The sequence below is a fragment of the Nomascus leucogenys genome, chromosome 1a (genome assembly GCF_006542625.1).
Source record: "Nomascus leucogenys isolate Asia chromosome 1a, Asia_NLE_v1, whole genome shotgun sequence".
Classification (NCBI taxonomy): domain Eukaryota; kingdom Metazoa; phylum Chordata; class Mammalia; order Primates; family Hylobatidae; genus Nomascus; species Nomascus leucogenys.
Genome location: NC_044381.1, coordinates 88,895,270 through 89,972,692, shown reverse-complemented (window position 1 = coordinate 89,972,692; position 1,077,423 = coordinate 88,895,270). Strand labels below are relative to the sequence as shown.

The window sequence follows — 1,077,423 nt, the reverse complement described above, 5'->3', positions numbered from 1 at the left end:
ATTTTGAATAAGTTAAGGTTAGATTGTGGCACAATTTAAAGCACACTTCCTAAGGGGGTCACAATTTGAGCAATGCCTTATTAAGGAACAAGCTAAGCTCTGAGCTGGTTTCTTTGTCAGTGATTGTATTCTCTGATGCTCACTAAATATGCATTGTAGGTGCCGTGGATTGGCCGAGCCATCAGGGAGATCTTCAGAATGAATAGGGTCCGTCAGAGTGCAACATGCACAGAATATATATTGTGGCAAAATACACTGGCCCCTTAACTCTGAGACCAAACCAGTCCCTGCAAGCACACCGAGACTGTGCACAGCTAGTTGCTTGGCAGAGAATACTGAATTTACTTATTTATTTTAATTTTTTATTTTTTTGGGACAAAGTCATGCTCTGTCACCCAGGCTGGAGTGCAGTGAAGTGCAATCATGGTTCATTGCAGCCTCAACCTCGCAGGCTCAGGCGATCCTCCCACCTCAGCCTTTTGAATAGCTGAGACTCCAGGTATGTGCCACCATGCCCAGCTAATTTTTTTTTATTTTTCATGGAGATGAGGGTCTCACTATAAGTTGCCTAGGCTGGTTTTGAACTCCTGGGCCCAAGTGATCCTTCTGCCTCAGCCTCCCAAAGCACTGGGATTATAGGTAAGAGCCACTGTGTCAGGCTGAATTTATATAGATAATGAGATTGCTACAGAAAGAGGCACTTCTCAGAACCTGCTTAAGGCAGGCTGACGATCACAAAATATTTGTTGGTGCTGGTTTTAGACGAGGTTGCTTTTGGCTGGATGGATCGGTATTAGTTTGAAAGGACTGCCATAATAAAACACCACAGACTGGGTGGCTTTACGCAACAGAAATTTACTTTCTCAAAGTCTGGGAAGCTAGAAGTCCAAGATCAAGGTGTTGGCAGGTTTGGTTTCTTCGGAGGCCTCTCACCTTGGCTTGTAGATGGCCTGTGTGTGTGAGCATCCTTGGTATTTCTCTGTGCCCACATTTCCTCTTCCTTATAAGGACACCAGTCAAATTGGATTAGGGCCCAGCCTAATGCCCTCCTTTTAACTGAATCATATCTTTCTTTATTTACTTTTTGAGACAGAGTCTCTCTCTGTTGCCCAGGCTGGAGTGCAGTGGCATGATCTCGGTTCGTTGAAGCCACCCCGGTTCAAGCAATTCTCATGCCTCAACCTCCTGAGTATCTGGGACTACAGAGGTGTGCCACCATGCCCAGCTAATTTTTGTATTTTTAGTAGAGACAGGGTTTTGCATGTTGGCCAGGCTGGTCTCAAACTCCTGATCTCAAGTGATCTGCCCGCCTTGGCCTCCCAAAGTGCTGAGATTACAGGTGTGAGCAACCGTGCCCAGCCCGAATCACTCCTTTAAAGGCCGTATCTCCAGATACATTCATATTATGAGATAGTGGGGATTAGGGCTTCCCTGAATTTTGGAGGGAGGCATGATTCAGCCCATAACATGATCCAGTGAGTAAATGTATTGAGAACAATGGGAGATGGGATTCTCACTATTGGAAAAGAGAGCTATAAATGTGGAAACATTGAAAACCAGATTGGGATTGAAGTACTAAAGTGCAATCATGGACACACACACACACACACACACACACAGATATAAATATGTACATGTACATATGCAGATGTTCCTTGCCTCTGGCTACTGAGAGGGCTCAGGAGCAGCAAGACCCTGACAGCAGTAAGTACAACCAGTGTTCAAATCTTGGTTCCTAAAAATAATTTTTTACTAACAGGAACCAGGTTTGTTGTTGTTTGAGAAATGGCTGTTTCCAGGGATAGAGCAGGGAAGTTCTAAAATGAGACTGGGATATTTAATTTGAAGGGGCTCCTACTGGCCAAATCTGGGACTGTTTAAGCATCAAAATGAATGATGAGGCCGGGCGTGGTGGCTCACGCCTGTAATCCCAGCACTTTGGGAGGCCGAGGCGGGCGGATCACAAGGTCAGAAGATCGAGAGCATCCTGGCTAACATAGTGAAACCCTGTCTCCACTAAAAATACAAAAAAATTAGCCGGGCGTGGTGGTGGGCACCTGTAGTCCCAACTACTTGAGAGGCTGAGGCAGGAGAATGGCGTGAACCCGAGAGGCGGAGTTTGCAGGGAGCTGAGATCGCACCACTGCACTCCAGCCTGGGCGACAGAGCAAGACTCTGTCTCAAAAAAAAAAAAAAAAAAGATGACGGTAATGAATTATAACCTATTGAATTAGTAGGAATCGTTGAATCTACACTGATATAATTAACTAAATGAATAAATAGGCTGGGTGATGTGGCTCACACCTGTAATCCCAGCACTTTGGAGGACAAGGTGGGTGGATCACTTGAGGTCAGGACTTTGAGACCAGCCTGGCCAATATGGTGAAGCCCCATCTCTACTAAAAATATAAAAAATTAGCCGGGCGTGGTGGCTACTCAGGAGGCTGAGGCAGGAGAATCGCTTGAACCTGGGAGGTGGAGGTTGAGGTTGCAGTAAGCCTAGATTGCACCACTGCATTCCAGCCTGGGTGACAGAGCGAGACTCTGTCTCAAAAAAAAAAAAAAAAAAAAAAAGGAGAAAACATTTTCTTGCAGCAGAGTGTCAATGAATAAATGGAGAAGGAACGATGGAGTTAGAAAATCACTATTTAGCCTGGGCGTGGTAGCTCACGCCTGTAATCCCACCACTTTGGAGGCTGAGGTGGGAGGATTGCTTGAGGGGGATCAAGACCAGCTTGGGCAACATGGTGAGGCCCCGTTTCTCCAAAAAAAAAAAAAGAATAAATTAGCCAGGTGTAGCACATGCCTGTAGTCCCAGCTACTTGGGAGGCTGAGGTGGGAGGATTGCTTGAGCCTGGGAGATCAAGGCTGCAGTGAGCCCTGATTGCACCAGTGCACTCCAGCCTGAGTGACAGAGTAAGACCCTGTCTCGAAAATAAATAAATAAGTAAATAAAATCATGATTTGGCAATCATTATCATCATAATTAATTCAGAACTAAGAAACATCAACGGACGCTGAGGCTAGATAGCAAAAGTCTGACAAGGTAAGGGTATCTACATAATTTCAAAATATCTCCTAAAAATGCTTATTAATTACAAAGGTTAAAAGAGTAACATACACTGGAGAAAGCTGGCAGATACCACCTTAATCAGGTGATCAAAGTTAATATCACCAGTAATGACACAAATCTAGATTGCATGCCATCTGATGGGAGGCAATGAGAAGAACACAGTGTCATTTTTTGTGTTATTTCTGCCAGAAACACATATCCTGAATCTAACCACGAGGAAACATCAGACACACACAAAAAACTGTCCTGTACTCTTCAAAAATGTGAAGGTCACGAAGACAAGGGAAGTAAAGAACTATTCCAGATTGAAGGAGACAAAAGAGACATGACAATGCAACAGGTCATCTGGATTGGTTTATTTTGTTTTCTTTTTATTTTTTATTATTTTTATTTTTTTTGAGACAGAGTCTCGCTGTCACCCAGGCTGGAGTGCAGTGGCGCGATCTCGGCTCACTGCAGGCTCTGCCCCCGGGGGTTCACGCCATTCTCCTGCCTCAGCCTCCCGAGTAGCTGGGACTACAGGCACCCGTCATCTCGCCCGGCTAATTTTTTGTATTTTTAGTAGAGACGGGGTTTCACTGTGTTAGCCAGGATGGTCTCGATCTCCTGACTTCGTGATCCGCCCGCCTCGGCCTCCCAAAGTGCTGGGATTACAGGCGTGAGCCACCGCGCCCGGCCGGTTTATTTTGTTTTCTAGAGGATATTATTGGAACAATTTGCAAAACTTGAATGAAGTTCTAGATTAGATGGTCATAATGTATAGTGTTAATTTCCTGATTTTGGTGTTTTTATTTTGGTTATATAGGAGGATGTCCTTGTTTAAAAGAATTATAGACTAAAGTGTTTAAGTGTGATGGGGCATCATGTTGGCAATTTGTTTCCAAATGGTTCAGGAAAGCAAGGGGTTCTTTGTTCTAGTCTTGAAAATTAATGTTTAAAATTATTCCAAATTTATAAAATTATCTAGACAAGAAGAACGTAACATAAACGTATTTTACACAACAAAACGGACAAACAAAAACTGAGTATTCATTACCAGCAAACCCACTGAAGGAAATTCTAACGCACATTTTTTTTTCAGGCAGAGTGAAAATAATCTCAGACGGAAGGTTGGAGAGAAATGAAGGAACAAATAAACAAACGGAGAACAAAGAAAAGGGTAAATGAATGGGTAATGTACAAGAACATCAACTGTAGAGTTTTAAAATACATGACAGAAAATAAGTTGGGAAGGAGATATGTAAAGTTAAATATTCTTTTTTATTTTTGAGATGGAGTCTTGCTCTGTCGCCCAGGCTGGAGTGCAATGGTGTGATCTCCACTCACTGCAACCTCCACCTCCTGGGTTCAAGCAATTTTTCTGCCTCAGCCTCCTGAGGAGCTGGGATTATAGGTGCCTGCCACCATGCCTGGCTAATTTTTGTATTTTTAGTAGAGATGGGGTTTCATCATGTTGGCCAGACTAGTCTCGAACTCCTGACCTCATGTGATCCGTCTGCCTCGGCCTCCCAAAGTGCTGGGATTACAGCCATGAGCCACCGTGCCCAGCCTAAAGTTAAATACGCTAAAAATTGTTTGCATTTTCTGGGAGGAAGGTAAATGTACTGATTGCACTATATTTTGATAGCCAAAGATGCATATTATAATGGAGTTTCGCGCTTGTTGCCCAGGCTAGAGTGCATGGCAGGATCTCAGCTCACTCCATCCCAAAAAAAAAGAAAAAGAAAATACAGGTAGTCTCCTAAATTATCTTATTAAATATTTATGTACATATATATATATATATATATATATATATTTTTTTTTTTTTTTTTTTTTTTTTTTTTTTTGAGACAGAGTCTCGCTCTGTCCTCCAGGCTAGAGTGAAGTGGCACAATCTCGGCTCACTGCAACCTCTACCTCCCAGGTTCGAGCAGTTGTCCTGCCTCAGCCTCCTGAGTAGCTGGGGCTACAGGTGCCCACCACCATGCCCAGCTAATTTTGTATTTTTAGTACAAAATGATGGGGTTTCACTATGTTGGCCAGGCTGGTCTCGAACTCCTGAGCTCAGGTGATTTACACACCTCAGCCTCCCAAAATGCTGGGATTACAAGGGTGAGCCATTACACCCAGCCTGTATTTTCTAGAGATCAAGGAGATGGTTTTAACCAAGACTGGATGCCAAAAGTTATAAAAGAAAAGATAAACATATTTGACTAAAACATTAAAAATATTTTGTAAGTGATACTATAAAAAAGTTATTGGGCAAATGATAGTAACTGTAATGCAGATGGTAGTCAGATTTAATTTCTGTAAAGTTAATCTTGCAAATTTCAGCTCCTATACATTGACAATATTAATATTAAATGATACAAGTAGATGTTTTCAATTGCTTCCCAACAGAAAAATGGGCAACAGATATGGGGAGAAAATTCACAGAAGTCCAAATACATCCAACAGCCATATAAAAAGGTGTTCAAATTTCTTGGTGGTCAGGACGGGGCCACTGGCATTACCTTCATATAAACAAGAAAAGGTTGGGGCCCCTTCCTCTGCGTTGAACACCATCAGGATGCTTGTTTTTGCAAACCATTTATGGGCCAGATTTCTGCCCCATCACCCTATGCACAGACTGCACAGTGTATGCAGTGGCCCAGATTCAGAGAAATGCAAATGCCTAATGAAATATTCCTTTTTATCCATTAAACTGGCAAAAAATTAAGAAGAGTCATGATACCTGTTGCCAGCAGGACTGTGGGGTGACATGTGCTCCATCCATTGCTAGTGTTGTTGTAGAGCATTCTGGCCTTTTTGTTTTGGAAGGCAGTCTGGAAATATCTATTAAAATTAAAAATACATATTTCCCTTGACCCCAGAATCCTACTCCTAGGAATCTATTCCATAAAATAAGTGCTAATTTGTATGAACATGTGTGCAAGAATGTTTATTGCAGCCTTGTTTGTAGTTGCCAAGAACCAGAAACCTAGTGAATGGCCATTAATCAGGGAATGGCTGAAAAATTAAAATATATTACCCCATAGAATATTATATGGCCATTCAATGGGATGAATGATAGCCTTACCAGATGTCTGAGAGAGATTTCCAAGAGATACTGGTGAGTGGGAAAAGTAAGATGCAGAATGAGTGTAATGTGATTCCATCATTGTAAAAAAAGAACAGAAAACCTCCCTGTATGTGTCAGCGTATATGAAAACGTATACTGGTGTGTGTATGGTTACAAAGGAAAATATGTATGGACACACCCTATGTTCTTGTTAATGTTGGAGGAGGAGAGAAAAAGAGAACAGTTGTTCCTAATAAAAACAGCAAGTATGATATGATCCTATCCATGTAAAACTGTGGCGTGTGTGTGCATGTGTGTGTACATAAATGCACTGCAAGAAGTCTACCTCATTTTTACTGGTTAGGATGGTGAGATTTTAAGAGACTTTCATTTTCATGATTGTATCTTTATGTATTGTTCCAATTTTTTGTTTTTGTTTTTGAGACAGTCTCAGTCTGTCACCCAGGCTGGAGTGCAGTGGCACTATTTTGGCTCACCACAAGCTCCTCCTCCTGGGTTCAAGTATTCTCATGCCTCAGCCTCCCAAGTAGCTGGGATTACAGGCACATGGCACCACACCTAGCTAATTTTTTATATTTTTAGTAGAGATGGGGTTTTGCCATGTTGGCCAGGCTGGTCTTGAACTCCTGACCTCAGGCGATACGCCCACCTCAGCCTCCCAAAGTGCTGCAGTTACAGGCGTGAGCCACCGTGCCCGGCCATATTGTTCCAATTCTTCATAATAGATGTGCATTGTTTTTATGTCCAGGAAAAAGATGAAATTATTTTCACATTGAGAATAAAATAAAAACAAAAACCAAATAAACCTCAAACTCCTAATACCAATAGGCCTCAGTAATGTATACATTCTTATTTATCATTGGCTTGAGGGGGCTCAACTGGAGAAAGGGATGAAAAAGAATGAACGAAGGGAACACCTATGGCTCTGAAGTACTACCTCCATTGAGGATTGTGGGGCAGTTGGGAAAAGGTTTAAAGTCACTCATATATTTGTCACTGCCAATCTGTTTGATGGCTTTACTGTGTCGGCAGAATCATTTGCTGCTTTGGGTAAACTTACTTTTTTTGTTTGTTTGTGTTTTGAAACAGAATCTTGCCCTATCACCTAGGCTGAAGTGCAGTGGTGCGATCTCGGCTCACTGCAGCCTCTGCCTCCCAGGCTCAAGCAATTCTCCTGCCTCAGCCTCCCTAGTAGCTGGGGTTACAAGCATGAGCCACCACGCCAGGCTAATTTTTGTATTTTTAGTACAGAGGGGTTTCATCATGTTGGCCAGGTTGGTCTCGAACACCTGACCTCAAGTGACCCGCCCACCTCGGCCTCCCAAAATGCTGGGATTACAGGTGTGAGCCATCGTGCTTGGCCTTAGGTAAACTTTTAAAAACTTTTAGTAGAAGTTTGATATTTTGGTATTTGTTTTTTTCCTTGCGGAGTATGCACCATGGTAAACTGGTTTTGAAATTCCCCACCTTCCCCAGAGGGAAATGTCAAGGTGGTGGGAATGCCAAGAGAGGAAAAAAGAACAGTGTAAAGGAAAAGGAGGAGCTGGGAGGGGTGGCTCACACCTGTAATACCAGCAAGTTGGGAGGCTGAGGTGGGAGGATCCCTTGAGTCCAGGAGTTTGAGACCAGCCTGGGCAACATAGTGAGATTTTGTCTCTACAAAAAAATGAACAAAATTAGACAGGTATGGTGGTGCATCCTAGCTACATGGGAGACTGAAGTGGGCGGATCACTTGGGCCTGGGAGAATGAGGCTGCGGCCTGGGTGACAGAGTGAGACCCTCTGTCTCAAAAAAAAAAAAAAAAAAAATCAAATAAAAGCAGTGCAGGCTTCTCCAATAGTAGGGGCACTGATAGTTGCCTGCTGCTTCAAAGGTGTGTGTGGTTTTATTCGACTGAGAAAAAGGATTTTTCCCTGCTTTTCAGATAGCTAATGAAAATAGCTTTGTGTGATATGACAAACCTGGCGTTGCAAATTTTAGATTTGAGAGTAAAATTCATTTTTGTGTTTTGAACTTGAAAGAAGAGCTATTTGAATCCTTTTGTAGTTCATAAGCGTGATGATTGGGTTTTCACGCGCATGTGTGAGCTGTGCCTCCCTCAAACTTTGTTATGATGTTGGCATATCACTCGTCTGACGTGAAAAAAAAAAGTTATATGGACTGGAGTTTAGAGATTGGCAAACTTGTTGACCTAGTTTTAAGTGGAGGCTGCTAGTTACTCTAAGTTTGCTTCTACAGTCATCCTTTTATTTCCTGCCAGTAAAATGAGGATCCTGAGAGTATGTCTAAGGAGCTGTTGAGAGGCTTACACAGGCTCGTTCGGATAAAGCGATTTAGAACAGTGCCTGCACTTGGGAAGCAGTATTCAGTGTGACTCTTATTGTTATGATGAATCCTTCCTCATTGGTTGGGCTCAGTTGTCTGCTTGAACAGTAAGCACTTTACCAAAAGTTTTTTGGAAATGGTTTATAATGTAATATAGGGTATTGATATAGTTTAAGATTCTGAGATAATTGTCTGAATTACTTTGTGTGTAATACTTCACCCAGTGCTGTGAACTTGAGGGCACTAAATTCTATTTGATGGCAAAATTCAATCAATGGTTACTTATAGTCAACTTATAATGAGATTTAGGGATTTAATAGGATGTGGAAAAAACTTTTGATTTCTTCAAATAAATGTGTTTTACAATAAAATCAGGCACTATGGATTTTCTATTTGGGATAGGACAAATAGAAAGTTTAGCTCCATGGATGTCTAGCAGGTTCCATCAGGAATGCCTTTTTATTTTTCATTTCTTTCTTTTTTTTTGAGATGAGTTCTCACTGTGTTGCCCAGGCTGGAGTGCATGTCACAATCATAGCTCACTGCAGCCTTGACCTCCTGGGCTCAAGTGATCCTCCTGCCTCAGCCCACTGAATAGCTGGGATTACAGGTGCACACCACCACACCTGGCTAATTTTTGTATTTTTTGTAGAGACACGGTTTCGCCATATTATCCAGGATGGTCTCATACTTCTGAGTTCAAGTGATTATGCTGCCTCGGCCTCCCAAAGTGCTGGGATTATAGATGTGTGCCACCATGCCTGGTCAAGAATGTCTTTTTCTAAGAATTAATAAAAGGGCCTTTTATGATATCATGTTGTTAGGATGAATTAAGAGGTTTTGCTATTGGATTTGAAGTATTGTTTCATGTTACGATGTCCCACCACCTATATAACCTCTTCAGTTCTGCCATCAGAATGTTGGAGTGCCATTACCAACTCTCTGTACCTCCTCCTCTCTTCCTCCTGGAGTTCTGGGTAAGCTATTTTGACCCACCCCCTGGGAGAGCACTCTGGGTGTTGGAAGGTTAGGAGCCCTGAAAAGAAGGCAGGAGAAGAGAAGCCCTCATTCTTCTACATTAGCTGTGAGCCTGCAAAGGAAACCCCCTGCAGGGCTCCCAGATTTTAAAAGCACCCTGGTGAGTAATGACCTGGTGAGTAATGCTCCTGCAGAGCACATGCGGGGCTCTGCCCTGTCTCCCACCTCTTTCCTTGTAGTCCTTACTTAAAATAGAAACCAGTTAAATATGGTAGCCAGCTGGGAGCCTGACTTTCTACTCCTAATGCTTGCCTACCTGCCTCACGTTTAGAAATTTGTTTTTTTTTTTGCAAAGTGAAAGCAAGTTTATTAAGAAAGTAAAAGAATAAAAGAATGGCTACTCCATAGACAGAGCAGCCCTGAGGGCTGCTGGTTGCCCATTTTTATGGTTATTTCTTGATGATATGCTAAACAAGGGGTTGATTATTCATGCCTCCCCTTTTTAGACCATATAGGGTAACTTCCTGATGTTGCCATGGCATTCGTACACTGTCATGGCGCTGGTGGGAGTGTAGCAGTGAGGACGACCAGAGGTCACTCTTTTTTTTTTTTGAGACGGAGTCTTTCTCTGTCCCCTAGGCTGGAGTGCAGTGGCGCGATCTCGGCTCACTGCAACCTCCACCTCCTGGGTTCACGCCATTCTCCTGCCTCAGCCTCCCAAGTAGCTGGGACTACAGGCGCCCGCCAACACGCCCGGCTAATTTTTTGTATTTTTAGTAGAGACAGGGTTTCACCGTGTTAGCCAGGATGGTCTCGATCTCCTGACCTCGTGATCCGCCCGCCTCGGCCTCCCAAAGTGCTGGGATTACAGGCTTGAGCCACCGCGCCCGGCGACCAGAGGTCACTCTTATCGCCATTTTGGTTTTGGCTGACTCCTTTACTGCAGCCTGTTTTATCAGCAAGGTCTTTATGACCTGTATTTTATGCTGACCTCCTATCTCATCCTGTGACTTAGAATACCTTAGCTTACTGGAAACGCAGCCCAGTAGGTTTCAGCCTCATTTTACCCAGCTCCTATTTAATATGGAGTTGCTGTGGTTCACACGCCTCTGACAGCAGGAGTTCAAGACCAGCCTGGTCAACAGAGCAAGACCCTGACTCTCTTGGGAGACCAGGTCCTGCTCTAGTGGCTGTTCTGCGTGCACAAGCGCCCCCAGGCTTGGCCCGACCCCTTGGGATTCACCCCACTTTTAGAAATGTAGAGTAAGTTCCAGGGTGCTTGGACATCCTCTCCTAAAGGGCTTTGTGTGGGGGACAGATTTGCACCCCTTTTCCAGCAGCACCATGTGCCCTTGATGCATTTAAGGCATTTGCTCTCCATTTATTCTCCTGATCCCAGAAAGAAGATTGGGAATAATTATTTGAGTTTTCAGTCTGTGCTCTGGGTACCTCTTTGCAGAGTGTCTGAGGCATAAATCTGTCTGTGACTTCCGGGACAAATGAATAGCCATTTAAAACATCAGCCATGGGTAGGTGTGGCCTCTGGGGCTTTTCCACAAGGCAGGGCAGGGCTAGTCTGTAAAATAACATTTGAGGCCATTCTGCCAGATGTTCAAGTTCAGGTACTTGACCATTCAGGGGACATAGATATAGGCTACAAGTACAACATGGCATTCACAAAGGAAGAAGCAGAAGTTGTTGTAGGTTTCATGAGCAAAGAAAGTAGTGTGGTTTGAAGTTGTGTTACAGGTGTAAGCAACAAAAAGAAAAAAAGATAAAAGAAAAAATAAAAGAAACAAAACCAAAATGGCATGGTGCATGTTTTATATTTGCACAGGGGTTGCACAGGGACTGTCTCTCCAAGTTCTTGCAGCAGGGAGAAGGCAGGTTCCAAAGCATTGCTGGCTACCCAGCAATCGGGGCACTATGAACAAAGTGGATCACTGCATACTAAGGCTGTTTTTTTTTTTTTAATTTTTTCCTTCTCAAGCCTTGCATTCCTTCTGGGCAAAACTGGAATAGCTTGGGAATTCTTGCTTCATGTGCTGTTGAGTCTACCGAATCTAAGTTTCTGGCAACAAAAGAACTAGACGGGCAAACAATTTGAGGTAAGCATGTGAGGTTAATTTTTTCTTCTGCTCTCAATGAATAACAGATCTGATGCAAAAACAGCTCTGGCTATGGAAGTGGGCATTTTTTTCTCCCCCACCTGACTCAGCATAGGTGAGAAATAACTCGAACGTGTTTTACTGCTCTAATGGTATGCAGGATCACAGGTCATCTTTTCTTAGAGGAAACTCTCTGCCCCCCTCGACTTTGCAGATGGACTTACCAAAGCTCAGCAAGGAAAAGAGGACTTATACAGAGGACTTAATTACTTAATTCATTAATTTTTTTTTTGAGACACAGTCTCACTCTGTCATCCAAGCTGGAGTGCAGTGGTGCAATCTCCACTCACTGCAACCTCCGCCTTCCGGGTTCAAGCCATTCTCCCACCTCAGTCTCCTGAGTAGCTGGGACTACAGGCATGTGCCACCACACCTGGCTAATTTTTGTATTTTTAGTAGAGACAGGGTTTCGCCATGTTGGCCAGGATGGCCTCGAACTCCTGACCTCAGGTGATGCGCCCACCTTGGCCTCCCAAAGTGCCAGGATTACAGATGTGAGCCACTGCACCTGGCCAAGAGGATTTACTTTTGTTACAGCATGTATATTTTGGTTGATCCAGTGGAGTAATTTCTTTAATTTCAGCTAGGTGATCTAGCCATGGTTCTTACTCAACTATATCACTCAGAAAGTATCCTAAGATCTGGCTGGGCACAGTGGCTCACGCCTGTAATCCCAGCAGTTTGGGAGGCCGAGGTGGGCGGATCACATGAGGCCAGGAGTTGGAAAGCAGTCTGGGCAAATGGTGAAACCCTGTCTCTACTAAAAATACAAAAATTAGATGGGCGTGGTGGCCCCCCTGTAGTCCCAGCTACTCGGAAGCCTGAGACAGGAGAATCACTTGAACCCGGGAGGCGGAGGTTGCAGTGAGCTGAGATCGCACCACTGCACTCCAGCCTGGGTGACTGAGTGAGATTCTGTCTCAAAAAAAAAAAAAAAATGTATCCTAAGATCTGAGCAGTCAAGTTTTTCATTGCTGCAATGGTTTGACAGGTGGTGTATTCTTTACATGTCAATATCCTGATGGGGCATTAATGCAGGACTGTCTGCCATGGACCTAATTGTCTTTCACTTTCAACACACATCTCATGAATACTTACTATGTTCCAGAACTTCTTAACAGAAGGACTCGTTTGTGTCATGGTGGTGCTTCTTCAACCTTTTCCTGCCTTCCAGGTATCCATGTAAATATTGCTGTTTGGCAGTTCCTGCTAGAGCTGGAACCCAACAGGATTTCCCAACTTTACTACTTTCAAAGGGTGGCATCCCTGCTCACTGACACCAGAGGGCGCCCAATTGCCAGTAACAAATTTGGGCACTGGGCTTTAGGGCACTGTTTGAAAACTGGTTTTACTCATTTCAGCAAAAAACAGTTGCACAACTCCATCCTCGTCCCAATGAGGCATCAAAGAAGGAGACACTCTAATGTGGACTAGACGTTGGTTATTTCCATTAAGGCTTGCTTTCTTAAAACCCAGGCTTTTGGACTATCCCTGAGAACAGCGAGTAACTTGTTAGTAACTGCATATCCTGGTTGTTACATTTAATTCCATCTTGCTGTCATCCACCACATCCCTATCTAATTCCATAATATCTCAGCATGAAGCTCTCGAAAGGACTGGCTCCTTTCTAAACCTCGAAGAGCTTACGGACAGACCAATCCAGCTCTCATTTTGCTCTCTGTTTTGTCTAATGCCCCTTTTCCTTGAACACAGGCAAGCCTTATCTCCCATTTTGGTCCAGGACTATCTGGCTACAATGAATTTGTTTGGTCTCATTCTGTTAACTCAGACTCCCTCTAACTGCACCATTCCTTGTCATCTGTTCTTTCCCTTGTTTGTTCCTGTTCAGCATCAACGAGTTCTCAATTTTGCATTTTCTATCCGGGAAGAAGGGAGAAGTATTTCTCAAGTGTTGACTATGTGTCATTTACTCTTCTTTATGTCACTTACACTATCACATGCAGAAGCTGGTATGAATAGCCCCGTTTTACAGATGAGTACACTGAGGTTCAGGGTCAAGTCACTTGCCAGAGGTTGTGTACCTTGGAAGTAGTCAAGCTGGGATTCAGTTCTAGGGTTTTTGGATTTCCCTTTCTCCTCTACCGCCCTCCTTCCTTAGACTTTTATACTATTTAATATTGTCATCAGTGCTTCCAGTCATATTCCTTGTTTTTGTTCCTTGGTTTTGTCACATGAAAGTTTATCCAAAATTCATAATTCATCATCAAAACTAGCTAAAGACATTATAAAACTGAAAAAGGAACTCAATTCAGATGGAATTGTCCCTCCTACCCTCACTATATCTCAGAACTTAAAAGAAACCCAAATTTGAGATAGGAGTAGCTTTGGTCATTAAGTAAAACAGGTTCTCAGTTCAGCTTGCATTATGAGACTTCACTTGAGGAGTCACTCCAAAGTAGCTAATATACAAGATTTTTTTTTTTTCTGTCTTGCTTTGTAGCTCAGGCTTGAGTACAGTGGTGTAATCATGGCTCACTGCAGCCTTGACCTCTGGACTTAAGCAATCCTCCCACCTCAGCCTTCAGGCTTCATATAAATATAGAAGCACCAAATTGAAAATTGAATCTCTTCTAATAGTCTCCATTTTCTACCTGTCTAACACAGTTCTAAAGGAGAAAATAGCCATAGAAATTTCTGGTATTTATTGTGAGCAGAGAATTTTTAAAAACAGCTTAATTGAGATATAATTCATATACCATAAAATTTACCCACTTATAGTGTACAAAGCTGGGGATTATAGTGTACAAAGCTGGTTCCATGGCTTCCATCCATCTCTCCTGCTGTGGTCACTTGAGGTGAGAGGATCCTTTAGCCCAGGAGTCCAGCCTGGGCAACATAGTGAGATACTGCCTCTAAAAACAAACAAACAAACAAAGTACACAGTTCAATAGTGTTTAGTATATCCAGAGATATGTGCAGCCATCACCACAGTCAATTTGAGAACATTTTCATCACCTCGAGAAGAAACCCTGTATCGTTCAGCTGTCCCCCTCCTATTCCCTTCTCACACTTGCCATCTCCAGCCCTGAGTAACCACTAATCTCCTTCCTGGCCATGTGGATTTCCATAGTCTGGAACTTCATGAGAATGGAATCATAGAGTGTGAGGTCTTTCGTGACTGGCTTCTTTCACTTAGCACAATGTTTTCATGATTCATCCATGTTGTAGCATGTAACAGTACTTTTATTCTTTTTTTTATGGCGAAATAATGTTCTCTTGTATGGATACACCACCTTTGGTTTATCTATTTGTCTGTTGATGGACATTTGGGTTGTTTCCACCTTTTGGATATTGTGAATAATGCTGCCATAAACATTCACGTCCTGTTTCTTTGTGGACATATGTTTTCATTTCTCTTGGAGATATACCTAGGAGTGGAATAGCTGGGTCACATGGTAACTCTATGTGTAATCATTTGTGGAACTGCTGGACTGCTTTTCAAAACAGCTGGACCATTTTACAATTACACCATCAGCATATTAGGGTTCTGATTTCTCCATTTCTCTGTTCTTAATAACAATTGTTATTTTTGACTTTTTGATTTTAGCCATCTAGTAGGTATGGAGTAGTTTTTTTTTTTTTTCTTTTGTAAATAGAGACAGAGTCTCACTATGTTGTGCAGGCTGGTTTTGAACTCCTGGCCTCAAGCCATCCTCCCTGTCTTGGTCTCCCAAACCGTTGGAATTATAGGTGTGAGCCACCTGGCTGGGCCTACCTTTTTTTTTTTTTTTTTTTTTAATGGGGAGGGATTTATATCACCAGATTTAGTAATTTGTGCTTTTACTTGTTCTTTCAACTACCAATTATTAACCATCTGCTAGGCCTTGGGCCAGACTCTGGAGATTTAAGGTGTCCTATCTGGCCTCTACACCTTGTGGGATAGGAAAACAGAAAATGAGATGTACTAAAATATAAGTATTTTAATAGAGCTATTCATAAAACTGTGCAAAAACCCAAAGCAGCAAGTGCCTAACTTGAGATCTATTTAATCCAAATTGGTTTAGATTTAAGCTGCTGAATGGCTACGATTAAAATGTTTACCATCAGCTTTATCAAAAGCCTTTCTAGAAACATGGTGGCTTTCAGAGTCGCTGTTAATGAGCCCACTTGTGTCTAGAAAATAGCCCTCACTTTCAGAATTGTCACTGAGTTCCAACTATTACAATATGGTGACGATGCAAATGTGTGTCTGTTGTACATGGACACAATAAGTTGTGTTATCCTTTGATTGGTGAGAACAAAGAGCATCTGATGACTTTGGGATTCCAGGTACGAAAAATAAATTTCCTTTGCTGCTTAGGTCTTTAATAGTCCCATTTTATTAGATTTTTTGCCTTTCCCCTTACCAGAACTAATTACTTCCATTTTTTCCCTTCTCTCAGCAGTCCCACCTCGCTGATTTTCCCTGCTCCATTTCCTCTATCTTTATTTTCTTCGGGGTTCTCTGGGCTGCGCCTCTGTCCCAGAACCCATTGCTGCATTGGAGAAGTTGTCCTCAGCCTGGCTGCCCTGTTGGCTTAGATGCATTTAAAATGCACGGGGCCCTCTGTGGGCTTTAGGAACATTTGCTCGGCTTCTTCTCTTTTCCTCTGGAGTAGCATAAACATGGAGTTGAGGTCCTTTTGCGACTATGCAGGCCAGAGTTCATTGCCCAAGGCTGTCTGAGAACAGAAAACACCTGCTTTAATTCAGCAGGCCTCTGTCTCCCTCTTTGCCAGAGTGGCGGACGTTTTAGGTTCCGTGGCTTCCATCCATCTCTCCTGCTGTGGTCACCTATTTTTATATGGTGGTGTAAATATCTGCAGGACAACAAGACTTAATATGCCCTCCTATGCTTGGCTTGTAGACTTCTCCTGGATGATTCCTGACTAATGACAGAGTAGAAGCCTGAGGTCATGTAAATGTTGTGAGTGAGGGAAACAGGTGCCTGGGAGTGTCACCACACTTAAAGCAACACCCTGTAGAAAGCCCTCTTTGGGGGCCTTTGAGGCATCCACCTTTGCAGATGAAAAAAAGCTTCTCTATCCAAGAAATGGCCAAGGGGGTGAATTTTCTTTCTTCACATGTATGTATAGTTTTAGGGAATTTTGTTCATGCATGTCCTGGTCACTCCCAATGGTGGTAATAAGGGACAGTTTTTTTCTCCTGTCCCATTCTGTCCCTGTCTGCAGGAGGCCTTGCCAGTTGCTTTGACTTAGGACAGAAGAACTACCAGGATTTCAGTTATGGTGTCCATGTGGGTGGGCTGAGGGAGGACTTGGAAAATGTGGACTTGGCAGGTAGAGGAGGGTGGAAGAGAGAGAGGAGAGTTAGCCATCTTAAATAGACCCCATAGAGCTCTGCAACCAGTGGCTTTATCAGGAAGAAGACCCGAGGCCCACTTGAGATGGTCTGGTGTTAGTGAGGGAGAAGGGGGCTGGGGCTGGTCTTTAGAGTAGACTGTGATTACTCTGTGTGATTTGAGTGGAGAAAGCTCCTGTGTAAAAATATTCCATCTGCTGGCTTTCCTGGTGCCTGAGGTTCTAATCAAGCCACTACTTTGCACGTGTGTGTGTGTGTGTGTGAGAGAGAGAGACAGTGTGTGTGTACTGTGTATCTTATGAAGTCTTAATCCCTTCCTTGTGTAGGTTTTGAGGTGTCCTAGAATTCCGTCTTAAAATGCAACCTCCCAGGAGGGAAACTCCTTTAAATCAATTCAGAGCAGGTCGTAAGGGAAAGGATGGGGATTAGAAGAAGGGAATTTGGAAGAGGCTCCCACTGAAGGTGGAGTCCATAGAGAAAGGAAAGCTGGCACTGTTGTGTGGAGGGGGATATTCAAGAGAATCTCAGCCTCTCACAGCCTCTCAGCTTAGGTTACCCACCATTGCCCAAGGGGATAAATTAATACCAACATTAGGGAAGGGTTGGGGATGGAGGATTAAGGTCTTCTAGTAAGGCAAACCCCTACCCCACGACAGAAAATCTCAGTGCTTCATTGGCCTCCAGCCCTCAGGCCTTGGCCTTGACTGTGTGTTTCTCCAGTCAAGACCAAGCTGACCAATGTCCATTCCCAGGTGCATCATCCTGGGCCCCTCCTGTGTCCCTCAAACCCACAGCATGCCAGTCACCAAGTCCTGCAGATTCTACTTCCTTAGAAGCCACTGATTCTGCCCTGTATACCTCATCCTGGGCTGCCACAGCCGCTTAACAGGTTCCCAGGCCTGCAGCTCACCTTTCAATCCATGGTCATGCTGGGGCTGAAATGAACTTCTAAAAAAAGGCAGATCTCTTCATTTTCACTCCTAGCTTAAAATCTTTTGGTGTTGCCTGATGGCCTCCCAGATGAAACACATTTTTTAGCAATAGCACCCGCTCCTTGCTTCTGCTTTCTCTGTCTCACTCATCCCTCTGCATAAACTACCTTCCTACCAGAGGGATCCCTTGAAATCACAGTGCCGTCTCCCACTTCCCTAAAGGTGCTGCCATTTCTGTAGGGACACCCTGTCCTCCTCCAGGTCATTTGGGACTTAGCTCAGGCATCAGCTCTTCTAGGAAGATGATCCTGACCTTCTGTGTTCTGGCAGGTGCTACTCATCCAGCCCCACAGTGCCCTGAGCCCCGTGGCTTCCTGTTTCTGCCTTGTAACTACCTTCTCCTCCCACCCCATCTCTCAAATATGGTCCCTTTAAAGTGGGGGTACGGGGGTTTTCTTAGGTCTTTCTGTACTCCAAGGCCCAGCAGTAGTAACCTACAAATATTTGCTATATGAATTAGCTGTTGCTAGGTTATGGTTTTGGTGTGGAAGGCCTTTCACCCCTTGGCTTATTTCTAAGAGCTCCCCAAGCAAGGCTCAATTTAAATATGACCTTCTCCTTGAAGCCTTTCCCTCGCTCAGCGTTAGAAATGCTCAAGAACTACTCCCTCCCTCCACTGATGTTCTTTGACATGTATCACTTCTCCTTCTTCTCCTTTGTTTTGTACAAGTCCGTGAAAATCTCAATACCTTGAAACCTTGAAAACCCAAAGGAGTGAATGCATTCAACAAACACTCAAGGATGAACCCTTTGGATTACGGGCACCAGGCCAGGAAAAGAAGACCGGCTGGGCAGGCTGCTGCTTCCTTTTAAGTCACATCAAGTAATTGCTCTACTTGCTCACAGGGTTGGGCCTACTGTCTTTATTCTGTCTCCAGATGGATGGAAATTGCTTTTTGAGAATTGTTTCCACGTCTGGTTTATTTTTATTTTGCCACCTGTGCCTAGCGCAATGCCTCCCTTAGAGAAAGCCTCCAGTGAATGAATGAATGAATGAATGAATGAACTAAGTTATTGAGCAGCAGTAAACATTGATTCTATTTGACTCTGCCCTGAATTATGAAGTTTCAAAGGACTACCCCAGGAGCATCTCGCATCCTGAGAAATTGATTGTGTGTGTGTTTGTATGCACTGAGATACTGTGAAGGGCCTAAAAACTCCTCCGCCAACATTCCCCCAGGAAGAGAGAAAATTAGATTGCAGTTTTGATGCTGCCTTTTCTTCCAAAGGATTCCTCTTCCTCTTCAGCTCAGTGCCTGGAGGAACATATCAGAGCTGGTTCTGGATCTCAGGGAACCAGCACAGCCAACCAGTCGCTGAGGCCATGGCTGGTTGCTCTGTGGATGAACGGAGGGATTGAGGGTGAGCTTGTTCTTGTTTTTAATTCCCATGGGACTTAAAACTCCTTCAGCTCTTGGAGCCCATTAGGAACTGCATTTGTTGTGGATGGCTTTTGTGGCACACTTCCTCTTTCAAATGAACTCTTTGGCTGTTTGGAAAGTATGTGTCTCCTTCCCTTACTTCTCTCATGTTTACATGTGCCTTCAAAAAGTCAGCTGGAAAGGTTGGCACTTACTACAGAAATGCCATTCTTTCCTGCTTCTGGATGGGTTTCTTATAGCTTTGCGTTGTCTGCTGAAACAGTCCTCAAACTTTTTATGAGTAAAGAGGGATGGGGGCCGGGTGTGGTGGCTCATGCCTGTAATCCCAGCACTTTGGGAGGCCGAGGCGGGTGGATCACCTGAGGTCAGGAGTTTGACACCAGCCTGGCCAACATGGTGAAACCCTGTCTCTACTAAAAATACAAAAATTAGCTGGGCGTGGTGGCAGGTGCCTGTAATCCCAGCTACTTGGGAGGCTGAGACAGGAGAATTGCTTGAACCCGGGAGGCAAAGGTTGTGGTGAGCCGAGATCGCATCACTGCACTCCAGCCTCAAAAAATAAAATAAATAATTAAGAAAAAGAGAGATGGGTGTCCTTTTGGCTTAGGTTCTTGGGTCCTTGGTTGTGCCCAGTGTTCCTTCAAATGGATGGCATTCAACAAATACTTGAGCTGGGCCAGGGAGTTTCACTCACTGACATCAAGGGTGAGTTAACATGGTTGAGAATGGTCCCCACACTTCTTTCCCTGGTGACACACACTTCTTATATGTCTTTATTGTACAGTGCAAAAAGGCAGATCTCTTCATTTTATTGTACTGTGCAACACTGTACAATAAATATACAATGCCAGCCACATGTACAATTTAAAATTTCCTAGTGGCCACATTAAAAAAAGTAAAAAGAAATAGGTGAAATTAGTCTTCATAACATATTTTCTTTAATCCAGAAAATCCAAAATATCATTTCAACATATGATCAATGTAAAAATTATAATGAGATATTTTACCTTCTATTTGTCCTGTCTTTGAAATCAGGTGCATTGTTTTATACTTACAGCGCATCTCAATTGGGAGTAGCCACATTTCAAGTGCTCAGTAGTCACCTGTGGCCCATGGCGCCTATATTGGATAGTGAAGCTCAACATTCTCCAGGTGAGATATGGAGGTAATTATTCTGGGGCCACTCTGCTCTCCAAATTAAGCTGTCCAACTAGCTAAATCAAGATAAAAGGGATGGAGTACAATGAAGTGTATTCAAATATATGAATAGCTATGGAGCTTTAGAAATGGGATTTTAGGCTATGGGTGTGGTAGCTCATGCCTGTAATCCCAGAACTTTTGGAGGCTAAGGTAGGAGGATCATATGAGTCCAGGAGTTTGAGATCAGTCTGGGCAACATAGTGTGACCTGGTCTCTACAAAAAATTAAAAAATGAACTGAGTATGGTGGTTTGTCCTGTGGTCTCAGCTACTTGGGAGGCTGAGGTGGGAGGATCGCTTGACCCCAAGAGTTTGAGGCTGCAGTGAGTTATGTTGAGCTGTGTTTCCACCACTGCACTCCAGCCTGAGCAACAGAGCAAGACCCTGTCTGAAAACAATAACAACAATGACAAAAAACCCCAGGGCTTTGGGAGGCTGAGGTGGGTGGATCACCTGAATTCAGAAGTTCGAGACCAGCCTGGCGAGCCTGGCCAACATGGGGAAACTCTGTCTCTACTAAAAATACAAAAAATTCGCTGGACGTGGTGGCGGGCACCAGTAATCCCAGCTACTCCGGAGGCTGAGGCAGGAGAATCGCTTGAACCCGGGAGGTGGAGGTTGCAGTGAGTTGAGATCACACCACTGCACTCCAGCCTGGGCAACAAGAGTGAAACTCCGTCTCAGAAAAAAAAAAAAAAAAAAAAAAATTAGAAAGTGTTTTGGTATCACAATCAGCAAGAAGCCTTTTTTAGGGTTATGTAGTTATGTGACCCCTCATTGAAACATCATTCCTATTTATTATTTTATTCTAATCCAAGTTGTCCATTTGCTCATTTTTCTTGGATTAATGAGTTTAGAAAACTAAATGTGATGGCTAATTTCACTTTCTGTTGTGCCTTGTTTTTTGGATTCCCTACATTCCATATGCCATAAGGAAATAATTAATTATCTCTGTAAGAAATAATAACATGGATTGAAAGCTTGCTGTGTGTCAGACACTTGACATGTATTACCTCATTTAATCCTGGCAAGTAAATATGCCCACGGTAACCCAGCTGGTAAATAGTGGACTCAGGCTGGTAGATTCCAGAGCTCACACTTCTGCCATGTACAGCACTATGAAATTGCCCCAAAACTGCTAAACTTCTCCAAAACTCTGTTTAAGGATACTGTCCTCTTTAAACATGCCTAATGCCTACTCTTTGCTTTTGAACCTTCTGGTAAAAAAAAAAAAAAAAAAGAAATCTTTATATTTTGATCTATAATGTAAACACTAAAGTTAAAATAACTCTTGTTAAATATAACTGTTTCTTTAAAAGTCATAACTGTATTGATAGAGTTAAAATGACATTCCACTGGGTTACAAAAAGCAAGGCTATCCTTTTTTTTTTTTAAAGTACTGTCTTTAATTCACTATTTTCCAATCCAATCAATAAATCTGATCTGACATTTTCAAGTTCGTTAGGTAGTTAGAGATTATGATGGTTTCTGCATCCAGGCCTTAACATGGGAAATGATATGTACATACTTAGAGTATGTGTTTTCTTTAATATGTAATATACATTTGTTTTTTCTCTCTTCCCCCATTAAATTGTAAATCTTGTTCAGGACAGGCTCTACATTTCCTACTTTATCAGGCTGCATGTAAGAAAATACGTTGTCGTCTACTAATCTGGATTGTTGTGTCTTTGATACCTCAAAGAGGTTAGTGGGAGTTCTGACTGATATTTCAAACTCATACTTCTTGGGTCAGAATATAGCGCTTGCTTTTCAATGATGTCCAGGCCCACCTCAGGCAAAGTATAGGCTTTTGAACCAATTCCTTGTCAAATTAGTAAAGAAGGGATTTTTCAAACTTTAATTTTGGAAAAATAGATAACTTTTTCAAACTGTAATCTCTGCCGAGATGCTATGCAAAGAATTTGCAAAGGAATCTATAGAACTTGATTCTGCTTCTTAAATAGGCAGAGAGGAGTTAAAGATTTCAAATCTATTACAAACATAGTGATTCAGCCACGTTCTGTTTATCTGTAAATCTAATAGTGTATGTAGTTGAAATCTTAGAATTCTGGAATGTTTATTTTATTTTATTCATTGTCTTGAGAGGAGCAAAAGGAAGCAAGAGGGCATAGCTTTGAAGAACTGGCAATTTGGCAACTTCTCTCCCCTTGCCACCCCTCCCCCACTATCTTAGCTATTTGACCTGATTAAACAGCTTTGGAATGGTAGCCAGACTTCTGTATGCTAACGAGGCCCCTACCCTATTCGCGATTTAATGCGATTTCATCCACCCAGAGCTTCCCGATGCCCAGTGGAAGCCTGACTTCGCAGAAGTCTCCCAATTTTGTCAGGGGCTCGCCAGTGAAGAGTTCACACTGACTTGAAGCAGACACAGACTCATTGGACGCCTCGGGTCACATCGGATTATTCATTAGCAAATTCTTTCTAAGTAGTGAAAGGTGACGCCAGAATCGCGTGTGCCACTCCTCTAAAGGGACCCTGACAACACCCAGTCCAGGCTCTACAACTTTTGCCTAGGCACTTGCTTCCTAGTAGTAGAAAGTTTCCAAAGGTTGCCTTAAGTCCTCCCTACCCCTAAGCCTAAAGATCAGAGCTCCAGGTCCCACCACCGAGCAGGAATCTGAGCATTTTGGAAGTTTCTGGTGTAGGGGGGAGAACAGAAGGGGTGGTAGCGGGGGACCGCGCAGAGTAACCCTCCTGCACTACGTAAGGAAAGCCCTGGCTGCAGGAGGGAGCGAGCCTGACATTGAGACATTCCAGGGGGAGGGTGAGTTGCTGTCCTGGAGTCGCCAGGAACAGCAGCGGCAGTTCCAAGAAGCGAGAGAGGAAGGTGGCCGAGATAGAGAACACTTCGGGAATAAGAATATTAAAAAGCGGTAGGACCCAGAGCATTAGCAAACGGCAGAGCACACGTAGTAATTTGTTACACGAAAAGGCAGCCTTCCAACTTTTGCACTGGAACACGGGGATTTACCCTTTGGGGGATTAAAAATGTTGATACGCAAAGCCAAAAGCTAATGAATAGGATTCAGTGGCTTGCTGGCAATATTTAAATATTTCTGTCCAGGAGCGCAAACTCTCTGCAGTTATTTAGAAAAGTAGGGAGTTAAACCAAACTATAATACTCTCCCGTGCGTCTCCACTTTCCCCAGCCCGAAAAGGAGCTGCCAGCGCGGTACTGCCCCTTTAAGACCTGCTGGCTCTCGGGCTCTACAAAAGGGAGTGACCTCTGGGCTTTGACAGCTCCCCTAATAACTACCACCGCGCAGGCCCCGCCCACCTAGCGACCAGCCGCGCCGATTGGCCGGCGGGCCGGTATCCCGCGCTGTGATTGGCCCGTCGCTTCCCCTGAGCGAACCTTTAGAACTCTGAGACAGACAATATTCTGTTACATTGTAGCAAAATGGCGACTGTCATTCACAACCCCCTGAAAGCGTAAGTAAGACTAAAAAATGTACATATTCCGCGTGGTTTCAATACGAAAAAAAAGGCGCCTTCTGCGTGGCGAGCGCTGCCAGTGCATTGCGCTTGCAGGCGCCTCCAGCCGCGGCGGGGCTTCTCTCTTCTTTCAGCTCTTACTTCTTTATCTTCTTTTTTTTCCCCCAACGCGCAGAAATGTCAGGAGATGCAATTAACAAGAAGAAAATTGTTACATTTGTGTTCTGCTAAATTGCAGAGAGAACCAGAGATAGGGGTTGCAGGCGGAGAAGCCCGGCGCTCGAGCGCTCTACAGCAGGGGGATCGCGGGAGCTCGGGGACGGCGCGGTCCCCGGAGTCCTCCGCCTCGCGGGCAGGGAGCGCGGCTCTGGGGGCGGCTGGGCGGGGGGCGAGCGTCGGGCAGGGGCCGCCTCGGTGCACTTGGCCGAGCCTTGCGCCCCCGAGCCCGCGGCCCCAGCCCCGCTGCTGGGTCCGCTGGGTCCAGCGGACGGACCGCGGAGGCTCCGGAGTTTGCAGGGCACTCTTCGCCTTCCGATCGCTCGCGGGGAGTTTGTGCAAACCTTCCGGAGTTGGGAGCACCGCGGGGGAAGCAGCGGGTCCCGGGCGTGCTGGGGCCCAGGTGGTCGCCCCGGGCTTTCCCTGGCAGCCCCCGGATCTCGGAGGCGCTCCGGGCGATCGCGCGTGTGTCTGCTCGTGTGTTTGCGAGCGAGCTGGCTTTAGTGGATTAACGACTCGGGTTAACTTGGGGTGGATTTGGAGGCAGGCAAGCCGCAGGTCTTATGAATGGTGTTCTCGCCACCTCTGGGTGAGGCGCTGAGGCAGGCGGAGAGGCGGTTTTGGGGCTCCTGGCCCGAGGGGGCAGCGTCTGCTCCCGGCCGGGCGAGGGGCAGGTGCCTCTGGCCGCCTCGGGGAGACTTTGAGCGCTTGCCCAGATCCTGGACAGAGTGGGGCGGGCCGGGCGAGGACTCGCGGGGGCCAGCCCCGGGTCCAACAGCCAATTTCTGCCTGCCTGCCTTCCTCCTCCTTTTCATCCTGGTTTCCTTCCTTCCTTCCTTCCTTCCAGTCGGTGGAACTGTTAAGCCGCCAAGTCCGCTCGCGATCGCGGAGCCAGGGGTGGCCTCGGAAAACTAGTGTCGCTCTGAAAGGGGTGCTATTGGGTGATGTCGGCAGAGGGTGGCTCCCTCTGTATCCGAGGTGGGCTGGGGGTCCGCACCCCTTCGACCGGGACTTCCCCGCCCGGACGAAGCCGCAGGCGAAGCGGGAGAGGGAGGTGCGGGGCGGGTGGGGGGCGGTTCGTGCCGAATTCTCCCTGGTGCGTGGCCACTGTCGACCCTGGTTCTTTTAATTCAGCTCATTCTCGTCTTCAGCCCTTGGCCACTCCTGGAGTTGAAAACCAGGTTCGCTCCCGGGGACGGTAGGGGGGTTCCTAACGCAAAGGAATGCACGGGGAGAATCGGACGTGTTTGCGCCGGCTCGTCGCCCACCAGAAATAGGGAAAGGGGTAGGAAGGCCCCAGGTTTCAAATATATTTATATGAAAGCTGCCGTTAAGAGGACATTGGAAGCTGAGGCTGATCAGATAGGAGGTCCCGGCTTCAGTTCTGGCTCGGAAGCTCGGATACACTGCGCTTGAACGCCACAGCGTTTCACCCAAGAAAGAAAATGTTTTATGGTAGAATAAATGGGCGTAACTTCGCCGCATCCTCGCTGCCGGTTGCTTTCGCTGCAACACCGCTGATGCTGTTTCTACCGAACCCACAACTGATTTGCAGTTTCCCCATTTCCAGCTGAAATCACATAACCGGGCTGATGCCACCTGGTAAACTCAAGTTAGAGAATCTATTTCACATGTGCACCAGGTTTGTTTCCTACTGGGAAAGCCGTACCCTAGTTACCCGGGAGCCCGCTTTCGCGCGGGCGGGCGCAGTATCTCTAAGCTTGTGTTCCCCTACTCGCTCCAGGGTTTTTTGGATCACAGTAGGGTGCGTGTTTGGGGCGGGAGTCTGTGTAGGGTGGGGTTACGGGTGGAGGAAGGGACAGACGCGGGAAAGAAGGTGGCGGAATCCTGGCTGGTTAGCGGAATTAGTTCTGAATTGTACTTTGTATAATTAGAAACAGTTGCAATGTGATGTATTTGTAATTGTGTCGCCACACACATGCACACACTAGCATACACACAACGCCCCTGCTTGCTTTTTCTAGGTGGGAGTTGCGTGGTCATTTATAATTAGCCATTCCTTTCTGCTTCCCAGACCCTTTCCCTGGGGGTAAAGGGGTGTAAACAATACCACTGACCAGCCCAGCCTTTCACACCCTGGACAGTTTTTGACAACTCCTAACGCAGGAGCACACACGTTGTTATTGGGAGAGGGACACCATCTGCCTTTATTTTTTTAAAAATAACTTGTTTAATAAAACATCTTATATATTTCATTTGTTTTTAAAAGTTGCTGATCAGGAAACAATACACACGTGAATAAATTATGCATGGGATAAATTAGAACAAAGTGCAGAGACACATCCAGCCGAAGGGATGGTGGTGGTGCAGGGAGGAGGGGTAGCGGGGAGAATGGTTTGGAGAGCTATGTTTTTATCCTCATGTGTCCCTCCTGACAATGAAACAGAGCTGAACGACATTAGCATTTTCTCTGTGTGCGTTCTGAGTCTCTCTCTTCCCTCCAAAAAAAAAAAAAAAAAAAAAAAAGCCAACACCACGGACGTCCCCTACAGAAAATGGTCACACAAAGCTTTCCTCAGGATGGGGGGATAAAGTGGTGGTAGTTAATGTGTTGGGAAGAAACGAGCTCAGATTTCCAGCAGCACCTATGCAGGGCTCTGCCTACACTGAGTGTGGGCTATTTTTCACTGTACTAGCTTTTTCCACGTGGGACATTCAATAATTCAATTAGCTGGGGTGATGGGATGGCACAATTTTGAATCTCATTGCTTTGGGGTTTTCCTTAGGGTCCCAAGCTCCTGAAGCCACATCTCCTCTCTTAGCAATTTGGCTTTCTTCCTGCCTGTCTTTGATCTCCCCTCAACTCCCTTTCTTTTTCTTCCTTGTTGTACCCTTCACCCGCTTCCTCTCTGAAGCTGACAGCCCAGCCTCTCTCTCTGTTGTCGCCTTTAACATCTTATTACTGCCCAACAGGGTGTTAGAGGCAGAAATAGGAGCCGCCTGCACTGATCAGATCACAAAGGGGACATGGCAGGTGGCCCCCACAACCAAGCAGTCACATCTGGACAAATAGAATTCAAAAGCACTGGTGGACATGTATGATGTGTAAATGTGTATTACATATTATTTAATTTAGCAGCTACATTGTCTGAGCAAAGATGTGTGAGAGTTACCCTCATTTCTTACATATACAAGCAAGATAACGCCCAGGCAGTGAAGTAAACACATGCAGGTAACATACATATGGATTTGATAAAGGCCTGCATGTAGGTTAGTCACATTCTGGTTGATTTCTGCATACCTGGGAAACATAATGCTTTTGTTATTATTATTATTATCATTATTTTTTGGGACAGGGTGTTGCTCTGTTGCCCAGGCTGGAGTGCAGTGGCAGGATCTTGGCTCACTGCAACCTCTGCCTCCTGGGTTCAGGTGATTCTTGTGCCTTAGCCTCCAGAGTAGCTGGGATTACAGGCACGCACCACTACACCTGGCTAATTTTTGTGTTTTTTAGTGGAGATGGGGTTTCTCCATTTTGGCCAGCTGGTCTCAAACTCGTGGGCTCAAGTGATCTGCCTGCCTTGGCCTCCCAAAGTGCTGGGATTATAGGCGTGAGCCACTGTGTCTGGCCACATAATGCTTTTAATATAAATTTGAATCTTAATATTCTACTTCAGATAAACCACCTTCCCCCAAATCTGCAATCAGTACTTTAAACAACTTACTCTTGTATTACCAAAATCCTGGTTGGTATGCATTTAACTGAGAATGTCTGCCACCTTCTGCCAGACTTGATTATACACATATATGTCTATTATTATAATTGCCTACTTAGAAAAAAAATTATTATTATTCCATATAAACCAACAGGGCTTTACCTTAAGTAATTATTTATAAAGAGACCAATAAACTATTTTGTCATGCTTATAACTGTGAACACACACATACACGTGATTGTATTGAAACTTTCTTTTGTAAAGAGTTAACCTTGCTTGGAGGTATATGTTTATGTCCCTGTTTTGTTGTTAAGAACACTACCCTGGGAGAAGAAAATAAACTTACTTAGCCAAGTCAAACAGCAGGTCATGTGTGTAGATGAACCTCAAATCTAGGTCTCTTTGTGCATTCTATGACCTGTATTAGTGTATTCTAATCTAAAGTGGTTTTGCGCATGTGAAAGTTAGAAGCCAGACCTCACTCTTGCTGTGGCACTCAGTTTAGATATCAGAGGGGAAGGGGTGGGGGTCACATTCCTGGTTCTAATCTGCTCTTAGCTCTTTCTGTTGGGGTTGGGGGATGTGGGTAGGTACTAAGTAGACAGCATTGAGGCCGGGACTTTGTGAACTTGCTGCCTTTTATGGACATTGTTTTAGCTTCTTATGAAAAAGGACCCTCGGACATTGTAAGCCAACAGATTCCCAAGAAACTGTTCTCCATCTGCTTCTCGTTGCCACTATAAAAAAGCCCTAAATTCTCCAAACTTCATTAGCACACATTATTTTTCAATGGGTAAATGTCTGCTTTTGATGAGACACCTATGATGGAGATTAATGTCTGCGAGAACCCAAGTGGAGGCATTGTCACAGGGTAAACCTCTGAAAATAGCCTGGCCTGCAGGCCTCCCGGGAGACATTGAAGACTGCCAGTTGAATGGGAGCTGCTCAGTCACATAAGGTGGGCTTGAATTCAGAGACAGCTGAGTTGGAGACCTCTCATCTTCCTCTTTTTGGAATCATGCAGGTAGCTGGAATTTGGATACATCTGAGAAAGACCATATTGTCTAAAGCTCTTTCAGAGCCATCTGTTCAGATCAATGCAAAAAATAAAATGCCATGGTCAGCATGTTTTTTTTTGAGCATGCACCAGAAAAAGAATGGAAACTGAGGCTGATGTTTCAGTTTTCTAAGGCAGCTATGCTGACAGTAGTGGCGATGGGGGCTGGGTCATAAAAAGGCACCAGAATCCAGGCCTGTTTATTATCCCAACCTCTGCAAAGTAACTTTTGTGGTTTTTGAGTATTTTGAAAGTCACTAGAAAACAGAAATGTAGCCAAATGTGGCAAACCTCTGGCCAAAAAAATCCCACAACCACTGAAATATTTTTTGCCCAGCTACGACCGAACAGGGATATTTTGTAAGCACGGCCCTAATTTTAAATAGTCTTTAAATATGAAGGTATTTAACAAGGAAAGATAGAGAGTGGCCTTGGGTAGGGGGAGGATGGAGGAGTGGGTAAAACCACTGTGTGGTCTGGAACTCTGCAAAGAGTATTGTTGAACTGCAAGAGAGACTGATATTGTGATCCATTGCAAATTCCAAAGTTTTCTAGTTGTTTGAGTGACTGGGGAGAGATGAGGTGTTGTAGTGTTTTTGTAATTTGTTTTTCTTATTGGTCCGGTTACTGGTGTTTCACAGTCTGTCAAACCATATGGATGAATGGAGCTAGCATCGTAAAACTGTCACTGAGGGAAGGTTTTTGAAGCCTGTGATTTGCATTAGAGTTTTAAAAGCAGTGGTTAGGAGGTGTTGGTGGGGCAGGGGGAAGAGGAGCAGACTGGAGAATTTCTAGGCTGTGTGTTTGTGAATATTAGTGTGGCAGGCAGTGACAAGGGAAGGGAGAGAATCCCTGAGGAGGTTACAATTTAGGGGCAATGTGTGGAAGCAGGGAGGGGGAGAGGATTAGGCTCAGAGCTCCTAATAATGGGGTTCAAATAGCCCACATTGAGTCCTCACCAGCCAGGCCTCAGTTCTGAGCCTGGGGAACAATGCTGGCACATGTCTAATCCCCCGTTTGCACCCTCTCCTCCCTCTCTGAATCTGGGGACTGTGATCATCTCAGGTTGCTGATAAAAGGTTTTTTTTTAGTTGTTGTTATTCACCTTGAAAATCTGCTGTTTGAATGATCTGCAATTGGAAGCTCTACCAGAAAGTTTTTCCCATCCTCACACTTTCGCCTGCTATTGATGAAACCTGTCTCAACCTCTTTTCCTCTTCCATGTTCATTTCTCACCAGTGGCTGATTTTTTGTAGCCTTAGTGACTTCAGAGTAATGGAGGAGAAAAAGCCCTGGGAGAGGAATCCCAAGCCTTGAGCTCCGCTTCCAGAGCTACAGGCAACTAGCTTGTGATCTGGGACACAGAACTTCTTTGAGCCGCATATTCCTTGTCTTTATGATGGTGATGTACTTTGATTCCCCAAATTCCTTTCAAGCCAGCAACTTTCTGGCTCTTATTATGGTGGATTAGGACAGAGAGGACAGTTAGGGGCCAGAGTTCTGATTTTTTCTTATTTTTAAAGTGTGGCTCTAAAGAGAACATTTAAGACTGGAGATTTCCACGGTTTCTTATTCTCTGGTTCAGTCTTGCTACATGGTGCTCCCTTCTTGGAGTTCTAACCTGGGTGGAACTTCCTATTCCTTCTCAAGGTCTGAGGCTGAGGACCAGGTGGTGGGCCATTTAGAATGTGGGCTTTTCCTCTGGCTCTTCCTTTTCAGTGCTTTTCTTCTTACTAGCATCCCATCCAGAAGCTGATGAGAACGAGGAACTTGAAGACCAATTGGCCTATTTTGTTGTGGATAAGCACTCAGTTTTTGGGGGTTAAAAGACTGGAATCACTGAGAACATCTGTATTTTGCTTCCTTTTTTTTTTTTTTTTTTTTTTAATGTGTGTGTGTGTGTGTGTGTGTGTGTGTGTGTGTTTGGAGGCAGAAGGGTAATCAATTTTCCAGCCAGTCCTCTGGTCTGGATTTTATTTGCCCATGATCTCTCTGGCCTTCTCCTCTACTATGGCACCTATCCCAATTAATCTGAAAATAAAGTGCTTATTTTATTTTAATTTGGGCAGCCATAGGTACCTGGATATTTAATGAGCTGAAGTAAGTGGACCTGTACTGATGTCTCACTGAGCTTCGTCTAGCGTACCTGTATTACTGCTGAGGAAATGGAGGTGCCTAGCAGTTGTATGGAACTAGCCACTACCTGAGTGGGTATTAGACAAGACTAGACTGGACTTCATGCCACCCCTTCAGTGACATATCTCCAGAACATCTCAGATTTCAGTGGGGACATTATTATCAGGCTTTTCTTTGGTGGAAAGCTTCCATGGCAGTTTTTTTGCAAGCATAAAGAGAAGGGGGAGGAGGTTGCAGAACCCATCAGAGTCTACACAGGAGCTGGTGTGTAAATTCTGAGACTTTAAAGAGAAAACAAAATGGTCACCCTGAACTCCAGCAGAGAGAGGCTTTCCCTCAATTTTTCTTCATTGTGCTAAAATATACATAACATACAGTGTACCATTTTAGCCATTTTAAAGTGTGCAATTCAGTGGCATTAAGTACATTTATTTTTAATCTTTAGTAGAGATGGAGGTCTTGCTATGTTGCCCAGACTGGTCTTGAAATCCTGGCCTCAAGCGATCCTCCCACCTTGTGCAACCATCATCACCATCAGTTTCCAGACCCTTTTCTTTCTTTCTTTTTTTAGATGGAGTCTCGCTCTGTCACCCAGGCTGGAGTGCAGTGACGCGATTTTGGCTCACTGCAACCTCTGCCTCCCAGGTTCAAGTGATTCTCTTGTCTCAGTCTGCCGAGTAGCTGGGACTACAGGCATGCACCATCACACCTGGCTAATTTTTGTATTTTTAGTAGAGACAGGGTTTCACCATGTTGGCCAGGCTGGTCTTGAACTCCTGACCTCAGATGATCCACCCGCCTCACCTTCCCAAAGTGCTGGGATTATAGGCATGAGCCACCGCGCCCAGCTGCCCAGACCCTTTTCATCATCCCAGACAGAAACTTTGTATGCATTAAACAATACTTTTCCATCCCCTGCTTCCTACCATCCCTGGGAACCACCATTCTGCATTCTTAGCACCCCATATAAGGGGAAACATACAATATTTGTTCTTCTGTGTCTGGCTTATTTCACTTAGCATAATGTCTTCAATGTTTGTTCATCCGTGCTGTAGCATAGTCAGAACTTGATTCCTTTCTATGGCCATTGTATGGATAGCCCACATTTTGTTTACCCATTTAACTGCTGATGGGCATTTGAGTTGTTTCACCTTTTGGCTGTTTGAATAATGCTGCCATGAACATTGGCATACAAGTATCTGTTTGAGTCCCCATTTTCATTTCTTTTGGGTTTTCACCATGCCTAGATCTCCTTCATTTTTGGACTGTAAAATCTAGGGACTAGGCTAGGCTCACGCCTGTAATCTTAGCGCTTTGGGAAGCTGAGGCAGGAGGATCCCTTGAGCTTAGGCATTCAAGACCAGCCTGGGCATATCATGAGACCCTGTTGCTACAAAAAAAAAAAAAAAAAAAAAAGCCGGGTGTGGTGGTATACACCTGTGGTCCTAGCTACTCGGGAGGCTGAGGCAGGAAGATGGCTTGAGCCCAGGAGGTTGAGGCTGCAGTGAGCTGTGATCCCGCTACTGTACTTCAGCCTGGGTGACAGAGCAAGACCTTATCTCAAAAAACCAAAACAAAAACAAAAAAACCCCCCAAAAATTAGTGGCTACATTTCTAGATAATATAGGCATTCTCCACCTTATAAACTAAACAAACAAACAAGAAAACCAAACCTAATACTATTACAGAATTCAACCTCTCTGCCTCTCCCTCCATTGGCAGTCCATTACGTTTTGGGATAAACACACTGGGAACTAGGAACCCAGAGACTCACTTCTCCCATCCCCAGCCACAGGGATTGCCTTCCCCTCATATCCCCCTTCCTGTTTTTTTTTTTTTTTTTTTTTTTTGAGACGGAGTCTTGCTCTGTTGCCCAGGCTGGAGTGCAGTGGTGTGATCTCGGCTCACTGCAAGCTCCGCCTCCCAGGTTCACGCCATTCCGCCTTCCCCATTCCCCAGCCTCAGCCTCCTGAGTAGCTGGGATTACAGGCGCCCGCCATCACGCCCAGTTAATATATGTATTTTTTGTATTTTTAGTAGAGACAGGGTTTCACTGTGTTAGCCAGGACGGTCTCGATCTCCTGACCTCGTGATCCGCCCTCCTTGGCCTCCCGAAGTGCTGGGATTACAGGTGTGAGCCACCGCCAGCCTATATCCCCCTTCCTTTGAGGGCAGGGACTCCTCGTGGGGGTCAGGGTTTGGGTTTGAGGCAGTTCCAGGGACTGTAGCACTAGCAGTTACCTGGTGAGGCTTGGAGTGAAGGCTTCCTGGGTGGATGGAGATGTGATGTCTGACAACAGGAGGTGGGTGGAAGCACGGTGATGACAGGATAGGTTGGGGGACAGGAGTTAGCAAGTCAGGCCTGTCCTTCCAAACAGCCAGGAGAGCTTGTGTCTCCCTTCTCCTCCCTTCCGCTGCCCCCAGCCTGGCTTCCCCGCAGCAGCCCACATGAAATAATGGATGTGGAAACATTTCAGAAGGTGGAAAGTGCAAATGTGAGGTGTTACTATGAGAACTAAAAAGTTTCCTGTAGCTGACCATGGCCTCCTCAGAAAGTCAATAATACCTATATATTAAACATTATTTTAAATATTAAAACAAAAATAAATGTTTCTGGCATACCCATCACATCTAATCATTGTTTCTCAGGAAATGCAAGGTCTACTCATCCAGGCGTGTGTAAACAGCCCTGGGATCGCAGTGGGATTTTCCTATTGTCTGGGTTTGAAGTAAGTGAGAATGTGAGCTCAGGGGAAACCCTCATTTCATTTCCGGTCATAGCCCTGACCTGAGTTCACCCACCAAACCAGAGGAAGCAGAAGCGCAGTGGGTAGAGTGGGGCACTCTTCTGGGAACTTGGGCCTTTGGTCCTTGCCTGGTCTCTGGCTCCTCCTTCAACTGAGATGACTGAGGGAGAGAGAAGAAGTGGAGGCGGGGCGGGGGCTTAGATCCGCTTGTGAATAAGGAGGGTGAGCTGTTGGCATTGGAGGTCAGTGGCAAGAATGGATTCTTTTTCTTTTTCTTTTTTTTTTTTTTTTTTTTGAGACAGAGTCTCGCTCTGTCGCCTAGGCTGGAGTGCAGTGGCGTGATCTTGGCTCACTGCAGCCTCCGCCTCCCAGGTTCAAGTGATCTTGTACTTCAGCCACAGGAGTAGCTGAGATTAAAGGCACATGCCACCACACCCAGCGAATTTTTGTATTTTCAGTAGAGATTGGGTTTTATCATGTTGGCCAGGCTGCTCTCGATCTCCTGACCTCAAGTGATCTGCCCACCTGGGCCTCCCCAAGTGCTGGGATTACAGGTGTAAGCCACCATGCCGGGCCAGATTCTTTATAGAAAAGTAGACCAGAGAGCATTGTGGTGGGGTCAGATCTCAGAGTTACACAAATGTCTTGGTTGCCAGCCTTGGAAATGGTTCAGATTCAATCTTGCTGCAAAGCTACAACTTCATTTTCTTTTCTCTTATATATTTTTTGGAGATAGGGTCTCACTCTGTCACCCAGGCTGGAGTGCAGTAGTGCGATCACTCTGTCACCTAGGCTGGAGTGCAGTGGTGCCATCACAGCTCACTGTGGCCCCAAACTCCTTGACTCAAGTGATCTCCCACCTCAGCTTCCCAAGTAGCTGGGACTACAGGTGCATACTGCCACACTTAATTTTTAAATTGTTATAGAGATGGGGGTCTCACTGTGCTGCCCAGGCTGGTCTTGAACTTCTGGCCTCAAGTGATCCTCTTACTTCAGCCTCCCAAAATGCTGGGATTGCAGGTGAAAACCACTGCACTTGGCCCTGCAACTTTCCTTTACAAGAGCAAATGAAGCAAAAAACGTCATCCCTACTCCTGCTGTCCTCAACCAGCAACTCTCGATACATCTTTGGCTGCCAGTTGAGCACAACGAGAACTGTCTCATCCTCTTTGGAGTTCCTTCATCCCGCAACCAACACGGATTGCCTGCCTGCCCCAAGAACTAATCAGCACAGTCGCCTGCCTCCCTCCCTACATTGAGGAGCTTCCACTCCAACAGAGACTTCTGAACTGTCTGTTTCTTCTCCTAGACCCTTGTTTTTTGGCAGGGCAAAGTAAGTGCTAGCAAACCAGGAGGCTGACTGCTGCCCTCAGCTTTTCCTAGGAAAAACACTATAGGTGAGGGGGGTGGGGAGAAGGGGAGGCAACGTGGTGCTGGTGATAGGGGGAGGGCAGGGTGGATGGGGCAGTGGGAGTGGAGAGAATATATTCTCTCCTGCTAATTATTTTCCCTGAGGACTTAGCCAATGCAGAACCATCTATTATCGTGGGAGCGCTCTATGGTGGTTCTGCCTGTGATGAATGCTAAGTGGAAACAAGCAAAAAAAATTAACAGGCGGCTGCTTCTGTCCACCTAATTAAAATGCATATCCAAATGCATAATTCCTTATGTTTCCCCATGCACACACTCCCCTTCCAATCCCAGTTCTATGGAGGAGAAAAAAACACTTTCCCCCAATCATTTCTCTTGATTATATTTTCATCAAGGAAGAACTGGAGGGTTTCCCCTTAGAATAGAGAAGGGCCTGTTCTTCTAACACTTCTGAAATAGCTGGCTTTTGACTTAGATTGAGCCCCAAAATTTGGAGCTCTTTTTCATTTTAAACACAAAAACTAGCTGCAGAAAAAAGGGAGAAGGAAAGAAGTAAAGAAAGAAAAAAGAGTTCCCACCATTTCTGCTGACCTTTTAGTTTTGTGTTAAAAGTCTGGCTTTGATCAGCAATGACAATTTTGAGGATCTTTTCTGTCTTCTCTTCCTCTTCATTACTTTTCCTGACTCTGCACTGCCTTCCCTGGTCCCCCAGATAAACATAACCCAAGTTTTGTAGAGAGATTTTAGAAGGCGAAGACACAGCTACCTTTGCAGATCAAGGAGAAAGAAAAAAAACCCCAAAGCTTCGGCCTTTGGGGGCGTTATCAGAGGTGCCAACGTCACACTCCTAAGTATGTTTTGAATCAAACAAACCTTTTCATCCTTATCTTCCCCGCCTTCACTTACCCAGCTGATCATTTTCTCCCTCTCCAAAGAATAACTTTATTCAGTGGTCATAAAATATTTAATAAAACATGAAACTTAAGTCACTGCGTTCAATTTGTCATCACAGCCATCTCAGTGGCAGACCCCCTTCCCCCAGCTGGCCCACCCCCTCCTGAAGCCCCTTGCCTGCCCTCCACAGCAGCCCCAGCTGTTGATTTATCAGGGCTGGCCGGCTCAGCAGTGCATGGAGATTGCTTTTAATTAACTCTCTTCATTTTTCCCAATCTTCAGGGAGCAGCAGCCCTTTAATGATTTTAATATTTTATTTGGATTTATATCTGCCTTATTTGTTGTTTGACTTCCGCATTTGTTCTTCCTGAATCGCCTCCAGACTGATAGATTTATTTGTCCCTTTCCTCTTACCCCCAAGACCTTTCAAGAGAAGGGATGGTGGATTCCAAAGAAGGCCGTCTTCCCAGGCTTCCCACTATCGACACAGGGAGAATACCCAGTGTTGGCCTTATGTGATGGTTTGGATTGGAAACTTTGTCTTGGGAAACCCAGTCTCACCTGCGTCTTAGCTTAAGGAGTTTCTGAGCTTTGTGTTAAAAACAACAACAGCAGCAGCAACAACAACAACAACAACAACAGCTCTGAATTTTAGAGAATCAGATCTCTGCCTCTTTCATGCCTCTGTAAGGGAGTGAGTTGCCTTGGAGAGTTGGTTAAAAACTGCTTCCCCAGTTTCACTGTTAGTAGTAGTTTGAGGTCTGTCATCCTGCTCACCCCAGCCTTCCATAGTTCAGTGGGGTTTTTGGAGCTGCAGGAGGATGATGGCTTTAGGGAAGGACTGGATGTAGGTTCAATCAAGTCTTCCTGCTGCTTTATGTGCCTTTAGGTGTGTGTGGCATGTGTTAAGCAACTTCTTGGAAGAGTAACCATAGGTACGATCTGAAAGAGGAAGTGAAGAGGCACCAATTGCCTTCTCTACTAGAGGCTGCCTTCTCCTTTAACCCTCAGTTCCCCTTCTCATGCCTACTCCCCAGAGGTGGGAAAACATACAACCAGCAGAACACCTTCCAGCCGGGTGCAGTGGCTCATGCTTGTAATCCCAGCACTTTGGGAGGCCTAGGTGGGCAGGTCGCTTGAGCCCAGGAGTTCGAGCCAGCCTGGGCAACATGGCAAAATCCCATAGAAAAACTAGTTGGGTGTGGTGGCACGTGCCTTTAGTCACAGTTATTTGGGAGGCTGAGGTGGGAGGATCACCCGAGCCCAAGAGGTTGAGGCTTCAGTGAGCCGTGTTTGTGCCACTGCACTCCAGCCTGGGCAACAGAGTGAGACCGTGTCTGAAAAAACAAAAAACAACGCCTTTCGATCGTTCTCCTCTCAGCCTACCTTTGGCTGCAAAGTCTACTCCTTACCCCAACAGCCCCTGGGAGGCCTGACAGATAGACTTATGAGGGGCTAGTTTCAGAACTAGCTTGTCCACAAAATGCCCTTTTGGCATCTGGGTTTGGTGATGTGTCTTCAGGGTTACTTGTTGCTAGGCAACTGCCAACTAAAGTTTGAGCCTGATCTGGCGATTGCAGTGAATTGCCTGGGTGACTTGAATCCACATTTAGGGACTCCAATTTGCAATATTGGCTCCAGGAACAGGAGGCTGAGAAGACTGTCTTCCATGTGGCTTTATGGAAAGAGATACTGGTTTTCAAAGTCTAGCCCAGAGCCTGGCACACAGTCAGTACACACAGGTATTTGTTTTGGTGATGCCAATGGTGATTTCTTTCCATCTCCTTATACTGGAATGCTCTTCTCATCCCTTTAGTTCTGCCAGTTCTGAAAACTTACTATGTCTGTTACTGAGCCATATGCAGGAGACAGACAGGGAGAAACTGGATTCTACACCACAGTCTAGTGTGCAGGCTACTCGGTCTTGATGGGTGTTTCTTTTTCACCTTTCTTTGGCAATCACAGGCCCTTTCAAGAATCCTATGAAAGTTGTGGATCATCTCCCCAGAAAAAAAGCATAAAGATGTGAAAATCTGCCTATGGTTTTATGGGGTTCACAGACCTGGAAGAGCCCATCTCTGGATGCCCTGGAGGCCCATGGGCTCTAGGGTAAGAACCTCAGCGTGAGAGATATGTGTGAACTTGTTAGTCTGAGAGGATGCTCTGTGTCCCTGCCCAGAGAGACGGCTCCGGTCACACATTCCCCTGGTGTCTGAGCAAACTGCTTGTGGCTCCTCTGGGCAGGTGGTTTGATTGTCCTCCACCTCCACCCTGTCCATGGGTACATTTGATGTACATCTGTCTACTCATCTTCCAGATGGTTTAAGTGGCCCCTCTCCCTGGTGGAGCCCTTGCTGACCCTCAGATGGAATTGGCTACACCTGCCCTGGGCCATGCAGTCCTGAGTGCACTCTTCTCTCTCAGTCACTGAAATAATTGACAGTAGTTAGTTAGCAGTAAGGGCGTGGAAACCAGGGACTGTAGCCACATATGACTTTCTTTTCTTTTTTTTGGGAGATGGAATCTCTGTCTGTCTCACCCAGGCTGGAGTGCAGTGGTGCAGCTCACTGCAACCTCCACTTCCCAGGTTCAAGCAATTCTCCTATCTTGGCCTCCCGAGTAGCTGGGACAACAGGTGCACACCACCATACCCAGCTAATTTTGTATTTTCAGTAGAGATGGGGTTTCACCATGTTGGCCAGGCTGGTCTCGAACTCCTGACCTCCAGTGATCCACCTGCCTCGGCCTCCTAAAGTGCTGGGATTACAGGTGTGAGCCACCAAGACTGGCCACATGTGCCTTTCTATCCCAAGGACCTAGTCTAGCAGGCATGTAGGAAACGTGGGGAATAGTTGAGTGGGTGAAGCCTGCAGGCAGACAACCTACTCTGCTACCCGTGTTTGCTTCTAGCACTCTAGAAAGTTGATATGTTTCTTATTCTCTCCCTTCATGGCAGGAGTCTGAAAAAGGCAGAATTCCTCCCCAAAGAGGCTTCAGTTTCAGGAGTTGGGAAACAGATGCAGGTTTGGCCTTGCTTGCATGTAGGATGTGCATTTATGACATGTGGCAGCCTCGCTCATTCTAGCCTCTTGTTTCTTGGTCACTTTAAAAAGCTTAGCTTTCTCACTTTGGTCTTGAGAAGTAAAGACAAACCTTTTTGCTTTGCTTTCTTTCAGGGGAGTCAGTAACTCCTGGCTTATGGATAGTCACTGATAAATCAACTCCATTTTTATTCAGTGCCTCCTCTATGCTTAGCTGTGTGTGGGATTTCCTTTAGCTTTATTTATACTGGAGGACTCTTTTTTCTTTTGAGTTTTTAAGATAGAGAAGACCAGAAGATGCAAAGCACTGTAATGATTTAAACCCAAGGCTGGGATCTGGTGAACATCTACTGTCTGTTCCATGGAGCTTTAGTCCAGTCACTGTTTTCAGATACACCTTCTTTGAGAGAATGCCTTTTGTATACTTTCACAGTATCAATGCCTAGAGAGAGAATGATTTTTCCTATGACTCTGTGTCCCAAACCAGTATAGCAGATCACTTCATTCAAAAGGATGAACTTCATTCATCCTTCAAAAAGAATGGCCTAGGGCTCACACGAGGGCCTTTCTCTCTGGTATTGAGAGAGATAGAGATACCAGCATATCACTGTAACTTTTGTATGTCCTCCAAATAATTGTGTGTGGGGGGCTTTTTGGAAGAGCGTACCACCATGAAGAGGCCTGAAGGAGGAAGAGGAAGTCCCAAGGTGGACACGGACTCCCAGGGTCAAGTTTCAGTTCAGATCCTGGTCTGAAAGACATCCTTCAACATGGAAAGCCAGAGAAAATGCTGATGGTGTGGCAAATATGGGCTGCAGGAGCCAAATTGTAGAAAAATATTCGTTAACTCAGAGAGGTCATATTACACTAGCAACCTACTCACAAAGGTAAGTCTCCCTCAATCCCAGTTCAGGACAGAGGGTGACACAGGGCTGTCCGGTTCCTGGCACTCATTTTCTTTCTGGGCAGCCATCTGAGTATAACAGATACTTATACATATTCTGTCCTCATTTTATCTAATTACACATGTCTCTGGGGGATGGGAAACAGGTTCGGACCATTCAGTTTTAGGTCACTTATGCACAGGGTAGCAGGGATGAACGCTAATCTATAGAGTTTTATGAGATTTAGGAAGTTCTCATAGTTCCTCCAGAGCATACCAGGGGAACATTGTTTGTCATCTCAGGGGCTGAAGATCCCAGTGAGTGTCGGAGGAGAGGTGGAGGCTGCCTGGCTTGTGAGTCTGAATTCTGAAACATTTTTGAGACCTTGCTAGCTCTTGCTATCCTTGGAGCAATAGGATGCTTGTTTTATTATTTTATAATCTGCTGAATGAAGAGGACCCAATACTATCAGTCCCCATCCTGCTGGTCATTTGTTCTCATCCCTTACCTGCTTGGAATGTGTTCTGTTTCCTGAGAAATACAGAACAAAAGGCGCTCCCACTCCCAACTGATGGAACCATCTTTATTGCTCAATGTTGCCCTGGGTGTGTGCCTCCTTTGCTGCCCAGAGGAGCTGGTCTGGACAGTATAAAAGCTCCACACCATCTCCACCTCTCTCCAAAACCCAGAGCTGGCAGCCCTGGACAGCCCACTCTCCTCCAGGCTCTACTGTAGCTTTTCAAATCCTTGGGAAGAAAAAGCCCGCTGGAAAGCCTTTCCTTTTTCTTTTGCTTTCTGCTGCTTATTTCATTTCTTGACTCAGAGCTAAGCTGCCCCAAGGCCCTCAGAGCCCTGGGTTAGCACCTCCAGCCTAGGTTTCCTTCTGATCCCTGTCCCCTCCTTCATTCACTATTTACATCTTTCTCCTTTCCTCCATGAATTGCACCTTGATCAAAAAGCACTGAAGGGGCACAAAGGAAGGAAAGAATATTCTGGCTTTGTCCCCAAGGAGGGCCCACTCAATCTCATGAATATGGGAGTGGGGAGAGGGAAGAAGGAAAAGGACAAAGCTTACAGGCAGCAGAGCATGCATTCCTGAGAGAAGCTGCCTCACGTGAGGTTCCAGGTGGTGAATAGCTGTGCTAAACGATCAGCCCAGGCCACCAGGGGTCCTTGAAATTGGAAGACAGACAGCAGTTCCTGTGGTTGGGATGACAGAGGATGCTTCAGAGAGGAGCTGAGTTCAGAAGGACAGTGGGGTCTGGTTAGGCTCGGGAGGGTGAGGCTGGGGAACTTTAGTCACGAAAGGGAAGTGAACAAAGACGTGAGGCGTTTGAGCGATTCCTTTGGGGACACCCTTCCTTTCTGAGGGAAGGAAGGCCAGATGGGAAGGACTGCGTGGAGGAGAGCACACAGATCTGTTTGGCTGGTTGGGAGTAGGTGGGGTGTGTCCGTGAACAGAAGGGAAAAATGAGAAATAAGCCTGGGCCAGGTTGGTCTGAGCAGAGTCCCGGTTTGGCAGGCAATGTTTGGGGAGACTCATACTCCTCATGGTCCAAAAGAGAGCCTCCAGGGGGAGAGTGGGGTGGTCATCCTGTATCCTCCAGCAAGGGGGATTGTCTCTCTCCAGTCTTCCCCCTCACTAAGGGGTTGAACTGGACCCCCGTCCTTGGTTTCCTTTGTTATGCATTTTGGATACTTTCCAGGGGACCACCCAGAGGGGTGGGGTGAGGGAGACACCCTGTGGGGCCCACACTGGTGTGAGCCATCAATCTTGTCAGCTACAGGCCAGCTCTGTCCAGCTGCAAGGGCCGATTTGCAACGCTGGGCAGACTCGTGGGTAGAGCCCACCTGAGCAGTGGACCCAAATGTCTTCTTCCCTTTCTGTATTTTAATCCTCCTTCTCCTCCTTCTCTTCCTCCTCCTCTTCTTCTTCTTCTTCAACAACAACCAATAAATGGTAAAATTAAATATATAAATCCAATCCACGGAGGAAAATGTAAATGCCAACCTGTGTAGCTTAAAGCGTGGTGCCCTGAGGATTAGTTTCATGATTCAAATGGGGAAAAGTGAGGCTGCAGGTCTCTAAGACAGTGGGTTTCCCCCTGGGGGGATCGGGGTGGTTTATTCTGATGGTAGTGCTGCCTGATTCCCACCCAGGCATCCTTGCCACTGCTGCAGCTGTCTACCTGCTTGCTGGCCACTTCCTTCCAGAAGTGCCCTGGGCCTAGTTTTCACAGGGAGGCAGGGGGTTACACAAGTCCCTAGGGTTCGTTCCTTGCATGCTTTGTAAGCCTTGCACACTTTGTAAGCTCAGACACTCCATGGAGGGGAGCAGGAGGCTGGGAGCAGTTGCTGTGTGACCCATGGCTTGGGTGCAGGCTCTGGAGCCAGAGAGTTTGGTTTCAAGTCCAAGCCCTATGGCCTTGGGTAGGATTCCTAACCTCTATACCTTAGTTTCCTCATCTGTAAAGTAGGACTAATAGTTTTTGTCTATATGGGGTTTTTGGAAGAATTAAGCAAGTTAATATATGTAAAGTGCTTAGTAGAGTCGGCACACAATATCCTTTTTTTTGAGACAGGGTCTTGCTCTGTTGCCCAGGCTGGAATGCAGTGGTGCAATCATGGCTCACTGCAGCCTCGACCTTCCAGGCTCAAGCAATCCTCCCACCCCAGCTTCCCAAGTGGCTGGGACCACAGGTGTGCACCACCACACCTGGTTAATTTTTGTATTTTTAGTAGTGATATGGTTTGGCTGTGTCCTCACCCAAATCTCAACTTGAATTGTATCTCCCAGAATTCCCATGTGTTGTGGGAGAGACCCAGGGGGAGGTAATTGAACCACGGAGGCCAGTCTTTCCCATGCTATTCTTGTGATAGTGAATAAGTCTCACAAGATCTGGTGGGTTTATCAGGGGTTTCAGCTTTTGCTTCTTCCTCATTTTCTCTTGCTGCTGCCATGTAAGAAGTGCCTTTCGCTTCCTGCCATGATTCCGAGGCCTCCCCAGCCACGTGGAACTGTAAGTCCAATTAAACCTCTTTCTCTTCCCAGTCTCAGGTATGTCTTTATCAGCTGTGTGAAAATGGACTAGTACAGTAATTGGTAACAATAGAGTGGGGCATTGCTGAAAAGATACCCGAAAATGTGGAAGTGACTTTGGAACTGGGCAACAGGCAGAGATTGGAACAGTTTGAAAGGCTCAGACGAAGACAGGAAAATGTGGGAAAGTTTGGAACTTCCTAGAGACTTGTTGAATGGCTTTGCCCAAAATGCTAGTAGCAATATGGATAATAAAATCCAGGCTGAGGTTGTCTCAAATGGAGATGAGGAACTTGTAGAGAACTGGAGCAAAGGTGACTCTTGTTATGTTTTAGCAAAGAGACTGGTGGCATTTTGCCCCTGCCCTAGAGATTTGTGGAACTTTGAACTTGAGAGAGATGATTTAGATTATCTGGTGGAAGAAATTTCTTTCTTTCTTTTTCTTTTTTTTTTTTTGGAGATGGAGTCTCGCTCTGTTGCCCAGGCTGGAGTGCTGTGGCAGGATCTTGGCTCACCACAACCTCCGCCTCCTGGGTTCAAGTGATTCTCCTGCCTTAGCCTTTCGAGTAGCTGGGACTACAGGTGTGCATCACCATGCCTGGCTAATTTTTTTGTATTTTTAGTAGAGACGGGGTTTCACTATGTTGGCCAGGCTGGTCTTGAACTCCTGACCTCGTGATCTGCCCATCGTGGCCTCCCAAAGTGCTGGGATTATAGGTGTGAGTCACTCCACCTGGCCTGGTGGAAGAAATTTCTTTTTTGTTTTTTTCTTATTGATTTCTGCTTTAATCTTTATAATGCTTCCTGTCTCCTGCTTGTTTTAGGTTGAATTTGTACTTCTTTTTCTAGATTCTTTTTTTTTATTATCATACTTAAAGTTTTAGGGTACATATGCACAATGTGCAGGTTTGTTACATATATATACATGTGCCATGTTGGTGTGCTGCACCCATTAACTCATCATTTACATTAGGTATATCTCCTAATGCTATCCCTCCCCCCTCCCCCCACCCCACAACAGGCCCCGGTGTGTGATGTTCCCCTTCCTGTGTCCAAGTGTTCTCATTGTTCAATTCCCACCTATGAGTGAGAACATGTGGCATTTGGTTTTTTGTCCTTGCGATAGTTTGCTGAGAATGATGGTTTCTAGCTTCATCCATGTCCCTACAAAGGACATGAACTCATCCTTTTTTATGGCTGCATAGTAGTCCATGGTGTATATGTGCCACATTTTCTTAATCCAGTCTATCATTGTTGGACATTTGGGTTGGTTCCAAGTCTTTGCTATTGTGAATAGTGCCATAATAAACATATGTGTGCATGTGTCTGTATAGCAGCATGATTTATAATCCTTTGGGTATATACCCAGTAATGGGATGGCTGGGTCAAATGGTATTTCTAGTTCTAGATCCCTGAGGAATCACCACACCGACTTCCACAATGGTTGAACTAGTTTACAGTCCCACCAACAGTGTAAAAGTGTTCCTATTTCTCCACATCCTCTCCAGCACCTGTTGTTTCCTGACTTTTTAAATGATTGCCATTCTAACTGGTGTGAGATGGTATCTCATTGTGGTTTTGATTTGCATTTCTCTGATGACCAGTGATGAGGAGCATTTTTTCATGTGTCTTTTGGCTGCATAAATGTCTTCTTTTGAGAAGTGTTTGTTCATATCCTTCGCCCACTTTTTGATGGGGTTGTTTGTTTTTTTCTTGTAAATTTGTTTGAGTTCATTGTAGATTCTGGATATTAGCCCTTTGTCAGATGAGTAGATTGCAAAAATTTTCTCCCATTCTGTAGGTTGCCTGTTCACTCTGATGGTAGTTTCTTTTGCTGTGCAGAAGCTCTTTAGTTTAATTAGATCCCATTTGTCAATTTTGGCTTTTGTTGCCATTGCTTTTGGTGTTTTAGACATGAAGTCCTTGCCCATGCCTATGTCCTGACTGGTATTGCCTAGGTTTTCTTCTAGGGTTTTTATGGTTTTAGGTCTAACATTTAAATCTTTAATCCATCTTGAATTAATTTTAGTATAAGGTGTAAGGAAGGGTTCCAGTTTCAGCTTTCTACATATGGCTAGCCAGTTTTCCTAGCACCATTTATTAAATAGGGAATCCTTTCCCCATTGCTTGTTTTTGTCAGGTTTGTCAAAGATCACATAGTTGTAGATATGTGGCATTATCTCTCAGGGCTCTGTTCTGTTCCATTGGTCTGTATCTCTGTTTTGGTGCCAGTACCATGCTATTTTGGTTACTGTAGCCTTGTAGTATAGTTTGAAGTCAAGTAGCGTGATGCCTCCAGCTTTGTTCTTTTGGCTTAGGATTGACTTGGCAATGTGGGCTCTTTTTTGGTTCCATATGAACTTTAAAGTAGTTTTTTCCAATTCTGTGAAGAAAGTCATTGGTAGCTTGGTGGAAGAAATTTCTAAGCAGCAAAGCATTCAAGATGTGACTTGGGTGCTGTTAAAGGCAATCAGTTTTATAAGGGAAGCAGAGCATAAAAGTTTGGAAAATTTGCAACCTGACTATGCAATAGAAAAGAAAAACCCATTTTCTGGGGAGAAGTTCAAGCCGGCTGCAGAAATTTGCATAAGTAGCAAGGCTCCTAATGTTAATCCTCAAGACCCTAGGGAAAATGTCTCCAGGCCATGTCAGAGACCTTCACGGCAGCCCCTCCCATCACAGGCCTGGAGGCCCAGGAGGAAAAAGAAATTTCGTGGGTGCCCAGGGTCTCCATGCTGTGTGCAGCCTAGGGACTTGGTGCCCTGTGTCCCAGATGCTCCAGCTGTGGCTGAAAGGGGCCAATATATAGCTTGGGCTGTGACTTCAGGGGGTGGAAGCCCCAAGCGTTGGCAGCTTCTATGTGGTGTTGAGCCTGCGGGTGCACAGTTATCTAGAACTGAGGTTTGGGAATTTCCTCCTAGATTTCAGAAGATGTATGGAAACGCCTGGATGCCCTGGCAAAAGTTTGCTGCAGGGGCGGGGCCCTCACAGGGAACCTCTGCTAGGGCAGTGAAGAAGGGAAATGTGGGGTTGGAGCCTCCATACAGAGTCCCTACTGGGGCACTGCCTAGTGGAGCTGTGAGAAGAGGGCCACCATCCTCCAGATCCCAGAATGGTAGATCTACTAACAGCTTGCACCATGTGCCTGGAAAAGCTGCAGAGACTCAATGCCAGACTGTGAAAGTAGGCAGGAGGGAGGCTGTACCCTGCAAAGTGGAGGTAGGGCCTGCCTCAGCCTCCCAAAGTGCTGGGATTACAGGCATGAGCCACTGTGCCCAGCCTCATTACCATTTTAATGGGTGTTTGCAGGGGCGGAGCTGCCCAAGACCATGGGGACCCAGCTCTTGCATCAGCGTGACCTGGATGGGAGACCTGGAGTCAAAGGAGATCATTTTGAAGCTTTAATATTTGACTGCCGTGCTGGATTTCAGACTTACCTGGGCCCTGTAAACCCTTTGTTGTGGCCAATTTCTCCCATTTGGAATCGCATACCTAGGAAGTAACTAGCTTGCTTTTGATTTTATAGAATATAGGCAGAAGGGACTTGCCTTGTCTCAGATGAGACTTTGGACTGTGGACTTTTGGGTTAATGCTGAAATGAATTAAGACTTTGGGGGACCTTTGGGACGGCATGATTTGTTTTGAAATGTGAGGACATGATATTTGGAAGGGCCAGGGGCAGAATGATATGGTTTGGCTGTGTCCCCACGTAAATCTCAACTTGAATTGTATCTCCCAGAATTCCCACGTTATGAGAGGTACCCAGGGCGAGGTAATTGAATCATGGGGGCCGGTCTTTCCTGGGCTATTCTCGTGATAGTGAATAAGTCTTACAAGATCTGATGGGTTTTTCTGGGGTTTCTGCTTCTGCTTCTTCATCATTTTCTCTTGCTGCCACCATGTAAGAAGTGCCTTTCACCTCCTGCCATGATTCTGAGGCCTCCTCAGCCATGTGGAACTTTAAGTCCAATTAAACCTATTTTTCTTCCCAGTCTTGGGTATGTCTTTATCAGCAGCATAAAAATGGACTAATACAAATAGAGACAGGGTTTTGCCATGTTGCCCAGGATGGTCCTGGACTCCTGGCCTCAAGCCATCCACCTGCCTCAGCCTCCCGAAGTGCTGGGATTACAGGCATGAGCCACTGTGCCCAGCCTCATTACCCTTTTAATGGGTGTTTGCAGTGACCCTATTTTTCCATCTATAAAATGAGGAGACATACTAGCTGATATTTTCCTCACATTGGCATCTTTAAGAAAATGAAATGATAAGTAGGAGAAGCACTGGTTTTCCTAGAAGAAAGAAGTTCTAGAAATCTATAGCATTATTATTTTTATCAATTTATTGTTTTACTCATAGAACAAATGTGTAAAAGAGTCTTCATGAAAGATTTATCTATGGCATGCTTTGTCCAGGAGCCCAGCTTATTGCATACTATTTAATTGGTGCTGATATTGGGTCCTTCTGAGAAAGAACAAGAAGTTCACAAATGTGGAAACACAGCACACAGAGGTGAAGTGTCTCTGTAAGGTGACTGGACTCAGCCCATGATTCCATTCATGGCTGCCTCCTCTAAGGGGAAGGAGACTACTTCTTGCCTGGATGAGCTCTGCCCTTCCCATGGTGAGAAGAGGGCTTGGAAGTCCTTTAGACCAAAGTGGCTGAGGACTGAGAGTTTGTCCTCCAAGTTGGCCCGACACACTGTTGTCAGGGTGGTAGGTAACAGGCACCTTGCTCATCTGTGACCTTCTTGTGCTGGTTGGTGTGTATGTGAGTTCCCAGCACATGCTTTTTGGTAGGCAGGGATCTGTGCTTGACAAGCTGGCATTCCAAACTCCAGATCTTCCAAACACCAGGCCCCTATGTTATTTTTAACTGTCCAAAGTTTTTTCCACGTGGTGTAATTGATGGGACTCAATAGCCGAGTCAGAGAATCTAAACTTCAGCCTGTTTTGCATCCCTTGAATGGGCATGGGTCTGATAACCAAGCAGAAAAACACTGTGTTTTCCGAATTGACTGCTCTGAATCTTCCTGCTCACCCTACCCCCAACTCATCTCTAAGGAAAAAAAAAAACAAGCTTGAAGATAACCTGGGTATGCCTGTTTCTGTGGCTCCAGATAGGAGGGAGGAAGATCGTTTCTGCCTGTGACCTTCTCTTCCCCACCTCTCTCTCTGAGTCCTGATAGTGAGGGATTAAGCTACATTTTCAGGAGATAACAAGAAGGGGATTGAGGAGGTTGGCTCTCTCTCTTTCCCAGCCCTCTTTTTCAGTCCCCACATTCCCCGGGAGGTAAGCACCTTCTCATTGTCCTCTGGGGACAGTCCCAGAGAGATGCTCTTATTGGGGAGAGCCTGAGATCTTGTGGCATCCAGTGACCACCATCCGTGTGACAGTCGAGAAGATTTTCAGTGGCCTTGACCAGAGGAAGCGCACCGTCTCACACTGGCCTGTCATTTGCATTGTGAATTTTTCAAGCATGCATCTCACTTTTCTTCTTCATCCATGTCTCCCCAGACCACAGTGAACTGGGCATTTATGCTGTATTATTGAACACATTCAATGTACTAGCTACTGTGGCCCTGGGTACGTGATGTGAGCCAAACCAACACAGACCTTATCTTTATGAAGCTTGTGGTCCACTTGGGAAGACAGATGTTAATCGTGTAATCACACAAATATATAACTAAATGTGGGATCTGTGTTAGGTTGGAAAGTTCAGGAAGATAGAAGAGTGTAGTATGGGGACCTATTCTGGTCTAGGGCATTGAGGGAAAATTTCCTTGAAGAGGAAACATTTGATTCCAGCAGAGAGAATAGCATGTGCCGAGGTCCTGTGCATGTTGGGGGACCCATGGAAGGCCACTGTGGCTGCAGCACTAGAGAAGGATGAGATGGTAAGAGAGGTCAGGAGAGGCCTGACCATTCAGGGTCTTGATGGAGAAGTTTGAGGGCTGTGTACTTTATCCTAAGGGCAGTGAGCAGCTATGGAAGGACTGAAGTTAGGAAAGGGACTTGATCCAATACACTTTGTAAAAATCTCCCCATGGCGAGATTTAGTGATGAAGCCCGGGAAGGTCAGGATGAGTAGGTTTTGGGGAAGCTTGTCTGGGTAAAATTTAGAAAATAAAAATGAGATAGGAGCATGTGCAGGAAGGATAAGGTATTAGCTGGAGAAGGCTTTGATGATGGTGCTTTCCCTTTAACTGCCTCTCTCCTTCCTGTCATTCTGATGGACCCTCCTTGCCTGCTCCTTGGAGGTTTTCCATGCTATAGGTAGATTGTTTTCCTCCCAAGTAGCACTGAGCAGTTTGCCTCCCTCTGGTTTTCCTTTGGGTTTCTCAAAGTGTCCTCTGAGGACTACCTACAGGAGGGGCACCTGTGTGACTGATGGAAAGGTAGATTCCTGGGCCTCCCCCACTGGAGCCACTGAGTCAAAATCCCTAGGGGTGAGGCCATGCAATCAGATTCTCATGTCCTGGAAAGTTTGAGCACCATTGTTCTTCCCAGCCCTGCATATGCAACAACAAAGGTAATGATGCTTTAAATGTGTGTGGGAGTGGTTATAACCGGAACAAGTGCTTTTGAGGCAAGGTGGTCTCCTTTAGGCCCCTCAAAAATGCAATTTAGGAGACTAGGGCTCTGGGAAGTTGGGCATCCTAGTTGAGACCATTACAAAGTGATGGAGTTGGTGGGAGGAGAGAGATGTCTGACTCCCAGGTACTCTTTGCCCTTCTTCCTTCATACCTCTTTCTCCAATGTGAGAGGTTAAAAAGGCATTGAATCTTACGATGTTCAGATGTAGTTCCTTTAAAAAAAGATCAGTACCTTTTTGAGGACTCAAAAGATCCATATTCAGTTAGTACATGAAAGGGTGGAATCAGGTGGGTTTATTACTGTTATTCTCACTTCTTCTGGTGGGTGTGGTGGCTCAGTAATCCAGCACTTTGGGAGGCCGAGGCAGGCACATTGCTTGAGTCCAGGAGTTCAAGATCAGCCTGGGCAACATGGCAAAACGCCATCTCCAGAAAAAAATACAAAAAAATAGCCAGGCATGGTGGCACACACCTGTGGTCCCAGCTACACAGGAGGCTGAGGTGGGAGGATCCCTTGAGCCCGGGAGGTGGAGGTTGCAGTGAGCCAAGATTGTGCCACTGCACTCCAGCCTGGGTAACAAAGTGAGAATCTCCCAATAAAACAAAAAACAAAAAACAAACTTATTGTGAAAGATATCAAGCTTATACAACAGTAAAAAGAATAGTATAAAGAATAGTATAAAGAGCCCCCAAGTATCCATCCCCCAACTTCGATAGTCATGGAGGGTGGGGCATCGCTTCAATTGTTCAGACTTTGCAGCGTGATGCTCTTGTTTTTATGTTCATTGAATGAAACACCTTAGAGGAGAATGAGCAGAGGGAACAGAGAAGCTTTCAGAGTACCCCAACCGTCTATCGGCCAGAGAGGGAGAAGGTTCTTTTGACCCCTCTGCCGCTCAACAGTACAGCTCATAGGAGAGCTAGTGCTTGGAATAATAGATCTAGGAACCACCTTAGAGACCATGGAGGGGGGGTTCTTCCTCACTATCTAGACGTGGCACCAGAGGCCTGGATGGCCTGGGATAGTCCTCAGGCCTCACAGTTAATAAAAGGTGGGGCCAGGCCTGGAATCAGGTTCTCCATGCAGTGCAACTCATCTCCCTTACTCATCATAGATGTGCTCAACATTTTTTGCTCGTATTTTCAGCATGAAGCCGTAGGAGGCAGAACTCCTATAAAAAGCTGTTACACCTGTAATCCCAGCACTTTGGGAGACTGAGGTGGGACGATTGTTGGAGCCCAAGAGTTTGAGAACAACCCGGACAACACAGTGAGACCTCATCTCTATAAAAATTATTTTATTAAAAATAAAAGCTGTCTTGTTGAAATACCAGTATTTGGGCACCTAGGCCTTTGCTTCCTCCTTGTAAGACCCTTGAGGTAGCCTGGAGATTTCATGGTCTGGTTAGAAAAGAATACACTTAGAAAATGAGTACCAGTGGGCTAGGCGTGATGGCTCACTCCTGTAATCCCAGCACTTTGGGAGGCTGAGTTGGGTGGATCACTAGGTTAGGAGTTCAAGACCAGCCTGACCAACATGGTGAAACCCCGTCTCTACTAAATATACAGAAAAAATTAGCCGACTGTGGTGGTGCATGCCTGTAATCTCAGCTACTCAGGAGGCTGAGGCAGAAGAATCGCTTGAACCGGGGAGGCGGAGGTTGCAGTGAGCTGAGATCACACCACAGTATTCCAGCCTGGGTGACAGAGCAAGACTTCGTCTCAAAAAAAAAAGAAAATGAGTACCAGTGGAAGCAAGATGGGCCACATACCCAATCTCCCTCAGCTTTGCCTGCCCTAAAAGTCTGGAGACTTTAAGGCATCCTGTGACACAATCTGGTTTAGACATGAGTGACATGAAATTTCAGGGAAAGAAGAAATCAATTTCACTGGCTATTTGATGGAGGCAAGGCTTAAGGGGGTCTTGACTGTGGGCAGAAGTTAGAAAGCTAATGAGAGGGGATCCTTACGTCCAGGAGAGGGAAACCAATCTCTCAGCATAGCACACCAGCTAGAAATTGTTTAGCACCTCCTAATGTGGAAGGCTCTGTATTCACACTGTGGGGGCTATTAAGAAGTTGAGGCTACAGTTTCTTTTCTCGAGGAACTTTCTGTCTTGTTGAGGGACAAGACATATGTTGAATGCTAATAGAAGTTGAAGACTATATGACTTTAAGATGGAAGTTGACTTTTAAGATAAGCCCTAGGAGGAGTGCAATGGAAACCGAGACGAATCACAAAGTGGAACATAGGAACAATATTAATGGCTTCGTGTCCAGTGTGTTCTGTATGCGTGGCCACGTGCTGGATGCTGCAATAACTTCATCATTACACAGCAGCCCTTTAAAGTGATGATCGTACTCGTTCTAGCTACTGTCAAGTGAGCACCGATACTTTGCTCAGCAATCCTGTGCCATGTGCTTTACATACATGAACTCATTTAATCTTCCTAACACCCCTACAGGCAGGTAGTATTAACTTTTTTTTTTTTTTTTTTTTTTTTTTTTTTTTTTTGAGATGGAGTTTTGCTCTTGTTGCCCAGGCTGGAGTGCAATGGTGCAAACTTGGCTCACTGCAACATCCACCTCCTGGGTTCAAGCGATTCTCCTGTCTCAGCCTCGCGAGTAGCTGGGATTACAGGCATGCACCACCATGCCTGGCTAATTTTGTATTTTTAGTGGAGATGGAGTTTCTCCGTGTTGGTCAGGCTGGTCTCAAACTCCCAACCTCAGGTGATCTGCCCGCCTCGGCCTCCCAAAGTGCTGGGATTATAGGAGTGAGCCACCGCACCTGGCCATATTAACTTTTTTATTGATGAGAAAACTCCAAGGAGCTGCCCAAGACTTGCCCAAGACTCCATGGCTGGTAGCAATGGAGCAGAGGCGGGGACCTGAGCCTGTGCATTCAAATAGGCTTGGGTTCAGAAAGGAGCAGTGAGAACACCAGCCAGGTCATTGGGAGAGAGAAGCTGGACAGGTCGTGAAGGACCTGATTATAAATACCTGGGCAAAAAGTTTGGCGCCGATCCTGCAGGTGCTGGGGAGTTACTTAAGGTTTGGCAGGATGAATGTTGAGGGTGATTAATTTGCAGGATGGCTTGTGCGTGGAGATTGTGGCAGGAACACAGACTGAGGTGACCTCAGTCTATGGAAGGGGTGGTGGTGGGAATGTGCCTGGTAAAACCAAGTAATGAAAACCCTCATAGCCCATCAAACTAAATTACCATCAAATCAACAAGCTGGCAAACCCATCTCATACAAAGTGGAGATAGAGATTCCACATTGCTGCCAGGGCATTAGTGCTGCTTCCTTTTTAATTTTTTTTTCTGAGACTGAGTCTTGCTCTGTCACCCAGGCTGGAGTGCAATGGAGTGATCTTGGCTCACTGCATCCTCCGACTTCTGGGGTCAAGTGATTCTCCTGCCTCAGCCTCCCAAGTAGCTGGGATTACAGGTGCACACCACCACACCCAGCTAATTTTTGTGTTTTTAGTAGAGACGGGGTTTCATCATGTTGGCCAGGCTGGTCTCAAACTCCTGACCTCAAGTGATCTGCCTGCCTCTGCCTCCCAAAGGGCTGGGATTACAGGCATGAGCCGATGCACCCGGCCTAGTGCTGATGTCAATTCAGTGGCAGGGACATAAAGCTTCATCAATATATGAGACCTGTGAAACACGCACACGCCCTGCATTGATGGGCTCCTTACCCTTCTGTGGTTTCAGCCCTCAGTGAGGTCCTTGGTGCACCATCATGATCTCTTCTCACCCTTTCCATTTCTTCCTATGGCAGGGAATAATCCAATGTTTTTCCATTTACCTGAAAACCCTTTCCATCTCCCTGCTCTCAGCCGATGATTTCACCCCAGATTTGTTCAAGAAAATTGGAGCCATGAAGCAGGAACTTCGTCATCATCCCCATTCTCTGCCTCACTGTGGCAAAAGCCACCTCTTCAGAAGGCCCTTCCTGGCCCAACCCATCTAATATTGTCCCCGCATCATGCTCCCATGGCCTGGTTTTATTTTCTTCACAGTGCATACAATATCAGAAATTATCTCTACGGATCTGTTTGCCCAGGTTTCCTTTGTCTGCCTTTCCTCTTGGAAAGTAAGTTCCATGAGAGCACAGACCTTGCCTGTCTTGGGCACTGCAGCGTCCACAGTCTCTAGCAGAGTAAATGCCTGGGACCTGGCATGGGCTCAGAAAGATAAATGAATGAGTGGATTCCCATGGCTCCAGCCAGCACCCGTGACTCAATCTCCCACTCTCCTCCTGACCATTCTACTGCCTGGATATTCTCCCTCACACTTCCATCCTGAATGAATTGAACTTCTTCCCTTAAAGCTGCTTATTCTCCTTGGAGTTCACTGTCATCTAAGCAAAAATCTGAGCGTCATCTTTGGCTCCTCCCTCCCCTCGTCCCGACTTACACTTGGTCCCGAGAGTCATATTGGCTTAACCTTGGGTGTGTCTCTGGACTCTGTCCCCTACTCTGTTCACCTCCCATTCAGGCCACATTGTGGCTTGTGGGGACACTGGCAGGAGCTTCCTCATTGACCTCCCAGCCTGCAGTGCTTCTCCCCCATCAGGCCACTTTTCCCCACAGGAAAGGCATTGCACAGTTCGGTTTCTTTATACTTTTGATGGCTCCTACTGATTATAGAATGCATCCATCCATCCATCCATCCATCCATCCATCCATCCATCCTCTAATTACTGAGCACCAACCTGGGCAGCACCATGCACAGGGCCGGGGTAGAGATCTGAAAGCTCAAGCTTTGCTTTCATATCCATTTTCAATCTTGTAGGAGGGGAAGAAATAAACAACCCAAGTCACTCAAGTGTTACAGGCATTTTTTATTCATTTGTCAAATATTTATTGAGCTCTAACTAAGTGCAAAGCACTGTAGGTGCTGGGGATATGGCAGTCGATAAAACAAAGTCCCTGCCTTCATGGAGCCCGCAGTCCAGTGGAGGAGGCCGACGCTGACCAAAAACACAAGTGTAAATGCTGTGGCGGAAAATAAAGCAAGGTAGGGACACGTATGTGTGGGTTTGTCCTCTTGTAGGGGGTGCAAGAGGTGGCTTCACTGAGAAGGTGGTGATTGAGCAGAGACCTGCTGGATGGGAGGGAGTGGCATTTGTTGGGGGGAGAAGCAGTCCATGAAGAGGGAGCAGGTGATGCCCTGTGCCCAGGCCCTGGGCTGGGTGTGAGCCCTGGGGAGTGTGTACTACGGGGGTGGGTGGGATGCAAAGGAGGGGAGGGATCAATTCTCTCTGGAGGGACCAGGGCGCACTTACCAGAGGAGGATGCCAGACTCCCTAGACCAACATTCACATTTCAGCTTCCCATTCCACCACCTCTTGGCAGACTCTGAGCTTGAATCACATCCCACCATGGGCTTCCCACCTCCAGGCCTTTGCTTCTGTGACCTTCTCTGCCAGGACTTCTTCCCCGACCCCCAGGTCTCTACTTGATGAGCTCTTCCAGTGTCTATGCACACTTCAAGGCCCGAGACTTCTTTCTAGGCAGAACCAGCTGCCCCTAGTGCTTAATTCCTGCCAGCAGAACATTTGCACAGTGGCACAGTGACTTCTGGTGGGCTGTGTCTATGCTAGCCACTCTCACCTGCTGGAGCTCCTTAAGTAAAGGAATTGAGCCTTAGCTATCTCTGGTCTGCTGGGCACACAGTAGATGGCTCAATGCACATTCAAAACAAATGTACTGGAAAACAGCTTGTTTTCTTACCAGACCACTGTATATAGGCATGTGGGCAGACACACGTGCCCTTTTTTACACATCAGTTGGTTTTTTTTTTTTTTTTAGAATCCCACGTTTCCCAATGAAAGCAACAGCGTCATGAAATTAATTTGTCACTCCGGTACCAGCTTCAGTCAGCTGACTCATGACCTCAGAAGGAGTTTTTAAACATATGTTTCTCATCTATGTGCTAATTTCTCTTCCCTTTCTCGGTAGTCTTCTCTTCCCCTGAAACTTGTGGGTGGTAATTGCCTTCAGGTCGGTGGCACCTGCAACTCCTCCTGAGTCCACTGAGCACACAGTTTCCAGCATTGGGCCAGGGAGGAGAGGAGGTGGTCCCTGACTTGGGAAGGGTGAGAGAAAGTTAAAATGAAATGAGATTTCTTTCTCTTTTGAAATTCATTAGAGCTTATTTGTTGCTTGAGAAAGGCCTGGGGGGATATATATATATATATATACACACACACACACATAGACAGACACACACACGCATATATATACACACACATACACATATATAAAAATGGAATCATATATCTTGAAGGAGATTCTGTAATTTTTCCTCCCTAATGGGGAATATAAGAATATTTCCAGGTGTCCTAGGATTAATTTAATTCAACAAACACTTATTGTTGAATTAATCACACTATTCTGGGTGCTAGACATAGAGCAGTGAACACATTGGGCAAAATCCTTGCCTTCATGGAGCTTGCATTCTAGTGGGGGCACCCAGATGATAATGTAATTAAGTAAAGAAGTGAGATGGTGAGAAGTTTATGGAGGTAACTAAAGTGGGGAGTTGGGGCCAGGAGTGTTGGGGGAAGAGCTCCCTGAGAAGCAACATTTGAGGGTCATCCAGGAGAAGTGGATTCAAGTCAGAGGGAACAGCACATGCAAAGGTCCAGAAGTGGAGGCATGGCTGGTGTTTTGAAGAACAGCAAGGGAAGCCGTGTGGCTGGCGCAGAGTGAGAGGGAGGGGGAGGAATAGGAGCACTTTGGCTTATCCTTGGAGTTGGGACCTACCAGAGGGTTTTACAGCATCACTCTGGCTGCTGAGTTGAGAGTAGATGGAGGAGGCAGTGACTTGGACCACGTGGTAACAGCAAAGGTGGTGAGAGGTGGCTGATTCTGAGGACATTTTGAAGGTACAGATGATGGGATTAAGAAGGAATTGAAAGTAGGATGTGACAACAAGAGAGGCATCCATTTGGCCTGAGCAAGTGGAAGATGAGACGGTGGATTGTTGCGATGGTGAGGACTGTGAGGGCAGCAGATGCCTGTGGGCTCCGCTTCGTCTGGAAGGCTTGAGAGGCCAATTCGACTTCCAGGTGGAAATGGACAAGAGCAGGTGCATTGTTCATAGCATGCAGGGGGGTTAAGGAAATGTCTGGTGGGCCTCACTGGGACCTGGATGCAAACTGGTTGCTATAAAGGCACAGGGAACTAACTCAGGTCATGTGCCACTGAGCTCCCATTCTTAAAGCACATTGGGATTCAATTCAAGAAATGTTTATTAGCCCTAATTACATGTGAGGCATTGTGTTAGGTGATGAGGATATTTCAGAAGAGTAGGGCTGAAGTGGTTTGCCTTCTTAGAGCTTACAGTCTATGGGTGAAAGCTTATAATACATACTTTTTTGTTAGAACAATGGTAAATCCACAAGTAATATAGAACATGCTATATTTTGATGAATGCATTAAAACCTTATGACACCATTTCCATTATTGTGATAAAGTAAGAAAAATTGAAAATGCTGTTTTTCCAAATTCTTTCTTTTTCTTTCTTTCTTTCTTTCTTTCTTTCTTTCTTTCTTTCTTTCTTTCTTTCTTTCTTTTCTTTCTTTCTTTCTTTCTCTTTCTTCTTTCTCTCTCTCTTTTTTTCTTTTCTTTCTCTCTTTCTTTTGCTAAGAAAGGTGATTTGGAAGTTCTTGTGCACCAAATGTAGTCTTTATTAAGATTAGCCAAACATGGCTAAATGTTTTCCATGATCAAGCACTCACATAGGAGGTCACTGGTTGTATTAGCAAGGTGTATAAGTTATCTCTGGCAGGGAAGTTTTGTTTTTTAAAACTGCTACAATCATGTTTGCTAGCAAAATGACCAAATTCATCCTCAAAAGTGGGTGAGAAACATACTCAACATATTGAGAGAGAATATACACAACTTAAGGAGAGCTAGGGGTTTGAATTAGTGGTGAGTACATATAATACTAAGCAAATGAATTAAATAAGACAATTATTAATTCCAGGAATGCAAGTTATCCAGTGGAGGAAATGTAACTAGAGAATACTACATGTCACAACTCTGAATAGAGTTTACATAATCATAGCAATAAAGACAGTAATCATTGGGAAATAAAAATATATATTCACCAGTACATACATACATATACAGAGTGAGTGAGAGAGGGAGGGAGGAAGGAGACAGACAGATAGATGATAGTAAGCAGGCAGGCAGACAGATGGAGCATAGGGGGATGGAGAGAAAGGAAGTGTGTGTGTGTGTGTGTGTGTGTGCGTGTGTGTGTGTAGTGAGAACAGATAAGAAAGCACAGGCTACAAAAAGGGTAAATCCATTCTTTCCTACTTGGGGAAGCCTAAAACTGAAAAATCAAGAAACAACAGTTAAAAACATGTTATTTAGAGATGTGTAGGTAAATATCACAATCTTCAATTAAAAGAATTAAGCTGCCAGGCGTGGTGGCCTATGCCTGTAATCCCAACACTTTGGGAGGCTGAGGTAGGTGGATTACCTGAGGCTAGGAGTTCAAGACCAGCCTGGCCAACATGATGAAACCCAGTCTCTAATAAAAATTCAAAAATTAGCTGTGCAAGGTGGTGCGCGCCTGTAATCTCAGCTACTCAAGAGGCTGAGGCAGGAGAATTGCTTGATCCCAGGAGGCGGAGGATGTGGTGAGCCAAGGTCGTGCCGCTGCACTCCAGCCTTGGCGAGAGAGTGAGACTGTGTCTCAGAAAAAAAGAAAAAGAAAAAGAATTAAGCTGCATTGGACCACTATTTTGTATAACAAGACTTATAACAGGAAATTTAAGATGTTAATAAAGGGCCGGGTGTGGTGGCTCATGACTATAATCCCAGCACTTTGGGAGGCTGAGGTGGGAGGATCGCTTGAGCATAGGAGTTCAAGACTAGCCTCAGCAACATAGTGAGACGTTGTCTCTACAAAAAATAAAACAAAATAAGCCAGGCATGGTGGCTTGTGCCTGTAGTCCTAGCTACTTGGGAGGCTGAGGTGGGAGGATCACTTGAGCCTGGGAGGTGGACATTGTAGTGAGCTATGATTGTGTCACTGCATTCTAGCCTGGGCAACAGGGTGAGACCCTGTCTCAAAAACAAAACAAAACCAGATGTTAATAAAAATAAAAGTGAAATTCAAGCAAATGAAAAAAGTGGGGATAACTTTGGTCAACATTGCAGCAAAGCTTGTAAAAATTCTGAATTTGGTCCCAGGTGGGCCTGACACAGTGAAGTCTGGGTACCCTTTCCTCTGCCACTGTTTACTTATGTTTACTTACATGGTGGGCTTACACCATTTCTGTTTTTTTTTTTTTTTTTGTCAGTGAAATGGGGAACTGGATTGGGGTGGGTAGTTGGGTGGTATTCTAGCTCTTGGCACTAGATCATGTCTTTCAGGTTTAAGTTATCTGGGACAAGATCCCAGGTTATTCAGGGATGTCTTGGAGAATATACCCCTGGCCCTAAATCTGGGAGGGTTGGGAGGTAACATTTATAGTTGGCTCCTTCTCTAGCATGAAAACTCTGTGAAGGTAGCAATTTGGTCTTGTTCACTGCTGAGTCCCCAGCATCTGGCTCCGTATTTGCTGGGGGAATGAGTGAACTGTGACCCTCACCCCCAGTAGTCAAGCTGTTCTACCTCTACAGCAAACAGCTGACTTTGAGTGGAGGTGTGTGGGAGCATTGCTCAGGCCCACCCCCTCTGTCCCCTGGGCCAGGGTAAGGTCAAAGAGGGATGGCCTGGGCACTGGAATGTACAAATAGATATGACACGTGATTCCAGAAGGTTAGGGGGGAATGGTGTGGGGGTGGGAGGAAGCTGCAGAGAACAAATGAAGTTAAACTGTGATAGATAGTCAAAGAAGAGAGGAAGCCAAGGGTGGTAGAAACCCCAGGTAGAAAGGCTGCCAGCTGGGTGCTTAGCTTAGCTTTGGGGAAATGTTGCTTCCCTGTTGGCCTTGAAAGGAGTTCTTTTTTTTTACTGTATAGTATGGAAAATTTCAAACCTATGTAGTATCATGCACGCTCTTATACCCATCACCTAGCACCCAAATTGCTTCCACAATTTGCAACTCAGAGCCAGCGTTGTCTCACCTATAGCCTACTCCTACCCTCTCACACTAGAGATTACTTTGAAATAAATCTCAGACATCATTTTATCTGTAAATTATTTCAGTATGTATCTGCAAAAAATAAAGATTCTTTCTGGAAACCTAGTCACAATCTTATCTGAGTTAACAATAATTCCACAGTATTATTAAATATCCGGTTACTGTTTAAATATATCTGTGTATATAGGTATGTGTGTGCATATATACATATACATATACACCCATATATAGTGTTATTTAGCAGTATTTTAAAAATGCCTTTGTTTTTATAGAAATGATGTATATTTGTTACTAAAAATTCAAGCAACACAAAAGTAAAAAGATGAGAGCAAAAATATCACCCCAAATCCATTGGACGAACATAATTTCAGATACCTCTCCACGCAAATGTCCACACAGAACAAATAGAAGATGAATATGAATGCTGTCAGAAATACTTTGCATGTTCAAAAGGAATCTCTGAGTAGTATTTTAGACCTGAAGGGACACCTAAGGCTCTTTGGCTTTTGCATAAGGCAGGGCTAGACTGTAAACTCCTGGAGGGAAGGACCATGCCTTAGTTTTGTTTATACATTCCCCCACCCCCTATCTTAGTGCCTGGCACTCAGGCAGTCCACCAATAACTGTGGTTTGAATTGAAGGGGTCCCTAAGACATCAATCATCTGATGGAATAGCATGGCCCACAAGTTGAAATCACTTGCTAAGATCCCATAGCTAATCAGGGTGCCTGTAGGGCTGGAGGCAGTTCTCCTGAGTCCTATTTCCCTGCTCTCTCTGTAGCCCATGGGATTTAGCCATATAGCAGAGTGGGTAAGTGCAAAAGCCTGGAGTCGGACACACCTGGGTTTTTTTTTGAGATAGAGTCTTAACTCTGTTACCCAGGCTGGAGTGCAGTGGTGTGATCTCGGCTCATTGCAACCTCCGCCTCCCAGCCTCAAGCAATCCTCCCACCTCAGCCTTCTGAGTAGATGGGACCACAGGTGTGTGCCACCACACCTGGCTAATTTGTTTCATATTTTTGGTAGAGATGGGGTTTCGCCTTGTTGCCCAGGATAGTCTTGAACTCCTGGCCTCAAGTAGTCTGCCTGCCTGAGCCTCCCAAAGTCCTGGGATTGCAGGCATGAGCCACTGTACCCGGCCTACACCTGGGTTTGATTTTGCTCTGAATGTTTTCTATGACTTAGCAGCTATGTGACTTTTCTCACCCACACAGTTTCCCTGCCTCAAAGACATGTTGCAAGGAGTAAATGAAGTCATGCATAAAGAACTCATTGCAGGCCGGACGCGGTGGCTCACGCCTGTAATCCCAGCACTTTGAGAGGCCAAGGTGGGCGGATCACAAGGTTAAGAGATTGAGACCATCCTGGCCAACATAGTGAAACCCCGTCTCTGCTAAAAATACAAAAAAATTAGCTGGGCATGGTGGCACGTGCCTGTAGTCCCAGCTACTCGGGAGGGTGAGGCAGGAGAATTGCTTGAACCCAGCAGGCGGAGGTTGCAGTGAGCCAAGATCGTGCCCCTGCACTCTCCAACCTGGTGACAGTGAGACTCCATCTCAAAAAAAAGAGAAAAAAGAAAAAAAAAAAAAAACAAAAAACCTCATTGCCTACTTCCTAGCATGTACTAGGTGCCAAATAAATGTTAATTGTAGTTATTAGTATTTGTAATAATAGCAGTAGCAGTAGTAATAGTATCACTATTTTCTTAACTTTCGGGGATTATCAATTGAAACTCAAAGAAAGTTCAAACCTCCCTCCCCGACCAGTTCCTAGTTGCAGATGGAACCATGTTTAAACTTTTGCTTTTTAAGTAAGTGTTTGTAAGTCTTTAATAAACTTTTTAATAAGTTTATAATTTTTGCTTATTATTTCATGTGGGAATTCTTTTCCCCCATAAAATCATTTTTCCTCAGTCAGCAGCTGATTGTGTCAGCTTCTGATTGGCTGTTCACGTTTGGTGGTCAAGGTTTGTGTGTCTTCTCTCCATACATGGTTTAGAGGTACTGCCTTGATGAGAGCTTAGCAAATAGTTATTCTAAGCTCTTCAAATAGAAACTCTGAGCAAAGGGCTGGGTGCAAGACGTCTGGCCTTTCTGGTCGCCCCTTCAGTCTGCTGATTCAGCAGCTCTTCCAGGGACCTCCTCCAGGCCCTTGGTCTGTCAGGTCACTAATGGAATCTGCTGGAAGCAAATTAACTCATGAAAAAAGGGCTAACAAATCACTCCAGTTCTTGGTGTCTGCCCCAGGATGGCTGGCACTTCCCGGTGAACTTCTAAGTCCTCGCCCCACATTTCATACCCCTCCTGGGGAGGCCCACTTCCTCTTGCATGGTTACTGAGGGGCACAGGGGCCGCACTGGACTCTCAGCCCCTCTGCACAAAGCTATGGCCTATGCAGGTGAAAAGGCCATCTGCATGTCCTCCTGTGCTTCATGCATTATTCATACTTCTGGATTTGGGTTGGCTTAACCACTTGCTCTAGTCGGGCCTGGGAAAAGGGGGGCAGATGGAGGAGGAAAGAGCTATGCTCTTAAGCCAGGGCATGGGCTCTTCTTCCCTGGTTAAATGCGTGCTCTTTTCAAAATATTATCTCCTGTGGGTGGGATCCATGCTCCAGCGGGTCCTTCTAGCCCCCATGCATTCTCGGAATGCAGTTTCCCTTCCTAGATCTGTGTAGGGTTTGGGGGACCTTCACAGAGCAGGCTGAGAAATGGCTTGTTTCCAGAAGTACTAGCACCCCACTTCCTCTTCCTTTTTTCACCCAACCCCTCTCACCTTCCCAAAGGTGCCTCATGGATCCCTGAGTAAATTGACAATGTTCTGGCTGGGAGTCCTGCTGGCTGCAAGATGGATGATCAGAAAGGAAGGAAAGATGTTCTCCTTCTGTTTTAGGGGAGAGAAGGATTTTGTGGGACTGGGGAACCCACCACAGCATCCTGTGATACCCTCAGAACAGAATTGGAGTAGTGGAATTAAGGTGGGGCTGTGACTGATACTGTGTCTGGGGTGGAAAGAACCACAGACATTGTCCTCCTCCTTCTGTAGTTGGAGTAAGTCCAAAGAAGTGCCCTGCCCAAAACTATTGCATGAAACAGCTCTGGGAAAGCCCAAAGCACAGGCCAGGACACAGAAATGTTTAATGAGGCCACAGTCATTCAACACTTGTTTCTTTCTTTCTTTACAATTCACCCAGCTCCTCTGTAAGCAGTTGTTGATCTAGATTCTACAACCTAAGTTTCCTGATATTCCCTGCCCACTAATACAATTTATATCTGAGTACAGGGATTATGATGTGGGGCTCTGCTGATCGCTCATGCCTCAAGCTAATAAAAGCCTGAAAGGTATGAGTTCCCAGCTAAGAGTACCCTGATGATAACCTTTCTCCTGTCCTGGTGAGCCAGGTTTGGAAGTGTTGCTTTGGATGGAACTTATATGTGGGTTACATACTGCCTCAGTAGAATCCTTTGCCTCCTCCACCGTCCCCTTGGCCAGTGGGACTCTGAGGTTGGCTTGGTTAAAAGTCTCCCTATAAAACTAAGCTGCATAGAAGCAGGCTGGAATGGAGAAGGCATGGCAAGGCGTTCTATGTCTCCCACCAGGTGGTCGAACCTTCTAGACACATTCCAGGAAGGTCTTTACAGACCAATATCTCTGGAATACATTTCAATGCACTAAACAGACCAATGCTTCTTCTACTGACCATGCTGCCCTGGGCAGATCACCACTCTGTGCCTTAGTTACTTTTTCTGTAAATTGGAGCCACTCATAATGGGCTACTATCTCCCCAGGAATACAGATGAGATGGTACACGTGAAATCTCTTTTGAAAAGAAGGTATAGCATGGGCTCAATTCCTAATTCCCTCATTCCTACTGATTTTTAAAAATTGTCATGGCAAATAAACCATTGGAGGTTTCATTTTGTTCATCTCACAGATAAAAATGTAGACAGGTAAACGTAGGTCATCCCTGCTTAGTAAATGGGCGTGATCATTACCGGGCCAGTCAGTGACGGAGCTGTAGAAGCTGGGCCCTAGGCCTCTCAGTTTGGTCTCTCCACCCCTCCTGCCTGTTACTTTTTCATATTCCATATCAAAGTCTCATTCTTTCTTTCAAGTCCTATGTAGTCTGGGCTCTGATCATCCGGGGACTGCACAAGTCTTATTAATATTAAAGGTGAGGGTTTTCTTAGCCTACTTCCCTTCGTTTCTAAATTAGTCTTGGAAAGGAGAGGGCAAAAGTAGAATCAGAAGGACAACTATGCCCCAAAAGGAAAGCATTCTGGTTTGTCGCAAATTTGGGCTCCCTCTGGTGACTTTAAGGATTGTGCTGAGTGAAGTGTGGGCAGTAAGTAACTGATCAGCTGCAGAACTTCTGTGACTGTTAGAGGGTTTTGATTTCAGGGCCAGGCTGAAATTGACCATTTGATCCTGCTGCCTAGCTCTGGCAAACACTAGGGGTTCAAGAGACCCAGGATGTACATTTTCACTCCTTTCGGATTCCAAGTCACTGATTTGCTGATGACAACTATAGCTGTATTCATGAGAAAAACAGCTGTAAGTGAACAATTTTGGAAACAAATTGGATTTTCTTATCAGCTTATCACTTCAACCTGTTTTTATTTTATTTCTAATTACTTTATGACTGGAAAGGGCCCTTTGAGGTCAGGTCTCCATTTCCTGAGTTTCTAACTGAAATATTCTCTAAACAAATACTTAAATGACTGAAGAAGTTGATGGCCCATGAAAAGTTCATTCTTTAAGAGAATAAAAGATGATTTGTTTTTTCTTTTTTTTTTTTGACACAGGATTTCACTCTATCACCCAGGCTGGAGTGCAGTGGTGTGATCTCGGCTCACTGCAACCTCCACCTCCCGGGTTCAAGCAATTCTCCTGCCTCAGCCTCCAGAGTAGCTGGGACTATAGCATGCACTACCTTGCCTGGCTAATTTTTGTATTTTTAGTAGAGACAGGGTTTCACCATGTTGGCCAGGCTGGTCTCGAACTCCTGACCCCAAGTGATCCACCCATCTTGGCCTCCCAAAGTGCTGGGATTACAGGCGTGAGGCACTGTGCCTGGCTAAAAAGATGACTTTAATAACAGGAGAGATTCCAGTCTATTGGTTGGTTTTGTGAGTTTATGTGTTCTGGACTTTCTGGTGCTTCTCAAGTCATCCTTAAGGAAGTCAAGTCAAGGAGCCTGAGTTGTTTCCCAGATCTTGGAGATTTGTATGTCAGTATCCTGCCAAATACAGCTTCAACCTTTTCTTCTGGTAAGTGGATTTGAAGGTAATGTCCTTTCTTGACGTGGTATGTTGTAGATGGTGACCTGAGGTTGGCAGTACTGCAGTGAAAGTTTGCAATTATTTTGTGTATGTAAAAAAGGTAGCAGGCCGGGCACGGTGGCTCACGCCTGTAATCCCAGCACTTTGGGAGCCTAAGGCAGGCGGATCACGAGGTCAGGAGTTCGAGACCATCCTGGCCAACATAGTGAAACTCTGTCTCTACTAAAAATTAGCAAGGCATGGTGGCTCACGCCTATAGTACCAGCTACTTGGGAGGCTGAGGCAGGAGAATCACTTGAATCTGGGAGGCAGAGGTTGTGGTGAGCCAAGATCGTGCCACTGCACTGCAGCCTGGTTAACAGAGCAAGATTCTATCTCAAAAAAAAAAAAAAGGCAGCAAGCTATTTCTAAAATCTACTGGCTTACTTTGCACAGGCATGGGGAAAAAATAGATGATCTTAGAGTAACTTTTTCATTTTGTGATTTGAAACATTTAAAAAGCAACATGGTTGCTAGTCTGAAGGTAGTGAGTTGTCTCAATTGATTGTTCACAGTTACAGATCGAACTCCTTGTTCTTTCCTTCCCCCTTTCTCACTGCTGCTCTTGATTAGTCTTAAAAAAAAAAAGCAACATGCTGATCGTAAACAATGCACAGTAAAGAACATAAAACAAGAAAAAAAGAGGTTTTCTCCCTGTCTACCCATTCTGTTCCCCAAAGCTAAGGAGTTTTTGTAAATCCTTCCAGATATTTTCTATGCCTCAGCAAGCATGCATAAACACACACACACACACACACACACACACACGCAAGGCTATGGCAGAATAGTTGTTGGTAGTTTAATAAAAAAAAATCAGCTGTAGGGTAATTTTCCGTATTTCTTTGACTATTGGTAAATTGAGAGAACTCCCATTCAGATTCTTTAGAAAAGTCCTTTCTATAAACACTTAAATGTCTCCAATAAACCTATAACATTGCATGTGGCACGGGCTCTGTTTGGTGATGCAAACAGTATGTATGTAGTGTGTGGCAAAGAAAGTTGTTCTAAGTATTAAAATGCAGGCTAAAAACATTCCATGTAGAAATCGGTGTGTAAGGCAGTCAACATGGACCATGTGAGTGAGGAAAAAATAGTGGGCTGTTTTTATAACGTTTGACCAATGACATACAAGTTTTCCAGGCATCTCAGAGCAAAATATTAAAGGTCGAATAAATGTGTAACGTGAGAATGTGTGATGTTTATTGCCAATCATGGCGACAGGCTGTGATCACAGAGTGTGAGCCGTAGAAAGTTCTGGATTGGTTCTCCTAAGATGGAAGGAGCAGCCAGGCAGGGCAGTGCCTCTGTTTACACACACCGATCGCACCCCTCTCCCCATTTCAGGCAAGGGGGTGTGAGTGTGTTTGGGGGGTTACCAAAACAGACTCAGTGTGGCAAATTGCATCCAGGCTTCAATTTTTCCTCCTCCCACAGACTCCTACAGGTTGTTGTGCTAAAGAAGGGTTTTTGAGCACAAGTCCAGTTGTCTTAACTCTCTGGTGCCCGGCTTGGTACACACGGCTGTACTCAGGCCTCCAACCTTGTTTCACTCTGTGGCCTCCTAGGGGATGGGGCAGTGGGAAGCCTTGAGGAGCGCACCCAAGAGCAGCTGCTTCTCCGCCACCTCTCCCTGCCCGGCTTCTGCAGGTTCATTCTCCTCCCGCAACTTGACTCTCTCCGGAGAACCAGAACTGGGGCTGAAAGCCCGGTGCTCCACTTTCTCCTCTCCTCTTCAACTTCCTGCCTTCCCGTCACCTACCTGCGGCACCTCTTAGCTTCCGCATCTCCAAAAGGGATAATGTTCTTTTTGAAAGCGTCTTTTGAGGATTAATTGATGTTTGCTTTATGCTTTGAAGAGAGAGAGAATCCTATCAAGTGGCTCTGCTGTCCTCAAAGCTCGCCCTGGTTCCAGCTGGTGGCGGGCCTGGCCAATCGGGAGGCTGGGCGAGCTGTCCTCCCATTGGCCACCTTTCCGGGTGTATTGGTTGCCGGCTCATGGCCCGTGGTAAAAGGGCAATTACCCACACGGGGAGGAACAGATCCTCAAGTGGACATTTTGTACATTGTACATTTTTCACTTGGAGGAGTATCTGCATCAAAATACTCATCCCTCGGGAAGTTAGTTTGTGGCCATCTGTGACATTTTCTCATTTGGAAATTGTTCTTTTCTGTCTTTTAAAAAAAGCTTTATCCATGTAGGAGCAAGAGTAGTTATAATCTGCCACCTCTCAAAGAAGTCCCTTTGCCAGGCCATTTATATGTTAATTGCTTGTGGTTTGGGGAGGAAAAGGATGTTACCTGCTTCATGATAAGCATTTTCATCTCAATGAATTCTTTGTTAGAGTTGTTTAATCAAAGAAATGGAAACGGCAACCTACTTACTGGAAAGATCCAGATAGTGCCGTGTGTGAGTTAAGAACCTGAGGGCTCTATGGAGAAGATGGATAAGAAAAAGAAAAAGAAAAAGTCTTGTTTTGAGGACAGAGCAAACAGGGATTAAGAAAAATATTAGTCAAAGACATTCTTAGGCTGGAAGGCAAAGCCAGCCAAGCACACTGGGGTCCTCTTCAAAGTCCTGGGATAGGCTGATGAGGGATTGAGGACACAATTCTGACCTCACCAATGGGACGTTCAAAGGGGAGCCTTCATTTCCTGGCATTCTCTAGCACCTGATCCTCGTAAAGTCTCCCAAGCACTTAGGAACTTGTTTCTCAGCACAGGTCTTTAGAGACCATTGCTCCCCTCTTCTAAGTTATATTCCTGGCTTCTTGAAAAGTTGAAAGATCTGGCAACCCTGAATCTTCATTCCACCATGGCAACCATCAGCAGCTGCTGCCCCTTTAGATGGCACAGTGGGACTGATACTTTCTGATTCTCTAACTGGGGCAAATGTTGACTTCTCACCCGTCTGGGAAGTTAATGAGAAGAAAGAGTGTTAATCTAGAAGCACATGCATGAGCGAGTTCACATGGGTACACACATGTGTGCACACACACACACACATGCACACACGCCCCACCAGTATTTAGGTCCAGGGGAGATTAGCCTTATTGAGAGGTCACCCCTCAGCAGCTTCAGGGTGTATAATCTGAACCACAGATTTGAAAAGAGTTAATCTTGGAGTGACGTGAGGAGAATCAGCTTGTCATGGCACACAATAAAAGAGATGTTTGTGACCTGTGTGTTGAAAGAATGAGGTGTCTCTCTGGCATGCCCAAGGCATTGGGGCAGCCACATGGATAAGTGCAGTGACTGAACAGAGCAGGGGCGGGGACATCTGGGAGCTGGATAAATATTGTCTAATGATTGCCAGCCCTGGATTTGCTGATGAACTCACTTGGAGATCTGAGGGACTAATTTCTCTTTGCCTTTTCTCAGTTTGCTCATCAGCAAAATGGAGGCACTGCCATGGGCGTGTCAAACTCCAATGCCTCTGGGGGCTAGTCAGGCCATGTAAACCGGTAGGAGACGAAGAATAGGGAGTTGGTGGGAGGTGGGGGTTGGGGGACTGTACTGTGGTCAACTGGGAAGTTTATGCCCTTCCAGGGATGATGTTCACATTCAACCCAAGCCATTTGCCACACGGGAAGGTGAGCCCAGTGTTGTCATGGCTCCTGATTTTCTGAGAGAAGTTTGAAATTTGCATTTTTATATGAACTCTAATGACTTTAAACCTAGCTAATTTTTTTTTTAGATGAAGTTTCTCTCTGTCGCTCAGGCTGGAGTGCAGTGGCATAATCTCGGCTCATTGCAACCTCCGCCTCCTGGGTTCAAGCGATTCTTCTGCCTCAGCCTCCCAAGGAGCTGGGATTACAGGCATGTGCCACCACGCCTGGCTAATTTTGTATTTTTTAAGTAAAGACATAGTTTTACCATGTTGGTCAGGCTGGTCTTGAACTCCTGACCTCAGGTGATCCACCCGGATTGGCCTCCCAAATTGCTGAGATTACAGGCGTGAGCTACCGTGCCCAGCCTAAACCTAGCTAATTCAGTTTTCAAAAAGCATAGTGCACACCCAGAAAGCAATCCCAGGGGCCGTATTTGGCTCATAGCCCTAGATTTATGAGCCCTAGGTTTATCCCAACCTCTGGGATAAAGGCCACCCTGCCTAGCTCCTGACTGCTTTGCTGAGTCTAGGGAACAGGGAGGAAGGAGTTGTTGTGGATAAAGAATGGCCATGAGGATGAAGTTAGGGTGAAGGTGGGAGGTGAAATGTGGACCACACCATTACCAGGCCAGATGGGCAGGTCTGGACCTTGCTGGCTTTAGCTAGGAGAACTGCTGGGCCTGGCAGGAATTGTACACAAAGACAGGCAGGAAGGCGGCCCCGGGGGGGATGCTGTCCAAGATGTGGGCGGCAGCAGCGTGGGCAGAACAGTGCAGAGGTCAGGGAGGCAGCCGGGGCAGCCCAGGGAGAGGAGAGGGCAAAAGAGAGTTGGGTGGACCCTGGGTCTGAGACTGTTTGCCCTCTGCCGTCATGTCTCCTGGTGGGTGTGTGCACGACCTCACCAATCATGCACAGAGAAGAAGTGTCACAGCCACCAGCGGAAGCTCCATGCCTGAGGTGTCTATTGAGATAAGCACAAAACGTGGTCCAGCCCTTGAAACTTATAATCATGGTTGGGAATATTGACTTGTCACACAGGAAGAGAAGCAGAGTGGCAGATTGGTTATGAAGATAATAAGTTTAGGCTCAAACAACTTGGGTTTGAATTTTACTTTTGTCACTAACGAGCCATGCAGCTAGGGCAAGTTATTTAACTTTTTTGGGGGCCCGGTTTGTTCATTTGGGGATATTAATATTTTCTACCTTGTAGGGTTATTGTGAGAATTGAATGAAAATAAATACTATAATGTATGTTAAGTGCTTAGTACAGAACCTGGCACACAGTAAGCGCTCAAATGGAGCCCATTATTGTTATCAGACAAGCAGTAACCTCAGCTAACTTGTGATTAAGCACAAAATCCATTGTCTCAGGAGAGAGCCAACAACAGATGCAGTGAAAGTTTACCCCTTCCCTATTGCAAATGCTTTCCTAAACCTACCCTCTCTGTCCCAAACTCCTGTTTTCCAGGAAAGCAGGAAACATTGTAGTCACCTGGATAAGGGACACCTGCACAGCTTGAGTAAATCAGTTTGTTTAGCCCTGGTACTACCTGCTTTACATAATGGTGTTTTCATTCAGCTAACAAATGTTTACTGAGCAACTACTATGTTCCAAGCCCTAAGAAAGGGTTCTGGAGATGTTGAATAGAATAAGACAAGCTGTGGGACTTTAGGTGCTGAATCCAGCATACAGGCTAAGCTGCTATAACAAAGAGGTCCCCAAATAGAATGGCTGTATAAGGCTAGGTACAGTGGCTCATGCCTGTAATCTCAGCATTTTGGGAGGCCAAGGCGGGCAGATCACATGAGGCCAGGAATTTGAGGCCAGCCTGGGCAACATAGCGAAACCCTGTCTCTACTTAAAAATACAAAAATTAGCCGGGCATGGTGGTGCATGCCTGTAATCCCAGCTACTTGGGAAGCTGAGGCAGGAGAATCGCTTGAACCCAGGAGGCAGAGGTTGCAGTGAGCCGAGATCGCGCCATTGCACTTGCACTCCAGCCTGGGCAACGGAGCCTGGACTCTGTGTCCAAAAAAAAAAAAAAAAGCTAAATAAGACAGAAGTTTATTTATTTGTCAAACAAGTCCTTTGGTGAGCACACCAGGCAGGTAAGGTAGGTCCAGAAAGTCATCATTCATGGACCCAGGTTTTACTCTATTTTGTATCTCTTAAGTCTGTATTTCAGGATGTGAGAGGCAGGAGGTGAAATCCAAGGCAAGTAGCTTGTCATTAAGGAGCTTCCACTCATATCCCATTCTCTTAGCTTAGACCCATGGCCACACCTGGCCACAAGGGATGCTGGGAAATGTAGTTTGAAGCAGATGGCCATAGGCTTGGGTGAAACTCAAGGTAGAGGCTATCATAAAAATAAAGAAAGGAGAATGAGGCTGGGCGGTGGCTCACACCTTTAATCCCAGCACTTTGGGAGGCTGAGGCAGGTGGATCACCTGAGGTCAGGAGTTAAGACTAGCTTGGCCAACATGGTGAAAGCCCGTCTCTATTAAAAATACAAAAATTAGCTGGGCATGGTGGTACATGCCTGTAATCCTAGCTACTTGGGAGAATCACTTGAACCCGGGAGGCAGAGGTTGTAGTGAGCCCAGATTGAGCCACTGCACTCCAGCCTGGGTGACAGAGCAAGATTCTGTCTCCCCCCCACCATCCCCCACCCCCCCCAAAAAAAAAAAAGAAAAAGGAGAATGAAAACTGAGGCACGGTTAGCAGATTATAGCTGATTATGCTTCAGGGAGTTAGAAAAGTAGATCAAGGCTTATAATATAGTGAGGTAAATGCTCCTGTCAAGAGCACCGGTGGAATCCATAAGTAGAGACATATGTCGTGGACCTCATGGTAAGTTGGGCTTTGCAGTCAGACTTCTGGGTTAAAATCCCAGCCCCATCACTTAACTCCAGTACCTACTCCATAGGATGGGTGTGAGGATTGAATGACCACACACGTGAAGCTCTTAGGACACGGTCTGGTCCAGAGTGAATGCTCAGTAAGTGTAAGGTAAGGGTAAGTGTAAAGTAGGGGAAAGACGTGTTCAAGAAAGTCAACCGCCGACTCACGGATATCTGGGGAATCCCTCCTGGATTCACCGCCTCTTCAGTTTTACAGCTTCCCACAGCCCTTGTCTGCATGGATGCAAACTGGGATGTTGAACCCTGGGCCCTTCTTATCACTGAGAAATATGTTAATGAAGATAAACATGTTAATGAAGATAACATGTTAATGAAGATTAACCAGGCCATCTGAAGGGGCTGGTGTTTTGAAAAAATAGAATCAATTTGTGTTTACCTGGACTGGAACTAGGGGAGGAATTTAGAGAGGATGTTCCAAGGTCCTCCTCAGCTTTCTATAGCTTGAGTAGGAGCCAGTGAATTTAGTTGATGGTCTGTAGGCCTCTGTGGGAAGAATAAGAGCCCATCTTCTTGGGTGTGTCTCCAGTAAAGGGCTCTGGAAGTTATTTAAAAACTCTGCTACTGGCCGGGTGCAGTGGCTTATAATCCCAGCACTTAGGGAGGCTGAGGCAGGCAGATTACTTGAGGCCAGGAGTTTAAGACTAGCCTAGCCAGCATGGTGAAACCCCATCTCTACTAAAAATATAAAAATTAGCTGGGCGTGGTGGCGCGTGCCTGTAATCCCAGCTACTCGGGAGGCGGAGACATGAGAATTGCTCGAGCATGGGAGGTAGAGGTTGCAGTGAGCTGAGATCATGCCATTGTATTCCAGCCTGGGCGACAGAAGGACACTGTCTCAAATAAAATAAAATAAAATAAAATAAAATAAAATAAAATAAAATAAACAGTAAAATAAAAACTCTGCTACTTGGCTAAATAAAGGGGTGGTGGGCAGTGAGGCCTCCTAGGGAGCTGGGGAGAATTTTACTCTTGGGGAAAGCCCTGGTGGCCTTTCTGGAGGCCCTTCAGCAAGAGGAGAAAAATGGAAAAATCGCCCTGCTGGGTGCTGCACTGGCAAGGGTTGGGGTATCCTCTTACAGGGAGCTGGTGTCCTCTGATCTGCAGGGGGTATAACATTTCCTATCTTCTGCAGGTGTCATGTGAAAAGAGAACCCTTCTCGCTTCAGAACAGGAATCTTAACTTTCCTTGGCAATTTACACAGTGGATAGATTTTAACAGAAACAGAAACAGATGTTGGAGATGGTTTTCCACCAGCTTTCTGCCCTGTCTCTTCTGGGGTCCCAGGAGCTTTAATACCTTTTATCCTCCAGGTCTCGGAGTTGGACGTCACACTACTCTGGAAAGTGGCACTGGGTGCCGTGTTGCAATGGGCACCATGATTGACTCCTAGGAAATGGGACGGACGTGGGAGAAGGCAGCACACATTAGAAGATTCCTGGTGTTTAGGGCCTCACCTGTGCCTGTGGAGAGGCCAGCAGGAGTGGGCCAGGAGGTGAGCATAGATGCCAGGCCTGGGGAGGACTAGCTTGTGGACAGGTAGGTAGCTGATTGAGTTCCTGCCTGCCTTTCGTAACTTCAGCTGACCTCTTGGACTTGACCTCTCGGTGTCACAGAGGTCTACACCTGGCTAGCTTGGGTCTGTTGGTGGCCATGGTCTAGGGTTTTCATCCACGTTTTCTCCCTGTGTACCTCGTTTCTTCTCTTTCATGGTTTCCTAACTGGAGCTTTCACTGTTCTTTACTTACTACTGGGCTCAATATTTTGTTCTTTTTCCCTTAAGGAAGGCTTAGGAAGGGAGTTGGGGTGGAGTGGAAGCTGATTTAACTTGGGTTTCCCATTCATGGAGGCTTCTTTTTAGAGACAAGGTCTTCCTCTGTCACCCAGGCTGGAGTGCAGTGGCACGATTATAGCTCACTGCAGCCTCCAATTCCTGGGCTCAAGTGATCCTCAAGTAGCTGAAACTACAGACAGGTGCCACCACGCCTGGCTAATTTTGAAATTTGTTGTAGAGTTAGGGACTCACTATGTTGCCCAGGCTGGTCTTGAACTCCTGGTTGTGATCTTCCGGCCTTGACCTCCCAAACTACTGGGATTTACAGGTATGAGCCACCACACCTGGTTCCATGGAGGATTCTAATGAGACTTTGACATTATCTGTGCACTAGATTATATGTGCGCCAAGATATTCATCACAAAGTGTCAAATGCAGTCTGTGCCTTGACCATGCCATTCCTAGGGCATTGTGAGTCAATACTTAAAAATGTAGAGCCTATCATCCTCTTGTGATCATAATTATTTTACATTGTATATTTGACTTTGTATGTGTGTTTGTGTGTGTGTGTGTGGAAATGTAAATTTGTTGTGTGAGGATCTATAATGTGCCAAAAATGTTGTAATCTTGCTTTGCATTTCTTCATTTTTTAATAACCTGAACACCTGGGCTTCTGAGAGACCCTGTATTCAAGAACCTGTTAGATCAGTGGTGAGGAATCCTTTTCACACAAGAGGGTGATTCAGGAAAAAGAAGCAAACATATTTACGAGGAAATATCCCCCCTCCAATCAAAATGAAGAGAGCTTTATTGATTTTCATGACCCAAGGATGGGTGGGGTGTCAAGGAATGCTTAGTCTTAAAACTGACTCTATTGAGTAGAATAATACCAATGAGAAAACAAGCACTGCATTTTAGTCTTAATGTCCAGGTGTTTGGAGGCAGTTTTCTAACGTTTTGTTCTGAAATTAGACCTCAGGATGCCTGGATGATTCTCATCATTGCATGGACTAGAACCTGTCATATGTGTACCCGTCTTTTATACATCTCGGTACTCCTTTTGTCCAGCATGGTGCCCAGCACATAGTACAGGCATAAGAAATGCTTACCAGGAAACAATATGGTATAATGGTTAAGAGCACAGACTCTAGCCAAACTGCCTAGCTTTGTCACTTATTAGCTGTGTGACTTTGGGCAAGTTACTTACTCTCTCTGGGTGTAAAGTAGGGATTATATCAATCCCAACCTCATAGATAGAGATGGAATGAGTTAATATATATAAGCTCATAGAGCAATGCCTAGAGTATGTAAACCTGCATAAGTATTAGCAGATATTGGCCGGGTGTGGTGGCTCATGCCTGTAATCCCAGCACTTTGGGAGGCTGAGGCAGGTGGATCACCTGAGGTTGGGAGTTTGAGACCAGCCTGACCAACATGGAGAAACCCTGTCTCTATTAAAAATACAGAATTAGCCGGGCGTGGTGGAGCATGCCTGTAATCCCAGCTACTCGGGAGGCTGAGGCCAGAGAATCGCTTGAACTTGGGAAGCTGAGGTTGCAGTGAGCCGAGATCATGCCATTACACTCCAGCCTGGGCAACCAGAGTGAAACTCCATCTCAAAAAAGAAAAAAAAAGTGTTAGCAGCTATGATAAATATTATTGAACTGAATGGAAGCCCAAGTTGGCTTCAGTGCCAGAGCCTCACAGTGAATCTTTTCCATCTCTGGCTTCCATTTTGTCACCATTGATCAGATCTCTTTAACAGATTTCTGTATAAAAATTAACTACGCCTTTTCCCCTCATTCAAAACAAGTTTTTTTTTAAGGGGAGCAAAACCCAAAAAACCCCAGATGCTTTTGAAGCAAACCTGGACTCAGCTGTAATGGATAGTGTGTTGGACTAATTACCTGGGGTAGAGGCTGCCCATCTAGGTTTTGGAAACAACTCTTTTCCAAAGAAAGTGCCAGTTTCTCTGTTCCCTTTCATCTGTTCTCACAGAATGCCTTTTCTCCATACTCGACTAGTTAGTCTTGGCATTGACAGGGGAGAGCTCCCTAGAATGATACATGCCAAATAAAATATGGCTCCAAGAGCCTTGTCCACTGGATTGCTTTATCCTTAATCATGTTTATTTATTTATTTATTTTTTTGAGATGGAGTCTCGCATTGTTGCCTGGGTTAGAGTGCAGTGGTGTGATCTCAGCTCACTGCAACCTCTGCCTCCTGGGTTCAGGTGATTCTCTTGCCTCAGCCTCCTGAGTAGCTGGGATAACAAGTGTCTGCCACTACGCCTGGCTAATTTTTTGTATTTTTAGTAGAGACAGGGTTTCGCCATGTTGGCCAGGCTGGTCTTAAACTCCTGATCTCGTGATCCGCCTGCCTTGGCCTCCCGAAGTGCTGGGATTACCGGTGTGAGCCACCATGCCCAGCTCACAATCATGTTTATTTTTGTTCATTGGCTAATTTCTTAAGTTTTAAAAACTGAAGTATAACATACATACTAAAAAGTGCACATATGTTCACCCCCCAAAATTCACAAGTTGAACATGCTTGTGTTACCAACCCCCAGATGAAGAAACATCACAGAAGCCTAGCTGTGCCCCTTCCAGGCACCCCAACACTCCCTACCCCATCCCACCAAGGGTGACTATTCTGATTCTAACCTCATCAAACGGAATCTTCTATCACGTCCACTTCAGTAGCTGGATTTCCCCTTTAACATTGTGTTTGTGAGATTCATCCAGCATTGGCTGTGGTTGTAGATCATTCATTCTCATTGCTGTATAGTGCTCTGTTATGTAAATTCACCATGATTTATTTTCCCATTTTACTTTTGATGATCATGTGGTAGTTTTTGGTCTGGGACTTCCTGTGAGTAGTGGTGCTGGGAACATGCTGGTACTTGTCTTTTGGAGACCTTAAGTATATACACCTTGCAGGGGAGTTACTGGGTCATGGGGCAGGCGTATGTTCAGTAGAGGCTGCCGAATCCTTTTCCAAAGGAGTGCCAATTATCTGCTTGATTCCATTTTGATGAAGAAAATTATTCTATAGTCAGATTTTGAGTTTTTTTTTTTTTTTCTTAGAGACAGGGTCTCACTCTGTCATCCAGGCTGGAGTGCAGTGGTATAATCATAGCTCCTTGCAGCCTTGACTTCCTGGGCTCAAGCAATCCTCCTACCTCAGCCTCCTGAATAGCTGGGATTACAGTGTACCACCACACCCAGCTAATTACAAAAAAATTTCTTTTGTAGAGAGAGGAGTCTCGAGATTTTCCAGGCTGGTCTCGAACTCCCAGCTTCAAGCGGTCTTCCTACCTTGGCCTCCCAAAGTGCTGGGATTATAGGCATAAGTCACTGTGCCTGGCCTTGATTTGGGTTTTAAAGCAGAATATCATGACACGAACTCTGTTGATTTTACCATGTCTTCTCCCCCACTCTCATGCATGTGAACCATATGATAACCAGGTAAATTCATTCAAGTTGCTGTAACTGCTTCTTTTCAGAGAGGCTCTTGAAAGTCTTTTAGAACTGCTACTCGAAATGGAAGTTTTAAGATTGTTTTCCTAAAATTTCTCCTTTTTTTTTTCAAGAATAGAACAAATAATCACTATACCCCCTGCAAAAGAAGTTCTCCATCTCTCCCTTAACCCCAAGTTTTTACTGAATGAAATGTAGAGCTTAGGGAAATTTTGAGTGAAAATCAAACACCGGTGAGATTACAGACTTTCCAAAATTTGCTGATTGGACCATTCTTCTTATAATTTCAATTATAGTTGCCCCTCTTTGGAATCTGACAAAACTGGGCAAGAAGAGATTCCAAAGCTCCCTGTCCAGTTCCTAAGTTCTCCTTGTAAACAACCACAGTACCAGGTGTTTCAGAAATGCAGAAGATAGAAGCGCCTTCCCATCCAGACCCAGGTACCTTATAAATAGGGGCCTTGAGTCTCAGAGGGAACTTAATTGAATCTGTTAGTTCTGGCTTGCCCTCCCTTCCCTGACCCCCAAACAACAAGCTAGAAACAACATCCCACAGAATTACAGCAAAAATATTATTTCACACACTGCTCCCTCATAAAAATCCCTTGCTAAAGCACTCTCAAATCCTGCAGCCTGAGGCAGTTACGATTTTATTTTACAGATGGGAAAATGAAGACCTGCAGAATTGACTTGACGCAGTAAGAACCAGAAGGGCTAGAGTTTGGAAGCCAGACCCATGCCTGGGAATTTGTGTTTCTAGGAGCAGAGGGTCTCTTTTCTAAGGAGAATTTTAAGGATGATGTGGCTGAATCAGGAGTTCATCATGAGGTCCTTTTCATGGGTGACCTTCACATCCTGGGACCTGGCCTTTTGTCTGGTTGGAAAATGGTCTTTGGTTAGGACATACTGTCAAGGAATTTATTGCTTTTTTGTTGGTAGTGGCCAAGAGTTGAAACTGAGTGAATTCCCATCAGTAGGGGAATGGCTGAATAGCTTTGACACCTTTATATCATGAATTATAACAGAACCATTAAAAGGATATTGGCAAATTATGGTAGAATAAAAAAAGAGAGAGAGACTGTGTATGATGTATAATTCCATTTTTGTTAAACAATAACGCCCCCACACTGTCCAAAACTTCACTATTCAGTTCGTGTGTGTGTAAAATTACATGAATATGGGGAGAATTGTGGAAGGACACAAACTAAGATGTTAACACGGGCCGCCTGGAAAGGCAGGGGCTGTGAGTAGCCATGTGGGAGGGTAGGGCATAGGAGAATAGTATCAGTGATATGATGCTATTTGAATAAATTATACACATGCATATATATGTATACATATGCATAAAGGAACGCGCACAATTATGTGTATAAATAAATTAAAAAAATCAAACAAACTAGAGTGGTTCTAGTAAGAACAAGGCTCTGAGCCCCACATGGGTCAGTTACCTTGGCGAGAGCTCGGTTCCACAGCTGCAGGCTTTACCTTCCAGATCAGCTGTGTTACAAGTTAAGGCCATTGGTCAGAAGTGGGCGGCTGAGTCCAGACACTGCTGCGTTTGGCAAAACAATAATTCTAGCTCCCATCTCTGTTGCGTGTATGTCCTGTGTGCTGGCATTTGTATAATTTTTCAAGGTCAGGTATTTTTATCCCTATTTTATGGATGAGGAAAAACAAGGGCAAGTCACTCAAGACCACACAGTGACTGAGTGATGCTGAAATTCAAGCCTGGGTCTGTGAGTCCAGAACTCCAGCTTCTCAGGTCACTTCCTGATCGCACCTGGAGCTGGGCTCTGCTGCTGTCAGTGGAGTGAGCACCCGCCTGCTTTGATCCAAGCTGAGATTCCCATGGGGCCCTCTCTCACAGATGTGGGTCCTACAGTGCAGGTTTTGCTACTTCCACAAACTCAGCCACCACTGAGTGAGCATTCCCTGTGTGTCCTCACCGGCCCCTTTCTTGGTTTTGGGTGGCAAAGCTTCTTATCTGTGTGTAGCGAGAGCAGCCTGTTTGGGCTACTGTCCCTAAGAGAGCAGAACTGCACAGCAAAGTAGGGCATCCGGTTGTCCTACCTCAGGACAGGTGAAAGGCAGACGGGCTTGTGAAAAAGGAGGACACTTTGGCCAAATCTGACATCTATCTGGCCCCTGCGTCATTTCGCCAGTCCCTCGGGGAGTCAGTGCTTAGGTCTTTCACGTGGATCTCACTTCCACGCCTGCCTGCCACATCCCCAGCCCCGCTAACCACGGAAGAACTCATAGTTGTGGCTTATTTGGTGGGCTGGTAATGTGACTTCCACACAAATTGCTGAGTGCCTTTGCTGTTGCCAAAGGTCCCTCAAAGCCAATATTTAAGATAAAAATTCATAGGTTTGCAAGTTGATATTACTTGGGAGTCCCTCTTTTAGGCTTGGTTTTCTTATTCAGAAAATGGGAATACGATTTTGCTGCCACTTGCCATTAAAAGAATATATATGGCCAGGTGCGGTGGCTCACACCTGTAATCCTAGCTCTTTGGGAGGCTGAGGCAGGTAGATCACTTGAGGCCAGGAGTTTGAGAACAGCCTGGCCAACATGGCAAAGCCCTGTCTCTACTAAAAATACAAAAATTAGCTGGGTGTGGTGGCGTGTGCCTGTAATCCCAGCTACTTGGGGGGCTGAGGTGCAAAAATTGCTTGAGCCCCAGAGGCAGAGGTTGCAGTGAGCCGAGATCATGCCGCTGCACTCCAGCCTGGGCAACAGAGAGAGATTCTGTCTCCAAAAAAAAAAAAAAGAATATATATGATAGATAATTTGCAAAGAATAGCAAAAGACATACCATATACTGGAAAGATAAGGCTAGTTCTGTGTCTTAAGTTTTGGCTGAAAACAACCGTGCTGCTGATGCCAACAGTAATTGCCATTTTTTTTTTTTTTTTTGAGACAGTCTCGTTCTGTCATCCAGGGTGGAATGCAGTGGCACGATTTCAGCTCACTGCAACCTTCACCTCCTGGGTTCAAGCAATTCTCCTGCCTCAGCCTCCCGAGTAGCTGGGATTACACCGCCGCCTCGGCCTCCCAAAGAGCTGGAATTACAGGCATGAGTTACTGTGCCTGGCCAGTAATCGCCATTTTTATGTAATAAGTCTGGATGTTTCCAGTGTGAATGGACTGCTACTGCTGTCTTCTCCAGGGTGCTGTTTTTTGGAGACAGGGTCTCACTCTGTCGCCCAGGCAGGAGTGCAGTGGTTCGATCTCGACTCATGGCAACCTTCGCCTCCTGGGTTTAAGTGATTCTCCTGCCTCAGCCTTCTGAACAGCTGAGATTACAGGTGTGTACCACCACGCCCAGCTAATTTTTGTATTTTTAGTAGAGACGAAGTTTCACCATGTTGGCCAGGCTGGTCTCGAACTCCTGACCTCAAGTGATCTGCCTGTCTCGGCCTCCCAAAGTGCTGGGATTAAAGGCGTGAGCCACTGTGCCCGGCCTGGTGCTGTGTTTTAACAATGGCATCAATGACTTCCAGGAGCAGGCCCGTTTTGTGAAAGTGGACTTGACTGGAGGGGTTAGCTGGCTGCAGGGACAGTCTCCCTGGCCCTCACACCCTCTCTGTGTCAGATGGCCCCATTCTCCTGGTGGGGTTGCTGCAGCTGGCACTGGAGCCACTGCTTGCTGCCTTCTTTCACCGCCTGTGGAAGCTGCCACGGATTCCAGGAGGGGAGGAGAGAATGAGGAAAAAGCTTGCAGCAGGCTGGGGTCTTCACTTGAGGATCTGGGGCAAAACCTGTCCATGGCCAGCTCCTTTCCTCTCTGCCTCCTTTCACTTCATGAAGGCCGTAGACAAACTGTCTGGTCTCTCAGCTCATCTTTCTAGAGAGGAAATTCTTTTGAAGGAGGCTGTGTAAATGTTGTGATTGTGAACAGTGATCTTTTTTTTTTTCTTTTCTTTTTTTATTTTTTTGAGATGGAGTCTTGCTCTGTCTCCCAGGCTGGAGTGCAATGGCACAATCTTGGCTCACTGCAACCTCTGCCTCCCAGGTTCAAGCGATTCTCCTGCCTCAGCCTCCCAAGTAGCTGGGATTACGGGTGACTGCCACTGCGCCCAGCTAATTTTTGTATTTTTAGTAGAGATGGGGTTTTCCCATGTTGGCCAGGCTGGTCTCGAACTCCTGACCTCCAGTGATCCACCCACCTCGGCCTCCCAAAGTGCTGGGATTACAGGCGTGAGCCACCACGCCTGGCCGTGATCTTATTATTAGTTCCTTAAGGGCTGGGACTAAGTCTCCAGTACCTGCCACAGTGCCTGATGCGTAGTAGGACCCCAAAGAAATGCTTTTCATTGGCATGAAACTCCCTATGGATCCATGGCTGGAATGGTCAAGATACACCTGCCGGAGATAAGTGATCATTTAGGAAAGAGTTTTCTTTCTTCCTTTGCCTTCCTCTGTGCATGACAAAGTGTGGGATCCATAAACCTTTCCCCCACCCTCATTCTTCTTTGCACTTATTTCACTGAAAAAGTGATTTCTGGCTGGGTGTGGTGGTTCATGCCTGTAATCCCAGCACTTTGGGCGGCCGAGATGGGTGGATCACTTGAGGTCAGGAATTCGAGACCAGTCTAGCCAACATGGTGAAACCCCATCTCTACTAAAAACACAAAAATTAGCCAGGTGTGGTGGTGTGCGCCTGTAATTCCAGCTACTCAGGAGGCTGAGGCAGGAGAATTGCTTGAACCTGGGAGGTGGAGGTTGCAGTGAGCTGAGATTGCGCCAGTGCACTCCAGTCTGGGCCACAGAAGGAAACTCTGTCTTAAAAAAAAAAAAAAGTGATTTTATTCTGACCAATTAAGTAAAGGTGATTGGACCTTTCCACACACCCCTCTCCTGTTTGCATTCTGAGAGGGGATGTTGAAATAGGTTCTGTTTGGTTCTGCTTAAATCTAGGAGTATATTGACCAGCTTGGGGGAGATTTTCTTCATCCTGAGAGCTACTCATACTGTTAGGAATGTGGAGTCTTCTGAGGTCCCAGATCCAGATAAGACAAGGGCGGGAGCTCCCAATGGGCTCTTAAGCACTGAGTAGGAGGTTGTCCTTCAGAGAAAAGGGAAAAGAAATTCATCCAGATAGACTGATAAAAGGAGTGACATCACAGTAGGCGTGGCAACCACAGGGCAATCATAATCTCCCCACGAGGTGGTCAGAACCCCAAGGGAAGACCTAGTTTCATTGCGCTTCTTCTCCCTTCAGGGCAGGCAGGAGGAGGGAGGCATGGAGGAGGGTGCGCTTATCCAGTGGCTGGAGTAGGCCAGGGGTTTGCCCCCTGCTCTGACAGTTTCTCTGGAGTGCTGGTGTGCTACCTGGAAGCATTCACATTCGGTCACTTTATTATCCAGGGTTGCCCTGGGAGTTTGGCAGGAGAGAGGGAGCAAATTGGGAGAGCGAGGGAAGCATATCACTGGAGAGGGAAGTAGAGATGTGATATGATCCGCAGAACGCCGTGCTCTGTCCTCAGTGCCCCCTTCCCAGAGGCTCCAACCCCTTCTGAGAACACAGTTGTCAGCCTCCTGTTCCTCACTGGCTTCTTCTTTGGGCCTGGATTTCCACAGCAGACCTGGAAGCCATGTAAGTTGTGCTAATTTCAAAGCCACTTGTGTCTTCAGCATCTCCCCGAGGCACCCGTGTGGTGACGGCTGGCCCTGGGCATGTCTGGGAACGTGGTCTCTGGCGGGTGTATTTTGAACACGACGCACAGGTTTTAGGTGTCCAAGAGTCAAATAAGGGGGATGAACCATGATGTTGGTTTTTGGTGGCTTCTGGGTGTCCTGGGCCTGGAAATCATTTCTCCTTTCCTGTCCATGTGGGGTAACTATGCCCGGGTCAGATCTGGTTGCTGCCTCACTGCGGGTCAAGTCATAGTTGCATGTATGCCTCGCTGCCACTCTGGCATTTGGGGTTTTACAAGTGGGCGAGGCCACCTGACCACAGAGTGAGCAGCCAAGGGAGGCCGATGCTCCACCTTCTCCTGTTCGTCAGCACCCCCTCCCCCAGCTGTGGATGCGTGAAGACATTTAAGGGTCTCCCAGGAAGCAGGCTGTTTGGCTTCTTTACTCAGAATATCTGGAGCTCCTGCTGTAAGCTGGAGAAGCTGCTTCCCCAGCTCCTTGTGGCTGTGGGTCACTTTGTAAAGGATGATTTAATTTTTCTATTGAGAGAAAATTCACACAACATAAAATTCACCATTCTAACCATTTGAAAGTGCGTAATTCAGTGGTGTTTAGTACATCTGCCATCATCCATATCTGATGCCAGAACATTTTCATCACCCTAAAAAGAAATCCTGGCCTGGCGTGATGGACTCATGCCTGTAATCCCAGCACTTTGGGAGGCTGAGGAGGGAAGATCACGAGATCAGGGGTTTGAGACCAGCCTGGCCAACATGGTGGAACCCCATCTCTACTAAAAATGCAAACATTAACTGGGGCGTGGTGGCACGCACCTGTAATCCCAGCTACTCAGGAGGCTGAGGCAGGAGAATTGCTTGAACCCGGGAGGCAGTGGTTGCAGTGAGCCTAGACTATACCACTGCACTCCAGCTTGGGTGACAGAAAAAGAAAAAAAAAGAAATCCTGCACTCAGGAAGCAGACACTCCCCACTCCCCTGTCCCCTCTACCCCGGTAACCACTAATGTGCTTTTTGTCTCCTTGGATTTCCCTATTCTAGATATTCCATAGAAATGAAATCATATAACACATGTGGCCTTTGTATCTGTCTTCTGTCACCCAGCATAATGTTTTCAGCGTTCAGCCATGTTGTTGCATGTTTGAGTACTCCCTTCCTTTTTATGGCTGAATAATAGTCCTTTGTATGAATATGCCACATTTGATTTACCTGTTCATCTGTTGATGGACATTTGGGTTATCTCTGCTTTTTGGCTGTTATGAAGAATGCTAATATAAACTTTCATGTACAAGTCTTGGCGTGGACATATGTTTTCAATTCTTTTGGGTATATACCTAGGGGAGGAGTTTCTGGGTCATATAATAACTCTGTTTGAAGTTTTGAAGAACTGCCAAGCTGTTTTCCACAGTGACTGCAGCATTTTGTGTTCCAATCAGTGATGTATGGGGGGTCCAGTTCCTCTACTTCTTTGCTGACGTTTGTGATTCTAGCCATCCCACCAGGTGTGAAGTGGTATCTCATTGTTTGTTTGTTTTTTTTGAGACAGTCTCACTCTGTTACCCAGGCTGGAGTACAGTGGCACGATCTCAGCTCACTGCAACCTCCGCCTCCCCAGTTCAAATGATTCTCTTGCCTCAGCCTCCCGAGTAGCTGGGATTACAGATGCCCGCCACCATGCCCAGCTAATTTTTGTATTTTTAGTAGAGATGGGATTTCACCATATTGGCCAGGCTGGTCTCAAACTCCTGACCTCAAGTGATCCACCCATCTTGGCCTCCCAAAGTGTTGGCATTACAGGCATCAGACTACATGCCTGGCCTCACTGTGGGTTTTTTGTTTATTTGTTTGTTTGTTTTGAGACAGAGTCTCACTCTGTCACTCGGGCTGGAGTGCAGTGGCACAATCTCGGCTCACTGCAACCTTCTCCTCCCAGGTTCAATTCTCGTGCCTCAGCCTCTTGAGTAGCTGTGATTACAGGTGCATACCACCACACCTGGCTAATTTTTGTATTTTTAGTAGAGGAGTTTCACCATGTTAGCCAGGCTGGTCTCGAACTCCTGGCCTCAAGTGATCCACCTGCCTCGACCTCCCAAAGTGCTGGGATTATAGGCATGAGCTTCCATGCCCGGCCTCATTGTGGTTTTGATTTGCATTTCCCTGATGACTGAATGATGCTTCCTATCTTTTTATGTGTCTATTGGCCATTTGTATGTTTTCTTTGGAGAAATGTCTATTTGTTATTTGCCCATTTTTAAATTGGGCTGTTTGTCTTTTCATTGAGAAATGAGTTTATTTTAACACATGATTGTTCCTTCCCCAGCCCCAGCATGGTGTGACCAGTCTGTGGAGATGGAGGAGTTTAGTAGGTCACTTAAAAGCAGGCCTAGGTCTTTGCCTCTTTGGCTACTCCTCAACGTTTTTTGGGGTCTCTTCTTCCCTGACTGCCCTTAAGTGTTTTTTACCCCCAGAGTTTCTGTCCTTGACTCAGTCCTTGTTTTGCCCCCAATTCTCTGGCTGATTTCCTCCGCACCCTTGGCATCCATCCCCATACATTAATGTTGGCTACTCCCAATGCACATATTCATCCTGAGCTTCTCTCTGGAGCTCCATATTTGTATATCCAACTGGGACCTCAACATGATTCAAAACTCACCACGCTCCTCCGCCAAGCCTTCGCCTCCTCCCGGATTCCCCGTCAGGATGAGTGTTGTCATCTAGTTGGCCAAGCTAGACGTCATCTGGGATCCCTCCTCTCTCTCTCAGGCACATCTGCCCTCTTCCCACCCAGTTTTGTCCATTTGCTGTGGTCAATAGCTCTTCCTAATGTGTTATCAGTTCATCACTCCCGCTCAGACTGCCTTAGATCAGGTCTTTGTCATTCCGATAGACTTCCTAACTTTGAGTTACTTTCATCCATCTGTAGTCTGCCAGAATGATCCAGTTATATCACCGCCTACTTAAAACCCTTGTTTTCTGAAGGATAAACTTCCAACTCCTTTGTTGGGTGTATGAGCCCTCCTGGATTTAACCTCTACCTTCTCTCCAAGTCATATTCCCCTGCTCATGGTTTCCTCAGATCTTACTTCAGCCATAAGGAATTCCTTGAGGTTTCTTGGATAGGTTGTGTTCCCTCAAATCATCATGCCTTGAGTGCCCTGCTATTGGTATGAGTTATATATGTGGCCCGGGATAGATTTTCAGGGCTCGATTATGGACCCAGTATGGCCCAAATCAAATACTAATATGGATAGAGAACATGGTGAGTGTGGGTTGGATGTGGATTTTGATTCAATGATTTACTTATGTGAAATAATTTGCAAACTGAATAGAAATTAAACTATATTGTATTGCATTTATAAACTACCTGTATTGCAAAGACGATAAAGTCCCCTGGAAAAATTCTGACATTTGCTCTATCTATAGTTCATGGTTACTTTACTTTTTGCACCAAAAACAACAGAGGATACGTGGTGTGACCAGAATCTATGTATTTTAGGAGCTGATGGGACAAAATATCTGAAATCTTATTTGGATTCCAAGATTGCCATAGCTACGGACTGCTATGAATACCGGCGATCTCTTACTTGTTTGGAGTCCCACCCCTTTAACCTCTGGATTTCTTATAACTTTTCCTAAGGATATTAGTCCCTAGCTAGGGAAACTGAATGAAATTGAAGGAGGGATTCCTACTCTTTTCCAAATGATTTTTTTTTAAATTTTATTTATCTTAGATTGCTAGTTAGTGCTTTATCTTTCTCCCTCAAAATTTTTTTTTTAATTTTAATTTTTTTAGAAGAAACATGTTCTTACTCTGTTGCCCAGGCTAGAGTGAAGTGGTGCCATCATAGCTCATTGTAGCCTTGAACTCCTGGGCTCAAGCGATCCTTCTGCTTCAGCCTCCTGAGTAGCTGGGACTACAGGTATGAGCCACCACGCCTGGCAATTTTTAATTTTTTTGTTGAGATGGGGTCTTGTTATGTTGCCCAGGCTGGTCTCAAATTCTTGACCTCAAGCGATCCTCCCACCTTGGCCTCCCAAAGTGCTGGGATTACAGGCTTGAGTCACCACACCTAGCTCTTCCTCAAATTTTTCCTTGGAAAAATGGCAAGCCTTCTGAAAAGTTGTGAAAATAGAGCAATGAACACCAATATCCCCTTTGCTTAGATTCACCATTTACTGACATTTTGCTACATTTGTTTCCTCTTTACCTACCTTTTATGCGCATGTGTGCCTGTGTGAGCACACATCTATATTTTCAGGAAAAGTGAGATTTAGTTCATAGTACACCTTCCTCTTCTTGGTATGTTTTCAAGCCTCTGGCAAAACCCAGTGCCAAAACTGAAGCCTTGAGTTCTTGGCTCAGTGCTGCCACTGACGGGAGCATACTTGGATGATCCTGAACAAGTTCCTTCCCCCTCTTTGAGCCTCAGTTTCCCCATCAATGAAACGAGGGCTTGGATCCCGTGTTCTTGAAGCCTTCTCCTTGTACTCAATATTCTACAGCCCTGTGATGGCCAGAAAAACCCAGCCCTTTGGAAAATTGTCAGAAGATACTTAATGTACTTGTGAGATGAACCCCAGAAATTTATTGTTAGCTGGGCTTTGGCCAGGACTGTGTCTGGTTTGTAACAAGAAGTGTTTTTTTTTTTTCCCTTGAGAGAGCTACCAGTGCTTTGCCTGCCAAGGCGGGGAGGTGGGCTTGGTGGAGTTTCTACTAGAAGGAAGTGGTGGGAACTCTGACCTGCTTGCTTGCTGTCAAGTAAGCAGACAGAGAGGCTCAGAACCCCCTCCCCCGCCACGTTTCCTTGAGGTGCCTGCTTGTTTAATCTGCCGTTTGCCTTGCTTCCCCCAACGCCCTTTTATAGCTCCTTTTGTTCAAGGATCTTGCCACCTCCTTTTTCTGTCCCTGGCCCACCTCCAGGTTAAATATCCAAGAAGGACAGCAGTAGCCTGAAGATGCTGATGACATGGGGGATGTTCATGGCTGGCCCTGAAGAAAGGCTCTCATAGGTGGGGGTGATTGATACGGCTTTCACAGTGTTCCCGCCCACAGAGCCCAGGGCAGAGGCCCGAGGTGCGCCAGGCTTATTTTATGGCTTTAATTCCCATGAGTAGGATTGGAGAAAGGTTTAGTAAAGGAGAAAAGGACTCAGATGTGTCGGGGTTCAGGGAAGGAACTAGTGAGATCTGGGTGACAAGGGGTTCATTTTTCCATTTGGTAAGTGTTTATTGAAAGTCCACTATATTATGTGTAAGGTCCTTTTGACCCAGAAAGTCTGAAATTTGGGTAGCAGTCATTAATTTGTATTAGATACCACATATGTTATAGAAGTGGTAGAAATAATGTTAATAATTTTCATACTTCCGTTCCCGATGATCACATGCTAAGTGCGTCACATCTATTCCATTGAATCCTCCCAACAACTGGGATGGGGTGGTATTGTCCTCACTGTGCAGGGGAGGAAAGGGAGGCTTGGAACAGTGCCTTGCTCAAGGTCAGGGAATGAGGAGAGGTGGAATTGGGATTTGAGTTCAAGTCTGATTTCAAATTCCACACTCTTCACCTCTGAGTCTCTTGTTCCCAAAAGCTGTTTATGGACTGGTGGCAGTCTGTGATAGTTTTCACTGATCCAAAATATAAGGACAGTGTAACTGGATTTTTAATAAAGCTTACTTTAAAAAACTCAGTGGTTCTGAACTGGGGCGATTTTGCCCACAGCTCCCCCTTCTCCTTCCCCTCCACTGCCATAGCAAAGAATTCTTCAGTACAGTGTTAATTGGTCTGAGGTTGAGGAACTCTGATTTAATTTGGAAAATTCATCGTAAAATTATATTATCCTGACTTTGGGGATATGTATTCAATGTTCTTTCTTTTAAGAAACAATGGTGTTAAAACAAAAGCTGGCAAGACCACGTTGGACCCTCCAATTTTGTTGTTGTTGTTAGAAATATCTTGGATTGTGGCCGGGCACAGTGGCTCACGCTTGTAATCCTAACACTTTGGGAAGCCGAGGTGGGCGGATCACTTGAGATCAGGAGTTTGAAACCAGCCGGACCAACATGGCGAAACCCCGTCTCTACTAAAAAATACAAAAAAGTTAGCTGGGTGTGGTGGCAGGCGCCTGTAATCCCAGCTACTTGGGAGGCTGAGGCAGGAGAATCACTTGAACCTGGGAGGTGAGGTTGCAATGAGCAGAGATCACACCACTGCACTCCAGCCTGGGTGACAGAGCGAGACTCTGTCTCAAAAAAATTATCTTGGATTGTGAAATTCAAACATCTAGGAATTACTTGATCTAGGAATTAAATAAAAAATACTGTTGGCTGGGTGCAGTGGCTCACGCCTGTAATCCCAGCACTTTGGGAAGCTGAGGCGGGCGGATCACAAGGTCAGGAGTTCGAGACTAGCTTGGCCAACATGGCGAAACCCTGTGTCTAATAAAAATACAAAAAAGTAGCCGGGCATGGTGGAGGGCACCTGTAATCCCAGCTACTTGGGAGGCTGAGGCAGGAGAATCACTTGAATCTGGGAGGCAGAGATTGTAGTGAGCCGAGACCGTGCCACTGCACTCCAGCCTGGGCAACACAGCAAGACTCCGTCTCAAAAACAAAAAACAAAAAACTGTTTATTAGGGATTAAAGAAGGCAAATATTTCATGTTATAAGTAAGGCAATGCCTGGTGATGGGTTCTTGGGGCTCCTGGAGTTTGATTTAATAACAAATATTTATTGACCACATATTGTCTTGTACTGTGAGAGGCCTTATGGGAGGTCAAAAGGAATTTTGCCCTAATGATCTTAATAATCTCCATAGGACAAAAAGTGAACATGTATAAAGTGGAAAACAAGGAAAGCCTGGCAGATGATGGTTAAATTTATTTGCTGATCGATGTTAATGAGGCAGACTCAGAGGTTTCTACCAGAAGGAACTTCAGGTTCTTGATTCGAGTCAGCCATCAAGTAACTTAAGGTAACCTTGGGCAAGGCTTTCTTACTGGTCTCCTATCTTGGATGAGGGCCCCTCAAGCCCAAGTGAGAAAGCTGTTTCTATTATCTCCTTTTCCTCCTATCTCCAGTGGGATACCCAGTCCTGTGAATTCTATTTTGGGAATGTTTCTAGAGTCTGCCCAGTCTCTTCCTAGTCCAGTGCTTTCTCCAACCCGTGGCCAGGGTAATCTTGCTGAAACACAAATCTGATCACGTCACCCACCTCTGCTTAAAACCTTCAGTGATTTCCTCATTGCCCCCAGGATAAAGTCCAAACTCCTTGGCAAGGCACTCTTGGCTCCGTTGTTTGGGCCCAGCCTCCCTCTTCAGTCTTTCTCAGCCTTTGCCCTTCACTGCTCCTCACCCCATGGTCTGGATGCCCCAGATGGCCCACTCTTCTCTGTGCACAGATTGCTGACCCACTCTCTGGAATCCCCTTTCCTCTCTTTTCTACCTGGTAAAATCATGCTAATTTTTTTTTTTTTTTTTAAGACAGGGTCTCACTCTGTTGCCCAGGCTGGAGTGCAGTGGCACCATCACGGCTCACTGCAGCCTCTACCTCCCAAGCTCAAGCAATCCTCTTGCCTTGGGCTCCCAAAGTGTTGAGATTATAGGTGTGAGCACCGCACCTGGCCCATGCTAGTCTTTTAATGCTTGTCTCAATCTTCTCCTCTAGAAGATGCCCCAGACCCTGGATACAGGGACCATGTCCTCACTTCTCCTCCCCACGGAGGGGAAGGATCTGCTGTTGAAGGCAGGATCTGCTGTTTTTCTGCTATGTTGTGTGACCCTGTACCCAGCACAGTGCTTAGCACATGGCAGGTACTCAACCACTGTTTGTTGAGTAGAAAACAAATGGATAAAGGAGGGAAAATTTAAAGTGGAAATAATGATGTTTAACCTTTGTTATCACCCAAGGTTGCTTGTAGCATGAACATGAGATAATATTTTTTGAAGAACTCTGAAAAAAATGTGAGGCTGAACAAATGCAAAGCAAGGTATTCATTATTGTTTTCAAAAGTAGAGATGATTAACCTTTGAATTATTATATCACCATTACACATCGTATTTTTTTTTTTGAGAGTCAGGGTCTTGCTCTGTTGCCCAGGCTAGAATGCAGTGGTGCGATCTTGGCTTACTACAGCCTAAAGCTCTTGGGCTCAAGTGATCCTCCTGCCTCAGCCTCCTGAGATGCTGGGAGTACAGGCATAAACTACTACAGCTGGTACACACTGTATTTAAGAGTAAAGGGGGGCCAGGTGCAGTGGCTCACACCTGTAATTCCAGCACTTTGGGAGGCCGAGGCAGGCAGATCACCTGAGGTCAGGAGTTTGAGACCAGCCTGGCCAACATGGAGAAGCCTTGTCGCTACTAAAAGTAAAAAAGCAATTAGCTGGGCGTGGCAGTGGGCACCTGTATTCCCAGCTACTTGGGAGGCTGAGGCAGGGAGAATTGCTTGAACTTGGGAGGCGGAGGTTGCAGTGAGCCGAGATTGTGCAGAGTGAGACTCTGTCTCAAAAAAAAAAAAAAAAAAAAAAAAAAAGAGTAAAGGGAATGGTCGTTGAGTACTAGGAGTTGGTATACCAAGTAGAAAAACCCAGGTGGCCAGAATATTGCACAATTCAGAAAAGATATGCCTTGTTGGTGTAGGAAGCAAACACGGCTTGAAATGTGACTCAGTGGCATGGACCTGCCTGGAGGCCTCTAGTGACAACACACCCTTTTCTTTTCCAGAACTAGGGCTGAAGACAGAGAGGGCCATGGCAGGAGGGAGGAGGGCCTTAGTTTTCTTTCTCTTGTGTGTTCCACTTTCTTCTCTTTCTGATTCTTCCATTTTCTGAATATTGTCTGTCGTAACTACCCCAAGCGGAACATGGCACATGAAAGAAGAAATGGAAAAAGAAGCCTGGATTTGTACGGTGGTTTGCAGAGGCTATTGTACTAACTTTTACGATTGATATCTGTGAAAGTGTCCTTTTTTTTTTTTTTTTTTTTTTGAGACAGAGTTTCGCTCTTGTTGCCCAGGCTGGAGTGCAGTGGCAGTCTTGGCTCACTGCAACCTCCACCTTCCAGTTTCAAGCAATTCTCCTGCCTCAGCCTCCCAAGTAGCTGGGACTACAGGCACGTGCCACCATGCCCAGCTAATTTTTTGTATTTTTAGTAGAGACAGGATTTCACCATCTTTGCCAGGATGGTCTTGATCTCTTGACCTCGTGATCTGCCCACGTTGGCCTCCCAAAGTGCTGGGATTACAGGCGTGAGCCACCGCGCCCGGCCATCTGTGAATGTGTCTTATTCCCAGTACCACCACCTCTAGGCTTTAATTCCATCTTGGGCAGGTATTTTCTTTGTATACTTCTGCACCCTCTGCAGATGCCCTGCACATAGTAGGTGTTCATGAATGTTTGCTGAATGAATGAATGAGCTCCTGAATAAGAATGAAGTTTACCTCTTGTGCCAATTCCTTGATGCATCATATCTCCTCTCCTTTTCCCTGAAAAGAGGGATTCTTCCTCCTTTTAGCCAGATCAGGATAGAGACAATTTTCTTTAGCACTTCCTCTGGGCAACTCTTATTGTCACCTACAGGTTTGTGTCTAGGGGCTGGATCCATTGATTTTCAGACCCCTGAAGGTTGCCGCATCACAGAAAGGAGGAGCGGGGAGTAGGCAGAGTGCAGGGAGGAAGCCTAAAGGATTAATTGGTTAAACTTTATTACAAAGGCTGGTCCTATTGTTTACAGGCCATTAAAAACCATTATCATCTTCCCAGGCCAGGCAGACAGCAGCCAGCTGCTTTGATCCGTGTCTTAGAGAGATAAGGAAAATTTATCCCTTGTTTTGACTTCACAATTTCTTCTTGGTTTATTACCTGACGTGCTTTTCAACTTTCTCTCCACATGTCCCTGATCTCAAGACAACTTTTTCAAGTTGTTGGCAGGGGAGGTTCAGGTTAGAATCCTACAATTTTAGACTTGGAAGAGCCCGCCGAGATCAATGACTGTCCCTAACCTGCCCCCTCCCTTTCCCGCCCCCACCCCCATCTGTATTTGTCCTCCATGGCCGAGCAGTTCCTGGACTCTCAAGTAATTTGCACTTATTGATCTCTGAGAAGGGCAGACTTTTCTCATGACCTTCAGTTAATCCTCCCACCTCCATGGCCACATCTACTCTGCAGAGAGGACTTCCTAGAGCTCCCCTGCCTCATTCCGAATGACCAGCTCCTTACTTAGTATCCACAGGGTACTGTGTACGTAGATAGAGTTATCTTAACCGCCATCTCCTGTGATAGGTGTATCTAGGGTTCCCCTGGGTGGGCTGGGCTGGGCTGGGCTGGGCAGAGCCTGTGGGGGCCTTCATCCACATCTCAGACAATCTGTCTTCCCCAGGGGGCTTCTTGAGGGTGTGACTTTCCATCTGGACAGAAACAGGCAATGGGATGTAGGCTGCACCCATCCTGCGGTGTTAAGGTGATCCTGTGAAATTTTCTATGTTCTAGAACTGAAAAGAAGCCCTGAATTGATACTGAACTTACTTTTAGCTGGTTGATGAAACAGTTCGAGTGTGCTCTGTGAGAGAGTGTGAGCCAGGTTGGCAGATATTAGGCAATCACATGGTTTTTGAGCAAATGAATGAATGGATGTAGGAATCAAAAATGTCCGCCAGTACCAGGTTGCTCCTTGTGGGTCCGTGTATTCAATTCAATAAGTATTTACTGAGTGTCTGCTCTGGGGAAGAGCTGGTGCTGGGGGATGGGGTCAGAAAGATGTATAAGATCTAGTTTGTGACATCTCAGAGTTTACATTTAGAAGAGAGGGAGACTAACTATAAGACAAGGCATAGGCTGGGAAGGGTGGCCCATGCCTGTAATCCCAGAACTTTGGGAGGCTGAGGCAGGTGGATCACCTAAGGTCAGGACTTCGAGACCAGCCTGGCCAACATGGTGAAACCCCGTCTCTACTAAAAATACAAAAATTAGTTGGGCATGGTGGCATGCGCCTATAGTCTCAGCTACTTGGGAGGTTGAGGCAAGAGAATCGCTTGAATCTGGGAGGTGGAGGTTTCAGTGAGCCAAGATTGAGCCACTGCACTCCAGCCTGGGCAACAGAGTGAGACTCCATCTCAAAAAAAAAAAAAAAAAAAAAAAGGCATATAGGAAAGCGTAGGCCAGTCGTGGTGGCTCACACCTATAATCCCAGCACTTTGGGAGGCTGAGGTGGGCGGATCACTTGAGCTCGGGAGTTCAAGACCAGCCTGGGCAACATGGTGAAACCCCATCTCTACTAAAAATACAAAAATTAGCCGGGTGTGGTGGCGGGTGCCTGTAATCCCAGCCACTTGGGAGACTGAGGAGGAGGATGGCTTGAACCCGGGAGGCAGAGGTTGCAGTGAGCCGAGATGGCGCTATTGCACTCTAGCCTGGGCGATAGAGTGAGACTCTGTCTCAAAAAAAAAAAAAAAAAAGAAAATGTAAATGGAAAAAGAGATATAAGCAACTTGTTGAAGCGGCATAAAGAGTGGTGGGTTAATTCTGAATGACAGCATCAGGAGAACTTCCCGGAGGAGATGATTTTTAAGGATTTCCATGAACAGGGAGGACAGGGGGGAAAGGAGATACTGGTGAACAGCAAGTACAAAAGTGTGGACACGTGGAAGTGTCCTTAGCTTGCCCCAGACCAGTCCTGGCAGCCCCAGTCCAAACCCACATCCCTTTTTGAGCCAGGGTGGCTCCAGATCCATCTCACACAGCACCAAATAATCCCAGGAATTTTTCCCGGCATCTGACCCTGGGGCTGGGCTCGGGGCAGACATTCCTTTCCTCCACTTTCCTCCATCACTTTGCAGGTGCCCCTTGTTTCTGGACTTTGCTCTTCTTGGTGGATACCCTGGAGTTGGAAAAGGTAGATAAGCTTCCAGTGCCTGATCCCTCAGCTTCTAGAAGATATTTCTTTGCCTCTCCTCACACTTCCTCATTGCTAGACAAGAACCACCCCTTCTTCAGGCTTTGATCATGTGGTCCCCTCTCCTAGAAAGCCTTCCATCCATTCCTGTTTGTCCAAATGCATCCATTCTTCTCCAGTGGCTCAGCTTCCCTACAGCTGGAAGGAAGCATAGCATTTTCTGAACTCCCTAAGCATAGATCGGCCTCTCCCTATTTCTCACAATGATTGCCACTAGGTGCCTGTCCCATAGATGAAGGTAAGAATGGAGTTTCCTACTCTCTGTTTTATTGCAAACAAGTATCCAGGGTAAATGTGATTTTTAACACATTAAAACACTCATACACCTCCCTAGCCCCCAATTTTTCCTTGTTCTCAAATTAACTGCTTAGTTACATTCCAGGGAGTGGGAGGAAGCCAAGAAAGAATTCTTAGTCTTGGGGAGCAGGATCGAGTGCAGAAATGTCTTGGAAATGGAAGATTCCCCTGACTCCTCGCCATGCAGTGCTGCGGCCCATATATAACAGTGGGCGAGCTCCCCCTCACTGCCTTGCTTATCTCTGCTTCACATTCACAGACTCACCAGCCTGGAGTCTCTCTGGATGTTGGCCAAGCCAGTTGGGAATGCATAATAGCTGAGATATGGGACAGGATGTGTCCGCCATGTCCTTGCATGCTGCAGTGAAGGTCTCCTTCTCCCCCTTGTTCCTCCCTCTTAGCCTTTTCTCTGGTATTGGGAAGTAATCTTTCTGGTCTCACATCTCTAATGTTTGAAAGAAGGGAGACCCAGATTCCATGTTGGCAGGTGGCTGTGCTAGTAATTAGGGACATCCCTTGGAGAACTGGAGGGAGGTTTGGGTGAGCAGATTTAGACCAAATGGCGTCCAGCTAGCTGCCATTTTGTAACCTCAGCTACAAGGCCTGGTGAGCTTAAAACCTTCCCTGTAACCACCACCTTCCCTCGCCAGCCCATTTGGTTTTTGTGACTAAAACTTTGGTTTTGCTTTAGTGTCTTTCTGTTTTGCTTTAGTGTCTTTCTGTTTTGCTTTTTGTACTGGTAGCAATAGGGATGAGAAAAGGAAAGACCTCTCAAAAGAAGATTCTAGTCTGATGAGAGCGAGGGCTTCTGGGAAATTGGGTGAGATCTTCATGGGTCATGTTGGTGCTCAAAAAGTTTTGGATTTTGGAGCATTTTGCATTTCAGATTTGTGAATTTGGGATGTTCAACCTGTAGGGGGGTTAGGACTTCAACATATAAAGAGGATATAATTCAGCTTACAACACTCCCCTTCCTTCTAAAAAACTCAACTCATAATACTCTCCTTCCTTCTAAGAAACTCAATCCATAACACTCCCCTTCCTTCTAAAAAAAAATCTGTGTTTTTGTTTTTGGTGGTGTTTTTTGAAAACGAAAAACCTGTATATGGTACAAAATTTAAACACTGCAGAAAGTAATTAAGAGCAAAAAGTAAATCTAAGTCTCTGTCACCTCTGTTCTCACATCCTCAGACCCTAGTCTTTCAGTATAGACTTACCTGTTTTGTTTTTTCTTCTGTATCTTTCTGGTGATGTTATGTGAACATAAATATATATCTGTCCTTTTATTTTTTTCTCTCTTCAAATAGTAGCATTCCAAGTGCTCTGTTCTGCACCTTTAAAAAATTTTTAACAATCTGGGACATAGATTATTTTATTTTATTTTTTTGAGATGGAGTTTCACTCTTGTTGCCCAGGCTGGAATGCAGTGGAGCAATCTTGGCTCACCACAACCTCCACCTTCCAGGTTCAAGTGATCCTCCCACCTCAGCCTCCTGAGTAGCTGGGATTACAGGCATGCGCTACCACGCCCGGCTAATTTTTTTGTATTTTTTAGTAGAGATGGGGTTTCACCATGTTGGCCAGGCTGATCTTGAACTCCTGATCTCAGGTGATCCACCCACCTTGGCCTCCCAAAGTGCTGGGATTACAAGCCACTGCGCCCAGCCTAGGACGTAGATTATATCTGGCCTGTTTTTAACAGATATATAGCATTTCATTGTGTGGACATACCATGATTTATTTAATTTCACCTCTTTTTTTCAATACGAGATCTCACTCTGTCACCCAGGCTGGAGTGCAGTGGCGTGATCATAGCTTACTGCAGCCTTGAACTCCTGGGCTCAAGCAATCCTCTGACTTTAGCCTTCTGAGTAGCTAGGACTACAGGTACACACGACAGTGCCTGGCTAATTAAAAAAAAAATTTTAGTGGAGATGAGCTCTCGCCATGTTACTCAGTCTAGTCTTGAACTCCTGGCCTCAGGCAGTCTTCCTGTCTTGGTCTCCCAAAGCTCTGGGATTACAGGCATGAGCAAGTGCACTCGGCCTAATTTCACCTCTCTTGATGAACATTTAGATGATTTCCAATATTTGCTGCAATGAAACAATTTATTTATGTGTTTCTCTACCCATAAGTGTAAGTCCTCTACACATCTCACTCCTTTCTAAGGTTCTTATATAGTGTATACTTTGAGTATATTTAAGAAATATTTATTAAGTTTGTACCATGGACAATATTCGATAGTTCATCATATTGATGCCAGCGTTTACTCAACCTAGTGGCGTATCCTAGATTGTTTCTTGCTAGAAACAAGGTCAGTAATAAAAATTCTTTTTTGTCTCTTTTGTTGGTGGAGAATGGGGTCTTGCTATGTTGCCCAGGCAGGTCTTGGACTCCTGGGCTTAAGCTATCCTCCTGCCTCTACCTTGTTAAATGCTGGGATTATAGGACTGAGCCGCCATGGCCAGACTTATTTTTTCTTGTTTTGAGACACAGTCCCACTCTGTCGCCCAAGCTGGAGTGCAGTAGTGTGACTGCAGCTCACTGCAGACTCTGCCTCCCAGGCTCTGCCTCCCACCTCAGCCTCCCAAGTAGTGTGCATGCCATCACGCCCGGCTAATTTTTTTTTTTTTTTTTTTTTTGAGATAGAGTTTCACTCTGTTGCCCAGGCTGGAGTACAGTGGCGTGATCACAGCTCACTGCAAACTCTGCCTCCCAGGTTCAAGCGATTTTCATGCCTCAGCCTCCCAAGCAGCTGGGATTACAAACATATGTGCCACCACACTTGGCTGATTTTTGTATTTTTGGTAGAGATGGGGTTTCATCATGTTGTCCAGGCTGGTCTTGAACTCCTGGTCTCAAGTGATCTGTCTGCCTCAGCCTCCCAAAGTGCTGGAATTACAGGCGTAAGCCACTGTGCCTGGCCTAATTATTAAAATTTTTTGTAGAGATGGAGTTTCATCATGTTGCTCAGGTTGGTCTCGAACTCCTGACCTCAAGCGATCCTCCCACCTTGACCTCCCAAAGTGCTGGGATTATAGGTGTGAACCACAGTGCCTGGCTGGAAACTCTTGCCTGTAAATCTCCAATTTTGATCGTTTATCTTTGTTTATTCCTTAGCACAGGTTTCTAGAAGTGGGTCAAATAATCTGAAAATTGTTAAGGTTTTGGGTCTTAACTTTAACCTTCCTGCTCAAGGTTATATAATAGTATTCCAAATTGTGTACTAGAAACGTATCAATTTATATTTTTACCAGCAGAGTGCTCATCTTGTCCTGCAATACTAGTATTATCATTAAAGTAAAAACAAAACAAAAATTATCATCAAAGCAAAAAACAAAAACAAAAAAACTCATTTGATAGGTGAAATTTGCTCATTTGGTTTGTGAAATATGGCATTTCATTGCTTTTATTTTAACCTGTTTATTAGATATTCTTATTTCCTCTTTTGTGGCTCTTCTGTGTCCTTTGGCCATTTGCCTGTTGAGGTCTTAATGCTTTTTATATCAATTTGCAAGACATTTTGTATATTAAGAATATTAATTTGTCATACATGTGGTAAATATTTTCGCCAGTTTGCATCTTGAGTTTTAAAAAGTTCTTTTAAAACTATGGTATAATTTACATTCAATAAAATGTACTCATTCAAAGTATATAGTTCTATGAGTTTTAACAAATGTGTGTACCCATGTAACCACAACAGAATATTATTATTATCCCCAAAAGTTCCTTCGTGCCTCTTTGTACTCACCCCCTCTCTGTAACTATAGATTAATTTTGCTGATTGTAAGAGTTCAAATAAACACAATCATGCACTATCTACCTTTTTTTTTTTTAATAAGACAAGTTCTCACTTTGTCGTCCAGGTTGGAGTGTAGTGGTGCAATCTCAGCTCACTGCAACCTTCGCCTCCTGGGCTCAAGCGATCCTCCCACCTCAGTCTCCCTAGTAGCTGGGGCCACAGGTACATATCACCACACTTGGCTAAATTTTTGTATTTTTAGTAGAGATGGGGTTTTCCCATGTTGCCCAGGCTGGTCTCGAACTCCTGGGCTCAAGCAATCCACTCGCCCCCGGCCTTCCAAAGTGCTGGGACAGATGTGAGCCAGCATACCTGACCACCATCTACTCTTTTGAATCTAGATTATTTCACCTGGCCTTTTAAAAAAAGTCTTATCCACATTGTGTATATTAGCAGCTGATTTTTATTTTTATTTTTTTTCAGTCCTGATACTAATGCAGTAACATCTTTTTTTTGCTGAGTTTTTCATCATATGAATTTTCCAAAATACTGTAATCATTCACCAGTTGATGGACATTTGGGTTGTTTCCAGTTTTTGGCTATTATGAATAAAGTTGCCACGAGCATCTGTGTATGTCTCTTTTTTGACATATCTTTTCCCCCCATTTCTTTTGGATAAATACTTAGTAGTGAAACTTCTCAGTCATATGGTAAATGCATGTTTTTAGAATAAGCAGCTACCATACTGTTTTCCAAAGTGGTTGCACCATTGCACATTCCCATCAGCAGTGGCTGTGCTTTTGGTTGCTGTATGTTCTCAGCAGCAGTTGACATTATCAGTCTTTTGAATTTTAGCCATTTTAGTGGGTGTGAACGGTAGCTTGCTGTAGTTTCAGTGTGCATTTCCCTAATGACCGACGATGCTGAGCATATTTTCACGTGCTTATTGGCTATCTTCTTTTGTGTGGGATCTGTTCAAATCTTTTGTTGTGTTGTTTGCCTTATTACTAAATTGCTAGAGTTCTTTATATATTCTGGATATAGATCCTTTGTCATATATGTATGTATGCACATGTATGTGCTATATATGTACTGTGTATACATGTATCTATATACTATATGGCTATACTATGTACATATATGTACTATGAATCATTTCTCACAATCTGTGGCTTGTCTATTCATCCTCTTAACAGCATCTTTTAAAAAAATTGTAGTAAAATATACGTAACATAAAAGATGCCATTTGAATCATGTTGAGTATTTAGTGGTATGAATTATACTCCCATTGTTGTACAACCATATCCCCTATCTTGAACAATGTCTTTTTAATTTTTAAATTTTTATCTTTTTAGAGACAAGGTCTCTGTTGCCCACACTGGAGTGCAATGGCGTGATCAAAGCTTACTGTAACCTCGAACTCGTGGGCTCAAGCAATCCTCTTGCCTCAGCCTGCGACGTAGCTGGGACTGTGGGCATGAGCCACCACACCTGGTTAATAAACTTCTTTGTAGAGATAGAGTTTTTCTGTGTTTCCCAGGCTGGTCTGGAATTCCTGGTCTCAAATAATCCTCCTGCCTTGATCTCCCAGTGTGCTGGGATTACAGGTATGAGCCACCACACTCAGCATAACAATGTCTTTTGAAGAGCAGAAATTTTTAATTTTGAAGTCCAAGTTATTTTTTCCCTTTTGTGATTCTTGTTTTCTGTGTCCTAAGAATCTTTGCCTACACCAAGGTTATGAAGATTTTCCCCATGTTTTCTTCTGGAAGTTTGTTTTTCTTGAGGCAGTCTTACTCTGTTGCCCAGGCTGGAGTGCAGTGGCTCGATCTCTGCTCACTGCAACTTCTGACTCCCAGGTTCAAGGGATTCTTGTGCCTCAGCCATTTGAATAGCTGGGATTACAGGTGTGTACTACCATGCCCGGCTAATTTTTGTATTTTTAATAGGGGTTTCACCATGTTGGCCAGGTTGGTTTCAAACTCGTGGCCTCAAGTGATCTGCCCACCTCGGCCTCCCAAAGTGCTGGGATTACAGGCCACCGTGCTTGGCCTTCTTCTGGAATTTTTATAATTTTAGCATTTCTTTCATTCTATGATCCATTTCGTTATTTTTTGTGTACAACATGAGGTAAAGGGTATGTTTACTTTTAAAATATGGATATCCAGGTAAAAGAAGTGAAAACAGGTAAATGTTAACTATTATTAATTTTATTCTCCTCTGATTTACTCCATTGCTATGTAGCCTAGAAATTCCAACCCCATTCAGCTATCAGACAGATATTCATCTACATAATCTGGATTTTTTTAACCTCAATTCTTTGTGTGTGTGTGGTTTTTTTTTTTTTTTTTTTTTTTTTTTTGAGGTGGCGTCTTGCTCTGTTGCCCAGGCTGGAGTGCAATGGTGCAATCTTGGCTCACTGAAACCTCCATCTGCTGGGTGGGTTCAAGCAATTCTCCTCCCTTGGCCTCCTAAGTAGCTGGGACTACCGGCTTGTGCCACCATGCCTGGCTAATTTTTGTATTATTATTTTTTTTTTTAGTAGAGACAGGGTTTTGCCGTATTACCCAGCCAGGCTGGTCTCGAACACCTGACCTCAGGTGATCCACCCGCCTCGGCCACTTAAAGTGCTGGGATTACAGGTGTAAGCCACTGCGCCCAGCCATTAACAGCAATTCTTTGATTCACTTGGAGTATATTTAGGTTGATGTAAAAGTTGGGGGTCTAGTTTGATTCCTCCTACCCTTATAGCTAATTAAATAGTGGGAAAGGGAGTTCCAGATATAGTGGGGAGATAAAAGTGGGAAGAGAGTTGAGTTTTGGGAAACAGGGCCATTTAGGCTTACCTGGGTCGTTGAGTCATGGGAGACAAGCTGGAGAGCTTCACTGGGGCAGCCCGTGGAGGACCCCTGGACGCTGTCCCCCTGGGGCTGTGAGCGTCTGAGAGAGGTGATTGGAGTGGTGCCTTTGCATCATATAGGTTGGCTCTGATGGAGGAGAGACCACAGGGATGAGGAATGAAAATGGTTGCTGGTGATTTCTAGCTTTAAAGGGGGGCAGATGGCAAGAGAAACTGAGGATGAGATGGCAGGTGGAGTAGAGAATTGCCTGTTCTTGATTTCAGAAAGGGTGAAGCTGGAAGGAGGAATTAGAGATTGATCTTGAGATTCCAGTTGGAATGTTGGGTAGAACATCTCTGCTTTAACCAGAAATAAAGATGACAGGAGGAGAAACTGGCTTTTCAAGGGGTTGAAGTTGAAAAGTAATGACAATTATTCACTTTTGGAGAAAATTTGTGACATTTCTTGAGAGTATAATCAGAACAGTTCCTTATAATTTGTGTAGCATTTTAACATTTCCAAAGTGCTTTTACATACTACTTCCTTTTTTTTTTTTCATTTATGCCTGATGTATCAGGATAGGCAGGGCAGGTATTATCCTGTTTTCCATCCTGCAGATGAGGGAGGGGAAGCTCAGGTAGGTGGGGGGTTTGCCTGAGTTCTGTTCTGAGTCAATAGGCTCTTGTGGTGTCACGGGGTGGGTTGGGGGTAAGGTTCTGATCTTGGCTTCTACCCACTTGCTGTGTAAGAAAGTACCTCAGCTTTCTGAGTGTTGGAGAATATGGGGTGGAGAATATCTGCACCGTTAGACTCATACGATGGAGAAGGCCAGATAAAGTAATGTAAGTGTAAGAATGCTGATGAATATAAAACAGGATGCAAATGTCAATCTTATTAAGGTTATGATGTTATCCTGCTGGAGCTGGGAATCTGTTGGTCCCAGGGTGGGGAGGTGGGAAGGCCCAGGGTTCTGCCTGGCTCCACAGGCTTAGCTGCTGGCACAGTGTACCGGGGTGGGTGTGCAGGGCTCTGAGACAAGGTGGAAATGACCATCCATGGTCAAGGCAGGGAAGTCTGAGGGCTCACATGGACCCTGAATTTGGATTCAGAGGCCTTAGGGTTGAACATGATTTTCACTGTGTCCTGGACCTTGGGTAAGATACTGGATCTCTCTGAATCTCAGTTTCCTTATCTTTGAAATGTTACATTACACATCCTGGAAATATGGAACTACTTATACGTTTCCCATGCTTGCTGTGGCTCTATGCCTTGATAAAGTCCTGTTCCCTTAAGCAGTTAGACAGAAGATGCAACACAACTGGCTTTGGAGGATGGGGCCACGGGTCAAGGAATGCAGGTGGCTTCTAGGAGCTGAAAAAGATAAGGAAACTGACCTTGATGTTGGCCCAGTGAGACTGATTTTGGATGTTCTGACCTCCAGAACTGTAAGACAGTAAATCTGTGTTGTTTTAAGCTACTGAGTTTGTAGTAATTTGTTAGAGTAGCAATAGGAACTTATACCATGCGTTTAAGACTTATCCATGTTACTGCATATATGGGTGCGTTCCACTGTGTGGCTGCATTGCAACTTGCTTATTCATTTACCAACTGATGAGCACTTGGGTTGTTCCCAAGTTTTGGCCATTATGCAGAAAGCTGCTATGAATATTCCTATTTATAGGTCTTTGTGTAGACGTATGTTTTTATTTCTTTTGGGCAAATCTCTGGAAGAAATGAAAATATAATTGTATATTTAACTTTAAAAGAAATTGCCAAACTGCCTTCCAAAGTGGCTGTACCAGTTAGCATTCCCACCCGCAGTGTATAAGAGTTGTAGTTATTCTATATCCTTGCCAGAGCTTGGCATTGTCAGCCTTTTAAATTTTAGCCATTATAACAGATGTTTAACGGTATCTTGTTGTGATTTTAATTGCACTTCCCTGCTGACTAATAATGTCGAACCTTTTTTTTTCATGTGCTTTTTGGCCATCTGTATCTTTTCTTTTGTGAAATGTCTGTTCAGTTCTTTGACCCTTAAAAAAAAATGGAGTCGTTTGTCCTCTTCTTATTGAGTTTTAGGAGTTCTTTATATATTCTGACTAAACATCCTTTATCAGATATATGTTTTGCAAATATTTTCTCTCAGTCTGTAGCTTGTGTTTTCATTTTCATATTAATGCCTTTCAAAGAGTAGACATTTAAAATGTTGGTGAAGTCCAATGTATCAATTTTTTTCCTTTACGACTCATGCATTTTATGTCCTATTTAAGAAAATTTTTGCTTAACCCAAGGTTAGAAAAATTTTCTTCCAAGTTTTCTGTCTGAAGTTTGAAAGTTTTAGTCTTCTATTTAGCTCTATGATCCATGTCGAGTTAATTTTTTTTTTTTTTTTTTTTTTTGGAGACACAGTCTCACTCTGTCGCCTAGGCTGGAGTACAGCAGCATGACCTCGGCTCACTGCAACATCTGCCTTCCCGGTTAAGCAATTCTCCAGAGCCTCCCAAGTAGCTGGGCTTACAGGTGCCTGCCATCATGCCCAGATAATTTTTATATTTTTAGTAGAGACGGGGTTTCACCTTGTTGGCCAGGCTGGTCTCAAACTCCTGGTCTCAACAGATCTGTCTGCTGCAGCCTCCCAAAGTGCTGGGATTACAGGTGTCAGCAGACACACCCGGCTCAAGTTAATTTTTATCTAGGGTATGAGGTAAGGGTTAAGAATTAAAACATTGAAAAAGTTCTTTTTGGTAACGTCTTTAACTGGTTTTGGTATCAGGGTAATTCTGGCCTCATCAAATGTGTTAGCGTTGTGCCAGGCACTGTAGAGAATATAAAAGTCAGATCTAATCCCTGCTGGACTCTCTCTCTCGTTCTCACACACATCCCCCAAGTATGATGAGGGCAGAGTTTGGTGAGCGTAGAAGAGAAGTGCATATGAACTGCTATGGGCTTTCAAAGAAGGGCGAAGGCCTGGGAAGCCTCAGAATCATCTTCATGAAGGAGGGACACTCAGGAAGAGCTTTAGGAGGGCTGCACCATTGCCTCACTCTGGGGGCACCATTCAAATGACAGTTGAGTGATCCAGGGCCACGTCAACTGAAACATGGAGGGTACCCATCTGGAGTTTTAAAAAAAAGTGGCCCTGCTAAACAAGAAAAGGTCTACTAGCTGAGACACTATCAGCTGGTAGAGATATGGGGAGAGGTGGGTGGGGTGGGCAAGAAACCATGTGCTGGGCGAGAGAGAATTCTATTAAAGTATGCCTTTGCCTCCCCAACCTCCGAATTAAACTCTGCATCCTTCCCACACTGATTATGGTGCCGGAGGGCCCTGGAGAGGAAGGTGGGAAGGAGGAGGACCAGCCCTCATGGAGCCCCTCATCTCTGTGCTCGAGCCCCAGCATCCATCATCTCATTTAGTCCTCTCACCAACTCTATAAGAGCAGCTTCATTATTTGCATTTTTACAGATTGAAAAATGAGTTTCATAAAGGTTAAGTGCCCTGCCTGGGGTCAGCCTCTAGTGAGCAGGGGAACCTGGTTGCAGTCCAGCCCCCTGGCTGCCTTTGGCCCCTGCAACACTATCTCCCACTGCTCTGACAAAATGTCATTTCTGAGGAAGGCAGGCACACAGACCCAAAAGGAATGGGTGCCGGGGCGAGGCCAGGATGACATATTTGTGAGTGGGTTTGTTCTGATGTAGCAAAAACTCTCTCGTTGCTGTGGGCTGAGAAGTGGCTGACTGGCTGCGTGGTCAGGGTTTGCAAAGCTTTTGCAGATCCTTTTGCTAGAGGGGCTTTAAAAGCTGCAAGCGCTCAGCAGTTCCTATCAGCTGGGATTTTTTTCCTCTAGATTGAATCCTGTCAGGGTTTTACTGGCTCATCTGTCCCCAGAATGACACCATGTCCCCTCACCTGAGCAGCACAGCCTTGCCACCCGCGGTACTCCCTGCTACCAGACGGCTCCTGGAAGGAATTCTTCACCAGCCCTATTTTTTGTCCCCTGAACCCCTCTCCTGACTCTCTCAAAACCCTCTGGTTTCTCCCAGAATTTGGAGCTAAGGCCATCAGGGACAAAGGAATGCTGGGACCTTGTTTGGATCTCAGATATGGTGGTTTGCTCCCCTTCCTGGTCTCATGGTTTGAAGCATTTTCGAAGGAGCCCCTGAAAAGTAAGGACAGTGTGGAGATGCTGGTGCCCAGAGGAGATGCGGTGTGTCTGGGAAACCAGAGGGGACCCTGCCTGCAAGTTCCCATTGCCCCCGACCCCATTCCTATCCCTATGAGCCCCTGGCCCTTCCTCGCCAGTGCCTGTATCCTCCCAGCCCTCTCAGGGAGCCTTACCCGCCAGCCTCTGGGCATTTGGCTTCCCATCTTTTGTTTGGTCACCATGGGCCCTGCCGCTGCCAACTCAGGCAAACAGAGCTTGGGCCAGCCCTGGGCTGCCCAGCCTCCCGGACGCATTGCACACTGCTCTGTGTCAGCAGAAAAAGTGTGCATGACAAGTGGCATTCTAGAGCGCCCTTTCCCCACCAGGCCCAGCCGCGAAGCCTCCATGCCCTGCCGAGCCCTGCCCACCGGGCCCAGCATACTCTCCGCTCCTCCAGCAGCGCTTCAGGAATCCTGAGGTGCAGCTCAGGTGGCTCTTGGTGACGTCATGGGAAGTGTTCTGGCTCGGTTCCCTTTGCCTCCCTGCCTCCATCTCGTTCCCAGACTTGCCGAGGATGTTGCCTCCAAGCCCCTCCCAGTTCCCAAAATACCAGCCCTGCCTCCTGGCCCTGCCAGAAAATGCTTAGCACATTAGCGGGTTTAGCTGCCACAGTGGCAGTCAGTTGGGAGGCTGCAGAGGCACATAGATTTCATTCTGGAATTCTTTCCAGCTCCTCGTTATTTTGACAACACTGGGCAATGCTGTTACCAGGAACCTGCCCTGCCTGTGGGGTGGGAGAGGCTGGGGGCCTGGGGTGGGGATGGGAAAAAGGTAAGGGGGGCTGGTGGGAGCAGCCTCAGGGTAAGGGACTGTGAGAGAAGGGGGCACTGCACTGGTATCTCATGGTGCTGCAGCCGCCGTGGTCTTTAACTTGATCTTTAACATGGCTGGCCTCCCTCCTGGCCTCCTGGAGCTCACTTGGGGCAGATCTTAGACACAAGAGACCTCAGTGCAGGGGCTTCTGTTTGAAGGAGGCAAGAAGTTCCAAGACAGCAGGAGAGGCAGCAAGACAGGCTGAAAGAAAACAGCCACACTAATGTTGTCTTGGGCTCAAGACTTTACTGCAGCTCCCTCTCTGCCACTCCAGGGTTGGGTGCCCTGGAGCAAGCCACCAACTCTCCAAAACTCAGTGTTCTCATCTGCAGAATGGGAATAACCTACAGCCTGCCCTTCCCATCTCAATGTGAGATGGGGGGCTCTACAAGAGACAATGTATGTGAAAGTGTTTTGCAAAGTGTAAAGTGACTAACATTTGTATGCCTAGGAGCTCTGGAGGGCAGGGCCTACGTCTTGTTTATATTTGAATTCCTCTATCGTGTCTGGTTTATTGGGTAGAAAAATAAATGTGGAGACTTTTTGGAAATTTCTGACTTGCCTCATTGGTGATCAGTGTGGTGAAGGATAGTAAGGTTCTGGGTGTATTAGTTTGTTAGGGTGGCTGTAAGTGCCACAGACTGGGTGACTTAACAGAAATTTATTTTATCATAGTCTGGAGGCTAAAAGTCCAAGATAAAGGTGTTGGCAAGGTTGCTTCCTTCTGAGGGCTGTGAGGAAGAATCTGTTCCAGGCCTCTCTGCTGGCTTCTGGGGCTTGGCTGGCAGTCTTATCTTTGGCATTCCTTGCTTTATAGACACATCACCCCAATCTCTTCTTTCATGGGGCAAACTTCCCTTTTTTATAAGGACATTAATTGATATGATTTGAATGTTTGTCCCCTGCAAAGCTCATGCTGAAATGTGATTCCCAATGTTGGAGGTGAGGCCTGGTGGGAGATTATTAGATCATGAGGGTGGATCTCTCACGAATGGCTTAGCACCATCCCCTTGGTGATGAGTGAGTTCTCACCCAGTTAGTTCACACAAGATCTGGTTGTTTGAAAATCTGGGACTTCCCACCCTTGCTGTCTTGGTCTTGCTCTCACCATGTGACAGGCCTGCTCTCCTTTTCACCTTCTGCCATGATTGTAGCTTCCTGAAGCCTCACCAGAAGCAGATGCCGGCACCAAGGTTCCTGTACAGCCTGCAGAACTGTGAAATATACCTCTTTTCTTTACAAATTACCAAGTCTTAGGTATTCCTTTATAGTAATACAAATGGGCTAACTCACTAGTCCTGTAAGATTAGGACTCACTCTACTCCAGTATGACTTCATCTTAACTAACTATATCTGCAATGATTCTGTTTCCAGCAATGACAGTCTGGGATCTTCTGAGCCCAGGGCCCAGCTCCAGGATTGGGAAGGTCAAGGCAGTGTGCCAGGCCTGGCTGAGAAGAGAGAGTTCTTCTGATGAAACATGATGTGGGTGCTTGCTGGGTGAGGGACCCTATTTTCTACTGCCATTCTTGGATTTGAGGGCAGATCTTTGTTTCTTAGAGTTAGTTTTTCTTTTCCCTTTCTGAGTAGCTCCTGTGAAGTAGAGTCATGCCATTTGTGTGTGAGACCCAGCTGCTGCACCAGTTCTAACTCTTCACCCCCTTCTTTTTCATGCCCCTCTTTCCCTTCAAGTCACTAACCCCACACACGCCCACTTTCCTCTGCAGCCCGGAAGCTTGGTACACATTTGCTGACATATTAGAACACACCCTGGCATGAATGTGATTCACATTCTCCTCCCCTCTCCTCCTTCCACTTTGTCCTGGACCACAGGCCCTTGCAGTGCATATCTCTGACAGGGGAACCCCAACTATAGGTGTGCTCCCATTTAGCCTGGGTTCAGGCACATCAACGAGCATGTTCTGAGTTGGAGGGATGGGGCGGGTGTGTTGCTGTACCACAGCGTTGGGATGTTGTGAGAGGGCACGGAGGTATCTCAGCACTCCACTGCCCTCTGTATCTGAGGCTTCATTGCCCTTATTTGCATCTTCCCTATGAAATGCTCCAGTTTAGTAAGGGATTGCTATGGAAGAAGGCATTTGTACAAGTCACCCCTGAATAGTAAGAGGGGATCTTCTCTTATAGATTCTCAACATGTACAGGCACAGTGCTAAGTGCTTTCCATCCTTTTTCTCAGGTATTTCTCTAAATAACCCCACGAAGCAGACACTTGCATATCCCCATTTCTCAGATGGACAGTTGAGGGTTTGAAAGGAGATGTAAACTGCCCAGAGTCATTCAGCTATTGAGGAGACTCAAGCACTTGCTTCTAGAACCTCTAGTTGCACTCTGTCATCCACAGGGTGCTTACGGAGTGGTCGGTGGCCGTTTGCATTGCTATTCCCTGGAGAGCTAAGTGAAAAGTTGAGTTACTGGATCTCCTCCTGATCTACGGAATTATAAGAGATTGGGATGGGACCCTGGAACCAGCTCCCAGTGACAAGCAGGGCTGAGAATCACTGCCTGTGGAGCCCAGTGCCCAGGGGACCTTCTCCCCAGTGCTACCTTCCCTTTCTCTTCCACCAGGCTGCCGAGGACCTGCCATCAGCCACATGTAGGGTTCTGAAAGGAAGGGCAGGTGTGACCAGGCCTCCCCATGCCTTTCTTTCCTCCCTGGTGTAGTGGCCCCAGGAGTGCTTGTGGAAGGGGAGCCATCATGCCTGCACATGGGTTGGGAGAAGGTGGCTTGTGTGGCCGTGCTGACCTGCCAACTTCTCACTCTTTCTGGTAATCCCCATGCCCTTCCCCGGTGCCATGTTCCCAAAGTCCTAGATGATGGAGGGACCAGGCCTGGTGTTGGCAGGCAGTGGCCAGGGCCAGGCAGCCCAAGCCCTGTGTGAAGATGATGTGGGAGTGTCTGTCTGTGTTGCTGTAATGGAATACCAGGAACTGGATCATTTATAAAGAAAAGAGGTTTATTTAGCTTATGGTTCTGCAGGCTGAGAAGTTCAAGGGCATGGCCCTGGCCTCTGGCGAGGGCTTTCCTTCTGCATCACAACATGGCAGGGAAGGTCAAAGGGAAAGTAGACACGTGTGAAGACGGGGAAACCCAAGGGGGCCCTGGTGTTTTAACAACCAACTCTCCAGGGAACTAATTCATTCCTGTGAGAACAAATCCAGTCTTATGAGAGTATGAATATTAGAGCTACAAGACACTGCCAAGTTAATCTTGTCTAGAAGGACCAGATGAGCAAACGGGCTCAGAGAGGTAAAATCACTTGCCTGGGTTCGCACAGCAGGTAGGTAGTATGATTGGGGCTAGAACCCAAATTAATAGGATTGCTCCTAGACTCCTAAGAATGCCAAAATCCAAACCATAGCTTCCGAAAACAGATGTCCTTACATGCCCAGAGACCTTTGGCTGGTTTCCTGGTAGAAGAAGCTGTTCAGACCCCTCTCTCTTTCCGGTTCCCTGCTGCTTCGTGCTACTGGAGGGAAGCAACAAGCTGGTTTTTCTCCTCCCGGAATAGGAGGCATCCCTGAAAATGTTGGCCTGGATTTCCAGGCTGACTTTCTAAACACTACCTCATCCTAAGAGTAAATGGCGAACTATTTTCACACACTATTAAAATTTTAATTTGGAAAACTCCTGTCCTTGGAATGCAAAGTTCACCAGGCATTTTACATCCTGCAAGCTGAGCTAGTTACTAGAACCTTCTTGTGAGTCCTGCTTGTAAGTCCCTCTTGTAGTATTACACCAAGGACTGGTGGGATTTGGACAGCATAGTGACCCTTACTATTTGAGTTCGAAATGTCCTGCTTGTTTTAAAATGTTCACTCAGTTAAGGTTTCTTCTTCTTCCCTCTCCCCGCTCCCACTCCTTCAGAGAGCAGGATGTTTGGATGCTGTAGTGGGAGCTGGTGGTGAAAAATTAAAGTTATTAATGTGACCATCCATCAGATGGTCCTAAATTTCACCTCGGTTCTGCTGGTCTCCAGCCCTGAACCTTACTCCATTTCTCTCTTCCTGCTTCCAGACCTCTAGTCCATCTTTGATCCTTCCCTTTCCTAGTTCTCAGTCCGTCCCTGACCTCTACCCCATTCCTAATTCCCACCTCATCCTTACCCCATCTCTGAGCTTATCTTTTCCCATCCATCAGGTCAGGGTGGGGGTGACCCTCAGGGAGGGAGAGAGGGCATTTGTTTCTCACATTACTTCTTGTTGTTGTTGTTGTTGTTTTAGAGACAGGTTCTTGCTCTGTCGCCCAGGCTGGAATGCAGTGGCGTGATCATAACTCACTGCAGCCTCCAACTCCAGGGCTCAAGTGATTTTCCTGCCTCAGCCTCCTGAGTAGCTAGGACTATGTGTGTGCCACCAAGCCTGGCTAATTTTTAAATTTGTTGTAGAGATGGGGTCTTCCTACGTTGACCAGGCTGGTCTTGGTCAGCAAAGCAAAACCCTATCTCTTGGCGGTGCCTTGTAGCTCTAATATTCATACTCTTGTAAGACTGGATTTGTTCTGGCAGGAACGGATTAGTTTGCTGGAGAGCTGGTTTTTAAAAACTGGCCTCAAGAGACCCTCCTCTCATCCTCCAGCCTTGGCCTCCCCAAGTTCTGGGATTACAGGCGTGAGCCAACTGTACCCAGCTTACCTGGTATTTTTTTAAAAACTGAAAGTTTAGTGGTTTGTTTTCTGGTGTTGTCAAAGGGCCCTCTGTCAAAACTAACCAAGTCAAAGGGGCAGTATCAGAGTTATGCTGGAGTCAGTATCATCACAGGCCTTTAACCTGTCAATAACAGTAATAATAATAATAATGTATTTATTGAGCCTCTGCCACATATTAAACAGTGCTAGGCACATTCCCTAGTGTTAATTCATCAAATCCTCACAATAATCCTAAGAAATAGGTGCTTCAATTCTCATTTTATTGATGGGAAAACAGAAACAAATATTTTAAGGAGTTTGCCCAAGGGCATAAGTAAGACATTACAGAATTACTAAGCGACACAAGCTCATTTAGTCTGTGTCCTGAATAGGTGAAATATTTGCTTCAAGGTCCCTAGATATCTACCCTGTGGGCCCGCTTTGAGGTTTCAGGGTGGACTGGTGGTGGGCTCTGCAGTGCCCAAGGTCAGAGAAAACTCACCTCCCTGACCCTGCGGGGTAGGGCAGCCCTCCCCAGGGCCATGCTAGAAATAAACCCAGGAACAGTTTTCAAATGGGCAGACACTCCTGAGGAACGGAGAGGGTAGAGATGAGGTTTCCAGGATCAGGTAAACAATTGGTGCTGAATTACTCCCTGATCTTGCTGCATTTCAACAAATATTTAAGCACCGGGTAATATGGAATCTACAAAGAGATCAGTCCATTGGAAGCCCTCCAGGAGCCCACCACTTAGAAGAGACCGACAAAATGAACTCTGCTATAATGTAGGCAAGCAAAGTGCAAAGGGAGAGTGGGCAGGGAGGGGAGAACTGGGGATGGGAAGGACACAAAAAAGCATGTCGAATTCCAGGAGCACTTGGTTGCACTTCCATTAGAGGTTTTCCACATTTTCAGAATAGTGTCGGTTGCAAGAATAGGTTCTTTCACCCAGTGGGGTGGCGAGGGGAAGGATTACGATATAAAGTGTTTTTGCAAAGTTTGCAGAGTTGAATTTTGTTATTACAAGAGGTAATGAGTGTAGAGGTGCTTTGAGTCTTTGAAAGCCCTTTGCTGATGTAAGATGAGAGTTGGAGCTGTAAGAGCGGAGTGCGGAGAGATGAGCAGAGGACTAAGGACCGGGTCTTATTTATTGCCAAATCCCCACTGCCTAGCAGGGGCTCAGGGAACTTTTGGGGAGGAACTAAATGAATGAGTAGAATCAAGGCTCTGAGTGTTTCAAGGAGCACATGGCTAATACTGTCATACGTTGGTTGAGCAGCAGGACCACCCACAGGTAGCTACTGGATTTGGCAAGAAGGAAGAAATTAGTCCCTATGAAAAGTAGCATCTGAGGAAGGATGGCTAAGAGCTGAGGGGAACGGGTAGAGGGGAGGATCATGTATTTGAGGAGCTTTTCAGTAAACGTTAAGGAATGGAGTTAGATCATTGCTAGATAGGCCCTTTGATGATTTAAAGGAATTGTCTCGAAGACCCTCTGTTATGTTTCACCAGGAAGGTGAAGGGAAAGGAGGCTGAAGAGTGTGGAGGCTGAAGGTGCCTGAGCATGCAGGAGGGAGCCCTGACTGGATCCCAGAAGAGGTGGAACCCATGGGACCACAATTCAAGAGGAGGGTCTCCATTAGAGAGAGCCCTCAGAAACTAGAGATGTGCTAGGAAACACCCATCCTATTTTCACACCTTTGTTATTTTATTTATTTATTTTTGAGACAGAGTCTTGCTCTGTCACCCAGGCTGGAGTGCAGTGGCACGATCTCAACTCACTGCAACTTCCACCTCCCAGGTTCAAGCGATTCTAATACCCAGGCCTCCCAAGTAGCTGAGATTACAGGTGCCCACTACAACGTCCAACTAATTTTTGTATTTTTAGTAGAGATGGGGTTTCACCTTGTTGGCCAGGCTGGTCTTGAACTCCTGATCTCAAGTAATCTGCCTACCTCGGCCTCCCAAAGCGCTGGAATTACAGGTGTGAGCCGCCGTGCCTGGCCATACTCTTGCTCTGACCCTGTGTGTGCATGGCATGCTGTGACTGTTCCATTTGCCCTGGGGGTTTGGGCTTCCATGCAGTTTTTTTTTGGAGGTAGAGTTTCACTCTTGTTGCCCAGGCTGGAGTGCAATGGCGTGATCTCGGATCACCGCAACTTCTGCCTCCTGGGTTCAAGTGATTCTCTTACCTCAGCCTCCTGAGTAGCTGGGATTACAGGTGCCTGCCACCACGCCCGGCTAATTTTGTATTTTTAGTAGAGACAGGGTTTCTCCATGTTGGTCAGGCTGGTCTTGAACTCCCGACCTCAGATGATCTGCCCACCTCACCCTCCCAAAGTGCTGGGATTACAGGCGTGAGCCACTGTACTCAGCCTTCTGTGCAGTTTTAGAAGCTGCAGGTTTCCCCCTTCCTCAGTCATGGCCTGTATAGGCAGGTCCCGTGGGAGGCTGGGGCTGCACCTTGTATTTTGAAGTGTGTGTGTGTGTGTGTGTGTGTGTGTGTGTGTCTGTCCAGGGCTGTGGGGCTCCCTCGTTTTACACAGTAGGAAGCTGAAGCTCCGAGAGGAAAGTGACTACTGCTTTGTTTTTTCCTTCTGTTGCGAGCTTGATGCCTAGCATGTGGCAGATAGGGAACACATACCTCTTGAATAAATCAAGGAAACAGCTAGTTAGTGGCTGTGATATAAGAATTCAGATATTCTCATTTCTTGTCTCTGTCTTCCATGACACCTCCCAGGACTCTGCCTATTTTATACCAACGTCCCTGGAAAGTAGTTTCACAGGAGTAGTGAGAAGGAATCTCTATTAATGGAATGATTTCACTCAGTAGAATCAGATTCAACTACCTTTGAGGGCTCTATGTGTCACACCCTAGCAGTGGCACTTTCTCATGCCCACGACCTCCTCTACTTTCTGCCTCCTTATTGGGAAAAAAAACAAAAACAAAAACAAACCCAACCTCTCAACCCCTTCCCCCAATACTCTATCAATTCCATGAAAGAAGGCCTTGTGCTTAAATAATCATGTGAAAAGAAAAAAATCCCACCCTCATATGAATGTGAAAGGGCACTGGCTTAGGCAGCTTTCAGTCTTTATCTACATTAGAGATTTTGTGGATTGTTGTTTTTGTTGTTGTTTGCTCCTGGTGGGGTGGTATCCAGTATTCCAGTGTTCACATAAAGCCTTGACTTCGCTATCGCTTCTCCTAGGATAATTATAGGTTGGCATAATGTACCTATTGTTCTATTCCACAAAGAAGCACTGTCACAGGATGATGGGATGGGGCTGGCAGGAGGCACGCAGTGTGGATCTGGAAGGGGGGGATCTTTGTCTGCGTATGTGTGAGTGTGTGTGTCCTGGACAGCAATGCTGGATCTTGAATTATTTTTCCTGTTCCATTCTTTGGATTCCTACCCACTCATCCCTTATTTCCCCAGTTGTTTGGTCCTCATTGTCCTCTCCAAGTTCTTGTTTCTTGGTGTCTCTGCACCCTTCCCTTCTGGGGTTATCACCGTGACTGGGCATGGTGGTTTCAACCATAGATGCTAAGCTAGGGTGTTGGAGGTAGTGTTTAAAATTCTTTCAGTGAAGTTATTTGCCTGTGTATGACAGGCTCAAGGGCTCACCACATTGCCAATGACCTCAGAGGCCATCCAGGCCCAGCCCTTTCACTGGACATGTTTGTGTTTCTTATTTGAGTTGTTCAGAGCCTTTTGCATTACAAAGCTCTTGACACTTTCTGGGACATATTGGAGAATGTAGGCATTTATTCATGCGTTCACTCATTCATTCACTCTTTGTAAGATCATCGGATGCTCACTCTGAGGCTAGTCCTGGACTAGATGGACTAGTCCATAGAGATGAGGAAAATGATAGCATTCGTACCCTTGTGGAGCTTCCACTCCAGTTGCCCACCTAGGGGCAGGTCAAAGATCTTCAGGTACTCTTTGGTCCACGTGACCTCTATGGGATCCAGGCTGGGTGACACGCTGGGCTTGTCTCTTGTATCTAAAAATCAGAACTAGGTTTTCATGGCCTATTGCCAGCCATCACCAGGCAAAAACCTCTTTTTTTGTAGTGAGATTTCCCTTGGAGTGTTTTGTGGCAATATCTGTGTCTCATTTCTCCCTCTCCCCAGACTCTTCTGCACTGGGGCTGGTAGTCACGCTTAGACATGTTTTTGACTCTAGCCATAAGCAGCTTTTTTGACTAAGAACCATTGGGCTCTGAACGGGATGACTACCTACATGCCTATTGGCTTTGGAAGCCAGGGTCTTCACACCTTACCCTGAGAGGGAGGCAGTGGCAGGTTTCATTTGAAGCCAGGGGACAGAAAGGCCACTGGATGAGATTCTATGGACACAAACTTAGGAAGAGAGGAGGACTTTTCTATCCTTGGAAGGGGCCTGCTTCAGTTGTGCTGCCTAGGAAGGCACATGTTATACTAAAATATTATTTGTTCTCCATCTGACACTTGCATTTAACTGGGAGTCTTGTATTTTATCTGTCAACGTGACAAGGGGCAGGTAGGTGGAGAGGTGGGCACAGGTGGAGAGGTACGCAGTGGGGCAGGGGCCCTGGACCTCCATGGGGGTGATGATGGCAGGATGTGGTCATTGAAGTGCTGAGGTTCTGAAGGGTGGCGTGATAGCTGCCCATGTCCAGGCTATCACATCGAGACAGGCTAGAAGGGAGATCAAAGATCTCTGCCATTTGTGGTCTTTAGAGAATTCACTGTGAGGAATAGCACTCACAAGAGCTAAGGGAAAAGAACAATCTTTGGCCTTGCTTCCCATCCAGTTTGTATCTGAAAGTATACAAATGTATTCCCTTTGTATATATTTAAAAAAAAATCCAAATTCTTTTCTCCTGGTAAGTTAAAACAAACATTTCCAGGGCTAGAAATCCATGTACTCAGCAACTATCAAAAATGTGTCAGTTCTGGGCTGTTGGGGGCATGTGCCTTGAGGTGTGTGCTCACAAGAGGGGCTGGGGGCTCAGAAGCTTTGCTCCCACTCCCAGGAGCTAATTTTGAGCTTTGATATCTATGTGACTCTCAAGAGCATGCGTGTGGGACCTGGCAGGCCCTTGGAGATTAGCCAGTCTGAGAGACAGGGACTCACAGAACTTAGGAACTGTGTGAAGGGTTCTGTCTCGACAGATGAGCAAACTGGAGCCCAGAACACTTAGCGATGGGCTTCAGGGCCCCCGAGGCAACAGAGCAGGGCAAGAACATGGGTCTCCTGACTCCAAGTTGTGTACAGTTCGCCGTGACTCTGCACTCACTGGTCCTGTGGCCTCTCTCAAATATAAGCATGTTGAGGGCAGAAACCAGGAGTCCCGTTTGTCTCGTAGTGTTCAGGTGGTGGGGGTAGGGGGAGCTGTGACGGCCCTGCACACCCAGCTGTCCCTGTGTGAGCATTTGCTTGCTCTCGTCACTCACATGGTGCCACTTGTTGGTGCCACTCTCTTTGCTACTTAGCAGGAATTTGTTTTCCATGGCTTATCCCATGCCTTTGTTTTCTTGGCTCGGAGTCACCTCAAAGGTGGATGCCTGGCAGGGGCCATATCAGTCCCCAAGGATAAGTCCCTAAGAATCTAGTTCTTCCTACCTCTTGGCAGCTACCCTTCTTTGATGTCCTTGGGGTGTTGTATGCGAAACTCTATTTTCTCCTACTGTCCTACACCTTCAGTCCCTGGCTGTAAAAGACGTGAGATGAGAGGTCCTCCCGTGTTGTGTCTTGTGCCTTGTGTTCAGGACGGCATATCCAAGTGTGTATGGGCCTTGTCCAGGCACCATTTAGTATGGGGCTATTTTCCTGATCTGTCCCCATTGGACACCCATATCCTGAGCAAAGTGAGAGCAAACCCACCCGACTACGGTGTCACTCCTTGGCAGTCCCTGGAAGAATTCTTCCACTCAGAACTTCGTAATGACTTCACAAAGACAACAAAAGGAGGAATGTGATTCATAGGGGTGTGAATGATATGCAGTTTTCTAAGCAATTGCCTGAACTATGAGCATATAAACCATGGTGAAGAGTTCACAGTGTGGTTCTGTATGAATCACCAGTTACCTCCTTGAGGTCATGGTGTTGCCTTCAGCTAGGTGGCTGAGGGACAGGCCTTGTCCTGGCTTGGACTCTGGTCTCTATTGCTGCTATGTTTTTATTTTTTTCTCAGTTCTTTGAGCCACTTAATGTCCCTCACCAGCCATCCTGGGGTCCTCACATCCTTGTTTCAAGACCAGAGCCTCACGGATACATTTGTGGATATTGGCCTGCAATTCTTCCATGTCCAGACACCAAAACCCCATGCCTCCATCCTCTGTAGCTTCTTCTGTTTCTGTGGCTGCCTGCCCAGATCCAAGTAGATGCTGGGGATTGAGCAAGACTGCCTTTTAGGGCCAGCTTTTCACAGCCACCTGTGAATGCCAGGACTGGCTTCTCTTTGTACTGCACTATTGGTAAGGTGGTGTTAACCACTGTGGCTTGAGAGGGAGGAGCACAACTACAGGGTGAGTGCTACCCAGAGAGTCATCTCCCATTATTCCAGACACCCAAAACCATACAGAAGTAAGTCTATGGTTATCTCCTTTCCTATATTATCAGATGGCCCCCTGACTGCAGTGGCCTGCAGTTTTAACTCTTTAGTTGTATCATGCCTATTTGTGTATAGGTTCAACTTGCAACTACATAACTGCTTGCTTGTCTGCCTATCCATCTATGCATCCATCCATGCATCCTCCCATGCATCCACTCATGCATCCACCCATGTATCCACCCATGCACCCATCCATACATCCACCTATGCATCCACCCATGCATCCATCCATCCATTCCTCCATGATCCATCCATTCATGCATCCATCCATGCATCTGTCCATCCATGCATCCATCTGTGCCTCCATGCATCCATCCGTGCATGCATGCATTCGTTCATGCACACATCCATCCATACATCCATCCGTGCATCCATCCTTCCATGCAGCCATCCATCCATCCATCCATGCATGCATCCATGCATCCATCCATCCATCCATGCATCCATCCATGCGTCCATCCATCCATCCATCCATCCATCTATCCATTTATCCACTTATCCATCCAATAAGGGATGGTAAACTTATGTATTTAAAGGGACCAGGCAGGTAAAGTAAATGAGGAAATGGGCTTGGCAAAGACAATAATGAGTGGTGGGGACCCTGGTGAGCTGCAGAAGGCAGCTCACTGAACTGCCATCTGTAGCATTCCCTGGCTAGAATTTCCTCTCAGGTTTGATGTGTGGCATCTGACAGCCACAGTGAACCATCCTTATTTCAGAAGCATTTGAGTTCAAGCAGCCTAGAGGTATTTGGATGGGGCCCCTGGGTTCTTCCTCAGCCTTATTAGAGTCTGTTGGTAACATAAAATGGTGGGATGTGCATCAGGCAGGGCTTTTTAAGGTTGCAAATGGCAAGAAACTCAACTCAGTGCTTAAGCACACAGAGGAATGTGTGGGCTCATGTAACTAACAGCTCGTGAGTGTATCTTCTTCACTCGTGACTCGGTCTAGGGGCTCAGCAAGGTCCTCTTGACTCCCTCCATCTCTCCTTCATCTCTAAACTCCACTTTTCTTTACACTGGCATCCGTTGTAAACAGGCCTGCTTCATGGGTGGCTCCCAGCTGCTTCAGGTATATATTGTTATCTGCCTTTCTATGCTAAGAGAAAGCAAGTGCCTCTTTCCCCCAGAAGTTCCAGGATTGACTCTAATTTGCCTGCCTCAGACCGCATGTCACCCTTGAACTGATCACTCTTGAACTGATCACTCTTGAACTGATCACTAAGGGATGTGGGTTTTTCTCTCTCTCTCTCTCATATATGTGTATATATATATATATATATATATATATATATATATATATATATGATCTTGCTCTGTTGCCCAGGTTGGAGTGCAGTGGCGCGATCTTGGCTCACTGTAGCCTTGACCTCCTGGGCTCAAGCGATCCTCTTACCTCAGCCTCTAGAGTAGCTGGGACTACAGGCGCGCATCACCATGCCTGGCCAATTTTTATAGAGACAAGTTCTCACTATGTTACCTAGGCTGGTCTTGAACTCCTGGCCTCAAATTATCCTCCTTCCTCAGCCTCCCAAAGTGCTGGGATTACAGGTGTGAGTCACCATGGCTGGCTAGAACATGGCCGGTTTTCTTATTGGCCAGGCCTAGTCACAAGCCTGTCTCTGAAGTTGGAGGGTGGAGTGGGGTTGATTTTACACAACTGATAGTGAGGGAGAGGTAGAAAATGGAGGTATTGTTACTAGAAGGAGGTAGAATGGTATCTGGGCAGGCAGACAACCTATGTCCACCATAGGGAGGATGGGTTGATGGAAGGATGGAGCTATTACAATTGCGCTGTCAAGGAAGACCCAGAGCCCTGAGCACGGCCAGTGTTGCCCGTCCATTCAGCCCCACCTGCCCAGTGGTTTGAGTTGCTGTCCCTGATATCTTCTGTCCAGCCCCAGCATCCATGGGATGGGGAGAGTGCACTGCCTCGGGACACAGGCTACCTTCTGCTGCCTCCTGCACACTCCTGAGATGCTTGGGTATGAGGACATCTGATGTTTACTCCAGAACTGTGACTTCCAAAGGTTTCTGGAGTTTTAGGAGAGGGCAGCGAGCCCTGATATGCCTGGAGCACCCTGTGAACTTCCAACCTGGTTCTGTCATTGTGGAAGGAGTTGCCAAGATGAAAGATTTCCATTTAGCAGTGCCAGACCTGGGCTCGGAGCTCAGCTACACATCTCAAGACTTGTCCCAAGGCGCAGGAACTGAGGTTGTGGAAGAGCCATACTTGGAGTATGGAGCTTCTGACTTCCCACATTGGGCAGAAGTCTCTGGAAAGGGAAAGGGATCCTGCTGCATCCTTAGCAGCTGGCAGCCCCTGCTGCAGCCAACTAGGGACCCAGAGTTCTCCATGGGAACTCTGGAGCTAGAGGATAAATCTTGCAGGTATCGTGTCTGAACTTGGTCACATGTAATCCTCAGTGCCAGAAATACCAGCTCTCTTTGGATTGAGCAATAGTTTTCTCCACTATCAAGGATAATTTTAACCGTTTCCTGTCTTGGTTTCATACATGTATGTATGTATGTATGTATGTTGAAAATATGGCTACTGGGATACGGAGATATTAAAAGGAAGACAGCAAAAGGATAAATGGGGCTCTTAACAGGATATATTATAAAAACACTAGAAACCATCAAAAAGTAAAGCTCTGCTTATAGAGGAAGTAGAATCTTTTTTTTTTTTTTTTTGAAATGAAGGCTAGCTCTGTCTTCCCAGGCTGGAGTGCCATGGTGTCATCCTGGCTCACTGCAACCTCCACCTCCCAGTTTCAAGCAATTCTCTTGCCTCAGCCTCCTGAGTAGCTGGGATTATAGGCGCCCGCCACCACACCCAACTAATTTTGTATTTTTGGTAGAGACAGGGTTTCACCATTTTAGCCAGGCTGGTCTCGAACTCCCGACCTCAGTTGATCCGCCCACCTCAGACTCCCAAAGTGCTGGGATTACAGGCATGAACCACTGAGCCTGGCTGGAAGTAGAATCATTGACGGTAAAAAGTGCTCAGAGCCTTCCCATGCTATCTTATTTGCTACAACAACCCTGTGAGGACTTTTTAATATCTATTTTATAGATGCAGAAATGGTAATTAAGAGAATTAGCAAGGTCTCCCAGTTATTGGGAGAGTTGAATCTAGAACCCGGATCTCTAAGCAACCAGTCTAGTTTTCAGTCACTGCATCCTACATTATATGTTCATGTGAAACTTTCTTTTCTATTTGACTAAACTTGGTGTAAAAGGATGTTGGCTAGGAAGAAAAAAGAAAATGGATTTTAAAATTAAGTAACAGGTAACCCCATTTAAAAATATTCTTTAAGCTGAAGTATCTCAATAGAATTATGCGATCTTAAATGATTTCAGTTTTCCAGCATATGACATTTATTTATTCACAGTTGTATTGATTTATCAGTTCAATACTTTATTCATGAAGCATTTACTATGTAACTATTACATGCCAGGACTTTTATTGGCTGTTGAAGATATAAAGATGAAAGAGACATTGACTTCTGCCTCTGTTAGTTTTGCAGCGTACCAAAACACCATAAAGCTTAATGGCTTCAAATAGCAACCATTTATTTTGCTTACTATTCCGTGGGTTGGCAATTCGATTTGGGCTCAGCTAGCTGGTTCTTCTGATTTGGGCTGGTTAACCTATGTGTCTGCAGTCAGCTTGTCCTAGATGAATAACTTCGTCTAGGATAGCTTGTTTCTGTTCTGTGTCTGCTCATTCTCCAGCAGGCTAGCCCAAGTGTATTCACATGCTAAGCAACTAGGCAGGGTTCCCGGAGAGCAGAAGGGAAGCTTGCAAGGCTTCTTGAGGCCTGAGCTTGGAACTGGTGTAATTTAACTTCCACTGTATTCTGTTGGCCAAAGCAAGTCAATGAGTGTATCCTAGTAGACCCCTTTGCCGCAGGAAGGTAGTTTTACTTAGTCTTCTATTCAGGTGAGATGCTTCATCCTGTCTTCTTACGGGCTTGGCTTTTCTTGTTACTTCCTCATGCCTCGCCTTACCCCATTGGGAAGACCTGCCCACTCTCCTTCCTCCTTTTCTCTAAACCTCCCTGCCTCTTGGGATCCATCTTTATAAAATCTTCTGTGGTGATTCCAGACTCGACTGACCTCTCAATTCTTTTTATCAACAATGATAGTTGTAGCTTGCATTTACCACTCACAGGGTATTTCAGTTGGGAGTTGAAGATGAAAAAACTATCCCTGGCCCCAAGAAGTCTACCTTCTAGGAAAATAGAAATAATAAACAGCACCTCAATAACAGTTGTTATTAGGATTCAATGAATTAATGCACATAACAATGTTTATTGTAGTGTCTGAGACGTAGTACGTGCTCTAGAAATCCAACATGCCAAAGGTTTTACATGATATTTAACCCATGCTGTAGTCTTAAGAGGCAGATTTTCCTGTCTCCATTCATTTATTTATTTATTTATTTATTGAGTGATAAATAAATCTCACTCTGTCACCCAGGCTGGAGTGCAGTGGCATGATCTTGGCTCACTGTAACCTCCATCTCCTGGGCTCAAGCCATCCTCCCACCTCAGCCTCCTGAGTATCTGGGACCACAGGCCCATGCCACTATGCCTGGCTAATTTTTTGTATTTTTGGTAGAGATGGGGTTCTGCCATGTTGCCCAGGCTGGTCTCAAACTCCTGAGCTCAAGTGATCTGCCTGCCTCAGCCTCCTGGAATTACAGGCGTGAGCCACTGCACCTGGCCTCTGCCTCCTTTTATAGATGGGGAAAGGGATGCTCAGATAAGTTACATACTTTCTTAAAGTCACCCAGCTAATTAGCAGACCAAATTCAAGTCTCACATATTCTAATATAGACCCAATGTATATATATTTTAACTTCACCTGAGAGATTTCAATAATGGAATCAAATGATCCATGTAAGATAAAGTCCTCGTTTCTTTGGTCCTTGCCTTGGTTTGTACATACAAAGAATTGGAAGGCAGAAAGATTTGTGATAGAAATTGTTGACTGTAAGCTATAGCTCAAATTTATCACAATACAATTAAAAATAAAGTGCAATTGTTTATAAGAGAAAGATGTACAAGGGAATGGAGCCTGAGTTTGTGGAAGAGAGAAGTGTGTGGGCCTCACCTTTTCTTCTTCTTTCTGCGGAAAGTAAACTGAGATCCATGGTTCTGGACCACGTCCTGACAGGGAAATTTTGATCATATCTCTAGATCTTTGAGTGTCTCTGCTGGGGCTCCCTGACCTCAGCATGAAAGGGTCAGTCTGCATTGGCCAAATAGCCCCTCTGATTCCTGGGACTTGACAGGGCCTGGTAGTATTTGCTGATAGCCAAGTACTTCACGTCAAACTGGCTTATTTAGTGACTGGGTCTGATAGAACCAAAGTAATAGAATAACAGTACGGAGCAATTTCTTAGTTGCCATTTACTGAGCATTCACCGTGTGCCAGACATGGTGTGAAAGATTCTGTGTGCATTTTATTCTTTATTCCTTAGGATACATCAACCCTACAATGTTAGTGCTTCTAGTTGGGAAAATGGAAGTTCACACAGATGAGCTTCTGGTCTTGAATAGCTTCAGCTGGGACCAGTGGTGAAGCTTAGATTTGAACCCAGAGCTATGCGGCTCCAAATCCTATGCTCTTAGGCACCATATGCCTTATACTTTTTTTTTTTTTTGGTGAAAAAGAGGACTGCTTCAATATTCCTGGGCTTAGGACATAACTGCGTTTCTTTCAATTCTTCACCATTGCTTTTACGGTATTCAAGGGTACCTTGCAGCAGCAGCAGAACCCGCCTTTGGTAGATAGAAGCGTGACCCTACCCCCAAAGATGTCCACGTCCTAATCCTTGGAACCTATGAATATGTTACCTTACATGGTACGAGGGATTTTGCAGGTGTGATTAAGTTAAGGACTTTGAGATGAGGAGATTATCCTGGCTTATGCGGGTGAGTCCAGTGTAATCACAAGGGTCTTTGCAAGAGGGAGACAGGAGGGTCAGAGTCAGAGCTGGAGATATGACGATGGAAGTGGAGGTAGAAGTGACACATGGGAGGAAGAGGCCATCACCATGAAGTGTAAGCAGCTGCTGGAAACTGGAAAAGCCAAGGAAGAAGCTGCTCCCTTAGAGCTTCCAAAAGGAATATAGCCCTGCTGATGCCTGGATTTTTAGCCTTAGGACTCGTTTTGGATTTCTGACCTCTAGGACTGTAAAATCATACATTTGTGTTTTCATAAACTACAAAGTTTGTAGTAATTTGTCTCAGCAGCAATAGAAAACCAACACAGCACCTTTCTACCTGTCCTATGGAATATCCCAAAGTTCCAACCTGCTAAGGCTCCTCCTCCTCTGTGACCCAGTGCCTTTAAACAAAGGCAATGGATGCCCTCGACCCACTTCTGGGAGGATGTGTGCTGTGAGATAGGTTTCTGCTGCTGGGGATGGTTTGTCACGGAATCATCCCCACACTCTTGGCTGTGCTTCTGACTGCTGACCCCACTGGCTTGAAGCTGACTGGTGAGATGGTGGTGGTGGGGCAATCTGTAGCAATGGCATTGAGCTATTTTATTGTTTAATGCATTCTGCTTCTGCTCATCTGTGTGGACAGAGAGGCCCCTGGAGTGGATAATACTGCCTGGGAGTTAACTCATGAGCTGGCTTTTTCTGGCACTGGTGGAGGCAACGAGTGGAGGATAGGACCCCACATTGTGGTAATAACCGCTAATATTTACTGATCACCCATAGTGAGGTCACCTCATTTGTTCTTGTCCGTGAACCCATGAGAAGGGTCCTATTATCATACCCATTTTGCAGATGAGGATAGTGAAGCTCACAGAGTTCAACAGCTCAGACAGCAAGTAAGCAAGGAGCTGGGACTCAAACCTGGTGTCCTAATGCCAGTGCCTCAGCCTTTCACTGAATCGCTTTGCTGCCTCCCACATGGGGCAGCATAGCATGGAATAGGCACACTCCATGGATGTTGCCTGACTGGATGAATGTTAATGTTTACTGGCCATTTGGATAGGCCAGGAGCAGCTTCACGAACCCCCATCCAGAGGCAGCAAGGTGGGCTGGAGGGTGGCCAGGGAGCCCAGCTGGCCAGCAAGGCATTTTCTCCTGCAGGTGCAAGGATCACATGGAGCTGGCATTGTTACTTGTTATTAGGCTCCCACATCTGGACTGCTGGGCAGGTCCAGCAAAATTCTCATTGAATTTGCCAGCATCCTCTATGCAAGGGAGCTGCAGGCAAGTGAGAGGTGGGGACAGTGATCTGTCAATTTCTCTCTCCCCTTGGGCTTCCCCACCCCATCTTTGGATGCTCTACATGGCCCAGCTGGTGATTCAGGATGGATGTTGGATGCCGGCTTGTTAATTTCCTTTCTTCCTTCCTGGATATGGAAGAGAGATGGAGGTAGAGTGTGAGGATGGAGATAAACTTAGCGTGAAGCTGCAGGGGGAGCCCATATGGCCTTGGCCTGCCTGGAGATTACCAGTGTCCTTATTAGTCTGGCAGCTTGTGTGGATGTTTTTTGCCTTTTACTTTCTTTTATGTCTTGCTTTTGTGAGAAAGAGGAGAATTTACCACCAGTGAGCCTCATGCTGTACAATGAAGAGAAAGCAAGTGACCTCAGCCGTCTCTCCCTTTCCTCTGTCCCCAGGAGTGTCTTGTCAGCTTGAGTGGTCTTCTCCACCCAGCCAGTCCACATGGGGCAATGCTGCCTTGTTAAATGGCCTCATGGCTACGATGTGACACTTTTGGTTTCCTTTCTCTCCAGATCTCCTTCAAATTATTATTTCATTTGCGGTAGTGATCAGAACAAGGCAGTTCTATTGATTTCTCTCCTTTCATTCTGAGTTTCTCCATAAATTAATTGGACCTAATCATGTTTGCAATCCCATCTTTAGGGGGAATTGAACTTTCAGTGTTTAAAGGGAGGATCGGAGAATGATTTTGATTGGAGTGAGAGCATTCAAATTCTATTTGTGCAGAGATATTAAGATAACACCCAGCTCTGTGTTTCAGCAGTGTTTTTTTTTTTTTAATTATTATTTTGAAGAACAGTCTCGGTTCTGGATATTTTCCCTGCAGTCTATAAAATGTTGTGGGAGCCATTCCCCTGGAGAAGCAGCATCAGCAATCTAAGAGTTGGAGGGGTTGAGGGAGAGAGGTTCAGGTTAGCTCTGGAGATTTGGGCCACACTGGGTCATTGGAAGTGGCCTCTGCTAACTGGACCTGGTTCCACCGGGACACAGCAGACAGGACTTCGCTAGGAGGGGTGGAATGGTCTGTAGGAGCAGGCGCTGCTACTGCGGGTCCTTGGAGTACTTTGTTACCCTGGGGACCGAGAGCTGGCCAGCAGTCATGTGGACCAAGGTCAGGAGGCTGTGCTGAGCTGGGTTCTCCAGGAGTACATGGTGTGGACTATTTTGGGCTGTGTGGGGGCAGCACTGTGGGGTGTGTGTGTGAGAGAGTATGTTTACCTCCAAGAATCGCTCCCAGCACTAGAAATGTGGATTTCTTTTTCTTTTCTTTCTTTCTTTTTTTTTTTTTTTTTGCCATTGCTCCCTAAAAAATAAAAAGCGAAAGCCTTTGGATCTTGAGTGGTGTTCACAGGGAATATGCCTTTTGGCTGCAGAAAGGACTTAGGGAAGCACAGTCGGCTCCAGGTCCAGCAGCAGGAGGCCTTCCCCCTCTTTGTGTCACCCTGTCCCTCCCCTCCCCTTCAGAGTTTCCTCGTGACAGTCCTGGGCCTGACTCGGAGGGGTCTATGCTTGCAGGCTTGTTTTGTTGAAATGCTGGTGTGTGCCCAAGGATGAGTGATGGCTCCTGGCTGGCTCTGCAGGAAGGAGCAGTGGGTCGGGGTTGGGGCTGGGGAGGGGGGGCATGTTCCAGCCCCCTGGCTGCTCAGCAGTCGCCATGGCCAAACCGTGCCATGCCCTCTGGACAAAGTGACTCTAGGCAGCACGAAGCCCTCTGTGCTCTTTATCCTAACTGTCATCCTGCTCCACCTGATCTCCCATCCATGGGTGGCTGGCATCTCTGAGCTGCCTGCCTGGACTAGGTTCGAGTCTGTTGCCCACCTGTCATTCGAAGGGATCGGTCATGAGGCAGCATGTACTGGTGGGGGATTAAGGCCTTATAGATTTGGGCTGACCTGGGCTCTAATTCCAGTTCAGCCACTTAGTAGTTTTGAGGTTTTGGTTAAATTCCTTAACCTCTGTGAACCTGTTTTTCTCGTCTTTTAACATGAAAGTGAATGTATGCAAATGGCAACCCAGAACCTGCCACATAGTAGTTGCTCAACAAGTGATATCGTGATTTTGAAGCTGTGATGGCGGCTTTGAGGCACCAGGACATTATCTGAGGGGTCCCCTAACAACACCCTGCACAGGGGGAAGCTCCCAGCATAGGGGACCCCTGCATTGGACCCAATGCTCTCTGCTTTCTCTTAGTCTTGGGAGGACAGGTTGCTGTGGGCTTGCTGGGCTCCCCGGGGCACTGCTCTCCCTGGTGGGGCTGCCAGGGCAAACCTTCAAGCCAGCAAATCAACATTTATTTATAGGTCTTAGAGAGAGAGAACAAACCTTGGCAGCAAAGAAGGGCCTGATGAGGCAGCTGCAGTGACCAGGAGGCAGCAGCAGTGGTGGGGGACCTGGGGGAGGGGCAGAGGCCATGTGGCAGTCACATGTCTGAGAGTCAGGGTTCCAGCAAAGCAGTAGCTTCACACGAAGTAAACTGAGGAGTGTTTAATAACATGTCTAGTTTCAAAACTGTGGGCAGGGACTCACATGGTGGGGGGCTAATGCAGCAGCCTAGGGCTAGGTTGGGGGAATGGGGAAGGTCACCGGATTGCAGAGGTAGCTGTATGAAGAGGGCCGGCCCACAGGAGCTGTGACCTTCAGTGGGCAGATGCAGACGCTCCACAGCAACCCGGCAGGAAGGGGCTGGGAGAGGAAATCCCCTGTCTCTCTTCCCTCTCTCGGCGCCTGCCATTGACCCAGACCACCAAGAGCAGAGGGAAGACGGCAAATGGCTGACCACACAGGACAGACTCCCACAGCACCCACCAGGGAAAAGAATGGCAGAGGGAGAATCTGGAGGGACCGATGGAGGAGAGCCAGCACACAGAGGCCAGAGAAAGAGGCGACGGGGCTCTTGGAGGGGAGAAGTAAGGCTGGGGACATTTTAGAGGTTCAGGGGTAAAGAGAGTCATGTTACTGAGGGGACCTAGCCAGAGGCAATGAGGCAGAATGCTTAATATCATGGACTCGGGGACTGACAGAATGGGGGCTAAGTCTTACCCTATTTCTGTATGGTCTTGGGCAAGCTGTGTAACCTCTGAGTCTCAGTTTCCTCATCTGTAACATGAGAATGATAAAGACAATATTCTCTACCTCATATTAGGGTACCATGAAATCCTAACCTACTCAGCAAGGTGCCTGGTACACTGTAAAGTCTAATAAATAAAGAACAGATAGATGAGTTTGCATAAAATTAAGTGTCCAATTAAGTAGCCATCATGTGTTATGGGAGGCTCAGTGGGGACGTTAGACAATTCGTTCATCCAACTAATATTTATAGAGTGCCTACTATATGCCAGGGACTAGCTTTAGGCACTGGTGATAGAGGGGTGAACAAACTAGACCAGTCTTTCTCCCAGGAAGCTTTTATATCTATTGAGAAAAGCAGGTAGTAAATAAACATATACATTAATTAATTATTTTTTATTTATTATTATTTTTTAAGAGATGGGGTCTCGCTTTGTTGACCAGGCTGGTCTCGAGTTCCTGGTCTCAAGCAGTCCTCCCATCTCGGCCTCCCAAAGTGCTAGGATTACAGGCATGAGCCATTGTGCCTGACCAATTAATTAATTTTAAATAGGGATGAGGTCTCACTATGTTGCCCATGCTGGTCTTGAACTCCTGGCCTCAAGCAATCGGCCTGCCTTGGCCTCCCAAAGTGCTGGATTACAGGCATGAGCCACCTGCACCTAGCCTATAAAATAATTTTTGATAGTTGGCATCGTGCCAGAGTGATGGAAAAAGAATGAGTGCCAGAGCTAAGGAGTTTGGGGGAGGCCCCCTGAGGAGGAAGCAGTGAGTGGAGTCCTAAGGAGCAGGAGCACCAGCCCAGGTGCACCCAGGCTCACGCCTGTAATCCCAGCAGCACTTTGGGAAGCTGAGGCAGGTGGATCACTTGAGTCCAGGGGTTTGAGACCAGGCTGGGCAACAAAGTGAGACACGATCTCTCTTAAAAAAAGAAAAAAATAATTAGCTGGGAGTGGTGACATGTGCCTGTAGTCCTAGCTACTGGGGTAGATAAGGTAGGTGAATTGCTTGAGCTCTGAAGATTGAGGCTGCAGTGAGCCATGCCACTGCACTCCTGAGTGACAGCTCCTGCACAGCCTGAGTGACAGAGCGAGACCATGTCTCAAAAAAAAATTATTATTTTAGAAAAGGATGATGTAAATAAGCGGATAGATACAACACAAAATGTCCGAATCAATCAGCAAACTTCTCCTATAGAGGCAGTGTGGTGTGGAGTGGTTAAGAGCCCGGACTCTGAAACAAGACCACCTGGTTCAAATCCTGACTTGGCCACTGACCAAGTGACCGTGGGCCTGTGACTGAAGCTGTCTAAGCTCCCAGGTCCTCAGCTGTATAATGAGGGGTAGTAGTAGCATCTCCTTCATAGGGTTGTTGTGGAGATGAAATGCGATTCCTGTTTCTAAGCAGGGAGGGCACTGTCCCGCCCACCGTCAGGGCCGTCTGGGTGTTGTTACTGTTGCTCAGGTAGTCCTGATTCAGTACCAATGCAGTACCCATGTTCTCCAGGAGCTCACAGCCAGGACTGCAACATGCGTTTAAAGAGATCACAGCAACCCAAAGCAACATGTGATGGTTTTCAAATAAGTAGCCACGCCATTATTGGAGGGAGGCCTCATTGGAGGGCTGGAGTGGGGATAGGAAGCCTTTGAGGAGGGTTGTGACGACTAGAAGATAAAATTAATCCTAACCAGGTCTGATGGCATCAGGTGAAGACAAAAATAATCATGTCAGTCTGCCCCAAAGCATTGCTTGGCCCTTCACACACTGTCTTTGGCAACAGCCTATACTTCCTCAGGCCTGGCCTCAACTTTGGGATGTTAACTCTCATATCTACTGATAAGGGACAAGCCACCAACCCCTTTGTCGGCCTTTACATCTGTTAAAAGTTGTTGTGACCCTTCCACCATCAACCTCCCCCTAGGCTGGAGAGGCAAAGAAAGATTAGAATTCAGAGGTCAGAAGTCAGGAGGCAGGGAGGTGGGGAGCAGGGCAGAGGGGGAGGGCAGTGTGGATGGAATTGACTAGAACCCTGTGTGTCTGGCAACTGGCAGATTCTTCTGGTGAGATAAGTGGAACCCTCTGCAAGGTAATTATTAGAGAGCATAAATTCCCCAGATAACCTGTCCTCCGAAGAGATATTGATGGCTGTGGGGCATGTGCTGGCGGTGCTCTCCCTCCACCCACAGTGACTCCATGGCCCCCCTCCTCCTCCTCCTCCTCCTCCTCCTCCTCCTCTTCCCCTTCCTTCTTTGTTGCTTCTTCCTCGGATCAGCTGCCCTGCCTGGCCCTCCTCCCCACAGACCACAGCCTCTGCTTTCATGAGTTCTTCTGGATCTTTCTCAGTGCTTACCTCCTGCTCTTGTAATGACGAGATCCGGGACATAGTGTAGTCCTCCTGCATCCTGTGGTCCTGCAGGATTGGTGGTCGAGGTGCAGCTGCCACGGGGAGAAGGAGTTTTCCAAGAACAGAAGGAGGGCTTCAGCTTCGCTTGTTCCAGGTCCCCAGAATGAACACTTACCAAGTGCATGCCTGTCAGGGTCAGGCACTGTGAAGGGCTGGGATCATACTCTGTCCCAGGGCTCAGGTGCTTAGCATGGCCAAGCGGTTGGGCACCTGTTGGCAGGTTTCTTTCCCCTTACAGTACTCTCCAAAGCCCTCTCTTCTCTCCAGCGCCTGTGGGCCTCCTGGGGAGCTCACACTTTGGTGAATATTCTCTAAATATTTGACAAATAAAAGAAGAGGCAAAGGCCGTGTGCATGGCAAATGGAGAAGCCAGGCCACCAGAGGCAGCCTCTCCTCTCTTGTCCTTAGCAACTCAGTTCTGGCCCCAGACCTGCACCCCACCTCTTGACCAAACTGAACCTGTCTTCCTTAGAAGCCCATGTATTGCCATCACTGTCCGTGCCTTGGGCCACGTGTCTCACCTCACTCCCACCACAAACAGCTTATTAGTAGGGTGACTTTATCATTTATCAGCCAAGCAAGGGCGCTTTTGAGAGGGAAAAGTGTAATAATCATTACAGTGGGACCTTGATGCGAACCGGACTATTCTGTGAAAGCCAGGTCCTATTTCTCAAAGTTTTCTGCCTGAGTGACACTAGTAAACCTTTCTATGTTCCTGGTAATGACCTAGTGTGATTAGAGACGGGAGCCTGGGTGCCACGTGGTTGGCCTGCCCCACCCCTTAATTTGGCTCTGCCCATGTTCCATCATTTGGAATATGCGAAGACAATCTCTCCATTTGACATGGGAGGCCTGGGCCCAGAGGGCTTGAGAGATTTGCCAAAAACCCAAAGTGACTAAGTTCCAACTCCAATCTGGAATCCAGGTCTCTTGATTCCCACATCAGCCTAACAGGGACAGACCCGCTTTTCCCTATTCCATGGGATGATAGAATGATGGCATAGCTGTGGGCTGGGCTTCTGTGGGTCGTGTGCATATCCTGATCACTTTCTGGGGAGGAAAGGGGCGTAAGCAGGGCATGGAGGCACAGTAGGGAGAGGAAGCTGTAAAGAGAGCCTCTCCCATGCCTGGCTGTTCCTGAGGGTTCTATCTGGAGTGAGGGGCACAAGGAGGGTTTTGGCACCATCGCCTTTGACAGAGAACATCAGCTCTCTCTGAGGCCACTCTGGAGAGAGGGCAATGCTCTCAAGTCTTCAGCTGTCTCAGCAGCAGCCTTTAACTCAACAGGAGGAAATTAGGGCTGTGCGCCTCTAAGATGCGTCCTTTCGTCCATTGGCCAACAGCATTTCCTAGATGAAACAGGGCTTTCAAGGGAGGCTAGAAAAAAACAAACGAATTTTCAGCTATGAGTTTGGTTTGCTGTAGTTAACAATAATTATTAAATAGGTAGGGTGAGCTAGTGCTTGTTTTCCTTATTATTAACTGTATTTGTGGGTTTTTATTAGGTTGTACCAAGCTGAGATAATTGTAAAACTATCTGCTTAAGCCGTGTGACTCTTAGGTTTCCTATTCTATTATTTTGTATTCTGAGGGTGGAGGCTTTTCATTATTCAAGGCTTATGTTAAAAACCAGTAGTCAGCAAACTTTTTCTGTAAAGGTCCAGATGGTAAATATTTTAGGCTTTTCAGGCCACATGGTCTCTGTTGGAACTACTCAACTCTGTCATTGTAGCACTAAAGCAGCCACAGACAATATGTAAATGGATGGGCATGGCTGGCCTCCAATAAAACTTTATTTACAAAAATAAGTCCTGGGATATGTTTGGCCAAGGGACTGTAGTTTGTTGACCCTTGCCATAAACGATGGAGGAATCTCTGAACTAGGAGTCTGGACTGAGGATCTGATCCCAGCTCTGCCTCAGTTTGTCCCGAGGACATCACCTCACCTCTGTGGTTATTGATTTTCTTTTTCTTTTTTCTTTTTTTTAGATGGAGTCTCGCTCTGTTGCCCAGGTTGGAGTGCAGTGGCACAATCTTGGCTCACTGCAACCTCCACTTCCCGGGTTCAAGCGATTCTCCTGCCTTGGCTTCCGAGTAGCTGGGACTACAGGCGTGCACCACCACGCCCGGCTAATTTTTTGTATTTCTAGTAGAAATGGAGTTTCACCAAGCTGGCCAGGCTACTCTCGAACTCCTGACCTCAGGTGATCTACCCACCTCGGCCTCCCAATGTGTTGGGATTACAGACATGAGCCACTGCACCTGGCCTGGTTATTGATTTCCTTTGCAATAAAACCAGGCACCAGACTAGACAGTGTCTAACATTCTGGGATTCTTTAATCTGACCCTTTAGTTTATGACTTTCTGGCATTTCTCTTTTTCTGCCTTAGTCGATGTTCAGAACCACAGGACCTCTTCAGGTCCATCGCCCCTTGCTCACATTTGGGATGGATTTGGTTTCTAAACTGCATAAAGACATTTTGTATTTCTCTGATGGCATATTTTCAGGAAGCCCCATATTAACTCTTTTTGAGTTACTGAGAGGTGGCTCTGTGATAAGAAGGTTTATTTCTGGGCTATTTGGCAGTTTGGGAAACTGAGGCACAAAGAAAAGAAATAGCTAAGATTAGCTAGCAAGTTGGTGATGCTGATAGAAACCTAGTGCCTCCAAGAAAGGAAGTGTTTAGGTTATTCTAGTTCTGGAGGCAAAACTCATTGTGAGGGGGCAATGGCACCCTTGTAAGAGGCTGACAGTGCAGTGGCCAAGAGTAAGGTTCTGAAAAGACTGTAATGTATTAACAAGGCCACATAGATCCCTAGCAAATCACTTAAGACTCTCTGTGCCTCTGTTTGCCAATCTGTAAAGTGGGGTGTGCATGGGGGTGGGTATAAAATCATGGAGTTGTATGGGAATAATACAATTACAAGTTGTATGGGGATAATACATGTAAAGTGCTTATAACAGTGCCTGGCACACATAGTAAATGCTCAAAAAATATTAGCTATGCCACTATTGCTACTATGACCAGCATCCTGGTATCCTTCTATAAATATGTTGAGGGTGTCTCTTCTTCATTAAAACATTTTTCTATTAATTTTTTTTTTGTAGAGACAGGGATCTCACTATGTTGCCCAGGCTGGTATTCAACTCCTGGCCTCAAGTGATTCTCCTGCCTTGGCCTCTGAAAGTGCTGGGATTCCAGGCATGAGCTGCTGTGCCTGGCCTTTTCTTTATTTTCATACCATATTCATTTTCAACTTTTTAATTTATTTTTTTTTTTGAGACGGTGTTTTGCTCTTGTTGCCCAGGCTGGAGTGGAATGGTGCGATCTCAGCTCACTGCAACCTCCACCTCCTGGGTTCAAGCCATTCTCCTGCCTCAGCCTCCTAAGTAGCTGGAACTACAGGCACCTGCTACCAAGCCTGGCTAATTTTTGTAGTTTTAGTAGAGATGGTTTTTCACCAAGTTGGCCAGGCTGCTTGAACTCCTGGTCTCAAGCAATCTTCCCACCTTGGACTCCCAAAGTGTTAGGATTACAGGCGTGAGCTCCTGTGCCTGGCCCGTTTTCAACTTTTGAATTGGAGACTTAGGCTGACCGCTTTGCTCCTGGCCTGTATGATAAATGACTCTTGATGAGGTGGACAAATTGGGAAAGAAGATGGTAGAGGGGAAAGGCCTGGGAAGCAAGGGAAAATGGGAACCTGGGAAAATAAGTATAGTGGGGGAAGGAAAATCAGATTCTAGATTCAGCCGAGCTCCCCAGTATTTTTTGGGATGAGAAGAAAATGAGATTTCCCTCCGGCAGTACAGAGGTTTTGGTATCCTTTGTCGTTATCCTGGGACGTAGAGGTGTTGAGGGCAGATTTAAGCATTTCTAGGGTGCACTCAAGATTTCAGTTTCAGTCGTCCTGGTTCCCAGTGTATTTTTACTTCCTGCACCAGGCAACTTAAGTTTGGGGACATAACCAGCCTCTCGGTCAGTCTGGCTTTGTTCTATTTACAAGTATGTGCCTCCAAAAACGGCAGGTCTGAGACAGTTTTCCTAGGAGGCTGCCAAGAGAGATTGGGGTGACTTTCAACCTTGTGGTGGGTGAAATGAGACTCAGTGCTTCTTTGTTTGGCTGGATGTCCCTTAGAAGGGCTGCCTGGAGATCATTTGGTGTGCAGGGCATTTGCTTCTGCAGGCTGATTTTAACCAACTCTGACAGGAGGGCAGAGGCCCCCAAGCGAGGTCAGGACCACAAATCCCATGCCAGCAGGTGCATGATGGGGAGACTGCGCCCTCTGGATGACCTTCAGTTCCCATTGATTTCCTGTCAAGCAGCATCCCCACCCCCATCCTGCCGCTGCCCCTGGCACCATCCGTGGGCCCAGGGCTCTGCAGGAGGACACGGATCAGCTCTCTGGGAAAGACCATGCAGAAGAGGTTGGTCCAGAGAGAGGCACTTTGAGGGACATGGGATGGGTATGTTGGAGACCATCTTCTGGCACCGCTAGTTTCCGGTGCCAATATCAGGCCTGGAATGTCCCTTTTGGGCATAGAAAGCAATGTCTGATGTCTTGAATGGCATCGTTTATCCACCTCACCCCAGTCTGTCTCCAGGTTTGGGGTATGTGGATGGCCATGATCAAGATTTGAGTGTGGACTGTGGACTGTGCTACTGACCTGCTGTCATTTATGGTGTGTTGGGCAGAAAGGGCCAGGAATGAGGTGGTGGCAGCTGTATGATTCTTATTCCCTGTGCTGGGGTCCTCCTGCCAGCACTGATTTCCAGCCCCCTACAAGGCCAAGATCCCGTATCATTCAAGCTGTCAGTTGCAGGTGGGCCTAGAGCTTTCATTTTTTTGTTCAGTGATATCTGTTGAGTATTTCCTATGTGCCAAGTCTTGTGTTGGGGGCTGGGAATCTGGTGAGACAAGGACCCTGCTCTCGTGGCGCTTACAATTTAGTTGTATAGAGACGATCAGTTGGCAAAGAGAAAAACTTTGATAGCGGTATTGAAAAAAATAAAGTATATGAGACAGCAAGGGGTAGGGCAGGGTTGGGGTGGGGTGGGCTACTTCCAGATAGGGTGAACCTAGGAAAACATCTCAGAGGGGCAGCCAGCTACAAGAAGATCTGGGAGAAGCATGTTGTGCCAGGTAGAGGAGACGGCATATGCAAAGGTCCTGAGGTGAGATACCCTTAGTATAGAACAGGAACAGAAAGGAGTGCAATGAGGATGGAGCCCAGCAGGGAAGGAGGCAGGGGACGGGATGATGCAGGAAAGGTGAGCCCAGCCAGCCTGGGGACCTGTAGCCATGGGAAGGAGTTTGGATTTTATTCTGAGTGCAGTGAGAAGACATTGGAGGTGTTAGTAGGAGAGAATGCCATGGCCTGATTTCCATTTTTTTTTTTTTTTTTTTTTTTTTGTTTTGAGATGGAGTCTCGCTCTGTCGCCCAGGCTGGAGTGCCATGGTGCAATCTTGGCTCACTGCAACCTCTGTCTTCCAGGTTCAAGTGATTCTCCTGCCTCAGCCTCCCAAGTAGCTGGGACTACAGGTGTCTGCCACCACGCCTGGCTAATTTTTGTATTTTTAGTAGAGATGGGATTTCACTGTGTTGGCCAGGCTGATCTCAAACTCCTGACTTCGTGACCCACCCACCTTGGCCTCCCAGAGTGCTGGGATTACAGGCGTGAGCCACCGTGCCCGGCCCTGATTTCCGTTTTTAAAAGATCACTGGGGCTGGGTGTAGTGGATCACACCTGTAATCCTAGCTGTTTGGGAGACTGAGATGGGCTGACTGCTTGAGCCCCGGAGTTCCAGACCAGGCTGGGCAACATGGCAAAACCCCATCTCTATAAAAAAACACAAAAATTAGCCAAGTATGGTGGCGTGTGTCTGTAGTCCCAGCTACTCTGAAGGCTGAGGTGGGAGGATTGCTTGAACCTGGGAGGTGGAGGCTACACTCCTCCACTGCACCACTGCAATCCAGCCTGGGCAACAGAGTAAAACCTTGTCTCAAAAAAAAAAAAATCACTTGGGCTGCTGTATAGAGAATTGACTATAGAACAACATGTTCTTTGTGGCCATGTTAAATACCAGACGATATTCCCTTTACTGGGGAGGGCAGCACCCTTTGTATTCCAGTGGGAAAGATGAGGGCTGGGGATCTGTTTGTCTAAAATTGTCTCTAATCAATAGTCTGCTTCTATAGGTGATCACATTCAGGAGGCAACATCCGAGTGCCCAGCTCATGGTGAGAGTTTCAGGAAGGACTCGGTCTGTGGACCAGGAAACTAAAAATACTTTCTCAATCAATGAAATTTCTGTGATGGATGTGTGTTTTCTTTCTAGGTATGATACACCCTAGATAAAGCAGGCTTCCCCACCACCTCACTTTTGTTGCATTCTACACATTCTTTAGCCTCCAGAGGAGAGATTTATTTGGTCACGTCTGGATGCCATTTGAAAGGCAAACCTTGGGTACAAGAAAAGCTACAGTCCTCTTCCTCCCCGGAGCATCCCCTTCCCACCTCTCCCGCCACCCCACTATTATTTACTGGAAGGAATCACAATGCTTTTATCCTGCCTCCAGTCTCTGTCCTTGGCAGCCCCTTGACTTCAAACTCGAGATGTGTATGTCATCAGAACACCCAGTGGCAGCTCAGAAATCATGGCCAGGTTCAATATAAATTTTGTCTTGCTTAGGCAGCTTTGCATAATAAGTCCCTGAAAAGTCTTCACCAGGTAGATGCTGGAAAAGGGATTTATTGGGTCTACTGGGCCTGGGCATCAGACTGAGCCACATCGAAGTCATGACGGACATTTTAGGGTTCAAGCTGTTTGTCAGACATAACTTTCCCAAGGGATACCTTTGTCCCCAGGGTGCCCTTCCTGAGATGTTTTGAAGGTCAGAGCCATCCACAGAATGACTAAGGATGTCAGATCTTCATACATTTGCCTTGACCAGGGCTTTTGGCAATTTTGTTAGGGATGAGGACTTCTGTGGGATTAGTCTGCTCTAGGTTAGTGCTGCCAGGGTAATCCATGCCAGCTGCCTGAAAGAAGTTTTCCCACAGAAACAAAACCAGCCGAGTGAAACAAAGTCTGCTAACTGGGCCGTCCAGCTCTGCCATTCAAACATGGTGGCTGAGGAGCAACACAAGGCCCCTCTCATTCATGCCCTTGTTTTAGAGGTTGGGGAGCTATCTTTAGATCAGCTAGTCTCATATTTCTCAGGATCACTGGGGAGCTGATGTCTGGATCACATCCCAAGCCTCTAGAATCAGAATTGCACAGCTTCCCACCCCTTACTGATTCTTTCACAATCCCAAGTTTGAGAGCCATTCTTTTGGAGCATGTGGTGATGGCATTCTCACTAAGCACAAGAACGGCATTTCTACCCGCGCAGAGAAGGAGCTGGTTCTCCTGGCATAGGTCTGATGTCAGCATCATTGAGAATTCAGCGAGCTTCTTGTAAAGTTCAGAGAAGGAGAATGTCAGTTCTATGGCACCTTGCAGGGTGGCATGAATTTGCACATGGAGAAATGGAAATCTCAGGAGCTGAAGTGACCTTTTTTAAGGATATGGGAAAAAACTCAATAGGATTTGAACTTGGAGGATATCTATTTTCAGATGCCTAATCCTGGGCCCTGGAGAAGTAGCCAGATAACTTCAGGCTCACCTCATGTTTCCATGGAGAAAGTTAGAACGTCCCAAGCACCTCTCAACTATGAAGCTTTCATTAGTTTGCTGAGAATGACATGATAGTTCAGTCAAGCAATCTGTCTATCACATGCTTCTACATTCCCAGCTGTGCATGGTTGGGTAGCATGCAAGCACACAGCTCTCAGTTCCTGTCTTTAAGACACTTCCAATCTAATTAAGTGAGCAGAGATAAGGAAGGTGGCAAAGACCAGCGAAAATAAAGTAAGACAGGTAAGGTAGTTCAGAGAAGCCAGAGAGCAAACCCTACTGGTAGAGATAAACTGTGAACCTTCCTGGAAGAAGCAAGTTTTCAGCTAGCCCTTGACTAGGCTAAGATCAGCCAGGACAAGGAGAGAATACAAAAATTCCAGGTGGGAGGAAGGATATAAGTAAAGTATTTTGTTGAGATTCAGGGGTAGGGCTGTCTGTTTCATGTATGCAGGGGGGTCAGAGGAGGATTCATTCATTCATTCATTCATTCACTCATTCACTCATCATTTTCCCAATGTGGCAGGCATGACCCAGCATGTACTAGGCTTTGGGAGAGAGCAGTAAACAAGCCAAATGTGGTCTCTTTGCTTAGGGCAGTCCTTGGGTGGATTGCTGGGGTCACCATGCATCAGCTGCCCTGCTCTCCTGGATGCCTGAAGCTCAGCCTTGGTGACCCAGAGGCCTTCTGTCCTGGGACAGAGGTTTGAGTGGGTCCCCGACAGCCTCAAGGATGCTGTGACAGTGAGTGTTGCATCACATGGCGAGGATCAGCCTGCTCAGGCAGAGGGTCAATCCACAAAGTGGCAGCAAGTACTGCACTTTGGGGAAGGAGAAAGGAATGGCTATTGATTACAGACATTTATGTCTGTGTGCCAGAGGTTCTAGCTTATTAAATTTTCTCAGGTCTGAAGTAGAGATCATGTTACCCATATTGCAAGTAGTAGAATTTAGGCACAGGGAGGGTAAGGACTTGCTGAGGGTTGTGTAGCTATTAAGAGGTGCAGCTGGACTCAGACACGACCAATTCCAAGTCTTTTTTCCACTTTACCCCAATACATAGTTTTTCCGGGAGCATCCCCAGCCCGGCAGAGGAACCTGGGCACCATTGGTCGCCATCTTGGGTTCTACACTGAGGAGTGAAAGACTAAACACTGAGTTTCAGGGAGAATTCCTTTTGCCAGGACGGGTAAGAGTAGGGCTATAGCGCTTGCAGTTAGGCCACCCAGTGCTGCAATGTCCCAGGTGCTGGGTGATGAGGACTGCAGGAGAGTGAATGCAGACATTCTCTCAATGTTTTTCTGAAGCTGCAGGTGGACAGCCATCCAGTTTAAATCGCCAGTCACAGACTCTGCAGACTGTGCACAAGCATGCCACATTTGCCTTCCTGCTCTAATTTAAATGCCTGCCCTAGGTGAGTGGAATGTGAGTTGTCAAATGCTATTCAATGGAGACTTACTGGGCACTTGTTATGTGCTGGGCTCTGTGCTGAACACTGCGGGTAAATCAGCAAGAAGGCCAGGCAGGTATGCAGGAGTGCTGGGCTCCACCACTCCAGGAGGTGGCCTTCACATTGACGCTGATGTGAATGGTACTTGCTGGAGTTGTTCAGCCTGAGTGTCTGTGTGCAGTGGCTCTGCAGATGTGGCCTCTGCCCTCGTGGAGTTTATAGTCTAGTAGAGAAGACAAATACTAAACACTGAATTGAGTTGAAATTGATATTATAGTGTTATTATTGTTGTCTTTGTTAGAAGAAGAAAAAATGAGGAAGGAAAGGGGATTGGAATCTCTCTCACCCATCCTCCTTAGCCCTTTTTTGGGAAACATCCGGAAACACTTCCTCAGTCATGTCCAGCTGCTGTATTAAAATGGCATAGACTGGGTAGCTTAAACCTAAAGTCCCCAACCTTTCTGGCACCAGGGACTTGTTTCATGGAAGATCATTTTTCCACTGACTAGGGTGGGGGAGGTGATGGTTTTGGGATGATTCAAATGCATTACATTTATTGTACACCTTATTTCTGTTATTATTACATTGTAATATGTAATGAAATAATTATACAACTCACTATAATGTAGAATCAGTGGGAGCTCTGAGCTTGTTTTCCTGCAACTAGACAGTCTCGTCTGGGGTTGATGGGAGACAGTGACAGATCATCAAGCATTAGATTCTCATAAGAAGCAGGCAACCTAGATCCCTCACATGTGCAATTCACAGTAGAGTTTGTGCTCCTATGAGAATCTAGTGCTGCCATTGATCTGACAGGAGGCAGAGCTCAGGCAGCAATGCTCACTTGTACCCCACAGCTCACCTCCTGCTGTGCCACCCAGTTCCTAATAGGCCATGGACTGGTACTGCTCTGTGGCCCAGGGGTTCGGGACCCCTGACTTAAATAATAATTATCTGTCACAGTTCTGGAGGCTGGGAAGTTCAAGATGAGGGTGCTAGCAGGGTCAGATTCCAGGTGAGGGTCCTCCTTATAGCTCACATACAGCTGCCTTTTTGTGTCCTCTCATGGCAGAGATTGAGAGAGTGAGAGAGCTTGCTCATGTCTCTTCCTTATATGGGCCCTAATCCCATCATGAGGGCTCCGTCCTCCTGACCTAATTACCTCCTGGATTAGGCCATTCTTGTATTGCTATAAAGAAATACCTGAGATGGGGTAATTTATAAAGAACAGAGGTTTAATTGGCTCATCGTTCTGCAGGCTGTACAGGAAGAACAGTGCTGGCATCTGCCTGGCTTCTGGGGAGCCCTCGGAAACTTACAATTATGGCAGAAGGCAAAGGGAGAGGAGGCATGTCACATGACAAAAACAGGAGCAAGAGAGTCAGCAGGGAGGCACCACACACTTTTAAATGACCAGATCTTGTAAGAACTCACTCGCTATCACAAAGACAGCACCAAGCCATGAGGGATCTGCCCCCATGATCTAAAAACCTCCCACCAGGACCCACCCCCAGAGTTGGGGATTACAATTCAACATGAGATTTGGGCAGGGGTAAATATCAAATGATATCACCTCCCAAAGGCTCCATCTCCAAACACCATCACATTCAGGGTTAGGCCTTCAACATGTGGATTTTTTCTGTGAGGAGGAATGACACAATTCAGTCTGTAACAAACACTAAACTTGGTCTTCTTTCAGGAGATGCATTAGGAACAGGACCACTTCAAGGAAAATAAAAACTTTCCCGCACCTTGCCCGATATTGCCCCGTGCGTGCCAGTTATTCTAAAAGACTAAATGGGAGACGGAGCTTTCCATGAACAGTTTCAGTTAAACATGTTTAAATGCAAATAGCAGGAAGTTAGCATATTGGTGTAGATGAGCTTTCATGTGTGTTTGTGGGCGGCTCTGGCGGTGTGAGCAGCTGAGTGAGACAGCAGGAAAACTTGGTGCCCACAGTGAGGAAGAGGCGCCGCTGGGGGAAGGAGAGCCCCCAAAATCCTGCCACAGGCAAGGGCTTCTCTTCAGCTCTGCTTATCTCTGCTTCTGTGCACAGATAGTAGTGATGGGCCAAGGTCATGTTTACATAGCAAAGAGGACTTGGGGCCACACAGGGGGAGTGGAGAGAAAGGACAACTTCCTGATAAATGAAATAACTCAGTTCCAGATGGTTTGAAGGCAAGGGGAGAGTCAAGGCCAAGTTGCTAGGGAGAGGGAGGGCAGCATAGCCTCGGCCCCCACCCCCACCCCCACCCCCACCCCCACCGCTAGGAGGATTGAGACTTGGGTGGGCAGGAGCAGGCTTCTGGCAGAAGAAGAGAAACTTGCTGTTGGACACACATTTCTGGTACGGCAGGACACCTGTCCTCAGGTCAGAGCACAGAACCAGAGAGATAGTGAAAGGGAGGAGCCCAGGTATCTGGCTGGACCTGAGAGTGATCTGAGAAATCGGAGCAAGCAGGTGTGGTCGTGAGAGCAGGAGGTTGGAGGAAGAGGAGCAGAGGGTCTTAGACGGGGTGTGATTGATAGGCTCTGAAAAATCACATTTGGAGCCTGGTTGGCAGTCACTTTGGAGAAGTCTCATGTTTCCCATTCTGAGTCTTCTTTGGCCCCCTGGAATCCATCTCCACAGATGGGCTCAAGGAGGGTTGCTGGAAGTCTCATGTAGAAACACTCAGCTCTCAGAGCTGGGATGGCTTCTCACTTCAGATGGGATCACAGAGGGACCTCCATCACTCACAAAGCCCCCTAGAACTAGGCATCCAGCACTGCTGCAACCAGAATGCTGTCTGGGGGGCCTGGGGAGCCCAGCAATTTGTTCCCCTTGCCTTTCCTATTTCTGATTGCAGCCTTGAGTAGCCTGAAGTCTGTCGATAAGAACATCATTCTACCCTGCCTTGTGCCAGCTTCCTCCAGCCTAAGACATCAATCATCCCTTGGGGATCCAGCCCCCTCAGTTTGGTGCATGCAGGTGATCGCTGGGACTGTCCCATGTGTGATCCAACCCAGGGTACACTGGTCACCACTCCACAGATGAGTCATTTGCTGCCAGCCTTTCCCTGCTCCATCTGACCCCTTTGACTTTAATGTAAATGTCACTCCTGGGATCCTATCATTGTGGGATTTTTTTTTTTTTTTTTTGGTAGAAATACCATGTTGGAAAGGACATTTGTCCTCTGCTGTTTAAATTGCTTTCTATGGGTTAGGGAGAACTAGTAGTTGATTTTTTCCTAGAGAGCATAGCAAGCCCTGTGAAGATTTTGGCTAACTAACTTTTGGAGAAGTGCTTCTTGAATTTATCAGGGAGGTTGAAGTCTCTTTTCACCTCTTATATCTTGAAAAAGGCTTTAAATTTTGGTTCCAAATCTCTGCCAACACCTGGTCTGTTTAAAAGGACTTCCCTGGAGATGATGGTAGAGGGGCTGTTGAATGTCATGTTTTTGCAGCTTCGACTTTAATACAGTTGTTCCAGTCCACAGAAAGTCTTTTCTGTTTACATAAGAGAGGTATCTTTCACACAAAGATTACATTTAGAAATATACATTTTCCCCCAGCATGCTTGTAACTAATAACATTGCATGTTATGAAAGTAGAAAGTATTTAAGATGAAATTAATTTTCGCCCAGTGTGCCACTTTGTTTGACATTCTCGATCCAGTTGGTGTGGAGCACCAGTGTTGACCAACCTCACTTTGCATTTTTAGCAAGTTCAGTTTCTTGTTCCTCTTGTCTGGATTGACGCTGTTGGAAGTGAGTTACTAGCATATTAGGACAAGTCCAATTTGGAATCCTACTGTGTAGATTTCTTTTGTATTGGTTTCCAGAAATTTATTTTGAAAATGATCATCTCCAGTAGATGAGTTTTGCTATACAATTTTTCATTTTGTTTTTTTGGGGGGCCTGATTTTATGGGTTCTCTTTTCAGCAGAATTTCTGAGGTTGGGATAATTAACATCTTTTTTTTTTTGGCAGTCTGTCAGAAGGTCCTGGGAAAACAGATTGCTGCTCTCACATTGGGCACCTCTCCGTCAAATGTTCTTGTCAGTTCTCATCGATGTAGTGTGGCTGCTTGCTGTTTCATGGGTGGGGGCTGGAGCATCCAGGACACCCTGAACAGCCTGGGTCATCTTGTCTGGGCCAAGCTGCCTGTGAAAGTTCTGTTCCACTGAGCTACATTGCCATAGCAGAAGGAAGCATTTAAGCTGGTGTGACACAAACACTTTGTAAAAAGTGCTTCTTTATTTTTGATCAATCTCATGATCCTTGTTACCAGCTTTGATTACATCAGCTTATCTGCCATTCAGTTTTATAGCATTGTAATGGGCTTTCATCTCCCCTCCCCAATTCATTTCCAGCTGTGTGACCATTACAATTTGATTACAGTTTGGTTTTACAACTGCCAGGACACTTTCTGAGCATATTATGCCTTCCTTGTGAATGTGAAGATGTTCAGAGGTGAAAAAGGAGCAAAGGGGTTTTTTTTTGTTGTTGTTGTTTGTTTTTTTTTTTTTTTGGATGCTTGTCAACAAGTAATTTCCAAATGATGCCTCAGAAACTTCCAGGGTTGTGTTTTTCCATTGTAAGATATTTGCTTTAAGCTCTTTGTTAGAACCTGACCCGTTGACTTTTTAAAAAGAGTATAGAAAAGTGCATTTAAAACTTTGCTTTCTAACAAGTGGTGATGAGAATGTGGAGTAGTTGGAACCCTTGTACACTGTTGGTAGAAATGTAAAATGGTACAGCTGCCATGAAAAACAGTATGGTGGTTCCTCAAAAAATGAAAACTAGAACTACCATATGACTCAGCAATTCTACTCCTGGGTATATACCTAAAAGAATTGAAAGCAGGTTTTTTTTTTTTTTTTTTTTTTTTTTTTGAGACAGAATCTCACTCTTTTGTCCAGGCCGGAGTGCAGTGGTGCTATCTCGGCTCACTGCAAGCTCCGCCTCCCGGGTTCACGCCATTTTCCTGCCTCAGCCTCCTGAGTAGCTGGGACTACAGGTGCCCGCCACCGCGCCTGGCTAATTTTTTGTATTTTTAAGACAGAGTCTCACCTTGTCGCCCAGGCTGGAGTACAGTGGCACAATCCCAACTCACTGCAACGTCTCCTGAGTTCAAGTGATTCTCCTGCCTCAGCTTCTTGAGTAGCTGGGATTACAGGCGTCCGCCACCATGCCCAGCTAATTTTTGTATTTTTAGTAGAGACGGGGTGTCGCCATGTTGGCCAGGCTGGTCTCGAACTCCTGACCTCAGGCGATCCACCCACCTCAGCCTCCCAAAGTGCTGAGATTACAGGCACGAGCCACTGTGCCCAGCCTGAAAGCAAGGTTTTGAAAAGATATTTGTATACTCACGTTCATAGCAGCATTATTCATAATAGCTAAAATGTGGAAGCAACCCAGATGTCCACTGACAGATGAATGGATAAGCAAAATGTGGTATATGCGTACAATGGAATATTATTCTGACTTAAAAAGGAAGGAAATTCTGACATATGCTATAACATAGGTTAACCTTGAGGATATTATGCTAAGTCAAATAAGGCAGTCACAAAAAGACAAATACTGTATGACTCCACTTTTATGAAGTACTTGGAGTAGTCAGAATCATAGAGATAGAAAGCAGAATGGTAGTTGCTGGAGACGGGGGCAGAAGAAGAATGGGGAGTTATTGTTTAATGGGTATAGAGTTTCAGTTTTGCGAGATGAAAAGAGTTCTGGGAATGGATGGTAGTCGTGGTCGTGCAACAGTATGCATGTGCTTAATGCCACTGAACTGTACACTTAAACTGTACATTTAAGATGGGAAATTTTATGTTAAGTGTATTTTACCACAATTAAGAAATTGAGGCCAGGCATGGTGGCTCACGCCTATAATCCCAGCACTCTGGGAGGCCGAGGAGGGTGGATCGCCTGAGGTCAGGAGTTTGAGACCAGCTTGACCAACATAGTGAAACCCCATCTCTACTAAAAATACAAAAAATTAGCCGAGCATGGTGGCAGGTAACTATAATCCCAGCTACTCAGGAGGCTGAGGCAGGAGAATCATTTGAACCCAGGAGGCGGAGGTTGCAGTGAGCTGAGATCGCACTGTTGCACTCCAGCCTGGGCAACGGAGTGAGACTCCATCTCAAAAAAAAAAAAAAAACCCAAAAAAACCAACACCCCAATTTTGCTTTTTTTATTCCTCTAAATATTTTGGTTAAGAAATGTTATTTTTAGAGACTTCCCCTCTCATTTTGGCTTTCTGAAATTTACATCGAACCAAAACAAAAAGACATCATAATGTTGCTTCAGAATAAACTCTTGATTCTCCCTTTTGCCCCTGTGACCTCTGTGCCTCCTTCCCTTCCTACTTCTTCTTCCCACACTCCGCTCCTTTACGCCCACTGCCCCCCGACCCCAGTAAGAGGCTGGAATTTACCTGGCATAAGTTATGTTATTACATTTTTATTTCTTTGAGGCATTTATTAGCCTGTGCCTGTGTTTTATTTGGTAGGTATTTGATCTCATTGATCATTTTAGTGCTTTGCATTTGATCAATTATATCAATGCTCTATTTTTGGTCTTTGAAAAGGACACTACCTTAAAATTGGTAGCATCATCACGTGTCCAAAAATACCAAAGAGTCAGGAACGTGAAATATACTGTGCTTAATCAGATTCTCAGTCTAGCAAACTAGAAAGTCTTTCTATTTGTTTTTTAAACTTCATGAGTTGAATTATTTGGAATCAAAATTGTTGAATTCTGTTTGTTTTCTATCAGAAAGTTATTTTTCTGTAAGTAATATGGTTTTAAAAGATTGGTGCCTGTTCCTCTACACCCCCTTCTTCCTGCAATATCCCTACTTTTATAGAATGTTTTTTCTGTCATAGTTTTTGTTTATATGGAGTGTTTCTATTCTGTTGTAATGGAAACGTTGGTATCTTTGCTGGTGATTTGGGTTCACCTAGAGTGCCTTTGCTGGTGACCTCTGAGAATAAAATGTAGCTAATATGAGTGAGGAGGTTCTAGAAGTGTGATGTCCTCTAGATTCCATGCAGAAGGTTGTTCCAGAGCTACCTCCCTTCTGGAGTGGGACCTCATGCTTCCTAGAACATGGACAGCTCTCTCTTACTGGTGATTCATCCTTGAAAGCCCATACTCTTTGTTAAAGGAGTTTCTAAGTTGCCTGGTGGATTTCGGATAGAAAATAAAATCTGGTCAAGACCTGACACTGAGTTGCATTCTGCTCATTAGCAAGGCTCTTGGTGCTCACTGCCTTGGTCTTCATAACTGGGAGGTCTTCAGGCTTTCCAGGGAAGTGTGTTTCCCTCTGGGCGTGTTTCCTTCTGGGTGTGTTTCTGTCTTCCCTGGCCTCACCCCTTCACTCTCTGACTCTGGCAGGCTCGGGGACCAGTTCTACAAGGAAGCCATTGAGCACTGCCGGAGTTACAACTCACGGCTGTGTGCAGAGCGCAGCGTGCGTCTTCCCTTCCTGGACTCACAGACTGGGGTGGCCCAGAACAACTGCTACATCTGGATGGAGAAGAGGCACCGAGGCCCAGGTGAGCCACGCCACTCCTGGGACATGTACATGTGCGGGCTCCCAGTCTGGAGGGAGGAGGACCAGAGCTTGTCTGGGAAACCAGGCAGCCTGGGTAGGATTGGGGTGGGGCAAGCTGCACATGGGCCTCTGAGATACCTTAAAGAAACTCAGCTACTTTTATGGCTCCTGGCAGGGGTTCCGAGGAATGCGACAAGGATGGCGTGGGGCATTGAAGCCATGTGGCAGGGGTGGGGTGGGGTGGGGAGTGAAAGAGCTAAAGTTGTTTATCCCAAAGAAGGCAAGACTGAGGACATGACAGCAATCTTCATCTTTTACTTTTGGGTGTTGGTTACAAGCCGGAAATCTGCCATTAGATCTGGGTGTGAGGCTTACCTTTGTCACCAAACTTCTGTCCCTCAGGTTCCTCATCTGTAAAATGTGAATAATAATAGTACTTACCACATAAGATTTCGTCTGAATTAAATGAGACAATTCATAAAAACTCGTAAATGAGTTTAGCACATAGTAAGTATGTGCTTCCAAAATGCTGGGTATTATTATTATTATTGTTATTTTATTTTATTTTTTTTGAGATGGACTCTTGCCGTGTTGCCCAGGCTGGAGTGCAGTGGTGCGATCTCGGCTTACTGCCTCCCGGGTTCAAGTGATTCTCATGCCTCAGCCTCCTGAGTCGCTGGGATTACAGGCGTGCGCCACCACACCCAGCTAATTTTTGTATTTTTAGTAGAGACGGGGTTTCGCCATGTTGGTCAGGCTGGTCTCGAACTCCTGATCTCATGATCTGCCCGCCTGGGCCTCCCAAAGTGCTGGGATTACAGGTGTGAGCCACTGTACCTGGCCTATTATTATTGATATTACTGTTATTAATACAGCTACAGTGACACTAGTCTTCTAGGTTGCAAAGAACAGAATAAAGACCTTTTTATTAGGGAGACAGCTACAGGAATGTGATTTTTCTGGCTCTGTCTGGATATGTTTTTAAAAATGTTTCATTTGGAAAAATTTCACCTTCATATAAAACTGAAGACAATAGTAAAACACATCCCCATGTAGCCCTGCTTCAACAATGTTCAACTCATGGTCAATCGTGTTTCATCTATACACACTCCTTACTTTCCTCCCTGACCTCATTTTATTTTGAAGCAAATCCACGAAAGCACGTGATTTCATCAGTAAATATTTTGTTGTGTATCTCTAAATGGTAAAGAACTTAAACAAACAAACAAACCCACAATCACTATCAGAGCTCAAAGAATTAGCAATAAGACTTTAATATCATCAAATATTTGGCCAACATTCATTTTTCCCGCAGTAGTTTAAATCAGGATCCAAATGGGAGCCCTACATTGCAATTGGTTAATGTGTCTTTTAACATCTCTGGATTTCTCTCTGTCTCTGCCTCTCTCTCTTTCCTCCTTGCATGTTACTTGTTGAAGATACTGGGTTGCTTACGCTGTAGGGTTTCCCAGAAGGATTTGGTGGTTGCATTCCCACGGTGTTATTCCTGTGAATTGGTAGTTAGGTCTAGAGATTTATTCAGGTTCCATTTTTTTTTTTGGTAAGAACAACTCCTAAGTGGTAGTGTGTACTTTCATCAAGAGGCTCATACAGTCTGCTTACCTCTTTTACTGATGTTAGCAACCCTTCATGATAATTGCCTAGATTCTTTATCCCATTAAGGGTTGCAAAAAGTTAATATTCAATCCAGGACTATCATTATATCTTCATTTGTTAGCTCTACAACTCCTATAAAGAAAAACATTCCCTCATTAAAATTTTAGTTATTGTGAGATACAGTTCACATACGAAAGGCAGGATAAATGACTTTTTTCCCCTCTATTTACCAGTTTTCAAAATAATGAGTTGGTTTCCTAGCATTCTCCAAAGACGATCAATATAATAATAATTATTTTTTTGAATACCACCAGGAACTCACAGATTTAAACATATTTGATGCATTTTAATCCAGTGTAGCTATTATTCTTATGAGGCTTATATTGCCTCATCTTTGGCCATTCAGGATTCTGGCCAGTGCTGGTGTTTGTCTTTTTTTTTTTTTTGAGATGGAATCTCACTAAGCAGTCAAGCTGGAGTGCAATGGCATGATCTCGGCTCACTGCAACCTCTGCCTCCCGGGTTCAAGCGATTCTCCTGCCTCAGCCTCCCGAGTAGCTGGGACTACAGGCACACACCACCACACCCAGCTAATTTTTGTATTTTTAGTAGAGATGGGGTTTCACCATGTGGGCCAGGATGGTCTTGATCTCTTGACCTCATGATCCACCTGCCTTGGCCTCCCAAAGTGCTGGGATTACAGGCGTGAGCCACCGTGCCCGGCCCAGTGCTGGTGTTTTGAAACAACCCCAGTAGTTTCTGATGGCCTTCTTGCCACCCTAATATTAGGATGAAATATTTCAAGCTCATCCTGTACACTTCCTCCTCTCCAGGCCTGAAATCAGCTATTTCTTGAAGAAATCCTGGCTCCTGTTTGTAGGAAATGTTACTTAAAGACCGCAGTGCTGTTCATTCCTCCTGGCTTGGTCATTGTTTCTAGGCCTTATCAGTGACTAGAACTAAGAAATAGTATTCATTTGTTTTTTTCTTTTTCTTTTTAAGAGAAAATACATTATGAAATTATGTTGATACATCCCATTCAATTCAGTTTTAAACAGTTTTTACTTAAGTATCTTAATTCTGTATCTCCTTTCTCCTACACCAAAAAATCCTAGAAATGATATTGATGTAATTATTTATTTGCTCTATTTTACACACAAACATACACACACACACACACACACAGACACTCACACACAGTATCAGAATAACAAACAATATGACTATTAACAATAAGATTACTGAAAAAGGTTTAAGATATTTTCTTTTTTTTGCAAGTCTTTTTGTCCTTAGGGTATATTCAATTAAACATGTGCAGCCAAATTACTCTCCTTTAAGGTCACTGAAATAGTTCCTCTGTGTGTTTGTGCCACTAACTCAATACACGGTTGGATTTATTTGTTTCATTTTGCTTTCACTTATCAGGGATTGCTTTTTGAGTGGGGAGGGGATTCATATAATTTCTTCTTCATTAAATCAACTTTTCATCTTGAAATAATAATTGCAATTGCAACTATATTTGCAATTTGCAGTTGCAAATATAATAGAGAGAGATCCCCTATCTTCTTCATCCAATTTCCTCCAAGATTAATACATCTTACAGTATCAAAACCAAAAAACTGACATTGGTAAAATGTGTATGTGTAGCTCTATGCCATTTTATCACACGTCTAGATTTGTGTAACCACTTCTACAATCAAGATACAAAACTATTCTATTACCACCCAACACTCTCATTATTTAAATCCTTTTACCCTCCTCCATTTATAATATAGTTGTCTTAAACATTTCCTTTACATACATTGAAAACCGTACCAGTGTTATAATTTTTACTTCAACCATCAAACAATTTAGAAAACATAAGAGAAGCGTTTATTGTATTTACTCATATTTTTACTCCTTCGTTGTTTTTCTTACTTACTGTCATTCCAAGATTCCTTCTTTTAGCATTTACTTTCTGATGTAGTACTTTCTTTAGCCATTCTTTTAGAGTAAATCTGATGGTAACAACTTCTTAGTTTTCCTTCATTGGAGAATGTCTTGATTTCGCCATCATTCCTGGAGGATATTTTTGCTGGATATAAAATTCTGAGTTGATAGTCCTTTTATTTTAGCAGTTGAAAAAGGTTTTGCCACTTCTTTCTGATGGTTAGTGATGAGAAATCTGCTGTCATTCAAATGCTTTTTTCCCTTATAAGTAAGGTGTCATTTCTCTCTCATTGTTTTCAAGTTTTTTCTTTGTTTTTAGTTTCAGAAACGTGATTTTGATGTGTTTTGGCATAGATTTATTTGGGTTTATTCGTTTGAGTTTACTCAGCTTCTTCAACCTGTGGGTTTATGGGTTTTGTTTTTTTTTTGCCAAATTTGGGAATTTTTCAGTCATTATTTCTTTGAATACCTCTTCAGTTCCACACTCTTTCCCCTCTCCTTCTTGGACTTCAACAACACAAATGTTAGATCTTTTGTTATAGTCCCATAAGTCCCTGAGGCTGTGTTTATTTATTTTTAAAATTCTTCTCTCTGTTGCTCAGCTTGGGTGATTTCTATAGTTTTCTCTTCAAGTTCACTGCTTCTTTATTCTGTCCTCTGCCTTCTGCTGTTAAGCCAATCCATTGAGAGCTTTTTTATTTTTTGTTACAATTTTTTTCAGTTTTCAAATTTCTATTTGGTTCTTCATATTTTCTATTTCTTTGCTGAATGTGTTTTATGTGTTCATAATTGCTTGCTGAAACACTTTTAATGTTTTAAAAGTGCTGCTTTAGATCCTTGTCAGATAATTCTAACATTTTTGTTATTTTCTTTTTGGTATCTGTGTCTTTTCTCATTTGAGATTTTCCTGCTTCTTCATAAGATGAGTGGCTTTGACTGAATCTTGGACATTTTGGCTGTTACGTTATGAGACTCTAGATATTATTTAAATCTTCTATGTTAGCAGGTCTCCTTTCAAGCTATGCTAGTAGGGGAGGTGAGGTTCCCCTTATTACTGTCAGATGGGTGTGGAAATCCAGCTTCTCTACTTGGCTTCTGCTGATATCCTCTTTAACAGGGGAAGAACACCTTGTTGTTGCTGAGTGGAGGTGGGAGTTCAGGCTCCCCACTAGGCCTCCACTGGTATTATCCTACTTGGGAGGAGGAGGGCCTCTACTGATACCACAAGGCACCAGCTCTTCCCTTGGCCTTCTCTGACACCAACCCAGCAAAGCTATTGGGATGCCTGCTTGTCTTGCTAGGCTGGTCCTTTCCTGGTTCTCTGGCTAGAGAGAGCAGGATTTTCTTGAGGTCTTTTTTGGTCTTCATTTGTTGGTGTTTCCGGGTTATCAGCTTTTCTAGAATCCAGTCCAGGATATATGAGGCATAAAGGAGACCCAAGACTGGGCTGGACACAGGCTCATGCCTGTAATCCCAGCACTTTGGGAGGCCAAAGGAGGAGGATTGCTTGAGCCCAGGAGTTCGAAACTAGCCTAAGCAACACAGTGAGACCTTGTCTCTATAAAAATTTAAAAAATTATCCAGGTGTGTTGGTGCGTGCCTGTAGTCCCAGCTACTTGGGAGGCTGAGGTGGGAGGATTGCTGGAGCCCAGGAGTTAGCTAGCTAGCTAGATAGTTAGATAGATAGGGAGATAGATAAAATAATACCCAGGGAGCTCACCACCCACCCTGTTGTTTCTCGGGTCCTAAAGTCCCTAGCTGGCCTGACTGGTTCCCTTCATTTTTCAGTTATTTCTTATGTCTGTTCTATGAATAATGTCCAGGATATTTAGTTGTACTTAGTGAGAGGAATATAAAAAAGTGTATCTATTTCATCTTTTCAGAAGCAGAAGTCCCTGAGATTGCTTGTTATTAAAAAAGTTTAACAGCTTTATTGAAGTATAATTACACACAATAAATTGCACATACTTAATGTGTCCAGCTTGATAAGTTTTGATATATATTCACCTGTGGAACCATTACCACAATCAAGATAATGAACATATCCACGACTCACAAAGGTTTCCTGTGTGTTTAGAAATCTATCCTTCCTGTGCTTCTCTGTGCCTCTACCCTTATTCTTTACTCCCTCCCCAGAGAAGCCATTGATTTGCTTTCTATACTGGAAACACACACTGTGTACTCCTTTTTTTTTTTTTTTTTTTGAGATGGAGTCTCACCTTGTCGCCCAGGCTGGAGTGCAGTGGCGCAATCTCGGCTCACCGCAAGCTCTGCCTCCTGGGTTCACGCCATTCTCCTGCCTCAGACTCCCCGGCTAATTTTTTTGTATTTTTAGTAGAGATGGGGTTTCACCGTGTTAGCCAGGATGGTCTCGATCTCCTGACCTCGTGATACGCCCACCTTGGCCTCCAAAAGTGCTGGGATTACAGGCGTGAGCCACCATACCTGGCCTGTGTACTCCCTTTTTTAGGGACAAGGGCATGTCTGGCTTCTTTCACTTAGCATAATTACTAATTAATACTATATCAATAATTCCTTTTTATGCTGAGTAGTAGTCCATTGCATGGCTGTATCACAGTTAATTTATCCATTCACCTGTTGATGGACATTTGGACTTGTTTGCAGTCTTTGACTACTATAAATCAAGCCACTATGAACATTTGTGTACAAGTCTCTGAATGGACATATGCTTTCCTTTCTCCTCAAGAGGTTAACTACCTAGGAGTAGAACAACTAGATCATAAGAGAGATACATGTTTAACTTTTAAAGAAACTGCCAAGCTGTTTTCCAAAGTGGTTGTACCATTTTACATTCACTCCAGCAATCTATGAGAGTTCCACTTCCTTCATATCCTTGCCAACACTTGGTGTGGTCAGTTTGAAAATTTTTTTAGCCATTCTAATAGATATATAGTAGTATTTCATTGCAGTTTTAACTTGCATTCCCCTAGTTAATAATGATTTTGAGCATCTTTACATGGCTTATTTGCCATCTGTAAGGGAAAATAAACTGTTTTATTCTCTATACTTTTACTCAATATTTCTGTCAGCAGATGTGTGGATGTCTTTTCCCCTACACCAAGCAATTCTCCAATTCCCTGCAGACACCAACTGGGTGTTCCACAATTTAACTCAACTTTGATACTATCTACTGTGAGATATCGTCAGATTCCACAGACTAAGGGCTCAGCCCACAGCACTGCCCCAACTTCATATGCCAATTTCAAGTCCAGGTTGTCAGCTGTGCTTCTGACCTATGGGCTATAAATGGAGGTTTCCATGACTGCCCCTCATGTTTGATCATTTGCTAGAACTCAGGGAAACAGGCCGGGCGCGGTGGCTCATGTAATCCCAGCACTTTGGGAGGCCGAGGCCGGCGGATCATGAGGTCAGAAGATTGAGACCACCCTGACTAACACGGTGAAACCCCGTCTCTACTAAAAAATACAACAACAAAAATAAGCCGGGCGTGATGGTGGGCGCCTGTAGTCCCAGCTACTCAGGAGGCTGAGGCAGGAGAATGGCGTGAACCCCGGAGGTGGAGCTTGCAGTGAGCCTAGTTCGCACCACTGCACGCCAGCCTGGGCGACAGAGCGAGATTCCGTCTCAAAAAAAAAAAAAAAGAACTCAGGAAAACAGTTTGCATACTAGACTGCCAGTTTATTATGAAGGACGTGTATCGGAAACAGCCAAATGGAAGAGGTACACAGGGCAATGTAAGGGGAAAAGAGACATGAAGCTTCCATGCCTTCGCCAGGTGAGCCACCCTCCCAGCACCCCCACATGTTCACCAACCCAAAGATCTCTGAATCTAGTCCATTTGGATTTTCATGGAAGCTTCATTATGTAGGAATGGTTGATTAAATCATTGGCCATTAGTGACTAACTCAACTACTAGTGCCTCTTTTGTTCCTGGAGGTCTAGAGGTGGGAAGTTAGAGTTGGGGCTAAAAGGTACAGCCTGCTAATCTTGTGGTTGGCTCCTCTGTTTATAATCCCCTATCCTGAGGCTATCCAGCAGGTCCCAGCCAGGGTCATCTCATTAGCATATAAAAAGACACATCACTTGGAGATGCCAGGGGTTTTAGAAACTGTATGCCAGGAAGTGGGGATTAAGACCAAAATATACATTTCTCATTATATCACAATATTACACCATCCATATATGTTCTTTGGTAAAGTTCAAATCTTTTGTCAATTTTAAAATTCAACTATTTGCTTATTATTGAATTTTGATTGTTATTTATATATTCCAGATACAATAAGTTTATCAGACCTATGCTTTGCAAATTTTTTTTTTTACAATCTGTGGTTTGTATTTTCATTAACTTAGCAGTCTCATTCAAACAGCAAAAGTTTTCAATTTTGGTGAAATCCAGTTTATCAATTTATTCTTTCATGAATTGTGCTTTTGATGTTATGTCTGAGAAATTACTACCTAATGCAAGGTCAGGGTTTCTCTTATTTTTTTTCCTAAAATTTTATAATTTTAGGTTTCACATTTAGGACTATGATTCATTTTGAGTTAATTTTGTATATGGTACAAAGTAGGGATTAGTTTATTTTCTTGCAGATGGATATTCAATTGTTTCAACATAGTTTGTTGAAAAGACTAGTCTTTCTCCACTTAATTGCCTTGTCAAAAATTAGATGTCCACATATATGTGTGTCTATTTCTGGACTCTCAGTTCTGTTTTATTGACCTATTTGTCTATCTTTACACTCTTACCACACTGTCTTGATTATTATAGTTTTATAATGCTTGAAATCAGGTGGTGTTAGCCCTCTAAATTTGTTCTTGTTTTTCTTAGTTATTTTGATTATTCTAGGTCCTTTGCACTTCTATATGGATTTTATAATCAGTCTGTCAATTTCTACAAAAAGCTGGCTAGGAGTTTGGTTGGGATTGTGTTGCATCTATAGATCCATTTGGGGAAAATTGACAATTTTCAGTACTGAGTCTTGCAACCCATGAATATGGCATATCTTTCAATTTATTAATATCTTTTTAAATTTTTCTCATCAATGATTTTTAATTTTTAGTGTGTAGATCTTTCACATTTTTGTCAGATTTATCTCTAAGCACTTAATATTTTTTGATATTATTATAAATAAATTTTTATACATTTTAATTTCTGATGTTTGCTAATATATAGAAAAACAATTAATTTTGTATATTCTTCCTATATCCTGCAACCTTGCTAAACTCATTAGTTCTAATAGCTTTCTATAGATTCTGTAGCATTTTCTATATAGTTGATTATGTGTTAGTTCACTAATAGATAACCTGAATAGTAAATAAAGAAAACTTACTTCTTTCTTTTAATATGGATAACTTTTATTTATTTTATTTGTCTCTTGCACTGGCTAGACTCTCCAATATAATATTAGGTAAAAGTGGTGAGATCGGACACCCTTATGTTGTTCCTGATCTTAAAAAGAAAGCATTTATTTATTTTTTTGTTATTAAGTATGACATTAGCTGTAGAATTTTTTGTAGATATTCTTTATCAGATTGAGGATGCTCCCTTCTATTTCTAGTTTGAGAGTTTTTTTTTTTAATCACAAATGGATATTTGATTTTGTCATCTGATTTTCTGTGTCTACTGAGATGATCATGTGGTTTTTCTTTTGTTCATGGAAGCTTCATTATGTAGGAATGGTTGATTAAATTTAATGTCTTAAATTTACATTTAACATGAATTACATTGATTGATTTCTGAATGTTAAACCAACATTACATTCCTAGGATAAACCCCACTTCGTTATGCTATTTTATCTTTTTAACATATTGTTAGATTCATGTTGCTCAAGTTTTATTAGAGTTTTTGCATCTATGTTTATGAGAGATATTAGTGTATAGTTTTCTTGTAATGTCTGTCTGGTTTGGTTGTCAGGGTGATGCTGGTCTCATATAATGAGTTGGGAAGTATTTCTTCATTTTTAGGTTTCTGAAACTTTATATAGAATTGGTATTATTTCTTCCATAAATATTTTATAACATTTACCAGTGAATCCATTTGGATCTGGCAATTTCCTTGAGGTAATGTTTTTAACTATAAATTTAATTTCTTTTATAGATACAGGGCTATTTAGGTTATCTATTTCATCTGGAGTAAGCTTTGTTAGTATGTGATTTTGTTTCTTTTATCTACATTCTCCTAATTGGTTGCACAAAGTTGTTCATAATATTGCTGCATTACCCTTTTAATATATGTAGAATCTGTAGTGGCATATTATTTTACTCATTATATTATTAATTTGAATGTTATTTTTTACCTCATCATTCTGACTAGAGGTTTATCAATTTTATCGATCTTTTCAAATAAATAGCTTTTGGTAGAATTGTTTTTTCTGCTCTGATCTTTATATTTCCTTCTATTTACTTTGGATTTAATTTGCTCTTCCGTTTCTTATTTCTTTTAATTTTTTAATTTTTATGGTACATAGTAGGTTTATCTATTTCTTAAGGTGTAAACAGGTCATTGATTTGAGATACTTCTTTTCTACTACATCATTTTCTGATATAATTTCCCCATAAATACTATGTTAGCCTCATTTAAAAAATTTGATATAGGGTTTTTATTTTCATTCAGTTCAAAATATTTTCCTGTTTGGTTTCTTCTTTTACTCATGGATTATTTAGAACTGTATTGTTTAGTTTCCAACACTTGGGACATTTCCAAAGATGTGCCCATTGTTTATTTCCATGTTAATTCCAAATGGTCAGAGAATGATTTTTATGGTTCAAATTCTTTTCAATTTATTGCAACTTGTTTTATGGCACCAAATGTGGTCTACCTTGGTAAATATTCTGTTTGCTCAGGAAAAGAATTGTGTTTTGCTGTTGTTGTTTGGAATGTTCTGTAAATATCAATTAGGTCAAATTGGTTGATAATGTTGTTTAAATCTTCTACATCCTTACTTATTTTCTATCTATTCTATGAATTATTGAGAGGTAGGGTATTGAAACTTATGACTATAATTGTGAGTTTGCTTATTTCTTCTTACAATTCTATTACTTTTTGTTTCATGCATATTGAAGCTTTGTTATTAGGTATATAAACATTTAGTATTGTTATATCCTCAATAAATTGATTCCTTTATCATTATAAAATAATCCTCTTAATCTCTATTAATATGATTTTATCTGAAATCTCCTTTGTCTAATTCTAATATAGCCACTCCAGCTCTCTTTTGATTAATATTAACATGAAATACCTTTTTCCATTCTTTTACTTCTTGCCTATTTGCATTTTTATATTAAAAGTAGTTTTTCAATAGGCAGCATATAGTTGTGCTATGCTTTTTACATGTAATCTGACAATCTTTTTTAATTAGGGGTATTTAGACAATTTACACTTAATGTGATTATGTTTTCTCTCTTTTTTGTTGGTTTATTAACTATAACTCTTGTTATTTCAGTGATTGCTTAGTGTTTATAGTGTACATCTTTAATTATAGTTAACCTTCAAATTATATTATTCTACTTCATAAATAGTATAAGGAGTCTACAATAGTACTGTGATTAATAATATAAGGCCCCTCCCCCACCTCAGACATCTACATTTTAATTACTGAAATCTGTGCGTATGTTACCTTACATGGCAAAAGGGACTTCAAAGACAGGATTAAGGATTTTGAGATGGTGCGATAATCTTGAATTATCCAGGTGGGCCTAATGTAATCACAAGGGTTCTTATAAAAGGAAAGCAGGAGGAGTTCAGAGTCAGAGTAGATGTGATGATGGATTACAGGCACGTGCCACCATGCCCAGCTAATTTTTGTATTTTTAGTAGAGACAGGGTTTCTCCATGTTGGTCAGGCTGTTCTCGAACTCCTGAGCTCAGGTGATCTGCCTGCCTTGGCCTCCCAAAGTGTTGGGATTACAGGTGTGAGCCACCATGCCTGGCCATCATTGTATTTTTAAAAATAGTCGATCATCTTTTAATGAGTTTAAAATAATAAGAAAAACAACTCGTATAATTATTCATGTACTAGACCATTTCTGATGCTGTTCATTCCTTTGTGTAGATCCAAATTTAGATCTGGTATTACTTTCCTTCTGCCTAAAGGACTTCTTTTTAACATTTCTTAGAGTATGGGTTTGTTGATGATGAATTATTTCAGCTTTTGTATATCTGAAACTATCTTTAGTTTGCCTTAGTTCTTGAAAGATATTTTAGCTGGGTATAGAATTCTAGTTTGACAAGCTTTTTTTCCCTTTCAATATTGTAGGGATGTTGAACCACTCTTTTCTTGCTTGCATTGCAAAGATAAGAATGTTCCTGTATATGTTAACATGTTTCCTTTCTCTGGTTGCTTTTAATATTTTCTCTTTATCACTATTTTTGAGCAGTTTTGATTATGATATACTTTGCTATAGTTTTCTTAATGTTTCTTGTACCTAGCTTTATTGAGCTTCTTAGACCTATGGGTTTATAGTTTTCATCAAACTTCAGAAATTTCCAGCCCTTATTTCTTTTTAAATTGCTCCTTCCTTCCTTCCTTCCTTCCTTCCTTCCTTCCTTCCTTCCTTCCTTCCTTCCTTCCCTCCCTTTCTCTCTCTCTCTCTCTTTCATCTCTCTCTCTCTCTTTTTCATCTCTCTCTCTCTCTCTCTTTCATGGAGACAGGATCTTACTATGTTGCCCAGGCTGCTCTGAAACTCCCAGGCTTACGCCATCCTCCCACCTTGGCTTCCCAAAGTGTTGGGATTAAAGGCATGAGCCACTGCACCCAGCCTCCAGCCATTATTTCTACAAATATTTTTTCTTCCCTTTCTTCAATTACATATATATTAGGCTGTTTGAAGTTGCCACACAGCTCATTTATGCCATTATTTTTTTCTTTTCTCTTTTTTCCTGTGGGTTTCATTTTGGAATAGTTTCTATTGCTGTGTTTTCAAGTTTATCAGTCTTTTCTTCTGCAGTGTCTAATCTGACATTAACTCCATCTGATATGTTTTTCATCTTGAACATTATAGTTTTCATTTCTAGAAGTTAAATTTGAGTCTTAAATATATATATATCTCTCCCAAATTTTTACTAAACTTGAACACATAGCATACAAATAATGTTTTAATGTTCTTGCTACTAATTCTAATATCAGTTTCAGCTCTGGGTTGGTTTCAATTGATTGATTTTTCTCCTTATTATAAGTCATATTTTCCAGCTTCTTTACATGCCTTGTAATTTTGGGTTGGGTGCCTCACATTGTGAATTTTACCTTGCTGAATGCTGTAGATATATTTTATTCCTATAAATGTTCTTGAACATTGTTTTGGGACATATTTAAGTTATTTGAAAACAGTTTGATGTTTTCTTGTCTTGCTTTTAAGATTTGTTGGGTGGAACCAGAGCAGTACTTAGTCTAGGGCTAAGTATTCCCTATTAGTGAGGCAAGATCTTTCTACTGTACTCTACGCAGTACCCCATGAATCATACAGTTTTCCATATTGGCTGGTGGAAACAGACTATTTCCGCCCCCTTGTGCACACCGAGCGCTGTTACCTCTAATCTTTTTGGGTAGTTCTTTTCCCAGTCCTACCTAGTTTCCTCACAAGCATACACGGATCAATGCTAAGCTGAATACTTGAAGGGGACCCTCTGTGGATCTCCACATTCTCCACGCAGCTGTCTTTTGTTTACTCTTCTGTTCCTTGGGTTCTAGTCACTGTGGTCTCCTCAGACTCTTGGTATTTTCTCTTCAACTCAAACGTGGGCAATCTGCAGGGCTCCAGCTGTATTCCTCCTCCTTGTGTTCCAGTCTGGAGACTCTCTTAAGGCTGTAAGCTGGGGCAATCACAGGGCTTATCTCGCTTGTTTTCAGTGTCTCAGGGATCACTGTCTTTCAATGCCTGATGTTCATTGTCTTCAAAATTGTCGTTGATTTTTTTCTTCCTCTCCTTTGGTTTTAGGTGGGAGCTACATCTGGTCTTTATACTCCATTTTAGTCAGAAACAGATGTATGCTTTTTATTTTAATTTAATTTTGCTTTATAATTGTGTAAAATATTTGCATTGTTCCAATGGTATATTATGAGAAAGTCTAGCTGCATCTTCACTTTTACCCTGTTTCTTCTTCCTATAGGCAATTTCCTCTTCATCCTTCTCTTTTTCTTCTTGCTACTATTATTTTATTTTTGCTCTCTCTCTAGGAAATTTTTTTTAGCTTTTGGCTTATACCCCCATAAAAAAACACATGCAAACACGCCACACATATATATTTGTCTGAATATGTGTGTATCCCCATTTGTTAAATAAATGATAGTGTGTTATATACATAATAGCCATCCTTTAGTATCCACTGGGAATTGGTTCTAGGACCCCAGAAGATACCAAAATCTGTGGGTGCTCAAGTCCCTTGTATAAAATGGTATAGTATTTGCATATAACCTGCACACATTCTCCCATATTCCTTAAATCATTTCTAGATTACTTATAATACCTAATACAATGTAAATGCTGTGTAAATAGGTGTTATATTGTATTTTTTTTTTAATTGTGTTTTAAATTGTTGTACTGTCATTTTCTATTTGGAAACTTTGATCCTGTTACCTGGTTCTGAGCAGGGATAGTCACTAACTCTTTCCTGCAACTCTTGTTCCTCTTTAGTTCCTTGGCTTCTTGGTTAGCTCCCCTTCAAACCCAAGCAGATATATGGGATGCAGGATTGGGATGTAGCTGTTTGCTGTTGGAACAGAGGGTGGACAAATTGGTATAACTTATAGGAAGATAGATTTTGATTCAAAATAAGGTCATGGTGAATCTCTTTATCACAGTAAGAGTTGTCCGACAGTGGGGCACTCTGTCCTGTGACATAATAAATTCTCCATTGAAAGGAAGTTTCAGGGGCAGCTGTGGGTCCACCTCTCTGAGATCCTGTAGAGAGAGAGCCTTTCCCTGGGGGGCTTGAACTGCCACAGTTCAGCTCTGGGTGGGGAAAGATGAAACTACTTCAGTTTTTTTCTTCCCCATTTCAATTGCTGTTCCTGTCCCATATCACTCTTCTCCCCTCCCTCCCTCCCTTTCTGCCTCCCTTCCTCCCTCCCTCCCTCCCTTCCTTCCTCCCTTCCTTCCTCCCTTCCTTCCTCTCCCCCTCTCTCCCACTCTGTCCCTGTCTCCCTCTCTCCCCTCTTCTCTCCTCCTCTCCCCCTCTCTCCCCCTCTCCCCCTCTTTCCCTCTCCCTCTCTTTCTTTTCTTTTCTTTTTTCTTCTCTTTTCTTTCGCTTTCTTTCTTTCTTTCTTTCTTTCTTTCTTTCTTTCTTTCTTTCCTTTCTTTCTTCTTTTTTTGACAGAATCTTGCTCTGTCATATAGGCTGGAGTGCAGTGGTGTGACCTCGGCTCCTATAACCTCCACCTCCTGGGTTCAAGCAATTCTCCTGCCTCAGCCTCCCAAGTAGCTGAGATTACAGGCATGCACCACCATACCGGATAATTTTTGTATTTTTGGTAGAGATGAAGTTTCACCATGGTGGCCAGGCTGGTCATGAACTCCTGGGCTTAAGTGATCTGCCAGCCTTGGCTTCCCAAAGTGCTGGGATTACAGATGTCAGCCACTGTACCCGGCCACTCTTCCCTCTCTTTTCTCTCCCATTTCATCTTCTAAATTCTGAATAGCTCATGCTTTGTCTGAGAGATGCCCAGAACCCTCAGGATCCACCTGCTGAACTTTGTGCAATGTGCATAACCAGCTATATTCGTCTGGAGTCTGCTGACCATAAAGGCATCAAGCCTTTCAATGCCAGATGTTTTTATGGAGCCAGTTCTCCCAGCAAGTGTGTGAGTTTCTGATTGTGTGTGTGTGTCTGTGTGCATCACATTTGTGCTTACACATGGGCAGGAGCGTTGTAGCTGGAGTTGCAGCTCAAAGTAACAGAAAAGTAGTTTGCTCAGTGGGGTATGTGAAGTGAGGGGTAGCAGTGGCCTTGGTTACCAGGGAGGACTGGTTTCCCCTCTTGTCTTCGGCCACTTGTTTCACCTCCTTCATATCCCCTCCCCAGCCCTGGGCTCACTCCCCAAGGTTAATTTCCCTGACAGCAGCTGTGACTCCATCCTCCTTCCCCACCTCCATCTACCACACATGCACACACACGCACACATATGCACACACACATGCTTTGAGTTATGTGCCTCCTGTTCTAATGAGATAAACAACAATAAGTCTCATGGGGCCCTGCTCTTCCCTCTGTAAGTGGAACTCCAGGGCTGAACGTGTTGTTCCTATAAAGGAACACTGGTGCCTGTCAGCCTGTTGAGGAGGGCAAGGAAGGGGCCAAGGAGCCCCAAGAGAGCTCTTGGGACCATTTGCTTGTTGTGATGAGGTGGATTCAAAGCTGACATGAAAAAGAAGCCTGTTTCCACCCTCATGGCTAAAGAACCAAGCAGCAGCATGGCGGATGGGGCAGGGGGTCCGTCATGTTGCATGAGTGTGGAGTCCAAGACTAGGTCAGCTTACTCATGACAATTAACAAGTGACATTTGTCATCTTCGTGGATATAGAGAGCTTTCTCTTGAATATAAGCAAATCCCCATGACAGCCCCTAGGAGGTAGGTATTAATATTATTAATGCCCTTATCTTACAGGTGAGGCAATAGGCTCAGAAAGGTGTTAGGATGCTTCCCAGGACTCACGTGCTCTTCCTTTGCACTGCAGAGCATCTCCAATCCAGCAGAGAAAGAATGAAACGAAAACAGGCCCTTCTTCTGGAGATTCAAACTAGTTGCTAAAATGAATTCTCCCAGAAGAATGGGCCTAAAGCTCCAAGCAGAGTGGCCTGGGGCTTCCCTGGTACTGCTGACCACCAAGCACAGTGACTGCTGTCTCAGGGAGGGTGTAGGACCTGGACAAGTGTGGACACTTTTGCACTCTTGCTATGTAGACCTTTGCAGGGTGCTGGTGGGGCCAGCTCGCTCCTACTTACCTATGTTTGATTAGGTTGGAAGCACTATGAAGCAGCCTCTGGGGCGTGAAGGAAACCTAAGGCCCAGAGACGGCCATGGTGGGAGAGGGGGTGCAGGGAGCTCTGGCCTCAGACCTGAGTCTCCACTTCTGGAGTCCCTCTTGGATGGTTTGGATCTGGGTGGATGAGTCCCCTGGAGCCAGGAACAGCAGGGCCAATGGTCATTCGATTCTGACATTTCTGAGTCCAGGTCAATTCTGGTTTCTAAGAACCAAAGGGGTGGGGTGGTCAGAACCTCCAACTTGCTCACAATCTTGCAACCTGTGGAGCAGCTGTGCGATTAAACATAAAGAGACCTGGATATTGTTGTTCCTTTAATGCTTGGATAATTGACTCCATTTTAGACCCATCCCGATAAATGAGTAGAGTTGACTGGTAAAAATGAAAATGAATGAATGAGTATATAGCAGTGAAAATTACATAGATTTTCTCTACAAAGGTGAAAAATGAAGCTAGTTTCCCTTTTTAACTTTTAAGGGCCCTAAAATGGAAGACAGCAGATGGGAATCAGGTGCTGATGTTTTCTGAATCCATGGTCCTAGGTGTGCACAGTGTCACTTTTGTGGTAGGCCGCCTGCGTCCAGCAGCTGCCATGTGCCACATTTACCTGCAGAAGACAGAGTTGTGATTTTAAAGGGAAGCTGCAACATATTCATTCATTAATTCAATGAGTATTTAGTTTGGTTCTGCTCTGTGTCAGGCACAGTTCTGATTCTGGGGTTTCTGACAAGAACAAGACACGAAAGTCCCTGTCCTCATTAGGCTTTTCTTCCTATTAGGGATTGGTTGGCTTGCTGGTTTATTATGGGGGGTATCAGACACTCTCTTCAGGACTGCAAATCACCTAGCCAGTCAGAAAATTACCTAGCCAGTCTCAAATACCTGCCTCTTCAACCCTCAGCCTCCTCCCCGCCCCGTTTCCCTGTGAATAGTCTGTGACCTGGCATAGAGAAGCCCCTGTTCCTCCAAGGCCTGTGGCTGCCACCAGAGCCACAAAATTGTTATCGGGTGAGCAGGAAGGCTCCTCATGGTGCTTGGCATGACAGCGATGCTGTTGGTGTCAAAGGGCACACACACGGGGTGGCACGTAAGCCCAGCCCCTGGCCTCCTGCCTATTTTTTTTTTTTTTTTTGTAAGGCCCAGGCATGTAGACGGGGATACAGAGGTATGCGGGCTCTGCAGGTCATGTGGCTTGGTCACCAGAGTGGATTTATATTCTCGTGAGGGCTACACAAGGCTCCATTTGCCTACAGTGAGCTGCCAGCAGCTGGGAGTGGGTGGGAGATGCCTTTGAGTAGATCTAGTGTTTTTGGTTCTGTCTCTTTGCGATGCTTCTTAACCCAGGCTGTCCTTACAGTAGGCCAACTGACTGCTGCTCCATTTTGAAGGGAACCTGCTTAACCTGGATCAGGACGGAGGGGCAGTGGATAGAGATCCACTGCTTTGGAAACACTGCAAAGGTCCTTCTTGTCTGAAGGTCCAGTTGGTGATCTCTCCAGGCAGGAGAGGAGAATTGGTTTTGGTGAAGGCAATGGCTCTCGTTGGCATGGGCTTGCTGAACAGCATGGTGGAGCTGACAGAGCCAGCATCCTGGGGTCAGGTGACCTAGATTCAGCCTTGCCACCACTAGCAATCAGCTTTGTGATGTTGACAAGTCACTTCTCTCTGGGCTTCAGCTTCCTCTCCTTGTGAATGACAGGGTTAGTCAGGGTAGCTTCCAAGGCCCCTTCCAGCCTGGAGCCTTTAATCTTTACATTGTCTCTGTCCACAGGCCTTGCCCCAGGCCAGCTGTATACATACCCTGCCCGCTGCTGGCGCAAGAAGAGACGATTGCACCCACCTGAAGATCCAAAACTGCGGCTGCTGGAGATAAAACCTGGTCAGTGCCCTCTGGAGCTTGGCTGGGTCTGTGATGGGAAAGGTGGGAAGACTGGGCTGGGCCCAGGGCAAGGTTGGTTTGCTCCTTTGTCCATAGAGCTAAGTTTTCCGGGAGAGGGAGCATGCCCACATGGTGCTTAAGGGTGCACCTCTGTGTCTGCTGAGTAGAAACGTGACCATGTGTCCACCTGAGCTTTTCTCCCCTCTGGGTGTCTCATGCCTTCCCTTTGCCACCCTGGGGAGGGAAGAAAGCAAGCAGGAGCAGCATGGGACCAGTTGCAGGATGACTTTCCCAACAGAACTGAAGGATGTGCAGCTCTTTCGGGTCATGTGATACATTTCTTGTGGCCTCAAGTAAAGAAATCTTGGCCCAGTTTGTATATTTCTAAGGAGAAGAGAGTACACCATGGACCCTCTACCCCTTACCCCGTATAAGCTTTGGAGCATCTTACACAAAAAGGGGCCAGTTCACTAAAAATTGCACTTACCTTGGATGAGGATGGAAGAGTTTGAGATTACAATTTACCCGAGTAATGCAGATTGCTCTGTGGCCACACAGAAGGAATTGATGGGGTTATGTTTATACTAATCTAATATATATATATGTTTTTGAGACAGAGTCTAGCTTTGTTGCCCAGGCTGGAGTGCAGTTGTGCAATCTCGGCTCACTGCAGACTCCGTCTCCCGAGTTCAAGTGATTCTCCTGCCTCAGCCTCCCGAGTAGCTGGGATTACAAGTGTGCACCACCACTGCCAGCTAATTTTTGTGTTTTTAGTAGAGACAGTGTTTCACCATGTTGGCCAGGCTGGTCTCGAACTCTTGGCCTCAAGCGATCTGCCTGCCTTGGCTTCCCAAAGTGCTGGGATTGTAGGCATGAGCCACCGTGCCTGGCCTATGCTGATCTAATATTACACTTCTGACTATGTGGCTGTCTTCAGACCTGTGTCTGTGTTGCAGCAAGCCAAGTGATTACCCCTTAGCTTTAAAGGCATCTTTGTTTTTGAGGGTGCCAGGCTGGGATGTGACTCAGGGTGGTAGGGACAGTGCTGTTTGGTGGTGCAAATAGAGTTGACATACTTCCTCCCACTGTCACCAAAGCATTGCAGACTGTCAAGGCTGGCTGCCTGGCAATGGTACCTCACTCCTTCCTTTCAACACTGGTCCCTTAGGCTGACTTTGCTGTGCAAAAGCTCTACCTACCTTTCCAGGGTTACAACTGCTTTGATTGTTCGCTTCAATCCACATTTCACTTGAGTAGAAGTTTTTATTTGTTAGGGGTGAGTGGGCCCCAGATTCTTCAGTGTGTTCTCTCCCAGTGCTCTCTCCCAGGTCTCCAGGGTCCTTATACCAATTTACAGACCCTTGCAAATACTCCAGGGTGATGACCGAGGTTGTCCCAACCCCTGCCTTGTTGCAGGTTGTAAGAGATCAGGGTCTCCTAGACCAGCACTATGCAATAGAAATATAATGCAAGCCACATGTGTCATTCTACTTTGTCTAGTAGTTACATTAAAAAAAGGAAAAAGAAACAGGGGAAATGAATTTCAGTAATATATTCCATTTAACCCAACATATCGAAAACATCATTTCAGCATGTCATCGATATAAAATCATTTATGATCTTTTTTGGTACTCTTTTTCAATTCCATTGTGTATTTTACACATCCCCACATCTCTTTTTGGACTAGCCACATTTCAAGCACTCAGTAGCCACATGTGGCTAGTGGTGACTGTATTGATCAGTGTGGTTCTAGACCTACATTCAAAGTGCGGTCCTGGCCTGCAGCGGCAGCATCACCTGGAGCTTGTCAGATGTGCAGAAGCTTGGTCCTGGCTCCAGACCTGCTGCATCAGAACCTGCATTTTATCACGATCTCCTGGAGTGCATCCCCAGAATGCACGATGAAGCGTGAGAAATGCTGGTCTCGAAGACTTACAGGTAGCTAGGCTACACATCACCCCGGCATGACCATAAGCACCAAAAAGCCTTATGTAATTTTTAAATTAAAAACTTTCAAAATTTATTTGACTTTGAGTAGGTAATACAGTTACATGTACAGTTTTTTTTAAATTTTATTTTTTAATTTTTGTTTAGAGGGTAGGGTCATGCTCTGTTGCCCAGTCTGGTGTGCAGTAGTTGCCATGAGCTCACTATAGCCTCCTGCTCCTGAGCTCAAGCACTCCTTCCACCTTGGCCTCCTCAGTATGTGGGGACTACAAGTGCATGCCGCCATGTCTGGCTAATTTTATCTTTTCTGTAGAGGCAGGGTCTCACTATGCTACGCAGGCTAGTCTTAGACTCCTGGCTTCAGTTAATCCTCCTGCCTCAGTCTCCCAGAGTGCTAAGATTACAGGCAGGAGCTACTGTGCCTGGCAGTTACATATTTTGACATTCAGAAGATAAAAGGATATACTGTATCATGAAAAATAAGACCCAGTCTCTCCAAAGGTAACCAATGGTAGCAGTTTTTTTTTTTTTTTTGAGATTCCTTCAAGAGATAATCCGTGCATGCACCAGGAATTAAATCTATCTGACTTTCCCTCCTTTTTTCACACAGCACAACCACTTTGGATTTTGCACTTTTCAATTAAAAATGTGCCTTAGATATTGTCCACAGCAAAATATAAGGAGTTTCTTCATTTCGTTTTTGTAATTACATAATATTCATTGTATGAATGTACCACAATTTGTCTAACCAGGCTGTTCTCAATTTTTGTTTCTAAATTTTCCAATTTAACCAGTGATGCAATGAATATTTTGCATGTATATGAAGATGTCTCATATGCAAGTTGTCAATTTAAAGAGTTTTATTATAAGTGCTTGACACGTTTTAAATTATTAGTCTTTATTCTTAACATTTCTATAAAAAGTCTTGGTTAAGAACAATTTATATCAGACTAATTAGGTCTTTTATAGAAGCAAAGATATTTAGCACTATACAATACCTTAGACATCACTAACTCTGATTCTTTATTTTATTGGAGTCTAGACAGTTTAAGAAACTTGTTCAAAGTCACACAGCAACTTGTGGGTCCAGCAGAGAATCTAGGTTGCCTGATTTCCCTGTTCAATGCTTTTTCTGCTTCCTCATACTATTGATAGGTATACTAACTTAAAGAAACTTTAGCAAGGCTTCTTCTCTTAAAAACTTTATTTTATGATTATAAAACTAATACATAAATTATTAAAATAACCAAGAGATAGTTGGAATTCCTTTAGTCATAAACATTAGAAGCTCAAGTCAAACTATCTTAAGCAGAAAAAGGGGAGTTAGCTCGAGTACCAGTAAATCCCAGGGTTTCTCTGGCTTCAGGCATAGCTGCATCCAGGTGCTCAAGTATAGTGAGCGTACTGAGAGCTACATGTCTCTCTTTACCGCTCTCTCTCTCTCTCTTTCTTTTTTTCTTTTTCTTTTCTTTTTTTTTTTAAACAAGGTCTCACTTTGTCACCCCAGCTGCAGTGGCACAATCACAGCTCACTGCAGCCTCAACTTCCCCAGATGGCAGCAGGCAAAGAGAGAGCCAGGGTAGAGAAACTCTTGTTTTTAAAACCATCAGATCTTGTGAGACCCATTCACTAGAATGAGAACAGCATGGGAAAGACCCACCCCCATGATTCAGTCATCTCCCACCGGGTCCTTCCCACAACGTGGGAATTAGGGGAGCTACAAGATGAGATTTGCCTGGGGACACAGAGCCAAGCCATATCATTCTACCCCTGCCCCCTCCCAAATCTCATATCTTCACATTTCAAAACCAATCATGCCTTCCTAACAGTCTTCCAAAGTCTCAGCTCATTTCAGCATTAACTCAGAAGTCCACAGTCCAAAGTCTCATCCAAGACAAGGCAAGTCCTTTTGCCTGTGAACCTGTAAAATCAGAAGCAAGTTAGTTACTTCCTAGATACAATGAGGGTACAGGCACTGGGTAAATACAGCCATTCCAAGTGGGAGAAATTGGCCAAAACAAAGGGGCTACAGGCCCCATGCAAGTTCAAAATCCAGCAGGGCAGTCAAATCTTAAAACTCCAAAATGATCTCCTTTGACTCCATGTCTCATATCCAGGTCATGCTGATGCAAGAGGTGAGTTCCCATGATCTTGGGCAACTCCGCCCCTGTGGCTTTGCAGGGTATAGCCTTTCTCCTGGCTGCTTTCATGGGCTGCCATTGAGTGTCTGCGGCTTTTCTAGGTGCAAGGTGCAAGCCATCAGTGGATCTACCATTCTGGGATCTGAAAGATGGTGGCCCTTTTCTCACAGCTCCACTAGGTGGTGCCCCAGTAGGGACTCCGTGTGGGGGCTTCCACCCGACATTTCCCTTTCACACTGCCCTAGCAGAGGTTCTCCATGAGGACCTCACCCCTACAGAAAACTTCTGCCTGGGCATGCAGGCATTTCCATACATCTTCTGAAATCTAGCAGAGGTTTCCAAACTTCAGTTCTTGACTTCTGTGTACTCACAGGCTCAACACCACATGGAAGCTGTCAAGGCTTGAGGCTTGCACCCTCTGAAGACACAGCCCAAGCTCTATGTTGGCCCCTTTCAGCCACAGCTGGAGCAGTTGGGACACAAGACACCAAGTCCCTAGGCTGCACATAGCAGATGGACCCTAAGCCTGGCTCACACAACCATTTCTTCCTCCTAAACCTCCAGGCCTGTGATGGGAGGGGCTGCTGTGAAGACCCCTGACATGCCCTGGAGACATTTTCCCCATTGTCTTGGGGATTAATATTGGGCTCCTCATTGTTTATGCAAATTTCTGTAGCCAGCTTGAATTTCTCCTCAGAAAATGGATTTTTTTTTTCTATTTCATTGTCAGGCTGCAAATTTTCCAAACTTTTATGCTCTGCTTCCCTTATAAAACTGAATGCCTTTGACAGCACCCAAGTCACCTCTTGAATGCTTTGCTGCTTAGAAATTTTTTCCACCAGATACCCTAAATCATCTCTCTCAAGTTCAACATTCTGCAAATCTCTAGGGCAGGTGCAAAATGCCCCCAGTCTCTTTGGTAAAACACAACAAGAGTCACCTTTGCTCTAGTTCCCAACAAGTTTCTCATCTCCATCTGAGACCATACTAACCTGGACTTTATTGTCCATATCACTATCAGCATTTGGGGCAAAGCCATTCAACAAGTCTCTAGGAAGTTCCAAACTTTCCCACATTTTGCTGTCTTCTTCTGAGGCCTCCAAACTTTTCCAACCCCTGTCTGTTACCCAGCTGCAAAGTTGCTTCCATATTTTCGGGTATCTTTCCAGCAATGCCCCACTCTACTGGTACCAATTTACTGCATTAGTCTGTTTTCACACTGCTGATACTTGAGACTGGGCAATTTACATACTTGAGACTGGGCAATTTACAAAAGAAAGAGGTTTATTGGACTTACAGTTCCACATGGCTGGGGAGACAAAGAGGAGCAAGCCACATCTTACATGAATGGCAGCAGGCAAAGAGAGAGCTTGCGCAGAGAAATTCTTGTTTTTAAAACCATCAGATCTCGTGATACCCATTCACTATCATGAGAACAGCACGGGAAAGACCCTCCCCCATGATTTGATCATCTCCCACTGGGTCCCTCCTATCTGGGAATTATGGGAGCTACAAGATGAGATTTGGGTGGGGACACAGAGCCAAACCATATCACCCTAGCTATTTTTTTTTTTTTTTTTGTAGAGATGGGGGTCTCACTATGTTGCCCAGCCTGGTTGCAAACTCCTGGCCTCAAGCAATCCTCCTGCCTTGGGCCTCCAAAAGTGCTGGGATTATAGGGATCAGCCACCACACCCAGCCAGTCTCTCTGTACCTTTAACACTCTCTTCTCCTCGTAGGGTAAGTGAGGGGGTTGGCTGCCAGCAGCTCCAGTCTCAGCACATACCACACCCAGCAGAAAGGCAGTCGCCCTCAACAGCTGTGGCAGAGAAGGCCTAGAAAGGACAGATTAGCTGGCTGGGGTTATTTCCTCCCCACAACTAATTGCTGCCACCCAGGGGATGGGACACTCTGGTTAGTCATCATCATCATAACCAGAGTCTGAAGAGCATGCTGTAGTTCATGCAGCATTTTTTTTCATGTCAGGTCCTTGGTCCCTACCATAGCCCTGGAAGGTAGAGAGGGAAGGAAGAGGTAAGAGGGTTGTGAGCCCAGTTTAGAGGTGAGAGAAATCAGACTGTGGACACAGCCAAGGAGAATTTGCTGTGCTGCTCATGTATCTGAGGAGCCCATGTTGGTGGGACTGAGGCAGGCAGCTATTTCTCGAGTGTTTGTGCCTTCTGCCTAAAGACATTTACTTTGGGCACAAGGGCCTGTCAGTGTTTATGCCTGGCCTGTGGGTGAACGTGGAGTAGCAGCTGGCTACTGAGTTCACAGCTGGCTTTGGCCATGCCCCATTGTCGGGCCTGCCGTAACATGCAAGGGGAAGGGAAAGGAAGAACCTAGGGCTAGCAGTTTGCTGTAGCCAAGTCCCCACCTGCACATGGTGTCTTGTATCTGTGATCATTTGAGAGGCTTCTTCAGCCTCTGCCCAAGCATGAGGCAGAAGTGGCTAGACCAGGTTTCCAGTGGTGAAAGTCCACCCCAGGGATGGGCAGGGTCCCGGGGAAGGACCCCATCTGCAGAAACAGGTGCCGGCCTTTGTGATGATCGGCCCTGGGGGAAAAGTTGGGTTCCCCCAAGGCAGGCTTATTCCTCCACACCAGCCCCCAGATGCTGAGAAGCAATGAACAGCCGGGGCTGGAATGAGTGACTGTCACATGGCAGAGCACCTTCTCAGAGGAACTTGTTCTCCTCTTTGGGTAAACAGACCTACTACTAGGCCTACTAAAAACACAAAAACAACCCCCGCAAACCCTAGGGCAGATGCTTGTCATTTCCCAATCCTCCTCTCAGTCTGAACAGCCGGGGCTGCGCCTGGCTCCCAGAATGTACCACCACGCCAGCCTGCAGCTGTGGGTGGTGAATGAAGAGGCCGTCGGAGTGCCCTAGAGTCAGTGGTAACGAGCCTCAGCCTGGTACCTCCAAGCAGCCAGGGCCCATCTAGAGAATGAGAAACAGCGCAGCCAAAGAAATGTACCCACTGTCTTCCCAGAGGTGACGCAAGTTTGCATTTGAATTTTTTGCACAGGCCAAAATTTCAGAAGAGTGACTTCATCCAGGGCCTTGGCTAGCCCATATGGTTTGTGTGTGCAAAAGTGGAGGGCGGTGCCCCCTGGGGGGTGGACCTTTATAAAACGTATGATGCTCTTTCTGGTGGGTTAGTAGAGCACGAGCTAGATCTCAGCCCCTCTTCTGTGCACCTGGTGGGGGTCCCTTTGAGGGCACAACCTGCCCAACTTCCAGAGGCTCTGCCCTCATCATTCATAAAATGCAGTTTCCACTTGAGAGGACACCTCCCTTTTTTTGGGGTATGTCCTCCCTCAGGAGGGTTAACAGGGCTAACTCGGACAGTATTTTAAAATAACTATCTCTTATTTTTATTCCATTTGATTTGGGCTCAAGGAGAGCTCAGTTTTTTGGCTAATACTTTGCGTGTGACTCAGGATAGAGTCACTGGCAAGAGTCTCTGGAGAATTTGCTGCAAATTCCTAGGAGGTGAGGACCATCAGCTGGGTGGACTGAGGCTGACCTTCCCAAGGAGAGGGGAGCAGGTGAAGGAAACAGAGATGGAGATGGAGGGAGAGGCTCTCTTTTACACATTGCAATGGAATTGATATGACCTTTTTGAAGTACAATGAATAGTACCTACCAGTATTTAAAACACACATGCTCTTTAACCTAGACATTCTATTGCTAGGAACTTATTCTGTAAGTAAATATGTGCATATAATATATATTGGATATATATTTTTTATTGTGGCATGGTTTGTAATAACAACAAAGAATGGAAACTTCCAGAAGATCCATTGATAGGGGACTAGTTAAATATATAGTACTTGTATATTCTATGAATGCAATATTATTTTATCCTTTAAAATAATGAGTAAAAAAAAATGGAGAGAGGTTAAAGATATATTGCTAAGTGGCAAAAAAAACAAATTGCACAACAAAAAGCAAATTGTACAACATTGTATATAATGCTCTGGGCAAAACTTGCTGAAGAGTGATAATTTGTCCATCCTGGGCTGCATCTCTTTAAATTTATGGAAACTGGAAGGCTGAGTTTATGTTGGAAGAAACCCAACCAACCAACCCACCCACTCTTGGTACCCCTCCACACCCAGCCCCTGAGGATGCCTGTCTTTTCCTCTTCTTCCCTCCCAGCCTCCTGGTGTGAGCTCCCCTTGACAGACGATGCTCAGGAATCTAATTATGCCTAGGACTCTTGAAGCCCACCTGGGTTCCGCCATCAGCACACCCTGACATGTCCTCATCTCCGCGGGGAAGAGGGAGAATAGTCTGCCTGCTCTTTGAGAGACTGAGGGGCCACTGGCCTGGAGCAGAATTGTCTCAAGGCATGAGTTTCCTTCCATGTCAGACTCTCCTCTCCTATGGGCGGTGAGGAGATGTCACAAAAAATTTATGTCAACACTCAGCTTGTCCCTCCTGTATTCCTTTCTGTCCCTGCCTGAGTCCAGCAGTGATGGGCAGGTTTCAGCAACAAAGTCCAGGGGTAATGAGGGTCAGAGTTGTCTCTGACCTCAGGTCTGCGGAGCTCTGTCAGGAAACCAGGTCAGGGCAAAGAGAGGGGGGTGCACGTTCAAGAATCTTGAGGGCTGTTGAAGAAGATCTGAGGACAGGGCCACAGAACCATCCTTTTCTGATTCAGTCCCCCGAAGCACTTTGCTCATGTGGGATGAGTGGACCTTCCAGGCTGGAAAGTGGGGAGCTGGGCCTGGGTGACATGGCAAGACCCTGTCTCTACAAAAAATACAAAAATTAGCCAGGTGTGGTAGTGGGCACCTGTAGGGTGGCACTACTAGGGAGGCTGAGGTAGGAGGATCAATGAAGTCCACGAGGTTGAGGCTGCAGTGAGCCATGATTGTACCACTGCCCTCCAGCCTGGGTGACAGAGAGAGACCCTGGCTCAAAAAAAGTGGGGAGCTGGGTCTTGGCTGACATCGAGTCATTTGTTCCTGGGTGAAATTATTCCCTCCTGGAGTGACTCCCAGTCCTGCTGTCCTCACCCCTTCAGTGTGGTAAATGCACCATCCCTCTTCTGTTTCTTTATTATTTGTTGAAAATAAAAATCTGTCTGCATGGGGGTAGGAAGGGCCTAAGATCTGGGAAGAGCTCTTTGGAATTTGAAAGTATTATCGGCATCCCTGGACCTATGTGTTTCTCACGCCAAACGTCACCCCTCCAGTCAGTCTTGAATAAACATCTTGCAACCTCCTACTTGCCTGGGCATCTGAAGGACAAAACACACAACATTATTTCTCCCCACTGACTGACAACTGAGTTCAGTGTTCTCTGCAGCTTGCACTTGGCCACAGAGGCGAACGCAAGGTGTTTCATGATGTAGACATCACAATTCTACAACATGAAGACTTGGGCAGGGGCCTGGTGCCAGCAAGGGGCCTCCCCTGGACCATCTACCCAGGAAAAGGGCTCTGTCCTTGTGAAGGGGTAGTGGAGCTGGCAGAAGAGAAAGGTGGAGAGTAAATATCCACCAGAAGGCCTGGGAGCACAGCAGATGTTGGGCAAAAGCCAGCTGATTAAAAAAGAGGCCTTTAACTTCACTTTCTTTCTTTCTTTTTCTTTTCTTTCTTTCTTTTTTTTTTTGAATGAAGAAAAGACAAAGGCTGGGAACAAACTTTTACTTGTGTCCCCTTGAAGTAAATGCCCAGATAGATCAATTTAGCATCTTTCAACCCCAGACCTTCGGTCCCCATGGTCTAGGACAGATATTATCTTCATTTTAGAGGTTGAGAAACTGTGGCACAGAATTAGGAAGCTAATTTCCCAGCGGATCCTGGTGATGCCAAGGACGGAGCCCTCCGGGAAGCCTGCTGGAGCTGGTGCCTTGTTGCTTCAAGGCCCGACACACTCACTTATCCTGGACCTGCAGATGAAAAGGGCTTTACAGTTGACGCTCCTCCTGTACCTGGAATGCACCCGAGGCCTTGTTGATCCCTTCTGCTCCAGGACTCTTGGGGAGCAGGGTGGCTCTTTGCCACCCTTGCCGAATTCCGAGGGTGATGGGAGGGAGGGCAGCCAGGGATAGGGTTCTTTCTCTTGTATTTTTTCTGTTTTTGGCAGTCCTTCAATGACTGGGGGATGAATGACCAGGATGATCGCCCCCATCCCATGTTGTTGGGGGAAACTCAGACAAGAGGGCAGGCGCCCCGAAGATGACAGTGGCTTAAGGTGTCCCAAAGCAGAGAGGGCCATAGGCCGGCCAACAAGCAAGTCATAGGGACCTGCAGAGGGGTATCCCCCAAAGGGGTGGTCCAGGCGGGGGGAGTTGAGTGTCGCCTGCTCGAGCAGGGGTGATGAGGCCTGCTTCACCCGCCCAGGGTGCTGTCCCTGCTACGCCGAACTGCCAGAACTCTACAGATGGGAGCAGGCTGCGGCCAACTTCCCCAGCTTTTGAAAATCCTGCATCTTAATTAGTTCCCTACTGCTTTTGTACATGGCCCACATTTTAATAGTCTCCAGGCTTCTCCACCATTTGCTCTCTGATGTTCGGCGCGATTTCTCTTCTCCTCAAGACAGTGCCCCTGGCTCCTGCGACACCCTCCCAGTTCGGGAACAACTTAAGGAACGCCGAGGTGCCAAGCATGTAACCTGAGATTGATGAGCCTGTCAGCGGCTCCTTCTGCCCCCAGCCTTCCCCCTCTGCTGTGTGCTCTTCAGATGGATGAGCCAGGCGGGGGTGGGCAAGAAGGGGGAGATGGAGGAAGGCACCCGCGGAGCCTCGAGCCAGGTGTGAGCCAATGGACAATGCGACCTTCTCCCGGCCTGCAGAGGAGTCTGGCTGTGTCCTTCCGAGGGGGAAGGACGCTCCGGCTCCCACCCCCATCTGTCAGTGCTTATCTGTCTCTGGGCAGGGGGGGTTGCCTGAGCTTGGTACGGCTGGGAGAATGGATGCCTTCAAGTGCATCAGGGGGAAATGACCAGTCATTTATCTCTTTCCTGCAGTGTCAGAGCCTGCAGCCATCCATCTGGAGGCCTGCACTGGCAGCTTCGTCAGCTCTGGTTGGCCTCATGAGAAGGGGAGCTGGAGCGAGGTGGGCAGGGCGTACAGCTCCCACTCAGGCTGTGGCTATTATGTGCTGGAAGTGACCTGCTCCTTTTGCCTTCCTGTCAGTCTCAGGAAAGGAGCAGGGACTGGGGGATGAAGTCTGGGTGTCCTCAGCTCTGCTCATGTTCCCCAGCTCTGCTGGTGTTCTGCAGGGCTCTGGGAGCTTGGGCTGGCCGAGGAGGTGGGCCGGCAGCAGGCAGCGGGCAGGGCAGTGGCATGGCTGCTGCCGAGTGTCCACAGTCGTGTTTTGCAGTGGGACCTGGCAGAGTCACGTGTAGAGCATGAGTTGTGAGTCTGAGGGATCACCCAGTTATGCCATTGCCTGCTCACCTGTACCTCTGCCCACTGGGAGGTGGACACCTTGATGGCGAGGGCCCATCTGTTTCTTCATCTGTATCCCTAGCACCCAGCATGAGGCTTGGCACATAGTACATGGGCAGTAAAGATTTCTAAAGGGATGAGGGAAAGAGACGTGTCTGGTGTTTGATCTTAACCTTGGAGAACATGACTTAGCTCTCATCATCTCCGCTTCATAGATGAGGGAGGCTCCGCCAGAGAGGAGAGGCCTGGGGCCGCTGAGCCTGGCTTCCCTTGTGCTTCCCAGCCTGGCCTGGGGGGCCCAAGTGTTGCCATCTTGGCTGTTTGGTTTTGGGTTGTAGGGGTCTTCCCTGTCCAAATATCCTTGTTCTGCAGGAGGAGAGGCACCAAACAGGGATCACAGGCCTAGGTTCAAGTCTAGATCCCTCCACCCACTGGCTTTGTGATTTTGGATAATTTCCTAACCACTCCTGCCTCAGTCCTTCATCTGTGAGATGTGGGTCATGGTGGTTTTGTGGGGTTATTCTGAGAGGCATGTGGAGGACTTGGCAAGTGTGAGGAGGCACTGTGATTCCACCTCCACACTGCACTGCTGGGTGGGTCTCCACAACACAGTTCTCGTCCCCAGCACCGACAATGAATTTGCTGCAGACAGCTCGCTGCCCCGCTGGAAAAGTGTGTGCCATCTGGCCCAGAATGGCAACTCATTCTGCCTTAGAGTCTATTCATTTTATTTTATTTATTTTTAGAGACAGGCCTTGCTGTGTTCCTTAGGCTATATTTGAACTCCTGTGTTCAAGTGATCCTCCTCCTGCCAGCCTCCTGAGTAGCTGGGAATTCAGGCATGCGCCACCATGCCCAGCTCTGTCTTATAGCCTTTTAAAAGGCCCCAGTCTATAGATGACCTAGAACTTGGCCGTGGGACCCACCTTTACCAGAACCACAGCTTGCAGGACCTCACTCCTATGTCCCAGAACTCAGCTCCGAGGCACCCGTGGCCCAGGGCACAGAGATGAACTGGGAAGGCCTCCTCTCTGCTTTTACTACACCTGTTAAACTATGGTATGCCAGGCCAGGCCCATGTGGCTGGATCTTTTTCCCTGCCCTTGGCCTAGGCTGGTCCACTTTCTTCTTAAAGAACCATTCCTCCGTGGACTCACCCTGGTATGGCTTCACACCTTTGCCCCCTTTGCATTGACACCAGCCTCTCCACTTGGCCTCCATCCTGGTTCAGCGGTGAGGAAGCCCCCTGCTCAGGGAACTGCTCCCCAGTACTTACTGCCCCTAGGACACATCTGAGAACCACCGTGAAAGTACCATGAGGACAGAGCTCTGTCCATATAGTGCATAGCTCCCTCCCCAAGCACCAGACTCATTAAGAGGCTCCATACATTTTGCAGTAACTCCTCACTGGTCACCCGACATCTGCTCCGACCCCCTTCACTTATTCTCAGAGTGATTCTGTTAACATGTAGGCATCTATATCATGCTTTGCTCAACACCTCCAGCGGCTTGCCATTGCACTTGGGGTGGACGCCAACATTCTTGCAGGTGCCTACATGACCTTCAATGCCCCTGAAGCTCCCCAAGTTGGTCTCCTACCATCCCCCTGGCTCACCCTGCTCCAGGCAGATGGGCTGGCTTCAGAGCTTTTGCACTGAAGGCCCCTTTGCCTGGAACGTCTTTGCCTGGATGTCAGCGTAGCCCCCTCCCTCTCTTCCTTCAGGCTTGCACTTTCCTGGCCACATTTAAAAGTGTAACCCCCCTCCCATCACCCTGACGCTCCAACTTCTCCTCCTTGGCTCTGTTTTTCCTCCAAAGCACTGATTACCATCTGTCACACTGAAGGTTTCACTTGTTTGCTTCATGTATTGTTTCTCTCCTGCTGGAATATAAATTCTATGAGGGCCGGGATTTTTGTCTCTTTTCTTCAGAGTCACTGCCCCAGCACCTAGAACAGAGTCGATACATTGTAGGTGCTTGATAATTACTTGCCAAATGAAGGGATAAAGCAGGGTATCTTCCACTGTGGCTCTGCCATGATTTTTTCCCCCGAAGCTGCAGGAGCAATGGCCACCCTGGACTTGGAGCAGCACCAGCGTCTGCTTTCCAGCTGCGTCTCATTCTCGGCCTCTTCCATCCTCTTACCTGCCTCAGATTCCGTCTGTTTCCATCCTCCCTGGGCTCATGCCCATGGTGGGGTTAGCTGTGCCTCACTCACCACATCTGGTGGTCTTACAGTGTCAGAAAGGTGAGAGGTTTTTGCTGAAAAGCACAAGGAGAGGGAAACTGTAGGAGGTGGAAAGAAGGCAGTCATACTTACCGCATATCTCACCTGTGCCAGACACTTCGTATGTGTTATCTCCTTTGGCCCCATAACAATAGTGGGAAGTGAGTTTTGTTCTCCCAGTTTTACAGATAAGGAGATCAAGGCCAAGTGTGTGCTTTAGGGTAATGGAGCTGAGAGTTCACCCCAGAGCAGCTTTTTGCACTTTCCAGTTGTATTTCTTTGAACTATGCATTTTTTTTTTTTTTTTTTTTTTTTTTTTTTTTTTTTGAGACAGAGTCTTACTCTGTCACCTAGGCTGGAGCGCAGTGGCATGATCTTGGCTCACTGCAACCTCCCCCTTCCAGGTTCAAGTGATTCTCCCACCTCAGCCTCTCGAGTCGCTGGGACGACAGGTGCGTACGATCCCGCGTGGCTGATTTTTGTGTTTTTTGGTAGCAATGGGATTTCACCATGTTGGCCAGGCTGGTCTCAAACTCCTGACCTCAAGTTATCCACCCACCTTGCCTCCCAAAATATTGGGATTATAGGCGTGAACCACTGCGCCCAGCCTGCATTTTTATTTATTATTTACTTTTCTATTCCCTCCAAGCTTTATTAAGGCATAATTGACAAATAAAAGTTATATATATTTATGGCATACAGTGTGATGTTTAAATATATATATACATTGTGAAATGACTAAATGAAGCTAGTTAGTGTATCTATCACTCCACATTCTTGTCATTTTTTGTGTGTGCATGAGAACATTTAAGATCGACTCTCTTAGCAATTTTCATTACTAATAACTGGAGTCACCATGCTGTACAACAGATCTCCAGAACATATTCATCCTGTCTAACTGACACTCTGTACCATCTGACCAGCCTCTCCCGGTTCCCCGATCTTGCCTTTGGAAATGCTGCCCGCACTCTGTCCACTCCCACCACCCTCCCCGTCCTCACCCTCCTGGTAGCTGCATTTACCTGGTCTGCTGACAGCTCAGTGGTGAGCTTCCTTGGGCAGTGTGGGTGTTTTTCTGTATCTTGGGGTGGGGGAATGCTTATCTGTGGTCCTGATATCTGGATGCTGGAACCCATCCTGGCGTGTCTACTTAGGGGTGAGAGGGTAGGTGCAGCAGAGGCCATACGGGGGAGGGATGAGTCCTCCCGTTGTATGGATATCCTGAGATTCTAAAGCAAGTGGTAACAGGGCCTGCAGGGTGCAGCCTGGGTGATGGGTCCTCAATGTGAACCTCATCTATTTTGAGCTTTATGAGTCACAAAACAGGGAGTCAAAGGCAGCCAAGAAAGTGGCACCCCTAGGGAATGAGCAGATGGATCCTTGGGCCTGCCACCATCTTAGGAAATCAGGTCTCTGATCCCCCTCCCCTGCCTCTTCCCCTGTGAGGTGAGAGATAACAATACCTCTCTCCCTTCTCCCTCCTCACGAGTCTGACAGTCTGATAGGGATAAATGAAATAATGATTCTTAAGCTCCTTTCTCCTTCGTGTAAGTTGATGTATAAATCCAAGGAAATATGATGAGCTTAACTCCTCAAAATAATAAGCACCCAGACGAGAAAACTGCACGTTTGTATTTTTAAAGAAAAACTAGAGGCAGCTAAAAAAAAACTGAGCACTCATGATCTAGCAGGAGGATTCTTTGCCATTGTCTGTGGGATTTCTCCCTCCCTTTTGCACCATAACTCTATCTCCAGGCCCCTGCGTCAGAGGGAGCCCATGATGGATGGACGGATGGATGCGCCTTGTCGGGGTGTTTCACCACAATTTCCCTTGGGGCAGTCTGTCTGTTGGCAGAGCACACTGCCTCCCGAAAGATGGTATCTCTTGCAAACTCGACAGCTAACAGACAGCTCCTCTCCTTGTATATTTCCCCAAAGAAGAACTGTCTTAATCCGTTTTCTATATGGCATATTTTATTATAATCCATATATGACTTGCAGGTTTCCAGTCCTCCATCCTGAGCCAAATAACGAAGAAGAAGGAGTCAGAGGCTTGGGGAGCTCATGACATTCGTGGCGTTTGCATTTTTAAATGACCTGGGATTTAATTACTCACTGTGCTCCCATGTTGCACTTTCAAACTCATCTCGCCTGCATCCTGTTAATGAGCTCGGTGGCTCCAACAACACAGTGGAAGCTTTGCTTTCAGTGCGTTGGGTGGCAGGCTTGGGGCACCTGTGTCAAAAGCTTGTGGCTTTGATCTGCACCCAAGAGGATGGCTGCCCTGTCTGTAGCCCTAAAGAGAAGAAGCCATTGCTCTTTGCTGGACATTTCTGTGTTTTTTTTTTTTTTTTTGCTTTTATTTGTGCTTTTTTTGGTTGTTTTTAAAAGACTTTCTATGCTTCAATCCTTGTTTGTCTAGGAGGTTTTTTCTTATTTAGAAACCGATTTGCTTCGGTTTGCACAGAAGCTGTCTCTGGTGTGATGGATCGTGCTGGAAGTCACCCAAGGAGTATCTCTGTTCCCAATTAGAAGTAGAGGCAGAGCTGCTTATGGGGGCCCAGGGAGGCGGCTGGCTTGGGTGACAGCTGCTGCCGCTCTGGAGAGAGTAACGATCCATGGGTTTATATCCATGTGTATAAAATCAGGCTAATTTAAAGATGAATTATGTGTGTGTTTTGGACCATTTTCTTTTAATGTTAAAGGTTCAATGGCTCCTGTCGGGTTATGTGGGCCCCAAATTTGTGTGAGGTTCAAAATGGGTACACTTTCAAAGAATTATTAAATCCTACGTCCAGATGGGCCATATTCAAATAAAATTGGATAAATGAAATCCCTAAGGACTCAATAGAAGTGTGTCTAGGACATACATTGTGCAAGGGCTTGGACCTGTTATCTTTCTTCTCCCTTCACTCTGGGACCTCCTGTGGTCAGGAGGCAGAGTGCACCCTGCGTTTGTTTGTAGGGAGGGATGGCTACCCTTTCACTCTGACCTTGTAGGCCTTACCCATCATGCTTTGCAACCAGGGTTTGCAGTGATCCGCTAGAACTCTGCTCTTGGAATGGCACTCGGCAGCTATTACGTGGGCGACATTAAGAACCACAGTAAAATTCTTTCCATTTTTTTGGAAGCAAAGTCATAGTTAATGTTACTTTTAATGCTGCAAACCTGCACTGTCCATTATGGTAGCTGGTAGCCACCTGTGGCTATGGAGCTCTTGAAATGTGGCTAGTCTGAATTGAGATACGCTCTAAGTGGAAAATACCCACCAGACTTTGAAGACAATGCAGACAAAACAATGTAAAATTTTGCATCCCTATTTTTATATTGATTTCTTGTTGAATGGTAATGTTTTAGAAATACCAGATCAGATAAAATATCTTATTAAAATTAATGACACCTGACTTTCTTCCTTTTTCTACATGTGCCTACTAGTAAGTTAAAAATTACATAAGTGGGCCATATTACATTTCTGTTTGACAGTGCAGCTGTACCATTGAAATCAAAACTATTCAAACTCAGGGAATAACATCTAGCATTTTTAGGATACTTACAATGTTGTAGATTCTTTACATATATGATCTAATTTTGAATCTAAGTTTTGAATAGAATAAAACAAAAGTTGATAAGCCTCATCTTCTACCCTATTTATCACATTATTTTTTTGTGTGTGTGGATTCTTTTAGAGTTTCTTTATGTAGCACATTACCATGTTTGATTCGCCAACACTGTGAAATAGATACTATGACCACACCCATTTAACACATATGGAAATGGAGACTTAGGTTACCTAGCTAGCCCATAGTCCCTTTACTAATACATGGTAAGGCTAGGATTTGACTCCAGGGCTGTCTGAAGGCAGAATCTGTGGGAGCAAATCAACTATTGTGGTAATTAGGGAAGCAAGATGCCACTAAATGTCTCTGTGACCCTGGGAGAACCTCTGTATCTTTCTGTGTTTCACTTTCCTGTTTAAGGGATTGGACTCTCGATGCTATTGGAGATCCCCTTTTGCTTTTTCCATTTCACTTTTGCCATTTGGTTCTGTTTTCCCTCTTGATTCTTCTACTGTGCCTATCTGGTAAAGTTTGGTTAGAGGACCAAGAGAGTAGATTCAATTATGGGAAAGCAGGATGGAGGCATATTTAGCAGAGGAGGAAGGAGGAGCAGGAGAAGGAAGAGGGGAAAGTTCACTATTGATGGAACATTCTACAGTGGGTAGACACTGTTGCAGAATGGTGAACATTGCGTGGGGATGATCATATAGAGCAGAACCCAAAACCATGACACGAACCTGCCCTCATCCTCAGCTAAGGATCTGCCTTTTATCCTGAAATATTAAAACTATGGAGTGAGTCTCAGAATGCAATGAAAATGCATAAAGGTTTGGAAAAAGACTTTTCAAGGAAGGACCACAGAGAGACAAGGTAGAGTCCATGCAGCCTAATTAGGTGACTGGGTCTGGAGGCAGACTGAGTTCAAGGCTGGGCTTTGCCCCTTACCAGCTGTGTGATATCAAGCAAGTCCTCAACCTCTATAAGCTGCACTGCCCTCATCTGTAAAATGGGTTAATAACTGTGCTCTTGGGTGTAGTGGGGATTGATACGTAGCAGTAACAGCTGTTGAGTTTTGAATGTTTGCTGCTTGCCAAGCCCTCTGCATGTACATACACAGATGTACCAAAGCTCAGTCAGGGCTCAGCCTGAGCCTGTCAACCACTAATAAGAATACAATGAGAGGGGGCCCTTGTCATGATTTCAGTGGCAACTCGGAAAGATCATTCAGCTGCATTCTCATCCTGCTGTGTGGCTTTTGGTGGTTACTTAACTTTTCTGGGTCTCAGGTGACTGATCTACAAAATGAGACGATTGAATTAGATGATCTATAAGGTCTTTTCTAGCTCTAAAATGCTGTACCATTCTGGGAAATAACACTAATAAATAGGATTTATTTAGTGCTGCGAAGGCTAAGGGGGATACTAAAATATGAACTTTAACTCTATGTATATATGATTATTATAAGTTTGAGGGATTGTGACCAGCTGTTCTCTTTTGACTGAGGACAGGACATGAGGCAACACATGCTAACTGCTTTAGATTAGACATTTGGAAGACTTTTCTGACTTGGGAGAAAGAGTAATATGTCATCAGAGCAGGCTATGGATACGTATTCCATGAACTCATTAAAGCAGACAGTTGGCTGTTTGTCTGACACTCGCCTTAAATGTAACTTCATCATATAGGCCTTCCCTGACTCCCTGATCTAAGGTAGACCCCCTTACCTATATTCTTTCACATTTCATTCTGTCATTTTCCTCCATAGCACTTATGACAATTCATAATTGCATTTTGATTTTGTATTTAGCATTTAATATCTGTCTCTTTGGACTGTAAGCCTCCTAAAGGCAGGGCCTGTCTTTATTTGGTTCACCTCCTGTGTCCCTAGTCCCAGCACAGTGGTGGTCATATGGCAGGCACTCAGTAAATATTTGTTGAATGGATAGATGGATTCAGAGGTGGCTGATTTCGTGGTAGTGCTCCTCGATGGGAAGTGGATCCTTTGCTCTCTTTTTTTGGTAAGAAAAATCCCAAAGACTTTGTTTCTCAAGAGATTTTAGATGCTGTTTCTCCTTCCCACCTTTTTTTTCTGGGGGCCGGTCACCCACAGGTGTGCATTTGTTCAGTTTTAATAGATGCCCGCTTGCCCCTTCCTCATGGATTGGTCAGACTCCCTCTGTTTCTGGTGGAGGAAGTGGAAAGTGCAGGTAGGGTTCTGTTGGAGTCGGGATAGAGCCCAGTGGAGCAGGCTCGATGGTGCTGCTCTTTCCGTTTGCCCCTCCAGATCCATGCTTTTCCATCTTCACTCTGCTCAGACCTTGGTAGGCTCTGTGAAGGGGGCTCCCTTCCCCTCTCGCTTCTGTTTAAGGTTGGCCCTTGGGAGAGGATGCAGCAGGCTGATGGAGGATGGATGGAGAGAGTGGTTGCACTGTTTCTTCCCTTGGTTCCTGGCCTCTGCAAGCCACAGCTCCTGTCCTGGGGCTCTGCTAATGGTGCTATCTCCAGGTTCTTGTAAGCACTCTCCCTCTGTCCCTCCAAAAATAGCAGCAGCAGTCGTGGCCCCTCCCCACCCTCCGCCCTGCCCCAAACCCACCTGGGATGCTTTAACCTACCTTGTCGGATCCCTTAATCACCTCTCCCCATCTCTGTAAATAGTCCCTACACTAAACTCTCAATACCCCCATAAGAGCAGGTCATTCATCTCTCCTGTTTTCTAGGGCACCACTGCATCATAGTTCCTGCCCACAGCTTACCTAGTGCAATGGTAGGGACCACATATCAAACTGTGGCAGTGTGGGGGTATGAGGTCCAGGATCAGAGGAGAGGTTGAAGAAATATTTTAGTAAATCAGAATGATCACCTGTACCTTAGGTTTGCATCTTTAATTAAAAAAACAGCAGGGGATGGTAGCTCATGCCTGTAACCCCAGTGCTTTGGGAGGCTGAGGCAGATGGATTGCTTAAGGCCAGAAGTTTGAGGCTGCAGTGAGCTATGATAGTGCCACTGCACTCCAGCCTGGGTGATAAAGACCCTGTCTCTAAAACAGAAAGAAAGACAAGAGAGAGAAAGAAAGAAAGAGAAGAGAGAGAAGGAAAGAAAGAAAGAAAGAGACAGAAATAAAGAAAGAGAAAGAAAGAAGGGAGGGAGAAAGAAAGAAAAGAAAGAAAGAAAGAGAATGGAAAGAAAGAAAGGTAGGGAGGGAAAGGAAAGAAAGGAGGGAAGGAAAGAAAGAAAGAAAAGAAAAGAAAGAAACACACCAACCCTCTGTCAGGTCAGGAGTTTCGGACACCTGGAGGAAGGGGTTCAGCTTCTCTCTGGTGTCTCTTCTGGGCAGGGCTGGCTCGGGTTGCCACTTCTCTGCTGGCAACCCCAGGGCTTCTCTTCTCAAGCCCCAGGTAGCTGATCGAAGTCCTGATACCTTCAGAAAAAAAGGTCGTGGTGTGGCCGTGCAGTGGCCACTCTGCTCATCCGGGGCCTGTGAGGCATTCGCCCTCGCTCCTCTTCCCGTGGCTTTTGAGGCTGTCACATCCCCCTGGGTTTTCATGAAGGAAACCAGAGCTGGGCAGCCAGCATGGCCATGAGGAGGTCATGGGGTTGACAGACAAGAGCTGGGATAGGAGGGAATGAGCATACTTGGTTGCCAGCTTTGTGCATTGCTTGAGTTTTCAAAACACTTTAACGCAAATTAACACATTTCCCCTTACAAAACCACCTGTGGGGTTGGGCATTGCTATCCTCACTTTGCGGATGCAGTAAGGGCTCCAGGCTCCCAGATGCCTGCCTTGTCCATTGCATTGTCATGGCTGGAGAGACAGAAGCATGGCCGTGTGAGCCCACATCCACCCCGCACCCTTTCTGCTCTGGCTCAGCTTCCTCTGGGGGTGTGGGCATGGTCGGAATCTGTCTCTGGATTATGAAATGGAGATGGAAAAGCTGGACAGGGCTCCAGTGTTCCTGTGCCTCCAGGAGGAGAGAGCACAGGCCCCGAGTCCTCCTCAGGAGCCCTGGGCCCTGCGTGTCCTCCAGGACTGTCCCTCCTGCCCTGCCTGCTTCTAGTGGCCTGACCTGCCTTTCTATCTTTGTTTTTCAGAAGTGGAGCTTCCCCTGAAGAAGGATGGGTTCACCTCAGAAAGCACCACGCTGGAAGCCTTGCTCCGTGGTGAGGGGGTTGAGAAGAAGGTGGATGCCAGGGAGGAGGAAAGCATCCAGGAAATACAGGTACACCTGCTGGGGACCCCACAGAGTGTCCCTGTAACCATAGCGCTTCCAGAACTCCAGCACCGGCTTGGCTCCAGATCCTCCCCTCAAGGGCCGGGGCTCAGTCTCAGACTGCCTCGTTTCTATGGTGGCCAGGAAGCTCCCAGATTCTTTTCTGACTTAACCTATCTTCCGAAGGAGTCATTATTGCCTTCACCTCGGTTCCCTTCCCTCTCTTCTGTCTGTCTATTCAAAGTGAATTTGTTGAGCCTAGTGAACACAGGGACTGTGTGGGGTCCCAGGGACACAGGGTGGACAAAACAGTCTGAGTCCTTGTCCCCATGGAACCAAGAGTCCATTGTCTAGGCTTGAAATGTGGGAGCGTCTGCTCCAGCTAGGGCCACGTGAGTCCGGCTCGCCCACCCCCGACCCTCACACCCAGCCTCACCGGTCCCCACGACTGCACATTCCCTTTCCCAGCGGTGCCCAGCCATCCCTCAAGCCCATGCAGTCCTCGCCCTTCAGGCGGATGGCTGCTCTGTCCCCACGGGTCCACTACCCTCTATCCATGCCACTTCTAAAGCTCTCACTGAATAGGATTATAATGGTGCACACCTACCATTTCTTTTTCTTTCTTTTTTTTTTTTTTGAGACAGAGTCTTGCTCTGTTGCCCAGGCTGGAGTGCAGTGGCGTGATCTCGATCTCGGCTCACTGCAAACTCTGCCTCCCAGGTTCAAGTGATTCTTGTGTCTCAGCCTCCTGAGTAGCTGGGATTACAGGCATGTGCCACCGTCTGGCTGTTTTTCGTATTTTTAGTAGAGATGGGGTTTCACCATATTGGCCAGGCTGGTCTCGAGCTCCTGACCTCAAGCGATCACCTGCCTCAGCCTCCCAAAGTGCTGGGATTACAGGCATGAGTCACTGCACCTGACTTCACACCTACCATCTCTTATTTGTTATTTGTCTGGAATCCTCATTGTCTAATACAATGTTTGCATTGAGTATTGTAATATGAATTAATCCTATTATGAAATAATAGCATTGGTAGTTAAATATTAAATTATTAAAATTAAATTGTATTTCTATTAAATTTATATTACATATTAAATGTTTATATTTTATGCTCTACCTATTGTGCGTATTTAATATTCAATAAATTATTAATGTATATATTAATTTAAAACTATAATTAATTTAATAATAATGGAATAATACATTGCTGGTTGGCTTGGTAAGTCCCATCCAGCCAGGGCTGATGCGGTCATGCTCACCAGTGTCCCCGGGGGGGCCTTTCCCAAGCTGGGTAGAGTTGAGTCTTGGTAAAAGCATTGAATGAATCACAGAATTTGGCTTTCCTCTCTGCCATTCCTGTGTTAAGATGAATTGTCAAATCTTTTCCACTGAGTTGCCAAAACATGGCTTGTGTTTGTTCCCTCCTCTCCTTTCCACGAGCTGCAGCCCTAGTGAAGATCCTCATTAACTGTAACCTCTATTTGTCTAAGGGATCTTGGGGTCATCTTTGACTCCTGCTTGTCTCTCACACCTGACAAACTGCTCATCAGGAGCCCTGTCGACTGTGCCTTCGACATAAGCCCAGTTCTCCCGCACCCCCTCTCCCCGCACCCACCACTGCTACCCTGGCCTGAGCTGCTCTCATCTTTTGTGTGAACTGCAGTTGCCTTCTCAGTGGTCTCCCTGATAATGCTTGAGAGGCAATCTTTACAAAAAAATTATTTTTTAACAGCAGTTTTAGGTTCACAGCAAAATGAAGAGGACGGTACAGAGATTTCCCATACACCCCTGGTGTAGCCTCCCCCATGATCAGCATCCTCCACTAGAGTGGTGCATTTGCTATAATAGATGAGCTGCACTGACTCATCATTATCACCCAACGTCCAAAGTCTGCATGACGGTTCACTCTTGGTGTTGCGCATTCTATGGGTTTGAACAAATGTGTAATGGCATCTGTCCACTCTTACGGTATCATACAGAAGTTTCACTGCCCTAAAAATCCTCTGAGCTCCACCTGTTAGTCCCTCCCTCCATCCTAATGCCTGGCAACCACTGGCCGTTTCCCCATCTCCATAGTTTTGCCTCTTCCAGGATGTCATATACTTGGACTCACAGTATGTCGCCTGGTTCCTTCATGTTTTTCATGGCCAGATAGCTCATTTCTTTTTAATGCTGAATAATATTCTGTTGTCTAGATACACCACAGGAGAGGGAGCTTTTTAAAATTTAAGTCTATTTCTATCATTCCTGTGCTCAGAACCCGCTACCGCCCCTGCTATCTGAGAGTGAAATTCAGGGCCTTCTCACCCCTCTCTGACTCCACTCTTCCTCTTTTCCTCACCCGCTCCACTCCGGGCACAACGATCTCCTTCTGTTCCTCCCAGAACACGCCAGGCCTGTCCCAGCCCTCAGGCCTTTGCCCTGGCCATTTCCCCAGATGTCCACTTGCCTCTCACCCTCACCTTCTTCATTTTTTAATTTTTATTTTTTATTATTTATTTATTTTTGAGACAGAGTCTCGCTCTGTCACCCAGGCTGGAGTGAAGTGGTGCAGTCTCAGCTCACTGCTCTGCCTCCTGGGTTCAAGTGATTCTCCTGCCTCAGCCTCCTGAGTAGCTGGGATTACAGGTGTGCACCACCACATCTGGCTGATTTTTGTATTTTTAGTAGAGACGGGGATTCACCATGTTGTCCAGGCTGGTCTTGAACTCCTGACTGCAGGTGTTCCACCCACTTAGGCCTCCCAAAGTGCTGGGATTATAGGCATGAGCCACGGTGCCCGGCCTTCCTCTTCTGTCAATGATGTCCCTGACCGTGCCGTACTTCATCCCACACCCTTGCCCTGCCTGCCCCTGCCTCCTGATTCCACTCTGCTTTTCTTGTTCTTTTCCATCACTCTTATCAACATCTAATGTACTTTCTAATTTACCTACTTATTATGTTATTGTTTATTGTCTGTTTTCTTCCAGTAGAATGTAAACTCCTCGAGGGCAGGATCCGTTGCCAATTTTGCTCACTAATATCTCGCAAGCACCCAAACAGTGCTTGGTGCTTACCAGGTGCACCATAAATATTTGTTGAATGGACGCCTGAGGGAACAGATTCCAGGAATCGCCCTCTCCCCAGTTCTTCTCCTCTCTGACGTGTCCTACTTTGCTAGCTGACCTTTTGTTCTAGAGCAAAACTCTGCTAAAAAACTGTTGTTTCCCACTAAATAAATCGAAAAGGATGAGCATGACCTTCCTGGGCCTGTCCTCTCCATTCCTAACCTAGTTTTCAGGCTTATTTTCCAATACTCCTTTCCCCCTCTGTTCTTCAGCCTTCTTCCCTCCATGCCATTGGTCCCGCTGTGCCCTTTATCTGGCATGCCTTTTCTTCCATCTCCATGTGTACAAATCCCACTCATCTTTTAGACTCAGCCCCAGTGCCACCTTCCCCATCAAGCCTTTCTTGATCTTTCCTCCAGCCAGAGGGATCTCTTCTTGCCTTTGGTGTTCAAGCCACCTACTGCTTTCTTCCTTGTGTGTGTGTATGTGACTTTCAGTTTTTGAAGTCAAGGTCTGTCATCTCTGTGTTACTTGCTAGAGTTTTTTTTTTTGCTCAGTTCATGTAATTTGACAGAATCAATGAATGGGGCAGAGCCACTGCCCAGAGCCTTGATGCTCTGGGGATGTGGGTCCCTTTCCCTTTAAAGCTGGTGGTGGGCTTGAGTTCTTCTTATGCAGCACTGGGCTGGTGCTGTATTGTCGTCATCACGTCACCATCATCTCCGATGTAAACTGAAGGTCTGCTGCGTGCAGTGCATGGGTCTGCTGTCTACTGTGCTAGAAGACAAAGCCAGGACCATAAGTCAAATGAGTTTATGTATTTTTATTGACTTTGCATTATTAAAATACACATGTAGCGAATGGATTATGCTTTTTCATTCATTCATTCATTTGATCAAAGTTTCATGAGGGCTTCCTCTGTGCAGGCACTGTGCTGGGTGCTAGGGACACAGAGACCAAGAGAGACCTGTCCTCTCCACTCATATTTTAATGTGACACACAGGCAGGAAACAAGGAATACAAATAAAATAATTGCATTTTAGGATAAAATCCATGAGAACAAACAGTATGAAGATTCAGTATCAGAGTAGAGTTCCTGAGGAAGATGACGGATTTTTTTTTTTTTTTTTTGAGACGGAGTCTCGCCTTGTCACTCAGGCTGGAGTGCAATGGTGCGACCTCGGCTGACTGCAACTTCCACCTCCCAGGTTCAAACGATTCTCCTGCCTCAGCCTCCTGAGTAGCTGGGATTACAGGTGCCCACCACCACGCCCAACTATTTTTGGTGTTTTTAGTAGAGACGGGGTTTCACCATATTGGCCAGGCTGGTCTCGAACTCCTAACCTTGTGATCCGCCTGCCTCGGCCTCCCAGAGTGCTGGGATTACAGGCGTGAGCCACCGCACCTGGTCGAGTTGAGGGATTTAACCTCAACCCTATGGGATGAGAAGAGTCAGGAAAGTGATGGTCCTGGGGAAGAGCTTTCTGGGCAGAGGAGCAGTGGGTGTGATGGCCCCAAGACAGGTCAGAGCTGGTTTTTTTGAGAGAACAGAAGACCTGTGTGGCTGGAGTATTGTGCCAGGGAGAAAAGAGCCCAGGAGTTCGATAGGTGGGCCGAGACCAGATCACTCAGTTCCCACAGGACAGGGAAGTGGCTTTTGGTTCCATGTGATATAAAGAAGGAAGCCATTTGGAAGATTTTGATCAGGGCCGTGAATTTGTATTTCATAAAGATCCTGTTGCTGCAGCATGGAGAGGAGACTGGATGCGGGGCCAGCAATGGAAGGAGGGAAATCAGGAGATTTTTGCAGTATTCTAGGCCAGAGATAATGTGGTCTTTAAAAGGGATTTTTTTTTTTTTTTTTAAACACAACCACAAACCGCTGTTATCACCATAAAGACTGTTTAGAGTAACAGGGAGAAAAGTTATTTTAAAATGTGTTTATTTTCCAGATAATGTCCTTGGACAAGGAATGCATGTCTGTTACAGGGGGGTCAGCTGACTTTGTAGTTGGGCACCCCGCCCCCGTCCGCGACTCCTGATACAGGACTCCCCCTCCGCTTCCTGAGCTCTGAAACAAGCTTTGTTTGTTAGAAACTCCTGGCTCCTCCTGCATTATGTCGAGAGGCTTCTGGTGTCAGGGCCGCATCGCAGGAAATGCAGACACACTGGGTCCGCTGCCATCACATCTGAGGCCTGGGGCATAGACAGAGGCTTTAGAGTCACAGGGAAGCTGATGGGCAGAGGGAGGATGGAGCCTCTGGGAGAAGAGAAGTCAGTTTACTCCCAGACATGGAGGCCATGTGACACTCTGGGGACTAGCCCAGCTGCCTCTACCAGTCTTTCACCTTCCAACCCAGAGTCCATATTGCGGGTAATAAATACCCTTATAATGAAAAATGAGAGTCGGAGTTGTACTGAGATGCCAGAGGCAATGACCTTTAAATTCGAGGCACTTGGAACTTACCATGATTAAGTGACTTCAAGACCTGGAAAGTTTGCAAGATGGTTCTACAAACAGCAACAACAGTCATAACCAGACCTTATATTTATACTAGGTCTTTGCCCCAAAGGCTGCAGAGCATTTGACCTGTCACTGTCTCGGTCGGCTTTTGCTAGTGTTCCCACCTACAGGTCAGGAACTCAAGAGACTTATACTGTGAATGGGGGCTGACGTTTCCTAGTTATGGGCCAGAGGTCATGTCCAGCAGACAATGCTTTTTCTCTGTTAGATGGTTAAGGCTGGCCCAGAGACCTGTTAAGTGCTGTCAGCTGGTGGATTCCCAGATAAACCTAGCAGAGAAGTCAAAGAAGAATTTACTAGACCTGTTTTGAGTTCTTTGGATGGATTGAGTGACTAGAAGTGTCCTGATCCCTGTGATTTAGAGCAGAACATACTAGCCAGGGGGCAGTGGTGGAAGATCACTCCCTGGTGGCTCACCCCTGGGCTCCCTGCTTTGAGGACAGGCCAGAGGTGTCATCCAGGAGGCGGCTTAAGCAGCGATGGTTATCAGACGACGGTGCAGTGTGTGCCGCTGTCTCAGCCTTCTCAACATGTTTGTGATCTTTGATCCATCACCACAAGGAAGAGGAGATGGGGTTACCCTGTGTAATATGGTACTTGTTGTCCTTACTAGCTCCATCTTATGCCATCTCTCCTTGAGCCACTAAGCACTGGTCACACTGGCCTTTCTGTTCCCTGGACAAGCCGTGTTCCTCTCCCTGCCTCAGGGAGTTTGCTTATGCTGTTTCCTCTGCCTAGAACCTTTCCCTCCCTCCCCTCTGTCCTCATTCACAAGGCCAGTCTTTGCTCATCCTCCACATCTCAACTTCTCAGCTCATGTACTCATGTAGGCCTCCTCTGGCCCTCGGATTAGGGAAAACTCTCTCCTAACACCCTCTCATAGCACTTTGAACTTGCCTACCACTGTTTTGAGAAGAGTTGTAATTATATGGTGACATATCACATCGTTTAAATCTGTCCTCCCTTCCCTAGACTGGAAAGTCCATTTGGGGCTGGGACTGTAGCCATTTTGCAGCTTGCCTAGCATGGAGCCTGCCCTGTAGTCAGCACTAGATAAATGTTCCTAGATGGAATGAATGAATTCCTATTGTATAATTGGGGAAACTGAGGCATGAAGAGATGATGACTTGCCCTAGATCACACAGTGAGCCCATAAAGAACCCCCCAGGTGGCCAGGTGTGGTAGCTCATCTGCATGGTATGCCTGTAATCCTAGCACTTCGGGAGGCTGGGGTGGGAGGATCACTTGAGACCGGGTGTTCGAGATCAGCCTGGGCAACATAGTGAGACCCCCCATCTCTACAAAAAATAAATTAGCCAGGCATGGTGGCATGTGCCTGCAGTCCCAGCTACTTGGGAGGCTGAGGTGGGAGGATCGCTTGGGCCTGGGAGGTTGAGGCTGCATTGAGCTGTGATTGTGCCACTGCATTCCAGTCTGGGCAATAGAGTGAGTCCCTGTCTCAGAAAAAAAACAAAAACAAAAACAAAAACAACCCTCTAGGCCCCCTGACATGGAGCCCAGTAAGCTCCATGCCCCTTCCCTCTTTTCCTACTCCCATTGTGGGGCTGGTTCCTCTGCCACAGTCTTTTATCCCTCCCTTAAACCCAGAGGAACACATCCTACCTCCTTCCCTCCTCTAAAGGGAGCGACGTGCTTAGGCCCCTACATGGAGAGTATGCCAGATTACATCTTGGAATTCTCAGCCACCATGCTGAGAAGTGAATGGGGAACCCTGAGCCGATGAACCTGACCTTGCTTTGGTCATGGCTTCACTGGATGATCTGGAGCACTCAGAACTGTTTTCAACCTCAGCGTATTCACCTGCAAAATGGAAATTGGATTCTATGTTGCAATGTGACTGGTGGGCTGCTGGAGAGACATAATTTCAAATTCATGATCTTTAAGCTCCATGACAAGTCCAGTACTAAATGAAAGTCTATTTTTCTTAAAAAAAAAAAGAAAAAGAAGCAGTGGCTTATTATGAACAGCACATTCGTGTTAAATCTGGTCAGATGAACAGGAAGTTACTTGTTTTCATCAGACAGGGCAGGGTTCCAGAATGGCAGGGAAAGGAGAAACATTTTCATATTTCTGAGGTGGCCCTTTGGGAACGAAAAGAAACATTACATTTATAAAAGTAAGTTTTGATAAAACATTTTGGCCCCGCATAGAAAAGGGCCTCTAGCAACATAGTCTCTTGTTAGAAAACTCTTCCTGGGCAAAAAGAATGGAAAACGGTCAGTGTTCTGGGAGGACTTGTCTGGAAGGGGCCCAGGGGCTTAGGAGAGCCTTGGTAGTGCCAACAGTTCAAACTCCAGGCAGCATTTCAGAGGCCCAACTGCCCAAGCAAAGGCAGCGTCTTCACTTTGTTAAAAAATAACAACAAATCAGAACACCCTTAAAATTACCCTCTGATGGTTTTTTCCTGTGCCTTTCGTTTCTCACCTTTTCTATTTTGTTTTCATTTCAGAGGGTTTTGGAAAATGATGAAAATGTAGAAGAAGGGAATGAAGAAGAGGATTTGGAAGAGGATATTCCCAAGCGAAAGAACAGGACTAGAGGACGGGTAAGTTGGGGATGAATGAGCGAGGAAAGAGGTGCGGGAGGCTGGGATGCCTGGCCAACAATTGATCTTCACTGCAGCTAGATGGAGATCGTGGCCGTGGTCTTACATGGAGAACGCTCAAAGAAGAAAACTCCAGAACAGCTGTGATCCCAGGTCATAGCCTGGAAGAGTTTAGAGCTGGCAAGAGGGAGGAGAGGAGGCAGAGGGGGTGCCCTGAGTGGGTGGTGAGGTCTGGGATCAGGGTGAGGGTGGAATATGAGGAGAATGTGCCTGTTGTCACCACTGCTTGGTTACTAAAGAAGGCCGGATGTTTCCTGCCTTGTCCCTGGTGCTGCACCAGAATGACAGAGTCAGGATACCTGCTTTTGGGGTATGCTTCACTAGGCAGAGTAGAAGTTTGCTGGGGTAGCAGGGGGCTGCAGCTGGTGGCTCCCAGTGGGTTTGGCATGAGCTCTGGAGGCTTGAGACCATCCCAGGGGTCCTGGGATGGGACAAGGAAAAAGCCAGAGCCTGGGGAAGGGCAGAGGGGAAACTGAGGTGGAAGGAATAAAAACAAGAGACTGGTCAGGCACTTCCAGGCATTCAGGTTGAATCTAGAGTTCACGCCCGAAGGGGCTTTCTGTGGTGGCCATCAGGGGTCTGCAAGGGCATGTGACAATAACCAGGTGGAGGGGGACCTTCCGAAGTAAACTGCTGCTGTCCACCTGGAGAATTGACTCTCAGGCTTGAGGATCTCACCCCTTCAGTCTCTAGGCGGGACTCTTACCCCTCCCATGGATAAGCACTTAGTCCCGGGCGTTCTGTGGGTTTGCAGCCAACGATAATCATGGCAGGGCTCTCCACCCTCGTGGTTCTCATGCCTCAGCAGACATTAGTATCACTGAGAGAGCTTATTGAATGCAGATTCCCAGGACCCCACTCAGAAATTCTGCTTTAGGAGCTCTGGGGCAGGGCTTTATACTGTATTAGAAGCAAGTGCCCAGGCGGCTGCTGCACATCGGCCAGTGCCGCACACACTGAGCTGAGATGCTCCAGCCTGTCGCAGTGTGGGGCTGTGCAGCCTGTGCAGGGGCCAGGCGGGCAGCTCTCTGATGGTGCACCTCTGGTACAGCTGGGACCAGCCTCGTCACTTAGCAAGATTTTGGCTATCTTCGCTCATCTCTTCTTTTCTCCTACTTTTTGTTGGTTTATGTTTGTTCAATTTTTTTTCTGGAGTATTTGAAAACAAGTTCTAGACATCTTATCATTTAACTGACACATATCTCAGTGTGTGTCTTTAACAAATATCATTATCATACCCAATAATATAATAGTTATAATACCTACTATCTAGTCCCTTATCATTTCCCCCTTTGTCAAAAAATGCCATTTTATAGTCGGTTTGTTTGAAACCGAAGTCTCTTGGATTCCACGGCATACCTCTTCTGTATTCTCTTCTGTATTGCACCCCACCACACACATTTTTTTTTCTCCATGCCATTAATTTGTTGAAGAATTTGGGTTGTTTGTCTTGTGGAACTTCTCACATTCTAGAAGTGGTGGGAGGGTAGTATTTAATGTCTTTCTCCATCCTCTGTGTTTCCTGAAAACTGGTAGTTTGATTAGAAACTTGCTTAGATTCAAGGTGTGTGTGTGTGTGTGTGTGTGTGTGTGTGTGTGTGTGTGTGTTTGTGTACGTGTGTACAAACATTTCTTGGGGGGAGGCAAGAATCCTTCCTAGATGGCGATAGGTTCTTCTTGTATCACATCAGGGGCATATCTTGTCCAGTTCTGCTTTGAGTGGTATTTTAATTGATCAGTAGATTTGAGTGTTGTCAGCCTGATCTCTCCCTTATATAGTTCCTCATCAAGTTTTTACTTAATGATTTTTGCAGCCATTGATAAACTGGCCTAGACCCATTCATGGAGGGGAGAATATTAAAAAGAAAATCAAATTCCATTATTAAGGGAGACTTTTGAGCTTGGACTTCCTGGGCCTTTTGTGAACTCCCAAAGAGCTGTGTATGTCCAGACCCACTTCCTTTCCTTCTCTCCCCCAACCAAAGTGACTCGAGTGTGGGAAATGGTCCTCTTCACACCTTCTCCCCAACCTACATTTAGAAGATTGAGCTTGCGGTCAGTAGATATGAATTGGGTGTCTGTGAAAACATCAGCAGTCACTGCAACCAAGTATACTTACTGTGTACTTCCTGTAAACCAGGCAGTGTGATGGGCTCTGTATAACAAGAGCTACCACATGGAGAGTGATGGCTTTGTGCCAGGTGCTTTAGACTACCATCTCTCTTTCTGCATTGTGCATTATGGCAGCTGCTGGCCACATGTGGCTACTGAGTCCTCAAAACGTGGCTCGTCCTAATGCAAATGTGCTGTCAATGTAAAATACACACGACATTTTGAAGACTTAGTATGAAAAAGGAATGCAGAACATCTCATTCTTAATTTTTATATTGATTAAATGATTATCGTATTTTGGATATATCGTTAAATAAAATATATTATTAAAATTAATTGCACCTATCTCTTTTTTTTAAAAAAAATGTGCTGCTGGAAATTTTAAAATGATGAGTGTGGCTCACATCATTGTATTTCTGTTGGTCCGAACTTCTTTCATTTCCCTAAGTTGGCACTATTGCTCCCAGGGGGGTTAAGCAATTTGTTCAAGGTCACTCAGCCTAGTAAGGAAGAGGCTAAGGTTTGAACACAGGTCTGTGCTTTCTCCTCTGACTTCATGCCTGGCCCAGGGCCCAGCATATAGCCAATGATTAGCTTGTTGAATGAATGATTGAATGATGGAAAAGAGAAAGAAAAGTCATATTTCAGCTGTAGGGGAGATGAGAGAGGCCTGAACACAGTGAGGAGGCGGGATGGAGCCTAGACTGGCTCTGGGCCCACCAGATACTGGCCAAGCAGCAGCTGAATGGCTCCATGTTGTACAGTGATATTGCGGACGTGTTACCCATGTGTGGAGCCATGGAAGGACCCAGAAGGCTGTGAGCAAGCCTCCTGTGCTGGGGTGTGTGAAGCTGCTGCACTCACAGCCTCAGTTCAGCTGTTTTGCCCACGCTTTATTTTTATAATTATTATGTTTTAGAGATGGGGGCCTCACTCTGTTGCTCAGGCTGATCTGGAACTCCTGGCCTCAAGCGATCCTCTTGTCCGGGTCTCCCAAAGTGCTGGGATTACAGGCATGAGCCACCATGCCCAGCTCGTTGCCCACCCTTTAAGTGGTATATTCCAGCTGCTGCTGGCACTGGAGAACAACTATGCCCATTTGTCTTGTCAGAACCTAGAGGCAGTCTAAGTCTTGACACCTCTGTGTGTGGTCTCTGGATGGTGGCATTAATATCATCTGGGAGGTCGTTAGGAATGCAGAAGCCCAGACTCCACACTAGATTAATGAGAATTAGAGTCTGCACTTTGACAAGCCCCCAGGTGCTTTGTGTGCTCACTGAGGAGGCCAGGGCTAAGGTAGGGATTACAGAATAGGCTCTGCTTTATTTGAACTTAGACCCTGCAAGTTCAAATTCCAGCTCTACCACTTACTACACGTTGGATGAATTATGTAACCTCTGTGATGGTGGCCAAATTGTATAAGTACCCTGGGCCTCCGTTTCTTCATCAGTAAGTTTTGAGTGCTTCATACTGCCTAGATATTATCAGGAGGGTGCAAGCAAAGGGAATAACTCTTGGAACTTTGATAATGGGTATTCTCTGAGTGGTGAGGGGAGCCCAACAATTAATAATTGTGTCTATGGTAACTTCAGCCCAGGAAGTCAAAGCTCTTTAAAATTCATGAGATTCTTGTGAGTCATCCATGTGAGTATTATCAATTAATCAACTATCAATCAATCATGAAGTATTTATTTATGTACTATGGTGTTCAGGTGCCTCTCAAACTTTAGGTGCATATGGAGCACCTGAGGATCTTGTTAAAATACAAATTCTGATGCAGTAGGTCCATGGGGTGGGGGCTGAGCTCCTGCCTCGTTAATAAGCTCCCAAGTGATGCTGGAGCTGCTGGTGTCAGGACCACACTTTAAATAGCAAGGGTGTAGGCTGGGTGCGGTGGCTCACAACTGTAATCCCAGCACTTTGGGAAGCCGAGGTGGGAGGATGGTTTGAGCTCAGGAGTTTGAGACCAGCCTGGGGGCAACATGTCGAGAGCTCATCTCTGAAAAAATTAGCCAGGCATAGCAGTGTGCACCTGTGGTTACAGCTACTTGGGAGGCTGAGGTGGGAGGATCACTGGAGCCTGAGTGGTCAAGGCTTCAGTGAGCTGTGATTGTGCTACTGCACTCCAGCCCTAGTGACAGAGTGAGACCCCATCTCAAAAAAACAAAAAGGCCGGGCGTGGTGGCTCACGCCTGTAATCCCAGCACTTTGGGAGGCCAAGGCGGGTGGATCACGAGGTCAGGAGATTGAGACCATCCTGGCTAACAGGGTGAAACCCCGTCTCTACTGAAAATATGAAAAATTAGCTGGGCATGCTGGCATGCACCTGTAATCCCAGCTACTCAGGGGGCTGAGGCAGGAGAATCTCTTGAACCCAGGAGGTGGAGGTTGTAGTGAGCCGAGATTGAGCCACTGCACTCCAGCCTGCACGACACAGTGAGACTCCGTCTCACAAAAAAATAAAATAAAAAAATAAAAAAGCAAGGGTGTAGAGCAGTGGTTCTCAATTTTTTTTGATTTCAGGAATTCCTTACACTGAGAGCCCCCAAAGGCTGTTATTCAGGTTATAGCCAGTGATATTCATATCACTAATGATATTTGCCATTTTAGAAATTAAAAAGGGAGTCTCTCTGAACCTATTGTGGTTTAAGAGGTGGCCCAATAAAAAATATTTAAAAGGAAAATAAAACAAATTTTAAACTAGAGAATACACACGCAGTGACAGCATCATCACATGTCATGTCGCCTCTGGAAGACTCCATTGGATGCCTGTGAGAGTGTGAGAGTGAAAAAGGCAAATCACATTTTAGGACTCTTATGAAAATAGTTCAGACACTGCAGAGTCCCTGAAAGGACACTCAGGGATCCCCCAGGATTCCTGGGCCACACTATTTGAGAACAACTGATATAGAAGATTTAGCTCTGTGCTTGGGACCGAGTCTGTCCTAGTCAAGGGTCTTTCAGCTTCAATAAAAATGGGAAGGATTTGAAAAACTGCCAGGCCACTGCCCCAAATTTGAGCAACCTTTGAAGATCCAAACCACAGGAAGAGCAGGAACGTGGCAGGGACTTAGCATTGGGAAACAGTAAGGAACCCAGGTAGTTTCTGGCCTCTACTTCTCCCTCCTTCATTCTTCCTGCTTCCGTGTGTACATGGCCCCATAAGGCTCCTGAATGTACGGGCCCTCAATTCAAGTGGCCTATACTAACGAGGGTCACTGTTTTCTAATTCTAAACCCCTTGGAGGTAGGATCTGATTGGCCCAGCTTGGATCAGGTGACTACTCCCGAGCCAGCCAATCAACTGTGGCCAGTGGGACAGGGCCATGTGGTACACTCATGGCTGCCATGGCCCAGCAGTGTGGGAATGCGGGTAGGGAGGAGTGAAGTAGGGTGGGCAGCTCTTGGGGAAGGAGGATTGGCTTCCTTTGGCTGGTCACCTTCAAAGCTTTCTGTAACAGAGCCTGGAGACCTAGGTCCTGCTCCTTCTGCTGGCCCTGGGACTGTGGACAGGTGAGAACCTGCTTCATCAAGGGCCAGATAGGAATCATAACACTACTTGGTCTAACTCATAGGGGCATTGTAGGAATTAACTGAGCTACTATATGCAAAAGAGCTTTGCACGCTATGCGCTAAGTGTTAGGGGGTCATAATAAAGTACAGAATGTCATTTTTGCCCTCAAGGACCTTAGAATCAAACTGGGAAGAAGATGCTAATACCCATGATACCATTAGAAACAGCAGGCACCTGACTGTGCACTAACCAAAGGCAACAGGAGTTCAGAGGAGAGAGATCAGCCTAGGCAAGGAGGGGGGAAATGATGTGTTGAGTGCTTCCTGTGGACTTAGTGCTGTCCCCTGTGGTTTCACACACTCCAAGCTCAAACTCTCTCAACAGCTCTGCTATATAGGTGTTGGTGTGCTCATTTTACAGTTGAGAAAACTAAAGCTTAGAGAAGTAACTTGCCCAAGACACATAGCTGGTGTTTCAACCTGTGTCTATTTGACTTTAAGCGGATGCTCTTTTCACTCCTTAGTGTGGCAAGAGGAAGATTCTTGGAGGAGTGGAGGTTAGCAAGGGCAAAGCCTGGATCAGATGTGCATGGGCAGAGGAGAGCACGATCATGGGGTGAACCCGAGGGGATCAGCACTAGGTTGCCACTGGCTGTGTAAGTGGGTTGTAGATGGCAATGAATGAATGAATGTGTGAATGCATGAACCTATGACCATGGGCTCCTGTCTTTCATCCCTTTGTCTAATGGTCTGAAAGTCCTGTGGGTTGGATTAGGGGGGCAGTGTGGAGGTAGATCCCCCGTTAGGGTGGACTGGGGGGCAATGTAGAGGTAGATTCCCCGTTAGGGTGGACTGGGGGGCAATGTGGAGGTAGATCCCCTTTAGTGGGTTCTTTGAACAGCTCAGGGGTCAGTCGATGAGCTCCTGGATTAGGGTGTGCAATGGAGAGGAAATGCAGAGCCTAGATGGCCTTTGGAGGAAGAAACAATAGCATTTGGATACAGAGAGAGGAGGAGAAGAACCAGAGATGACTGAATCGCTGCCTGCCTGATTGATTCATCTATTTGGCAAATGTTTATTAAGTGCTTCTTATGTGGCTGGCCCTGTGCCAGGTTCTGAGGATAGTGGTGGCCAAAATAAACATGGTCTCCACCATGTTTGTCTCTCCATGTAGGGGAGACAAAATCAACTTGTAAACCAACACAGGTATAATCTAATGCCAGACAGTGCTCAGTGCCATGATGAAACGGGAGGGGAAAGAAAACGATGGAGAGGGTGTGAGTGGATCTAAGTTGGTCAGGGAGGGCTTCTCTGAGGAGGTGACATTTGAGCAGGACAAGTAGGATTCTGAGTTTCCAAACCTGAGATCTTCTAAGAGACCCTAAGAGTGCTACTGCCTCAGGAAGAGTCCCTTGCATGTCCCCTGAAGTGCCCTATAGACACGATCCCCATTTTGCAATTGAGGAAACTGAGGCAAAGGGAGTGTGGCACAGAGTCACTCTGCCGGTCAGCCCTGCTGCAGGAGATGAAAACCTGGCTCCCACAGCACCCTCCCTTTCCTGCTGGCAGCTCCCCCAGAAGCCCTCGTACATCCAGTTCTGCTCGACTCCTCCCCTTCCCCTGGAGGTATTTTTAGTCTCCCAGAGCCCCTTCCCCAGTCTGCTGTTGCCTCGTCATTCTGCTTGACTTGCTTTCACCTGCTCAGAGGCGGCTGTGACAGGGCTGCGGGCTGCATGTCAAGCTGTCCCTGGCTTCACAGAGGGGTGTGGAGGGGGAGGGCAGCTGAGGGTGACCACCCTCGGCAGTGCGGGCAGGCAGGAGGCCTGTCAGTGCCCGGGGTGACTGCCAGCACCTACAGATCCCTCTTGGGGTCAACTCTGAGTAATGAGGGCGAGGGGAGGAGGGCTGCTGGCTGTCAGCGCTGCAGGGGTGGGGTGGGGAGGGAGACCGGTGGGAGGGGGGGAGGAAGTGGAATTTGTTTTGGAGAGAGAGAAGCTGAGGAGGTGGCAGAGGTGGTAGCTTGGCAGGTGGTGTTGATTGGGAAGTGGGTGTGTTTTCTGAGTGTGTGTGTTGCAGGCCTAGGGTACAGCCCTTTCCACTGTGAAGTCCCTGATGAGTGTGTGCATGGAGTGTGTGTGTGCACAGTGTGAGTGTGTGTGTGAGAGTATCCCAGGCCTTTCCACCATCAAGTCCCCACGGCCACTTTTCCAAGCCAGGCCCCAGGGGCTGCCCCATTTCCCCTGCACCCCAGGCTGCTGCCAGGTCTTATTCCTCACCTGCTGCCCCTTCCTCTCTGTCCCCAAAGACCCCGACAGGCCCTTTCCTTGGTTGGGAGTTGACTGCTACTCATTACCAAAGAATGACCTGGAGAGGCGAGGGTGCTACACACGTGACCAGTGTGGGACTTACAAAGGTTTAAAAATAAACCTCGCTGTGTTCTTGTCACCACCGCCCTGGGGATGCAGAGCTGCCAGCAACCTCTCTGACTGGGCTCTTTGATTCTTGAAGGTAGAGCTCATTCCACCGCCACCCTGGGAGATTCACACAGGGTGGTGGTATCAGAAGTCCAGCCCAGGAGACCATGGGGGTCAAGGTCTTCGTCACTGGCTGGAGGCCCAAGGCAGACCACACAGGGAGGCCTTAGCCGAAGCCCACCCCTGCTGAGTAGGCCAAGCATGGGGTGGTGGCAGGAGCTCCCCTATATCTACACTCGTGCACTGGGCCTGGATGTCAGGACTGTCTGGCTCTTGGGACACTGGGGAGATGGACACAGAAACCTAGGAAGACAACTACAATTATGCCTCCTTGCCCCCATCAGGCCTTGCTCCTGATACATGCATCAGCTGGTCTGCCGAGGGGCCTGGGGTTGTCATCCTCAGCTGTGTCAGTGAAGCTAGGAGGCTAAGGAGCAGGAGGAAGCGGCCTCAGTGGCACGGTAGTGTGTGGGAATTTGGTAGAGGAGGGCTTTTCAGTACGGCTGCCCTGAGTAGCCGAATGACCTTGGGCAAGCTCCTTGACCTCTCTGTCGCTTCAGTCCTTTGATTTGTAAAACGGGGACCCTAGTAGAAACCATCTCTTGGAGTTGTGAAAATTTAATGAGATGATACAGGTGAGCAACTGAGTGATTTGGGGGCACATCCCCTGACCTCTCTGGGCCTCAGTTTCCTCGCCTGTAAGATGGGACTGGTGTTGGCACAAAAGTTGGGATGAAGATGGTGTAAGGAGCTTGCAGAGCGCATGCTCCAGAGCTGTAGTGATGACCATGGTAACAAGCATCCTGTATCCCAATGTCTCCCCAGGCTCGCGGCTCTGCGGGGGGCAGGAGGAGGCACGACGCCGCCTCTCAGGAAGACCACGACAAACCTTACGTCTGTGACAGTAAGTATGGGCCGGTCCCACCTTCCTTCCTCCTTCTGCCCCTGCCCCCAGGCCCCCCTTCCTTGTGCTTCCTTGGCCGTCCGCCTGCCAGCCTCAGTGTGTGCTCACCTCTTCCTCTCTGTCTGCACCCCAGCTTACCCGCCTGCCGCCTCCACCGCAGTCACCACTTCCTTGGGCCACTGCTGCCCCGGGGGGTTTCTGCAGAGGGGAAGCCAGCTGGGGTGGCCCCCACCCTCAGTTCTGCGCCCCCACCTCCTGCCATGCCTCCTGCGTGGCTCTCCTCCAGCTCTCTCTCTCACGCATTCTGTCTCCTTTAAGATTCATCCTTTATTTCTTTCTGTATTTCAGAGAGTTACAAACAAAAGCATAACTCAAAACCCTCCGACAAAGGTACTTGGCTCGTCATGGCTTTTCATTTGTTTCCCTTTAATTTCCTTTCCCTCTTCCTCTCCTGTCCTAGGTAGGGCAAGTTATGAATCTTTCTATGACGATGACTTACTTTAATAAATGGCCCTCGATCCATCTCCAGCCTTTCTTGCTTGCTTCAGAAACATCTTTTGGACAAGCGACTGCCTGGCTGGCTCCTGAGTTTAGGGTGTGCAGACAGAGCTAGGGAGCCCACAGGAGGGGTGTTGCAGGGAGCCAGGGCAGTGGGTGGACCTCGGGAAACCTGCAGCTTGATGAGGGATGTGGTCAGCTCCAGGCAGCAGAGCACTGGGTGGCAGATTGAAAACCTGTGCCCTAGTCATCTTCTCACTGTACTGGGTACCATTTGCTCATTCTGTGGGAGGGCAGCCCTCGCCACCACCCTCCTAATGATCTTCACTTGCCATCTTCTCCTCTCTGAGGATGCAGAGCTTCGCCATAGGAGGGAAGGGGTTGCAGCGAGGATGGCAGTGAAACAGTCGAGGCTGGACCCTGGCACAGGTCTCCCTCTGGGTGTCCCACCCATCTCGCCAGGGTCTGCAGTCTCCCTGAAGGCAGGGAGAGAGCTGGTGAGGTGGGGTGGGGGGGCCCAGGGAGCACGCTGGGGGTGATATCTTTTGTCTCCCCCTTCACTGCCCTCTTTTGATTTCAAAAAGTTGTTCTGTGTCCAATGGGGTGAAAGCTGGTTGGAGAACATTTTGCTAGAAGAACTCAAACTCCATGACTCCCATTTGGATGCTTAATACTCCATGCAGATGCCATTCCTGAGATGACTCCTGCAGGTAACGTCTCCACCCCAAAGCAGTTCCAGTCCAGGATGAGGAGGGAGCAGGGCATGGGGTCTGATGCCTTTTGGCAGCACCAGGAGGTGCCTGCCTTGGCCTGGGTCTTGCTTCCTACATGGCGTTCAGTTTCGCTCTGATATGTAGAAGCCCCAGCATGCTGACCCTTGAGAGACTGGCCCTAGGCCACGGGCTGGGAAGGGCCCTCAGACCACCTTGGGCTTTCTCGCTGTGTTTGGCCTGACAGCACATCTATCAAGACTGCCAACAACTGCTTTGGAACTGGGGCATTGCTACTACATTCTTCTTTTATTCATTTTTATTTATTTAATTTTTTAAGAGAGGCTCTTGCTCTGTCACCCAGGCTGGAGTACAGTGGTACAATCATAGGATTATAGCTCACTACAGCCTTGACCTCCTGGACTTAAGCAATCCTTCTGCCTCAGCATATGCAGTAGCTAGGACTATAGGCCTGTGCCACTACGCTTGGCTAAGTTTTTAAAATTTTCTGTAGAGATGGGGTCTTGCCCAGGCTGGTCTTGAACTCCTGGTTTCAAGTGATCCTCCTGCCTCGGCCTCCCAAAGTGCTGGGATTACAGGTGTGAGCCACCGCACTGAGCCCTTTGTTCCTCTTTTAAAATGCTTTATCTTCATATGTAATTGTCTGCTACCATAGACAGTGGGATCCCTTTTTGCTCTATCTCTACAGCTTTCATTGGATTCCCAGCCAATCATAATCCCATGGACTCCCAGACACACACACTTGTGTGCCCTTTTCTCCGACTTCACCCCCCTCCCAGTTCCTCTCCTCCCACCTTTGCCTCTGACTTCTGCCTCCTTGTGGATCATCTCCATGAAGTGCCCTTTGTGGGCATCCCTTTCTTACCGGGCACCCCTCTTTCTGCAAAGTGCTTGCATCACACGCTGTCTCCTGAGTCCCTGTGGCTTTGTTTCGGGACTCTCAGTGCTGTTTGCTTCTCTCGATGCACTCCGCGCAAGCTCTCTCCTGCCTTCTGTGTGCCCTGTAGTGCCTGGGAGGCCTGACGGCAGGCTTTCTGGAAGTCTCAGCGGCTGCTTTCTTGGCTCTGTCTGCATGCGTTCTGCCTCCTCTCCCTCCCTTGGTGGAGCAGGGGCCACCGTCGATTGCCCTTCTCTGTTCTGGCTCTCTTAGGAAATTGTGTGGCAGCTCGGTGATTAATAGACTTTATTTTTATCTGGTGCCCTTCAGACATGTGATCCTTTGGGATAGAAATGACCTTTGGAGAGGTCACAAGGCCCAACCCCCCACCCCCAAACTGGGCAAGGAGTGCTTTTAATAATCTCTAATGCATCCTAAGGAGAGAGGTGTCTGGCCGCCTCCTAGATCGTCCCCAGGGATGGTGTTACCATAAGCTGCCCTTTCTTCCATGATGCCAGCTGTGCTTCGAATGAGTGTTTTTCCTTAATAGGAGCTGAAGATTTTCTCTCCTACAGGTCCCCTTGTCGTTTGCGCATCTTTCCCCTACGAATAGGCACATTACGGCTTTGTCCATCTGGGAGACCTTCTGAACATCCCACGTATTCTTGGTTGACTTAGGGCCCCACCACATAGTCTCTGTGGCACCCTGCTTGGAATTCCCTTCCAGGTCTACACTTAAGCATGGCACTCCTAGGAAGTAGCATCAAGTCCACGTGGCTCAAAGAGCAGCAGACGTATCTCCTTATTTATGCCCTGTCCACCCTCTCAACAGTTTACTAGTTGGAGCCCGTCCCAGCCCCAGTGTTGATGCCTCTCCAGGTGCATGCTCTTTTCTACTTATGCATTTGATTATTCCTTCTTCCATAAATCACTCTGCATTTGGTCCCATTGAGTCTCAATAAACAGATCCAATAATATGTGACTTCAATATACAAGATTCAATAAAGGCAAATTTAAAGACATTGCCCAGTAGTTAAATTTCATTCTCCACAGATTTGCCATCCCTGCCATTTTTGTATCATCTATGGTGTGATTTGCATAATTCCCACTCCATCTTTCAAGTTATTTATGAAAATATTAGATCACCTTGGACCCCAACCCCTTTCTGGGTTTATGTGGAGTGGTAATAAGCTATATTCTGATGTGATTTATTTAACCCTTCCTGGAATGCATTCCTGAATATAGTGGTCCTATGTGTTCTTGCTCCAAGCTTCCTTTTCAAAATGGGTGGCTTGAATGTTATTGTAGCTGCTAACTCCAGGTGATAGAGAGTTTGCTTGATGCCTTTTACCCAGTCATTGAATTTCTTCCATCGCAGAGCAATGTTAAATCACCTGAACATGATTTATGTTTTACCCAATCCATGGTGTATGGATGTATGAATGCTTTGTTTTCCAGCAAGTAACCAGTCTCTTTTAATTACCTTGAAAGTTTACCAAGCTTAAGGGTTAAAGTTCTGTTCCTCCCCTTTTAATCTCTTGCTTAAGGAAAAGTGTTTCTTATGCACAAAGAAAGCAACTGAATAGGACATTGTGGAAAAGGCTGTTGGTGTCTGTGAAAGTGTAGGCCTGGACCAGCTGCACAGCAATGCCTAGACGCTTCTTAGAATTCAGACTCCTGGGCTCCACATCAGACCTCCGGTATCAGAATCACTGGAGGGAAGGCCAAGGGGCCTGCATTTTCTGAGAGCTCTTCAGGGGATTCTTGTGTATACTGGCTTTTGACAGTGACAAGCCTACTTCGTTTAAACATGAAGGCTTCTGGCTCCTGACTGCTCAGCTCTTATTATTTTCTGCTTTTTGCATCTGGACATTCTGGAGTCTCCAGGAATTCTCCAGGCAGGTTGCCACTGGCTTGCATCAGTGTTTTAGTTGGTCTCCTTAGAATCTATTCTTTCCATTTATTTCGCATTGATATACAGCTCAGCTATCCAGTGCTTGATTTTTAATTCACTTAATTGCTTTAAATCCTAACAGTATCTTAGCCCCATTTTATAGGCGGGATGATAACCGGGGACAGGCATGTGGAAGGAATCCTTGGGTTTGGGCTGCTAGAAAGTTTAAAAAGTCATTTCAGGAGTTTGCCTCTTCTCTTCCTAATTGCTCCCAAGCCCAAATTTTTCTGTTAGCGTCATTGGAGCAGACTCCTGATGAGAGACCCACTTTTCCATTTTCTTTGTTCAAGAAACATCATAGAAAAGAAGTTGGTGATGACGATGTGATATTCAGGGAGAACATTTTGTCTCTAAGCATTAGCCATGCAGGGAGGAGCAAAGCAGGCATATGCCCTTTTGCTAGACACAAGGGAAGCAGTGTAGGAAGCTTTCTTTTTTCCTCGAAGGGTTTTCTGAATCATGGTCTTAATTCCTGTGAGTAGGTGCTTAGGGTGTGTAGAGTGCTAGGCTAAGTGTTTCACATGGATTATCTCTGTAAACCCCCACACCAACCTGGAGAGGCAGGGACAGTTGACCTCACTTTACTGTGAAGAAACTGAGGCTCAGAGAGATGTAGGGCCTTGTCCATGGTCACACAGCTGGGATCTAGGATGTAAACACTGGGATCTGATCCCAGTGTCCTCAACTCTAGAACCGCCCCACCCTAGGACATCTTCCATACTAACTGCCCCTTACATATGCTCTCCTACCCTGGAGTTTGGTTCTCTTGAGGGCTGCGGAAAAAACGTTTTCAAAGTTAATTAATGAGCACGGACAACTTACTTATGAGGTGAAGCCCTGGCCGCTGTTGATGGGCAATTTCTAGGCATCAGGCTGGCAGGCTGGAGTCAGGTAGTAATTACAACTGAAGTAGGATGGAATGAATTATATGATTTGCAGCCTTTTAAATTTAAATCTATTAAAATCACTCCCCCCAACTAGGGCATTAGGCCAGATTAGTGACGAAAGGCAAATAGACGTGGCTAAAGCCCTCCTAGAAGCATTACTCACTCCTAAGTCACGTCCAGTGTCACACACCAGGAGTGGGTCCTCTCAAGGCAACCTCTGTCTCAGCAAAGTCTTTGTTCTCTACCACCTCCACCCTACAGATGTGCATCTTCAGTTGTGTGGCCACTTCACCCTGTTGCCTCCCTTCTAGAAACCCAGTCGGGGAGTGTGTTGCCACAACCAGCGGGGGTAGTATCAGAATAGGGTCTAGGGTCTCTTCTTGTTCTAAAGTGTCTTGTTTCTTGGCAGTGGTGTACTTCAGAGAAAAGGGTATCAGGCTGATGGGAGGAGCAGGCTGGACATCCAGTCCTGGTTCTACACCTCCATCGCTATGGCACTGGTTTCCTCCTTTGTCCATGAGGGGATGGCTCCTCCTTTGGGCCTCCAGACTGCCCTGATCAGCACTCCTTCCCCTCACAGTGGCGCCTTTCTTCCCAGGCAGCAGCTTAACAATGATGCTCTTTGCTAGGGAGGCAAGATGTCTGGAGGACATGAAGGGAGCAGTGGATTGGGGAATACCATGGGAAACTGTGCCACAGGCCAAGAGGTGCGATGGGATGGGTGGATCTGTGGATTGGACAGACAAAAGCTTGAACCCAAGGCAGTCCCAGAAAATCTGCTTGGCCTCAACATCTTTCAAACTACCCTGGTTTTACCCCTACCGGAGTGCAGCAGGGAGAGTTAGATGACTCTTGCAGTTTTGCTAAAAAAAAAAAAAAAAAAGCTTTTTTTTGAGGGCATTAAGGCCCATATTCTTTAAGGCTCACGTGCTTTTCACTTCAAGCTGCAGTGGAAAAGCCAATAATGTGGCCTTCGGGCTCACTGCCTTTGTCGCGGAAGGGAAGCTGGGCTCATCACTCAGTTGTCTTGCAGGTCCTTGGTTGGGGGTGGGTTGGGGGAGGGTAGGAAAGGTTTGGTGCCCCCAGAAACTTGATTTGTAGAGCGGGGCTTGTGGCATGGGATTGATCCCTAGAGACTGAGTGCGCTGTTCCAGCAAAGCTGGGTCTGTTTAAATATTTAAATGCCATTGTGTCATGGACGCAGGTTGCAGGTGTTCCGGCAGGACTGGCCAGAGGCAGGCCTGCGGAGAGGGTGGAGTTTCTCTTTGCTGTCCCTAGACCCTCCTATCTCCGCCTCCTCTCCTCCAGGGCTCGCATCTTGGCATTTGACCTTCTAACCTACACCTGCCTTCTCTGGGCTGTGACCCACATCCTCTGGAGTTATTTTCTATTCAGTCACAACCTTGTTCTCCACTAACTGTTTCCTGATGCAAACTTCATGACAATTCCTATTTCTATTTAGATGACCCATAATAGGGTAGATATTAACAATTGTAGAGGTGCTTTTTATTATTTTTTTAAAATAACTTTTTCTATGGAAATAGTATTTGTTTATTGCAGAATAATCAGGAATTACAGACATGTGAAGTGGAGGTTGCAGTGAGCTGAGGTCATGCCACTGCACTCCAGCCTGGATGACAGAGCAAAACGCGGTCTCAAAAAAAAAAAAAGAAAAAATAAAAGTCACCCATAATCTCACTTCTTGGAGATAACTTACATTTTGTTTTGCTGTATTCCATTCTAGGATTAATTCTGTCTCTGTCTACACACACACACACACAGATGACGACTAAGAAATGATACGTACCATTTTAATGCCCCTCTGCCACACTCAGTGATACATCGGGAATATCTTTCTGTGTCAATAAATAGATTTTACAACATAGTTTTTAGGGCTGTATAGTGTTCCATTATGCAGATGTGCCACAGCTTATGGACAAGTCTCATAATTTGCTCAATGTTCTACTGTTAGTTGTTTAGACAGTCTAATATCCATTTACTATTAAAAGCACTGTTCCAGCTATACCTTTGCATAATGCTTTATTGTTTCCTAGAAGTACAGCTGTGAGGCTGCAGGGCCTGGTGCATGGCCTTTGATCGCTCTTATTTTGAGTCATGGTGGGGAGTATAGGAAAGCAAGGAGCCTGACGGGTCTGGCAGGTTGCAGAGAGCTGGGTGAAGCAGGATGTGCCCTGACTTTGGAGTGGCTCTGCTGCTTGTTATCTGTGACATGGAGAAAGTCGTCTTGCTGCAGGAGTCTCCGTGTCCTCCGGTGTGTGGTGGGGATGGGGCACGGTGGGAAAGCTGACTGTGATGATGTATATAAAAAGCTTTGCACATGGCATGTGCTTGACAAAGGTTTCCCCCACCTTGGTCTTCTTATTTTCTCTTTCTCCAATATACTTGGAAGGAGAAAGGCTGATATTGCACAGGAGATAGCACACTGCCTGGCAGTATTTAATTGAGGGGACAGTGAGCACTGAAGGAACAGGGCAGGGAGTGGTCACATGAAGAGGGGCTGCTGTGTCAGAGGGTGCAGCCCCAGGATGCCAAGAAGGCCCTTGGGGGACATGGATGGAATTGATATTGGCCCCCAGAGGTGGATGGGTGTGCCCAGGGGTAGGGGGAAGTGGTAATAATGATAATGCTGAAGTTTGTTGACTTATATTATAGACCTGTAATATTCTGTTGGCTTCATCTGTGTTAACTCTTTAAGTCCCACAAAAGTGCTGTGAGATGGATGCTTTGGTCATCTCTATCCTACAGATAAGGAAACTGGGGGGAGGAAGGGTTAATTAACTTTCCTGAGGTCACCACAGTGAATAAATGACAGAGCCAAGATTTGATCCCAGTCATTCATCTCTCTCTCTCTTTTTTTTCTCTCTCATTCTCCTTCCCTCCCCCACCACACACACTATCACTCCCCCTTTCCGAAAGCTGCTGGTACCTTGTGCCTACCTCCTGATAGGCTGCCTCCCACATTGTGTGATGACGATTTGTTTCTCTGCTCCCTCAGGCTGGACTGTGAGCCTTCTGAGGGCAGGGCCCAGGCCAGAATCAACTTGCAGCCCAGCCCCAGCACAGTGGTGCTTCCAAACTGTTGATGAATGTCTGGAGAAGGGAATGTGGGATGTGCATACCAGGGAAGAAGAAGGCTCAGCTTGACTAACCCAGAGCATGTGGGTAGGGAGACTGGGGGCACAGAGTTAGACCAGGGTTGCTGGGAACATCAGGCTGCGGTGCTTAGAGCCACAGTACGCAAGATTTTTGGCACCAGGGACTGGTTTCATGGAAGAAAATTTTTCCATGGACCAGGGGCGGGGGGCAGGTTTTGGGATGATTTGAGCACATTACACTTATTGTGCCCTTTATTTCCATGATTATTACATTGTAATATATAATGAAATAATTATTCAGCTCACCATAATGTAGAGTCAATGGGAGCCCTGAGCTTGTTTTCCTGCAACTAGATGGTCCCATCTGGGGGTGATGGGAGACAGTGACAGATCATCAGGCATTAGATTCTCATAAGGAGTGTGCAACCTAGATCTCTTGCACGTGCAGTTTACAGTAGGGTTTGTGCTCCTGTGAGAATCCAATGTGAGATCTAATCTGATCAGACAGAAGGTGGAGCGCAGGCGATAATGTGAGTGATGAGGAGTGGCTGTAAATACAGATGAAGTTTCGCTTGCCTGCCCGCCACTCACCTCCTGCTGTGCAGCCCAGGTGTCAGTCTGTAGCCCGGGGGGTTGGGGACCCCTGGCTTAGAGGTTGGCCTGCATGGTCAGTGGTAATTCATGACAATCCTAGGGACATCTCTAGGAAGGTTGAGCTGTAGGATTCAGTGTTCAGGGAGGAAAGCCTGAAGTCTGATGACCGAGAAGAGCCTTCTGTAGTCAGCTAGGAGAAGACATGAAATCTGGATGGTGGTGATAGCAGGAGTGAAATAGACGGGGCAGACAAGGAAGACTTAATGAAAGAGAAATTCACAGAACCCGGCAGATGATGGACAGGGTGTGGAGAGCAGGAGAGAGGAGAGAGGGAGGTGGCAATGATGACTCTTGACATCTTGCACTTGGGTCGCTGAGACACAAGGGGTAGCTTAACTGGAATAGCCTAAAAGGGGAAGTAATTTTGGGAGCGTGATGAAACTGACATATGAGTTGGTGGAAATGGCAGGAATCCAGGCAGAAACGTCTAACAGATGCTAATGGACATTTGTTGTTTCCTCAAAGGAACTGAGGAGCTTACACTGATATTGTAGGTAGAAGAAGGCCTACCTCAGGCAGGGGGCGGGGAATCACACTGGATAGCCTGGAACTCACAGGTAAAGCCTGCTCAGCATTTGAGGCTGCACTGATGTCCTGGCATGGGAGGTGTACAGAGATCTTGAGAGGATGCTAGCAAGATTCCCAGAAGCCTGGGGGCTGCCTCAGCTTAGGGTAATCAGGTCCGATTTTTGACCTTTCTCTTTTTACCTTCCCCAGAAATGTTGACAATGACATTTATTATTTAAATTATTTTTATTGTAAAAGTGAAAAGAGAATTTGGTTTCACTCTTAATTTAAGCTCATTAAGGACATGCTAACGCAGGACTCACTAGAATCAAGAATCAAAGACACCAGCCTGCAAGGGATGCCAGTTGGAAGAAAGTGGCTCCGGAGTCAGAAAGCTAGGATTTGAATCTTTACCAGGTCACTTCCTAGCCACGACCTCAGGCAAATCACAAAACCACTTTGAGCCTTGGTTTTCTGGTCTGTTAGGTGAGGACAATAATCTTAACCTTAGCAGGTTTCCAAGAGGGTTCAATGAGACAATGTGTAAAAACAATTAGCTCACTGCTTGGTTCATAGATATTTTCAATAAATGTTTATTTTCTTTATACCGAATCGAGAAAAGGTACTTATTTAACACCTAAGCCAGGGCCCCAGTTGTGTTCTGTGCCCTGGCTGCTGCAGGATCTGGGGGAGTCGTCTGATCAAGTTAAATGAATGATCACAAATAGCTGATGTTTGTTGAACATGTGCTGTGTGCCAGGCACCGGGCTGAGCACTGGAAGAAGATGAACTCCTGCAGTTCCCACACTGCTCCCATGAGCTACAAACTGTTATTGCCCTTGTTTTACAGATGAGGAAACTGAGGCTGAGAGAGATTAAGTCACTTCCCCAAGGTCACATTGCAAATTAGCTGACCCAAGAAGGCAGCCTCCCGAGTTCACCTGCATTCTGTTACCTGGCTTCTCAGCAGGGCAGGAAACATTCCCATAACACATGGAGTGCTTTGGTTTTAGGGGTTTCTGCATTTCCCTGCTGAGGATCCAGAAATCAGGTGATAGAATATTTTGAAACGAGAGTCTGGTTGCTTGTCTCTGTTCTTCCTCACATCTAGTAAATTCCCAAAATAAGCAGGACACTCTCCCTTGATGAAGACACAGGACTTTTGGGTCACTGGAGTTTGATAGATCCTGGGTCACTGCCAGGCCCCAAGGAATGTGGCTGTGAAAAATCAGGGTGTTTTACCCCACCTCTACCCCCAATCCCCTGTGTCTCCATCCAAAGGAATTCAGCTTAAAATAAGCATCAAGGGTGGCCTGAAAGAAGGTATGAAGCCACGGGATGGCAGCTGCCAACCGTGCAGGGTGGGGTGGGGGGAGGTGGGTGTAGCCAGCCCCTGGGAGCCTCATCATTTTCCTATCACAATTGAGGAGATAATAGCTTCAGGACCTACAGAGAGTTGTGAAGTGCTAGAATGCAAAGGACTTAGAGATCATCTGATCCAACCCCCATATTCTGCAGATGAGAAAATCAAGACCCAGAAAGGTGTGAATATGTCCAAGGGTGCATAGCGGGTTAGAATCAGACCCAGGGCCAGATCCCCGGTCTCTAGAAGGCCACTGAGTCTGCTGGCCTCTGAGCTTCAAGGGCAGGGGAGGGAGGAGAAGCCCACCTGGGGGCTGGATCCACTGCTGGCTTTTGAGAAAAGCCTGGCCAGTTGAAGTGGCTGTGGGATGAACAACTGTACCCTGCGTACCCAGTCTGAGCAGGTGGCTTTTGGAAGTATCTCCTGGGCTTTATCCCGATCTGAGTTTGTATCTGGGAGTCACACAGGGCTTTTCTCAGCTGGGGCTTCTCCCTGCTCGGGGGAATTGGTTGTAGGAATTCCTCCATCCCCCAGATGGTTCTGCAGAGGGAAGACGGAGGGTCGTTGGGAGGTGTTGGTGGCCCCAAACTTCTATGAACCGGTCTGGTAGGGTGTGAATATGTGTCAAAATGGTATCTGGCAGGACGTGGGATTCCACTCAGAAAGGCTGGATGGAAGGGAATTTGATGCCAGAGTGATTATGAAGGTGTGGGCAAGATGAAGGTGCTAACAGGGAGAGCGGGAAGCCCTCCCTATCCCCAGCTCCAAGGAGCAGGGGAGACATGGGGTTCCCAGAGCCAGGCAGGACTGGAGTCTTGGAGGTAGGCCCCTATACAGTCCCTGTATAGCACAGTGCCCAAGCAGGGCAGGGCCCAAGTCCCCACATGTTTTTCTTCCCACTCTCTGTTCTCCTGCTGGTGCCTCCTTCTTGCCGAGAGCAAGGGAGCATGGGTGAAGCAGGCCACGCCAGTCAGCCCCAGGCCACTGGGGTGGGTGGGGAGGGAGGCAGTGCCAAGCAGAGACTCACCAGTGCACCTTTCAGTCACATGCTTCAACGGCAGACAGACCTGGGCTCAAACTCTGGCTGTGCCATCCAGAGAATTGCTTAAACTCCCCCAGACTCAGTTTCTTCATCTGTGGAATGGGGATCCTTGCCTCCTGAGCTGTGAGATTCTGCATGGGAATGGGTGCTGCCCGATGGTAGGTGTGTTGCCTTGGAGGCACCGGCAGATGACAGGCACAGTGGGGTCTGGGTGACAGATGAGGGAGTCCAGCTGCAGAGAGAAGGAAGTGGTGTCCTCAGGGTTGTATGTCAGTGCCACAGGGCAGAGCTGGGAATAAGATGTGGCTGGTGACTGGCTGGTGACTCCCAGGGCCCAGGCTTTGTCTCTGGGTTGCTCATCCCGTAATTGCCTTCAGTCACTGCTTTCAGTCTCTCGGAAACCACTGGCTCAGATACCCACTGTGTGCTCCAAGTTGGGCTGATGAAAATGTGCCAGAGTCATTAAGTTATCAGTGGGGAAGGCAGCCGCTTCTCCCCGGCAGGAAGGATTCTGCTGTCTGCTGCAGCGGCTTTGTTCACACAAGCTGCCCCTGATTCCTCCTCCTCCCCGCTCCCCCTGACCCCCGCCCAGACTAGGAGTGAGTAGAGTAGGATTAAAGAGGGTGGGGGGCGTGCAGTAAATATTTTGGAGCAGCACTGAAGGCATCCGTAACTCCAGACAGGAGGTCCTGCATGCAGAATCCAGTTCTGGATTGGGAAGTGGGCAAACACTCCTTCTGCAGCTTGACAGATGGATCCGCTCCAGGGGGAAGGAGAAAGAGAAGGCAAGCTGGACTTCCCTTATTGTCACAGCCACTGCTCTCCATGTGCACCGTGCCAGGAACACAAAATCCAGGTGCACGCCTGCCAAGGTGGAAAGAAGGACCTTAGGTCGTGCACAGGCAGGGCTGACGTCCCAGGAGTGGTGGCTTCAAGGTGCATGATGCAAAAACGCTTGCCTCCGGGGAAGGAGAGTGGGAAGATGGGGCATGGCCCTCTCTGCTGCTTCAGCACTCCTGGGGCTCAGGCTGATTCCGCACGACAGATATTTCCAGAGTGAGAATGCCGACATGATAAAAGGAGAGCAGATGGTTCCAGTACTTTATTTTCAAAATGTTTCTTTTCCCACCCTCTTTTCCTTGCTATTCCACTCCAGACTTCAGAGGAGAAATAACTCCCCACTTTGGGGTTTATTCTCTTTGTTGGGCCACTTTGACAGCAGTGGTGATGAGAGCAGCTGAGAACAGCCACGACTCCCCGTGAGCTGGGCTTTGTTTTAAATGCATTCCCTCATATGGGTCTCTCTGCGGGGAGCAGGTGTGCTGTCATGATCCACCTTGTTTTACAGAGAGGACGCTGAGGCACAGAGAGGATTAGTAACTTGCCCAAGATCACAGAGTCAACAGCGGAGCTGGGACTTGAACCCGGGCAGTTCAGATCCAGCCTGCCCACTTACCTGCTGCAGATTCTGCCTCTCTGAGGGCAGAGCCGATCTAGAAGCCAGGCCTGGGTGGTTGATGGCACTGAGATGATGACTACTGAGCAGCTAATCAGTCTGGCCAGACTTTCAAGATTATTTCAGAAGGGAATTTTATGCCTGACTTAGGGCTGGTTGGGACCTGGGTTCACCTTGGCAGCTCTCAGACTATCAGGTCAGCTATTTGAAGTAACTTAGTCTCAGATCTCCACTCTGAACCCAACAGGCTTCTAGAACTGGCTACGTGATTTGTAGGGTCCAGTGCGAAATGAAAATGCGGGGGCCCTTGTTCAATAAATATTAAGAATTTCAAGATGGCAACAGCAGGGCATTAAACCAAGCATGGGGCCTTTCTGAACTCAGACCCTGTCTGGATGCACAGGTCACAGGCTCACGGAGCTGGCCCATGGTGCTTGCAGTGACAGGAAGACATGATTAAACACAGAAGGAGAAACAGTGTTGGCTTTTCTAAGCCAGTCAAAGCAGGATTTCAAGACGTTTCTTTCCATTGTAATGAAGCAGTTTGATCCTGATGCAATCCAACTAAAATAAATCTTGGAAGTCTTCACTCTTCCTCTTGCCCCTATGATGAAATCATTCCAAGGACTAAGACTTGGGAGTCAGAATAGGCTGGTAAAACACAGGCTCCACCCCAGTCTCCCCTGACCCTAAGCTCCCCTCCACCCACCAACCTCCCTCTTTCCTCCTCCCACAGCTGGCCCCGTCAGCACTTCCTCATTTCTCGGAGCACCCTGCAGTTGTGCTTCTCGACTTTGCGGATTCTCTTCTTGCTAAGGCAGCTTCCCAGTTTCCAGATCCAGTGATCTCTTCTCAGTCTCCAACCTTCTTGACCCTTCTCAGGCATCTGATTAATTTATTACCGTGGCTCTGCCTCGGTGCAGAATCTCCTCATCTTTCTTTAAAATGGGGATGCAGGTTGCTGTGAGTCAATTTACTTGAAGCACTTGGAGTGGGCCTGGTCCATGGTGAACACTCAATAGCTGTTAGCAGGAGCTGTGACTGGTTGTGTCATTGTTACTGTCGTCTTGAAACCCTATTCCTTTGGCTTATGTTGCTCACTCCTGTGTGAGCTTTTCTTAATGATTATTAATTTTTTTTTTTTTTTTTTTTTGAGACAGAATCTCTGTCACCCAGGCTGGAATACAGTGGCACAATCATGGCTCACTGCAGCCTCGATCTCCTGGGCTCAAGTGATCCTCCCACCTCAGCCTCTTAAGTAGCTGTGACTACAGGAGCATGCCACTACACCTGGCTGATTTTGAATTGTCTTTTGCAGAGATGGGGCCTTGCTATGTTGCCCAGGTGGGTGTTGAACTTCTGGCCTCAAGTGATCCTCCTGCCTCAGCCTCCCAAAGTGCTGGGATTATAAGCGTGAGCCACCACACTCAACCCTTTCTAAACAAATTTTTAAAAAATCAGTTTCTCTTTTTTTACCAGTTTCTTAAGATCCTGGTGTTTTCTGAGTTCTATCCTGTGTAGGCACCTCTCTTTTGTCTCTCCACAATCTCTTTTTGACACTTTTCCCCATACTTATAACATCCATTGCCACCCTGCCAGCTCCAAAATCTACGTCTCTTTCTCAAGCTTCAGGTGAACTCAACTCGTTTTCTTCCTTCTTTAAATCTGGTTTTCCTCCTTCATCCCTCTACCCAGTTGCCCACGTCAGAAACATGGGCATCTCTTTGCTTTCTGTAGTTGACATTGAGCGCCTGCCACAAGTGCTGGTCATCGGGACACAGCGCCTGCGGATACACAGGGCCTGCCATGCTTGCTGCTAGTGGGAGAGACGCATACAGATGCTTGTCCACTTATGGTAGTGCTATGTCCTGGCAAACCCATCATAAGTTGAAAATATCCTAAGTCGAAAATGCATGTCATACGCCTAACCTACCAAACCTACTAAACCATAGTGTAGCCTAGCCTACTTTTTTATTTTATTTTTTTGAGACAGGGTCTTGCTCTGTCACCCAGGCTAGAGTGCCATGGTGTGATCTCAGCTCACTACAACCTCTGCTTCCTGGGCTCAAGTGATCTTCCCACTACAGCCTCCTGAGTAGCTGGGACTATAGGTGCACACCACCACACATGGCTAATTTTTGTATTTTTTGTATTTTTGTATTTTTTGTATTTTTTTGTAATTTTTGAATTTTTTGTAGAGACCATGTTGCCTAGGCTGGTCTTCAACTCCTGGGCTCAAGGGATCCTCCCACCTTGGCCCCCCAAAGTGCTGGTATTAGAGGTGTGAGCCACCGCGCCCAGCCCTATCCTACTTTGAAAATGTACATTAGCCTAGAGGTGGGCAACATCATCTAACACAAAGCCTGTTTTAGAATAAAGCATTGAATATCTCATGTAATTTATTGAATACTGTACTGAAAAACAGAACAGTTGTATAGGTCCTTGAAGTATGGTTTCTATTGAATGTGTATTGCTTTCACTCCATTGTAAAGCTGAAAAATCAAAAGTCAAACCATTGTAAATTGTGGACTGTCTGTATTGACACATGATTAGTCCTAGGAAGGCAAAAAACTAAGGTTGTAATTTTGATTGGAAAGACTTCCCTGGGGGAGGACATTTGAACTGAGATCAGGGGGATGATTAGACCTTAATCAGGCAAATTGGGGATGAGGACATTCTAGGCAGAGGAAAGAGCTTGTGTGAAGAGTCTGTGGTGGGAAGAGAAATCTATAATAAACGAAAAGGCCAACGAGCAGGAGGGCTGCGTGGAGGCAGAACGGGGTGTCAGAAGAGGCTGGAGAGGTGGACGGGGCTGGGTGGGACATGGCCAGGAAGGCCATGTTAGTCTTTCTGCGTTCCTCCTTGCTTTCTTACTCACTCCCTCTTCCACCAGGTTCTCTCATTAACCCCTCTCCCACTCCATTTTCCCTCTCCATGCACAAGTCCTCATTGTTGCACAGATAAACAATTGAAATAGCCCCTCGCCACCTTCAAATCCATATTCTGCCCTACAATCTTAAGCAGTATTTCTAACATGTCGATCTGCTTAAGTTGGTCTTCAGGATAGAATCCTCTCCTGGCTGCCCCACTGTCGGGATAAAGCCCTGCTCAGCTTCTTCTGTTATTCTTCCTCACATCCACCCCAACTGCTCCACCTCTTCAACTTTGTTAGACTTCTCGCACCTCGCAGAGGTGATAACTGCACGTGCTTTGAGCCCCCTTTGCCTGCTGAAGTCCTGCTCATGTCAGGGGCTCCTTATCTGGGAAGCTGTACCCCACTCACTCAAGCCAGTTTCCTGTCCCCTCTTTGATGTCCCTCTTTGCCTGGCACGGACTCACCCAGTATCCAACCCACCTCCACCTGGCTTGTTTACATGCAGATCTCTGCTAGACTGCGACCTCCTCCACGGTGGGGTCTGGGGCTTGTTCATTTTTGTCCTTCTTGTGGCACAGGGTGGGGCACATATTAGGTGTCTAATAAATATTTCTTGAATTGAAGACCTGGTGATAGAAGAATGACATGGTACAAATACCCGGTTAAAAATGGAGCTCCATCCAGAGGGCTCTTTGTGAAGAAGTCTGGCTTCTGGGACCTCCATGTATTGTCTGGTCCTGATTCTGCTAATAACTGAACAAAGGTCTCAAGGCTGCCTGTCCTGCCCCTGCCTGCCACAGCCATCCATCAAGAAGGGCATGTGGACATAGGGTGGGTGGAGTCAAGCCTAAATAGATCCAGCCTTCTGGCCCAGTGGTTCTCAAACTTTAGTGTGCATCAGAATCACCTAGAGGGCTTTTAAAAATCTAGATCACTGGGCCCCACCCCCAGAGTTTCTGATTCAGTCAGTCTGGGGTGGAGCCCAAGAGTTTGCATCTCTAACAGGTTGCCAGGAGATGTGGATGGTGCTGGTCTGTGGACCACTGTTTGAGAATCTCTGTTCTAGCAAAAGGATTTGCTCTAAACATTATTACTTTCTACCATGTTGGGGAAGGAGACAGAGGGAGCTTTTTGCTTAGGTTTGGTTTTGTAGATTTTTAAGAACAATTAGTCTGAGCTTAATGTGGTAGAAGGATTAGATTCTACAACTTGCCTCTTCCCCCATCTCCTGGCCTTCCCACAAAGTGGTTCTGTATTCATTCATGAGCCACTCAACAAATATGTTTTGAAGGCGTAGTATGTATATGTCAACATGTAAGGTGGAGTTGTTGATATCAAGATGAAATTGATATGAAATTGTCCTTAAGAGACATAGTGCAGACATAGCCATAATTCAAGGAGTCTAAAGGAGAAATGCCTGTTCTGAATGGTAGTGAATTCCCTATCAGTGGAGTTGTCCAGAACAGCCTTCTAGAGTTAGTGGGAATAAAACACTTCTCTAGACAGACCAAATGACCATTAAGATCCTGAAATTGTGTGATTAAGCAACAGTGATGACTGACATAACAAAATGGCACAAGTGAAATGCTGTGAGTTTATACTGGGGATCTGCAGAGGCGGCTGAGGCCTCTTTGTGTAAATACTGATATCATTATCGTTACTTTTAATAAGCATTTATTCCTTACTAACAGTATGCTTGGCAACTAAATGGATTTATATGCAATGACCCCATAATTTGCTGTGTATTAACTTCAGGTTATCTAAAAAGCTAAATAGAAAAAGCCACAAGCATATCCAGAGTGCACCTCAGGGGCCAATTTGGGTCCAGCTTCCTGAGTCACATGGAATTGAGATGCATAGCACTATTTTATTTTATTTTTTTAATAATATTTATGAGAGAGAGGAAGAGAGAATATATGAATGTAAGTAGCCAATGATAGGCCTATTTATATTAATTTTTTATTTTTTTAGATTCAGGTTTGTTACATACATATATTACATAATGCTAAGGTTTGGGCTTCTATTAAACCCATCAGCCAAATAGTGAACATAGTACCCAACAGGTAGTTTTTCAAGCCTTGCCCTCTTCCTTCCCTTGCCCCTTTTGGAGTCCCCAGCATCTGTTGTTTCCATCTTTATGTCTGTGTGTACCCAGTGTTTCGTATATTCCATGGAATATTACACAGCCATAAAAAAGAACAAAATCACGTCCTTTGCAACATGGATGCAGCTGGAGGCCATTATCCTAAGTGAATTAATGCAGAAACAGGAAACCAAATACCATATGTTCTCACTTATAAGTGGGAGCTAAACATTGGGACTTGAATTTATAGTCACTGGGTCACCAACTTGAATTTCAGACTGTCATCTTGCCTCAACAAAGAAGTCCAACCAATTGCCAGATTTTATAATATGAGGCAAGGGTCAAAGTCCCTCTTTTCAGGAAGATCCAGTACTTAAGATGCAGCAAAAAATGCTGACAGTCCTTGTCCCTCATTTACCATTTATTGAGCATCTATTATGTGCTGGGTACTGAGAGAGCTGCTTGCGAATGCTATTTATAATCCCTTTACCCATCCTTCAAGATAAGTACTGTTGTCCTCATTTTCAGATAAAAGAAAAGGCACAGAGCTACAGCTTGTCCAATTTCGTGCAGCAAAACTCTTCAATTAATTTTTAGAAATCAACATGACCATAAAATTGAAACCTAATAAAAGATAGTCCAAAAATTATAGATCGAGCTCAAGTCTTAGTACAGGTTCAAGATGCAATATTAGAAAGCAGAATGCAGCAGTATATCAAATAAATAATATACTCTGACCAAATGGAGTGCATTCTAGGAATGCAAGAATGGTTCAATAATAGGAAATATTAGGAAATCAATGTAATTTACCTTATCAACAAAGTAAAGGAGAATCATATTATAGTAGCTGCTGAAAGGGTAGTTGATAAAATTCTCCTATAATAAAACTCTATAACAGGAACAAGAAGAACTACTTAAATTTGGTAAAGACTAAAAATTAGCCAGATACATCATTCTAAACAGTGAAACACTAAATCCGCCTTCATTAACATTGGAAATGCTTGCTTTTGCCATTTTAAAATATTGCTTTGGTGGTTCTTACAAATGATCTAAGCTAAGATAAAATAGTTTATGTAAATATGGGGAAGAAGAGGTGACATTATCTTGGCCAATGTTTGTCTACTGAAAAAACCCCAAGAGAATCTGGTAGGAAGAGAAACTCTATCAGAAGTAATAAGGGTATTGGATAAGATGACTGGATAACAGCACTTCTCTATACTCTCAGGACCACCCATCCAGTGAACCTCAGCAGCTGGAACTGGGATTTGAACCCAGGCCTGATGCTAAAGTTGTGCTCTTCCCACCTTGTGAAGCATTTATGCTTCCTTGTATGACTCGGTCATGTCAGCACAAGGGAGAAGTCTTTTAGCATTTGTAACTTTCAGGCACTCCAGCAGAGCAGGTTGGTTTGCTCTGATGGGGACCCAGGCTGGGGGGCAAGCATAGAAGGTTGGCATGGACATTTCACTGGGAAGACTCTTGAGGTTTCTGCTACCAGCAATGCCATCCCCCTAGGGGCTGAGATAATGAACTCTATGTGGGGAGGTTGAGGGTGGTAGTGTGACCTTGAGCCATTTAGCCAGACTTCTGCTTCCCAGGAACTGAGCATCTAACCAACAGAACTGCTGCCCTTTCTTCTTGGCTCCAAGAAGGCACATTTCGATTGCTCACTGCCCTTGGCTCAAACTGCCCCATTTGAGAGGTAGTACTTGTGAGAGCACCTTTTACAGATTTGGCTGCCCTAGGGCATCAGGTGCACAAGCTCTTGGTGACTACACCCACCAAGGATGCTTTAACTCCATGGCGTTCATGGTGGAAGTGCAGCATGTGTTTCTGGCACAAAATCACCGGGTGAGACATCAAAAGGATTATCCAGATAAAACTTTTCTACTTCTTGCAGAGGCCAACCATGGGGTGGTGGAAGGGACAGTGCACAGGAACCCAGGAGACATGGGTTCTGGTGTCTCTGCCACACTAGTTGTGTGTTCCTGGGCAAGTCACTTGGCATTGCTGGGTCTCACTTGCCTCATCTGTGTCATGGGATGTTGGATTGGGTAGATTCCCAGTGCCCTCTGAATTCAACGTCATAACAATTACCCTTACAAAGTGCCTGACACCGTTTTAAGTACTTTGCACAGAGACAAACTTATCACAATGACCCTGTGAGGTAAGTACTGTTATTGTTCCCATTTTATCTCAGAAGAAACTGAGGCACAGAGAGGTCAAGTGACTTGCCCTGGGTCTCACAGCTAGAAACGGTGGAGTGCTCACACAGCTCTTAACCTCATATTTTACTTTTACAGTTTTTCTTTCCATGAGCTGAGTTGTTATAAGGGTGTTGGTTCTGTTGGGTGGGGGAAAGGGGTGTTGGGATGGGAGACAGTTTTAAGGGAAGCCTGGCTCTGGGGTGGATGGATGGGATCACTGTTTGGGAGAATGATAGCGGTGGCTGCACAGGTTGCTAATATTTGTATCTCTCCCTTTTTTCCTCTTTTCCTCTATAGTCTGTGGCAAGCGCTACAAGAACCGACCGGGGCTCAGCTACCACTATGCTCACACTCACCTGGCCAGCGAGGAGGGGGATGAAGCTCAAGACCAGGAGACTCGGTCCCCACCCAACCACAGAAATGAGAACCACAGGCGTGAGTGCCTACTTGTTAGGTTGGGGCAGTGAAGAAGTGGGTTAGACAGGCTGGGGAGCGTTCCTTGTTCCTTTTTCTCACTGCTGGCATCTTCTGGTAGCAACCGTTGAGTGGTCTCAATGTGCTGTAGTGTGTTGGCCCTTTCAGCCAGCCAGCCAGCTGCCCCTGCAGCTCAGCCCAACCCTAGGTTTCGCAATAGCAGGACTGGGCTTACACACCCTGCTCTGCTCCCAGAGGAAGGAAGGTGAGTGTTAAGCAGAAGAGAAAGTCCTTACCTGGCCACTGTCAGATGCCAGACCTACAACTCTTTTCCCTCAGCTCCTGAAGAGCCAGCCACTCAGACTGGGTTGGGCATAGGTCATAGGTGTGTCAGTTCAGACACACATTCAAAATGCCTGCTTGGCCACTAAGTGCCTTGGAATATTCTTATCTATTGCTGTGGTTTTGTTGTAGAGGGGAGGGGATCACATTTTGGTACAGGGCTCTCCTGCCTTAGAAATGCTGCCTGGAGACCCCATGTTCTTTGCTTCAGCATTCAAATGGCAAATGGGATCTGGGTGGATTTGTCATTTGGGATGTTGGGCTCTCAAAACCCAAAATGATCCTGAAGATTTGTGTTTCCATTTCTGTGCTCTCCTACCTCAACTTCCAATTATGAATTAGGGAATCCAAAGGGGCTTAGCATTTTCCACTTGACTTTCCTCTAGAACATCCCTTATGATTTCTGGGCCTGCAGAAATCTCAACATGGACATGGGATAATGGAATCTTTAGAGCCTGCTCGAAGATGTGGGCCACACTGAGATCTCTCAGTGAAGAATATTCGTGGACAGGCCATGTGTTTTTCATTTTGTTCAGAAGATTTGGTGGTAGGTGTTCTGAAAGTGAACAACTCAATGCAGTGAAAGGGATCAGATCTTTAAAATACTCAGACTCTAGGATTAGAGGATGCATGTTAGCCAACGACTTAGTCAACTGATGTCCACTGGCCACTTTCACCAAGTATTTGAAATAATGAACACACCTGTGACCAAGACCATTCTTCGGATTAGTGTGGGGTCTCCCTTAACCTCCACCCCACTTTCCCCTTGTAACATTGCCTTCTTTATGGGTTTGCTAGGGTTCTCGTAAGAAAACCCCACAGACGGGGTGGCTTAAACCACAGAAATTAATTTTCTCATAGTTCTGGAGGCTGGACGTCCAAGGTCACGGTGCTGGCAGGGTTGGTTTCCTCTCCTAGACTTGTAGATGCTGCCTTCTCCTGTCTGCTCACACAGTTGTCTCTGTGTGCATGCATGCTCTGGCGTCTGCTTTTGTGTCCACATTTCCTCTTCTTCTTTTTTTTTTTTTTTTTTTCTGAGAAGGAGTCTTTCTCCGTCACCAGACTGGAGTGCAGTGGCGTGATCTCGGCTCACTGCAATCTCTGCCTTCCAGGTTCAAGAGATTCTCCTGCCTCAGCCTCCCGAGTAGTTGGGACTATAGGCACTCACCACCACCCCCAGCTAATTTTTGTATTTTTAGTAGAGACAGGGTTTCACCATGTTGGCCAGGGTGGTCTCGATCTCTTGACCTCGTGATCCGCCTGCCTTGGCCTCCCAAAGGGCTGGGATTATAGGCGTGAGCCACCACGCCCAGCCCATTTCCTCTTCTTGTAAGAACACCTGTCAGATTGGATATTAGGGTCTATCCTAACAAGCCCATTTTAACTTTACCTCTTTAAATGTCTCTTTAAGGACCCTACCTTCGAACCAAGTCACAGTCCGAGGTACCATGGGTTACACTTTCAACATAGGAATTTGGGAGTGGGGAGGGGATGCAATTCAGCCTTCAGCACCTTCATGAATTTTTGCTCACTTCCAAGGTGCAAGCCTTTAGTGCGACAGACCCTTGCTTTCTCACCTGCTGTTGTCACCTGGACAGAACCTGAACAGCAGAGCAGGAGGTGCCCCCCAAGACTTGCCCGCCTCTCCTTGCCAGGGCCTGAGGAGCTCCAACACTGAGACCTTCTCTCTGGGAAGAGCTTTCCTTGGTCCGGTCACCCTTGTCTTTCAAAAAGGAAAAGATACTGACCTGTACTGAGGCAGCCGCTACTTGCATTTCCCTGTCTCTCCTCTTTTCCCTGGTCTAAGTGCCCAAGAGGTCACACGGAGCTGTTGTCTCCCACCATGAGGAGGCTGAGAAGAATCTCCTTTGATTTTGGTTGCTCCCTGAAAAGTGTTTCTTCGCCATTGTTGTGCTCTCTAAAGTGTTTATTAGCTTGATAACCTTATTTCTCACTCCCCTGTGCTAGCTTATCTCCTTATATGTCTTCTCAAATGTCAGGCCATTTTGTTCCTTTATTCATGCCCTGGGGTTTGGAATGCTTCTTGTCTGTCTGTGTCTCATTTTCCTTTGTTCTCCTGTAGCCTCATTATGAGCCGGGTGTGTGTGTGTCTATGTGTGTGTGTGCGCGTTTGTGTGCGCGTGTGTGTGCGTGCATGTTGTATGTGCACGTGTGTGCATGTGTATACGTGTTGTGTGTGTATGTGCTTGTGTGTGTGTGCGTGTGCATGTGTGTGCGCGTTGTGCGTGTGTGCGCTTGTGTGTGTGCGTGTGTGTGTATTGTGTGTGTATCTGCGTGTGCATGCGTGTTTGTATATGTGTTCATGCCGTGTGTGCGCATGTGCGTGTGTGTCCATCCATGTGCCTGGTGTTTGTGGCTGCACGGGGAGGTGTGCTGCAGACCCGAAGTAGAAGGAGGCAGCCTCCCCAGCGATCCCTGTGGTCCCCTCAGGGTTGGTTGACTTCTGAGACCAGCACTCGGGTGTGGATCTCCTCACGAGCCCTCGTGGGCGGGGGTGTTTGGCCTTCTAGTGTCCTCCCCTTGAGGCCACACAGCCTTGCTTGGGAAAGAAGCTGTGCCTGTCTCCCCTCGCCCTGCGTGGAGATGTGGAGACGTCTGCCTATGAAATTTCATGGGTGGCTTGTTCTCACCTCTGTGGGCTTGTCAGTGAGCGGCACACACTCCAACTCCCCCTCCCCTTTTTCTCTTTCTCACCCTGCTGATGAGAAAGTGGGCTCTGCAAAAGGGAACATTTGCCTGGCCAAGGGTTTAAAACCTCCGAGAAAATAATAGGTATTCCCAGGCAGATCCGGGGCCTCCCCACACGAAGAAGGTTCCAGAACCCTCACAAACACCTTTTTAGTGACATCTCACAGTGCCCTTCTCGAAAACTCTGTGATTAACCCAGTTTTGCTAGTGGGGAGGGTACAGCAGAAAGGCCTTTAGTGCCTGCAGAAACCATCCTTTCCCCTGCCCCCAATCTCTCTGGACAAACCCATGAGGCAGCTGGTCATCCCAGGTTCTCTGCACCACGCAGGCCGCTGACTTGCTCGCCGCCCCGAATGTGTGCTCTGCTCCCTCCCACATTCCCCTGGTGAGCAGCCCCCTGACTATTTTCTTGTGAGCACTAATTGCCAGCATCATTAATACCTAGTCATTAGCTGCTCCCACTGTTTGGGGGTAGGGGGTGGCTCCCATCCATCCTGCCCCTAAATGCCACTGGGGCTGTGTGCCGAATTGGATGTGACAGCTCGGCAGCATCCTAAGGTCTCAGCTTCGTGATCCTCCCTTGGTGAGGCTTTTGGAGGGGAGGGGCAGGTAGGAGAGCTTAATCCAAGAGGCTAATCTGTGGCTCCCCCAGGAGAAGGTCTGGACACCAGTGAAGTGGAAATGCTGACTTTTTCCCCCTTTAGCAGAGCTGCAGGGTGACCCAAGCTTCATGTGAGTGGAGGCCTAATGGAAAAACAGCCTTACAGACACAGAGTTTGCAGGGCCAAGGGCAGCTGGGTTCGCACCACCTGCAGCAGTAGCGACCTTTTGACTTTGGTCCTCCTGCTGTCGCTTGCTCTATCGCCCCCCAGCTGTGTCTTCAGCAGAGCCCATGGCTCATCCTGCGCCTGCTGCTGCTGCTGAAAGGGCAGAGTGGACTGCTGGAGCCGGCACTGACCTTCCCCGCCCCCGCCCATGCTGCCCTGTGCTGCAAGCTCAGCAATCCACTGCCGCTCCTGATCGCCTGGCCCCCAAGCTGACGCTCTCGCACCTTTGTTTCTCCCTTAGTCTCTCATTTTCTCCTGAGTATACATTTCTTGTGTTTCCTGTACATTTGTCCCCTTTCCTGTGTGCCCTTGCCTCTCTGCCTTAACTACAGGAAGCCAGGGATGCTTGGAGCTCAAACACTCCCCTTTGGGAAATAGTGATTTTCTGATGGGGTCCTCTGCATGTGGGCTGCATCCCACCCTCTCGCTGCATGAGGCTGGGTGCCTCTTCTGCCTCCATTTCTTTTACCACCTTCATCTACTTTTTGCAAATGAAATAAATGACTGTGTGTGTGCACATGCATACGTACACACACCTACACATAGATGTACACATACATGAATAAAAGGAGGGCAACTGGGGAGGATAGGACTCTGAAAGATGCACTCAGAAGCATACCATTGTGACTACTTAAATGCAGCCTTGGTAGGGAGCCCCAGTGGGGTAGAGTAGCAGAAAGAGATCTGGACTAGAATTCAAAACCACCTTAACATAGGCTTGTGATGTTAAACTCTTTGAACTTCTTTTTACCTTCTCTGCACAGTGGGAATTGATTATAGATGATGTTTTTGAGGTAATTTTTGGAGTGAGGATAGACATTTATGAAGTCCTGGGCCTGGATGAAAAGCTGTGTAAATAAATTCAGTCTAATCCATCCATGCATCCATCCGTCTGTGCATATGTCATCCATCCATCCATCCATCCATCCATCCATCCATCCATCCATTCACCCATCCATCCATCCATTCATCACCCACCCACCCACCCACCCACCCATCCATCCATCCATCCATCTCATCTGTCCATCCATCCATCCATCCATCCATCCATCCATCCATCCACCTATCCATGTAATAAGCATGTATTGAATGTTGTCTATATGCTGGGACTAGGGAGGACAGGCATAAATAGGACTCAGCCCTGTCTTTGAGCTCACAGTCTTGAGTGGGAGTGTGCAATGGGGTGTGTACAGAACCATGAGGGAGTTCAGGACTCAAGGGCACAGGGTACTTTCTATGCCTTAGGGCAGTGGTATTCCAAGTGTGGCATTAGCATCACTTGGGACCTTGTTGAAAAATGTAGATTTTCGGGTTCTACTGGATGTCCTGAAACAGAGACTCCAAGGATGGGGGCCAGCAGTCTGGGTCTTACGAAGCTCTCCAGGGCATTCTGGTGCACACTAAAGCTTTAGGACTACTGCATTAGGGGATTTGCAAAGGCTTCACTGAAGAGGTGACATTCAAGTTAGCTCTTGAAGAATGAGAAGGAGTTTCTTAGGAGGGAGAGGACTTCCCAGGTAGAGGGAACTGTACATGAAGGCAGGCAGGTATGAAATAGCATGGCACGTTCAGACAATTGGAAGTCATTGGGTCTGATAGTAATGCTGGATTTAGGGGATGCAGAGGAAAGATGGAAATGTAGTCAGGGGCCACAGTGGGAAGCATCTTCTATGCCCCTCTGCGTAGTCTTTATCCTATAGACAGTGGGAAGCCAGAGTAGCAATTACTAGAAGGCAAGAACAAATAACTTATAAAAACATGTTTGGAGTCTTATTGTTATATGTTGTATCTCTTTTATTTAATACCATAAGTAAATATAACATACTCTCTATAGCATACTCAGAGCTCCTAAGAGGGAAATTTAAAAAAATATGAATCTATAAAATTTATTCCAAGCTGATTTTTCAAGTCTGTGGAATTGAAGATGGGTTGTCCTAGGTTCCTGGAGGTCTCAGCCTTTTGTGCAAGGGTGGTGTGCCTGGTGCAAAGTTAGGCTTTTCATCTCTGTTGAGAGAAAAAAAAGCCCCAGCTCTAGCACGCCTTTGGAGGGCATATTGTACTCTGCAGAGCTGAAAGGGGAGAACCAAGTTGATTAAGGGTAATGTCTGCTGATTAGATAATCTGAAAATTAGTCTGATAATGTGCAAATTATCTAAAAGAAGCATATGATGTCATTGCCACACTGTTGGGAAAGATCTAACAGATGTTAGTCTTCTGACATCTCTTGTCCTCCAACATATGGCCTGGGGGCAGCCAAAAGCTTTAAGAGATAGAGTGAAAATTACCTTTGAAACAAGCTTAGAAATTTTAGATTACTCTGAAAGGTGACTGAAAAGCCATAAACCCCACACAGCCAACTGCGTACCTAAACTTGACACCAGAAATCCAGCCTTTGTTATTAGGGGAGACAGAGGAAAGTTTAGATACAGAGCTCTTTCTGGGAAATTGGGCTGCTTCTTCCTTCTCAAAGAGTAAATTGGGAAACTAGCAACAGGTGTTCTTTAGAGAAATTATTATTTAACTAGAAAGTTTTCAGATTATATAGCAAAGAATCCGTAGAGTTGCTCTGGTCCTTGCAGGGGATACTTGGGGCTCATTTTCTGGCCTCAAAGGTCATCTACATCCTTGACCCTGTGGCTGAGGGAATGGCTGTGGAGTTGGCCAGTCCAGGGTGTGAATGGTGACCCTGGCACTCTGCCATCTTCCAGTGGTGCAAATGTGGGCCACTTACCTACACTTCTGCTTCTTAGTTGCCTCGTCTGTAAAACGGAGGTAATAATCCTCTTGACTTCATGGGATTGCTGTGAGTCTTAAAGGAGATAATGTGAGTGTTTGGCACCATGCCTGTAAACACTAATGTCCCATCTCTGTCCCGTTTGGGCCCACAGGCATGTCTGTGACCATAGATGGCTCATCTGAGTCGTGGCTCCGTCTGAGCGCATGTGATAGGACTTTGCCACCACTGTGAAGCTAACTGCCTGTGGGGTGTCATTGGCATCAGCAGTAACTATCAGAGCCTGACCTGGCCCTGGCCTATCCTTAGCTAAATCTTAGATATGGGACACAGATCCTTCTAAACAGGCTCAATATGAATATTTATTAAGCACTTACTGTACATGCGCTCAGTTGTTGGGAGAAGTGCAACTGGACCTCCAGAAAGGGATAACGTGGTCTCAGCCCTGGGAGAACTTTTGGTGCAATTGTGGAAATAAGACAGAGGCATAAAACTCAGCCAGAGAAAGCTGTGGAGGGCAATCTAGACAAGTGTGGCACCCTTTTATTTGCCATGCCATTGCCCTAGGATTGGGCCTCCACATGTCTCTTGGCTGTCTCTGAACCTCTTTTATTTCTCTCACATTTTGGGCCTAATTACCTAGAAATATGCAGGATTGAAGAGACCCACATACCAAACAGCAACAGTGGCAATGGTACTTGCTTGCATTCCTTAAGTATGTCAGACATGGTGCTAAGCATGCCACGTGTATCTCATTCCTTCCTCACAATAACCCTACAAGGCAGGTGCTATATCCCCCAGAGGACAACAAGGCACACAAAGACCAAGCCATGTATCCACGGTCAGGGAGGATGAATGTGAATTCACAAGTCATGCATCACTTACTGGGAGAGTTTACTTGCTTAGATCTTTGATTTTTCCTGCCTTGTTAGAAGTAAAATTATCTTGCACATAGAAGAGGAAAGAGGGAAAGAGATGATGGAACAACTACTAGGTGTCAGGCATTTTACACACATCACCTCACGTTATGATCGTAAGTCCATTAGGGACATGTTATTATTCTCATTTTACAGGCAAGGAAACTGAGGCTCAGAGAGGTTGAGTGACAGACAGCAGGGTGGGAAGCTGAGATGTGAATGGGCTTGAGTTGGATACCATTCAGTTATGTCAGGACTTTGCAACCCTGAGTGATGGGCCCTAGTCCCAAGGCTTGGATCTTTGTCATGATCCTACTGATGTCACTTAATTTTTGCCTCAAGACCAGTTGTCTAATACATCATGTTGCATTGTGGCTTTTCAAAAGAGATGAACATGTTAATAGGCACTGTCTTAACAAAATTCCATCGACTGGGTGGCTTAAACAACAGGAATTTATTTCTCACAATTCTGGAGACTGGAAGTCCAAGATCAAGGTTCTGGCAGAGTGAGAGTGTGGTGAGGGCTCTCTCCTTGCAGATAGCTGCCTTCTCATTGTGTCCTCACGTGGCCTTTCTTTGGTGTGTACGGGTGGAGAGAGAGAAACAAGCTCTTTGGTGTCTAATAAGGGCACTAATCTCATTACAAGGACCCCACCCTCATGACCCCACTAAATCTAATTGCCTCCCAAAGACCCCTTTCCAAATATCATCCTTTTGGGGGTTAGGGCTCTGACATATGAATTTTGGGGATGAGGGACACACTTCAGTCCATAGCAGGCACATTTACTCTTCAAAGCTCTTTACTAACTTTGGCTGTTTGGGATGTTTTATAGACCCTACCCCTGCATTACAAATTCTAGGTCATACTTTAATTGGTAAATGAGTTTTTTTCTACAGAAAAGAAAATCACACATCATTCTATTCCGTAATTTTCCTGAGTCTTTCTCTCTCATTCTGTGTCTCACTGTCTTTCCTGGCTCTCATTTTTTTTTCTTCTAAACTTGCTCTTTAAAAAAAAAAAAAAAAACGCTTGAGCCTGAAGTGAAATGTTAGGATTCATCTTTGCCTCTTGGTTTTCCTTCAATCTTCCAAAATAGACCCTACATTGTCTCCCTCTCTCTATCTTCTGGCCACCCCTGGCTTCTGCCTGGGTCGTTACAACTTTTTTTTATTGGTCTCCCAGCCTCTAAAGTAGGCTGTGGCTCATATCTGTAATCCCAGCAGTTTGGGAGGCCAAGGTGAGCAGATTGCTTGAGCTCAGGAGTTCGAGACCAGCCTGGTCAACATGGTGAAGCCCCATCTCTACTAAAAATACAAAAATTAGCCAGATGTGGTGGTGCACGCCTATAATCCCAGCTACTCGGGAGGCTGAGGTGGGAGGGTTGCTTGAAGCCAGGAGGTTGAGGTTGCAGTAAGCCGTGATTGTGCCACTGCACTCCAGTCTGGGAGACAGAGTGAGACCTTGTTTCTAAAAAAATATATATATGTAAAATATAAAGCAGATGATGTCACTCCCTTGCTCTCAACACTTTCATCACATTTCAATACAACCCAAACTCCTCATCTTGTGGGTCTGTGTTTTGCATCTGACAGGGTGGTCAGCAGCACCTGGGGCTTGGTGACAGCTTGTCCAGGTTTGCCCAGCTACAGCACTGAAAGCCCCACGCCCTAGAACCGTCTGTCCCAGTCAAACCTGGATGCATGGCCGCCCTACCAGGGGAGCTTTTAAGACATGTAGAATCTCAGGCTGTACCCTGGATCTGTGAATTCCAACCTGAATGTTAATGAGATCCCCAAATGATTTGCACAGCAAAGTCTGGGAAGCCCTAGCCTGTGAGGCCCTGCATGTCCACCTCTCTGACTCACCTCCCCTCAGGTGCGTGGTTGCTTGAGTTCAGAGCCAAGTGAGCCACTGACTAACATGTGACCTTAGCTGAGCTGCATAGCCTCCATGTGCCTCATGGATCACTATGTAAAATCAGATCATTAATGGCATCTATCTCATAGGCTATGATGAAGATTAAGTAAATGACTTCCAGGTGACGTAACTGTCACACCACATTAGAGCCATGTTTCTCAAGCTTGAGGCTGCATCAGAATCACCTGGAGCATTTGTTAAAGCACAGCCCACCCACTGGATCCCACCCCCAGAGTTTCTGATTCAGCAATTCAGGCCCTGGAATTTGCTTTTTTTTTGAGATGGAGTCTTGTTCTGTCACCCAGGCTGGAGTGCAGTGGCGCGACCTCGGCTCACTGCAACCTGCACCTTCTGGGTTCAAGTGATTCTCTTGCCTCAGCCTCCTGAGTAGCTGGGATTACAGGTGTGCACCACCACACCCAGCTAATTTTTGTATTTTTAGTAGAGGCAGCGTTTTGCTATGTTAGCCAGGCTGGTCTCGAACTCCTGACCTCAAGTGATCCACCTGCTTGGCCTCCCAAAATTCTGGGATTACAGGCATGAGCCACTGTGCCTGACTGGGAATTTGCATTTTTGACAAGTTCCCAGGCAAACCACTACCTTACAGAAATCTAGCTTTCCAAGACTGATGTTCAGTCAGTGAACTTCCTTTTAATTCCTTTTTTCTTTTGGATGCTCTGAGCCAGGTAACTGGCCAGGAGTCAGGTTGTACTGTCAAATTGAAGGGGTAGCCTTGGTTTTTGCTCTTTTCCTAATGCTCCAACCCACGTAGGGCAGACGTCTCCGACTCTCAGCACCAACTTCCCGGCCTGCCTTTGGAGTGCGCCCCTGCCTGAGCCCCCATCCTCAGGCTGTGCTGCCCCAAGACTCTGTGGTCTCTTGATTCCTTCCAAATCCTCAGGTCTGAAGCAGAAGGCTCATGCTTTCCCTTTTCTTAAATACGGCTTTCAGTCTGAAGAACAAAGAAAATGCTGGTCCCCTTGCAGACAGAGTTCAGTGGTGCTAGTGAAGAGGGTTGAGAGGGCAGGGCTGGGCAAAGCAAAACAAGGGGCCTGTTGAATCCTAATTATGTCGATAATAATATCCCGACAACTTAAACAGACAAAATTCATCCAGCTCTAACACACCAAGCTGTCTGGAATTCATTAAGGGGAGTGACATCACTTTATTCAGAGCCTGGTTGATATAGTTGCTCTCAAATTAACGTTTTCTCCTTCAACAAACTCATTTGGTAGCAATCACAAGTTGCCACATCAGGGCATGAACTGACCCATATCACCAAACACTGGAAAACTGAAATATCTCATTACGTGTCAAGGAATGAGATATTCATCTCAGTGTCATCAACACTGAGAACATTCCTAAGCTTTTTTTTTGAGACAGAGTCTTGCTCTTGTTGCCCAGCCTGGAGTGCAATGGCACAATCTCGGCTCACTGCAACCTCTGCCTCCCAGGTTCAAGTGATTCTCCTGCCTCAGCCTCCCGAGTAGCTGGGATTACAGGCATGTGCCACCACACCTGGCTAATTTTTGTATTTTTAGTAGAGATGAGGTTTTGCCATGTGGGCCAGGCTGGTCTTGAACTCCTGACCTCATGATCCACCTGCCTTGGCCTCCCAAAGTGCTGGGATTACAGGTGTGAGCCACCACGTCCGACCCATTCCTAAGCTTTACTTGGTCTTTTTCTTACTATTCTGAAGCATTAATGGCAGACCCAGGATTGCCCACCTAAAGCTGGAGCACAAAGGACATTCCTTGGGGGCCGTGTGACCATCTAGCCCCAGAGCTGGTGACATGGTGCACACACTCCTGGCAAATTGTTGTGGCCTTTTGGCAAATTGCAAATTACAACTCTCACCAAATACATCCGTCAAGATGGAGACATCAGTGTGAGTGGATATGTTTTCTGCTTTTACGGCACAGTTTTTAGGAATAAATATTCACCAAGTTTGTCTCTAAAGATGTAAGCGTTGGATAAAGATGGAAGAAAAGAAGGCAGGCAGAGGAAGGATGGAGGGTTGACTCCACATTTTGAGATATTTATATTATTTCTACAGTCACCAAAACACACAGCAAGATGGGGCCTTTGTTCTCACTGGCTCCTGCTGAGTCCCTGGTGAGACACGGAATGGGACTCAAGACTCTGGGCCCAGTTGAGCCTGGGGATTCTTGATGCCTTCCATTCTGGTTGACTAAGAAATGCCTGAGAGAGAGGATTCCCGGGGGAGGCAGATGCAATGGCTCTCCATACCACAGCTTTCTTCTCTCCAAGGGGCTCCAATATTTCTCCTTCTCACTTCTTTTGTGCCTTAATACAAGAGGGACTTAGGATGGTCACCCCATGCTCAGGGGACTCTCCGTGCACTCAATTCCTAGTCATTAACTTCCCTTTGCCTGGCAGATTTTTTTTTTTTCTCAAAAAGCCTCTGTGGTGATTTGTCCATCCTTTCACTCAGCATTGATTGTCAGCTCTGTGTCACTCACTGCTGGCCAGGGGCCAGGGATACAGCGGTGAAGGACATGGCTCCTGCCCTCAGGTAGCACATGGCTAATAGGAAAAGAGGCATTTCCATGAATATAGAACAGCGATGAAAGGCTGGGTTCCTCTGGGTGTGGAAAACTTGGCTTTTCTGTCTCTTTTTTCACCTGATTATAATGCTTGAATAATAGGCTTGAAAGGGACCTCAGGACATCACCTAGCATGTTCTCTTGCCTCTAGATCATCAATGCAGTCAAAACCCTGGGCCTAGGGGCCCTTCCCTGTGTGCAGAGGCCTCTCCAGAGAAGCCCGCCCACTGGCCATGGCTTTAGTTGTTAGCCACCTGCCTTTCCAGCTCTCCTGTGGCATGTGCTGCCATTCCAGCTCATCTTGTCTCACCTTGTCCTTGACAGTGCGGAGTGTGACAGTTTATCAGCCCCATCCATAAATGTGAGGACTCATGACAGCAGCCCTGGGCCTCAGCGCCTTCCACATCCGCTCCGGCGCAGTCCCCTTTACTTTCCCATATATTCACGGTGTCCTCAGAGCTGGTGGCAAGATGGCCTGTAGGGAGAGCGAGTTCTCGGCTGTCGAGGGCTCTGATGGTTGGCGGGTCACGTGGGGAGCGGGTCCTACTGTCTGCTTCCCCTCCAGGCTTCCAGGCCCCCTGCCCCTCCACATTTGGGAGGAAGGCTTCCTTTGTCTTCCGCCTGGAGCCCTGGGGCGGGACCTGAGTTGCTATTAGGTGGCCAGGGAGAACCAGCCTGAATGAAAGCCCCACACTTTTTATTCCTGGGATCTGTGGGATTTATTTTTTCATCAGTTCTAGGGAAGCAGTGAAAAAAGGTGTCAGGCCTGGGGGATAATTTATATGAGTAAACACGACCAGCGAGCGGGAGCATGAGAATTAAGGCCATTTATCCCGGCTTTGATGCTCCCTTTGCCCTCTGGTCCAGCCTTCCCCACAGTCTCTATCACACCACTTTTAACCCTCTCCTGGCTCTGCTCCACGCCGGGCCTGCCGGAGCTCCTCGCAGCCGCCTTCCCTCCCCAGCCCGCCTCCCCCTCCTCCCGCAGCCCTCATTAAAGGCTGGGCAGAAGTAGCAGGCCGTGGCAGTGGCCTCCAGCTGAGGCCTGCTCCTGATTCTGCAGGGAAGGCACGTCGGGGTCCACCCTTGCTCCCCACCCTCCCATCTCCGGCCCCCAGGCTTCCTCCCCTGGACTGGCCTAGCCAGCACGTCCCGCCTGGCTGGCCTGGGCTGCCTCTCCGCTTTCCCTCCTTTCCTCTCCCCTTTCCTTCCCTCCGTCGTCCTCTGAAGATGCGCTCTGCACAGCCAAGTGGCACGGGGCTAGCATGCTTTACACTTGAGAGATGAAGTCATAACAGGTGGCAAGAGCAGAGGCTGCCGGAGCCCAGGATTCCAGTTGCCATGGAAACATGTCAGACCTGTAGAGGGACACGGGAACTGTCAGCCTGTGGAGGGTGGCGGGGGGTAACAAACGAGAGGGCCGAGGAGAGGCGCATCTCTTCCCAGAGGGCTCTGCTTACTGCCCCCGAATTCCCCAAGGGCTGTGCACCCCAACCTCCCAGGCTAGCCGGCTCCAGAAATGGAGCTGCTCAGCTGGGGCTGGGGCTGGGGCTGGGGCTGGGGCTGGGTGGTGGGTGGTGGGCACCGAGCGTGGCCGCGCATTTGTGCACACCAGGCCCTGGCAGGCGGTCAGAGCGTCTGCTCAGGATGTGAGGCCATGCTTTTGTGCACATGCCAAGGAGGAGCCTGAACTTCTGGCCTGTTTCCTATTCCCTAGGATGCTTGGGACGCAGCTCTGGTCTCAGCAGAACCCAGACGAGTGGCTGTTGCCGACAGCTGGTTTGTCCCTGCCACTCATTCTTTCTGTGAGTGGCAGGCACATCACAGCGGAGATCCGACTGGGAGGGGGAGAGGCGGTGCTGCCTGGGTGGTAGTTTTATGGAAGATTTGGGGCCTTGTTTGCCGTAGACATAAAACCTGATTTAACTCAAAAATCCTGTAGCGTGCACTAATACCTTTCCAGAATGCTCTGCTCTCGCTACCCTGAGCGTGGTCGTGGGACTGTGTGAAGCTTCACTTTTCCTTTTCCTTGCTTTGATTTATCTGAATGCTCTTCCCTGCCTTCTGTTATTTTTTTTCTACTTTCTTCTTGAACTTTGTTCCTGATTTCCATTTTTTTTTCCTTTGAGCTTTTTAGAGTTATCTCCCTCAGGTAGATTTCTAAACTCTTAAGGCTCACTTTATTTTCTCAGCAACTTACTTGTATCTCTTATATGATCTCAGCCCATGAACATTAATCAACAGAAAACCACATCCATCATCGCAGATGCTGCCATAGAGATGCCAGTTGGGTCTTTGCCCTCCCCGTCATCTTATTCTATAAAGCAGGACTCAATTTCCCATAAGCAGAAGCAAAATCTCTATTTAAATCCCACTTGCAAGGTCTGGGCGAGCTTCCTATTTATAGTAAAATCCTTTTTATAATGATCTCATATACGGTACCAGGAAATTGCTCATGGCTGGGTCAGGCCATAGGCCAACCTAGCCATGATGTGAGCTTTACTTAAAAAAATTCCTTCATGAGCCTCTGGAATTCTCCAGAGAAGTGTTTTCATAGAGTAGATGACAATAAACAGGATCACCCAGGATGGATTACTGTAGTAGGGACATTAAGTTCAAATGGAATTTCCACTTTTATCAGGCTGGTCTCAATAATTTTTATCGCTTTGGGTTTCGTAAATATCGTATTGGATAAATCAGGTTGACTCTAAAGAGATTTATGAAATATTTTATATGCAAGGTATGGCTGGAAAGTGTTTACCTCTGGACTTCCCAGGAGGCAGAGAAGTGTGATTAGAGGCACAATCTCTGGGGACACAGACAAACTGGGGGTGAATCCTGCTTTCGAAGAGCCCACCCGAGGCTTGGAGCCAGCGCTTTAATCTCTTTGGATTTCAGTTACTGCATTTGTCAAAAAAATCCCTACTTCACAAAGTTTTTGCAAGAATCAATGAAATAACATATATAAAGCATCCAGCAAAAGATTTGCCACAGTTTTGTGGTGTGATAAGTGTCTGCTTCCTTTTCTTCTCAATACGTGGTTGAACAAAAGGGAGGCTGAGTGGATAGGCATGACCTGGTATCCTCTTCTCAAGAGACAATGAATCATTGTCTTCTCTGTTCTTGTGTGTTTGGCGCAGAATGATGTCTCACCTCCCACAGGAGGGGAACAGTGTTATTCTTCCAGTGACGCAGGGCCGTTGGCTACCGACTTCTGTGTACTCTGGGAGCTGGCCGTGAGACCAGGTGGCAGACCAATTCATGCACACATGGACCAGCTCTCCTCTGTAGGGAAATAAACCAGGGGCAGTGAATGATATCCGGTGCTCCCAGGGCATCACTGTGCCACCCACTAACATCCCTGCCATCCCTCTCTAAGTCACTCATCCCACAGATTGTAGGGATTCCAACAATGAGTTAGACCTGGTCTCCAGCCTGAAGGAGTAGATCTATTTAATATAGAGAGATGATAATGTAAAACGGGGAGAGGAGGCACACAGACTCAATATGAACAAGGGTCATAATGGTGATATCAACAGTGCCCTCCCCAGGGCATGACTGATATGTTTTAGCTGAAGTTTGGGAGAGCTCCATGGGAGAACCCTTGCTCTGAAACTAATCCCAAGTACCAAAAAGTATAAGAAAATCAGGTGCATAAGCAATTAGTCCGTTCCACACCATCTGACCACAATGGAAGGATGCTTTGAGCTCACTATTGTAAGAAAAGAGTAGAAACTGAAGCAAAAATGATTTCTCTGAAAATAAAACAGAGCTGTGCATGATCACTTTCTATACTGGGCCATTGCCAGACTAAAAATGTACCTCCGCACCCTAGCTGGCCTGGCATGTCACTCCTGCACATACCAGGACCTATACATGGGATTTTAGAACCCCCCTCACCCCTTGGACAGGAACTCTGTATGGCCAACAGGATGCTGCTCTGACTCCATCTCCTCAGAAGCTTCCCTTTTTCAGATTAATTCAATTTTTTTCCTTTGGTCTTTTTACAAAGGCTCAATTCTTCCATCACTGCCTGCTTAGCTCTACTAGATCATTTCTAATTTTTTATTTCTTGTAGTATTAGAGTTCCTGATTCAATAGGGTGTTCTACCAATGGTCTGTTGGTAGTGAATGCTGTGTAGAATTGTATTAGTCCATTTTCATACTGCTAGGAAGAAACACTTGAGATTGGGTAATTTACAAAGACAAAGAGGTTTAATGGACTCACAGTTCCACTATTTTCATATTGCTAGGAAGAAACACCCGAGATTGGGTAATTTATAAAGAGAAAGAGGTTTAATGGACTCACAGTTCCACCTGGCTGGGGAGGCCTCACAATCATGGCAGAAGGCAAAGGAGGAGCAAAGGCACGTCTTACATGGCAGCAGGCAAGAGAGCATGTGCAGGGGAACTGCCCCTTATAAAACCATCAGATCCCATAAGACTTATTCACTATCACAAGAGCAGCTAGGGAAAAACCTGCCCCCATGATTCAATTATATCCTACTGGGTCTCTCCCATGACATGTGGGGATTATGAGAGCTGCAATTCAAGATGAGATTTGGGTGGGGACACAGCCAAACCATATCAAGAATTAATCTGCAAGCTTTTATACTCTATATTTTACTTCCTCATCCTCATACATCATGAGGGATATAGTGTGTTGGAGAAAATCAGATTCTTTAGTTGCTTAAAGATCTTGTGAATGGGGAGGAAATTGCAAATTATAGTAAGTCCCTAAGAGTATAGGAGAGAGACAGCTGAGGAGACTAGGCCCCCTGTAAGTTTTTATGAATGATATATATGGGATTCTCTGATTGCCTTCCATGCAGGAAGCTACCTAAGTAACGACTGGCATCTCCACATTTTATATCTAGCTCATATCAATCATGACACTTAACTTTGGTTTACCCTCAGCCCCTAAATTTAGTATACCCTATCTCTTCTTTCTGTTCATCATTTGATAGTTTTCCATCCATATCTTGTTGAGGAAACCCTGAGTTTATTTGTTTCATAGAGATGCTTGGATTTTCTTAGGAGAGTTCTAAAAATGACAAAGATGGCAATTGAGGGAGAAGGGAGAAGGGGACTCTGGTACTTCTGGATTTGGGCAATGAAAATTTTATAGGTAGAGTAAAATTTTTGCGGATGTACTGCTTTTTGGAGATTATTTGCAAAAGCATTCTGTATGCCATGCAGATGTGTTTGAGATCCAGGGACTGATGAAGACAAGCCTACACTCAACAGACCCCAGAATGTGGCCAGCTCCTCTGTCTCCCCCAAACAGCTAACACTTCTTGTAGAGAATTGTCTGCTTCCCTGAAGATGGAAATCAATGACTTAGAAACCAATTAAACAATCCAAATAGCAACTGATAAATGGATTAACCCTCTATAATGAAATTCCTCTAGCTTTTGTCTTCTGCCTTCCCCAGGTAAGTTTTCTATTCCTGGAGGCAAAGCAGAGGCATGGAGGAAGTGGAGGCCAGAGGGAATCACATTAAAGTGGGTGAATCCGTTTATCACTTACTGTCTGGATGGTATTTCTGCTCACATCTCTGCTTCCTTTTTCGGATTTGTACCCTATGGGACCCTGATTAACGTTAGCCAGTGAATAATGAAAGGCAGCAGCAGACACTGGGTCTGGTGAGGAGGAAGATACTTGGACGGTTAGGGCTGATCCCATAAACAGAAAGACTTTTCTTCTTAGTCACAAACAGGGAGTGTGAATATGACAAAGAAATGCCCGCAATAGGGAGGGAGAAACAGAAAAAGGGAGGCATTTCTCTCCATGCAAATAATCTGTTCAAGGCTTCTCAAGCAGCCGCTGGAAATGGAATGATTTTGGTGCATGAGGACAGGTGCTATTCTCCTCACAGGCTTTGTTTTCAAAGTCATGTCCCAAGATTTCTCTTTGCCTTTGTTTAAGGATCTCCAGCAGGAGTGGGTTTTGAAGTTAGTGTGTTCAGTTACTTGTGACGGTCTTAAGCCTAAAGACATGCTCAATAATTCACCATTTAATCCATCTCTGGCATGAGGCTGAGCCAAGTGCCTAGAAACCTGGGTCTAGTTCTGATTTTGGGCACTTGGGGTCTCGGGTACTTTCCATGGTCAATGGGTCTGGACTTCAGGGAGATGAGACTCCCCTTCAGGGAGATTGATACCCCACCAAGATGTTTGTCCAAGTCCTCAAGAGCATCTTTGGTGTTCTTCCCGGAAATGACCTCCCATCAGTGCTTCTTTGTTTTCCATTTCAGGGACAGGAAGAATATCTCCTAAACAAGAGCACTGTTCCCAATGGCAAGGTCCAGGCAATGGCTCTTTCCTCTCCCTGTCTTCACACCACGGTGTGTGGTTTCCATCTGATGCCTGGGGCCTGGGCCCACAGGGCTGATTGTTTAGGGCTGAGAGTAGTTCACTTGACCAGTACCCCTTCTGGATGGTTTGATCATCTAAGGTTGCAATCAGAGGAGCAGGGTGATTTCTGCAACAACACAGAGCTGGGGAATACTCTAAAAATTAAACTCTGTGTGACTTGCAAGATATTATTAGTACCATTAAACCTGAAAGGATCCAAAAGAAAGAGTGGCCCAATTTGCCAACTTGGTTATAATAAAACCTCAGATTCCTTCTGGAGCAGATTCTACCACACTGTAGGAGGAGAAGAAGGGGCAGTTGAAACTCATGTAAGCCTGAAATTGGAATGTTTTAAATGTTCCCACAGCCCAGAAAGGACCGGATGGAACAGTCATTCCCAATAACTACTGTGACTTCTGCTTGGGGGGCTCCAACATGAATAAGAAGAGTGGGCGGCCTGAAGAGCTGGTGTCCTGCGCAGACTGTGGACGCTCTGGTGAGTGTGGCCCCTTCCCACACGGGGTGCCCGTAGACCAGGAATGCTCCTCTTGCATTCCTCGTCCATCTTGTGGTGCTGGAGACTGGAGAGGGAAGCGATGGTGGCGATGCTTTCGAGTGGAGAGGGGTTTTCAGCTGATTCTGGTATTTTTCTTCTTTGGGTCTCAAGAACAAAAAGTTATGCCCTAGGATCCAGGGGAAAGGGCAAAGAGAAGTTTTGGGTTTGTGTCTAGCCTTTCCATGAGCTGCATATTTCTTTGTGCGTGTTTTTACGGACCACAGCGAGGTAGAGTGGAAAAACCTGGAGAGAAGGCAACGTGCTTTCTCGTAGTGGATGATGCACATGTAACAGAAAGATGTGTTTGTTCTGTGGAAGTGCCTAGGGCAAACCCGAAGAGTGTGGTGTGGTATGGAAACATGAGTATTCGGAGAGCAACCACATCTTGAATTGTGGGAGTCAGAGATCCCTGGGCTCCTGGCTAGCTGCATAAACAGCACCGCCATTGGCCACTCATCTCATTTTCTAAAACGGAACTGAAGAGACCCCAATAGATCAATGAGGCAAAAGGACAGGCATTCCTAGGGTAATCTGCAGCTGATTTGGTGTATATGTTTATATTTTAACCTATCCAAAGGCTAAAAGAACAGAAAGAGACTTTTGGTCTTGTTCCTTCATTCTTAAAATGAATTCACGTCTTCAGGTTATGTTCAAATGGTTGTTTTTTTTTTAGTTCTAACCAAACCATTATTTTTGGCTGGCCATGGTTGGTTGGTACTACTTATTTTTCATATTGTATTGTGTCAGCACTAGACCACAGTGCGAGGCAGGGAGGAGGGAATTTCAACCCCATTTTTAGTCTCATCAACCCCTGATATGAGTAGGTGAAACAGTTTGGTTGGATGCTTGGTTCCAGCAATAAGGAGTCATTTCTCCTTTCTACCTTTCTATCCAGTGTCTTTTTCACTCCCAGTCCCCAGAGAAGAACTGAGATGACCCCATCATGGTTGACTGTAGCAGCTCAGCTCTTTCCTTGCTCTGTCTGCAAACCTTAGCTTTAGCCCTTTTATATTTTGATGGTAGGGCTGTTTAGGGCTTAAGGCTGGCTTGAGTAGCAAATCAGTAATTTTAAAAGGACTGTGGTTTCTGCTGCACACAACCCTCAACGTGTGACTCTCAAGGGTGGTCCATTTGTGCAATTCTGTCAATTCATTTACTTTCCAAACATAGTACCTAACATTGAATTTTTTACTCCATGGATGCTAGCGTAGAAGACAGGGCCCTTGTGATAGCGGACTGTGTTTTTTTAAGATACTTAAAAAAAAAAAAACAGATGAAATTCAATGCAGTGTTTTTTAAAAGCAAGCAATCAGATGAAATCTCTACTTCCAGAAGCAAGGTCACTTGGAGTGATGGTCTAAGCAACACGTTATGGACTGCTGTAGGTTTGGATGGGTTAGAGGGGGCAGCTTCAGAATTCTCGTTACAAACTGCTATAATTTCTCCCCTTCCTTTCTTACAAAAGATGGGGTGCTAGAATCTAAGCCATGGGATGTCAGGAGTGAGAAGTTGTTTTTTTCTATGCAAAGCCTCTTTCCACAACCTTCCCTCAGCTTTCCCCCCAAGGTTCTGTCTGCTATGTGGTTCAGGGAGCCATTTTCTACCAGCCTAGGTATTCTCATTGCATTTACCAAGGATTGGTTTTGGTAGATCATTTAGTCAAGGTCTGACTTTGGTGTTCCTGAAATAGTTGATACCATGGGAAGAAACAGGTTTCATTGGCCCATGAGATGAGATGTGCTTGTTAAGGCAGGTGGGCGAATACTTCTCTGGAGCCTCCCTACGGTCCTTCCAGAGAAGAGTATGGAGCTTGGAAGAGCTTCCTTCCTCTCCCATCTACCCTACCACTGCTGTTTCCTGGGAGAAAGTGAGGTTCCTGAAATTGGCACCATGAGGGATGTATCATTCCCTTATACAAGAGCAGTCCTGGGGCTCATTTAGAATGTGAAAGAGTTTAAACCTGAGTTTTACAGATTTCAGGATGCTCTGATTTATTAGGGCTTTTCTGCTACTATTTCTCACCTTTGTAGTGCCCTGAGTGAGATTTGACAACTGAACTTTCTGGAGTAACCAATACCTGGGCATGGCTGGTGGCTGGAGTGTGTGTGTGTGTATGTGTGTGTGTATGTGTGGTGTGCACGCGTGCACATGTGTGTGGATGCAGATCACAGAAATTTCCTCCTGTGGTTAAAGAAAACAGACTCTTTTATCACCTACCACTTATCAGACTTTCCAACTTCCTTTTGCTTTGAGTGCAAATGAACAACATGGCATAAGGGGAGAATTGAAAGGGTTCTGAAAGAATGGGATTAGAAGTGGGTAAAAATAAAAATGAAATAGATGGAGGCTTAACCACCTTGAATGGGTTATCTGACAGTAATACCTTTGTAGAGCTGACTGTCAAAGTGAAGGACAAACATTGTTCAAAGAAACACCAACAGAAAACACCAAAGAAATCCCAACCAGGCTTAAAAACCACCAAGGAAAATCATTGTCTGGGGCGGGGTTGAGTGAGCGTGCAAGCGCCTGTGTGTATGTACAACAGAAGAAAGATCATGGTTGAATCTTTTGCTGTCGGAAGCTGTGGACATATGTACTATGGTAGAGATGATGCCTTTTCGGAAAGTGGGGGAAGCCTCTTCCCTGGAAATGTTTGCTTTGTCCCAAATCCCCTTCACCAAGTGATGCACCGGGTTAATCCCTTTGGTGTGCAAATGGTTTAATATCTTGCTATTAAGAATAGCATTGTAATAATGTAATGAGAATATTAATAATGCTGTCTGTTGCTTAACCCATGTGCTGATATATTCATCATACATGTCAGCTCATTTGGGAGGAGAAGGCAGGAAGGAGAAGGAGGCAGCGGCCGCAGCACGTACCACGGAGGACTTATTCGGTTCCACGTCAGAAAGTGACACGTCAACTTTCCACGGCTTTGATGAGGACGATTTGGAAGAGCCTCGCTCCTGTCGAGGACGCCGCAGTGGCCGGGGTTCGCCCACAGCAGATAAAAAGGGCAGTTGCTAAACCCACGGAACAGACTCTCTGGGCAATTAGCCATCCCCCTCTGACTTTGGTCATTGTGCTGGTTCTGATATATTTTTTTTTAATGAAAGGCAACTTTAGATTTTCCCTCTATCCTTGCTTTTTTCCCCCTCACTTCCCATGTGTCCCTCCATCCCTCCCCGCACCCCTCTGTTTTGGGTATGTACAACAGAAGCACAAACTACTGAAACAAAACAAAACAGCAGAATGAGCGTTCTTCCGAGAGATGGCATCGTGATGCGCTATTTATTTTCCATAGAAATAGGAAGTTAGACGGATTGTCTCTTTTCTGAGGGGAGGGGGTCTTTTTGACAGGAGCAGAGTTGATGTCCTCCATTTTCATATTTATTGGCAAAAAGAAGAGAAGAAACTTTGGGTTGGAAACAAAGAGCCAATAACATTAAAACATTATTATTTATATATTCTAGCTATTATTAGAATCAGACTTTTTTTTGAGAGAGAGAGAGAAGGGAAATCAAAGAAATCGAAGCAATATCCTGTTTAGAGGCAAGCCACCCGGTGGGGAGAATTTCCTCAATGGGAGATGGTTGCACTTTCTGTGCCCCAAGGAGTTTGCGGCTCCCCGTGGCAGACCCCTCCCTCATTCTCCTCCCTGACCTTTCCATCTTCCTCTCTGCTTGCGAGAAAATGTCAGTAGTTCCAGAGAAGTCGGGGTGCCTATGCCTGGCCTCCCTCCACACCTGGGCCCTGACCAGCCGCCTCCTGGGCTCCTCCTCCTCCGTCAGTAGAGCTGCTGTTTTGTTATTGCTGGTTTTTCCTCACTTTCCTCCTGGCAAAGAACGACTTCCTAATGCAGGGATGGAATATAAGCAGAACGTCATGGGCTCAGCAGTGACTCCACCACCCGAGGCCGAGGCCGTGCTTCTGGAAGATAAAAGGAGACGTCATCGTGTGTTTCCCCTCCCCTTGCCCCTGTTAAGAAACATATCAATACCCATTGGATGATCAAGGCTACCGTATTTCTTCTATTTTTTTTATAGTGCCCGCCAGGCACTTTGTTTTATGTTTCCAATAGCACTTCCTGAAATAAACCAAAGCAATACTGCTCAAGGCCCCTGGGGCGATGGAGAAGGCCACCCACCTCACTGATAGTCCCAAGAATGACCGGCTGCGAGGTCCTAGTCAAAAGGTATGTCTTGGCTAACCTGTCTTGCAATGTGGGCAAAACCATCATATCTATTTTTTAGTTTTCTTTTTCTTTTTCCTTTTTCCCCCAGCTTGCTTTTTTGTTTTCCTGGGTTTAGACCCCCTTCTTAGTGTAAGAGTGGCTGCTGGAGTGTCTCCCCCTGGCCCTCTGTGGCCTGTGTGTGCATGTGAACTCGTGGGCCCCGGCATAGGTGTGGGATCCGAGTCTTGCTTGGACTATGGGAGGGGCTTGGTGTGGAGAATGGCAGGCTTCTGGCTTCAACTACAAGAGAAAATGGCTGGGGAAGTACTTGGCTAACTCTGCCTCCCTTGGCTAAAGCTGGAAGTGGAGTCCAGGGAACTGAGATTGGAGTTGGCTGCTGGATTTGGGTAGGAATAAGGAGGTGTGGCCACAGGGCACTGCATGTCTAGGTGGTGTTTCTTACTCTGGGTACCAATTTCAAAACCAAGAGGATGAGTCTAAATTAAAGAAGATCCCTGATTAGGCACAAAACTCAACTTGGCTTTTTGGAAGATTCTGCACTCCTTTTAAGGTTGGCCAGGGTCTCTGGCCTCCGGCCTCCAGGAGTGCACGGTTCTGGAAACGCAGGCAGAACCATTTGACATGGGTTGGAAGACCCAAGTAGCTGCCTGGTTAACGGACTGCTTATCAGTGTCTCTGGGAAGACCTGCTTTGACAGTCCAGCCCCTGCAGATCTTCATGAATTAGAACACTCCTTAAAATAACAAACCAACCTGAAACACAAGGACAAGCCAAGAAACCCAGAAATGGAGACTTTGTGCTTTCCTGGTAGCCTGAGACAGAAAGGGCTTCCACTTTTCTCATGCTTGAGGTGTGTATGTGATCACCTGGGCATTTATTCTCAGTTTTGAGGGAATGAAAGTAACAATCCCACCCACTTTTGGGCTGTTCTGTCTAATCTATATGTGGCCTGTTCCTAGGAAATAGGGCATAAACCTCCAAGGTTGTCATATTCTGCATGCTCACACGTCAGCCAATAGAGTTTGTTCCAGTAGGTTTCTGCTAAGGGGATACAATGTACACTTGCTGTCATTTTCCACCTCTTTACTCTGTACCTTTGACTCAGATATTGGATTCATGGGATTACAACTTGCTTTCATTGATAAAATATGAGCTTCTATGTTAATAAACATATGTTCAACCAGTCTACACTCTCATTTGCATTCTGTCTAGTTGCTCATAGTCCCAGAATTCTCAATGACAATTTGCCTTTACACTTGAGGTGTTTTTTTTTTAATCCACATATTTAAAGCAAATTATAAAGGCTACCTAATTTCACAGTCTAGCTTGGAGTCTAACAGAGAAACTAACCATTTAGAACTAACAAGGCAAACTCTCAGGAGAATGTTTATTTGAGAATGGGTATTGCTTGTCTATTTTATATTTAATAGTATAGCTTGATCTTTGATCTTCAGTTTCTCTTCTTGAAGGTAGTAGATAGATATCCTCACTTTTCTCCCTTGGGGTAATAGAAGCATAGTAAGGTTTCTTAGCATTGCCAGAGCATCTGGTCTCACCTTGCTTATAGTGTCTTTGAACAGACTCAAGATTTATACCCTTAAAAACTGGAAGGGACTTTTAAGATGATCAAGTTCAAATCTTTCACTTTTCAGTTGAGAAAAGTTGACCCAGAGAGGTTAAGTGAGTTAAGTTTGAGGGACTGGGATGGGCATTGCTTTGGAGGGAAATGTTTTAAGGCAAAGGAAGGAAGCTCCGAGAGAGAAGATGTCGGAGGAGGAAGCTGGCTGTCCTGGGTTTCCAACCACTTTAGTGGTGGATGTGATATCTTTATCTCCCTTTCTCTAGATAGCAGTCGTCTACATTTTTGTGTGAGGCATTGTTCTGGGCGCTTTCCTTGGAATATGTCACTTAATCCTCATTACTACTCCCATGAGATAGGTGTTTATATTAATCCCCAGTTTGCAGAAACTGAGGTTAGTAATAAGGTTAAGAAATGTACAGCTAGGAAGGAGGCAGGTTTTGATCCCTGGCAACCTGATTGTAGAGCCTATGCTCTATCATTGCCTGCATTGCGCCTTGCATAGTGTATAATTAGGGAATATACATGCATGCATGTATACATACTTTGCTGTTTCTCAATTCCAACTGAAGAAAAGAGTTTTTGTAATGAATATAGCTTTTAAAAGGTAACGTCATTAAAAGAAATTTCGACAACTGAAGAGTAAGCAATTAGATCCTGTAAAAGAGAATTCTGATTCAGATTCTCTGCGGAATATTGTAGATAACTTATCTTCTTAATCATCATTTCTAGACAATGTACAAAGAGATCACCTTTTTTGTGACCTTAAGAATTGTAGGAGCTGTGTGAACAGTCAACACACCTTTCTGTTGTTGCTTTTGTTAAATAAGTATCACTACTCAAAATTCAAAATACAAAAGAAATTAGAGTCATCAAGATGAAAATGATCTGACCAGCTTCCTTTGCCCTCAGCTCAGTAAAGTACCACCCTGAGTTTTCTGAGTCCCAGGCCAAAGAGAGGGGAACCAAAGATACAGAACTTTCTAATTTGTTACAACATTTTAATCCCCTGGGGAGGGGGGTCGTTGACCTAAAGGTGACAATTGTTATGGTCTAGCTGATTTTTTTCCCTACCTAGAACAATCAAATCCTTTATTTCTGTTACTGAGAGACTATGTAAAGATCAGACACTGTAATCACTATAACCCTGGGAATTAGAAATATGCATTTAATTTTTTAGAGGTACTATAAAGACAGTAATCCAATTTGCTACTGGTATTTTAGAGAGAAGAATTTAATAAAAAAAAATGTGATGTTCACATCAATAGCATCCCTTTAAGGGTTCCTGCTTACTCTGCATCTCTCTCTGCACCTAATGGGCTACAGACTGATACTGCTTTATACAGCACTGGAGGGAACACAAGATCATTACTCAGTCAGAGAACTAAAGGGTGTTTGGGGGTTCTCACTTCATGGTGGAATAAAATTAATTAATTTTATCCCCGTATACCTCCTGTTACATCTGATGAATATGATCTTGAACATGTACTTAAAATTGGAGCAGACTCATCTGTTAGGAATTTTTCCTCAGGGGATTTTGCTCAGCCTTTGGAGGAGAAGTGACTTGTGTTGTGTGTTTTCTGAGTGAGCTGTCTTTGATCTGGTGTGTGGAAGCCTAGAGTGGAGATGACAAGTTCTGCGCTCTGGGCTCGGCTCCCTGTGTGAATTTGTTGACAGGGGTCTCTGCCTCAGTTTCTGAGAGAGGAAATGGACATTTCTTTCCCTATTAGAATATGTAGCTCATATTATTTCATGATGATGCTTAACTCTGTGAGGTAGGGTAGATGTTATTTATTCCCGTTTTACTGATGAGGAAACTGGGTTTTGATCCTGTTTGATGACTTGTCTAAAGTTCCAGGCTCAGTAAATGATGTATGGATCTTCTAATAATCTTTCCTCAGTCTGTACTGACTTCCCCAAAGATCATCTTTGGAAGATTTCTTGAGTGAAATCAGTAAGATGCATGTAGGTCTTCTATTCAAGAATTTATTAGATGAAAAGGAGGTATTTGATTCTGTAAAAGAAAAAACCAAAACAACAGAAACCCCAAATGAAACTATGACACATTAGAATCTTTCTGAGAAGTAGCAATGTCTAAGTCCTCATGAACTTTCTGGGAGAAATAAAGTTGAGCTTCCTAAATGGTCACTGTATTTGTGGTGCCAGTGGTAGCGGGGGTAATGGTGGCAGGGAGTGAACATTTTGGGCCCTGGTCACAAACCCAATTGCTTCTAACACAAAAACATTGAATTATATAATATTGTGGTGTTTAATAAAAGTGATTTCTGATCACCTATTCAAAATAGTAATATAGGAAAAGCCATTCTGCATGATTGGTTTACAAAATAAATGAGAATGATGGAAGATTCCTGTCAGAACTGAATTATTAGATAAAAAACATTGGCAATTAGGTTTTCAAAGTATCTCACCACTGGAACTCAACCAATAACTACGGCTTTTTAAAAAATTTACTTCTGAAATAATTTATACTTACAAAAAACTTACAAAGATTACACCAAGAATTCCCATATGTCCTTCACCCAGATTCTTCAAATAACCACGGTACAATGACCACAATCAGGAAATTCACGTCGGTGCAATGCTATAACCTACAGACCTTATTCAACTTCTGCCAGTTGTCTCACTAGTGTCCTTTTTCTGGTCCAGGATCCAGTCTGGGCTCACAGGTTGCCACGTCCTCTTACAAGTCCTTTAATCTGGAATAGTTAGTACTACAATCTTGTTTTTCACAACCTTGATACTGGTTAGTCATTTCATAGCAAAAGCCATTCAGTTCAGGCTTGGATGCTGTTTTTCTAATGACTAAACTGAAGTTGTGCGTTTTGGTTAGGATACCGTAGAAATGATGTTGTATCCTTCTCAGTGCATTACATCAGGAGGTATGTGATTGATTTACACCATTAGTGGGGACTCAGACATTTGGCCTTTCAGCTGAGATTTCAGGCTAGTCTGTTTACAGACCTTGGATGATAGCATTTTCATTCAGATATACCTTGGTTCATTTGGCAACTAGGGACTGAGTAATAACAGTATGCATGTGACTGCTCAGCACTGTGAAGGATAGGATAAAATTAAACATGGGGCAATGAATTCATTGGCCATTGGATTTATTTTGTGACCTAGTGGATCAGACTAGAAATTCATTATAAATAGTTAAAATCATGTAAGAGCTATCATGGGGTAGTATGTGATTATTTTTGCCATGGATCTCAGTGGACAAGAAGATTTTCTTGGAGGAAGCCATCTAGATCAACAAAGAGCTCCAGATGGACCGTTGCTGTTGAATCTGTAGGCAAGAATGTCTATTGTCAGAGACAATGGAGATAATATTCGAAAAAAAAGCAAAGCCGGGAATCACAATCTAACCCATGTAAAATGGCAAAAATCACCATTCGAAAACCCGTCTAAGTACCATTCCATAGCATTTTGTTCCTGCTGCTCCTGTGCTTATCACAACACACCATGTTTGCTTGTAGTCCTTCTCAAACAGATGGCGTGTTCCTTGAGGGCAAAGGTGGTATCACTCATGTCCTCCAGACAGTGCCTGACACCAATGTGCCATAATTATTTGTTGAAATAAACTGAGAACTGAGCAGTTTCTGAGCTAATTAGTGGAAGTCTTACCAAATCTCACTCTATACATAGAGGATGCTTAATAAATATTGTTGACAGAAAGATTGGAGAAGTCTCTGGACACAGCATCCAGTGGTTAAGTCAGAGGGGGCAGGTGGGAGGTGGTGAGGTGGTGGTGAGCGGTAAAGGAGAGAAAAGGGGAATGTCAGGACAGCGGTGGGGAGGGGTTGACAATGTGTGGAGGGGTAGAAAACTATGCCTTCTTGCCGGGGATTGAGAGCAGGAGACTAAGAACACAGCTGCACATTGTTTCACTTTTATGGCCTGCAGTTGACCTAACCAGAGGAAACAAAAGAGAAAATGGAAGTTAGGAGTGCCAAATTGGGACTCACCCACAATTTTCTAGGTGGCTTCAGTGGGGCAAAGGAAAAATACATGCGTGTGTGTGTTGGGAGGTCAGGGGTGGAAATTTGAGGAAACTGAAAGAGTGTGGGGTAAGCTTATGAGACAGACTCACTACAGAGTGGCAGGTAACATCTGACCAGAGGGGTCGGGGTACTGGGAGAGGGACAGAAAGACTCCTGGCAGGGAGTGAAATGATGACAGATGCCCATGGAGAGAACAATTGGCAGGCATTCTGTGGGAGGTCCTAGGAAAGGTCGCCTGGGTTTGATCACTCAAGGGAAGGAGCTAGAGGCAGGTGGTGTCAGCAAACAGCATGAGGGAAGTGGGGGTAGGGTGCACCAGCAAAGCGGATCAGAAAGGGAGACAGTGGGGTGGGATAGGGTAGAGTCAAGGAACAGGAGCAGGTGTGGAGGGAGGACTTGGTCAAGGAGGAAAGTTGGATGGATGGAGCCTCAGCTTTGGAAGAGCATCTAATCCAGGCCTGTGCACCTGACCATTGAGTGATGCCTTGGGTACCAGGAGAGATGGGGCAGGGGAGGGGCCTTTCAACTTGGAAGAGGATGAGCTGCTTATTTGCTTTTGAGCTTTTTTCCCTGCTGGCTTGGCCATTTTCCATTTAGGCCCATTCTCCCTCTCCTCCCTCCCTCATCGCTCAGCTTAATGTGATCTAGGCATTGTTGGGACACCCATCTTTGCCTTCAGAAACTGCTTCCGGGGTGAAATGTGATAGTACTTGGTTTTATTGCTCACTCCTTTGTGTCAACTACTCCGTTCCAAAGACCAAAATGGCAGATTTCATTTCAGCTAGAAGCAAAAGCTATGCGTGGCTATCCAGGCAAAACGGCCCATCTGGTGTGAACCACCACCAGGTTCTAAGGCTGACAAAGGGATCACTGTGCTAGTGGAGGACTGGAACTGGTCTCTTGGTTGGGGTGTCTCTCTGAGTAATTCCGACACACTTGAATCACTTGGGGCAGAGTTGGGGCTGAGTGTGTGTGCTTGTGAAGGAAGCAGTGTCCTTTTGGGCTTAGGCTAAATGGGGCATCTGATGGGGTTTTCTGTGGCTGATTTGGTTCTATACCATAGAACTACTCATTTCTACTTGGATGACAGGGAGAGAGACGACATCATAAAGGTCCTTTCTGGGGTGTTTTACCTGTGAAAAGATTCAGTTTGTTCGGTTTCCAAGTGGAGGGGAATTTTTTTTTTTTTTTTTTTTTTTTTTTTGCTAACACCCAGTTCTGCCTGCTACACCACCTGGGAATTGACAATCCAGCTGTGTTCTCTCTGCCTCTGGCCCAGTAGCAACTGACCTGCCCTATTCCTGGCTGATCTCGTGCTGCTGAAGTTCAAGGCGCTGGACACACTACCTTGATTTTTGCTGCACCTGGCCTAGCCTCATTAACTTGGCAATTAGTTGGTGGTTTTCTTTCTTTCTTCTTCTTTTTTTTTTTTTTAAATTCATTTCATTTCTGTCACCCCTTAATTTTAATCTTTCTTTTTTAAGTAGTTGTTCCATGCTGTTGTTTTTTGTTTTATCTTTCATTGCCTTTCCCTCTGCAGTCAACATTATGACCTGGGGACTCCAGCATCCTTCAAGCAAGCCATTTCCGAAGAAGGTGAAAAGAAGCCAGGATGATTGGCACCTCCTCTTCCTCCTCCTCTTCTTCCTCTTCCCTTGCCCAGCCCCGTCCTGTGTGTGTGTTTCAGACAACACAGGAGCCAGCACAGGAGTGGAAGATCCTGCAGCGCAACTCAGCTCAGCCCACAGAAGCCTCGGGAATGGCCTCAGTTTGTGCAATAAGAAGATTTTTTTTCTTTTTAAATCTTCGTTATATTTTCTTTGATTGTCTGTGAGAAAGTACCCAGGTCCGCCTGGAATTGCTCTACAGTAGAAATAACTGAACACAAACAAACTGATGAAAAAAAGAGTTAACTATTTTATTTATTTCAATATTTAAAAGGAGAAAAGTGCTGACATTGCACAGTATTTTTGTTTAAAGTACCTCCTACTTCAAAAGTTAAGCGCAATTTTGTGAAGACATGAAATCATAAGAGTACTTAATGTAAAATAAAAGACTGCATATTAACTCTAAAGAAAAATGCCCCACATTTTAAATAAGAAAATAAAGATCAACTCTGCTCTCTCAGGCTTTTTAAAAAGCCATTCATGTATGTGCTTTAGGTATTTTTATTTCTGTGTGTTGGATGTGGTAAGTGAGGAGTGATCAGTTTTTTTTTTTCCTCCTTCAAAAGTCTATTGAAAGTGTTGGTGATGTTAAATGATTGTGTGTTAAGACTTGACTGAAATAACTTAGCCACAAATCATCAGTTTCCCCCACCTTCACTGCTCCCTCACCCCAGGCAAGCCCCTTTTATCTGAATGTCAGCATCAGCCTGCCTCCTAGTTATCATGTCTGATGAGATCTAGCTCAGAAAGGAATTCCATCTAGTGATGGAATATATCCCAAGTTCAATAGATTCGAACACAGAGAGCTTTGTATAAAATAATGCAGCAAAAAAAAAAAAAAAAAGCAAAAATAAAATCATCAGCTGACATGATATTAGTTCAGTCACCTAACAACTCCTAGAAGAGATGAGCAAAGGGAACCTTCTGCTGAGCTGGCTTCTGGGGCCTGAGTTTCCAGAGCTGTCCCCAAGGGCTAGGAAGGCCGACCTGAAGGATGAGAACCTCAAATTCAGTTGCTGGTGGGAGCCAAGGAAGAAGGCGAGTGTTCTAACATGGCCCTTTCTGGCCGAGCTGGCAGAAGTGGGCGTTTTGGCCGATGGGATGTATCTCGGCGCTGTGTCTGCGGCCCAGCAAAGGTGCAGGGCTGACTGGCTGAGCCACTGGGTTCTACCCGCAGGCTCCCCACTGCACTGGGCTTTCACACAGCCATGCTCTTGGGTTTCCCTCCCTTGTAAGCAGAGTCATAATAACACACGAACAGTCCAAGGCTGGGTATTCTGGTCAGCAGAGGTCCTTGAGTCACAGTGTTACTCAAATGGTTCTGAGCCTGAGAATCTCTTTGGCCTCTGAAAGGGCAGGGCAGGTGGGCACCGACTTCCTGCCAGTCCTTTCAGGTTTCTTGTTCAAAGCCAGTCCTGTTGGTGGAGGGGATCACCGAGAGTGTCTGTATCATTTTGTAGCTCTTTTCTCTGACGTTTTCTGGTAGAAAATGTCCCTTGTCAAAATGCTAATAATTATCATAATAATCTGCTTTCCAACCAACTCCCACAGTGACAACCTGTGTAGAACTGTGATAAAAGGTTTGCATAATGTAGGGTTTGTACCAAGTGTGTGTAAGTTTCTGTTAAATAAAAGTCTGTTTCCAATGCTCCTATAGCATCTCTGTAAAATTTGCTTGACCAACCAAGCTCATCCTGTGTGAGTTCACTTTCACACCGTCATGCGGCAGGGACTCCTGAGATGATTCTTCCCACTTGCATGCCAAGATTTGTTGAATCTTGTTGTTTTATTTACAAGCACGGTCTAGAACAGCAGTTGCCACTGGCTTGGCTGACAGATGGTGGCCTGGAAAGTGAACAATGCCCAGGGTTGGTGCCAGCGTTCGTTCTCTGAGCCCAGGGTTGCTGTCACCCACTCCCCCATCACCATCACCATCATCACCCTCTCCATGGCCAAAATTGATGGATTGAAAGCCTGATTATGTGAACCGACTTAGTACACCTGTCCAAGGTTGCTGTCACATCTGTGCCAAGAATAGAAGTTTTGCACAAAAATGCAAGATTTAGTGTGTGCTTAGAATAGGTGGGAGGTTAAAATGTTCATTGCCTGAAAGGTGCTGTTGGTGTAGCCTCCCAAGCTGCCGGTTGGTGCAGCTGTCAGCTGGAACCCCCGGGGTAGGCTTTCCTTGTGCGTGAAGATGGGCCCTCTTATCTGATGGGTCCTCTAGGTCAGACGGAACCAGGTGAGCATGTCAGGCCAGGTCTTGACCTTTGAGCATTGCTGGCCCCCAGTGGGGCCAAGTGGAGATGAACATGACACTGTAATGCTGCTGCTAGTGTACTCCATCTTTCTTTAGACTGAATATCACGTTATGCCTTGCATTATGGACTTTGTAAGTTTTCCTAGCAGTAAAAAGAAAGCCCCACACCAGTATAGTGCCCTCCTTAGGGTTTTTTTTTCCTTTCTATTGTGATGAAATATGCATTACATAAAATTTGCCTTTCTAACCACTTTTAAGATGCAGTTCTGTGTCATTTAAGTACATTTACATTGTTGTGCAACCATCATCACCATCCATCTCTAGGATTTTTTTCATTTGCTCCAACTGAAACTCCGTACCGTTTAAACACGTTCTCCCCATTCCCTCCCCAGCTCCTGGCAACCACCATTCTGCTTTCTGTCCCTCTGAATTTGACTCCTCTAAGTACCTTGTGTAAATGGAATCATACAGCATTTGTCCTTTTGTCACGGACTTATTTCATTTAGTGTAATATCTTCAAGGATCATTTACGTAGATGTGTCAAACTTCCTTACTTTTGAAGGCTAAATAGTATTTCATTGCATGTGTAAACCACATTTAGCTTATCCATGTATCTTTTGATGAACACAGTAAAATGAAGTTTCACATATTTATTACACATCACCCACTTCCTATAGTGACTCAAAATTTGAGACATTAGGTTCACTTCAGAAGTCACCTAAGGAATAAAATATCTTCTTCCATGGGAAGCGATTGCACCCTCTAATTTACTCCCTAGAAAAGAGGACCTTGATTCTGATGGGCCAGTGCTTTCTACCTAGAGTGTGTCTTTCCTCATGACTTGGGCTTTCTTTGCAGATACTATCTTTGGGCTGCTCACAGGTATGAGAGGTCTGGCATGAAGGTGTACTATCAGTGTAAATAACTAAGGATAGAGGAGATCCAGGATGATCAAATGTCCATAATAGTGGGCCATGAGGACAGGGACTGACTTTTTCACGTGTCTGATAATGGGTTGTAGACCAAGAAGGATGTGCTTTCTGTCTATAGATGGTCACTGACCAAGAGGGAGGGCAAAAGTACACACATGGGCCAGAGAATGAAAAAGAGAGAAAGAAATCATGTTTCTCATCCACTTGGAAACATGTAGTTACCATAGATGGTTAGCTTTGGGGTTGAAAATCTGATGCCGACAGAGCAGGTATCTTTGGTGAACGAAGCAGGGCAGATGTGACATAAATGACAATGCCAGAGAGATGTGGAACAGCCCTTGAGGCTCAGTCTCAGGTCACAAGGAGACAACAGGAGTGGTAGGGAGTGTCTTAAACCAGGAAGCACTGTGACTCAGCTCAGGGGATGCAGCCTGCAGGAAGTGGGCCCAGGGTTCCCAGATCTTCAGGTTTTTCAAGGGAGGTCACAATTCAAACATTTTGATGAGATCTCCCCATTTTTCAGTGTTGGTGATAAATGAAAAATGAAAACTGAAGATCAGCTTTGAGTGCCCTAACTGAACATGACCATGTGCCTACTGGGCACACTTAGATGGCTTTGGGGCAGCTTTTCCCAAGGGCTGCCAGTCTGGGTAAGGTGGAAGTTGAGGTTGGAATGCCTTGTCCAGATTCTCATAACAGTGGATCTTTGCCTTAATCTATGGATGCCTCTAGCAGTATCTTGACTTAGGATTGTTATGTGGTGGGAATGGGTCCCTGGGTTGGTCTCTGGATGGAGCTAGGTCATTATTCAGCACATGTTAGGGGTGATTCAGGATATGGCTCCACCAGAAAACATTCCCCTATCCACTTCCTTTTCGTCTGCATGTACCTGGAAGACCTTCTCTTTAGAACTCTGGGTAGAGTTGTACAGTTTAGAGATTTTTTTAAAAATTCAGTTTATTCTTATTGATGACCAGTTGTCTATTACATCACATTCCTTTTACCCTTCTTTTCTAAGAAACCCAAATCACTCCATGTAACTAGAACCATATTTAAGTTTTATTATATCCCTAAATCAGCAGTTTCAGAACTTCCTTTCATTAAAAAAATCCTTCCAGAATTTTAATTTAAATTAACCTTTTAAGTATTTTATATATAGATTTTTACAAATTTTTTAAATTAAAATTTTTTGTGGATACATAGTAGATGTAGATATTTATGGGTTACATGAGATGTTTCAATACAGGCATGCAATGTGAACATAAGCACTCATAGAGAATGGGGTATCCAGCCCCTTAAGCATTTATCCCTTGAGTTATGAACAATCTGATTACACTCTTTACATTGTTTTAAAATATGCAATTAAGCTACCACTGACTACAGTCACCCTACTGTGCCATCAAATAGTATTTTATGTTTTATATGCATCTTACTTCAGAGTATACTTTGTAAGAGAGTTAGGCTGGCTTTTAAGTATGCAAACACTACTCGCTGGGGTCATGGTTGTTTTCTGGTTTTGTTTACTTTTGTTGGGTTGGAGAGGAGGTTACTCTGAATAAGCGATTTTTTTGCCTTATCATTTATAATGGGGATCAGCAAATTTCTCCTGTAACACACCAGATAGTAAATATTTAAGGCTTTGTAAGGCAAACATCTGTCATAACTACTCAGCTCTGGGTGAAGCATGAAAACAGCTGTAGAGGATATGTATAGGAATGGGTGTGGCTGTGTTCCAATAAAACTTTATTTACAAAAATAAGCAGTTGGCCAGATTTGGCCCACAAGACATAGTTTGTTGATCCCTAATTTAGAAATCAGAGTATTGCACTGCTTAGTTGGGGGTGGTGGTGGTGGTGGTAATAGGACATTTTCTAAGCTTCAGGACTAAGGAAAGAGAATTTCACATGACCAGGTGAAAGGCTACTGATGCATTTCATGATCGGTACTGTAAACTATTTCATGGCCAAATGCAAAAAATGTGTCACAGCCAGAAAAATCTCACCACAAGATTTTGGAAAGCTGTTTATTAGTTTTTTCTAGTTTTGGTACAGAGTCCAAACTGCAGTAGTGCCATGTTTACTAGAAGTGTCTATGAATAATCCAGCCATGCGTAACAGTGACTCTCTGTTATGGACATCACGACTAATATTATTCATCTCTAGTAACTTGGGTCTTATGAGTTAAGTGAACATAGATGTTAGAGTTTCATCTGTATGAGACTAATGATAGGGGACACTGAGTGGGGCCCAACCTGGGAGATGTGGAGTTGTTGCCGTTAGAGAAATGGTCTCTTTGCGGTGAGCACAGATTCTTTAATGGCTGTGGCTCCTTAAAGTGGTTAACTATGGAATGTTGAGGATGTTGCTGAGATATATTTCTTCCTAAGTACTCAGATTCTTCATATTCAGAATCACACTTTCCCAAATTCTTACTTCACCTCGCAAAACAACCAATAAGATAACATCTTCTTCCTTGGATGGTGAAGATTAATGATACCAGACCTACTACTGAATTGAAACCTTCTTACTAGTTGCACATGGAATGATCCTGAAGGGTGGTCGATGAGCTAGTCACGATAGGTGGTAGTAGTCAAGCTAAGTTTATTGAAGAGACGCTCTTTAGCCATTGTTAGTGGATACTCCATTGTGCTGAGAGGATCAGTGACTTTCAGACCTCAGGATAACTTTCAGTGGGGTTTATTGCTAAGTTCCCCCAGTTACCTCCAAATTTCCTGAAAAGGGGCAGTGTTTGGGATAAGCATGTTAAATATCTGCTTCATTTTTTCCAAGCTCTACCCTGTGATCATATATGAAGTCACCCAGAAGTTAGTTTTCAGGCATAGACCAGGAGGAGAAAGAGTCTTCAGACTAAAAGAAAGTGCTATGCTTTGTATTTTATTAAACGTGGTGTGAACGGCACACATCGTTTGGTTACCTGATATTTCTTTACACCAGACTAGGAAATACTTTTTTGAGAGGTGATGACAGTGGTCATCAATGGTTTAGCATCAATCTGCTTGACTGGATTATGTTGATTGTATTATTGGCCATCACCTGGCAAGGCACAATTATAGCTGAGATAGATCTGGAAGTCATAGTGGAACACAAGCTGGAGGAGTACTGTGTTGTTTATTTTTAAGAAAGCATGATAACCAAGCTGTGTTAAACTGGGAATGATGTGGAAGGTCTGGGAAGCAATGCTTCAGCTCTATTTAATATTTGACACCACTGTGTTTGAATTAGCTGAAAAAGACTGTGGAAAATCCAAAAAGTACAGAAAAGCTTATTAACAATATGTTTAACAGGATGAGCAATAAGCCCTTTAAGGAAAGGTTTGTGGATTTGGGGTTGTTTAACTTGGGGAAAAGAATTAGGGGTCACTTAATAGCTGTTATTATGTGTATCACTGAGATAAAGGCACTGACCAGTTACATTTGGTCTCCAGGGAGCACAGGAGAAACACCTTGGTGCCTAAAACAAATAGACAAGCAGTTCTTTTGACACCAAGCATTTTAGACTGTCGAGGCTGATGGGGAACTCACTGATAGCCAAGCATTTCTCTTGCATAGAGTTCAGGGCATGGGTTAGATGACCTCTTGGGGTCCCCATTTAGTTCTGTAATGTTTTGCATTATAGCTAGATGACCTGGAAGAGTTGGTGCCTAACTCACAACCAGGAAGTGGGGAGACGTAGAGAAGGTTAGTTTCACGGATATGTATTATGATCACTAACAAAAATTACATTTCTAGGCTTGTTTCTATTCACACTGAAGCAGTGTCTCAAGTCTTTTGTTGACTTCCATTGTTTTGGTAGCATGAGCCACCAGCTGAAAAGTGAATGCAGTGGCAAGACACATTTTCCTCCAGAAAAATGCCAAGTATGTGAAAAAGAGACAGTGAGAAGAAATTGTAAGGACAGTAAGGCCAAAAGGCCACCAGGTGAAAATAATTCTGCTGAAACTCCATCTGAATTCCACTCCAGTTTTCATCTCATTGGACACCACCACATCCAACATCCTCCTTGGTGCATGGATTTCATAATTGCTCACAGGACTTGGATATTATTCTCAGCATGATTTTGGTTGAATGACCTCACTAATATTCATGGTTGTCTCCTATGTTGTCTCCAATCTGGGGAGGAAAGGTCTTATTAGAAGACGAATTTAATTATATATACAATTATATATATATATATATATATATGTTACATATATAGATAAATGACAAAAATTCTGCTTCAGAAAAGAAGTGATCAGCATTCTTTCTAAATAATTTTAAAAAGAACTCCTTCAGAAAAATTGTGCTCAGTGTTTGATTTAAAGAAGTAGCAAGGATCGTACCACATTTAGCACGTGAAGTGAACTTTCTGTGGACCATACATATTATGGAGTTTGGGGATGGAGATAACTTATGTAAGAAAGAATGTAGTATGAATTGCCAGCATGAACATTTGTGCTGAAACTTCTGCTTGGCTGAGTGATGGGTACAGAGAGACTGGCAGTTTGTAATCCTGAAAACTTCTTTAGTTAAAATAGATTGTTTTACCCTCCATAGATCTCAACTTTTTGTCCATAATTGAAAAAATAGATCAATGTGTTTTGACCGCATGCTGCTACTTTGTATAATGACCCTCCAGTTACTGGTTTTCTTTATACTACTTATAAATGAATCAAACATTTACCAAATGTCTCGTGTTGCCATAATGTGCTAGGTTCTGCAAGACATAAAAGAAGCAAAGGGGAACTGGAATAACCTTTTGGGGGATACTTTCTATGCATTAGTTACTGAGTCTAGGCTTCTTATAGATATTAACTTGTTAAAGCTATATAACAGCCCTTTGAGATTAAGATTACAATTCGTATTTTACAGAGATGGAAACTGAGGCTCGGAGAGTTTGAGTTGACAAAGGCAGTAGTGATCGCTGGTAAAGTCTGATTTTTCCAACCAAGGATTTTTCTGGCTCTAAAGCCTTCACTGTGTAAGATACCTTTTCTGTTCTGGAGGAGGTGAAAGAGGTGGTTAGCATATTATTCAAGACAAGACCATTTAAAATTAAGTGCCAACTTGGTGCAAAATGTGAGTGCCAGGTAGGCTCAGGAAAGGGACCAGTGCAGGTTGGAGTAGCAGGGGAAGTATAGAAAGAGGCATAGAGTTGGGGTAGACAAAGAGAAGGCAGACCACTGAGAGCAAGAGTGGGAAATACCTGAGCAAAAGCTCAGAGGTGTGAATGGGCCCAGGAGGCTTGGAGCCCAAGCAGAGATGAGCGTGAATGGAGTGGAAGGAGGATCCCGGGCTGCTGGGGGGAGTCACAGGTATGTTACGAGCGTCCGCACTGTGGTGGGGCTTGATTCACTAGGGCATTAGGGCACTGTAGGAAGGAGGAGGCTGGCCACGAGCTCTTGAGCAGGATGCATGTGATGTGTAGGATGACTGTGTGAGGACAGCTGAACTGGGCATGTTAAGGAGTTTGGGTTTGTCTACCTTTCCCCACCAGGTTGCCTCTGATCCTGTCGTGGTTGTAGGATCCTAGACCTCGTGGGGAAAAGAAGTGATCAGCACTCCTTCTAGATGTAGATGTCATAACAGAACCCCAGTTTCTCCCGTCTTCTGGGTGATACTTACCCAACTGATAAAATCTTCAAAGTGCTGAGTGTCAATTCCATGGGCATTTCCCACTAGTTATTATTCTGAAACCAGAGAAACTGCGATGACACTACCTGCTGGGTGGTAATGCATTTGGGAGGAGTGTGGGATATCCTGAGACGCTGGCTGGCTCCAGAAAGCTTTGTATCTGACAGGCCGATTTAACTTTGGGATCAAAATCTATGATTGTTCTCCTAGACAAGTTGGAAAAGGGTGTATTTGAAAAAGCACCCTCTATCTAGACTGATAGGTCACTGAATGTGATGCGAGGAAAAGAGAGGAAACCAGGCGGAGATGCTGGCCGTGAAGCTCCTTGGGGTCAGACCCTCAGCTGATTTACTTCTCAGAGGACTTGAAAAGGGCTGAGCTTGCAAGCCCTGACTTCTGGCTTCCATTTCCATCACCGATTCTCTTTGCTCTTCACCTCACCTTGTTGGTAGGCTCCTCGCTGGCCCCTGAGGCCAAAAGAGGTGCAGCCATGTGTGAGGAGTGTGCACTGGGAGTCAGGGGATCTGAGCCATCTACTCCATGGAGGCCCTCCCTCACATGCTGAATAATCACCAGTGCACTCTCAATGTAATCTTCCTAGCAGCCTTGTCAGAAGTTATTGTCCCACTTAGCAGATGAGTAGACCAACACTCGGAAGGGTTAAGTGACTCAGGCCAAAGCTATGCAGAAGTGACAGGGCCAGACTAGACTCTGGGTCTTCCTTCTGATGTTTGCATTAGTGCATGTGCCATTGCATGTTACTCCCAATAATGTTCAGTGACAATTGTCTTGCTTACGCCTGGCTGAAAGTGGCAGAGCATTGGACTAAAGAGGTTATTTGACAGCATGGAATTGAAACCCACAACAGAAGAATATCCATCCTCCTCCTGAGGAAAGGAAAAACAATTGGATGTGAGCCTCCACACTGACCTCTCCTCCCACTCTACCCACCCCTGCATCATGTGTGCAGCACCTGGGCCTTGTACAGCGTGGTCTCACCCAACCCTTGCAAACTCCCTCTTGTTCATCTGCCTTCAGATTGTAATGTTTGTGTAGATCTGGTACAGCCTGCATTCTGGGGCCCACTGTTAATTGTGCATTCAGTGCAATGGGGCAATGTTCTATTTTATGCACCCACCTATGTTACCTACATACTGGTTTGAAATTTCATGGTGTGCTCTGCGATAAGCACCCCACGTCTGCCTCTGAGGGCCATATTAGGGCTATTGCAGCCAGTCCTCTGAGTTGATTTTGCCCAGCAGAGGTTGAGAAGGTTGGCTCTAAAGGAAGTGTCTGTCTGCTAAATGGCCCAGGGAGAGAGACCTTGCCTTCCTGCTTCTCCTGCCTTAATTTCAGGAAACTCTCTGCAGCTTCCCCCGCCTCCCCCCCAGCACCATCCTTCTGGTCTCTGCTGTGCTAATCACAGCTCATTCTGGCTGCAAGCCTCATTTGGGGAACGAGTGCTCTAGGACTCCCAAAATGTGAGGAGGGAAATTAAGGACAGTTGGCCAAATGAGTCAGCCCACCACCACCAATAAGTCATGGGGACCACCCCCCTCTCCAAGCCTGGGAAGCTTTGTGGGGAAGGGCCCTCTGTCTTGTTCAGGGCTCACTGGGAAAGACTTTCCCCGTGGGCTTTACCTTTGGAGCAGGTGGTGCCGGCTTTTATTCCAAGAGAAAGGGAACCAGGCTCACTGAGAGTCAATTCCACGTTACCGCAGTTTCTCTAGCCTCATTGTCCCTTATGTGACAATCCTGTGACGTAGGGGGTGTTCCTATTTTATAGCTGGAAAACTGGTGTTGAGAAAGTTTAAGTAACTTGCCCAGGATCAGGAAAATGCACATGTGTAGTAACAGAGTCGTGCCAGCCCCAGGGAGAACCCATCCTGGCTGTGAGTCCTGTTGCCCATTGGCTGCTCAGTGACATGGAGTTATGCCAGTGTGCAAATGAGCCTGAGCTTCCCAGCAAAGGCAAGCTGGGTGGTTGCAAAGAGCCAGCTGCTCTGGCCAGCCTGCCCCATGCTGGGTAGCTCTGTGGGACCCTACCACGTGGCTGGCTGTGAGAATGTCAGGAGGGGAGCAAAAAAACCCTCAGCCCCTGGCAGGACACTTTTCCTCTCCCCAGATTTCTTTGCCTCTTGTTACCCCATTTTAAGGACACAGACATCATTTGGTTGTACTACTTCAAAGGAGATTCCGTCTCCATCTTTGTAAATAACGAATACAACCTGGTATTAGTCAGATGATCTTGAAAGTTCCCAGATGCCATTTTGGTGAGAATGTGACATGTAAAAAATTACTTTCTTCTTCCATCCCCCTGTCATTCTGCCTTAACTCCATTGCCCAAACGCAGGAGCGCTTCCTAGAGAGGCTCCCTTTCTGTGAAAGCCTTTGGAGCTGTCCGTTTTGGAAACTTCTCCCTCCTAAGAGGCTGGGAAAAAGAGAGCTGGGTGCAGAGCAGACAGTGCCCAGGAATATTTTGGCCCTGGCTTCTGATGTGCATTCATCCTTCCGGAAGGCAGGGTCAGGGAGGGGTCAGTCGCTGGCTGAGGCCCCAGGGGCTCTTATTTGCTGTGGTGGCTGAACAGGAAGAAGGAGCAGCCCCGGAGCATGATGCCAAGATTCCAGACCCCCTGCCCGCCCCCATCGTGGGCCACCTCCCTCAGGGGCCAGGGCCATGCTGCAGAAAGACTTAGGAGACCTGGTTACAGTTCCAGCTCTGCACCACCTCTTCCTGTACCCTGAGCAAGTCACTTGACTCTTAGAGGCTTGGTTTCCTTCTGAGTCTAAAGAAGGGGTTGGACTTGGTGGTCTCCAAGATTCACTCTGGTTCTGACAGTGTCTGAGTTGATCAAGTGAGGAACCCATGATAGTGCTATCCTCTTTAAGAAAGTTGTTTGCATTTTAACTGGGGATTTTTGGAAGGGTGGTTTTTAAGCCACTGGAGCATCATCAGTGGTGGAAGTTTCAGGCACTGTTCTCGGGTGTCTGTGGAGGAGAGATGGCATTTTGTATACCTCCCACCCACACATGCTGATCCTGTCTTGGAGGGAGACGCCTCCTTTGTCCTCTTAGCTCACCCATACCTGTGACTCCTTCTGACCCCCTAGCTCCATCCACCTTTTACCTTGAAGAGGCAGATGGAGAGGCAGCATGGTTAGAATTAGAGGGGGTATCTGTGTGGATCCAGGGTACCTATGGGGTGTGCACCTACAGAGAGCCACTGGTCATAGCATTGGCTGGACCCACTCCAGATGAGGCTGTGTTGGCCACAGGTGCTGCCCCATCCTCAGCTGTCAGGTGCAAAAACCCTAGAGCCTGTCTGACAGAGAAGGAAACAGACAGCAGAGAGCCATCGCCAAGATCTCCTGGCCCCCGGGGCAGTGCTGGCCTGAGTCTCTGGACTCCTGGCTGAGTAGAGTGCTCTCTACCAAGCCAGGCTGCTTCCTTCAGCTGATCCCTTTATCCAGTCTCTTTTCTCCCCTTTTATTTCAGGGAGCTGATTAACTTCTTTGTGTTTTCAGCCTTTCTAGATCCTTTAACTCTGTCGGGGCGGGGTTTGGAAGTGGCCTTGACCTGGTTTTGCCCTGGGGTCATTCAGGGAGTGCCTTTAATCCTGGATCTTAGATTAGCTACCACGGCTGGGATGAGCCGTCCCCCCTCATCCCCAGGCCACCCTCTGGGTCCTCATGTTTCCCTCCAGGGCAGCGTGGGGTGTGGATGGGGCGGGAGGGTTGTGGAGAGGAAAGCAGGACTTTAGCACAGGTGGGCATGTGTCTACTGCCCCAGCCCTCTGGCAGGGGAGGCCACCGGATGGTCAGAGCCCAGTGCTCTCTGGAGTCTGCTCATCAGCCCCTCAGCCTCCTGTGTCAGGGGAAGGGTTTCTCCCAGTGCTGGCTTCCTGTGGCCGAGCGGTGTAGTGGTTACTTACATGGATGTTGGTTGGAATAAGATAACGGGTTTTCATCCTGTCTCTGCCAGCAGTTGGCTGGGTTGTCTTGAGTAAATTACTTAGCTGTTCTGAGCTTCAGCTTCTTTGTCTATAAAATGGAGACAATAATACCTGAGTCACAGATTGTTTTAAGAGGTAAACAAGGAAGTGTGTTCAAAGTGCCTAGCACATAGGAAGCGCCTCATAAACTTGTAGCAATAGTACTAATAAATTAATACCCCCCCCACCCCCAGGGATAAGTCAGACAATTGAGTTTCTGCATCTTTTAAAGAATTTGGCCAGAATTCTGGTCAAGCTCCTGGATAAGCAAGAACCAAAATCTCTTTTCTGAGTTCTTATTCTTTCACCCATTCCTTCCAGCTCCCTTTTTCTTTGTCTTCTGTCTTCTTTGTCTCCTTCCTCCCTCTTCTCACTTTGTTGCTTGTCTCTGTCTTCACTCTTCTGGAACCTGTGATGACCTCTTTTCTTTACTTATTCATGATCCAAAGTGCATCCTGGCAGTTCCTAAAGCTGGTGCCATTCAACTAATTTTCTGCTTGCTGTGAGTTCTACCTCCTGCCTCCATAAAGACTCCACAGCCCCCCAGCTGAAGGCTCCCCTCCTGGCTGGCAGGGTACTCATCATCCCTTGGGATGAGGATTTTCCCACAAAATCCTTTCCCAACTTAGGTCATTTTAACTTTCTATTCTTTGGGTTCCCAAGTCTGGAATTCAGAAAGAGGTTCATGCTGGAGATATAAATTGGGAATAACAAGTGTATAGAAGACATCAAGGGGAAGTGAGTCCACATAAAAGGAAGAACTGGGAGAAAGGGAGAAGAAGAGGATTCAGCAAAGAAGACCAAGAAGGGGCAGCCAGCGAGGTGGGAGGAGAGCTAGGTGAGTGTGTGGAGAGGTGAGAGTGTGGAAAGGAGGGGCATGGAGAGAACTGGCCCTTTCCAGTTGTGCTAAAAGAAGAAGAAGCAGAGAAATTGGACACTCAACAGAGGGGGATGCTTGGTCAGGAAGGATCTCTTTGGAAGATGGGGGCTTTTATGGCTTGTTTGTATGCTGGCTGAATGGTCTGCTAGAGAGAGAGAGAGAGACATTGATGATGCAAGAGGGAGTAACAGCAGGAGCAAAATTCTCAGGGTGAGAGGTAGGGATCCTGGTGCCAGTCAGCTTTGGGTTAGGAGCTGAGACCGTTCGTTCCCGGTAATAGGAGGGAGACAAGCGTAGGGATACAGAGGTAGGGAGCTGGGTGGGTGTGGCATGGAGAAGATGCGATAGTTTTATTCTTTTTTTTTTTCTTTTTTGAGACAGAGTCTCACTCTGTCACCCAGGCTGGAGTGTGCAGTGGAGTGATCTCAGCTCACTGCAACCTCTGCCTCCTGGGTTCAAGCAATCCTCCCACCTCAGCCTCCCGAGTAGCTGGGATTACAGGCATGCACAACCACACCTGGCTAATTTTGTATTTTTAGTGGAGATGGGGTTTCACCATGTTGGCCAAGCTGGTCTCAAACTCCTGACCTCAAGTGATCCACCGGCCTCGACCTCTCAAAATGCTGGGATTAGAGGCATGAGCCTCCACGCCTGGCATGATAGTTTTATTCTGATTGCTTATGTATTTTTCAACTAAATAAGGAGAGTGTGAGGATGGGGTATAAGATATGGGAGATTTGAAAAGATAGAGAGAGATGGGAGAATAATTTGACTAGGGAAATATGGGGACAATGCCAAGATCTGTGGTCACCATTGAAACCATGACTGCTCAGCACAGTGGTGTATTTTTCTGTGCTTGGTATAGGCCAAGAGGGGGTGAAGAGTTGGTCTTAACCGGAAGTTGAGTAAGTAGGAAAAAGGGGTAGAGGGGTAAGCAGACACATGCAAGGCTGGATGTGGAATCTAAGATGGGTGCATGAGCAGTGACGATGCGAGAGGAGATATGGTGAGAAGTGGCACTGTCCATGGACAGGAGCTCCTGGTGAGATTAAAGAATTGGTGGTGTCTGCCTCACTGCCCTCAATAAGTTAGGACCAATCTTGCTACTGCTAGCCATCTCCTCGTGATTTTTGGCTCAGGTATATTCCTCTTAAAATAGTTGAATAGACACTAAAATAGAAAATGGTCAAAAGTAATGCTTGTTCTAGTGCTGTTGAATCCATTTATCATTTAATAGGTGCAATCTAATTAGGTTGCAAAGATACTCAAAGCTTCATAGTGAAGCAATGGAAACCGTGTCTTAAATCTATCCTAAATCTTTCCTACTACTCCAGTTGAATCAGTCCTACAAATACTGGAATGGGCATTTGTGTTTGTTTTTAACCCTACAAAGGAAATAATCTAAATGCTTTGTCTTCTAAAAGATCTTATCTTGGGGAGAGAGTATATGGTGCCTGTCTCAAGTTGCTGAGAGAAGCTAAGACCTCCTGTTTATGCAGGAGACCCACAGGTCTCTGGCAAGCAGAATTGCTATCGGGAAGACGGCTTGTGCCTGGACACTGGCCAGTATGGATTGATGTCCTTTGCATGCAACAATCACAGGCCTGTCTGAAACACTTACGGGTATGTCGACAGTGGGCTATAAGGTTGAAAGAAATACGGAATTTCTGGGAATGGGCATAGAGGTTTAGTGGTGCTAAAACAAAGCAGAAGAGTGGTAAACCTTGGCCTTTTGTTCTTTTAAAGTTTTCCAGCTTAACAAAGCAGTAGTACATAGCCCATGGTCTTGATCCTCATAATAGAAGAAGGATGAGGTGGGCAGGAAAGGCTTTCGAGCCCTCATCAAGCAAGGCTGACTCAGGATGAGAGTGGTGGGAAGACTTGGCTGAGGTTCCACACTCTGCATTATAGAGCAGCTTGCTGATGTGCAAGAGTCCCCAGGAGACGCTGGCAGCAGAGGGTCTCCAAGTGTGTCCAGGGCCATCTGCATCTGAGCCCCCTCAGGGCACTAGCTAAACAGGCAGATTCCTACCCACTCCAGGGCAGGGGAATTAGAAGCTTTGGGGCCTGAGAATCTGCATGTTTAAAACATCTGTCCTGGTAATTCTTCTGAACTCTGAAGTTTGAGAGCAGCCGGGTCACCAAAATGGCATTGCTGTGGCTTGGAGAAATGAGAAGACCAGTGATGGACATTTCCACTCTGAGATCCTTGTTCTCCAAAGGAAAAATTCCCCATGGAGGCAAGGAGGGCAAAAGAGATGGGTGCCTGAGATGTGTGTTTGAAGGAAGGGGGTGGAGAAAGGTCTTCAGGGAGATTGAGAGGCCTGGGTAAGCAGTAGTTATCAGGGGCTAAGAACTTAAACAAGGGAATCTGATTTATGAGCAGCCTCCACGGGGCCTCATCTACCAGCAAAGTCAGACTTGTTTTAGTGGTTCCAGCCTTGGAGTCCTGCCCCTGACGGTGGCCAAAGGGCTTCTATGCAAGGTTGTGGGCATCTTTCTGGATGCACTTCGTAAAGGCAGTGCACTGGCGATGCTGAAGGCACTCAGGGGCTTGGAGTCAGGTGGACTCCACTTAGTGGCTGCAGAGCTGTAAGCAGGTTCCCCATCCTTCCAGGACTGTGGTTTCCTTATCTGCATTAGAGGGTAGAGAAGGCATCACAGAAATGAGGTCTTTTGGACTGGACTTGGAGGGTGAATAGAAGTTCCTAGGACAGTCAAAAGGTGGAAGTAGTAGCTTATTATTCTTTTATTCATATCTGCATGGACACATTCACTCCTTTGATGAGAGTTTTTTTGGTGGAAAGGAGAGGAGGGAAGTCAGTGTGGAGAGAGTGAAGACTGAGTGGGTGTCCCAGAAAGGGAGTGAATTTAGAGAAGGGCATCTCAAAATACCCTGTGCATGCGAATCACCTGGGGATCTTGTTAAAACTGCAGTCCCTAGGTCAGATCCGGGGTGAGCATTTCTAACAAGCTCCCAGGGGATGCTCATGCAGGTGGTCCGTGGGCCCCCTTTCATGTAGCCAGAGTGTAGACAACCTGTTTGACAGGTTTGGCCATTAATGGGAGTTGAGAGATAGTAAGAGACTTTTGTGTGCAAAAGTGCAAGTGCAAAAAGAACAGTGGTTTTTTTGGGGGTTGTGGGTGGGGGTTGGGGGTTGTAGGAGGGTTGGGGGGGTGGGATGTGGTAAATACTTTTCTGTGGTATGGTGGGGTTGGGGTCCATGGTGGGAAAAGAAGAGGAATTTTAAAAAGGCAGCTGTGGCCAGACAGCAAAGAGGCTTGCAATGCTAAGAAGCTTATTTCATGCTGCAGGCAATGAAAGACAGAGGAATTACTTAAGGAGGAATGGGTTGATGCCTTCTAGCTGGTGGAGTAGAAAAAATATTCACCATCGTTAAAAAATCCCTTCTTACCAGCCTGGGCAGCATAGGGAGACCCCATCTTTATATAAAATTTAAAAATTAGCCAGGCATGGTGGCACGTGCCTGTAGTCCCAGCTACTGGGGGAGGCAGGTAGGGGGGCATGGATGCTGAGGAGGGAGGATTGCTTGAGCCAAGGAGGTGGCAGGTGCAGTGAACCAAGATTGCACCACTGCACTCTAGTCTAGCCTGGGTGACAGAGTGAGACCCTATCTCTGAAAAAATAAAAAAAAAATCCCTTATTAGCATCTCTGTTTTCTTTGAAGACAGAAGTACGTGACTGTAGCAATACTGTGAGTCCAACCAAAAACATGGCCACCATTTGGTTTGGGTCTTAGCTGTTATGATAGAGTTTCTGCCTCATGGAAAGGAAAACAGAAGTTATATGTCTGACCAGTGACCTGCTTAAGATTTGAGTCCTTAATTCTCACATGAAATTTTAACCTATTCAGCTTAATAGTGCCTAGCTCAGGGATAGCAAGTTGGTTTCTTCTTGTATGCAAACTCTAGACCAGTGACAGCCACTTGGAGTGCTGTGCTGAAAAGGATCATAAGGTCTTACCCATGCAGAGTGGAAGACAATGTTGAATTGATTAGTAATGTCTGCCATGGGTATGGGATAGAACGGTGGTATATGTGCCACATATTTAGCTATCCCTGAAAGGAGGTCAGATTTCTGGTGATGTATTCCTAATTCTCTCACACCTAATGCTCAGGTGAACCAGAGCCATTTTAGAGATGGTTGGTGCTTTCATTTCTCTGATTATGGAATGGAGTTTGTCACTGCTTATCCAGAAGGGCCTCGTGAATCTTTGAACCCGTTTGAGGCTCTTGTCTACCCTTACAAAGTACCAGGGAAGGCCCTCCTGCTGCACTACTTTAATATTGATGGGTGTTTTTGTACCGAATAAACCAAATAGACTATATGTCTTAGGGCATCATTTCTATTAAACCTGAAGACAGATGCTGGTAACTGGAAATAGCCATTGATTTGCTTTCTCTCGTACTATTCCAACTCTCTAATTTCTCCAGAGGAAAAAAAGAAAAGCCCATGTAAAAATCATCCCCTCTAGCTTTCTAAGTAAGCAGCGAGATCAATTCTTATTCAGGAATTTGTTGGATAAATATTTGTTTGATTGTCAGGAAAAGTGGATTAATCTTAGATGAAAATTTGGCCGATGGAAACGGATCTATCAGTTGGGTTTAGTGATCACAGATACAGGAGGAGTGCAGACCCGGTGCTGCCTGGATGTTGGGGCTTGGAAGCAAATGCAGAGGTAATACGACGCCAGATGGTGCCGGGTTTTGATGTACTCCCATGGAGCTCCAAGAATGTTTCTCCCGTATGCAGTGTTGGCTCAGCGCGATTGCTGTTTCTTCTTTTTGAGGGTGTTGAAGGACATCAGGTGCCTCCAGGGCTCAAGAAACCTGGGTGAGAGACTTCAGAGGAAGCTGGTTGTCACCGTCATCATCCTCATTTTCCATTCTCCTGCCACTGCAATTTGGAAAGTGAATTCATGACTTGGGGAATCGAGAGGTGGAGAATCAAAGGGGGAAAAGGATTAAAAGGAGCCAGTGAGGCTACACTGGGGTCTCCAGTGGGGGTGGGGTTGTGGGCGTCTCGACTGTAGTACAGTCTGGTGATGGCAAAAGGGGGATCCTTCCTGTGTGCTCTTTTGTTCCTTTCTTAGACAAGGTGAGTGGGGAACACTCCTGTCCTTTCTTGAATGACAGTGTAATGGAGGTGTGGCGTGAAATTGGCTTTGGATGCCAGCTGTCTTTTGTGCTCCTCTCAGAGGCTTCACAGGGAAAGCTGGTGACGGGTGGTCACTCGGGGGAGCCCTAGGGAGGACCCAGACACCCGGCTCCAAGTGGGAATAGCTGGCCTGGCAAGTCTGAGTGGGACTGTGAGGTGGCGGGTGGCGTGACCCCTCCTCACTCCAGCCAGGGGCTGAGGAGCTTCTCTTAGGAGCCGAAGCCCAGTAACACCACCATAGGCTGCTGACCTACTTCCTGCAGCCTCCAGGCCCCTTTGTGTGGGCTGGACTGGCTCACTTCTGAGCAATTCTTCCCCAGGGTTTTCCAGGATTAGTCACTGCCAGATGGTGAGGACTCAGTGCCCTGCCTCATGTAAGCAAGCCTGGCTTCTTCAGGGATTTCGCTAGAGGCATGGAGCGTTGAGGCCCAAAGGGGCCTGAGGGGATGGCTAGTTCACCCTTATGTGGTGCAAACTGAGGAAACTGAGGCATGGAGAGAGTCAGTGACATATTTCATCATGCCTTGGCAAACTTCTTATGCATGCAAGGAGAAAATGTTGCTGTATTTAGCAGCTTAAACAAGGAGCTGAAATGCCATTGGGTTGCCGTTTTGGGTTGGCCATCCTAGGACATGGTGTAGTGAGAGACCAAGGGATTAGAATGTGAAGACATGGATGTCCCACTAGCCCTGGCTCCACTACTTACTTGCTGGCTGCCTGAGCCATTCTGAGCCTCAACTTCTTCATTTGTAAATCAGGAATGTTCTTATCTGTTCTGCCCACCTCACAGGATCCCCATGGGGAATCAAAACAAAATCAGTGAATAGAAAAGTGCTTCCTTGGAAATGTTATAAGGATCGTTAAAGTATCCAAACATGGCTTTCTTTAGGCCAAAATACTGGCTGCAAGTTCTTCCTCTGCTCATATCAGTTTGGCCATACTTCTAAGAAGCCTCTGACTTTCCAACACTGGGGTTGTGTTCTGGAGAACCTAAAGGGGAGGCTTGTTGGAGGTGATAGAGGCTCAGGCAGGTGGAAGGAAGGCAGAGCAGGGTGAGGGTGAGACGGGGGCATGGAGGGCAAGGCCTGAGGGGAAGATGGCCGGTTCTATGGTGCAGCGAGTCTCCTCGGGCAACCTGGAAACAGGTTGGACCCAGGAAACCGAAGGCAGATGCACTCACCTTGCAGTAAATGCTGAGGGGTCACACCCATTCACATTGCCACTGAAATTATCTTTGTTTCCACTATTAGCTCTTTTAAAGGAGATTCATTGAAAAAAAATAACAACAGCATGGAAGAGATAAATGATCTAAAATCCCAAACCCCGCTCCTCTCCTTCATTGTCCAGCCCAGTGCTGGGCCTCACTGTGGCTGGGACCACAATGCAGACACTGCCTAAACAGGAGTTCTGTCGAATGTCTGGTGTTCAATAGACCCCCTACTGTTCCTCCTTTGCCATTGTATTAGTTCACTATTGCTGTGTAACAAATTATCCCCAACTTGGCAGCTTAAAACTGCAAACATTTATTATCTCATAGCTTCTGAGGGTTGGGAACCTGGGAATGGCTCGGGTGGGTGGTGGGTCACAGGGTGTCCCATGAGGCTGCAGTCCAGATGTTGGCCAAGGCTGCAGGCATCTCAAGGCTCCATCAGGGCTGAAGGAGTCACTTCCAAGCTCGCTCTCATTTTGCCGTTAGGCCTCAGGTCCTCATGAGCTGCTGTGCTGGCAGCCTCAGTTCTTTGCTGGCTGAACAGACCCTTCCCTCAGCTCCTTGCCATGTGGGCCTTTCCACGAGGCAGCTCACAACACAATAGCTGGCTTCCTCCAGAGTGAGTGATTGGAGACAGACAGAGACATAGAGACAGAGTGCACAGTCAAGACAGAAACCACAGTGCCTTTTATAACTTAGTCTCCAAAACTGCATATTGTCACTCCTCTTTATTGTGTTTGTTAAAAGCAAGTCATTAAACCCAGTCTACATTCAAGAAGAGGGGAATAGCCTCCACCTCTTGAAAAGAGGAGGACCAAGGAATTTGTGCGCATTTTTACAAAGCACTGCAGCCACCAACATTGCTGCCTGCCACCATTTCTATCCTCGCCTCGCCATTCTTTCTGGCTGCCAGTGCTGCTCCTCCTACCTTTGGCTCCAACTTACCTCCTGGAGAATTTTCATGACTGCCACTTGACCATACTCTGGGGCTGTGGGAGAAGCCTCCACCAGGATCTGCCCCAGCCTCGTGGGCAAGGCGCAGTCACCTAGGACTGAAGATCTTCAATCCAAGGTCAGAAAGAAAGGCACAGCTTCCAGTGGGATTTGATTCATCTCCGGGGGAAGGACACAAACTGAGGCTGGCAGGGCCTAGCTTTGGCCCCACAATCTACATCAGAAAATGATTCCTGCTATGAATGAATGGAGTTAGATAAAGACAACGTTCCTGAGATCATTGTGCATGGTGCTTCCAAGCTTGAGAGTGGTGAACGAAGCCTGTGGCAGAAGAAACATGTTGTGAGGCCATCTGTGTATGAGTTCTTCCCTCTGCGCTGCTGAAGCCATCAGTGATTTGGAGAGGCATGAGCGCCCATTGCTACTAGTGACTGTGTTAGTTCTCATCACTAATGGCTCACCCAGGGCAACACGTTCTTTGTTTCTTATCTTACTTCATCTGTCACTTGATGGTGGTGCCACCCTTCCTCTTTCTTGGATGTCATGAAGTGCCTCTCTCCAGATCCTTCTCCCTTTCTGACCACATTGTCTCCAGCTTTCTCAGTGGACTCCCTTCTTGGTGCTCTTTAATGCTTTCAATTCCAGTGGTTACTCTTCCCTCTACCCCTAACTAGGTCCTTTTTATTTTGTGCTCTGTGGTCTCTTCCTGAATGTCTCACCAATTTCCAAGGCTTCATCTACCACCCAAACCTGAAGATTTCTAAATTTATATCTCTAGCCTGGTCCTGTTTCCTGAATGTAGACCTGCATTTTCACACTGATTCCTGGGCATCTTCATCTGCACAATTAATGGAATGTGCCCAATTTGAATCCATTGTTATACTATGCAAGTCACATCTCTGCTAACAGTTTTATCATCTACTCTGTCACCCAACCTAGGAATCTTGATGCCATTTTTTACTTCTCCCTCTTCCTCACACACATATTCAAGCAGGTATCACGTCCTATTGACCAGTTCTACCTCTCAAATGTTTCCTACTTTCATCCCCACAATTATTAGATCTGCCCTGGACTAATGCCGCTCATTACAGTGTAAGCTCCAGAAGGGTAGGATTTTGTCTGTTTCGCGTTGCTCAGCATCTATCACAGCACCTGGCACATTGCAAGTGCTCAATACAAACTCATTAAATAGATGGATTTAGCGACTGGCCCCCCTTCCCCAGCCATCTCCAACACATCTGCCTTCTGCCCTATCACCAGACTCATCTCTCTAAAGCATGGGTACAAGCACATCAGTTTCTTGCTTAAAAACCTCCAAGGAGTCCCCACTGTTTACAGAATTAAATTCACATCTTTATGCCTACATAAGAGGCTCTTCGTAACCTTTCCTCATACCTTTCTAGCATCATCTCCTGCAATTCCTCTTTTCCCTGCTCTCCTTGAGCTACTCTGCTTTGCCTGAGTGGACCATGCACCTTATATTTCCTGCTGTTTCCTTTCCCTGTAATGCTGTTTCCCTTTTTTTTTTTTTTTTTTTTTTTTTTTTTTTTTACTTAGAAAACTCCTATTTATCCTTTAAGGCCCAGCTTGAAAGCTACCTCCTCTCAGTGGCTTTCCCTGAGCCTCTTCAGCATTATTTATTGCTTCCTCATCTGTAAGAACTTCATTCATTCTCCTATTACGGCACTTATCACATTGTATTATAGCCATTTAAAAGAGTCTCTCTCTCTATATATAAAATAGTTATCTGTGTAAGAAATTACTCCAAAACTCAACAGCTTAAAACAACAAACACTTATTATCTCATAGTTTCTGTGGGTCAGGAATCTATGTGTGTTTTATCTGGGTGCCTCTGGCCCAAGGCCTCCCTTGGGTTGCAGTCAAGTTGTCAGCTGGGGCTGTGGTCTCATCTGAAGGCTCACTTGGGAGATAATTCAACTCCAAGACCACACATGTGGTTTCTGGCAGGATTCAGTTCCTCTTGGGCTGCTGCACTGAGGCCTTCCTTCATATGTTGCCACTGGACCTGTCTGTAGGGCATCTCACAATATAGCAGCTGGCTTCCCTTAGAGCAAGTAAGTGAGAAAGCATAAGAGAGGATGTGGAAGATGAAAGTCACAGTCTTTTTATAACCTAATATTATAAGTGACATCTCATCACTTCTGCCATATTCTGCTAGTTCGAGGTGAGTCATTTAGTGCAGCCCACACTCAAGGGGGGAGAATGACACAACAGTATGGTGTCCTACATTGATGGCCATGCCAGAGACTGCCTAGCACACCTACCAAACTGAGCTCCTCAAGGCAGGAGTCATGCCTCATTCCTCTTTGAAACTTCAGCACCTTGTACAGTTCCTAGCAATGAACAGGTGCTCAGTGAATTTTGCCAAATTAAATGGAATTATTTTTCTATAAGAATCTGATCACAATTGAGTAGATTGCAAAGTCCACAAGAACGTTCAAAATTAGACTAAAATGATTTAAAAATGGCACAGTGGCTCATGCCTGTAATCCCAGCACTTTGGGAGGCCGAGGCAGGCAGATCACGAGGTTAGGAGATCGGGACCATCCTGGCTAACACGATGAAACCCCGTCTCTACTAAAAAACACAAAAAATTAGCTGGGCGTGTTGGCGGGTGCCTGTAGTCCCAGCTACTCAGGAGGCTGAGGCAGGGGAATGGCGTCAACCCAGGAGGCGGAACTTGCAGTGAGCCGAGATTGCGCCACTGCACTCCAGCCTGGGCTACAGAGCGAGACTCCATCTCAAAAAAAAAAAAAAAAATGTAAAACAAAGTGTCTAAGTGTCATGAGTATACTATCAGTCCTCTACTTCTAGGTACTTCTATGATTGCTTCCCAGGCTCACGTAGAAAAGGGTAGGAAAGCAGGAAAGTATATTTTTTCCTTTTGACTTAGCACAGCTCTGTGGAATATTTTTTGGAAGAAAAAATTAGAATGCTACTTCAAAGGTCCTCAAGCAACTCAAGAACTGAGACCACTCATGAATTCATCTTCTAATTCATGGATGATCAGCAGTTGGAGGATCATGGGCAATCAAGTGTTGACTAATCACTGCTGTTTTCCACCAGCTATCCATCAATTACAGACATTATGAAATTCTCCTGGAGGTACTCAGGACAGTAGGAAGTACAGGGATTACAGGTCTCCAATCTAAGCAATGGTTTCTTTTTCAGGCTCATTTTCCTAAAGAAAACACAGAGCCTTTAGCCAGGTCGCATGGTTGGATGCTCCTGAGGTCCAGAGAGGCCTGGAATGCACAGCAAATGTCAGGGCTTTGCATCTAAAATTGATGTCAGGCTCTGGACAATGATTCAGCCTGGCCTTCACACACTGTTGTGGGGGCAAGAATCACTCTGGGCAGCTGATTGCCTGCAATCTACAATTCCAGAGAAGCATTTAAAAGGAAAGTCATCCAGAGTTGCTCATGATGACCCTCTTCTCTTAGTCACTTCCTGCCTGGCAATATCTACAGCTGTCACACAGCAGCTCAACCTAGCTCATCCCAGATCTAATATTCCTCATCGACGGAAGCTTACCCAAGGCCACTGTCTACCTTCAGTTTATGACAGCTCATCTGTATAGGCCCAACTTATTCAATGGCGGTGGGTGGTATGGTTGATGAAAAGTCCTTTAGATTTCTAGATTTCTTTTGCTTTCTGTCTTGGCCATCTTTTGTTGTGTTGACATTGGACTCGGACTGGGCTGGTCAATATGGGAAAGTTGACATGAATTCTAGGACTTACTGGCTGTTTTAATTTCTTTCTTAGTTTTTTTTTCTTTTCTAACTTTGAGTTTTAGCTGGCAAACTTTAGAAGGCTTGTTTGTCCCACCAAGCAGATGGGCAATTGGGGATCAGTAGTATCTTTAAAAATACCATTTTTGGGTGGCATAAAAAAAGCCACAGCTTCATGGATAGCAGATTCCAATGCTTTAACTTAATATATTGAAAAACTAATGCCAGAGGAGTCAACTGACTTGTCCAAAGGACTCGGCTGCTGTAATATATCTCAAAGTGCAGCAGTTGTAACTTGAGGGCAGGGGTTTGGATTTTCTCACTGCTATATCCCCAGTACCTAGAAGAGTGCCTGCCATATTTATATATTCAACAAATGCTGTCAAAGGAATGAATAAATGAGTAAATTATTTTTGATCCTCAGCTGCAGTGACTAATTAGGGGCTTTGGGGTCATTACTATGACTCTCAACATATTCCTAGTGCTGTGCATTGGCCCCAAGTCGAGTCGAGTAAGTTGTATAAATCCAGGTCAAGGCTTCCCTATCCCATTATTTCACTTTAAGAAGACTAACCATGACGCATGCCCTCAGGCTTATAGACAGGTGTAGATCCACTTCCTGGGAACTCTACCTTGGACCACACTTGACCACGAAAACTTAGGGAATTTCTAGGACCATTTGAGAATGGCGCCATGAGCCCTTGGCTGTTTAGCCTATTAAAAGTGCCCATAATACTCTTGAATGAATGTGCTTTGTATGGTTATTTATAAGAATGACTGGTGCAATAGCCCCTGGGGCTTGCATCCCATGTGTTTCCTGGCTGCCACAGACCTTGACAGCTGGAGGAGAGGATAAACAAACCTCTAAGAGGAGTGGAGCTGGATGCACAGGAAGGTGTTTTGCCCAAGAAAGGGCAGCCACAGCTCACACTATCATTTATTTTTAATGCATTTTTGTTTGTTTGGCATTTGTCCTTTCCATTCTCTTTCTCTTCTTTGTCCTCTTTGAAGTGCAATAAAAATGGTGAGAGAAAAAGGGAGTCATTCAGATGCCTCTGGAGTGCCATTGTGATCATCGATTTGCAGGTGTCTTCAGCATTAGAAGTAACATCTGGGGGCAGATAGAGGTGAATCTGCAGACCTTTGCAGAAGGTTTACAAAGCAGGGCTTGAGAAATAATTATGTGAAGCAGCAATGCCCAGTTATCATACTTGCCATAGTATATACATAAAGGAGTTGAACTCTTGATTGCTCAGAATTGGTCCATCCCTTTCCCCTTTACAGATTCAATATAATGACTGAGTCTCCTTCCCTCCACCTGCCAAGCTGGGTCTCAAAATGGAGGAGCATGAAGAGAGGGGGAGGGAATGGGGCAGAGAGAGAGACAGAAGAGGGAGAGAAGAGAAAGAGAGAAGAGAGAGAGAATGAAAATGAATGGATTTGATTGAATGAGATGGCTTCCCAAAGAGAACTAGTAATAATTTTTCTTCTCAAATTACCCTTTAGCATGATGATTCAGATATGACTATACTTTGCATAAATGCTTTAGCTAAAACTTCATATATACATTTGCAATTTGTAAATACAAGGAATTTTATATGTATATGAGATTATAGAGAACTATTCAAAATTTGAGCCAAATTATTTTCTAATGAATGTCCGTGGAGACTTGCTTTTGGTGCTATTTTGGGTTGGAATTGATGGTATGTATTTTATGCAATACAATTTCTATAAGCCAAGCATAAGAATAAGGAGCACAATTTGAGTTTTGCATTTACTTGCCTGAGAACCATGGATATTTAAGTTCTCTTTGCCTGAGAAATTAGCTTTTAAGAGATCAACATTGATAAATAAGGTAATAAAGTATAATTAGATGTTTATAATTTCACAATGAATAAATAATAGACCATACTGATTCCAAAGTTATTTGTATTTATTTTATTTATGTTTTCAACGCATACCTAGGAAGACAATTTTTTTTCCTGGAGCCCTAATTCAATCAGTGATGTGGCTTAGCCTAGTCCAAATTAAATACTGGTGATAATAAAATAAAAACTCTTTTAATAAGGATCATAATGTAAGAGACACATGTCATAGCAGTTTGTGTATTTCTTTTGCCCAGGGTTTGTTGAAAATTAACTGTGTTTCTCTCAATGTACTGAATATCTATAGAGGAGGTTGACTAGCAAGTGACTTAGGTTAGCTTTTAGGTTGCAATCATAATGTGAGCTTAATCCACAAGGTATATTTAGATATTTTCTCCCCTAAAAGGCTGGAAATACCCTTGTGTTGGGGCAGTTGTGTATTAGCATGCACAGAAATTGGGAGCTGTGAATATGAAACTAACACTAGTTTTGCCTGGATATTTATCTGTGTGCCTTCTCACTCAAATACCACAAAATCCCATTTGCTGTCCCTTGAACATTTTCAGCATCTGTGCACATGTTTCTATAAAGACATGAGATGTGTCCTTCCAGTGCCAAGGCTGCTGTCACTGCTCTCAGATGCCTGCCTTTCCTTTTTTACTGAGCTCAGTAAGCTGTAGTGTCAGAAACACCGGGTACTCCCAGCCTCATGGATTATCATCTGTCTGAGAAGTTTCCCATATCCCATTGGTTTCTCTTTGCCTCCATCTGCTGAAATAGCACCCTGAAGCCAAATGTTGATCTCCCAAAAGCCCCACTCCAGCAGTTAGATCTCCCATACATAGTGGCCATGGGTGACATACCCAGTGTCAACCTCTAGGGAGGATTGAGGTCAGTTCTGGAAGGGTTAGGGCTGAATCAGGAATGGCTCTTCACACCAAGTTCACCACTGACCCAGCTAAACAAGCTAGCAGGAGATTTACTGAATGCTCCTGATAGAATACATTTAGAGGAGCTCCCGGGAAGGACTTGGCTTTTAATGATCCGGCTGGGCTGAATCATGCACACTGCACCATTTTCTAAATTCATTTTGGTAATTGGAATCTTATAAATGCTCTGTTGAATCATGGCACCCAGGGGGGCCTAGGAAGGGTTGTCTTCCCACCACTACAGTGGGCTATTTAAATAGCAATATGGGTATTTCTTGCTGTAAAGAAAACTGGGGCTATGAAAAATCTGGATTTCCAAGCAAGTATTAGGTCGGTGCAAAAGTGATTGCAGTACTTGTACTGCAATCACTTTTGCACCGACCTAATACCCTAGAGAATGAGGGTTAACTTTACAAAGGAGATTAAGATAGGGATCCTCAAACATCGAGTGACCATAAGTATTATAAATTACCTTATAGCCATGTGCCTCTTTTTTTCTTTCACCTTTGAATTGGAAAGACTGTATTTGTTATTCTCTTTCTTTCAAGGCGTTTAGGAATTAGTTCTGGGCAAAAGTAAGATCAGTGAACCTTAGAAACGAGCTGCTATTACTTTCCTTAGACACTTCCTTTTGTCTAACGGTGTGTATTATTGAAGTAATTTTTGTGGCAGGTAAGAAGTCTCATTCTTGCAGTTTTATCTGGCAAATGATTTCTGCAGTTTTTGGAGAAAGGCACAGGAGCAAATCTGTTATGGTGGTCCAGACAGGAGGATTTGGTTCTGGGCACAGTTTTTGCACCTGCTGATGACTCAGCTTTTTGTGTCTCACCCTCCCTGGCTGAGAAGTTACAATAGTATTTCCCTCCCCTACTTTCCTCTTGCGCTTGAGTGATGTCCTGAGTGTGGAGGAGAAGGAGTTCCTGCAGCCACTGCTGAGGCCCATCTTAGTCCTGCATTTTATCGGGGGCTTGAGGCTGTGTGAGCTTAGCTCCCTTCCTTCGGGTTTGAAGATCTTCGGGAGGCTGATGACTTTCTCAAGATTGGAACACAGAGAAAGCCATGAGATTGTTTCAGAAACTTCCAACAGGCATTTCCAAAACCCACTTGCTACATTGTCCATTGTCCAAAGCTATCCCAGAAAATGTCTTCATAGCTCAGTACAGGAGTCTTAGAGAACTTAGACACAGAGCTGGCTCTCGATAAATATTGGTGGAGTGTTGCTAAATGCATGCAGCACATGCCACCCCCGGCCCCTCCTCACAGAGACAGCTCAGATGCATAGTTGGCTGCTGAGTTCTGTCATGCTCTGGAATGTGCTGACTTTCCTTCCTTGGGAAGATGCCATGACTGAAGGGTGTTATTATTAGTAGGGTAGCTTTTGCCCTGATCTGTCAACCTTCCCTCACTCGGGGTCTTTACTGAGCAAGGACAAACTAGAGAACCTGTGGCAGTAAGCACAGTTGACCACCTTCTCCTTCTTGAAACCTCTTCTTTTGGTTACTGTGACCCCATACTCACCCCATTTGCTTCTTACCTCTTGCCATGCTTCTCTCTTTCCTTTGCTGGTTCTTTCTTTTGATCTTGGAGGACTTGAGCTCCTCCAAGCTCAGTCCTAGACCCTTTTCTCTATTCTCCTTTCTTCTCTCCTCTTCCTTTCTTCCCCTAGATACTTCCTCATTCCCTTTTCCCTAGATAATTTCATTAATTATAATGGTTTCACTTATCACCTATTTAGCAAAAACTCGTGAATTTTGACCCATACATTCAACTATCCACTCAACATTTCCACCAGAAGTCTCAATTTCAGCATGCTCAACACAGAAGGAATCCTCTTCCTCTATGTGGTCCCTGCAATCCTTCTACAGTCTTTCTCATCTAAGTTTCACTGTAATCTACAACCTACCTAGTTTCTTGGGCCAGAAACTTGGGAATATTTCTCATCACTTTCCCGTATTCCCAACATTCAAACAATAGTCAAATCCTGTCAAGTATTTCTTTAACATTTCTCAAATTTCCACCTTAGTTGAATCATTCTTGCATCTCTCCTGGTAGCTGCATTAGCCTCCTAACTAGTTAGTTTCCTGGCAACAATTCTTACATTCCTGTACCCTCCCACCCCTCAACAATTCTTTCCTTAGAGAACAACCCCTTTATCCTCCCTTCACCTTCCCTTCCCCTTCCCTTCCCTCCCTTCCCCTCCCCTTCCCCTCTCCTTCTCCTCCCCTCCCCTCCCCTCCCCTTCTCCCCTCCATTTCCCCTCTCCTTCGCATCCCCTTCCCCTCTCCTCCCCTTCCCTTCCCTCCCTCCTTCTCTCCTTCCCTCCTTCCCTTCTTTCCCTTCCTTCCCTTCCATCCCTTCCCTTCTCCTTCCTTCCTTCCTTCCTTCCTTCCTTCCTTCCTTCCTTTTCTTCCCTCCCTCCCTCCTTCCCTCCCTTCCTCCCTCCTTCTTTTCTTCCTTCCTTTCTTCCTTCCCTCCTTCCTCTCTCTCTCCTTTTTCTTACCTGCCTTCCACCTTCCTTTCTTTTTGATGATTTATTTTTTATTTGTTTTCCTTATTTAAAAATATATTTTCACCTATTTATTTTGACATAATTATAGCTTCATAGGAAGTTACAAAATATATTACAGAAAGGTCCTTGAGCTCTTCACTCAGTTTTCTCCAAGGGCAACATCTTATGTAATTATAGCACAATATCAAAACCAGGCAATTGACATTAATGCAATCATAGACTTTATTCAGATGTGACTGGTTTTACATGTACACATACATATGTGTATGTGTATGTGTAGTTCTATGCAATCTTATCACATATGTAACCACCACCACAATCAAGATACGGAACCACTTCATCCCAATAGCCCTCACGCTAAAGAATGCTCCTTTAAAAACAAAATGTGATCCACTTACTGCCTTGCTTAACAGCTTTAATGACTTAAAGGCCCCAGATTCTTAAATAAGGGCTGCAAATGCCTGTAATCTGCCTCCAGCTACCTCTGCGGCCACCTCTTACCCCTTTCCTTTTGCTCACCAAGCCTCTGCTCACTGGCCTTTCTCTTCGTTGTAATTTGCTAAGCTGCTTCACTGCTCAAAGCCTCCACCCATGCTGTTCCCCTTACTTGGAATCCTCTTCTTCCCACCTAGCTAACTTCTCATCTGACACATATCAACTTAAAGATCTTTCTCAGGGAAGGTTTCCCTGACATCTCAGTCTAGGTTAGGTTCTTCTATTGTTTGTTTTTACGGCCAATTATGCTTTTCCTTCATGGCACTAATTATACAATTGTAGTTGATAGGTACGTATGTAGCTGTTAATCTGAGGCCTCTTTGGCTAGGCTGGAAGGGCTCGAGGTGTCTTGTTCATCCCCACTGTGTCTTTTCTGTCTGGCACAATGGCTGGCCTTGTAGGTGCTCAGTAAGTACTTGGTAAGTGAATGAATAGTTATCCTAAGCTGGCTGGGTGTGGCTGGGGTGTGGCACGGAACTGGCCAAAGTCAACTTGTCTATATGAGCATCAGCTCCATGACCTCATGTTCATGCTGTCAGTGGTGCCCTGTCAGAGAAACTGGGCATCTGTGGTCATACCACATGGAGTCCCAAACAGATATTTCCTGCCCTGTACCCATCCCAGTGTTCTCTCTGAGAGATTGGAATAGGGAGTAACTCTGGCTAGTGTTCTTCTTAGACAAATCTTTGAGATGCTTTCAAGAATATCAGCTGGCTGTTCACCCAGGCTTTTAATGTAAGGCTTCTTTCTCTTTGGGGCCACTGTCATGGTATCACCTTGAGAGTGTTATTAGTTCAGAGCTGTGGGAGTCTCTAAGTTGGATGGTACCTGAGAAGTCCTTGAAAAGCTTTTAGATCAGGCCTCTCCTTGCTGCTTCTGCCTGTATTCACTAAGTGTCCCCCCCCCACCACCAACAAGTCATTTCCACACCCCTTGCACTCTCCGAGATAACTCAGCATGGTTTCTATTTGTGGAGCTCAAAATGTGAAGGATCCTGATGTTGGCTGAATAGACAGTATTTCATCCAAATGGCCATGACGTGAACAGCTCTCTGAAGATTTGAAAGGGAGGAAATGGGGGCTCCTGCTAAGATGTGGCTTTGCCAAGGGGCGGTGGCGCCATGGGGGATCCTGTCTGTGGAGGATACAGGGTTGGCGGCGCTAACCATGACTGGTGTCCCCTGTCTCTAGCATCCTTCTTTAAAGCATATAATCCTTCAAATGAAAGAGGCAACACAAGGCACCATATAATGGGTTTTGGAGAATTGGAAGCTCTGGAGAATGGTGAGTGCTCGGCACTGAGCAAAGCTGTCAATACTTTTTGTGACAGTCAGTAATTGGCTTTGCCCTGGGTGCTCCGGGCAGATTCTGATCTGGTTCACAGTACTGGGAGACCTGGGAATGTCATCCAAGTTTTACTTCCATGCGAAATAGAAGGCCAGGGGTCTTTGCATTCTACAGTTCATGGCCGTCCTCTCCCTGCAAGCATCCCTCTTTTAGGTGACCTAGGTCTGAGGACAGAGTCCAGTTCCGCAGGCCAAGTCTTGGACATGGCCCACTGGGGCTGTGCTCGAAGGTCACAGCTTAATGTCCCTTCTCTCATCTTGTGATTGGGTTGGCTCCCATGAAACTTGGGATGGAGCAAAGAGTTAGAAGTGGTGACCAGTCCTTTTAGGATAGACCTGGCCATTTGCTCTGATGCTCCATTTCTTTGCTGTCCCTGCCAGGCCACTTCCTTCTGTAGTCCCTGGTACTGTTCAGGGTATGGACTTTTGCTAATCTCATGGGTGTGGGCATGGATACTTTAGGTAACAGTGCAATGCCTCATCCTACTCCTGAACACTGACCCTGGAAACCTCATACAATCCTTTTGATAGCCTCCCTTGCACCCTAAGGCAGTGTGAATAACTGGTTGGATCAGAAGGCCCAGCTCCAAATAGTTCTTACCTGTTGTGCTGCCACAGCTGATGCTGGGGCTTGGAGGGTCCCGCTGGTGTCTCTCATAGTGCTGCCCTGGGCTGCATGCTCTGCAGTTTCCTCTCTCGTTCTCTCTGATCATTGTTTTCCGTCTTCATCAACTGGTTACACCTACTGGGGAACATGGTCTTAGTGCAAGCAGAATTGGATCTGCTTATATCTCTGTTTTGCCCTTGATCTGAATAACGGGGTGGTGAAGAATGTGGGTAGGGCCCTGTCTGGGACCCATTTTTTCCCTACGCCATGCTACCCTGCCCTGCCTGCACACTGGGCATCAATGTGTTTCCAGTTAGTGGTGCTGAGGAGCGGCAGTTCAGACTTAGGCCCTAACTCTGCTGTTTCTGGCTTCCTCCAGGTCACCCAACCTGCCTGCAGTTTACCCTGAACATGACCGAGGCTGTCAAGACCTACAAGTGGCAGTGCATAGAGTGCAAATCCTGTATCCTCTGTGGGACCTCAGAGAATGATGTGAGTTTGGGGCTTTCCCTGTGGGAGGGAGAAATCCACAGAGCTGGGGTCCTTTGAGGGGTGAAGAGGAAGAAAGGACTCTTGTCACTAGGCCCCTGGGGCCTGTTACCCTGGCACTTGGGAGCAACCTGGCCATTAGCCCTTGAGGGCTCAGAGACTGACAGTGGTGAACACTGCTTATGGCAGGGATGTATTTGACTGTTTCCACCACATTCCACAGTGTATGATCTCACTTGGTCTAAATGTTAAATATAATAAGTGCAAAATTTTCAAGAACATTTTTTATTATGGGCAATTTCAAACATATACAAAGGCAGAGAGAATAATAGAATTGATGTACGCCATCACCAGCTTCGACAAAGATCAGTACACGTCCAACCTTGTTTCATAAATACCATGACCTCCCTCTCCATAGTCTCGGTCATAATATCATTTTTACCTGTAACTATTTTATATGTATCTCAAAAGGATAAAGACTTACTTTTATACCTAAATAACCAAAATATTAACATAGCTAAAAAATCAATAATTCCTTAGCATAATCAAACATCCAGTCAACAGTTCTATTTCCTCAGTTGTCTCATAAATGTTTCTATTACAGCCTGTTTATTTGAATTGGGATTCAAATAAGGCCCATACATTGCAATTAGTTGATATGTCTTTGAAGTTTATTTAAATATCTGTAGTTGCATATAAACATATATATAGCTTCTTTAAATAACACATAGACTTTTCCCTCCATCTTAGTCTCTTTCTTCCTCCCTTAAATTCTTTGTTGAAGAAATCAGATCATTTCTTCAAGTTCTCATGACTGTATTTGACTGAGTATATCTCTGTGCTGTTTGACATTTTCCTCTGTCTCTTGAATTTCTTGTCAATTGTTAGGGCTAGAGGCTTGATTCAGATTGTCTCTCTGTCTCTCTTTCTGTATCTGTTTTTATCTCTCTCTGTCCTCTCACCAGCTCTGTCTCCATCTCTCTCTCTCTCTCTCTCTCTCTCTCTCTCTCTCTCTCTCTCTTTTGGCAAGACTACTTCATAGATGGTGGTGTATACTTTCATCAGGAGGTATTTAATGCCTGATGTTTCTCTTTTTGTAAAGATAGCATCTATTGATGACCTTTGACTAGATTGACTATTCTGTTAGGGGTTGCAAAATAGTGATATTCTTATTGGATAATTTCTTTTTTGTTTATTGCTGGAGTAATTCCAGGAAGAGAAACTTGCCCAATCTTTCAGTTGGTTACCTTCAGGTGTAGATCATATAGAAATGGCAGGAAAAAAATGCTTGATTCTTTCCCTTTGTCAATTTAAAAAAAACAGTGTGGTTAAAATATTTATTTATGATAAAAACATTAAAAAATAGTAATTGTGGGATATCTTCTTAACATGATAAAGTATTTGTACCTTAGAACTAAAGCCAGTATCTTATTTAATGAGGAAAACACTAGGCACAATTCCACTAAGATTAGGAACCAGGGGAGGATGCTCACTATCTCTATAACTGTGATTCGACAGTATTCTAGAGACATTAGCTAATGCAATTAGACAGGAGAATTTAATTAGAGATGTAAGAATGGATAACAAAGTAATAAAACTCTATTTTTATATTATATGATAGTATATCTGGAAAACCTTAGAGAATCAATGATAAGCTAACTCAAACATAAAAGGTAACAGATTATAAAACTAACACACAATAATTAACAGCCTTTGCATATACAAACGATAACCAGTTAGAGAACATAATTCCATTTATAATAGCAACAAAGAAGAAATACTTAGGGATATATTTAACAACAAATGTGCAAAACCTATATAAAAAAAGCTTTTAAACACTTTTGAAAAGACACAAAGAACAAATGGAAAGGCATCCTATGATCTTGGATAGAATGACTTAACATTACAAAGATGTCCGTTTTCCTGAGTTAATTTATAAATTTATCTCAAGTCCAATAAAAATATCAATGAACTTTTTTATGGATTTAGACAAATCGATACTTAAGTTCATATGAAGAAACAAACATGCAAAAATAGCCAAGAAAATACTGATAAACAAACTGTGATAGAAACTAGCCCTACCAGATATTAAAACATACTGTAAAGCCTCTATAGATAAAACAGTGTGGTATTGATGCATGAGGAGACAAATAGACCAGTTGGGATAGAATAGAAAACCAATAAATAGATCCAACTACATATGGAAATACAGTAAAGGGTAAAGGTCGCATCTAAAATTACTGGGTCAGAGACAGACTTTTAAATGAATGGTGCTGGGACAATGGGGTAGCCATTTGAGAAAAGACAAAATTAGATTTATATCTTACACCATACATAAAAACAATCACCAAATACATTGGGGATCTAAATGTACAAAGTAAAACCACACTAGTACTAGAAGAAAGCACAAGTAAATTCCTCTTTAATCTAAATACAGGAAAAGATTTTCAAACTGGGACTCAAAATCCAGAAGCAATTAAATAAAATGTTGGTACATTTGACTACATAAAAATTTCACATAGTCAAAAACATGATAAAGTCAAAAGACAACTGACAAACTGGGAGGAAATTTTGGCAGCATGTACCACAGTTTAAGGGCTAATTCCCTATATAAAAAGAAGTGTTAAAAATTGAGGACAAAGGACCAGAAACTGATAGGAAATGAGAAAAATATATGAAAGACAATCCACAAAAGATATAAAAATGACCCTTAAAGATGCAAAAAAAAAAAAAAAAGTTCAAAAGCACTCAGAAACTCAAGGCTGAGATATCATTTCTTACCTATCAGATGGGCAAAAGTTGAAAAGTATGACAATATATTCTGTTGATGAAGCTATGGGAAAAATGGTGCCTTCATACACTGTTGGTGGGAATACAAATTAGTACAACCCTGTGGAGGGAAATTTGACAATACCTAACAGAGCTAATATGCACTTAACTTTTGACTAAGCATTCTCACCTATAGGAATCTACCTTGAAGATATACCCCTACCATGATGGAAATACATATGCATAAGGTTATTTGTGGTGGCATTGTTCATTACTACAGAATATTGGAAACAACCTAAATATCCATACATAAAAGAGTAGTTGTCGAATAAACAATGGCACAGCCATACAGTGGAGTACTATACAGCTGTAAAAAGAATAAGGCAGATGTCTATGAATTGATTTGGAGTGATTTCCAGGATATATTGTTAAGTAAAAAAGCAAAGTAAAATAGAATATCTATAGTATGCTGACCTTATTGTAAGAAAAAAGAGACATAAGAAAACCTACATGCATTTGTTCACTTGTGTAAAAGAAATATAGGAAGAATAAACAGGATGCTAATGAGATTGGTTATCTACACGGGTCTGGGAGAATGGGATAGAGAAAAATGGGAAAATGAAAATGGGTAGTAGGGATAAGGGAGGAACAACACTTCTTAGAGAATACTTTCTTGTATGGCTTTGACTCTTACAACCATTATAAGGTTTCACATACCTCCCAAATAGATAAATACTTAAAATCAATCAAGATGTAGGGAAAAACTAAAATGGAATAAAAACAGTAACAAATAAACCTAACTATAACATAAATAGATAATGTAACCATACTGAAGAGTGAGGAAGAAAAGAATAACCTAAGTAACTTTGGAAAACAGTATTTTGACTGTGTGTTGTAAAGCTAAGGACAGAAATAACTGTACCACAAATACTGTACTCTAGTTAATTTATTTTCATAGGTATATGAATGAGTAATTCTGAAACTACATATGCTAGATTTGAACTAATAACTGTGTATTGTGCCTAACGACAGTCTAGTTTCTCAAAGTCAGAAAAAGAATAACCAAATAAAGGGGGGAAGGCTAGATTGAAGGCATTGGTTTGGAATAGTAGGTATCACTATGAACTCATGATTTTACATATAATGTATTATATACAGTTTATACATATTATATCTATATCTAGCCATGTGTGTACACACATATTAATAGAGAGAAATAAGTAGAGATGTATGCATGTGTACCTACACATACATTTATTTCCTAGCTGTGTTGGTTGGGAGGGCCTAGAAGCAATGACAACACAGAAGCAATGAAGACACACGGCATCAAGGAATTGGTTTCTAAACACCATTCTCTCATAAAAAGAACCATGGATCCTTAGAGAAATGGCTGATTCCAGGGCTGGGATGCAAAATATGCCAGATGAGCCTGGAGTATTATGTGGTATCAGAAAGTAAGGAAGCGTTCAAAAAATAAAAGTGTATTTTCATGTGTCTAGAGGACACAGGAAGCAACTTGAAGGAACCCCTAATGCCCAAATCTAGGAAAATTTGGGCAAAAAAAAAAAAAAGATATTATTAGGTTATAACCTAAAGAAAAAATAAATATCTATACTAATATAAACATTGAATAAATAAGTAAACAGAGGAGAAGGTAAGCTCTTCCTTAGAGCAGAATTCCAATGAATAAATGTAGAGGGAAAGGGGAAATAATCATTGGGCACACTTCACAGTTATGGTTATAAGTGAGAACTGTCAATTGATGCTAAAATTAGTGGGCAAAAGTATGAGAAATAGGATATTTGCATAATCTCAAATATCCTATTTCTCTTGTTGAGGGGATAATCTCCAAGTATCTCCTCAACAAGATTACTTATTAGTATATTACAAAGGAAAAAACAGTAACTTTATAGTGAAAAAAAACGGCAGACACTACCTTAACTATATAATCACAGATAACATTACAAGTAATAAGACACTCTGGCCTCAATTTCCCCTGATATGATGCGCCGAGAAGGGCGCAACATTACTTTAGTGGTATTCTTGCTCAAAAATGTATGCATATGTGGATCTTATCATGAGAAAAGTTCCAACTGAAATTGAGTGACATTTACAAAATCACTGGCTTGGATTTTTTGCAAGTGTCAAGCTCATGAAAGACAAAGAAACTGAGGAACTGTCACAGATTGAAGGATACTAAGAAAACACAACAATTAAATGCAATGAGGGATCTTGGATTGGATCCCTGGTAAAGAGACGTAGGTTGGGGGCGGGCGTGGTGGCTCACGCCTGTAATCCCAGCACTTTGGGAGGCTGAGGCGGGCAGATTACCTGAGGTCAGGAGTTCAAGAAGAGCCTGGCCAACATGGTGAAGCCCCGTCTCTACTAAAAATACAAAAATTAGCCAGGTGTGGCGGCACACGCCTGTAATCCCAGCTACTCAGGATGCTGAGGCAGGAGAATTGCTTGAGCCTGGGAGACGGAGGCTGCAGTGAGCCGAGATGGCGCCACTGCACTCCATCTTGGGCAACAGAGTGAGACTCTGTCTCAAAAAAAAAAAAGACATAGGTGGGAAAACTGGAGAAATTAAAGTCTGTAGATTAGTTGATTAGTTAATAGTATTACACCAATGGTAATTTTCTGATTTTTGTAATTCTGCTATAGTAATATAAGATGTTAATATTAGGGCACAGTGAGTACAATTCTCTGCATTAATTTCTGTACTTTAAGTTTAAAATTATTTCAAATAAATAAATAAAAATATAGTGTAATGTTTCTCTAGCATCTTCTGAAGGTGACTAAGGTTTTAAAAAATATGTTTATGAGCTTAAGATTTTAAACATATTTTATTTGTTGTAATCCATTATAGGTAAAATTGTCCCATCTTTGACCAGTGGTAACATATTCAGGTTGGATCCTGAGTCCTTTTGACATAATCCTAATAGTATTTGATAGCTTCCTTACTTTGTAATATGTAAATATATTTATACATTTTATGCTCCAGACCTGGAATCACCTATTTCTCCCAGGACTCCTAATTCCTTTTAGTGGGCAATGGTCTTTAGAGAACATAATATGGGTGCTAGAGGTGCTAATTTTGCTGTTAGTCATTGTTTTGGAGCACTTTCTGTGGACAGAGGTAGAAAACATTTTTTGCTTGTTTTAAAGATAAACTACACCATGAATTTATACTGATGCATCCAGTTCATACTTAGAACCAACTATTGAGTTTTGACTTAACTTCATTGGCCTACATTTCTATTTTCTTTCAACCATGTTACAAAATCTTGCTTTTCAATAATACCAACATAATTACTCATTTGATGCACATAAAGCAGTCTCAGAATATTGATTCCAATATTTAAACCAATAATATAATTGCCGAACATTACACACACACATATATATGCAGATCTGCATTTATGTGTGACCTTAAGGTATGTCCTACTAAGGATGTATTGTCAAATTAATTGTTTTATAGTCAGATGGAATAGTTTCTCTCTGTGTGGTTATGCCACCAATTGGATACATAACCAAATTCATTTGCCTCATTTTTCTTTTGTTTTTTTTTTTAGGGACATATTGCTATTTAAATTTTGTTTTATGACTGTGTAAAATATTTATTGGTTCTAAAATCAAATTTATAAAGAAACATTATATTCAAAGAAATGTAGCTTCTCTATACTTACCTCTTCCACACTATTCCTTCACTCTGCATATAGGCAACCATTAAAAAAATATGATTTGTCTTTCCAGTTTGTTTAAATGTAAGCATGTGTGTGTATATATGAATCCATAAAAAATGGTAACAAGTATACATTTTTTCTCCATCTTGCTTGTTTTCTCTGAATATCTTAGAGATTAATCTGGAGGAATATATAGACATTCTTCATTCCTTCTTACAGCTGCATAATTTTTACTAGCTTATCCAACCAGTCCCTTACTGATGGACATTTAGGTTGATGCTGGTCTTTGGCTTTAGAGATAGTGTAAATGTAGAGGATTTTTTGTTGACTTGGCAGAGCCTTTGAGCAGGAGTCAGCAGGTAAGGTTGCTGGGGTGCTAGGGTTCCTCTCACATGGTCAGGGATTTACCCTGGATATCCGAGAATGGGATTCCCATTCTACTGGAATTGTAGTAATAGGTGAATCCTGGTTCCTGGATAGTTGGTAGTGAGAGGTACTAAAATTGTGTTTGTCATGAGAGTTAGCATGAGCTGGGGGTTCTTGGTGGTGGAAGAGAAGAGAATATGGTGCTAGACAATGGTCAACCCATGCAAAATGCACTTAAACTCTCAGATGCCTAGTTTTCCTTTGGGAAATTGTAATCCAGGATATTCTACCTATTTGTATTTCCCATGTCGCTGCTATAGTAGGGGTTATTACTGTTTTTAAGGCATTAATAACACTGTTTCTGACAAGTCCTGTCTGTTTTCTGTCTCCATCCTAACTTGTTTCTCCTTGTATTATCCCTAAATCAAATTGTCCTGTAGCTTATGCTGGCTCTACAATAATGATGTACCCTTTTTGGCGTAAACTACAGTGTGCTTGTCTTCATCCCACCTCTCTGACTGTTCCTTTTCAGTCTTTTTTTCTCTGCCTATCCTGTAAAGTTGGAGTACCCCAAGTGTCTATTCTTGGCCTTCTTTTCAGTAAACTCTTTTGGGTCCTTGATCTTTCAGAGAATTCAATGAAAGCTACGGATTTACTCTTTCCATAGAAAAATGTACATTTCTACCTATGTACAAAATTGTGTGTATCATTTCAAGGGGTTCATGGATACTTCTCCACAAAGACAAGGTCAAAGACATTTGCTCTCACACATTCTGGGCTTCCTCTCCTAGGACTTTCACTTGCCATCTAATTATAATGACTCCCAGATTCATATCTCACACCCAGACTTCTCTCCTGCTCTCTTCAACAGCCTCCAGGTCATCCCTATCTGTAGAACATGTCTATAGCTGAGGTTGCCCTCTCCCTCCCATGAGTCTGCTCTTCCTCCCATGTCCCAGTGGGTGGCTGTATCATCTGGCTTGCTGACCAAGCCACAACCCAGAGGGCATCCTTGGCTTCTTCCCTATCATCTCCCCATCTAATCAATGATGCTTAAATGGGAGCAAGACCCATTTCTTTCTCCATGCTGCAATCGTAATTCACGCCAGCATCATCACGCACCTGGATAGCTATAGCAGCTTCTTAACTGGTCCCCTGGCCTCTTGAATGAACCTCTCCCCCACTGGGTATCTACTCTTACATAGCAGCTAGTAAGATCTTTCTAAACTGCAATCTGATCATATCACTCCCCTGTTGATAACTCTTCAAAAGCTCTCCTGTTGCCCCACTGACGGGTTTTAGCATGACAAAAAAAGCCCTCATTGCTTGCTCCCTGGGGATTCCAAATGCTATATCTAATTTTATCCAGGATTTCTGCACTGGTGGGGGCCAAGGTGAGGTTTGATACAAAACTTTATTTTGAAAAAGCCTCATAAGCCATCCAAACAGTTTCAACAATCACCAAATAGAACAGGGCTGAAACTAGGGGGTGGGGCCAGATCACAAACAGTTTCTGAGGAGCTCCTGTTAGCAAGGAAGTCTCTACAGTGGATGCAGTGATGAGGAGAACAAGATTTTGCCCCCAAGGGCCTTATAGTTCATAAAGGGGATAAAGGGGGGAAAAAAGAGGCATGTTCCAAATGAACTATTCAAGAAAACAAACATGTAGATGCCTTTTTTTTTTTTTCTGAGACAGAGTCTCACTCAGTTGCCCAGGCTGGAGTGCAGTGGTGCGATCTTGGCTCACTGCAACCTCCACCTCCCGGGTTCAAGAAATTCTCCTGGCTCAGCCTCCTGAGTAGCTGGGATTACAGGTGCATGCCACCATGCCTGGCTAATTTTTGTATTTTTAGTAGAGATGGGGTTTCACCATGTTGGCCAAGCTGGTCTCGAACTCCTGACCTCAAGTGAACCACCTGCCTTGGCCTCCCTAAGTGCTGGGATTACAGGCATGAGCCACAGTGCCCGGCCAAGAAAACAAATGCGATCGGATGTCTACCACATGCCAGGCATGTAACATAAAGGAAAATGCATTTAAATGTCACGGAAGGGGAAAGTACCACAGGGCTGCACGAGGGAAGAGACAACTTCCAGCTGAGGTAGATTAGCAAAGTCTTTGTGGAAAAGCAGTGCTTGAAGAAGACGTACTTGAAGGGCAGGCAGGGAATGGACATGCAGAGAAAGGGTCAGGGCCTGGGAGAGCTTCCAGGCAGAAGTAGCCATGGGTGCAAAGATATGGCCTGTGTCCTTTGAAGTTAACCACACCCCTGGGGTCCCCTGCTCTCACCTGGGCTCCAGCCTCCAGACAGTGAGAAAACTTCTGGAAGCCGAGGGACGGTGCTACTTGCATTTTTCTACATTCTAATGAAACTCTGAAGAGGTTCTGAGGTTCATCCCAGTACAGCTGTTGCCCATTTCACAGATGGAGAGAGTGGAGTCCAGAAGAATTCAATTAAGATCTTCAGATATATAAAGTCATGGAGAATAGAGACATTTTCTGCCCTTTGGAAGCAGAGCTATTGGCTTCGGAAGTTCAGAAAAATAAGGGATCCCTTTAAATTTGGATGTGAGGTGTTAGTCACAGAAGGCTTCTTGGAGGAGGTACGAGTTGAGCAGAACCCTAAAATGGGGGTAGGATTTATATGGGCTGGGAAGTAGAGGGGGAAACTCCAGGTGTGGGAAAAGCACAGACGTGTTCAGGGGACAGTGAGGACTCCAAGTGGGGCCTGGAAAGGGGATCCAGTGAGACCGATGTGGAAATAAGGCTGATGGGTAAGTGGGGGCCAGACATTGGCCCCAAATAATGGAATCTCTCCTCCTCTGTGCTTGCTCTGTGTTCCACCAGGACCAGCTGCTCTTCTGCGATGACTGTGACCGTGGCTATCACATGTACTGTTTAAATCCCCCGGTGGCTGAGCCCCCAGAAGGTAATGATGATGAGCTCAACAATAACAACAGCAACAGATACTACTACTACTACTAGCACTTACTGAGCTCTCACTATGGTACAGGCCTTGTGCTAACGGCTTTACATGTCCATGTGTCCATGTCTTGTCTCATTTAATCATCACAACCCCACAAGGTAGGTACGATGACTGCCATTTTACAGATGAGGAAACTGAGGCACAGTCCAAGCAGCTGAAATTTCAACTTGAGGGCCGAGGAGGTTTTTCCCAGACATGCAGTGGAGATGACCGAGAGGTGTGAGCTTCCAGAGGAACTGGCACAAGCCCGGCGACACTAGTTTGGAGGCATGACACTAGTAGTGAGGGTCTTGATAAGAGTTGAGCCCATCTCCTCTGAGCACCTGCTTTCTGCTGAGCCACAGACTCTGGCATGTTTTCAGGCCTGGGACTTGGTTTCTGCATTGCCAAAGTTCAAGGGAAACAGGGTTTACAAGAAGTTAGGACCACTGGGATGGGGCTCCGGAGTTAGCCGCTACTAAAGCCATTTCATTTCTTGCAGGAAGCTGGAGCTGCCACTTATGCTGGGAACTGCTCAAAGAGAAAGCCTCAGCCTTTGGCTGCCAGGCCTAGGGCCCCAGGTCACAGAATGTGACTCGCTACTGGAGAGGCTAAAGCAGAGCCCAATTCAAACCAGAACGCGCCCTCCTCCCACATATCCAGACAGACCAACCGTAAGGAAAAGAAATAGTCCCAGAGGGGCACGGACACATGGAACCAAGAGGGCGAGGCATCTCCTGACCTCCCCTGATACGTACAGAACTTGAGCCAGCACCTCCTTGTCTCTACCGGAAGGAAGTTGCACTTTGGAAGAACACCCCTGGCCCCAGCCCTGTGGAACCCCTCTCACTTTTACCCTAGCACCGAGGCCCTCTCATTCGTTCCCATTTTAAGGGAAGCCATTTCCTGGCCGCTCATCCATCACTTGTGTGTAGTGTGGTGTTTTTTTATCTATTGTGTTCCAAGAAATCTTCACACAGCCCCCGTCCCCCCAGCTTAGGCTCTTCATCCTGAAACTCTCACCCAAGGAACAAAGGGCTGTGGAGAAGTTGTCGTTTATGGCAAGCCTCACGGGAAACTTCTAGACTTGGGGTCTTGAAACCCCTTCTTGTTCCTTGGTGTCTGTGGAGACAAAGAGTTGCTTTCTAGAACCCCAGCAGCGGCATCCACAGCCAGCCTGGTCTTGAGCCACTGCGTAAAGTTACTGGATGGGGGCGGGGAGGGAGGGAGAGGCGCAGAGACACGGGAGGAAACGTTGTGGAAATGGTGCCAAGGCCCCGCCATAGCCAGTCAGTACTTGTTATCCATCGGGAGAGACTTTGCAAGGGGCCAGGCTGGTTCCTTGACCTTCAGAGCTGGGGCATCCTTTAGGTGAGACCAGCCACGGCCTATGGACAGAGGAAGACGGTCAAGCCTCTGCCTCTCAGCCCACCTGGGTCTGGAGATCTGGTTCAGCTTCTCCTGGTGGGACTCAAGAACCAGGAAGGGGAGCGAAGCCTGCCCAATCATGTGTCTGAATGCTGGATACAGGGGGCTGCAGCTTTGAGAAACCTTCAGTATTGATGCGATGCTCTGAATTCCTTTTTCCAAGTAATTTCTTCCTTCCACGTAGTGTATGTTCGCTATTGTCTACTGAGACCTGACTGGGAATTTTAGGATGGGGGAGAGAAGATTGTTATCTAAACAAATAATTAGGGTGACGTGGTCATTATTCACCACCAGGGTGGCCACATTTTAGAACTCTCAGTGCGGGGGCTGCTCTTGTCTTCTAAGCTCCCCAAACGTGTAGGACTCTTCGTTTTCAAAAAAATGTGTCTAGAAGAAAGAGGTGGGGAGGCTGAGCTTCTGAGAACTCTGTGTGTTGGAAGATAGCCCCGAGGGCTGGAGCGGATTGGGCTGACTTTGAATCGCAGCAGCAGCACAATAACTGACATATTTCTGGAAAAATCATTTGCCCAAAGGGCAGGTCTTGGTGAGCGGAACCCTCGCGCATGCTTGGCTTCTCTGAAATCAGCTCCATCTCTGTGGTCTGGCTGCTCACAACAAAGGCCCAGGTTATTTTTAGTTCTTCAGCTCCTGAGGAAGCTCCCGGAGACTCGGGCTAGTTGGGCCACTTCTGCCCGGCTGCAGTATTTGTGCTGTCCCTCGGCAGGAGTGCTCCTCTCCAGGCTAATTTCTCTTGGCCAGTGGACCCAGGGCAGCCTGGCATGAAACCAAGCAGTGTGGGTCTCCCCCACGCTTCAGCAGAGTGACCTGTGGCAAGCGATGGGGGTCACTCTCCTGCAGGGGCCTGTGGCCTCAGAGTGAATCACACACATACATAATGGTCTCATTTAAAGGGCCCCTGTCCGGATGGAATTTTCATCTTCCTCATAAGTAATTTCCTTCTGCCTGCTGGTCGGTGAGCTTGTCTGAATCCTGAAGGCCCAGGGAGGGATAGGGAGGATGCCATTCCATCAGAGGGGCACATTTTCTCTCCTGACTACTCCAGCTCTCTCTCTTCCCACAAAACCCAAAGCAGGCTGTCTCCAAAGGATAATAATTGGTTTTGAGCATCATTTTAATTTAAATTTAGAAAACAAAATTCCCCAAATGTTCCCAAGTGCCACAATAGCTTAAAAGTTTAAAAAGCAAGTCCAAAACCCCAAATTGTGGCTCTACAACTTCACACGTCCTCTTCAGAGTATGTGCAAATTTGTTTTCCACGGAAGTGCAGGTGATAGGGCAGCCCTGTTCCATCTCAGCCCCATGTCTGCTCTGCCTACACAAGCTGAGCCTCAGCTGGGTCTCCCAGGCCAAGGCAGGGCACTGGAACTTGCCTGCACTGGTGAGGGTCAGGGCTCTGGAGTGACATTAGGATGGCCCTGGAGTTCCCCTTTCAGCTTCATTACTCCCTGAAGAATGGGCCCAACCCATTCTTCATCTTTGGAGGCGTCAGTTTCCCCATCTGGAAAGCGGGGATAGCAAGCCAGCTTGTGGGCTGGCACTGTCAGGGTCCTGCAAGCAGACAAAAGTCTCCATGGTCACATTTATCACCTCTGTGTTGAAAAGAGGACGGGGTTGGTAAACTTTAAATTGGTCTCTTTTTTTTTGAACCCCAGAGAATGAGCTAGAATCATAGGATGCATGTGAAGGATCAGGGTTTTTGTGTTGCCTCTGCCATGGAGTAGCTGTGTGACATTGGGCAAGTCACCTAACCTCCCTGAACCTCAATTTGCCCACCTGGAAAATGGAGATAGTAACACTTGCCCTGCCTATTCCAGAGTGACATTGGGAGTCTTAAGCATCATGTTACATAAACAAGCACTGCAGAGCCATGCTTGTTTGGGAAGAACTCCAGATGTTTTCCATGTCCGCCTTCTTGTGTGCATTAGCCAATGTTAGATGTCTTCTTCAAATCTCCCTTGTGACCAAAGGGAGTTTATATTGCCAGGGCCGGGCTGCTCATGGTCAGGGTCCTGGCAAAAGCTGCGACCCAGGAAATCATGACTTGCATGGGCTGTGGGGTGGAGGTGAGGGATGTACATGGGGTTGGGGACTTTAAAATGAAGGTGCTCAGGATACTCCTTCTGTAAGATTAATGCAGTTGAGAATGGAAAGGTGACTTTTAGAGAGGGCTATGATTCGTTTTATTTCATGGGTAACGCTCAGTTTCCGACCAACACTGCCACTTTCTAGCTGACTGACCTTGGGCCAATGACTTCACCTCTCTAAGCCTCATTTCACATGTCTGTAAGGTGGGGAAACATGGCCTATCCAGCATGGTCTTTGCAGGTATTCGAGGTGACATTGGTAAAGATCCTGGTATGGGTCTGGCATGATGATGGTCCCCACTCCATGGTAGCTATTGTCATTTTCTGTAGAGGCCACCAAATGGAGATAATGATGTGGTTGTCTCCCGGCTCAAATGCTGGGAACAGCCAGGAGAACTTTGCTGGGCTTCACCTCTCTGTATTGTGGCTCCAGCAAACCAGAGAGGTGAGGCTGCCCGATCCAACCGGAAGTGGAAATCCTGTTTCCTGTAGGCATTTTTGAAACCCTGCTTTTTGGACCTGTAGCAAATCCAGTGCAGGCAACATTATGTGGAAATAGAAACAGGGCTCCTGCTAGGAGATTGACATTCTGGCTTTCCTTCAGAACCCGTCACTGACTCATCGCCCCTGAAGCAGGAGCCAGCAGGTCCCAAGGCTCCCCTGCTCCTGTCCCTGCCCCAGGGCGGGGTAGGAAGCCCAGGCAGGCTGAGCCCAGCCGACTGGAACCAGGGAAGAGCCCGTGGGTGGGTGGAAGGGAGGGAAGGAGGCCAGATTCCTCCAGAGCTGGGGAAGATAACAGGTTTTGAAGTTGGGGGAGGGTTTGGGTTACACAGTGATGGTTTCATGATACCCTGGAGGGTTACACACTCCTGGTGCATTTTTTGTCTTCGTGCTTTGAATACAGCCCGCTTCCTTTCAACCCTCTGCTTAAAAAGTTTTGATGTTTTAAGGAAGAAAAATGAGATGATTGTTATTACTTTTCCTCTGGGGGCAAGTGGAGGAGACCTGCGCTCTTTTATGCCGCTGAAGAAAGGTTGCTGGCAACCTCAGGCCTCAGGACTCAAAGAAGAGGGGCTTATAGTCTCCTCTTTGGGTCTGTGTGTGAGGAGGTGGGGGGCATTGTGCTGCCCATGGCCCAGGGTGGGCCCTGAGGACCACATCCCTTACCCCCAGGCTGGTTTTTAGCCTGTTGTGGAAGTGCTGGGACAGAAGCAGCCCCTTCTTCTCTCACTCCCTGGCTGCCTCTCCTAGCCCCTCTTCAGCGGGTCCCAATGTCTCAGCCCGAGGGAGAAGCTGGCTCTGGCCAGAGCCACGCTCACACTCCCACGGGATGCTGCAAGTCCCAGGCCTGGCTCCCTGTAGCAGTGGTGACTTGGTGTCCCTTTTAGCAGGCTCCCATTCCTGGGGAGGGAGAAAGACAGGGGTGCCTGGGGAAGGGAGGGTGGGAGGGCATTTGGGAGGGGCGAGGATCTCTGGCGGAACAAGTTAGAGATCTGGATGTCCTCAGGGAGCAATCCTGGAGCTAGCGAGCTGGAGGGCAGCAGGTGGGAGTGGACAGTGGTTGTAACTCTTTTTTTTTTTTTTTTTCTGAGGCTTGTGATCCTGGGCAACAGATTATTATTATTATTATTTTTTAAAAAGGCCAAACTTCTGCCCGGTTCTGAACACCGATTCAGCTCCCTCTTTCTTGAGGCCGCCTGTTGGTTGTGTGGGGTTTCAGGGATGCTTCTGAGGGCAAAGTAAGCCCCTCACCCAGCTGGGGAGAGAAGGCAGTGAGGGAGGGCTGGATCATGCTTGCAGCCTTGGGGAGTGAAGCATCTCCAGGCACTGCTACCAGAGGGGTCAGGCCCCCAGGCCCCTGTCCCCCAAGCCCAGGACACCAGTAGCTGGGAAGGGAAGCGGGGGACTGGCCGTCCTGCTTCTCTCCCCCCTGCAAAGTGGACAGAACTCTTCCTCTTCCTGCTGTGTGTTGCCCGTTTTGAAATCTTACTCCCATCCCCAAAGCATGCTTTTGGATACCAGGTGAAGGGTAAGGATGGTGATGGTGGGGAACAGATGTTTTAATTTGCCTCAGGCCTATGAATCTCCCTACCTGAACCCCAACTTGCCATAGAGTCTAACTGGTCCGTGGTCAGAAGGTGGGCTCATAGCTGTCTGGGGGTTGGGGCTCCCTCCCCCATTTCTGGGCATTCCCAGGGTTTGGGAGTCTGCTTATGATTCTCTGCCAGAGGCCACGCCACCAGCCCTGAGTGTGGAAATAACGGGACAGATGGGTTGGTTAAGGGCCTTTGGGCAGCTGGTGGAGGGTATTGGAGAGCTGGCAACCCCTTCCTAGGGAGGCTGGAGACCCTCTGGTCTGTGAGTGGACAGCTGAGAGTGGGGCAGGGGGAAGGAGGGAAGAGGAAGATGTGGGTGCTGCCTGCTGGGTACCCGGGATGTGGGAGGATGGACAGCCTCCCAGGCAGAGCGAGTGGGAGCTGCCTTGGAGCCTCTCAGCAGCTGTCCCCGGGGAGGCCTGGCTGTGCGGTGGGTGCCCCCTCCATGTGCGCAGCCCAGGCAGCTTGAAGAGAGGCCCAAAGGAAGCGCTGTCAGGAAACTCTGAGGAGGAGGGGTCCGGGCTTGCCAGTTCCCTACCAGGGGGTTTTCCAGAAGGAACAGGAAACTCCCTGCATGAGGGAAAAGATTTGGAAGTGAGTGGGTTCCTGGGAATAGGCTCTCCCTGGGTTCTGAGTGAGCCCTGGCTGTAAGGGGGTCCTGAGGTGACTCCCCAGGGCCCTTGGTTCCAGCTTCTTCCCTTTCTCTGCTCCAGTGCCAGCCTCAGGTCGTAGGGCAGGTGGCCTTGAGAGAGGGACCTTCCACAGTTTCCTCTTCTTTGGCTCCACCAGGAGAAGGGAGTATTTTGCTGATGGCGACATTTCCCAGGGCAGGCCAGAGGAAGGCAGGAACCAGGACTGGCAGGCAGCCAGAACCCTCTTGGACAGAGATATAATTACTCATCATGACCTCTAGCCCAGGCAGTGAGCAAAATGGCCCTGTAGGCTGGCACCAACCCTGTCTAGCAAATAAACGCGGCCATGGTGGGGACGGGAGGGCAGGTAAGTGGGCCTTGTAGGAAATGGGAGAGACCCGTGAGCCCCTGGGGCCTATATATTCCCTCAGCAACACAACCCTACAGACCCCCAGGTTATATTTTCACTCATTGCATCCCATTTGCTCATTTGCTCGCCTCTCTGCATCTCTGTTCTTCATTTCAATGTTATGAATATTGCTGATGAGAACAGGAATGCCCATTCACATGCGCATGTGCACACACACACACACACACACACACCCTACTTAATGAACCAAAGGGAAACTTTGATGTTGCTCCAGGACAAGAGGGAGAGCCAGGGGCTGCCAGGCAAGGTGCATCTTTCCTGAAGTCTTCTCCAGTCCTGCTCCTCCAGCTCTCAGCCCCTGCACAGCCACCGGGGTTGCAAAGGGAGCTTTGTGCTTGGAAAGCCACTGGCTCCGTGACCTCTCTCCTTCTCTTCCCTTCGTTCACCTATGCTTCTTTTCATGAGAGACATTTGGCAATAGTTGGGGACTTCAAAAGTCTCAATTCTGCTATCAAAGGGATGCAAAGCTTTTATGGCTAGAATGGGGGTTGTGGTTTTTACGGACTTGGTTTGCCCTTCCATGTCTACTCCCCACTGAGACCCTGATTCTCCTGCTGCCCTCTCCCTTCCCTGCACTGTTTCCTCCCTTCCCTCTGCCATGATAGATGCTAAGGAGTGGGGTGGAGGTGGGAAGTGGGAAGCAACAGTGGCGTAAAGGAAAAAGAAAATATACCCCGAGCACATTTTCAACATGTAGTTGAAGAAGCCTAAATTAGGTACTAGAAAAAAAAAAAAAAGGACAGAAACACTGCCTGATATGTGAGCAAGAGCATGAAAATATAGAATGATTATCTCAGAGCAGAGGAGGTGGGAGCAGGTGGCTGGAGAGAGGCGGGGTAGGTAGGCAGGGCGTCCCTGGCTCACCAATGCATCTGGTCCACATGGCATTTGGGAAAGCAGATGGGTCATGCTTTTGCAATGAATGGTCAGATGCTTAGGGGGCATTTGTGCTCCTCTGGCCGGGAAAGGGAACAAGAGTCCATCCGAGCTGCCCCCCACTCATCTGCCATGGTTGTTCACCCTGGGGGTTTTTCCTCTGAAGGAAAATGAACCCGTCTTTTGCCTGCCATGAATCATTGCAGGGCAGGCTGTTACTGGCTAAATTAAAACCCTTGGCAGGGCATCGACTATGTGTGAGGCAATGCTCTAGGTCCTGTAGGGGCTGGAAAATAAACCACATCCTGGCCTAGCCTTCAAGTTGCTTTTCAGCCGTAAAATTAAGCTCTGCCAAGCAATCGTGATTGTAGGTCAAGTATCGCGCCACCACGGAAGGAGCAAGTATATGTAGGTTTCTCTGTTGAGGATGCGTGTTCCTCAGTAGAAGACAAGCAGGCGGAAGCATCCAGTCATTTCCACCCTGTGGAGGTTGAGGGGTCGGGGGAAGAAAACAGGTGACCTTCGCCTAGTTGCTTTAATCTGCTTTTCTAAGCACTGGATGCCCTTGGATGACAGTGTCCTCAGCATTAAAACTGTTGAACTGATGAAGGCACCTGGGCGGGAATGTGTTGGGGAGCCAGTGGCCCCAGTGCTGCTTGCGGGTTCCTGGGGTGGAAGGCAGGGAGGTGCAATTGGCAGAAAATGATCAGAGGCAGAAAATGACCCCCACAGTGGTCTTTTCCTTGCTAGAGAAAGCAGAGAGGGGGACTGGTGGGGTGGGGGCTTCATGCACAGATTGGGCACACTCCACCAGACCGCAGCAAGGTCAGCTGCCCCATGCCTGTGTCTGGCACTGCTGGTGTGTGCAAGGATGAAACCCAGAATCAGAGAGGTTTTCAGCAAACCTTCCATGCTCACCTTTCCCCAGGTGCTTGTCAGATCCTAGCTTCGTGCTGGCTTAGACTCTCAGCTGTTTGTGTTGACAGCATTAGGAAGAAACCATTTGTTTCATCTTTCCTTTTCTCCACACGTGTCACAGCCAGATTTCAGCTTTGAGTTATTCCCTGAAGAAGCCACACCAAGCTTGCTTTCAAGCAAAATGCCTGGGCTTGGGGGAAGGCGTGTATCTGTTCATGTGTGGATGTCGGCTCAGAGCTATAGCTTCTCTCTGGGGGGTGGCCAAGGGAAGGCTTCTCTGGGGCCCTGGACAGCACATGACCCCAGTGAGGAGAATTGTGGTGATCTCTGTGGAGGTAGTCAGGGACACAAGGCTTGGCTGTGAGTCTGGTTTTAAAGTGCGTGAGAGCCTGAAAAGCAATCAGGGGTTTGGTCCACTCATCTACTTGAAAGCCTGTGGGTAACGTTCTTTTGAGCCAAGACTCCTCTGAATGGCCCTGCTGGTGGAAGGGGTGAGGCAAAGGCCTCTGACTTGGACCCTTTCCACACCAGACTGGCAGCACTGTCCCCAGGCAGCCAGTGGTGGGCCCTGAGCCCTCAAGCCCCCAGCTCCTTGAGGGATGAACCTGGGAGCCTGAGAGCCAGTGGCTGAGCTCTGAGAAGGCTCCATCTCCCGCCTGCCCTTGAGCGTGCTCTCAGGCTGAGAACACGGTCTGATCAGGCGCCTTCCTGGCCTGATGCTGTGCTGTCTACGTCACACGGTCGATTCACTGAGCCAGAACTAGACCTCAACCAGGTCTTCTCCCCCTTGTCAAGTGGGTTCAGGGTGATGGCAATTTTTAAGCCCAGTTTCTCTCTTTGACAGCCAAGACATGGAGCATCTCTGCTAAGAAGCCAAAAGAAATTGGTTTTCTTCTTCTCATTGCCGAAGCCCCTCTGTGTCTCTTCTCAGGGACAGGCTGGTCCAGTGGCTTTGGTGAGGGTGCCTCCATTTATGAATGCTGGGATTCCTCTGGGTAGGCTTTGGCAGGTGGCTCCTACAGTAGGAAGGACGACGAGGTCCCTGGGAAGGAGCCACCTACCTGCTGCTCCACGAGGAAGCTCAGGCCTGCACAACCTCCACCGGGCCTTGGATGCCCTCTAGTTGAGTCAGAGAGCATGTGGACTTGCAGAAGGGGTGTGTTTATTCTTCACTGCCCTGTCTCAGCTGGTGAATAGAGACCCTGGGCATCTCACAGCCTTAGGAATGTACTGCCCCTCCATCGCCTTAGACTGCCTTTGGAAAGGGGACCCTGGAAATGCACTGAGATCTCCAATTGCTGCCTCCATTAATGTCTCTAGACCTGCAGATACGATGCAAACCTGGGATCGCTTCTTCCAGGTGTGGGCACCAGAGAGGGAAGCCACTGCAACATTTTATCCCCGTCATTCCAAAATGCTTGCTTGTCTCTTTTACCTCACACTCACAACTCCTTCTGAGACTCTCAGTCATAAAGGAATGGCCAAGAGAGTGGGTCTCCAGTGAGAGAAATGCCTGTGAAAGAGGGTTTCCCTTTTTGCTCCTTTGAACGCCCTCCCCACTGATCCTTGGGACCCAACGCCGCATTGCCCCTTGCAGATGAGTTTTTGCCTTGGGCTGCTTGGGTACTTCAGACCAGGACTGAGTCTGATGCAGCTTTCGTGAGGTTACAGAAAAGGGCTACAGATTTGGGAAGTTGTTTGTAATGGTCTTGAGACAATATCTCCATTTGGCTCACGCTGGCTTCTCTAAAAAGCAACGACAGCAACAGACAGACAAAAAGCTCCCGCCTCCCACCCCGTTAGCTGTCCTCCTCCTTCACTGCGATGTGGTTGCGGTCTCTGTAGGTGTGCGTGCCACCGTGGTCCTCTGTCCTCTGGGGATGTGCCCTTCCCACGTGTTTCAGGTTCCCACTCTTTTGTGGCTCCTAACGTGAAGTGCTGTGATGTTTCTGCCCTGTCTAAGGGACGTATCAAGCTCTCTCAGTGTTTCAGTGTTGGAGATTGAGGCTGTGCCACATCTCCTGCCGTCCTAAGGGGACATGCCGGTTCTGTGACTTCCCAGAGAGCTGGCAGATTGTGACAGTCTCCAGGAGAACCTACAGATTGGAAGCAGCCCACACCTGATGTGGACTCCTGACCCGGGACTCACTCTTCATTCAGAAGATTGGTGGCCCACGTGCCAGGACCACCCCACCTCTCTTGCTGCCTTTTCTCCTGTCCTGACGGGGTTCTGGGAGGGAGACCTGTCGCTGATGAGATGAAGAATGACGTGGGGATTGAGCAGCCTTCTTCTTTGGGACCCCTCGATATCCCATGGAACCCTCACATGTTCTCAAAGACTGAGTCACAAGCCCCTAACCCTTCCTTGCTGTGGTTAGTATCATGTTCTGTGATTGGTTAGCAATGTTGACTACCCACGTAGTGAATCTTTTGTCTGCAATTTAGAGAATGTGTAAACAAATAAAAGGCTTTAAAACTCTTGGAAACTCTTATTTTCCCTACCAATAGTTAGGACCTCACTTGCAAATGTAGAGATCTGATGGGGGTAGAGCCCTTTCATGTTGGGGTGTGCAGTAGGACTGCATTGTGTGAGAGAGAGAAAGAGAGAGAGGGAGAGAGAGAAACACGCATGCATGTGCATCAAGCTTCAGAGAAACACTAGTGCTTTCCTGGTTGCAAGGAGACTCCAGGAGCAACAAATTCCAGGTCTCAGTTGCTGCCTGGTGATGAGCTTCTGGCCACGCCATACATAGCACCAGGGAAGCCACAGTCACCACGACAGCTTTCACGGGCACAGCGGGCAGCATAGCTTCAGGTCTTAACTGAGAGCTTCATCTGCAGGAGTAGAGGAGCTCATTTTCTGGATACCCCTCGGAGAAGATCCTAGGGCATCCTGAAAGGAGCCCCCTAGATTTTCTGGGGGAAGGGAGGTTGGTGACTCAGGGATGACTCACAGCAGAGGTGGGGGAATATGGTTGGGGAGAGAGAGACCTGTGGTGCAGGACCCATCTAGAAGCCAGCTGAGTCATTGCTCCTTCCCTCTCAGCTGCCTTCCATGAAGGCAGTGAGTTGGCTGCCCTGGGCAAGGAGCAAGAGGTATCACAGAGGACACATCTGCCCCTAGAGTCTCCAGAGTCTGCTTAGCAACGGCCTTAAAGGAACAGCCTCTGGGTATAGGTCTCCTGGTCCATGCGGGAATTGGTTTCCTGAGGCTGCAAGTTAAGAGTCAGTCTTCCAAAAATAAATTTTCGATAGATAAATAAAGGCCTCTACTCTATGCTGGGTACTGGGGCTACAGCAGAGAAGACAAAGCTCCACCTCTCATGAGGCTCACAATCTTGCCAAGGAGGCAGGCACCAGACAGGTAATAATACAACATGTGATGAATGGGGTCAAGGGGGAAATTGAGGGAACTAGAACATGAGCTCCCTGGTCTCAATCAGTCAACGTGGTTTTAATTGGAAGCTACTGTGCATTTTGGTAAGACATAGGCGGGCATGGCAGTGGGAAGACACCATGTCACTTTTATTCCTCCCCTAAGTGAGTGCTGCACTGTTCTTTAATGAGTCATCCATGTGCCTTCAGCCTTTGCTTTTCTAAGCCTAATGTGGGGCCATTATTTCAGCAGAGGAACCACTGATGGTTGCTGCAGACATGGGCCATCGAGCAGGTTGTTGAGCCATCTCTGCAGTGGGAGAGATGTCCGCATTCAGGGACCAGAGGGGAAAGGCCAGGCCTTCACCCAAAGCAGTTTCAAGTGACAGCTGGACCTGCAATGCTGAATTGCTAATTTCAGCAATCAGGGGGACTTAGGTTCATATAACAAAATCCAGGCAGCAGACGATTACACAGACACCCACATTCAGGCCTTTCATCTGCACGGAGAGCTGTGCACATTTCTGCTTTAACCCCAGGGAACCGGGCATTGCATCCTAGCCTGCTATGGTATGAATGTTGTGTCCCCCAAAATCCATATGTTGAAATCTCCACCCTCAGGGTGATGGTATTAGAAGCAGGGACTTTGGGAGGTGATTATGTCATGGGGGGCAGAATCCACATGAATGGCATTAGTGCCCTTATAAGGGAAGCCCAAGACAGACCCCTTGCCCCTTCACCATATGAAGTTGGAGAGAGACGGGGGCTGTCCATGAGGAGGCAGGCCCTTGCTGGACACCGAATCTGCTGGCACCTTGATCTTGGACTTTCCAGTCTCCAGAATTGTGAGAAATAAATTCGGATTATTGTGGATAAGCCACCCAGTCTATGGCACTTTATTATAGGAGCCCAAACAGACGAAGACATTTTATCCTATCAGTTTCTGAGAGAGGGCTTTTGAGAAGGCAGTAGATGTGCCATGTTCTGTTAGGCCTGAGAAAGTTAACTATTATAATGCAGACCAGAAACTGACATTGCCCTGAGTCAGAGGGATGGAGGAGGGAGGGGGTGTTAGTCCATTTTGTGTTACTAAAGGATATGCCTGAGGCTGGGTAATTTGTAAAGAAAAGAGGTTTATGTGGCTCATGGTTCTGCAGGCTATACAAGAAGCATGGCACCAACATCTGCTTCTTGTAAGGACCTCAGGAAGCTTTCAATTGAGGAGAAGCAGCTGTGTCACATGGCGAGGGAAGGAGTGAGGCAAAGAGAGGGAGGTCCTAGACTCTTTTTAACAATCAGTTCTAGTGTGAACCAATAGAACAAGAACTCAGTCATTACCTACCGCTGGGAGGGCACAAAGCTATTCATGAGGGATCTGCCCCCATGACCAAAACACTTCTCACTAGGCCCCACCTCCAACACTGGGGATCACATTTCAACACGGAATTTGGTGGGAACACACATCCAAACTATCAGCAGGGAAAACTGGAAGGATCCAAGTTATGTTCAAGCAAACACAGAGCAGAGCGGCCTTCCTCTGCTTTTTCCTTGGGGAGAGGAAAAGGCTTGGAATGGTGGTGGGGTGAGGTGGCGAGACCCAGGAAGAAGGGACCAATGGGATAAGATGTTGATGAGTGGCTCAACACCCGGCAGCAGTGGGAGTCTGAGGGGCGGGGTTGTGATAGAGATATAATGTGGTTTCCCCTCCCTCGGTTGGCAGAAAGGCTACTGAGAGAGGAATCAGAAGTTCTAGATCTTGTCTTATCTGGCTGGGTGACATTTGACTTTATAGATACAAGCATGAATTTCTATAAAATCAGCCCTAGACTTGGTGGGTTTGGGGAAGGGGCCATGCAGATTGAGGTGTACATGTACCAAATTATCATGCCTGTCTTCCAGCCCCCAGAGTTGGCCTGAGTCAGGGGCCCTCTGGGGTGTCTGGTAAAGTGTGTTTCCATGCAGTGCCTTGGAATGGCATGGTTTAATACCAGACACGATGGGGCCAGAGGTTTATGTTGTTCTAGAACAGTGATTTTCCAAGCAGACTCTGCAGAGGCCTAGGATTCTGCAAGTGATTTGGGGATGCCCAGAGGTCTCGGGGGACAGGGGTGGAAGGAAAGTCCTTGAGCCTTGAGCCCCAACTTTCAACTCAAACCAGTGACCAGCACAGCTCCGATTTGATCTGTGTCTTCTATTGGTGGTTCTGCTGCTTCAAAAAACACACAACAGTTTGAAGCCATCTTTGGGGCTAGATGGTGGGAAGGGCACAGGGGTGTCCTCTGAGGTTGTGCAGAGTGATGATGGGAGATCACCACGGTCCCATGACCTTCTGCCATGCACAAATGGACGTAGCCCATTCCCGGCTTTTGCCAAGGGGGTCTGATCTCCACTTGGGGCTTCTCCCTTGGGTTACTCTTAAGAAGAGCAGAGGGACATTGGTATCATGACCAGGAGGTTCCACTCTGTCCATTCCTGGGCATCCCAGCAGCCTGCAGCACATACTACCCTACCTGCCCCCAGCCCGGCCTGCCTTGGTGTTCTGCTGTCACATCTGCGTCATAAGCCTCAGCCCATGTTTTGAACCATCAGCGCTTTTAGCAGGGCCAGAACAACAGTGTGTCCCCAAGGTGGGTGGGTTAGGAATGTTCGGGCTAAACTTCAGGTAATTAGCATTGTTAATGCTCGTTCTGTGATATTACAGCTGTGAGCCTCATTAAAGTGTTCTCTGGGGGAAGCAAGCTGAGATCCAGGTGTCAGCTCTCCTCTGCGCGCAAGCGCCCGCCTGCCATCTCCAAGCCTCTGTGCTGAAGCCTGGCTCATTCCCATCCCTTCCTCCTGCTCCTGCTCCCTCTCTGCTGGCGTCTGGGCTGGGCCTGTTTCCCTTTGCTGGGATTTGCTCCTTCCCATCCCCTTCTCCAGCATGGAAAGCTCTGTCTCCCCTTTACCCAGAGAGAAACATGCCCACAGCATGGAGTGGAATGGCTGCCGCTGGTCCTTGCTCACTCCAACTCAGCTTTGAAAGAAAGATTATTCTGCTCCAGGCAGGGAGCCCAAACCTACCCTCTACAGGGCCATGGCATTTTATCTATGGCTGTACCCTCCCTTGCCTCCCAGAAAACCCAAGACCTGGTGCTGTCCACCTCCTGGCTATTTCCTGGGCCCAACTGGCATCTGTTGCAGTGGCCCCGCCTCAGAAAGGAACCCCAGTCCCTCTGGCTTTAATTTCTGGGATTCCTGATTCCTGGGAGGGGAGGCAGGGGACCGACTATTTGCCAAACAGAGAAACATGAAACGCTTTCCAACCCCCTTGAAACCTTGAGGAAAATAATGCCATCCCCACCAGCGACTAAACACAGGCTGAACCCAAAACAGTGAGGGAAAACACAATTCCAGAGAGCCTCCCTGGGGGCTGGGAGGAGCTAAGGAGGGTCGTACCGGGGCCCAGACTCTCTATTGTCTCCCCTTTCTGCTTTCCTCAAATCCCTGGGTCCTCTGTGTCCACAGAGGTGCATGTTCAGAGCGGTCATCCAAGCCATTTTGATGGACACAACTCACCGTCTCATGTGGCTACAGACTTGGAGGATAAAACTTGACAGCAACTTTAGAACTTCCCAGTGGAAGCAACTGGCCAACTGAGAGGTATAGCATGTACATTGTTGCCTTTAACTCAGGATGGAACCACAGATATGTGGTCCCATAGGCACACAGGAAGGGAGATCATCTGTAGAAGGGCTTCATGAGGAGGTGCATTGGAGCAGAACCTTGAATAATGTATAAGACTTTGACAGCAGTGATTTGGGATTGGGGATGGGCTTTCCAAGTGGAGAGGGTAATTTGAACAAACTCGCCTCCGTTTATTCTAGGGATGCTAGGCTGAGGTTTTCTGGGACCTGTGTCTTAAACACTGCGACCCAGGCTGTACCCCAGATCTAGGGCAAACTCTCCCATGGAGCCCTAGTTGCCACGTGACACACAGAGGGCCATTTTCTGAAGCTAAGAGCCAATGTCAGGGGCTCAGAGTCTTTAACCTGTGAGAAAAGAGCCTGAGATCTTCTAGCAACTAGTTTTCCACTTTGTTTGATGTGTGGGCTTGGATCCCATTAAACCATAGTCTCTTGGATCCTGTTAAACTATACTGTTACTCTCTCTCCCATCCTCTATGCAGCATCCAGAAAGATAACTCCTTAAACTTCTGTCTGATTCCTTTTTATGTGTTTTCTTACAATCCTCATTCCCCACAAGGCACTCCCTCATTTCCCACAACGAACCACTCTAACCTTATCTTTTTGCTTTTGTCAATGTGGTTGAATGGAGATCTCTTATCTGGAATCTCCAGAATGCCACCCCAACCACCCAAGCAGGAGCTCTCTTGCATACACACTTGCTCTCCACGTACAAACATTTCTGAGGCTCCAACCTCCATGTTTTACCTATCCCTCTCATACAGCACCTGACACCCACTGCTCGTTGTCAGCTTTCTTGACAGCCTCCCCGATCAGACTAGCTCTTTGAGGGCACACACTGTGTCTTGTTCACTGTTGACGCCAACTGCCTGGATCATATTCAACAAGGGAATGGGTGGATGGATACAGGGATCCTTGAACGAATGATTGAGTGTGTGAATGGCTGAATGAGTGGATAAGAGGAAATCCAGTGGGGTGGGGAGTGGAGCACAGTTTGCATCATAGGCATGGATCTTTCTCCCTCTGGGGCATGGCCCTGGCAGAATCAGAAGCAGATCTCCTCCCCTGGCGCCCATGGGAGGAAGGCAGTTCTGTTGGCTGGGAATGAACTGGGCCACTGGACCTTTACCCATCTTTGTTGTTGGGTTACTACAGCCCACTTAAAACCCAAATCCTTCAAGTCTTGCTGCATTATTAATCATGATCTATTCTAAGTGGGCCACCCTGTGTTCCTCTTAAAGGAAATCCACTATGCACTTAAAGAAATAATAAATTATGAAAATGATCTCCATGTTTCTCTGGGGCAAAATGGCCAACTTTCTTAAAGAGCTCATACAGGGCCCTGAAAAAAATACATTGTTAGATTTAGTCCCTAAACAGGCATTCACAGTTTAAAACTATTTATAAACAACACCTAAAAGCCCAGGGCTTAAAACTGGTGGCTTATAACTATCCTTTGATTTTGTTTAGTTTCTTTTTCGATTTTTTTTTCATTTTTTCTTTTTCTTTATCTTCCTCAGTGATCCTTGTTCTGATATCCTTTGATTTTAAGGGACTAGAATCAAGGATGGCCTTTCTCAACCTAGATCTAACTTTGCAGGGGAATGGAACGCAGCTTCTGGGGTGATCTTTCAGTTGTGCCATAAAATCATTAGCTTTCCTCTAGTTATGCCATTTAAAAATATACATTGCACTCCTGTATGCTTTTAATTATGTCTTGAGGCCAAAATTATTGCCCTTGGGAATACATTTCCAATTACATAATGGAAGTCAGGAAATAAAATACTTTCAGTTACAAAAATCACTGGGCTCTAACCTTTGGTGATCCGTTTGCCAACTGGAGAGAGGCCCCAGGAGAGCTCACCCCTGCCTCAGTGCTCACTGTGAGTCGGCCGGTGAAGGGTGGCTTTGGGGCCCGAGAACCCTTGAGAGAAGGCTGGCAATGCCACTCACAGGCTAGGTGACCGGTGGCGGCCATATTACATAACCTCCATGAGCCTCAGTTTCCTCATCTAAGAAATGGGGAGAATGACATCTACTTTGTAGGGTTGCTGTGAGGATTAAACACAATCACATGTGTATAGTACCTAGCATGTATGGTTCTTCCTCTCTCATCCTTTTCCTACCATCCTCTCCTCGACCATGTAATCACTGATATGGCAATCAAAACTTGATCCTAGAATAAAAGGTGAACAAGTTCCTATCTTTAAGACATAAGTTTCCTCAAGAAACTTAGGTGGCAGAACAGGGCAGAGGAAAGTACCCTGGCTTGGGAGTCAGAGAAATGTGGCTTTGCCTGTTTTTCCTTTTCTCTTAATGGAGGGAATTATAGCCACCTTCTAGCTTGCATTTGTGGGAAGATTCAATGAGGCAATGTGGGTAAAGCCCTTGACCCCATATCTGGTACACAACAGACTCCCAGTAATAGCAGTATCATCTCGGATTGTGAAGTTAACCTGTGGAAATTGAGGAGAATGTGGCAAAGGCCACAAGCACCCCCAGACACCGTGCTATGAGAGTTCAGAGGGGAGGGCGCTTCAACTGGAGAGAAACCTAGGAAGGTTTCAGAGAGGAGGTGGCATTTGAGCTAATTTAAACCTTAGGTGGTTGGCGGGGAGGACGAAAGAGATTATGTCAGGCACCTATGTGGAGACAAGAAAATGTGGCTAGTAGTCCAGGCTGGCCAGTATGGAGGAGAGTTTTATTTTATTTTTAATTGACACACAATATTTGTACATATTTATGGGATACAGTGTGATGTTTTGATACCTGTATGTGTTGTGTAATGACTGACATGGATAATTAGCAAATGCCTCACCTCAAACATTTATCATTTCTTTGTGCTAAGAACATTGAAAATCTTCTCCTCTAGCTCTTTTGAAATACACAATACGTTATTGTTAACTATAGTCACCTCCCTGTGCAACAGAACAGCAGAACTTATTTCCTCGGGAAAGTTCTAGAAGATGAGGCAGGAGTGCCTGGGGCTGAGGTCCGACCTGGAGCACCTTGAGTGGGAGAGGCAGCAGTTTCTGCTGGAAGTGACAGGGGCACCACGAAGGGTCCTGAGCAGGGGAGGTTTGGGAGCTGTGCTGAGTGGGTTAGATTCGGGGGTGGGGGGGCGGTGTAGGAGGTCCCTGGCTCTCAGAGCAGGCTCTGTCGCTTAGATCCTGCTGCTGGCTATGATGGTGGGAGGCTGGACAGGCTTGGCCAAGGTTGGTGCTAAGGGTGTGTGAGTGAGTGCTCTGTAGACCACACCTCCTGGGACAGGCTGAGTCCCCTTTCGGGTTAGGATGAAGGGCTAGAGGCTGCAGTCCCTTTGGTCTGTACCTTGTCTACTGAGGGACCTATTCCCTTTCCTCCCCTTCTTCCTCCTCCTCCTTTCCTTCCCCCACTTCATCTTTGCCTCTTTCCTGCAGCTGCAGCAGTCAGGGGAGGGCTACAGTCAAGTGGGAGGTGAGGGGAGCTGTGCAGGGAGTAGGGCCCCTCTGCTGGTGGTGGGGAGGCGGCAGCGGAGAGGCTGGGAAGCTGGGATGGCCAGTGCTAGTGGCTGCTTGGCCTGGCTGGCCCTCCTGTGATTCCTTTGGTGTCTCCGGCCCAGGGAATGAGGAAGTGCAGCTGGTATGGTGTGGAGGAGCCCGGCAGGGGGCCAGACTCAGAACATGAACATGGACAAGATCCCTGGGTAGTCTTTCTCTAGACCATGGCTGGGCTTCAGGGCTCCTTGAATTCGTCTGTAAAATTGTGCGTGTGTGAGTGTGTGTGTGTGTGTCTGCCTGGCTTCCATCAGATTCTCAAAGGGATCTGTGACACCCCCAAAGCTTAAACACCTCTTGTCAGTGCAACCCTTCATTTTCCAGAAGAGGAAACTGAGGCCTAGAGAGGGGGCATGACTTCCTGTGTCCCAGGCTAGTTCACGGCCATCCTGGGCAAATGGAAGGAGGAGGATGTTCGTCAGGGAAGTTGGGGTGCTGGGAGCTGGCCTAGGGCTGGGGACAGAAAGGAGGGAGGGAGGGAGGGAGGGAGGAGGGCAAGAAAGGAAAGCCCAGAATCGCCTGGGGAGCAGCCATCTGTGTGTTTTGTAGAGGCCAGTGCCCGGCCAGGATACCTGATCCCCTTCCCCAGGTATTGTTCGTGTACTTTCCCAGGGTCCACGGGGCTGGGCTGGGCAGAGGGGGAGAGAGTGAAGGCAGTAACAAGTTGACTCTGTGTGTGTGTGTGTGTGTGTGTGTGTGTCAGGGGAGAGAAAGGAGGAGAAGGAGGGAGGGGGGGAAGGACAGGGAAGGAGAAGCACACAATGACACAATGACAATGACAGGCAGAGAGGGAGGCCCAGGGCCCACTGGAGGGGCAGGCCTTCCCTCCCTGCCCTCAGAGGGGGGCTTTCCTGGCTCTGGAAATTCCTCTGAGGCCTTGGGGCCAGGACAGGTGTGGATGGAAGCCGAGGCTTCTGCCAGAATTTTCCTGAAAGCCGTTCCAGGAATATGAACCCGAGGGCTGTGTTAGCCCACAGGACTTGGAGGCTGGTCTCAGGGCTTACCACTAAAATCTTATCAGTTCCTCCTCAGCCCCACTGTCTCCCTGCTCCCTGCTCTCATCAGGGGCTGTGACTGGTTTTGAAATTGCAGACTCTGGCCGGGCGTGGTGGCTCATGTTTGTAATCCCAGCACTTTGGGAAGCTGAGACGGGCGGATCATGAGGTCAGGAGATCAAGACCATTCTGGCTAACAAGGTAAAATCCCGTCTCTACTAAAAATACAAAAAAAAAAAAATTAGCAGGGTGTGGTGGCGGAAGCCTGTAGTCCCAGCTACTCGGGAGTTTGAGGCAGGAGAATGGTGTGAACCCGGGAGGCGGAGCTTGCAGTGAGCCAAGATTGCACCACCACACTCCAGCCTGGGTGACAGAACAAGACTGTCTCAAAAAAAAAAAAAAAAAAAAAAAGAAAGAAAAAGAAAAAAAATTGCAGACTCTGGCAGCAGGAAGGAACCTTAGGAGTCAGTAAGCTCAGTGGTTTTCAAAATGCGCTCTGATGAGCCTCAGGGGCACCATGGGATGAACGGGATGGGGCAAGGGGTTGATGACACCCACCCAGTGCTGTTCGCACCAGAGCAGCAGCACCACTTTTACTGAGTAGTGTTCCGTCCAAAATTTTTTTGGGGAAAGAGTTTTTTGACTTAAAGTATGAATTCTAGCCCTCCTGCCCCCTCCCCTGAATTTCATGGGAGAGGAGAACTGAGGTGGAGGCTTGTTTAGGGTAATAGAGAATCCCGTGGCTGTGCCGGGTCTCCCAGTGCCCAGACCAATTGCCTGGTCTCTTCCTTCTCCCCAGGATGGGCTCAGTCTGAGGGAAGAGGAGACCGAAGTCCTAGCAGGGGAGAAGGAATGGGCCAGGAATAGGGAGACATAGAAAGCCCCCTAGAAGGGTGGTGGCTCTCCTGCTGGCATAGCACAGAGAAGTCCTCCCAAAGAGAACCCTGGACCACGGGTCTGGCTGCCTGCTCCTGCCAGAGCTTTGGGGAGGTGTAAGCTCTTTGCTCCTCCAGCCCTTGGGTGTCGGGATGACTCCTGTGCCCTTGTCAGCTTGGTGGGAAGCTGTGGCAAGCCTGTCTCTCTGTCTTCCGAGGCTGCGCAGACAGATGAAAGCAGTCTCCAGCTGCCGAATGGGGTGCTTTGAGCAGAGGTGGCTTCTGGACAGCTGTGGAAGGGCTTGTTTGCATATATGCAAATGGTGCCTGGCTTCTCTCTCCCTGCATCATTCAGGCAGATCCAGGTGCTGCTGGAAGAGCTCCCGATCTTGCATCAAAATTAGCCTCTTGAATGGGTCTTTTGGTCTCTCAATGAGAAAATTCCTTTGAAATTTTTCCAAGACCCTGGGACCCTTCCTAGTCCCCAGTTCCACTCCCCATTTCAGTCATGTCAACCTCTCAAACTCTTGGAAATAGAGCTGAAGAATCAGATTTAGAGACAGCCAGGGGTGGAGGGCAGAGCTCAACTCCGGCAGCCAGGAGGTTCTAGGTGCTGGCCCTGGCCTCTCATGGTTCAGTGTTATCTGGAAGAGCCCCCTAACTTCTCCCCACAATGCCCCTGAGGGGCAAAAGGAGAGGGGTTGCAGGTCCCTTCCAGCTCCGTTGGTCTGCAAATGTTGGTGAACACCTGTGCACTGGGGCTCCTTTGTTGTAAATAACAGACACCCACTCAAGGCCATGAAATTGAAAGAGGGCCATTTTAGGAGGGCACAGGGTGTCTCAACACCCTTGAGTGGGAATGGGGTGGGTTCAGGAGGGGAGGAAAGGAGGGTGTGGAGAGCTGCTGGCTCCCTCCATCTCTCTTCTCAGCTCCTTTCTGGGCAACCACCTCCATCCTCTCTCTCTGGGGGCTGATTTTTCTGTGCTCCTCAGTGCACATAGTGAAAAATGAATGTCCCACGGCACCCAAGTCCAAGAAAAATAAAACAAAAAGACTGAGTCCAATGTCCGTCAGGGCCCAGCACAAAGAAATGATAAATGTTTGAGATGATGGATTACCCTGATCTAATCACTGTACATCTTAGGTATCAAAGCTTCACTATATACCCCATAAATATGGACAATTATTATGTGTCAATTTGAAAACGTCTGTCAGGAGCCTGATTCCAAATTACATGGACAAAACATCTATTAATTCAGCTTGAATGAAAATATTCACTTCTGGCCCAACCAGTCGTGGCTGAGAGGTCAGGGGCATGGTAGGAGAAACGTGGCTGCCTGAGGCCTACAGCCCTGGCTCCTGGAGGTTTCCAGGTGCTGGGCAAATGCCCAAGGAGTTCACTACACCCTACTAGGCTGAATTACAGTGAGAGCTACTGAGCCTTTACAATAAGCCAGATGCCATGCTAAACATATTTCATATAATATTCAATAAACAAATGCATTCGATGCTATTATGATCACATTTAATCCTCACAACTATCTCTCTTTTTTTTTTTTTTTTGAGATGGAGTCTCAGTTTGTCCCTCAGGCTGGAGTGCAGTGGCACGATCTTGGCTCACTGCAACCTCCACCTCCTGAGTTCAAGTGATTCTCCCGCCTCAGCCTCCTGAGTACCTGGGATCACAGATGCACGCCACCACATCCAGCTAGTTTTTGTATTTTCAGTAGAGAAGGAGTTTTACCATGTTGGCCAGGCTGGTCTCGAACTCCTGACCTCCAGTGATCTACCTACTTTGGCATCCCAAAGTGTTGGGATTACAGGCGTGAGCCACCGTGCCCGGCCTCTATCTCTTGAGATGGGTTTCATTATTCTACCCATTTTACAGATAAGGAACATGAGGACTGGTGAGGTTAAGTAACTTGTCTAAGTTCATACAGCTAATACCAGGCAGAGCTGGGAATCTCACCTGAGCCTCTCTGAGCATCCTGTTTATCCTCTCTAAAATAATAACTTCTGTTTAACAGGACTCTCATGGAGCTGAAGATGTAAGATACGATGAGTGCTTATCAGACTGTTTGGCATGTAGTAACCACTTAGTTATGATGAAGTGGCTCTTTGACCTGTGCCTGAAACCTTCTAAGAATTAGGGATTAAGTATCTTCAAAGGCAGTCAATTGTTCCTCTGGGCAGCTCTATTAACAAGTTCTTCATTTCCTAAACTTTTTTTGCTGGACTGAAATTGGGCTTTCAGTAACTCCTGTCTGCTGGCCCTAACTCTTACCAATTAGGGGATGTAGTCATGGCCCCTCAAAAATGTTCATGTCCTAATCCTCAGAACGTGTTATGTTTCATGATGAGGGGAAATTAAGATTGCAGGTGGAACTAAGGTTGCTAAATCAGCTGACCTTAAGATAGGAAGATTAATCTGGATTATACAGGTGGGTCCAACATAATCACAAGGGCTCCTAAATGATGGAAGAAGGAGGCAGAAAAGTCAGTATCAGGGTAATGGGATGTGAGAAAGACCTGACTTTGGAGATGGAAGGGAGTGACAAGCCAAGAAATGTGGGCAGCTTCTAGAAAATGGAAAAGGCAAGAAAGTGGATTTTCCCTAGAGCCTGAAAGGAATGCAGCCCTCCTGACACCTTGACTTTAGGGGCTTCGGAACCTCAGAACTGAAAGATAATAAATTTGTGTTGTTTGAAGCCACTACATTTGTTACAGCAGCAATAGAAAAATGACTATAGGGTCATTCTAAGCAAATCAGAACACTGGTATTATGTTCCCCTGAGTGTCTTCTTAGGCTGTACAACCCTGGTTCCTTCAAGTGCTCCTCACATGAATGTTTTAAAGAGCTCAAGCCCTATCAGAATCAAGAGTTTGGCAATGAGTGGGAGCACCTGTGGCTTTCCATGGAGGTAAGTGATTTAAGCAGTGCGAATGGGCGGAGTCTAGACCGTAGGGGTTTGCAACCGTATGATGGTGGTGTGGAAAAGGGTAAATGTAAGTATAATTTATCACATCTCAGGTTCTCTCAACACCATGCTAAATATCAGAGTAACCTTTAAAGAAGGCAGAGGCCATCAATTAAATAAACAGATCCTTGGTGGAGAGTAGAAGTGTAAACACAGGCACCATCTCATGATTTACTGATGGTAAATCAGCCTTATTCACTTGGTGGGCTGTTCTCTGTTCACCCTAAAGAAAAAGGAGGAAATCCATCACAACACCATGAGGACCTTCATAAAACCTGCTAAGCACCAACATAGATTACAGAAAAAGGTTTGGCATTGTATTCCTGGGGCTAAGCTTTTGTTTGTTTGTTTGTTTGTTTTTGGTTTTTTTTGTTTAAGAGGTTGCAGGAATTTGCTGGGAATGATTTAGTCAGTGCCTTTGGAGAGGCAGGGCGTGGATTTGATCTTTGGACGGTTCATCTTACCTTTGAGTTCCAGGATACAAAGGTTCACGTTCATGATTAAACCACACATACAGGTTGCTTAATATAGACAGAAAAATACACTGAACCAGTGTATTTAGTTCCAGTGACCTGAGGATGCATATGACACATTCAGCAAAATCGGGCCAGGGATTAATATTGCTAAGGTCAGGGTGGTCATTTTGGGCACACAATGGGTAATCTTTCATAAGGGTTTACCACTCTTCCGATTCTTAGTTCATCTATAATGAACTGGCAGAGAGAGATGGTTATTAGAAAATAAAATGCACTTAGAGTCCCCCATGAATCATTTATGGGAGACACCATGCTTAGCAAAGACTATGAAAATACGGCTGTTAAGGGCAACTCAGGCACCATTTCTGGATGACTTTCAAGCATGACCACTAGCTACAGGACTGGGCCTGGACACATTAGAAGAATTTAGGCCTTCAGGATGAAAAGGAAAATGTGGGCAGAGACTGAGTCCAAGGGAGTGGCCTTCAGAAGTCACCCTGTGATGGTGTCCATACTGCGAGGCGTCCCTCACCCAAGAAGGCAACTTTTTCTGTACGGGATGACTCTGGTTACATTTGCTTATTCCTGCCATGAATAAGAGGAAGAGAGGTCAGCTGAAGAGGCAATTAATTCAACACAACTGAGGTTTGGCAATTAACTTAAATATGCAAGCAGTTGAGGAGAGCGAGGAAGTGGTTTTCTCTTCGCACAGCCAATGAAAGATGGTGTGATGTTATCAAGGCTTTCGGGTAACCAGCAAAAAGTTTTTCAGTTCCCACTATGCCCACAGTCAGAGTGTGAGTGGTGATAGCCTAATGATAGGGGTGCAGGAGCCCAAAGAAGGAGAGAATTGGTGCTCTCTAGATCAACTATAAATAGAACTTGTTAAGATCTTTCTAGAAGGCTGGGGGAAGCAATCAGCTAGCTAAAGATTTGTGCAGGAGTTTGCCCCAGGGAACACTTTAACCTAGTCTTTTTATTTCCTTTGCAGTCTGACTAAAGGAAAATAGACGAGCTTCCCCACAGGTGAGTTCGAGTTCTATGAGGCCACCTGCTGGGAACTGGGAGAGGTCCTGTGGTGGAGGAGGCAGTGGAAGGCGAGCGTGGGGCAGGAGGGCTCTGCTTTGAATCTTTGTGCCACTATGTTTGAGTTGTTGGACCCTGGAGAAGCCCTTTACCTGCTCTGGGCTCCTCTGTAAAGTAAGGGTCAAAATACTTACCTCATAAAAGACTTGCCTATTATGAAAATTAAAAGACGCTTCAGAAGCCCACACTATCTTTTGGGGCTTGTGGGGAGATAGAAATGACTGTTCTGGGAGTTAAGAGATCTTGGTTCTGGTCCCGCTGCCACCACCAACCCATTGTGTGGCTTTAGGGAAATCACCCCCACCCCCCCACCCCTCTGGTGACCCTCAGTTTCCCCTCACAGGATGGGGGGGTGCACCAAATGAACTACACTTTGCTGTTGAAAAGTATCACCTGGGCGGTTCAGCTTCCTGAACATGTCAGCTTCTGGACATTCTAAGAAGAGGTGGGGTGGCCCAAGAATTTTTCGTTTTTTTAAAGAAATCACTGGAGATGTTTGGGAAACACTAGATTGGATTTCTGTCTTCTAGATATAGCAGATCATAAGAGTTATACAGTGGATATAAAAACACAGACTTCTGTTGGGCACAGTGGCTCACGCCTGTAATCCCAGCGCTTTGGGAGGCTGAGGCGGACAGATCACTTGAGATCAGGAGTTCAAGACTAGCCTGGCCAATATGGTGAAACCCCATCTCTACTAAAAATACAGAAAAATTAGCTGGGCATCGTGGCATGTGCCTGTAACCTCAGCTACTCAGGAGGCTGAGGCAGGAGAATTGCTTGAACCAGGAGGCAGAGGTTGCAGTGAGCTGAGATCGCACTGCTGTACTCCAGCCTGGGCAACAGAGCAAGACTCCATCTCAAAAAAACAAAACAAAACAAAAAACAAAAACACATAGACTACCAGGATCTTTAGCAATGAGGCATAGAAAGCTGCATTTCTTGCAATCATATGATCAGGTTTGTTTGGAAAACATCAGTCTAAATAATCTTAGAGTCAAAGTTTATGAATAGTTCTGCTCAGAGCGGACGTTCAGCTAAGATGCACAGATCTGAAGCCTTACTTGACTGGCAGCATGGAAAGATGGCCTCTGGGCAACTGATATTCTTTCTTGGGCATGATTGTGGGTCCTTAGGAGTTCTTCTGCCCTCTCCTGCAGCTTCCTTGTCCAGGATGGCCACCCCTCCAGCATGCCCAGAACTCATAGGAATTGGAAATCATCTCAGCTTTTCTTTGCTGAGGATTGCTCACCCCTCGAAGTGGCCCCTCTTGGACAGGGCCCACTGTGACCACATCTGCCCTCCCTTGTACCATTGGCTTACAACTGGTCCAAGGGACACTCTCAGGCATCCCTGCTCAGCCACATTCTGAGAGTTTGTAGGTCAGTCCTAAGGCTGCAGAAACATCTTTCTTCCACAGTGGGAGCAGCCAGGCAACTTACCTCTCCCTGCCAGTCCACTGTGTCCATCCATCACGGCAGACATGTACCAAGCTTTCTGAGTGGTCTCCTTGAAGCCCCTTTCACAAGATTTGAGATGAGGGACAGGTACCTCTCACTCTCCCTCTTGGAAAGGGTGAGGCCCACAGCACATCAATAATTTTTTTCAAAATAAATTTTCTTCACAAATCTTCTCCCTTAATCTTGAAAAGCCAGACCATTTTATACCCTCAGTGTAGGTGTGGGTGAGAAGCTTGAGTTCTGTAATAAATTTTTAGCTCTTTCCTTGAAAATATGCATCATCTGGCACATTGGAATGTCATGTCTATTGTATCATGGTTTCTCAGGCAAACCTTCAGCTTAACACCTTGTTACACTTCCTTTGGTCTTAATGGAATTGCAGGTGGAGATAGGAACAGCCATGGAATGTTCTAATGCTTGAAATACAGACCATACTATGCACCCATGTGCGTGCCATGTATTTCTTGTTGAGAGTTTCTTGGGAACCAGTGAATTTGGCTGGACCGTCAGAAAATTTTGTGACTTCTCCCTCTGCCTGTTGTCCAACGGTGGAGAGATGGACCCTTTTGGCCAGAGAACACACTGGTGATTTCTCAGACTTCCCTTAGCATTTTCAGAGGATCTCAGGGTGCTCTTTCCCTTTCTCCTCCTTATTGGCTTCTTTGTGCCCATGGAATGACTGATGAAGCCCAGCCCTCCTGGAGTTGAGTGTGGTCAAATGGTAAAAAATCCCAGGTGTTTGTTGCTATTCGTCTTTGTCTTGGACATTTTGGAGGACTCTCCCCTCCTGGGGCTGGAGAGGAATTGAACTGACTTTCCAGGGCCTCTGTTGGTTTTAGCATGACAGAAGGGGTACTGGCTATTGAGGAGATGGGAGAAGAGGGAGTAGAGAGAAGAGGCTGCCATCTTGATTCCACCAAGGATGTCCAGGGTGAGGCTGGCCAGGACAGGATACCCAACCCTTCAGGCTAGATGTATCCATTTGTTGTCTCTGGGCATGTGTTCCATCTATTTTTATGTGTGGATGTTTATTCTCTTCTGCGAACTGGTCTGCCACACAACAAGGTCAGAGTACCTGCATCCTCTGCTTCCAACACCCACACAGTCTCTTGTGCAGGTCACTGGACACAGTAGGCACCACGTAAATGCTGTGATTGAGTGACTGAAGCTGAATGGGCTCGATTAGAAGCAGTCACCAGTAAACCTCATTTACATTCAGTTCCCTTAATGCCACAAGTGTTCGTGGAGGGCTTTCTAGGTGCCTGGTACCATGCGGAGACATTACATTATTATTTTGGTCTGAAGCCAATAGAGAGATCAAATTTAGTTCTCCAGCCAAACCTGGTTTAATAATAGTTATTATGGGAAAAAAATTAGAAAAAAGGAAAGATAAGATGAAAAAAATCAGCCATAATTCTACCTCCAGGATAATTATTGTGAATATTTTCTTAAATGTCTCTAGTTTCATGTATGTTGTTTCACGTAATTGAATTTACTTTTATATTCAATTTTGTTTCCTTCATTTCAGATATCATTTAAAATGTATTTCTTAACATAATTTTGCTTCTTTATATAACGGGTTTTCCTGTTTATAAAAATAATGCATGCCCATTGCAGGAAATTTGGAAAAAAGGATGAGTATAAAGAAGGGGCAAAATAGCATCATAAAACTTTCACCCAGACAATGACTGTATTTCCTTCAAGTTTTTTTGTATGAATTTATTTGTGTATGTTTTACAATATTGGTACCCATACACCATGCACAGTTGTTTTAAATGTATTTTTTAATGTTTGGTAAAATAATATGCGCACATATAGTAAATAAAAATGGTATAGTTAATAAAAATAACAGAGGGGTTAGGATGAAAAGCAATCCTGTTGCCTCCTCTTTCCCTTCCCCAGTCCTGATCCTCAGAGACAGCTGCTTCTAGCCCTTCTGGTCTTTTCTTCTGGTGGTTATGTCTTTCTGTATTTTCCACCTGACATGGGTTTACCACCATTTCCTGCTTATCAGTGTTGGACCTTATCCGCTAGACTTCCTGCTCTCATTATAGGCTCCTCTATCCCCGCCTTGCAAATGGTTATAATTCCTTTATTGGTTACTTTTTGCTGCAAGCAATAAGCGTTTATCTTTTTAATCTTCTTCTATCAACTCTACAGTTATTTTGACCCTTGCAACCCCTTCTTCACCTAGCCCCAGGTGACTACTATTTTTGTCTGTTCCAGAATTTCATATAAAGGGAACTTACGATGGGTACGTCTTTATGTCTGGCTTTTTTTCCCTCAGTCTAATTTTTTTTGAGATTCTTCTAGGTTGTTGTATTGTTCCTGTTATTGCTGAGTAACATCCCATTATATGAACCAGCCACGATTTGTTTATTCATTCACCTGTTGGTGAACATTTGGGTTGTTGCAGATTTGAGGCTGTTATGAATAAAGCTGTGATGCCTATTCATATTCAAGCATTTTTTGTGAACACGTATCTTTTTTTCTTGGTTAAACACGTAGGATAGGATTCTGGGTTATGTGGTAAGAGGATGTTTCACATTATGCGAACTTACCAAACTCTTCTCCAAAGTCATTGGACTACTTTAAACTCCCACCAGCAATTAATGAGAGTTCTAGTTGCTCCACATCTTTGCAATGCTTGGTATTGTTGGCCTTTTTAATTTTAGACATTCTAGTGGATGTGTAGTGGGATCTCACTGGTTTAATTTGCATTTCTCTGATGACTACTAATGTTGAGCATCTTTTCATGTGTTACTGGCCATTTGCATATCTTCTTTTTAGAAGCGCCTGTTCAAATCTTTTGCCACTTTTTAGTTAGGTTATCCTCTTATTTAATTGTAAGATTGTTTTATATTTCGGAGTTGAGTCTTTAGTCAGGTAGTCCCTTTGTGTGTTTTTGAACCCTGTGTTTCCCCCATCCAGTACTGCATGGTAAGCAATTCTTTGTGTAATGACTTTGTTTGGAAACATGATATTTAGAGTTTAACATTATAGCATATAGACGTATCATTATTTATTTTAATAGTTTTATCTTTTTTGGACATTAATGTTTCCATTTTTGTGATTGCTCTGATAATGCATATCCTCTCACAGAAATCTGGTTTGTTCATTAGGATAGATTCCCAGAAGCAGAGTAACAAGGTCAAAGGGCAGAACATTTTAAAGGCTTTTGATATATATATAGTGACATACTGCTTCCCAAGAAGTTTACATGATTTTTTTTTTCTTTTGAGACAGTGTCTCATTCTGTCATCCAGGTTGGAGTGCAGTGGTGCTATCTCAGCTCACTGCAACCTCTGCCTCCTGGGTTCAAGTGATTCTCCTGCCTCAGCCTCCTGAGTAGCTGGGATTACAGGTGTGCACCACCGTGCTCAGCTAATATTTGTATTTTTTGTGGAGATGGGGTCTCACCATGTTGGCCAGGCTGGTCTTGAACTCCTGGGCTCAAGTGATATACCTGCCTCGGCCTCCCAAAGTGTTGGGATTACAGGCATGAGCCATGGTGCCCAGCCGAAGTTTGCAGCAATTGTAAGTGCCCCCAGCAGCAGGTGAGAACCTCACTTTCCACTCCAACTGCTAGCTCTGGATATCTTTATTTTATTTTTTTAAAATCCTGATTTAATGGGTGGAAATGGCAGTTGGTTTTAAACTGTATTTCTTAAATTATTAGTGTAGTTGGACATCCTTCCAAGTGTTCAGCAGTCATTTATTTTCCTTCTTCTATGAATGGTTTATTCATGTCTTTTGTTCTCAAATGGATTTCTGAGGCACGCTTCCCAATTCTTCGAAGGAGCTGCAGCAGGTAGAAGTGTTTGGTGTTGGAACAGAGGTGGGGGGGTGCTGGCAGCTGATCAGAAAGAGAGGGTGCTGGCTTGACGGGGCAACTGAGACACCCAGGGGCCCTGCACACAACCATCCACCTCCCCTGCACACTCCTTTCTTCACCCAGGCCAACCAGTTTGTGGAAGTTCCCATTTCTTTCTGTAAATCACAAGGGGGTAACAAAGAGGGAGTACCCCAAAAGAAAGAACAGAAACTTGCCTTCTGAGAGTTCAACTGTAACTTTGTTACCTAATGGAGCATAACAGTGACATATGAGGTCACCAGACGGGGTCAAAATGGCTCCAGGCCAGCAAGTTTTGATAGCAACCTCAACAAAAGAATTGCCAGACGTAAATAATGCTCATTACTCAGAAGGGGGAAGAGGTGAGGCTCTCAGTTATTAATACAAGTGTATAAATGCCCCAGGCCCCTGGGGAAAAAAAGGTCACAAGAATTATAATCCTCAACTTTTACTAGAATTTGCCTCAAATTGATGATGCAGAACATCTAATTCCTGCAAAGGGCCCCCCGATATTTTAAGCTCATACTCTCACAACGAGTCCCTGCATGTGGAGGTGGGAGTCCTCAGAGGCGTCTCTCACGAGCTCAGGAGTGACAGTCCCTCCCAGGTCTTTCTGGGAATCTCTAGGGCATGTCTCAGATATGCTCACAAATGAAAGACCCTTTTACAATATTTATGATAGTCCCCAAGGACTCCCACAGGTGAGCTCACAAACAAGTCTGCCCAAGTATTTCTGGGAACGCCCGGGGGCTATCCCACAAAGGCTTCCAGATGAGAGCTCATCCCAATATTACGGGGGTCCCTAGGTAGTGTCTTTTATCTATACCCTAACATGTTTCCGTGCCCAGATATTCCTGGGAATCCCCAGGGAGAGTTGTACCCGAGTTCCCCAAAAGGGCCGCCTCTTTCTGGTGCAGCCACTGCTCTAGCTAGAGGCTCCCAGGTTCTGGAGCCTCCTCCAGACATCTGATCAAGCACTGCCATCTCTTACTGGCCGATGATGTCTCCCTGTTGTTGGAAGCTTTTGGGATGTCAAAGCTGCAGGATTTGTGAAGCAAAGTGGAGTAGAATCCATCTTTCTCCGTGGCCAAGCAGGGCCTCAGGGTGGCCAAGCAGGGCTGGCTGTGCCCCAAGGTTTTACGTAGTGTTAGTAGACAATTCTTTGTACTTTACTGACAGTTCTTCTGTTCTGAATGAGATTTGGATAGGACGCACGTGGGCTGGGCCAGGGGATGAATCTGAGGGGTAGAATTTTCCTGCTGATCGTGGAGGCTTTGCTGCTGGCTTAAGTTCATCACATCTGACTCCTACTACCCCTGAGGTTGGACCCTTTCCAAGAAGATTCTTCAGGTCTCCTTGTAAGTGGGTATATTAATTATTTGCCAGTTTAAGGATAAAGGAATTTATTATAAGTTATGGGGTAGATTTTACCTGCATCAGGAAATGGGCCAGGAGAAATGCCCAATGACTATTGGAGCAGAAACCCACTGCTGTGACCCCCTGGACCCACCTCATTGTCTCTGAAACAAGGGGCGAGGTGATAGAACCGTCACAGCTTCCCCCAGCAACTAAACACCTCAGTTACCAGTTCTGATCTCCCCATATATGGCTTCCCTCTCACACTACTCAGTCCCATTTTCCAGTTCTCTCATGGATGTGTCTGCTTGGTGGAGAGTAAGTCATGTGGGGGCTGGAAATGGATGTGGTTTTCAGTTCTCAGTCTTGAAGTCCAGGAAGGCATGCTAGAGGGTCTTGGCATGAGTTAGATGAGCCATCATGGGCATTCATGGACATGTCCCATCAGCTACCAGAAACACACAGACATGGCTGACCCAAAGTATAGGTGAAAACCATGCTTGGAGACAAAAGGCTGTTATGGCTGGACACAGTCCTAACACACTCTGGGGGCTGTTGCCCTGGTATGATGATTCAATCTGTCCATTCTTTTTGGGGATTATATTCCTATTCAGTGGATGAGTTCATGAGAGTATCTTGTTTTAGTATTAAATATTCAGATAATATTACTAATGCCTCTTATTCTCGTTGGTTGACTGATTGATTCATCAAATATTTACTGAGCAGCTATAAAGCACCAGGCCCTGCAAAGTAGTATTTAGGAATATTAAAAAGAATAAGATACTGTCTCTGTTCTCAAGAATCTTGCTGTCTCATGGGTAAGGTAGACAAGGCATCAGGCCATTTGAGACGCTGGAGACCAAGATGTTTCGGGATGAAGTAGGGATGGGTTGTGCTGGGTATATTGTTTCAGGAGAGAGTAAGCTCTGCATGAAAGGTCAGAGAGGGTGGAGATTAAAGAGGCCTTTCTGACCAAAGTGCCTGTGTCAAAAGGATCAGTATCTTAGTCCATTTGTGTTGTTATAAAGAAATCCCTGAAGCTGGATAATTTAGAAAGAAAAGAGGTTTATTTGGCCCATGGTTCTGTGGGCTCTACAAGAAGCATGACACCAGCATCTGCTTCTGGCAAGAACTTGAGGCTGCTTCCACCCACGGTGGAAGGGGAAGGAGAGGAAGCAAGAGAGAGAGGAGGAGGCACCAGGCATTTTTCAGCAACCAATTTTATTAGCAACTAAGAGTGAGAGCTCACTCATACCTGTGGGAATGGTAACAAGCCATTGATAAGGGCTTCACTCCTACAACCCAAACACCTGCCACCATGCCGCACCTCCGCCAACACTGGGATCAAATTTCAACATGAGACTTGGTGAGGCCAAACAGACCATATCCAAGCCATAGCAATCAGGGAACACTAAGCTCTGCAAAAAGACTGAGTCCAGAGATAGGAGTGGGGATAGATCAGGAGAGAGAGGAGTCAGTGGGAGCCAGGCCATTAAGGATCTGTAATTCTGTGATCTGAAATTCAGATTTTATCTAGAGGAGAATTCAGATTTTATTCTGAAGACAGCCAAGGAAGAGTTTTAAACAGAGTATTGTGTTCAGATTGTGTCTTCGAAAGATAATTCTGACAGTCATGTGGAGTATAGACTGGAGAGGACCAGAGAGAGCAGATTGAAGACTCTGTCCAGGTGAGAAGTTTTGAGACCTGAACCAGTGGCAATATTGGAAGGAGAGAACAGGATGGATAGGAGAATTGTACAGAAGGTAGCCCCTGAGCACCATCCCTCATGGGATAATGAGGATGATACAAAGGGAAAAGAAGCTAAGGATGATTGAGTGGAGGCTTTGATGTGCTACCCAGAACTCCTCAAGACCAAAGGACTTATTCCTCTAGCTCCTGGAAGAATTGCCCTCGGCTGAAGGCAGCCATCTTGTCCAAGATCACACTGCCTTCCTGGACAGCCCACATCCAACGACTGGTCAACATTTGGGTGTAAAAGCTATTTTCCAGACTCCTCAACACAACTCAAGACAACTTTGAAGGGCCATCCCTGCTTCAAAGCTCCCAAAGGGGTTGGATGAGGCCTTGGTTGAGACTTTGTTGCAGCTCAACTTCCTCTTCTTTCCCACCTGCTTTTTTCCCTTCTCTTCCACAGGTGGGATCTGAAAAGCTCTTTCTAATACACCTCATTATGTTAATATTCATCTCAGAGTCTGCTCCTCAGGAAACTCATGCCTGCAATGTCTATCCTCCTGGCTTGAGAAGTATGTAGATGGTGTTGTTATTCACTGATTTGTGGAATAGAGAAAGAGGAGGTTAATTTGGAGTGAATGGGAGGGAGATTATGAGTTCAACTTTAGAAAAGTTGAGTTTGAACTTCCTGAGACTTTCAGAGAGTTGAGACTAAAGTTCAAGAGAAATGTGTAGACTGAAAGTATAGATTTGGGAGTCGTTAGTGTTCTCAGGTTGGTTGTCTTAAATTTGGCCCTTATTCCAATCAGAAGCATATATCACTTTTTTGGAAATGAAGAAGACATAATGCTTGGGTCTCTTGATCTTTGTCTTTGCATCTAGCTCCTGATTGCATCTTGGGTTTCTGGACCATTGGGTTATTATGGCCTCTAGCCCTGCTCACCCTGGGCTTGGTTCAATGCAATCTTCCAAACACAGCTCAGCTCCAGCCTCTTTTATAGTTGCCTGCTTCATTTTTAGCCTTGGCTCAACCCCCCCAACTTCCAAAAACCTGGCTTTCCTACCTGACTCCACGATCCAATATTAAGCATAGTCTTGATGTGAATCCTTCTGATAATTCTAAGCATCCTAATGGTAAATATTGTTGAGCTAGTCACTGTCAATCCCTGCCTTCGCCAGTCTCTCTCAGCTGCAGGTGGTGATGCCTTCATCCCATGGCAGAGGCTGGTGCTTTACTCTCTGTAGGATCACCACCCCCCCCCACCCCCCCCGTCAGGATGCTGCTATCCCCAACTGCCTTTGAGCATCAACCTGTCTCACCTTGGGCCTTTTCACTGGCTCTTCTCCCAACCCCTTCATGGTTAGCTGGTCCCTCCTTGTCATTCAGATTGTCATTCAGCTTCAAATGTCAGCTTTTCAGAGAGGACTTCCTTGACCACCCAATCTAAAGTAGCCATCCAGTCCCTATCACATCACCCATTTTTACTTTTCTGCATAGCACTTATTACTACCTGACATTTTCATGTGTTTAGCTTTCTGTCTTCCCCTGACTGAACTATAAATCTGTAAAAAGGGAGGTCTTGTGAAAATTGTTCACCATTCTGTCTGTCCCCAGCTCCCAGAGTGATGTCTGGTACATGGGTGTTCAATATACATTGAATGACTGGCTAAGTGAATCTGTTATTTGGCTGTTGTGGGTCTTTATTAGATTGAATTTATTAAATTGAACACCCCAGACAGTGTACCCACTGGAATGAAATCTGAAGCCCACATTTCCTGTCTCTGAGTTTCTGGCTTGCTCTAAAGAAAAGCCTGCCTGAAATATGACCATTTATGTTATGGAAATCCAGATGCATCCCCTGCTTCCTTGGCCTCCAGTTCATTTCACCACTTGGATGATCATTCTTTCTCATTTTGTTTTCTCCTGCACCACTGGCTTGATTGGTGGTGATTAGCAGAGGGTGGTCCATTTATGTGAAACACCTGCTTCCCACCTGTGTCCCCACGAGCAGACAGCTCTGGACCCAGTGCAGGAAGCCAGCGGGTGTCCTCCATGGCTGAGTGGGCTTCCAGAATTTTTTCCAGGAGTCAGATCCAAACTGGCACCATATGGGTGGCCACCTGTATGACATTTGCCAGCATTGCATTGAACACATCTGCCAGCTTATAAAAGAGACCCGGTGAGGCCTGGGGCATCAAGAAGGATTGGCAGAAAAGCTGGCCCATAGAAGAAGGCTGAGCCAGAGGGAAGCAATTTCCACTTTGTGACTTGGTTGTGATTTAATCAGCCTCCCTTCTCTTCTTCATGGAACCAGCAAACACCAGCTCAGAGACTGTGTTCTTGCATCCCTCCCATTGATCCACTCTGAGATCAACACTCTGGGAGAGTGGACAAATGTGTCAAAGATTATTTTGCTCCAGCCCAAAGCACATCTTGACACAGTAATGTTCCTATGTGTGCTGGTCAAGATTCTCCAGAGAAACAGAACCAATAGGATCTGTCATCCATCTATCATCTATCTATCTAGCTATCTAGCTAGCTATCATTGATCTAGACCTAGATATAGACATATGAGAGAGGATTTATTAGGGGAATTGGCTCATACCATTATGGAGGCCAAGGAGTCCCATGACAGGTTTTCTGAGAGCTGGAGAACCAGAGAACCTAGTAGCATGGCTGTATTCAAGTCCAAAGGCCTGAGAAGCAGGAGAGCTGGTGGTGTTACTCTCAGTTTGAGGCTGAAGGCCTGAGACCCGGGGGACTGCTGGTGCAAGTCTCAGAGTCTGAATGCTGGAGATCCTGGAGTTCGGATGTCCAAAGGAGGAGAAAAGGGTCCCACTTCCAGAAGGGAATGAATTTGCCCTTCCTCTGCCCTTTTTTTGTACCTGGGCCTTCAGCTGATTAGATAGTATCTCCCCACAAAAAGTAAGGGCGATTGTTTTTTTACTCAGTCCACTGATTCAAATGCCAATCTCTTTAGGAACCACCCCCACAGACATACCCAGAAATAATGCTTTACGAGCTTTCTGGATTTCCCTTAATTCAGTCAAGTTGACACCTAAAATCAATCATCACACCATGATGAACCAGACAGGGTGGAGGGTGTGATTATTCTCCTAGTCATTGCATCATAGCCATGTCATTCATCCAATACCTAGTCACGCTACACTACATGCTAATGAACAGACGTTGTTCTTTGGGTCGGTGATAAGACTCACAGAACTAAGAGTCAACACATTTGATTGTACGGGTCTGGGTGGAACACACCAGCCAAAACTGTAAGGGAAACCCTGAGCTACAGGTACTCCATTTGAAAACATGTCTCAGTTTTGCATGTTTGGTTTTCATATGTGATTTTGCCATCTATTTTGTATGTGTGATTCTGCCATCCTAATCCTCAGTTATGCTCACCTCAAGCTATTGCCCCATTGGGTAATTTACAGCCTTTTTCATTTTTTTCCATGACTTTAATCATTTAATACTTTTGAAATGGTTATTGTTTCATGTTATAATAGATACAGGGGATATAAAGTTGACTACAACAGCATCCTTGCCCTGTAGGAGCCCACAGGCAGGCAGGGGAGATAGTTATTACAGATTAATACACTGTAATAGCTCATGAAGGGGACCCTGCTGTGCCTTGCATATGGTTTGTTTCCACTGAAGTTCATGTTGAAATTTGATCCCCAATATGGTGGCATTGGGAGGCAGGACCTGTGGTAGGTGTTTAGGTCTTGGGGGCAGATCCTTTATGAATGGCTTGGGGCTTTCTCCTGGTACTGGGTTCTCCCTCTGGCAAGACTGGATTGTTTTCCCTGGGAAACAAATTAGTTCCCATGAAAGTAGGTCGATATAGAGCCAGGATACCTCTGGGTTTTGTGTCTTCGCACGTGTCCATTTCCCCTTTGATCTGCCATGTTGTGATCAGCAGGAAAGCTCTCACCAGAAGCCAGGGCTATGCCTTTGAACTTCCCAGCCTGCAGAACCATGAGCTAAATAAAACTCTCTTATTGGTTAATTATGCAGCCCCATGTATTCTGTTATAGCAGCACAAAACAGACTAAGACAGACCCTTATCCCAAGTTTGGAGGAAAGAAGAATCAGAGAAGGTTTCTAGAGAGAGAAGGCTCTTGGGGTCAAGTTCTGGAGGAAGAATGGGATTTGGTCTTGTAGGTGGAGAAGGGAAAGTGTTCCAGGCAAAGGTGGCAGCATGTGCATAGGCTGCTAGTGAGAGCAGAAGAATCACTGGGACACCAGGGGTAGTTTCAGTGTGGCAGCAGCTAGGTTCACGCATGTGCAAGGGATCAGAGAGGCATTTGGACACACATCCTAAGGGCAACAAGAGCTACTGAAGGATTGATCAGAGGCATTACAGGATCAGACCTGAAATGTCTGATGATTCTGGCTGCAGTGTGGAAAATGGATTGAAGAGGGCTGGATTGCATGCAGAAGGCCCTGCTGAGCTGTCGTGGTGGGAGCTGGAATCAACTTGAGTGGCAGTGGGGAAGGAGGAATGCAGTTGGCCTGAAAGACATAAAAATAGAATTTGCAACTGGTTGGATATGGAGGCAGATGAGGGAAAAAATAAGCCCTAGAGGTATGGATAGATGGGGTGCCATGAACTAAGACAAGGAACCTCAAGCAGCAGCAGGTAGAAACATACTTTCCTCTTCCTATAGCCTCTAAAGAAGAAGGCCTGGATCCACTAAGTGGCCCAGAAGGAGCTGGGCAGGGGGCTTCATCTACTGGGAACTCTGAGGATCCCTCTCTCCTCAAGAGGCTGCCCCTAGACATGAGACTGCTATTGATTCCCCTTGGACAGCCTGAAAGGGATGGGATGGTCACACGTGGCATTGGGCACTGGACACTGCCAACCCTGTGGTGCAGAATGAGGCTACTTGCCTGTGAACTAAAGAGAAGTGTTCCTGAGCTAACCACCTTTGCAGGGACTCTGGACCCTGATTCAATATGAGAAGGTGGCTCATGGCTTGCTCTTGCTCCCATAAGGCAGGCAGAGCAGGTCGAAGGCAGGGCTTTTCCTGGCAGACCCTGCTCACTCCTGAGGCCCAGGTAAGTGAATAGTTCTGACTGTGGTTAGCTGGAGACCTGAGTCCTATCTTGGCCATGTAGGAAGCTGAAGAGCTGCTTGAAAGAGATCATATGCATGGTGCACCAACACAGGCTCTGCTTTCTCTGAAAAGCAATTTCAAAGCCACTTCATTCTCTACCTGCATTTGGCTAATAGCCTGATTACAACTGCACTAATAACCTTCAAACACTCTTGGGAACAGCCTTGGCTCTGAAAGGTGTTGGCTCCCTTTCTCCTTGCCCTATCTCATGCTTCTCTGTGACTGCAATGAAAACGGCTGTGCATTCCTCCCAGGGCCTGAGTTACTTGGAGGAAAGGCAGAGGGCTGTGGGCTAATTCCTAAAGTGCACTTCTGGGGACCATCAGCCTCAGTTCCCACTCAGGGCTACGGGTCAGAGCAAGAACAATTCTCCATGAATATGGATGCCAAGGATGGGGGCTGATTGCTTCTCTCCTGCAGGGCAAAGCTGTCACCCTGGGTGGGGAGGACATTTTTGCTGAGATATAGGGTCTAGGGAAGTGGCGTCCTCTGAGTCACAAGGCAGGACATTTTAAGATTTAGGATGCTGGCCACTTGGAGAAAGGTGTCACTACCAGGAGAGGCAGCACAGAGAGGGATTTGTGTCTGTCATACAGTCCCTCCATTAATTATTGCCTCATACTCTTACAGCACTGAATTAAGAGGTTGGATGGTCAAAGTGCTGAGAAGGATTTTTGCAGTAGCTAAGAATTTGGATGGATGAACATCAAGGTGTCTTCCAATTTAAGAGGCTAGGTGTCCTCATTTGTGCCTTAGCTGATATTATTCCCCCTGGGTTGCACTTTGTCCCTCTTGCCTATTGTCCAAATCTCACCCAATCTCTATGGTTCAATTCATGCCCCATCCACCTATTCTTTGAACCCATCCGTGATGGCCCCAGTCCACACTAACAAGACTTTTACTGTCTGAAGATCTTAGTTACTTCAGTGGCCTCCAGGTGGGCACCTTATTATATGCTGCCGTGTTTACTTGTTGCTGTTCCTGGGCCTCATCTACCATTACCTGGTGAGATTATGAATTACCTTGTGATCAGGGCCGACACTCTTTGCTGTCCGTTCCTAGTTTCCTATGTCAAATTAGTGAGTGTTGAGCAGCCAGCGTTGTAAGGGATGAGTCTCCAGGATGCTCAGAGGGGCTGGGCATTGTCACTAGATGTCATTATCCCTGGGCTGTGGAATGCCTCACCCCAAGAGAGATGCCCCTGATGACAGGTCCACAGGCTTCTCTTTAGTGTCTCAGGACAAGAGGACTGGATATTTCCTCCCTTTCCTGCTCTTCCATAGCCCCTTGATAGAGCCATGGAAGAGGGATGCATTCTGATAAGCTTTATTATTTGGCTGACTGGCTTTTTGTCTGGTGCAGCAGCCAAGACAGAGTGCTGTGCTCTGGCCTGATTTAGATGGTCTTTTACTAAAGATGGTGCATGTGGCACATGACAGTTGATGGCCCGGGACAATGATTACCCATTTAGAGGCCCTGAACCATTCAGGGGCTTCCAGGTGGTGGTCATGGAAGATCTGGGCTTATTCTCCTCTGATTTCTTGTGGTGGTCCCACTGAAGTCATCCCTTCTCCTTAGGATATGCCATTGATCAAGTACCCAGTCAGTTAGACCTGAGGCATGGGGAAGAGAGAGAGAGAGAGAGAGAGAGAGACAGACAGACAGAGACAGACTGACTGACTGACTTTGGGACCAGGGTAGAGTGGAAGGAGTAGCTAGAGGTGAGACAGGAGCATAGGCTGATGCAGGTGGTTGATACACAGGTTGATACTTTTTCCTAAGGATTGCAGACTTTATCTTATCTTGGGTCCCATTCTCCAGGTTCTCATACCATCCCACTTGCTTATTCCCCAAATGCCACAGATGATCATAATGTTACAGCTTCACCCAAGCCATTTCCCTTCCCTGAAAGACCCCTCAGCATCCCTTTCATCAGTGTCCATTTGACAAATGCCTACTCACCCATTAAGCCTTAGCTCAAATATCACCAGTATTCTGTAGTATCCTTGGCTCCCAGAATTCCAAAATGTTTTTATAATTCCTTTTACTTTGGCACTTTTCCTAGGAAGTCATACCCCCCTGTGTGCCTGTCTCACTGTGAACTCTTGAAGGGCTCAGACTATGCCTCATTCACCTTTGCATCCCAACACTACCCCAGTGCCTGACACATCATTGGTGCTCAATTCATGTTTGTGAAATTGCACTGAGTGAGTTTCGATGGGAATAGGTAGCCACTGAGATGTTTTTAAGCAGGAAACATATATTTTTCTAGTGCTGGAAGCTTTTGACTGGGGACAGGGGTGTTATTGCAAATACTGAAGGTCAAGTTCTGGACCTCAGCTAAGAGGAAGTAGGAAGGGACAGAGTGAACACAGATTTCACAGGATTTGATGGCAGGTGGGGCAGAGAGGCTGAAGGAAAAGGAGGGTTAGAGATTGCCTCCTAGGCTCTTACATGAGGAGGTGGGGCCCAGGGGGTGCCATTAAGGGAGGCTTGTCCTATGGAAGGAGGAGGATGTGAACATGTCCCAGAAAATAATGAAGGTTCTTCAAAGCCAAAGAAAAAGTCTAAGAGCATTCCTTTCCTACAATTAGTAAAAGAAGCATCTTTCAAATGAGGAAATCTAAGTTCTAATGGTCAGAGCAGTTAGATCGGGCTGTTTGCATTCTTGGTTAAAGAGAAAGAATCCAGGCATCAGGGAAGGTCAGTTCATTTCAGCCACTTACTCTAAGGGCTGGAGCATTTAGAAGTCAAGGAGGGAGAGGAAAGGCTTTTTACCCTGTACCAATTCCCCAGCCACTCATGCAGCCTCTGCACTCTGCCTCAAGGTAGCTCATGCTAGGAGTCTTACCTCTGACTTCCTTTTCTGTTTAAAGCGAGATGTATTCTGGGTTTTGAAAGCAACAAGCCCATCTGTTACGGGGGCTGATGGCTCAGGTTAGAGCACCACTAATCTTGCTCTTCCTGTGTCCCTCAGATGTGGAGATAGCAGCTCAATGACATGGAGAAGTGGCTTTCTCCTGTGAGGGCTGTGCTGGACTCCTTCCAAGGACATAGGACACAGAAGTCACCATGCAATCTTGTGTTGCCTGATAGGTAGGCAGAGCTTCCAGCAGCATGTGGACCCAGAGAACTAGGGGCATTTTCATTATGTACGTGGACAAAACTTAATCCAGTTTCCTTTAAATTAGATGTGTCTTGATGTTTCCCTGGTGACATTTCAGCTATTCCCTGGGCAGGATGGTAAGAACTGGAACTGGACTCAAGATGGGTGTTTTTCAGGGGAGGGGTAAAAAGGACCCAATATAGTGGTGGAAAAGGTGGGAGAGAAAGAGAAAATGGTCAGCACTAAGCTGGTGAATGCTGCAGGAATGTGGAACCCTGGCTAAGTTTAAACGAGAGAATGCTGTTTCTTCTTTGCTCTGATGTCTGGAGTTCAGCCATAGTGGATCACCCTTAGCAGATCACATTTCAAACTTTCAACTTATTTTCTCAGAAAATCTTCATATAGCTATGAATTACATATGGCTATGAATAGAGAATTCTGGGCAAGAGAAATGATTGGTAACATTGTATCACTCAGGAGTTACTGATTATAATGAAGGCAATTCAGGCTCCATTGTTATTGGCAAACAATATATCTGCCTGTTACAGCCCCCTGTTGGGAACTTCAGTGCAGATATGCATGAAGATGACTTTAGTAGCTAAAATGGGGTGCAGCCTCAGGTGCCTGGGGCCCTCTTCCTGCAGTCTCACTATACAGATTGCACTGATGTTCCAGAAATAAAGGAGTTCTCGGAGCAGAGGCAAATGCTCCCACAAAGCCCGTGTGTTTACTTCACCTGAAAGACACAAGGCATCTCAGAGTGTTAGACTCTCAAACCGGAGCCCAGATTCAGAATTTGGTGTAAATTAATATTACTAATATTTTGGATCTTCTCTGAAAATCATCAATTCTTGTCAAGATATAGTGGGCAGCAGGTTAGAAGCACTGAGGGACTGGAAAGGGGCAGTTTATCCATCATGCTGAGAAGCCCTGACTGACAGTGAGGAAGAAGAGAGCCAGATTTTAGCTCCCCAAATCTGTCTGCATCACGGGACCACAGCATGGCTCAAAGAACAAGTATCACATGTCTGTTATCACAAAACAATATCGTAACAGATACTCATTTTGATGATGTTTTTGCAAATAATTCTGTTCCAAATAGCTAAAATGAACAGAGAAAAGGGTTTATGTTTCAAGGTGTTGAATGCATTCTATGAGATTACAGATGTGTTGCAATCTGTCTGCTGCCAATAGTATATGAAAGCAATGACATCATTGTGTTGGAAACCTGGATCCCTTTGCTACATATTATCACCATTTATTTTATTTCTACTACAGATAGGATAATGTTATTCAATGAAGACTCTGTATGTACTTTTTGGGAGGAGAAAAATACAATCTTGTTTTGTTTTTGGGAACTCCATATGTGGGTATAATATGGCTCCCCATTACATGGCCAAACAGAGACATGTCTAAACTGGTTTTATAGGACCTGGAGGAAATATCCTATATAGAAAAACTGGGAGAATAAAATTTGTACTTTCAAGGAAAGGAAAGTAAAATGTGACGAGAGTTTTCCTCAATTGTATTCAAGGAGACTCGAATTTGGTGTGAGGCAGTTCACCTAGAATCTATGGAAGGGTCTAATGACTGAAAAACCAAAGGGCTGCGGCCTCCGATTGTCCTGCTTGTGAGGCAGTTCTACAAGATGGCCCCTGAAGACAGGAACGGGAGCCTCTGGCTCTGGTCGTCTGAGAAGACATTCTCGGAGCAGTTCAGGAAGGACGGGTGGGATGCCAGGCCAGAATGAGGGCAGGGAGCCGAAAGCCAGTCGATCTGGGGCTCAGATAGGCTGGCTTGAAAATGGAACTGCTTTTAAAATATATTTTATTTTAAATGGACACAATAATTGCACGTATTTATTTAATATTTATTTATTAACCTTATGGATGTTTTGACACCTGTATACATTATGTAATGATCAAATCGGAGTAATCTGCAAACTCATCACCTCAAACATTTATCATTTCTTTGTGGTAGGAGTATTCGAAACCTTCTCTTTTAGCCATTTTGAAATATATACTACGTTATTTGCAGAACTGATGGAGGTGGTGGAGAAAAGTTTGTTCCAGATGTCCTTCTGCAGGCAATCTGGATGGAGCTGGAAGCATGCCCATCCCTTTCCTGTCCTTGCTGCCTTCAGGCCACCAACCTATGAACTCTGTCCAAGAGCCCATCTCCTCCCGAAGGAACATTGGTTGTTCTATCCTCTCCTCACCCTCAATGCCCTCACCTATGGACCTCCAGGTCACATTTCCATATTCTCTCAGGACAAGGGCACCAGTCCCCAGCTTCCAGGATCTTCCTCCATTCCACCTCCTGCTGCCATTCTGAGTAACCTCAATGTTCCCTGATGACCTACACAATCCCTGGTTGCCGGGGCCCTCACCTTCTCCATCATGACCCTTGTATGCCTCTCCAGTCCAGCTACCCCATGGCATACCCCAGATACTTCACAATTGCTCTACCTCTGAAACAATAAACTCTGAATGCTGCCTCCTACCATTTACCTACCTTACAGCCTATATTTCCAGATAACTCACTCCTAGGCTGCCAGCTCTATCCTCACCCCCTTTGGAAGCAGCTCTGGTATCTACTGGCTCCACACAGTTTCTCCACCCTGATTTGAATCCTCTGAAATCCTCAACACCCACCTCTCCCTTTCCAACTCCCATATTCATTGAGTCACCAGGGGCTTTCCATCCGACTGCAGCATCTCATGAATCTTTCCCTCTCTGCACCCTCACTGCTAGGCCCTAACCTGGTTTGAGCCATCATGACCTGTCATTGGTATCTAGGTCTGACCTTGCTCAGCCTCTGTGCCCACTCCAGTCCCCCACACTGCACACTCTGCTCATGGAGTCCACCCACTGCACCCTCAGCAGGTGGGGGCTTTTCACACTACCTCCTTCCCCACTTCCTCCTAGGGCAAATGAGTTGCCTCTTGCCGTGTGCATTCTGTTTGTACCTATGTCCCTCTTACCCGCATCACAGTAGGTTGGTTACATATCTGTATCTTCTACTAGAAGGTGTGGTCTTTGAGGACAAGAACCACTTTCACTCAACTCTCTGAGCTTAGTAGGTGGCATAACACCTGCCACGTGGCCAATCTCAGTAAGCACTCATAGACTTAAATGTCCTCAGATATACCTTCCATAAGATCTTCTCCCTGGGTCATTGTCAGGGCAGCCACCAAGCCCGGCCTCACTCCTATCTTTTTTTCTGGGAGGAGACACACTCCTGCCTTCCTCTTTGCAATGCCAGTTGCTGGGGTGGTCACTCCTATTCTGCCATAACATGAGGCTGGGCCGTGGAGGGGGTGGGAGGAGGCAGCAGGGACTGGGGAAAGTCACAGAACACTGTGTGAGTGAACTGGCAGAAGTTCTGTGGGCTCACCAGCTGGCACCCTGGGAGAGAGCCAAAGAGAAAGTTCGTTTTTTCCTGCCCAAAGCTCAGAATCCTGAGAGCAGCCATGAGTCTGAGTGCTAAAGGCTTAGGAGTGAGAAGTGTCAAGGTCACCTCTGCTTTGTGCCTGACCGGGGGAGGGGCATTGTGGATGTTGTATGTGTGTGTGGGTATTGCAAACCACTGGGCATATCTGGATAGCTAATAGCATGCTTCCGCAGTAGAGCGAGAGGAAGATCCACTAATCCAATTTGTAATTTATCTTTTGGTTTGCTCCCAATGTTTTCCCTTTGTTTCTGGCTTGATGCATTTATCTGAGGGCTCAGTGAGTTCACCTTGGCAAAGTCTTGCGTGCATAGGAGCATTTAACTCAATAGATCAGCTCACAGTCGTGCGTGTGTGTGCACGTGCGCGTGCATGTGTGTGTATATGCAGCTTTCTTAACCCCTGCATGAGGGACTCCTTCCCGGGAAGGGAACCCAGGATTGGTTGCTGCAGAACAGCTTTGTGAGGGTGGCAAGCAGAAAGCCAGCAGAAGGGGTTGGAGCTGGCTTAGAGAAATTCTGGCCGCAGCCAGGCCACAGCTCACAGACTGGGGTAGATAGAAGTGGGCATCTTTGGTTGGAGAAGAGGTGAATAGGTGATATTTATCTATTCTGGACTTCAACTTGACCCCCTTCCCGGAATCTTAGTGTTCTCAAGCTCAAAGGAAACACAGGGGCATCTGGTTCAGTGGTTCCCATCTGCCTGTGGGTCAGAATCACCTATAATTACTTGTTAAAAATGTAGATTCCTGGGGTCCTTCTCGAACTGCCTGATTTGCAATCTCTGGAGGTGGGGCCTGGGACTCTTTCTGTTAGACATTTGCCCCAGGTGAGCTCAGTTACCAGCTGCCTAAGGCCACACTGCTGGTGGTGAACCCAAGTCTTCTCACTCTCTATCCAGGGTGTTTCTTCTTAGAGCTCAAGTGTCCCTGGGGCTTAAAGCTTTAGGAAACAAGGCATCTATTGGACACAAAGTGGGTGTGTGAATAGCTCTCTTATGCTGCTCACCAATAATCTACCTAATTAAATTCTTTTTTTCCTGTAAGAGGGGCTCAAGGTCTTCAATCTCCAGAGTGGGCAGAGACAGCTGAAATGAACCACTAGCTCTGGGATGACCTGGCACCTCCTGATCCTGTCTTTGGCACTAGGCAGGATTCAAAGTCCTTTGTGGCTGCCTTCACCCACTTTCTCTAGGGACCAGCCCTGTTCTCTTGGAGACTTCAAAAAACAGGCTTGGATTCTTCCTGATCTGTAGCTAGCTCTTTTTTTCTCTCTCCTTCCCTCCCTCTCTTTTTCTTTCTCTCCTCTTCTGTTCCTCCCTCCCTCCCTCCCTCTTACCTTCTCTTTCTTTTTAACAGCTTTACTGAAATGTAATTCACATACCATACAATTTATTTATTTAAAGTATATAAGTCAATGATTTTAAGTATATCCACAGAGTTTTGCACAATCTGTGCACATCACTACAATAAATTTTAGAACATTTTCATCACTCCTCAAAGAAACTCCATGCCCATCAGCAGTGATTTTTCATTTCCACCCCACCAATCTCCTAGAGAGTTGTTGTCTCTAGGCAACAACTAGTCTACTTTCTGTCTCTAGCAGTTTGCCTATTCTGGACATTCTTTGTAAATGGAATCATACAACCTATAGTCTTTTGTGACTAGCTTCTTTCACTTAGCATAATGTTTTCAGGTTTCATCCATGTCGTGATGTGTATCCATACTTCATTCCTTTTTATTGTCAAATAATATTCCATGGTATGAATATGTCACATTTTGTTTAACCCATTTACCAGTTGACGGACATTTGAATTGTTTCAATTTTTTGGTTATTATGAATAATGCTGCTATGAACACTTGTGTTCAAATTTTTGTATGGCTGTATGTTTTTATTTCTCCTGGGTATATACCTACGAATGGAATTGCTGGGTCATGGAGTAACTCTATTTTTAAGCTTTTGAGGAAATTTCAGACTGTTTTCCAAAGTGGCTGCAGCATTTTACATTACCACCATTTTATATTCCAGAACTCTTTACATTCTCAGTGACACTTGTTAAAATCTGCCTTTTTTATTATAGCCATCCCAGCAGTTGTGAAGTGGTATCTCTTCACGGAATTTATTTGCATTTCTCTAGTGGCTACTGATGTTCAGCATCCTTTCCTGTGCTTGTTGGCTATTTGTGTATCTTCTTTAGAGAAATAATCTGTACAGATCCTTCACCCATCATTTAATTGCATTATTTATTTGTCTTATTACTGAAATTTAAAAGTTCTATATATATTCTAAATATTAATACCTTGATAGCCAGATATTTTCTCCCAATCTGGGATATCTTTTCACTTTATTGATGGTGTTCTTTGAGCCACAACAGTTTTAAAATTTTGTTAAAGTTCAATTTATCTATTTTTTCTTTTGTTGTTTTTATTTTTAGTGTTTTACCTAAGAAACCATTGCCCAATCCAAAATCATGAAGATTTACTTTTATATTTTCTTCTAACAGTGTGATAGTATTAGCTCTTCTATCCATTTTCAGTTAACTTTTGTATATGGTGTGAGGTAGGGAATCAAATTTCATTTTTCTACTTCTGTTTCATTTAGTTATCCCAGCACCATTTGTTGAAAACATGATTCTTTCCCCTATTGAATTGTTTTGACACTCTTGTTAAAAATCAGTTGGCTATAAATGCATGGGTTTATTTCTAGACTCTCAATTCTATTCCATCTGTCTATATGTCTCTCCTCTTACCAGTACTGTCCTGCCTTGATTACTGTAGCCTTGTCATGAGTTTTGAAATCAGGATATTTCTACTTTTTATGCCCACCTTTCAGCACACACAGCAAGGCTGGGCATGGCTTCAGTGGAAGTATCTGACTAGATGGGCTAAGGAAATATAAGGAGAAGAAAGGCACAGTAAGCATAAGACCAGGAGTCAGGTACCCTAGTCTTTAATCCTTGCCCTGCCATAAGCCTGTATGATCTTATGTAAGTCACTTGATGTTTCTGGGCCTCTGTTTCCCATTCTGTAGAATGAAGGCTCTGGGTTGGTTGATTGTTAAAGGAATTTTCAATTCTAATAATCTGGAGGCATGGGGGATTCAGTTTACATAGGAAAAGTCCATCACAGGACCCTCTAGTTTTATAGCTAAGCATTCATAGACTTTCACTTACTTGAAACTGAGGTATGGGAAAAGAAATGTACAAGACATGTCTGGATTATGCTGTCATACCAGATAGCAATGAAATTCCCAAAGATTATCAAGGTCATGTCTAAAGACTCAGGTTCTCACTGGCCAAAGATGGGACACTTTGGACGTCAATAAGGACAATAAATGCAATGGATCAAAATATATTTAATATATTTAAATTCATGAGTTCATAATGCTGCTTAGCAAAACTCCAATTATTTGGAACTTGTGAATTTTTAGATCTCTCGCTGAGGGGACCCCTGGGTCATCTCCTCCAGTTGACCTGGTTTTCATGGCTGTCTCACTCTACCCTGGATCCCCATGTCCCTGGGGTCTGTTCCAGCACTGTTTACAGTTAGCTTTTATCACTTTTCTAAATCTGTGTTAATCTATTTGGAGAAGGCATGGGAGAACCTCCAGAGTTATTGGTAGGAGCTGGTCAACCTGGAGTTGCACCAAGCACTGCCTACTAACTGAGTAGATAATGCCTCACTCTGATATTCACTATTGCTTATACTATCATGTAACCACTACCAAAAATCAAGACAGAGAATAATTCCATTACCCCTTTGTGCCCCTTTATAGTTCCATTTCCCACTCTGAGAAGTACCATTACTTCCCTTTGTTTCCTAGTACAGTTGTACCTCAATATTAATTAGGGAGTTGGTTCCAGGACTGTCCCCTCTTGCCAAAGATACCAAAATCTGAGGAGCCTCAAGTCCCTTTTATAAAATGGTGTAGTATTTGTCTGTAACCAAAGCACATCCTCCTATATACTTCACACTATCTTTAGATTACTTATAATACTTAATACAATGTAAATGCTGTGTAAATCATTTTACTGTGATATTGTTTTTTAATTTGTATTTTTACTGTTGTATTGTTACTTTTTAATTTTTAAAAATATTTTTCATCCATGGTTGTTGAATCCATGGAAACTGTGGATACAGAGGGCTGACTCTAAGTAGCTTCTGTTAGATGAAGAAAGCATGCATTCTCTTCAATGTGTGGGTTCTGTGATCATATGCTTTCTCAAACCAGGGGCTCACAGATTTTGAGGGATTAAAAAGGTGACTTTTTAGTGAGGAAGTATGGCCCACCAGCCTGAGGGGCTGGGTGGTAGTCATGACCTAGACGCTAAGCCCTGCTCCTCTAACTCTCTCTGCTCTTCCCACTATAGGCCTCAGTTTCTTTATGGATAGAACAAAAGCCTGAGGAATGTGCTACCTAGACAGGCAACAGTGTGCACTGAGCTAAGCAAGGGAAGACAGGCTAAGGTCACATAGTGTATAACTCCTTGTTGATTCATTCCCTGCCTCCCTCCCTGCCTCCCTCCCTCCCTCCCTCCTTCCCTTCCTTCCTCCTTCCCTTCCTTCCTTTCTTCCTTCCTTGACAAGTCTCACTCTGTCGCCCAGCCAGCAATTGCGTGATCTCAGCTCACTGTAGCCTCCACCTCCTGGGTTCAAGTGATTCTTGTGCCTCAGCCTCCTGGGTAGCTGGGATTACAGGTGCCTGCCACCACGCCCAGCTAATTTTTGTATTTTTAGTGGAGATGGGGTTTCACCATGTTGGCCAGGCTGGCCTCAAACTCCTGACCTCAGGTGACCCACCCACCTCGGCCTCCCAAAGTGCGGGGATTACAGGTGTGAGCCACTGTGCCTGGCTTGTATGTGGCTTTCTAAAAAAGGCAAAACTACAGGGTCAGAAAACAAACCAGCAGCTTCCAGGAACAGAGGGGTAGGGGGAAGGAATTAACTATAAAGGGGCATAGGAACGTTTCGGGGTATAAAATTATTCCCTATTTTGATTTTCAGTGCTGGTTATATCATTGTATATGTTTGTCAAAACTGATAACAGTGTTGTAATATAAAATGGTGAATGTTAATGTAGGTAAATTATAGCTTAATAAACAAACTAAAAGTCACACGCACACACACACACATACCAATCTCACAGGTTCCTCCCTGTGTTAATATTCACTGTTCTTTACTGAGGGTGCAATCACAGGCAAGGGCCACAGGAAGAGATATCCAGGGACTTGTCTCATTTTTTAAACGTCCGCTCCCTGATCCCTCCTACCCCTTCCCAACCCAAAGCCATCCTGTGATGTAATGGGAGAAAGAGAAGAACCAGGCTTTATTTTCTTGGTTGGAAATTGTAGGAACGAGGCTACCCCTCCCGTGGAGGTCCATGTGTTCCCTTGGACGCCAGGCGTTCTCAGAGGACGGAGGCAGGTCCTTGTCCTAGGTCAGAAGGCAGAGTCACTGGCCTGAAATGGAGTATTTTGGAACCAGAGCTCAGAGTCCAAATCTCACGGAAGTAGCCATGAGGTCTGTTGGACAACTGGGAATCTAGATGGGCAGCGGGAATCTGCACTGTTTGCATTTTCCACGCGGGGTCTAGGGAGGAGGCCTCCGGCCTGCCACTCTGCTATTTCTCAGGCCTAATGCAGGGTTACTGATGGAGGCTACCCAAGTGACACACAGGGAACCAGGTCCTTGCTGGGAAGAAGGGAGCCAGGGGCTTATCAGAGGCAGAGAGAGGCCGCTGCCTACACAGGCAAACAAAGCCTACAGCCTCGAGGCTGGCGGGAAGGGCGGCTCTCAGGGGCCAGGCTGCCAGGGAAGTTGTCTGTCTGGCAGGCATTTGCAAACATACCCTCCCTTCACCGCCTTTCAATGCCTATCTCAGACATGGCTCCAGCTAAAACCAGCACCCATTTTGTGAACATTTACCATGCGTCAGGCCCAGGCTAAGCCCTCTAGAATAATTCACAGCCACCTGAAGATTTTGAAATTCTCATTCTTGTTTCACAAATGAGGACACTAAGGCTCAGAATGAGGGTGGCTCTGGGGCTCTGCACTCAGGGGCTGTTCCTTTGTTTTGTCTGCTGAAATAAGCCAGACCTGGCCAGGACACCTCGGGGCTCTGAGGAGGAGAACTGAGCCCACACTTTAAGAGAGGAAGTGCGTACCAGAGAGCTCTGTGACAGATGGAGCTCACGTGGCGACATCCGACACCCCAGGCCCCTTTAAAATAAATCAGATTCCACAGCCTCCTTTTGGCCAGGGGGCCCTGCCCCTCTGTATTTGGGGTCTGGGGCAGATCCAGTAACCCCCATTGTGGGTGCTGAAGGGCTGGGTACAGGGAACGGGCCCAGCTGCAGGTGTCGGAAGTCCCACAACGGGGGCCAGGGGTTCATATGGGTGTTTCTGCAAAGGAAGGGTGGCAGAGGGAGAGCCTGCTGGGCAGAGCTCTGTGGGCCCAGGAGGGGATACGCCTCTCAGAGAACTACTTGGGTTTGGAGGCTGCCACATCCCAGGAAAAGTTCTGGGATCAGAGACATTCATCAGAGGCCCCCGGTGGTTCCTCAGAGGCTGGGATCAATGAACAATTAGAGGCTGGCAGCAAAGGAGAGGACAGCTTCATGCCTGTTATGCCACAGGTCCCCAGAAGGGTGTAGGGAGAGAGGCAGCTGTCAGGACGGCTCTCATTCTTGGACCAGCACACCTTTTTGTGTTATAACTGGTAGCCTCAAATCTCCACCTTGATTCTGGACCTGAAAGCAGAGCTCTGCTCTTGGCGGTCAGCAGGGTAGTGTGCATGCACAGCAACAGCCTGATAAGCAAAGGTTCTGGAACTAAGCCAGATGGTCCAGCTGAGAAGGCAGGCACAGCTCTGGCTTCCCTGGAGGTGGTAGCCATCGTCAAAGAGGACAGGAAAGCATAGCTCTTTTGGGGATGGACCAGGACGTGAGGTGGGACATATTATGGACCTGAGGCAGATGTGACCTTGATCTTAACTCTGTGGGGCAGAAAATCCTGCATAAGGGGGTGGCCCAGGGGTTGACAGATGAGTTGGTTCCCTTCTAGCTATGACTGGAGTCCCATTTTCATGCCTCTGAAATCATTTCTACCTTTAGGAGCAAAATTTCTGCCACTGAGGTATGCAGCTAGGTGTTGGCCTTGTCATTAATAAAGGGATTGCAGTACAATAGCACTGCCTTTTTACCTTGCACTCGTCCTCCTCTTGTCAGCCTGATGCTCAGGCTCTCAGAGTCCGGCTGCTTTGGCGTTAGTGGGAAATGCAACTGTCTGTCGCTCAGGAAACCGAGACTCCGTGTAAGAAGCACCATCTGTATGCAGCAGACTTCAACCCTGGGATCTTATTCAAGAGGGTATCAGAGCAGCCACAGGGTTTTGCACCTGAGTACCGGCAATGGGGCCTGGAGAACCCCCCAGCCAAGGAGACCCTGGCAGAGTCAGGGACTTCGGCCTTATGATGACACCACTGTCTACCTATCAGGATGAGTCCAGTGCCCCAGAGAGCTGGCTTTTCTGTGCTGCCTGGCAGCCTGGTTGGGAGTCAGAAGGAAACAGGTGTGTGTGTGTGTGTGTGTGTGTGTGTGTGTGTGTGTGTGTGTGTGTGTGAGATAATGGGGAAGGGTGGGGTGTGGGGAGGGGTGGTCGATTTTTCTAGAGGTACATCCTGCCCAACAAACCCCCAAACCAAGGAGCCACACAGAGTTAGCTGGATTGAAGTGGGTTCAAGTCATTTATTTTTAGACTGTACCAGCATGTTTGGTTCTGGGGTCCAATCCCCAAATTCCAGAAAAATAAACTAATGAGAACCACATGCACTAAGAGGAGGCCATTCCGATGAGTCCGTGATCATGCGGTGAGTGGGTTTAGAGAATAGAACAGGGGCCCCCGGTATGGAGCAGGGCCTTCCCTCCCCAGACAGCTGACAGCAGCTGGCTCTGAGCCCTCATCGGGGCTGGGGAGAGGGCCAAGGCCTGGTCATTTGGACCCTGTCCCCGTATAGACCCAGGCCCCTTATTGCTACATTTGCTACTTTGCTACTTTATGGCCCCTGGGTCTAGCCCAGGGGATGCCTTATCACTGGGTGGTACTAATGAGTAGGTTGCTGGCATCTGCTGTTGCTATGGTTACATGAGCACAGGCCTCTCTTCAGAGGGTCCCATGGTGAGTTATTAGTGATTCATTTGGCCACTATTCAACTTATCCCATGGTCTTTGCTACATATTCAACTTGGGCAGCTCCTTTTCGAGGCTGGTGGTGCATTATCTCCCCCCGAGCCCAGAGCTTCCCAGCTCCTGGACCTTGCAGCAAACACCTCCCTCCAATACATTCTGCAGGGCTCAGAGGAAGAGAGCCCTCAATCCTTTCCCTCTTCTGGGAAGGCTTTCCTGGTGGTGGTTTTTGAAGCTCATGTATTTGGAGCAGAACAGGAGGGATGCATTTTAGGAAAAACATCACCTTCCACAATCACCAAGGGGGCCAGTTTGGTGGCAGGCTCCTGGTTCAGCGTCCTGTTGGTGAGGTAGTTTGAACATCCCAGGAATCCTGCCAGGGAAGAAGCTCCTGGAGCATGTCCCCATGTGTTCAGCTAGTCCAAGCTGCAACTCAGAGTCGCAAGAGGTCCCTCCCAGGGTGCTGGCCCGGTACCTGACCGCTTAACGGCGGTGAACCTGGAGCGCAGGCCCAGCCGACTGCACTGGCAGTTGGGCCCTGCTTTGTTCCCGGGGTATAGCAACACCTTCCCAGGAGAACAAAGCTGACACATCACTTTCTAGAAGGGCAGGAGGCTCCTCCCCAGCCCAGAGAGTTCCTGCTGCTTAGGTCAGGCCATCTGGCTGCGGCTGGACATTTATATGTGCCAACCTACAAGCTTGCTTCTTCCCATGTAGGGAAAGGTTATTTTAGTCAGATGCCAGTGCCTGGTGCCTTGTGTATCTAACCCGGTGGGTGGGTGATCACTTGCTGCAGCTGCCCTGATGCTGTGGCTGTGGGGCTGCCAAGATGTGGCTGGAGAGCACTTTTCCTCATAGGGATGAGTCCTAGGCCCAGAGACCACACCCAGTCAGGGAGGCTAAGGCAGCTTCTAGGGGGCAGGACAGGGTAGGGGAATTTGCTTTGCTACAGAATTGCCTGCAAACATCTAATCTAGTCTGAATTTTTGGCTGTGTAGACCAGGCCAATGGGGGACGGGCCAAGACCAGATTTTCCAAATGTACTTGCATGACCAAGTTCTGCGTGGTAGATGGACCTTGGGTAGGCAGCCTCGTTCCACTCCCTTCTTGCAAAGCTTCTGGCTTGATCTACTGGGGAACACGGGTGCCTTAGCTGCGGGGTGGTATGAGAGTGTTGTTGCTCTGGGTTTGAGTCCATCTGAAGTCTCCCTAGCTCTGTTGTGCTTACTGACCCTCCCCTCTGGATGTCCCCAGAGGTGCTTGTAAGCCTGCAGCCAGCTCCATCTCAGGGCCACAGTCCACCTGGCTCTGGTCAGATCCTCTGGGGATCTCCAGGGTGAGACCAGTCAGAAGGAGAAGGGGGCACAGAAGGAATGGCCAAGAAGCCAACCCTGCCGTGTCTGCAGCCTGGCTTAGAATGCCCCTGCACCATGGGGAGGAGCAGGGGGTAGCCAGGCCCCTTTCCCTGGATAACTGAGGGCACTGAGGTGCCTGCTGCTTGGGAACACCCTTTGCCCTATGCCTAGGGGTCAGCACAGCCTGGGGATCCTTGGGCAAGGCTGGGGGCAAACGAACTTAGACTGCAATTTTGTTCTGAAACATGAGGTTTATACAAAGAGAAAGAGGATGAAAGGGGCCTGTCAAAAGACCCCATAACTTGGAATGGGGCTTTATGCCATTCATTTACTCATCAAGTGTTTAGTGCCTCCAAAATACCAGCCTCTGTGCTGAGCATGTGTAGGTGTGCAGCAAGAATTGCTGCCTCTGGAGACACTGAGGACTCAACATCTGTCATCTCTCCAGTTGCCACTATGCCTCCGAGAGAGGAACTATTGCCAGTGGGGGAGACTTGGGCATGGTAGTCAAGAACTCACAAGGATACAACATAACGAAGACTCCTAATGCCCGTGGTGGCACTGCCGTGAGGGACAGAAGGCTGGTGCCCTGGGGACAGGGCTGTGTGGAAGCAGACATAGACAGGACTTGGAGGTGGTGGGGTGGAAAGATGGGTCACTGGGGAGCACCCAGGAGGCCGGGTCTGCAAATAAGCAAGCATCTGAGCCTTCGGTCACCGGCTGGTGAATTTGGCTACATGAGAAAAGAAATACCAGCTATCGCTTTATTGCTTCTGTGTTTTTTGTTTATATGCTCCCAAGAGAGATTTTTTTTTACCTATGACCAAAAATAGATCAAAGGAGGATAGTCATAGCAAGTGGGGGAGCGAATGTCTGGATTCAAAAACAGGTTACTTAATACAGCTCTGTCTGTGGGCAATGGGTGTCACAATAACAATGACAATGATGATAGTATTAGCTACCATTTGCTAAGCACCTACTACGTATCAGGCACCTGACTCGGTGCCTTACATACATTACCTCACAGCCAGGTTGGCAAATGGTCATTTTGACACACACACGGAAGGAATACAGGTGGATCTTTTGCAGGTTTTTGCATTTCCCCTAGGTGACCGGTTTAGAGGGGTGCTTTGGCTGGGCCTTCAGATAAAGACTGCGAGGAGAACCCTGTGACCTGGCCTGGTCCCTTTGTAGCATACTCTGCCCCAGCTTCACACACAAAGGAGACCTGACCCAGCAAGGCTCTCATCATGCCTGTCAGGATGCCACCACGTGGGGGCTGCCAGCCCTGCAATCCAGCCACCTCCTGGGCTGGGGACCCTCCCAGCTCCCACCTGGGGCTGCCAGAGGGGAGAATCCCAATGGCCCCTGAGTTCATGGCCATGTTTATTTTGAGTAAAACATGAGGGAATAAACCAAGGAGCAAGGGGGCAAAACCAGAATAAGTTATGAAATAATTTTCTAAAAGATGGTCAGCAGAATCCCCACAACTGTGAAACAAGCAGCTCTGTCAACTACAACAGTGCTTCCTCAAACGCTGGACCCTTGAGACATGTGACGGGACCTGAGGGCAGCCACCGGGCTGGCGGGGACCTCTCCGAACGTTGATCTCAAAGAGGGTGGAAAGAACTTGAGGCGGGGCAATCCATGAGGTTGCTTTCTTGCTGAAGATGTGATTTGGACATTTTACATGAAAGCAGTGCCTGGTGCTGGCAGTGACACCCGGGTGGCCACAGAGATGTGAGGGATGACAGGCGGCGGTGGGGATGTGGTGGCTGTAACTATGGGAGGTGCCAGGGAGGTGATGCAAATACTGGATGTGTTCTCGGTCCACTCATCTCTCTTGAATTTGCCAGAAGGTGTGACCCTCTCCAGACAGCGAGGGAGTGAGGATAAGAATATAATCTCAAGTGATAGTCGTGACAGGAACCCCACGACGTGTTCTCCCCTGAATGAGCTGGGATCAGGGCCTCTTAGCGAGTGGAGTGTTGGGATACAACTGTACAAAGAAGAGAGGACTGTAAACAGGAGCCTCCACCGGGCCCAGCCCAGGCTCTGTGGACTCTTTCTGTCTGGTCTCCCCGTTCACCCACCGAGTCTCCCCACCATCGGCCTTCATTGCCCTCACTCTTTCTCCTTCACAGTGACCAAGTCTCCCCGTAAGGAAACTCTGTCCGCAGATGTGGAGCGCCGCCGCCTGCCTGTGGGGTCCGCGGGCCCAGGCCCTGGACCTGCGGTGGGAACGGTCAGGAGGACTGCATCAGGCCCGTGAGGCGCTTGCCCGCCAGCGACTTTCCCTGCAGAGACACAGTGACAGAGAGGCACGCACAGGCGCACACACAGAGGGACAGAGATAGAGAGCCAGACAGGTGAATTAATTGTTGCATGAGCCATGTAGGCCAAATGACCAACCAACCCAACTGACCATCTTGATATTTGATCTCTAGGTATATGGGAGCCTTAACTTTGGACAGCTGGAGAAACCAGGGCTCCGGGGAAGGTTCAGGGAGTCCTGGAGGGTCCCCTTATGAGGGTGTGTTATTGGTACTCTTTTTGGGGTATGGGAATTTTACTTACCAAAGCCAGGTATTTAAACCTTTAGGTAGAAGAATTTTTAATGCCGGTGGGCTGCCCTGAAGTTGATTTTGTTCACGTGGGGGCGGAAAAGGTGGACTTGGGGTGTACTGAGGTCAGGGATGGGGGCTTGACTCAAATAGAGGGTGGCTAAGGAACTGGCTGATCAGAAGGTAATGAACAAACTAGTCTTAAGAAGGCAGAGTCCCGTTTGGAATGCAGGGTAGACACAAAGACCTCGCGTCCTCTTGATGACCAGTTCTGGGACCATGAAAGTGGGGGGCATTTGCTGGGGCTCAGAGCCACTGTAGGCCCCAGGGCAGTGCACTCCTGCTGTCTCCTATGTTCTTGGCTTCCCATCTGTGGCACCCAGAGGCAGAGTTTGATGAGCCCATACCAGGAAAGCCTACAAGCCTTTCAACTATAACCCATGTGGCAGTTCTTCTCAAAAACTAAAACAGTGAACTGGATCATGAGGCCTGGTGCATCAGCCATAGAGGTGCCAGGAGAGTCCCGTTGTGCACGTGCCCTGGAGAGATGGCGGAGAAGCCCCTGATCTAGGAGGGGAGTTGTGACTGGGCACCAGGAGGAGGGTGAGGGGCACGAGTAAGGCTCCGTCGCTTTGCTTATTGCCCTTACACAGTGTGTGCCCGTTCTCCAGCTCACCCTCTTTAGAAATCCGCATCATTGCACAGGGCTTTAGAGGACAGTATGGCTAGACCCAGGCAAATCGATCACCGTGTCTGGGAAAGCACTCCAAACCCATATTATTGACAGTGGGTCAGTGACACCACCGCCATCTGTGAAGGGCAGCACATGATAGCTCGTCAGCATGGGCTGCAGTGTTTGGCAGTGAGATTGCAAGGGCCAGCGATTCCTCATGTTCATTTCCAAGTGGGGTGTGAGGGCTCGTCTTGTTTACTGGGCTTGGCTGTGTGTAAGCTAGATGTAATTAAAAAAATGGATCAGGTCTGTGAAGCCTGCTAGGGTCCTCAATAAACCTGCTGATTGATGAATTGATGGATAACGAGTTTATCTAATAAACAACACGGGCTGTGGATTTGCTGGATACAGGACAATGTGGCATCTGGCTTAGATCTCCATGGAGAGGCATGGCCAGCCTGACTTTGAGAATTCTGGTGCTATAGATGGGAGTTTGTCCAGAAATGAAATTGTCCTCAGGAGCTGTCAGAAAGTCTGCCTTTCCCTACCTCTCCTTGACCTTTTTTCTCCCCATTGCTTTCACTCCCCATTTTCACTAGTGAGACAAAACTTTTCATTTTTTTCTCCCCATCTTAAACACACACACACACACACACACACACACACACGTGTCCACAAAATCTCCCCATCAGCAACCTTATCTGAATCTTCAAATGCACTAAACTTAGCCTGCAGCAGGATACATTTATACTTGGCTAAGGAGTTTTTAATCAGATTTTTAAAAAATCCAAGAGGGTTATGGTGTCAGTCTTTGAAAATCACTAAGACAGAATGACTACTCCTTTGTCTAGACCAGGTTAGGTACAACAATAGCTCTTAGAAGGCAGAGGCTGACCTTCAAGGGCTCCCCCCAGCCCCGGGTTCTGTGGCACACACCCAGCGGTGACTCTCCTTGAGTGCCCTTTCTTACATAGAGAGTGAGGCATTTGTCACTCGGGAATGTGCCTTCCTAGGGCAGGCCTGAAGGCAGGAAGCATGGGGGTGTGGGGCATCCTTGCTGGGGAAACACGGGGCTGCTGAGTCTAGGGGCCTCCTTGTGTGAGAGCTCTTACAAACCTCCCCTACCCCCTGTTACCCATGTCCATCCCTGTTCTATGAAAGGCACAAAGGAAGTTTTCTTTCCTCTTAGGTGCCGCTTATTGCTGTGATAACCACCACACACCAATATCAGCTCCTCCTCCTCCTCCCATCCCTCCTCCATCAGGGCCACAAATCACACATTGTGTACCCAAATATATATGTTCTGAGTTTGCTATCCACAGCATTTGGGGCTCTCATTTAGCTGGTGGATGGGAAAAAAAAAATCACTCAAGCTTCTGAATAAGAGTCTGTTGCCACTGTGTACATTCAAAGCCCAGAGACAAAGGAGGTGAGGTTTACCAGTTGCCCAAACCTTCACTGCAGCCTCGTTCCTATTAGCAAGGTTATTTTGGCTGGAGAGGGGACTGTGGGTTGAGGGAGGTTGGAGACTCTATTTCTGGAGGATTATGTGTCTATTTATTTGTTTTAGGTGAATTTGGCCCTGAGGCTTCCCTACCCTCAACCCTTCCCCTTTCTACAGAACGGGCTGGGCTGGGCTGGGCTGGGCTAGGCTTGAAGGCACTAATTAATCTCTTCCTGACTAAATCCTGGAGCTCAGCCTCACAGCTCTGACTCCAAGGACCTGTGGCCAGCCTGTCACTGCCCGCTCCTCCGCTTCCCCCAGCTGCTTTTATTTCCCAGGATTTCAGGGTAGGATGGTGCAGCTGACCAGCTTAGGGGCCATCCTTGGGATTGTTCCCAACCTCTCAGCAACCCAGGCGGTGTTGCTTGGCATTTTTGTCTCCCTCTTCCCCTCTCCTGCTTTCGCGCATTTACCAAATGCCAGCTCTGCTGCTAAAGATGGAGGTTATGAGGGTTCAGGTCGGCTTGAGAAGCAGCTCAGCCCAGCTGCAATCTAAACGCTACCCAGTGACCTCCCGGGTGAGTGAGGGCAGGCTCAGGCTGGAAGGGGGTTAATCATGCAGGATGCAGGCATGGCTAGATGCCTGGCCGGGGGCTTTGGGAAAGAAATACTGCAATCCCACTTGCTCAGCAGCTGCTTCCCTTCTGAAGAGCTGAGGCTTCTGTAGTTTTCAGTGATCAAAGTGAAATCTGATAGTAGAGGCTACCTGTGTTCAGAGATGAGCTGCCCCAAAGTGCATGCCCCTATAGGCTTGCGGGAAGCTCCTGAGGAATCCACTCCGCCCAGAGAGAGGGGAGCTCCTGCCTGTACCCTTCAGGGCACTACCCCCTCTCTTTACTCTCATCCCTGTCTCCAGTTTGGATGATCCTGAAGGAACCACTTCGGAAGGGGAATGGTAATTCTGCCTGCCTGTGTCTGGCATTTGCATAGTTACAGAGGAAGCAGTTTTTTTTCAGGGTGTGAATGTGTAATGTTCCTCAGTGCTGGTCAGTTGGGAATGGATCATGGTGCCAGGAAACTGCAGCCAGCTCAGCCCGAGGCCTTGGCGTAGCTGAGTGAAGCAGCTGAGGATGGTTGAAAATGCTATTAGCAGGCAGCCTTTGTCCAAGTGAAAAAAATATACAGTGATTAAGAACTGAGCTGCAGAGAAGGTACATTCCAGAGACACCAAAGCTTTTGCATACCGACAAAGTGCTTTTCACCTTTGAGACATTTGGCAGACTGTAATCCAGTCGAATTTGGGATCCTTCAATTTCATGGACCATGGGCTCAGTGCTGGGTTCACTAACACCCACACATTCAATTCCCACCCTCCACTCTGATTAATCATTTCAGCTCTGTGGCCATCTTGACGGCTAGGAGCCTGGAAGAAAGTGGTCATGGAATCCTTTGTTTCTGAAAGGAAACACACAAAAGGAATGGCCCCCTTTTGTGCAGTGAGAAAAATCAACATGCTGCTTGACATGCTGTGGCTCTGTGCATTGCACTTCCACATATTAATCGACAAAGCATGCACTATCTGGGTTACCAAGAGCTTTTGCCACTTACTTACCTGGGAGACTGATGCTAAACTCTTTCTTTGGCTGGGAGGAGGGCTGTGGCTCAAAGAGTAGCCCTGGGGGGTCAGATTGGGGCATACTGGGGGACAGCAGAGCCAAGCACTAGCGGCTCAGGGAGGATCTTTTTCAATGCTAAGAGAGTAAAGACATCTGAGCTTCTGATGAGATTCTTTTGCTGATCTGCTCAGATGAACTAAGACCAAAGTTACAGGTCTCAAGTCTGCCAAATCAAAATCCAGGCTATTATGGGGGTAAGAAATCAACCACGGTTGCCCCTGGAGGAGGAGGATGAAATTGATTGGAAAGGGACATGAAGGAGCCTTCTAGGGTGATGGGGTATAGGTTACACGGGTGCATACACTTGTCAAATTCATTGAGCCATGTACTTCAGGTCTGTTCATTTTACCGTGTATAATTATATCTCAAAAGAAAGAAATTAGGAAAAAAAAGTCCCAGCTATGACATCTACGCCTTGGAATTTCCCACTCCTTACCCTCCTTCAGTTGCTGGGCCCATCCCTGGGTTTGGAGAAATTCAATGCTTCCCCCTCCAGTACAGGAGGAACCTGGATTCCTCTGTTGGGGAATTCGAACTTGCAACAGAACTAATGTGGAACACTATTTCTAACCTCCATTGATGCAAACGGATCCCTTTGGTGTGACACACAGGCATTTTTCATCCCTGCTCATGAAAAATGGTGTTTTGTTGAATACAGCTCACCAAGCAACCTTAGCAGGCAAGAAGTGGAGGCCCCAGAGATGAGTCGTGCTCTCAAGGAGCCTGAAGGTCACCTTTGAATAGATGGTGCTCAAGTTCATAAAGGATGTATATGTGTGGAATTAGAGGCCTGGGGTGGGGTTGGGGGAGACTTGCTGAGGATAAGGGTCAGGAGCCCAAGAGACAGGTGGAAAGGTAGGGGATCCTGGCTTGGGTTCAGCAGGATGGGAGAAGCCAAAGGCCTGCCTGACTTCATCGGGTGACTCCCGGAAGGTTGTTGCCCCTGGTGCTCCTTCTCCACTGAGCAAAGCAAAAGAAGTGATTTTAAAAGGGAATGCAAAGAATTCCGTGGCATCTTCTTCCTCAGTGATGTCTAAAACTGGGGAGAGAGAGTGCTGTCTGTCTGAGAAACGCTGGCAGGCGATGGTGGGAAAATCCACACTTAACCTAGAATAATTTCAAAACATTTTTTAAATTCTCTGTTTCTTATCACCCTCTATTCAACTCTGTGAAACAAGGTGGGGCATATGAAATGGAAAAACCGGGCTATGGAACCCATTATGGTTCCTCCACAACAGAGGTAGGTCAGAGCAGCATGGGAAGGAAGAGAGGCTATTCCTGTCTTTCTCACCCTTCTGCAGTGAGGAGGGGCGGGAGCCTGTGGCTGACCCACTCCTGGGGTCTGTGTTACTTGTAGGGCCTTGGCAAGCTTCCTCATCTCTCTCAGGGGCTTAAGGGCATTTTATATGCTTTTAAAATATTTTTTTATTTGACCCTTTTAAAATAGGAAGCTATATCACAAACATAAAACAATACCCCAATTTTTTAAAAAAGTCAAGGGATAGATGAAAAGTGAATTAATCAAAAAAGAGAAGTTCACTGATTGAAGAATTAATAAATGGTACATTCATGAATACTTAAAACTGAACCTGTTTAAAAAATAAGAAATTTGATCAAAATAAACATAATGGATTTTTTTCTTGAAACAGCAGCCCCCCAACCCCCACATTCTTATGTACAGTGATATAAACACTCAGGCTCTGCCTGGTAAACAGTGGGGATGGAGGAGGTACCCAGCAGTCATGTCTTCTGAAAGCAATTCCCACAGAATGTCACTGGGACCACTAGTAGGCTCAGACACCTTACTCATCCTGTATTGGTGATATGGTTTGGCTCTGGGTCCGCACCCAAATCTCACCTTGAATTGTAATCCCTGTAATCCCCACGTGTTGAGAGCGGGAACTGGTGGGAGGTGATTGGATCCTGGGGGTGATTTCCCCCATGCTATTCTCCTGATAGGGAGTGAGTTCTCATGAGATCCGATGGTTTTGTAAGTGTTAATACACACTTGCTCCCTCTTGCCTGCTGCCAAGTAAGACTGCTTCGCTTTCCACCATGATCGTAAGTTTCCTGAGGCTTCCCCAGCCACGTGGAACTGTGAGTCAATTAAACCTCTTTTCATTAGAAATTACCCAGTCTCAGGTATTTCTCTATAGCAATGTGAAAATGGACTAATATAATTGGCAACTACCAGTGCTTTAAAATATTTTAAAGTTTTTGAATTTACAAAAGAAGAATTGCCAGTTCTCCTATCTGGATTAAATGTAAAAGGACCCACCTATCCCCTGATCTTCCCATGGGCCTATTTGATGGAATGGCATGGGTAGCTCATGGGCCCTCCCTCCTCAAGTGCCTTGCTCTTCAAATCACCCAGGCCTTGACAGCGGCATGGTGGGGATGGTCCCCCACTAGGAACACAGGTAGCTGTGAGGACAGTTACTAACAGCCACCTCCTGATGGATCATTGAGCAACTATTGTGTGTCAAGCATGCGAGGCATTTTACAAGCACCCGCACTTATGTCCACAACATGCTTGCCAGTTAGGCATTTCTATAAACTCCACTAAATGAACAAGGAAACAGACTCAGAGTTTGAGTAACTTGCCTGGGAGTGCATGGCTAGACAGTGGCAAACCTGAGTTGGTTGGCCTTCACGACCCATGCCCCTCTTACTTTGCATGTGGCTGTCACTCTCAAGGAAGGAGGCAGATGGAAACACTCAGGGATGAAGGAGTCCCCTGTGCCCACTCGCACTGGGCAACCTCTCTGGGCAATGCAGGTTGATTTTTCTCAACTTCCCTGAGAAAAGAACTTAAGTTCTTGAGCACGCTTGAACCTATCAGGCAGGTTCTACGCTGCAAAGGGGCTTCCCCTCATCCCATTTGGAAAGCCTGAGAGAAAGGAGGTGCCATCTGCTGGCTGACAAGCCCGGCAAAAGGGGCTTTTGGTTACTGCACTGAGCTGGGGCGCAGATCACCATGGCTTGGTGCATGTAGATTTCAGGTGGTAGCTGCTGGACAGGCCGGGTGAAGCCACCATTCTGTTTGTGGCTCTGTGTTACTGATGCTGATGCCTCTAGGAACACACATGGCAAATGCCCCAGGGAGGACAGAAGCAGGTGTGATGTTTCCCTTTCTAAGGTGGGGCAGGCAGGGTGGCCTTACTCTAATGAAAACCAACCCCACTTTAAATCATTCTAGGCCAAGTGCCTAATTTGGGGTGCCCAGCCAGGTGGGGGAAGCCCTCCCTGCTGGTGTTCCTGGCACCTCTGACCCTGGCCTCACCATGCTCATCACTTACTTCTGCCTGTCAAGCTTTGCTGAGTGATGGGGGACCTTTCTCCATGGCCCCCCAGCTGTGCAGGGACAAATCCAGAGCTGGGCAGGGATGGTGGGAGAGACAAGGACTCAGCAGCTGAGCCCTACATGAGTGGCAGAATGCCAGGCCCAGACTCCCCGGTCTCATGTCCAAGTTGTGCATCTCCATTTTCCCTGCTACTCTGCCTCCCCGTGTGGTGGAAATGCCCCCTTTTCACACCAGATCTCTCTGCTCTCCCTCCTCTCATCTGACGGAACAACCCCATTGCTCTTTCTCCTCTCAGCTTGCAGGAAATTCTTGGTGGCTTCAAGAGTGGAATGAGGGTGGCATTCTGCCTGTAAGGCCTCTCGGTGGCGTTGTCTTCCTGTGACCCACTTAATGCCCGCCTGTTCCTCTTCTCCTCCTCCTTCCCAAATGGACTCTGGCATCTAAGCTCTGGTTCACTCCAAATTAGGCAAGGACCAAAAGGCTCTAGGAAAGGGACACGGCTGTGTTGCTATTGGCAACAAGTTGATGCTACTTTTTTCCAACTAGGAAATTCAAGTAACTCTTGACTATGACTACGGGAGACAGTGAAGCTGGAATTTAGTTACTTGATGTTGTGGACAAAGCGGCAAGAGAAAGTTATTTGGTTGGCAGCATGTGATTCTCCTGAGGACCTATGAGGACTCTGACTCCATCCTCCTAAGGACACTTATCTCTCGCAAATGTGTTCACCCAAAACACATACATTTCTTAGGGTCCTTGGTTTAGCCAGCTGAAAAGGCGAAGCCTAGAATTGCTGACCTCTTATCCCCCCACAAAAGCATAACAATTCAGTGAATGTCCATGTCCATTTGGATGCATATGAAAAGAGGGCCAGCTCATTTCTTTCTTCCCCACTATCAGGAATGCAATTTAGCAGGCACTTATCAGACATGCATTCCTAACCTGAAGAAGAAGTATAGCAGGAAACAGACTAAGCACCGTTTTCAGGAGATACCCGGACAGAAACTTAGGTCATTGAAATTCTTAGCTACAGAGAACCTTATTTCCCTACAGGCTCTTTTCACGTGCTGCTGAGATGCTTTTAGTCCCCATGGGACAGGGAATGGGCGGTTTCCCAGCTTTCTTCTCCCCGATGGTATAGTGTGTAGAAATGTGAGATTGCTATGTTTCCTGCAGGATTTGGCCCAGGGCCCACAGGGGAAGAGTTATGGAAGCTTTCACCGGGAAATGAAGCCTAAGGATGCTGCTACTGGATTTAGAAGCATCTTCAAAGGTGGGGTGGGTATTCCCTGTTCTGCTAGGGAATGGGACTAGGAGAAGAGAGTTACTGGGTCAATACCTAAGGATGTTATCTGCACATTGCCTCTGGGACAAGGGACTCATCTCAGCATCATTTCTGGACCCCTCAGCTCCTTGTTTCTTAGGAGAGAAAAACTATGGGTACAAAAAATGGGCAGAAAAAACAGAGACACCAAGAAATGGGTGCTGCTGACTGTCCCTGGAACCGGGGCATGAGAACAGGAGTGGTGGGCAGAGACGATGCCATGGACAAACAGATCATCTCTTTTGGATTTTGGAACACCTTCTGTGCAGAAGGATCCCACAGGTTAGAGAGCGTGCGAACGCCGGGATCACTCACCCACTGCTGGAAGGAAGCCACCTCGGGGGTGAAATGCAGCGGCCATTCTGACTCTGCGCCAGCAGCACTAGGCAATTGTGTTTTTAGGAAGGGAAGTGAAGAATAACTTATCCAGCTGAAACTGTGAAGACCTGTGGCTTTAGAGGAGCCCCTGCCCGGACACACACACAGCTGCAGAGGGCATGCAATCCATGCAACAGAGACACTTGCAGGTTTGCAGCTTATGGTTATATGCACACCATACACTGAACACAGAGGCGAACATCAGGCAGGCAGCACATGCACCCGTGTATACACCTGTGCACATGTGCATACACCTGTGCATGCGTTCATGTGCATGTTTAGACCACAGGCACTTACAGCAGCATCTCATGCAAGGTGCATAGGCAATCACTTGTTTGGCTGTAGAGTTTTATGTCAGCTCCTAAGATGCCACTCTGACAAATACTGCAAACTTAAAGCATTTACCTTAAAATATATATATATAAATGGAATTCTCCCCCATGAAAAAGCCATTTGTTGACCTCACTGGAAATAACTTCTCCACTTCTGTTTCTGTCAGTACTATAGGCAGTAGGAGTGCCCACCCCAGGGGTCCGGTTTATCAAGGAATTTCAAAGCATCCCCTGCCACGTGCTTTTGACTCCTCCACTACCTCGCTTTGGAATAAGTGGTTAAAAAAGAGAAAGCTCTGTTTATCGGACTGACGGAGCAACTGGACTTGTTGAGGTTGCATTGCCCAGGGTGGCTCCAGGTAAGCAGACAGCTGAGAGGTGAGTGTTTCTGTCATGTGGAGGGCTACATTTGGAGGAGTGGATTTCATCTTCTTATTTTGGGTAGACCCATTCCTTATCTGTGTCTGGTAGCAGGAGGCACCTTCGGGTCCTTCACCTCAGTAGGGGGCCAAATGCCAGATCCCCATAACACGTGCACCATTTGCCTGGTGGCCCTCCCCACCTCCCAGCACCTTACAGGCTGACAAGCCCCCCAGTTCCCACAGCTTCCCGGGAAGTACTAGCGGCCCCAGGAAATCAACCATAGAACAGAAGCTGGCCTGCTGGGCACCACAGTCCCTTCATTTCCAGGAAATGCAGAAAAACTCTCTGAGTTGACTTTAAAAATAAGCCAACAATAATAGCTGCCATTTATTGAGTAGTTACTGTGAGCTGATCTCTGTAATACATGCACTTTGCACAGACTGTCATATAGGATATACCCACGTACCCACCCTCAACTACAAAATATATATAATGATGCCTATCTTGAAGAATATTGTTGGAAATTAAATAAGGTAATAAGCGCAGAGCTAAGTATGAGCTGCAAATAATATCATAATGATGAAACTAATTCTAAGAGCTATACCTGTTAAGCACACGCACGGCACACAGTGTGCTAAGGATGTTATGCATTTTATTACTGTGCATTTACTCTTATCTCCCTTTTATGGATAAGGAAACTGAGGCTTAGAGAAGCTGTGCAATTCAAACAGCTAAGTGATGGAGCTGAAGTAGAACCGAAGTCCATCCAGGCAAAGCCAGCATGACACAGTACAACACCGTGAGTGTGAGCTCCCAATAAATGGCAGCTCTTGCGATCACATCCTCAGTTAATGCCAACACCTACCCTGTGCAGCGGGCTTTGTTGTACCCGTCGGACATGCAAGTGACTTGCCCAGGGTCATATAATATCAGGTGGAGAGAAAGGGATTCAGCTGGGGTTGCCTGTCTCAAACTTAGCTTACTTCTCTGCATTTTGGTGGGTACTAAAGGGACGTTGTTCTCAAGGGGTCACGCAAGCAGGTCACCTTCAGTAGTGGATGGGAATGCAGTTGGGGGAAATGTCCCTGCCACATTTTTGACATTTAACTCCAGGTGCTTGGTGCTGCTCAGTCACAACCCAGCTCCTTGCTCTTTGGAGACACAGGTAGTGAGGTAACTGGCTACCTGCAGGGTAAAAGGCAGTCTGGTTGGTACGGGACTGTCAGCCACGAGCAGCCAGTCAGGGGCCTCTCAGAAACACAGTCCTGCTGGAGCAAGATGCACTTCACTGTGTGGGCATCTGTGTAGTCCCCAGGGAATACAGAAATGAGGGGAACCTGGATGAACCTGCTGAAGGGTGGGTCACGGGGCTCACACACACAACCCATGCTCCTTGATGGTCCTTCTCATGATGTCCTACAGCTCTGATAACTATTCAAGAAAGCTATGAGCTGGGCATGGTGGCTCACACCTGTAACTCCAGCACTTTGGGAGGCCAAGGTGGGCAGATCACTTGAGCCCAGGAGTTCGAGACCAGCCTGGCCAACATGGTGAAACTTTGTCTCTACTAAGAGTACAAAAATGAGCTGAGTGTGGTGGTGCAGGCCTATAATCCCAACTACTCAGGAGGCTGAGGCAGGAGAATCGCTTAAACCTGGGAGGTGGAGGTTGCAGCGAGCTGAGATTGTGCCACTGCACTCCAGCCTGGGCAACAGAGCAAGGCTCTGTCTCAAAAAAAAAAAAAACAAACAAAAAACAACAACAAAACAAAACCCCACCAAAAACCAAACCAAAACAACAACAACAAAAAGAAAGCAAGCAAGCTATGATTAAAGACTAGCCAAGAATGAGATGTGAAGCTGAATCATTACCAAGGAAACCTCTATCAGGTGTAAAACCACTGGATCGTGATGACTCACAAAGGCTAGTGATTGACTCCTTTAATTAATTATTTAGAATTATGGATGCCTCAGAACCTTCCAATATTAACCAGGACAGAGCACGTATCAGAATTCCCCCACTACTTTTGCTGCAGATTACAAGGTTGGGTTGAGTGTTGTCTTGGATGCTCCATCTCCATTTCCCAGTGTAATGTGCTATGATGTTAAGGCCAGGCTTTCAGTCCTTGCTTGACAGTCTGTCTTTTCCTATTAGGCACAGGGGCTCAGATGCACTTGGCGCTTGGTGCAAACGAAAAAGGCCAGGGGCATGGTGTGGAATGGTTCTCCAGCCCTGTCACTAAGTACAGGTGCCCTCTGCCTCCCTGCCCTCCCTCTCCCTGACCTCTTATACCCAGGCACCAACTGCGCCTGATAGACTTTTAATGGAATATCTGAGAGAACATAGTAGCAATCAACCCTGACTGGGCTTTCTTTAGCTGTAAAAAGTGTCTTATTATAAAAAGTGTCTTATTAAAACTTTGCTGACTTTACCGGGATCGCCATGTTTAATGAGAGGCCTCAAAGAATTTGAAAGCAAAAGATGAAGAGAGGAAAAAAGTCACAAGCTGTAATCACCATAATTACACAATCCCACGATGAGTTGAAAGCAGCCCTGGTGAAGCCCAAGAGAGGAGGGAGTGTCATCGGCAATCGGGGTGGTTCTTAGGACAGCTGGAAAGAATGTGACATGGGAACCCTTCCCTTTCCCTGAGCTGGGCTGAGGACAAGTCCCCCTGGCAGGGCCCCAGAGGAGGGAAGCCAGGGTGGGGGCACAGTTTCTCCTCACTCCGAGGCCTCTGGGGGTGTGCCCTGCTCCTGGCCAGGCTGAGGTGGGGTTTTTTGGGTGGTGGAGTGGAGTTTTGCTCTGTCACCCAGGCTGGAGTGAGGTGGTGCAAGCTTGGCTCACTGCAACCTCCACCTCCCTTGTTCTAGTGATTCTCCTGCCTCAGCCTCCTGAGCAGCTGGGATTATAGACCTGTGCCACCACACCCGGCTCATTTTTGTATTTTTAGTGGAGACGGGGTTTCACCACGTTGGCCAGGCTGGTCTCGAACTCTTGACCTCAGGTGATCTGCCTGTCTCGGCCTCCCAAAGTGCTGGGGTTACAGATGTGAGCCACCATGCCCGGCCGGCTGAGGTGTTTTTGATGTTAGCTCATTTACCTGGAATCTGGAACTGGCATTGGGTAAAAGGCAAGTGACTTTATGATCCTTTTTGCTTTCAACAAAACACCCTTTCCGGATGGGAACTATGACAGGACGAGCTTTCTTCAACCTCGGGCCAGGACGCCCCATGCACATGGCCACCCTGGCTGTGCTGGGGCTCACTGCACGATGGTTGCCAATGCCCTGTGCCAGTGGGCGCCTGTGTCCTCCACTCGCTGACCTCCTTTCAGGCATTAGAAGAGAGAGCCCTGTTGCCCAGAGCTCAGCTGCTGTGGCAGCCAATGACAAAAACAAACAAACAAACAAAAAAAAAACAAAAAAACACAAAATAACAGAAAAAAAGGCAAGGATGACATGTGAAGGGCAGTAATTCCACTTCCTGATGGTTTCCCTTGCTTTGAGTGTGTCATCTTGTGGCTTTTTCTCCCTCAAGGCAGAGTCTAGTCTTGAGTCTTTCAGATCCCTCTCCTCCAATCTCAGCAAACTCCCTCCTTATAATTCATTCTCCTTTTCCACGACTTATTTATAAACCACAGAATGAAATGCAGTCAGATCCATTTAACAAGTATTTGGGGCAGCATAGAATTCCAGTTGCAAAAGATCATGGGATCTGGTGTGGATACCTACTCTGCACTATCCTTGGCCATTCAGCTTCTAAACGGCTAGGCACGGAGCTTGTTACCCTTTGAAGGGGACATAGTCCATTGTTGGAATATTTTGTTATTGTTAGAATATTTTTAGTATCTTCTATCTATCTTCTAGCCATTTGCTCTAGCCTTGCTCTCTGGAGCAACCCAGAAGTGTCCACTCTTGAAGACAAATGCAAAGAGCTCACGGTGGCCGTCAAGTCTGCTGGGGGGCTAGACATTTTTACTCCAGCCTCTTCCGATGTGGCTTCCAGGGTCACTTTCTCTCTCTAGTTCTTCTCTCTGAATTGTCTCTAGATGTTAAAGTTCCTGATAATGTGGGGGCTTGGAACCAAGACTTAATATTGCTTAGAGCAACAAAAAGCAACGGAACACTTTTCGTTTCCCACTTTTGTTATATAGCCTAAAATTGCCCTTTGGAAAGCAGCTGCATTATGCATTTGCTTACACTAAGCTTGTCGTCATTTTTTTTTTTTTAACTTGATTTTTAGGAAAGGCTACAAATGCCATCCTGTAGTTGGGAAACCGAATTCAAAAAAAAAAAAAAAAAAAACAACACACTAATATGATCTGGTAAAATGTTATCTGTTTTTGACCCATCATCCCAGCTGCAGGAAATGCTTTCCAAATATAATTCCATTATCTACCAAATGAGCCACACTTTGGAGGTCTGGATCTTTGAATGTGGTTGGAATGTTTGTCTCTTCATCCAAGTCATCAAAAAGGATATTGGATGGGCCATGGCTGAACCCTTGTGGCCCACTCAGAGACTGCCTTTCCAGCGGACATAGATGGATTAATACACCCTCTCACCTGCCATGAAGACGCTGAATATACTCACTTCACCTACATAGGGGCAAACAGGGAAGTGGAGGTGAGCAGGGGGAGGGAGGAAGAAATGGACATTGCTTTCACCCTTATTGTACTGCTAACAGGCCACATGTGAGTATTTTCTGGAGTGGGGAATGTATTTTTTAAGGTTACCCTTCTACAGTAAGCCAGACCGCCATGGGGGGTGTGGAGAGAATCTGCCAAATATTACACCAACGAGGCCCATTCCCATATGTGGCCATGGTGCTGTTGCTCAGGTTGATAGGATGTGGCCATGATTAGGGGGCATGGAAGAACCGCTGCCCTGTGGGCCCTGCCACTGCTGGGGTGGCTCCATGCTTCCAACCCCATCTCACCTTCCCACCCATTGGGAAGCCACTAAGCAAACACCCAAGGGTCTTTCTCTCATCCACCTTTGGGCAAACATGACAAAACTAAAAATCCCACTGCTCTGAGTCCTTCTAAGCACCCCTCCCCGCCCCTGGCAGTGTCCCATTTAGCCACACTGCAGGAGGGCAACATCTTACAGGCCATTCCTACCTATGGACACGTATGCTGGCCTCCTTCCAAAATGTCATGCTTTCCTAACTCAACTCAAACCAGGGACACTCATTCGCTATTTTAAAAAGGGGAAGCATCCCCTGTTGTTTCCACCAGGAGCTCGTTTTGGGGGGGACTTCCATGGGTGGGGGGGTCTTACTTCTTGGCCTTTGAGGTCCTCAGACTTGAAGCTCTCTGACTTCTCTTTGAACTTGCCAGTCTGGACCACAGGCAGAGTTGGGTCTCCTCTCCTTGACCTTGACATTGGCAGTGCTGTTGCCTTGCCAGACTCCTGCCATTGGATGCTCTTTCTCTGGCCCCTTCTGCTGCGGTGCTGCTGCTTCCCAGATAGGACTGAGGCAGGCTCTGTCCTAGGCAGAGGCGGGCATCCTGTCTTCTAAGTGGTTGGCCTTCCTGCTGTTTATCCTGTGGGGGGCCCTGCACTCCCTTTCACTCTCTGCCTTCTTACTAGGCAGGTGGGAGCCCACACAGTTCCCATGTGGCTGCATGAGGATGGCACTGGGGTCTGACTGCACAAGTGACAAGCATGCCGAGACCCCACAACCCCATCATCAGCCGCTTGTAAAGTGAGAGCGCCTTTCCTGAGAGTGGGTGGGAGGAAGGCACTGCCATGGCGAAGGCCTGCAGGTCACCTCCCGAAATAGATCCCTGCTTGGCATACACACACTTTGCCCCCAGCCTGCCTTGCTAGAGACTGGCAGGGTACGCGATTTGGATCTGAATCAGTGGCTGTAAACACACAGCTGTGTCTTTCTGCCTCAGAGGATTTGATTTTCACTTGACTGCTTGGCACATTGGGGTCTGGGGAAGGCAGGAGAGGGCCTGGGCGGGGGTCGAGGGAGGGCCGGCCAGGGAAAGCCAGGATCAGCTGCCCCCAACGGGCCCTGATTGCCCCACATGTCCAGATGGTGAGTCACCAGTGGGGTTTTTCTCCAAGTGGGCACTCCGTGGGGAGGGCATTTTGGCTGCTTTTGGCGGACAGGTTGAACCATCAGTGGGAACAGCTGGGGGTTCCTCCTTCCAAGGGAAACGTCAGGGTCTAGGGCCCAGCGTCTCAAAAATGACAACCAACTTCTGGCCTTTTTTGATAAAAGTCTCGAGACTCCTGTCAAGCCCGTGAGGAGCCACTTTGTCACTGTGTCTTCGCTGCACCCACCAGCCATACTGAGTCTGTTGTTTTACATTTTGTAGTTTATAAAAAAAATAGACTTTTATATTTTCATTTTCCAGCTACAAAAACTATAACAGTAAATATGCTTTTCCTAATTTCACACAGAGCCAAGATAAAAAGCAAAGCATAGAGGAGTTGTAACCTGGTCTTAACCACGAACTTCGCCACTGATTGTAAACAGGATAACACTGTCTCTTGTACTCTTATTTCCCATCTCTAAAAGAGGACAGCGACAAGCTGGCCCGGGGTTCCCTAGGGAACCAGAAAGCCTGGTAGCAGGTAAGCAGCAGAGTGTGCTGAGATTCCCGAGTGCTCACATTTCATCCCTTCCTATACCCATAGTGCCCCTGGGACCCCACAGTGCATGCAGTGCTGTGGCAACACTGACCCTGCTGTCCACCTTTCTGCCCAGCTGACCCCACCTGACACACACACAGCTGGGCATCCAGACCGGAAGGGCGGGGACTGCAGAACTGGCAAGCTGAAGGGTGTAGGGCACTCACCCTGTTCTCTGTGAGTCCTCCCTGACCCTCCGGCGACTCACCGTGGACGAGTGAACCCTGAACAACTGAGCAGGGTCTGTGGTGTAGGTGTGGGGAGTCCGGGGCACTCAGTTCTCCTGCCAGTGCATGTCCAGGCTTTGTAAATACACCCAACTCAAGTCTATCCACGGTTTATTTCCCAGCCTCACAGGCTGGCAGGCACTTCTGAATCAGGTAACTAACTGGGCAAGAAGACAGCTCCTCTCCCATTCTAAGGAATGAGTCATACAACTCAGAAATCTCAGGACAGAGGGAAGCACAGACCTGTAGGACACCCCTAGCTGGAAGGGACCATCGAGATGACCTAGTCCAAGTCATTTCAGAGGAGAAAACCAGGGCTCTGAGAGGGCTAGTGATTTGCTTGAGGTCACATAGCTAGCAAGCTGAGGCTGGAAGCAGGAGCCAGTCTGCAGGAGGGCTGCTGAGGTGTCTCAGAGTCCCAGGACATGCACTCGCTGCTCCAGAGAGGCAGGTTTCCGTGCTTTCCTTCCCAAACACTTCGATGGAAGTCTCCCTCCAGCTCCAGCCAGGGCCAGGGTTTCACTGCAACTGGATCTCAGCGCTCTGAGATGGGAGAGGCTGGCACTAATGTTTGTGACCCAGTGGTCCCAAAGGAGTCCAAGGACTCTTTGCAATAAAAACTAACCCTTTGGAAAGATTTTTAGCCAATTGGCCCTTGCCAGAGGCACAGAAAGATCATTTCAACTGAGGTCAAAGCCCTCTGGGGACTCTGCTGAGTCTAGGTATTTGGGAACTCATTCCACCAGGGTGCAAGGCTGTTCCCCATGAAACCTTGAGGAGGAGGGGAAACCATCACCGCCTTCCTGGGGCAGGAGCTGCTCCTGTCGGTTGGCTGACGGCCCTGGTTTGCCTGCCTGCTCCCTCCCCTGCAGAGAGCCTCAGCCCTCCACTTCCGGTCAGCACCTGGGCATTTCTCTCTGCAGAGCTGCCTGGAGAGGGGTGAGGGAGCTGTTGACTTCTTGGCTCTCATTAGCTCTTCCTTGGCTTTTGGCAGGGGAAGGAACGGGGGAGGGAAGGAGGGGGTGAGGGAGGCTGAGTGGCAGCTGGCTCCCAGAGCTTCCCGCTCCCCATCTGACTTGCCTGCTGCATTCCTTGGCAGGCAGGACAGGAAAGCCTGTCGCAGAGATGCCACCCATCACATGCCAAGCCTTCTGCAGCTTCCGGCCCTTCCTGCTGCAATTCCAAGGAGCACCTTGGCAAAGCTAAACTTCGATGCTCTCTTAGGAGGTGGATGAACGCCTGGTCCTCCTCTCCCCTCTCCTCCGTGGCCTCCAGTACTTGCTCTGGCACCAGCAACCCCATTTTCTATCTTTGGAGCCCAAGGCTGGAGCTGATGAAGCTCTCAAGAGGGCAGGTAAGGTTTCAACTGAGCGTCCAAAGGTACCCAGGGAGGCTGACACCAGCCTCACTCAGGGTTGCCATTTTCTCCTAACTAACTTCAGTGCTATCACCCTCTGTGGCTTTTTCTGTGGAACAGGACAGAGGAGCAAAGGACTTTCTCCAGCTTCTCCTCCCCAGGTTGGAGTTCTCACCAGATGGCTTCAGCCAGTATCTCAACAAGGGAGCTGCTGCTGTGGCTTGGCCCCATTTCCTCTTGCCCCCTCTCCCTCCCACGCATGCTCCTGGTCCTCTATGTCAGAGTCAGGCCCTCTGTGGTGAGGGCCCCACCCCACTGTTGTAGACTCTGTGGAAGCTGAAGCAACAAGCACACTTAAGAGCGAGCAGGGGGCCGGGTGTGGTGGCTCACGCTGTAATCCTAGCACCTTGGGAGGCCTAGGCAGGTGGATCACTGGAAGTCAGGAGTTTGAGACCAGCCTGGCCAATATGGTGAAACCCCGTCTCTACTAAAAGTACAAAAATTAGCCGGGCGTGGTGGCGCGTGCCTGTAATCCCAGCTACTCGGGAGGCTGAGGCAGGAGAATCGCTTGAACCCAGGAGGCAGAGGTTGCAGTGAGCCAAGATTGTGCCACTGCACTCCAGCCTGGGAGAGTGAGACTCTGTCTCAAGAAGCAGTGGGAGGGCGAGCGGTTCAGCTCTGGCCACCTTCATGCTCCTATTGTCCTCTGTCAACTGCAAAACCAGGAAGACAGCAGAGAGTGGCAGGCTGGTCATCACCAAGCAACAGGAAGAGTCTCCAGTGAGAGAAGGCACCTCCTCTCCCTGGTCAGTAACGCCTGAGACTTACTTCCCACCAAAGAATCTGAAGAACAGCTGGAAGGTGAAGCAAAGGCAACCCACAGTGACTAGCCAGATTTCTCCTACTGTGGTTTTCATATGTTACAGCCACTGTGAAAGGAAGCTTCCCCATGAGCAGGATTAGGCAGAGACGGGCTCCAAATCACATGACCTGAGGCCATGTACTGGGGGCCCTGGAGAAGCTGCTATGTGTTACAGCTCTTTCTTTCTGAAACTGAGGCTCCTTGGACAAGGGCGGTCATGTACAGTGGTGTGGGTTATTCACTGCACAAGGGCAGCTGAGGATCAAAAGGGGCTGAAAGCCAGCCTGTGTTTTGCCTGGCCAGCTGGGCATCTGTGGGGCTGGGCCCACCAGAGGGAGTCTTGTTTTCCATTTTGGATGAACGTGCATTGTAGGCTAGTTGCACCCTGTCGTGGACTTCAGTCATGTTTAGTTCAGAACCTGGGCCTTATCAAATAAGCAGGATTGTGGTTTCCGTCTGCAAAATGACAGGATACTTGGCATAGCGTCCCCAGACATTTGCTTTGTATATTCCAGTCCTGAGTGACCTGGAATGAAGCTTGCATTCGAAAGAGAAGCTCATACAGCACTTCCTCTATTGACTGAGGAGTGCCAGGCCCCTTCGGCACCCAAACTAACATGGCCCTAAAAGCTTCCATGAACCACATTAAATGTCTCCTTAGGACCTCATGGAAAAGGGAGCATGTGTGGTCTTAACAGATAATCCCTCTATATTATGGCACAACATAAGACTTGGAAAGAACAATTTGTTTTTTCCAAGTGTTTCTCTTCTACCAAGAAAAGAAAGGACATTGGCATGTTCTGGGGAGAAATTCTGAATTCAGATTCAGTCTTGACAAGCCTCCAGCTGAATGAGTTATCCAATCACCTGGATCAACATCATTTTTTTTTGCCATCAATTAATCCTAATGGTAATTGGCCTCAAGTCTTTGGTCCGTGAGCTGCCCAGCTTCACTCCCCTATTTCCATTATTGGCCCCATGACATGGGTCATGTTCTTACACATTTTTCCCAGCAACATGGGAATGCTATTGAACTGGCCCTTCATTTAGTTTTATAGCTTGCAGTATATAGCAGATAAAACATTCACGTAGATCTTCTCTTAGAGAAATCGAATACTTTGGACCTATGATATTCAGAGAATGGCTATCAAATTGCAAGGCATATTGGTTGGTCAGTTAATTCTGTTTGATGAGACCACTGGGCTGTTGAGACCAGATTCCTGGGTTCCAGCCTTAAGTAATCTGAGAGCCAACATATGGGTCATATCCCCAAACTTAGCCATATCTTGTGGGGGTATGGTGTCACCCCAAGAGCAGAAGGAGCACGGGTGGCAATCCATCTCCACCACTGGAACGCCAAATTCTGAATGCATCACTTAGTAGAGTTTCTTGTTCATAAAAGAAAGAATAGCAGGGAATTTAGGTATTTTTTTTTAAGTTTTGGGCCTTTTATCCATACCCTCAGGAGCTTAGGATACTTTTCTCCTTCAGCTCGCTCTGAAACTCTCCCATGTGTGCACTTCAGACACTTAGGGGTGTCTTGGTGCTTTCTTGTTCCAAATGCTTTGCTAACAAACCTTGGAGAACCCCCAAGCCAACACCACTTCTGGGATGAAGGGAAATCAATAAATGCCCCTCACAGAGCTTCGGCGAGACCATTCTTGCCTTTCTTGATACTCACTTCTCTTGAAAAACAGCCTGAAGATGTCTGGACGTTTTGTCCAACTACCAGGCTTCCTCTCTCGCACCCGCGGCCTGCACGGTCACCCTGAAGAGCTTCCTGGGGCTGCTTACAGTTTGTACCTGAGAGTCACAGGCACCGTTGGCTTGTCAGCAAAATCCCTTAACATCCTCTACCCGCCTAGTAGCCAGGCCTCAAAAGAGACAGACAGAGAGAGATGGGATCCCACTACCTTCTCTCAGGCCATCATGGAGCGAAGGAAGTCCCAGAGGCCTTGACTCTGACAGCCCGTGGCAGCTTCTTGGTGTGTGGAGCCCCGTGGCCATGGCAAACCAGCCATGAAGATAGACGAGGCACTCGCAGGCCTTGTGTTCTGCACATTCTGATTTCTCATGAGGAAAGGCCACAGAGAGGGAAAAGGGAAGGGATGGATACCAATGTTTAATTGCCACCTACTAGAGTTATTTGAGGTTTACATGTAGCAAATTCAAGATAATGTTTAAATGCACTTAAAATGCATCTAGCTATCAGGTAAATGACTAGGCTGCTTTCAACCCAGGATCCTTAGACTTTTTCTTAAAAGGATGAAATACGTATACCAGTCATGCAGTGGTCATCCTCAACAGAGGTGGAACAAAGGCAAGTCAGTATCAATGGGCTGCCACCCTTCCGGAAGGGAATGTGGCCAGTTCCCTGCATGGGACCCCTGCTCTCTGGTTCCCTCTGGTTTGATGTCCATGGTACAGGATGGGCCCCATGATTGAGCGGGATTGAGTATTTCTTGTGCACTGAGCTCAATGTTCAAATCTTGGGGCAACCAGCATGGAAAGAGGAGATTGGCCTGTGGTGGTCTACAAACCGTGGTAGAGAGTCTCAGCCATGCACCCCAGGGAAGAGCCACGGACTCCCCACTCCCACCTGTTGCCACGGCTGTCTTTATGTGCCACTGTGGGGAGCTCTACCACTCTCTAGCTGGGGCGTACCATGAACCTGTAGGAATCTGAAGCCCATCTTTACCCAGCCTGTTAGAATCAAGGCCTGAGGAGGCCGGTAGAACCTTGCCCCCGGGGAGTACCCAGGACACTGCAGGGATTCAGCTACTTCCCTCCTTTCCCTATCACACTGTGCACATGAGGCTGATGGGGGCTGGAAGGGACTCATGCAGAGGCGGCTAACACACACGCCAGCTAGGCCACATCGCCAGGACCCATGCAGCACGGCCGCTTTCTGCACACAGCAAAAGCCGCCTACACAGCAACATTAGCTCGCGACCCACACCGGCGTGACTGCCAGGGTTCACAGAGGGAAATTTTGGCTTTTTTTTTTTTTTTTTTTTGATGAGCTACGGTTCTGAGCCAATTTATTTCACGGTATAGTTCGATGGCTTCTCCCTGGGCTGCTGCAGAAGATGCACAAACCGCACAGCCCCGAGGGCAGCAGGGTCCCTCCTCCTCAAAGCCCTGAACAGACCATCAAATGCCCAGGCCTGAGGCTGGGCGATCAAGGGTGCACCTTCTGCAGAGGGAGCCGCTTGCTCTTTTTGCATGTTCATCCCTAGAAGAGAAGCTGCAGACACTCGCAAAAGAAAAGGGCTGAGTCGAGGGAGAAAGCACTGGACTCCCTCCCACCCCAAAGGAAACAACAACCAAAGGAAAAATAAGAAGAAAGAAAAAACCAAAACCAAAAGAAAAGCTGAGGGAAGAAAACCGACTGCACTTACCACACTGCGAGTGAACTTTTCTAGGGAAGTTCTACGACCTTGCTCACTTTCTGGCTTTAGGAAAAAAAAAAAAAAAAGGGTAGGGAGAAAAATACAGAAAAAAAAAAATCTTCAGCTTATACATGGTTCCCAAACAGCAGCAGCTGCAGCTAAAGAATAACAAAAACCAAAGCAAAATGGGGCGAAAAACGGGAAAAGAGAAGCAGCCAGAGCTGTTGGAAGAGTCAGTGGGAGAGACAGAAGACAGAAGCCCACGAGAAATGGTGCCGCCTCCTTGGAGCAGGGAGCAGAGAGGGGGCTTTGCTTCTCCAGGGGCCATGAATTGTGCTTGCGGGGCTTGGATCAGAACCATCACAACTTTGCACAGGACCACAGTCGGTGGGTTTGAGCAGCTTGCTTGCTGCTTTCAACCTGCCGTGCCCACAGGCAGGAGTCCTGGTGGTTGTGGCCCTGGGGGCCCCCAAGTCCTGACACAGAACAGACTGGCTCTGAGAGCCAGTGGGGTGTAGGAGGGATGTCAGGAAGTGGCTGCCGGGGAAGCGAAGTTATCTACTCATCCGTGAGTCTGCCTTAGGACTGTTTTCTCTCTTGAGATTCCCCTGCCCGGAGGCAGCCAGAAAGTTTGCTAACTTCAGTGACTTCCTAGTGACCCTCGTTCTGTGTCCTTAGAGGAAGGAGGGTCTACTCTTAGCCTTTGCCATGGACAAAGGGTCTTGGGTCTCAGAAGACAATAAGATGGGGATTGTTCTGAGAAAGTGTTTTCTCAGTATTCAAAAGGTGACATAACACCTGCCAAGATGTATGTACGACAGGCTGGAGGAAGCTCAGAAACCATCGTGGGGAACTCTTAGCTGGGGTTCCCAGAACAGGGGCGAGGAGAGGCAAAGCCCTTGAATGTCCTTCTAGGCCTAGCCTCCCTCTACTACAGGAGGAAGAGAGGTGTGGGGTGCTGCCGACTTTCCCTTCACTCCACATTTCCTACCTGCGGGGGTTCCGGGAGAGTAGAATGACCGCTCAAATACCTGCTAGTGTATCCTGGAGCCCGTTCCAGGGTCCTGAGCCCGAGGCTGAGAAGTTCGGAGAGTGCACACACTCACATAGACGCAAACATACACCCAGCAAATAACTGAAATGAGGGAGCTAAAGAGGCAGCCTGGTGCCTGTGGGTCTGCGGACTGTGCTGAAAGCAGAGGGGACAGGCCAAAGGCAGCCGCCTGTGTGGACGAAGTCGGGGGGCTTCCTTGGCAGCCAGGCCCCTTGTCAGCTCAGCCGGCTGCCAGAAGACAGATATGAGGTTGCAGAAGGAAAATACAACACAAACAACATAACACCACAGAGGTGGGCTGGGCTTTCTTCCTGTACTAGGAACTGAAGGATTCATGCTTGGCCCCGGGTACCATATGTCTCTATTCTGGGGATGGCGGGACTCAGCTTGAACCCTGTGGCCAGCTTGGGTGGCATACATTTGGCTCAAGTCAGGCCAGTCCTGGGCCTTGCAGCTGGCATTCTCGGCCTATTATTCTTATCCTCTGGCTCACAGAGGGTGGCCACTGGTCTGGCTCACTTGGCTCCTCTGCCTTGCACTGGCCATTGAGCTGCCCTGGAAAACCACCATCACTGGTACTGCAGTTTCCTAGAGTAGCCCTCAGGACTCAGCTCACCTACCCCCGAGAACCTGGTTCTTTGGTGTGACTATCATTTATTTTGAAAATATTAGAAAAGAGGCTGAATTAGGGATGAAGGATCAGAAGGCTGTGCCTCAAGACTCTGTCCAGGTCAGTTCTCAGCAGAAAAGTGAGGCTGATTCATATTCCCTGTCTCCGCTGGAGGTTGTGAATCTCATATACCTTTTATGACCTGGATACGGTGAACCCGTCCCTGAAATCAGAAGAATACTCTAGGCCTACCTGAAAGTGCCGAGTTACAAATCAGATCCATACCTGGAGACTCTCAGGAAGAAACAGAAGGAGAAAGCAGGTTTTTTCACTGTTTGGGGAAACAGCTCCTCAGTATTGAGATGTTGTTGGTATCTGCAAGGGCTTTCTGTCTCAAGAACATCCCTTACTTCGGGAGCTGGGAGGATAATTCTAAGGAACTCTTCCCAGGCAGGTTGCCAGTTCCTTCCTCACTCAAATGACCTCCTCTGAGAGGTTTTCTTCTTGGAAGGGAGGATCTACAGCCACAGGGGTCTCAGCCTGGTTTGGGGTGCATTTTTCCTTTGTGTTCAAACCCACAAAGAGACTGAATGGCCTCTAGCTTCTCTTCTTCTAGGTGTGTAGACAGGCCCAGACTGGTCAAACTACCAGAGCCTTAGAAAGTCACCAAATTGTGATCAGGTCAGGTGTCTTGAGCCACAGAAAATAAAAAACTTACTTTGGCCTTCACCCATGAGATCTGGGCTGGAATTATCAAAAGTTCCTATAACTTTTCTTTCCTCTAGTTCTTAGAAAAAATGGGCATTAGAGCCATGTATGAGGGTGTCGGCCTCCTCCAAAGGAGCCCCTCCATTGACATCCTCCAGCAGGGGAGTCGACAGGAGGCCAGGCTCCACACTGCCCATCACAGTGGGGAGGGACGCAGGAAACCCAGAGAGCTGGGCTGCTGACAGTTGGGATACCCCAGAAGTCCTCTTTCCTTTCTCAGACTCTATGGCCTCTTTCCAGGGCTACACAAGGGCCGGAGAGCAGGGTATAAATGCTCTCCGGGACTCTGGAGTTGTGTGGTCCCAACCAGATACGCAGACAGGATCCTGGCACATGAGGGTGACAGCACACAGAGAGAAGGCTTGCGTGGCTAAGAGGCAGCCCAACGGACAGCATGTGATGGGCAACCACGTGCTTAGGGCCTGGGGCTGGGAGGCCAGGAGGGAGGAGAAAGGGATGCATGTGCTCCTAAGTGCCATGGCACAGAAGTCATAGAATTCGGTGCAAGTTGAGCCACACTTAACCACACATGGGCCTCAGATCAAAGCTCAAAAGCACAGAGGGTGGGCAGGTGTACTGAAACCAGGAGCCCTCTCTCTTGCCTTCCATTCCCTTCCTGGACCCTATTCTCCTGCCTACTCTTCCTCCTCTCTTCCCAGGAATCTAGCTGAGTTCATTCCTGCTTCTGTCACCCCTCACCTGCATGCTGAGGGCCCCTGCACCTCAAATCCATGACCCCATGGGCTGCAAGGAACCATGGCTGAGTTCTAAGGAGGAGGAGGAAGGAGCTGGGTGCAGTTACTTCTTGGTTAAGAGAGAAAGGCAACACCGTGGGGCAGGTGCAGGAGAGGAAGGGGGTGTCAAGGAGGGAGAAACCCCAGGATGACTTCAGGTACCTGATTGTGCTCTTGAAACTGACAAGGCTTTCTGACCAGTGAGAGAGCTGCCCCAACCCTGGCCTCATACTTCTCTCTGGGCTGGTCAGGGAGAGAAGTCTGAGGTGAAGGGGCTGGACTTTGCAGTGAGGGGCTCTCTCCAGTGTCCTAAGGGTTTTGCTGGTGTTACTGCCAGCCCTGCATTCCTATGCTGAGCCACTGTGGCCTTAGTCTTTTGTCGCCCTACATACCCACCCCCACCATGGGCAGAACATGCAGACAGAGGCAATAGGGATGTGGATGCAGGATGCCCCATCCTGGACCTTGCAGTGGGGCTGGGGTGGTGACAATCCTAACTGTTTTCCATTAGAATGGGAGCAGATAGAGAAGGGAAAGAAGAAAATAGGAAATAAATAAAACCCAAGGGATGATATTCCCATTTCAAACCAGCAGCAAGCAGCAGGCAAGAGTCAACAGTGCTAAGAAGAGCTCCCAAAGATACCTTCTTCTTGGCCAGCAGCAAATCCTGGTAAGCATTTGACCGGAGGAAGCGGGCATAGCTGTCACTCTTCATCAGCTTGTAGATGTGCTCCTGGGGAGGAAGGTGACAAGGAGACACAAGGAAGGGCTGTCAACCAGTGCTAAAGAATATTACAATCCACTTGATCACTGTTTTGGGGAAGGAGATGAAGGAACCTAGGTATGTTTGCATGTACCTAGAAAAACTTGCAACATGTTCCATCCCCACACCCCCAAACTCAGAAGCATCAAACAAAACATATGGGCTCTCTTAGAATAAAAGTTCCCTGAGGATCATGTCCCAAAGGACTTGTAATTGGGCTTGGGTGCCATGTTGGGGTGCTTAATGATTAAAACCAGACACGGTAATGAGGAGGAAAAAACTGTTCTTACACCCAACTACAACTTGGATGAATCTCAAGGGAATTAGGATGAGTAAAAAAGCCAAGCTCCAGATTATAAACTATATTATTTCATTTATATAACATTCTTCAAATGACAAATTATAGAGACAAAGAACAGATTAGTGGTTGCTGGGGTTACAGATGAGGGAGTAGAGGGAGCAAGAGAGATGTGGTTATAAAAGGCAACAGGAAGGATCTTCGTGGTGACAGAATGGTTCTGTATTTTGACACATCTTAACACGTGATAAAGTTGTATAGAACTAAATGCACACATACATACACAAGGCACAAGTAAAATTGGGAAATATGAATAAAATCAGGGGATTGTAGCCATGTCAATATCATGGCTGTGATATTGTACTATAGTTTTGCAAGATGTTGCCATTGGAGCAAACTGGGTAAACAGCACAGTATTTCTTATAACTGCATCAGAATCAATACGTATCTCAAAATAAAAAGTTTAATTTAAAAAAACAAGCAATAATGCAATTGGGTCAGTTTGTGCAGTTCAGGGCCACCACCTTGTCCTGGAAGGAGTTCTTGGCAACCACATAACGGGACATGTAACGAACACCCAGGAGGGGCAGGTACTGCAGCAAGGTGCCACCTCTTTTCCTCGGCTCCCAGGGGCATTTGTTATACATTCTGGCCTTAGCAAATAATTTCACCCCTGATTTCCAGCTAATTCCTAGAATCTTGTGGTCCCTTCCAAACAGATCTGTCCTCAACAAGGGTAGGAAAATCCTGGTCCATTAGAAAAGAGGACTTTTCAATGGATAAGATTATTTATCCATTGAAGTGGAATTCAGCTCAGCTGCACAGGAAAGCTTGGCTGTTCCAAGACAGAATGTGTTAGGAGGGAGGTTGGCCTTCACTGGGGAGGGCGGGTTTGTTAGTTAACGGCTGTCCTGGTGGAGGAAGCATCTTCCCCCATGTGTGCTCATTGTTCTTCTCACGAAGCCAGACAAAGGCCCTAGTGGTGAGGGGAATGGAGAGCTGGTCAGGGAGGAGGAGAGTGCTCAGCTGAGAGGCAGGACTGGTCATCAAGGACCACTTCCTTGGTGCTCTTTCCAGGGAAGGGATGGAAGGAGGAGGCAGAGACCTCCCATCAGCTGGGGGACACATTTTAGAGATGCCTGGCCAGAAAAAGCCAGAGCAATGACAAGGATTCATCAAGACTCACTCCTTACCCAGCACAAAAGAAAGGGAGAGCACAGTAGCCAAGATATGGAGTCAACCTATGAGTCCATCAATGAATAAATAAATGGGTAAAGGAAATGCAGTATATAGGCATAATGGAATACTATTTGGCCTTAGCAAAGAAGGAAATCCTGTCATTTGTGACAACATGAACAAACCTGGAGAACATTAGGTTAAGTGAAGTAAGTCAGGTACAGAAAGACAAAATACCACTTGTCTTCACTTATGTAGGGAGACCTTGGAGGTATTGTGGGTTTGGTTCCAGACCACCACAATAAAGCAAGTCATAAGAAATATTTAATTTCCCAGTACACATAAAAGTTATGCTTACACTATATGCAGTCAATGATGTGTGCAATAACATTATGTCTGAAAAAACAAGGTACATACCTAATTAAAAAATACTTTATTGTTAAAATGCTAAGGATCATCTGAGCCTTTGGCGAGTCATAATCCTTTTGCTGGGGGAGGGTCTTGTCTTGATATTGTTGGATACTGACTGATTAGGGTGGTGATTGCTGAAGGCTGGAGTGACTGTGGCAATTTCTTAAAATAAGACATTGAAGTTTGTTACATCAATTCACTCTTCCTTTTGCAAAAGATTTCTCTGTAGCATGTGATGCTGTTTGATAGCATTTTAACCTACAGTAGAACTTCTTTCAAAATTGCAGTCAATCCTGTCAAATCCTGCTGATGCTTTATCAACTAAGTTGATGTAATATTCTAAATTCTTTGTTGTCATCTCAACAGTGTTTGCAACATCTTCATTAGGAGTAGATTCCATCTCAAGAAACCACTTCTTTACTCTTCCACAGGAAGCAACTCCTCATTCATTAAAGTTTTATTATGAAGTTGTAGCAATTCAGTCACATCTCCAAGCTCTATTTCTAATTCTAGTTCTCTTGCTATTTCCACCACATCTGCAGTTACTTTCTTCACTGGGATCTTGAACTTCTCAAAGTCATCCATGAGGGCTGGAATCAACTTGTTCCAAACTCCCATTAATGTTGATATTTTTACTTCTTTCCACGAAACACAAATGTTCTTAATGGCATCCAGAAGGGTGACTCCTTTCTAGAAGGGTTTTGATTTACTTTGCCCAAATCCATCAGAGGAATCACTCTCTGTGATAGCTATAGCTTTATGAAATGTATTTCTTAAATAATAAGACTTGAAAAGTTGAAATTACTTCTTGATCCATAGGCTACAGAATGGATGTTGTGTTAGCAGTCATGAAAACAACATGAATCTCCTTGTACATCTCCATCAGAGCTCTTGGATGGCTTGGTGCATTATCAATGAACAGCAATATTTGGAAAGAAATATTATTTTTTTCCTCAGCAGTAGGTCTCAACAGTGGACTTAAAGTATTCAGTAAACCATGCCACAAACAGATGTGCTGCCATCCAGACTTTGTTGGTCCATTTATAGAACACAGGCAGAATAGATTTAGCATCAATTCTTAAAGGCCCTAGGATTTTCAGAATAGTAAATGAGCATTGGCGTCAACTTATAGTCACCAGCTGCATTAGCCCTAGCAAGAGAGTCAGCCTGTCCTTTGAAGCTTTGAAGCCAGGCATGGACTTCTCTTCTCTAGCTATGAAAACCCTAGATTTATCTTCTTCCAATATAAGGCTGTTTAATCTATACTGCAAATCTGTTGTTTACTGTAGCCACCTTCATCAATGATCTTAGCTAGATCCTCTGGATAACTTGCTGCAGCTTCTATATCAGCACTTGCTGCTTCGCTTTGCACTTTTATGTTATGGACTTGGTTTCTTTTTGTAAACCACATGAACCAACCTCTGTTAGCTTCAAACTTTTCTTCTGCAGCTTCCTCACCTCTTTCAGCCTTCACAGAATTGAAGAAAGGTAGGTCCTTGCCCTGGATTAGGCTTTGGCTTAAGGGAATGTTGTGTCTGATTTGATCTTCTATTCAGACCACTAAAACTGTCTCCATATCAGCAATAAGGTTGTTTTGCTTTCTTATCATTTGTGTGTTCACTGGAGTAGCATCTTTAATCTTCAATGAACTTTTCTTTGTATTCACACCTTGGCTGTTTGGCATAAGAGGCCTAGCTTTCAGCCTATCTTGGCTTTCAACGTGCCTCCCTCACTAAGCTTAATCATTTCTAGTTTTTGATTTAAAGTTAGAGATGTGCGACTGTTCCTTTTGCCTGAACACTTAGAGACCACTGCAGAGTTATTAATTGGCTCAATTTCAATATAGTTGTCATTTCAGGGAGTAGAGAGGCCCAAGGAGAGGGAAAGAGATGGGGGAATGGCTGGTTTGGTAGAGGAGTCAGAAAACAAACACGCTCAACATGTATTAAGTTCATTGTCTTATACGCATGCAGTTGGGCACCCCCAGAGCAATTACAATAGTAACATCAAAGATCACCAATCACAGATCACCATGAAAATATAATGATGATAAAAAAGCTTAATGTTGCAAGAATTACCAAACTGTGACACAGACACAAAGTGAGCACATGCTATTGGAAAAATGGTGCTGATAGACTTGCTTGATGCGGGGTTGCCGCAAACCTTCAATTTGTAAAAAACACAGAATCTGTAAGGCATAATAAAGGGAAATGCAATAAAATGAGATGTGCCTGTATGTGGAATCTAAGACAATCACACTCACAGAAGCAGAGAGCAGAATGGCCGTTCTACCAGGGGTTGTGGGGAGTGGGAAGGACTGGGAAGACATTGGTCAAAGGACACCACATAATTAGAGAGGAAGAATAAGTTCAAGAGGTCTCTTGAACATCATGGTGACTACAGACTGCAGTTAAAAACAATATATTATATACTTGAAAATTGCTAAGAGAGTAGATTTTAAGTGTTCTCACTATAAACAATAAGTGTGTGAGGCCATGCATATGTTAAGTGGATTGATTTAACCATTCCACAATATATATATATATATCAAAATTGCATGCTGTATACCATAAATACATACAACTTTTACATTTCAATTTAAAAAATAAACAAAAAGAAAGTGAAAGTAGAAAGCAGAAAATGTCTTGGTCACATGTGAGGCCCTCTTGGTTTCATCTTTGGTTGGAACCCAAAGAATCTTGTTTTGGGACTTATTCTTCCCGAGATACCCTCATATTTACAAAAGCAGGGGAGTTACCCCACTAATGGGAATAAACCCACTGGAAGGACTCAAATGAAATTAAATAGTGATTTGGTTCTTTTTTTTTTTTTTTTTTTTTTGAGCTAAAGTCTCGCTCTGTCACTCAGGCTGCAATGCAGTGGTGCGACCTCAGTTCACTGCAACTTCTGCCTCCTGGGTTCAAGTGATTCTCGTGCCTCAGCCTCATGAGTAGCTGGAACTACAGGCATGCACCACCACATCCAGCTAATTTTTGTATTTTTAGTGGTTACGGGGTTTCTCCATGTTGGCCAGGCTGGTCTCGAACTCCTGGCCTCAAGTGACCCATCTGTTTCAGCCTCCCAAAGTGCTGGGATTACAGGCGTGAGCCACCGCGCCCAGCCTCAAATAGTGGCCTAGTTCTGAGACTACTTGGATAGTCCAGACATATTCTGATTTAACAAACTTAGTGTGAACATACTTCACTAAGTGTTTTTCTGAAAATTTCAGACAGAAATCCAGCTCCCTCTTGTTTAAGTGCCTTGAGGAACAGTATGTCTTTATCTTTTACAGATGCATAGTGTCTAGCACAGGGTCAGATGTTAGCCGAATATACATGTTCACTGAAATGCCAGTTGGAATTTAATGTTCCGCAAGTTTACTGGCTCCATACTTGTTTGGGTTTATGACTGCATCAAATTCCTGCTCTCTGCACAGAAGGAGAATGAGGATTACACTCAGCTCAGAGGAGCATGAGTATCTTGGCTCAGCCATCCCTAATGGTCTTGGAGCCCAGGCTGAGTGGTATCATTGGTCTTTGCTTTCATTTGCTGTCTCTTTAAATTGTTCTAACATTTTCTTTTTGAGATGGAGTCTGCTCTGTTGCCCAGGCTGGAGTGCAGTGGTGTGATCTTGGCCCACTGCAACCTCCACCTCATGGGTTCAAGCAATCCTCCTGCCTCAGCCTCCCAAGTAGCTGGGATTACAAGCATGCACCACCACGCCTGGCTAATTTTTGTATTTTTTTAGTAGAGACGGTGTTTCACCATGTTGGCCAGGCTGGTCTCAAACCCCTGGCCTCAAGTGATTCACCTGCCTTGGCCTCCCAAAGTGCTGGGATTACAGCCATGAGCCACCACACCCGGCCAAATTATTTTAACATTTAAAGCTTAGGTACAAATGTTAGTCCAGAGTAAAAATGACACACTGTCTCCTTGTGTCAGGCATCATTTCTTTCTGGCTGACAGAGCCAGGTGGCTCCTGAGTCATCTGGAAAAGCCTATCATAGTGCCTGGACCCTCTCCAGACCCTTCTCCAAAGCAACAGTTCCCTGCTTCTTGTTCCGACTTCTCAATATCTCACAATACCCCTCTGCTGCCCCATGAGAAGTGAGGAAACCTTCCCTAGCCAGCTCTTCTGGCTCAGCACCAAATTCCCCTCTGATCCAGCTAATTCTTATAGACTCATTGTAGGAAGGAAAAGCCTGGTTCATGAAGAGAAAGAACTTGTCAATCAAAATAGAGCAGGATAATGCAGATGTCTAAACACTGAATCAAAATAATATTCAGCAAATAGTTATTGAGCATTTACTAGGTGCCAGGGCACTGTGTCAGACACTGAGATGACAGCCTGAATAAGACAAATAGGTCTCCAATGTCATAAAGCTTAGATCCAACTAGGCAAGATAGACTTTGCACAGAGATGCATTTAGCCAATTCAGCTAAGGGCTGCAGAGATGAAGTACAGGCACAGGGTATGAATGTGTGTACCTGGGGATGACCTATCCTGCTACAAGTGGGGAATGGTGGTCTCTCAACCAGAAAGATTCTCATCAAAGTGGAAAGATCTGTGTAGACAGACAGAAATATGTCTCCTAATTCTGTGGGATTTGCAGGGAGGGAGGGTCTGGTCTCGCACCTTCACAGTCTGATCAGTCAGAGGAGAAAGACAATCAAGGGGCAAGGAGGAAAGGGCAGCAGAGAGAGGTGGTCCACTCTCAGGAGGCCCATGTGGGTCAGAGGAACAGTTTGGACACTACTCTCATCTTCTCCATGTCATATGGCCAACTCCAAAGCCAGATACCAAGGTGAGGATGGTGTGGGGAGAAAGATAAGAGGATAAGAACACAACCTACTGGAGCATAAGTCCCGTGAGGTGGTCTCACCATGCCAATCCCATTGCTAGCCCTTGACCACCATTATAACAGCCTGAACCACCCTTCAAGGGAACAACCGACCACAGCAATAATAGCAGATCCAAGGCGCGGGTCTGAGAAAAACAGAATCTGAGAACCTCTGCGGATCTCTCACACCCCGTGCAGACCCCATGGCTTCAGCCTCCCTCTGGCCTGGGCCTCTCTTTTCCACAGCCTAGGGATCCGTGACTCTTTCCTGCCTTGCAACTCCTCCCCAAGCAACGAAATGCAGCCTTTGATGATCCAGTTATGGAACTGTGTTCTTTCCTCCTTGCCAGCTTTGTCTGGGAAACACAAAGACAGTAAACGGGGGTGGGTGAACAGAAAACTGAGATTTTTCTGGGAATAAGAATTGAGATTGGACTCAGGGTCTTTGGCCATTTCCCAAATGCAATGAGTTTATCACTGCCAGGGACAGCAAGTGTACAAAGCTCTTGGCAGTGACCTCTGCTGATTTATGGGGGTGCTGGTTTGTTCCCTCTATTCTGCAGACAACCAGTCTTAAGGGAAATGTATATTCAGAATCTGCAAAGTGCAAGGGAGTCACTGGCAAAACCAGCCAAGCCAAGCCCCTGCTGAGAGTAAATTCCTAAGGGGATGGAGAAAAAGTGTGCTCACTTCCTCGCCCGTGTGCTCTGTTTCTTGCTTTGTCTTGTCTTATTTTGTCTTGCCTTATCTTCTTCCCTCCCTTCCCACTTCCTTCCTCTCTCCCTCCCTCTTTCTCTTTCTTGCCCTCTCTCTCTTTCTCTTTCTACAACAGAGATGACTGAGTTGACTAGGAACAAGCAGAACTACCAGAGGTCACTCCCACCTTGGGATGCAGTGGAGAGGCACCTCCTCCAAAGAAGATGAGGGTGGTTCTCTATATGATGATAAACCAATGCTCTAGGGCTCTAAATCGCACCAGTGTCTTAGCCAGAGTCCTCAGCAGTGGGAGGCATCATATCCTTGGAGTGGTTGATGGCTGTAGTGCAGGGATGTTACCCTGATGAGCCACTCAACCTTCATTTTCTCTTCTTGGGCTAGGAGAGCTCTGCTTGCCTGGGATGCTAAGGCAGGATCAAAACCAACTAGAATCAATAGAGTCCGAGGCACAGTGAGAGCTGGAGAGAGCATGCAGTACAAACTGTCTCAAAACCACACCTGCTGAAAATCAATATTTTGCTGAGAGAGTCCTCATTTGGAAATCTCCTTTCCTTTTAGACAAAACACAGTGACTCTCTCAAGAGGTGGGGAAGGTAATCAGACAAATGACTGGGGCCCTGGGCCACAAGCACGCAGCTGAACTCCTCAAGACGACCCTTATGTCCTCCCCTGTGCTGTGGGCTCCTAAGACAGCACAGATCTCATTTCCCAGCTTCAGAACGTCCTCCTGGAGTGGAGAACCACTCGGCTGGAGCATTGCACAGCGGCCAAGAGCTCTTCTTGTGATTTTCAAGTATCCTATTTTTCTTTTTGCAGGTGTATGTGCCTCATCTCTGCCCTCTATACCTAGGCTGCCTAGAATCACATCCAGACTTTGGGAGCTTTTGGGTCCCATGTAGTCTCTTGAAGGAAAATGATGCTGTGTGGGCAGAATGTGGTGTTGCTGTGTGGGGTTATGGAGAAGGAACTGGACTAGGAGCCAAAGGCGCACCTTTCTAGTCCTGTCAATCACACAATTAAATGTGGAAGTAGAAGTGGAAGCACTACAAAAATGATTATACGTGTCAAGTGGCAATAATAACTTCATGCTGTGACTGTCCTTGAAAGGGATGATTTGTGGGATGAGAGAGATTCTGGAGAAAGAAGCAAAGAGGATTTGGGAGCAGAGTCTAGCTGTACTATTTTAGTTGTTGGTGATGTTTGCTCTGAAGTAGTGCTTAGGTTTAAACACCCCCATTTTACAAATGAGGATACTGAAACTCTAACAGGTCAAGTGGCTTACCCAAGGTAAGTATGGAGCCAGGATTTGAACCCAGAGCTGTGTGACCCCAGAGCTCATGCTCTTCTCACATTGATGTGCTGCTTTTCACTGTCCTTCACTTGGGTCCCAAGGGGAGTCAGTACTAGTTGGCTGAGACAAAATCCCTCCATGTGTGGTTGCAGGAAAGTTAGGAGCCTCCTCTTGAGTCCTAAATCTGAGTCATCCTAGTAGAAGGTGTGGCCACTGCTTACAATTCCCTTTTGGGTACCATTCACTATCACTGCTGTTAGCAATGGTAATGGCCAAGACACCAGGGATGGCCCAGGCTCTAGTTTCTCACTTAACAGGCAGTTCATGCACAACTTGCCATCTATACTTGATGGGAGCTATGAACATCTTTGGAAACAAGGTCCCAACCTGGTAAAGCGTTGAGGGCTGATGGGCCCTTAGGAAGTCATAAATCTGTATCCTCGAGTCTCACCTTTCAAGAGACTTGAATATGTTTGACCAAAGGTTCTCAGACCTTAGGCATGGTTAGCTGAAGCCTAGGGAAAATGAGCTTTTCTTCAGCATGGTTCTTGCAGGTCAGCACAGTGGTGAGGACTTGAAGTGGATCACAAATCAGTATCTGCTTAACAAACATAGAGGAGGCAACAGAAAAGATACCACAACGATACGGACATCCACACAAGTGAAAGATAGGAAGCTGTTGCTCCTTCTGGATGTATCTTTGGATGAACAACCCGGGATCATGTGGATCTAAAACAGGAAGTGCCCCCTTTGGATTTCCTTAGCCTCCTAAGTAGGACATGGAAGCCCTGTGTTTCCACATATGGCATCATTCCAGGTCATAAGAAGATGTGAGAGTAAATGATCCTTTGCCTTTACTCCACAAAGCATCTATAAAAACGGATTTAATTTAACTGGCCAAAGGGCATAGTATTTTCATGCTGTTCAATCCCTATTCTTAGATAAGGGTAGCTTCAAAGACAGCTTTGCATATTGTCTTTCACCTACCCAAATACCAGGGATATTAACTTAGAAAAGTGTTTTCCTGGCCAGGCGCGGTGGCTCACGCCTGTAATCCCAGCACTGCGGGAGGCCGAGGCGGGCGGATCATGAGGTCAGGAGATCAAGACCATCCTGGCTAATAGGGTGAAACCCCGTCTCTACTAAAAAATACAAAAAATTAGCTGGGCGTGGTGGCAGGCGCCTGTAGTCCCAGCTACTCAGGAGGCTGAGGAAAGAGAACGGCGTGAACCCAGGAGGCGGAGCTTGCAGTGAGCTGAGATCATGCCACCACACTCCAACCTGGGTGACAGAGCAAGATTCCTTCTCAAAAAAAAAAAAAAAAAAAAAGAAAATTGTTTTCCTTTTCCTCCTCAAGGAGGTCATGGGGTTTGGTATAAGGAACCTATGCTCAGAAGTAGCAACCAAGAAATTTTGGAATTGAACTCTTTGACGTCTTCTCTCAGTAGCTGTCAGGAACTACTAGTCTGTGCAGTAATAAACAGAACTGGATCACAAACGACTGATTTATTCTTTGCAAAATGCATCCCTCCCTCTGCTGTTCATCTCTCAAAAATAAAACCACCCACAGGATAAAATGAGCAACCCCCGGAGCAAGCAGTGTCACAGAATTCCTTATTAAAATATGTCTGGCATGAGAATCTACCAGGAAATGCCTTCCAATAGAGGATTAATACCAGGAAACCTGGTGTGGTCTTGTGATACTGGCACGCAATGCCGCCACCTCTACTACTGGAGCAAAGATGAACAGCTGGGAAGACTTCTACTTCTGAATAATCTGGGCAAACCTAAAATCATACTTTACTGGGCTTTGGCTTTTAAACAAAGCAAATGGTAGAAACCTTGCATTCCTTAATCAAGTTGCACTGAAACATCTACACTTAGGTAATAATAGAAACGTTTTGCTAGAGGCTTCTTGTCTGCTCATGGCGGGTGTGGACTTGATGGTATCTTTCTCAGCTCTTTTATCACCCAGACCTCATTCTGGCCTTGAGTATGCTCTTTGATCGTTTTGTGAGTTCATCAAGGCCAAGTAGAGCTGTGGCAAGTCAGACCGAGGGCCGCTTAGGGAAAGGAACCCCCCTTTGCATTTGTATATTCACAGTGCCTAGAACATCTGACACTTGGTGGGTATTCCAAGTTTTGCTGAATTGGCACATTGTAGGAATTTAATTTAACCTGCTTTTCTTGACTATCCACTAGGTGTACTCCCCAAGGTTGTCTCTCCAAAGTTGAAAGCTAAGGGACAAATTGTCCCCCGCTTCTTTGATAGGCACAGCTGAAAATGTTATAATTCTGGAATGAATTGTCAGCATTTAGCTGACATTCAGCACTCAGCATTACCTTTGTGACGCAGGAACTTATAAAAGGTAAAGAAGACCAAATTTCTGCTCCCATGAAAGAACTTTCAAATCCAGAGGTCTGGAAGGCCCAGACACTCCAGGTACAGGGCAGGGTGGGGCATCTTAGCAGGTACCACAGGTCAGGAAAGCAGCGGGGGTGGGACAAATAGGAAGGTGAGGTGGGGAACTGCAAGGATCAAAGCCAATGGGGCTGGGCTGGCTGGTCCTATTCCACTATCAGTCCACTTAAAGGACAGATTTCCAATCCAATCCTATCTCAATGAAGCGCTTTCTTAGGTCTGGTTTGTTTTGTTTGTAAAGAATGATGTGCTTTTAGATAAGCACTGCCTGATGGCAAAAAAAAGCCACCTGGGCCTCCTATTTCCCATGTTATTTCCCTCTGCACAGAATATTATGCCGCACAGGTCAAGGTCTCCCAACTTGAATGGGAGAATGGATGTTCATGACATGGGTGGATGGGCAGATGGACAAATGATTGAATGGATCCAGGGAGATAGTCCTTGGAACATCCTTGGTACTCTGAGACTTTTAAAATGGAAGCCAAGCAGCCACTGTGCTGGCAGCTGATTTCTATCTCTTCTAGAGCCTGTGAAGGCTTTGGAAAGAGGCAAATGCCCTACAAGGAAGCTGAAGGTTCTCAGTACTTCCTGTGGTTTAATTCTCTCCACCAACAACTGCCAGCAGAGCTTTATATGACATGCCCCAGGATTCAGAACTCTCTCTTGGCTCCAGCCTACTATGCTCATCACCATGGGATTCACCCTCTTCCACGTAAAAGCCTGCAATGCTTTGCTACTGTCTTCAGGATGAGAAACTCAAATTCCTTAGGATGCACTCCAGGACCTGAAAATTTGGTTTTTATATCCTTTTCTGGCATTTTTTCCCATCTAAGGGCAGATATTTTGAGAGAATTTCTTTTGGATCCAGCTTGGAATGATGAGACCCCAGAGAGTACTAAAGTCATTAATTTTTGTGAGTTCACACTTACAAATATATAGCACTTTTTACTTTTTCAAATATTTTTCAGGGCTATTAGCTCATCTGATTTCTCTAAAATCCTTAGCGGGCTGTAGAGAAGACATCACCCCCATCACCCACATGAGGAAACTAAGGCACAAAAGGTCAAGGCCCTTGCCTCAGACCACATAGCAAGTAGGTGACAATGCAGGTCCTTTGAGGCCCCATGGTTGGGAACAGAGAATTCAATCCATAGCATAAAGAACTGAGTCCTTAAAAAAAAAAAATCATGGCCCATATTTTTTTCTCCCCTCACAAGGCTAAATCTATGAAATTGGAACAACACAGCAAACAGCTGAGGGCTATGGTCACAGACCACAGACCTTTATGGAAGATTTGGTCTTGGCCCAAATTTTCAAAAAAGCTAAACGGATCAGCAAAACACAAGTACAAATGCTGGGCCCACGCTGACAGGGTGTCTTGTGAAATATTTCCACCGGAAGCAAATACAGGCAATTAACTTGGCTCTAACAATGCGTGTGGTCAAATAAGAAACAAAACCCACTGGAGACAGGCTGCACCCCACCCCCAGTCCCTGCTTCCAGTGAATCCATAAATCTGGCTGTACTTTCAACTCAGGCTACTAAGCACTAATGTTAAAGCATATGACCACCGCAGGGGGTTTATGAGAACCATCATGACCAGCTGAGGAAGCCGCCCAGAGCCCCTGAGCCCCATGGGCTGAGGTGTTAACATCCCCATTTAACAGAGAGGCAAACTGAGAAGAGAAAGTTTAAAGAACTTAAATGTGTAATTCTAAAAGGAACTCCTAGACTCTTGGCCTTACTCTAGGGACTAGAACTTCTCCAGGTCTCAGTGCCAACACCAAGCCCTCAGCACTAACAATCCAGGGACAGTGTGGTCTGAGCAGAATCTTGGCCAGCAAGCGAGGACATGTGAGTGCAAGTCCTGGCTGGTCTTGGGCTGCTAAGGATTTTAACCTCCTTTTTATACCCGGGAACTTCTGAACTGCACCTACTTTGCTGGGGCAGGCAGCCAGTGCTGTCCAGGAAGGTAAGGCAGTGTGAGTCTCTTGGCACCTGCTGACCTCTGCTCCACAACACTCAATGCTCATATAGAAACATTCACAATTCAGATTTCTGTGTTGCCATGGCTGCACCAAAACAAAGTCTCCTCTAACTTACTCTCCCTCCAAAACTGAGGATCCTTTATGCCCAATCCTCTATCCTGTAGCTTTCTGGATTTCTTGAAGCATTTCAATAATTTTCATGACATGTGCCAAATTTTATTTAGCACAGGGTCACAAACTACAGCCTGTGATTCAAATCTACAGATACAGACCTGTGATCTAGATCTTTACATCCCATGAGCGAAGAACAGTTTTTCTGTTTTTAAGTGGCTGAAAAAACTAAAAGAAGAATTGTATTTTGTGAAAAATTATATGAAATTGGATTTCACTGTTCATAAATAAACACAGCCATAGGTCCTCATTTATGTCATTTACATTGCCATGTTGTTGCATTGTAGCTGCTTTTGTATGCAGAATCGAATAGCTGTGACATAGAGCACATGATTCACAAAGCCTGCAATGTCTACTATCTGGCTCTTTTTAGGAAAAATTTAGTTTTTTAACTGACCCCTGTTTTAGGTAAAAGGCAGGTTACAGGATCACGCTATTTGCAAAATCTCCCTGTTGTGGAATGAATGTTGTGTCTCCCTAAATTTCATATTGTTGAAGCCCTGATCCTCAGTGTCGTGGTACTTGGAGGTGGGTCTTTTGAGAGGTAATTAGGTTCAAATGAGGTCATGAGAGAGGCCTTTGTGATGGGATTAGTGTTCTTATAAGAAGAGGAAGAGAGATCAGAGTTATAAGGACACAGCAAGAAGGCGGCCACCTGCAAGCCAGGAAGAGAGCCCTCACCAGCAACCAAATCTGCTGACACCTTAATTTTGGATTTCTCAGTCTCGAGAAATGTGATAAATAAATTTCTGTAGTTTAAGCCACCTAGTGTGTGCCATTCTGTGGTAGCAGTCTGAGCAGACCTTACATGTAGCTACACACATAAATCAAGGAAGAAAATACACCAAAATAGGGGTTATCTCTGGGTGCTAAGGTTATGTGAAATTATTTAAAAATTTTCACCAAATACATTAAACATAACAGCTTAAAAAGAGAATATTAGTGACATTAGAAAAATAAGATGGTAGTATTTACTCTGTCTTACTGTGGGCCAGACACCGTTAGTGGTTGACATGATTCCTTTCACCTGGTCCCCATCCCATCCCTATGCGTAGGCTCCATTGTATCCCTGTTCTACAGATGAGGAAAGGAAGACTCAGGGAACTTAAGCAACTTGTCTAAGGTCACTCTGCTAGAAAGGAACACTTTGTATATTTATGGTGGAAATACACTTCAGAAGCAATAGGAAATTGGGCTGAAAATAGGGATTGGCTTAGGAAGACTGTTTTATTTGAATTCATGGGAGAGTAATCCTATCAGATAATGAAGAAGATGGGGATGCTTAAGACATCCTCATGTCTAGTCTAGATTGCTGTGGAAATGAGATAGAATGTATTTAGAAGTACCTGGAAAATGGTAGAGCACTGTACTAATAGAGGTTGAATATTGAGATACTTGTCAATATGCAACCTTCGTTAGGCTGACTTCCCCACTTCTTCCATCAAACCTTTCTGGAAGTAGAAACAACTCAAATGTCCAAGAAGAGAGGACTGGTTGACTAAACTATGGTGCCTCCACACAATGGAATACTATGAACAATTAAAGAACCAGGCGATAATCACACTGTTGCTGTATTTTTAGTGTTGTGGTTTAGAGGCTGCTCTGTGTAGTATAAAGCAAATGAATAATTATGCTATCACCCAGTGCCCTTGAAAGTCAGGATTCTCAGCGTAGAGAAAAGAGGCACAGGTGTAAGAAACAAGTGGTTAAATAAAATCCCCTGTAGGTCAGAATTTGAATTAAAAGTATCAGTATGAACTCATGATGTATTTTTATTATAAACAACAACACATTTCCTAGCTCTGTGGACTGAAAAGGGCTAGAAATGATAAACAATCCAGGAACAATGAAACACTCAAGTGCCTAGATTTTAGTCTCTAAATACCATTTCCCACTAAGAGGAATCAGGGATCCTTGGAGAAACGGCTTATTCTGGGTAAGGGCAAAGACTGAAATATCTTAGCTTCCTTGCTATTTGGATGACATCAAAGATCACTAGGGCTGTATCAGAAAGAGCCAACTGGCCAGAGATGGCCCAATCCAAGCATCAATAAAAATAATCAGCAAAATGGATTAAAACATAGCATATATGTTTAAACTCATGAGTTTACAAAGATAGTAAAATCAAAACAATAGACCCTAATGTTTACCACAGGAAGATAACAGTAAACCACTCATTTTGAAAACTGGCAAATGAAGGGAGAGAATCAAACATTTATCCTGCTTTTCTTACGTGAATTGTACTGCTAGTTGATACCATAGTGGTGGAGGGAAGTTTCTCTTTATGAAAGTATTCCAGCTAATAAGTGAAGAAAGAATAAAATTAGTACGTCGTCATTTTGCAACCTCTAATTAACTAATGGATATAAGTGATAGACATCAATATCTCCAAAAAGGGCAAAAAGAGAGGTGGCTAGACATGTGCCTTCTGATAGGAGAGCACCACACAATCCATGAAGTAGTTTTGTCCATAAAAAATCAAACCTAAATCTGATTAAATATCTTAAAAAACTAATTTATAGGAAACAGAGATGATAGAAGAACATGCTAAATAGCACCACAGGACTGCAATCAGAAAAATCCAGAGCTTGGAACTCTTTACAGGACAAAGGATCTAAATCCTTCATCAAATAAATTGCAAGGGGATGTGATGATGGGAGGGAGATAAAGGATATTGTGGCAATGTTCAAACAAAAGGATCTTTTTTTTTTTTTAGAGATACATATCTAAGTTTACAGATGAAATAATGCAACATCTTGGATTTGTTTTAAAGTAACCTGGTGGCAGGTGAAAAAGTAGGTGGGGCTAGAGATAAAGCAAGATCAGACATGTGCTGATGATTTTTGAGGCTGGATGAGGGTCTATAAAGGTTTGCTGTTTTGCTGTTTCCACTTTTCCAAGTGTTTAAAAGTTTTCATAATAAAAAATTAAAATAAATCCCTCCTGATGTCGTGCTTGGAGTGTTAATACTGTGCTAGATGCATCAAGGTTCTGACCAGTATCCCTCTTCTTGTGTTTCATAAATATTGGAGTTTGAGCTTCAGCTCATTCATGCAGGGAACCCCCACGGAACTTCCCTGTCACTCTCCTCTCTGGCCATGTCAATATGGTGCTTGAAAGCATACGTACATACACATAAGCAAAAATATCTCAGCAAAGAGCTCTCATGACTCAAACATTCTGCTTTGAAGCTGCAAGGGGTATATGAAGGAGTCATGATTTCGTGATTGGCACAGGCATTCGATGGAGCTCGTGACCAGGGGTAGAGAAGAAGATAGTTATGGTGTTGAGGTTGGTAGGTGTTTCCATCTTGAAGTTCTGAGCAAATGGCAAGGCAATTCCGGATGATACGGGACACTGTGTTCTCATGCCATTATTTGCATTGGTGCAGCTACACTGAGTTTCCTAAATCAGATAATAATGTCTGTAAGAGGGCAAACTACCCAAATTCTCTACTGGGGGCCCCAGAGGTGAGAGAAGTAAGTGGGGTCAAGGAGATAAGCAAAATCTTAAGCCCTGTCACTGGGTGTGGGATGGTGACAGGAAATAGAAATTAGGGGCCAGGAAGTAAGAAACCAACCCAATGCTTATTTTTAGAAATAGCACCTCCCAGCTGTCAAAATTTAGTCTGCTGGTTAGGGTGGTTCCTGTTTCTTTAGCCAGCATCACTAGCATCTGTGAGCATCTTAATTGTGTCCTACAGGTTTGGGAGTCTCTCCTGCAGGCTTGCTTTAACCTAGGGTTCACCCATTTGGGGCACTTTTCACACTGTTGAAGTTGCCCATTGACTTGTCTGTCTCCCACTCAACCTCGTTGAGAACAGGGGTTTTGCCTGTTCTTTGTGATATCTTATGACATAGCGCAGAGCCTGGAATATAGATATGCTTAAAAAATATTCACTGCAGAGCTGGAGATCACTGCGGAAGCAGTGTAGAGAGGTGGTTATCAGTGTGGGCTTCAGAGGTAGACAGATGTGGGTTTGACTCATGGCCCTGCTAACTCACTACACCCACTTCCCCAATGCCGTGTTCTGGTTTCCAGATTCTATCACTGACTTATTACAAGGCTTCAGATTTTGTAAAACACTTTGAGGCTTTCCTGGAACAAATAAAGCATATAACTGCACATTTTGGTTTCTATGTAATACATAACTCATCTAGGAAAATGATCCTGGGATTTTGCTGTGCACCTATCTGAAATGGTTTCCAATGATGAACTTAAAAATAACCAAATCTGAAATTTTAACTACCCACAATGCCTTGAACTTGTGTTAATAGGTCAGGCAATGAAGTGGACAAATGAACACCTTATGACAACCACTTGAGTAGATAAGCAAACCTGTGCGTCTTCAAATGTATATCTCCCTCCATCTTTGACATTTTGACTGGTTATCTCATAGCTGTGAGAATCCAGGTTGATTGCACTTGGAGCCCCTGGAGCCAGAAACTCTTGCCAGATTTCTTCTACCCTCTTGGCCACATCCTGTAGGGGTTGTTTCTTAAGATCTTGGACAGCCAGCCAGAACCTGAAGTGGGAGCAGAAACACAGTCAGTTCCAGGGGGATCAGCATCGGGATGTTGCCAGAGATGGCCCCAGAGCTGATGTCCCATGATACCCATTCTGCTGCATCTCTCAGCCTACCCTGATGCCACTACATGGGCTGCAAAGACCATGGAGATTGTGAAAACATCAAAGGTGTTCCTATTGTGCAGAACAGAAAAGAACTGCATATTAAAAGATCAATGTGCTTCTCGTTGTCAAAACGAGATTTCTCTCTCTCTGCATGAAGGTTTCTCAACCTCAGCACTATTGCCACTTCAGGCTGGATAATTCTTTGTTGTTGAGGCTATTCTGTGAAATGTAGGATGTTTAGCAGCAACCTTGGCCTCTACTCACTAGATGCCAATAGCAACCCCCCTTCCCAAGTTATGGCAACTAAAAATGTTTCCAAACATTGCCCAATGTCCCCTGGGAGATGAACTCATTCCTGGTTGAGAACCCCAGTGCTACATACATGCCACCGTGCACTGTGAGTCCCTATGTCAAATCTAGTTGGGATCAATTGATGGCATCAAAATGGAGGAAAGATCCCAGAAGCAGGCAGGGTCCTGGAATCATAAAGACTATCTGTGTAAGAATGAACCAGCCATTCCTATTATAGATGGAGAAACTGAGCCAATTCACATCAGTGCTCAGCATGGTGCTTGGCAAATAGTAGGTTCTCAATACATGGGTTTCAGAGTGAAGATGGGCGCATCTGGAACAACGCTGAAGAGGCATACATTGAAAACTTCTCTGCAGAATGGTTCTCCTTCTGCAGAGAGCAAGAGAGAAAAATCTGCTCACTTCCGTATTTGCCTCTGTTTAATCCTTCAGCATCCGCATGGGAGCAGTGAGCTCTTTTCTGCTGAGAGCAGCAGCAGCCAGAGCCAAAGCTTGGACAACAGCTACCGGGTCTTAAGGATGGTTCCCAAGGCAGCCTTGCAGCAGGATCCAGGTCTGGGTGTCATATCCTTTGCCCTACGAATGGACAGGCCAGCTCCCCCATCAGTGAGTAAGAGAGTAGGTCCTGTGCTGGTTCCCATAGCAGCGGGAATCACAGGTAGTCTAGTCAATAGAAAGGGAGGGACAAGCGAAGCTTTACCATGATATGGTGGAAAGTGCGGACAGTGCATTCAATCTGTCATCAAATTTCATCCAAAGTAAGATGTACTTTTTTTTTTTTTTTTTTTTAGGGTTAAACATGTTTTTCTGTTGCTGTTCAGGGAAATGTCTTTGGAGCCAAGTGCATGGCCCAAAGGTGCCACTCAGTGGCAGACTGGAGTAATGCAACCCAATTTCTGCAAGGCAAGAAGACTGTGTGTGTGTGTGTGTGTGTGTGTGTGTGTGTCCCCAAACCCAATTTCTGCAAGGCAAGAAGACTCTGTGTGTGTGTGTGTGTGTGTGTGTGTGTGTGTGTGTGTGTGTGTGTGTGTCTGTGTGTGTGTGTCCCCAAATGCTGGGCTCCAACTCTTCCCCTGATTTGCCATTTTTTGCCATTTAGGATTCTGATGATCTCCTTAAAGGGACCCCTCAGTGACCCTGCAGAGCCAAGCGTAAGGCAGGGAAGGCTTCATGACTTCCATCAGATCAGGAAGCAGGCTCTGCCCTCATCCTGTCTATGCCATATCTTGCCTTGGTGTACATTTCTGGGTGCCTCTCTCTTCATCTGTAAAATGGGCATCGAGTGGATGGAGGGATATGTGGCATGGCTCTGGAAAACTTCCTATCCAGACTTAACTCAGAAATGCTTTCAGGTCCTGTGAGGGGGAGCTGAGGAGGGGTCAGTGTGGTGGCCACAGGCTCAATGCTGGCCCAGTGTGATCCCTCGGATTCCAGCCTTCTCTCCGCAGGTGGCCTGGGCAGATGCTGCTGCCCAGCTCTTGCTGCTGCCATCTGGCGTCCCCTGCCCTTCCACAGCTCTCTGACAGCCACAAGTCCTGGGTGCTCAGGTCCTTCTGGTTTCTGGGTGAGAGGAAAGCAGTCGTGTTCCTTTATCCAGAGTCCAGAGAGGGTGGGGAAGGAAGGGCTTGAAAGGAACTGCTCCCCTGCCTCATTGTTCAGGTGGGCCCTTGACTCTTGAGCTGGGGCACGGGTCTCCTCCATCTCTCAGGCCTGCCCTAGGTTCCGTAGGGCTCTCTGTCCACTTTCTCAGGTCTGCTGCGAAAAGAAGGAAGTGGCCGGGAGGCTTGCAAGTGAAAATGGCCAGCTGTTGGCGAGAGTACCTACGAGGCTTTCTCTGCCTGGAAGGCCACGTCTGACCAGTAGGTGAAAGATGCGGGGAACCTGGCTCTAAAGGAAGAAGCCAGTGTTGGTTTTTCCAAGGACCAGAATGGGTCAAGTGTCCAGAGACGAAGTCGGTGAGGCTTCCTCAGCCCCATGCTGGGCAGATAGGAGAACCAGGTTCACACAGGGCGGCCGCCTGGGCTGAATCCCTGGCTGGAAGCAACCTTCTGGGTCAGCATCTTCCCACGCCCCGTGGGCCCCTGCAACTTCTCACACAAATGGATGACACCTGGGTGATTTCCTGCCCCCTCAATCAATGCCACATGGGAGGTCACCTTCTGTCACCTCTGTCAGCACTGAGGAGGAGCTGCTGAGCCCCTCTGGGAAGGCCCTGAGGACCCCGGGAGCTCTGCAGGCTCCCTGAGGTTCCTGAGGGCTCAGGGTCCTTTTTGCAGGATGATTTGGGGGCCACATGAAAATGTACATCACTCAGCTGGATATAGAGATGACCTGGAGCTGATGGAAATACAAATTTCATAATCAATGTTTTTTTAGAGACAGGGTCATGTTCTGTCACCCAAACTGGAGTGCAGTGGCTCCATCTTGGCTCACTGCAACCTCCGCCTCTCAGGTTCAAGCTATTCTCCTGCCTCAGCCTCCTGAGTAGCTGGAATTACAGGGGCATGTCACCATGCTCAGCTAATTTTTGCATTTTTAGCAGAGATGGGGTTTCACCATGTTGGCCAGGCTGGTCTTGAATTCCTGGCCTCAAGTGATCCGCCCGCTTTGGCCTCCCAAAGTGCCGCGATGACAGGTGTGAGCCATTGCACCAGGCCACAGAATCAAATTTAATGAACTTTGATGTAAAAATAAAAAGGTTTTCTTTGTCACATAAAACCAAGAATTTTTTTAAATACAAGTGAAAACAACAGGCATGCTGGAGGAAGAGGAAGGGAAGGGGAGGGGAAGGAAAGGGAGGGAAGGAGGGGGAAAGGGGAAGAAGGGAGAGGGGGAGGGTATGGGGTAACATTCTCTAGACAGCAGTTTTCTCTCCCTGCACACACTGGGGACTCTCCCTGGCCTTCTGTCTGCCTTGGAGTTGACCTGCCTTGTCTCTCTCAGGCAACAGCAAAACTGCTGTCACAACAGCATCCTGACATCCCATATGTGTTTACCATCACTGGTTTTGAGGAACCTTTGTGTCAATTTGAAATTCAGAACAGGCTTTGGTTAGTGTTGGCCATCTTCGAGCCCCACAGGCCTGAGCTGGGAACTCAGAGCCCAGCCTGCCCAGGCCACACTCCCCGCTGCAGAGAGCCACAGCAGCTCCTCTCTGCACATCTGCTGCCCATGGGAAGCCCACTGAAGCTTCTGCTCTTATAAAAAACCTGCAGGTACCGCTCCTCCCCGAGGGCAGCGGCAGGGAGTGAAATGCCAGCAGCTGCATCAAATCCATCCATCCTGCACTAAGCCTCCATGGCTTGCAGCAGAAGGGCCATTTTGACTGGCAGGCCACAAGGACTAATATCTGGGAGACCACCTGTCCTGCCCCGCCCCTGGTCTCTGCCAATTGTCATAGCTGCAGTGGGGAGGCAGCCCCTGTGCGGGCATTTGATCCGTGTTCATGACTTAGAAATGCTGGCGGGGAAACTAGCTTTTAGAGCAAGGCAGCCTGGGCTCAGATACCACTGGGGCGAAGCAGTGGAGAACAGGGCTGGAGGACCATCCAGGAGCTGCCCCAGCGGGAGCCTCCTTTCTCCCTAGAGGCTTTCAAGGAAGAGTATTTTCTCAAGGCTGGCTGGGTAAGACAAACTACTTGGCCCTTGATCATTCTCCATCCTACCAGGAGGTCTGGGCAGGCCCTCAGTCACCAGTTTACATATCTTTTCATAAACTAGAATTTTCATGGGTTAGAAAATACAGCTTTTGGTTCGTTTCCAGAGAAAAAGCAAACTCCAGGAGAGAAGAAAGTGTTTCTGTGCCCTCTGCTGGTCAACCGGAGATGTAGGCAGCAGGGCTTAAACTTGGTTTAGTTCCCGGTGGGGCTGAAATTCCGGGGTGCCTACGTTAGTAACCACCCCCAGCACCACTGAAGCTGAGTTCTGTTCACTGGGCAGTGACTGAAACACTGCAGATGGTTGTGGTGTCGTGGGAGTCACCTCTGTTCCTATTAATCATGGGTTTGGTAAGTGGTGGATCATGCTGGGCCCTAGTGAACCTTCGGAGGTCTTCCTAGGACTCAGGGCAACTGCCAGAGACAAGAGCTCTCGAGATGAACCTGGCACCCCACTGTGTCCTCTTTTAATTGCTTCTCCCTTCAGCCGACACTGTGTGGAACTCGGATCATCAATCTGGAGGTTAGAAGAACAACTACCTTCTCTCAGGAGATGTTACAGCTCATAAAAAATGTACAGGGGACACTCTGCTGTGGGTTTTGATATTTAACTCATTCTCTGTTGTGCAGCAGAGGGTGTCAAGCCAGGGAGGACAAAGATTTGTGTAGGGGAGATGTAGGCGAGGGAGCAAAGATGGGAAGGAGTGACTGTCTTTATTCTGGGAAAATGCACAAAGCAGGAAGAAGGATGAGGCCAAGAAACTGAGCGGAGCTCCCTGCATCAGAGCTGTGAGGCCCCTGCCTTGTGGACAGAAGCCATGTGCATTCCCGAGGCACTCAACAAACAGCTGTCTGTGGGTCCACTGAGTGCAAAGGGAGTCTGCACTCAGCTCAGGTGGGTCAGAAAAGGAGAAAAAGCAGTACACCCTGCCACAGAGAGCTCACAGCTTCAGCAAAATGCGCTGCTGGTCATACCCCACCCAGTCCACAGAGATGATGCCCCCACCCTCATCTCACAGACCCACCCAGAGGAAACTGATCAAAGGGGACGTCAACTTCTATTACGTCATCATAGAAATCATTCCTTAAAGGATCCAGGGTGACACTCTGGGGCTCCTCCATTCCGCATTCTGAAGCTCTGATACAAATTCAGCCGCTTGGCTACTTAACTGGCACCCTGTGGGTTGTGCAAGAATGTTATGATCTAAGCAGCCCTTTCACTGGAGAGATAAGAGGGAGCACAGGAGGACAGAGGAAGTGGAGAAGCACTTTGTAATTTACCCAGGTGAGTTCTGGTCAGGCTTTTTCCTGCCACGCTCTAATGCCAGTGGCCTGGGGCCCTCACCAATCCTGCGGAGAAGGGACGACTCCAGCACGGCCAACATGACAGGTTGGCAGGATCCTTAAGTTGTGCCATATTGCACAACTCCCAGAGGCCTCCATGGCATGAGCCACAGTGGAGGTGCATCTGTACAGCCATGCCTGGCCACCCTGCTATTTACTCAGTCAGCTCTGAATCCACCAGCCCTGTGCCATGGTTGGTGCTAAGCTGATATCTGCAGCTGAAGGAATGAACACAATGGAATGGGGAAAAGGCTGCCCTGTGGTGGGTGACTGAAGAGTTCTACAGTTACGTGATTTACAGCTGAGCTTCTCTCTCACCCACCATGTATCCAGTTATGCTGAATATCATCAAAAGGAATTTGGGCATCCAGAGAGGATTTTCGAGGCTCTTGGCTATCCTTTTCCTCCCTGCTATTCTATTTTCCTTACTCCCTTTCCTGTCATGGAGCAGAGGTGACCCTCTGAAGTCTGGACTTCTGCATGCTGGGGGTGTGGCTTAAGCTCTGGCACATGAACACATGCTCACATGCATGCTTTCACCCAAGATTAAATGTAGCCCTCCTGGCAAGGGGAAAGGATCTGGCAGAGGCACAGGAGGTGATGGCAGGAAGTAGCACTGAACACCTGCCAGGGACGCACTCCTTGGTGCACTCTGGGCTTTAAGTGTGATGCATAATTTGTGAAACTAGTCTGAACTGATATGTGGTTCTGGCTACACTCAGGACTTTCTAGAATGAATGCTCTGACCAGGCAAGGTGGCAGCTGAGCCAGTGGATGCTCCTGGGACCCTCACAATGACCAAACTCTGGGTCATTCTTCAAGCTCTCTGCAACAATGAAGGCAGCAGAGGGTCCTGAGGCTAAATGGGCTTAAAGGTAGTTAGGTAAAAGGGGCCTGTATACCGCTCCATCTTGGAGACCCAAGGGGAACAGGTAAGAAGGGAAGATGAGAAGGACTCCCAGGGGTGGCTCATAGGGACCAAGGAGGGGGTGGAAACTGGGACTGAGCTGGCTACACAGAGAGGCCACCTGGGTCCATCAAGCTGGCCACAGAGAGCCTTCCTTCCTATACTGGGAGGCTAGTCTGAGTACCACCCTAGTGAAGAGTATTAGAAGTCAAGCTTTCTGTTACAAATACTTCATGAAGCATTGAAGTGAAGCTCTGAGATATGTTTGGAATCATGCTTCAGCACAAGGAAAGGCTCTTGTATAATCACCCAAAATAAGATACTCAACCTTGTCTGGTTTATAACAGACATGTGGATGCCTAGAACAGCATGCTCCGTACAGCTAGTCGGCATCTATGTGTCCTGCCAGGACCTTATGGAGTGGGAGTGTCCCACGGCCACCCCTTTCCTCATTCGGTCCTCCAGCTTGGAATATTCTCTCTCCTTCTTCTTTGTCTGCTATTATGCTGTGTATTCTTCAAAGTCCAGCTTATGATTTAACTACTTCAGCTTTGATTCTTCTCCTTTAAATGCTTTCAAAACGGTTCTTAGAGTTTACACTCATTTATAGACATTCAATGATTTAATCATTTCTTGTGTTTTTTCCTCAAGGACCTGCAAGGTCGTTACAGGCAAAGATCACATATCTTGACTTGTGTCTCTCAGCAGACTCTCACAGGGCTTGATACAGCACAGGTGTAGCATAAACATCACTTGATCGACGTATGGGACCGATGGTCTCAACTTCAAACAAGTGCATGGATGTTGCACCTTAACTTTGGAGGGGCAGTCCTTTGCCCACAATACATGCTCTGAGTTTTTAAAGTAATACAATATTTAAACATTATTAAGACATCTTTAAAGAAAACAGCACTGGAAGATGGGTGTTACTCTACTATATAAACCAGAACCTGGTACAAAGAAAAAAGAAAGACAGCGATTCCATCTTACCCATTAAAAAGTCACCAGTTTGCTAAGATCACTAGATAAGTCTCAGATAAGTCACATTTTCTGCAGATTTCTGATTCTTCATCTAATACCATAAAAGTAAAAATAAATAAGTTCCCAAATTTTTCATGACCAAGGAGACTTTTTCTTTTAATTCACCCCCTTTTCTTCCTCTCACATTGGACCCAAGGTTTTGAATATCTTATTTTTTTCTCCTATTAAACAGTAATTATTAATACATTTCCCTCATCAAGTATTAATTATAGACCAATAGGAACAATCAGGTATTCTCACTGGCGTCAGATGATCAGAGCAACCACTATTTGGAGTTGACACAAGTCAACTAAAAGAAAAAAGCATGTTTTTATTAGCTGCTACTGTTACGTAGCTGCTACAGTTACATCACCAGTTACTGAGTGATATTTACGTTGCTCTTTGAAATTCTGAAATGAGCCCACTGACTCCTCTCTCTTCCGTTTAGCTTCTCAGATATTCAGGACCCCAGACTGGGAAGTTTTGAGGAGAGAGCCTCTGAGATGCCTCTCCACTCTGAAGCTCCCTGGTTCTATGGCTGTACTTAATGAATGATGTTGTCAAATCCGTTTGACTAATTATTATTGAAGACTTATTTCCTATTAGTTGCACAAAGGTCATATAGACTTGAACTGAAACATACTGGTGTTAGTAGGTGCTATTATGGTGGTGACAGAGTTGCATATTTTAATTTGTTCTTCTCCATTTCAACCTCAGCCAGATTAGCTGGCAGTTGAATTTGAACCCTGATAATGTTTAAATGAGAAAGAGAGATGGAGAGATCGATTATGCAAATTTCTTCACACACATTCTGCACACAGCTCAAACTTTGAGAGATTTACCTGAGGTTTTCTGAACTGAATTCGGACTCCAGGAATCGTAGAAACTGGTCCCGCCCCACCTGGTCCTTCAATATCTCATCGAAAGAGAAGCCCCATCTTTTTACTCGCTGTTGGCTGGGCTCTTTGCTTTGGGATGAAGGAAGAAGGTTTAAATAAAATCAGTACCAGAGAAAAGCTTGTGTCATATTCTCTTCAGTGACTCAGATCTGTTTTTCAGTCACTCACCAAAGGGAAACATCTCATATTTAAGGGGCAGATTCTACAAAAGCTGCACAAATTCCAAATGCAGACTTTGGTACACCAACAGCAACCAATGATGAACAGTTTCTTTAAGGAGGCATGTTAAGTGATGGTCACCGGCACGCCCTTCAGATGGCTGCTGTCTACCATGCCATTGATTAAGCTCCCTGGACCATTCCTATCAATGATGGGCTCAACTTTTGACTCTGTAATTTTTTCACTAGTACTATAACCCAGGATGCTTCATGGACCCAATCTTTCATCAAAACACATTACCCTCCACCTCCCACCCCTTCCTCAATCCTCAGGGGAGAAATTAGGGTCCTGTTTCAAGCCAAGTGATGTACAGCTGGTCAGAAATGTATTGACACATCCAGAGTAAAGCATATTCTCTTGTTAGAAGCAGAATGTTACATGTATTTATTGATTTAACAACCATGTACAGTGCTTACCGTGTGCTAGACACTGTCTCAAGCATTTTCCATCTGTTAACTCACTGAGTCCTCACAACTACCCTGAAAAATGTACTAGTATGGTTCCCATTTTCCTGATAGGGAAAGTGAGGTCTCATGGTAGTTTGCCTAAGAATACACAGCTAGGAAGTAATGAAGTCAAGAATCAAATCTAGACAGCAAGGCTCCAGAGGGCATCCAGTTCCATTTTTTTTTTTCTTGAGATGGAGTCTCACTCTGTCGCCCAGGCTGGAGTGCAGTAGCGTGATTGTGGCTCACTGCAACCTCTGCCCCCCAGGTTCAAGCAATTCTCCTGCCTCAGCCTCCCGAGTAGCGGGGACTACAGGTGCGTACCACCACGCCTGGCTAATTTTTTTGTATTTTTAGTAGAGACAGGGTTTCCCCATGTTAGCCAGGATGGCCTCAATCTCCTGACCTCGTGATCTGCCCACCTCAGCCTCCCAAAATGCTGGGATTACAGGTGTGAGCCACTGCACCCGGCCCCAGTTCTTAATTCTGCCATTCTGCATAGCTCATCTTTGCTATGCTGTCTCACATTCAGACTAAAGAACGGGCATTGGTCTAATTCTTCTGGTGTTGGGCGATAAGAGTATTTCCTTCAGCTTCTGTTTTTCCATTTAAAGTTCACTTGCTGTAATTATTTCCTCGGCCCTTTAAACAGCAATAAGGTCCTAAGTCACAAGTCACATGCTACAACTCTTCCCTATTCAAGGTGTGGTCTGTGAACCAGAAGAAGAACCATAGGCCCCACCTGCACCTGCTAAAACAGAACCTACAGTTCAACAGGAACCCTAGGTGATTTATGTCCACATTACAAATTGGGAAACATTGGTCTAGCAATACTCATTTTTCCTCTTTTAAAAAATAGATGCATATATTTTATTATTTCCAACAGACGGTAAGAGATTAAATCATGTTTCCTCTTATTATGGAGCTGACATATTCTCAATACTTGGAAAATTACACTTAGTAAAAAAAAAAAAAAAAAGGAGAGAGCTTGTGTGCAGGGAAAGCTCGGGAAAGCAAATAACTGTAGACTGGCGCTATCCAGTATAATTTCCTGTGATGATGAAAATATTCCATAACTGTGCTCTCCAATATGGCAGCCACTAGCCCCATGTGGCCATTGGGCAGTTGAAAACTGGCTAGTGTGACTGACGAACTGAATTTTAAATTTCATTTAATTTTAAATAATTCAAATTTAAATTTAAATAGCTACACGTGGCTAGTGGCTACTATATTGGCATGCATCTCTAGACATACTCCATCCAAACCCAACTACTTCTGCAGCAACACACATAATCAGCAACAGCAGTATCTTCTAATTACAATGATGATGACCAATAGACCATGAGCTCGGGGGTCAGGGAGCCTCTGGCTTGCAACTCTGCATTTCCAGGCATAGTCCAATAGGGTCATGGTGGTAGACTAACCCCATCAGGTCAAACAATAGGAGATTCTATGAAAGATCTCTTCCAAAGCACCAGGCTAGGCCTTTCACAACAAGACATGAAGACAAATCTTGGATTCTCTCAAACGCAAGCCACAGACCTAATCAAACTCAATAACTTTCAAGGGAACAAAAAATACTGTTTGTGGAAGAATTCCCCTGGGGTTGAGGCTGGCAGTAAATTTAAGCCCCAGAGACTGCAGGACGTTGTCTCTTTCTGCCAAGGTCATGCTATGACCAAGGATGGACCCAACCATTTACTCTTTACCAGGGGAGGATTCAGGGTTCTCCAGGGATGGTACTAGTGGCAGCTGTACCTCGACTGAGGGCTGTGCCCATAGTAGCAGCTGTAGAAATTCACTCAGACTTTGTAGTGACTGCCTCACGGATGCACACCCAGCACCAGTGTCACCCCTTTCTGGTACCCAAGTGGTGAGTCCACATTCATTCCACCAGATTCCTTGGTGGTGGCAAGAGTGGGAGAAGGGCAATTTTTGGAGTGGGCCAGAAATCTCGGGGTGGGGGGGGTCACTGTAGATGTAGAATCAGAGGGAGGCTTAGGACAGAAGTTGGGGGTATCTGGAAAATTGCAAGGTCACAGTTCAGCAGAAATAAGTGGGTCTAGAGAGATAGGATACCCTGGCATATTAGTTTCTTAGGATTGCCATAACAAGGGACTAACAAACTGGGTGGCTTAAAACAGCAGAAATTTATTCTCTCACAGTTCTGGAGCCTACAAGTCCAAAATCAAGGTGTTGACGGGGCCATGCTCTATTGGACGGCTTTAGGGGAGAACCAGGTCCATGACTTTTCCTTAACTTCTGATGTTGGCATTCTTCAGCTTGCAGATGCATCACTGCACTCTCTCCTCCTGTGTTTGTGTCTCCACATGGTGTTTTCTCTGTATGTGTCTGTGTCTCTGCTTTCTCTTTTTTTTTTGAGATGGAGTCTCACTCTGTTGCCCAGGCTGGAGTGCAGTGGCGTGATCTCGGCTCACTGCAATCTCCGCCTCCCGGGTTCACACCATTCTCCTGCCTCAGCCTCCCAAGTAGCTGGGACTACAGGCACCTGCCACCACGCCCGCCTAATTTTTTTGTATTTTTTTTTTTAAAGTAGAGATGGGGTTTCACCGTGTTAGCCAGGATGGTCTCGATCTCCTGACCTTGTGATCCACCCACCTTGGCCTCCCAAAGTGCTGGGATCAGGCATGAGCCACTGCGCCTGGCCTGCTTTCTGTTCTTATAAAGTCATCAGTCATATTGGATTAGGGGCCCACCCTATTCAAGTATGACCTCATCTTAACTAACTGCATCTGCAACAACTCTATTTCCAAATAAGTCAGATTCTGAGGTTCTGGGAAAGACATGAATTTTTAGATGATACAATGTAACCATGTATACTTGGCTTCCCTCAACTATCCATTATTCACAGTTGTATTTCTACAACTGGATGATCCACATTTCTTCCTTGTTTTCCTAGTACGATTTCACTATTGGGAGTCTGTTCTATTAAAAGCTTCCTGGATACAACTTCCCTATACATATCTCTTCTGTATCACTTGAGTATTCCCAATATCATCCACTTTAAGGTTTAAGAAAAGACTTGAACATTTTGCTACCACTGAATGGTCTCTTGTGGTTATAAAATAATTCTGCAAATTAAAATATCTTTCAACATCCATCTCCAGGTGAGTGGTACAATAACTGTCCCTCAGCCAAATTCAAGCAAACAATCCACAGAAGCACAGCCTCTTTACATCCATTGTGTAGCGATATGTCCTTGGGACATATTCTCTAGTAGAGTTTTATGTCAGCATGTGGGTTTTCAAGAGTTTATATGTCATTGTCTTCCAGCTATTTTTTTTTTTTTTTTTTTTTTTTTTTAGCTCTTTGAGGTCAGGGACCATATCTCATGTGTCTTTGTATTGAGCATAGGACTTTTCACACAGCAAGTGTTCAGCACTAAAATGAAATCAGTTTAGAAATGTGCATAGTGATGTGCGTGAAGTGTCCTTATCCTGACACTGTTTTCTAATCGCTAGCTGGATGCCTTTTTCTAACTCTTATTTGTCCTCTGTGCCTCGTCATTCTTACCAAGTTCCTGCCTCCCACTGGACAGCCCAAACCAACACACAGCAAAGCTCTCCAAGGATATCTGTCTTTCATTCCTTCTGATCCCCCAGCTAGAGATGGAGGAAACCTACCAAATTGAGGACAAGAAAGCCATATTCAAAGGAAGCAATTGTCTATATCCATGCTCATTTCTGCAGGAGCTTCATAGTGCTAGGCATGGTGTAAGGAGCTTTCCTTACAGTGCCCTATTTGAATCTTTATATAAGCCAGGGAGGCTGACATTGTATTTAAACATCCAGAGTTCAAAAGAGGTCAGATTGTTCAAGGTCACACAGCTGGTAGGTGGCAGCCTGGACCTGGATCCCAGGACTGCCTGTCTCCAAAGCCTATTCTTTTTTTCCACTCTGTTACCTTACCTTCTACTACATTTGCCTCATTCAATATCTAAACTAAGACTTGGGGAAGGTATGAGCTATCTTCAAAACACTTAAGAATTATGTTAAGGACTAAATGTTTGTGACCCTCTCCAAATTAATACATTGAAATCTTGATCCACAATGTGATCGTATTAGGAGGCAGGGTATTTGAGAGGTGATTAGGTCATGAGTGGGATTAGTACTCTCTAAGAGACCAGAGAGAGCTCCCTTTCCCTTCTGTCATGTGCAGACACAGCAGGAAGACAGCCATCTATGAACTAGAAAGCAGATCCTTACCAGATATTGAATTTGCCAGCACCCTGATCTTGGACTTCCTAGCTCCAGAACTGTAAGAAATAATTTCTGTTGTTTATAAGCCACACAGTCTATAGCAGTTTTGTAATAGCAGTCCTAACAGACGAAGACAGAAGTTCGTACTATGAGTGGGATGCTGCTGTAATGAGCAACTAAAAATGTGAACGTGGCTTACAGTGTAATGAATAGAAGCTGGAAGGGTCTTGAGATATATGTTAGCAAAAGCCTAAATTGGCTGGGTGCAGTGGCTCACGCCTGTAATCCTAGCACTTTGTGAGGCCAATGCAGGCGGATCACAAGGTCAGGAGTTTGAGACCAGCCTGGACAACATGGCAAAACTCCGTCTCTACTAAAAATACAAAAAAAAAAAAAAAATTAGCTGGGCATGGTGGTGGGCACCTGTAATTCCCAGCTACTCGGGAGGCTCAGGTGGGAGAATTGCTTGAACCCAGGAGGCGGAGGTTGCAGTGAGCCGAGATCCCGACACTGCACTCCAGCCTGGGTGACACAGTGAGACTCCATCTTGAAAGGAAAGGAAAGGAAAGGAAAGGAAAGGAGAGGAGAGGAGAGGAGAGGAGAGGAGAGGAGAGGAGAGGAGAGGAGAGGAGAGGAGAGGAGAGGGGAGGGCAGAGGAAGGGAGGGGAGGCGAGGGGAGGGAAACCTAAACTGCTGTAACCAGGCCTTTAAAGGATATTCTGGTGAGGGCTCAGAAAGTAAACAGGAGAGCTATAAAGAAAGCCTCAATCTTCCTAGATAATACCTAAATAATCCTGAACAGAATATTGGTAGAAATATAGATGGTAAAGGCCATTCTGATGAGTTTTAGACATAAATGAGACATATATCACCAGAAACTGGAGAAAAGTTGATCCTTGTTGTAAAGTGGCAAAGAATTTGGCTGAATTTTATTTGGTTCTAGTATTTTGTGAAAGGTAAAACTTGCAAGCAATGAAATTAAATATTTAGCTGAGGAAATTTCTGAGCAATGTGTTGAAAGTGCAGGTTGGCTCTTCCTGACTACTTATAGTAAAACGTGACTTAAAGACAGAATTGTTAAGCACAAAAAGAAACCAGAACCTGAAGATCTGAAAAATTCTTTGTCTATTCATATTGCAAAAAATGAGACCACTAATAGTGTGGCCAAGTGACTGTTTGATAAGTATATTAGTATGGATGAGTCATCTCAGCAGAATCCAGGAACTATTCTTCAAGACAATGGAAGAATTACTCAAAAGCAATTCAGAGTTCATCAGGGCTGCCACTTGCACCATAGGCCCAGAATCCAAGGGACATGTGGTGGGAGAGCAGAACAGTTTTAAAGGATCAACTCATCTCTTCAATTTAGGTAGATCAGGATGCTCCTGCCCAGTGACTTGGGATGGGGTCCCCACAGAAAGCTGCAATATGGGCTGCACCCAGCAGAGCCATGGTGGACTGGGCTGCCTAGAAGAGCTGCAGGTGAGGAACCCCAGCCTGGGAAAGCCATAGGGACCCCAGGAGAAAGCTGCTGTAGGGCCATCCCACCAAGCTGTGGGGATGATGCTGCCACCCAAATGGGCCTGGAAGACAGAGCATCAGCCCAGGAAAGCCATGGGTGTATGACTCCAGCCCAGGAGAGCTATGGAGGTGGGGTTGCTGCCCCAGTGGGTCTAAAAGACAGAGCATTGAGCCAAAGAGAATTATTCCTAGAGCCTTAAGGTTTAATGTTTTTTGCCCTGTTACATTTTGGACTTACTTGGAACCCATTACCCCTTTCTTCTTTCCTATTTCTCTGTCTCTCTCTCTCTCTCTTTTTGAATGAAAATGTCTATCCTATACCTCTCCCACCATTGTAGTTTGGAAGCACATAACTTGTTTGGTTTCACAGGTTCACAGCTGGAGAAGAATTTGCCTCAGGATGAATGGTATCTTTAATCTCATTCATATCTGATTTAGATGATATTTAGATAAGACTTTGGACTTTAGAATTGGTGCCAGAACAAGTTAAGACTTTGGGGACTACTGAGATGGAATGAATGTATTTTGCATGCAAGAGGACACAAATTCTGGGGATCTTGAGGTAGAATGTTGTGGATGGAATGTCTGTGTTCCCCTTCAAATTTACATATTGAAATCCTGACCCCCAATGTGATGGTTTTGGGAGGTGAAGCCTTTGGGAGGTAATTAGGTCATGTGGAGCGGGATTAGTGTCCTCATAAAAGGACACCCCAGAACTCTCTTGCCTTTCCGCCATGTGAGGACCCAGCCATTTATGAACCAGGAAGGAGGCCCTCACCAGATACCCAATCTGTGGCATCTCGACCTTGAACTTCCCAGCCTCCAGCACTGTGAAAAAAAAAATTCTATTGTTTTTAAGCCACATAGTATATGGCATTTTTGCTTTAGCAGCCTGAACAGACTAAGACAAGTTATTAGAAAAATTACGAAATAAGGCAGTTCCTTAAAAAGAAAATAATCCAGTGTCCCCATCTCAGAGCCAAGGCTACTAAAGAAACAATCATAATTTTATTTAATGCCTCAAGAACAACCTGAGGGTCCTGAATACTCCAGTGAAGAGTGGTCCAGTTACTTCTTTTTCTTTTCTTTTCTTGAGATGGAGTCTTACCCTGTCCCCCAGGCTGGAGTGCAATGGCATGATCTCAGCTCACTGCAAACTCTGCCTCCCAGGTTCAAACTATTCTCCTGCCTCAGCCTCCCAAGTAGCTGGGATTACAGCTGCCTGCCACCATGTCCAGCTAATTTTTGTATTTTTAGTAGAGACGGGGTTTCACCATGTTGGCCAGGCTGGTCTCAAACTCCTGACCTCGTGATCTGCTTGCCTTGGCCTCCCAAAGTGCTGGGATTACAGGCGTAAGCCACCGTGCCTGACCCAGTTATTTACGCTGTGTAACAAACCATCCTAAAATCCAGGGGCTTAAAAAAGCAATTTATTAGTCTCTTTCACTCTCCTATGGGTTGACTAGGCTCCACTGGGTGGTTCTCACTTGGGGCTCACATGGTTGTAGTTGGATGGCAGCTGGAGGTGGGGTCATTTGGAGATTCGACTGGGCTGTGCATCCAGGAGGGCTCATCACCTAACAGCTGATGCTAGCTGCTGACGAGGAGCTCAGCTGAGGCTGTTGACCAGACTGTCTGCACATGGCCTCTCCAATGGCTTGGGCTTCTCCAAGCATGGCAGATGGATTCCAAGAAGGAATGTCTCAAGAGCGAATATTTCAAATGACCAAGGTGGAAGCCACCACAGAGGTTCTGGGTTACTGGTTCTCAAATAGTTTGAGAGAGGGAAACAGGTGCTCCCTCTCTTTTCATCTGGCCTTGGTCTTGGTGTCCTACTTGATGTAAAGCGGGGAGGCACCAATGGGGCCATATTTGGAGATTCACCACCACAAGAAAGGAGCTTGACTAATATCCTGGATTAATAGTTCTGTCAAACTCGCTGTGCATGGGCAGCTCAGGGATGATCTCTGCCTCTCAGCAGGTCAGGTTGGCTGGGAGTGAATGCCTATGGCCAAGCTGGACAAGCCAGGTTCCTTGCAGCTCTTTGCTCATGTGCCTGATACCCAGCAGAGAGGGAGAGCTAAACTGAAGTCATGTGGAGAGAGCAAATCACAAACCACATTCTGCTGACAACACCAGGTTTCATTAGACTCCAGCATCTAGTTAGTGGCACCACCAGAAATACTTTACATACGCATCCCTGGGACACTCTCCTGGTGGTTTTCAGATGACATAAAGAATTATGTCATCTGGCAACTTTTGGCTGACTTCTCCTCAATGAGAAGCCCTGGAAATCACTATTTTCTTTAATTAAACTTTACTTCTCAGAATTTACTCTTTTTCTTTAGGGGTCTTGTTCTGTCACCCAGGCAGTAGTGGAGTGGTGCGATCACAGCTCACTATGTTGCATAAACTTGAGGTGTAGTTTGCCCAGCCTTTAAAACAGTTGCCTTTTTTCCCCTCTGAATATAATTTTCTTATCCTTGGACTTCCACATCGAATAGCTTGTCTGAGAAGGAGAAAGAATTAAAGCACAATTTTCTGCTATTTATCGTATATCCTATGTCATCTTGTCCATGATTCTATTCAACTGCTATGGCCATCCTCCATTTGGCTGTCTGTAACCTCCCCACGGCAGACACAGTATATTCTCCACCTTGCAGAATTTAGACACTGTTGATGACATCCTGGGCCCTGGAAATAACAACGAGCCTGCCTGGATCCCTTCACCCAGCCCAGTGAAGTCCAAAGCCCACCTGAGATTGGTATGAATTCCTAAGGGAGTCCTGCATTCTCACTGTCTCTCCTTTCCCACAAACCTTCACCCACACCCACCAAACCCCTCCTCTCATGAAGTGTTTGGGAGGGTGGGGGCCTTACAGGAATTTGAGGGTCTTGAAAAGTGGGTACATATTGCACCTCCTGGCAGCCTACTATTTAAAAAACCACATATTAGACATTCCTGCTTTTGAAAAGTCCCTGGTCACCTCAATGCTAGGCATTTCCCTGGCCTTGCACAGAGACCTAGTTTTTGTTGGCCTCTGGCTTCTCTCCCTGCACTGCTTTCCCCTGCCCTTAGTTCTCCCCTCTCAGGAACAGAGAATACATTTGTCTCATTTTCTCAGCAGGACAGCACAACCCTCTCCCTTTGTTGTTTGAGTCTCTGCCAACCCCTCTGTCCTTAGGGCCTTACGTTCTGCCCCAAGTGGCTTAATGTCCTTTGCCAAACAAGGAAGGGTTCTGGTGCCAGATGGTAAGATAGCATGTTTTATTTACCTTGCTGCATTTGGTATCTTGAGAGCCCTTCTTTTTCAGAACACAGCACATAGTCGACTACTATACATACGTATTGAATTAAACTGAGACTGAGAGAAAGTGACTCAATTATTTTATTGGTCATCTTCAGCCTTCGTTTTGTGGACAGAAACCAACCCTTGGCTGAAGTGTGATGTTGGCACTGATTCCACACTGTTTTTTCCTAACATCACTGCCAGCAACTAAGTGGGTAGGAGTAGTCTGTTGGGAGAAGAAACAGGGCTTCGTTTTCACTTGTATCTGAACACTTGATTCTGCCTGTAAGTGGACAGAACACTGTAGCTGTCCTAGGTTAGGCATGAAGTTCAGAGTCGAAGCTAGAACAACAGGAATAGAACGAGGACATGAGTAGTAGGGGGCAGGTAGCACCTCCTTGGGGAAAAAGTGCTGAATAGGTTGGAATAAACCAATAGGCCATGAGATCCCGTTTTCCTAAATGATTACATACTTCTTTGCTGACTTTCAAGAACAAAAGAGGAAGTTCATTTTATCATTGTGAATTAGGTTCACACATTTGCCTCTCCTCCTTTCCCAAACACCAATGAAACGATCAAATAAAGACTGACTTATTCATCCATCCTCCCTCCAGCCCACACGGTGCCCACTGTGCGCCAGATAGGCCTAGGCACTGAAATCATTCTATTTAGAAAGGCAACCAGGAGGAGGATGTGATATAGAACAGCTGGGGGGATGAGGTGGCCACTCTAGATTGGTGGTCACAGAAAGCCCTTCTGAGGAAGGGACACCAATGCTGAGTGAGACTTGAATGAGAAGTGAAGCTAGCATGTGAGGATCTGGGGGACAAATGGCCAAAGAGGAGGGAACAGGCAAGATCCTGGAGCTAAGTAAAAAAAAAAAAACAAACCCCAAAACAAAAAAACTAAACATAGTATGTAGAGGCAAAGAAATTTCCTATCAGCAGATGAGAGCTTTGAGAAATTTCAGAAAGGCACGAAGCAGATAGACTGAACTTGTGACATAGCTGATTGACAGCAGCCTAAGATTCCAGTGGAGGCATCAGAGAAGAAAATAGCTCAGTGTCCCCAACAGAAGCCTTGGAAAACCCCAAGCTCTGAGCAGCAGGATTGGAAGTGGAGGCAGTGGGTGGGCATCAGACAAGGGGCATATGTAAGCAACTCAGGAACATGGAACAGGCTCCACATGGCTGAAAGGGTTTGCTAAGTTAAGGGGGATGTTTCCTGGCCAGCTTCTCATATGGACAGTAAGGCCAGAGGATTGTGCTCCTGCCAGCAGAGCACACACACAGAGAAAAAACATCTTGGGAACCAGGGAGACTTTAAAGACACACTAGCTTTCTCCCCGCCTCTCATTGGCTTTCGCAGATCCCAGTGGGTTCCCCTAAGACGCATTAGTGGAGGGAGAAGAGTAGACTTGTTAGGGAGTACTGTGGCGAGGAAATAGAAAGACAACAGAAACTCCATCAGGGCTTGACCCACAGAGTAGAACACTTGGCTGCAGGAATGTCACACTAGGGAGGGTGGGGGTCTACCTCCCCAAGACTCCCATCGCCACCTGTCTCACTGTAAGAGAGGGCCCAATCTTTTAATCTGTTCTTGGACCACATACCCAGGACCCAGAGGGGAACCTTGGCAATTGACCTATGCCCATCCATTCATACGTTCAGGTGCAGCCCTGCTCCTGTGTGAACTGCTCAGGGGAAAGCCTGCCGGGGAACTCCGTGAACCAAACCAGGACTTCCTAAACTGTGGTGTGCCTCAGAATGCCTGGGGTGCTTGCTCAAGATGCAGACACCCAGAGCCACCCCAGTACGCGTGTATTTTTAAAGAGGAGCAGGTGATTCTGAGGCACAGCATGGCTTAGAACCATTGGCCCATACCATCACTGAGAGCACCCTCACCAGCTACTGATAGAGTCCCAGGTCATGGCCGCACATTAGACTTTTTAAAACTCCCTAAGTGTGGGGAGATTAAAAAAAAATGTTCAGTTGTGAGAAATTCTGAGTTAATTGGCTGTGTGTGAGGACCAGGTATTAGTATTTTTTAGAAACTTCCAGGTGGTTCTAATGTATGGCAGGATTGAAAGCTGAGACCTTCATTTATAAAAATGAGCAGTCTTCCAAATAGCTGGGCATACAAAAAGAATGATCTGCTCTGAGCAGTGACCAGAGGAATGAAACAATGACCAGAAATGATTCTCTAACGAATAACCCCGAATAAAACTAAGTGGTAGAAATAGAGAGGAGATATGAAAACATGGAAAAATATAAACTATGAAAAAAATCTATATCACATCTCCAGGGGCATTAAGATGACAAACACCAATAGAACAGAGCAGGCTACTAAGAAAAGAACAGTCCAAGAAGTATTAAGAAGTCTTGGAAATGAAAAGCGTGATTATCAACCATCCTGCCAACACTCAGTGGGAAAAGAAAAGCTCTGTAAAATATAAAATCACAGAATGGACACCACTGAAAATCAAAGCAGTGGTTCTGAAGAGCAATTCAGGAAATTGTATCCTTTGAATATAGAATAAAAACACTAAAAGATGGAAATTATAATACAGAAAATATAAGAGATGTAGCAACTCCATCCCAGAGGTCCAGACTTCTCAAAGAAGGATTTCCTGAAAAGTGAGGATAGAATGGAAAAAAAGCAGCAATAATTTTTAAAAAAAAGAGAAAAAAAATCCTGAGTTAAAGAAAGAATTAAGTTCTTGACTTAAAACAGAAGGAACTACCTAGGGCTCATCAGAAATACTAGAAAGAAGATACATACTATATACTAGTTAGTTTTTAAATGTTCAAAGAAATACAAGTTCAAAAATGTTGGTTTAAAATATATCAAGTTAACATCCCTCTGGGAAGAATGGGATTTAAAGGAGGCAAAGGTAACATCACGATTTTATATACTTCACTCTTGTTTATTTAAATTGATGATGTTTTTAATTAAAACATTTAAAAGTAAATACAACTAGAATATAAACTAGGGTTTTTACAAAGTTAATATAAAATTTGATTAATAAAGTAAAAGTCAGGGAAGAGAAAAAGAAACAACAAAGAATGAGATTCAGAAATATATCAGGAAAAAGATAAAATATATGGTTCAAGTAAATGTGACTGTTTTATATCCCAATATCCAAAGTAAAACATATTGCTAGAATCTGTCTAAAAACCATGTGAAAAGATTCTCAAGTATATTAACAAAGAAACAAAAGAGTAAAACGAGAATTATTTTAACCTTTTGGATTTGCAAAGATAAAAAGATTGATGATGCTTGGGATGGTAAGAATATGGGGAAATGGGCACTTTTAAGCTAAGGGAACGAAAAAGATGTGTTACAGTTTTGCTCAAGAGGGATCTGGACCTATGAACTAAAATTAAAATATGTATACTATTTCTAGGAATTCTACTCCTGGAAAATTTATACTAAGGAAATAATTGAACTTGTGTAGAAAGATGTTCATGGAATCATTGTTTATGGTGGCAAAAAAAAGGAGGACATAAATATTTATGATCCAAGGATTAGTAAAATAAATTTTACTTCACCCGTGCCAGAGGATACTATGTGGCTATTAAAAAGAGTAAGGTGGATCTATATGTGTTTACATGGAAAGACTGCCACGACATGTTGTTAATTTAAAAATTATTGAACTATATATATATATATATTTGGGTATATATATTGAACCCAATTATACAAAAGGATAGAATGTTATATATGCATAAAAATCCAAAGTAGTAGACACTAAATCAGATGTTCCCAAACTTGCTGAGCTCATGGTACCCTTAGCGTCTCAGTAAGTTTTTCACAGTGCCCCTGGGCCAAAAGAAATACTTAACAGTGCCATTTATTATGGCTAGGACCAATCAACTTAATATGCATTTGTATCCTAACAACTTAGTAGCTGTTTGAAAGACACATAAATTGAAAATTTATTTTTCATTCTTAAATAACTACAATATGCACCTATTGGGCACTACACATTTTCTTAAATTTTGGAATTAGATTGGAACTTACCATCCCTATTTCTTACTCCATGTTAATTTTTGCGCAATTCTTGCTTTTTATCACAGTGACTGCTCCGAAAAGCCAGATGTGCAAAGATGCGTATCATCATAAGGGATGTAACGTGCTCTAATGTTGAAACGGAACCATCTTAAGCTAGTAGTTTATGCAGTATCTGGCATGTGTCAACCATCACTGTGTTTCCCTAAAAAATTAGACTATCCAGTGGTAACTCTGTGAGTTCCCCACAATGCCCAGGGTGCTCTGATCCACTCTGGGAACCACAGCATTAGACTACAAACAAAGGTTCTTTTTGAAAGGTGAAATCGGGTTGGAGGAAGAGAGCATTTTCTTCTTTATGCACATCTGGATAATTTGAACTTTTTAGAATGAGCATCTGCGACTTTTATTATTTTTATAAGATTTTTTCCATTTCAGGAAAAGCAGCCAGAAAAGGAGCAAAGGTGAAAGACAATGTGAAATTGATAGAGACATGAAAATGGAAACAAAAATTCATCCAGCCGAGGTGCAGGGGGTACGAAGGCACACCACACTAGCTTTGTCTGTGTGTTTCCTTCTGTAATTCTGGAAGTGGTCCAAGTCCCTTTGGGCTTTGGTTCCTCTCCTTTTAAGTAAACACACTGGCTTCCCTCACAGGGAAGGAGAAACTGGCTGGAATCGCTGTTAGCGGTTACTCCAGAAGAACAGAGTGACGAAATCATGGTTCTGGAGCCCTCTGCCTGAGTTCTAGTCCTAACTCTGCTGTACTAGCAGTATGACCTTGGGCAAGTTCATTAACTCCTCTGTGCCTCAGTTTCCATACCTGCTGAGTGGTGAGAATAGTAATGTTTACCTGTCGAGGGGATTCAGTGAGAGACACTTACTGGAGGATGTGGCCAATGCAGAATACGTGCCAGCTATTATCATTATTGTTGCTGTCTAACAGGAAAAGAAATTGGAACAACAGATTCTTTTCTTCCAGCAATCAGAACTAGGGAATGGTGAGGGACTGTCCCAGTTGTCATGATATCCAAAGGGTCAGAGGGAAGCCACAAAGGATCCATGCACAAGTCAAAGCTAAAAGGAGGTAGAAACTGTAAGTAGAACTCACTAGGAAACAATCCTTCCCACCTACCACCACTGCAGGAGATGGGCAGTTTTTTCTGGAGAGAAATTGAGCCACGTATGCTCAGAACTCAGACACATCAGATCTCATAAGAGGCCAGCTGAAAACAAGAGAATTAATGGATAGCCGGGAGGCTACTTGAGGGGTTTCTGTTCTAGCCATAAAAAATGTCAAATTAAGATAGCATATAAGGTAATTTCATGATCTCATGGATTTTTGTCTACATTCATCCCACTCCCAAACCTTAAAACATGTTTTACCTCATCTCTATGTCCCACAAAGCAACGTCGTCACTGATCCAAGGGTTGGATGGCTCAGCTGGTGTTATCAAAGGGTCATATTCCATATATTGTTCCGTGTAGGCAATTAAACTGCAGGAGGGAGGCAGAGCAAAGAATGCAACTTATTTCCTTAGAAAACCCCTTTATTCTGTTTTACACAAACATTATTGCAGTCTTCACATAATTATAAATTAAAGGAAAAAATTTATTTCCACTCCCACTTCTGACACATCAAACTGTTTTCATTTGTCCTTATTTCCTTCCCATTATGAACATACCATTTTTGCATTGTTGCAGTCATGATATATAAATGCATTTTATATATCTTTTTCCCCACTTGACTCTTTACCTGAACCTTGGTGCATCTCTCCCTGGTTATGCCAGCCTTACTGATACTAATACACTGGTCAAACCTGTTTGTGTTCGACCCTCCCACAAAGACTGATTCTCAAGGCATCTGGAACACACAAAAGACACTACAGCTCCACCAGATTGCCAGCTCAGCATTCCCAACAGAAGGACTTTCTTATGATAAAGACTTTTAAATACCAGCAGACCACAAGGAGTAAACGTAAGCATTGTTTCCAAAAAAAGCAACTTAACTTTTCTAGTTATAATTATGATCTAATAGATACGTTGATCTTACAGATTGACATAATTTATTTTAGACTAATTTTTATTTTTATCAAAATGTATGTGAATAGTTAGAATAATAAAATAGTACCAAATGATTATATATACTAAAAAAGCAAAAGCAATTATTTTTTCCTCCCATCCCTTCTCAGAGAGGCATCTACTTTCCACCTTACGTTTTTTCTAAAAGTTACCTATATATTTCTAAATTATATGCTTTTATATCTATTCCTGATTTTTTTTATTTTAGACAAGAATTTATCTTTCTATTCACCAGTCCTCAACTCCCACCTTTTCTTACATGATCCTCCAAATAGATTTGTGTAACAATTTTTGTTAAATCAATGGTCAGTGTAACATTATTGAACTAGATAAAAATTGTTTGCTGTTCAGCTAAATATCATACTACTTTTTCCAAGCAAGTGTTTTAACCTGTAAAACATCTAGCAATCATTTTTTTACATCTTAAACACATCAAATAATTGGGCAGTTCTGTTGTCTTGTTTCCCAGAGATCCTCTTTCCTGAAGTCTTTAGTCTTCTTGCTCAAAACTGGGTCATTTGCTCTATGCACTTGATGGAAAATGATCTTTTTGGGACTTCCTTCGCTTCTGTGTTGAAAAGCCCATGTTTCCTGGATTCCATGTCTATCTCTTGCTTTTACTACCTGATTGTGTTGAAGCACATCCTTTAGTAGTTTCCTAATAAAGGATGCATGAGAATCCTTGCAAGTCTAAAAATGCTTTTATCTCCATACTTGACTGATAGTGCTAGACACAGAACACTAGGTGAAAAATCTCTTTCCTTTAGAATTTTGAAGGCATCACTCCACGTTTTTTTTTTTTTTTTTTCTGGTATACAGTGTTACTATTGAGAAGCCTGGATCCATTTTGATTCTCGTTCTTTGGTTCAGTTTCTTTTCTCTCTGTCAACTTAGAATCATCTCTTTATTGCTAGAGTGTTCTGAAATTTCATGATGGCCCTTGCTAGTTGTTGTTATTTACTGTGCTGGGCACAGTGTGTGATAGATAAGAAAATATTTATCAGGAATTTTATAGTATTCATCACTAATTTTATACCCTTTGTTTCCTTTGTTTGCTTGTCCTATATTTTTTTCCAGTTCAATATTGGACATCCTGGATTGTTTGTTTTCCCTCCCATTTTTCATCTCCTTGTCTTTTTGTTAAAATCTCTTTTATTTTTTAATTTGGAGCCATTACTTTCTAAGTTTCAGAGTTCACTTTTGGTTATCATAGTGTCTAGTTCTTGTTTTATGGATGAAATATCTTCTCATTTCTCAGATAATATGAATTCTATACTTTTATTGTAAGTTTCTTCTACTTGTTGAATTATTTCGGTTCTTCCAAGTTCCTTTTTTCTGTCAGTTTATTTTGATTACAGTCTTTCACGCTGAGCCTTCCTCGAGTGTCTGGAAAATCTTTGGACATCCATTTGTGCTTAAGACTGAGGTACTGAAACCTGCTTGGCAGCTCCGTGGGTGTGTGGATGGGGCTTGTCACTGATGGTCTTCATTGTCATAGGGAAGTTTACCAGTATTTTAATGGGAGCTCCAACTGAGGCATCTGGAGTCTTTCCTCTGGGGTGTCTATTTTTCTCTAGAGCAGGCATTGGCAAGCTTTTTCTGCAGGGCCTAGATAGTAAATACTTTAGGCTTTGTGGGCCAGATGGTGTCTGTTGCCACTACTCAGCTCTACTGCTGTGGCATAAAAGCAGCCATAGACAACTTGCAAATGAATGCATGTGACTGTGTTCTAATAAAACTTTATTTGCAAAAACAGAATGGAGTATGGTTTGGCCCACAGATTGTACTTTGACAGTCTCTTGCCTGTGGGTATGTATGTCTGGCTCCTGGAGGCCTGAGAGCAGGGTCGGGGAGGGGCCGAGGGTCTGTTGGGGCTCAGAACACGATACTCTAAAGTATAGTACGTTGGCATGCTGAGTACTTTGAACTAAAGGAGAATGGAAGGGCCTCAGAAGCCAAGGCTTTCATCTTCTCTCCTGCCCCTGTCTCCCATCCCTTTTTCTCCCCTGACATAAGTCACAGAAACAAGAATTCTTTTTCCCCAAAGTGGGTCATAGAAACTAGAATGCCTCTCCCGCAAAGCAAGCCACAAAACCTAGAAAGGTCACTCTCTCCCTTCTCCCTTGAAAACCCTCATTCCAGAGAGGTCCTACCCGAGAGGTAGGAATGCTACTCAGAGAGACTAAGAAGAATCTGAACAGACAGGCCTTGCTGGGTTTCCTCCCCTCAGTCTGTTACCAGTAGATCACACCCTTTTGTCCAATCATATTTCTGCAAGGCTTCCCATTCTTCGTGGAACCTAAGCACAAATACAGACAGTTTTCCCTGGGTCTTTGAGTCTTCATTAATGAAGACTTCTGCGTCATGTGAAACTCATGAAATAAATGCATTTATGCTTTTCTCTTGTTAACCTCTTTTATTATAGCAGTGTTGGCCGTAATCCTTATGGTAGATGAGGAAAGGTTTGACACTTTCCATCCCTACAGGTCCCACAGTTCAGTGCGTAGAGCTTCCATTAATTCTCTTGTTTTCAGCTGGCCTCTTATGAGATCTGATGTATCTGAGTTCTGAGCATATGCGGCTCAATTTCTCTCCAGAAAAAACTGCCCATCTGCTCCAGTGGTGGTAGGTGGGAAGGATTGTTTCCTAGTGGGGCAGGAGATCTAGGGGTGCAAAGTCTCCTGGGACAGACTTGACCATTCCTCTGCTGTTAGCCCCATACCTCATTCCTGCCCTCCATGGTCCCTAATGCCTTCAAGAGCCAAGGCCAGGCTTTGTTGTGAAAACTGGCTTATTTTGTCACATTACTTCTGCCCCCAACATGTAGGTTAGAATGTTCTTCACTCTTCCCCTATGCACTTTCTTATTAAATTTTGAAATATTTCAGGCATACAGAAAGGTATAAAAATTGTAAGGTTTTGCTTTGACACCTTGTACTCGCTGACCAATTAAAAAAATAAAACATTACAAATAGAGACATGGGGGCCTGTGGTTATGTTCCCCAATTACATAGACTTTGTATCTTGGACAAATGTGTTGAAATTATTAATAGTTTGTTAACCTTGTGAGTTCATGCCATTTTTGTTCCTTTAGTGACATGTTGCATTTGAGGAAAGCAGAAGATGAACATGTCTACAATATTGTCTTGGTTGCAGTGAGTGACTTTATTACAATTTACTTAATCATTTCCTTTATATTAGACACAGACTTTTTCTTTTTTAATATACACAGTGCTGTGGTAGAACACCATTGTTCACACAGATTTTTTTTCATCTTCTGGGTTATTTATTTAGAATTCATATCCATAAGCAGAATTATTCGACCAAAAGGTATGAATATTTTTATGGTTATTGATCCACAATAAAATTTTTCCTTAAGCATTGCCAGCTTGTGTGTCAGCAACTTCTCCCCCAACAGCAAAGTCAGAGCCACAATTCCTACTACTGAATTGCAAAGGGCAATAATGGCCAATTAGCTTAATGCTGAACACGCAGAGAAATTAGTCAAAGGCTCCATCTCATGCTACTGGAAATGTGATCCATGAACCAACTGCACTGGCATCACCTGGGAGCCCGTTAGCAATGCAAGATCTCGGGTCCCAGCCCAGGCCTCCTGAGTCAGAATCTGCATTTTAATAGGATCCCCCAGGTGATTCACATGCACATTCAAGTTTGAGAAGAACCACATCTCATTCCTCAATTTTCCAAAACATTCAGGACACAAGATGTTCTATTCATCAAATCAAAATGAAGAAGCCCCTGATAATTTTGGTTTTGAAGATGGATGTAAATTTTCGGGCACCTCAGAGCCTCCTCGCTGTCCCAGGTGTTTACCATGACCCGTGGGGTAGAAGAAGCAGTGGTCCCAGTTGAAAAGCCTTGATTTGAGTTCTTGGTTGAGTCATTTAACTGATCTTTGTCAAGTTCATCATGTTATATAACAGCCTTGTTGAGCACTCAGGACCATTGTGATAGAAAATGGGAAAGCATCTCCAAAGAATCTTGACAATCCTCTACAAATATAAAACAGGCAAGCAAAACCATGGGCACACTAGAGGCACATCCTCTGTCCTATATATCTCCTGCAAGTTATGCATCTTCCCGGGGGCCAGTCTTCACCAATAAGAGCTGTATTAATTTGTTTTCATGCTGCTGATAAAGACATACCCGAGACTGGGCAATTTACAAGAGAAAAGAGGTTTAATGGACTTACAGTTCCATGTAGCTGGGGAGGCCTCACAATCATGGTGGGAGGCAAGGAGGAGCAAGTCATGTCTTACATGGATGGCAGCAGGCAAAGAGAGAGAGCTCGTACAGGGAAACTCCCATTTTTAAGGCCATCAGATCTCGTGAGACTTATTCACTATCATGGGAACAGCACAGGAAAGACCTGCCCCATGATTCAATGACCTCTCACTGGGTCCCTCTCACAACATGTGGGAATTCAAGATGAGATCTGGGTGGGGACACAGGCAAACCATATCAAGAGCTTTACGACATCTCGGCAGAATGAACATGGGCAAGGGAGCTCTAAGAAAGCACTGTGGCAGGAAGGATCAGGCTACAAGTTGGTGCTGCACTTGGGAGCCGCTTCTTAGCTACTTGGGCTGATTGAATTCTTTATAAAAGAAATGGCATTGCATGTTGAGGAATATGTTAGTTTTCTAGGCCTGCAATAACAAATGGCCACAAATGGTTAAAACAACAGAAGTTTATACTCAGTTTTGGAAGGCTAGAAGTCTGATATCAAGGTGTTGGCAGGACCATGCTCCCTCCGAAGGCTCTAGGGGAGAATTTCACCTCACCTTGCCTCACCTCACCTCGCCTCTCCTTTCCTTTCTTTTCCTTCCAGTTTCCGGTGGCTACAGGCACACCTTGGCTTGTGGCTGCATCACTTTCATCTCTGTCTTTGTCTTCACATGGCTTTCTTCTGTGCTTGTGTCATCTGCTCTCTTTTTTGTCTTATAAGGACACTTGTCATCGGATTTGGAGTCGTGGATAATCCATGATGATTTATCTAGATATTCTTAACAAATTACATCTGCAAAGACTCTTCCCAAAGGAGGTCACATTCACAGGTTTCACAGGTAAGGCCTAGGACCTATCTTTTGGGGCTCCACTATTCAACCCACTACAGGGAATGTGAGAGAGCAAGCTGGATGTGGGGATACAGAGAGAACTCTGGGCCACCTGTCTCCTTTGCTCAGATCAGCACAAAGACAAGTCAGCAGCAGAAAACCGAAATCCTGTTCAGGGAGTGACGAGTTGTACTGAGGTGCCCCAGAGGATCTGAGTCACAATGACATATTGGGGGGTTCTCCCAATTATGAGGCATTTGAGCATCCATGGCATTCTCAAAATCTGAGATGAGCAAACAGCCCGGGGGGCCCCGTTTGTCCTCCCAGGACATTGGCCCTGGCCATTCCAATCATCTCAGCCTTAGTTAGCTTTGAATCTCAAATAAAAGACATCCACTTGGCAGCCCAAGGCAAAAGGTGGGGTGTCTTTTAATTAGTTAATTGTGTTATTGGGGAATTTTTTTTTAAGACCAGAAATAGATTTCCCTGAAGTAGAACATAGGGATTGAAAAATGAAATCCCCTCCCCTCCTCCCTCTTGCTTCCTTAGATTTCAATGAGGCAGGCTGGGGTTTTTATCAGACCCCTCCCCAAATGTGTTCTAGCAGATCCTCGATGTGGTCACATCTCCAACCTGGGAAGGAGGGGTCCAACCAGTCAGGTCAGGTCTTGTGGACAAGTCCCCATATGGAGCCCTGAGTGAGTGCTGGGGTGAGGGGACAACACAGAAGGCTCAGGAGAGGCTGCGGTGAGAATTCAGCCAGCACCTGGTCCCAAGAGGAGCCTGCAGGCTCCGGCTGCCTATTACTATAGGCATGGCAACGAAGGCAGCTATCCGCTGACCAGCCTAAGGCAGTAGAACCTTAAAAGTCCAGAGAGCAACTAAGGAAATGGGAAATAATATGATTATTTAAGCTGTAATGAAATACAGGCTCGTAGCCAGATCTCTTTAAGAAAAATCCTGGAATATCATTAGATAAGTGGGTGGAAGAGAGGTGGTGAGAGCTAATGGTGATGTTGGTTTAGGAGAATGTGGTTGAGAGCCCAAGGTGAGATTTTTGTGACCACCAAACATAAGAGCACAAAATATGACTTTGTAACAGGCATTAAGCATGAATGAAATTCTTCCTGTGAGCTTGTGCCATGTCACGCCTTCTCCAAAAAAGGTCTAGGCAAGCGGCATCAAGACATGCTATAGAGGAACACGTGGAGAAGGAACACAGAAAGTCCTGACAATCTGAACCAGGCAACAAAGCCAAAGTCATTACAAGCAACTCATCTGCTGGCCAGTGTCAGTGATGAGTGGTAATGGTCGGAAGGGAAATTTATTGTATTAGAAGAGGGAAATCTATTTTGTTAAGTTACATAAATAAAGTCAGAGGCTTTGTAAAGGAAACAGTAAAATTACATGGGAATATGTATTTTGAATGTTGTATTTTATTGATAGAAAAAGGAAGTATTGAATCATCAGAATTAGACATACCCCCAAGTATTGGGGCTATAAGAGGCACTCCTAGTCAGCAGGGTGCTTAGAGATGCTGGTATATTAAAGACAAAGAGGATGAACAATTTGGTCTTCAGATTCTAAGACAAGGGGAGAGATTGGGATTTTATATTTGTTTCTAAGGGCTGCTGGAACAGATTATCTCATATTTAGCAGCTGAAAACAATACAAATGTATTGTCTTATAATTCTAAGAGTCAGAAGTCTGACATGGGTCTCACTGAGCTAAAATCAAGGTGTCAGCAGGGCGATGTTCCTTCTGGAGGCTCTAGGGAAGAATTCATTTGCTTGCCTTTTTCCAGCTTCTAGAGGCTCCCTGCATTCCTTGGCTCATGGCCCCCTTCTATCTGCAAAGCCAGCTATGGTTTTCTCATGCTGCATCACTCTGACACCGACTCTTCTGCCTCTCTCTTCCACATTTCAGGGAACCTGTGATTATGCTGGGCCCATCTGGCCAATCCAGGATAATCTCTGTATTTTAAGGTGAACTGATTAGCAACCTTAAGTCCACCTGCAACCTGAATTCTCCTTGCCAAGTAACATAACCTATTCACAGGTTCTGGGGATTAGAACATGGACATCTTTGAGAAATCATTATTCTGCCTACCACAGGTGCAGTTTGAGAGCAATTTATGTGAAAAAATAAATGTATTATTATTTCTTACTACATTTATTTATGTAGAAAATAAAGTCACCTGGAGGAGAGTGTGGCAGTAGATAAAAGGTGCATAATGGCACCACCATGTTTTATTTTACTGCCACTATCACAACCCATGCAAATAAACCCAGTGTTCATGAATCTATGCACCCTCATTTGTCCTATTTGCCATCATCATTGCATGGAAAAGACAGGAGACAGCAAAGTGCATCTTGGAGGTTCCCAGGGGTGACTTGGGCATTTAGCAGTCTGCTGCCTCAACTGCTCTCCCAGCTTCTTGAGGGGAGGGGAGGGTGATCCTTCCCGGAGAGAGTATCAGAGAGGGTTAACTTCACAGCTGGGGTAGCCAAAGTCTGAGAGGAGGTGAAAGAGCACCCCACACTGGGCAGAGAGGGAAGGTGGTCTCCTTTTCCTTTATGCTTCTCAACATCATCAGACTGTGCAGAAATAGCACAAGAAATGAAAGCAAGGACTCCTTACCTTTTCTTTGCTCTCCTGTCTCTTTAATCTGGGCTGGAGGTGCTTTATGCCTGGTAGCTAGAGCTTCCAAGGTGGGACACGGGAAAGAAATGAATGTTGGCCACATAGGATAAGATCTAAGCTTAATGCAGAGAGTTGAAAGGCTTTTGGATTTGTGCCTAGGCTGTCCAGTGCCATTTCTTAGGCAGGAAAGGAGATCCAAATGGAGATAGAAGGGCTGCCTAGGAATACAGTGAATGTACTTGGTTGTGTTGACCCTTATGCTGGGTCTCTTGGGAATCTGAGTGAAGCAGATAGGGATTCTGGATGGTGAATACTCCAAAATGGGTGAGCAGGCATAGAGGGCCTCTCTGGGTTCCTGCTCAGTTCTGCTTGCCTCCTGAGAATTGTACTCTGGCATGTACACAAAGCTACTTCAGAAGCTGCCATATATTTATTTATAAGCCCTGCTCCTGGCCATGGTTGATTTGTCCAGGAACAGATACCTGATGCAAGTGGGGTTCATATCTTCTTTCCCCAGCTTCAGTGGAAGCTTGTATTAGTCCGTTCTCCCACTGCTATGAAGAAATACCCAACACTGTGTAATTTATAAAGGAAAGAGGTTTAATTGACTCACGGTTCAGCATGGCTGGGGAGGCCTAGGAAACTCACAATCATGGGGGAAGGGGAAGCAAACATGTCCTTCTTCACATGGTGACAGGAAGGAGAATGAGAACTGAATGAAGGGGGAAGCCCCTTATAAAGCCATCAGGTCTCATGAGAACTTACTATCATGAGCATAGCATGGGGGAAAACACCCCCATGATGCAATTACCTCCCACTGGGTCCCTCCCATCACATGTGGGGATTATGGGAACTACAATTCAAGACGAGATTTGGGTGGGGACACGGCCAAACCATATCAAAGTTGTATAGTCACAAAGTTCAAGGGCCGGTGGTGTCATGTTTCCTAACACATGTCTGTCATGAAAGAGAATAAGGCCAGCGTGGAAAGTGGGCAGGACCAGAGAGGAAAAATGGGTCTTGGAGGCACTCAAGGCCCTGGCTCCAGCTTTTCCTGAGCTCAGTAGCATTGCTGCCTTTCCCAGGGTTCAATTCCACAGCCCCTTCTTGTATTCTGGGAGCCAATGTATGCTCCTATTTTGCAGAACCAGGTTCTAGCTGGGGTTTTATTGCTTGGAATCAAACCAATACAGTTGAAAAGGGAATGAAGGTGATGGGAGTGTGAAGGCAAGTTCATCAAGGCAGCCGTTTGTAGAATTAGCCAGAGAGGCTGTCTCTTTCAGAACATGTGCTTCCTGGTAGTGTACAGATTACAAGATGAACAGAGTCTGCTTGGGACACACAAGACAATGAGAAGGCCAGGCAGGCAATGAAGGAGGGGGCAATGGCCAACGCATAGTACCATTTCAGTCCAAAATCAATACCAATGACCACAGAAAGACTAGAGGTAGGACAGGAAAAGCAAAAAGGGAGAAGAAAATAGAGGTATGTAAAGAGCTTTGTAGGATGTCCAGCATATAACAGTACACAGCAGCAATGGTCCTCCAACTGCTGGGTGTGAGTGGCAGAAAAGCAGAACTGGGATGAGATGGAAGCAAGAAAATAAATATAGGAAATTCAGAAGTCCATTAGGAACAATATTTCTCACTGAGGAATTTTAGAATTCTTGTCCCTTTATCCCTGACTCCTGATTGGTATATGCTTTTGTTATTTTCAAATGACAAATTCTCACATCACTAGAAGACGCTGATCTATGAACCTTTAGCAAATGTGCTACCCACAATTGTTGTGGGCTTTGAACTGCGTCTTGAGTGGAAATGTGGAACTGGCTGATTTGTTCACATACTCCTGCCCCATGACCCTTTAGTAAGTGGCAAAAAAAAAAAAAAAAAAAAAAATCTCCCAGAGGGCTGCCGGCGTACAGTCTGTGGTCAGTCATTTAGTAGCCATTATTCAGTGCCTACTATGCCATTAAAAAGCAAACAGCTCTCTGGATCTCAGAGAGTTGTTAGAGCTGAGCTAACAGCAAAGTCACAGCTTCTAATAATAGTAACCAATCCTGGTAGGAGGACAGTTATTAATGCAAAACCTTCCCAATTTAGATTGCTAATTAGGGTCTACCTTTGATAAACTTGGAGGGGAAGGAAATAATGAAAGAGAATTTAGTAAACATACAGTCCAACCACTTGAGAAAATATGACAAAAATAAAAGTTTTAGATTTTATCCTTTCTCTCTTAACAAAAAAAGACTTATAATTTTGCCACAAATTGTATAGATGTGTCCAAAAAAAAAAAAAAAACCCACAAAACTATGACGAGTTGGAGGAAGAAGAAATGCTGCCCACCCTGAATTAAGCAATGCGTAGGAGGAATCCCTAGAGCTAAGGACACATATATGGAGCAGGTGGGGAGAAGATGAAGAGATATTGACATGGCTAGGCTCCAAGAAAAAGGGACAGTGAAGTATGTCCTGCAGCTATGGGAAACTATTACCCAGGAAAACAAACAAACAAACAAACAAAAACCAACAAAACGAGGCCTGGAATCTAAAGCATTATGGGATATGACCATTAGTCCTACTTTAGAAATACAGTACAAATGCACTAAAGCATTCATTATGAAATCAGAGCCTCTACATGAGAAGACCTGGAAATGGAATGTGAAAGGGGGTGAAGAGGAGAGCATGCTGGCAGGCCTCGCTTTGCTACATGCACTTTCTGAACTGTGATGCACAACAGGGAACCAGGACAGGAAGGATCTGATTAGAAAGGAAAATGAGAAGCAGAGCAGCACTGTGGAGAGGAAAGAAGAAAGTTTGATTCCTAGCAATTAATTAATTAATCTAGCTTTTTTTTTTTTCACTTGGAGAAGGTGGGAAGTAGAGAAAATATAAAAAGAGAAATCCTTAATTGCAAGTCACCCAGAGAAAACACATTCAATAGAGAAACTTGGGATGAGTAAAGGAGCACGAAGGTGAATTTAGCCCTGCAGGAAGAAGAGCTTACACCAGGCCAGGTATGGAGGCCCCTTCTTTCCTGCATGCTACAGATTCCAAATCTTGGTCTAGATATGGTCACCCTGGCTGTAATGATACCTCTGGTCTTTTTTTTTTTTTTCTGTCACCTAGAACAGGCTAGGAGAAAGGAGGAGCAAAGACCCCACGGTTTCTGGAATCCCCTAAAAGCAAAGTTGTAATGACTTCTGTGACCCTTTTTTTTCCTCCCCTGAAACTATCATTAGACATTAAGTTCACAAACCTCTATCACCCTAGCAGGTTTTCAACAGACCCTTAGGGTATCCAGTCCCTAGCTGTCTTATCTCATTTCATTAATTACATTTCACGATCACTGAGGGTCAGGAGGTGGAGGAAGAACCAGCATCCAATTTCAGGGAGCAGCAGCAATCTCAGATACGGGGAAGCAAGATGATGCTAAAAAAAATCAATTCAGCAGTCAGCTGTGCCACACGAATGGCTCCCAGTAATAGGGTGAGGATGAGCCAAGTACAGATGCAGGTACGGAATGGAACATTTTGATCCCTCTGTGTGCAGCAGTGCACTGAGATAGCTGCAGGGATGGTGGTATAGCTCACTACGGGTGGGAAGAAGTCTCTGGGGAATCGCAGCCAAACATGGAGACTCTAGACAGTTTGGGACTAAAATGCATGGAGTGTTGCTTCTCAAAGTTGGTTTGTCAAGTGCTATAGGGCTTAGGTGAATTAAAAAAGGGACTCCCTTGGGGATGCTTGCAAAGAAGAGTAAGACCTTGTTTATCTGGCTACTTCAAATATCCAGAGAACATAAATGAGATAAGTGAGCATAAGAGCCTCTGAGTAGTCTACAGATGAAATAAACACCATGCCTCAAGGTTCATTGTTATTGGGAACAACACACCTCACAAAAAATACTTTTCACACTTGCTTTAAGATCAAAGCTAATCAATTTGGTTATTTGATTTCCTGGTGTGGTAGTTCAGTTTCAAAGAAGGAGCCTATTTCTTCTGCCCTTGAATCTAGTCCAGCTTAGAGACTTGTTTTAGCCAATAAAATGCAACACAAGTGACAGAATGCCAGTTCTAATCTGCGAGAGTTTTGCCTGCTTCTGTTCTCTCTCTTGGAATCCCACTATCCCCATGAGGAAAATGTCAACTAGTCTGCTGGAGGGTGAGAGACCACGTTAAGGAGCACTCAACTGTCCCAGCTGAGGCCATCCTAAACCAGCAGAAGCCAAACATGTGAGAGAGCCCAGCCAAGATCAGCAGAGCTGCCCAGCCAACCCATAGCCACATAGAGAAACACGACTGAGAACAATGGAGCCAGGTGGCACATAGACATGTGAGCAATAATAAAAGCTTATTTTTTTAAGCCACTGAGTTTTGGAGTGTTTTGTTACTCAGCAACAGCTAACTGATACACCTGGTCTGCTACAGATTGGAAAGCGGGGGTTGGGTAGAGAGGGGGAAGGGTTAGTAGAGACAAGCAGACAAACAGACAACTAAAAGGCAGAAACAGGAATTCAAAGAATATTATCATCTGGGGCCATTTACAGAAGGGGAAGCAGGGCACCTTATAAGATCCTGACCACTGACAGTTTTACAGCGTAATAGAAGACTACTGACTCTGAGTCATCTAGAAAACTTAACTGAAATGTAGTGTCCTTTTGTTAGGAAGTAAAGTGGATGAACCATATTTAAGAAAGACTGCCATTAAAAAATAGTTAAAATAGGCCAGGCACCGTGGCTCATGCCTGTAATCCCAGCACTTTGGGAGGCCGAGGCGGGTGGATCACAACGTCAGGAGATCCAGACCATCCTGACTAACACGGTGAAACCCCGTCTCTACTAAAAAATACAAAAAAATTTGTATTTGTATTGGGTTTGGTGGCGGGTGCCTGTAATCCCAGCTACTGAGGAGGCTGAGGCAGGAGAATGGTGTGAACCCGGGAGGTGGAGATTGCAGTGAGCCGAGATTGCGCCACTGAACTCCAGCCTGGGCGACAGAGCAAGACTCCGTCTCAAAAAAAAAAAAAAAAAAAAAAAAGTTAAAATAAAAAGCTTAGGGTGTTAAGTGTCATTTATCTGAGACACTCATGTGTGTGTGCAGAGACAATACATTCTGCAACAAAAATTGGGTAACAGCTCAGAAAGCCTTTTGTGTTGCTTCCAGGTGCAAAAGGCAGCCTAAGAAATGCAGTTTGGTTGCCATGATTTTGGGGACAATTAAGTGCTCAGGAAGACAATGGACAGAATATTTGGAACTGGGATGATCTGAGAAATTCTGTGCAGACGAGCAAGTCTTTTCTCCCGTGAAGCCCCAGATTAGTGATGGCGTGTGAGGCACTGGAAGGAGACATGCAGCGCAAGGTCAGCCTTAGGCAGCCTGCAGAGACCTCTGTGTGGGAGACTGAGGGGAGACAGAAGGTGCAGGAAAGAATTGCATTAGCAGCCTCCCTCCTTGGCCTGCCCTTTGTTTGCTCCTTTAAGCACCACATATCCAGTTCATTCTGTCTCATGCACTTGAATTCTGCTCTCTGCCGAAGCACAAGTAAGTGTCACGCTGGAAAATAATTATTATTCACATTCCTAGTGTGCAGACTGAGTCCCAAGGACTGGACCATGCTTTTGCCATGGATGAACTCATTAATCCTATAATTTAAATACAACTACTATCTCCCCTCTAAAGAGGTGAAAACAGGCACCGAGAGAAGAAGCCACTGGCTTCATCAGTTAGAAAACAGGAAATGGCAGGGGCAGGTTTCAAACCTCGATGGTCAGTTTCAGATCCATCCCCTAAACTGTCTGTTCTGCCCCTTTAGTTTGCAAAGTTCCGTTTTTCCCTCCCTGCTGGTCTGGATGCACCCTTTAGTCCAACCCTGACTATAGACATCCCGGAGCCCATCTTCACTGTTCCCAGCCCTCCTGCCTCTCCCCACTACTAGTTCTGACAGAACTGGGTGAAAAATGATGAAGATCTTTCCTGGGGGATGCGGTTTCCTGGGGGATGCCGATTTGCCACTTATCGCCTGGAGCAGGCCCAGGGAAGCCAGATCGGAATGGGGATGTGGACGTGTGTGCCCACCTGAGAGAGCTCAGCCTGCATCTCTGGCAGCTTCTCACCAGCTGCCAGCACCTCCTCCCTGGCCCCATCCTCACAGAGCCACTGACGGGCCCGGCTCCCAGCTGCTTTATCTCCAGCTAACACGCATCTCCTTTCCCTCCTCCTCCTTATCTGGGGGTTTCCTTGCGGCTCTAATGAAAAACCCTCGTGTCACATTGAAAAGTTGCCAGTTATTGCTGCTGGGAATAAAATCCAGCCTCTGCCAGGCAGAGACTCATGAAAGCTTCTAGCTGGGCACCGAGGAGTAGCCAGTTGGAATAATCCTTCAATATGAGCAGCCTCTCAAGCATAATTAGGTGGTACCAGGTGGGGCCCCTCCCTGACAGCAAGGAAACAAACAAACAATAGGATGGGCCAGGCTCCCCGCCTCCACCTTGGTTTCCTCCATTCCTTGGCCTCTCTGCACACCTGCCCTGGAGTCTGCCTACCTCATGCTGACAGGTTCAGGCTCTTTCTCTGCATCCCAAAGATACAACAAATTGGATGTGAGCTCTCAGGTCAGCCTGAGTAGCAGGCAATGGCTTCACCGGATCCTGAAAGACCAGATCAGTCCACTTGAAGATTATCCAAAATGTGGATTTCTTGGCTCAACCCTGGAACCACTGAATCTGAATCCCTAGGGCTGAGGCTTGGGAATTTCCATTTTTTAACCCCCTCCCTCACCTGGATTACGGTACTTAGAACCACCGGACCTGAGCAAATAGATCCAAAGAAAGATGCTCCCATATATATGCTCTTCTAAATTGCAAACCCTGAAGAGCCCTTCCACCTTCCAAGGCCAGACATGAGCATTGCTAGCACACCGACCCTCAAAGTATACTAGGACAGCCATTTCTGTCCCTAGTTCACAGAGAAAGAAGCTCGCGGTTCCTCACAGGCCATGGATGACACCAAGAGAGTTGAGGCCATGCTGCTGTTTCACTCACAGCCACCTTTCTGGGGCAAAGGAACCACAGTGAGACCGAAAAAGCATTTTCAGAGCCTGGTACTCTGGCCAGAAGCCGCACATGATGAGAGAGGAGGTATGAGGTAATTCTGCAGCCTACACAGCCAGCTGAAACGGCGACTCCAGAGTGATCGGTAGGTACCTGAGCGTAAGCTGAGCTCCAGCCACGGCCACTTTCCAGAATATTTGCATAGAAAAAGCAGGAGTGTCAGTGATTCTCAATGGGAGTGACTTTCACCCCACCCAGGGGACATTTGGCAATGTCTGGAGACATTTTTGGTTCTCACAACTGTGGTGGTGGGGGGACCACTGACCTCTAATTGGGAGAGGTCAGGAATGCTGCTAAATATCCTATAATTCATAGGACATTAAGAACACAACAAAGAATTATCTGGCTCAGAATGTCACTAGTGCCACGATCGAGAAACCCTGGAATAAAGACGTGAGCCCAAGTCCAGGGATGTCCTTAGCCCCTGAAGGTAGGGTATTCAGTCAGACTCTTTGTTTGGGGTCGAAGTTTTTATACCTTCCATTTGTTGTAATTTATCTAGAAAAAAGATGTGAATCAACTCAGGGGCCAGCAGAGAAAGGCTTACAGGCTTATGGGGGGCTCACACAGCCAGTCCCCTGTAGGAGCTGGGCTTAAAAGACTCGGTTTATCTGACATCCAATAAATACCAAGACCCAACTTAAGCTCTTGAGTCCTTCAGCAACTGGTCATTGCTTTAACAGTAGCATATGGATGAATAAATGTTCACTAGTGAGCTGCCTGGTTAGATTTATTCCATATAGATTCCCCATGTGGCCTCCTGTCTTCACGGAAGAGTTAAAAAAAAACGGACCATTTAGTTGATAAAATTGAGTCTCCCATGAGTTAACGGAGTGGAACCAGCTACTGGTGCAGACTGAAGCACACACACTGCTGTGGAAGCCAGGCTGGAGGGGCCAAATATTGTCTTTACAGTTGATTCGATGCAGTTCAGTGGTTGATGGTGTGTGGAGGCGGAACTCTTCCCGACGATCCAGTCCCCTCCTGTCTATGCAGCCAGCACCTCAAAGGACACACATAATTTCTTTTCCCCTATAAAGTGAATCTAGGCATTTTATAGCTGAAAAGGGAGCAATTTCCATTTGAATTAATCAAGAGGCTGAAGGCAAAGGTGCATTATGTAGCTTTAAAGGATATTCTTCCTTGATTGACAAGGTCCCATGGCCACCCCCCCGTAAAGCCTTAGCAACAGAACATTTCTTGACATCACTCAAGGGAGGTCTGTTATCTTAGTTATACTCACATGGAGCCTGTGGGGTTTTTTTTGCACCCCAGTCTAAGGAATAACTACAGTCTCTTGGCGTTGAACACATTTGTTAATCATAACCCTGTAACATTTCTTCTCTGTTAAATTAGAAGAAAGCAGTAATATTACTGAAGGAAAACATACCTTTCAGCTACTTTGGACATTTTCAAACAATGTCTGTCAATCTGTGCGTTCAAAAATGTTATCTGGGAAAATAGAGAACACGGATGTTAAGACCAAACTAAAATTATTTCTTCCCCTCACTCCACAAACCCAAATCCTGCATTTCCACCAAGATCCAAACATCTCCTCTGGCCAGACATCTCCGACTCCCTCAGCTCTGCCCTCCAGCAACTTACTTGTGCCTCTGGACATCTCTATCATACAAGATTCATATTCTACAATTTAGCCTTTGTCTCATCTCCTCCTATACTGTGGTGTGATTTAAGTCTTGCTTTCCAAAACTTAAAGGCAATATATTTTCTACATAGCTTAGCAACAGCATGGACAGGTGAAATGTGCACCATAAATACCTGTTTTGAATAATCCCCAGTGACCCCTCCTCTGCCCACCTTTCATACGCATGTCATGCCCATGTCCTTGGCATGCTTGACTGGAATCATCAAATAGCTTTTTCTCTCTTTTTTTTTTTTTTGTTTTTTTTGTTTTTTGAGACAGAGTCTCATTCTGTTGCCTATGCTGGAGTGCAGTGGCATGATCTCAGCTCACTGCAACCTCCACCTCTCAGGTTCAAGTGATTCTCCTCTCTCAGCCTCCCGAGTAGCTGGGATTATAGTCACACGCCACCAAGCCTGGCTAACTTTTTTCTATTTTTAGTAGAGACGAGGTTTCATCACATTGGTCAGCCTGGTCTCAAACTCCTTACCTCAGATGATCCACCTGCCTCGGCCTCACACAGTGCTGGGATTACAGGTGTGAGCCACCCAGCCCCGCCAAATAACTTTTTTTCATACATCCATTACCTCTTACCCATCAGATAATAAACTCGTCAAGGGCAAGCAACTAAAAGTTTACTCCTTTGGGTTTCGCCCTCTAGGAACCAGCAAGGCATAATATAAACAGCAGGTTGCTTTGTTACCAGTAAGTATCAGAAGGAAGTAATATAATTAGCCATTGCCTGTTGACCTGGGCTCCTCATCATGAAAGAAAGTAACGTTCAACCAAGTAATGCTGAAATGGCATTGGGAGTAGAGCTTTATTTATTCTTAAACTTTCCTTTCAAATCACAGCAATAAAGTAGACCATCCTGAGCTGGTGCCTTCCAATTATAAGGACTGTGTGACATGAGCCCCCTCCTTCCTCCAGTTCCCACAGCGGACTGTGAGAAACCCCACTACAGCAGTTACCCCAAGGCACGGGATGACTCATTTATGCCCTTTTCTAATAACTGCTGGAGGAACTGGGTAGAGAATTCTTTCTCTCAAGCTTCCGTGGCTTGTTCATACACAGCACTTAGAGGTTCAATCACCCACAGCTGGGTTCCACTGTGGTTTCCAGAGCTCAAAGCTTGCTCAATCTTCAGAGTTGAACATTTGAAAGGGGTTTTAAACTGGCCACGTCTACTCCTGGGACTGCAAGCTGTCAATTCATTCACCTGTTTCCGGATGTCCTCTTTTGTTGTTTTCCTGATTGGTTGGCTGAGTACATGCACTGGGCTCTGTGCCTGGGACTCTTCAGTCACGCCATACACGGACTAGGAGAAGAAGCAAGCACAGAGGATCATTCAACCACAGAGTTGGAGGGTGCTTAGGGGTCAGCTAGTTCAATGACTCATCCAATTTCGTGAATCCCCTCATGACAATAAAAGATTGGTCTCTGCTTTTATTTCTTCAATGATGAGAATGCTGCCTCTTAAGCCATGTCATCTCATCTTTAGGGTACCACTATAACCCCAATCCTATCTTTTATTGGGCTGAAAATAGCCTCCTTGTATCTCAGTGTTTCTCCAAATATGGTCCATAGACCATCTGCAAAGAATCACCTGGGTGTGCTCGGAAAAGACACATTGCTGAGTATCCCCTCGCCCCCCTGGACTTACTGCATCAGAATCTTTGTGGGTGGGTTTGGAAATCTGCACTTTTATCAAATGCCCCAAATGATTCTGAATAAACAAAGTTCAAGAGCCACTGCCGAAGATCCCCTCTACATTTCCGTTGGTCAGCAGATGCCCATCTGGTACAAAACTGGGATGGCAGAGTTTCAGGGTTTCCCTTTCAAGTTAAATAGTTTTCTGGCCTCAGTTTTTCCACATGTCCATAGCTATAGCTACGTTTAAAGCTGTTCCTGGTATTACAGACAGACTAAACACAATCTTCCTAATGGGAAAGAAACGAAATCCTGAAGGGCATGTAATGTGTGGTCAAAATCATCAAAATGAAGAAGGGCTCAGATAAGGTGGATGTGACTCCGTGAAATTCTGTAATGTTACAATTATGGGGCTCTTGAAGATGAAATGAGGACATTTTAGGACTAACATTTTAAAATATAATACAGTGGGTATTGTTAAGTCAGTGAGGAACAAAATACGTAAGTAGATTAAAGAAGTTTATACACATACGCCACGTCTAGTGTGTGTGTGTGTGTGTGTGCATGTATGTGTTTTTTTTTTAATGCATACATGAGAGAGAGAGCTAATTCGTCATCACAAGAAATAGGAATGTTTGGGGACACATCTCCACTCTTTGGAATTTTTTTTTGAGACAGAGTCTCGCTCTTGTTGCCCAGGCTGGAGTGCAACGGCGCGATCTTTGCTCACCGCAACCTCTGCCTCCCGGGTTCAAGCGATTCTCCTACCTCAGCCTCCCAAGAAGCTGGGATGACAGGTATGCACCACTGTGCCCAGCTAATTTTGTATTTTTAGTAGAGACGGGGTTTCTCCATGTTGGTCAAGCTGGTCTTGAACTCCCGACCTCAGGTGATCTGCCCGCCTCAGCCTCCCAAAGTGTTGGGATTACAGGTGTGAGCCACTGCACCTGGCCCACTCTTTGGAAATTAATATTATGGAGTCTGGTCATACTCTCCTGCAATATTGTCCCTGGTGCTGTGGAGAGGATGAGATGTACGAATCATGGGGGAGTCTGAGCATGGCGCCCTTGGGTATGCTGTGACCACTACTCCTTTGAGTAAAGTGAAACGCAAGTGACCACTGGGTCATTCACAATTGGGCAAGATGGTGGTGTGAGTTTGGGTGACCCAGCTCTATCAAAAATAAATAAATAAATAAATAAATAAATAAGACTTTCATTTGCTTCTAAGTATAAAGCTTGCTTTCACCTGTGAGCTTTGCCACTTCTTGGTCCTTTTGTTTCCTCCCCTCCCTGCCACCTCCCCAGGACAACTGCAACTTACCCTTCAGAACACCTGACTCTCTTTCAGGAAGCCCTTGGGAAGCCCCTCGCCTCCGCCCCCTCCAGGTCTGGTTTAGCTGCCCCTCCTGGGCTCCTCAACTGTCCTATACCTCTCCTAACACAGCATTCACGGCCCCGTTGCCTGTTGCCTTGTTTCACTCCCTGCCAGGCTGTGGGCTCCAGGAGGACCTGCCAATGTATCCTAGCACGAGCACAGGGCCAAGCATGCATCAGCTGCTCAATCAATATTTGTGAAATGGTTATGGTTTCGAAAGACAAAAGGTGGTAGAATTACAAGTAGGAAATTACTATTTGAATAGTACTAGAACTGGAAGGGCTATTCACATCGGGAATTTTTAACTCAGCTAAACTAGCGAACCTTTTTAACCTTCTGTGGATTCTTCAAGCGTCGACATTTTCGGATATCCATTTCTGTTGTGTTCACACAGCCTGGCTGAGAAAAAAAAAACACATCATATAAATTACTACGTGAAAATTACATTTCCAATTTAGCCCATGTCACACCATCAGGACCAATCTTTATCTTCTTCCATTACAGACAATGCATGACTTTTTTCCATTTTGCCATAATATATGTGTTCCTCTATGGAGTTCTCATACGATCTAGAAAAGCTTACCTCATAATCTAAGGATGATATGTAGAGGGTATAGCCCACAGTTTCTAAGAGCAAATTAGCTATTCAAGTGGCAAGACTGCATCAGGCACAGCCCTTAAAAAATTTTTTTACATACTTAACCGTTTGAAAAAGACTCCACGATATCAGGTTGAGTAGCTATTTATTTATTTTTTGCTTTTAATCAAATTTTAAGAAGACCAATAGTTTATTTTTTTAGTTCCGTTTCATGAGGAAAATGCAAGATTTGTTTTAATAACGTGAAATCAGAAATACAGTCAAACCTCATTATTTACAAATTTTGCATTTGTGAATTTGCCTGCTTGCTAAATTTCATTTATAACTCCTTAGTAGTTGTACCTTGAGTAGCCTGATATGCGTGTTTCCCACTGAAATTGAACAAGGTGACGTCCTGCCTTTTTGTTTCAGGCCCGTCTATTTAGGGCTAATTTAGTGCCAACTTTTCTGCATTTTTGTGCTTTTTGTTGGTGATTTTGCTGTTTAAAAGGGCCCAAGGACAGTGCTGAAGTGCTGTCCACCGTTCCCAAGCAAGAAGGCTCTGATGTGCCTTAGGAGGAAATAAACGTGCAGGCATGTGCAATAGTGCTGTTGGCCATGAGTTTAATGTTAACGAATCAATGATATATATTACATAAGGTGTCTTTACACAGAAACACATTTAAAAGGTTATATATCGGATCAGCTGATAAAAATATTGTGGCCACAGGCTCACAGGGACCTAGCTTGGTAGTTCCCATGGGAGTGATGCTTCAATGTGCGCTAATTCAGTGTTTGCAAAGACTTTATAGAACATAGCTGCCATGGATAACAACAATTAACTGTATTCGACAGAGAATAGTTTAAGATTCAGAGTTGAATAGCAGCAGAAATGGAAATTGTTAATTTGGGTAATGTAAACCTTTGGGACCTAAAGGTCTTTTGGTGGAATTCCCATAGCTTCTCCATTTGCAATTCCATATTTTCATGAATGAATAATTTTTTTTTTTTTCCAGAGACGGAGTCTCGCGTTACCCAGGCTGGAGTGCAGTGGCCCGATCTCGGCTCACTGCAAGCTCCGCCTCCCGGGTTGACGCCATTCTCCGGCCTCAGCCTGCCGAGTCGCGGGGACTACAGGCGCCCGCCATCACACCCGGCTAATTTTTTTGTATTTTAAGTAGAGACAGGGTTTCACCGTGTTAGCAGGATGGTCTTGATCGACTGACCTCGTGATCTACCCACCTCGGGCTCCCAAAGTGCTGGGATTACAGGCGTGAGCCACTGCGCCCGGCCGGATGAATAATTTTTAAAAGTTGGAACTTACATATATTCCAGAAAATTTACTGAGATTATATAAATGAATGGCAAAACCAGTTCCACAAAGCTCAGCGATTTTCTTAAGAATGAGACACCTGGTGGCTAAAGACGGTCTTTTCTTTATAGAGATAAAAATGAAAAATTAAGAAAAAAAAATCTAGAGAACTGAGTAGCGCTTTCTCACCACAGGCCTGTGGACATCCCAAAAGGCTCGTTCTTGACTATCCAAAATTTTCCTTTCTGTCTTGTCTTTTTTCCGGTCAATCCTGAAAGAGTAAAGAGAGGAAGGAAATATGAGGCTCTGTATTCTGTTTTCCCTTCTGACACTTGCTCCAGCGTTTGCTCCTGTTTCTAGGAGCTAAGTGAACACAAGGCCATTAGTACCCGCATGGTGCCTGCTCTCTGCAGAGCTGTGAAATAGGGGTGTATAATTCCCCCCCGAAAACCTCAGGAATTCCACACATGGTAAGAGAACTTGTTTTAGGCTAGATTACAGATTGCCATATATGTATAATGAACATGGTGGCCTAAGGGAAGAATAAGAATGCAGCTGTTCATCTGAAGTATTAAGATTTGGATTATTAAAAACTGAATTATCCGTTGATATGCCCCCTCATCAAAAAGGATACTGCATATACAAATTATAAGATGGAATATAACCACCATCTTGCCCATGTTCCATGTTCAAATTTGAAAGTTTGCTTTAGATTTAGAATCAGTAGAAATAAATGTCTTTAAAATGCTGCAATTATGTGTTTTATAAGTCGCTTACACCATCTGGCTTTCTAAAGGCAGAATAATGGCCCTAGCACGAGACAAGATCCAGGAGGCAAATATCACTGGCCTCAGCTTGGGGAGGCACAAATTGCAAGAGGGAAATTACAGGTGACAAAGACAGATTCTTATTGTTCTGATCTGCAGCATAAATAAGAGGTTTTTTAATTTTTTTCTTCCTTTTTTTTTTTAAAAGCATGTATTACTTCATTTTATTTCTTCAAGTAGAAAGCAACTCAGATTAATTGCCATGTAACTCCTGGGTCTCGGCTCTTTTGGGAACACTTTACTTTACTGGACTGAAATAAACCCATAATCACCCCGCGATTTTTGTGATAATTACTGTGTACTTAGGTGGCCCACAATTATAATGTAATCACAGAGTTAATCAAAAAAGTTAATCGAGAAATACCATATACTTATGAAGTAACAATTTCCCCTCTGTTTATAACTTGTGATGCTGTTTGATTCTGGAAGAACAAATTAGCGTTCCTCTTTGCTTTCCAGTGGCTTCTGGGTACACAGGCAAAATTCTGCCTTAGTCCAGTTGAATCCCAGCCTCTATCCCACCTACTCTCCCACCTTCACCTCTTCGGGGGCACCCAGTGCCTGGTACCCGCCTATCCTGGGGGCTGCTGGGTGGTCAGGAGGTGGCTGGCATCATGGACAGGAGAAAGGCAGAGACTGCGGGGGGAGGGTCACAGCAATGGCAGTGTACAGGCCACTGGACCAGATGGCCTCAAGTCACTTCCAACTATGACCATAGCTATGATGAGTCTACACCCACACAGCCTGAGACCCGGCTCCAGGCCATGGGCTGCAACACCACCCAGGAATGTTGCTCTGAAGACTCAGCGGCTGCTCACATGCAGGTGGTACCCAGAGGAAACATAGTCCCATTCTCCCAGCTTAGCAACCCTTTCCTGCTCCTGTCCCACTTCTCCTGTTAACCATCCTGGCTAACCTAGACATCATCCCTGGGAAGGACAGGGGAGATCCAGATCCAATCATTCTGTTTCCCAGAATTAAATGGATCTGGTTGACAACCATGTTTGTGGGGTGGGGAACATAGAGTCCCCATTCCTCATGTTTCCTTAGAGAGGAAAAAATGTCCACTATGTATCCAGGAGAAAAAAATCTGGGAAAAACCCTTCTAACTTTTTTCTTCCTTTCATCACTTGTCCTTTGTGGAGGAAAAATGACTTAACTAATTGGTAGACTTGAAAGAAGAAATTGAGAAAGTTCAGACTTTCCCTCTCTGGGCCCCCATCTGGGCCAGCCTGTGCTCAGGATAGCTGCTGTCTGCATGCAGAAAACTTACAGGGGTCACCTCTGCCCTGATGGGATGGGGTGGAGACGCTGGGGAGAGGAGGCCTATAGATACACATCTCTGTCCAGGAAGGGCAGGTTTAATTTGCACCTGTGGCCACATATCTAATGTCATGCCCTATAATCTTTTTTTTTTTTTTTTTGAGGTGGAGTTTCACTCTCGTTGCCCAGGCTGGAGTGCAATGGCACGACCTCAGCTCACTGAAACCTCCACTTCCCAGGTTCAAGCAATTCTCCTGTCTCAGCCTCCTGAGTAGCTGGGATTACAGGCATATACCACTATGCCAGGCCAATTTTGTATTTTTAGTAGAGATGGGTTTCACCATGTTGGTCAGGTTGGTCTCGAACTCCTGAGCTCAGGTGATCCACCCCCCTCGGCCTCACAAAGTGCTGGGATTACAGGCATGAGCCACCATGCCTGGCCTTACTCTTGCTTTTAATTATTGTAATAATCTGATATTTTGGACTCCAACTGTCTGACTTCTGTGCCTTATTTTTCTACTGGTTCTAAACTCCTCCCCTGTCAGGGAGAAGACAGGGGCTACTTGTTGTTCTTCCTAAAACTCCAACCTGTTTTCCTATGAAGACAAAATCTCCAGTCCAACGGGTAAAATGGGATTTCAGCCTTTGAACACAGAAAATAACTGGAAATCTCTTGGGGAAATAGTTACACCTTCTTATAATCAGAGTTCTACCTTTGGGAGGATCTCGCTTGTCTGCTGAAACACACATTTCTGAAACTGTTTTAGAGTAACATCGGTTATGAAGATGAAACTTATCCATCGGACCTTAATTTCTACTCAGTTGCTCTCAGGCCATACAAGAAATACTAACGCCATCTGGAAACTTCACTTTGACAATCCCACCTTCACACCATTTCCAAATTCCAGAGTCTTTTCCTCTCTGAAAAGGTCTCTGTCAAGTTCACCTACTTTACTTGTGCTTCTGCTTGCATAAAGATGAATTCCCACTTCCTTGCAAAGGCCCTCTGGAGTCTTGCTAAGTTTTCCTAATGAGAAATGAAAATCAACAAGAAGGCATTAATCATCGTAAATTAGCACATTGACACCTATGCTTATTATACGGCATCCATCAATTTTGGTTACTTCCAACAGAATAGCAAGACCTGCTTTAAATACCCTGGACATGTATCCAATTTGACTTTGCACCAGACCCTGCTGTACAGAGCTGAACTATTAATATTCATTTATACACCCATTAAGTCTGAAGTCTCTATGGTTCACCTGATTCCTCTCTTCATACGTGTTTTACAAGAATGCAACTCACACAGCACTTGTTTCAAAGGTTGCTGAAAATAGGGAAAATTGTCTGTGGCTATTGGGGAATTAACGAGTCTTTGCCCCCTGTTGGTATCTCCAGGAGCAAAACCAAGGCTGGATTTCTCAGGACTCATCTTCCAGTGGGGAGCTGGGAAGGACACAGGAAAGGAGAACCAAAGGGACCTGGCTTTCATGCTTTTTCTAATGTCAGGATTCAAAAGTGGCTGAGGCTGGATGTGGTGACTCACACCTGTAATCCCAGCACTTTGGAAGGCCGAGGCAGGTGGATCACCTGAGGTCAGGAGTTCAAGACCAGCCTGGTCAACAGGGTGAAACCCCATCTCTACTAAAATTACAGAAATTAGCTGGGCGTGGTGGCAGGTGCCTGTAATCCTAACTATTTGGGAGACTGAGGGAGGAGAGTCGCTTGAACCTAGGAGGTGGGGAGGCTGCAGTGAGCCGAAATCCTGCCACTGCACTGCAGCCTGGGCAACAAGAGTGAAACTCCGTCTCAAAACAAAAAACAAAAAACAAACAAAAAAAACAACAAACAAAAAAACCAAACAACAAACAAACAAAAAAAACAAAAGTGGCCCAAAGGGAGTGTCTACGTTTGTGATGTTCATGAAAGAAAAAGCCAAAAACAGAAAGAAAAGTCATTGAATGTTGCTGTTGGAGAAAAAGAAAAGTATTTTCTCTAAGTCTGTAGAGTTACCTAATGGAACATGAGGACAGGCAGCGAGGAGGGGCGTTTGACAGGCGCCCTAATGATCCTCCTAATTCTGATGAATGCAAGGCTGGAGCCCATATTATGCTATGTATTTTCATAGAGCTCATGCCAACACTAATTGATTACCCTCATTAATGGATTATTAATATAAAAGGAGCTTCAGTTGGAGAGTACCACACATGAGCTCACAGTTATCACCCAGGCTTGGTGTGCAAGTACTTCTAAAAACTGTCTTTTTGACTCTTCCACTGCTCATAGGAAGCGAAACTGGTAATGCCTAAATGTCAATCAACTGCGACACAGTCATAGTACAGAATTCTAGGCAGCCATTAAACACAATAATGTACATTATAGTTCCTGACATGGTAAGGACCCCAATACACCTACAGTATAATGACTGGGGAAAGAGAAGCAGCTGCCACAAGAATGTTTATGGTATGATTCTAATATAGTTTTGTAAAGAAAAAAATCTGTGCATACAAAAAACTTAGGTGGGGGGAGTCACAGGTTATATTCTCTCCTTTCTTTGCTGTTTGAATTTTTGTCTTTGTAAAAATAATATGTAATCAGAAAATTTATAAAAAATTATTGCATTTTGGAAGCAAAATGCTTTTTTTGGTTTTGAATCATTTTTGTGCAGAACTTCAACCTGAGAGCACATCTCAATGCCATTTTTTTTTTTTTTTTTTGAGATGGACTCTCACTCTATTGCCCAGGCTGGAGTGCAGTGGCACAATCTTGGCTCACAACCTCCGCTTCCCGGGTTCAAGGGATTCTCCTGCCTCAGGCTCCTGAGTAGCTTGGACTATAGGCGTGTGCCACCATGCCTGGCTAATTTTTTGTATTTTTAGTAGAGACAGGTTTCAGCATGTTAGCCAGGATGCTCTCTATCTCCTGATCTCATGATCTGCCCGCCTTGGGGATTACGGGCATGAGCTACACCTGGCCTCAATGCCATATTCTTTACAAATACCAGAGCAGAACATTAAGGGACAAGAGAAGAGAAATTGAATCAAATACAGCAGGAGTTGATGCTGTCTGATTTCTGTACGGGACCTTTTTCTAAAACATTGAAAATATGAAGAAGAGACACACAGGAGGGAGAGGCCCCAGGCTTCTACTGTCTGGGCCTTTCCTCAAGGTTGTGTTAAGGAAGTAACGTCATGATGTCAAAGCTACTTGCACTGGGTGCACAAAGAGTACAATAGCAGTCTTTTGAAGGAGGGGTGATGTAACTGCTGGACATTTGGGCAGACAGGGGCACTACTGGGCTCCCAGGACATCCAGAGCCACAGAACAACCAGGCCAAGGTTTATCTGGGGAGATCATAACGTTCCAACATATGATCATCTGATAATGCAAACTCTAGCCAGGTTCTGAGGCTCTGGACAAACTGCTGCACTGCTTCTTCCTCTTCTGCCCCCCTGCACCCCATTCACAGGTCCATGATGCCAGTGGGATCAGAGAGGTGAAGGACCATGCACATGTCCTGCTCCCCAATGGCATGCACATTCACACTTGGGCTGTAGAGAGGGGAGCGATGACCCAGCTGGCTTGGTAGGCTTGGGAACATGAACCAAGGAGAGGTAAGGCCTGGCAGAGTGGGGCCTCATGCTTGTTTTGAAAGACAGAGGCAGTAAAAGCAGGAAGGGCTTTGGAGGTGGGTGGGTCTGAAGATGCTGTTAATGCTGGACTATCCAGGGAAGGATTCTCTGCTGCCCTTAATGTTGCCCCTCCTTCCATAGCTGCTGGCCCTTCAGTCATTCACGGCTCAGCAGCACATCCTTTGGAAGATGTATAGGGAGAGGGAAGTGGAAGGTATAAGAAAGTTTAGCCAGTTTCTCCCATTCTCTGTGATCCATGTAAAGTTCGGTTTGGGGGAAAAATTTTGCAACCAAAAGTTAAAAAAAAATTAAATGATCTATGCGTTTTCAAGTGCTTTGGTTTCTAGGCTCTGTCAAATGGGAATGGACCCAAGTTTGGTGGTGGGGCCTCTAATTTTTGCAAGAAGTCTCATCTTATGAAGAAAGATAGAGGAGGAAGGTAAGAAAGCTGGGAAGTAGACACCTCATGTGACATACATCTTGTCTTATTTTCTGAATTGAATTTTACCCTTAGATTCTGCCTCTGTTATCAAGCACAGGAAAGTGGGTATAAAGGTGCAATTTAAAATTTTAATTTAAAATATTATTATATAGTAAATTTGACTTTTTTCCTTTTGAACAATTCTGTAAATTTTAACACATGTACAGATTCATACAACCACCACCACAATCAGGATACAAAACAGTTCCATCACCTTCCAAAAATCCCCTACCCCATCCATAACCCCTAGCAATCATTGATCTGCTTTTCATCATGATAGTTTTATCTTTTCAAGAATGTCCTATAAATGGAATGGCTGGCTTGAGATTGGTTTATTTCACCCAACATAATGTCCTTGGTACTCATTCAAGTGGTTGTGTGTATCAATAGTTCATTCCTTTTTACTGCAGAGTAGTATTCTACTGTATGGATGTACCACAGTTAGTTTAACCATTCAACTGTTAAAGTGCATTTGGGTTGTTTTCACAATCTGGTTATCACAGATTAAGCTTGTATGAACATTAGTTTATAGGTGTTTGTGTGAACATGAGGTCCGATTTCTCTAGGGTATGTATATACAAGTGGGATTGCTTGGTTATATGGTAAGTGTAGGTTTAACTTTATAAGAAACTGCCAAGCTATTTTCTAGAGTGGCTGTACCATTTTGCATTACCACTGGCAAAGTGGAGAGTTCCAGTTGTTCTACATCCTCGCCATCACTTGGTATCATCAGTATTTTTCATTTTGGCCATTCTAATAGGTATGTAATGGTATCTCACCATGGATTTAATCTGTATTTCCTAAATGGCTAATAATATTGGACATCTTTTCATGGGTTTATTTATCATCCTTGTGTCCTCTTTGGTAAAATATCTGTTAAGTCATTTCCCTTTTTTTAAGTTGAATTGCTTATTTATTGTTGAGTTTTAAGAGTTATTTATGTAAAAATACCATCTTATTGTGATGGTCAGAGGAGCTGAGAACAAAGGAGGAGAAATAGAAGATACTTCCCTTCCACTGTCTGAAAGGGATGAAAGGGTGACAAAAGAAAAAAAATAAACTTAGACAGAGCTGCAGATATGATTTTACTCTCTTCTCATATCTATCCTGGAAAATAATCGTACTTACTGCTTCATAATCTGCCAGTTCCAGCCTTGCTTTGTTTTGCATTGTCCTCTTACAGAGATAGATGGCTGAGGGAAGAAAAGAAATGACAACATGTACAAAACCAGCAGCAAAATGGAATTATAAGCCCATCCATCCATCTGTCCATCCATTCACCCATCCATCCATCCATCCATCCATCCATCCAGACAGCCCACCCACCCACCCTTGCTACGTGCCCAGCACTGTCCTGGGAAAAATATGTTTTCTAAGTGGACCTCATGACCCCTGACCTCTATAAATCCTTTCGTAGTCATGACCAAATGAGGACTCCTCCATATTCCAATCCTGACAACTCCCCTTCTTCCTCCTCACTCTGCTTCACCCTGAACATCCTACACTTGGAGTGATATTTCACAAACATGACCACATTACTCCAGTGCCTAAAAGCTCTGCCTTGTGTCCTCAATGGCCTCAGAAGTAAGGTTGGGCTCGTTAGGTGGCAAATATGGTTCTTTATGATCTGCTCGCTGCTTAGCTCATCAACTTCTTCTCCCTCATGCAGGCACTGTGAGGCCACCAAACTCTTTTCAGCTTCATTCTTTTGCATATGTGTCCTTTTTGTGGAAGGTCTTTCTCACTTCTCTCCTTCCCTCTGCCTATCTGGCAACCTCCTATTAATCTTTGAAGACCCAGGTTGGTGTTTCAGATAGCATCTATACATCCTTGACCATAGAACTAAATTCCATTGCACTGAAATCCTGTATTTACTAGACTGTCCCCTGCTCTAGGCTGAAGTCTCTTTAAGGGCAGAGGCTATGTCCTGCTCAGCTTTCGTCCCTGTCCCTAGCACCAGAGCCTGTCTTGCCAGGTGCAGTAAAAATGCTACGGAAAGGGAAGACAATTTAAGTCTCTCAACCCAGGCTAAGGAAAGGTTCTTGGCCCCTGGTTTCCCTGTTTCTTCCTCAAACATGGCCTTCATCATCACTTCTTCTCCCTACCTTTCCTTCTTCAATGTCTTCCTCCTTCTCCAGAGCCAAGTGGAACAATCCAGGGAAAACAGTAGATGAGTGGCATAAATAAATGAACAACAGAATGATCAAGAGGGAGGGCCAGAGAGAACCTGTGATCATTTTGTTGTTGGACAACAAGATCTCTTTACTAAGAGATCTCTAGTCAACTCTTTGCTGGATCAACCAACTTCCTTCATTTGTTCTGAAAAATTTACTGATACCTATGACAGTTTGGAGCCTGGAAGCTAGCAGCCTACCCTCTGGCATGCCCACACTTCTGCTTCCACCCAGTGAATTGTGTACTCATAAGAGTCAGTTGTGGTTGTTCCCAAATCTGCTTATGTCAGGCACATCTGTTATTTTAATCACACAAGTTCACTAAATATTACATGTGTCAATGAAATAAATGTGAAAAGAGAAAGAGCGTTGCTTCTATGAAAACTCAGTTGAATGGTTTGGAACAATTTAATGAAGGAGAATCAGCTAAGACAATTGCTGGTGAATTTGATACAGGTGAGATAACTGGAAAAAGTAAGAAAAAAAATAAAAATCTAGGCGGGGCCAATATACAAAAGACTACAAAAATGTCTTTACATTCTTGATGCACTTTAAAGACACCAAAACAGGGTAGTTTATTTTGAGTGTGGTTGATTAAGAAACTAAAATTAGTCAGCTCATAATCAAAGAGAACACTTTAGTCCTACCTCACAAGGCTGTCAAATGAGTGTTCCTTTGTGTATCTTACCTTTACATGAGGTGCTTAAGGTGTGCATATGTTGTTTTAAAAATGATTTTCTACTTACCAACTTTTCCAATGAACCAAGCAGCTATAGTGCTTCACTGTGTCTGATAAAGGGGTGTCTGATCTATCACAAAGTACCTCCTTCAGTCTCTTGGACCCCTGGCAGAATTAGGGACAACCTCAGGCAGGAAGCTTGACGTGTCACCAGCCTGACCCGGCCAGGTCATGATTACCCTTGAGCAGCGCAGGTCAGTGGAGGTGGCAGCTGCTTTGACAATGCTGCCCTGGACAGTATTTTGCATTGGCCAAATTAAAACTCAGAAAAGGCTAACCTGGATTTGACTATGGGTTTTATGCAGGCAGAGTCATCCCAAGAAATGTCCAAATGGGACAGCTGGGTCAAAATGGGACACCGGGGTTGCGAAGTGAGGTATCATGCATGGAATGCAGAGCTGGGGCCACTCCTGATGGCCATGAGTCACAGGGTCACACGCTACTCGCTAATGTCCCTGTGCCTAAAGTCACACATGGAATCTTTTCACCACAATGAGGAAGGTGGGATGTGGCTGTTCTTGGCACAGAACTCCCTGGGGCTTGTCTGCATCCCAGAGTGCCTTCACCACGGCTTGCTCTAACTTCCAACCAACTCTAGTGACTACTGGTGACAACAGCCAGCCCTACAAGAGGGCATCTGGAGGAACTGTCTTAAGCTCAGATATTGATTTCTCTTGGGTATTTAATTTCTTACCAAAAAATTTGTATTTCCTTGCCCTTACATCTGGCATTACACACTTACCTATATCTCATATCTCACTTAGATAAATCCACTGCCATCTCAAGTTCACCATGTGTCACCACACAAAAGTGGAACATATTTAAAAATTGTATAAAGGGAACAGATTCATGTATTATATGTGCAATTAAATTTCTTAAAAAATATTGAGCTTATCGAATTTCAATGTACTGAAGAAACTGACCTCTTTCTATACTTTCTGCCTTTACTAGCAACATCATTATGTACCTCGATCTCCTAAACTAGGGAACCTATAACTCACTTATTTCTCTATTTTCTTCATACTCTCTGATAACTTTTTAGAACCAAAGAATTTTAGCAGTGGAGGTAACCTTGGCAACCATCAAGTACAGGCCCCTCATTTACAGATGGGGAAACTAAAGGCCCAGAGAAGTAAAGTGATGGACCCGAGGGCTAGTTACAGATGGAGATGGAATTAGAATCGAGGCCCAGTGCAGAGTTTCCTCTATGACATTCACTGATCCATTTACTCATTCAGTCACTCATTCGAAAATGTACTGAGTGTCTCCTATGGGCCAAGTACTGTTTTAGGTGCTGGAAAAATCACCATCGTAGCAGCTACTGCTTCCATTGAGCCCACTGAATATTAGGGACTATTTGACTAAGTCACAGCCCTTACTTGATCTTCCACAGTCCACTTACTTCATCCTCATAATAACCTTACTAGGTGGGTTCTGTTATTACCCCCATCTTACAGATGAACCAATTTTTTCCCAAGTTGGGAAAAAACTTGGGAAAGTGTGTTCATTGTTGGGGACCCACAAAAGCTTCCCCAAACTGCTGAATCCATTCTAAACGTCTCTACTTGACTGCCAAGGCCTTTTTATAAACCTGCCTCTCCCAAGCTATTCAGCCTTCTCAGTCATTCATCACATAAAACCTTTGAATACTCAAGCCAGATCCTCACCATGCCTTTCTTCCCTGCATCATGCTGCCTCTCCCAGCCTGGAATGCTTGCGGGGAAAGGCTGTGACTTATTCAAATCTCCGACATAGAGTTTGACAGAGTAGGGACCAGTAAATGTCTGTCGATTGAATGAAAGGGTCTGGTACTTCATCAGTCCAAATCATACTATATTGAATTCTTAGCTTCAGTTTCACATGCTTCCCCATCTCCTTCTTGCTGATGCTACCCCACAATTCTCTCCTCTTTTTTTTTTTTTTTTTTTGAGACGGAGTCTTGCTCTGTGCCCCAGGCTGGAGTGCAGTGGCGCAATCTCGGCTCACTGCAAGCTCCGCCTCCCAGGTTCACGCCATTCTCCTGCCTCAGCCTCCCGAGTAGCTGGGATTACAGGCGCCCGCCAACACACCCGGCTAATTTTTTGTATTTTTAGTAGAGACGGGGTTTCACTGTGTTAGCCAGGATGGTCTCGATCTCCTGACCTCGTGATCCGCCCGCCTCGGCCTCCCAAAGTGCTGGGATTACAGGCTTGAGCCACCGCGCCCGGCCTTCTCTCCTCTTCTCTAATTCAGCTAAGATGAGTCAACATTTTAATCTAGGCATTGAGAAGCAAAATGTAAGTAAGCAAAACAAATGCAAAAATGAAAAGTTTTGTTCACAGGGCAATATATTCTTATCCTGAGACAACAGAAGTCTAAGTACAAAAGTCAGGCTGGCATAACTTACTGGGCACCTAAGCCCATATTCCTTTTCTCCCTTTAACCTCAGTCATAATAATATCAACCAGCATCCCAGTGGCAATAATACCAACCCCACCCCAGTAGTGATACCAACCACCACCCCGTATTAACTCAGAGAACCTTACACGCATTTCATTTAACCCTAACAAAACAACACTAGGAGACAAGTGCCATTACTACTCTAATTTTAATATGAGGTCTCTGAGGCACAGAGAGGTTAAGTAATTTGCCAAGATCACCCAGCTAGTGGAACTGGTTGAGCCTGGGGGCTCATTGTGCTGGATTCTGTCTTCATAAATACATCCTGATTTTCTAATTTAACTGCTTTGGAAACCCTGGGGAGTACTGGTTTTTCTTTGTTTTAGAGACAGGGTCTTCCTCTGTCACCCAGGCTGGAGGGCAGTGGCACAATCATAGCTCACTGCAGCCTTGAACTCCTGGACTCAAGTGATCCTGCCATCTCAGCCTCCCGAGTCACTGGGATTACAGGTATGTACCACCATGCCTGGTCCCTGGTGAACACTTGTGCATCCTGAACCTTGATTTCTCCCTCTGATTTGCCATAAATTGAGGCACGGGAATTTAAAATAATTTTTCTTTAATGAGAGCCTGAAACAAACTATTATTTCTCTTCCTGTTCATGACACACAATTAAAATTATAAAATGAAGAACACCTGTAGAACAGGGAGATGATGCCCTTTAGTACTCAGCATAAGATGCCCTAAGCTTTATGGAAGTAAATATTTTAATCACACTTGGGCCCAGGTATCTGGTCTTACCATCCTCCCACCCTCTACTCTCCACTGCCTGGAAAAATACTGGTTTTCACATTCACAGGGGCACACATTACTGCACGGAACTGAGCTATAATTATTCAAATTCCGAGTTGGGCTTTCATGAGCAGTCTTTTCAGCCCCAGAAGCACTAGTTTCATGAGCGGTCAAATGCAGCTCTCGCTTGCAGCTGGAAGCCTTCCTGGATCCACTAATCACACTGGTTAGGGTGCAACACAGTGTCAGAGGGCCCACAGTGTTGCCTGTGGATAGCCAAGCAGACAGCCCCAGAGCCTGCCCTTCTGCATGACTGACGTCCTCCACACTTGACCATGGAACAACTCCAGCCTTAGTAGGTAACAACTCGCTTGTATTCCACCCTCAGCTTGGCTCCCTGTTGTTGGTTTCCTTTTGCTCAAACGTGTGACTCCAAGGTTGTATCTTATCCCAGGGGTCTCCTAGACAGGCTCCCCTGATCACCACCCAGCTGCACATCTCCCTCCCACTCACCACAGCTGCATCTGCCTTCTTGTCTTAAACAATTCTGCAAAGAAGCTGCAGGTCTCATTGAGTGTCCCAGTCCCAAGGAGAGCCACAGACCAGACTGCCACAGCAGCTGAGTCAGCAGCAAGGATGCATGGAAAGGGGCAGTGCTGCAACTACAACATTCAGGTGTGTCATGCACGGGACCGTGAAAGAAGCAAGGGTTTTGGAGCCACTCAGATCTGAGTTCAAGTTCTGCTCCTTCTTGTGAGTGTCTGTCAATCACCTTCAATAAAGAACCAGAACTGTCAGTGGATATTTACTGAGCACTAATTCTGCCTCAGACATGGGCTATGCACTGGAGATATGAGAATGCATAAGCTGGACCAGCCTCTGCCCTCATGAGGCTTATAATCAAGGGAGCATTCAGACAATGTGGTAGTGTGAGGGTGTGGCCCCTCTGGGCCTCAGGTTCTTTCTCTTAAGCATAGTGATAATATAACTTCTGCAGAGAATTGGCATATAGGAATGTTGAATAATCTCCATGGAGAATATGTGGCAGAAGTCTTGTAGGTCCCTGTCTAGAGAGACAGAACTCTCAACTTCACCCACTCTTTATTTTCCCAGTCCAGAGTGACTTCTGTATTCTCCTCCCTGGTCTCTGTCTCTTTTCTAAATTGCAACTATCAAGAACACCAAAAGGTTCTTAGTAAGTTTTGACAAGTCTATGAGAACAGAAAGGGCCAGGAGGAGGTAGCCCCTTGATCCAGCCCTCCCTGAAGCCCTATCCCTGGAAAGAACAATTAAAAGTCACCATCCCATAGTGTTGCTGTGGGATCCTAGTTCTACATGGCCCCAAGATGAACATACTGACCACCCTTGATAAGATTTTTCTTCCCTCTCCTGCCTCCCCTCCAAGGACTACATCTTTCAGTGAGCTGGGCCATCCTCTGTTGTGTGGAACAGGAAATTTGTTATATAGCAACAATATGAGAAAAGACTAAGCAGAAAGGACCCTCCTCCCCGTGTACCACCATTGCCCACACCAAGCATTTGTCTTCTGCACCCCCAGAAGTGACACACAGGGTTGAAGTTGAGAGTTCCCAGTGGCTTCAGTTCTCACCATAGTCAGTGTTTTCAGGTTCCCAGCAGTTTGAAGGCCAGAAGTATGGAGCCTGCAAAGGAGCATGGGTGTCAGGGCTCAGAGGTGTGCCATGCCTGCATTTCCCTCCCACACCCAGGGAGGAGCCTCCCTGATTGCAGGCTCTCCCCCATCTCCTTCTTGCTGATGCTACCCTACAATTCTCTCCTCTTCTCTAATTCAGCTAAGGTGAGTCAACATTTTAATCTAGGCATTGAGAAGCAAAATGTAAGTAAGCAAAACAAATGCAAAAATGATAAGTTTTGTTCACAGGGCAATATATTCTTATCCTGAGACAACAGAAGTCTAAGTACAAAAGTCAGGCTGGCATAACTTACTGGGCACCTAAGCCCATATTCCTTTTCTCCCTTTAACCTAGTCTGAAGAACTCTTCTCCAACCCCTTTGGTTAGACCTTGATTCAGGCCTGTATCTTCTGCCTTCATTCCCTCTGTGGAAGGATCTGGGAGAAGGAGTGTAAAATGGGTGGGGAGGGTGATTAGGTAGCAAATAGAAACTTCACTCCGAGAAGGCAGCATGAGACAGTAGAAAGATCAAGGTCTGTGCTATCAGGCTCACTTAGGTTCAAATGAAGGCTGCTCCTGGATTTACTAGATGACACTTTAATTCTTTGAGCACTTCAGTTTTCTCATCTGTAAAATGGGTGATATTTACCCCCTAAAGGGTGTTCTTCAGAATAAATGAGGAAATCTGTACAAAGTGTCTACCCTGGTCTGAATGTCTCCATCCTCCTCAAATTCACAGGTTGAAATCCTAATCCCCAAGGTGATAGTATTGGGAGATGGGGCCTTTGAAGCCCTCACAGATGAGATTAGTGCCCTTACAAAAGAGGCCTGATATAAGCCCCAGGTCCTGTCTGCCATGTGGGGATACAGCTAGAAGGTACCATCTATAAGCCAGAGAGCAGGCCCTCACCAGACACCAAATCTGCCGGCACCTTGGTCTTGGACTTGCCAGCCTCCAGAACCATGAGAAGTAAATTTTTTGTTGTTGTTAAGATACCCAGTTTAGGTATTTTGTTGTAGCAGCCCAAAGGGACTAAGGCAGTGCCCAGGGCATGGTAGACTCTCAATGACAGCCTTTTACTATTCTCTAAGTGGGTCATCCAATGGCCCAGACAAAAGTTCTCTTGGCTTTCCCAGTGCTGATGAGGAGTGAGGGCTACTCCCTCAAATATCCCTAGGTTTTCTTTGTAGTTCTAACCTGAGATCAGATGATGTTGTGAAGAAAAGCTTCTTCGGGAGGAGGAGCCAGCAGGCTTACCTGGAAACGATAAAAGGTGCCATCATCCTTCATGGTGAGAACATGGTCTGAGATTGGAAAGATGTAGCCCTGGGCAGCGATAAGGCTTCCCAAGTGTATTGCTTCAACTGTAAGAACAGTGCATTGAGAGAGAAGGAATTAGAAAGCAGGTTATTTGGCTGAAAATTAAGCCGAGAAACCAGAAGTCAACTGTTATCACCCCCAGATGACTGTGTTGATGATACGATTGCCCTTCCTCAGTGTAGGGGTGGGGAGGGGAGATGCCAATGGCTGGAAAGGGCAACTATGTGCCTGGGACTTGTCTGAATCCCACCTCTGAGAGTCTGACATGGCTTTAACCCCTCCCCACCCTGACCTTCAGAAGAAAGTCTGGCTTCAGGATCAAGGGCATAAGTTCTGGCATAGAAGAACCTGTATTTAACTAAGTGAGATATTTCACATGAAGTGATTGTCTGGTACAGGTCAAATACTCCATAAGTGCTGGAAGCTCTGATTCATATCAGTTTCATCATCCCCAGCAGTAAGAATGCAGCCTCACTGCCCATAGAGACGTAGGACTCCCACTGCATTCCCCAGTATGACAGTCCCATCAGGAATGAGAAGGGTGTCACCCTTCTCTCATGGACAGAAAGGAAAACTTCACTTCCTTTGATAATTAGAGGAAGGACACTGAAGTGGGCAGTGACAGAGAGAGGCTAACCTGATAGAAATACTTATATTTTTGCCACAACCAATCTGTTCCTTTGTTCCTTTAGCACCAGCCATAAATAGATGCACATGGAAAGTTCAGAATATAGGCCAGGCATGGTGGCTCATGCCTGTAATCCAGAGGCAGGCAGATCGCTTGAGCTCAGGAGTTTGAGACCAGCTTGAGCAACATAGCGAGACCCTGTCTCAATTTAAAAAAAAAAGTTAAGAATTTAGATTTATCCTGCGCAGAGCTAAGAAAAAATAACAAACCTCAATGCTTCTACTACACACAATCTTTCACAAATCCAAAAGTACTGTTACAGGTTAAAACTAATTTTTGGACATGGAAATTGTTAATGTGCTCAGGGAGCCTCTAGTAATTATTAATTTCACGAGCTCTGACTTTTTAAAATAGTTTGTTTCGGCTTTACTTGCAAACTTTTCAAGAAGTTGAATACGATGTAATGTTTTGCGTATTAAGAACCACCTATTCTCCTCTGAAAGAAACATACATGTAACTGGTGGAATTAGAACGAATGGAGTTTTACTTTACTTGCTTAGTGATGACCAATTTGCAATATTTTTTATTTTTTATTTTTTTTTTAGAGACAGTTCTCACTCTGTCACCCAGGCTGGAGTGCAGTGGCGCGATCACAGCTCATTGCAGCCTTGAACTCCTGGGCTCAAGTGATACTTCTCCCCCGGCCTCCCAAGTAGCTGGAACCACAGGCACATGCCATTATGTCTAATTTTTTTTATTTGTAATTTTTTTTTGTAGAGGTAGGGTCTTGCCATCTTGCTCAGGTTGGTCTTGAACTCCTGGGCTCAAGCAATCCTTCCAGCTGAGCCTCCCAAAGAGCTGAGATTACAGGCATGAGCTACCATGTCTGGCCAGTTTGCTTTTTAAAGTCTATATGCTTCAAGAACCATGAGTCCAGCTAGAACAGAAGTTTCATCATCAGCAGCTGCTCCTTCCCCAGAAAAGAAAGAACAAAATCCTGTAGGAAGGTGACTTTCATGCCACCAGTCTTGGAGCTAAGACTCTAACTTCATTCTCTGAGCAAAAATGTTTTTGCTTAGACATTGGCCAATGGGGCCAGGTGCGGTGTTTCACACCTGTAATCCAAGCACTGTGGGAGGCCAAAGCAGAAGAATTGTTTGAGGTCAGGAGTTCAAGACCAGCCTGGATAACACAGTGAGAGCCCCATCTCTACAAAAAGTAAAACAAAAAATTAGCTGGGTGTGGTGGTACGAGCCTGTAGTCCCCAGCTACTCGGGAGACTGAGGTGGAAGATAGCTTGGGCCAGGGAGGTCAAGGCTGCAGTGAGCTATGCTCGTGCCACTGCACTCTAGCCTGGGTGACAGTGAGACCTTGCCTCAAAAACCAAAAAATAACCACATGAAATTGGCTGATGGGAAAAAGAAAGGAGAGAGGGGCAGATGCTGGATCTGACTGTTTCCCAAGGCCTTGGTTTGCCTCATCTCCCCCTTCTATTCCCAGCTGACAAACTGTTCTTAGCTTCTCCTCAGCCACTTCTCAGAAGCCCAAACAGGCCCCTATACCATGATATCTTCCCAAGGGCATCAGAGTATAACAGATTTTCATAGAAATAACTTTCATCATTCAGGACCCTTCACAGAAACTTCTCATGCCAGGGCCAGAGGATTCCTGAAGCTCATTCTCACATACTGCTAGCCAATTTAGGGTTCTCATAATAGTAATAATAAAATATATGTCAGAAATACAATGATTATTTTAGGAGGCAAAGAAACAAGTACTCTTGCAAGAGAAAAGGCGGCCATGAGGAAACACGTTCCTTAGTTTAGCATTATAATCACAGGAAATGCTGACTTTAAATAAATGTAACTAAACAGGTAGACGCTGATCCAGTCCAGGCTTTCCAAGTGGACATTCAGAAGTACAGGCTGCATCAGGGACAACACATAGGGAGTTGCTTTGGGTTCTATCCTTTACAAAGGGTTAGTATTTATAGTGTTTTCCCTGTGAATCAAGAACTTGACTAGAATTAAGAATTTTCACTAGTTGTGAGAATAGCCACTAATCAAGGGGGTGAAAAGACTCAGGCCACTTCTATGAATGATCTGCTTTTCTGGCACTCAGAGTTCTAACAACTGTATATAATTAAACTGCATAGAAACTGTACTGTTTTGCAGTCAACAGATTAGAAATGTTGGGTGAAAATACAGGAGTGCCAAGCTGACACACTGACTCCAGCAGGGAATCACAGCTGAAGGTCACAGATCCAGAATGGGCACTTGATAAAAATCTTCAAAAAGCACTGTGGTTCGGGGCTATTTAATTTGTGGCAGATAAGTCTAATCACACCAATGTCCATTAAGAACATCAAAGTGTATTAGTGGATCTTTATAAATGTGACCTTCGGGCATCAAGAATACTCAGTTAATCAAGGCAAAGGAGTATGTAATAAATTCAGAAAAGTATTAACTAACAGCACATGGGAATAAGCTTTACTTATCTCGAATTTTTATTTTTCTGGAACACCCCCCATTTCCTAATTACACTGTGAAAATAAATTTTACTGCCTATTTTCTGGTGGGAGGACAGACTTGGAAATTGTTTTATCGGCCAGGGTTTTGCTGTTGATTTCCTGGTAAGGTCTTCCTAATTGAAATGCGCAATTAAAGTTGAAAAAAAATCATTCCTTCACTTCTTGCAGAAGCAGAAAACAGAGGGAGTCTTAGCTAATAATTAAACATCTTAATTGTGGATCAGGCAATCTAATTTTAAGAGCTGGCTCTAGAAGGCTGTTCAGTGACAGTGCTACAACTTATCTTTAATTGCTGCAGCTAACGAGAATTCAACTCATTTCACACATTATTGTATTGGGCTCTTTGGCATTCTAAATAGTTGCTCATTTCCTCAAAGCATGATTTAAATTTAAAGACAAATATTCAGTGGAGAAAATAAATTAATTTTATTTGTAAATAGAGCGATTCCACATCTTGAAATTCACATTTACAAGACCAGTTCTCAGGAGGGTAAGAGAATCTAGTTTGGAACTTGGTTATGGGATGTTTACTGATAGCAGGGGAGATAAGGGCAGGGTCAAAGGTCAAGTACCTGGGTCCTCAATGGAAAGGTTCTTCATAAGCCACTGCACAATGTCAGTACCTGCAACGATAAAGCAATTTCAGCTGAAGACCTCCTGGGTGTTTAACACTGTGGCAGAAGAACCATGTTTACCTAAGAGAATCCTAATTCCAATCAGTCCACACCGTAGAGCAGGATAATATGGGCACTTTTTTTTGTCCTAACCAACCCTTTCCATTCTTCAGTACACTTCCATAGTTACAATTCCATTCTTGTCCAAAAAACACTCACTTCTGATGATGCAGGATGAGCTTATATTCACATTTCTAGGAAGTGTCTACAGAGGACTTCCCCGAGACATGCTAGGTGAAGCTTTATCATGCCTGGCTCCCAGACCATTTCTTGAAGGAGGAGGCCTCATCAGCTCCCTACCGTCAATTACAAGGGCTGACCAACACAGGTGACCTCATAGGTTCTTGCAAAACTCTCATCTCCTCTGGCACAGGCCTATCCTGAATGAATGTGTCCCTGCATTTGTGGCAGAAACGTCTATGTATTCACCAAGACCTCTTTCCTCTCCTCACTGTGCCATAGCTAGATTACATTTCCAGACTCCCCTGCACTTACATATGGACTGAGTTAATACCATAAAATATGGGTAGAAATGGCATATGCCACTTCCAGACCTGGACCATAAAAATTCCTACATGGCTCTCCATAGCTCCACCCCTTTCAATCCCATCCACTGGCTGGATGTGGGGGACTCCAAAGACCTGGGGGAATGCAGAGCCACAATAGGGAGGGAGCCATGGTTCCAACCATGGACATTATGCCCATGTGGGGCTCTGACTTGACTGAGGAATAAACTTTGTTGTGTTAAGCCCCTGAAATTTGGGACTTAGCTGTTTTGGTATCTAGTATTACCTTAATGAATATAAATCTTAAGAGTCTGAAGGAACTTTTAAAGCTTGTCTACTCCAACCCTAGCCAATACATGAGTCCCATTCACAACACCCTGGACAAGAGGTGCTATAACCTGTGTTTAGAATCCCTAGTACCTGGAAACTCACAAACTCCCCCCTACCCAGTCTGACCCAGTTAAATCAGCCTTGATTTATCTGAACAGAAACTTGCCCCTCTCTGACTTCCTCCCTTTGGCCTCAGTTTTGCCCTTTGATGATAGAAAAACAAACCCCAACCTAACCACTCTGTGCGACAGCCCTTCAGCTATTCGGACAGTCCTGCGGCATACCAGCGACGTCCTCCCTCCAAGTGCAACAGGCCTGGGTCCCTCAGCTGCTTCCTTGCAGGGTGTGGCCTGGAGTTCCTCACCATATGTTCCCAATCCTCTGAATATGTTCCCTCCTGTCTGCCTCTCTTTGAAAATGTGACCCTTAAACAATGTTCTGAGAGCAGCACTGTGTACATGGCAGTAGAGGAGTTCAGTTTTCTGGAAGGTTCTGAATTTCTGGTCAATCTACCTTTGCCACCCAAAGATCTCACTTTAAACCAGTGAAGACCACTGAAGGTGTGGCTTTGTCACCTCTGAATTGTTTGATGGAACACAGCCTGCAAAGGGAGACATTTTAGATATCAGAGTCCTACCGTGGGTCTGAGGCTTTGGTGCGAGGGAGGGGATGTGTCAAGAACTCTCCTGGGCTGGATTCTGGCTGAAGGTCTGGGGATCCAGCAGAGGGGCCTCATGGGGGTTGCCCTCTTCCCAGAAATCAGTTTTCTTAGATACGTGACTGGTGGCCAGAAGTGGGACTGGTACAGGACGGAAAGCCTAGACATTTTGTTTCTCTCTGGGTCCATGGCAGGTGAAGTAACCCTGCACAGTGGGACCCCCAGGGCCATCCTCGTCCTCCTGTGTGCCCCAGTTCTGCCGACACAGCCTTGCAATTTTGCAGTTTCCCCGCGCCAACCTCAAAGGCAGCACTTTTAGGCTTCTCCTCACTCTTGCTGCTCCTGGACGGCATCTGTGAGTCAAACTTTAGATCAAAAACACTCCTATTCATTCGTATTCTTGGAGAGACAGAGAGAAAGAAAGAGAGAGAATGAATATGTGTGTGTGTACATGTGCCTGTGTGTCCCTTTTCTCCAAATTATACAAGTTCAACATTTGTCCCAGGAAATGAAGAACAAAGCAGAAATCAAATAAGAACTGTAGTCCCAAGCTGGGGGTGGGAGAGATACTCTAATCTGTTTTTTCCTCAAAAGAAAAATAGTTCTGGCCAGGCACAGTGGCTCACGCCTATAATCCCAGCACTTTGGGAGACCGAGGAGGGCGGATCACGAGGTCAGGAGTTTGAGACCATCCTGGCCAACATGGTGAAACCCCGTTTCTACTAAAATACAAAACATTAGCCGGGTGTGGTGCCACGTGCCTGAGTCCCAGCTACTCGGGAGGCTCAGGCAGGGGAATTGCTTGAACACGGGAGGTGGAGGTTGCAGTGAGCCGAGATCGCGCCACTGCACTCCAGCCTGGCCACAGAGTGAGACACCGTCTCAAAAAAGAAAAAAAAAATAGTTCTTTTTTGTGGGTTGCCTAGAAACTGCGAGGTTTCCTGCATTAGCCGAGCTGTCCCCCAGGCCTGCGGATTATCTTTCTGCTGAGCTTGCCGAACCATTATTTATCACCTGCCAAGATTGATTACTCACCCTGGGACAATGACAGCCCTTCCTTTCCCCTGTTAATTACTGTCATCATTAATATCCATGTCACTAATTAGTATTCATTCACAATTGAAACTCCTTCCTTGCTATCATATCCGCTCCCCCCACCACCCCAACCCCCGGCTCAGCACCATTGTCTGGGTTTCCACCCGCTTTTGGCTTCCTGTGCTCAGTCTTTGGCCTAATTGTTCTCCCCGGTCCACCAGGCCGTGGTTTGCATTTACAGAGCTAAAGGATCACATTTAAGCACTTTTGTTTCTAAAGAAGGGAAAATCACACAAACCCATTTCCTTTTTTCCCTAGCCCCATGGAGACCACAGAGTGGAGTTTCTTTTCCCTGGTTCAGCCACCATGACGGCTGCTATCTCATCTGGGGGCTGATGCAACAGTCCTCAGGCCCAGGCAAGGGCTGAGCGGCTGCCCCTGGCTGCCTGGGACACTGCACTTGATCTGCAGTGGCATCCACTCCGCCACCATCCCTTCCACGCCATGGCAATGCTTGGTAGACTCCATCTCAGCACAAGCAACACCACCCAGAGACAGGGGGACGTGCTCACTCTCACAGGCATCAGATATTCCAGGCTTCCTTGGACCAACCCTGGAGTGGCCAAGCCTCCAGCCCGTGGCAGGGAGTAAACCATTGAGTGTGCAGCCCCAGGAACAAGTCAGAAAGGGAAATCTGTCATAATATTGCGTCCTTTAAAACATTTACAGTGATTACGCTGTAGCATCTCACAAGAGTAGTCCAAACATCCAAATCACCAGCAGGAGAAAGTATTTCCGTTCTTTTTTCACTTTCCTTCTTGCCTCTTTCCTTCCTTCCCGCTAGCCCATGATCACCCTTTCCTTCCTGTTCTAAAGAGAATTTGAAGCGGATTCCTTTTCTACTCTATCTAAAATTAATTGTTGCCTTGTTACCACGATAGGTTTCTGGATCTTATCTTAGTCAAGCTGCTTTGCCAAGGACTTAAAGTCAATAAAACAAAATAACAAATGCTATGTTGAAACAACATAACAAATGCAGGATGGCCACCCTTTATTCCCATAGATCCTAAAAGCGTTCTTTTTGAAGCTGATTTATCAAAATATATTCCAGGGATATCCATGAAATACACCAGAGGGCACCCAAAACACCTCTCCATTGCATGTGTGTTTTATTAGTATATTTAAGGATATATTTATGATATGCAGTTATGGGTTATGTTTCTGTACGTGTTATATGTATTTCAATTGTGTCTTTTATATCTAAAATCATGTTTATTAGATGACTGGGAACAAACCAAAAGGCCTCTAATAGAGGATTGAATAAATAAATTATGGCTCATTCATGCAATAAATATTTATTAAACATCTACAGTGGAAAAGCATCTTGAGAACAGGGTTACTGTAAAATATTTATGTTCTCTTAATTATATATGTATAGATATATATAAATATGGAGAGGAAAAATTCTGGATATATATTTAAATTGTTAACACTAGGTTATTTTGGGGAGGGGGAGGCATCAAATAATGGGAAATTTCTATTCTTTACATTTCTGTATTATTTGAAGTTCATAGAACATTCATATAATACTTTTACACTAGAAAAATAATTTTTTATTTTAAAAACCACAGAGAGAAGAAAGAGTTGGCCTCTGAGGCCAAAGTGGAGACGGTACGGGTAACTTTGGACAGCCTCTGGCTATCCTCAAGCCCTGGCCACTTCCTGCTCTCTGGGGAAAGAGCCAGGAGACTCAAAGCTCTCTTTTTCCTGAGGGGTAAACAGTGGGAGGCTCAATCCTGAGGCTCAACAGTGTGCCTCCAATTGGCCACTCTCTGGCCATCTGCCACTCCTGCAGCCTCAGAGCGACCCTTTATAGACTCTGACAGGGCTGTCCACCCCTCCTCTGTGTTTGTTAGCTTATTTATTTGGTGAGAGTAAGACGCAGTGATCTTTTCCTGGTGCCTTTCCATGCTGAATTAACTCTATTGAGTAAGCTGGTAAGGGGTTTCTGTCTCTGGTTTTAGGCAGACACTCATAAAATTCAGGGCTTTGTCTTCAGGTGTTTTAAGCTCCTCCAAACTTGTAGCATTTAACAGGGATAACCCTCCTCCCATTAATGCATCAGAACCGCAGGAGATCCTAGTATGAAACACTCCCCTGATTCTTCCCAAAGCATTCTATCAATCCGAGCCCAGATCAGATTATGCAAAGTTGATAAAAAGACTGGTTCCCATCACCTGCAAATTTCCAGTAACTTGAAACCTGGTGGATTATACAGTACATCACAGTACTGATAAATGAAGCAATTCATAAACCAATTATCAATCTTGACTGTTGGGGAAAGACACTTTCTTTCGAGTAAAATGTTTCTGGAGCCGTATGAATGATCAGATGGTTCCTGCCATGAGTGAACTCACCGTCCTCTTCAGTCAAGTTTATGACTCAGTCCATTGGATTTTCACATTCCTGCCAGGCCTCTGCTGCGCCTCTGGGTGGGGGGGGCAGCTTCAGGCCACCTTATCCATAGATGTCATGCACAGGCCAATGCTTATGAAGGGGGAGTGACATTTCCTGAGTGCCCATGGTGTACCAGGCCAGAGCTGGACACTTGACCCTGTTATCGCATGTCATCTGGACAATAATTGTGTCCAATATGATAATTATTATATCCATTTTAAAGATGAGGCCCAGAGAGGCTCAAGACCACAGGCTACTACTGATGTAGAGCCAAGGTTGGAATCCAGGCAATTTCATGCCAAATATTATTTCCACTATACTATTCTGTGTCTCTTAACTCTGTATAACTTTCCAAGTAGTATAAAGAAAACTGATATTCTGTATGTATTCAGTTTTTTTCCTGAAACAGAGGCATTAATTTAGTGATGATAATAATTGGTACTATTATTAGCTGTTGAACTAATAATTTATTGAGCACTTTCTATATTCCAGGCTTTGGAATAATCCTACTATACTAATCCTATGCTGTAAATAGCATATTATTATCTCCATTTTGCAAATGAATGGAAGGATATTCTAAGTAGGACAATCTTTACAGTCTTTTTTTCTTTTATGCCTTAGTTGAAAAAAATGCAACAATCAGTTAGCAGAGAAAGCTTAACTAAGAGGAAATGTTAAACTGGGCTTTGGAGGGTGAGCACAATGAGTAGCTGGCAGTAAGACAGAAGGGAACACAGGTGGGAGAAACAGAGTGATGAAAAGTTCAGTGTCATTTTCAAGTAGTGTTTGGTCAGTGGGCTTGAGTTTTTCCAAGGAAAATCGTGGCAAATTTCACACTCACTTGCAAGCATAGGAAACGATAAGGTGCAGCATTTATAAAGTCAAACACACTTGAGAGCAACTCATGGTACATCACTTACAAACTGTGGGAACCTGGGCATGTCCCTTACCCACCACCTGCCCTGATCTCCATTTCTTCATACGTCAACTAGGGGCAAGTGCTGTCTAGTTAAGAATAAAGCCAGGTATACAAGACTCTCTTCACAATGCCTGGTTCATGGTTTTGCTGAAATGACCTGGTTGTTAGCAAGTCATCTGCTGGCCCTGTGCATTTATTCCCTCATATGAAAAGAGGACAGCACACTTTGGGAGGCCAAGGCGGGTGGATCACCTGAGGTCATGATTTTGAGACCAGCCTGGCCAACATGGTGAAACCCTGACTCTACTAAAAATACAAAAATTAGCTTGGTGTGGTGGCGGGCACTTGTAATCCCAGCTACTTGGGAGGCTGAGGCAGGGAGAATTGCTTCAACCCGGGAGGTGGAGGTTGTAGTGAGCCGAGATCGCACCACTGCACTCCAGCCTGGGAAACAAGAGTGAAACTCCATCTCAAAAATAAAGAAAAGAGGACAGTAATAATGGGACCCACCACCTTGACTGTGAGGGGTAATGAACCCATGCAGAGTGGCTGGCATATCATAAGCATTAATATTAATACACATTGGCTACTCATAGAGTCCATGTTTCAGGGACCTCATACCGGCCAAGTGCCTAACCCAGTCATCTGCGTAGCTGGGAGAGACAGCAGCAACATGGAATCCTTGTGTTACTCACCAGCTTTTAAATTTTAGGCCTTAGAGAATCTCAAAATGTCTTCTGGTGCTTTTAGGCTAGGATCTTCTGATAGACAGCTTGTTGGACAGAAGGGGAGGAGGGCGTTGTGGCTGGACAACTTTACTAGCCTGGTGAGGCCTCACTGAGAGACCGGGACCCCTGCCTGGCGCTTTTCTGATCCTGATCCAGGATGCGCATTTCCCAGAAGCGAGGGCAGAAAGCAAAACAGGTGCCCTCACCCCACTGCAATTCAGTTGATGGTAACGGAATCAACATCTTTCTGGTTTGGGATGCTCTGGTCATGTCCATCCCAACACCCTCTTCTTCTTCCCCCACCTCTCCTGCCTTGGGACCACCTTTCCCTTCCCAGAATGCAACAGTCTCCATCGCACCACAGGGCCTTTGCATCTGCTACTCCCCGGGCCTGCCATGCCTTCCCTTTCTCCTCCCACCTCTTCCTCTAGCTCAGGGGTCCTCAGCCTCCCAACAGGTAACGGTCCCTGGCCTGTTAGGAACCAGGCTTCACAGCAGGAGCTGAGTGGCGGGTGAACAAGTGAAGCTTCATCTGTATTTACAACCCCTCCCCATCACTTGCATTACTGCCTGAGCTCTGCCTCCTTTCAGATCAGCAGTGGCATTAGATTCTCACAGGAGCGTGAACCCTATTGTGAACTCTGCATGCAAGGTAGGCTGCACACTCCTTATGAGAATCTAATGCCTGACGATCTGTTCCTGTCTCCCATCACCCCCCAGGTGCAACTGTCTAGTTATAGGAAAACAAGCTCAGGGCTCCCACTAATTCTACATTGTGGTGAGTTGTATAATTATTTCCTCATATGTTATAATGTAATAATAATAGAAATAAAGTGCACAATAAATGTAATGCACTTGAATCATCCTGAAACCATCCCCCACAACCCTGGTCTGTGTAAAAATTGCCTTCCATGAAACTGGTCCCTGGTGCCAAAAAGGCTGGGGAACACAGCTCTAGCTGACTCTGACACATCCTTCAGCCCTAACTCCCTCGGGAAGGCCTTCATTGCCCTCCAGACTGGCTCAAGGTCCTTTGGCTTTCAACCTCAAGAGAACAAGGTTCTTTCTCTTTGGAGCATTTATCTCAGTTTGGAATTAGCCACAATGTAATTATTTGATCGATGTCTGTTTCCTCTTCTGTATTAGTTTGCTATGACTTCCATGACAAGCTATCACAAACTGGGTGGCTTAGATAACAGCAATTGATTGTCTATGGTTCTGGAGGCTGGACAGCTAAGACCCAGGTGTCAAACGGGTTGGTTCTTTCTGAGGGCTGTGAGGGAGAATCTGTCCCAGGCCTCTCCTGATCCTCCCGAGTGGCTGGGACCACAGGCATGTACCGCCATGCTGGCTAATTTTTTAATTTTTTGTAGAGACAGGGTCTCCTTATGTTACTCAGGCCAGTCTCTAACTTCTGGGCTGAAGTGATCCTCCTGCCTCGGCCTCCCAAAGTGCTGGATTACAGGCGTGAACCACGACGCCTGGCCCAAATTTCCCCTTTTAATAAGACTACCAGTCATACCAGATTAGGGCCCACCCTAATTATCTCACCTTAACTAATTACATCTGCAATGACTCTATTTCCAAATAAGGTCACATTTTGGAGTTCTGGTGTTTAGAACTTCAATATATGAACCCATAAGTCCCACTAAACTGTAGCTCCAAGGGAGCAGGGACCCTGTTAGTTCTATCCCTGGCATGGAGTAAACATCTGGTGCAGAGTTGGGGTCTAATGAATGCTTATTCATTGATAGTTGTATTCAAATACACATCATAATACATAAACACCCACACATGTATATTCAATATGTTTTAAATTTTTCCTCAATTTTTTTGTGGCCCTTGAAAACATCATCACAATCTAGTACCAGATATCATATAGGCAATTTACAAACACTGCTTTAGAGGTAAGGTTCAGGGCCTTTCGTCCATTGATACTGTTTAAAAAAAAAATATCACATCTTTTTGCCTGTAATCCCAGCACTTTGGGAGGCCAAGGTGGGTGGATTGCCTGAGGTCATGAGTTCGAGACCAGCCTGGCCAACATGGTGAAACCCCATCTCTACTAAAAATACAAAAATTAGCTGGGCATGGTGGTGGGTGCCTGTAATCCCAGCTACTTGGATGACTAAGGCAGGAGAAGTGCTTGAACCTGGGAGGCAGAGGTTGTAGTCAGCTGATTGCACCACTACACTCCAGCCTGGGTGACAGAGTGAGACTCCATGTCAAAAAAAAAAAAGAAATCTCAACAAATTACTACTTAAACAAATATTAGGTAGCAATTCAAAGCCTCCTCCTTTTCCTTATTAAAAACTGGCTGTCACTGGGAAGAGGACAGCAGGCGGAAGGAAAGGTAAAATCTTCAGCTCTTTACCTCCAGGCTGAGAGACACTCACCGGCCCCCTCCCACCTCTTTGGCCTGTCCTCGCTGCTCAGCTGACTTCCAGACTGCAGGGTGAGCCCGCTTTTTGACTGGCTTTTGTCCAGCGAGTGATTTTTCCCTTCTTAACGGGCAGGCCTCTGAGTCATTCTGACGTGGTCTTGAACAGGTGGGAGGCATTACATCCAGACACAGCAAATACGATTTTGGGCCCAGTGATCCCTCAAGCATCCTGCCATATGTGGTCCTAAACCAGGGGTCACCAGGGGCACCTCCCTGGGGTCTTCTCCCAGGTTGGCCAAATCGGTTTGCTGGCCTCCATGGGTATATGACAACGGCACCACGTGGTGACCCACAGAAGGAAAGCAAAGGCCTTGGCTGTAGCTGGGATGGAGAAGGAGGAATCTCAGGCTTCTCCTGATATTTTGCCTCAAGAACTGGAAATTGATCTGGGAGTAGATCCCACACTGAGGGAGAAGCCCCCAGACCGAGAAAGGATGGGCTCATTTACTTGAATGAAACAGAGAAGCTTGAAAGAGCCAAGGTAGGGCAATTCCTGAACCATCCAGGACTAGAAAACCTGCAGCAAAGGCCTGGGGAGATGGGGCAGGAGAGACAATCAGCTGCGGGGAAGCCCTTGGCCACTGTTCTCCCCCAAGCCCCATCCCCCCTCACCTCCCTCCCACTCAGACCGTGCACTTCCCCATTCTCTGATATTTAAAGCTTCCCTGTGCATTATGAAAAATAATAGGGGCCAGGAGACCCAGCGAGGTTATTACCAACTCATAAATCAACCAGGAGGCTCTGAGGGCTGTGGCGAGGTGTCTGAGACGCGTTCCCTGGGTTTGTTATCTCACCTGAGCCCCCACAACTGATTCATAACCTCATAACCCTCCCGCGTCCGAATCCCAAGTCTTATATCTAATTGTCAGCAGCCGAGTACATGATTTGCAAGAGGATGCAGGCAGCAGCAGACGTGGGGGTGGAGGAGAGATTAGTTTTTGTCAATCAAAAGCGTCCGGGGCAAGGGGAGAGTGTGCGGGATTTAGCTCAACAATCAGCTTATTAAATGGAGGCTGGGTATGGGCTACATTGATTAGGCCTCAGTGCAGGAAGACGGAGGATCGTTGCCACTGTGGACATCGTTTCTGTTCCCCGAGGGTGGCTGTCACTGATGACTGCCTTCCACTCAATCCAAAGGTAGAAATGAGAATTGAATAAGCAGAGCTGCAGCTTTGGGAGAGAAGTGATCTAATGTCAGGTGTCCAGTAGCACCCACCAGAGAGCACGACAGATGTTTCGAGGGCAGCCGAGCATATTTCTGGGAGGGCTGGGAGGGACCTGATGGCTGGCAGGCTTGGGGGCTTTATTACCTTCCAGTAGTGTCTAACCGTTGCTTCATTTGTGCAAATTTGAATCTGAAGAGTAGTTTATGAACATTTTATGTTGAAAATAATCTAGGGGGCTAAGGCTTTCTCGAAGACAGCAGGAGAGGCAAGGGGTCATCTTTCAGACGCCAGGGCTGCAGGCCGTAGTTACTCACCAGGAATGTGATCAGCCTAACCACAGGGTTAGTGCAGTAACACTGCTAGCACTTCCACGGCATGCACTGAGATTGAAAGTTTGCAAAGTGCACTGAAGTCTGCCACCACCTTGGAACAGAGGAGGTCTGCACAGCAGGGTGTGTGAGTAAACCAGGTTTTAAGTGTGGTCTGGGACACACAAGTTCTTGAGCAAAGATCTTACAAGTATAGTGCTCTGAACCTCAGTTTATCCATCTGCAAAATGGGGCCAGCCCTAGAATCTACCTCAGACTCTGTTATATGAGGATTTGAAATGAGGAAATGTAGGTAAAGACATTTAGCACAGTCTCTGGCACTTACCCTCCCTCCTTTTCCATCAAGTATCCCTTCCATCTGCCGAAACTGGAAGCTGTCTTAGAGCTGATCTCCTGGTGGAGATTCCTAAGTTATAATCTAGCCTTTCTGCCCCATCTCCCCAGGCTTTCGCTGCAGGTTTTCTAGTCCTGGACAGTTCAGGAATTGCCCTACCTTGGCTCTTTAAAGCTTCTCTGTTTCATTCAAGTAGATGAGCCCATCCTTTCTCGGTCTGGGGGCTTCTCCCTCAGTGTGGGATCTACTCCCAGATCAACTTCCAGTTCTCGAGGCAAAATATCATGAGAAGCCTGACATTCCTCTTTCTCCATCCCAGCTACGGCTAAGCCCTTTGCTTTCCTTCTCCCATAGGAGTGGCCAGGAGGCACATGGCTTGGGTATGAATCCAGGCTCCCCTCCCACCAGCTCTGTGATCTTGGGTATGAATCCAGGCTCCCCTCCCACCAGCTCTGTGACCTTCCATCCTTCAGTTTCTGTAGAATATGACAGAAGTACAGTCTGAGAGAGCAGACATGAGGATAACACCTGTAAGATGTTCAGTCCTATGTCCTGTGGCACATAGCCAATGGTCAGTAAGTGGTGAGTTTATCATTGTTGTCATTGCCATTATTATGACTTGAACATTTTTATTCACTTACCTGCAATGATGAATAAGACAGGGCTCTGTCCTTAAACTGGTGCACCAGAATGTTACAAGGGCTATGATTGAACTATTTGTGGGGTGCTATGGGGACACAAACAGGGGACCCAGTGTCAGGAAAAGGCTCACTGAGGACACACTCGGATCAGTGGGAAACAGTGAAAAGAGATTGAGCAGTGGGTATTGCATGCAGGCTCAAGAAGGACTCATGCAGAACAGCCTGCAGCTCACCATGCCAATGGGAATCTGTGACATCTAACGTTTATATCCAGGTCAAACGGGGTTTCACAGCAAGTCCCTATGAAATGGAAAAGAGTCCCAGAAGGGCAAAGTCACCAACATGCTCTGGCATGACCTATATGCAAAGCACTATGCCAGACACCAGACTCTCTGCCAGACACCAGAGATTCACGCGTCAAGCAGAAAGAGAATCAAGCTTAAGAACTAGAGGGAAATCATCTCAACGTTGGTGAGGATTGATCTCCTGTTTCCCAGCATCAGGCTGCAAACGTTTCCCTCCATTCCAGTTCTCAACCTTATGGCTGGGCCTCATGGCATTCCAGTATTGCTATGAGTGAACCTTTCCTGCAGGCTGCCTCAGGTAGCTGGTGCACCGCTAGGTCAATCTATGTGACCAGGAGCTGGGCCTCTGGACAATGCCAGTTGGCAGCCCTCATCCCTCCACTGCTGGGGGCCTACTATCCAGAAGGGCTTGGTGTACAGAACGATGCTGCACCATCATCATTGCCCACTTGCCATCTTTCAGGGGACAGCCAGCTGCTTTGGGCATGGCAAAAGACACCCAACTCACTCCTCTTCAGGGCCCTCTGCTCTGATGCCACCACAGGACATCCTTGAGTGCTGGGCAGTCTGAAGACAGGCAAGGAGTGATGACCACAAAACAGGAATGGCAGCAGCAGTGACAGGAGGAAGTCAAAGGCTTGTGTGTCCTGGCCCTGCTGAGGGCTGGCGAGGGCCCTGGGATGGCGCTCAGTGCCTGGTCAGCTGCAAGAGGCCAGCCCTCTGCCCATGAGGGGAACTGGCAGTGACCAAGCTGCACTGCCCTGGTGTGCATTTCCTGCCCCACTCTTTCCTTCTAAGATCCCTAATTCCATTTTTTTTTTTTTTTTTGGACGTTTAGATAAGGGGTCAAGGCCTGGCTTTGGAGGACTGGTGAGAAAACTGAAGCCAGTCATGTGAGACTGAGGGGAGATTTTAGAGACTGCAATTCAGACCTCCACACTTTTTCTGGTTCCTGCAGGGAGAGGAAGGGACACCGAAGGGAGGAAGGCTAGGTCCCTGAGGCCTGCAGGGGTCTGCCTTCCTCTTCTGTATTCCTTCAGCCTCTCATTCCAGCGCTCCTTCACCTCCCAAATAGACAAGGTGCCCTCTAATCTCTACCCCTCGATATCAGTGCACAGTGATTGCCCGTCTCTTATTAATACAGATGCCGTACCTACACACACTCACACAGTCATACATACCTGCACACACGCACAGATGCAACAGACGCCCAACTCACATGCAGGCAACACTCACACTAACTCATACCCACCTGCACACATGCACAGATGCAACACACATACGACTCATGGATGCATGCAACGCTCACGCACATTCACACCCACTTATACACAGCTGCACACATGCATAGATGCAAGACACACAACACTCACATATGCCCGTAACTCACACTCACACACCTAGTAGCTTCTGTAATATGTTCCCACCCCCTAAAACCCTGAAAGATGACAAAAGCAGCTCAGGTTAAGAACAAAGTTTTAGGAAATAACTTTATGTTATCTTCTAGAAATCTAAGTAATAAGCATAGCTCGCTGGGTGCGGTGGTTCCTGCTTATAATCCCAGCACTTTGGGAGGCCAAGGCAGGCAGATCACCTGAGGTCAGCAGTTCGAGACCAGCCTGGCCAACATGGTGAAACCCCGTCTGTACTAAAAATACAAAAATTAGCCTGGCATGGTGGCATGTACCTGTAATCCCAGCTACACGGGAGGCTGAGGCAGGAGAATCACTTGAACCCGGGAGGCAGAGGTTGCAGTAAGCTGAGATCATGCCACTGCACTCCAACCTGGGCAACAGAGCAAGACTCCATCTCAAAAAAAAAAAAAGAAGTGTAGGTCAAATTTCAACATCACTCATATGCTCAGCTGCTCTGAGTCCATTTGCTAGAAATAATCTTAGCTGCCTGCCTGCAGTAGTTGGAGAGAGGCAAAGAGGGTCTGAGCGCAAAGCCCAGGGGAGGGAGAAATAAATCCCCTGAGCAAACTGCATTATTTTCAAGATGTCAAATACATTTTCTGTCTCAAGCTCCTAGGTGATTTTGGTCCTCTATGGTTACAGAGTGGTCTTGTAGCTGAGGGGCAGAAGGCTGGGATATCAGGTAGGATAAGAAAGGGAAGAAAGCAAAGCACAAGTGCTGTCACCACAAATAGACACACGTATAGAAAGAAGCATCACGTGGATGCTAGCAGGGCCCCGAAATGCCACAGCTGGGGAGGGTGTAATGAAGGTGCTTTAGACAAAGGTTTAGGTGGGTTAGGGATTGTGCAGCAGCCTGCCCCTAGAGCAAAAACTAGAGGAAGTTTCCAACCTTAGTTCGAATGGGGTAGCGAGATGGAACAGTTACAGGAACCCACAGGATGCGGTCTTTCAAGGAGAAGGTGGACAGACAGGAGCCACAGCCTTCAGCAGAACACAGCTACTCTCTGATGAAGGTCTGCCAGGGAATAAGTCACGTGGTCTCCCTCTCCTGCCCTCTGATCTCCTGTTGGTTTCACCCATCAGTTGAAGCCATTGTACCCAGAGGGCAAGGGAGCTTACTGAGGCAGCTGTAGTGACACCCCCTGAGGCACAGAGGCAGGTAAGAAGGGTGGAGAGTGGCTCTGGAGGTACAAGTGGAGAATGTCCGGCTCAGATGTGGAGGAGAGAAAGTATTTATTGTACAGGCTTAGCGATAGCGTTGTAGAGGTAAGCTTTGTTATTTGGCACACTTTGCTTCTGCAGAACAGGCTTTTGCTCTGATGTCCTGGTTACTGCAATCTACACTGATACTTTGCATCTATAAGGAGATCTAGAGCTCACAAAGGCCTCACATGCATCACCTCTCGTTTCACCCTTACAATACACCTGAGCCTTTGCACCCATGTGCCCATTTTACAGCTGAAGAAACCGAGGTTTGGGTCACCTCATGGTTTCTTACTTTGTTTATGCATTCACTAAAGCATTTATCGAGCTCCTACTGTGCCCCATATCATTCTCTGTGCTGAGGTGGGGAATGAGACAGAAACGGATGTGGTCCCTGCCCTCTCTAAGCTTACTCTGTAATGGAAGAGTCAATGAACAAGGAAACTGCATGAAACCAAGGAAAAACAGTGCAATAATGAAGCTAGAATGGGAGTTGGGAGAGAGGGTCACTGGGGACTACTGAGATTGGGGATGGGAGTGCAATAAACTTCATTCATTGAGAATAAAGAACTCAGGGACAAGAAGGAGATGGTCATGTGACTCTTTGGAGGAAGAGCCTCCCCATCAGAGGAACAGCCAAGGCCAAATCTCCAAGGCAGGAAGCAAGCTTGATCCATCCAGAGGGCAAGAGGCAGGCTCATATGCCTGGAGGTTGGCCACACAGAACACAGTGGAGAGGAGACCAGGAAGGCAGGGGCCGTGTCAGGTTTTCCTGGAAGGCTTCAAGTGGGAAGGGGTCCAGTTTATGTTTTTAAAAGATGTTGGCTGCTGAGTGCAGAACGGATTGTAAAGGGACAGGAGTAGAAGCAAGGAGATCAGTTTGGAACTGTGTCCACTGGGTTAGGGAAATGGAAGGCTGGTTGGGCACAGGTGATCTGGTGAAATCAAGAGAAACAAATGGGTTTGGAGGCAAGGCTCCTGGTCCTCTCTGATGGATGAGGCTTGCCCTTGAGAAAAAGAGGAGTCCCGACTGACTCCAGGTTTCTCGCTTAACTAGTTGGGTGCACGGTGGGGCTTACATCAACTGAGATGAGAAAACAGGGTGGGCTTGCGTGCTAGCCATGTTTCGCCTGAGGTCTGTAGGAGCCATCTGAGTAGGGACGTCGAGCGGCCGTTGAATCTGGATTTGTGGGGAGGGGGCTGGCAGGAGATAGTATTTGAGAGTCACTGGTGTGTAGGAATGCACTTCAGGCAGCAAGGCTGGATGAGGTCACCCAAGGAGAAAATGCAGAGAGAGAAGAGGGGCTCGGAGCCAAGGCCTTGGCTTGTGAGCAGGTGGCCTGTCTGTTCTCAGTTTGGAATGTCTCCTGTCACCTGAGCTTCACCCTTCTGTGACTTAACCTGTGACTATGGCAGTCCATTCCCCTCTCTCGGGAAAAAGCAAGAAAAATGAGCTCCAACAGCTGAACCCTCCGCCAGGCCCTCCTGGAACCTGTCTGTTATTTCCACCCCCCTTTTTCCTGCTCCTGTCTTGATTCACAAAAAAATCTACACCAACTACCACTGATGGCATCTGATGGCTCTGCCCTATGACCAAGTCAGATAGACAGCTAAAAATGTCTGTGTTCTCTTCTGATTAATAACAAGTTTAAACTTGTCTTCTGACTTGTCTATCACTAAATCACAGCAGACTCCCTGAAGTATCTTGTGCAACTTAGGAGCAGGGGATGCTGCTTCCAAGTGGACACAGTCACACAGCCAGACAAGTGACATCAAGCCCCAGATTCCAGTGTGCTGGAAGACTGTGGGGTGGAATGTCATCAGAGCCAGGCGTCTTTCTAATGTGCCATCTTCCTCTCACACTGATCGACTCCAGACCAAGAGAAAAGGTCTTCTGTTCAGAGAACACGCTAAGAATGTTCCCCAATGGGAAAACCCTGTAAATGGGAAAAGGATGGCGTAAATATAAAACTCATAGTGAATTTATTCCTTTTAGCCTTGTTTTCTCATCACCACCCCTGCCCCCAGGTGCTGGTTACTTGCGAAATGGATTAGATTTGAAGCAGCAAATATTTTTAAACATTGCTAAAACTAATAAAGGGAATACAATAGGACCCAGATAATGAATGGGGAGAGAGCTGAATGAGGAAACCCCAGCAAAGGATAGCTGCTGTAAGTGCTTACAGAATCTAGGTTGTGATTATTTTTTCCTTTTTTTTTTTTTTTTTTTTTTTTTTTTTTTTTTTTTTGAGACAGAGTCTCACTCTGTAGTTCAGGCTGGAGTGCAGTGGCGTGACCTTGGCTCACCGCAATCCCCACCTCCTGGGTTCAAGCGATTCTCCTGTCTCAGCGTCCCGAGTAGCTAGGATTACAGGCACCCGCCACCATGCCTGGCTTTTTTTTTTTTTTTTATGTTTAGTAAAGATGGGGGCTTCACCACGATGGCCAGGCTGGTCTCGAACTCCTGACCTCAGGTGATCCCCCCACCTCGGCCTCCCAAAGTGCTGGGATTACAGGCATTAGCCACCACGCCCAGCCATGATTCTTGACAATAATAAAACAAAACAAAACAAAGGCACTTCTTGAAACCACAAAGGCATTTCTTGGTCTGTCTCTCCATTAATGCAATGAGGGTTCTTAAGGAGATGGACCCTCATCTCTTCAACTCTGCACTCTGACTCACTGCAGAGGCCACGCCATAGATTTCCAATAAACATCTGAAGAATACACTAAGGAGTGTTGCTAAATGAATGACTTGCGTCTTGGTGTCACTAATAACGACACTGCTTTTCCTTACAGACATTGGTTTTGATTGTTTGGTTACTTTTTAGGTCCACCTCTGACTCTTGATATTAATAGTAAGACAGGTCAGTGGAAAGTTACCTTGCTATTTGCCATTTCAGGTTGTTAAATACATTTATGTTAAAGAACAGGAAATGACCACATTTTGAGCTAATCAGGACTGGAAATTGATAGGTCAGTAGCCCATTTCTGCCCACCTGATTCTCCAGGGAGTATGATGTAGACCATGATCAAAGCTCTGAAAGAATGTTAACAGCCCAGATTAATATTGCAGTTGTATGGCTCAATGCATAGGCAGAGCTAGAGGCTGAACTGATCAATAAATGATAAACACACTGTTTTTGGAACACATTTTCTGAGCAATGGTCATATCCATGCTGATTACCTGTCTGCTCCTTAGGCAGGGTAGTAGGCTGAGAGAACCAGCCTTGCAGTTTATTAAGAAGAGAGTCATGTATAGTTTTAAGGGATTGGGATTAGGTCTAGCAATATGTTCCAGAAAAACAAAAAAACAAGTAAGATAACAGTAGCTTAAACAAGATAGAAGTGTATTTGGTAAAAGGTGACTGCATGACGTCATCAGGAATTTATGTCTTAATGTTTCTCTTCCACCATCCTAGTGCTTGACTTCCATCCCCAAGGCCACCTTGTGGTTCACAATGGCTGCTAAAGCATCAGCCATCACATCTCAGCTTTAGAAAGGAAAGGAGGAGGAAAGGCAGAAGGGTCAAAGAGGGTCCTTCCCAGTTGAGACACCTCCCTTTCAGCACATTTCTGAAAATCCATACTCTACTTATACATGATGATAGAATAATATCCCCCTGATGTCCATGTCCTGATCCCCAGAACTGTGAATATGATACCTTACATGGCAAAGGGACTTTACAGATGTGATTAAGTACCTCAAGATAGAGAGATTATCCATGTGGGTTCTATCTAATCAAAAGGGTCCTTATGAAAGAGAGGTTGAAGGATCAGAGAGAGGAGATGTGACAACACTGATAACACAGCAGAGGAGGGGGGGGAGAGAGAGAGAATGAGAATGAGAAGAACAAACATGCCAGAGAGCTGCTGGCTTTGAAGACAGAGGAAAGGGCCACGAGACAAGAAATGCAGGTGACCTCGAGAAGCTAGAAAAAGCAATAACTTCCAGGAGGAATACAGCTCTGTTGCCAATACCTGGATTTTAGTCTCTAGATCCATTTCAGATTTCTGGCGTCCAGAACCATAAGATAAATGTGTGTTGTTTTAAGCCACTAAGTTTGTAGTAATTTGCAGCAGCATAGAAAACTCATACACACATCTTTGGCCAGATCTTAGCAACCTGACCACACCTATCAGGGAAGCTGGTAAAACTGTTTAATTCTGGGCAACAAGGTGCTCAGCCAAAAATGGGGCTTTATGACTAAGGAAGGAAGGAGAAATGGACGATGGGGCTGGTAATAGCAGATTGCTTTGCAGGGCTATTACATGAACTAGAGGGTCTCTACACTTAGGACAACAGAAATGTATTCTTCTCACAAGAGAACTGGCCACATCTTGAATCCATCTTGAGGAAAAATATCTAAGAAGTTAGCATAAAAAACTTCACAAGTACTGTGGCAACTGATTCAAAAAGGATTCCAATTACGTTTAGGGCAGAACATTTTCTGGAATGCCTATGTTAGCTGAAAGTTACTGATCACAAATGCGGTGGCCTGGAGGATTTGCGAGCGCAGCTGGGAAGTTTAGAGGCTCAAACAGGGCTTTGAGTTTGAAAGAAAGAACTTACTCAGCTATCAGTCAGACTTTTGGTCTCTAAAATTTTTCTTGTTAAAGTCAGGTCATGAGCAAAGCTACGAAGACTCTATGTTCTCTTTCTGTCCTAGTTAAATGTGAGGACTGACGCAGAGATTACAGATAGCTCATCAGAGAGAAGCTGCTGGTAAAAGAGCCCTTGGTTTACATCACAGAGGCTCAATAGATGTTTTTTGAACAAAGGAAGAGTGAGTGAGTAAATAAACATATGAATTTAATGGATTTCAGGAGGGTTTTACTATTCATTCAACATGAGGGCCTTCTACATTCTAGGACTATGTTGACTGCTGGATACAACGCCAAGTAAGATGTGGTCCCTACACTCCAGGGGCTTGAAACCAGGGAGAAGACAGACGAATAAACCAATGTTTACTTGTTGAGATCAGCCTGGGCAAGACAGCAAGCCTCTAAACTTCACAGCTGGGCTCACCAACCCTCCAGGCCACCACATTTGTGATCGGTAACTTTCAGCTAACATAGGCATTCCAGTGCATTGAATGCTACAGAAGATATATTTTCAGGAAGCACGGACAAGGCCCTACGTCGGACCTGGGTGCCCAGAACACTTTGCTGCAGGAGGTAAAGCTTGAGATACACATTAAAAACATTTTTTAAAAAATTAAAAATTAAAACTTTTTAGAGACAGGGTCTCGCTCTGTCACCCAGGCTGGAGCGCAGAGGTGAGAGCAGAGCTCACTGTAGCCTCAAATTCCTGGTGTCAAGTGATCCTCCTGCCTCAGCCTTTGGAGTAGCTGAGACTATAGGGGCATGCCACCACCTCTGGATAATTTTTTAATTTTTTTGTGGAGATGAGAGCTTGCTATCTTGCCCAGGCTGATCTCAAACTCCTGGGCTGAAGAGATCCTCCTGCCTCAGTTTCCCCAAGTTTGGGGATGACAGACGTCAGTCACTGTGCCCAGCCTTGAGCTGAATGTTAACCGACACGTCGGAATTTGCTAGGTAAGGTAAGGTAAGGTAGCATTGCAGGATGTGAGAGCAGCATCTTCAAAGCCACAGAATCATGGAACACAACATCAGCAAACATTTACATAGGGCTTACTATTTGCTAGGCACTGTTCTCAGCAGTTTATGCATATTCGCCCATTTGTATGCACAGCAACCTGATGAAACGAGGTCATCATCCCCCCTTTTTCAGATTAAGAAAGTGAGGCAGAGAGAGGTTAGGTGACTTGGCCAAGGTCACGTGGTCTGTAGGAAGTGGCAAAGAGCTGGGATGCAAACCCAGAGTTTGGCTCTGGACTCGGTACTTACGGTGAGTCATCTTGTACACTCGGAAGGAGGGTTGGGGAGTTGAGTCGTGGAGGCAAGAGAACCTAGAACTTGAAAGCTACAGAAGACCATTAACAGGTTTTAAGCAGGGGAGCTTCCTCTACATCCTACTTAACGATGCTCTCTTGCCTAAAAAGACTTTTTTAGTTAGGCTTTTCTTGACTTTCTGGACTATTCTTTTTGTTTTTTAAATTTTTATTTTCATTTTAAGTTCTGGGGTACATGTGCAGGATGTGCAGGTTTGTTACATAGGTAAATGTGTGCCATGGTGGTTTGCTGCACCTATCAACCCATCACCTAGGTATTAAGCCCAGCATGCACTAGCTATTTTTCCTAATGCTTTCCTTCCCCATACGCCAGCCCCCGACAGGCCCCAGTGTGTGTTGCTCCCCTCCCTGTGTCTGGACCATTGTTACCAAACTAAGAAACAGGGTGGCCAGTCTCCAAGCTGCCTAGGAGAGGGAAGTTATTTCTAGTTTCAACCTGTGATTTGTTTTCAGGCAATTTCTGGGGACAGGTGATCCAGAAAACAGTTAGGCGGAGTACGGGAAATTCTTTGCATCACATGAAACCACCAATCATTTCTGACCGTGTCTCAACATTCTAAACACCTCTTGCCAGTCAAGTTGTGTGTGGTCGTTTGGACGGTTCAGGGCTAGGGAAATGAATAAGAAAAAATCACTTACACCCTATGAGTTGCACTCCCCAGATGGAGCTACAACAGGGACCTATGACTGATTCTTCATCATCCTTACTCCCCGCATTAGAATGGCGTGTGACACTCCCTTTCCACAGTGTCTGCTGACTGCCATTAGACTATATTTGGTTGTGATTGTAGGACTTGACTAAATATTTCCTTCTGCTTCAAGTGGCTACTCTTAGAAACATGGTCCTGGGGTCATAGAAATTTGTTAAAATAAACAACAACCAAAAGGGTAGCATGTGGCTTATTTCCCAGGTTTATGGCTCTCACTCATCCACACTTTCTGGAAGCAGTGATGCTTTAGCTGGGGTGAGATGAAGACCCTTCTTCTGTTCTACTGCCTGAAGGAGGTGGGATGGACAGGGGCAAGGACTAACTGGGCTCCTCAGGAATGCATTATGAGGTTACTGTACTAAGAAAGATACATTGCTTTCTGATTAAGAACTAAAACTTATAAATAGATCTGGTTAAGCAAATGTTCTGGGTCTCTCTTCCATGATCCTTCCTCTTGCGTGTCTCATCTTCTCCACTGTCTCTTCTCTTGTGCATGGAGCGACCTATTACTTGGGACATGTCTTTACTCCTGGAAGGTGAGACACCAAGGCAGAGGCTGTTTCCTTCCCTCCTTAAATGACATCCCTCACTTTCTTGGATCATGTGGAATTGTTAGCTGCCAGAACAAAGTCGCCATTGATGAGGACAGAAAACTGAGTTGGTAGAAGGCAACTGGGCCACGCCCATCAACATGGCCCAGGACTGGTTCTGAGGAGGAACCCTTGCCAGAGGACAACAGACTCCTGTCCCTTATATCCCTGGCTCCTGGGGTCTATGTCAATGTCTAACAGGGACACACCTAATCAGCAGAGCCTGAATCACATTCAGTGTCCTGGCTGCACCCAGAGAAGGGCAAGGTAATATCTAATATTTCTAGCTTCTGTTGTTGGAGTGGTCTTTGCCCCAGCAACATTCATTAGTTAGGGGCTTCCTAATCCAAAGCAAGACACTCACATTTGGACACAGAAGACAAATGACCAATATCCCCTAAATTCCCCTCTTCGCCCCCAGATTCAAAATGAGAAAATCCCAAATACCAAGACCAGGGAAGTCTTAAGGGAAAAAAGGCAAAAATATATCCTGGACTATCACTGGAATAAGAGGAGAAAAGGCGGTCCAAGCTGAACGGCCACTGGGAGATCCAGTGAGAATGTGGCCAGAGGGCTCTCCCTATACATATCCCTTGGGGACCTGGTGATGGGTGCAGGGACCTTGGAAAGCAGGAGGATGAGATTCTAAGAGCTAACATCTGGTTAGGAGAAAGATAAGTATAAAGCACTCTACAGTACCATACAGTATATGTCCCTGAGGCGGGCACCTCACTTGAGGCCAACAGCTGAGACCAGCCTGGGAAACATGGTGAAATCCCGTGTCTACAAAAATAAAATAAAATAAAAATAAAATAAAATAAAATAAACAAAATAAAGTGTGGTGGCGCATGCATGTAATCCCAGCTACTTGGGAGGCTGAGGCATGAGAATCACTTGAATATAGGAGGCAGAGGTTGTAGTGAGCCAAGATCGCACCACTGCATTCCAGCCTGGACAACAGAACGAGACTCTGTCTCAAAAAGAAAAAAAAAGAGCAAAACTAACTGGTTGCTTGTTAAGATAGCAGATTTCAGGGCCCTATCTCATCAAGTGTAGGATGAGCCTTGAAGTCTGCGTTTTTTTTTTTTTTTCATAATTCCCCAGGGTGATTTTGGAGCAGGTGGTCTATGGCCCATATTGAAGAGTTCTGCTGCTACACAGAGCAGGCATCTGGTCCACCTAAAGAATCCTCATACCCAGATTCCTTGTTGTTTCCAACTGGACTGTAAGATCCTAGTACATATGGATTTTTGTAGCCCCGTATAATATACGTGCTTAATAAATGTTTGCTGCATGCATGACGCAACACTTGCATACCCATTATTCAGGCTGTCTCCTGGGCTTCTGAACTTCACCCCTTCAGTTGGATGGAAATCGATAGCCAGCAGGGGAAGGAAAAGACCCAGGAGAGGTCTGAATGAAGCAGAGCAGAACAAAGGAATGTTTTCTGGATTAAATAATATTTTCTGGGCCCTGCAGACCACAGACACCAGCTGTTGTGGGTTTTAAAGCCATGGTTGCAACCCTCAAGAAGCATGCCCATGGGTGATCAGCATTTGGGAGGCAAGATAAAACAAATGATCCTGAAGATCACAAAGAAAGTGCATGCATAGGATCTGCCTACTCACGCCCTGGTGAGGAAACACAACAACAACAACACACAGAAAAACCAAAACCCAAAAGCCTGCAGGTGCCAGGAACATACTGGGGCTCTAGGAGAGAAGGGTTTCATAACTCAGAAAAGGTGGCAATTTTGCTGAGTACAACTGAGGGCATCTCAGCCAGAGACCTTGGGCTGGGTGCACATCCCAAGCTGTTGCACAGCCAACAAAGGTGAATGTTGTGCATGCTTATTTCCTGTCTTTCCCCCTCCTCTGTCTGCAGAAGAGAATTCTGTCCTGACCCCTGCAGTTTCTTCCCACCCTCAAAGGAGAGTCCTTGATCAGCCGTAACACTCTTGGGCTTTTGTGAATGTGAATCGGGGAGAAACTGGAAGTGAGGTGAAGAAAGAGGCAAGTTTAAATAATGACTGGAGGGTTGTATTGTTTTGTTTAGTTTCACGTGGAGATGTTAGAGAAGAGATAATACAGACTAGCTATCACGTGTGAGTGAAGTGGATGGGAGAATGGAAAGGTTATTTTAAAGAATGGCTGTCTGCATATATGGATCCCCTTCCTGAAGTTTGAGCTATGTGTACTTTGCATTTCCTCCAGGTTGCATGGAGGGTGTTGTATTAGTCCATTTTCATACTGCTGTAAAGAACTGCCAGAAACTGGGTAATCTATAAAGGAAAGAGGTTTAATTGACTCACAGTTCAGTATGGCTGCAGAGGCCTCAGGAAACTTATAATCATGGCAGAAGGTGAAAGAGAAGCAAGGTACCTTCTTCACAAGGCGGCAGGAAGGAGAAGTGCTGAGCAAAGTGGGGAAGAGCCCTTTGTAAAACCATCAGATCTCATGAGAACTCACTAACATGAGAACAGCATGGAGGAAATGGCTCCCATGATTCAGTTACCTCCTGGTCTCTCCCTTGTCACAACGGGATTACAGGGATTATAAGCCAAGATGAGATTTGGGTGGGGACACAAAGCCTAACTATATCAGTTGTCTTTTAACACTGCTGCAAGCCTTCCTATTTATGTAGCCCATCTATGACAAGGCTTCCTGGGCTACTTCTATCCTATGGCACCTGTGCACATCTGGAGGCCACATAAGCACATTATAATATCTTCTCTAAAAATGCAGCTTTAAGTTCTGATGAATGATATAAGATTTTTCTCCTCAAATTCCCATTACCCCTATGCCCAGTCTCTTTTTCTGGCTGGCTTCATTCTATTGCCCCCAACTGTACTCTCCTTCATAGACTTCTCCAAATGCCTCAGGTGGCAAAAATCCTGGCCTTCTATAAGCCAGATAACAGTCTCAGCAGGAGACTAGAATGAATTAACTGATCACTGACTTCTTTTTGTTTTTCAAGAATATACCTGGGGCCCTCGACATCCACTCACCCTGCCACATATGAAGTTAAGAATGCCTAATTTAAACCTAGCCATGCAGGATGAAAGTGGTTCCCAAAGTGTGGTCCTAGAGCAGTATCAGTATCAGTATCACCTGCGAATTTATTAGGAATGCACATTCCTTTTTTTTTTTTTTTGAGACAGAGTCTTGCTCTGCCACCCAGGCTGGAGTGCAGTGGCAAGATCTTGGCTCACTACAACCTCTGCCTCCTGGGTTCAAGTAATTCTTGTGCCTCGGCCTCCCGAGTAGCTGGGACTATAAGTGTGTGCAAATACACCTGGATAATTTTTTGTATTTTAGTAGAGACAGGGTTTCACCATGTTGCCTAGGCTGGTCTTGAACTCCTGAGCTCAGACAATCCACCCGCCATGGCCTCCCAACGTGCTAGGATTACAGGTGAGAAATGCACATTCTCAGGCTTGCTCAGCCCTGCAGAATCACTCCTTCTAGAGGAGGGGTCCAGACACTTGTGCTTGAACAAGACCTCATCCAGTTGACAACCACTGATTTAGGAAAAAGTTTGGAAAGGGTGGATTCCTTTTTACCAACAGCATCACTATCTATATTTCTACAGGATTGAAAGTGCTACAGGTTGTGCCCACTGGGCCTTCTATTCTCAAATCAGAGATAAGACCTGCTTCCTCTCTGTTGCGGCAAGGCTGGTCTTCAGTTGTTACATGGAGTTGAACCAGAGGCTACAGGAGCCATCACAAGTGGGTAACAGAAGTTATTTGATCACTGATGAAGAGAACTCTGCACTGAATGCCTGTACACCCCAGTAACAGATCAATCCAGAGAGGGCTGAGCCTCCTCTTTGCCACTCACTGCTTCGGACATTCAGAGAGAGCCTAGGAGATAACAAATGCTGCTAGGGCTCTCTCAGAAACACCATCACTCCTGGGCGAACTGAATCTCCCACAGAGAAATCCTCACATCTGTCCATTCATTCATTCATCTGTTCATCCACCACCATCTACCAACCACCCGCCCACTCATACATCCATCCATCCTCTGATCCAACTAACAACGTAAATATGTATTAGGTTACCTGTAACTTTGCCGTTAGAAATGTTGAGACCAACTAATTCCCCCTCATCCTTGGTGAATAAAATCCAAGTGCCTCTGGAATCCTGTTATTTCTCTGTCTCATCTCTATATTGCTTTGAGCTTTCTCTTTCCTTAATCAGTCCTCTTCCCACTTCCACACACACATCTGGAACATCTGTTCTCTGGCTCCATTGGTGAGATAAGTCCCCATCTAGCCTTTGCCTAAGCTAAGGATCCCTTTACCACTTGGTCTTCACTGACTTCCAGGTAGTCTTTTCCAACGCCCTTTGTTCTTTTCACCTTCTCCCACCTGTCACCTAAATTGGGGTTGGAAGGGAAAATGAGCATCTTTCTTGCTTTTTGATGCCCTTCACGACATTCCTCCTTTCTCTCATGTAAAAATTCCTGATTATTTTGGCTTGTATATTCCACTAGGTTCCTCTCTACTACTCCAAGCAATTTGCAAACAAAAAGAGTAAGATAGTTTGAATTTGAAGGACATTGGGGTAGAGGACAGGGAACTGAGAAGCTAACCTACCAAATGGGTTCCCTTCATGGATAGTGGTGTCACCAAGGATAATGGCAGGTTTGGGGTGGAGAATAAGGTTGTGATCCAGGTGCCAAAGTCTACCCTGAACGAGGAGGAGTTAACAAAAATAGAGAGATGACAGGCAAGACTCCCCCATCCCTGCCACCTAATTTGGGGTTAGGAGGGAAAATGAGTATAACAAACTACCCCCAACAGAATAATCACTTATCTTACACAGAAATCTGCAATTTGGGCAGAGGTTGGTGGGCTCACCTCACTTTGCTCAATGCAACATCAGTTAGGGTAGGCTAATTAGGAGCAGAAGGATCTACAGTAGTCTCCATTTATCCACAAGGGATACGTTCCAAGACTCCCAGTGGATACCTACAACAGCAGATAGTACTGAATCCTACATATACTATGTTTTTTCTATACATACATACCTATGATAAAGTTTTATTTATAACTTAGTCATAAGAGATTAACAACAACTAATAAGAGATCATAGCAATATACTGTAATAAAAGTTATGTAAATAGAAGTTATGTAGTCGCTCTCTTAAAATATCTTATTGTGCTATATTCACCTATTTTTGGGCCACTGTTGACCATGGGTAACTAAAACCTCAGAAAGTAAACCTTGAACCTGCAGTACTTTCAAGATGACTCACATGGCCGGCAAGTTAGGCTGATGGCCAGGAGCTCAGCCAGGGATGTGAGCTGGACGCTTCTGTTCCTTTCCATGTGGTCCTTTCCACAGAGTTGCTTGGGCTTCCTCACAGCATGGCAGCTGGATTCTAAGCACAAACATCCCAAGAGAGCAAGGCAGAAGTGTGTGGAATGTTTATGATTTAGCCTTGGCAGTTTCATAGTGTTGCTTCTGTTCCACCTTTTGGGATGGAGAGGTGATAGTTCCACAACAGTATGTGGGACACAAGATATTATTCCAGAAATCTTTGGAAATACAATCTGTCACACAAGATCAGCCCTCAAAGTCTTGTTAACCCATGCCACCCATGTGGAAAAGGAGCTTAAGAGAGACTTCACCAAATCATAAACCTTTAGGAATATAATGGGACAAACTGTTAATGAGGTTAAGAATTTATTATGCCAAACTGAAGTAGACAGAGCAAGGGATTCGGACTAAAAGCGTTTAAATCCTAACTTTACCACTTACTGTGTACAACCTTGGGAATGTCACTTAACCTCTCTGAGCCTCAGCTTCTCCATCTATAAAATGGGAATAATAAATTTATCTTTCCTACTTGACACAAACAATCAGATGGAGTAATGCCAAGATAAGTGCTCTCAATACCATAAAACAGTTTGCTCTACACCTTTGCAGGCCAACGACGGTCTAACAGTCATTCAGATTTTTGTTTAGAAGGAAGAGATGACAGAGGAAGAAGCACTCAGCTATGGGTGTGGCACCCTGGACTTTATGGCCAGTCTTACTCTTTATTAACTATGTGATATTGAATAAGTCATGTAACTTTTCTGAGTCTCAGTGTGGTGATGGAAGAATAATGTCACCTGCTCTGCTTAACTCTGAGAATTATGGTAAGGGCTTAATATACATTAACTCAGAGGCTTAAGAAAAGAACTTGGTAATATAGATTAGATCACTTGGTAAGTTCAACATAAACATACGTTCGCAAAAAAATTAACATAAATATTATAATTATATTATAATCTAAGCAGCTATGACTTTTTAGAATTTTTTTGTTAAAAGTAAGAGTTTATTTTAACAAAAACTTTAGAAAATATAGCTAAGCAAAAAGAAGGAAATAAAGGTTAATTTTACCCCTTAGATTCTCTTTCTCTTTTCCCTACCCTCTTTATTTTTAATATTCTAGTACTATAGTGTATCACTTCCTTTAGCTGAAGAAGTAGTTTTCCATTTTCTTTTTGCAATGATAAGCCACAAAGCAATAAGCAGTTTGAAACTTTTTATGCCTCCTATGATTTCCTTAAGATAAATCTCTAGAAGGGAAATTTCTGGGTCATTTTCAAGGTTTCGAAACATACCATATAACCAGCTTTCAAAACATGTTAAACAAAATTATCCTCCCTTTGAAAGTACATACATGTGCTAGGCTGGATTTGTATTCTTGTTTATTTTTGCCAATCTGATTGGGATAAAATGATACCCCATTTAGGAAAATAACTATGTTTTTATAAGTGAGATTCAAATGTTTCTAATACATTTATTGGCCATCGGTATTTATTCTATTTGGGTACTAATATTTGTATACTGATTAACAGGAATTTGTTAAGTATTAAGGATATAACAGTTTATCTGAAATTCATGTTATAAGATTTTCCCCTTCTGGCTGGCTGCGGTGGCTCACGCCTATAATCCCAGCACTTTGGGAGGCCGAGGTGGGTGGATCAGTTGAGGTCAGGAGTTTGAGACCAGCCTGGGCAACATGGTGAAACCCCACCTCCACTAAAAATATAAAAATTAGCTGGGTGTGGCAATGTGTACCTGTAGTCCCAGCTACTTGGGAGGCTGAGGCATGAGAATTGCCTGAACTCGGCAATTCTCTCGGGAGGTGGAGGTTGCAGTGAGCCAAGATTGCACCACTGCACTCTAGCCTGGGTGACAGAGTGAGACTTTGTCTCAAAAAAAAAAAAAAAAAAGGATTTTCCCCTTCCAATCCATCAATTCTTTCTTTTATGGTTTCTACCTTTGGTTATATGCTCGCAATATTGCCGAGACTTTTTAAGGGATGTGCTTTCATTAGTTGTTGTTAAATTCATCTATTCATTCATTCATTCAGCAAACACTTACTGAATGTTTCCTGCATGCCAGGCACCGTCCTCAGCACTGTTGCATCTTCTGAAGCATGGAGCCGAACTCAGGATGAAAACAACCATCACTGAAGGGTTTGTAAACTGAAATACGCAGAAACCCCAAACACATTCCACTCTGTTGAAAAACCATCTGCACAGGTAAAGTTTTGGTTCTGGGCAGGGATTATAGCATTGCTCCACTAGAACGCAGATTCCTGGATCTGATGGCGTTTTAAAATGAATAAAATCCATATAAACAAGATGATGTCCAGAAAATACTAATGTAAATATCCGTGAATGCAAAGGATTAAAATCACACTAAAAAGTATCAATATCGTGAAAATGGCCATACTGCCCAAGGTAATTTATAGATTCAATGCCATCCCCATCAAGCTACCAATGACTTTCTCCACAGAATTGGAAAAAAACTACTTTAAAGTTCATATGGAACCAAAAAAGAGGCCGCATCGCCAACTCAATCCTAAGCCAAAAGAACAAAGCTGGAGGCATCACGCTACCTGACTTCAAACTATACTACAAGGCTACAGTCACCAAAACAGCATGCTACTGGTACCACAACAGAGATATAGATCAATGGAACAGAACAGAGCCCTCAGAAATAATGCCGCTTATCTACAACTATCTGATCTTTGACAAACCTGACAAAAACAAGAAATGGGGAAAGGATTCCCTATTTAATAAATGGTGCTGGGAAAACTGGCTAGCCTTATGTAGAAAGCTGAAACTGGATCCCTTCCTTACACCTTATACAAAAATTAATTCAAGATGGATTAAAGACTTATATGTTAGGCCTAAAACCATAAAAACCCTAGAAGAAAACCTAGGCAGTACCATTCAGGACATAGGCATGGGCAAGGACTTCATGTCTAAAACACCAAAAGCAATGGCAACAAAAGCCAAAATTGACAGATGGGATCTAATTAAACTCAAGAGCTTCTGCACAGCAAAAGAAACTACCATCAGAGTGAACAGGCAACCTACAAAATGGGAGAAAATTTTCACAACCTACTCATCTGACAAAGGGCTAATATCCAAAATCTACAATGAACTCAAAAGATTTACAAGAAAGAAACAAACAACCCCATCAAAAAGTGGGCAAAGGATATGAACAGACACTTCTCAAAAGAAGACATTTATGCAGCCAAAAAACACATGAAAAAATGCTCATCATCACTGGCCATCAGAGAAACACAAATCAAAACCACAGTGAGATACTATCTCACACCAGTTAGAATGGCCATCATTAAAAAGTCAGGAAACAACAGGTGCTGGAGAGGATGTGGAGAAATAGGAACACTTTTACACTGTTGCTGGGACTGTAAACTAGTTCAACCATTGTGGAAGTCGGTGTGGTGATTCCTCAGGGATCTAGACCTAGAAATACCATTTGACCCAGCCATCCCATTACTGGGTATATACCCAAAGGACTATAAATCATGCTGCTATAAAGACACATGCACACGTATGTTTATTGCGGCACTATTCACAATAGCAAAGACTTGGAACCAACCCAAATGTCCAACAACGATAGACTGGATTAAGAAAATGTGGCACATATACACCATGGAATACTATGCAGCCATAAAAAATGATGAGTTCATGTCCTTTGTAGGGACATGGATGAAACTGGAAATCATCATTCTCAGCAAACTATTGCAAGGACAAAAAACCAAACACTGCGTGTTCTCACTCATAGGTGGGAATTGAACAATGAGAACACATGGACACAGGGAGGGGAACATCACACACCGGGGACTGTTGTGGGGTGGGGGAGCGGGGAGGGATAGCATTAGGAGATATACCTAATGCTAAATGACGAGTTAATGGGTGCAGCACACCAACATGGCACATGTATACGTATGTAACAAACCTACGCATTGTGCATATGTACCCTAAAACTTAAAGTATAATTAAAAGAAAGTATTAATAGCATTTCTTTCCATATCAGCCAAGGAGGAATAATCAGCAATGATATAATTTTTCATTTCATTAGGAAGTTAATACAGATAATATTTATCCTCTGGGAATCATTTTTACAATTCCCCCGAAGCAAAGACTCCCAGCAAGGGAAGAATTACACCTCCTTTAAGAGATTTTACCAAAAAAGGCCTGAAAGCAAGAGAACGGCATCTCAGAATCACTGACCCTTGCCCGGACACACATTTATTCCAGAAGAGCTGCAATGCCCTCAGTTTGCTGACCCCTGAACTGAACAAGTCTCTATTTATTTGTTACACTTTACTTCTTTGAATCCTGAATTTTTCTTTTTAAGTGAAACATTTCAAGTTTCCAGAAAACTTATCCCCAAACTAAGTGCCATGCAAAAATTGCCAAGGACTCCAGCCCGCAGCACTTGACACATTCTAGCAAAGACTGGAATAGGACAGAATACTTGGCCTGCCCTTGTGACTCCAGGAGAGGGGATGCGGGCTTCTCTAGGCAGAGCTCCAGGCCCTACTAGGAATAGCCCCAAGCAGGGTGGCAGCCCAAGGAGACTGTCCCACCTCCATTTACTGGAACTACCTCATGCCTGCTATGCTACCTGGATGGCTTCATCCTCTGAGAAAATGCCGCCACGAGACTGGAAGCTACATGTGGAGAGGGATGGGTTTGCTTTTGCTTATCACAACGCCAACCAGGCACTGAGTGAATGACTGGATGAGAATGAAGCTTTCAACACTTCTGTAATCCCTAGTGTCAGAGCAGGGATCCTGACTTAACGATTTGTATGTAGTAAATGATTTTGGAATGAATATATTTTTTTCGACTTTTATTTTAGGCTCGGGGGGTACATGTGCAGGTTTCTTATATGTGTAAATTGCATGTCGCTGAGGTTTGATAGACAAACGATCCCGTCACTCAAGTACTGAGCAAAGGACCTGCTAGGTAGTTTTTCACCCCTTGTCCCCCTCCCACTCTACCCCTCTAATTGTCTTCAGTGTAGTTACTATCATCTTTGTGTCCACGAGGACCCAATGTTTAGCTCCCACTTATAAGTGAGAACACATAGCATTGAGTTTTCTGCCTCTGCTTTAATTTGCTTAGGATAATGGCCTCCAGCTCCATTCATGTTGCTGCAAAGAACACGATTTTATCCTTTTCATGGCTGTGTAGTATTCCGTGGTGTATGTGTACCACTTTTTTTTTAACCCAATCCATCGTTGAATGAATACATTGTTAACAATTATTTCCATCTCATTTTGTATCTTATAATTAGAGACCAGACATCAGCTTTTGAGAGGAAAAAAGCAGCCCAGGGCCATCAGCATGAGCCTAAGGGCTGGGTAAACATGACATGGGGTGGGGGAACATATGGGTGGAAAACCAGTCTCCATAAATGGGACAAATTTCTGTCTATTTCACGACTTTGTCTGTGGCTATGTCTGGCACCCATGTTCTCTAAAAGGATTCTTTTCCATCTCACATTCCTCACTATATTCAACACACTGCTAGGGGATGGCCCTTTTCACAAATCCCTTTCTAAACTACCTCCCACATGACTCAACTCTCTGACTCGCCTGCCATGTGGCCACCTGTCAGGCCCTTCTACTCTTCAGTCTTTTTCTTCCTTTGTGGGTTAAAACAATGGAAATTTATTCTCTCCCAGTTCTGAAGGCCAGAAGTTTAAAATCAAAGTGTCGGCAGATGTGGCTCCTTCTAGAGGCTCTGCGGGCGAGTCTGCTCCACACCCTCTCCTGGCTCTGCTGCTGAGCATCCTCGGTGCTCCTTGACCTGCAGATGGGCCCCACATCTCCGCCTCCATCCTCACTTGGCCTTCCTCTCCCAGTACGCTTAATAAGCGAGTCCACTTGTGTTTGACATCCTCTGCCCTCAGAATGGCAAATCCCCCCACATCTGTCACCAGTGTGCTTGGCCCTTTGATGCTCCTCATAATGACACCACCTACTCTCACGGGGACACACACAAGCTGTGGGCACCCACTCCCCAATCTCGGACAAGGACGAGGGGTGAGGCTGCTCTCCGGAGTACATAGGGCTCTCCCAGTCTCTTGGGCTGGCCTGCTGAACTGGACCTGAGCTTTCCTGGAAAACAAAAAAGCAAGACTTCTTTCTCTCATCCACTTAACTCTGCAGCTCCAGTTTGGACTTATTTCTCTAGATTTGTTTTCCCCAAGATTGTACATACTAACAAGAAATTACTAAGCTATCTCACTCTGTCATTATAACTTATAATAAATATACTAGATACTTCACATTATTATATAGGTTGATTGATATTATAGCATGACTCAGATGTAAAGCTCATATTACAGTTCTAAGTATATAAGAATTTTATTTTTACATCCCATTTGTAGTAGTCCATTTTCATGCTGCTAAGACATACCGAAGACTGGGCAATTTACAAAAGAAAGAGGTTTAATGGACTTACAGTTCCACACGGCTGGGGAGGCCTCACAATCATGGCAGAAAGCAAGGAGATGCAAGTCATGTCTTACATAGATGGCAGCAGGTAAAGGGAGAGCTCGTGCAGGGGAACCTCCCCGCCTTATGATACCATCAGATCTCATGAGGCTTGTTCTGTATCACAAGAACAGCATGGGAAAGACCCGCCCCCATGATTCAATTACCACCACCAGGTCCCTCCCACAACATGTGGATTTTAGTGGCAACACAGAAAAGCCATATCACCATTTATTCTGTGGAATGATTCTGTGAGGTCAGCGGGGAGCATGATTCCTGCCTTTCAGAAGAGGAAATGGGAGCCCAGTCTTTCTTGCAGCCCACAGAAAGTTACATAGCACAGTGGCCTCCAAGGGAGGAGGCATGGGGAGCTGCACACAGGGTGCAGGCGATAAGGTGTGCAACTGCCCAGGAACAATATACATATCATAAATACATCAGTGATGAATAGTTTCTCCCCTGGGTGCTCCACTGATGCTGGGACTAGAGCCCAGCCGTGGGGTTTCTAAGCTGGTGCTGTCTCCCCTCTACCATGGCCCCTCAAGGTCAAAGCAGAGGTGATTTTAGAAGCTCCTGGAGGGGCACATCCCACATATTCGATTCACAGTCAGGAGAAACTAAATCCTCTTTTCTCAAAGGGGTGTGTTAGGTCAGCCTGGGGTGGAGAGGCAATCCCCAAAGGCATCAAGTTAGAGCTGGAAATTCTGAACTTTGGTGATACTGCTTCTCTGTTCTGGGTGTAAGACATTTCAGTACAGCCTTTGGTTTACTTTAAAATGTAAATAATATTTCTCATAGTTTTGATGACCAGGAAAATCCTACCCCACCCTCACTGTATACTCCCTGCCTCCCAGCCCGTGGCGCCGCACCTCATCTCCGTACAGCTCATCACCCCGTCCCGCCAGATCACTGCTCTGGCTCCAGTCCCATCCCTTCCCCTCACCCCACATTTCTGGTGAAAATTATTCGAACCAATCCGTGCTGCTCGCTGTCATTTTCCTGACTTCACAGGGGAAAAGAGATCCTCTCCAAGTTTTAAGACAGATTATCGGTACAAAAAAAATCTAACTGCGTCCATCTTTTGGCAGAAACAGTCTGTTGGCCGAAAGCAGAAGTGATCCGGGCATGAACAGGTGTCCTTGCTTGAGGTCGGCATTCCTTTCTGCCTTATTTTCAATCACGCCTGGGGTGCAGTTCACATTATCACCACGCAGGGGCGCTGTTGCTCTGGAAAGCCACCCGGCTTCCGCAGGCAACTGCCTTCACTTAAGAAAAACTGCCAGGTTACAGGAGTGCTATTGATTTTTTATTTCTTTTAAGTTAATAATCATTGGCGTTCTGAATATTGCTTAATTTCTTATTTGTAGAGGTACAGAGCTGAAGCCTGTTAGATGTCGTTTACGGCATTTTCCAGAGGCAAATAATGGGGGCTCAGGGATACCTTGGTCACAGCTAAATTACTAGTGAAGGTTTTTCATGAGTTTAAAAGTGTTCTTGGACCTTCAGGCAATATGAATTAAATAATTAACATGTTAATTGCAGAGGTCCAAAAGATAAAAGGGAAAAAAATGAATTCACAGGAAAGAAAAGTTTTACGTTTATTAAAGGATGGGGGTGGGGGCAGGGTTAGCTGAAGGGAACAGGAATCATACTATACCAGACCTCACAAATTATGCAGCAATGATGACTGGCTATTAAAAAGTGTAATTAAGCCAGAATTTCCAGAATTTAGGAGACTGTGGATTAGAGGCCTAGATTCCTCAAAGTATCTGCAGCAAATCCTGATTCCCAAATCTCTAGCTTCTCCCAATGTAAAGTGGGTGCTTATTCTTGCCTGCAGACAGTTAGCATTTGGCTAATATTAACTTCAAATATGTAATTTTGGAGACCCTCAAATAGAAAAGGTTATAAAAACATAACACCCTCCGGCACTGTCAGAACCTTGTTAGCCACATGTTTGTGCCAGGAGAGCAGCACAAGGAAAATTGGAGGCAAGCCTGGGGTTTGAGACTTACCTCTGCCACGAGCTTGGTACACTGAGTGAGTCACATATCCAAGTTCTTTCGTCTCTCATCTGTAAATTGAAGCTTTTAGCTAAGCTTCCCTCTGAGTCCATTCTGATTCTGACAAACACCTCCCTCCCCGTGTTCGGCCCACATGGCGACAGCCTTCCTGGCCTTCCCGTCCATTTCTCTGTCTCACACCCTTAGGGGGGCAGATTGGACCATTTTGCTCTACTTCTCTCCACCTAGAATGTCCTTCTTCCCATTCCACTGCATTTCTATGTTTTTAAATCCCTACTTCAAGTCTCAGGGCAAAAGCCACCCACTCTGAGAAGCATTCCCTGATATCACAGAGGCAAAGAGTCTCCCCTCCTTTATGATTTTGCTGCTCTTTACCTACACTTCTCTTCAGCACCTGCCCTTTTCTCTTTCGGGTTATGATGATTTCAGGAGCCTTTTTGCAATAGCCAGGTCTCCAGGGGCATGACTGACATTGATTTATCCATCCCACAGGGTCCAGCTCAGTGGCCAGCACAAAGCAGGAACCAAGGAAATGGCTGATTAACAGTCACATGTGCACGGACACATTGTATTTTGTGCAGAGCATCTGGGCTCCACTTAAACGCTGATGTTCAGCCGACAGGATTTGGTTCCTGGTATACCCGCACTGTCTCTCTCCTACAATTCAGGCCGGCACTTTTGGACTCTGAGTCAGACTGCCTGAGTTCAAAGCCTGGCTCTGCCACTTCCCAGCTATGAGAGCTTGGACAAGTTGCTTAACTTCTCTGTGCCTCCATTGCTCACCCATGCAGTGAAGATAATAACAGTATTCTCTTTATACAGCTGCCGTGCAGATAAAATGAGCGAATACTTGTAATACACTTGAAAAAGTACCTAGTGTAAAGCAAGCTCTCAATAAATGTTACTAGCTTTAAATAGTATTTTTACTACTACTAATCAAAAGATAACAGCCTTGGGACTTCTTGCCAGTTAGCAGTATCTTTCTCTAATAGTAAGAACAAAATATCCCCTTGTGTTTATCCTGGTGCCCATTCATGTCTCTAGTTAGTTTTACTGGCATCCACTGTAGAAGGCTGGGAAACGCATCCAAGACAGCCCGCTCCCTGGGTGGGCTCCAGCTTTGGGTCTTCACAGCAAATCTTAGTTTCGCAAAAGTCTTTAGTGCATGGAAAACAGATTAACTCACTATCATTTCAGCCTGCCACCAGCCATTTGCTAAATTGCACAATTTGATATGGTGTGTGTCCTCCTGGCCCCTCTCAGACCTGCCCAGGCGCCAGCTTTGCCTCTTATCTATATGGTGCTATGGCTGTAATTTATCTGACCACTTGTGACATGCATCCTCTCAGCAGATTTGTCATTTTATCTGCTGCGATTCAAGGACAGAAGAAAGAAAAAGGAATGAAGAGAGGTGAGAATAAACAACAGCAGAATAAATACATTTCCAGGCACCTTCCATGCAAGGAGTTTCGAGACATTCTCTCTCCAGGTTGGAGCTCAGCAGCGGATGTGCCTCTCTATCCATCAATGGGCCTGCTCAGCCTGTATCTGGCTGCCATATTATTTCAGAGAAAACTCCTTTTTCTATCTTTCTGATCCTACTCTAATTTCCTTCTACTTCCTCTTAATCCTATTTCCTGGTAAAGAAGTTTCTTTTGAAGTGGGCCGGGTGCGGTGGCTCACTCCTGTAATCCCAGCACTTTGGGAGGCCAAGGTGAGTGGATTGCCTGAGGTCGGGAGTTCGAGACCAGCCCGGCTAGCATAATGAAACCCCATCTCTACTAAAAATACAAAAATTAGCCAGCTATAGTGGCAGGTGCCTGTTATCCCAGCTACTTGGGAAGCTGAGGCAGCAGAATTGCTGGAACCCGGGAGGTGGAGGTTGCAGTGAGCTGAGATCATGCCATTGTACTCCAGCCTGGGCAACATAGTGAGATTCAGTCTCAAAAAAAAAAAAAAGTTTATTTTGAAGTGAGACACTGGCAGTACAGATGATGTGTCTGCCTCATGGTCTTTTCCCATACTACCTAGATCTAGTAAAATGGGCCGTGGCTTTTGGCATGTATGTCCAGGTGGGGACAGGCAGATGGAGGAAAGGTGGGAGAATGATGGAAACAGGGAGAGCCTAACTTGTTTTTCTGCCCCCAAGTGTTCAGATCGCCCCCAAGCCATGCTATAAATCACTGCCACATTAAGCTTAAAGTACAGCCCAAGCTCTCTTGATCAAAAACTTGGGTGTAAGAGGATGTGAAATTATGTGGTCCAGTTGCTTCTTGTTATAGATATGGAACCTGGGGACCAGTGGGGCAAAGAAGAATTACAGCACCTACATAGCTCTGATTATGTCAAGCGCTTCATCTAAACGTTTGCACAGATGAACTCATTTAAGCTCCAGAACAACTCCGTGAGGTATGTACTGCTATTTTATGCATAGTTTGTAGGTGAGGAAACAGAAGCGCAGGCTTGCTAAGTAATGAGCCCAAGGTCATCTGGCTAATGAGTGTGGAACTGGGAGTCAAACCCGAGCTGGTGGCGGAGGCCATGCGGTTCTCCGAGTCACGCTGCCTCCTAGCAGTGATCTGTCAATAGAGAGTGCCAGAGGGTCTACAAGGGTTTCTTGTCTCCAGATCCAGCTCCCCATTATCTGGGGGAAAATAAGAAGGCCCAAATCTTCAGCCTGGCTTTTTACACCTTCCCAGCATAATGCCAAACCCCCTTTCCAGCTCAGCTGCCACCTTCTCCCAAATGCACTTAATTCTCATGGCTGGCTGGCACAGTGAAGGAGTGATGTGTGAGTGAATAAATGAAGGACTGAACTCTCCTAGGCTGACTTGGCAGGGGGATCATCTCCCTATTTGCAGTCATTCAGTAGACAGAGAATATTTGACAATGACCTCACCAACATTTCAATCAGTCTTTCTCGTTCTTTCATAGCTGAGTGCTTTTTACACAGCTCAGCTGGCAGGGTGCGTTGCAGAAACCAGAATGCTGGCGGCACAATTTCATGTCTGCCCTTCATGCAGGTGGCATGCTCAGGGAGTGACGCTGATAAATCCCTGAAAGGTGAAGTTCCACTGCCCTGCCTGTGGTGGCAGCAGCAACAGTGGCAAGGACGGTAATCAGAGTAGCAGTTGTGATGCAGTGCTAACATCTACTAAGGCATACCCTGCGCCAGGCCCTGTTCCACGTGTTTTATACGCACCGATCAACCTGTCTAATCCTCATGCCATGGTTATAGGGGTATATATGCTATTATTAGACTCCTGTTGTTGAGACATTGAGAGATTAAGAAACTAGCCCCAAATCACATAACTGGCATCAGAGGTGGTATTTGAACCCAGGCAGTCTGTTGTCAATGCTCACACTCTTAACCACACTCTTTAGAGAGCTCAAAGAGAGAGGTTCTTGTTCCTTCCTGAGTTTGACTTCAGGGGATCATTTCCTTGTTTGCAATGGGCAGCTCCTGACACAGGTTATATTAGCACTACAGCCTAAGGTCAGGTGTCTACTGCTACTTCCTGAGAAGGGTTGTGGAGTCCATCCCAAAGGCATGAAACTCTAAACAGAGGACTTCAGCTTATTTTTTTTTCTCGGTGGGGGAGGAATCACTTTATAGTTTTAGTTTTAGGTTAACCTAATTAACTGAGAACACTTTGAGAAATTAAAGTTAAGACAGTCAACTTACAAATCTGATACTTTATAAGTTTTAGGCTTAATATAAAGTACTGGCATATTTGCAAAACTTTTCTCATTCAGAGCTGAGAACAGATGACAAAGAGAAAAGGAGACCCATCTTTATTATCTTTTGCCAGGGCTCAGGGTCCATGAGGGATAGGAATATTCAGATCAATGTTCCTCGAAATTGTGTAATGCATACAGAGCTCTGTTAAATAACAAATTCTCACAGTGCTCTGGTATTTATTTAGATTCTTTTAATTTCAATGCTACAAACGTAAAACTAGGAATAAACTTTTTTTTTTTTTTTTTTTGAGATGGAGTCTCATAATCTGTCACCCAGGCTGGAGTGCAGTGGTACGATCTCAGCTCACTGCAACCTCCGCCTCCCAGGTTCAAGCGATTCTCCTGCCTCAGCCTCCTGTCTGGGATTACAGGCACGCACCACCACACCTGGCTAATTTTTGTATTTTTAGTAGAGTTGGGGTTTCACCACGTTGGTCAGGCTGGTCTCGAACTTCCGACCTCATGATCTGCCCACCTTGGCCTCCCAAAGTTCTGGGATTACAGGTGTGAGCCACTGTGCCAGATGTAGGAATAAACTTTTTATGCTTTTGGTTCTTACACAAGTGTACCACCAAATTAATGCACATAAACACAGAGAGGAGTAAAATTAAAATCAAGAAGCATTAATTCTTGTGACGGATGCTGCTTTGGTGACACTAATGGCCAATGTTGTGCGTGTCAGGTAAAACAACAGGCAGTTGCCACTTTGTAGATCATAAATAAAAGTGATGTTAAAAAAATTTTAATTGGGAGGTCGTTAAGCTGAAGCAATCCTAGCACTTTAAGTTCCTATGTAAGCAAACCAAAGCCCAATGTGAACGGTAAAATGAAACTAGAGAAGTTACCAATCAGAAACCTCCAACTAACCTCTAACTAGGGACTTTCTACTCTACCAAATCAAATATGTTTTCTTTGTCTTAGTTCCATGTTCTGCCTATTAAAGCTCACTACCCACACTGCTGGGTAGAGCTCTCTGAACCTCTTCTGGTTCTGAGTGCTGCCCGATTCATGAATCCTTTAATGCTCACATAAACTCTGTTAAAAGTATTGTGTCCAATGTTTTTCTTTTAACAGCGGCAAAAAGACTAACTTACAGGTTCCATTTTTGTTGACTTGAATCCTTTGACTCTGAACAAGAGGGACCCCTCATGGGAGTCTCTGTTTTTATTATTATTTTTAAATAATGTGCCAGTTTTTACAGAAGTAATCCAAGTGTACTCCAACATACATGACTTAAAAATTTTGATTCATCAGAATAAGAGTCATTTTGTATTTTACACTCTACTTTCTGCTACAGAATTATTCCCAGTTGTCATGTACTAAGATGGAACCCAAAGAAGACATTGTCCAGCAAGGTGTCCCAGGTGTCCATGCTACAGGGCAGGTGCCCTATGATGACTCCATCCTCCCATCGTTTTTATCCTGTGAAATTGCTATAAAACTGGTTCAATAAGCTTGCCATGACTTTAACAGACATGGACCAATTATCTAATATGCCCTTTTCTGTTCTGTATCATTAGATTGTGACATTTAACATAGTGTGTGCCTCTAATGTACTATGCCATTTCCATGATGCCAAATTGATTCAATATCTACTCTAAGAAACTAAACCTTTGGTCTATAAAAAAGGTCATTCAACTGTGAACGCTCATGGCAAAGGAGTTTTGCTTTTGTACCTGATGATAGAGTCCCACACAGCACAAAATGAGGACAAGACAGATTTTATCAATCCAATGACAGCCAGATATGCCTTGCAAACATTTAAAGTCAAGTGATATGATTTTAGATGATGTCTTGGTTACCTACAGGACTGAGAACAAAGGCAGTGAAATCTCATGACAGCACTTAGTTATAAGGTGGTCATCTAGGGTTTATCTACACATTATTATACTAAACATTGAAAAGATTATCATAAAAATTTTTTAAGTTATCATCAAAAAACACACAATTTGAAAAACTAGTAGAATTTGCAAGTCATCTGAGAACCACCAGGGGTCTGTGGATCTTAGTATAAATAGACTCGAGTTGATCTAAAACTGCTGAGTACAAGTCAGTCTTCAGAAGATATGGCTTTGTCAACTACGCTGCAACAACAGAAAAGGACTCTTTATCATTTCCTTTAAATAGTAAGTGTTATAAATGGATAAACAAGCATGAGTCAGTTTGTTAAAACTTGATTTAAATACAACTATTTTGGGAGCATATCCTTCACATAAAGCAAGAGCCAATTACTCTAGCTCTCTCCAGTGGAACAGAGGGGAAGGCCGCCTGTAATGAGAAAGCAAAGTAAGCCTGGAGGTTTCATAGTTGGCTATACAGTTTCCAATATAGGGCTCCTTCTCATAGTTGGGTCTACCTCCCTATTTAACACAGACTGCAACAAATGTTACAATAAAAGTAAAACACAAGTCAAGAAAGCAAGAGTAGTAACAGTGCTCTTGATCTGTTGAGAGGCCATGAGATGATTCAGCCTTAAAACACAAGTCAAGAAAGCAACAGTAGTAACAGTGCTCTTGATCTGTTGAGAGGCCACGAGATGATCCAGCCTTAAAACACAAGTCAAGAAAGCAACAGTAGTAACAGTGCTCTTGATCTGTTGAGAGGCCATGAGATGATCCAGTCATAATAGCAATGAGCTATTTCCCTTGCACTTCAACTACTGGGGGAGGATGTCATTGCACTAGAAAGGTCCTGTCATCTGTGTTTCACACAAGGTCAGATTCTAAAGTAACATTTCCTGACAGAGGGGGCTTTAGAAGCCTCTCCCAGTTTACTGTCTAGAATAACACAAACCTTGAGGCGATTACATGGCAGTTAAAAAGATACAGCACTCAACAGCGCTCACAATCATGTTTGACCAAATATCTGAGTACCTAGTGGCAGATCTTGGGGCTTCTCAGCCTCCATAATCACATGAGCCAATTCTTTACATAAATCTCTTTATACACACATACAGACACATAGCACTCATTAGAAAGACATCAGGAACAGCAACACCATAGGACATCCAGAGGGAAGTAGAGCTTTCCATTGACATCAACCAATAAAGACTCCATACTACAAGACGGTTCTCCAAATGACAAGCCTACAAGCAAAGACTATGATGTAGCTATGAGGGTCATGCAGCAAAATAAAGTGGGCAGCTCAGCACAGGCAGTGTGGGGCAATGCTGCATGGACACACAGAGAATATGCAGATCCTCCCAGAACTATCATTGTTTTACCACATGAGTTAAAGGTGGTCACCAGCTTTTAAGAGAAGAACACCTAGGGTCTTGGTATTAGAACCTATAATACAATAGGACATGATACATTACAAACCAATGAAATTAATTATGAACAGTATGTAACAACATCAATGTAACTAAAGAAAATTGTACATACAGTTTTCATTACCCAACGTGGCTTTGGTTATTCTCACTGGTTATTTTCATAAAGTCTGAGTTAATGTTACATGGAGATATCTGGACAATGTGGACCAACCTGACTATTGAGATCATGGCTGGATATCCACATGGTGGGCACAACCCAAGCTGCAGCCATGCCTACCCTTCATTCTCCTTACTGAATACGGCTTTAAGGAGGCCGACTTCCCTCTGAGTCCAAAGGTGCCTATTGGTACCTGTAACCACCTTTGTGTGGTGGCTGGTTTGGGAGTTTTGTCCCCAAAATAGTAAGATGAACATACCTATACTGTTGCATATCTATTGCAAGGCAATAACAGACATTGTGAAACACAAAGAAAACACAAAATTGCACTCCGGCTCTGTAAAGGGAGCTTTCCCATCTTTAGGAGAAATCTGGTAGCTAGTGGCAGAAATTAACACTCACCCCCTGACTTCCTGCCTCTACTCCCTTCATAAACAATTGACGAGCTTTAGGAGCCTCTACACCTCTATGCAGCTCCAGTTCCTGGTCACCGGAACCTACACACGACTGCCTTTGCCTTAGTTTTCACAGAAGTGCTCAGACATAAGCAACAAACTGCTTATTTGATGTTTTGCTAAATAGCAGTTTCTTATTTCTCTTTTTGTTTTTTATTTTTGTTTTGTTTTGTTTTGAGATGGAGTCTTGCTCTGTCACCCAGGCTGGAGTGTAGTGGCGTGATCTTGTCTCACTGCAATTTTTTGCCTCCCGGGTTCAAGCAATTCTCCTGCCTCAGCCCCTCAAGTAGCTGGGACTACAGGCGTGCGCCACTGCGACCGGCTGATTGTTGTATTTTTAGTAGAGATGGGTTTCACCATGTTGGCCAGGATGGTCTCAATCTCCTGACCTCATGATCCGCCTGCCTCGGCCTCCCAAAGTGCTGGGATTACAGGCATGAGCCACTGTGTCTGGCCCTTATTTCCTCTTTTGTAGCTAAGAGCCTTTCCTCCAGGTGACTGGATAATTTTCTCTAAACATCCTCCTTCCTCTGCCCTCTCCCATTTATTGTCTATAGTAACATTAACATCTGGATGCAGACAGCCCCAGCAATCCTGGAGGAAACCTTGGAAATATGCAGGTCATCTTCTATGAAGATCACAGCAGCCCTGAGAAACCAATATAGCATTCCAATCTTTAAAAGAAGGTACAAGGGGGTGACCACCATTGAAACTTAAAACTGATTACATTCCAGGAAATAGAAAATTCAATCCCATCACCAAAGGAGGCCCCTGCCAGGGATTCTTCCAGCAGAGGGGCAGGCAAGGAAACCTAGTGCTAATGTGGAGGTTTGTACTTCCCCAAAAGTCTGGTTGTTGGGAGTTTCAATGAACTCATGTGTGATGACACAAGGCCACATGGGTTAGAGGCAGTCAAAATTTATCCATAAACATATACTTGTATATACACATATATAAAGATTATATATGTCATCATGTCTAAACACTCAACAGTCAAGCTGGGTAGATGGAATTGCTTTAAAAAGAAGGATGTAAAGGCATATGTGACTGCTCAAGGTGACACTGTTATTGGTGGAGCTACAGTCTGAACCACTTCTGAAAGCAAGTCATTGACTCTTTGCTGTGTTTGATGTCCTTTCAGAAGTTTAAATAATTAAGGAAATGTAGGGGATAATTATTATTATTTAGTGACCAGTTTGCTTCCCTGCTGAGAGTAGACTGCCTAGGCAATTGTTAGGGGACAAGATGGAAATACTGCTGTGAGGTCCTCTCTTCTCTCTTTTCCATGCTACCCTTCAGGCTCCCTCACAAATTACAGGATCACAAAGGAGTGGATTCAGAAGGCAGCGAAGACCCTGCAGGGATACATTCCTGCCACTTTGCCGGTGCCACCCAGCTCCCCCTTACATTCTTACTACAGCAACCCAGTCTCAAGAAGCTGCTGCTTCTGTTTTGAAACATCTCTGATTGTCAAGGATTTTTTTTCCCCTTACACTGATCTTAAAAAGTCTGTTTCCCTGCAACCTTGTCTCATTCAGCTCTGCCCTCCTCAACTTCTTGTGAATCCCTTTAAGTTCTTCTCTTCTCCAGGGTTCCCCCTTCCTCTCACTACTCTTCATCCTGACAGATCTTCCTGGCTCATCACCCTGCTGGGCACTCTCCTAGGGAGAAACTGAGATTTGTCATCGTTCTCTTACAGTGTGTGCCTCCACGTAAGCCAGCACTTCCGAGGTGCTCTCGCTATGTCGGGATGCAGGAGGACCCCCACTTCCCTCAATTCAGGCACTCGAATTCCACCTGTGGCAGTAACCATGGTGGCAGCCCTGCCACTCTTTCAGCCTTCATTCTGGCCAATGCTAGGACAAACTAGCTCTGTAAACGGAAAATTCCAATACCTAACATGTCCTTTAATTTGGTTCATCAGTTGAAATCTTTTGAAATTCTGTCATTTGACCTCTTTGTTGTGCTTGCCCTATGGGACCACGCAGAGAATCTTGCAGCACGCAGGGCTGCTGGCAGGGACTTGCATCCTGGGGACAGCTCACACCACATCATGGTTGGCAGCAGAGGAGCTGGCATCAGGGGTTTCTCTGGGGGAAAGGGTGGTTCTCAGGATGTGGAATCTGAGGCAGTGCTGGAACAAGGCAGATGGGACACTGGGTTCTGGCTTCATACAGAGCACATCGGACAAACTTCAGCAAACATCTTCCATCAAGCTTCAGGAAATATCCCATCCATCCAGAATTTCCAGCTCTCCCACAGCTTCATAGCCTGAGGCATCTTAAAGGAGCTTCTAAGATCCACAGAACTGATTTTCCTTTCTAACTTTGAATTAGTCACAACCACGACTTTGACCTACACCTCCTATCTTCATTCAAGACCTTCATAGAAACTTGAATAGGAGTGGGTCAAAAAGAAGGGTCCTGTGCCCTTTCCTCCTCATGCCACGCGAGCATCACTAATAAACACTGTGTGTGACTGTCCATCCCGGGTCAGTGCAACCTTCTTGTACGGCCAGCGTTTCTCCAGCATATTCATTACCAACCAAACTTTGAGAGGCTCCATCAAATAGCTTCCTGAATTCAAGAAACCTGAGATCTTTAACATTCCTTTTAATTTCAGTAACTTTATTACAGGTTCAATAATGTACTATTTTGACCCTTTCTGGAAATTAAACATAATTTTCTTTCAGCACTCTCAGGTATGATTCATTTAGGCCTGCAGATGGGCTTAAAGGAGTTAAGTATTGGCTTATTGTTTTGACAATTTTGGGCTTTTTTCTTTTGCTTTTAATATTGTTTATTCCTTATGTTATTTTTAATTGAACATAATAATTGTACATCTTTATAGGGTACAGAGTGGTATTTTGATAGATACAATGTGTAATGATAAATCACGGTAAATAACATATCCATCACCTCAAAGAGTTTTCGTTTCTCTACATTGGGAACATTCAAAATCTTCTATTCTAGCTATTTGAAAATATACAAAAATTTTTAACTGTAGTCACCCAACAGTGCTATAGAACACTAGAACATATTCCTCTGATCTGGCTATAATTTTGTATCCTTGAACCAACCTCTCCATCTCTTCCCCTCCTACCCTTCTCAGCTTCTAATAACTATAATTGTACTCTCCACTTCTATAAGATCAACTGGTTTTCAGCTTCTGTATGTGAATGAGATCATATGGTATTTGTCTTTCCGTGCCTGGGTTACTTCACTTAACATAATGTCTCCAGACTCATCCATGTTGCCATGAATGACAGAGTTTTATTTTTAAACGGCTGAAGAGTATTCCATTGTGTAAACATACCACACTTTCTTTATCCATTCATCTGTCGATGGACACTTAGGTTGATTCCATATCTTAGCGATTGTGAATAGCGCTGTGATAAACATGGGGTGCAGGTATTCCTCTGATATGCTGGTTTCCTTTCCTTTGGATAAATGCCTAGTAATGGGGGCTGGGCATGGTAGCTCATGTCTGTAATCCCAGCACTTTGGGAGGCCAAGGTGGGCAGATGACTTGGGATCAGGGGTTCAAGACCAGCCTGGCTAACATGGCGAAACCCCATCTCAACTAAAAATACAAAGATTAGCTGGGTGTGGTGGCACACACCTGTAATCCCAGCTACTGGGGAGGCTGAGGCAGGAGAATCACTTGAACCCAGGAGGTGGAGGTTGCAGTGAGCCAAGATCATGCCATTGCACTCTAGACTAGGCAACAGAGCAAGACTCCGTCTCAAAAAAAAAAACAAAAAAAAAAACCCAAAAAACAAAAAATATAAAGCAAAACAAAACAAAACAGAAACCTAGTAGTGGGATTGCTGGGTTGCATGGTAGTTCTATTTTAGTTTTTTGGAGGAACCGCCATACTATTCTCCATAGTGGCTGTACTAATTTACATTCCTACCAACACAGTATAAGTGGGGTTTTTTTGCATCTTTGTCAGCATTTGTTATTTTTTGTCTTTTTGATCATAGCCATTCTAACTGGGGTGAGATAATATCTCACTGTGGTTTTTATTTGCATTTCCCTGATGATGGTGATGTTGAACATTTTTTTCATATACCTATTGGCCATTTGTATGTTTTGAGAAATGTCTGTTTAGATCATTTGCCCAGTTTTTAGTCACAACTCTGTTTATTGTTTTCTTTCCAGTTAAACCATTGTATTTGATAGGAAAGATAAATGTGAAGTTGCTTTTACTTCATCTGCCTTCTTAACATCAACTACCATAGCCACTCAACCCCTTGAGGCAGGAGGTACTTCTGTGCCTCCTTGCCCTTACTGCTGGATATCTTCTATTTATTCCTCCAGAAACACTACCTTTCTGTACGCTGCTCTGAGCCCTGAGAGGGATCTTGAACAGAATGGATCAATGGGTCTCTCTTTGCCTTCTGGCTGGGTTCAGCCAAGGGGAGGCAGCAGCAGGAGGTGGTGGAGCACACAGTGGGTCAGCTCCCTTCCTGCCCGATTCCACGGGTTGGCTGGGCTCCACCATTGAGAGCCACTGCTTTTGCTATGGGTTCCTTCCCCCGAGATTACTCCCATCAGGTTCCAACTTGCTCCATCTTTTGTCACTTTCCCTGTATCCTACTCACACCTTTTAAAATCTTCTTTTTATTAAAATATCCTCAAATATCTTTAGTGAGCCATCTGTTTCCTCTGAGATCACATCATCTTTCTTGTCACTCCAAATCAAACAGTCTTTTGCTGTGGTGGCAGCTGACCTCAGGATGTCTGGCAAGACTCCAATATTTTCTGAGTGTTAACCTATCTGAATGTTATTCTTTCAGCTGTGGATGCTTTATGTTTCTTTCTCCTTATCTTCCTTGCTTTATTTTAAGTATATTTTAAAAATTTCAGCTCTTCAGAAAGAGCTATGTAGTTTTCTAATTTAATTGCACGTTTCCTTTTTTTTTTTTTCCTCGGTAGAAATATTTGGAAATCCCAAACTTGCTAGAGAAACTCAAGTTTGAAAGGGACCTGGGGTCACGTGAGAGTTACCCAGTCCAGCTCTTCTCATTCTTTGCCCCTTCCCTTGGGCAACATCTCACATATATAAAATCATGTTTGACTCTTGGCTCTGTATTTCTAGTAACAAAGTGGTGGTGATGCCCTCACAAATGACGGAGTGTGTCACAACAGTGAGGCTTGTGAACCACTCACCCAGCTAATTGACAAAGATTCTCCTCTCTGCTTTGAAAGCTTTTCAGGAAAACAAGCCAGGCCTGGAAAAGCTTAAAAGAGGCTCAGTCAAAATTATTCCTTAAGAATTGATCCAACATGAAGCATGCAAAAAAAAATTTAGTTAACATATTTGTCCGCCCCCTACTCCAGGAAACACATTATGGCTTGATTTTACATCAGGGATTTGTGCTCATAAAAGTATTTTAAGGAGTTAGACTTGGGGTAAAGATAAGATAGAAAAGACTGAACATAAGATTTATCTAACTTAGCAATGCCTAAAAAAAATGAAGAATTATAGCATCGAAATGGTGAAACCAGTCAAAATTTTTATCAGCAGCCACCAACCAAGGAAACAGACATAACCTAATGTCACACACTTCCAAAACCAGCAGCCAAGGAAATTCTGCAGAGAAGCAGTGGAGAAAGGCTTGGCCTGGCCTGGCCCTGACACCTGGCTCCTCCTCACTCCTCATGCTTGAGAACCTTTCCCTGTGAATCTGGAAAAGACAGAGCTTCTCCTTCTAACGACGGAAACCTGGAGAGGGCTGCTGGGGAGGATCAGAGATAAGAAGGTAGGTGGAGGATGGGCTGTCAGTGACAGAAGTGAATTTATAGTATCATCCCATTTTTATAAAAGTGAGTCTGGCTATCTCTCTAGTCTGCCAGACTTCTACTTATGTATATGCATAGGAAGAATTCAAATATAGAAACAATACTGAACAATTATGAGGCTTATGGTTAGTGAACAGAATCAGCACAATGTCAAAATAGTGATTTATTTTTTCTTTCTATTAAAATGCAAGTCCCATTATGTGTGAGAATCTTGTCTGTTCCATCGATAGCTTATAGCTCTAGGCCAAGCACCTTGAAGGTGCCCTACACAAAGTATTCTCTAAATAAACACTGGTTGAATGAATGAATGAGAATGAACTATAAAAATCGGGAGGTGGGTGATAGAGAAATGAAGGAAGCATTAAAATCACCTTTCGTTGCTGGAAGTTGACTGATACTATATAAAACTGAACCATTAACTAATAAAAGTATTACAACTCCAATAGCTTTTATAATCTCTTTTGATAAGTTATCTGTAAAAAATCAATATGTTGGATAGTAAAAAAAAATTATATGAGGGTCAGAATTCCTCCCGTGTTACTTTAGTTTCATTTACTTCTGTATATAAGTACAGTGGAACTGAACATGTATTTTTTAAATTAAAAATGGCATTAGAGTATGATTCCATTTTTATAGTGTCTATCTAGCCAGCCAACTTTTCTCTCATAAGGATGTATCCATATATATGTATATACACACACATATATATGCCTACATAATCTTTGAAAGAGTATGAAATGATGTCCACTTAATGCTCAACATCATTATTTCTGGAAGGTGAGATTTAGAAAATGATTTTACTCTTTTCTTTTTACTTTTCTGCAACTCTTGAGTTCTTTAAAATGAGCACTCGTGGTCTTCACAGAAACATACTGCCATTTTTCTTTAAATTTATTTTAATAAAGGTGATAATGAAAGTAGATGCTGGAATATCATGTCACTACCACAGATTGAAATATCTAATAATTTGATTTTGTTTCTTTTAAAATAAATAATGATGGTTGCGGGAAGTCAGGGACCCCAAACGGAGGGACCGGCTGAAGCCATGGCAGAAGAACATAAATTGTGAAGATTTCATGGACACTTACTAGTTCCCCAAATTAATACTTTTATAATTTCTTACGCCTGTCTTTACTGCAATCTCTGAACATAAACTGTGAAGATTTCATAGACACTTATCATTTCCCCAATCAATATTCTTGTGATTTCTTATGCCTGTCTTTACTTTAATCTCTTAATCCTGTCATCTTCGTAAGCTGAGGATGTATGTTGCCTCAGGACCCTGTAATGATTGCGTTAACTGCACACATTGTTTAAACAATATGAAATCTGGGAACTTTGAAAAAAGAACAGGATAACAGCGATGTTCAGGGAACAAGGGAGATAACCATTAGGTCTGGCAGCCTGAGAGCCAGGCGGAACAGAGCCATCTTTCTCTTCTTTCAAAAGCAAATAGGAGAAATATTGCTGAATTCTTTTTCTCAGCAAGGAACATCCCTGAGAAAGAGAGTGCATTCTTAGGGGGAGGTCTCTAAAATGGCCACTCTAGGAATGTCTGTCTTTTATGGTTGATAAGATGTTATCAATGACAATGCGTGCCTGAAACTTCATTAGCAATTTTAATTTTGCCCTGGTCCTGTGATCTCGCCCTGCCTCCATTTGCCTTGTCATATTTTATTACCTTGTAAAGCATGTGATCCCTGTGACCCACACCCTATTTTTACACTCCCTCCCCTTTTGAAAATCACTAGTAAAAACTTGTTGGTTTTGCGGTTTGGGGGGCATCACAGAACCTGCTGACATGTGGTATCTCCCCCGGATACCCAGCTTTAAAAATTTCTCTCTTTGTACTCTTTCCCTTTATTTCTCAGACCAGCCGACACTTACGGAAAATAGAAAAGGACACAAGTTGAATTATCGGGGGTGGGTTCCCCTGATAAATGATAGCTCTGAGGACAGACTGTAGGTTGAATAAGACTTTGCTTATTTACAAAGGTTTTCTTAGCTCACACATGCTCCCTCTCTCACTCTTTCTAAAGCATACTGTCACAGAGGCTCCTGGCTCAAGTCTGTCTCGGACTGATAATGTCAGCATACGCTAGAAGACAACTCCATTTTTAAGACACCTAATTATTGGCGATTAAAGCTTTCCTGTAATTTGTAGGATCATTCCAAAATGCATTCCACTGAACAATGCATTCCGAGACTCGTCTACTTTCCTTCTCTGTCTCATACTACGGGCAAGGTAAACTGAAAGAATCAGACTTCCAGGAGGTGTTAAGGCTGTAGGTGAATGACCAGGCATCAGTCTCACTACCTATATTCTACAAATAGCATACATTTCAAAGTCATCCCATTCTTGGAACACAGTAGAGAATGCAGTTTTAATGTGTGTTTCTCACTTTTCTCAACAGCAGATATGGCAGGGCATATAGTGGAAGGTGATAAGTTTAAGAGTTGGGAGACTTGGGTTCTACTGTTTGTATTTACTATTGGCCAACACACCTAACTTCTCTATGACTTAGCTTCATTATCTGAAAAAAGGATTACACTATATCCCTGGTTCTAGACTCTGGTTGTACCTTGGAATCACCTGGGATGCTTTACTAACTGGTGATGCCTTGGGTGCACCCTAAAAATATCTGGGCATCTTGGACATCAGAAAGGCCATAAATTGATTCCAGTGTTACAGTCAAGGTTAAGGACCATTGAGCTTCTTGATTACCAAAATACCTTTATTCTAAATTCTACCTTACATCACAGAATATTTCGCTGCTGGCTCAGTCCTGGTTCCCCAATACTCTGAGAAAAGTGCAGACAAAAATGTGTCAGATCTTCATGTGTAGGGGTGGCTTGGAAATCCTCAGGTAGGACTAGGCAGAAAAACATCCCTTCCATCTAAGCAGATAAGCCACAGATGAAATGATATCAGACCCTTTGTTTCATCAATATGCCATGTAGGGTTCAACATAATCTTAGAAGCCTGTAACTTTTTATTTGATTTGGCCATTAAGAGAGTCTCTTTTACCTCCACTTGCTCTAATTGTAATGGTGAAGGTTTGCACTGCTGCCAAATAGCCTTGTAATGTTATTAGCTGCTGCTTCTCAATCTCTGCCTGCTGGAAATTCCAGTTTTTCCCGGTACAACTTGTGTGTGGGGTGGAGAGGCTGCATCCCCAGAAAGTGCACACTTGACCCTGGAGACCAGGGTGGGGATTGGCAGGAAGGAATGTGGAAGGCTTTGCAACCATTCTCCACATTGCAGCCTGGGTGGCTTGCAAAATGTCAGCTTGGAGAGGCTCCCCCTCCCCTAGATCTGCTTTCCTGAATGTTTCTGGTTAGAGTGGGCCACAAGAGATGCTTACATGTGAGATTCAGAGGAGGAAGGGAAGTGGCAGCCATTCTGTAGCTCACACCTGTTTTATCTGTGGCTCATGTTGCTGGGTGGGGCAGTAGCCAAGTCACAACTGCTCTACCTTCCCTGAATTTTCCTTTAGCTTCTGTGACACTTGGGCCAGGCGCATGTGTATCTCTGTGATGATGGGAGCCAACATATCCTGCAGGAAAACTACAGCACCCAGGGAGGCAGTGATAACTGACCTGCGTTCCAGTGGGTCTTCATGGGTTCTGTGTGTGCCTGTGGGTTCCAGCCCATCCCTGCTCTCCTGACTTCATATCCATCTTCCTCTGCTGACCACCTGCCTCTTGGACTTCAAGCTCCAACATCTCATGGTCAGATGTAAAGAAAACAGCCTTACAGAGGCTGCTTAACCAGCAAACATAATTGCGTAAGGTCAAATCCTTGTGACAAATATATATATATATTTGTCAAAGTCTCCTCTGGAGAGGCTGAGGCATGAGAATCACTTAAACCTGGGAGACAGAGGCTACAGTGAGTCGAGATCACACCACTGTACTCCAGTCTGGGTGACAGAGACCCTGTCTCAAAAAGTAAAAGATAAAAATAAATAAAAGATGTTAAATGTCAATAATAGACTGGATAAAGAAAATGTGGCACATATACACCATGGAATACTATGCAGCCATAAAAAAGGATGAGTTCATGTCCTTTGCAGGGACATGGATAAAGCTGGAAACTATCATTCTCAGCAAAACTAACACAAGAACAGAAAACCAAACACCGCATGTTCTCACTTGTAAGTGGGGGTTGAACAATGAGAACACATGGACACAGGGAGGGGAACATCACACACCAGGGCCTGTCAGGGGGTGGAGGCCTAGGGGAGAGATAGCATTAAGAGAAATAACTAATGTAAATGATGAGTTGATGGGTGCAACAAACCAACATGGCACATGTAAACCTATGTAACAAAACTGCACGTTGTGCACATGTACCCCAGACACCTTAAAGTATTTTATATATATATATATGATGTTACATGGATAAAGGAGATGGAGGAAGAGTGGCAGAAATGGCCCGGGGGTGAGAAGTAAAGGAATTTAAGGTTTGGAGCTCAGCCAGGACGGTGATCTATCCAGATCCGCCACTGCGGGGAAAACCCACCCCAATGGCACACAGGTACCTTGCCTTTCTCAAATGAGAGGTAAGAAATTACTAACTCACATACGATGATGGATACTTGTCATGAACTAGACAGACTTCCCTTTTCCATGGCCAGTTTTTGCTAATGATTTTTTTCAGTCGTGACAGCCGAAATTCTTAACTATTGAAGCAATCATAATATGGTGTTTAATTTTTTTTCTTAAAGTTTGAATTTCTTTAAAGAAGAAGTAGAATTTGGAAATGAAGCATTCCCTTCAGAATAAATTAGTGAGTGTCTATAGAAGAGAAAAACAATTAACACATTCATGCTTTATGGCTTAGTTTTCACCTTTCTTTCCAAGGGCAATTTATCTAAGAAAAGCTGTTTGTCCTGATTTTGGTTGATTTATTCATATGCTTGCATTTGCCTAAGTATATTTGAGTTTCACAGTCTCTGTTTCCAGCCCAGGACAACACCCTCGCGTAAGCTCTGGACACAACCCTGGAGCATGAAGTCTGAGTGGAAGGTTCTAGACTGGTGCTTATCTGTGGCTCCAAAAGGAAGAAGCCAGAAACTTAGGAGAGTCAGGTAACTACATCTCAGTCCTGGAATAAAGGCCAGAAAACCTGGCTTTAGCTTCTGATTTCACCACTATTTAGCCATGAGTCCTTGCAGGGCTCACCTAACCAATCTCTCTGAGTCTCCATTTCTTTGCTTGTAAAACGAGTGTTGAACCAGAAGCTCACAAAGGATCATTAAACTCTGCAATATTATGATTCCAAGGTTTACCCTTTCTGGCAGCAATCATGGTAAGTGGTTTTTTCCCCTCTACACATTTTACTTCTGAACATTTCCCACATAAATATTTTAATCTGAGGATAACATTTGTGTGTGTGTGGTGTGTGTGTGTGTGTGTGTGTGTGAAAGTATCCCATAACTTTCATTTCACATGAGAATTAAAATTTACAGTTAAAACTTTTCATCACTGTCTTAATGTTCTCTTTCTTCTTCCCACTAAATCTTTTTGTCCCATCTATAATGAGGACTTTTTCAGACACTACACTAGCTGATGCGAAAAGCTTTGCTTTCCACCAAGAACTATGGCTCCCAGCTGGGTGCAGTGGCTCATGCCTGTAATCCCAGCACTTTGGGAGGCCGAGGCGGGCGGATCACCTGAGGTCAGGAATTCGAGACCAGCCTGGCCAAAATGGCGAAACCCCATCTCTACTAAAAATACAAAAATTAACTGGGTGTGGTGCCATGCACCTGTAATCCCAGCTACTCAGGAGGCTGAGACAGGAGAATCGCTTGAACCCGGGAAGCGGAGGTTGCAGTGAGCTGAGATCGCGCCACTGCACTCCATCCTGGGTGACAGAGCGAGACTCTGTCTCGGAAAAAAAAAAAAAAAGGACTATGGGTCTTTATACTTTTCTGTTTTATTTGGTATTCATTCATTTTAAAGACCCATTTATTTTTTAAGGATTTTTCCCACTTTCCTACACTTTACTGTTCCCACCATCTGTTTTGAGTCTTTAATGACACAAGTTGGACTTCTGTTGTTAATTTAAGAATATGCAATTGAATCAGAAGAATTTATGAAAACTAATTCAATAGACTCATTAATATAACTCCAAGATTTTTATACACATGGGATAGACTTCAACTTTATTAATTTACACAAAGCATTCAAACTTGAAAATAAGCTAGCCACAGGTTTTTATTGTGGATTCCCCTCCTCATTCTTGAAAAACAGTTTTTTTGTATGTGTCTAAATGACTAGAAAACAAATAGCCAACCACAATTATTGGGGGATCTCAGGAGGTAAACAATGGTACCACTTAGGATGCTACCACTCACGATGATTAGTTTCCAAATACTCCCTGGACTGTGTTTCAGGCCCTGGGGATCGGGTAACAGAACATGGGAAACAGAGCCTCGCTCTTTGATGCTGGCGGGGCCTTTGTAAGGTTTCTAGCGTCACTGGGGAATAATGTATTTTGATAAATTAACTCAGATAATTTTCCTCCACCACACTTTTCACCCAGTGTGTGTCCTGGCCTTCCCCCAAGGGAGCAGCCGGGTGAGGACCAACAGACCAAGAGTCAGTCCTGGCATTTGACTCTCAGAAGGTCATTTATTATCTCAGGGCGTCCTGGGCAAAGCAGTCTCCTGAGCAGTAGGTGCTAAGAAGGAAAGAAAGCTGGGGTGGGGGTTGGGCAGACACCCCTGAGGGGTTGGTATGGGACCACACAGTTGACAGAACATCCGGGACAGAGACAATTAGCACCGCTCTACTTCTCAAGGGAAATACAGGAAGCTGGCAAAGTCATACACCTCCCTGCACCCCAGCCCCACAATCTGTATTCCCAGCATGATGCAGGAGCAGAAATATGGCCCGAGACAGCCCAGGAGAATTCTCTCTCACAGCTAAGAGAGGCAAATGGAGTACTTTATGTGCTCCCCAAAATAAAACACCAATGAGGCAAGTGACATGACAGTAACAATACTACTACTAATACTAATAATGGGAATCACTTACAGTATACAGCTTTTACTATGGGGCAGACATGCTTTTAAATGTTTTTACATACTAACTCATTTAATCCTCCCAATAGCCACATGAAGTAGATACTATTATGAATAGCTCTAATTTATAGATGAGGTAATCAAAGCACAAAGAAGTAAAGTGAAGTGGCCAAGGTACAGAGCCCATAATGAGTAGAGCTGGGATTCAAACCTGGAGAGAGCAGCTTCAGAGCCAAACTTAAGAGGTCTGAGGGTGAGGGCAGAGGGTGCAGCAATGACACATGTGAGTGGCCAAGTAGGGAACGAGGCTGTCTAAGGGAGACCATCCTGGAGAAATGACCATGTACTCTGGCCAGGTCCAGAAGAGCTGCCTGCCTTCCCTGGCTGAGACCACAGACACCCCCGGCCCCAACAACTGAGATGTGACCCTGAGAAAAGGGGGACTCAAAACAGAAGTTCAATCACAGAAGAATAAAATAACTCTTGCACAGCTGTGTATGATGACTGTATTAGTTATTGCACTGATGCAGAAGGTCATAGATACAGGTTACAAGTGATACGTTATGGGACCAACAAGTAGCACAGTCCATTGATCTCATCAGCACATATTTGGGTCACAGATGATTTCTGCCTTGTTTGAAATATGCACACACATATGTGTATATATATATATGTATATGTGTATAGATATGTGTGCATGTGTGTGTTTTCCCATATGTATTCTTCGTATTATAACTGCTCCTGGTATGTGCGGTGGCTCACGCTTGTAATCCCAGCACTTTGGGAGGCCAAGGCAGGTGGATCACAAGGTCAGGAGATCAAGACCAGGTGAAACCCCGTCTCTACAAAAAATACAAAAAATTAGCAGGATGTGGTGGCAGGCGCCTGTAGTCCCAGCTACTAGGAGAGGCTGAGGCAGGAGAATGGCGTGAACCCGGGAGGTGGAGCTTGCAGTGAGCCGACATTGCGCCACTGCACTCCAGCCCGGGCGACAGAGTGAGACTCCGTCTCAAAAAAAAAAAAAAAAAAAAAAAAACCTCAAATAGAGCCAAGGTGAGTAAATTAGTAAAGACCTCAAGTGCTATTCTCCATCTGTTATGGGTGAAATTGTGTCCCCCAAAAAAATTCATATGTGGAGTCCTAATCCTATGTACCTCAGAATGTGACTGGATTTAGAGATAGGGTCCTCAAAGAAGAAAATAAGTTAAAATGAGGTCATCAGGGTATGCCTGAATCCAGTATGACTGGTGTCCCCACAAGAGGAGAAAGTTTGGATGCAGACACAGACAGAAGGAAGAGGATGTGGAGACTCAGTGAGAAGGCTGCCATCTACAAGCCAAGGAGAGAAGTCTCAGAAGAAACCGACCCTGCCCCCACCATGATCTCGGATTCTGAGCCTCCAGAACAGTGGGATAATAAATTCCTGCTGTTCAAACCATCCAGTCTGTGGGACCTTGTTACGGCAGTGCTGGCAAACTAATGCACCGACTCTGATCATTCCTACTTCCCAAGCTTTCAATTGTGCAGACTTTCCTCATACTCACATTTGTGGAAGACAGAATAGAAAGGGATGTCATACATATCTACGTATACATATATATGTGCATTTTTTTCTTTGTAAAATGTATAATATATACCTCTGTGTCTGTGCATCTCAAATATCCCTCTCCTTTTTTTTTTTTTTGAGACGGAGTCTTGCTCTGTTGCCCAGGCTAGAGTGCAGTGGCACGATCTCAGCTCACTGCAAGCTCCGCCTCCTGGGTTCAGGCCATCCTCCTGCCTCAGCCTCCCGAGTAGCTGGGACTACAGGCACCCACCACCATGCCCAGCTAATTTTTTGTATTTTTAGTAGAGACGGGGTTTCGCTGTGTTAGCCAGGATGGTCTCCATCTCCTGACCTGGTGATCCACCCTCCTTGGCCTCCCAAAGTGCTGGGATTACAGGGGTGAGCCACTGTGTCCAGCCCCCTCTCCCTTTTTTATAAGGAAACCAGCCATTGGAGTTAGGGTGGGCCTAATTATGTACATCTGCAAAAATCCCATTTCCAAATATGGTATTATTTATTAATATAATATATATATCTTATAATGTATATTAATATGTATATTACAAAATATGTATTTTTTCTTTTTCTCCCTATTTTCTTTAAATTATAAAAAGATATATGCATAAAGGTATTGCATAGTCAGTGTTTTAAGTGCACAGTTTGATGAGTGTTGGTAACCGTATACAGCTGTGTAACCATCCTCACCATCAGGATACAGCAGTTCTCTCACCTGAAAAAGTTTCCAAGTGCCCTTTCAGAGCTAATTCTCTTCCTACCCACTGCTACTCCCAGCACTCCAGGAAATCATTGATCTGTTTTCTGTCAACACGGTTTTGCCCTTTTTTTAGAATTTCAAGTGAATGGAATGTTTGCTGTATTTCTGAGATTATTTTTAAGCACAAAAGCAATACCACACTTCAAGTTATTCAGTTGCAATTTTTATTTATAGGAATGTAAAAATAAAATGCAAAATAGGATAATAGGATGGTGCAGTGGGAAGAGCATGGGATAGGGATCATGGGGCTCTGGATTTGAGCCCCATCAACACAGCCTGTGTCTGAGCTCCTGCCCCCTTGCCTTGGCCCTTTGCTCACAGACTCATTTGTGTACAAATGCTTCCCAAATGCTCTGGGAAAATCCCCCAAATATTATTATTATTATTTTGAGATGGAGTCTCGCTCTATCGCCCAGCCCAGGCTGGAGTGCAGTGGCACAATCTCGGCTCACTGCAACGTCCGCCTTCAGGGTGCAAGTGATTCTCCTGCCTCAGCCTCTTGAGTAACTGGGACTACAAGCGTGCACCACCATGTCTGGCTAATTTTTTGTATTTTAGTAGAGAGGGGGTTTCACTGTGTTGTCCAGGCTGGTCTCGAACTCCTGAGCTCTGGCAGTCTGCCCACCTCAGCCTCCCAAATTACTAGGATTACAAATGTGAGCCACCACGCCCGGCCCCCCCAAATACTATTTACTATTTTGACATCAAACATGATTTCGTAAATATTTTCAGACGGGAGAAAGTAAGATAAAATGATGAGGAATAGGCTCCAAGTCAGTGTTAGGACTGGACACAGAAGACATGCAACCCTTGCTGCCCACGACATTGGGTTTCTTCCTTCAATCCACATCCCGCCCATGCCTAAGAAAGCCCCAGGGACAAGTCTGATGAGGGGAAATGCTCATTAAGGAGCATGAAATTTTTAAGGTTTATCCAGCCCCCAGCAAGAACGTATTCTCCTTCAGAATATTCAAGGAGAGCTTCTTGGTGGCAAAATGAAAGGTCAACATGTGACATTAGCTTTCTTCCACCCTCGTTCATGACTAAAAGTGTACCAGATTGAAACTAGATCTGGGCTACATTTACAAATTAAAGAGCAGTTCAGAAAAAGCTTGCCTTTCCCACTTGCCCCATAGCAACTCTTTGTCTGGCATGATGTCGAAGGTGAAAGCCAGGGCTAAACACAGGAGAAAGGAGATGGGAGACAGTGTCCCCCATGGGGGCTTCAGAGCCAGACACACCGATTAATGTCCTGGCTTTGTTGCTAGCCAGCCTTATGTCCCTGGGCAGGGCAGGTCAGCTTCCTTTGTCTCACCCTCACTGTCATCAAAAGGCCCCCACATATCATTGTCTGGAGTTTTAAAGAAGAAAACAGGCATTCAGAACTGATTCACCAGCCCCATTCCCTACTATATGTTTAAGGAATATACCCCAATTGCCTGGTATTTTCTTTCTCAATAATTCTTTCACAAGAAACACCAAGGCGACTTGGCTACTACCAACAATCCCTCCAAATGTGCACACTGTCTGATAACACTATTTTACAGCAGCAGTCTTAAAAAACTTTTCTTCCTTGTGTGATCCCTAAGAGAAATTGAAAAAATGACGCCCCCTCTTAACATATTTTTAGCGTAACGTCTAAACATTTTAAAGTACATTGAGATAACCGCAAAGGATGTAATTTCAGGTGTAATGTCTATTACACCCAAGCTTTGAATATATTTTTTGACAAAATCTTTGAGATTCAAATAATTCCATTCATGGAAAATTATCCTATAAACTACATGGCAAGCAAGGTGTGTTCTCAGGCAGACCAAGTTTAGGAAAAAAGATGTGCAGATGCTAAAGACGCCGTTACAAATATGCAAACTGGCCAGGCACAGTGGCTCACGCCTGTAATCCCAGCACTTTGGGAGGCTGAGACGGGTGGATCAGGAGGTCAGGAGTTCGAGACCAGCCTGGCCAAGATGGTGAAACCCTGTCTCTACTAAAAAATACAAAAATTAGCTGGGCATGGTGGCGGGGGCCTCTAATCCCAGCTACTCAGGAGGCTGAGGCAGGAGAATTACTTGAACCCAGGAGGTGGAGGGTGCAGTGAGCCGAGATTGCACCATTGCACTCCAGCCTGGGTGACAGAGTGAGACTCTGTCTCAAAAAATAAAAAATAAAAATAAAAAAAAATGCAAACTATGTCCCCTCAGTTAAAAGTCCATTGGTTGTATCTCCTCCCGTGCTTGGTCCTTAGCTGTTTAGATTTCCTACTGACACCCGGGGAGCTGATCGGAAAAGAGGATCACAGAGTACACCTGTGGATTTGACACTCAGAACACATCATTTTTAACATCCTCTCTTTACTGACAATAGCCAATAAGTGATCTTTAATAAAACTGAAACATCTGCAAACAGTACAGTTTAGGCAACCACTAAATTATACTAGTAAGTAACATAAGGTATCATTTTCTAAAATTTTTTTCTTTCACTTTTAAAACCAAAAGATAGGAAAAAGTATACCTTTCATTTTAAAAGATATTTCTAACATTCAATAACTATTCTCGTGTGGATTGAAATGTATATTCACCAAACCAAAAGAGTGTGTCTTGCACTTGTCACTTCCACTTTAACAATTTTCAAATGCAATAGTAAAATGCAAATATAAACTCCAAGTGGCCACACAGAGTGACAACATTGAAATAACTTACATTCTGTTTTTTCATCTTTTCTATCACCATGCCCCAGTGTTTATTTTAACTTATTTTTTAAAAAGTACCATACAGGTCTGAGACATGCCCTGTGCCCAGTTCCACCCCATTAGGCACTTATTATACGATCAAAATGTGTTTGTCACTGAGTGTGTTGGCAGTCCCTGTGCAACTCTTGATTCTCCGAGTTAACGTCCATGTAGAATATAATAGGCTAACTTGAAGCTTACATATATATTATTATAATGCAAAAGTAACCGTAGCAATTCAGTACTCTTAGATCAACAAAATAATTTCTAGGGGAGGAATATTTTCATGCTAACATTGTTTAGAATTGCATAGTGATAACACACAGCAGATCAAATTTTGTTGTTTTATTATTACTTTTAAATTCTCTACCATCCTCCCCCCACCCTTTGAAAGCCTGCATTTGCCATAGATGGCTCCTACAACTCTGCCCTTTCTTCACCAGTGAGGATAAATGCCCATTCTTGAGAAATAGTAAAACAGAAGGAATTAAGTGAGAGAAATTAGTACTGAAGATGAAGTTCTCTGCTTTTTTCCTTCCCAATCCTACTTAAGAACTGGACCGGCGACCCATAAGGGAGGATATCAGCTCCATGCAGAAATACTGTCTGTTTATGCCTGTTAATAAGCAGAATGGATGATAATTGGATAATAACTAGAGCGCAGCCGAATGGATCACGTTGCAGGTTTACAGAATCTTGACAGTGTGGGTGAGACACACAACACCCAAAATAATACGGTCTGTTTGAAAATACATAAGATGGAATAATGTTCAATCGTCTCCTGTCTACTAAAAGCCCAGTTAGATTTATGAGTCGGCACAATCCAAAAAAGCACAGTAAAGTCAAATTCATCTTCTACAAGTAAATGTGTTCATTTAGTCCCACCTCGTGATACACCTTTATTTTATATTCCTTTAAAATCAATCTTTCTTTCTCCCTCTCCCATCCACACACAGACTAGTATATATATATATATATATATATATACACATTTTTTTCATGGCTGTAAATATAGTATATATATATATTTATATAACTGTAAACTCTTGAAAAAATTTTCATTGCAAAATGCATAAGCATATATGTAAAAGTATAAAGATGTATTCTAAAATAATAAAGGTACCCACCACCCAGTAAAAAGAAGAAAACATTATGAGTATAGTTTGAGATTGATACCGAGTACCTCCACGCTTAAACATTTCTTGTTCTCTACTTTCCCCACAAAAGTTAGTCCTTCTTTTCAAGTATGTATTTTTACCATTTAACCAAATATGCGTGAATCACTAAATAATACAATGCTTACTTTTGCCTGATTTTAAACTTTATATAATTGGGATCATGAGATATCTGTGCTTATTTTGATGAATACTGTTTTTGAATTGTATCCTCGTTAAAGCCTATAGCTGATTCATTTGTATAATTCTACCATATGACTATAACGTGCTTTCTCTTTCCACTCTAGAGCCAAATGCCACGCCTGGATTATTCCAGAATTTTGCTAATATGAACAATGCTGCTAAGATAAGTGTCTTTAATCACTTGCACAATTGCTTCTCTAGTCTATAATATATTCCTTGGAGTGGAGATGCCAAGTCATAAATATGTAAGAGTTCAACTTCAATAGGCATCACCACAACTTTTTCCAATGTGGTTTGCGAATGTGCACTTCCACCAGCGTTAGATTAGCATTCCCTTTGATCCACACACTTGGGCATACTTGGCATGGTCAGAGTCTTTGATTTTTTCCAGTTTGGTGAATTAAAATGATATCTCACTGTAGTTTTGATTAATTTGCATTTTCATGATTATTAATGACATTGAGCAACTGTTATATGCTTATTGGTCACGTATATTTTCTCTTCTATGAAATGTTTGTTCATGGTTTTGCTCATTTTTCTATGGCATTGTTTGTTGTTTTCTCAATTTTTAAAAGTCTTTTATATATTCATGATTCTAATGCTTTGTTGGTGTGTGCTGGAAATATCTTCTTCCAATTGTGGCTTCTTTTTACTTTAATAGTATCTTTTGATGAGCAGAAGTTTTAAATTTTATTAATGCAGGTGAACTAAATTTAAATATTTTACATGACTTTAATTAATTTCAACTTAAAAGGCCATGCAGAAGAATGGCTTCTTAATGGCTTTTTAAGAAGCCATTCTTCTGCATCTGGATACCCAGTTTTCCCAGCACCATTTATTTTAAGACAGTGTTTTTTTGCCCCAATGAGTGTTCTTACCAGTCTAAAACTACTAAGTAGCTTTACCATTTTTCCAAACAATAGATGACCTTTATATCCTTTCCCAATTTGCATGTTCTTATTTTCCAGTAGTTAGAAGTCATTTGGGTTTTCATTAACTCCTCATAGTGGACATTATTGCTTTTGCTTTATACAGTCCATGATTGTTTAGGTCAAGCCACACTTACCACATTATTTATCATTCCTTTTGATATCTCAAACTTTCATCCTGAGATAATTTTTCTTCTTCCTAAAATATATTTTGTAGACATTTCTTTGGTAAAGATAGGGTAGTGATACATTCCTTTCACTTGTTTTGCATGATAATTTTGCTCTTGTTGAAAGATAGTTTCATTACATGTAGAATTCTAATTGTTATTTTATCAGAGCACATGAAAGACTGTCTTCTACTGCCCTGTAGCTTCCATTTTTAAATAGAAGTTATCTGTCAGTCATTTTTTGATAGGCAATCTGTCTTTTATTTCTAGTTGTTTTATTTAAAAAATTGACATGTAAAAATTGTACATATTTATGGGGTACATAGTGATGTTTTGATACATATAATGTATAGTGATCAGAGCAGAGTAATTAGCGTAGTCTATCATCTCAAACATTTATCATTTTTTTGTGTTGAAAACATCAATATTCTCCATCTAGCTATTTGAAACTATATATTATTGTTAATTAGAGTTATTCTACAGTGCTATAGAACACTAGAACTTACTCCTGTCTGTAATTTTGTATCCTTTAACAACTCTCTCCCCCCTCTACCCTTTTCAACCTCTAGTATCCTCTGCTCTACCTTCTACTTCTACGAGATCAATATTTTTTAGCTTCCACATATGAGTGACAACATGTGGTATCTGCCTTGTTTCACTTAGCATAATATCCTCCAGTTCCATCCCTGTTGCCACAAATGACAGGATTTTATTCTTTTCCTTAGCCTAATAGTATTCCATCACATATATCTACATATTAATACCACATTTTCTTTGTTCATCCATCTATTGCTGGACACCTAGGTTGATTCCATATCTTGGCTATATAAATAGTGCTGCAATAAGCACGGGGGTGCAGATGTCTCTTTGATATACTGATTTCCTTCCCTTTGCATAAATGCCCAGTAGTGGGATTGCTGGATGCTATAGTAGTTCTATTTTTAGTTTTTTGAGGAAACTCCATACTGTTCTCCACAGTGGCTGTACTAGTTTACATCCCCATCAACAGTGCGTAAGTTCCCTTTTCTCTGCATTCTTGCCAGCATTTGTTATTTTTGTCTTTATGATAATAGCCATCCTGACTGCGGTAAAATGATACCGCATTGTGGTTTTCATTGGCATTTTCCTGATGATTCACGATGTTGAACACTTGTTTCATGTATTTTTTGGCCATTTGTATGTATTCTTTTGAGAAATGCCTGTTTAGATTATTTATTTTAAAATTGGATTGTTTGGGTTTTTTTTGCTGTCGAGATATTTGAGTTCCTTGCATATTCTGGATATTAATCTCCTGTCAGATGAAAAGTTTGAATGTATTTTCTCCCATTCTGTAAGTTGTCTTCTCACTCTTGTTCCCTTTACTGTCCCATTTGTTTATTTTTGCTTTTGTAGTCTGTGCCATTGGGGTCTTATTCATAAAATCTTTTCCCAGGCCAATGTCCTGAAGCATTTCTCCAATGTTTTCTTGTACTAGTTTTATATCTTCAGATTTTACATTTAGGTCTTTGATCCATTTTGAGTTGGCTTTTGTATAGGATGAGAGATGAGTGTCTAGTTTCATTCTTCTGTATATGGATATCTGATTTTTTCAGGACCATTTATTTAAGATACTGTTTTGTTTTGTTTTGCCCCAGTGAGTGTTCTTCACATCACTGTCAAAAATCAGTTGACTATAGATATGTGGATTAATTTCTGGGCTCTCTTCTGCTCTATTGGTCTCTGTGTCTATTCTTATAACAGTACCATGCTGTTTTGGTTACTACAGCTTTGTAGTATATTTTGAAGTCTAGTAGTGTGATACCTCTAGCTATGTTCTTTTCGCTGAGGATTGCCTTGGCTATTCATGGTCTTTTGTGGTTCCATGTACATTTTTATGATTCTATTTCTGTGAAGAATATCATTATTATTTTGGTAGAGATTGCATTGAATCCATAGTTTGCTTTGGGTAGTATGGTCATCTTAACAATGTTAATTCTTCTTATCCATGAGCATGAGATGTCTTTCCATTTGTATCCTCTTCAACTTCTTTCAACAGGGTTTTGTAGTTTTCCTTACAAAGGTCTTTCATCTCTGTGGTTAAGTTTATTCCTAAGGTTTTTTTTAAATGTAGCTATTGTAAGTAGGATTGCCTTTTTGATTTCTTTTTCACTAGTTCATTGTTCAAGTACAGAAACACTACTGATCTTTGTATGTTGATTTTGTAACTTGGAACTTTACTGAATTCACTTACCAGTTCTAAGAGTTTTTTGATACAGTCATTAGGTTTTTCTATATATAAGTTCATGTGTCTGCAAACAGAAAAAATTTGATTTCCTCCTTTCCAATTTGGATGCCCTTTACTTATTTTTTTGCCAATTGCTCTGGCTAGGGCTTCCATTACTATGTTCAATAAGAATGGTAAGAGTGGGCATCCTTGTCTTTTTCCAGTTCTTAGTAAAAAAGCTTTTAAGATTTCCCCATTCAGTATGATGTTAGCTGTGGGTTTATCATATGCGGCCTTTATTATGTTGAGGTACTTTCCTTCTATACCATCTTGATTGAGAGTTTGTATCATGATGGGATGTTGAATTGTATTAAATGCTTTTTCTGCATCTTTGGAGACAATCGTATAATTTTTGTGTTTCATTCTATTGATGTGATGTATTATATTTATTGATTTGCATATGTTGAATCATCCTTGCATTCATGAGATAAATCCTACTTGATCATGGTGTATTATCTTTTCGATGTGTTGTTGGATTTGGTTGGTATTTTGTTGAGGATTTTTGTGTCTGTGTTCATTAAGGATATTAGCCTGTATAGCCTTTTTCATTTTTCGGTTGTGTCCTTATCTAGTTACACTGGCCTCATAGAATGAGTTAGAAAAAATTTCCTCTACTTCAAATTTTTGGAATAGTTTAAGAAGAATTAGCATTAATTTTCTTCAAGGGTTTGGTAGATTTCAGCAGTGAAGCCATCCAATTCTGGGCTTTTCTTTTTTGGGAAACTTTTTATTACTGATTTAATCTTATTACTTGTTATTGACCTATTTAAGTTTTCTCTTCCTTCTTGGTTCAATCTTGATAGGTTGTATGTGTTCAGGAATTTATTTCCTCTAGGTTTTTAAATTTACTGGCATAGAGTTGTTCATTATAGTCTCTAATAATCCTTTGTATTTCTGTGGTATTTGTTGTGATATTTCCTTTATCATTTCTAATTTATTTGGGTCTTCTCTTTTTTTCATTGTGTAGCTAAAGGTTTTTTAGATTTTATCTTTTCAAAAATCAACTTTTTATTTCATTGATCTTTTGTATTTTTTTCTTCAGTTTCAATATTGTTCATTTCTGCTCTGATCTTTATCATTTCTTTCCTACTAACTTTGGATTGGTTTGTTCTCACTTTTCTAGTTTCTGGAGATGCATCTCAAGTTGATGATTTGAAATCCTTCTAGTTTTTCAACCTAGGAATTTACTGCTATAAACTTGCCTGTAATATAGCTTTCTTTGTGTCCCGTACGTTTTGGTGTGTTGTGTTTCTATTTACATTTGTTTCAAGGAATTTTTAAATTTCACTTTAAATTTTTTTCCTTCACTCATTGGTCACTCAGGAGCAGGTTAATTTTTATGTATTTTTATAGTTTCAAATGTTCCTCTTGTTAGTGATATCCAGTTTTATTCCATTGTGGTCAGATTAAATACTTGATAAAATTTCCATTTTTTTTGGAGACAGAGCCTCACTCTACTGCCCAGGCTGGAGTGCAGAGGCATGATCATGGCTCACTGCATCCTTACTGCAACCCTCTTGGGCTTAAGAGATCCTCCCACCTCAGCCTCCTGAGTAGCTGGGACCACAGGTGTGCAGCACCACAGGCAGTTAATTTTTTAATCTTTTGTAGAGACAAAGCCTCACTATGTTGTCCAGGCTGGTCTCAAACTCTTAGGCTCAAACAATCCTCCTCCACTGTCCTCCCAAAGTGCTGGGATTATAGTGCTGGGATTACACCATGCCTGGCCATAATTTTGATTTTGAAAAGCTTTTTGAGATTTGTTTTGTGTCCTAATATATGGTCAAGCCTGGAGAATATTCCATGTGCTGATGAAAAAAATGCATATTCTACAGCTACTGGGTGAAATATTCTGTAAATGTCATTAGGTTCATTTCATTTGGTCTATAGAGCAGTTTAAATCTGATGTTTGTTGATTTTCTGTGTAGATGATCTGTCCATGGCTGAGAGTGAGGTGTTAAAGTCTCCAACTATTATTGTATTGTAGTCTATCTCTCCCTTTAGATCTAATAATATTTGCTTTATATATCTAGGTGCCCTAGTGTTAGGTGCATATGTTTACAATTGTTATACTCTCTTGCTGAATTAACCTCTTCGTCATCATATAATGCCCTTCTTTGTCTTTTTGTAGCTTTTGTCTTGAAGTCTGTTTTTTTTTTATGTAAGTACAGCTACTCTGCTTGCTTTTGGTTTCTGTTTGCACTGAGTATCTTTTTCCATCACTTCACTTTCAGTCTATTTGTGTCTTTATAGGTGAGATGAGTTTCTTGTGGGCTGTATATTGTATCTTGTATTTTTAATCCATTCAGTCAGTCTATATCTAAATGCAGATTTTAATCTATTTACATTCAAGGTTATTATTGATAGGTGAGGACTTTTATCATCCTATTGATTTTTTTACTTGTTTTGTGTATCCTCTGTTCCTTACTTCCTCTCTTATTTTTGCAGTTGGGTGTTTTTCTGTAGTGATATGGTCTGATTCCTTTTTCTTTCTCCTTTGTGTATTGGCTCCACCAATAAGTTTTATAGCTTTGCATGTTTTCATGACAGTGGTTATTGTCTTTTCACTACTAGATGTAAGACTCTCTTGAGCATTTCTTGTAAGGTTGGTCTAGTGGTGATGAATTTTCTTAATTTTTGCTTGTCTGAAAAATTTTATCCCTCCTTCCTTTCTAAGAATGGCTTTGCTGGGCATAATATTGAATGGCAGGTTTTATTTTTTTTCTTTCACTACTTTGACTTTATCATTCTATTCTTTCCTGGCCTACATGGTTTCTGATGAGAAATCTGCTATTAATCTGACAGAGATTACCTTATATGTGACTTGAAGCTTTTCTTTTGCTGTTTGTCTTTGACTTTGAACAATTTGACTAAAATGTGCCTCAGAGAGGACCTGTGGGGGTTATATCTATTTGGGGTTCTTTGGGCTTCCTGGATCTTTCTCCCAAGACCTGGAAAGTTTTCACCTATTATTTCATTAAATATGTTTTCTGCACCTTTTCCCTTCTCTTCTTCCAGAATGTCCATAATGCAAATATTTGTTCACTTAATGCTATCCCATAAATCCTTTGACTTAATTCCTTATTATTTATTTAATTTCATCTGTTTGTTTGCCTGTATTATTTCAAAATACCTGTCTTCAAGTAAGAACAAATTCTTTCTTCTGTTTGGTCTAGTCTGGTGTTGAAGTTCTCAATTGTATTTTTTGTTTCATTCATTGAGTTCCTGAGCTGTAGAATTTGGTTCATTTTAAATGATATCTATCTATGTTGAATTTCTCATTCAAATAATGAATTACTGTTTTCATGATTTCATTGAATTGAATGTATTTTCTTATATTTCACTGAATTTCTTTAGAATTATTATTTTGAATTCTTTTTCTGTCATTTCATATATTTCCTTATGATTGGGATTTATTACTAGGGAATTATTGTGTTCCTTTGGAGGTCTGTTTCCTTGCTTTTTCATGTTTATTGTGTCCCTACATTGATTTCTACATGTCTGATGAAACAGTCACCTCTTCCAATTTTATGGAGTAGGTTTAATAGCAAAAGACTTATTCATTTATGTGGGTCTTGGGGTGTGGGTTCAATGCAGTGCGTTGGCTTTGGTTCTGGGTGGACACAGTAGTATAGTCTCCAGTAGTTTCTTAATCTGTAATCCCTACTAGCAACATTTATGAATGTCTCAGTGGCCTAGGCTTAGACAGTTTGTGGTGGTAGAAGTGCACCTTTCCCAGAGGTGGGCTTGCTGAGCTGTTCCTCAGATTGGGGGCAAATGTCTGCACACAGTGGGTCAGTTTACTTGGGGTCTGGCTCACTGGGGTTAGGACCACAGGGCTGTTACTCTGTCTAGGGGCGCATGGTTTCTCAGCTGGCCTGGGGGCATGCCTGCCAGGGGCAGTCTGTGGGGCTCTTTCTCAGGCCCAGGACATGGGTTCACAGCTGCTCAGCCAGCGTAGGGATGTGTCTGCCAGGGGCGGCCCATGGTGCTGTTTCTCAGGCTTGGAACACAGGCGGAAGTCTGCTCGGCTGGCCCTCTCTAGTCATTTTGAAGATTCTTTTTGCGTTTAGTGTTCTGAAATTTGACATCAATGTAGCTAGATATAGATTTGTTTTCATTTTATCCTCCTTGGAATTTTTTTGGCTTTTGGAACCTGATGCTTTTAATCCACTCTGAAAAACTGTCAATTATTAGATCTTTAAATTTGGAAGGAAATAATAAAGACAACGGGGAAGAATTGCTCTTCCCATTTTCTCTGTTATTTACTTCTCAAAATTTGATTAGATTTTATAATTTATCACTCTTTTCTTCAAGTCTTTTAATCTCTCTTTCATATTATTTGTTTCTGCCTTTCCATGAAACATTCTGAGTACTTTTATCTGCTTTATCTTCTAGCTTATCAACTCTTTGTTTAGCTGTGTCAAATCTGCTGTTTAATGTTTCTCTTAAGTCTGTAATTTCAATTGTATTTTTCATTTGCAGAGATTCCATTTGGCTACTTATCAAAGCTTCTAGTTCTTTTTGAGAATCCTTCATCCTCTGTTCTTCAACATACTTCCAGTACTCTCTTATTTCTTTAAAAACATGTTAAACGTATGAAACTACAGATAGTTACCAGCTTTGACCTATAAAAATGGCAATTTCATATGATCTAATAATTATTCTATAATCTGAATATAATTACAATGTCTGCAATCTTTATGTGTTGGATTCTGCCATTTGTGCTCTTTGCTGACTTATCCTCGTGTTTTGTTTTCTTATGTTTCCAGTGACTTTTGTTTTTATCTGGAAATTTTTGTGGTCTGTATTTAATGTGTGTTTCTCCAGAGAGGAGATGTGTTTGCTTCTTCCAGGTAGCTAGGGCCAGTACTGAAAGAGAGAAAGTTTAAATTGCTTGCTTGGATTTTTGGGCCACACGGGGTTTAGTGAGACACACCAGCAACAGTAGACTTAGAATTTGGAATTAGGGATTTTCTAAGGAGACTTTTTCTCCTTTCTTTCACTCTCTTAATAGCCAAAGACAAAGCGATTATTTTCATCATCTCCTTCTCTAAAGTCTTTTCCCCCTACTCATCTAATAATTGTATTGCTCTTCAGGAGTCTCTGAACCGACTGCCACCCTACTCAATTTTTTACTTGATACTCATATACATAGGCTTTTAAAATTCATGCCCTAGACTACCCAGGATGGACAGATGTCCTCTGAGAAAAGACTAATCTAAAACGAATCTACTTTCCCGAATTCTCACTTTCTATTTTAAGGCCTCTAAAAATTTCCCTTACTTTCTTACCAGTTCAGTGTTCTGCCCCATCTGCCCCAATGGGTATTGTTCTGGCTGCGTGACCAGACCAATATTTGGCTGTATGACAAGAACAAAACAGAGTCCTAGTCTCTTTGTCACTAGGTATTATATCCAGTTTCTTGAACAATATGAACTCAGTGAGGTACCAATAGGAAACAATTTTACTTTTCCCTTATGACATCTTGGGCAGACCCTTTAGCTTTCTGGTCACTTGCAATTTAGTCCAGTTTAAAATTTAAGTCCCATTTTATCTTTTTTTTTCCCCCCTTCACAGCTCTGTCTAGAGGACCTAGACAGGAACAGGGTGGACTCGGCTCCCTCTTTCCCTCTCTTTCTCTGTCTTCTTCTTCTGTCTCCATTATGATGCTCCCTTGACCCTCCAAGAGTCACAGGGATCCTGGGGGTGGGGAGGCCAGTGCTCCATATATTTCCCCTTAAACATCACACTACAATATGGGCCCTATTAGCCTTTTGGTGTGGGCTGCCCCATGCAGTCTCTTAGCCTCAAGAAGCAGACACCAGTCTCAGTTCATATAAATCCACAAACTCTAAGAGGGACCTGGCAAATGGCCCATGAACTTTTCCATATTTTCCTCTCTGGCAGCAGAAGCAAGGATGAGCTATGAGTTCAACAGCTCAGCAAGAATCCAATCAGTGAGAAGGTTAACACCCTGCTTCTTGTAGGACCCCTAATCATCACCAGTGATTCCCCTGGAGCCCTCCTCATTTGGCTTAGTGGGAGGAAAAATTTAGATTGAGAAAGTGCTCTTTAGGAAAACCTATGAACTGTGACTCTATAGAGTGTCCTCTTTTGACTCCCAACCTACCCTCCACCCAACCTAGAAGTTTACTTTTATACCTGGATAAACGTGGGAGGTTTTAGACAATTTTGATAGTCAACAAATGTCATCAATGATAAGCTCAACAAATGTTTCTGTCATTAATTCTCATAACAAATAATATTCTAGGGTCATATTATCTAAGGAATGTACAGGATAGATCACTGTAGAAAATCCTGAGCCAATGATACCCTTCTTAGATCTAGAAAATGGTGTCACAGAACTTGAATTCAGTGTTGGAATTCAAATTTTATATAAAAATGTCTTCAAATTTCCTGTGGCTGCAACCGATGGTAGAATTAGACTTTATATGTACAAAACATGCCTTATTAAAGTCAATGTGTTTCAGGAGAACAAAGCCTATATAAATGACACAACAATAACTTCTAAATTTAGCTTTTAAATTTTTGTGTATATAATACGTGGCATAATTATTTTAACATGCCAGTAACAACGTTTTGTGTTTAAAGCTTTTATCTGGCACCACTGTCTTCAGCAGAACAGAGTAACAAATTCAACTGCACAAGGAGCTAAGCTGAAAACTAATGTTCTCCTTGCTCACACTGTGTATAGACTTTCTGTCAGAAACATGATTTTGTTAGGGTCTTCCCACCAGCATCTTATCCAGCCATTTTAGCATGTAGAATTCGGTGCTGCATCCGATGATGCAGTGAAATCCATAGTCACTGTTGTTCCAGAGCGTGATGCGCACTGCAGTTTCCCAATTCCTTCTCTAAAAAATAGTCAGTGATCCCAGGTCAGCTACACTAAATCTGGATTTCATTCTCTTCTCGAATTTTATCTTACTGGAAACAGAATGTTTTATTTAATTAATTTCTTTTGAGATGGAGTTTCACTCTTGTTGCCCAGGCTGGAGTGCAATGATGCGATCTCAGCTCACTGCATGCAACCTCTGCCTCCCAGGTTCAAGCAATTCTCCTGCTTCAGCCTCCTGAGTAGCTGGGATTTCAGGCATGCGCCACCACACCTGGCTAATTTTGTATCTTTAGTAGAGATGGGGTTTCTCCATGTTAGTCAGGCTGGTCTTGAACTCCCCACCTCAGGTGATCCGCCCGCCGTGGCCTCCAAAAGTGCTGGGATTACAGGCATGAGCCACCATGCCCGGCCCAGAATTTTTTAATAGAAACGTTTAAAAAGAAATTTTAGAGTACAATTAGGGGTTTGTATGGTGTATTTTGACTTTTAAAAAACTGCCTGTCTCTTCCTTCCTTCATTCCACTCAGCATTTTTTCTCCCAGGAGAAGAAAGTCAAACAAGGAAAAATGTTGAAAAGATGAATTAATGTGACATTTAGAGTAAGATTTTAATGACACAAAGGCCAGGAACATCAGAGATATACCTTTGCTTTCACAGTTATAAGTTGACAGGATTTCAAGAGGTTGTTACTAAAGTGAATCTCATAAGGAGAAAAATTCATACATTTAAATAAAACATGCTACAGTGAAGTTATATTTGTTAAGGCAACCACAGCATAATCAATATTTAATTAAGCATTGTCTTTTTCAGAGTTGGCCCTAAAAAAGCCACACCCTTCTTTCCATCAGTATTGGCTGTGCTACAAGTGTTTTTGGAAATCCTCTTTGGAAATAAATGAAACAGCTTTTAAAGACAACAAGAAAACTGACTTCATTTGCCCAGAGTCACACCTTATTTAAACCACAATTGGCATTTCCCTGTTTAACTGCAGACTTTATTCACCAAACTGACTTCAAATTACTTTTTGTAAAACAAAAGGAAAAAGGAAAAGCAAAGCTATTTTTATTGTGAAATATTATACAAACAGAAAAGTGTTAAGAAGAAATACTGTGGGAACAGTTTACGTTATTTTTTTTAATCATGTTACCATAATTGATGTTAAAAAAATTTTTTTTCAACACTCTGGTAGTCTCTTGCAGGTACTGCCCCAATTACAATATACTCCCTGCCCCTTAGAGGTAAACAGTAATCATTGCCAATTATAAATCTGTTTAATATAGTTGCTGCCTTGGCATCCATTTTTAGGCCAAACACATGTTAACCCTGATGTACCTCATCACCTTTTGCCTGGTTAAAACGTCCCCTCCTTGGGCGGTTGAGATGTAGCCTCCTTGTTCCTCATCTCCCTGACCCAAACCCGACACAGCCACAGCTGCTGACCATGGTAAAACCTAATAGTCGATACCAGAGTCAGGTAAGTAAGCTCTCATCTTTGCATGTGTTTTCTTTAAACTAGCAAATCCACAACCCCTATGGCATAGGGGATAACGTCCATGGGCCTTAATAAAGGCATTGTCTGACAGGTGCTCTCTTGGATTACCAAATGTCCCCAGGGCAAAAACAGCACTTAAAGCCACCATCATATCTATGGATGTTTATGTTAGCATGAATCTTGGCCCAGTAACTCGTTATTCTCTTGTTAACTCTCCAGTGACATCAAGTGAATTTTTTTTTTTTACCAGATTTTGTAATTGTTCTCATCCAGACAGTTGGTCTGAGTAGGCTAGTCTACCATTCTCCAAAGCAGAATCTCCAAATCAATTTTGATTATATAAATGTATATATGGTTATGAATTCATGGCTTTGCTTCTGTTGAGGATATTTAAACAAGTTCTAAAAGTTCTTACTGGAGAAAAAAATCTGAAAAAATCAAAGCAATAGAAGCATTATTGAAATAAATATACCACTTTTCAAAGTGAATATTTGAAGAGACTATTTTATGTATGTATAAATTCTGGCATACTAATTAAGAATAAATTTTATTTTATAACTGATTTAATTCCATCACAAATGTGGAAATAATATGATTAGTTATGATATCCAAAAGATATCTTAAACTACATTAGACCTGGACAAATACAATTTATAACTTTATTAAGCAATTTAAGCTGAATGCTTATTAAATAATTCTACTACATAAGTTCATGTTAGTATAATTTGCTTTCAAAATTAATATAATTTATATTTTTTCCAGTGAAGCTTTGGAAGAAAACTGTAAACTTTTGCTTGTTTCTTTTTTCAGTTAATGAATCTCAATTTTTCTAAAAAAAAAATCATTGTATCATTTACTTTAAACTATAATGTGTTTAGTGTAATTTTGGCACTGTATTAGTTTTCTATGGCTGCTGCAACAAATTACCACAAACTTTGTGGCTTAAAACAAGAGAAATTTATTATCTCACAGTTCTGGAGGCCAGAAGTCCACAATTGGTTTTACCAGGCCACAATCAAGGTGTTGGCAGGGCCATACTTCCTCTGGAGGTGCTAAGGAATCTTCTGGTGGCTGCTGGCATCCTTGGCTTCTGGCCACATCACTCTAATCTCTGCCTCTGAGGCCATATGGCCTTCTCCTCTTCTTTCTATACTAAATTTTTCTCAGACTCTCATTTGTAAGGATACATGTCATTGCATTTAGGGCACACCCAGATAATCTAGGACAAGCTTGTCCAACCCATGGCCCATGGGCCACATGTGGCTCAGGATGGCTTTGAATGTAGCCTAACACAAATTCGTCAATTTTCTTAAAACATAATGAGATTTTTGTGCGTGTGTGTGTGTGTGTGTGTGTGTGTGATTTTTTTCCTAGCTCATCAGCTATCGCTAGTGTTAGTGCATTTTATGTGTGGCCCAAGAGAATTCTTCTTCCAGTGTGGCCCAGGGAAGTCAAAAGATTAGACACCCCGATCTAGAATAACCTGCCCATATCAAGATACTTAATGTAACCATACCTGCAAAGACCCTTTATCAACAAATGTTTACAGATGTAAAGAACTAGAAGCTGATATTTTGGGGGGCCATTATTCAGCCCTCTACATGCATCCAACAAATTATCTCTATTTTGAGGCACTTTTAAAGTTCTTCCTTCCAATGATACAGAAGCAGAAGAAGAGTAACAAAGACTAAGAATACCGATTAACTTTGGGCAATTCTCAGGGAATTACTAATTTGGGTAATCTATTTCTCTATTTGTGAGAAAGAGAATTGGGATGAATGAATTGAAGCAAGAGGGAGGCAGGGAAGTTCATTATAAAAAAAGTTTCTAAAGGTCAAAGTTGTCCAAAGATGGAATGAGTGATGATGCCATCCATCATTGCAAGTTATTAAAACAGAGGCTGTTTCTTGTTCTTTGGTTTTCTAATATGGAAGTAACACAGTGCAATGGTTTGGATGTCCCCTCCAAAACTCATCTTGAAATTTAATTACCACAGTAACAATATTAAGAGATGGGATCATTAATGAATGACTAGATCAGGAGGGTTCCATGAGGTAGATTCAGTTAGAACATCTTGAGAAAAAGTGAAAAGCATTAACTTCAGAATGAATTAATGCAGTTATCCTAGGAGTGGGTTAGCTATCCAAGGAGTGGGTTCCTGATAAAAAGGCTGAGTTCGCGCCCGCCATCCCCAGTTCACACACATGCTTCCACCTTCTACTTTCTGCCTTCTGCCATGGGATATCCCTCCTTAGATGCTGGCACCATGCTCTTGGACTTCCCAGACCCTAGAACTGTGAGAAATACATTTCTCTATTCTTTGCCCAGTCTGTGGCATTCTGTTACAACAGCAGAAAACAGACTGAGACACGCATCTTAAGACAAAACCAGTGGCCTAGATTAACTCAGAGGTAGATTCAGTTAGAACATCTTGAGAAAAAGTGAAAAGCATTAACTTCAGACAGGCCTTTACACATATCCTGTGAAGAATCACAGAAGATCAGAGTCAGAATGGACTACAAATATCATTTAATCCAAACCTATCAATTAACAGATGAGAAAACTGAGGCCCAAAGAAGTTGGTGACTAGCTCAAGGTCACACAGTGACCAACTCAGGTTCACATAGGCTGTTTGGAGCCTAGACTCCAAACTGTATTGCCAAGAAACTGCAAGAAAAATACTTTTAAATGTTTAGGTAAACTTAAAGCTATTAAAAATAAATTTGTGGATAATGAAGAGACAGAAATGTATTCATGAAAAAATGTGTTAAGTAAAATAAAAATGCATGTATATACCTTGGATATTTTCCGAAAATTCTTTGTGCAAGAAAAGTTCATACGGAAGAGCTAGGTGGGCATAATTTTAATCAAATCCATTCCTCTATTCTTCGTGAGACAGAGGTAGAATTGGGACTAATGCAGTGAAGCAAGAGGGGGCTGGTAGGTTTATTATTAAAAAAAAAAGTTTCTCAAGGTCAAAGTTGTCCAAAGATGCAATGAGAGATGACATCCATCATTGCAGATTGTTAAAACAGAGGCTAGAGAGCACTCTGTAGGGGTCTTACACATTCCCAAATTCATACAGGCTGTAGGAGATAAATATGAGAAGCTGCTGAAAATAGAGGATCCTGAGTCCAGACGCATGGGGATGTCCTGGGAATCTATTTTTAACAAGTTACACAAGTGATTCTCATGTTCAGGGAGAACGCATCAAACACCTTTAAGAAACTGTTGCAATCCAAGAGTCTATAATTTTGTGCATGAGATCATGGAAACAGTTTGCAATGGTAGTGAGGAATCCAGATTCCAGTCTTGGTTCTCTCCTTAACTGTGATTTTCGAGGACATTACATCATGTCTCTGGGACTCAACCTTCCTGACTGCAGGAATAAGTGAGACTAGATGTATCTTATGGCTCTTACATGCTAGGAATTTGTGTTTCTGAGGGTGGTCTGGAAGAAATCAATCTCCAAAGTCCCTGGAAAATTCTTCATGACATTCAGGTCATGGAGAATTATCCTGGAACGACTGTCTATGACAGCTGGGCAAAGCTGCACAATCTGGCTGCTTTCCTGGGGCTGGCAGGCATTCTGCCCAGGATATGTCTATCACCTGCAGGGCAGGTGGGGCATGGATAGAGCTGGCACGCTTAGGTTGGAAACTCCGAAGACTCACCATCTTGGCTCCAGCGATCATCTTTGTTACCTACTTACTATTCAAAGAGGGTCTGAGGAGGTTGGTCTGTGGTCCTGAAAAGGGATTGGTAGGGTGGCTCTGAAGTACCCTTTCTGTGGACACCTTGCTCAGAAATCTTAAGCTTCTGGCAGATGAGATGGTTTGTATGTGACTTCCCCTGCAAAAGCCAATGAGCCTTGGACTTTGATCTAATGTTGGGTTCTTCTTTCTTCCGTATTTCCTTCTGTCTCCAGTTCTCTATTTTTGCTCAGAAGTATTTATTTGCTAAACCTCACCCCTTATAGCTCTTAATTTTTCACTTTCTAAGAGAGGGATTGTATTCTAATGGCTATCTCTTGTGTTTGGCCTTCTCCCAAACATATCTATCCCCTAACTCAGTGCATTTACTCCCTGGGCCAGCCTTCCCAATCCCAACATTTCGAACCCACAGGTGAACCAACAGGCATTCCTTCTCCCTCTTCATCCCAGCAATACCTGTGAATTCACCTATGAGTTTGTCCTGATCTGAGCAGGGAAGATAATTTCCCTTACATATTGGTGGGAAAATTTCAAACTCAAAATCATAGAAGATGTAGGGTGGGTGAGCATGTTATCTCAAGCCTGGGTAGCAGATAGACTAATACATGGCTTATAGAAGAAGATGTGAAAATTGTAGTTCCCAGTCATGACCCTGGAGTGCCGGGTCATTCAGACTCTGATGGCTCCCAAATCCATACATATCTCTTACATAAAATGTTCTCCAGGACTTTGGCTCCTCACTTCCAAGCTTCTCCTAAACAATGCTACCTGAATACCCCTTCAATACCTCAAGCTTAGCATAATCAAGACTGATCTTGTGTCTTCTCTCCCAAACCCATAACTTCCTCAAGTCCTTATATTGGGTATAGGAACCTCCTTTACCCAAAACAGGTTAGATCAATATAGGTTATTTTTATTCAATGTATTTATTTAAATTTATTAACATTTTTATTAGATATTTATCATTAATAAAGATGTAAGCAATGAAGTTAGATCAGACATATGAAAGCCAGAAAAACAAAGAAGAGAAACATTTGATGAGAAAAGGTTTTGCATTCAGCACATAAGATCGAAACAGGTGCTTTCAGTCCAGGCTCTGCATGGGTCCTTCAGGAATTCACCAGACAAATTTAATTTGTGAGATGGAAGGTCAAGAAATGCCTACCACCTCTTGTGTCACTGTTCCAACTGGTAGACATCAACACCTTGGGAAGGTTGTAAACAAACACACCACAAAGCCTGCTTTAAAGGGACTCATGTGGATGAAATCACATCCCTTCAACTCTGATCTTTTTGTATCACTTGGTACAATGGTTCCCTTCTATGTCACCTGTGAATTCTGGAAAACTGTATATCAATTTTCTGCTCTGCTTATAACTATACCTCCCCCGTTATCTCTATCCTCATTACCCATAAATTCTTTTTCTAAATTCATATTCCCCAGGTCTATATTTTTTCCTTTATTTCAGTTTTGACTTTTTTGGCAAGTACATTCATTTTCTAGAATGTTCTCTTTATGCTCTAAAACTTTCCATTTAGAGTTTCTTGTCCAGGCTCGTTTGATCCACTATAAAGGTACACATCTGCATATTGCTATGTGTTTGTTGATTTATTTGGTGTAGGTCATTAACAGTTGCTTCTCTTTTTGCCTTTGGGATGATCTGGATATGTTGGCAAAATTTTCAACTCAATGTAGTAACTTGACAGCATAGAGATGGGCCTTACAGCAAGATACTACTTTTTATCAACATTATTCTCCGACTTTCACCGTGTTGCTGAGAAAGTGGTGACAAGCAGCTTCCCAGAGCTTCTGAGAGTGACGGAGTCTTGGATGCACTGGGAGATGCTCATGTGTTCCTCATCAATATCATCTTTGGAAAGAAGCTTTCACCAGCAGACTGTCATCATCATGCCACTGGTCTCCATCTTCTTGCCTTCTTCCATTGAAATCACTTGCTGTTTATTCAGCAAAGTCACATGTAGGTATGGACAGTGTGTTATACAGCAGTGCAAGAAATAAAGACACTGCTGATTAACCAGCCTTATAATGTCCATTATTCTTTCATCTTTACTTTCAATTTTTATTAAAGAACTGGGGTCCCAATGCAGAAGAGAAAAAGTTATTCCCCCAGCTGTTGCTGTTGAAATGGAAGCTCCAATGTTGGAGTATCTGCTGGTATCTGCTGGTTTGTGATGGGAAACTGGCTGTTTCTCAAATGGCTAGAAAGTCTGATGGAGGCTGCTGAGCTGGTGGAAAGGCTGAAGTGTGGGCTGATTACTGTCCCATGTAGATACAGCCTCTCTTGCCACAGTAACAGGGTGGCCATGTATTAATGCGTTTCAACTTTAGGTTTGGTACCCATGGGTCTCAGTGACCTGGATTTTTTCTTTATGTAGTTCTCTACTCTAGTGCCAGCAACTAGAGATAAGCATGAGATTTGTCTTCTCTCCTGGGGCTTGACTGGTCTTAGGAACCACCTCAACACCAGCCTGAGCTGGGCTGGCCAAGTGCAGGACCTGATATTGCTAAACAATAGACACTGAGCTAGTGATTGGTCTGTGCAGTAGTTAAGTAGGTGAGAATGTTGGCAAAATGCATTCTAACTAGATAGAAAAGTCTGCTGATGCTACCAGTTTCTGAGCCCACTGAGAACTCCATCATATAAATAGAGTTTTTTTTTTTTTTTTTAGCTTTGTCCACTGACAATTGATGGTTAAGTTGTTTCAGGGCTATTGTCAGTTACCACTCATCCAGCTGTTTTTCAGATTCTTCAGTTTTGTTGCAATTGTCTCCTGTGTTGGGGGACTATTCTCCATGAGTCTTTCACACACCTGCACATCTGGAGAGGGAGGCACTGACTGCCCTGTACTGGACTATCTTTTCAAGATTTTTAAGGATGTTTATTTCCCATGGTAGATCACCCTAATAGAGACCTCCAACTTTTAGATCATGCTTTTAAAATAAAAATCTTTTACTATAATTTTTGTGGGGTTTCAGAAGAGAAAAAGTTAAATGAATGTATTCAATCCATGATATTAAGGTGTATCCATTTTGGATGAGTTACCCTCTGCTCTATTTCAAGTCAGCAGGTTGTGTCAGTCATACCTTCTACTTTTTCCTCTGATCTCTTCAACCCTACCACTACCGTCCTTACACAGGTGGCCCAGAGGAACAGATCCTGCTATTTACTAGCTGTGTAACCTTGGAAAAGTGACTCTTGAATTAGCAGTTTCCTCCATTACATAGTAGAGATAACAAAAGTTTCTATCTCACAGGGTTTTTATAAGGATTTAATGATGGATGGCTATACAGCCATGGTTTCAGTTGATGCTGTGGTTGTCGTTAATACGGCCTTATTTCTCACATACATTCCCTAATCTAGACTCCATAACTAGTCTCCACACTCCTCATTTCTTCCTGCTTACACTTCCATCCACTTCATGGATGTGATTTCCCTCATATTTAAAACCCCTGATGGCAGTCCATCTGAACAGGGTAGATGGGTTACCTTTGAGATGAAAGTAACCCACCTTTGAGACTAAGTCGACAAGTCAGTGTTCCTTTATAATCTGTTATTAGGTGTAATTCTTGTATCCTTTTCATTCCTGTGGCTGTTCTGCCAACATGCTCCTCTTCTCAAACACATACACACACAATAAACTCCAACCACACAAACAAGCTTATCCTTACTGAAACCTGGCATGTTTTTCATGTATTTGAGCCTATGAAAATTCTATTTTCTCTATGTGGAATGACTTTTCCTGGATTTCTACTTATGTTTAAGGCCCAGTTCTAAATTACTGTCTGTGGTAGATTGTTATGGTAATGCCCTCCAATGAATCATGTCTCCCAATGTCAACATGATGTTGCCACTCCTACACCAGGAGGTGGAGTTGGTTTCTCCATCCTCTTCAATCCAGACTCTGCCTTGTGATTTGCCTTGAAGAACAAGACGTGGCAGACTTGACACTGTATGAGTTCTGGAGCCTAGACCCTGAGAGGTCTTGTAGTTTTTATCCTCTCCTGATTGGAACCCTAAGACCAAGAGGCTGTGAAGAAGCCTAATCTAACCTATTGGTGGATACAAGGTGACATGGAGAAGAACTGAGACCCCAGTTAAGAGTAAGCACCAAGGCCAAACAAATAAATGAAGCCACTGTACACCCTCTAGCCTCAATTGAGCCATCAGATGACTACAGCCTCATGGCCGAGACCAGCAGAACTGCCCAGATTGCCAGTTCATGGAATCATAATCATAAGAAACAATAAATCACTGTAGTTGTAAGCAATTATAGTTTGTGGTGGTTTGTTATGCAGCAGTAGATAACTGATATACCTTCTCAGAGAAATATTCTAGACATACCCAATAAAAATTCATGATTCTCTCTCCTGGACTCAAATGGCATTTTGTCCATTCTTCTATTATGGCACATAGCTCATATAATCATTGATCTACCTGTGTCTGTTTCTCTCACTAGATTAATAGCTTTCTAAGAGTGGCGGTCAAGTCTTTATTCATCTTTATATCGTCTGTGACTACTTTAGAGCCTGGCACATAGTAATAGCAGGCATTTATTACTCATGTCATAAACTCACCATCTCCCCCTGAAACCCTTTCACTTGCCCTCTTGGACTCACGATGAATCACAAGTAAAACCAGTTAATATTCCTTTCATCTTCTTGTTCTTCTCCAATGGCCCTGCTTCCCTGCAGCCCTCTTAGGTGGTGGCTATTTTCCCTCCCACACTTTATATACCATGGGATTTACAGGTAGGTAAGTGACTGTCATGCTTCTAATGGCTACTTTCAGACTACCTTCATCCCCTCCCTCTTCTCTAAAACACACTCAGCTTTGACTCCCATACCATCTGATTAAACCACTTGTACCTCTTACTGTGAAAGTCATCTGCTGATCCCTGGTCCTTTGCTTCTCATTCCATAAATATTTTAACTCACAATCACCTTCTCTAATACTCTCCAAGTAGTGATTTCAATATTCACACAGCTCAGTCTTCCAGTATCAAGGCCTCTCAGTTCCTTAACGTCCTCTCCTCCAAAAATCTTACCCTCTCTCCCATTTCAATCCCTTGTTCATATGGTTATTTTTTTTTTATTATTATACTTTAGGTTTTAGGGTACATGTGCACAATGTGCAGGTTTGTTACATATGTATCCATGTGCCATGTTGATTTCCTGCACCCATTAACTCGTCATTTAGCATTAGGTATATCTCCTAATGCTGTCCCTCCCCCCTCCCCCCACCCCACAACAGTCCCCGGAATGTGATGTTCCCCTTCCTGTGTCCATGAGTTCTCATTGTTCAATTCCCACCTATGAGTGAGAACATGCGGTGTTTGGTTTTTTGTCCTTGCGATAGTTTACTGAGAATGATGTTTTCCAGTTTCATCCATGTCCCTACAAAGGACACGAACTCATCATTTTTTATGGATGCATAGTATTCCATGGTGTATATGTGCCACGTTTCCTTAATCCAGTCTATCGTTGTTGGACATTTGGGTTGGTTCCAACTCTTTGCTATTGTGAATAGTGCCGCAATAAACATACGTGTGCATGTGTCTTTATAGCAGAATGATTTATAGTCCTTTGGGTATATACCCAGTAATGGGATGGCTGGGTCAAATGGTATTTCTAGTTCTAGATCCCTGAGGAATCACCACACTGACTTCCACAATGGTTGAACTAGTTTACAGTCCCACCAACAGTGTAAAAGTGTTCCTATTTCTCCACATCCTCTCCAGCACCTGTTGTTTCCTGATTTTTTAATGATGGCCATTCTAACTGGTGTGAGATGGTATCTCACTGTGGTTTTGATTTGCATTTCTCTGATGGCCAGTGATGATGAGCATTTCTTCATGTGTTTTTTGGCTGCATAAATATCTTCTTTGGAGAAGTGTCTGTTCATGTCCTTTGCCCACTTTTTGATGGGGTTGTTTGTTTTTTTCTTGTAATTTGTTTGAGTTCATTGTAGATTCGGATATTAGCCCTTTGTCAGATGAGTAGGTTGCAAAAATTTTCTCCCATTCTGTAGGTTGCCTGTTCACTCTGATGGTAGTTTCTTTTGCTGTGCAGAAGCTCTTTAGTTTAATTAGATCCCATTTGTCAATTTTGGCTTTTGTTGCCATTGCTTTTGGTGTTTTAGACATGAAGTCCTTGCCCACGCCTATGTCCTGAATGGTATTGCCTAGGTTTTCTTGTAGGATTTTAATGGTTTTAGGTCTAACATTTAAGTCTTTAATCCATCTTGAATTAATTTTTGTATAAGGTGTAAGGAAGGGATCCAGTTTCAGCTTTCTACGTATGGCTAGCCAGTTTTCCCAGCACCATTTATTAAATAGGGAATCCTTTCCCCATTGCTTGTTTTTGTCAGGTTTGTCAAAGATCAGATAGTTGTAGATATGCGGCATCATTTCTGAGGGCTCTGTTCTGTTCCATTGATCTATATCTCTGTTGTGGTACCAGTACCATGCTGTTTTGGTTACTGTAGCCTTGTAGTATAGTTTGAAGTCAGGTAGCGTGATGCCTCCAGCTTTGTTCTTTTGGCTTAGGATTGACTTGGCGATGCGGGCTCTTTTTTGGTTCCATATGAACTTTAAAGTAGTTTTTTCCAATTCTGTGAAGAAAGTCATTGGTAGCTGTTCCTATGGTTATACCTTATATTATTGTCCCTGCCAATAATCACAATCTTTCCAGAATCTCAATTTCAAACGTGCCACTATCTAATCACCATCTCCCATATTTTCAGCTCTCTTACTCTTGCCTTTGAAGACTCCAAATTTCCTTTGCCACTCGACTTACAATTTGTTGTAATTACTACTCTTCATGTTTCCTCATCCATCTCATGTTCTTGTTTTCATCCTTACTCAATTAAATGTAACGGCCAATCATTTTAGTTACTTTGCCTCTATCTTGATCTATTATACCCTCAAACTTGCTATAACATCAATTAAGTCCACTTTCTACCTGAGGCATGCCCAAATCCACAAAGCTAAATGTGATGGGGGAAAAATTATCTGTCTTTAAATTCAAAAATATTAATCATCCTAAGAAGGTCACTGTATTAGTACGTTCTCACACTGCTATAAATATCTGCCCAAGACTGGGTAATTAATTAAAAAACAAAGAGGTTTGATTGAATCACAGTTCTGCATGGCTAGGGAGACCTCAGGAAACTTACAATCATGGCAAAAAGGGAAGCAGGCATGTCTCACACGGCAGAAGGCAAGATAGTGTGTGAAGAAGGAACTGTCAAACACTTATAAAAACCATCAGATCTCATAAGAGCTTGCTCACTATCATGAGAACAGGAGGAGGAAACCACCCCCATGATTCAATCACCTCTTACCAGGTGTCTCCCTCGACATGTGCGGATTATGGGGATTACAATTTGAGATGAAATCAGAGTGGTGACACAGAGCCAAACCACATCAGTCACAATCAAAGTTCTATTTCCCTAATCCAGTCAATCTCTACTCTCCTAGTTGACTAATTTATAATTTATGATCTCTCTTCAAACTTGCAAAATCTCTACCACTTTTGCTTTCCAGATTACAAGGAACATAGAGACAATGAGAAATTCTATAAGCTTCCACCACCTCCCATCACACCTGCCTACTTATTTGTACCTCTGTGCATCTATTATGCCTCCTTTCTTCTTCTTTTTTTGTTTTGTTTTATTTGTTTGTTTGAGACGGAGTCTCACTCTGTCGCCCAGGCTGGAGTGCAGTGGTGCAATCTCAGCTCACTGCAAGCTCCGTCTCCCGGGTTCATGCCATTCTCCTGCCTCAGTCTCCCAAGTGGCTGGGACTACAGGCACCTGCCACTACGCCTGGCTAATTTTTTTGTATTTTTAGTAGAGATGGGGTTTCACCGTGTTAGTCAGGATGGTCTCAATCTGCTGACCTTGTGATCCGCCCGCTTCGGCCTCCCAAAGTGCTGGGATTACAGGCCTGAGCCACCATGCCTGGCTGCCTCCTTTCTTCTTTCTACGAATAAACTGCATGCGTTTCTAGCTGAAACTACTCACCAATATGCATGTTAGATTCAGTCCTCTCTTATCTATTCATTGATATCACTCCTTGAAGTTTTCCCATTCTCCTGCGTCATCTCCCCTCCTCTACTGAGTCATTTCTATAATACAAACATATTATCTTTTTATTAAATTAAAAATCTACCTGTTCTGACCTAATGCACCCCTCTAGATATGCCTGCATTTCTTCATTTTACAAGGGAAACTCCTCCCAAGATTAACTGTCTGAGCACCTCGAATCACTCTCCTCATCTCAGATTGGAACACACCCAATAAGGACTTTTGCTCCCAATGTTTCACAGAATGTGCACTTACCAAGGTCAGCAATGAATTCAGTGTTGCTAAATGCAATGATCAATTCTCAGCCCTTAGCTTCTCAGCACAGCTATAGTAGGTCACTCCACTCTCCCTTAAAACACTTTCTAGAGAAGTTGGCATCCAAGAAATTATATGCTCTTGATTTTTCCTCCTTGTCTCCAGCCACTTGTTCTCAATTTCTTTTGCTGTTTTCTTCTTCTCTCCCTCACATCTATAGATTGGAGTACCTTGTGTTTTAGGAATTGGACTGTGTGTTCTATCTACTCTCACTCCCTTGGTGACCTCATTATTCCCATAGCTCTAAATACTGTCTACATGCTGATGGCTTATGAACCCAGCTCAGACACACCTTTAAAATCTAAATCCACATACTGAAATACCTACTTGTCATCTCCAACTGAATGTCTAACAGATCGCTAAAACTTGACCTGTCTAAAATGTGTCTTTTGATTTCTTATCCTTCAGCTAACAACTGCCCCCCACCCCAACCCCTGGCGCCCCCATCATAGTATTCCCTGTTGAAATTAACAGAAACTCCATTTTTCCAGTTGCCGAAGCCAAAAGGTGTGGATCATGGCTAATTCCTTTTTTCCTCTCACATTCTATAACTGATCTATCCCCTAATACTGTCTGTTCTACTCTATTAGTCTATTCTCATGCTGCTAATAAAGACATACACAAGACTGGGAAATAAAGAAAAGAGGTTTAATTGACAGACAGTTCAGCATGGCTGGGAAGGCCTCAGGAAACTTACAATCATGGCAGAAAGGAAAGCAAACACGTCCTTCTTCACATGGCAGCAGCAAGGAGATATGAAGAGTGAGGTGGGGGAAAAGCCCCTTATAAAACTATCAGATCTCATGAGAACTCACTCACTATCATGAGAAAAGCATGGAGGTAACCAACCCATGATTCAATTACCTCTCACTGCGTCCCTCTCAAGACATGTGGGGACTATGGGAATTACAATTCAAGATGAGATTTGGGTGGGGACATGTCCAAACCATATCATTCTACCCCAGCCCCTCCCAAATCTCATGTCCTCACATTTCAAAACACAATCATGCCTTCCCAACAGTCTCCTAAAATCTTAACTCATTCTGGCATTAACCCAAAAGTCCGAGTCCAAAATCTCACCTGAGACAAAGCAAGTCCCTTCTGTCTATGAGCCTGTAAAATCAAAAGCAAGCTTGTTACTTTCTAAATGTAATGTGGGTACAGGCATTGGGTAAATATACCTGTTCTAAATGGGAGAAATTGGCCAAAACAAAGGGGCTACAGGCCCCATGCAAGTCCGAAATCCAACAGGTCACTAATTAAACCTTAACATTATGAAATAATCTCCTTTTACTTCATGTCTCACATCCACGTTATGCTCATGCAAGAGGTGGGCTCCCACTATGTTGGGCAGCTCTGACCCTGTAGCTTTGCAGGGTACAGCCTCCCTCCTGGCTGCTTTCACAGCTGGTGTTGAGTGTCTGCAGCTTTTCCAGTTGCACAGTGCAAGCTGTCGGTGGACCTACCATTCTGGGATCTGGAGGACAGTGGCCCTCTTCTTACAGCTCCTCTAGGCAGTGCCCAAGTGGGGACTCTGTGTGGGGGCTCCAACCCCACATTTCCCATCTGCACTGCCCTAGCAGAGGCTCTCCATGAGGGCTCTGCCCCTGCAGCACACCTCTGCCTGGACATCCAGATGTTTCTATACATCCTCTGAAATCTAGGTGGAGGTTCCTAAACCTCAATTCTTGTCTTCTGCACACCCACAAGACAAACACCATGTGGAAGCTGCCAAGGCTGGAGGCTTGCACCCTCTGAAGCCATGGCCCAAGCTGTACCTTGGCCCCTTTTAACTACAGCTGGAGCAGCTGGCACACAGGGCACTAAGTCCTTAGGCTGCACACAGCAGTGAGGCCCTGGACCTAACAGGAAAGAAAAAAACATTTTTTCCTCTTAGGCCTCTGGGCCTGTGGTGGGAGGGGCTGCCTTGAAGGTCTGTGACATGCCCTGGAGACATTTTCCCCACTGTCTTGGCAATTAACATTTGGTTCCTCCTTACTTATGCAAATTTCTGCAGCCAGCTTGAATTTGTCCCCAGAAAATGGGTTTTTCTTTTCTACTGGTTTGTCAGGCTGCAAATTATCCAAACTTTTATGCTCTCGTGTCCAGAAAGGTCAAATGTCATCTCTTGAACACTTTGCACTTACAAATGTTTTTCTGCCAGATATCCTAAATCATCTCTCTCAAGTTCAAAGTTTCACAAATCTCTAGGGCAGGGCCAAAATACCACCAGACTTTGCTACAGCATAACAAGGGTTATCTTTGCTCCAGTTCCTAACAAGTTTCTCATCTCCATCTGAGACTACCTCAGCCTGGACTTTATTGTCCACACGACTATCAGTATTTTGGTCAAAGTCATTCAACAAGTCTCTAGGAAGTTCCAAACTTTCCCATATATTCTTATCTTCTTCTGAGCCCTTCAAACTGTTCCTACCTCTGCCTGTCACCCATGTTCCAAAGTCACTTCCACATTTTCTATTTTTTTTTTTTTTTTTTTTTCTGAGACAGGGTCTCATAGACTGGAATGCAGTGGTGTGATCTCAGCTCACCATAATCTCTGCTGCCTGGGCTCAAGTCATTCTCCTGCCTCAGCCTCCCAAGTAGCTGGGATTACAGGTGCATGCCACTACCACTGAGCTAATTTTTGTACTTTTAGTAGAGACGGGGTTTCACCATGTTGGCCAGGCTGGTCTTGAACTCCTGACCTCAAATGATCCACCTGCCATGGCCTCCCAAAGTGCTGGGATTACAGGCATGAGCCACCGCACCTGGCTGCTTCCACATTTTCAAGTATCTTTAAGCAGTGCCCCACTACCTAGTAACAATTTACTGTATTAGTCCATTCTCATGCTGCTAATAAAGACATACCCAAGATTGGGTAATTTATAAAGGACAGATATTTAATTGACTCACAGTTCAGCATGGCTGAGGAAACTTACAATCATGGCAGAAAGTGAAGCAAATACATTGTCTTCACATGGAAACAGCAAGGAGAAGTGCAGAGCAAAGAAGGGGGAAAGCCCCTTATGAAATCATCAGATCTCATTAGAACTCACTCACTATCATGAGAACAGCATAGAGGTAACTGCCCCCATGATTCAATTACCTCCCACCGGGTCCCTTCCATGATATGTGGGAATTATGGGAACTATTATACAGTTCAAGATCAGATTTGGGTGGGGACTCAGCCAAACCATATCATCTACCTTCAGATTCGAATCCGAATCTGACTACCTAACACATCTCCAGTGCTGATAGCTTAGTGTATTAGTCCATTTTCACACTGTTATAAAGAATGATCTGAGACTGGATAATTTATAAAGAAAATAAGCTTAATTGACCCACAGTCATTTACACGGCTGGGGAGGCCTCAGGAAACTTACAATCCTGGCAGAAGGTAAAGGGGAAACAAGGCATGTCTTACATGGTGGCAGGAGAGAGAGAGAGCAAGGGGAAGTGCCACACTTTTAAACCATCAGATCTTGTGAGAACTCACTCATTATTATGAGAACAGCATGGAGGAACCTCCCTCATGATCTAATCACCTACCACCAGGTCCCTCCCTTGCCATGTGGGGATTATAATTTGAGATGTGATTTGAGTAGGGACGCAGAGTGAAACCGTATCACCTAGTCTGAGACACCATTTTAATACTAGCCTCCTATCTGGCACCTAAACCCTCAATCCCCCAGGGAATTCTGAATATAATAGAGTGATCTCATTGAAAGTTAAGTCAGAGCATGTCAGGCCATGTGCAAAATCCTGCAGTGATAAGAGGCTAAGTGATCAAGTTCACCATTCTCACGTGGCTTCGTCCCCACTCTCCTTATTTTCTTGACTCTACTATAGCTGCCCTGGCTCCTCCTCACAGATCCTCGATGTTCCAGGAACTCTCCTGCCTTGGGCACTGAGCTCTGGCTGTCTGGAATGCTCTTTCCCTCAATATCCATATGATTCAATCCCTCATCTCCTTTCCGTCTTTACTCAAATGTCATCTCAAGGAGCTCTTTCTTGAGCACTTACTCCAAAGTTGCAACACTCCAACACTTCCCATCCTTTTGTGTATTTTATTTTTCTCCTTGGCCTTTATCACTACCTACAATTCTGCAAGTTTTCCTTACTTATTTCCTCCTCTACTAGAATATAAATTCCATGAGGGCAGAACTTTTTATCTGTTTCATTTACTTCTGAATCTCAGATCCTTAACAATGCTTAGAAAATAGTGAACACTCAATAAATATCTAAATGAATAAATTTTAAAAAATGAATGACCAAGCATATTGTAAAAAGAACCAGAGCACTTTAGGAGGCCAAGGCAGGTGGATCACCTAAGGTCAGGAGTTCGAGACCAGCCTGGGCAACATGGTGAAACCCCGTCTCTACTAAAAATACAAAAAATTAGCCAGGTGTGGTGGCGGACACCTGTAATCCCAGCTACTCAGGAGGCTGAGACAGGAGAATCGCTTGAACCCAGGAGGTGGAGGTTTCAGTGAGCTGAGATCATGCCACTGCACTCCAGCTTGGGTGACAAGAGCAAGACTCCATCTAAAAATATAAAAGAACCAGAGGAAATTTTAGAAATAAAAAATAATTGAAATTACATACTTAAAACTTGGACTAAAGGGACAATTACTTTTCAAAGAAAAGCAGGATATCAACAAAAGAGAGATACTTCATGGCTCATTTATGAGGCTACCATAAATTTGATACCCAAACCAGCAACAATGGTAAGAAAAACAACAGATCAATGTGGCCCGTGAAATAGATACAAAAATCTTAAACATTATTGAACAAAATCCAGGAATGTGAAAAATAATATAGTAAAATTACATACATAGTCTATATTATACTATATATTATACATGAATAATATATATAGTAAAATTTCATTTACATAAACTTTAAAATTAGAGAACACTAACAAGTATCCTTCATTACCCAAATCTATCTGGGCTCTATTTTGGACTGAATATGTCTCCTCCAAATTCATATGTTGAAATCTAGTCCCCAACGTGATGGCATTAGGAGGCCTTTGGGGGAGTTTATGAAGGAGGCCCCCTCACAAATGGAATTATTACCCTTTACAGAGAGGCCAGAGAGCTATTTAGCTTACTTTTTTTTTGAGACAGAGTCTCACTCTGTCGCCCATGCTGGAGTGCAGTGGTGTGGCCTCTGCTCACTGCAACCTCCGCAGTTCAAGTGATTCTCCTGCCTCAGCCTCCTGAGTAGCCAGGACTACAGGCGCATGCCACCACACCCAGCTAATTTTTTTGTATTTTTAGTAGAGACAGGGTTTCGCCACATTGGCCAGGTTGCTCTCAAACTCCTGACCTCAGGTGATCCACCCACCTCAGCCTCCCAAAGTGCTGGGACTATAGACGTGAGTCATGGTGCCCGGCCACCTATCTAGCTTTCCACCAAACAAGGATACAACAAGAAGTGAGCAGTCTACAACCTGGAATGGGATCTTACCAGAACCTATGATGGTACCTGATCTCAGACTTCCAGCCCCCAGAACTGTGAGACATAAATTTCTGTTCTTTATAAGCCACCCAGTGTAGGGTGCTTTGTTCTAGCAGCCTGAGCTTAGTAAGACAGTACCTGAGTTCAAACAGTGACAATCTTGATAATGAGCTGGAATACTTACTTCAACTGGGTCTATTTATCTTTTAAGTTAATATACAGTAATATTGACTCTGTGTGTGTGTGTGCTGTTCCATGAAATTTGCTGTTGTTGTTGTTGTTATTGAGACAGAGTCTCGCTCTGTTGCCCAGGCTGGAGTGCAGTGGCATGATCTCGGCTCACTGCAACCTCTACCTCCCAGGTTCAAGTGATTCTCCTGCCTCAGCCTCCCAAGCAGCTGGGACTACAGGTGCACACCACTACACCTGGCTAATTTTTGTATTTTTTAGTAAAGATGGGGTTTTGCCATGTTGGCCAAGTTGGTCTCAATCTCCTGACTTCAAGTGATCCCCCTGCCTCAGCCTCCTAAAGTGCTGGGATTATGGGCATGAGCCATCATACTCAGCCTGTTCCATGAATTTTGGCCTATATATAGAGTCATGTTACCATCACCACAATCAGTATACAGAACTGTTCATCATCATCATCTCATAAAACTCCCTCCTGCTGTCCTTTGTAGTCACACTCGCCCCACAACTGCCAGTTGCTGGAAACCACTGAATTAATCTTAATCACTATGGTTTTGTGATGTATAGAATGTTGTATACATGAAACCACATAGCATGTAACCTTTGAGACTGCTTCTTTCACTCAGAAAAATGACCTAGAGATTAATCCAAGTTGCTGCCAGTATCAATAGTTCCCTGGTTTTTGTTGCTGAGTATGGAGAGACTACAGTTTGTTTATCCATTTACCCGTTCACTGAAGGACATTTGGGTTGTTTCCAGTCTTTGGAGATGATGAATAAAGTTGCTATATTCTTCAGTATACTTCAAAAAAAGTTGCTATAAACCCTTACATACAAGTTTTTGTATAAACACAAGTTTTCATTGCTCTTGGGTGAATACCCAGGAGTGGAATTGCTGGTTCATATGGTAAGCATTGTTTAACTGTGTAAGAAACTGCCAAACTAGTTCCCAAAGTAGCTGCACAATTTTCCATTCCTGTCACCAATATGTGAGAGTTCCAGTTGCTTCACATCCTCACCACCACTTGGTACTGTCAATATTTTTATTTTTAGCCATTCTAAAAGGTATATAGTGAAAACTAAGTCCTTTGGTTCCTGAATTTTGAAAAGCATACAGGCAGATTAAGAGAATCATCTAAAATGTTATCTTAATTTATTTGGTTACTTGTTTGGATAGCAAAAAATACATACCTAGGTAGTAAAACTATGAAGAAAAACAATGAATTGATTAGTATACGAGCAGATAGTGTTTAGGGAAGTGGATGCAATACAGTAGGTACCCAAGGGGGCTCTAAGATATTGATAATAACATTCTTTATAAGGCAGGATGGTAGGTACATGTAATGTGTTTTATTATTTTTGAACTACCGATGTGTTTTAATATATTTCACAATAAAAAATTTTAAAAGAAAGATGAGCACACAAAACACAATATCAGGAATGAAGAAAAATATTTTAAAATCTCTCTTTCAGGAGTTCAAGTACAGTGAGTTAAAAAACTGAAAATAAAAGCATTTTGTAGAATTTGAATATAACACTTTCTTAAAAACCTGTTTAAACTTAATTTCTTTAATATTTCTGTGCTTGTGTATATCACACAGGCAAAGTTGCTGATGGGCCACTTTATTAATGGGTTTATTTATTCCCAGAGGCCTCAATCTATATGCACTTGAAGGGCTGGTCATGGTAAGGTCATTCTTAATGATGGGCAACAAGTAGCTTCTTCCTAGAAACTAAGACCAGGATGGGACCTGAGTCAAGAAACACACTGAATGTTTCATTTTTACTATTCACAGATCTTCAGACATCCCTCAGGCCGCAATCTAGACTTATAACTCTTTGGTAGTTCTGATTGTTACCAACATCTTGCAAGGAGGGTGTTACCTGTGACGACACTGGGGATTTTGGAGAGAAAGCTCTTGACTGTTCTGATGGGCACACCTCCTGTCTTGTCATCTTGCATCTTTGTAATGATGTCTTCAATCTGAAAGAGGTTAAAGAAGTGTTATTTTCTCCCATAATGTAATTATAAGTGGTACCTTTTTACACAGCCCAAATGTGTAAACATGGATGTCAATAATAGATATCACAAAAAGCTCCCATCTAGTTGGTCAATAAATACAGCATCAGTATCTGCTATCTACCAAGTGCTGAGTATAGGGAGGTCTGAAGGTTATATGAGCATAAGTCATGTCCTGGAACAAGATCCCAGTTCAATAAGGTATGGAGGAAGAAATACATTAGGATTCTTGATGGGATCCAACGTGTAATTTAATAGGTATGTGATCACAGTCTCCTTCTTTTCCAAATTGGGTTTACATATAGGTTGAGCCGTATGAAATTTCTATATTCAACCCCCACCCCTTCCACAGAGGCAATTTCTTATGGTTCAATATAATATGTTAACATAGATTAACATGCTGCTATTGGGAATTGCAGACAGGGCTACCTTTGGGACTAGAGAAGGATACATCTAGAGTCACATGACAGAAAAGCAAGACATGGAAAGCTCTGATCTGAAGAAGCTGGAAAACAGGTCTCAGTGGTCATGAGTGGTGGTGTGTGGATAGCTATTTTAGCCTGGACTGAGGTTGTCAAGGACAGGAACTTCTCCTTTTGATAAGACCATGCTATCAGGAGAAAAGATCATAGTGGACTGTGACATCCTACTGGTGAAAACAGAACAGAGAATGGGGATGGACTGATGAGGGTGTCGGTGCCTAAACCGGAAAACCAATTTGTAGCTAATATTTTACGAGCCAGAGTAATTTCCTGAGCAGAAATCTTCAGAATAGGATACAGAAAGAATTCTGTAATAAGGATACATCTTTTTGTTTGGGTAAGTGAGAGCAACTGAAGGGGAGAAAATAATGTTTAGTATTATCGCGTTTTGTTTTCCTAACCAATAGAAATATCTTTGAAACACCAGGATGGAGTCTCTGAGTGAGTTCTTAATAGAGGCTCATATCATAAGGCTAGAAATTAGTCTTACAGCTCATTTATTCTAACATACTACTATTGCAACTTGATGATAAGTGATTTTCTTGAAGACACATGACTAATAACTTGTTTGATAGAAACAGATAACTTGTTAGAGGCAAAGTTAGGGCATGGCATAACATTGTCATCATCATAAATAGCCAAAATATATTAAAAATTTATTACGTGCTAGGTACTATTCTAAGTATTACATACATTATTCTGTTTAGTCCTCATAATTACTTGATGAAATAGATTCTACTATTATCTCCATTTTTTCATATAAAGAAACAAAGGTTTAGTGAGGTACATCAATCAGGGTAGGGTGGATTAAGTTATGGCAGCAAATAACCCCCCAAATGTCAGTGGCTTAGCACAAAGGTTATTTCTCTCTCATACTACATGTCTAGTGCAGGTCAACAAGGTAACTCTACTCATTGGAGTTACATCACCTTGCATGTTGCTGGTCAATGTGCCGGGGGGACAAGAGAGAATTCTGGAGAGTCTCTCACTGGGTATTAAATAGTGTAATCCAGAAGTTACATAGAACATGTTTGCTCACAATCCTTGGCCAGAACTGGTCACATAGCACCACCCAACCACAAAGGAGCCAGGGACTCGATCCTCTGGGTGCCAGGAGGAAAGGGGAACTAAAGATCTGCGATCAACATCAGTGACAACTGCAGAGGTTGAGCAACCTTTGCAACCTTCGCAGGGTCACACAGCTACCCAGGTGTGCAACCAAGTTTGAATCCAGCCATAGATCCCAGAACGGCATCTAACCCCTGAGCCATTCTGCCTCCCAGAAAATCAGCCAAACAGGGAAACCATTCTCACTGGACTCTTCTGGGTTTCTCTAAGAAGTACTGAGAGTGAGAAAGAATTCTAAGCTGCCAGCCCTTCAGGAGGTAGATGAGTGTTATGCTAGAAAAAAGAGTCATTCTCTGAAGACTTGCATTCTGTTAGATGAAAACTGAAGAGGGAGTTTTATCCCAATTCATGTTAATAATCTCAGATACTGCTGGCCTTTGTCTCCTAAACTCAATCCAACAATTTAGAGCAATTTGAGTATTATTTATTGATAGCTAAGGAGAGCTAGAAAATTGGTCGCATTTTCAAGGTAATTTATGCTTTTGATCTAGCATATTATTTGAAACCAGAAGCATCAGTTACCTTGATGGTTTCTATGAAAATGGCCAGAAAATCATTGAGAATTGGAAGGAAACCAACAATTCAATTCAGGTAGACCCCTGAGTGGACATTAGATAGTAATGATTTACACCTCTGCTGCTGCGGGCTGGATTTGAAGGATTGGCTCTGTGACTTCTTTTTTCTCCACTCAGTTTAGTTATTTCACCACGACTGAATCTTAGAAGGCTCATTTACTAAAGAGGTCCTATCTCCTTATGTCAGCCCACAATGTACTAAGAGATACATCACTCATCAGGGGTTACAGCTAGATCAAAAAAAGAATCCCCTCAACTAACAGAAAGGAGACTACACTCCAGCAGTAGTCTGCAACATCACAGGTGTGGAAGAAGGAATTATTGCCCCCCAATTCCTGACTCCCCCATGGTACTAATATACACCTGAATCCTTGCCTTGGCCTCCTAGTGAGCAGTGTCTACCTTTTCCCTTTCGGGTTTGGCCATAGGATTTGCCTGGCTACTGGGGTGTTATTGAATGTGATACGAACATGGACTTGCTATGTACCTGCATGGCTGCAGTTACTCTCTTCTCTTGCCCTCTTACCATGAGAAGAACATGCCTCAGACTGTTGTTATTTCAAGGAAGATGAGAGACATGTGGAGCAAATGGTACTGAACCCATTGCTAGATCAGCCAAACCTCAGCTGGCCTATAGACTCATGAGCAAGAAATAAATGCTTATTTATTTTCTATTTTATATATATTTTTTGAGACGGAGTCTCACTCTTCACCCAGGCTGGAGTGCAGTGGCGCGATCTCGGCTCACTGCAAGCTCCACCTCCCAGGTTCATGCCATTCTCCTGCCTCAGCTTCCCGAGTAGCTGGGACTACAGGCGCCTGCCACCACGCCTGGCTAATTTTTTGTATTTTTAGTAGAGACAGGGTTTCACCGTGTTAGCCAGGATGGTCTCGATCTCCTGACCTTGTGATCCACCCGCCTTGGCCTCCCAAAGTGCTGGGATTATAGGCATGAGTCACCGCGCCCGGCCATAAATGTTTATTTTTATAGATCACCAAGTTTGAAGTGGTTTGCTCTACAGCAAAGTTATGATACAACAAGGCTCTGAAAAAATGCGTTTATCAGAAATTTCTGAAGCCACAAAAAATACCTGACATTCAGAGTCAGTGAATCTTAGAATTGGGGTATCTCTGAATCACCCTTTCTAAGAACGCAGACATTCAATTTATTACCATCCACCATCTATTTTAAAACTCATAGGGACTATATATACTATTTCAGGTAGTCCATTCCTTTGTTGTGTCAGACAAATTTTTGACATTGTTGTATTTGATTCTTGAGCACAGTCCACTACAATATCGGGTAATACTCTCTGAAATTCCTTGTCGTGGTTTCTGGAGAAGTCCCAAGAGTACAGACCCAATGAAAATTACAAGTGGGCCCTCAGGAACTGATCAAAATCATTACAAGTATTTTCGGAACATCTATTTCATGATCAATACTGCCCTAAGTATTTTAAATAAATTATTTAATTGATTCCCGGGTCATAAAAGTTATTTAATAAAGACATTGAAATTGAGGATCAGAAAGGTTAAGCAATTTATCCAAGGTCAAACAGCTAGTAAGTGGCAAGGCCAGGATTCCTACTCACCTCTACCTGACTCCAATGTACAGCCCTGTTTATCAAATCTAAAGTTCATCTTCTATTTCTCAGACTTTTAGAAAACCTTGGTTACAACCCTTCTCTGAGTAGTGTATTAGGTTCAGCAATGGGGGCAGCTCCTGGAAGGTAATGTTCAGAGGCATGAACCCAGTGAGTGGCCCAGAGCCTGGCTGATCCTAGGAAACTTACTTCTCACAGCGCCATATGCCAAGGTTAGTGCTTTGTTTGCTGTGGATCCCAGGGTGAGTTCCAGCGGAGCCTGGAGTTGGCCCCTTACACTATACAACTCATTAAATCTTGAGCTGAACATGGCAAATAAAGCTTTTAGTCTCAGTGCCACCTGGTAGTCTCCAAACTCTGAACCTTTCTGCCTCTAGTATTTTCAATTCATTTCTTCCTTGCTGGCCAGTGAGTATAATTTATTTTACCTTACAAAAGGGATAACTCTTTCTTCTCTATGGCCTTAGTAGTTGATTAAAAATACAGAACAGAGGCATAGATACACAGCGCCTCATCTCCCTCCTTAGATTCAAAACGTTTTGCAGGCAGAGACTATTCCTGGGTTTCCATTTTCATTTTCTTAGTTAACATTAGTTGAGTATCCACTCTGGGCCAGGCACTGCTCTAAGAGCTTTATCTTACAAAATTATTGAATTCTCACAGGAGGTAGATTATTATATCCCCATTTTATAGACAAGGGAATGAAGATTTCATCTTTGTGTTCTCAACCAAAGCCTGCCAACAACCTTTTCAGACACAAGGCACCTAATACCATTTGCATTGAAGGGAAAGTTTAGCACAGGCCTAAAAGGGCAGAGGAGGATGCAGAGAAATTGATCCAGATAATCAGATTCTCAACCATCTCATGATTTATTTCTGCCCAATGACTGCTGCTGTCTTGCTGTGCAGGGCTGTCTCCCTCTGTCCCACGGGATTGGTTAGATTTATCTTCCACTGGCCGATCATGGCTTCTCGGTCAGGGATGGGGTGATGGGAAGGTATAGAGACTTAACGTTTTCCTGACTGTTCAGTTCCTTCTAACTTCTGACACCTTTTGTTCCTAAAGAAGAGCAAAATCAATTCCCTGACATCCTTTAATATGAAGTTCTGTGTCATTATGGAGGATGTAAATGTCATTGTGCCAATCAATAAGCAGGTGGCCCTTATCTGACAGCCAAATGATGCAGAGAAACCACTTGGCCAGCTAGGCTGGTTCTGCCTGGATGGGCCACAACCACAGGAATGTCCCTCTTCGAGGAGCTCAAAGCTCAGCACTGACAGGCAGGTAAAACATTCTTCCAAACAGCAGGACACTGGAAACCATTATGCCATAGAGTGGGTTTTCTTTTAAATGAGAAATATAAAAAGGTAGACACAATTCACTGAAATAGCCCCAAGAATGTGCGAGAGGAGTGAGAAGAAGCAATCCTCTCTTTACAAATGGAAGCCACAGAGGGGCAGTAGGAAGAACATGGGGGAGAACCCAGGAGACTGGCTGGCCTCGGCTTCTCTGACATGCTGTGTTGACCTGGGACAAGTTGCTTCACCTATCTGAACTCCACTTTTCTCATCCCTACAGTGATAGGCCTGGTTGCTAAACTGAGGTTTCTCATTCTGAAACTGGAGACTTCACAAAGTAAAACTAGAAATACCATTTGACCCAGCCATCCCATTACTGGGTATATACCCAAAGGACTATAAATCATGCTGCTATAAAGACACATGCACACGTATGTTTATTGCGGCACTATTCACGATAGCAAAGAGTTGGAACCAACCCAAATATCCAACAACGATAGACTGGATTAAGAAAATGTGGCACATATACACCATGGAATACTATGCAGCCATAAAAAATGATGAGTTCATGTCCTTTGTGAGGACATGGATGAAGCTGGAAAACATCATTCTCAGTAAACTGTCGCAAGGACAAAAAACCAAACACCGCATGTTCTCACTCATAGGTGGGAATTGAACAATGAGAACTCATGGACACAGGAAGGGGAACATCACACTCCGGGGACTGTTGTGGGGTTGGGGGAGCGGGGAGGGTCAGCATTAGGAGATATACCTAATGCTAAATGACGAGTTAATGGGTGCAGGAAATCAACATGGCACATGGATACATATGTAACAAACCTGCACATTGTGCACATGTACCCTAAAACCTAAAGTATAATTAAAAAAAAAACAAAAACAAACAAAAAAACTCTGTCTGCGAGGGAAGGGCAGGACAGGAAGCCAGGTCGCTGAGCTCTTCCTCTCCACGTTGTCTGTCTTACCAGGTGGATCCTCACAGAACATGTCTCTGCACTGAGAGGTGCAAGGTAGGGGAAGCATGATGGGCAAAACTGCGGAGTTTCTGATGTTTTCAGAAACTGTGTTGGGCAGATAGCACCAGAAGCCAGAGAAATGACCCGGAGAGGCCCTCACACTGCTCCTTCTCCATCAGCCCATGCCTCTTGTCTCTGCTTTGACCCGTGACACTCCTAACAGAAACGACAAAGGGCAATATTAAAAATATTTATTTAAATATTAAAAATAAATATAAAAATATAAAAAATTTTTTCTATAAATTCATGATCCAATGAGCTAATTTACTTAGCTCCTTCGATTTTTCCCCAGTGGAGATGTTAAAAACTTAAGTACAGCAAACTATATTGTGATTTTTTTTTTAAAAAATCTACCACAACTTCGACAAAGAAGCAAAGAGTATGCCTCAAGCATGAAGGTTCTTTTTACTGAAGCGCTTCATCTTGACTTTGTAATCAGCTGCCTGTTTCTAGCTGCTAATGACTGCCACGTCGGAGTCTACCTTTCCGCAAAGACCCCTTCTGTTTTGGTGTCTGTGAAGGAGTGAAAATGACTCCTCGGACACCATCTTATCAGCCCAGAGGCAGAAATCAGAGCTGACAAATGATAATCATATTTCTTAATCCAAAATGTGCATGCTTCATTGAGCAGGCTCTGCCCCATATGTGTTCCAAAAGATCAGGCTATTTCTCTTTTTTATTTTTAAAGACACAATGCATTGCTATTTTCAACTTTTGCATGTATTTGTGTGTACGTACTGGCTTCGTGGACATTCACTGAGCACCTACCATGTGCCACACACTGTGTTCATTTCTACAGTTACGAAAACAGGTAGAAGACAGAATCTGTTCTCCTTCCTCATGGACTAATACATTTCAGAGTGACTCAGGGATCTAGGCTTACAGTTAAGGCTGTGTTGGAGGCTGAAGAGCTAAGCATGGGTTCCAAGGAGGTTGGAAGTGAAACACTGAGGAATGCCACCATAGGCCCATGGAAGAAAACCATCACGGCTCCCTTCTTCTTTCCTTCCCTCTTTTATCATGCCATTCAAAGGCTGCAATTTCAATGGCACAAGGGGAATTTGGGGATTCCACCTGCTAACTATGACAATGATCAAAATGCCTATTAATTTGTTTTCGGCTAAGCCTATGTTTGAATCACTGTATCTGTTTAGAATGCTTTTCATGGAAAGTAATCACAACAAAAAATCCAACCTCCAAAGATGGGAGCTGATATTTTCCACATAACAAGCAGTCCATATGTGGGTGGTGCTGACATTGCTGCAGAGGCTCTATTCTACGAACGCCAACATCTTGGTCTTTCCCTTGTGGTTGCCTGATGGCTGCCCAGCTCTAGTCATCCCTTCTCTGTGAAAGGTGGGAAGGAGGGGGAGGGGCAACAGCTGCACTCATTCCTTTTATCAGGAAAAGCATATTCCTTCCCAGAAGACCTCAAGAGATCACTGCTCAAGTCTCAGGCCAGAGCAGGGTCACATGACTACATTGAGCTGCACAGGAGGTGGGGAAGAAGGTATTTAACTTTTCCAGCCTCTATACCACATGGAAGCAGGGCAAGAGGAGAATGGAAATGGGGTTAACCATGTAACACTGTCTGCCATGAGACCTTGCGTTAAAGAACACTCGTAAAGGATGGTTGGGCAGGCCCTGAAGCCTCTCTGATCTGTTTCCACACTGCAGCCTATATGATACTCTTAAAAGGGAAAATATGATCATTTAACTCCCCTACCTAAAATCTGTCCATGGTGTCCCAGTGCTTAACCTGTTATAAGCTCTTATTAAACCCTCTATATTTTCTCCACATCAACGATCACTCTAATTTGCATTTGTATCACCCATTAGAGTGGTTTGCTCGCCACTGAATCTAATAGGTACTCAGTAAATATTTCTTGAATGACTATATCAATGAATGAATGAATGAATGAATGAATGCCATGAGTGCTATATTCTTAAAGAACTTTATCTTGGATTCCAGCATTCAGTGGGACTCAATATATTAAAAGGGTCTTGGAGGTAGTGATGTCTGCAATTTACAGTAAATTTAGTATTTACACTTAAGATCATTTTGCTTTGGGAATGGGTTCCATAACAAAAATCTGAAGATTTCATGAACCTTAGCAACAATGTTCAAGGAAAAGCTCCAAAGGCATCCGAGTACCAGTTGAGTGGGGAGGCAGTTCCCCAATGTACTCTGCCTGACATTACCCAGGGACAGTACCAGGGCAGACGGATGACGCCGCATTATTTGTTTTGTCCCCTGGAGGCTTACTTTTACAGTTTTAATATTGCCATATGGAGTGTTTCATAAATTACTCTTATGGAAAACATTTCATTTTCTTTCATTTAATGGGAGAGAAAAGCAGACAAGAATGACCTTCTAAGTCTGAGATCAAATGGCTTGTTGATACTTTAGGGAAAATGTCTTTCCCCTGAGCTTGGCTGGAATAGCCAAGCCTCAGAAGGCATCATCTTTCTTGTTTAGGAATCTGTTGTTTGCTTTGCAATGTAAATGGAGCAAGTCCTTTTGGTTAGGCCCTGGACTGAGGAATCTCTGACTGCAGATGGCCAGCAACAGTGCAGATGAGGACAATAGATACTGGCCAATGAAATATTCTAGCAACTGCAGAAGACCTAAAATCCTTTTATTCTAATCTCCTCAAATCACCTGAATTTGAGTGTGTCAACCTCTTGTTGGAAACCATCCCTCCTTTACAGAAAAACATGCTGATATTTGGGAAGGGTAAATTGTTCAAGGCCAAGTGAGACTGTTGGATAAATGAGATTATTGGCATGAACCAGAGCTGGCTCCATGGATCCCCACATCAGCTGGCCAGGGCAGCTGCCAGGGAGGCCCCAGCTCACCTAAGGCTTTAGCTGAGTGGAAGAAGATACAGAAAACGGGGCCATGCCATAAGCATCAAAGTTTAATACACACTATAGAAGGCAGAAAAATGTTCCCCCAAAAGAGATCCATGTCCTAATCCCTGGAATCTGTGAATATGTGACTTCATATGGCAAAAGGGACTTGGTAGATGTGATTAAGGCTAAGGATCTTAAGATGGGAGATGACCCTGGTTATCCAGGTATGCTCAGTGAATCACGAGTCCTTGAAAGCAGACCTTTCCCAGCTATAGTTGGTTAGAGACAGATGTGATGATGGAAAAGGGGTCAGATAGATGGGACTTTACTGATTTTGAAGATAGAGGAAGAGGCCACAAGCCAAGGAATGCAGGCGGTTCCTGGAAGCTGGAAAAGGCAAGAAAACAGACTATCCCTTAGAGCCTCCAGAAAGAAACACAGTCCTGCTAGCACCTTGATTTTAGCCCAGGGAGATCTTTTCAGATTCCTGACCTTCAGAACTATAAGATAATGGATTTGTGTTGTTCTAAACCATTAAGTGTTTGGTAATTTGTTATAGCAGCAATAGAAAACAAATACACACAGTGATCCCCACCCACCAGCAAATATTTGGCTAATCAGTATTCCGCATTGTTTCCAAAACAGATTAGTATGCATCTTCTCCTTCTGGGCAAGCAGGGGGTGGATTTCCCCAAACTCTGCAGCTCTTGGTCCCTCTGAACAGCTTCAGGGCCAAACCAATCATCACCTAGGACCTGTGGCAGCCCACTTGGGGAAGATGTCAGGGATGACGACAGGGAAGATGCCTGTCTATAAACGCTAAGTCATTGCCTCCATGCCATTTTCAATGCTGCATTTTTTGATCTCTCTGGGACCAATTAGATGGGTGGCTTAGAAGTTATTTCTGGGAACTTTTTTTTTTTTTTTTTTTTTTTTGAGACAAAGCCTCTGTTGCCCAGGCTGGAGTGCAGTGGCCTGACCTCAGCTCACTGCAACTTTCACCTACCAAGTACAAGCAATTCTCCCACCTCAGCATCCCAAGTAGCTGGGATTACAGGCATCCACCACCACACCTGGATAATTTTTTTTTTTTTAAGACAGAGTCTCAGTCTCACTTTGTCACCCAGGCTGGAGTGCAGTGGCCTGATCTTGGCTCACTGCAACCTCCTGGGTTCAAGCGATTCTCCTGCCATAGCTTTCCAAGTAGCTGGGATTACAGGTGTGTGCCACCATGCCCAACTAAATTTTGTATTTTTGGGAGATACACAGTTTCACCATGTTGGCCAGGCTGGTCTCAAACTCCTGACCTCAAGTGATCTGCCTGCCTCAGCCTCCCAAATTGCTGGGATTACAGGCATAAGCCACCACACCTGGCCTCTGGGAGCTTCTTAATTGGGTCACAGTAGCCTATTTAAGTATCACAAGCATGAAAAAACAAAGATCCTTTTTTATTTCTCATCTCACATTTTACCTAGCCACATTTTTTAACCCAGCCTACCAAGGAGAATTGTACATGGAATATCATGTGGCAACCTAGCCCAAATAATTCAACCAGCACTGTGAAATACTGCACATTTGAACATAAGGCCTTTAATATTAAGTTTCTACAAAAATATTCACATTCTAACATATATATCATTTTTCTCTTGCTGCCGCAGAAAGGTCAATAACCTTGTTTCCAAAGAAAAACAGGTCCATCCAGTGTCCTGGAATATTACTACAACTTCTTCCTCCTGGAAAAGAGCAGAGAACATATGGCTTTGTCCTCCCTCTGACCCCAAGGACACCCTGGACTCTAGGATCACTCGTCCTTTCTGGTTCATTTCCTTTCTGACCCTTCCTTGAACCAAACAACTGAACTAGCAACTGGAGTGAATCTGAGGGCTTGGAATAATTGATGTAAATTATCCCTTTGGTGAAAAACTGCTATGGCTTCCTACAGCTACAAAATAAATGCCAAGTTCCCTACTACGGAATTCAAGGTCCTTCATCATTCGGCATCCACCACCTTTCCAGCACCACCACTCCTCCCAGCCTGTTTTGCTTCTGGACACACTTATCTGCAAAACTCTCCTGAGGCTGCTTGCTGGTCATGGACTTCACCCACCCACAACAAACACATCCAAATCCTTGGCATGCTTCTAGGCCCTGCTCAAAAGCTACTTCCTCCAGGAAACTTGATATTCCAGTACCTGCCATATGTATTATACATGTTATTATGGTTTTATGTATTATACATAAATATATGTATATAATATACATAAATATGGTTATGTATAATATACATAAATATATACATAAATATATGGTTTATATGTATTATACATATTATGGTTTGGCCCTGTGTCCCCACCCAGATCTCATGTTGAATTGTAATCCCCAGTGTTAGAGGAGGGGCCTGGTGGGAGGTGAGTGAATCATGAAGGCAGACCTCCCCTTTGCTGTTCTCATGAAAGTGAGTGAGTTTTCACGAAATCTGGTTGTTTGAAAGTGTGTAGCACTTCCATCTTTGTGCTCTTTTCCTCCTTCTGCAGACATGTAAGACATGACTTCATCCTCTTTGCCTTCCACTATGACTGTAAGTTTCCTGAGGCCTCCCCAGCCATGCTTCCTGTAACAGCCTGTGGAACTGCGAGTCAATTAAACCTCTTTTCTTTATAAATTACACATTCTCAGGTATGTCTTTATAGTAGTGCGAGAATGAACTAATACCCATGTTCTATATATTTAATTCCCTTTTCCCATTCCAAGGCTGCGAGGCAAGAACCTGAATCAAGTCTTTCTCCCTCTGCTCCAATCACAAGAGCCACATACCCCTACTTAGGACCAATTTCATTTTCTGTGTTACTGAAGTTCTGCTTCTTTCCCTCTGGAACATAACTTTCTTGAGGGAAGAGACAGTTCTCATCTCTGAAGCACCCCTGGTCCTCTACATCTGGTCTGCATGGGACAGAAGTAGAGAACAGAAAAGATCATACTCATTCCTTAAAAAAATATTTCAGGGCAATGAGAGAGCCTTTCACAGTCTCCCAGAGCTCTGGAGGGAAGTGCATTTCAGATGGAACAAGAAGGGTGAGAACGAAGTTTCCTCAGCAGCTGCAAAAACTGGAAAGCCTTGAGAAGGCTTAAAGAGTCTGCATCTGAGGCTGCCATCACCAGACCCTCCCCCCTCCCTTCACCTTGTCTACAGGTCAAAGTGGTGCCCCCAGATGGCCCACCTCATTCTCTGGAGATCTTCCCAGCCTGCCTGCACCCTAGGGTCCTTGTCTGCCTTGCATGATGACCACTACCCTTCCTCCTGAGGGCTGCTTCTGCTGCCCCTCCTGAGTACCTGGCTGTCATTCTATGCATTTGGGGCTTCCTCTGGCCCCTTGAAACCTGCCCTAAGGAGCCTCCTTCTTTTTACCATTTCCTTAGATGGCAGGCTCCCTGCTCCAGATAGTGCCATTCTCTTCCCCAGGCGTTTTCTTCTTTCACTATGTCATTCTTCATGTTTGATGTCCCAAACTGCTCCAGTGAGCATATGAGAGCCACCAGTTGGGAAGGGATACTGAGATAAATTGTAGTGTAGAGAACGCTCCTCGCAATTTATAAGCAAAATCAGGTAGAAATGAGCATCAAGGTCAGTCCAAAAGGGGAAGCAGAGGAGAATCATCACTCATTCCAAATGTAAATTATATTTGAGCACTCACTGCATGCTAGGTGCTGGGAAACTGGACAGGCAGGGCCATTCCCTTGGTGCTTTCTTATAGCAGAGGGGCCCCTTGAGGATTTTAAATGAGTCTAAAAAAGAAGAACAGTCCCCAGGAGGGCCGCATAGAAGGAGGTGCAACCACAAGGCTGACTTCAGGAAATTGCTGCCTGATCCCAACAGCACCTGAGGTCCTAGAACCTCACAGGGGGTCCCAGGACAACCCCCTTCCTTGTGTTGCCTGAGACCCAGCAGCAAAGATCCCTTTTTTGGTTTCATGTATCATGCCTTTCCTGCTGATTTTTAATGCTGCCTCCGAACACACTAGCTCAGGCTCTGCTGCTTTCAGGAGTGCCTTTCCAAGTGACACCAGAGTGCTGTTCCTGCCCTGTAACTGACTGCCCAGACACCATCATCTCATCTGAAGACTTGGAGTCCTTCCCCTCATGGTGTTCCTGCACCATAAAATGGCCTCTGCATTGCCCCACTTCCCACTCTTTACACAGAAGGAAACATGACCAGGTACCCCCTAGTCTTTCTAAATTGGCTAGTCTTTCCACTGCCCAGCTCTTCAATCCAGTCACCAAAGGATTCAATGGAACGGGCTAAGGTACAATGGCATTTTAGTTCGTTAGTTCTTTTGGACTACTATAGCAAAATATCTTTGCTTGGGTAACTTATAAACAATAGAAATTCATTACTCACAGTTCAGGAGGCTGGAAAGTCCAAGACCAAGTCACCGACAGATTTGGTGTCTGGTGAGGGCTTGTTCTGCTTTCATAAATGGCACTTTCCATGTGTCCTGATAAGCCAGCAGAACCAAACAGGCTTCCTTAAACTTAATCTCATTCATGGAGGTAGAACACTAATGACCTAATCACCTCCAAGGGCCCCACCCCTTAACATTATCACCTTGGGGGCTGGGGGTTTCAACATATGAATTTTGGTGGGATATAACATTCTGATCATAGCAAATGGGTAGTTTTTATTCTTTTCTTTATGCTTTACAGTGATATTTACCAAAATATCTCTAATATCCACGAACTACTTTTTATCAATTCTAAAGGATAATAGTTTATTTCTCAAATTTATTTTTTATTTTTTTAAAGCTAGTCCTATTTCTAAAATTTAAGTGAGCATGCAGGCAAAATCTCTCAGGGCAGTGCCTGCCACATAGTTACTCACTCCTCAATAATGTTCATTTCCCTTTCCTTCACAATTGTTGTTAACTTCTTCTATCTGTAGCAAATGAATAACCACTGAAGCTTCTACAGCTCCCTTCAGAAGCATGTGATTGGACCTTCTTTTGTGCAGCTCCCTGACAAAGCCCGAGAGCATAGCAGCTGGGATTGGAGACCCATGCTTTCCAAGCAGGTATCACCAAAGTCACTTCTCACATAACAAGCCCCAGTTTGTATAGGTTTCCAACTATGTAGAAAATGATTATTTCATTAACCAACTCTGTACTAATTCTGTGCTTCTGATATGGTTTGGCTGTGTCCCCATCCAAATCTTATCTTGAATTGTATCTCCCTTAATTCCCATGTGTTATGGGAGGACCTAGTGGAGAGATAATTGAATCGTGGGGGTGGTTTCCCCCATACTGTTCTCATGGTAGTGAATAAGTCTCACGAGATCTGATTATTTTAAAGGGATTTCCCCTTTTGCTTGGCTCTCACTCTCTTGGCTCTCATTCTCTCTTGCCTGCCACCATGTAAGACGTGCCTTTTGCCTTCTGCCATGATTGTGAGGCCTCCCCAACCACATGGAACTGAGTCCGTTAAACCTCTTTTTCTTTATAAATTACCCAGTCTTGGATATGTCTTTATTAGCATTGTGAAAACTAATACAGTTTCTCAGAGCAGCCTTATCTTTATCCACCTTATGTCCCAAGTTCCATTACATGGCAGGACAAGCAGCAGGACTTTCCTGCCTACAGGTAGCACCTTGTCAAGGGGAGGCCCACATCTACCTGGAGAAAAAATAAGCTATGCAGGCTCAGGCAAAGGTGTTTTTAAACTTCCAAATTCTTTGCTTCCTGTTCCTGAAATCACAGACTGAAAGAGAAACTTATTTTTCATCCCCAAGAAAATGAGATTTGATAAAGCATGTATCTATCTGATTCTGATTTTAATCTAAGAAGGAACCCCGGGTGACTCTGGGCAGCATTTGATGGACTGTAGGCTGCACAGTGAAATTCAGTGGGATAAATACCAGCATCTGAAAATAAACCCCTCATTCCCCTTGGGAGAGCGGCAGGGTCATTTGCCCATTACTTCTGTTAATCATACAGATTAAAAGGTTTTTGTAGCTTGTCTTCCTGTAGCTCTTCTGCAACAGGAGGGTGAGCAAGTGTGAGGCGGAGCCTGCAGCATAGTCAGGCAGGGCCTAGGAAAACCTCTGGGCCCAGCCCCATTTAGGAGGGAGATGGCCTGGGGCTGTGCTGCCTACCACTCACCGAACTGGCCAGGTCACCTCACTGCTCATGTTTGGATGGGGATGTTGCTGTCTACCCTACCTGGTCATCAGGAGAAACGAGAGAGGGCAAGGTTGTAAGTAGAGAGAGCATCCAGCACCTCTGCTCTAAACAACAGAGTCCTTCTCTTCACCTTCCTCTGCTTGTGGGTTAAGGAGTTGCAGGGAACCAGGAGGTAGAGAGGAGGGATGCAGATCTGAGAAACCACTGCACTGGAAATACGGACCATAATAACGTGGAAAGTTTACCCCCGACCTAAGAAGAAAGGCTTTTACAGGGGAGGGGGTGTTGGTTAGGTGGTGGGGGTTAAAGAGGTTGAAATGGGTGACGGGGGTAGGAGTCAGTTCCAGAGCTGAGCCACATCAGAAGCACCATGGTCTCATGGGCAACTTTCCTAATGGTGGCTCCACCTGCTTCCAGGAGCTTTGCCTGATGGGTGATATTCCTATGACAACTCTTTGGGAATCCCCTTGTTATGGATTGAGTTGTGCCCCACCCCAAATCTAGACATTGAAGTCCTTATTTCCAGTACCTCAGAAGGTGATCTCATTTGGAAATAGGGCCTTTACAGAGGTAATCGAGTTAAAATGAGGTTGTTAGTGTGGATCTTAATCCAAAATGACTGATGTCCTTATAAAAAGGGCAAATTTAAACACAGACAGACACACACAGAGGGAAGACACTGTGAAGAAACACAGGGGGCAAAGTCATCTACAGGCCAGGGAGAGAGGTCGGGAGCAGACCCTTTCCTTGTAGTCCTGGGAGGGAACCAACCCTGTCTTGATCTTAGACTTCTGGTCTCCAGAACTGTAGTTAATAAGTGTCTATTATTTAGCCCACCCACTTTGTGATACTTAATTATGGCAGCCCTAGCAAGCTAATACACTTCTGAAATGACTTTGCAGATCATAGAAATGATTTTTTTCCAACTCTTTCTGCCTAACATGTAATGAAAACCATTTCCTCTCATCTTCCCTTTCTGTCCTCTCTCTCTTCCCCTTCCCCACTGCCTCTCCCTACACAAACACACACACACACTCTCTCTCTCTCTCTGTCTCTCAGGAGATGATACCTAATTATTTCCAAATTAGACAGCTTTCCATGAGCCAAACTGACTAATTTGACTTCTCGCATATTGCCTGATCCCCAGTAAGCCACACAGCATATAGAACTTCAAAGCTTGGCTTTCTGAAAGCCAATACTCTGTCTAATGTTAGGGGATAAGAATGAATGCCAGATTCATAGTCCAGATTTAAAACTAGGAGGGTCAAGAAAGACACTGTTTTCTAGAATCAGGAGTGAGAAGTGTCATGATCAGAGTGGTCTTTCATTTGTTTTAAGATGACATAAAGTAAGGAATAAATGTAAACCCTTATACTTATGGCATAGATATATACTTAGAACAACACACAATTTGAGAGATAAGTGATTCAGTAGCCCAAATAGAAGATACTTTGCAATTGAGTCAACTGAAAAATTATAATATAATATGGCAGCAAAAGAAAAGGGTGAATTTGATCTCAGGATGCATTAACAGAAACATAGTGACCTGAGTGAGAGGTGGAGTTCCTTCATCTGCTTCCAGTTCACACTGAGGAATACCGAGTTCCCTTCTGGCACTAGACTTAGGAGGACATCCACAAGCTGTGGTGATTATCAAAGCCAATGACCTAGATCCTGTGAAAGCATTTTAGCAGCCGGGTAGAGGTTGGCAGGACAGTGATTAGATCTTCTTCCCAAATGTCTTATCAATTTAAACCAAGCTTGTCCAGCCAGTGGCCCAATACAAGTTTGTAAACATTCTTGAAACATTAAGCTCATCAGCTGTCATTAGTGTTAGCATATTTTATGTGTGGCCCAGACAATTCTTCTTCTTCCAGTGTGGCCCAGGGAATACAAAAGATTCGACACTCCTGATTTAAACAAAACCATAAGCCATATTAAAAACAGTGTGCTTGTTCTACAAATGCAGCTCCAAGCAAAGACTGCAGCCCTTGGCCCTTTCTGTGTAGAGACAGGCTCTGTCATGGCCAAGCTGTAGAAGCACCTGTTGAGCCAATGCCCTGTCCCTGGGAGTCACTTTTCCATCTTAAAATGCAAGTCAGTTTGGAAAGGTGACTTGGTAGTCTATTAATCTAGTCCTCCCTCGGATGAATTAGTCCCTAAGAGGAGCTAACTCTCATCAGGGAACCCAGAAAACAGGAGCACCCTGGACAAACAGGGTTGGGGGCAGTCAGTAGCGGAGGAGGAAGGAAGGGTGGTCTGCAACATGAACTCTAAGGAGGGAAAGCCTAGGGGAGGGCCTGTATTTGTCTGTTCTCATGCTGCTAAGAAAGACGTACCTGAGACTGGATAATTTACAAAAGAAAGAAGTTTAATTGACTCGCAGTTCCATATGGCTGGGGAGGCCTCACAATCATGGCGGAAGGCGAATAAGGAGCAAAGTCACATGGCAGCAGGCAAGAGAGAGCTTGCGCAGAAGAACTCCCCTTTATAAAACCATCAGACCTCCTAAGACTTACTCACTATCATGAGAACAGTATAGGAAATACCTGCCCCCTCATGATTCAATTACCTCCCACTGGGTCCCTTTCATGACACAAGGGAATTATAGGAGGTACAATTCAAGATGAGATTTGGGTGTGGACACAGCCAAACCATATCAGAAGCTGCAGGTAGAAAGGGTGTGTGCAGCAGGTAGAAGCATGTGGGTAGCAGGTGGATGGAAGGGCATCTCTTAGAACCAAGGGAAGGCTGAGGCAGCCAGACTCTGTGGGGAGACGCTGCTCCCATTGTTAGTGGGAGTAGGGGGAGAGTCTCATCTGGAAAGCCTTCCTAGTGGCTTCTCTGCAAGTGGTTCTGACCCTTACTAGTTTCAGGGACACCATTTTCCTCTGAGGTCTCAGTCCCCTCATGAATGAATTAGATGAGTTCCATCACGGAACACATTACTGCAAAAAAGTGTTTCAGGCGGACATCCCTCATCTCCCTGAATTCTAAGTGCCTCTGTGCGTGCAATTTGGGTTTCTGAGTGTTTTCAAGTCAATTCAGCCAAGCACCCCTCCCTCCTGCCATCAAGGTGATTGATGGTTTCATGGGGGAGGGGTGAAGAAGTGAGGGGGAAGGGAGGGAGCAGAGCCCTGTGGCTTGTCCACCCTATGGGCTTAACCTCCCCACCCCCTGCCCTGCCGGCTTCCCCAGGTGTTTGCAGGCATCAAACAAGACATATAGGAAGGCTCTTTCAGGAGCTGGGAGGGGCTGTGCTTGGCCCAGCTCCCAGGGACACTTGCCCTCCAGAGAAGTGGGGTGGGGTCCTGGCTTTGCAGCACTGAGCCTTACAGGGAAGGATGGCCCCATTAAATGTAGGGGTGAGCACACACAAAATCCTTTCCGTCCCCATGGGGCCTCTTTCTGGACAGCAATTACATGCTGGTTTCAGACATTCTCCTGAGGCATTGAAGACTCAGGGGTGTTGGAGGTGGAGGTTTGAGGGGAGGTTGTGGGTGAGATGGAGAAAGGCCGGCACAATCCGCATTTGTGGTAACACATGTGCAGCAAAGAGAGAGAGACAACTTCCACTTGATAACTTCTGACAGATAAAAAGCCTTTGCCAACAGGTAGGTCATTTGGGGATGCAGAGATTTAATGGGAATGGAAATCTAGTGTGTGTATGTGTGTACCTGTTACCTTGCAGTGCTGGAAATAAACCTCAGCTGGTGGGCATCTAGATTGTGCTAGCTCCTCTGGCAGGGAGGGGATGGAGGGTTTTGGGAAGTATGACAACAAAGGTGCTGGCCTCCCCAAGGTCATGGGTGTGCTGGTGAGGGCCCTTTCCTGCTTTCTCTAGCACACAGTGTGGGTGCTGTAGTGGGGCCCAGAACAAAGCATTTCAGGGCTTGAGCCCCAAACACTAGCTGAAGAAAAGACAATAGACAGATTCTGCGACACAGTGAGTGGCTGGGAGAAACGGGATTCCGACAGCGGAAAGTGCCAACCGAGTTAATACAGCAGTGGGAGCTGCATGGAGAGGACAGAAAGAAGAGGGCCAGAGAGCTGCCTGGACTTCTGAGCATTTGCAAAAGCAGGCCTGACAAGGATCTCCATCGAATGGGGAGACCACAGCATCCTCCCAGTGACATCCAATGCAGGTCCCCCACTTCCCTCGTCTTTCCCTGGGCTGGCTGTCCTGCCCAATGACTCAGGCAGGAGCTGACTGCCTTCCCAACTGCCTGTTCAGAGTCTAAAAAGCTCAAGGACAAAGCCTCAACAAAACAGCTTTATTTGACTTGATTTCATGATATCTACATATTCCCCCAGAAATGATCATTTGCCATGAATAGCAGTTAAATTACTGCGCATCCTCCAAGCACCTCACATTCCCAAGAAGGGATAGATGAGGTAGGAGTGGGAACCTGCCCTGAAACCCACAGTGTGGTGGAGCCCCATAGACCAAGAGGCAGCCTGGCCCCCCGTGGTGAGATTATGCATGTGAAATTCCCACTGCTGTGTTCTTCATACCATGAGGGACGAGCTTTAAACTGCAAAGTGCCACACAAATTCAGCCCTGCCCCTGACTAGCAATATAACCATAAGGGCGTCCCCTGCACCCGTGGGCCTCTGTTTCCTTCAGTAAAATGACAGGATTCCAATGGCTTCTAAAATCCTTTCCAGCTCTTGCAATCTCCATGACTTCTTCCTCCAAATATATGCAGGTCCCATCTCCCTGGGAGATATGTGGAATGCTGTTTTCCCCGAGGAGGGCTTTTCCCCAGATGCCTCCACCTCTTGCCACAGCCTCCACCCTCTCCTTGGTAGGAGAGAAAAGAAAGGTCACCTGAAAAGTGACATGAGACAAGGAGAGGCGGAAGAATTGGCCCTGGCTTCTTCCTGTGAGGAGCTGGGTGCTTGCAGAAGGTATGGCTCCTTTCCGTTCCCTGCCCCAGGGTACAGGGACCCAAGATCTTGCCTCCTGGGGTGAGGTAGATGGGTTTCCAGCACTGGGCGTGGAAGTGTGTCTCTACTCTGGGGTTCCTAATTGGGACATCCAGTGTCACTGTCCCCCTGTTCTCTGAGAGGTCAGTCGGTAACAAAGGTGATGTTTTGATCTCCATCCATCTCACTGCTTTCCCTTTTTCTCTCATTGGTTCCAAATTCAGATGGGAACTGGGGGTGTTATTAAATGGACTCTCTAAAACCCCAACAATAATCCTGGCATTCACAGCATGCAGGCAAACCTACCGCCTGGCCTGGAAGATTGCCAACGCTCTTTTTTGGCAAAGAGTTCAGGACTCTGCAAAACTCCTCTCTAGTTTGTGAGCCATCTGGAGCCAGGAGGAGCTTAGTTCAAGTTGTTCTCAAGGAGACCTGGTTCTGGCAGCAGCCCACCGTGTCTGTCAGACGGTTTCCCCAGCCAAGAGGAAGCTCTGGGGCCACAGGCTGCACCTCCAAAGGAACTCGGGCTCAACAGTGTCTAGCCAGACGCCGAGCCAAGAGTCCCTTCAGTTAAATAATTCACAGGCCGCCTCTGGGTGTGTAAATACAGCCCTGTCTAATGCGGGCTGACAGGTGATTTTACACATCATTTAACTCTTTGCAGGGCTGAGGAATGCAACAGAGATTAGATAATTGGAATAATTTCACATTTGTAAACAGCTTTTTTCTCTAAGGGACAAAGTATCGCAAACATGAACTGTAAAAGAAGCATGCATCTGGATAGTCCATGCAGAAAAACAAAATCGGGTGTTTGTTATGATAATGAATTGGCCACTCCTTCCCTTCCTCTCCTCCATGCAGGGTGAGTGGCCTTGAAGAAAGGTGCCCAGTGGGAGGCACCACCGGAGCTCTGTGCTGAAGAAAGTGCCTGGAGGCAGTCAGAGAAAAAGAGGGGGAGAGAGTGAATGAGTGGAATGGAGAGAGAGAGAGAGACAGAATGATGACGACACAAGGACAGTACCCATGGGCTGTGGAACTGCGGTCTCAAAGGGACCCTGGAGCCCCAGGCAAGGCAGCTCCTGGCCGACACCAAGTGGAGATGCAGCTGTGGCTTTCTGCGCTGCACTCCTGGGGTAATTGTCTCCACTGAATACTGCACCATATTCAACCCTCTATAATAAAAACTTCGTCGGGCAGTCCCATACTGTAAAGCAGGGGACTTTAACCCGGCAAGAATACAGTCTGTTGGCTTATGTTTATTCCAAGATTATAAACAAAATCCTAACGCCTGCCCACCTCTCTAACAAACTGCTATGCACTGTAAGGAAAGTGTTCAAACACCAAACAGCTCATTTTTTTTTTTTTTTTGAACGACAGGGTGGTTTTAAGCTCGGTGATGATGATTTATGACAGCAGTCCAGGGCAGGTGCTATGGGAAAATGAAAAAGGTGGACCCAGATCTTGAGTCTTCCTGACCTCCACTTTTGGCCAGGTGACCTTGTGTCCTCTGTGTCTAACAGAATCCTGGGGGAATCTGCTGCCTTAGTCACATCCCTCTACAGACTGACCCTCCAGAGGGACTGAGCCGAAAGCCCTCTCTGGCCTGGGCCAGATGCCCTGTCTATGTCTTCAATGAGGAACTGATTAACTGGATCAGAGGAGGCCCCTCAAAGGTACACTGCAGACCACTGGGCTTTGGAAACAGCACAGAGTGACAGAAACTTGCAGCTTGTCTGGGAAGATGGGGCACACCAAAAACTTAAAATGTCATCTCAGAAAAAAAATCTCTGCAGGTGTCAGTCAAAAGCTGGGACGGAACCCTCATCACCACCCTCTGGCCAGGAGTCTCTAGGCCCCACAAGGGGCCTGCTGTGAGAGGGTTTGGAATTCATTCTCACAAGCATGCAATATTAATTTTAAATGTGGGCCCTGTGGATCCGAAATGAAATATCCTGTCATCCAACACAGATTTTAAATCCCAGTCTGCAGAGTTAATATGAAAAGTTAATGCCCTTATGGAGAAATCAAACTTAGACACATGGCAAAACCCTTGATTTTTCAACCTCCCTATGACCTCCCTGGCACAAGGAAGGTGGGTATACAGTAAGAGGGTATTGGGCTTCCTTGAGTCCCCAATTTTTCCCAGTTAATGAGTGTTCAGGGTGCTGCTGGTTCTTGAGAACTTCCTCTCCATTTACAGTCACTGCTAACAGCTGAAGGGTGCAGTGAGGTCCACCCAAATGACAGATGCTCAGGAAAGATGAGAAGGGCTTGGAATACCTACCTGCTCCTTTGCAGAAGTGTTGCTCCCTGTCTGGTGCCACTCTCACATCACCGGCTTGTGTGTTACACACACTCAGTGGGCATTTAGTACACGCATTTACAGCATTAACTGTCAAGGACAAAGACTGACAAATGGGGGAGAACTGGACTGGAAGGGTTCAAACCATCATCCTGGGTTGGGATCCCAATGGTAGATCCTAATAAGGCAAGGCCCCCAATGCTGGAAAAATATCTGCGTCTACAATCTCAGTCCCTCACTAATGTTGACTGTGAACCTGCTGTCGGGTGCCGTGAAGAACACAAAAACGGACATGATGCCATCTAAGTGTATAGTTCACCACGGAGGAGGCTTCACTCCACTTGAAAGGTTGGCACAGTGGCCTTTGACCTCAGAATTCACTGTGTTGAGAAGGGCAGTAGATTGTGTAGCCAGAGGTGGGGAGAGGGGCTGCCCTGTGATGTCTCCCGGCAGTTCGTATGGCCCCATCTAGGAGACAGTTCCACGTGCCCCTTCCTCCTCAGGTGGGCAGCCCCTCCCTCTTTGTTCTCCAGGTGCTCATTGCCCTTAGACTGCCTCCAAGATCTGTCACACAGCTGCTCCACCTGGCCCACCCTATGCAAAGAGTGCTTCCACACTATGGGTTTAGCCAACTTGATCTTGACACTTAAATGAACCTTTACCAGGCCCCATAATTCCAGCGTTCTTCTCTTTTCCTAAAATGAAAACACTTGCATGTTGCTAATTAGTTGATACTTGCCTTCCTTAGAAAAGGACTTACTGGACAAACAATGCCAGTTTAAGCCTACTCAGGACAGTGCCCACCTGGGAGGATGTGGTGTGGACCTTGGCCACCAGGCCGCCTGCCTCTGTGCTTTCCACAACCACTCCCTCTGAGCAGGCGATGCTGTGTCCACTGGCATGCGGCCTTGCCCACCTGGAGTGTGAGGGGCCCAAGAGACTTGGCACCAGGGAGTGGTTGGAGATTTTATCTGGTTTATTGTTCCTCAGTAAGATTTTACCCAATAAGGATTAATAAGAAGCGCCGTGAAGCATGTGTTCATGCATATGCATATGTATGTGTGTGCATGTAAATGAGAGTGGACAAGAGAATTTTCATGAAAACTTCCCAACATCTAAAATAACAAATAGTATTGGTCGGGCACAGTGGCTCATGCCTGTAATCCCAGCACTTTGGGAGGCTGAGGTGGGTGGATCACCTGAGCTCAAGAGTTTGAGACCAGCCTGACCAACGTGGTGAAACCCCATCTCTACTAAAAAATATAAAAAAAGTAGCCAGGCGTGGTGGTGGGCACCTGTAATCCCAGCAACTTGGGAGGCTGAAGCAGAAGAATTGCTTGAACTAGGGTGGCAGAGGTTGCAGTGAGCTGAGATTGTGCCATTGCACTCTAGCCTAGGCAACAACAGTGAAACTCTGTCTCAAAAAAATAAATAAATAAAATAAGAAATAGTATATCCATGTGAGTATTGTATATATTTCACATTTTTCTCAGTAAGATTTTTAATGTATTTTGGGAGAATAGCTTAAAATGTCTGCATTTTGTGACTTCTTGAATCTCACACCCATTTCATCTTGTTCCTAACAGCTCTCAGGCCTTCCTGAGGACTCTGTTAGTTTGGGGTATGTAGAATGGGCCCTCACAACGATGTTTGTTCTCCTCCTCGGTATCCTGTCTCCAGTTAGTCAACGTGGCCACCAGTTCACTGGTGGGGCCTTAGAGAGGGAAATGAAATTACTCTTTATGAGTCATGCCTACCCCCTTCACTTCAGTTTCTACCCCTAAATGGTTTGGTGCTCTAGCGATTTGGGTCATGGTTTCACCTCCCTGTTAATTTGTATAGACTGTGAAGGTAGGAACCATTTCTTGCTCCTTGCACAGAGCGTTTAATACTTTTTCAAAAATATTTGTTGAGTGCTTTTTACGTACTGGGTGCTTTTCTAGACGGACTTCATGCATTGTAGACAGCATGTGTGATGGTTAATTTTATGTGTCAACTTGACTGGGTTATGGGGTGCCCAGATAGCTGGTAAAACATTATTTCTCAGTATGACTGTGAGTGTGTTTCTGAAAGAGAATAGCATTTGAATCAGTAGACTGAGTAAAGATTACCCTCACTGGTGTGGGCAAGCATCATCCAATCCATTGAGGGTTCAGATAGAACAAAAAGATGGAGGAGGGGTAAATTCTCTCCTTCCCTTGACCTGGGACGTCCAGCTTCTCCTGCCCTGGGACATCAGAGCTGCTGGTTCTTGGGCCTGTGGACTCATACTGAATTTTACCACTGGCTTTCCTGCTTCTCTAGCTTGGAGATGGCATATGTGGCACTTCTCAGCCTCTACAATCATGTGAACGAATTCCCACAATAAATCCTTATATATATATATCTATATATCTAGGCTATATCCTATTGTTATGTATAACATAAATCCTATTCTGTTTCTCTGGAGAATCTAATACAGCACCTCCGTGAGGTATTAAGTAGTTATTCCCATTTCACAAGTGATACTGAGGAAGTCTGCAGAAGTCATAAAACATCTCCAGTGACAAACGGCTGCTAAGTCACAGTCAGGAGGGACAGAACCCAGGCATCTCAAGTCCACAGCCAATACATAATTATGCTCTAGCAGCTTTAGTCCTTTAAATCTTTTTCTAGTCATGCCAAGGACTGGTGAATATCTAGACTTGGCTTTGAATAAAAAGCATCACTTTTACAGCAGGGAAAGAAGTATACCTGACTGGTGATGTACGCTGCTCTCTCTTTTACTTAATTATGCCTACGGAAGCCAGATGTTTAAACCATTCAGGTATGACAAGAAAATTAAAAACATAGCAAAGCACAATTATGCACCTTATTAAGTTGTAATAGTTAGATGCACCTTACTTTAATTCTGGGGGAAAGAAGCAGAGGGCATTTACTAAGCAATTACATGTAATTGCCAGGTACTTTTCCATGATTATCTCATGTAGCTCTGATCACACCCTGGGATGGGGGAGTTCTGACAGTCCCTGCTCCACAGAGAAGGCAGCTGGCCTGCAGTTTGCTCTAGGTCACAAAGCTGGAGGTAGCAGATGTGGAGTTTGAATTGGGATCTAAGTTAATTTAAAATTGATTAACTTTTTGAATAGGTAATACATATACATGTAAAAAAATTAACAGATAAAAAAGGGGATACATTAAAAAATACTTTTTATCACCAACCCTGGCCACTTAAGTCCCCTCCTAAGAGGCATCTACTGTAATCCGGTTCTAATGTACACGTGTTAAGCCACTCTTTCATTGCTATAAATACCTGGCCAGGCGCAGTGGCTCAAGCCTGTAATCCCAGCACTTTGGGAGGCTGAGGCAGGTGGATCACAAGGTCAGGAGATCGAGACCATCCTGGCTAACACAGTGAAACCCCATTTCTACTAAAAATACAAAAAATTAGCCAGGCATGGTGGCGAGCGCCCGGAGCTTGCAGTGAGCCAAGCCAAGATCACATTACTGCACTCCAGTCTGGGGGACAGAGCGAGACTCCATCTCAAAAAAAAAAAAAAAAAAAAAAGAATACCTGAGACTGGGTGATTTATAAGAAAAGAGGTTTAACTGGCTCACGGTTCTTCAGGCTGTACAGGAAGCATAGTGCTGGCATCTGCTTCTGGGGAGGCCTCAGGAAGCTTACAGTCATGGCACAAGGCAAAGGGGTAGCACACATTTCACATGGTAGGAGCAGAAGCAAGGAGGGGTGTGTGGTACCACACACTTAAAAAACCAGATCTTGTGAGCACTCACTCACCATTGCAAGGACAGCACCAAGACATAAGGGGTCTGCCCTCATGACCCAAACACCTCCAACACTGGGAATTACATTTCAACATGTGATTTGGGCAGGGACAAATATCCAAACTCTATCAGTATACTTCTGGGGCATTTTATTCATATACAAGCATACATTTATATAATGATTATTACTATTGCCATTTTACAAAAATGGTAACATACTCTATGATGCTGTCAGCACTTTGTTTTCTTAGGGATTATATCCTTCGTGGACATAGGATTTCTTTCTCTAAATTGACCAGACCTTTGTGGTAATGAATGTATATTGGCCAGCATTTGGTGGTTTGTAATCTTTGGTTCTTGCAAACAATATGACAAAGCATATTTATGTACATACATCATTCACACAAGTGCAAGTACACACAATTGCACAAGTGTAATATAGGATGAATTCTTAGAAGTGAAATTTCTGAGTCAGGAGATACATGCAAGTTGCATGCTAAATACTGGCAATTTGTTCCTAATCAACATTGTACCAATTCATGGTTCTACCAAAGATGTATGAGGGTACCTTATTTCCCTACAGTGTTGCCAACAATGTGTGATTAAACTTTTTGATCCTTGTCAATGTGAAATCTAGCAGGCTTTTTTTTTTTTTTTTTTTTTAAATCAGCATCTCTCAGTAGTCTTAATATACATTTATTTTGAGTGAGACTGGGCATTTTTTCAACGGTTTGCATCATGTTTATTTCTTTTTGGGAAGTACCTACTTATATTATTTGCCCTTTCTATTTCCACTGGGTTGGTTTTTAATTTTATTCAAGAGATTTTTAACATGTTAAGAAGAATAGTGCTTTGTCAAAACTGACAAAAACAAGAAATGGGAAAAGGATTCTCTATTTAATAGATGGTGCTGGGAAAACTGGCTAGCCATATGTAGAAAGCTGAAACTGGATCCCTTCCTTACACCTTATACAAAAATTAATTCAAGATGGATTAAAGACTTAAATGTCAGACCTAAAACCATAAAAACCTTAGAAGAAAACCTAGGTAATGCCATTCAGGACATATTCATAGGCAAGGAGTTCATGTCTAAAACACCAAAAGCAATGGCAACAAAAGCCAAATTGAGAAATAGGATCTAATTAAACTAAAGAGCTTCTGCACAGCAAAAGAAACTACCATCAGAGTGAACAGGCAACCTATAGAATGGGAGAAAATTTTTGCAATCTACCCATCTGACAAAGGGCTAATATCCAGAATCTACAAAGAACTTAAACAAATATACAAGAAAACATCAAACAACCCATCAAAAAGTGGGTGAAGGATATGAACAGACACTTCTCAAAAGAAGACATTTATGTAGCCAACAGACACATGAAAAAATGCTCATCATCACTGGCCATCAGAGAAATGCAAATCAAAACCACAGTAAGATACCATTTCACACCAGTTAGAATGGCCATCATTAAAAAGTCAGGGAACAACAGGTGCTGGAGAGGATGTGGAGAAATAGGAACACTTTTACACTGTTGGTGGGGCTGTAAACTAGTTCAACCATTGTGGAAGACAGTGTGGCGATTCCTCAAGGATCTAGAACTAGAAATACCATTTGACCCAGCCATCCCATTACTGTGTATATACCCAAAAGATTATAAATCATGCTGCTATAAAGACACATGCACACGTATGTTTATTGCGGCACTATTCACAATAGCAAAGACTTGGAACCGACCCAAATGTCCATCAATGATATACTGGATTAAGAAAATATGGCACATATACACCATGGAATACTATGCAGCCATAAAAAAGGATGAGTTTATGTCCTTTGTAGGGACATGGATGAAGCTGGAAACCATCATTCTCAGCAAACTATCTCAAGGACAGGAAACCAAACACCACATGTTCTCACTCATAGGTGGGAATTGAATAATGAGAACACTTGGACACAGGGTGGGGAACATCACACACTGGGCCTGTTGTGGGGCTGGGGGAGGGGGGAGGGATACCATTAGGAGATATACCTAATGTAAATGATGAGTTAATGGGTGCAGCACACCAACATGGCACATGTATACATATGTAACAAACATGCACATTGTACACATGTACCCTAGAACTTAAAAAAAAAGAATAGTCCTTTGTAAATGATTTTTCTCAGTATATCATTTTCTGATTTTGTTTATGGTGTTCGTGCTTGTTAATTTTTTTCTAAAGAGGTATTCAGTTGTTTCAATAACATTTTTGAATAGACTGAATTTTTTCATTGATATGTAAATAAAAAATTTGTCATATGTAGTTTGGTCTATTTCTAGACACTTATATAGAGCATCCTGGTTGTTAGGATATAGAGATATAAATGAATAAGATCTAGTATTTGATAGCACAACAGGGTGACTACAGCCAGTGACGATTTGTAACACATTTTAGAATAACGAGAGAGTACAGTTGGAATGTTTGTAACACAAAGAGGTAATGAGTGCTTGAAGCGATGGATACCGTATTTACCCTAATGTGATGATTACATATTGTATGTCTGTATCAAAATATCTCAAGTACCCCATAAATATATACAGCTACTACGTGGCCATAAAAATTAAAAATAAAAAAAGATATGGAGACATATGTATTTTAACTTCTGTAGTTTTACAATAGTTGTGGTTTTTTTTGTTTTTTGTTTTGAGATGGAGTTTCACTCTGTCGCCCAGGCTGGAGTGCAGTGGTGCCAGCTGGGCTCGCTGCAACCTCCACCTCCCAGGTTCAAGCATTCTCCTGCCTCAGCCTCCCAAGTAGCTGGGATTACAGGTGCCCACTACCACGCCCAGCTAATATTTGTATATTTAGTAGAGACAGGGTTTCACCATATTGGCCAGGCAGGTCTCAAACTCCCGACCTCAGGTACCCGGACTACAATACATTTTAATATTTGATAGGGCTAATCCCCCTTTCTTAATTTTCTTTGTCAGAAACTTTTGGGTTGGGCTTCCTTATTTGTTCTTGAACTTTAGAATCTACCCCTGTAGATTCTTTTTTTTTTTATTGCATTGCATTACATGTATAACTTAATTTAGATAAGACATCTTTATGTTACACAGAGTATGCCTTTCCATTTAAGTCATTTTTCATGTTTCTCAGTAGCATTTAAAAATTTTATTTGTGTAATTTGGGCACATTTCTTGTTAAATGTATTCTTATTGTAAATGGGATCTCTTCAGTTCTATTTTCTAACCAGTTTCTGTTTGTGGAAAGGTTAACGGGAGTAGTATTTTTGTACTCAATCACCTAAGCATATTTCCTTATTGTTTATACTATTTTTTCCATGTGATTCTTTGTGTTTTACAGTATATAATCATATCATCTGCATATATGATAATTTTAACTCCTAGTTAAAATTACTCTGCTTATTTCTTCTTTGGTTCACTTAGGCTAGCTCAGCTCTCTGGAGCAATAATGTTAATTAATGCCATTGACTAAGGTATCTTTTCTCGTAGCAGACATTAATGACACTTTTCTCAGCAGTTGTATCAGTAGCTTTGGGACCACGTTACTAAGTATGTATTGGTATGTGTATGTGTGTATGTCTCTGTCTGTATAATAAAATAGTATTTTATTACGAGTTTTTCATCAAGATTAGAGAATTTTATCAAATGCCTGCTCAAGTATTTATGGAGATGATAAAGTGAGTCTTAATTTTGACAATATTTTATGAATTAAATTAATACAGTTGTGAATTTTGAAATAGTCTTACTTTTTTAAGACTAAATCCCATTTGATCATAGTAAATTCTTTGTGAGCTCTTAGATTTGTTTTCTAATATTTTAATTAGGATTTTTTACACTGATATTCATAAGCAATATTGGTCCTTAGTTTGCTTTTTTGTGTGCTCTATTTATCAGAATATGCATGATGTATGCTAGCTTCAGAAAAATAACCTGGAAGCTTTCACTTGGTTTAAATAATATTGGACCTAGTTTTTCCTTATAGGTTTGGTAGAAGTAACCCGTGAAACATTCTGGGACTGGTGTTTTCTTTCAAAAGGTTTGCTTTTTCTTCACATTCTGTATTTCTTCTATACTAATTCATTTCCTTAGATTGTTGTTTTCTCTCCATCTGGGGTCATGCCTGGTAATTTTATATTTTCCTAGAAAATCATTTATTGGCAACCATTTTGATTTACTAATGATTTATTGATTTTTCATAAAAAGCTAACTTAAAGATTTATTCTTTTTTCCTATTTTCTGCTTTTATTATCATAGCTATCTTACATTTTCCTGAGGTTAACTTTATTTTTCTTATATTAAATTTCATGAGTAGAAGACATATGCACCGATTTCCTTTATTTTTTGTTCATTAATTTAAGTACCTATGTATACAAATTTTCTTTTGAGCAAATGCTTTAGTTGAGCCCATAGGATATGTAATGTGGTTATAATCATTATCATTAATTTTAAATATTCTATACATTCACATTGATTCCTTTTTGACTCAGAGTGATTAGAGGACAATATCAGTGCAATTTCTGATTTGGGGAGTTTATTTAGGTTTTCTGTGTGGTCTAAAGTATAGTCAGTCCTGGGAAGTGTTTTATGGACTTCTAACAGGATGACATATTTTTAGTTTTCAGGGACAGAGTTTGATATATGTAACTTTACTACTTACTTATATTATTTAGGCCATCTATGTCATCTTTTGGGTCTATTTTATCTGTTAAGCCCCCTATAATTAAAGTCTTTCAATTTTTCCTTATCTTTTTGGTTGTTTTTGCTTAACTTTTTAGGCTACACTGATACAGAAACAGTTATGACTGTTAGATCTTCCTTGTGAATGATACATCTTATCACACAATTGTCTTTATTTTTCTTGTTTAATGCTTTTTGTTCTAAATTCAACCTTGTTTTATTCTAAGATTATTGGCCTCTACTTTCCTTTCTGTTGGCATTTGATAATACTCCTTTGCTCATCCTTCTATTTTCAAGTTTGTGAGACACTTTGCTTTAGGTATATATGGGGTATAGCATATGGTTAAGTTTTACTTTATTACTCGATTTGAGAATCTTTTTCTTTTAATATGTGAGTTTAGCCCACTTTTATTTGTTGATATGAGAAACAGGTTTGGTCTTACTTTATAGTATTTTGATTTCTGTTTCTGTTGCTTTTTAAAAAAAAATCTCCTACTCTTTGGTCTATATTTTCTTTTTGTGAGTATTCCTTGTGCTATTTGGGCAGGTTTGTATTATGATTAATTTTTCCAGTGATCACCTTTGTAACTAACCCTTATTTAGCTATTTAACTTCTCTGTTTCTTGAAACAATGACATTTTACTTTCCACTAAAAGCAATACAAATTGTTCTTTATTTTCTCTTCCTTCTATCACTTGAATTTGGTTAATAGGCACTAAACATTGGTTTAATATATATTATACATTTACATATTAAACATGTACCTTATATATTACATATATATTTCAAACTAACATATATGTTCATTCCTACACTTATTTTTGTATTTTTAAATATACTTAGACTATTTAGTAAGTATATTAATTTACTAATATACTTTAGTAAATATAATATTAATTTACTAATATACTTTAGTAAATATGCTAAGTATATTTAAATATACTTTATTTATCATGTTTAAATGAGATGATGAATGAATCTACATACCACCTTCCACCTTCTTTATCCTTATATTAGTTAAAATATTTATGAACATTCAGAGCTTATAGTTTTTTTTCTATAACAAAAATTTCTGCACTTATTTAGACCCAGTCTAAAAGCAAAACAGATTCAGTGTTCACTGAAAATCCTCCATGGTTTCTTCATTCATCTCTTAGATAAAGTCTTTAATAGTTTTTTATTTTTTATTTTTTAATTTTATTTATTTTTTTGAGACAGAGTCTTGCTCTACTGCCCAGGCTGGAGTGTAGTGGTGTGATCTCTGCTCACTGCAAGCTCTGCCTCTCAGGTTCACGCTGTTCTCCTGCCTCAGCCTCCCGAGTAGCTGGGACTACAGGTGCCCACCACCATGCCCAGCTAATTTTTTTTGTATTTTTTTAGTAGAGACAGGGTTTCACCATGTTAGCCAGGATGGTCTCGATCTCCTGACCTCGTGATCCGCCTGCCTCAGTCTCCCAAAGTGTTGGGATTACAGGCGTTAGCTACCACGCCCAGCCAATAGTTTTTTTAAAGACTAACTCATGGGAATCATCTTCTCTGGGTTCTTAAATGTTGGACACGTTTTATCTATTGTTTTTACATTTGAATGACAGTTTGGCTGTGCATAAAACTCTTCGGCCACACACTTTTTCTTTCACTGAGGGCTTTATGGGCATTACTCTCTGCAATCGTGGAATGTTGCTGTAAGGAAGGCCTAGGTTAGCCTGAGGTTTTTTTTAAACTTTGGTCTTGTATAGGTTACTTGATATTCCTGCTGGTGTGACCAAATCATTCTTATCTCCAAGGTCTATCAATACATCTATAATACAGAGTAGTATTGATTGTTCTTTAGCAAATTTTCTGTAACATAGTAGAATCCTTCAATCTATAAATTCAAATCTTTTATTTATTGAAAGTTACGTAGAATTATATCTTTGTTTACGTTTCATTTGTTTAATTCTCTTCTTCAGGGATATTTTGTGATGTATCTGTGGGATCTTCCTCGTCACCCAAATATACTATTTTCTTTCTAATACTTTTAAGCTGTTGTTTCCATTTTGTTTGCTTTGATAATCCTGCCCTTCATTTCCTCTATTCTATGTTCGGCAGTGTCTAGTGTCTATTTTACTTTGGCTGCTTCAAAATCATCTTCATATCTGTGATGATTTTCCCCCTTCAGGCCAGGTGCGGTGGCTCACGCCTGTAATCCCAGAACTTTGGGAGGCCAAGGCGGGCGGATCACGAGGTCAGGAGATTGAGACCACGGTAAAACCCCGTCTATACTAAAAAATACAAAAAAATTAGCCGGGCACAGTGGCGGGCGCCCCTGTAGTCCCAGCTACTTGGGAGGCTGAGGCAGGACAATGGCGTGAACCCGGGAGGCAGAGGTTGCAGCGAGCCGAGATCACGTCACTGCACTCCAGCCTGGGCAACAGAGCGAGACTCTGTCTCAAAAAAAAAAAAAAAAAAGATTTCCCCCTTCAGTTCTCTGGAGAGCTACATCAGTGTATGTTTCTTTTCTTCTCATGTCACCATATTACCCCGACCTCTTTATTTCTGTTTTGAGCTCTTTGGTGGTTTCTTTAAGTCGTCAAGATCATGGTAATGTTATTTTTTGATTTGTCTGTTGGAATCACCTATAGTGAGTGTTCTTCATTTACCATCTATTTTCCAGTTTTTTTCTCCTTTTATATTATCTTTGTAGTGTCATGTATGCAATATTACAATATCCTGTGCTGGTTCCTTTTTATTGTTACTTTCCTCTGAATGTGGAAACTTCTTGATTCAGATATTTAGAGGACATTTTTGTGGGATGGCAGTCAGGATGTTGTGAGTTGGTAAAAATTTACCTGATTTACTATTAAGTCTTATTACAAAGGGTTGTGTGCTTACGAGTTATTTTAGCCACTGCTTCTTCTCAGACAACAGGCTGCCTTAGTGCCATAACAATGGACTGCTTCCTATACACACAGGATGACTGTGCATTTCCCTTTCAGTTTCATTTGCCACTACATGGTACCAGGTAGGGTCCAGGGAGGCTTTCTACTTCCAGTCTTGCAATACCCTTGCCATTTTCCAAACAAAGGACTGTTGGCATCATCCTTTAGGGTATGCCTGCTCTGAAGTACCGGTTTCAGACATGTGTTTTTTGCTTGCTTTGTCAAAATCTATAACCTGATCATAGTCATTGTCTCTTAGCCCTTCCTGAGCTCTTGTTCCACTGCATTTGGCCAGCCTCGCGTCATATATTGTGGTTCATGGATACAGAATCTCCCAGCTTTTTGAAAGTAAAACGTATGCTTTTCACTCATTTTTCTGTTTTATGATTGTGATGGCTAATACTGAGTGTCAACTTGATTGGATTGGAGGATGCAAATTATTGATCCTGGGAGTGTCTGTGAGAGTGTTGCCAAAGGAGATTAACGTTCGAGTCAGTGAGCTAGGAAAGGCAGACCTATCCTTAATCTGGGTGGGCACCACCAAATCAGCTGCCAGTGTGGCCAGCATGTAAACCAGGGAGAAAAATATGAAAAGGCTAGACTGGCTGAGCCTCCCACCCTACATCTTTCTACTGTGCTGGATGCTTCCTGCCCTTGAACATCGGACTCCAAGTTCTTCAGCTCCAAGTTCTTGGACTGAGGTGGGATCTTTCCTTCCCCACAGTACACTGAGCAACAGAGGGTGGTGAGGGGTGAGGGAGCCATGCTGCTGAATTCTGGTTGGCATTCCCCGCTGTGTAAAATGGGGTGTTGGGGTGGGGCAGCGTCTGCTTGGGTTTGGTTGTAAGATAAACCTGGAGGAGAAGCACAGTTGTCCCACTGAATTATTTGAGCAAAAACTACTGTAAATAACTTTTGTTTTTGTCTTTTGTCAAATAAAATCGTTTGGGACTTGGACTGGCTTCCTTGCCCCTCAACTTGCAGACAACCTACTGTGGGACCTTGTAATCGTGTAAGTTAATACTACTTAATAACCTCCCCTTTCTATATTTATCTGTCCTATTTGTTCTGTCCCTCTAATGAACCCTAATACAATGATTTTCAAGAGGAAACTGGGAAGAGCTTCTTTTCTGATCACATCTTAAAATTTAAGATGCTCAATGCTGTTTTTACTACATCAAAGCTTATAACAGACTCGGTTTTCTTTCCATTTTAACATTTACAATGGCCATTTTACAAATCAACACAACACAGGGGGCTGGAGGGAAAAAAACAACAACAAAAAATCCAAATCAAGTATTGACCTTCGAGCCCCTAAGAATGTCAGGAAGCCCTTGGCTAGAATCATTAGGTAAATTTGCGAGGGCCTTTGACAATGGAAATAGAGAGTCCAGGCAAACATGCACATTTTCACCATTCACAAGCCCCTGAGGAAGCTTCTCTAGGAAGTAAAATCATTGGCCTTTTAATTCTGGAAGGACACTGGTGTGAGATTAAAAAGGGACCATAAAAGATGAATCTAGACAGAGAAAATTAGAACACTTTAACCTCAGTTGTTATATATTTCATCAAATTCCCTCAATCTGTAAGTCTTAAATAATTCTATTATTATTATTGGCAAAAATACCACTGAACGCTTACTTTGTGCCTGATCCTGTGCCAAATGCCCCTCAAATCTCTATGAGATAAAACTACTCTTATCCTCAATCATACATGAGGAAATGTATGCAAGGCTAACGAACGAGCTCAAGGTCACATAACCAACAAGTGCTACAGCTGGCATTAGAACCCAGTTCTGCCTGACTTTTGCATCTTCTGTTCTAATTGCTGTAAGTGATCAGTTACCACATTTACAGTATTATTTTAATAGAGTTGCATTCTTTACTTTCAAAGGAACATTGACCTGAGTGATATGTGAAATATACACACACACACACACACACACACACACACACACACACACACACACACTCTTCACCTGCTTTCAATTCTCTATACCTAGGGAACAGTTTATATGCTAGTAGCTACCAGATGGCCACTTTGAGAAGTTCAGGTTTACTGATTTGGCCATGTATTTTGCTATGCAGAAAAAAAGATAATGCCAATCAATGACTGGAATACAATAAGATTATTCTTGTGTAATAAGGAATGTAATGGCAGGCAGCCTAGGGCTAGGGCATCTATCTGAGAATATCATCAAGCTCATGGAACCAACCCAAATGTCCATCAATGATAGACTGGATTAAGAAAATGTGGCACATATACACCATGGAATACTATGCAGCCATAAAAAAGGATGAGTTCATGTCCTTTGTAGGGACATGGATGAAGCTGGAAACCATCATTCTCAGCAAACTATCACAAGGACAGAAAACCAAACACCACATGTTCTCACTCATAGGTGGGAACTGAACAATGAGAACACTTGGACACAGGGTGGGGAACATCACACACTGGGGACTGTTGTGGGATGGGGGGATGGGGGAGGGATAGCATTAGGAGATATACCTAATGTAAATGACGAATTAATGGGTGAAGCAAACCAACATGGCACATGTATACATATGTAACAAACCTGCACACTGTGCACATGTACCCTAGAACTTAAAGTATAATTTAAAAAATAAAAAAAATAAGACAAAAGATCATATAACCAAGCAACTTCTTTTACTTCTTGTTTCAACAACCTTAACCATATATTTCCTTCTGATTGTTAGAAGGTGGCTGGCTACTGCATGTCTTGAAAGTGAATCTTCTTTTCATGAAGGAAGAAGAGGAACGACAAAGGGTAAAGCGCAAAGAAGCTTTACCTATTTGGGGAGAGAGAAATGTTCCCCAGGGAATTCTGCCTATGTATGGTTGGACAGAACTGTGTCTTTGGGCTACCCCAAGCCAAGCCACAGGAGGCTGGGGATTTGTGGTTTCTGGCCTCTGTGGTAGAAGTAGACAAGATAGAGCGAGGGTGGAACAAGAGTGAAGTGGGCCAATCTGTTGAGTCTGCCACACTGCCCGGGAGGAACTTACTTGTGTGAATAAGTGGTGGAAGGTCTTCCTTTCTTCCTAGCCCATGTGGCTCTGGACTAGTTACAACCTCTAAGGGTCTTGGCTATTCATCTGGAAAAGCAGAGCTAGGAACCCTACAGGGCTGGGCAAGAATGTAATGATCTATGCTTATAAAATTACCTAACCTGGCGCCTGGCACATAAACATTAGGTCTTAAACAACGCTGGTAGGTTCAGTAACATTCCACTCTGTTAAAACTATTAATTAACTTAGGAGTATCAAACACTCTTGCTAAAAATAAAAGATTCTCCAGAAAAATGCAGGGGGATTTATTTTGTCAACAGTGAATTACAGTTCTCTCCAGGGCAGCTATTATTCAGTTCACCTACAGAGTTCATGATTTATTCAATGTTTCGACTAAACATTTAGCAGGTGCTATATACTTCCAATTTACTGCCCAGAGCATTTAAAGAAAACACAACAAAAAATTCCTGCACAATATCCCATAGCTAAAAAGGAAGAAGCCAGTGTAAACGTTATTTCAAGTATCTCTAACAGAAACATATTTACATTTCCAGACTCTGCTATTTCTCTACCTTGGACTGAATTATCCAGCACGGCTTCCCTGCCATGGTAACTGCATGTGGTAATTGCAGTGGAGAAATTCCTTCTTGGCTTTTGTTTCTAATCTCTCAGGCTGATATTTACATATGTTTTAAACTCTGGTCTTGCTTTAGGAAAGTGAGTTTAATAAATTACTAAAGGCATCCAAATGTGATCTTCATATGTAAATAGTTTCTACCGAAAAATGAACTGGCTGTGGTTTGAAGAGCAGCAGAGTGGGGGAAGGATAGCTTAAGGCCAGACAGGCACCATCCATCCCAAAGCAATGTTTCATACGGTTTCTGGTCGTGTGTTTCTAAATGTGCTACAATGAGTTCTACGAAACTTCACATGCACAGAATTTATCAAGTGAGGAATAAATTTTCTATAAGCCCCCTTATCTCTGTTTTACATAACTTGGAGAAAGTTCTGTCTCAGGAACCTTAAGGGAAGGCATAGTATAAATATATTTTCTGTTTTAAATTTCCATAACTTGGAGTGATACCTGTTGGCTTGTCTCAGCAGGAAGTGGACAAGCTGGATGCTGATGAATGTATTTTTAAAAGAAGAGCAATATGGCAGAATGGCAAAATCTCTAAACTCAAGATTAGAGGACCTGGGTTCAGGCTCTGCCTTTGCCCCTTGCTACCTCTGTCACTATAAAGTATATACTGTTGTGTGCTTCACTCTAGAGCTGCCTCCCCCCACCAGTAAAAAGATGGGAAAAGCTAAACACTCACCTTCTTAGCCATGTCTATAGCTAGAAACTCCCACAGTTCTGGCCAATGAGACATAAGTAGAAGTCTGTAAGCCAGTGGATGCCTGAGAAAGTGTAACTTTCCCAAGAAAAGAAAACAATATGGTGGATACTGTTTCTTCCGTCATTTCTTCTTCTCTTGGCCGTGTTGTGATGCCTGGACCCACAGCAGCCATCTTGTGATTATGAGGGAAAAGCCAAGAGAGCAGCAGATAGGAGCCATGATGTCAGTGAGCTGTCTAACCCCTGAGGCCGTGGTCTGCCTCCAAGCATCTCGTTAGGAGGAACCTCTCCCCAACTTCCAATCCCCAACACAGACACTGTAAGTTGGGCTTTCTGCTACTTGGAGGCAAAACATTTCCAACGAACACGGTAACTATGGATGGTTACTCTATCATCTCCTTCTCTATAAAACGAAGAAAGAATTAGCATACCTAAACCCACAGATATTGTGAATCCTGAGTAAAATAATGCATAACAAATATTTTGTTGATGAAGTTCAGAGACAAGGGACATAAGTGCACAGAAAAGGTTTGGTTGGTTTATTTAGTGAAAGTGGCTGAAAAAAGCTGGGAAAAGTACACGAGGTGATTTTACAACTAATCTGCCTCAATTGTGCTTAGATACATGGCAGCAAAATAATATCCTCTGTGAAGTGTAAGCTTTTATCTTCTAATACCTTCGTTTTCCTTTGTTCTTTCTTCTTTGCCTCAAAATACCTTCTCCATCCTTACTCCCCAGCCTGCCACACATACACCATAGCCCCTTTGTATGCATTGTGATGCTGTTAGTTCTTTATTTTATTGGGTTATCTTTGAAAGAACTTGGGAAATACAGACATAGAGATGGGAGGGTTGTATAGATAAGCTATCTTCTCTTAATCACTTGGCTCCCTGATTTCAGGGGCAAAAGAGAAGCAGCAATTTAACCAGCAGAAGGAACCATCATAAGGGGAGAAACTGCGGCAGGAAGTTTAAGAGTAAATGCAAGCCCCCCCAGGGATTTAAGGCTATTAAGGGAAGGAGAGAGAAAGAGGAAGAAAGAAAAGCAAGCAGTCTTTACTGAGTGCCCACTAGGTGGCGAGCTGCCACTATGGGAACAGTGGCCAGGGCGGGCTTCAAGGGCATGTGACCTATGCAGTTGCTCAAGACCCTGAGCGCAGAAGGCCTAGAGCTTGGTTTCATGCTCTGCTGTTGCCATCTTGAAGTGCTTAATATGCTTGAACAAGGTGCCCTGAATTTTCATTTTGCACTGGGCCCAGAAAATTAGATAGCATCTCCTGACTGTAGCATCTGTGTCATTTCAACTCGTTAATTCCTCTATGAGGGAGACGGTAGGACGCTATCCCCAACTGAAGATGTTGAGACACAAGGTACTGACAGTTACCCGGAATCAATCACACCCAGCTAGTAAGGGGCAGAGCTGGAATTTAAACTCAAGTCGCTACAGCTCCAAGGTCATTCCCACTGCAAGGTCATTCTGTGTTAATGCCAGAGAATCCCTTAGAAAGCACGGCTGAATTTTGCAAATGTCTGGAAAGTAGGAATGAGGGGCTCCAAAAAACCAAAGTCTCCAAAGCCAAAGAATATGAGTAGCATTGAAGTGAGTATTGGGGCTATTTCGACTCCTTTGCTCTATATGGGAGAGGGGTTATGGAAGGGATTTGGTGGTAACACCCTTGCTAGTCTTCCAGCTACCATCCCCGAATGCTACTTATGTGTCACACTCTCTTCTAAGCCCTTTGACATTGGATCCTCACAATCACCTTTTGCAGTAGATGTATAATTCATTACTCCTGTCGACACATGAGCTACCTAAGGATCTTAGAATTTTGCAAACTTTCACATCTGTGATTTTACTCCTATGCATAACTATGTTACAGGTTGGCTGGGCCAGGTATTATTAGCTCCCTTTGACAAATAAAGAAATTAATTCCCAAGAAGATCTGGACACTTGCATAAAGAAACACATGAAATTAGTGGCACAGCTAAAACCAGAGCCCGGCCTTTTCATCTTGGATTCTTCTCCTACTAAAACATAAAACGATGAAAAGGAAAAACAAACACACAAACAAAAAACACAACTTATTTAGCCACTTTATAGCTCTCTTTACTAACGTTCCTTGGCAAAATGATGAGCAATAATAGAACTGCATGAGAATTTACTCTGGAGTTTTTGATGGGTACATTCATCTCAAAGTTACAGAACAATATTTGCCAGGGAAAATTAGGGCTGAGGACCAAAAAAAAAAAAAAAAAAAAAAAAAAAAAAACAATTTCTCAGCCAATGTAAGCAACTCTATAAATTCATGTAGAAGCTTTAATACTGAACACCAGAGTACACATTCCCCTGCAGAAACTCTGAGGGGAACAATCATTACGCAGAATGAGCAAAGGTGAACCTGGTAACCTCAGGCTGCCCCCAAGAGCTGATGCCCTTTTATGGGCACCACATGTTACCCAAGAACAGTTGCTTCTTTTTTCGATTACTAGAAATCCTAGGGCTGGAGTTTTCTGCTGGGGCCTCTTCAGATTGCTGCCTAAAGAAAATGAAGAAATCAATCTTGACCCTTGCAATCTTTTGATTTAGCAAGAGAACTGGGAGCAGAACTCTTTGCAATTGCCTACTGCATCACTGAAGGCCATTCTTCCTTTTCCCTTCAGAAGTGATACTCTGGTTGCCACGGCTCTAAAACCAAACCACAATTTTGTATGTAAATTATCCTTGTATATCAATGATGGCAATAAAACCCAACAGTGGTCTTTTCTAGTGACAATGAATGGAGCACTTTGAGAATGTGGCCTATTGCAGAGATGCTGTTCATCATCATCATTAGAAACAAAGAGGAAGAGGAAAGAGACAAACCACATGAACAATACAAGGGAAATTGCCAGATCACCGGGAAATGTCTAGCCTGGGCTTGGCTATAACAAGTGCATGCTGAATTCATTTGACTGAGTAAAATGGAAAAGCTACAATAATGTTTTCTTCCCTATTTTTTTTTTTTTTTTTTTTAGAAAAGGCTCACTTGACCTTCAGCCGTAGGATTATCCCACTTTGATGAGAGTGCATTAAACATTAACAACATTAACAATCTTACTATGTTACTCTCCCAGGCCAAATCTTATTAGCATTTAGTTCTGACATTGGTTCTTGCTGGTGAATTATTTAAAAAATGTAAGAATCTGAGATTGTGTGATAAAAATCACATAGTCACATAATGGAGGTTATTAAAGGCCTTTCAAGATTTGAAACAGGGAGAACCAGCAGTACATGAGGCTCTTAGTCACTGTTTTGCTTTCATTAAAATATTTTGTGAAGCAAAGGGCCTTTCCTTTTGTGAGATGATTCAGAGCAAGGCTTGAAAAACTGTAGGTGCATTGTCCCTTGTAGGAAATTAGGACTAAAAAAATGGTCTTCGCTTCTCTCTACATTCTTCAGCTAGAGTGATCGCACACATTGCTTCCCTCCCTTTCTGTATTCTAAGAACAAAGTTGCCAGGTGGCTGGAACACAGCAGGACCCTGTTTTCTTTTTCTGACAAGATGAATACCTGTTTTAATTTCAGGGAACTGGGAAGTAAGTGCCTGATTATCTTTCTCTGATATTATCCTGGTACCTGTGAATTCTGAACTCTCAATTATGATTTCTGACTATTGTGAGAGAAGCTGGAGTCACATGGGTCCCTGAAAGGGTCTGGATTGTTAATGTTCCTTAAAGCAGCAGCCTGTGTCTTATGAAGGCTCAGGGGAGGCTGGTGGTGGAAGGAGCTCCATGTGTGTAAGTGAGGTATGCAAATGTGAAGGTGGACAGTAATTTTCAAGGTGTGACTCCAGCCTTCACTGCAGAATCCACAAGCAGAGCCTCTGCCTTCAGAAAGGGCACTCTATGCAAATTAGCCACCAAATTGTATCTTGTCAAGACTTGGTTAAGTAACAATTAGAAAAACGGAGAGAATCAGTTTCTTTTCTTCCAGTGCTTTTCCCCAGTAATTAAGCTAACAGCACACACTAGCCTCATTCCTTCTGACTAAATAGAAAGCAAAGAAAACCACTCTAAGAGATGGGCAGCGGATGTGTTGGAGTAAAGGTCAAGGGGCTTAGGAATCGGCTCACTCCAGAAAGACAAAGCTCAGTATTTTATACCCAGGGGGGCTCTTAAAATGAACAGTTAAACCTTTTGCTTCCTAGAAGACAGAGAAGAGAAACAAACCCTCCTCAAGACCAGCGGCTGACGCCACTGCTGCTGTATCTCTAGTGCCAGACATCCTCTCTGACAGCCAGGAAGGGAAAGAGTCTTGGCGGCCTTGCAGCAGCAGTCCTGGACCCCAACTAGATCCTGCACCTGGCTCTGCTCAGCGGTGCACAGGGCTATGGGATAACCGGGGTGGAGAAGGTGCTGGAGGGTCATCAATAATGAATGACCAACATGCCGAGAAGAGCTGGCGGAGAGGAAAGGATTGGGAGGCAGAAGGAGGAGAGAGGCTGCTCCCTCAAAGAGCTGACACAGGCAGCTGGCACTCTGAAAACTCAGTTGATATCAATGTTAGGGGCAAAGGAAAAGAGAAAGAGATGAGGATAGTGCCTTAAAATAAAGATTGGGACAAACTAACAGCCACACTACCCAGAATATGTCTCTAGTTACAAAGACATTCTTTGAGTTTAATACTGATCATACAGGGCAATACATATGGCTTACAATTGTGGGTTCTCTCCTCCTTGGGCTATGGCCAGAGATTTGAGGGACCAGTCTGTTGCCATCATCTCCACTGATTTTTTTCCTGAGCATGAGAGAGAGAACCTATTTAAAAGAGCACATAGCTCAAAAGGATTTGCTGCTGCTTTCAATGCATGTGTTCTTTCAAATGCATGAATTAATAATAAAACTATATTTATCAAGTAAGCAACCCAAAGTTCACAGTATCGCCTGAGGATTAGGTTAAGGAAAGTTTTCTAAACCAAGTGCAAATATACAAACTACCAACATCGATCCCACTGAAAAACTTAGAAAAGCCCATAGTGAATGTCAGTTCATGAGCCGTCTCCCGATAAGACACATGTGTATCCACTCACTCACTTATCCGCTTAGTATTCATGCATTGAATGGACATTTAAGAGCCAAGAATGTGCCAAACGATGTGCTAGGTTTAGGGTGCTAGATTTGCAACCACAATTACAAATCTTGTTTCCTGGTCTGGACACACTTTTTTCCTACTATCGCTTGTAATGTGAGGTGGCAAGAAATTCAAGCTCTCACATCCACTGCCCTGTACACCAGCCTCGCTCTGACCTCTGAGGATGCTGGGGAGGCGCAGAGCAAAGGGCAGCCTTGATGACAGGCTTCCCTAGAACAGCTCCAGTTCCACATGAAATGCTTCTGTATAGACTTGCAAGGGGGGGTGTGGGGAGCAACGGTGAACATGTAACACAATATACAGAGGAGCTAAAAATAGGAATTTAAAATCAAGAGGACATTCCACACTAGCTAAAACCAATTACACACTGCAAAGAAACCAAACACTGATACTAAGGCCACTCACCCTATTACCCCTTTTGAGAGAGGCTTTTTAGAGAAAAAGATCCTAAAGTGAAGTGTAAAAGGCATGAAATGACTTGATGATTCATATCATTTCATCTAGATTTAGAGAACTGAGGGAGGGTCAAAGACTCCAAGCTTTCTGGCTCCAACTGGCTTTTTCCTTTCTATCTCATTCTCTATATAATAATTTAGGCCCGGCGCGGTGGCTCACGCCTGTAATCCCAGCACTTTGAGAGGCTGAGGTGGGTGGATCACGAGGTCAGGAGATCGAGACCACGGTGAAACCCTGTCTCTACTAAAAATACAAAAATTAGCTGGGCGCGGTGGCGGGCGCCTGTAGTCCCAGCTACTCGGGAGGCTGAGGCAGGAGAACGGCATGAACCCGGGAGGCGGAGCTTGCAGTGAGCCGAGATCGCGCCACTGCACTCCAGCCTGGGCGACAGGGAGACTCCGTCTCAAAAAAAAAAAAAAACATAAATAAATAAATAAAATAATAATAATAATAATAATAATTTAAAGGTAAATATTGCACCCCCTTTTGGCTAGTGCTAAATAGGAATACATGTATATTTTGAGAGCCGGGCTTACATTTATTACTCATGGCTAAGTGCTTTGTATGAGAATCCTGCATTTTTATCTGAGCAGATGCTTACTTAGTATTTGCTTAAATATATTTGAACAGATTTTCATATTAACTAATTTATAATTAAGCAGGACTGTGTTGAGCATTTGCTGTGGGCAAGGCAGAGTTCTGAGGATGACTAGATGATCTGTCGAAGATCCTGCCATCTCTGAGCATACCAATTTTTAGTGGACTATTTAAGGCAAGTATACAGATAATTCTAAAGCAAGATAAAAAGTAGGACAGTAAAGGGAAGGAAAATATGAAGTTTGGAGGAGGCAAAGACAATTTCTGTTTGAGATGATCACAGGGGGCTTTGGAAGAAGGTGGATTTGAGTTGAGTCCTGAAGGACAGTTGGATTTGCTACATCCTGGTGCCTGGAACATCATGGATATTCAATATTTGCGGTAGGGAAACTATAGAAGCATTTTTGTTAAAATCAAGAATAAGATAAAGACATCCTTTATCCTTTACTCAGCGTTGTTCTGAAGGCCAACACAAAACCAAGAAGGGAAAACGTAAGGACTACAAAAATTGAAGCAAGAGAAGTAAAATCATCACGTTTAAAGACGATATCACTGTACACCTGGAAAACTAGTATAAATAACAAAACGTTTAATTAGATGGCTGGGGGAACCTCATATCTAGAAATCAACAGCCTTAGTATTTGTAAATTACCACTAGTTAGAAAGTCTCAAAGGAAGAAGAGACTACTATTTAAAGACCTAGGAATAAATGTAATGAGACATGTAGAAGAGCTATATAAATTAAACTCTAAAAGACTATCAGGGCATGAAGACCTTTAAAGAAATAACATGCACATCAAAGTCTTTGATGGGAAAATTTGGCATCTTAAAGATTCAATTCTTCTTACTTTAGTATATGAATTTTCAATAATCCAAAACCAGCAATATAATGTTTTCATGGAGTCATAGGCAAGACGATTTTAAAGTTCATTTGGAAAACAAAATAAACAAGAGTAAGGAAAAGACAAATATACATAATAATGAATATTAAAATATTTTAAATATATAATAATTAAAACATTCTTGTTTTCATGCATGAAGAGACAGATCCATGGAACAGAACACAGATCAGAAACAGTCTCTCAGTATTTGATAAATATGACATTGTATGTTAATGGAAAAAAGAATTATTGTCAAATAACTGTAAAAACAAAGTTATAGATTTTTATCTCATATCTTATATCAGCATAGATTACAGATGAATCAAATATTTAAATGTAAAAGTGAAGCCATTAAAATCTTGATAATAACATCAGGAGAATTGTTTTTAATGCAACTATAGGCATACCTCAGAAATACTGTGCGATCAGTTTCAGATCGCCACAATAAAGCAAATATCAAAATAAAGCAAGTCACACGAATTTTTTGGTTTCCCAGTGCATATAAGTATAAAATAATTTTTAGACAGAATGCTATTTTATGTCTAATATATATGTCTAATATTATGTCTAATAATATAATACATTTATATAACAATGTATATACCTTAATTTTAAAATACTTTATGGCTACAAATGCTAAGGATCATCTGAGCCTTCAGCAAGTTGTAATCTTTTTGCTGGTGGGAGGTTTTGCCTTGACGTTGATGGCTGCTGACTGATGAGGATAATGGTTGCTGAAGGTTGGGGTGGCTGTGACAATTTCTCAAAATAAGACCACAATGATGTTTGCTACATCAATTGATTCTTCCTTTCACAAAGTAAGTCTCTGTAGCATGCAATGCTGTTGGATAGCATTTTACCCACCCCCCCGCCACACAAAATTCTTTCAAAATTGGAATCAATCTCTCAAACCCTGCTGCTACCTTATCAACTAACTTTATGTAATATTCTAAACACTTTGTTGTCATTTCAACAATGTTCACAACATTTTCACCAGGAGCAGATTCCATCTCAAGAAACCACTTTCTTTATTCATCCATAAGAAATAACTTTTCATTTAAGTTTTATCATGAGATCACAGCAGTTCAGTCACATCTTCAGGCTCTGCTTCTAATTCTAGCTCTTTGCTATTTCCGCCACATTTGCAGTGACTTCCTCCACTGAAGTCTTGAACCCCTCAAAGTCATCCATGAAGGTTGCAATCAATTGCTTCTAAACTACAGTTAATGTTGAAATTTTGGCCTCCTCCCAGGAATCAAAACTCTTCTTAACGGCATCTAGAATTGTGAATCCTTTCCAAGAGTGTTTCAATTTACTTTGCTCAGATCCAAGAGGAATCCCTATCTATGGGAGCTATAGCCTCACAAAGTATATTTCTTAAATAATAAGACTTGGAAATCAAAATTACTCTTTGCTCCAGGGCTATAGAATGGATGTTGTGTTAGCAAGCATGAAAACAACATGCCTTGTATTACACATTCTTGTACATCTTCATAAGGCTCTTGTGTGACGAGGTGCATTGTCAATGAGCATCAATATTTTGAGAGGAATCTTTGTTTTTGAGCAGTAGGTCTCAACAGTGGTCTTAAAATATTCAATAAATCCTTCCGTAAACAGATCTAGGCTTCGTTGTTCCATTTTTAGGGCATAGGCAGAGTAGATTTAGCGTCATTCTTAGAGGATGTATGATTTTTGGAATGGTAAATGAGCACTGGCTTCACCAGCTGCACTATCCCCTAACAAGAGAGTCAGCCTGTCTTTTGAAGACAGGCATTGACTTTTTAAAATTTTCTCCGTATCAGCAATAAGGCTGTTTTGCTTTCTTATCATTTCTGTTTTCACTGGAGTAGCACTTTTAATTTTCTTCAATAACTTTTCCTTTGCATTCACAACGTGGCTAATTATTTTGCCCAAGAGGTCTAGCTTTTGGCCTGTCTTGGCTTTTGACATGCTTTCCTCACCAAGCTTAGTCATTTCTAGCTTTTAATTTAAAGTGAGAGATGTATGACTCTTCCTTTCACTTGAACACTTAGAAGCCATTGTAGGGTTATGAATTGGTCTAATTTCAATATCGCTGCGTCTCAGGGAATAAAGAAGCCTGAAGAGAGGCAGAGAGATGTGGAATGGCCAGTTGGTGGAGTAGTCAGTACACACACAACATTTATTAAGTTCTCCATCTTATATAGGTGTGGTTCGTGGTGCCCCAAAGCAATTATGATAGCAACATAAACAACACTGATCACAGATCACCATAAAAGAAAAAAATGATAATGAAAAAGTTTGAAATATTTTGAGAATTACCAAAATGTGTCACAGAGACATGGAGTAAGTGCATGCTTTTGGGAAAATGGCATTGATAGACTTGCTCAATGGAGAGTTGCCATAAACCTTCAATTTTTTAAAAAATGTAATATCTGTGAATCACAACAAAGCAATGCACAATGAAATGAGGTTCTCCTACACAGAGCGGAGAAGATGCATCTATATGTAACCCCAACACTAGAATCCACAAAAGAAGGTAAATTTGATAACGTAAAATACAAATCTAGGCAGCAAAACCTACTATAAACAAAGACAAATGATAAATGACATTTCAACTTCATCTATAGAAAAAGTGGTAATTTATTCAATAAAGGAAAAGCTTCCTCGAGTCAATAAGAGAAAGGCCAGAAATACAAATGACTTGTAAGCATATGAAAAGACACTTGCCCTCACTTCTCATAAAACTGTCAACTAAAACCACAAGGACTTGACATTTTTCACCTCTCCTCTTGGCCAAGATCAGTAAGTCTGGTAATGTCCTGGGTTGATGAGGATGTGGGGAAATAGACTGTCCAGCCGCCTGTGGGGGTCTAATTGGTACACATTCTATGAACAGCAATTGGCAATTAATTTTTTTTTTTTTTTTTTTTTTTTTTGAGACAGAGTCTCACTCTGTGCCCAGCCTGGAGTGCAGTTTCATGATCTCAGCTCATGGCAATCTCTACCTCCTGGGTTCAAGCAATTCTCCTGTCTCAACCTCCCGAGTAGCTGGGACCACAGACACATGCCACCATGCTCAGCTAATTTTTGTATTTTTAATAGAGATAGGGTTTTACCATATTGGTCAGGCTGGTCTCGAACTCCTGACCTCAGGTGATCCACTCCCGCCTCAGCCTCCCAAAGTGCTGGAATTACAGGTGTGAACCACTGTGCCTGGCCAATGTTTATTATAATTTAATGTGCATAGCATTTGACCCATACTTTACTTATAATAATTTACTCCTTCAGATAAAAGATGACTTCAGATGCAAAATGTAGAATAGAAAATTCACTAGAGCATTGCTGTGGAACCAAAGAGTAAAAACCCAGTGTCTACCAACAGGGAACAAGATAAGTAAATTGGTTTCTATTCGTACTATAGAGTTCTGTGCAGTTGTTAGGAAGAGCAAAGGATTGCTCTATGCGGTGATGAGGAGGTAATCACCTCCTACTCACCCAGTTGATAAAGGTGGATCCTCTGCCCTAAATAATATGAGAAGGTCAGACACACAACACCCCAAACCACACAAAAGAGACAGAAGGTGGTTTACTAGTCACATACACTTGCAGCCTGGGGGAGGAGGACACTGTTCACCATGCAGGGCCACACAGGAGCTACAGCCCAGAGCAGAGCAAACCACAAGGGCTGTGGGAGGCCGGCCATATAGTAACAAGGAGGAGAGGTGTCCTCAGGTTCCTACAGGAGGATGTGACTAATGTCATGGGCTGGCCGGGAGGTGAAACCTGTTAAGTTGAGGAATGGGTAGGGCCCAGCAGGCCCAGATGATAGAGGAACCGTGTAGGTAGGGAGCCTTTCTCTTTGGGAAGGTTGGGGGGAATATCTGGTAGAAGTAGGGAAACTCAAGACTTTTGGGCTCAAAGGCAGCACATTAAATTTTAAGTCTTACAATACAGAAATGATATCTTAATAGGTGAAAGAAGAGGTTTAGAATACTGTGGAGAGTATGTTACTTTTTAGGTGAAAGTAGCATATGGAAGCTAATATGTTTGCATCATGCATAGACTATCTCTGGCTGAAACACACAACACAAAACAAATAGTAGATTTTTATAGGGAAGGAAATTAGCTGATTGAGGATGGGGTAAAAAGGAGTCCATTTTTGTTGTGAAATGTTTTGTATCATGTGCATATAGCCGTGAATAAATATGATTTATATTTCTTAAAAATACCTTTATTGAATTAGCTAGTGGAGTCAGAAACTCATGGGGGAATATAAGAGAAGCTGCTTTTCATTTGTTTGTTTGTATTTGTTTTGCTTTGAGACAGTCTCACTGTGTTGCCCAGGCTGGAGTGCAATGGCACAATCTCAGCTCAGTGCAACCTCCACCTCCTGGGTTCAAGCAATTCTCCTGCCTCAGCCTCCTGAGTAGCTGGGATTATAGGCACATTCCATTACGCCTGGCTAATTTCTGTATTTTTAGTAGAGATGGGGTTTCACCATGTTGGCCAGGCTGGTCTTGAACTCCTGACCTCAGGTGATCCACCCGCGTCCGCCTCCCAAAGTGCTGGGATTACAAGCGTGAGCCACCACACCCGGTCTGGAAGTTGGTATTTTTAGTCACATAAATGATGTGGTGCATGACAAAAAGCAAGGGCAAATAACAAAAAAAGAATGTAGGTAAAGGAAAGATGATCTTGGCCTTTTATGGCTTGTATTAGTCTATACTCATGCTGCTAATAACGACATAAAAAGAGGTTTAATGGACTCACTCTTCCATATAGCTGGGGAGGCCTCACAATCATGGCAGAAGGCAAAGGAGGAGCAAGGGTATGTCTTACATGGCGGCAGGGAAGAGAGCATGTACAGGGGAACGGCCCTTTATAAAACCATCGGATCTTGTGAGACTTATTCACTATCACGAGAACAGCATGGGAAAAATCCGCCCCCATGATTCAATTACCTCCCACTGGGTCCCTCCCACCACATGTGGGAATTATGGGAGCTACAATTCAAGATGAGATCTGGGTGGGGACAGCCAAGCCATATCATGGCTGTACCACAGAAACTGAAGGCATGAAGGACTGAGTTAACACACTGTGTGTTATGTGTGCGTGTGTGTGTGTGTGTGTGTGTGTGTGTGTGTGTGTGTGTGTTGGGGGCCTCTGAGGCTGTTTGGAAAGCTAGATTTTAAAATTATGATTGCTTGGCTTTACTTCAGTAATGGTGCAGGTTCTAAAATTTCAAAAGCATTAGAGGAGATATGAGTTTTGTATGGGTTTCCAGTAAGTATTCTAAAAGGGGGGAAAGTCTGATAAACATTGGGGTAGAAAAAAAAGAATTAGAAGTGGGAAGGACAAGACTTTGCCCCGAGTTCTCCTTTTAGTGACAACAAACTTTTGCATTGTGTCTTGCACTTTACACAGAATTTATATAGTGATGCTCTCCTGGTTCCCTGGTTGAAAGAGTTGGCACTGTAGCCATTCTTCTTGGGTTCGAATCTCGGCTCTGCCACTTTATTGGCTATAGGTAAATTACTTTACTTCTCTGTGCCACTGTTTCCTAGCCTGTAAAAGGTGTCCACTCTTGTTATAGTGCCTACTATTATTACCACTCAATAAATGGCAGCAGCTATTGTTATAATTGACTATGACTCTATAACATAGGAGAGCAAGTATCACCTCTTCCACTTTGCAGATGAAGAAGCTGAGGTTGGGATAATCAAGTAATTTATTCCAGGTCACACAGATGCTTAGAACAAACTGAAGATAAGCTAGATTTCCAAATCTGTTCATCTTAGAGGTTCCTTATTAATAAATATGTAGAATTTATTTTCCATCTATAAGCAGCATAAGTGTTATCATGTCCCCCCAAAATTCATATATTGAAGTGCCCACCCCCAGTGCTTCAAAATGTGACCTTATTTGAAGTAGGGCTTCTGCAAATGTAATTAATTAAGGTTGTCCTGGAGTAGGGTGGGTCCCTAATCCAGTGTGAGTGGACCTGGAGACACACAACAGGGAGAACACCATGTGAAGATGAGGGCAGAGGTGGGAGAGATGCTTCTATAAGCCAAGGAATGCCAAAGCTTGTCAGCCAACAACATATGTTAAGGAAGAGGTGTGGCAAAGATTCTTCTTGGCAGCTCTTGGTAGGAGCCAACACTGCCAATACGCCAGTCTTGGACTTTTGGCCTCCAGAACTGAGACCGCAAGTTTCTGTTTAAGTGACTCAGTTTGTGGTACTTCGTTTTGACAGCCTAGCAAACTGATACAACCAAGGAGTAGCTTCTGACCAGGATAGTTTCCTATGTGGTAGGAGAGAAAACGAGAAACGGGATCACAGTTTTAGCTTCTCCACATTGAGAAACTAAGACATGACTCTATCAACTAAAAAAAAAAATCCTTCAAGAGCTAACGATAAATACATACTTCACTGATGATACATTGATTTGAAATGTCAGTCTGGAGTAGTCAAGGATGATACACAAAACACTCTCTCCTGAACCAGGGATGCACACACATTTACTTCACTATGAAACCCATCAATCTGAGTACATGACAAATAAATCAAAAGTTCCCATTTATTTACATTGGTCAAGGATTGCATCTTTTATTTCTTTTATATCTTTCCTATATTGTTTCCCCTGCTCGGTACATGTTGATACTGTTCTTTCTGAATATGAAAACTCAGAGAAGAATATCTGATGGTATTACAAATCCTACCTTCATTTCACACAAGCCAAGCCATCACTGCTGCTTTGACTATAATGCTGTGTTCCACCAATATATCAAATCAGGAGATTCCACAAGTAATAAATAAATCATATTTTCCCACTCTAAAGTTCTGTGAACTATAACACTTCTTTTATTCTTGCATATTTCTGTCATGGCCACACTGCCTCATTTAATACCCATTTAGTAATGATCAAGATCTCTTTCAGCGTGCAGGACACATCACAGTCTCGTCTCATCTACATTGCATTTTTTCACTCAGATGAACCTGGTGCTTGACTCACAGAAAAAGTCAAAGAAACGGTATACACTTCAGCTCCATTTGACAAACATTTACTGACCACTGCCAAGATGCCAGGCACATGGACATTCTGCATGCCTGCGTTCAAGGAGACACCAGACCCAGTTGAGTGGATATGAAGGAATCATGTGTCTATGCCACCCCCTTCATTGACAATTGAAATGTCATTTCGAGACGTTTCACAACTCAGTCACATTAGTCAACAAATACTTTGCTTAGTCGACAACTAAAGTTAGACCATAAAAATCCAGGAGTTTAACAAATAAGCCAAAAACTCATGATGTCCCCCCAAATATATCTTATCAAAGTGTGACAGGCTGAGACGGAATGCTTTTGCTATACTGGAATAATCAGGTCTGCAGGTACATTGTACTGTCCCCTTCCCACTGGTTTCCTGTCTGCATATTCTTCCAACCTAAGCAGTGGAGTCTACCTAACTTTCATCTCTAGGTAAGTTTCAGACCAGCAATCTATTTCACCTTTCTGAGCCTCACGTTTCATTTTTTAATCTACTAATTGGGTATAGTATAACCTATTCCAGTTTTATGGGTATAGAGTTTGGAAATCTATGTTAAAGCAGTTTTTCTAAGCAATCAATAGTATCAGAAAAAAAATATAGAGAAAACGTAAAAGCTACTATCAATACATTGATCTTTTCAAGTTCACATGGTATGTTGACTGGGATAGATCATATGCTGGAAAAAGCTAGTTTCTTAAGGTAGAAATTTAGATCCTTGATCTAAATAATCTGAGGAGCAAATTAAACTCAGGGTAAGTAAAAGAATGAAGTAGTAAAGAGGAGAAATGAAATATAAAACTAACAAACAATAGAGAAAAATGACTAAAACCAAAAGTTGCACTTTAAAGAGCCAATAAAATTTATAAACTCCTATTTAGACTCATTAAGAAAAAAATGAGAGAAATGAAGATTACTGATATCAGGAAAGTGAGAAGGGATATTGCTATAGATTCTACAGTCATTAAAGGATAACAAGGCTGAACGGATATTTCCCCAAGAAAGATACATACACATGGCCATCAAGCACATGGGAAGATGCTCAACATCATTAGCCATCAGGGAAATGCAAATACAAAGCAAAATGAGTTTCTACTTCACATCCACCAGGATGGCTGTAATAAAAAAGATAGATGATACCAAGTGTTAGCAAGGATGTAGAGAAATTGAAATCCTCCTGCACTGCTGGTGAAAGTCTAAAATGGTGCAGTTATTTTGGAAAACAGTCCATCAGTTCCTCAGAAGCTTAAATGTAGAGTTACGTTATGATCCAGAAATTGTTCCCCTAGGTATATTCCCAAGAGAAATAAAAATGTATGTTCACACAAACATTTGTACATGAATGTTAATAGCAGCATAGTAAACCTTAAAAACATTATTCTAAGTGAAAGAAGCCAGTCTCAAAAGACTACATATTATATTATCTCATTTATATAAAAAGTCTGGAATAGGCAAATCTACAGAGACTGAAAAGAGAGGAGTGGTAGCCTAAGGCTGGGTAAATAGGGTGGGAAGGACTGGTATGGGAATACGGTTTCTTGTGAGGGTGATAAAAATGTTCTAAAATTAGCTGTAAAGCTAAATATCTTTAAAAACATTGAATTACATACATCAAATGGTAAACTGTATTATATGTGAGTTATACCTCCATAAAAATGCTACCATAAAAACCTACAAAAACACAATAAAAGGTAATATGGAAATTGTATGAACAAATTTATGCCAATAAATTTAACAACTTACAGGAAATGAACAAATTCCTTCAAAGACTGAAAAGAACAAAAGTACCCAAGAAGAAATAGAAAAATTGAATAGCCCTGTGTCAATTAAAGAAATTTCACTCATAAATACAAACTTCCCACAAAGAACTCTCCCAGCCTGGATAGGTTCCCTGGCAAATTCTACTAAATGTTTGAGGAAGAAAATAATAAAATCCTCCACAAATTTTCTGAGAAACAGAGGAGAGAACATTTCCAATTATTTAAAAGGCCAGTGTTGCCTAGACACTGAAATAAGCAAGTTATAAGAACGTTAGGGCCGGGAATGGTGGCTCACGGCTGTAATCTCAGCACTTTGGGAGGCCGAGGTGGGTGGATCACGAGGTCAGGAGATCGAGACCATCCTGGCTAAGACGGTGAAACCCCATATCTACTAAACATACAAAAAATTAGCCGGACGTCGTGGTGGGCGCCTGTAGTCCCAGCTACTCAGGAGGCTGAGGCAGGAGAATGGTGTGAACCCAGGAGGCAGAGCTTGCAGTGAGCCGAGATGGCACCACTGCACTCCAGCCTGGGCGACAGAGCGAGACTCTGTCTCGGAAAAAAAAGAAAAAAACCACATTAATGACAGTATCTTTCATAAACACAAACACAAAAATCATTAGCAAAACAATAAAAACTTAAATGTATCCATACATAAATAATAATAATAATATATCACGGCCAAGTGAAGTTTAACCCTGGAATGAAAGGCTGTTTAACATCCTAAAATTAGTCAATATAATTCAACATATTAATAGATTAAAAGGAGAAAAACCAAATGGCCATCTAAATAGACGCAGAAAAAGCATTTTAAAAAGCATCCATAATAAAAACTCTCTATAAGAAAGAAAAAACTTCTCTCACTATAACACTCTAGTAAATTAAAATTTTATCCCACCATAATGTCGTTCCTGACTGGTATCAGCTATAAAATCATCTGCAAGACAGAACAGGAAATGACCAGTATGTAATATTAAGTAATATTTTACAAGGCTATAATCAAAGATATAAACAAACCAAAACAAATTAGCAAACCTGGTAGATAAATAAAATTCTATAATCTTCAAAAAAAAAAACCTTCTACATAAAGAATTCATCAATGTAACATGTTAAAATACTATTTATAATAGCATCCCAAAACAGAAAATACTTAGGAATAATTTTAGTGAAAGGTATGTGAGACATATACTGAAAACCTCAAAATACTGTTGACAGAAGTTAAAGAAGATCTAAATAAATAATATACACCATGTTTAAGGATTAGAAAACTCAATATTCTTAAGATGTTGGTTCTTTTCAAACTTATCTAATGACTTAATAGATCTCAATTAAAATTTCTGAAGACGTTTTGTAGAAATCGATAAGCTGATTCTAAAATTTATACAGAAATGCAAAGGACCTAGAATAGCCCAAACATTCTTGAAATAGAAGAACAAAGTTGAAGGACTTACTCTATCTAATTTCATGATTAACTATAAACATACAAATCAAGAGTGTGGTTTTGGTGAAAGAAAATAGAAAGCAAACAATGAAATAAAATTGAAAGCCCAAAAGTAGCCCCATAAATATATGGTCAAATCCATTTCAACAAAGATACCAAAGCAATTCAATTGAAAAAGAAACATCTTTTCAAGAAATTGAGCTGGAATGACTAGATAGCCATGTGGAAAAAGAAAAGAACTTTGAATCTTACCTCATATCGTATATAAAAATTAACTCAAGATGAATCATAGACATAAATGTATAACTTAAAAGTATAACTATTCTAGAAGAAAATATAAGAGAAATCTTTGTGACTTTGAGGAAGGCAAGATTTCTTCGAACACAGAATGCAATAACCGTAAGAGAAAAATATCCATAAATTTAACTTCAAAATTTAAAACTGATTATCAAAAGACAATCTCAATAAAATAAGCAAACTACAGATTGGGAGAAAATATTTCCCAGACCTATATCTTACAAAGAACTCCTACAATTTAACAATAAAATGACAACACAATTTTTTAAAGGGCAAACATCTGAATAGACATTTGACAAAAGATAGGTGAATAGCCAATAAGTACTTAGAAAAGGCAATCAACATTATTACAGAGAAATGCAAATTAAAACTACATGAGAAACACACCCAATAGAATAGCTAAAATTTTAAAGGCTGATAATATTAAGTGTTGGCAAGGATGTGGAACAACCAGAATGCTCATATATTACATGGATGTGTAAAATGGATAATTGTTGTGAAAACTCTGATAGTTTTTTTCTTAAAAGATATACATCACTCTTATTACTCAGCAATTCTACTCCTAGGCATTTATCCTAGAGAAATGAAAATATATGTCCATAAAAAGCCTTGAACAAGGCTTTTCATGGCAGCTTTTAGACATTCCAAGTGTCCATCAACAGGAGAATGGATAAACTGGCATATTCATTGACACAATGGAACACTACTCAGGCATAAAAAGGAACAAGATATGGCCATATGCTGCAACATGGATAAATCTCAAAAATATTATGCTAAATGAAACAAAGTAGACACAAAAGAGTACATATGGTATGATTCCATTTATACAAAGTCCTAGAATAGAACCAAGTGTGGTGATAGACATCACATCTGTGATTGCTTCTGGGTGGGAAAGATTTATTGGGAAGGGGAATAAGAGAACTTTCCAGCATGATGGAAATGTTGTAGATTTTGGTAGAGCTGTGGGTTACATAAGTATAGTCAACACAGATCGAACTGTGTACTTAAAAGCTATGTATTTCACTGTATGTAAATGTACCTCAATACAAACAAATAACTGAAACAAACTTCTATTGAGATCTTTAAATGCACAGCTGATGTGCTATTTCATACACATAGTAACAAACGCTAATAGCAGTTTCCTTTGTGTAGTTATTTTTATTTACTCTCTTCCCACTGGCTGCTTAAATCCCATAGAATGTCAAATACTAATATTATATGAAGCCTTACAATTCTATATTACCCTATATAAAAACATCCTAAATATATATAAGCAACCAAAGACTTTCAAGTAGGGGAACTGAAAACGAAAGGGTGTTTTATACCAACAAAACCTGGTAAAAAATGTTGTTACCTAAATTATTTTATTTCTTTATGCCTCCGTTGTTTCATATCTCCCATCTCTCTCCCTCCTATGCAGTGATGAGATCAGTGGCTCCAAATTGGGTCCTGGGGGAGTCTCAGCAGCTCTCTCTGGGCTAGCTGGGTCTGGGGAGGGGGTTACTGCGGGCACTCCTTGTCTTTCCTCTCCAGCTGCACCAGAGCACTCTTTTTCACAGTTGTGTATACTGGAGTTCTAGATAAGATTTTATTTGAACAAAGGGTTCTGATGCTAAAATCCATGAAAAAGCATGCCAAGTTTCCTCTTAATTTTATTATTCTACCATTCTAAGATGGAGATTGGTGGCTGCTATGGTTTGGATCTATGTCCCCACCCAAATCTCATGTTCAGTTGTAATCCCCCATGTTGGAGGTAGGGCCTGGTGAGAGGTGATTGGATCGTAGGGGTGGATCCTTCGTGAATGGTTTAGCACGACCCCTTTGGTGCTGGTCGTGTGACAGAGTTCTCACGAGATCTGGTTCTTTAACAGTGTGTGTCTCCCCTCTCTCTCTCCCTCCTGTCCTGGCCATGTGAAGTGCTGCTCCTCCTTTCACCCTCGGCCACAATCCTAAGTTTTCCCGAGGCCTCCCCAGAAGCCAAGCAGATGCCACCATGCTTCCTGCACAGCCTCCAACAACATGAGCCCAATTAAACCTTGTTTCTTTATAAATTACCCAGCGTTAGGTATTTCTTTACAGCAACGTGAGAATGGACTCATACAGTGGCCTAAATCACAATTTTGGACAGAACAAACTTTGTAAAGGGACTATGGCTTTGGTAATAATACCCAACAAGCCCCCTAACCAATAAACTCACCTTCTTTGGGGTTCCTCTTACCTGGGGCACTTTCCCAGTCTATATCTCTGTTGGAATTGCCTCCACCACCCACTCCCAGTCTGTAGATGTTGGCTAAGGCAGCCATGTTTGAACCATGTGGCTCTACTCATTTCAATAACAGCCATTTGGATCAAAGGTAATCCTTATCCTAATACAGGAAAATCAGATCCCTTTTCCTCCCACTTACACAGACCATGTTAAGTACCCTAATCCATTAGGAAAGGTGCTTATTCTGGTTGGAGATAGCCTGTGAACAAATGGTACCTCTGTCTGAATTACAAAAAGGACCTCTTGTGGTGGAAGGCGTGGAGAAGCAGAGCATGGGTTGTATTTCAGGTCCCACTTGCCCCCTTGGCTAGGCACTGTCACACAGGACACAGCCTGCGTATCCATCAGCAGTACCCCTGCAATAGCTTAGCCCAGGGATTGGCAAATGAGGGTCTGTGGGCCAAATCCAGCCTGTCCCATTTCCACAGATAAGTTTACTGGAACAGAGCCATGCCCATTTGTTTGCTATTATTTGGTGCTGTAACAGCAGAGTTGAATAGTTGCTACAGAGACTATAGGGTTTGCAAAGCCTAAAATACTTATTAACTGGCCTTGGCTTAGGCCATGTCTGATATTCATTTTCTTCAGGTCCATACTCCAAAATAATGAAATGAGTCTACTGCTGAGTACAGAATATACCATCAACTATTGGAGCTGAAAGGGTGCTACTGACTACTTGGTCGGCATTTGCTTTTAAATACAATGCAATGCTGGATCCTATGGATTCTAAGAATATATGGATCCTATGGATTCTAAGAATATATGGAATTTTGTTTCTATTTAAAAGAAAAGGATAGGGAGGAAGGAAGGAGGAGAGAGGAAGTGGGAAAGGGGGAAGGGGGTGGGGAGAGAGGGAGAGGGAGAGAGAAAACAAACACTAGCCCATCCGAAGAACTTTTCAAAACCTCACCCCAATCACAATTTGAAGAACATCGTGTGCCTCAAGTTGTTCTACATTTTTTGCAAACAGACCTCATCTGTTGCTTTACTATTTTTCTATGCTATCTCAGCAATCTTCAACATGCAGAGGGGCTATGAATAATAATTGGAGATGAAACACAATTATCTTGAACTTGTTACATGATAATGGCAAAGAATGAACCAAAATAGATAGATGGGAGGTTCTGATGGGAATACCCAGTAAGAACACCCCCTTGGATGTAACTGGATGCAGATATTTTGTTTAGAGTTTCTTTAAGAGGGGTCAAAGAAACTAACTAGCACAGAGTGATGTTTTGGCTTTTTTTTGGTTTCTGTTTTGGCAGAGGAGTGGTTAGAAAGGGATGAAACTCTTAGATATGCAGAATAATCACAATACAAATATATCCAGGGAAAAGTTAGTAGCCTTCAGGGATGAGAAAGAGCCTCATATGTCAGACCAAGAGCTGCTGGAAAAGTAATGCATTCAGAAATTGCAACATTGTTCTTAATCCATCAGCCCATGTCAAGGTCCCTGTGTCATCCACGCCAGGACAGCTCTGGGCCAGTTCAGGAGGTGGTGAGATTTCAATTCCTCATGTACCTTTACAAAGAAATCTCTCAAGAGGGCAAGAGTCCCTCCTTCCAGTGGATGCGCTGGTCCACTTTTTATGCTCTTAAGAAACTATACATCAGTAACATCTTGCTTATGTCAAGAAAACTTTGGGTTCAGTTCATCTTGCAGAAAAAATTACTCAAGAACAAGAGCAGGTCAGGCCTGCAGAACCCTGTAGTTTTGAAAATACCCAGTAGAGGGCACTGTTAAAACAGTCTGATGGGAAAATAGACGTTAACAGACAAGAGAAAAGAAAGGGTTGTTTTGTCATCAGGACCAATTCATTTCCCTCTAGTCTGCAGATATGAGTAATTCTAAGTCTATGGGATTTCTCAGCCGTTTTTAATTCCATCGTTCGCTTGCCTTGGCTCAACCTGAATTTCTCCTGTCCAGCCAGGGTCTCCTCTGTCCTTGGCAGTGAGAGAAGCGACTGTCACTTCTGGCTGTGTGTGATCGGGGAAATGGAGTGTTGTGATACACCAGATACAGGTTCCAGCCACTGTGTCAGAAGAGAGGGGAGGAGAACAAACGACAGCTGGAGTTGACAGGGGTGTCAGGTCTACGCTTGTGACTCAAACATGTAGCTTATTAAATAAAATGTTTGATGCCCTGGGAAAACCAGTACACTGGGGAAGGTAGGCTCTGCGGCTGTCAGTGTGAGAATTCTCTACCCGGGGCCTCTTCTGCTTAGGACAGTCTGGATCACACGGCTCCCTACCGGCGAGTTACTGTGTTCATGTCTCTTAGGCTTGGCTTCCTCTGGAGTGTGCTATGTGACACCAGATTTTTAAACACGTATTAGCATGCACGTATCTATCTGGACATTTATGTCCCACTATTTCAGGGTTAATAATGGAATGCACTTTGAGGCCTTACTTGTGAAAAGGGATCAGCTCTAAAGTAGAAAAAGCATCTGTTCCTTCTTTTAGTAACTTTCTATTGTGCTCAGTACTTTGCCCCATACACAAGCATGCTCGGTAACTATACTGACGTGCTCAGCCCTTTCTTTTTTTAAAAATCTGCTATTGTGATGTGACGAAGACCCTAAAAGAAAATCTTTCTTTGAGCATGATTTTAGCCAGGCTTGTCCTTTCCATCTTTAGAAATGCTACTCTGCTCTATCTTTCTAGGTATATCTTTCTAGCCTATCAGAAAGGCTAGCTTGCTGTTCTCAATTCAACAAACACTTTTCAACACTGGCTTTGTACAAAGAACTTGATTAGGTACTGTAAGGGTACAGAGATGAATAAGACAGAGATCAAGCCCTTGAAGAGTTTAAATTCAGCAGGGAGTAAAGCCATATGGACTACTGTAATAAAGAACAGAACAAAACATGTGCAGCCATGCTGTAGAGGACAAGCACTTCAAGAGTGTTAGGAAAAGAATAATGTAGTCTTCCCAGAGAGTGAAGGAGGTGGATTTGAACCCAGCCATGAAGAACTAATAGAATTTCCTTAGGCGGTAAGAGAAAAAGGGTAATCTGGTTGAAATGATGGCATGGGGATGCAGGGTATTTGAGGGACAAATAACTATGGAGAGTGGCTTGCCTATGAAGCTCACGGAAGCAGATGGGGATGGAGACAGACACAGAGAGGTCACCAAGGAGCTTGAATGCCATCTAAGGGCTTGAAGTTAATAGCCTAGGGAATGACGAGCTGAAAAATTGGAGCCTGAGAGATCAAGGAGAAGGATCTAGGTATAGCCTGGCCCCGGGGATGTGGAGAGTGTGAGCTGGAGCACAGGCAGGGAAAAGAGTGTGGAGTTGAGAGGCCTGGTGATCATCTGGTGGGAGCAGAAGCCAGAGGGATACTCACTCCACCTGCTCTTCCAGAGCTTTGCCTCTTGAGAGTCTGGCCCCCTAGATTCTGCATAGTGAGTGAAAGAACCTTCTGCATTTCAAAGAACTCAGATTCAAACCTTGTTCCCTTTGGCACATAGTTGACAGCTGCAAACAATTCAACCCAGCCATGAAAGGTGTCGCTGGTGAGAGTAGCAGCTTTTAATTAATCTGTGTGAGGCTCTGCTAACATAGGTGCAAATTGAGCACTTCCTTTAAGAATCACTAATGAGGACCAATTTCTAATTAAGCGCATTTTCTTCCACTATATGCCCAGTTTCTTCCTTGCTTCTGCAGCAACAGAAGCCACACTGACTTATCAGCAACAGATGATTCTTCAAATCAATCCCCAAAGGTGTCAACTAGAAGAGGGGGTCCCATGAAGCCAAGAACTTCTTAAAGTCCAAGACTCAATAAAGGGGTTTACTCAGCAAGGACCCATTTCGAGGGACTTCCAAAATACCTTAAGTGGAAGCTGTGGAGAGGAAGGAAGCTGAGGAAGGAAGAGGGCTGACAGAAGGTCAGAAGGAAAACAGCCACCTGCTAGGTGTGAAGCTATCAAGAGCATGCCGGGAAGTCTTTTGAGAGTAGGGAGGACAGAATGCCAACTGCCTGAAAAGCTTGTGACCTAGCAAAAGGTAGACCAGGGAGGTGATATGAAAATGGGAAGGATGTCAACTTCTTGAGAATGAGCCCAAACACTGAATAGGGTTTATGCAGCATACTGGGTGTAACGCTTGAACTCGGAGAACAGTCCAGTCCTAAGGGCCTTTATGTGCTGCAGAATTCTTTGCGATAAAATCTCAATTTCTTTATTTTATGAGAGATTGATCGTCCTAGGATTTCTCTATTCTGTTTTTCTTATTTATGATTCGCCACGCCAAAATGAACTTTTCCGTCTCTTTTGAATGGAAAGTTCTGTCTTGATAGTGAAGAATAAACACATTTTAAATGCCAATTTTCTTCTTGCTTAATTTTTTCTAATCCAATCTGAGAAGTGACAGGAAAACAACAGTAACTTTCAGCAAATCCATTAATTAGGGTTATGTTTACCCTTCTTGTCGTTGACTAAACATCTGCCTAAATAGGTTTTCTTAGTTTATAAAGTCATAACCACCTGTCCACATGAGATAATGTACTCTATTAAAGTTTTGTAAGTATGTGAGAACTGTGGGCTTCTATCTTCTGTGGGAAGAGAGATTTAGCTGTATAAAGAATGCTGGATGTAGAGTCAAAAGATCTGGGCTGAATTTCACCTTTGACATTTGATAGCAGAGAGGTATCGGGCAGGTAACCTGTGTTTCAGCATTTGAAAAAGGTGGTAATAACTACCTCCCAGGGTGAACATGAGGTTCTATGATAATAGGCATTGAGTAATTCAACAATAATGTCCTGAGGAACTTTTGCTAAGAGTAGGGGTGTGGAATGCCACTTAGCTGTGCTGCTCAGGAAGCAGCGTGGCTTTCATGATTGTGTGAAATGGGCAATTCATTGACACAGATTGGGTTCCAAGCAATAAAGGGCTCATCCTGAAAATAAGCTTTCAATACCACAGGAAAAGGTGGGGGGGGAGTGTGGAGAGGGAGAGAGGGAGAGGAAGAGGGAGGGGGGGGGAGAGAGAGAGAGAGAGAGAGAGAAAATAAGAATGAATGAATGCATGCTAACTTCATAGGGAGAACATAGGAGACAAAGAAAATAGAGAGGGAGAGCATGCGGGTTAAGAGATATGGCCTCAGCTACCACTTTTCAGAAAGTAACCAGACAGTAAAAGAAATACAAAGATGAGGATCTACCCTGGACTATTTCCTGAGCTGCTGATTAAGGGTTAATACCAACTCTTAGCTGGGGAAAGTTTAAAGACTGTTATCAGAAACTATATCATCCTTTCTATTCTATTGCAGACATATGGTATATGCACTGTTTGTAATTCTCATTTCTAAATTTGGGTTTCATGGCTCTGCAGAGCCCTTTGTCATCTTCCATGCCATTTCGAGGACTCCCCTTGGTACTGGCATTTATAAACATCCAGGCCAAGTGAACCTTACCTAAGTCTTAGAATCAAGGTTCAGGTACTCAGAGTGAGCAGGAAAACTGTTGCCCTTTAAAAATTCTACATAAGATGTTTCTGACAGGGTGAGAAATTCATGACAAGATCATGCCGATGCACCCCCTTCAAGGGGACAGCTCTCTGGGGGACAATCTTCCTCATGCTTCTTAGCCCTCTGAGCCTTCTAATGTGCCCGGCCTTCTTTCCCCTAAGCCTCACTCCTCACTTCATTCTCTAAATCTCATTGGCCCGCAACGTTCACTGTCACCCACCATTCCATACTAGGCTTGCCCCTACTGGTCAACATACATCTAGTTTCCCCAGAATGTGACTTTGACCTCCCTCTAGCCTGTGCTGTCATCTTTCCTCTTTAACCTGGCAAACTCTGACAGACTACTTAGCTTATTCTTCTTCCATCCCAGTCAAACCAATGCAGCCTTCTTCCCTGCTACCTGTGGGGGTAGCCCCCTAGCCAAACTGTCCTAGTATTGAGGGCTGCACCTGATCAAATGTAAAGTTTCCAGCACCGGATCCCTTCCATTCAATAGTATTATGGAGTAAATTTCAGTATTATGGTGATACTCCAGAAGCCATTCCACCAGGATAATCAGGTCTTAAAGTAAGACCTGAGTTTTCTAGTATCTTTTGAGGGACAATTCTTGACTTACTAAATTACATATATATAATATTTCCATTATGGATTCATGGGCAAATTCTACCAAATATCTTTTTAAAACACCAATCCTTCCCAAAGTCTTAAAAAAAAAAAAAACAACTGAAGAAGAGAAAGCACTTCCAAACTCATTTTATAAGGCCAGTATTACCCTGACACCGAAGCCAAACAAAGGCACTACAAGAAAAGAAAACTATAGGCCAATATCCCTGATGAACACAGATGTAAAAAGTCTCAGCTATCTAGAAAACAGAATTCCACAGCACATTAAAAGTACCATACACCACGACCAAGTGGGATTTATTTCTGGGATCTGATGATAGTCTGACATATGCAAATCAATTGATGTAATACACATTAACAGAATGAAGGACAAAAATCACACAATCATCTCAATAGATGCAGAGAAAGCATTTGACCTTCCATGATAAAACTCTCAAAAAAACTAGGTATAGAAGGAAGGCACATCAATATAAAAAAGTTGGCTGGGCGTGGTGGCTCGTGCCTGTAATCCCAACACTTTGGGAGGCCAAGGTGGGCAGATCTCCTGAGGTCGGGAGTTTGAGACCAGCCTGGCCAACATGGTGAAACCCCGGCTCTACTAAAAATACAAAAAATTAGCTAGGCATGGTGGCACATGCCTGTAGTCCCAGCTACTCGGGAGGCTGAGGCAGGAGAATCACTTGAACTGGGGAGGTGGAGGCTGCAGTAAGTCTAGATCACACCACTGCACTCCAGCCTCAGTGACAGACTGAGACTCTGTCTCAAAAAAAATAAAAATAAAAAAGGTCACATATGACAATCCTGCAGTTAACATCATACTAATGAAAAATAGAAGCTTTTCTTCTAAGATCAAGAATAAGATAAGGATGCCCACTGTCACTACTTATTTTCAACATACTACTGAAAGTCCTAACCAGAGTAATTAGGCAAGAAAAAGAAATCCAAACAGGAAAGAAAGAAGTAAAAATATCTCTGTTTGCAGATGACATGATATTATACGCAGTAAACCCTAAAGACTCAACACAAAAACTGTTAGAACTAAAAAATAAATTCAGTAAAGTATCAGGAAACAAAATCAACATACAAAAATTAGTTGCATTTCCCTGCACTAAGAATGAATTATCTGAAAAGGAAATTAAGAAAACAATCCTGGCCAGGTGTGGTGGTCCGCACCTGTAATCCCAGCACTTTGGGAGGCCAAGGGGGGTGGATCACCTGAGGTCAGGAGTTTGAGACCAGCCTGGCCAACATGGTGAAACCCCATCTCTACTAAAAACACAAAAATTAGGCGAGTGTGGTGGCGCATGCCTATAATCCCAGCTACTTGGGAGGCTGAGGCAGGAGAATTGCTTGAACCCAGGAGGTGGAGATTGCAGTGAGCCAAGATTGTGCCACTGCACTCCAGCCTGGGCAACAGAGTGAAAGAAGGGAGGGGAGGGGAGGGGAGGGGAGGGGAGGGGAGGGGAGGGGAGAGGTCCTATTTCCAATAGCAGCAAAAAGAATAAAATACCTAGGATAAACTTAACCAAGAAGATTTAAGATTATTCATGGAAACTGAGGAAACATCAATGAAATAAATTAAAGAAAACACAAAAAATGGAAAGATATCCTGTGTTTGTGGACTAGAAGACAATATTGCTAAAATATCTATACTACCCAAAGTGATCTACAGGCTCAATGCTTTCCCCATCAAAATCCCAAGGGCATTTTTTACAGAAATAGAAAAAAAAATCTTAAAATTCACATGGAACCACAAAAGACCCCAAAAAGCCAAAGCAATCTTGAGAAAGAAGAACAAAAGTAGATGCATCACACTTCCTGATTTCAAAATATATAACGAACCTAGAGTAATCAAAATAGTATGTTACTGGCATAAAGACAGACATATAGATCAATGGGACAGAAGAGACAGTGGAGAAATAAATTCATGCATATACAGTCAACTGATCTTCAACAAGGGTGCCAAGAATATACAATGGAGAAAGGTTAGTCCCTTGATAAATTATGCCGGGAAAAATCAATACTTATATGCAAAAGAATGAAATTGAATGTTTACTTTATACAATATAAAAATCAACTCGAAGTAAGTTAAAGACTTAAATGTAAGACCTGAAACTATAAAATTCCTAGAATAAAACATGGGGCAAAGCTTTATGATATTGGTCTTTGCAATGATTTCTTGGATGTGACACCAAAAACATAGGCAACAAAAGCAAAAATACGCAAGTGGGACTACATCAAATTAAAAAGCTCTGTGCAGCAAAGGAAACAATCAGCAGAGTGAAAAGGCAGCCTATGAAATGGGATAAAATATTCACAAACCACATATTTGACAAGCGTTTAATATCCAAGAGATATAAGGAACTCCTACAACTCAACGGCAAGAAAATAAACAAATTTGAAAATGGGCAAATGACTTGAACAGGCATTTCTCAAACAATGACATAAAAATGGCCAACAGGTATATGAAAAGTTGGTCAACATTGCCAATCATGAGAGAAATGCACATCAAAAACACAATGAGATATCACCTCACACCTGTTAGGATGGCTATTATCAAAAAGATAAGTGCTGGCAAGGATATAAAGAAACTGGAACCCTTGTACACTGTTAGTGGAAATGTAAAATGTAAAATGTTGTAGCTGCTACGGAAAGCAGTATGGAGATTGGATTAGTCCATTTTCATGCTGCTGATAAAGACATACCCAAGACTGGGTAATTTATAAGGAAAAAGAGATTTAATGGACTCACAGTTCCACATGATCATGGTGGAAGTTGAAAAGTACATCTTACATGGCGGGAGACAAGAGAGAATGAGAGCCAAGTGAAAGGGAAAACTCATATAAAACCATTAGATCCCATGAGACTTATTCACTACCATGAGAACAGTATGGAGGAACTGCCCCCATGATTCAATTATCTCCCACCGGGTCCTTCCTGCAACATGTGGGAACTATGGGAGCTACAATTCCAGATGAGATTTGGGTGGGGACACAGCCAAACAATATCATTCTGCCCCCAGCCCCTCCCAAATCTCATGTCCTTACATTTAAAAGCCAACCATGCCTTCACAATAGTCCCCCAAAGTCTTAACTCATTTCATGATTGACTCAGAAGTCCACGGTCCAAAGTCTCATCTGAGACAAGGTAAGTCCCTTCTGCCTATGAGCCTGTAAAATCAAAAGCAAGTTAGTTACTTCCTAGATACAATGGGGGTACAGGCACTGGATAAATATACCCATCCCAAATGGGAGAAATTGGCCAAAATGAGGGGCCTAAAGGCCCCATGCAAGTCCAAAATCCAGCAGGGCAGTGAAATCTTAAAGCTTGAAAATGATCTCCTTTGACTCTGTGTCTCACATTCAGGTCACGCTGATGCAAGAGGTGAGTTCCTATGGGCAGCCCAACCCTTGTGACTTTGTAGGGTACAGCCTCCCTCCCAGCTCCTTTCAGGGCTGGCTTTGAGTGTTTGTGGCTTTTCCAGGCACACGATACAAGCTGTTAGTGGATCTACCATTCTGGGGTCTGGAAGATGGTGTCCCTCTTCTCACAACTTCCCTAGGCAGTGCCCCCGTGGGGACTCTGTGTGGGGACTTCAATCCCACATTTTCCTTCAGAGGGTTCTCCATGAGGCCCCACCCCTACAGACAGCTTCTGCCTGGACATCCAGGAGTTTCCATATATCCTCTGAAATCTAGGCAGAGGTTCCCAAAACCTAATTCTTAACTTCTGTGTGCCCACGTGGAAGCTGCCAAGTCTTGGGGCTTGCACCTTCTGAAGCCATGGCCCCAGCTATACCTTGGCCCCTTTTAGCCATGGCTAAATTGGCTAGGATGCTGGGCACCAAGTCCCTAAGCTGCACATAGCATGGGGGGTGGGGGGGCCCTAGACCATTTTTTCCTCCTAGGCCTCTGGGCCTGTAATGGGAGGGGCTGCAGCAAAGTTATCTGACATGCCCTGGAGACATTTTCCCCATTGCCTTGGTGATGAACATTTGGTTCCTTGTTACTTTTGCAAATCTCTGCAGCCGGCTTGAATTTCTCCTCAGAAAATGGGTTTTTCTACCGCATCATCAGGCTGCAAAATTTCTGAACTTTTATGCTCTGTTTCCCTTTCAAAACTGAATGCTTTTAACAGCACCAAACTCATATCTTGAACAGTTTGCTGCTTAGCAATTTCTTCTGCCAGATACCCTAAATCATCTCCCCTCAAGTTCAAAGTTCCACAAATCTCTACGGCAGGGAAAAAATGCCACCAGTCTCTTTGCTAAAATATAGCACCTTCACTTCAGTTCCTAACAAGTTCCTCACCTCCATCTAAGAACACCTCAATCTGGACTTCATTTTTCATGTCACTATCAGCATTTTGGTCAAAGCCATTCAACAAGTCTCTAGGAAGTTCCAAACTTTCCCACATTTTCCTGTCTTCTTCTGAGCCCTCCAAACTCTTCCAATCTCTCCCCGTTACTCGGTTCCAAAGTTGCGTTTACATTTTCAGGTATCTTTACAATAGCTCCCTACCCTCGCAGTGCCAACTTACTGTATTAATCCATTCTCACACTGCTGATAAAGACACACCCAAGACTGGGTAATTTATAAAGAAAAAGAGGTTTAATGGACACACAGTTCCACATGGCTGGGGGTGGGATGCCTCACAATCATGGTAGAAGGCAAAAGGCATGTCTTACATGGTGGCAGACAAGAGAGAGTGAGAGCCAAGGGAAAGGGAAAACCTCTTATAAAACCATCAGATCTCATGAGATTTATTCACTACCATGAGAACAGTATGGGGAAACCACCCCCATGAATCAATTATCTCCCACCGGGTCCCTCCCACTACTTGTGGGAATTATGGGAGGTTTGGGTGGCAACACAGCTAAACCATATCAGAGATTCCTAAAAACATTAAAAATAGCACTAGCATATGATCCAGTGATCCCACTTATGGGTACATAGCCAAAAGAACTGAAATCAGGATCTTAAAGAGATATTTGCACTCCCAAGTTCATTGCAGCATTCTTCACAATAGTCAAGATATAGAAACAACCTAAGTGTTCATTGATGGATGAAAGAATAAAGAAAATGTAGTCTATACACACAGTGGAATATTATTCAGCCTTAAAAAAGGAAATTCTGAAATATGTGACAATATAGATAAGCCTGGAGGACACTATGCTAAGTAAAATAAGCCAATCACAGAAGGACAAATACAACATGGTCACACTTATATGAGGATTCTAAAATAGTCAAAACCATAGAAGCAGAGAGTAGAATGGTGGTTGCCAGGGGCTGGGGGGAGGGAGAGATAGGGAGTTATTACTGAACAAGTAGAAAGTTTCAGTTATGAAAGGTGAATGAGTTCTACAGATCTGTTGTACAATACAGTCCCTATAATTAACAATACTGTATTGTGCCCTTAAAAATTTTGTTAAGAAGGTGGATATCATGTTAAGTGTTCTACCACACAAACAAAAATAACAAGGGGGCACAAGGACACTTTTGGAGGTGACAGGCATGTTTATTCCCTGGATTGTGATGATAGTTTCACAGGTATTTGCATATGTCCAAACTCATCAAAATGTACACATGAAATATGTGTGCTTTTTTGTATCAATTATGCCTCAAAAAGCTGTTAAAACTTTTTCTGTTATCCTACCAGCTGAAGAGAAATTGGGCTCATGTCTTAAACCAGGAGTAGCATAGGCAGCGGTGAATAGGTTGCCACTGCTGCCTTTGTGGCTCCGTCTTGTCTTCCAACCCCTCTGTTACTGGGATGCTACAGACTTGGAAACTGCAACTCTGTTAGAGTCAGATATTAAGGGATTTCTTATAATTTGGGCATTTCAAATGGTTCAAGGAAACCTGTTACCTGAAAAGTGTAGCACACTGATGATCTGTCACAGTGACCCAAAAATTAATGAATGCTTATCACTTGGTACTTGAAAGGGTCACATGAAGGTCAAGTATACTTGATAGAGAGAAGTGACTAACAGGACCACACAGCCATCACATCCATCTCTCATGGCTGCCACAACTCAAGGGTTCACACTGTAGCCAGGATCCCGGCAGCTTCTTTATTTTTACTGATGTTCCAGAAGTTCCCCATTATTCCCCATCTTGTCCATTTCAAGTCTGGCATCCATGAATGATCCAATGCACAAAAATCTTTAAAAAGAGCAAAAAGCCTACAGTTGCTCCATAAGTGATAGCTTTATAGCAGCCACAGTGATTTTTTAAAAAATACCAATGGTCTGTCACTCTTGCTTAAAATCTTCCGATGACTTTGTGTCTTCCAATACCTCGTGTCTCATATATTAACAAAATTCAAATTCCTCACTGTGGGCTACAAGGACTTGCAGGATCTAGCTCCTTTCTACCTTTCCGGATGCATGAATTAACCATGTTCCATTTGCTCAGCAACCTCCAGCCACTCTGGTCTTCATGTTGTTCCCCAAGGACACCAAGCTCATTCTTGCCTTAGGGCCTTTGCATGTGTGTTCCTTCTTCTAGAAAGGGCTTCTTCCAGGTTTTCAGAGATCTGCCTTCTTCCCATTCCTCAGGCGTATCTCAATAGTCTCCTCACAGAGGCCTTTCCTCACCAACCAGTCTAAAGAGATCTCCTCCCCCATCACTCGATCCCATCACCCCCTTTTATTTCCTCTATTGCATGTATCCCTCTAGTAGTAGAAACTCAGTATCATTTGAAGTCATGAAATACATGTGGCTAGTTCCCAGTGGTTTCTCTTGCCTTAAGAAAATTGTTTCAGGCCAGGCGTGGTGGCTCACGCCTGTAATCCCCGCACTTTGGGAGGCCAAGGTAGGCGGATCACCTGAGGTCAGGAGTTCAAGATGAGCCTGGTCAACATGGAGAAACCCCAGCTCTACTAAAAATACAAAAATTAGCTTGGCATGGTGGCAGGTAATCCCAGCTATTCAGGAGGCTGAGGCAGGAGAATCACTTGAACCCGGGAGGCGGAGGCTACAGTGAGCTGAGATCGCACCATTGCACTCCAGCCTGGGTGACAGAGCGAGAATATGTCTCAAAAAAAAAAAAAAAAAAAAGAATCTTGTTTCACTTCTCATTTTTTAGCTTGCTACATATGCCTTATTTGTCCATTAATGCAGCATAACTATCTCTGTATTAATAGCAACCAATAACTTGCAGAACACACATTCATTAGGGTCGTGTTTATACTTCTTTTCATCAACTAAACATCTGCCTACATAGGATTTCCTAGTTTATAAAGTCATAACCATCTGTCCACATGAGATAATGTATTCTATTTAAGTTTTATAGTATATGAGAACTGTGGGCTTCTATTTTCTGTGGGACGAGGCATTTGGCTGTTTGAAGAGTGCTGGGCATATGGAGTCATGTAAGACCTGGACTCAGTCTCACCTTTGACACTTGATAGCAAGAGGTCTCAGACAAGTAAGCTCTGTTTCAGCATTGGAAAAAGGTAATAATAACTACCTCTCTGGATGAATGTGAATGTATGATTTCTATGATATTAGACAGTGAGAGATTAAATAATAAACTATGTCTCTTCTGACTACATTGCAAGTTCCATGAGAGCGAGGACATTGTTTCTCTCTTCATTTCTGTGTCCCTAGTGCCGGGAATAGTGCCTGGCATAAGGTTAGTGCACACTACATTTGTTGAGTAACTACATTAGCAGTTGTTTTTCACAATTGTTCTGTGATGTAAATATGTCATCACCATTTCATATGTGACAAGCCTGAGGCTAGACCAGATTGGCCAGTACGGCACAGCTGAGACATACATTTTCTGTACCATGACTTGGAGGGAATCAGGTGCTATAAATTATACATGTGATTTCAAGGGTCATTCAGGCTACATCTTTTACTTTGTAGAGTTTTCATTCTAAAACAAGCCTTGTTGATTGCTTTCTATCTCTATTCCCTATTATTTTAAAAACCTGTTCACTTTTTCTGATGCTTATGGTAATACTTCAACTGTCTGGTTCCAAATTTATCCACTGCCCTCAGCTCCCATAAAAAAAAAAAAAAAAAAAAAAAGACCTGTTCCTTTTTTGAAAGAAAACCCAGGTAAATACCTTTGGAGTTTGGCCTGGGGTGGGGGTGCGGTGGTGGGGACCACACTGATTTCACAACCCCTGCCTCCAATAATGATGAGCAGGAATACAGGTTAATAATTTTTATGGGCATCAAACACAGTACCCCGTTGTAGTAGAAACTCAGTATCAATGAGTCCATGAAATAAATGTGGCTAGTTCCTACTGATGTTCTCTTGCTCTAAGAATCTTGTTTGATCTCTCACTTTCTAGCCGGCTCCACATGCCTGATGCCCTGCATTAATACATTCTAGCTATTCAGTTCTTTTGCTTTTCTTTGCCTTCTCTATTCCACACTTCTATACCCTATACTTAATAAAGGCATCTATCTCAATTGCCACCCTCGCCCTTTCTTTGTCATTCTCATGTCTTTAACTCTGAACCAACACCCCATCACCAAACCACTCTTCCTTTATTTACACCACTGTCCTTTTTCATCAACAGAGATCCCTTTCTAGATCAGTTTCTGGGCCACTAAACTGTTCATCCAAGTACAGCTAACGGCTCCCTTCTCCCAATCCTGGACATAATTTCTCCTTAGAGTCTGTGGTGGCTTTGTAGCATGTCAACGTGGCTGGACTCAACTAGATTTCCCAGAATCTCCTGCCTTGTATGTTTCTGAGCAGAGCAGGCCAAACAGACCTTCGTATGGAGGATCTGGAAGGCAGAAGTGCCACAGTGGACCGGGTGCGTGAGCTCACATACCTCATTGCTTATCTGCTGCTCACCTCTTTGGCGGGCAACAGCAGCTGGGCCCACACTGTCCCACCTTCCACTAGACTCTCTTCCAGCTTCTTCCATTTCTGGGCCTGTCCTGCAATTAGCTCCATGATGAGAGATGCCAGCATCTCCTCCAGGATACACACATCAAGGTCAGAGGCAGCAAGAATTGATCTGGGTTTCAGTCCAACCTCACAGGTTCCCACTTCTGCTTGTAGGTTCCAGCTTTTTCCTGTTTCTCAAAGTTTACATCTGTCATGGACTGCAATTCATGTCCCTGCAAAATTCATATGTTAAAGCCCTAACCCCAATATAACTGTTCTTGGAGATAGCGCCCTTTACAGAAGTAATTAAGGTTAAGCAATGATAAGGTAGGGTCTCATTCGGATAGGATGAGTGTCCTTATAAGTGAAGACACTGGAGAGCCTGTTCTCCCCACATGTGTACAAAGAAGAAGTCACGTCAGCACACAACAAGAGGGCACTGCCCACAGCCAGGAAGTGGGGAATCACCAGAAACCGAACCCTGCAAGACACTGATTTTCGACTTCCAGCCTCTAGATGTGTGAGTGAATAAATGTGTGTTGTTTAAGCCACCCAGTCTATGGTACCGTGTTATGCAGCGGGTGCCAACTGAGACAACATCTGATTTCCTATCCCACAGACTTCAAACTCCAGCATCTGTTCCAGACAACAGCTTCACGAAGATGGTGGGACCAGCTCCCACGATTGTGTAAGGCCAGGTTCCTGTAACAAATTCTGTATTTATTTCTAAGTATATAAAACATATATAAATGCATATGTATGTATGTGGCTATATAAACCCACACACACACTTCCTAGTGAAGTTCCTTGAAAACAGGCATCAAATCATGCAATATATTGTTGGCGTGTGCTGGGTGCCTTAACTGCCATGTGTCTCCTAAGCAATGCATATTCCCACTGTGGTGAGCAAAAACAACTCTCTCTGTCAATGTCTGTAGGAAAGCAAGCCCAAGGCAAAGTGAGGTCAGCTAAGTCTGCTCTTGACATCCTTTCTAGGTTCTCTTCTCATCTGCCTCCCCAAACCCCTCATCATGAGCCTGTAAATCAATGTTTTTATTTTGCCTCTTTTTCTATCAAAACCAAATTGTTTCTGGACAAGGTGTGTCATTTGGACACAACTGTTTTGAAAATTCAGGAATTGTTGAAGGATGCTCAGAGATTCATAATACATGTTTGTATGTTAAAGGTAACACCAACTGACTTTCAAACACCCACATAATCTGTAAAGCCCCTCCCTCTGGCCCCCACTTGCACCTCCAGACACTACCATTTTCTTTTCCCATTCTGCCCCACCCTCCTATCAAAGGACACTGTCCACTGTCCTTTACTCTCATGGACTGAGCTAAAGAAGTACTTGGGCCACATAGCCAGGATATCAGGGGTGGGGGAAGTAGACAGTAGAGGATTTTATTTCATTTCATTTTATTTTTATTATTTTGAGACAGAGTCTCATTGTTGTCCAGGCTGGAGTGTAGAGGCATGATCTTGGCTCACTGCAACTTCCACTTTCTGGGTTCAAGGGATTCTCCTGCCTCAGCCTCCCAAATAGCTAGGAGTACAGGCACACACCACCATGCCTGGCTAATTTTTATATTTTTGGTAGAGACAGGGTTTCACCATGTCCACCAGGCTAGTCTCAAACTCCTGAACTCAAGCAATCTGCCTGCCTCGGCCTCCTAAAGTGCTAGGATTATAGGCATGAGCCACTGCACCTGGCCTGGACAGTAGAGATTTTTAAATTTTTACTTTTTTTTTGGTTTTTTGGATGGAGTCTCTCTCTGTCACCAGGTTGGAATGCAATGGTGCTATCTCAGCTCACTGCAACTTCCGATACCCCGGTTCAAGCAATTCTCCTGCCTCAGCCTCCCGAGTAGCTGGGATTACAGGCACGTGCCACCACTCCCAGCTAATTTTTGTATTGTTAGTAGAGACGGGGTTTCACCATGTTGGCCAGGATGGTCTCAATCTCCTGACCTTGTGATCTGCCTGCCTTGGCCTCCCAAAGTCCTGAGATTACAGGCGTGAGCCACTATGCCTGGCCAGTAGAGATATTTAAAAGCCAAACAATGGATGCTTGAGTCTGCAAGGGGCTCATAGTGAAGATCAATGTGCATAGTACCAGGAACAAAGAGGCCTCCTCTGATGCACCTGCTATCTTAAACTACTGTGAGTGCACCTGGAAGGGCCCAGCTCCAGCACTGCTCACAAACTTTCCAATTTGCCAGCTGTGGTGTTGAGAGAAAGTGGACTCTGGGACACTGAGGGAAGTCCTCCATTCATGCATTCAATTCAGTGTGTATGGACTGAATACCTCCTACATCCCAGGCATCATTCTAGGCACTTAGGAGAAATCAGTGAACAAAACAGACAAATATCCCTACTTTCATGGAACTTGCATTCTACTAGGAATGGACAGCCAAAAAAATAGTAGAAGTTGGATATTTAAATTTTACTATAGATCAGTGTTTCTCAACATTTTTTTTCAATATTGTATTAGTCTCTTCTCATGTTGCTAATAAAGACACACCTGAGACTGGGTAATTTATTAAAGAAAAAAGAGTTTTAATTGACTCACAGTTCCACATGGCTGGGGAGGCCTCACAATCATGGTGGGAGAGCAAGGAATGTCTTATATGGCAATAGGCAAGAAGCAAAATGAGAAGTGAAAGCAGAAATCCCTTATAAAACCATCAGATCTCATGAGACTTATTCACTACCACGAGAATAGTATGGGGGAAACCACCCCCATGATTCAATTATCTCCTACCAGGTCCCTTCCACCACACATGGGAATTATGGAAACTACAATTCAAGATGGGATTTGGAGAGGGGGGACACAGCCAAACCATATCAAATATCACCCTAAGGAGGATTTTTAGACATTTTTCCCAACTATCTCCATAAGAAATTTTAATATCACAGATACATATCAATCTATGTGCTGTATGTATATTCTGCGATTTATTTTTTTAAAGACTTTTTTTTACCACTCCCAACCCAGAACCAATTTTGGCTCCCTTGGGGGGCTACATTGCCCCCATTGAGAATACATGCTACAGACCTTCTCCTTCCATTAATTTTAAAAAGTTGGCTGCTTGGATAGTTTCAGATGAGGAAAGATACACTCAGTGTATGGGAGTAAGATGTAAATTTTTTTAAAAGCATTCACAATGTCTCAACTTTTGTGCAAAAAGTGGTAAGGTAGCATGAGTTTTTCTACATAAAAATGCGAGTTTCAACCATGTTTATTTATGGGCAGACATGTACCCAGCAGCACACCCTCACTAATGGTTAGAATATTGAAATAAAATCTATATATTAGATAGCAGCTACCCAAAGCTCTTAAGTGCCTCCTTCCCCCAATTCTGCCCTGCTACGCAGTCCCAGTCCCCAAAGTCTCGTGGGATAGAGAGGTCTAGACCTTGGAAAGAGGGTTTCCCCTTGTGCTGATGCTGGTTTCCTAATGGAAAGATGCCAGCTAACCCTCTCCTGTGAGGTGCCTTCCATAGCTGCTCATGGGAAGTAGAGACTCTGCAATATATGCTACACTTTGGTTATAATTTTCCAATATGTTCCTTACATATAGGCAAGGAATTAACTTAGAAGCTCAAATAACCCACATATGAACGTTAGAGTTGGGAGGAAATAAGTGAGAGACACTGGTGGTATGTAGAAGGGCAGAAAGAGAAATGGGATGCTTGTACCCAGTATGGCCACTAAGAATGTTTTACGCCAATAGATGCTATAGATTATGTAGGAATCCTGCCTACAGAAATAGAATAATTGAGGCTTTAGCCTCTGTGTAATTGAGACTATAGACACTGATTCCCTATGCTACATAAATTGCCAGGTTGTAAGCTTTTGAATCTGTAGCCTGGATTTCAGTTCCCGCTACTGTGAAACCAATGGCCCATGAAGCTTTGTTGTAGAGTTGTCTTTTGATCCTTGTACCCAATCTTCCAGTGTATACTTAGTCCCTTCAGCTATCTAAAATGCCTCAAGAACTAGCCTCACTTGGTTCTGGGGACTATACACTGAGATAGCATGTGGCCTGAATTTGTTAGTATTATGGTTATTAAGTGACTAAAACTGCCATCTCCTTTTAACATTTCTAATTATTATGTCATTTAATCACAAAATTAATATGTGTTCATTAAAGATATTTTTTAGAAAATCAGAAAAGTGAAATAGTAATGCTACCTTCCATATATAACTATCATACAAGACAAATGAGCACTTTCTAAACTGCAATATAAAAGAAAAATGCCATAGCAGACAAGCTGACCTACCCAAAAATGATCACACAGTGGTTTGTGGCATTTGTTGGAACCAGGGTGACAAACTTTCACTCTGGTGGGTGGAGGTAAGTGTTTTGTTGAAGGAAGTAGATGTACTGTTGTTCATTAACCCCAAAGTAGTTAATCATGAGTAAAGGAATAAGATAAACTGTGTTACTTTCCGTCTGCTGTTGTAACAAATTATCACAAACTCAGTGACTTAAAGCAGCACAAATGTAGTATTTTCTACTTTTGGAGGTCAGAAGTCCTGGGATCAGTTGGCAGGGGTGAGGTCCTTCTGAAGTCTCTGGGAGGGAATCTGCTTCCTTGCTTGGTCCAGTCTCTAGAGGCTGTCTACACTGTTTGGTTCATGGCTCCCTGCCTCCATCATTACAACTTCTTCTCTGACTCTGACCCTCCTGTCACCCTCTTATTGATTACATTGAGTCCACCCAGACAACCCAGGCCAATCTCCATATTGTAATTCACTCACATTTTCAAAGTCTCTTTTGCCACATAAGGTAACATATGCACAGGTTCTGGGCATGTGAACTGGGCATCTTTGGGAGGCCATTATTTGGAGGCCCAGCCTTGGGCCTGAAGGAGAGAACCGGCCCTGTGGTCTTTGCGTTCATGCTAGGAGGCCATGGGAGGAAGGGAGTGATGGCAGAGGTGCGGGTTGAGCTGCCCTAGTCATGTCACTGATGACCTGATGGCACAAAGCAGAACTCCAAGCCCTGGATGCAGAACTAGTGGTTGGAGAGCCCAGGGGTGTGCACGTGAGTTCCAATCCCACCGGACCTAATAGACTCTAGCAGAGGATGAGCCTACCTTTGAGCTCAGAGGTGAAAGCTATTTCTGGAGCCAATGATGAATAGTGCTAGAACCTCTCCTATCCTAGTACATGGTCCTGGTCACTGTAGGTTTGCCTGGAGGAAATGACTATCTAGTGTACCCCTTACTGGGTGTGGCATGGGAAGAAATGACTCTCTCAGATTTCCAGGAATGATCTGGGCACAGCCACCAACTCTGTGGACCCTCCTAGCCTGGAATTAGCACTGTTTCCTGGTGAGGAAACACTGGTCATTTGAGAACCATTGAGTAGAAACAAATGGTTCTAAATCAGTCTACACACCTGAGCGGGGAATGCCTCTTCTTTTGCAGCTAGGCACATTTGTATGCACATTCCAGAGGAAATTCCACTTCTATCTGCACAAACCAGAGTCAAGGGCATTCTTTCTATACCTTTCTTTATTGATAGCTTTTGCAAATGGATGCAGCTCCATGTACCTGCCATACCTAATATTTTCAGATCTGCTCACAGCCACCCAAAGATCTTTTCTGAGCAACTACAAAGATGACAATTCCTAGGTATTCTTTCAGTCTGCTCTGGGGGAGAAAGGTTACCACAAGAGCTTATACTCCAGGCACTAGAAGCCATTAAGTGAAACTAATGCCTTCATAAGGCAAGAATGTTTATCAGCTGCTGGTAACCATATTTCTACCCACCTTTTATTACTTTAAATCTTAATAGGTCCCTTGCACTATTCAACAGCTTATCAATGCCAGCAGCACAGTGTCGTTTATTTCCTGTGTCTACACCACCGATTGCCCCTGCTGTCCACACTTATGCTGTGTTAGCTGTTGACCCAATTTAATGCCTAGCTGGAAACTTTCCACACAGCTGTGATTAAAGAGGGAAAAAAATTAAAGAAGAAGTGATTCAGTTACTTGCATACATATAATTCTTTGATTAAAGAAAAAAAAGGTGGTGAGGGAGGGGATTGTCTAATGACCCACATACATATGAGTTCTTTTAAGGCTCAAGTTTCTTACCCATAATGCAAACTTTGAAAGCCGGAATCAACTTTCTCAAGTCATTGTGGAATGCTCACTTTCAATTATATGTGACCCCATACATCTCCAAGTCGATTTTCTTTTCTTTTCTTTTCTTTTTTTTTGAGACGGAGTTTCATCCTTGTTGTCCAGGCTGGAGTGCAATGGCACGATCTCAGCTCACTGAAACCTCCACTCACTGCAACCTCCGCTTCCCAGGTTCAAGAGATTCTCCTGCCTCAGCCTCCCAAATAGCTGGGATTACAGGCACCCACCACCACGCCCTGCTAATTTTTTGTATTTTTAGTAGAGATGGGGTTTTGCCATGTTGGCCAGGCTGGTCTCAAATTCCTGACCCCAGGTGATCCACCCGCCTCAGCCTCCCTAAGTGTTGGGATTACAGGCGTGAGCCATCGTACCCGGTCTCCAAGTCGATTCTCTTAAAGCTGATATTTCAACTATAGAGCCATAATTTTATCTCTAATTCACCTAATTCATTTACCTAATTCATGCATTACTCTTTTGGCATAATTTCCAATGTAGGGGGAGAAAAGACTGGTAGTGAACGCTGCATTACAATGATCAAGGACAGGATGATGGGGCTGGGCCCAAGAGAGAAATAAAAGGGCACAGACACTGAGTTGTATATTACACAACATTCTGTATATTATTTCAGGATTTTGATGCTGAAATAATGGCACTGCATTTTCCACAGGCTAGCCTTTCTCCATTTCCAGTACATTCCCTGTAGAAATTGAGAGCCATGGAAGGCTAGAGGCTGAAAGAGGATTTGAGAACATCTAACCACAACCTTGATTTTTTAGAGGCCCAGAGCAGTTCAACAACTCGCCTGACACTCAGTAGTCTGTTTGAAGGAGAGAAGCTAAAATCCAAGTCTCCTGATTACCAGGCAAGTGCTATTTCCATATAACATGCTGTCCATCTTTCCCCCTTGACCAAGTCACCCCAATTGCATTGAGTATGGTGATATGAAGTCACTGCTGGCAAAGGCCAGCTAACCCTCTTCACTCCTGAGTCCAGAGTACATATCCCTGGTACTTATCTGATTTATCAAAAAATTCAGTGGCTTTAGAGACGGATGAGAGTTGGTGGTAGGAAGAATAATTTCCCCACCCCAATACATCCACATCCTAATCCCCAGAACCTGGATATGTTCAGCTACATGGCAAAAGGGAATTAAGATTGCTTAGAATTAAGGTTGCCAATCGGCTGTTCTTAAAATAGGAATATTATCCTCGATTATCCCGGTGGCCCCAATGCCATCACAGAGTCCTTAAAAGTGGAAGAAGGCGAAAAAATAAAAAATAAAAAATAAAAGTGATGCTGTGTAAGGAGGACTCAACTACTGCTGCTGGCTTTGAAGAGGGGAAGGGGCAAAGAGCCAAGGAATGCCAGCAGCCTCTAGAAGCTGGAAAAGGCAAGGAAACAGATTCTTCCCTAGAGCCTCTGGAAAGGAATGCAGCCTGTCACCCCTTGCTTTTAGCCTATCTATTTCAGATTTCTGACTTCAGAACTGTGGGATAATATATTTATATAGTTTTAAGCCATTAAGCTTGTGGTAATTTGTTACAGCAACTGTAGAAAACTAATACAGAGTTGGAATGACTGCTCACAAATCCATCACGGGTTAAAATGCTGTGCTCTTACAGGGAAGATGTGGCACCATTCTCTCACAGGCTCATTTGACTACTGACCAAGTCTGAACTTGGTCATGTCTACAGTGGTTGATATGGTTTGGCTGTGTGCCCACCCAAATCTCATCTTGAATTGTAGCTCCCATAATTCCCATGCATCGTGGAGGGACTCAGTGGGAGGTAAGTTAATCATGGGGGTGGGTTTTTCCCATACTGTTCTCGTGGTAGTAAATAAGTCTCATGAGAGCTGATGGTTTTATAAATGGGAGTTTCCCTGCACAAGCTCTCTTGCTTGCCACCATGTAAGACGTCCCTTTGCTTTTCTCTCAACTTCTGCCATGATTGTGAGGCCTCCCCAGCCATGTGGAACTGAGAGTCCATTAAACCTCTTTCCTTTATAAATTACCCAGTCTTGGGTATGTCTTTATTAGCAGCATGAGAACAGATTAATACAGTGGTGAAATGAGAGGAACAATATTAACGAGGTACAATATTTCCTCACTCTCTCCTTCCTCTGGCCTCCCAGACACATGGCTGATGCTGCTTCTCTTGCACTGTAATAATCTGAACAAAAGTCATGGGTTTCAAGACCACAATTTGCACCTCTTTTTAACCACACTGACTAACATAATGCTTGGCATACAGTAGGTGCTCAATAAATCTTTATGGAGCTGAAATGCATGACAAAAGGGAATGCCCCGTGTCTTCTGCAATTCCCCTAGAGATATGTGCATAGAACAGAAAATTTTAAAAGGAATTCTACTTAACTTTCGGTGCATTCAAAAGTTTTTTGTGGCAGAATGAGGACTTGGGAAAAGGTGTAACTGCATGAAAGGTAGAAAATCATGGCCTTTGATGTATTATAAAATTCTTTAATGACTCATCTTCCCAGCTGCCCAACAACAAATGAAGATGTATTTTCAGTCGTGGTTGACAGGCAGTGTTGGAAGTCCAAACTATTGTTGCCACAGTGGAACAGCTTGTCACAGCAGCATAATTTATTCTCTTTCTCTGAAAGCCTGGCACAAGATTTGCAACTGAAACTGCTTTTGTTTAAGACTCAGCTAATGCCACCGACCAAGCCAAAATGTGTAGTCACTGTGTGTGTCTGGCTGCATGTTAATTGTAGCAATGTCCTCAGGTGACATCTGAAAGGCTGGACACCATGTCAGAGTCTTTGCCAGTTGTCCTTTCTCCCATCCTTTCCTATTGGCAGTTCCTGGGATTATGCTGTTTCATTTCCTTTTTCTTTCTCTTCTCCCTACCCTGGAGGATTCCATTTGTTCTGATTGTCATCCAGTCTCATGCTTTTCTGCAGACCAATATTGTGGGCATGAACCTTGTTTTAGTCCATGGCTGTGCCAGAAGAGTTGTACATGGCTGAAATCTTGCAAACAAGAGCATTTTGAATGCAAGGAGGGGCACATGGCATAGGGGAATTTGATCTAGAGCCATCCCCATTTGTCAAGGTCTCCTCTACTAGCACCTCCTCCAGGAAGCCTTTCTAGAATTTCTGCCAAATGGTTCTCTGTACACAGGGCTTGAGTTGCAAGTTTTATTGGCATGTGTCGTATGCTGCTACAAATTCTAGCTTTTTGTTGTATCCCCCTTTCAAAACGTAAACTTCCTGAGGGCAGGACATATATGCTATTTTATCTTTTTATCCTCTAATTTTCTAGGAGAATAGTTTACATGAGGAACTAAGCCCACATTTGATGCATTAAAGCTATACAAAGGCTGGGTGCAGTGGCTCACACCTGTAATCCCAGCACTTTGGGAAGGCCAAGGTGGGCAGATCACTGGAGGTCAGGAGTTCAAGACCAGCCTGGCCAGCATGGTGAAACCCCAACTCTACTAAAAATACAAAAATTAGCCAGGGAGCCACCTGGGTGGTGGGTGCCTGTAGTCACAGCTATTTGGGAGGCTGAGGCAGCAGAATCCCTTGAGCCTGGGAGGCAGAGGTTGCAGTGAGACGAGATCGTGTCACTGCACTCCAGGGGGAGACTCTGTCTCAAAAAAAAAAAAAAAAAAGTAAGGTAGGTTTCATGGCAAAACATTTCAGTAAAGACATGAAGGAGGTAAGGGTCTCAATCATGCAGATCATGCAGTCTCCTGGGATAAGAGTGCTTCAAGCAGAGGGAGTAGCAATGGCAAAGGCCCTGACTATTCAAGAGACAGCAGGGAAGCCAATGTGGCTGGAATGGAGGGAGAAAGTGAGTAAGGAAGGCCAGAGATAACGTGGGCTAGGAGGCAAACTACAGTACTGTAAGGACTTCCGCTTTTATTTGGAATGCAATGGGATTGCCCAAAGAATGGGAAAACAGTCACAAGTCTGATCTGGTTTATCTGCCTGTGTGTTGGGCATCACCTTTAGGGAAGTCAGGGCAGGGGCAGGATGACCAAGAAGAAGGGTATCACAGTGCTCCAGAAGACAGATGATGGAGGCTTGGAGCAAGGTGGGGGTGGCGGAGGTAATAGATTCTGGGTATATCTTATAAGTAAAGCCAGCAGGGATTTATTGCTGGATTAAAAGTAAGACACAAGAGAAATAGAAAAGAAATCAAATCACAACACATTTGACAGGAGCAGGTGGAAAGATGGCACTGCCACTGACTGAACTGGGAAAGGTGGAAAAAGGAGGGAGATCAGGTCGAATTGCCAGCGGTGTGTTACAGGGCAAGTCACTTAACCTCGCTGAACCTAAAACTCCCCCTCAGTATTTGGTAATGTCTATTTACAGATTTGTCATAAGATTCAACCAGGATAATGTGTCAGGTGGAATATTTCTTGGCATAAAGTGCCTAACACTGAATATTATTATTGTCTTATGGGGCAGGATGGTACCACAGCTGTTCTGCCTACCTGTCTCCCCTCTCCCAACCATTCTTTCTCACCTAAAGTCTCTTTCTCTCTCCCAGCACAGGGTGGATGAATCACTGCTGCAAAGTCCATTAGAAGGCACGAGTAGCTTACAGTAACTGGTGAATGAAATCCTATTTCAGGTGAAAATGACTGAAAAGTCGCATGCTGCAGAGATGGTGCTAACCACATCCATGCAGGCTCTTTACCATTGATTTGTAAAGGAGAGAGGCAGGAAGTGAGGAAAATCCTCTGTGGGGTGCTGTTCCATTTCCCTCAGGCTGAGACAACTCCCAAGGGAGGAAGTTTCATTGCCTGTCAAACCCTGTGAGGAGGTTTTCATTCAAAAGTTGCTTTGAAATGCAATGAAATGAAATGAAAGAAAGAAAGAAAGAAACAGTACAGAACAGGAAAACGGGAGAACAGAAAACTCCCAATACCATACCTTTAACAACTCACATTCAGACTGCAGCTTGTTCTTCGGTGAACAAAAGAGGGCCTCATGAGGGACCCGCCATGCTCCAGAATGATGAGCTCCCCTGGAAGCACAGTGGGCTATTTCAAATGAGTGTTTCCTACAATGTGTTGGATGCAAGAATAATCATCTACACAAGTCAAAATGTCAGGAAAATTTCAACAAATACAATAGAAATATCTTGAAAACCATTTGTAGAATAATTGGGAGGACATGATGGCACCTGAAAGTGAAGTCAGATCCTTCCAGTACATCTTTTAGGGAACTGCATGTATCCACACGAGTGTGTGAGTGCGCGAGTGTGTTAACAGGTATGTGTCATTCCCTGTATCATCAATGACTCTGGAAACTAAAATAATGACAGAAATAATCATATTCTATGCTTCGGGGCAGAAATTAATGGGCTGTGAGGACAAAAATACTTTTTTTTCTTTTATTAGGAATCACTAAAATACAGTAGGCTGAAAGAAGGGATTCAGCTGTGAGGAATATTCTAACAACGAGTCTTTCATTCTTCTCCCAGTTCAGGTAATTAGTTTCTCCGCTGGCTTTTAGGAAGCCATTTGCTCCGTGGAGTTGGAATGGCAAAAAATTTATTTGTTGCTAATGCTCCTAATGGTTTTCATCTCTCCCCCTTGTCCCATCAGCACCCAATCATGACCTATACTTTCTGTTCTCTTTGCTGTAACTCTGAGCCTGGAATCAAGCTTTGAAAAATGCATTTGGTCTTTGGCAAGAACAGCAAAAAAGTTACTTGTCTGTAAAGAGCAAGATAGCAAGTATTTTTGGCTTTGCAGGTCATCTAATAATCGCTGTCACAACTACTCGACCCAGCTCTCACAGTGTGAAAGCAGCCACAGCTACCATGCACATGAATGAGCATGACTGCGTTCCAAAGAAACTTTATTTATGAACACTGAAATTTGCATGTCATAATTTTTATGTATCATGAAATATTATTTTTTAAAATCTATTTCCCAATCATCTAAATATAAAAATCGGCTGGGTGCAGTGGCTCACGCCTATAATCCTAGCACTTTGGGAGACCGAGGCAGGCGAATCACTTGAGGTCGGGAGTTTGAGACCAGCCTGGCCAACATGGTGAAACCCCATCTCTACTATAAATACAAAAATTAGCCAGAAATCATCTGAACTAGTGAGGGGGAGGTTGCAGTGAGCTGAGATTGTGCCACTGTGTTCCAGCCTGGGCAACAGAGCGAGACTCTGTCCCACAAACAAACAAACAAAAAATATAACAATCGTGCTTAGCTCTTGGGTGGTATAAACACAGGTGGTGGTGGCTGCTCACAGGTGGTGGACTGGGGTCAGCCTGCAGGCCACCATTGGCTAGACCCTGGTCTGAGGTGCTGTACCGCAGGATAAACTCGCCCTCACCCAGCCTGGCTGTGGGAACCACTCCTGGGCTTAGCCTTGACACAGCTGATCCCTGGGGAGAAAGCGCAGTCCCTCGGCACTTCCAACCTGACACCCCTAGGAAGAAATCTAGAAAAGGCCATCAGTTTAGTTCAGAGCCCTAAGCTATGAGATCAGAAGAGGTATCCCTAAATTGCTGCAAAAACCCTGATGCCCTTCTGAGAAAGTGGTTAGAGATGGAAACTTTCTTTCCAACACTTTTAGTTTCAATTCATATTTCCTGAAACTTGTCTTAAGCACCAAAAACTTATGAGACAGTTTAGGTTTGGAGAAAGCAATACAATCTTCAAGAACATTCGAGAACAGAGGAGGCACGTGTGGAAGATTAATAGTGGCGGCAGACTTTGTTGTAACACAGAGAGAGGTGGTGTCTAGGTGAAAACTGGGAGGACTGCATAACTGTGCAACCACAGAATACAGCAGAGAGGATCCTGCGCCCAGGCTTAGGAGACTTGGCCAGTTACACTTCCTTTCTTTTGAAATGCTCACTCTTGTGGAAGCCAGCTACCTGAGAGAGGTCTGACTACTTTGAGACCACCATGTGTGGGAGCCCCAGTGGACACAGCCAGCTGAACATGCCTTCCAGCCATCCCACTAAGGTGCCAGGCATGTAAAGCCATCTTAATCACCTGCAGTTCACCCATCTGCCAAGTGAAAGTATCCAGTGACCCCCTTCAATACAGCAAGGAGCAAAAGAATTTCCCAGCTGAGCCTGGCTGGAATTCCCGATCCACAAAAGCATGAGTGATGATAGGGAAACAGTTTACTGTGTTAAGCCATTAGATTTGGGGATAGTTTGCTATAGAGCATAGATAAACAGAAGAGCAAGTATGAGGAGCTGTACACCTCCCACCTGCCTCCCCCACCACCCCCCCAAAAAAGTGATAGGACTGATATTTAGAGAAGGAAAAGGTTAATAAAGGCTCAAGTTGTTGGGGAAAGGTATGGAAAAAAGGAAGAAACTGGAGGCTGAGGGAGCAGAAAAGGGAGGCATTGCACAGGCAGCTTGGGGAAGGCCAGGAGAGTGGACAGGAGCAGGGCTCTAGCTCAGGTAGGGATGTACATGTATGTGTGAAGAGTAGGGTGTGGGAAGAAGGGAAATGGTTAAGAGACTCTTAACAAGGAGAGCAACTGTTATGACACAGGCAAGCCACTTTGGCTCGCGGTGAATATCATGTGCCTTGTGGCCACTCAGTAGCCTTCAGTAGTTAGTGGCAGGTGGTGATGGTAGATTTAATGGGAAGGGGGTGGTTGCAAGCTCTACCTCTAGCAACGTTACTACTAATGGGATGAGATCAAGCAGCCTGTCACTTAAAAACAGACAAACACGACAACCCTACAGCCTGTCTGTGGTTCCCAAGAGGTCTTCTCCACCCTTGAGGGCACTGACCAGTATCTGGCAGCACATGCTCCATTTAACCCCCAGGCCTGTGTCTGAGCCAGGTGGCAGAATTTCCCATGAAGCAAGGAGAGAGACACAGGGTCAAGGGGCTTGGACCCAAAATGCTGCATTGGCCACAGAGTTGACTGGATTGCTGGTTTTCTGATCCCTCATGTGTGCGAGGATGCCCAGTCCCATGTCACCATGCCCACCACACCCCAGTAATTGAACACCACTAATTCAATCAAATCCAAAGCGTTTTTCAAATTAGGACATTTCACATGCACTTAGCCACCATGCTAGGGAACTTGGAATAGAGGGTCTGAAAATCTGCATACTATTTCCACCATTCTGAATTTTCACAATTCTAATGAGATGACTATCCCCTAATTCCATTTTCCCGCATTGATAACAGCTTATATGTGATCATTTGGATTTACCAGAAAATCCTTTAAGCCCCTCCTCCAACCCCCTCCTGGCAGGCGTCAGGGAGAGGTACATTGAATTCATCCTCGACAGTTGCCAAGCACCAGAACGTTGTACCGAGAAGTTCCTGAAAGCATGGTATGTTGAAATACATCAAAGACTCTAAGAGCTGACAGATGGGATAACTGAGATATCGTGATGGGAAATGGTGACACCAGTTGGCAGGCACATTAGCAAAACTAGAATCAATTCTGCCCTCTCAATCTCCCTGGGAGAGACCCAGGATTGCAAACTTGAAAATTCTCTTGAACTCCATGATTCTGAGTGGTAAATGAACTTATTTTTGGGTACTTGAACTCCATGTACTCCTGGTAAGAGTGTCCTCTAATTTATGTTCTTGAAGACAAAAGACTTGGAATATCCTTTTATGAAAACCCCACAAAGGTTGTTACAAATAGAGAGTTGCAAACAAGTTTCAAGTTGACCTGATTTCTCTCTGTAAAAATCTTCTTTGGTAAGAGTACTTTCCTCTCTCCTGGATAGTAAGTTGTACTTTAAAGAAATGAACAAATAAAAATGTTTAATTTTATATATAGTGGCTTTCTAATTCTTTGCCCCCCAGTAACCACTCAAAGTGAAGATATCGGCTGAAAGTTTGTTCTTTATAGTTACCTACTCACGTAGATTTACTTACATACTTTAAACATTGGAAAGTGCTGCTTAAAGTGCTTTAAGTTAAAACGTTTCTTAAGTTTTAAATTTTATGGAGACCAGTCCTAGCTGCTGAGAGTCCAACAAAGGTAGCACTTAATACATACAAGAAAATATAAATTCAGGATCCCTTGTTTACAATTCTGAAATTATGAAAAGCCCTGAGAACAAATCTTTCTCCTAATGTGTTTGGTGACAAAACCTGACCTGAACTGATATGAGGCTACTATTGATTTTCTTTATCCTACGTAGTATGAATGCTCACGTGTTTCTCTGCGGAAATGTTAATGAGATGGATTTCTGGGTGCTGTCCCAGACTCTGCTAAGGGTGTCAGTAAACAGTGTGTATACAATATGGCCTTTCTGAAATTAGAAACTGAGTTCCAGAACACACTTGGGCCCCAAGAATTTCAGGCAAGAGAGGAGCACCTATAGTCACATGAGATGGGTGACATTAGGTGTATTAGTCCATTTGGGCTGCTATAACAACATACCACCAACTGGGAGCCTGATAAACAACAGACATTCATTTCTCACAGTTCTGGAGACTGGGAAGTCCAAGATCAAGATGCTGGCAGATTCGGTGTCTGGTGAGGGCTCACTTCTTGGTTCACAGATGGATGGTGTCTTCTGTGTCCTCACATGGTGAATGCAGTGAGAGACCTCTCTCAAGCCTCTTTGATAAGGGCACTAATCCCAATCATGAGGGCTCTGCCTCTATGACCTAATCAGCTCCCAAAAGACCCACTTTCTAATACTATCGCCTTGGGGGTTACGACTTCAACATATGAATTTGGGGGAAAACATACATTTAGACCACAACAATAGGTATGCATAAGAGGATAGAGAAGGGGAAGGTTGGAGGAGGAGTGCAGAGACCACAGCCATATGTCAGCAGCCTGTGGTTAGCTAGGCTGGAGCCAAATTTCCAGGCGGTGACAAGGCTGGGTTGTCTGGAGTCTGCAGAGAAACACCTACAAAGGCCAACATGACATCAATTGACTTTCAAAAAGGTTCTAATGACCTTTAGATAGAATCTCTTACACATATAAAGATGAACTAATTTGGACCTTCTCTGGACTATCAATTATACAATTATACAAGTCACAAAGTACAAATAAGTTGTTTCAGCTTAGAAACCTAAAAGGGGAAGACTGTGGACATGCCTTACAGTTTGATCTGCCAGGAATCTTTCATTTGGTCCTCTCCCAGCTGTTGGGAATGCCAGCCCATAACCACCCAGGTAGGCCCTGGGTCCAGGCTGCTAATACGTTTCCCTAACCCAGGCAGGGGCAGTCAGAGTTGACTCTTGGGAGACAGTTTATCTCCATTTAAAGCTGGAAATTCTAAGGGCCAGGGCAGCCTGGAGCTGCCCCAGGTCATCAATGCCACCACAGGAAAAGGACCCTCCTGAGGAGGGGCCAAGATGGGGGGACACAGAGCTCAAGGGGAGGACAAAGACCTGATGACACGGACCCTGGATCCAGCTGTGGCTGACATATCTGACCCTTAGCCATCTGCTATGCGAGCCAAAAAATATCCACTTTTGCTTCAGCTAGTTTGAGTTGAGTTTTGGTCACTTGGAAAAGAATTGGTTCTAAAAGTCTCTTAAATTTGGAGAATAAACATTTTTCAGAAATGTCAACTTGCAGAAGAGAACACTTTTTAAGAATCTCTTTCTTCCTCTCTGTTATGGACTGTGCTGTGTTCTCCCCAGGCCCCCAAATTTATATGTTGAAACCTTAATCCCCAATGTGACTATATGTAGAGATAGGCCCTTTAGGGAGGTTAAATATGGTCATGAGAGATGGGCCCTAATAGGTAGCACTGGTGTCTTTAGAAGAAGAGGAAGAGACGCCAGACAGCTGTCTCTCTCCCTCCCTTAAGTGCACAGAAAAGAGGCCACGTGAGGACACAGTGAGAAGGTGGGATTCTACAAGCCAGGAAGAGAGGCCTCCACCTTGATCTTGGACTTTTCAGCCTCCAGAACTGTGAGAAAATAAACTTCTGCTGTTTAAGCCACTCAGTCTGTGGTATTTGGTTACGACAGCCAAAGCTGACTAATACACTCCCTATAAGGTTTCTGAGGGAGCCAGCTTGACAATTTGTCATGCCATGAGGGTCACCTTCAATCCTGTATTCTCCACCGCTCTCCAAAAGGAACAGCTATGATGAGGCTGAATAGGAAACCAGAGGCTGCCTTCCCAAAACTGGAACTGCTAGAAGGTACTAGTGACTAATACAATTAAAAAAAAAGCAATCCAAGATGTTGTAGGTTAATGTCTTCATGTTTTATATAAATCATGAGTTACAGTGATTTAATAACCTCATTTGAAATCACCATGACTAAAGATAAAAATCAAAATATAATTCTTAAGTATCAGGTGTCATGACTCAGAAATTCTCTCTAGAACAGAGTCACCTTTGACATTAATTAACCAAGTAATTTGCTTCAATTCAACTGTAAAAGGAAATATTTTTCAAGTGAATTTTAGAAGAATATGATTTTGACTTTTGGCTATAAGACTTCAATTTTGAACAAGAAGCACCAAACCCTCCAAAAAATGGTTGTAATACACAGAAGATGGCAAGAGAAGGTGCCTCCTTCTATGGAGAGATTCATATTAGAATCTCAATGTCTCTGTATTGTGTGGGTTTGGTAACTGGTTCATTGAATGGTGGGAATTTAAGAATCTTTTTCTCATTATTATCTTTGACATGTTCCGGTGGATCTCCATTCCCTGCAGCTGGACAGCTCAGGAAGACCCCCATCATTTTTCCATCACTTTCACTTATAATAGCCTTATTTATGGAAACTAAGACTCACTCACTTACTAAAAGTCTACTGACTTCTTATCAAAACTTCAATCTCATATCCAATTCAAAGCTTTTCCCTCCTCCTTTTGTATGACCTGTAGTGGGGAGGGGACTGTAGCCTTTCCTTTTACCCTCCTCCTCCTCTTTCATTCTCTCCTCCATCATTCTGCTGCTGTAGCTCTTCTCGGGTCAACACAGGGAAGTGACATCAGTGGTGAGGAAGTTGAACATCTTACATCAGGTCATGCTGTTTTCAGTTCTCTTGGCTACCAAAGTCATCTGTGCAAGGCAGGCAGTCACATCCTGGGACCTTCACAGGGTGCATTTGTAGGTTCCTCAGAGGCCCACATGGACCCTCTATTCCAAGTTCCCTAGCATGGCTAAAGAACCATTTGACCAGCCTTTTGTGAGCCCCTCCCCCAAAACACACATCTTCTACCTCAACACACATGTCAGCATTCTCATGGCCCGGGTTGCCTCAACCCAAAAGGCCACCTCTGGACAAGGAACCAGCAACAATTGCTCAAACTCTCTACTTTTCCTGATGTTGCTTGGCCCCACAAAAATGTACATATCTTTCTTTGCCAAATGGTGGAAGTTGAGCTTGCCAACCACTGAACATCTTTTTCTTTGCCTCACTTTCACAGGCTGCTCTAGCAACTTTGCATCTACCAAATACTGTATATTGGAAGCATCTGTATATATGCTCACAGATCCCTAAAATCATCTCTGCTCCATTCTGATGGGCCTGGAGGGAGCTCTGCAGGCATCCAACTGGGAAGTGAGATGCCAATCTCCCATGGTTGCCATAACCCCAATCTCTAGATCAGAGCTCTCCTCTCTTGGCTTGGGGTAAGGGTAACAGCACTCTTCTCTTCTCTTCTCTCCATGGCAATGGGAGGGAAAATGCCCCAATACTCTTTATGAGGCTCTTCACTGAGATAACCCTCCACAATCTCTTCCTAGATCACCAGTCATCTCTAATGTCGGCTAGAGCTGTGATGGGGGCTGGTGGTCACAAACCAACTTGACATCTTTTATTAAACACTCTATATCCATGTCTAGCAGCATGTCTTAGAATATTAGATAATTATCACTCATTTTCAACTTCGGAGAATTCCTTCTGATAATTGGGAAAGCCCCATCCAACATCTTCATTGCAAATTACATTTCTGGAAAATTAGCAACTCAGTGCTCAAAACATCTTACCAAACTCAACAAGTCTAGAAGCCAAAGTGGACCTTGACAAAAATATAAACTTTACAAGGATTCACCTCTAACAGTAATGACTATTGTCACCAAATCATAGAGCCTAACAATCAGACTTTATACATTTAAAAGCATACTTAAAACATGTCTTTCTTGTGATACTGTTTTCTGATGAAAATATATAGCTATGTAAATATTTAAATAAAACACTCTGAAGTTTTTATTTGATTAAGAGCAATTGGAATGGATACTCTGGGTAAACTACTTGCTAGGAGATTAGTTTGGAAGATTCACTACTTTTCTGAGGTTGTTTTCATTAGCTATTTGAGACTCTCGTTCATTAAGCATATTTTAACCCTCAGTCATGATTTCAAAGTTCTAACAGTAACTTGAATATTCTAATTCTACACTTTTATTGTAGAACAGTATTGTACAGAGTACCAGCATTTTCCCATATCAGTCAATCCTCTCAGGGATTCTCAGCCTTATGAAATGTATTGCTGAGCCTACTACAAGGATGTTGTAGAATAGGAGCCACTAAATCAGATGCCTAAATGCCAAGTAGGAAATAAAATGTAGTAAGTAGGGCAGTAGGGAATGGTGGAGACTGTGGCAAACCTGAAATCATTGCTGCATTAAAAAAAAGCTGCTACGCAGTGCCAATTAGTTTTGATATATAGTTACAATATTAACTGATCATGTGATTTTAAAAGAAACTTAAAAATGTAATTTTTGCAAAACCTGATTCTTCTAAATGTTGGATCAAACTTTTTAGCCATCAAGCCAAAAAGAAACAAAACAAAAATCCCAACAAATGGTGACACTGGTGGACTCCAGTTTGTAACCTCTCTGTGTAGCAGACACTATAGGCTGTACCATGCAATGTCCTCTTTTTCAGACCCCTGAGGGCAGTCTCTCTCTCTTAAGTTACTAGGAAAAGGAATATTTTTCCTGACTCCCTACTGTGTTCCCAGTCTCACAGACACCATGATTAAAGAAAATAAGGTTTCCTTTTTCTCCTTGGCTGCTAGAGAGCACAGAAGCAAATTTGTGGCTCATTCCTAGCAAGCATATAGATCTGCACAAAAGGTACAACTTGTTAACCCCATTTTAGACCCTTTCCCCCCTTTTATCCCTCATCTACTTTTAATTTATGTTATCTTGCTGTATTTCATACAAACCCACAGGTCCACTTTAAACCTCTATAACAAAGCAGAGTATAAATAATCTTCACAACAAGCCCTGTGAAATAGACATTATTTGTCCCATTTGACAAATAAATAAAGAGAGACTCTAGAAAATTAACTGGCTTGATAATTAATCAAGAAGTGTGAAGACCCCAGCTTTCTCTTCTGGCTCCAAGTCAAGTGCCCCATTGACTTTAAAAACAAACAATACAGTCTCATAGTAGAGATTTCAAATTCAGATGCAACCCAGACTTGGGTTCTATAGAAGCTAGAGAGTGTCACCCAAAGTCACGGCATTGTAAAGGGGCACAATTCCCTAAAACACAGTGTGATCACATTAGGAATGAGGCCCCTCGCAGTTGTGCAGTACAGCATGCTCCTTCTGAAGGCATTAAAATCTACCGTCTTCACAATGGCAACAAATTAATGGGCTAGACGTGGAACTGACACCCCAGTTTGAGTATCAGGCTATAGAATCTGGCCAAATCTAACATGTGGACACGCTACATAAATAATGTGATTCAAATGAGCCCTCTAAAGATTAAGTGGTGTATAGTGGTGTATACCATAGCATGTCCTGGAGGGGCCCTCACTGTAATGTCATCTCCAAAATCTAGGCCATTGTGCAGTTTTATGGGTAAGACAGCCCAGATAAATCCTCTGGATTTTTCTGTAACCGAATCCCCAGAGAGTGCTCCAAAATGAATCTGCTAGACACAAAACTCTGCTCTTGACCTAGAATTGAATTATGGTGTGGTTCCAATGTATTTGGATTAAATTATAACTGCATAAGAACACAGAATGTTCCCAGGTCTTAAGGAATTAGCTGTTTGAATTCAGTATTGGTTTTATTCTTAGTTTCTTTTCTTACAAACAATGCTAAAGCAGTGGTTTTTAAATTTGTTTAAGCAGTAGAACTCTTCTTTTCCATTGACTTCATGGAACTCCAGTGCTCTGTAGCCTGGTGACACAGAGAGGGAGGCTTGTGGACTTGCCCTGGACAGGTCACCCTTCTTTGGTCACGATTGTTGTAAATCAGCTTGCTCTTCCTCTCTCTCCTAGAAGGTGACCAATCCTCAGGGCTCCTCAGCTATTGTCTTACTAATGAGCCTACTTTTTGTTATTTTTTTCTTTTGTTATTTTACATTAGATTCAGGAAGTACGTGTGTAGGTTTGTTACATGGGTATATTGCATAATGGTAAGGTTTGGTCTTCTAGTGAACACATCACATAAATAGTGAACATTGTACCCGATAGAGAATTTTTTAACCCTGACTTCTCTCCCACCTTCCTCACTTTTGGGGTCCCCAGCGACATGCTCTTAGAAAACCCAAAAGATTCCTGCAAAAGACTCCTAGACCTGATAAACGACTTCAGTGAAGCTTCAGGATACAAAATTAACATAAAAAATCAGATGCATTTCTATGTACTAACAACACTAAAGCTGAGAACCAAGTGAAGAACTCAACCTCATTTACACAGACATGAAGACGGAAATAATGAGCCTGCTTTAATGTGATCCAAATGTTCATAGGAACCTCTAAAGCAGTTTTGAAGAATCTTAGTGATCCAAAGAACATGGCTCAAAAACTACTCTTCTTCAGGACATATTTTTGACCCAGTAATTGCCTGAGTGATTAACTATGAGGGATATTACATCCCTAGAACAAATCAAAAGCATAGTGGCCCCTTATCCTGGCTTTCACAGCAACTTCTAACATCATTGGCAAAAGTCTCACTGAAGTAGAAAGCATCTTCACGTAAAAATGTTTCTAAGCACTCCTCTTGCAGGTGCCTGCCCATCTCAATGACATGTTTTTGGGGTGCACATATATATTTCAGAGGATTGCTGCATGCCTGGCCCCAATCTCAACATCACTAAGTTGACAGCTGTCTGTAGTTATTTGTTAAATTCAAATGAAATTATAAAATGAATAAAGCATAGCATACTACTCTTTACTAAGAGTGAGACCACCTTTCCAAAAATAATGACAGTGAGAGAAAGCTAGTCAACAAAATAGCTCACTCCATTCTGCTTCTAACCTCCCAGGCTAACTGTTCTGGATATACGCCAACCTAACTATGGGAGGAATTTAGTTTACAGTTTAATTTTAAAGCAAGGATGATAATAGCCTTTTCCCAAAACTAACCCCCTCCTTGTTTAGGGACTGAAAACCACCCTTGTAAAACTAATGAAAAGCTACAAGGTTAGAATTATGGGAGGGGCCTGAATTCTGCTAAAATGTAGGAGTAACTAAATGATAACCAGCCATTGTCCCCTAGCTTGCTTTTCTATAATTTCTTACTGCTCAGGAGTCATGTAGCCAGAGGTCACATGATCAGTAATGCCCCCAAATTGCTCCTATAGATAACATCACTATTGTAAAACCTAAGATTGGTCTTTGAGATATTTTTCAGACTTTTGCATTCTGGCTACTGACTGACTCTACCTGGACCCATGACTCACACCAGGGAACTGACTCAACTAGTCCTGTGGCCCCTACCCAGAAACTGACTCAGTGCGTGAAGACCTCAATGATTTCATCTTTAACCAATCAGCAGCACCTATTCCCTAGCCCCCTGCATGCCATATTATCCTTAAAAACCCTAGCCCCTGAGCTCTTGGGGCAGTGGATTTGAGAAATGTCTCTCATTCTGTCACTTGACTGCCTAGCAATAATTAAATCTTTCTCGCTGCAACACTACTGTCTCAGTGCATTGGCTTTGTCTGTGTGGCAGGCAAGAAGAACCATTGGGCTGTAACAAAAGCAAGTGGTTCATTTCATTCTTTAAATTTAAAAACATTTAATATGTGTTCAAGTAAGTTGCACGTTTCTGAAATCACAAAGAAAAGCTAGAAAAAGGGGAAACATTTTGCTAACATAAAAGCCAAAAAATGGGTATTTGAACAATACTTTCTTTGTAAGTTATCACTTAGTTCAATCCCTAGAGAATGTGAGAAACTTCTATTTAGTAAGAAGTGATAAAAAATGTGAAATGCAAACAAAAGTTTTCCAAATAAGCAAATGCTCTTTCATATATAAACGGTATTTTCTTTGAACATAGAGAGGTATGCAATTTTTAGCAATAGAAAATCAGCCTCTTTGAAGCCCTCACGAAAAAGTATCAACTGAATAGTTAAAGAGAATTTGTGCCACATTTTAAGCCTGCCTGAGGTATCCACAGGACTGAGGTATCTCAGTCCATCTCTGGGAACAAATGAGAAAACAAATTCAGAGTCTGCCTAAACAGAGACTTCAGTCTAGAACTCCATTCATTTCACTGTTACTAGACAAAATGAAACATCAATGTAAGGAATAACTGTGGTAGGTACAAACCCCTAGTATGTTGGTATCTCTCCTAGTTGTAATATATTTTTTATTCTATGCTGTCTTCATCCTGTTCTGAGGCTCTAGCTAGAGGCCAGTCAGTCCCCCTTCTTGAGTAGTCAATCAAGTTTAAACTCCCACCTCTTCCCTTAAGTGGTTCTTGCACCCACCTCATCGCCCTGGGGCCAGGTACGAGACAACTGAGGACAGCCTCTATGCCCCAGAGCCCCAAGAACATTTTCAAATTAGCCAATACTAAACCTGCATACCCTGTCTTTCCCTGGAAACTGCAATAAAGCTGCTTCCCTACCATCCCCCATCTCCCTCTGCCTCATGCCTCACTCTGTGCTTCCGCTGAGTGGCCCAGCACAGCCTGCTGTGTCTCCCCAGGGAACTGTGAGCCTCAAAACTGTAAAATCCATCCCTGATTCTCTCTCTTGATCCACATCTGGCCTAACCATACCTCAGTCAAGGTAATATGATTAAAACACTGGTCTGTAACCTTTCATGATGAAGAAAAACTCTGAGACTAACTGTAGATGTTGGTAGAGAAAAATGTACGGAAAGCATGAGCCACTGCTATGGTGCTAATGAGCCTAGGCCCCTGAGGCACAGACTTGTACAGGGACTGGATGTTCTCTGGCAACAAAGGGATACTGCCTTTTGTTTTGTAGCTCCATGTAGGATTGATAGTTTGACACATGGAGGGATTGCTGCTTCTGTGATTTATTCTCCCTTGAGCATAAAGAAGGGAGAAAAGAGTCCCCTGTGAATAGGAACTTCCTAGAAATATCAGTGGTGATCAGAGTAGCTGCAGAGGGGTTCCCAGTAGGCTAAAATTGGACAATAATTTAAGGCTGCTGTTCAACATGTTACACAGAAAAGCAATTAACCAGTCCTAGGAGAAGAACAGGGACTGTGGAAAGGCAACTCTCAGGCATGCACTGCCAAGCAGCAGATGAGGCTTCAACGTGAAAGGGGATAAGGCAAAGGAAGCTGCAGGTTGAGCCAACCATCACACAAGAGGCGTGGCCCCAACCGTGCTGCAGACAGGCTGGTGATATAAAGCGATGACTTCAATGAACCTGCACTGTCATCATCAAGCAAGAGTCCAATAATTAACCCTTACACACCAGGGAAAACATGGCTTATGCAGCATTATCCAATTTTCACTTTTTCAAAGGCCGGGCTTGTGAATCAAACTATTAACAGATTTTAGCCACTAAAAAAATGGACTAAAAAATTATTTCAGGTGATTTCATACCTTTGAAAATATTCAAGAGCTCGTGAAGTTCATTGGTCTATTTGTGAAATATTTGCAGTCATGCTGTTTCACTAGAACAATCCTCCCCCACATTTATATGATAATCAAAATATCATCTTTAAGTAAATTCTGTCATCGTGTTCTACAACACAAATATTATAAAGAAGTCAATAACACAGAATGCCACATGAGGTGCCCTGGGATGGCAGTGAGCAGAGATGATGCCCTGAAACGTAATGCCAGATAGACCTGTATCAGTAAAGATAGGCTCCATTATATATGCTGCGGTAACAAACACCCCATACATCTTAGTGGTTTTAAACAATAAGGTTTATTTCTTAGTTATGCTGCATGTCTGGCATAGGTTGGCCGATGCTCAGCTCTCTAACGGTATCTCTCAAGACTCAGAATGACAGGGTAGCCACCACTTACACCAGTTCTTTAAATGGCTTGCATTCCACTAGGCAAAGCAAGTGCCACACCCAACTTCACTGGCCACATCCAAATTCAAGGAGGTGAGGAAGCAAAATCCTATGGCAGGGGTGGGCAAACAACAGCCCACAAGCCAAAGACCTGTGTTTGTAAATAAAGTTTTATTGGCACACAGCCATGCCTATTTGTTTATATATTCTCTATAGCTGCTTTTGCCATAGAATAGCTATGACACAGACTGTATATGGCCCATAAGCCTAAAATATTTACTATCTGGTCTTTAAGAAAAAGTTGGCAGGTCTCTGGCCTACTGGATAAGTTGTCTTTCACTAAGTTATGCAGCAGTAACAAATAACCTTCCAATCACAGGGGTGTACACTACAAAGAAAGCTTTATTTCCTATTCACATTACATGCCAGTGGCAGGTGGGCCGTGGTTCTGCTTTGGTCTGTCTCCACTGGCTGAAGGACTATTTCCTATGGTAATATGCCATTCCCATGGCAGAGAGAAGAGCATGGCTGAGTCACATGATGGCTCTTACAGCCTACCCATGGATGTGGATACTCATATCACATCTGCTCACATTTTATTGACCAAAGAAAGTCACATAGCCAAGCCTGGCATCATTGGATAGAGAAGAGAACTCCTTCACAAGGAAGCACCGTAAGTCACTGACTTTGTGCAAATGCTGACACAATTGACCGTGCTTATCCCACTTCCTGAGCAGTTTGGGTGGAGAACACTAATGGCTAGCACAAGACCTTGAGAAGTAACTCTCCTGGGCAGGTGTGCAGGAGCAGAGGGAGTCCCTAGTATATTTGAGTCAGTTCAGTCCTTTGAGAAACCTAGGATCAAGAGTTAATAGACCATGAATCTAGAATATGTCATTGTATCTCTCTTAACATTTTATAGAGTCCTCCTCTATAAAGAGATAATTGGACTGTATCTTTGTTTTCAACTGTTTCATGTTAATGCATTTTTACTATCACCCCTCCCCCCATCATGACTATTGCCCTACTTTGAGTAGACATAGAGCGAGAATATGTTTTGGCTAAAACCATCATATTCATCAGTTGCAAGCCACTGTTTACTATTTCTAGAGGTAATTTTGAGAAAATTGTGAATGACAGCACTTCTCTCCTGGGATTACTAATTAACACTTGAGCAGATTTGTACAGGCTAACAGGGAGATGGGAGCAGACATGCTGGCTTTAAAGCAGTATTTCTAGAATTACAGACACCTAAATTTATACTGCAGATAGATATAATGGGATCAGTACTAAATTCACTAGATGGTAATCATCTGTTAATCTGTATGTTTCTCTGATATAGGGCTGTCAGATTTACTACTGAATCCCAGGGTACATGTAATTGATACATAGTTGATGGTCATTAATAATTTCTAAACTAACTGATAAAAGCACCATTGTACAGTGGTGCTTCTAAAGGATTTTTAAAAATCTTTTCTGTCAAGCCCACACATACATTTGACAAAGAATGGCAGGCATATGCATGAGTGAATCATATTACATGTTTGGCTTACAGATAATGCAGATTTGCATTCCTTAACCCTCCAGGGATCTTCCATAGGTCTGAATTCCTGTACCTAAAAAGCACAAGTGCATCCATCTTATCTATAGTACAAAAGCTAGTCTAACACATTCTTTTTAATTCAGTTCAGAGTCTTCACTCCAATGGCATTGCCCATCTAGGGAATAAATGAGGAATTGAACTTAGTTCTCTACACCTTCAACAAGTTTCCCACTTGGCTAATAGTCATTAGAAAATGTATAAGGCCATAAAATTCTTGTGTTAAACATGTTTGTTTATTTTTCTTTTCTTTTCAACTTTTATTTTAGGTACAAGGGGTTCATGTGCAGATTTGTTACATGGGTATATTGTGTGATGCTAAGGTTTGGGGGAATGAATAATCCCATTGCCCAGGTAGTGAGCATAACACCCAATAGGTAGTTTTTCAACCCTTGCTCCCCTTTCCATCCTCCCCTCTAGTAGTCCCTGGTGTCGACTGTTCCCATCTTTATGTCCACATATTCTCAACATTTAGCTCTCACTCATAAGAAGATGTGGCATGTGTTGTTCTGTTCCTGTGTTAATTTGCTTAATTCAAATCTCTGGACGGGCCTGTTGTGGCTCAGAAAAATGATACTCCAAAGTATAGTGCTTTGGCATGTTGACCACTTTTGAATTAAAAGAAATTGGAATACCTTAGAAGTTGCCTCAGAACCAAGGACTTGCTAACTTTCTGTTTTCCTTGCTTCTAAGTGCAGGGAGGACCTCTCTCTGGAATTTCTCTGTCTGATTAAGAAAACTTTTTCTAAAAGAAATGCAATAGTCTTAAACCCCCTCCCTAGGAATTTCATTAAATTAACAAGAAAGATTAACCACTGGAGAAGAGAAGAAAGTAAAATTCTGACCATACCCAGACAAACTTTTCATCTACCCTTCTAAGGACCGCTTCAGGAAATTACCTAAGAAACTTTATCTGCATAAAAAGACAACCTTTGTTTGCTTTGTAGTTCTGCCCCTTACCCTCCCACAAATTCAACTTCCAAAGAGAATCATTTATAAACTATTGTTTCCTCTTTAGGTCCATTAAGCTCTCTTAAAAAGCATTTACTAACCCTCAACTTCATGCATGCACCATCTCTGGCTCCTCTACAAAGAGAGTGCTTTTTAAGCTTCAGCTATCTGGCCTTTCTGTGAGCCTCATTTTTTTGTATGGCTTCCATGTTTATGCACATTAATAAATTTGTATGCCTTTGCCCTGTTAATCTCTCTCATCAGTTCATTTCAGCAGACTTGAACCTTCAGAGGGGGAGGGGAAAATTATCTTTGCCCCTACAGGATCTAACCCTGGATAAAGAAAAATGAATAAATGATTGAATCCACACACTTAAAGACTATGGTCTTTGTGTCCCATCTGCTCCTGTATTTGACTATGCCATACATTCTTAACTCTCCTTGCATTTCATAATCACCTTGTCAAAATTTTAAAGGTAAGTACCTATGAAATTCCGATTCTATCTCTCAGGCATGAGCTTTTCCTTTTTTCTTTTCTTTCTTTTTTTTTGAGTTTACAGGTGATCCTCTGTTTATTCAAGATTGAAACCCACTGGTCTATATCAATGACTATTATTCTCCAAGGCTAAATAAATGAGACAGTTTAATTTTGACAACTGAGTATTTTCCCCTTCCTTCTCAGATCCTATGATTTCTTTTACCTCATAGTTATACCAGACTAAATGGACTTCTTCTTTTTTCTTTGAGAAACTTCTCAATGTTTTTACATCTCTTGGGATTTTTTTTCAGTGGATTTACATGTAAAAGCCAAGAGGTCAACCCACTGAAAGGCCACTTTCTTACAAATTCAAGAAAGAAGGCTTCTAGGAAAATTTCCTTAAAGAGATTTTGTAAGACAGTGCAACGATCATTAAACAGAAGGAAACACAGGTACTTTTTTTTCACAGTTTCTCATCCCTCTTACTCCTCACTTGAATCAATGCATCAGCTTCAGCACCTCTCTACTGCACGAATCCAAAAGGCCATAAAAAAATACAATTGCAAATTGATCCTTCATTGCATTCACATTGTAGGATGAATATAAATGTCAGACAAGTCAGTCCTTTATCAGATTTCATTAAGAAGTGATGGAATTCAGGACATGTCATCCCAACATATGATTGTAGGAAACTAGAATATGCCCATCCACATAGGTCTCTTTGGCATGGGATTATTTTGAACTGGTTATTTTGAGAAACTGCACATACAGAAGAAGCACTGAAAAGTTGCCCTATACATCTATACAGGACATCCCCATTGGTAGGAATGTCTCCCTCTCTACACCAGGAAGAGTAAAATGTCTAAATCACTAGAGACTCTTATCAATGCAGAAGGCATTACTTAAATCTGCATAACAAACCTTGGTTTTGTTTATGATGCTTTTCCTGACCACCTCTTCTTAACCAGGCCTTTCCTTACAACTTTCTTTTGTCTCAGCAAAGGATGGTATTCAAGCCTGAAGACTAAGACAACTTTTTTACATCTACTCTAGAGGTTTACTCATTTTTCTGCATTATCTCCCATGTGTACAGGAAGTATACATGTTATTAAGCTTCTGTTTGCTTCCTCTTGTTAATCTCTCTTTTGTTACAGGGAGTCCCAGCTAAAAATTCATGAAGATTGAAGGAGAAAATTATTTTTTTTCCCCTACAGAAGTAAGTTTTATCAGGATAAACTGCAGTTATAGCTGCAAGCCTTATTAGGAGAGAATCAAAGGAAGAGGGAGTTAATTAACATGGTCCATAAAGTTGGAAAAAGATCCCAGCCAGATTCAGAAAGGCAAAGTTGAGCAGTGCTCATAACTCTCAAAGGTTAAAATTACCTAGTGATCTTACTAAAATGCAGAATCTGATTCAGTAGGTCTGGGTCAGGGCCCAAGAGTTTAAATTTCTAACAGATGTCAATGGCCCAAAGATCAGGATTTTCATAGCAAAGCCAAAGAATTAACATAGAGCTAATTAATTTTTCCACTGGATTCAGTTGCAGCACATTGATTTGATTTGGAGGTAAGTAACCAAAGAAAGAATCAAAAGAAGATGTTTCTAAAAATCTCTGCTTTGGCCTAAGATAGAAATTCTCAAACTTTTTGGTCTTTACACTCTTATTGAGGGCCTCAAGGACCTTTTGTTTATGTGGGTTACATAGAGTGTTATTTGCTGTATACAAAATTAAAACTGAAAAATTAAAAAATATGTGTTTATGAATTTAAAATGAGCAATAAACTCATATGTTCACATAAATAGGAAATTTTTATAAATTATTATTCTATTTTCCCAAACAAAAAACTCTGTGAGAAGACATTCTTTTTAATTTCTTTGCAAATCTCTTTACCCTCTGGCTTAATGGACCACAGCTGGCTTCTCATATCTGCTTCCACACTCAAATCTATGACGATATTACATGTCATATAGTATCTGGAAAATACCTTGATACACTTAGGAGAGAGAAAAAGGCAAATAATATCTGGGTCATGTTATAAAAATAATTTGACCTTACAGAACCCCTGGAAAGGTCTCTAGGACTCCTGGGAGTCCCTGGATCATATTTTGAGAACTGTTGACCTAAGACAGAGAACACAAACAGAGATGGCTTTCACTGACACAACTGAGAGAATGCTTACTAGCTCTTCAGTGAGTACCTCTTTAGGGTTGTAGAGTCACTGTCTTAGTCTGCTTTGTGTTGTTATAACAGAATACCACAGACTGGATAATTAAGAACAGAGATTCATTTCTCACGTTCTGGAGGCTGGGAAGTCCAAGGTTGAGGGGCTGGCATCTGGTGAGGGCCTTTGTGTTGTGTTATCCCATAATGAAAGGCAGAAGAGTAAGACAGTCCACAAGACAGCAAGAGGAAAATGGACCAAACTCAACCTTTTCATTAGCAACCCACTCTCTCGATAACTAACCCACTCCCAAGATAATGGCATTAATCCATTTATGAGGACAGAGCCCTCTTGACCAAATTACTCTTTAAAGATCCCACCCCCCAACACTATTGCATTGGAATTACATTTTCAACACATGAACTTCGAGGGACACATTCAAACCACAGAAATCAGTATTTTATGGGTGAAACCGGAAATTAACTGCTCATGTTGACTTCACCTATCTCTCCTTGTGTGCCTCTGGAGTGAATGCCTAAAGCAAGCACTATTTCCTTGAAGATAAGCAATTGCATTTGGTCACTCAGACCAAAGTTTTAGAAAAACCTGATTTTAAATGATCACATAAAGTTATGAGAGGATAATGAAGTTTATAGGAGTAGAAGAGCTGTTTTTGAAGGATTTGAGCTGGTTACTACAGAGTATACATTTTAATGGGATATTTCCATTAGTTGTGTTTGGGGAGACACAAAAGAAGAAACATAAGGCATAACCCCAACTTTTAGGGAGCTTACATTCTATCTCAGAAAAAAATATTAGAAAAAGTCTAAGCTGGCATACCATCACTTGCTACATTGTATGGAAAACTACAATGCGTTAGAAGAATTCAGAGAAGAAAGAAAGGAGCTGGAATTATCATAGCAAGTCTTCACAGAAGTTATTATAGGCTTTTAGAATAACTTTTGAAAACATTCTAGGTGCAGGAATGAGGGAGGAAGGAGAGGAGAGAGCCCGGGCAGGTGTGCAGGAACAGAGGGAGTCCCCAGCATATCTGACAGCCAGAGAGGATCATTTAAGACCCCCCCCTCCTCTACACAACAAAACTGTCTTCAATAATTTTTTTTTTTTTTTTTTTTTTTTTTTTTTTTTTTTTTTTTGAGATGGAGTCTTGCTCTGTCACCTAGGCTGGAGTGCAGTGGCATGATCTCGGCTCACTGCAAGCTCCGCCCCTCAGGTTCAGGCGATTCTCTTGTCTCAGCCTCCCAAGTAGCTGGGACTACAGGCACCACCGTGTCCAGCTAAGTTTTGTATTTTTAGTAGAGATGGGGTTTTGCCAGGTTGGCCAGGCTGGTCTTGAACTCCTGACCTCAGGTGGTCTGCCCACCTCGGCCTCCCAAAGTGCTGAGATTACAGGCGTGAGCCACTGTGCCTAGCCTTCAATAATATTCTTAAAATAATAGTAATAAAAGCCGAAAAATAATGGCAAACATAAAACATAATCTTTTATTAAATTTGTATGTACATTCAAGTCAGTTAGAAAATTAATTATTACAATACAAAAAAGGAAACAAAGTAATAGATTAATAATTTTTAATTACATTTAAGTATTTCTTTTAAGGGAGAAGGAGAACATAAAAGAAATACTTCCAAAGGAATAAATGCCACAAGTTTAGAGAAAGATCTGCACACAAAACTGCAATAAGGCAAGCTCTGTCACTTTATCCTCAGAATTGTTGTATTACCATTGTTTATTTTGAACCTACTCTTTAAACATAGGACTAGGTAGTATCACAGGGCTTAGAGACACAAACTTTGCTGGCAGCAAACTCAAATGATTCCAACCCTTATGAACTGACACTCAGCTGAGTATAGCTGAGTTGCCTGTAGGAAGCCAATGGGTCAACAATCATTATAGCAATTGTTTATAACTTACCAACAAAAGGATTTTCTGGGGAGGAATATTACATCACTGATGATAAGGTTCAAGACATACCACCCCAAAACATGGTGACTTGGAATATTGAATATTTTAAGTTGAAGGAATTTGGAAAACAGCATGTATAGCAAAGATTGTCTGATCTTTCCCTGAAGCAGATCATGTGAAAGGTGCCCTCCCTATCCCTGGAGGAAAACAACATCTTTCTCTCCAAAGACACAGGGATGGCAAGAGGAATGTGAACATACAGACGTTGTTGTTTCTCCCAGTTGACTATCCTCAGCTCATACATTTTCCGTCCTAACACATTTCTCCATGACTCTCCACCCTTCACTCAAGCTAGCATAAAAACTCCCAGTTTAACTGCTTCTTCAAGTCTGTTGGGAGCAAGCCCCCCAAAATCTGGCCATAAACTGGCCCCAAAACTGGCCATAAATAAAATCTCTGCAGCAATGTAACATGTCCATAATGGCCATAACGCCCAAGCTGGAAGGTTGTGGGTTTACGGGAATGAGGGCAAGGAACACCTGGCCCGCCCAGCGAGGAAAACCGCTTAAAGGCATTCTTAAGCCACAAACAAAAGCGTGAGCCATCTGTGTCTTAAGGGCGTGTTCCTGCTGCAATTAATTCGGCCCATCCCTTCGTTTCCCTTAAGGGTACTTTTAGTTAACTTAACATCTATAGAAACAATGCTAATGACTGGATTGCTGTTAATAAATATGTGGGTAAATCTCTGGTGCTCTCAGCTCTGAAGGCTGTGAAACCCCTGATTTCCCACTTCACACCTCCGTATTTCTGTGTGTGTGTCTTTAATTCCTCTAGCGCCAGTGGGTTAGGGTCTCCCCAACCGAGCTGGTCTCAGCAAAGTCATTTCCCTGTGAAGATTCCCATGCCACATAAAACCGGCATTCAACAAACGTGTGTGCTTTTCTCTTGTTACTCTGTCTTTTGTTATAGGGGCCCCAGCCAATGAACTTAAGACGGGTAGAAAGAAGAGACGTTTTTCCTCCCCAATGCTGACATTGTTTAGAATTGCTGGAACATGGTGATAATAAAAACAAGACTAGCCTGGCCAACATGGTGATACCCCGTCTCTACTAAAAATACAAAAATTAGTGGGGCATGGTGGTGGGTGCCTGTAATCCCAGCTACTCGGAAGGCTGAGGCAGGAGAATCACTTGAACCCAGGAGGCGCAGGCTGCTGTGAGCTGAGATCGTGTCACTGCACCCCAGCCTAGGCAATAGAGTGAGACTCTGTCTCAAAAAAAAGACCAATTTTTAGTTGATTTTAATATTGTTTTAAGACTTTTGCAGACAATGCACCTCTTATTGCCCGGGGCCAATGGCATACATGGTCTTAGCTTGGTCCCCACCAAAGACCTGGGAATGGGAGAGAAAGCAAGCTTTTGGTATACATGTGGAGTGCAGGTATGGGGGAGCTTGCTTTAGGCTCAGCAATAGGTCTCTTTTTTTTTTCTCTTCAGTTATCCTGTGACTAAGTGGCTCCTGGCATGAGGGAAGGAGCTAGCAGCTATGGTAGGGGGAACAACTGTCCTTGGAATAACTTCACGGTCTCCACTGGGAGGCAGAAGAGATGACACTAAGATCCGGTGCAGCCATGTCCCTTCTCCTTGGGAGACAAAGAAATGTTGGAAGCCCAGGTTAAGTTATAGATAGCATCATACAGTAATGGGCTATGACATCATCCCCGTGGTAGCCATTTTCTTGGTGAAGTAGAAAGTGTGGGCTGTTTGTTCAGAGAGAGGTAGGTAGGGTTGACATTTGAGAAAAGCAACAAAAGTCTGAAATGGAAAATTTCCAAAAAAAAAAAAAAAATTAGACAAATAAAAAACAAAGCATGGGGCAGGGGCTGGGACTTCTCCCAGAGGTCTGACTGATAACTTTCCTTGCCTCCCATTCTAGCTTTACTCTGTTCCCTGCACCATCACTCTTCAGTCATCATTATTTCTCAGGGAGTAAACAGAGCCTTCAGGATCTCAGGTTGACTCCGTATGTTTAGCTGTTCTGAGGGTAGACTGCAGGGACTTTTCCAGCTTGCTAAATATAACTGCTGTTTCTATCTTCTATATATAATTAGAGTCACTGATCCAGGCCAACAAAAATATTGATGAATAAAATTCAAAGTAAAGCTCTAGCAAACCTTTGGAGAGTAACATTCCTGGTCCATGATCTCCCAGGCTGTTATTTCTCTAACAGAGTGAACTGTATTCCCTTTATAGCTTCCTCATAGCTCTAGAACTTAAAAGTCGCTTTGTCCCAGACTGAACAGCTGAATCAGTGACAACAGATACCGGGTTATGAAGACAAGAAAAAAAAAAAGGTGCTTTTCCTAGAGAATGTAGGAAATGTTTCAGTGCTCCCTTCCCCATTAAAAGAAAGGAAACAAGGCTGCTCACTGAGAGCAGTGCATTTTGCCTTCATATTAAATCTAAATAAAAAGGAAAGAGTTTATCTGGTTGAAACAAATATCCTTTCACCAAGTGATTTATGCCTTTAAGACTAGCAAAAGGCTGTGGGAAGAGCTGGAAGGCAATAAATATCTGTAGCAAATATGCAATGGAGAGACCCAAATGAATTGCATTGTCATGTATAATGAGCCTTTGTTTTGAGGTATGTAACCCATTTTCTCACTTGTCTTGCTTTTCAGTTAGTCTCTCACACTGTATTATCCACAAAGCTGCCAAGGGATGTTCAAATCGAGGGTGGCGACAAAAGTCAAGATTCAAGGAACTGAGATTCAAGAAACTGAGATTTGCCAGAATAATATCTGTAGAAAAACTATTTCCTAGGTGAATATCAAAATAAGGTGGAATTAATCTAATTTTCCATCCCTGATATTTATGACTATTTATGCCAAATAGTGTAACTCAGAAGTTTTAAACATGTTCCATGACTGTGACTTGAAATAAATGAAGTTGGAAGGCCAGGCGCGGTGGCTCACGCCTATAATCCCAGCATTTTGGGAGGCTGAGGCGGGTGGATCGTCAAGTCAGAAGTTTGAGACCAGCCTGACCCACAGGGTGAAACCCTGTCTCTATTAAAAATACAAAAAAAAATAGCCAGGCATGGTGGCGTGCGCCTGTAATCCCAGCTACTCAGGAGGCTGAGGCAGGAGAATTGCTTGAACCCGGCAGGCAGAGGTTACACAGTGAGCCGAGATTGCGCCACTGCACTCCAGCCTGGACGACAGAGCAAGACTCCATCCCCCGCAGAAAAAAAAAAGGAAGTTGGAAAAATACTGTATCAAGAGATACGTTTAAAAAATTTTTGAAAACCACAACTACTATTCACCCTTGTCCATACAGTAGTCACCACTTCGGCCTAATTTGTCTTCTAAAAATAGTTGTCAGTTCCAAACAAATATATTCATATCTATAATAAAAAATTATCCTTGTGACAGTTCTTTATTTTCTCCTTTTCTCCTCCTGTATCATTCCTTACTGGTAATTTACCTGTCAAAAATGGCAGAAAACACTGTGATTACTAATATTCAATACATTTCATGATGAAAAATTTATCTATTATTGAGCACATTTATTTGTGATGTTAAAATAAATAGAAAGTATGGGGATGCACTTGGACCCTCAGAGTCTTTATAAAGGTTATTTTAAGGTGAAAACATTTGAGCTGCAGGAGATACAGAAAGAAATCTTATCTGAACTTCCCTTATCTGACTGTAGCAGAGCCTCCCAAAAATACAGCTGCCATTAACTTCCCTCAGAGGGAGTTTCCTCCTAATTCAGCTGCCATGAAGACATATTTCCTATTGCCATTATCACTGAAAAGCCCAAGAGCACCTTCATGCCTTCTCCCTGAATCCCTAATTGCCCCCTTCACCTTTGTTAAGTTGGTATATAAACCCTTATCTCTGGCTAGTCAGTGGGTTACTCATTACTGAGCAGCTCTCCCATGCATGGGTAAATAAATGTTGTCTTTTATCTTGTTAATATGGCTACTGTCAGTTAATGTGTAGCCCCTCAACTACTGAATCCAAGTTGAGAGACAAACAACTTTTTGGCTCCAAAAAGCAAAATGAAGTGTTGAGATAAAATAGGTCACTATTTGATGTTCCCGAATATCTCATGCAAGTTTCTGAATTCAAAAATTATAAAGTTAGCAAGTTAATATTATTATAATTGCATTAGATATATTAAATGGCATGGCTGCAGTAAGACAGACACTGTGGAATGTTTCTAGTGGACTGGAAATTGGTGTCATTTCCTGGAAAGCAATTTTTCAGTATGTATCAAGAACTTGAACAATGTTCACGCCTTTAGGCAAAAAATTTATATTTCTAGGCATTAAAACAGATAATTAGAGGTACTCTCAAATATTTATTTAAAGAGCTATCCAACATACCATATATCTATTATTTGCAAGGACAAAAATTATAAACAACTTAAATGTCCAATAATAAAGAATCGCTATATAAAATGTTAAGGGGTAAAATCAAACCATAAAACTGTGTGATCTAAATTATGTTTGATATACGCTTGGAAAGGCATCTGAAAGGAACTACATCAAAATGCCAATAGATATTTTCTATAACCCGGAGAATTATGTGCAATTTTTGTTCCTTCTTAGAATAAGAGAGAGAGAGAGAGAGAGAGAAAAAAAGGAATTAAAAAAAGAGTGAGAAAGACAGACCAAGCTGTTGGTAAAGAACCAAAATGCACCATAACTACCTATGAACCCATTTAGTAACTATTGTCTGGAGAGTTGGATCAGAAGACAGAAAAGGATTTAAAGTATTTTCAGAAATAAAGCACATGGTGGAAGGGTTGTTAATATGCACATGGACTTGTTTACATCTATATTTGACCAACATTATTTGAGTTCTCATTTTTTATACACAAAATGCCAGGCTTTTTTTTTTCCCTTCTCTGCTTGCTCTCATAAAAGACATGTTTTTTTTTTTTTTTTTTTTGAGACAGAGTCTCACCAGGCTGGAATTCAGTGGAATGATCTCAGCTCACTGCAGCCTCCGACTCCCTGGTTCAAGCAATTCTCCTGCCTCAGTCTTCCGAGTATCCGGGATTATAGGCGCATGCCACCACGCCCAGCTAATTTTTGTATCTTTAGTAGAGACACGCTTTAACCATGTTGTCCAAGATGGTCTCAATCTCCTGACCTTGTGATCCGCCTGCCTCAGCCTCCCAAAGTGCTGGGATTACACGGTGAGCCACCGCGCCTGGCCAAAGGCATAAGTTTAATTGTAGGAATTAGCTACAAGTTATCAGTGAATGGGTTAAATATTTAAATACTAAACCACATTGTTAAATATGTTATAGAAATTTCTGCTGCAAACCACGTAGAAAAATCTTTCAGCAAGGAGAGAAAATGACCACCACATACCTTTCAAATGTACCTAGAACTGGAAATAAAAACCCCAAACTCTTCTTATATTGAGAAGGAAGCTTAAGTGTTTATTTATCTCTAATTTTAATATACAACTTGAAAAATTCCCTGAAGTACTGCCTACTCCTATAAATTTATAGAAGCATAATTAATAACAATAGTAGAGCCAAGAATTAATAATGGGGCTATAAACTTAATTAACAGCAACAGTTACCAAATGAGTGGCACTTTAATAGCTCCAAGAGTCACTTGAAAGCTTTACACTGTGGCTCAGCTTCTGTGCTGCGTGCCCTCAGTAAAATGGCTCTCCATCCAAATGAAACTCACTTCTGATAGCCAAGAGGCATAATCACAGCTGCATTTAAACATCAGACTTGCATTTAAAAATCCCCCCCACCCCGATTAACTCACAGTTGATTTGTCTACTCACTGGTTTACTATCAATGAGGATGAGAGATCAGGGAGATTAGGATCAAGGCTGGAGCTCTAACTACATTAAGTGTGGAGGCAGAAAATCATATTTATTCAAAGGATTCCCTCAAACTGAAAACTCGAGTCTGGTGGAAATGCCATTGTTAGAGGGTGGGGGTTAGGGGAAGGACACATGGACTCTTGTACCTCCCCAATGTGATCTGGGTTTTATGTTGAAACACTCCACCACCCATAGTGAGCTTTAAGCGTGTATGTGTGTAGATTCATGTTAGGACACCGTCAACAGTTACTAGTTAATACATGAAGCACCCTAAGTAGGAAGTACCAAGACAGTGGTGTTAGTGAGCATTTGAAAGATCCCAAACGGTGTTTATATTCCCAGAGGTGGCCTCATGAAAGCTTCTAACTCTCCCATCTGAATCTGCAACAGATAGTTCATTAATTAGCATAAAGGGATATTAGAGATTATTTTCAATGGTCAAATGAAGGCTATGAGAGATGTGTGAGTTGGCTAGAAACCTCAGAATTTCCATGAAAAGGGTGCTGGGCTTAGCCAGCCTAACCAACACTTTCAGAGGAGGGCTGAGGCCGAGAACTTCATTCACACCATTGTCCCACTGCTTCCGGAAAGACTCTGTCCTCAAGAAGCAGCTTCCTGATCCTCCTGTCAGATCACTGTGTCAAGACAGGTGCTCACTGTGTTACACGTAGTTAGACAGGCATGAGCAGGGCAGGAGAGGGCTCTTCTCCCCTACCCACTAGGAATTTCAGGTGATGGTCTGACAATTATCATACTGCCTCTCTAAAAATGAGAATTCAGCAGCCAGCGCAAGGGCACCAGGGAGAGAAAATCTCCTGATGATGCACATCTGTTAACATTAAACTGTTGACCGCGCGCAGTGGCTCACGCTTGTAATCCCAGCACTTTGGGAGGCCAAGGCGGACAGATCACGAGGTCAGGAGATCGAGACCACGGTGAAACCCCGTCTCTACTAAAAAAATACAAAAAAAAAATTAGCCGGGCGTGGTGGCGGGCGCCTGTAGTCCCAGCTACTCGGAGAGGCTGAGGAAGGAGAATGGCGTGAACCCGGGAGGCGGAGCTTGCAGTGAGCCGAGATTGCGCCACTGCACTCCAGCCTGGGCGACAGAGCGAGACTCCATCTCAAAAAAAAAAAAAAAAAAAAAAAATTGTGGTATATTCACACAGTGGAATATGATCCAGCACTAAAATGGGTACAGATTACTGACATATGCAAACAAAAACAGATGAATTTCAAAAATGTGCTGCGTGAAAGAAGGTTCATGCAAAGTAGTATGTATTGTATGTACTTATCCCATATAGTACATACTATATGATTCTAGAACTGTATGCAGTTCTAGGGAAGACTAAAGTAATCTATGCTGAGAAAAAAATCAGAACATGGGTTCCCTTTGTGTGCAGGTAGAGTGGAAATCGACTGGAAAGAGGCACTAGCATCATGATTCTGGGTGGTAAGAATGCCACCGCCCCGTCTGGGAAGCAGGAGCACCCCTGCCCGGCCACCGCCCGTCTGGGATGTGAGGAGTGCCTCTGCGCAGCTGCCGCCGCATCTGGGAAATTAGGAGCACCTCTGCCCGGCTCCCCGACCATCTGGGATGTGAGGAGCGCCTCTGCTCTGCCTGGCTGCCGCCCCGTCTGGGAAGTGAGGAGCGCCTCTGCCCAGCTCCCCGACCATCTGGGAAATGAGGAGCGCCTCTGCCGGCCCCCGCATGTCTGGGATGTGAGGAGCGCCTCTGCCCGGGCCGCTGTGCAACCTTCCAAGTGTGAAGTGACAACCTTGTGTGTGATCTTTCTGCCTTCCCCAAGTTTGCACTTTCGACATTGAAGTTTACTTTTTAATTGAAGTTTTAAATTGGAGAAAAAAAAAGAATGTCTGTACCTTGGCTTGGGATTGGCATTACACAGGTGTATGCATTTGTCAAAACTCATTGAATGGAAAGCTTAAAATGTGCTTATGTTGCTGTGTGTACATTTTACCTGAAATATATATAAATATTGAACTCTAGTTAATAACATGCATGCTAAACTGTTTAGTGGTGAAATGTACTGATTTCTGCAATTTAATTTAAAATACACCAAAAATAAGATGAAGAGAGGGATGAATACATGGATAGCCAGTGATGAAGCAAACAGAGCAAAACATTAATTGTAAAATATACGTGATGGGTGCAGGGGACCCACTGAACAATTACTTCAGATTTTCTGTTTGTGTGAAAATGATCCTAATAGAATGTTGGAAACATCTCTGACCACCCTCCTTCCCTTTCATTTTGCCAAGCAATTTTAAGATATTAAGAAAATGAAAGTGTGTGATAAACACAGCTGCTGTAAGAAGACATTTTTCCACGCATCATGAAAATTGCATTGTCTACAAATCTTGCTTGCTTTCTTTAATTATTGAAGAAGGTACAAAAGTCTTTAGTAGTAAGTAGCTCCATTTGATTTGGAACAAGATATTATGTTAATGGCCCTTAAAAAGATTTAAAGAAAGCAATTTCACTTTCTAATACAATAAATGCAAGACAATTTCTAGAATTTATGTATTTCTATGTTAAAGCCTTATTTGATTAGCAGTACTGGACACGTGAGTTAGAATGTTGTGGGTTATTCACCAGACAAAATATGCAGAATACATATATGTCCATCTACAACCTCTTATCAACTAGCACGTTGGTGGACTGTATCAGAACCATATAGTCAAGTCCTAGGTTTGGCGTTACAAAAAAGCAACCATTGAGCCACTTATTTTCTCTTAGATATCAATGCCTAAAATTCAGGTGGCTGCTACCAGGTAAATGGTGTTGCCTTTGGCTGAGACATTGTAGATGGATATAATTGAAATAAAAATGATAAAGGAAGTAGATTATACAGGATTTGTCCAGCTCCAGATATTATCTATAAAGATATTTAAAACAGGACAAATTGTTCACTAAAGTTTATTTCAGTTATGCCAGAGAAAGGCCTTCCATATTCTTGGGTCCCTGTGTGTCACCGGCTCCAGTCCCCACTGTCCCAGGCTGGTTCTTCAAGACGACGTAGGGACACAAGGACCCCCAGAACATGCCGTGAGTTTTTGTCTGATTTTCATTTTGGCTCAGATCTTCTCATATTTTCCTCCCTTCCATCAACTCACCAAACTGAAGGTGGGGTGTGGGAGAGACTGGGATTGAGGGCCTGCCTCATCCTTCTTCAATCCACGCACACTCCTACCTGCCCACACCTACCTCCGGCCACTTACTGTCCCAGGTGCTGGGAATACGGCAAAGATCTGCTGTCCCCAGGTTTACATTCTAACAGGAGAAATAGACAATAAACAAACAGCTAAATAAATACCGTGTCAGATGGCAATGGGAGCTAGGAAAAAAAGCCATGCCATCTAGTCGACTCAACTGTAAAACGAGGACAAGAATATCTTCTCTGAGGTGGGAAATCAGGCTGACAACATGGTGCCTCTCCTCTTTTCTTCCCCTTTCCCACAAATTTGGAAATGGAACAATACAACTTCTCTGTAGAGCTTACAGCCACAAAACAAAAATAACGAAATAAAGCGGTGAGATGCAAAGATAACACAAAGAGAAAACTTGCTCTCAAAGGAAGATGACACCTTACTGAGGGTCCAATAGGAAAATGTCTAAAGAAAGGATGAATCAGCCCAGTGGGCTGATGATGATCAGTGTTAGAGGCACTGCAAGCAGAGACTGAGAGTGGCTGGGACTGGCGGTGGTGTCCCCGTTACTGTGAGGCAACCTTACCATCCAGCCCTATAGCAGGCAGGGTGGCACTGGAGCCAAGATGATCACAGCTCTGTAACCCTGTCAGTAAGATGTCCTATCCTCACTCAGCCTACACTGTTTCATGCTGATAAGCAACCTTCTGATCTTAATTTACGTTCTCATGTAAATTTGCCTTCATATTGAATGACTGATGAGAGAACATATGTATCTGGTTCACAGGATTTTTTTTTTTATTATTCTCACAAAATAAGCAGCTGGCATCATTTCTGTTTTTATACATCAGTCTCTTATGAGTCAAGATAGTATGTGTCAGTTTCCTAGGTCTTCATTCACCTCTGGTTATGCAAATCAGACTTTTGACCCTAACACAGTTGGGACTCAGCTCTCAGAAAATGGTTACCCCTCTGAGGTACAGTCACTATGTGGGGTCATATCAAGGGATGAGCCTGTCTTAACTGCTTGCCTTCCTTAACGAGCAAAATGGAATGATTCAGAAAATTAAAGGCAGTGTATGCAAAGTGCTTATCAGACATAGAACACAGGTACTTAATAAAATATATGAGCCACACAACACTATAAGAGTTTGACTCTCCCCACCCCCAGGAAGTGAGCATACTCACAAGCATAGCACAACTATGCCTGTTCGTTCCCTTAACCAGCCCTAAGCACAGCCGCCGCCCGCAAATGATGTGATTGGAATCTCCCTGCACCACAGACACTCAGAAAGAACTCTATTCCGTCCTTCACCCCATCACCACGAACAGCCAGGGTCTTGAAGCCATGGCTTGCTCTCGGAAGAGCCCATATGCCAGGATGTCCACATCATGGGCAGAGAGGTCCATGCTACTGCCCCACCTGCTGAATACAGCCTCTAGTGTCTGGTCTGGCCCAGTGAGCCTGCAACCCTCTCTTCCAGCTAATTGTGAAACCATGGCAGGAGACATCATGCTGTCCCTCTGTTCACTGTGAATGTTTGTACAGAACCAGCCCTGCCAAACACACACTAAAAAACAGCTACCTGAAAATGGTGTCCTAAGCATTGCACTACTAGCAAGTATACAAAGAATCAACGCAGAACCTTTGATGTGGGTTTAAATGTAAGTGACATTGCATATGCAGAGGCTGTGGAAGGTGCTGATCTCAACTTATTTTTAATACAGTTTCCACACTGATAAGCCATTTGTAAGTCCCACAAGGTTTGCATTCCATAAACAATTTACCCACTCGAGCCATGCCTGCACTGTGTCCCGATGGAGGTAAGTAAGTACAGGCAGTATTTGACAAGGACTCACAGATGCTCCAGGCAAAGTGGAAAATAAAAGTCATCGAGTCTGGCCCCCAAGAAATACCCAAGCCTCCATCCTGCACACTCCTTCTAAGTGGCTGTCCATTTCATCGCTTAGACACCTCCAATGATAGGGAACTCACTTCTCTACAAATACAAGGTCAAAGAGGCTGGCATTGGAATCAGAGCATTTCGGGCCCTGAAGTGGGACAGGACGAAGGACCTGACTAGGATGAACAAGGACCTTTTGGGGCCTGCTCCCTCTCTGCCAGTTACACCTGGTTTGCATTCAGGTCTACAAGCCATTCCAGGCTACAGCTCATTCAGCAGTTAAACATCCTGAGAGCTCTGTAGGTGGGTAGCGCCTGGTCATTCCTCACATCCACTCAGACAATGCTCCCTTACTTCTCCGGTGGCCACCCATGCTCTGCTTCGTGCCCCAGGAAGTGTACAGGCTGCACGCACGCCAGCCTCAGGCTTGCCAGGCCCTCCCAGGGCAGTCGATCCCACGTCTGGCATCCTCAGCTCCCATCCCAGCACCTGTTCCCTCTGGTCCTCTCATTACTTCATCCCCATTGATTCTTCCCTCCTTTCCTGACTTCCCTTAAGACACTCCCCGCGGTGCTTGCTGAAACCCCTGGCCCATGGTCAGTAAGGTCCCCAGCATTCTTACCCCTTTCACAGGAGAGTCCCCTCACCTCCCAGCCTCAAGCCAGACCTGCCTCTCCCTTGAGGACACCACTTCCACGTAGACCTTCCAGGCAGTGGCTGCTCATGCCACCCCATGCCAGGTGACATAAGGATGGAGGCAAGAGAGTGTTCTCTTCATTCTTACATAAACTATTTCCTGACAGCAGTCTTCCAATCTATTTAAATAAAGACCTGAGGTGGGAAGGAAGAGACTGAGTCATGTGGATATTAGGAAGAGAATGTTCCAGAAAAGAAAACAGTGCGTGTAAAGACCCTGAGGCAGGAGCCTCAAGCACCTGCCTGCATGCAGCTAATGCTCCTCTTTCTACCCCTTTGCTGCTTTCCTCCACCATATTCCCTCTCCTGGAGGACTTCAGAATCTGGGTCAGAGTTCTTCTCCCCACGCCTACCCATCCTGTCTCCATCTTGAAGAAGTTCCATGTCAACACATGCAGACCCCTCCAGCCATGCCACTCTAGGGTCCTGGGCTATCTTGGTCTTCGCTGGCAGGCTGCTTCAGCAATGCATACCCATGGCCATGTCCTGGTCATGCTAATACCTAGCATGGCTTTCAGACCACAAATTCTTCTTGCCTGGATTACTATAACAGTTTCCCACTGGTCTCCTTCTTCTACCCTTGTCCTCCCAGTATCCCTTCCTCATACAGCTTCCAAAATGGCCCTTAGGGAAGAATCTTGTCATTCTGTGTTCAAAACTCTCCACTGTCTTGCTACCTCACTCAGCACGAACTCCAGAGAACTTATAATGACCCACCACACCCAACATGGCCCTCTGTTGACCCCTATCCCAGTGCATCCCTCACCCCTCTCCTCCTCACTTACAGGGAGAAGCAGCCTCCAGCCTCTGAGCACCTTTGCACACACCACGTTCTTTCCCTCGAACACGCTCTTCCCTATATATTCACAGCCGACGCTCTCCCTTCACGCCTTCAGGGCCCTGTTTAAATGTCACTTTATCAGAAAGGGTTTCTCTTACAAGTCTAGCATCCTACCCTAGCCCTGTCTGGCCCCATCACTCTCTATTGCCTAACTTGGCTTTACTATTCTTCATAACATGCTTACCAATGGACCTGGGGCTAGTTTTGCCTGCTGAAGTTGTCTGCTTATTAGCACATACCTCTTCCCACCAACAGAATTAAGCCCCATGAGGGCAGAGACTTTGTCTGTTCTGTTTACCACTGTATCTCTAGCACCTAAAACAGTTCCTGGCTCATAATCAATGCTTATGAAATAACTGGTGGTTGAGTAAATAATAAACTCCAATATACCACACTTAGCTTATCCTCTTACTCCCACTAAATCCACTCTTTGACTTTATGTAAAGTGTCAGTTCCTTGACAGTTAAATGAAATTGTAACAATGATAATAATTTAAAATTAATGTGGTACTTAGTTCAGTGCCCAACATAAGTATTATTCATGCATTATTCATTTTAACTGGTAGGGTTGATACTCTTGTCACCACTTTACACTTGGGGAACTAACTTCTCAGTCCAGCCACAACCCTGAGGGACTTTGTCCACCATTCTCTCAACAGCAACGTCAACATATCCCCTTGAGACTCCAGTGACCCCATCCTGAAGATTCCTCCAATCATCAATCAGTTTAACAATTCACTCTCTTGGCTTCTATTTGCTAGGTATTTATCTCTGTGGAACTGAAGAGGAAAAATAGATCATCCAATGTCATGCAGACTGGCTTATAGAGTTTAGGCCTCCGTGACACTCTGTTGTATGTGTTAACTTGGCAACGCTATGGTACCCAGTTATTCCATCAAACACTAACCTAGGTGTTGCTGTGGAAGTATTTGATTGATGTGGTTAGCAGCTACAATCAGCTGACTGTCAGTAAAGGAGGTAACCCCTGATCATGCAGGTGAGCCTCATCTCTTCAGCTGGAAGGCCTTAAAAGCAAAACTGAGGTTTCCCAGAGGAAGAAGAAATCCTGCCTCGAGACTGCAGCATCAGCTCCTGCCTGAGAGTTTCCAGTCTGCAGTCCTGTCCTAGAGATTTCAGATGTGCAACCCCCACAGTTGCATAAGCCAATTCCTTGAAATAAATTTCTGTGTGTGTGTACATACGCATATATATCCATCCTACTGGGTCTCTGGAGAATCCTGAGTGCTATAGTATCCAATCTTAGTTGGATCCTCAATATCTCCTAGCAGTCCTCTACATGGTCCTTGGGATCTCTCTCTCACCCTTCAAACCCTCAACTAGCTTTTTAAGCTTCCCCACCCTGCCCTCCTGTCTTTTCACAAGTGCCTTTGTTTTCAATTTCACAAAGACAGTTAAGGCTATTAGTTCTGAACGCCTTTAAATTCCAGCCTCACACATATAAACATCTTGGTGCTTACAGCCATCCTTGCCTTCTGTCAACACTGACCATAACTCCCAAGGGACAACCATACGTGCCATGTGACATTCCTCTCTCCTCACCACAGGAGAAGATGTCAGATCCAAGAATAACTAAAATGGACATTAGTTGTTCTGCCTAGCCCATCCTGTCAATATCTCTTCCTCTGAAAAACTCTTTCTTCCCTTTCCATCTGGTCCTACTAAGCCAGACAATTTGATACCCCAATTCCAAGTCTATCAGATGATAAGGAGCTCAGGCTGAGTCACTGGTTGATTCATCCAAAATACACTACATCCCTCTGCACAAGTGACTGGCCCAAGGGATTGGCACAGGATGTAAATGATGCCAAACAGAGTCCTTCTCCAGTATGGTTTTGTACTGATGGTGGAGAAGCAAGTCTTATTCCTCAAGTGTCACTCTGAGCTATAAGGATGTATCTCCAGATCTGCCAATGGCCATATAAACCACACCATGAAGAGCATGAAGAGCATGAGGTCAACAAATCAGCAAAAGTGCAAGGGAGAGAGAATCTTGATCATATTGTTTCAGTCCCAGAATCTCCGAAGGGAACTTTATCCCTGGACTTCCCAGCTCAGTAAGCCAGTACATTTATGTTTCTTAAGTTAATTTGATACCTGCATCTGTCACTAGCATACCAAAGTCCTAACTATTATAGAAACAAATTTCCCAGAAATGTGGGACAAAGGCCCTAAATGACTCTGTCAGTTATCTGTGGAGAGCTGTGGCCAGAATCAAACCCCAAACTGCCATATATTTAACAATATGGTAAAGAGCACTGCTGAAGCTGGCGTCCCTACATGTGGACATGGAGGGTACATGTAGGGGGTACCAGCCCACAATGGGAAGCCCTAGCTTTAGAGGGTCAGGATGGACACCAGGCATCCAGTGACCAGCAGAGATGTGATTTTCCCCAAAAAGGTCAAGATCTGCTCGATCAGGGTAGCATGGGGATAGGGCCTGGTACTGGAGAGCCATTAGGTATGTGTGTGGGAGAGTGGTAGGGGCCAAGGGGTGAGGGGAGGGGTGGGAGGTCAGACAAATGACTAGTTAGAAATCAGCATGAAAGTATACTGATATTTTAACTTAAAATTGCTCATAAATCATACAATTTTTAAAGGGTTTATTTTACTATAGATTTGCAAGACGTTACTACTGGGGGACAGTGGAATCTCTTTGTGTTATTTTCCCAAATGTATCTACAATGATTTCACAAGGAAGGGAAGACAGAAACAAGGAGTTTCACTCTTGTTGCCCAGGCTAGAGTGCAGTGGCACAATCTTGGCTCACTGCAACCTCCCCTTCCCAGGTTCAAGCAATTCTCCTGCCTCAGCCTCCCGAGTAGCTGGGATTACAGGCACCTGCTGCCTCATCTGGCTAATTTTTTATATATATATATTTTTTGCTTTAAACGAGATATTTAATGTAAGAGATTTCTTTTTTTATATATTTATTTTATTATTATTATACTTTAAGTTTTAGGGTACATGTGCACAATGTGCAGGTTTGTTACATATGTATCCATGTGCCATGTTGATTTCCTGCACCCATTAACTCGTCATTTAGGATTAGGTATATCTCCTTAATGCTGTCCCTCCCCCTCCCCCTACCCCACAACAGTCCCCGGAGTGTGATGTTCCCCTTCTTCTGTCCATGAGTTCTCATTGTTCAATTCCCACCTATGAGTGAGAACATGCGGTGTTTGGTTTTTTGTCCTTGCGATAGTTTGCTGAGAATGATGGTTTCCAGTTTCATCCATGTCCCTACAAAGGACATGAACTCATCATTTTGTATGGCTGCATAGTATTCCATGGTGTATATGTGCCACATTTTCTTAATCCAGTCTATCGTTGTTGGACATTTGGGTTGGTTCCAAGTCTTTGCTATTGTGAATAGTGCCGCAATAAACAAACACGTGCATGTGTCTTTATAGCAGCATGATTTATAGTCCTTTGGGTATATACCCAGTAATGGGATGGCTGGGTCAAATGGTATTTCTAGTTCTAGAACCCTGAGGAATCGCCACACTGACTTCCACAATGGTTGCACTAGTTTACAGTCCCACCAACAGTGTAAAAGTGTTCCTATTTCTCCACATCCTCTCCAGCACCTGTTGTTTCCTGACTTTTTCATGATGGCCACTCTAACTGGTGGGAGATGGTATCTCATTGTGGTTTTGATTTGCATTTCTCTGATGGCCAGTGATGATGAGCATTTTTTCATGTGTTTTTTGGCTGCGTAAATGTCTTCTTTTGAGAAGTGTCTGTTCACGTCCTTTGCCCACTTTTTGATGGGGTTGTTTTTTTTTTCTTGTAAATTTGTTTGAGTTCATTGTAGATTCTGGGTATTAGCCCTTTGTCAGATGAGTAGGTTGTGAAAATTTTCTCCCATTTTGTAGGTTTGCTGTTCACTCTGATGGTAGTTTCTTTTGCTGTGTAGAAGCTCTTGAGTTTAATTAGATCCCATTTGTCAATTTTGGCTTTTGTTGCTATTGTTTTGGTGTTTTAGACATGAAGTCCTTGCCCATGCCTATGTCCTGAATGGTATTGCCTAGGTTTTCTTCTAGGCTTTTTATGGTTTTAGGTCTAACATGCAGGTCTTTAATCCATCTTGAATTAATTTTTGTATAAGGTGTAAGGAAGGGATCCAGTTTCAGCTTTCTACATATGGCTAGCCAGTTTTCCCAGCACCATTTATTAAATACGGAATCGTTTTCCCATTGCTTGTTTTTGTCAGGTTTGTCAAAGATCAGATAGTTGTAGATATGTGGCATTATTTCTGAGGGCTCTGTTCTGTTCCATTGACCTATGTCTCTGTTTTGGTACCAGTACCATGCTGTTTTGGTTACTGTAACCTTGTAGTATAGTTTGAAGTCAGGTAGCGTGATGCCTCCAGCTTTGTTCTTTTGGCTTAGGATTGACTTGGCGATGCGGGCTCTTTTTTGGTTCCATATGAACTAGTTTTTTCCAATTCTGTGAAGAAAGTCATTGGTAGCTTGATGGGGATGGCATTGAATCTATAAATTACCTTGGGCAGTATGGCCATTTTCATGATATTGATTCTTCCAACCCATGAGCATGGAATGTTCTTCCATTTGTTTGTATCCTCTTTTATTTCATTGAGCAGTGGTTTGTAGTTCTCCTTGAAGAGGTCCTTCACATCCCTTGTAAGTTGGATTCCTAGGTATTTGATTCTCTTTGAAGCAATTGTGAATGGGAGTTCACTCATGATTTGGCTCTCTTTTTGTCTGTCATTGGTGTACAAGAACGCTTGTGATTTTTGTACATTGATTTTGTATCCTGAGACTTTGCTCAAGTTGCTTATCAGCTTAAGGAGATTTTGGGCTGAGACAATGGGGTTTTCTAGATATACAATCATGTCATCCGCAAACAAGGAGAATTTGACTTCCTCTTTTCCTAATTGAATACGCTTTATTTCCTTCTTCTGCCTGATTGCCCTGGCCAGAACTTTCAACACTATGTTGAATAGGAGTGGTGAGAGAGGGCATCCCTGTCTTGTGCCAGTTTTCAAAGGGAATGCTTCCAGTTTTTGCCCATTCAGTATGATATTGGCTGTGGGTTTGTCATAGATAGCTCTTATTATTTTGAGATACGTCCCATCAATACCTAATTTATTGAGAGTTTTTAGCATGAAGAGCTGTTGAATTTTGTCAAAGGCCTTTTCTGCATCTATTGAGATAATCATGTGGTTTTTGTCTTTGGTTCTGTTTATATGCTGGATTACATTTATTGATTTGCATATGTTGAACCAGCCTTGCATCCCAGGGATGAAGCCCACTTGATCATGGTGGATAAACTTCTTGATGTGCTGCTGGATTTGGTTTGCCAGTATTTTATTGAGGATTTTTGCATCAATGTTCATCAAGAATATTGGTCTGAAATTCTCTTTTTTGGTTGTCTCTCTGCCAGGCTTTGGTATCAGGATGATGCTGGCCTCATAAAATGTGTTTGGGAGGATTCCCTCTTTTTCTATTGATTAGAATAGTTTCAGAAGGAATGGTACCAGTTCCTCCTTGTACCTCTGGTAGAATTCGGCTGTGAATCCATCAGGTCCTGGACTCTTTTTGGTTGGTAAGCTATTGATTATTGCCACAATTTCAGAGCCTGTTATTGGTCTATTCAGAGATTCAACTTCTTCCTGGTTTAGTCTTGGGAGGGTGTATTTGTTGAGAAATTTATCCATTTCTTCTATATTTTCTAGTTTATTTGCGTAGAGGTGTTTGTAGTATTCTCTGATGGTAGATTGTATTTCTGTGGGATCAGGGGTGATATACTCTTTATCATTTTTTATTGGGTCTATTTGATTCTTCTCTCTTTTCTTCTTTATTAGTCTTGCTAGCAGTCTATCAATTTTGTTGATCTTTTCAAAATCCAGCTCCTGGATTCATTAATTTTTTGAAGGGTTTTTTTGTGTCTCTATTTCCTTCAGTTCTGCTCTGATTTTAGTTATTTCTTGCCTTCTGCTAGCTTTTGAATGTGTTTGCTCTTGCTTCTCTAGTTATTTTCATTGTGATGTTAGGGTGTCAATTTTGGATCTTTCCTGCTTTCTCTTGTGGGCATTTAGTGCTATAAATTTCCCTCTACACACTGCTTTGAATGTGTCCCAGAGATTCTGGTATGTTGTGTCTTTGTTCTCGTTGGTTTCAAAGAACATCTTTATTTCTGCCTTCATTTCGTTATGTACCCAGTAGTCATTCAGGAGCAGGTTGTTCAGTTTCCATGTAGTTGAGCGGTGTTGAGTGAGTTTCTTAATCCTGAGTTCTAGTTTGATTGCACTGTGGTCTGAGAGAAAGTTTGTTATAATTTCTGTTCTTTTACATTTGCTGAGGAGAGCTTTACTTCCAACTATGTGGTCAATTTTGGAGTAGGTGTGGTGTGGTGCTGAAAAAAATGTATATTCTTTTGATGTGGGGTGGAGAGTTCTGTAGATGTCTATTAGATCCACTTCGTGCAGAGCTGAGTTCAATTCCTGGATATCCTTGTTAACTGTCCGTTGATCTGTCCAATGTTGACAGTGGGGTGTTAAAATCTCCCATTATTATTGTGTGGGACTCTAAGTCTCTTTGTAGGTCACTCAGGACTTGCTTTATGAATCTGGGTGCTCCTGTATTGGGTGCATATATATTTAGGATAGTTAGCTCTTCTTGTTGAATTGATCCCTTTACCATTATGTAATGGCCTTCTTTGTCTCTTTTGATCTTTGTTGGTTTAAAGTCTGTTTTATCAGAGACTAGGATTGCAACCCCTGCCTTTTTTTGTTTTCCATTTGCTTGGTAGATCTTCCTCCATCCCTTTATTTTGAGTCCATGTGTGTCTCTGCACATGAGATGGGTTTCCTGAATACAGCATACTGATGGGTCTTGACTCCTTATCCAATTTGCCAGTCTGTGTCTTTTAATTAGAGGATTTAGCCCGTTTACATTTAAAGTCAATATTGTTATGTGTGAGTATGATCCTGTCATTATGATGTTAGCTGGTTATTTTGCTCGTTAGTTGCTATAGTTTCTTCCTAGTCTCGATGGTCTTTACAATTTGGCATGTTTTTGCAGTGGCTGGTACCGGTTGTTCCTTTCCATGTTTAGTGCTTCCTTCAGGAGCTCTTGTAGGGCAGGCCTGGTGGTGACAAAATCTCTCAGCATTTGCTTGTCTGTAAAGGATTTTATTTCTCCTTCACTTATGAAGCTTAGTTTGGCTGGATAGGAAATTCTGGGTTGAAAATTCTTTTCTTTAAGAATGTTGAATATTGGCCCCCACTCTCTTCTGGCTTGTAGAGTTTCTGCTGAGAGATCAGCTGTTAGTCTGATGGGCTTCCCTTTGTGGGTAACGCGACCTTTCTCTCTGCTGCCCTTAACATTTTTTCCTTCATTTCAACTTTGGTGAATCTGACAATTATGTGTCTTGGAGTTGCTCTTCTCGAGGAGTATCTTTGTGGCGTTCTCTGTATTTCCTGAATCTGAATGTTGGCCTGCCTTGCTAAATTGGGGAAGTTCTCCTGGATAATATCTTGCAGAGTGTTTTCCAACTTGGTTCCATTCTCTCCATCACTTTCAGGTACACCAATCAGATGTAGGTTTGGTCTTTTTCACATAGTCCCACATTTCTTGGAGGCTTTGTTCGTTTCTTTTTATTCTTTTTTCTCTAAACTTCCCTTCTCGCTTCATTTCATTCATTTCATCTTCCATCACTGATACCCTTTCTTCCAGTTGATCGCATCGGCTACTGAGGCTTCTGTATTCTTCATGTAGTTCTCGAAACTTGGCTTTCAGCTCCATCAGCTCTTTTAAGCACTTCTCTGCATTGGTCATTTTAGTTATACATTCGTCTAATTTTTTTTCAAAGTTTTTAACTTCTTTGCCATTGGTTTGAATTTCCTCCTGTAGCTCGGAGTAGTTTGATCGTCTGAAGCCTTCTTCTCTCAACTCGTCAAAGTCATTCTCCGTCCAGCTTTGTTCCATTGCTGGTGAGGAACTGCGTTCCTTTGGAGGAGGAGAGGCACTCTGCTTTTTAGAGTTTCCAGTTTTTCTGTTCTGTTTTCTCCCCATCTTTGTAGTTTTTTCTACTTTTGGTCTTTGATGATGGTGATGTACAGATGGGTTTTTGGTGTGGGTGTCCTTTCTGTTTGTTAGTTTTCCTTCTAACAGACAGGACCCTCAGCTGCAGGTCTGTTGGAGTTTGCTAGAGGTCCACTCCAGACCCTGTTTGCCTGGGTGTCAGCAGCGGTGGCTGCAGAACAGTGGATTTTCATGAACCACAAATTCAGCTGTCTGATAGTTCCTCTGGAAGTTTTGTCTCAGAGGAGTACCCGGCCGAGTGAGGCGTCAGTGTGTCCCTACTGGGGGGTGCCTCCCAGTTAGGCTGCTCGGGGGTCAGGGACCCACTTTAGGAGGCAGTCTGCCCATTCTCAGATCTCCAGCTGCGTGCTGGGAGAACCACTACTCTCTTCAAAGCTGTCAGATAGGGACATTTAAGTCTTCAGAGGTTACTGCTGACTATTTGTTTGTCTGTGCCCTGCCCCCAGAGGTGGAGCCTACAGAGGCAGGCAGGCCTCCTTGTGCTGTGGTGGGCTCCACCCAGTTCGAGCTTCCTGGCTGCTTTGTTTACCTAAGCAAGCCTGGGCAATGGTGGGCACCCCTCCCCTAGCCTTGCTGCCGCCTTGCAGTTTGATCTCAGACTGCTGTGCTAGCAATCAGCAAGACTCCGTGGGCGTAGGACCCTACGAGCCAGGTGTGGGACACAATCTCCTGGTGTGCCATTTTCCAAGCCCATTGGAAAAGCGCAGTATTAGGGTGGGAGTGACCGGATTTTCCAGGTGCCATCTGTCACCCCTTTCTTTGACTAGGAAAGGGAACTCCCTGACCCCTTGCGCTTCCCGAGTGAGACAATGCCTCACCCTGCTTCGGCTTGGCTCAGGCACGGTGCACTAAACTGACTGTCCTGCATCCACTGTTTGGCACTCCCTAGTGAGATGAACCCGGTACCTCAGATGGAAATGCAGAAATCACCCATCTTCTACGTCGCTCACGCTGGGAGCTGTAGACCAGAGCTGTTCCTATTCGACCATCTTGGCTCCACCCGCAATTTTTTATATTTTTAGTAGAGACAGAGTTTCACCATCTGGGCCAGCTGGCCAGGCTGGTCTCGAACTCCTGACCTCAGGTGATCTGCCCGCCTTGGCCTCCCAAAGTGCTGGGATTACAGGCGTGAGCCACCGTGCCAAGCCCCTAACTAGAATCTTCAAAGTGTTTCTTGTCTTTCTACTCTCCCAATGCTACCTCTTTGCTCAGTCCCTAACCTGCCTGCTCTACTTCCAGCATCTCTCTGAACTCAGTCCCACACTACTATTGCTATATTCAATGTTCGATTCAAGTTTATCTTCTATCACTCAGATGGTTGCAGCGGCTTCCTAGTTGAGTTCCCTGCCTCTGACCTCACCTTGCTCTATTTCTACTGAACCACCAGAATTATCTTTCTCAAATACAAATCTAATGGCATTCCTTGATTAAAACCCTCCAATGGGTCCCTACTAACAAGATGATGAAGGTATGTTAACATGGTAACCTACTTCTGTATTTTTATTTTTATTTTTATTTTTTGAGACAGAGTCTCGCTCTGTTGCCCAGGCTGGAGTGCAGTGGTGCAATCTCAGCTCACTGCGACCTCCACCTCCTGGGTTTAAGTAATTCCCCTGCCTCAGCCTTCTGAGTAGCTGGCACTACAGGCACCCGCCACGATGTATGGCTAATTTTTTTGTATTTTTAGTGGATACGGGGTTTCACCATGTTGGCTAGGCTGATCTCGAACTCCTGGCCTCTAGTTATCTACCCACCTCAGCCTCCCAAAGTGCTGGGATTACATGCATGAGCCACCGTGCCTGGCCTACTTTTGTATTTTCATATTCATTCTTCTAGTTACCTGAGGTGCTGGTTCCTCCTGGTTCCCCTTGGGGAATCCTACTTATTCATCAAGATTCAGTTTAAATGTTCTTCCACTGTTAAGATCTCCTGGTACCCTCATACAGAACAGGTTCTCCAATCCCAGGACACTCATGTGTTTATAATTATAATTACTGGCACATAAATTGCTCTTCCCCCTCCCCAGTCAAGTACCTGGCTTGCTCTGGGACCCCCAAACATACCAAGCCACAGCTAATAGAAGTTTTTCTTTTCTCCCAGAGGTCCCTCTATACAGACACATCCAGTTATATGCCACAGTTTAGCTAGTTAAACAGAAGAAATAATATTCTTTATCTCATATACTTTAATATGACATCTAGATTCTAAAACTTTAACATCTAATAAAATATGCTAAATAAGAACATACCAATTAAAATGCTTCCTTCTTTAAAAATACTGTATTTGAAGGCCAAATTACAACTTACGATTTTGCTTGTGCTTATGAACAATTTGTAGAATGACTGGCGTTGGGAAGGGGCCTCAAAGCCTTAAAATCATTATTGTCCAAAACACTAGGGGTTTTGGTGAATACCTTTATTCAATTTGTTCATCATTTTAATATTGTAGTCTTAATTTAGATGTCTCCAGATTAAGAAAATGTTCCAAGCCCAGTGCAGTGGTGCTTGTCTGGAGTCCCAGCTACTCAGGAGGCTGAAGGGAGAGGATTGCTGGAGCCCAGTAGTTCAAGTCCAGCCTGGGCAACACGGTGAGATCTTGTGTCTAAAACAAATTTAAAAAAACCACACAGTATGCAATAAAATGAAAAGAAGGAATGAAGGTGCTCACCAAACCCCCTATTATCAAAATAAAGTGAGAAGTTTCACTGTATGTAACTCTTTATGTCACTTTGATTGAACACATGCATTCCTATATTAAGCCACATACAACATCTTCATATTTTAAATCACTTTACAAACACCTGCAAGAATCAAGTTCTTTGAAAGAAATGTTGTGTATCTAGTGGGGAGAAGTAGATGAATGTTGTGTATATATCTGGTTGGTTTGATTTGTTTGGTGTCCTCAACAGCATGCATGGGCGCAGTGGCGCGCGCCTGTAATCCCTCCACTTTGGGAAGTCACGGTGGGCGGATTGTTTGAGGCCAGGAGTTCAAGACCGGCCTGGATAACATGGCAAAAAGCTGTCTCTACTAAAAATACAAAAAATTAGCCAGGCATGGTGGAATGCGCCTGGAGGCTGAGGCAGGAGAATCGCTTCAACCCAGGAGGTGGAGGTTGCAGTGAGCCAAGATTGTGCCACTGCACTCCAGCCTGGGCAACACAGCATGACTCTGTCTCAATCAATCAAGCAATCAATCAATAAAGTATATAAGAATCACCCAGGGATCTTGTTAAAATGAAGATTCTGATTCAGGATATGTGGGCTGGGATTCATGGTTCTATTTATCTGACAAGTTCCCAGTTGATATTGATGCCACTCGTCCGTGGACCACACTTTGAGTAGTAGATGCTACACAGCATATGCATGATTTAAAATTGGCAGCTCTGGGCCCCCCAGATATACCAAGCCGTAGTTAATAGAAAAGTTTTTCTTTTCTCCCAGAGATCCATCCATATAGACACGTCCAGTTATGTGTCACAGTTTAGGTAGTTAGAAGAAATCATATTTTTCATCTCATATACTTTGATATGACATCTAGATTTTAAAATTTTAATGTCTGAGAAAATGTGCTAAGCCAGAACATACCAATTAAAATGCTCCCTTCTTTAAAAATACTGCTTTTGAAGGCCAAATTATAACTTGCTTTAGGAACTGCTAAATGTCTAATTAAAAATAATTTCAGTGGTATTTTCAGTTTTTTCCTTTGAAATTTCAGAGACTGAGGTTGATTACTTTCAAAGGAGGGGGTGGACATGGGCTATAGATTTGGATTTTTATTTATTCTTAGTTTTTCAGAACAAAGTGAAAAGTGAAAATTACATCTAAACACCCTTAAAACTGAGGAATTTCCTTTCAAGCAAGAAAACTGGATGCTACAAAGCACCTGTTTCTTCAGAGACTCCAAAATTAACCATAACAGCAGCAAAAATCCCAAATGTTAATGGCTATAAGCATAGAAAGATGTTAGAAAAATCTCATTTATGGAATGAGCCTAAGCATCTATTAGTTGACACTTAAAGTATACATAAATATTGGAGAATATTAGCAGCCAGTGAACATGATAGATGGAACTTACTGAAATAGATATTTAAGATATAAGTGAAGGAGTCAGATATGATTACACTAAGTATAGTATGATCTTATTTTTGCAAAAAGCATAGACTTTTTGCTAGAGGAATACATGCTATATTATTAACATTAGGTGTCTTTGGTGGTGGTATAGGAAGTTTTATTTTTCTTTTTCCTAAAGCGAATGGTTTTTGGCTGGGCGTGGTGGCTCGTGCCTGTAATCCTAACACTTTAGGAGTCTGAGGCAGGCAGACCACTTGAGCCCAGGAGTTCAAGACCAACCTGGGCAACATGATGAAAACCCATTTCTACAAAAATAATACCAAAAAAATTAGCCAAGCATGGTGATGCATGCCTGTAGCCACAGTTACCCAGGAGGCTGAGGTGGGAGGATCACCTGAGCCCAGGGAAGTTGAGTCTGCAGAGAGCTGTGATTGCATCACTGCACTCTTGCCTGGGCAACAGCATGAGGCCCTGTCTCAAAATAAAATAAAATAAATAAAATAAAATAAAGTAAAATAAAAAAAAAAAAATAAAAAAATAAAAAATAAACACAGTGAATGTTTTTTAAAAACTCTAATTTATAATGGGCCCAAAATAAGCCAAGGGCCACTTCACATATCGCACGACTCACTCTGAGGTTGAAAAACCCATATGCCAGAGAATATCATCTTCATGTGCAGTGATAAAACATAAATATAAAGGCTAAGCCCGACCCAGGAGCCTAATGTCATTAGTAAGACATAATACTATTAAATTCATCAAACGCACCCTCAGTTATGGCTCTTTTGCTAAATATGGCACCAGGCCTTGATGAGTGAATGGGGCATCTAGGCTTGCCACTCAAGATGAGTAAATCTCTAATATTCTTGTAGGAAAACAAATATTTTTGTGGCAATTCCAACAGATTTAAAGGTGTGAGTCAAAGCCTTGAGGACTGCTGAATTCCTCAGTTTTGCTTTCATCCATTTTTCCCACACAAACCATGGCCTTTCCCTTCTTGCTACGGCTGAGTCATAGGTGGAGCTACCTGACTTTGTGAAGCAGAAGACTGGGTGGTTTAGGCTCAGGTCAGAGGCTCTTGATGTAGAGCCCAGAGAGAGCACAGATCTGTAAGTCCCCAGAGATTAAATGTAATGCTTTATATACTGATGCACATGCATTTGTTGGAATCAAGTTCCATGCCTTTCATCAGATTCACAAAGTGTACAGTGTCCTAAAAAAACTTACGAGTTATTGATGCACAACTTTTCAGGCATAGGAGACATAAATTTGAGCATATCCATGATCCATGATTCTTGTGTATATAATAAGAAGTACTAAAATTATTTTATGCACCAAACTCAACTACAAATAACTAAATAAGACCACAGAGAGCAAGAAAAAACCTGAAAGCCTCTAAAGTACAAAAACACACAAAAAAACCCCACACCCAAACTATTTCTTTTTCTTCTTCTTTTTTTGGAGATAGGGTCTGGCTGTGTCACCCAGGCTGGAGTGCAGCGGCACCACCTTGCCCACTAGAACCTCTCCCTCCAGGACTCAAGCCATCCTCCCACCTCAACCTCTTGAGTAGCTGACACTAGGTGCATGCCACCACACCTGGCTAATATTTGCACTTTTTTGTAGAGATGGGGTTTCACCATGTTGCCCAGGTTGGTTTTGAACTCCTGAGCTCAAGCGATCTGCCCACCTTGGCCTCCCAATGTGTTGGGATTACAGGAGTGAGCCACTTTGCCAAGCCCCATTTCTTATTGCTTGTTGCAAATTTGAAACTTTCTTCCTCTTAAATATTGTATTTCAGCTGTTGAGGGCAAAAATCCCAACAACAAATACAAGTTGAATGGTTTCTCAATACTTTACTACAAAATGTTTTGATGTCTTTGCTATACCTAATTTGTTTCTGTGTCTCTGCTCTCGGGTGTCTCCTGTGGTGGTTCTCAATTTTAGCACGCCTAGGCGTAATCTGGGGTGCTTACTAACCACACAGATTCCTGGGCCCTAGCCCCAGAGGTCTGGAGTGTGGCCCAAGAGCTTACCTTTTTAATAAGCTTCTCAGATGATTCTGATGCAGGTGCTTTTCTCCCCATTTGTAGAGTAACACTGACCTAATGGAACCTTTCTTTCCATGCAGAAACCCCCTTCTGGATCATCTGAAGCAACCCCATTGCATCTCTGGGTAAACCACTTCTCTTCCTGACTCTGGAATAAGACTCATCTGACCTTCTAAGTGGCCCTTTTCTATTACTAGACTAGGTGGCATCACCTTGCCTTAGCCATTCCAGGCAAACTTTCCAGATTTATCTACATGAATAGTTTCTAAATGGGTCACACCCCCTCCATCCACAACCAATAAGTGTTCTAAGCATAAACACAAATTATCACACAAATTAGAAGTTGAACACCAACAGATTTCTGCACAAACTTATCACTGGCAGGGACTAATGACTATAATGAATGGAAATTTTAATACGCCCTATTAGAGGTGACAATCAGAGGTGTGATCAAGACCCAACTAATGAATCTGCTAATTGAACCTCAGTGTTACATTGCCGTTTGGTTTTAAATCATTACAAGAATCTCTTTAAGAGAGTGAGTTAACCTGCAAGATAAACTTAAGGCCAGGTTTGTGAAGCTGTTCCATTGCTGCCAGGTTTTATTATTAAAACCTGGGAAGAATATCTTAGAGTTTTTCTTCTTTTAGGGCTGATAGACTGATCATTTGTTTTCCACACTCATTGTGAAGTCTAACAAGAAAATTTCATCAACAAATTTGAACTCTTGAAGGGTAAGTCTTTGCAGAATTCTAAGGAGTTTTAATTAGCATGTAGTTAAATCTCATTAATTTGGATTCCACAAACACAAAATTTGTTAAAATTTGCTCAGAAACCACAATCAAGTTGGAGTTTGTGATATGAAGAAAGGCCTTTTAAAGTAAATTAATGAGATAAAACTGCCCAGGAAATATTTAACTATTGTGAGTACAGTACTCAGTTTTGGAGGTGAAAAACTTGAAGGCCATTCAATTGAAGTGATTTGCTCATGGATGCATCCATAGTAAAGAAAATTAGCACTTAGCAGTGTAGCTTCTATCTTCCCATCCAGAACTCTCTTTATCCTATTGAGTATTACTGATAACATCTCTATTAGTCAGATGTATATCTTATTGTACTCAATAAATATTGGCAAGTTAACTATACCCCAGATGTTTTGCATGTCACTTGGTAGCCTATGGGTTACAGAATCAATGACTTTTTGTTTTGCAAGCTCACCCTACATTTCTGCAATTGGTATCATTCCAGTTACATGTGTCACAGCACCCTTAAATGGAATCAAAGTGATAACAATCTATAGTGGTGAAGGTTCTGGAATAATGTTGACTCCAGGAAGATGGGAACTCCAGGAAGATGACTCCAGGAAGATGACTCCAGGAAGATGGGCACAGATTAACTAAACCGGCAATCAGATCACAATGCTAGTATTAGTTGATTAGTTCATATCCCTCTTATAAATTACATGAGAAGTCAAATCCAACCAGCAGATTGTTCAGTGACCATGAAAGTGGAATAAGAGTAGTAAATTTTAACGACATATTCACAATATGGATGAAGTGGACATGTTACTCACCTATTTCACATCCAAACATCTCCTTTTTTCTTCTTAGCACTTCTCCTCATGGAGCTGCAAACAAGTGGGGTTAATGGGATTGACCCCAGCTCCCATGGAGGGCCCTACTGCCCTAAGCCAAATAGCACACAGTGACTCTCCAGCCAAACTAATTGAATAAAGTGTTGGTACGGGCTCTAAATTAGCAAAATCAGTGAAGCTCAAGAATTTTCACTTTTTCAAGGGGAAAATAGGTGCTTTCTATGTCTTTGCTACATTTTTGCATCATCACTGCTGATGATTGTGTTTAGCTGAATGTGTCAATTAGGTTTGTTTCCCTTCCGTTAATTACAAAAAAAAGAGTAAAAGTGATTGTTGTCATTTGTTCAGGGACTTCAAAATGTCAGATTGGAAGTTCTAGCAATTCTCCTGGCCTTTCCCTCATGAGTTCAAGATGACCTCTATAGTTCCAGAAATTATGACCAAGCCCACGCAGTAAGGAGGAATGTACAAGAAGGAAGAGCAGTTCTTAGGATACCAAAACTTTTTTTTAGGAATAATCAGTACAATTAAACTTACGTCTCATTGACTAGGCCCCATGGCCACCCCTAGATATTAGGAAGCTTGGGAAATATAGTATTCTAGTAGAGTAATTGCAAAAACAGATGTCCCTTTTAGTTAGGAAGAAAATTAGGATGAGTAATGGATAACTTTATGCAAATTCTGTAGACATAAATTGCAAAATCTTGCGATTTTTTGGTATGTAAAAAATTGTAACAGCAGTGGCAGTAGTAGAAGAAATATATTTCTCCCAAGGTATGACTTTATGATTAAATCTCTGGGACACACTGGGATCTGACTTCAAATAAATAAGTAGAGGTAATAAGATAGGAGTGAGTGATGAGGAACTGGCATCCTCTTAGAAGCTAGGCAAGGTCTTTCTAAGGTCTTCAGACAGGTTTCTGCCCTTCAGAGGATAAGGGCAGCTGCTGCTGATAAGGAGGATTTAGGGAGGTTGGGAGTGTGAGTCATCTGAATCCTCCCAAATGTCTCTACTCTAATTCACAGGGTCCCATTCTTTTCTTCCCAATGTCCTAAATTTCACTTAAGAAACACAGCCAATCTTTCAATGTAGCCTATAATTCAATAAGTCACAGAATCAGAGCATATGTTTGATGTTCAACTTCATCAACCTTGTTGCTATAAAAGACGATATTCTTTTAGGCCAGTCAAAAATTCTCTTGTTTTCTGAGACTACATTGAGGCAATAATTTAAAACCTTGAGCCTGTTTTATTTTTCTTTCTTTAAGATTTTTAGCACAATTCCATGTAGCCAGTACAGCCACATTTCTTAAAATATTATATGGAAGCAGCCACCTGAGTTTCCCAAAATGCTGCCTTCAGTAGGCACTTCACTCCAATTAACCATAGCCAATATTTAAGGAAATATTTTGCTCCACATGCCTTCAAACTCAACTATGTTAAATAGTTAACCCCAGGTTCCCATTTACTTGACAGTCCATTAGGTACAAATATTTCCAGCACCAATTACCACTCTTAGTTGCAAAATCATGATCTACTTTATCCGGGCTGAGTAGAAAAGGATCAATAAAGGATATAAGTAGTTCACAGAATCTCTGAGACGGCCTGGAAACCAGGCATGGATAATGTAGATCCAGGAACAATTCAGATGGGAAAAAAAAATTCATGTGGAATGTTTTTCAATTTGTTTTTGTAATCTCTGATTTCTTTTAGCAGTGTTCTATAATTCTCATTATAAAGGTCTTTCACCTCCTTGGTTAGCTGTATTCCTAGATATTTTATTCTTTTTGTAGCGATTATGAATGGGATTGCATTCTTGATTTTGCTCTTAGCTTGAATGTTGTCATATAGGAATGCTACTGATTTTGTGTCCTGAAACTTTGCTGAAGTTGTGTATCAGATCAGGGAGCTTTTGGGCAGAGACAATGGGGTTTTCTAGGCAGAGAATCATACTATCTGCAAACAGGGAGAGTTTGATTTCCTCTCTTCCTGTTTGGAACAACTGAGGAATGTTCGTCTGGAAGAAAAAAATGAACATAGACCCCTGCCTAACACCCCAAACAAAAACATTCTGGATAAAGATTTTAATGTAAAATATGTAACAATAAAAATATTGGAATAAAAATGTGAAATTCTATGTAGTCTTGGAGATGCAATAAGACAGGAGACCTTAAATCACAAAAGGAAGGTCGATATATTTGAGTATTAAAACATATAGCAAAGATACCCAAAACAAAAATAAGACAAGCAATAGAATAAAAAGGTATGTGCATAACATATAACAAAGGATTTATATCCCTAATATACAGTTTCTAAGAAATGATGAGAAAAAAATTAAGTCACTTGGTTGGAAAAAGGGCAAAGTATAAGAACAGGTAAGTTATCAAAGATTGCATTTAAAAGTGTAATAAATTAAGAAAATAGGCTTAACTTCACTAGTTAGTTGGCAACGAGGAAATAGTTTTCCCCTAAAATTTCACAAATATTTTAAAAAATGAAACAGTGAAGATGAAGAATAATCAACATGACAAACACTTTGCTGGTGGGAATATACAGTCAATCCTTATTATTTGTGCATTCTGTATTCACAAATTTGCCTACACTCTCAAATGTATTTGTAACCCCAAAGCCAATACTTGTGGCACTTTGGAGATCATTTGTGGTCACTCATGGTCACGTGCAGTGTGGTCACCCAGCATGCATGTCCCCAGTCCAGGGAGAACAAGATGACATTCTCCTTTCTTGTTTCACCCTCATAATGTAAACTAGTATCCTTTTGGTGGTCAATTTAATGCCACATTTTCTGCACAAGGCTGAATCCTTATCTAACACATGGACTTTCTCCATGACGCACTTTACAGACTTTAGTAAAGGCACTTTAGTCTGTAAAGTGCCTCATAGAGAAAGTTCATGTGTTAGATAAGCACTGTTCAGGCATGGGACATATTGCTGGCCATGAATTCAATGCCAGGTTATCAATAATATATAATAAATAAGCTGACCGGGCATAGTGGCTCACGCTTGTAATCCCAGCACTTTGGAAGGCTGAGGTGGGTGGATCATGAGGTCAAGAGATCAAGATCATCCTGGACAACATGGTGAAACCCCATCTCTACTAAAAATACAAAAATTAGCTGGGCATGGTTGTGTGCACCTATAGTCCCAGCTACTTGGGAGGCTGAGACAGGAGAATCACTTGAATCCAGGAGGTGGAGGATGCAGTGAGCTGAGATCGTGCCACTGCACTACAGACTGGTGACAGAGAGAGACTCCATCTCAAAAAGAAAAAATAAATAAATAAATAAATAAGATGTATTTAAACAGAAACACATGTAAAACAAGGTTATGTATCGATGGGTTGAAAAAAGTGTGACCAGGAGCTTGCAGAAACCTAACCTTGTATTTCCTCCAGAGTTAATAATTAATATTAATATATTGATACAACATATTAATTCAATATTAATATATCAATACAACATATTAATACACTAATACCGTGAGTCACTGTCTGCTACTTCAGTGCTCAAGGTGATTTTATGGGACATAACTAAGTAGAATCATGATAATCAACTGTAATTTACCTCAAGCTTTTAGGAAAGTCATATTATAATCCTAATAGAATTTAAAATGAACATAGCCTTTGACTCAGAAATCCCATTTCTGTTCATCTGTCATCCCCAAAATAAAGGCATTTGTAATGGCAATGAAATAAAACATATGCAGCAACAATAGAAAACAACCTGAATGTTCATCTATGGGACATGCTTGAATATCTTAATAATCCATACCATAGAAAACTGTAGAATTTAAAAGAATGTCATTCTTCAAAGTTTTTTTTTCAACTTTTCCTTATGATACTGGACTACTGTGCCAGTATTTAGCCCTAAATGGGTTTTAAGCTGCATTTTCAAGCAACCTGACACACATATGTATGTGGGTGTTTGTATGTATATGTGTAAATGTGTGTGAATACATATATAGATATACATACATTTTTTTTAAAACCTGGAGTGTTTGGCATTATGACTTGAGAAAAGTAAATCTCCAAATTTTATAATATGACCTAGTTTATAAAAACAAACAAGAGAAGCAAAAAAAATAAAACCTCTTAAAAATGTATATATATTTGGCTGGGCACGGCACTTTGGGAGGTTGAGGCGGGCGGATCACGAGGTCAGGAGATCGAGACCATGGTGAAACCCCGTCTCTACTAAAAATACAAAAAATTAGCCGGGCGTGGCGGCGGGCGCCTGTAGTCCCAGCTAGTCGGAGAGGCTGAGGCAGGAGAATGGCGTGAACCTGGGAGGCGGAGCTTGCAGTGAGCCGAGATTGCGCCACTGCACTCCAGCCTGGGCGACAGAGCGAGACTCCGTCTCAAAAAAAAAAAAAAAAAAGTATATATATTTGTAAGTGTGAAAAATGGGATGGAAGGATGCTCATGCTCACCAGTATTGTTACTAGTAACAATTGCTACTAGTACTGTTACCTCAGGGTAAGAGAAAAAGAGGGATCAACTAAGATTTACTTTTAGTTTCCTCATATTTGCATTCCTGGTTACAAAGAGCCCATATTGTGTTACTTTTTTTTAAATTAGAGAAAAACTATAAAAAAGAAAATTCAGTTCAATATAAACAAACTGCAGATTCTTTGAGCCCACTCCAGTTATTTTTGGTATCTATGCAGTAGAGCCCTAGGATGTGCATTTTTACAGGAGATTCTTATGCTAGAGGTCTTCTTACCACACTGTGAGGATCCCAGCTCTTGAGGACATCATCTTAATATCCAGGCAGTCTTCCTGTGGGAATGCAACTCATGAGGTTGTAACAGCTAAGTGCAACCATCCTCCCATTCTACCTTCATGAGATTGCTCCCATATCACCTTGATGAAGGTTTTGGGTGTTCTCAAACTCTTTAACCATGCATTGATTGACAATCTGTTCCTTTCCCACCACAGATGGCTAATGCTGTCCACTGCATGTGGGTTTTCTCTCATTTAACTCTTGGGAGGCACTTTGATTTACCTTATCTTTGAGCTGTTAGGGGGAGGGGTCTACCGCTAGCCCCCTGAACCAACAACTTTGTCCTTTTCCTTACAAAGGTTTTTATTAGGAGGAGCTATCACTATAAAATGAAACTCACACCTCCGAATGTGCCTGTTTTTCTGTTGCTGAGGAAGAACTTGGTTATCTTTGCCAAAAGGTCAAAGTTATTTCTATATATACATTTGTAAAGTAAATTTTTTTCCTCCAAAACCAAATATATTTTCTCATCTACGCAATTATCAGAGAGAACTGTGACCTTGTCGCCCAACATAAAAATTATGTGTCTCATCAAAGGCATAGAGGAAAGCAGAGAGACAAGCAAGAGATGAACAGCAACCAGAGAGAGAGAAACACGCACCTCAGCGCCGTTCAAGGCTGATTAGCTCTTCAATTTTATTTCTACAGGTTCATTATTTCACCAGAACTGTTCCCAGACAGCAAGTGTCATTTTGAGCTTATGTTAATTATTGTTTCCTTAGAACCAAAATTGTAAGACCTGCAATTTGATGTGCATATGTTTGTATTTTCCTTTACATGTTAGTGAAATGATCTTTAAATTGCCTTATTACATCTCATATTTAAAGGGCCTAGAAAGAAGTTTACCCTACATGGTAGGGATTCCTCTGTCCTCTTAGTAACAAGATTGATAATTCCTTGTGTTGGTGCGATGTCTTACATTTGTTTTGCTGTCCGTGCGGTAACTAATTGGAGCTAGGACAAATGGCAAAGCCTGTATGAATACACCTGAGGTCCCGTGACATCTTTACATTTATAGAAAGCATAATCCAATAGCTAAAATACTTTACAACATCCAGCAAGGTTGGCTAGACCAAAGGTTATACCCTGCTCTGGATGAGGCCTGAGCCTTACCAAGTGAGGCATGCAGCATGTCAATGAAACAAACTAGCTACCTCCATGAAACAAACTAGCTCCGAAGTCCACATAATTCTCAACAGAGAATTTGGACCTACAGAATAAGGTGAAACATATACTTCCATATACTGTTTGTCATAAGATCTTTAGATGATAGAGTGGACAATTAATTGGTAGCATATAATACTATTTAAGTATTTAGGATGCTTTCTGTTTTCCAGAACCTCAGGAAACCTTCAGACGACCTAGGAAGGTGAGGGAGTGTAGAAAATAAAGTAGAGGTTCCTCTTCAAAGACTTTCCTCCCCATCTAATTAGGAATAAATAGTAACTTCTCTTAGAAGCAAAAATTATTCAAAGACCTGTGCTAACATTCTTAAATATCTGCTAGCCATAATAAAGAAATCAATGTACTTTATGTTCTTAGCTCCCACAATTTAGACTAAATATTTGCCCTGGCATGCTTACACTGGTCCAAGCAAGCATTAGGTCTTAGCCTGTTCCTCTTCCTTATTGGAAGGTGTGTTTACCTTTCTCAGCATTCCACAAGTTACTTCCTCCTTCCTTTGTTCTCCTCTGCCTTTGCCTCTTTTAAAAAGTTCTAAGTTGCTAGCCAATCAGGACAAATACAGAATGTGAGGTCCCATTCCAGCCAATGGAAACCGGACACAGCAGTACGATGGATGCATCAGGTTATAAATGACCCTGCCTCTTTTGTTCGGTGTACTCTCACGGCAAAACTGCTGGTGAGTATACCCTCTCTGCAGAAAGTAAAAAAATGGCCTTGCTGAGGAAATTAAATTTATGTTCAAGTGCTATTTCTTTATGGCACCGGGCAACAAGCATTTCTAACAGGGAGAAACAGAGAAACAGTCCCTTTCTTTCTATCTCTACCCCTGTCAGCAAAGCAGCAGCCTCCAAGCACTCAGACACAGCCTCAAAGAGATGATGGTCTGCATGACGGTCATGTCTCTGGCTGATTGGTTGGAAGTCAAGAATGAGTTTTTACACATTTGAACAGTAAGGCTTCCTAGAAAAAGAGGAAGAGAAGAGTGGATAGCAGCCCCTGGTGTTGAAATCAGTAATGGAAGCAACAAGTTGTAGAGTCTGACAGTGACATGAACAGCAAGGAATAAAATTAGAACTGTTTTCTGGTCTGTGTTACCTGGAACTCACTAAAGGAAAGGCTTCACAGTGTCCTGATGACAGTCATAGACCAGAAAACAGAATAAGCGAGTTCTAACTCTGGTTCTGGCACTTACAAGTCAGGTAAATTTATGCAAATCACCAATCTTTAAATCTCATTTTTCTTATTTGTATTAATAAATGAGAATAATTTCTACATCATATTGCTCTGTAAGGCCTCATGGCTGGATGGTTTTATTCTATCCTTACCTGGTTCTTTCCTTACCCTACTCCCCACGTTTTTTTTTTTTGTTTTTTTTGAGACGGAGTCTTGCTCTGTCACCCAGGCTGGAGTGCAGTGGTGGTGCAATCTCGGCTCACTGCAAGCTCCACCTCCCGGGTTCACGCCATTCTCCTGCCTCAGCCTCTCCTGGGACTACAGGTGCCCGCCACCACACCCGGCTAATTTTTTGTATTTTTAGTAGAGACGGGGTTCTACCATGGTCTCGATCTCCTGACCTCGTGATCTGCCCACCTCAGCCTCCCAAAGTGCTGGGATTACAAGTGTGAGCCGCCGCACCCAACCCCATGTTTTTTTAAGAGACAGTGTCTCACTATGTTGCTCAGGCTGGACTCAAACTCCTGGGCTCAAGCAATTCTCCCACCTCAGCCTCCCAAGCAGCTGAGACCACAGGTGTATGACACTACACCCAACTTTCCTGACCTCTTTTTTGATAAATGGCTGTATATACATATTCTTCCACATATTATACATATAATTAAGCAATTTTACTATCAATTGCAATTTTAAAGGTTCTTTTTCTTCTAACATTTGCATGCCTTGGGGCTAAAAAAATAAGATGGTCAGATGCCCGCATTGTAGCTCAATCAGTTTTTGGAAAATTAGCTTACATTATTTGATTCTTGTTAATTTCTAAACGTAACAGATTGTAATTTATACATACACACGCTAGAAAGTTATGAATTCTAGGATTATTTTTAAAACAGTGTCAGTATGGTGAAACTCCATCTCCATCAAAAATACAAAAAATCAGCTGGGCATGGTGGTGCGTGCCTGTAGTCCCAGCTACTCAAGAGGCTGAGGTGGGAGGATCATTTGAGCCCAGGAAGCAGAGGCTGCAGTGAGCCGAGATTGCACCCACTGTACTCCAGCCTGGGTGACAGAGTGAGACCCCATCTCAATGAAAAAAATTAAAAAAATAAGAAAATGAGCAGTGTAGTTTTTTTTCTTCTGGCCAAGTGAAAGATCACCATTATACTCTATCCAAGTGAGTTTAATGTAACTCAAAAATGCATAAAACAAACGTAGCTGCTCTATCCCAGAAATAAGTTGGTTCCAGCATTAGTGCCAGGTCAGCCAATATCCCACCCAGAATTGGTCTCACTGACAACTACCTCTTCAGCACAATGTGACAACAGTCTGAAAGATGAAGCTAGGTCATCAAGAAAAGATCATGTTCAACATACACAGTATTAAATACCAAAATATAGAGAGTAGTGTTAAATAAAAACAAACCCAGACTTAGGTAAGCAGAGACTTTGCTTTTAAAGAATATGCCAAATGGGGAGGATGATTTCTGCAATAGGGAAAAGACTCTGACCATAAGATCTATAAACATCCAGATGGTCAGGCTGAAAGGGCTTCTTTTTTAATGAAGAGGAATAAACAAGGCTAGAAGGAGCTAGGCTTGGGGGATGCACACGTGGAATGATGTGACAGCTGAACAGGAAAGATTTGTCTGCAGCCGATGGAGGGTCTCAGGAAGGGCCATTGAAGAGAGGTTGTTCCCAGTTCCAACACTTGCTTAGCCTCAGGAATGAGTTAAAGTTTAGAGGCTGTAGGTGAGGAGAGAAGCTTCACTAAAGCCGTCAAATCAAATTAGTAGGTATTGTGTCCAGATTGATCACAGCGGGCAAACGTTCAGCTAATCATTTATGAGACAGAGAAAGGGAGTTTGGAGGGCCTGTGGTCTGGCCTCCTCATAGGTAAACAAGAGGATCCTCTGTGAATCTTACATGCGTCATGTGGGGATGGTGATTCTTTGCAGTGAGCTGTTTCCCAGAACACAAAAGCATGGAAGGATCTCCTAATTGTTGCTGTTTTCCAGGAGCACAGAGCTCAGCTGAAGTTCAACATTGTCTGTAGTTAAGAAAAATTTCCACCAAAACCAAAAACTGCTGATCTTTAGGAATAAACCTGCATCTACTTGGAATGGTTTGCTATCTAACTTTAGGCAACTGTAGCTGCCAATCTGTCATGGCCTTGATGATAATCTAAACGTCTGCCCCTCACACATTGTCTCTCAAGATGTTGTTCATGAGAATGTGATCATGAGGCAAATGTCTTTGGGAAGAGGGCGTCTTTCCCCGTCAAATAGTGCTGCTAGCTGGGTGCTTCATAGGACCTTCTGCTTGAGTGGATGGCACTGGGTGGACTGCCATTTGACATGGGAAAGAAAAGGGTGTGTGACTTAGCTAGTACACAGTGTGGCTTTGGGGCCTCTTTCCTGGCCCATTCAGAAGCTCCCAGGAGTAACATCAAAAAAGCTTTCATAGAAAATCTTGAGAGGCAAACCTGTCTATTTCATAGCTCCCAGTGAGGAATATACAGGAGTAGTGTTAAGAATTAGGAAAACAGCCCAAAGATGCTGGTAAGATTATCATTCCCCAAGAAGAAACCTCCTTAACACAGGCCTCATAGTCAAGCTTCTAGGATCAATAAGATAAACTATAAAATAACCCAGGGGAATGCTGGTCTCAGTAGCTTGGGACTACCCTCCACCCCTTCCCACTTGACTCATTTACCCAGGTAATGCAATACAACTGGTGTAGAGACGTGACAGGTGGGGCTTTAAAAAGGGATAGGTGGTCAGGTATCTGTGCATGGTCCTGCTTTAAATGTTCCCTTTCCTTTCAGAAAGTGATGTAAAAGAGTCAGGAAGTTGTCCTGTTCCTCTCTGGATGTACAGGATACCCAGTGACATCCTTGGAACTGGGCCTACTCCACCACTAAGAAAGCTGAATTCCTTTCCTCTTGCATGAGCCTACAAAGGGGGTATGTTGTGGGTTTGTGTCCAACTACAAGATTAGAGAATCACTCCTAGAGGGCATTTACTGATTTGGGGATTTCCTTGTATCTTCCAAAATTAATAATAGTGACAAACACATACTGGGAAACAAACATTGATTAAGCACAAAGGGGAGCGATGTCACAGAAAGCAAGAAGACAAAACTGTAATAACTTATTAAATCTCTGATGTGTCACTGGAGAACTTCCAAAGTAACATGCCTGCCAATTTTTGAAAAATCTCAACCGTATTCAGCTACCCATAACATCTAATAACTGCTCCCATGGACAAAAACCCTGCCTTCATGGCCCCACATAAATCATAACACTATCTGCCTCCAGTTTGACCATTACTCTCCTCTCTGTTGACATTGTTGGCAGCTAACACAGGCAATTCAGCAAGGTCAGCTTAGCTAAAGTGAGTCTTTGATTAGGTTATCAATATCAATGTAAGACCAGACATGAGTATTTAGCATAATTAGCACTGTCATGTCCCCAAAGCATTGCCCAGTGCTTCATGCCTTAGAAGTCTTGGTGCTGAGTCCTCAAAATGGACACAAAGGGAGCTGTGTGCAATTGAGGAGTCTGGAAGGTACTGCTGGTCACAGCTATTCTAATTTTATTTTTAAAATTCTGGACTTTCTCAGGCACACCAACATCTGTGGCTCTAGCTGCTTTCCCCCAGGTAATGTACTGGTTCCATGTTAGTTTCTTTGGTGACGGCTTTCAATATTTAGAAAGCCGACCTGAGATAAAACCTAACTTCCTGACTATATCACCTCTCTCAAGTTGTAGCAAAGCTAGATTAACTTGTAATCAATTTACTGGCCATGTCTAGTTTCTAATTTTAATTGCACATATCTTCACGGCCTGCCCCTTCCCTTATTTTCCAAGGTTTGATGTAATATCCAAATAAGGCTACATTCCTTAGAATCAAACATGGAGAAAATAGTAACTCAGCCCTCTTCTTTTTTCCTCCAGGCTGAACATTGTTTCCTAAATTCAGAGGCTGTCTAAAAATAGGGTCTTTTGCAGTTGAACTTTGTATCCCAAGTCTATTCTAAGATGATTCTTGCATTTGGGGGTCATTGTGGATCTTGGGAACTTAACATTATCTATTCTATTCTATTTTCTCTCTTGTTACCGGACTTCTGCCTTCAGCTGAATCCTTCCAATAAGCTTTGAACCTATTCAAATATCTCCCATCTAAAATAAATTGTTTCCTAGTCCTCAATCCCCTATCCTCCTACAGCCACTGTTCTATTACTGTCTTTACAGCTAATCTGAAGGAAGTGTCCATACACACAGCTCAACTGCCTTAGCTTCCACTCCTTCCTCAACCTACCAGTTTGACTTCTAGCTGCATAACTTCCCAAAAACAATGCTTAAGGTCACTAATAACCTTCAAGTCTCTAAATTCAAGATATATTTTTCATTCCTCTTTATACTTAATATTTTAGCTGCACCTGACACTGTTGACCTTGTCTTCCTTTTTAAAACACTTTCCTGGGCTTCTGTGACACCTCTGTACCAGATTTTCCTCTTATCTTTCTGATTCTTCAAAACCTCCGAGATTTGTCTCTGGACATTTTTTCCGAATAACTCTAGGTTTTGGCCAAGATTAGTGTCAGTGACCTGCTCCGTTCACATATATTTGTCTGAATTTCTTTGATGTATATGCTTAGTATTTTCTCAGGAATTTATGTACCCCCAGATTTAAAAGCAAATGGTAAAACAAAGGGTTCTGATTTTGACAGAAGATGAAAAATGTCACATTGGCTATTTTTTATTGATATTTTGTTATTAAGTATTTTGATTGGTAGTATGGATACATACAGACAAAAGTTTGTTGTTTATTGCTCAATTATAGAGCACCATTTGGAAGCTGTCTCTTTATATGATGGTAAAAAAAAAAAATAATGGTAGAAAAAAAAAACAGGGAAAGAGTAGCCAGCAGTTTTGGAAGAGTTTTAAGATGGGATTTCTGGGAATTCAAGACAAAGTAGAGTGGAGAAAGGAAAAAGCAGAAGACCAGGTAGATCAATTCTAAAAGGATTTGCACTGTTAAGGTGTAGTCTCTCGTTTTCTAGATGATTAGATGCAATGGGAAGAGCTACCTCCCATCCCCGCAAACATTCTCACTGAGACAGAGTTTAAACAAGAGTGAATCTGTTCTCCAGGACAAAGTGACTCAAAAATAAAACACTCTTCTTTCTTTCAAATGACAAAAATTATTTTCCTCAAAGACTTCCCACCTAAATATACTCATCATGTGATATCATGTCCTTCCTTGATTGGATACACACAGGTGTTAAATTGTAGACAAATCTGACGATGAAAGGAAGGCTTGTGGAGACAAAATATAGGTGAAAAAAATACAAGCAACCTGAACTAGGAGCCCCTGGAAGCTCACCTCTCTAGCAGCAAAAAGGAACTAGAGGGAATCTGTCATCTCTCATCCTTCTCTGAATAACTTGCTTCTTCTGAGCTAAGAATAGTGTGCTCAATCTGCCGGTGGCTCTAACAGATTAATCCGCAACCCACACGGGCCAACCAAGTTTTTGAACACTTTATTAGATAATTTTCTCCATCTGTCAAAATTCCAACTCTAAAGGATAAAAGTGATTCCGGGATAACTCAACTCAATTTTCAGCTCCTTCAAGACAAGAGATCCACTTCCGGAGTATCTGTATTCTGCAAAGAGTTTGGTCCATAAAAGGGTGCTCTCTAAATATTTACCTAATATAGCAATAATTAGTTTTGATAAGACCATTATGCAGATAAAACTGAATGATTAATAACCGTATTTAAGTGGTCAGTCTACTTATGTAGATTGTTTTATCAAGAGCGCTTTCATAAGAAAGAGCCGGGCCATACCACAGTCTTCATTCTTGTGCTCTGAGAAACTAACCTAAAACAATAGGAATTGTTTATAGATGGAGGACAAGGATCATGATTTAGGTGTTCTCACTAGCGCATGCTCCCTGAACAAAACGAGAAGTCAGGGAGCCAAGCACAAAAAATCCTTCTGGAGTGAAGGCTGCTCAATGCTTTTCTCCTGGCCATCTAGTCCCAAATCTGAATGTTACCATGTATGGGACAATAAGCTGGCAGCATGGGGAGGTGAGAGGGTTTCCAGTGAACTTGAAATTGTCCTGCATGTAGACAACTGTGTCACTTCCCCCAGCTAATTAAGTGGCTGGGTATAAGCACATCACTCACTTAAGGTGACTTTGAATTTAAATGTTTTACTACCAAAATGGCATATTTTAATAAAACTGCTCACTTCAATGCTAAGAAGAAATAGAATAGAAAGAAAAATTTATAGACACATTTATAAATTTATAAAACACAACATTTTGAACTCAAAAGATTCAAATGATTATTGTCTTTTAAAGAATAAATACGTATACTTTTTATCTGCCTTTCATTTTTCTTGTTAGATACTAGAGGTACACATATATTTTCATATATATATATATATATATATATATATATATATATATATATTTCTTTTGAGATAGGGTCTCACTCTGTCACCCAGGCTGGAATGCAGTGGCACAATCATAGCTCACTGCAGCCTCGACCTTCTAGGCTCAAGCAATCCTCCTACCTCAGCCTCCCGAGTATCTGGGACCATAGTCATGTGCCACCATACTCAGCTAATTTTTGTAGAAATAGGGTTTCACCTTTGTCCAGGCTGGTCTTGAACTCCTGAGCTCAAGCAATCCACCTGCCTTAGCCTCCCAAAGTTCTGGGATTACAGGTGTGTGCCACCACGTCTGACTTTTGTTCTTATTTCATTGATATTCTTATTTCATAGTTCTTATTTTACTGACTTGGAAGTACAGTAATAGGCCTGTAATGGGATAGCAGGAAGGGAGACAGCAATTATGCTTTCTGATTAAATGACATGATGTAAAGTATCATATACATTACCTAGTTACTGACAGGCATTCAATAATATTAATTCTTTTCCCATCCTATTATGCCTTGCTGATAGGATTAGCAGAATTTTAGGCCTGGATAAACCAGTAGTGTTGAACAAGTTATGCCAAAATAGTCAAGGTAGCCTCTGAGACATTTTTTCATTCAACAAATACTTGCATCTAATATAGTCAAACACTATGTTGGAAGCTGGAGATACAAAGGGAAATAGGACCCAGGCCTGTCCTCACAGGCCTTAAGGTCTCATGCAGCAGAGAGATCAATAGAAAGACCATTATACTAAGGTATGATGTTGGTAAGACATGGTATATATCTCTTGAAACTCTGGGTTGTAAGCGACAGAAAACCTAACCCTTAGTGGCTTAAGCAACAAGGAAGTATTTTGGCTCAAATGACTGAGGAATTGGAGGAAGAGCTGGTGAGGCATCACTTCACGAAAGGCTCGACCCAGTATCACCAGGACAGGACTTCTCTCTCTTTGCTCAGCTGTGTTTCCCTCTGTGTCGGTTCCATGCTCTGATGGGCTTCCATCTGCAATGGCTCAGCTGCACTAGCAGTAAGCCTAGCATGCATTATGCACGTGCCTAGAGATAAAGAGTTTCTCTCCCTTAGAAAGTAAAGTCTTCATAGTGACTCTCATTGGCTCAAATCGGGTTTTGTGTTCTCTTCTGAACCCATCACAGGATCTAGAAGGATGAGATTTACTGATTACCTTAGCAAACCCTAGAGCAGAGGGTAGAACCAATTTCAACCAAACTAGGTGGACTGAGTAAAAGAGAGATGATTCCAATTACAGCAACTGCAGTCTCAAACACATAGAGCCCTTATCATGCCCCAGGCACTTCTAATCCACTGAGAGATATTCATTCACTTCCTCCAATTAACAATCTCAGGAGGTCAGTACTACTATTGTCCTATTAATAGATGATGAATCATGATAAGCCTGAAGCGTGGAGAGCTTAATAACCTTGCCCGAAGTCTCTCACACACAATGAATTGTTTTGTCAGGAAAAGGGAGAATGCCTATTGGGTGGCAAAAACAAGAGATGGACAAAGGGGAAGATGCTCTGAGAAACAGAGAAGTAACTGAATCAGAAATGGAGTCATTGGAGCTGAAACCGGAAGGCAGAGTGAGAACAAGCCTGAGTGAGGTGAGCCATTGATGGGCGTTGAAGATAAAGGTGTTGGCCAAAGATGTGCCAGAGGAAACGTGAACTGGAAAGTGAGGGGCTTTGCAATCTATCTAAGGAAACTAGAAATTTATCTTGAGGGCAATGGGCAGCCATGGAAAATTTTATTCAAGACACTGACAGAGATTAGGCATGAAGGGTGGACAATCTAGATGTATGGATGAACAAGATGAAAGCAAGAAGCCAGGTAAAAGGATATTGCACTAGGAATTTACCTCACCCATTTCAAATGCCTAGCTTCCAGTAATCTTATATACCTAAAAACCATAACATTGAAGTCATTAGAAATATAAGTGAATATCTACTGGCATATAAATATGCAGGGAATAATCACATTTATCCCATATTGTGAAATAAAAGCAGCAGCTTACATGGTCTAAATGGAAAAATTACATTTTTAAAAATAAACAATACATCTATAGAAAAAGGTATGGAAGATTAATAGTAATTATATTTGGGCAGAGAGATTATAGGGTTCTTTTTCTTAATTTGCTTAAAAATAAATATGTTATTTCTATAAGTTTAAGAGATAATGTTTAAATTGTTTCACAAATTACAGAAGCAATGTATACTAATTATAAAAAATTCAAACAATATGCAAGTATACACAGTAAAGCAGGAAGCAACCCTCCTACCCTCTAGCAAATTCTATTTCTTTCTCAAGAGGAAGAATAACCACTATTAATAGTTTGGTGTGTATCCTTCCAAACAAATCTATGTGGTTGTGCATGTATTATATATATACATATATGATATGGTTTGGCTGTGTCCCCACTCAAATCTCATCTTGAATCGTAACTTCTACAATTCCCATGTGTCATGGGAGGAACCCGGTGGGAGGTGATTGAATTATGGGTTGGGTCTTTCCTGCATTGTTCTCATGATAGTGAATGAGTCTCATGAGATCTGATGTTTTTAAAAATGGGTGTTTCCCTGGAAAAACCCTCTTTTTTTGTCTGCTGCCATCCATGTAAGAAGTGACTTGCTCCTCCTTTCCTCCTGCCATGATTATGAGGCCTCCCCAGCGATGTGGAACTGTAAGTTCAATTAAACCTCTTTCTTTTGTAGATTGCCCAGTCTCAGGTATGTCTTTATTAGCAGCATGAAAACATGCTGTGTGTGTATGACACACACACACACACACACACAATATTGTGTACATACACAGAAATTATATAATACCATATGTATATATGTTTTCCTACAGAAGTAATTATATTAAATATTGCTCTAGGACTTGCTTCTTCCAGGTAACAAAATACTATGTCCATCTTTCCATGTGAGTACACACAGGTCGGCTGTTTATTCTTTTTAGAGATGGAGGTCTCACTATGTTTACCAGGCTGGTCTTGAACTCCTGGCCTCAAAAGATCCTCCCATCTTGGCCTCCCAAAGTTCTGGGATTACAGGCATAAGCCACTGTACCAAGCCTGCTCATTATTTTAACTGCTGTACAATATTCAAGAGTAGAGGCACATTATAATTGATTTACCTGGTCTATTATAGACATACATTTAAGTTGTTTCCAATGTTTTCTTACTATAAACAGTACTGCAATAAAGCCCCTTGTATGTACGTGCAAGAATGATTTAAGATTAACTTCTAGAAGTAGAGTTGCTGGGCCAAAGGGCATATACATTTTAAATTCTGATAAATAGTACAAAATTGCTTGCCTAGAGGCATGTCCAATTTATATTCCCAGCAGAAAACATTCCATGACTGTTTTACCATATTCTCATCAACCCTGATGAGATTAGTACAGATTATCAATGTAATTTTGGTCAGTGGGCAAATAAACAGCATTTCGGTCTGCAGAACACACTTTAGAAAACACTGATCAGTAATTATTTTTGTTTTTTTCTGAGCATTAGCCAGTAAACTATTTTTATTTCAAATGTTTTTAATAGTCTTTCCAAAATGCTCATCACCAGAAACCTTTGCACACAATATTAATTTATTTCTTTGGCTTAAATATGCAATCATCTGAATTAATTTTCAGCTAATTAAGGATCTGGATTGGTACTATTCCACAGGACCACAGAAGTATAAAGATATGGCTGGAACATATGATGGCTCAGAACACATCTATGAGCTGGTGTTTGGAATGAGACCCTGACTTGTTTAGGGTTGACCTGTGAGAGGGGACAAGGATGGAAAGAGATATTACCATTTTAAGAAATTTTAAATAATAGTTTTAAAAGCAGCCTGCTTGCACATTGCATAATCATATGCAAGCCCTCCAGAGGAAGTAACTGTTTCTTATTCACTGCACAGGACAGCTCACCAGGAAAGAGGGTAGACACATTAAAGCGATACTGGGAAACTGCATGGAAGAAAGAGAATACACCATGATGGGTACAAGGATAGTATCTTGGTGGTGAATGTGAGCAACTGAGGGAGGGGTGGATCCGTTCCCAGAGGAGGTACGATGAGGACATGGGAGCTCAACACTGTCCAGGGCAGGCTTCTCCTTCCTTACAGGAAGCTCTGCTCCCCATAAAGGTTGTACCGGGAAGAAGATGTAGGAATCATATTCTGTATTGCCACAGTTCTGCCTCTGCTCTGCCCTCTATCTGCTTATGCTGTCAGAGATCTAAAGATGTGATCTCTGCTGAAGCACCATGGAGATCTGAGAAGCCGTGCAGGAAAACCCTGCCTGGAGTCCAAGGTGGCCAAACATCATGGCTTGGGGCCGTCCATTTAATCTTATATTGAAGAGTAGAAACTTGGGGGTGCTCCCACTGGATAGAAGTACAGCACTATGAGGCAGGCAAAATCATCTGCTAGGTCTGAATGTTTGTGTCCCTCCAAAATTCATATGTTGAAATCCTAACCCCAAGGTGATGGTATTAGGAGGTAGGGCTTTTGGAGGGTGATTAGATCATGGGAACACAGCCCTCATGAATGAAATAAGTGCCCTTAAAAGGAAGCTTGAGAGACCCCTTTCCCCTTCCATCATGTGAAGACACAGCAAGAAAGTGCCACCTGTGAGGATGCAGGCCCTCACCAGACAGACTCTGCCTTGCCTTTGGACTTTTCAGCCTCTAGAACAGTGAGAAATAAAATCCTGTTGTCTATAAGCCACCCAGTTTGTGGTATTTTGTTATAGCAGCCTGAACAGACTAAGATATCATCCTTGTTTTACAACGGTTGAAACTGAGGCTTAGCGAGGTGAAGTAAGCTGCCTAAGGTCACATAGCCTGTATGGTAGGCAGCTTCTGGGACTGCCTTCTAGGATGTCTTCCTCCTGGTCTTCTTGCCCTTCAAGATCCCCTCCCCCGGAATTGTGGGCTATGCTTGGTGACTTGCTTCCAAGAAACAGAATATAATAGAATGGTGGTATGTTGCATCTGAGATTAGGTTACAAATACACTGTAGCTTCTTCAAGTTTCTGTTTGGGGTGATGAAAAGTTTTAGAAACAAATAGTGGTGATGGTTGTAAAACACAGTGAATATACTTAATGCCACAGAATTACACACCTAAAAATGGTTACAATAGGCCAGGTGTGGTGGCTCACGCCTGTAACTCCAGCACTTTGGGAGGCCGAGGTGGGCAGATCACTGGAGGTCAGGAATTTGAGACCAGCCTGGCCAACATGCCAAAACCCCATCTACTAAAAATACAAAAACTTTGTCAGGCATGGTGGTGCACACTTATAGTCCCAGCTACTTGAGAGGCTGAGGCAGGAGAATCTCTTGAACTCGAGAGGCGGATGTTGCAGTGAGCCAAGATCGTACCACTGCACTCCAGCCTGGGTGACAGAGTAAGACTCTGTCTCAAAAAAAAAGAAAGGTTACAATAGCAAATAATGTTGTATATATTTTATCACTCACACAGAAATCTTTTTCAATGCCTCCCCCACATTCCCAGTAAAAACAAAAACACTGTAGCTTCCACCTTGGATCTTTCTCTCAGATTCCCCTCTCTGGGGGAAGCCAGCCACCATGTTGTGAGCAGCCCTTTGAAGAGGCCCAGGTGGCGAGGAACTGATGTCTGTAGCCAACAGCCATGACGGATTTGAGGTCGGCCAACAGCCATGACAGATTTGAGGCCGACCAACAGCCACATGCATGAGCTTGAAAGCAGGTCCTTCCCCACCTGGCCAAGCTTTGAGATGACTGCAGCCTTGGTACCCAGCAAAGCCAAACCCAGATCCTTTACCCACAGTGCTGTGAGGTAATAACTTAAACCACTAAATTTGGGAAAATTTGTTATACAGCGATAGATAACTAACAGCTATTAACTGGCAAAGATGGGATTTAAACTCAATTTTGCTTGTCTCCAGAGTCTGAGGTCTTAATTCATCTATTAATTCATGAATTCACTCCAGTATGCATTTGTGCCTATATGCATGATAGATGCTATCTTAACGACAATACATAAAGTGACAGATTAACAATCTACTTTCTGTAAAAAAACAGGATCGGGGCCGGGCATGGTGGCTCATGCCTGTAATCCCAGCACTTTGGGAGGCCGAGGCGGGTGGATCATGAGATCAGGAGATCGAGACCATCCTGGCTAACATGATGAAACCCAGTCTCTACTAAAAAATACAAAAAATTAGCTGGGCGTGGTGGCAGGCGCCTGTAGTCCCAGCTACTCTGGAGGCTGAGGCAGGAGAATGGTGTGAACCATTCTCCTGCGGAGCTTGCAGTGAGCCGAGATAGCACCACTGCACTCCAGCCTGGGCGACAGAGCAAGACTCCGCCTCAAAAAACAAACAAACAAACAAACAAAAACCAGGATCTATCCTACAGAATCCCTGTTACAGCATGGGACAGACTTGCTGTTCAAGCAGAAATGGACAATTGCAGCCATACTTGCTTTCATCTACTGCCCTTTTTAACACGTGCCTGCCCTCCCCAGGTCCCTCCCCTCCAAGGGTTTGCATCTCCAGTCCTTGTAGAGAAACAGCCTTTCCAGCCTGCAGCAAAGTTGAAGGCAAAGACACTTTGTGGGACATCTGGGCAGTAAGTTTGCTTATTCTCCTGGGAGAGGAAGTGGCCTTGATGATTCTGAGTTTGGCTACAGAATCAGGAAAGCCAGAAATTTTTAAATGTGCTATTAAACTGAGGGCATCGATTGGTTGTGTAAGTTCTTCCTGAAGCCCCCTATACACAGGGATGTGTAATGGGTAAGAATGGGAGCTGCTCAAATGCAGAAATGCCCCCTTGCAGAATGGACTCAGAGTAGGTCCACAGGGGAATCTGGAGGGCAGGAGAATCTTCTCTGAAATGCACTATATATGCTCTTGTTCTCTGTGGCCACCCCGCTTCCTAAGAGATTTTGTATCCTTGGGTAATTAATGTGGCCCTTCTTCTAACTGTGTGGTGGGGTTAATGCACGGTCTCAGCGATCTGGGGAATATTTCTCTCCATTGGTGAAGATGACTTACTTCATGAACATAATTTGTATTCTCTAATTTGTGTATGCAGACAAACACCAAAACAAGAGATATTTTAAGTATGTGAGGGTCAAATATGTCTTAGCTAGCTAACCATGTTAATACTTCATCATGAAGAGGAGGATATTGGATTTCAATTTAAATCCAAATGTGTCTAGATTTTTAACTGTTATTAAAATGTACCAGTGTGCTGGTTCTTAAGTCATTTTGCCAGTCAGAGGTGGTGAATAATGTTGTTTTTACTTTTTATGGGTGTTCAGTTTACCCTAGACCAAGGGTTGGCAATTTTTTTTTTCCTGTGATACAAGAAGTAAATATTTTAGGCTTTGCTGGCCACACACAACCTCTGTCCCAGCTGCTCACCTCTGCCTTGTAACTCGAAAGCAGCCACAGACAATAGATATTATGTAAATGAGCAGACATTTCTGTGTTCCAGCAGAACTATTTATAGAAACAGGTGGCAGGTGTAATTTGACCTTGGGGCTGGAGTTTGCCAACCTCTAGTCTGGACCCTTTTATCCCACCTCAGTCAGTTTATTTGGGAAGTGGGATTGGTGACGGGGATGCATAGTAGAGAAACTGTTTTTCAGCTGAGTTATAATTTGAACATATCCAAATTCACTTCTTTAATTAAGATTCTTGTAGATCAACTTAGAGTACTGTTATTTAACAATCCGAATAGCTCAGGCTTTAGATAATCACTGTTGAATTTTAAAAGTCAAATTTAGTGTGAAGTGAATGAGGGGGATACAATTCTAAGGGAGAATTTCCCAGTTTCTCCAGCCTAGATTGCAATTATTCATGAGTTGTCATTCTTATCAGACTTGAGCTCTTTAAAGACAGGGAAAACTTTACCTGCTACTGTGCAGATTCTATTGACATACAGGAGGTGCCCAATAAATGTTAGCTGACAGAACACATAAGAAACAGAAGGCAAATCATTAGTTGCCATAATAAGCGATTAACATCTAATGATCCTGATATATGTGAACATAAAGAGAGTGCAGGACTCTTTCCTCCACATATTAAAAAAGCAGGACCATATATGTCCCACGGCGGCCATCTGCTGTTACTTTCCAGTGCGGGCTCCCCAAGGCACCACTTCCTTGAGAAAGGTCACTGTGGCTGACCTAATCCTCAGAGGGTGAGCAATGCCAACTCAGGCTAGCGAAGAAGGCTCAGTATTGTGGTTATTCCTAACACAATTTCTTTTCTTTTCTTCTTTTTTTTTTTTTTTTTTTTTTTTTTTTTTTTTTAAGCAGAGCACATTCAGGAGTAAGTAGGTCCTTCTAGGAACTGTTCCTAAATCATACCAATCCTCCCTCACCCTTTAACGGTTTCCCTAGGCACCTCTAAGCAGAAAGCCCTCTCCAGTCAAGTGTCCCAAAGAGCATCTGACTCCTATGCTTTTTGTGTTAGTCTTTCTGTGTTTGTTCCCTAAATAAGTCGACCACACTGAAAGATTATTTGTTAAGTATCCGGAATCCCCCAGACATTTAACAAATACTGTGGGGCTTTTGAGATGAGGCAGACTCTGATCCGTACAGCAACCCAGGAATGAGGTGCAACGAGCCATGCAGTCACTGAGGAGGACTGTGTGTTTCCAGGGACAGCCCTGTCCCTACCACTCCCCGTCCTGTGCTGCCCCCTCATCCCTTCTCCCTCCACTCCTCTGAATTGGTCAAACCTTTCAGGGAAGGCAAAGCTTCCTATACACAGTGGGGACAAAAAGCTTCAAGTGCAAACACCCTTGGAAGAAGCAAGAAGTGGACAAATGAAGTGAATTTAGATGGAGGTAAAAGTGAGATATCAGAGCCTTCACTGATGTTACTGAGAGGCAGGATGGAGTGAAAAGGCAGTGACACAAAGACGTGATGAAGGAAGGGCGTTCCGAAAAGCAGGGCGGATGGGTGGAAACACAAGTCGCTCATTCACAGTGCAGCCTGAGGCCAGCTCTGGCAGGTGGGGCTCTTGAATCAAATAGCATCTTGCTAGCCTCTAGCATCCTTAAGAAAGCAGGAATCCATGTTGAGAATAGACTAGATTCCCTTATTAGAGAAATCACGGAATCTTCCACAAAGCAACAACCATCTAGAATTCCCTAATTATCCCAATAGGACAGATTAATTAGGTCACTTTAGAGAAACAAATAAAATATACAGAAGCTGAAACACAGCGCAGAAATGGCTGTATTTAGACCCTGGGTCCTAGGGCACTGTCAGATAATAAAGACTTTGGACTCTGTAAGCCATAGGATCTCTATCGAAATGATTGGACTAAGGCATTAGAGTGTGAAAACAGCCATAGACAGCCTGTATATAAATGAGTGTGCCTAAATTCCAATACAATTTTATTAACGAAAACAGACTGTGGGCTGTGTTTGGTCCATGGGCTGCAGTTTGCTGAACTCCAGCTTATATCACATTAAAGGAAAGACACATCCTTCCACCACTTAGACCCTGTGCATCATAACATCTCACAAAGGATCTGGTTCTAAAGTCAATAAAACAATAGTCAGAATTATCTTAGAATCTAGAATTGCCTGTGGGAACAGCCACCTACTGAGGGGAGAGCATATCACATCTCCCACACCAAGTTCCTCCCAAGTAATTCATGCAGTGACAGCAGATGAGCTCATGCCACTTAAATTATCTCTCATGCCAGTAACTTCCCATAACTTAAATCCAAGTGCTATAGGAAGTCAGCGTTCACAACAAGCTTGAATAAATGCATAGACTCTTTCTAAAAGAAAGATAAAATCTCCTGGACTGTTGGCATTGTTTTAGATTACTTTCATTGCAATGTTGCTTCAATGTACACAAAACACAACTAGATGCAAAGTGCTTTTGCTTACAACTCTTCTACAATTCTGACACCAACATAAGTGTAAAAGCTAAATATGGAGCCAGTAACAACTGACTGCATTAAAATGACGCAGTGGATAATGGCATTTCACTCCAATTACATCACTGTTTATAACGTAAAAACAAAATGTCACTAATTGCCACAGCCCCAAACTACTGCAAACCATCACCATTCCATCACTGGGCCTTCACTTCGTGTATACACATCATTTACAAATCAATTCCCTTCTCCCCTTCAATGGCCAGGAAAGTGTCATACTTACTCACAGAAATGATGAAAAACCCTGAAATCGTACATTCGCTGTTTTCAAAGGGAACTCAAAGTCCCCTTAGAATGCATTTGGGCACCCCAGTCAGAGAACCATTGCTAATAAACACTGGATTGCTTAAACCTTGATATGTTTCTGAAGTAATTTCGGTCCTATAAACCTCTACGGTATTTACTGTTTTTGCCACTAAGGTGACATTTGTCAGCTAGTACCACTTTCCTCTGTCTCTTTTCTTTTATAGGCTTTGAATATACTTTGTTCTTATCTACCACACTGGTCATTTGTTCCTTCAGACTAGAGACCAAGGCAGGTGGACTCTTCCCTGGAGGCACATGTTCTAACCTGGGTTACAACTATATGACTCGAAGGAAGTCCACTTACCTTCTCTGAGCCTGTTTCTCCACCTGCAAATTAGGAAGCTGAACTTCAAGGTCCTCTCCATCTGTTCTCTTCTCTAGTTCTATGAACCAAAAAAGAGGGAGCTAACCCAAAGCATTCTTACTCATGTAGGTATAGAGACAAATACAGTGTCTTACTCTAATAGAAACCCCATGAATCTGTTTCTTTAAAGAGAAACATCAGAGCAACAGAATAGTACAACTAAAATGGACCCCGGGGATTATTTAGTCTATTGTCTTTATTTAGTAAATTGATTTATTTGAATGTCTGCTTATGGCCTGGGCCTTATGCAAGATGTTGCAGATTTGTTAATTTTTTATTTTTAGACAAGGTTTTGCTCTGTTGCCCAGGCTGGAGTGCAGTGGCGTAATTTTGGCTCACTACAGCTTCGACTTCTGAGGCTCAAGTGAGCCTCCCACTTCAGCCTCCTGAGTAGCTGGGACTACAAGTGGACAGCATCGCACCCAGCTTATTTTTTGTAGAGATGGGGTTTCACCATGTTGCCCAGGCTGGTCTCAAATTCCTGAGCTCAAGGGATCCACCCACCTCAGCCTCTCAAAATGCTGGGATTACAGGTGTGAGCCGCTGCGCCCAGCCAAGATGTTGGAGATTAATAACAAACACAACAAGTTCTTATTCTTATGGAGACTAAATTACACTGAAGAGGATTGAGATAAGTTAGGAAGTGATTAAAATATAATAACAAAAATTATATAATATGAAAAATATAAAATATTATATATATTAATAAAAGTTGCTATAGCTACTTTAAGAGTATTGGTTAGCATCTAACCCGGACCTGGAGGATCAAGAAAGTCTTCTAGGAGAACATCATTCCCCAGTGAACCCTAAACGACCTCAGAGCTATCAAGACAGCCGAGGATTCTGGCGGGCGTGACCCACTGGGGACCACATGCCTTGAGTTTAAGGGGACACCAGCTGACCTCCAGCTGAAAATTGCCAAATAGAAATTTGGGCCCCGAGATGCCATGTCTTCTGACTTTTCAAGAGAAGCAGAATATTTGGATTTTTAAATAACTACTGATTCCTAAATTTTGTCACAATTTTAATTTTTAAAAATACTATTAAATAAAGTCCTCATTCAACCCATACATTGTCCCCTGGGTCTCTGGTACTCCCTACCCACTAGAGCCCTAGGCCTTCCCTTCTTTGTTTGCCAGGTGTTCTTGTGTGTCCCTCGCAGGATGGTGGAAACATGGACCCAGGACTTGTTCAAGGCAGACATTTATAATGAAGTGTGAGCTAGGCACTCTGGCATGGGTATTTGAACTTAACTAAAAAACATTTGGCCGGGTGCGGTGGCTCATGCCTGTAATCCCAGCGCCTTGGGAGGCTGAGGCAGGCAGATCACTTTATGTCTGGAGTTTGAGACCAGCCTGGCCAACACAGTAAAACCCTGTCTCTACTAAAAATACAAAAATCAGCCAGGCATGGTGGCGTGCACCTGTAATCCCAGCTACTCAGGAGACTGAGGCAGGAGAATGGCTTGAACCCAGGAGGCAGAGGTAGAAGTGAGCCAAGATTGCGCCACTGCACTCCAGGCTGGGCAACAGAGTGAGACTCCGTCTCAAAAGAAACAAAAAGAAAGAAAGAAAATATTTGAAATTTGGAGGGCTGAGGGGGATTCTGAACATTTCTTCCACTTAACCAATCTTTTCTTTCATTCTCATTGGTCCAACAAGAGGTCAGAATGTCCCTCAATAATTCAAGCAACTTAAGTCTCTGGGGAATTTACAGATCTCAAAAACATTTGCCCAACTCAGCTTCAGGTTTCCCATCAACACTTAACATGAAGGAGCTACATCAGCCTTGGGGAATGCTCATTTCATAGTAGAATAGGCAGTTTTCGGGAGAACAGAAGCCCAGATGGGAGAAGCAGAATACAAATCATAATTCCAAAGTGGAAAATCCAACTTTGATGTGCACTTGACAGATGCAAGAGAAACAAATCCCAAGTATTTGAAGAGGAAAGTTGCCATGGCATTTTTGCAAAACACCACTAGAGAGAAGGAAAATTCTGTGGTACACATATTTTCCCTTTTCTCTGCTTTTTCTTCATTAGGCAAGAACTTCAGAAGAGCTCTGGAAGGAGAAAATCGGATGTCAAGAAGACCCCTTCAGAGCTGGGTTCCCAGGAAGAACAGGGGGCATGTCACATGATGGCAGTGATTCTAGGTCCCCACTCCATGCACCACAGCAACTGTGGGGAGGCTCAGCTCTGCTCCTCCCACCCGATGAGGGACAGGCAGTAGCGTTCTCAGCCACTGCCTAATTACCAGCTAACTAACCAGTGAGGAGGGGTGCTCCCAGGTCCCTGCTGTTTCTTAATACTTAATCCATAAAGTGGTTACTCTGACAGCCTCTCCTCTCCATCTCCCAGCAAAAACCTACAGTGGGCTCTATCCCCCAGTCACACAAGATAGAACCCCAAGAGCAGTCTTCAATCTTCCTCTCATCGTACCCTCCCACAATCACGTACCAGATGCCGTCTGTCCACCTTCTCCGTGTCTCTCGCATCTCTCCTTTCGAATTCTCGCTGCTTCTCCTTTGGTTCAGTCCCCCACTCACCCATTTCATGGCTCAACTACTAAAATGGCCTCCCTATCACCTCTCCTTCCTCCAACTCATCCTCCCTTCTGCTCCCCAAACTATTTACATGGAACAGGTTACATATGTCACTCTCCTGCTGAAAAACTTTACCTAAATCCCCATTGCCTATAAATTTAAGTTCAAAATCTTCTGCGTGGTATTGACTCTTCTGCGATCTGTACCCACTGCCCTGCCTTGGAGAATAATATTAATTCTTAAGTGAACACATGAATACTGGCAAACACAAAGGATTCAGCCCTGGTGTTTCCATGGGCACACAGGGAGAGGCCACCTTTCTGTGACTCTACACACCACCGCCAAATAGCTAACAACAGGGTAACCTGATTGCTTACTGCTCAGGAAGTCGCTTATAAAAAGTTCTCCTAGTCACTTCCCCAACCCACTCACCATCTCACCTGCTGCTTTGAGTGCTGTGACTTGCTTTCTACCTCTTCAACTCTTCGTTCAAGCGCCTCATTTTTCTCCCACTTTCCTGGCTATTCCTTCTGCATCTCCTTTGCTAATTCCTCTTTTCTTCTCTCTACTCTGAGGACCCAGCGGCCCCTGGCCCTGGGCCCTCTTTTTTCTCTCTCCGCTCTCATCCTTGGAGACCTCATCTGGTCTTATGGCTTTAAAGACCTTCTAGGCTCTGATACTTTGAAATGTATATACATAGCCCTGGCCTCTGCCTAAGCCCCGGATTTGAATATCCAACTATCTACTTGGTATGTCACTAAGAGACAGCTCAAACTCAATACTCAAGGACTCAAGTATGACAACAGCTTGTTTACCCCACCCTAACCTCCAGCCTGCTCCTCTTCCCGCTTTTATTTATTTATTCTTTTTTTTTGAGATGGAGTTTCACTCTGTTGCCCAGGCTGGAGTGCAGTAGCGCGATCTCGGCTCACTGCAACCTCTGCCTTCTGGGCTCAAGTGATTCTCCTGCCTCACCCTCCTGAGTAACTGTCATTACAGGTGTGTGCCACCACATCTAGCTAATTTTTGAATTTTTAGCAGAGACGGGGTTTCGCTATGTTGGCCAGGCTGGTCTTGAACTCCTGACCTCAAGCGATCCGCCCGCCTCGGCCTCCCAAAGTGCTGGGATTTACAGGTGTGAGCCACTGCACCCAGACTATTTATGTATTCTATATGGACCTCTCATTAAATAGTAGTATTAGCATCCATCTAACTACTAAGGGCCCAAAACCTGGCGACCTTTTAAGGAGACCCACCTTGGTTACCCTAGTTAAAATTTCAGCTGCTCCCCTGCCCCAGGGTCCCTCTTCTGCTCTATTTTTCTTTTTACCATAACAAATATCATCTTCTGAACATGTATTATAATTCACTTATTTTTTTTTACCTTTATTTTCTGTTTCTTTTTCTAAAATGTAAACAAGGCAGGGCACAGTAGCTCAAGCCTGTAATCCCAGCACTTTGGAAGGCCAAGGTGGGAGGATCATTTGAGGCCAGGAGTTCAAGATCAGCCTGGGCAACATAGTGAGACCCTGTCTCTACAAAAACTAGCCAGGTGTGGTGGCGTCACCTGTAGTTCCGGCTACTTGGGAGGCTGGGGCCAGAGGATCACTTGAGCCCAGGAGCTTGAGACTGCAGTGAGCTATGATTGCGCTACTGCACTCCAGCCTGGGCAACAGAGCAAGGCCTCGTTTCAACAACATAAATCAAAATAAAATAATAAAATAAAGTATAAGTTCCACAAGGGCAGGAAGCTTTGACTATTCTGTTTACCAGTATAGCCATCACCCAGAACAAGGGCAGGTTCATAATAGGTATTCAACAAGTATTTGTCAATGAATGAATGAGTGATGCTTGGCCCACACTGCTTTCTTTCCTAGCCCACAACTGGTACAGCAACAACGGTGAATGAGCTCTGCCTTCAAAATACATGAGGATCTGACCACTCCTCACCACCTCCACTGCCAACACCCCAATCCAGTCACTTCTATCTTTTACTTGGATTACTCCAGGAGCCTCTCACCTGATCTCTCTGCCCCACTCCTGACTAGCCCCACTCAACTCCATTCATTGCACATGACGGTCAGAATGGTCCCTTTAAAGCATAAGTCAGTTCATGTTCCTCCTCACACACATTTCTCCAGTGTCTTTCCAGAACAGATGAGCAGCATGAACTCCCTCCTGTTTCGGCCCTTGCGTGCATCCCTGGTCCCACTTCCTGCCATGCTTCCCAGCCATGGTGGCCTCTGGCTGATTGTGGATAGTCACTTTTGCCTTGGACTCAGAGCTTTCTACCAGCCATATACCTTGCCTGATAAACTTTTCTCCCAGAACTTCATGTCATGTCTCTGCTCAAATGTCACCTCATTTGCAAGCCTTTCCTTGGCTACCCTGTCTGCCACCTTCCACCATCACCAAACATTATCTCTGTTCTCCTTCATTTCTTTTTCTCCATACCATATGTTACTGGAAGGAAAACTTATTTGACTACTCATTCATTGACCGTTTCTCTCATGAGAATGTAAACTCCAGGAGGGCAGGGATCTGTGAGCTGTTCACCTTATATCCCAAGGGTCCAGAAGTACATGGCACATACTGGGGCTCAGTAAATATGGGTTGAATGAATGAATGGAAGCCCATTCCTGAGGTAGTGCTCAAGCTTCTGTGACACCCGCACTGACTATGGGGAAGGGATGTGTCCTCCCATTAGAGGGAGCGGTTGCTACTAATACAACATTTCCAAGGCCTGTCCTTTTACCCTAGTGGGTTTCAGGCAGAAGTAAAAACAGCAGGGCCGGGCACAGTGGCTCATGCCTGAAATCCCAGAACTTTGGGAGGCCAAGACAGGTGGATCACCTGAGGTCAGGAGTTCGAGACCAGCCTGGCCAACGTGGCGAAACCCCATCTCTACTAAAAATACAAAAATTAGCCGGGTGTGGTGGCACGTGTCTGTAGTCCCAGCTACTCCGGAGGCTGAGGTAGGAGAATCACTTGAACCCAGGAGGCGGAGGTTGCAGTGAGCTGAGACTGTGCCACTGCACTCCAGCCTGGGTGACAGAGTGAGACTCCATCTCAAAAAAAAAAAAAAAATACCCAACCCAGCAGCTAAGGGCATCTGCCATGGCTGGATGAAGCCATTTAGATGGTGTTTTGGGTCCTTATACTGATGAAACTTCTGTGAAGGTCTGTCAAGTGAACAGGTCTACAAGGAGACAATGCCTCCATGGAAGCCAGTTGAACCTGAAGCCTAATAAGAGAGCCAGTTCCAACTGAGTCCCTCGTGGTGAAAAGGAGAAAATAACTCTGAGACAGTGAACGAAAGAAAGAAAATTATATTCTACCAGGAGATATCTTTTATTGCCGTTATTTATTTTATTGCCTTTTATTTATTGTGGCGCTTAAACCCAATAGCCTCTAAGAGCAGAGACGTGCAAATAGGATGTCTTAAGGGAGGAGCAGGAGAGGAGGTCTAGAAATTGGCAAGGCGTTAATGTTAAGAAAAGATTCCTAATTCCCTTTGTCCTTTTTCTGGAAAGTGAGAGGGGAATCTCCTCCAGGACCTTCTCCCGAGAGAGTGAGGTTGGGGCCTAGGACAGGATGAGTTTCTGAGTGGTAAAACCCACGTCTGAGTTCTTGCTGTGTGACAGCCTTCCTGGGAAAGTCATTAGCTTCTCTGAAAGTCACTTTCCTCCTTGGCTTCATTTTTCTTTGTACCATCTTTCTCCCTCTTCTAAAGGATTTATTTGAGACACCTATAAACAAAGATAATGACACAACCTAATCTACTTGCCAGAAGACAGGAAAGAACTCTGCAAATGGTGAACAAGATGGTGGTGTCACACTCCCCACCAGGAAAACAATGACTTCATGTCTCCAGATCTGATATCATGAAATTATACCAGAAGCATATCAGATCAAATGCCCATTAACTGTTCAGTGATGACTGACATGTAAGCCACTGTGTGATAAGAATGACAAATTCAGTCCTGCCCTCATGGAGCTTATAATCAACTGGAGGAGTTTGGTGTTAATAAACAAATGACCCACGTGCATGTCTGCTTGCCAGGTATTCTAAGGACAAACACTAACTACCCCCACCCGCTGCCCCGAGGACACCTAGCAGAGGAGGCTGATCCCACCTTGGGGCTCAGGGTGGCCAACAAGAGGGAAGGAGCACTTGATCGAGTTCTGAAGGATGAGCAGGGGACAGCTCAGCAGAGATGTGAAGAAAGGGGACAACCCATACAAAGGCCTGGGATGGACATGACCACCAAAGTCAGCATGGATGGAGCTTAACATATTTGGTTACATTATACAGTTTGGCTTGTGTCCCCACCCAAATCTCATTTTGAATTGTAGTTCCCATAATTCCCATGTGCTGTGGGAGGCAACCAGTGGGAAGTAAATTAATTATGGAGGCGGGTCTTGCCCATGCTGTTCTCGTGATAGTGACTAAGTCACAGATCATGAGATCTGATGGTTTTATAAAGAGCAGTTCCCCTGCACATGCCTGCTGCCATGTAAGATGTCCCTTTGCTCTTCCTTCATCTTCTGCCGTGATTGTGAGGCCTCCTCAGCCATGTGGAACTGTGAGTCCATTAAACCTTTTTCCTTTATAAATTACCCAATCTGGGGTATGTCTTTATTAGCAGCATGAGAAAGGACTAATACAACATGGAAGGTCAAGGGAGTTACATTGAGGCCAGAGAGTGCGCTGAGGCCTGGCCGTGCTGCAGTGGCCTCTCAGTCACATGCACGGTGTGAGTTGAAACCTCATTTACAAACGCAGATGTGGGCCACAGTTTGCCAAGAACATTTTTAAAATAGTGCATTAAATATTATTTATCTTGACTACTGACTTTTTTGACACTCCCTTAAATTTTGCATGCTAGTACCAGCCCCATTAATTCTAACACTCTTGGGAAGCTGTAAAGGGTTTTAAGCAAGAGGATCACATTATTAGTTTTCCCTTTTAAAATATATTGAGAAATTCACTTGGAATGATATTGACGAGATAGCTTTTAAAATACAGAAGCGACAAAGACCTTCCATGGAAAATGAGCAAAGGACAGCAAACCATTGAGAAAAGAACCATATTGCTAGTGATGAGAGGGAAATCTATTTCTACCTGATACCCAGTAGTGGTTTGACAAATTTACTAGATGGGACAGCCTACATCTCTAATCTCAAGAATTTACAGGGGTTTTGAAAGGACTCATGTAGGATTGAGCAGCTGGAAAAGAGGTACAATCAGGAATTTCTGCATGTTAACACTGTAATCCATGCTTTGGTGGGCTGCACAGCCTGTTGTAAGGCTAGGACCACACCAACAGTAATAAGTGTATATCCCAAATTCTCAGCCCTTGCATTGCATCTCCTAGATTCTCCTCTACGTACTTGTAGAAGTCTCTGCGCTTCTCCCTTATTTGTGCATGAACACATCTCATCCCTGAAAGCCCCATAAGGGTGCCCTGTCTCTGTCCAGGTGTAGCCTGTTGAGGGTGAGGGTCTGGGGCATTACCCCAGTGACTTTCCACTGCCCGTGAAGGGCTTGGTGTTGCTAAGTAGCCACCAATGGGCCTCTTCCTGTCCCACAGTCACTTCAGAAAATCCTGGAGTAGACATGATACCAGCCCAAGCAAAAGCTGTCTCCAACAACAAACGCACATACATTCCACAATGTTATCTCTTTCCTTAATCCCCAGTGGAGTCATAGACCCAAATGATGGAAAAACAGTCCTTTCCCTTCAAGAAATAAGCATGACTGGATGCTGAAATTGTCTGCAGAGTGTAATGAGGCGGAGCATTTTATTTACCAGGGTGTGAACAGAACTGCCCACTCCAGTGAGTTCCTTGTGCTTCCCTCCCTAGGGAGAGAGGCTCAGGGAGGAACCATGAGGTTGCAAGGCCCGGGCAGCCCAGAGAGGCCCAGATGATCAGTCAGGAGGGAACAGTCCTCAGTGCACCTCCAGAAGAAAAGGGGTACAGAGGTTGGCTGGGAAAGAGGGATAAAGAAAGTCCGTGGGGATAGGTTGTCTGGGAAAGTTTGGTGAAGAAATTGAGGGTTTAAAAAGGAAGAATATTTGCAGGGGGTGAGAGAACTAAAGAGGAACAGGCAAGGGCATATTAAGAAGTATGGTTATGCATTTTTATGAATGAGACCCTATATCCCATGTAGCCGTTAGATATGTGGATCCTGGCTTATGTTTAAGTTACCAGAAAGATGCTCAAGACCTGATGGACCTGAATCTTATGCCTGTCTAAACCATGTGGTATTCATTTCTCCCTAAAAGACCAAAAAGACAAAAAAGAAAATACAAAAGGAGCGACAACACTCATAAATCCAGCCCCAAGTCAGCAAATGAGGGGATTCTCTTTTGGTCCTGGTTGAATGTCAAACTGACCACTGAAAGTCTGTTCTTCAGAGCTAGCATCTACTTACAGCTAGGTATGTAATGATTAAGTTCTTGTTAATAAAAATCACTTACTGCACAATGATCAAGCCCCTCTTATTTCAATGAGTGTCTGGCGGCCACCTCAAAGTGCAGCCCCTTCCCTAAACATCATGCCTGAATCTCTGACACAGTCCTATTTCCCACTGTTTTCTTCCTTTGTGGTATTTACCAACACATGCAATTATATATGCATTTATACAATTATTTTATGAAGATCCCTCTCTCCCCCTTCCGACTATAAACTTCATGAGGCATAGAAAAATGTTTTGCTACTCTTGCTGATGTTACTGCCAACCAGGACAAGGCCTAACATACTAGAAGTTTTGTGGAAGAATAAAGTAATAAACGAACTGCCCACTTTGGTGTTCAGATCTATTTTGTTTGGAACTGTGCCTTATTTGTAAATAAGGTTTTATAGGAACACAGCCACACTCAATTGTTTAACATTATCCATTAATATTATCCATAGTTTTGGCTACAATGGCAGAGCTGAGTGGCTGCAACGGAGATCATATCGCCCACAAGGTCTAACACATTTACTATCTGAGCCTGTACAGAAAATGTTTGCTAACAGCTGTATTAGACCATCACTCTCACAAAGATTAGAGTTACTCTTCTTTTGTAATCCCTCGAGCACCTTGTTCTATTGAAAAATGACCGAAACCTTCTGACTTAAAACACACCATTTTCCTCTGGAGAGAAGAAGATGACATAATAAATTTCTCTGCTCTGTGAGAGTTTTCTCTCTATTGTTCAGAGAGAGTCCTTTTTTACAATGAATCACAGAATTTTAAGGCATATTGGTGTCGTGAGCAATGAAGTCATCCTTATGCTTGAAGAGAGCTGCTCTTACGGCAGCCCAGGAAGAAAGTTTTTACCACTTTCCATCAACAAGACCACAGAAATGGAGGCTGTGTCTCAACACAGGATGATGCACATGACAGAATGGTAGCAAAGAAATATTCAAAATTGTATGCATTTTAATGCAGTTATATAAAAATGTGAATGCAATGAAACAATAACTGAAGGGAATATCCAAAATGAAGAGAGTTGTTGAGATACAACAGTGGGATTACTGGTAATTTTTTCTTCTCCCATATTTTAACCGATGATGATGATGATGATGACGACAACTGCTATAGTTAGCAGCTATGGAGCACACTGTGAGGCACCATGCATTTTATGGGCATTAGCTCATGAGATCCTCACGTCAACTCCAAGGGGTAGGTATAGCCTGTTCTCATTACTTGGGGTGGTTCTGAGCAAATACTGAAGCATTGCTCTGGGGAGAGACACAGGGCTAGGTGTCTGTGAGCCTCTGGTCACATTTTCATCAACTGATAAATACATAACTTTGTTTAACATGTGTTTCTACTTAAAGACTGTTTATTTAGTATATATTGTTGATTCACTAGTATTGGACTCACAGCAACAGCACTACAACTCAGGCCTGGATGAAGCTTATCTAACACTCATATTTCTTCCCAAGGCACAGCACAGCCTTCTTGCACTTAGGAACACTGGACAGTAGGCTGGCACTATCCTTGGGCCATTTCAAATAGTAAAATCACTAAAAAAAAAAAAAAAAAAGCAGAAAAATGTTTTAAAATGTGGCATTAAGCTGACCACAAAAAGGACAGTAGTTTACAGTATGAGGGCTGAAACAAAAAGGGCTGTCACCTGGTTTAACTTCAACTAGAAACACGCATGGGGAACGACTCCAATTTTTCACTGTTCCGCACATGTCTGCAAATAACCACAAAAGCACAGTGAGCATTGATTTTGCCGTTACGAAGACATTTTAGCAAGTAGTGAATTCACAAATATGGAAACTGTGAATAATGAAGATTGACTATTTTATTATTTCCCCCATTTCACATATTCTGAAGACAGGAAAAGAAAAGAAAATTGGGGGCTGAGGGAAGGGAGGGGAGGAGAGAAGAGCTGGAGCCAGAGATGTGTTAGGCTCTTTTTTTTTTTCCAAGGAAATACTAGTGGGTGTTTAAAATCAGGGTGTCCGCCTTCATGCTGGATTGATATTTGACTGAAATTTCAAGCCTGTCCCTTGCTTCTCTGCCTACTGTCAAAATGGAAATAAAAGACTGAAAATCTCTGTGCATATGTAGACACTCAAGTCCACCACCAACTCCAAAGGCATCTAACCTAAGAAACCATGCCATCTTCTTATGGCAGAGCTAACAACCAACTACTACCAATAGACCACCTGTGACCCCTGAGCTTTGTAGGGGAATAGAATCAGCACAATCTACTTGTAGCCACATGATAGAGACATCTTTGAAAAAAATGTCATCTTTGTGCCAATAGCATTTTACATGAGTGGTTATACACAGCCGAGTGCTTTCTCAACTTATTCAAGACATACTCAGCAATATTCTATAAGGCAGTGCTCATTTACTGAGGCTCAAGTTTCTTGATGTCAACTGTAGATTTTTTAAAAAAATCAATGCATCTATTTGAAACAGAGAGATATTTGAATAACCAACAATAACGGCTTTACATTTTCCAAGCCCTTTAAAGCTTTTGAGGGCTTTCCTGTTCATTCTCTCTTTCTTGAGGCATTTGCTCTAGTTACAAAGCAGAAAGTCTAAATGGCCATTTTTTGACACTTTCCATTCAGGGAGAAACTGACCCTTTCACTTGAAGGTGTGTGATCATTACATCAGCCTTTCTGCAACTGAACATGGTCCTCTCAAGGGCTCAAAAGAAGTTCTGTTGCCCCAGAGACAGACATTATTCCCTTGCATTTATGCAATCAGATCCCACAACTGCTCCCACTGACTCATTTAAGCTGGGACACATGTATTCGGCATCGGCATCTGTTTAAATAGCCCTTATTGCCATAGTAGCTAGGCACTTGGACAAGCCTGCTATTTTTGCAAGAAAATGAAAAAACAATGTAGATGAAGTAAATAGAGGTCGGTACTAAAGCCTGTAGTAATCATCTTCCTTGGCAGGCAGAGCAGGAGGGTTAGAATCAGGTCAAATTGTCCCCAGTAAAAGGCGTCAGTCATCTGGAATGTTTTTATTATCCCAGACAGAAATAGGTCACCTCAGCACACTCAAAGTTGGCCAATTAGACTGAAGTTCTTGTGCAGTAAGAAATAAAGGAAGTAGATGCTCAGCAGAAGACCTCTCCCCTCCCAAAGGAGGCAAAACAAAATTCCTGGAGAAGATAAACACATCAAAGCCTCAGATGCTAAAAGTTACCTCCTTCAAGGGCAATTTGCAGGCTCGTGTTAAGGTGCTTGGTGATGTACGATACAGAAGCTTACGCAAACTTGGCTGTATTCCATCTGCATTAATGCCCAGCAAAATACACTTAGAAATAACAGAGGTCAGGATAGCAGATAGATTTTGTCTACATTGAGAAGGATTCATGGACTCAGTTTAGTAAGACAGAAATGGGATCAGCTGATAAAATCTGCTTTGGTAAGGGCAGTTTTGCCTTGGCAGGCATCTCCAGCCATAGGCTTTGGGGTCAAAGGCACTGGACTCAAATCTTCAACACCCTCTATGCCAGCTGCCTAGATGTGGGGACAACAACAACCTATTAGATACTCAGTTCCTCCATTTACGTAGAAGAGAATAGTACCCACAGGATTATTTTGAGGATCAATGACTTGCTAAGAAAGTGGTTGATGTGTGAAAAAATTATGTACGAATTATAATTTTTTTTTGAGACAGGGTCTTTATCACCCGGGCTGAAGTACAGTGGCCTGAGCTCACTGTAGCCTTGACTCAAGCTCAAGCAATCCCCCAACTTCAGCCTTGGGCTCAAGCAGTCCTCCAACTTCAGCCTCCTGAGTAGCTGGGACTACATACAAGTGCATGCCGCCACACCTGGCTTTTTACATTTTTTGTATAGATGGGGTCTCCCCATGTTGCCCAGGCTGGTTTGGAACTCCTGGGCTCAGTAATCCGCTCACCTCAGCCTCCCAAAGTGTTGGGATTACAGGCGTGAGCCACAGCACTTGGCTGGTAATTTTTTATTATCTATAATTACTGCAAGTTCATCCATGGGTATCAGTTACATCTACTTCACAATCCAGTCCAAATAATTTGCACTCTACATTAGTTAACCACATTCTATCCTTCATTTGTCATACTGTTATTTTGTGATATTAAATATTGACGGAAATAAATTTGTTATTGAGAGGACTTGGATATAATCATTACCCTCATCAAGAGTTTTCTATGAGGGCATTTTGGTAGGATTTGACTTGTCAAAAACTAAAGCATGTCATTTACAGAAACACTCAGATAGAAATATACATGTGATGGTTAATACTGAGGGTCACCTTGATTAGATTGAAGAATGCAAAGTATTGTTACTGGGGGTGTCTGTGAGGTTGTTGCCAAAGGAGATTAACATTTGAGGCAGTGGACTGGGAGAGGCAGACCCACCCTCAATCTAGGTGGGCACCATCTAATCAGCTGCCAGCACAGCTAGAATAAAGCAAGCAGAAGAACGTGGAAGGACTAGACTTGCCGAGTCTTCTGGTCTTTATTTTTCTCCCATGCTGGATGCTTCCCGCCCTTGAACATCAGACTCCAAGTTCTTCGGCTTTTGGACTCTTGGATTTACACCAGTGGTTTGCCAGGGGCTCTCAGGCCTTCGGGCACACTGTTGGCTTCCCTACTTTTGAGGTTTTGGGACTCGGACTGGCTTCCTTGCTTCTCAGCTTGCAGATGGCCTATTGTGGGACTTGACCTTGTGATCATGTGACTCACTACTCCTTAATAAACTCCCTTTCATATGTACATCCATCCTATTAGTCCTGTCCCTCTAGAGAACCCTAAGACAATACATATAAATACATTTAACAGAATTTTACATTTGTGCAAACAATACTTTTTGCCAGTAGGATAAAATATTTATCTTCTTGTGCTTAAGCAAATAATTAACTTTGCCAAGTGACAGAAAGGCAAATTAGACTTTTTTGCATCTATTCCATAAGAGACACAAGAATAACTATATGGGAATATGCCCAAGTCCCCCCCTTCTGCCTTTTGTTTCAAACAGAGCATTTTAAGATCTGGAATATCTGTGATAGGTGTAAAAACAGTCATAGTTTACTTGTACATAATGAGTACAATATGTATTCCAGGGAAAGCATAAATTAACTATAAACTCATTAACTCTCAACAAAGATACCATTTTCATGGTTTCCCTTAAGTGGTTTGTTGGGTTGGGCTTCTCTCTCTTTCTCTCCCTCTTTCTGTGCGTGTGTGTGTGTGTGTGTGTGTGTGTGTGTGTTTGAAAGTAAAATACTTCTGTTATATGAACAAGAACTCACTTTCTGCCAGTACTTTTATTGTTTTACTAATAGCTTAAAGAAGGTATTTGTAAGCCTCACAGACTGTATAAATTATGTCATTTATTTATTCAATAAATATTTGTGAGAGCACTGTAAAAGATAAAAAGATGAATGAGGTCCAGTTTCTGCCTGTAAGAAGCTTCATGGAGGAGGAATAACATCTGGGAAAAAGCCTCACAGGGTGTGTGAGATTGGGCTAAGTAGAGGCAAGGTGTAAGGACAATAAATTTGCTTTTAATTAGGAAAGTCCAGTCAAAAGCAAACCTTTGAATTCAATATTACAGAAACTACAGAACATTCAATAACCCACAAGAAAAACTTTGAATGTGGAGACTGCTGGTAAACAATCTCCTAAATGGCATACTATTAGGATTTCATACATCAATCATCTAGAATATTTACCCTGAGTTGAGCCAACACAAGCAACTACATCCTGCAAGATGAAGAATCATCATTCCCGAAGCTTACTATACTCCTTCCCCCTCAAGGCACATATGGCCACATAGAGGCAGCTCTGAGGCACAGAAGGAAGAAGAATTCCTTGCACCTAATTTAAGATATCAGCATGCTTGCTTTGGTATTTATTTTATTTTCTTCTTCTCTGTTTTTAAACTTTCTGCAATATCTCTTTTCCCACTTACTGTATGTCCCCCTCCCAGCTTCCAGGTTTAACATATTATTCATGTTCTTTCAATGACAATGTCCCTCTGCTGTATTGTAAATGTATGTACTATTTATGTACCAATTGGAACTGTGTGTCCTGCCTTGGAGTTGAAGATCAATAATTGTTCTCAGTGAGTGAATGATCAAACCACTGCAGAACCAGACAGATATAAAACTCTACCTGCAATTACACCTATGTTATTATGATAATTTATAGACCTACAATATAAGTACTAGGCCAGACCCAGAGTCTATTAATCCTACAAATTACACAAGAGGCTACACTGGGTCTTGGATCTACATGCGGGAGAGATATATGACTGCGAATGTAAAAGACAGAAGAGACGTTTGCAGGGACAGAAGTAATTCAGCCAGGTTTGAGCATTACAATGCAATTACCTAAGCCAGATGGTCTTTTTCCCAGCAGAAATGGAGAGTAGCCATGGAATACTTTATATCTTGCAGTTCTTGGCTTAACCTCATTTTAAGGTGACATAAAGTAAGACTACCTTATCAGATCAAACAAAAAGGGGCTTTTAAACCTGCAATTAATAGCACATCTGAAAGCCAGGAAGAATATATTTCAAAAGTCACATCTGCATAAGCATCTACTTTCATGTGGTCTCTATCAAATGTTTCTGGGACCTTACCATGTGGCTGAAGGAGGCGCTAGCCCGGGTTGGGTCATGGAAGTAACTGAAATTACATCATTCTTTCTTTCAGTCACATATAAGCTGAACAACAGAGAGTATGAAAAAAAATCATCAACGACAACACTAAATGTTTTACCAAAGCGCTTCAAGACACAGTTTGTAAAGTTCTGCTAAATCGTGCCCATTCAAACCTTTAACCAAAAACAGTCATTGGCACATTTCCCCACAATGCATTTTCCCTCTTACTTACTAGAAACTTGCTGCTGACCTCATCTAAAATAGTGTGAGCACTTCTCTTTTTCCCAGCCTCTTTAAAAACATCATATTTTCATTTGCTCTCATGTGAACCAAGTTTTCACTTGACTTTCGGTATGGACAGATGTTACTGTCAGCAGTTTCCCAGAACACTCTGTCCACCATCTCTCTCTCAGGGAATTAAAAAGCCACGGTGCTATTGGGTTGCACTACGGAGTGTAAGGAGTGCAACCTAGCACTTTAAATTTTGTTTGATTGGAGTTAATAGAAAATATAAGCTATACTTTCTTACTTTCTTGCTTGCTTGGTTTTTTTTTTGTTTTTGAGATGGAGTCTCTCTTGGCACGATCTCGACTCACAGCAACCTCCACCTCCCGGGTTCAAGCCATTCTCCTGCCTCAGCCTCCCGAGTAGCTGAGACTACAGGCATGTACCACCGAGTAGCTGGGACTACAGGCGTGTGCCACCAGGCCCGGCTAATGTGTTTGTATTTTTAGTAGAGTTGGGGTTTCACCGTGTTAGCCAGGATAGCCTCGATCTCTTGACCTCGTGATCCGCCCGCCTCAGCCTCTCAAAGTGCTGGGATTACAGGCGTGAGCCACTGCGCCTGGCCTAAGCCATACATTTTCTAAAGAAAAGAATGAGAAAAAAAACCTCACACCTGATTTCAGTATGGAAAGAATAGTTTTCATGTCTGAATTGTGGTGAAAATCCAAACTGAACCATAATGCAAAACAAGGAGTGGACAGCAACAAATGTAAGTAATGTTCCTTCCCTTTTTTGTGGTAAATATAGTCAGTTAGTAATCTGCAAGTGCACACACATTTACTACTGATAATCATTCTGTTATCATTGCATATTTGTATAAGAAGGACAAATTTTTGGTAACTCTAGTTAATTTTAATGTGAATCACTCTGACTCTATTATGCACATAGTAGGTACTCAAATGCTGGTTAAAAACAAAAACAAAAAACCCTCATGTTATTAGGAAGGCAAAGAAACAGCTTACTAGTATTCAAGATTATAGAGAACCTGATTATTTTACCATATCATCAAGGTATAGGCTTTTTAGAGTGAATATCAATCTTTCAAATACGGTCGAAGAGGTTTTACTCTGTACAGTGCAAATCAGTATACAGCACATTATGCAGAAGGAATCGGTTTAGCCCTGTTAAGCCATATTCCATGGTACACATAGGTGCTCCAAGTCCCTACACCTGAAGGCTCAAATACCAGCAGTGTCAATTCAGATTTTTATTTTTCAAAGGTAACACATTTAAGTAACAAGCAATTTGCTCTCTTGCAGAGCTCTGAATGATGGCAAAAAATGAATGTCCTCTCAGCACCTTATGGTCAGGAAGACTTTGGCTTTGAACACTGTCTGCACAGCAATTATGAGAGCTTGAATCAAACTCTCGGGTCTTAAATATGACTTGTCCCTGAGGCATAATAATCACCCAGCAAAGAAAATTATTTTATCTGCGCCTTACTGAGTCATGAAGGTCAAGGGATGGAAAACCCCATTTCCCACACTGAACTAACCAAAAAATTTTAACAATAGCTTTCTCTGATGTGAATTATAATTAAATGGGGACAAATAAAGCAAAGTACTTTAATTAAAGCAATTCTGTAGAGACACTGAAGGGATGTCTTACAATAAATTCCCATTCCAAGCTGCTGCCCGAACTTTCCAGAATTAAGAGAAAACTTGAACACAAATAGAAGGAGAGAGTTATAATATAGGTGCTTTCTTACGCTGTCTTACTCTGTGCTGCTATAATAGAATGCTCAGTAATTTATAAAGAAAAGATATTTATTTCTCACAGTTCTGGAGGCTGGGAAGTCCAAGAGCATGGCACAGGCATCTGGAGAGGATTGTCCCATGGTGGAAGGGGGAAGGTGGAAGCAAGCACATGAAACAAGAGAAAATGGCAGCCAAATGTATCCTTTATATCAGGACCCCACTCCCAAGATAGCAAACTCATTCCCATGATAACAGCATCAATTCAATCACCTCCCAAGGGCCCCACCTCTCCACACTACTGCAATGGCAACCAAGCTCCTAACACAAGAACTCTTGGGGACACAGTGAAACCAAAACATACACTCTGGCTATCTTGGCTATTTAAAATATGTGAGGTGAATTTTCCATTTTTGAAATTAATAATAAAACTCAATTAAACAGATGTGGAGCATCACTGAGACAGAATTTCCCATGATAGCCAATTGAGTCTATGATAACCTGAGACTGAGATTTTCTCAAGGGAAGTACAGAAAGCTATGTATCATAAAGGTTAAGATCGAAGTTGCCTTCATCTGTCTTGTATAAAGTTTGGAGTGAGCCATTCATTTCCCATTCTATTCAATTACACAAACATTGATTAAGCATCTCTTATATTCAATTCCAACAACAGCTGCTATCTGGAGAGGTGCCTTTGTCTAGTCCAACTCAAGATTTCTGGTGGCTAAGATTTCATTTGCTTGGGGATACATCTGTTACTGAAGCACTACACCCCAAATGCCAGCTCAGATGTAGGAAGAGATGTGATACACTAATGTTTCGACGGATCACAGTAGTCCTTGGCAGTTTTAGCCACCATACAAATAATGGAAGAGAAATAAACTTGGCTTGTGATTCTCCCAGCAGTAAAGGCTCAAACTTCCTTCTTAAACTCCCATTAGTTTGGCACCTCTAATCCTGAAAATACAACTATCACTAGAGCTGCTCTGCGGGACAGCCAACACAGAAAGCACCTGACCCATCAGAATAAGGAGTTGTTCTTCTGACAGTGCTGTTGGATTTGTTGTGATCCTTAAACAATGGTGGTTTTCAAACTTCAATGTGCATTAGAATCATCTGGTAGGCTCATTATAACACTGATTGCTGGACCCACCTCCAGGATTTTTGATTCAGTAGGTCTGGGGTGGGACCCAATAATCTGCATTTCTAACAAGTTCCCAGGTGATGCCCATCCCACTGGTTTGGGGACCACACTTTGAGAATCACTGTTACATGAGCTGACTCAATTCACAAATAACCTAAAAGTATAACCCCCTTCGAATATGAAGTTAACAGTACAGGGGGTGGGGGGTGGGGAAGGGAACATACAAGTCACAAAAAAAGGCTGTTGATAGGAATCAGTGCAAATATTTGGCTGAGTATTCTCTGCTTCTTTTGAGATTGGAGTCATACATTGCACACAGTAGGGACACACAGAAGGCTCCCCTTTCCTGTCCCTGCCATGGGGCTATGTTACTGCTAATTAGCAGCACTGCTTCCCACACCTGTTGGGAATATCTGTTAGTTTAATAAACACTGGACCTACCATGTGCCAGGCACTATTATAAACTGAGCGGTGCTTGCCAGCTCAGGGAGACTGGCTAGAAATTGTTGAGACATGAAATCTAGCCTGATAGCCCTCTTCAAGCAAGCCAGCTGAATTTTAGGAATCCCAGCATGCCCCATCACACCTGGAGCTGGCACTCATATGCAGATTAGGCATGCATTTCAGCCACAAAAAGGGCAAAGGAGATTAACCTGCACAATAGAGAAAAAGACCTTTGCTCACAATTTTTGGAATAATCTGTTCCAATGCTGGGGCTCACTCGTCTATTTTCACCTTTCAAAGCAGCTTCTTACTTTTCCAGAGAAAATCTTGGGCCAGATTTCTGTTTTATGATTTTCTGGTTATTTTTATGATTGAGATATTCTTAGTTTTCACCAGGTCAGAAATATGTGCTGGATCCCACATGACAAAACGTGGTGCATAAATGTCTAGAAACCGTCAGTACGGATATTTACAAACCCAAGGCGGGGGGACTTTCCCCAAGATCAGATAACATCAGTTCTTTCTGGATCCATGAGGGCATTGCCACAAGCGGAGGACTATTCTAAGTCTGAAACTTTGAACTATTTATAGAAATTAGGAAGACCTTTCCCCTTTAAAAAGTTATGTGGTATTACCTGAGATGTTCACTACTAACACTCTGTTTTGTATAGTCCATGACCCTGCAATTTAGGTAGCCTATCCCTAGGTGGCAGTAATGCATCAGCACCTCCCAGCTTTGAGTAGGGCTTTTGGCAAAACCCTTCTCTTTCTTCAATACGAAGAATTTTCATGAAACATTTTGTATATACCAGATAACAAGCTAAGAACCAAGAATAGAAAGACAAACTGACCTGGCCCTGACTTCATCACAAGTATAATTCTTTATTAAAATAGCTAAACTTCAGCAAATAATAAACACAAGTTGTAAAGATGTTTTGGTGCAGCTCTTGAAAGAGCGAACTGGAACTCAAGGAGGCCTAGAACGTCTCAGGATAGGAGGAGGTCAGGAAAGACTGGCCTCTGATAATATGCCAGAACCAGGACTGTCTGAGGGGGAAAGGGGTGTCCCTCCTGCAGGAGGCTGGGTTCTTTGGTTGGAAGAAGCACTCTGAGATATCGCAAGTGTGGGATCCACCCAGTAGGGCAGGGGCTGGGTGGCCATAGCCTTAGGCAATGTCAGGAAGAGTATCAGAGATAGCTTAGTGTATGTGATGCTAGCTACAGTGACTGTAACTGGAGTTAATCTATAAGTGAATGAATGAATGAATGAAAATGGTCCACCAACCTATGTCCATCCTGAGATCTGGTTTTCAGTGAGTGAGAAAGAACAGCCAGCATACCAGCAGGTGCATTGGCTGCAGGAGTGCGAGTCAGGGAGGAAACAGACTAGCACCTATCGGAGAAGGTTGTCTGGTAGGGAGAAAAATGTGGGGGAGGAAGAAAAGAGGCTCAGCCACTGCCCTTGAAGGACCAATGGCACATGGCTAGACTGGTCGAATAAGGAAAAGCCTAAGAACACATTTTCATATTCTCTCGACATGTAGTTGTAGATGTTAAGATAACAGCATGAAGTCAACTGGGCTTTTCTCAGTAATTTCCACGTGATTTTCTCCTATTACTAGAATTGGTCATTCACAACTAAGCCATTATTGATGCAATTATGAGATGATGAAAGCTTAAAGGCCATTTAGGAATTACCTGTACAGCCTTTATATTTTATAAATGAGACAATAAGATCTAAGGGATCCTGTAATATACCCACAGCCAATTATTTTGTATTGTGCTAGAGGACAAAACTAGAAAGCAGACCAAAAATCTTTCCATTACTTAAATCTACCTCTCTGCCCCTTTACTTGAGTCCTTTTAATCATTATTCCCATGTCAGCTTTCCCTGGGCCTATGTGCAGTAAGAAGTTATTCTTAATGAGTCTTCCCTAGTCTCTGGTTGGATTGGTGCCATGCTTCCCCTGGGATTTCTCCAGCATCCTGCCTTTCTGCACCAGCACAAGCCATCTACTTACCCTGCTCACAAGAGAGCATTTTCAGCCTCCCTGCTCTCAGACACCCTGTTTACTACCTTTGTCATGGGCAGAAGAATAAAACAAATCAAATATAAAGATACAAATAGGCCTACCTATATGTGGCCTATGGAACCTGTAATTCGAATTTTATCCATCTGAGAGACATGGGTGCCTATGTCCACCAAAAGACACGCACAAGATGTTCACGGCAGTTTCATTTGAAAAAAACAAAAATTAGAAATAACTCAAATTTCCATCAACAGGTGAATGGATAAACAAATTGTGGTTTATTCATGCTGTGGAATTATACACAGCATTAAAAAAATGAAACATGCAAAATCTTGGATAAATTTCATAAATGTTACATTGAGGAGAAGAAAGTCAGACACAAAAAAGTACATATATCATTTCATTTATGTTAAGTTAAAGAATAGGCAAAATTGATTAATTGATGGAAGTCAGAATAATGGTTATCTTGGGGAGAAATTGGAAAGGGGAACAAGAGCTCCTTCTGGGGTGGTGGGTTGGTCTGTATCTTGACCTAAGTGAACATTACATGGGTGAGCGTGTGTGTGCACATGTGTGTATGTGTAAAAGTTCATGGAGACAGATAAGATTAGTGGACTTTATATTTTCAGCCTCTTCCAGTTTAAAATAAATCTTCCCTAGTTTAAAATAATCTTTCTATTCAGGTAGATTCAAATATTTTCATGAACTCATCACTGTTCACAGACCTAAGCTCACTCTTTCCCAGCTTCCTCCCTCACTTCCAAGCCGACTGGACTCCCAGAAGGCTTCAGCTTGCTCTTGGCTCTTTGTAAGGGGATTGTCTCCTATATGTGGGCAAAGGGATGTCAGAGGAAAAGGCACAGCACAGCAGTGCATGGCCATGCCCTCGGCAGGCTCTGTGTGCCATCTGAAATCCTCATCCCTTTTGGTGGTATCTATTTCTGTGTTCTTTCCCTCCTGCTCTGAAGGCACCACAGCAAGTCTGCAGGTCCTACCCTCAGCAAACTCAAGGAGCAAAATCCCATTTTCCCGTTCCTGGAGAGACCCCCTAAACCACGTGGGGAAGTATGCCCCATGTCATCTCCCCCCATGAGGGGTGGGAGGAGGGACGATGTATCACTTTCTTGGGTTCCACAAATGTAGTTCTCCAAAACTCACATTTTTCCCCTCTCCCTCAAAAACTGCTTCAAAGCAATGCACTTATCTCACTGTTATGAAACCCCACAACAAATTTTGCCTTACTTCAACTAAGGGGTGGACTGGAAAAATCTCCACAGGGACTCAGGGCCACCTATGGGATTTGCCATTTGGAATTTATTGTCTGTGTTTTCAGTGGAGAACTCCCTCCAGAGGATTCCGTGTCCTTCCAATAAGCTCTGAGATGGAGAGGAGCCTGGTGGTGAACTTGGGGAGCAAGGTAGGGGATCTCTTGGTGACAGTTCACAGCAACAAGAGAGAGGTTCATTCTCCCAAGCCACATGGGCTGAGAGTGGGGGACCAGCACTGCCCATAATCTAGGTCAGTTTTCTCAACCCCTTCCCCTCTCTTGCTCCCTTTCTCTCTCCCTCCCCACTAGGCCGTGCTGCTCTAGCATGTCAGCTGATACTTAGAAAGCACATACCAGCCGCTGGGCACTGTGCTGACCCTAGGAGTCTCGTGACACTCAACACAGTCCCCACCCTTGAGGAACCTCTAATGGAGCCTCACTGACTAGAGCGCTCATTTGTGCACTGCTTTGTTTTATCCTAAACCACTGTGTTCCAGGATAGTTTACAATCTCCTACACCAATGAATGATCTTCTCCATTCCACACAGACTTTCTTGAAAGGAGGAATGTGTCTCATTTCATCTTGGCATTTCCCAGAGAGTCAGCCCAGCCCCATGCCTAGAACATAACATGCACTCAATTAAGGTTTGTTGAATGCATGCATGAAGAAAACAAGTCAGTATGGATAGGTCACAACGATGCTACTTTGTCTTCAGGGGAAAGAAAAGTTGATTATTGGCATAGGCTATGAAACATTAGTATCACTAACTGAAAATTCTAAAAGTCACGGTGTGCTGAGGCGTATCCTCTGTTGACTTATTTTGCTTCCTCTCTCTTACGCTAGAATACTTAACCAGAACATAAGAGTTCCAGGTACATGGTATGCAAATGACAAACAGGAGAGAATTATCCAGGGTTCTGAGAGGATGGAGAGAATGATTTTTGGAGGAAAGACTTTTGGTCAAAACAAAAAAACTGCCAGGAAAACTTTTAATAATTGCACAAAAAAAGAAGTTCTTCAAGATGACTGGTCATTGCATGACACTCGGCACAGTCCCTCTACTGCAATGTGAAGCAGCTCCAATACAGGTAAATCAATCCCTTAATGTATTCCATGGAGAACAGACCTGTTTGGGACCTGGAGGCTCAGGCAACCACCCTGACTGCTTTCCTTCCTGTGCAGCAATTGAATGTCTTGCCTCCCTTTCCATTTCATAGCCAGTAGGGAAAATGCTTGATAGGTTCATTCTGCACAAACGCATCTGTGAGGGCTGTCAGCTGCCAAAACTGCCACCTCCTGACATCACTGCGACCTCAGACTGACAGCCATGCTGTTTGATGGTTGAATAGCTCTGATAGGTGGGTGGGTCACCTGAAGCGATATCCCTGCACCAAGTCCCTTCCAATCTATGGGTAGTTGGGAGGCTCCTGGCTTGCAGGAGGTGAAAAAAACCAAGACATAAGCCTTGTATCACAGTTCATGCACTCTGACTGGGTCTACTCCAGGACTGGCTAGATACTGGGATGGCAAGTGGTCTTTCTAGGACCCCTCAAGAGGTGAATTACGTGATATATTCTGGGGAGATTCAAAGAAAAACAGTTTTTTTCTGATACTCTTTTGTCAAGCTTACTCCTTAAGCTCCCCTACCTTGTGGCTGGGAGGCTCAGAGCCACCTCCCAAGAACTGTATTTGGTTCAGCATCAGACGTCTTAAAATCCCATATGGGTCACTGGGCACAGTGGCTCATAACTGTAATCCCAGCACTTTGGGAGGCCAAGGCGGGAGGATCACTTGAGGTCAGGAGTTTGAGACCAGCCTGACCAACATGGAGAAACCCTGTCTCTACTAAAAATACAAAATTAGCTGGGCGTGATGGCGTATGCTTGTAATCCCAGCTACTCAGGAGGCTGAGGCAGGAGAATTGCTTGAACCTGGGAGGCAGAGGTTGCAGTGAGCTGAGATTGCGCCTTGCACTTGAGCCTGGGCAACAAGAGCGAAACTCCATCTCAAAAAAAAAAAAAAAAAAAGAATCCAATGTGTTCTCACCTCTAAAGCACAGGTGCAGGAGCACAAGGGGCTGAAGCTGCTTCTCCAGGTAGAAGCCACCATGCTGCTTCTTGCCCCCTTGCTGCATACTCAGAGCAGGAAAGGGGTCTGCCAGTGTGTTCCAGGCACAGCATAAGAGGCTGTGGCCTTACACATCTAAGAGTGTATTTTCCTCTTTACAGGTGGCCTGGGCATCCTCTCGAATCACTCTGAATGGGAAATCCTGGCAGCTGAGGATCAATTATCAAGAGGATACAAAATAAAGAAATATAAAATACCTTTGAAAAAGAAATAAAGCTTTCATCTTCTGTTGGCACCATAGCCCTAAGGAGAGGAGGGGACAGGAAGGTTCTAGTACATTATTTTGATCCAAAGATCTCAGGGACTTTGAGTATTTTTAAATAAAATTCACGAGACAGCCCTAAAGCCCAGATAAACAGCTCTTGAGGAGATGTCCCTCACCCATTCAAGAGTCGAGGTTATTGGAGAGAGATGGAAGAAATGTGTACCATGGGAAAAACGTGTCATGTCATGACAGCTATCTCCCTGAGTGCGCATTTTATTGGTGAATGTCCTTGGCAAGTCAAAGCATGAAGATGGCATCTGGCCCTGCCGTGATCATGGATGCCCTGCAGAAAACCATTCTGTCACCGCGACTGGCCACAGCATAGGCTCTCATGGGCCAGAAAAAGGGGCCGTGCAGAAAGGGAATTGAGTTTACCTTTCCATGCCCACCCGGGAAAGTCTACTGAACCCCTGGGGAGTGTGGTTCTAGAGGTTTCTCCACTTTGGCACTACTGACATTCTGAGCCAGATCATTCTGTTGCGGGCAGCCGCCCTGTACACTGTAGGATGTTAGCACCACTCCCAGCCTCACACACTAGATGCTAGCAGCACCTTTCCCCAAAGCATGACCACCAAAAATGTCCCCAGATTTTGCAAAATCCCCAGCAGGAAAGGTGTCTGCCAGTATGTTCCAGGCACAGCATAAGAGGCTGTGGCCCTACACATCTAAGAGGGTATTTTCCTCTTTACAGGTGGACTGAGCATCCTCTTGAATCACTCTGAATGGGAAATCCTGGCAGCAGCCCTGCCCCAGGTAGGGCAGAAAAATATCTCCTTACTGCAAACTCACCCCTGGTTCAGAACTACTGCTTTAGAGCGAGAAAAGCCTGGGAGAGGTCATGCAGTCCTCTGCTGAAATGTCACCATAGCTCAGCCGACATTATTTGTCATCAGAAGTGCTTACACCTACCTGACAGAGGATATATTTGTTTTCTCTCTAGCTCCTTGACTAGACATTCAGGTCCTCAAGTGGAGTGACTTTCTTTCGGTCACTGTTGTAATGCCAGTGCCTGGCACACAATTGGCACTCAATAAAAATCCACTGAGTACATGAAAGGGACTTGAGGACACAGTGCTAGATCCAATGCCAAATTGCTCACTTCTCACATATTCTAAAAGTTTAACATTTTAAAGTGCAATAACCATCACAATTAGTGGCAGTTGCAAAATATTAGGAGGGAGTCAACAAAATACCACCTGAATTACACACATCAATGCTGGGGGGAGGATGTGTACGTGTATATAATAATATACATAACACGTTTACAAATATACATATAAGTATGGGTGTGTGTGTACCACTTCTCATTGCTAAAAAAATAAACATTAAAAACTACAACCTAATTTTTGTAATCCCCCAAACAGTAACTAATATCACTTACTAAGCCTCAAGGGTGTTGTAAGGATAACATTTGTAAAATACACTGGCTTCCTGCTCTAAAAGGCATTACTAGATTACACAAAAGAACTATGACATCATCTCAAAAGGACTGCTGAGTGAGGTTCTATGGAAATCTAAAAGAGTTCAATGCATCTTAAATCATCACAGTTCCTGATTTTTGCAAACAAGCGCAGCCCATTAGGAAAGGAATGAAATCGATTTCCTTGGAAGCCCCGCCCTGCCAATGAGCCGTTTTGTATCCCTGAGCAGCCTGAATCTTTGTGAAACTTCCATATTTAAATGAGTTAGCCAGATCCCGAATCACAATATGCCACACCTTAGGGAATGACCAGGAGGCATCGACCCCGCAGAAGAGCAGTGTGGTTAAGAGTTCAGCTTCCGGAGCCAGATGGCCTAGGTTAGAATCCCAAGAAATGCTGGGCAAGTTACTTAATTTCTGTGTCTCAGTTACCTCCTCAGCAAAGTGGTATAATAACACTACCTATCTCATAGGGTTGTTGTAAGGGTTAAAGGATAAAATGCACATAAAACACTTATTAAGAATTCAGATTTCAATACGAAAGGTCAGGGTAATTGAACTCACACTTTGCAGATTACTGTCTCCTCTCCTCAACCACTAAAGATAACAAAGCTGAAGTCAAGATGTGCTCTTGGGTTATGAAGTTTCATGATAGAAGCCAGAGAGAAGACAAATTGTTCCTTCTTTTACATCAGAAGGTGAATATTCCCCCCACCCGTAAAACAAATCTGAGCACAGGTCACCCTCAAGATATTTTAGGTGAGAAGTGAAGGAAAGTTAAAATTTGGTAAAACCTTGATCACAGTGGTACCTAATGTTTTCAACGCCTTGAGGGCACCCTCAAGTTGGGCAACACTGGACTATTGCTAGTACAGACTGACTAAAAAGAGCTTCAAAGAATCCTCTTTTCTCTACCACTAGGCTGGTAGTTCTTGTATATGATGTTCTTCCACTTGAATTTTTGCAGCAAATAAAAGCTGTCATTCCTCTCTACAATGACTGGCTGAGAAAAAGAAGTTGATGGGATTTGTGTGTTCATGCACAGGTCCATACATGTATACATGTGCATCTTGTGTGTGTCTGTGCGTATGTACGCATGCATGCACAGACAAAATCCCTTCAGCTTTTTTTTTCCTCTTCAGCATGTGTGCATGTATGTGTGTGCATGCATGGATATGTGTGTAATTAAAGAAAAGGGTAAGGCTTAGACATGCTGGTTATTTAATAATTTAGTTCTATGCACAATTTAAACCGATAAGCAAAAATTACCTAGATTTCTTAACTTTAAATGTCTCGATATAGGAAATTCTGGTGAAGGTTTTAAGATACTGGCTCTGCCCAATCCAGCACAGACAGCAATTATCAGAGAGAGCATGCACACTGAGACATACAAATGCACCCCCAATAACTCATCCATCTCGTTAATACCCTGTATCTCCAGATCCATAGGGAAAAATATAAATCAGTAAATCTCTCCTGTTAACACCTTAGAGGCTGATCTTTAAGGGCTTTTCTGTACCTATCATAGGTACTACAGATTGTTCCTGATTGGACTGTTCTGTATACTAAGAATGAATGGATGAATAGGTAAATATGTAAATAATTATACTCCTTGTGATAACAAAAAGATATTTTTATCATTCTAGCTATCTAAATAAGCTATAGAAATCAATGTTGACCTAAACAAATCATAGCCAAATGACAATAAGATAATGGAGTTAAGAGAGATGAAAACGTACATGCTTATCTCTATATCTTCTTTTAATTGGGCTCTCGTAGGGACTGTACAAATCAGTGACCTCACCCATTCACTGGAGCAATGGCAGTTTTCACCTCTTAATCTTGCTGCTACTGAAAAGTGAAGGAGGCCATTGAAGAAGAAAAAGAAAAAAAACAAGGGAGCTAGGAACATTTACAGAGCATATATAGGGTGAATGCAAGTTTGCCAGTCAACGTTTTGTAATGTTGGTGACTTCTTAAAATTGTCCACCAGGCTTCACTAATACCATTTAAAAGGTCTACCTCAGTCTGTATTAAACATTATGGACATTGTAGGTACAATATGATCATTTTGGTTAGCAGAATTTATTGGTAAGAAGCGATACATTATAGGTACATGGCATTCTTTAAATACTTTGTGAGTATATTATCCAGGGAAGACTAACTGCTATAACAAACAACTCCAAAATTTCAGTGACTTCATCATGATAAAATTTGACTTCCTGTTTATGTACCAATCTAAACAGCCTGCTTCAAGAGGCTACACTCCTGGGTGGCTCTCCTCTAAGCCACAAGGCAGGGACCCAAGATCTTTCCATCTAGTGGCTCTGTCATCTCAAAGGGCAATGTTTCTCAAATGTTAATGAGCATAGGTATCACCTGGGGATCTTGGTAAAATGCAGATTCTGATTCCCTACACCTAAGAGAAGGTTAAAGATTCTGCATTCCTAAAGAGTTCTCAGGTGGTGCCCATGTGCCCCTATACTCTGCATCTCATAGGCAGAAGACAAAGAGAAAGAGTAGATGATTGGACAAGAATATATCACTTCCACTAGCATCCCATTGGCCAGTCTCAGTCACATGGTCACACCCATCCGTAAGGGATGCTGGGAAATGTAGTCCAGCTATGCGCCCAGGAGGGAAAAGTTTTAACAGTCACTTTCTGCCACAATAAGAAAAGAAACAATAAACTAAAGAGATTTCAGACATCTAAATCATTACTCCTTCCTACTTGTAAGCTCAGATCAGATTTATTCAAGAGCAAGAGGCACCACCACCCTAAGTAAGCCACTGTTTCTGTTGAAACACTAAAGCCATGGTCTAAAGCATTCACCATAAATTCTTAAAGCCCTCATACAGCAACATACTATCCACAAGAATTTCTTAAGTGAGTCATAAGGGACTCTCTAACAGTTTCCTTCTCTAGAGATTAGATTAGTGAATTTTCTTCTTAAAAGACATCTGTATTGTAATTCCATAGAGCTTACATTAACCCCTAACACATATAGCACATTTTATACCCTTTGAATCCAAAAGCGTATTCCTGACCCTACATCATTACTCCACCCAAAGAATCAATTATGAAAGATGAATGTACTCTACAAACCAAGGGGAAGGGAAATGAAAAGACTCCCTCTCCCTGTAGAAAAATTGCTTAGTGATTAGATTCTGTCTCACCCAAAGAATAACAGCGTCTCGAAAGATACTTGTCAATACAGAACAATTTTACTTTCTGTGCCTGGTTATACTGATTCAAAAGTGGTGGTGGTGGTGGCAGTGGGGGTGGGCAGGTGGAAGGTGAGGAAGGCTATCTTCTTGCCTTGGGCAAAACCCACAAGTAGGCAAAGGAGAGAGATTTGGAGTCATTTAGCCATGACAGAGTGAGATCAAACAGATTATAAGTATCACCATAAAGCAAAACCACCCTAGGGCCAGAAAGGCTCCTGCCTGGGACTCCACGCTTTACAGGGCTCTGCTCTAGCTCTTCCTCCTCACAGGGCAAAGGGTCCAAGGCAGCAGGAGATGTGTCCTAGCAGAGCCATACTTCCCCCTTCTAGAGCAGCGCTGTTCCACAGAAATGCTGTGGGAGCCACAAACGCAAGCTACACATAGAACTTTAAAGTTGTTAGTAGCTATATTAGAAAGAAACAGTTAAAACTAGGTTAATAATATATTTTATTTAACCCAATAGTATATCCAAAACACTATCATGTCAGCACATAATCAACATAAAAATTATTGATGCGATATCTTACACCCTTTATTTTTTGTATTAAGTCTTCGAAATTGGTTGTGTACTTCACATTTATGGACCATCTCCACCAGTGCTCTGGAGCCAATGTGTGGCTGCTGGGCTGCCCAGCACAGTTCTAGACCATGCTCTGGGTCACAGGACCCTGGGATTCCCCGCCATCAGGATTCCACGTCCACTTGCAGGGCCTGAAGGAGCCTTTCCTGAGCCTACATTCCTAATGGTAGACCTTGCCACATTCCGAGGCCCGCGGGGGACCATCTGTTTGAGGGGTGTTTACATGGATCCTCGACATGTAGGCTGGGTCACCTGAGTGTGCACCAGGTGCTGCATGAAAGGTATGGGGCAGGGATGGAAAAAGAAGGGGAGTGGAATGCAGGCCCGGAGACAGCTCTCCTGACCCCACGACCTGGCTCCAACCTTGAAAGCATTCGAGAATTTTTAATTCTTTTAACTATTTACTCATAGAGTATTTGGTCTTCTGTTTACATCTTGATCCAGCCCCATAAGTATTAAGGCAGGAGAGCTGCTTTAAAAATCTGATAAAAACAGTAACAGCAACTAGTAACAAAATCTGCAGTCATTACAGGAAAGGAGAGAATCCCACTCTTTAATTCTAAAACAAGTGAGAGGATAGTATGAGACAATTTGTACAACCCCAGGGAGACCTCTGTATGATGATGGACAACTTCCTAATGACCTGCTCTTGTATTTCCCATGGTCAGAACTGTGCCTTTGCACTTGATTATTTTCTATAGGTCCCAAAAGGTAGATGTTATGAGGTTTCAGGTGAGTCAATGCCCTCAAAAGCTTTGGGTTAAAGATATTGCTGGATATGTTTATATACTGTAGAAATTAAGCATTGCAGTTCAAGTTATGCATTGTTTCTGTGTTTCATTCATGCCTGTATTCCTAGCAACCAGAACAGGACCTAGCAGACAGTAGCTAATCTATAAATAGTTTTGCATAAATTGTCCTAAATACTTTTGGCACTTTATATAAAAAGCTATAAATCCCAGGGACTACCATGCCCTCTAATAAAGCTCAGATACTGGCATAGGGAATACTGTCTGCATTCCCTTTCTGCATACTGCAAATATTACATATTCAGAATAGCACAATAAGGGTTAGCTATTATTATTATTCCTAATAATTCATATTTAGGTAGTTTGTACTGCAATACTCATACTGATGATTAGGTAATAAAAATGTCTTAGTAAATAGTGACCGCTGAGATCCCCTAGGGTTCTCCGCAATTACTGCTCAGCCCCTCTTCCCAGAATCCCCACCAGAGACCTCCCTACTGTTCAGCAACTGATGGGTTAACCAGGCACAGCAAGAACTTCTAGGCAGGTGCTCCCATAGGGTCAGAGTAATTGATTGACATCCCCTCTGTACAGAGGCTGCTCATTATTCCAACTCTCACCCCTAGCTATTTAATATTAGCTATTATATTTGATATATTCTGACTCACTTCTCCCTGTGATAATGTTTTTATTTGCCTACAATATGCAAATGGCCTTTTATTTCATATTGCTTGTTAATTAAATTTTTGGAGTAAGTATTCTATTTTAGCATTATGTTATGCCCTAAAGCTTTGATAGTAATAATTATGGGTGGGACATGGAAAAGGAAAATAAGAAGATCAAAAAGTATTATCTGGCACATGGCGAAATTTCCTTTCAGAGAACTGTTATGTAGAAATACAGATTACATTAATATTAAATGTTCAGATGGAATGGAGGACAGAGTCCATGATGGTCTCCAAAGATCCCATCTCTTGGTGTTTATGTGCTTGTGTAATACACACCCTCCTGAATGTCGTGGGTGGGTGCTGTAACTTCCTTCTAACCAATGGAATATGACAAAGATAATGAGATGTCACTTCAGTGACTGCATTATATATAATTGTGACTTCTGTCTTGCCAGTAGAATCTCTCCCTTACTGACTTAGATGCTGCAATTTGCCCTAATGGGCAGGCCCATCTGTCAAGGAACCAAGGGTGGTCTCTGGCCCACAGCCAGCTAGGAGCTGAGGCCCCCCAGTCCAACAGTCCTAAGGGAACTGCATCCTACCAACAACTGCATAAACAAGCTCAAATGTGGATCCTTCCCCAGTTGAGCTTTCAGATAGGACCTAATCCTGGGTAATACTTGAGTGTAGCCTGATCAGAGACTAGAAAGCAGGGAACTCAAGCCACGCCCAGACTTCTGACCACAGACACTGTGAGATAACAAATGTGTGTTGTTTTAAGTATAAGATAAAAACATGATCAACAGGAGAAGTGAGTTAGAATATATAAAACTTAATAGCTAATATTAAATAGCTAGGGGTGATAGAATAGTGAGCATAAGTGGTAATTTGCTATACAGTAATAGCTAACACAGAACATGTTTTCATTTAAAATATATGAGTAGGTATAGATAAATGTATAGTTATATACATGCATAAATTTGTGTATGTCTACAAAATGTCTAGACTAATAAGAAAATTTTAACAGGTTAACTTTCTTAACTCTTGCAAACAAGAGAATCACATTCAGAGGGAGAGAAGAAATTTACTTTTCTTGTATATCCTTTTGTACTATTTTAGTTTTGTAGTCCAGGTTTTATTTTTAATACAATTTTTTAAATCTAGATTAAATATACAATAGATTTGAGATGCTTTTGTTCCAAATAACATAATCTGTTCAGGAAAATATTTCAGTCTTTAGAACTGCAATCTTGTCTTTCTAACTAGGATAGGATTGTTAAGCCAACACAATATGAATCCACTAGTTCTGATGCACTAGTTTTGCAAGGAAGAGGCCCTCAAGAGGCTAGCCTTGCTGATTTCACAGGTGGGATCTCAGGTGAACATGGGTAGGGGTATACCTTATTTAAGGACCCAAACTGAGTAAGGGAGGAGGTGCTATGGTATTGTATTTTGTATTTTTAGATGATGCTTTTAATCCCCATTTGACCCCTGAATTCCCATATAAGGACAGGCAGCAGAAACAAAGGATCTACAGAACCAAGTCTTAGACCACAAAGGGACACCAACTCAGGGTGTGTCACCTGCCCCACTAGCTCAAAGCAGAATGCCAGGACTGGGAACTCAGGGAGAGGGGCAGTCAGGGCCATTACTATCTTTTCCTTTAGACCACTAGACCTAATAACTAAATAAGCATTCTCCCTTAAAGAAAAAATACCCGGTATTAAAAAAATGACTTATTTGAAATTTACAACTGGGCTAGTAAGGGATTAAAATAGGTTGAATTAGTGAACCTAAAACAGTGCCCAATATTTAAAACAGTACCTGGCAAAAACACACATGAAATGATTCGGTGAACAAGTGAGAGAATGAGAATTAAATCAGTCCAGCTACCAGTCCTCAAAAATCGCCATGAAAAATTAGGTAGTGAAAACGCTCACAATATAGTGAGTACATTTGACAAAGAAGAAAACAGAATGGTGGTAAGTCTGGAGATTGATCATTACCCTCCACCAGCTGTGTTATATCTTCTGAGATCAATAGGTCTATAAAAAAGTACGTTTTGTTCCTTAGAGCATTTTCAAATTGTGAGATGGAACCACTCCTTCCAATTATTCTTTGACCTCAAACAAGGTCTCCTATGCTTCCTTACTTAGATTTCTCAAACCTCCCTCCATCCTTGGTCTATTTCTAAAGTCTAACACAGACAGACCTCAGTAGTACACTTGGCTAGCTAGTGTCACCATATAATGAGATCTTCCCCATCTAGAAAATTCCTGAATTCGGAAACTCCTGAGTATGTGAAACAACATAGTTCCCTATTTTCTTTGTCATATAAACGTTCTAGTCTGTATTCAGCATTAAGTTTGCTTTGTCATAGAAATTTTCTTTGTCATAAAAATTTACTAGTCTGTATTCAGGATTAATTTTGGAAAAATAATTACATAAAGGAATTCACAAATCTAACAAAAAATGGGAGCTCTTCAATTTCAATAGAAATTTTTCAATTTCTATTTACCTATATGTTTTTTAAAATAAGAAATACAGTAAAACGAAACTGCAACTAAAGTGGAGATTTTGAAGGCAGGAAATATTGGAAGTAGCAGAGAAGAAAGACTTCTATGACCATCAGTAAAAACCAGTAAGGAATAACAAAGTCAGTCTCTCCGTGTGTGTGTGTGTGTGTGTGTGTGTGTGTGTGTGTGTCTCAAAAATGGGACTAGAAGGGATGGTTTGAAGGGATTTGCATAGGAAAGATAAATTTTAGAAAATTCAGATAGATATTATCAATTAACTCTAAGATATCTTAGAATCTGTTACCTATGCTGTTTAGGTAAATTCAGTAATATGAGTACTTTATAAAAAGATATTTTCTAGAATGTGTGACAGAATTTTATCAGCGCATTATTACATTCAACATAGCAAGAATTGCTTGAAAAGGTTTTAACTTGCAGAATAAACACATGTCCACAGAGAACAGGACCATTTTGGATTATAGAGTTCGGGGGAAACAGGCACAATAAAGAATGATTCTGAGCAAAAACATTGACAGGAAGAGGCAATCTTAGTGTTTGGTTGCCTGGTCTCTTCAAACACATGGCACATCACAACACATTTGTTCTTTTCAGCAATATTTTCAGAAAACGACGTGCTGGCATTTGTAAACATTTTGCTTGGGTGGAAAGATGTCCAAGCACAAAGCAAACTGTAAAAATCCATGCAGTGTATTTTGCCAGAATAAACCACTAGACCACAACAAATAAACGCAAAGCCCCCAAGGAACCCAGCAATGCGCTTTTGAATTGTGAGCTAGGAGAAAGATGTTGGCTATGCAGCATAACTACTTGCAGCTAAGGTGGTAGGAGAACACGCTGCTCATTATAGGCGATGCCACTTAGGAAACTAACTCTGCACGTCACCCTTCCTCATGATGATGCAACTACTGCACTGCTTTGTTTCTCCTTTACTGACTCTTTTCCCCACAAGCAAATCCACCTGTGGGGTAGATGTTCTCCAGAGATTCTTCCTTGCATCCCTGGCTGGTATAAAGACACTGCATGGGCATCTCATAATCACTGCACATACACATTATGCTTATTTTCTGTGTCTGTGCCTGACTCATGTTCTAGACATGGTGAGCAATTCAAAGTGAAAGCCCTGGATTCTTTGCTTCTCTATTCCTAGCAGGGTTCCTGGCTCCTTCTTGGAATTCCGAAAATATCAGCTGAGCTACCACTGAAGTAAGATGCCCCTTAGACAGAAGAGGAGGACCTTTCATGAGCTCCAACCTTCCTGGTCTCACCTCAACCCTGACTGGTTGCTGAAGCCATGTCTGCTTTAGAAGTTTGCAAATTTACCCGGATTTTATAAATAGAAAAAAATGACAGCAGGCACAGTCAGGCATCACCTTTGTCAAGTTCTGCTGAAAAATAATTCTAAACGTTTTACCATTTATTAAAACTCTAGAATAAAATTATGATCATAAATTTCAGTCAGTCGCTGTTTATTCAAAATGTACCTCTACTAGTTAAGCATTATCACCATTCAGCTCAAGATAGCCAACAAAAATGAAGGAAGAGAGGGAAGGGGAGGGGAAAGGAGGGGAGGGGAAAGGAGGGAGGGAGGGGAAAGGAGGGGAGGGGAAAGGAGGGGAGGGGAAAGGAGGGGAGGGGAAAGGAGGGGAGGGGAAAGGAGGGGAGGGGAAAGGAGGGGAGGGCAAAGTCATGACATTTCCCACTTCTGAAAATAACACTGGTTTTGAGTCACATAAATGCACCCTGCCACTTCATAGTTGTCTAACTGAGCTTCTTGCTCTGTTATTCTAAGGTTTCATTTCCTCATTGTAAAATGGAAAATAATCCCCGTATCAATGGTTTGTGCCAAAGATTCCATGAGGTGATTCCCTTAAGATGTTTGACACAGAGAAGATCTCCAACAATAAACTCCAGGTCCCTTTTTCTCCCTCCTCACTCGTCCTTGCTTCCTTTCTCTGCCCGACCTCAGGGCTGGTCAGGCAGGGCTGCCATGAACATCTAAAGAGTGGCCAGATGAAATATTCCTTCTGAGCTCCACTTGATAGGGCGAGTGAAACAAACAACCTGCAAATCAAAGACTCTGTTGTCTTTTTACCACCGTAGAGCAGTACAGTTCTGAAACTTTGTGTCTGGAAGGCAGAGATGCCTTCCCTCTCCTGGGCTCTCCTTGACTGTCATAAGAAAATCTCTTTGCATAAAAGAAAACAAAATGCTACAACTAACAGGACAGCTGTAGACAAGGGGGTGAGGCACGGCAGACTGGTAGAGGGCAGGTTAAACAATCCCCTTGCTGGCTAAAACACGTCATTTCCCCCACAAAACCTTCTAGGTGACTAACCACCAAAAAGTTGAACCTTTTCATTTTATTCACAATTCCCTTTGCATGCCTTCCTCTTGCCACCCCTCCCAACAAAGATTCATACTTGAACAGAAACATTCTCCTTCCATAACCTCACAGCAGGGATTTCAAAGCTTCCACAACTGCATTTCTCTGTTTTCTGAGATGGAGTTTCGCTCTGTTGCCCAGGCTGGAGTGCAGTGGAGCAATCTTGGCTCACTGCAACCACTGCCTCCCAGATTCAAGTGATTCTCCTACCTCAGCCTCCTGAGTAGCTGGGATTACAGGTGAGTGCCACTACACCTGGCTAATTTTTGTATTTTTAGTAGAGATAGGGTTTCACCATGTTGGCCAGGCTGGTCTTGAACGCCTGACCTCGTGATCCGCCCACCTCGGCCTCCCAAAGTGCTGGGATTACAGGCATGAGCCACTACATCCGGCCTCACAACTGCATTTTTTTACTGACAAATCCCAAGTGTCTCTTGTCTGGGTTTTCCCCCATGTCTTCTGGTCTGCTAAGCGTTGCTATTTATGCATTTATTTTCAATGGCTCAAGCCAAAGCCTCACCAATCTTGCACACTCTTGAGAGTCCGGTACCTGCCTCAAAATTTCTGTGGATTCCTAGTAGGTTTACATTCTCCATCATTGGTTGACTTGTTTGTCCCACTGAATTATCAACTCACTGGCATTTCATCTCCTGTAGTCATTCTCTTTTACCAACCACCTCATAAGCTAATGTGGAAACAATTCGAGTTTTAATTTCCCAGAAAGAAGGCTCTAATAGGTGCAGTAGTCTTATACAGATTTTATTTTATTTTTATTATTTTTTAAGTTTTTATTTCCTTAGGTTTTTGGGAAACAGGTGGTATTTGCTTACATGAGTAACTATTTTAGTGGCAATTTGTGAGATCGTGGGGCATCCATCACCTGAGCAGTATACACTGAACCCAGTTTATAGTCTTTTATTCCTCACCCACCTCCCATTCTTTCTCCCAAGTCCCCAAAGTCCATTGTATTATTCTTATGCCTTTACATCCTCATAGCTTAGCTCCCACTTATGAGTGAGAACATATGATGTTTGGGTTTCCATTCCTGAGTTACTTCACTTAGAATAATGGTCTCCAGTTCCATCCAGGTTGCTGCAAATGCCATTATTCATTCTTTTTATGGCTGTGTGGTGTTCCATCATATATATACACACACATAGGTATATGTATATATGTGTGTGTATATGTGTATGTGTGTGTGTGTGTGTATATAAATATACATGTGTATATATGTATATATGTATATATATGTATATGTGTATATATATGTACATATGTGTATATATATGTATATATATGTGTGTGTGTATATATATATATGTATCTCACAGTGTCTTTATCCACTCATTGATTGATGGGCATTTGGACTGGTTCCATATTTTTGCAATTGCGAATTGTGCTGCCATAAATATGCATATGCAAGTATCTTTTTCGTATAATGACTTCTTTTCCTCTTGGTAGATACCCAGTAGCTATGCAAAGGTTTTAGAAAGTGTGGCAGATAGAGGTTACGAAATAGCAAAGCTCAACAACACGAGACATAACTGTCTTACAGTTGCCTGGCCCCACTCCAGTCCTACCTCAGGGACCATCTCCTGGGCTGGCCTCCTTAGCCCCAACTCCAGACATCACATGCCCAACCCCATCATCCTTGTCAGAGCTCACCCTACTTCTTTCTACTCCCCAGCACTCATGAAATTCCTCTGGTTTCATTTTGCAGAGTGGTTTAGCCTTATCTTTGTTGTGAAAATCCTTCCAGATGGCCCAGCAGGGAATAGAGGTGGGTCAGGGTCCACTCTTTTCACACTCCAAGAAGACCAGCAAGGGTATTTTTCTAAACGCAGAGCGGAAATAAATCCAACCTTTCCCACCAGTGAGTAAAAGGGCAATCATTTCTTTTTTTCCTCATATAGTTTTTTTTTTCTGCTGTAGTAATTAGGTATTTTACGCTAGTTAATGTAAATGAACAATGTCAAATGCATACAAGTGCAAATTATTAGCTATGTCACAGTCAGAGTTTTCATTCTTGGAATTTCGAGAAAGAATTCACATCACTTAAATTTCATAGCAGAATTCTGTTCTGCTATTAATCTTGCCCTTGTGTATATTACAAAAACACAGAGGACTAATGAGAGGAAGAACAGAAGAGATGAAATGATTTGAAGTCAAATACCCTGGACAGACTCCCTCTTCCCGTGGGTTTCCCACAGAACTTAAGAACAAGAAGAAAACAAAGAAAATAGAAGCACCATTATACAATATAAAAAACAACTCAAACTTAGCTTTTTCTCATCTGTTATCCAGCACTCTAGCTGATGGATGTGTTCAGTAATGCAAGCAAGCCTGGCTGTAAACAGAATTGACATGAAAGGCATTGTTACTCAGCACTCCTGTAGTTCAGCAACTTGCTAAGGTTGTAGAAAGAGGGCCCAGAATTACATTCAGAAACTTCATAGAAACGGAATATTTCAATAATTACCTCACCAGTGTCTGTTTTGAGCCCCCTAGCTCATGGCACCTGTGTGGAAAATTCCACCCCGCCTCATCCAAGACTGGCTCTGGGGTCATCACTGAGTAATGAGGAACTGGTACCATGAGAGGTCAGAAGGAGATTCGCACAGATTCTTCCATACCCCATTGTGAAACTTAGAATATTTCCTCAATGCAAGCAGAAGTCTGTACCTATTACCATCACCTCCCCTTTACTACTTTTTTTTTATTATTATACGTTAAAGTTCTGGGATACTTGTGCAGAACATGCAGGTTTGTTACACAGGTATACACGTGCCATGGTGGTTTGCTGCACCCATCAACCCGTCATCTACATTAGGTATTTCTTCTAATGCTATCCCTCCCATAGTCCCCCAGCCCCCAACAGGCCCTGGTGTGTGATGTTCCCCTCCTTGTGTCCATGTGTTCTCATTGTTCAACTTATGAGTGGGAACATGTGGTGTTTGGTTTTCTGTTCTTGTGTTAGTTTGCTGAGAATGATGGTTTCCAGTTTCATCCAAGTCCCTGCAAAGGACACGAACTCATCCTCTTTTATGGCTGCATAGCATTCCATGGTGTATGTGCCACATTTTCTTTATCCAGTCTATCATTGATGGGCATTTGGGTTGGTTCCAAGTCTTTGCTATTGTGAATAGTGCCACAATAAACATGCATTTTTATAATCTTAAGTGCTTGGATTCTACAAATTCTAAAAAGTAGGTGGTTGTATTAGTTTGGTAGGGCTATCATAATAAAATACCACAGACTGTGTGACTTAAGCAACAGAAATTTAGTTTCTCACAGTCCTGGAGGGCTAGAAGTTCAAAGTCAAGGTGTCAGCACGGTTGGTCTCTGAAAGGGCTCTTTTTTAAGGCTTGTAAATGTCCTCACATGTTCTTTCCTCCATGCATGTGCATCCCTTGTGTCTCTCCGTGTGGCCAAATGTTTTCTTCTCATAAAGATACCAACCACATTGGATTAGGACCCATCCCAAAGGCCTCATTTTCACTTTAACTTAATCACCTTTTGAAAGACTGTATCTCCAAATACAGACACATTCTGAGATACTGGGGGTTAGGACTTCAACACATGAATTTTAGGGGAACACAATTCAGCCCATCACAGTGGTCAAGGTAAATAACTCACTAATGGGACTGAGTTTTTCTCCACTTAATACCACTTCCATTCATTCTTGCCACATGCAATTAAACGACAAGTATCATGTGTGAATCAAATAGTAGTCCTCTCCTATGACATTCAATGACTTTTTTACATATTTATTGGATTCCAATTTCACAGGTTGATTTGATTATGAGGGGATAAAGAAGTAATTATAGTTCTGCCTTCAGAAAGCACACTGGATTTGTTAAAATCATTTTTATTCTCCCACCTGAATTCAATGCATTTTAAGACATAACATGGGCATTTCCAGTTGCCCAGGGAAGAGGTTTAGATTATATCTACATTTATGATTTGATTGAACAACATTTACTATTTATTGGGCACCTACTATTTTCCAGGCAATACTGAGCCACGTAGTACAAAGTTAAGTAGATACTGGTGCTCACCCATAAAGTGGCTCACAATCTAATCGGTAAAAGACACATGTGTAAAGAACTGTAATTCAATATGATAAATATAATTTTGTAAAGTATCTTAGGTTGAACTTAAAATCTTGAAATTATCAACACTGGTCAACCTTACAGACATTTGCAAAGTTTCAAATTGGCAAGATGTAGTCATGTTAATAATATCTTCCTCCAAGAGTGCCTCATCACTAAGAGAATAGAGATTTCTCCCCATTTATTTTTGGTGTCCATGCTTGACGATGCAATAAGGATCCCCACTCTGGAGAATAGGGAGAAACTTCTATTCAGTGCAGTGTTCTGAGTGTTTCATTAGGAGCCATAGGGAAAAAAAAAATGACAAGCCGTATGTGGAGCATTGGAAACACATCATAAAACCCACATGTGGAGATCACTTGGCAGTGCTGGCACATGACTGGGAAATCTGAGGCAACTAAATTCCACCAGTACGATCTAGGAAACCATCACATTCAAAGATTGCCTTTAGCATCAAATAGCCAAGAAGGGTTCAAAGTTCAGCCACCTGAACAAGATTACAACCTGGATGCACTGACTGAGAGGTCGAGAGGCAAAGTTCTGCTTTGAGGTCCTTCTCATCCAGCGTTTGTCTCTTTCATTGTTTCTCTTCTCCAGATGCCTTACTCTTTGGAGCACCTACCCTTGCTCTGCCCGGAGGCCATCCCACAGTAGCCCACACTCTGGCCCTCCTTCCTGGGGAAAATCCTATATTTTTGGAATTCTTGTTCTTTACCAATAGATGTTCTGCCATATGCCCTGAGATGGTTCGCATAATGTCTTACAGCCTCAGTCTCTTCATCTGTAAAATGTAACTAACTCCTTCTACTCCATAGGGCTGTTATAAGGGCAAAGAAGAAAGCAGATAGGAATGTGCTTTGTAGTTTGTTAAATAGTTTAACAACAACAATAACAGATAACATTTATTGAAAGTCAACCACAGACAAGACGCTATTCTAAGCACTATATTAGGTATTAGCTCATTCATCTTCTAAAGAATCGTGAGGTAAATGCTATTGTTATGCTGCTTGTTCAGATGAAGGAAGAATCACAGGTGGGTTAAGTAACTTGCCAAATGCCACACAGAAAGAAAGGGGTGGAGCTGAGATTTGAACCCAGGCCGAAAGCTAGAGCCCTTGCTATTCCCTGCAATGTTATACCGGATATTCTAAATAGGCTGCTCTATGTCCCAAATCTTAGGTTCCCTAAGTAGTTGTCATATATCAGTACTTTTATGTAGTTTGGTAAATGAATTCATCCAGTAGTTCACTGGCTATATTATTATCCCTCTTACATAAAAAGAGTGCATGTTTACAGAAATTATCTTGAAACATTGCTTGATTCAACCAAGCAATTCTAGTGATGATATAACAGGTACCAGGAGGTGACGAACATAATTTGGGGCAGATGGTGGGTGAAGGAGGGGGTTGCTGGGTCTTGAAATACCCCTTAAAATATCCTGTAATTACCTAAGTGTAAAGCCCCCAAAAGAGAAAGTCTTCAAAAAGACTGGCTGTTATGGACTGAATTGTATCCCCTCAAAAAATTATATGTGGAAGTCCTAACCCCAGTATCTCATATATGACCATCTTTGGAGACAGGATCTTTTCAGAGGTAATTAAGTTAAAATGCAGTCACTAGGGTGGGCCCTAATCCAATATGACTGGTGTCCTCAAGAGAAGAAGAAAGTTGGACACAAAGAGAGAAGATGACATGAAGAGACAGCAAAGAGGGTGACCATCTACAAGCCAAGGAGGAAGGCCTGGAACAGACCCTGCCCTCGTGGCCCTGAGGAGGAACCAGCCCTACCAATGACTTTCATTCTCAGCCTTCCCACCTACAGAACTATGAGAAAATATATTTCTGTTGTTGAAGCCACCCAGTCTGTGCTACTTTGTTATGGCAACTCTCGCAAACTGATACGCTGGTCAGGAGAAGAGGGTATCCTTGGGGCACCAGGTCTCAGAGAAACTAAAAGAATGGACAAAGTGCGGGGCTAAGGGAGGGATAGCATTAGGAGAAATACCTAATGTAGATGGCAGGTTGATGGGTGCAGCAAACCACCATGGCACATGTATACCTATGTAACAAACCTGCACGTTCTGCACATGTATCCCAGAACGTAAAGTATAAAAAAAGAAAAAAAAAAGAATGAACAAAGGATGGTGGTCCTGCATCTTTACACTCACTTACATCGTTCCCCTTACTCTTCCCAACAAGCCAGTGGTTAAGTATTAATATTATTATCCTCACCCACATATGACTGCCAAGCGCATTTTCCCAAAATACCTCTTTCAGCATGTGGCCCGCCTGTCCGAAAACCTCCAGCAGCTCCCCCACTGCCTCCAGGAAAATGTTCCAATTTCTCCCAAGTGGTCCTGAAAATATCTTGTAATTTATAAGCCAGAGAACAAACATCTTATCACAGCAGTACACGCCCACAGAATTGTGGAGAAGGAAACCTGGGAAATCATCTCTCGGAACAAGGAGGAAAATTCTTCAGCGACACATAGCACCTCTGCTGCTACTGGCAGTCAAGGGACATGCAACAGGTTTTCTACACAAGAGACTTTCCCTAGTTTCAAGTGAGTACAGACATGTCCACCGAGGAACCCAAAGGTTCTGAACTTCTGGCGCTAGAAAACCTGAACTACATCCCCGTTTCCATTGGCCAGACATCTAACCCTCTCCATGGAATCATTTGCTTCTTGTTCCTAGGAGTCCACTTTGAGATGAGCCCTGAATGCCTTGGTGCAGGGCTTAAAATGCATCTTCTTTCCTGCTGAGGCACAATGTTGGCAAATGGTATTTTTCTCTAAGGAACCCAGAGAGTTCTTTAGAGACATTACCTAATTCAACACTTCCTATATTAGACCCAAAGGGTATGATCAACCTGGGTTTGGGAGATTGAATCACTTTCACAAGAAGAGAAGGTGAAGAACGGCTTCACTTTTCCAGGTGGTCCTAATGACTCACCTGATAATGACAACAGATTCAGAGCCAGCCTCCCCATCCAGACCTCCTGGTTCCAAACCTGCCAGTCTCTGATTGTCTCAGTCTTGGTCGGCATGAAAATTCCAGTTGGGTTTTCTGCAGGGCCAGACTTAAGCCAGGAGAAGCCAACCAGAAGGCAGGCTCTGGAGTCAGCCTGGCTGTCCCTGACAGTGGCCAGCCCAGTGTGGGCACGCCAATCAGGCTGCAGCCTTTGCCTTTAACCACAGCTTGTGGATGTAGCCCATACCACTAGCTTTTTGTTCAACTTCCTTACTTGATGGTTTCCTGCTGAAATAGCAGATCTCATCTTATTTGCTAGAGAACTATCAATCTGCCCAATCTTTGCCATCAATCTAACCCTTAGCAGCCACATCTTGTCCCCGGACACTCATCAACCTGATCAGTAAACATTTCCCCCGAAACTCCTGCTACCACCAAATCAGACCTCAAAGGTGAACGTATGAACATGTATCACAACTCTGTTTTATAAACACCCCTTGACCACCACTATTTATTTATTTATTTATTTATTTTGAGATGAAGTCTCACCCTGTCACCCAGGCTGGAGTGCAATGGCAGCCAAGTGGGATCTTGGCTCACTGCAACCTCTGCCTCCTGGGTTCAAGTGATTCTCCTGCCTCAGCCTTCCAAGTAGCTGGGATTACAGGCATGTGCCACCACGCCAGGCTAATTTTTTGTATCTTTAGTAGAGATAAGGTTTCACCATGTTGGCCAGGCTGTTCTCGAACTCCTGACCTCATGATCCTCCCCCCTCAGCCTCCCAAAGTGCTGGGATCAGAGGTGTGAGCCACTGCGCCCAGCCAGCCACCACTATTTTGCCCATCCTCCTTGCTGACCAGCCCCTTCAGACCCCAGTTTGCAAGGCCACCCACCTGCTCATTGGAATTACTCAGGGAGACTGTAAAATTCCAGATGCCCAGGCTGCACCCCAGATCAATTAGAATTTCCAAGAGTGGAACCCAAGTGTCAGTATTTTTTAAAAGTCTGCAGGGGACTCTAATATGCAGATGAGCCTGAGAACAACCGCTCCAGGCTCTTTTCCCAGTTGAACCTCATTTTCTCACTGGCATAGAGCCAAGGTCCCAGCCTAGTACAGGTATACACCTAGGTCAGTAATGACAATACCAGAAAAGAATACTGAAGCCAGAGAATGAAGATAAAGTGGTCCCCAGCCACCACAGTAGATGTGATGATTCAAACGGCTGATATTAGAAGGGGAAATTGCCAATTATTGGGCATTTGCCACTGTGTTGTTAAAAGTGGGTCAGATCTTCATGTCATATTTTTAAAAATGGCTTACAGTGAATCATAATTGGTAATCAGAAAATCCATCATAAACGTAAGGAATCCAAACCACTAATAATTAAGGTCAAAAATCAAAGTAAACCTCCATTACAGCCCAGCTCATTAATGTGGGTTTCATGACACTTTGGGAACAGGTCATTTCTCCTGAAATGACACAACTGCGTTGAGTAACCACATATTATATTACTGATCTGCAAAGTGGGTGGTTAGTTCTGGAAGTCATATCCTGGGTGGGAGGTTGAATAAGCTGGCCTTTAAGGTCATCTTGAGTTCTGACAAGTCTTTGATTCCAGGTAACAAGCCCTCAGGGCACTCAAGAATGGTGGAGGAAATTATCTGATGTTAACCTCGGCCACTGTTCTGCTCCGCAGAGCTCAGCCAAACCAGGGAACAGGATGCCCAGTAGGGCAATGTCACAGTTTGGATTTGGCATGGCTGCGAGACCTGAACTAACCAGAGACAAGAATCCTGGTTCCAGAAAGCCCAGCTGTGACTTAAAGTGACAGGCAGGAGTCCTGTGTGCGTGACAGGGGCCCCTGCATTCTGGAGGGAATGATATATTTTTTCCATCTTATTTACTGGCTTTCCAGAAAGCCAGCAATGAGGACTGCAGGGCGAACCACCTAACGGTGAAATTGTTTACTTCACTCTGGATCACCTTCATCTGGAGGACCAAATTCTCTCAGGGATTCATTACCACCCACTCCTAAATGGTGCCTGCAGGGCACCACTGGGGATTGTTTTTCTTAGCATGCTGCTTGGGAACATGGTCGTGCTGTTGTAACTCATCAAGGTCCCCTTGAGGGAACCAGCCTCATTAGGGAATACTGATGGGGAAAGATGTGGGGTTTTCCCACTTACTGGGGAAAACAGCAATCAGAGCAAATAACAGGACCACTGGGGACAGGCATTTGCAAAAAATAAGGAAGGCTAAAGGAACACTGAGTATCATTTATCCTATTTAGAAAGAGATGATTTGGAAACTTGCTTTCACATCAGTTGGCTGGAGCCTGATGCCGTGGCCAAAGTCAGACGTCAGATCCCCATGCAGCCTGGTTAGCACCATGCAGGGAGATCAAACTGTGAACACAAACTACTGCCCTTACCCTGATTAAGTGGTCCCCAGCTGTTGCAGGAAGCCAGGGACCCCAAACAGAGGGACCGGCTGGGGCTGTGGCAGGGGAACACAAATTGGGAAGATTTCATTTTAATATGGACATGTATCAGTTCCCAAATTAATACTTTTATAATTTATGCCTGTCTTTACTTTAATCTCTTAATCATGTTATCTTCGTAAACTGAGGAGGTACATCACCTCCGGACCACTGTGATAATTGTGTTAACTGCACGAATTGATTGTAAAACGTGTGTTTGAACAACATGGAATCAGTGTACCTTGAAAAAGGACAGAATAACAGCGACTTTTAGGGAACAAGGGAAGACAACCATAAGGTCTGACTGCCTGCGGGGTCAGGCAAAAAGAGACATAGTTTTCTTCTTGCAGAGAGCCTATAAACGGATGCGCAAGTAGGAGAGATATCACTAAATTATTTTCCTAGCAAGGAATATTAATACTCTGGGAAACTAATGCATTCCTGGGGTGAGGTCTATAAACGGCCACTCTGGGAATGTCTGTCCTGTGCGGTTGAGATAAGGACTGAGATATGCCCTGGTCTCTTGCAGTACCTTCAGGCTTACTAGGATTGGGAAACTCCACCCTGGTAAATTTTTGGTCGGACTGGTTCTCTGCTCTCGAACTCTGTTTTCTGTTGTTTATCAAGATAATATGTGCACCACTGAACACAGACCCTTATCAGGAGTTCTGCCTTTTGCCCTTTGTCCTGTTTCCTCAGAAGCATGTGATCTTTGTTCTACCTTTTGCCCTTTGAAGCATGTGATCTTTGTGTCTATTCCCTGTTCATACACCCCCTCCCCTTTTGAAATCCTTAATAAAAACTTGCTGGTTTCAAGGCTTGGGCAGGCATCACGGTCCTACTGATTTGTGATGTCACCCCTGGAGGCCCAGCTGTAAAATTCCTCTCTTTGTACTCTTTATTTCTCAGCCAGCTGATACTTATGGAAAATAGAACCTACACTGAAATATTGGGGGCAGGTTCCCCCAATACCCAGCTATCTCACTGATAGAAGAAGGAGGGATCTCATTGATAAGTTAACTGTGTCACTCATATTGGACCAGCATCTATTCAAATCTGGTCCCCAGTGAAAAGCAGGCAAACAGCCTTCATCTCCCATCACTCTTCACACTCTGCTTTGCGCAATTGGCCCAGTCTACCTTCTTCCCAATGTTCTGCTTTAAATTCTGTGGTCACCAGATAATGTGAGGCTGTCAGGCTGAGCAGCCCTGTAACCCAACCCATCCAATACCAGGTTTCCAAAGGGCTCCAAAAAGGACCCTCAAAGGCTGGTCCAGGGAGATCATCTGTGGTTCAGTGAGGTACACGGTTTCCCAACAGAGAGCAACTGACGTTTGAAGTGGAATAATTTCCCACTCCTGTCCCATTCATAATGAGACAGCCAAATATAAAGGGGTCACCAGAGTGCAGGGTCACCTCCAAGTGGCCTGCACACTGGGGGAAGGGTCTTGGGAAGTTCATGCCGTTTGCAGTGGGGGAGGAGCCTGGTCCCTCCTCTTCCTGGGAGGTACCTTGGATTCAATCTGTGAGGCAGGAAGCACGCTAACAGGAATCTGGCTTTGCAGAGCATTGCTGTTTCCTTTTTTTCCTTTTTACCCAACAAATTCCATTTTTCTCACCCTTCAAAGTGTCTGTTAATATCTCATGGCCGTGTGACAAGGACTCAGATGTTAGCTAAACTAAGGAGAAAGTCCTAGAACAATCACAGGACATTTTATAGCTCCAGTCCCCGCCCCTGAAGTGCCAGAGGAGCTTCTCAGTCATTAATCACTTCTAAATATGCCCCATCCCTTTTCTGAAAGGCCTGGGATGAAGGTCACAATAATGTCCCCAGTAAAGAATACCTACAACAGTGTACCTGACCTGACATGTCTTACTTGTAAATGTTTTCTGCTACAATCTTCTTCAAATAAGTGTTGTCGGTTTACAAAACAACTGTATGTCAGCCCCAGCCCCACAGGAAGCCAGAAACCCTATTACAGAGCTGAATCAAGTGGTCTTATTCAGTTGCTGCCTCAGAGCCCTGTATATCTTCAAAATATGGCAGCTGCTTTAATTGCTCCAGTGATTTGGAACATACTACCCTCTGGTGCAAGCTGATGACATCCCTGGACCATTCACTAGACAGTTCCACTTTCCGTTGCATTGCAATTTATCTCCCTATAACTTCTACCTGCTGGACTTGAGTCTGACCTCTAAAGGCTGCACGCACGTACACACACACACGCAAGCACACACACACACACACTCTCTCTCTCTCCCATGCAGCTGCCCTTGAAATATCTGAAGAACACTACCTTATCCCTCCCCAATTTAGCAAGCAGCCTGATCCAACTCTTCTTCTACAGTTTTGTCATTTTTAGACCACTTAACTGTGTATGTCAGTCACTTTACCTGTGTTATCTTTTATTTTCACAAAACCGCATCAAATAAGCATATTATCCCCATTTGATGGGGGAAACTAAGCAGTCAACCCAAATCTCCTTGGGAAGTAAAGGATGTAGCCCATATTTACTCATTTTCAAGTTCATGTTTCTTCCATTAAAAAACCTGTAGTTCCCACACCTGACTCCCAGAATGAGTAGGACAGGTTTATTTTTAAAATAGAAACTGTGCACAGGTCCTAAAACAGATGAAATGAATCAGAACCAGATGGTTCTGATAGAACTGATCCAGAGATTGGCATTTACAAACTGCTGCCTCATGGGATATGTACTCTCCTCAATCTCTTTTCTCCCTATTTAGGAGAATAAAAATCAAGACACTTCCTACAATGTGTATGCCAAGTATGGCCTGACTGGCACACTCCAGAACAGACCCACTCTCCTCCCCTACACGTGAAACCTGAGATGCCATCCTGTCAACTGTAAGAGTGGGGAAAATGGCGCCCAAGCACATGGCTAGAGATTCAGCGTGGCCACTCCCCTCAGACTTTGTGCCTCTAGCTTTTTTCCCCCATGCTAGTCTTCACGTGAAGTGCATCTCTTGAAGGCAATTAAAATTATACAGTGCCCTGATTTCAATCTTCCTGTAACCATGCTGAATATTTTCCACTTAAAAAAATTAAGTTTTAATTAAGTTTTTTCATCAAAACACAAGTCCTGCTGATAATGTCAGGAAGGCCTGAGAAAGTAATTACATGCACAATCTGTTTTTGACATACGTCATTCTCCTTTGGGACATTTCTTCTGTCTCCTTTACTTCATTGAAAATCCCCTATTGTCGTAGGAAGGATTGATTTCTTCTCTATTTACCATAATAGAGACTGAGACCCAGGTTTCCTCCTTCAGCACACAGCAGCAACACCTTGTACATTTAATGGACTTTGTTAGGCATTTGGGTTACACATGTGGGTCTTCATTCTATGTGTCCCTTTGTTCTGATCACCTACCAGTGTAGTTATATGAAGGCACTTTGGTGGAGCCCACCACTCACTCTCCTTAGCTCCTATCTCAGGCTAATGTGTGTCTCACCATTCCATAAAGAAAATATGCTCTACTCTCTGATTTCCTTAAGGTAGACCTGATAAAGATGATACACAATTATCCACAGATGAAACGTTGCTTCTGTTTGGCATCTGGCAAACCAACATCCATATTTTCCACGTGATATGGATTGGATTTGTGTCCCTACCCAAATCTCATGTCAAATTGTAATCCCCAAGGTTGAAAGAGGGGCTTGGTAGGAGGTGAATGGATCAATGTGGAGGAGGGCCTGGTGGGAGGTGCCTGGGTGTTAGGGGTGGATTTCCCCCTTGCTGTTCTCATGATAGTGAGTTCTCACGAGATCTGGTTGTTTAAAAGTGTGTAGCACCTCGCAGCTCTTTCTCTTCCTTCTGCTTGGGCCACGTAAGACGTGCCTGCTTCCCCTTCACCTTCCGCCATGATTGTAAGTTTCCTGAAGTCTCCCCAGGCATGCTTTCCATAGAGCCCGGGGAACCTCTTTTCTTGACAAATTACCCAGTCTCAGGTAATTTTTTATAGCAGTGTGAGAATGGACTAATACATCATGCCTGGCTCTAACTTCGTATATAATTTCCTAGGACTGCCATAAGAAGTTGCCACAAACTACGAGGCTTAAAACAGAAATTTATTCTCTCAGAGTTTTAGAGGCCAGAAGTCAAGGTGTTGACAGGGTCTCCCTCCCTCTGAAGGCTCTAGGGAAGAATCCTTTCTTGCCTCTTCCAGCTTCTGGTGGCTCCTGGCATTCCTTGGTTTTAGATGCATAACTTCAAGGTCAGTTTCTGCATCTCCCCATGGGCTTCTTAGCTTTGTCTCTGTGCCTTCTCATTTTCTTAATGACAACAATGATTGGATTCATGGCCCACCCTAAATCCGGGATGATTTCATCTCAAGAACCTTAACTAATTACATCTACAAAGTTCCTATTTCCATATAAAGTAACATTCTGAGGTTCCAGGTAGACATGAATTTGGGAGGAACACTATTCAACTCACCAGTCTTGTCTGATGCAGTCCTTTTGGGGTAGTCCAATAGTAAGATGCGAAAAATTTGAAGCCACAGCCAGGATCAAAAAGACCAAGATTCTTATCTTAATCTACTAGAGGATAAAGGAGAGATACCTCCGAAGGGAACCATCCAGGCATGATTTTTTTGACTCATGTTTTTGACTGGCATAAGGTACAAAGCCCAACTAAAGACATTTGAATATGTCTACAATTTACATTTGGAGATATATGACCCCCAATCTGTAGACTAGACACCCCAAAATTGGCATGAATTATTTTATCAGCAAGTAGAATTATTCCTATCCCATGCCAGTCACTGTTTGCTTCTACTTTTTATCTTTATTTAATAAATCTGATTTGTATTCCTGTCTGACAATTTGTTCCCAGATTCAAAATAATGGATTTCAGGAAATTTGGGATCCGCCATAATTTGGTCCCAAACATTCCTTTAACCTATATTTTGCACTGTCCACAACCCTTCATACATGCTCCAGGCCAGCCAAAAGCAACCACTCCACTTCTATTGAATATAATTTCTACCTTCCTGTTTCAACCTGTTCCTTCCAGCTGGAATGATAATTGATTTCTTCTCTCCCCCACCATGTGGTGGTTTTAAAACATGTTCTAAAATTCTTCAACACTCCTCCCATTGAAGAGTGAACTCTAATTCCTCTTACCCTGAATATGGCTGGGCCATGTCTAATGAACAGAATGCCATGGAAGTGATGCTGGATGACTTCTGAGGCTAGGTCATGAAAGGTGATAGTCTCTGTCTGGCTCTCACTTTATTCTTGTGACACTCACCTTGAAACCCAGCAGACCAAGCTCTGAAGAAGCTAAGCAGCCACATGTAAAGGACACGAGTAGGTGCTCCAGCCACAACCCCTGCTCAAGTTTGGCCAACAGCCAGCATCAACTGCCACACATTTGAGTGAGCAAGCTGTTTTATGATTCCAACCCCAGCCTCAGGCTCCCCCAGCTGACACCAAGTGGTGCAGAGATAAGCTATCCACCAAGCCTTGCCGAAATTCAGATTAATGAGCACAGTAAATGTTGTTTTAAGCCATAACTGTTGGGAGTTTATTATGCAATGTTAGATAACTGGAATGCTCTACTTCTGCCCATCTTGACCTTTTAAAAAATCCACTCATTTTTAGGCTATGTAACAACAGCTTACTTTATGACACCATACTACACTTTGAATTCAACCTGTCCAAAGTAAAAGTCAACTTTCCTCCTAAATCTTGTTTTATCTCAGCTTTCTATCTCAGTGAATGGTGCGACCATTCATCCTACTCAGTAAGCTAGAAATCTAGGGGCCATGCTAATAACCCTGTCCCCATACCATATTCAATCAATACCAAGTTCTATCGATTCTGCCTCTTCCACATCTCTAGAACTCATCCATGTCTCTCTTTCTTCATGAGGTCCACCTGAATTATTGCATCTTTCACCTGGGAGCAGTAATATTGCATCACCCTGGATGATCTTACTACCACTCCTCTCCAATGGCACTAGAGCAATCTTTGCAAACCACAAATGTGTTCCCTTCATGTTTACTGCCTAAAACCCATCAATGATTTTCCACTGTTCTTTGAATAAAACCCTCATTTTTTAAAAGACAGGGTCTCACTCTGTTGCCCAGGCTGGAGTGCAGTGGCACAATACCAGCTTACTGCAGCCTCGAACTCATGGACACAAGTGATCTTCCCACCCTCAGCCTCCTGAGTAGCTGAGACTACAGGTGTGCATCACCATACCCAAATAATTTTTTTCTATTTTTTTGTAGAGGTGGGTTATTGCTATGTTGCCCAGGCTGGTCTTGAACTCCTGGCCTCAAGTGACCCTCCCATCTCTCTCAATTTTTTTTTTTTTTTTTTTTTTTAGACAGAGTCTTGCTCTGTCACCCAGGCTGGAGTGCAGTGGTGCAATCTCGGCTCACTGCAAGCTCTGCCTCCCAGGTTCATGCCATTCTCTTGCCTTAGTCTCCTGAATAGCTGGGACTACAGATGCCTGCCACCATGCCCAGCTACTTTTTTGTATTTGTAGTAGAGATGGGGTTTCACCATGTTAGCCAGGATGGTCCCAATCTCCTGACTTTGTGATCTGCCTGACTTGGCCTCCCAAAGTGCTGGGATTACAGGCATGAGCCACCGCATCCAGACTTCTGAAATTTTTAAAGTGGTTATAAGGTCCTGCATAGCCTGGTGGTGGTCTCCACCTCCCACTCTGGATTCATCCCACCTGTGCTCTTCCTTGCTCTCTGGGTGCCACTGCCCTTACCCTTCTTCATTCTTTCAATAGCCCTGTGCTCTCTCTTACCACAAAGCATTGGCATGAGCTGCTGTCTCTATCTGCAATATAATTCTGTACCCCATGTGCTATGATTTGAATGTGTTCTCCAAAGTTTATGTGCTGGGAACCTAATCCCCATGCAACAGTGTTGGGAAGTGGGCTTTAACAAGTAATTAGGTCATGAGGGCTCAGGAATAGATTAATGTCGTTATTGCAAGAGTGGTTTGTTATAAAAGTGAGTTCGGCCCTCATTTGTTCTCTCTTGTGCACATGTTCTCTTGCCCTTCTGCCTTCTGCCACAGGATCATGCAGCAAGAAGGTTCTTACCAGATGCTGGCTCCTAGATCTTGGACTTTACAGCCTCCAAAACTGTAAGAAATATATTTATTTTCTTTATAAATTACACAGTCTCTGGTATTCTGTTATAAACAGCACAAAATAAACTAAGACAAAAAATTGATATCGATAAGAGGGTTTATTACTATAACAAATACCTGAAAACATGGAAGAAGCTTTGGAATTTAGTAATAGGTAGAGGCTGGAAGAATTTGGAGGAGCAGGATTTTAAGAAGCATAGATTGTCATGAATGGGGCATTAAGGGTGATTCTGGCGAGAACTCAGAGGAAGAAAAGAACTGCAGAGAAACTGGGATTTCCTAGAGGTTACTTAAGACGTCATGATCAGTATGTTGGTAGAAACATGGACAGTAATGGCCATCCTGATGAAGTCTCAGATGGATCTGAGGAACAATGTATTGGAAACTGGAGTAAAGGCCATCCTTCTGATACAGTTACAAACTTGGTGGAATTGTGTCTATTACCTAGGACTTTATGGAAGGCAGAACTTAAGAGTGATGAACCAGGCTAAGTAGCAAATGCCTAAGTAGCGAAGTGTTGAAGGTGCTGCATGGATTCTTTTAGCCACTTACAGTAAAATAAGAGAAGAAGGAAATGATTTAAAGACAAATTTGTAATTAAAAGGGAAGAAGTAAAAGTTTTGAAAATTTTCAGCCTGGCCATGTAAAGAATGAAAAAAGCATGTTTGGGAGACAATATTAAGGGTGTGGAAATTGTTCTCCAGATTTATGACTTTATGTTGTTTTTCCTGTTGGGTTTTGAACTTACTTGGGACTAGTTACTCTTTTTTTCTTGCCTATTTCTCCATTTTGGAATAAGAATGGCTATCCTACGCCTGTCTCACCATTGTATCAAAAACAGTTAAATTGTTTGATTTCACAGGCTCACAGCTGGAGGGGAATTTGCCTCAGGGTGAATCATGCCTTGAGTCTCACACATATCTGATTTAGATGAGACTATGGACTTTGGATTTTTGAGCTGATGTTGGAATGAGTTAAGATTTTTAGAGCAACTGGTGTGAAATAAATATATTTGACACGCGAGAAGAATGTGAATTTTGAATACCAGAGGCAGAATGCTATGATTTGAATGTGTCCTCTTAAGTTCATGAGTTGGAAACTTAACCCCCAATGCAAGAGTGTTGAGAGGTAGAACTTAGAGGTGGTTAGGTCATGAGGGCAGAGCCCTCATGAATGGGATTGATGTCATTATTGTGAGAGTAGGTTTGTATCACAAGACTGGGCTTGTTATAAAAGTGAGTTTGGCCCTCTGCTGCTCACTCTCTCTGGCACATGTGCTCTCTTGCTTTCCTGCCTTCTACCATGAGATGATAGAGCAAGAAGGTTCTTGCCAAATGACAGCCCATTAACTTTGGACTTCCTAGCCTCTGGAACTGTAAAAAATAAATTTCTGAGGTTTTAAAATAAATTACCCAGTCTCAGGTAACAGAGAACAGACTAAGACACCATCCCTTCCCAAATTAATTGCTCTTAATTCTTTAATCTTCCCTTAAATATCACTTCTACAGGGGAGCTCTTTATCCCTAGACAGATGAGATTCCTCTATTATACATCTCATGTCATTCACTACACTTATAATTTTACATTTACTTGAGTAATCAAAAGATTCATGGCTGGGCGTGGTGGCTCACACCTGTAATTTTGGGAGGCCAAGGCAGGTGGATCACTTGAGGTCAGAAGTTTGAGATCAGCCTGGCCAACATGGTGAAACCCCATCTCTACTAAAAGTCCACAAAAAAATTAGCCCAGTGTGGTGGTGGATGCCTGTAATCCTACCTACTTGGGAGGCTGAGACACAAGAATCGCTTGAACCCAGGAGGTAGAGGTTGCAGTAAGCTGAGATGGAACCACTACGATCCAACCTGGGCAACAGAGTGAGGCTCCATTGAAACCACCTTTACAAAATTTTAACTGAGGAAATTATGATGGTGAAAGAAATCAGACCTAACCCACTCCATCTTGTTTCTATCCTTTAAGCTGCCCTTGTTCATTCCTGGGCATAGGATGAACTAACTTTGGGAAGGAATTCTGTTTATGGTTTGACTCTGAAGCAAAATTGGTAACAGCCCTTTCCTGAGTAGACCCCCTTCTTGCCTGGGGACCAGTCTGCCTTTGCAGGACTAACAAATTAGCTACAAGATTAAAAATTACAGTTTAGGGGTCATGCAGCCTCTGGCTCCAAGAGTCTGAACCTCCCCAAATTGCTCTCGGGGATAACATCACTATTGTAAAACCTAACATCAGTGCTTGAGATACTTTGCAGACTCCGCACTCCATGGATCAGCTGACACCACCCAGACTAGTAATCTGGCTCAACCAGTTCTGCCATCCCACCCAGGAACATAGACAGCAAGAAAACCTCACTTCGAACCCCCTATGATTCCATCTCCAACCTGACCAATCATCACTCCTCGCTTCCTGAGCCCCTACCTGCCAAATTATCTTTAAAAACTCTGACCCCCAAATGCCTGGGGAGACTGATTTCAGTAATAATAAAACTCTCATCTCCTGCACAGCTGGCTCTGTGTAAATTACTCTTTCTCCACTGCAATTCCCCTGTCTCGATAAATTGGCTCTGTGAAGGCAGCGGGCAATGTGAACCCATTGGGCAGTTACACCGCTTTAAAAAAAAAAAATGAATCATGAATGTCTCCTCTGTCAGACTCAACTGTAGAAGGGCAGGAATGGTGTCTTCTTTTGCTCTCCACTCTGTTCCCAGCTTGTAGCTACATAGTGTATGCACAATAAATATTAGCTGAGTGGATGAACCATTTCTTCTCTGTCTTTAAATCTAATACCTTGCTCCAAATAGATTTTCAATACATACGAATAAATGGAGAATGCCATTTTAAATCATTCAAAAGGGCTCTTGCAGAATAAAAGACTTAGAAGAGAAAAAGTTGAACCTCAAGGCTCGAAAATACAATCATCTTTCCACTGTTGATCTATGAGCTCATGAAAGAGAAGGTTCTCTTGGGGACATGGTAACGTTCATCGGGGGAAATGGGTTTTAAAACATTAAATAGGGGGTTGGAGCCAAGATGGCCGAATAGGAACAGCTCCGGTCCCCGGCTCCCAGCCCCAGCGACACAGAAGACGGGTGATTTCTGCATTTCTGCTTGAGGTACCGGTTTCATCTCACTAGGGAGTGCCTAACAGTGGGTGCAGGACAGTCGGTGAAGCGCACTGTGCGCGAGCCGAAGCAGGGCGAGGCATTGCCTCACTCGGGAAGCGCAAGGGGTCAGGGAGTTCCCTTTCCTAATCAAAGAAAGGGGAAGCAGACGGCACCTGGAATATCAGGTCAGTCCCATCCTAATACTGCGCTTTTCCAACGGGCCTGGAAAACGGCACACTAGGAGATTGTGTCCCGCAACTGGCTCGGAGGGTCCTATGCCCATGGAGTCTCGCTAATTGCTAGCACAGCAGTCTGAGATCAAGCTGCGAGGCGGCAGCGAGGCTGGGGGAGGGGCGCCCGCCATTGCCCAGGCTTGCTTAGGTAAACAAAGCAGCCAGGAAGCTCGAACTGGGTGGAGCCCACCACAGCTCAAGGAGGCCTGCCTGCCTCTGTAGGCTCCACCTCTGGGGGCAGGGCACAGACAAACAAAAACTCTGCAAGAACTTCCACAGACTTAAATGTCCCTGTCTGACTGACAGCTTTGAAGAGAGTAGTGGTTCTCCCAGCATGCAGCTGGAGATCTGAGAACGGTCAGACTGCCTCCTAAAGTGGGTCCCTCACCCCTGAGCAGCCTAACTGGGAGGCACCCCCCCAGTAGGGACAGACTGACACCTCATTCAACCCGGTACTTCTCTGAGACAAAACTTTCAGAGGAACTATCAGACAGCTGAATTTGTGGTCTCACGAAAATCCGCTGTTCTGCAGCCACTGCTGCTGACACCCAGCCAAACAGGGTCTGGAGTGCACCTCTAGTAAACTCCAACAGACCTGCAGCTGAGGGTCCTGTCTGGTAGAAGGAAAACTAACAAACAGAAAGGACATCCACACCAAAAACCCATCTGTACATCACCATCATCAAAGACAAAAAGTAGATAAAACCACAAAGATGGGGAAAAAACAGACCAAAAAAACTGGAAACTCTAAAAAACAGAGCACCTCTCCTCCTCCAAAGGAACGCAGTTCCTCACCAGCAACGGAACAAAGCTGGACGGAGGATGACTTTGATGAGTTGAGAGAAGAAGGCTTCAGACGATCAAACTACTCTGAGCTACGAGAGGAAATTCAAAACAACAGCAAAGAAGTTAAAAACTTTGAAAAAAAATTAGAAGAATGGATAACTAGAATAACCAATGGAGAGAAGGGCTTCAAGGAGCTGATGGAGCTGAAAGCCAAGTTTCGAGAACTACATGAAGATTGCAGAAGCCTCAGTAGCAGATGCGATCAACTGGAAGAAAGGGTATCGCTGATGGAAGATGAAATGAATGAAATGAAGAGAGAAGGGAAGTTTAGAGAAAAAAGGATAAAAAGAAATGAACAAAGCCTCCAAGAAATTTGGGACTATGTGAAAAGACCAAACCTACGTCTGATTGGTGTACCTGAAAATGATGGGGAGAATGGAACCAAGTTGGAAAACACTCTGCAAGATATTATCCAGGAGAACTTCCCCAATCTAGCAAGGCAGGCCAGCATTCAGATTCAGGAAATACAGAGAACGCCACAAAGATACTCCTCGAGAAGGGCAACTCCAAGACACATTATTGTCAGATTCACCAAAGTTGAAATGAAAGAAAAAATGTTAAGGGCAGCCAGAGAGAAAGGTCGGGTTACCCACAAAGGGAAGCCCATCAGACTAACAGCTGATCTCTCAGCAGAAACTCTACAAGCCAGAAGAGAGTGGGGGCCGATATTCAACATTCTTAAAGAAAAGAATTTTCAACCCAGAATCTCCTATCCCGCCAAACTAAGCTTCATAAGTGAAGGAGAAATAAAACACTTTACAGACAAGCAAATGCTGAGTGATTTTGTCACCACCAGGCCTGCCCTAAAAGAGCTCCTGAAGGAAGCACTAAACATGGAAAGGAACAACCGGTACCAGCCACTGCAAAAACATGCCAAATTGTAAAGACCATCGAGACTAGGAAGAAACTATAGCAACTAACGAGCAAAATAACCAACTAACATCATAATGACAGGATCAGATTCACACATAACAATATTAACGTTAAATGTAAATGGGCTAAATGCTCCAATCAAAAGACACAGACTGGCAAACTGGATAAGGAGTCAGGACCCATCAGTGTGCTGTATTCAGGAAACCCATCTCACGTGCAGAGACACACATAGACTCAAAATAAAGGGATGGAGGAAGATCTATCAAGCAACTGGAAAACAAAAAAAGGCAGGGGTTGCAATCCTAGTCTCTGATAAAATAGACTTTAAACCAACAAAGATCAAAAGAGACAAAGAAGGCCATTACATAATGGTAAAGGGATCAATTCAACAAGAAGAGCTAACTATCCTAAATATATATGCACCCAACACAGGAGCACCCAGATTCATAAAGCAAGTCCTGAGTGACCTACTAAGGGACTTAAACTCCCACACAATAATAATGGGAGATTTTAACACCCCACTGTCAGCATTAGACAGATCAACGAGACAGAAAGTTAACAAGGATATCCAGGAATTGAACTCAGCTCTACATAAAGTGGACCTAATAGACATCTACAGAACTCTCCACCCCAAGTCAACAGAATATACATTTTTTTCAGCACCACACCACACCTATTCCAAAATTGACCACATAGTTGGAAGTAAAGCTCTCCTCAGCAAATGTAAAAGAACAGAAATTATAATAAACTGTCTCTCAGACCACAGTGCAATCAAACTAGAACTCAGGATTAAGAAACTCACTCAAAACCGCTCTACTACATGGAAACTGAACAACCTGCTCCTGAATGACTATTGGGTACATAATGAAATGAAGGCAGAAATAAAGATGTTCTTTGAAACCAACGAGAACAAAGACACAACATACCAGAATCTCTGGGACACATTCAAAGCAGTGTGTAGAGGGAAATTTATAGCACTAAATGCCCACAAGAGAAAGCAGGAAAGATCCAAAATTGACTCCCTAACATCACAATTAAAAGAACTAGAAAAGCAAGAGCAAACACATTCAAAAGCTAGCAGAAGGCTAGAAATAACTAAAATCAGAGCAGAACTGAAGGAAATAGAGACACAAAAAACCCTTCAAAAAATTAATGAATCCAGGAGCTGGTTTTTTGAAAAGATCAACAAAATTGATGGACCACTAGCAAGACTAATAAAGAAGAAAAGAGAGAAGAATCAAATAGATGCAATAAAAAACGAAAAAGGGGATATCACCACCGATCCCACAGAAATACAATCTACCATCAGAGAATACTACAAACACCTCTATGCAAATAAACTAGAAAATCTAGAAGAAATGGATAAATTCCTCGACAAATACACCCTCCCAAGACTAAACCAGGAAGAAGTTGAATCTCTGAATAGACCAATAACAGGTTCTGAAATTGTGGCAATAATCAATAGCTTACCAACCAAAAAGAGTCCAGGACCTGATGGATTCACAGCCGAATTCTACCAGAGGTACAAGGAGGAACTGGTACCATTCCTTCTGAAACTATTCCAATCGATAGAAAAAGACGGAATCCTCCCTAACACATTTTATGAAGCCAGCATCGTCCTGATACCAAAACCTGGCAGAGACATAACCAAAAAAGAGAATTTCAGACCAATATCCTTGGTGAACATTGATGCAAAAATCCTCAATAAAATACTGGCAAACCGAATCCAGCAGCACATCAAAAAGCTTATCCACCATGATCAAGTGGGCTTCATCCCTGGGATGCAAGGCTGGTTCAACATACGCAAATCAATAAATGTAATCCAGCATATAAACAGAACCAAAGACAAAAACCACATGATTATCTCAATAGATGCAGAAAAGGCCTTTGACAAAATTCAACAACCCTTCATGCTAAAAACTCTCAATAAATTAGGTATTGATGGGACATATCTCAAAATAATAAGAGCTATCTACGACAAACCCACAGCCAATATCATACTGAATGGGCAAAAACTGGAAGCATTCCCTCTGAAAACTGGCACAAGACAGGGATGCCCTCTCTCACCACTCCTATTCAACATAGTGCTGGAAGTTCTGGCCAGAGCAATCAGGCAGGAGAAGGAAATAAAAGGTATTCAATTAGGAAAAGAGGAAGTCAAATTGTCCCTGTTTGCAGATGACATGATTGTATATCTAGAAAACCCCATTGTCTCAGCCCAAAATCTCCTTAAGCTGATTAGCAACTTCAGCAAAGTCTCAGGATACAAAATTAATGTACAAAAATCACAAGCATTCTTGTACACCAATAACAGACAAACAGAGAGCCAAATCATGAGTGAACTCCCATTCACAATTGCTTCAAAGAGAATAAAATACCTAGGAATCCAACTTACAAGGGATGTGAAGGACCTCTTCAAGGAGAACTACAAACCACTGCTCAATGAAATAAAAGAGGATACAAACAAATGGAAGAACATTCCATGCTCATGGGTTGGAAGAATCAATATCGTGAAAATGGCCATACTGCCCAAGGTAATTTATAGATTCAATGCCATCCCCATCAAGCTACCAATGACTTTCTTCACAGAATTGGAAAAAACTACTTTAAAGTTCATATGGAACCAAAAAAGAGCCTGCATCGCCAAGTCAATCCTAAGCCAAAAGAACAAAGCTGGAGGCATCACGCTACCTGACTTTATACTACAAGGCTACAGTAACCAAAACAGCATGGTACTGGTACCACAACAGAGACATAGATCAATGGAACAGAACAGAGCCCTCAGAAATGATGCCGCATAGCTACAACTATCTGATCTTTGACAAACCTGACAAAAACAAGAAATGGGGAAAGGATTCCCTATTTAATAAATGGTGCTGGGAAAACTGGCTAGCCATATGTAGAAAGCTGAAACTGGATCCCTTCCTTACACCTTATACAAAAATTAATTCAAGATGGATTAAAGACTTATATGTTAGACCTAAAACCATTAAAATCCTACAAGAAAACCTAGGCAATACCATTCAGGACATAGGCGTGGGCAAGGACTTCATGTCTAAAACACCAAAAGCAATGGCAACAAAAGCCAAAATCGACAAATGGGATCTCATTAAACTAAAGAGCTTCTGCACAGCAAAAGAAACTATCATCAGAATGAACAGGCAACCTACAGAATGGGAGAAAATTTTTGCAACCTACTCATCTGACAAAGGGCTAATATCCAGAATCTACAATGAACTCAAACAAATTTACAAGAAAAAAACAAACAACCCCATCAAAAAGTGGGCAGAGGACATGAACAGACACTTCTCAAAAGAAGACATTTATGCAGCCAGAAAACACATGAAAAAATGCTCATCACCACTGGCCATCAGAGAAATGCAAATCAAAACCACAGTGAGATACCATCTCACACCAGTTAGAATGGCCATCATTAAAAAATCAGGAAACAACAGGTGCTGGAGAGGATGTGGAGAAATAGGATCACTTTTACACTGTTGGTGGGACTGTAAACTAGTTCAACCATTGTGGAAGTCAGTGTGGCGATTCCTCAGGGATCTCGAACTAGAAATACCATTTGACCCAGCCATCCCATTACTGGGTAGATACCCAAAGGACTATAAATCATGCTGCTATAAAGACACATGCACACGTATGTTTATTGTGGCACTATTCACAACAGCAAAGACTTGGAACCAACCCAAATGTCCAACAACGATAGACTGGATTAAGAAAATGTGGCACATATACACCATGGAATACTATGCAGCCATAAAAAATGATGAGTTCGTGTCCTTTGTAGGGACATGGATGAAACTGGAAAACATCATTCTCAGTAAACTATCGCAAGGACAAAAAACCAAACACCGCATGTTCTCTCTCATAGGTGGGAATTGAACAATGAGAACTCATGGACACAGGAAGGGGAACATCACACTCCGGGGACTGTTGTGGGGTGGGGGGTGGGGGGAGGGACAGCATTAGGAGATACACCTAATGCTAAATGACGAGTTAATGGGTGCAGGAAATCAACATGGCACATGGATACATATGTAACAAACCTGCACATTGTGCACATGTACCCTAAAACCCTAAATAAAAAAAAAAAAAAAAAAAAAAACATTAAATAATAAGTTTGCAAACTTTTCCTTTAGGGATTAAGAATTTTAGCTTTTTTGCCAGTTATGATTCCCAAACTTTGTTAAGTGATCACTATGTGAAAACAACATTAAGTAGGAAGAAATGGAAAGAGAGTGGTCTTATGAATCCATGCAATTCAGGCCAATTTATTACGGTTGCAATTTTCTTTTAATTTTTGAGAGTCAGGGTTTTCCAGAGTAAATATACCAGGAAGCATGATGGCTCTCCAGACACATAATGGTCAAATGATCTGGTCTTGGGGCATCATTCTTTCAAGATTCAGAAATAATTTTCCCAGTCTTGCCAATGTCTCAATGATGAGTTTGAAATTCTTCAAAGATGATTCCCATTGTTTCTTCAATTTCTCTGGTGGTCTTTTTCTCACAGCCCTAAAAGTCCTGTGACTGAGATATCTCTTACTACTTTGATGTTAACTTGAATCGAATTTGATGGTAATAAATATTATTAACATTAAACAAATATTTTATTAAATGCTATCTTTCCTGCCATATGTTTTATTATAGACATTGCTGAGAGAAAATTTATTTCATTATCTAATCAGACCATCAATAATACTCTAAAGGTAGAAATTTAGACTAAAATGTTGGAAAATATTAGATATTGGATCTTAAAGACATGTTCTGATAGAAGAAAGGTCTAGGAATGGCTATGTGAATATCCACTTAGCTCAGAACCACATTCCAGTTTGCTGAAGTGTCCACTAATTTTGCCTTGACATAAACTGCTCCCCAAAAGCCATTAATCATGTTTGGCGAAATGAGCCATTTTAGAACAATGGCCCCCAATCCCTACAACTTTTAATTTCCAGCTCAAACAGCAAAAGGCCAGTAGTCTTTTATGTATAATCCTACAACAAAAATTAATGTTATTTAATCAACAACAAATAAAAGGTAAATAGAGGGTAGGGTGAAAGAAACAGGGCTAGAAAAAGAGTTGTCTTTTTTTTTTTTTTTTTTTGAGATGGAGTCTCACTCTGTTGCCCAGGCTGGAGTGCAGTGGCACGATCTTGGCTCACTGCAACCTCTGCCTCCTGGGTTCAAGCGACTCTCCTGCATCAGCCTCCTGAGTAGCTGGGATTACAGGCGCCCACCACCACGCCTGACTAATTTACTTATTTTATTTTTAGTAGAGATGGGGTTTTGCCATGTTGGTCAGGCTGGTCTCAAACACCTGACATCAAGTGATCCACCTGCCTCAGCCTCCCAAAGTGCTGGAATTATAGATGTGAGCCATGGAGCCCAGCCAGTTGCCTTCTTTATCCAGGATTCTCCATCTTTTTCCTCAAGTACTTCCATTTGGTCATTGAGAGTGATTTCCCTGCTACCCACTTCTTGCACAATGGCCACTGATATCAGTAAGAGCTTTGCTGTAAGTCTGAGAAATGGGAAGGAAGGATTCCTAAGAATAATACTAATTTATATCCATCTGAGACTGTGTTTGCCTCTTATTTAGAATGGATTTTCTTGGATTCTTCAGTTTATGGGCCTCTCCTGCAGCATGAAGAACCCCTTAAACCATCTGCCCTTCACTTGCCACTACTAAATAAAGCCTCACCTGTGTAAACAAAGAAAGGAATGGAACCATCCTTGAACATTAAATGTTGTAAATTGGTTCTTGAGGGAACAAAACATGGACTAGGTTATATTATAAGGCCATTACTACAAAGGCTAGTTGTTTACACGGAGCTGCACTCCAGGGCCCTAACTGACCATCAGCTGATGGCTCCTCTGGATAAAAGAATCCCCCTTCCCAAACCAGCTGGAAGGCCACTCCCCTTGATGCACTCTGATTTACATCAGAGGAACACATGGAACAGATGCAAATGATCTCAGGGCCCCTTTGGACTTCCTCTGAGTGATTTTCATGCAGGCCTGGCAAAGCAATGACGCAGAGAAGGGGACTGCATTGGTATATTTATTTTAATCACTGAAAAGTTTTCATTTATAATTCATAGGTACTTAGACTGCTTGGGATGCCTTATTAAAAAGGATGTCATCTCTCTCCTCTCTCTCTTTTTTTTTTTAATCACTTTATGACCACAGGAAAAAGAAAGCTCTTAAATGTGGTATAAGAATAAATTGTTACCAAAATAGAAGCTGGTGTGCCCATTAATTACAGTGCTATCCAACCAGTATTTATAAAACCATCATCATCACTCTATGAAGAGAGGAACATATACTTTAGTCTTAAGCTAGTACAATTAACAGGTTTTTTTAAAAACTCAGCACCGTTAACAGTAACTATCTGGTGACTACTAAATATACCACTTTTCTCTCTCAGAAGGTCCTGGCTGAGTAGCTCCCCAAAGTAAGGAGGTAAACAGTAAGTATCAAGAGAGGGGTCACTGGAGTAGAAGTTACTTCAATATGTATTTAATGGATACAAGCATTTATCAAAAATCCAGCATGGTTCTAGGTGCTTTGGGTTTTGTTTTGTTTTTTAATGTAAAATGTGTAACCTAGGAATGTAATCTAAGGAACCATAAGGAACATGGCTACCCAAGGTTATTTCTGGCACTAAGTTTAACATGAATCTTATGGTCCTAAGAGGGAATATACAGAGATGTGTTCAGAGTTGATGCCATATCCTGGAGGAACTCAGCTGGGGACACAGCCAGCAAGAAGTGATGGGCTATTAAAGAGTGCACCAGGGAAAGGCATCTTTGGGGAGGACAAGAAATCACTGCGAGTCCAGGAGTCCGGATGGCCTTGTGCCCTTCCTCACTGTCCAGCAGAGGACAGGCTCAAGGAGTCACCAGCATGACAACCAAAAGGTTTATAAGGAATGTATTTCTCTCTGAAACTTTAGAGAGCTCCAGATATTGCCCAGAGAGAATCAACTCCTAAAAGAAAAGTAGAAACTCAGTTCTGTCCCTACAGTGCCCACTGGGGCACTATTACACTCGGCTGAGAGAGGACTGAGAACTTCAGCAACAGGAAGAGTCTGACAGATCCAAGACTCCAGGGAGGTATGCAGAGGAGAGAGAACTGAGTACTCAAGGGTAATAGAATCTGCATGAAGATTGGAGTTCTTGAGGCATAGATGAGTCAGCAAAATGGGTATTGGGGCACTAAAGACCTGTGTTAACCCTCTGTAGCTGGATGTTCTTCCCTCCCTGTGTCAATGTCACTAGCTTCTGGGTCAGCGAATGGCCCCAGAAACTTCAGGTGAGGGCTTTGATCAATAATACAGACTCAGAATATAACCAAGTCTCTGGATGCCTACTTAAAATGTAAACAGAGAATGACTCAGCCTTTGCCCTCACAGAACTCACCATCTGACTAGGAAAATATGGCCCACATGCACACAACAGTAAATGGTAAAACAACGTTCAAATACAGTTTGCTATGTCTTGACAAGGATTGTAGCACATTTACACAGAAAGAGTCGTATGGTCAAAGAACCTCTCCTTAATCGAACACAGCGGGGACCAAGTCCAAGCTTATGAATGACAGGAACACCAGCAGCCCACTGCAAGGACCCTCGCAGTTCTGTGCCTGGCTTGCCCCCATCCTCAGATTCAAGATGCATCTTGCTCAAAAGCCCAGCTGAAAATTCTTAGGCCAAGACAAGAAACCAGCACCAACAGCCATTGCGGAAAGGGGCAAACCCAGTGTGATCTCAGGTGCTGGCTCCATCATACTGGCTAATGTACCGAGGGTGCTTTTACTCAGATGTGTTGTTTTGGAAAACCCAGCTTTAACTCTGTAACAGGCCTCTGTTAACATTTGCAATGGTGTTTTGGGTCACTGCTGCCCTTTTTACTTACAACAATCAGTCATCAACTCCTTCCCTCCACCCTACCTAGCCCTCTAAGATGACACTAAATAGCATGGCTTGCTGAGTCCTATGGCCTGTCACTCTGATTCTAGTACCAGCTTCTAATCAATTAACATCTTGTGTCAATTCCATCTCAATGGCACATGGTTTTCTCAGAAAATGGTGCCAATAATACCACATCCAGGGCTTTGGTGAGAAACCACTAATTAAAATGATTATAAAGCATTTTTCAAATATAAAGACTTTGTGAATAAAAGCTGAAATAGTAATAGGGGTACAGTTCCTTCTCTTCCTACAGGAGATCTTGCCAGGTGGTCAGCTAAATATAAATCTGATTTTGTTTTTCAAGAAGCAGGTTGTGGATGCTGGTGCCCATGAAGCTTCTCGCCCCCTTTTACAAAAACCATGCACATTTCCTGGGGAGCATCACAGCATGGAGATGAGCTGGTCACTGGTAAATGAGAACATGGGCCAGTTCCATCAAAACACGTCAGGACCTTTTTAACTTGGAACTGGTAAGAGAATTTCTAATCTCTACTAGGTAGGGAATGACTTGGTGGCATTTACAACACTAAACGGTTTCTTTAACAAGTCTCAAAGAATTGAAATAACTGAGAGTCAAGTGGGAAAAAGAAAGCCTGATCATTTCTTATGTGATTTTTAAATCGTTATTTAAACATGCAAGTATAGGCACAGAATACCAAGAGGTGGGAAAAAAAAAAAAAAAAGTCTGCCTGAGTAACGTGAAGGACTCTCACTATGGACGTTAAAGATTTAAGTGTTCCGGGTTCTAATACTTTATTCAACATTTTCATCCTCTTTGATGCTTTATTTTCTCCTTTCCATGGATTTCCCTGGTTCCTAGGCAGAACTAGGCAGAAAATATAAATGGCAAAAAATATAAATAAACCTTTGGTGCTTAGCTGAAACTCTATCTATAAACAACTTTACTTCCTTATATTTTAATGCTCAGTGCAAACAGTATTTTTTTTTCTTCTTTGCTTTCTGCTTATTAAACTCAGAAACCAAAATAATTATGCTTTCCCACATGGAGCAAGTTTTTACTATGAAAGTTAAAATAATAGTGATTCATATGGCCCATGGCTGTCTCCAAGCCACCTGAGCAGAAAGTGAATTGTGCCCGGTAACTGAACAAAGCTACAAAACATTAAGTGACTGAATTAGAGAGTCACTGGTTGCAAGCAACAGTTCTGTCTGGCTACCTAAAGCAGAAAAGGTCTATATTAGAAGACTATTCAAGAATGGAGAATTGACAGAAGTGTTAGAAAACTAGGCAGAAACCAAAGGTGGCTTCGGCAGCAGGTCTTACCACAGGAACTATCTGCTCAACACATGGCAGCCAGCACCGGCACACTAAACTCAAGCTAGCCTTAAAACCCTTCTCAAGTGTTGCTTAGTCTCTGCAAGACTTCTCCCAGATCCAAAATCCAGAAGGAAAACATTCGATTGGTCAAGCCTAAGCGAAGTACCCTTGCTCTACCTGCTAGGGCAACAGTCCCCAACTTTTTTGGCACCAGGGACTGGTTTCGCGGAAGACAACTTTTCCATGGACTGGGTGGGTCGGTAGGGGTGACTTTGGGATGATTCAAATACATTACATTTATTGTACACTTTATTATTCTTACATACTCACCACAGTATTGAATCAGTGGTAGCCCTGAGCTTGTTTTTCTGCAACTAGACAGTCCCATCTGTAGACAGTCCCATCTGGGGGTGATGGGAGACAGTGACAGATCCTCAGGCATTAGGTTCTCATAAGGAGCACACAATCTAGATTCCTCACATATGCAGTTCACAATAGGGCTTGTGCTCCATGAGAATCTAATGCTGCTGCTGATCTGGTAGGAGGCAGAACTCAGGTGGAAATATGAGTGATGGGGAGTCGCTGTAAATACAGATGAAGCTTTGCTTACTCGCCCACTGCTCACCTCCTGCTGTGTGGTCCAGTTCCTAAAAGGCCACAGACCAGTTGGAGACCCCTGGTCTCCTGTGCTTGGGCACAGGAATATAGAGTCTCCAGCTATTTCTTCTATCTTCTGAGATAGAAGAACTTTCCCTCCAAGAAAGTAAAAAAACAAACAAACAAACAAAAATCAGGTAAAGGTGCACTACAGTTAAGTATCAAGTTTCCACCAGGAAGAATGCAAATATAATTCTACCAGAGGAAGAGTGATGAAGACATTAACCCTTCCCCTCAGTGTGCTCTCTGCAGGTTCCCTGGTCAAGTTTACACTTGCATTCTCGTTTTCAATAACAGGTGATGTAGCTTATATCGTCATTCACAGTATCCAGCAGGCCGTTGGCATTTGAAGATTCCATATTTGTATCTTTTATTCTCGGAGTGTAAACTTTATATGTAATGATTTATAATAGGTGTGATGTTGTGATTTATCATAAGATATATTTGGTCTTCATCCCTGGCACACAACTCCTAAAACCCTTGTTATTTCCAAAATAAGTGTCCTTTTGTATAGTATTAGGGTGACTGGTGGCTGAGGGCTCCTGGATAGCCTCAGGATGGGGGCTGGTTGCCAGGGGAACCAACCATATGATTAGAGGGCTGGGACTTTCAGTCCCACCCTCAACATCTGAGAGAGGAGAGTTGATCAATCATATCTATGTAAATGATTTAAACAATTGTGCCTATGTGATGAAGCCTCCATAAAAACTCAAAAGGACTGGGTTCGGAGAGCTTCCCAGTTTGTGAACAAAAATACATGCATGTCATCCATGTGCCCAGAGGGTAGTGTTCCCCAATTCCATGGGGAATGGAATGTTCCCCATTTCCATGGGGAATGGAATGTTCCCCAATTCCATGGGGACAGAAGCTCCTACACTCAGGATGCTTCCAAACCATGTCCTATGCATCTATCTCTTCATCTGGCTGTTCACTTGTATCTTTGAAAAATCCTTTGTAATAAATGGGCAGTAGCAAGTAAAGCATTTCCCTGAGTTCTGTGAGCCACTCTAGCAAATTAATCAAACCCGACAAACGGCCTGTGGGAACCCCCACTTTATGGCCAGTTGCTCAGAAGTACAGACCACAATCTGGGACTTGTGATTGGCATTTTAAGTCAAGGGCAGTCTTGTGGGGCTGAGCCCTTTACCTGTGAGATCTGAGGCTATCTCCAGGTAGACAGTGTTAGAACCGGACTAAACTACAGGACATGCAGTGGGATTCCGCTGGAGAATTGTGTAGAATGGCGGGTGAGAATAGAAAAAGCAGTTTGGTTTCTCCTGTCTCTTACATAGGGTTAAATATTCTGCTACCTACCACGAAGGGCTGCAGAAAGGGTTTTACAAAATCATATACGTAAGGTTCCCAGCACAAATGTCAATGTGGAAAACTGGAGTCATTAAACCAGTGAGGAAACCTTGCTTGACACCCAGCGGCTGCACCTCAGTTTATGTTTGAGAATTTGGGGATCCTCTACATTTCCTCATGTTTCTCACCAGTATCCATGAGCTACTGTGATCTGAGTGGCTTTCCTTTGTTTAAAAATGTATGGGATTGGGATTATAGAGAGGGGCACTGAGGAAGATTGGAATGAACAACATGAGAAGTAACAGTTTAAGGCATCCTCTCTCCATTTCACTTGGAAATTACATGGGGTAATATACCTCCAGGGAGTAGGTTCTCAAATTAACATACAAGAAAATGGTCATATTAATCTAACAGAGTGTTCGTACCATAATTCACTGAACTAACAATCTGATGGGCAGCATACTCCAGTGAGCAAAGCAAAGCAGGTTCAAAGACTGCTTGCCTAAAAAAGCTCAGTAAGTTTCTCTATTTCCTGATATTTCAACTATTTTTGATCAAGTTTTGATATGGTTTGGCTGTGTCCCTACCCAAATCTCATCTTGAATTGTAGCTCTCATAATTCCCACATCTTGTAGGAGGGACCTGGTGGGAGGTAACTGAGTCATGGGGAGTGATTTCCCCAATACTATTCTCATGGAAATGAGCAAGTCTCACAAAACCTTACAGTTTTATAAGGGGTTTCTCCTTTTGCTTGGCTCTCATTCTCTCTTGCCTGCTGCCATATAAGACGTGACTTTTGACTTCTGCCATGATTGTGAGGCCTCCCCAGCCATGTGGAACTGTGAATCCGTTAAACCTCTTTCCTTTATAAATTACCCAGTCTTGGATATGTCTTTATTTAGCAGCATGAGAGCAGACTAATACAAGTTTTTTCTAAAAAAATTTTGTTGAACACCTACCATAAACCACATATTCGCTCTATGCTGAAGATAAGATGTCCTTGGACCACAGTGTCGGTTCCTTCTTTCTAGTTATCGATACTGAGAGTGTCTCTTCTTTGGGTGACAGTGGGAGTGTAAACTAGACCTACCCAGAGAACAGTGTAATTCCTTAAGAGAAAGGTGGTGTCAGTCCACTGCATCGATGACTTAAGCAAGTGAGGTTATTCAGGCAAGGGAAGAGGTAGCTCCAGCAAAGCAAGATTCTGAAAGACTTTTCATCAAGGAAAATGGTAACTGTCAGGCAAATGGTGCAACAAATTTCCTTGCATTCAATCTGAAGTACATACCACTGTCCAAATTAAAAACCTTGGAACAAGAAGAAAATTGAGATCATGCAAAAATGTTCTAAGTGTTTCCTTGACTTTTCCTCCCCCTCCTCCTCCTTCCCCTCCTCCTCTCCTCCTCCTCTTTCCTCCTCTTTCTTTTTCTATTTCAACAGTAGATTTAAGCCTAAACACTTAAGACATCCTACTATTCAGGAAAATAGATTTGTTCTTTTAATAACACTCCTAAAATGGCACCATATAACCATCTGCTGTTAACCTTGCAATTCTGCATTTTTCACTCCTCTCTGAATATCAATATCACTACAGTCACCCACCAGTCCACCCACCCCCACAAAAATGTTAGGAGAAGGTGAGGAAAAAGAAGTTTAGCAGGGAAAAAAAAAGAATATTAGGCCACTCAGAATACAATTTTGTTAACTATTCCTTACCTCTCTCTCGTGCTATAACAACTTATAAAATAGGGACACATTTATAATAGTAAATATAAAAAACATGTCAGAAAGTGGAGGATACAGAGCAGGGAAAAACAAGACTCAGAGAAGTTTAGAGCTGGGAGGGGACATGGTGATGAATGCCATCCTCACATTTCACAGATGAGGAAACTGAGTTCCTTCGTCTTTAGGGGAGCCCTACAATGGCAGCCAGTTAGATCCAGCACCAGGACTAGAGCCAAGCGAGTCTCTGCCTCACAGTCCAGGGAGTTCCTCAAGACACCAAAGTACCTTGAACTTCATCATTATAAAGTTCTTCAGACCAAGGTTTTTGTGACCATGTGTTAAATGCCATTCAGAGAACCCAAGACACTGACCCTATCCAAGTGGTTGGCAAACTCAAGTGATAAGATACTAACTCAACCACTACCCATGTACAAGAATTATAGACAAAAAATTAAGCTATTTAAAAAACATATGTGAAGCATATTGTGATGGTTATTTTATGTGTCAGTTGAACTGGGTTAAGGGATACCCAAACATCTATTAAAACTTTATTTCTGGATGAGTCTTTCAGGATGTATTCAGAAGAGACTGGCATTTCAGTCGGTAGACTGAGTCAAGTACATCTGCCCTCACCAATGCGGGTGGGTGCCACCCAATCTGTTGAGGGCCTGCCTGAATACAATGAAAAGGTGAATATGACAAAAAGATGGGGAAAGGGGGAATTCACCCTCCCTCTTCTTGAGCAAGGACATCCACCTCCTCCGCCCCTGGGATATCGGCGCTCCTGGTTTGTGGGAGTTACTTACACCATAAACTCCCCTGGTTCTCAGGCCTTCATACTGAGTTAAACCACCAGCTCTTCTGGTTCTCCACCTTGCAGACTGCAGATTATGGAGTTTCTCAGCCTTCACCATCACATGAGCCAATTCCCATTCTAAGTCTCCTCTTACCTGTCTATCTCTCTTTCTCTTTCCTATTAGCTCTGTTTCTCTGGAGAACCCTAACACACATGTTAAATGGCACATTCCTGCCTCCATTTTTGTGCCCGAGGACCTAACTAATAACTATATTTCTGCACATAAAACAAAGGAAAATGGAAATGTTTCTGTAGAATTTACCAGGAGCCTCAACATTGTTGAAGTGTGACACTATCATGACAGACAACTCCAGAAGAACTATGTGCAGACTTTAGAAGAAAGAATGGTCAACATCATTTCTAATGAATGGAGCATTGGCTACCACGTATGAAAGAGAGTTACGGACTAACTACAGAGAAACCCTCAGTGAATGTGGGGTGTGTATATAGGAATACCTCTTCTACCAGAGACAGGCAACACATTCAGAGGTAATTGGGTGCAGCAGAAAAATCACCAGAGATGTTCAATAAATGGGTTTTCCAACCAAAACTGACAACGGTTAAACTCGAGGGGGTTGATGCAAGTGGTTAGAAATAAATGAAGAGGAATGATGTAGGCAAGAGAAAACTAGCTGCTAGGGATGCCAAGTAGGCTTCATCTTGAATGACAACTCCAATCAATGGAAGCAGTTGCGTAGAGTTCTGTGTTGAGAAAGATGCTATGTGTGGGTTGGGAAACAGTATTATGATCTTCCATGGAGGAACCACGTCAATGAAGTCTAGACCATAACATTACTGGTAATGGTGAAAGACTGGATCTGAAAGATGCCTTCTAGAAGGCAGAAATTTGATTTGGCCACCAATCACGTAGATGCGTGTCCCTTTCTTGAAGAGATGAGTGGATTGCTTATGGTGACAGAAAAGCTTGGCTCATGGCAGAAGGCACTCAGAGAAAGCAGAGCAGCCGGGCACATTCAGAGACTTACCTGACAGTGGAGGAAGAGGCAGTCTCAATTATATCCATCCAATCAGATCCTGGGATTCTCTGAGATAGTATCTTCCCATCCTCCAAATGGCAAGAGTACTTGGAAAAGGCATATGTATAAGGCATAGAGTTTTGAGGAGCCAGGGGTTACTGCAAGCCAGGGGACAGTAGCCAAGTCTGGGGAAAGGGAAGCCTGGTTTATGCTCTGAAGGAGAAAACCAGTAAATAATAGTAGACTTAATTGTTCAGCATGGTCAGCATTTACTGATTTTCCTGCTTAAAGTCTCAGTGTGCTCCTCTTAATGTTCCCTTTCCTGTGTATAGCAAAGGGAACTTAGTGGGAAACTCTGAAGTCTCAATTCTAACGTAAGAGCTGAGTAACTAGAGTATATCTTGACATCCATAAAACAGCAGATTAGAGAGGACAAAAAAACTGAAGGAATTGGGAATGTGGAGGAGCAAGGCAAGGTAGGTAAAAGATATGGAAAAGAAATACCACCAGAGATCTTGAAACTTGGGAATGAGAGAAAGACAGCCAGTGTCCGGGTTGAAAAGGAATCTGCAAAATGATACAGGAACAAATAAATCAATGATGCCCCTACCCAATGAGAGATGGACATGTTTCTGCTTTTGCCACATCTTCTTGGCCCCCCAGCTTCCTTCTTCTTAGAGGAAGTCATCCCAGTGCATTTAAATTCAATCACGTTGTAAAGAAACACTACAAAACTATGGCTTTGAAAATAAACCACCGCGATTTAAACGTCAAATGGAGCACATTTCCTTTAGTCTGATGCCAAATATCCTTTTACTGAATCTTCCCTATGAACAAAACATTGCCAAAGATACTAAGATCAATGAAGCCAAGTCTCTGGCCTCAAAGAGTTTTTCAGAAGCTTATGGTGCAGGCCATATCTGACACAGAAAGAAAAAAAAAAACGACAAACAAAACATGTCTGGCTTCCAAACTTTTGACCAGGTGTGTTAACAGAGCTTAGAGAACACTTAATCATAACCAGAGTCAAGTAACTTCAAAATGGCTGAATTTCCTAATTATCCGTTTAAAAAAAAAGAGTGTGAAGTGGAAATGCAACTTCAAAATGATTGACACATGTAACAAACATACAGAATGTATACAAAATGGGGCCAGGCGCGGCGGCTCACGTCTGTAATCCCAGCACTTTGGGAGGCCAAGGTGGGTGGATCACTTGAGGTCAGGAGTTTGAAACTGGCCTGGCCAACAGGGCGAAACCCTGTCTCTACTAAAAATGTAAAAGCTAGCCGGGCATGGTGGCACATGCCTGTAGTCCCAGCTACGTGGGAGGCCGAGTTCAAGGAGAATCCCTTGAACCCTGGAGGTGGAGGTTGCAGTGAGCCGAGATCACATCACTGCACTCCAGCCTGGGCAACAGAGTGAGACTCCATCTTAAAAAAAAAAAAAAAAAAAAAAAAAAAAAAGAATACATACAAAATGAGGATCGTCTACTTCCTTTGGAACACCAGAACCAAATATAGTGCCCAGTATCTGTTAGATGCTTAATTTAAATGACTGGATAAGGAAATGAAGCCAACAGCCTCCCACCTCTAAATTGATCAGTCCAATAGGTAAGACAGGTTAAGAAACAAATAATTACAAGACAATGTCTGAAGCATTGTAATATAGCTATGTAAAAAGCTCTGTGGTGTTTGGATAAGAAAATGACTAATCTTAAAGGAGAACTGAGTTTAGATTTCTAGGATGGTGGCCTCTGGAGTAGTTCATGAAGATTGCCTAGGATTTTACTGTACATTTTTAAAAAACAACAGACTGTATAACCACAATTCAAACTTCGTGGAGCCTAGCCCCATGGTGGGCTTCTAGTAAGCACTCTAAATTAATAGATGATCTCAAATGTATTGAACAAATTTGCTTTTCTTTAACGTATATTGAGAAAGTAGAGGTAAGAGCTGAAATAATAGGAAGGGAATGCTTCAACCTTTAACACTCGAAAATCTCTTCCCAATTTAATTCACCAAAACTGCCCCTTGAATTATTCAGTCTAGCCTAATTAACTCCCCAGAGAGTTATCTTCAAGGCACAGTTAGTTGGTTGTTGCCTAAGGCCAAACTCCAAGCTAGCTCTGGATGTGGGAAGGATACAAAAGTTTCTTTGCACTTGAGAATTTCAGTTACCTTAGGTGAGACAGGGAGACAAAACTATCCCATAAAGGTTACTGTTGAATCCAAAGGGACATACAGAATTTCATATCATAGGTTGTCATTGGCAGTTTATCAGAAAATGTCTCTTACAAAATAAAATTCCAGATAAGGGAGCATTGCAATTTTAAATATTTGGTTTGAGATAATAAGATTCTTCCTAAGACAAGGTGATAATTTTCCTTGTTTCCCAAGTAGACTGGGAAATCCTAAAAAGAAGACTCCAGCAGGAAATCCCAGAGGAACCTCCAAGCTAGGCCTGCTGAGATAATGATGCCCAAAATCCACAGTCGGGCATTAAAATAGCTTTTAGCAAGACTGGGTTGAAAGAACATTGGAAAAGCCAGAATAAGATGATCGAGTTAGGGGACTAGGAATCTGGCTCAAGAGAATATTCTGTGAGCAAAAGATGAAAACTAGCAGATCTGAGTCAGGTTTGGGTGGACAGAACACAAGATGGGTGAGGCAATGATGGAGATGGTCAAGTGTAGGGAAACAGAAGAGTTGAGCTCTCCCCAAGGCAGAGCCTAGCAGGCACAAGAGGGGATCAAGGCAGTAGCTGCAAAAGGAGTCACAATGGGAAACAGCTACCAACTCTAAGGCTATTCCAGGAGGCTCTCCCATCACTCTCCTGTCCCCCCAACACAGATACCAATGCAACAAACTTTTTCTTATTCATCCATTTATGTATACGTAAGACATAGCATTAGCTTTCCAGAAACCTGCTCTAGGGGAAAGTGGGATAAATATGTAGGGTCATTTTCTAAGCAAATGATAGGAAAACAGTCTTTTGTAAAATTTCATTTATTTTGCTTGAGTCTGCAGAGGACCAGTGTCATAGATTAAAGATGGCCACACATTCTTTGTCATCAACCCTGTGATAGAATAGCAAAATCTATTTTGTCTTTGTCCCTAGTTCCCCAGGCACAGAGCTTCAAAAACCATTGGAAATTCCTGAGTGACAGGAACATCTTTTGTTGTTCATAATGAACCCCTTCGAGCTGTATCTTTATGCTGTCAAGGTGACTCAAGGTGTGCCCTTCGTTTCCAGGAAGGTGCCAGCCACATGGATACATAATTAGAGGAACTTTCAACCTTGTCCCTGACCTCTGGGGAAATGACAGGAACTGGAGATTAAGTTAACCACCAATGGCCAGTGATTTCCTCAATCACGCCTATGCAATGAAGCCTGCATTGTTCACTCTTGAACAGTGGGGTTCAGGAACTTTCTGGGTGGTGAAAATATGATGTACCAGGACAGTGATATGTCCCATTCACGGGGACGGAAGTTACTGTACTCAAGACCCTTCTGGCCCTCACCCTACATAAATTCTCAGCTGGTTGTTCATTTGTATCATTTATAATAAACTGTAATTGTAAGTATAGCACTTTCCTTAGTTCTGTGAGTCATTCTAGTGAGTTGCCAAACCTGGGGGTTCTCCCAACCCCTAAATTTGTAGTCAGCCAGGAAGAAGTGTGGGTAACTTGGGCATATTCCACTTTCAGCTGGCATCTGAAGTGGGGGCAGTCTAAGGGGACTGAGCCCTTAACCTGTAGGGTCTGTACTAACTCTGGATGGTGAGTGTCAGAACTGAATTGAGCTGTAGGATGCTGGGTTGATAAAAGTTATTGCTGGGAAAACAGCGGTGCCTCATCATGAGGTGGGGTTTCTTTTCCCTCCCTTTGAATCTGGTCTGGCCCCCATGTCTGCTTAACTAAAAGAGGGAGTAACACAGTGACGGTTCCAGGTCTCAGCCTTTGGGAGGCCTGGAAGCTTCTCCCTTCGTGCTTTTTGGAAGTCCTGAGCCACACTACGTTAGAAGTTCAGCAGCTCTGCTGGAAAAGCCACACAAAGAGCAGAGGCCCTGAGAAGCAGACAGCCCAACATCCCTGTAGTCAAGCGGAGCCACTGGAAACCTCAGTCCCAGCTGCCTTCTGACTGCAGAACAAATGCCAAGGAGAACCAGGAGAACTGTCCAGTGGAAGCCAGTGAACCTCCATCTGCTGTTATAAGCCACTAAGTGTTGGAGTAGTTTGTTGTGCAGCCATAGAAACTTGACACAGCCAGGGTGAGGTGTGTGGAACAGTCTGAGAAAGGCATATTTCATAACAAATATCAACACTCATTTCAGTTTGTTCAACCATTTGTTTATTCATTAAACAAATATTTATTGAACCTTACTTTGGGCTGTACTCCAACTAGGGACTGAGGGCACAGATGAAAAAGAATTCTTGCTTTCCGGGAGCTCCTAGCCAAATTATCTCATTCACTTGTTTCCTTCTCTCATTAAGCTGTCAACTTTTATCTTCCAGCAGTATTTCCTTCTTTGGTGTCCCTACTGTCTGGGGTAAGTAAGATTCAACTCAAGTTCCCCTTCTCCATGCAGTTTTCTCAGCCCAACCTGGTCTCTAAATTTTCATTTCTCCAACTCTAAAAGAAAGCCCAAAGCAAGCTAATAAGATCTCTAAACGATCGATAGGAGCTTAAAGCAGAAATTTTTAAGAGACTTTATACCTTTTTAAAAAAAAACTGCTGAAGAGGTGACATTTTACTGTCTGTTCTAAAACATGACTGACTACAGAAATTCTGTGCATCACATTAAAAGCATTCACAAATGACCAGTACTGACAGCATCTGCCAGGCAACTAACAGGCTGGTCGTTGTGTGTCTCTGTGCGTCCTAGGGCTAATATGGAGCCTGAGAAGATGCACACACATACGTTGTGGGATCTAAGGGACTCCAGACAGGCTTTTTCTACTTCCTACCAACATAACCACATGTTTCCGGGCATCTTTCAACTGATTTCCTACCATCCATCAATAACCTATAAACTTCATCCACTATGCCTGTGCTGGCTCTGCTGTTCATAAGCGAGGGTTTATTTAATGAATCTGCTTCATCAGAGACACCAAGGGCATAAGGCTATATAATGTTTTAAAAACATCTAACAATTGGTCTTGGCAGCTAAAAAAAAAATCAACACAATCAAATGCTATCACATTTCCAGGTTCAACAAACACAATGAGATGTGAGAGCAGTGCTTAATAAAAGTGAGTATAGTGTACTATATTGTGCAGTCATTCAGGTTGAGAACAGAAATGCAAACATGAACACAATGTAACTATTTACAAATTCTATTGTGGACATTGGCCAATAATTTACTTAAGTTTGATTATTTAATCAAAAGAGAATACACTTATGAAATCAAGCTACTTTGATTTAAGGCATTTATGAAATACCATAAAGAGAATATATTTATGGAATCAAGCTACTTTGAGCTAGACTGTCATAGTTTATAACATTTGTTTTAATCCTAAGTGACTCTAAGTCTTAAATCTTACTCTCCTCATAAATATTCTGTAATAAGACACAGCCATAAGCATTTCTGTAAGTATGTTTTTTAAAAGCCCTGCTTGCTTTTTTATAATAAGCAAAAATTTGGAAACAGCACAGATGTCATTCAAATGTTTAAACTGTGGTCCATCCATACCACAGAACGTTACTCAGCAACACAAAGGAACAAGCTCTTGATACATGCAACAACTTCGATGAATCTTGGGCAATTATGCTGAGGGAAAAAAATCTCAAAGGTTAGATATTATATGATCCCATTTATGTGGCATTCTTTAAGTGATAAGTTATAGAAACAGAGAACAAATTAGTAGTTGTCAGGGGTCAGGGATGGGAATGAGGGGTTGTAGTTATAAAGGGGTAACAGAGGATCTTTGTGTTAATGGAACTGCCCTGTATCTTGACTATAAAATGTCAATATTCTGGTTGGGATATTGTACTATAACTTTACAAGATAGTACCATTGAGGGAACAGGGTAAATGGTAACACTAGAACTCTGTGTTATTTCTTGCAACTGCATGTTAATCTACAATTGCCTCAAAATCAAATGGTTTTTTTTAAGCCCTGGTTAATTGTGTTCTGTGCTAAAACTCTGCTGAAACTTTATGTGAATACTATTTTTATTACTTTACATTTTTAAATCAGTAATGTGTTCTCTTAGAAAACACTGTTAGTTTTCAAAGTAATGAAACCCAGCTTAAGAATTATCTTGTTTTCAAACCATAGTTTGAGAAAAAAACAATTAAATATTAAAATGTATTCCGGCTATACTTAGGCAATATAAACCTCATAATTTAAGAATTGGAGACAAAGATTTAGTGCAGTAAACAAAGTGCTCCTTTACATACTAATTTCAGAGTAAAGGTAACAATTCATACTTTTTCAGTAATAACTACTTCATTTGCCTACCATTTGCAAGGTGGTTTCATAGCTCAGTGACTTTATATCTAAAAGTTTTTTTCCTATTTTTATAACTTTCCCCATCACTTTGATTGTTAGTCATAATCTCGTCTCCTCACTTGGGTAGCCCCTAGAGTTTATGGCAGTCTCTTTAAACAGGAAAATGCAATGGTACGGGACATCTTGATAAGACAATTTTAACACTGCTCTTTTAACTTGGGTGCTTTGTAATAAAACCTAAAACAATTTTTTTCTCCCAAGTAATATGTGATACACACATATATCCCCAACCTCATGCCTCTCCAGTTCCCCACCATGGGATCAGCTAAAGCTGAGAGATGAGATGAGAGATGATGGGATGTGGAGTCGGGGATGAGGTTTAAAGGAAGCAGTGGTGGTGAGGGACCCATTTTGTGCATTACATACCGATTTAAAAGGTAAGCAAGCCAACAAAAGCTGCGTTTTCTTCATTGACTCAGCTGTATAAGCCCAGCCAGGTGACAATGTCCTCCCAGTTAAAACAGCCTATGAAATTGGCTACATACAGTTGGCCACTTCCAAGGCCCTGATGTAAGGATAGCCACATGCAAAATAGAGAACTCAAGTATTTTCTATTTTCTTAGTAAGAATTGCCTAAATATTTAGCACCCACCCAAAAGGCCTTAAGGAATTCAGTGGCATTGGAGACAAAAATGCTCACAATGTCCAAGGACTAGCCAGCAGGGCATGGAAAATGAGCATCACCACTGAACCAACGGCTCTATGTGAGCAGAGGGAACCCTCTAGAAAGTGTAAGACATCTATGCTGGAAACAGAAAATCTAAGGCTACAATTTACTGTACCCTGGAGGTGGTGGGTAGAGATGGGTGGGGAGAGGTTCCTGCAGAGCTGCAGTCTACACAAGCCAAATGGCTTTCTCCTTTACCTAACAGAGCTGCCCAGACAGCATGGGCCACTCACAGCGGAGGTCCCTGCTAGCTGGTTGGCCAATCCCCAAAGGCTACCCTTCTCTGGCAAACTTCCCACAGATTTCTACTAACAGCAAACAAGTTAGCATGTGAAGTAAATGAGGACTTTCCTCTATGAAGGGGAAAGCTAAGAAGAAAGAGCCCAAACCCAAACTTCTCAAAGTATCTAAGTAGTAGCTGGATCTGTTTACCGTACTTGGGCAGATGACTCTGAAAGCGAGGGCTAACCTGATTAGGCCTGCCAAACTTAACCTGCCTCACTTGCTTTTAGTTGCTTACTTCTAGTTGATCTTAAAACCTATATACCTAAAAGTATCTAAACTCTCACTAGCTCCCTCATAGGTAACATCTCTAATGTATAGGTCATCATGGTAACAGTTGCTTACACTGTTTTACAGGAACTTGAGGTCAGTTCTTATCCAGTTCAAACTGGCTGAGACCACGAACCCATCAACTAGGCCTGTATGAATGTCTGATGGGTGACTTTTGACATCAGAGGACCAAAAACTCCACCCTCAGATCATGCTAACAATGCCATTTCATGAACATACATCCTATAAAGAGCCATGAATTTTGACTATGTCTGTGCAGATCACCAATTACCTCCCTTTTCCTTACCTCCAATCACCTTTCCCCCCTCAACAGACCACGTTGCTTCTTTATTCCATAAATATTCCTAAACCTCATCTTTGAGGAGGCAGATTTGAGATCTAGTCTCCTGTCTCCTTGCTTGGCTGCCTGGTGAATAAAATCTTTTCTCTACTGCAAAGCTTGTTGTCTCAGTGATTAGCTTGCTATGTGATGGGCATAAGGGGTCTGGTTGGGTTATCAGTTCCCTATTCTACTTGAAAGGGGATGTGAAGGAGGAGGCATGGGGGTGCTGGGAAAGGCAGGGAGCCAACCCACCAGTATGCACACAGCACAGCAGTCTTGCAATCCTGAAAACCCAAACCTGATACCTCAAACTGGCAGTGGAGCATTCTCACAGCATTAGCGAGGAAGCAGAAGGTGCACAGTTTTCACACCCAGCCAGGGCACCTGGATAGGTGGTAAAATCTCCTAGGATGCCTGTCCTTGAAGCCACACAATACATGCTTTCCTGAGGTGCTAGGAGTGACTCAGGCTTGGGGTGCCAACAAAGACTTCCCCCCATCAGGACCCCTGGAAAGAAAGATTGGAGGGCCTTCTAATTCTATTACAAGCATCTGGAGTCTGGTGGGAGTTGGCATCTTTTATATTTGTTAACTAGTAAAAGAGAACCTTTGCAAAAGATTGTAATTGAAAATCTTTGGAAAATGTCAACTGGTGTCCTTCCATTACATGAAACAGCCTCATCCTCATCTCTAGTGCTGCCACCTTCTCTTATGTTGTTTATCTGACTTTTGGCCTTTATATTGTGTAGTATTGGAGAAGGCCATGGGAGTTACGGAGGGAGCTTCAGTCTCAAGTCAGTCCTTAATTTCCAACACTGTTGTCACTGAACTGTTCCAGATACTTTTATGTAAACTGAGCAAGAAAGAGAGCTCTTTCTATAGTGAAAGTTACTAAGGAGAGATAAACAATATATAATTCAAAATTTATACAAAAAATACCTTTGATTTCTATAGCTATAATAATGGCTAGTTACTGCAAATGCTTTTCTATTTTTATTTTAAAGAATCTAGATTTTGTTCGCCAGCAATGAATGGCTTAAAACCTAGGGTAAACTGTTAATAGATTAAATTATATTTCAAATGCCTAAGACACACTTGCTGTTTAAAGACATGCTACAGTGATTTGTCTTGTGCAGTTAAGAATCCTAGCAAAAAGCCCCTAATTTAAATATAGATTTTCATATAATAAGTCTTTACCTAGAATCAAAGGCTCATTCGTTGCCATGCTTTCCTGTGTATTGTGTTCATTATCAAGAAAAAACCTTGATTAAGCCTATCTTTGCCTGTAGTGGTTTCCTGCGAACTGTACAAGGCAGATTAAATTGATGAGATCTCTGGGAGTTTCTAAAATGAAAAATGCAGCTGCAGACCCAGTGACATTTTTATAACTAACATCGAAAGCTCACACAAAATAAACAACATAATAAAGCAAAGGAGACTGTATCAGCAAACAGATTAAACGGCTGTTATTATTATTATTAAACAGTAAGTGAAAGAACTGCATTCTGTGCCTCTGCTGCAGGACACAAAGCATCTGTCACCTACCTTCCATTTCAGATCTTAATTAGTGCTTCAGCCAGCAGCTTAAGGGGAAATTCTAAGTGAATGTTACAGACTGTGACTTTGATAACTCTGTCACTTACTGATATTTTAAGGTCATGTAGGTCATTACTGAAAGTCATCATGCTCTGACCAGTGTGGGGTGTACTCAGTCCTTCAGCAAACGAAGGACAGGGAACAGCTGTGATAGAGTCAAGTGGAGGGCATTTCTATTTACATATTTTTAATCTGAAGCTTCAGAATGTTTTTCAAAGTTTGGAGAAATACTTATTTATTAGTAAAGATATACCACTCTTGCTTTCCATAATGTGCTTATATAAGGTTTTGGGCAGGTCAGACTTTGGAAAATAAATATCACCCAAACTTCAAAATTCAGTCTGTTATTTTAAGGAACTCTCTTGTTAATTTTTCAGCATTACACATAATTTTCAATAAAAAAAACTAAGGTGACTCCTAATTGACCTAAGTGTGATTTCTGCGACACCAGGTTTCCAATGTGCTAGTCACACTTTCATTACACAATTTCATTATGATGCTTAGAGAATCAAGAGTGGAAATAAAAGAAACCAAGACACCCATCATAACGCAAAGCATTGGTCCCAGCCTTGAGGATGTTGTTGATCTATTATCTTCTATACACTTCTATAAGGTCACATGTCATGCATGACCATGCTCTATGTTTGGTCCCCCCATTAAAATATGGGGAAACAGAGGCAGAAATTGTCTGAGAAGCTAAACACTCTTGGAGAAATAAGAAATAGCTTCCCAATCCACAACCAAGCAAAGCTTACAAAACTGTGCTTCTTGATTTCTACCAACTTCATCAAACCTTGCCTTTCCTGCTTTAGGACGATTCTTTCTTAATTCCTGCATCCTAAGTTGTTGGATACTAGAGGTATAAATGAAGAAAAAATGGATATATTACAGTAAAAAGGAACTATCCTGGCTGGACACTGTGACTCACACCTGTAATCCCAGCACTTTGGGAGGTGATGGAGGGGGAATTCGAGACCAGCCTGGCCAACATGGCAAAACCCCGTCTCTACTAAAAAATACAAAATTAGCCAAGTATGGTGGTGCATATCTATAATCCCAGCTACCTGGGAGGCTGAGGCACGAGAATCGCTCAAACCCAGGAGGCAGAGGTTGAAGTGAGCTGAGATTGTGACACTGCACTCCAGCCTGGGTGGCAGAGTGAGACTCTGGCTCAAACAAAACAAAACAAAAAACTTATCCCTATGATCATAAATGTTAAGATCTAGAAGGTAATCTTATCTTAATGATGAGAGATTTATAAGCAGCTTATCATTAGTAACAGAGTTAATTAGTGACATAACTAGGAAATGTCTGGCTTTTTATTTTAATCTAGTTTTTTTTTCCACATTTAAATTTGTACCTTAAGCATAAAAAAGATTCTTACGGAGTACATAGAGTGAAAAAAAAAAAAGATAAATTAGAACCCAGAGTGCTGGCCTCATGCTGGTTCAGACAGAGGAGGTGAAATAACAGCGTATAACAAACATGGTGATGTCCCTGCTCTTATTTAAGAATCTAAGCCCTGGACCAAAATTCCTAGAGAACCTCCTGATGATGGAAATCAGCTTCACTAGGGAGAGATGGGAACATTAAAGGAAATGCAAGAAAGCTAAGAAGAAAATATACAGTGATAAATGATGACTTTTGGAGCCTTCAGACAACCTGGGTTTGAATCTGGCTCCAAAACATACTGGCTGTGTGACTTTGGGCAAGTAAACTTAATATAACCTCATTTTCTACCCCCACGAACCCCTTCTAAGCAGTAGACATCAATGGTCTGTGCTAAGGGCTACTATTACTATGGCTACTGATGATCAGATGAGGTATTTGAGCTTGAGTCGAGGCAACATTGACGACTTGGGTTCAAACTCTGCAGAAAGGCTTATTCCAGTTTGCTCAGTGGCTACCTGACTCAGTCAGATACACCTCATCTCAGAGTTTGAATATGATGCTTAGAGAATCAAGAGTGGAAATAAAAGAAACCAAGACACCCATCATAATGCAAAGCATTGGTCCCAGCCTTGAGGATGTTGTTGATCTATTATCTTCCATACAATAAAGTATAATCTAGAGAAGGGCTTCTCGATCTTGGCACTACTGACATTTTGGGGTGGGGTAATTTTTTGTTATGGGGAACTGTCTTCTACACTGTACGAAGATAAGCAATATCCCTGGCCCCATCCACCAGATGCCAGTAGCACCCTGTCCCCAGTTTTGACAACCAAAAACATCTCCAGACATTTTTGATGATGGTCCTGGCAAAATAGCTCCCAGTTAAGATGTTCTTTTCTAGATTAAGGCACTGTTGCAGACACTGGGAACACAAAGATGGTGAAGAGGCAGTTCCAGTCCTTGAAACATCCTCAGGAGACTGCAAGAATCTGACATGAATACATGGGATACTGGGGATGGGCAGTGTAGCCCCGGACTCTCCAGGCAGGAGACCTAGTACAGAAGAGGTTAAATGAGCAAGATATTCTTATGGAGCAGTCAACAATTCACTAGGGTTGCCCTGCTGTCCAATGCTTCCATGAGAAAGAAGGCAGCAATAAACTCTCACCACCTCTCCCATTCTTTTAGAGCTATGCTTTTAACATATATGCCAAAGAGCACATCACAGTGTGTGGTACTCTGGGATTCCTAATGGAGTTAAACTGCACGTCTGTGCAGATGAGCCTCCAGGCCATCTAACAACAAGTTGTGTGTGGGCAGTTGTCATTCCTTCAGTGTAGACAGGCCTACAATGGAAGCCACTGGTGTCTTCTCCCCTGTCTCATTCCCATGGAGCTATAAAATGGTTAAGCTATTCAAGACCCTCAAGGCTATGGAATAGAGCCATTTATCAGCAGGTTGGCAATACAGGTAAAGCACGGTACAAGAAAAGTGTAGCTGTGTTTGCCAGTTCTGGTTTCACTGGAGGAAAGTTTAAAAGCTGAGTCAGAAAGAGCACAGTGCCATCAAGTTAATACTTCACAGCCACAGTGGGGTTTGAGTGGGGAAGGGGATGTCCAGGGAGGGAGGAGCCAGCCTTGATGCTGTGTTGGTGAACAGGAAGATGACTCTGAGGGAGAGAGATGTGATAAAAAGAGCTGGACCAGGAATCCTGTAAACCTAAGTTCTAGCTGCTAGTCTTTCTCATGACTGGCTATGGGAACTGAGCAAATCTCCCTCTAAGAATCTTCAAACTCAACTTTTATTAATTAAGGTACAATTAACATACAATAAAACACACATCATCCACGTGATGAGTTCTGACAACGGAATACACAAATGTAACCATCCCGCAAAATAAGATAGAGAAGATTTCCAACATCCCAGAAAGTTCTCTTGTGCTCCTTTTGAATCAATTCTCCTCTCTGCCACCCAGGCCATCACTTCCTAATTTCTTTCCCCCTAGATTCGTTTTACATGTTCTTGTGTATCATATAAGTGAAATCCAAGGGTCATGCTTCTTTTACTTAATATTTCTGAGATTCATGTACGCTGCTGCATGAATCAGTAAGTTGTCCTTTGCACGTCTGAGAACTATTCTATTGTATGAACACAACGCAGTTTATCTGTTCTCCTGTTAAACATTTGGGTGGTATCCTGCTTTTCAGTTATTATGAATAAGGCTGCTGGTGATGTTATGGTACGTGTGGTTTCACAATCACATGTTTTCATTTCTTTTGAGTTACTCATCTTTAAAATGGCAGGTTGTTCCATGATTTTGTGCTTTCTACAGAGGTACCTCGGGGATTGCTACAGGAATGAAGAAACAGAAAGCAGCAAATGCAAGACTCTTCCCATCATGCTTCCACCAGAACTGCTCTTCTGTTTTATAGCTGAGGCATTTGTGTAAGGTGTCATTTGAAGGAAGGTTTCCACTGTGTTAAGACAATATTTGGAAACCACCTCAATAGATAATCTCTAGTGCTCCTTTTAGCTCAAAGAATCTATCATTCCTTAATAGTGTCAAGGAAAATATTCCATGGTTTAAATCTGAATTATATCCTCTAAATATTCCATGACAATCTCCTACTCTAATCCCTCTAATGGATCTTGCATTGCATGGAAAATACAGTACAAATCTATCAGCAAGACCTTCACAATTGCTCTCTGAGTCAGTCTGGATACTTTCAAGGACAATCTCCAATACGTCTACTTCCTCCGCAGCTCCAGTTACAGGAATTGATTGTCCTCACAAAACAAAATAGGCAACACCCCACTCCTCACCTTTACCCAAGCTCATTCTGCTACCAGAATATCCTCGCTGACTTCATCTGCCAAGGTTTCAGGCTTTTCTTTTAAACCAGACTGGAATCCCTATCCTTCTAGAAACCTTCCTAAGCCCATTAGGATATTTGTGCATTTCCATTAGGACATATATGATATCCATGTTTCACATCAGAGCTCCTTGTGCATATACCTATAGTCTCACTTCTAAATTATAAGAACCAAGGCAGTCCATCACATCTTTCTCTCTCTCTTTCCTTCTCTCTGTCTCGTTTGTTTCATGTCTAACACCAAGAATAGCCTTTGCTCATAGATGGCTAAAATCAGTACTTGAATTTGATCTGTGAGTATATATGACTGTTATTTTCCTAATCTTCAAACCAAATGAAAATTCAAGCTGTTCACAGAAAGAATAAAACTTGCAGGACATCCATGGAAAATTCATTCTCAAACGTACCTTCATCATTGACCTTTCAAATGCACGGTCATTTTTGTAAATCCTGCTCCCAACAAAACTACCACTAGCACAAAAGGCCCGTGGAAAACTATTGGTGAATGTCTCTTATGACCACTGGGGTATGGTTTCCTATGAAACCCAACAGTAGCTTAAAAACATGCTTCCTAAATCCTCGCATTACCAGTTTTGAGCTACGTCCACAGCTATCTTCAACTGTGTTAAAAAGCTCTACCCGACTCCTATCTAGTCATGCTCCAGCCCAAAAGTTTCCTTCCTTAGCTTCAGATGTTATTCCTTCCCTTCCTTTTTACATCTATTTAGGTAAACTGAATTTGTATTCCTTAAACCACCTCTCCCAAATCAACCTCATTACTCTACAGAATTATTTTGCACCAACCATATATCCTCCAACTTTTACGTATCCTGGAAACCTTACAGCATTACACAAAAATAGATAATATCTATCCAAAAAAACATGTACTGAAGCAAAAGAATGGACTAATGTCTTTTGGAGATTCCACTGAAATTATGCCAAATAATAAAATTTTGGGAAAAAGGAAACATTAAAGAAGCATTCTGGATAATTCATAGTTCTCTCAGATAAATAACTCTTTCAACACCGAAACCACTCCTATTTTTCTAGCATTTTATAATTAAGTATAACTAAAAAGTGTAACATTTTCCTGCATTATTAAATAGACTCTTCTAGGAACAAATTAACTTTTTATCTCAATGTTTCATTATTTTCATTATGAAATCCACTGCCATGCCATGGGGCCTGTCACACAAAGAATGCCTCAGGATGACTTAGGGATGGTACTGTCCTGGGCTATGACCCTGTAATGACCTCAGAAAGATATTTTGGAATCCTGGGTTTATTGTTCTGCTCCTAGTCTGTAGCAGGAGTCTTCTTTCCATCTACTTCTCTGTTTCTATGCAGACAGCCGGGTATATTCAAATGGTATCCAATATGAAAGTAAATCATTTTTCCAGGAAGGGCAGGGTGCCCTTCTATGAGTAAAGAGCATGAATGGTCATGCTTGTGTAATTCAAGTATAAATGGACATAACGCCAGTAAAGAGTAAAACCTTATGAAGGCATGGGGTGGTAGTGTACGGTATAGATGGAGGGAAATAATCCACAGAGAAAAGGCTTTCTGATCCAAGGGAAAAGAGTATTATAGGTAGTAACTGGACAGGAAGGTATTTTAGCCAAACTCAAAATCTATGAAGGTGTCTCCAATTATAGCCTTAGGGAGAAGTTGATGTTCACCAGAGGCTGTAGACACCTGTTTTTTTTTTTTTTTTTTTTTTTGAATGGCAGTGAGGGTGGGGCCCAGCACTCACAGCAAGGATGTTCATGTACACACACGAGGACTAGAAACAAGTGGCCAGTGCTCAAGAAATGCTGATGATAATGGCGCCATATTTTCAAGCCCAATTTTAATCATTTGTAGGCACAGAGACTACTATTAGTTCATAACTTTGGATAGATGGAAAGAGCTAGCTGCAGGTGAGTATCATGGGTCCCTGTGGGTTACAGGGCAGAGAAGATGTCTGTTATTAGTTGACAACTCTGAATAGATGGAAACACCCAGCTGCAGGTGGGTATCATGGGTCCCTGTGGGTCACAAGGCAAAGGAGGCAGAAGGGGAAGAGGTGTTTGTGCATCCACCACACAGTAGCCAGCATGGCTCTTTTAAGGCATAAATCAGATTGCATCACTCCCCGATCACATCTCTCCCATGACTGCCCTGAGTAACCAGAGTTAAATGTAGATCATGCACCATGACCCGTGCACAAGGTCCCCCATGTTGTGGCTGTCCTTCCCTACCCCATGCCCTCCTCTCTTCCCTTCCTCACCTGCAGTGTTAGTCCTTTTGCATTGCTATAAAGGAATTCCTGAGACTGGGTCATTTATAAAGAAAAGAGATTTAATTGGCTCACAGTTCTGCAGGCTGTACACAAAGCACGGTGCCAATATCTGCTTCTGTTGAGGCCTCAGGAAGCTACAATCATGGTGAAAGGTGAAGCAGGGCGCGGGGGGGAGGCGGGCAATGCATCACATGGGGAGAGCCGGAGCAAGAGAGATGATGAGAGATCCCAGGTCTTTTCAACAACCAGATGCTGTGTGAACTCATGACCTCAGGGAGGACACCAAGACATTCACGAGGGATCTCCTCTCATGATCCAAACACCTCCCACCAGTCCCCACGTCCAATGTTGGGAATCACATTTCAATATGAGATTTGGAGGGGACAAATACCCAAACCGTATCACCCATGCTGCAAGTCTCCCAGCCTTTTTGCTATTTCAACATGCCATGTTTGTTCCCCTCCAGGGCCTGGGCACTGGCTCTTCACTTTGCTTGATGCATTTTGTCCCCAGATCTCTGAAGGGCTGCCTGCATGTCAAATCAAAGGCCCTTCCTCGGCAAGGGCTTCCTCAACCACCTTGGTAGTCATGTAACCATATCATCCTACTTCACACTTTTTTTTTGAGATGGAGTCTTGCTTTATCACCCAGGCTGGAGTGTAGTGGCATGATTTCGACTCACTACAACCTCCGCCTCCCAGGTTCAAGTGATTCTCCTGCCTCAGCCTCCTGAGTAGCTGGGATGACAGGTGCCCACCACGACGCCTGGCTAATTTTTGTATTTTTAGTAGAGACAGGGTTTCACCATCATGGCCAGGCTGGTTTCGAACTCCTGACCTCAAGTGATCTGCCTGCCTCGGCCTCCCAAAGTGCTAGCATTACAGGCATGAGCCACTGCACCTGGCCTACTTTATACTCTTAAGAGCACCTATTAGCACCTGAAAGTATCTCAGTGGTATTTATCTGTCTCTTCTGAAACACTGGTTCTCGACTGAGGATGATTTTGCCCCCATGTGACACTTGGCAATGATTAATGACATTTTTTGTTATCTCAACTGCAGTGGGGATGGGGATGAAGAGAGGGAGGAATACCAGCGTCTAGTAGGCAAAGGCCAGGAACACTGTTAAACATCCTAAAATGCCCAGGACAGACGCATACAACAGAGAATTACCCAGCAGAAAATGCCAGTGATGTCATGGTTGAGAAAACCTGGAAAACAATGTAAGACCCTCAGGGCTGACACTGTACCATTAACTGTTGTATCCCCTGCACCTCTAGAAGCTACCTGCCACGTAGTAGATGCTCATCAGCCTGTGTTAACTCGCTGGTTAAGCCTCTTTTCTTCTACAGTTTCATCAATGCACTGATGAGGACTGTCTGCTATCAACACTAGATCATCCTATGTCAATATTTGTATATTATTTGCATCATATGTGTGTGTGCAATATCCATGTCCATTTATGTTTAGGTATCTCTACATCATACAGGACTGTAAGTCCAGCTTGCCACACACTATTACTGCTTAGTCTCAAATAATGCTTTCGAAGTGTTATTACAAATTCAGGAGTTTAAAGATTCCTATTAAGGAAGCAGATCCTTAACAGGGAATACAGAACTGACGTCTGCATCTAAGAACTTAGTGCCCTAGGTGGACAAACTGGTAAAGGTTGGCCCTTATAAAACAGTGAACCAACAAAGGTTATTCCAGTCTGAGTGGGCCACACATGACAAATGGGCTTAGTGAGACGAGGTGTGGTTGATTTATAACAAGTCAACCTAGCTAAGCTGGAACTGTGTTTCCCAGATTTCTCTCTCTTGCACAGTTCTGAGTTAGTATAGACCCCTAAGAGGCATTTCATATGACACTTGGAAGAAGGAACTGAAGCAGTAGCTATAGTCTGTTGCACTGGTGCCTGTGAAAGTTGATGAGGGGCCAGGGGCTGCTGAGGCTTTTGTGGGTTATCTGCTGGCTCACCAGCAGGTTGAGGGGGGCAGGAAGCAGATGGGCCTGTCCAGCCCTTCCCAGATCTCCTCCCTCACCTCCTCTGACTCCTGGGCAGATGTAGGCTGAGTTCCATGGTGAAGGGCAGTCGGCTTCTCCTGGAAGTCGCCTCCATCATGGAAGTTCCTTGAAAGGCAGCAAGAGACCAATGTGGGTTTCAGTCCATCTTGATGGATTCCAGCTTATCCCCACGGGTTCTAATTTGTCTTTGCTTCCCCAGCTTCACATCCATTTTCCCTTCCCAACTGCCTACCCTTCTGGCCTCAGGTCCCAGCATCGGAGAGAGACACAGCAACTTTCCATTGTCTGCTTAATTAGAGCCCACAACTGCGCGAGTCAAATCCAGAGAAGAAATCCTGTAAAATAATCCCGTGATCCTGCTTCTCTAATCAAACCCTGAGTGAGCACTAGGGTTGAAGATTTGGTGTCTTCTCATGCCCTTCCATATTCTGAGACGTGTTCTATGTCAAGATTGCCACATAACTGAGATCCAAGTGGATGAAATCTTATTAGATGGAAATAGATTTCAGCATGTAGATAAACTTGACTTTGACTCCAGATAGTTAGTCAATGATCTGTTAGATAAAGTAGCTGTACGTACAGAGCGCCTCTGTGATTCTTCCCACAAAACAGGCTGGATGTGCCGTTTTTCTTGTTTTTCTTTATCATAATTACTTGTTTGTTTCCCTTTATCATACTTGTTTGTTCTATAAGATAATCACTTTCTCACTCAGACATTTGGTGAAAAGCCCTTCGATCACTTGGGATACGTGACTTGCAATGTTTAATGATTGTCATCCAAGTAATTAAGCTTACGGGGAAAAACAGCCTTAAGTCAGTTCTGTCTCCCTAATCCTCTAGAATTAAATCTTATTTTGCAACTCTGATTCTGTGCATTAAATATTTTGCATTTGTATTTATGAACTCCACATAGAGTACACCTCACTAAATATTCTACTGGGTAACTCCTGCACCATTTTTTAATTGTTGAGATAGAGCAATGCCGGCATACTGTGTTCTAGGGAGATTTCTCCTTCTTTGGTCTCTTACCCATTTTGCTTGAACCACATTACGAAGATGACAGCATTCAATGACCTTAGCAGAATCTGACAGTTTATGAAGGCAAATTAACCAGCCTAGGGTCAGAAATTATAAACTACCATAGGTTGTAATGATTGTCCTAGGAATGGCTTTCAGAAGGTAAAGACTTAGAGCTCAGAGGTGCAGTGACACCAGGGCAACAAACTAAGAGAGAGTGGCAGGGGAGAGACTGGATCTATAGACCCGCCTGCAGTAAATGCTGGGGGAGAGCATTGACAGAAGGGAGAAGATAAAGCACAGACTAAACAAGGATCAAAGCTGACAATGCTGATAGACAGAGGTGTGCTTCTATTTTGTACCTCTCTCTGTGTCTGACACACACACTTATACATCCACCCTACCTGAGTAAAGCTGATGAAAAGATGAGAACACTGACCACAATCCAAACTGGCAGCCATTCAGAAGCAACAGTCCTCAGGCCTGATTATCTCTGGGTAGAAGTCCTTTGTCTTTTACAATACAGTGGCCACTTCCTCTTGATTTTATGGATAAATAAGGCTTGAAGGACTTTAATAGCCTAATTTAAACAGAGTAGCAATAATACAATTTTTTCATGGACTTGTAGATTGCATTATCGTCCCCAGTTCTTCACCCCTCTCTGCGTCCACTCCCTTGCCATAGCCTCATTATGAGCAATGTTCTTCCCTACCCCTTGACTTTGGGCACGGCCATGCGACCTGCTTTGGAAGTGACAGTACACCAGTTCCAAGTCTAAGCTTGAAAGATGTGCAGAACATGCACCATCTATCCCCCATCCAAGGAGAGTGACAGGCCTGAGGAACAGAGCCATCCCAGCTGCCCCACAGCCACCACCTGCAGCAGAGCAGTCTGGCAGAGCTCTGCCAAGCCACACAGGCATGGGCAATAATAATTAACTAACTTTTGGTAGTGGTTTGTTACATAGCAATAGCAAACTGTTAGAACATCAGACCCTTCTATAAAATAAAACGACATGCAGAACCCTCTATACCAGTCAGATAAAAGCAGAGCTGCTCCAGTTGAAGCAGGATGTAGGTCTTTGAGTCCCCTGGCCCTCACTCATTATGATGGCTTCTGGGGCTCCTCCACCCACCACAGCTTGAAAGCTATTACTTTAGCAGAAAGTGCACTCCATAAGGAAACAGGAGTCCTGGGTCTGAATCTGCTCCATCTCAATTACTCTGACACTCAGTTTCTTCCTACATGAGGAAAAAGGGACTGATAATATTTGGTCACTTACCTTGAGGTAGATCAAATAAATATGTGTAAACGTACAAGGTACACTACTATAAGGCACCATTTTTACCATCACCACCACCATAGTCATCCACATGTCGGGGGGCTTGCCCCAGCTACTCGCTTTATCACTGTCTAAGCATGAAGTGGGGTGTGTGTGTGCGTGCGTGTATGCATGCATGCATGTGTGTGTGTGTGTAAGTGTAGGAAGCCTGGCAGAGGAAAGAGCTGGTCGTTTTCAACAGCCCCTCCCGTGGTCCCCACTAAATTCAAATGAAAAGTGGGACAACCCATAAGAGAATTGTTCTCTGCATTTGATTCAGGGGAATGAACTTTATATTTTCAGAGTCTGCTTGTCCCCCTGTGTGTTTCTTATGTTCAAGGTAACAACAAATGACCTCCAGAATCTGATCCTAGAAAAAGCAAGGCACCCATACATTGGGGGGTCTCAGTCAGATGCCCAAGACCAGGGTTTTGGAATCACATCAATCTGGGTTAGACTTGGAGCTACTTACTAGCTGTGTGACCTGGCTGGCAAGTCATTTAGCCTCTGTGACACTCAATTTTCTCATCTGAAAATGGTGATGACATTCCTCATGCATAGGACTATTAGAAGGACTAACTGAAATGATGCCTGTAAAACGATTAGTTCAGTTTCTAAGAAACAAACAAATGATTCTTATTGTAATTATCACTGGACAATCCACGATTTCACACCCATTATTTTGCCCTAAGAGGACCATTGTGATTTCTATGATACGACAGGCCTTCTAATTAAAAGCCTGAACTTTGGAGACTGATGAATGAGGCTTAGAATCCTACCCTGCTACCACTCAGCACCTTTGTGACCCTGAGCATAGTGTTGCATCTCTTAATCCCTGGAGGAGAAGCCGGGCCCCTGCCCCTAAAACCTTGGCAGCCTAGTATGGGGAGCACACATCAAAACAGATGACTATAACCACCACCAATGAACTGCATGAAAGAAATGCAAACGTAAGTGGTATAGGAACAAAGAGAGGGAACAACTAACTACATGGCGTGTGTTGGAGAGGATGAGGTGCTGCTGCTGGGACAGCCTCCCAGGCCATCTGTGTCTGAGAGCACAAGGACTCCTCTCCCATCAACATGGTAAATGCCACCATCTGCTAATGTGACAGGGACCATCAGAATAAACCTCGTACAATTTAGAGCCATATTGCTCTAAGACCCAGAGCTCTGCATGCCAATGGATTCTGGCTTCTCAAGGGGATTAAACCAAAGAGCCAAACAGCACTGTAGCCAAGGAGGAAAGTAAAACTGATAAACTGGCAGTAGAGAGCAACCTATCTGGCTCCTTTAACATGTTTAGTTAAGAAACATCCTGGACCCAGACTAACTACCAGATCTCTAGTTGAGGCTGCAGATCTGCCCATCTTAATGAGCACACAATGATTTAAGCAAATGGTCTGAATGCTCCTCTGAGGATCCCCTTTGAGTGCGCACTGAATGGCCATTTGAAGCTTCCTTGAGGTACTTGTACCCTGGTGAATGCTGCTGGCCGCATATATACAAATGTGGTCTTCTTGTGGAGGTTGTAACCTCTGTTGGGAAAAGGCATTTTGTCAAAACCCTGTTTGGAGTGGAGTGACTAACAGATCCTGGCAATCAGGATTTTCAAGTGTTCTAGAAGTTTACTAGGCCTTTTAACATGTATATGTGGCTTTGTTGTTCAAAGCGTATTTTGAAGACATAAATGTGGATTGGGCATATGACTCATTCTTGTCTTCCCATTTAAGATTCTATTAGATGTGTAATTTGTAAGTGGAAATTATATAGAAATACCATGAATCCTACTGAGAAGTGTACTAGGTTAATCTAGTGCACTAGGTTACCACTTCCCTTCCACATGGAATGGCCACTCACCAGTTAAATTTGTTTCTGATTGTCCCGGAAGGGAAACAGCAAGAATATCCATCCATTCCTGAGATGGTATCTGTCAGCACTTTAGTGCCTTTTTTCCATGTAAGGAGAGTTGGATGTCATTCACTTTAGCTAAAAAGAATCGACTTCTTTTTACAGTAACTGTGGAAAAGAAAATGTTACTCCATGAACTGGCAGAGCTAGGCAAGGTGGAAGGAAAGGATCACAGATTATTATCAATCTAAGCCCTCTTCTCCAAGAGCTGTCAGCCAAGGTGGTCAGGAAAAGAATAGAAGAGTCTCGCAGACAGAGGAGTTCAGATTTGATTTGGGGAACAATGAGAAAAAGCCAATAGGTTTAAGACTGGAAAGTAACCTCACAAAAGAAGAGTTTTAGGGCCTGAGTTGGTTGGTATGTGCAATGGATTCTAGAGGGATCAGAGAGAGGCAAGGAGCAAGGTCAGAGGCTGCTAGGTGTGACTAGACAAAGATGTAGGCCTGGTTCAGTTTCTTCATCAGCAGAGCATGGGCAGTGTCCCAGGCTCCCCAGTCTCACATGGTCCTTGTGACACTTGTCTGGGTCAATGAATATAAAAGATCAGACAAAAACTTCTTTCCCCCAAACATTTCTGGTTTTCGTTATTGCTCATTCTACAGCCTTACATACCAAAGCAACAGGCTATAGACTTCATGTAAAAAGTTTACACACAAAGTGGCATAAGAATGTCCATGTTGGCACAAGTAAGAAAGAGAGACTGGATTTACACTCTGATGCTCAGGGAGCTAATTTAGTAGAGAGGTGAATGGAAAGGAAGAAGGCAGGGAGAGAGATGTCGCTGCCTCCCTCTTACAAGACCATTAGACATAGTAGACTTTCTGCCGAGAGAGTCAAGCATTTAGGATGCTTCTCTCCTCTCCTCTCTTCTGTGTATGTGTTGGGAGGGGCTAGAGCGGCCAATGAGGCACCCAGACCATGGTGCCCACAGCGATGAGAAGAGTCTATTATTTGCTGCCCAGAACACTTTACATATAAAAGAAGAAAGTGTCTGTTTCCATAGAACCACCAGTCTATTAGCAGGGTAATTTTGGACAACATACTCTGAGTTAAAATAAGTCTCTTCATGTGTAAACTAGAGATGAGGACAATGCTTTGCCAGGTGGTGAGGGTTAAATAAGAATATGTATACAAAGCAGCCAATGATGTCTGGAATACAGCAAGTCATCTGGTGAATGGTGATAGTTGTGTAAGCCTGAACGAAAGAACTCTACAGTGAAAGCTGCACTACTGACTTTTTAAGAACAGAGAATTCACAACATTCTTCAAAAAACAGCACACACTCAGGGTCAGAAAGTTTTCTTTTTTGGTGGTAACGAATCCACTCTCTTGACATTTAGTAATGAGATTGAATATTGGGGTGGAAGAAATCTTGGATTGGGAGTTACAGATATCCAGGCTTGTGGTTTAATTCTCAAAGTACTGTGTGGTATTGGGAAAGTCACTTCCCTTTCACTTCACTTTGCCACATCTGAGGTCTTCTGGGTGTAATTTTGTTATACACAGCATTGCAAGGTAGGCCAGACAGGCAAGGGTCAACATATTTTTTAAGCACCTAATACGGTATCTGTCCCCTGTAAGGCACTATATAAATTTATTCACTGAATGAAGAAATAAAGTGTATATAGTATAAATAAGTCTAAAGCATGTGGATTAACCTACTTCTACTCCAGACCATGTTTATTTCTGTATTGTCATCTATTTTGCTCTGTAATTGGGCAAGACAAAGAAAATACATTTATGCATCTCTGCATTGCATTTTAGAAGTCAGTTCTTTTCATTACTTCCCATAATTACGTTAAAAACTTTTTTGTCCCAGCTCCAAAAATGCTGTATCTCTCAAGTTATAGAGCCTAAAATTTCAAAAATCATCACTTGAAAAACTGAGGAATTCCTGAGGAGATGGCAGGGGTAGCAGTGACATAGTTTTTGGAACTCCTAAAATCCCTCCATGTCAAGAGACAGAGCAATGAAATCAAACAAAATGTACAAAAATTAATGGACATTTACAACAAAACTAGGAGACAAGGTATCCTCACAAACGTCAAGACACAAATAGGTAAGGATAAATCACAAATAGCTACACAATTAGCCAGCACTTGCTCTCAAAACAAGGTCCCACACTGGAGAGAAACTGCTGGGAAAATAAAACAAAATTGAGCAAAACAGAAAGAAAAAAAGAAGAGAAGATTCAGGTAACAGTGGAAAAGGAAAAAACAACAAAAAAATTTACAAAGCAAATTTTTTTTAAAACACTACATAAAAACAATAGAAGATGGAGCTCTATGAAGTTGGAAAAAATCTATCTGAACAAAGTCTCTTTCTAAAATGTGAGGAAAATGAGCAACAGAAAAGCATGGAGAGAAAATTCCACATATTATTGCTGTAAGGATAAAAGAGGAAAAGGAATAAAACAGCATCTCCACAGATAATGAAAGCACACCAAGAAAACTGGCTCCAAAATCAGATCACAATTCTAACATACAATTTCCAAATTTGCCAAAAGACACTAAGAAAACATGTTAGACATGAAGAAACAATATAAATTGGAACTAGAAAAAGTTCAGAAATAAGGTGACAGAGCCCAGAAAAGAATTAGAAATGTTCTTAAAAAGCCTTAACTAGAAGAAACTTAAGAGTGAACAATAAAGCCAAATAACTTCAGAAGTATAAGGGGGAAATGAAATTTTTTAAAAAATCAAAAGAACTGAAGAAAGATAGGAAGCCTTCGAGAATGTGACGAATTTTGAAGACAGACAAGTAAGATGCAACATAAGGACAACAGGAGTCTCTAAAGAAGGCAGAAACAGTAAAACAAGAAAACATAACAGATTTTAAAAACTGTAATTCAAGAAAAACTTTCCTAAGATACAAAAAAAGAAACTACTTATGTGAGAATAACAACCCATAACTATCAGCATCAAGACATATGCTAGTAAAATGACAAGACTTTAAAGAAAAAAAAATCTCTATGGGCTTCTTGCAAAGAGAATGTGACTTGTAAGAAAAAATAAAAACTGGATTATCACTAGAATTTGACAGTGTTTTATGCCAGAAGGATATGATCTAATGTATCTAGGGTACTCAGTGAAAGAAAATATAAGCCAAGGATTTTATATCCAAGCAAAAATGAACATTAAGTAGAGAAAACACTCTTTTCAACATGTAAGAACTCAAGGTATTCTGTTCCCATAACTTCTTCCTAAGGCAACTACTACAGAATGAGCTTTGGACAACCAAGTGTCATGTCATTGACATGAAAATGGTGATGACCATCAAATATATGAAACTAAGAACATTAAATGGGGGTTAAATGGAAGGGAGTATAGCATTAATAACTATTATCTGATAAAAATAGATTAGGTATAACTATAAAATAATAGAAGAAAATGAGAATAACATATGCACAAAAATGTTTTAATTCTTTTTAGTAATCATCATTGGCGGTGGTAGTATTAATATTGTGTGTGTAATGTGGAAGTATGCAAATGAGTAATTATGAGATATTCTAATCTAGCATACTCTATGTCCTTGAGAACCAAGATTGTTTGGGCAGGAAAAAGAAGATATAGATGCCACACAGAAGAAGTTAAAACTCTGTAGTCCTGAATTGGAAATATCAGTATAAACTCATGAGGAATTTTAACTTTAAATATATTTAAATACATATAACATCTATGTATAGGTATAGAGAAAGCTATATAGATACAGATGTGGATATTTCCCAGCTTTGTCCATTGAAAAGACTCAGTAAAAAAGAATCAAGTCAGCAGTCATGACTAGTTGGTTTGTGGTTTTGACATTTTTTTCCTATCAAAAAGAACTAGGGGAGCAGGGTGCATTCTCAGAGAAAAGGCTGACTCTTGGTCTGGGGCAGGAAATATACAAGATGAGGCTGTAATAGAAAAGGAAGGAATCAAATAGTGCTAGAGCTGTATCAAAAGGAATCAAGAGCCAAGTTGAAGAGACTCCCACTGGCCAAAAATGGGACAATTTGAGCTTCAATAGGGATAAGGTTTGCTATGGTTTGATACTCTTTCACTACGTTTAAACCTAGTAGTTCATGGTTTTTTTTTTCTTTAATTGGTCACCTTCTGAACATGACAGGGAAGCAATTCAGTATCTTGAAAACTAGGTAAATATAAATAAAAGGAAAAATGAGCATTCAACCGGCTTTTCAGATGTGAAATCTACCACAAGGTAGCCATATAGTGATCTAAATTTATTCCATCTAAGATTTGCCAGCTAATAAATGAAAATGAAATGACAGAATATCACCATTATGCTTTTCTCAATCAATCTAAGTATTGAGTATCTATGGCTGTTAACATCAAAATACAGTGAGAACTAGACGTCCTGTGCCTCCTGATGGAAAACAAAACAAAACAAAACAAAACAAAAACACTGCAGTCCCACCTGTAGTCTTAGCAAAAGGATAGGACTAGGATTTGATGAAACCGCCATATCCAGCTGCTGATATTCAGGAAATTCAGAGGAACATGTTACACTGCACCATGAGTACACAACCAGCAAAAAATCCACTCTGGGAACCTCCAATAGGTCTAACAGTCCAAGTTCTTCATCAGACACACTGTATGGAAAAGGAGGGGAAAATGAGGGAATGTATAGACTGAAAGATAAGTTAATATCCATGGAAAAGACTAAATGATTGCAGCTAGGGATATGCAATTCGTGACAAAACTATATAAAGGCAAGGGAGTAATTACTGGAAAACGCAAGAGAGTGGGTAATTTGGAAGGAGAAAGGAATTATGGCTGGGAAGGGACACATGGAGGGGCTTCTGAAGTGACTGGCAGATCTACTTCTTTAGCTCGGTGGTGGTTTCAAAGTGTCCACCTCATACTAGTTCATGCTAACCCACTGGTTCTCAAACTCAAGCATGCATGGGAAGCTTCAGAAGGGCTGTTAAAATAGACGCCCCACCTCCATAGTTTCTGATTTAGTAAATCTCCACTGCAGTGCAAACATTTGCTTCTTTCACAACTTCTAAGGCAATGCTGATATGGAGACCATATTTTGGGAATCTTTGCATTAAACTATACTTATCTTGTGTAGTTTGAGTCTGTGTTTAATTTTTCAATAAAATGTTAAATGAATGATTGAATGGGTGGAAAGACAGATCAATAGAACTTAGAAAAAAGTTCTTATCAATATCATGAGACTACTGCCTTACTATGCATTTATGTCTGGTCTCTCTGTTCTCTGATGTGCTATACAGCTGATTCATATGTTTGTTAAATATCCCAGTGCGAGCTCTGGATCTTTTTCTCCCAACCACTACCTGAGAGTTTCTCAGTCCAAAAGAAGAGTTGGAATGTCCTTGGGACCTACACTGAAGACATCTTACAATGGTTTATTGATAAGGTCAGGCACTGTTTTCCTTTTTCTCATAGGAAAAATATTTTATGCATAAAGCCCACACCTGGGTATCTCCCTACAAACTTGCATTTCCTTTTTAAAGAACAACTCACTCTACTTCCTCTTCTACCAGAACTTCTCTCTAGAAGATTGCTATGGAACTATTCAGAAAAGATACATTCTGGCCACACAGATTATCAACTAAATAAGTGTTTCTAATCTTCTCAACATTTATTCTCAGATGAAAATTAAAAGCAAAGCGCACCTGAGAGCCAAGAGCAATAAAAATGTAGTTTATGTTCAAATATCAGAGACTAAGCTTTAGTCATTTAAATCTTAGGAATCTTTCCTAGAAAGAAAAAAAAAGCAGCAGTTGTAAATAAAATAACGAGTCTGAAATATAACGGAAAGAGCAAAATTCCTGGAATTTTCAGAAAAAACTTGGTTATGCAAATAGCAGAGGACACTCTCAAGATTCATCTAGCTAATACATTCAATTCCACAAATTTCTGTATGCCTGCTGTATGAGAAGTACAAAAATGAATAGAACATGATCCTTGCCCTCAGAATATTAACATCGAGAAAGAAAGCTGTACCACATTTTAAACTGTAAGACCAGGCAAAATGTGAGTGGTGATAATAAGGAAAGTACAAATACAATTTTACTTGGGTAAAAATGGAGAGATTTGATTTATTAGAGGCAAAACCACATCAGGCCTGTCCCACTGGTTGAGGAGTCATCATCTGTGAGTTGCGTCTGGAACGTCCAGGGAGGTCTTTGTACAATCATCATTCCCTCCCTATATTACTGGCTGATGCCTGATACTCAATACATGCAACTTCATGCTCGGTGTCTGGATCTGAATCCCATAGGGCTAGTATAATGCTCTAACAACCTAACTGCTTGTATGTTTTAGTGCAGTGACTAGACTAGAGACCAAGGACCTACCCAAAAACATGTTTTCGACTGATTCTTAAATACTTATGTGTTTAATAATCTAAACAAATGATGGAACCATAGTCAGATCCTTGTACTCAAAGTCTCATTCCCAGATCAATCAACAGGCATAACCTGAGAGCTTATTTAAAACACAGAATTCTGTACCCTACCCCTGCCCCTCTGTACCAAAGTGAGCAATTTAACAAGATCCCTGGTGAGTTACCTGCACATTAAAATTTGAGAGCACTAAGTTAAACAGCCATCTTATAACCAAGCACTGTCAGGTAACTTCAGTTCTCATATTTGTGTTTATAATCAACTTGATAATAATTTCACAGCACACTGTATTCGAAGAGCTTGCAGGAGTCCAAACAGAGAAGGTGTGGGGAAACTGAGGCATCAAAGGCCACGGGGGCTTTGCGTCTGGATGTAGTTTTAGTAAAAATAATATCATCTGTCATGTTAGGTTAATGCTGCCATTTTGAAATTCTGAAGTTTTAATTTTTAAATCTGTTCTGTTCAAGTTTCATTTCCTTTGTTTTGTAAATGCATAAAAGTTATGAGCAAGCATAATTAGTTTATACATAGCTTTATGTTTGTACATATTTAAGTAACATAATAAAAATATAAATCAACAACTAAATTCACAAGACTGCTGTTCTTTAAAAGGGAAATATATCACTCAAAGTTGGTAAACACTCAGTGGTAAGAATCAAGAATGAGAATTCGTTTTGACAGAGAGGAAAGGAAAAGCAAGACAACATGGGACAGCTGGGGATCCCAGACAGCGCCACCTAGAGGGGGAGAGAGCAAAACCAGGAGCACCCATGGGAGCCAAAGAAACACCTCTAAGATACCATTCCATATGTAGCATTTCCAGGGCCTGAAAAGTCACCGTTGTTCCTCCCACATCATTTTTAAAAACAAAACAAAAGATTAAAGGACGTTCAATAAGCTCCTGGGGGAAACGCCTAGAGAGAATACAATAATAATAATAAATAGCAAAACAACAATTGTCATGCACTAGGCATTCTAAGAGCTTCACCTACATTAACTCCTTTAAATTAGTTAATATCCTCGACCAAGTCACTCCTTTGGTAAATTGTAAAAATGGTCAAAATCCTTCTCTCATAGGCAACCTCTGTTTCCTCCGCCCTTTGAATCTGGGCTGGCCTGAATGGCTTTCTTTGATCAATGGAACATGGTGGAAGTGATGATGTGTCATTTCTGAGTCTAGGCGGCAAGTGGCCTTGCATGCTTCTAGCACACTTCCAGGAGCCCTGTCTCCACTGTGGGAACAAGCCCAGGCCTATTCATTTCAATCTGGGTAAGAAACCTTTCACAATTTGATTTTCCTTCCTTAATTAGCACACTAATGATTTTCTGTGATTTTTCTTACTTAGGGGAAAAGGTTTTTTTTCCTGCCATTGTGTTTTTCCCTAAGTTGTTGCATACACAAAAATATGTAAGTTCAGAAGAACAAGAAGCTGGTAGATGTTGGTTTGATGATTGCTGCTATTCAGAGCAAAAGAGATAATGAAAGTTGTTGTTTTCCTCCTATGCTTTCAAGAAGTTGGCTAAAATTGCACAAAGGGTATTAAGTTGCACAGATAAAATGGGACTTTTCCACCAAAACGTTAATTTAAAAATCATTTCAAAGGGCTGAGGGTTTTGCTTTTCTTCCTAAGTGATACTTAAATATAGTGCATGCCACATTTGACACTCAATATCCACATACTGACTCTTGAAGACACCTTAAAAGGTAGTACAAGCTTAGATTCCTAATGGGAAAGGGAGGCACTGGAATTGCTGTAATGCAATGTGAAGGGGCTCCACAGGCCAGCTGTTACCACTGCAAGGGAGGCCTAGCTTCCTGAGAGACAGGTACCATTATATGAGAGATAAGAAAGGGCTATTTCCTAAGTCTGAAATAATGGAGCTCTCAAATCCCTCCTAAGGTATTTTGTACACAGTGTTTAACTCTGAGCAGCAAGCCAAATCTTTGTTTCTTCTTTGGGGCCTTAAGACAATCTTGTAAACGTAGCTTTTCTGGAACATTCCCAACTTTAAATATTCTGTTCTGTTCCACTGTTAAATCATGGACCCTGACTGTGAACTTGTGATTTCACGAATGAGTAGACGTTTAAGAAAAAAAAAATATATAATGATTAGGGGTCTGACGTTAGATTGCCAAACTTTAGCCAATATAGGTATTTTAAAATAATGAACAGGTTTCTTAAAGTTAATTGTATTTTGCTTTATCAAAAATCTTCTACACTGTCTTCATTTTCTTGTTTCATTGTGTATGTGTGGAAACTTTCATTAGGAACTGTCACCGGCCTTTAGACCAAGGAAAGGTGCTTTACAGTCAGGCACGCTAAATTAAAATCTTGACTCTACCATGTAGCAGCTACATGCCCTTGAGTTTCAGAGCCTAAATGTTCTAATCCATAAAATGGAGATAATACGTATCTTGTAAAGTTCTGTGATTAAAAGAAAGTATCCAAAACCTGGCACATGGTAGAACTACAATAAATATGCACAAAAAACCCTCCAGCTTGGTCAACCTTGAGATTTTGGAATTCTTTTCCAATTCTTAAGTTTTTATTTTCATTTCTTCTAAGGTTTTTAATATTTCTTTATTCATATTTTCTGTACACATACTAATATTGCTTATGTAAATGTATTTTGGTAAAGCAGAAGATAAAAGCGAGAAAAAAACATACATAGGAAAATAGCAGGAGCTACTGTGTTAGGAATTAGAATCTTTTTCAACTTCCTAAGGGGACCTTCTGGAGAAGCAGCACGTCACTGATGAGTACGTTTGGAATGCACTCAGAGAGATGTCTTGAATATACCCAGAGGTTAACAGACAGACAGACTTGCTGTTCCTTGGCCGGAACCATTTTCTATGTGGGACTGCCTTTTCAAAACCCCAATGGAAGGAAATATTAAAGCACCAGACACTGACAACCACTCTCCAGAAAATCCCCTTCTCGGCTGCTCTTGTCCTTCGACCTGAGTATTGTAAGGTTTGTCAACACCAAGAAGCCAGCTCCAACGATGCAAGTGGAAGGCAGGTAACAGAGAAGAGGAGGGAAAGGAAATATACTTCCAAAGGATCAGAGAATGTCCTAATCTTTCAAAAGCAGTAATTCCCCTGAGGGTCTTACCCTTGTGGCCCCATCTAAGCCTGATTATCTTCCAAAGGCCCCATTTCCAAATAACATCACACTGGGGGTAGAGATTCAATATGCAAGTTTTGGAGATACACAATTCAGTCCATAGCAGAGAATGTACTTGGGAACAGAGATGCACAACACATATCCAAGTGTTCACTTAGCAAAGTCTGACTTCACGCTCCAAAGTGTACACCTTTCCCAGGCAGCAACCCCTCTGCCTTGAAGAAACGTGAGAGGATAATAGCACAACAGTCCAGACAGAGAGGCGTCAGAAGCAGAAAGCCTCCTGCCACAGCTACAGACACTGATGGTGGTACGTTACTAGAGCACAGTATTCTCTAAGTGCTCAGAATCATAAAACATTCATTTATTCTACAACTATCTATTGAGCACCTATTCTGTGCCAGGTACTGTTCTGGTACTAGGAACACAAAGGTGAAGACATCCATGCTTACTTGTAAGTTTCGTGGAGCTCAAAACAGTGGTAGACACTCAAAAATGAAATTGATGGATGAGTAAAAGAACATCTCAGTAGACCTGTTTCATCTGTTGTTTCATTAAAACTGAAGCAGTGGCTGTCAGACCTGGCCACAAATTAGAATATCTGTGGACACAAAGGTTTTTGTTTGTTTGTTTTTGAGACAGGGTCTCACTCTGCTGCCCAGGTTAGAGTGCAGTAGCGCAATCATGGCTCACTGCAGCCTCAACCTCCTGGGCTCAGATGATCCTCCCGGACTCAGGTGATCCTCCCACCTCAGCCTCCCAAGTAGCTGGGATTACAGATGCATGCCACTAAGCCCAGCTAATGTTTGTATTTTGGGTAGAGACAGGGTTTTGTCAGGTTGCCCAGGCTGGTCTCGAACTCCCGAACTCAAACAATCCACCTGCCTTGGCATCCCAAAGTATTGGGATTACAGGCATGAGTCACTGTGCCTGGCCGAACATACATTTTTAAATGTCAATGCCTAGCTCCCATCTCCCAGAGACTGATTTAAGTGGTTGGAGATGAAATTCAGACATTAAGATAAATGGTAGGAGGGGATATTACTTGAGTTGCTTACAGATAGATTCATTTAGAAAACAAATATTTACTGAGTAACTGTGGAAATCATGAATTCATTTAGGGAACAAATATTTACTGAGTAAGCTGGGAAAACTACGTGAAGACACTGGGAGCTCCTTGTAGTAATCTTGTGACATCTTCAACTGAAAGTCACAGAGTACATCAAACTGACAATTTGTGATTCTTCACTCCCCTGTCCCCACGATGCCTTCTTAGCCTTCTTACATTCTTTCTTTCTACTTTTTTAAATTTTGTTTTTGAGAGTCTCGCTCTATTGCCCAGGCTGGAGTGCAGTCACGCAAGCTTGGCTCACTGTAACCTCTGCCTCCCAGGTTCAAGCGATTCTCCTGTCTCAGCCTCCCGAGTAGCTGGGATTACAGGTGCGCACCACCACGCCCGGCTAATTTAGGAGAGAGGAGGTTTCACCATGTTGGCCAGGCTGGTCTTGAACTCCTAACCTCAAGTGATTTGTCCACCTAAGCCTCCCAATGTGCTGGGATTACAGGCCTGAGCCACCGCACCCAGCCCCTTATATTCTTTCTTATCCATGCTGCTGTCCAAACTGTAAAACTGGAAATCATTCCCATCTTTTACCAGGCCTTGCCATTACTATCTTCTAAGTCTCTCTCAAATCTACCCTTCTCTTCACCATCCCTTTAGTTCAAGCCCCAAGCAACTCTCCCCTGTACACAACAGTCTCAACCAATTTTCCTGACTCTTACTACTGTGCTGGTGACCCACTCTCTGCTTGGATTTCGGAACCAAATCCATGAAACACCAACCTGATGACGACATTCCTATGTTTAGGATCTTTCAAGAAGTCCCCATCACTCACACAGTAATACTCAGTTTCCCAAGTAGAAATGGGGAGAGTAACACAGTTTGAAAGTGCTTACTACATTTGGCACTGTAAGTGCTCAACAAAAGTAACCATGACTACTAATGACTATCACTACTGTCACTTTCACAAAAAGGAACAAATCTAAAGACAAATAATCCCCGCCAAAGCTACGAGGAAGAGTGGCAGAGAGTTGTTTACATGGTCAATGGCAGAGCTGTCTGAATACAACTGCCCCAAGCTTTTTCTAGGTCAGGAATTCTCCCTGGAAATGGGTGTTTCTATCTGAGAGCTCAATGAAGTGCTCCCAAAACAGACATTTAAAGAAAACGATATTGTCCTGGGAATAAATCTTAAAGATGTGTGACTCCCTCCACCTGTGCCTGAGTTGAAACATTAGCTAGTCTACTTCCTGGCTGTGTGACCTGGTATTAAAGCTGCTTCTAGGCCGGGTGCAGTGGCTCACGCCTGTCATCTCAGCACTCTGGGAGGCCGAGGCAGGCAGATCACAAGGTCAGGAGATCGAGACCATCCTGGCTAACACGGTGAAACCCCGTCTCTACTAAAAATACAAAACATTAGCTGGGCGTGGTAGCGGGCGCCTGTAGTCCCAGCTACTCGGGAGGCTGAGGCAGGAGAATGGCATGAACCCAGGAGGCAGAGCTTGCAGGGAGCCGAGATCGCACCACTGCACTCCAGCCTGGGCGACAGAGCCAGACTCTGTCTCAAAAACAACAAAAAAAGCTGCTTCTCGTCTGTAAATTGGAGATAGTAAAAGCACCCATCTCAGAGTTGTTGTGAGATGAATGAGTTTAGACTTAGAACAGTAACTAATATATAGTAAATACTCAATACAAACAGACTATTTGATCCTCATTGAATAAAGCAAATAATCAAAAAGCCATACAATTCTAAGGATGCATGGACAGAGACTGATGCCTCTTAAAATGTGCACAATAAGAAAGAAATCCGCACGGAAGTTCTTTGTATACCAGGTTTGTTTCTGTGTGCCCTGTGGGTACTAGGGCTCTACGCACTTAGCAGTACAGCAGCACATATGATAGACATTTTCTAGAACAACTTCTCCACCAATGAGACAGGTGACACAAATGAAAGAGGAGAACATGCAGTACCATTTTACAGGGAATGAGGGAAGGGAGGCGCATTCTGTGTGAAGGGAATAGTTACTGCTTGGTTAGAAGCAATTTTTGGTAATTGGGGCCCGATTTTGCCAAAACTTCCAAATTTTTGAGAGAAACTGGAACTCTGTATTTTTATGTACAGTCTCCTGATAAATGTTGGCAACTCTTTCAATTATCTCCAAAAATCCTGTGCCTGTCAATCAAAATATATCTGCAAGAAAAATTTGGTCCAAGCTCTGACAGTTCGTGCTCATTAAGCTAAAGAACAATGCCACTAAACTCTGCCCCTGTCCACACCGTCAAAAGAACAAATGCCCCCTGCCTGATGGCATGAAGGCACGGGGAGTGCTAGTGTTCAGCAGATAAACAATAGTGGCGCCTGCCACATGTCCACATGACTTCACCCCTTTCAGGGGACAGAGAAAAAGCAAGGACAGGAGCTTATTATCTTAGCCAAGAGGCCAGACAAATGAAATGACAGGAAATGCTGTGACATCGAGGTACCAGAGGCTTCTGGGGGAAGGGTCCAGAGGGTTCAAAGAGGACCTCCAGGAGGACAGGGGTCCCAAACCAGATCCCGAGAATGGGGGCGGTTTTGGAAAACATGGAGGGGGTTGCTCTAGGTGACAGAGGTGAAATGAACAACAGCACAGCTATGTCAGGATATTATAACATCTCCCCCACCCCGGGCTTCTCAAAAAGCTTATATGGTCCAGTTTGTTATTTTTAGAATTTGCTTTGTGTGGTCCAGGAGAGGTATAAGCCACCTAACACAATTGCTACCAGACATTGGAAAAATGACCCAGACATCGACTATACATTCCCGCTTTCAAAGTTTTGCCAAACCTCTGCATCCTATACATTGCTTGGCTGATGGTATCAGGCTAAGAGCTGGTCCCTGCCCCCTAAGGAGCTACAATCTGAGGAAGGAATACAGAGACAAAGTGATAGGCACAGAATTGTGGGTGTGGGGGACAAGAAGCCACCCTGTCCAGCAAGAAGAGGTGGGCTGCGTGCAGAAGCCAGCAGCTGGGCTGCATCTGGGCTAAGTGGGAGTCTTCCAGGCAGAGGAGGGGGAGGAAGGGTGTTCCAGGTAGCAGCAGCAACACAGACCAAGGCGTAGAATGGTGAAAACTAGTAGTTTACATCAACAAAGACACCCGCCCTCTTCTCCACCTCTTCATTCTTGGTCTCTGCTAATTGCGGCCTTCCTGTTTCTTAGCAAGACAGGAATCTCTGGAGATCCCTAAGGATTTTTAAAACTTGCTCTATTGCCATTCATTCAGATGAAAAGCAACAAACATAAAAACCCACCAAAGACCAAAGTAAAGAGAATGATTTAACCTGCTGATGGTACATTCAGATGTGCTTACTGTATCCCTGTGTTCTTGGCACAAAGATGCTGTTAATAAAATTAATTCTGATTCTATTTATTTTGGAATGGAGCATTCTCTGCTCAGCCACTAACACAAGAGGAGGAAAACCTGAAATCAAAGAAGAGTCTTTTCCACCTGTGTACATGATATTGAAATTTGTAGCCCAAATGAGGTTTTGTTTTTTTAGCACATTTGTTAATTATCTTAGGGCTCCTGTTCCTCGTGATCACCTAAAGATAATCAAGGCATAAGAGTATGCATTTTCTGTGAATATATATAGAATAGGCTCTATTTCATATATCTGTGTGTTTTTCCTTTTTTTTATTTAAGACAGAATCTCTCCCTGTAACCCAGGCTGGAGTGCAGAGTGCAGTGGTGCAATCTCAGCTCACTGCAACCTCCACCTCCCAGGTTCAAGCAATTCTTCCTCCCTCAGCCTCCCAAGTAGCTAGGATTACAGGTGCGTGCCACCGCACCTGGCTAATTTTTTTGGTATTTTTTAGTAGAGATGGGATTTCACCATGTTGGCCAGGCTGGTCTTGAACTCCTGATCTCAAGTGATCCACCTGCCTCGGCCTCCCAAAGTGCTGGGATTACAGGCGTGAGCCACTGTGCCCAGCCCTCCTCATTATTTTTAAGGTTCCCTTTTTAGCTGGGAAAAACAAAAGCAAAATCTTCTGAAACAAAGCAAAACTATCTGGTCCCCACTGATATTTTTTTATGCAATAAAGTCAACAACCAAATACATTGATGTAGACAATGCACCAGCATTTCCTATCTTTTCATTTCAATTATGGCATTTGCATGACATTGAAATACGGTTTTCCACTTTCACGGTGATGACATTCATTTTTATATTTGCTGCCGCACAGCAAAACTCTATGTATGTGTACAGTACATAACAGGCGGATGACTGGCAGTTACTTGCCCCATCTACATACATTCCCTCTCTGTTCCTTGTGAATGCTCTCATCTTTGTTTGAAATCGTAACGTGTCTGTGAAATACCCAACTTTCCGAACTTTCTTCGAAACAGGTGCAGCCAACGTGACACTGTTACAGCCATTTTGAATTAAGAGAGCAAGTCCACTGGGGAGTTCTGATGAAACTTTTGCTGTCCTGACAAAGAAGGAAAGCTGTGGCCAGCACCACCACTTTGCACTTCCCTCTTAGAAAATCTGCAGTCAGACCAGTCATTTTGCAACCCTGAGACAATAAGCCCAAGGATAAAGGCTGAAAGGCTACAAAAAATAGGGCGGAAAGTCCAAAAGAAACTGGGTCTCTGACAGTATTGCCAATCTGTGTCACGTGAGAAAAAGAAAACCTACTTGTTAAAACCACCAATGATTCAGTTTTCTATTACCTGCAGCCAAATGCACTTCTGCTTGATAGGGATAAATTATTTGTTAAAACTCAGTAAGCTTTTGCAAAATGGAGCTCAATCACAGCTGCTCAAACATGATTTTCTTCAGACCATACCGTGGTCCACATAGCTGATGCAGAGGTACATTTTCAACCACTCATTTAGATAGCTGACACATTCCCACTGAGAAAGGACCTGTCATTTAAATAGCCTTGTACCAAGGAAGAGCCAACTACTCAGGCTGACAGTCAAAAAAACATCAGAAGAAAGGGCATTAGGCTTTCAAAAGCACAGCGGCTAAGAAAAATATCAGAGTGATTTGTGGGAGGTGTTTCTCCCCCCTTGCTTGTTGTGTAATTGCAAGAATATTCTTGCCTTTGGAATATACTGGCAGAAACAACTGTTGTGCTTATCAAAGATCTCAGCTTTGCTTTAGCATTTAATCACCCACAAAACCCCATTTATTGTCTCTCCTACTCCTCCATGGTTATCAGAATCCCATAATTAAGGTATAATGAAAGTAAACAATGTCACAGAAAACTAAATGTCTGTAAAAAAGAGAGGAGTTAAAGCAAGATAAATGTTCCTAAAGATAGCAGTACAGCCAAATGGAAGTGCTAAGGAGTTCTGTTTGTGTATGTGTTGGTGGTGATTAAAAAAAAATCATCATCTAAGTGAAATATTTAGAGGACAAATTGACTCTTGATGGATAATAAATTTCATAAATTTATATTGAATTTAAGCAAGCATGCAAATACAGTAAGATCCCTATATAAACACATCAAGACCAAGTAAAAGCAAGGTCATTTGTCTCTGAAAAGAAAAGTGGGGGTCACCAACCACTTATCAACGATATCTTGTCCTCTCTCCAAGATCTATACCTCATTACATTCAAAATGACTCAGCATGCAAAACAAGACATAGAACAATATGAAAACCATTTATTTAAAAAGCCAAAAGATAAACATACTAAATGTAGCTGGGATGTTCCAGGCACTGCAGCTAGGCACAGCATCTACATGAGAGCTACTCCTAGTAGCTAAGGCAAAAAAGAAACACTTTGCTTTACATTGCTTCCATTGTTAGGTAAAGAAAGCACATAAATTCAGTAGGAGAGTAGCATTTTCCTGTCCAGAAATTCTTTAGGTAATTTATGATACAAGAAACATTAAGAAACATCCCTTAATAAGCCTTATCTTTTTTTCATGGCACACAATACATTGTTCTTTATTTTTATGATACAGCTGTATAGTACATACATATCTTTAATTACTTCTTTAATGTTCATTTTCCCAATTAGATTGTAAACTTCTGATGAGTGAAGGATTATTTCTGTTCTGTTTACCTCCAGAACCTGGCTCAGTTTTTACATAGTCAATCAATATTTATTGAATGAATGAATAAACGGCTTTGTTAAGGATAAAATTTGAAACCCCAAAATCCCTCTCTCCAAGCAGAATGCTTGCTCATGTGCATAAGGTGACTTGTAAAGGGTGTCTGTTCAGCACTGTTTGCAATGACCATGACAGTAACAGAAAGGAAAACACCCAGATATCCATCAACAAGAGAGGGGATTCATATAATAGAGTCTGACTTAGAAACTAGATACATTAGAGAAATGCAGATTAAAACATGTTATGTGGAAAAACAGCAAACTGTAGAGCAATGCTTATAATACTCATATTGTTTTAAAATGTGCAAAGCAGGCTGGGGGCAGTGGCTCACTGCTGTAGTGCCAGCACTTTAGGAGGCCAAGGAGGGAGGATCACTTGAACCCAGGAGTTCAAGACCACCCTGGTCAACATGTGAAACCTCATAACTAGAAAATTTTTTTCAAAATTAGGTGGGCGTGGTGGCATGCACCTTTAGTCCCAGCTACTCAAGAGGCTGAGGTAGGAGGGTCACCTGAGCCCGGGGAGGTAGAGGCTACAGTAAGCCATGATCACACCACTGCATTCCAGCCTGGGTGACAGAGTGAGATCCTGTCTCGATAAAATAAAATATGCAAAGCAACACTATATATAGTTGTTTCAAAACACGCCTGGGACAAAAGCACCAAATTTAAGATATTGGTTGTCCCTGAAGAGGGAAGGAGAAAGAGAACGAGGGATGTACATGAGGCTTCAATCATGTTGGTCATGTTCTGCTTCCGGGCTGAATGCTGGTTATATTGGTATTCTTTATACACATACACACACACACACACACTTTTGGTATGTCTAAAGTGTTTCATAATGGAAACAAGGGAAGTCTAAGACATTGCTGTGGAGGATCCAGGGACCCAACGACTGTAAGTGACATGGTATGGGATCTTGGAATAGAAACAGGTAACTAGGTAAAAACTAAGGAAAAATGAAAAACATGGACTTTAGTTGATATACTTGTATCAACATCAGTTTGTTCATTGTAACCAATGTACTATTCTAAGGTGCTAATAATAGGGGAAACTGGATGCAGAGAATATGGGAACTCCTTGAACTATCTTTGCAACTGCTCTGTAAATCTAAAACTGTTATAAGATAGGAAGTCTATCTTTAAAAAGTAAACGGAGCTGAGGCCGGGCGCAATGGCTCACGCCTATAATCCCAGCATTTTGGGAGGCTGAGGCAGGTGGATCACCTGAGGTCAGGAGTTTGAGACCAGCCTGGCCAACCTGGTGAAACCCCATTTCTACTAAAAATACAAAAATTAGCTGGGCGTGGTGGCAGGCGCCTGTAATTCCAGCTACTTGGGAGGCTGAGGCATGAGAATCGCTTGAACCCGGGAGGCAGAGGATGCAGTGAGCTGAGATTGCACCATTGCACTCCAGCCTGGGCAACAGAGCAAGAGACCAGCCTGGGCAACATAGCAAGACCTCCCCATCTTAATTAATCAATAAGTAAATAAATGACACAAAAACATCCTTCAAGTGGACCTTTCCCATAGCCATCCTTCGAAAAGACATAAGCTCACTTTGGGAGGCCAAAGTGGGTGGATCACTTGAGGTCAGAAGTTTGAGACCAGCCTGGCCAACGTGGTGAAACCCCGTATCTACTAAAAATACAAAAATTAGCTGGGTGTGGTGGCATGCACCTGTAATCCCAGCTACTTGGGAGGCTGAGGCAGGAGAATTGATTGAACTCGGGAGGCAGAGGTTACAGTGAGCCGAGATTGCACCTTTGCATTCCAGCCTGGCCAACAGAGACAGACTCTGTCTCAAAAAAAAAAAAAAAAAAAGGAAGAAAGAAAAGGCTGAAGCTATAGCTAATTACTAAACCTAGTGAAAGTCTTTCTGTAGGAAGCTAATACAGTCCAAGTATGTCATTTGTCAATGATCTGACTTATTCTAGAAAATTAGAGAATAGAGTATTAATACATCTTCTGGGTTGCTGTATTCTTCTCAAATATCAGATGGCTCAAGTTATCCTGTTTTAAGAGCTGGAGAGCAGTCAAATCTGATTTGGTTCCCATGAAGTGAGTACTTCTGAGGACAGGAGCCTGCAGCAAACGACTTAGAACCAGCTTGGCCCCTTCCACTCTCCACCTCTGCTCTCCTGGTAGCTTCTCCGTCTTGCTTACTTAGGCCATTTTAATAGTGATGTGCAGCCAAACCATTTACATTCTCTTTAAAGTAAAATGGAGTAAGATTCCACGGTGGATAGGGTCATACTACATGGATTCCAACATATCTAAAAGGGATTGCCTTCTCAAAGTCAACCTCAGATGAGTCAAAAGTCGCAGGAACATGGAGCCAGAGAGAAGTGGAGCTCAGCTCATCTGGCCTCTTTACTGAAAGATGAGTTCAGCAGAATCTAGGGAGGTTGGGTAGTCTGGTCCCGGTCCCGTCTCCAGGCTCCAAAGCTCCACTTCCTCCAAAGCTAAGAGCACCTAATGCTCTCCTCACATGAGGAAGGGAAAATGCATCCTCAGTGGTGTCCGGGACTCCTCTTAGGGAAGTCTAAGCCTAGCTGCTTACAGCAGAGAGCACAGGCAAAGGCAGGAGCCAATACCACACAGAGAATGGCCCAAGGGCTCTATGTGCCAGCAGGCAGTGGGGAGGGGGAGAAGGCCAGAAGCTGGAGCTATGGCAAGGGCATTGCAGATCCTTGGAGAGGCAGCCAGCGTGAAGTCCCCTCCCTGGAGGAAGGCAGCTGGAGGGCATGTTGAAACTGGTACTGACTTTCTCACCGCACTGCACGATAAACATTCATGCTACTCCCTCTTCCCCTAAATGCTTAAAAGAGGGGTTTATTTAGTGGAAATCACTGAAGGTGATAGGGCAACAGAGGTAGCCCACCAGGAGCAGGACTTCAGTGCCCAGATGGCCAAGAGAAAATAAGGGCCCTGGAAATGAGAGCTACTGGAGAGGAGGGAGGACCTTCACTGAGTGCTGCAACAGGAGCCTACGCCAATCCCATGTTGACTTCAAGGACCACCACGGAAGACATCAGCAAGGCCAAGGTGGGCCCTAGCAACTCTCCCTGGCTGGGCACTCTCCAAAAAGGGAGCTTTGTGGCAACTGTCCTACTTTCCCTTTAACCTTCTCTAAGAAGACCCACCTTTTCACTGTCCATATGTGAACATGATCATTAAAAGAAGCAGTCCCCAACGTTTTTGGCACCAGAGACCGGTTTTATGGAATACGACTTGTCCATGGATAGTGGGGAGTCGCGGGAGACCATTTTGGGATGAATAATTCAAGTGTGTTACATTTATTGTAATCATAGAAACTTTATTTCTATGATTACTACATTGTAATAGATAATTAAATAATTCTACAACTCAACATAATGAAGAATCAGCGGAAGCCCAGAGCTTGTTTTCCCGAAACTAGACAGACCCAACTGGGGGTAATGGAAGACAGGGACAGACCATCAGGCATTAGATTCTCATAAGGAGCGGGTAACCTAGATCCCTCGCATGTGCAGTTCACAATAGGGTTCGTGCTCCTGTGAGAATCCAATGCTGCTGCTGATCTGACAGGAGGTGAACAGAGCTCAGGCAGCAACGCTCGCTCAACTGCTGCTCACCTCCTGCTGTGCCACTCGGTTCCTAACAGGCCAGGGACCAGTACTGGTCCCTGGCCTGGGGGTTAGGAACCCCTAATGTAAAGGATATAAAAAACAAATTATTAACTTTGTCCAAAAAGGACCCATATTACAAAAGAACTACAAAAGCATTTTAAGAAATCTAAACGGATTCTGGTTTTGTGTTTAGCCACTGCTGAAGGCTTTTTTTTTTTGAGATGGAGTCTCACTCTGTCACCCAGGCTGAAGTACAGCAGCACCATCTCAGCTCTGTTGAAGGCTTTTAAAGAATTTTTATGATTAATAAAATCTGATGTGCTATATTTACCTGATGTCTTACAACGTGGCTTATGACAGTATCAAATCTACTATAAAGCTGTTTCCAATCTCCCTTCCTGTCAGCCCACTTGGGAGTTGGCACCCTGGTGTAGGGATGGCAATTGGGGGAGGGAGAAGGAAGTACTGTCCTTTGGAAACCTGAGGAGCTCCCAGCCAAGCTAAGCTGTGAGGTGGTGGTGTATAGGAAGTGCTAAATCTGGCCAGGGGAGGAGGCTGGGTGAAGAAATTTGAATCATCCTTTTCATTCTGCTTTATGCCATGCGGCTCTCCCTCAAAGGAACTCAAACACATTAGCATATGCGAAATACATAAAATGTTCTAATTATCTGACTCTAGTAAATATATTTTTTCCATAAACCATTTCCATCAAAAGACCAGGAAATGAGGGCCAGGCAAGCTGCTTTTAAAATTCAACAGTGATTTCTCAGCTAAGAAAACACAAATTGGATAGAGCAGATAATCTTCGGATCTAACAGGAAAGATACATTGTAGACTAATTAATCCAGTTTTGATCATCAGGAAATGAATACACAATGTACAGGAAAGTTAACTCAGATTACCTGATGTTGGCCTACTTCCTTTGGCAATATTCACTGAAATGTACACTACTGGGTCACAGCGTTTATTAAATGCCATCCAGGTGATGTGCACTTATTTTCCATCCTTTGTAATATTATTCCAGAAAAATGGGAAGGTTTTCCCCATCCGTATTGGCAGTGATTTAATTTGGTTCTATATGTGGCAGGCATGCAGTGAGTATGTTTTAATTTTCCATTGTGCTTTTATTTCCTGAATGCTTTCCATGTGCCAGTCACTGTTGTGGGCACAAGGAATTGAAGGGTGAACCAGTCAAGATTCTTGTTCTCTTTATGAAAATTAATTCTAATCAGGACAGCCATAAACACACAAGTGAATAGAATAATTTCAGAGAATGGTAAATGCAGTGAAGATAATAAAAGGTGCAATGAGACAGTGTCCTTCAAGGTGGGGCTGGACTACTTTAGATTGGGTGGCTAGGGAAGACTGTTCGGTGAACAATGAGAACATGCAAGCTTTGCGAAGACCTAGAACAGGAACGTTCTTGACAGGGGAAATGGTATATGCCAAGGTCTTGCAGAGGGAATGAGCTTGGAGTGACTGAGGAGCAGAAAGCAAGCCAGGGTGACTAGAATATAGTGAACACGGGGCAGAAGAGCAAGATGAGGAAGGCAACACAGGCAGGGGCTAGAGCATGGAGAGCCCCCTACTGCAGGATAAAAAGTGTGGATGTTGTTCTAAGAGCAATGGGAAACGACTGGGGGATTTTTAAGAAGGAGAATGATCTGGTCTGACTTAAGCCTTCACAAGACCACCCTGGTAGAGGACAGAAAGGGGCTGGGAAGTGATGGGGCGGGGGCATAAAGGGAGCAGAAAAAGCTCATAGTTATCCAAACAAGAGATGATGGTAGCTTGATGTCAATAAGTATGAGTGAGATGGTTCCCCTCCCCTCTCCCCAGCCCATCATTTCAAATGAAGTCCCACTTCTGTTTTGCCAAGAAGGGCAGAAGTCTTAATAGAAATATAGTGATACATGGTGAATGCTGAACTGAGACCTCTCAGCCAGCAATCGGCGCAAGGCAAGAGAGCCTGCAAAATCCAGGAACCAGTCACACAGAAACACATTTGTGTGATAATGGGAAGGAGGAGTGCATCACAGATGGCACTTGCAGCTCTGATTCAAATGAGTGATACATTTATGTCTTATGAACAAAATGTGCCCCGAAGGTTACTCATGAGCAAAGCGTGCCATTTAATCAAAACCCTACCCCCAAAGGTAGCTCAGGTGACTGGCAACACAGAGGACTGGGGCCGTTTGTATTTTAAAAGACTAAGATTCATCTCAAAAGCAGAAGGAGATGGTACCAAAAGATTCTGGTCTTCTCTTTGCTCAGCCCAAAGCGTAAACTCCTCCACAAAGGTCTCTATCTGATGGCTCTCCCATTCTCATCTGACCTTTATTTCTGCCATGAGAAGGGAGAGATCTGTTGCCCTCTAAGGATCATAGCTATGAATCCAAAGAACTGAGAACAGCAGAAACTTTAAAGACCTACAGATTTGGAATGAATGAGCTCATCCATGCAATTTATTTCCAAGGATCCTGGATGATCAGAATTGATGGCTATCAATTCTGGAAAATCTATCATCACTGGCCCATTTGTGGGTCTTTTAAAACTTAGTTTTAATAATATAATGAAGAATTGTGAACCCATGACTTAGCCCAAACACTACAACATTATCAGTATTTACTCATGTGCTTACCTCACCCCAACTATAACCACTATTCTGAATTTTGTCTGTTTTCTTCCTTAAAAAAAAAGTATATTGTTGAAGTTTGCATGTTTCCAAATATTATAAACAAGCTATAATACCTGTATTTCTCTGGAGCTTCCTTTTTCACTCACAGTCATTAGTAAGATTCACCCATGTTGTATGTATCTATAGTTTATTCATGTTTTACTACTTCACAATATTCCACTGCATTCCTTTAAAAAAAAAATATATATATATATATATATATATATATATGCGCATTTTGGCCAGGTGCAGTGGCTCATATCTGTAATTCCAGCACTTTGGGAGGCTGAGGTGGGCCGATCACTTGACGTAAGGAGTTCGAGACCAGCCTGGCCAACATGGCAAAACCCTGTCTCTACTAAAAATACAAAAATTAGCCGAGCATGGTAGCATGCACCTGTAGTCCTAGCTACTTGGGAGGCTGAGGCAAGAGAATCACTTGAACCCAGGAGGTGGAGGTTGCAATGAGCTAAGAAGGCAGCACTGCACTCCAGCCTGGGCAACAGAGTGAGACTCCGTCTCAAAATAATAATCATAATAATGTAAAATAAAATAAAAATGCATTTCATCTTATCTGATGAAAGAGGCAAAAATACTCAGAGAAAAATATTCTGTGTCTTCCTACTTAACATTTTATAATTATGGTCCTAAGAACACAAAGGAATAAACACTTCAGCGAAAATACATGGATTTGAGTATTTAATAGTCGAGACAATTAACTGTTTGTGGGATGTTGCTCATTAGCTACAACTATTCAGAGACCATTTAGCTGACTGGTTAGAAACTGAATCAAGAGAAAAACTTGTTTTTAACTTCCAGTTTGAAATCTTACATTTGTTATCCCATGCTTCTAGAACCCAGTTCACAAGATCTTTAGGTTTCAGCCACTTACTTGCAGAGGAACTAGTTAGCTTCAGATAGTTCAGGGAATATCTTCAAACAAATTCCATAAATCTCATGCCCAGCATTTTGGATGTAGATTATTGGAGGCAGGGTGGTTCACAGTAGCAACCAGGAGATGGGAAGGTCCAGAGAGCAGATACTCCATCAAAAACATGGCTCAAATCAGTTACAAAATTCCTCTGTAGAGGGCTCAGGGAAGAATGAAATATGTTCTGATAATAGTGTCATAAAGGGGAAAGAGATGCAAGGGGAAAGAGATGCAAGAGCAAAGGATAGAAGGCCTTACAAAAAAGCAAAATATCACTGGGCTTATTTTCAAGGTTGCATAGTATTACAAAAATGCCCGGCTTAAAGTAAAATGTATGTACTGGTTCTTTTGGAGGTCAAGAGTCAGGTATGAATGCAAAGAAAAACACCAACAACCAGGTGTCATAAATTCAAAATAACAAAGACTAATATTGTGGGAGAAAAACTCTAATGCCTTTAGATCAATGGAGGGCACAGGTGTCGAGCAAATGTCTCTGGACCCAGAACACTTTTGAAAAACGACTTCATCTCCCATCACGTTATCAGTAGGGCAAGGGAGGCAGAAACTGGTCAGCACGGTTGCATTTCTGGATGCACACAGCTTAACTGGAGTCTTTTCTAAGACATTCATCATTTAGTGCATTTTATTCCTGACATTTTTTCTAAATGACTTTAGCATATCTCAAAGGGAAGACAGCAGAAATAAATATCACAGCCTTGGCATCCTAAGCAAGAAGAGGAGAGGAAAAAAAAGATGAACAGGAGGAAGTCCAGGGAAGGCAACTTTTTCTCATTTATTGTAACCAGGAAACAAAGGTAACCTGCTATGAGTCAGGAAATGTCTCCCTCACCAGCATCACTGTAGCTCCTCTGATGCCTTTTTTTTTTTTTTTTTTTTTTTGAGATGGAGTCTCACTCTGTCTCCCTGGCTAGAGTACAGTGGGGCAATCTGGGCTCACTGCAGCCTCCACCTCCTGGGTTGAAGCGATTCTCCTGCCTCAGCCTCCCAAGTAGCTGGGATTACAAGTGTGCACCACCACACCCAGCTAATTTTTGTATTCTTAGTAGAGATGAGGTTTCGCCGCGTTGGCCAGGCTGGTCTTGAACTCCTGACCTCAAGTGATCCGACCACATTGGCCTCCCAAAGTGCTGGGATTACAGGCGTGAGCCACCACACCCGGCCCTTCTGATGCTTATTATCTTGCTATTAAGCACAGCCCCAATTTCTACACTCTTGGAAGTAAGCTGTGTTTGCTGAAGGAATGATAGACCAACAAGCCTCTGGGCTGGGACCCTGTCTCATATCTGGGCCCAGGTACTCGGTGCTTCCAGATGGAAGCCAAACCTCATAGAGTGTCCTAGGTCGATACCTCTGCTTTATCACTTAATACTGAGGGACACTGAGCAAGTGACTTAACCTCGCTGGACCACAATTTCCTCACACATAAATTAAGATAATACTGCAATAATCACCTAACATGATTAAAATATGTCATTTATTGACCGCCTTCTGCTGTCATGCAGAAAGTGGCCGATAAATGTTAATATCTTTCCCTTCCGCTTTATTGATTTCTTACCCTCACACCTTACTGTTGCAAAGATAATTACTTTCAGTAATTCTATACATATGGAGTATCCACCATTCTGTGAGGAAGAAAGTTATTCCAAGTCAGGCTCATAACAGGTCATTACCACATGTGCAGGCTGATGATGAAGACAGTGTTGCCCAAAGTGGTTGGCTTCTTATGTAGCAGATTTCCCCTGCAAATAAATCCAACGTGTGGCCAGGGGATTGAAGCTTAAGCACCAAATGCACAAACACATTGTCCTCCCAGAAAGGCTTCCCACCTGGTCAAATACGTTAAAGATTATACAGCTTAGTTTATTATCTGAGAACAATTCAGTCTTCAGGAACATGAGCAGCCACAATACTATACACTGAGCTGGTGAAAATTAAATTTGGTTTCTTCATTTTTTTATATATGTGCAAGTTTCAGCAGGAAAAAAAAAAATCAATGAATGAGCTTTGACCAGATATAAGCAGGCCTGAGAGATTTCACCTGATGCACTTCCCATTGATTGCTAAAAACAATAAAAGCATGAGCAAATGCTAACTCTAGCTGCTACCAAAATCATGAGTTCTCCTGAAGGGAGAAAGGGATCTATTTTTTATCTGAGGTAAGGGGAATTGCAGGACCTGTAAGTGCCTGTAATTCAATTTCTTTATTTTACAAATGAGGCACCCAAAGCTGAAAACAGTCCAACAACTTTTCAAAGTTGAGCAATTGAGCTAGGATTTGCAGAGATCCTTAATTGCTTAATCCAGGATGTTCTAGGACAGGGATCCCGAACCTCCAGGTCATGTACTGCTACCAGTCTGTGGCCTATTCAGAACTGGGCTGCATAGAAGGAGGTGGGCGATGGGTGAGTGAGCATTACCACCTGAGCCTCACCTCCCGTCAGATCAGCGGGGGCATTGGATTCTCATAGAAATGCAAACCATATTGTGAAGTGCACATGCAAGGGATCTAGGTTGCCCGCTCCTTATGAGAATCTAATGCCTGATGATCTGAGGGAAACAGTTTCATCCTGAAACCATCCTCCCCCTGATTCAAGATCCATGGAAAAACTGTCTTCCACAAAACTTGTCCTTAGTGCCAAAAAAAGCTGAGGACCACTGTTCTAGGATATTATTAATTCCAAAACCACTGTGTTTTTAGGAGGGATGAAATGCAAACACCTATACAACATGGAATATCATTACATGACTATTTCTGGCAATTCTCAATTCCCAATGCTTGGAGTTATAAGTACTAGTGAACCTCTCAGTGAAGCTTGAATGATCTCCCTACCTGTATTCCAGATTACCCCAGACACCAAGTACAAGACTGATGGGCAATCATATTTAATTAGTGCCATTTTCCCCATGCAACGTTTCTTTTGGCTGCCAGTCAAGCAACACACAGCCTCACAGATATTCTTTTATAAATACCTTCTCAAATTCATTAGAATTATCTTTAGCAGAAAGTTTAATAAGCAAGAAGACTAGCAATGAATTAGAAAAACATGAAATCCAATGTGCTTGGTTAATTTTTAGTAGCCTAAAACCCATAAATTTGAGCTTCCCTTTCTGAGCAGCTCAGAAGACCAGCTCCATCTGAGGGACATCATGGCAGTGGACACTCCCAGTGGGCTACACGACATCCACATAGCCCCTCCTTAGCCCTGTGCTTCAGTGAAAAACAGCCCTTTCCTTGGCCCTGAAGGGTGAGATCCTAACTGGTCTATGTTAAGGCTTCTCAACCTTGACACTATTAACATTTTAATCAGATCATTCTGTATTGTGGGAAGCATCCCATGCACTGCAGAAGGCTTAGCAGCGCCTGGCCTCTACCCACTAGATACCAGTAGTAGGGGATTCCCAGCAAGCACAATCAAAGATGTTTCCAGACTTGGCTAAATGTCTTCTGGGGGTAAACCTCCACCTAGTTGGGAACCGTTGATCTATGTCAGATCAATCTATGTCAGATTCAATAGAATTCCCATGAATTCTATTCTTTCTTTCCACCAGTTGGTACAAGAATGAGCATATGAGTGAATTGTGGCTACTGAGACCTTATAGGCAAGTTTTCTAGGGAGGCTCTGGAAAAGATTTTCTCACTTCCAAATAAGAAACACAAAAGGCAAATGGCATTTCTCATTCTTGAGGACGCTGGTACATCTAGAGGTACGTACACAGGTGTAAGTACACATCAAATTTCTGTACCCACCATGTGTTTACATGATGGCTTGGATTGAGGCAAAGCTGAGTAGCCTTTTGTGTGAGATGAGCAAATGCCTTCACTCTTTAAGCCAATTTGAGTTGGGGTTTTATGTAACTTGGAGCCGAAACCATCCGATGTAGTATCCCTATTGCATTGTATGTTACAAGTATTTATGAAACAATATTGACATTCAGGATTCAATTTCCATGACACTGTGAAATATGCTTATTTCCCCCAAGAACTTCTGTTCTTTTTTCCATCATTCGTGAATTTTAATTATTACTTTAATTTTGAAAACCAATGTCGTATATAATTTTTTATTTATAATTGACACATAATAACTAACTATATATATGTATGGGGTAAAACATGATGATTCAATACTTATATAAATTATGTAATTACCAAATTAGGGTAATTATTATATCTGCCACCTTAAACATTTATCATTAAACTATCATCTAATAGTTTAATAAACAAATTCAGTAAAGTCGCAGGATACAAAATCAACATACAAAACTCAGAGGTGTTTCTATACACTAGTAGTGAATTACCTGAAAAAGAAATCAAGAAAGCAATCTTTTTTCAATAGCTACAAATAAAAAATACCTAAGAATGAATTTAACCAAAGAGATGAAAGAACTCTACATTGAAAACTATAAAACACGAATGAAATAAATTGAAGAAGATACAAGAAATGAAGATACCCCATATTCACAAATTAGAAGAATATTGTCAAAATGTCCATACTACCCAAAGTGATCTAAAGATTCAATTAATCTTTATCACAATACCAATGAAATGCTTCACAGAATTTTTTTTTTAAATCCTAAAATTCATATGGAACCACAAAAGACCCCAAATAGCCCCTAGAATTTCCTTCTGCTGCTCTGGCATGTCTCATATTTCATTATCCTCCAATTCACGAACAACTCTCTAAGTACTATTAAGAAATAACTGAATGACTTTAACTCCAGTCTTCTAGACATTTTAAAATATAACCATACGGTTAAAAAAGATCTAAAACAAATATGACAAAAGATTATCTTTTTAACTCTCTGCTTGGGCTAAATGAGAACTTTCTGCATTATTTTCTATACTTTCTACATTTTTTAGGGAAAAAAGTAAAAAATTACAAGAAGAAGAAGTAGGTGTGGTAATAATATTTAAAAGTGGAAGAAAGCCTCACTGGTTTTAAAACTTCAGTTTTCAGTTTGAAGTTTTTGCTGAGTTGAAGATAGACTTGCATTTTTAGCATAAAAAGGCTCAGACATTCTAGTCAGGCTAAATAAAAAAGACATCTGGACATATTCTAGAGAAATTTCTCCAAAGACAAAGAGAAAAATTCTACAGCCTTCCATTCAGATGAGAGAAGTTAAAAAGGAAAAATAATTAGTCTACCATCAGACTTCTCGTCTGCAATGCTTGACCACAGATAACAACAGAACAGTGTTTACACCATCTGAATAAAGAGAACTGCAATCCAAGACCACACAGCAGAAGTACATATTTGAGGAGGAAAAGATAATTTAGAAACAAACTCAAGAAAGTATACCAATACTGGTATCTAAGAAAGCATCTCAATCAAATAAATAAAAATTAAACAGAAAAGATCTCAAGGGAAAGATAAAAGATATAAGAATTAGTGCTCATGCAACATTTCCATATACAACAAACTATCTGAAAAAGAAATTAATATAACAATCCCATTCACAATAGCAAAAAAATAAATACATGAAGTACTTAGGAGTAAATTTAACCAGGAGTTGAAAAATCTGTACACTGTAAACTACATGACATTGATGAATGAACTTGAAGACACACATGTATGGAAAGATATCCTGTACTCATGGATTGGAATAATTAACATTGGTAAAATGTCCATACTACCTAAAGCAATCTACAGATTCAAAGTCTGTATCAAAATTCCAATGATATTTTCACAGAAATAGAAAGAGCAATCCTAAAATTCATACGGAACCACAAAAGACCCCAAAGAGCCAAGCAATCTTGAGCAAAAAGAACAAAGGTGGAGGCATCACAGTACCTGATTTCAAAAACTACTACAAAGCTACAGTAATCAAAATGCATGGTACTGCCATAAAAACAGACATATAGGCCAATGGAACAAAGTAGAAAGCCCAGAAATAAATCCACATGGTCTATGGTCAATAGATTTTTTTACAAAGGTGCCAAGAACACACATGGGGAAAAGACTGTCTCTTAAATAAATGGTGTTGGGAAAACTGGATATCCACATACAGAAAAATGAATTGGACCCTCATCTCATACCATATACAAGAACTAACTCAAAGTGGATTAAAGACTTAAACCTAAGATTCGAAACTGTAAAATTACTAGAAGAAAACATAGGGGAAAAGCTCCAAGACACTGGTCTGGGCAATAATTTTTTGATCAGGTTCTAAAAGCACAGGCAACAAAAGCAAAAAATAGGTAAGTGGGATTACATCAAACTAAAAAGCTTCTGCACAGCAAAGGAAACAACAAAGTGGACAATCTACAGAACGGGAGAATATATTTGCAAATCATAATCTGATAGGGATTAATACCCCAAATATATAAGGAATGCAAACAACTTAATAGCAAGAAAGTAAATAACAATTTTTAAAATGGGCAAAGGACCTCAATAGACATTTCTCAAAATAAGACATATGAATGGCCAACAGGTATATGAAAAAAAATAACAACACTAATCAGGAAAATGCAAATTAAGACCACAATGAGATATCACTTCACACCTGTTCGAGTGGCTGTTATCAAAAAGACGAAAGATAATGTGTGGCTAGGATATAGAGAAAAGGGAATCTTTGTACACTGCTGGCGTAAACGCACATTAGTACAGCTATTATGGAATTGGTCTGAAGGTCCTTCAGAAAATGAGAAACACAACCACCATATGATCCAGCAATCCAATCCCTGAGTATATACCCAAAGGAATTGAAATCAGTGTGCTGAAGAGTTACCTGCACTCCTGTGTTCACTGTAGCATTAGTCACAATAATCAAAGTATGGAATCCACCTACGTGTTCAAAAACAAACCAATGGGTAAAGGAAATGTGGTATGTGTATGCAACAGAATACTACTCAGCCTTAAAAAAGAAGGATATCTGTCATTTATGACAACATGGTCAACCTGGAGGACATTAATGTTAAGCGAAAAATGAACCAGGCACAGAAAGATAAATATCACATGATCTCACTCATGTAGAATAAAAAAAGTTGAACTCATAGCAACAGAGAGTTCAAACAGTGGTTACCAGAGTCTAGAGGAGGTAAGGGGACTGAGGAGATGCTGGGCAAAGGACAAAAAATTTCAGTGAGGTAGGAAGAATGAGTTAAGAGATCTGTTACACACCATGGTGACTACAGTTAATAACAATGTACTTGAAAGTTGCTGGGTGGGTGAATTCTAGGTGTTCTCACAAAAAAATTGTAAGTCTGTGAGGTGATGCATGTGTTAATTAGCTTGACTTAGCCATTGCACAATGACTACATATATCAAAGCATCATGTTGTATACATAAATATATACAATTTTTACTTGTCAGTTAAGATAAAACTGTAAAAGAATAGTGCTGAGCAATATTTTTATAAAAATAAATATATGATAATATAGCTAAATCTACATAGATAATATATATGTGACTAGTGATGTGTTTAAAAAGCTTTGATTCTTTAAACAGAGGCATGCTGTAGAAAAAAATTTAATAATATCTTAAAAGTAAAATTCTAAATTATTTCAAAAAGCTCCAGAATTTTCAAGGAAGAAATAGGCGGAAAAAACAAAGGCACAAAGGCCTTCTAAATATCCTCTCTCAATTAGGGAGAATTCACGGGTTTGGATGCAGTAGTAAACACTTTAGCTGAGGGAGGGCATCTAGGTGTCCTTTAATTTTGGTGCATCGGTTGAGAAATACAGTTTGATATATGACTGTTAAAAATAGGAAGATGAGCATTGGCAAAATAGATATATTTAATTGAATTAACTAATTAATAGGGTTAAAGGAGATTTACAGATTCTTATAAATCTAGTACAAGTATAGAAGGAGAAAAGAGAAATGAAATATTAAAATAATAAATATAAGGGAAGATGGAAGAAATAAAATCAAAATATAAGCTAAAACTGTGATGGGTAGATAAAGTTGGAGACTTGGATTCAGAAGAATAATGAAGAGGATCCTAAGTGTAACATCGGGCTAGGTGTATTAGGCTATTCTCACACTGCTATAAAGAAATACCTGGCGGGGCATGGTGGCTCATGCCTGTCATCCCAGCACTTTGGGAGGCCAAGACAGGTGGGTCACCTGAGGTCAGGAATTCGAGACCAGCCTGGCTAACATACAGTGAAACCTTGTCTCTATTTAAAAAATACAAAAATTAGCTAGGCGTGGTGATGGGCACTGTAATCCCAGCTACTTGGGAAGCTGAGGCAGGAGAATCACTTGAACGTGGGAGGCAGAGGTTGCAGTGAGCTGAGATCGCACCACTGCTCTCTAGCCTGGACGACAGAGCAAGACTCCATCTTTTAAAAAAAAGAAAGAAAGAAAAGAAAAAAAGAAAAGAAATACCTGAGACTGGGTAATTTATAAAGAAAGATTTAATTGACTCATGGTTCTGCAGGCTGCACAGGAAGGATGGTGGCTTCTGCTTCTGGAGAGGCCTCAGGAAACTTAGAATTATGGCAAAAGACAAAGGGGAAGCATCCTCACCTTACATGGCCGGTGCAAGAGCAAGGGGTTTGGGGAGGTGCCACACACTTTTTAACAACCAGATCCCACGAGAACTCACTATCATGAGAACAGCACAAAGCGGAGGGTGCTAAGCCATTCATAGGAAACCGCCCCATGATCCAATCACCTCCCACCAGGTCCTACTGCCAACAGTGGGGACCACAATCGGACATGAGATTTGGTGGGGACAGAGATCCAAACTATACTACTAAGACATTTTAGGGTTGAAGAGCTATCAGTGGGAGAAAAATACTGGTAGAGGAGATCTGAGAATTTTGGTACTATTCTTGAGAATTTGAATGTACTTAGAGGGATACAGATAGACAATTCCTGTACTCTAACTTAAATTAAAAGATATAATGCCTCAAATTCTCCCATGAATTAGCTAAAAATTTAATGCACTCTAAATACTAATACCCCTAGGGGTTTTCCTGAAATTTTACATGATGTTTAACATTGATTTGAAAAAAATAATCATTGAAAAAGAGGCTGAAAATTTGTTTAGCAAAAGGGCAGAACAGGTGTGCTTGTTCTTTAGATGTAAGTATGTCGCCTGCAGTAGTCAAGACAGTAAGGAACAGGCACACAAAAAAAAGACAGGCAGATTAAAGGAACAGAATTAAAGGGCTTCAAAATAGAATAAATTATGCAAGAGTGTTTAGTAAATATTAAAAGTGACATTGCAACATCATTTTCCAATGAGCTGATAACTCTGGGGTGGAAAAGGGCTTTCAGTGCATGCCATCAAAGCCAGAAATAATATAGAAACGGACTGAAAGATATGATGACATACAATTTAGCATTTATGAAGGAAGGAAAAAAAACTAAACAAAGGTTAAAAGACTAATAGGAAACATGAAAGACTATTTGTGCTATTACTGTAAAATAGGCAAAAATTAACATCCTTTCTATATAGAGAGCCGTTACAAATCAGTAGGATCTAAGTACATTCAAATTCTCAAGAATAGTACCAAAATTCTCAGATCTCCTCTACCAGTATTTTTCTCCCACTGATAGCTCTTCAACCCTAAAATGTCTTAGTAGTATAGTTTGGATCTCTGTCCCCACCAAATCTCATGTCCGATTGCGGTCCCCACTGTTGGCAGTAGGACCTGGTGGGAGGTGATTAGAAATGGAAAAGTTAGCAAAACTATTAAGATGGAATTCATATACATAGTACAATAAAGATATGGAAAGGTGTTCAATTATACCAATAAACAATTACAAATCAATATAAGTTTTCATTTATCTTAAAATACATACAACTTTCATACAAAGTTTGAAAGGGTTATAAATAACCAGTGTTGGCAAGGCTCTGGGGAAAGGGAATTCTAATGCCCTGTTACAAGAATGTAAATTGGTACATTTACATTATTTCCTGTAGGATAATGTGACTATATATACAGCTTTATATAATTTGGCTATATATATAACATTTATATATATATAGAATTTGGCTGTATATGTATAATTTGGCTACTTATAGCCAAATTTAGAGGTATATTTGGATATATGTATATAAAATAATTTGACTATAGATAGCCAAATTTTATAGACAGTATAGCCAAATTACGTATACATAGGCCAGGCCCAGTGGTTCACACCTATAATCCCAATACTTTGGGAGGCTGAGGTGGGAGGATTACTTGAGCCCAAGGAGTTTGAGACCAGCCGGGGCAACATAATAAGACCATGTTTCTACAAAACGAGATTTTAAACTCAGCTGGCATGACGGCATGTGTCTATAGTCCCAGCTACTCAGGAGATTTAGGTGGGAGGATTGCTTGAGCCCAGGAGGTAGAGGCTGCAGTGAACAATGATCATGCCACTGCATTTCAGTCTGGGTGACAGAGTGAAACCTTGTCTCAAAAAAAAGTGTGTATAGATATGTATATGAATGTTAAATGTACATATATTTTTAGCCAGTAATCTTCCTTCTAGAAATAAATCCCAAACAAAAGGATATTCACTAGAGTGTTCATTAGAGTTTGAAAAATAGAAAATAAATCCCAAACAGTTGATTAAATAAGGGACATCCATGTAATGCAATGTTATCTATTCAAAACTATGCTGAATAGGAGAAATGAAAATAATTGAGATTCAGAAATGGAAAAATACAACTTGTAAGGTCAGTAAGAGTGAAAAAGCCAAGAACAGAAAAGGAACAGCTACAGAATATTTTCTCCTCTTTCAATCATGGTGGAGTAAAGAACAGGCTAAGGTGCCTGTGGAGGGCGCACGCTGCTCTGGATGGCCCATCCTCCCTCTAGTAATGGCATGACAAAAAGGAGCAAAATGTAAATGCTGTAAAGATAGTTAAAAGTCAAGTCACATGTGGTCTCCCAGGACTGCTTAGAGAGAAGGTCTAGGTAGGAGTTTGGGAGGGTGTCACTGTCTGGAAAACAAAAGCTTTCAGAATTGGAAGGAAAAATTTGAGGAATGTATCAAGGCTAGCCAGAGCCTTGTGTCAGAAGAGCTCCGGGATATCACCAGCATCTTGCTCTTCCCACGGACTTTGGTCAGACAAATAGAGACAACTGATCAGGTTTTAGCATATTTGCAGCAGCCTGCCATTTCCAACACTGACACCACCGTCTGGAGGTCACCTAAGGTACCAGGACAGAAAGAGGGAGGCATTCATCCTGGACCTCCAGAGGCTGGGGTGGGACTTGAACAACAGCAGCTTTGTATGAATATAGAGAGAGAACATCTGCAAGGAAAAATGTCAGCCTATGGACACAGAAAAAAACTGTACAAGTAAACAACAAGATGTTAACAAGAGTGATTACTTCTAGGTGGTGGCATCACAGGTCATTTTCTCTGGTCCTTTACTGCCTCTCTTTTATAGTGAACATGTCATATATTTATAATAAAAAGTATCCCATTCTATTTTGTGGGAAATAAAAGACAGACTAGATTAGGGGAAAGACAAATGTAAAAGAGCTTGATTTAGGTCCCATCTTCATCTTAAGTCTAGTCATAGTTCAGGCATGATAAATATATACACGCCATAAAATCGTCGAATGCAAGGCAGTATCATATTTACTTATCTTGTTGGGTATACCAATAATGAATAAATAAATGAACATAGGAAATAAGGAAACTGCGTCTTTACAATGGAAACAAAGTAATTAAATTATATTTCATAAATGCTGAGTAGCATGGCATCACAAGTCCTGGTTTACTTTTAAACACCATGGGAAAAGTGGCAAGTTTTCTAATGATAATATGCCTAATTGGAGAAATGAGACTGAGAAAAATAATCAGAAACTATATTTGTGCATGCCTTTCAACACAATAAAAAAGGCAAAGCCACATCCAGTATGGAGGCAAAGGCTTAGAGAACATGGCAGATTTCTCAAGAAAATCCTGAACAAAGCATTATTTGCATTACAAAAAGATCCTTCACTTTACTAAAATATTTCTTTTAAAAGGCAGTTCATTTAAAAGCATGTTTCCACATCAGTAAGAATGGAAGCTAAATAAAGGGCTGGAGTCAGGGATATTGACAGCTGAAGACAAATCAGAACTGAGAATAAAGTTTCTCTGAAATGATCAAATAGTTTAAAGAAAAAACAGAGTATGATCTCCAAATGCAACCTCTGTTGATGACTGTCTTACTTGCCCACTTGAGAGATAAATAAAAACGTAAAAGCAAGGCACAAAAACATTTACACCCTCTTGCATATGAGATAGGATAGAAACAAGTGAGGGGATGCTGGAAAACTGAAAAAATAGCGTTGAGCATGTAGATGTTGGGAAAAACAGGCTCTACACTGGTACAGCCTCAAAAGGTTATACAACTTAGGTTAAAAGAGATTTCCTCTGAAAATCTGACTATTTTCAACAATAATGGTACATGTGAAATTATTATAAAGGTGCTAATTTCCAGTTTAAAGAAATGCTCAATTGGCCAGGCATGGTGGCTCATGCCTGTAATCCCAACATTTTGGGAGGTCAAGGCAAGAGAATTGCTTGAGGCCAGGAGTTCAAGACCAGCCTGAGCAACAGAGCAAGACCCTGTCCCTACCCACCCCTACAAAAAGTCAGCTAGGTATGGTGGCAAGCACCTATAGTCCCAGCTACTCAGGAAGCTGAGGCAGGAGATCCCTTGAGTCTAGAAGTTCGAGGCTGCAGTGCGCTATGATCACACCACTGCATTCCAGTCTGAGTGGCAGAGTGAGACCCTGCCTCATAAAAAAATAAATGAGAAATGCTGACTTTTGTACTACCATTTTTTCTGTCCATTATGGTAGGAAGCACTTTCTCCAGTCTACCTGCAAGCTGTCAGTCATTCCTCCGCAAATATCTTGGTTTAATTTCTGCAGTCTTTTGGAAACAAACACCTTAAATGATTCCAACAGATATCTGCTAAGTTGACAGGGTGATTAGAAATAACTTTTAAATAAAACCATGGAGAAAAAAGTTAAAGCCAAGAAAACACCAAAGGGGGCTCAGCACTATGCAAAATTTGATTTAATTTAAAATCTTAGCCCCCAAGATACTTTTGAGAGAATATCCAATAATAGTAATAATTTTTTCTTAGTATATTTAAAATAGCTCACAGTAAAGGATTTTGTGCCAGTCACTATTCCAAGCAATTTATTAATACATATATATTATACAGCAGGTCCTACAGTAACATGCTTCATTATAAAATTGGTGAGAAAAAAAAATTAATTCCAGCCAAGGCCATTGTCTGTGTGGAGGTTGCGTGTTCTCACATCTGCATGGATTTTCTTCACATCCTCCACTTCCCAAAGCTGCGCCCATTAGGTGAACTGGCATGTCTAAGTGGTCCCAGTGTGAGTGTGGAGAAGTGTGAGTGTGGCCTGTGATGGGATGGTGTCCTGTCCTTGGCTGGTCCCACCTTGCACCCTGAGCTGCCAGGACAGGCTCGGACCACCCACTATTCTGGAGTCGAATAATTGGGTAAATGATTGAATTAATCTTTCTTAAATGTGTGTATAACCTACATTTCCCTCAATGTTTAATATTAGAAATGTTTTAGTCTTTATGTAGAACTTTGATGATACTTTTAGGAACAAAAATATGCTGTAGGAACTTAATTCTCATTTATATCAATTAACCTATGGTAATACTGGTTTTGTTATACATTGTTTCACCTAAAGTTGCAGTTTCCAATAACCTACAGACAACGTTAAATAAGGATTTACTGTACCCCTTTAATCCTCATAACAACGCTCTGAGATATAGACACTATTTTTATCGTTCTTTCACATTTTACAGATGAAGACATAAAGAAACGTTAACAAAACTTGCCTAAGGCCATACATCTAGTGAGTGGCAGAAGGAGGATTTGAACCCCACTAATCAGAATGTGGCACCCACATAATTAATGATTATCGAGTAATCTTCAAGCTTGGCTACACATTAGCCAAGATGGAGAGATTTTAAAAGTCCTGGTGCCCCAGACCAGATAAATCAGAGCTTATGGGAGTGATCCCCAGGCAGCAGTATTTTTTAAAGTTCCTCGGGTTGTCCAATGTGCAGCCAAATTGGAGAACGACAGCACGATACCATATTGCTCTAATAATTACAAGACTACCTTTGACTTTAATGTGATGCTGCTTAATATATTTTGACATAAAAATTAGCATTGATTTAAAATTAACTTTATCTGTAAGACATATATTGGGTTGCTAATTAAGTGGAGGACCAGTGATTACCTAAAAGGCCTGTGAACTAATAAGTAAACCACTGCCTCCTCAGACCAGAGCTTCTGTTTCCCCTAAGTGCTCTCTGCCTCCTAATATAAAACACAAATGGCCAAGCGCAGTGGCTCACGCCTATAATCCCAGCACTTTGGGAGGCTGAGGCAGGTGGTTCACCTGAGGTCAGGAGATCGACACCATCCTGGCTAACACAGTGATACCCCATCTCTACTAAAAATACAAAAAATTAGCTGGGCGCGGTGGCACGCACCTGTAGTCCCAGCTACTCAGAAGGCTGAGGCAGGAGAATTGCTTGAACTCAGGCAGAGGTTGCAGTGAGCAGAGATCGTGCCACTAAACTCCAGCCTGGCGACAGAGCGAGACTCCATCTAAAAAAAAAAAAAACCACACACACAAACAAGCTTCCCAGACCTACATCCACTTCCCAAAATAAAATGGGGGTTTTAGATTAGAAAAGGAGAAGGTCCATTGAGAGTAAGACTGTGGGACCTTGATCAAGACCCTTAACCTCTCCATGCTTTAGTTCACTCCTCCATGAAAGGGGCTTAACAACAGCACCTGCCCCAAGGGTGGGGGAGAGAATTAAATGAGACAATGCTTGCCATGTGCTTAGCACTGGGCCCGAAAACACAGGAAGCTGCAAAAGAAATTTCTGCTTTTTAAATTTGTATTACTAAGGTTAAAAAAAATTTACAACAAGTATTACACCTGATTGTTACAGAGAAGGAACTTAAATATGGCACTGAGAACAATAAATCTGCAATTCCTGTAAGTCAGAACAATGCAAAAGCAGTTGATGTGGCCTATAACACAGAGATTTCTATGAAACATGAAGGATAATATAAGACATCGTGAAAACATTTAATTCTATATATTCTGTTCATATTTATGCAAATAATTATGATTATTTTCAAATGTAGCAATATGAAGACTGTAATATATATGTTGCTATGGCTAATTTCTATTGAGTCTACTAGAGTATTGCGTAAGTACCTAAATGACAAGACAAACATGTATGACTACGAATATGTACACAGATATGTTAATTCTAAGAAACAAGTTATAACAACTAAACTAAGAAGTATTAAGTCCACCCACCTAATAGGCAAGAATTAAGAAACCTGACAATACTAAGAATTGGTAAGGACGTGGAGCCACAGAAACTCATGTGTACCGCTAATGGAAGCATAATTTGTTACAACTACCTTGGAAAAGCATTTGTAATTACCTAGTAGGGTAGAACACATGCTTACTCAATGAATCATCAATTCTACCCCCCAGGAATATATTCTAGAGAAAATCCTGGACAATACACCAGAAGACATGTACGAGAGTGTTCTTAGCAGCAAAACTGGAAAACTCCAATAGCAAAAAGTGGAAAGAATCCAAAAGTCCATCAACAGTGGAATCTGAATAGTTAAACACATTGTTTTGAATAGCTAAAGAAATTCATATATTGGTATAAAGTAAATATGAATGAACCATACTCCATATAGAAATGTTGAGGAAAACCAAATTGCAAAAGATTACATAAAGTTATTCAATTCATATAATGTTTAAAAATAAGGAAGCACTAAATAATACATTGTTTATTGATACATACATAGGTGGTAAAACCAAAAAAAAAAAATCAAAGGAGACCGCATCCAGCTGGTCCAGTATATCTGGTAATTTACCCTGACCTACATTTTTGCTGAAAACCATGAGAGGAGATGAATAAAATATTTTAAATGTTTTATTTAAATGCATCAATGAATTGTAACAAGGGAGTAATTAACACTCAACGGTGAAATACACACACACAAAACATACATATGTACACATAACATATATTCATACACATGCATACATACATACAATCCCTGTGCAGTAAGTTAAGCACTGAAGCTGGCTTTTGCCTTAGGCCACTTGTTTAACTCCAGAGTACTTGAGCCTAGGTTTAAGGACTACCAGGCAGAACCATAACAAACAGGAAGCTTGCTGAAATCCAGCCAGTGCTCCCTTTAACAAGCTGAGTGCCTGCATCTATTTAGAGTGGAACCACATGGGCTAGCAGAAGCCCTGCCCACAGGATTCAGGGTTCAGGGTGAAACAAAGCCCAGAGCCTGCCAAAGATAGGATGGCTAAGAGGATCTCCTCTCCAGCAGCAGCACCACCAACACCAGGAACAGTAAGTCAAGCTACATTCCTGGAGTGCAAGGAAACTTGCCTGTCTCACATCTTGGCCATGGATGGAAGAAGAAGAAAAAAATCAAACCTGAGAATTTACTATAGTAAGTCAAAACTCATATTAGTTTGCAGCGCAAGTTCATACAACTCTTAGACTCCCAAAACCCTGAAGCAAAAAATTTAATGTGAAGAGTCATGGTTGGTAATAACCCAGGCACATAGCAGAAGTAACCTTAAATACTTTCTAAGAGAATCCTTCTATAACTCAGACCTGGAAGAATCCTCATAACAAAGCTATAAGAAAAATGAGCAGCTCACAGTGGAAAATTTATCAGCTAATTAGCAAATTCTCTCCCTTACACACACACACACACACACACGCACACACACAGAGAGTGAGAGAGAGTGAGAGAGAAATAAAGCAAAATCAATGACAGTCAGCAAATCAGACACACTAATACTTTAGATACTGACAATACTTCAGATACTAGAAATAAAACATACTGAAATATAAACAAAAAACAAAATGTAGAGTTTAGTAACAGTTTAGAATAAGGGCAAAATAAAGACATTTTTAGACAAAATCCAAGACAGTTTGCCATGAAGAGATTCTCAGTTAAGGAAGGTCTAAAGAATCCAAGTTGAAGAAGGTGATTCCAAGTAGAAGGTCTAAAATGCAAAAATGGGTAGTAAGCAACGAATGTGGCAAATGTGTGAATAAATGTAGACAAATATCCACTATTAAACAACAAAATCATATGTGATTGGCTGGGCACAGTGGCTCATGCCTGTAATCCCAGTACTTTGGGAGGCCATGGCGGGCAGATTGCTGGAGCCCAGGAGTTCAAGACCAGCCTGGCCAACATGGTAAAACCCTGTCTCTACTAAAAATACAAAAATTAGCTGGGCATGGTGGCGTGTGCCTGTAGTCCCAGTTACTCTGGAGGCTGAGGTAGGAGGATCATCTGAGCCCAGGGAAATCGAGGCTGCAATCATTGTGACTGCACCACTGTGCTCCAGCCTGGCTTATAGAATGTGAGCCTGTCTTGAAAAAAATAAATTTTAAAAAATCATCGATGATTAATAATTTTTAACAATAGAATAAACACACAACAAGAATAATATACAGCATAAGAGAGGAAACGGGGAGTTAAAACATTCTGAGCTATTGTTTAGGAGGAAGAAAAGATATTGACTGAATTTAGACTTTTATAAATAAAGTATGCATGCTAAAATTTCTAGGATTACTGCTAGAAGAGAGAAATAGGGTATATAACAAACTAGCAGAGGAAGGAATAGGATGAGAAAAAAAAATATCAACCTAAAAGAAAAAGAGGCAGGCGCAGTGGCTCACGCCTATAATCCTAGCACTTTGGGAGGCTGAGGCAGGTGGATCATTTGACATTAGGAGTTCAAGACCAGCCTGGCCAACATGATGAAACCCCATCTCTACTAAACATACAAAAAATTAGCCAGGTGTGGTGGCATGCACCTGTAATCTCAGCTACTCGGAGGCTCAGGTGGGAGAATCACTTGAAGCCAGGAGGCCAGAGGTTGCAGTGAGCCAAGATTGCGCCACGGCCCTCCAGCCTGAATGACAGACCAAGACTCTGTCTCAAAAAAATAAATAAAATAAAAGAGAAAGAAACAAAAGTAGAAAAAACAGAAAGTACAAAAGAGAAGAATTCCAAATATATCAAGAATATAATAAATGTAAATAAATAGACTAAATGATCCATTTAAAGTCAAGTATTATGAGACTTATTTTTAAAAAGAAAGAAAGAAGAAAAGGAGGAGAGAAAAGAAGAGCGGGCCGGGCGCAGCGGCTCACACGTGTAATCCCAGCACTTTGGGAGGCCAAGGCAGGTATATCAACAGGTGGGGAATTCAAGACCAGCCTAGCCAAGATGGTGAAATCCCATCTCTACTAAAAATACAAAAATTAGCCGGGCGTGGTGGTGGGTGCCCATAATCCCAGCTACTCAGGAGGCTGAGGCAGAGAATTGCTTGAACCTGGGAGGCAGAGGTTGCAGTGAGCCAATATTGCGCCACTGCACTCCACTCCAGCCTGGGCGACAAAGCGAGACTCTGTCTCAAAAAAAAAAAAAAAAAAATAGGAAGAGTGGGAGGGAGAGACAGAGGAAATATTGAATAAAAAAATTTAAAAGAACTGATATTCGGCCAGATGCAGTGGCTCATGCCTGTAATCACTTTGGGAGGCTGAGGCGGATGGATGGCTTGAGCTCACGAGTTCAAGACCAGCCTGGCCAACACGGCAAAACCCCATCTCTGCAAAAAATACACAAATTAGCTAGGTGTGGTGGTGCATGCCTGTAGTCCCAGCTACTCTGGAGGCTGAGGTGGGAGGATGGCTTGAGCCCACAAGGCAGAGGTTGCAGTGAGCCAAGATTGTACCACTGCACTCCAGCCTGGGTGATACAGTCAGACCTTGTCTCAAAAAAATAAAAATACATACATACATAATTAAATAAATGATATTAGTGTAATCTGGGCTCACTTTCCCAGGATTTAAACAACTGAAGTATCCCCCCATCAGCATTTCCCTTTAAGACTTGGAATCTAAATTACAGCCAATATAATACTACAGCAATGCTTCTTGATCTTTAATGCACGCATGAATCACCTGGGGATTCTATCAAAATGCCGACTGTGATGCAGCAGCTCTGTGGTAGCACCTGTGATTCTGCATGTCTAGCCAGTTCCCAAGGGATGCTGATGGTGCTGGCCTCTGGACCATCCTCACAATGGCAAACTATTACGGCGTTGGTAAACATAGATTTAATGTGTTTAAAAGACTAATAGGGGAAATATAATCTAAAGAAAAGCAAGACCAGACCTACACTCTAGCTGTAAGCGCAAACTTCAAAAGTTTTGAAAATAAACTTTTTTTATTTTGTTTTTTTAAGTTTTTAAAGTTTGTTATCAAGACTTAATAGGAGGCAAAACCTTACCTGAACTGATGTGAAGTTATTCATAGTCTTTATCTCAGTGTGAATATTCAGTTTCACTACAGAAATATTAGTGTGTGTGATTAAAAAGTGCTGCACTAAACCCTGCTAAATCTAAATGTATTATTTTTCTAAACTCCAAATATCTTTTTTAAATGTCACTTTAAGTTCTGGGATACATGTGCAGAATGTGCAGGTTTGTTACATAGGTATACGTGTGCCAGGGCGTTTTGCTGCACCTATCAACCCATTATCTAGGTTTTAAGCCCCACATGCATTAGGTATTTTTCCTAATGGTCTCTCTCCCCTTGCCCTCCACCTACCCGACAGGCCTTGGTGTGTGATGTTCCCCTCCCTGCATCCATGTGTTCTCATTGTTCAACTCCTACTTATGAGTGAGAACATGCAGCGTTTGGTTTTCCATTCCTTTGTTAGTTTGCTGGGAATGATGCATTACTGGCTACGTACCCAAAGGATTATAAATCATGCTGCTATAAAGACATATGCACACATATGTTTATTGCAGCACTATTTACAATAGCAAAGACTTGGAACCAACCCAAATGCCCATGAATGATAGACTGGATAAAGAAAATGTGGCACATATACACCATGGAAAACTATGCAGCCATAAAAAAGAATGAGTTCATGTCCTTTGCAGGGACATGGATGAAGCTGGAAACCATCATCTCAGCAAAAAAATCTTAAATTCCAAAATACATCTGTCCCAGAGGTTTTGGAGCCACAGTGCATTGCTTTCATTCTTTGACTAATCAGACCTTTTGTGGTCTTTACAAAAAAAAAAAAAAAAATTGCCTCTAAAGTATAAGAACACTGGGAGAAGGAAAAATATATAATTATTCAGTAGTGTAATAATTATTCAGTATTGGAAACTGTTTTTTTTTTCCTGTAAATTAAGTACTTAAATGAAATCCCAAGTCATTACTCCCTTGGGGTCTTATTTTTGTTATCTCAAGACAAAGTAACACTGACCTAATTTCAGCTTTTAAGTGGACAGCCACGAACACCTTCCAGGCAGAGCTATTCCTTGGAGATGCCCCTCTTTGAAAAGAGAAAGATGCCACAATAGCTTAAAAGCACCAAAAAAAAAAAAAAAAAAAACCTTCTGACAAGGTTAAATAAAATATATCTTTATATATAACATGTAAATTCCAGTTGCAATTCTATTATCTTGTGTATTTAAAGAAAACACAATTTCAGTGAAACTAAAATTGCTAGTTGCTGGACTTGAAGCAGTAACATACAGAGCTATATATAGACGTAAAAACCTTTAGAAAAAGCTTTAGCCCCTACAGAGTTTTTCCAAACTGTTACCTACCTTTGATTCCCAAAGCATGAAACCTGGAGAGATAGCAAAATCTCCAGTGACCCATTCCCTCCCCACAGTCAAACCACAAAAGTACTTCTAAGGCAGTAATAAAGTGGTCACATCAGGCATTGCTACAATTGGTACTTCTGAAATCGAGGCATATTTTATAGAAGATATTTAAGTTTCATCTCCACAGAAAGAAGATACCTTCCCAAACATTTGCAGTAGACACTGATCTCAGACCATAAGCAGATAGTTAACATCAATCAACAGGCAGAGACATGGTTTAATAATGAGGGCCACTTTCAAAAGCCAATTCATGTACAAATGACTTCCATTCTTTAGTCCTCTGAAAACCCTCTGGGTTAAGGAGAAGCTTTGGTAAATATTTGAAAATAAAGAAACATCTTTTATTAACCCCGATGACTTTTGAGGATCTGTTATTGTTGTTTTTAAGGACAAGAAGAATATGGCAATAGAAAAAGATCATTGTAAAGGGAAGACATTATACTGGGTAGTCAAGCATGGGTAAATTATAATAAACAATGAGTGAACCTGATCCTAATTCTGCCATCTTAAACCAATAGTCACATTAAGACTTAAGGGATTGTGCATCATATACCCCAAAACATAAATTAATGTAGAAATCTATCTAAAATTATTTCAAGAAATAGCTGTTGCCTATAGTTTTGGGATAAAGCCTGTGGCAGATCCACAAACTTTGACCTGTAAACCACTTGACAAAAACCAATAATGCAGGAAAAAATGCAATTTGTAACCCTGTTCCCCACTGTCTCACGCTAAATTGAGCAAAATAAAATAGGAAAATGAGAAACCAAAATGAAGCCAATGCTAGATGCTGAGATAACATTTTCAAAGTCTGCCAGTTGTATATTTAATAAAAGTGGCAATTATATTTGAGTTTCGATTCAGATGGCTCTGCTTCTAGATAATATATGTTAATCACTGGTAAAATTTCCCCTAAAAACACAATGTATGTGAAAACACTGTGGATTTTAAATAAATATGAAATGAATCTGACTATTATAACATTTCTGGCCAGTAACCTCCAAGATATCACAAAATATAATGACAAGATTCATTTGTGACATTATATTTACATGGGTAAACACATTTCACCGTTGCCACATGATATCATTGCCACACTTCATCATTTTTATGTTTTCAAAGCAAGTTGGTTTTTTTAATCACTGATGCTTCTCAAGATAAGTACACATGATAAACAGTAGAGAGATTTCTTTGTGTGTTATTATTTAGGAACCAAATAGATGACATCTATCCAATGATCTCTCCAAAGCTTCTTTTGTTGTACCTACTAAGACTTTATCTTCCAGTTTTATCTCCTTATTCGAGGCTTGACGGCCCAACTAAAACGACAGCACTGCAATCCTAGCCTGCTCATTAAACTGCAACAAAGCAGTGAAATTCAGTGGAATCTAACAATCACTAAGTATTCAGTTCTGCTTTCTCACACGTCTCCTTTTATGGGTGAAGACACAGAAATAGTTGACTAATTTTAATGACTTACCCAAGAATATCAGTGTGAATGCCCTGGTACAAAATGAGTTGAAGTCATGCTTGAAAAATACATTTTTCCCCAACCATGCAGCAAAAAAGTAAGTAATTTTTAAATGTCTCTTTTGAGATTAAGCTTGAGGAAAGCTGTCAACTTTTTACTTCAAAGGAATTTCCAGCTCATTCCCTCTCATGCCTCTCAACAATTTGGCATCAATGTCCTCTGGATCCATTGACTTGACCACCTCTCCATGGTCCATTCCCCACTTTATGTCTTCACCTTCCTCCTTCACCTCCTTCAGTCTGGTCTAGGGCACCACCCAAAAATCACCCCTTCCTCCTTCACCTCTTCCAGCCTGGCCTTTGGCACCCCCAAAAATTGCTCCCTTGCATGTACCCCAGTCCATGCCTGCCCATCTCCACTTCCACATTATTCAGATGGCAAAACTATGACCATGATTACCTACCAAAGAATCCTTAGACTCTTTCCCTACACCACAGCAAATGACACAATCTAGAGAAAAATAAAGAACTACACTGGCTGATTTTGCTTTAAAGATATGATAGTAATCTCAACGTGCTTTCAGTTCTGCTCAGCAATCTTATTACACTTTCTTGGCTAACTTATACTCCTACTCCTAGAAATGACCCCTTCCTCACACCCATCTGATGATCTTGATTCTTATTTTTCTTAGAAAACAAAGGCAAGCAGATGATAATCATAGCATCTTCCCATAAGTGTGTGCATTCACCTACATGTCTGTACCAATCTAGAACATGCAATGCCTTAACTCCAGCTAATGCAGCAGCCAACCCACCACTTACACTAGGTCCCATCCCCTCTTGCCTACTTAAGGAGATCCTTCTGTCAATTTCTTTATCTCTACTAAATAATGATCAGCTTTCAAGTGTAATATAACTCCCATCTTTAAAAAATTAAATTTTTCTGACTTCACATCCTAAATAGCTATCCTCCTTTACCTCTCATCCTATAGCAAAAATCTCTCAAGAAATGTATATTCTATCTTTATTTCCTCATCTCTTATTCTCACTTGAACCAGCTTCAATCAAGCTTGTGCCCCCACCCAATCAATGACATGATATTGTCAATGTCACCATGATCTCCATGCTGCTATATCCTGTGTTCCAGTCTCAGCCCAGGCCCTCAACCTCTCAGTAGTATTTTCATGTCTCATTTCTCCTTCCTCCTTGGCACTATCTTCATGTAGCTGTGGATCACTTCACTTGTCTGACTGTCCTCTCTCCTCAATGGCTGCTCTTTTTCAGTCCCCTTCACTGGTTCCTCTTCAGCTCTTCAACCTCTAACTGTTGGGAGCACCCCAGATTCAGTTCTTCAACATCTTTTCTCCTCTCGGTACACTCCTTTCCTTAAGAATTTCATCCAGGCCAGGCATGGTGGCTCATGCCTATAATCTCAGCACTTTGGAGGCCAAGGCAGGCAGATCACTTGAGGCCAGAAGTTCGGGACCAGCCTGGCCAACATGCCGAAACCCTGTCTCTGCTAAAAATACAGAAATTAGCTGGGCATGGTGGTGCACATCTGTAAATCCCAGCTACGCCGAGGAATTGCTTGAACCTGGGAGGCAGAGGTTGTAGTGAGTTGAGATCGTGCCACTGTACTCTAGCCTGGATGACAGAGCAAGACTATGTCTCAAAAAAAAAAAAAAAAAAAAATCCCATCCAATCTCATGGATTCAAATCCACCTATCCATTGAATGACCAACCTCATATCTCCAGTCCTAACCTTTCCCCTGAAGTCCAGGCTCACATATGCAATATGCAATGACCACCTTCTCTTGAATAGGTAACAGCATCTTGAACATTCTCCTCATCTGAGAAAATAGCATCATCAGTCAATCAGATGCTCAGGCCAAAGTCCACAACATATCACAAAGTCCTAATAGCAGTATTTTCAAAAGATATCCTGAACCCAACACATCTCACAACCACCACAGTTGCTAACTGTGTCCAAACCCCATCATCTCCCCTTTGGATTCATGCAAAAGTCTCCTTGCTGGTCTGTTTGTTCTCTTGCCCTCCACAGACTACATCAGTTTCCAACATAAAGCAGGTCATGGTTCTCTCACATTCAAAATCCCAATGGCTTCTCATCAGATGCAGGGCAGGCCCTGGTTCTGTGACTCTTGACCATGTCTCTGGCTTCATCTCCTACCCATCTCTCCTCACTTGCTCACCCTGGTCTCTTTGCTGTTCTTCAAACATCCTACTATATTCCTGCCTCAGGGTCTTTGAAATGGCTATTTATGCCACTTGAAGGATTCTTCCTCAGGGCAGCCACATGGCTTTTCTCCCTGCTTTCTTCAATTTCTTGTTCAAATGTCACCTTCTGAAAGCAGCCTTTCCTGACCACTCTATGTGAAATCATGCACCTTGCACTGTCTGTCTCATTTCTGTGCTTTGTCTTTATAACTCTCATCACTGATACCACACTGTACCTTTCTTTGTTTGCTTATTACCCAATTCTCTCACTAAAATGTAAGACACAAAGTCAGAGACTCTGTCTTGTTTCTTGCTGTACCAGCAGCATTGAGAGCTATGCCTGGTTTATACCAAATGCCCAATAAATGTTTGTGGAATGAATCACCAAACAAGGAATGAATGAATTAGCAATTTCCCCAATATTAGCCATGAGTATGTGTCGTCCCCACATACTAAAAAATAAAGAACAATTTTGATTAATAGACACCATCAAAGCAAATCTGTACTGTTATAAATATTCTCATTCCATTTCCTATGCAGATTTTTAATATAAAAAGAACAATAAGAGATAACTCATAATTGGTCTTTTTTAAAGGTATCATGCATCTAGTGGCTAATTTGTAGCAAGTTTAATTCCTTGTATAGGTGTTTTGATCAATTGTGATCTGAATGTCTCAAGGAAAAGAAAAAGTTACTTTTCCCAGTTGAAACCAGGGTCTCAGGAATATACTCAGAATCTCAATATTATGCTATAATCAGCTTGTCTCTTGTTCAGTAATGTGGCTAAATAAAGAGTACAGTTAAGCATCTGGTTCCTTCTTCATTATGCAAACACATCTTCTCAACTATATTAAATCATAAGCTCCCTGAGTGTAAGGACACTTCTCTGATTCCCTATAACAATCAGAATAGGTTAGGTTACACTGAGTATGCCAAATCACAGACCCTTATCCCAACAAAATCCCAACCAAAGGATACTGCTAAAGATCTATGTCTAGTACAGGTTGGCAATAATTTGTCTTACCACAGTCAATTAAGGACCCAGAAAACAGAGGGTCCATCTCAACACTTGCTTTCACAATCACTGTGGCAATGGGATGGGAACATGATGAATCATGCACTGGCTCTTAAAACTTCCAATACTTTGCTCACATTTCATTAGCCACAGCAAGACACATGGCTCCCATCTACCTTCAGAGGAGGAGGGAAAGTGCAATCCTACAATGCTGCCAGAATATCTGCAGCCTTTTGGACTGCCGCATTCCCCTCACAGGTCTTGAATAATAACTTTTCCATGATAATATACTCCTGTTTACCTCTCTTCTACCTGGTCACATGTTTGAACACATAGATGGCAACCAATGGATAGACCCAAAAATCTCTGGAAAGAAGAAATGAAGGAGAAAGTTCACGCTAAAAAAAATTAAAAGTAAAATTAAACTACATTACATTTTTTATGAGTTCTACCAATAACAACGAAAAGCTCCCATCACCAGGGTCTAAAATTTATTTCAGAATAAGACTTCAGTAAGCAAAACACTCCGCTGATGCGTCCTTGGCAATGCTTCTAATTTTGTAGGCACTTGGTGTAAGATCTTTCTTGGCTATAATCCAGGTTTAGCTGCATTCAATCTATTTAAATAAAAACTGGCTCTGACCTCAGATGATTTCAACTTCAGCAAAGTGATTCAGAAGCCAAAGAAACAAGATAAGATTAATAAATAGCTAAAAAGACATTGGTAACTATACAGAAATTTGTATATGATAGACTAAGTACCCGTAATAAGAAAATGACAGATGTGGCAGATAGAATATCTGCAGTATTCTAGTCTTTTATAGCCCAGGTTACATAAAAGCATATGAACCACGGCAAAAAAAAAAAAAAAAAAAAAAAAAAGGTGGGAGGGGTGGCACAGGAGACAGGAATATATTAAAAAAAGTTTATAAGCAATTACGTAAATGAAGAGTAAATGAATAAATACTTGCAGGGAAATTATTTATGTAACATACAAAATAACTGTATTACAGAGCTTTTATGTTCTATAAAAACCTGTGAATATTAGCACTCTACCAGCTCTTGATTCATATGAGATTTTAAATCACCAAAGACCTAATAGAAAGGAGTTGGATGACTGCTCCTGTTTGAGTCCCTGGCCCGACATCCCCTCATGGAACAGGACCTTGGTAGGTAGAGACAAACCTCGATGCATCTGAACAGTCATGCCTCTTCCATCGTGGAGACATAGTGAAAGTGTATAATGTAGGCAAATAAGGAAGTATATCATTGAACAACACACACTCCAGCATAGGTCTCTCAGTCTGTTCCAGCCCAGCTGCCATAACAAAATATCATAGACTGAGTGGCTTAAACAACAGAACACAGTTCTCAAGCCTGGAAAGTCCAAGATCAAGATCGGACAGTGTCTGGCTTCTAGGGAGGCCTCCCTTCCTGGCTTGCAGATGGCCACCTGTCTGCCAAGTCCTTACATGGCCTTTTCTCTGTGTTCACATGGCCTCTTATTATAAGGCCATGAATCCCATCAAGAGGGTCCCACCAACATGAACTAATCTAACCTTACCCACCTCCCAAACGCCTCATCTCCAAATACCATCACACTGGGGGTTAGGGCTTCAACAGAGGAACCTAGGGCTCACAGGCATTCCATCCACAACAAGAGGTAACACATGCCTTAACTAGGTGGCAGCGAAACACAGACCACTCTCTGAAGCATGTGTTCTAAACAGCACCAGGTTTAAAACACAAAACAGGTACCATATGGTACCTGTTTGAAGTGCCAAGATACCTCACAGTTAAATGAGAGCGCACCAGTAAGGCAAAAACTACCTAATTCAGCTTCTAAAAGAACTAATATGTGACAAGCTATCATTAGACTCCCTAAGTCCCTGCTCTTCTTCCATATTAAACCCTTCCAAATTGCATTAGGAGAACTTTTAAATGATGGAGCAGATATACACATACAAGACTTCTAAACAAAGGCATTGTAAAAGCTGAAAAACTGCCATTCTGCTCTGGTTATCAAGATCCCTGAGAAAAGAGTATTGAAAATAAGTGCAGCAGGAGGGCACGGTGGCTCACGCCTGTAATCCCAGCACCGTGGGAGGCTGAGGCAGGTGGATCACTTGAGATCAGGAGTTCAGGACCAGCCTGGCCAACATGGCAAAACCTCATCTCTACTAAAAATACAAAAATTAGCCAGGCATGGTGGCACCTATAGTCCTGGCTACTTGGGAGGCTGAGGCACAAGAATCGGTTGAGCCCAAGAGGTAGAGGCTGCAGTGAGCCAAGATCACACCACTGTACTCCATCATGGGCAACAGAGCGAGACTCTGTCTCAAAAAAAATAAAAATAAAAATAAGTGCAGCTGTGAAGTGGCTAACATAAATTAACTACTTATTTGATGGTAGGCACTGGGTTAATAGCATTCTTGGATGTAGTCTAATATAATATTCACCATAATCCATAATACGGGTAAAGAAACTGAGGTCCAGAAGCGTTAGATAATTGACACAACGTCACATAGTCAAAAGTATCAGTCAGGTCTCAGACAAAGTTGTGCCTCCAGCCATGACTGGGAAGCAATTTCAGGGCCATTCACCAGCTATAGGTCCATAAGTGAGTGACTTAATCTCTCTGAACTTCAATTTCTTTATCTGCAAAATGACGGAATTAGACTAAGATGACCACGAATTATGTTTTTCTCAGGTTTTATGATACTCTTAAATAACAGTAGACAAAAAAACAAAAAACCCTTTACATACCAATCCCACAGAAGCTGTTATAAAGAATAAATTAATTAATGGATATAAAAGAATGTTTTTAATGCTGATAAATAACCACGTGATTTTAGAGTTCTGTCATCATTTTATGACCAAAAAAAGGCACCCTCAACTCTAACCAGCTGTCTTAAAATATTTAACACTGGAAAGAGAGTGTGGATGAGCATATACTCATCTTTCTTTCTTTCATTAAAGAAAACTACCTCAAAATGTGTGCTCAATTGGCAGCTATTATATTGCATCAACTTAAAGATTTTTTGGAAGATGAGTATTCCAGCACAAGTTTTAAAAACCCTTGTTGAAGCCTCAGCACATCTGGGGAAGCTGGACTGATTGCAGGCACACCTTCTGCAAGCCAATGCCTCTGCTCTGGAAATACTTACATGGAAGAAGACAAGCAAAAAAAAAAAAAACCTCATAAACTGACAATATGATAGCCAGAATCAAATAGCAGGATAAGCAAACACTTCCACCATGTGGGTTTAGTGGCAGTCACTCAGATATGTCATTCTTGCATGCAGAGATGGTGTGATCCTGAAGTAGAACTCAAAACAGAGGCTAGCACATCCTTCAAGAGACTTGGAAAGAGTATTTGGAGCTAATCCGGCATTGATTGCCAAGCCAGATGGAAACTCGACAGAGTGAAATTTTAACTTTCTGAACATCCTGAGAACTTGGAGGAGAGATCATGGGTGGCAGGTCTGTCTCTTGAGCTGCTGACTTTGTACCACCTCTGAGCAGTAAGTAAGAGCACAAAATGACCTGCAAAAGGCCCTGCAATTAAGTTATTTAAGAAAAATTCACTGCAATCAAGTCTGCTAGTTTAATAATGACTTAAAATGAGAACACTTAAAGGAAAGCACTTACAGGAGGTGATAGGAAAGCAAAACTTCCTAGAAGTATCTCAGCAGTGAGTATCATCATGGGAAACGCATTAACAGACAGATAGATACACTTTGCATGTAGCCAGCAGAACCAGTGGCTCTCCTGGAGCAAATACACTCAGAAATACCCAGATGGGAAGAGTAAGAGTGTAACCACAGATCCCAACACCCTTCTTGTAGCAGCTACAGATGCAAACTGGAATACGCCCTTGACATCATAATAGGTAGACATAAATGTGCCTACAGAAGCAAACTGTTTTTTTTTTTTTTTTAGATAGAGTCTCACTCTGTCACTCAGGCTAGAGTGCAATGGCACAATCTTAGCTCACTGCAACCTCCGCCTCCCGGGTTCAAGCGATTCACCTCCCTCAGCCTCCCAAGAAGCTGGGATTACAGGCACCTGCCACTACGCCCAGCTAATTTTTGTATTTTTAGTAGAGATGGGGTTTCACCATGTTGCCTAGGCTGGTCTTGAACTCCTGACCTCAAGTGATCCGCCTGCCTTGGCCTCCCAAAGTGCTGAGATTACAAGCGTGAGCCACTGCTCCAGGCCGCAAACATTCTTAAGAGGACTGTCTTTACATACAAAAATATATCTCACAAGGCCAACACATATGATACCTTGGCATTTATTACAGGTAACATGAAAAGGATATGTAATTAATGAAAGTAATTATGAGGTTTTTGTGGCCAAATACAGACATAAACATGATCAAATGTTTCCTTGACAAGCTACCATCTGCTCACAAATGGAATTAAAAGTATATTGTGTTTCATGTAAACACATACAGCTGTATTACAGATGGTTGCAGATACAGTACAATATGAACATGATTAAAAATACATAGGCCAAAGGCCCAGATTTCATAGTAAAGTCCTCACTCAGTGGGGTGGCAGGGGAGGGAAACATGCAATGAATATAAGTTTTCTAAATGTGCACAGAAATACTTCCATCCACTTGTACATGAATTTAGAAATAATTATTAAGGTTGCATAAAAGTGATTGTCAACTAAAGTCATTGTTTTAGGGTGAAATAAGAACAAAAATATAACACATTTGATTTTTTGCAAGCTCAATTTTTAATAAGAAATTCTCTCACGGGACCATGTTCAGAATGTAACACACCTGAAGACTCATAGGAATGAGATGGATTTAGGTAGGAGATTAAAGGCTGTTTTTTGATGAGGAGAGAAAGTCATGGCAGATTAAGAAAGAATGTAAGTATAGAGAAGACAATACATGTTTCAAAGCAGACTTTCCTAAGTTCTGGGAGCCTTGTTGGAGGCATACTACGAGCAAGGCTGAGAGCTTACAGAGCAAAGGCTGGTCCCCTAGGGAGCTCGGTGACACGGGGCAGGCTTCTTAACTTCTCTGGGCTTCCCATCCCCCCATCTGTAAATGAGAAGACTGCTTATACGGTAGGATTATTATGAGGCAGTTTTTATCCAAAGGTGATTCTAGAACCACCTACATCATAATCACTTTGTTAGAACACAGATGCCCGGGGGCTCACGCCGAGACTTACCGAATCAAAGTCCGCATTGTAAAACAAAACAAAATGCTTCCCAGGCGTTTCTTATGCACACTAAAGTTTGAGATCCACAGTTATAAGAATAAAACAAATGTCAAGCACAATTTCTAGCCCACACTAACTTTTACTGAATTTCTACTATTTACTTCTACCAACAACAAACACCAAAACAAAAACCAAAAAACTTGCAAAGGCTGCTGAGCTAGAAATGCGAGGCAAGAGGATTCTTCAAAATTATGCAAACTTTGTACTTCAGAAATGAGAAAAAGAACAATTAACAATATCAGGCTACCCTGAGCTTATGCTTGCTTATCAAGATTTCTGTATTTTAAAGCAGTGATTCTCAACCTTGACTGCATGTTAGAATCACCTGGGAAGCTTTTATTAAAAAAAAAAAAAAAAAAAAAAATCCCTATGTTCAATGCTGGGCTCCAGACAAAGAAATCAGAGTCTTCCGGAGGTGGGGTCCAGACATTCGCATTTTTTAAATGTTCCAAGGGATTCCACTGTGCAGAGGCAAGGTTTTCATATTTCTAGCGAGGGTGAGAAAAGAATGTCAACTACTAGTAGTGAGATAACTGGGAGAAAAATTTGGGTGCCATCAAACTAAGCAGGCATGATACTTTGTTTTCTAGCCTCTCTATGTGAAGGCAACCACATCCTATTTCCTACCTTTTTTCCCAAGTGATAGATAAAATACTTAAGAAGTATATCAGTAGATTTATAAACACAAAATTGGCAAAAAAAATTGGTGTCTGAAAATACAAAGAGTTGGTGAAGATGTGAACTGATAGGATCTTTTCTGCACCTCTGGCGGAAGTGTAAATGGATATAGCGACCCTGGAAGCCCTTTCCCATTCTTTTGTAAAGTTGAATGTTTTCCTACACCACAACACAGCAATGGTTGCTGTTCTTCCTCTAAGCATATACACAAGGGAAACCTCGGCACATGCATGCCAGGAGACGCAAATGCTTACAAACAGCTCTGCTTATAGATACAAAAACAGGAAACACCCTGAATGCCCAATGACATGAGTATTGATAAATCATAGTATAATCTATACTAACATTTATAGAAAAACTACAGTATAAGCACAAATAAAAATACTACATAGCAATGACAGCATGGATGAATCTTAGGAATATAAGGCTGAGTGAAAAAGCAAGTCTCAAGAGACCATATAAGCCAGGGATGATACCTCTTCATAAAGTTCAAAGCCAGGCAAAATGCAACAATGTATATGCTTAAGCATACATGTAGATACCTAGGGGTGAAACGAGAGAATGATAAACAATGTTCAGAGTGGTGGTTACCTCTGGCGGCAGAGGGATGGGGAGGCGAAGGAGTAAGACAAAGGAGAATTACAGAGATAGAGGTATAAGAGAATACTGTTCTGATTCTTAGATTAGGCACTGCACTCACAGGTTTTCATTTCAAATACAAGTAAAATGAAAGAAGACCATGCGTGGACTGTTGGCGGTTTGTCATGAACCAAGAATGGAAGGAAAAGAAATTTCCATCAGTAAAGACAACAAAATCCCATACCAATGAGAAAAAAAATCAAGGGACGTTCAATAATTCCAATTAAAGTCAAATACTTAGTATGCTAGAATCATCCCATCTTTCAAGTTCCATCTTATTTTAGAAGCAAGAATCTCAAAATTGTCAGGCCAAGGTGTAGAACTGTCATCTTCAAGCACAGTGATTCCTCCACCTTTGCAGCCAAAGATGCCTCTGGTATAGCTAATTGAGTGAACTGTTATGAAAGAAGGAAAAACAAAACAAAACAAAACCTCCCAAGCAGTGGCCCCCAAAATCTAATGTATAATTTAACAATTCCCAGTTTTTTGAAGGTTATACTGTTTATATTTCTATAAGGAATTAATATAATGTAATCTCCGACACAGTAGGAATCCTTCAGTATGATGGGTGTATCAGTCATCTTCATGTTGGTTGGGAAGGGAAGGATTATTTCACAATATCCTCAACCTAAAAGATAAATGATAGAAGTTATGGAAATTGCTATTCTCTTCTCACCTCTATTCTTGTGATGTGAAATTAATCTCAACCATTCTGTCTTATCTCAATTTCCACCTTTTAAAACCAAGCGACAGGCTTAGTTCTTTTCCACTAGAAACTTTTGAAAATATGTTTTGACTTCCAGGAAGCATTTGAATACATAAGTGTAAGGTCAGCAATTTTGACAGGTGGCAGCGAGATACAGGACAGATCTGTTTAGCATTTGACTCAGCCAGTCTTTTTGAGATCAATTTCGTGGAGGGATTTTGAAGAGAATATCTCTCCTACACAACAAGACTCTTATTAATTTGAAGACAGTGTTCTAGTTTCACCAAAAATAAATTCTTAAACTCCTACTTTGTATGACATAAAATGAAAACAGAAAAATAGGCTTGCCTGCAGAAACGTAATAGCCCTTAGAGGTGGTTTTCAAACTTTGGGGAGCCCCCAAGCCCCCAGGATATTATGCTAAATAAAATGCAGATTTCCAAGGCTCAGTCCAGACTTACTGAATCAGAATTGGAGGGGAGGATCAGGAGACAGCGTTCCTAACAAGTAGTTCAGGACATTCTGATGCAAGAGACCCCTGAACAACACTTCAAAGAAAACATGGTGCTGGCTGGGTGCGGTGGCTCACGCCTGCAATCCCAGCAATTCGGGAGGCAGAGGTGGGTGGATCACAAGGTCAAGAGATTGAGACCAGCCTGGCCAACATGGTGAAACTCTGTCTCTACTAAAAATACAAAAATTAGCCAGGCGTGGTCGTGGGCACCTGTAGCCCCAGCTACTCAGGAGGCTGAGGCAGGAGAATCACTTGAACCCGGGAGGCAGAGCTTGCAGTGAGCCAAGATCATGCCACTGCACTCCAGCCTGGTGACAGAGTGAGACTCCATTTAAAAAAGAAAGGAAGGAAGCAAGGAAGGAAGGGGAAAGGAAAGGAAAGGAAGGGAAAGGAAAGGAAAGGAAAGGAAAGGAAAGGAAAGGAAAGGAAAGGAAAGGAAAGGAAAGGAAAGGAAAGGAAAGGAAAGGAAAGGAAGATAGATAGAGAGACAGACAGACAGACAGACAGATAGATACAATGAAACTCTGAACATGTGCACTGTCCTGGACATTAGACACATTGGAAGAACCTCTGGGGGTCTGAAATCGCATCCACACAACTTGATCCGTAAGTTTAAAAACATACTTTTGTGGGCTTTGAGAGTTAACGCACTTACAACAATGCCTCCACTTCCTTAGTTACAAAACCCGGTAGCAATTTTAAAGGAAAAGTATAGTGATGGACCAGATTTAATCACTTGAACTTGCTAATCACTGCCATATGGTGGCATTAAAAAATCCAGTAAGAAAAATTCCTCATGCTAGGGAATCTAATTCTTTGAGGTCTTACTATAGATTAAGACACTAAGCAGGGAAGATTCCAACTGCTGGTCTGCCCTGTTTTCAGTCCATGTGTTAGAATAAGCCTTGTCTACCATCTGGGAACAAGTAGATCCAGAACGAGGCTTCTAATCACTGCAGCAAGAGATTGGGGAGAAGCTGCTCACTGAGTTAATTTGTCTGTATTGATTTCACGAACATTTCAAATCAGTACATTATGAAAAATGGGAGGGGGGATGAAAGTAAGGACCTGCTACCACTTAAGTTTATTCTAGTTATCCATTATTAAACTCCTTTACAGGTTTTTGATAAAATGGCACATTAATATGTTCTTTGTTAAGTATCAAATGAACTGAAAATATCTGTTGTCCATATACGTGACAAGATCACAATGCTATTTGATTAAAAGGTATATACCAGGAGGCTTTTTGGGGGGATAAACAAAATGCACTCTTCTGACTTAGATGTAACTCCAAAGACATTTTTCAAGTCTCTAGAGCTGGAAAAGCTGTTTGTGGTGCCCAGAGCCTATCTCTCTCGGTCCCCTGCATGCCTCCTTTCTATTCACTGTCCCACCTGACATTTGCACGGGTACCTAGCAGATCTCCTTTTGGCCTCAATCTTAGCTTCCCTCAGAGAATGCAAATCATCCGCCTAGAATTTCTTAGATAGACTAGAATCTATAGAGGCAGGAAGGACATTAGGGTTGCAGGAAGGAGAATGAAAGTCCATAAAAATGTTTTTCATTTTTTGGTCAGGTCGCTCTGTTTTACTAAGTTGGGAAAATCAGCAGCCTTAGCTCTCAGTGACTTAGTGATAAGGACAGGATTTATAGCTCACATACTAAAAGTCATGGCAATAACTCCTGATAATATTTTTATCTCAAAGTATTCAATTTTACGGGATTTTACATTGAGATGGTGTCACAGAAATAAAACTTCTCCTTCCTTCTACAAGAAAGTGATTAAAACCTACGATTAGGATAAACTATCTGCACCCCTTTCACTGCCGCACACACCCCATCCCCAACAGCCCTGCCTTTCAAGTTTCCTTTGCAGGTGCAGACTTTTGTTTAAGTATGTTTTATTTTTATACCTTAAATTATATCATTGGCTATTATAATTTTCTAAGTACTAACATTTTTTGCCTTATTCTTTAATTATTTTATCTCCTAACAGTTTTTGCTTTACCAATTTCGGCGCTAATTTTCCATATGTAAAGAACCATGGCTGTATAAATTCTTGGTGAATTCTAACCCCTACCATTACAAAATATCACCTTTTGTCCACTTAATGCTTTTTGTCTTGAAATTGCCCCCATGCGAATACTGCCAGCCCTGTTTTCTTTTTTTGTTGAGACGGAGTCTTGCTCTGTCGCCCAGGCTGGAGTGCAGTGGCGCAATCTCGGCTCACTGCAAGCTCCGCCTTCTGGGTTCACGCCATTCTCCTGCCTCAGCCTCTCCGAGTAGCTGGGACTACAGGCGCCCGCCACCACGCCCGGCTAATTTTTTGTATTTTTAGTAGAGACGGGGTTTCACCGTGGTCTCGATCTCCTGACCTCGTGATCTGCCTGCCTCGGCCTCTCAAAGTGCTGGGGTTACAAGTGTGAGCCACCGCGCCCGGCCCCTGTTTTCTTTTTGCTTGTGCTTGTCTAGAATCGGTACCCATCTATTTATTGTCCAAATGGTACCATTTTATTCAAGTGCTCTCCATGAAAACAATGCGGAAGCAGGCAGATTTTGCTTTTTTTTTTTCCACTGCATTTGAGGCTGTGTCTTCTCCTAGGGAAATTTAATAAAGTCGTGCTAGTATAATTGTTAATCAAAGTTTCTTGTAAATCATCTGATCACCATTTTTTCAGTTTCAAAAGATGTACATGGATAACAAAAATACAAACAAAAAAACCCAGAAATTAAACAAGAACATAGTATGAAAAGCACAAGCCTGCCTAACTCCCATATGCCTCTACAAACGTTAAACAATCCACAGTCGCCCCTCAGTATACTCACTTGGGGGATTGGTTCCAGGACCTGCTGCATATACCAAAATCCAGGCATACTCAAGTCCCGCAGTCCACCAGCAGAATCTGCGTATGTGCAAAGTCAGCCCTCCCTATATACACAGGCTTTGCATCCTGGGAATACTGTATTTTCAATTCATGTTTGGTTTAAAAAAGACTGGGATATAAGAGGACTCCTGAATTCAAACCCGTGTTGTTCAAGGGTCAACTGTATATTGATTCCCTGCTAGAGGAGCAAACAATTTTGAGACACAGCATCTCCTTTCCCCTCTGTCCTCTTCAGATATATAATCTTTCATTTGTTACCTTAATCATGTAATCATATTCCCAAATCTCTACTTCTCTATGTATCAAGACTAAAGAGTACCATTTCAACCACCCACTATGAAACAGAAGAAAACATATGCTCTTGTACTCCATTCCACCTCAAGCCCCCCCTACATTGTATCACCTATAATAAGCATTATTTTACAACATCAAGTTTTAGAATATTTCCATTTTGTTCAGTAAATATAATTTATCTTCCATGCTTTGCATACAGGTTAATTATGAAAAATGAAAACTAATAAAATATTTTCAGTATTACAATTAGGTAAATATTTTTATTCAGTGCAGTTGCAGATGGTGAAACTAAATGAGTTAAAGGAGATATAGTCCATTGTCACCATACTAGCTGTAAGCATCAAGTTCCAATGTATTCTTTTTTCTTATATACCATCAATTATGCAGAATTCTGTCACACTTCAGTTTACCTCATATTAAATTGGGATCTTATTTGCAAATTTCTGTTTTTCCAAGAATTTCTAATTGCCTTTTTTCTTGTTGACATAAAGACAAGTTTACTGTCTTGTTGACAGTAAAGACGAGTTTTCTTAACTCGTCTTTACTGCATCAAAATCATCTAGCTGGTCAGTTTAGGGTAAGTCTAGTGTACAGCTATATATGTATATATTTAGTGTCACTGTTTTGTTTAGTTTTGGTTGTTATATTTCCTACTTTCCTACTTTCTTAAATTGCTTTTGATACAGCATACCTTCAAAATAAATTTTTAGAGACTATACATGGCAGATAAAATTACAAGTGCTTTCCAGTCTGAAAAGCAGGGATGAGTCAACAGAAGGCTTCCTGTTCAGAGTTTCAAGAACAGAAATCAATCAGCAAATAAGGCAGATGACTGCAAGAGGACGTCAGAGACAAAGCTCCAACTACTGTTAACTGCGCTCATTAGGAGATCCTAAGGGTGAATGCAGTAGCCAGCCACTCTGTGTGGGTTGTTGGCAGTGACATGTCCACACCCATTTGTGTGCTTCTGGCTGATTGCTTCTGACTCACCCGTTCTTTCTCTGTCTACTGATGGGATCTCAGTGCATCTGCAAAAGATGAGAGATTTTTGCCAATAGAAAGCAGTAAGCATAAAGGTAGATATCACGAGAGACTTGCACCATTTTGCTGAGCTTTCCCAAGACCTTAACTTGTGGCTCGAAGCCCTCACTTTGTTTTCCCCTTATCAATGCCCCTGCTAAGGACAAGTAAAGCCAGGGGCCAATCCCATAACCAGCTCTTCTGTGTTCCAAAAGGTAGCAATTTCCAAATTAAAATCCTTCAACTTGCCATTTCCTACTCCCATATTCCTCCTGCTATTACTAGAAAGTTTTCCAAGGTTTTCTTGGGAAAACAATTCTATTTATTTCTAAGAATGAACCATGAAAGCAGGAGTTCAAAACTTTCTGTTTTGAAATTAGAACAATCCAACAAAAATACACACCTAAGAAAAATTTTTTTCACTGTTATACCTTTCTCTTCTCTCTACTTTCCAACTGAGAAGATAAAATCCTGACTTTCAATTATGGCCAAAATTTTTAAATGTCTGGGAATTAACTCTGGGAAATTGTTTACAAATCATCTTCATAATAAAAGTAATGCTATTCTCTTAATATGAATAGGCAACATGAAATGCAATAGTTGCACAGAACTTGTGATATGAATGGGGCCAAAACTCATCTCTGGGTGATGGGATTATAGAGGTTTTTGTTATTTTTAAGCTCCTCTCTATTTTTTAAAAAAATTACTGCAATGGCTTTGTATTGTTAGTGAAATTTAAAAGTTTAAAAAATAGAATAGAAATAATTATGATTTGGTTTATTATTGTAGAGATTAAGGAAATAATTTCATATCTCCATTTTCTCTGTTTAAGAAAAAAAAAATCTGCAAAAAGAAAGTGTCCTTGTAACAAAGGGCAGTCTATACTGTAAGAAAGCTAACCTAGTATTTCCCAAAGCCTTTAAGAACGCCTGATAAGAGCAATGATTGACTGGAAACTTCTAAATACCTCATGGAAAGCACTATGACCATAAATTTCCATTCTGATTCAAAAGGAAAATCAGCCCAGAAAAGTCCTTCATTTTATACTGCCTCTTGATTTCTCTTTCTGTTGAATTGCAAAGGGAGACAGAAAGCAGTAGGGTGCATGGGAAAATGGAAAGGAGAATCAGTACTAGAAGGCGTTAGCATAGATTCACCTTTGGCAGAAAAAAGACTTAAAAGACTTTTGATACCTGGAGAAGTGAGTTAAAGGACTCACTGATTCAGATAATCTTGGAAAAATTCTAAGAAAACATTTGTGGTTCTGAAGCTTGATAGAAATTCAAGTTTAAAGCCCGATTTGGTAAGCCTGTTAAAGTGAAAACATTTAAAGATGGGTCATAATTTAGCCATCATTTACCCTTGAACACACTGTGACTACCCATTCAGAAGTACGACTGCATAGGAAACGTCTGAATCCACAGTCTCTCTTGTTCCGTTCACTTTGCCTGGGAAATTTCTGGTTTGGTGAAACATAAGATGCTCATCCAGGTACCATGTGGTAGTTTACCTCAATGGTGGGCATCATACACTTAAGGCAATGCCCCCACCTGAAGTTTGTCAGGAGTTCAAGACCAGCCTGGCCAACATGATGAAACTCTGTCTCTACTAAAAAATAAATAAATACAAAAATTAGCCGGGCATGGTGGCACGTGCCTGTAATCCCAGCTACTCTGGAGGCTGAGGCATGAGAATCACTTGAACTCGGGAGGCAGAGGTTGCAGTGAACTGAGATCGCGCCACTGCAGTCCAGCCTGGGTGACAAGAGGGAGACTCCATCTCAAAAAAAAAGAAAAAGAAATGAAGTTTGTAAATTCAAACCATGATATAAAGGCAAAAGTCAAATATTGCATTTGGATAAGGCTACCAATCACTGTTAATGCCGTATCTGATAGGTATTATTTCAAGAACTGCAGACTCATATAAGAAAGTGATCTTTGTCCAGCCTGTGTTCTCAGTCACTACTTACTTCTCCCGTGCCCCATTCTCTCAGTGGTCACTTGCCTGGCTAACCAATCTGATAAAGTGTGTCTGTATGATGGAGCTGATAGATGTTAGTAGCTAAAACAGGACATATCACCAGCTTCACTTATTAGTTGTTGGACCTTCAGTGTCTTCACGGGAAAAGGGGGATAATACCTCTTAGATATGTTGTGGGGATTAAACAAAACTAACACATAAAAAGCCCTTAGTGCAGGGCCTGGCAGACAGTAAGTACTCACTAATAATAACCATTTCTATTATTCTTTCCAGAAACAACATTGTTTAATCATGGGCTTCTATAGCTTAACCACTCAGCTAGGAGACAATTCCAGATGAGAGTATCCAGTAGATTATCAGTCCAGTTGGAAACTCCAGAGTAGACTGTTGTCTGGAGCTGTCACCGTGCTCAGTGTGCATTATGTTGTGTCACAAGAACAGCTGCCTACTCAAGTTACTGCCCAAACTGGAATTTTATGTAGAAGCATCTACTATAAAGAAAATGGAGACTTACTATTTGTCCAAGCATTGGTCCTGGTGCATTCTTCAGCCATAGGATCATCTAACAAAATCAGAGGGTCACAAGGCTAGGTAAATAAAGGTGTTATTATGTGAAGTCAATTTTTACTATTTGTTGACACTGGAAGGCCGTGAGCTTTTCAGTACAGCTGAAAATAAATGTGTCTTCAATAGAGGAAATAAATTTCTTGCCATGTTGGTACTCGAAGAGCCATATCCTATATGACATTTGCCCTAGAATCCTGTTATCAGCTAGAAAATTCTGAAGTTATAATATCTGAAAAGTATAGCCATTAAGGAATACTTCTAATGCTAGTATAACTCTTTTTAGTGAAGGATGAGATAAGATAAAGGAATAAGCAGAGGAGGAGGAAGAGTAGAAGGAAGAAGGGTTGGGGGAGGAGGAAGAGGAAAGGAGGAGGAGGAAGAAGAGGAGAGGAGCAGGGGAAGAAGAAGAGGAGAGGAGCAGGGGAGGAAGAAGAGGAGATGGGGAGAAGAAGCAACTATTCACTTTCACACACTGGTACCTTTCAATCCCCTTTTACTACATTGATCAAAATAAGTTACTTACTCTTAAAAAACAAAACGAAAACCTTGAGTTGGATTCTAGATTCTGCTCTACTGATGTCATTACAAGCCATGTAGATGTTGTATAATTAGAGAATTAATTTTAGAAATAAAATGTTTCAGGCTGCCAAACATAAGATTAAAATAGACATTGGACATGGGAATTTAAAAAGCAATGAAAATAAAATGAGAGGTGTGTGTATGTGTCATGCTAAAAAGCCCAAAACAGAAATTTCAACATTTAAGCCATAATAAGGTTTAAAAAAAAAAAAAAAAACACAACAATGAAATTCAGGGAGGACATTTCTCCCTAATACTAGCCTGGCAATTTGGCAATGGTGGAAGACACTCTTAGGGAGAAAAATGACTTTAACGCTTTGATCTCCATCAGGAGGATGGATGACATCCGTGAGCCTTTGATGAAGAAAAGGAAAGACTCAAGAAGACCTCTGAGGACTTCACTACGACCAAACTTTTGGGAACCTGAATTTCCCAATACCTCCACACACATCCTACCACACACGCTCATATTGGGTGTCAGGGCTTCTACATATAAATTTGGCAGGCTGTGAGGGCGAGGGGGGGAGGCGGGGGACAGAAGTATTCCATCCCTAATGGTAACTATTGTGAAATATGCCCAGAGGAGTTTCAAAAACAAAGGCCTACTCTCCAGAGTGGAATCCAGAAAGACTTTACTAGAGCCTTATCCACCTGAGGGAAGGACATTTCTCCTACTCTGGCCCCCTCTAGCCTTCCTATCTCATTTATGGGAGCTTTTTTTTTTTTCTTTAAGAAAATAAAAGCTAAGAAACACTTGTGAAGGTCATAGGCCATGAATGCAAGCCCACTAAGAAACTGGTATTTAATCCTAAGATTACAGAATGCTTCCCCTTCCCTACACCTTAGCACCACACCTCACTAGTAAAATAACAGATTACATTACATTACGTCTAAAAGAGCTGCAAGATGCAAACTCTATCTGAGGAGTTCTTACGGAATCCCAAAGACAACAGGGGATACTAAAACAATGACGCCAAAGGAATTTGAAGCCTCTGGCACCTACGGCTACAGCAAATACTAAACACAGGCCAAATGTAGTCTGTTATTAATCCAGTCTAGATTAACATAAAACCTTATACTAAAGGTCTATTACCCAATCCATTATTTTCAGCTTTCAATGAAAACTACAAGGCATGCTAAAAGGCAAGAAAAAACAGTTTGAAGAGGCAAAGTAATAATCAGAACCAGATAAACACTGGACTTATCAGATAGGAAATTTAAAATAACTATGATTAATATGTATATTAGGGTTCTCCTGAGAAACAGAACCAATAGGATAGATGGACAAGAGGGGATTCATCAGGGGAATTAAATCTGATTATGGAGGCTGGGAAGTCCCATAGTATGCCATCTGCAAGTTGGAGAACCAGGGAAGCTGGTAGCATGGCTCAGTGCAAGCTCAAAAGCCTGAGAATCAGAAGAGCCAACAACGTAACTCTCAGTCCAAGGCCAAAGGCCTAAGAAACTGCGGGACTGCAGGTACAAGACCCAGAATCCCTAGGATGGAGAACCTGGAGTTTTTTTGTTGTTGCTGTTTGTTTGTTTGTTTGTTTTTTGAGATGGAGTCTTAACCATGTTGCCCAGGCTGGAGTGCAGTGGCGTGATCTCGGCTCACTGCAACCTCTGCCTCCCAAGTTCAAGCGATTCTCCTGCCTCAGCCTCCCAAGTAGCTGGGATTACAGGCACCCACCACCACACTTGGCTTATTTTTTTTGTATTTTTAGTAGAGACAGAGTTTCACCATGTTGGCCAGGCTGGTTTCAAACTCCTGACCTCAAGTGATCCGCCTGCCTCGGCCTCCCAAAGTGCTGGGATTACAGGCATGAGCCACCGCACCCAGCCAAGAACCTGGAGTTCTGATGTTCAAGATCAGAAGCAGATGAATGTCTCAGCTCTAGAAGGGAGGGAAAGAGGGAAAAGGAGAGGGAGAATGAGGAAGGAAGAGAGAGAAGGGGAGAGAAAGAGAATATGAATTCATCTCTCCTCTCCCTTTTTGTTGTATCTGGGACCTCAGCTGACTGAATGGTGCCTGCCAATATTGGGACAGGGCAGATCTTTCTTATTCAGTCCACTGATTCAAATGCCAATCTCTTCCAGGAACACTCTCATAGACATACCCAAAAATAAGGCTTTTCTAGCTATCTAGGTATCCCTTCTCCAGTCAAGTTGACACCTAAAATTAACCATCACAATATGTTAAGAACACTGATGGGAAAAGTAGACGATATGCAAGAACAGATAGGTAATGTCAATAGGGAAATGGAAACTGTAAGAGAGAATCTAAAGGAATTGCTAGAAATCAAACAGACAAATGGAAATGAAGAATGTTTTTGATGGGCTCATGAGGAGACTAGTCATGGCTGAAGAAAGAATCAGAGAACTTGAAGATAGCTCAGTAGACACCTCCCAGATAAAAATGCAAAGAGAAAGAAGAAAACAGAGTGGGAGGTGAGCAGAGAAGAAAAAGAGAGGAGGAGGAGGAGAAGGGGAACAAGGAAGAGGAGGAGTAGGAAGGAAAAGCAGCAGTGACAGCAGCAGCGAGCTTCCAAGAACTGTGGAATAATTGCAAAGGTGCGACATGTGTGTAACTGAATACCAGAAGGGGAAGAAAGAATGAAGCAAAAGAAATGTTGAAGGAATAATGACCAAGAACTTTCCAAAATAAATGACAGACACCAAAATACCAATCTAGGAAGCTTAGAGACCACCACTAAGCAGAATAAATGTCAAAAATACCTACACCTAGGCTATCATATTTATACTGCTGAAAGCCGAAGTCAAATAAGAAATTTTGAAAGAAGCCAAAAGGAGGGAAACATCTTACCTATAGAGGATGAAAGTTGCAGCAGACATTTTGTTAGAAACCATGCAAGAAGAGAATGGAGAAAAATATTTAATGTGTTAAATGGGGGGAGTACACCAACTTAGATTTCTATATTCAGCGAAGTTATCCTTCAAAAGTGATGAAAAAATAAAGACTTTTTCATACAAATAAAAACTGAGGGAATTCAATGCCAGCAAAATTGCCCTTCAAAGAAATGTTAAAAGAGGTTATTCACAGAGAAGGAATACAGTATAGTCAGAAACTTGTATATATATAGAAAATTTAAAATCTAGGTGATTTATCTAATATCTGGATGGTGTGTGACTGCAGGCACAACAGCAAAGGAAAAAAGTTACTAAAGAAAGTTGTACGAATTTGACTAAATAAAAGTTTCAACCCACAATAACATAAAACAATTAAAAGCTATGCAGACTACGAATCAGGAGAAAATATTTACCACAAATCTAAAAAAGTATTAACACCCTTAATAAAGAGTAAAAACTAATTGAAAGGGACGTTTCCAATACCACAATAAAGAAAAGGGCAAAGGGGATAAGAATAAACAAGCCACAGAAGCAGAATTAATGTTCAAAGAAATACAAATAAAATTACCTATCAAGTTAGCTAAAATTTTTAAAAGATAGTATTCATGAGAAACAAAAGCAATGTAACGTTCTCACACTTTTTCAAAGGTAACTGGCAAAGGCAGAAAAAATTCTAAAATCATTTATGTCCACCCTCTTCTTTGACCTAGAAATTCCATCTCCAGCAATCTACTTGAAGAAAACAGGATATTTTAAAAGCATATAGAATATTTCTACAAACATTTTCATGGCCCCATATTTATAATAACCTCCCAAAATAGAAATATGAGTTATGGTTACATGGTCAAATGAGGTATATTACAGCAATATATTAGGAAAATATGTAGATATTGAAAAATCAGTGAATGTTTAACATGAAAAAAAGTTTATTATATAAAGCCTGGTGATCAGAGAGCAAACAGATCTGTGTATAGAGAACATTTAAATATACATAATTTTGAATACATTATAGATACATACAAAATGTAAAGAAAATACTATAAAATGTTAACAGTAATTACTCATGTTGAATGAATTACAGATGATTTACATATATATCCTACTAAGCATTCATCAGGTTCATAATTAGAAAAGTATTAGAGGCTGGGTGCAGTGGCTCATGCCCGTAATCCCAGCACTTTGGGAGGCCGAAGCAGGAGGATCATCTGAGATCAGGAGTTTGAGACCAGCCTGGCCAACATGGTGAAACCCCATCTGTACTAAAAATACAAAAAATTAGCCAGGCATGGTGGCATGCACCTGTAATCACAACTACTCGGGAGGCTGAGGCAGGAGAATTGCTTGAACTTGGGAGGCAGAGGTTGCGGTAAGCTGAGACTGCACCACTGCCCTCTATCCTGGGCAACAGAATAAGACTCCATCTCAAAAAAAAAGAAAAAAAAGAAAAAGAAAAAGGAAAGTATTAGAGGAAATTTCTCTAGTATTAATACCCTGAACGTAGGCAGAAGTTAAGCAATAAATTCCTTCAGATTTTAAAGTTTCAAAAATATGCTACTACAATCTCTATTCTAGCAGCAATTTACATTTTTATAATTTAGCAGTAGTTCTATCAGTGATAGAAACAGATATGGAATCTTATCTACTGACCCCCCAATACAATGACATTTCTACTCTCATACACTGATAAGTATAAAATTTGATCTTCCTGGGAGGTGATATAAGTAAGATTACAAAATAGGATGCCCCAGATCTCATTCCCTGCCCACCCCCCACAGATTTACCAACAATATACCGTACAAAATGCCTTTATAAGACCTCCAGAAACCAGTTATGAAACCACAGCACCCCTAGGCAAATGCAAAGTGAAGAACAGCAGAATTAAAACAGGTAAGAAAAGTCATTTTATTTTGCTATTCTTAGCCTTTCCCCAGGCTGGCACAGCTCAATGAATTGGGAGAAAATGACCTACCCAAAGCTTCTCCTTTGGAAGGAAAAGAGAAGAGTGAATGCATATCCCATGTTCCAGTTTTTCAGGGGGCTGCCTGAGAGACTAGTTACTATTTTGCTTAACACAGGCTCTAATGGGAAACTGGTATACTTTGGACATCTAGGGCTACAGAGAACAAAAGAACTTGATGTTTTCTTGCTGTACTGGAGAACCTATAGTACTGTGGAGTGTCGCAGAGAGAGCAAGAGATCACAAACTCTTGAAAAAGACATTAGCCAACTTCTCTAATTGGGAGATTACACGCAAGCCCAGACAAGACACTTCTCCAGAGAAGGTTGCAGAGACCCTCAGAATCTCTAGCCAGGCTGACTGGTAAAGGTCTTCCCCTACACAAAGCCAGTCCATTAAGACTGGAAGAGCTGGTTGTTGTTGTTGTTGTTGTTTTTCAAATGCCCAAATCCCAGAAAAAGTCAATGCATATTAAGAATCAGGGGAACATGGCCCAATCAAAGGAATAAAATAAATCTCCAAAAGCAGACCAGAAAAACAGGTATCTATAAATTACCTGACAAAGGATTCAAAATAACCATCTTAAAGAAGTTTAAAGAGCTAATTGGGTGTACAGACAACCAACAATCAAAAATAAACCACCCAAAAAATGAAGAATGAATAAAATGAGAATGTAAATAGAAACTATTTTTAAAAAGAACCTAAGAGAAATTCTTGAGCTGAAGAATACAATCACTGAATTGGAAGATTTACCAGAGGAGTTTAACAGCACACTTGATCAAGAGCAAAAAAGAATAAATGAATTTGAAGACAGGTCATTTGAAATTTTCTAGTCAAAGCCAAAAAAGAAACAAAGAAAGAAACACCACTGAGCAAGTCAATATACACATTATGAGAGTCCCTGAAAGAGAACAGTGAGAGAAAGGAGAAAATAATGACTGAAAACTTCCCAAATCTAGGGGGAAAAAGAACATCTCAATTCAAGAAAGTCAATAAATTCCAACTAGGATGAACCTAAAGAGCCTAAACTGAGGCACATTATAATCAAAGTGTCAAAATCAAAAACAAAGAGTCTTGAAAACAGCAAGAGAAAAGTGAGTCATCATGTACATGAAATCTTCCATAGGATTATTAGCAGATTTCTCAGCAGAAATTTTATAGGCCAGAAGGAAGTGAGATAATACATTCAACATGCTAAAAGAAAAAAAAAAGCCAACACAAAATACTACAGCCAAAAAGGCTGTCACTCAAAAATGAAGGAGAAATAAACAAAGGCTGGGAGAGTTCATCCCCACTAGACCTGCCTTACAGGAAATGCTAATGGTAGTCCTTCAAATGAAAGGATCCTAGATATCAATATGAAAGCATATGAAAATGAAAAGCTCCCTGGTAAAGGTAAATATATAGACAAATACAGAATTCTGTAATACTGTACTGGTAGGTTGTATGTCATTTTAAATTCTGGTATAGAATTAAAAAATAAAAGCTTAAAAAAGAACTACAATTATAAAACTCTATAAATGGATATGCAATATAAAAAGATACAGTTTGAAAGATTATTGGATATGCAATATAAAAAGATATAGTTTGAAAGATTGATAACGAAGTAGGAGGGGGAATGTAAGGGAATTTTATATGTGATCAAAGTTAGGTAGTTAACAGTTTAAAATAGATTATTATAACTATAAGATGTTTTTTGTAATCTCCATAGCAACCGTAAAGAAAATACCTACAGAAGACACACAAAAGAAAATGAGAAAGGAATTAAAGCATGTCACCCCCCCCCAAAAAAATCAATGAAACACAAAAGAAGGCAGCAAATAAAAACGAAAAGAGGAACAGATAGGTACAACATATACAGAATACAGTTAACAAAATGACAACAGTAAGTCTCTCCCAATCAGTAATTACTTCAATGTAAATGGATTAAATGCCTCAATCAAAAGACAGAATGGCTGAAGGAATTAAAAAACAAGACCTCACTATCTGATGTATACAAGAGATTCCCTTTAGATAAAATGGCACACATAAGCTGAAATGAAAGAATGGAGAAAGATATTCCATGCACATAGTAACCAAAAGAGAACAGAAGTAGCTATACCAATATCAGACAAAATAGATTTTAAGTCAAAACTGTCAGAAGAAACAAAAAAGGACATTATACAATAATAAAAGGGCCAATTCACAGGGAAGATACAATAAGTATAAATGTGAGGCCCTAAATCTTTCAGGATATATATCCCTCCTATAAACTAGCCCTAAAATTGAGTTCTGTTGACTCTCACCCTCACAGTGTCAACTACCAGCTTATCTTTGTGGGTACAGGACAAGGACAAGACCAGAAATTATCTCTTCACCTACCCTGAGACTAATGCATAATTGACTTTTCCTCTACTTCCTCTTTTTATGTTTACTTCAACTTATTTAGTAAAATGTAGATTCACTATGAGATGAATACATGATTTACTTTTTTCATCTACTCCCTCTTTTCACATGTAAAATGTAGATTTGCTACAAAAAGAGACTTTTGTCAACCTAATAAAGGACATATCATTGGACAACCAACAAGGATCACATCTAATGATGAAGACTGAATGCTTTCCTCCTTTGAATGAAAACAAGGCAAACTTCTATCTCCATTCCTATTTCACACCATACTGGAATTCCAAGCCAGAGCAATCAGGCAAGGAAATGAAATAAAGATATCCTGATTGGAAAAGAAGAAATAAAACTGTCCCTGTTCACAAATGATGTTATTGTTTACATGAAAAATCCCAAGAAATACACACATATACACACCTCCTAGAACTAATGAATTTAGCAAAGTTGCAGAGTACATATAAAAAAATGGATCATATTTTTATATGTTAGCAATAAGGAGCTGGAAACTAAATATTTTTTAAATGCTGTTTAAAATAACTCCAAAAATAATCTTTAAAACAATTCCCCAAAATTGAAATACTTACATATAAATCTAATAAATATTTATGTAAATGATTAGAGGGTATGCTGAAAACTATAAAATGCTAATGAAATAAAGAGGACCTAAATAAATGAAAAAAACATGCTGTGTTCAAAATTTGAAGATAATACTGTGAAGATGTGAATCTTCCCCTAATTCATCTATAGATTTAGCACAAACCCAATCAAAATCCCAACAAGATTTTTGTAGGTAGAACTAAGGTGATTCTAAAGGTATATGGAAAGGCAAAGAAACAAGAATAGCCAAAACAATTTTGAAATAGAGTTGGAGGAATCACACTTTTCCACTTCATCAAGGTTTCTATAAAGCTATAGTAATTGAGATCAAGATAGCATGGTTGGCTGGGAGTGGCTCACACCTGTAATCCCAGCACTTTGGGAGGCTGAGGCAGACGGATGGCTTGAGGCCAGGAGTTCAAGACCAGACTGGCCAACATAGTGAAACCTCGTCTCTATTAAAAATACAAAAATTAGCCAGATATGGTGGCACATGCCTGGAGTCCCAGCTACTTGGGAGGCTGAAGCAGGAGAATAGCTTGAACCTGGGAGGCAGAGGTTGCAGTGAGTGAGATTGCACTCCATTGCCCATTGCACTCCAGCCTGGGCAACAGAGTGAGACTCAATCTCAAAAATAAAATAAAATAAAATAAAATAATAAAAAATAAAGATAGCACGGTATTGGCAAAAAGATAAACATGTAGATCAACAGCACAGAATAGACTTCCAGAAATAAACCTACACAAATATGGCCAACTGATATTTTAATTGACGTATAACTCACATACAGTAAAATTCACTGACTTAAAGTGTGTAAATTGATGTGTTTTGACAAATGCATATGCCCATGTAACACACCCTGTAACATGTATTCCCATTTCCATTACTTCAGAAAGTTCTGCTCTGTTGCATATACCCATGGGCAACTACAGTTTTACCAACTGAGTTTTTGATAAATGTTCAGAGGCAATTCATCAGAGAAAGGACAGTCTTCTGAATAAACGGTGTCTGAAGCATTCAAACATCTAAATGCAAGAAAATGAACCTTAACCTAAATCTCACACTGTGTCTGGAGCTGGTTCCTTCTGGTGGGTTCTTGGTCTCACTGACTTCAAGAATTGCACCTTCGCAGTGAGTGTTACAGCTCTTAAAGATGTTGTGTCCGGAGTTTGTTCCTTCAGATGTGTCCAGAGTTTCTTCCTTCTGGTGGGTTCACGGTCTTGCTGATTTCAAGAATGAAGCTGCAGACCTTTGCAGTGAGTGTTACAGCTCTTAAAGGTGGTGTGGACCCAAAGAGTGTGCAGCAGCAAGATTTATTGTGAAAGAACAAAGCTTCCACAGCGTGGATTGAAGGGACCCGAGCAGGTTGCCACTGCTGGCTTGGGTGGCCAGCTTTTATTCCCTTATTTGGCCCCATCCATGTCCTGCTGGCTTGGGTGGCCAGCTTTTATTCCCTTATTTGGCCCCATCCATGTCCATTTTACAGAGTGCTGATTGGTGCATTTACAATCCTTTAGCTAGACACAGAGCACTGATTGGTAGGTTTTTACAGAGTGCTGATTAGTGTATTACAATCTTTTAGCTACAGAGCGCTGATTGGTATGTTTTTACAGAGTGCTGACTGGTGTATTTACAATCCTTCAGCTAGACACAGGAAAATTCTCCAAGTCCCCACCTGACCCAGAAGCCCAGCTGGCTACACCTCTCAATACCTAATACCAAAATTAACTCAAACTAAGTTATACATTTAAATGTAAAATATAAAATTATAAAATTTTTATAACTAAAGGGGAAAATCATGATCTATAACAGAAAAATCACGCCATCATAATTAAAAACTCGATTTTAGAAAGACACTGTTAAAAGAATAAAAAGGCAAACTACAGACTGGGAGAAAATATTTACAGATCACATATCCAGCAAAATACTTGTATTCAGAATACACTAAGGACTCTCAAAACTCAATATGGAGAGAACAAGCAGTCCAATTTTTAAAATAAGCAAAAGACCTGAACGGACACTTCACCAAACGGGATGCAGGGTCGGCAAATAAGCACATGAAAAGATGTTCAGCATCATTGGCCATTTGAAAAATGTAGATTAAAATCATGATGAGATACTCTATACACATATTAGAATGGCTGAAATTCGAAAATACTCTGGCAAACAGTGTGGCAGTTTCTCACAAAGTTACAGGCACATCTACCAGTCGACTCAGCAACCTTACTTCTAGGAATTACCTAAGGATTACAATATGAAAACTTATCTGTTCCCCAAAACCTGTATAAGAATGATCATAGAAGCTTAATTCTTAATTATCAAAAACTGGAAACAGCCAAATGCTCCACAGTGGGTGAAAAACAAAACAAAACAAAATGGGTTATGTTCACACGTGGAATTCTGCTCAGCCATAATAATAATAATAATAATAAGAAGAAGACTACGTTTACATGCAACAACTTGGATGAGTCTTTGAGGTATTATGCAGAGTGAAAGATGCCAGTCTCAAAAGATTATATATGGTATGATTTCATTTATGTGACCTTGTGGAAAAGACAAAACTTTGGTGATGGGTAAGGTAACAGGGTAGTGCTTGCTAAAGGTTAGTGTCACGGGTGGGGCTGGGGATATTGACTACAAAAGGATGACATGAGGGAGTTCTCTGGGGTGATGCAACTGTTTTGTATTCTTATTATGGCAGTGGTTACATAAATGTATACGTGTCAAAATTCATAGAACTGTACTCACACACAATATCAATTTTACCGTATGTTTATTTAAAAAGTAAAATTTTAAGAAGTTAAAACAAATAAATAAAATGTAGTTGTGCTGAGCACTAATCAGAGCCTCATTTTTGCTATTTTCCCTTTAAATACTGAAGTTCCCAAAACGCTCTTTGGAAAAGCACAGGGCACAAATGCTACTGTGACCCGTGTTTTTCTTGGGCATGTCCTCAAACTTTGGCTAAATAAACCTCTATCAATTGCGATTCCTGTCACATTGCAAAACATATAGGATGCAGCAAAAGCAATATTAGGAAGGAATTTTATAGCGGTAAATACCTACGTTAACAAGGAAGAAAGAAATTAACAACCTAACTTTACACCTCAAGGAACTAGAAAAACAAACTAAACCCAAAGTTGCAAGAAAGAGGGAAATAATAAAGATTAGAGTAAAAATAAACAAATTAGAGAATAGAAAAATAATAGAAAAAAACAACAAAAATTGAGTTTTTAAAGACCAATAGAATTGATAAATCCTTAGACTAAATATAGAGAGGATTCAAATAACAAAAATCAAAATGAAGGAGGAGATACTATACCTGATGTCCAAATAAAAAGGATTATAATATATTGCTATGAATAAGCATATGCCAGTAAATTGGATAATCCAAAAGGAATAAATTCCTACAAACATACAATCTACCAAGACTGAATCATAAAGTAATAAACAATCTGAACACAGCAATATAGTAGTTCCCCCTTATACATGGGGAATACATTCCAAGGCCTCCAGTGAATGCCTGAAACCCTGAATAGTACTGAGCCCTCTATATACCATCTATTTTCCAATATAGTAATGGGGGAGTAGTGTATACAGTATAGATACACTGGACAAAGGGATGATTTATATTCTAGGTGGGATGAAATGGGACAGTGGGAGATGTTATCATGCTACTCAGAATGACATGCAATTTAAAGCTTATTATTTCTGGAATTTTCCATTTAATATTTTCAGATTGCAGTTCACTGCCAGTACCTGAAACTGCAGAAAGTGAACTCTCAGATAATAGGGGAATATGGTAACTAGTAAGGAAACTAAGTAAGTAATCAAAAACCTCCCAATATAGAAAAGCCCAGGACCAGATGGTTTCACTGGAGAATTATATCAAACATTTAAAGAAGAATTGGCACCACTTCTTCTCAAACTCTTCCAAAAAAATTGAAAAAGATGGAAAATTTTCAAACTCATTTTTTTGAGGCCAGCATTACTCTGATGCCAAAAGCAGACAAAGATACTAAAGAAAACCACAAAGATCCCTGATAAATACTGATGCAAACATTCTTAACAAAATACTAGCAAACCAAATTCAATAGCACATTAAAGTAATTATACATCATGACCAAGTGGGATATATTCCTGGAATGATAGGATGGCTCAACATACAAAAATCAATCAATGTGATATACCACATTAACAAGGGCTAAAAACCACATGATTGAATTGGTGCCAAAAAAAAAAAAAAGCATTGAAAAGAATTCAATGCCCTTTCACAACAAAAACACACAAAAAATTTCATTAATAGAAAGAAATTACCTCAAGATAACAGAGACCATATATGAAAATCCCACAGCTAACATCAAACTTAATGGTGAAAAACTGAAAGGTTTTCCTCTAAGTTCAGGAACAAGACAAAGAGGCCCACTCCTGCCACTTCTTGTCAACACAGTACTAGAAGTCCTAGCCCAAGCAATTAGGCAATAAATAAATGGCATCCAAATTGGAGTAAAATTATGTCTCTTCACACAACAAAACAAATAAACCAATCTTAAAATTGGGCAAAGGACCTGAAGAATAGAGACATTTATGTAAAGAAGATATACTATAAATGGCTAATGAGCATTATGAAAATATATTCAACATGACTAATCATCAAGAAAATGCTAATCAAAAACCATAATCACTTCATACCTTTTAGGATGGCCACTATCAAAAACAAACAAAAACAAAAAACAAAACAAAACAAAAACCAGAAAATACCAAGTGTTGGTGAAGATGTGAAGAAACTGGAACCCTTGTACACTGCTGGTGAGAATATAAAACCATGCAGCTGCTGTGGAAAACAGTACAGCAGTTCTGGAAAAAAAGTAAAAGTAGAATTGCCATATTATCCAGCAATCCTGCCCTTAGATATACAGACAGTCCTCAACTTACAACAGTTTGACTTACTATTTTCAACTTTAAAATGGTGTGAATGTGATATGTATTCAGCAGAAACCATACTTTAAATTTTGATCTTTTCCCAGGCTAGCAATATGCAGTGACATACTCGCTTATGATTCGGGGCAGTGGCAGAGAGGCACCATTCCCAGTCAGCCACACGATCATGAGGGTAAATAACCAAAGCATCAGCCGGGCACATTGACTCATGCTTGTAATCCCAGCACTTTGAGAGGCTAAGGCAAGAGGACCACTTGAGCCCAGGAATTCCAGACCAGCCAGGGAAACATAGTGAGACCCCATCTCTACAAATAATAATAAAAAAATTAGCCAGACGTGGTGACTCACGCCTGTAATCTCGGCTACTCGGGAGGTTGAGGTAGGAGGATTACCTGACCCCAGGGGGTTGAGGCTGCAGCAAGCTGTGATCACACCACTGCATTCCAGCCCGGGTGGCAGAATGAGAGACCTTGTCATGATAAACAACATCAAAAACCCACCAATGCAACCATTTTGTTTTTTACTATTGGTATAGTATTTAATAAATCACATGACAATTTTAACACTTTGCTATAAAATTGACTTTGTATTGGAAGATTTTGCCCAATCATAGACTAATGTTAAGTGTTCTTAGCATGTTTAAGGCAGGCTAGGCTAAGCTATTGTGTCTAATTGGTTAGTTCTATTGAATGAATTTTCACCTTATGATAGTTTCAACTGATGATGGGTTTATCAGGACGTAACCGTAAGTTAAGCATCTGTATATTCAAAAGAATCAAAAATAGAATCATGAAGAGATAAGTGCACACCATGTACATTACAGCATTATTCACAATAGCCAAGTCGTAGAAGTAACCTAAATGTCAATGGATTAACAGATTTTAAAATTTGATATATATATATATACAATAAAATATTATTCAGCCTTAAAAAGAAGGAAATCTGGCAATATGCTACAATATAGATGGACCTTGAGAACATTATGCTAAGTAAAATTAGCCAGTCACAAAAAGACAAATACTGCATAATTCTAGTTATATGAGGTATACTTAAATAGTCGAAATTTTAGAAATAAAAAGTAGAATGGTGGGTGCCAAGTGTTGGAGGAGGGTGAAGACCAGTTACTGTTCAATGAGTTTCAGGTTTGCAAAATGAAGTTTCCAGAGATCTGTGGCACAACAATGTACACATATTTTACTGTACACTTAAAAGATGGTTACTATGGTAACTTTTGTTATGTTTTTATCACAATAACAAAAACCAAATGTATGAAAAATACCCAGTCTTATTGATAATCAAAGATATGCCAATTACAATGCTAAAAATATCGAGATATTATTTATTTTGACTTTCCATTTAGCAAACGAAAATAACCAGTGGTGGCAATGGGTGGTAAACTGATAAACCATTGCTGACTCACATGTGAATTTGCTATAATTCTTTTGGAAAGCAATTTGGGAACATATAGAAAAAGCCTTAATAATAGTTTTACCAATTTACCCTTCCCACTTCCCCAATTAATTCATTCCTTCATTAATGTTCATTTAATATCTATTAGGTAACGGTTAGCAGACACAGTGCTGAAAAAACGGTGTGGTCTCTATATGAAATTTATAGCGTGTTGGCAGAAAATAAGTGCTACAAAGTAGACATACAGCAGTCCATTAAACTATACAACAGGGGACTTAATCTAGGATTAGTTTAAGTACCCCAGAAAAGGAGCAGTGTGGAGGAATGGTGACTATACCAAAATGTCCATTTCAGCATTATTAATACAGTATTGGCACTGCAAACATTAAAATGGGCTAACTCTGTAAACCATGGCATAGGCATTTACTGGAGTCTTATCTCAATCATTTAAAAAAGTGTTGTCCGTAGCAATCTGGGGTAGTCAATTAGGCTGTTCCCTAATAGTCCAGTCCTGGACATGCAGGAGTGCGCTTGTTCACCTTCTTTGAAGTTAGCATGGCCACATTACTTGCTTTGGTCAATGAAATATAAGCAAGTGTTATTTCTCTTCTAGAAAGGCTTTAAGAGCCAGTGCAAGGATTGCCATATTTTCCTATGGTGCTTTGGTGACTGTGAGTGCCTGTGTATGGATGGAGCCTCCCATCAGTGTTAGCATGGGGTCTTCAACTCCAATGAGCAGTTTTCCTGTTGATCTACCTTAGCCATGTAATAAACCTTTGCTGTCTTAAGTCACTAAGATTTGAGGAGTTATGTTACCACAAGCATCTAAATAGTGTTTTTACTCCATGGGAAATATGTCAATTATATTAAATAGTCCATTTAAAAGAACACAATAAAAATTGTACACTCTATAAGTACACCTCTACATTATAAACATCTTATTCATAGAAAAAAGCCTAACAGTCTGTACACTCAAATATTAAAAATAATTATCTTTCCATGGACATGTAGGAAATGTTTCCTAAGTATCCATTCATAGCATGCATTCATGGATTATCACTAATGTGTAAAATACCATTCCTTAAACAGCACAATAAAAAATTTCAGGGGGAATTCTATCATTTGATATTTTCAAAATAGAAGTTTTTCAGAAAGAAGAAATTATGCCTTTGCATGAACATGATCTCCTGAAAAAAACTGAGTCTACTTGGCCAGTGTCTGAATCTATTCAGTACATATTTATGCTTACCCACAATTACAACCTAAGTGTCTTGCATCCTATTAATAACTTATCTCAAATCCTAAAAAAAAAAAGTTGTTGCTAAAGTTCTTATTTCTAGATTTCCAGTTTAATATGTAAGTGCTATCAAGCCCCAGAATCCATATCAGCTGCAAATGAATCCAGTTAAATTTTGCTTTATTTGAAGAATATCATTGACCTGTTTTAAGCTAAGTCACTGGTCAGGAAAAAATGACTTTACTTTTGGCTGTAAAGTCTATTCCCCAGGGAACTTGATTTCTACTGCATTCTTCCCACCCCTTTCACCTTTAGGATAATGATATTGTTAACACAAGAGGTTTCCAATTAAATTATAATTGTTTGAACAAAGTATTTACGCTCCACTTATCTTACATAATGGTACATAATTCACATCATGGCTGAAAGACCTCTTCAGGCACAGCAAAAAGCCTACACCTTTATCTAACAGAAAAAGAAATCAGTAACAATTATGAAATCTTTCTAGTAATTATACAATTTGATCATCTAATTTTTTCTAACTATAAGAAACTCTGATTGTGAATACTTACAACATAAGGCACAAACTCACACCATAATCAACCATGTCCATGATATGATCAACATTGATACCAGCCAACCTACAGCTGCTTTCCTTTAGTATTTGCATAATATTTTTCTATCCTTTTTTTTCAAACTTTTATTTCCTTATCTTTTAAATATGTCTCCTGAAAAGTTTTTTCATCTATCTGTCTTTATCTTTTAATTGCATCATTTAGCCCATTTATATGTAATATAATTGCTGAAATATTTGTGTTTACATCTACCACCATTGTCCCAATGTTCAAATTTTCCTCCTCCTTTGTTGCTATTGTTTGGCACATCTTTAACCATTAATATGGAAGTTATATGCTCTTCACTATCCTTTTAGGAGTTATCCTAACAATTACAACATGTGTCATTAATAACTTATTAATTAACATTATTAACATTCCATCAATGATAGACTGGATTAAGAAAATGTGGCACATATACACCATGGAATACTATGCAGCCATAAAAAATGGTGAGTTCATGTCGTTTGTAGGGACATGGATGAAGCTGGAAATCATCATTCTCAGCAAACTATCGCAAGGACAAAAAACCAAACACTGCATGTTCTCACTCATAGGTGGGAAGTGAACAATGAGAACACATGGACACAGGAAGGGAAACATCACACACCGGGGACTGTTGTGGGGCGGGGGAAGGGGGAGGGACAGCATTAGGAGATATACCTAATGCTAAATGACGAGTTAATGGGTGCAGCACACCAACATGGCACATGTGTACATATGTAACAAACCTGCACGTTGTGCACATGTACCCTAAAACTTAAAGTACAATAATAAAAAAAAGACTAATATTAACATTTCCACTTCTTCCCAGACAATGCGAAGATCTTAGAACTCTTTACCTTTTAGCCCTCTGTAGAATGATGAGAAAATTGACAGGATAAGAATCAAAGAAAGAGAGAAAGATTGCATATTTTGCTCAGAATTTAAACTCCTATCTATGAAAGCAAACTACTGACCTCAAGGAAGAAATGCAAATTCCATCACTACTTATTAAATATGACACTCAGTATTCACCTTCAGTTCTCAAATGAGCTGGTTCTCATCACAGAAAAAATAAAGCACTTGACCTTCCTCTCTCCAGCTTAAGGTCCAAGATCTTCTTTATCTTTTTTCCTTATCCAAAGTCCTTCCTCTATCCAAATGAAGGGAGGAAAATGCTTCTTGTCACATGTAGGTAGGGGAACACTTCTACCAGGCATTGCTTTGGAATGTATTTATCACATCCTACTGCTAATTAGCAGGAATCAGAACACACATTCCCACCCCATCCACAGTTGGGTTCAGTTCCTGCTCCTGCAGCAAAGGAAAGCACTTATGGGTGCTGGATGCAGACTGTGTAAGAGGCAGGCCCTCTCTGTGAAGATATAACTTAAGAAATCCAGCAGAATACACGCAGGGAACTTTCATAGCAGTTCACGTCACTGAACATGAGGTACTCTAGATACTTTCATAAATCCAACAGCTGAATCATACTCAGAGGACACAGAGTCTGATGCATCAAAATACAATGATGGCTGCAGTTTTCTTATGTGGCCAAATGACAAAAGAAATGTACATCACTACTCAGGAAGGCCACTGTTGTACAATTTCTGTCAAGATCTGCAGTCTTTGGGTGACAAGGATTATGCAGTGGCTATTGCATTTGAAACTGTACTACGGGACTCCAACATAGAACCCGGGTAGCTGTCACAGAAAGAGGGATAAAGAAAAACTGGTTCCTGCTATAGGTGACACTCAATAGTGTTTACAAGCGTCCTGCAACTTACAAGCAACGTCCACGTTCAAAACATGTTATTCATCCTCTGTTGACTCTTCCTGATGTAAGAAAATTCTTAAAATATAACCCTGCCTAACTCATCAATGGAACCCAAACAATAAAAGTGAGCATTACTCTAGAAACCACCTAATGTGTTATGGAGATTCTGCTTTTATGACTCCAAATATTTATGTTATATTTCAACTATGACTTGACCTACAGATGAGAAACTGTCAGAAAGACGTCAAGAAAATGTTAGTTTTTACTTTGCAGTCCCTAGACGACCAAAAGCAACAAACAGAGGGCCAATCTGTGTTGGTTTTTCAACTACAGCTTCTAAAAATTTCACTAAAGCCAAACAGCACCAAGTCTTCTCTAGTTACTTCAACTTCCCACCATGAATCACCTAAGCCTTCCATACTCACTAGTGGAGCACAGACACAGCCTTAGAATGAGGTCTCCATGTGCTGACATTTAAAACAAAAACCTAAGATAACAATATGTTCCAGAAGGATGCCTGTCCTTTGAAACCATATCATGAGGATATTTCTCTACAGGGCTTATTCACTGCACTTTGAAGTGTAGCATTAGCATGCTATTACCACAAAAGATGTAAGAGTCACTATGCACAGTGTTTAGTATGTTTAAATAAATTCTCCTTTCAGAGCTAACTATAAGACGTATTAGCTAAGAAGGAGGAAGGATGAAAGAATACCTTGAGCTCTACTAGTTCCTCGTTTGTCTTTTATTTCCTGCTACTGGATGTAACTGGTACTCAGGAATTCTGCAAACAGCTGCCAATCTAAGGAGAGGGTGTCTGCAAACCAAGCTGCAGTTCAAATGTGAACACGCAAAACATATCCTCGAAATATCCAAGGCAGTCTGGAGGTGTGCCTGAAGAAATGGGTTCAGTAGTTCAGATCGATGAAAAAGAAAATGACTTCCAACCAGATAGAAGTTCATGTTTTCGGAAGGGCAAAGCAACCACAAATTCAAGGTAGCCTACCTGCCCACACAAAACTGCAAGGTTGGCTTTGTAAATCCAGTATCAGTGTCAGCAAGGGCCAGCAGCACCAACACACAGTCACCCAGCACAGCAGCAGTCCCCAAACGAAAACATGAGCATGTATGGCATTCATATCCTAAACCAACTGAGATCATGCTTCAAAAATTAACAAAAACACTCTCAACATCAGAGAGTCAAGTCATCTCACCGAAGACACAACTGTGCAAAAGAAAGAAAAGGAAGCCTATTCCAGTCTTCTGATTGGCATCTACCCCTTTCTGTAAGAAAGGTGATCCGGATAAATCATAACTGACAAATGCAGACATGAAGCTTTACATGTAATGACTAAGGGAAAAAATGGTGAATATATTTAGGAGTAGACCAACTCCACTCTGTCTTGGGCAGGCATGCACAATGGCTTGAGACTCTACTCTGACTCTAGACGATGTACCTCCCAGACTATGTACCTGAAATGATACAGCAGCTTTGCAACAAAGTGACCAACTTCTCCAGAATCACGCTTTTGACATCACTGATCATCTGTCACTGGGCTACAACAGGGATAGTAAAATCACTTCATTTATGGGACTCCCAGTGGAAGAGGGTGGGCAGATTTGGTAGCACACGGTGGAGGCTGTACTGACTCACATTTTCAATGTCATAGACATTTTTCTAGACCTACAGGATCTTTGAACCTAACTGCAAAATTTGTGGGTATATATGCATGTATGTGCATTTATAGACATACAGTAAAGTATAAAGTAAGAGACTCTAAGAGGCACTCCTGACCCTAAGCCCCCATCCCCTTTCTTTCAGTATGCACATATGTGCGAGTGTATATTACACACACACACACACACACACACACACACACACTCACTCTCTCTCTCTCAAAGCAGAGGACATAGTCCTTCCCTGGGTGGTTTCCTGCCTCCCCATTGGACTTGAAGCAAAATCCCAAATCCTGACCATGCCGTGACCCACAAGGCCCTGAAGGATCAGCCTCCACCCATTTCCTCTCCAGCCTCGTCTTCTACTCCTTCCCCAGACACACAGGCATCCTCTCCTACCTTAAGACCTTTTCTTCTTTTTGGAAGCCCCAGGCCTAGATCTGTGAATGTCTGGACCCTTCTCAAATCGTATAGGTCTCTTCATAAACCTTCCACCCACAAAGAGGCTCTCCTGAGCTTCCCATCCAAAGTAGCCCCACCACCACCTGCCCTACCCAACCTCTTACCTGTGCTATTGTCTCTGTAGCCATACACTACATACTGATGTGTGCTTGTTTTTTCAAATAACAATGAGATCACCACTTAGTATCTGACACAGAACTCCAAGGCTGAATACACTGCTCATCGTAGAAGAGAGCTATGCTGGCCAAACAGTGTCTGTGAGCAGGACAGATGGCTGATGGCTTAGAGGGCTTTGAAAGCATGGAGCTCTGTGGTTGTGAGATGTTCAGAGGCATACGTGGGCTGACAGCACGTGGGTGCTCAGCTGAGGATGTAATTGATTCGTTGATTGGCTGGCACTCAAGAGAGATGTTTACTGGAAACTGTCCATCCCTGATGGGCTGAAGTAAGGATTTGACACAGGTCAGTTCTGCCAGTTTTAAAACCAACTTTCACTAAGACAAGTTGTTGTTGACCAAATGAACAGATTTTAAATGGGTTCTGATGGCTACTTTTTTTTTCTTTTTGAGACAGAGTTTCTCTCTGTCACCCAGGCTGGAGTGCAGTGGCACGATCTCAGCTCACTGCAACCTCTGCCTCCTGGGTTCAAGCGATTCTTCTGCCTCAGCCTCCTCAGTAGCTGGGATTACAGACATGTGCCACCATGCCCGGCTAATTTTCATATTTTTAACAGAGACAGGGTTTCACCATGTTAGCCAGGCTGGTCTCAAACTCCTGACCTCAGATGATCCACCTGCCTTGGCCTCCCAAAGTGCTGGGATTACAGGTGTTAGCCACCACACCCGGCCCCTGATGGCTACTTATTACCAAGGCTATGAAACAATCAGGTTTCTCCTACGTTCGAGGGAACTTTTTATTCAACTATTCTCTGAAGTTCAACTTCATGTGATGAGGTTTGTCTGTTTTATTCATCCTACTCATTACTGAATGAATAATTTTTTTTGCTGTGTTACTGACAGTGAGAGATTTTACTTTGAGGTTTGCCCCTTTATTCTTACAGCATAATATAGTGGTAAGAGCATGACTTTATAACCACACATGGGCTTTGGATCTTGGCTCTGCCATTAACTATCTTTGGGCCTTCCTAAACCTCTATTTCATTATTTAAAAGAAAGGGGGAAGAAAGAATAACAGCATCTACCACTCAAGGCTCCTCTAGGGATTACTGAAGTAATGTCTAGTTCCTAACATGTAAGTGTCAAAAATATTAATCACGTATATTACTAATTTGAAAGTTTCTGAAGGGCTCAAAGATATTTCAGACCATAAAAACAGGATGATCAGACTTGGCCCTATGGAAAGGCACAGAGTAAGGTCTGAAATAAAACACTCTAAGAGGCTCTCCCCACCTGAAATCCCCTATCTCCTGTCCTCCTATCCTTCCTGTCCAATTTTGCTTCCCTTCAACCTCTCTCAGAGGTTAATCACTCCTGATATTCCCAACATTAAATCTTTTATGCCTGGAGATATTTTAGGCGAGTTAAGTCATTTTCTCCCAAAGAAACACTATTCGGCAAGTACATTACGTTAATCTATTTTTGTTAACCCTGTATAATTAATTGTGACCCACCAAATAACAGAACCCAGAAACACCAAGACACGGGACAGATACAACTTGAAGGGGAGTATCGGATGCTGATCTGGCCCTGTTGGAGCAGAGGGCTCAATGGGCCTGAGGTTCAAGGCAAAGTTCTGACTTAACTGAAATTTGCTCTGCTGTTTTGCTCAAGTCCAGTCCTGGCAAAATGATAGTTTTCCAGGTCCGCTTAGGATTTAACTCACTCGTTCTCTCAAACTCCCTCTTTCTGTCTTTATATACAGAAACATAGGGACACATATAGTCTCACTCAGCCTCTCCATCCCTAGCTCTTGCTAATCAGAATCTCTAGTACCCTTAATTAGGTTTATGGGCATGAAGAAGCCTCAGGCTAAGTATCTCTTTGCATCTGTCTGAAAACTGCCAAGAGCTGAGTGTGTTGGCTCACACTGATAGTGAACTGTCCTCCTTCTATAGGACATTGCTTCACGTTCCTTGAATTTTGTAATATTTTTGTCCCTGGATCTCGTTAATGCAGATACATTAAACTCACTCCACATAAAACAGAATAGAGATCACAATACAACCTAAGGGCAGATGGTCCTGGGCTGGAATCCTCTCTGCCAACTCACTTATCTGTGTTACTTTGGGAAAGCCACCTAAGCCTGCTGAGCTGGTTTCTTCATTTATGCCCATCTTGTGGGACTTTTCTGAGAATTTCGACCACAGAAACCTATTTCAACATAGGTACTCATCAGGTAGCTGCCTAAAATACACAGGGGTACCCAGTTCTTCAACCCATGAGTGCAAGAGCTGGGTATGAATCCATTAGTGATGCTGGGGACGGATTTCTGAGAAAATACGGAAGCAAGGGCAGCATGTTTTCTCCTGGAGGACAGGGTTAGATAAGCAGGAACAACAGAAACCCACTTGGCCTGGGATAGAACTGGTTTTAAATCCCAGAGCTCAGCCAACGATGAAAACCTTACTTGACCTTGACTCAAGTAAAGAAAGTCAGTGCCAGCCACGTATCTAAATCCTGTGTGCACATTCAACGTTAGGAACAAGAAATTGTGATGTACTGTTAGACGCTGTGCACAGGGGCAAGGTTCTGAGTCAACCCCAAGCCTTCTGTGTTCGCTGGATTTCATTTCCTCCTGTTCTTAAGAAGGCACCACCTGGTGGTCACTACCAGAAATGACAGTGCAGAATCACAAGGCCTCTCAACTTCTCCCAGCCAGCAATTATTTTTCATTCATTCAACAAATATTTACTGAGTCCTCGTTATGTGCTAGACACAGTGCTAAGTGCTACATGTACAAAGCAGAATCTAATCGAGTAGCAAATCTCAATGAGCTCATTGTCGAGAGCACTTCTGAGTGCTGGAGGTATACATGGCTTTCTCCCCAGAAATGAGAGCAAGGAGTAAGTTCACCTTCTAACTTGGACCAAGCCCCCTGCGGTTCCACCTCCGTCTCTCTGTGAAATCCCCTCCCTTACCTGAGGAGAAGCATTTGTAAATAAATGGCATTCCCTTCCACTGTATTCCTCCTGCCTCTGTCATTTATCTTTCCAAACACGCCAGGACCATGTCTCATTCCATTTTTCAAGTGAAATGTTCTGTTCAATTTTCCCCTGAGGAAGGCTTGAATTAGGAAGAGGATGTCATTCAGTTTCTGTTTTGGAAGTTTTAGCTGCTTCCTCGTGACTCAAACTGCCTCTGAACATTTCTCTTTTTATTCTAAAGCTTTCCTTCCCTCCCCTTCTTTCTGCCAAGCAGGTAAGTGAGGGACAGTGGATTAAGAGAAATGTTCCAGTTGCCTTCTCTCAGTTTCACCCCTTGACATTTGGAGCAAACATTTTCAGAACTCTTATTTCTAAATTTTCCTGTGGAATGTTCTAGTGAATATCTAGTTTTAATCCCTTGAGAATTGATTCAATTTAGGGAAAGAGTCAAATTTTAAATGGAGTCCCTACTGATGACTCAGATAGGTGACTGAACTGGAATCGTGCCATCATCAGTCCAAAAAGGAGTCACAGCATTAAAGAAGGAAATTGACTTTCTTGGGTAGCCGGAAGGCAATTTAGAAAAAGGAGCTCCATCAAATATATTTCCAGCCCTGGGAAGCCCTAGTGAAATACGTACCTCTCCCAAGACCATTGCCTAGAAAAGTTAGACTCATTTTGGATATGTAAGCTTTCTCAATAGTTTAGGATCAAGGGCTAAGGAAATTCATGGGAATGGCAAGTTGGTAATAAGAACTATAGGAGCTATGTCCTCTGATGTTAGCAATGGCATGAAACAGGCAGGACATGCCTTCTAACTGAGAGGGGAGGCTGGAAGTAAAGATGAACACAGACGAAGGTAAGAGAGGAGGTGGAGTCTGAGCTGGGGCATGAAGAAAGAGTTCAGGTAAAGGGAAAGAAAAAGCGCTCACTGTAAAAACATAGGCATCACTGTGTTTACCTCCATGACACATCTGAGTGTGTTCAGCAAAGGTTGTTACAGGAGGGAGCTCAGCTACAAAACCAGAAGACAGGCAAAGTATGGTCCAGGCATGAAAGACCTCAAATATTATTCCAGAACATTTGGACTTTTATCCCACAGATAATAGGAAGCATGAAAGAATCCTGAGCCAAAGAGTGAATAAGCAAAGTAGCGTTCTCCATGGTGCTCCCCAGCAGGGTATGTGAAGCTTGGGCTGGTGGCTAGAAGGAGCCTGTGGATTCCATTGGACCTGAGTTCAAATACTGGCTTAGCCACCTCCTGGATTAGCAAGTGGCCATAGGAAAGTCTGTTTCCTTCTCTGCAAAATGGGAATAATAATTGTAATAGCAACTGGTCCAAAGGTAAGAGGTATCTCCATTGATTGTTCAGTCGGTTACAGAACAAACTCCTTGTTCTACTTTTTTCTCCCTTCTCACTAGTATACTTGACTAGTCTTGAAAAAAACTTTGTAAAAGAAAAACAAATTAGTTCAACCATTGTGGAAAGCAGTATGGCAATTCCTCAAAGAACTATCATTCGACCCAGCAATCCCACTGCTGGGTGTATACCCAGAGGAATAGAAATCATTCTACCACAAAGACACATGCACATGAATGTTCACTGCAGCACTATTCACAATAGCAAAGACATGGAGTCAATCTAAATGCCCATTGACAGACTGGATAAAGAAAATGTGGTACACATACATCATGAAATACTATGCAGCCATAAAAAATAACAAGATCATGTCTTTTGTGGGAACATATATGGAGCTGGAGGCTATTTTCCTTAGCAAACTAACACAGGAACAGAAAACCAAATACCGCATGTTCTCTCTTATAAGTGGGAGCTAAATGATAAGAACTTATGAACAAAAAGAAACATCAGGCACTGGGGTCTACTTGAGGGTGGGGGGTGGCAGAAGGAGAGGAGCAGAAAAAATAATTATTGGGTACTAGGCTTAATACCTGGCTGATGAAATAATCTGTACAACAAACCCCCGTGAAATGAGCTTACCTACATAACAAACCTTCACATGTACCCCTGAACCTAAATAAAACTTTAAAAAAAGGCCAGGCGCAGTGGCCCACGCCTGTAATCCCAGCACTATGGGAGGCCGAGGAGGGTGGCTCACCTGAGGTCAGGAGTTCGAGACCAGCCTGGCCAACATAGTGAAACCCCATCTCTATAAAAATACAAAAAAAAAAAAAGCCAGGTGTGGTGGCAGGCGCCTGTAATTCCAGCTACTCAGGAGGCTGAGGCAGGAGGACTGCTTGAACCTGGGAGGCAGAGCTTGCAGTGAGCTGAGATCGTGCCATTGCACTCCAGCCCAGGTGACAAGAGCGAAACACCATCTCAAAAAAAAAAAAAAAAAAAAAAAGTTAGAAAAAGGAAAAAAGAAAAAAAACGTATTGTAATAGCATCAAGTTCTTGTGAGGACCCAGTGTGTGGTATGGAGTAAGCACTCAAACAATGGCTTATGTGTTCCAGTGCTTTGGTGGCCACAGATGGGCGAGAAGAGCAAGACTAGCAGCTAAGATCATTGAGGAGGCTGGCACAGCGATTCAGAAATAAAGTGGCAAAGCGCTCAGCCAGGCAGCGGCTTCCTATCCACAATGGCTGTGGGAGAGAAAATTTTGCTGTCACTTCTGTTTCAAAGAAAGGACAAAGACGTCTGGCCATTGGGAAAGAAAAGTGAAGAGAAGGATCAGGGTTCAGACCTAGAGCCTGGGCTCTGCGAGAAAGTGGCTCCACCAGCAGAGAACAGAGAGTTCATTCCACGCCAGTCATGCTTGGTCCCGGTCGGCAAGACACAAGGAGGACGAAACCGGAAGCAAACTGGGCTTGCTCCTTCACTTCCTTGGAGAAGTGCTCTTCTCAAATATCCCCTTATCAGACAGACTTTCCTTGACCAGCTCATCATGCACAGTCACTCTCTACTCGGACTGCATTTCTCCTTCAGAGCACATGTCACCACCTGCTGAAGTCTATGTTTGTTTACTGATGTGTTCTATCATCTGGCTGGATCTCAATAAAACAGAGTTTCCAAGAGGGATGGTCTTTGTGTGGTTTATTTCACATCTTTTGTACCAAAAGCTGTGCCTGGCACACAGTAGATGCTTAATAAACATTAGTTATTGTTTTTAAAGTGCTTTAAAAAGTGCCTGGCACACAAAACATATTCAGTAAGTATTCGTGCTTATTGGTGAATATCTCAGAAAACTTGCAAAAAGATAAAGACCTTGGAGAATAATCACACTTAGTCATCAGGAAGAAGAAGAAGAATTCACAGAGCAGTTACAGAGATTAGAAAACAGTGGCTTCCTTTCAGGCAGAGAAGAGAGACAAGTCGTGCCCACCATGAAGGTCACACCTCAGACCATGCAGACACAGGCTTTTCCAAGTACTAATGCAGAAAACAGCAAAGGGAGGCAGAACCAGTTCATCCTAGGACAGGTTAACAGTTGTGAGAAACAAAGAATGGGTATTTTCTGACAACAGAAAAGAAAGGCACTTGGTCTGAGTAAATTTTTGACTTACAAGAAACTGACTTGCAATGGCCACTTTGGCCCAATCCTTTCCTTTCCTCCTGTCAGATCATTTGGAAATCCAGATTCTAGCAGAGTTCACAAGAGCTCACTTAGCTGAGAGACCAAACATCAAGCTAATTAGAAAATTCATAATTGACTACTCCAGATATACTGGGATTACAAGATCAGCTCATTCAGCAAATATGCCTACTGTACACTGAGAAAATTCTTGTCAAAGTCATTAATATAACTTCATGGTGACATCGGTCTTTGCAGCTGGTAGAATCAAAGTTTTGCCACTTCTCAACCTCTCCCCGACAGGTCAGGGCTCAGAGAGGCTATGACTGCTCAAGCACGTACATCTCAGGTAGCATCAGGTAACATGCAGCATTCCAGAATGCTCTCGCAAGGGCCGAGCTAACATTCCCAGGGCTGTCTTTTAATTCAAATTAAGATGCTGCTAAATTAGATCACGAACAAGAGTGAGCTGTGGTGAAGTACCCTGGAGTCCATCCTCACTCATTAACTGAGATTAAAATGTCAGCCATCTATAAACCCCTAATCAAAAAAACAGAATGACCACTGACTCCACCTTTACCGTCTGCCTTGATTTCAGAGTATAGGCAAATCAGTCTACAGAGAATATAAAAATCCACGTCCCTATAGCCTTCCACAAGCCACATGCATGACAATGTATCTTTAAAACATGTCTTAGTAAACCTGAGAGTAAGACAAATTTCTCTAATATCTTGCCAACATGGAAACCAATGGGTTCCTATTCCCTGGAGAGCTACCTCACTCAGAAGGAAATGCTAATGATGCACCCATCTGCCTTTTTACAAATGTTGAAAACTCCTGAACTGCTACTTTCTGATTTTTCTTGAACTTAAATCCATGAAAAAAAATTGCTAATTCTCACAGACAAGCATGATCATTATTCTATCTTTTTTTTTTTTTTTTTTGAGATGGAGTCTGGCTCTGTCGCCCAGGCTAGAGTGCAGTGGCGCAATCTCGGCTCACTGCAAGCTCTGCCTCCCGGGTTCACGCCATTCTCCTGCCTCAGCCTCTCCGAGTAGCTGGGACTACAGGCGCCCGCCACCACGCCCGGCTAATTTTTTTGTATTTTTAGTAGACACGGGGTTTCACCATGGTCTCGATCTCCTGACCTCGTGATCCGCCCGCCTCGGCCTCCCAAAATGCTGGGATTACAAGCGTGAGCCACTGCGCCCGGCCCATTATTCTATCTTAGAATTACCAGGTGAGACTAATGTGTAAAAGTATATTAAGAATGTTAGATGGAAAATAGTGTTGACCTTTGTAGTAGTTACCTTTAGGAAGGGTACACTTAACACCCACTGTTATTACTGTTCAGACATGTAAAATGAGGTAACAGCCAATAAAACAGAGGGGTTTTTGGCCTGGCTCTGCCCTGACATGGGATTGGGCCAGTTTCTTAACTTCTCCATTTAAAAAAAGTTACAGAGTTTCATAAGAATGGCACGAGCTAATATCAAAGGACTTCATGTGCTGCCTGGCTCATGGTTAGGGAGCTGATTTGGGGGGTTGCTTTTTGTTTTATTGGGGTTTTGTTTATCTTTTAAATATTGAAATGTCATTTAGAGGGCAGCCTCTCATTTCAGCAAGAGGGTGAGAAGACACACATTCACACTCACCTCCTACAAGCACCTGGAAATCCTACAAGCACCTGGAAATATTATATATATTTTTAAATTCATAGCTGAGCCTGCAATAAGAAAGAAGAAATTACCAGGTGCCAGAAACAAAGCAACAACTAAAACCAGAAACAAGCATAAATTCACTCCCCTTAGAGAGTGACAGGATCATGGTGAGGGAGAAGGAGAGAAACAAGTATTGGTCCAGGGGGAGTAGGCATTTAGATTTCAACTAGCAAAGGGGAGAAACAGGCAAAGTCTGTGGGCTCTGCCCGAGGTAGAAGGCTGCTGTCCTGAGTGAGGCCCCTCAAAGAGCTGCAACCACCAAGAGACTCGTATGTTTCTGTCTGTCTCCAGGGGAGGAGAATAAAAGTCTTCCCTTGCAAAGTTTAAACTCCAGACCACCGCATCTGGAACATTTTGGTGGTACAAATTTAGGCTTCCTATATGGTCCGGAAACGCCCAGTCTGAGAAATTCACATAAAAATTGGTCCTGGACTAATGAATGGGCAGGGAAAAAGCTAGAGCAAAATTCCCAGAATCCATGCTGCAGACAATTCCTACAGAAAAAATGAGACCCACTGAGCTCACAAGTTATAAAAGCACATCAAAGGGGAGGATTCTAGCCCCAAGGACTAGAAATAATAGAAAAATTCAAAAGAATATAATTGCGTATGTTTAAAATGAGAGAAAAACTAATCAGACGCCAAAACTACATTTGATAAAATCCAACATTCAATCATGATTTTTTTTAATAACAAACAAAACAAACAAGAAAAGACCTCTTACAAATCTAAGACAGACATTTTCTTGTGTGGTACGTATACACCATGGAATACTACGCAGCCATAAAAAGGAATGAGATCACGTCCTTCGCAGGGACATGGACGGAGCTGGAAGCCGTCATCCTGAACAAACTAACACAAGAACGGAAAACCAAACACCGTATGTTCTCACTTATAAGTGGGAACTGAACAATGAGAATACATGGATACATGGGAGGAAGCAACACATACTGGGGCCTGTGAGGTGTGGGTAGCATCAGGAAGAATAGCTAACGGATGCTGGGCATAATACCTAGGCGATAGGACGATGTGTGCAGCAAACCACCACGGCACACGTTTACCTATATAACAAACCTGCACATCCTGCACATGTACCCTGGAACTTAAAATAAAAGTTGAAGGAAAAAAAAAAGACATTTTCTTAACCCAATAAAAGTCATACATCAACCAATCCAGAAGCAGCAATTATTCTTGGTGGCACAAGCTCTCCTTTTAAAGCCAGGGATGAGACAAGAAAGGTTACTATCACTGCCTCTGTTCAACACTGTTTTGTGAAGATAGGCGAACTTTCTATAAAGGGCCTGAAGGCAGGTATTTAGGCTTTGCACACTAGGTAGTCTCTGCTGCAACTATTCAACTCTGATGTTATAATACAATGGTACCACAGACAACATGGATGTGGCTGTGTTTCAATAAAACTTTATTAACAAAAGCAGGTGATATCATGAAAGTCCAAGTCAGTACATCAAGACAAGAAAAATAAGTGAATGTCACATAATATGAAAAAGAAAAGACCTGTCTCATTATTTTAAAAGATTTTATCTGTCTGCATAATGTATATCTGAACCATGAAAATTAATGAGTTCAGCCAGTTATACAAAAATAACATTCCTATATACCAGCAACAATAGGAAAAGATATAATAAAAAGATGCCATTGACAGCAACAAAAAATGTGGGATAAAAAAAATTTAAATTAGCTGGATGTGGTGGTGAGCACCTGTAATCATAGCTACTCAGAAGCTGTGGTACAAGGGTCACTTGAGCCCAGGAGGGTTGAGGCTGCAGTTAGCTCTGATTGCACCACTGCACTCCAGCCTGGGAGATCTTATCTCAAAAAAAGGAACAAATGAAAGAAAGAAATGAGATACTTACAAAGACATTTAACAAAGATATGTAAGAAAAGTATGGCAAAAATTACAAAATTGTATTGAAAGACCTAAAGAAAGAACTAAATAAACATAGCTATACCGTAGTTGTAGATGAGAAGACCCAGGATAAGAGAGCAAATTCTTACAATTTATCTGTAAATCATCTGAGTAATTCCAACAAAAGCCCAATAGGGCTTCCACATTCCTAAAATACAGTTGAAAGTACAATGAGCTCAGAACAGCCAAAACAATTCCAAAGAAAACTGAAGTAAAACTTAAACTACCCAAACCTATAAGACTAAGGTAATTAAAATAGGGTAGAGCCAGAGTAAGCAAACACACCATTAACAAAGAACAGCTGGGCGCGGTGGCTCACGCCTGTAATTCCAGCATTTTGGGAGGCTGAGGAGGGCGGATCACAAGGTCAGGAGATTGAGACAATCCTGGCTAACATGGTGAAACCCCATCTCTACTAAAAATACAAAAAATTAGCCAGGCGTGGTGGCGGGCGCCTGTAGTCCCAGCTACTCCGGAGGCTGAGGCAGGAGAACGGTGTGAACCCGGGAGGCGGAGCTTGCAGTGAGCCGAGATCCAGCCACTGCACTCCAGCCTGGGGAACAGTGCGAGACTCCGTCTCAAAAAATAAAAATAAAAATAAAGAACAAAAGCCACACACAGCCACACGTGTTTGGGAATGTGGTGTGTGACAGTGGGAAAAGATTTGATACATGCATCTGAGACAACTGGACATCCATATGGAAAAAGATAAAAGTGGATTCCAATGTTACATATACACAAAAATCAATTCTAAGTGTCTGTGAAACACAACATTTGAAAACTTTAAAAGAATGTATAGGAAATTACTTTTATGACATTGGGATAGAGCAGTATTTCTTTAAAAAGACACATAGAAAAGTACAAACCACAAAGGAGAAATGGATAAATATGACTACATTAAAATTTAGCACAGCTGTTTAGAGACATCATAAAAAGTGAAAACATAAGCCACAGACTAGTAAAGATATTTGGGGCCCATTAAACTGACAAATAATTAATAATAGACTATGAATGATTCTTATAAATCATTAATAAAAAGGCCAACGGCAATTGAAGGACTAGCAAGGAATATAAATGGGCAATTCACAAAAGACGAAACTCAGACGGCCACTGAGTACAAAAGAGACACTCAATCACACTAGAACACAGAGAAATGCAATTTAAAACAATGAGATACAATTCTGTGCCAATCAGATTAGCAAAAATTAAAAATCTGATAACTAAGAAGATACGGGGAAACCACCAATGGAAGCATAATTACAACCGCTTTGGAGAGCAATTTGGTAATGTCCACTAAGTTAAAAATGTGCACGTTCTAGAACCTAGCCATTTTTCCTCTGAGTGCTGGCTCTAGACAACCTCTAGTACATATTTCTAAATAGATATGCACACAGTTACTAGTGTATCACTGTAATAACAAAAAAGGTGAAAGCATCTGAACTTTCTCTCAGGTGAACAGATGAAGACTCTGATTTATTTGTAGATACTGGAATTCTATGGAGCAGTTGCAATAGTTTGGTTTGCTTGTCCTCTCCAAATCTCATGTTGAAATTTGATCCCCAATGTTGGAGGTTAGAACTGATGGGAGATGCTTGGGCCATAATGGTGGATTCCTCATGAATGGCTTGGTGCTGCCCTTGCAATAATGAGAAAATTCACTTCACTAGTTCCCTCAAGAGCTGGTTGTTGAAAGGAGCCTGGCACCTCCCTTTCTCTCTCTCTCTCTCCTCCTCTCCTGAAATGTGATCTGCACACAGTGGTTTCCCCTCACCTTCCGCCATGAGTAGAAGCAGCTGGGAGCCCTCAGCAGCAGCAGATGCTGGCACCATGCTTCCCTGTACAGCCTGAAGAACCAGGAACCAAATGAACTTCTTTTCTTTATTAATTACCCAGTCTCCGGTATTCCTTTATAGCAACACGAATGGACTAAAACAGCAGTTACAACAAATCAACATGGATAAACCTCAAAGACAATGTCAGAAGGACACATACAAGATAATTCCTTTAAATTTCTAAACATTTCCTCAAAAGGCACAAGCACACCTGGGAATGAAGAATGGCGACATTGGCAGAAGTATGAATATTGATGGAAAAAGGGGAGAAGGGAGACGGGTATGGAGGGAAGCGGGGGGTGTTTAGGAAAATTTAAAACATTTTCTTTCAAAGAAAAAACAGGGAAGGAGAGCAAGATGAAAGAACACACGCAAACAAATTCAGCACGTTAACATCTGTTTAACATCCACGCTGGGAACGTGCCTATCTGGCATGTAATGTTGTGTTCTGTAGGCTTGGACTATTTCATCATTTCAAACATTATTTTAAAAGGAAATCTTGTTTGGAACAAATGCACAAGTCTCACGACATTATTAAAAGCCTCTAAAACCGTATGTTGCCCTAAACAAAACCAGCACTCTCTGCCCTCATCACCCACCTCAGTTGCTGCACTCGATGCCAGTGACTCTTCACTCTTTTCAAAAATCAAAGCCTCATACAAAGAATGAGTATTTGTTAGACTTAAAAATATTCACAAGAATGTGCCACATGCTTTAAAGGTAATTTTTAAAGGATTCCAGAAATGTTTGGGGCGATAGCAACATCAATGGAAGCATCAAAGAGTTCTATCTATCCCAAGGTCACTACTTTGAAGACAGCAAAATCCATTTACGCTGTATGTCTGATTTTTTTTAATTCAGCAGCAGCAACTAAAGTCATTCCTCTCTTAACTGTCAACGTTATCCAATATCAGAGTCAAGGCACCGCACTGAGAAGGCCCTAGGAGTGGACGTTGGGGCCAGCATTATAAATTACGCCATATCCTTACAAAGAGCACGTCATTCAACACAAGGCTCACACGGTGGTTGTAAATTACTGCAGATCCTTGTGTCGTCCAAGGGGGATTTACCCAGGTATTTTTCTCAGAAAATGGGAAACTTGTTAATCAAACACTGAGCCCTATGGGTCGGCAGAAAGGAAACACGATTTTCACAGTGAGCTCAGACCCAGTAGCTGCAATAAGGACCGAGCACACACAAGGGAACAGCACACGAATTAAAGAACACGACCAGCATGGAGTAAGGGATTCACTTTGAGCAACAGCCTCTTGCATTATTTCTGAATCTATAATCAGCAGAAAAGCCTGAAAGGCCCCAGCCCACTTTGCAGACAATAATTTCATTGTCAATTGTCAGTTCATCACACAAAGCCTTCATTATGTTTACAACATACATTCCGATACATTCAATAAAGTATAGATATGTTTGCTCATGAATATTTATGTATTTCACAAATATTCACTGAGTGCCTACCACGGCCCAAGAGCTGGGTCTGTACACAAATAGTAAAGTGAAATAGCTCCATCCTTGCCCTCACTGAGCTTGTGATAAATTAACTACATTGTTCACAAACGAAATGGCAAGTTTCTTCTAACAAGACTAATTCTTCCTTCATTTGTCAATATATGAATCTGCCTACCGAAGGACTCCTATTTACCTTTTAAATTTGCAAGATTACACACTATCCCGATAAACTACCATACGTTGAGATAGCTGTGTTCATGGTTCATGGTTCCTGGATGTAAGAACTGATCAAATGGAGTCATTAACGTGTCATTCACCTTACTGAATACTATAACTATGCCTTATTTTTATTTTATGGGTTTTGTTTTGGGTGTTTGTTTTTTTTTTTTTTTGAGATGGAGTCTTGTTCTATCACCTAGGCTGGAGTGCAGTGGCGTGATCTTGGCTCACTGCAACCCCCACCTCCCAGGTTCAAGAGATTCTCCTGCCTCAACCTCCCGAGTAGTTTGCATCACAGGCACGCACCACCACACCCGGCTAATTTTTGTATTTTTAGTAGAGATGGGGTTTCACCATGTTGGTCAGGCTGGTCTCAAATTCCTGACCTCAGGTGATCCGCCCACGTCAGCCTCCCAAACTGCTGGGATTACAAGCATGAGCCACTGCACCTGGCCCTATGCTTTATTTTATAGGAGCCATTAGATGATTAACTTTGCTTACTTGACAAGAGAAATACCTTATAAACAATTGGTAAAATGTATTGTTTGCTTACACTATTATTTGTTTATTGCTTGCTCACAACCACCCAGCAATGTTGGTATTAGTGTTTCCCCCAGTTTACAGATGAGGGGAAATGAGGAATAGAGAGGTTCACAACTAGCCCAGAGTCACACAGTAGTAACTGGTTGAGCCACAATTCAAATTCTGTCCTGAGTTCTTCACCATTACAGAAAATTGCCTTTGCCTTAGAGACAGACAACAAAGGTAGAGTAAAATCTCACCTATGAAAGGAAGGTGCTACTTTTAGGAGTTTTGTCAGGAAACATCACAGATATGTAAGGTGTGGCTAATAGCATCTGTTTTTCAGAATTATAATAGCAAGCAGAGAAGTGGGGAAAATGCTGCAAGCGCCTAAAAATCCAACAGCACATGAATTAAGGTATCAAAATAAATTATTTTTATATGTTCATATAATAAGGCCACTAAAATACATGGGGAAAGAGTTTAGTATCTAAGGAAATGTTCATGACATTCTTTAAAGTTCAAAGAGCAAGGTATAAGAGTTTTACAAGTTAAAAATATATCATGATCGTTCCTTTTTTAAAAGAAAATCATGTCCACGTGTATAGAAAACTAGCTGCAAAGATACAATAAAACGTTCATTATGCTTACCTGAGTGGTCATATCACAGGTGATTTTACTAACTTTTGCTTGTCTAAATTTTTTTTAAATGTTCTCTACAAAGCAGAAACCCATCTAATAAGCAATTAAATGAGAAGTGTCAATCAAATCACTTATATCCAAAATAATATCAAAGACTATTTATAAAATGCCTACTGATATATAATTGTTATTGGTTTTCGTATCTTTTTGGTTGTGTTCCCAGCCACCCAAAAATTTGAACATGGATTTCCAAACATGAATATTTAGTTATTTCAAAACTACATATATTCCCTAACTTCATATACACTTAAAATTTCAGAAAAACAAAAAAAAAGTAAATAGAACTTCTAATATCTTATTTTCAGATCCTAATGGACTATCATCCACAAACCCTGAGAAACAATAGACCGTTAAATACACTATTACCAAAGTACTGAAAATAAGTTACAGTCATCCCTCGGTATCCCAGGAAGATTGCCTGCAGGACCCCCCCCAGAGGACACCAAAATCTGCAGATGCTCACGTCTCTTATATTAATATAAAGTGGTGTAGTATTTTCATATAACCTATGCCACCCTCCCCTATACTTTAAATCATCTCTAGATCAGTTATAACACCTAATACAATATAAATGCTATGTAAATAGTTGTTATACTGTGTTGGGTTTTATTTGCATTATTGGGTTTTTTTTTATATTTTCGAGCTACATGTTTTCTGACAAATATGAATTCCTTCCAATCTCCTGGGTTTTTGTTGGATCTCTGGAATTGCCTTCAAAGTTGTCTTCCACTCATTGAACCTAATTCAAGGGAACGCCATGAGCAAAATGGAGGCAGGAAAGCAGAGAAAGTTCACCCTCCTCAGGAAACAGTCATCGGAGGTTTTCAAATGATGCCATCATGGGGCCAGAATTTCACTTTCGAAAGATCCATCAGGCCCAAGTATATGGGATTGAAAGCAGGACTAGAACCCTTTGAAACAAAGATAGATGATGCTCTGACACAAGAAAAAACAATAAAAATTGTAAAAAATTAGATGGAAAGAAGATAAATGAGAGAGTTTCTATTAGATCACCCTGGTATTCTCAGGAAACTCATAATCAAGGTCATCTGCTGAACTGGAAGGAGACTCGGAGAGGAGGAAAAGGATCTGTCAAAGGACAAAATTACAACAAATTTACTTTAAGGAGCTCAAGTAGCTTTATTTGCAATTTTAGAATAGAACAACACTTCATTCCATTAAATATTTTGGTGCAAAAGTATTGCCATTAATAAGTGCTGCAATGACTGGGCAGAGATGGTTGGCTTTGTAAGCAGAAAAGGGCTAGAAAAAGCAGAAACACAGAACAAAAGCAATTGGTCACTGCATAGTTACTTTCTTTGTAATCCAGGAACAGGGAAACAGAACAATAGGGAAAAAATATCTAGTTAACATCATGTTCCTTCAGGTTACTTTTTGTTGTAAGGATTAAAGCAGAGAGAACTTCATCATCAGGCTGATTGAAGATTGAAACTGCCCTGTTTGGAAAATTAGATTGTTATCTCCTTCCCCTGATTTATTGGAAGGTGCCATGGAACTTTAGCATGAGCGACTCCATTTCGATTTTCAATCTGGTTTGTTGGGGCCAAGTGCAGAAGCTTAGTCCAAAATGATGGCCTCCTGTAATTTTTATTTAACAGTGCCAACAACTACCAAGAAGTGTGCCACAGGAATGAGTATGGGGTGGGGGGCAGTCTATGTGTATACTTGTGCACACACTCAAATACACCTTTGGATTAAAATAATTTTTAGCTGTAAATGACTCAAAGAAGTCTACTTTTAGTGTATACTTCGAGTTTCTTCCCTACATTAAAGTCATTTTAGTGGAAATGTTTCCTATCTTTCTATATAAGTCTATTTCAAGACAGTTTGCAGAAGCTGGGAAAGTGGGGTGCAATGTAAAATGGAAAGTTAATCTGTCTGAACTTTTCTCAAGGCAAACATATGACAAGAGTAAGAGGCAAGACTCGATATGGAAATATTAATATCTTATAAGGCCCTGAAACATTTGGTAATTAATTTTTCAGCAGGAAGAAGTTTTTATTTCAATGGTAAGAATAGCTACCACTGCCATGACATAGAAGGGGGAGAAAATAAAAATCAAAGGACCTAAGAAAGTGAGTAAAGGAGAAGAGGCATGGTCATACACTAATTCTTATACCCATGGATCTCATTCAACAGGGAAGATGGCAGAACCGGACAACGTTAAGGCAGGCTGTTGCCACTGCCATCGATTCTTCTAGGCCAAAGAAAAAAGAGAGTAAGCCTGCTTCGTAATACCAAGCCAGGATTTAGATTCCTCCAGCAAAGGAACGAAATGGACTATGAAATTCTTCAAAGGCAGAAATAGCGTCAAGTCACTCAACAAATATTTCTTTAACACCTATGTTCCAAGACACTAAACTAAATGCTGGGAAGAGAGAAATGACTAGCTTCCAGAATTAGTTACCTATTGCTGTGAAGCAAACTACTCCAAAACTCAGTGCCTCAAAATAACAAATATTTATTATCCTATGGTTTCTGAGGGTCTAGGAAGATCTAGGTGCTCCTAGCTCAGGAGCTCTGGGTTGGAGGTCCTCAAGACCACCCCCAGGTTCAGTGATGGCTAAGAGGATTCACAGGACTCATATAATATTATTCATAGCTAGGATTTATTATAGCAAAAGAATATAAAGCAAAATCAGCACCTTTTCCCTTTGCCAGACAAGGAACCAGATGCAAGTTTCCAAGAGTTCTCTCGCTGTGGAATCACACAGAATGGCCTTAACTCCTCCAGCATCATATCGTGACAAGTGGAAAATGCTGTCTACCAGGGAAGCTTATCACAGACTTAGTGCTCAATGTTTTTGTCTGTCTGTTTTGTTTTAGAGTTTGGGGTTGGGGGTGTCTCACTCTGTCACCCAGGCGGGAGTTCAGTGGCACAGTTAATGGCTCACTAAAGCCTTGACTTCCTGGGCTCAAATAATCTTCCCACTTCAGCTTCCCGAGTATCTAGGACTACAGGTGTACACTACCATGCCTGGCTAATTTTCTAACTGTTTTCAGAAATGGCATCTTGCTCTGTTGCCCAGGTTGGCTTGAACTCCTGGCCTCAAGCTATCCTCCTGCCTCAGCTTCCTGAGTCACTGGGATTACAGGTGTAAGCCAGCACCCCTGGCCCAAGGTTTTTACTGAGGGTTGCTCATTACACACCGTCTGCCTAGCACATATAAAAATCCCAGACTCCCATATGGAAAGCAGGTGCTCAGCATAAATAATATTGTTTACAGTTTAGGCACAGTGAACCACTCTTATCCATTAGGAAATGGTGTCAGGCCTCCCCTAAATCCAAATTCCTGGATGCCAGCCAAGCCGATTTTGCAAGAAGCCTTTGTAAGTACAGAAGTCTAAGGCCGACAGCAGTTTTTTTCTACATAGTCTCTCATGAGGTTACGGTCAAACTGTCAATCTGGTCTGCATCATCTGAAGCCTTGACTGGAACTAGAGGGTCCACTTACAAGAAAGCTCACTCACATGGCTATTGGCTGGAACTTCTTCACCATGTGGGCCTCCACCAGACTGCCTGAATGTCCTCAACTTATGGCAGCTGGCTTTCCCCACCATGGGGGATCCAAGAGAGCACAGGATTAGAGCAGGCCCAAAATGGAAGCTTCAGTCTTTAATAAACTAATATTGAGAGCGACATACCATCACTTATGCCATTTGCAATTGGTCACACAGGCCAACCCTAGTACAATGTGGGATGGGGAGGGGATTAACAACTCTGTGAGTCCAGGAGTCAGAGATCAAAGGGAGCCATCTTGGAGGCTGCCTAACACAGGGCACCCTTTGGCTCTCAAGGACTCCCATCTCTCCTACATGCGATACACATCACCCCTCCTACTGTCCCCCAAAGTCTCATCCCAACAGAGCATCAGTTCCAAGTCCAGACCCTCATCATCTAAATCAGCCCTCTTGGGTATAGTCTCTGACATACAACTCCTGAATGTGGTTCTTCTTGATATAGAGGCATGTGCAAATAAAGAAACAAGTTATCTGGCCCCATGCACCCAACATACAAGGGCAGGATAAGAAGAGGATAACTGCCATAGACACTCCAACTCACAAACGGGAAAATGGGAAGTATGCGAGGATAGTAGTTCTGAAATCCAGGCAAGCAAATGACGGAAGCTCCTTGATTTGGTCTCTAATTAAGGCCTAGGAATAGCTCTCTATGGCTTTAGTCTCACCCTTCAGACTCTTGAGTCTGCCCTCTCAGGCATCCTTTCATTTTCATGAAAGGTAACATGTGCTTGTGGAGTTAGTTTTCTCAGTCTGCTTTTTATTTGTTGATACTTGGTGGTCCAAAGGCCTCTTTGCATTTTGTACTCTTTATGTCTCTTTTCTTTCCAGCTGACGGTGTTTCTCCAAGCATAACTGCCTTTCAACTCCATGGGTCTTCTGGGAATCCCTTTAGGCTTAATTCCACTATGCAAAAGCCACACCCACAAATCTCTTTGAAACAGGTCCTTCTTGAGCTTGGACGGAGGTACAATGTCTGTGAGCTTCCAGGGAGCACTACTGGTTGATAGAGAGGATCTGTAAGGCAAGCCCTTCGTCCCAAGGGTGTCTAATCTTCTGGCTTCCCTGAGACACACAGGAAGAATTGTCTTGGTCTGCACATAAAATCCACTAACAATAGCTGATGAGCTAAAAAATAAAAATAAAGGTCCATGCATAATGTTTTGAGAAAGTTTACAAATTTGTATTGGGCCATGTTCAAAGCCATCCTGGGTTGCATGCAGCCGGCGGGCCAAGGGTTGGACAAGCTTGTCTTAGTATCTTTAGGTTTGTCTGACTAAACAGTATTCTGAGACACCATCTTTGTTTACTGAGATGTTAAGAAAAGATTTGATAGTCACATCCTTGGCTTAATGTTTGGACCTTGTTTTCCTAAAAGTGCCCTGAATTTGGTCTTTGCTCAGATGCCATTTCTTAATTTTAACATCAGGTACCATGTGGGGAGGCTGGGAATCTTTAAAACCAGCAAGTCCTGGCTCTTTTTTATTTAATAGTTTTGCCTTCAGTTTCTCCTCTCTTCTTGCGGTTTTACTCTAAGCAACAGGAAAAAAAAAAAATCAGAAAGCACTTTCAGCACTCTGGTTAGAAATCTCCTTAACTATATCGCCAGTTTATCAGGTACATTTTCTACTGCCTACATTACTGCAGGTGACAGTGTTGTTAATTTTTCTTTCTTTTTTTTTTTTTTGCCACTACATAACAAAGATTCTCTGTTTTCCAGTTTCCAACAGGATTTCTCCCATTTTCCTTGACGCCTTCACTGGCAGCCTCCTCGAAGTCCAAACTTCTACGGACAGTGTGTTCTAGGCACTTCACACTTTTACTAACATGGTCCTTAATCCTTACAGCTTTTCCACAGCCCACTGCCTCGTTCAAAGCCCTATCACATTTTAGTTTCTTGTTACACAAGCACTGCACCTCTAGTACCAATGTGGATTAGTTATCTACTGATGCATAATAAACTATCCTAAAACTCAAAACTGAAAACAACAAGAATTTATTGTTTCACGTATTTTCTGAAGGTCAGGAATTGGGAGCCATTTAGACAGACGGTTTTGACTCAGAGTTGTTTATGAGTTTGCAATCAAGCTGATGGCAGGGCCTGCAATATCTGAAAGCTTGACAAGGGGGAGGATCTGCTTCAAAGCTCACTCACATGTGTGTGGCCAGCTTCCATTTTTTATTAGCTGTTGCCACATGAGCCTCTCTGCATACATTGCCTATCATCACAACAGCTAGCTTTCCATAGGTCAGTGGGCCAAGAGAAACAGCCCAACACAGAAACCTCAGTCTTTCATAACCTAATCTTGGAAGTGACATATGATTGTGTCTGTCATCATCTATTTGTCAGGGGCTTGAATATGAGGAGGCAGGGACTGTTGGAAGAGTGTTGGTGGATGGCAACCATATTTCCTATCTGAAGGTCTAACGCATTGGTAGACATCAGCAACTACTTAAAATAAGATTTAATAAGAGGCATAATAAACATAAGGAGAAGTCAGCACCAGCCTACCCTGGGAAAGTCAAGGTGGGCATCACAGAGAAGTGATGTTTAATTTAGGACCTAAAGGATAAATGAGATTTGTCAGACACATTGAAGAGCTCCTGCCTATAGGAAGCATTTGCATGCATTTCTCTTTTTGCATGTCCTACCTGCTTGGTAAATTTTATAGCCTCAAAGCTTCTTCCAAGGACAAATATAGAGTGATTTAATTTAACATCAATATTTTTGGAGGACACATTACTATTTAATAGATGAGTCAAAAGCATAATGGTAGATGATGGATGCTAGGCTTGGAAATGCATCATCTAAAGGTCAAACTTTGCTTAAGAAAAAAACAATAATGAATAAAGTAAAAATGTACATCTTGATAACAAATGCAAGAGTCAGAATAACTGTCCTAATTAGGCAAAGCATACAAAAATTTTAACACAGAATTGTGATTATTTAAATAGGACACCAGGAAGAAAGACATGGAGAAAGAAATGCTATCCAAAGGACCCTTCAAATGAAATAGATGCAAGAATGGATAGAAAATAGGTCAGGCAAGTGCACTGAGATATTAAAAGCTTTTTTAAAACATTTCTCATTATAAGAGTGATACAATCTCATTATAAAAATCTGTAAAGTATAAATAAGCACAAGAAAGACAATAAAAATCACCCATGACCTCTAATTCCAGGGATAACTACTAATTGGATTATAGGCTGTTCCACTTTAAGCTGCTGAATGAATAGGGAGGGAGATATACATAGATAGATAGATAGATAGATAGATAGATAGATAGATAGAGATATGCAGGTGTGTAATTTTGGAAATATGTAATTTTTGGAAATAGCTCTATGCTCTTTATGAATATAAAATTAACACATAATTAAATAACATGTAATACTTTCTAAGTATAAATATTATAAAGAGATACGAGTTAGACAATAAAATTCACCCATAATTCTTATACTCGGGGGAAAAACACTGTTTACTGTAAACATCTGATATTTTTCTCAAAGTCATTTTTCAATGCAAATGTTTTAATGCAAAAATAGGCTCACACTATTTTATTAATGGCTTCTTTCATTAGAAGTACATAGGTATGTACCAGAACTTATTTAACCAATATTTTATTAATGACCATTTGTGCTTCTCCTAATTGCCAAGAAGACCCAGTCAATTACAACTTATGCACACATTTTTACATACTCATCTGTTATTTCCTCAGGATAAACTTCTAGAATTAGATTTGTTATGTGAAAAGGCATTTGCTTTTTATGAATTTTTATGTACATTGCATTGGTAGACACATGGATGGAGGCCACATGGTCCGCCATTCGTGTTACACCAATGGACATACCAAGAGGATCAGAATGCCTTCTTTTATGTTTTTTTTTGTTTATTTATTTATTTATTTATTTAGAGACAGGGTCTTGCTCTGTCACCCAGGCTGGAGTGCAGTGGCATGATCTCAGCTCACTGCAAGCTCCACCTCCTAGGGGTCAAGTGATTCTCCCACCTCAGCCACCTGAGTAGCTGGGACCACAGGTGTATGCCACCACGCCTGGCTAATTTTTGTAGAGACAGGGTTTTACCATGTTGCCCAGGCTGGTCTTGAACTCCTGAGCTCAAGAAATCCACCTACCTTGGCCTCCCAAAATGTTGGGATTACAGGCATGAACCACTGTGCCCAGCTTGAGAATGTCTTCTGCCACTACCTTCACCATTACTGAGCAATAGCAATTATTTTTCATCTTTGCTAATATAATAAGCAAAATATAGTTTTAACTTTCACTCTTTCAGTTGCTATTAAGACTATATTTTCAAGAACAGAGCCCTCAGAAATAATGCCACATATCTACAACTATCTGATCTTTGACAAACTTGACAAAAACAAGCAATGGGGAAAGGATTCCCTATTTAATAAATGGTACTGGGAAAACTGGCTAGCCACATGTAGAAAGCTGAAACTGGATCCCTTCCTTACACCTTACACAAAAATTAATTCAAGATGGATTAAAGACCTACATGTTAGACCTAAAACCATAAAAACTCTAGAAGAAAACCTAGGCAGTACCATTCAGGACATAGGCATGGGCAAGGACTTCATGTCTAAAACACCAAAAGCAATGGCAACAGAAGCCAAAATTGACAAATGGGATCTAATTAAACTCAAGAGCTCCTGCACAGCAAAAGAAACTACCATCAAAGTGAACAGGCAACCTACAACATGGGAGAAAATTTTCGCAACCTACTCATCTGACAAAGGGCTAATACCCAGAATCTTCAATGAACTCAAACAAATTTACAAGAAAAAAACAAACAACCCCATCAAAAAGTGGGCGAAGGACATGAACAGACACTTCTCAAAAGAAGACATTTATGCAGCCAAAAAAACACATGAAAAAAGGCTCATCATCACTGGCCATCAGAGAAATGCAAATCAAAACCACAATGAGATACCATCTCACACCAATTAGAATGGCCATCATTAAAAAGTCAGGAAACAACAGGTGCTAGAGAGGATGTGGAGAGATAGGAACACTTTTACACTGTTGGTGGGACTGTAAACTAGTTCAACCATTGTGGAAGTCAGTGTGGTGATTCCTCAGGGATCTAGAACTAAAAATACCATTTGACCCAGCCATCCCATTACTGGGTATATACCCAAAGGACTATAAATCATGCTGCTATAAAGACACATGCACACGTACGTTTACTGCGGCACTATTCACAATAGCAAAGACTTGGAACCAACCCAAATGTCCAATAATGATAGACTGGATTAAGAAAATGTGGCACCTATACACCATGGAATACTATGCAGCCATAAAAAATGATGAGTTCATGTCCTTTGTAGGGGCATGGATGAAACTGGAAATCATCATTCTCAGTAAACTATCACAAGGACAAAAAACCAAACACCACATGTTCTCACTCATAGGTGGGAATTGAACAATGAGAACACATGGACACAGGAAGGGGAACATTACACTCTGGGGACTGTTGTGGGGTGGGAGGAGGGGGAGGGATAGCATTAGGAGATATACCTAATGCTAAATGATGAGTTAATGGGTACAGCACACCAACATGGCACATGGATACATATGTAACAAATCTGCACATTGTGCACATGTACCCTAAAACTTAAAGTATAATAATAATAAAATAAATAAAGACTATATTTTCAAATGTTAAAAAGCATTTGAATTTCTTCTTTGTGAATTATGCATTCTTGTGTTCTATCAAATTCTGGAGGTGTTCACTGTTTTTATTTGTAAGTGCCCTCCCAGCCACCCAGGTGCACCATCCATTCATATTTTTTTAAAGCCTAGTAGCAAAATCTTAACAGAACATAAATAAGAACTCCAAAGTTAGTAAGTGGTTGAGCCAAGTTCAACTTTCTTGAATCCAAAGTCCAAGCATTTCCCATGATGGTGTATAGTATGCTGACTCCCCTTCAAGACTGAAAGCAGCCATTCCCAGTCTGTGTTGCCCATTCAAACCTCCTGGGGAGCTTTGGAAGTGTTCCACTTGTCTCTTTTTTTTTTTATTATTATACTTTAGGTTTTAGGGTACATATGCACAATGTGCAGGTTTGTTACATATGTATCCATGTGCCATGTTGATTTCCTGCACCCATTAACTCGTCATTTAGCATTAGGTATATCACCTAATGCTGTCCCTCCCCCCTCCCCCAACCCCACAACAGTCCCCGGAGTGTGATGCTCCCCTTCTTGTGTCCATGAGTTCTCATTGTTCAATTCCCACCTATGAGTAGAACATGCAGTGTTTGGTTTTTTGTCCTTGCGATAGTCTCTTACCCCATACCAATTAAGGCGTAGTACTTTTGAGGATGCAAAGGCGATTCCAATGGAGAGCAAAGTTTAGCGAAGTATGGACTGAGCATTTCACCCCCCAGCTGCTGGCTCTTGGCTCTCAGCTGTCAACCTTCTCTGACCCTTGGTTGGACAGAATTTGTCCAAGCTCACGTGCCTTCCTGGGGGCTGAACCCTATGACTGAATGATATGGTATAAAGATCCATCCCTGTTGCCCCAACTCAGGAAATGCCAGTTCCAGAGTTCCATTGGGTAGGGTGAGGCCTTCCAGTGACAACACAGTACACGTTCTCCTTTCACCCAGTCCTGCCTCCTTCCCTTCCCCCATCCCCTAGAAGTGTTGCTCCTGAGAGAGACTCTGGCAATGTCCCACATGCTACTCTAAGAGGCTGCTTTCTGGAGGAACCTAACCTGTGTCACCTACTGTATGGAACTGCCCCTTAAAAAATAAACTTTCCCTGAAAAAAACAGACTAAACAAAATCTTCCTCAAAGGTTTTACATACATCCAAAGCTAATATTCAAGGTATGTTTAAAAATTCATTCACAGGGAGGTGTTGATTAATAAGTACAGAGTTTCTGTTTGGGATGATGAAAAAGTTTTGGAAATAGGTAGCAGTGACAGTTGCACAAAACTGTGAACATAATTAATGCCATCGAACCGTACATTAAGAATGATTAAAGTGGCAAGTTGTATGTTGTACATAGGGCCATGATTTTTACAAAGTAATAACATACCAAAAACGTTGAATGGTAAATTTTGCATGGGTGGATTGCATAGTATGTGAATATCTTAATAAAGATGTTTTTAGGAATCCTTTCACTGCAGCGTGAGTACATGGTGGCCAGTGGGTAAGTAAAATAGTAGCCGCAGCTCTACTAATCCATAGAACAATGGCAATATTTTAAAGCCCTCACTGAGGGGTTCTCTTTCACTCATTGTCTCACTCCCCAAAATACAGAAACAAAATACTTACTGATTTGTACTTTATGTATCTTCGGTCAGCAGTAATTCAGGATTTATATGCTGAGTGATACAGGGAAAAGAATAAACAGTTTCTTGAGCCAGCTCCCAGGGCTAAGAATATTTAAAGACTACTGAGGGCGAAGATATTGGCAATGTCACTGAATTCGATTTTGCAGTAGTATGAGTGTTCGGTGTAACTGAAGCATAAGCTCACACATACAGAAAACCACCATGACTCTAGATAACAGGCTCATTTCTACAGGAGCAATAAAACAAGCTTGTTTATAAAAACAAGCATGCACCAAGGCAGCAGTGTCCAGAGGATAATGTATGCAAAAATCTGTCTCCCCAGAAACACACAGTCTACTGCCACACCTCCAGGACTTATAAAGTACTTCCCATTTGCAACCTCCTCCATAATCATTGTCATTAGCCAACCCCAAGGAGCCCAGGGGTTCCCGTTTTTTTGAAAGGTTGGCAAGCCTCTTGCCTCAATGCATACCCTTCTTTAACAAGAGACTTCCATTCAATAAAGGCCAAACCTCAGGTAAGAGTAACAGTCATTTAAAGACTGTGGTTTCTGCTTCTGGGCCCTCTCCACAATCAATGTACTACCAGAAACCAACCTGATGTTATACAAACCTTAAACACTGAAATGCTTAAGGATTAAAGAAAACACTAATGTCAAAAATGCCACTCAAAGCAGAATAAATCTGCAGCTGGGAAGTCAGACCTTTAGCCCTGAATCTGCCTCTAAAAAGTTGTGTGATCTGGGGCTAGTTAATAAGTCACTCTGAATCCTAATTTCTTTATCAGCATTTGGACTTCATACTTGGGGTGCCTATCTCTCAGATAGGCAGAAAGTGAGGTAGAATGAGATTAAGGATGCTGGGCACAGTGGCTCACATCTGTAATCCCAGCACTTTCGGAGGCAAGGGTGGGTAGATTGTTTGAAACCAGCCTGAGTGACATGGCAAAACCCTGTCTCTACAAAAAAATACAAAAATTAGCCAGGCGTGGTGGTGCAGGCCTGTAGTGCCAGCTACTTGGGAGGCTGAGGAGGGAGGATCATTTGAGCCCAGGAGATAAAGTTTGCAGTGAGCTGAGATTGCACTACTGAATTCCAGTCTGGGCAGCAGAGCAAGACCCTGTCTCAAAAAAAAAAAAAAAAAAATTAATGGATGTCTAAACACTTCAAAGACTAAAGTTCTGTACAAATGTCAAAGAGTACTTACAATACTTATCTCTAAATATCTCCAGAGAAACATAACTTAGGGCCCTTTAGGTGCAAAATAACTGTTTAAATATGGGTGAGGAAGAGAATTCCATCGGGGGAAAAGTATTCATTCAAGTTATCTCTTCTAGCATCCATGTCACAAACCATTCGAGACTCAGATGATTGTGTTATGGAAGCCACAAACTAAGGTATAAAAGAAAATAAGAGAATATGTCTTTAATTTGGACTGATAAAATCATTTCCATCTGAAACTCTAGAGTTAGTTTGGTGAGTTGTTTTGTTGACTTTTGCTGTTGTTGCTGTGTTGTGTGTGTGTGTGTGTGTGTGTGCGTTCTGTTTTTATTTATCTTAGAAAGCACTGATATAAAATATTCAGTTCCTTTTAGGATTTGGGCATAACATTTTTTCTAGAAAAGGCCCTAGAGAGAACCAAATTTTCAGAGAATTTTGTAGCAATTCTCCAATTTTTAAAGAATTCTATGAGGTAGGAAAAATCATCAACACACTGATTTCATATTCCACAAATGTGTAACCTCTGAGATTTCAAAGTCAGGGACTCATTGTTTCCCACTGAATGAAGACTCAGACTGGGACGAATACATGTTCCCAATTTAGCAGGGCCACAGCGACTGCGAGCAGTTGCTTAACAACTGCACACACTTGTGCGTGACCTCCCAGGTTGCCAGGAGAGGTTCCCCGACAGGGCCAAAAGTGGAGTCAGACTCAAACAACTGACCAAAAACCGAACCCTGAAATCAAGAGAGAACAAAACTAAAGGGTGTTCCTCTTTCAACTTGCTTTTTCTTAAGAAAAGTCTTTGGGAGAAATCAGGATATATTCTGAGACCAAGTTCTTTGTGGTCTTCTGGCACTGAAGAATTAATCAACTTTAAAACGAGCACAAATTTCAATTTCCCATTTTCTCTCCTCTTTTCTTTCAATATGAAACTCCTCAAGAGAAGAACACACACTAAACAGCTCTCTCAGGGTCGCCCATGACCTTGAAATGTGGTCACCAAATCCAGTGGTTTTTCGAGTATTTCTTGACCTTTCTGTGGCATGCAACATTCCTGGCTGTTTCTTTTTCTGGAAATAGCTCCCTAACTTGACTCCTCTGGTACAACATCCACCCTGCCACTCTGACTACCCTGCCTACTACATTTTCCTATCTCTTGTCCCTCCCCCGGTTCTGTAATACCTTTGTCTCCTGGGTTCTCCTTCCGGCATCCTCCACTGTACACACTCCCTCAGAGAGCCGAGCTCTTACATGGCTCTCTATCCACCTGTATGGGACGACTCCCAACCAACCCCATCTTGAAGATAAAGCCAACATTTCCAATCGCCTACTCCATATTTCCATTTCTGCCCCTCAGCACCTCATACCCAAGATGGGCCCCATTACTTTACCCACAAAACAGGCTCCCGTTCCTCATTTCCCAAGTATTGTTATTCATTTTGTATCTTCCCATCAAAGCCATCCTTCTATTCCACCTACATTTACAAGTTGCCCTGTCCCACGAATGGCCCAAGACTCATATCCACTTCTTCCTTTGCATCCTCATGCAAAGATATTACAATAACCGCCTGAGCAAATTCTTGCTGGCTGTATCTTCTGACTTACACAAAATTCTGCAGAACAAAACCAGATAATTCTTCCTGAAGTAATGTGTGAATCACAACCCTGCTCAAAGACTATCAGTGCTTCCTCTTTTTCAAGTTCAGATTCCTAATCCTACTATCTAAGGTTCTCCCTGATCCAGTCTTATCTCCACTAACACCATAGAAGGTCACAATGTTCAGATGAGTTTCCGTTTCTAGCTGTTTTCCTAAACTTCCCTTGCAGTTTTTGACTCCATCAAAAATTCTCTATTAGTCAGTTCTCACACTGCTATAAAGAAATACCTGATACTGGGTAATTTATAAAGAAAAGAGGTTTAATTGGCTCATGTACTGCAGGCTGTACAGGCAGAATGATGCTAGCATCTGTTCAGCTTCTGGGGAGGCCTCAGGAAGCTTACAATCATGGCAGAAGGTGAAGGGGCAGCTAGGCAATTCACATGTCCAGAGCACAAGAAAGAAAGAGGGGAAGTGTTACACACTTTTTTTTTTTTTTTTTTTTTGAGATGGAGTCTCGCTCTGTCACCCAGGCTGGAGTGCAGTGGCGTGATCTCGGCTCACTGCAAGCTCCGCCTCCTGGGTTCACGCCATTCTCCTGCCTCAGCCTCTCCGAGTAGCTGGGACTACAGGTGCCTGCCACCACACCCGGCTAATTTTTTGTATTTTTAGTAGAGGCGGGGTTTCACCGTGGTCTCGATCTCCTGACCTCGTGATCCGCCCACCTTGGCCTCCCAAAGTGCTGGGATTACAAGCATGAGACACCGCGCCCGGCCGGCTACACACTTTTAAACAACCGGATCTCATGAGAACTCTATTGCGGGGATAGCACCAAGGGGATGGTGCTTACCCATTCATGAAGGATCCACCCCCACGATCCAACCACCTCCCACCAGGCCCCACCTCCAACAGTGGGGTTATGATTTGACATGAGATTTGAGCAGGGACACAGAGCCAAACCCTATCAGCTCTTTTGACTCCTCCCCTCCCCATCTCCACCTGTCAGAGTTATACCTTTCTTCAACATCTAGCTAAAACTACTTTCACCATGATACTTCTGATTTCTCCTGTCAAAAATGCCTTGTATGCAAAAGCATTCTGCGCCATTCTTGGAGCATTTACAGTGGTCTGCACCAACAAAGCACCTATTTTATCTCCTCTTTTAGATCACAAGCCTTGTAAGAGGAGAGGCTGAGCATCATGGTTTCCTGGAGAACATGAACTTTGAAACCTAAATAACCAGGGCTTGTTTTCACTTTGACTGACTCTCTCTGGTTTTAATTCCCTCATCTGTAAAAAAAAGAACCTATGGTAATTATTGTGAATTGATTTGCTTACCTCAGAGGTCAATAAACTATGGCCTTTAGGCTCCATCACTTATTTTAATTTAATTAACTAACTTTATCATTATTATTTTTTAGAGATAGGGTCTCACACTCTGTTGCTCAGGCTGGAGAACTGTGGCACAATCAAGCTCACTCCTGCCTCAGCCTCCCAAAGTGCTGGGATTACAGACGTGAAACACTGTGCCAGGCCTGATTTTATAAATAAAGTTTTATTGGAACACAATATGCTCACTCACTTCTATATGATCTCTGGCTGCTTCCACACTTCAATGGCAAAGCTGCAGAGAGACCACATGGCTCACTAAGACTGAAATAGTTCTTAACTTGACCCTTACAAAATAAGACCCCTGTTCTAGCTCCATTTCACGCTCCTTTTAAGAAGAGAGGTGGTATAAAGATATCTTCCAGACTTCTCTGCATCTAGAGATTCAGGACTGAACTGAATTCCACTAATTAAATGTACTCACACAAGGAGTTCCAGATGAGAGCCATGCTTTGGCTTCTATTTGACTGTTCACTGCTATCAAGGCAGGTCATGAAAACAGATTTCTTAATACAGTAGTGTCCAGCATCCTTGCTTCAGCTCCATGAAGGCTGAGAAACAGCTGCAGCCATGGTGGCTTTCCAATCCCAGCTTGTCGATGCCAGGGTGGCAGCTACATGGATGTACTCTGACTTGGTTCTATATTGTTCTGGGAATCTTTCCCTGGGGCTGCCCTTCCGGGGATTTTGTAATGTGAAAGGAAAATACCTTGGGCCCCCCAAAGTCACTAAGTGAAAGGGAAAAGGCAAGCTGGGAACTGCTTAGGGCAAGCCTGCCTCCCATTCTAGTCAAAGTCATCCCTCCGTTCACTGAGATAGATGCGTATCTGATTGCCTCTTTTGGAAAGGCTAATTAGAAACTCAAAATAATGCAACTGTTTGCCTCTCACCTATCTATGACCTGGAAGCCCCCTCCCCGCTTTGAGTCTTCCTGCCTTTGCTTTCAGTCATCCCACATTTCCACACCGAACCAATGTACTTCTTACATATATTCATTGATATCTCATGTCTCCCTAAACTGTATAAAACCAAGCTGCATTCCAACCAGCTTGAGCACCGTCAGGCCCTCCTGTGGCTGTGTCATGGGTGCACATCCTCAACCTTGGCAAAATAGACTTTCTAAATTAACTGAGAACTGTCTCGGATTTTCTGGGTCCATAGTAAGCACCTAATTCCCTCTAGGAAATCCCTTCTTTAAAATTTATAGCCAAGTTTTCATGTCTTGTACTGAACCCTGATACAGAGCCAAATTATAAATATCTAGTTGAGTTCCTGAGAGATAAAGTGGCATCGTATGTAAAAGTGCTTTATGAACAGTAAAGCTGTTGCTATCTGTAAGTCTTTATCTCATTCCCGGTACTCTGACCCCTGGGCCTCTGACTCAGCACAGTGCCTCCCACCCCTGAAATGTTGATATTTTCTGCGGCACAAACCCTGGCTCTCTTCCCTTCTCGCTGCCTGAAAAATCTCATCTCTCCTTCTGGCTTCATTAATCATATGCACCAAGGGTTAACCTATTTGAGGACACAGGCATTTTGAAAAGTTGATACAAGGCTAGCTCTTCGGAACAATGCACATGCATTACAATTTCAATATAACTTCTGAAGTTCATAGGCCTTCTTAATTTTGTCGATGTCCTTTTAGGCTATGAAGCCCTGACCCTCTATGCCAATGAGTGTTCAAACCTATATCTCAAACCTGATCACTCTCCAGAGGTGAAGTCTGCTGCATACAACTGTGCTCTGGACTTCTCACAGGCATCTCAAACTCACCATGTCCAAGTGTGAATTTAACCTTCCCACAGCTCCTCTTCTCATCTGATTTATCACAAGTAAGTGGTGCCCACATCCCCTGGAGGCCTGAGCATCATTCAGACATCTCTCCTTCCTTCCCCAGAGACACTTAATTGCCAGGTTCTGACAATTCTACATCCCTAGTCGCTTCTGAATCTAGTCACCTCTCCATCTCAGGTGTCAGTAATTTGTCCTGCCACCACCATCTCTCAACAAGATTGCTGCAGTAGCCAACGAATGGCCTCTCCTCTTCCACCCTGTCCTCTCCAATCCACCTCCTGCACCTTGGACCATGCGTATCAAACCTCATCATGTAAAAACTAAGAACTCTATGTTATTCTCACCATTCAGCTCTGCCCAGGCCCCCACCTTGAAATGGCTCCATGCCACCCACCATACGAGCTAACAGTCCCCAGAACTGCAGTCCTTGTCACCCTCAAGGAGGACATGCTCCTCCCTCCCTGTACCAACCTTCGTCATCATTTTACTTCCTCCTGCCACCCCCTTCCTCCCCTACCTCCTACACTTCCTCCTGGCAGACTCCTCATCTTTCAGTTCTGAGCTTAGATGTCACTTAATTCCCTTACTCATCAAATGTTTATTGACCCTCTGTTATATGTCAACCACTGGGCTAGGACAAGACATAGAGCAATAAAAAGACAGTCACCGTCCCTGTCCTGAAAATGCCCAATTTTACTGGGACATTAGATCAATAATGACAAGTCTGATGATCCCCCAGTTGCCCCCAGTCCCAACCTCAGGCTGAGTCAGGATCCTTCCTCCCTGGGATCCCATAAGCAACACCTATAATCCCCCAGCTCCACCCACTGTTGGTCATAGGTCTCTTTCAATGACTAGACTGCACATCTCCTACAGGCAGGACTGTGTCTTACCTACCACTTTATTTATCACTTACATCTAGTAATGGATCTGATGCCACATGTCTGAATGATGCTCCATTTACTTAATACATCTCTATTGATTAACAAAAATTCAGTCAACAAATATTAGCTAAATAAGTCATCAGCACTGCTTAGGAGTGGCCCAATAAGAGGAATACAGCTGGGGGAAACAATTGGTGTGGGGAGGTTTGTCTGGGCTTTGTCAGCGTCCCAAATCACAAAAAAAAAAAAAAAAAAAAAAAAAAAACCCCACACACTTCTAACGAAAACCTGACTTGCTGCCTGGATTTCATGTTAAGCAACTATTCCAGCAGCCCTTCTTGCCTGCAGGATATATACCTGCATGCTCAACAGTGTACCTAATTAGAGGGATCCCCCGGTGACTCAGAAGGCCTCGGGAGGCCAGTCACCAAGCTGTGCCCTTGGTCACTGGAACCGAAACAACATAGAAGGCAGAAAGCACAGGGGATTCAGCAGCCAGGAAAGGCCCAGGAGTTCCACCAAGTGAGCTCCCGGGAGCTTTGTCCAAACTCCCTGGTAGGCCAGCCCTGAATCTATGTGTATAAACTATGGCCACGTTTTCTTAATGTGTGTGAAGCTGGTGGGGGATGGAGAGCAGCAAAGTAAAACCAAGAAGTAAATATGCCGTGCTTCATGAAAAATAATAAAGCAGTTTAGATAAAGGGTGACAAGATTTTCCTGACTACATAAGAATACAAGTGAATATTTCAGGTGCACCTGCTATGTGTCAGGTTCCAATCTCTTGATATGCATTAAATCATTTAATTCTCTCAACACCCCTATGAGGCGAGCACTATTATTATCTCCATTTACAGACTGGCATACGGAAGCACAGGGAGATTAAGGAAACTTCCCGTGGCTGCCCCCAGCCAGTAAGCGACACAGCAGGACATAAACCGGGCAGCTTGACTCAGAGAATGATCTGAAGCTTTCCACTTATGTCCCTGTGAGGCAGAGGCAATCACTTCCACCCTGCCAGGGGCCAGGCTCCAGTGCCCACAGGGTCTGGCATGTGAATGTCAAACAGGACCCAGGACACATTCTCTATGTTCAGGGGCAGCCCATCCGTCTGGCCAATTATGGCCATGCAGTAACAAACGCCTGGTGTTGCCAGATCTTCCTGATTTTCCAGAAGAACGCAGAATTGCAGGGTTTTTTTTAAATCGGGGATGAGAAAAGGGAAGAATTCCAGAGGGACTGACAGGGACACGGTAGCCATAATTTAGATGGGCTTATGAGGGAAAAAGGGTTTGGAGAGGAAAGATGTTTAGTTTTGACATGCTGAGTTGCTGGTGCTGAAGATGCCCAGAAGGCCGTGAGAATTCAAGAGTACAGATAAGAGAGGTGGCTCTTTGGTGACTCTGTTATCAGGCCACCCCACCTCAGCCCCCAGTTCCACATAGGACAGGGTCATCTAAAACATCCCATCTTGCTGGTTGTAAGGATGGTGAAAACCTCAGGCTTGTGGTACTTTCCTGGGGCCACAGCAACAAAGTACCACAAACTGAGTGGCTTAAACAAAAGAAATGTATTGTCCCACAGTTCTGGAGGCTGGAAGTCTGGGACCTAGGTGTTGGCAGGGCCATGCTCCCTCTGAAGGCGCTGGGGAAGGGTCTGTTCAGGCCTCTCTTCTAGCTTCTGGTAGTTCCTTGGCTTCTGACAGCATCACTCCAATCTTTCCACAATGTTCTCCGTGTGTGCACGCCCAAATTTCCAGTGTGACGGCCAAACTGGATTAGGAGTCCACCCTACTTTTGTATGACCTCATCTTTACTAATTACATCTGCAACAATCATATTTCAAAGTAAGGTCACATTCTGAGACATGGGTGGATAAGATGTCAACATATGGACTGGGTGGAGGGGGATACAATCCAATCCATAACAAGACTCTAAACAGTGGTTTCATGTCTCTCAGAGTCAGAATCCCTAAGAACAAGATTAAGGTATGTCATCATTTACCTTCGGAAAAATACTGTATTTGAGGAATCCTGCAAGTCCTACAGGGAGAAACTATCCTACAAATAAGAAGGTTATGACTGACTTGAGAGTAATATAAATAACTGTAAGAATCAAATAGGAGGAGAGAGATTGCTTTTGTCTGTAAAAATAAAAAATTCTTCGTTAGGTACTACTTAACCCTCGTATTGAGGGAGGCCCAGAATTCTAACAGCGGGAGACCGGGGCTGGAGAAATCAAAGACACCCCAAGTAGACGGAACAGGCTAAACAAAGGAAAGGAAAGTACAAACTGTGTTTGGATCAGGTCTGTTTGCCCAGATAATTGGGTAAGTATAATGCAGTCATGTGATAGAAGACCAAACTATAGTTTGGCATCAGTTTGTAGAACCCTGAATTGGCAGGATAAGGAGTTTGGATATAAATTTGTAGGCAACTAGAGGTAACTTTGGTGGCCAATAAAAATGATTCTTCTGTGCTAGAGGCTAAGATGCCTTCCAACTCTTCCTTTTCCCTATCAGAGACACTCTGCCAATTTGGTGGTCCTCAAGAGAAATTAGAATATATTGGTGCAGCTACCCCCTCGTGCGCTTCTAATCCAGTAAGCTTCAGAATTCTGATCTTCATAATAATACGAGTTATGAAATTCTGGGTCAGACTCACTGTGGCCCATTGATGACAGTGTCATCTTAGACTCTAGATGACATCAAGATTTGCCATCCATGCTACCACTGTTGAATTCAGTATATACCCTTAAAGGCTATACTAAACCTGTAAGACTCAGGCAGTAGAAAATCAAGGTTAAGGTCAAACTCCACTACTTACTAGCTGTATAAGCCAGAGCAAGGCACTTAGCTCCTCTGTGTTAATTTCTTTATGTATAAAATAGGGATAACAACAATATCTACGACATAAGATTATCATGAAGATCAAATGAAATAGTATAAAATACAGCACTGTGGCTGGAATACAGTAAGGGATCCATAGATAGTAACTATCCATTTCATTATTATTACTGTTATTATTATAAAAGTATGGGTCTACCATCCATTAATTCATCTAGACTCCATGAATACATTGGATAATGAATTCCATCTAAAAGCCACTCTCTAAAAAAATATTTTGTCAAAGTGTGTGCTGTTCATGGCAGCTACGATGTGTTGCCATGGCCACGGCAAAGCAATAGTTCCAATTAAAGAACACAAATTCTAGTACTTAAGAGATGGAAACTAAAGGGACAAGTTCTCCAACAGGAATAAGTTCTCTCTTACCTTACAGTTTCTGGGAATTTTTTCAATTCCAGGAGTCTAATGCTGTGTTAAAACTAAATACTTTTCTGTTTAATTCTCTTCAATTGTAAAGACAACATCTCCTTAAAGTAAAGGGCCGTATTCATAACACGTCATGTAGCATCAACTTAAAAACCACAGAAGTCCCTTACATAAAAGGCTCCAACAAATTAATAGAGAAGACAAATGCTCTTAATTGAACAATGGAGAAAGAACATGCATGAGACATTCACCTTAGAAGAAATATAGAGGAGAATATGCATAAGATAAAAAATGATGAGGCTTGTTTTACCTCTTAAAGTAGCAAAGCGTCAAAAGAGTTCTTGTTATAGATAAGGGTGTAGAAACGCAGCCCTGCTATATTCCACTCGAGAAATATGACTTGGCCAAATATATCAACCTGACAACAAATATCAAAACCTTAAAATGCACGTGTTATTCTAATTCTAGTAATTTATCCAAGCAAAGAATTACTAATGTGCATAGGCCGGGCGCGGTGGCTCACGCCTGTAATCCCAGCACTTTGGGAGGCCGAGATGGGCGGATCACAAGGTCAGGAGATCGAGACCATCTTGGCTAACACGGTGAAACCCTGTTTCTACTAAAAACACAAAAAATTAGCGGGGTGTGTTGGCAGGCACCTGTAGTCCCAGCTACTCGGGAGGCTGAAGCAGGACACAGCGAGACTCCATCTCAAAAAAAAAAAAAAAAAAAAAAAATTACTAATGTGCATAAAAACATAATGAGTAGTTAAAAGCATGGCTTCTAAAAATCAAACAAATTTAAATTTTGACTTTTCTGTTTACTAACCATCTAACCTTAGGCAAAGCTACCTACCTGTTCTTTATCTGAGTTCCCTCATCTGTTAAACAGAAAGAATAATACCTACACTACACAGAGCTGTGGGTAGGTATAAGTGAGAATGCAAACAGAACAAACGCAGCAATGTTGCAAGCACAGAGTGAGGCCTCAAACAACGTTAGCTATTACTCTGACTGGTTAAGTAAATAATGATATACCAATAAAATAGAACACTATTTAGGCACTAAAAATGATATTCTAGTGGGGTGTTGTGCCTCACGCCTGTAATCCCAACACTTTGGGAGGCCAAGGCGGGAGGATCATTTGAGGTCAGGAGTTCGAGACCAGCCTGGCCAACATGGCGAAACTCTGTCTATACTAAAAATACAAAAACATTAGCCAAGCGTGGTGGCGCAGGCCTATAGTCCCAGCTATTCAGGAGGCTAAGGCAGGAGAATCACTTGAACCCAGAGGTGGAGGTTGCAGTGAGCCTAGATCACGCCACTGCACTCCAGCCTGGATGACAGAGTGAGACTCTGTCTCAAATTCTAGACAAGCATAGGCAAACTACAGCCCTGTCCATGGGCCAAATCTGGCTCATTGCCTGTTTTCATAAGGTTTTATGAGAACACAGACATGTCCATTCATTTACACACTTTCCGTGAACACTTCTGCACTTACAACAGCAGAGTTGATTAGTTGAAAGAGACAGTAAGTCCCACAAGGCCTAAAACAGTTACTATGTGGCCCTTTAAACAAAGTGATCCAATTGCTGGTCTAGAGGAATATTGACTGTCACAAGAAAATATTCTCAATCTATTAAGTGAAAAGAAGCTTCCCAACAGCAAGTACAGAAAGTCTCTATTTCTGTTAAAATATGTACATAGAAAAAAAGTAGGGAAGTAGGTACTTCAAAAGTTAACCACAACTCTCTGAGCAGGGGGTTGTTACATGTTTTATTTATTTCTTTGGGCTTATCTATAATTTCTGAATTTTTCTTTTACAATTAACATGAACCATTTCTGAAACAAGAAAAAAAATATCAAAGGAAGAAACTAAGAAGGAAATAACCTGTTTTAATTGAGACACAGAGGGCAAATACCACATTTAATGGTAAAAACAGAACGGAAAGGTGTTTTTCATTGGTAAGAGAAATATGGGTTTGTCTTCTTGTCTGTTTTTCCTCATCCTCTCTCTCACAGATAGGAATGTGGAAGATGAGGAGAGAGGGAAGGAAGAAAACAAGGAAGGGAATGTAATAGCAGAATTGTTACATGATGTGGACAGCTGCCAAACTCAATCGTTCTGAGATAAATAACTGTGCAAGGTTTAGAGGCAATAACCAATGTTTGAACCTCAGAGTTACACAATCCACCCAATATGAGGATAAGCTATGTGGCAGAGAATCTCAGCTGAAAAAGATAAAGAATATGTCTCAGGAATGCTTAATCGACAGGTCTGTCCTTCACATTTATTTATCACCTACTTGGTGCCAAGCATTTACAATATCCTAGGGAGACAAACAGAAAACGTTATCTTTTTTTACATGGCATTGGATTCACATGGCATGTCATTTTCATATTGCATAGAGTGGTGAGTGATAATGCCTGTCAAAGAGAATCAGGTTCAGGTTTTGCCTCAGATGCCAACTGTGTGGAGGATGCTACACCAAGCACTGAAGCTCAGAGGGAGAACAGTTTTGGCAGGGCAAGAAATCAGCTATGTTCTACCTGTTATGTTTGTGGTAAGTGAGGAAGATTCAAACAGAGATGCCTTTTTGGTAGCTGGGTATAGGCATTTGGAGTTTGGAGAGAGGATAGCAATTTGGGGATCCTCAACTCAGCATGCAGAGAGGAGGAGATGGCCCCTGGACAGCATACAGAAAAGAATGGGCCAAAGTTTCACGGGGTGGGCAGAGGAAGCTGCCCCAGGAATGAAGACTAAGAAGGAATATGCAGAGATTGGGGTAAAACCAAGACAGAATGCTTGTGAAATGTGCCCAGGAATGATCCTCTCCACTACTTAAAATTTGCTTAAAATGAGCTGTTTCAATATATCCCTGTGCAGCTGTGAGCAGCTGTCCTGGTTAATAACATATTCCCATGTCCCAAAGGAGACAAACCTTTGAAGACGTGTTTCCCAATAACTTTTCAGCCTTTTTCTGAGCAGAGCGCATGAATTTTGCCCTTCCTCATTTGGAACCATGTGGAAAGGGGAACCATGAATGGGGATCTGCTTTTGGTTTGGTTTGGGGCTTGCTATGGTTTGGATAATAGGATTTTTTGTCCCCATCAAATCTCATGTTGAAATTTGCTCCCCACTGTGGTGGTGTCAGAAGGTGGGGCCTAGGGGGAGGCGTTTGAGTTATGGGTGTAGATCCCTCATGAATGACTTAGTGCTGTGCTGCTGTTCTCACTCTGGTGAGATGGGATTAGGTTGGTTTATTATATGTAAAGCCAGGATGCCCTTTGGGTATGGTGTCTCTTCACACGTACTCACTTCTCCTTTGACCTTCTCTGACATGTTGATGCCAGTGCCATGCTTCTTGTACACCTGCAGAACTGTGAGCTAAATAACCCTCTTTTCTTTATAAACCCTCTTTTCTTTATATCCAGTGTCTGGTACTCCTTTATAGCAACACAAAATGGACCAAGACAGGACTGAAACTCAAGCAATGGATGCGGTAATAGGGAAGAGAAAGGTACACTGCATTCAGCAGAGTCACAATTGTAAAGTAATGCCAACAAAAAAAAATCCTCTACAACGTGAAATTGGTCTCTGGAGGTCAGTTGATGACCTGAGGTTCACTGATGATAAACTTAATAACCATACAGCTTAGAGTCTATCACAGCCCCTGCTAAGGTAAGTGTGAGTGATGCAGCTCTATTCCCGAAGGCCTGGCCCATGGGAAGTAGTGTACAGGCACCAGACCCCAAGTCAGGAGGTCTGGCTCTGCCACTAAAAGCTGGTTGAGCCTAGAAAGGCCTCTTTACCCCTGAGCTTCAGTTTCCTCATTTACAAAGCAGAGATAGATATGTCTGCCTTATGTTTTTCACAGGCCTTTTACAAATATAACATGCAGGATGCAGAGTGCTAGAAGGAATTATAAAAATGGAAGTCGATATTATCACTGAACACCATAACTCAGTGATTAGAGTATGTTGCCTATGAGGTTGTGATAGCCCTGGCATCCCAGAGAAAAGATCAGAAGTAAGCAGCTCCCCAGGTGGTTGTCTTGTTCCTTCCAGGTCTTATGAAAGAGCATGGTCTGTGAAGAAGAGACAGCCTGACCTGCAACTCGGGATTCCCACTTACAGGGGCGGCCCAGGCACGGGCTTACCCAGTGTAAGCTCCTTTCTTCACATGCAGCATGGGAATGACGATGATTTTACAACAGTGCTCTCAGTGTGAGCAATTCACGTGCCCAAAGCACTGGCCCAATGCCTGGCACAAAGTGGGTCCTGCAGAAATTGACAGCCATTTGGACATTGCATCTGAGATGGAGGTAGCCAGCCAGCAAGTGGAATATCCTAGTGGGATATTTCAGAACACCCAGCTCAACACTTCCAGCAGCTCAATATGCCTGTTTTTTATTTTAAAAAAAACAAACAAAAATCTCATCAATAATGTACTGGCATAAATTATGTGACCCCTCAGGAAAGGAAACATATTATTTGAGGGGTGAATGGCAGGTCTTGTATATTTTTTGTAGCACAGGAATGTGCATTGGTTTCTAATTTATCTTGTATACCCCCTCCCCAGTTAGACCCTCCATGGGTTCCTGGAAATAAATCAGCACCACATGGAATCACTGGGTCTTGGTTCCTATGGAAATATTGTCCCAACAAGGACATTTGCCGATGCTTTTTCAGTCTCTTTCAAATCTCCTAAAACAGAAGCTGCAAACTTCTCTGTAAAAAGCCAGTTAGTAAATATTTTAGGCTTCACCGGTCATACGGACAGTCTCTGTCACAACCACTCAACTCCTCCATGGTAGCTCAAAAAAAAGCCATAGATAATTCATAAACAAATGATGTGGCTGTGTTTCAATAAAACTTGATATACAGATACTGAAATTTGAATTTCACATAATGTTCACGTCACAAAATATGGCTTCTCTTTTAAAGTCTTTCAACCATTGCAAAATGTAGAAACCATCCTGAGGCTCAAGGGATCAAAGGCATGGGGACAGATTCGGCCCAACGGCAAGTTGTTTGCTAACAACTGTCCTCAAGTTGTAACATGTCATCAGCCACAGGAGACTTTTGTTTCAACTACTGACCCCTCCTTCCCAGCAACGCAATGAAGTTAATGACAGCAATAACTCCCTTCAGAAAGAAAATGCTCACTCCCTGCTTGCTCACTGACAGCTAGACTTTATCATCTGTTTCTTTGACTAGCTCCTTGAAGGGGCTCATCTACCTTGAGTCACGTTAGCGCCCAGGGTCAGACTCTTCCCTGGCAGATTGGCCACCAACATTATCACTTGTGCGCCTTTTGTCAGCCACTATATGTCACAATTCCTGACCAGAACATGGAAATTGATGGACAGAGAGGCCTTGGCAGAGTCAACAAGCAGATTGGCACATGTCTCTCAAACTAAGGGAAGTGTGATATGCCAGCACTTTCTCTCATTGTCTGAAAAAAGCACATAAAGCCTTCTACTGTGCCAGCTACACAACCATGAGAAGGTTATTTATTCACCGTATTGTTTAGTATCATAATTAATATTTTTTAAAATATAGGCCAAGCGTGGTGGCTCACACCTGTAATCTCAGCATGTTGGGAGGCTGAGGTGGGAGGATATATTTGAGCCCAGGAGTTCAAGCCCAGCCTGGGCAGCACAGTGAGACCCTGTCTCTACAAAAAAGTTTAAAAATTAGCCAGGTATGGTGGTGTGTGACTGTAGTCCCAGCTATGGGGAGGCTGAGATGGGAGGATCGAGCCCCAGAAGTCAAGGCTGAGTGAGCCAAGATCACACCACTACACTCCAGCCTGGGGAACAGAGTGAGACTCTGTCTGAAAAAATAAAAAATATATATAAAATAAGAGACAAACAGTCCTATAAGGAAGCCACAGTGGATGCGACTACAGTAAATGAGGGCTTCCTTTATTCATTTTGAATGTATCTGCTCGGTCACTTCTCCTCAATGGCACGGGCTTGTTTGTGCCCTGAGTGGGGCCTAACAGAAGCACCCAGCGAGCAAGGTGTGAAGGTCTTTAAGCCACCCTCCCATCCTCACTGCCAGTCTCTGAAACTCTCCTTTTTTCTGCCCTCCAATGAACTTCAGCCAATACAAACAGACATCCCAGACTTAGTTTAGATTGCCACATATCAACCATCACAAATACAGGAAGGAAAAACAAAACTTCAGCGTACCCCCTCCCTAGCTATGAAAAAGACAAAAATTCCAAAATTATTTTCCTTTCCTTTTCTCAGACAGTGTGGTAAGTAGAATAACGGCCCTCCAAAGATGTCCACGCCCTAATCCCACAAACCTATAAATATGTTATCCGACTTGGCAAAAGAGACTCTGCAGGTGGGACTAAGTTAAGGACTCTGAGATGGGGAGGTACCCCTGGATTATGTGTGTGGGCTCCATGTAATCACAGGGGGTTCTATAAGAGAGAGAAAGGAGGGTCAGAGTTGGAGAAGGAGATATGATGCCAAGAGTAGCGGTGGGAGTGATGTGGGGCTATGACTTAGGGAATGTAGGCAGCCTCTAGAAGCTGGAAAAGGGGAGGAGATGAATTCTCCTAGAGCCCCTGAGGGCATGCAGCTCTACCAAATCATTTTTCCCTCCTGATTTCTAGAATTATAAGAAAATGCATTTGTGGGGTTTCTTGGTTTTTTGTTTTTTGAGACAGGGTCTCACTCTGTCACCTAGGCTGGAATGCAGTGGCACGATCATGGCTCACTGCAGCCTTGACCTCCCCAGGCTCAGGTGATCCTCCCACTTCAGCCTCCTGAGTAGTTGAGATTACAGGTGCACGCCACCACACCCAGAAAATTTTTATATATATATATTTTTAAATAGAGATGGGGTCTCATCATGTTGGCCAGGGTGGTCTTGAACTCCTGAGCTCAAGCAATCTGCCCATCTCAGCCTCTCAAAGTGCTGGAATTACAGGCATGCACCACTGCGCCTGGCCTTGTTTTAAGCCATTACATATGTGGCAATTTGTTATGGCGGCAATAGGAAACTAATCCAGGCAGCTGCTGAAAACGTCACAGACAAAGAGAAAGTGTAGTTTCTAATAAGTTAGCCACTGAACCTCATTACATCTAAGCCTGAAGAATGAAAGGAAAGGTCTACTCCTCTTTCATGCAGGGTCCCTAAACTCCAAAACTACTGAACATTTAAATAAAGTGAGGCATAAAATGGAAGGTTGAAAGGGGTGAGTGGGCAGTTCGAGAACACTGTAGTCATATACAAAAAGCATTACCCAAGAGGACTGCAAAGGATGAGATAGAAATGGAATGTGACTTATTTATAGCAAAGCCTGCCTCCCCTCTCAAGTGTGTGACAGAAGAGCTGTTTTAAAGTTTTATTCTTCAAACTTGGCTGCAGAACTTGGCTGCTTCTCAGAACTGTGCTTTTGTATTTAGCTTTAAAATATAAGAAGCAACCCTATGGTTAAACTGTAGGCAGAGGTGGTGCAGGCAGGAAAAAATGCTGTGGGGAGTGGAAAGAGGTTGAAATGTTATTCTTATTTAGTTAGTTGCTTAAGAAAAACAAATAGAGAATAAAATAGCAAAAGTCTTGGAAGGGTTCCAAGTTGAAAATTTCTGAATATCCCCAGGCATCAACAAAGCTCTCAGCATAAGGGTGGTGTTACAAAGCCAAGCGGACACTAGGATGGGGATGTGGTTTAGAGGTGAAGAAAACACTGGCCCTAATTGTTAGAAATCCCCTCACCGTCTTCCTGTAGTTCAATGACATAGAACTTTTACAACGACCCAGAGAAGCCCAGTCTATATATGCCAAAACCAATATTGACCTTCCAGAAAACCATATATATAATAGGAGTTGTAACACAGGTCATGCATTTTGACCTAGGAATTTTTTAACTTGCTATAAATAACAAACCCTAAATAAGTAAATCATGGTACATTATCTACTTAGAATATTATTCAACCTTTAAAACTATGACAGCCAGGTGCGGTGGCTCACGGCTGTAATCCCCGCACTTTGGGAGGCCAAGGTGGGCGGATCACGAGGTCAAGAGATCAAGACCACTCTGGCCAACATGGTGAAACCCCGTCTCTACTAAAAATATAAAAATACAAAAATTAGCTGGGCGTGGTGGTGCATGCCTGTAGCCCCAGCTACTCGGGAGGCTGAGGCAGAAGAATCACTTGAACCTAGGAGGCGGCAGCTGCAGTGAGCCGAGATCACACCACTGCACTCCAGCCTGGTGACAGAGACTCCATCTCAAAATAAAAATAATAAAAATAAATAAATAAAACTATGATAATGATGACATATTATGGCACAGATTAGTGCTTCGGCTATGGTGGAGAAGCACAAAATAGCACATACACTATGATTACCCTCTAGGTTAATGTGTTATGTATACTACTGATACAAATTCAAAGACCGTGACGAACAGACCAAAATGTTAACTTTAGTCATATTTGCATGACAGGAATATGTGAGATTTTCTCTCTACTTTATGCTTTGATTCTTTCGAAATTGAATTATTACTTTTTAAATGGAAAATGATTATTTCTGAAGAGGAATGGAAGAAAAATTCATTGGCAGAAGGCTCAGCTTTACCAATACCTTACCATGTGAGTTACAGAGCTAAAAATGTTTGTTTTCTTGCTTCAAGGTCTCCATATGAAGAATGAGGCTATAATTATATAAAGCACGTATCTTATATGTAGTATTACAAAATATATTTTCTCCTAAATACATGTGATATTTTCTATCACCTTGCCTTGGTTCACATAGCTCTCATCACCTGGAATCAGTTTTTGGCTCTTTTCCACCAGCCAACTCCTACCCTTCCTTAAAAATACAGTTCAGATGATTTCTCTTCAAATTTCTTCTTCCTCAATAAGCCTTCCTTGTCCATACCAAGTTTTATTTATTTTTTTTTTTTGAGACAGGGTCTCACTATATTGCATGGGCTGGTCTCGAACTCCTGGGCTCAAGGGATCCTCCCATCTCAGCCTCCTCAGTAGCTGGGACTACTGATGCATGCCACCACACCCAGCTCTCACACTAACTCTCTTATGGTTAATTTCAAACAGCTTTAAGGTTTTTTTTTTTTTTTTTTTTTTGGTAACATAATTCAGTTTCTTCCCCAAAACCACAGGCTTTAGAATACAGCAAATCTAGATTCAAATACTGATAGCACCACTTAATACTAGTTATTTACTCCTTCTGACCCTCAGTTCCCTTATCTGTAATATAGGGTGAACACCACTTACCTAGCAAGCTATTCTGATGATTAAATGGCTCAATATATGTACAGCATCCACTGCAGTATCTGGTACATGGTAGGTGGCCAACCAAAGCTTATTTTCCTCCTGAGTTCTGCATCACTCTTGGTCTCCCCAGTTGGACAGTAAAGTTGTCTAGGACAGAGACTGTGCGCTGTGCTACTTTTTATTCCCCACACAGTGCTTTGTCAGAAGCAACAGCTCAATAAGTACACTACTTGTTCATTTGATCTTTGCAAAGAGCACTAAGCTTCACGCAGTGATAAACCAGAAATTGTTGTGGATTGAGTTGTGTCTGCCAAAAAGATATTTTGTAGTCCTAAGCCCTGGGACTTGCGTATGTAAGTTCATTTGGAAATTAGGGTCTTTGAGATGTAATTCATTCAGATGAGGCCACGATCAACTGGGGGTACGGGGATGTAGGCCTAAATCCCACAACTAGTGTCCTTATAAGGCCATGTGAAACACAGACGTAGGCACATGAGGAAGGTGAGGTAGGACAAAGGCAAAGACCAGGGTGATGCTGCTGCAAGCCAAGGAACACCAAGGATCTCCAGCAGCCACAGAAATCCAGGAAGAGGCAAGAAAGGGGACTTCCCTAAGCCATCAAACGGAGCACAGCCCTGCCCATGCCTTGATTTCAGAGTTCTGTCCTCCTGAACTGTGACAGAATAGATTCCTGTTGTCTTATGCCATACAGTTTGTGAGGCTTTGTTATAGCACCTTAGGAAACTAATACAGAAATGTTCAAAAGTGTCATACTGACAGATACAAGCTACTTCCTATTCTCTAAACCAGAAAGATCTCTGGAGTCAGGTAAGGTTTCCTCCAGGTAAAGCTTCTTTTCAGGTCCATTTCATATTTGGAGGTATTTGCCTGGATTTATTCCCTCTGTCTAGAGTTTTACATAACTAGGTTGTGATGGATATCATTCTGTTACTGTGGTGACTTTAGGCTCCAGTGTCACTCCCCCAACCACTTATCCTAGTGACTGGACATCCAGATGCCCAGGCCACATCTTGGCCATTAGCCATGAATCCTCCTCTCTCATCTCCATCTAAAACTAATCACAGGTTAATTCTACTTTTAAAATATACTGGCAGTTTCACTTTTCTTCACCTCTACCACCATCACCCTAGACCACTAAGACACTCAGGATATATCTTTTCTAAAACAATTTAAGAGCAAACCAAGGCTATAAAAGATGGATCCAACTTCTCTGAAGGCCAATGTTCTGGGGTTCCACTTCTGGCAATGGCTAACTAGATGTTTCAGAATCACCCTCCTGCTGAGAGCAAATGGATATGCTGAAAAACATTTTGTCAAACATGTTTGAAGGCATTGGAAAGCAACCAAGACAGTAAGAGTTTGTGAGGCCATGACCTGAAAGAAGAAAACTAAGAAGATGAGCCCAGCAATTGGAGCTGCTTGTTCTTCTCAAGGGCATTGTCAATTTCTTAAACAAAAGGCATGATCAAGAAGCTGAACAGAGCTTTTGGCAGTGTCATAGAGTTTAAGGGACAAAAATTAGAGGTCAGAGTCCTCCAAGGAGGAGGGGCACCCAGGGTTTTGGTTGGAATCAGAAGGGCTCCCTAACAGAGAGTAAAGGAGATCTAGAAATATATCTAGCCCTAAGATGAACTGAAGTCCAGCTACAAGTAATCTTTGTGTCTGACTTGATTAAGGTAATCCATTCCTATTTTGACTGACATAAAAGAAAAAAGTAGTTAAGTTCTCTCAGAAGTAACATAACATCGTCCTAGAGCCACAAATGACTTCTTCTATATTACTTGTATAATGCCCGGAACTTAATAAAAAATAAATAGAACAAAAGAAAAAAGAAAAAAAAGAAAGAAAAGGTTAGTACAAACAGTCCAGCAAGTGATAAAGACTTTAAACTATCAGATATGGACTTTGAAGCAATTATGATTAATATGCTTAGGAATTAAATGACAAAATAGAGAAGTTTAGCAGAAAACTAGAAACTATAAAAAGAAAATTAAATGAAAATTTTAGAACTTAAAAAATCAATAACTAAGGTTACAAATTCAATGGCATGGCTTTAACCACAGATTATCTAATATATTGAAGAGAGAATTAGTGAACTGGAGGATAAGTCAGTGGAAAATATCCATGTTGAAGCACAAAACGACAAAGGAATAAGAAATACAGAAAAGAGCATAAGAAACACATGAAATCTAGAGGAAAAAAGGTCCTAACATATGAACACAATCCCAAGAAGAGAGAAAAGAGAAAACTAGGCATAAACAATATTTGAGAAGTTAATGGTTAAGAATTCCCAAGCATAGCCGGGCATGGTGGCTCACACCTGTAATCCCAGCACTTTGGGAGGCCAAGGTGGGAGGATCACGAGGTCAAGAGATCGAGACCATCCTGGCCAACATGGTGAAACCCCGACTGTACTAAAAATTCAAAAATTAGCTGGGCGTGGTGGCACGCACCTGTAGTCCCAGCTACTCGGGAGGTTGGGGCAGGAGAATCACTTGAACCCAGGAGGCGGCGGTTGCAGTGAGCCGAGATCATGCCACTGCACTCCAGCCTGGGTGACAGAGCAAGACTCCATCAAAAAAAGAATCCCCAAGCACCAATCAAATAAAAAGAAGTTTTATAAGCTCTAAGGAGAATAAATTAAAAAGAAAATCACACCTCATAACAAAACTGCTAAAACCAAAGTGAAATAAATCTTAAAAGCAGCCAAAGGAGAAAACAGATTACATTCGAAGGAGGAATCATAAAACTTACAGCTAACTGCCCAACAGAAACAATGAAAGCCAAAAGACAATGACAGTTATGATAAATAAAATAACTGACAATCTAGAATTCTAAACCTAGAAAAAACACCCTTCACAAAATGAAGATGGAACAAAGACTTTCTTTTTTTTCTTTGAAACTGTGCCTCACTCTGTTGCTCAGGCTAGAGTGCGGTGGCACAATCATGGCCCATTGCAGCCTTGACCCTCCCAGACTCAAGTGATTCTCCCACCTCCACCTCCTGAGTAGCTGGGACTACATGCACTAACACGCACAGCTAATTTTTTATTTATTTATTTATTTATTTTTGTAGAGATGTTGTCTCCCTATGTTGCCCAGACTGGCCTCAAACTCTTGGGCCAAGTGATCTTCCTGCCTCGTCCTCCCAAGTGCTGGGATTACAGGCGTAAGCCAACGTGCCCGGCCCAAAGATATTTTAGACAAACAAAAACTGAGAGAATTTATCTTCAGCAGACCTGCACTAAAGAAAATACTAAAAATTATTTCAGATGTAAGCACAGAGATGCAGAAACTAATAAAGAGCAATGGAAAAAATCACTTTTGAGTAAACCTACCTAACCATCATATTTAACAAATAAGGCAAAACATTTTATTTTAAAAAATGAAAAAATCTTGTAGGGTTTTAAAAATAAAGAATATTCTCCCTAACCATATCCCAGAATGTCAGTAGCCATCCCCCTTTCAAGACAATTATTAGGTTGACGAGAACAGAAATCCAGTAAACTAACTATGAGATCATTCCAAATGTGAATCCTGTCACCCTAAAATTAGTTTCCCTTCAATGGATATTTGATTTCTTTCCAAACTTTGGATATTATTTACCAGAAAGATATCACTATTCTTTTGGAGTGGGTGTATGTCTATATCTATATATATGTCTTTGCATATTCTTTCCCTGATTGAAATAAGTTTTTAGAATAGAGAATGTTGATCAAAAAAATGTGTCCATTTTCTGTTTTGATCTGTATTGGCAAACTAACAGAACTTTTAAAAGTAATCCTTCTATCCTCCAATAATTTTAAAATGTATTTATTTTTCTTTCACAGATATCTATTCACTTTCATTTTTTTTCTTCAAAATCCTGCCAATAGGGAATTTACAGCCATTCAGGTTCTCCATAGTGTAAGAATACTGCAAAGGAGTGTCAATAACAAGAGTGATCAACTGCCTGCCAAAATGAAAAATCTTAGACTCCCTGAAATGAAATGAGGGGGAAAAATTGGAAAGATGAAATGAAGACTTAAACACACCAAAGGCTTTTCAAATTGGAAAGTTATACTCATTGAAATGCATCATATTAAACCACACTGAGCTATTCCCCACACTAAAAATACCATCCCTTTCATCTGTGGACACTGATACCACTGGTCTGGGACTTGCCTGCACGTCTGTCTCCTGCCAACCAAGATAATGTGATGGGGGAGCTTTTCTTCCAGCAAGTCTAATCCTGGGGGAAAAGGAAAACAGAACAGTTTTTTCCTAAGGCAATAAAAAAAGCTTCAAAAAATTTAATGAAAGGAATCTTAAAATGTAGACTGAACAATTAAATTAGTTACCCTGAACACTTTCTGAAGTTAGTCCTTGAGACAGAGTCTCACTCTGTCACCCAGGCTGGAGTACAGTGGCACCATCTCTGCTCACTGTAGCTTCCACCTCCCAGGCTCAAGTGATTCTCCTGCCTCAGCCTCCCAAGTAGCTGGGATTACAGGCATGTGCCACCATGCCTGGCCGATTTTTGCATTTTTAGTAGAGACAGGGTTTTGCCATGTTGGCCAAGCTGATCTTGGACTCCTGGTCTCAGGTGATCCGCCTGCCTTGTCCTTCCGAAGTGCTGGGGTTACAGGCATGAGCCACTGCATCTGGCCAGGAATTTTATTTAATGTTTAAAAAAAAAAAAAGAGTGAAAAAAAAAAAAACAAGCCCTATGTGCTGAAGACCAAAAGCCATTTGCTTTAAATATTCTGACTTACCTGTTTTTGAAGTTTTGGCTCAGTCCACTTTTTAAAGAAAATTAAAGTGAAGGAGGCTATGAAGTAATACAAATAATAAAGTGTGGGTTTCTCTATTTTAGATTACAAAAGACCTAGAATGTTAGATCTAAAAAACGCTTTAGAGATCACCCAGCATAGCTAACCTCTCACTTCACAATTAAAAGAACTAGACTTAACAAAAAGTAGGAACAACTTATGCATGGCCACACCTAAGCTAGTAGGGCAGCCAGAACAAATACCCAGATATCCTGGTCCATTTACAGACTCTCTCTCTTGGGCTCTCTCAATTTATCTACATACAGGGAAGAGAGGGGCAGGCAATCCATTTCTACAGGTATTTGCTTCAAAAGTTTATCCCAGAAGACTTTCTGAGAACTCACAGATACAGCCTAAGGAAAAGACTCCTCATTTCCTCCTCATTATTCTCAAATTCTCGCTACGTCTTCTCAGTCACCAAATCCTGTTGCCTGAACCTCCTAAACATCTCTCAAACACATCCTCCCATCTGTATTACCACTGCCACTGATTTGGACATCATTTTTCCTCACCTGGATTCCTGTAAAATCTTTAAATTGTCCTACCTCTAATCCTACCACTTCTCCAACACTCTCCCTCCGCACCGAACCCCTCCACATCGATCACCCATTGACCTCCACACTGAATCTTCTCCACAATGACTTCCCCATTTCAGATCCCATTCTCCACTTTGAACAAATGACTCCCCTGCTTCAAATCCTTTCATGAAGAATTCCCTTATCAAGAAACGCAGAGTCTCAATCGCTTCCCTTTGCTTGTGGGATAATACCTGCATTCTTTAGAGTCTTATTGGTAAACAGATGACATACATAGGACAATTTAAGGAAAATTATTTCCAAAAGGACCAAGTTTAAAGGAGTTCTAGGGTACAGGGAAAGTATAAAAAAACACTCAGAAACCCCTGGCTAGTAGAAGTAGAGCTGTGTGGCAGATGGCTTCCAAAATGGCCCACAAAGATTTTCTGAATTCTGGATCTTGGTATTCACATCCTTGTGTAAATCCCTCACCTTGGGTGAGAGGTGGACCTAGTGACTTCCTGCTATCAAAAGGGATGGGACAATATGTCCAAAATTGGGCTGGGGGAGGGATAGCATTAGGAGAAATACCTAATGTAAATGACAAGTTGATGGGTACAGCAAAACAACATAGCACATGTATACCTATGTAACCAAACTGCACATTGTGCACATGTACCCTAGAACCTAAAGTATAATAAAAAAAGAAAAAATGTCCAAAATTAGGTTATAAAACACTAAGACTCCTACCACCCACCTTCCTTCTCTGCCTGTTGTCATTCTGATTAAAAAACTACCATGTTATGAGCTGCACTATGGAGAGACACGTGTCATAAATAACTAAGACTGGCCTCTGGCAAACAGCCAACAAAGAACCGAGTCCACCATTCCAACAGCCCTTAAGGAACTGAATCCAGCCAACAGTCACATAAGTAAGTTTGGGAGTAGACTTTTCCCCAGCTGAGACTTCAGATGAAACCATAATCCCAGTCAACATCTTGATTACAGCCTTTTAAAAGACACTGTGCTGGAGAACTCACGGAATCTGCACTTGGATTACTAACCCACAGAAATTGTAACATAATAAATGTTTTTAAGCCATTGAGTTTTGAGACAATTCGTTACACAGCAACAGATAACAAATACAAACTGGAACCACCCCAAGGCCCAAAAAGATGAGCAGATGAAAAGGATGTCCGCACCCAGAAGAGGAAAGTAGTCTGCAAAGGCCCAAAAGGATGAGTAGACAAAACGGATGTCTGGACCCAGAAGAGGAAAGTAGTCTGCCTTGAGAGAATCAACAAACTTCAGTAGAGGGATATGGCCAGTGCAAGGTTTTGCAGAGTGACACCCAGGAGAAGAAATTCTCTGACATTGCTCTTCTCCTTCCCTCCCATCTCTTTCCAGACCTTTACTAACAAAACCCAACTGAAACCCAGAGGTCACAGGAGCCCTGTAAATGTAGTCCTCACAGCTCAGCCTCTGGGGCAGAGAGCAGCATGCAAAGGAGTTGAACATGGGTGTGAAGGCCCAAAGGGAAAGATACTTTTACAGTGTCTAAACTCCTTGGCATGATACGTAAGGTCTTTTGTGATCTGGCCCTAATCTATCTATCTAGCTTTATTCCTCAACCTTTCATCACAGAAACCTAGCTTCATATCAACCACTTAAAGTCTCCTGAACTCGGTATACGACATCACAAATCTGCTCTTTTACGGGCACTAGTCCTGCCTCCTACACCTTCTCTCTCCTTCTTCACCTGGTTAATTCCTAGTCATCTTTCAAGAATTGAAGCAGGTGCCAAATCCTCTGGATGTCTTCTACATCATCATCCCCTCTCCTGGGATGGACTACATGACCCCTCTACTTCCTCCCACAACCCTCAGTTGCTTCTACCAACACTGTAATTGTCTAGTTCCCCACCTATCCCCAAGCTGGCCTGTGGGCTCATTCAGGGCTCCATTCTCATCTTGCATTCCTAGCATCTAATAGTGTCTGGCACACAAATGACACTCAATACGTATTTCCTGATTCCACAGTTTCTAATCCTCATCATGCCTTAGTCACCAGGACCTGCAGGTCCCCAGACTCTCAATTGTGCTGGCTTCTACCACTGCCCTCTATGAATTCCAAACCACACTCTATCCCTAGCTTCCTCCATAGCATCAGATTCTTCCAGGCTGGATCTTTCCCTTCTTGCTGCATAGCACAGCCAACGTAACTAAAATAGTGTGACATTTACTTTCTGGACGTATGCCTAAACCAACTACTGCCCAGGACTTCAAGGGCCCTAAATCATTAGGGAGAGTGACCTCGGGGTATCAGAGCCAACGTAAAGACTAGACTCAAATTCCAGCAGAAAAGGAGTCAGTGACTAGAAACGAATGGGTGAAGGAAGCCATCAATGACGCGGCTATGTAACTAACCTGTTGGTATAGAAGAACATTGGCTTTTTTCGTCTTCCTCTAAAACTCCTATTTCATCTATGACACTACATACTACTGGCAATGTACAGTGTTGCTACTTAAACACCACTTCTGTTATGTGTATAACATATAATTAGTACTACAAAATGATAATTTTATAAATGTCTTAAATGTTATTAGCAAGCCAAAGAAACAGGTTGCCACCAAGAAAATGTCATCTAACTTTCACTGTTGAATATTAAATAATTACAATTAAAGCTTTTTCTTCTAATGCCTGACTTAATTGGGCCTTATCTCAATCCAATTTAGATTATCTAGAACTATCTAAAATATTTCTTCAAAAGCTCAAAAGACCTTTAAACATGCATATAATCTCACAACATTGTTTTGATATCAGGGAAGTGTACTAATTCATGAAAGATCAAAAAGTTACAGAATGGAACTTTGAAATCATTGCAGAAAGGTGTTTGCACATTTTTAGACCAATTTCCTCCCTTTACAGAAGGGGAAATGAGGCCAAAGTATTATATTTTATTTATTAAGCTAATGGTGAATGCATATAACTCATTTTTTAATTCTTCTTTCTACTTTACATGGACACTGAATATATTCTTTTTGTGTTAGAAGTATCTCATAATTGAAAAGGAAGGAGGAAAAGAATGAAGAAGGTAGAAAACAAAACAAGAAGTAGAATCAGGAAAATGAAGTTCTCCACACAAAGCTGGGACCAGACAGGCAGAGCCTCCAGCTTTTGGATGTAGAAGACATCCAGAGTGTGACATCTGCCATGCCTCCATCCTTCTGGATATAGAAGACATCCAGAGTGTGATGTCTTCCATGCCTCCTGACCCAAACAAATCAAATTACCAGTCTAGTTAGGAGAACTCTGTCAAGAGGCATTGTTAACAGCAAAGATCCAAACAAAATCAGAAAGCAACCTACTCTTACTCAAAAGCAATCTTACCTATAAAAGAGGGTAAACATTTTAGAAAATCTTTACCCAAGAAGCAAAAGCACCAATGAGTAGAATGAAACTTTAGCATTAAAAATGTGAGACATTCCATCAATGATGGACTGGATTAAGAAAATGTGGCACATATACGCCATGGAATATTATGCAGCCATAAAAAAGGATGAGTTCATGTCCTTTGTAGGGACATGGATGAAGCTGGAAACCATCATTCTCAGCAAACTATTTCAAGTACAAAAAACCAAACACTGCATGTTCTCACTCATAGGTGGGAATTGAACAATGAGAACACTTGGACACAGGAAGGGGAACATCACACACTGGGGCCTGTTGTGGGGTGGCGGGAGTGGGGAGGGAAAGCATTAGGAGATATACCTAATGTAAATGACGAGTTAATGGGTGCAGCACACCAACATGGCACGTGTATACACATGTAACAAACCTGCACGTTGTGCACATGTGCCCTAGAGCTTAAAGTATTTTTTAAAAATCAATTAAAAAAGTGAGACATTAATCCAAGTCAACTCTCCCAGAATAAACATGAAAGCCAAAGATCTGCCACATATTATTTTCATTAATTTAATATGTCCCATGGCTACTCAGCTCCAACAATGTGGTAACAGTAGTCTGTGGTTGATAACATGGTAGTCGCATAGGGTGCTAGAAAGGCAACTGATTGGAGTGGCCAGGCTCCCTGGACACCATTATGGCTTCCATGGGAAAGTGCTGAGGAGCCTTAATCAAGTTACTCACCCTCTCTATACTTTTAGTTCTTTCATCTATAAAATAAGACTAGAAAATATCTAAGGAAAAGCTACTAAAATCCCTATGACAAGAGCTTGGTTCTTCGACGTTTCGAGGGATCTATAAATAATTATGAAATCAAAAATCTAATTCAAAACACCAACTCTCTCATTACTTTGCAACACACGCTATGTCTGGATATTGTAAAAGACTAAGTAAGTGCTTTCCATACTGAGTTGGGCATCAAACTTTCCTGAGAACATCTTGAAACTCAGATTCCTAGGACCCAGCTCAGACCTATTAAATAGAAATACCTTGTGGAGGGGGTCCTTTGAGGATTAACATTTTTATAAAGCACCCTAAATGGTGTGATGTGTAGCTAGGTTCAAATATCATCATTACACTGGGCAATTCAGTGACTCAGGATCCTAAGGATACAGGAATATAAAAAAGGTTAACAGGTCTGGGTGTCTTCATGAATAATAAAGGTCTTCTTTTAAATAGATCTTTAATATGACCAATACATTTTTCATACACACGTCCAATCCAAACTGTGAATATGAAGGATGAAAAACTAAATTAGAAAGTCTGTTCAAGTCAATAAATAAGTCATGCCTTGGGAAAGTACAACTTCTCACAGTTAATGACATGAAAACATGAAAAGGAAGAGTGTTCTGAAAAGTGTGGGCTTTAAAAACCCACCCATCGTTACTCATATGTCAGGAGGTTACCAACCTAAATGTCATTTAAAAGTCACAACAACATTATGGACATAATCATCCACTTATTACTCGAAAGTTTACCCAAAAGCTTCATTTCTCTAGATTTGGCTTTTTAAATGTCAGCATCTGAATCAACACAATGCAGTCCAAGCAAAAATTTCACACTGAAAGTGTCTGACAACAAGAGAAAAAAAAATAACAACAACAAACAAGAGAAAGAAAATAAAAATGAAAGCACAATTTTTTAAATGTAAATTTTAGTCGTGGGTATCTAAGGAAAGGTTTGGGTTTATGGCTATGACTTTGAATAAATGATTACACAAAAGGACTTCCAAAGAAAATGCTTTGAATTGTCATTGGCTTCACAATCCAAGCTTTACCGATGATACCTTGAGGATAATGTCCTACAGCAGGTAAGTTCTTGGTTGTAGCCAAAGGGCAGTCTACAGCATCAGGAGTAGAAAACTATATGAAAATCCCATAGTTCAAGTACAACCATGGTTTAAGTCAGTCAGGTTAACTAGGTTTAAAATGGTGTCAGGGCCTGAGCTCACACTGTGCAATAAGTGTGTCTTCTTTCTAATAGACTGAACCAATTCAATGTCCCTTTTATGGTAATTAATATAGCAAATAAACATGAACATATATATACACTCTCTACAGAAGTTTGTCACACGAAAGTAAGATATATTTTCATTACTAGTTGTCATTTCTCTAAAGAACTACAGCAATTGACATGTTAGTTACTAAATTAAACCAGAAAATTAACCTTACTACCATCAAAAAGCAAAAACCAAGTTCTCATAAACCTGCAGGAAGTTTTTTTTTCCTGTAAACATAATACAAACATTCTAGTAGAAAGGTGGTTGGGTCACATGACCTTTGCATTTCTTATTCTTTAATAATCATGAATTTGCAATCCTCTGAAGAATATAAAAATATTTTATTGTTTTCCTGTGTCTTAAAAAAACTCACTGTATAAATTTGCTCTAGATAACTTATTAACAGCACCAACATTTAGAGATTTTATCATTTATTTTCTCTCCAAGTGTCACTGACTCTACAAGACCTAAACATGAAAAGAAAAAGAGATATTCATTATGGACCACATTGTGGTCTAAGTAGGATATAAGATGCCTCATTCAATGTATCTAAAGTGATCTTCACAATTACCTTCCTCTCACATTTTTTTTTCTTTTTACAGATGAAAAAATTGTGGCTCATGGAAGTTAAAGAACTAACTTACAGTCACACTGCTATTGAGTGGTAAAGTTGGAATTTTAACCTAACTCTCACTCCAAAGCCCATGTTCCTACCAGCCTGGCATGGGGTCTCCCAGTTTGGGGGTGGTTAAGAAAGTAACAATGACTCAATGTCTATTATTCTGTATGTTTCACTAATTGCTCAGTCCCATTAACCTATTTTTTTCTTTACCACAATTTAATAAGCATCATTCTTAGAGATGGGTTATCTAGACATTCTCTTGCAAAGCAAAGAATTACAGAATTTTACACTCAAAGCAAGAATAATTTGAGAACTCTATTTTTACAAGGAAAAGAGAAAAATTCACCATATTGATCATCCAGGAATATCTAGTTCCACGTTGCCCATATAAGTAATACACAGAGCCTCTCAGAATGCACAGAACTGAGTAGAAACTCAAGTAGTTAGTGAAATGAATATTAACTTATTTCCTTATTAACATACAAGAGAGTTAGTTTAAATTTTCACAAACATGCAAACTAAAAAGGTGAACAAGAAGCAGCAACTATGTCAAATTCAGCATGTACTAAAATAAACTTACGTGCCATTTTCTTCCTTTAAAATGTATTCTTTTTCCAAATATCCCAATTTGAATTAATAGCACCAATGATTTTCATTCACCCAAGGTCAAAAACCCAGTCATCTTTGACCCTCTACTTGCCACCCATATTCCTTCAGTTTCCAAGTCATTTTTAATCCAGACTTTAATTCCTCTTATCAGCTTCTCTCAATTCTGAAGGTGATTTCACAGGCTGGATTAGTGTCTCTGCTTTCCCTCCTTACCTTTCACACAGACACAGAAATCTCTCTCCTAGAGCCCCCGCTCTATCTTGATAACAATCCATTCAGCACACTGGGGCAAGAGTCATAATCCCAAAGAGATCTCAATCTTGCAACTCTTGGCACAAAAGTTTTTCATGATTAAATTGTCTAATTCAACACTAGCATCTGGCTCCAGCCAGCCTCCCTTCCCAAAATCCTGTCTTCATTTACTCCTTGTAATGCATCCTATGCCCAAGCTAACCGGTTCCGGTTGCTGTTACTTTCCTTAGCTCTGTGCCCTTGCTGAAACATCTTATTACCTGGTATGTTCTTCCTCTCTGCTTTCCACATAAAGCAATCCTGCACATATTTTAAAACTGAGTTCAAAGACCATTCTTCCACAAGCCCATTCTCACCTCTGAGGCTGGGAGAACTGGCCTCCTCCTCTGAAATTATGTAACACTCTACTTGCACATCTATTTTGGAAATTAACATTTAGACTCTATAACAGTTATTTGTGTACATCTTATGTCTCCTACCCACTGTAAGCATCTCATACAAATATACCTCTGTATCTCCCACAGCATTCAGCCCAGATTTTGTACGTACTACGAGTTTGAAGAACTTTCAGTTCATACATCTTACACTAAGGCCTTTCCACTGAAGGAGAATGTGTCTTCCCATCTGCATTGCTTAGGCAACCTTTGGGTTGAAAGAAAACTAAATGGCATAATATTTTTCAAGTGTTAAATACCAAGTGCTCAAGTATGAACTTCCTTGAATTTTAGAACTAGAGAACCAGAGGATGTGAGAAGAAAATATGCCTTTATCAGTAAGGCAGTTTAGGCAGAAAACATTTGTCTTTTTATCAGCCCTACACAGAACACAACAGTCCACACGGACAGCGTGCACGGAACTTGACCAGATGCCTTACTTTGCAGTAGACAATCATGTTTGGAGAACTCTCCTCTGGGTCAGCAATCCCCACTGCTCTTTGATCCCCGGATCCTTGAGCCATCCTGAGTGTCTTCACTCACACTGCAAAAATAAATGAATAAACCATTAAGTCACAAAGGAATTATATAAAGAGGGCTTTGAAATGCAAAGAATTAAGTAACTTTTGGCAGATGCCATGAACACAAAACATGATATTACATGATATATTTTTTTAAAGTTAGGGGATGATTGTAGTCTTACTATCCACAAATATTCTTCTAATCCCCAAAGAACATGTTACTGATTTTCAGCTCAGAATCGCACACCCCAGGAGTGAATATACGGCAGTCTTTCTTTTTTTTTTTTTTTGAGACAGAGCTTCACTCTTGTTGCCCAGGCTAGAGTGCAATGACGTGATCTCAGCTCTCTGAAACCTCTGCCTCCCGGGTTCAAGCGATTCTTCTGCCTCAGCCTCCCGAGTAGCTGGGATTACAGGCATGCACCACCACGTCCAGCTATTTTTGTATTTTTAGTAGAGACGGGGTTTCTCCATGTTGGTCAGGCTGGTCACAAACTCCTGACGTCAGGTGATGCACCAGCCTCGGCCTCCCAAACTGCTGGGATTACAGGCATGAGCCACCGCACCCAGCCGCGGTAGTCTTAAATATCTCCTGAAGACAAATGAAGCCAATCATTTTGCTGTTGAGTTCACCTTGCCAAAGCTCATTTTCCGATTAATTCTATGCATTAAAATATGAATATTTTATTAGGGAAATCAAAATCCAGACCACAAGGAGATACCACTTCATACCCATTAAGATTATTATAATTTTTTTTTTTAAATACCTGAAGTAAGTCTTGGCAAGGATATAGGGAAATCAGAATCCTCAAACATTGCTGGTAGGAATGTAAAATGATACAGCCACTGTTGAAAACAGCTTAGTTGTTCCTCAAAAAAGTTGAATATAGAATTACCATATGATCTAGCAATTCCACTTCTAAGTACATACACAAAATAACTGAAAACAAATATCAAATACTTGTACATAAATGTTCATAGCAGCACTATTCACAATAGTTAAAAGGTGGAAACAACCCAAATGTCCATCAGTGGATGAATGGAAAAATAAAACGTGTAAATCCATACAATGGGCTATCATTGAGCAATAAAAAGGAATAAAGTACTGACACACACTACAACATGGATGAACCTTGAAAACATGCTAAGTGAAAACATGCTAAGTGTAAAAAGCCACATACAAAATGTCACATATTGCTGTGAAATATCCAGAATAGGTAAATCCGCAGAGACAAGAAACAGATTGGTAGCTGCAGGGAGGATGGAATGGGTGACTACTTAATGGATACAGGGTCTCCTTCAGGGGCCTTGATAGAGGTGATGGCTGTAGAACACTGTGAAAGCATGAAATGCCACTGAATTATACACTTTAAGATGGCTAATTTTATGTTATGTGAATTTCACCTCAATTAAGAAAAATAAATATATTTAATGTGGCCTTTTTGAAAAGCCTGAAAAGATAACAGTGAGATAAGAACAAGTATATGGAATTTTTGAGTGAAGAAGGAAGTTCAATCCTTGGTATGACACTATATTTATTGTGTGACCTTGAGCAAGTACAAGAATCTGTTGGGTTTCTTTTGTTAATTTCCCTTTAAAACAAACATATCGAACACCTGCTATATGCTCCGAGTCATGCCAAGGCGCCTTCCTCTACATTGTCCTCAGCAGTTAAAATGTGAATTCCACCAAGTTCCCCACAGGTAAGGGTCAAATAAGCTGAGCATGAGAGCAGAGTATAAAACCATAAAAGTCCTATACAAATGTTATCCCTAAACTAAAAGGCTGCCTGGGTTATTTGCACAAAATTCAGAGGCTTTTCATCAAAGAAACTCTTATAAATACCATATGTGACAGAAAAGGCCATTTCAATTCAAAATAAAAATTCAGGAAACATATTATTATAAAAACAAGTTGCTACCAAAGGTCATTCCATAAAAACAAATTTGGGTGGAAAATGGGAAAGAGAGGAATTTGTAATTTATGCTAAGAATTTAATTGCCGAAAATATCCCATCCGAATAACACTACCTGCTTTCTTCACTATTTATAAATTACAATGTTTTTTAAAATTAGATTACATAAAGAGGTAAAGAGCATCATTCTATAATATTATCTCTATACACTGTAATATCAGGATTTCTATGAATATAGTACTACATGGAAACACTGATTATCATTCTAATCAATGGCTTTTAAAATTGAATGAACAACACACAGTTTTATTTTTAAACAACTACTTAGTTGCCTACTCCTTTGCCTTAATACAGAATACAACAGAGCATGAAACATTGAATACACAGAACATTGAGTTCATTTATATATACTCATGTATCTATGTAATAGAGACATTTTAAGTTTCTGTTACTTTATTTTAAAATGAACACTTTCACTTTAATGAGCACATTCTCTTCTACCTAGAAAACTGTACTATAATAGCAAGGTTAGAAATGACCTAGAAACAAACGTCTCAGGCCTCCCTCTGCCCAGCCACCCCCTCCCACCAACAGAAGCATTTGTGTGTGTTAAAACAGGCTGATGTTCCAGAGTCTAGACTTGAAACTACTAAGTGAATGCAGATAGTCTCTGTGTGAGAATTTTAGTAAGCCTCGTGTTCAGTAGAAATGCTTCTATTTTGGGTTCCTCTATTAACTCGTTTTGAAACTCAGACAAGCTATTTAGCTTTCCTGTGTCTAGAAAGAATCATTTCTAAAATAATAATATACTTTCTACTCCGTATGTCAGCAGATGTTAGAGAGAACTGGATGTGAAACCTACATAGGTAAAGATTTTCTAATTAAATTCATTGACTATTAAAGCTGGGGCTTGTGAAATTAAAGGACTAGGTTTTCATTCATTATAGTATGATGTAAAATACCTCTTTTAAATGGAGTACAATAGAAATGGAGTGTTTAGATTTAGTGGTAGAGAAAAACAGAATGTTTTCCATTGTACTTATATATACATACACATACACATTGTAAACAACCCAGGGGCTTCTATATTAACATTTGAAGAATTTGAACATTTTTCTGTAAACATGTAACTGCGTATCAAAAGAAAGAAAGCATGTTAATATTATGTTCCTATATGGACTCACAGCTAACCCAAGAGGAAAACTGAAAATGGGCTAGGACCTTGCATTTCACAATCTCCAAGAAGAGACAATACAGTTTGACAGTTACAAGATGCCTCTCATCAGACAGATCCATGTCTGAATCCAGGCTCCACTGCTTCCTAGCTGTGTGATCTTACGCAAGTTCCTTCCCCTCTCTGTGCCTTTAATCCCTTACCTGTCACACACCATAGCCCCAGCATAGTGGAAAGCCCTCTGAACTAGTAGTCCTGGTATCGCCCCACCCCTAGCTCCTTTGCAACTAACCAGCTATCAGAACCAGGACACACAGCTTCCCTGGACCTCGGTCGGGCATTGGCTATAAAACCCAGCATCCTTAGAGTTCCTTCCAGCTCTGAGCTGGACCCTCAGAACCTCACATTTCTAACTTTCCTTCAAAGGCTCTCACCAGAATGTTCCATGCCACCTGTCTCTGTCATTACTGCCTATATCCCAGCCCATCTCCTCTATTCATGACAGCGCTCAATGTCTCAAAGAATAAATCACAAAACCACTGCGGTGGAGCATCCCCTGTCTGACTCAGCATCCCTCCCCATGACGGAATTCCTACACCACACCACCCACCCTTAGGTTCTTTGGAACTCAACATTTATTCTTTGAGCAAATACACTGAGCATCTACTTTTGTAAGGTTCCATGCTAGGCCCTGGGGATATAGAGAAGTCAGACACAGATCCTCTCCTTAAAATGTTCAGAGACCGGTAGGAATAACAGATGTGTTCACAGAAGGGACACTGTAATATGTGGTTGCTCAATTATGATGGCACAGAGTAGGAGGAGGTGACAGATGAGCAGAAGCCTGGGAGAGGCAAAGTTTGCCATTCCAGCCAAGGCTATGCACACACACAGGCACAGAAACCTGAAGCCCCAGAAGCGGCTCAGCTCTGTGCTAGACAGTCAAGAGAAAAAAGCCACAAAGATAATCTGATCCCAGAAAGATTAAGTGGGAGACAGCCAAGTGTGGAGAGTGAGATAACAGGGATTCGCAACTATCTGAATTTGCGAGACTTTGTTTACTTGTCTATCAGGGACTTCCTCTCTAGAAAGTCGGTTCTTCATAGGCAGGGACTTTATTGTTGGGGTTCACCCCTCTCTCCCTGGCACCTAGAGCAGAACCTGGCACATAGAAAGTACTTAAATATGTTTGAATGAATAATGGAACTGACAAAATTCCACCAGGATGCAGTGTCCTCCTTCCAGAAGATTCATCTGGATAACAACCCATTAAAAGTGGCCAATAAAGAAGGCTCTTGATCAACAAAGACCCATGTATAGCATCACACATAAAGATTTTCCCCAAGGTTTATTGATATGAACCAGCCTGGACTCAGCAATCCACTTCTGGAATTCACAAGCAATTTAGGTAAGAAGGAATATGTGGTGGGGGAAGAAAATATAGTGAGGGGGATGCTCTATGCATAATAGGACAATTGAGCACCTGTGACACAAACAGATTCGTGAATCCTTGAAACTCAGGATTGTGCCTGCAGTCTACTCCAGACTTACATTGCATCTGTAACTTGCAGTTACAATAGATGCCTGCTGTTTACTTTATAATGCCAGCCCCTCTGGAACAAGCAAAGCCTAGGGTTCAGCAGCTAACAATGTTGAGCAGAGCAGGAAGGAAGGGCCTCCATGGTATAGGAAAAGGAAGGGCTTTGAAGTCAGACTGGGAATCACATCTGACCTCTAGCCTCACTAAGGCTACTATGTGGCCTTTGACAGTGAGCTCTCCCACCCTAAATTTCCAGCTCCTTGCCTGGAAGATGAGACCCCTCCATCACACAGGGTTGCTTTTCAAGAGGGAAGAGAGTAAGTCATGGAAATGCCCCAGCACAGAATGAATGTCGAAACTGACCAGTGACCTTGTTCTAAGCCAGTGTTTGGCCAAGTGAAATTCCCAGGTCACTGGCATCAGATTCGATGGAGAATCCCACCCCAACCCCCACCCACAGATGTTCTGACTCGTGCATCAGAGATGAAGCCTTTAGCGGTCCAATGACCTCCTCAGGTGATCCTGACACAGAGCTAAGAGGAGAAGCGACTACAATTACCCTACAATGTCACTGAAATTACCATGGCTTGCAACTAAACACTTTAAACATCATGCCTGCCACTCTTAGTGCCCAGCCCTCAAAACCCTATTCAGGGAAATGCCATGTAGAAGAAGTAATCAAACCCTGACTGTAATACAGTTTGAATATTTATGCTGCCAAATAAGAATTTCTGTTGAAGTTATTTCCTCTCCTCCATATTATATCAAATGCTCATTGTTTGCCTCAGCCCATTAAAACCCAATGGATTTTTTTTTTCTGACATCAGCAATGTTAAGCACTTCAGGAAAAAAAATTTACAAGATGTGTGCTAGCTCAGTAGTACGAGCTTGTTTATATAGCTCTAATCTGACTGAGTGGGCAGGAATCCCAAGGGGAGAGAAGGAAGAACAACAGCTCTAAATAACAAATCACTCTTTCTGTTATAGCAGAGTATGCCAACTTGACATTTCCTATATATTCGAAGTTCAAATGCTCAATGACAGAGTGTCCGTTTCAGGTAATGCACCAAGATCTTAAAGTACGGCAATAGCACTCAACCCCTAAAGGCCAATTTTGGTGGCACTGGAAGGCACCCAGTATTTTACTGGGATATAATCACTTGATCATTTTAGGACATCGATTAGAATTCAGTGGTTCCCAAAAACTTGCCCAAGGACCGGAACTAGGCTAGCAGTCTCAGAATAACCTGGGAGATATTCTAAATATACATACTCCTGGTTCCCATGCTCCAGAAGTTCTGATCCAGTAGGCCTAGGGTGGTCCCTGGAGATTTACAGATTAACCATTTTCCCGATGATTTGTAAGTACAGCCAGGTTTGGAAACCGCTGACCTAGATTCCGTGGAGCCTGCCTTCCCCCCATCCCATGCTGCCTGATGTTTGGGCAGGCATGCTAATGGGGGGCTCCTTTAGCTTCCCATGTATTAAGGCAAAAACTCAATGAAATGGATACAACGTGGTTCTGGGGTCAAAAAAACTGGCTTTCAGTCCTGGCTATGTCACTTAAGTGCTGTGTGGCCATAAGCAACATATTTAACCCCCCTGGGACTTAGTTTCCTCACCTATAAAATGGAACAAATGCTAATCACTCTGCACAGTGGTTCTCAGCCCGGCCTGCTGATTAGAATTTCTTGCACAGCTCATCACAGCAACCACAACAGGTGGATGTTATTATTCACACTCTGTGGATGAGAAAAGACTGAAGAGCACAGGTCACTTGCCCAAAGTAACACAGTTTGTCAGCCGAGCAACTAAAATTCAAACCCAGGACTGACTCCAATGCCCACAGTTTTTCCAACATGTCCATCTTGTGAAATCACCTACGTAAAGTAGATGTTTGGCACAAAGCCTGGAACATAGTAGGTCCTCAACTAATCTGTGTTTCCTTCATTCTACTTGCTAGTTTTCAGTGAAGTTGATTTCTCCACTCCAATCCTACCTTAAGACTTACAAATAAATACAATGTTCTCTAAGCTATCGCAGCTGCCTGACAGGCTAATTAATTACCAAAGCTGTATATATATATATATATATATATATGCATGCATGAGGATTGCTTAAACCTGGGAGTTCAAGACCAGCCTGGGCAACATAGCAAGACCCAATCTCTACAAAAAAATACAAACATTACCCAGGCATGGTGGTGCATTGCCTGTAGTCTCAGCTACTTGGGAGGCTGATGTGGGAGGATCACTTGAGCCCAGGAGTTGGAGGCTACAGTGAGCTATGATCACACCACTGCACTCCAGCCAGGGCGACAGGGTGAGGACTGATCTCTGAAGTAAAAATAAAAATAAAAATTTTGCATTCCATCTGTTAAAGTTTCTAAAAATTAAGCTAGGAGGGAGAAGTGGAAAGATCGCCACGTAACAGGGCATGGTGGCCCTGGGAGTCCTGTTACTGCAATCTCTGCTGGAAAACCAGGTCTACCCAGGCATCCTCTCTCACCAGGGCTCTGAACTCCACACTGCTCTGGAAACCCCAACCCCTCTGACTCCCCACAGACTCAGCCCACCCTTTGAACACTTCTGTAAATAGTATGCCCACTATGTCCTTCCATCTCCTCCCTGAACTTTAACCTTCTGTGACCTTAATGGAAACTTGCCTTCTCCTCTCCTGCAGCCCTCTGTCCTCATGCCATATATCTGAAGACCAGGGAGTAGGGCAGGCAGCCTCCTGGCTCTCCACTGCTGCTTCAAATGATTTCCCTCCCTCCCTCCAACACAAATCCCTGCTCTGTGGCACTCAGGCCATCTGGCTCTGCCACTTTCTGCTCATCCTCACTGCTGTTTTCCACCTCCCTCCTGCTTATGCCTTCTCATTCCCTGAAGACTCCAGCTTCCGCCTCTCAGAGGGTTTCTTTTGCTTCCCTAACACCTTCACCACTTTCAGTGACTTTAACATCAGAGTCAAAGACCTACCAGAAAAGCCAGTTTCTCAGTTCCTTACTTCCTCACCTGAACCTTTTTCCTTCTGAGTCACTATCTCACATGGCCACATCCTAAACTTTGCCATCACCTCAAATCCCACTATAAGCATCCTCCACTCTGTCCACCCTTCCTCTGTTCAGCTCACTTACTTACTCTGCATTCACTGCAAACAATCTTCAAACTTATTTAGACATTTAATCCATTGAACACACAGCACTTTTAGTATCCATTCCTACCCTTCACTTCACCTTCACCATTCACACTGGATCCATCGTTATACTCACTCATAATCACTCCCGTGCACATACCCTCTACTTCTGCATCTCCCCTTGTGATGGTTAATACTGAGTGTCAACTTGATTCGATTGAAGGATGCAAAGTATTGATCCTGGGTGTGTCTGTGAGGGTGTTGCCAAAGGAGATTAACATTTAAGTCAGTGGGCTGGGGAAGGCAGACCCACCCTTAATCTGGTGGGCACAATCTAATCAGCTGCCAGCAAATATAAAGCAGTCAGAGAAACATGAAAAGGCGAGACTGGCCTAGCCTCCCAGCCTACGTCTTTCTCCCTTGCTGGATGCTTCCTGCCCTCAAACATGGGATTCCAAGTTCCTCAGTTTTGAGACTCGGACTGGCTCTCCTTGTTCCTCAAGCTTGTAGACAGCCTCTTGTGGGACCCTGTGATCATGTAAGTTAATACTTAATAAACTCCTGTATATATACACACACTATTACATATATACTATTGTATATATAAAAATAGAATATATACACACACACACACACACACACACACACACATACACACACACAATTAGTTCTGTCCCTCTAGGGAACCCTAATACACCCCCTTTCGGTGTCACACTATCCTTACAAAATTCCAACACTGATGGAACCCAACTATCCACCAACCCCAAGCTCCCATCCAAACAGATGAACACTTTGGGGCGGAGAGGAAGTCACACAACCAGGCTGACTAGCTGCATTAAATTCATGGCCACAAACATTAAATGAATAGTCAACACTGCCTGCCAAACCCAAAATGTATTCCTGCCAAGCTTGTTTCTCCCTTTCTGAGATGGCTATGTCATATCTTTTCTCAGCTCATATTTAACACATAGTCTTAGCTGATGAGCTCACTTCAAAATTCATGGAAGAAATGGAAGCCAGCAGAAGGCAAGTCCCTCATCTTCAGACACCCTCATTGAAGCCACCATGTTCTCCATCTTCCTTTTTCTTATGGGGAAAAGCTTTTCTGTCAGAGAAATTTGAACCAGAGCAACTCCATCTTGAATAGGGGCTGGGTAAAATGAGGCTGAGACCTACTGGGCTGCATTCCCAGACAGTTAAGCATTCTAAGTCACAGGATGAGACTGGAGGTCGGCACAAGATACAGGTCATAAAGACCTTGCTGATAAACAGGCTTTAGTAAAGAAGCTGGCTGAAACCCACCAAAACCAAGATGGTGATGAGAGTGACCTCTGGTTGTCCTCACTGCTACACTCCCACCAGCGCCATGACAGTTTATAAATGCCATGGCAACACCAGGAAGCTACCCTATGTGGCCTAAAAAGGGGAGTCAAGAATAATCCACCCCTTGTTTAGCATATAATCAAGAAATAGCCATAAAAATGGGCAACCAGAAGCCCTCAGGGCTGCTCTATCTATGGAGTAGCCATTCTTTAATTCCTCTACTTTCTTAATAAACTTGCTTTCAGTTTACTCTACGGACTTGCCCCAAATTATTTCTTGCGTGAGATCCAAGAACCCTCTCTTGGGGTCTGGATTGGGACCCCTTTCCTGCAACATTACCATTTACCAAAGGAAAGTTCTTCCATCCTTGCTCTTCATTAGATGGTTAATAGAACATTACTGCTCACATACACCCTACCACCACACCAACCAGGCTCAGGTGTAACAGTGGATTACAGATAAAAGATTTCCAAGACACAGTGTCCCTGAGGAAGAGTAGTTAGGGAAACCTAAAGTCAAGGGAGGAGACAAAAACAAGGACCCTTGTGGGGCATTTGAAGCCTCTAGCACCTACAGCTCAGCAAACACTAAACACAACCCAACTCCTAGCCAGCTTAAGTAAAACCTCACACTAAGTGCCTACCTACCTCAGTTCCTATGACTCAACACATCATGTCTGGCTTTCAACAAAAAATTACAAGGCATGCTAAAAGGCAAGAAAAAGACATTCTGAAGAGACAAGCAATCATCAGAATCAGACTCAGATATGTCACGGATGTTGGAATTATCTGTGTCATTAACAGATAGGAAATATAAAATAACTATGATGAAAAATGTTAAGGATTCTAATAGAGAAAGTAAATGGTAATGAAACCACAGAGACGGAAACACTTTTTAAAAACTCCTTTGAAAAGGAAATGCTAAAAATCAAAACCACTGTAACAAATGAAGAAGGCTTTCCATAGGCTCATCAGCAGACTCAAATGGCCAAGAAGAGTAAGACCTACCACTTGATAGCAGAAGAGGGTGACTAATGTCAATAACAACTTAATTGTACATTTTAAGATAACTAAAAGAGTGTAATTGGATTGTAACACAAAGGAGAAATGCTTGAAGGGATGGACAGCCCATTTTCCATGATGTGGTTATTATGCATTGCATACCTGTATCAAAACATCTCATGTACCCCATAAGTATACACACCTATGTACCCATAAAAATTAAAAATTTAAAAATTTTTTTAAAAGACTCCATGAGCTTGAAAGTCAATCATGAATTTCCAAACTAAAAAGAGGAGAGAATTAAGGGAGGAAAAAAACCAGAGCAGAATATTCAGGAACTCTAGAACAATATCCAAAGGTGTAACACAAATGTAATCAGAATTCCAAGAAGAGAAGAAAGAAAGGAGAAGAAATATTGGAAGGAATAATGATGGAGAACATTCCAAAATTAATGACATACAATAAACCACAGATCCAGAAAAGTCAGAAAACACCAATCAGGACAAACACCCCCAAAAAGAAAAACTACACCTAGGTATATCATATTCAAACTGCAGAAAACCAAAGACAAAGAGGAAATCTTAAAAGAAGCCAGATCCTTACCTATAGAAGAACAAGGATAAGAATTACAGAACCCATGCAAGCAAGAGCGTGGAGTGAAATACTTAAAATGTTGAAGGGGAAAAAAAAAAAAAACGCCCACTTAGAATTCTACATCTAGTGCAATTATCCTTCAAAAGTGGAGAAAAAAATAAAGACTTTCACAGACAAGCAAAAACTGAGGAAATTTATCACCAGCAAACCTGCTCTGCAAGAAATGCAAAAAGAAGTTCTTCAGGCAGAGGAAAATTATACAGGTCAGAAACTTGGATCTATAAAAAGAAAGAACAAGCACTGATGAAGGAATAAAGGTAAAACAACATATTGTATTTTTCTTATTCATAATTGGTCTAAAAGAAAAAAATAGACCCTTTTGAATAATGTTCATGGGACAAAAAAAAATTTTTTTAAAAGGCTAGCATATCATTGCCTAACACAGAGCTCTGGAACAGCCCTTGACAATTAACCAACTCAAAGGTTGGTAAACTTGGGCCCACGGGACAAATCGAAGCCTGTTGCCTGTTTTTATATGATCTGTTTGCTAAGAATTGTTTTTACAAGTTGAAAGAACAGTAGGACACATGAAAATGTATGAAGTTTGAGTTTGTGTCCATAAATACGCTTTTATAAATAAATGCCCATTTGTTTACTTATTGTCTATGATCACTTTTATGTCACAACAGCAGAGTTGAGTTGTTGCAACAGGGACTGTATGGCCCACAGAACTCAAAATATTTACTATTTAGCCCTTTACATTATAATTTTTTTCTGTCCCTTGAACGAGTCCAAGCCTTTGGTTTTCAGAGAATGGCACTAAGACCTGGGAAGGTCAAGGTCCCTTCTAATGTCACCCTGCTGGTTAGCAACGAGTCAGCATTTAGAGCTTGGGTCTTCCCTCTCTTCTCACATGAGAGGACTTATATTTTGTTAAGTATGGGTTCCAAGATTATAGTTTCTAATACTACTGACTATTGGGACTGCAGAAATAACATTTTATTATTCTCTTATTTCACATGAAAGATTGTATCACTGCTAGAGAAGAAGTGGGAGTGACAGAGAAGCGTTGCCAATTTTTATACACAAGAAGTGGATGACTAAGAGATGAAGAGGATGACATGTTCCCAGGGGACCTAAGAAGAAAAGCACTCCTATTGGCCTTTTCTTTTTTAAAGAATGTCAGTTTTATTCCTTGGGAGTTCATTGTTTTCTTTCTTTTTTAAAAAAGAACAGGTAAAATCAGTATGTTTATATGTAAAACAAGGCATTTAAATGTAATATAAGGTGCACCGTTTCAATGACTCCATAATGCCTCCATTTGTAGCAGCAATGGTAGACTTTTCCTCTTAAGATAGCAAAATTTAACAAAAGAAAATCTTTTCATAAAGCTTACCAGACAAAAGTAATATAGATCAAAGAAATAACGATTGAATAGGTTCTTGGGGGTTTTACAGTTTTACTCATACCATGTAGATGGCAGACAAAAATAGTACAATTTGAATTTACAGTACCAATTCCTACAATGATGATCTAACTTGTAACAGTCCAACCCTCAAGAACATCTAGAAAGGTAGATAGGGTATAAAAAGGAGAGCTCCCAAGGCAATGAGGACACATGGGATCACGATCCAAGAGAAAAAGGAAGTACAGAGGTGAGCCCACTACTCCGTGTAATTATGGCTTTAAGGCATTTAATCAAATTCAACACCTCTTCATGAAAATACTCTTAGCCAATTTTAAATGTAAGGGGGCTTGCTTGATCTGATAAACGGTATTTGTAAAACACTTACAGAAATATTTAATAATATTTAATAGTAAAACATGAAAGACTTTCCCACTGAGATTGGAAATTAGACAAGAATGCTCACTATCACCACTTCTATTCACCATTATGTTTGAGGTCTTAGCCTATACAAAAGGCAAGAAAAACAAATACAAGACGTGATAATCAGAAAAGAAAAGGTAAAAACTCTTTTACACGTAATTTAACTGTGTACATGGAAATTCATAATAATTTATGAATGCAGTTACTTTTGCAACAACCTAATACACAGAACTATTAGGATTAATCAGTGAATTTGGCAAAGTCAATGAATACAAGGTCAATATATAAAACTCAATTGTATTTTTTGTATATCAGCAACAATCAGAAAACGATATATTTTTAAAGGTATCATTTATAATAGCATCAAATAATTTCAAATACTAGGAATATATCTTTAAAAGATGTGCAATAATTTTTCAATATAGAGGGATACAAAAATGCTGACAGAAGTGAGAGACAGATCTAAATAAAGGAAGGGATATTCCATATTAATGGATTAAAATAGCCAACGCTGTAAAAACATTAATTTACTCCCAATTTAGGCTAGAGATTTAATGCAATCCCAATCAAAAGCCCATCAGAAGATGATTTTAAAATTTATACAGTAATGCAAATGGTTAGAAATAATGAAGCTATTCTTTTTAATTATATATTATAAGTTCTGGGGTGCATGTGCAGGATGTGCAGGTTTGTTACATAGGTAAACGTGTACCATGATGGTTTGCTGTACCTATCAACCCATCGCCTAAGTATTAAGCCCAGCATGTATTGGCTATTTTTCCTGATGCTCTCCCTCTCCCCATCCCCCCATCCCCAACAGGCCTCAGGTGTTGTTCCCCTCCCTCCGTCTACAGGTTCTCATTGTTTGGTTCCCACTTATGAGTGAGAACATGCAGTGTTTGGTTTTCTGCTCCTGAGTTAGTTTGCTGGGGATAATCGATTTCAGCTCCATCCACAACCCTGCAAAGGACATGATCTCATTCCTTTTTATGGCCGCATAGTAGTCTATGGTGTATATGTACCATATTTTCTTTATCCAGTCTATTATTGATGGGTATTTTGGTTGATTCCATGTATTTGCTATCATGTAAGTGCTGCAATGAACATACACATGCATGTATCTTTATCAAAGAATGATTTATATTCCTTTAGGTTGATACCCTGTAATGGGATTGCTGGGTCAAATGGTATTTCTGCCTCTAGGTCTTTGAGGAATCACCACACTGTCTTCCACAATGGTTGACCCAATTTACACTCCCACCAACAATGTAAAAGCATTTCTATCTCTCCACAGCCTCGCCAGCATGTTGTTTCTTGAATTTTTAATAATCACCATTCTGACTGGTGTGAGATGGTAACTCACCGTGGTTTTGATTTGCATTTCTCTAATGATCAGTGATGTTAATCTTTTTTCATGTTTGTTGGCCACATAAACGTCTTCTTTTGAGAAGTGTCTGTTCATGTCCTTTGCCCACTTTTTAATTGGGTTGTTTTTTGCTCGTAAATTTAAGTTCCTTGTAGATGCTGGATATTAGACCTTTGTCAGATAGATAGGTTGCAAAAATTCTCTCCGATTCTGTAGGCTGCCTGTTCGCTCTGATGATAGTTTATTTTGCTGTGCAGAAGCTCTTTAGTTTAATTATATCCCATTTCTCAATTTTTGCTTTTGTTGCAATTGCTTTTGATGTTTTCGTCATGAAATCTTTGCCTGTGCCTATGTCCTGAATTGTATTGCCTATATTTTCTTCTAGGGTTTTTATAGTTTTTGGTTTTACTTTACGTCTTTAATCCATCTTGAGTTAATCTTTGGATAAGGTGTAAGGAAGAGGTCCAGTTTCAATTTGCTGCATATAGCTAGCCATGTCTCCCAGCACCATTTATTAAATCTGGAATCCTTTCCCCATTGCTTGTTTTTGTCATGTTGGTGGAAGATGAGATGGTTGTAGATGTGCAGTCTTATTTCTGAGATCTCTATTCTGTTCCATTGGTCTATGTGTCTGTTTTTTGTACCAATACCATGCTGTTTTGGTGATTGTCGCTTTGTAGTATAGTTTGAAGTCAGGCAGTGTGATGCCTCCAGCTTTGTTCTTTAGAAGTTATTCTTAAATAAGAACACATGAGAGGGTGCACACTACTGAATATCAAGACCTCCTATAAAGCTCACGTAATTAAGACAGTGCATTATCAATATTATATTAGAGAAACAGAAAAATGGAATGGACTAGAAAACACAGAGACAGACCACAAATGTGACTGATAACAAAAGTGACATTTCAGAGTAGTAGAAATGAAGAGATTTTTCAATAAGTGGTGCTGGGTTTATTGGATACCCATAAGTAAAACAAAATAAATATGGATGGCTTTCTCACACCACAAACAACAATCAACCACAGGTAGATTTTTACAACCTAAAGATAAAAGGCTAAAAGGCAAAAAAAAAAAAAAAATAGAGCTTCTATAAATTAAAACAGAGTAGCTTCATAACCTTAGGGTAGGCAACAATTTCTTAAGTAGGCACAGGAAACAATAACTACAAAGAAAGAGACTGATAAATTGGTTTATATTCAAAGTGAGATCTCCAATTCATCAAAAGAGAGTAAAAGGCAAACCACTAGAGCTGGGAAAAGATATTTTAAATACGTATGACAGGCAAAAGTATTTGTATTAAAAATTTGTTTTTAAAAGAAGACTTCTACAACTCAATAAGAAAAAGATTAAAAATCTAATTTAAAAATAGGCAATAAGCTTGAATAGGCACTGCAAAAGACAAATAAAAGTGGCAAAAAAAATTAAAAAGGCACATCATAATCAGTCACCAGAAAAATGCAAATTGAAGCCATAATAAGACACCACTACGCACCCACCAGAATGGCTAAAATTCAAATATTTAACAATCTCAAGTCTTGCCAATGATATAAAGAAACTGAAACACTCATGAACTGATGATAGGAATATAAATTGATGCAGCCACTTAAGAAAACTCTTTGTAGGGATCGAATAAAGCTGAACATACGCGTGCCCCATGACCCAGCAATCCAGTCAGGTGTGTATACCAAACAGAAACACATTCATATGTGTGTCACAAAACACATACAAAAGTGTTCATAGCAGCACTATTCATAATATGTCTAACCTAGAAATATCCCAAATGTCCCTCAACAGTAGATGAATAGCTTGTGGAATATCACAAAGTAGAATACTATATAGTAATAAAAATAGTCTACTACTACACATTGCAACATAGATGAATTTCACAAACAATGTTGTGCATAAGGATCTAGAAAGAAAGAGTACAGGCATATATGTATGATTTCATATTTATTTCATTTGTTTCAAAAAAGAGAAAGCTACAGTGTTAGAAATCAGGTTAGTGGTAGCTACTTGAGAGGCTGAAGTGGGAGGACTGCTTGAGCCTAGGAGTTCCTGGCCATCCTGGGCAACACAGTGAGACCTCATCTCTTTAAAAAAAAAAAAAAAGAGAGAGAGAAAGGAAATCAGCTTAGTGGTTACCAATGGGAAAAAAGAAATATGTACTCACTGGGAGGGCCCATGAGGTGGTTTCTGGAAGAATGGTAACATTCTCTTTCTTGATCTCGGAGAGATAACATGGATGTGCTTACTGTTTGAAAATTTATTGAACAATGATTTGAATACTTTTCTGTAAATATGTTATACTTCAGTAGAACTGTATGTTTGAAAAGGAATAGTGCAAATAAACGCAGATATGGAGGAAGGATGCAACATATTGGGTTCTCAAGGTGGCATTGCAGCCCTCTCACGTACAGTGACGCAAAAAGTGACATCATGGCAGGGTTACAACTGCAGGGATGATGAAGGAGCCAGAGGTTGTGTCTGTTACCACTGTGGACTGTCCTGGCCAGAGTATGCCTCATTATCGGACACACAGATCGAACCATCGTAGACATGTGACTAATCAGGACCAAAGTCCTTCCCTGAGACTGAGATAAGGACGCTGGAAGAAAGAAGATTCCTCCCCTGTGAGGTGACCGTTGAAAAGATTTGAGGGTAGAAATATTAGTGACCATCTTCTTCTCTCGTGCCATAGAAGGAGGAAGTCAAGAAGACGAGGTGTCGAGTAAGAGTGCTGACCATGTCATTTAAGTCCCTGGATCCAGCTAAGCCTGAATTCTCAGATTATGTGGTCAGATAAATTTATTTCTGCTTGAGATACTTGGATTTTGCTTCAGTTCAGTTGGGGTGTCGGTATTTTTTTGTTTAGTCTGCATCAGAGAGAAGACTAAATCCCCATCACTATCATCACTATTATATGGCATTCAAGTTCCTTCGCACACTGGCCTCAACTTGCACTTCTAGTTTTATCCGTCACCGTTCATCTTCATATACCGAACAACATGGTAATCTCAACTACAGAAAACTCCCCCAACCAAGAATTCCCAATAAGGAAAGTTCAACTTATACCTATTTCCAAATACATTTTTGATAGTCAATTGGCCATTTTAAGAATAATTAGAAAATATAAGAATCTCGCACCAGTCTAGGCAATGTGATGAAACCCTGTCTCTACAATAAATACAAAATTAGCTCAGAGTGGTGGCACACGCCTGTAGTCCCAGCTACTTGGGAGGCTGAGGTGGGAGGATCACTTGAGTCTGGGAGGTCAAGGCTGCAGTGAGCCAAGACCACGGCACTGCAATCCAGCCTGGGCAAGAGAGTGAGACCCTGTCTCGAAAACAACAACAAAAAAAGACTCTTGGGATTAGAAACAGATTTTTTTAAGTGGGGGAGGGGGTTTTAAGGCAGATGGCAGGCAGGGGAAGTGGTTTTTGCAGAGAAGCTTTTGAAAGCTAAAGGAAACCAAAAAATGAAAACCTGGAATTGGCAGCATTTGCTTTGGCATGACACTAAATACCCTATGCACGGGGGTGAGGTATCTGAGGACCTCCTAATCAGTCATGCCAACTAAGTTAAATAAAGTTTATCCCAAGATGTATCTATCCACTTTACCCTTTAGCCACAGGGCGACCCAGGAGTCAGCAGTCAGCCTCTCTGACTGAAAGGCATTGAACATTTGTATAGTGAGCCTGACATGGAGGAGTGCCCTTGTGCATGAGAATTGTACACTAACTGTAATAAAGCAAAACTACCTGTAAGCATTTCACTGTAAGGGGGGGTGACAGCCTGCAAAACAGCAAGAAGTAACTGGAAATTCACTGTGGCACACTGCTCTTACCAACATAAGGTGAGCAAAATGTCACTCATAATCTACTTTTGTTTTCTCATTTTACTTTCAGTAAATATGACAAATACTTATTGAACAGTTTTGCTTAAACCTAGATTTCCCCTATCCTTGTTTTCACTGAAGTTTTAAGTTCATCAACATGGACTCCTCCTGCCAGAAAGGTTTTTAAGGACCTCACTCTCTGTATGGGGGGTATTAAATATTCTTTGCACATTCCTTGCATTTGATCACCTGTATACTTTTGTTTACATTGAAATGCCCCAAGTACATTCTTGCCATCTCTGTCCCCTGGCCCCATTTCTGCAGGCCCCAGACCTCTCGGTCCTCCAAGGTCCAATTCATCTACTTAGCCTCTTCAGTGAAATCTCTCAGCAGGAAGTCATCTCTCCCTAACTTTCCATATATAGGCCTTGCTTACCACATTCCGTCTCTCCATTTGTTTTCCTTCTTCAGAATTTTAAGTTTCTTGAACACAGGAGCCATATCCAATTAATCATTATCTGGAAATGGGTCCTTGGTAGGAAGACAGATGCACTGTCTGACACGGACCAGCAGGACAAGGAGTGGGGAGGAGCAGCAGAGACCCCAGGCCAGCTGTGACCTAGGGTACGGAACATCCCGCCCCTGCAACCCCATTAATAGTTGACTAAACCAGAGATTGTTTCCAGGTACACACTCTCCTTCAGTAACCACCTCAAAGCAATCACAATTTCTCAGTTCCTATTCTGGAACTGGGAAGAATGCAGATCAAGAGAGTTCAGCTACTTTGTCTCCTGCCACATACCCCTGGCTATCGGCAGAAACCAACAGCCAAGCCCTAAACTACCTGCTATTCTGAAAATGAAAATGCCTTCCCCTAAAAAAAAAAAAAAGTCTAAAATGTAATCAATAAATTTATTCTTTGTGAATGCGTCCTTTCTATTTTGACCAGCTGCTGAATCAGTCTTTGTATTAGGATGTATGGTCAGCAAAATAATATAGTGGCATCTTCCTGCTTGGTTTGGAATCTAAACACTGTAGCACTTCCACAGAAGTTTAAGGAGAAAATATATTGGATATGTTATTTAAAGTAATCTTTTTTTTCTAGAGAGTTCACACCACAAAATACAGCCAGCTCAAAAGGTGTTTCTCTTGGATTGGGCAGTGTAGATATACATAATATTTTTCTAATTGAAACTGGTTAATAATTTTTAAATGAATTAAAATTTGGCAAAAACAGGGCTTTCTGAGCAGCACATACTTCTCACTTAAACACATTCTCCACCTGTCCCTAATGCAACCCCAACCCTGAGGTCCAAGGTCAGGTGCCATTCATCATCACACGTGGATGGCTGTTTTGCTTTTAGAGAAAAGGAAATGTTATTTGGTATCCAGGTCTCTCTTGACAATGAGTCAGACGACCCCATATTTCAAGAAAAATAGATATAAATGTATTTCCGGGAGTAAAAACTTTCTATCTGTGTAATGTACAAACAAAACATGCTTTTGATTTGTAAAAATTACAACTTGTTACTATTGTGGAAGAAACCTCACTTCTTTCCCTCACTTCCTTTACCTAACTGGTCTATTGAGTGTTTGAGTTTGCAACTCATTTTTAAAATGCATTTTCTTCCTTCCTTCATTTCACAAATAGTTCTTAAACAATTAGTATGAATCAGAATCTGTGACAGATGCTGAATCTACAACAGGAAATAAAAGAGTCCCTGCTTTTACGGAATGTATATTCTATCAGAAGGAGACAGACAGTATATAAGTACATATAATGCAATATCATGGTGATAAAGCTGTGATCAAAAAGAGGGCAAGTAAGACAACGAAGAGCAATGAGAAGGGGCAGGAGTTATTATTTTAGCTAGGGTGGTCTGAGATGGCTTTAACTATGAGGAGTTTATATTAGCCCTTACTCTGAAATCAAACAATTGTTTTAATAACCAATTACAGTCATGCACCACGAGTCAGTGACGGACCACATATATGAAGGGGGTCTCATGAGATTATAACACCATATTGTTACTGTATCTTTTCCATATTTAGATATATTTAAGTACCACTGCGCTACAATCGCCTACAGTATTCAGTACAGTAACATGCTGCACAGTTTGTAGCCTAGGAGCAATATACCATACCGCCTAGGTGTACAGTAGGCTACACCATCTAGGTTGTGTAAGTACACTCTAGAGTGTTCACACAACAACAAAATCACCTAATGATACATTTCTCCAAATGTATCCCGGTCATTAAGTGACATGTGACTGTATTATTAACACCTCTCATCTGAAAACTTTGCCATTATCCGTTTTTGCACCTTTAAAATTTATTCCTATCTCCCAAAGCCTGTCTCTTCCAAATCTGATGATAAAATGCTCTGTCTCTGAACTAAACTATAATGTACTTACTGTCTTCATCATCTATTTGCTGCCAAATCTGACTTACAAAATCCCCTGCATTTTTTCCTAAACTATCATTTAACATCTTTTATTGCTAATTTTCTATTTATTCCTATCATCTCTCCAATACAACTGAAACAATCTCAAGGGTAGGGTCTCTGTTTATTCCCCACCTTGCGCTATATAAAAGAGCACAAGGACTTTGGGGTCAGAAAAGATCTGAGTTTAAATCTTGGTTCCTCAATGACTATCTGACTTAGGGCAAGTGACTGAACCTCATTTCCACTCGGTTTCCTCATCTATAAAATGGGCATAATACCACCTAACATCTCTTAAAGGACTTTGATTTGCAGAAAGCTTAACAAATGCTGATTGTTATTTTGTAAGATCAGCCCACAACCATATGACAGACCCATAATTTTGTAGGCTGAGCAAGTTTTTGTTTAGGCAACCAATTTTTATCAAGCATTTACTATGTGTATTGGTCTTGTGCTAGAGGTGGAGATAAAATTATAAACATAAATTATAAAACAAAACAAGCCAAACAGACCAAAGCCCAATGGAATAGACAAACAATAATGTAAAACTAGAAACTAGGATGACAGTCTCACCATATCATGGATATGAAGTGGATCTTGCCAGGCAAAATCAAGCAAGCAATAAGAATGAGGGCTATAACCACGTGCACCTTGCATCCACACTCATACCAATCCATGCACCCACACTAGTCCATGAATTCCTACCAATACTAGCCCATCTTTCCTCCTCCACCCACAGCTATCACTCTGCAACTCAATAACTCAGCAAACATTTACCAAACTCCTACTATGTGCCAAGCACTGTAAGAAATCCCCAGGATGCAGAGAAAAAATAAAACGTGGGCTTGCTCTGTGTGTCCGGCATAAGCCCTATCAATGCAGCAGCAGTCTCCTTTTTCATTTCTCTTCCTGCTGGTGATTAATGGCCTTTCACCTCCAGGAAACAGAGGCATCTTTGGCTACCACAGAGATCTTGCCCACACTGCCTTCTCCCACTTAGATGTGTGGGCCACTTGCTTTCTACAAGCCTCCTCAAAATCCCAATGTGAGAACTATGGAGCAGGATTCTCAGAGACTTGGGAGCCCCTCAGATGCTTGACTAACACAGCAAGGCCTCAGGAACAGACAATAAAGAGGAACCATTATCCTGAAATACTTATTTCTCAACAGACTCACTCTAAAAATTAGAAAACAGGAACTGTGCTGTGACAGTCCCATCTTGTTAAGTGTCTGTGCTTTCCATGCCCCATACTTCATACAGGGTTCTGCATTCTCATGGTCACACATACTCAAACAGTATTTTTTAAATTATTCTTTCACAGATGAGAAAACTAAGGTTCAGAAACACAATAAACAGGATTTTAAAATGCCTGTTGTGCTCCTTTAGGAGATAATAATAGCAGTTCTCTGTCCGGGCTCCAGGCTAGCCGTGGTGCCTGGGGTATTTCCAAGGGAGTGCCACCACCAGCTCTCGTTCATGCAGGGGACCTCACCTCAGCTGGCTTTGTAGAATGCATGCTTCCATGTGTGCAAGAAAATAGGTTCTGGGTCAAGCAGATACTAGTGAATGAGTGAACTCTACCATGGACAGATTTAAACGTGGCTTTCTCTTTGATAGTTTAACCAAATTACTGTGAAATGCCAAGACAGCCTCTAAGACAATTCATTTGCATAGCCTGAGCTATTAATGAATGAGAACCTATTTTGTTCATATCCAAATATTTACACTTTTTTTGGAGTTACCACACATAAAAATGGTGGTTCTTGGTACCACCCTATGTTACTAACACCTAAGTAGAAGGAAAAGATAAATTTTCTATATAAAAGGTAGACACATAAGGATAATCAAAAGTTCTAACGGGTATTTCAGCCAGCTAGAATCTCCTAGCTATCAAATATACACATTCAGTGTCACCAGAGGGAAGTGGTAAAGAACAACACCCTTTAGTATCAGGAGGCCTGGATCTTACTTCTGATGCTGCTACTTCACTTTGTGGATTTATGCAGGTTAATTTCCTTCTCTAAAGTTTTACATTTCTTCATTCATAAAATTGGGACCTATCTTATAGAATGGTGGTAGAGTTCTAATGAGCATTTTTCTTGGTGGGAGGGATGGGGGATGAGGAGAGGGCAGCGGGGAGATTGCTTGCTTTATCTGCTGCCTTGGTAATTGGGGTAATTAATAGTGAAACTTCCATTTTTTGAAATATGTCTATGTGGTAGAAAATAAATGGCCTCTTCCAGACCTGAGAGAGGTAACGGTGAAGTATTTGGTAGGCTTCGTGGTTTGTAACATCTCAAGCAGGTATTCCTAGTTGTTAATGTAACTCATTAGGTTTAATGTTCAATTTAATTGCCTACTTATAAGCATTTTTGCTTTCTTTGCAGTTTGAAGTAGTGTGGTCCATGAATGATTATAACTCTTATTGCAGGCTTAATGTTTCCAAATTCTGGATGATTATTCTTTTGACTACTCCAGAAAGGTATTCCTCCATAAGAGAAAACTAATATTGATTCAACCAATGCTTACTGAACACCTATTGGCAGGTATATCTTGGGGCACTGGATGGATGGATGCAAAGAAAAGTCAAACAGGCTTTTTGGCCTGTAAGGAGCTTACTGTGAAAGCCTGTGAAAAGTCAAACAGGCATTTTGGCCTGTAAGGAGCTTACTGTGATGGTTAATACTGAGTGTCAACTTGATTGCATTGAGGGATACAGAGTATTGATCCTGGGTGTGTCTGTGTGGGTATTGCCCAAAAGAGATTAAATATGTGAGTCACTGGGCTGGGGAAGGCAGATCCACCCTTAATCTGGTGGGCACAATCTAATCAGCTTCCATCGAATATAAAGCAGGCAGAAAAACATGAGAAGGAGAGACGAGCCTAGCCTCCCAGCCTACATCTTTCTCCCATGCTGGATGCTTCCTGCCCTCAAACATCTGACTCCAAGTTCTTCAGTTTTGGGACTTGGACTGGCTCTCCTTGCTCCTCAGCTTACAGATAGCCTATTGTGGGACCTTGTGATTGTGTAAGTTAATACTTAATAAACTCCCTAAGACATATATGTCTTATTAGTTATATCCCTCTAAGAGAACCCTGACTAATACAGATTTTGGTACCAGGAGTGGTTCTAGATGAACAGAATATTAAAAATGGAGTTCTTTCATTGGTTTTGGGGTTTCTGGAGTTGGCTGCTTAATATGATTAGACCCAAAAGTGCTAAGGACTCTACTTCTAATAGTATAGAAAACACTGATAGTCCTTGGCAGAAACTGTTTAGAGAGTTATGCAAAATAAATGCCTTTGACACTCCTGATTCACCGCTCATGAGAGGCAAGGAGTTTAGTGACTCTGTACATAGTACATTTGACCATATGTGGAGAACCAAGGAACACAGTGAAGCTGGTTGGTTGCTCCTAAGTTCAATGGACAAAGTGATGAAAGAAAATGATGAACTCAGGGATTCTGTCTCCCGGCTTCAGAAGCAGATACTGAGCCGCAAATCTGCTAAGATTACACTAAGTGAGAGTCTTATCTCCTAGAGAAAGAGCCGAAAAGACACAAGCTCTTAAAGGCGGCCCACTGTGAGTGAGCTGGAAATGCCTGATCTCCTCTGGCTTAATGTAGAGGAAGGAATCCAAAGGCTTAGGGAGATAGGGGTGGTGGAGTGGATTAGTCCCTTTGGACCTACTCATCCCAGCTGGGAGGGTCCAGAAGATATATCCTTGACCAATGCCTTGCAAAACAGACTTGGGAGGGCAGCACCTGCATCTTTGAAGAGCCCTGTAATTGCCATTCTCTGTATGTCAGATCTAGTAGTGCAAACCACAGTTACTCAACTACAAAATGGGAATAATTGGATCCAGAGGTGGCAGGGGCCAAGTGGCAGCACTCAACCGTCAAAGGCAAGGTGAGCATAGCTACCATAATGGACAGCGGAGGCAACGTGGCAATCAGAATAGTCTGACTCATGTAGAGCTCTGGCATTGGCTAATTAATCATGGTGTTCCTAAAAGTGAAATTGATAGGAAGCCTACTGCATTCCTACTTCAATTATACAAACAGAAAACTTCTAGGTTGAATGGACAAAAGACTAATTTGAATTATAAAAACAGAAAATCATGGCTCCTCAATCAATTTCCAGACTTGAGCCAGTTTACAGACCCAGAACCCTTTGGACAAACGGGAGGCTGGGTCCCCTTAAGAACCCCACTACATTACCGAAAATTTATGCAGTAGATCTTTCTCTCATCCTTCCCCAAGGAGACCTCTGGCCTTTTACCAGGGTAACTGCACTGGGGAAAGGAAAATGATCAGACATTTTGGGGACCACTGGACACTGACTCTGAGCTGACATTGATTCTAGCGGATCCAAAACATCATTGTGGTCCTCCAGTTAAGCTAGGGGCTTATGGAAGTCAGATAATTAATGGAGTTTTAGCTCAGGTCCAACTTACAGTGTGTCCAGTGGGCCCCTGGACTTATCCTGTGGTCATTTCCCCAGTGCCAGAATGCATAATTGGCATAGGCATACTCAGCAGCTGGCAGAACCCCCACATTGGCTGACTAGTAGGGTGTGGGCTATTATGGGGGAAAAGCCTAAATGGAAGCCATTAGAGATGCCTCTACCCAGAAAAATAGTAAATCAAAAACAGTATCATGTGCCTGGAGGGACTGCAGAGATTAGTGCCACCATCAGGGACTTGAAAGATGCAGGGATGGTGATTCCCACCACATTCCCATTTAACTCTCCCATTTGGCCTGTGCAGAAGACAGATGCATCTTGGAGAATGACAGTGGATTATCACAAGCTTAACCAAGTGGTAACTCCAATTGCAGCTGCAGTACCACATGTGGTTTCATTGCTTGAGCAAATTAACACATCTCCTGGTACTTGGTATGCAGCCATTGACTTGGCAAATGACTTTTTCTCCATTCCTGTCCATAAGGCCCACTAGAAGCAATTTGCCTTCAGCTGGCAAGGCCAGCAATATACCTTTACTGTCCTACCTCAGGGGTATATCAACTCTCTGGCTTTGTGTCATAATCTTATTCAGAGAGACCTTGAGCGCTTTTTGCTTCCACAAGATATCACTCTGGTCCATTACACTGACGTTATGCTGATTGGATCCAGAGAACAAGTAGTAGCAAATACACTGGACTTATTGGTGAGACATTTGCAAGCCAGAGGATAAGAAACAAATCCAACTAAAATTCAGGGACCTTCTACCCCAGTAAAATTTCTAGGGGTCCAGTGGAGTGGGGCCTGTTTAGATATTCCTTCTAAGGTGAAGGATAAGTTGCTGCATTTGGCCTCTCCTCCAACCAAGAAAGAGGCACAACGCTTAGGGGGCCTATTTGGATTTTGGAGGCAACACATTCCTCATTTGGGTGTGTTACTCTGGCCCATTTATTGAGTGACCCGAAAGGCTGCCAGTTTTGAGTGGGGTCCAGAACAGGAGAAGGTTCTGCAATAGGTCCAGGCTGCTGTGCAAGCTGCTCTGCCACTTGGGACATATGATCCGGCAGATCCAATGGTGCTTGAGTTGTCAGTGGCAGAGACGGATGCTGTTTGGAGACTTTGGCAGGCCCCCATAGGCGAATCACAGTGGAGTCCTCTAGGACTTTGCGGCAAGGCCCTGCCATCTTCTGCAGATAACTACTCTCCTTCTGAGAGACAGCTCTTGGCCTATTACTGGGCTTTGGTGGAAACTGAACGTTTGACTGTGGGTCATCAAGTCACCATGCGACCTGAACTTTCTATCATGAACTGGGTGCTTTCTGACCCATCTAGCCATAAAGTGGGTTGTGCACAGCAGCATCCCATCATCAAATGGAAGTGGTATATATGTGATCTGGCTCAGGCAAGTCTTGAAGGCACAAGTAAGTCACATGAGGAAGTGGCTCAAATACCCATGGTCTCCACTCCTGCCACCCTGCCTTCTCTCCCCTAGCCTGCACCCATGGCCTCATGGGGAGTTCCCTATGCCCAGTTGACAGAGGAGGAGAAGACTAGGGCCTGTTCACAGATGGTTCTGCACAATATGCAGGCACCACCCAAAAGTGGACAGCTGCAGCACTACAGCCCCTTTCTAGGACATCCCTGAAAGAGGTGAAGGGAAATCTTCCCGGTGGGCAGAACTTCAAGCAGTGCACCTGGTTGTGCACTTTGCATGGAAGGAGAAATGGCCCAATATGCGATTATACACCAATTCATGGGCTGTAGCCAATGGCTTGGCTGGATGGTCAGGGACTTGGAAGAAGCATGATTGGAAAATTGGTGACAAAGAAATTTGGGAAAGAGGTATGTGGATTGACCTTTCTGAGTGGTCAAAAACTGTGAAGCTATTTGTATCCCATATAAGTGCTCACCAACAGGTGACCTCAGCGGAGGAGGAGTTTAATAATCAGGTGAATAGGATGACCTGTTCTGTGGACACCACTCGGCCTCTTTCCCCAGCCACCCTGTCACCACCCAACGGGCCCATGAACAAACTGGCCATGGTGGCAGGGATGGAGGTTACGCATGGGCTCAGCAACATGGGCTTCCACTCACCAAGGCTGACCTGGCTATGATCACTGCTGAGTGCCCAAATTGACCGCAGCAGAGACCGACACTGACCCCTCGATGTGGCACCATTCCTCAGGGTGATCAGCCAGCTACCTGGTGGCAGCTTGATTATATTGGACCTCTTCCATCATGGAAAGGGCAGAGGTTTGTCCTCACTGGAACACACATTTACTCCGGATATGGGTTTGCCTATCCTGCACACAATGCTTCTGCCAAGACTACCATCTGTGGACTCACGGAATGCCTTATCCACCATCGTGGTATTCCATGCAGCATTGGCTCTGACCAAGGCACTCACTTTATGGCCAAAGAAGTGTGGCAGTGGGCTCATGCTCATGGAATTCACTGGTCTTACCATGCTCCCCATCATCCTGAAGCAGTTATATTGATAAAACGGTGGAATGGCCTATTGAAGTCACAATTACAATGCCAACTAGGTGACAATACTTTGCAGGGCTGGGGCAGAGTTCTCCAGAGGGCCGTGTATGCTCTGAATCAGCATCCAATATATGGTACTATTTCTCCTATAGCCAGGACTCACAGCAGGTCAAGGAATCAAGGATCAGCCCTACTGATCCACTAGCAAAATTTTTGCTTCCTGTTCCCTCGACATTACCTTCTGCTGGCCTAGAGGTCTTAGTTCCAGAGGGAGGAACGCTGCCACCAGAAAACACAACGATTCCATTAAACTGGAAGTTAAGATTGCCACCTGGACAGTTTGGGATCGTCCTACCTTTAAGTCAACAGGCTAAGAAGAAAATTACTGTGTTGGCTGGCATGATTGACCCAGACTGTCAAGAGGAAATCAGTCTACAACTCCACAGCAGAGGTAAGGAAGACTACATATGGAACACAGGAAATCCATTAGGGCATCTCTCAGTATTACCATGCCCTGTGATTAAAGTCAACGGGAAACTACAATAGCCCAATCCAGGCGGGACTACAAATGGTCCAGACCCTTCAGGAATAAAGGTTTGGGTCATTCCACCAGGGAAAAGAACCTGCTGAAGTGCTTGCTGTAGGCAAAAGGAATACTGAATGGGTAGAAGAAGGTAGTCATCAATACCAGCTATGACCATGTGACCAGCTGCAGAAACAGACTGTAATTGTCAAGAGTATTTCCTCCTTCTTTTGTTAAAAACATGTTTGTGTATGTATACACTCATACTAAGAAAATCTCTTCATTTCCTTTTCCTTTATCATGTGACATAAGATTTATTGACTTCACATCAGCATGTAAGTATTGTTAACTTTATGTAATAGTATTTGCATTGGGGATTGGTGCATTTCTGGTTGTACAAAAGATAGTTGTATTATGTTATGCACAATTTTGACCTCATTATTGTCTTTATTTGAAGATTATGTATGATCTCAGGAGATGTGTATGGGTTCAAGTTGACAAGGGGTGGGCTTTTGATGGTTAATACTGTCAACTTGATTGCATTGAGGGAGACAGAGTATTGATCCTGGGTGTGTCTGTGTGGGTGTTGCCCAAAAGAGATTAAACATTTGTGTCAGTGGGCTGCAGAAGGCAGATCCACCCTTAATCTGGTGGGCACAATCTAATCAGCTTCCAGCGAATATAAAGCAGGCAGAAAAACGTGAAAAGGAGAGATGAGCCTAGCCTCCCAGCCTACACCTTTCTCCCATGCTGGATGCCTCCTGCCCTCAAACATCTGACTCCAATTTCTTCAATTTTGAGAGTCGGACTGGCTCTCCTTGCTCCTCAGCTTACAGACAGCCTATTGTGGGACCTTGTGACCATGTAAGTTAATACTTAATAAACTCCCCTTTATAGATATGATATATCTACATATATACATATATGTAGATATGTATAGCATATAGCATATATGTATATATGATATATATGTACATATATATATCCTATTAGTTTTTTCCTTCTAAGAGAACCCTAGTACACTTACCCTCTAGTTTTCACTGTCACCAAACCAGCAGAGTTAGCATCATCCAGGGACTTGTTAGATATGTATATTCTCGGGCCCCATCTCAGACAGAATCAATCAGAGACTCTGGGGATGACCCCCAGGTGTTTCTGTGTTTGAATAAGCCCTCTTCAAAGATCATTCTCATGTCAAAGCAACAAATACGTCATTAGCTTAATTAGTTAAATCTAAAAGTACCTTTTGCCCTTTAGGGAAACAGAGGCCCAGAGGCCACAGGAGAAGTTGGTGGAGTAACTGCAACCAGAACTCAGGTCTCCCACCCACAATGGCCAATGACCTTTCTACTTCTTTTCTGCTGCTTTAATCCCTAAATCCAAAAGGAGGCCCCAAGCATTACCAGCCCAAAGTGCAAACACTGGTTTTCAAAGAGCAGAAAAAGAACCTACTCTCTTTGAAAATAAGGACCACCAGTAAAAACTAATATCTGATCAAAATCATTCTGTAAACAAGCAGTAATTTCCCAAGCCTTTAACACATTTCCAAGTGATATTTCCAAGCTATCTTTTATATTTATAAAAATTTGTGGGGGAGGGGGACTGGGTAGAAATAATTGACTAGAATAATATTTGGAAGAATATACAGTTAAAAATATGTTAATAGTGGCTCCCTCTCCATAGCTGATTATGGATAACCTTTATTATTTTCTTTGTATTTTCCTGAACTGTTTCAATAGCTAAATATTACTTTTGGAAACAGGGGAAAAGTTAAAATTGTTTTTTGAAATATTATATCCATATCACTTAACACGAAAGTTTATTTTGTAATTCTATTTCTTTCCTTACAGCAGGATAGTGTGTGTATAGTAATTATTTATATCATGCCATATGTTACAAAGAAGATGAAATTTGGTAAATATATTCCTTCCAGCTGGAAACTGAAAATGAAGAGGTTAAATGCATTCCTAGGTTCAGAGCAATATGAATTAAGACAAGCTAACTGCGAAGCTAAAGGAAAAATTAATCCCAGTATTGAGATCTCTGAGAGCATCCTTTTGAAAAATGTTTATGTGACACACAGCTCCTTATTCCATCCCCCTGATATTTAACCCCTGGCACAAAACAGAATGTTCAGCAATTCCTGGCAAAGTCTTAGGAGTTCAGGGGATAAAATGCATGGGAGAAGATGAGAGACATAAGAAATGGAATGATTCTACTTTCACATAAAATTATGTCCCTGTAGACAATGAGACATCCAAAATCACTGGCAAATTTAATAGCCCACAGTAACTCTAAATTTATTTTTCTTTCTCAAGAAACGTCTACTCCAAAAACATCTATGTTGGAGATCTTATTCTGCAAGTCAAAAATAAATAAATAATTAAAACGGACTCATTTAAATAAACATTTCTGCCACAAAAGCATTGTCGTAATGTTTCACTTGATAAGATGAATTTATTGCTTCAAAGAAAATCTAGTCTTGTTTTACTGAAACTCTCAGCAATAGAAATTCAGTGAATTTTAACTGAAATTCCTTAAAGAAAATCAGAAGTAAAGTTAAGATCTGTCAGAATGTATAAAAGGAAACACTGGTGGCCTCTCTCCTTCATCACAATACCTCCCAACAGCTGACATTTATAGAACTTGCAGACTCTTTCAGGAAAGGACGAGTTATTGGGAATAGACTCTCTCTACATATATATAGTTTATGGTGCATGAGATCATATTTACAGGACAATTTAGCTTAACAGTGGTACAGTATCAAAGAACTTAGAATTTATCATCTATAGCATGCAAGATTTGGCTTGCAAAGGTTTCTCTCTCAAGAGTCTCACCAAATGTCCCTCAGCCCTCTACCTTCCTTCACAGAGTAGTCCCACCCATTGAAAAAGTAACAAATTAAGAATAAAGAATATGCATCTTACAGAAAGTTTCCCACCATAGTCCCAGTTCCCACTCCATGTAATTACCTATTTGCCTATGAAAATTGATATGTAAGAGCCGTGTTGTCAACACATTTAACTAAACCTAACAGTTCCCTTTAAGTCTTACACTTTTTGACAGACCATACACACACAAACTTGTAGCTCATTCTCTAACTCCATTTTGATACTTACAAGCCCAGTTCTTCCATCTCTCACCCTCTCTGGAGAGAAAAGGGTCTAGTGGTAGGTTTTACCTAATCTTGATTATTTTTGCGTTTTTCTTTGGGGTTGTTAAAGGTATTGATCAGAACTCACCTCCCAAGCATTGGTAATTCCAAGCCGACGAGACCCCAAATATCTTGAGTTTGTAACATAGAAATGCCACTGGTCTCAACGAGAGAGAAGGAAAATAACGTTCCTACTCCGTCAAATTAAGAAAAAAAAATGAAATACAGCAGCTTTCATTCTGAACAAAATTAAATTTTCTGGGTCACTTTCCCTGTCTCACTGGACCACTTTTTTACGCAGCCTGCCGGTGACTGTAAACACGGTCTCTTCACTCCTCACGCAACCAGTTCATTTGTCATCCTCTCCAAGCGAATAGCCACCGCTTCCTTCGCTAGCGCAGTTCCCAAACAACAAACCTCCCCGCCCGCCCCTGCCCTCCACACCTCACCGCGGAGACTCGCTTTCTTTTCTTCCAAACCACAAATGGGCGAGCTTGTTCAGAGAAAAAGTTAATGAACGCCTGATTAGAGGCAAAGCTGCCCTACCTGCGATCACAACATCAGAAGACTGGAAGTACCTAAAAGCGCCATCCTCTGCGCTCTCGTCCCCGTCGGTGTGCGCTTCACACCCAGAAACCCAGGAACATGATTTATATGCAGACCTGCACCCATCCCACACAAGTCCACACGCCAGCTTGCCTAACCACTTATGTAAGCTCGTGCTTCCACAGTCCCAAACTGCAGACACACACACACGGGCACCTGTCACGCATCTGAAATGGACAAGCACCCACACCCAGGAGATGAAATCAACACATATTAATGGGGTGGAGAGGGAGGATACTGTTTTAAATCATGTTTTCCCCCATTTGTTTCTTGCCCATTTTTTGTCACAACTACAATTACCTTAGCAACCAAAGAATTGCCTTGACTCTCCCTGCGGCTCCTGAATTTCTCCTAAAGCCAACCTTGCGCCAGGTTCATGATAAAGCTGGAGAAGCCCAGGGAACCGGAGACCGACAGCCTCTTGGGGGCGGAGGGGAAGTCTAGTCCGTCTCCGCGCCGCTCCCCACAGCCTCGCCTCCTCTTTCCGAGTTTCCGTGGTGGCGAGCGCAGGGGCTCAGAGAGCGGAGAGCGAAGCCCCGGGCCCGCGAGGACGCGCGGCGGGTCGCATGGTGCCAGGACGCGGGGCGCACGGGGTGTCCCCGGCGCGCTCCGGGCTGGCCTGGCTCTCCGCGCTTCCGGGCGTTCGCCGCTTGCCCACCTCTGCCCGCCCGGGTCGGCAAGGGTGCGCGGAGGTTGGTCCGTTCCCTCGGCGTCTGGCGGCTCCCGCGGCGTCTGGCTGCTCCCGCGGCTGTAGGAACGCGGCGCCCAGGCGGAGCTCTCGCCGCCGAGCAGGGCCGAGCGCGAGGAGCTGCCCCAACTCGCGAAGCCGTTCAGCTCCACGGCCCGCGAGCTGCTGCAGCGGCGCCCGCTGTCGGATGCCGAGCGGAGCTGCAGCCCCGTGCCCCGCGCACCTGGGCGCCGGCACCTGGGCCCGGACCGCGTGCTGCAGGGAGGGGCCGGCGGGCGGGGACCTGCACCTGAGCGCGTCCCGAGGGCGCCGCCGCACGGCTCACCTGTTCCCAGAGCCGCGGAAGGCGCAGACCGTGATTTGCCCTAGGAGGAGAAAACCTAGAAATTCCTCATCCTCAAGAAGCCGCTGAGAAAACGGAGAGACTGGCTCGACCGGGCGGAGGCTCCTTTCGTCAATTCCAAACTGGCCCGATCCGGAAACTTCAGCTGCGTCAAGGTTCTCATAGGGATTCCCGGCCCCGGGGTGAGGTGCCCGGCGGGCTTCTGAATCTCCCTCGCTGACGTGTTGCTGGCGCCCTCTAAATTAAAACGGGACACCGCGATCGTCAGCGATATTGTTCCTAACCTCGTCATTTTTATGTATTCAACATGCACACCACACGCTGCATTTGGAGTATTACAAGATGATTCCTATCTGGAACACTACAAAAGAACTTTCGAGAAAATTAACTCTCAGCTATTCTTGGGGGAAGCAGAAAAAAGTCGAAGACAGAAAATGAGAAAGTAACTTGAACAGATGCCTTTCTTTAACGTGGGAGTTTTGAAATGCGATGTGTAGTTAGATTCAGGAAGCTGCAGGTGGAAATAGGACAAGATCATTAGTGCTGGACGGTAACCATGGGATTTGTGTGCAATATCAATGCTATCAGTATCAAGAATAAATTTGAGATTTAGTCCTGAATTGTAGTATGTCACCAGAAAAGGGGAAAAATACTTGAAATAAAATACCTAAATGCCTTTAACGATGGATGACTTGGACTCCTCATTCACATGGGTCCAGAAGTTAAAGAGTAAAGTCTCCTTCCCAAATTGTGTCTTTTCCCGCCATTCTACATTGATTAATGGATGTATTCATTCTTTCCTTCAACAGACAAATAGCACCTGCTCTGTGTTAGACCCTCTTCTAACATTAGAAATGTATAATAAAGGAAGCAGTCTCTGCCCTGAAGCCTTCGCATCGAATGGGGTAACACACAAGCAGACATGTGTGTTACGGTATTACGGTAGGCTTAGTCCACAAAGAGGAGCTACAGAAAGCGGGGGGCGGGAGGGGGGGGTGGGAGGCGGGGAACCTACAACCAAGAGAAGCCATACCCAGCCTAGTGAGGAAAATAGAATTGTAACAGATATCCCAGTTATTTATTAAAGCTGAAATAGAAAATCTTTCCTTCCTCAGGCTCAATACTTCGCTCAAGCCAGTTGTGGAGCTGGCTGTGGCCGTTTCTCACAGTTAAAGAATAGGCCGTGCATGGAGCGAAAGGTAGTGACTAGGAAAACTTCCGCTTTGAGGAGCTCTGCTTTTTTTTTTTTTTTTTTTTTTTTTTTTGAGATGTAGTTTCGCTCTTGTTGCCCAGGCTGGAGTGTGGTGTTGCAATCTCGGCTCACTGCAACCTCCGCCTCCCAGGTTCAAGCAATTCTCCTGCCTCAGCCTCCCAAGTAGCTGGGATTACAGGTGCCTGCCAGCTAATTTTTTGTGTTTTCAGTAGGGATGGGGTTTCACCATGTTGGCCAAGCTGGTCTCAAATTCCTGATCTCAGGTGATCCACCCGCCTTGGCCACCCAAAGTGCTGAGATTACAGACTTGAGCCACCACACCCTGTGGGAGCTCTGCATTTCTGAGGCCAGCAGCTCCTTGAGGGCTAAGTAGAGTATGAAGGAATAACACTGTGGAAGTATGCACAGCAGCCTCCAGGCTCATCAGAAGAAAGCCTTACTACGTACTTCTCTTTAAAAAATATATGTGAAATCAGATATTTATAGGAATTAGATATGTATTTTCATACTGATACATTTTGTGTATTATATGGGATTCCTGATTATGTAGTATGGTTTCTTATACATAAAATATCTGATTTCATATATATGTGTATATATGTGGGGGGTATTTTATATATATGTATGTAATAGAGACAGGACACATTTTTTGCTGACATGGCCAAGAGATTGGTTTACGTGCTAGGGAATTGAGCAAAGAAGTAAATACATTAAGAAAATTGGAGCCAGTCATCTCACTGCTGGAGAAGGGAATTACCACTATAGAAAGGCAAGAGATCTAGTTATGTGGCTTGATGTTGGAGATGAAGGTGTAAAATGATTTTGGATCCAAAGAGATTATAGATAGATAGAAAAATATGTGTATATATGTGGGTGTGTATATGGTGATATATTTCCTATCACCACTGAGAAGGCCTAAAAGCAATGGCACCCCAGTAGCAATGAACACACCTGACACTCAGACCTTGGTTTCTTAATACCATCCTCCACTGAAAGGAACCACGGTTCCTTGGTATAATGGATGAAACTAGAATAATTTGTTGTGCAAGGAAATGAGAAAGTACTCAAAGAATTATGGAGACATGTCAAAAGAATACAGAAGTCAGCTTGAAGGGGTTCCTGTTAGCCAAATCTTGAACAACTTAAGGAGTAAAATAGTTAATGACAAATTTAACCCTTTGAGTAAAATAAGAGTCCATGAGTCTGTGCTGATAGAAACAGAGAAGGGAACTCTATAGTAGAATGCGACTAATAAATGAAGAAGAAAAGACAGAATTAGAAAACCACCATTTGGCAACCACCATCTTAATAATTGATTCAGGCCAGAATCATCAATAAATGCTAAAATTGGTGGGTAAAAGTTTGATGAGGAACAGGATATTTACATAGTCTCAAAGTATATCTCTAAAAATGTTCATTAATACATCATTAATTATTAATAAGTACAGCATACTTATTAACATGCAGCTGTAATACTTGAGAGATATCATCTTAATCAACTGGTAAAATTTTACATAAATGAAAACCAGTGATGGGACAAATCAGCCTTGTGCTGCATCCTGATATGATATGCTGAGAATGTAATGTCACTTCTTATGCATAAATATGTAAGTCAGGATAAAACATCAGACAAATGCAAACTGAAAGAAAAATCAAGTAACTGGCCTGTATTCTTTAAAAATGTCAAGATTATGATAGTAAAGATTGTTCCAGATTGAAGGATGCTAAAGAGATGAGACAACTAAATGCAGCATGTGATCTTGAATGGGATCCAAAATCTATAAATGACTTTTGTGGCACAATCAGTGGATTCTGTGGATTCGATGGCTTAAATTGGGTCATTGTTATTTTCCTAATGTTGTACTCAAGGTATGTAGTAGAGTGTTCCTGTTTTTAGGAAGGACAAACTGAAACATGCAGTGGTAAAGGGGCATCACATCTGCAACTTACCCTCAGAAGAGGGTAAGAGAGCTCTTTGAATCATTTTTGTAGCTTTTGTGATTTATTATAACATTATTTCAAAATGAAAGTTAAAAAACGTACATTAAAGTATAATTGTTCTCACCAAATTAAAAAAATTGTCTTCCCTTTTCTAAAATGATCACCATGGGTTTAAGAATCAACTCATGACTGGCTGTACTAAAAATATGATTTGATCTATTACTTTGTGAATATATACAATAATGTGATTCAGCCCAATCTTTTGTTCATTCATTTGGCAATTACTTATTAAGGGCACACTGCATGCAAGGATCCTGAAATTCATCTAAAGTATCAAGTGAAATAATATTTATAGGTAAAACCCTGATTCTTTTGATTACTTCATTATCAAGTGAGGAGTTCCAGGAAAGTGTGTAATAGAATTGATTGTGGTATAGCTCTCAAAACGGGTGATAAATTGAACAGAAGAATGGAAATGAGTTGGCAATTTAGTTTCAATAACTTCATTGACAGGACAAGGTAGAAAACTATTGTGTCGATGCATTTGGTGCATGTATTGATAGTGGTGGCTTTGGGGAAGATAATGAGTTTTAGGTCATGTGGCCCATTGACCAAGACTGCGCATTCATGACATTTGACAGCTGATGATACTCTTCCTCAAACTCCCACATTTTCTTATTTTCACTATTAGGTTTAATCTTTTTCTGAGAGCTAAGGACTCTTTTCTTTGTATTTTGGCAATAAAAGGAGAAAAGATTCCGGGTCACTTTTGCTTCATGTTAAATCCTGAAAGAAAATAAATGCCTGATTAGACATGTTAGAAATTGATTCTTTCAGAGAATGGCTCAAAGGGCACAGAATTAGTAACACCTGGGGTACTTATTAAAACTTAGCAATAAAGATTCTTGAACAACCAGGTGCAGTGGCACACACCTACAATCCCAGCTAACTCAGAAACCTGAGGCGGGAGGATTGCTTGAGTCCAGGAGTTTGAATCCAGCCTGGGCAACATAGTGAGATCCTGTCTCTAAAAGATTAAAAATAAACAAAATTGGATCTGTTTCTTAAATAGATGGTAATCATTTCTGAAGTTTAAAAAAAAAAAAAGATTCTTGAACTTCATCTCAGACCTGATAAGTCACAATTTCTAATGATGGAACCGGGGCATCTACTTTTGAACAAGAATTTGTGAATCGCAGCCTGTGGGGCCCTTCCTTCACAGCATGCCCAACATTTCTGTTACCACTAATTGCATAATCCCCATCTCAAGAAGAGAGTATGGCAAGCAAATTGATTACAGTGTGAAGTGGATTTCTTTTTCTCTTTGCAATGTAAAGTGGATTTTTTCTGTTTCCAGTATTAGCACTTGATCTACAGTTTTGAAAACCGTGTGTCTGAGAATGAATGTGTTTATATCACAGTGCTCGAATAGTTATGTTTTCAGACTTGGAAATAATGTTATGTCAGAGTGCAATGAGTATTTACAAAGTCCCATGCTTAATAATCAAAATGCAGGGATGTGTATATGTACAGCCAATACAAATGGGATAAAATCTACATCAGCAATAACAAGTTTTTAAAAACCTACACCAGGCCCAAAATAACCATGGGCTGCTGTTCATACCAATTGTTTGGCCCGAGCTTCTTTACCTAGGCATCTCCTAGACACTCTCATGCACTGCCTTCCCGAAGCTTGTAGTCAGAATTATCACAGAATAGGCAGGTACACATGTAATATGACTTGAAAAGAGGACAGGTCTCCTTGACCAAAAATATCCCACTCTGTCCCCTTCCTGCTAGATGCTGGGATTTCCACAGTTGATTAGAATCAGTGACAGGCATGTTTGGTTAGGACCATGGTAAATAGGCAGGGAATATACTTCAATAAGAAGGATCTTTTATAGAGTTAATATGTGTCCATTGAAACTCTATCAAAAGTCCTAGCCATATATGACCACAGGTAACCCAAAAAGCTGAGGACACTAAAATTGAATGCATAACACCCTGTAAAACCAGAGACAGCCTTTTTATTAAGGAGAACTACATTCTAATTAATTTAAGTCCTTTTGCTGGTATTTAAGAACCAGAGTTCAACTCACATGGTATTGTCAACCCTCTTACAAGTCCTGTATTTTCCAACTCTTCATTGATATTCTTTTTTTTTTTTCTTTTACTTTTTTGAGACAGAGTCTCACTCTGTCACCAGCCTGGAGTGTAATGGCACTATCTTGGCTCACTGCAACCTCCGCCTCCTGGGTTCAAGCTTTTCTCCTGCCTCAGCCTCCCAAGTAGCTGGGATTACAGGCATGCACCACCACATCTGGCTAATTTTTGTAATTTTAGTAGAGACAGGGTTTTTCCATGTTGGCCAGGCTGGTCTCAAACCCCTGACCTCAGGTGATCTGCCCTCCTCGGCCTCCCAAAGTGCTATGATTACAGGCATGGGCCACTGTGCCCAGCCTCTTCATTGATATTCTAAAGAACATAGAAGTGAAATTTGTAAGATAATTTGAAGTCAGTATGCCTCCAACTTTGTTTTTTTTCCTCACGATTGCTTTGGCTATTTAGAATCTTTGTGCTTCCATATGAGTTTTTAAATTGTGTTTTTCTATTTCTGTGAAAAATACCGTTGGAATTTTGATAGTGATTGTGCTGAATCTGTATATCACTTTGGGTAGCATATATATTTTGACAGTATTAACGTTTCTAATTCATGAACGTGTGATATCTTTCCATTTATTTGTGTCTTCTTCCATTCATTTTTATCAATGCTTTATAGTTTTCTATGTACAGATCTTTTACCTCCTTGGTTAAATTTATTTGTAAGCATTTTATTCTTTTTGATGCTATCATAAATGGGATTGTTTTATTAGTTTATTTTTGATAGATCATCATTGGTATAATGAAATGCAATTGATTTTTATGTGATTTTGTAAGCTATAGTAATCAAGACAGTATGGTACTGGCATAAAAACAGACACAAAGACCAATGGAACAGAAGAGGAAGCCCAGAAATAAACCTAATAATATAATATAATATAATATGAAGTCATCTAATTTTTGACAAAGGCACCAAGAAAATGCATTGGGAAAAGGAGAGTCTCTTAAATAAATGGTACTGGGAAAACTGGATATCCACATGGAAAAAAAATGAAATTGGACCCTTATCTCACACCACAGACAAAAGTCAACTCAAAATGGATTAAAGACCTAAACATAGACCAGAAACTGTAAAACTCATAGAAGAAAACATAGGGGGAAAGCTCCTTGACATTGGCCTAAGCAATAAGTTTGTTGGATATTATACCAAAGGCTCAGGCAACAAAGGCAAAAATAAACAAGTGGGACTACATCAAACTAAAAGGCTTCTGTAAAGCAAAGGAAACAATCAGCAGGGTGAAGAGGCAACCTATGGAATGGGAGGAAATATCTGCAAACCTTATGTCTAATAAGGGGTTAATATTCAAAATACATTAGGAACTCAAACAATTCAATAGCAAGAGAACAATCTGATTAGAAAATGAGCAAAGAACTTGAATAGACATTTTTTAAAAAAGACATAAAAATGGCCAACCAGTATATGAAAAGAATGTTCAACATCATTAAATCATCAGAGAAATGCAAACCAAAACCACAATGAGTATCACCTCCTGCCTATTAGAATAGCTATCATAAAAAAAGACAAAACATAACAAGTGTTGGCAAGGATGTGGAAAAAAGGGTACACCATTGGTAGGAATGTAAACTGGTAGAGCCATTATGGAAAACGTGTGAAGGTTCTCTTAAAAATCAAAAATAGAACTGCCATACGACCCAGCAGTATCTACTGAAAACAAAATCCATGATGCTGAAGAGACATCTACAGTGCCGTGTTTATTGAAGCATCGTTAACAATATTCTGGTTATGGAAACAAGTGTCCATCAGCGGATGAATGGATAAAGAAACTGTTATTATGTAGATTTAGATATATAGACGTACACATTCCATATACATGGAATATTATTCAGCCTTAAAAAAGGAGATTCTGTCATTTGCTACTACATGAATGAAACTGAAAGACATTATTCTAAGTAAAATAAGCTAGACATAGAAAGGAAAAGATTGCATGATCTCACTTACATGTGGAATCTTTAAAAAGTCAAATACATAGAAACAGCATAACAGTGGTTACCAAGGGCAGGTGGGGGGCATGGAAATGGGAAGATGTAGGTCAAAGGGGACAAAATAGCAGTTATGTAGGATGAGTATGTCTAGGAATCTAATGTACAGCATGAGGGCTATAGCTAATAATATTGTCTTGTGCACTGGAAATTTGCTAAGAGAGTGGATTTTAGGTGCTCTAACAAAGCACACCAAAAAGGTAACTAGGTAAGTGATGGAAATGTTAATTTGCTTGACTGTAGTAATGATACTTTATGTATGCATATTACAACATCATGTTGTACACCTTAAACATAGAAAAAAATTTAATTACAAAAATACCAGCCTGGGCAATATAGCAAGACCCCAAAGCTACAAAAATTTAAAAAATTAGCTGGGCATAGTGGCACAAGCCTGTAGTCCCAGCTACTGGGGAGGCTGAGGTGGGAGAATCGCTTGAGCCTAGGAGGCCAAGGCTGCAGTGAGCCATGATTGCACCACTGCACTCCAGCCTGGGCAACATAGCAAGGCACTCTCTCAAAACATAAATGAATGGATGAATGAATAATAAATAAATAATAGGAAGAAATTTCTGCCATTTCCCCAAACAAAAGCCTTGGCAGATTACCCTGTATCTCCAGACAACAGAACTATTCCCTGCGTAGATCATGAAGGTTTCCTGCAATGTCCTTTGTCCCGTCTTGCACCATCTCCCAAGACCCAGGAGTAGTTTTCTCTTTAATCTGCAGAACATTTTAATGCCCCCCCCGCCCCGACAAAAGTTCCCTCATTCCCCTTTGAATCTAATCACCTCCCTCCTCCCTGGCCCCTGGTGACTACTGATCTGTTTTCTGTCGCTATGGTTTTGCTTTTTCTAGACTGTCATGGAAATTGAATCCTACAGTATGCAGTCTTTTGTGTTAGGCTTCTTTTACTTGACATAATGTCTTTTTAGATTCACTCATGATGTTGCACGTATCAGCAGTTCATACATTTTTATTACTGACTAGTGCTTCCTGTACAGATATATCACAACTTTAAAAAAAATAGATATGAGGTCTTGCTATGTTTCCCAGGCTGGACTCAAACTCCTGGGCTCAATCAATCCTCTCACCTCAGCATCCCAAGTAGCTGGGATTACAGGTGTACACCACCATGCCAGCTCTATCACAAATTTTTCAATCCATGCCAGGCTTCTTTTGATAACTATCATACTTCTGACATGCCCTACCCTTAGAAGGCCATGCTCCATTCATACTTTGCCTATACACAGAATATATAGACTCTGTAGTAGCCACTGTTTGTTGTCCACCACACCCATTCCCTTTCCCATCCCCATCCCGGACAATTCTCTACTCACACCTTCTTTGCTGGTTTATCCTCCTTCTAGAAGCCATGACTCAGAGAACACCTAATCCCACCTCCACTAGAGTGGATCTTCATTAGACTAAGCTAATCATGGCCATTCCATTTCTGTGGCCGTGATATGAAATTATGACCAATAAAAAATGAAGGAAAAATATGCTGGGGGCTTTTGGAAAAAGGCTTCTGAGCTTTAGTCCTTGTTCTCCTGTTCTCCTTAGTCCCGCCATCTCCTGATTCTGGGATCAGGAACTTATTCACATAGGAACCCCAAAAAGCTCAACTCTAGCAAGATTTTCAATGGGTTTTCTGAAATGGAATTTTGAGAACTATAGCATATAGTTTCCTTTTTTTGTTTTATTTTGTTTTGTTTTTGTTCTTTGTCTTCCCATCACATTTACTTCTGTGGCAAACAAACAAAAACAGCATGGTACAGTCTACAAAATACCTGGCCAGTACTGTTCAAAACTGTCAAGAACATAATAATTTTTTAAAAGACTAGGAAACTAACACAGACTGAAGGAGACTAAGGAGATATGATAACTAAATGCAATGTACTATCCTGGATTAAATCTGGAACAGAAAAATGGCATTAGTAGAAAGCCTAGTAATATCTAAATGAAATCTGTAGTTTAGTTAACTGTATTGTACCTGTATCAATGTCTGAGTTTTTGACAAATGTACTACGGTTATGTAAGATGTTAACATAGGCCATGATGAAGACGTTGGATGTTATTTTAGGTGTGAGGGAAAGCTTTTAGGGGTCTTTAAGCAAGAGACTAACACAATCATATGTATTATTCCTGTTCTAGCTGCTGTGTTTAGGATATACCATAGGGAAGGGGAGAGTAAGGATTGTGGCTGTTGTGATAATCCAGTATGGTGAGGGATGATGGTGTTTTGTCTTGGGTTACACTGATAGAGGAGAAAGTAGTGAGAACCTGTCAAGTTCAGAGTAACATTTAGCTGATAAAACTTGTTGATGAATTAGAAGAGGATTGTGAGAGGAAGAGAGGAGTCAAAGATGATTCCAACCTTAAAAACTTGGGAAAATGATACTGCCATTGACCAAAGTCAAGAACGACGAGATGGAGCAGGTTTGCTGGAGAACAGCACTTGGTCTGGAACCCTGTCAGGTCTGACATATCTGTTGGGAGGTTGCATATTCATTTCAGCGCTTTGGGAGAGATGAGGACAAGGAATACAAAATAGGTGGGATTTAAAGTCACAGAACTAAGAGAAATTCCTGTGGCAGTGACAGTGTCTACAGAGAGCAAAACAGGGTGAAAAAGCTTGGGAGAATCTGCCAACCATATACTATGTGTTAAATTACACACACGGACACAGACACAGATATCCTGATACAAGCCCATGGGCCCTTCCATCCTATCAAAAATCGCTTTTGTAGTCCCTCTTATGAGGCATTCAGCTGGGGCATCAGGAAGTGATGCTTTAAAAAACCTTTATGTCTGCATAACTGAAACTTTGTATCCTTTAACCAACGTCTTCCCACTTCTCCCATCTCCCCATCCTCTGGCGACCACCATTCTTCTCTCTGCTTCTCTGAGTTTGACTTTTTCAGATCCCACATATAAGTGAGATCATGCAGTATTTTTCTGTGTCTGCCTTATTTCATTTAATGTAATGTCTGCCAGGGTCATCCACATTGTCCACATTGTGTTACAAATGATAGGATCTCCTTTGTTAGGGCTGGATAATATTCCATTGTATATTTCTTTATTCATCTATCGATAGACATTTAGGTCGATTACATATCTTGGCTATTGTGTATGATGTTGCAATAAACATGGGAGCATAGCTATCTCTCCAAAATACAAATTCCATTTCCTTTGGTTATATATCCAGTAGTGGGAATGCTGGGTAATATGGTAGTTCTATTTTTAATCTTGGGGGAACCCTTTTTTTAATCTTTGGGGGAACCCCCTTTTTTCATAATGGCTTTACTAATTTACATTACTACCAACAGTGTGCAAGAATTCCCTTTCTCCACATCCTTGCTAACACTTATTTTTTGTCTTTTCAATGATAGCCATTCTAACGGGCATGAGATGATATCTCATTTTGGTTTTGGTTTGCATTTCTCTGATGATTGGTGACGTTGAGCATTTTTTCATATACCATTTGGCTATTTTTATGTCTTCTTTTGAGAAATGTCTACTCAGGTCCTTTGCCCTTTTTTAATCAGGTTATTTTCTTGCTACTGAGTTTCTCACATATTGTGGATATCACCCCCTTAACAGATAATTTGCAAAATATTGTAAATATTTTCTCCCATTCCCTAGGTTGCCTCTTTGCTCTGTTGATTGTTTCCTTTGCTGTGCAGAAGCTTTTTACTTTGATGTAATCCCATTTGTCTAGTTTTGCTTTCGTTGCCTGTGCTTTTGGGGTCATATCTAAAAAATCATTGCCCAGAAACTGGTGTATTTTAACCTGCATTCTAGTAAGATGAAAGTATTTCCATTAGATTTAATATACACATGAGCAGGCAGTTAGTATTTAAAATACCCCAACCAGACATTCTTATTATTCTTAGGGTAACTGCCCCAAGTTGATCTTTGTGTGTGTGTGTGTGTGTGCGTGTGTGTGTGCATGCAGGCGCGTGCGCGTGCAAGAAGGAATTCACAGAAAGGTTTTAAGTTCTTTTCAATTAACTCTAAATTTTTTTATTTCTATTTCTCTGCATTCTGACCTCTTTTTTCAGACAAAGACTTTATTTCCTACCTCTTTCTCTTCGGTAGACCTCAACTCCATCATATACACTCAACCATCAGCCCTCCTCACCAGCTCCCTCGCTGACTTGTTCAGTGAGGTTTTCCTTCTATCTTGACTCTCATCACAATGAGGACAACACAACTCTCCTCCTTTATATGTGATATGATTATTCTATAGCAAATTGTGAAGACAAAGGTGACCAAAAGTAAAGCCTTTAGTAGATTCTTTGGTGTGGACGATAAAGCTGCTGAGCTGCCTTGGATGTGTTAACCACTAGCACAGATTAATCAGTACCCCAGGCTCACCTTTTCCTCAGTCCTATGGGTAATTAATCCCAAAGACCTGCGTCTGAATTCACAGGTGTTAGAATTTGCCTAAACCTAGGGTAGGATGATTAGTTTACCCTGTTCATGCAAGGGTGAGCTGCCTGTGTAATATTTCTAACCTACCTACATATCTTGAACACCACTCACACCAACAATAAAAAATTCTTTATTTTTTTTTTGAGACAGAGTCTTGCTCTTTGGCCCAGGCTGGAATGCAGTGGCGTGATCTCAGATCACTGCAACCTCCACCTCCTGGGTTCAAGCGATTCTCCTGCCTCAGACTCCCGAGTAGCTAGGATTACAGGCACGTGTGACCATACCTGGCTAATTTTTATATGTTTAGTAGAGATGGAGTTTCACCATGTTGGCCAGGCTGGTCTCAAACTCCTGACCTCAAGTGATCCACCCGCCTTGGCCTCCCAAAGTGCCGGGTTTACAGTCGTGAACCACTATGCCCAGCTTAAAAAATTATTTCTAATGTGCGTTATACTAACAAATCCTTTGGTGTTGATTGGAGATATAGTTGAAGCTGTGCATATTAACCTTCTCCCACCCCCAGCACACACATGTGTAGGCTTTAGAGAGGAGTGTCTATGGACTTTCAGACTACTCCCGGAATAGGCATTCCTGGCTAGGAAATTTCAAATATTAACTTCCTATTTATCTGTCCATTAGACTTAACATACACATCACACACACACCCTATATCTTGTTGACATACAGGTTAAAATACAGCTTTCTCATCCCCAGAGGAGATCTGCTAAGTCAGAAATGCTGTCACTGGGAGCTAAATATCAGTGCTATAACTAGCTTTTTGAGTAACTAAGGTCATCCTCAGATACCCTAGAGTTAGAGGAAGGCTGTTGTAAAGAATAAGAGTAGGGGGACCTGCCCTCACCCCCACGGGCACTTACTGTGGAAAACTATGCAAAAGCCAAAGGGAGAACCAGCCTCTGCTCTTCTGCCCCTCTGAGGCTGAGTCCCTACCAGAAGCCGTGGGGAAGTTGGGAGCTGTGGATGACAAAATCGACCCCTTATTTGTAGTTTCCGGAGCCCCTGTGGGCACATGAGCACAAAGGAAGTAAGCTCTTGTCTCTTTTCTGTTTACCCAGCACTGGGGTAGATCATATATGGTTTTGTTGGGAGCATCACTTTCTTGGAAAAAAAAGGAAAAATTTTCTCCAACCGTAAAGAAGAGAAGAGTTTGTACTATCAGGTGTGTTTCAAACAAAACTTTATCATTGTAACTCAACACCCTGCTTATCATATATATTTGCTTTTCTTTTTAATGTATATCTTAGAAGGCAGTAAAATAATATTATCCATAAAAAATAGAACAATTGACTAAAATGAAGATTGAAAACTAATCCCAAAGGAAATTGTTAGGGGGTTAAACTTCAGGACAATAGATTGTTTAACAGACTTGCATACCAGGGATGAAGACTATTTCACGTAATGGAAAAAGATCAAGATTTAAGAAAATATGCACATATAAATATTTATGCTGAGAAAGTAGAACTTTGTTAAACTACTGTATCAACTCAAATGGAAACACAAAGTTATTTTGCTGTAAACTACATCTCTGTTTGCATCTCTTTCCTCTCAATTAATGAAGTAAACAATTTCAGCAGTAAAATTCCAATCCCAATAAACTATGCATTTTCATTCTCTTTGAGGGGTCTCTAAAACTAGACAAAATTAAGAGAAGGAATCCATTGGATAATCTTTTCACAGAATCAGGCTTTAGCAACTGATTTAATGTAGCAAGTGAAACCAAGCCTGTAAATGGTGAATGCAGCCTTTAATTTCACTATGATGGTTAACTATGAGAAGTGTTTTTTAAATGACATAAACTCAAGCTGAAAAATCTAAGAACCACCATTTTAAAAACATACAGGTCAAGAGTTTCTCCAAGTTGGCCTTATACTTGAGAAGCTTTTTTTTTTTTTTTTTTTGAGACTGGATCTCACTCTGTCGCCCAGGCTGGAGTGCAGTGGCGCAATCTCGGCTCACTGCAAGCTCCGCCCCCCGGGTTCACGCCATTCTCCCGCCTCAGACTCCCGAGCAGCTGGGACTACAGGTGACTGCCACTACGCCCGGCTAATTTTTTTTTTTTTTTGTATTTTCAGTAGAGACGGGGTTTCACCGTGTTAGCCAGGATGGTCTCGATCTCCTGACCTCGTGATCCACCCGTCTCAGCCTCCCAAAGTGCTGGGATTACAGGCGTGAGCCACCGCGCCCAGCCGAGAAGCTTAAATTGACAGGAAAACCCCACCGCTAAGAAGTCCTAGCTGGTAACATTTGCAGTTAGTCTCCGCTACTTATTTTACAGATAAGAAAATAGGCCCAGGGAGAATCATTAAATGATCAGGGACACACTACCGAAAGATGACCCCTGGAACAGAACTCACATCTCCCAGTTCCAGCCCTGCGTTCCTCCTAATTAGACGTTTCAAAGTTTTTGCTATTGTTTGACTCGTGTTGTTTTTTTCAGCTAAAAAGCAGTCAAGACTGACATGATGACAGGAGAAGGAGCAGGTGGGCCACACGCAGGGCTGCAGCCTAAGCTGTGACTTCTACCAACCCTGAGAGCTCCCAAGGTCACGGGTAGACAAACCAGGTGCTTCCCATCTCCCCAAACCTCCTGTTGCTTGACATCAGATAAGTCTGATTAATTCGTGCTCTGATTACTTAGGCTTTATTTGTAAATAGTTGTGGTAAAAATCTTTTCCCTACCCAACTACTTTATGTATACTTTTAACAGCAGCCGCAGCAGAAAAGGGCGTGTGACCTCCACCAGGCAGCCTCTGTGATGAGGTCTGTCATGTGTACCATGCAATGCCAACATAGGTCTGGGGAGCTCTGATATGGAGACCCATATACCGTCACCCCACATCTCCATACCATCACAGCTGGCAGGACAGTCCAGTGAGTTAAAAGAAGTATCTAAGATCATTGCCAATACTGAAGGTGGTCCTAATACAAGAAGCATGTGGTAATTATAGACTATTTTAAGATCCATGACCCAGGATCTTAAAGCAGCCTGACCCATGAGTGCAGTTCCAAAGTGATGACCTGTGGCATCCTGTTTCTGAATCTGATGGAGCCCTGACCCTGGCTTGCTTACCACCTATTTTCAGCCATTCTCTTGCCTGGCTAGGGAATTCTGTTTCCTTAATTTAACCCTCTGTACACTCTAAGGTTGTCATATGGTCCTCACCTAGGAATCAGCTGGGCAGCTTCTTGAAATCCATATCCCAGGCCATGCATCCAGGGATCCTGATGCACTGACTTTGGCATGTGTCCTGGGAATCTGCATTTTAACAAACCCCACTGGTCCTTTACCCCTTGCCCTACAATGCTGACCCCGACACAGACCAGCTCCTCACTAAGCCAGCAGGTACCTTCATGGGCCACCCTGCCAAGTTTACCCCAGGCGTGCTTGCCCCAATTGCCTGATCCTCTCAGAGACCTCATGCCTCAGTGGTGCCATCTCTGAATGGGGTCGGGCTCGGCATCTGGAGAATTCCTAAAGCATTATAGTCTCCCAGGCCTGCAGATCCACACTGCAAATTCATGCTTGAAATCAGGCTAATTTTCTTTTCAATCCTCAAAGCACAGAGGATTCATTTCCCTCCCTTTCTTGGGCAAAAAAAACGTATTTCCCTTGAAGAACCTGGATTTATAAAGCACAGAGACCTATTTACTAAAATTTCTTGAGGGCATCTTCTTCCTCAGCCTGTAAACACAAAGCATAAGCCATTCCATGAGTGGGGACCTTTAGATTGCTGCTAATGAAAACTTAATCAACAGTAAAGAGATTTCGTGGCCCAAGTAGCTGGAAGATCCAGCCAGGTCCAGGCCCAGTTTGATTCAGCTCTTTCCATCTACTTTTTTGTTTTGTTTTCAATCTATTTTGCCTTCCAAGGCATAAGCAGCACCCAGCTCCACATCTACAAACCACAAAAGCAGAGGGGACATGTCTGCTACAGCAGCTAAAAGAATCCTGATTAGACCATTTTGGTCACATGCTGGGCTAGTCTGCTAGGGCTGCCATGAGAAAATACAACAGTCTGTGTGGCTTAAATAACATTTATTTCTTACAGTTCTGGAGGGTGGAGGTCCAAGATCAAGAGCAGGTTGGTTTCTCCTGAGGCCTCTCTCCTTGGCTTGCAGACAGCCACCTTCTTGCTGTGCCTTCCCGTGGTCTGTCCTCTGCGTGTGAGCATCCCTGGTGTTTCTCTGTGTCCACATTTCCTCTGCTTATAAGGACACCAGTCAAAGTGGATTAATGCCCATCCTAACAACGTCATTCTAACTTAATTCCCTCTTTAAAGACCCTCTCTCCAAACACAGTCACATCCTGAAGTACTAGGGGTTGAGGCTTCAATTTATGAATTTGCAGGGAGCATAGGGGACCCAAAATTCAGCCCACAACACAAACCTACACTGAACCAATCACTTCAGCACAAATGAACATGCTGATTGACTTAAACAATCCCACCCTGAAGCTGGGTGGCGGGGAGGAGAGTCTCCCATAACTAACATAGGCTGTACAAAATGGAGTGGACACTGGGCCCAACTGGGTCCTGCTGGGATGGAGGGAGGGAGGAATGGGATGCTGGGTAGTCATACAACAATGGCCAGAATTGCTATTGCAGCCTCGAAATCCACCCAGGGAACTCACAGGCATCTCTCTGACTACAAGCAGCAGAAACAAGGAACAAAATTCGTCTGCTACACGTGAAGACAGGTGAAGGAGCTGCGGGGGATAATGGAAAAGGTGGGGCTCCCATCAAATGGGGAAAGGTTTACCTGACAGACAACTTTCTGTCCTCTACTTACTCTCTTCCAAGTTGAATCTTTTCCTTTCTTTTTTTTTTTTTGACAAGGAGTCTCACTCTGTCACCCAGGTTGGAGTACAGCGGCACAATCTCGCCTCACTGCAACCTCTGCCTCCCGGTTCAAGCGATTTTCCTGCCTCAGCCTCCTGAGTAGCTGGGACTACAGGTACACGCCACCACGCCTGGCTAATTTTTTTTTTTTTTTTTTGTATATTTACTAGACACAGGGTTTCACCATGTTGGCCAGACTTGTCTCAAACTCCTGACCTCAAGTGATCTGTCTGCCTCGGCCTCCGAAAGTGCTGGGATTACAAGTGTGAGCCACCACCCCAAGTTGAATCTTGAAGTCTTCTCCAGATGAACGTCACATCCGTTCGTTGCATTCATTTCTTATGTCACTCTATATCAATTTAAAAATCTACAGATATCTACTCTTAAGGGAGTGGTGCCTGTTTTCTTTGTGAGCACAAAAATAAGCTCAAGCAGAAGCACAAATAGAAGTAAAGCATTTTTAGGTACAAAAACAATAGTGTGTATGTCTATATTTTTGTCCCATAAAGAAGTTGGTACCACAGTGTATTTTTAAAAAACACTACTTGTACATTGGGGGTCAGGGGAGGAATGTTGCCAGCCTGGGCAACAGGAGTGAAACTCCACACCCAAAATAAAAGGGGCCTGATTCTTTTACAGGAAACCGACTGGTAAATCATGATTTACTAGTGAATGAAATACTCATCAGCAAGGAGGGAATGAGTTAAGACTTAAAGCCAAGCTGGAAATAAGAAAAAAATTAAGATCCGTTAGTTCTTAAAGAGATTCTGGGTAGAAAACAAGCTCACCAGGGTCCATGAAAAATCTCTAGGAAAAGGAAAGATAAGAAAAGTGAAACTTGGAGTTGGTCATTGGTGTAGGTTCCCCAAATTTATTCTACTCCAAATGTAGCCCAGGACAGCAAAAGCAACCTCATTTCCACTGCCAGAGATTGATTTTTCAGGAGCAAACAAGAAATGAACCATAACCAACAAAAGGAGTTTTCCTCACTTCTCTAAAGAAACACAGGAATAGAAAATGCCTCTTCTTCCACTGGACATAGTCTTGTTAGGGTGTGATGCCTAGAACTTAGCAGTCAGCTGGCCCAAGGACAAAACCCACCTCCAGGGACAGAGGACCAGGAAAGTCTCAGAGAAGCAAAGCCAGGGCGCACAGCACATATAATGCCCAAAGCCTGCCCTAACACTGTGCTTCCGGTGATCAGGTAATAAACTTCCCTATACTAGGCCAGTTGGAGTCAGGATCTTGAATTCCTTGCAGCAGAAAGCTTCCTAACAGTTACACTGGATTTTGATGACCATGACTTCTAACAGTTAAGTTCTAGCAGGTAAATTAGATAATCCATTTTAATTACCAATTAGGAAGCTTTTGGCTGCAAATTGCAGAATACATGACTAAAAGCCTTTTAAACAATAAGGATATTTATTTGTCTTGCTTAACAAGAAGCAGGGAGGAAAGCACTTCTAGGCTCTGTTTCCAATTAGACTCCAAATCTGTGATCCTCAGATGACCAAAGAGCAGGAAGAGAGGTGTGGAGTTTCTTCTTGCATGTCTCTCCTTTTTTCAGCAATAAAAAATTGCTCCAAGTTCCTCAGCTCACTTCCTTCGTAAGTCTCATTGGCCAGAACAGAGTGGATTTCATGTCCATACTTTCTTCAACCAAGTATATGGCCTTTCCAGCCTCTCTCATGGAGCTGGCTCTGCCAGGCAGGAGGATGTGGAGGCTAATGACTACTGGACATGACAGCCAGTTCCCTTAGCCAAATCCCCAGCCCACTTTCCTCTGTTAACCTAAGACCATGAGAGCCACGGAGGAAGGAAAGGAGAAAACTTTAAACTTTATTTTCAGAGGGAGAAACAATCCACAGACTGGGGAGTGCAGCTTCCAGGGAAGATGGAAAGTACAGACTCTGCAGAAGGGAGGGAGAAGCTAGTACATATGCCTTGCAGGGCCAGCCTTACACATATTGAGCAAGTTTAGGGGATATCTATGGATGTTCATGAGGGAAGTCAGGTGCATGTGTAGTGGGTAAATGTATAGGTAACATATATTCAATGTTCACGTCAGGGTGGGGTTTTAGCATTAAAATGAAGTGAAATCTGGCTCTTTACGTAAAAAAGTGAACTGTAGGCCAGGTGCAGTGGCTCACGCCTATAATCCCAGCACTTTGGGAGGCCAAGATGGGTGGATCATGAGGTCAGGAGGTCGAGACCATCCTGGCTAACACAATGAAACCCCATCTCTACTAAAAAAACATACAAAAAATTAGCTAGGTGTGGTGGCAGGCGCCTGTAGTCCCAGCTACCCAGGAGGCTGAGGCAGGAGAATGGCGTGAACCTGGGAGGCAGAGCTTGCAGTGAGCCGAGATCATGCCTCTGCACTCCAGCCTGGGCGACGGAGCAAGACTCCAGTCTCAAAAAAAAAAAAGTGAACTGTAGAACCAAAGACAGTTTGTGTGCAGTCTCCATAAGCTGACCCAAAGTGGCTTGGGATCTGCAGCTATTTATCAGGAAAGAATGCTTAGAAGACCAGTCCTCTGTCCAATTGGAGTGGTGGGACCACAAGGCTAAGAAAGGGGTGAGAGTGTTGGTCGACTGGTACCAGGTGGTCTATCTGGGTCATTTGGGAAATTTCCCAGTTGTAGTTGTTTCAGCAATACTCTTCAGTAGACCTGAGCTCCATCATATATACTCAGCCATCAGCCATCCTCCCCAGCTCCCTCCCTCCTTCAGTTTTGGGGTTTTCCTTCCATCTTGACTCTCCCCACACCAGTGACACTATAACACTCTTCATTTGTAAGTAATAAGATTCTACAGCAAATTGTGAACACAATGGCCACCAAAAATAGATCCTTTAGTGTGAGAAATAAAAATAAAATCCTAAGCCCGACCAATTGAGCAGGCCGCCTCTTGGCCAAGGGGACCCCTGACAAACCTTAAAAATTGAGTTCCCAGCCAGGACAGGACAGGACATTGGATATGCCCCATTATATACTTCACCCTTGCTAATCACGATTAGACTCTTTCCTCAGAGTTCAACAAAAACCAGCCCTTTTGAAAGTCTTGCCAGACTTCCTTCTCTCTTTGCCACTTTGACATAACACCTACCAGCATTTCTTTCTAATAAGAGACTAATATAAGAGACCACCGGCCATGGACTGGTTCTGGCAGGTTTACAGAGGCTGCTACGGGATGCTTTGTGTCTTCCATTTCATCTTTTGATGGATAGAACCTAATTTTAATGCATTTAGATGTTAAATCTCCACCCCAAAGTGAATATGGGACGTAAGCAACATGCATGGTTGCCTTCTACACATGCATGCCCCCTTCATGAATATTCATAGCTCCTCCTATAATCTGTTAAATATATATGCCTAGCCAACTGTTCAGCATTAATTCCTGTCTCACCCTTCTCTCCCTCAAGTGCCTGCTTTCGGTTTCCACCAGAGGCCATGCTTCCCACCCCGTGGGATGGCCAGCCAGCAGGCTGCAGTCCTTTATAAGAAATAAAGCTCTTTACTCCAAATTTATGAACCTCATGATTCTTCAGTTGACAAGTAGAGTCTTCGATGTGGATGGTAATGCTCCTGAGTGGATGTTAACCACTAGCACAGATTACTCAGTATCCCAGGCTCACCTTTCCCCCAGTTCTATGGGCAATTAATCTCAAAGACCTGCATCTGAATTCACTGGTGTTAGGATTTGCCTAAGCCTAGGGTAGGATGATTAGTCTACCCTGTTCATGCAAGGGTGAGGTGCCTGTGTAATATTTCTAACATATTTCTCCATATTCCAAACCCCGCTTATTTTCCCTATGAAAAACAGAATACTTGTGTGACCCAGTGGGAATCCCAATTTTGACTAAAAATAGATGTCTTGCCCATCCTGGCAAATGGGAATGAAGAAGTAATATAATAAGGTTTAGAAAAAATAAAGAAGTGTGATGGTTCTTGAATCGAGGTGTTGAATAGCAAACTGTTACCCTTTAATCCCGTAGGAATTAAGCCATCATCGTCAGAAGACAGGCAGTGATATTGGCCACTTTGCAGTGAGATCTCCACCTGATGCTCTGTCACAATGCAAATAAGGCACATACTCTGCCTATTAATAAGTTAAAGGTACTGTTGACTCGGCTTTTTACACCTTCACTTCCCTGAAAACATAAATATTTACATTTGTGAGGACATTTACAAAGCACTTTCACAGATCTCTTCTCTATGAGATCAGAAATGAAGCCAAGAAAGGCAATAATATACCTTATGGAAAAAAAGACAAGACTCAGAGAGGGAAGTCAAATGAAGTCATACCAACAGAGCTGGGAAAAAACTCAGGTGCCATTGATCCACACCCTGTCACTGTCCACGCAGACCTCAAGGAATTTAGTTCCAAAAGGATCTCATGTTTTCCCAAATTGCATCCTTCCTCTTGAGTTCCACTGTGAGAATAGCACCATTACCCATCACCCAAGCTGGAAACTTGGGCATCTTCCTAAACATCCCACACTCTCTCATTCCTCACTGCCCTCAAAGTCACCCCCTTCTTGATACCTCTCAAATCTGCCCCTCTCTTTACCCAATGCTGCTGTCCTCTCCGTTTCTCATTTGAACACTTGCTGGGGGAAAAACATAATTTGTCCTCAACCCTCATAAGTTCATAGTAGGAGCAGACCCCTGTAACAAAAAACAGATTAGCAAGGGAAAAAATAAGCAAGTTTATTAATGTGTGTAATGCACAGCATGCCAGAGAAACTTCAATGAAAGGTGACTCAAAGCAGTGACTTAGAACACTGGCTTATGTAGTACCTTAAACAAAAAACAATAAATCTGTAGAGAAATGACAGGACAAAGAGAAGCAGTCTTAGGTTTTCAAAGGTAGGAAACTATGGGAAGGTAAACAGATGAAAATTAACAGAGCAAGGCTCGTTTGCAGATTTCTTTCCTGGAGCTGTCTCCAGTAAAGGAGAATTTATATTCTGTCTTTGGGCAGCAAAGGGGAAGCACAGAGAGAGCTCTTCCCTGCTTGCTGTTTTTTTGTTTTTGTTGTTTTGTTTTGTTTTGTTTTTGTTTCTGTTTTTTTTTGAGACAGAGTCTCGCTCTGTTTCCTAGGCTGGAGTGCAGCAGCACAATCTCGGCTCACTGCAAACTCCACCTCCTGGGTTCAAGCAATTCTCCTGCCTCAGCCTCCCAAGTAGCTGGGATTACAGGCACGTGCCACCATGCCTGGCTAATTATTGTTGTATTTTAGTAGAGATAGTGTTTCATCCTGTTGCCCAGGCTGGTCTCAAACTCCTGAGCTCAGGCAATGTGCCCACCTCAGCCTCCCAAAGTGGTAGCATTACAGGTGTGAGCCACTGCACCTGGCCTGCTTGCTGTTTTTTAATTGCCTTTAGCTCAAAAATACTTATGGCAAAGAGGCACATTTTGGGGTGACATATTCTGGTTTTCTTCACCCTTATAAAAGTGTTTTAACCGGTCTCCTTGCCTGTAGTTTGGGATCCCCTCCCAACCCAATTATCCTCTACCCAGTGCCTGAGTGAGCTTTCGGAGTGAGCTCTGAACACAGCACTCCTTTGCTTAAAAGTCTTCAATAGCTCCTTCTTGAATAGAGACTGGGGTCCAATCTTAATCTCTCTCTCTCCCCCCCCTTTCTCTCCTCTCTCTCTTTCCCTCTCTCTTTCTCTATGTCCTTATTTCTCTCTCTCTCTCCCTGTCTTTCCTCATACCCTCTGTCCTTATTTCTCTCTCTCTCTCTCTCTCTCTCTCTGTCTCTCTGTGCAGGTGTATGTGTTTCTGTCTCTGTCTCTCACACATACACTCATAAGCAAACTGTATATTCCACCTCTACTAAATTGCATCCAGTTTTCTGAACATAGCAGATACTTTCATAACTATTGCCCGAAGAGTGGGTCCCGATACAGACTCCAAGAGCAGGTTCTTGGATCTCATGCAGAAAAGAATTCAAGGCAAGTCACAGAGCACAGTAAAAGAATGGAGTTTATTGGAAACTACTCTATTACAGAGTAGGGCGTCCTCAGAAAACAGGAGAAGGAAGATGCCATCCTTTGTTAGTGACTCTACTTACTAGAAACTGTAAGGGGCTAGATTTAAACTTGGAACATGCAGATGTGCTCTTTAAAGGCAGAGGCTATTGGTGTTATAGATGACCATTAATCCTTCAACCTAAGCCCACTCATTAACAGTAATTATCTCGTTAACACTAATTAACACTTAAGTAAAGTGAGCTGTATTCTTAGGACATCTGGACATTCTGTAGACTTGGTGGGAGATGTTCTGTATGGCCATAAATATTCTGTAATTATAATTGATGGTCATCTTAGAATGTGGTTATTTTCAGACCATAAGTATTAACCTTATAAGTGCCTTGTGAGTGCCTCGCTACTCACTTCAAGATGGAATCATTCAGGTCATGTTTTATTAAGCCAGAGGCCTCGTAGGCAGGGGTTCCTCTAACATGTTTATTCTCCCTAGAAGGGCATTCCCTCCTATGCTGCCCATTTACCCAACTAATCCTTGCGTATAAGTCAAGACTCAGCTCCAAGTGTACATCCCCTGGGAAGCTTTGCCTGATTCTCCAACAGAATTGACACTACCCCTCCTGTGGCCACAGTGTGCCCTGAACATCAGTAATAGTAATAAATCAGACACTGACTGTTCTATACAATTTCAACTTGCTGAATATAAAAAAGTTTTGTTATTATTAAATGAAAGTATTACAAAATAATTTTATCTTCAAGGAACCACTTGAGAGCAGAAAGGACAGGTAGAAAAGAAAGAAGAGGAAACCCTACCTACATCACCACAGTATGTTTCTTCCAAAGCAGCCAGTCCCTATTTCTCCGGCTTCAAAACAATGGAAAACTCCCACATTGGAAACTCTCACTAGATGACATTCTGAAATGATCAGTCATTCCGTGCTGTCCTTGCTGTTCTGCTTCATCACACTTGAAGCTTTGCCGGCTGGGATTTTTGCTGCCTTGGCAAACATGATGATGGTGTCAAACCTAATGTTTCCTAAATTTTTGCAGAAATGCAGAGAAGACTTCCATGGGAGCCTATTGTCAATTATCTGGAAAAAGAGAAGTTTGCAGACATTAGAAGCAAGAACTGTGTGAGGATCGGCTCTGGGTTTTAATGAGAAGGATTCAAATTAGAATGTCGGCTATTTCCTATAGTTTGCTAAAAATAACCTGGGTGCCTGCTTCCTTCCTTTGTGCTTCATTTTCAGTGCCTGCTCATCCTGAAGATTCAGAAGAGATGGAAAATGTTCCTTGGGATCCAGTACCAGTGCTATTTGTTCAGATAAATATAATTTAGCTTTGATCTGCTTTCTTGTGCACCAGTGGGCATGCTACCTTTAGGCTCCTGTCAGATTTATACTAGAGGAAGCTTCCAGATGATAAGGTGAACACAAACATCAATCTCTGTTGATTTCACCTCTTAAATCTCTTCCCGTCACTGCCATCAACTTGTCCCAAGCTGCCATCATTTCTTGCATGGGCCACTGCAAAACCCTCCTGCCTGCTCTTCCCACCTTGAATCTGCCTTTCCCACCCCAGCCCTCATACTGTAGCTAAGAATAATCTCCCCACATAAATCTGAACATATCCCACCCCACCACTGATCAATGGCTCCCCCATTTCTTTTATGATAAAGACTAAAATCCTTAACATGGTCTACAAGCAAGGACCTCCCTGACCTGTGCCCTAGACCCTCTCCAGCCCTGCCTCTCCCCTTTCTACAGCCTTGCCCCTCTCCCCTTGGCTCTTCCTACTCCAACCCATGGTCCTTACACCAGTGCCTTCTTCCTTCTATGCTCCAGCCCCACAGGGCCTCAGCTCATGTTCTCTCTTCCCCTCTTTTATCTACCTAATTCTTACTCATCATTCAGATCTCAATCCAGTAATCACTTTTTCTGGAAAGCAATCCTGACCCTGCAGACAAAGTCAAATTCTCTCCCATATTGGCTCTCATAGCCCAAAAGCCTCTCCTTTGCAGCACTTATCTCTGCTGCAATTGCAGATTTATTTAATGATTAACCGATTAATAGAATTACCCCTCTGGACTGTAGCCTCGTGAGGGCAGGAACCACGTCTGCTTCATCATCATTGTATCCTCCACATCCAATACCATGTCTGGCACATACGGGATGTTCAATATTTGTTGAAGAAAATGGAATTAATCTCCTGGTTTGGTGTGAACCCAAGCCTCCCTTTTCTTACAGAGGTCCTTCCCAAGAGAAAGGAAAATATTTCCACATCTAAGTACAGCATTTTCTCTACCTCAGTCTAGGCCCCGTGAATGTCCTTGTTTCCCATCCCTTACTGTTCTTGCCTTAGTCATTTTGGTGGGAAATACCTGTATATAATAAATTGGGAGAGGTTTTCCCTGAATCTCCCTGAAATGTGGGGAATACATTAGTATTATGCTTTTCAGCATAAACTGATCTGAACTCTGCCTGATCTTTGGAGACACGAGTGCCTAAATTAACTCCATATTGCTTCTCAGTTTCTTGACTCAAATGGAAGACCTTGTATATACCCTTCCTCATTAAGTTAAATGACATACATTTTAACATTTCAGTCCAGATGAAGTCTTGGGCACTCTCTTGTATCATGGAGGAGACTTAGGGAAGGAAGGGCAAGGGGAGAATGAATGGTGTCAAGGGAAGAGACTCAAAGGTTTTTATGTGAAGCTTTAAGAATCTGTCTGAGGAAGAGGAAGGGCAGAGTGAGACCAGCAACGGGCCCTCCTAGGCAAAGGGAGGTTGGTTAAGGAAAGCTAACAGAGAGAGTGAGCTGTGACACTTCCTCACCCAGTCTGCCCCGTTCCCCTGACCCTAAAGTAGATCAGACCAGTCCTTTGGTTTGGGGTAAGGTGGATCTGGAGCCAGGAGGTGAACAGAGCCCCCAACTGTGCAGACAGCACCCTGCCCACCTTTTCTAGAGGGACAGCATTCAGCAGCTGGTGCTTTGGAAATTCAGCCCAGCCTGTGTTGAGACAGTTATTATTGGCACATTCTTGAATTTTATCGGGTGTTTTAAAACAGCAATTACTGCGAGGATACGCAGAGATCTATAAACACTGGGAAATGTATTTATCTCCTTGCTCTGTGACAGCTGGGCCAGCTTCCACATGCCAAATGTTTTGGGGCAGGGTCAGATCGAGACTTCAGATGGTCGCCAGCAGGGAGCTACTATTTTGGGGGCACAGGTCATGGGAAAGTCTTATAGCTCAAAGTTGGCTTCTGTGCCTATCCCATAACTTTTCCTTCAGCCTCATGTATCACAATTATCAACAAGCCCGTCAAAGTTGAAGAAATCCTTTGATATCTTTGTTTAAAGACCCAGATGTGGTGCTGCCATACAAGCCTACAAGATAAATGGGCTCACCTTACAGAAAAGGGCAGGCATCTTCAAGCCTCTCCTGCCTTTCACAGAAACAGAGGCCAGGCACAGTAGCTCATGCCTGTATCCCAGCACTTTGGGAGGCCAAGGCAGGCAGACTCCCTGAGCTCAGGAGTTCGAGACCAGCCTGGGCAACATGGTGAAGCCCTGTCTCTACTAAAAATACAAAAATTATCCGGTCAGCGTGGCATGTGCCTGTAGTCCCTGCTACTCAGGAGGCTGAGGCACAGAATTGCTTGAACCCAGGAGGTGGAGCTTGCAGTGAGCCCAGATTGTGCCACTGCACTCCAGCCTGAGTGACAGAGTGAGACTCTGTCTCAAAAAAAAAAAAAAAAAAGAGAGAGAGAGAGAAAGAAAAGAAACAGAGAGAAGAAGGAAAATGTTTAAATATCTTGCAATGTTCTGCTTTAAGTATACATTTTCAGTTTCTGATTTGGGCTTTTAGTAATTCTATGTCCTTTTCAAAAACTATAGCTGCAAAAAAATACAGAAAACTACATGCAATGCACTTACTTGAAAAATTTAAGTTCAGATTTTCAAAGGGCAAAGAGCTGAGATTTAAGGTCGTTCATCTGGGAAATTTTTTCCAGCTAAGTGAATGAATGGGAAAGTTTAAGGTCACATGGCCAATGAGAACTCCATGTAGCTCTATTTATTGTTTCTCATTCATCTACTATCCATGGTTGGAAAAAGAAACTGATCAAGGGCAGAGAGTGACTTCAGGTCTCTTGAGGAATAGCAGAAAGCAATCCCAGATGAGGGTCTAGTGCTAGGACTCTGATTTTCAAACTTTGGTGCATAACAGAACTACCTAAGAATGTTATTAAAATGCAGATTGTCAGACCCTTGTGGTATGTGGCCTAGGGATCAGCACTTTCGATGAGCATTTCATGTGATTTCAAAGTTGCCTGAGGAAAAACTACGCTAGGAAAGTTAAATCACAGTAGAAAAAGAAACAGATAATGGAGTTCAGTATGCACTATCATTGTTAAAAGCCCAGGGGTAAAAGCCAAATATCAGGAAAAGCCAAATTCAGGAAAAGTATAAATTCAAGAAATATTCGGGTTATTAGAAGGTTGAGTTCCATGCAAACATTAGACAAGACCAAGGTAAGCTTAGAAGTTATCAAAAATAACTGCAAAGTAGTAAATGAGACACCAAATTTTGGTTGCAAAGTGAGAGAAAACCCAACTCTGACTTATGAAAAATTATCAAGAATCTCTTGGCCCATGGAAATGGAAAGTGTAGCAGTAGAGCTGGTCTCCATGGAACTCAGAGGCCCAAACAACATCATTTAAACTCAATCTGTCTTTGCTTCTTAAGTGTTATATTTCCTCTGTATTAGTTCTTTTTCCACAGGTTCTCCCCTTGTGGAGAAGGTATCTTTCTGAAGTTCCACTTTTTCCTATTTGATTCCAAGTCTGTAGAAAGGAGAACTCCTCTTTCCTGATTATTCTAGGGGGAGGAAAAAAGCCAGGGCTACCTCTAATTGGAGTAACTTGAGTCTCAGGACCACTTCTAAATCAATCCCTGTGTCAGGGGTGAAAATACAGTTTTGCTGAGATCTGTATCTTCTTCGCACCCTTAGATTTTAGGGGAGGGAGGAGGCAAAGGGAAAACCAAACTCCATTTATTCAAAGCGCAGTGGGGAAGGGGAGATGTTTTCCTGAGAAAAAAATCAGGATGCCCTTCCCAGAAAAAGAGGAAATAGATGCTGGATAGCAGAAGCCACAATTGTCTACCACGACGGCTGAGAATTATTCTTCTTGCATGTTTAATTATACAAAAATGTTTCTATCAGTTAGTATTCACTTGTTTTAATAAGCATGGAGTTCTATATTTACATATAGATACGATATTATTGAAATGTCTTGTTTTGTTGTTCACATTCCCCAGTGGATTATAACCCCCAAGAGGGCAAAGACTGTGTTTATCTTGTTTATCCATGTGTAGACAGGTAGTCTCCAAAGTGGGATGTCCAAAAGAAGGTACATGGAGACAATGGTAATTTACTTTTTAATAGACAACAGTCTATTTACTTTTCTTACCTAATTTTTCTAAGGACAAAGGAAGCCTTATTTTAAGATTTAGTATATGATATATGCATTGGCAATGACAGTCTCATTGGCAATGACAGAAGTCATACCATCATGATAATGGTAATAAGGCTCCCAAGAGAAGCATGCATGTTAACTCTATTCCTCCTCGAATTTGTTCCTCCAGCTCCAGGCCTCCCACCCTCTACTCTGTCTCTTCGTCCCACTCAGTCCCATTCAGGCTCGTTACCTCACGGTATGACTGTCTGACCAACCCCAGGACCTCTCTCTCAAGAACCACCCTCATTCAAGTGGCAGACCCACCTTCCTTCTGAACCCAGCAAACTGGATATGAGACACTAGCAGTACAATCTGTCAATTCCCATGACCTTTATCCAGAGCCTCACTAATAAGGAACACAACTTTTCGAAATGTGGATTGAAGAACAGGCTGACCTCAATAGTTAGCCAAGTAGGATTTATCAAACACTTACCATGTGCAGAGTGCTGGGCCAAGAAGAGGGAGATGAGATTCATAAGGGAAGAGCCTTGTTCTCAAGGACCTCAACCAGTTAGGAAAAGAGGTCATGTAACTAGACAGATGTCTGCCACATAGAAAGGAGGATAAGAATTACTCATGCTTCCTTCGAAAGGCATTTTCCTCTGCAGTTTTAAAGGGAGCACAGCCATTACTCCCCACAGACAGGACCAACTCTTCCTAAATCCCAGGTTCCTGGAGTTCTTTTCAACCCAGTGTTGGGCTTAACCCTGCCATACCTAAGCCAATGTCATTATTTCTTCTGTAGATAGAAACAAAGGGGGTTGGATATGTACCTGGTTTATCCAGTGAGTCAGGAAACCATCCAACAAAAGCTAAAGAGTAAAGATTTGACTCCAGGTTTAGAAACTAGTCACATCACCCACCCAGTGCTCATTCCAATAATGTAAACAGACTGGCTCCATCATCTACAATGGTTGCAGGTAATGTTGCCAATGCCCAATTTTATGTTTCATTAAGATTTCAATTCATCTCTTCCTCATTTAGTCTGGGTGAAGGATCGATATGCCTTTAAATAAATACCACACAATCTTTCAAATAAGTTTATGTTTTTATTTATTTTGTTATAACATGGCCCAGAAGCAACTTCCATTCTTCTTTCTATTTCTCTAACTATATCCACTTTGCCAAAAGTTGTAGTTCTCGGAATTTTCCTCTTGACTGTCTCTAAGAAAGGAAATTTTTTCTCTATGAATCTTATGTTTCCAAACAGACATCTCTCTGAGAAACAGACTTTAAAAGAAAACTATTATATGTGAGCATTCAGACTTTTTAAACCTGTACTGATGCAATATAAAATGTCCCAAGAGACACTCAAAGGCCCCTTTGAGGTACCCAAGGCTTTACAAGGCTTGCTACCCATGGTACCCGAGGCTCAAAAAAGGTTTTGCTTTTCTTTAAGCCTAATAAGATTTGACATCATTCAAGTGACTATGGAAATAGTGAGTTACCAAAATAATCTTTGTTAATTTTTTTGTGTGCAAAATGAGTGGGGCAACTCATGTTTTCCCAGATTATCATGTCTCATAGCTGAATTGCTTATATTTTTTTAAATGCAAGAAACAGAAAACTCAACTGTAAATGACTTAAACAATAAAGGGATTTAATCTACCATAGAGCAAGAGTTCTGAAGCAGGTTGGTTTTCAGTTGATCAACAATGTCATCAAAAACCAGGTTCTTTCTCCAGGTTTTTTCTCCTCGGAATGTTGACTCTTAATCTCAGGCTTGATACATTATGGTAGAAATATGGCTGCAACCTCAAGCATCACATCTTTACAAAGGCTAGAAGACAGAATATTCCATCCTTATTTGCCTGATAAAAGAAGTTTGATTTTTCAGAAGTCCTGCAAAAGGTTTTCTTCACATTTTATTGGCCAGAATTGTATCATACACCTGTTTCTAAACCAATGATTGGCATGGAAATTGGAATTAATCAAGATGTAATCCTCTAAAGCACCCAATGACCAACAAGTGTACAAAATTAGATTTCTATTAGCAAGGAGACATGGCTATCATATAAGAAATAAACAGCCTCTGTGACCAAGACCAACCCAAGAACAGGGAGATGGGAGTGGGAACACGGATTGTCCAAAGGAAACAGCTTTGAAGGAGTCATATAACTCTCACCTTATGACTCGCCTGGAATGTCAATGGGGAGCCATTCGTTTGGCATCTGAACTGAGTATATTGTCTCTAAAAAAGCTTAGTTAATTAGTTAGTCAATATATTAATTAGGAAGAAGAAAGACCAATAGGTAGCCATGTCCATTGACATGTGGGCAAGGATTTATTGATCAAATTAACTATAAGACACATTGGAAAATTACAACATGAATAATTGTGTTAGACATTTATTATATACCTGCCATGTACCAGCATTGTATAAAATGCTTATGTTATAGGAATGAACACTGAAGCTAAGAGAAACCAAGTAATTGCCAATATTCACACAACTGGTTTGTGGCAGAACCAAGACTTGAATTCAAGGAAGTCTGACTCTAAAGTTCATATTCTTGATATAGATAGTTAATCCCTGAATTTATTCGGGAAAGTCATGAGTTTAGAAACCTATGGACCATAGAACCGGCTCAAATAACTTTCTTCAGTTTTACTCATTTTGAGAAGATAAATTATGCATTTGATATGATTTGGATGTTCATCCTCTCCAAGTCTCATGTTGAAATGTGATTCCCATTGTTGGAGGTGAAGCCTAGTGGAAGGTGATTTGATCATGGGGGCGGATCCCTCATGAATGGCTTAGCACTATCCCCTTGGTGATAAGTGAGTTCTTGCTCAGTTAGTTCACACATGATCTGGTTGTTAAGAGTCTAGGAGCTCTCCTTTCCTCTCTTGCTTGCTCCTGCTCACACCATATGACAGGTCTGCTCCCCCTTTGCCTTCTGCCATGACTGTAAGCTTCCTGAGGCCCTCACCAGAAGCAGATGCCAGCACCATACTTCCTGTATAGCCTGTAGAACCATGAACAAACTAAACCTCTTTTCTTTTTAAATTACCCAGTCTCAGGGATTCCTTTATAGCAACAAAAAAAACAGCCTAACACAGCATCTAATAAGGCACAGTTCTGTGTGCTATCCATGTTATGGAGGAAGTGAAGGAACCAAAGATTCATAAGATATAGTCCTTGGCCTCATTAAACTTTCAGTTTTCTAACACAGACAAATACACCAGGAGTAGTCACAGTTTTAGTTTCAAGATAACAGAATAAGTACACAGGGAATGACCAGTCATTCCCTGCTCTGAAGTAGTAAAATTACAGAAGAATATTTTTAAATGAATATATGGCCACATACAAAAACAAGATGAATTGATTTCACGGACCTGAAAATGTGAGGAATCTGGGAGACCAAAAGCCAGTAGGTCAGATAGAACAGGAAAATGGCATCTCAGGACATGTGCAAGTAGCTCATGGCCAAATATAACTGATAAAAAAGCAGTAATGATACAAAATGTGCTCCACATTCAGAAGTGGTAGCAGCCAGGAGCCTGAGGTAGCCAGAAAACTAGGAAACACTGAAGCCTAGAAGAGCAGCCAGTGAGGTACCCTACTGAACTGCACATTCTGCCCATATCTCACTCTCTCTTAAAGCAGGGTACGAACAAACTTCAAAGATGCTTCTCTCCTTTTCCCAAATGGGATGTGTAAGCAGAGGCAGCAAGCAATCTAGCAAGGAATATCAACCGTAAAGATGTCCTCAAAAGAAAGGTCATAAACTCCGCTACAGAGGAGTCATATGCTTGAAAAAAAAGTTAACAGGACAACAAGAAAAGTAATTTGAGTTAATGTCCTCTGAGATATAAGAGAGGAGACTGCAACCTTAAAACAAGAACAGATGGTTGTAAAACAAGAACAGGAAAAGAATCAGTCACAGATTTTTGGACATAAATACAACTGTTAAAATCTCACGAGATAGGCTGATTAGCAGAATGGGCAAAACTGTAAGGTGACCAATTAGAGTTAAAGACTGGAGTTTGGTAATGGGGGGGCTAAATAACTATAGAAGTTCCAGATTCTACATTCTACATCCAGAAGAGAAAATCTTGCATTCCAGAATTCTTAGTAAGTCTCAAGTTACCAGCTGATTAGATCACCTGTGAATCAATTCTTGTGGCTAAAGGAATAGCACATATTGATTGGTTTAGGCCTGGGTTACTTGAACCAATCACTTCAGCAAGGCAAAATGAAATTACCTGGATTTGTTTATGCCACACAGGACCTATCCCTAAAACTTAGCGGTTGAGTGTACTGTACCTAAACAACATAGTTGTTACTCATTGTGGTAGAGGGTAAAGTCAATACTGGGGAGATAACCATATGTCCTCAACAATGTTTTGTTAAAGTAGGAAAGTGGGGGAATTTGCAAAAGGGATTCAGTTTACAAAAATATTTGCTGAAATTGGTAGAACCTGCTTATAATACGGGGAAGAGAAAGTAGCGCTAATGAAGAATTTTTGTGGCAAAGGCTACACAGCAAGAGGCAAATACAAGCTAGTTCTTGAACAGTGGAATTATGGGTGGGTTTTATATTTTGGTGTTGACTTTGCTTACCTGTATTTCTTATTTTTTCTATAGTCAACCTGGGTGGTTTTTAAATATTTTTAAAGATCACTTTAAAAAATCAGGGGAAGGGGAAGATGCGCTTTATTGATTACTATTTGGAAAGCCAGCCCATAGGACATCACCAGCCTATTGGTTTTTCCACACCAGCATCACTTAGAAAACTGGATTTAAAAAACAATATTAGAGTTATTCTTAGCTTTAGGAGAGAGTTCACCACAGGATTAATGCTTTGAATGCATTTTAAATATATTCTAACTTATAAAAGTATACCTACAATAGAGAAAATGTAGTACATATACACCATGGGATACTATGCAGCCATAAACTAGAATTGAGTTCATGTCCCTTGCGGGGACATGGATGAAGCTGGAAACCATCATCCTCAGCAAACTAACACAGGAACAAAAAACCAAACACCGAATGTTCTCACTAAGTGGGAGCTGAACAGTGAGAACCCATAGACACAGGGAGGGGAACATCACACACCAGGGCCTGTCGGGGGTGTGGGAGGAAAAGGAGGGAGAGCATTAGGCCAAATACCTAATGCATGCGGGGCTTAAAACCTAGATGATGGGTTGATGGGTGCAGCAAACCACCATAGCGCATGTATACCTATGTAACAAACCTGCACGTTCTGTACATGTATCCCAGAACTTAAAGCAAAATAATAAAAAAAAAAAGTGTACCTACATATTTTAGGAACATCTCTATTGTACATAGCCACATGACAATCCCATTGGACTTCCTGTCCTACAGATGCTAAAGGCTTCAACTAGGCTGTATATATTTCTACCAGATTTCACTAAACACCAGGACCAACAATTAAAAGAGTAATTTCAGTAAACCCTCAAAAAGAGCAAGATGGTGGTTGGGGTGGGTGGAGGGTTGGAGGAGAAGTCAGGGGTAGGGAGAGGTTAGTCAAAGGGCATTAAATTTCAGTTAGACAGAATGAGTAAGTTCTGGAGATTTACTGTACAGCATGGTGACTGTAGTTAATAACAATATATTGTATGCTTGAAAATTGCTGAGAGTAGATCTTAAATGTTCTCACCACAAAAAAAGTATGTGAGATGATTGACATGCTAATTAGCTTGATTTAATCATTTTCACAATGTATACATATAGCAAAAATCACTTTGTACTAAAAACAAACAAACAAAAAGGAAATAAAAAAGAAAAACAGGCTTGTCCAGTGAAAATTAAAACAAAAAATAAACCCTCAAAGGATATAGCCTTTACATTGTACTCTAAGCCCCTGGGTGTTCCTTCAAGAAAAAAAAATGGTTTAAGTGAGCATTGAACATTTGAAAGGAGTCCTCCCTTGCTGTAAACATTCTTTTACAAAATCTATGGGGCCGGGCGCGTGGCTCACGCCTGTAATCCCAGCACTTTGGGAGGCCGAGGAGGGTGGATCACGAGGTCAAGAGATCGAGACCATCTTGGCCAAGATGGTGAAACCCCATCTCTACTAAAAATATAAAAATTAGCTGGGCATGGTGGTGGGCGCCTATAATCCCAGCTACTCAGGAAGCTAAGGCAGGAAAATCACTTGAACCCAGGAGGTGGAGGTTGTGGTAAGTTGAGGTCATGCCACTGCACTCCAGCCTGGGTGACAGAGCAAGACTCCATCTCAAAATAAATAAATAAAAGAAAAGAAAAGAAAAAATAAATCTAACAATGGGTGATGAGACCATGAGACCAGCAGCAGGTGTCACTCTATCTCCCAACTGTCTTCATGTTCCTAGCCCTGCACAGCACTTGATAGCATATCTGATTTAAACTTTAATAAGCAGGGAAGTAAGTATAATCCCCATACTACAGAGGAGGAAATCAAAGCTTTGAGAGGTTAAGCAATTTGCTAAGGCCATATGTCTTTGCTAGAGCCAAGATTTAAATCTAATTTTTCCTTATTCTGGAACCCATACTCTCTCCACTTCACTAATGCTGCCTTGCTGGCAGATAGCCAGAGTATTTATTCATTGATTCAATAAATAATTATCCACCACCTACTATGTGCCTAGCACTATGCTAGGCAGTGTAGAAAGACACATCTCTTGGACTTCGTGGATTATACCCACCAGGTAGAGTGACAGGGAGACAATAAGCCAACCTACAAACTAATAACTATGCAATTATGAATGGCAGTAAGTGCAACAAGGGAGAAGAACAGGTGCTGAGTAGAGAGATGGTAGCAAGCTTACCTAAGCCAATCTAACCCTACACAGGTATGAGGAATCAAGAAGATAGTCTCTTTCCGATAGCTGCCACTACTTACAGGTAGATGAAGCAATAAGCCTCCTACCCAATAGTAACTCATAATAATAGCAAGGTCAGACCAATTTCTTCTATACATACCGAGAAAGAAAATTATCCCTAATCAGTGGAATTTTGTGGTCTGATTTGATTGGCTGCTCCTTTGGAGAGTAACCTCTCAGTATTACCATTCCTGATGAATTGCATAAGCTACTTTCTGGTAGACTTCAATGAGTTCAAGAGTCCTTTTGTCAGAGGCATTTGTCGGAGCAACTCCATCTTGAATAGGGGCTGGGTAAAATGAGGCTGAGACCTACTGGGCTGCATTCCCAGACAGCTAAGGCATTCTAAGTCATGGGATGAGATAGGAGGTTGGCACAAGATACAAGTCATAAAGACCTTGCTGATAAAACAGTCTGTGGTAAAGAAGCCGGCCGAAACCCACCAAAACCAAGACGGTGACGAGAGTGACCTCAGGCCATCCTCACTGCTACACTCCCACCAGCGCCATGACAGATTACAAATGCCATGGCAACATCAAGAAGTTACCCTTTATGGTCTTAAAAGTGGCAGGCATGAATAATCCACCCCTTATTTAGCATATCATCAAGAAATAACCATAAAAATGGGCAACCAGCAACCCTCGGGGCTGCTCTGTCTATGGACTAGCCATTCTTTTATTCCTTTACTTTCCTGATAAACTTGCTTTCACTTCACTTTGTGGAGTTGACCTGAATTATTTCTTGCTTGAGATACAAGAACCCTCTCTTGGGGTCTGGATCTGGACCCCTTTCCTGTAACACTTTCTAGAAAATTTACAGTGCTGGATCTTCTATTTGCCCCTCCAGCTCCACTCCCCACCCTTCTCCACCCCACCAGGACCTGGAAGCTGGTCTGCACGGACTGCACCCATGGGCTCCCTGGCCTTCCAGCTTATGCTGGGTTTGGCCAGATGAGAAGCACCAGCAGGAGACTGGAAATCAAAGAGTAGGAGGAGAGTGAGGTTGGGTATGCATCCCCTGGCTCTCTCTGAGCAGAAATGCCATGGGTTGGTGAGAGCCCTCTACTGCAAGATGCAGCTCCTGGCAGAGAGTGCCTGCCATGGAGCCCTGTTCTTTGGGTTCTAGCACCAGCTCCCTTCTCTTGCCCTTCAGGCCAAGGAATACTAATGGCTCCCAGTGTTGCTAGCCGTAAGGACTGCACTACCCCTCGTTAGTATCCCCATACTCTGCACACAGCATAACAAGCAGTCCTTTATTCAGCTGTCTTCTCATTGCCCATTAAGAGTGAGCCATCTGCTCCCTACCAGGATCCTGATTAACACATCAAGCAGCTGATCATCAACACTGGCAGTTGCTTAACAACCTTTGACCAGTCTCCCAGGATATCTAATGATCTTTACCTAAACATTCTCTTAAAAAATATACAGTCTAGGCTGGGTATGGTGGCTCATGCCTGTAATCCCAGTACTTTGGGAGGCTGAGGCAGGCAGATCACTTGAGGTCAAGAGTTTGAGACCAGCCTGGCCAACATGGTGAAACCCCATCTCTACTAAAAATAAAAAAAAATTAGCTGGGTGTGGTAGTGGGCGCCTGTAATCCCAGCTACTCAGGAGGCTGAGGCAGGAGAATCGCTTGAACCCAGGGATCAGAGGTTGTAGTGAACCGAGATCACGCCACCGCACTCCTGCTTGGGTGACAGAGTGAGACTCCATCTCAAAACAAACAAACAAAAAAACAGTTTAATAGTGATTATCTAACTACCTTTTTTTCCCCTAAAAAATCTGTATTAAGAAATATCTAAGTTAGTTTGCCCATAAGCCTCCTCCCTGGCAGCAAATTTGAAAAATACCTCTGGGCCGGGTGCAGTGGCTCACGCCTATAATCCCAGCACTTTTGGAGGCCTAGGCAGGCAGATCACCTGAAGTCGGGAGTTCAAGACCAGCCTAACCAACATGGAGAAACCCTGTCTCTACTAAAAATACAAAATTAGCCGGGCATGGTGGCTCGTGCCTGTAATCCCAGCTGAGATTGTGCCATTGCACTCCAGCCTGAGCAACAAGAGTGAAATTCCATCTCAAAAAAAAATAAAAAAAGGAAAATATCTTTGATATATGCTTGCAATTAATCTACCTGAGAAGTTACTTTAACAATACAGACACAAAAAGAGTCATATATTCTATTCTGTAAACTCAGTGAAGTCCTAATTTTCTGTCCTTTTAGGTACTGGGATAGTATCTTTCCTGAAAAGTTCACTCAAAACTGTGATCTTGTCACAGGAAAGAGGACCCAAAGCAAACTCCAAGAGAAAGTTCTTGGTTCTCATGCAAGAAAGAATTCAGGGCGAGTCCTTAGTGCAAAGCAAAGGCAAGTTTATTAAGAAAGAAAAGTGGTGAAAGGACAGCGGCTGCATAGACAGAGTAGGATGTTCCCGAAAGTAAGAGGAGGCACGCATCCACCCTAGGTGCAGTCCTTGTATATATGGGAAAATGTGCTCTGCTACAAGGGTTTGTGATAAAGAAGTAATTTTCTTAGTTACTATACTTTGCAAGAATTGATATTATTATCTTTAAAGCAAAATTAGGAATGTCTTTGTTCTCCAGATATTGGGATATCTGGATGCTCCCAAGTCTGGGTCTGTTTAGTAACCATTATTAACTTGTTCCCTTAATCGTAAACATTGAGAGGCGAGGAATGCCTGACTTTCTGAGAATGCAGCCCAGCAAGTCTCAGCCTCATTTTCCTAGCCCTCACTCAAAATGGAGTCGCTCTGGTTCGAACGCCTCTGACAATCTGAGGGACAAAATAGATGCCTCTATATCAACTAAGATGAACCCTAAAATTAAAGAAACAAAATTACCTATGGATCAAAGGTCCAGGCTCTGGCTGGCATGAAAAATTTCTAAATTCCTATGGCAGTAAGGAAAAACACACTTTTATTAAACTCCCTAGCAAAAGGAGCTTTCAGACCCCTCCTAAGTCAATTTACTACTCAGACCACAACTCTGACTGGACAGAGGACCAGCCTTACAAACCTTCTTTGCCAATGAACAACTGTGTTCCTTAAGCCAATTTCAGCCAACTGTGCACAAATCGTCTTTGTGTCCTATAGTTCACTTTTTGACTTAAAGGGCCAAATTCCCCCTCATTTTAATGCTAAAACTCCACCCCAAAATGAATGTGTGATGTATGGTACATATGTATTTATCCAATGCACATGTGCTTGACTCCCCTTATAAATATATATAGCTTTTCCCCAAAATCCTACTGTGTAATACAAACTGTGTAAGGCATGAAACCCAACCTGTCCCTTCCCTCCTTGAAAAGAAGGTACCTTCAGCCCATGCCAGATAATACCTCCTCCCAGTCTGCAAACTGATATCACCAATAAAACTCTCCTTTCTACTATTTAGCCTGGTGGTGTTTTGATGACAAAGCAAATGTGGTAATATTCTAGAGTCAGGATTCAGCTACCAAGCCAAAGCAAGGTCACAAAAATCCTCCAATCAGCATCTGAGCACAGGGTAAATCTGAGATCAAAATCCTAGCGAGAAGGTAATGGCCCTGCAGAATCCTTATATGCCGTTTATGTAAAGGTGAGAATACTCAAACAATATTTTAAGCAAATCCACACATTTAAAGACCCTCATTTCATCAGTGACCAAGTGCTTGATCAAATCCTCTGACGCAAGTCAGAGATGGGAATCCTGAAGTCCCTCTAGTCGTACTTGCCTCTGGAGTACAGACCTTGTTTAGAACTTTCAAATGCTACCTAGCCATCCCTTTAGTGTATAATTCCTGATTGGAGTACATAAATATTAACTAACTGCCTCTAAAGTACAGATAAAAACCAACTAATAAAGATTTTACGATGTCTATATTGTAAAGTGTGAACGTTTTAAAAATAAATTACAGAGACTATAACAGATAAATGCCCTTAGGCAGATCACTGCTGTCCCATGAGGCTGGCTTGGTTCACCTCTTCATCTACATATAGAGCACATGATTATTATCTTGTTACACTATTCCTGTAAGGCAAAACTACATATAAAACCTTAATATAAAGTCACCACGAAAAGCCATAAAATGCCATTGTACTTTATAGAAACCACATTACACTTGTAATTACCTAATAATCCATTATACTATATAAACTGTATTTAATTTTAAGAAATGATTCATCATTTATTAAATAACCCCATTGTAGTCTCAGTGGCATGCTATTCCTTCTACATTTACCATTTCTTTTTGCTCAGGATAACAGTTTAAGTAGTTTATAAATCAAAGCCCACATCCTTGGAAGAGCTTGGTGTGAAATGCTCACCAAGGTTATACTGTGACCTGTGTTCTTGATCTGCACAACTGCCTCATAGGAGACAAAACAACTCTTTTTTTGTTGTTGTTTTTGTTTTTGTTTTTATTTTTTCTTGTTTTTTTTTATTTTTATTTTTATTATTATACTTTAGGTTTTAGGGTACATATGCACAATGTGCAGGTTTGTTACATATGTATCCATGTGCCATGTTGATTTCCTGCACCCATTAACTCGTCATTTAGCATTAGGTATATCTCCTAATGCTGTCCCTCCCCCCTCCCCCAACCCCACAACAGTCCCCGGAGTGTGATGTTCCCCTTCCTGTGTCCATGAGTTCTCATCGTTCAATTCCCACCTATGAGTGAGAACATGCGGTGTTTGGTTTTTTGTCCTTGCGATAGTTTACTGAGAATGATGTTTTCCAATTTCATCCATGTCCCTACAAAGGACATGAACTCATCATTTTTTATGGCTGCATAGTATTCCATGTTGTATATGTGCCACATTTTCTTAATCCAGTCTATCGTTGTTGGACATTTGGGTTGGTTCCAACTCTTTGCTATTGTGAATAGTGCCGCAATAAACATACGTGTGCGTGTGTCTTTATAGCAGCATGATTTATAGTCCTTTGGGTATATACCCAGTAATGGGATGGCTGGGTCAAATGGTATTTCTAGTTCTAGATCCCTGAGGAGTTGCCACACTGACTTCCACAATGGTTGAACTAGTTTACAGTCCCACCAACAGTGTAAAAGTGTTCCCATTTCTCCACATCCTCTCCAGCACCTGTTGTTTCCTGATTTTGACAAAACAACTCTTGCATCCTTACTCAAGTACAAGGAGGTGGTGGCATCCATTCTGCCAGTCTCAGTTCATTCATTATTAAGCAGCTTATATGAGCATCCTATTGAGGCTGACCTGCGAAGCTGGAAGGGTGTTTTTAGGAAGGCTGTATCCATCTTGCTGAAGATTATTGGCAATTATCCAATTTTTAAAACAAGGAAGGATCTATTTTTAGGAGGCCTACTTACTGGTGGCTAATTGCTTGAAAACGTTAGACAAAATACAATTTATCAGGCAGTGAGCCACCGCCCAGTAGACTTCCTCTTCTAAGGTGGACCCAGCCCTAGAAGCAACCATGACAGTTGCTTCCAAAAAACTGCCTGTAGTGTTTTGTTGTGAAGGAATTTCATTGTATTGTTTGAAAGAGAAGGGCAATTAGGTGCCATTAAGGTGAAAAACACAGAGACTCTTCACTGAAATGATATGTATTATAATGAGATTCATGTGTAATGAAGACATGTGAAAGCTATTTCAGAGAATGAGCTATTATATTAAAATCTCTACTTTGTAAGAAATATAAAAATAACATTTCATGACAGACATTCTACATGCAAATTAGGAATCTATTAACTGATTAGAGCTAAATCTGCTAGGAAGTGCTTAAAATGGGGAAGAGACACCTAAGGTGATTTGTCCAAGCAGATAGAAAGAAAGGGGGGCAAAATACAAGGAGGTGCTGGGAAGAAGCTGGAGAAGAGAGTCTGCTAAGCGGATATCCAGATACTAACAGAGTTAAACATGCACTTTGTAAGAATCCCTAGAGAGTGCTCAGAGAGATCTTAAGGCTGACTGTATAGGACTGTTGCGGTTTGGGTTTTGTTTTTTTAATAGCTGCAAATCATCTGATGCTTCTCCCATCAAATGTGGGGTCTCTCCCTCCTCCCCTTGAGGGTGGGTGGGACTGGGATTGCTTCAACCAACACCATCCATGTGACTTCTGAAGCTTTTAGCTTCCATCTAGTTTTGTTGGGATGTTTGTTCTCAGAGAAGCCAGTTGCCATGTAAAAAATCAGGGTACCATCTGCCGGGCCACCGTGGCAAAGACCACCCTGCTGGAGAGGCCAAGTGTAGGTGCCCTTGTCAATAGTCCCAGCTGAGCTCCTCACCAACAGCCAGCATCAACTGCCAGCCATGGGATGAGCCACCTTATTTCTGCAGTCCAGGGGGACCTTCAGATGACCGTAGCTCCTGCAGACATCTGACGGCAACTAAGGGAGAGGCACCCAGTGAGAACGACCCAGTCGAGCCCTTCCCAAATTCCTGGCCCTGGGGTAATTGTGTTATATCAGTGCTAACCAGAACAAGGACCAATTCATTGACCTACAGGAGATCTGGGTGAGAATTTTACAAACTACAATATTCTATGAACTGCATTAAGCAAGCTTTAAAAAAATAAGACTGGGAAACTGTTGGCAGGTTCTGGCAAACAACAGTCTTAACAACTATGGAGCCTTTTCTTTACAGATCTAGAAAAATACCCCTGTCCCCCAGACATCACATAGAACTGAATTAAATTACCCCTTAACTCTGGAATCTGTTTGCTCACATTTCATTTTACCAGAAGTCCCACTGAGTACTAAAATGTTTTCTCAAAAAGTGTCAATTTGAGATGTAAAAAGAAAATGTTTATTTAAAAAGTACTGCATTTTGCTGTTTTTAATCCCAAGCTGAATGGAGTCCCTCTTAGTTGCTCCTGAGCTAAATCTTTTTCACTAATAATAGTTTTCTTCTTAAAGGTTTCAGTAGCTCTGAATCAAATTCTGTTGTGACTCATGCGATGTGTGGGTAACACCTAAAGACTTTCAAGAAGGGTAAGTTACTACAGAGGAAACATCCCAAGTGATTTTGAAAAATAAATTGTAACAGTTATAAAACATCCATGGCAGAATCTGCAGGCAGCCCTAGAATTAACTGTGCTGAGGATTAGCAGCAGGTAAATGGTTAGAAATGGAATAAAGTGGAAAAATAACCTTTGGAAGAGTGGGTTGGAACAAAGGTCTATGCTCATCAAAAGCACCTGACAATTGGCCTAACAGGAAGACAGGTGCCATAGAATGAGGGGTTACGAGAGCTGAAGTACAGGCAGATGCTAGCTCAGCCTCTAGACAAGATTTCTCTCTCTCTTTCTCTCTCTCTCTCTCTCTCTCTCTGTCTCTCTCTGTCTGTCTCATGCACATGCACGCACACACACAGCAAATTATCTGAGAGCCATAAAATCAGACTGATCCTACCGGCTGTCATTCTTCAGGGTAGACCTCTCCTGCATTGATTTTACCTTCCACGTAGCATTAAAATGATACAAAATGAGTCAGGCTGACCAAATGGTCTGCTCAAGGCAGAAACTTGGTGTGCTAGTCTGTTCACACATCGCTGTAAAGAAATACCGGAGACTGAGCAATTTGTAAAGAAAAGAGTTTTAACTGACTCACGGTTCTGCAGGACATACAGGAAGAATGGTGGCATCCACTTCTGGGGAGGCCTCAGAGAGCTTCCAATTATGGCAGAAGGCAAAGTAGGAGCAGACCATCTTAGGTTAGTGCACAAGTAATCGCAGTTTTCACCATTACTTTTAATGGCATCCAACTAATATATGGCAGGAGAAGGAGCGAGAAAGACAGAGAGAGAGAGAAGGTGCTACACACTTTTAAACAACTAGATCTTGTGAGAACTCACTCACCATCATGAGAACAGCACCAAGGGGATGGTGCTAAACCATTCGTGAGAAGCCTGCCACCAAGATCCAATCACCTCCCACCAGGCCCCACCTCCAACATTAGGGATTATAATACAACCTAAGATTTTGTGGGGACACAGATCCAAACCACATCACTTGGCAAAACAACAACATAGAAAAGTTATCACCAGCCTCTTGCTTTTCCTTTCTGTACCTTACGCCCAGCAAAGTGCAGTGCCCCAAGCTCTCCCCCAACTCAATGATCCCCTCTCTGACCAAGCGGTCAGTGTAACCCACTCAGTTAAGTGTCCTTATTAAGGGAGAGTTTCCATAACAGGACTTTTTCCAGCTCCCCTTCTCCACCCTCCAGTTTCCCATTCTGTGGATCCTAAAATCCCCCTTCACTGACCCTCCATTGCCTTTAGGAAAAAAATCCAGACTCCATTTCTTAGTATTTAAGAATATTCACAATTTAAGATCCTTAGAGCTACATTTCTCACTCTTTTCTTCTCCAGACAAAGGCAGATATTCACTGTTTCTTCCTTGGTTGCTCTTGGTCACCATGTACTTCCCCGCAATCATATCTCTCTCTGTGCCTTGCCCCCAACCCAGAACGCCCTTCCTCCTACTTCAAACACACCAAGGTCCACCTTTATTTCCAGGCCCAGATCAAATCTGCCTACCTCCATGACATGTTCTCCTCTCCCCTGGACCACAGAGATCCTGTCTGCCTCTGAATTCTCCGTCAATCATTTGGCCCTTACTCACACTGTGTTGTTATTCATTTGTTTAGATTTTTCTTTCTCAATGGTGAGCCATGACAATATCACGCATCTTTGTTATCTCCAATGAACCATGCCCAATCCTCAGCTTGTGTTAGATGACAATAATGCTATAGTCAAGAGACACCCTACATCAAAAACTTCTGACTTCATGTTCTTTTCAGGGATCCAATACATTTCAGTGTTTTATTGTAGTTTTCAATGATGTGATAATGCTTAAGGATAACACTAAGGATATATTTTTTAGCTCCTCAGCAACCCAAATGGAGAAGACATACTGAGTCAGCTCAGCTGACTCTTTAGACCAACACAGGTCCCCTTGAACCTACTTGCTCCCATTATAGTCTATATGTGCCTGTAATGAGGACGGAAGGCTGTGTACTTTCTCAAATTCCCTTGATCACCTATTTTTTTTTCTCTTGAATGAAATCCTACCTATGCCAAGCCACCCTTCCACTGATGGACTTAGATAAAACACCCAGTCTCAGAGTATGGGATGTGACTAACCCAAGCAGGCCAGCTGACACAATCTGAAAGGGGAAAGAGGTTTGCTTCCTGTGGGATAAGCCTCAATCAGTAGGAAGCAGGAGGGAGCAAGGCAGATAAAGTCCCCCTTCTCTTTTTCTTTTTCTTCTTTTTTTTTTTTTTTTAGACAGAGTTTTTGCTGTGTTGCCCAGGCTGGCATGCAATGACGTGATCTCAGCTCACTGCAACCTCCACCTCCTGGGTTCAAGCAATTCTCCTGCCTTGGCCTCCTGAGTAGCTGGGATTACAGGTGCCCACCACCATGCCTGGCTAATTTTTGTATTTTGTTTGTTTGTTTTGTTTTATTTTTGAGATGGAGTTTCAGTCTTTTGCCCAGGCTGGAGTGCAGTTGCGTGATCTCAGCTCACTGCAACCTTCACCTTCTGGTGTCAAGTGATTCTTCTGCCTGAGTATTGGGGGAACCTGCCCCCAATATTTCAACGTAGGTTCTTTCTATTTTCCATAAGTGTTGGCTGGCTGAGAAATAAAGAGAGACAGTATAAAGAGAGGAATTTTACAGCTGGGCCACAAGGGGTGACATCACATATCAGTAGGACCATGATGCCCGCTTGAATCTCAGACCAGCAAGTTTTTATTAAGGGTTTCAAAAGGGGAGGGGGTGTAAGAACAGGGAGTAGGCACAAAGATCACATGTTTCAAAGGGCAAAAAGCAGAACTACTAGTAAGGGTCTAACAAAGATCACATGCTTCTGAGGGAACAGGACAAAGGGCAAAAGCAGAACCACTCATAGGGGCGTAACAAAATCACAGGCGAAGGGCAAAAGCAGAACCACTGATAAGGGTCCAACAAAGATCATAAGGTAAAGGGCAAAAACAGAACCACTGATAAGAGTCTATGTTCAGCAGTGCACATATTGTCTGGACAAACATCTTAAACAACATAAAACAGGGTTTGAGAGCAGAGAACTGGTCTGACCACAAATTTACCAGGGCAGAGTTTTTCCCCACCCTAGTAAGCCTGAGGGTACTGCAGGAGACCAAGGCATATCTCAGTCCTTATCTCAACTGCATAAAGCAGACATTCCCAGGGCAGCCATTTATAGACCTCCCACCAGGAATGCATTCCTTTCCCAGGGTATTAATATTAATATTCTCTGCTAGGAAAAGAATTTAGGGATCTCTCTCCTACTTGCACATCCACTTACAGGCTCTCTGCAAGAAGAAAAATACAGCTATTTCTGCCTGACCCCGCAGGCAGTCAGACCTTATGGTTGTCTTCCCTTGTTCCCTAAAAATCACTGTTATTCTGTTCTTTTTCAAGGTGCAAGGATTTCATACTGTTCAAACACACATGTTTTACAATCAATTTGTACAGTTAACACAATTATCACGGTGGTCCTGAGGTGACGTACATCCTCAGCTTACGAAGATAACAGGATTAAGAAATTAAAGTAAAGACAGGCGTAAGAAATTATAAAAGTATTATTTGGGAACTGATAAACGTCCATGAAATCTTCACAATTTATGTTCCTCTGTTGCAGCTCCAGCCGGTCCCTCTGTTTGGGGTCCCTGACTTCCCGCAACACCTCAGCCTCCCAAGTAGCTAGGATTACAGGTGCCCACCACCATGCCTAATTTTTGTATTTTTAGTAGAGATGGGGTTTCACCATGTTGGCCAGGCTGGTCTCAAACTCCTACCCTTGTGATCCACCCACCTCGGCCTCCCAAAGTGCTGGGATTACAGGCGTGAGCCAACAGTTCTCAGCATCTCTTGCATTGAGGTGTCCCTGGGACTACGTTTTGGCAAATAGGTGATATTAATATATGCAGGAAGAGCAATCTCTAACTGATATGCCCTTCCATAAGCCCTGGATTTCTTTCAAAACTTTGTCAAGATATACCTAGCAGCCTTCAAGTTATACCTAAATTATTCTCCTCCAAAACAAACCAATCAAATTAAAGATATACCTTGCAAACATGCAGTTCGCCAAAATTACATGCTGATTACTTTCATTTTCTACTAGGCTCTAACTGCTACAAAGGTGGGAGCTATGTTCATCTTGTCCACTGTCTTAACCTCAGTGCCTAACTTCTGCCTGGCATATGTATCCAAATACACCTTAGACAGAAGACTACTAAACAATAAAACTCAAACACTCTATTACTGCTTACTTGGATTATTCATGATTAGAACACAACTCACTCATATATTCATTCATTCAGTCAGTCAATATTAATTGATTGCCTACTGTGCAATGTGCACAGTGACATTAATTGAAGATCCTGCCAGGAATAAAACAAAGATGCTACTCTCAATGAGCTTACCTTTTAATGGGAGAGACAGACAATCAACTTTTAAACAGGAAGAGTTTCAGACGGTGCTAAGTGTGATAAGGATAAAGCTACTTTACCTGGAGTGTTCCAAAAAGGCAATATTTAGGCTTAATTCACTGTCGTCATATCAACATGGCTTCAACCTTAATCACTTCAGTCCAAAAAGCTAAGTTCTGAGAACTAATTGTTTTCTAATGACAAGGAAGGGATGATCAATTTCCCTTATTCGGATTTGGGATTGCATGCATTTCTGAAGAAAATAAAAGGAAGGGAAGCAAGGGAGAGAAGGAAAGGGAAGTGAAGGGGAGGGGAAGGGAAGGAGAGGGAAGGGAGGGAGAAAAAGAAAGAGAAAAAAGAGAGAGAAGGAGAGTGGGAGAGAGGGAAAGAAGAAAGAAGGAAAGAAGGAAGGAAGGAAAGAAAGAATTTTATCCCACTAGTATTAAACAGCTTTCCACTAGTACTAAACAGAGAGAAACACTATATGGGTGAAAGAGAAGGCCAAAGGGCAGGGTCTTCTCTAAAAGTAGACAGCATTGGAAAGAATTGCTAATATCCACAAGAATAGCCTTCCAACTTTCGTGTGTTCCAAAGAATGCACTGAACGCTGTATTATTAATTTTGCAGCCCTTGTTTATGTTTTAGACTCTCAAACAGCCTCAATCATTGTTCCTCAGATCCTCTTGGGGCTCTTTGATGTGATTCCTGAGCTCCCAAGTGAGCCCTCATCACATCCTAGGAGAACCACGGAGACATTCCCTTCATGCTCTGACCTCTCTCCACCACTTGAGCTCCACAAACAAAGCAAGCTGCCCTTTGAGAATTGGCTCTCCTAAGAGTTGAAGTGAAGAATCCTTTTAATTTTTCAAATCCAGAGAGGGCTGTAATACTGCCCAGCTCAGGCATGCTAGAAATTAATGTCACATGTCTTTATACCCTGAGTTAACCTTGGCAACTTTAGGAAGGAAAAAAATGTTTTTAACTTGTCTGTGTTGATGGAGTAGAAATGTTTGGTTTCTGTTTGTTTTCTTCAGTGTTGTTTGTTTTCTTTAGTGTCGATGGAGTAGAAATGTTTGGGTTTTGTTTTCTTTAGTGTTGATTAAATGAAAATGTGTTTATAATTTAAATACCTTGTCTCTTTCTGTAGGTGAGTTGGAAGAATGGACAGGGTTCAAGAGGGTAAAGAAGCGTGGGTGAAGGCCTTCTGAGCCCAGCTGAGGGATATACGGAGGGAGGGTGATGGTATTGGACAGAAAGCTGCTACATTTGCAGTGCTGTCAGTTTCCACAAAATGGGGATGGTGGGGGCCAGGACTAGCATGAGGCAAGTGAAGCCCTCAGGGCACAAAATTTCAGGAGGCACAAAATTTAAGGAGGTGCTCAGGTGCCTGCCCTTATACCACAGGGAACGAAAGGGCCCCCTTAAATTGTATGCCCCAGGGCCCTCTCTTACTGCATCCTAGTGCCTAGTTCTGGTCCCAGGGAAATGAGTTGTATTAGGATTTCAAGAAAGTCTGTGGATCCAGACATCAATTCTCTTAGTCATGACAAATGGGCATGCAAAGGTGGAAAACAGGATTGGTGAAGAGTTGACAGATTTACCACTAAAAAGGAATAGACCTCATTTTCCTGGCTAAGAAGAACAAAGTGTGTCTTGGCTTAGAAGAGACAGGATCACTTTCCCGAGGCAAAAAGAGGTACAAGTTATAAAAATCCACCCTTGACTCTTCTCCCTCTTACTCACGCTATTCTCCCTTTTCCACACCCAGCCCACCGCCAAATTAAAATAATAAACATGTAAAGTTCTAAAATGAACTAAAGTAGGAAAAATAGGTCTGAACTTTTAAAGAGAGAGAAGGATTCTTCATAAGAAATGAAGATTCCAATCAAGGAATCAAGGTTGTTAACCAAAAAACCGTGTTGGGAGCTAGAAAAACCTCTATACCCCCCAACTCCAAATAACCTCACTTCCCCCTCAGCACTCCACTGACAAGCTCCTGAGGCTTAAAACACTCTGCTTGCTTCTTTACCTCTTCGTGTAAGGATTTGTATTTCTCTGGCTGGACTGTCAGCTCCTCAAGGGCAGAGACCATCTCTCCTTTGCCCACATTCTATCATGACACAGTGGAGTCCCTGGCTCGCAGGAGGTGTTGTTGTACAAGATCTAAAGCTCTTTGGATAGGGAAACAACACAACGACACTGGGAGAGATGAAAGGCAGAACTCCTAGGAAAGCTGTTACTGGAAAGGGGTCCCAATCCAGATGCTAAGAGAGGGTTCTCGGATCTCACACAAGAAAGAATTTGAGGCAAATCCATAGAGTAAAGTGAAAGCAAGTTTATTAAGCAAGAAAAGGAATAAAGAATGGCTACTCCATAGGCAGAGCAGCAGCTTGGGCTGCTGGACTAAGGATACTTATAGTTATTTCTTGATGATATGCTAAACAGGGGGTAGATTATTCATGAGTTTTCCAGGAGAGGAGGCGGGGGGGCACAATTCCCAAATCCGAGGATTCCTCCCCATTTTAGACCATATAGGGTAACTTCCTGACATTGCCAAGGCATCTGTAAACTGTCATGGCACTGGTGGGAGTATCTTTTAGCATGCTAATGCCTTATAATTAGCATGTGATGAGCAGTGAGGACGACTAGAGGTCACTTTTGTCACCATCTTTGTTTCAGAGGGTTTTGGCCAGCTTCTTTACTGCAACATGTTTTATCAGCAAGGTCTTTGTGACCTGTATGTTGTGCCAACCTCCTATCTTATCCTGTGACTTAGAGTGTCTAACCTCCTGGGAATGCAGCCCAGTAGGTCTCAGCCTTATACTACACAGCCCCTACTCAAGATGGAGTCACTCTGGTTCAGACACCTCTGACAAAGGCAGGGCCACACTGAGGGTTGTCTAAGGACAGATAATTTGGAGCTGGAGCTGTACAGGCAGCTTAGTATACCAATCAGGGTGGGGTTAGCTAGCTTTCATGGACTTTCTGTGGTTTGGCTAATTTGAATAATTTTGTGGACTCCAGGACATAGGGGCTGTCCCTAACTGTCCCGTACCTGGCTCTGGGGCAATTACAGTGGGTGCACAGAGGTCCAGAGTCTGAGAGATGCTGGCAGTGTGAACTGAATCAGCTGCTCAGAAAGGGGAACAAGTCGGCTTTTAGCCAGGCCCCAAAACTAGATGAAGACAGCATTTAGAAAAACCAAAAACTACATTACAGGTGCTTAATAAATATTTTCTGAGTTATCACATTGATTTAAAAAACCTGAAATTCCTTTATCAGAGTTTACTTAGGTCACACTTAAGAGGCTTAAAATGTAAATGCCCCTGAAAAAGGAAACACTGACTTGAACTCAGTCTCTCTAGGAAGTCAAGACTTGGGTAAAAGCCTTGCACAGGAGGAAGTTTTGGGATATGTCATTAGCACCCAAACAAGGGTTTCTTGGCTGTTTGGCCCAGAATCAGCTCTGGCCTAAGGAAAGGCAATTTAGGTGAAACATCTGGTAGGTGAAGGGATAAGCATGTCTACATGCTATAGTTTTTTGGAAAGCAGAGCAAGATATAAACCAAGATGCAAAATCATCCTAAGTAACATTAAAGAGATTTTCTCTTTCTTTCACTCTTTTAAACCTATTAAATATCCTGAAAGGAATTAATTATAACCTTGGATTAGATTTCTTTTCTCCTGGGCAGAAATCATTTGCATTGCTATTGGGCAAGAATCATTGCAATGCTATAAGTCATGAATGCAACTCAGACAAAGGTAAGCATCCCTGGAAAATCAGATCATTCCCATTAGGACAGACCTGTTCCATTCAACAGCACCTAGCACTTCATTGTAAGGTCATCCAGTAATTTCTTTTGCCTAGTTCCAAGTTCTGCATAATTTTTCTTAACGAACCACATATTTTAAAAGTGCTTTGAGGAAGCAGGGGCTTAAACAGGTATGTGTATACCAATGTTCATAGCAGCATTATTCATGATTGCCAAAAGGTGGAAGCAACCTAAATGCCCACATCAACACATGAATGGATAAACCAAATGTGATATACACATATACACATACAGTGGAATATTATTCAGCCATAAAAAGAAATGAAATTCTGACATACACTACAGCATGGATAAAACGTTAGGACATTGTGCTAAGTGAAATAAGCCAGACATAAAAGGACAGCTATTACATGATTCCACACATATAAGTTAGCTAGAATAGGTGAATTCACAGAGACAGAAAATAGAAGACTGGTTACCAGAAGCTGAGAGGAGAAATTAACTGAGAGTTAAGGAGCACAGAATTTCAGTCTGGGATGGTGTAAAAGTTCTGGGGATATATGGTGGAGACGGTTGTGGAACAATGTAAATGTATTTAATGCTACTGAATTGCACACTTAAATGGTTAAAAATTGTAAGTTTTATGTTATGCATATTTTACATACACATAAAACTTTCAGAGCATAGGCTTCCAATAAAAACAAAGGAAGGAAGGGAGGAGGGAGGAAGAGAAGAAAGAGAGAGAAAGAAAGATGTACTGTCCAATTGTCAGATACACCTTTAGTTTGGGGAATTTATGATTTTTCTCGCTACTTTATGTCAGGCTCCATGCTAAGCACCTGTATTAGTCCATTCTCACGCTGCTGATACAGACATACCTGAGACTGGGTAATTTATAAAGAAAAAGAGGTTTAATGGACTCATAATTCCACATGGCTAGGGAGGCCTCACAATCATGGCGGAAGGTGAAAGGCATGTTTCACATGGTGGCAGACAAGACAGAATGAGAACCGAGGGAATGGGGTTTCCCCTTATAAAACCATCAGACCTCTTGAGACTTATTCACTATGATGAGAACAGTATGGGGGAACTGCCCCCATGATTCAATTATCTCCCACCAGGTCCCTCCCACAGCATGTGGTAATTATGGGAGCTACAATTCAAGATGAGATTTGGGTGGGGACACAGCCAAATCATATCATTTCACCCCAGCCCCTCCCAAATCTCATATTCTCACATTTCAAAACGAATCATGCCTTTCCAACAGTCCCCAAAGTCTTAATTCATTTCAGCATTAACTCAAAAGTCCACAGTCCAAAGTCTTTTCTAAGGCAAGGCAAGTCCCTTCTGCCTATGAGCCTGTAAAATCAAATGCAAGTTAGTTACTTCCTAGATACAATGAGGGTACAGGCATTGGGTAAATACCCCCATTCCAAATGGAAGAAATTGGCCAAAATGAAGGGGCTGAAGGTCCCATGCAAGTCTGAAATCCAGTGGGGCAGTCAAATCTTAAAGCTCCAGAATGATCTCCTTTGACTCCATGTCTCACATACAGGTCACACTGATGCAAGAGGTGGGCTCCCATGGTCTTGGGCTGCTCCATCCTTATGGCTTCGCAGAGTACACCCTCCCTCCCGGCTGCTGTCACAGGCTGGCACTGAGTGTCTATGGCTTCTCCAGGTGCATGGTGCAAGCTATTGGTAGATCTACCATTCTGGGGTCTGCAGGACAGTGGACCTTTTCTCATAGCTCCACTAGGCAACACCCCAGTGGGGACTCTGTGTGGGGGCTCCAACCCCATATTTCCCTTCCACAAAGCCCTAGCAGAGGTTCTCCATGCAGGCCCTGCCCCTGCAGCAAACTTGTTCCTGGACATCCAGGCATTTCCATACATCCTCTGAAATCAAGACAGAGGTTCCCAAACCTCAATTCTTGACTTCTGTGCATTCACAGCCTCAACATCACATGGAAGCAGCCAAGGCTTGGGGCTTACACCCCTGAAGCCACAGCCTCAGCTCTATGTTGGCCCCTTTTAGCCACAGTTGGAGTGGCTGAGGCGAGGGGCACCAAGTTCCTAGACTGCACAACAGCAGAGGGATCCTAGGCCTGGCCTGTGAAACCACTTTGTCCTCCTAGGCCTCTGAGCCTGTGATAGGAGGGGCTACAGTGAAGACTTCTGACATTCCCTGGAGACATTTTCCCCATTGTCTTGGGGATTCATCTTCAGCTCCTCATTACTAATGCAAATTTCTGCAGCTGGCTTGAATTTCTCTCAGAAATGGGATTTTCTTTTCCACAGCATTGTCAGGCTGCAAATTTTCCAAACTTTTATGCTCTGCTTCCCTTATAAAACTGAATGCCTTTAACAGCACACAAGTCACCTCTTGAATGCTGTGCTGCTTAGAAATTTCTGCTGCCAGATACCCTAAATCATCTCTCTCAAGTTCAAAGTTCCACAAATCTCTAGCTGAGGGGCAAAATGCCACCAGTCTCTTTGCTAAAACATAACAAGAGTCACCTTTGCTCCAATTCCCAATAAATTCCTCATCTCCATCTGAGACCACCTCAGCCTGGACTTTATTGTCCATATCACTATCAGTATTCTGGCCAAAGCCATTCAACAAGTCTCTAGGAAGTTCCAAACTTTCCCCCATTTTCCTGTCTTCTTCTGAGTCCTCCAAACTGTTCCTACCTCTGCCTGTTACCCAGTTCCAAAGTTGCTTCCATATTTTTGGGTATCTTTACAGCAGCACCCCATTCTACCAGTACCAATTGACTGTATTAGTCAGTTCTCACACTGCTGATAAAGACATAGCCAAGACTGGGTAATTTATAAAGAAAAAGAAGTTTAATATACTCACAGTTCCACATGGCTGGGGAGACCTCACAATCATAATGGAACGCAAAAGGCATATTTTACATGGCGGCAGACAAGAGAGAATGAGAACCAAGTGAAATGGGTTTCCCCTTATTAAACCATTAGATCTTGTGAGACTTATTCACTACCAAGAGAAAAGCATGGGAAAGGCCTGCCTGCGTGAGACAATTACCTCCCACCAGGTCCTTCCCACAAAACATGAGATTTATGGGAGCTACAATTCACGATGAGATTTGGGTGGGGACACAGCCAAACCATATCAGCACCTGTCATTTAATATTCACAACACTATGAGGAGTCATCTTGCTTATATTATAGTTGTTCAGAGAGGTTAAGTCAATTCTCTTAAGCCACACAGTAGAGCCAGTTCTGTCTTTAAAGCCTATGCTCTTAACCATTCCTCTATATTGCTACTATTATGTCCAGCCAAATCTTCTTTCATTTCTAAATACAGCAAATTTCAGAATTAACTGTTATACCTTAAGCACTTCCATTTTGTGCCTTCAAAGAGGGCAAATGAAAATAATTTTTTCTATAAATCCATATTGAGTTTTTTTCCTGGTGAGGTCTTACAGCTTAGAATTTCGAATCTTGGAGTTTTTCCTCCCTTTTTGTAAACATTGGGCTCAGCATATTGCATGGTTGAGAACCCAAGTAAGGGTGCTATGGGGGGAAGAAAAAAATACACTATGAAGTGAATGATATAGATATCCAGAAACATGAACATATCTGCCCAGTGTGTCTGACTCAATGACAAAACCACACACACAAGCAAAAGCTTGGTGGGACTCTAATTTTACATCAGCACCCCTAAAGAAAGGGAGCTTTGGCAAGGATGAAACAAACTGCTGGATTTTTGTAAAAACTTATTGATACTGGTCGAGGTTCCAAGATGGCCGAATAGGAACAGCTCCAGTCTACAGCTCCCAGCATGAGTGATGCAGAAGACCGGTGATTTCTGCCTTTCCAACTGAGGTACCAGGTTCATCTCACTGAGGCTTGTTGGACAGTGGGTGCAGGACAGTGGGTGCAGCCCACGGACTACAAGCCAAAGCAGGGCAAGGCATCACCTCACCTGGGAAGTGCAAGGGGTCAGGGAATTCCCTTTCCTAGCCAAGGGAAGCCATGACAGATGGCACCTGGAAAATTGGGTCACTCCCACCCTAACACTGTGCTTTTCCAATCGTCTTAGCAAACAGCACACCAGGAGATTATATCCCATGCCTGGCTCCGAGGATCCCACACCCACAGAGCCTTGCTCACTGCTAGCACAGCAGTCTGAGATGGAACCGCACGGCGGCAGCAGCAAGGCTAGGGGAGAGGCGCCTGCCATTGCTGAGGCTTGAGTAGGTAAACAAAGTGGCCAGGAAGCTCAAACTGGATGGAGCCCACTGCAGCTCAAGGAGGCCTGCCTGCCTCTGTAGACACCACCTCTGGTGGCAGGGCATAGTTGAACAAAAGGCAGCAGAAACTTCTGCAGACTTAAACATCCCTGTCTGACAGCTTTGAAGAGAGTAGTGGTTCTCCCAGCATGGAGTTTGAGATCTGAGAACAGACAGATTGCCTCCTCAAGTGGGTCCCTGACTCCCAAGTGGCGTAACTGGGAGGCACCTCCCAGTAGGGGCCGACTGACACCTCATACAGCTGGGCGCCCCTCTGAGGAGAAGCTTCCAGACAACATTTACCGTTCTGCAATATTTGCGGTTCTGCAGCCTCTGCTGGTGATACCCAGGCAAACAGGGTCTGGAGTGGACATCCTACAAACTCCAACAGACCTGCAGCTGACAGTCCTGACTGTTAAAAGGAAAACTAACAAACAGAAAGGACATCCACACCAAAATCCCATTTGTATGTCACCATCGTCAAAGACCAAAGGTAGATAAAACCACAAAGATGGGGAGAAACCAGAGCAGAAAAGCTGAAAATTCTAAAAATCAGAGCACCTCTTCTCCTTCAAAGGAACGCAGCTTCTTGCCAGCAATGGAACAAAGCTGGATGGAGAATGACTTTGATGAGTTGAGAGAAGAAGGCTTGAGACAATCGGTAATAACAAACTTTTCCGAGCTAAAGGAGGATGTTCGAACCCATTGCAAAGAAGCTAAAAACCTTGAAAAAAGATTAGACGAATGGCTAACTAGAATAAACAGTGTAGAGAATACCTTAAATGACCTGATGGAGCTGAAAACCATGGCACAAGAACTACGTGATGCATGCACAAGCTTCAGTAGTCAATTCAATCAACTGGAAGAAAGGGTATCAGTGATTGAAGATTAAATGAATGAAAGGAAGTGAGAAGAGAAGTTTAGAGAAAAAAAGAGTTAAAAGAAATGAACAAAGCCACCAAGAAATATGGGACTATGTGAAAAGACCAAATCTACGTCAGATTGGTGTACCTGAAAGTGACGGGGAGAATGGAACCAAGTTGGAAAACACTCTGCAGGATATTATCCAGGAGAACTTCCCCAACCTAGCAAGGCAGGCCAACATTCAAATTCAGGAAATACAGAGAATGCCACAAAGATACTCCTTGAGAAAAGCAACCCTAAGGCACATAATTGTCAGATTCACCAAAGTTGAAATGAAGGAAAAAATGTTAAGGGCAGCCAGATAGAAAGGTCAGGTTACCCACAAAGGGAAGCCCATCAGACTAACAGCAGACCTCTTGGCAGAAAGTCTACAAGCCAGAAGAGAGTGAGGGCTGATATTCAACATTCTTAAAGAAAAGAATTTTCAACCCAGAATTTCATATCCAGCAAAACTAAGCTTCATAAATGAAAGAGAAATAAAAGCCTTTACAGACAAGCAAATGCTGAGAGATTTTGTCACCACCAGGCGTCCTTTACAAGAGCTCCTGCAGGAAGCACTAAACATGGAAATGAATAATCAGTACCAGCCACTGCAAAAACATGCCAAATTGTAAAGACCATCGACACGAGGAAGAAACTGCATCTACTAACGAACAAAATAACCAGCTAACATCATAATGACAGGATCAAATTCACACATAACAATATTAACCTTAAACGTAAATGGGCTAAATGCTCCAATTAAAAGACACAGACTGGCAAATTGGACAAAGAGTCAAGACCCATCAGTGTGCTGTACTCAAGAGACCCATCTCATGTGCAGACACACACATAGGCTCAAAATAAAGGGATGGAGGAAGATCTACCAAGCAAATGGAAAGCAAAAAAAAGCAGGGGTTACAATCCTAGTCTCCGATAAAACAGACTTTAAACCAACAAAGATCAAAAGAGACAAAGAGGGCCATTACATAATGGTAAAGGGATCAATTCAACAAGAAGAGCTAACTATCCTAAATATATATATGCACCCAATACAGGAGGACCCAGATTCACAAAGCAAGTCCTTAGAGACCTACACAGAGACTTAGACTCCCACACAATAATAATGGGAGACTTTGACACCCGACTGTCAACATTAGACAGATCAATGAGTCAGAAAGATAACAAGGATATCCAGGAATTGAACTCAGCTCTGCACCAAGTGGACCTAATAGACATCTACAGAACTCTCCACCCCAAATCAACAGAACATATTCTTCTCAGCACCACATCTCACTTATTCCAAAATTGACCACATAGCTGGAAGTAAAGCACTCCTCAGCAAATGTAAAAGAACAGAAATTATGACAAACTGTCTCTCAGACCACAGTGCAATCAAACTAGAACTCAGGATTAACAAACTCACTCAAAACTGCACAACTACATGGAAACTGAACAACATGCTCCTGAATGACTACTGGGTACATAACAAAATGAACGCAGAAATAAAGATGTTCTTTGAAACCAGTGAGAAAAAAGACACCACATACCAGAATCTCTGGGACACATTTAAAGCAGTGTGTACAGGGAAATTTATAGCACTAAATACCTACAAGAGAAAGCAGGAAAGATCTAAAATTGATACCCTAACATCACAATTAAAAGAACTAGAGAAGCAAGAGCAAACACATTCAAAAGCTAGCAGAAGGGAAGAAATAACTAAGATCAGCGCAGAACTGAAGGAGATAGAGACACAAAAAACCCTTCAAAAACTCAATGACTCCAGGAGCTGGTTTTTTGAAAAGATCAGCAAAATTGATAGACTGCTAGCAAGACTAATAAAGAAGAAAAGAGAGAAGAATCAAATAGACATAATAAAAAGTGATAAAGGGGACATTACCACTGATCCCACAGAAATACAAACTACCATCAGAGAATACTATAAACACCTCTATGCAAATAATCTAGACGAAACGGATAAATTCCTGGACACATACACTCTCCCAAGATTAAATGAGTAAGAAATTGAATCTCTGAATAGACCAATACCAGGCTCTGAAATTGAGGCAATAATTAATAGCCTACCAACCAAACAAAGTCCAGGACCAGACGGATTCACAGCCAAATTCTACCAGAGGTACAAAGAAGAGCTGGTACCACTCCTTCTGAAACTATTCCAATCAATAGAAAAAGAGGGAATCCTCCCTAACTCATTTTATGAGGCCAGCATCATCCTGAAACCAAAGCCTGGCAGAGACACAACAAAAAAAAAGAGAATTTTAGACCAATACCCCTGATGAACATCGATGCAAAAATCCTCAATAAAATACTTGCAAACCAAATCCAGCAGCACATCAAAAAGCTTATCCACCATGATCAATTGGGCTTCATCCCTGGGATGCAAGGCTGGTTCAACATAAACAAATCAGTAAATGTAATCCATCAGATAAACAGAACCAAAGACAAAAACCACAAGATTATCTCAATAGATGCAGAAAAGGCCTTTAACAAAATTCAACAGCCCTTCATTCTAAAAGCTTTCAATAAATTAGGTATTGATGGGATGTATCTCAAAATAATAAGAGCTATTTATGAGAAACCCACAGCCAATATCATATTGAATGGGCAAAAACTGGAAGCATTCCCTTTGAAACCTGGCACAAGACAGGAATGCCCTCTCTCACCACTCCTATTCAACATAGTGTTGGAAGTTCTGGCCAGGGCAATCAGGCAGGAGAAAGAAATAAAGGGTATTCATTTAGGAAAAGAGGAAGTCAAATTGTCCCTGTTTGCAGATGACATGATTGTATATTCAGAAATCCCCATCGTCTCAGCCCCAAATCTCAAGCTGACAAGCAACTTCGGCAAAGTCTCAGGATACAAAATCAATGTGCAAAAATCACAAGCATTCCTATACACCACCAACAAACAAACAGAGAGTCAAATCATGAGTGAACTCCCATTCACAATTGCTTCAAAGAGAATAAAATACCTAGGAATCCAACTTTCAAGGGATGTGAAGGACCTCTTCAAGGAGAACTACGAATCACTGCTCAATGAAATAAAAGAGGACACAAACAAATGGAAGAACATTCCATGCTCATGGATAGGAAGAATCAACATCGTGAAAATGGCCATACTGCCCAAGGTAATTTATAGATTCAATGCCATCCCCATCAAGCTACCAATGACTTTCTTCACAGAATTGGAAAAAACTACTTTGAAGTTCATATGGAGCCAAAAAAGAGCCCACATTGCCAAGACAATCCTAAGCCAAAAGAACAAAGCTGAAGGTATCATGCTACCTGACTTCAAACTATACTACAAGTCTACAGTAACCAAAACAGCATGGTACTGGTACCAAAACAGAGACATACACCAATGGAACAGAACAGAGGCCTCAGAAATAACACCACACATCTACAACCATCTGATCTTTGACAAACCTGACAAAAACAAGAAATGGGGAAAGGATTCCCTATTTAATAAATGGTGCTGGGAAAACTGGCTAGCCATATGTAGAAAGCTGAAACTGGACCCCATCCTTATACCTTAAACAAAAATTAATTCGAGATGGATTAAAGACTTAATTGTCAGACCTTAAACCATAAAAACCTTAGAAGAAAACCTAGGCAATACCATTCAGGACACAGGCATGGGCAAGGACTTCATGTCTAAAACACCAAAAGCAATGGCAACAAAAGCCAAATTGAGAAATGGGATCTAATTAAACTAAAGAGCTTCTGCACAGCAAAAGAAACTACCATCAGAGTGAACAGGCAACCTACAGAATGGGAGAAAATTTTTGCAATCTACCCATCTGACAAAGGGCTAATATCCAGAATCTACAAATAATTCAAACAAATTTACAAGAAAAAAACAAACAACCCCATCAAAAAGTGGGCGAAGGATATGAAAAGACACTTCTCAAAAGAAGACATTTATGCAGCCAACAGACACATGAAAAAATGCTCATCATCACTGGTCATCAGAGAAATGCAAATCAAAACCACAATGAGATACCATCTGACACCAGTTAGAATGGTGATCATTAAAAAGTCAGGAAACAACAGGTGCTGGAGAGGATGTGGAGAAATAGGAATGCTTTGACACTGTTGGTGGGAGTGTAAACTAGTTCAACCATTGTGGAAGACAGCGTGGCAATTCCTCAAGGATCTAGAACTAGAAATACCATTTGACCCAGCCATCCCATTGCTGGGTATATACCCAAAGGATTATAAATCATGCTACTATAAAGACGCATGCACATGTATGTTTATTGCAGCACTATTCACAATAGCAAAGACTTGGAACCAACCCAAATGTCCATTAATGATAGACTGGATTAAGATAATGTGGCACATAGGCCAGGCGCAGTGGCTCACGCCTGTAATCCCAGCACTTTGGGAGGCCGAGGTGGGCAGATCATGAGGTCGGGAGATCGAGAACATCCTGGCTAACACAGTGAAACCCCATCTCTACTAAAAAATACAAAAAATTAGCTGGGCGTGGTGGCAGGTGCCTGTAGTCCCAGCTACTCGGGAGGCTGAGGCAGGAGAATGGCGTGAACCTGGAAGGCGGAGCTTGCAGTGAGCCAAGATCAAGCCACTGCACTCTAGCCTGGGCGACAGAGCAAGACTCTGTCTCAAAAAAAAAAAAAAAGAAAGAAAATGTGAGCTCAAATTCAGTGCTCCAGGAAATCGATGTTGGAGGTTTAGATGTAAGTGGGTGACAGGACACAGTACAGATGCTCAAGGAAAATTCACTTCGACAGTAGGGTCACAGAATGAGCTGGAGAGGAAAAGAATGCTGTTGGCTAGCGTCCTTGACACAATAACTCAGGTGTGAGATGACAAAGATCTTGGTCAGGGTAATAGACATGGGAACAGCAAAAAAAGGGAAAGGAAAGAGGAATAGTCTGAACTTGATGGTCATGCCAATGTGGTAGGTGGAGACAAAGGGGTCAGGAAGGACCTCAACACACTGGGCTTGCAGGTGACACCTAGGTAACATGAGCATCCATATGGAAAAAATCTACAGGCAGGAGTAGAGGGTGGTTTAGGGGAATCCACAAGGTAATATTTAGGGAGTGAGCTTTTTGGGAATTAGCTTTCAAAAGAGGAAAAAAAAATCAGATCGAAGAGCTAAAGATCAAACCTTGGGAATACACAGTGTATGTTCTGAGGAGAGAAGGGTCCTCAGAGATGAGAGGAAAGAATATGGAAATCATTTGGGGAATAACGATAAGGAGATTTATGTAACCTTGGGAGGCAGTTTGGCTTCTATCAAGCACATGTCTATAGTCTCTGTTGGCCTCTATTTTTTGTGAGTGGAAGATTCTGGAGAAAATGCCCTGGTTTGAGATTTCCCCTCTATTCCTTTTCCTTAGTCATTTTTTTTTTTTTTACTGTTTTTATTGCTTTGTTCAACCATTCAAACTACCCTGAACTCACCAAATAGTCCTCACCCCCGAAATAGTGGGTAGAGCCTAGAACAGAACCAAACAAGCTCAGTCTATGGGAACAGTGTCTCAGCACCAGAAGCTCTACCTGTGCTGTTCCATTCTGTGCCACAAGTCAGCTGGAACCCCTGGGCTGGGGAAAGCTTTGGCTGAACTGTCAAACAGAGGATTTCATTTCTTCCATGTTCCCACCTCACTAATGTAATTTTCTCCTCCTCCCAGGAGAACTTGTACACAACCTCTGCCAGCCCCAGAAAGGTCCAAGCCTCTGCACGCCTTTTAGAATGACTTGGATGGGAGGCCCAAGGCCTCCTAGTAAGGCTTACTTTTCAAGTGAGTCCTCAGCTGGGTGATCACAGTGGACAGTTCTGGAATCCTGGGCCCACATTGGGAGGGAAAAGACCCTGGCAGCTGGCCCTATGCACCTGGTTGTCATCCCTGGCTGCAAATGGCCTCCCTCCAGATGTTCTGAGCCAGGGCCTCCAGGGTGACTACCAGAATCAAACAGTGACAGTAGTTGAGCACCACAGATCTTTGGAAAATCATTTCCCCAGGAACTTTTCCCAGCCTTGGTGTGCCTCCCATGTTACCAAGCTGGTATCACTGTGGAAACGCCTCATTCCTCACTTACAGAGCAGGCACAAGCCCACTAAAACCCTCTTAGCTCTGGATGCATTCTCAGACTCCCCAGACCTCCGTAGCAATAACTCCTTAAATAGTATCCAGGGGCAATATGCAAAATCACATCCCCCTACACCCCAAAACACACACACCTCTTCACCTTCCCACCCTCAACAGCACTGGGTATCTCATAAGGAGGTAATAATGTAAATTAGCCTAACTAAGGCTGAAGACTCTTCCTATTTTCCTCCTGCTTTCTAGGTGAATCAGACTCATGTAATTGTTATTCTGGCTATTCTCAGTTTTCTTTAGCCAAATTGCAAAGGAGCTCATCATTGAACAAAAAAAAAGAAAAAAGAAAGAAAAAGCTCAGTAGAGATGGTTTTGATTTCTGGTCATACAGGATTGGCCACTGTGTGATTACAAAAGAAATTGATTGGGTGATGCCCAAAAGACCTTGGCCTGGAGTTAGGTAGTTTAGTCCTTTGGCAAACTACTGTCTTAGTCCATTTTGTGCTGCTGTAACAGAATACCTGTGACTGGGTAATTTGTAATGAATAGAAATGTATTGGCTCACAGTTCTGGAGGATGAGAAGTCCAATATCAAGGTGTTGGCATCCGGCAATCGACTTCTTGCTATGTCATCACAGGGCAGAAAGAGAGAGGGCAAGAGAGTAAAAGGGGATCAAACTCACCCTTTTATAACAGCACCAATCCCACTCATAAGGGTGGATCCTCATGGCCTAATTGCATCTTGAAGATCACACCTCTCAATGTCACAACGGCAATTCGATTTCAACACAAGTTTTGAGGGGACAAATATTCAAACCATGGCAACTATATTGTGTCAAGTTTTGATATGCCATCAAGTTTTAGGGTTCAGCAAAAAAGGTTGCCTAATTTAATTGGCAGAAATTCTATAGCTATAATGGGTTTTCTGTCTTTCAAAATGGATATTTTACTTTCAATTTAGCCCATTGAAGCATAAGTCATTTTCCTTTGTTGGGGAAGCTTGTTAAGTTCAGTATGAGTCTCAGCAGTGACTACAGCAACAGCGTCTAGAGAGTAATTTTGTTTCCCCAGTTACTGTCATTTCAACATAATTCCATTTGCAAGGCAAAGATGGTCTCCCTCCACCTGGGAAAGGTCCCCTGGAATCACAATCGTGGTAGTCACATTGGAGTTGGGGGCTGAGAGCCTTTCTAATTTCACTTTCTTCTGGCAGACAAGTGATCACTTGTTGGTATAATGCAGATAAGAAACCTACTTGCTCATCTCTAGCTGCTAGCATCTTCAGTGCTAACACTCACAAGGTTAAGCCAATTTTAAAGGCAAATCTGGCACAGAACCTAAAATGCAGTACTTTGAAAATGCAAGGCAGGTTTTTACACCTGTCCCAGCCCAGCATGACTTCCTCAAAAGCAGAGCTTGAGGCAAAGGCTTAGGTGTTACTCCTTATTAAGGAGTACAATCCCAGGGAAGTAAGAGTGAGCAAAAAGAGGGGTGAGGCAGGCAAGGAGGGATGCTTGGTGTCAAGCACAGCTGACTGCTTAATCTCAAGTCTCAACTTCAGAGGGGTGCTGTATGTGGCATCCCAAGGCAGTCAGTCCCTGGAATAAAGGGGGCATCTCTCATTGGTCAAAGATTAACTCACAGGGCATGAACTTACACACTTTGGGGCTGTGCTGGGCACCCTAGAATATCTCACAGTAGAGTTGTGGCTCCCCATCATTAGGAATGCCCCAGGGGAGGGGGTGGAAGAAGTGCAGTAGGACAAGAGGCCAAGGGGTTATGGAATTGTGCTTTTCTGAAATTGACTGGAGTCCTTGAAAAAATATCCGCTGGAGCAGCCCAACTGGTCGTAGGTCCCAAGGACAGGTGAGATTGAGAGAAACTGAGTGGTTCACTAAAGGTATTTAACACAAAAATGTACCACAAACTGGCTTTCTAGAACTTTCTTCCATATCTGTACTGTGTGACCACCTCATTACAGGTCCCGTCAAGCCTTCACGAAGAGCATACCATTGATGTAAATCAGTATGGTCAACTGGACAATTTTTTGAAAAGAAATATAATTGGTTTAATGAAGAGGAATCCCATATAAGAGTGTAAATATATGGTTCTGCTTTTCCAGTCCCTGCTTTCTGCTGGGCTCTGTCTAATACTTTTCTCACTGGAAGAGTGAAATTCCTTAAAGACATGTCAGTTTAAGCCCATAGCTCTTCAATCACTTTCAGTTATCAAAATCATCTCATTTTAGGCCATAAAGTTCAGTTCCTGTTTATAGGCACCTCTCAATTTCAAATTCAAGACACAGCTCCCCATCCTGCCCACCCTTGCCAAGCCCAGACTAGACTGGAGCATTACGGGACACAATCAACTCTCCCTGACACACACCTCCTTACTTGCTATGCTCTTCCTGCTGATGTTGGGGTGGGAGGAGAGAGCAGGAAGATAACACTGGCTCCATACAAGCTGGTGGACATTTGACCCTTTCCTTGGTTGGTTGTAACTACTTTTCTGTTTTCTCTCATCTGGATATGGATGGATGATGGTCTCAACAGGCCTCATGGATGTGAGACTCACTTTCAAACTGGTTCTGAGGTATGTGGAGTCCCTTAAGAGGAGCGATCACATCTGCAGGATGGCCCCACTACGGGTAGTCTAAGCTGCCCTCCCTGGGAGGCCTTGGCTCCTTGCTCCTTGGTGATGGTCCCCAGTGAGCCCACATCCCCTACCTCATCAACCCAAAAAGGCCCATAATCCTGGAATTTGCCAGCATACATGAAATTATTTTCTGTACCTCTAGGAATAAGATGTGTGAAGGGATGGTTTTTGCCTCCTCCTTATCTGGTCATCTCTCTTCGTCATCTCTCCAAGAGTTCTTTCTCTAGCCCCAACCAGCAGTTGAAATGCCAGCCTATCCCTCTCGAAGACATTCCCATGTTGTACAGATGATTCTCTCCAGGCCCAGCTCCTTCCACTTGTCTTGGAGTTACTCTCCATCCCCATGAGGAGAGCAAGGTGAGACACAGCTGCTTTTCATACTGTTCTCCTACTTAAAAAACCATTTCGCCCCCTCACGGTCCTCTATTGGATGTGAGATGGGATGGGAGACTAGGAGGGGCTGCAAGGGCTACTGGGATTTGGTGTTGGTGCTAGTGTGGGACCTGCTGAAAGTGTTGCCTCTCAGCAAGTGATTCTGGAATGTTGCTATGCCAATAGCTGGCCATTCTCTTTATTTATGATGTGGGGAAACTAGTGGTTTTGTTTTCAGCAGTAAAGTGAATTATCAGTTCCAACCAATGTTGAAAACAACTCCTACTTGGCACCTATCTTCATCTTGTTGCATAAATATCTCCACATTATTTTTTAAGAGACAGAGTCTTGCTCTGTCACCCAGGCTGGAGTGCAGTGGGATGATCACAGTTCACCGCAGCCTCGAAGTCCTGGTCTCAAACAATCCTCTTGCCTCAGCCTCCCGAGTAGCAAGGACTGTATGTGAACACCACCACACCCAGCTAACTTTTAAAATGTTTTTATAAGATATGGTCTTGCTATGTTGCCGAGGGTGACCTCAAACTTCTGGCCTCAAGTGATCCTCCCACCTCCGACCCCTAAAGTGCTAGGATTACAGGTGTGAGCCACTGTAGCTGGCCACTAACTTTTTGAAGGTATTATTAACTCTGATGCCTTTTGGGGTGATTTTTCGGCCTCTGTGAACTTTTGTCTGTTTTTCCTAACGTTTTCACATCTGCGTGAGGAAGGTTTGCTGCTTGTTCCTTTACTGTTTAGTTCATTTCCAGCCAATGATCCCTGACCTACTCTGTGGAATTGCTAGTCATCATATCCAAGTTCCAGGCACCAGGACTTGAAGCTGGGAAAAGCCCACTCCACCCCTTTTAAGGAGATGTTCTGGAAGGACCACGTAACCCCTCTGCTAAGGTCAGAACCCAGTCCCAAAGCCCATCCAGCTACCGGGGAGGCTGGGAAAGGCAGTCCTCTGGCTGAGCACATTGCTGACTCAAATAACATGATAGTAACGTAGGCAACTGGGAGTCTCTACCGCATCCACAGAGCACGAAAATCCCAGATCATTCTCTTTTATGGTTTAAAGAAGTTTCCTAAATTATTTTTCCTATTAAAAAGCAATCAATATTTGTTAAAAAGAAAAAAAAATTAACAAATGTAACTATAGGTTCATGCAAAAGTAATTGTGGTTTTTGCCATTACTGTATTTTATTTTATTTTAAGACAGAGTCTCACTCTGTTGCCCAGGCTGGAGTGCAGTGGCACCATCTTGGCTCACTGCATCCTCTGCCTCTCAGGTTCAAGTGATTCTCCTGCCTCAGCCTCCTGAATAGCTGGGACTACAGGCACATGCCACCATGCCTGGCTAATTTTTGTATTTTTAGTAGAGAGGAGGTTTCACCATGTTGGCCAGGCTGATCTCGAATTCCTGACCTCAGGTGATCCAGCTGACTTGTCCTCCCAAAGTGCTGGGATTACAGGTGTGAGCCACCATGCTTGGTCTGTTTTTGCCATTACTTTAAAGGCAAAATCACAATTACTTTTGCACAGCCTAATATAAAGTACCCCCACAGGCCTACCCATCAGAAACAATCATCAAGATATATATCTTCCAGATTTTTCTATCTGTGCATATATGTCTTTTCTATAAGAATGGCTGGGTGTGGGTGGCTCATGCCTATAATCCCAGCACTTTGGGAGGCTAATGTGGGTGGATCACTTGAGATCAGGAGTTCGAGAACAGCCTGGCCAACATAGTGAAACCCCATCTCCACTAAAAGTACAAAAATTAGCCGGGCATGGTGGTGGGGATCTGTAGTTCCAGCTACTTGGGAGGCTGAGACAGGAGGATAACTTGAACCTGGGAGGCAGAGGTTGCAGTGAGGCGAGATCGCACCACCGCACTCCAGCCTGGGTGACAAAGCAAGACTCCATCTAAAAAAAAAAAAAAGATTACACATCTGTAACCCTTAGGTCTAGGTCTTGATAAATAGCTAATTTGAGGGGATATCTGAGGATTTTCTTTGAAATATACTGTAATTTATTTCAGCAATCCACCAAGTGTTGGACATGCGGTTATTGCAGCCATTTCTCTTTTGCCAAACATTTAGGGTGTTTCCAATTTTTCATTACCATACACAGTGTAGAGCTGGAATTGTTTGAAATTTAATTCCAAATTTAAAACATCAAAAGAATAAGAGAAAATACTTACTGCATTGAAAAAGGTAAAGAGGGGAGACAAAAAGTGCCAAACACATGCATTAATGATTGCAAAACCTCCCTTGAGATCAGCCAAAATCATTTAACAAATGAAAAATCCATGACTGAAATCCATTTTTGACCAAAATTATCTCACTGGCCAACTTATGTTTGACCAAATTGCTTTTGCTCAAATTGCTTTCAGTCCAATCACCTGGAGCTGAATTAAATGATCAAACTCTCTTGGAAGGCATTTAGGGCACCTAATTTGAACCTGCATCTTTTTCTTTAGAGAAGTGTTAGGGTAAAGTTGGCAGGATGTGCTACTGCCCTTTCAATCAGAAAGGAGAAGGTATACACTGAAGACCCATCTTTTTATTTTCTCAGACCTCAAGTTTTGCTCAAATAGGATTCCAAAAAGTTTGGAGCACCTCGTCAGAATACACAATCAGAGATTTTCTGACATACCTCAGATATAGAGGATGCCCAGAAGACGCACCCAGCCTCGAGTTCTTAGAAAAAAGGAGGCTTTCACTCCTTTTGATACCCATCCCAGAAACAGAGAATGAACTGCTCCTTTCCCTCGGCTTTACTCAGGATTTCTCTGAAGCTAAATTAATTGCCACCTCTCGTACTCATGACTGCGGATTCATTTCTCCAAGAGTCCCTTTCCTGGTGAGGCACTGAAATAATGTCTTATGGCAATTTCCTGGCTCTTTTGTTTTTTTCTGCCTTTATCTCATTAACTCCAGCAACCGGGCCCTCAGCAAAAGTAACGAGGGAATCCTACTTTTTGTGGGGATAAGAGGACCAACCTGAGTGTTATCCATCAGGTAGGTGCAGCTGAGCTCAGAGGAAACGTGGGCAATTCTAAGCCAAGCCAGCCTATCCATCCAGATTCCCTTAGGGACTAGGTTCTGCAGGAAAGCTGTGGAGATCTGAGAAGGCACCTTCTAAGCAACAACATTTTTATTTTGTTTTAGTCGTTTAAATGGCAATCTTTTCAAAATCCATTTCATACTTCCTAGCTTTTCAACGGAATATATTGAATGCAATTAAGCCTTTTCTTGATGGAGGTCACCTTATGGAACATCATTTTAAACATTTATTGGGAGCCAATTTTTGTTCCAGGGACTATGTTAAAGGAATCAAATATGAATAAGACAAAGACCCCATGACAGAGAATTTGTAGTCTAGCAGGAGAGATAGAGAACTAATCAATTAGTTACAAAACTTTCCGATAATTAAATGAATTGTGAAAAGAATGGTTTGGGAATACAGAAAGTAACATCTAACTCTCCCTGACTTTCAGAAAGGGAGATCCTTAGAGAGAAGTTGATGTCAAGAGTTAAAGAAGAAATGCTTCAGTTCAAAAATAGTGAAGATGATGGAAGAACATTCCAGGCATAAAGAAGCATATGCAAAAACCCAGACTTGTGAAGGACATGCTTAGAGGAACTTCCAACAGTTTGGGCTAGCCAGATGGTAGTGTGCATTGGTGAATGGAAAGAATTTGGACTAAGTCTCAGAGAGGCTGGTATGTCATACTGAAAGGTCTAAATACGACTCTTAAACTTCTTTTACAGGGAAGGAATACATAAGCTTGTGACACTCTTTGGGGATGTAAAAAAATCAGATGTCATTTATATGTGGTACATGATAAAGAAATAGTTTTGCATTAAAAATATTTTTAGATTAGTATTATTTCAGATTATAATACATTTCACTTTTTAATGCCATCATTAATAGTTATTTTAAAATATAAATATTTTATTCCACTTAATAAGCAACACATGCTCCTTAATTTAACTTAATTATGTAAGGAAAGGCATGATTTCTTGACCAATCCATTTAATATTAACATCTTGTGTTGTGGGTGTGTTTTGAGATTGGACACACTTAATATAGAATAATTTTGACTGCATTTTACAGTAGTAAAAATAGATTAAAATTGCTTCCATGACCTAATGTTGGAATGCTTGCCTTTGCCATTAAAAAAAAAACTGAGTGGTTTATTTTTGAAATGTTCATGTTTGTTTCTAAATGATGAAATTAGAAAAGGGTTTCAGGCTGCTCTCTCCCAGTTCTTCCCAGCAAAGAACACATTACAGGTATTAATGGTCTTTATACCCAATAAACTAGAGATGCAATTGCATATAACAGCCACTAGCTTCTTGAAGTATCAGAGATATTTTTGTTGTTGTTGACATAGAGATATTTTGAAGTGCTATATAAGAAGTTTTATTGGCCGGGCACGGTGGCTCACGCTTGTAATCCCAGCACTTTGGGAGGCCGAGGCGGGTGGATCACGAGGTCAGGAGATCGAGACCACGGTGAAACCCCGTCTCTACTAAAAAATACAAAAAATTAGCCGGGCGTGGTGGCGGGCGCCTGTAGTCCCAGCTACTCGGAGAGGCTGAGGCAGGAGAATGGCGTGAACCCGGGAGGCGGAGCTTGCAGTGAGCCGAGACTGCGCCACTGCACTCCAGCCTGGGCGACAGAGCAAGACTCTGTCTCAAAAAAAAAAAAAAAAAAAAAACAAGTTTTATTATGTAACTGCAACTTTTAGATCTCATGAACTCATCTTGAAGAGAATTCAGAGAATGTTCTTTCTGATATTTTTCATAGCTTGTTGTATTTCAACGTGGGAATCTTCATGTGTCCCATCTTTTGCCATGAATCCAGTCCGGGTATAAATTTTAAGATATATGACCAAAAATAAAAACAACTTAAAATAGTATAACAGCTAATACCCCTACAGTGCATATTAGTAGTCCCCTGATACCCCAGCTGAATAAGGGCTCTAAGATAGTATTCCTGGCCAGGCGCAGTGGCTTGTGCCTTTAATTCCAGCACTTTGGGAGGCTGAGGTGGGGGGATGGCTTGAGCCTGGGAAGTTTGATCTCAACCTGACCAAGGCCAGCCCCATCTCTGCAGTGGACAGGCAATGTGAGAGGAGCTCCAGGCTCACAGAAGTGGGTCAGGGAAAAGACTGTTGGAATCCTATAGTAACTCCAGGTGTCTGCAAACCCATAGTAACCCAGCCTTTAGCCCCAACCATTGGACAGTCCTATCTCATCTGCTAGGCTGAAGGCTCCCACATTTGTCCTCAACTCAGGTAAGACCTAGTCAACACAGAGCTATGACCTGTAATTCTTTCTGAAAGCTTCCAGGAAGAGAAGACACTTGAAAACAAAAGACGGTTTTTGTTTTTTTTTTTAGAGTAGTTAGTTTCATAGGAAGATTGAGAGGAAGGTACAGAGATTTTTCATATATCCCCTGCCCCTACACATGCATAGGCTCTCCCATTATCAACACTTTTCACTAGAGTGGTACATTGGTTACAACTGATGAACCTACACTGGTACATCATTATCACCCAGAGTCCGTAGTGTTTACATGAGGGTTCACTCTTGGTGTCATACATTCTATGGGTTTGGACAAATGTATGATACATATCTACCATTATAGTCATACAGAGTATTTCCACTGCCCTAAAAATCTCTCTGAGCACAGAACACACTTTTTATTCTGGAATCTTGGCATGTTGGAGAGGGATTTCTGGTCAGACTGACAATCTTCCTGATAAGGAATTTTTAAAGTTTATTTTTCCATAGGTTATTGGGGTACAGGTGGCATCTGGTTACACGAGTAAGTTCTTTAGTGGTGATTTGTGATATTTTGGTGCACCCATCACCCAAGCAGTATATCTGATTTGTACTCTTTTATCTCTTCCCCCGCTTCCACCCTTCCCCCCAAGTCCCCAAAGTCCATCATATCATTCTTATGCCTTTGCATCCTCATAGCTTAGCTCCCACATATCAGTGAGAACATACGATGTTTGGTTTTCCATTCCTGAGTTACTTCACTTAGAATAATAGTCTCCAATCTCATCCAGGTCGCTGCAAATGCCATTAATCCATTCCTTTTTATGGCTGAGTAGTATTCCATCATATATATATATACCACAGTTTCTTTATCCACTCATTGAGTGATGGGCATTTCGGTTGGTCCCACGATTTTGCAATTGTGAATTGTGTTGCTATAAACATGTGTGTGCAAGGATCTTTTTCGTATAATAACTTCTTTTCCTCGGGTTAGATACCCAGTAGTGGGATTGCTGGATAAAATGGTAGTTCTACTTTTAGTTCTTTAAGGAATCTCCACACTGTTTTCCATAGGCTGTACTAGTTTACATTCCTACCACCAGCGTAAAAGTGTTCCCTGATCACCGCATCCATGCCAACATCTACTATTTTTTATTTTTTGATTATGGCCAATTTTGTAGAAGTAAGGTGGTATCACATTGTGGTTTTGATTTGCATTTCCCTGATCATTAGTGATGTTGAGCATTTTTTCATGTTTGTTGGTCATTTGTGTATCTTCTTTTGAGAACTGTCTATTCATGTCCTTAGCCCACTTTTTGATGGGATTGTTCTTTTCTTACTGATTTGTTTGAGTTTGTTGTAGATTCTGGATATTAGTCATTTGTCAGATGTATAGATTTTGAAGATTTTCTCCTACTATGTGGGTTGTCTGTTTGACAACTATTCCTTTTGCTGTGCAAAAGCTCTTTAGTTTAATTAAGTCCCAACTATTTATCTTTGTTTTTATTGCATTTGCTTTTGGGTTCTGATCATAAAATCCTTGCCTAAGCCAATGTCTAGAAGGGTTTTTCCAATGTTATCTTCTAGCATTTTTATAGCTTCAGGTCTTATATTTAAGTGCTTAGTCCATCTTGAGTTGATTTTTGTATAAGGTGAGAGATGAGGATCCAGTATCATTCTCCTACACGTGGCTAGCCAATTATCCCAGCACCATTTGTTGAAAAGGGTGTCCTTTCCCCACCTTTATGTTTTTGCTTGCTTTGTTGAAGATCAGTTGGCTGTAAGTATTTGGGTTTATTTCTAGGTTGCCTATTCTGTTCCATTGGTCTATGTGCCTATTTTTATACCAGTACCATGCTGTTTTGGTGACTATGACCTTATAGTATAGTTTGAAATCAGTTAGTGTGATGCCTCCAGATTTGTTCCTTTTGCTTAGTCTTGCTTTGGCTATGTGGGCTCTTTTTTAGTTCCATATGAAATTTAGGATTGTTTTTTCTACTTCTGTGATGAATGATGGTGGTATTTTCATGGGGATTTCATTGAACATGTAGATTGCTTTTGGCAGTATAGTCATTTTCACAATATTGATTCTACCCATCCATGAGCATGAAATGGGTCATCTATGATTTCATTCAGCAGTGTTTTGTAGTTTTCCTTGTAGAGGTCTTTCGCCTCCTTTGTTGGGTATATTCTGAAGTATTTTATTTATTTATTATTTTTTTTTGCAGCTATTGTAAAAAGGGTTGAGTTCTTGATTTGATTCACTCCTTGGTCACTGTTGGTGTATAGAAGAGCTACTGATTTGTGTACATTAATCTTATATCCCAAAACTTTGCTGAATTCTTTTATCAGTTCTAGGAGCTTTCTGGAGGAGTCTTTAGGATTTTTGAGGTAAAGGATCATATCATCAGCAAACAGTGACAGTTTGACTTCCTCTTTATCAGTTTTGATGCCCTTTATTTCTTTCTCTTGCCTGATTGCTCTGGCTAGGACTTCCAGTACTATGTTGAAAAGGAGTGGTGAGAGTGGGTATTCTTGTCTTGTTCCAGTTCTCAGAGGGAATGCTTTCAACTTTTTCCCATTCAATATGATGTTGGCTGTGGGTTTGTCATAGGTGGCTTTTATTACATTTAGGTATGTCCCTTGTATGCTGATTTTGCTGAAAGTTTTAATCATAAAGGGATGCTGGATTTTTTGTCAAATGCTTTTTCTGCATCTATTGAGATGATCATGTGATTCTGGTTTTTAATTCTGTTTATGTGGTCTATCACATTTATTGACTTGTGTATGTTAAACCATCCCTGCATCCCTGGTATTAAACCCACCTGGTCATAGTGGATTATCTTTTTGATATGCTGTTGGATTTGGTTAGCTAGTATTTGTTAAGAATTTTAGTGTCTCTGTCCATCAAGGATATTGGTCCATAGTTTTCTTTTTTGGTTATATCTTTTCCTGGTTTTGGTATTAGCGTGATGCTGGTTTCATAGGATGAATTAGAAAGGGCTCCCTCTTTCTTGATCTTGTAGAATAGTGTCTAAATTCTTCTTTGAATATCTGGTAGAATTCTGCTCTGAATCCATCTGGTCCTGGACTTTTTTTGTTGTTGGTAATTTTTTAATTACCATTTCAATCTTGCTGCTTGTTATCAGTCTGTTCAGGGTATCTAATTCTTCCTGATTTAAGCTAGGAGGGTTGTATTTTTCCAGGAATTTATCTATATCTTCAAGATTTTCTAGTTTATCTGCATAAAGGTGTTCCCAGTAGCCTTGAATTATCTTTTGTATTTCAGTGGTGTCAGTTGTAATGTCTCCTGTTTTGTTTCTTAATGAAGTTATTTGGATTTTCTCTCTTATTTTCTTGGTTAATCTTGCTAATGGTCTATCAATTTTATTAAACTTTTCAAAGAACCTCATGTTTGTTTTATGTTTTGTTTTTTTGTTTGTTTGTTTCAATTTCATTTAGTTCTGCTCTGCTCTTGGTTATTTCCTTTCGTCTGCTGGGTTTGGATTTGGTTTGCTCTTGTTTCTCTAGTTCCTTGAGGTGTGACCTTAGAATATCAGTTTGTGCTCTTTCAATCTTTTTGATGTAGGCATTTAGGGCTATGAATTTTCCTCTTAGCACCACCTTTGCTGTACCCTGGAGGTTTTGATAGGTTGTATCATTATTGTCATTCAGTTTGAATAATTTTTTAATTTCCATCTGGATTTTGGTTTTGACTTAATGCTCATTCAGGAACAGGTTATTTAATTTCCATGTATTTGCACGGCTTTGAAGGTTCCTTTTGGAGTTGGTTTCCAGTTTTATTCCACTGTGGTCTGAGAGAGTGCTTGATATAATTTCAATTTTCTTAAATCTATTGAGACTCATTTTATGGCCTATCATATGGTCTATCTTGGAAAAAGTTCCATGCACTGTTGAATAGAATGTGTATTCTGTGGTTGTTGGATGAAATGTTCTGTTTATATCTGTTAAGTCTATTTGTTCCAAGGTTAGTTTAAAACCATTGTTTCTTTGTTGACTTTCTGTTTCAATAACCTGTCTAGTGCTGTCAGTGGAGTATTGAAGTCCCCCACTATTACTGTGTTGCTGTCTATCTCATTTCTTAGGTCTATTAGTAATTGTTTTATAAATTTGGGAGCTCCAGTGTTAGGTGCACATATGTTTAGGATTGTGATATTTTCCTGTTGGACAAGGCCATTTACCATTTAATAATATTCCTCTTTGTCTCTTTTAACTGCTGTTGCTTTAGAGTTTGTTTTGTCTGATACAAGAATGGCTACCCCTGCTCGCTTTCGGTGTCCATTTGCGTGAAATACCTTTTTCCACCCCTTTACTTTAAGTTTATGTGAGTCCATATGTGTTAGGTGAGTCTCCCGTAGGCAGCAGAGAGTTAGTTGGTGAGTTCTTATCCATTCTGCAGTTCTGTATCTTTTAAGTGGAACATTTAGGCAATTTACGTTCAATGTTAGTATTGAGATGTGAGGTACCATTGCATTCATTGTGCTATTTGTTGCTTGCATACCTTGGTTTTTTTTGTTTTTTTGTTTTTGCTTTTTAACTTGCATTTTTGTTTTATAGGTTCTGTGTGATTTATGCTTTAAAGAGTTTCTGTTTGTATGTGTTTCCAGGATTTGTTTAAAGATTTAGAGCTCCTTTTAGCAGTTCCTATAGTGGTGGCTTGGTAGTGGCGAATTCTCTCAGCATTTGTTTGTCTGAAAAAGACTGTATCTTTCCTTCATATATGATGCTTAGTTTTGCTGGATACACAATTCTTGGCTGATAATTGTTTTGTTTGAGGAGGCTGAAGATAGGGTCCCAATCCCTTCTAGCTTTGTAGGGTTTCTGCTGAGAAATCTGCTGTTAATCTGATAGGTTTCCTTTATAGGTTAGCTGAGTGCTTTTGTCTCACAGCTCTTAAAATTATTTTCTTTGTCTTAACTTTAGATAACCTGATGACAATATGCCTAGATGATTATCTTTTTGCAATGAATTTCCCAGGTGTTCTTTGTGCTTCTTTTATTTGCATGTCTAGGTCTCTAGCCAGGCCAGGGAAGTTTTCCTCGATTATTCCCCCAAATACATTTTCAAAACTTTTAGATTTCTCTTCTTCCTCTGGAACACCGATTATTCTTAGGTTTGTTCCCTTAACATGATCCCAGACTTCTCGGAGGCTTTGTTCATATTTTCTTATTGTTTTTCTTTGTCTTTGTTGGATTGGGTTAATTCAAAGACCTTGTCTTTGAGCTCTGAATTTCTTCTTCTACTTATTCAATTCTATTGCTGAGACTTTCCAGAGCATTTTGCATTTCTATAGGTGTGTCCAATGTTTCCTGAAGTTTTGGTTGTTTTTCTTTATGCTATCTATTTCCTTGAATATTTCTCCCTTCACTTCTTGCATTGTTTTTTGTATTTCCTTGCATTGGGCTTTGCCTTTCTCTGATGCGTCCCTGATTAGCTTGATAACTAACCTCCTGAATTCTTTTCCAGGTAAATCAGGGATTTCTTCTTGGTTTGGATCCACTGCTGGTGAGCAAGAGTGATTTTTGGGGGGTGTTAAAGAGCCTTGTTTTGTCATATTACCAGAGTTGGTTTTCTGGTTCCTTCTCATTTGGGTAGGCTCTGTCAGAGGGAAGGTTTAGGGCTGAGGGCTGTTGTTCAGATTCTTTTGTCCCATGAGGTGTTGCCTTGATGTAGTACTCTTCCTCTTTTCCTATGGATGTGGCTTCCTGTGAGCCAAGCTGCAGTGATTGTTAGCTCTCTTCTGGGTCTGGCCACCTAGCAAGTCTACCCGGCTCTGGGCTGGTACTGGGGATTGTCTGCACATAGTCCTGTGATGTGAACCATCTATGGATCTCTCAGTGTGGATACCAGTACCTGTTCCCATGGAGGTGGCAGGGGGTGAAATGGACTCTATGAGGGTTGTTAGCTTTGGTGGTTTAATGTTCTATTTTTGTGCTGGTTGGCCTACTGCCAGGAGGTGGCACTTTCCAGAGAGCATCAGCTGTGGTAGTATTGAGAGAAAATGGCAGTGGGCGGGGCCTTAAAACTCCCAAGAGTATATGCCCTTTGTCTTCAGCTACCAGCGTGGATAGGAAAGGCCCATCAGGTCGGGGCAGGGCTAAGCATGTCTGAGCTCAGACTCTCCTTGGGCAGGTCTTGCTGTGGCTGCTGTGGAGGATGGAGGTGATGTTGCAAGGTCAATAGAGTTGTGTACCTAGCAGGATTATGGCTGCCTCTGCTGAGTCATGCAGATTGTCAGGGAAGCAGGGGAAAGCCAGCAGTCACAGGCTTCACCCAGCTCCCACGCAAACCGAAGGGCTGATCTCACTCTCACCGTGCCCCTTCTAACAGCATTGTTTCTCTGCTCAGTTACACTACTATTGGCTGTTCTGGAAATCAGCAAACCCATCAAATACGTTGTGTTCAATAGTTCCCTGGGGTTAGCAGACATGGGCACACCTTAAAAACACAGTCAAGGTTGTCTTCAGCAACCTGTACCAGTTCTTTCTCTCTTCTGGTCCATCTGAAGTAGTTATTTTGTTTACAAATATTTCACCAGCATCACACTCAGGAAATCTAAGATTAAATAAAAACAAAAAAGATGGCATTTCTGAAACATATTTCCCATAACATGTCCATCAGACAGAGAATGAAGAAATTGGAAGGATGAAAATGGAACGAGGGATGGAGCATCAGTTGAGACAGAATGGGGGGTGGTACATTTTATGAATCCTCGTTCCTACAAAATGAACCACAAAGGCAGAGGCTTCCGTGTCTCTTATATCTACCCACATGCCCATCATGCTTTTTAAAAATCAGGCATTAAGAATTTGGGAATAGAAGGGATATTCATTTATTAAACATCATCTAAAATCAAGAGTCTAATCTTTAAAAACCTTCTTCAGTGGAGGGAGCTCACAGCCGTCTGACATGGGGGGAAGCTTATCCTCAGGCACACAAAATGGCAGAGGCCAGCAGGGGGCAGCAGCACAGCAGGAATATTGAGGCAAGCCTGGGGTATTGGGATGCAGCCAGTGAAAAGTTGGCCAACAGGAAATCATTGTCCTCTGCCCTTGGAAGAGCTTGATTAGAACCTGGAGCTTCACATAATAATCAAGATAAGAAATCTGGTGAAGTTCAATTTTCTTTTAAATTTTTGTCATGAAAAATTTCAAACACACACACACACACACACACACACACACACACACAGAATTAAAGAGAAAAGCACAGTGAACCAATATGTCCATTCCCCAGATTCATCGTTATCAACATTCTGCCATACTTCCTCACCTGAACCTATTTTCTTTCTTTCTTATTTTAGCAACAATTGGAGTTTTAAATTTTAAAGTGTGTGTTCTTTAAAGGTGAGATTTGGTGAGTAGTCAAGCTCTAGTATAGTCTCACACTGCCATCAAGGATGTAGGCTCCTTTTATCCTTCTGCTCTGACACCCTTAGGTTACCTCATGGTGGCAAGATGGCAGCTGCACTTCTGGGAATCACATCCACATCCCAGGCAGAAGGCTGGGTGTAGTGGCTCACGTCTGTAATCTCAGCACTTTGGGAGACCAAGGTGGGCAGATCATTTGAGATCAGGAGTTCAAGATCAGCCTGGTCAACATGGTGAAATCCTATCTCTACTAAAAATTCAAAAATTAGCTGGGCCTGGTGGTGGGCGTCTGTAATTCCAGCTACTCGGGAGTCTGAGGAGGGAAAATCACTTGAACCCGAGAGGCAGAGGTTGCAGTGGGACTCCATCTCAAAAACAAACAAACAAAAAAAACCATTCCAGGCAAAAAGAAGGAAGACCCAGGTTAAAAGGCAAATGTTAAAAGGCTACTTTCAGCATGACAGACAAAGACAGGGTGCTGGGGGAGCAGTAAAATTCAGGGACCACCACATGGAAATTCTAATTCAGCACCAAACGAATGTGAAGCTCAGAGGAAAGAGAAGCTTAAAAAGCCACCTATGAAATAGGAGAGAATACTAGGAAGTCCAGCTCAGGAAAAATGCAACTGACATTTATGTATCACTTCTTATAGTTTGCAATGAGATCAAGACTATACATGTTATCTCATTAAATTGTCACAGCAACCCAATCAAGTAGGTTAAATAATTTTACAGATGATGAAATGAGACCACAATGAGGTCAAGAGACCTCGTAACTTTCTCAAGGCTACAGAGCTAGTAAATAGTGGGTCCAAAATGATCTGCTCTTCATTGTCCTAATTTCCTTATTACTGATTCTTTCAGAGATATAATATGTGTTTCTCAGGAAAAAAATCTGTAATCCTCACCATCAAAAGCCACTACTGCATATACTTGATTCCAAACCAGGAGCACAAAGGTGCTCATTCTTCTTGTGTCCATTGCAGTACACTGTTCAGCAAGCTGCAGACCTAGCTGCGCCTTTACCGTGAGAGAAGCGGGGGCCCTGGATGAGGGTCTGGGCTGGGATGAGAGGCCCTCATCCCCCAGCTCAGACACATCTGCTTTAAGAAATGGCTCAGGCCTGTAATCCTAGCACTTTGGGAAGCCGAGGCTGGTGGATCATGAGGTCAAGAGATTGAGATCATCCTGGTCTACATGGTGATACACCGTCTCTACTAAAAATACAAAAAAAATTAGCTGGGCGTGGTGGCGCACGCCTGTAGTCCCAGCTACTCGGGAGGCTGAGGCAGGAAAATTGGTTGAACCCGGGAGGCAGAGGTTACAGTGAGTCGAGATAGCGCCACTGCACTCCAGCCTGGCAACAGAGCAAGACTCGGTCTCAAAAAAGAAAAAAAAAGAAAAAAGAAATGGCCATGAAGCCATTGCTCTTCTGCCCTTTCCAATAAAAGGAAAGGAAATGCATATAGATCCAATGGGCTCAGAGTGACCTCCTGTCAAGGACTTCTAAATTGTCTTCAAAGATGGAAAATACTGCTTTGTACACAGCTCTTGGGTTGGATTAATCATGAGCTCAGTTTCACATAAAAGCAGAGATAAGAGACTTGATGCAGTCCAACATTCTTCCTTAACTTTTTATTAAGAAAGTTTTCAAAAGTACACAAAAGAAGAGAGAATAATATAAAAAACTCAATACACCCATCCTTGGATTCAACAATTATTCACTTTTTGCTCCAGTTGCTTCATGTCTTCCTTTTGGTCAGCCTTCTTTTTTTGTGAATATTTCTTAAAATCCCTGTCATCAGGCCATTTCACCCCAAAGTCCTTCCATATATCTCTCTAATAGACTTTTTATGTATAAACACAAAACCTCTATCACAATCAGTGATATTAACACTCACTCTATATTCAAATTTTCGGCTGGGCATGGTGGCTCATGCCTGTAATTCCAGCACTTTGGGAGGCCAAGGCGGGTGGATCACTCGAGGTCAAGAGTTCGAGACCAGCCTGGCCAACATGGTGAAACCCCGTCCCTACTAAAAATACAAACATTAGCCGGGCATGGTGGCAGAAGCTAGTAGTCCCAGCTACTTGGGAGGCTGTAGCAGGAAAATCACTTGAACCTGGGAGCCAGAGGTGGCAGTGAGCCGAGATCATGCCATTGCACTCCAGCCTGGGTGACAGAGCAAGACTCTGTCTCAAAATAAATAAATAAATAAATAAAAATTCAATTGTTTCAAAAATGTCTTTTTATAATTGGTTTCTTCAAAACAGGATCTAAACAAAATCAGGTCACTGCATTTGACTGTTATGTTGCTTAAATTTCTTCTAGCGTAGGGTAGTGTTACCATCTTACTGCCAGCAAGGTTCCCCAATTTCTTGAGTTCTTCAACTGTGTTCTTTCTCACCTCTACATCTCTGTACTTGCTGTACTTTCTGCCTAAAAGATGTCCCCTGGCCCATACATTGCCCTAGAATCTTCTGCTTGTCCTTCAGCTTTCAAATGGGATATTCTTGCTTGTATAACATAGCCCTCTGTCAGAGCTTCTTTTATTAAGCTCTTTGATTGTGATCCTGGTTTGCATATTGATTACTATATTTGCCAAGAGTTTTTGTATCATATGGAAAATGGCTACCAATGGGACTGGGCAAAAAATTCAGTCTGTTAAATGCAGACTCTGATTCCACAGTTCTGGGATGAGGTGTGAGGATCTGCATTCCTCACAGGCTCCCTGGTGATGCCAATGCAGCTTGTCTAAAGACTGCACAATGAGTGGTGACAGGCTAGATCATTCCCCACTTCCTCTATCGTAACACTTACCACACTGTATTGCAATGGTTTCTTTGAATATCTGTCTTCCCTCTAGAACAGGGGTTAGTAAACTATTGGAACAAAGCCATACCCATTTGTTAATGTCTTGTATGTGACTGCTTTTGAGCTATAACATCAGAGTTGAGCAGTTGCAAAAGAGACCATATGGCCCACAAAGTCTGAAATATTTACCATCTGGCTCTTAATGGAAAAAGTTTGCCAACCCTTCCTTTAGACTGTAGTGCGGGGAGATAGTTTTTTCTTTTTCTTTTTTCTCTTTTTTTTTTTTTTTTTTTTTGAGACAGTCTTGTTCTGTCGCCCAGGCTGGAGTGCAGTGGTGCAATCCTGGCTCACTGCAACATCCGCCTCCTGGGCTCAAGCGATTCTCCTGCCTCAGCCTCCTGAATAGCTGGGATTATAGGCGCCCGCCATCCCACCCAGCTAATTTTTGTGTTTTTAGTAGAGATGGGGTTTCACCATGTTGGCCAGGCTGGTCTCGAACTCCTGACCTCCGGTAATCTGCCCACCTTGGTCTCCCAAAGTGCTGGGATTACAGACGTGAGCCACCGTGCCCAGCCAGGAGAAAGCTTTTTCATTAGAATATCTCAGACCCAAGTCAAAGACCCTGCACATAGTAGGGACAGAATAAGTAAGTTACTGAATGATGAATAATGAGAGTAACTGACAATAAGTGAGCGCTTACTACATGCCAGGAATTATACTAAATGCTTTATATGCAGCATCTCATTTAATTTCCATGCTAACTCTGTGCAGGGGGAAGACTATTCTCATGTTTCAGGTAAAGAAACAGAGGCTTAGAGGTTCCTTTCCTACCCATGTTGAAAGGACTCACAAGCCCATGTAATCTGACTCTAGCACACTTTAACAATTGAAAAGTTGCTCATGGAAAGGTAAGCAAAACCTGTTTATCCTGGGCCTATTTGAGGCAGACTGAGTCACTGTCTCTGTGAAAATGACTACCAATGGGACTGGGCAAAAATTATTAAAACATTCTTACAGTTTAAATCAAAAGACGCCAGGTTAATTGAACATACACACACATAAAAGCACCTTCTTTGTAGTAAATACTATCCAATTACAGTGGACCCAGCCATTCTTCGAAAAGTCCAAAGCGTGACCTGTACTTAAGAGAATTATAAGATTATAAACTACCTAGGGGCTTCTTTCCCTTGGAAGCTCTTTCTTCACCCTGCATACCCCAAAAACTGGCTCCCAGTATAGCACCTTGCTCAGTCTTAAGCCACTGTAGGCACTTGACAAGAGAGAGCCTACATGGAAGAATGAAGCAGGTGAAATCTGTTAAACTTGAGAAAACTTCTTGTACATGCTACTTCATTTTCTAGTACCACAGTTCCCAGAAGATAGGGAGAAGGGTGGCAACTAGTTTAACCCTTTATTATTATTATTATTATTATTATTATTATTATTATTATTATTTTGAGACAGATCTCATTCTGTTGAGCAGTGGTGTGATCTCAGCTCACAGCAGCCTCAACCTCCTGGGCTCAATCAATCCTCTAGCATCAGGCTCCCAAGTAGCTGGGACTACAGGTGTGCACCACCACACCCAGCTAATTTTTTTTTTATTTTTTAGAGAGGTGGGGTTTAGCCATATTACCCAGGCTGGTCTTGAATTCCTGGGCTTAAGCAATCCTCCTGCCTCAGTCTCCCAAAGTGCTGGGATTATAGGTATGAGCCACTGTGCCCAGGCTTATTATTATTTTATTAAAAGCCAAAGGCTAAAGTGACTCAGCCTGTGTTTCATGGAATAGTAATAATTCTAGGAGTGAAATGCACGCGTCTTATGTTCCAATATAGTGAGAAAGAGAAGTTCAAAGAGAGCTAGAAATAATGAAAGAGAAAGAGAAACACAGTGAATGGTGAAAAAGAGAAAAACAAATCCAAGGCAGATACTAGCCTGCCAGAGCAACTGGGCAAGCCCTGAAGCAGTGGTGAGAAATTAGTCTGGAACACAAGACTCTTTGATTATGATCCTAGTTTGCAAATTGATTACTACATTTGTTGAGAGCTTTGGGATCTTATGGAAAAAAGAAACTGGGATATAAATTTCAAAAACTCTCATAGTGATTATTATCATTGAAGGGATTTCCATGGGGAAAAAGGAGTCACCCCTCTTCTTAATCTGGAGAATAACACTGACATCTAGTCTCAAAACTGCCCTCTGAACAGACCATTTTCCTGCCCTTGTGGAGAATTCTGTTTGTGGCTCTAAATGTTCCTCTCATTCAGAAATTCAAGGTTTGATAATGAAGGAGTTGATGTCTTGAGGAGCCTCCTTTTGATCAAATTTGACTGCAACCAGTCTGTTCTCTAGGAATTCAGAGAGAATGTAAGCATGATTACCTAACTTTACAGTTTAAAAAAGAATTCCTTAGACTCTGCTTTCATACAAGATAAAGTAACAGGGACTGGCTTAACTCTCCAGCCTAAATCAATCAAAAAAGTAGACATGATATGAAATAATCATATTCAAGGCACTGTACATCAGAAAATGAAGCACAGTAATCCCAATGAGACTGAGCCCACAGCTGCCCTCAGCTTATGGTTCTGAAAGAGCTTCCAAGGCGTGATGCAGGAAGCGGGGACCTAAGCAGAGGTCAGCGGACTCCTGATTTAAAGAGACTGACCTGAGAGTCTGAGGGAGACCAAGGCAGTTAGAACTGTTAGGACATAGGACCAGAAAGCTAAAAGCTGCACGAGAGAATGTAGAGGTCAGCAGAGGGTCTGCCTTGAGAATTCAGGAATGTACTGATCATCATGTTTATGTAAGGAAACTACCCAAGGCCAGGGAAAGAATCAAACGAAAGAATTCTTGGAAAAGTGGAAACCTCAGAATTGAGAGGGCACTGGAGAGATGACTCAGAAGGGTCTTGGGACCAGGTCCTACCTAAAGAATCTTAAAAGAGTTTGAACGGATCAAACTGCTTCAAGTCAACTAGTTGTATCCCAAAACTAAGCTCAATAATATTGTTAGGAAGACACAAATGTCCTAGGCTAATAAACAATGTAAAATTCACAATGTCTGGCATTCATTCAAAAATTACCAGGCATCCAAAGAAGTAGGAAAATATGACCCATAATGAGAAGAATAATCAATCAATCAAAGCCAACCAAGAAAAGATTCATATTATAATTAGCTAACAAGGGCATTAAAAATAGTCATTATAACTGTATTTCCTATGTTCAAAAGCTTAGGTAGACAGATGAAAGACATAAGAATAACCCAAGTTAAACTTGGATATATAAAAACTACAGTGTCTGAGATGAATAAAAATTGGATGGAATTAATGGCAGATTAGATATTTCAGAAGAAAAGAATAGGGAACTTTAAAGATATAATAGTAGAAACTACCAAATGAAACAGAAAAAAATAATACATTTTAAAAATAAGCTGTAAAACAACTTTAAGCATCCTAATAAACATGTAATTTGGAGTCAAAGGCAGAGATTGTCAGATTAATGAAAAAAGTGAGATATGGCTATATGCTACCTATAAGAAACACATAATCATTCTAAAGACACAAACAGGTTAAAAGAATGGAAAAAGATATATCATGCTATACTCATCAAAAAAAGCTGGAGGCCAGGCTCAGTGGCTCATGCCTGTAATCCCAGCACTTTGGGAGACCGAGGCAGGTGGATCACTGAGGTCAGGAGTTTGAGACCAGCCTGGCCAACATGGTGAAAACCTGTCTCTACTAATAATACAAAAATTAGCTGGGTGTAGTGGCGCACGCCCCTAATCCCAGCTACTCGAGAGGCGAAGGCAGGAGAATCACTTGAGCCCGGTAGGTGGAGGTTGCAGTGAGCTGAGATTATGCCATTGCACTCCAGCCTGGGTGACAAGAGTGAAACACCATCTTCAAAAAACAGGAGAAAGAAACTGGAGTGACTAGATTAGTATCAAAAATATTCACAGCAAAGTATATTACCAGTGGTAAAGCAGGTCATTTCATAATGATGAAGGGATCAATTCATCAAGAGGACGTAACAATAATAAAGGTTTATGCATCTAATAACAGAGCTTTAAAATACATGTAATAAAAGCTGATAGGCTGGGCAAATGGTTCACATCTGTAATCCCAACACTTTGGGAGGCTGAGGCAGGAGGATCGCTTGAGCCCAGGAGTTTGAGGCCAGCATGGGCAACATAGCAAGACCCTGTCTGTACAAAAAATAAATCTTAAAAAATTATTTTTAAATACTTTTGGTATGGTGGCACATGCCTGTAGTACCAGCTACTTGAGAGGCTGAGGTAAGAGGATAACTTGAACCCAGATCGAGGCAGCAGTGAGCCACGATCATGTCACTGCACTCCAGCCTAAGCAAAAGAGTAAGAGAGACATTGTCTAAAAAAAAAAGAAAAAGAAAAAGAAAAGAAAAAAAATTAAAGAAAACTGATAGAACTGCAAGGATAGGCAAATCCATAACCATAATCAGAGATTTTAATAGCCTCTCTCAGTAACTAATAGAACAAATGGAGATAAAATCAGTAAAATTAGAAAATACTTGAACACCACAAATAACCACCTTGACCTAATTGACACTCCACCCGACAACAGCAGAATTTACCTTTTTTTTCAAGTGCACAGGAAAAGTTACCATGATAGACCATATTCTAGGCCATAAAATAAAAGGATTCAAATCATGTAAAATATATGATCTCTGACCACAGTAGAATTCAATTAGCAAGATCTATGGAAAATTTCTCATTATCTGAAAATTAAATAACACACGTCTAAATAATCCATGAGTCAGAGAAGAAATCAAATGGAAAATTAGAAAGTATTTTAAACTGAACAAAAATTAAAAGGCAACATATCAAAATTTGGGGGATGCTACAAAAGCATTATGTAGGGGGAAATTTACAGCTTTAAATGCTTAAATTTGAAAATGAAAAAAGTATTATACCAATGATCTCAATTTTTGCCTTAAGAAGCTAGAAAAAGAGAAGCAAATTAACCCAAAATAAACAGAAGAAATGAAATAATAACAAAGCAAAAATCAGTGAAGAGATAGAAAAACAATAGAGAAAATCAATAAAACTAAAAGCTAGTTTTATGCAAAGATCAATAAAATTTACAGACATCTAGCCAGACTGAACAGGAAAAAAAAAAAAGTAAAAATTGACAATATCAGGAATGAGAAGAGGAGGTGGAGCAAGATGGCCGAACAGAAGCCTCCAGCAATCATCCCAAAATAGGAACACCAAATTGAACGACTATCCACACAAAAAACACCTTCATAAAATTAGGTGAGTAGTCACAGTACCTGGCTTTAGTATATCAAAGAAAGAGGCACTGAAGTAGGCAGGAAAGATAGTCTTGATTCACCTAACCCCCAACTCCAGCTGGTGAGACAACAGCTGGGGAAGTAAAGGGCATGCTTGTGCCACTCCTTCCCCCAACCCCAGGCAACTCAGCTCGCAGCACTGGGAGAAACTCCTTCCTCATGCTTGAGGAGAAGGGGACATAAAAAGGACTTTGTCTTGCAACTTGGATAACAGCTCAGCCACAGTAGAATAGGGCACCAAGAAGAGTTGTAGGGCTTGCATTTCAGACCGTATCTCCCAGACAACATTTTTAGACATACCCTGGGCCAGAAGAGCACCCACTGCCTTGAAGGAAACGGCCCAGTCCTAGCAGGATTCATTACCTGCTGACTAAAGAGCCCTTGGGCCCTGAATAACCAGCAGTGGTAGCCAGGCAGTACTCACCACAGGTCACGGGTGACACTCAGAGCCATGCTGACTTCAGGTGTGATACAGCACATTCCTAGCTGCATCCTTCTGCTCGAGGAAAAGAGAGGGAACAATAAAGGGGACTTTGTTCTACAGCTTGGGTACCAGCTTGGCCACAGTGGGGTGGAATACCAGGTAGGCTTCTAGAGTCCCCTGTTCCAGGCCTTGGTTCCTGGATAGTATTTCTAGACCCACCCTGGGCCACAGGGGAGCCCACTGCCCTGAAAGGAGAAACTCAAGACTGGCAGCATTCACCACGAACTGACTAAAGAACCCTTGGGCCTTGAGGCAGCCAGGCAGTAGTTACTGCAGGCCTTGGGAGAAACCCAGGGCTATGCTGGCCTTGTGTCTGACCCAACACAGTCCTAGTAGTGGTGACCACAGGGGTGCTTGTGTCCCTCGTCCCCCAGCTTCGGGCAGCTCAGCACAAAGAGAGAGAGGCTCTTTTTGTTTGGGGGAAAGTAAGGGAAGAGAACAAGAGTTTCTGCCTGGTAATCCAGGTAATTCTCCCAGGTCTTACCCAAGACCATCAAGGTAGTACTTCCACAAGTCTGCAAGAGCCACAGCATTACTGGGCTTGGAGTGGCCCCTAAGGCAGATATGGCTGCAGTGACCAAAGTCTTAAATCACAATACCCAAGTCCCTTTGAATACTGGAAAGCCTTCCCAAGAAGGACAAGAACAAATAAACTCCTACTGGGAATACTACAATAAATATCTAACTTTTCAATGCCCAGATACTGAAAAACATTCACAAGCATCAAGACCATGCAGTAAAACATGAGTTCACCAAATGAGCTAAATAAGGTACCAGTGACCAATCCTGGAGAGACAGAAGTATGTGACCTCTCAGACAGAGAAGTTAAAATAGCTGTTTTGAGGAAGCTCAATGAAAGTCAAGGTAATACAGAGAAGGAATTCAAAATACTGACAAACAAATTTAACAAAGATATTTAAATAATTCAAAAGAAGTAAAGCAGAAATACTGGAGCTAAAAAATATGCACTCAACCTACTGAAGAATGCATCACAGTCCTTTAATAGCAGAATTGATCAAGCAGAAGAAAGAACTAGTGAGCTTAAAGACAGGCTACTTGAAAAGACTAGTCAGAGGAGACAAAAGAAAAAATAATAAAAAGCGGGATCTAGAAAATAGCCTCAAAAGGGCAAATCTGGCTGGGCACAGTGGCTCACACCCGTAATCCCAACACTTTGGGAGTCTGAGGTGGGAGGATCAGTTGAGGTCAGGAGTTCAAGAACAGCCTGGCCAACATGGTGAAACCCTGTCTCTATTAAAAACACAAAAATTAGCCGGGTGTGGTGGTAGACGCCTGTAATCCCAGCTACTTGGGAGGCTGAGGCAGGAGAATCACTTGAACCCGGGAGGCAGAGGTTGCAGTGAGCCGAGATTGCGCCACTGCACCCCAGCCTAGGTGACAAGAGCGAGACTCCGTCTCAATAAATAAATAAATAAATAAATACATACATAAAATAAAAAGGTGGGAGACAAATCTAAGAGTTACTGGCCTTAAAGAAGAGGTAGAGAAAGAGATAGGGGTAGAAAGTTTATCCAAAGGGATAATAACAGAACTCCCCAAACCTAGAGAAAAATATCAATATCCAAGTACGGGAAGGTTATAGAACACCAAGCAGATTTAATTCAAAGAAGACTACCTTAAGGCATTTAATAATCAAACTCCCAAAGGTTAAGGATAAAGAAAGGATCCTAAAAGCAGCAAGAGAAAAGAAACAAGTAACATACAATGGAGCTCCAATACATCTGGCAGCAGACTTTTCAGTGGACACCTTACAGGCCAGGAGAGAGTGGCATGACGCACCTAAAGTAATAAAATGACTTTAAGAAAGCCATTTCTGACTGAAACAACTGAAGGAAAAAAATCTGAAGAGAAAAAAATGTTATTCTAGAATAGTATATCCAGCAAAAACACCCTTCAAACACGAAGGAGAAATAAAGACTTTCCTAAACAAACAAAAACTAAGCAATTTCATCAGCACCAGACCTGTCTTACAAGAAATGCTAAAGGGAGTTCTTCAGTCTGAAAAAAAAGGATGTTAATTAGCAATAAGAATGAAAGTGGCTAGTTCCTTATACAATCTACAGATGCTAAACAAATAATAAGGAAATATTATGAACAACTTTATGATAATAAATGTGACAATTTAGATTAAATGGACCAATACCAAACCTCACTTAGGAAGAAGTAGATTAACTGAATAGATCAGAGACCTTGATTTTGTAATTAAAAACCTTCCCACAAAGAAACTTCAGCCCCAAATAGATACACTGATGAGTTCTACTAAATATTTAAGGAAAAAATAATACTCATTCTACACAAAGTCTTTCAGAAAAGTGAAGAAGAAATATGTTTCACCTCATTATATGAGGTCATCATTACCCTGATACTAAAACCAGACATATTATAAAGAAAGAAAAATTCAGACCAATCTACCTAATAAACATATATGCAAACATTCTAAACAAAATTTTAACAAAATGAATCCAACAATATATGAAAAGTATAACACATCATGACCAAATAGGATTTATCCTAGGAATGAAAGGTTGATTAAACAGTGAAAAATCAACTAATGTAATTCACCCTATTAACATTTTTAAAAGTTTGCTAAAAAGTAAAAAACCATGTGATCATTTTAACAGATGCAGAAAATGCACTGACAAAATCCAACATCCATTTCTAATAAAAACCCTCAACAAACTGGGAAAGGAAGGGAACTTTCTCAACTAGATAAAAAGGTCACCTAGAAAAACCTACAGCTTACATCATACTTAGTGGCGAAAGACTGAATGTTTTTCCCTAAGATCTGGAATAAGACAAAGATGTCTGCTTTCATCACTTCTATTAATCTTGTATTTGAAGGTCTAGTCAGTGCAAAAAGGGAAGAATAAGAAATAAAAGACATCCAGATTGGAAAGAAATAAACTTGTCTTTATTTATAAACAACACTTGGTATGATTGTCAATGTAGGCAATCTGCTGGAATCTATTAAAAAGCTACTAATATTAGTAAATACATTTAGCAAGATTTCAGTCTATAAGATTGATATTAAAACATTATTATCAGGCCAAGTGCAGTGTGGCTCAAGCCTGTAATCCCAGCACTTTGGGAGACTGAGGTGGGCAGATTGCTTGAGCCCAGGAGTTCAAGACCAGCCTGGGCAACATGGTGAAACCTTGTCTCTACCAAAGGTATAAAAATTAGCCAGGCATGGTGGCAGGTGCCTGTGGTCCCAGCTACTCGGGAGATTGAGGTGGGACGATCGCTGAAGTGCCTCTACACTCCAGCCATGATTGCACCTTTGCACTCCAGCCTGGGCGACCCAGTGAGACTGTCTCGAAAAATAAAAATAAAATTATTTCTATTTACTAGAAATAAACCAAAAATTTTACATTTTTAAAAATGATCATTTATAATAGTGCCAAATGTGGAATATCTAGGAATAAATCTGAAAAACTTGTTTATGAGTTGAAAGACTAAAAATTTTTAAGATGTCAGGTCTCACCAAATTGTTCTATAGATTCAATGCAATTCCTATCCAAATTCCAGCAGGGTTTTTTTTTCTTGTAGAAATTCACAGGCTGATTTTAAACTTCATATGGAAATGCAAAGGACCTAGAATAGCCAAAACAACTTGAAAAAGACACAGTTGGAAGGCATATACTATCTAATTCCAAGACTTATTATAAAGCTACAGTAATCAAGACAATATGATATTGGCATAAAGATAAACAAATAGACGAATGGCACAAAATAGAGGGTCCAGATATAGGCCAACACATATGTGGACAACTATGTTCGGATAGTTGCAAAGACAATTCAGTGGAAAAAACATAGTCTTTTCAAAAAATGGTGCTGGAACAATTGGATTTCCATAAGCAAAAATATTAAACTTAGATCCAATCCTCACACCATATGCAAAAATTAACTCAAAATGGAACAGACACCTGCACACAAAACTTAAAACTATAAAATTTTTAGAGGTAAACATAGCAGAAAATCTTCAAAAATTTGAGTTAGACAAAGATTTCTTAACCATTATATTAAAATCATAGTCAATAAAAAAAAACATCGATAACTTGTACTTCAAAGTTTAAAACTTCTGCTCTTTGAAAGACATTGTTAAGAGAATAAAAAGACGACTGAAAGACTGAGGAAAAAACATTTGCAGAGCATATATTTGACAAAGGATATATCAAGAAAAAATTAAGAACTCTCACAACGCAAAAATAAGAAAACAATCCAATTATCCAATTTTTTTAAATGGGCAAAGGATTTGAATAGGCATTTTACCAAAGAAGGTATACAAAGGCAAACAAGCACATGCAAAAAATGCTCAACATCATCAGTAATTAGGCAAATGAAAGTTAAAACAACAAGGAGGTACCACTATATACTTATTAGAACGGCTGAAGTTTAAAAGTGTGGCCTTACCAAGCATTGGCAAAGATGTAGAGAAACTGGAACTCTCATATACTCCTGGGAATGTAAAATGGTACAATCACTTCTAAAAATGATTTCTCAGAAAGTTAAAATACACCTACCATATGACCCAACCATTCTAGTTGTTGGTTTTTACCCAAGAGAACTAAAAACATATGTCCACACAGAGATATATACATGAATGTGCATAGCAGCTTTATTTGTAATAGCCAAAAACTGGAAACAATCCAAATGTCCATTAACAGATGAATGAATAAACAAATGATGCCATATTCATACCATGGAATACTACTCAACGATAAAAAAGTAATGAACTATAAATATATGTTAATATAATAATACAAAACAATATTGCCAAGTGAAAAAATATATATACAGTGTGATTTTGTTCATATAAAATTTAAGAAAATGCAAATTAATCTATAGTGACAGAAACCAAATTAGTAGTTGCCGAGGGGGAGAGGATGGGAAGGGGCAGAAGAAAGGACTGACACAAAGGCCAAAGGAACTTTCGCATGTGACATTTATGTTCATTATCCTAATGGTGGTGATCGTCTCACAGGTATCTCACTTATTTACTTGTATACTTTAAATATCTGCAGTTTGCTATATGCACATTCTATTGCAATAAAGCTGTCTTTTTAAAAAAAATCCCTTATTTCAAATTAATGGGATAGGTTAAGGTAGGACAGAGGTACAGGTCATCAA

The 1,077,423-nt window shown here is 43.2% G+C and overlaps 3 protein-coding genes and 1 non-coding gene across 12 annotated transcripts; 3 read left to right on the top strand and 1 right to left on the bottom strand.

Moving 5' to 3' along the window:
- Positions 1–8,172: 8,172 nt before the first annotated feature.
- LOC115836076 lies at positions 8,173–8,276 on the top strand. Its single transcript, XR_004031082.1, has one exon. It is a non-coding gene; the product is annotated as a small nucleolar RNA U13 (small nucleolar RNA).
- A 12,112-nt stretch (positions 8,277–20,388) lies between these two features.
- On the top strand, positions 20,389–302,896 carry DPF3 (double PHD fingers 3). 4 transcript variants are annotated; one of them, XM_030812922.1, is made up of 11 exons: positions 20,389–20,457; positions 146,840–147,000; positions 165,276–165,383; positions 186,758–186,885; positions 194,919–195,014; positions 203,998–204,076; positions 224,624–224,761; positions 243,478–243,606; positions 288,046–288,158; positions 297,822–297,903; positions 298,442–302,896. In XM_030812922.1, the coding sequence occupies exons 2-11, from the start codon at positions 146,976–146,978 to the stop codon at positions 298,510–298,512; spliced, it is 969 nt and encodes a 322-aa protein (XP_030668782.1). In that variant the 5' UTR covers positions 20,389–20,457; positions 146,840–146,975; the 3' UTR covers positions 298,513–302,896. The 4 variants fall into 4 exon arrangements, 3 of the variants coding, with proteins under 3 accessions (XP_030668782.1, XP_003263707.1, XP_030668776.1); XM_003263659.4 differs by lacking the exon at positions 20,389–20,457 and adding an exon at positions 23,880–23,960; XM_030812916.1 differs by lacking the exon at positions 20,389–20,457 and adding an exon at positions 72,485–73,085.
- Positions 24,151–24,683, top strand: LOC115835154. The gene is made up of 2 exons (XM_030812927.1): positions 24,151–24,559; positions 24,610–24,683. The coding sequence occupies exons 1-2, from the start codon at positions 24,151–24,153 to the stop codon at positions 24,681–24,683; spliced, it is 483 nt and encodes a 160-aa protein (XP_030668787.1).
- A 48,300-nt stretch (positions 302,897–351,196) lies between the features above and the next one.
- On the bottom strand, positions 351,197–986,309 carry RGS6 (regulator of G protein signaling 6). 6 transcript variants are annotated; one of them, XM_030812880.1, is made up of 19 exons: positions 985,778–986,309; positions 954,005–954,108; positions 557,659–557,758; positions 463,742–463,792; positions 459,949–460,055; positions 458,648–458,699; positions 452,083–452,147; positions 447,792–447,868; positions 444,941–445,022; positions 443,187–443,261; positions 441,055–441,153; positions 439,584–439,645; positions 422,669–422,779; positions 407,519–407,644; positions 399,145–399,331; positions 381,372–381,461; positions 377,572–377,625; positions 364,315–364,381; positions 351,197–355,310 (listed from the first exon to the last, which is right to left on the bottom strand). In XM_030812880.1, the coding sequence occupies exons 2-19, from the start codon at positions 954,086–954,088 to the stop codon at positions 355,138–355,140; spliced, it is 1,662 nt and encodes a 553-aa protein (XP_030668740.1). In that variant the 5' UTR covers positions 954,089–954,108; positions 985,778–986,309; the 3' UTR covers positions 351,197–355,137. The 6 variants fall into 6 exon arrangements, with proteins under 6 accessions (XP_030668740.1, XP_030668737.1, XP_030668744.1 ...); XM_030812877.1 differs by lacking the exon at positions 985,778–986,309 and adding an exon at positions 985,418–985,582; XM_030812884.1 differs by lacking the exon at positions 985,778–986,309 and adding an exon at positions 984,960–985,193.
- Between the last annotated feature and the right edge of the window lie 91,114 nt (positions 986,310–1,077,423).

Coding starts and splice junctions, on each gene's coding strand:
- DPF3 (XM_003263659.4), top strand. CDS start 23,929: ATGGCGACTGTCATTCACAACCCCCTGAAAGC. Junction 204,077..224,623: donor CAAACCTTACGTCTGTGACA/GTAAGTATGGGC, acceptor TTTCCTCTATAG/TCTGTGGCAAGCGCTACAAG. Junction 243,607..288,045: donor CGCAGACTGTGGACGCTCTG/GTGAGTGTGGCC, acceptor GGCTTCCTCCAG/GTCACCCAACCTGCCTGCAG.
- LOC115835154 (XM_030812927.1), top strand. CDS start 24,151: ATGCAATTAACAAGAAGAAAATTGTTACATTTGTGTTCTGCTAAATTG. Junction 24,560..24,609: donor CACCGCGGGGGAAGCAGCGG/GTCCCGGGCGTG, acceptor TTTCCCTGGCAG/CCCCCGGATCTCGGAGGCGC.
- RGS6 (XM_030812880.1), bottom strand. CDS start 954,088: ATGGCTCAAGGATCCGGGGATCAAAGAGCAGTGGGGATTGCTGACCCA. Junction 463,793..557,658: donor AATCCCCAGTGTCGTCACAG/GTAACACCCTCC, acceptor TTATCGTTGCAG/GTACTGACATTGTGCAGTGG. Junction 452,148..458,647: donor ACCTGAAAACACTGACTATG/GTGAGAACTGAA, acceptor TTCTTCCCTCAG/CCATCTATCTCTGTAAGAGG.